Genomic DNA, 1,153,433 nt, shown 5'->3' on the forward strand with positions numbered 1-1,153,433 from the left:
TATTCATTTAGAATAAGAGCGTCGATTTGGAACCACTAAAACATTCAGGATAAACCAGTGAGTTTAAATTTAAACGTTGAAGATTCTCATCTATCCTCTATTTTCCGTTCGCATATTTCCACGGCATGGCCAATGGCGATCAAATAGATGCCAGGCATAATGGTCGCGGATAATAATCTAGAAAATTCTTTCCTGATTAATTAGCCGTTTGAGGCTCCTAGATCACAAAGATATGCAGTAGGCCAATGGATATGAAATAATTTACCGTAGAACCGCGGCTGTTCTGTCCACAACCACCTGGGCACACATTAAAATCGGGCGTTCTCCCACCGATCACTACTCGTCCTTTTCATCATCGCTACTGCTATCTCCGTCGCTTCTTTCATTCGTTCTCTTTGTTGTCTCGTAATCTATATACGCGCACACAGGCCGCCGCTTATTATACTAATATGTCCGTCGTGCGTTCATCGCGGTGCATCGCCATCAAAAGGGTTTTCTCGTTCGAGTCTAATTGTTCGGCCCGATCCCGGCCAAAGAAGCCGAGTGATACGGTAGGGGCTGGTTTTTCACCTCGTTTCAACCGCTGGCCCGCGATCAAACGGACCCCATTCCTTATCCGTGAATCTTCCCGCACGGTTCGCCGACTTTTCGGTCACTGAATTCTTCCCGGATACCTAAGGGAACCTGGCGATATATGCATACCTCGTATAGATTCTTTAGCTAGACAGGAAATCCTTGGATCCTAGAACGGGAATTAAAATTGTAAATATATACATAGAAGGTGAATCTGTTAGTTTGACCAGTCGAATGTGAAATCCTTCTTAAGTTTTGGGATTTAGACCCTTCACATTTTTCAACTCCGTCATTTTTACAGAGGGTTACTGGAAAATAATTAGTTACAGGCTATTTTAGGATAATGAAAGTTATTTACCATAGTTAAGGATTTGGTAGAGTTATTATGTTACTGGTAACTTGAGGAAATTAGTTTTTTTTTACATTTTTCCATCGGATGATTCCTAACTGGAAAATAATTACCTAGAGCTTAGTTGTTTCAATTAGGATTAAAGTTTAGAGAGATGGAACAAGTAAAGATAAGAAAGTTAACTACCAGGGTTAAGAATTCGGTGGAATTATGTGTTATGTTGCCGATAACTGTGTCATTTAGTCCATCTTTAGACCAATAAATAAACCATTCTAAGGATAAGAAAGAATACCATAAAACGCCACACATTTCTAAGACCTCTACGTAATATTAAGAATAAAAGGAAGATGAAGACTTTCCCATTGGATTAGAACGTTGAGTTTGTATGGAAAGAAAAAAAAGAAAGAAGAAGGTAACGGATAATCGGAAATGGAAGAAGTGCCCGAAGCGTGGCTTTGCACGATCCGTGGTTATCGAGCAGAATGGACGCGTTGTACTGGATCAACCGCACAATGAGTCCAATCGGTGAAAGGGTTTTGCAATCGTACCCACGTTTATACTGGGTATATCTGCAGGGGATACAGGTACGTTTTAGGCACGGTTCCTTTTATAAGTGCCATTATAAGTGCCATTTGAGCATGCCTACACCCGCTTTGTACGCGAATTTCAAACTAGTCATTGTCCTCTCGTTATTGTTTGAAAGGACACGAGATGACAACCGCTGTGGTTAAAAAGCACTCCCTCCATACTCCTTGAGGCAATTGCGTCTTTCACTTTTACGACATATTAACCGTTTGGTTTTTTTTACAAACGTATCTATCAAATAAGATCCTAACCTACATTTCTAATTTAAAAATATCTATTAAGGAAGTTTTCAAATTTAGCAACCACGTCTATATCTCACATTTAGCTGAGCATATGAAACCCTTAATGGTCCAACTGATGAAGAATGGAGTACAGAAAAGGCTTCCAAACTGAAAAGATACCAAACATCATACGTATAAAAAAGGACGATCGTATGCTTTTCTAACTTTAAAGAACAGATTCACAAAGTAACTAGATAATGCAATCTCCTACGTAACCTCCTAACCTCAAAAAGTATTTTAAGCAGCATTCGATCGAATCTCGAATCTTTAAATCTCCTTCGAATCTCCCTCGTGAATCGTACTTTAACGGAAAACTGATTTAAGTAGTCTCCTTCTGAATCTTCTTTTCTAGATCGTAGAATCATTCAGCTAGCTTTTGTTCGTTTCGATTCTCCGTATCCTTTCTCTGTCAATCATCGATCGCGGCTTCACAATGGCTGCGGCGACACATTGTGTAATTTGAAATGAATGCTGTGTAAGCCCTAACGGGAGTATAATTGTTTCACGACAGGTCCACGGAGGCCTAGTATTAACGTAAGAAAATGGGGACTGGTGGTTTTCCAATCGAACAATGGCCATGTGTACCACGTTGGATATCTCGTTACACCGTAATCGAGGAATAATCGATCGTAAAGTTGTAGCACAAGGCAAATTGCTGGGCGTGGTGAGAACGATCCAGGAAACTCGAGAGGGCAAAAGACAAGGGCGCGTAGCAGAACGAGGAAATCCGAGATTTTTCTTCCTTTCCTCTCTCGCAAGCGTCCCCCTCTTCTCCGCTGCTCCATGGTCCTCCTTTATTTTTTCTGGCCATGTAAAAAGCTTTTTATTCAGAGCCCGTGTTCACCCCTCGATCGAGCGGCGTGCGTGTGCTTCCATCGAAGCGAACCGAACCGGGGCGCAACAAAGATTCACTTCACCGACACGGGATCTTTGAACTGGGTTAATTAGGGGATCGAGAAATTTTGTTCGGCCATTCGAGGAACCTTGTTGCGACTTCATAAATGTAGAAACGTCGATCAATGAGGAAGATTCCTCTAAAAAATGATTTATCGTATTATTATAGAAGACTGATGAGTTGTAATAAATTAATATTGGTAATTTTAGATTATAATACGAACTTACATGCGCGGTACTCAAAAGCCAAACTGACCAACTCCATCTTCTGATATTTTCTTATTAGGTTCGTATTTTCACAAGAAATAAATGAGTCACGTTAAATTAATTATGTTGATAACTTTAGGTTATGTTACCTGCATCATAATAAAAATGAAAAGATTTAGATCACTATAAACTTACATGAAAGCCAATTAAATTTCAAATTAATCAATTTCATTTCTTTAAAGCTTCTTAACTATTCTACTACTCTTAATTTCAATTAGATAACCTCAAAAAAAGTCAATTACTTTGATTTTTGTATAGTTCGTGTATCTAGCGTCGAATGAAATAAAACACGTGACTTCTGATGGGTTCCAGAATACTAATACACGGGCGTCAGGAAAGATCCTTGATTTCCGTGGAAACGAATATCACGCACAACGATTAGGGAGAGAGGAAAAAAAGGGAAATACGAGTAACCAGTATCCTGGTCGATCACGGGATTCCGTCTCTCTCGTGCCTCTTTCCTTCTCGCAACAAGAGCGGTCCTCGATCATCCTCTACCTCTCGTCAATGCATCCGGGGACTTCCGCGATTTCTGAATAGAAATCTCCAATGGTGGCTGACAATGCAATACGTGGACAATTGCATAGTCTAATGGATCTGCCTCACATCATCGTAACTTATACGTACGTGTCGTTCGTGAAAACGATATCGACAAACGTCCATTCCGCGTGTCTTCCTACCGTTCGCAAAAACGAGATCGACATTCTCTCTATGGTGGTCGTGTCTTTCCGCTGTCATCATACTCTACTACGTCTCTCCCCTTCTTCTTCCTTCGCGCCACGGTTTCGCGCGCGCCGAAAAACGAAAAAAGATTTGGTTCGCGTCGGTAAAAACGAACATGTCGTGTCTGAGTACCCCCCCCCCCCCCGCCGCCAGCCTGCCGTGCAAATGAAAATTATTCCGCGGTTTAGGCCGCTTGCTAATCAATCAATAACGATGCGTTCCACCACGTGCGAATAAATTAATTAGGTCGGTCCGTTCTCGCGTCTCTAATTCAACACGCGGTTGCGACTCCTATCCACAGGAAAATTTCGCTTTGAACTTTGATGGAAAACTTTTATTCCAATTTAAAGATGTTCTAATAACGCGGAGGTTAGTAATAATTTAATTGACATCCGTTTAGATGACATTATTGAGTACTTGTAACATAGACTGAATGAATACTATATATATTCTTTTTTGTAACTGATAAGACGCATATATCTTAATATCTTTCTATATAGAATAAAAGAATAAAAAATAGAGGTTAGAATCTTTGACATGCCTTAATTTCCGGACCAACATATATATCTTCTATCATTTTAAAGTCACATATGGCTTCACTCAGTTGTGAACTCTAAATATCGCTAGATGTTAAAAATCAATCTTAAAAGTGATCGATCAATGAGACTTTCTTGCGATCATATAAGATTAGGTTTGATGTTATCTAAAAATTAATCTTAAAATCCGTGACTTCCTATTAGTAACCTCGTTACAAAAGGATCGAACAGTTAACCGACCTGCCGAATGAAGATTTAGTGATCTCTGTAAAAGGTCCAAAGAAGAATCGGAATGAACTTGTTCATCGACCTCTCTTCTGTATGCGTGGGCGGTGACAGTACTCCGTTCCCTTTTCTTTCTTTCACCAACAAAAACCCGTAAGAGGGAAATAGAAATGAAGAGAGAGAGAGAGAAATCTTGGAATCTTTTGGTTCTTGGTTGGACGCGAAGGAGGTACGCAGAGATGGTCCAGGCAGTTACGGCATTATATACCTAACAGGAAGAGAGACAAAGCAAACAAAACACTGTCGGGGCGTCGCGTCGCTCCGCAAACAGCGCCCTCGCGAACGAGAGGAGTGAGACGAAGAACTAAAACTTGGAACAAAAGTCCTCACTTTTGTTCCTTGGAAAGTTTTTCGAATTATGGCCATGGCGGAGAGAAAGACGAAGGGAAAAGGAGGACGCAATCGAAAGGAGTCGTGCCTCTGTGATTTATATCTCGCCAAGGTTTCGGAATTATTAAACTTTCCAGGGTACCGGAAGAAAGGAGGTGAAGGAAACGATGGCCACGACGGAGAGCAGTTCCTAAGAGAGAGAGCTTGTACTGTAATTAAGCCGTTTTCTAATGAAGATTGATCGGTCAATTAGCACCGTTACCTCCCATCTTGTGTCTCTTCTATTATTTACAGCAGACTGTTCTACTTATTATACTTACCACTATATCTATAGCTTTGTGTCTTTCATTATGTTAATGTTTTCAATAGCCATCATTCCTTTTCAAAAAAGATTCCATAATCGATAACGATTATCGGTAACCAAGAAGCTTTAATCATTTATGATGGTTATTTCTGACCAAAACCATCTAAATTATGATATGAATTCTTGTACTCTAACTTCTTCAATTTGAGCCATAAAAGTTATGATTCTTGATATTTGTATAAAGCAAGAGTACATAACAGTATATGTGTAAACAAGAAGTACCTGTATCGTAATTGTTTATTGGTTAATATTTCCAGAAAAATTTTCATTCGACTTTTTTGTAACAATACTATGATTTTCGTAACTGATCGTCAGATAAGTTAATTAAATTCTCGGCGAACCTTTCATTCCACTGGCGTTGAAGTTACAAAACACCAGCAAGGTGGAACATTTAACCACAGAGCGATGGTCAGTATACTCGGGGGTGAGCTGTAAAACACTTCGATTATCCATTAACAAGCAATTAAACCGCTGGTAACGAGGTACAATTCAGGCTCGAGTTGAGTTATCCCTGGAAGAGATTAAAAGCTGCCACTTGTGAGTCTGAGCGAAGCCACCCTTTTGCGTTTCTGTCGTTCGACCTCTCTCTTTCGCTCCCTTCTCTATCCCGGTGTTCCCGTCTCTGTTTAGCTCCACCCCTCGACCGTCCTGGCCACAATAGAGAGTGGGAAGCCTCTTTCTATGGATCACACAATGGATATAGTATATCAAACAAATTCGACCCCGCGAAATTATTGGCCATGGTAATCCTACGTTACCGGCCGTGGACGATAGTTCTCCCATCAATGTCGCCGCGTAACCCACAGCTAGACAAGGGGCTGGGAAACCACAGTGAAAACTCATCCATGAAATACGGAGACGTAACATCGAGCCCTTTCACCATTAATTTCTTTTCGGCTCGGTCTTTTCATTGCTATCTTTATATTTAAAGAGTATAGGAGAAGAATATGATAAATTACATTTTTTATTTTTTACAGAAAAGCTGTTTCAAAATTTAGTATGTCGTCGATCAATCCTGCAATCCAAAGTTACTCGTTTATTTGATTCTGGAGTTATACACGAGCTATTCCATTCTCTTAAAATTTTCAAATTGCTTCTCTTAATATTAAAGTATGTATTGCTTGTCTTGATAATTATATCTTTGTTTTAAACAAAACTTTGTCAGCTTACTAACTATTTTTAAGACTTACATCTCTGAACTTAGCAGGCTGTTTTCATTTTCAATGATCTCATATTAAAATTATTCTGTTTAATCATGAGGTGATGTTAAAATAAAAAGATCCACAAAAGTATATACTTATTATGTTTTTCTCTTGAAATCTCCACTTATATACTTTACTAGATAAAAATATTGGTTCTTTTCTTTCATTGGTGAAATGGAATAGGGGACAACTGTGATTTCTAGTCGTCGAATCGATAAATTTTAAAGTTAATCTTAATGAAAATGAGATATGAGGAAAAAGATGAGAAAATTAATTCAAATGTAATTGACTAAAAAATAATGAGTTTTAGTTTAGATTTAAGTAAGAAGAGCGAGAATGGAAAAAACGTCGAGGAAATATCGTCTGCGTTGATTTAATATATTCTGCAATTTGATCGGATCATAACGCATCGATTGAAGCGCATCCTGATTTATGGCAAAGTACATAACAAAGATTTCGATGGCAAATCCAGAGGCGACACGTCCTTCATTCTGACAGGATTGAAAGCCGTAAAAATCCTTGTCGGACGAAAGGGTACCGATCTAGGTACGCATGCGTTTGACAGAGTAGATATATTTCGATCATGGATTTTCGATAGGCCGCAAGGATTAGGGGCTACCCTCTGCTCTCGCGCGTTTGTTCGAAACAATGCTCGACTTAACTGATTGGCCGCTAGCTGTTTCCGCATGTTGTATTCTTCCTTCTATACCCGATGAATAACAGAGTAACGAGGTGAAGTGTGGTACACAACAGATTATCATCATAATCTCGGCTAACGAGCATTGTTTGGTTAATTAAAAAGTTATACGAAAGAAGATTCTCTATCCGTTCTTTGTTCCAAGCTATATTCCTCTCTTTCGAAACTCAGTTTCTTCATGTAGATATACTTTTCTGGTTACTCAATCTATACACATACATACCTAAGCATATAAATCATGTATTAATATATAACTACTTGTACTATAACTATGTACAGGGTAAGTTGTGAAAAATAGAATACCTAAATATTTCCATTGGTATTATAAATGGAAGGAAATATCCAACAAAATGTTGTACTAATCAAGATGGTAAGTATACAATGATTATTCATGTTAAGTTAAAATGTTCTAAATGTCCCTAAATCTACATGAATTAGAAAGTTTGGCAATATATAATATGCAAGAATATATATAAAAAATATTCGATTTCACTCAACATTCTCTTTCTCTAAATGCACAGCTCATCTCTATTGGCGTAAAATTAGAATCAAATTCTAAAGATGACAGAGAGAAAAAGAAGAAGACAGCTTAGACAGTTAAGGTACAAATCAAGCAAGCAATGAACGAGAAGAAAGAGACAGAGAAAAGTTAGTGGGCGTAACTTGCGATAATTTGCATGGAAATTTTTATCGGCACGGCCGAAGAGGCAATATCCGGCAGACGCATTTAAGATCTGAGTCCGGATAATAATAGCCACAGAAATGGGATCGTAATGCCCGAAATGGGTGACACGAGTAGGTACCCAAGGTTGCCTATATACGCCTTATATTTTCCTACGTAGCTATCGCAGGCTAATGCGCGAAAATGCGGTGGTAAGTGGGGTGCACACACAAGCTACGGTTGGAAAACGAACCCACCCATATCGTGCTACGGCCACGCTGCGCAAGAAAAAAATGACCGTCCTCCCTTGCTTAGCGTCGTTAAATTATATATAGTCTTTCTTTCGCCCTTGCTCGCTTGTTCTTTATCGTCGCCTTATGTTAATATTACTTCTATTCGACGCAGCAGCCGTTGCAGAAGTACCTGATCCTCCTTCGCTTTTTCTGTCTCCTTAGTACTCTTATATGCTTTAAACTTCCATCCGTTTGTTCAGTTTCATTGCATCCTGTTGGTTTTTTTTCCTTTTTATTTTAAAGCAAATCCGACGATGGTTTTGACAAATGCCTGTAATTTTAAAGCAACGAAGTAGAATCTATTAAAATGGCAATTGATTTACTACCTTTTTTTGCTTTACACCTTTTCTCCTCGTTTTTCACTGGTCGATTGCATTCTTTATGTAGTACAATACGTATCTAGGTCCACGAAGTCACCCGAGCGTTTTTTATCTTTAGCTGATCGATACATGCATTCGGAGGATCGATGGAAAAGGATCGACGAAGGAACACTTAGGAAGGAGCATTATACGGAATCACATAGCGGCAGGATCAGTTGCTTGATGGACTGGAAGCTCGTGGTCCGCTTCGAAATACCGTCTTAAACCAAGCTAGGAAAAGGCTGCAAGTACGTACTCGAGCACGGCCAGTGAGCACGTACACGTCGTATTACTGTGACCGAGTATCCAGCTTTCGTGGTTGCATTCAGGGATCCTGCTGAGTTCTTGTTTTCTCCTTACAGCAATAAAGGAGTATTTAAGAGACTTTCGCGGATACGGGCAAGGAAGAAGGTAGAAAAGAAAGGAAAAAAATTGGACCGTGTAAGAGTACAAGTATGTAGAAAAGACCTGAACAAGGAAATCGTTAGGAAGGAAAAGAGACAGGAAGAAACAGAAAGAAAAATCGTGCACGTATATACGCATGCACGCTTGTATGTATATAGGTATACTTGTCAGTACATGCGTGTATGTGTATGTGCCCCGTGGCGTGCACCCTGCCGACAGACCTCGTCGTTTTCGACGAGGCCATCGAAAACAATCGGCACAATGGGTCCTCAAGCGTTCTTATTTATTATACTTACATGGCACTGTACACTATACATAACGCGAGTGAATGGAAGAGACCGGAGTTAGACGAGATGTGGAACGCGCGTGTGCATTTTGCTTGGGGACCCCCATGAGTAAAGCGTGCGTGAAAGAACGCACGCGATTTTTGAATCGTGGAGCACCGGTATAAGGGAACAGCTCGGGGAGGGGTGTCCACGAAGAAAAGGTTAAAGAGTTGTTTTGTGGACGGTCAATTGACAGCGTTTTGCGGATGTTAATGGCCGTCCGTCTTTTAATGGCACGCCTTCCTTCATCGTCCTTCACGCGCCATCTAGGGGAACTTCCTAATCGTTGCAATTCAAATGTCATTATCCTTCTCATATGTCGTGGCGTTAAGTAGTCGAATTGTAATATTAAATTAGTACATATGTAACCCTGATTACGTTCCAAAAACACTAAAAATAAGCAGAATGTAATTTACAAAATTATACATTCTATTAATTTAGTAATGTGATATAATTCTAACGAACAGCGGTATAGTAATCAGTTAATACATTTAGACGTATGTTGGTAAGGAATGTATCAAAGCTTACAATTGCATAGATTGTCCTTCCATAATGCAGCATTCTTTGTTTAGAATATATTTTCTAAATGTTGTCGATATTCAGAGATCTGTTGATGATTTCATCAGTTTAAAAGATATAATGCTTCCATTTATCAGAAGTTACCGAGTTAGTTGTTTCGTTATTTTTTCATTTGCCCAGTGGATCGTTGAAGTGGTATTATGGAATTGGTAAAGGATAAAGGAGTTAATCCTGAGTTTACGTATATCATGTTGAAAACCACTGGTTGTGTATAGCGATGCGTACACGCGTACTCCTAATACCTCTTATGCGGGTCTCATTGTGCAACGATCTCTTGTTGCCTGTAGAATCGTTACGAACAAAGATCGCCTACTCTAGAGGATATATCGTTATCCTTCTACTGTACTAGACAATGATGGATGGATAGATAATAAGAAAAAACTCAATATATCGCGAGAATGTCTGGAACGCGGTTGCATACTACCTTATGAAAGATATAAATTTGACAATCACCAACTCACCATGATTATAATCAATTATGTATAATTATATATATAAATTTATAGTGTATATAAGGTAATCCACTATATAAACAAACCTGAAACAAAAATAAACAAAAACAAATATAAATAAGCGAATCAAAACATTAGATGAATTGCAAATGTAGATAACAAAAGTTGATTTCGAAATTGACGTTGAGGCAGTATTTTTTACAAGTAATATATTTATCGAATTCAAATTTTCTTCTTCCTTTTATTGCATAATAACTCTCTTAACGAATGCATAAAAGATTGATACAAATTTTCAATCTCTTTCTAACTCTTCAACATTTAGTTATAAAATCAACTACGAACTTGAAAAATTTCTTCTTCGAAGATAACCAGCATGTATCACGCAACAGTGATCGTTCGATCTCTGCCGCTCCACCAAGTCAAAAATTTGTCAATCAACAGGCGAATGAACTTTGAAAACATGCAACAATGGCAACGGCAAAGCTCTGCCCTCGAGGATTGTCATGGACCGTCGAAAATTCGGTGCCCACTCGAACAGCACTTCGGCCTTCGTGTGTGTGTTTCATAGCAGCAATAAAACGTCATTTTTCGCGGGTCCGTTTCGGAAAAAGAATCGGGCGAAAATATGGGAAAGTCTCGCTGGTGGTGTGGATTGTCGTTCCGAAATGAACGGTACAAAATGATTCTGCGTTGCGCGCCGGTGCTCCACGAGTGGTTGCACGATCACGCGCTAGCCTGTTGTAATGGATGAGTCCCGATGCCGGGATGTATATTGCCAAAGTACTTATGGCAGCACGTTTATGGCATACAGGCTGTACAAGCCTGGCAGCGGCCGACATGAAATCCAGTCGAGCACCCTCCATCCACGTCACGTCCGCCACTGATTAACATTAACTTCATGGAAAAAATTGTACCAAATGCCGAGCAACGTCACAATTTTCGACTTGGCCGCGATGCCTATCTGCCGCTTTTTCGCCGTTTCTCACATTCCTGTTCACCTGTATGGCATTTGCGAATGTTAGGTTATGTTAGGTTTAGGTTGACATTTACATGATCATCGACGTTATCAATTTTCTTGTATTTATTCGTATTTTTAGATTTCTCTTGAACTAAGGTATCCTTAATATATTTCACAGTTTATTGGCAATTCTATTTTAGATCTTTCATTCTGTTGTTTGGTATCTTGGCTACAAAAAGAAACAAAACCATGCAATGTTTTCTAGACCTTCTTATATATATATAACTAACGTATACTACTAATAATATCAATGAAGTGATAAATTTACCTTAAGTAGAATAATCAAATGATTTACAGTTTGTGGAAATGATTTATAAAGTTCATCTTATTTTATTACTTAACCTGCTCCTCCTGTGCAAAAGCAGTTACTATTAGTACTAGTAACTTTTAAAGCTTTACATGTATATAGCAATGCTTATTTTGTTTACCTCTAAAAAAGTAATTTTATAATTCTTAATAATAATCAACGAATGAATAAAATAGTCAATATATTGCATGTACTTAGGTAGTGCAAATATATTGTATCTTTTCCTAGATCTATGCTGGTAACAAATTGGAACTGGTCGTGAGATCGCATCTCAATTTGTACTTTAGAATTTCAAATAAGGTTTAGAGACACTGTTGCGTGTCAAGCCATGCGTTTGGTCGTCAAATTAAAAGGAGACCGGGAGCGAGTCCCGTTCAGTGAATCCTCGTCCCCAAGATATCGAAGGTCCCCACAAAAGCACGCAGGGGTGCAGTTAATTCTAAAGCGATTAGGCGCACGCGACGGGGCAAAGGTGTCGACCTGCAATTGACAACAGGCTGAAGGGTCACGAAAGAGATCGCGAGGAGGGGAGACGAAAAATTAAATTAGTCGCACGTTTGAAAGTAATCCCGGATTAATATACGTTGCCCCCGCGTCAGAATGCCTTTCAATGCCATACAATTGGGCCCGCATATTTTCAAGGAGATTCCAAAATATTTAAGACACTTGCATTTACACTCAGCTGGTTTTGAAATGTTTCTCAAGATTGCAATCGGTCTGGAAAAATTAGAGAAATTGAAAATCTTAATCATGGTTAGATTATTAATATCCTAAGACTTAATATCTTTAGCTTCTCAATCTTTGGTTTTCCGTTTAAATGTATTTTAATCATCAACTAATTATTTCGTTATACATTGTAATAACTAGATTACGGATTTTTATGCAAATTCATATTTTTGAGAATATAATTAAGAAAGTAGAGCCTCGATAGAAAATTGTATCACTTACCAAACGTTATAGAGATTTCTTCAGAATTACATGCATTCTGTGCAATTTTGCACTTTGAAATTTCCTACAAATGCATAGAAATTCACACTTACTAAATTGTACTTGATCTGTCCATATTAATATGAAATTCATTTAAAACTCCATTTTAGCATTCCTCATATCCTAACCTCAAAAATTATCATCATCAAGCAATCATAACCTAAAAAAGAAAAAGCGAAACAAAATAAAGAAACAAAAAGATCATCATACCGAGGATTCATGAAAGCATCATAATCCCTCTGCATTAAAATACTAGGTCGAAGGCACTCCAATACCTGGAAACGTTCTGTCCCGGAAATTATTCAAGCCGCAGCTCGATTATAGAAGACAATTTTAATATCGTCGAATAATGGACGATCTTCGATGAGAGAAATTGAGGCAAGGGGAAAGAGGAAGGGAGATCGGTGGCCTGAAAACCCGCGTTGCGTTAAGGTCACCGCGATAAGGGGGTGATAGAATCGTGATCCTCGCGATCTGGCTACGTGGTGGGCATGTGGAAACGGTATTCAATATCCGTTGCCCCTGGAAGAAAGCTGGATCGCGAAGTAGGGAGAGGATAGAAGGAGTAGGTATGCTCATTGTCACCGCGAAACTATTCCGGACGAATTCGAGATCACGTGGCCTGTAAAAAGGACAATGGATCAGGAGTACGTGTCTCGGGATCGACATGATATTGGAACGAGGTTGCATCGCCACTATAAAACAGAGAATTATATCTATAGTTCTTTTTTTAATACTTATATGAAGTATAGAAGGTGTAACAGAAATAGGCGCAGAAAATGTAGAAGCGTAATTTAGAATGACCAAGAGAGGTTATCTTAGCATAAGTTTGGAAATGCATAGATGCATCTGAGTATTTGCGTTTTCTTAATTTTTAAAATTAAAATCCACCAAGATTGAGGTTTTACTACACACGAATAAAATTTCAAATTATTTTAATTACAAATAAGTACAAGTAAACGTTGCCTGTATTATGAAACACTCTGTATGTTGCATAGAGATAATCAGTGTATACTTTTCTTAATTACCAAGTCAGGCTCCATGTATTTAGACTTTGAAATAGAAAGTAGACATAGTAATGAATAATGCTTTGAAAGACAACTTCCAGAAAGATCTCTGTATTTACATAGAACTAACAGAAGGTTCAACATCCAACAATCTGAATAAACGTTTACCACACAACTAATAGCGCACTCCAATGACACAAAGCCCTCAATTTAAGCGAAAATGAAGGAGAGAGAGAGAAAAGAAACAATCATCAATTCTACGAAATTGAATGAACAACTTTTTGCTCAAGATTTTCAATTTAGTAAGTAGAAAAAAGCAAACATAAAAAATAAATTAATTATAAATTCCCCCCAAAAGAAAGATTTTATAATTCGCTGAAAGATTCGTCTTATTGATCTTATAGGATGGTCGCTCACCTCGTATAACGCGTTAAATCGGATTCTTATGTAATGTTTGACTCGTGACACGGCTTTTACGCAGGTACAACGAGACCATGAGCTACGTTTTACCTGCCACGGTTTCGATCTCGTGTCCTCCTGTTTGCCCATCCATTATGGCTACAATAACAAGGATCGTCCGCTCCATCGGCTTCGCTTCCAACCTCCCCTGTCTCTTTTTCCTCGTCTTCGTCCATCCAATCGTCCACGTTTTCTCTTTTTCCTTCGGTAACAGTCGAACAGGCAAATCGGTTCTACACCGTGTTGACCCTATTCTCCTTTTGAACATCGTTCGACGAACCACGACTCTCGTCCTCGTTCTTCGAAGATCTCGACGAGTACACGCAGTCGACGAATGCAACGTCTTCTGCGTGAAAGAAGTACCTGTAACGTTCTCTTCGCTTTATTGTTGCACACTTCAACATTATGCGATGCTAAGATCGCGGGATACACGGGATAATATTCTTTTTCGTTGAATGAACTGCGGTCAGGATCTTCTCCTGAATTTTTGTATGTCAAGAGTATACGTTGTCTTCCTTTTATTAAGATTTGTCGAGAATCGAAGAACAGCTTAGATAAAATCTTGCGAGAAATTGTTTCTCCACCTTCTCTTTCCTTGGAATTTGAATTAATCCTTTTCTTGTCTTTAACATTTTATTTTGGTGTATATTTTTTAAATAAAATATCTCAAGCAAAATGTTGATTTACCAATTTCCTAGAATAGTGTATCTCTTATTAAGATTTGTGAAAAATAGCATAAGAATTTTGTAAGGATCTTAAAAGATGTGTTTTCTCTACCTTTCTTTTATTTTGTAAACTTTAGTTTACACGCTTATCAATCTGCTGTTCTCTTGTATTAATTAACAACCATTGATTTATAATTCTCTATTGGAATGAAGAACTGTAATTAATTGTCATTTTATTCGTATTCTATTGAAATTATGAAAAGAATTTTTTTAACAAAGTTACTTTTGAAAACTGAAACAAAAGAAAAAGGCGAAAAGGTCAAAAGTACAAAAGAAGAGATGGAAGAAGAAAAAGAAAATACATAATTGAAAGGAAATAAGACTCCGCCTCCAGATAGATAGGCGGCTGTTATATTTCACTTACAATACAAAACGTAATTCAATGGCGAATTCCATTGGAAGGGGATGCCGGCAGTGGAAACGGCGTCGACGCGTGGAGGCGAGGGCGACGGCGATCATTGAAATGGAAATGCCATTGACGCAAAGTGAAAGTAATTAATGGAATATGCCCGAGTGATAGAATGAATTTGATGGTGGCGCGGCCTTGTCGGCCGAAACACCGCGGCCCGGAACAGTGAAATACGCGCACGTATAACCGATGAAAGGGCGGCTTCGAGGGTGGAGGCGGAGGAAAGTAATAGCAGAGGGTGGAAGGCGAGTTTTTGCCGATTCGATTCTTTATCTTGCAAACTTTCAATTACTCTGATGATGTATATTGTTAGTCTATTAATTGGGTCGTTCTTTAACTGTATAATGCTACGTGACATACCGTTAGAAGTTATGCATATATGTCAGGATCTATGTCAGTATAATATTCTACCTTATACCATATCATTGCGTTGATACCGAGAATTCTATTTATTATAGTTTTTGCTTCTTAACTTTGAAATCAAAATGAAAAATTGTAATCAATTACAATTGTTGTTCTTATCAGCAAACAGAATTCAACTTATATAAGATATATAAGATAATTGAGCTATATGTAGTTGTTTGCTATTGGCAAATCAATAATTTTATACTAGATATACTAGCATAATACAATACAAGTGTCTCTCTTTTCAAATCTTTCTACAATACTTATCTAGTATTCTTCTTCATCAATCAAAATCTTTAAGATCTCCTAAGTTATTAGCAGCCTATTTTACATAAAGTTTAAAAAGCCCAAGAAGTAAAGTTGATATTGGAAGATAAATTTTATAATTCGTACCCTTCTGTTAGTGACAGAAACCTGCAGGAACCAGCTTTGGGCTTACTCCTTTCGGCGCGGCTTTCAGTTCTAGCGAAGTGGAGAAATGGCCGGGTGCGAAAGTGTTAATCAGAAACTGCTTTAGACACAAAGTTAAGTACGCTTTAAAAACCGCTCTAAACAAGAAAAAAGACGTCATCAAAGTACCCTGGAAAGAAAATAAATAACCATAAGGTCGGATAAAAAATCGAAGCTAAATCTTTCTTAAAAAGGAGAATAAATAAAGGAAATAAAAATAAAAATAAAAGAAACAAAGCGTTGTAAGTTCGTTTAGACAACAAAGATTCTTCCAAAAAAAGCAGAAGAATCAGAATATGGTAGAAACGTGGAACGGTAACAGACGAGAAAGGAGAGGTCGTGAACGGAGACAGAGAATTTTAATAGATTTAATTAATATTTCATTTGCATGCTATTCCTCACCCTACCGGCGAGTTTCGTTCCATTCTCTCTGCAACTATGTGCGATGGTACTATGCGCGCTGTTCGAACCAACACGTAGACGAAAAAGGTACAGAGCCATCCTAGCCGGAGGACGCGGCAACGTAATCCGTGAGGGAGTAATAGAAATTTCGTTGCACACACATTTTCAATGGGAGGTGCAGTCTTCGTACAGAGAGTAAAATAGAGACAGGGATATACAGGGTGTCCCATAACTTGTGGCATAATCGGCAATAGAACGATTTTATATAAAAAAATGAACTAAGAATTAAATTTCTTTGTTTTTAGCATATTTTCATTCATTGCTACTAAAATACAACTATCTATGGAGTTACCTTCCTTTATGAAACCATTCTCCTTTTCTTTCTTTATTTTAAATAATAATATTTGCTCTAACACAATGTCCACTCTTGTGTTTGCTTCCCTAACAATAAGTTATTTTGTGGAAATGTAACAAAAATTAAAGAGTAACAATTATGTTTGCGACAATTGTTAGTTAAAATTGAATCAATGCAACATATGCATCACTAGTATCTGTTATTCTTATTTATAAGAATTTATTAGCATTTGTATCTTCTGGCATATGCCTTGTATTATAAAATTTTGCTATTAATATTATAAATTCAACTGCCTAAAAGAATCAAGATCTTGATTATAAATCTGATCTTAAAACAAGAAATTGATAATGTATTATGTATATGTGCTATGTACGTTTACATAGATTCATTTTTAGATTTTAGATGAATTTTATTCTATTCGTGACAGCAAAAGTAATTATTCTTTATTTGCTATATAAGCAAGGATCCGTGAACCGTTTAAGAGTCTCACACCACCAGTTACAGAACACCCTGTATACGGAGAAGCCAGAGGGGGGCGACGCAGTCCTCTCGCTGTATTTCAATTTAGCACGTCCATTGTTAGATACTAATATTATTCAGTTGGGAATTGTTTCGTGACACCCCTCAGGAGTACGATTTGCACCAAACGCTGGTGTCCGTGGCCTCCGGTGTCTGCTCTATTACTCTGTTTCTATCCCTCTCTCTCTTCCCTCTTTTCGTTGTTTCTCTCCTTCTTTCCCTTTCCATCATCCACTGCCCTTCTCTTCTCTACTCTTTCAACCCTCTACATCCCATTCTGTGTCCCGTTTCATCCCGAGTTCTCGTCGACCGACCACCCCGCTTCATAACCCGAGGAAGATAATAAAGTATTGCCCAATGAAATACCTCGATATATATCGGTAGAAATAGAGACGAAGCGGTTCACAAAGAAGCGGCCACGTTTCCCGACGATATTCTCGCGAGAATTTCTGGAACGTAGTGGCGCGCTCCATTTTGTAGCTCTGATTTCCGAATGGTTTCACTGTAAAATTTATTCATGTTATCTAGATCTTTCCTTTTTTCTGTTTGATAATGTTTACTGATTTTTTACTAATTTATGTTCTTGAAATAAATAATACGTTAGGATTGGTGGTTGAAACATATAAGAAATTTTTGTGACTACCCTGAAGAAAAAGAGGTGGAGTTTGTTAAGTAGTATTTGATGAAGTTATTGAATAGTGCATTGATACCTTTAATGAATTTTTGTTTCACTCCAGAACTTCTATTTTACCTAACTACTTCAAATAACAGTAATGTGTACTGATATCTTACTGTAATTTAGTGCTTAATCTTTTATTTTCTGTATCATGTATTAGATACTAAAGGATCATTATTGATCTACATCCTCAAAAGCATATCCTCAAATTACTCTGTACTTTGAATTAATTGAGATACTGCACCAGAAACATTCCATTGCATACTTATTAGAATATTATACTTGTACACTATTTGCAAAACCCAACATTTTCAATATTTACACATACCAATGTAATTATTTTACATAATATTGCATTTCTCATGCATCAATCAATACTTTGAATGCTATAATTTCATCAACTCTTTCTTCCTCTCATTCCTAAAATACGAGAAAATAGAATCAGTAAGAAAAACAAGTAAAAAAGGGAATGAAAAAAAAAGGAAAAGGAAACAAATACAGCGTCTATTTACCCGACGTTCGGCAACACTATACACTCTTCCCTGATCCGTGACGAGGATTCGAAGGATCCAATTCAGAATTGGCTTCCAAAACGCGCACTTGAGCCAGCCACGAGCAAATATACGTGGCTGCACACACGTGTACACGGTCGATACAGGTAGAGGGTGAAGCTCGGCGTTCCCAGCCGGAGAGGTGAACACAGCAGTGGGTGTAGGAAGAGAGGGGCAGTGAAGTCAGAGCAAATATTGATGGAAGTCGAAAAAATTTTAAAAGCCATCCCAGCGGGGCCGTCCGCTTGTGTTTCGCCGCTTTTCCGCGGGATCGTGCTTTTTAAGTATTCGACAAATATCGATGTTTCCATTGATTTTCGATTTTGAGCGCGATCCCGTTCTCTGCTCCACCCCCGATTTTTTGGCCCCTCTTTCTCTCTCTCTCTCTCTCTCTCTCTCTCTCTCTCCTACACACACTTTCTATGTTTTGTATTGAAATTTTTATCGAACGAAATTTCACGAGCGTCACCTTTCTTTACCGTTTAGAAAAACGCAGCGGGTAAATGGAAACGATTATTCGTTTCTCGATTTTTCAACGGCATATTGTTTATATTCTATTTTTACTTTCAATCTCTTTTTTTCTTTCTTTTCCTTCTTTTTTTTTTGTTGTTTGTTTAATTGTGTTGTTACGCTGAGGTTCGATTTACAGTGTTGGTGCCTATAGTTGGATATCCTAGTGGTTGTACTGGTGTATGTGGATAGTAATGATTTTGTAGTTTGTTGAAATCTGGAAACGGAACGTAAAGAATGTAGTGTTTTGGCGATTGTTTAGAGGAAACGTGGTACTATTAAACAATACTGTTTTTGATTTGTGTGATATTTTCATATGAGTTGTACCTTTAAAGGACCTGATATATTTCTACCTATTATATTACTATTCTATTCTATTCTAATTACTATTCTGCTTCAAATAAAAACTACATCTTTTCATCACCAGCATCGAATCATTTTCTGTATTCAGTCTTCACTATATCTTCCCTGCTACTGTGACACGGTTGCCACCAAAATTTCCCTTTTCAAAAGCATCTTTTTCTAAGTCTTCGTGCAAGCCTAGTTTTTCTTCGACTCCCATGACAAGATTTAAAATTGCAAACCCTATTGGTAACTAAATGAATGATTAATTTTAGTGTATTATGTCTTCTTCAGAAAAGCATCAGAAAGAATAAGTTTCTACTATTAACAATTCATAAAAGAAATTTTTCCTCTTGATAGGATTACAGTACAAATAGAAATACAAACAAGTTTAACCCCTAGAACTAATAATCAAAGAATATCATGTTATAAAATTCCACCCCAGTATATTCCATTTTTATTTTAGAGATCAACAGTATTCACTATATCTTCTGTCACTGCTAAATTTCAAAGATGCTGGATTGAAAGTAGAAAAATTATTGCTTTGCAGTGGTTTATAACAATATCTCTTTAACTTTTTACCATTTTTAAATATTAGACAATAAGTATAAAAATTATTATTTTACTAGATTATAACTAACACTGCAATGGTATTATTACAGCACAACAGAAATTCGCGAGAGGTTGAAATTTCATCCACGACAGTCTCTACGGTTAAATACAGAACATAAGTAAAAGCGAAATAGAGCTAGAATTATATATATATATATATATATACAGAAGCTGGCTAGTACACGGCGATGGGGGGTTGTTGCACTTTGACTGCGGATTAAACTCCTGGATTGTAGACCCTGTGGCTCGGCCACGGAACGACGGAAAGGGGGCCATTATACTCCATTATGAATGGTAACCAGTAGCCAAAGGAGGAAACTCCGCGGGGTGTCGATATATTGCCACCCCTTGGAGCCAGCCAGCCATCGCTCGTAAATAATAAGCGGGCCGCGGCGGTATTATAATGCAACCGCGTGCACCGCCGCCAGCATCGGTACAAATTGCCGGGTATAGAACAGTAGGCGCGTGTTCAGCCATCGACCTACCGGATATATGCCTTGTATAGGGCAATCGATTATCGGTATTTCATCGATACCGTGTACCAGCAGGCAGCCAGGCTGGTGCACGCGCGTAATCCGCCACCACTCGTAATTATTCCCTAGAGTATCGCCGGCCGCGAAAATGATTTTATTTAGCAAAGTCGTGGCTGCTTCAACGGCGAACCAACAAGCGGGTGTGGAACGGACGGCCGCCTCACTGCTTGGAAAACCATTTTCAGTTGTGTTCGGTTTCGTCGCATTCCTCGTCGAGGGTTTGCGTTGTTCGCACCTGGAGAACGCGTATCAATTACTGTTTTTATAATATATCGGAGGGTTGGTGAAATTAATCGAGATATTATTACGTTTCTCATATTTTGCAAATACATGATGGGATAAAAAAAATATGATCATACCATATCAGGTTGTAATTTCCTTCTGCTAACAAATCTTAAGTTTGAGGAAAATATGAAAGGGACGATAATATAGATGATAGCTGTTCCAATTTTGTACTAAAGATCTTCTTAATATGTTAAAGTTTTAATATCTTAAAGTTTTGTTATGTATAAATTAATATAAAGGAATCATATTTGTAAATAAATTGAAATCAATTTTGTTGTAACGCAATGTTTAAATAACGCAACATCTTATGCGACGAAAATAACCATACAAAAGATTCGGGGAGTAGAATATGAAATTTTTACATCTCTTTTCTATTCACTCAATTCTATATCTGTAGATTTTTATTTTTGTACTTGGACATGTGTGGCATTCGAAGCATTCTTCAGTTCTAGAACTGGTGGCTTTAATAAATTGAGATGGTGAGATTAGGTAATGTTGGGAAATATTTAAAAACTCGTAGTCGCTATACTTACACAATGAATGCTTTCCAATAGTTTTCTTGCAAAATTATTTAGTATTAGATTTCAATTTAGTCAAGGTAGTTATATTGTTAATAAAGTTATATTTTCGAACGAGTTTCCTATAAAGTCTTTTCATATCTACTTCCATTGTTAGACTATTTATCAGTATATAGTTTCCTAGTATAGGGTATATAGTTCCTTATAACATAGTATAATATTACATGGTCAATACACACAAACTATAGAACCTCAAGGCGCGAGATATAATAACAATTTCTGAAAACCTCAGAAAATTGACATTTCATACTAATGTATGATACTTTGAAATAAGTTCTACATGTACTTCACAAAATCACTCTTGTTCAAATTAAGGATTGAAAGACATTCTCTCTTCACTTTTCAACATGGACGAATGACAGACTGAATCGATCATTCAGCAGGGATCTGGTCGCAAATCGAGTGGTAAAATCGATTAGTCGCGTCGCCGAGAATCTATTCGCAGGAAATCGACTGCTCGGAGATCCAAATGGTGCATCGAGCATAAAACCGATCCAATTTCAAAGATTCCTTGGTTTACGTCGCCCTCTATAGCCCTGCCTATCTTTCTGCACCTGCGAACTGTATCCGACATCCGATACCTTTTCTCCTAGCGTTCCCTTCGTTTAAGAATTTCAAGTCGAGTGGAAGATTGTCCCTTCATCACGATACAAACTCGTGTTCCTTTCAACCTTTATTCGATCGAATCCTCGTTTTATCTATAATCGAGAATTTTTCTCGACTGCTGGTGGACAACCATTTGTTGGTTATGAGAATGGTAACCATTTTTTGAGAAATGATTGACCACGAATTAATCTTCGGGTGCTTTTAAATTTGTATATGTATCGTGAGTTTGGTATATAGAGATCGTATGCTCAACAATTTTGTTAGATTTTTCTTATAATTCCAAAGTAAAAAATACATGAATTTTATTCTTTCATTCCTTCTTTAATTTAGTTTAGCATTTAATTTAAACATTGTCAATCACGTTATATTGTCACATTATGGAAATGCATATGAAGTCGTCCAAGCTTATGATAGAATAGTATTATCTAAGTATTTATATGAACTTACCGTTTATTTTTATAAATGGTCAAATATCCATAAGCGGCGACACATTGTCAGAAATGAGCAATTGTGATACTCTTTCAATCATCTCTGTAGTAATAACAGTAGAAATTTAATTGATTTTGAGAATACTAAAATATGTTTACCGATAGCAATTTAACACTCCAACGTATTGAATCGCCATAGTCAATAGAACAACTAGAGTCTGTTTCTCTCTAAAAACAAATTTTCAGTCTTGATCCTTTCTTTCTTTTTATCTTTCAAGTATTCCTAATTTAATCGACGATTTTCAATTTTTTGATAATACAAAGGAACTTATCGTTAGCGCTAAATAATAACGTCTTATTCATTCAATTGAACTATGTTTTCTTTTTAGTTAGATTGGCTAGGGAATCATAGTTATGGTGGGGATAGATTCATGCATGTTTTGAAGCATAGTGTGTACCTATATGTATATAGTGCATTGAACGATGAAGTTCCGTATGAAGAGAGAAATTAGAAAAACGAAAAATCACTGGAAATATCGGGCCCAGGGGAAAGTGAATTCCTCGCGTTCCTCGATGCTTTCTTTCTGTTTTTTCGCTTCGTACCACCGATCCGTGGTAATCGTTCGTTATTCACTGGCTTCTTTTTCGAATTCCGCGAAAACAACGTTGGAAACCAGTCCACCATGAAACTACAAACCTTATTATTTTATATTTTTAGCAAGAATTTACTTTGTTTATGGGAGAAATAACAAATAATCAGTAATAATTCTACGCTATTGTTTAAAACACAGAAACTAATATTTATAGAAGTTATTAAATTTCTATCAATAAATATATGTATGTATATACAAATTTGGTTGTTCATAGCATAGTGGTAAACAATATTAGATTCAAAGATGTTTATAAAAGCATAGAGATTAAAGTATATTTACCTTTTATAGGTATATTAATTATTTATATAAGGTTATAATTTATATAGGTTATAATTTTTGTCAAGCTCAAAGCTTTTAAAAAGGAAAGAAAGAGAAGAAAAATTGAATTGTGAACAAAGGGTAAGATTCATTATCGAACACTATGTATGGAGTATCAATATCTTATTTATTATTCTCATAAACCGTCTATACATTTTCTCGGATAACATATGGTAACTACAAAGAACGACGCTTCTGGTCGCCGGCGAATCTAAACATCTTAGAGCCGTGATACTTACAGGCAAACACTTATGCATAATCGGTCGTGTTATACGTACATGTTCCTGTATCCAGAAACACGTAATTTATTTTCCGTTTTATGTTCTTTTTCCCTCAACATCATTTTTTTTTAATTTTCTTATTTTTGTTTTTGCTCTTTTCGTTATTTATTACGGGTGTAACTTCGCTAAACATACTCCGTGACAGTATTTCCGGTTAACTGCAATGGATGATCAGGCTAAAGCAATTCACGCGTATTTACAATTCCTTTCTCATGTCGTATCCTCCTTTTCTCTGTTTTCTTTTTACTAGTTAATTTTTATCGTGACAATACAATTTTCTTCTTTCATTCTCCCTCCCTCTCTCTCTCTCTCTCTCTCTCTCTCTCGAACATAACCTACACACATACACACACACACACACACACACTTCGTTAAGTCGCTTTATCTACACATGTATAAAGATATATTGTTACAATGAGACAGCCGTTCATCGCACAAACGGCTCGTTTTTCATTCTCTTTATCGTGATCTGTTTCTCTTAGTACGTTCACGGAACGAAACACTATACGAAACTGATCGACACGAGTTGTATTATTCGGTGGATTACTGGCCACACTGTTTCATATATTCTTTAGAGACGTTCGACAAAAAATCTTCAACTTTTCAGGATTGAAAATTTTCTAACGGTATCCGCAGCACGCGGTGGAGAGGGTCTACGGGAATTCTTCATTGTGGTTCACACACTATAAAATTGCGGAACGTCTTCTTCCGCCATATTTGATTTCCTTCGAAGAACTTTGATTTCTTCTTAAGTGACATACCTTGTATGTAATGCGTCTACTATGTTTTTGAGGAAATATGCAAGGTTTCCTCGGAAAGACATATTTTTGAAGTTTCTTCTTTGGACCTTTTGGATTAGGTTACATTCATAAGTATGTAAGTAGAATTGTAGATTTCACCAATTCTTTCTTATCTTCCTCACTTAGGTTCCATGACCCGTTTTCTGTTTCCAATCTTTTTCAAGACACTGTCTCATTCTTATCATTTGTTGCAAATCTTCATCATCAGAGCTATTCGCCTCCAAACTTCCATCTGCGTTTTCCAAACTGCGTCATCATAACCTCCAAATCCTTAGGACAACTCATTTCATTCGTAAGATGACATCATATCTTTTTTAAAAAATCACATAGTTCCAAGTCTTTATCGATCTCTAGCATCTGCTCCAAATATCCATTCAGAACCATTCGCTGTCAACCTTGCATTATGTCATCATAACCTCTAATGATAACTTGATTAACTCGTAAGTTGACATCGGATCCTCTTCAATCCCAAGTCCTCGCCAATCTTGTCATCTGCTTGAAATTTCCTTTCAGAACCATTCGCCTTCAAACCTCCTTTCCGTCATCATAACAACAATAGAAAATTACCAAATGTTTCTTGTCACAATGATCTCGAACCATCCTCTTCGTATCCCACAGAGAATCGGAAACCTTCTGGAAACCCTCTCGCTCCCCAATATGATTTCTCATCTTGAAGAAACGACAGCGGACGCGCCGCCATTTCCACGGTCGAAATCCCTCCCCACCGTTACCCCTAAGCTATTGCAGGTAAGACCAGGTGGCGGCCTGCGCATCGTCCGGTCACTCGGAGTAGCTCGTCTTGTCACTCGCATCATCGGGACTGGTCTCCCGATAGGCGTCGCCTGTTCCATTTGCGTGTAGGCTCTGATTGGGCGGCTTGATCACCGTGGGCAGGTAGCCGGTACCCGCGTACGGCGCGGCCAGGAACCTGTGCCTGGTCGACGGTATGGGAGTGGTGCAGTAAGCGGCCCGGCTCGCATATGCGGCTGAGACCGAGGCAGATGCGGCCGCAGCCGATGCTAACGCGCCTGCTAGCGGCGAGAACGCAGACTTCGGCTGGAGACTGTCCTCGCAGACCAATACCTCCATCGCCGACACCACGTCGCCTGCGACACAGACACCTCTGCCAGTTTCTATTTCCTATTTTTTTCTTTTTCTTTTTAACATTCTTTCTTGACTTTTTGTTGGCAATTTTATCGTTTTGATTTGTTTCTTTAGATTAGGTTGGAAAAAGTTTGATGTACATTTAATTAGGAATGGAAATATTGGAAGGTTGGAAGGGATGTATTATATAGCATGCTTAATTTATGTAGATTATTTTATGTTGGATACTTTAAATTGTTGGATTAAGAATACTAGATTGAGAAATACTATTTGTTCGTTTCTTGAGAGGTTTGAAACCGAGAATTCAACCCCTTCGGTAGAAAGTGTTTTAAAAATTACAAAACCGCATTAGCATCTATTATTTAGTATCTATCTTTAGCATCTACAGTTATTTGCTTTTATATAAGAATCCTTTACAATATCAGAAAATTCGATCTAATATCTATTCTTTTCTATTATTATCGTTCTAGAATATTCCAAAATTGCATTTGTAATCGACAAAATTTTCAATAGCAGATACTATTTATTACATCTCTTTAACGCTACTTTAGCACATATCACCTATTTTTAAACTTGTCTCAGAATATTCTAAAATTGCATTTAATTTTTCTATTTAGATATTTCTACAATTCCCTTAGAATATTCCAAACCCACGTTTGGAACCCTAATTTTAAACCTAAACCTAAATTCTGAACCCAATCCTGGAATTCTATTCTATACTTAATCCATTAAAAATCCTCTTCATCAAATCCCGAAACCAAATCCAATATCTATATACCATTTTTTCCAAAATTCCCTTCAATAAATTTCGATAAAAATATTCCTAACCTCTTTGAAAATTCCAAGAATCCCTCCCAAAACCCATTCCCAAAGGGTACCACGAATCTCGCGACCAAAAGGGTTGAAACTCGGCCGTGGGTTGCAATGGAAACTCGAGAACACTATGGACGAATCTTCTCGAATTGTTTCTCAGCCACGTGTCCGTCTGACGATCTCTCAGTACAGAGGACCTGCCGAGGATTGTGTTCTGTCCACGAATAATGGCCGCGGATATCGGATTGCAGTGCCTACCTTTGCACCGGTGCAACAGAGCCTCGACGTCCGCGCGACGTCTTCCGGGAAACACTCGCAACAGTACGTCGACGGGTGATCGTTGTTGCTGCTGCTGTTGTTGTTGTTGCTGCTGTTGTTGCTGTTGTAATTGAAGGCCGCAGGTTTGTTGAATATTTTGCATCTGCATTTGCATTTGGATCTCGCGTGGTTCTGGGATATGATGGTGATGCTGATGCTGGTACAAAGCTGGTGAACAGTAGAGAGAACTCGCTGCTGGACCATAGAGGGGAGCGTAAGGTGGAAAATGTACTGCCGTCGCTGCAGCCTGGAAAAGAGAATGTAAGCATTGTTTATGGCGTTAGAAATAGCGTGGAAATGATTATGGAGTAGCATTTTGAATTTAGCACGCCTAACATAATCCTAAATTTGCTCTCCTCCATCGTAGGATTATGTTCAAACTAAGCTGCGTTGCTTTTTTGCAACAATGTATACATTCATTACAAATAAATTAATGAAAATATTTTTAAATATTATGGAAAAAGAAAAAATAGTAATAGAACTTATCACAATACAATTATATAATTGAATTTACGAGTTTAGAAGTCAAAACGAAGCTCTATTTAGGTTAGGGTCTCCTATGTCCACAAAAAGCATGAATTTTCATAAGCACACACATTCGATTTAGGTATATATACGTAAAAAATTGAAAACGAGTTCACACAGAAAAAAGATTGCTAAAGGTAAAGTCAATCGATTTCAGCGAAATTCTCCGCAGATATATATTGAAAAATTACAAAAAATAAAGTTGATCGATTTGACTACTAAACAGCTTATAAATTGGTTCCTCTATATCTTCTACATCGAAAACGTTTCGTTTGAAATCCCGTATATGGACTCGTAATCGTAAAAGGATTAAGGTAAAAAGCTTACCGCCAACGAGGGTAACGGTGGACTAGGTCTAGGCTGCACCAGGTCCACTGGCTGAAGGGTCTGTTGCGTCTGCTGAGGGCTTCCGCTTTTGCGGAGGCTGAGATTCTCTGGCGCTGGCGTATCCTCTCTTTGCGGCGTTAGTGCTGGCGTCAGTGGAGGTGTATGTGTCGGACTCTGAGAACCTGGTTCCGGGCTTCCATCTTCGGAGTCATTCAAGCTATTTGACCGTTTTCGCGTTGTATCGTTCTCCGTCATTCCAACCGACGTCGGAACTGCAGTTACAAAAAAATTATTTTCAGGTTAGGTTTACCTATGTTCATAAACACACGAATATTTGTAAAGATATATACGCAGCTTTGTGTACAATCACCTTGTATACGAAAGATTCGATTATTAAACTATCAAGCAATTTATATTTAGGTTAGGTTTATTCATGGTTTTAACTAAACACGAAAATTAGGTGAGTACCTATATGTGTGTACATTCATTTACGTATTTTGTAGCTTACAATTAATTCTAATTAATTCTCTATTCTGCATATGGTGCTGAAAATAAACGTGTTAATAATAAAGTCTTTGCGGGAAATTTGAAAAACATTTGATATCTTTCGTATTATAGTGACCTATTATATGTATAAATACCTACATCACTTAACTAAGGATGAAGGATTCCACTAGACGAAGACACTCTCTTGCAAATTCAATTACAATTAACAAAACTAGTCTACAATTTTTATTCCAATTTACTTCATGTAATAATTCAAATTTACAATTCTAACCTCAATCGTTAGTTACGAATCGATCGAAATTCGAGATTTCAGGGAGCCTTACCCAATGAACGGTCAGCAAGAAGTTCTCCACCGGAGTCGGAGTCACGGTCGTCTTCGTTACCGGTGTCGCTCGTGGAGAGCATTGTTCCCGTAGTGCTCTCAGAGATTCTCGACCTCTTTGTGCCTGGAACAAAACAGGGCGTATCGTTCGTTTGCGAAATAATAAAAAAAAAAAAAAAAGAAAGAAAGAAAAGAAAAGAAAAGAAAAACCGCGCATTAATACGCACAATACCTATGAAATTCTCCAGCGAGCAAACACTTTACATTGTTCTACGACGCACGCCGAATTGACTCTTACAGATCCTTGACACCCTTGAAAAAACGTTGTGCATCTTTTATTGTGAGCCCCGCGCGTATTTACCACCCGCTGATATTCGCGTCGAACCGTTTCGTCCAATCACGTAACGGAGAACGTGTAACGATTTATCGTTATATAGATATACATGAATGTATGTACAAAGATGAAAATATTTGAATATTTTCCATACAAATTTTTTATCGATGTATTATGTCTTTTATATAGAATACTTTGGAATCATATTAAAACAATATTTATTGTAAATATGTATATATGTAGCTGTTGTCAAACTAAATCTTGCTCAAACGTAATCCGGACCTAACCAAAACCCATTCTAAACATATCTCAATTTCAATGTAAAAATAACAAAAAGCATAATGCAAAGAAAATATATTACAAAAGTATTGTATATTGTATGTATTATAAAACGTATTATAAATGTATTATTACGTAGTAAAGTGTATTATTACGTTTTATAAATATATTGCAAATATGTGAAAAATTAATGTAAATTACCAAAAATGCCATGTAAACTACTCAATTACGATAACGTACACCACGAAACCACACTCTACAGTCTCCTAAACTACGTACATAATACGATCTGAAGAGTGTCGTTATAACGTGCAGAGATGTATGCACGTGCACGGCTATTAAGTCGCCGTCAGTGCCTGAAAGAATCCAGCAGGGGTGCGTTGCCCGTCGAAGAAAGTCTACTGCGGCTGACCGCTCGTTAAAAAGTTTAACCGACCACTTATTAGCGAGACAGAGAGGGGACGAGTGCTGGAACTTGGGGGGGGGGGAAGAGGAGTAATACATATATAGGGCGAGGAAATGTAGCTTCCAGCCTAACGTTTCGTTCTTACGATCTCTCCCTTTTTCTCTTCTACTTCCCTCGTTGCTGTTCCACGGGTTAATTCTTGACGCGCACGCTTTCGATAACAAGGTTGTTTCAAGTGGCACTCCCGAGCTTGCTCTGGGGTCTGCTTGCCCCGAGCAACTATATCGAGTGTTCCGCTGTTTAACTTAATTGCCGCTAGCTGCTACTTCGCAATTGCTCTCTTTTCATACAGAGAGCAGATTCGTCGCTTAGTTAGTTAATGTGCAAAGTGGAATTTGATTGCATATTTTTTTTCAGTACCTTTGAATGCCTAAAGACTGTGAAATTGTTATTACGACATATTCTGATCCTGTATTCATCTTTTATATTTTACTTGAAGTTTGCTAAATTCGGCGTAGCTTCTATAGTAGATTCGGAATAGATTGTGGTTAGGTTTGGAATAGATTGTGGTTAGATTTGGACAAAATTCAGTATGAGGATAATTGTATGCGCAAAACTGTTCAGATATGTATATTTGTAGTAAATAGAATGTACTTCTATATGCGTTTTCAAATTCGATCCAAATTTTACCCAAACATATAACCAGAGTAATCCTTTCTCATTGTAGCAGATACTAATGAGTAAAGTTAAGATATGTCCAGCGTCATTTCGGTGTAGCTTCTATAGTAGATTCGGAATAGATTGTGGTTAGGTTTGGAATAGATTGTGGTTAGATTTGGACAAAATTCAGTATGAGGATAATTGTATGCACAAAGCTGTTCAGCTATGTATATTTGTAGTAAATAGAATGTACTTCTATATGCGTTTTCAAATTCGATCCAAATTTTACCCAAACATATAACCAGGGTAATCCTTTCTCATTGTAGCAGATATTAATGAGTAAAGTTAAGATAAGTCCAGCGTCAAACTGTCTGTCACTTTATAGTGACAGATTATTCTGGCACGTCACGTATCTTCTAAAAAAATATACTAAAGTCATATAAATCAAAATCAATCATCCTATAAGATCAAAATCATATAAATTAATCATAAAAATAAGATCATATTCTGCCATCAATTTTTAATCCTATCAGTTATAGAAATTCAAACTGTGCTTTTTTAGGTTATGTAAGGGAATTAAGTAACAATTTGGCAATTGCAATCTCCTCCAATGGAAGAAAGGAGAGAAAGTGAGATCACAGGGCGTCTATTCCGGGAATCTCTCTCGACGGAAGTTACTGTGGAATCCGTCGGTGGTAATTCGAGGTGAACGAAACTGAAGTGGGCTCGAATTACCGGGGAACTATTAATGAAACAGGGATTAAAAGAAAGAAGCTGGCCAACGCAATGGGGGGAACAGATGGGTTCGTCGAGCGTTCGTGAATGGAAAGAATCGCTGCTTTTTCGCTATTCACGCGGTGTAGTTGTCTGTGACGATGGTTTTAAAGGTTCCTGATCGCGGTACGATGTTCCTCGGTAAAGGTACACTTGTGAGAAATTTGTCTGAGGGTAACTGCATGCTTTTTTCAAGGTAGCTGCCTTTGATTCGGATATTATTACTTATTTGAAATGTACACAATACTAATATGAAAAAGAATATCAAAGGAACGTTTAACAAATTCGTTAATATTATTAAGAATATTAAAGAAGAACTGATTCAACATTTGTGTAATATTAATAGATATTTTTTCAATATTATAGAAACTATACGCAAGTTCAAAATTAAATTATAGATATCATTAACTAATTGATTAATATGTAATTTTCCCTTCTTCCTAGATTAAATTTTCCATACAATGTCATTTTTCATATTGTCAAATTATTAACAATAATAATAATTTCACTTTTAGGAAAGCACATAATGCTAAGTATTTTATAATCTTACATTGTTCTCTTATACTAAATACGTTACATTTTGTACTATCATACTTCTGCATACTTTATATTTTTCTATCCCTTTTGACTTCGTCTTTTTTACCACAAACAAGTTTACATATTTTTATTTTATTCTAAAAATTAGAAATCGATTATACCAAAGCATGTCAAATTTGTTAAAAGTTTTCGAAATACCTACCAACTTCCTTATTTATTTTTTCAAGGTATAAAAAGGAACTCAAAGAGAAAGCAAGGAGAATGTCGAGGAAGTCTGTCGAAGGTCGTCAATAATAGTTTCCAATACTTGGCCAGTATTTTGCGGTAACGAGACCCGTAACGACCGTTGTGCAAGAAATAAACGAGTCGGATTATAGTTTTCCGTTTCGCTTAAACTCAATCGTTCCTGCAGAAATACAAGTTTCGAGCGGTTCGGTAACGACGGATCGAAGAAATTTTTAAAGAGCCAAGATTGACCGCGTTGAAGTCACCGCGAGTCTCTCCAATCCTCTTCAACTAGACGTCTGTACACTGTACTGTACACGTGTACAAGCAAATTGAAGTACGGTAGAACGTTCGACGATAATTTGCTCCAATAAGTTTGAAATAACGCGTCTGATATGTTATATATTTGAAATGAATATAAGAGTATCTGAATCTCCTATTGATTTAGTATTGCTATTTTATTATATTAGCAAATTTTATATATATGTCGGGTTATCATTAGGATTTAAGGCGCGTAATGATTCTTCGTTTGAATTAGCCATTGTTTTACAAACAGAGAATATATTTACGCGAATAAACAAGATTTTACAAAATATTAAGAATAATGAGTTTAATAAATGATAAGATTAACAAACGATAAGTTTAATTAATAATTAGATTAAAGAATAATAAGTTTAACGAACAATAAGAGCAACGAATAATATGTCTTACGAATAATGAATTTAACGAATAATGAGATTAACGATTGATAGGTTTTACGAATAATGAATTTAATTTACGCTATTAACAATGTTCCGGGGTTCAAACGAATCCATGGTCAACGGGATAACTCTTTACTATGCGTAGAATAATTTTAAACACAAAAATACGATTGCTGAGACACTCGGTAAATTGCTCGATGTATCACTTTCCAAGGCGATCACACGAATGAATATCTGATGAAAATCTTTTTCGCTATACGACTGCATTTGTTTGTTATATGCTCGCTGGAGACATCGAGAAGCTTCCAATCGTTGTTGCTAGGCAATTTCTGTCAAAAGTTTGTTGTATACTCTTTGGAAACATCGAGAAAGATCCAAACGCCGTTACTAGTCAGTTTCTGTCTGGAGATTGATTCCTAATACAACGTGTGTCCCATTATATCGACATCTCTAAAGTACAATTCTATGTGATTTCTAGGGAGAACAATACAACCGATTCACACCTTCGTCAGGCAAAACGTTTATCCCGTGACCGTGGCTACGTTCGGCGACCAGTTGTCACCTCGAACCCACTTTCGCTTTCACAAATATCAAACAATTACAAATGACAATTGCTTAATTACAGTTATGATAAAATCTAGGCTAAAGCATTAGAAGGCTTCCTCAAAATTGCAAAGGGAAGGCTCCGGTTTTCCTTTCATCTCCGACATATAATATATTATGTTATAGCATGCAAAAGTTTTAGTCTTTTCTTCAAGCATTCATGTAGAATTACATACTTTTAATGAATATAATTTACCGCCTTTTTGTGCAAATAAAGGAAAATTGAAAAAAAGACTAAAACTTTTACATACGTTTAATAATAAAAATGATCAATTTACGAATTAGAAAATTATTGCTACTTTATCATATTTGGCAGGATATATCAGACATTACGTATAAAACAATTTTTATTTATTTTATAAATAATTGTAAATAGACAGATGAAGTTTCCTTTAGATGATTCGGCTCTTCGGTCGAATAATTAATCGTTGCATGATGGGATGTTTATATCGAAAAGCGAAAAAAGGAGCTTGATTAGTTAATGATTTCCAAAGTACTCTATTACTCAAAAAAAATTCCTTAATATATAATCGTCCCTTCTAAGTATTTCTAATTCTTCCTATTGTACAAATAACTCGCCAAGCATCTGGTAGTCTCATCCTTTATATCTATTATGTTATTAGAATTATATTACATAGTACATTCTTTTTATTAGAATAAAAATTCACGATTAATTGTTGCTTTGTATTTCAGCATTCTAATGGAAAATATCATTCGGTGGCAGTCTAATAATACAATGACGAATAAGTCGCGATGCTGAACAAATAAAAAGCGGAAGAACCGACCAATAATTCACGGGGTGGTATCGATCGAGCACGTGACTCTCCGGCACGAATTCCAACGCTGTTGAAAATGATATTAATGACGATCGACGTCGTCAGGAGAAAGGAATGCAATATCGCCGCCGCTGGTGTTAATGTAGCCGCTGGCTGCGACCAATAGAAAATTCCACGCTGAAGAAGCTTTTACCCGCGTGGTATCATGAACACACCATTGTCGTCGGAAGGATTACCAGACAGTTATTAAAATATCATTCTTCCACGGTGACCCCACTGCCTCCAACGGGGAAATCCACCCTCACGCGCTAGACGTCATGGGGGCGACTTCACGTTGGCTGTCTTTCTGCCTCCTTTTCAATGTAACTGGCGTAACAATGTGCGTGTTTCGCGTGTCCTTGAAACCAAGGGAGGTCTCCGATGATCGCGTGGGTGTATTCGCAAGTCACGTTTCACAAGGAGTAAAAGGAAAGGATCGTTTATAATGCGAGTAATTGAAAGTTAGTCCATCCTTATTCCAATAGCAACTTTATAGTAACTACAGAAAATACCTATTCGTACAGCGTTATACGTTGTAATTACTGGGCTAATTACTGGGATTTTTATGCAAACATGTATTTTTATGGAGATAATTAGAGATATAAAACCTACATAGAGATTTGTTACGAGACGCGTACATTTTGTAATGACTACTGTACATCGGATATTTTTTATATTTATATTCATTAAGTGGATTTATGAATTGTTCATATACGCATAAAAATCCACAGTCTGGTAATTAATTAGGTTCGATGTTTCATTGGAAAATAGAGGTATGCACAAATACACTTTGTGGCTACTGTATATTAATTATATGGAGAAATTGAATACAAAGACAACATAAATCATATTTTATTTAACCATCCAATTTCTGTAATGTTTAAGGAACGAACGAAGGGTAGCGGTAATATCTGTCGTAGAATCAGATTACAAATTTGGAAGTTGCTTCCTCTACATTCCAACGATTCGCCACCAACGAGATGAATGACGAACGGATCACTCAGGTATCCACTGTGTCCACTAAAGCCTTACCAGCGATTTTAATCTGCAGGCATAGGGGAAGGTGCGAAAACGGAGACAATATCGCGATAGGTCACGCCCAGAAACACGACGACGACGCTAATCCGAATAGAAAAGAAGGGAAGAAGGATAAAAAAGAAAAAATGAAAAAAGAGAAAGAAGAAAAGGGAACAGTATCGTGAGCCGAAATCTCTTCAAATTTCATTCGACATCCCCGTATCAATGGTCGTCTTGTATTTCGAGAAGGGTGAATGCAATTTATTGTAATCTCTTCTGTTGTCGAACGCACACGAGCGAGAAATGTCTAACTTCTTCGTTGTATCGCCATCGCCAAGGTGTAACGTATCACCGGTGTGCTTTGTGGGACGAGGACTGAGGAAGTTAATAAAACTCGTTTCGACGTCGACAAACTCGCGGCACGACCCCTCCGAAAGATTTATTACGAATTCGGGCATGAATGGAATATCTACCATGCTGGAGACTGTGAATGTGTAAGGAGGATGGTTCATGAGAGTAGGAAATGGCGAACATGTATCTTGTTTCATGGTGGATTCCGTTTAACAAATTGAGCTTTTATTAAGTTAGATACGTAGCTATGTTTTATTAATAGAAAAGTAAAAAGGTTCGTGTGTCGTTGCAGATCTAATTCAACTCTTAGTCGCATCTGGTGCATCTCGCAAGTTCCCAGCTTGGTCCGTTATTCTTCGTTATATTCACGAACGATCAAGGCTATGCTACTTCTATGTAAATGCGGATGAACTTAAATTTTGTATCAACTTAAATTAAGTTAAATTACTCCGATTATTCATTGAGGTTAATAGTCGTTGCGGAATAGTAAAGAAATTAGGAGCGCAAGTGTAATTAGTAATATTGGGCACATCCGAGGACAGATGTATTTGTCAGAATAGCCGAAATTGTGGGATGATGTGACGTTAGTGAAAGACGTGGCTGATCGTTTATAAACGTTGTTAAGATATTTTAATGTTGTCAAGGAGTGTTGCGAGCGTTACCAAGGTTTGTTAAAGGAAAAATGAGCGTGGCAATGCTGTCAGAGTTGAATTAATCGTGTTGCTGTGACGTAGAAATAGTGATAAGCGAATTCGTGAAGCGCGATATTATATTCGATTTTGTGAGAGTGTAACAATATCGTGTTTATCATACTGTCTTTTCCGTTCATTTATAGTTAAGTTAAATTACTCCGATGCACAAGATACGCAAGACGATCTTAACGAACTAGCCAATAAGTGTACGCGTCGTAAATTATATTTCAACTTATCCAAGTGCCATACGATGAAAATATCAGGCAAAAGGTATAAAGTTATGTTTCTACGCAAAGTAGTGGACAAGAAACGATTGTATCGAAAAAGATTGGCTGGTATCGTCTTTGTCGTCTTTGTCGACCCGGCCTAAGCGAAATTTATAGGGATGTTTCGTGTCCTCCACAGTTGCCCTGCAGCCTGTGTCCTATTACTCCTATTCTCTATTATGCAGCGGCGCCGTAGGCCGGAAGCTCCCGATATCTATATGCCATTCTAAATTATTCGGCATTGTCCTCGCATGATTCCATTGTCCGCGTCTGTCTCCACCGTACGCTGATACGCCGCGGTCCCGGGTTTAGGGCGTAGACCTACAACAACGCGAATCGTGTGCTCACACGATCCAGCCCGCTGTGTGTATCTGCTTCGAGAGCGCGTCTTGTCATCGGTCAAGAGTGTCTACGGACTTGTACGCTATAGGGATGTCTAATTAATCGCGGACGTACCGCTATCTAAGAATGTACCTACGTGCACATGTGTCTCTCTGTACAACGCATCGTCTATATTCGTGTACAACATTTCTCGTGATTATTTGCAATACTTTTAAATTTCCCAACTGTGAAATTTGGAAGAGAAAGAAGACGACTGTTGCGAGAGAAAATGTAAACGGGAGGAATTTTGGGAAAAGTTGTCATGTAGTATAAAAGTTAAAACATTAGATCGATACCGGTAATGGAATAACGAAGCTGTAATCTTCTGCTGTGCGTGGTAGAAAATAAAATTGCCAGGTAGAGCGCTCTCAGACTGTCCATATATATTGTAAATATCGCAAGCTTTCCAACTAAAAGGATCAATATATATCGTCGATACGATATCGTCAATATTTATCGAGCAACTGCATTTTCATTGACAATCTTGAAATATTGATTATATTATCGGTTGCTGATGGTACTCTATGTGTCCGTACGCTCGGGGTAATCTTGAGAACCATTGGACGAATTTTTGTGCGATTCTCACTATTGCGATGAGCATTTCTCGAGTACGGTTTAGGTATGCGACTTTGGCAAAAATTTTACAGTATGAATCGCTACGATATGGGACCAAAAATATAAACGAGAGAAAATTTACGGATATTCGCATTATAATCGTTTCGTTTATAATCGCTGCCACGGTATACGTAACAAAGCTGCGAGTGATGTCTTCTCCTTTCGTCTTGCGACGTGTCAGAATCATCGCGACTTTGCTGTGTGACGATCGGTGTTGTTTCATGGACCACGGAACGTCTACCGAGTTGATGAAAATTCAGAAAACTGTGTTCGAATATCGTTGAAAAAGATTACACGTACACATAATTAAACTGCCCGTGTGTATATATTTATGAGAAATTAAAAAATGCAAAAATACATGCTATGTGTAGAATATGTAAAAATATACATGTACCTAGAATACACTCTTGTTATACTACTGATGTATACGATGTAACTGGAAGTCATCCTTAAGCTGCAAGGAAAGAGGATTACGAATTACGAATAATAAACAAAGATTAAATATTCTCGTTATAATGTTTAGGGTCATTTTCTTTTTCTTTTTTCTCTTTTTTTTTTTTTTGGTTACATTTATACATCTGCATAAACATGCGTGGTCTAAGTATAATATTACTCCTAACGAAGGCTTCCTTACGATCGTTCAAAATTGCAAACGTTACGGTATCCATTTACAAAGCTGGCATATTAATTTTCAACGAAAGCGATTCTGAGAAACAAAAGATATCACGATATTTCAACGAGAATTTAATCCATTTATCCAACAGAAACGAACTTAGTATGTCTATTCAACCGCATTCAACCCTTGCTATGATATCTCGATGCACCTCGAAAATGGCCATTTTTCCTGAAAAATTCACGATGCAGCGCGAAGTAAGGGTAAACGGAACGAAAAAGAGAGGAAAAACGATGACACATCGTTATTGTCTATTCGCAACGAGTGTGGAAAAAGGGGTTGCACGTTCGAATCGACGCAATAAATAACCCTTCGAGGCGTTACAGTTATCACGAGCAGTGTTGGTCGATGCCATATAACTGCACGGTAGTGCGGCGGACTTCGCAGCCTCTGGCCCCTGTGAACACCCCCGGGTAATTCGAGGGTCGTAGGAAGCATCCACTATGAATTATCATTTCCTATTGTTCGGAAGATCGTAAAGTAACCGGCTGTTCGCGACTTCGGGGACCACCGAGCTTTGTCCTTTCTCTGTGTTCTCTTTCAGCGAGTTACACCGCGAGATAATATGGCAGATTTGAAGATTCGAGTTTTGAACCAACTTCAAGAAGATAAGAAGTTTGATCATTGTTCTCATCTCAGCAAACAAAATGGCTTTCAAGGTTTTAAGAATCATAAAGTCGAAAAGAGAATTGCGTATTAACGATTCCTTTGTATTGTAGTTTCTTTGGATTTAAGATAGTCGAATTTGCTGATGGAAAGACGCCATCGGGTTGGAAATCATTCGGACAATTTCGAGACATTGAACGAAATTTCTCAACCAACAACGGGAACGTTGAAACCAAATATCTGAAAATAGAACGCCTGTTGAAATATAATTTTCATGCCGATGCATGCACATCTCTAATGTGACAGTTTATTTTTGTACATAATCTAATTTACCTCTCAGCCTGCTTTTTCTAATCATTTGCGATCTACTTTGCCCAATTCTTCTGTTCTTCTTGCGCTTTGCGTTTGTATTCCTGCCAAGATTCGTTTACCAAAATTTGCAATACCGAACGTATACAGAACCAACATACATACATCGAAGACCAAAATTAAATACAGTAGAGCGTCGATTACATTATCGGAACTTCGATTATCTGAATCATCAATTATCCGAATTGGTATTTGATCGTGAAGTGAATTCATGTTTCATCGTCGATATCGCCATAAGTTCTTGTAACCGGACAGATTGCTTTAAAAAATAGACTTCTTTAATATTAATGTGTATAATTATTACGTATTGTATATATTTGTTTTTCTTATTCGTGTGAAAAGCTATATCCAGATAAGTATGTAATAAATGTACGTATATCGTTATTTCAAAGCATTTATTCAAAAATGAATTAATATTTTGCGTAATACATAACAAATTTCAAATTGCAGCAGTAATACTCCTGCATTCGATAAGTAATTTTAGGATTAATTTCTACAGCTATCAAGTGGGTAATTCGATTTTCCGAACCACCTCAGTCTCAACTGATTCGGATAATTGACGCTTTATTATATTTAAAAACAGGATATCCATCGAAATATAATTCTCATTCCAATTCCCACACGTTCCCAATGCGAACCTAACCTAATTCACCTACTTTCCCCTTTTTTCTAATCGATTACAATCTACTCCTTCCAGGTTTCCTTTTCTCCTTATTCTTTACGTTTCTGCTCCTCCCAAGATTTTCCCCAAGATTTAAAACACTAATCGAATATTGAGCTCAAATATGTATATCGAACACTAAAAACAAATGTCTACAGACAAAATATTCATCGAAATATAATTTTCATTAGAACTTCACATGTCGTGCGAACCTAACCTAATTCAACACTTTTTCTTTTTTTTCTGTACAATTATAATCTATTCCTACTAGTTTTCTTCTTATTGTTATTCTTCTCGTTTCTACTCCTCCCAAGATTTTTCCTCAAAATTTGAAACACTAATCGAATATTAACCTCAAATACGTATATCGAACACTAAAAACAAACATCCACAGACAAAATATTCATCGAAATATAATTTTCATTAGAACTTCACATGTCGTGCGAACCTAACCTAATTCAACACTTTTTCTTTTTTTTCTGTACAATTATAATCTATTCCTACTAGTTTTCTTCTTATTATTATTTTTCACGTTTCTACTCCTCCCAAGATTTTTCCTCAAAATTTGAAACACTAATCGAATATTAACCTCAAATACGTATATCGAACACTAAAAACAAATATCCACAGACAAAATATTCATCGAAATATAATTTTCATTAGAACTTCACATGTCGTGCGAACCTAACCTAATTCAACACTTTTTCTCTTTTTTCTGTACAATTATAATCTATTCCTACTAGTTTTCTTCTTGTTATTATTTTTCACGTTTCTACTCCTCCCAAGATTTTTCCTCAAAATTTGAAACACTAATCGAATATTGGGCCCAAATATATATATCGAACACCAAAAACAAAATATTGGTCGAAATATAATTATTCAATTCTCACATATTCCCAATGCAAACCTAACCTAATTCACTTCCTTTTCTCTTTTTCCTAATCAATTACAATCTACTACTTTCAGTTTTCTTTTTCTCCTTATTCTCCACATTTGTATCACTTTCAAAAATTTTCCCAACATTTGAAATACCAAATGAATACCAAACGAAATATCTCAACCAAAATACACATATGTATATCGAACACGAAAACCAAACATCTAAAAACAGGATATCCATCGAAATATGATTGTCATCTGGGGCGAATCTAGCCCCATCACCAATGCGAACCTAACCTAATTCAGCGCTTTTCCTCTTTTTCCCAGCACACACTACTCTCTCCAACCGCCCTTCTATTTCATTCTCCACCTTCTCTTCTCTTTCTTCTTCTTCGTCTCATCCACCCTCTTTATCTCGGACCGCTTTCCTCACGCTCTCAATACTTGCCTTTCTTCAGCTCGGCCCTCGAACCGCGCCGATTTCCCCGCGTTGATTTTTGTCGCGGCGAGACCACGGATCGCCGGGCCTCTGCTATTTTCCGGGCGTATCGATACGTAATAATGAGAAGTCCTTTTCACGTTCGTCGCTCGTTCTTCCGGCGCGTGCACGATGCACGCTGCACCGCACCTGATTTACTTCGCCATCCACTGGCTGCCTCGGTAACTGGAATGTATTACGAAGCTCTCGCCGACCAAACGTCTTTTTTTCAACGCGACTCCCCGTCGCATCCGATTAATTAATCTCGCGGCGATCGGCCCAGGAATGTTTTCACCCGCTTTTTAACCATCCACACGTCCCCACCCCTTTTCTACTCTGGTTTTTATTCGTCGATAGGAAAGAAGGAACGAGAGCTGTATTTTACTACATCCAGCTGCTGCTGGATCTGATTCTCTGATGCTTGGTCTTCATCGCGTTTGGCATGAATGAGCGTTCCCCGACTAGATTTTACGTGGAATGTGATTGCACCATATAACTGAGCGTTTGAGGTTTGCTGATGTTTTTTTATAGTTTCAAGTGATAGCGTTGTTTGATGCTGATGGCGGTTTACGATGATGTTTGACTTAGTGTTTGATAAGTACTTCAAATTTTGGAAAAAGAATCTTGGAAGGACTACACAGACGTAAGAAAAATAAGAAGAAAAGGCGAACTGGAGGAATATTGGGTTAGCAGCTAAGTGATTGCGGATTTTGTCAATACCACCTAAACTTATTTGCCAATCCAATAGATTTCACAAAGGACATAACCTAACAAACACGAAGATGGTAGCCCGCTGGGAGTAGCCACCCACATGTTATATTATTATACCACTAAGCTGTAATATTTTACCAAATGTCCTACTGGACAAATTGTAAAATTTAAATAAATAAATAAATAAAAAAAAATGTTACATTACTATACCACTAAGCTATAATATTTTACCAAATGTCCTACTGGACAAATTGTAAAATTTAAATAAATAAATAAATAAAAAAATCCAATAGATTCTAATTGGTTAGAAAAGAGAGAGAAAAGAGTTAAATTAAACTAGGTTCTTCTATATGATTTATACGAAAATTATGTTTATGAATTATTGATATATATTAATTTATACATAAATAACAGACACTGTGTCTTTGAATATCTCTTTCTAGTGTTCGATGTATTTTAATTTTAACACCACTTTCTATATATTTCAGCCTTTTGCATATAAACCAGAGAGAGAAGAATCACGGCGAAAAACTACTTCGCTAAAGAACAACGCAAAAGACAAAAGCTAAAATGGGAAGGAAGACAAACTAACAGAAGAATCAACAATACACTAGGGTCATCCGATGCACGTAAGAACCACATAACATAAGACGAAGGAAAAGAAGGGAAAGCCATGATACATAACATCTTGGTATATGGCAGAGAGCCGAGTTAAGCGACACAGCGAGCAACAGCCCGATCAGTCATTAAATCGTCGCGATTCCCCTTTTGTTTCCACGTTGGGACGTGTGGGCGTCGGGGTTTATCCGTCCGTGTGTTTTCGTGTTTCGCTGGCGAAAGGGGTGCAAAAACCGGGTGCTCCGCAACCAAAGTTAGAAAGGGATGCCTATACACGTTCCACCCCCTCCTGGTCCCTTTTTCATTCTCGATTCGATGGCTATAGGGGTGGTTAAAGAGCCTCGCGACAAGCCACCAAGCGAAAAAATAACGGAGACAGAACTAGATAGAATGAGAGAGAATGATCGTGAATATAAGCGGTGAGGGGCGGAGAGACACAAAAAAAGAAGAAAGAAAGAATAGGGTGGGGGTGGTGGTAAGGGTGAACCGGTGGAGAGCGATCGGGCGTAACGTTTTTAATTGTTTCGCGCCCAGCCGCCTTTTGTTTCGGCGTTTATGCCTCGTAAACGGTTGCTGAACGCCAACAGGGCCACGGGGGAAGCCACGCTTCCACCTCTGATTCTCTTCTTTTTCACCTCCTCGTGCTCCTTCTTCCACCCTTCCAACCCGATTTCCGCCATCTCGCGCTTTCCCTCCACAAACCCTCCGCCGTGGAAATCTCTGATTTATCCTGAGCTTTTACATGCATACAGTGGTTACACAAAGTATCGACGCATCATTGTACTTAGTGTTGCATTTAATCAGGTACCGATTAGTCAGGTTCAAGTACGTTCAATTTTATACATAGGTGTATATATGTCGGGTTATCGTTAAAGTTAGGGGTGTATAATGAATGTTCGCGTGAACTGGCCATCGTTGTGATGTACTATGGACGATATTTACGGATACCAATGTGATTATCACAGAGTGTAACAAGTAACAACGGCGATTGGATGATCGAGATGTCGATGACAACGAATTTACGTTCGATAACGAATCCACGGTCAACGGAACAACGAATGCGATGTGATACACGATTCTGGTGTGACTCAACGTACAAGTAGAACTTATCTGAATGAACTGAACTGAACTACAGTCCAAGTGGAACTGTCCTTATATACTCCTCTCCGTACCTCTCGGGTCAATCTTTGTTTTTAAGGACAGCATTATTCCATACCTCTGTTAGGTACACGTCTCTCCCGTGACCGTGACTACGTTCAGTGACCCGTTATGTCGCTTCGAGCCCAAGCCCACTGTCATAAACCTCGGGCACCTATACTCGGGTTAGAACATTACAACTATTTCTCAGTTTTATTATTTAATTTATTAGCTATGATAAAAGTCTGGGCTAAAGTATTGGGGATCTTCTGAAACATTCCAAAAGAAAAGCCCAGATGTCCTTTCATCTCTGACATATACAGGGTGGTTGGTAATTGGTACAAGCGGAAAGGGGGCGATTCTACGCGAAAAAAGAAGTCGAAAATATAAAATAAAAATTCTTTTTTTCCAATTTTTCCATCGAGACAACGATCTACAGTGAGATCCGGTATAACCTACCGCACGCGTACCGAGCGAAAATTCAAAGTCGATTTTCTCGAAAACAAAGCCTCAAACAAAAAATTTTTATTCTATATTTTCGACTTCTTTTTTCGCGTAGAATCACCCCCTTTCCGCTTGTACCACCACTCACCAACCACCCTGTATATATATACACGATCCGGTCGTATAACACGTAAAAAGCGGGCACGACGCGATTCCTTGTGGAAAAAGAAGAAAATAATATAAAATAAAATTTGTTCATCCTCGGCTTGGTCCTGGATAAAATACGAAAAAATCGAGTTTGTAAATTTATCAAGTATACTTGAACTTGGCTAATTACCGACTGGATTTAACCAGTTTAGTGCGTTCGACGTGCATACACATCAATGCAAAACTTTATTTCGGTGCGGTCGACATGTATACTTGTTGTGTGAAATAGAAAATTACCATTTACTATGAAATCTGTAAATTTTAGTAGAAAGTGATATAAATGACATTTAATGGTATGTTTCCCTTACGTACTCAGTAAGTATTTTATACAAAAAAGTTTGGTTATTTGATTATTTCCATTGATGTGTATATCGGCTATTCACTGCGTATATCGGGTATTTTCCAAATTGTTTTGCCTACGTTACTGCGTCCATCGGGAAGTCTTGGAAGCGGTATATTCCTTCTAAAATGAGTCGTTTTGGAATGAAGTTGCGCGTATTACGCGAAGGTCAATCTGGATACATTTGGAACTTCTGTATATACCTTGGAACAGATACAGATCACAGTCAAAATTATCCTAAATATAAGATCACAATTTGCATCGTTCTAGAACTCTGCCGTTATCTATTTATTACACTAGGCGTTTAGTTTAGTATGCGGATAGTTGGTACACCAGCATAGAACTCGCGAAAAAGCTATGTGTCTTTAAGACAGATATTGTTGGTACTTTGCGACAAAAGGGACTTCATGTTCCTCGAGATATAAAAACATCTTCACTAGAACAGTATCGGTCGGTGTATTGCAAGATATATGAACAAAATAATGCTATTGATGTGTATTGCTCCTTAGTGAAATTTATAATGATTTAATTATGATATTATTATTTATAATAATTTACGATGGAAATAGAGAAACGAGGCGTTAGAGTGAGGAAACCGACGAGAAAGTGGGTGACGTGGAGAAAAGCGATGGAATAATTACATCATATACACTTACAAGAAAAATACAAGTAAAAGGAAGTATTATAAGAAAATATTTCTCCACCTCATAGACGTTATATGTTCGAACTCCTACGTGTTATATTAAAAAAATTAAAATCTTTGCTCGAATTGTGTTGAGGAAATTGTCGAAGAATGTGCAATTTAGCAGGCACAAGCTTTGAATATTGGTGGACCAACTGCAGCTGCAAAAGCTACACATCTCATCGGAAAATATGTCCCCAACTTCATACCAGCTACAATTTCAAAAGCAAATCCATCACGAAGATGCGAAGTTCTGCTCAAAAAATGGAATCCGTAAGAGTGTGAGTGAAGTCACGCGTTTGACCTGAGAAATGTCACTTTTTGTGGTATCATGCTTTGAAAAATACCACACTGAAATCAACTGAAATTCTTCAATTTTGGTCCTTTAATTTTTCTTGTTTATGAATTTTATTTTCCGGCAGTTTTTAAGTTTTGTAACAACCTTTTCCAACAATGAATTGTTAATTTTTTATCGAATAAAAATATAATCCTTCCTCTGAAATCTATCATGGGAGCATTTATTTAAAATCGCTTGATTTTACCTCCGCAGTTAACAGGCTAAATAAATAGGACGTTATTCGAAATACGAAAATAAGTAAAGAGCGAAAGATAAAATTTGCCCGTTTAATGCGTCATTTTCAAGAAAATAGAGTTTGAACATGTTTAATTAAGAATCGGCATAGCACATGCATACGATAGATTTTCCAATTTATTTTTCTTGGAAACAAAGCGGCTTGTGAGAAAATGTTATTCTACCTCCTGTAAAATCACCTCCTGTCGATTATTTAGCTCAGAATTAGTTACGTTCCAGTATACTTGTGTTTTATTCAATTTTTAAATACCGACTTAAATATTTTGCAAATTCGATTTTCTCGAAACCTAGGCCGAGAATGAAAAAATATTACTCTACATGTTTTCCCTACCTTTCCATAAGAAATTACATTTTATTCGGCCAGATCTTGTATATTTTTCTATAATAATACGCTTAGCTTTACGAACCTTGTATGTGTGTGAAATCAACTGTGAAGAAGATAGAAGTATGTGTGAGTTTCAGAAAATATTGCAAAATCAAGTCCATTTCCGGGTTGTGAAGCCGAAACTTAATAAAGCAACAAGTACATTCAATTTTGCATCACTTAGCAGTGGTTTCATATGGCTACAAAAATTTTGTATCATGGAAATTCATCATTTTTTCAAATTTGTATCATGGAAACTTCTAAAAAGGCAGCTTAAAAATGCTTCGTTCGAAAGTAAGGACACGTGCAAATACTTTTTGTAACCACTGTATTTTAAGTAACCATTGCTATTCCTATGTACCCAATGTATAATGAATTTGTGAAAGCGCACAGAGAACAAAATCGTAACAATCGCGTTAGTATCGTCACTTAAATAATTCCATCAACGCAACGTGAGGCACCTCTAATGAAAAAATACGTATCTCAGTAGCAACGAATGGATTAATTACATGCAAAATCCCGTACAAAGTATGTAAAATACATCGAAGCAATGCTGAAAGTTAAATCTCGCTATATTATAATCATTATTAATTGTCATTATTATAATATTCAGCATAGCCAATTAATACAGTTAAATACGCAGTTCGACGAAAGAAAACAGCCGATTTGCAACTAAAAAGGAAGCAATCCGAGTCTCTAGTATCTTCCAATCTTAATTTCACGCGACTACTATTAATCGTTATTATTGTCTATATTAAATAATTGAACAAGGAAGGTCCCCATCGTATAATATCCTTCACAGCGCTGTAATTTCACGTGGTCGAAGATCCACCTCAATTTCTCTCTGAAAACCTTATTCGATGAAAAGATCGTGATAAGCGATACCTTTGGACGTAATTAAAAAGAGCGCGGCTCGCGTAACTGTTCTTCGACGGGAGTGCAGATGTAACAAAAGGAAGAAGAAGCCCTTTCGACGATAGAGCACACGTTTGATTAACCACAGCCGCTTTCTTTCTTCCTTCTTCGTCGTTAAACAGAGAAAAATATAGTGGAAGAGCGGGAGGAGGATGGTGGTCGGTGAAAACTTCCGAATAACATTTTTAAATTGGAAAAGCGATCCAGAGAGACTGGTGCAGTAAGAGGAAACCATCGAGGATGAATATAAAACACTTTGATTCCATTTCCATGGCCAGCTTCTTCTTCTTTGCTACTACCCTCTCACCTTTTTCTCTCGGCAGTGAATATTCCTCTGGTCGACGAATCGTTCGCGGAGAAATGGAACCTGTGATGCAAAGATCAAGGATTTGGCGAGTTCGTGATACGTTTGGTTCGCTACTCGAACACGAATATCCGACGTTGATTCGTGGGTTATAGACGATGATCATCTGACAAGGCCATTATCGATGCGCGTTTCTTTCGACGTAAGAAGCATCTATATATGACACAAATATTAAATGTATATCTCGTATGCTATACTTTAGCCGGCAGTATACTAGCATAGGACGTAGTAACTTTACAATGATATTTTGTATTATTGCATTCTAATGAGAATACAATTCTTATAGAATGTACAAGGAATACTATGAATACTATTAATATTTTAATCTCTATTCTGCAGCTGGCTGATTGCATATCTAATTTCTGCTTGACGTTTAGACTACCCTATATCTGCTTAATGCTCGCCTTATTATCTAGACTGTATATCTACCTAATATATCTCTATATCATATTCTTGTGTATATTTCAGTCGTAATTTTTCAACATATAGTTGTGTAGTATCGTTGAGCTGTGTTTAGCGCTGTAGAGATCCGCTGCTGGGTACGGCCACTCTTTTCCTCATTTTTTGTACCGTGGAAGAAAAATCGGACCTCCGGTCGCCGGGATTCGAACCCGGGTCCCGAACGTTCGCAACCTAAGGTGCCAACCACTGCGCTATCGTCGTCCGATAATAGTTAGTGTCGAGTGGTGGTATTTACTGTCGAGTGCCACCACAGGCCCTCCTTTCCACGATACTACAGTTGTGTTAATGGCTATAACATTTATATTCTAAAATAAGTAATTATCCTCAACTTTTACTCTTCGTTACTTTTCATTGGCAATATACATAATTCTTCCGCAACATCTCTCCTCAGTACCTTGGAAATACTACAACTTATATCATATATACCATATATACGTGTTCTTAATAACGTTACATTAATACAACTTTAACACAGCTGCTAGTCCTTAATGGATTAACAAACCACTACACTATAATATGCTATAACATACAAAGGTTATAACGAGTCATATAGCGTGAAGAATCATGTACAGAAACGAGGATTTCCAGGAAAGTTCATGATCGAGAGCATGGATTCGTGGATCACTGTCTAACATTGGTATACGTCTGATAAAAAGAGGGACGACTGGCAGGAGTTTTGTTCAAACACACTCGGGGAAACGTGCTTCCACGGCGGCGTTGCACGTGTACGTGCATTCGTAGGACCGGCTACACCTATGCAAATAGGTAGGAATAGTCCGTGACCGGGCTCTTCTGTTCCGCGAAGCCGTGCTGACTCTTTGCAAACAATGTTACCAGGCACGTCGCCGGGACGTAAGTAGCCGGCCCCCATCGTGGATTTCATCTCCTTCGTTCTATCGGCGATAAGCCTTCGTAATTATTCGTGCCACGTTCGCCATTCTTTCTACGAGTGGACAAACTCGTTGCTAGGGCTCCGTACAAATTGCAAATACCTGAGACTTGTGGTATACCATGACCCTTAAGAGACCTCGTGTTGTTAGAAATAACGGACTGCATAGAGGTTATTGTAGGCGGAAATGATGCAGCCAAGTCATCAAACAAAACTTTAAGTAGGATTTCTAATTTATTAATTTACGATTAATATATTTCAACTTTGTCTAGTAACAAAATTATTCGTCGTATTAGATACTTCCTGTTATCTAATCTTATCAATGTAATTTGCAAAATTTGTGACTTGTACAATTTCACATTCATATTATTTTAACAATATTAATATTATTAATCGTGTTATTAGTGAAATGAATGGTTCGTGATCTTCCCCTAATAGATATATTTTCCCCATAGATCTATCTGCCATCTGTAATAAGAGATATTTCTCAACTGACGTTATCAACCACCAGCGACACAGCCATCGTTCAATCTGCCATCCCTGCACACCGCAATCTCAAACACTGTCTTCGGCAACAGATGCTACCGTCGCGTCGCTTTGACCAGCCAACGATGACACGGAAAACTGGAAAAAGTTTCCTCGACGTCGCCACAGAAGATCCCTTTAAACAGACTCTGCTGAACGCGATATCATCGTACTGCACCAGTAGAAATCGGAGGAAGAAGAAGCGAGGCAGAGCTTAAGCACTGGAGGGTTAGAGAAGATCGGTGCCGAGGGCGAACGTTGCACGGTCGAGTGAAATAATTTCCTGGTGTCCTCCGCAGCCACGAAAGAGGAAGAACGGAAGCGAACTGGTCTTTCACAAAGTTTCTTGGACACTCGAAGAAGCTTCTACTGTGAGAAACTGGCTGGATAATGGTCCCCGGGGTTAGACGAAGGAGAGACCAAGTGATCCTTCGGGGGATAAAGGGTGTACCGCGCGCGTACACACAAAAGGAACGTTCTTCCATTTCGCGTGTGTACGACCCGGTACAAAGCGTATCCTACCTAACATTCGAGGAGTCCTCCCTGGAAAGACCAAATCTACGTCGCATCCTCCTTTTGCGAGTAATCGTCTCTCCGTGTAAGTATATTATCCCGTTTTAATGATATACATATAGTACTTACATACGAGTATGTAAGTCGAGTTAGGAATATGCAGAACAAATTTGATAATATCATTGGAAAAACGCACACTGCCGGCTACGAATATAATTCGATACTTTCTGAGTAGTGCGGAGTAAATATTTCTCATTTGCTTTTATTGCTCTTAGTTACTTTATTGTAAATTTCTGAATTTATTTATATCATAGGTATTTTATAATGGAAAAGACTAAATAAAGTAAAATTCGTTAAAGCTTTTCGATAAGAGTAAGGAGAATATCCTGTGTAATACTTACGGTGTATGTGTAGCATAAGTAATAGTATATTGATGGAATTATTTCAATATTTTCGTATTTTTTGCAAAAAATAATGTATTGACATTTATGTTACTGCTCATTCACTTACTGGGCTCGCAGAATATGATTGTTAGACTGCGGATGTTTTTGTTTGAACTAAGTGTAATGTTGCATATAACGAATGCGATATTTTTAATATTTTACATACTTTTGCATATGCATTTCGTATATTTTAATTTCTCATACATGCACATAATATCGACAATCTCAATACGATTAACTTAACTGTTATTATAAATTATTATAAATGTACATTAATTAGTCTCAAAGTGAAATTATAGTCAATCAGAGTCAAAGTTATCTCGGTACAAAAATGTAACGTGTAAAATATTTTAGGAGAAGAGTAAGAAAAATTGAACGTATTATATCCATTTATCTATATGTTTATGATTTGATATCAATTAAAATTCAAAAAAACCAATTTCGATAATTCAAATTCAAAACTCAGGGTCAGAATCTCGTGTAGAAGATGTACAAGACGGTATCATCGTGGAAGACCCTCTCGAAAAGCGACTAGGAAGAGAGCGAGAGTGCATGAACCCTCTCTTGGCAACCTCAGGATCTTCGACCTAGCAAGAATACAGGAGACCATCGAACCAACCAACAAACCAGTCGAGAATCCCCCGCGGTGGTAGGCACTGGCCCGAGAAATTCAATTACGGCTAAACTTCTCGACTGAAGACGCGCCTCGTCTGTACACACTACTGTAAGCACTCTGTTTCGAAGATCGAAGCAGGAGGAGATATCCTGTGTGTATTACTCGTGCGACCCTTCTCCACCTTTCACAGAGGGATGAGAGACCTCCTGTGTGTCGACCAAGTCTAAGGACGGAGGCGTAGGTGTAATTGAAACCGAGCGAAATCGAAGTTTCCATCTCCATGATTTTAAGATCCTCGCGAAAGTCGAAAGAGACAGGAAAAACGATTGTGAAAAGCATTGAAAGGTGATTTCTTGTCTATTGGAAAAAATTCTAGAAAACAGCTATATTATTTTCTGTATTTTACGTATTTGTTATTAACAGGTTATGGATGTTTGTGGATTTTATTGGAAATTCAATATAGAAAAATGAATAGAATGAATTATTTTCTGCAATTTACATATTTGTTATTAACAGATTATGGATGTTTGTGGATTTTATTGGAAATTCAATATAGAAAAATGAATAGAATGTAGAGAAATATGCAGAGATCTATAATCTATTCCATTAGTTCTAGTGTATTAGGTTGTTACTATATTCTATATTTAGTATAAAAATATCAGAAAAGATGTATATTCCTAGTGATAATACCATTGTCCAAAGTTTCCTACTAATCCCAATGCTCTTAAAGCTGTAGAAGCTCAAGAGGCGAGATTCTCAAATTTCCTAAACCCTAGATTACAAAAACAGAAGACTCAGACAACCAACGTCACTTACTCTTTATGCTCTTGTAACCAATGGCTATTCCGACAATTCCGCAAACTGCGATAAGAGCAGCAAAAATATGACACGCGACCAAGAGTAGAACGTGCGTGAGAGTACGAGAGAAAGAGGAAGAAAGGAAGAAAGAGAGAGAGAGAGAGAAAGAGAGAAAGAGATAGAGCGCATGCGTTTAGCACAGTTGAGTTGCGTACGAGTGCCCATTAGGAACGTGCGTGAACATACGCGACTAAATAGGGCAAGTGGCCAGAGACCATAATGTTAAGTAAATAATGGCCAAACTCCTGGCCCCTTATTATACCACTCAAAGCTTAAAGTCTCGTATACTCGTTAGTGGCGGCTTTTTTTCCTTTTCCTTCTCCCACTCTCTTTCCCTTCCTTCTCTTCTTCTCATCTTTTTTTAATTCTCTGCGCACACGACCCTTCGCTCCTTCCTCGAGACTTCATTCTTTCCTTGCTAGGCTCATTCTCACCCTCCGTGAAGTGCATACGCGTGTGCTGTTCACCTTCCCATCAGAACGAAAAGTGCGTGCCACTCTTGATTTACGTGAGGCTGGCCAACGCGTCGCGCGCGCGATTTCGACGATGACCCACCTGTTTGGTCTCAATGATCGCTGGTATTATGCGCGGAAAAGGACGAATGAATGTGTCAAGTATTTAGATGTTGATAATATTGCAAATATTTGCTGGTATTACCAAACAAATATACCACGCACATCTTGTATTGTGTATAGAACTGTGCAGAATGTTGTATAGATATCGCACAGAATTCCGTTAATGATCGATTCCTCCATATCGTTATTATTAATATTAAAATACGTAACGCGTGGAATACATACTATACTATACATATTCCCCAGTTGCAATAACTCTAAAATTACATTAATGTGAAATTTTATTAGAGATAGATATCTTTATCGCCAATATCATGTTACGTGTGATTAAAAATGTTATAGCCTTCGATTACAATATTCCGCAAGTCCAAAGCCAAATTCCACGGTTTGTAGCTTCAGCATACTCAACGTAATTAACATATCTTTCCAATTACAATAATCCCAAGGTAAAATTCCACTCGTTTATAATATTATTAGCAATTGATTCCTAAATATCGCCAATATTAAATTGTGCGTCATGAGAAACCTTACATCCTCCATTCACGACATTCCGCAATTCCAAGTAAAATTGAACTCGCTCGCAAGCTGACTCGCTAAATTGATTCCTTAATGTCGCCATTTTCTATCAAGGTATGTTATACATATGTGTATGTATAACAGGAAACGTTGCATATTTCGAGCACAATATCGGTAATTGCAATTGCAAACTAAAATTTCACTCACCGCCAATTCCACCGGCGATCGACTCCTGTTTCTCGACCTTGGGCTGCCGATACTCGTCTTGGGGGAGTCTTTTCCGCTGTAGGAGACCGCAATCAGGCTGTTGGTGTTGGAGTTGCGTTTGGATATGCGCAGCGGCGGCCGCCGCCGCAGCAGCCGCAGCCGCCGGAATTGCCAGGCCGGCAGGACTCGCTACATGGGCCGGGTGCGGGGGCGGACTGCCAGCTGGAGTGGTAGCACTCGCTGCGCCAGGCAACACGGGTGCGGTGGTGCAGCTGCCCGCATTGTACTGCAATTGCAGGCCCAACTCGCGAGCTTCGCTTTCCTCCTGCGCCTGCTGCCTCCGTAACGCGACCTGCGAATTGTTTCTTTGTCAGTTCAGGAATTGAAATTGCTAGGACAAAGTACGTTTTGATTTCTTTTTCTTTAACCATCAAGTAATGACCATTGGATCATACATCAGAACGCTCAAGTAAGAAATACGAATTAATATATAGTAATTTAAAATTGAATAAATTAATGTAGACTATTGTGGTTCGTATATGATCTAATGATATCAGTTGAGAATTAAGTTGAATTATGGATAATCATTCTTGAGTGTAGAACTGAGATGGATATTCGTTGTGGGTGAAATAGGAGAATTTTAGTTTTCATTGGTTCAAATGGCTATTTTTGAGTTTTTGATGGAATTGTATGGTTTATAAATCCTAGTTAGTTTTGGTTATCAGATATCGAAAAGATACAGGAAAAAGTTATTTGCACCCTTCTACGCAATAAAGCGAGTTTGTCAAGTTATAAATTGTAGGATGAAGATTTCTGTTATAACCGTTTTTATGTATGATTTATAATCGTACATTTAATGGAGGGTAGATCAGTTAACTTGTAGTTTAGAGTAATAACTGTACTATTCTAATGCACTAAAATTTATTAACACTGGTAACTTGTTTCTTATAAAGCACTAATAATATTAATTTAATGGTAAAAATAGAAAAATCACTTGATGTTCTTACAATATTGACTATCTTAATCTAGTTACAAAAGCAGCGATATGAGTATTAAAATAACCTAACCTATATAAGAGGGTATAAGGATCCTCAATTCAGGATCTCGAGTGGGTTTAATGTTACGATCCAACGAGGATCAAAGTGATCAAACTACGTATTCAAAACATTATCCGTGACTCTTTGAAGAAATATAATGAGACGCTCGTACTTTAATGACTAGGATTAAGAGTATCATTATTTCTAGAGTTCCAATAATGGTATAAGTGTTTAATTTTCTATTCGTGTTCAAAAGCATGTAAAACAGTAAGAGAAGAGTATCACATGTTTTGAAAGACCCTCGTGCCGATCCCAATTGAATTAGTTCACGCTTCCTTGATTGTACACATATATGTATATATTCTTTAATTATTACAATAACAAGTTTATCTATTTATTTTAACACATTATCGAATCATTACTGTGTGTAAACCTGTCACTATGTATTTTTTACTAGCGACACTTTTTTAGTGATATCACTAAAGTATCACTATTTTAGCGATACTTTAGGTAACATTTTTAAATTCAATCGTCAAGTATAGCTAATTTAAAAAAAAAAAAAGATTTTGATCGTAAAGCATCTAAATATAATTTCAACTAATAAGATAATGATTATGTTGCATTTCATATAACTTGCATAAAATGTATAGAATTTAAAATATGATTATATTGTAAAATTTTAAATAAAGTAATTATATGATGTAATATCTGTGTAAAGAACAATGATGTTCGAAATAGATATTTGACCATTTAACGACAAATCATTGAAAAATATATACAATTACTGTTTATTAGTAAAGGATATCTTTTGAAAGAAAATTATTACTTCTTGACAATCAAGGATAACCGTATCACGACGTTTCATTTAACCTCACATTTTTTAGAGCTTCTAGATATGTACCACTATACGAACTCTTCTCATTGATCAAACTTAATACATCACTATTTGTTATCCAAACAAACTATTATTCTCACAGATGTTATCGAAATCGAACAATAATTCGTCTTGTTTGACAAAGATTTTATAACAACAGTTTACCTGGGCAGCCATAACTCGTTGTCTCTCAGCGATCAGTGTACATTTAGCACACACGCAGTCCCGCCAACGACAGTACCGTTTGTGACCCTTCAACGCGGAAACAACGCCGTGATTACGGCATCTCGCACACTTCGGTGTCCTTTGATATCTCTCGGCACTGGCACGAAGGAAGAACGCGGCTGGTAGCACGTGATGTTGTTGCTGCTGTTGCTGGTGTTGCATCAATTGACCAACGTCGACACCAAGACCGACACCCCGCGGTAACGACATTGTTTCAATATATAATGAACAACAATCGAATCAACGTGATCAATGAAAAACGTAAAAAACAAAAAAAAACAAAACCAGTGAATGACCACTGTACGAAAGGGCGATAAAATCAACAAGGATCACGGATCAGTAGGCATCGTCATTAAACTCACAATAGAATAGGCTCGATCACCGAGGACAATCGTTTTGGGCCGAGCATAAAGCCCAGTTCGCACTGACACGCGTCGCTCCCATTCTAACACCCGTCGCGTAAAATCGTTCACTACCGAGTATTTCTCATAACCGATTTATTAACTCACGTAACCGATATTTTTATCAGTACGTATATTTTATCGTTTCCAGGATATGCACACTGTATATGTATACCTCGTATATTTGGCCGCGTCAGTGGCCACACTGAATCATTGGTCGATAAAGGAGGCCCACAGCGTTAAGCGGTACACGGGCTCTTCTTACTTCAACCGAAGAAATCACATTTAACGCTGTTCGGTAGAAACTCTCGAACCGGCACCGTACAGCGAAACGAGGAACGAGAGGACGAGAAAGAGAGAGACGGATGTAATAGAGTGAAAGAAGGAATAAAGACGGAGGAAATGGTGTACCGGGTGGGCGAAGAGAGATAGCTCTAATAGCACGCGCACGCGCCTACACTTCCGAAAGTTCGCCGGCAGAGAAGAGCGGCGGCACCACCGCTCGTACGGGTGTCGGGGTACGAAATGCGGAATCGCCCCGACTCCTCTCGCAGCACTCTCTCTCACTCTCTGGGTATTGTCAACAATTGCAGCATCCCGGGAGAGTCGATTCAGGTAGCGTGGAGAGACAGAGAAGCGGTGGCGGTGATGGTGTCAGCAGCAAAGAGGGAGCTGAAGGCGGACGAATAAGGAGGTGGGGGGCGCGCTCGCGCGGAGGAGGGGAGTAGGGAATATCGAGGGGTGGGAGGGGACTTTTAGAATGTCGCGAGGGGACCAGGAAGCAGTCAAGAGGGCAGAGAAGAACGAAACGAGGGAAAGAGAGAAGAGATGGATAGAGATAGAAACGGAAAGTGTAGAGGAAAAACGTGGAAGAAGGTGGAAAAGTGAAGAGGAGAGGGGTACCGTCCGGGTGGGAATACAGTAATACGAAAAGAAACGAATGAGCACGAAAGAGACCGACGTTAAAGCGAAGTGGAACGTTTAGGAGAGAGATGAATAGGCAAAAGAAGAAAGAAAGAGCGAGAGGGGAAAGAGAGAAGGAATTTACCAGGGAGGGATAGGGCAGAAACTAACAGCCCCTCCACAGTTGCGCGAAATAAAACACTGTGCCACAGTGTTCCACCCCGGGGCTTCGGCCAAACGCAAAGCCGCGCTTAGGCACGGCCACGCCCGCGCATCTACCCGATTGGCCGAACATGCTGTTCCACCAAGATGTTAAGAGTTTATATCTGGCTCGGGGTGAAAGGGGGACATACCTAACCACGTACCCACCTACCTACTCACCCTCGATAAACTATGCGTACAGAAGCGCGTATCAGACGTGTGTATTTTCTATCGTGCTGGTGGAGGCAAAACGGACAAACACATTACTCTTTTATTTAAAACCCGTTCCAACGTAAAATACAATGCGAGCGATGCTCAGACGTTTCTCTCTATGCTCCGCCTTTTGTTTCGTCGGGACTGTTTTTAACCGTGCGCGCCTTCTTCGTCCCTTTCGTGGAAGGAATATATCCTTTCTCTTTCTTTTTTTTATTTTTCTTCTTTTTTTCCTTATTCCTCCACTTCTTTCTTTTTTTAAATCTTTATCTTTCTCTTTTTCCTTTTTTACCTCGATTCGCTCGGTCACGATTGCTCGCGGTTAGTCCATCTCTTTTCGCCTGTTTCTCTTTCCTTTTTTTGCTTTTCTTCTTCGTTTCTTTCTTTTTCAGATCCATCGAGTTCCACTCTCTGTAAACCACACGGGCACACAACGTCATAGCGACGAGCCTTTCTTGAATCATATTCTACAATGAGGTTTCAATGGGGGGAAGCCCTATTGTCGTTCACGAATGGCGACCGATTTTATAGTGATCTAATGTACAGATGTTATTTACCTCGCAATGAGAACCGAATAAAAGCATTCTATGTATTAAGCATTCTGCGATTTAGATCCTGTATATCTCTCTGCTTACCTAACCTCTACTCCTGCCTGTCTACAGGCGTTGCGTACAACAATGCACGTTCGGCTCGCGTAACGCTCACAATGGCACTATTACTCTTTTGACTTAGTCATGCGAACGAAAGTAACTATATCGGTGTAGTTTCGAAGAAACCGGTATTTGCATTTCAATAATGATTATTCGTACTTATGGCTGCTTGTGTCACATTACACGTAATAGGTACATACAATATTCAAATTCACATTACATATCATTAGAAGCTATTTAGAATTTTTTTGATATTTTCTTTTTCGTATCATTTTCTTCTAGTTCTTTTAAAAGTATGCAAATAGCACTACGTGTTACACGAAAACCGCGAAACATAGATAAATACCATAAACACATTCTTTATATTCTAACTATACCAATTGTAAGTAAGTATACTGTTCTCATAAGGTAAGTTTTTATAATGTATACAAGTGATCCTAACCTAAAAGTAAACAATGTAACTTTCATCGTAGCGCCTTTATACGCATACGGTCCAGAAATACATAGCAAGAAAAAGAGATGCAATGCAACCTAAAATTTTACTTATTTGTGGCAGCTCGTTACAAAGATATTGTGTTATGATAATTATAAATTATTTAGAAGAAGTAGTTTACGATACGTACCTATAAACTAGTAAGCGCGATAGATATGCATATCTAGTTATTTTATAAATTAATATTTAATATCTATATTTAAGGTCTATTTGATGTATTTTTTTCTTTTTTCAATAATTATATCAACGCGTAGTACAATGTGTTGCATGTAAAACAGTGACATAATGATAAATAGCGTAAAGACATAAACATACGTTTATTTTCAAGTATACGTCATCGTTGGATTGTTGGCAGAATAGAAAATTGATAAAACGAAAGTAATGCGTTTGACCGTGCGCTCTCCAGTGAATGGCACGTTTCAGCGCGGTTACGAACCGATTAATCCATGCTCGTGCATCATTAGTGAGAACGCAATGATGGTTTGAGCAACATTAAAAGCCCGCAACGCGAAACGGTATTCGTCGATGCCGTCGATCTACACCAACACGGACCATTTTTTACTCTGGCATATCAGCCACTCAAAGCGTACGTACGCGCCGATGGATAAATCAATAAACCAATAGCTATGGTAATGCACACCTGCTTTTAAAGTATCAGCCAACCCCTCCTCGTGCACTCCCGTTTACGCGATCCATGCAATTATAAGCCGAGTACACGATTTTCTGCATCCCCGAATTATTACAAATTGCAGCCTAATAAAAACATCCTAAGTATTGATTAATTTCCCTCGCGAATATTAAATGCAGGTACTCGATATTCAACCATATTTAAATGTAGATAATTAACAAATATTTAATAATGCATAGAGATTAAGTAACTCTGAAAGTATATTTATCGAGTTTCAAGAATTTTATTTGTTCAATCGAAATTTGTTATTTAAACATTTTAACAAACTTTATTGATACCTTGAATCTTTCGATAATAGGAAGAATCTAGTATTCTAAGTGGTTTATATCATTTCATTGTGATTTACTGTTTACCTCGGATATACATATTTTTTAAATCTAAGATTGCTTTCTGTACGAAGTATGAGGGAAGAAAACACGGAATCTCGCAAAAGCTTTTAAATTCTCTTTATATTTTAATGTTAAAATCGCCAACTTTTTCCCCTTACTCCCCGTATGAACAAATATATAGAATGGTTGGTAACTAGTAGTACAAGCGGAAAGGGGGTGATTCTACACGAAAAAAGAAGTCGAAAATATAAAATAAAAATTTTTCGTTTGAGGCTTTGTTTTCGAGAAAATCGACTTTGAATCTTCGCTCGGTACGCGTGCGGTACGATATAACGGATCTCACTGTAGATCGTTGTCTCGATGGAAAAATTAAAAAAAAAAATTTTTATTTTATATTTTCGACTTCTTTTTTCGCGTAGAATCACCCCCTTTCCGCTTGTACCACCAGTTACCAACCTTGAAACATATCTAAAATTATGGCAACAAAAAATGAAAAAAATATCAAAAGATACAGTATATAAAGTATACTCTCAGGCATCTAGACCAAGAATAACAGCTCCTCTAAGGATTCTCCCACGATTCTTACCCTAGGATATTAGAATGTTTCCAGATGTAACTGATTTATCGATGGTAGCAGGTATCACGAGTAAGAACGTATTTTGTACACTACCCACTGCTCCCTCCGGCTGTTTACACTGGGGAAAACAGCAGATTAAGATCAAAATCGCGTCTGTATCGAGTTACAGTGTTTGCCAACATCACACAGATCAACAAGACGAAAGAAACAGCTGATCAAATCGTTTCTGATCGGATAAGGGAGATTAGACCATAGGTCGCTATGTCAAACGAGTAAAGAAGAACAGGTACAAAACCAGGTTGATCTTAATCTCCGATACTTGCGTGGGTGAATTCTCTGCGATCTGTCGACGAGGAAGCCATCAACAAACAAACAAATCGTATTATTTCAATTGCAGCACTATATCTGCGTTAGGTAAAAGAAAGGATTCTATGTTTTTATCAATATTTTTTCACTTTGACAAATTTCAAGCAATTTAAATCGCTCAAATAATTACCGATATATGGTTTTTAGAGTCACAATCTACCTTGCGATACCTCGGATATATCTTTTCACATATGTGAACACATAGGATGAACACACACAGGAGGATTTAAAAATACGAGGAAGACAAGGTTTGAACATCTAAATGAAATCCTACCTACTGAAGAGTTAACAAACACGCGTTAGTAGACATTGGACCTGCATCATTTTGCTGGTGAGATGTGAGGACACAATTTCGATTTAAACCTTACACCAGGAAGTCTTAAATTGTAATAACGAAAGAATCTAAAATTCTGAATTCCTACTAAAAAAAAAAAACGTAGCCCTCGTGACACGAGAAATACATTAACGACCGATACGATAAAAAGTAGCCACGTTTAAACGACAAGAGCTTAACGTTAAAGACAAAGGCAAGAGAATATCTAGAGAGACGAAGAATCAATAAGAACTTATACCCTCAGCATTCATAGAACCATGGCTGGTGTTTGTATTAAAGATAGGAAAATAGTATATACATATAGAGAGAACGGTGTCAGATGGAGAGCGGCGTATGCAGAGGCATATATTTCGACAGATCCATAGGGCACGGGTGGCATTCACCGCGGCACCGTCGCCGGATGAAGCCTGCGGTCTCGCCGCGATCTACCGCGCCGGTGAAATACCGTATGACTTTTTGACGTGCTTTTAACAGATTGAATTGAAAATGGCTTCCACGGCGCCGATATATCCGCGAGGCCACATCCATACCCTGAAAACGACTGTACGAACGGACGGACGTGAGAGACGAGAGATATATAATCTTTTTCCTTCCCTCTCTCGCTCCCTCCACCACTCTTCCCCTTTTTCTCTCACTTTCACACCTCGCCGCAACTTTTTCTCCTCCCCCTCTTCTATCTCTCTCACTTTCTCCCATTTTCATCTTTCGCGGAAACGGTTTTCCTCGTTTCCCCACCCTTCGCCAGCCTCGAATCCTCCCCTAACGCCACCTCTATTTCTCTCCCTTGAATTTTTGCACATTCGCTGATGCGGCACATTGCAAGCTGCGCCGGCGGAAACGACGACGACGAGGACTGGACCCCGGTCACTCGAATCACGGCTGAACCGGAAGGGAGGAGGAGGAGGTGGAGGCGGAGGCGGAGGGTCGCGTAAAAATAATGTCCTGGCTCATTTTTTAAAACCCCGACCGCAGAGAGAGCGAGAAACATGGGGCCACAGGACTGCAAACGAATCCGAGGTCTGTCGCCCGTGCCAAAGGAAGGAAGAGGATGGTGAAAGGGAAAGAGAGGAAAAAAAATAAACGTGACGGACCGTGGATATAGGCATCGTCGATATTACGGGGCGCAATAGCACACGGGGCCGACCGACGCCGGATGAAACGGTCAAAGCTAAAAAGCTCTCTCCGCCGAAACGGGCTATATATTATCTGCAACCCTTCAAACACAGAACACACCGAGATCCATACATAACCCATATGCGTGCACGTTTCTCTACGTGCCGTTTCTCTGCCCCAGGAATCGCGCTCGTGCAACCGCGAGTACATCTAACGTCTGTTTCCAATAGACGTTGGTCATGGGAATAATGGTAATGTGGATACTTTACACCCTTTACGATCCTCCACTTGCACTTAATATTGGGTCTTTGATTTTAATCCTCAACTGGTATTGTTGCAGTAAAGTAGAAACTTACTTTTTAGGTATTTTATCTTGTTTAGCATGTTATATTTAGTACAATGAAAATGATTAATCATGAAATATGCAATATTGAATAAAAGTAAAATATATGTACATTTTAATATTAGATATTTTAATGTACATTATTGTGGTCACTTATAAGCCAGATATCCATCAGTAATTTTGATTCAAACAGAAAGACAAGATTGTTTTATTTTCAACTTTCTTGCATTTCTCAGTAATAAAATGTCTAACTAATGAAGTTACCAAACTTTATGCAAACCGTATTATAATATTAGCGCAGGCGCTCCAAAAAATTGTGTCAGATCTTTGCAAACTGAAATATTGCTCCAACTTGTTATAGTTTCCAAGATATACATATCTACGTAGTACGCAATTTCTCCGGAAATCTCCTGTCGATCGATCTATTACAAACAAAAATTATATAATGTATAAGTTATATGCTTGAAGTTATTTTTCACACTTGTTATCGACTCAAACATTTTTCAGTTAATCACCGATAATAATACATCGTTTATACCTAATGTAATTGAAATGAAAACCAGTTGTTTTTAAGAAAGTCACGTGTACGATAAACGCATGTATCAACGCGCTATGTTTCTAGAGGGTAAAATGGGCGTGGTTAGCAACCCTTAGTGAGACAGTGTCGACCAATACGGCAGCATTACACGATATGGAAACAGTTGCAAACGCAAGCGCCGTTAGGGTTGCTGGTACGAGCTGGTGATAGGTTGATGTGCATGGGTGTTTAATGTATGGGCGCAGACTCGAACATTGGGAACAGTGTTGAAAAGGTTACGCCTGCTGCAGGCTCGCATTCAGATTGGTTACATATTAAATCCATTCAGAGAAAACTTTCACGATATCTATTTTGGTTGTTTGTCTTCTTTCTTTTCATTGTTTCCTTATTTTGAGAATCTGTATAAATTCATTTATTTATTTTGTATATTTATAAAAAATTGAATTAGAATAATGATTTTTAATTTCATTTAGTCAAGTTAAATCAATTCGACTCACTTGTAATGTTCTCTAAAAGAAAATTTCTGTAGTTGGAGAAATAAATGTAGTATATAAATATATGTAGTAGTAGTAGTCATATAATACATGTAGTAGTGTAATATACATGTAGTAGTATATGTATCGTATTTATTATCTACTTGCGTTCTTTAAAGAACATTCCTCTCGTTAGTTTAATTATACCTTTCCTTACTATTTAATTCGTCTTCTTAAGTAATAAAAAGGAACAGTGGGAAACGTGAATGGGAAAGAAAAATTTCATTTTTCTTTCTTTCGTCCCAGTTCCAATATTATCTACAAGTACAAAATTAAATTAAGTCATATTAATTTTTTTAGTATTTTCAGTGAGAAAAAAATCATCTAATGTTTTCTATTATAAGTTAAGATTGTTATAAACCTAATAGATTACATATATAGCTCCATATCATACATGTTTCAAAGGTTAATGTTACATTATTAATGTAAGAGAGTCGGAACAATAATATCATCTTCCATATCGCAAGTTTCTAGATGCGACAATTCCTCATATTGAAATATTAATCGCAATGGCTCTTTAGAATGATTTTTCAAAACCAACAGCATGGTATTTATAATTTCCGAGGGATTCTTGTAAAAAAATCTATATTCCTTATCCGCATTTGCATGATTGTTATATGCCTCCTCGATAAAGTCACCGTTAGATGTGAAGAATAATATTCTAGGCACATACTTCCCATCTGGTTGAAATTTTTCATCATCTAAAGCTGCATCATATCCCATTTCCGCTTTTATCATCACAAATCTGTAATTCGTTAAAAATATAATTAAATCAACTACAGGGCTGATTATTTTAAGAATATGTTTGCTAAAGTATTATAAACACTTATACTATACGATACTAATATATAATAATATATAATAAATATTGTGCAATAAGTATTGTTGTTAGTTTTCATATGCTAGATAAAAATAAAAAATTAGCTGTGTTAACTGACCAATGATAAATTTTCCTATTTATAATTTTTTACAATTGTTCATTTTTCCCTATTAAGTTTTCTATTTTAATTTTTTTTTATAAAACTTCGATAATAATAACTTTCATTGTTCCAAACTTAACTAAAAAAGTCGCGTTGCTTACGGGATGAATAAAATTCATATTAATTAATGGTCGACGAAAGATTGTGATTAGTTGTGTAAAAAATATTTGACGCCACTGTAGCGTCATCTAATGGTAGTAAAACTAATATTAACCAGTTCCAGACATGGTTGTAGCACAGGCTTCAGTAATGATGTATATTTATGTTCATACACGTATGTACATATTTCGATACATACCGATCGCTAAGATCCATCAATCGTACGGAGTTAGAGAATTTCTGTTTTAATTTTTGACAAGAAGGGCATTGCATTTTATGGATGAGTAGAAAAATCGGTTTGTTCACGACTTTAGCCTCTTGAAAGCCGTACGTAACAGACCTCCATTTAAATAATCGTTCGAAACTCTTGTCACAATTCGAATCTCCAATATTAAGAAGGTTATTTCCGACTATTTGATTTGCCAAAGCGATTAGATTTATAGTACTGAAGAATTTGATCCATTTGTTCATAACTTTAACTGAAATTTTTCATGATATCGTCAAATAATGTGAATATAACCAAGTTTGAATATCTTTAATGATAAGGTTTCGATATGCATATAATGACTTGTGTGACTTATTTTAGACTGGTTAACTGTATATGTAGAATCCTCATTTAATGTTATAAATCTAGTATAGAATAAAATTACGATAGTTGCGGTTACAATCATAAATATCAAATTTTAGTAAAACAGTAGAAAATAATGAGAAATGTAAGAAATTACTATTATTAAATAATATAATATTTCTATTGTAAATAAAAGGTATATTTAAGTGGTAATATAATATTATTAACAGATTATTAATAATAACAAATACAAAATTATATGTATAATAAAATTTAATTTGTTGTTTTCATTTGCTTCATATGTATTTTATTGTTTCGGAAATCGCACATTCAATAAAGTTTGATTCACGAATAATAAAAATCTAACAACAACTGATTAAATTTGAATGCAATATTGACTTTGAGAAATTTGTTGAAAACCGAAACAATAATTTTATCATACCACGATACAATACTGTTTTATCAGCATTGCATAAAAACAGATCTTCGAAGTAAAGTGTTTACAAATCGTGTTATAGTCGCGCCACAATAGCATACTTGAAATTTAGCGCCATATAAGCACAGAGTTACATATTTCAACTCGTTTTATCAATATGTTATAGTTTACATACTTTTTCCAAAAATATGACTCGTCGACTTACCGTTTCTTGCGTTTAATATTCTTTATCCAACATTTCTTCTAAACAAATGTTCACTAGTTATTGTGACAACAATGTGACAATGGTGAAAAACAAATTTACATTGAGAAATAGGTTAAGATTATGTTGGAATTTCTCTAGTATCAAATTTTTCTCGGAGAACGCAAGCAAATAACGGATCGACGGAAAAATGAGCAAGCTATGGAATTATTTGATATTTCAAGGATGGATGTCATATTTGATGGCAGCTGGTTTATTGGTTTTCACGAGCGGCTTTTTGCTCAATCGCGTTGCAAGACCGGAACGAGCTGAGTGTAAAGATTGCACGGATTCTGATTGTAACGTCAAGCAACTTCTTCAGAATCCCGATGCCGCTGCAACCATATGTCTCAAAAGAAAGTCACGTGTTGTATTATTAGTCGTAGATGCTTTAAAATATGATTTTGCATATTGGTATAATGATAATAATTCTACCTCATCTTATTATCGCAATAAGTTACCTATAATTCACGAATTGTTGCAAAATCAACCTATGAATTCACGCTTGTATAAGTTCATAGCAGATCCTCCGACAACAACTATGCAACGATTAAAAGGTCTTACCACAGGATCGTTGCCAACCTTCATTGACATTGGGTCTAATTTTGCCTCTGAAAGCATCAACGAAGATAATATTGTAGATCAAAGCACTGCCGAAGGTATAGTTTTCATGGGTGATGATACCTGGACTAATTTATTTCCTGGCAAATTTAAACGTCAATTTCCATCACCATCTTTTAATGTTTGGGATCTGGACAGTGTTGATAAAGATGTTAGATACCGTATATTTTTCGAGATAAAGAAGAAAGATTGGTCTCTCCTGATAGCACACGTTCTTGGAATTGATCATTGCGGACATAAACATGGTGCTAATCATCCTGAGATGGCTAGAAAGTTAAATGATACAAATAGTCTTATAAGAGATATCATCGAGTCCTTAGAAGAGGATACAGTACTTTTTGTTGTTGGTGATCATGGAATGACAGAAAGTGGTGATCATGGTGGTGATAGCAGGAATGAAATTGAGGCTGCCATGTTTGTTTATTCTATGGTTCCTTTGATAAAATATGATTCATCTAACAATACTGTGAACCAAATCGATCTTGTTCCAACATTGGCATCTATTCTTGGTACTCCTATACCATTTTCAAACTTGGGATCTATCATACTTGATTCAATTCCAAGTTCATCAAGAAATGGGGAATTAAAAGATGAGTTATGGTATTTGTTGCATTCAGTGTGGAGAAATATTGCACAGACAAAAAGATATATAAGTGTATATTCTGAAGATACTTACTTATTTTCTAAAGAACAGCTTCAAAATTTGGAAAATATGTATAACTACCTATTTAACCAAATTAAGAGTATTAATACTATTGAAGAATTTGACTCTTTTATTGTGAATAGTCGGAACTACTTTAAATTGCTCAAAGATACATGTTCTGAAGTTTGGGTTCAATTTGATTCTAGTCTAATGTCAAAAGGCCTGCTTTTGATGTTTTGTGCTTTGTTTTTCTTTTATTTATTTATCACAGGCATTCCAGAAGATCGTATGTATAAGATATTTGAGTCTTCATTTCTACAATGTTCTATTTTAGCAAATTTAATTACTGCATTGATAATGTGCCTTTTGTTTTTCTTTAATATTTTAGAAGAATTCAAAAACACAACATTGTTTGCCACTGGTACAGTATCTATAATATTATTAGTAATATTAATTACTAAGAATTGGGATGTTATTTCATTGAATTGGTATGATTATAGAAAAATAAAAAAATTGATCTATATTACAAGATTAGTATTTTTTTTAACAATATGCAGTCTCTTTTCTAACAGCTATATTGTTGAAGAAAATAATGTATTATCTTTTTTAATTGTTACTCTTCTTTGGCTTATCATGTTTAATCTAACGAAAAAAGATGCTAGTGAAAATCCAGAAAGAAAAACAAAACCATTTTTAAAACAACAAACAAAATCAAACTTGAAGATAATTATAATAGCCAGTAGCTTAATAGCATGTATTTCCATAAGATTATCTTATTACTTCTGGCGTTGTAGAGAGGAGCAACAACAAAGTGTATGTTCTATGTTTATATTTGGTAAAACAAGTTCTATAACATCGGACAATTTAGAACGTATTTTACTTGCCATCACATTAATTATACTTGCATTACACATTACGATAATAAGACTATGGTTGCAAAATTGTGGAAACCTTTCTGGTTTCTCTCCTAGTGTTTTAGTAGGACAATACTGTCCTGTTGTGATAGGTGTTTGTATGGGTTGTTATTGGGTCCTTCAAAGGTTACCAAAATTTGTAAAAGTAAAATTTGCACTGTCTTGGCAAGTAAGTACATTGCCTAACATAGTATATGCATTGAGTCTGTTTGCAATCTTTATATTATACTATCGTCCGCTCAGTATATTTTTACTACCAAAGAAAAAGGAATTAATTAACATATACCAAGATGAAAATGTAGTACCTCGATTATTTGAGAAAATAAAGGAGTCAATTTATCGAAAAAATATAGACGTAGATCAAACGCCAGTTGTTTATGGCTTGGGTACTGCGTATAGTGCCACATTTGTCTCATTAAGTGTATTTCTTATGTTGTTATATTCTTTATTGTTAGGGGATATATTATCACCTAGTACTTTCTTAATGTTTATATGTTGTACCTCTGTTTTGGGCTTATCAGCGATAGAAAGATACAAGAATGCTAATAGTATATGTAAGTACTTTAATCTATAGATAATATGTAAATGATTTAGATTACAAAACTGCATTCTTATTGTTATAATTTTATAAACAGCTGAACTGGTAGAAGTACCTACTCCCATACTATTGTGTTGGTTCTTAATAGCAGAATATTTCTTTTATGGAACTGGGCATCAACCAACTTTCCCTACAATTCATTGGGATGCTGCTTTTGTAGGAACAGGTGGACATTTCTATGGAAATTTATTACCAGCAATCTTAATAGGTATCTATATATAATCTTGTTTGTATTAACTTTAAATCTCTTTCTACAAGTAATAATTTGTAGGAATAAACACATTCGGATCACACATTATACTAGGTGCAACATTACCACTATTAGTTATTGTACCATTTACTTTTTATCTTGTATTTCCAAAGTTAGCTAAAATAAAATTTTCGGAAGACAACATGAAAAGAGGAGAACTGCATCTGTTTGAACAAGATTCTGTGTTTCATGCTGCAATTTTCTCAGTTGCAGGAAAATATATATTACTTCATGGAATCAGAGTAAGCAACATTTTTAATATTTTAGATCTGCTAATGTTTTAACAATATAAACTAAGTATAAACTAAATAAATAATCACTGTTAAAGAAATAATTTGAAGTTTAAAAACTATTTTTATTGATGAGTTTTTATAACTTCATATAGACATTTGGTAGCATGCTTGCTACGACGATTCACTGTCGACATTTAATGGTTTGGAAGATCTTCGCGCCGAAGTTAATATTCGAAGGCTTGGGATTATTGGTAACATTAAGCAGTGTACTGGCGTCCTTTTATATGGTGTTCAGAATCGATCAGCAAATGGAACATCTTATATCCAGAGTGACAAAAGGCAGATGATAAAATTTTTCTTGATATAAGATGTAATCAACACAGTAAAATATCAAAGTTTGAAATGTAATATTAAGTGAAAAATGCGTGCAATGACTTGTTACTGCTATCATTAAAATTGGAAGTCTCTACCAAAAAGAAGTAAATTAGATATCCAACGTCGACACTTACCAGTACTGCCATTTTCATAATTTTATATGACTTTATATAAGAAATAGCGAAAGCGTAGTTATACAAGGTGGTTGGTAACTGGTGGTACAAGCGGAAAGGGGGTGATTCTACGCGAAAAAAGAAGTAGAAAATATAGAATAAAAATTTTTTTCTTTTAATATTTTTTTTTTAATTTTCCCATCAAGACAACGATCTACAGTGAGATCCGTTATAACGAGACGTGATAAAGTGCACGCGTACCAAGCGAAAATTCAAAGTCAATTTTCTCGAAAACAAAGCCTGAAACGAAAAATTTTTGTTCTATATTTTCGACTTCTTTTTTCGCGTAGGATCACCCCCTTTCCGCTTGTACCACTAGTTACCAACCACCCTGTATATGAACTATTAGTCCAAATAGGAAAATTGAACTGAAACATTTAGGACATGAGAATGATATGTCTTTTCTTTTGTTTTTCCAAAGACCAAGGCATGTTATTAATTCTGGTGCTTCCTAACACACTAACGCTACCCTGCGTGCAATGCATTGCTGATTACAGAGAAACAAAGCAACGCACTTGATGCAGGATTGCGTCCATGTGCGCAGATGATTGCTTGATCAATGTACGTATTTTTTTCACCATTTTAAGTTCATCACTGTTAACCGTATATTTTTCATTTCATTTACCGCATACGAAATTGTATATATAGCGTATATTATAAACATAATAGTAAATTTAATAAAACGTTATATATCTTTAAGGTAACTCTTCTTATATATTTTAAAATAGTAAAATTCTTTGAACTTGTGCCTTTCCCAGTACATGGTTTTATGTTCTCTATGTATTTTGCAAAATATACTTTATTGAAAGGTATCATCAAACGTACACGTTATATATAGTATGCGAAAAAAATGATCAGTTAAAAGATAGAGAGTTTGTAATTACAAGTGATAGAAATATTCCTGCTAGGTCGGTAATCTAATGATGATTGTGATGTCTGTATCCTCTATTGTCATTTCTCAGGTATTCCATCCAGTTGGCCCACTTATAATAGTCCTCGTAATCGCTGGGATCCTGTGACAGATGAACATGTTCACAATATTCACAGTATTCAAATTACACATACCTAGTTTTGGTAATTATTATTTTGAAAGACAGGCACCTGCATATTAGGCAATACAGGCATTTGTATCTGGAAACAAATGAAGTTATGATGTTGTATAAGATATCTTGTCAACCCATCATTTGTTTTACAATGATACAAATTGTTGTTAACTATCATATTTAGCTTTCATTATATACAATATAGAATACAAATATATAGATTCAAAAAGATATTTAATCTGAAACTGTTGTTTCGATTTAAATGCTTACATATAACTTGATTCTTCCACCTTGGTGTTCAGGTGTAGATCCTCCACCTGCCTGTACAGACTCTATAGAACCAGCTGGCAAACTCTGATATCCCTGATGCATTTGCATCTTAACTGAACGTACTTGTTGTTTTTGACTGCTTCCATCATTCAGAAAAGATTCAGCACCACTGACAATTTCGCGCTTTATACCTCCTGCATCTTCGGGATAAGAAACCCAAACTGAGCCAGGACCTTTTGGCAGTGATCGAGCCATCTGTAGCCCGAATTTACTATAACTCGGATTGTATGCAAGAGGCACTCCATAATCTAATGTATCTAATTTATGTTTAATAGCATCCAATAGACTCATGTTAATGGGCAAACCACTAGGGGAAGAAAGAATGTCATTAGTCATTGGATAATTGGCATTAAATGCTCCTCCGGGAGCAGCTGTAGATGCCATTCTTGCTTTTGTTATATTTTGGACTGCCAAAGTAATATTCTTCTGTAAATCAGTTAACATATCAAACACTTGACTCAAAACACCCATCTTTTGCTGAAAAGAAAACATTCCATCGATCGTTGGTTTCGCCCATGGACCAGGACTAAAAGGTTTAAATGGTTTCTTTGATGATAATGATGTTGCAGACTTTTCGTAAGAAATCAAATCGTTCATTGTTGTAACCATGTTGCTTTTTAAATCACCCAATTCAGATAATATGTTGCTAACAATCAAATCTTTAGCGGCATTGATCGATGAGAGGTCTTCAATGGATCTTGCTATTTTTACTTGTGCATGACTTCCATCAGATACAATAGATCTCACCAAATCGTTTTTAAGATTTGCACTATCGTCATCGCTAGTTAGTGCAGTTTTATTCAGTTTTAAAGTGTCAAACAATTTATCCAGGAACTCTGATACTTTATCATTGTACTCTGTTGGATTAGGGATTACAGATGATGGTAACCAAAAGTCAGGTGGTACAATGGTACTTTTCGTTGTTGGAACTTCGATCGGACCTGGTGCTGGAGTAGAAGTGACAATATTTTTAAACAAATTATCCAAAAAGGTAGTTTTCTTTGCTATAAACATAGATGGATCCACCACAGGTCCAAAAGGTCCAAACATTCCTGGTAAATATTGTTTTGGTGCTGTCGGACCTCCCATCTTTTTAAGCAGTACATTCACATCTTCTTCTGGTTCTTCAGAAATTGGAGCAAGAGTGGGATATGGAGGTGAAGGTCCCAAATCTTTTGTTTCTGGCTTACCAGTGCCCATAATTGAACGGAGTTTTGTTACAGTAGACTCATCTGTGCTTCTTTTTCTGCGGGAAATCTCATCCTTCATACTATAGTCAGGTATGGTATTTAAGCTTGAAAATGGAGGCATAGGCCCAAACTTAGAAGCCATAGGACCAAAAGGTTTCGAACCGAAAGGTCCGAAAATTCCACGTTTGTACTGGCCAGCTTCATCATCCACGTTACTTTTACTTAATAATGGTGTTTTGTCAACAGTATTGTACAAAGATGGACTTACTATATATGGCATAAATGGTTTGAAGCTCGTGGGATAAGCAGGTCCCAAGCCACCAAACAAGTTGCTCAGCATATCTGTCTTCTTCGAAATCATCATTTTAGGATCAACAAATTTTGGGAAGGAGGGAGATTTTGGTATATAAGGTACTGTTATGGTGTCCATTCCTGTTACTGGTAGTCCGAGAGCTCTTGCATAAGCTAGAAGAACATTTTTCATATAAGGAAGGATATATAAAATATATACATATATACTTTGTACATTTATGTGAAATATTAAAGCCTCTACCCCAAAATTTTAATTTTAACATTATTTTATTAAAATTACGTTTTCAAAAATTAAGTGTTTTATATTACCAGATTTTGAAGCATAGCTTGCCCATGGTGCTGCTCCTGAAGGGCCTTTAAAAGATGCTCTAGTTAATACTATCAAATAAGAGAAAAGTACCAGATCTTTTGGGAGAATCATCTTACACCAACTTATTGAACTCTGTGTTGTTACTGCTTTTATAGCAGCAGTCAAATAATAATAGTTGCAAAGCTCTTAAGCTTATTAGCATAGGACTAATATTCTCATTAAAATAATCCATGGCATACAGGAGGTGCACTTGTGTTTTATAATTAACCAATACAATTTCTTCATGCTACTTGGGAAAGTAATTTCCTTCATACTTGTGCCATTATGCTTCTGTAAATATTTTAATTACTCTGCTTAAACATTATCTTTTACAACAAATACATTTATATTTATTCATTTCATTGTTTTAGTTCATTGTTATAATCTATTTTTTATCTTTTTATTTTTATTATCTATAAATCAGAAATTCAGCATGTATCATTTTTCATTTACTGAATATAAGAACAGAACACCTTCCCACTTCGAATTGTAATCCGATTTCAATCGACTTGCAAACGAACTTGCGAGAAACGCGTTGTTCATTTGTCGACAATAATATATCAAAGCAGCTGTTTTCATTATTTGGTAATTACCAATTGATTGTATTAATATCGAAGAAAGCTGTCACTTTATAGAAAGACGTTTATGTCGAAATGGAGATAAAAAGCTCTTCTAATAGTAAGTAACAACGTTATTTGATGTATAATAATAGTATTTATAATAGTAGTAATAGATATATTTTATATGTAATCCTGTAATAAAAATGGCATAAAATAAACCGAAAACCCATTGAGATTTGTATAACAACTACCTAAAAAAGGTTCATTCTTTGTTTTAGCAATTACGGAAAATAGGAATGCCATGATAAATATTACTTCCACATTTGAAAATTTTCCATGGACTGCTTTACAGCAAAGTTCAAAAGGCACGAATATTATTAAAGCAATAAATCAATTGCTAAGTATGTACCATCCTAATGATGGTATAATTGCATATGAACGTGTATTAAAAGCTTTACTTATATTATCTGAAAATTTGGATAGCGACTTACAACAACAGATAATTTCTATGGTACCGTTACCAAAAGGTGTCTCAAATGATAAAATAAGAAATCTGATATTTAAAATTACTGAATTAATTAAAGCACCCAATAACAAGTCATTGTGTCAAAAGTATGACTTTTATTAAATTAATTTTTATTATTTTTTTTATAATGTTTAATTACAAGTTTATTTTTTAGAATTACTATGACACCTGAAGAATCTAATACAGAAATATTAAATGAAGACTCAGAAATTCATCTAAACCAAAATATTTTACTTGACACATCTCAAAATCTTGAATTGCATGAAAAATTTGCATCTTCAGTACCTGAAGTGTTCAAAGGTTTTCCTCCTAATGAAATTTCAACAATTCATAATCATGTGAATTATATGTATGATACATTGAACTACAATATTCCATATATAAAACCTCACGTTAATAGCAAACAAAGTTTTTCATTAAATACTAATGAAGAAGAAGAATCATTAAAACTTCAGTCAACATTGAAATGGTTCCATACTCCTCATCTTTTGTATAAAACTAATCTTTATCGAAATTCTGCATCTGGTTACCAACAAAGATTTTTTAAATCAATGGATGATAAGTACTTCCAGTTGTCCATTGATAGATTCAATAACTGGAATCAGTGCAATATAGCTAACATGCCTTATGCACTCCATCAGGTTTGTAACAATTAATTTGTTAAAAATATTGTTAATTTAGCTATCCTGGAATAGAGATTGTAAAAATAATATTACAGGATACTACATGTTTAAAAGAATTATATAAAAATGGCATAATTTCAAATAAACAGAATAAGAATGAGATCTTCAATTTGAAAATAACATATGATGATAGATTTGTAGAATCAGAAACAAATTGTGAGATTTTACATAATAGTGATGTAAATAAAAACTTCAAAAAGTATAGTAATTTGAACAAAAATAAAATTTTTGACATGGAAGTTCAAGAACATTTTAAACAAGAATTAAAGAATGAACAAGCAATTCAACAAGATATATATAAAATGGATGTTGTATATTGTGAAGAAGAAAGAAAAGATACAATAATAAACATACAGGTAAAGGAAATTTTTAGTCATAGCAATTATTTAAATAATTTATGGCAATTCTTGTAAAAGATGACACTACAAACATTAGAAGAAGAGAATTTAATGGTGCATAAGAAACTTAAAACAAGCTTGCAGAACTTTTTAAAACGTGTAGAACAGGAAACTTTAATCAGTAATAAAACTCTTTATATTCATCAATCATTAACATATTTCAATTCAATGTATACAAATATTAAAAGCATTTCTTCTTTTATAATGCAGAATTTCCAACATTGCCTAGGACCAAACCTTTGTATATGGTTCCTCCTACATCCAAACATCGCAAGTTTGTAGATCAAAGAAACCTGGAAAAGAATAATCAATTAGATATTTCGAGTAATAACACAAATAATTCTAAAAATATTAATACACTAGAGGATACAACAAAATTCATTGAAAAGAAATGCTTGGAAACATTTCATATTTGTCCAAAACCAACTCAGTTAAAAATGCTTCATAAGAGCTTAAATGCTGTAGTTAGTAAAACACAAACAATAGAATGTGAGAAAAAGGACTACATAGAAAATTTACTATACAAGTACCATATAGTTGTTGTGTAAATTTAATATCTTTCATGATCAGCAAACTTATTTAACAAAATTATTTATATACAGATCTGCAGTGAAGCAAACAAAATCAAAAAGCTTGAATACTTTACAACAAACTGCATCTATTACAGAGTTGGTTACATTTAAAAAACAGTACTATGATACTTTACTCAATATTCAGAAAGCCAAGAGTTTGTTATAATTGTTACAATCTTTTTAACATTTTTTATAAGCATATGAGATTATATGTATGTATATATTTATTATTTCTTAGTGGCAGTGGCAAATTCCTTGGGAATATCATCTGTAGAAAATTTCACAAAATATGATCCATATTATTCCAATCATTCCTATCAGGAGCAGCAATTATTACAACGTGGACCATTAATTGTTAATCCACAATTTGCAGTACATGCTATGACACAATCAAAATTATCAAATATACATAACACTCCATATGCTTGGATGAAATACAACAGTTGGAAACATCCAACCATGAAACAATTAAGACTTCCACAGCAGGTAAGATACAATTAAATATTGAATACTATATATTCAAATATATAAATATTCCTAATTATTTATTTAATTGCTTTATTCATTTTATCTTCTTCTAGTTCCCATTTCAAGTTTCAAGGAATAAAGAGTAAGTTTTCTAATCATATATATCTTCTACTGCAATCTTATTTTCCATTCCTTTTTGTATACTTTTTTGAATTAAATGCTATATTTTCTTATTTTTTCATTCTTGTGTTGGAAAGGAATTCTGTACTACATTATGTAAAGACAATGGATATTCAATGTTTTGCGCAAGATAAAAGTAAACGAATGAAGCAAAGTGTACAACGTAAAAAGTTAGAAGACATAGTTGGGAAATTGAAAGAGATAGAAAACAGCAATATGAATAATTAAAAAATTATTACTGACCTCTATAAGGTTCTTAGTTCTTGAAAATATGTTAATCTATAAACTCTTTGCATACATATCGAGACAAATAATTATAGAAAATAGTCAGAGCATAGCAGCATATATGCAGATATTCCATAAAGTTATATGTACTAAAGGAAAGTTCCTTAAAGAATACAAATAATATAATAAAATATTGATGGAGACTGTTGATTTAAGAAAATACATATCAAATAAAGTTTTTCATTCTTTCATTTATCTCGCACCAGTCTCAACAATTAATGGAACATTGATACGTTTACATGTGCACACGTATATATATATATATGTATATATATATATACATGCATATACATACACATATTCTATAATTTTTTTGGCACTGGCAAAAGATAATAATTGAGTATTAGATTATTAATCGCGAATATTTTTAATAATTTCGTTTGTATTTCGGACGATTGCGTAATAGTTTTCTTTGTTTAATTATTGTTGCATGTTTGTGATGTTGACGTCAATCGAGCCTTAATACTTACAACATAGTAACTAATAAATGTACACATATTCTTTAGTATTAACATAGAACAAAATTGCTGCTAATTACTAACATTTCGTAGTATATTTTATAATTAACATATAATATACGCACTTATGACTTTTGTATAGTCTACAGTATAGACTCTATACTACACAACAGTCATTCATTTCATTATTTCTAAATGTACAAAATAACTTTTAAAAGAATAAACGGTAATAATAACTTAGGTGTTATATCGTTCATTCGATCATTAATCGTTATTGTCCAGAACAATCGCAATGAAGTATGACAAATTACCAACAGGTCAATATATAATGTAACTCTTGGTAATTTACTCAATCACATATGTCAACTCACAATAATATTTTCTTGTTTCAGAAAACATTTTACCTTCACAATGAGTCTATAATAGAAACATTATTATATACCCATATTTATCATTAACAGTATTGACAGCATCATCCTAATAGAAATGGATTTTCATACAAATGATGCTTTCAATACTTAATATTAATATCTATTTATGAATCGAAATACATCCAAAGGATCTACAGCAATTGATTTTTTTGGTTGTAAGGACTCTTACATTTTATTTTTGGTAATATCCAATGAATCAAAGTTAGGCCAAAGATCTCTTGTGTCATGTAGTTCATGTATCTCTTTTGGATTGTCATTATTTAGTATTATAGTTGTTCAAAACAAAATAATGTGTATAAGCAAATCTTATTAAACTGTTCCATTCCAAATATTGTTTGAATGCAATATAACTCAATAAATCTATTCTAATTTCCTACATCACATTATAATCCTATAAATATTTAATTGAAAGTATCATTTTATAAGCGAATAAGATATATTAAATTGAAAATATATTTTAATCTTATTAAGGCTATATAGTATTTGGAAAAGAGACTAATATGAAACTTCAATAATAATTATTGTATATTTCAAGTTAAATAATAAACCATTCATGGAATTAAATCATATATGCAAAAAATAAAACAATAGCAGTTGTATAGCTCTAGACAATCTTTTGTGCGTACAGTGTGTGCTATTGTTCAACATAATTTAATTAAATTCGGTGGTAAAAATAACACGAATTTCAGATCAGATAATTGTCATGCTACTTTTTAATGCAAATACCTCTCTGGATTTTAAATTGATTTCATAATAAAATAAAAAAATATTTATAAATACCTAAAAGAAATATTGTATAAATATATCATAATACAAGAAATAAAAACTTGCGATACCAAGATTAGAAGGAAGAATAAGTAGTAGAAGAAAGTTTTAGACAATTTATACGAATTTTAATAACTGGTTCCATAATTAATCAAAGAATCATTTTTCAATCAATGTCATTTATAAAATGTAAAGAAAGGGTATGTTTATCAGAAAACTAACAATCTTGTTACAATGGTGAAATAGATTTGCACTTTGTTTAAACAGTAATATTTAGTTACTTCTTTACTTTCTAGAATAAATTGCGATGGATTGAAGTTCAAACCTAATGTTAATCTTTGTTATTTGTGCCATAATCTGAAGCGTTTTCGATTAAAGTTCATACAGAAATACATTAAACACTGTTGTAGATTCACATACTAAATATAAGTCTAACGATTTATTTATTGAGGTATTGCAAATCGTAGCGAGGTAAAGCCTCTGATACTAAGTTATTGAAAAGTAACAAAGTTATTCGACATACATGACACTCAAAGAGCGTTATATTTCTTCTGGCAGTGTCCGTACATTTTTTTTTAATTATTTTACTTAAACTTTTAAGCTAAATATCTTGCACCATGTAACATTTCCACCCAACATTTTTATCATGAAATCTATCCATATTTTTTTTAAACACTTTATCAGTACACCAGTAATGTACCATGTATAAGAAAAATTACATTTATTTCTTCGTTGTGTTCAAGAAAACCAAATTACAACATCATCAATATTTTGACACAACGAAGCTACCATAATATATACTATTCTCTTTTTTTCTTTATGATCCTATATGAACACGCATTTTTTCCTTATGCTAATCAATTAATTAGATAACTGACGCGTTATACACGCCAACATATAATTAGATGCCTGATCCAGATGTATATATTCTAATATTGTATCAAAAGACAAAGTAGCTGTCACTTATGATTCTAGTCGAAATTAATTACTTCTTTGTGTTTATAAGATTATAATAATCTTATAATCAAGTGAAACAAAACAGAGGTCCCAATATAATCGATTCTATGTACCACTTGTTGTATGGTAAAAAGAGATTTCAAGGACCAAACGGTCAAGAAACACAATCTTCTGATAATTTTCAAGATGAATTGTACCTCTAATACGATATGTATGTACTAAAAATTACTTTGCTCTTTAATTTGATGAATCAGTAGAGACAAGGTTGTACAAGAGTACTGGACTAGAAATGGTTTGAGATTTTCATTAAAGTAAATAAGTAATGCAATACCATTACTGATCGTTATATTCCCTTCTTGCAAATAGTGCGTATACCTTTTACAAAAATAGAGATGGACTTTTTCTAAGCTACCAAACTACATAATTGTATAAAACTCAACCGTTTACGTATAAAATACTAATAAAAAACTAGATTTCGTTATGGTATAATTACAGAAAATAACTTGTGTTTATCAATTCTCGTCTAAATTTGTGAAACACATTTCTACGTCCATCTCCGTGCAACAAGAATATCATTTTGAACAATAATCGAAGTAGTATAATTTAAATACTTGTTCCATGCATACTAATTCTCTGTATAATTCACTTATAACAAGAAATGCTAAACTGATATTAGTTTTTCAATCTTAATATAAATACTTGTTGCCTGTTTAAAAAACAATTTTCATAAATTTACAGTTGTAATAAAACAGAAAATTAATACATTTGCCTGATTATTAACTATTGAGTATGCATGGAAACAGAATATATTGACATTAAAGTATAACAAAATAATAAATAAATATTTTAATCTTTAATTATTAATATAAGTTATACTTACAAATAATCCCGTTAATACTTAGGTTTATTATTTGATATATAATTGGAATGAAATGACATTATCTGTATGTCAAAGATGGGCAGTCTGGTTGTATAATGCAGAATGTCAAAAATCGACAACTAAAAAGAAATTATTTTCTTGGCAGCATAATATACAAGGCAACAATAATTTTATATAGGATTCTTAAATGTTTGGACATAAGACATTATTCCATGGTCTTGATTGCAATATAGAGCTTTTCTGGAATTTATCTACACCTGCATAAGTAACTGATTAACAACTTAATTCCAAACTTAATCTCATTTTATGCACAGAGAAGAAAAATATAGACTTAAAAGATGATAACAAAGACGTTATGGTCACTGTGCACTACTTTAACATTAAAGTGACTTTTACATATGTAAGTTTAAACACATTCAATTTGGACAAATTCGTTTAGAAACAATATAAATATTTCATTGGTAAGACAATAAAATATTTTCGTTCTTTTTTATCCTTTCCTTAATACAAACAGTGAAAGAAGGTTCAATATGATATTACGAAACTATCGTTTCAAGGGAAACTTCTGTATTACATAGCTGTTCCCAAAAGTCATTCACTGCAATGAGTCCAACATTTTCTAACACATGTATACGCGTTTTTATATTCAATCAGGCAAAGCTGTAAGGATCAATAGTTTTGCTAGAACAAGGTTGGACGTCATCAGGTGGTGGATGCCATTGTCCAGTCCACATGGCAGTACGATCCATAGCTATTTCTGCTGCTTTCTCCATACTGTTGCTAGATGTACATTCCATTTCCCAGTGGAAACCATTTTGAGTCACTTGCATTGAACTAGATTCATCTATGCCACAATAGTCCTGTGCTTTATTGTTCACTGGCATTTGTAAAGTTTTATTTCTAATTTGTATAGAACCACTGCCTCTATGTTCAGCACCAGGCCAAGGTCGGGATTGTTCTACCGACTGTAGAGGTAATTTCCGCGGCACCCGTCTAGATTTATTATCCTCCAGAATATGACCACTATTGGTTTTGGTACTTATTAGATTTCCATCGCCTGAACTACTATCACCATCTCTTCTTCGCCTTCTCCTTCTCCTTTCAATATCGACATCACTTCTTTGAATATCTTCGTTAGTTTCTTGGGTATGTAAGAAGTGTTCCCTTGCAGAAGCCCAGTGATCTTTTCTATTGGCATCTTGCTTGTATTTTGTATGATTATCATTGCTGTGATGGCCATTATTTGTGTTTGTATCACTGTCTATATTTTGTTTCCTTGACTGTTGATTTTTGACAGCCCATGAAGCAGGCCTCTTAGGGCTCCGCTCTTTGAGAGTAACCTAAAAAGATAAAAATTAGAATTATTGAGAATAGTTTAAATATAGTTATAAAATAATGATAAGAAATAAAATTACTTACTCCCGAAGAGGAAGAATTGTCAACAGGCTTATAAAGTTGTGTTGGTGTATGATTGCGACTATCTGAACTCCTACAACTTGATCCACTGCGACCATGTATCCATGAAAGTAAGAAGGCTAAAATAGCACATGACAATCCAAGCGCTGCCGCTGCAGACAACTGAGACCGAGTGCGTTTTGGCACCCAGCCACCACTGTGATATTCCCATATAGAGCATGCTAATAATGCACTACTCAAGGCATAAGATAAGCCTATACCAGTGAATATCCAAGCATTCTATAAGAGGTGGATTCTATCAGATATATCAGTGTCAAAATATTAAATCATTAATAAATACACATATAAAAATTTATATTTTTAATCATGATGGTAACATTAACTAAAAATAGAATATTGATAAATCATTGACTACTTACCAATTTTGCCCAATTGAAAGGAAAAACATATATAACATGCGAAATATCAAGGAAGAGGAGCAATGCAGTGACCAAAAAACAGAAAACTGCTACAAAGATCATGAAACGCAGCCGCCCGATTAAAGGCAACATAAATAAGCTGACCTTGGCAGTGCCGGAGCTGCATAATGTTGCCAAACACGCTGCAGATGATATCTATGTAAACAATTTAAGGTAACTTATTGTTTTAGGAATAAATAAATGAAATAATAATCTAAATGCTATAGTACTTACAAGTAGTAAAAGTCTAATAACACCAATAGCAGTTTTAAGATGTCCCTGTATGTCACAATAAAGTACCAAATGACTTGCTCTTGGCCAAGCCAAAGCATTTGAGGAAGAGCCATGGTGATCACCATAGCCATAGTGACCATGATAATTAGCATGTGAGTCCCATGAATGGACTGTTGAATGGACCCCTGGTGAATCCAGCTCCAAAGGTTGGGAGCTAATTTGCCCCCCTGTTCTACTGCCTGCTATTAATATAATATCAAATAATGTATATGTTGATACTCTATTTTTTCTAAATATTTGCAGTTTACAAATTATTTTCTTACCAATATCAAAGTCCTGAATGTCCTCAGGTCTAGAATATGCAGAGGCTGGTAGTTCCAGGTCACGAATCTCTTCTAAGAGAAGTACTTCTATCTCGTCGGCTGCATACAAGTCCGAAACCGAGTGAAGATGATGCCGAGTCTCGCTCATTACTTAGGCACACTCGAGTGTTTACTCCTTCCTGCCTGCCGACGATCTTTCCTATTTGATCCACTATTAACCACCATTCATTACTCATTGAATTAAGCAACTGCTTTATACGTTTGCCAGCCATTGTCTACGCATACTGTGTGCCATCTCTTTTCTGCACGCAATACCATCCCTTGGCCTTCAGGCCACACCTACAGAAATTAATTAACATTGCACAACAACAACAACAAGATACCAAGTATTAACAGAAAATATTCATTATTTAACAATCCAATGTGGATAGGGAGACAAAACTTTGAAATAAAAGAAATAAACACAATTGTAAATAAAAATAATTTATTCTATATATAAAAACATAATAAAAGAACAATAAATAAAAATGTATAAAGTAAGAACTAATATAATCAATACAATTTTAATACATCATTCCAATTCAATAATAGATAACAAAAGATCTATTTTAATATAGCACTAATTTTATATTAAAACTTAAAAATATAAAAAATATAGACTAGATTATTATAAAATATTATAAATTATAAATCCAATTCAATGGTATAACAAAAGATCTATTTCAGTGCTATCAAATTAATACTTAAAAATATAAAAAATATAAATTACCAATTATAATTATATATTTAAATAATAACTTATACGATAACAATACAATATATACAGTGGTTACAAAAACTACTTGCACACCATTATATTTACTATAACATTACATACTAATTAATTAAATCCAAATATGACTACAAAAATTTCATACAATGAAAATGAAATGTAAAACCTAATTCATTGAAAAATACAATTACGTACATGAAAAAACTCTTGGTAGCGACTGTATTTTTAAACATTCGAGTCTGTTTCATAATAGGTTGGAACTTCCTATTCTTTTATTATTAATATACATCATATTTCACATATTTCAATATACTTAATATTATTTACATTATTATCTTAAAACATAAATGCACACATAAATGAAAAATCAAAATTAACATATTATCTATATTATAAATAAAATACGCTTTAACTGATTGTGTGTAAATTATTATTTTTTCGATTCGTAAAGTTACAGTATAAAAACGCGGTGGACATAGAAGAAAAATTGTTTAACTTGTCTTTTATGATATTCATCGTATTTAACGTCAAATGTTTGAAATATATATAAAAATACCTGGATTTCATGGTTAGTTGTTTTTATAAAAAAGTATCTATTAATTTCAAATCCACATGTGGTTGCATGTGACATCTCATCAGAATGTACCAAGTATGATGATCATCGACATTGTAAGTTCGACGATAAAAATGTGAAAACGTACCTCGATTTTGTTCGCGATGAACCGACACGGAGATCACATTTTTCCGAAATTTTTCATAATAAATTCGGTGACTGTCTGAAGAATAGCCGCCATTGCCTTTTTGCTGTTTTTACTCATAATCTATGCTCGTCACGACGACCTAGAAATAGCAGATGGAACAACTTGACCCTTTTTAACATTCTCTGCCTAATAAAAGAAAAAAAGAAAAATAGGACAAATACATAAATTATTTGCACACGAATAAATACAAACTTTTTTCTATTATAATTATTCATTTAAATTATGAATTTAAGAAATAATATGTAAATTGTTATATTTTGCATAACTATATTACTTGTATAACATATTAATTAACTTATTAGTTACGTGTTATTTACGTATCTTATTAGTTACATCTTACTAACTAATAAAAAGAAAAATAGGCCAAATATAAAAATTATTCGTCCACAACGATACAAAACTTTTTTCTATTACATTTATTCAAATTATAGAATTAAGAAATGATATACAAGTTATGATTGTAAAATTCGAAAATTTAATTTACTTCACGCGTTTTTGTAGAATATATCAAATTTATAAAAAATATAATAATTAAAAAATTGCATTTTCTAAAAATATGTTAGTATAATAAGATAAATCAGTTATGAAAATGGTAATATATTAAAAAAATAATTCCAGCTTTGTTTTAGTACAATATACATATATGATCAATATAAAATTATTTATTGTAATTCTTTAAATTATATTTAAAGTAATTATAATTTAATATCATAATTTGTCTGAATGAGAGGAATGTATTCATTCGATAAAATACTCGTAATTATGTAAAAAATATTGTAAATCAAATCCTTTCTTGGCTGTAAAAGCGCAATAAAGAAATAATATAGTGATTTTTCTAAGAAATTAATAAAATTTCTAAAATTTGATATTTTATTAATAATATTTGTGATCGCATATATTTTGAATAAATTATTTTTGAAAAATCTGTCTCAGATTAGTTCTATAGCAAATAACTGTTTCTTTATTTAATGAAACTAATAATCTTTTCTTTTATTACAAGTTCGTAAAATAATAATGAAATTGTTTTTTGTTAATGTGTTTTTAAGAAATTTTGTTTTCATTGGTAATACGCCTTGTTATGTCGCATCCATTAAAATCTCACTTTAAGCAGTTCTTAGGTGGACAATTAACTATAGTAAACTGTATACTCAGTCTGTCAAATTGACAGGAAAGAGTGTTTGCTTTTTTATCAGTATTAAAGTACAAACGCCTATTTTAATTAATTGAAAAAAAAGAGCACTTTTTAATCATACGTGTTAAAAAAGTATGATATTTATAAAGTAATTTGTTATTTTAAATCATACCTAGAAATCATTTGTGTCCTTTTAGTTGTAAAAGCGTTAATCATATTTCGTATTTTTAACCATCGTCTTCCATTATGAACACATAGTAAGTGTTTTGATATTAATTTCTATAGAATTATTGTCGTTTAACCAATTTTACATTAAACAAAGTATCATTTATCATATACGTAATATAGAATATCATTCACGTAACTGATAAGATAGCTAGCCACGCATTTAAAATAATATTATGCTGTTTATTTTATATTTATTTATTATCCATTGTAACGTTTTCTACAATAATATTTATCTGGTATAATTTTTAGTAACAGAAACGGACCAGGTATATCAGGAAATACTTTTGATCGTTGGGTACAGATGACCAATATGCACGACGATTCTACTATCACAAAAATGCAACATCAGTTTTGGGTTACGAAACAAACTTTATCACGAAAGTTAGGTAAAAAGGAAGATGAATGTATAGTAGCGTCCGATGCAGAATTGGATGCTAAATTAGAACTGTTTCGTAGCATTCAGGAATCTTGTTCTTATTTACAAAGAATTATTGACAAATATCAGGAGCGATTGTGCAGTAAGTTATTACTATTTAAGTCTCTATAAAATAGGATTAGCTAAGGTAAAAAAAATTTTTAAATAATAAAAATGACTGTACAATGACATTAAATGTTATATAGATCTTGCACAAGAAGAAAATGCAATGGGACGGTTCCTTAAAGATGCTGGTAAACAAGATAAAACTAGAGCTGGCAAGATGATGACAGCAGTTGGAAAATCTTTATCATATTCTGGTCAACAAAGACTTGCATTAAGAGCACCATTAGGACGTTTGTATCAGGAAGTAGAAACATTTAGACAAAGAGCTATTGAAGACACACTGCAAAAGGTCCAAGCAATGGAAAAAGCTCGTACAGAGTACAGAGCTGCTCTGTCATGGATGAAAAATATTTCTCAGGAATTAGATCCTGATACATCAAAACAATTAGAAAGATTTCGTAAAGTTCAAACATGTGTAAGACAGTATGTATTGTTAATGTATTGTTAACATCTAAATTCTATAGACATTTAGATAGCTTTGAATTTATATTTTCTTTATTCATACAGAGGTAAAATAGCCTTTGATAATCTGGCTTTAGATTGCCTTCAAAAGGTAGATCTATTAGCAGCAGCAAGATGTAATATGTTTAGCCATGCTTTAGTTTTATATCAGAGTACACTTCTAAATTTTACTGAAAAATCTGCACAAGCATATTCTACAATAGCAAGCAGTTTTAAAGGCTATCAACGATATGATTTTATGGTAGTAAGAGAACTAGCTGAACCCTCAAGTAAATTAGCTCAAGAAACTGGAGGTGACGATGATCTCGATGAAAAAGAGAAGTAAGTTATAAATTTTAAAGTGTTAATAACAGAATTTTTAGATAAAATATATTTTTTTTATCATAGGTTATCAATTTTTGACATGGATTATCATGACAGTGTTGAAGAAGCTGAAGAAGTACAACCAGCCAAACAAAATACAGTTGAAATTGATAAACAAGATGAAAAATTATTGGATATTGATTATGAGACAAAAGATATTAAAGGGTTGGAAGAATTAGACATGAATTCCAGTTCCTCGAATAATGAAATTACTTCACAGTCTACGTCTAATATAGAACATAAGGAGAATCTCGATCAACTTTTTGAAAATTTAATTCTAGATAACGCCACTCATAGTAATATGCAAGAAGGAAATCAATCTGAACTTGATAGAAAGTTTGGTGAACAAAGTTTAACGATGGATATATTTAACAAATCTGATACAAATCTTAATCTGGCTGATTTCTCTTCCTTAGAAGAACAAAATTCAAGAGAGCAATCTTTACAGTTCCTCACATCCGAGAATATGGTACTTTTGAATGATATTCTCACTGATAAACAGAATGCTGATAACGAATGGGATGCGATATCGCATGATACATTTTTGCCACCGAATATATTGAAACAAAGTTTGGGCGATGCAGCGCTTGGCATTGGGCAAAAGAGCATGCCGACTATCAACATGGGTGACAAGGTAAGTAAAAACTAAATTTGTTTTTACTAAAATCAAATTAAAAATATCTGAAACACTATTATTAAATTTTTCCTATATTTTTCTTAGAAAAAAAATAAGACTGGCAAAAAAGGTAATTCCTGGTTGGATTTATTTGCTGAACTGGACCCTTTGGCTAACAATCCCATGGAAAATCTTTCTGATAACAGTAATGCATCTGCTTAATTTTTTAAAGTATTTAAAACTATATTATCATGACATATGATTAGTTGCAGTTTATAGCAACAGCCAGAAGAGATATTTTTATTTTCTCCAAATAGGATAATGCTACGAGTATTATCTATTTCTTACATTTGCACTGATATTTCATACTTATTAGTTGAATTTTAACATTCCAGATTCTTTAGATTTAATGAAAATAGCAAGATGATCGTAAGAATCAAAAATTCTTAAATTTTCGTAAATAACTTTTCAAGCTCCATACCAAAGATTTAAAATCGATGATAGTTTATAAGAGATACTAGTCATATACTTCTTTTAAGTACACTAAAAATATTTTTTTCATGATAATAAATAATTATCAACTTTTCTAATCATGTTTATAGCAAAATATGTTTAATATGAAGTATATCATACGGATACCTGTATATAATTTGTTGACATTCCACAATGTAAAACTTTGCAATCAATTACTTTTAACATTATCATTGTATCAAACAATTCATATTTTAAAAATGTATGATACAATTATTACATCATTTCTTTTTTTAATATACTGAAATATTGCATATTGTTTTCTTTTTTTAAATAAAATAAATACAACATAAACAGATTACATCGTCAGGGATATTGTTTTTGTATCTTTTCTATATAAATATAAAATGCTTATGCATCAACGAAATACAGAATCACAGTGTTAACACCAAAATATAATTGTATTTCGCATATAAAAGAACTCTAAATCAAAATCTAACTTTCATCAATAACACATCCGGAATTTAGGCATCATAAAATTGTGCCATAGCCGTTCTGACCCTGAAATGAGACAAATGTATATTAAAAATCAGAAATATTTGAGAGAAAATATTTTTATATTAATTATACTAAGATTTAATATCTTATTGAATTATTATAATTTACAAGGACATTTAAAGATGATTTTCAAACACAAATAGAAAGGAAGGTTTAAAGATTGTTTGACATACTTATCAAACAATTGGAGATCCTTGCTATGACGTAATTGTTGTAAAATACGATAAAAGCCCAGTTCTTTTAAACGTGCTTGCCGTTGTGCAGCACCAGGTTCTTCCCTCCAGACTAGGTTGCACACACAAAAAACTGCAGCAATTTGCAGTTTTACATTGCTATGCATCTAGATTTATAACATAAATGTTAGAAATTTCTGCTAGAACTTCAATAACATATTACTGAAGCATAAATTATATAAGAATCATAAAATAACACGGGAAGATATTTGTTGTATTATTCAAATAAATTAAAAGAAGGCGATAAATAAAGAATGAAATATTAAAGAAAGAAAAACAAAAAGACAAAATATTTTTTACAGACCATATAATCCATAAGTTTTTTAAGCACATCTTCGTTAGCCATAATATGATCTTTTGCTCGATTTCCATCAGCTACATTCGCTAAAATACAGAGAGCCTGCTCCTTTACGTCTGCTGGATGCCTTGGGTCTTCTAAAACTAATATAACAGCTTGCATAACGTGAGCAGCGTGTTCTCCCATTATACGATCTATGTGTGCTTTTGTAGAGAGCAAGTTTCGTAATAAACCTAATGTTTTCATCAAAACTGGTATATCTTGATCTGCCAGAAGACAAAAGATTTGATCTGTTCCCAGACATTGTAAAATTTGTAATTTTACTTGCTGTTCGGCTTGGAAAGCCACGTTCATCAATGCCCAAATTCCATTCAATCGCAATGCCGGTGTACATCGTTTTGTAAGCGAGCACAATAACTCTATTCCTCCAGATTCAAGAATTGGTTCTTTGCTTGGACTAAATTCCAACAATAAGTTACATAAAGTACTCGAGGCAACAGTTAATAAGTCAACTTCACTTTCGCCTCTACCTACATAATACAATTGTACTAATTAATAATAATAGATACTAATAGCATGATCTAATTTTGAAAAATTTTCGTTTTAGATTTATATAACTGGTATTACAAAAAATATGCAAAAAGATCTTCAATGTTCTTCAGTAATCTTGTATGATTTCATTGAAAGAGTTATGTGTAATTAAAACATTTTAAAGGAAATGTGTCGTAATTTTGTATAAATCATATTATTTTAATAATAATCCATCAAGTCTAAAAATATTATATCTTACCCTCCAATCCCTTATCTGCACCATGTAACAATTGCATAAGGGGCCTCCAAACAGCATGATCTTGAAACGTTGTTCGGAGTTGCTGAACACTTCTAGAAAGAGAATGAAGACATCTAACTGCTGCTAAACGTACGTGAGAACCTCCTGGATCCTGAAGTCCTGCCACTACTTGTTCCATAAGGCTTTCTGTCTCGATGATACGTTTCCTAATATCTTCATCATTAGCACCAAGGGATGCGAATGCCCTGAATGCAGCTTGTCGCATATCTTGTGTTAATGTTGCATCCTGTAGCTGCGCCATTGCAAGTACAATCTTGCACTTGTACAATTCATTAACATGAAATATTAACAATAGTAAACATACAAAATAGATATGTAAATCTATAATGTATAATATACTTACATGTGGATGACATCGTAATAATTCTGCAAGAGTAGGAATTAAATGATTACTAATGGAAGCTAGACGTTGCAATTCGGTATTAACTTCGGTAAGGAAAGCCAAAGTTTCAGCCGCCGCTACTCTTTCACGAGGCGGATGATCTCGATGACAAAGTCGTACCAAACAAGGTAAAGCACGATATATAATTCTAGGATCTTTGTGTACTAGAACTCCAGTTCTATGCATATATGTAACACACCTTGCAGCTTCAAGTTGAATTAAGGAGCTTTTCTCACGGCCCATTAATTGTCCTAATGCTACAGGTACAAGCCTACCCTGTGGTGTGTTACTGGTAGTTGCCGATGCAACTGTGACACATACCCCATAATTCTTATAACACATATTTGCCAAGCATGCTAGAGCTGATGATTGAACATCAGGTAATGGAGAATCCAACTGCATTGCTAATGTTTCTACCGCACCACCTTTGGCTAAAGCACTTTGCTCTTCTGTTGTCTAACAAGAAATTATTAAAAATATAATTTTAAGGATTACATAGCAAAGTTAGATTTCATTTTATCATTTCTATACCTTGCATGCTGTTGTTAAAATTGTTGCTACACAAATTTGACAAGTGACTGATTGATTTGCTAACGATACCAATCTTGGCACTAGTGCAGGATCCTGATATATTGAATGAACCGGTGCTGATGGATGTTGAAATACTGTTCTCAAACAACGTAAACATGCCTCGTTTAATAAATCTGTTATTTTTGGCTTTCCTTCTAATGGCGTTTCTGTGATAGGTGTAGATAATATAACCTGAAAAAGCAACGGCACTACACCGAGATCTATAAGTGCTAGCACATGTTGATCAGTTCCTTTAGCTAAAGAACCCAAAGTTACTGCAGCCTCTAGCCTTATATTATCTCCAATTCTATCTGATGTATCTCCAAGAAGTTGCAATAAACGAGGTACTACACCTTGTGCTATTACAGATCCTTTTTGTCTATTACTTCCAATTACAGAATTTTTTAGGCATCTAGAAACGAAAAAAAAAAGAGATCAATTATAGTTAACATAAATGTTCAATTAAATAAACATTGACAAAGTAATGGTGGAAAGTAAGAAAAACTATAAGATTGTTTTAATAATATTACCTTTTTAACACTTCTTTACACCATATGTTATAATAATTTTAATAAATAATGACCTTTAATAAACAAGTTTAGAGGTTAAGTACGATTTGTACTCACATAATAGCTTCTAAGCATTTTTGAGGATCCAACGAGTATAATTCATCGATGTAACTTCTCGAACTCTCAACATCCTGTGACACAATTGAGAAGTCATTTAATTTTCAAACTTTTCGAACGATTGTACGAAAAATGATATCTTTCAAAGCAGAAGAAAACCGGTAACTTGTTTCACCTTTACGAATTCACTCACCATGAATGGTTGCATCACCGAGACCATAATTCTTTTCTCTCGGTTTTACATAAAGATATTACAAATGTTCACTCAAAATAATTCTGCAGTATATAGTCAACTACCACGAGGAATAGTTAATTTAACAATCGACTTTGTTTGTTATGTGAACACTCACTGTTTCATTTGGTAAAACTCGCGTTCTGAAATAATTCCCAATAGAACAGTATTGGTATTATCATATAATTATCACTAGACTATAGATACTTATGCAAATTCATATTTTTATAAATATAATTTAAAAAATGAAACTTAGATATACATAATTTTTCATATTATCTGCATTTTTAAATTTCTCATAGATGTTGTTACGTTTTCATTTTGGGGTTTTAGGACGGAGGTACGTAGGTTGGTATCAACCTCACATAGAGCGCTGAACCACTTTGCTCGTGGAAGTGCGCGAAGATTAAAAAAAAATTTGTTCTTTTTATAAACGATCGTTTATTTCAACTTGTACTTTTTAATTACAATAGCAAGAAGTTAGCACTCGAGAGTCAAAATTTGAATTGATTAAAAACTCACTTCTTTCACTTTTGATCTTTAATTCCTGCCTAGATCCAGGGTCCCCTCCCCTAGGTTTTGTCTTCCTGAGTAAGTGGAGGTAGGAGCATTGCCTCTCACAGAAGACCATACCTACATGTGCGGCGATAGAGAAGGGAATAATATAAAAGAGAAACAGCAAACTTCCTAAAAAAGTTTACATAGTCGTCAAAGATAAGATATAGAGAAATCATATCGAGAAATTCGGACTCTTAATTTATGCGGCACATAATAGATAATCTAAGGTTACAGCTCAAGATCTAGGAAAGTCTACACGAAAGTTGCCGGGATAAAATACCAAGAGATTACATTAAAAAATTTGAACTATTAATTTGGCATCATAATAAATAATTTGAAGCCAGTTCATAGAAAACTGTTTGTCTTCTGAGCCATTTCCTCTCCTTATCTAGCTGCTTTCGGTGAATAATTAGACAATTTTCAATCTACGTATATAGTCGGTCAGTTTAAATTTCGTTCATAGTTTATGCCGAATGTTTCCAGATACAGTCATTGAAACCAACTTCACGCAATTATACTAAGAGCAAATTCAAGCGATAGCGTAACAATGCATAAAAATCAGCAATTTATTTATCGCGTTATAATATTTAACAAAATTTAATCTTTCAAATTTTTCTATATGAATAAAAATTATTAATACATTAAATATAATTATTTACAAATATTGGATTAGAAATTTAGAATTTATTATAAAAATATAGAAACTTTTGTATAATTTGTCATTTTGAAGTACGTAAGCGATTTCGCGCATTTATTAAGAAATATACGTAACATTAAATTGTCTAATTGTTATAAAAGTATTTTTTGTCAATTAAAAGCTTTTATTAAATATGTTTGCGGAATCTCTGTCCGAATATTTAGAAACTGTAACAGAATATATATTTGATAATGATAAACTGGTGAGTATTCTTTTAAATTTCTCGATTTCTCATAATACAACTTTCAAATTTACGTTACACTAATCGCTTACAATATTATTTTATAAAAATGACTTCTAAATTGTCTTAAGTGCATAAAATGACTATAGGTAACCTATAAATGGTTAAGCAAAGAACTGGAAGTTCACGTCAATGTAGCAAAACAAATTCTATGGGAATTTTGGCAAAGATACAAAAAGGAGAAAGATTTTAATTGCACTTTTTTGCTAATCGGAATTTTGCATGATGGTGGTATGCGAGTTGAAATTGTCAGAGAAAAAGATCTATTAACAGCAAAAGAAAAATATAGTAAAATTATTTCCGAGCATATTTATAGCCTTCAAAAAGTTCTTCCTGAGATACAACTGCTTGGGTTAACTGAAAATGGAGATATTAAATTCAGTGCCATTAAATGTATTCAGAACAATGATCGTAATGATGAAGAGATGCATATGTTCCGTTGGGGTATCATGTCAAGAGAAGTTGAATCTGTTCCTCAAGAAAAAACACAATCAATATCTGAACCAGTCAAAGAAAAAAAGATATTGAGCCCAGAAGAGAAGCAAATTGCTAAAAAGAAAAATGCTGACAGAAAAGGTTTTGATAGTTTGTTTGGGAAAGTCAATAATAAACAAAAAAGTCCACCTGTATCGTCTAATACAGAAACAATGGGAGTGGATGCTTCTAGTCATACAAAAGAAATATCTAAAAATATTGGTGCTGGAAAAAAGAAAAATGTAAAAAAGGGAGAATCAAGTGGATTTTTTCAACCAAATAAGAATCATACAAAAACTACAGATTTTTCAGATAAAAATAAAAGTTCAAATTCTTCAGATAAAGACAAAAGCACAAATTCCTTATCAGAAAAAATTGTAGAAGAGAAAGTTATTTCAAAAAGTAATTCTAAACAAAAGCAGAATGTAAGAGGGAAAAAACGTAATCGTAGCAAAGACACCAAGAATACTGTTAAAAAGAGAAAACGTATTACAATTCAGAGTGATTCTAGTGGTTCAGAATCTTCTGATAATGAACAAGGATCAGAACTAGATTTACCATCTTCGCCTGAAAATCCTCCTGCTTTTGTAAAGAAATGTTCTGTTTCTCCACCACAAGTCAAACTTGAAAATGGAAAACGTAAGGTTTTAAAAACAGTAGATAAAACATTTGAAGAAGATGGTTTTCTTGTCACAAAAAAGGTACATGTTTATGAAAGTTGTTCTGAAGAAGAACCAGAAATTGTAGAAGCAAAAAACCAAAAGAAGATAGTGGCACCTGAATCACTTTCAGAAATCAAAAGAAAGAAAAACACTAAACAAACTACATTGATGAATTTCTTTAAAAAGTCATAGCATACTTTATTATATTGCATGTTTTATAATTATTATACTTAGAATACTTACTTTAGGTTATTAGGATATTAACTAGAGTAAAATAATATTTTATGATTCTGTTATGATATACAGAATACAAATAAAATTTTATATTTTATAAATAATTAATATAAAATTTATTAAACGAAAGGAGTTTGAATTTTATCTTGAAATTATAATTATCTTCTAAGTCAGATGAAATAGATATACGTTCTCTTATTAAGCACTGTTATCAGATATGTTATCAAAGAGATGCCAAGTGCATGTTACACCCTAAGTATGAGTAATGCTATATTGGTTGTTGAAATATAAGGTCTCTAAATAACAATTTAACGCAATGATTATTTATTTAAATTTAATTGGGTTGTGTTTCTCATTGATAATACAAAGTTCTATATGTGATATATGTTCAACATGTTCGTGTACAATCCTAAGTAAGCAAAATTATTTCAATTTGGTGAGATATAATTTAAAAACAAATTCTTTAAAATTATTTATTGATTACATATATTAATTATTAATAAATTTAGCTAATAATATGTACTTTATTTATTACAGTGAATAAAGAACAGGAAATTAACTGTCATGGAAAATATTTAGGAAATAATGACATGTTTAATTTTGATTTGTTAACATTAGACAATTATCAAGTATTGAACAAACTTGTTTTATCTAAAAACAATATAGTTAATTTACCTACAAATCTATTGAAGAAGTTACAATCTTTAAGAAGTTTAGATTTATCTGAAAATATTATAAAAGAAATATATACAACAATGTTTATAGACTTGAACAATCTCGAAGATCTAAACCTTTCTAAAAATGCATTAAGAATTTTTGATGATTCGTTGTTGGAAGTACTTCCTGCATTGTTATCATTAGACCTTAGTTATAATCATATAAATTCAATAGAATATTTAATGAACAAAACTACAACAAAGATTAATACACTCGATCTTTCTCATAACAATATATCCAGTTTATCTAAAACATTTCTAGAATCATTAATAAATTTACAATATTTAGATCTGTCATTTAATAGAATCCATTCTTTAGAAGATTGTAGTCTAACAGTTTTAAATTCTTTGAAAGCAATTCATATAAATAACAATTTTATTGTTACACTAAATATGCAAGCATTACCAAAGACATTGATTGAATTACATTCTGGATATAATCAAATTTCGGAAATACTATACAATTTGAATTATACCGAAGTATTAAATCTACAGCACAACAATATTTCTGAATTACATGCAAACATAATAACAGATAATTTACAACATCTGAATATTAGTGGAAATATGTTATCAAGTTTTCCAAATGTTATATCTGAAAATTTGAAAGTGTTAGACATATCTAACAATAAATTAACTTATATTCCTGAAGTAATATCTATTAAAAATTTCCCATTACTGTTCCAATTTGATGTTAGCCAAAACCCTATTGAAAATTTGACAATTAGCTCTGATTTAAAGTTAAATTCATTTATTGCAAGTAAAATGAGTATGTTGAAAGCTATTGATAAAGGTACATTAGCAAATTTGAGACCACCATCGAATGGTTGCATTCATCTTACTATATCCAATAACAAAATGTTGTCTTTTATTCATAAAGATGCTTTGAGACACATGACTCTCTGTTCAGTAAGTTTCAAGCTACTATTTTAGAATATTGTCCAAATAAGTTTAAGTTACCTAAGTAAATAATTTTTTGTTATTAGTTAGATTTGAGTAATAATCAACTTTCCTATGTCGCAAAAGAGCTGGTTGTACGTAACAATAATTCTATGATATATAGTGTTAATCTACAAAGAAATCCATTTAAATGTAATTGTACACTACAATGGATGTTAAGTGATTTGGTTCCACAACTTTATTCCATCCAGCCCCATCTTTTAGATGATTTAAGGTATATAACCCATAAAATTATTATTAGAAATCATTTTAATGCTTTGAATTAAAATGACGAAAAATAGTATACTAATTATTTTATTGTGTTTCTTTACATTACACAAGGTGTGCTTCGCCTCCAGAAATATCAAACATAAGAATGGTACATTGGTACGGATGGAAAGACAAAATTTTTTGTGTTGATACATCAGTTTTTAAAGAAAATCTTGCAATGAATGTTGCCAATGTAATGTCTAATGAAGTAGTACATTTTGATTCTAGTACTGGTTTGCTAGTTGTTGTAGGAATAGCTACAACTGTATTAACACTTTTAATAGTAGGAGGCATTCTATGGACACAAAGAATAGCCATAAGAAGAAGGAGAGTCAATAGGAAATTTTAAAGTTTATCATTATTTAGTGTATAAATTTATTTGTCTTGTATATTTTTAACACATTTCTTTTTTAATTAATAAAATTTTCTTAAATTTTCAATATATTGATATTATACTCAAGATGTACTTTTATTTTCAAAGTGACTTATGTAATAACATATAAATTATATTATCTCTTAAATTGATTAAAGTTAAATAATGAATGGAAATAAATTTATTTTCTGAATTAATTTATACTTCAAGAATTATCATTTATCTGAATACTAAACATTGTATAAGACTGACAAAGTTATTAGTGAACACACAATCAAATGTTAATATTCACACAAAAATTAAATTTGTTGGTAAAATGATTTTCAATTAAATGGTTTTCAATTAAATTTAAATGTTATTGAAAAAAAATTAATAAATAAAATGTTATCTTGAACATATAATGTGTGTATAAATACATGTATAAGAATATATATATATAATAATATATTTATCAAAACATTAAAATAAATATATATTTCTAATTCACACATATAAATACATTAGTATTCGTATAATTGTATATATTTTTTTTTATACAAAAACAGCCCATTTTCGATGAAAATAGTTAACTAAGACTATCTAAACATTTCCTAAAAATACCCTACGTATTGGAAGGATTTAAGGTCTTATTTAGTTATTCACAAATTTCAAGTGCATGACAGACACTTAACTAAATTTAAATCATGATATTTCGATGATCTCAAACATTGCATCACTTCCAATATTGCAATCTTAATATATGTTTTAATAAAATATTCTCATAGAAGATTGATCCGCATTAATTATGAGCTAAATTGTGTTTGTAATTAAATTGTTTGATCACAATAAAGATTAATAACTTATCCTGATACATTAATCTATCTTTTTTTTTATTTGTTAAGATGGACAATTTTTAAAATGTAATCATCGCTTTGGACGTAAAGTGAGCTTTGCAATTTGTCTTTATATATCGTCTATTTGCCAGTGACTAGACGTCACTTGGACTGGAGGATTTTCCCTCAATTCATTTAAAAAATTACATATATTTTTGTAATATCGAGGTTGACACCACGTTTCATTGTGTGTACCTCCTGAAATCGAAAGTATTTTTTTACACGGACTTTTACAGTTCTTGTAAAGTTCTTGCATCATACGTGGAGGCACTAACGTATCCGCTAAACCAGAAATAAATAATGTAGGTACCGTTACTGACCGCACTTTGAGGATGGACAGATACTACAATACAAAATGACTCAACTAGAAATGATTCAACTGAAAGAAACTAACTTATAAGAGAAATTATCTTACCTTATTTTTATATAAAAAAAGGGGTAAATATTGTAAACATCTCAATCCAAAAAGTAGCGCAGCTATATCAGGAATGCTAGTAAAAGTGTTCTCAAGAATAAGACACCAAATTCTTTGTGAATTTTCTGGCTTTGTAGCTAAATTGACAGCTACAGCACCACCTATAGAAATATTAGAGCATATTAAACATACACTATAAAACTCATAAAAATGACTCATTTAAAAAATATAAGTACCTAATGATCTACCAAATACGATTATTTCATTAGTATTTATATCAGTTCTACTAGATAAATAATCAATTCCTGCACGAGCATCCATGTATAAACCTTCTTCAGATGGTGATCCTTGTGATAAACCATAGCCTCTATACTCCAACATTAAAATGTTACATTGGATAGTATGGTATAATCCAACTGCATTTTTTAGTCTGAAATATAGTTCTAGAATTATTATCTCATATTACAAAATAAAATTATATGATAAAGTGGCAAAAGTCACTGACCTATGTCCTACATTACCAGCATTTCCATGAAGAAATAACAAAGTAGGCACCTTTTTTATTCTATCCTCTGGTTGAGAAATAAAAAACATGTGTAACATGGTACCATCCCCTGATCTAGTATAAATGCTTTGATAAGGTAAATTAAATATCGAAGGTGCAGGAACATATATCCGAGAATTAGCTGGTGACTCTGGACGATAAACAAGTTGATCTTCTCTATGATACAATATACCTACAATATATATTGATTAAGATACACACCTACCATTGTTAGAAACATAAAAATTTGATAGAAGACATTAATAGATATACCTGTAGTAGCAAAACAAAGTAGGAAGAAAGCAGAAATCCCACCGTACAACCAATATAGAAGGAAACAGGCAAGTATATAAGTTCCAGAGAAAGCCCAACATTTGATAGCTATACTCCCTAATAAACGGATGGGTTTGCTTCGAGCAAGTCTCATACAAAATGACATGATTGTTACGTAGTATTTTCAAAAAAATGACTAATAATCATCTAAATCACTCTTATATTCAGTAAGTGTACAACATTGCACATCTTGATTTGATCATACTGCTTCACTGAGTCAAATATTCCAGTTATCATTGAAGACTTTATAACCTAAAATTCGTATCAAAATTTTATTTTATAAATATGATCCATTTCATAAAAACTTTGGATTTGTATTGATAAATAAATGCATTTCGCTTTTCAAAGAAATTTATTAGATCAGAGATTACATAGTATAAAATGAAATAGTTTCAATTTTTGAAGAATTATGAAACATGGATTAAAATAAATATTGTTGTTACATGCTCAAATATAAATCGATAAAATAGTATAAATACTGAAATATAAATAATAAATTTTTTATAATAAGCGATGTACTTCATAGCGTAATTTCATGTTGGACAAAGATACGTTCATACACAAACACAAAACAAATTGGCGGCGCGATCATAGTGTTACATTTAGAAGATAGTATTGCGAGTTTATCACGTGTCATCGTGAATGTCCAATGCTGTATTCTGATTTCTGATTACTGTTAACCGATTCTATATGTATATCTAATACTACCTTACGTCTTTATACTCAAGACGAGTCTCACTGTTCACGTAGAGTTCTTCGTTTATTTACGATTAGAAATTTCAGTGTTATTTTAAAATTACTTATAAATAATGGAGAAAATACTAGTCGAGCCTCGGGATGGAACCGTAGTGTCATGTTTGTCTAACCTTCTTCAAACGAGTGCTGAAGAAGCACTTACTATTGGTGATACGTTTAAAGTCGGACTATCAGGTGATATACTTCTCACATAAACACTATAAATACAAAAATGATAAAAACAGATGATTAATCATGTCCATTGAGTGTTCCATCCTTATAAGATATATTTTAAAGAAAATCTGAAAGTAATATTTGCATTTAAAATACGTACATTTATAGGTTATACATGCTGTAAAAAATTATGCAATTAACGAGATTTTATATTTATTTCTTTTTTCATTTGATTCCAATTTAAGCGAGCAGGTTATTGTTCTTACAATAATATCTTTTTTCATTTTTTTATTTCCAATATTTAATTTATACCTCTTACATATGCCATTTATACCTCTTACAAGAACAAAAGTTATTTTTTTACATTAAAATATTAAACTAATAATAAAATTTTGAAATTATTTGTCAGGGGGGTCTTTGGTACAATTATTGGTTGACAGTTTACCTAATGTTACAACTGATTGGAGTAAATGGTATTTCTTCTTCTGTGATGAAAGAGTTGTTCCTTTCGATAGCAATGATTCTACTTATGGAGTATATAAATCAAAGTTGATTGGAAAAATACCAATAACTGAAGAACAATTTATAAAAATTAATCCTGATCTGTCTGGTAAAATAATATCTTTCAATCTATAATCTCTTTCTTCTTTTTTTTCCCATAAAATAGCAGTTATATAATTACATTATTATACTTATAGCCGAAGATGTTGCAAAAGATTACATTAAGAAGATGTCTGTATTTTTCCCTCCTGACCGTGTTCCATGTTTTGATGTGCTTCTTTTGGGATTGGGTCTAGATGGACATATATGCTCTCTTTTTCCTGGTCACAAACTTCTAAACGAAGCAAGCTTGTGGGTTTGTCCTATTAATGATTCTCCTAAGCCACCTCTATCTCGTATTACTCTCACTCTTCCTGTGATAAATAATGCAAAAAGATGCATATTTGCTATTACCGGATATGGTAAAGCTGGAATTGTTAAGGTGATTATTTCATTGAAGGTTAAAGGAAACTAATTTTTAAGTTATAATTCATGTAAAGTATTTTTATTCTTAATATTTAATATCTAACAGCGAGTTTTGCAAGATAGAGAAAATTTGCCAGCTGCTCGTGTTCAACCCCACAATGGAGAATTGTATTGGGTCCTAGATGAAGATGCTGCAAAATTTCTAGAAACAGCCTAAACCACATTCCATTAAATTGACTATGACATTCCATGTTAATATCTTGTCCTAATGCTCAGCAAATTTTTTGAGCTTACTTTTATATACGTATGTGCATCTTACTTAAGATACCTAATAATAGAAAAGTAACTAAATGACATTTTTTGTAATTTATTGCTCAAAGATTGATATTTGTTTATTGTGATGTTAATATCATTTGAAATATATTAGGTTCTGTTACATATTTTAATATTAGTTTCCAATATTTTATTTTTTCATCTCAATTTGTAAACATTTAATTATAATGGGTATAAAGTATAATAAGGTAAAGCATTTTTATACCACATTACTCATTCATTATTATTATCATCAAACTGCGGTTTATGCTTATTATATCATCTTAATAAATTTAGAAAATCATATAAAACAAAAATGGCTTAAAAAATTTTTAAGTAGCAAATATCTTGGATGCTAAAATAAGACAGTATACGTTTCAAAAACGTACAAATATTTAGCAATATTTATTTTTATCTAGATATAATAAATATAAAAAATTAAAATATTATGTAATTACAAATATATTTAACATTACGTAATTCGATTTATCATAAATTATGTTTTTCATAAAAATAAATAATGTCAAGAAATCCAAGCAAAAATACAAATATTTACTAAATAAAACATTAAAATAAAATCCTTATGGTAAAAAAATATATATATAAAAATGTGAATATATTTTTATTGTTTATATCATACCATCAATAGAACAATATATAATGGTATGTAATTCTCATAGCAATTTCTATTTAATTCTGTATTGAAATATTTATCATGGGATCGAAAAACAGTAAGCAAAGTAATTATTTAAAATCTTTATTCAGTATTTTATTTGCACGAGAAAATATCATAATCATTGTCATTTTGTATACAGAAGTAAATAGATATATCTAGTATAAATATTATATCTTCGTTTAGTAGATCGTAAAAGACAGTCTCTATCTTTGGTAGTTTATATAAAATTAATAAGTATTGATATATATAAATAAGTATGCAGCAAAAAGTGACTATTTTTATACGATGCATATTTTTGTATATCATAATATGGAATTAATATCATTAATGTATGTATATTGTTCGAGGCAGGAATATCGTTTGTAATATGCACTTAACAGATAACATCCGCTATCAGTCAAATTCAGTAATCAGTGCTAATTACTTAGGAACTAAAATTTTTACAATATTTAATAAATTACCTTTATTTTTTTACAAAAATTTTATGTGTACAATAGATATCAAGCCATAAAAAGAACTAAAAAACTATTAATTTACATCTTTTTCACATGACAATCGTCACTTCCGTTATAATTTGTATTAACTGTGTAATGCTGTAAAACGTTTTAATTTTAAACGACACGTCAAATTACTTTTTTACGGTTCTTCCAAATTCGTATGGATTATTTATAAAATTCTACTCCAAAGCACAACGAACATTCTATAGACTTAAAAAAGTAATCGAAAATGTTGATTCAGTTAAATGTTTCTATACAGTACGTACATCTAATATAAATGCTAGAAGTACCCAGAAAAAATGGGTTTTGTAATTTGTAGCTACTTTATTTAAATTATATTTCGTTTATGTTAAAAACGTGATGGAAAAAATAAGAGGACATCTTTGATTTTAAAAATATACGTGAAAATAATACCTGATACTTGTCCAAAGATAAATTGTGAAACTATTTTTTTATCGTCATCACTCAACACTCGTGATTATTTTGAAGAAAGAAGTAAACAGGCACGAATATAATGCTATATCGTGATGTACTTCTTTGGAGTTTAAATATACATATTTATAATACATAGAATATACATAACATGCCTACAAGATTCATTTAATCAGAGAATTATGTTAAAACAATGCGTGTAATAAATGTAATATCGCGGATAGAGTACTCGTTCATGGAACAAGTTTAACACATAAATTATAGATGTGCAGTGTTTGCAATAACTCATAGCATAACACCTTGATAATAGCGGATTTGTTATTATTATTACTATTGGTATTATTATTTTCGTTATTATCATTAAATACTGGAAGAAATTTACAATAAAAATAAAACGCATTTACAAAATTGATAGGATGTTATGCACTGAATTATGTTTCCAATTTAGCTTATAACCATACATATCACAGCAATAATATAACTCGATCCTCCTATTTTCAGAATTTGCAACATTATCTAATGTATTTTCTAAACAATACATTCGTTTACATTTTCATAAAATTACATTTCCATCTGTAGATTACTTGACTTGCAAATCGTACGTGGATCGTACAGGAATTCCTTTTTTCTTTAATATTACAACTATCAACCACATCCTTATTTCCTCTCCATAAAAAACGATCAAAATAAAATTATAAGACATAATACTATTTTCTTTTCTTCCACTGGTCTTTATACTATCATTTCTATTTCGAAATTATAAATTTACACTTTTGTTCTTCTTCATAGAAGCGAAATATAAGTGTAAGTCATAACAATGAATACGTTTAAACTAGTTAGCATGATGTATACACGGAGTGTATAAATGTGAACTCATTGGAAATTAATTAAAATTCTTTATGCTGGCCACTTTTGTTATACTTATCTCCTTATGTGAAATTTGTTATAAATATGTTTTATGAGCTTAATAGTGTGATATACAATTGGAAAATAGAATGGCAAATGCTTAAATAATCGTAGAAGCTTCGAGTTAACAATAAATAAGCGATATTACATATAACAAAAGGCAGAACATGCCGAATTGTTTGTTCAACCAACGACTGGCTTGCTTGTATACATTATGATGTAATTAAAGAATAATTTAGTTAAATTAATATCACCTAAAATAAATAATCATCACGTCATATTAACACCCAAGAAATCCCTGACGGTTTCATACACCATGTAACTAATCGACACAGCTGGTGCAACCTAAAAAAAAAACAAATAAAAAATATATGAATAATTTATGATCTCCATTTATCAAAAATTAATCGTTATGTAAATTATTCCATACCTTTAAAAAGTTTGGGGTTAAACCTCTATACAAACCGCGAATACCTTCATTTTTAATAATTTCCTTAAAAACAGCAACCATAGTATTAGGCTTCCCTGGAGACATATCTGCTTGCAACCGCGTTCTGACTAGCGCTAGTGGATACGAGCACACTTGACCGGCTGTGCTTGAAGCTGTTCCGCATAATAACAATATCCAGAAGGGTGGTTGTTCATTTTTGTCGTGTGTTTGTAAATACCTGTTTTTCAAAGTCTATACAAAAAAAAAAAGGAATAATATTTCAACTAAAGATTACTAACTATCAATCATTTTTTATATATTTACCTCGTACACAGCCAAGTCAATACCAGCATATGGAATTATTCCCATTAAATTAGGAATATAGCCTCTATAAAAAGATTTCAAACCACCTTGTCTATATATCTTTTTTGTTGCATCTACTAAACCCGAATACTCTCCTGTTTTTCTAAGAGCAAATCTAGTTTTGAGCACCTGCAATATATCACGAACAATATCACTAAAAAATAATGAAAATATTACATTGGTGTTACGGTATGTTACATGAATTTCATACCTCAAGTGGATATATGGCTGACTGACTAATCCCACCAGCTAAAGATCCAGCCATTAATCGTTCATAAAGTCCGAGCTCTCTAACGTCATCTCCTTTAATCGTTCTCTTAATTTGCTCATAAGCCATGAATTTCAGCGCACTCTCTGGTCCAATTTTAAGTACATTTATACCATTTCCTCTCCACAGACTGATAGAGCCACCTTCGCGCAGCATGTACCTGAAGCAACTCCTGATTTTGCAGTGTCGCGTTCCATGTACCTGAAAGCATTTTTCTTTAAAATAAAGTAAAGTAGAGAGCTATTCATTTAACTGTGATTTTAATTTTTAATATGTATCTAACATTTTGATTCTATATTTTATTAAACTATGCCTACAATAACTCAATGGAAATATTTGCACATTTACCATAGAAAACTTCCATGTTATATACATCATATTTGTTGTATAGAACATCTTGAAATTTCATGAGTGCTATAATGAGACATGACTGTCACAATTATAAACATGATAAAATTTGAATCAAACTTGGTAGTTAATAGTTGAGTCTATTTTAGATAATACATATAATGTATCCATAAAAGTTTGCATAGGTATTCAAATACTGTTCTGAGCCATTGTATACATTTGAGCTTTAGTTTCTCTTTTCCTTATTTTTTCAATCCACTAAGATAATCAATCGTTTTCTGACTTTTCAGAAATTTTAATAAATTACATTACATAAAGTTAAATAGTTTGAATTTTTTTATTTAACTTTATAAAACAAATTTATTGGGATTTTTCTATTGCAAACCCACCTGCAAGTAAACTTTAATACGATCCAAAGGCGCCGTACATGTGCGTGATACACCACCTGCTACACCACCGGACACCAAATGTCGCCACCACATTCCAGAGACCATTTCACCAGTTGTGAAATCCTCAGGGACACCAATGTCCTCCCCAATGTCCATATACTGAAAAAAAGCAATAACCAATATAATTATTAGATCTTATCTCTACAAACAAGTACCCTAACTAATGAACGCACCAAAAACGAACCTCCACTTTGCATTTAAAAGGAACCGTACCGCGAAAACATAGTTTTAACTTTGATAAGTCGTGCATGATTACTTCATTAACGATTAACCTTTTACCCGGCATATTTTGTGATTTTGACATTTAGCTGTTATGCATAAATACATGTGACTCTCATTATTGTCAAAATACTAAAAAAAAATTGACAACTTGCACGACTCAAACACATATATACAGGGTGTTTTTATTGTATACAATCGTGGATTTAAAATTATAGAAGATAAACAAGAATTTCAAGAATATTACATGATACATGATATGCTCCAAAAGTGCAGGAAGAATCTCGGAAATTTTTAAGACATTTCTACACTTTTAAATATCTTTTTTATACACCAATCGATATGTTCCTTTGTTTTCACTTTAAATTATTTAATTCTTCCTAATAATATTCTTTTTTTATTTCCTATCTTCATTTCCAATTGATGATTTGACCTAATTACAAGAAATATCTTATATTAGTCATTGATTTGGATATTTAAATGGATTATTCGATAATATTGAATACTTAGATAATATCAAATTTTATTAGGACGTCGTTGATTTTCACTGAAAAATTTAAAAGCAATAATTTTAACGTTCGTCTGAAAAATAAACGTTTCAACGACCGCTTATCTTCCAATACATTTTGAACCAGTGTTCACTGGTTAACACCAGTCTCATTATAATACATATTCAGCTACGCTTTGCCGGTAGTTCGCGTACCACGTGTCAGATAATTCTTGAACTCCGATCAACCATATGCTTCTCAAATTATTCAAACACAGTTCGGATTTTCAACTTTCTTATCAGTTCCAGACATTACATCATATTTTGCGATTAAGTTTTCTTCATTTTTCTTATAATTCAACACGATTTCTCTCATCAAATAATCGAACTTTTTAAAACGCTATTTCAAACAATTATGAAACTCCATATATATACATCGACGCTATCTACATTTAGAAAGCAGCTGGACGTTTCGAGTCAATTAAGTTTTGGATAATTTTGTAGTGAAAGTTATGCGAATTAATGACAATCTTTTATATAATTTTCAAAAATGTAATTTCTAGAAATATTTCGTTCGTCGGGTTTGCCTGAAATAAATATTCTAACACGTATGTAAACGAAACGAAGGGGAAACGTTTAGCGGTTTTGCAGACATATTAATAACTTAGGTAATTAGCTTTAAATCTATTTTATCACGAAAAAATAATTGTACGATAAGCTTAATATTAGCAGATCGCTTGAAAATGCAAATATTTGTTATTAACTTGACATCTATATATGTTTGTTTTTTTAATGTCCTAAACATCATTATTATGTCATTAACATGAGGTCATTAACATGATATGTACTAGTCGCGATCCTACAATAAAATGTATTGTATTTTAAGTTCTATAAGCGAGACTTTGGACGAGAAAGGTAAATGGTTAATCAAAAATATGCGGCAAAGTTGTTCTCCTTGATACAACGAGCGGCAAAAGTACCTGAATAACAATAAGAAGAAAAAAACGGATTTTATTTCCGCTTCGATAAATTAGGTATAAAAAAGGATAGAAACTGCTACCAAAGAACTTTGACGCAGTTAGGTTTCACTGAATTAGATTTTGACCTTGCACGCCTTTGATTGATTATACAAGCAGCTATTATCGATATCTTTGTGTAAAAAGGCAATCGATAGCAGCATACGCCTATTAATTGTGAACATATTCGCAAGGAATCAAGTGGACGATCTTAATGTTGTAAACGTTATAGTTAATTTCCCAACTAGCACAATTCATGTGAAAAAATGTATTTCTACTGAATCTCAAGTAACACTCTAGATGTATTTATTAAGAAAGATGATATGACCTTAAAGGAAGATATGTCGATATCCGTACAAGATGTTTGAACTGAAATGTAGTAAGTAAACTGTGAATGTTTAAAAAATCTACAGAATGCAAAAGTACATAAAATATCTAAAATAGAATACTTATTATAATATTTAATAAATGAAACAAATTTTTATTTAGATTCCATTTCTTTAATTATGCTCATAAAAATATAAAATTGCATCAACATCCGCAGTTTAGTAATAAGACCCGATGAAAACGAATAGAGAAGCAAACTTATCTATTGCGAGAGTTTTTCTCGGAAACGTCATATCGCTTGGGAAACAAAGAACCGAGTAAAATAAATAAAAGAAATACCGATCGTAGATACTTAACTTTACGTTAAACTAAAGAATAATATCTGTATCTATATCCACGCTATCCATCATGGAACAGTTTTTTGTGCTTGTTCGAAGGATAAGGATGAAAAACTCGATTTAAAACTGAATAAATCCAAAGAACGACTGAGAGAAACGAAGTATGCAGGTTTCTGCAGTTAAGTCTGGCCAGAAGCCAACAAAGCAATTTGGTACCTTGCCCAAACCTAACTTTAAAATTTTCTTCAATTCGCGTATTATTTCTTTTACATGTGAGAACACCTTAATCACGTGACAGGTCGCTAATTCTGAATCTAGCTAAATAACTAGAAGGCGCACAATTCCGGTAGCTGAAGAAGAGTAAACTATAGTTAACTAAGCGTAATGCTTTTGACTCACAACAATCATTTTTATTGCGAGAAAAACCTGACATGTAAAATGGTAGTGACTTTAGAAAACATTAATGTTAACTAGTACACCGTTTGTTTTTTCTTATAGTTAGTTTTAACTATTTAAAGCAGTGTTAAATATGTTTTTTCGGAATAGAGGTCATTTAACATACTACATAACGTGTAAGGTTTTGTGTACCAAAATTTATAAGGATTGAAGTACAAATATTTTTAATACGCATGTATTTACATACAAATAGAGACCTCTACTTTCGATTAATTAAAAGTAATTTGTGACGTTTTCATTCACGAAACAATTCACTTATTCTGTCTGCAGAGAATTCTTAAATTAAAATTATTGTACATAAGATATGAGTAACATGCGTTTCGCGTTAATCTAGACACACCGAGATGTTTTGATTAAAATGATACTCTGATAAATCTAATCAAAGAGAGACGTTTATCAACCGCGATTAAATATTTAAAGTTTCCATCTTTTGACTTTCGGAACTATTCAGTTGTTCTCGTGAATAGTTCAATTGTTAGTATTTATTTGTCATTATTTAAATGGTTCTATATTTACAAAATATATATTTAAAATGGTTTTTACCTTTTAATATTAACAGTAAAAGAAGAATATGTATGATACTTTTGCTAATTTATTTTTATTATGATTTATGATGTAGTAAAAGAGTGATAAAATAATGCAGAATTGTTGGTCGGTAGAGTTATATTATTATGTCTTAAGTCATAAAACACAAATGAAACTTAAGGGAAACCGATATCAAGACTCAAGTGTCAAATAACAATCGCCTGGTTACAAGCTACAGCACTTACTTTATATTGCATATTATACATATTTGTTTCAGAAATGTATACCAATTATTTTGCAATATCTTTACAATTTTTATATTCCAAGGGATAAAATAATTTAAAGAATAGTAATCTTTCCTTTGCTTTTTAAAAGTGAGATTTGTTAACTTTCATTCTACATATATAACAATCTAAAATGCACAAGGGATAGAAATAGACTGTCTATTTTATACTTCTACATGCATGAACATTATGCAATTCTGTTGACATTATACAATACTCCTACCCAAGCATCCCACAAACGTCACTTCTGACAATAGTCATAAATAAATTTCCATAGATGACAATAATACAATTTCATTTTTAATTTTTTATTGTATATATTTTTTGATACTCATACAATACTCCTACCCAGGCTTCTTCCAAATGGTATTTCTGATAATAATTGGTACTCTACACGCAGTAAATAAATCTTCATAGATAGCAACAGGATAATTTCATTTTAAATTTCTGAATTTCATTCGCATATTTCCTTACTCACTAGTAAATAAATTTTTATTTTTTAAATAATTCAACGATTTATATAACAATTCAATTACCCACTTATTTTCCTATTTGTTTAAAAGCTATTATAAAATTTCAGTTTTGATGTGCTTTGCTTAACTAGAACCAATTGTAAAAGCAATTGTAAAATTTCCCGCGTAAAGTTCAGCTAGCAATAACAGACTTTTGTGCAGAACAATCTGGAACGAACTAGAGAAGAAAAAGGTTTGCATTCACGATGAATCATCGTTTGATACTTCGCGATTGCCGGGTACACATTCCTTGTTAAAACATAACTTCATTTAATCTTGCGTACGAGTTATTCGTTTGTCCGTTCTGACAGCTGTCATCATTTATCGTAAATCCAATGTTAATTATGTTACCAAATTTCTAGATACATCATATATACATGATTAATAAAATTAATGAAATTTCTATAGTATCATAAAATAATTATATATTTTGATACTTCTAAGTTATGAATAAATTTTCATATTAAACCACGCTTATTGAAATTCAATAAATTTCTCAAGAAATTTATTCGAAAGATACGTTGAAGGAAAGTTTAGCGATATGTTTGAACCTCTGCTTTCTCCATTGTCCACCACGTGATATTTTCAGCCATAACCTCTACGCGGCCTTATAACCTCTCACAAATATCCATATCAATACAAAATATTCTTACTATCTTATTATAATCCTTAAGACTAAAATTTTATAAAAATTCATACAGAATAATAATAATTAAAACAATCTTAAACTCTTCTTTTCCCTTCCTTCCTTATGAGAGTATTATATTTAAAGTTTGAAAAAAATTAAAATCACAATGAAATTCTTAATCACATTTAAACTTGTCATCTTTTTCGGTGTCTATAGATAATTGCGTTATTACATCGGAGAAGGAATCGCTTACCCTTTGCAATAATTCATGGTAATTCTGAAGAAATTCCTCACACACCATACAAGTGGACGAAACACAATCATGTTTCAGAAATCCTGAATTTTTCAACGTGTACATTATTTGAAGAATATAATTGAAGTCGTATTCACTAAATAATCTTTTCTTGTTGATATTAAAAAATCGAATTGAACTTTAATCGAACAATTTATACGTGTACCTAACACATTATAGAGGACACAGGGCGAAGATATGAATAATGTTAAGCGAATCTTGTTGAACGAAATACAGAGGGGAACTAGATAAAACGAGCCTCGCCATTAGTCAGCGATTTGAGAGCTCGGAGTCCGATCTCAAGACTGAAGAGTGCCCAGGAACAGTACGGATATACGGATACGAGTATTGAAACAAAGATATGACATATGGCCGTCTAGACGGGGAAGCCCCCACTACTTTCTTGCCTACTACGTCACGTTACTCAAAGTACTTTGTATACCTGTCGTAAACTGATTTTAGCTTTCCATATTTGCAACGTGGTTAATTTTCAGTTTGTTAAAAAATTTGCTATACCAATTGATATTTTATTAAGTCGTTAAATATGTTAAAATACAAAGACCATAGGGCAATGATAATTATAAGTAGATGTTTTCGCATTTATGAAAAATTCCAAGACCCAGAAATTTACAGAATGCACGTAATATTCAACAATACATAAAATATGTAAAATAAACTGCGCATCATAATTTTGTTCTAAACATTTTTTAACGATGTCACGTTTTTAGCTTCTCATTTGAAAGCAATTTTAAAGTTCAATATTTTGTCAGCGATATACATCTATTAGCAAAACTGCCTTTTTTAATAAACTTAGTTATGGAATTTCTTTGAAAATAATTTATATGAAAAATATTGATTCCGAAAGTATTGGTTATCGTATTTTAAATATTAAGTATGAAATTAGCTTTGCCAGAAAACATGGATTTGTCATCTATTGTAAAAATTTTGGGACTGAATAGGTTGTTTTTCTTTTTAAGTACATTATATCAAAGTACACCCCCTTATCTATTAATAACATTAAAAATTAATTCAGAATCTAAGATAATTTGTGGAATACTGACTACTGTTCTATAATCATTGTCAATTCAATATAATTTACATTTTCTCACATTAAGGAGAATTTATTTTTACAATAGTGATGAATAACAGATAGCATTATTGTAATAATCCAAACTCCTATTGATGTTCCAATTTAGAACGCTTGTGTATATTAACTGGCGCGTTAGTGCATTTGAGAAGGACGTGTAGCCACGTGGCCTCTTTTCACGTGAAAGTCAACTATTCCGGCACAGAAAACTGAATACCATAAGAAGCGAGCTAACTCATTGTTAGTCACACGCGGCGGTCGGACTTAATCAGTCGGTAAAAGAAATATTTTAACAATTTTCTTTATACAGTGGCTACAAAAAGTATTCACGTATAGCTTTGTTTTTTTATAAAGTGTTTTTCTTCGTCAGATTCTATACATTTGGTTTTTATACTGACAAATTTGTAATAATCATATGAAAATATCTATTAAGTCATATGAAATTTAATATGTTTTAATCTGATTGATTAATTAAATACAATGGTGTTAAATACAATTAAATAGTAATACACTATAGCCATTGAATGTGCGGCGAAAAGGCTGCGTAGGTAAAAAGAGCATGAAAAAGTGAAATTTTGTTCACGCCATGTTGATTCCTAGGTAGAATTTGTATGCATTATGTATGTGAGTCATATATAGACTGAGACTGTTGCAGCCATAATATGCACGCACGTGAATAATGAAATGCGTCATCACGTGAGAAAACTAATAGAGACCTGAATGATAGATCTTCGATCATCAGCATTATTTCACTTCCGCCCTTAAAATATTTGAAATTTTTATATATTTAGTATATGGTAAAAATTAATTTTTGAAAAATTATATATATATACCACAACGTATTTTGCAATTATAAACAAAAAATAAAATTGTTTTATGGTATTTTAAAATTTTAGCTTTTCACATGATTCGTGTTTAATTATAAACTATGATTCAGATTTGAAATATTTTTAATTTGAATATTTCAGATTTCAAATTAAGAAATATTAGTGTTGGAATTATTCAGTTGCAAATTTGTAGTACAGCACTTTCTGTCTCCTGAATACGATGACCTCGCACAGTAAGTGAGTGCACGACTGACGAAACATTGCGAAATATTTCACTATGCTGAAAAATTCCGCGGTATACGGTTAAATTTAAACTACAACATGATGAAAAAACAGAGATATTTTCCGTTAAATATCATCGATAGTCTTTAAATTAATTTACTGTCTATAGACAATAACAAAATATTGATTCCAATCCGTAATTGTTTTTTGTTCTTTACCCACATATTATCTAACATATATATGCACGTTTTAGTAAACAATATTTACGCTATTCTTTTAAATAATAATCATAACAGTTATGCAAAGTTAAGTTGTTATTTCAAGTTTATCACTAATAGACGTCGAAATGATCAAAAGTCTCTGATAAAAGTCTGACAATGCCAAATAATTGCAAAATAAAATTAAGAGACGTTAATATTCGAACCGAACTTAAACGTTAAATGCTGCTACATTACGTTACTTTAATGGTTTCTCTTCTATTAAATGAAAGTATGAAGAAAGATAGCAAAATCGATACAAAACTCCATTTATAAGATTGTTTTGTTCGATAACCCTTGTTTCAACTAACGTCTTTTTCACTGTTGTAGGTATTCTCTGTTATACCGAAGAAAACGATCACAATTTAAAGATTTCAAATTCATCTTCACGAAACATCGTTGGTCGTTAGATTTCTTACTTTTCTCTTCTTTGCTCTAGCAATAAAATACTATACTCGTACAAAATGAAGGCGCATGTGCAAGAAAATTGTTTGTCCGAACAGCGCATGCGTGGCGAAATCAAGTCAAAGAAGGAAGGGGATGCGTTTTAGCGGGGAAAAGTGGTAGAAACAGCTGGAAGACTATCAAGGTCATTTTGAATGACAATCGCTACGTCACACCTCCGGTCAAGCCTTTTCTGTCAACGAATCAGAGGTTTAAATCGACTCGATCATTTTTCCGTATACATACACGAACTACACCCATGAGTTCATCGTACAATTAGTATATAGAGTAGTAGATGGTCCCAGATTTATTTGTTTTATGATACTACCGTCGACATTTCATCAAATATCATATAATGATAGGTAAAACACATATTAGAAATCAATAAAAACAGTCGTGATATTCTGTATAAAATAATGTGTAGCAATTATTAGACTGCAGATTTTTATATAATTTTATGATGGAACGAAATAGAATCTATATAGTCTACTAAAAATTATAACGTGTATTTTATATATTTTTATGTATTCTCTGAATATTTGCACTCATAAATATATAAGAATACCGAGTGATTATTAATGTAGATCATAATGTAATGTACATCATAATAATTACTTACGTTTGTATGATGCCAGTATTCAATAAGACCTAGAAGATCGGTACTCGGTGCATACAGCAAAAAATCTCGCCATTCGTTAAAGCTTATAGTAAGACTTCCATCTTTGTCCATCCTACAAATCGATATTATAAACTGTATTTTATTTTGTTGTTTACATAAATAAAAAATCTTTATATCAGACTAAAAAATAAAATATTAAAATACGTTGTTGTGCATTGTACTAACCGCTGCAATAACTTCTTCGCTTCATTATAATCCATTTTTATTCCCAATTCTTCGAATGCTTTTATCAATTCCTCTAAATCGATTTTACCTGCGGAAATGAATTTCAATTACAATATGATGAATATTATGTTACCGTTTGTTTATTACATTAACAAGTTAAGTACTAACAGGTAAACGAAGAAAAGAACAACGATTATGAACTTATAGATTGCGGTTTATTTCCTCGACACTGAGTAAACTTAAGATTGTCATCCGTGTATAAAATGATACATAAAAAGTACTATTTATGGAAAGCGACTCTTTAACCATTTAATTTTAAATCAAATGTAGAATTCTATTTTTTGCTAAAATTTCGAAATAATTTTAACCAATTTCACTTACTTCTTTAATGAAATTTATAATTTAAAACTTTTAGAACAGTTATATACAGTAAATTTCGAACTTTAGGGAAACTAGTTCTCTTTTTTCGAAAGTTTATAATAAAATTTTTAATAATAACTAAGAAATTTTATCAAAAATAGAATATTATGCAAAAAAATTTGTAATTATTTTTATGTTGTAATGTGTAAGAGAAAAATAGGTATTTAATAACAATAGAATATATTTCAGTCAATTAATGTCCATGAAATAGTGTGCATCAAAAATCAATGCATAAAAAATTACTTTAAATAAAAGTGTCTAGGGAAGTCGCTAACAGAGGTAGACATCAAGTTCTCTGTTATGTACATTGCACAATAGTCATTTTTTCGTACATCTACTGACCATCCTTGTTCTTGTCAAGATGAGAGAATTGCAGACGCAGATTTTTTTCATGTTCGCGAACGTAGTGTATAAATTCTGCTAGTGTAATATCACCGCTTTTAGTACTATCCGAACTGGCCAAAAATTGCTGAAAAAAAGCAAAACGCTCAAATTGTATAAAAATTAATCAAGAAATTAACGTATACATATGTGTATTTCTGAGAGAAATAAAAATTTATCCAGATCGATCTCGATAAATTTTTGATAAATGAAAAATGTTTTCTTCCAATAATTTTGATACATAAATAAATAAAAATTTGCTTTGAATTTGTATATTAGAACGCGTTTTTCCGTTGAAGCTTTAAAAAATAGTATAACACTGGGTATTAGCCTTGATGAAATTACGTAAATTGTATTAACTACAAACTGCAGCGACAACCTTCCTTAAATTAAATAAAATCTTTTGAATATCTTAAATCGGACTAGCTTACAGTATATTCAAGGTCGTTACTACATTAGTTATATAAAAATGTAAGATAAAATAAAATTTGTAATGCGAGTATCTCAGAAATATAAATAAATTGAAATGTGAGTTAGAGAAAAAATATCCACTGTTTAATAAAGCGTTAAACAACCGGATTCACGATTTTTAAATTAAACTTTATCGATATTATATAATAATTAAAATGTCCCATATAAATTATTTTATAACTAATAAATATACAGTATTTATGGCTCATATTTTTATTGTTAACTATCATTTTTTATACAATTTATTTAATTATTACTTTTTATGAATTGATAAACATTCAATTAATAAGAAATTTTTGTTGCAATTTTTCAAAGTTATTAGAAATTAAAATGGAATAGTCAAAATATGCATTCCATTATTAGAGAACAACCGAAGCGTCCTGTTTTTGCGACCCAGTTTCCAGGACAATAAAAACAAGTAAAAACAAAATCACATAGAAGCTCCGCTCCTCCAGCGGCTTAAACCAAAAGATATATTCAACACGAAAAATGTAAAGCGTCGACACATATTACAGCATGGCTACGTAGTACCGTTGCGTATCGGTACCTTTGCCTAAGATACCATTATATAAATTCACCGTTTATTGTGAACACTATAATGTATTTATAATTGTATATTGGGTTTTAATAAACAGTTTAAAAAAATTATTAGAGAACAATGGAGATTTCTAATAAAGGTTAGTGTCAAGCTTTTTATGCGATATCTGCAGTCAAATTTACTGCATAGCGCGCAATGCGTGCGTACTCATTCGATGAAGTCATATATATAAAATATATTTTAAAAACATTTATAATGCATTTAAATAATGTCTGAAAAATTTAAAGAATATCGTATATGTAGAAAGTAACTTTTATTTAATATTGGACAGTTGTATGCATCCGCATTATACAGTTCGACCGTACAGTATGAATATTCACTAACAATAAGTGAAGTACATATTTCATTACATATATTGCCTTGCTAATTGACCAGGAATTAGAACCGAATCTGATTTTTTAACAAAGAGTGATCTATACCAAAAATTTTAAATTAATAGAAAGTTAGAGTGAGATAAGAGATAATAATACTTCTATGGAAAAACAAATGAATATCGCAATTTCGAATGTACAAAGTGTCATGTAGATGTAGAACTGACTTCGCAAGTGTTATATTTATAAAACAAATAAATATGTGCCAGCTGACAGTATCTCACTCACATTTAACGGAGGAGAGAGATGTTTGGAATTTGCTACAAATATATATATTGCTCAATGGCTGGCCAGATAAAATTCTGATCCATGGTCAGTTAGAAAAGCATTACTATAATGCCGGAGTACCGATCTATGAAGCAATGGTAGGGATAGCGACAACCAGTTAACAAGACATTAACAAAACAACTGTCCCAGCTACTTAACAAAACAGTACTCTATCTATATGAAATATATGTATGTATTTTATAAATTCCTAATCGTTCCAAAACTATCTTAAAAAAAGTAATAAAGCGTTATACATGTAAATATTAATTTCTATTCAATACTCAAAAATTTCATGCATCTACGTTATGCACTTCGATCGTATACAGTAGTGTTTACGAACATCTACCAAATAAAATATGAATTATAGAATTACCTCCGCGTAGTATTTATCGACTCCAACATTACGAAGCGCTTTAGACAGATCTTTCACATCGATTCGCCCGTTTCCATCGAGATCTAGTTTTTGAAATATCTTTTCGAACCTCTTCTCATCCTCTGCCGGCAACTCATGCAAATAATGCGGTGGCATTACGCCATGCACCGCGCTCCCTCGACCATCGGGCATTATTCTTTGTGTACTTTCTATATTACGAAGTATCAAATTTCTTCCCAGTATATACCTGCGTTACTGTTGCACGATCTCCCTGTTTTCCTTATTTTTTATGCGTGCTTGTTTCCCGAACCACTTGCAGATTCTCAATACGATTACTGCACGGAATGTTTCGATCGTTATACACGCCTAGTACGATTGAACTCATAGCTGCACACACGTGGTGGCTATTAAACTGTGGACATCGATTTTCCAACCATTCGTGCACTTTCTACCAATAACAGAATGTGACCTTGCGTGTCTGTTTAACTGTCAAGCTTTTACGAATACTTCAAAATGTAAAAGTGAAAACATGCGTAAACAGAAAAATCTCGGGTTTGCACACGCTTGTCTTTCAAACGAATACGTCTAGATCGTATATTCACCATACAAGGTGGAATTATACCACTTTCCCCCACGTCCGTAACATAACTGACTAATTGTCTATGCACAACTAAGTCCAAATCCGGTGCCACTAGAACATCCTGCGTCGTGCCCTGTGTTCTGTACTCAGAGACACCATCTAATGGTAGGTTTCTGAATCATCTTTACGCGGCATCGATCGACAAAAGTGATTCTTCGAACGCGCGGATTTTCGAATTTTTCTTTGCGAGATTGCATTTATTTCATAATATTGTTGATTTTAATGGACAGGAATTAATTTTGTAGCGATAAATGAACAAAAAATTCATATTTGTGTTGAATAGATAAATATATTACACTCTCACTTACAGCACACTTTTTTTAGAAAATACATCAAACTTTTATGAATGTTTATAGACGATACAAAACGTTTGAAGAATCTTACCTCGATGCAACGATATTATATTGTCAAAATATTCGTACTTCAAATTTTTTGTATTTACATGCACCGATGAACGAAAAAATTAATAGAATTGTAATATTCTTCTAAGCATTTCTTAAAGTATTTCTCAACGAAACGGACGAATCAAATCAATAATTTATAACTATATGAATATGAGACGAGATGTATTGAACAGTGTAAATATTTTTATTTATTTCTCTAGATTCTAGAGTAGTGAACGAAATAGGGTAGTAAGTACTACTGTGAATCTATCACATGTGTATATTATAGTACGACTTTTTCCATAGTTATTTATTTTAGAAAAATACATTAAAAATGCCAGACTAACAATTATGTTAAACGCAATAGGCAATACTAATATGTAATGTTATTTAGAAATATATATTAACAATTTCTATGTAATAAAAACATACGCTATAAGATTTTTTATTTTACATACAAAACGATTTCAAGTAATTCCTTAATGTAATAATTCAGAAATGTACATACATGCATTGCCCATTATGTTTACAGCTAATGTAACAAAAAATCTTACAATCAAGAATTAATTTAACGTAAGTGTCACAAAAGTACTATTAGTACTGCTAAGTGCCAAGTGCTCACTGACTATATGCATTATATACCGATATGTATATAATTATTATTGTTTCATTATGTTCAAACAAAGAACGTTAATATAGATTGTATGTGGTTTCATACCATTAACATAGGTACGCGTGTATTATTATACACATAGTGACATGTTTAACATGCAATTAATCTGAAGCTTGCACAAACAGTATTGTTGCGCTTATTACTTCCCAGTGTACACAGCCCTCTTCGCTTTTTATTCTCTACATTTATTAATGAGTCATACTACGAATAAAAACAAAATAAGCAAAGAAAGAAGAAACAGAAATCAAAGGGCAACATCTTTTGTGAAAAGCAGATCAGTACCTAGTCAATCATAATTTCTTTAAACAACAGAAATATTCAAGGATTTTTCAAAGCTTTTTAGTTGTCTTTATAAAGGAATTATATAAAATATTAGATAGTAATTTGAAACAAAACTTTATGAAATTAATAATCTTAGAAGCTTTTGTTTCTGAACAAACTGTGAATATGGTGTTCATTTACAGAAAGGAACATTTGATCTTTTACATTCATTCTTATTTTTATTTTACAGAATATTCAAATGACTCACTTTGATCAGAATTGTAAAATCAACAAAATTTGATATTTATAACTATATCATTTGATGTAAAACGAATGTTGAATCTTGATTTAAAATGTAAGAACTACTTTCACATAAAAAGTATTTGTTAGATTTATGTCAAGAAATTAAATAGTGATCCCTTTCTGCAATATTGTCACACATTTTCTTCAGTACAATCGCCAATTATGTGTTGTGATATCTGAATATAATATTATGATGAATGTATAGTGATTGCAAACGAAGTTCTCATAGACATAATAAAAAATTTGTACTACATAAACCTTTCTTTAAGATCTCATAATTGTATCTGTGAAATCAGTAACAAAATAAATAATAAAGTTTCTAACATATTTTTCAAACATATATAAATATAGTTTCAAATCTAAACATAATCAATACCAATGATACCTTCAATGTAAAACAAACATATAATTTAATATTTTGTATATTATATATCTTCGAATCTGCAATGGAAATATATTTTTTTATAAAAATATAAGAAAGTATTTAATTTTTTCATGTGAAAGTTTTCAATTACTCCATCTAATTAAAAGTAAAATAGATGTAGTTTGAATGGAGAAAAATGTAATTCTATACACTGGAGTAGAACAAGTTAATTTTTTCTATAATTTTAATGATAAACGAAAGAAAGTTGCTACTATAAGTTAATAAAACAAATAAAATTGCACCATTATTCGTAATTTTTTTTATAAGAAACTAGTTATGTTCTGAGATTACATTTCTTTCTATGGTTCAGAGTAATGTGCCTCTGCAGGATTCAAAAATACTGAACTCAACATGTGCAACTGTACAAAATGTTTTATATGGTCTTGTATGTGTTGCTATGTATGATTCAAAAGGCACATTTTAGTTCGAAAGAAATAATATTCTACATGAACATATCTAGTTTTGTGTAGCAAGGCAAAACAATAGTTTTAATGAAAAAGATCAATTTTCCTTTGATCTCTACATTTCATAAAAAGTCTATGTCATTTCCACTAAAACTGGAATTATGAATATCTATACTACACATTATTTCATAAAAAAGAGAAGAACCCAAAGACTATTGTAATGCATAAATCACTATACTGTAAAGAGATTACAACTTGATCAATGTACTCAGCTTGATCAAATTTTTTATCACATGTACAAAACATTATTAATATTAAGTGAGTAAATTTTTTTTTAACAAAGAAACAAAAACTTTCCATTAACAGATGTTATATCAAATGCAGCAAATAGCTATATCAAGAATATAAATTTTCGTCCATAAAATAAAATACATATCTCACTCACATCCTGCTGTGAAAAATATTAATTTCATCTTTCTTTTTTTTTTTGTTTTTTCAATACAGAAATAAGAACAGTATGCCAATAATACATACGTTAATTTGTGTCTAGCATAGGAAATTAAGATAATAGTTAAGAGGAAGCCAATGTGACTGTTTCTATTTCTCGTAAGTCCGTAAATCGAACATGTTTACAAATGTGAGAGCTGCAGCTCGCATAACAGTCTGTTTACATTATTTTGTTCACTTTCTAGTAACAAATAATTTTAAATCAGTGGCTCTCAGACTCTGTTGCACTAGATAAACATAAATTTACAAAAAAGGAAACTAAAAAATAAAAAATCATAAAAATTCCTTAAACCTTTCAAACATATTAACTGCTACAAACATACCAATAGTTTGAAAACCACTGTTTCGAACGAATCAATTAGTCACAGCAAATAAATTAAAATGCAATGGTTCTTTTACCAGGCACAAATGGAATCTATAGTTAATTTTCCACTACATATTGTCAAATAAAGGAAAATTTTATACATTATTAAATTTTCCTCATTTTACCTTTTCTCTCTTTTTTTTTTAATTTTTCAAGTATTCAAAACTGTAACATTTTGTACTTAAAATGTGAAATAGGACTCTTAGTACTGATTTAAAAAAAGATAGAAAAATAAAATAATTTTTTTAACTTTACAAAAAAAGGGAGAAAGTTAACAGTCATGAGAAAAATAAATTTCTCAATTACTTTTGCTCATAATCTCATTAATGTATCAATTTTGTACAAATTGTATTAATTTGAGAACCAATTATAAATGATTATTCAAAAAAATAAATTTAAAAAAGGAAAAAAAGGAAATCCAGAACTGGAATTTGTATTTTAAGACTTGGTACCAAACTTGACATCGTATTAATATTATGATATAACAAAGTGTGATATGATGTACAAGTAACTGTGTTTTATTTAGAAACATATTTTCAAATATGAAAACATGAATCGCAAACGGAAGTACAGTAAGAAAGCTAAGTATTTAAAAAAAATTTTGTTTTATCAGCTAAAAATCAATTATTATGTATATATATATATTTATTTATATTTATAATTAAGATATATATATTTATTTTAGAAGCAATATATATCTTAATTATGCAATATTTTAACAGAATATGTTAATTTTATGTATGCATAACACCTATATGTATCCGTATATTTTCATCATGTAACCTTGTTGCAGGTTAAATAGCATTCTTTCCGAATGTATCAATAATATAATATTCTTTGCTTCATTGTGCAAACATATAAACAAAATATACTACATCCTGTCATGTTTATAAAACACTGACATTATTTTCTGTTAAATTTTAACAAATCTACTCTCGTTCGTCTAATTTGTTCTTGTCAATGAATGTCCCCATTATGATATCTATAACGGAACATCGATCAACCTTCCACTGGTTTTATAAATGTAATTTCAATGCGGCAGCTAACTCTCACTTCTTCCATTGATTTTTCTTTATGATAGACTCCCTACTGCAGCTAGTAAAAAATTAAAACGATGCGACTTCCTGCATAACTAAACATGAATTGCTACATCATTATGAAGATTTCTTTGAAATCTTACATTACCAGGTATGTAAATATGAAACTGGAATTTTTGTAAATTCGAAGTATCGCCCATCGCTAGCTATACATTTTTCCCACCTGTCTGGCAATTGGTGGATGCCACGCCAAAAAAACTGTCGCTCTTTTGAGGCAAACCAGTCATCGAGCCATTTTCGTACATTTTCGTAAGAAGTGAAGTGCTGGTCAGAAAGTGCGTGTCCCATCGATGCAAATAAATAGTAATCGGACGGAGCCAAGTCTGGTGAGTAAGCCGCGTGCGAAAGTATTTCCCAACTGAACGCTTCAATCGTTTCCTTGACCGGTTTTGCTGTATGTGATGGTGCATTATCATGAAGCAAAATTACTTTGTGTTGCCTTTTTTGATATTCTGGTCGTTTTTCACGCAAAGCTTGATTCAAATCGATCATTTGTTGTCGGTAGAGCTCAGTATTAACGGTTTCGCCAGGTTTTAACAGCTCATAATAGATCACACCCTTCTGATTCCACCAAACACAGAGCATTGTCTTCCGTCCATAGCGATTTGGTCTTGTAATCGATGTCGGTGGTTCACCTGGAGCTACCCATGATCTTCTACGCTTAGGATTCTCAAAATATATCCACTTCTCATCGCCAGTCACAATTCGGTGGAGAGATAACTTTCTTTTGTATCTGGCGAGCAGCATTTCGCAAGTGGTTTTTCGGTTTTCCTGTTGTCTTTCATTCAGTTCATGTGGAACCCATTTTCCCACCTTCTGGATCTTTCCCATGGCTTTCAAATGTATGGAGACGGCTTCTCGTGTCACGTTTAATTGATCAGCGAGTTGTTGTTGCGTTTGAGCGTCATCCTCATCCAACAATGCTTGCAATTCGCTGTCTTGAAACTTTTTCGGTGGTCTTCCACGTTCTTCGTTCCTCACGTCAAAATTGCCACTTCTGAATTTTTTAAACCACTCAAAGCACTGTGATTTACCAAGAGCATGCTCACCGTAAGCTTCGACAAACATTCAATGCGATTCTGTAGCAGTTTTCTTCAAATGGTAACAGAAAATCAATGCTGTCCGCAAATCGTAGTTTCCAGGCACAAAATTTGACATGTTCAACGCTATTACAAACTATGCTGTTGTATGAAACTTGTATTGTTCTGAGTCGAAAATGTTTGTGAGATGTCAACAAAGACTTTTGGCATCAATGACGCAGTTTAGTGATAACTACATTATCAGCTAGGATATACTATATCTATAGGCAAATTCCGGTTTCATATTTACAGGCCTGATATTTACAACTAGTTTTTTACCTCCACGTTAATAATAATTTCAGGAAAAAATACATTCTCATAGTTAAAGAATTAATATTAAGTATGAAGACGTTTTAAAGACATAGTACATGAGGAAGTAGTAAATCCACTTTTACATTATACCATACCAATAGGAGAATCTTTCATGTTAATTAGGGACGATAAATTTGTCAATCTATTCATTCGATAATGCATGTTGTTTTCTTTTGATTTCGTTTCGCAAGAGCAATAAAATGTTTTTTAGGCAAATAGTAGAAATTTCACTTACTTTCATTCATTTTGTTGACAAAATTTAAACATGCTGATGCATGGAAGTTCGCACGAAAAATTATTTGCACATGTTAAAAAGAACATGTTCCGACAAATAATAGTCAGATCTAAGAAGTACATAACTTAGTAAGAATCATTTATCTTACTATTATTTCTTAGAATTATCCTCTTCACTTGACCAATGTTTTTCCTGTTCTTGCAGTTCGAATTCCCATCGTAATTCTAATTCCCGCATATCATTTGCGATACCTGCTTCGTAGGTATCTTCCTAAGAACCAATTTTAAGTTTTATATAAATTTTTAATCGATTATTTTTACAATAAGCAGATTTGATATATTTAATTTCTTTCTTCCAATGCAGTACCACAACACCATAACTTACTTCTTCGGGCTTATAATCTTGACTGAAATTTTGAGAACTAAGTAAATTGTTCGACGATTGAATCCAAGGTACGGTACCGTATGGACTCCAATTTCGTACGTCTTTTTCTTTTTCTCTGATGCCAGCTTCAATCATTTGTAATTCTTGTGCTAACCTTTCCCCGGCCGTAAAAGTTGCACCTTGTGTGGCAAGCTAAAAATGTTTTTACATATTAATGTTATTAAATATTTTATTTGAAAGCAAACAGTAAATGAATAATACCTTCAAGTCATTAATCTTCTTCTCAAGATGTTTTAATTGTTGTTTTACCTTTTGCGACTCAAGAATTAAGCTGGAATAAATTTAATTATAATAAGATTAAATGTTCCAAATAATTAACAAGAAAATAATAGTGTATTAAATATTAGCTTACTCTTTAGACATACTATCTGGTCGAGGAAGTTGTGTGTGCGTTGACGTATCGGATATATTACGACCAAATGTAATGTAACTATCTTCAAAATTACTGTTATTGATAGCCTGTATTCCTCCATTTGCACCAATTGTAGCATAAGCTGTAATAGAATCTTATATTTTCTAGTGCTCTTTCTCTTGCTCCCAAAAACATTTTTCATTACACTTACGTTGATTTCCATAATACCAAGATGTAATAGAATTTGTAGTTGGCATAGATCGATAAGCAGATATTGTAGGAGATGTTCCTCCATCTGCATAGAAATTAGTAGACTGTACGCCATTAGTAGATCTAAAAGAAAATTATTTTGTTATGACTTAATATCATGTATTTATTTTTCGTAAACAATATTTCTTTACTTGATAAAGTTATAAAAAGAATTATTACCTGATTAAGTTTTTGGATAGTTTAGAAATTGGTCCATATTTACTATTTGATGATGCGTCAAATGGCACAAATTCATCATCGAATAGAATGGGATCTGCACAACGGAAATTATTGTTGCAATTTATATTTGTTGAAGAAACCATTGGATTATTTGGTGTGTTTGTCCATATAGAGAAATTCGATGATATTGTGTCTCCTTGTATGTCGTAATTCTGTAAATAGAAAAAGAGAATAATAAAATATATGTTCCAAACTTTCATTGTAATTTCAGCACTGAAATATTACAATTGTACCGTTTTCATCTGTGGCCCTTGTTTGTTGACAATCGTTCCAAGTTGGTTTAATATTTCCACCTTGCGTTGCAGTAACATCGCCAATGTTTTTGCAACAGTTCGCTGCTATAGTATACGAGAACATTTTAACATGCAGTATGCAGAAATATTTCAATATATACAGTAGAAGTTACTAACATATAAGAATAATCATATTACCTTTTTAGTATTAGATATTCCATTAGTCATATTAGATGAAAGCTGCGACGAATCCCAAATATTAAGATTAGGTGCAGTGTAATCAACAGGTGTATTAGGCATAATATAATGAGAACAATGTACGTCAATATTTTTCGTTGGTACCACAGGTAACATTCCTTGAGGAGATGGTAGCATATAATTCGTTAATGATCCGATAAAATTGTTTTCATTTGTTGGGTTGTGATGTTGTATTGGATTAACTTTATTCATAGAATTAAAGCCTGAAAATGATATAATTGTAATTTTTCCAATCAATGTTTTGTATTATTTATTTTATACAAACACTTACTTTCCCTATGAGTATTATCATGCGACTTTATGGAATGATAAGATAAATCGTCATTTTGTTTAAATGTCTTATTATTTGATCCAGTAACTGATTTGTCTGTTTTCGCATCCGAATGGTTGATTCCAGGTAAACTTGATCTGAGACTCAATTTCCGACTTTTTGATCTATATCTAATAAGAGAGTAGATGTACATACATAAGAGATACATTTATACAGAATTTTCTTAGAATTTTCTTGAACACGTACATGTATACTTACTTATCTAGTTCCATGTCACTATGAGCAAATGTACAATTAGTAGACCTAGGACAAGAGCCTCTAAGTGCGAGATCTCGACACATGCTCACTTTATATTTTGGTTGTCCAGGACCTACATTGTGGGTACCATCTTGTGTTTTCCGATTACCGTGTTGTTGAATGAACTCTACTAACGCTGCGACTACAGTTCTAACAGCTTCTAATGCTGCTCGACATTCTGCTAATGTAGGAGGTTCAGTTTCTATAACAAAATTAATCAGTTAAATGAATCCGAAGTTAATCCAAATATTTAATTTGTTTAATATAATGTTGCAATGTAATGGATCATACCTGGGCTAGGATCTATTGCAGCTAGCAATTCTAGTTGAGGTCTTAGACTACTTAATTGTCCAGGATCAGGAGTACGTTGAAGAGCAATAACCAATTCTTGTACACTTTGAGCAAAAGATTGTGGAGTTTGAAGTTTATCTATAATACTTTGCATATGAGATTTATGGCTTGTATCTCCATATAACAATGCAGACCATTGATCAGGTGCTATTCTTAAACCAGCTTCAGTCGCAATTTGCACTATTTGAGCATCATGCTCCCTCCTCAAAGCTTCATATGTTCTAAACTCTTCTTTTAATTGCATTAATGATGAATCTCCTTCTCGTTTAGATACCTATTCAAACATTCTATTTAAGTATTGTTCTTAATAACAAATATTCATTATTGCAATTGAAGAATAATTCTTACCTTAAAACAACTTGCTCTATACAACAATTGTACAACATGTCCTATGCTAGTTTTAGAAGCTTGAGGAAAATGTGATTCTAGACGTTGAACTACAAACATAACTAATACTTTCCTAGAAAGAGCAGATCCATCTTCCAGAGCTAATAAAACAAGTTTTAGTACTTCTTCTTGCATTGCTGCAAAGAAATGTTTATTAGTATATATTACTTTATTCATATTTTTCATTGCTATTGAGTTATTTGATAGTAACATACCTGGCCCAAGAAATTGACATCCACGAGCTCTTACAGCAGCCCATAGATTAGCATTAAGTTGTTGTGGATTTTGATGTTGTAGTATCAACTCTGTAACTGATCTTTCACCCAAACTTCTAGCTGCCCTTACTGCACGCGCTCTTCCTTCTGGTTCAACCAACTGGCAACCAACTAAAGTTACCAATTTCCTTTGCATAGGTCGAGAAACAAGTCCAACACCTGTTGTTTAGTTAAACATAGGCTCAGATTATGTAATGTTATTATAGAATTGTCTACACAAATAACCATTAATATTACCTGTAGCTAAAGAAGGATTTGTCTGACATGGTTTGAGATATAGAGCAAGTTCCTCAATACAACGTTTTGCAACCAAATAATTAGCATGGTCTTCAGGTGGTAGCAATTTTTGATAAGCTGTTGCAACATTTGTGGGAACAGGATTTCCCACCAATTGTAATAAAGCTTCATTTACTGGTAATCTTTCTATTTCTGTATTAATAATACTCTAAAATATGTAATATAAATAAATTATAGTTCATAACAAGAGGTAATTTTATATTAAATATTTTAAATAACAAAAGTCAAATATATAAATATACAAGTTTATTTGTATGATAATAATAATAAAACTATTTACTTGATCAAAAGGGCATTGTTTACGATGTAAATTTGCAAGGCACGTACGACATATGGTATGACCACATCCTAACGATATTGGACCACGTATGGCCACATCAAAGTCATGACAGCAAACTGGACACGAAAGAAATTCAGTCCACTGTGGTGCCTGTATTGGCATTCTATAACAAGATCATATTAAAATATTCCTTTCATTGTTTAGTTTCACAACTTTCTGCAATACCATTACTTCTTAAGAATAATTAAAACAAATTTCACATCTATAATTAAAACATTTAATTTAATTCCTATATAATAATTCATTTACATTTATTTAATGAAATCGTAGAAACAAGAAATTACGGAATACATCTCGCAATAAGATGAACTAATTTCGTGGAAACCTATAAATTTAGCAAATTATTAGAAGTAAATTTTATTCATTAAATTTTATTTTACAAGTTTCTAAAACCAATAATAAATCTAGAACAAAACTTGGTTTTGATTGCAAAACATTTTTCTATAGCTATAAATCTCTTCGAAACAATAACGTTTTCCTATCAATTGTTTTTTATACGATGATTATAGTTTTCCTTTGATCCCATAAAGCATGAAATCAACTTTTGTCTCTAGAAAATAATACGAAGAAATTATTTCGTATATAATTTTAATCACGCAATTAAATGAAAAATTTTTTAATCGTTGTCGCTATTACTCGTGTCCGTCGAATGTCTGCTCTACATAGAATAAGAAAAAAAGAAATGATATCCGCTTATGCCACGAGGAAATATGTCGATGTATTGTTGTTAAAATAACGAATAATTAATAGAAAAATTCACCTCGTTTTTGCCTTTACAAAACATCACATTAACTACTCCGTTACTTCGCATACAGTTCTGCCATCGAAGCAGGAACAGATGAACCAGAAATCGTAAGATGAGCTCAGCACGATATTCCTCACGTATACTTTTTTACCTCACTAGCACCCATGACGAAAACAATCTAGAAAAATAACGTCCCAACTCCTCTCGACAGAGAGCGCTATAAACAACATAATACCAAATTTTCAAAATTTTACGAATTGCAAATTTAATATAATTAAAATATAATATACATATTATATGTTTATTATAATATAACTAGTTATAGTTATACTAGTTATAACTAGTTTGCGAATTTGTATGAAAATTCAGATAGAAATTGTTTTACCTGTGCAATTCTGTGCAATTTTACACTTTTACGTTTCCTATAAATGCATAAAATCTGCAGTCTGTTCATAATTAACATCTCTTTAAAATAGTTTCAATAAACATTGATATATTTTTTAACATTGAAAGATTCGAGATTTAGTTCAATTCATTGGTATTTGTAATATATTTATAAACTGAAAATTTAAATGAATTTTCTAAATAACGATATATTAAAGATAAAAAAGTATCCAAGTCACTGACTGATTATCGTATTTGAATTAGGTTTGCGTTAAATTTTCTAAACAACGATGCACCAAAGATACAGGTCACCGAATGGTTATTGCGTTTATATTAGGTTTAGGATAAGTTCCCTAAACTACGATGTATGTAAAGTAAAAAAAGTATCCAAGTCACTGATTGGTTATTGTATTAGTATTTTTATTCATTTTATTAATGCAATATATTTATCTGTTTCAGATAATCATAATCGAGTTTCACATCTAGGAAAATTCTAAATATACGATTTGTTTCCCTTGGTTCTCTGTCTCGGAATATATTGTATTACTGACATTACCTAGTTTCTGGATGGGAAAGACGGTGAATATGCGTTCTCTTCACACAAGATTCGTATGAGCTTCAATATACTGAGCGAAGTTTGACTTCAATTTGACTGTGATTATTGATCAAAATCATCAAATAAATAGATACTTTGCCCTGACACGCTGGCAAGATAAATTCTAAATAAACATGATATCGCCAATAGATGAACCTTTATTCTCTGATATTGCACTTCGTATGCTAATGAATACCGTTTCGCATCCTATCGAATACGCTAAAGTTTTAATACAGGTAACAAATATACTTAGTGGATAATTGACGCAGAAACTAAAATTGTTCAAAGGAAACTTATAATTTTTATTTATAACAAAATAGATCGGATATGAACCGATTCCACCACGACCTACAACTACTTTATTTGGACAACCGGCTTTAGCTTTACCTAACGTTTTTCAGTACGGTAAACAATTTTATTTATAGTCATTCTTTAGTGTCATAAATAAATTAAACTATGAGATTTTGAAATTACTTTGTCATTTTGATTGATGCAAACTGCTGTTTCTTTTTCTTTTTTTTTTTTTTTTTGAAATTATTACTTTACAGTTAGATACATAAAGAATGTAGATGGATTCACTGGTTGCTACCGTGGTCTTATTCCAAAATTATGTGCCTACACTGTGAGTGCTGTAGCTTTTGAAAAAGCTTCTAAATGCATTAAATTTAATGATGAACCGAGTAAAGAAATTTATGATTGCGATTTAGAAGAAAGGTAAATGTATAGATATGTATATCTGTATGTGTAACATAAAGTTTTCAAATGATAGTTATAAAAATGCACATTACATTTTTTTATAGTCAGAATCATAAAAAATGTATATATGAATTCATACGAGACCTAATTAGTAGAATGATTGGAATTATAGTTAGCCATCCGTTAGATGTTATTGCGTTAAGGATGATGGCACAATTTGTTGGTGGAGAAACAAAATACAAGTATGTAGATACCACAATATAGATAATAGAACTCAAAATACATGTATAATATATTTTGCTATTAATCATAGATGCATTATCTCTTTGTTTACGTTAACAGCGGATTGTTTAGATCGTTTGTAGAAGTATACAAAGAGAATGGAATCATGGGATACTATGCAGGATTATTACCTCGGCTCATTGGAAATGCTGCTGTATTAATGCTAGTCAGTTCATCTACTTATGTTATTGATAAATACATTATAAGTGATAGAGAATTGAAACCATATGCAGTTTCTGTCATAAGGGTAAACAGATTAATTATTTAATTATAATATACATATCATGACAAATATTACAACTTATTCTTTACAGTTTATAGTAACAACAATTACATATCCATTTTTAGTGGTATCACACTGTATGGCAGTTAATAATTGTGGGTAAGTTGATTTGAAATAAAGATAATTTTGTATTTATTTTAGAAGAGTTAAAATACACATTAATTTAATAAATTTTATTCATCAAGATTAATTGCCGGTCTTCCTCCACAAATGCCAATTTACAATAGCTGGTTAGATTGCTGGTCTCACCTTTCAGCTGCCAACCAGTTAAAAAGAGGAAACAGTCTCTTATGGCGTTATTATATGGGGCCACAAGTGATAATTAATGGAAAGCCAATACCCATTAACAAATACAATTTCCACTTGCAAAGTACAACATAGTAATAAGACATTGCATTTATTTGTATTTGAAAAACTAATAGTAAAATCACTTCTGTGCTATATACTTTTTTTTTAAATTTGCTATTACAGTACATTGTTACATTTATATATTCCTTTAAATCAATCCTACTTGTTATTACACCAAATATTGATTAAAAATATTTTTCTTTGGTATATATATTTTATCAGAAAATATAATTCATATTGAAAACTGAACCATAAGTATTTTAAACATGTACAAGTATTAAAGAGTATTAATGAGTACAGTTACTATTACTAGCTTGGTAACTGACATTCCCTTTGGCGTGCAATAATTGCATTTAAATTACCATTTAAATAAAGTAATATCTTTAAAAAAAAAGAACATAATATAGAAGTAGTTACCCCAATTAATTTTTTTGTATCTGTATCGCATTCGACAATAACTGCCCGAACATTATTGAATTTTACAATATGTCTTATGTATAAAGTGTATAAATTGGTATTGTACCACTTTAAAAAGTTCTAATCTTATATGAAAAAACTATTTCCTACAAAAATTATCTTTTATAGTATCTGTATATATACTATGAAAATAGATAAATATAACAAAAAGTAAAATTAAGTTATGCAATCAAAATTCGTTTTATATATACTTTCATTTGTTTAAGATTTATAAATATACATCTGCTTGCTACAATAGCCATTCCATAATTCTTTTATGCAAAATGTGGAGATTAAAAAGAATATTTGATAAAAAGTAAAATTCTTGAAAATAAATAAGTATTCAAGTATGTACGATTTTCATTATTTATTATTTTGATAATTTCAATCAATTTACAACGTGATTATGTCATCAGGCATCAAGAAGTTTGCATATTGGATTATCGAATTGTATTTGTTTTTTTAAACATCCTACAAATACTATACTGAAGCCTACATTATTATATAGTACGCCTTTTCGACTCTTGTATAAAAAAAATATCGACTCGGAGTACAACTTTAAATACATACACATGTTTCATCAAATATTTCATTTGAACTTTAATCTATCTCTGTAATGCATTAATATGAATGTGAATATTGAACAAAGCCATGAATATATCTTTTTAACGTATATTTGTCCATTTTAAGTTCTACTTAATTAAAACAAACTTGTATTGAAACTTTGTGTTATTGAATAATAAGAGCATTGTAATTTTTACTGTAATAGTAATGTGGAATCAGTTATCCACAATTCATGTTCCAGTCTACAGATATTGTTTCAATAGTAGAAGAAACATCACTTACTGAGCTTAATACTTGATACATATTATAGTTATAATCTCTAGGCATTATAAGATTCTTGTCTCAAATTTCTACTCTAATTCCTTTATATTAAATATCATTTTTGGTTTAAACATGTTATTTATACATTTACTTGCGAATAAAATTATATAATATACTTCATTGTTTTTTGTTATACAAATCTGTTTGATTATTAAATTGATTCGTTTCTAAAATACTTTAATGAATACATCCATAAAAAAATAAATCTGAGAAAATTAATTCGGTCAATCTGAAATGATACATTACATATCTAAAACCTTCACGAAGGTAAAATATTCAAGTTTGAACAATTTATTAATGTTACATTTCGCATTATTAACATCAAAGAATAAAAGGCATTTGTGACGTTTTTCGATCGGCGAATATATTTATTACTTATTTTCAACTTAATGTATAAGGATATTTATGTATAAGCATAGCAATTTAAGTATGAATAAGCCTAAAAATTGACGAAGAACTGTATTTCTTAATTTTAATGCAAGTTAAAGGAATGTATTTTTCCAAGGTAAATTTACGTAACTTCTTTTCTTTTCTTTTATTTTATTTATCGCTAGATCTTTCTGCATCTATGCAATTCCATGTCTTTTAATATTTTGTATATAAGGTAATCATTCTGTTTTACTTCAATTTTCCTGAAAATTTAATGTTATGCAACCACAAGACAGTATCACTATAGAACTGTACATCATTTGGTTGATCTTTTTTTACAATGCAATAAAGATTCGAACCATTAACATTTAATATTTATTTAACAAATATTACCTTATGCTAGTAAATATAACAAGTGATTGCTATCAGGTTTATATTATCACGACAATATTTAATAAGTTTCATACTCTATATACATGGTGAAATACTGTATGTCCAGGAATGTTTTACAGAACCAATTAGTATGAAGCATGTTTTTCGATTGTAGTTACTTTAATCTAAATTATGTCTTTGTACATTTAAACAATAAATATGTAGCATATCAGAAAAACTGTTCAGTATTCACATTCCTTGGCAAAAGTTCTAACAAATACCTTGCAAGTTTTTTCATTCAGGAATCAATTTCAAGTACTGCGTAATGAAAGATTCCTCTTTTTCCATCTTTAAATACTACGTATGTACAACAATACATATATCATTGATCGTTATAAAAGAACGGAACTTAAAATAAATAAAGTACTAATATTACTGTGGCAGTATAGTACTTAACTCATTAATAGAATGTATCTTCTTTGAGAAGATATGATCATTATCTTATGATAATCTATTAACTAAAATTTTGTTGTTTCTATGTTGACATTGAACAAATAATATGTTACCAACTTATAATTGTTCCCAAAATAACTAATTAACAATGATTTAAACTATACAGTTTGTCTTAGAATGATGCATAATATAAAAATTCAAATTTATTAACAATACCTGACAACTTTAGTTGATTTTATGCTAAATAATATTAAATATTTTGAGATATAAAACATAAATTTCTGTTGTATGATTTCATCATCTAATAATAAACTAGAATATACAACGTTTAAAGATTTGCGTGAAAATAAAATTCTAAAACAATGTCCTTGTAATGTTAATCTATCTGTAATTACTAAAAGAATAAATATCCATCAATATCTATAATGTAAAATTATTTGCTTGTTAAATACTTCTAGAGTATGGAACTTTATGTATATTCTTTTCATACCATACCAATGTAATGTACATAATGTATCAATAGTTCTAGAAATTTTCCGAGAAATATACGCAATATTGAAAATATAATAATCGTTATTCAACGGATTTTATATGTTCATAGTAACAAAAATATCTTTTTTTCTAGTATTACATTTACTATGGAAAATTGACTCATATTTTTATACATATGTATGATGGCCAATTTTTTATTATACCCCAAAATATCTTGTATATCCTGTTCGTCAGAGGGAGGGATTTAAAAACATATACTTTAAAAATTATCTATACATTACGCTAAAAGTTTACATACCTATTCGTTATGCTGTTGTAATGTCTTACATTCATATTAATCTTCATATAATAGTTCAAAATTTTCTTTCAAATATCTACCAAATATTACAAATAATGTTAGTATATAATTCGTTATCCTTCTGCATAAAGTTCCATCATCTTATTGTTCTTTGAAGTATAACTTGAATTTATGACGAATATTATGCAGTTATCTTTAGAATTATGCGATAAGTTATATAGATATAATTTCATTATTTAAAATATCGTTGATCGTTTGATTAGGAATAATATACATGTATTGAAAATGATAATTCTCTATTATACATTTTAAATAATTCGTGTTTGACTATAAACGTAAATTAGGCCATCGCAACAGTGCAATAAGTTTCGTTCGATGCGAATGGTTACAATTATTCGTAATTAGTGCATATAACATACACAGATTTCTATCTGGCTGCAGACATTTACTTTAAATCCTTTCGCCTATTTCAAGGAAATAAGATAATAGTACGTATATGTACGTTTCAACATTCATTATTCATCTCTCGTTCCTATTGTAATTAACATTTGTTTTTACTACTACTTCTTTATGTATATTACAATGTAGATATAGATAAAACAAATGATAAAACTTTTGTTTATCTAAATCCTCGTTTAATACTCATTGCAATGTCATGAATCATTTTCTGCATCATGAAATACTATAACTATCGAATGAATAGATTAATTATTTCAAGTCTAGTTCGACTTCTGGACTCTCTAATGAAAAAGGTTTTAAATTTTCCACTATTGGTGTTTGATCAGGATCGACACGTATGCGGATTCTATTTGTTTCTAAAGATCGCGGAAGTGTACGCGGAAGATCATCTTTGTATGAGCCAGACATAGGCGATGTATATGGTACATAAATTCGTACAACATCTGGACTTGGTTGATGAGGCGTTGCCCTAGGTGTGGGTAAACCACCACTGCCAGAGCTAGCATTAGAAATATTACTTTGAGTATCAAGACTATTGTCTAACGCTTGAGACCGTGTCGCCGAACTAAATACAGAAAGGTCAGCTGTCGAGGTAACAGATGTATCTGCCAATGACCGGCGTGAGCCATTGGGAGAGGCCCCATCATCAAGACTTGGATCAAATGAGAATTTGCTTCCTGCACATATATGTAATTTTTATTATACTGCAACAGGATATCCGAACAATCGTGTTTTCACAAAATACTTTCACATAGTAAGTGTAATACATTTGATTTAAAATCTGTATTAATTAAAGCTTGTCTCTAAAAACACACGCCTCACGCTTTTCTTTATGAATGAAATACTAATTAATTGACAATTAAGTTTAACGTGATTCTCATAATTTAATATTACTGTTACGTAACAAGAATATTTTAAAACGTGCACTGATATTTTAGCCTTTTTTCTTTTAATACTTTTTTGTATGAAATTTCCTGAGTATTCTAAAATAATCACAGTCTATTACTCCTTACTTTTTATTTCATAAAAAAATTATCAATGAAAATTTCTGATACAATCTTAAAGGCAAGTGTAGTTTCATTTTAAATGATGCTAAATCTATATAAAAAAATTTACTTACGATTATATAGCAATAATTATAATACTTCAAAATATGGCTTATATAATATTTCTGTAAAGTTCTATTTATATATGTATACGTTTACGAGCATATATATATATACGTAATTGAGCAATATCATACTTTTTAATCTCAGAACCTTATCTTTGAAAAGTACCTTACAGTCTAGTATTATATATAACCATTATATCAATCTCATCTGTATCTGTACTTTTATCTTTCTCCTCATCCTTAATAATACTCTCTTGTTTAGAATGTAGAAGGCAAGTATCTGTGTTACCATGTACTATGTTTTCACTATATCGTAACTCACCGCCAAGACCACAACTGGTTTGTTCAACCGGTGTTGTACTTTCTCTACCGTCATCAGCGAGTACAAGATCTCTACGTTGTGTTATAGATTCTCGCATTACGTGTTGTGCTTCGCTAAATTCTTCAGTACGTCTCCCAACCTAAACATATTAAAATATGTATTAAAGACGAGGTTATTTTTATTAGTTATTTCTAGATTACCTTGCTTGCAAAAGTAGGTTCCTTAAATGTGCCAAATGGGAATCGTGGTAATTCGTGTGGTAAGGGAGGGCCAGGATAATCCAACTTGGCACGTTTTAGTTCTTCCATACTACGTTCCATAGTACTTATTACTGTATCATCATCAAAGCAAAAATCTTTTTCTAATTTAATTTGCAAATAATTACAAAATTCATCTAAACTTTCCATCGGCATAAGAAAACGTTTATGCATTTTCATGACCGTGTATGCCATAGCAGGTAAAATGCGATCCCCATCTAATAAAAATATATCCCAAATTCGAAGACCGAGGCTCACAGGTGTCTGTTATAAATAAATAATTGTATTTAGATACCGTATGGTATGTATTAGGTTGTCCTAAAAGTCTCTTTTGTTTTATAAGGAAATAATAGATGCAAGACATTTTTTGTTTTATTGGAACAAACTTTTGTCCAACAGAACAAAATGGATCATACATAATTCAATAAAATAATATAAAAAAAAATGTTGTGTATCTATTACTTGCTTATAAAACGAAAGAGACTTTTAGGACAACCTAATAGAATAGATTTTATAACGATTTAGAAAACAAAGTATAAAATATTTTCTTACCCTCTCTTGGAAAACAACAAAAAACCATTTTAGCGCATAAAGAATAGAATCACAACCACATTTATCGAGTTTCCGTTTTAATTTTGGTAAAAATTTATTCATAATTTTATCATGATGCTCTATGAAACGATTTAATTTTGGAAATCCGTCAACATAAAATCCTATAAATATAAATATTTGTTTAATATTAAGCCAAAACATTTTTTAATATTGAATTTATGATACAAGTTCAGACCATGCATGGTATATTTTTTATCAGCAAGCAACACAGAAAGACCCCAAAATGCATCTTCTTCATCCATATACAATAAAAGTAATCCAGCTAATACAGACATCCCTTGACAATAACCGACTTCCATATTGTACATACTATAGGCAGCCAATACATAAAACATAGATCGTTGTTTTATGCTATACCTTTCTCTGTAGAAAATAATTAAAAATTTAATATAACTTTCAATAAATGTATACTAAGTTTTTATGCATTTTTAGAAATCTTTTATATAATTTACACACCTATAATTGATATGATCTCTATATTGTCTAGCTACATCAGCATCGATTTGTCTTATTTCTGTAGACCATTTACGTGCAAGTTGTAACATCTCTTCATATTTACCAGCTTGTTCTTTCTTTAAATTTTTAATACCCAATAACAATGCCCACACTTGACCACGAAATCTATTAGGAATTCCTTTATATACTCTGCGCCTTAATTTTTCCTTAGTTGAAGAACTATCCCATTGTTTTGTCATTTTCTCCCATTTCTTTAGTCTTTCCATTTCCACCCGGTGAGTCTTAATCTCATTAGGATCTGGTTTTTGTGGCAAACGTTTGTCACTAAAATATAAATGTTACATGTTAATGACAAGATAACAATAATAATTACTGTATATTATTATAATAATTACTGTATGAATCCATATCTGTCTGTGGTATGATATACTTCAAAGGTAGGATCTTCCCAAGGATCGATTTCTGCTCCATTTTCTCTACCACGGTCGTAGCAGCTAAATATTCTATCTCGCTCTGCAGCAGACCGTTTCAATAATTCTTCCTCATTCATCCCCCGTGAGAATTCGCAACCAGATTCTTACAAACATGCCGTCTTGTTAAGAGGATTCTATTCACCCTAGGCTGTTATCTACAATAAAAATTTTTATATTATAAACAATCTTGATAACCTTTAAAATTTTTATATACAGTTTCATATACCAACATAAACTCTAACAATACGTACATTTTTGAACTGTTAGTAATATATCACTGATAAATTAAATACAAAATAATCGCAATTTCGATCTTATAAAGAAAGAAGTACTAAATATATCCTAGGTTATTGTTGAGATAAATAATGCACTGTTATTTTTATACATATACGAGAAGGTGAACCGCAATTTTATTTTATAAATTTCGACGTTCTAAACTTAACGTACTACATATTGACAAGAAGCAAGGTTATATACATAGAAAATAAGTGATACTCTTAGTAATCAATCTGGATCTTACCGCTAAGAAACTGATTATATTAATATAAACACTGCATACTTAAGAATTAACTAGTTTTCTTCGTTTCATATTACATACATATAAGAAATCATTTCTTCGGAAGTCACTCGTTCAGCAAAACTACCGTACATACATACATACATACATACACACATACATGCAACTTCAAGTCGGATTTAGATGTTTCCATTCTCTTCTACGTATAAGTGTTGCCAACGCATTTACTCTAAACAAAGGCTTTTGCCAAGTTATCATCTGAATTATGTTGGAAATACCTTTATCACACAATATTTCTATTTATTATTATTATTATTACTATCATTATTTTAGTATCACTAAGGTGTGTCGTCGAGTATAATCTTTATGTTTGTATGGCAAAACATATAACTCAACTAATTTATGTTCTATCGACTTATAATTAACGCTGTTTACATATACATAAAGCTATTTTACAATGTCCGCTTATTTTTTACTAAAATAAAAATACTGCAATTATTCTACCTATAAATGAACAGTTTTGTACACTTAAATAAAAATTCTATTTATAGTTTTGAAATGTAGACAAATTTTCTTCTTAATATCCTTATAGACACTCTGTTTATCTCTACTCCTTATCAGATTCCTTCAGAAATCACAATGTAATATTGTGAACCTCATGTATAATCAATTTATTTTTATTTATTTATAAATGCTATTTATAAATACTTAAGCCATAGATCTACTTGTGACAAAGCTTATAATATGTATTAGAAATTTATATAAGAGCAATTTTATATATATTTAATTAGATATTTAAAATGTAAGATAAGTCAGGTCGCAAATTAAAACTTTAAATTTCAGTTGTAATAAAGAAAAAGAAGTGAAGGATGACGAAAATGAATGAATTCCTCTCTTTCATTATTAACATAGTTGTAGAACTTGTTATAGACTCATAATTTATTTAATTTTAATAATAGGTTCATATAGCAAAAAACCAATGGCGCATAGGTTAGTGTATTATCAACATTTAAGTTATATTGTAATCTCAATTTCCCTTTGTTAAAATTGCTAGAACTAAATAATACTAGATAATATCTTTAAATATATTGTAAATTGATGTACAAGAAATTAATCCTAAAGTTCTTAGAAAACCTACTTTAAAGCAAAGAAACTTCAGTATAAAAATAAATTCTAAGTTCATAATAATATGAATGAATACAAAGGCATTAAAGTTAGAGAAGCTTTATCATTAACATTAGCTACCAAAGATTATAAGATAAAAATTATACTAAACAGGTGTATTTAAAAATGGAATATATATATGAAAAAACACAACTCAAAGAAAAGGAACCAATTCTCCTTCCCACATACATTTATTTTGCAATATTCAAAATTCCTAATGTAGCATTACAGACGTAATTTCGATTACTCAATAGTTTTCAAAAATAAAAAATTCACGTGTTGTATAAACCTATAAAATTCTTATAGAAAATAACAAATTTGTTATTTTAACTATTCAAATACTTTTAGTATAAAAAATTCACATATCAAATCTATAGAATTCCTATACAAAATAAATATTACTTCATTTAATCAAATACTTTTAGTATCAAAAATTTACGTTAAAATACAAATTGTTTTCAAACAGATATGTTCCCCTGTATAAAAGTATTTGTGGCCCTGAAAAGGGCCATTTATGTTATTAGTCTGAAGTCTAAGCCTTTTTTTCGGTTTTCTTTGGCAGAAGTACAGCCTGAATATTTGGAAGAACACCTCCTTGCGCAATGGTAACACCAGACAGAAGTTTATTTAATTCCTCATCGTTGCGGATGGCAAGTTGCAAATGTCTCGGAATAATTCTAGTTTTCTTGTTATCTCGTGCGGCGTTTCCCGCCAATTCGAGAACTTCAGCAGCCAGGTACTCCATAACTGCAGCCAAATAAACTGGAGCTCCAGCACCGACTCTTTCAGCGTAATTTCCTTTTCTCAAAAGTCTGTGGATACGACCAACTGGAAATTGCAGTCCAGCTCTGTTCGAACGAGACTTTGCCTTAGCTTTAGCTTTTCCTCCTTTCCCACGACCAGACATTATCGGTTAACTTTTGGATATAAACAAACAGACCACTAACGTTACAACTGTTCGCTGCAACAAGCAGGGAACTACTGTTTTCGACTTTACCATTTCAGCTATTTATAGGCGCAGCGATACCTACTCCCGGACCAATCACTAACAAGTTCTATTGTGATTGGTGACAAGAAACAGATGTTTCGTACAACCGCTTTATGTCCTCTCTCTCTCTCTCTCTTTTCGCGCTCTTTCTCTTTCAGCATATGTAATTATTTTATTCTATAACCTGCAAAAAATATTAGGGTAAATAGTTTAATATATCTACATAAACTATCTTTGTTCGAAATTTCTATTTAAAAATAATTTCCATAAAAATTTCGTAAATATGAGAGTACGTACATATATCTCATAACTTTCTTTTCTTTTCTTCCTTTTCACTTTTTCAACAACATTATTTCTTAGGATTTGACATTTTTGAAAATTACAAAGCCATTTTAATTATTTTTTTATAGTAGCAAGTAATAGTTAAATAATACTGTAGTATAACTGTATTTAAATAATATTTTGTCATAGATCCTCGAGAATCATAAACTATTCATTACGAGAAATTAGTAAATAGCTGATATAAGAAAGTTAAATAAACTATAATTCTTTACTTCAAACAACCTATTTCTAATCAATTTTTTGAAAAATTTACTTTTCTTGGTTGTGTTACTCTTTCAGTAAACCGGCGATAGCTTGAATGTTAGAACGCTTGTAATACGAACATCTGTGGCTCTCTAAGAAACTCACAAAATGTATAATCGTCTGACATAACAAAGAACAATTCTTTACAATGAAAAATTTATACAAGAGAAAAAGAAACTGAATATTATATTCGTATATATAATATTTTTATATATTACATATATAGTAATATATACAACGTATAGCTATAAATAAAAGTATGGCAACAATACTTATTTTGTACAGTATTGTAATAAAAGTATACGTACAATTTTGTAAAAAACACAAACTTTGATTTAATTTCGTCGTTTCTTAATAAAATTACATATGTAATACCTTTGTTCGGAATAATATCGACTCTAGAATCAAAATATTTTCATTTGGTATTATTACTATTACAAAGTTTAATATCATTACTTGTGATATGTTTTGAAAATTCATTGATAAAAGTACTTACAAAGTTCACAATGGTTATATATTTAGAATAGTTCTAAAATCGATTCCTTTATCGACTTTATGATACTGAAAACTTACGTTTTATTAAAAAGTTCATTATCTACTTTTTAACATTTATTTCTATCGTACAACTATTTAATGATAATTCATTATCATTAAATAATCCATATATTTAAACTTTGGATCTGGAGGTAATATTTTACCAAAAACGATTGCATAACAAATCCCAATTTCTACAGATTCACCCAAAATTCTATAAGAAAATCTATTTTATGCTAATTCAGCCTCTTCATTCGTCATATAAGGCAAGTAAGATCACTATTTTTCAATTATTATATCATATTATAATATTCGATTAATTAATATCATACTATAATATACATAATATTCTTTGTAAAATAGTTCAAAATTATAATTATATTCATATTATCATTTAAATATAATGAATTAATTTAGTCATATCAAATGTTTATAGAATGTAAAAAATACACTTTTATAAAAAAATGAGTATAACTCAACGTTTAAAGCACATAAAAACGCACGTAACCATGTGTGGAATACATTCTATGAAATCAATTTCCAGGTAACAACAACAGCAGCGCGCCAATCGCGTGGCGAGGAATTCCATCTAGCGAGCATGAAGTGCCCTGATTGGCGCGCTGCTGTTACGTGATTTGGCTATATAAAGGAAGGGTTGGCATTGGATGAGCAATCTACAACCGACTCTTGTAACGGTTACATCGTTAGAAGTATTGAATTTTGAAGCGTTCTGCATTCAACATGCCGCCAAAAGTAAGTGGAAAAGCTGTGAAGAAAGCCGGTAAGGCTCAGAAAAACATAAGCAAAGCCGATAAAAAGAAGAAGAGGAGAAGGAAGGAAAGTTACGCTATCTATATCTACAAAGTGCTGAAACAGGTGCATCCTGATACTGGTATTTCTAGCAAGGCAATGAGCATCATGAACAGTTTTGTTAATGATGTTTTTGAACGTATTGCTGCTGAAGCATCAAGATTGGCGCATTATAATAAACGTTCTACAATTACCTCTCGGGAGATTCAAACTGCTGTGAGACTACTGTTACCTGGTGAATTGGCTAAGCATGCAGTAAGCGAAGGTACTAAAGCAGTCACCAAGTATACCAGCTCCAAATAAGAAGATATATCTAAATTGACACAATAAACTGGCATTGAATTTTAAGATTGATAAGCAAAAGAAATGGTCCTTTTCAGGGCCACCAAATTATATTAATGTTGGAACATTGTTCGCATATAGTTAACATAAGTTACACATATTTGTATATCCTTTGCAAAAAGTTTTTAAAATTCATTATGACTGTTTTGTAGTATGAAATAGGATGATGTCTTGAAAATGGCTTGAGAATGTTTCCATTCATACATACCTTAATTAATACCAAAATCTTAATACTTGTTATCGATGCAATAAGAATTTTTTATTATACGATGTTAGTTTATCATTCTAAAAATGCATAACTGAAATCTTACATAAATATGTTTTTAGTAAGCATAAAATATAGGAAACTGAAAAGACAAAAGCCTCAGAGACTATTAGATGTAAAATAAGTAAAATTTTTTTATTATCACATAATGTAACAAAAAAAGAGGTGATCTGCATCATAAATATCAATACACGTAACTTTTATTAATGGAAAGAGACGTTATAATATTTATGACAACATTTGAGCACTTGTGGTTTCTTCGTATTTACACTTTATATTGTGTCTTAATAAAATCCTTTTCTCACGGAACAAAGTATTTCAGTCATTTTGTATTTTAATTTTCCACGATTTATACGAATTTATGAAATGTTAGTTTATTATAAAAACAGTAGAAATTCTTTCTTACATACGAATTAAAACGTTTTGAATCGATCTAAGTTTCGTTATTAATTCTTGTCCATGAGGCTTGCTATACAATGTAGTTAAACACTTTGAAATTACGTCTTGGCACTTCGTTATTATTTTTCGTCTGCAATTCAATCAATTATTTTAACATTAATCGAATAGAAATTAAGTAACTGTCACATTTTGTCATAATTATTTTTATGATAATCTATTGATTTATTTTCATGATGCAGTAATGTACTTACTTAACGAAAGTATTGGTAATGTTTGAATGAGATATAAAGTAATTAACTAAATTTGCAGTCGATTCGATAAGGTGAAAATCATTTCCCTCGTTGAACCAAGTTCGAGTATCTTTGCCAATCATTCTGAAAACAAACATTATGCATTTATTTATTAAGTAAAATATAAAGAAATGGATTTATCAATAAACATATTCTACTTACTTGTAAATATCTAAGAGATCCTCCATTGATACTCCTAACTGTAAAAACCCAGATATAATTCCATTATTTGATACATTTAACTTACATGCTTTTATTTCTAACTGTTTTACTAGGAAGTCTGAAAAAATATAATACATCTTATAGTTTCATTTCATATTATATTTTCATTATATCATAATGGTGATAAAAGAGTTTTGTTATTACCAACTGGAAAACAGTGTGGTGATCCTGAATACTCCTGTCCCAAAGATATAATTTTGCTCATTAAAATAGTCATTTTATCTTCTGCTGTTGACGCATCTTTTAATTCTGTAAATATGTATTATCAAAACGTAAATACGAGATATTTTTTCATTCATATAAATGTATAAGGTAGAATGTTAATACCATTATTTATAATATTAGTCCAAATTTCCTGGATTAACATTGCATCTTGATGACCAGAACAATGAATTATAGATAATTTGCACTCCCACAATTGTAAAGGGTCCGCATATTCTTGGTACAACTACAATGAATGATTAACAGATATGAATCCTAAAAGTTCCATACAAATATCTTAATTCATAACATACATGGTTGGATCATACCTTTGTTATATCAAGTAACGAAAACTTTAATGCTCTAGATGCTTCATCGCTGAGTCTACCGCTTAAATGTTGGTTACAAATTGTATCTAATATCTACAATATGATGACAACATACAAATCATATTCTAAATAGATTTTGCCATAATATTTATAATCGCTTACCTGTTGTTGTATTCTAGCAACTTCTACTTTGTCTTCTAATTCACGTAAAAAAATGCCAAGGTATGGAGCGTATCCAGCCTGGTCACTTCTCATACAAACCACTGCTCGAGCTAAATATTCAACTCTCTGTGATAATGTTACATTTGATCTATATTTAAAGAAAAGAAAAGAAAATGAAAATAAAAAGTAGTTTCCTGAAATCAGGAAAAGAGGTGTAAATTTAATCAAAGTTATGTGCGTTATACGTACTCTTTAGTTGCTAAAGCATCCAATATTTTAGCTGCAGCAGCATGATTTTTATTTTTTTCATAAAATTGCCACAGCAAGTCTGGCGCATTGACTCGGGTAAGATAAGCTTCTAAAGAAGGTACTGCTAGAGCAACGAGTTCTCCATGAAGCCTTCTTTCTATCATCCAAGCATACACTGAAGCGTGGAGAATTTCACACTTGGAATGTAATGCGTCAGTTATGATGTCATGCAACTAAAAGATATAAATATTTATGTAAAAGATCCAGTAAATTTATTGGAAATAATATAATTTAAAAGGAAAGTATATTTTACTATTTCTTTTGCTGGTGTAACAGGCATAGTTGAGCCATTTTGTTGTGGAGGACCAGGTTTACTGGGTATGGTAGGTGTCAATGGATTAGAAATGCTTTGATTATAAAGATGATCCAATAACGTGGTGAATTCTTTATAAATCTCTAATCTATATACAAAAAATTATCTGAATAATTAGAATATGTGATATATTAAACATACAATTATTAAAATGTTATTTTATAATCAGTACCTTTTTATGTAAGCAAATCTTCCTTCTTGATCTTCGATTGGTTCATTATTTTTATAATAATGTAAGGCAGCATTATTAGGGTCTACTCTTTCTGCACAACAGAGACATAACTCGAGTACACCCGAATAAAATTGACAAGCGATAAATTGTTGGCATACTGCACTTAAATTTAGTCTGGGAGCAACTTCTTTGCAAAGCTAAGAATGTGAATGTAAACAGAGAGCATAAAATTGTATAAATAATGTTATACATAATATTAGAATGTTTACCTTTAAAGCAGATTGCAAATAGCATTCCTTCTCTTCTGGATTTGTACAACTTTTTGCTTTCAAAATTATTTCATTAGCCTACGATTTATAAAAATGTTAGCAATATATAAAAATAAAATCATGATTCTTTTAATTTTACTTCTTGTACCTTAGAACAAACAGCATCCTCACTTCTATATAAATTTGGACAAACTTCTCGTAATCTTTGACTAACAGCATCAACAGATGCATTATCTCCAAGATAACTGTAGATTTGTAAAAATTAGTACACCGGATTTTTATTATTTATTTAGTTCACTTACCTATCTATAAGATGAATGATCAATAATGAAGAAATTTCATGTCCAATTAAAATTAAATCTCGAAATGTAGCTGTAGAAAATTGATTAATTTGGTCCTATAAATTATTATAAATATTAATATAAAATTTTCAACTTAAAGAAAATTGTAATATGTAATTGACTAACCTTTGATAAACAATTTACAATATTATTTAAATGGTTTTCACATAAAATTTTCCAAAGTTCTAACACTTCACAAGCATGAGTAATGAAAATTTTTAATGCAGCTAAAGAATTCCTTTCTTCGACTATTGGTTCTTGGTAATGACTAGGTATAGTTGTTTCAAATCCATCAGTTATTCTAGTAGTACCATGTCTAAAAATCGATAAGTAGTTCAAATAAAATTTAATCATTTGTAAAGCTATTGAAATAGTATATAGATACATACTGCTTAGTAATGTGGGTATTTTTATTGAGAAACGATCTTAATGCTTGCAGAAGACTTAGAATCCAGCTAACTTGTCTTGTTGAAATTGTACTAGAGATCTGAAATTATAATATGAGTAAAGGTTAATATACAGAAACAAAAACAATGAAAAAAATTTATACCAATTTAAGTCACCTGAGTTTTGTTGTTTATAATTTCTTGTTTAATACAACGCATGTTCCATATTGGTCGAAGTATTCTTCCTACATACAGATATAAACCATTATGTTTTGCAGAAAATTGTTGTAGAGAAATGTCTGTATTAAGTCCAACTGGTGCATGAGGTCGAAATCCTTGAAGCCTTAAATCATAGTTTGGAACTCTTGGTGTCGATGTGCGCATATCTCCTATGACATTCATAAACTATATACAGAAAAACTTATAAAGAAAAATAAAACTTTCATATAAAATTAATGTAATACCTGTATTTATATTAGTAAAGTTAGTACCATGTACATCAATTGCAGGTCCAATGCTTGTCGTTCGTTGACTACCATATAAAAAGAATGCTCTTGTTGCCCATTCTGCCAACTATACAAATTATAATTAAATATTACTTTCTAATTTTACAAAACTTAATTTTTATAATTAAATTTTGATCTTAATTTTTAATCTGAATCAGGACCTCAGCATTTTGAGAACTTTCAAGCGTGGCTAAAATAAGACAAGTCGCACATGCTTGTTCCAATGATTGCGACTGAAAATATGCGCGAACGGCTTCTGTATCAGGACCACGTTGTTCTAATAGAAGCTGTTTTAAGATATCCATTGGACGAACTTGAACATAAATAATGGCACCCTGTAAGTAAAGAAATAAACAACTTGTAAATAACTACATCTAATAGATTTACAGACCTTTAATTAATTATATACCTGAGAAGTCAAAAAGATAAATTTTCGTGGCGCTTCCATGTGCTGCCTTACAAGAAGAGGAGGTTCTTCTTGTGTAATACTTTGTTTTTCAATACATATAGCTGGTTCCACAAGAATTTCTGCCATTGCCCATACGGGACTATCGAGGGATAAAGGACTTTGAGTTTCAGCTAAATAATTTGTGAATGGATAAGCATCATTACTTAAACATAAAGCAGTTTCTGTATCTCCACCGCAAACAAGAATTAATGTTCCTATAACAGATATATACTGCATAGTATATAAATTTTAACATTATGTCCTTAACAAAAAGATATTGGAATGTATACCTTTCCTATAATGTGCCATTTGTACTTTCCTTGGCCTCATTACTGTAGCATTAGCAGCATAACCTGGTGGCAATCTAACATGTATTAACTGCAGACCTTGAGGTCTTATTGTTGGATTAGCAACTGCAGTGCAACTGAAGTAAAAGCGTGTTCCAGTAGCTGCAACTACAACTAAGTTTAAATGTACTGATTCTGACTCTGTAATAGCTGATATGCTCACCAATGGTCGAAAATTATTACTATCCAGTGTTCTAAAAATGATAAATGTAATATGAATTATAATTTCAATTATTTAAAAATAGGTTTTGTATAAATATACATACTTAACAACATGAACAGCGTTTTGTACTAAGGAAGCTTGTGACAAAGACGCGACTTTGGACGCACCATTATTATCGATATCCCAAACTGTAATTGTTCCCTTATCACCGAGTGTGTATAAAATATTTCGTGAATCATCAACGGAAATTTGTATTATTGCTTCTTCTTCTGATAAAGCTATAGTGACAAATGATGGAACTAAAAATGATAATGGACCTTCAGAATGATTTATTTTTTTACAACGTTTCCCAAACCAGCTACTTTCTGCCTACATAACGAACAGATATTAAAGTGATTAATTATGATTTTTATATTGATTATTTTTATATTCATATTTGTGTAGCAAAGTTTACCTGATAATATATTTCATAAAGGGATCCATTTCTACCACCAAGGAAAATTCTCCCACTATTAGTGTTAGCTATTGTTGTAATGCCAATCCCATCCGTAGCAACTGTGAAAATTGGTTCAGGAACTAGTTGCATTTCTGGTGAAGTGCCTAAATTGAAAATTGAAACAGTAAATAAGGTAACAATAAGATTTAGAAAAGATGTAATCTTCAAGTAAAACTGAAACTGTATTATACCATCACTGGTTTCTGTTAATGTAACTCCAAGAATAGTTATTTCCACTGTAGTTGTAAGAATCAACAAATATTTTACATAAGATTGGAACACCCCTGCTTTGGGTTTTACTAAACCTACACTTATAATAGTTTCATTTAATCCATCAAAATATGCAACATCAGACCTAAAAACATATCATTATAAATATTAATTACTTAATTATGATACCTTGAGAAAATATTTTATAAACTTTAAATAAATTTTTACTCATTTTCATATGACCAAACATATATATCACTATCAATTGTAAGCCAAGCTTTTGAAATTTCTGTAAAAAGACCCATCATACAATGACATTGCATATCTAATCAAATATTAAGAAATTATATTTTTTATATAAGGAAGCAAACAAAACATGCATATTACGAATATTAAAGAATGATCAATTATATAAAAGGATACGATGAAAATGTTCCATTATCTCAGATGGTAAAGAAATTTTACTATATGCTTTCATTTGATTTATATTAGGAAAACATAATGACATCCCATTTAAATTTGGATAATCATGATCATCAAGACCACTAACAGTTGGTCCACCTAAAACAAAAAAGAGTTTCTTTATAGAACATAGAATAATAAAAAAATATGCAAGAGACAAGAGAACAACAAATTTACCTTGTACGTTATATCTCATAAGATTAATTAAGGATGGAAAGTTGCTATCAGCTGTAATGTGTATATCAACCACTTTCCCTGCCATTTCTAAGGCATCTAAGTGTATTTTAAGCGGTTCCATTTCAGTGAGGGTCATGTTTGTACGGTACAGGGAAAAATTAAATATTAAATACACACAGAACTAAATTCAAACAAAAAGATAGAAATAAGATAATAGTAAGGGTATTAACAAGTTTTAACGTGAATTATTATTATATAATTATTATCAACTAATATCATTATCCTTATGTACTTATAAATAATTATCTGACTTTTTCGTCTAAACATCCTGTGATTAAAGGTTAGACTTATTTATTTATCTAAACATTGAATAATATTGAAAATAATAGGATCTACTGTATTGTTTTTTAAAAACATAATTGCATCTTAAAAATAAAAACGTATTCATTTTACTTAAGAAACACTTACTACAATTTATTAGAACTATTTATATATTTTTAATGACATTCACGAGGCTTATGCCGCTCGCGCCACACAGGTAAATTTTAAGTTGTATTATCATACAAACTATATACGCATACGCGAAACTAATGAATCTTATTGGCTTGAATTTATCTGGTACATAGGAGATAAATATGTTTGAATTCAAATTGAATCTCTTTATGCATTAAACAATTTACGCTTAAAATAGGAATATACTAAATATAAAATATAACTTATCTTTTTTTATGATTCAGTACTTTTAGTACATAATACAATAATAATAATTATATTTTATTTTCTAAATTATTACATATAATGAAAATCTTGCCATCTACAATCTTTTTCCTAATATTTCTCATTTCACCGATTTTTCTTGGTGCCACTGGTAAAAGATTTATCAGATATGTTTCATATTAATAATTTAATATATTGGTAATACTTTTATTGCAGATAATGTAATGAATGCAATGCAAAACCTTTACTGCAATCTTGGATTAAAACTTGATAATTCATGTCCCATTGATGGTGGCTGGACATTTTGGAGTCCATGGGGTTCTTGTTCTGGGAAATGTGGATTTAAAGGAAAAAGAATGAGACGACGTACTTGTGATAATCCTGTGCCTTCAAATAATGGAGCTCCTTGTATTGGTCCTAGTTATCAAATTGAAAATTGTCAAATTACTGGTACAACCTAAAGTAATAGAATATCAATATAATTTTACATGTAATTTAATGTAATAAATATTTTTTTAGGATGCATGATGAATGATTACGAAACAGTTGTAAATGCTCATCCTATACGTAAAGGAGAATTGAAAATTGTAAAGAAATTTCATAAAAAATTACCAGCTTTAATAGAATTATGTTTTCTTGTCGATTGTACATTTTCTGTTGTAGAAAAGATTCTTGGAAAAAATGTGGTAATAAACAATAGAATTTGTAGTTATTTAAAGAACAATCTAAAAATAATATTTTTATATACCTTCTATAAAGATGCTTTACTGGAATGCTATGAATTGTGTTAAATATGATATTGGATGTCCAAGTAAATAAATAATTAAATACATATGAATATTTACATAAATGTATGAATGCATGTGAATAATAAAACATTTTCAGACTCTGGTGGTTGGAGTGTTTGGGGAGTTTGGTCGGTATGTACTGCAACTTGTGGCAAAGGACAAAAATATCGTACAAGAATTTGTAATAGTCCAACTCCTTCAAATTTTAAATTAATGTGTAGTGGTTTGGCATTTGAAATAAAAAGCTGTGTGGGGATTAACTGCAGGAAACTCTCAGGTATAAATTCCCAAGGTCTGAGTGTTAATTTATATGGAATATAATTTCTAAATTATATATTATCTCATTGTTTTCAATAGGGAGCACTTGGAGTAATTGGAATGAGTGGAGCACATGTAGTGTAAAATGTGGTAGTGGAGTTCAAACCAGAAAACGCTTATGTTCAGAAACGCAAAATTTGCAAGGAACTTCATGTAAAGGTCCATCCAAAGATATAAAAGGCTGTATAATTAATAATTGTTCTAGTAAGAATGTTATTTTATATAAATACAATATTGTACATTTTCTAGAAATAACTTGTACAATCTGTAAAAATTATTTTATAATTATCAATTTTTATTAGTAAATGGAATGTGGTCAACATGGATGGTTTGGTCACCTTGTACTTCAAGTTGTGGGATTGGTACACAATTGAGAAATCGAATGTGTACCAATCCTTCTCCGAGTGGTAACGGTACATCTTGTGTTGGTTCAGCTTCTGAAGTTCGCCAGTGTTTTACTAAACCATGTATAAATAAATTACATGAAGTAGTACACTTTACTGAAAGGAGTAGTCTGCAGTATGACAAAACTGGAAGACCTTCACGGTTGCTTCATATGTATCTAAGGTTTTTACCACTGTCTCCTTTTGGTATGATTATTTATCGTTTTGAAAAGGATTGTAAAGGATCGATGTGTGACTTCGTTAAATTGTTTCTTCAAAATGGGAAGATAGTACTTTTATCTCAAATTGCTGACTGTACATTAGCTTTAATTCATGAGACCAAATTGGAAGTAAGAAATGTTCTATTTTATACATTAATTGTTTTGTATTTGATTTATGTTGTTTTTTAGATTGGACAGTGGCATGTAATATTAATTGCAATATATGGGACACATGGAGTATTACGTATTGATGATGGTTTTCATAAAGTTACTTCTTTTTCATGCATTCCAATTTCATATGACTTGGATCATGCAATGGAAGTCGGAGGATTTCAAGGACAAATTCAAGAACTAACAATTAATTTTGCACTTGTTCAACTCCATACATCAAAAGTTATTCATATTTATTCAGTTCTGCAATATTAAGTGAATAAATATATTTTAAATATAAAATATCATTTAGGATAATCACAGTACAAAATATGTAAATCTTTTATCCAGTAGTAACAATGTTCGATATTTGATGGGAGATGACAATGAAGGTTTTATTAACATTGGTTTAACAGATTCAGTTGCAGTATCATGTCCAGAAAGTATAGAATATTGGCAAGTAAGAAATTAACAATTGCTATTTAATCAATAATATTTTCAAAGCTATTATTTAATAATAATTTTATAATCATTATAATTTAGATTATAATTGCTATAAAAATAGAGAGCCTGAATGGACTTATAGCAACAATACCAGATGATTTCTTCAATAAATATATCTTATTATTGTTAGAAGAGGGAAAAGTAAAGCTGAAATTTTATCAAGGAGAAACTTCTACTGCAATTGAAAGTATGGAACATATTTTAATAGGAGAATGGTTTGAAATAGTAATAGCTCATGATGGTAAAAACATATATATGCAAATTAATGGAAATGAAAAGAAATATGTACCTTTAACCTTGTCAAAGACAATAATTACATCAAGAACTGACATATTCTTAGGAGCTATACGTGATGATATGAGAGTAAATAACTTTATTTAAAAGAAAAAATCTGTTTCATATATGAAATTCACAATTTTTTATAATAGGGGAAGATATGTTCTAACTGTGTAGACATACCACAAATAAGTTTTACTCTTGGATATCTCAACATAAATGGAAAAGAAATAGATCTTATATCATTACCAGTTCTAGAAATAAGTAGCAACCGATTTTCTAGCCGTACTATTAGTATATCTGGTAATAATTCTTAATATAGTATTATAAAGATATCTAAAACTCAATAATATAATTCCACATAATAATATTTTAGATTATTATGAAGAAATACCATTACTCTTAGGTCAAGAACTTAAATTATCATGTGTCTATAATACAATTCCTCTTGAAAAAGAACACACATTTTCTAAACAGACATATGTTCTATGGTTGATAATGGATAAATTATTAAAATCTTATGGAAACAAGTAAATATGTCAAATTCACTATTGTACTTTTTATATTGATTTTGTAATATTTAATTTTCCATCAAGCAATGATTTTTTCAATCTGAAAGATGATGGACGAGTTAGTACCGTTAGTATTGCAAGCTATATAACTCGTGATACAATAGAAAACTTTTATTCGTGTCATATTTATCATCATAGAAATAAATCAAATAAAGATTTAGGTCCAACTCTCTTTACATTTGGTATTACTGTGATGAACAAAAGTGAAGGTAATACAGTCGTTTTTAAATAAAATAATTTATTTATGTTTTGTAAAAAACTTTGATCTCTTAGAATTTGAAAGTACAATTTGGAAACAATGGAGTCTTATCTGTAAAGTTGTGATCATGTGTTTCATATTCTTGATAATTTGGTGTTTATTAGAAATATTTCAGGATGCTCGAAATGGGTAATTAATTAATGAACTATTTTACAAAACTAGAAGTTAGAACTGAAATAAAATAAAGCATATGATATTTTAGGCATGGTTTTTATAGACTTCCACAAATGCTTAACATCAATCCCACATCCACTATAAATTTCATCTTATCTAAGAATGGTGTAACATTACTTGGTAGTCAGCAAGCTGCAAATGAAGTTGTATCAAGAATTTTAGAAGATAACTGAGCTTTTTAATTAGACAAAGGACAAGAAGTAATATTAATAATATAATTAACATATTAGTACACTAATAACTTATTTTGTAATACAGAATTTATAAAAAACAGAAGTATTAATTAGTGAATTAATAAAATTCCCATATTCTTTTAATGTTATTACAAAATACATTTATATAAATTTCTAATTGTAACAGTAGACATAACTACTTTCAACAATATTGAAGGTAATATCAATATTCTCTAAGTCACAGTAGTATGAAATAATACGACTTTTGTAGGAAAATATTTAGATGCTACAAATTAATATAAAAAATATATTTATACAAGTATTGTCTTACAGTGATGGCAGCTTATATTTACAGTTTAAAGACAATACAGCAAAAAATGTTGCAAGTGTCAATTATTTAATATAAGACAAAACAGCCAATATATGAATCTTTACCAAAAAATCATAAATTTATTTCACGCTTTGTATTGTTTACGTGAATTGATGTTCGTTCAGGTAATTCCGAATAAATGCTGTTTTATAATAAAACAAGGCAAGCAAGTACCCCTGTTAACATAACGTTAAAATTTACAATAATATTAAAAAATATAAGATAATATATAAATACATTACACAGGACGTATAGCTACATCTTTTTTTATATTTCAACTAATTATGAGAATATAATTATTCAATTTGTTTCTCAGGATTCACTATTACCATTACTAATCACAGAAGAATGTTGTGTTAATTGAGACAATTCAAAATGCAATTTTGTATCTTCATCTATACTGAGTCCTCAGTTAGTTATTAGCTATTTCATAATTTAATAATGGTGGCTTTGCTTTAATGCCTAATGTTGTAGGTCTTTTACTAGGATTTTCATCTAACATCATGTTCAACAAATTGTACTAAAAATAAGATGTTTGCAATTGATATATTTTAGCCAAAACAGAAATTAAGATTATTTAAGGATACACTATATGATTTCCTTACCTCGGCCGGATAATCGTTACTGAAATCTTTTGGAAACACTGACTTTCTTAAGTTTATAAGGGCAACAATTCTTTCCATTTCAGTAACAAATGGAATGAGGAGTTCAAATAAAATAATTCCTAAAGAATAGATATCGACCTTATAATTATAGCCCTGACCATTTATTTGTTCAGGAGACATATAAAGATGAGTACCGACATATGCGGTATGTAAATTATTTCTAAATGTAACGTCTTCGTTCTCTGAAGGAGTATGAGCTTCATTGTAACCTTCTGTTATTGCAGTTACAAGGCCAAAATCTCCAACTTTTATTTTATTATCGAAAGAGAAAAATATATTTGAAGGCTGAAATTCATTTCGTTTAAGACAACAATTTTTACTTTCGCGGAATAAAATATTATTTCAGATTACCTTCAAATCACGATGAATAAGTCCTTGTAAGTGAACATATTCCACAGCATCAACTATTTGCTGAAATATGTTTAATACACGACTATAATCTCGTATTGACTGCATTTTTAGCCATTCTCTGAGACTTAACCTTTGGCACAATTGCATTTGTATGTAAAGGAACATTTTTGGAGATTTACGTGTATTCGACTTATTATTCAGATCTAAAGAAAATGATCTTTGGCGTTTTTTCTTCACTTCTTTTCCTGGCACTCTACTGCCAGTGTCTTTGAATATAATGCTTTCAGAATATGAACGATTAGTAGCTTTTGACTTTACTTTTTCAACTCTGTTACTGGAATGAGATGAACTAGAACTCTTAGTAGTAGAGTTACTGATACTAACAAGATTTTCATCCTGACTTTCTGATTGGGATTTTACAAACACAATAAAGGAATCGTCATTCGAATCATTATTCAATTCATAGGCCTCACAAGCACTATCTATCGATGATTGATCAGTCTGATTGACATTAATGCAAACAGAATTATTCATTTTTGTTTCCATATGAATTTCTTCTGAAGTAAAATCTAAGTTTGGCGATGTAATCTTGTTTATCCACTGAGGATCATGTTTTTCTTGCCATCCTAAGGGTGGGCACTCGAGCCATGCATTAAAGTACCTTACAATATTTTGATGATCCAATTTAGCCAATGCTTTTACTTCTCGCATTACACGTTCTCTTGAATATGTACTGTTGAACAAAACAAAGGAAGAGCTTGTAAATTTGGTTGTACTTATTTTTCATGTTTGACTGTACTGTATCAAATCACACTGTAGAATTTTATACCTGTTTGGTAGAGCAATCCTTTTAATAGCATAATTGCAATCATCTATTTTATTTTTTGCCTCAAAAACAACACCATAACCACCTTTTCCCAAACAATCCACTGGTTCAAAATCTGTGAGATAACGTGATTTAAAATTATCGATTTCCTTTTCATCAGTAGGTTGGTTATTTTTATTTGTCTCTATATGTCTTTCAACTATTAAAGGCTAAAATTCCATATAAATATAAATATTTTTAATTCATGTTCAAGATCAATATTTTTAAACTTTATAATATTAAAAAGATTTATAATATTCTTTACCGGAAACGCTGCATCTTTAGCAACTGTTGTAGCATTTAATAGACGTTGTGTCAACATAAAATTTAATAAAATCGCAGTAGTAATAGATATTATTAAAACTTCCTTCCTATTGAAAAGATTTTAGGTTAAGAATTAATATTTTATACCTTTTTTTATTTCATTTTACATACCACCAATACCATAATGATACAATGATAATTTGAACAGGAGTATCCTCATCCTCTCCTTGAGTATTATTTTCCTTAAACGATTTCCGTTCTTCTTTGATAACCATCAAATTTGAAGTAGTATGATTACATTGTTTGTTATTGTCCAATTCTAACTGATCTGTTGAATACAAATAAAATCCATTTCCTAAAAAAAATTTGTATCAAAGAAATTAATGCCAAATATTGAAAGTATGAGTCTGTTTTTTACTATTAACAAAATCTTAATATTTTATATGTATATACCATTTACATATTCCGAATTATATAAAACTGATAATGCAGTGATGCTTTGGGCATCAGTTATTTCAAATAATACATCATCTTCCTTATTATTGTTTATTGAATGATCTGGAAGAGCTTGTTTAATTACATTATCTGAGATATATTATGTTCTACCATAATATTATACTTGTAGACATATTTAATGAAGGATAAAACCAAGCTCTCATACCAATAGCAGGGTGAGGATGCCATGGATATTTCGTATGCTGCATATACCTTGGTGATGCATCTAATGATTTATAGAGTTCTGTATTTTCTTGTACATATAACTGCCTGTTGTGCATGCCCAAATAAAGTGCTGGACTAGCTGAAAAATCTGTACTCCAAAACCGTTGTGTACTATCAAATAAATTAATTTCCTTCAAATTTTTATATCCATTGCCTTTTGTACTTGCATCTTCACGCCATATAGTAACAACTGGAGAATCAAACTAACAATACCAATATATGTAATCAGTACAGCTTAGCAAATATATTTTATTCCTATAATTAATTAAATTACCTTATATTGCCACAATTTCACGGTAGGGTCATTCTTATTAACAGCCCAAACTAAACCATCAGGTACAGTAACTTTAATTTCAATATCTAAACTATGAGGTGTTACTTTATTTTGGCAATACATATCAGAATAAGGAACAAGTACTAAGTCATGTTGCCCTACACTGAAGTTCCATCTATTCCAATGTAAATTCATTTAATATAATATTTTTCATTAACAACATTTGATGAATTTTATATTTTATGAAATTTACCTCTCAATACCAGTACGAGGTTCAACTGCTCTTACAGTTTGTTGAAATCTTTGAACAATGATCACTTCTTGTTTGATATATGTTTCTCCATCTGTGATGTTAATACAACCACTGATACCACATTCATATAAAATTTTCCCTGTTATGCTTGAAACACCTAGTAAGAATACATATTTCATTTTTCTCTTCTATGTTTTATATATTACTAATTATTTATTTATAGATACATATTAGCAATATTTACCATATGATTTTACTTCTCTACCACCCGAGAATATTAGATCATCAGAGTAACGGAAAGATGAATGCAACAACTGGCTTGCAGATACTGGTACTGCTTCTAAACTTTCTTCATCAAATTGATACAATCCACCACTTAAAGATGGAATTAGACGAACCCATTTTCCATTATTATTAAGCTATAACAAAAAGAAAGTTTAATATTTCTCCATAATATTAAAAATGTAAAATATATTCAATATTTATTTACTTCTCTATGATGAATATTTGATGATAGCATAGGTTCATTAAATTCTAATGTCCATTGTTTCTCCCCAAGATTGTTAGCATCTAAGGCAGATATCTTCCCATCCAACGTACTTACAAATAACAAACTGCAAAAAAAAATATAAAAAATTATATTTTATTACATTGAATACATAATATGATGCTTTATCTACAAATATAATAAAATAAAATAAAAATAAAATTATGTAATAGAATGTAGTACAATATTCAGAATATAATTCTCCTTTATATAACATAAAATTCTCTTTTTTGATTGATTGTGTTTATTTTACATGACATATTTTACAAAGTTTCAATAATTAATAAAAATAATAATTTATTCCATAAATAAAGTATTTTTAAAAGTGATACAGTAAAGTATAATAAAGCTTCTACGTCTTCTTACAAGTGTAAAAAGTAATTCGCAGTAAAATTTCATGGTACCTAATAAGCATATACATTTTTTAATCATTTCAGGTATTTGTTCATACAAACACTCCATAATATAATAAATACCTTAATGGGCTGGTGTACAACAATTGAACGGTGTTATCATTCATTTTGATTCAAGTAATGTTGGTCAAATTACAAATATGCGTAACAGGTACATTGAATTCAACATTAAATATGTGCACAAAGCAATTTGTATTTATTTACCTGCGAGATGATTTCTGTTCACAAAACGTTAACTGTTTGATATCGCCGCTATCGATGAATGGAAATCTGAATGAAATTATACATAACAAATGAAGTGTTAGTCTCCATAAGTGTGTAAAAGACATCTTTTAAGTTCGAAGCGATTGATTAACTAAACACATTTTGCTCTGACATTTACGCTAAAATATAATACGTATAATATTTTTATCGAATATTACGATAAAAATAAGCCAGATATTGCTCGTTCAACATACAACAACGAATCATGGTAAACTGATAAATCGCAAAAAACATAAGTTCTAGCGCCATCTCACCTGTGCATACGTGCAAAATAACATACAAGAGAAATAGCATATGATTAAATATTTTAAAATATTGTTTACATCTTCAATTACGTTATTCATAAGTAATAATAATGATATAAATGAAGGAATTAAAGAGTGATATGAATTCAAAGAAAAAGAGACTGGAAGAGATTTAAAGAGATTAACAGAGAAGAATATGTATATTTAGAAATACCTCACATCAATCAGCAAAACATATAATGTACAAATGCATTTGCAAAACTATTAATCAGTCAATAATATAATTTATAACGATATAAAATAATCTTTCTTATTAAACAACATGAATTTAAGGGATTTAAAAGGTACATAATATGAATTGTATTACAAATGTTCTATAAAGATTACAATTTAATAAAATTAAGAGATTAAAAAAAATTTTCTCTAAAACGCAATTATATACATGTTGCATAAAGAAAATTGTATAGTATTTTAAGATATAAAAATATAGAGTACAGAATATTTTTTTATTAATTTTTTTCTTTTTTTAAATATAACATTTTCAATTTAATAATTTAAGTTCCATTTATTTAAAAATTTTCTAGATTTCATATAATATAAGAATAGTTAGTTCTTCTTTCATAAAAAAAATTTAAAAAGGCTATGGAGATAACAAAAACGAATAGTTTTTTTAATATAATATTTTTAATTTAATAATTCAAAATCCATTTATTCCAAAATTTTCTACACTTCATATAACGTAGTATAACAATACCTTTTAATTAATTATTTACATATGTAAATAATTTTCTGTAAGTTTATCAGATATCAAATCCCGTATTTATAATTAAATATTTTGTAATGTCCATTACTGGCAAAATTTAAAAAAGCCATATCTATAAAGGAGACTAGAAATCAATATTCATAATGAATAAAAGAAGATGATCCACTAAAGCGAATAATAAAAAGAAATAATAATTAAAAAGAAATAATCAAATAAATCATTTTCTTGCTCGTGTTTTTCAGCGATGATTTCGAATACTTCTGTAATATGTCGATAGGTGACAGTGTATGTCGACGTTGAATAGGCTACTGTACTTTTTCTACGTTACTGGTGATTATGGCGAAGTTTGCCAAATGGATGTGAAGTGTCTCGTAAAGAATATCATTGGCGATTTTATCAAATAATCTTTATCGAGGTAAGAACAAGTGACGCGTAGAATTCTAATTCTAATTCGGTGACGTTGACGAATTATTATAAGAATGATAAGTGGTAAAAATGTTTGATTGTTTCATATGAATTGCGAGTCAATATTTGTTCTTTCCTCCAGCCATACCTGAAAGTACAATAATAGACTTGGCTGGAACCTGCAGCCTGATTAAATAAATAGTATTGTCTGTCTCTTGAACTGCTCTACCAGCAGTAACCCAACTACCATCCCGTCCGGCGCAAATAGATCAAATCAGATTTACAACCAAATTTTTTTCATCTTTTATTAACAGTTTTGGACACATAACCTTCTTAAGGCGGTGCATTGTGCATTTGAAGGTTCAATTTTCTTATATTCTAATTTAATTATTTTCTTTTTCTTTCAGTAAAGATATATGTATATGATTAGAAGATGGTATAGAAAAATATAGTATTCTTGTACCTACTTTATGTAACTTTTTGTTCATAGTTATGGATGTTTATTTTATTTTAAGATAGCTTTGTTTGTGTAATTTATGGTCTTATGATTATATCATAAATAGAGAGCGGATTTTTATGCATTTATGTATATTGAAATTTGAAGATGCAAAAATATACAGAATATATAATATATCTACAGTAAAATACTTGTTATAGCTTTAAATAAAGAAAATAAATCTTTATTAATTGTGTTCATAAAAATATAAATTTGCATAGAAATCCACAGTCTAATTATAAATTTCATTTTCTGCTTAATCGTTATGTTTGGAAATTTTGGAATTTTGCAAATTATGTTGAACAAATAATAATTATTAAATTTGTTTAATTCTATATGTATGATAATGTAACCATTGTAAAATATGAAATGTTATTTTAAAAGATTGTGCAATTTTGGTTTACAGTATATAAAACATGGAGGGCCAACAATTTTGTTTACGATGGCACAATTTTCAAAATACATTGTTGAGTTCTCTTCCTAAACTGCTTGATGGTGGTTATTTAACAGATGTCACATTAAGTGCTGGTGGTAGACACATACATGCACATAAAATTATCCTTTCTGCTTGTAGTTACTACTTTAAAGAATTATTTAAGGTATTAGATGCATTTTTTAAATTGCTAAACATTTTCTTTTTTTACCTTTTGTTTTTTTGTTAAACTTAATCAACAAAAATTATATGAATCAACTTTTAGGATTTAAGTTCTTTGCAACATCCTGTAATTGTATTACCAGGAATGGAATATGCAAATTTATGTGCACTTGTCACATTTATGTATAATGGTGAAGTAAATATTTATCAAGAGCAATTACCTGCACTTTTGGCTATGGCAGATACTTTACATATTCGTGGATTAGCTGATATAGCTGGGGTAAGGAAATTCATCTACGTTTTTGATTAATATAGTAAAAATACAAAGCAATGGTTACACAAAACATTTTGGATTGGTAAGTTTGTACTGTAGTTAATATTGCGCTGTAAGAATTTCTTAATGTACACATATAAATTTTTTTTCTGAATGCATATTTTGAACTTCGAAAATTTATATTCTTCTCTATTTTTCTTTCACGACTGTTCTACCAAACCTCTTATATTAATGCTTTATACATCAAGTAGCATGACTGCATTTTAAATGTAATTTTTATGCAATTAACTGTTCTTAAAGTGTAGAAAAATGTGGTAATATATGGATAGTAAAATTTGATGATTAATTTTCAGTTGGATACAAAATTCTTATCTTAAAATTTAAAACTGTGAATAGAATTTAGCTTTTGTCAAATTAATTTAGAAATGTTAATAGCACTATGTGCAGCTGGTTCTTAAACAAATGTTACTCACTAATTGTTATTAAATTTTATTAAATTAATTATTGTTTATTAATTACATAATAGGGACAGGTAATAGTATTATTTGATAAATCATTATTCCTTATCTGGTGAAGCTTGTCTCAGTGTGAATTGTAAAAAACATACATAACAAAGCATGTATCTTCTTCAGTGCCTTAAACATTAGCAATTCCTTGCTGATAATTGTAATTTCCTTGTAACCTGTTTTCCAAAAACATGTAGACTTATTTATATATTGACAAAATTACACTTTCACTTATAATAATTATGTCAATATTAATGACTTGTTGATTGAATTTGTTCAAATATTCAGTAAGTGCAATTATTTAATACTTGTTAATTTAATATAATGCTCAACAAAATGATTTTTATGCTCATTGGTATTTTTCAAAGATCATATTATTTTATAAAGCAAAAATTTTTGTTCAAAGGATGTCTATCATTTCTATTTAATTTAATTAAAGTTGATTGTTTCATCATTTACTATATAATATGGTACATTCACACATATAATAAACATAAACAACTAAACATTGCAAAAATAATACATAGACATTAATAAAATACCTCTTCCTTTATACAGAATTGCAACAGAGTAATTTCTAAAGCTAGTTGCATATTCGCTTTTCCCTTCTTTAATCTTTATATTACCCTCTGATCGTGTTGTTTTGTTCAGGTCACTTAAATACATTCACTGTCGTTCCTCAAGAAGTATCACACGAAGGAATTACCTACTACACATATTATGTTCATGCGTGCATCGAAGGAACGATAATGAATATAAACGATATCCACGAGATCAAGATCGTTGTGTGTGTTGCAACTAAATGCAAGTGGATGCATCCCATGGAACCTTTCCCCATAGAATGAGTTTACAGGTATAAAATAGCTTTATCCAAAAATCTCTCTACATGACTAAAACTTTCAGTAGATATATTAGAACAGTTAAATCTCTTTTCTACATATTGTGTATCTTTTTTTGCATTAAAATAATGCTTCATATTTTAGTCAAGGGTGATTATAACAAAAATTTAGAATTAATAAATTTAGAATTAATGTATAAATACTTAACAGTCCTATTTTCTATACAAGAAAAGAAAAATACAAGTGAATAAAGGAAGCAGTGCATGAAAATTGTTCTACAGAATAACTTACTGCAAAAATAAAATTGTAAAGATGTGTTTGAAAAATTAAAAAATTAAATTTCAATTCTTTCTTATAATTAAAAGATCTTTAATCTTAGAGGCTAGGTAGAACAGGAATATTTCGGAATACTTGATAAAACGTAAAAGTGTAATTATATGAAAGATAAAGGGAATTCAATTATATTAATTCAATTTTAATATTCCAATTTTTTTACAATTACGATACATTCTTCCCCTGGCTTTTTTTTACAGAAAAATTCAAGACATGATAATGGTTTATACGTTCAACCTTCACCAACGCAACTGCAGGAGAAAACATTAGCTGAAACGCCGATAAAAAAAGAAAATAAAGACAGTGTCATAAGCGGTGGAGAACCTTTAGAAACGGTTCTAGATACAGATGTAGCTGAGAACATGGAAGAACCCTTCAATGATCAAGAAAGTATATCTTATTGTGTGAAGACTAAGCCTTATTACTCCATTAATGCGAAGTTAAATCAAAGAGAAAAAGTCAGTATTCCTTCCATTAATGCTTCTACCAACAAATATGCTGAGAAAGCATATTCGGAAGCTGGAATAGATGAGAGCACACCTGTTTTAGAAGATCAAATTACTCCTGTGGAAGATATAAAGCCTCCTCCTGTTTGGGATGCGAATTTCAAGTTTTTGACAACGTCTGTGGGCAGTAGAACTTCTCAGAATTATAATAAATCTAGTGTCACTTGTCTTATTTGTGGAAAACAATTAAGTAATCAATATAATTTGCGGGTACATATGGAGACACACAGTAACAGTTCGTACAGCTGTACAGCTTGTTCACACGTATCAAGATCACGAGACGCGCTTAGAAAACATGTTTCTTATAGACATCCAGTTGCATCGTCACAAAAACGTTCACGATATAGTACACCGAAATCATAGAAACTAGATACCTTGGTTTATATTATACCCTTTGTTTTAGACACATCTTATTTAAAACATAAATTTTGTGCTATTTAATTTGACTTAAATACTTTATTGACTAAAAAACTAAAAAAAAAGGGGGAGAAGAAAATGGTTATAAATCAAAAGTTGAAGATTTAGTTACACATTTCTTGATTTTTTTTGTTATTTATTGTTAGATATGTTTATATCTTTTAATAGATTTATAATTTGAAAGAAGGTTGAATCAATATGAAAGTATTGATTTTTTATTGTAAAATTATTAAAATGCTTCCTTGTTTAAGTGGTACATACTCTGTACAATTATTTATTTAGTTGAAAGGAGTCCATTATAGCGTGTAATGGATTAAAATGAAGATACATAAAGACTACTTTCCAACTTATATGATCCCTTTTAACTATTTCTTTCTTTTTTTTTTGGATTTAATACTTAAATGTTGCAATTGAATATAAGAATTGAATATTTTATTATATGAAAATACATTAGGAAAGGATTTAATATGAGAAACTTACGTACCTCATCTTTTTAAGAAATATTCAGTACTAGACTGATTAAGAATAAGGCGAGTAAGATCTTGATTATGTTGTTTTTAAATGTACAAATAACTTAAAGCGTGATGACGTTCCTCGAAACCCTTAGTGTTCGAATTGTTACTGTTTTCTTGTTATCGTTACACTGTTTTAATAAAGACAAAGTAGATGTTAGACAGACATTTTCTGTTTTGATGATTTTTTTTCATAATTAATACTTTTTACAAATCATCCAGTAAAAATCGATGAATCAGAAAAAAGGGCATGTTTCCTTCATTACATTGTAAATATTTAAAAAATACCTGTCGTATAAAAAACTGTTGTTTATAATTCACACTGGCGCAAAAATGTAAAGAGATATTGTTGCAATTTCGTTTGTATATAGTATGTACTTGTTTTGATTATTTCAATATACCGAATGTAAATGATTGTAATATAGACTAATCAATCTTATTCGAAAAATCGTATTCAAAAATAATATACAATATTATTCAATGACTACAAAATAAATAAAATGCATTCAAAAAATTAAGCTCTTTTAGAAAGGAAAAACAACATATCTTCAGAAAAACATTAATTAAATCTTTTCTATACGCCATATTTTAGTATTACAGTCCTGCCCGACTGAAATCAATGTTTCCTCATCTAACCAAACTAAACGTGTTATTTGACTTTGAGGATGAGCATCTGAAACAAAATTGTTTTTTACAATCGCATACATTTTCTTCCATTGAGATAAAGTATGACAAGTGTAGAAATAAAATAACATTACAAAAAAACGGAGATTATATATGTATACTTACTTTTAATAATAGTATGTTTTGCTGGATTTGTTACGCTCCAAATGATGATCGTCGTATCAAGACTACCGCTTGCAACCATAGCTGAATTAGGACACCATGCTACAGAATTCACTCTTGCGTTATGGAAACCCCACTCCCTATTGTGCGCAAGCTGTAAAGTTATATTTCGTTAATAATTTTTTAATTAAATTACGATCAGACAACATTTATTTCCAAGCGAAAAGCTTTACTCACCCTCTAAAAATCCAACAAGCGTTTAGGAGGAGCAATTGTTACAAAAAAATTAATGTAAATACATACAATATAGCAATCACAATATTTTGCTAATGGTAAATATTAATTACAATATATGCGTTCAAAGCGTGAGATATATTAATAATCTACTAAGTGATGAAGGTTAAATGGGAAAACAGGTAACACCTTTTCTGCAACTTTGTACAAGCGACATGTATGAATTTCAAAGATATTTGAGGTTTGTATAAATTATATAAAACAAACACTTCTTTTTTTACCTTGTATTCTGGTACAGTATAAAGAACCACCTTTCGGTTTGTGTCACAAGCAACCAAGTATTTGCTATCAGGACTATAAGCAGCGTCTGTAACTGTACCTAAATGTTCTAATTCCATTTTCGGAGTTAGATTCGTACCTGATAAGGTATATATACGAATCTGAAAATTACATAAGAAATCAATGCACTATATTTTCTACTATTTTACTAACTTTTACAAAATTATATATAAATTAAAAAAAAATATACCATATTGTCTGATGTCGCTCCTATAGCTACATCACCATTTTCTTGATTAATTGACACACAAGATGGTTCGTAATCGATTGATGTATTTGATACCTTTCGTCCATCTTGTGTAACTGTTATCTAGAATATACACCTACTGTTAATTTAACTAGTTTTTAAATTAAAATAAAATGAAATGATAATCTTACCTGGCGAACGGTTGCAATTACAGCTAGATCTGTGTAAATATCTAGACCCCGCGGCTGTGAGTCCAGTTTAACTATAGCTGTATCTGTATACGTGTTTGTATCAATATCAACCGATCTTAAAGTATCATCGATACCAGCGGTATAAAGCAAATTTTTTGTAGCTTTCATTCCATTAATTTGATTTCCATGTCCGTGACCTTGGACACGGTCATTATCTCCCGTTTTTGCATTCCAGTTGGTAATATACCCATCATGAGATCCAGTATAAATTGTACCTCTATCAGGACTCAAAGTTAATACTGTTATTGGTTTATTATGGCCCTAGAAGTGTCCAAAAATTAAAAATTCATCCTATAAAAGCATCCTTACTATGGGTACTATTGTTACCTTTATTATTCTAAGAGGTTTCGTAGGATTAGCAACATCCAGATAATTAATAAAGCCACTTAGAGATACAGATAGTAAATGTTTGTCTTGCCAAAGGCAACTGACCTAAAAGAAAATTGATCTTATTACCGATTTTACTTTTATTTTTTCAAAATCGCTATCGATTGTTTGTTGTATCGCAAAATTAAAGGATTACATACTTGTTGATCATCGACTGTTGATCCCATATTGAATTCACTAACCAATGAGCGAGTTTCTACGTCCCAAAGTTTACACGTTTTATCACCAGATGCAGTTAATAACTGCGTTCCATCTGGCTTCCAAGCCACCTGTGAGATTATGAAGAAATGTTAAAAATGAGTACATCATTATCTTTAGAATAATTTGGCATTAAATGATTTCATTTATTTACTCCGTATACTCCGCCTTGGTGAGCTGGAGATCCTACTTCTCCAACTAAATCGGAGCTTGTACCATCATAAATAAATACTTTCCCGTCAAATCCTGCAGATGCAAATAAATTACCACTAGGCGAATAACGTACAGCTTGAACGAATCGAGTATGCTCCTGCTTGGTCATTCTGCATATATCATAAATTTATTATTTAAATAAAAATTTCAAAATTTTCATATCTCAAATACATAAAGTTTTTATTTAAGATTTGCGGGTGACGAAGCTGATTGTTAATAAAATGTTTCTTTTTACAAAGACGTTGCTTATACTCGGAAATCTTACATACAAAACTTACTATTACCAATTTATATTAAACCATTTAACTTTCATATACATACTTAAATTTAAATGGCGGTCCTTCAAAAACAGCAATAGTATTGTCCTCACTTCCTGTGATTAATCTAAATGGTCTAGCAGGTCTGAAGTCACATGAATTAATAGGCTTACTCTGGCCCGAGATTTCACCTACAGATGTACCGGTTTCCGCCATAAATACATGACCAAATCTAAATTTATATATAAAAATAAAGTTGTTACTAAAATTAAAACCATACTAGAGCTATAAATTATTTACCTTTCTCTTCCTTCTCCAACAACTACCATACGCTGATTATCAGGTGACCATGCTATGTCTTTAATAGGCCCTCCAATAGGATGGAATTCATTTTTTAAAATATGTTCTTTATTGACAGTGTCCCAAATACGTACTTTGCCTGATTGATCTATTATAAAAAATCATATAAATTTTTAAGTCTATATTGGGTTCTTATATATATTATCTTTTTATAAATAGTTATCTATGATTGTACATACCACCTGATGCTATATAAAACCCACTTGGGGAATATTTTGCAACATTGACTGGACATGAATGTTCTGTATAAATATCTGCAATAGCTGGATTCTAAAAATAAAAAATGAATAAGATAACATTGCATTTTAGTATTTCATATAGGACTTGAATATATTATTTTATATATTATACTTACATCAATATTTCTAATGATTACACTGTTACCATTAGTATACAAAAAATTTTTCCCTTTAGGATCACCTCCTAATACAAGAGGCTGTCCCCTTTGTGTCCTGGGTAGTGTAGCAAATATGTATTCTGCAAACATATGAAATTAAGACTAATATTTTAATATGAGACTAATATAAAAAAGGTCTTATAGCATGTTATTTGTAATAAGATCTGAAAATTGTATAATAGAATGCATTTTCTCATGAGAACTAAAATATACTTCCTTGATTCATTGGCATAAGTCCAATATGCAATATTTCAAATTATTTTAGGTATGAAAACTGTATCTTGGCCTAAAGTTATTGCTTGCTTTCTACATTCCCAAAAAAATCTACTTTTGGTCAAAAGTTAATTAATACAACCAAACATAATTAAAAAAGTTACATTAAAAATAATATAAAAATATAATTCAAATGCTTAAAACTATCCTCAAAATATTAAAATATATTTGTAGTCTTTGTTTAAAAATTACAACTTATAGTATTTCCTTTTGGAAATTTAATTATGTGTACAATTTATAATTAAGTTTCAATGTCAACATTTATTTTCATATTATAACCATTCATTTTTTCGTTCTATTTCATACTATACACCACAGTAAATTGAACTCGATCTGATAAGCTACAGTTATCGTAAGCATAATTACGCCAATTTAGATAGAAAAGCAAATATATTTAAAGCAAGAAATGCAAAACAATTACTTCATGATACGGTACAGTAAAACTGTACAAAATAAAAAATGAAAAATCCGGTGATTTAATGAATAATCAGTTCTGTATATATGGTTGTATCTGAAAAAAATTGATAATTAATTTAATTGCAATCAATCGTGACATTACATACATATGTGAATCATTGATGCACTTCAAGTGTTATGATTTGGCTCGAGATAAGACCGGAAAATTGGATAGCTCGATATTCACACAAAATACAGGGTAATAAGTTGTCGGTGATACACGAAAAATAGGTAAAATCTGTAGGTGTCACTTACTTGTTTCATAGGACATTTTTATTCCGTTTCTTTCTTTTAAATAATACTTGAAAAAACTCAACAATGGGAATCGGTTCAATGCCTCCCTCGTATCTTTCTCTGTCTCCCCCCCACACACTTTCCATCGAAATGCTTGTTCCGCCCTTGCCTTATTTAGCTGAAGCATTGATAATACTGAAACAAGATCGGCGAATAACTATACAGCTGACGTCGCTAAAGTCCCGTTTCCATATTGATAAAAAATTCTGTCGTCAACAAAATAGTTGTTATCAATAGGTAAAAAATCAACAGAAACAATTTAGATTTCATTTAATCATTTATTATAAGAAATAAAATGTTTTAAAATGACGATGAAGGAAATGAACTTTTCTCAAATTAAATATCACATTTTATTTTAAATCATCTGTAGCTTAAAAATATTTATAATGACAAACTATCTCTCTCACTTTAATATTAATCTTACCACATCTTACAAATATTTATGAGCAGTTTTATACAAAATCTAGACTACATATTTGTATAACATATGGGCTCATCATCCTAAAATAAATTCTAATATTGTGCTCTATGCAAATATAAATCTCGAAATTGCACATTATGTACAAAATTTTCATAAAATATAAAATACCAAAACTCAAATTATATATTTACAAATCGCCACTTTCACCGTTTTCGAAATTTATTACACGACTGCAATAAATATAATATTTTAACGAACGCAAATATTATTGTATACACAAAAATATATTTCATTATATTATGACTTTTGTACGTATATTCACTCAGCATGAAAAATAATAAATTTTCAGCGAGGTAAGTTCCCTTATGCCACAAAGATATGTACCTTAAAAGCAAACAAAACAACTGAAAATCTAATTGAGACTTGGAAATATCTCAAATAACAAAAAGAACTGGTCTATTTTCATGCTTATTTGAATAGTGTGTGAAATTATAAATGAAATCAATGTAAAAATAAATGATACTTTTATAGATGATGAAATAAATAATAAATTAATGGAAAACTGTGTGATTAACAACATTCATGGTCGACATTATTTACGTATAAAAGAGTGTGCAGAAATATAAAAAAAGAGGAGTACATATACTAATTTGAAGTACTTATTAATATACTTATTTAAGGTTGAAAACTACAAACGATTCAACCGTCGACCAATCGTCAATTAACTTCCTAAATATTACATTCTGTAGTAAATGTTTTTAGAAGTTGGTATGATCATTAACACGAAACATATGAATACCATTATCAAAAGCAGTCTTTTCAAACTCATCGCTATTAAGCTTTACGAGATTATTATCTAAGAATGTGCACATAAACAATTAAAATTATCGAAAAGTATCACTCTCCATTCATTCTCTTACATGCAATAAATTGTTCAAAACGACTAAATGATTGAAATATTAACTCTTCATCAAGAAATAATCTTCAACTATAATCTATAACAAACAGCTATCTCTTTTATGAAAGACCAGTTTTTCACAACTACAAGAAATAACCACGACAGTTCTGAATATAGAAACTGAATAGAATATAAATTGACCCAAATTCTTGCAAATGTGTCTTCATTATACCTACCGAAGATATTATTTTCCATATAAGACTTTCAACATCTCAAAGTAAATTTCATTCTGAGACTACAGATTTTTATGCAAATTCATATTTTTGAGAATATAATTAAAAACGAAAACTTCAATGAAAATATCGTTTTATCTGCCAAGTATTAGGTCGTCCGAAAAGTTCCTTTTGTTTTATAAGGAAATAATGGATGCACAACATTTTCCGTTTTATATTATTTTATCGAATTACGTATGATCTATTTTGTTCTATCAAAATAAAGATCACAACGTTCGACAGATTAGGTTTCATGTTTGTATAAAGATGCATCGTTGTAAAAGACGTGTCTGTAAAAGAAAGACACTTTTCTGACAATCTAATATTATAGAGAGCACTACTATACTTTGTATATTTTATATATTTTTTCATATTTTGAGTGCATTCTGTGCAATTTCCTATAAATGCATAAAAATCTGCAGTTTATTCATTACCTCTTCCTATACCTTCCAATAGTTTTAACTTTCTGAAGAACAAACATAATTTCTTATTCTGTCATTACTTCTAACAACATTCAACAAATTTTATAGCCGCCTACATGACGAGGCTCTTCGACTCTTTATCGCCAGTCCAAACTCTTCTTGTTCAATGGTGCCGTATCTTACGCTTTGCAGTTACTTCTTGAAGTAATCGTCTCTTAAATGGTGAATGACTACTTCGGAATCGAGTAGATTCCTCTTGAGACTGTCGATGACTATTGGCTTCCGCGAATGAGTTTCCTTTCAATTGTTTCTCATAGAATTCACTATCAGTTTTAATTTCCTCGACTGAAGGTACTCTGGAGCGCCTGAATTCTTCCATATCTTCATCGCGAGGTAGAGGACGCGTTGTGTCTTCCGGAACTGGTCGACCATCCGGATACACTCTAATCACCATTGGTCCAACTAGATATGGACCAGTGTGCTCAGAGGATGGTTGTATATAATCGTGCGTTGCCATTGTTTCTTCTCCTATGCCGTTTACATCGCTATCACCGACAGCTGAAAGATAAGAACAATAAATATATGATTTCTTTAAAATTAGGAACCGATTACAAATGGTTCTATGAAAAAAGTAAGAATAATGAATACGTTTAGAATAGCAAAATTATTTTAGATAATTCATTTTCGCTTGATATGAATCAGGATTCTCAAATTGCTTAAAAAGATCAGTTATGTGTCTTCTGCGATTATACTTTTAAATTTCTCTTCGTAATTTCTCTATATGATTCGATATGAAGAAAGAGATTCCCATAATGGCCTTTAGTAACCTTTCAACTTGTATATTCTAACGATTTTTATAATTGTAAGCTATTTCTTAAAAGATTCGAGAGGAACTTATTGATCTTCTAAATAATTCTATTAACAAAATTGATTAACTATTCTGTTTGTCTAAAAACTGCGTCAAAATTTTTTTAACATAATCAATAATCTTAAAGAAGAGAACGAATCTATCAATAATTTAAATAATCGAATTAATATTATTATAATATCAAATAATTAGTTAATATTAAATAATTGCTTAATCCGAATGAACATTGTGACTGAAGTAATTCATGTTCTTGTTGTTCACGTTAATAAATGAATGTAATCACGTAATAATACGTGACTAAAAAGTCATTCCTTTTTTCGCGTATATGACCTCCGCATTATGATAATTGAACGTCTAATATTTTTATGTCAGTATCCCATGATACTACTTCCTACTTCCGTCAGATCGTTGTCGAATGTTTCTTCTCCGCAAGGACTTTCGGAAGAGACGTGCAAGAATTTAAACGACTAAGAATTCCATCTCTCTCTGACATATTCAACTTAAACAGGCTTTAGGCGAATATTTCGTACATTCTTTTTCATAGAAAAATTATGATTTATGTTAAAACTTGTAGTTTCCTACTATATTAACTATTAAATTTAATTCAATAGATATATAAAATAAGACATAATTCGCAACATAATTGAAAAGAAAAATTATTTTAATAAAAAGTACTGACACATCCCTTATTTTCCTATGAAATGTTTTTCTTATTAGGTCCCACATGATATTATCATAGCATAACATTTTTATAAACGTGTAAAATTTAATATACTTGGATTTAATTAATTAGTTTGAAAATTATAATAAATACAATGATGTGCTACTACTTCTTGTAGCCATTGTAATATCATCTTTTTTACAATTATACTATCATTTTCAAAAAATTTACATCATAAACCTATATACACAATGATCTGGGCAATAGAAATTCAATAAAATCAATTAAAATATCAATCTGAAGTAGAAGGTCTTAAAGATCAATTAAAATAAATTTCCGTCTAACATCTCTTCTAATTTCTTTTCTTTTATTCTTCTCTAAAATCTACGGGGGAAACTAGAACATCGAATGAGATTTCTCAGATCCTCGCAGTAAATAAACATTTTTCATAGCATTCAAAAAGCCTCCCCGAACTTCGGTTGACTCGTTCAGATGATCGGGTGAAAGTGCAGTTAAAAGAAGCTGGTCCAATTGAAAACAACCGTTCTGCTATCAAACGCGATCTCGTTCGGTTAAAGAAAAAAAAAACTTTCTATAGTGGAACGTGCGCGATTGAGACTTGGAACTTTCTCACAACAGTATTTATTCTCCTTCATTTCGGACCGTGCAGATAATAATCTCTTTCAACGCTTACATTTCTTTTTAATCATTAACAAACGTCATGCGAACTTGATTTTCACGGTTAACATTTTTCTCGACTATTATGTAGTCGGTTCGAGTACAGGTTTTTTTCGTTCTTTTCTTTTTCCTTGTCAATTAGTACTTTCACTTGTATTAATGAACTTCATAAGGTAATTAGAAAATTAACAGGGGTCAAGAAAATGATTCTCGAATGTAATTGTAGAATGTCTTTCTACATGTCTGTAGACATTTTGTTTTAATTGAAAATATTTGTATTAATTAACTTTATGAGGCAATTAGAAAATTACAAAGGTCAAGAAAGTGATTCTAGAATGCAATTTTAAACTATTTTTACCTTTCAATCATCTTTACAAAATTTTATTTCTATCGTAAATACATACCTAATGAATCTGTTCCGATGGAGAAATAGAATTCATCTGGCTTAGGAGCAAGTCTCGGAAAATATGCGTTTTTTATCATGGCCCGCCAAACTATAAACAAGAAATAGTAAGTTAACGTAAATAGAATTAATTTTTAATATTATGTTCGGTTTATTCCATGTAGTGAAACTGGAAATCTTACTAAGTCCTTTCGCATCACGTTGATATGGATCCAATTGATCGAGTATGTTATTGTCCATGTTAGCTAAGTTCCTCATCCCGGCAACCAATAAATTTTTGTTGCAATCCGGCATGGATGAATCCGCACAATACTTGGCTACTTGCATGCTGAATACTCTTAACAAGTAACTCGCCTGAAATTAAACATTGTATAGGTTATCTTTAAAAAGAAATTTAAATAATCTCTTTCAATATTATATATATATTCGATGCAATATATATCGTTACTGACCAAATAAATATTATGTGACAAGAAGTAATTCTTCAGTAATGACTGCAAATATTTCGTTCAATTATATTTAAATATTATTTCCCGCCGAGTAACATCCTTAAATCCGATCTTTAAAATTCTCCCTTTCATTTCTAAGATATTATTATTAAAATATGGTTCAAATATAAAGCACTATGCATAATATAATATATACAATGAACAAATTCAAATATTGTATTATTAAAATATATAAGTCTTTAAGAATATATCTTTGCAACATCGATTTTCAATATTCTATTCTTTAGTGCCAATAAAACCCTTTTTTCCTCCTTTTATTTCACTATATTATCAATCAGAATACAATTCTGCGAGCTAATTTGCTTGGGTACTATCTACAGCATCATTTATGTCAAATCAAATATCAAATGAAACTATGAAGATCAATATATGAGCTGTTTATTTGCCAAAAAAACAAATTATATAATATAAACATCAATCAAGTGCTTTAGTACTAAAATTTCAGGAAAGGGAGTTAATAACTTTGACCTGTGAATAGCTCATACATATCGTATACAGAAGATGGATACATTTTTCTCTGAGTAAATCATCATGACGATCATCGCGAAAGCTATTTTCCATTCCGTCGGAGCAAATGCATTCTACACGCGTCCGGTGAAACTCGGCAATGTGTAACATACAGGATATCGAACACTACAGTTATAACAAACAAATATATATGCGTGTCGCAGCCTGTACCGTACATCACGTATCGGGCTTTGATTGCGATACACACGTTTTTTTATTTTTCGTCACGAGAAATTCTGTCTGCCACGTGAAACATGCCCCCGTTCGTGGTGCGTCTACGTAAAGCACAATGATCGATGTCCACATACTTTTAGCTCTATCTATGGCTCAACGATTACGCGAATATTCAACCTTAGAATTTCTAATGACATTTCTGTAACGTCTTTTGGACAACAACAAAATATTTCGAAATTTAATAATAATAACAATCGATAAGTGTTGCCAATCAAACAGTGTTGGCAAGCTCACTTGCGTAACGATACAATTTCTTTCGTAGACATTTTTTGTAGTAATATTTTTGATGAATCAATCTTTTATAATTTTTGTCATTCATTATTTATACAATTATATTGGGCGAATTATTTTATTTTTGGAATGTTATTTCTATATTTCAGAATTCGTATGTCTAGATTTTGAAATATTTAATTCTATGATTTGGAATACTTATTTCTGTTTCTTTTTTTTCATTTTTATTTTTATTTCATATATTCATATAAAGATAAATTCTGAAAATGAGAAATTTGTCTTAAAATAAAGTAATAATTTTTAACAATAATTACTTTTTCAATGAAATGTTTAAAAATATACTAATTTTGTGTTTGAGTTTATTTATTCATGCATATAGAAAAATGATACTTATAAGGAAGAAAATATTTTTATGTACGATATAGAACGTGATAAGTTTCAATCTCGACAAGTTGTGCTCGTTCGTACATCCATGTATTCCGATGCTGACCTACATAAATTTGCTGCGTGATCGATGGTGGATCATTGTGTTATTTTTTAAAAGATCTCGAAAATAAGAGAGTCTAAATGGACAGAGAATCGTTCGATAAAAAATTCCCGTGAACAGAAAATGAATACAGATGGTAATCTTTCTATATAAACATAAAGATTAGCAAATTTTCAGATTTTAAAAATGTTACATATATTGAAATATCTTAAGTTACAAGTATGAGTTACAAGTTCAATCTCTCCATAGATAGAGAGCACGTACTTGAACTTCAACTTACGTGCAATCAGTTTTACCAACATATATTACGAACATATTACAGATATTGCGCATAAGGCTATTTTCACGCCTTTTTCTTTTACCAAGATTATCGCGTGTTTGGATGATTACAGCTTTATTAAATTATTATATTAAGTTACTCCAATAGGAAATTTAATATTAGTTAATATTGTTAAGTATTTCTTAAAATAAGAAATACTTAATTTGTATATACATATATGTATATATATAAAATGTATAATAATTTTTATACCGAGTTTAATGAACTGTATATATATATATTAGGATGTGCAATGCGAGAATGTTGAAGAATAATGTAACATATTTTTCTTGCTCTCTTGCTACCGTATTTGATTACCACATTCTTTCTTCACTGATAAACAGTAACCCGTTTAGCGACTGTAAGAAATATAGAAATGTACTCAGAATAATGAATTATCGTACTTATATGCTACTCGAAGATTCAAATAATCTTAAAAAGAATAAGTAAAAATAAAAAAAACATATTAACGAATAATCATGATTGACTAATTTTGCTTCCACATATTTGACATCCATAAACAGTATTGTTATGAGATTAACAATCTCCATCAGTCTTATGAATTAAAAATTCTAACTTTTATAATTAACGTTGTATTGTAAAAAGATTATTGAAAAAATTAATGAATTAAATTTTTCCAAATATTCTATGGCTATTGTTGACAGCAAAGCTACTATCAACAGATGGCAAAATCATTGATCGCAAACTGTTGCGTTTGAGACCGTTTCTATGAAAAAAAGAAGTATTACGAGAAGAAGGGCACAATGTCATGAGAAAAGTCAACGTCCGATGCGCACTCACGCAATTACACTCGACCGGTCTGCACAAGTGCACGAGCAGAGCATTTTCAGCGAATGCACTCGATCGTGTTCGGTGAAAGTCTGCTGTTGTTGATATCATCCACAAACTACTGTGGTGCGAAGTTTATTTTATGTAAAAGAAAAAACTTAATTTTCGTACAAAATACATCAGTCATATATTTTTTAAGATTCAAGTGAAATAGAAATAAACAATAAGTTTATCTATGGAAGATTAAATAATGCAAATCCAAGTTCCATATATATAAGTAGTGTTTGTCCCAATAAATGATTATTAAAATAACAATTAAAAATCAAATTTTATTCAAATATAATTTTTTTGAGAAAAATTTACTCTATAACGTCTTCAATTTAGAAATGAAAATAATCCTTACTTTCTCACCCCTGGAGAGGAATTCCCACATGGGAATCGCAGAAGCAGTGACACTCAAGGTATAGCATCCCAGAACAAAGGTGAACAGCATAGCAGTTCTCAGAATCTTCATATTTGCTATTTCACTTATCTTTAGTAGCTTTCACGAACACACTTTTTATACGTATTGTTAATCTAGGGAATTCGATCTATCACAGATATACTACCAACGAAAACACTTGTTTTATGATTCAGAATATATATACAAATGATATGATAACGAGTCTCAAAATTAAGAATTATTTACTAACTAACCAAATATTAGTAGTAATATTGGATAAAATTCACGTGGACTCGAATGGACGCAAATGATGAAACGACTATCACGTTCAATGGTCTTTGCAAACTGGCTGAATTTCCTTCAAACCCCGGTTATATGTATGTTGTGTATGCCAGTGACGTCCATGAAACACCAGGTCCCCCACTCCTACTTTCAGGAACAGAGTCCACTGCTTGTTCCATAATGTTTACTTCTTTCCAGGATGTCACCTAATTAATAGATACTTCTGTGTAGCAAAAAATATATTCATTACTTTTATGTTCTCTGAATCAAAATCTTTAATTCATATTTTTTAAGATTCATTGGATTATATATGTAATACAATATCAAAAATACAATGCCTACAAAAGGTATTGGCACACTGTTGTATTTTTTACAGCATTTACATAATAATTAATTAATTAATAGTAATTTCATATAACTACAAAAATTTAATATTTTAAAAATGAGGTGACAATCCCGATAGTAAAAGAGGTTTCATTGTATATCAACTTTTTTGTTTATTTGGAACATTAAATTATGAGAGTTTTACAATAGAATTAAAAATTGTAGACACAGAGAAAATCAATTGAAAACGAGTTTAAATGTAAGAGGAAGTCCGTGGTGCTCACTGTCATGAAAGGATCCAATCTTGCTTATCAGGTTCCTCCAGCTACTTTAACAATAAACCCTTAGAATCACATTCTTCAAGATCCTAACTCTATTCGCCAAAAATTACTATTATTGAATTTCCACATATAAAAGAATGAAAGTACAATACAAATATTAAAAGATAAATATTGTTCAGAATGAAATATCATAATTGTAAATACGTGATTTTCTGTATCGCATTCATGGTGTGTTTTTCAAAATATTTACTATGATTTATTTCAGTGTGAATACATATACGTATATGATTTATTTTCGTATAAAAGTTTATGGCTGCTTAAAGATGTACGTGACGTAGGTCAATAATCGAACTATAAATTAATATTCGCCTAGAAATGTTTCCAGTCACTCACATCGCAATTTTTTGGAATTTCCACACAAAAAGAAGTGTAATTCAAATAAAATGATTTTTCATTTACATCATAGAAATATATTCTATTACTAGAGGGCAATAATATAGAACAATAACATTTCAGCTTATGACGTTCCGTCACTTAATTAACAATTTGCGAATCTGGAAGTACAAATTGATTTTCTATGTAGGACAGATGATGTATGAAATATTAAAAATGATTCTACTATTTGTATCTACTCGAGCACGTTGGGAAGACGCGTGGATGGAATATTAAGAGTACCAATTATAACTTTTTAATAGCAATAAGAAAGATATATGAGTTTTTGATACTTTTTAGCTATATTTTCTTACAGGTATAGTATATATTAGTATGCTTTTTATAGTAATATTTAGATTGCGAATATACATGCATTTATAAGATCTTTAAAAGTATAAAAATGTACAAAATGCACATAATATCTAAAAACATAAGAAATATTTAAAATGAAGTACGTAGTTGTTACATGTATCCCTGAATGGGTAACTTATGTTAATAAAGATATATATAAAAGTGTATAAAAATCCATAATCTAGTATATTGTTCAAGTCTGTACAATTACGCTATTAATGCTGAAAATGATTTCTATAAGCTTTCATTTAAGATGATGAGCAATTTAGATATCTTTATGAAAACTTCAAAAGAAAAATTGGCGATGAATCTTTTTTATGATAATAGCGAATGTGAGAATTGAAATATGTACCACAAACATACTTTCACGCACATATTCGTGTCGATGCAAGCGTACGTTGACGAATAAGGGGCCCTGTACGTATTTTGTATTATTCGTGCAGCTAAATACAGACAATGCGAATGGTCGTCTGTTTAAGTCAATTACTATAACCAGCGTCATTCCAGGTAATCTCGACTATCTCGTAGATTTGCTGCACATTTAACAGTCAGCATGCAGTCATCCAACTATTATGTCATTCGGAACCTATAAGAATAGATCTACAACAGTGGTTCTCAAATTATTCTTTATGAATTTGGGAGATGAAAATTATAACACAAATCAGTCCACTATTAATTTTTATAAAACGACATTCTGCATTTATTATTATAAAAATTTATATTTCTACAACTCATGAAAACTCGTCGTAACAGTAAATAAAATTATAACATAATTTAATTAAGTACAAAACTAAAGATATAATACGTTTAAAAATTAACATATATATAGGATTGTGTGAATTCAAATTCTCAAAATCTTAATCTTAATTTATATTACCATGATTTTGAGTTTGTCAATTTTATTAAGAATCGATTTCGATCATTTTCCTATATATCGAAAAACATAACCTATAATATAGATGATACTCTAAAGTTTAACAACCAAATTTTCTAATTATACTCCATGACTATGATTAATAAAAGAATATTATATAAACACAAAATATTAAATTTATTATTCTATGAAGCTCATTCTTGTTTTATTTAATAAATTTTGTTTTATTTAATAAAATTATGCACGTACAAAAGTTCAATGGTTTATTGTTTATGGTTGAAAATCACTGCTGTACAATTTCATGAATGTAATTGTAATATATTTTCGATCGATAAATCAGCGTAAAAACAATTGATTGTGAAAAACAATTTACTTGAAAATGAATGACCTTAGAAAAATCGTATATGGAGATTCGTTGACTGAATGAGTCATTCTACTTTCCAAATCTATTGATTGTGGCATTCATGACATATGATCCAACATGATTGCACGTGCACAATTTGTCTATGATTTTCATCCATGAAAATCTCGTGAACCTAAGAAACTTCCTTACTACGTTATATAGAGTAAGGGAGTAAAAGAAGTCCATGATAAATTCTGATTAATTTTTAATTGATCAACTGTATTCTCATCAATTACGGTCTCCTAAGGTTATGTTTCTCTTAGCTATATGAAAAATGCATTAAGATGCTAAAAACGAAAGTCTAATGAAGGTAAATCTAGAACATGTACGTTGCATGATGATGAGAAGGTAAGATAAGATAAGAGAATTATAGAATAAGTTACAAAGTTATTTTACTCAACATAACTAATATACATATATTCTTTATTTTTGTTTGCCTTTCAACTTTGCAGTGATCTCCTACTCCACATAATCAACATGTTTTGCTTATTATTATTCTACGTTAGCAAGAAAATTCATTAATTAAGTTATTATAATGTAACATTTGTAATTAAAAGGTGGTGTGATTAAAACATTTTGAGCATTACTATGTAAAAAGTAGTTAATTTATATTCATTATTTGATTTATTTAAACTTATGAAACTTACATTACTATGTAAAAAGCAGTTAATTTATATTCATTGTTTGATTTATTTAAACTTATGAAACTTCATACTCGTTTATATAAATGTGTGTTTTAGTATTTTTAATATGTAAATATATGTATAGTATGTTAGATAAAAATGTTGCCCCTCCAACAATTTAACTTTTTCACAAAACTGAGCAGTGAAGCTTGACAACCGTTTTTCTTGGTTCGCGAACTATGAATTACTTGTAGTTGTTACAAGTGCATCTCGCTTTTATTTCCCATTTAGATGTTAAATTGATCGAATAAAAATGTATACTTCACTTGTTTTGTTATAGAAAAGAAGAAAACAGTGAATCCGCTTTGTACAATGAATATTTTATCTGTTATTCTAAAACAATTTTGTAAATATTAATAAATAAATTAACATAAAAAATATCATTTTATTTTTATTGTTTGTTTTTATTATTTATTGTCAGTTGTGTCAAAATGGAATGTAGGACGATTGTCAATCGTGAAATGAATATCGTAATGCAAGATTATGGAAATCGCTTCCGCTTTTCATCACAACGATCGTCATCCGAGATAGCGAGGTGCAGAATTTGTTCCGGTTGACATAATAGTTACAGGATGTTTCACTCTTTTTAAAAATTTCTGGTGTGAATTTCAAGTATTTGTATTAATGTAAAATAAAATTACGTTTTTCCAAACCGAGGTAGATGAAACATAAAATACCTAAAAAATCACGTATTTAACAAATCATTTTTATATTAAAGTTATTTTAATATTATATTAAAGTATTAAATTGAATCCTTTAAATAATCTAAAATTGTATTTATAATAATTGTAGAATTATTAAATATTAAGAGATTATTTCAACCAGGATGCAAGGAAAAATTTCCCATTTTTTTAATCCTATAAAAAATATTCCATAAACAAAAAGAACTAATAAACATTGATATTTCGACTAACGTAGCCTCATGGGTTAATAATGTGGCGCCACGAAAATATTTGCCGCGTCTTACAAATGTATAAAAACAATATTAATTCATAAGAAAAAAAGATGAGTATGCAACGATTTAATGGCGCAGTATATCGAAATGAAGCCGGAGAGAGTTAAATGAGTTACGATTTGTTGCCGGTAACGGTGTCAGCGAGTTGAAATGATTATGCGTGAATTTTTTGGCGCGCTGAGTGATGCGAGAATGTGGCGCCTCTAAGGAATGCAGAATTACTACTACTACTACTATATATGGAACAATATTAGGATTGATTAATGAGTGTAGAAGCCTTATAGCTGAAAATTCCTGAGGATTGCCACGTCTTTTCGATATGGCGATTTGTTAGAGAATGACTTAAATTTATCATGCTAAGATCTGCAGGCTCATCATTGGGATACAATTACATTTTTTTATGAGAATTCCTTCTTCGGCCTCTAAAGGTTGTCGCAGATACCTGGCCAATAATTTATCTTGAAATAAAATTACTATTATATACACACAGAAATAATTTATCTATCGTCATTTCGTGTATGAGAAAAATCTAGTTCTCCTCAATTTGAATTGGATAATGTATTCTTTATTTACGAATAGTCTAACCTTTTTCATAATACAAAATACCTTATGCTAATATGTAGATGCGTATGATAATCTGTTGAATAAAGATAATTTAACTATTTGTAAATTAACTATGTACGTTATTTCTACGTCGTTTCGTGAAGGATAATTTATTACTGGCTGATTATAATGAAATATCAATTTTAATCAACTATTATAACGAAATGTAGTGTATTGTGTATTGGTTTATAGCAATGAAGTTAAAGATTAAATTAGATAAAATAACGCATAAAATATATATAAATATCTTACGAAAATATTACCTTTCCAAGATAGAAAAAATGCATTAGAATAATAGACACTTTACAAAATTCCACTACATAAATCAGAGGTGCAAAAGAATTTCTATGATTAAGTAAGAAGAAAGATAGGTTATCAAAGGAATTTCTTGAAACCATCGACTAATTTTATAAAATTCTAGGACCCAGATGAAAGAAGAAATTATGACGTAAAAGGTCATAATTAAATTCTTGGAATTTCCTTTCATAATCACACTGTGTAAAAGTCAAAATTCAACAATGTAAATTGGCTGAAAAAAGATTGTAAATGAAACGAGTTAATATAATGTTGATTTTTAGAGGAAAATCAACATCGATTAAGAACTTTATATGAAACAAATTTTCTTACTCTGTCATCTTTATCTATATGAGATAATTAATTCTCCCATTGTATTAACTTTTAAATAGTATTGAATTATTTATGACTGTAATAATTTAGATCACTACCCTATTGAATATTTAATTTTATTTTGTATTGTACATTTCTAACGATAGAGATTAGTAATTAAAATAGATTAAATTAAAAATTAAAAATTAAGTAATCTGATTCTAAATTGTCATGATCTCCATTGGCCCAATATCAATAATACCAATGAAGAGTTACTGATAGCGCGAAAATAAATGCCGGATCTACCTATCGAACGGTTTTGCATATGAGTGCAATAAATTTCACAAGTTTTGAATTCCAAAGACATATAACAGTACGTCTGGTCACGTGTACAAACCTACGCAAATCTTATTGACAGCGTTATTCCGAATTCAGGAAATTCCAAGTTTTCGTTTTAACCTGAGATTTTACTGACTGATGCCAAATAGCATTTTAGTCGAACGAGAGATACCGAATAAAAGTAATATAATAATTTTATTCACATTTTCAATTTCGAAAGGTGAAATGTACAAGATTGAGAGAATTTTTTGTTACGGAATTCGTATTTTGCAAATAATTGCATATGATGACTTATGTTTTTGATAACACACGTCTAAGTTCAGTGGTTTTTATTTTCGTCTTCCTGACATTAACGCAACCTTATTAATCTTGGCTATGTACATACATGCATTATACTACTTGAATGTATCCGTAAAGCTATTTACAAGGACGTGTTGGTGCTGTTGCATTTTTTGTGAATAAATTACTATAAAAAGTTATTGATAAAGTTTAAACAAATATTGTATCGTAACGCATTTCTCTTAATATTTAGTTTAAAAATTGTATTAGTTTAATAATTAAATTTAAAAGCTATGTTAGTTCAAAAATCAAATTAAAAAATTTTAAACATACTAGTCTATTAATTAAATAATTAGAAATTTAAAAACTATATTAGTTTAAAAATTATGTTAAAAGTTTAAATATTTTATATAGAATATTATTTTAAATTTAAAAATTAAAACTGGTCCAATACTTAAATTCAAAAATTTAAAAATTATATTAGAGTTTAGTTTAATAGTTAAATTTAAAAATTTATAGTTTAAAAATGATAGAAAGTTTACGTAAAAAAATGGAGAAAGACTCGTATTACATAATTTTGAAAAAATACGAAGTAAAATTTTTGACAGAGAATACAGAAGCCTATAATTGATTTGCATATTTTTTGAAGATTGGGGAATACATGGGTGATGTAAACGGTGAAACATCTTCGTGTGGGACATAATTTAAATGCAATTTAAAACTAGTTTAATGGAGTTTCGTATACGAATAAACTTCTTAATTTTCGAGGTATTCGTTCACTGACGTCAATACGAAGAATATTGAAAAGCAGTAAAAAGTTAAACTGGCGCCGTTTTGCCGGGCAACGAATCGTCTTTATAGACGTATAATTAGAGATTCAAATATCTGCTTTTAAAAGTATGTGAAAGAAGTTGCTTGTCACCATCTCTTCTTTTTGTCGGTATAGCGGAATACGAAAAGGGTCGCATACCTACACCTATTTTATTGAAATACTATAAATGCGGTTGTTTTTATACTGTGTCATTATTATTAAATTAATATTTATTACTATAAATTATCTTCATATGTCAGTGATGAATATTTCAAGATGAATCAAATAAATCGTACAAAAATTTATTATAGATAATGAAATAAAGGCGTTTTATACAAGGCAAATGAAAAAAGATACTTAATGGAAAATTTTTGGATAATACAAAATAATTTGCATTATTATATAAATATAAAGCAGTCAGAAATATATTTCTAAATATAAAAATATATTTGACAATTTAATGTTACAATTTCAGCGATATTTGTACGCTTATAAATGATTTACATACTTAACTAACGTTAATAAACAATTCAATATCAACAAATTAAAAATCTATATAACTTTTATAGTAAAGTAAACGTATAGAAATTTTCTTATATAATTAGAATCTGCATTCGCATTCCTATATTAACATTTATTATTACATATTAACATTTTAATAACACTAACACTTCTTCAACGACGGCCATAGGCATGATGTGATTGATGTGCTATAAAATACAAATATCACAGAACAGAATAAAAAACAAAGACATATAAAAATATAATCCTAGCAAGCTTACGTTTATAAAATTCAGAGAAGTTTACATTAGGTAAGAGAGAATGAACTTTGTTTAAAACTGTAGCTTTTGATGCTAATTTAGCATTTGCATTCCATATCTGGAAAGAAGGGAGGAAAATTTTGTAGCATAGTGTTGTAGCATATGACTTTAGTTCAACTAGTTTTTACTTTGTCTAAGTCATTACTTGGACAAGATCTTCTCTCTCCCTAATAGATACAGTTACTCCACAAACTTCATCACCTTCTGCAACGCAATCAGTAAATTGTTCTCCAATAGCTGCAAGCACTATTTCTTTCCATATTTTTTCCTGAAATTATTGTTATTAATATACATGTGTTAAATAACAATGACAATTCGAATACCTACAGTATCAGATTTATGGCACTTTAATCTCCATGTTCCACCATTTTGATTGACTGGTTCCTCCCATAATGGATATCTTTCATCTCTCATTAAATGGTAACTATATCTGACCTATTGTAGAAACAATTTATTCATGTTTATATCAATATTAACCAACATATTATAAAATATACTTACTTGTACAGCACTAGCATTTGGTATATTGTTGAAAACAGCCCAAAAACTTTGCACAGTGTTCACAGTATAAATCTTCGTTAAATTTTCTTTATATTCTTCGACAGTTGTGCCAGAAATAGCTCTGTCAATTTTACCAACTCTTTAGAACTTTCTACATACACTATGAGCAAACAATGATTCAATTTTTTCAGGATTATGTTTTATTACATTTCTTTTTGTAATATAACAAAAGACCAAAGAAAATATTATTTAAAATATACATACAATAAAGGAAGATATATAAGGAAATTATTCATTTAAATATATCATATTGTACATTACATACACTTTATACAATACAAACAATTCCATCTTCCTAACCAAATATCTACAAAACAACAAAAACTGTTTCCTGAATTAATATAATAAAACACTAACATGAGATACAATTATTGTTGAATATATATTAAATCATATTAAACTGCAGTTTTATCATAAAAATCCTATATAGATTGACGTATAGTGATATAGGTTATAAATAAAGATGAAACGATACCAATACCACCTAATACTGTTTCACATCGTTACATTGTTTTCTTGTACGTCTAACTAGTTTTTCCATCATCTATAATAATTTTACGATATTACAAAAAGTAAACATTACTCCGATATATTTTCTTAATGTCTCATAAAAATGAAACCAAAAAGAAATTATATACGCACTGCAATAATATACTCTACATTGGATCAGTAAATTTACAAAATTGTAAGTAATTTAGTCTTCTTACTTGTCCAACCAAAATGTCCAAGACGATTGCAAGGGTATTCCCGACGTTTTATGTTTCTCGATCCTTTTTACCGTTTCATCCGACAATACCGATGTGTCCGACAAGTCGGTCGAAGTATTGTCTTTCGTTTCGTACTCTACCGCGGCCATGTTCGAAATAATGATGCGCATACATAAGTATAGGTTGCGTTGTAACGTCAAAAATCATGTGACCGAACGAAGATGATAACAAAAACAAACGATTTTGTTGCTTGAAAAATGTTCAGCGATATAGATAATCTATCTTTAAGAGAAAATGTATGTAACGCGAATTGTATAATTTAGGGAACTTATCAAGTAGCTTTGCGAATTTATCAACAGTTTCGAAAATTAGCAATAGTACAGATGTGGATACAAACAGATATTAATGACATATTATTATGAGTTAACAGTAGAATTGTTTTCAATTAGTGGTTTACATGTTTTATATTAACGGTATATATTTTTTTCGATCCGCACTGTACAAAGGCTCAATTTTATTTCAGTTCGCTCCCAAGTTTAATGCTCCTTAAATACAAGGTGACATACCCTTGGCAAGGTTGTCCGATAATCAACGGTCTTTGCCGATGTTATAAAAAATGATTTTTCCATTATAACGCAATCAAATTTAATAATTTTCCAATTTTCATTGTAAATTTATGCCTGCAACAATTTATTATAATCATCGTTGTTATAATTTTCTATTTTTTATAAGCTAAAACAAAATTTACATTTCTGTGGTATTAGATTGTAACTTATAGCGGTAGAATTCCATTTATTTGAATTTACCGTGGGACAAATACTTATGTCCTTACTACTTACGATTTCTCATCCACATAATAGTATTTCATGCCCAGATAAATCAATTCAATGGCCAGAAGTTTATTTAATCGAGCATTAATTAAAATTTTGTTTAAATAAACAGAGTGCATTCAAAAGGACTAATTACACTCGCGCCATGTTATAAATTGTAGGGGGCGTAATAAAAACCCTGATTAATCGATATTACAGAGCATGCAGGATATTCTGTTAAATGCCAAATCCATTTTTATCGATATCAAGAATCGAATCACTCAAGTTGAATATAATTTTTACATATATTCGCCATAGCAAATCGCAGATATAATGTGAAATTCACAATCGTGGTGAGATCTATCTTACAGTGAGTTATCTAATTAATGACTTTAGAGTATAACATAGCATGGTATATCAGATTTCTGCTATGTCTTGCCTGCAATCTTAGAGGTAGAGAAATTATGTCACTGAATTATATAGTGCTGCTGTAGACGGATATATTAGGAAATAAATTGAAACTTTTCTTTAATACCGAATTTAAATAATTCATAATCTTTCACATCAAAAACTATCACTTATCATTATTATCATATATCCAATATTAGTTTCCCACCTTTTATAAATATTCAATTGTTCTTTTTAATTTTAATTTATGTACATACCTATACAATTTAGTTAATTTTTCCAGAATTGTAAATATTTATTTACAATATATAATAATGGATAATTACGAATTTTTTCTTTAGTTTGTATACGTTAGTCTAATTAATGTATATTGCTTTACTGTTAAAAATATAATTTTACGAGTAATTATGTTTATTAGCAAGAATTACAAATTTTTGCCAATTTATTCACCTGTCAGAATGGTTTGAATGGTCTTTCTAGTGTTAATATTTAACATGTACAATTTTATAGTATATAATATAAAAAGATTATAAATAAAATTAACATATATATATATTTTTTTTTCATAAAAAAGTTATAAAACTGCGGCTCATATAGAATTATGGGGGTACATTGCGGATTTTTATGCATTTATAGGAAATTTGATAGGACATAAATATAAACGCATATAATATACAAAAATATGTAAAATATCCAAAATAAAGTATTTACTACAATATTTGGTAGATTAAACAAATTTCTATTTAAATTCCATTTCTTTAATTATGTTCATAAAAATATAAAAATGCATAAAAGTTGTGGTCTAATTATAAGACATTCAAATGACATGCGCCAATCGACGATTTGTAAGTCGTGCGGTGCTGTACGCTTGCGTGCAGAAGGGACAGAGAAAGAAATAAATTGAGAGAGCACGTCGTAACATAACGGCAACGACATAGTCAGTCTTCTGCGAACGTTCGGGTGTTTTGGTTGTTTTGTTTGTTCATTGTCAGCCAAATTTCATGTTATTCGTTCTCAACATACATCACACATACTTCATCCCAAAATCAATTTTATATTTCAATCCTACGCTTCGACGATTCCTATAACAATACGGTAAGATTAATTAATAATCAATCTTAACAATATAAATGTGTCAACATTCATTTTTGGTTGTCGTTGCTTGTGACGAAATTGTGACTTAACATTATTTCTTTAATAAAATCTAAGCTGTGAAAATAGACTAATGTGCGCATGTGAATCTGTCATTCGTTTTAAAAGCGGATCGAAGTGTTAGGGATCTGTTTTCTCTTAGCTTTTACAATAACGTTTTCTCTTCCTCCTTAATATCTTTTCTTTCAGTTTTACTGTATGTATATATATCATGTTGCTTATCTAGGAATATAGAGATGTAGTGTAATTATACCCAAATTTGATTGGTCACGTTTTCACGCATGCGTTTATTATCTATTATGAAATTGTTTTATCACAAATTAATATAGATGTCTAATATTTTTTATCTTAGAAAAATATAATTATTTATGAATTTTATCAATTAGTAGAATTTATATTAGAAATTAGGAAAAGGATTTATACGAATCTATACGAAATATTTTATTATAAAGAGTGTGACTAAAGAGTGTGACAGATTTGAAGACGTAAATATCTAACTTCATATTGAGAAAATGATTATTTGTGGGAACTAGGAAAACGATAATTTGATAAGAAATAATTTATATAATAAACAGTATGTAACACATACATACACTTTGCAATTGCTGTTGAGATGATAGTTAATCAAATGCTTGACAAAGCAATGAATTTGAATAAAGCTTATAATTAATATTGACTGTCACTGTCTTATGACAAGTATATATACATATAACAATATATACATACTGTAACAAGTAATATATACAATTATGTATGTATTATTGTAAATTCTAAATAATTCCGAATAAAAATTAAAAACAATTTACTTCAGTTAATCGAAATGAGCGTCTAATATGGCTTCCCCTCACGTTATGTTACATCTCTATGTTTCCTACATTCCTAAGCATATAATATAGTTGATAGATCTAAAATTCTTGATAGCTTGATAGCTTGAAACATTTCTGTAAAAATTCACTAGTAATCGAAATCAGGTTAGATTGTGTAGTATATGTACACTCATACTTCGAGTTGTATATTCATACAAGTAGGTGGTTTTATTTATAGGCTTGATCGATCAATGCAACGTTGGTAATTTTTGAAGTAAATGAGCTCGCTCTTATAGTGGTTATTGTGTAGAAGCGTGTTTATGAGACGATATTCAATAAAATGTGAATAGAATATACATGCATGGCGTCGAGTATATATACATATATATGTATTCCATTAATCTTCGCAATTGAAAATCTTGAATAGTGATTGACATACAGTAGGATGCAAAAATAAGTGGACGAAGGAAATAGGAATCGATAAAGTTCTGTTAAATACCGCTTATTTACACAAAATGTAAAGGTTAATTTCAATTATTTACTAAATAATCTATGTAATATAACGGTATACATAAAACTTAAAGATGTAATGCTAGTATTGGTTAGATTAAACTTCACTGATATCTAAGTATACACATATATACTTACTTCCATTACTTGTTTAGTTATTTTTGTTTCCGACAGTATATATATTGTAAGTATATTCTTGTAGAAACGTAGTGCAGAGGCTCATATTTGTATGTGTAAACACTGATAGGTAAAGTATATATACTAAAAAGACAGTTACGAGTGCACCTTGGCAGTTTCTACGACCGCGTTTCACCAATTACGTGATAAACCGTGGCAAAGTCACGGTTTTCAGGTCTAGACCTGTTAGTATCGATTTTATTGAATCGTTAAGACAAAAGTGAACTATTCAAAAACCATACTAATGAGCTCTTCTTTGTACATTATATGATTGCATTTAACAACAATATTATTCTAACGACATTAAAAATGTTATTAATGACAAAATATTTTTTCATAAAATAATTATAAATTAGGATCAAGAGAATTAAGTTATGAAATACAATTTTAAATTGAAATTTTGTGACAAATATATCTTACTCTAATATATCTTACTATATTCAATTATTTGAATTATGATTTTTGTATTTAGCTTGTATTGTTGGCACTATTGGTTGTACCAACATATACCAACATATGAAATTTTTAATAATCGATATTTTTCTTCATAAGATATCTTTATTTACTTTTCCTACTAATGCAATAAAAATCTTTATCCGAGTTCAACTCTTATTAAATTCAATATTGATCTTGGACGTGACCTGAGTTAATCATCGTAATAATCATGTATGGAATATATATTTACATTATATATTGTATACATGTAGTAGTATACGTGTAGTATACATTATATAGTAGTATACATAGAGTATATTATAAAGTATAGTATAGTAGTAGTATACATAGAGTATACATTATGTACTGTATACTTAAAGCCTTCTTTGCATTTGACATAGGTATTTCTCTTGTCTTGTCTTGTTTTTCGTTACCATGATTATTGCTGATTTTATGAACAATGACAGTGTGTATATATACACATATTATATATCATCGTCTGATACAATTGCAATATAACCATCTGATACAATTTATAATTAATGAAAAATGATGGAAACAATTAACTTAGAATAATCAAGCTGAGCTTTCAGAAATAGAAATAGATTTGAAATATCACTATAGTTTCCTCTGAAACGGACATGAAATAATTTTAAAGAAAGTAATACGAAAAATGCACATATGTATACAGTGGCTATAAAGTGTGCATATTCTTATTTTCCAAAAAAGCGTTTTTCTATTTTGTACTACATTTAATTCCCAAAATATCAAATTTTTGTAAGTATTACTAAATGATACAGAGATTATAGTTGGATCTAATTAGATAGTACATAAATATAATAAATGCAGTGGTGCAGAAATATTTTTGTAGCTACTTTATATACTATAATAGTGTACAGTGTGAAAATGATGTTACAAAATGCCGTGAAACTATCCTTACGAAATTTAAGTTACCTAATATATAAATTTTTAAGATTGGTTAATACAATTTTTCTTTTCCCCAAATGTGAAATTCGAAACGTTTCATTTTAATTTTTATTATTGAAACCATGACCATATTATTTTTGTGCGATTGAAATAAAGAAATCAGAAAAATCGTGAAAATTTTCTTGCGCCACGGTGTATGAGACGCGCATGCGCATATCATATATATGTCGGATCTTCGTGAAAATTAAATTTTTCGCCACTTATGAAATTTTATGTCAAACGGTCAAACGTGTGTCCATCGCGAATTATATACATGAAAACATAAATCTTTATAAGGAAAGCTCATTACTATTTCATAAGTTAGTCAGAATGAAGTCCTGCAAATTCTACGAATCTAAGGCATCCTAATTGTCTTTCCAGTAATAATAAAGTACAATGTAGATAATAAATAGATTCATATTGAGACAAAATATTTTGCAATTTCAGATATAAATTTTTCAAATTTTTAGTTTTCAAACATCTTTATTCCGAAATTATATTTTAAACTATATAGTGATCAGTTGTTTATTATAATCTTTCTGCTTGTTAATTCTAGGTTACCTACTGAATCTCATAACTCCTATGAAAAATGGTTCATTGCCCTTCCGGTGTCGTATTATTGATAGTTGATTAGGAATGAAAGAATAACATTTAACACGTTCCGTTCCGCATGGAGCGTATCCTCCCCACGCTGAACTTTCCATTTAAGCCATTTGGAATTTTGGTAGAGCAAATGTTCAACCATGTGTTTGTTAAAACAAATCCTTAAAAATTAAGTTTGTTGCTTTGATGTCTAATACATTTTAGACAATACACTTTTTTCTTGATAATTATACTGTTTGCACTATTAAAAAAATTGTGTGGCATAAGCAAAACTATTATTCGTAATAACGTGTAGTATATATGCCCAACGTCTGAACGGAAAATAACCAAAGATCGGTCTGGCAAGTAACGTGTTAATGAGACCGGAATCTTAGAAGGTCGAATTTAGAAGAAACTCGATTGCGTACTGGTTTATTAATTAATTAAAGAAGATGCAGAATTATGCGAAACATTGAAGTTAGTAGCCGATTTAATTTTCGCTTAATATCGTTTTAAGTAATTTTAGTTACAAATCTACGATATCTTAATGAATATACGTATAAATTACGTTTGAGCTGTTGAAAACTATAGGTATTTTATTTAATATCTTTTAATCTTGTAAATTTAGAGATTTATGTGTCTATATGAATTCTAATTACACTTCTAAAAGTGACTATTTAAACGTGAATAACTTCCTCCTCAAATATACCATTCATTTAAGGACACCATTTATAATGCACTGATAATGTGTATGGAATTGTACTAATTAATAAAATTGCTTTAAAAATCACTCAATAACCATTTTAATGCATAAAACAATTGTGATGTAATTCGCAACGTTTGTTGCGAAAAAATGTGACTAAAAAATTCAAGATAATCTTAAAATTTCGAAATATACGAGTGATAGGAAAGATCGTTGTGTCGTTAAATCATCAAATTTCCATGAGAAATATGTACCCAGATTATCTTTGTTGTTTACCAACATAACTGTTTTTTATCGCTCATACGTATAACGTAATATTTAACGATAACAGGAAGATATGTTTTGTTATTGAAATATTAACTAAAAATGGGTGTCTAGCAGCTTTTGTAGCACATTCTAGTATAGCGTTTTCTAACCTTTTTTGAATCAGGACTCCTTCTATAATATTCACCTGATCTGGAATTCTCATAGGTTAGGAATGTGTATTCTATTACATTGCATATAGTAATAGTTTTACTGCATCCTGTTTCGCTATTTAATATTATTTATCTTATAGCAATAGTTAATAGCATATAGTAATAGTTTTACTGCATCCTATTTCACTATTTAATATTAGTTATCTTGACAACATATATTACCACAAACATTTCATAAAATCGTAAAATACTCGTCAAGGTATCATACTACCTAGGTTATGTTTACATGGTGGTGACAGACCTGGCACTGTTGCCATATCTACTCTTATTATGGCGCGTACCGTGTGTATTTAAAGTAGACTATGACGAGGTTAGGGTTGTAACACAAGGCTGTGATCCAATGTGTGACAACACTGGAAGGATAGGAAAACGTAGGCGAACTTATACCCGAAGGTTGGGCTGTGTGAGATCGATGTGCACGGTTATATGTACATGGATTTTAAATATGCTTCTGACAATTTACGAACAACGCATAACGCACGAAAAATACCAGTCGCGAACGAAATAAAAATTCACGTGAAAGTTGATGCAATGCAGTAGAACAAATTAAAATAAAGCTATGCTATTTTTGAAAAAAATAAAGCTAGGAGATTGTTATATGAGTCCCTTTCTTTGTTATTAATCTCTTAGTTTGATTTCATAATTAAGTACAAGATTAATGTTTAATTTTTTAAAAACAAATTACTTCCGTAAGTTCATTTATTACCAAATAAAAAAATATTAATAGCAAATTCCAAGGTAAATTTAACAAATAGCGTGTGCAACATCATCACTTTTTTCTACTTTTCAATTTATAGAGTTAATCAAGTACCTTCTGTGAGGCTTATATGTATATTTTCTTAATCCTTTTTCGATTTTCCTATTCTTTTATTTCTGGAATCTAAAGAACGTGAATATTTCGTTCCTGAAATTAGCAAGTATGTAAATAAAACTTGTGATACTTCAATTATTTTGAACAATCATATGGCATTAACAATATGAAACTAAAATGAAACGAAGATTAAACTAAACTGAATGTTTGAAACGTGAACAATAAAGGAGACGAATAATATTAAAATAATAAAAATTCATACGGCAAAATAAGAAAAACCAAATACGAGTACAATACATACTTTTATTTGTTAAATACTGTTTTTTGTTAAATAGAAGCACGACTGTCTATAATTGTAGCACATGTGTTTTTTTACGCCGACATAGTTGCCAACGTGACAACTATACTCCCACGTGAAACAGACTATCAAAATAGGGGAATCAGTTTGATAATTATAACATAAAAACACTATCAACTCGAGATTATTACTTTGCACTGTGAGATTCGTAGAATAGAATAATAGGTAAATAACTCAGGGTTTTTTTTGTGAAAAACATATTATTGGAATTGTAATTTAAGTTCCAATGTGAAACTATAATACGTATATTTATTTTCTAATATGTAAAGTAATAACCAAAAACTCTCAGGCGTCTTAACATAATTTGTGTTAACTTTACAGTGAAATTTTGCACGATTTTATTTCTATAAAAAGTGTCTTTTTAGGTATACGAATATTTTTGTATTTTCTACGTTATATTTCTACTAATATATATTTTATTTTTTAATCTTTTTTTAATATATACTTTATTAATTCTATATTTCTAATATTTCTACGTTAACATGTATATTGAGTGGATTTATATAGAGTACGTGGCATTAGAAACTGTTGATTCGCTACTGTTGTAGATTAGAAATCAAAATAATAAATATTTTTTAAAATAATTTTCTAGATACGAGTCTATAATTTCATATAAAGTATGTTCAATATGTAACATGATCTGAAACTTTTGCAAGATTATATTATATTACTATCGATAAAAAGATTCCATGAACTTTCCTGTGAATTAACAAAAATATTGCCATCTCACAATGTTTAGAAATGTTTGCGTAACTTCGTATTGGTCTCGCTTCCGTACGCAAAGGAGGACGGGAGAAGAAAAGCGTAATAGCGCATGTCACATAACATTGCGCAGACTAGGGAATATTAACGAAATCGCGCTCGATTATTCGATGTTGACGAAATCGCATATAGTAGGCGAATTAAAATAGCTTATTGCCACTGAATTACATTAGAATAATTGAACATGGACTATCTATCGCGGGATCGATAACGCCTGAAGTAAATATTTCACATGGCCTGTTGCTTTCACGATTTCCAATTCAATGAAGAAACGCGTGAGTGATATATAGCTTGAAACTATAATGACTCTGCAAGAATTATTACTTATGACTATAACTGGTAAATAAACAAAAGTCAAAAATTCGATTTGTTCAAAGTGCGCTTTCGACTGGTTGTTTTATGATGTTTGACTCATTTCCAGGAGAAAAAATAGAATGTTATAAAAGATACGGGATATCAATATCTTTTATAGTTGTATGATTTCACTGTAATGCTATTCGGTTAGAATGTAAGAAACTTGTCAGTAAATTTTACTAGAAGCAAGTTCGTCGATCATAAGGCGTCATTCATCTTCTTTTTGACATACAGCGACCTTAATCTAAATCGTATTCTTGATAAGCAACTTCTTAACTTTAAGATTAAAAACTGATAACTAACATTCATTATGGCATGTTCAATTATTTTCATATAGATGTGATTACAATCCACTTGAAATGGAAAGAAATTGTAATTACATTCGAATATATTAAAAATTTCACAAAAATATAAAAATTAAAGCACATTAGAAAAAGAAAAATATTACGTAAATATTAAAAAGTCTTAGAGAATGATGTTTTCTCTAATTTACTAGCATATATACAGATATCTCTTTTATCTACATATATTAAGAAACATTGAATACTAATAGGTTGATATCTTTCTCCTTTATAATTACATTCCTAATATTCTTGTAACCAACTCATAGATACTAATTTGTATACCAAGAAAAAAAATAATAAATGTTAATAAAAAGAAGAATCCTGTTAAATTCTAGTACTTACGTAATATAATATTTTCACTATCAATTAATTGATATGACATTACTCGTTACCGTGGTACGCGACGCGTCATTCTATTTGTCATTACCAATTTACTATACGTCGAATACAACCATGATATTAATTGCACTCTTTAAAGTGAAAACACGGGGCATTCAGGGGACAACGAAGAACGTCGTCGACGTCTCAAACATTTTACCGAGAACAACCGTGCACCGCCGTAAAACTTTCTAAAAATATGATGTGAAATAGGATTTGCTTTCTTCTCCGGAAACAGAGTGAAAGCGATTCTTCTTTTTAACTCTATTCATTTCTAGTCAGAGTTCAAACAAATAGAAAATGACAAGCTTTCTATGAAAAAAGTTCATGAAACAAAATGTAAGCGCATTGTAAGTTGTATTGTTTTTATAGTAAAGATTGTAATTTTAGTTCTAGTTTTTTTTATTATTTACATGTTACAATCATAGCTTTCAAAGAACTTTGTTATTTTTATATTTGAAAACTAAATGAAAATTCCACAATAATTTTACCATTTGATTAAAAAACAGACTTGGCACCTATAATGGTATTTGAAAGTTTCAGATTAGATATATTTCTCACCTTACATCTCAAAAGCTATATTGTAAAGAATTTTAACTAACATTATATAAATTTTAAACACCGTTTATTTGTTGTACTGTCTTTTTCTATTCGATATCAGTTAAAATTCTTTTAAATATCATTTTTTAGAATACAAAGAGAAAAATCCATCTTAAATTTATGTATAGTACTGTGTATGTATGTAAGTACATTTATTATTGATTTATAAATCCTCTTTTTTAGAAAGTCCCTCAACTTGTTCAATCAATGTCTAATAGTTTGATGAGAGAAATTCAATAGTGTAACATTAGAAGCTATATAAGAAATTTATGTTTATTACGATAGTACGTGCAATAGAATGACGTTAGGACCATTATCACAACGAGTATATTTACCAGATAAGTTTTCGTAATTTTTGAAGGGGAGTTGCTAAGTTGATTGCAAAACCTCGACCAGAATGTTATTTTGCGCAAGTATCTGTTCACGGATGAGATAGATACTTTCCATCCTTTTCACGGAATATCGAAATCCTTTTCGTAATTTTCAATCGTCTCTACTTCTTAAAACAATTGCATCAATCGAATGTGCGCATTAAAGCGGCCGTTCACCGGAATGACCTCGATTTAAGCTTCAATGCTGATTCTACGTATAGTTCAGTGATGTAGCGATTTCGAAGTTCCTATTATGCTTAATCTTTACTATCACAGCATTAAAGTATTACAACATATAGACCTGGGTTAAATGTTTGTTACTTTTATTCATATATAAAGAAAAGGTTTTCGTGTGAGCAGATCATTAAAAAATGTTGGACTTTAACTTTTCAGTTAACTTTTCAGAATTATAAATGTTTCAACAAAGACATAAAGCATAGCGAACGCTCGGTGATTAAGTGATTCATAGTCAGCACAATTTAATGATTATAGTCACACGTAGTAACATATATAGTGGACGTTTACTCTTGGACGTTTATAGTCAGGTACAGCATACAGTGAATATAATACATTCAACGGTAACACAGTTCAATATCAGTACATAGTTATAGTCACGTATAGTCAACTCTCATCGTCAAGTGTTGAACAAATATAGTTGTTGTCACGCGTAATTTATAGCGAACGCTCAATATTGAACAACTGAAGTAGCTATAGTCATCCATAGAGAACAATGGACATTTAGCGATGAAGTGTTTGAGAGTACAGTTGTCGTTCAGTGACTATAACGAAGCATAGTATTCGTTAAACGCTTAACGCGGGATGTTTATACATTGCCAGGCACAGACAATATTCTATGTTAGATATTTATAGCTATGCATAGTATACTCATAACGCTCAACACTGAGAGATTATTGTCACGTATAATATTCGTTAAACGCTCAGCATTGAATAACTATAGTTACGATAAGATTCCTTGAACGTTCACCATTGGATAATTATAGTCACATATAGTATACAATAAATATTCAACACTGAGTAGTTATGGTCATGCAGAGTATGCAGTGAATGTCCATCCTTGGCCTTTTATAGACAGGACAATGAAAATATTTGAATCCATTTCCTTTCAAATAATTGTTTAATAAAACAAATAATTTTTTATTATTTCGAATGACAGAATACTATCTTTGTTAGGAGAGGATTGTAATCGTAAAGGAGGAGGGTACATTGAAAGATGGAGAAGTAATTTGTTTCGGCTGTATTCATTCAGGATACGATACGAGCAAGATAAGCGTGATACGAAGTTATAGATAAATGACCTCGGCTCCGGGTGCTTTTATATGTACATATGAATCAGAGAACTTGTAGTTCAAGATCATTATGCTTCTGTGATTAATCTGTTTTCCCCAGGATACATAACCGTGAAGTCTTCTATCAATTACAGGGTTATCAATAATTGATACATCCTTGACAAATCTCTTTAGCAATATCTTCAATACTATTCGTTAATTTGTTACTTGCTTATTATTCATTTCCTTTGTTCATTCTCTTACAATGTTTTTAATACTCCGATATCTTTTTTGCTCCACCTGTAGATGTATCTAACGGAATTCTGAAATTTTTACTGTCGTATCGTAACTAAGATCTTTTTTTTCCGAATGCTAAAATTTTCTTGTTCATCTCGTGAAGATCGCTATAAAATACATTTTTATTTCATTTTTGTTGTTGTGCACGTTTCTTATGACACATATTATGAATTCAAATTGTTCTGGACGGTTATGTTTGATATAAACTGATTGTACGGCAATTATTATATAAAAATATCATGAATCATAATTTATGAATCATAATTTATGAATCATACGTTGCTGTAAACAGAGTACAAATCATATAAAGATATGTAACATATCTATTTATATATAAAACATGGAAGACATGTAACATAAAAAATAAGTACAATTTGCGTCAAATTCTGCAGTCTGTTAATATTTCAATGAATTTGTAGAATCGTTCCCTTCTCCTCGATTTCAATAATTTTTTAATATGTTATAGAAATCAAGGTTTGAACAATTTTTTTCTATACGTGTAATTGTCGGTCTCGTTTAGTTTTCGAGATATTTGCAAAAAATTGTAGGTACTATTACAGTGTGTGTGTATATATATACTGTATATAATCAGTTCCATATATATATGTATATATAACATATATATATGTTATATATATATATATATATATATATATATATATATGTATATATAACATATATATATGTTATATATATATGTGTGTGTATATATAACATATATATAACAGTATATATATACTGTATATAATCAGTTTCAATAAATTAAACTTATATTATATAATAAGATATACATATATTTTTTATTTATATAATTTTATATACAGCGAAGAACTCCTAAAAGCTTATTGGTTTTTATATTAATCATATGATCATTTAATATAACTTATTCTTTTAACTCTCTTTTGTTGCTAGGTTATATAATGTTAAATGATTTGATCATTAACACTTTACATTAGATTATTTGAAGTTACAATTTCTTAATTTTAAAATATATAATTCTAAATAATTTCTACAATAATTATTCAATAATTTTCGAATATTGCAATTTATATATTTTCCTCAATGCAATTGATAATATTAATCGCTTAAAATACGTGTTCGGTTAAACAAACTGAGAGTAGTGTAGGATATCCGAGACGTGGTAACTTTTGCTATCTGTGAATTTTTAAGTTTCTTATCGCATGCTTTTCGTGTTTCGTGTTTCATGACTTCTTCGCTCAGGATTATCTTTCAGTCTTCGTTGCTTTTTAGTTACTCGCAATAAGGAATGTTTCGTTCGCAAAGAAATCAAAGACGCAAAATGTTAAGGCATCCATGTTAATCTGTTAAAAATAAAGTAATGAAATAATGTGTAAAAATTGCGCAAATGCAACATTATCAAACAAACTTATTATATATGTAAATATATTAACATTATTATTAAACCAATGATAAAGTAAGCTGTAAAATGTATGCAAGAAAAGAAGTTTTACAATTTGAGAAAAAAGTAATTTGTCATAGTACTATAAAATATTGCAATTTCTTCAAACTTCATAAAATTACTAAATCTAGATGAAAGAAGAAATAGTAAATACGAAACGAAGAAAACATGTGTAGTAAATTTTTGGAATTTCTTTTCGTAATCATAATGTGAATACGATAGAGTTAAATGATGTGAATTGACTATAAAAAAAATTATAAATCAAATGTCCTGAATAGGTTAACAGAGTTGAGCTATGGATAGTTGATGAGGTTCAGGTTGCTGAATAAAAGTAACATTTCGCTGCGTCACTACAACGTCAACTCGTTCATTGTCAAGACAACATTAGCGGAAGTTATGTAGAAATAATTCATGAATTCTGATGCTATTCGTGTTACTTCTCGAACATTGTTTTATTTTTATATTTCATAAAAAATTCGAAAGAGGAGATTACTATGGTGTAAAGGTGAAATTACTTATTGTTTATTAAATTTTCAAAATTTTATTATAAACTTTGTATTGTTTATATAAAATTGGAAATTGGGACAAGAACTGACACTTGACTTAACACTGATGTATAATACAAATCGTTAAAAACGAAAGAAAGAAGGAAAAAGGATGGAAGTATCAGCTTTTCAATAATTACAATACAACAAACCTTAACGCATAATCAGCGACGTTTGTCATTTATTCTTCTCGTTACTGGACAATCAATATACGTATTCTATTCGAGACATTTATCCGCAACTACAAGTAATAAATCATCGTAATCAGTTTCTCCCATTTTCTCTCTATCTCCTTGAATTTATAATCTGAAAAAATTGCAATTAATTCACTTATTAAATTCCGCTTTTCAGCCTTGATTTGTATTATAATAAACATATATTTTAATAAATATATTATAATAAAAATTATAATACAATTACTACACAAAGATATATATAATATATATCTTTAATAATAATAATAGTAATTGTTAAGATTTCATTAACCCTGTGACAATAAATTACGTTATATCTATAAAAATCATTTGGAAAATTAAAAATACAAGACCAACGGATGGTACAAAATATATATATATATATATATATGTTATATTGTTATACTCATTTATAGGTAAATCTACAAATAAACTTAAATTGTAGATTTGTATTAAGTATGTTGTCTTCGAAGGTTTCTTTTAACGACTGAGTATCCGCACTCGTTTCAGCTGCTCGCTCCCACCATAAGCACTTCTTTTGTGTGTAGGCTGGAGCGTGTATGGAAGATGAAACCGATAATGACGTGTCTCGATCGCGTATAATCTCATGAAAAAGCTTTCTGTTGATGACTAGACTATTTCTGTAACTTCATGTTTTTATAAATAAAATTAATAAAATAGAATTTTGGATTAGATTATTTTATTCTTAGCGAGTATTATACTTTACATATTTTATATGAGAAGCATATGGCTAAAGCATAAGTTGTTTTTATCTTTTATGGAAGAACACAATTTCATATTTTCATAAATTAAAGAATAAAATTAAACAAATGGTATTTTAATGGAGATTTTTTTCATACTGTAAATATCACACCAGGTACTATATTTCAGATGTTCTATATATATTGCTGCACATTATGTACATTCTATACATTTTTTAAGTTTTCAATTTCCTATAAAACGAAGTTAAAATATTCATTTGTAAAAATAAAATTTTCGTCGAGCGAATAATCAAGAACATTTCTATGGTACTGTAGTTGGATTTTCCGTTGTATTGTGTCCAAGTTTCAACGTAATCTTAATCTTAAGTATCAACGTATCCGTTGAAGATATCTCAAGCGATTTGCATATGCATTTGATTTATTTACGCTGGTTCTATATTTTCTTCTAATGTCTTTTTTTACTTTTCTTAATGTTCAGCTTGCTAATCGTGGGGAAACCACGCAAAGATAAATATTTATTACCTTAACTATGATTGACAAGCATTTTATTGCAATTTGCTAAAAAACTTATTACATGTCAACATTGGAAATGTTAATAATCAATGTTATAAAGATTATTTCTATTATTAATTTTACCTTTACTATGTTTATATTTTATATTGTAGTTTTTATTACTATTTCTACTGTTTTATTACTTAACGAAAAAAGATGATATATATAGTTCGTTTTAGCAACATTAAGCGTGTTACAAGTTTATGGTTAGAATTTCAATTGCAAGGATACGTTGTGCACCTTACAAACATTTTCTCACCCTTCTTATGATTTCAAGTCTGCTTATTATACACATAGTATACATTAACATACGTATATACAAGTATTATGCCACCAATACCAGCGACCTCTAGTTTTACGATACTTTCATTACTACATCAGATGAAATCATATTAATCCCTTAAAGCTGAATCGGTGACGTACCTTCTATAACGTTACGTAACCTCAAAGTGTAATAATATTTTCAAGGTAATATAAGCAAATAAATTAAGTTGGGATAGAAAATTAAAATATTTGTATAGTCGTATATATTAGTAATCAAAACTATCGACCTTTAGTATATATTTCTCCTAAAGAGTTCCAGTAAACAGTAAATCAAGATTAAAAAGATACGACAAAAATAATTATATGCATAGAAATACGAAGGTGCATAAACATAGGCAGTTTGATTATTATCTTTTTTATATTATTATAATAAATTAATATAGCCCAAAGGTTAAATTTTCATATTGGTTCTCTTACGTTTGTTTACGTTATTATGTACCTATATATAGAAAATCTAAGTATACGAAAATGTGCAGAATGCACATAACGTAGAAAAATACCTAAACTAAACCATTCATTATTACATTTAATAGACAAAACAAATGTTTACTTAGATACTATGTAAAGAACGAAAGTGTCACAAAACTCTATTTACCGTATAAACCCTTTGTTATAGTACCAGGGCTGCGACATATTCGACTAGAATGATACTTTTTAGTTGTTTTTTCGTTCGTTGAATTCAAAAATGAGGGTCTTTTTTCACATAAACAAGGCGCAAAAAATTTTAATCAGCCTGCTGATGTATGACGTTCTTATGGATTTTACCGACTCTTTTTTTACAATTTAATATCCTTAACCTGTTTTATAGCGTACTCTGTAGTGGATAAAATTTGGATTATCCTTTATTTTCTGGAATTTTTATGGCATTGGCTGTGCCATAACTTTGCCGCTTACCGCTTACCGCTCGATATGAACATGATATTATGCAGATTTTTATAATTAATACTTAAGACCGCGGTTAACCAAATGTTTATAAAGCCGAATTTTCAAAATTGCTCATTGCCATGAAAAATGTCCTCACTTTCGGTTGTAGCATTCTAAAGTATCTCTCAGAGCACATATTCAGCATCAAAAATTTTGTAATCCGGATACTATACTTTATCAAAAATATGGATAATTTACAATGGATAATCACATAGATGGATAAACATCCACAGTCTAATTATTATTGTCTGTATAATATAGTGACTATAAAAAATATTTGCACACTGTTGAATTTACTATATCATTTACATACTGATTAATAAGGTCAAAGTACATTATAATTGTTATATCGTTTGATAATACGTACTTTCGTATAACTACAACAATTTGATACTAAAATAAATTGTTTAAAAAATGTTACTCCGTTAGAAATCGGTAGTTGTAGTGATCAAAGAAAAAGATAAGGATTATGAATTATTAAATTTATTTGCATGTTTAGATTGGTTTTCCTATATCTGTTCACGTTATCATTTAAAAGAATGTCATTATAAGTATGATGCGAATGTATTAATTATACCTATGTATGTTTTACCTTATTGCAGAAGAGCACGTGGCTTAATAATGTGCGAACAGTAATCGGTTGGAAATCAAAATCATCGGGACTCGACCAATCGAAAGGGAGGGAAGAAGGACAGAATCATTGGTGCTGTGTTAGACATGCGATTACAGACGTGAATTGTGGTCAGAACGAACGCAGCGACACTCGTGGAAAGAAACCCCAAACGTAGTTTATCGAACGATGACCACTTCTGCCCACTGTTCTCCATCCCGATCGTCGTTAAGCTGCTGTCAGGTCGAACACAACAGCCGCGATGACGTACACGGAGTGACAGTTGCCGCGAAAGACAGTTATTTCGTAGAAGATAAATACTCTTTCCCCAGAAAGCCCGAGGTGGACCTCGCTTTTTATGACGTCCGATATAGAGTAAAAGAATGGACCTTTCGACAGTTAAGACCCAGTAAGTTCACATTATTTTTTCTATTTTATTGTGAAAAACTTAGTAGATTAGATAAAATGTCTAATACGAATAGACGTGTTTTGAACATTTTAAAATCGATGTGAATTCATACATATATAGAAAAATGAATTAGATTTTGAAAGTATGTATAAAGGGATCATTCAGTATTTCAGAGTTGTTTGAGGCTATTTGTTTCGTTTTATTATAAGAAACCTAATGTATAAGTTATGTATAGCCATGTATTCCGAGAAGCGAAACAATATTATTGTCAAATAAAAAAAAATCATAAGATAAAGAGATTAATTGGAATAGATAATTTGATAGATTCAATGAGTTAACGTAATTTTTTCTATTTTATTATAAAAAATGTAATAGATTAGGTTAGTGGTTCTCAATCTGTACTCCTGAGGATACACCGAAACACTTTTATGGGTACACAACAGCCATTAATTACTTACTAAAATTATTATAATTTTACAAGATTTTCTAAATGTCTATGTCATTTTTTCTATGTTTATCGATATATGTAATTTATACAAAATTTAATGCGTCCTCAAATATTTTATTTTATCCCTGTTGAGAACCACTACCCTAAAGCATTATTTTTCCCGAAAGAATTCTCTCCGAAAGAATACAAAGCCATGGACGAAAGTAGGTTAGTTGAGGTACGTCAAACGCGCATAGATCTCAGCATCATGGTGATGCATGTTGCATGACTACCGAAACTCCTTGACCGGATGATTTTGTTACATTTCATTAAAATTATATCATAGAAAGAGCTTCGTAATTCGAATATCGAAAGGAAATAAAATTCAGAATACGAAATATCTATATAAATCGAATCTCTTATCGTTTATTCAAGATCTAATGTTAGAATTCTAATATAATGTCTATTGTATTCAATCCGAATACAGTGATTTGTGTTGCCTTTCATATAAAGTGAGAATAAAAACTTGTATTTTCTTCTACTGTGATGGTGACTTTATTACAACGATGTCTTAATGTTCAGAATCATCCTTTATGAATATGGTAATATTAATAGATCTCTTTTTTCCCATTTATGCTTTTCTTTACTTCGGAGCGACAATAGCAACATAGATGAATATCATATTGCAGTATAGTATTATATTTATAAGATGTTAAACATTAAGAAATGATGTACATAAGCTTCCTCCGTTGTTCTTATGTCTAGATTCACATCTTTTGAATATCGCCTAACTTTTTTAATACCTTGTATGGTAATTATAATAATGATATTTTAATCTCTTCATGAATAAATTCGCTTTCCGATAGAATTATTATACATATATTAAAGGCGATCATATTTGTTTCTGAAAATGCAACGTACAAAAACTTTTATTTTATCGGTTATTTTTGGAATAGTTCATCTCGTAGGTTAGTGCTTGATAATAGTTTATCCGATTGGATCGCGTTTCTCCGCTTTTTAGCGTAATAAATGTCGTCGTGACTCTGAGAGAAAGCGATGTTGAAGTGGTCCTGAGAGTAGCAAAGAAAGTTTTGAGCGGAGAAAGTTAATGTTGGGCATTTTGGAAACATTTCGCCATTATTAGATGTTGGCAGAAAACGTTATAATCGATCGAAAAGGAGATTCAGGTGTCAAGAGGTCGCCACCATAGACGTCAGTACATGTGTAGGAAATTATGATTGACTACAATAATTTTTAATTAATTACAATAAACGTGTAGTTGACGTTCTATGCTTATAAACAAACATTTTTTATTGTTAAATGGGCCAAGAGTATGTATTTAGGCAAGAACAGTAAATGTAAGAGTGCATATATGACATCACCTAATTCTAATTTGTTTTATTAAAAGTCGATCCAGGCTTTTGACCGCAAACATTTATCTATGTTCCAGATTTTAACTAATTTGAATCTTAATCGATTTTGACTATTTTATTATTCTATTCGATTGTTCATCTTTAAAATTATTTCAATCCTTTTTTTAATGTTATATTTATATTTTTGTGTGTTATATTTTTCTAGTTTTACCATTTACTACACGTGTTATACAAATCATATACTAGAATTGTTATTCATAAAAATTCAAAGGAATAAGGAAGACTCATAGCATGTATAGTTAAATATAACCATAAATTCGTTTTTATTGCACACTACTCGATGGCATGCAGGCATGTATATACGTACATACGTAATATATATAGTTTGCGACGCTTGGGATGATTTCTTGGATCGTCCATTGCTTGACAAAGGAAAAGATGCGTCATCACTGCTAGAGCAGAACAATTGACGGCTTGAAGTTGCAAATTTTTATCAAGTGATTTCTATGTGCGACTAATACTTGACCTTAATATTCAATCATTGAACCAGTTCTATATAGATTTGCGTATTGAATTATTCCTACGTTGTATTGTCAGGATTAAATATTCTCTACATATCGAAAATCACTATTGTAAAATTCGATATAACGAACTCCAGGACAACACCAACAAAAATAAAATAATAGTATTCTGCAAATCCGGCAAACTAAAGAGGAAAATGAAGCTAAAATATAATGAGAACGAATTAGAAGTGTTAAAATACTACATCTACTGCATCTAGATGTTACTTTTACGTCCTTAGGGGCATTCAATAAGGCCTGCGAACAGTTCCTAGCAAAAGTTAAACTGCTCTGTGGGAGTACTTTGGAAACCACTCATGAAGATAAAAATATACAACTGGAAAGCAAAAATGAAAATATTCAAACGAGACGGCGCTGAGAAAGGTGAAAACGTAAGAAATTGGTATACACAAATGAAAAATATATTTAATAAAATGGGTTATAGTAAATTATACAACCCATCAGCAAAGAGGGAACTTACCAAACATTCTAAAGAAGATCAGGGAGAAATATATTCTAGAGGACAAACATAGTATCTTAAATTCCAGTTATAATCCGATGTACAAAAGTATCAAGGATTTGCAGGCATATAAATGTGAAGACTACATATATTCAATTTCAACTGCCAATAAACATAATAAGAAACATAACGCAGCTCAGACTAGCTGGAAATGAAGAAGCTCATTTAAGTAACAAAAACGACGACATATTCAATAATTATGAACTTGAAACCAAAAAACATATACTGTACAAATGTCCAAGGAATCAGCGAGCAGATTGCATATTACAATGGAATACTCTGAGACACCGTGAATAGCAAAAAAAAAAAGCGGAAACAGTATATTATTTTAAACAAACAATATTGAAAATAGAAGTCTTTTATTTAAACTACTAATTTTAAGGATGCTTAAAATATAAGAGTAACAAACAAGAACAATCTCTGTACCTACCGAGACAGAATCGTAATAAACGACTATTATTATTATTTATTATTATTAAATTCGATATAATATATATGCGAAATATGCGGTTGATGTGGCATTAAATAATAGAAGTAAGATAACATAATACAGAATGAATGATAATAAATGTTTTAAATATTACAATTCTTTATTATACGCTTGCCCGTGCTAGGAATAATGAATTCGACTTCCGTTTGAAAATTGATAAATGCGAAACGACATAATATAGATGACAACAGCGCATGCATTTCATATGACGATGTTCCGAGAAAAACCTGTTCAATAGAGTATTGTTTTTTTCTTTTTTTTTGTGTGTGCACATCTCATCAATATGAATGTCTGCGATGAACACTTTATTTACGCGTGTTTTTACTAATTTTATGATTTATGTATGCATATAAATGACAAAATATATAATGAAAAAATATTAGATTATATAATATAATATGTAGTAAAAATATATTTAGTATAGTAAACTATAGTAGTTATTATAGCAATAATTATTAGTACACATAGCATAACTATATAGGCTTTATAATAATGTGAACTTTTTATTTATAAACAATTTATAATTTAAATCTTCAAATATTCGTTCGCTTTAATGAACTGAATTTTCGTTAATAAATGAAACTGCAGGAACGTTTATTTTGAAATTAATGTAAGCCGTTTTTCTGTAATCTGTACTCTGACCAAACAGTCGACGTACCTAATCAAAAGCGAATGATAGCGAATATAATTCTAATCTCTGTATCCAACATAATATTCCATGTACGGATGTGAACAACTTGTTTAAATGCGATTAGGTAGTATACTCGTAAATAATTATTATATTTATTAATTTATTATTATCATTAAATTAAATTGTTATAATTAAATGTATGTATTATTACGCTTAAAGCATTATTAAATTAATAATAGCTTTATATTTATATCGGGTCGTATCGAAGTGTAAATTTCAAATTCGAGAAAGTATTACGTATTCTTGTTATCTTGCTTTCTTATCTCAATGGATAAGTTCGCGTTAACGTTAGAATCTGATAATGATACAGGTATATTTACCGTAGTCCAATATAATAATATTATGTTAATTTCAATTTATTTAGTTACATTCTATTTATCTTCAGATATCAAACATAAATTTTAAATAATCAAAATTTATTCAATTCTACAATTCTCTAATTTTGAAAATAGAGTAAGCTCACTTATGACCCTGAAAAGAGGTATTAGGCTAGGTAATTCTCAAAAAAACTATTTGTGTAATGAATTCACATCTATTTAAACATCTAGAGACATGGACGAATTAAGTAGACCTTATTAGGATTTTTCAGTTGATGGAAACGCAAACACTTTAATACTTCAAAACGAAAGAAGACAGATTTATACCACTTTCAAAATAAGCCATCGATATTATAACTATATCTATATATACGGAATGAGTCAGTAATAATGTCCACCTGAAAAAATTCGTTTATCTATTGACTTCATCAAAAAATGATTGAAATAAGATTTATTGTCTTCGAAAGACCTGATCAGGTTAATATAGTTCCATTTTTTTGTTATACTATATATATTTTGATATCTTAAGGTGGTTCAGAGACTTTTAAATGGCGCCGTATATTTTTTCATACACATTTATAATTTGTCAAATTTAACGCATGATAGATAAAAACAATATAAATGCAAGAATATCGCTTCGCGTCTTTTCGTGTTTTACTTTCTTGTAGAGAATATCCATTTAGATTGACTAATGTTATAAAAAATATATGGTGCTATTTAAAAAACTTAAGGTCACCTTAATATCTCAAAAAAATAAGGTATGTATTAAAAAGTCGAACTATATTCACTTGATCATCCCCCTCGAATGCAATAAATTTTATTTCAAATATCTTTTGATGTAGTTAATAAGTAATGAGTTATCTCAGGTGGTGATTCTTACTGTCTCACCCTGTATATACGACTATAATATACTATAATAATATATATCATAGAAATATATACTATATACTAGATATATATATACTATATATACTAGAAATATATATATAATACAGTAACTTTATACTTATACTTTAATACCATGTTGTTATTACAAGAGCTTACAATTATTTACATTACTAAAAAAGCAAATATGTGCATATTTGTCTTGGACAAAAATGCACTCTGTTATGGAAATGTACGACTTAGTGCAAAGTCATCGATTGTTTGTGTCGTTAATTTCATTTTCATTATTGTCTTCTTTTGTCCTTCGTTTCGACGTGGCATTTATATTTGTTTATACGGATAAATATTCCACGTAGATAAATACAAGAACAAAATTTTTCTCATGAATTAATGCAACGCAAATTAAATGACATAGAAAGTTCCATCTTAAATGTTATGCATTAATAGAGTCTACTATAAGATCATTTTATAAATCTGATAGATTAATAAAATTCATAAAAGACTAATTAATATTGCATTTCAACCAATTTTGACAAAAAATTGGTACGATGAATCAAACAGGATTAAAATATGACAAATTTGAGTATATTGATTAACGAAGAATCGTTTTCTGCATCACTGAACCATGTCGTTGATTACTATGGTTGCTCAGAATGTGCGAACCAATTTTTTTGTGAAGTTGGAGTCTCTTAAAAGAGCGAATATTTTTCAAGGAGAAATTCTACTAAAAATATTGGCACAAAAAGACCGTGTTAAATAATTTAAGTACAATTGCTTCTGTTAATAAAGCGAGGATTAATGAGACGAAATGCTTCGAATAGATATTATAGATAAATGATCTGAAGATAAATCGTAATATCAGTTCATTGGTGTCTCCGTGTTTTAGTTCGTTAATTTAACATTTGATGGAAGCCATTGAAGCTCATCCTATTTTTCCGTTCATTGACTCTTCTTCAGCAAAAATTTAAGAAATTTATTTGGTAGAAATTTGAATCTTTCTAAAATAAAACAATTTAAGATTTATTATTTGTTGCTAAGAATTGAAAATTGCAACTATTTAAATTCAAGGATAGTATAGAGATATCTGTTTTTCATGTATGTTTAAGAAAATTAATCATATTTTAAGAAACAAAGATTAAGGAAACAATTTTTCCATCTTCTTATTGAAAAAATCCTATTAATCATCGTTATGATTACTAATTTGTGATCTATCCTTAAAGCAGAATGCGACAAAATTCTACTTTGAAAATAGAGATTATAGAATGTGGGCAATATAATCCAGAGAATAAAGAAAAATGTTCTTTTTCCTCAGTATAGAATACGAAGAAATTTTATCTTACAAATAGAGATTAGGAAATATAGAAAACATAATTATAGGGAATAAAACTAGCTTTTCCTTTCTCTTATAGCAGGAAGCAAAGAAATTCTACTTTAACAAATACAGACTACATGTACAATGTAGACAGTATAGTATAAAGAGTGAAAACAATTTTTCCTTTCCTAATTGCAGAATCCAAAGAAATTCTTCATGGTATCAGTGGGGAATTCAAAGCTGGCGAACTAGTCGCCATAATGGGGCCTTCTGGGGCCGGGAAGTCGACTTTGTTGAACGTCTTAGCCGGCTATACGTGAGTATTTATTAGCCTAAGCCAAGGACGCTAAGAACATGATTTAGCGGCTTCTAGTTATCGGTACACTTGAACGTGAACGTACTGCGTACATACTGTTCTTTACTACATTAATATTCGTATCACGAGTTTCAATATTCATGCACATTGCTTTTTGTGCTTTAATGATTATTGAATTTTCGCATGCAAAAAAGATTTTTAATGTTTCAAAAAGATATTTAATTTTATTATTATTATTTATTTATCCTATTTAATTTCAGTTTCATCAGTCTAGAGATAAATTTCGCTTACAAGTTTGTTCATTCATTCTTCCATACTTATAATATCTGCCTTATTATCGTTTCTTAGTTAACTAATTACTTCCTTACTTAACCAAGAGGATGTTTCATATACGATTGAAATCATGCATACCAGTCAGAATCTTCTCACATTCTGTCCAAACTTGAAATATTTTTTAAAGCTAGAAAATTGGGTCGAAACTGACTGAAAGAACGCAGCACAATCAAAAAGATCGTTATGTCTTATACTATAAGGAATCTATTAATGAAACATATTGTATATTATATTATTATTATATTATTATTTATCTATTGATAAAATATATTATATTATTATTTATCTATTGATAAAATATATTATATTAAATTATCATAATATGATAATGAAGTACAATTACAATTTAACTCACATATTGCATTCGCTTTTTAGATGATTCATTCATTCGAACACGAATCCACTATATATCATAGCACACGTAGTTACTCATGGAGGTATTTAAACACCTGTTACACAAACTTATGTATTATGTGTTGCATTGAATTCTCTTTTTTTTAAGTTATGATTCAGATACTTAAACTAACTCATCTAGACGACATAAGTATATAAAAGAGAGTAAATATTTACAAAAAAGGAGGCACCTTTGTTTTCGCTGATTTTGAAATGTGTTGTAAAGCTCAATATTTTAAATAACTTTCCTATATATCTAACCTATACATATAATCGGCCGTCGGCATTAGTTTTCCAGCTATACGCAAAAATATCCCTCTGGTAGGTTTCAGTTTTCAAGCTGAATTGGGTTAGTATGGTTACTGGCTGCAACAGCAGCAATGTTTTGTTATGTCTACCCTTTCGTTTCGTTGGACAGACCATATTAACATTAACCCGGTCTCCGCGCCGTGAGGTAACCGGCCAGCATTGTTATATATTCATTATATGTTATATATTCATATTATATATTCATGTTTACATAAACAAGTCTCGACACTAATATGTTGAAAGCATAGAAGAAATCGTTCGAAAATTAAGTCGTGAAAAATCAACATGGAAGAGTAGAAAGGTCTCGTTACGCATGCGCAACATGCTATAAATGCTAAGACGAGAAACACTCTACTCATCTTTGTCTGTCTCACGGAGCGTGAACTTTGTTATCTTCCTTGTTGGCTTTTTCATGATCCAATTTTCAGATGATTTTCCATAGTGAGTATCGAGATCTCTTTATATAACTAAGTGCGGCGAGATATTTTTATGTGCAATTCAAAAATCAAGGTTGGCTGCTGGTTATATGTATAGAAAAAAGTTGTTCAAAATGTTGAACTCTACAATATATTTCAAAATCGAAATCGAGGATGACCTTTTTAGTGAATATTTATCCCCAAAAGTACAAAATATACATTAACTAATTGTAAGTAAAGCGTATGCTTTTAGAAATCATTCTGTCAGCATATTTCTCTGTAGAAGTACTTACATATTTAAAGATGTCAATAATAGTGAGAATTACATTATGATTTCTGCGAGTAATTGCTAATACGTTTCTCTAGAATCTGATTCTACTAGAATAAATACTAGGAAGTTGCAATTATATGTTAAATTGTACTGTGTACAACGTCATGAACTATACGTGACGATCATTGAAATCGACGATGACTATCTTAATTAATTTCTGGAACAGGAGGAAGTATCGGCTTAGAAATTTACTTTCCAGAAAGCCGTTTGTATTAATGATTATTATATAACGCATTAAGGGTAATTCATGAGTCATGGATAATTACAAATAGATTGAGCTAATATAGAATCAAATAGAAAAGGAAATTGAAAAATTGATTTGGATGAGGAATTAGTTATGAAAGTGAAATAATAACAGATAAAAAATCAATGAACTAGCTAATCATAAAATTAAGTAACATAATTTATAGATTAATCATTGTTTGTATTATTAATTGAGATTAATCTAAAGAAAATAATCTAAACTAAAATTAATCTAAAACAAATCTTAAAATTAAAACTTATTAATTACCCATTAAGAAAATATTTATTTTAAGAATAATTAATAGTAATAGAAATAGATTTGCGTTTTCTTTATTCAGTCTATCAATTACTATAAATGTGTAAATTTACCATTCCGTTTTCTTTAGATGTTTTAAATAAACATTTATCTCGAGGAAAGTATCGATCGTTTATGCATCTCATAAACAAATGGAAAATTAAATAAAAGGTAGTTTTCAACGGGAGAACGGAATTTTTCAGTATATATTTTGAAATATTAACATTTTCACATAAAAAAGAAACATGGTTTAAAGAACAGTAAATATTATCTGAATACAGTTAGATTGCGCAGCACGTGATCCGGAATGAGATTAAATGTTAGTCGATTCAATAATTTATTATACGAAAAAAATCTTGGCAATGAGCTGAAAACGATTATTGAATATTTTACACATGAATGCAATATTATGAGTTTTTTTACGAAAATTAATATTTGAATTTATAATTAAATAAATATCAATTTTATTCAGTTTATAAATTTTTATTTATTATATATTTCAAGAATATTGATCATACTAAAATATTCAATACTATTCCAGGGTATTCTCTTAAAAATTAAATAATCATATATAATTAAATAATTATATTATCATAAAAATTAAATAATCTTAACAATGCGATTGAATTAATTAGGAACAAAACGGTGTTTCAGAGTGAAAGGCGTTCGGGGAAAGATTCTAGTGAATGGAAAAGTTAGGGTTCCGTACAGTGAGAGATGGAAGAGAACATCATGCTACATACAACAGGAATCCTTAATGAGAACAAGAATCACCGTGGGAGAAGCCATGACATTAGCTGCACACTTAAAACTTGGCTACAGTATAAATTCAGCCTATAAACACACTCAAGTTTGTAACCTGCTATACAATTCTAAACTACATATTCAAAATCAATTTCAAATGTTCTCCATTATTTAACAACAAAATAATTTATTTGAAAATTGTATAATAGAAAAATGTAAAAATCCTACAAAATTATGAATGATTAAAAACACATCATAAAGTCTTACAATTGCTACAAGCATTTCTAGAAATTTTTTAAATTACATTTTTGAATAAAAATGTCTAATTTAACAATGTAAAAGTCTACAAAGTACTGATACTGTTTCACATTATTAAAGCTTTAAAAATCTCAAAAAATTTTCAAGTAGTTGAAAGAATTAATGATATAAAAATATCTAATTTAATATTAAATTCAATTTATGCAATGTGGATTAATATGACGATAATACATTTAATAAAGGGTAATGTATTTTTTGTTATCAGGTTTTGGAACTCTTAGAAATGTTAGGATTAAGCCATTGCTATGACACCCTTTGTGGAAAGTTGTCCGGCGGACAGAAAAAGCGACTTGACGTCGCTCTGGAGCTTTTAAGTAATCCTTCAGTATTATTCCTCGACGAACCAACAACCGGTAATTACGAAATACTCCTGTACGGACACTAAGCACTAGACGTTGCGTTTAAGATGTTTTTCGAATTTTGCTTTTTACGTAATGCTATCAAGATTATGGTTATAGATATGAAAGAAGAATGGTGCTATTAAGGAATAAATTGGAACTAGACACATATAAATTTATTTTACAATTTCTTAATTCTACATCATCGTGTATTACAAGAATTTCGAAAAACTTTTAATATTAATTGCATAAAAATTTCTAATTTAAAATTACAGAAGTTTACAAAATATGATATTAAGAACAATATTGTTTAATCAAAGTTTCTTTATGTAACCAAACATCTTTATCTATCAATAGCTTTTTAATGGATCTTTAACTATAGATTCGAATTTGCGTTGTTTTAGTGGATTTAATATCAGTCGCACATGGCAAATTTACGATAGAAAAAAACCGGTAACGACGAACGTGTTTGTTTGAGACAACACTGATAGTCAATTGCTACTAGTTGAATCCATTATAGGTCGTATCATAGAATGCTTGGAACGTTTCATCCTACAAGGTCTTTACTGGTGCGATACAGACGCTTTGCAATAACAAATACAATTTACTATACACGATTCTCATCCATCATTCTATTCTAATTCTACATAAATATTGATATATCAATTGTTAGTTTTAAGATAATTCTAATAAAGAAATATAGATTAAAAAGTTGAGTAACTTTAATTATAGGAAGTATAAGTAAACTAATAATTTGTATATGTATATTGTGCAATAGTATGATAGATCTTTTATGTTGTGGATACAAAATATAAAAATCTCCTATCGGAGTAGGCGGTGCAGCATTTTGTAATGACTAATTTCAGTTTAGTTGCATCATTGCCGCTGATGCATGTTACAAAGCACAACAGCATTTCCGGGTATCGCCAGTTCATGTATCTTAGAAACATGTAAAAATTATTTTTATAATTTAGCGATGTCTTGACAACATATTAGTGACATACTAACTTTTATTGAACATAATTATTTAGACGTTATAATAATAATCCATAATATACATAACTAGATTTCGGATTTATGCAACTATGCATATAAATATATAAAAATACACAGAATGTGTATACGAAAATATATAAAATATACAAAATAGAATATTCGTTATAGTTATATACAATGGATGGAACAAATCTCTATGTAAATTCTATTTTTTTTAGTTGTGATCATAAAAACACAAAACTGCATAAATATCCGCAGTCTATACACAACGATAATTTGAAATCTCAAATTATCTTTAAGTCCTAGTGTTTTAATACTGAATTATGAAAGAAGACAGATACGTAACATGTTTCAGGAATCATTAAGTTCTTAATACTTATATCTTCAGCATTTCAATTAGTTTTACAATTTTTATCAGTAGACAATGCACATGTTTATGTTATATATAATATATATATTATATTTTATTTATTAATTTATGGATGTATTCAAAGTACTGTATTTCCCAAGTTGTACTCACAAAGACATATTATTTATTTATTATTGTTTAGTTCGTGCCTTTCGGCTTTGGACGAACTTTCGATTTTACATCTCTTATGTTTATTTCTCTTCTTATATGCCAACCCCCCCCCCTCTTTTCCACTCTATTCTATTACACTCCCTTAATTATTCTATCTCTAAAAACTAAAACTAGAAACTACAAATTAGCAACTAATGACTAAAAACTATTGCAACTTTGGTCTGTAGCCTCCTTGCTGTGCATCCTTCCTGTCGAATCTTGCCAGTATTCTGTCCTTCCACTTCATCCTCCCTTCTAAGTACTTTGGTAATTTTTCTTTGGCTATATTTCTGTGGCATATATTATATTTGGATTCCCTTATCCTTTTCCCCTTCTCTTCTGCTCCTTTCTTTCTTTTTTCTTCTATAATTTGGTCTGCTGTCATCCTTTCTTGCTCCTCTCCTGCTTCTATCTGCGTCCCTCCCTTTCTCACCTCTTCTAGTTCCTTCTTTCTCTCTCTTGCTCTTTTCTCTTCATGGCCATTTCCCCAGTTTCTCTCTCTTTCCTTTATACACTTCTTTACTAATTCCATTTTTGATTCTAGGGCTTTCTCTTCATACCTTGCTGCTCTTTTTAATGCTTTTTCTTTTATTTCTATTATCCTGCATTCTTCCATCAATATATAATTTGGTGTTGTCATATCTAAGCCTAATATCCATTTCGCATATCTCCTTTGTACCTCTATCCAGTCTTTCTTGCATGTTCCAGCCCCATACCTCTGCTCCAAACAATACCACACTCTCTACCAGTGCTCCAAACATCTTCATTCTCCTTTTGTAGTCCTATTTGAATATTCTTTCTCCCACGCTCCATGTTTTCTTCATTGCTATTGTTCTCTCTTTATCCTGTCCTTTATCCTTATTGCTCTCTTCTCCTGTCTTGTATGTGCTTCTCATCATTTTCTGTAGTATATACCCTAGGTATCTTATCTAGTCCACCTCTTCTAATTCTTGCTCTCCCCATTTCCATTTTCTCACAAAGATATAAAATTGCACAAACGTTAGCAGTCTACTTATAACATAAAAATTATTTAAAGATTTTATACAAATAATCCTTAAATTTTTAAAAATCTTGAAATCCTAAAAAAAATTCATAAGTTTTTTTTGTAATTTTAGGTTTGGATTCGTCTTCGTGCAGCCAGTGCGTCGCGTTGCTGAAGCGTCTTGCTAAAATAGAAAGGCGTACGATAATATGCACGATACACCAACCAAGTGCGTTGCTCTTAGAGATGTTTGATGCCATTTACGCGGTTGCCGGTGGATATTGCATATATAGGGGGTCGGTTAAATCTCTGTTGCCTCATATGTCCTCGATCGGTATTGATTGCCCGCCTTACCACAACCCAGCTGACTTTCGTACGTACAGCGACATTCCTTTCGCGTCATTTTCATATTTACAGTCGAACCACACTGTATGAAATGTGCACTCTGTTCAAGGTCATCAAAGAAAAATCTATCACTACATTGTAAAACTACATACATCAAAAGATGGCATTATGGATCTCTTTTTTATTAATTATTGATTTTATTATCGTGTTTATTTCTCTTTTTACAATTTTGATATTTTATTATTTACTTTATTTTTCACCTTTTTAAATAATATTTATCTGTTATTTCTGTAATATTTCTAATATTTTACATAATGAATTCTGATAATATATGTACTGAGAATCCTATTGGCCTTGAATAGACGTTATTCATTCACAATTTTACGATGATAATAAAATTGTAATACAACTGTGCACACGTTTATTGTTACAGTTTTAGAAGTAGCGATCGGAGATTACGGTGTTACTGTGGACAAATTAGCAGCTGCTGTGGAAACAGTGTCTAAAGATGACAATAAGGCCGTTACTTACGCGATGAAATCACAGTTAGAAGGTAGTTGTAACATCTCCTTACTCACCTATATCTTTTTATATTCTCATATTTTCCACTTACTATAACTGTACATATCTATGAAGTTTCTTCTACTATAACTGTACATATGTATGAAAGTTAACTCACTCAGAGCAAACACTGGGTTAACACAATATTGTGTTTAAGTACTTTTCAGTCAATTTACATTACATATCTAATTCTTTTTTCTTTACATTGTGGCTATGAAAGAGAATTGTAAAAATTCGTGTGATAGTTTTTCGTCGATATATATTTCTTCCAAGAAACCTAGATTCTATAATAGTACGGAATTATTTAAATATTTATAACATTAGAATCACAAGAAATTGAATTATAATATTTATAATATTATGATAAACTACGTATTGTTTGGTCCTTAATCAATGTCCATTCGTAACCCCATAATTCGTTTAATTTTACAGCCCCGCCGATTTATTACGTTATTACTTCGTTTTGTTAACATAGAAAGCGCAAATGAACCACCAACACCTGCAGGATTCATCGCACAATGTTACCTACTTTATAAGAGACAATTACTTTGCCTCAAAAGAGACTACACATTATTGGTAGTACGATTGTTGTGTCACCTGTTAATTGGAATAATCTTCGGCTATCTGTACATGGGAAGCGGTTACAGAGCGAACGGTGTCCTTGCTAATTACGTTTACCTGTATGGATCGTTACTACTACTCGTTTACACGGGTAAAATGGCCGTCACACTTGCCTGTGAGTATTCACTACATTGAATTACTATTCTAAACTTTTATTATTATTAAAATCTTAAATTTGACAGAGAAGCTTTAAGTGTTTCATTCTTTTTACTGAAATAAAGCCTGGGTTTCAGTCCGAAAGTCAAATTTCTTCAGTTGTGCATAAACATATGAATTTGCATATGAACATTTTACTTATAAAATTTATACTAAGTAAGTATATGATACACTAAAATGTATGCACATATATGTATAATATAATAGTGGGATTAAGAACTAGGAAACTTTCTCCCCTAAACTACTTACCAATCTCTTTCTCAAGAGCCGTTTCTCTGTATTTCTTTTTTTTAAAATCAATGATCAATAGCTATACTAATTTGTATATATTAAGTACTTTGTTTCTTTCCTTTTTCTCAAAGTACCTGTAATTTCATTTCCATATATATAACAGGTTTTTTTTAAATTTGCCCTCTGCATATTTAACGGTTAGGCGATATGCTTTATGAACGCCGACATCGTGAAAAATTTAACACTAATCGTTCTTCTCTTGGAAGATTAGTATAGTATGTATAACCGAACTTTATAAAATTGGAACTTCACCTTTCTCATTAACCAAAATATTTAGAGGAACCAAATTCTGAAATTACTCAATTTTTTCTAATATTAACTATGACTTTTTGGAGAATTTAAAAATTATATTTAACTCAGCTACTTATTAAGAATTATCTATTAACATTTCAGTTATGAACGAGAGAGTATAATCTAATTATTGTTAAATATATTATTAGATTACTAAATAATATAATAATATTAACCCTTTGCACTCCTATGTCGAATGTGACTCTACATCAGTTTTTATCTCAGGAGCTCCTTTGTCGAGTCCCACTCGACATTCTTTCAGTCCCACCTTTTTTTGTGAAACGTGCGAAAGAAAAGTAGGATTGCATCCTGGAAATTGTTTCAAGATATATCACACACTTAAAAATTACAAAATACAACAATAGTGTAAATGAAACTGCTATTAAGTGAATTTGTTTCTTCCTTTATTTATTTAAATTGTCTTATTTTTTAGTTAAAATAAATTTCAAATAAAACACTTAAAAACGTTGGGAGCTGCTGGTAACGAAATTGAAATAAAATTCAGAATGCAAAGGGTTAAATAATTATTAAAAAGGAGTTACATAGTAACGAAGAAGAAGGAATAGCGCAGTTCAGTTTTCACGGTTTGATCCTTCCTTTAGATTGCTATAATTTCGCGCCATCAATAGGGGAAATGTAGGTCAAGGAAGCATGGTGTATGATCATATCTTAGGCTAAGTCGCAAGTCGTAATGCACAGGAGAGTTAACAGTATCTCTAGTAGCCATTCACTCCCATCGGCTATATGTATCTTTTTTGCTTGTGAAGTTACCCGATCGTGTCGACACTCCTGTTTTACCTACATATACTATATTCTTGCTTATTTAAATTGTAGCCATAAATGGTTGCCATTGCCCTAGTCTATTCAATTTATATGCTTCCTTCTTCTTCGTTTATTTTTTCTTTGCCTTTTTTTTAGAAAGCGTTTCAAGGTAGATTCGATCTAAACTACTATAATCTCTATAACGATAAAAAAAAATATCCAAAAACGATGCAATAAAAGCATCAAAATAAATTGTTCTCTGGTTTGAATTTTGAAGTTCAAAGACTATTTTGTTTCAATCTTGATTAGAGACTAATTCAATTTAGAATAATCATAACAAGTATCATACATAAAATATAACATCATAACATGTACATAATGTACAAAATTACACAAACTAGAATACTCGTTATAATATCTAGCATGTGAAACAAATCTCTGCATAAATCCAATTTTTTTAATTGCGTTTGTAAAAAATATAATCAAAGTAATTATAATTTCAATTTGTATTTAAGACTTGCATATATGTACTCAAAATATGATATGAATTTATAGTGTTTGAATTACTTTTAGTTCCACAAGAAATGCGGATACTCAGCAGGGAACACTTTAATCGGTGGTATGGGCTAGCACCGTACTATATCAGTCTACTGCTCGTCGAAATACCGTTTCAAGCAGCTTGTGCAGCGACCTATTTAACTGTGAGTTACTGGTTAACAGGGCAACCCATAGAAACTCCTCGCATAATTTCTTTCATGGTTGTCAGCATAGCCGCTAGTTTAACAGCTCAAGCATGGGGTTTTTTTATTGGCGCGACCACGCCAGTGAAGGTGTGTATTATTATAGTGGCCATATGAAATATTTTAATAATATGACAATAGCCATATAAGATTTTTTTTTTTAATATTTATTAAAATTACTTTCTTTCGTTTGTTTGGAACTACATTACACATAAATAATCCATGAGGAATAAAAGGCTCTCTTTCTTATGCAGTATATGGATGTTATGCGAACATAGATGCGCAAAATCTAGACTATCGATTTTTCAAAGCTTGTTAAAATATAGTTCCTAAAATTTACGATGTATTGAGTTTGATTAATTCGTTACGCAATATTAATCTTTACAATAATATCTTGAAATATTTAAGAGTGCTATTGTTGGATAAATATTAAGAGGAAGGGAAATCTTTATTGATAGCTTATGCATCGTTTTATTATGCAAATTTCTCAATATTTCTGAAAACCAAAGTAAAAGATATAAGAGGTATTCTTTTTAAAAAGAGGATTTTAATATTCAATCTTTTTCTGTTTCTAGATCGCGGTATTCGCAGGACCCATAATTGCAGTGTTATTTTCCGTATTCGGGTTCTGTATTCGATACATGGATACGCCACAGATGTTCCGATGGATGTTTCATATATCATACTTTCGCGCTAGTTTCCACAGCCTGTTACACACTGTCTACGGTTTCGATCGGATGGACTTGAAATGTGACGACTTCTATTGTCATTATAAGAAACCAACACAATTCCTTAAAGAAATGGAGATAGTCAACATAAGCGTCGCGAACAATCTCATTTTAATTATTGGTATCGGCGTCTTAATGCATTTATTAACTGCCAGTGCTCTCTGGTGCAAGCTTAACAGAAGATAAGAACTACTTATTTCCTATCTTTGATATTTCAATATCGTTATCAGCCAATTATATGCGATCTTCTTTACCATAGAAGATAGCGCTGAAAGACTTCCTTCAAGGCCTTGTAGGAACGGATCGAAAAACGTTGAATTTTTTGTATCAAGAACTATAGAAATTATCTATTAAACGTTTATGAAGTAAATTCTTTTGTACTGTACTTATGAATTGTACAAAAATTGTGTTGATATCTTAACATTTGAAAACGTGTAAAAATTATGGATTAGTTGTCGATGGCAATGTATGAACTTAATCGTACTATTAGCAAGTAGAGTTTCTGAATATAGATGTATCGCTACACGTTATTCAATAATTATCACATTACTCCGTGATTGCCGGGATTATTACCTTATTGTACGTCTTTTTTATCGGATCTCTTATATCAGAGACTTTCGTAGGAAATGAGTCACGAAAGCTTTAAAATGTACTGTAGTCTCGAATACCTTTAAGAGTTACATAAATGTAATGTAGGATGCACATAATAGCTAAGAAAAAATTCTATTTTTTTATCACGTTTTCATATATTACAATGTTATTGATAGTCTAATGGTATTGATAATTAGATTGCAGATTTTTATGCGTTCATACAGAACTTAAAAATGCGAAATGTATACATAATATACAAAAATACATAAATATTTAAAATATAGTACTCATCGTAATCTTCAGTAGATGAAATAAATTATATTAGATTTTATTTCTTGTATTCATAAAAGTATAAATTTGCATAAAAACTCGAGATCTATTGATGATAGTATATTAAATCATTCAATATACTACTTATATGCTACGATTAAAAATAAAATCAACGGTCTATGTTAGGTGTAATTATTGCACTGTTTACGATACGATTAATTTGAAAAATTAATCGAGAATCAAGCAAGTTATCAATTTGAAACATTGAAAGTGATATTGGAACATTAACAAAAATTAAGCACTTGGTTATACTAAAAGTATATGACATTATAGAAATTATAATATTAAGATCAGGGCATTGTTTATATCATTTTCCAGTCAGTAGGCGATGGTTTCAAAAAGTTACCGTGTGCTTATTTTGCTTACAGCGGACTAGAAAAATTGTTGGATTAATTCCTCAGAAAACGTCACGTCTTTTTTTCTATTTTTATTATAACAGATGTAACTATTCTCTGTGATATATTTGTTAGACATTTCCATAACTTTACATAAATAGCAGTGTGTAAATGTAATTTTATGTAAATTAAAAATCTAGAATTAATTCGTAAGAATAAATCGTGACAATTTTAGATGTTTATTGAAAAATATATTCCTATTACAAAATATTTGATCTGTATCAATATTGAAATCGGAAGTTTCAATTATATTTTTCACTATTTCAACACTCCTATACTGTATTTATTATTTGTATAAATATCTTTACTTGCGGAAGGATAAGTTATTAATTTATATATGATATTATACAATAAGAAATAAAACTGTTTATGAATAGGTTCTGTCTATTATTCATTAACTTCTACAACAATACTTATCTTACTTATTTACAATTACATCACAATAAAAAAATGTCTGAACTTTTCCTCATAGCAAGTGGAGATAAACAGAATTAAACAAAATGTTACAATCGAAATCTGCATTTTTTTTATGTTAAAAAGAAAAACTAATAGTGATGTAGAAAGAAAAAGGGCTATTTTATATATTTAGTTTTTATTTTACGTTGTGTATCCAATCTGTTTCTATACTCGGATACATTATTAATTTTTTTTCTTGCATTAATATCATATACAGATAAAACACTAATACATTTCCCCTAATCTATCTTAATTGATATCATAAAGTGATCAGGGGAAAAGTGATGATTTCCTTTCGCATAAATTACGTAAGTTTAAGACAAAACTATAGCTCGTCTCACGCGGGCGCACGCACATATCTTTGATTTCAGAGTTAAATGAAATCTTTACAGGAAACGAATTTCAAGAGATCATATGAATACCAACAACTCCATAACAAATTTCTTCTACAAATATACATACAGATATATCTTATGATTACTGTTGTGTGTAGTGTTCACTATATTAAGAACATGATACAATCAAACAAAACATACAAGAAAAACATGAAAAAAACATACCGTCATAAGAAACCATACTAAAACGATGCAAGAGTATCGATAGCATGCTTTTAACGTGAATAAAAAATAAGAATAGATTTTCATGGCGATAATACACTCTTCCGTGTTATAAATGTTTATTGAACAATCTTATAATGAACACACACAATCAAGTACTGTGATTTATTAATGATACTCTTCTAAAGCAAAAAAGATAATTCACATGACTTGCCACGTTAAAGGGATCAATAGTCGTCACAGAAAAATTTAAAAAATTTTTAGTTATATTTTTAATTCGCTAAACATTTCTGTAATCAACAGAAATACATTATTAATTTCTATAACGTGAATGAATCAAGGATTATGTATTCGTAAACATCTTATGTAAAAATTGTACTTTAAGGAAATACATCGCACACTGAATTTTTAGGGGTAATTTGTTATATTTTTCAGTATGATAATTTATATATCATATATCATACACATTTGTTATTTATAAAAATTTTACAGAATAAATATGACATGACAAAATACAAAAGGAACTATACATTAAACATATATTCGCAAATAACTACTGAACCCTTCTAACAGTGGTTTATTATAATGAACGCCTTTAAATACAGTTCTACACACGCATTTAGTGACGCATTACAATTTAACATGATCTTTACCAAGATATATGCAATGCAAATCTCTGAAATATTCAATTTTCGATTACTTCTATCCATAAAACAAAGTAAAAAATTCTTTTTCAATTACGAGATTTTATACGAGACTCGCCGCTTAAAAACTTTTCAATCCTATGCATATTCTGCAAATATATACAGAAGTATATAGCATAAAATTTATTATTTCTTCTTTAATGCTTAAGAATTTGCTGAATGACATCATCCTGTCTTTAATAATCTGTCGAATACAATAAATCATTCTAACTGCGTGTAAATACAAGAGAACAAGAAAAACACTATGCTTTCTTTTCATTTTGCGTAACAAATTCTGAATTTGTATTAGTTCGTTACTAGTTAGTTATACTAGTTACATGATAAATAGTTAAAAACGAAGCTGCTTTAATTATAGCCATGAATGAATGAAACGTGTCGAAGGGAGGTGTAATTTGTAACACTGTGGTTTCCTTAATATCTTTCTTTTCTCGAAGAGATATTGTAACATCAATATTGAACTTCTTTTTCATTCGACAATATTGGAGTATAATTTATTGATCTTTATTACAACGAATCCAATCAATAAACTATGGCATACTTAAAAATAAGAGAGACATTAAAAAAACAGCGAAACGAAACAGAAAGAAAGAATAAAACGAAGAGAAATAAGATAACGAGACGAAAATGAAGAAAAGTAAAAATTTATCAAATTTGGTCTGTTCTTAACAACGTATACGTTTAGAAAAGACCAAATGATTAGGTACAATTGTTTCGTATATGGTATGTACAATAAATTGATTATTTGTCTCTATTGATTATTTACAACGAATCGTATATAATTTTTCGTTCTAATCACAATGTTTCGACTGTTTCACCTTTCTTTGCACCTCCGATTCATCCTCCGTGCCATACAGATGATACCGGTGCTTCATTTCGGTCGCAACAGACTTCAATAAAAATCAATCGAAACAATAAAAAGTCAACATAAGTTTGTGATAAAGGAATAAAATTATAGATAAAACATAAAACGACAGAAATAAAAAAAAGTCAGGTGAATCGTATAAAAAAAGAATCCTATTTCTAAAAATCCTACCAGAGTATTCACGGCGGAATAAATTAGTTTGTCACTAAACTCACCAAACGTGACCGAACTCTTTTTGGCATATCTTCCTGTAAGCTGTATATGTCGTTTCGCTTCAATGGAAGTTGGGAACCATCCTCAAAAATTACCTAAAATTAAAAACGTTAATAATATCATATAATGATAAGATTTAAAAATGTTATTAATAAAAATTAATATTACGATACTTTTTTTAGAATTATGAATTACTTACAGTATACATGATCCGGTGATTTGTACCTTCGAAAATACCATTGTACATGTTGCCATCTGTCCACTTCACAACAACTGCAGCTCCTTGTTGTGGTGGATTTCCAGGATCGTAATTCTGTTAAGAAGAATAAAATTCTACTTTAAGATAAAATTCATATAGAAAATGAAATTAGAGTGTACAATAAGAACTTACCATAATATCCGATGGATATAAATCATCGCTGAAACTGTCATCATTGAACGTCACCATATAAAATAAAGTATCATGTATGGAATCTACTTTGGCCTTATAATATCGTGTATTTCGATGCTTTGCCCAAACAGTTTCTCCTTGTCGAAGCGGTGGTATCTTTTCTTTTCCATCGTCATGTCCGTCACACGTTACCTATACATAACCCCCATTATAATTTCAACATAGTTTCACATATATTTGATTTTTACACATATATACTAGTAGAACTCTATTTATTGGAACGAAATTTTATGTAATGACCGATTAACTGAACTTTTGGTAGTTGAATTTACTTATGTAAACGTGAGCTTCTATTATGTAAACGAAAAATTATAGATCGTGAGGAAAATTGATGAGCTCGTATTATATGAACTCTAATTATATAAATTATTTGTCCCCCAACAAATTCAAATAAATATAGTTCTACTGTATATTGTTTATATATTATATATATTATACCCTTATTCTCTGTGATGTATATACCTGAAGTTCAGGTGAATTGTATACGGGAATCGTAAACGTAGCGCCAGAGACGAGACCACAAGACGGATGAAACAGATTGCTACAGTGACTACATTTAAGACATGCGCCATCCTTCTGCCCACAATAACAACATTGTTGTTTAACATTATCTGGTTTGATAGTCAATACGTTAATGGGGTCCTTATTTATAGCATCCTTAAAAGTGACTCCAGGTAATAAAAGAGCGCATAGTATGTGTGCCCAATTACCATCGCTGGTTCGCTTAAGAGCTCCTCCCCGCATAGGACACAAACAACACATCTACGTAATGGTGAAAAGTAATTAGAAAGTTTGTTAAGAACAGAAACAAGACTATGGTTATCCCCAGCGACTTTCAACATTTTTTATCATACATAAATTAATTACTAAAATTTTGCGGTATATATTTGCAGATTGAAGACAGAGCATTCATGCCGGACAGCTATTGTTTTAGTCAGTTTTTTATTTGACAATCTAAGGGAAATGAGGTCAGTGATTCTAGCCAAATAGTAAGGCATTGCATGTTTTAAAAATTCATGGTATACCTATGGACATCGCATGGAACACTAATTAAAAATCGTTGACTGCAACCATAGTCTACCTATACAAAATGGAAATTCCACAGATACGCACCACTTGTGTTTTACCAGCCTTGCACTTATCGCAAGCCCAATTTCGTAAATCTGTAGGTAATACAGTGATTCCATAACAGGAGGCATGAACCGTGACATGACACTCTCTACAACGTAAAATCTTATCATTTTCCGGTTCAACCATTTGTTCTTTTGAGTTGGCAACGAATATATTCGCAGATACCTAAAAAAAAAAAACGTTTCTATAATATTTCTTCTAGGTATTTGTATTGTCAAATGAAGAGAAACTCTACTTACCCATATCGGTGAACTCTCTGGTAAAACGGTGGGCTTACAATATTTCCAGTCTGGTGGCATTAACCTGCCGTGTCCATTACAACTTGAGGTAAACGGTGCGCAAATGGCACAGTGAGATATTTGAGCACTCCAATAATCATTGAATGCTTTTAGTAAATCATTATTTGGAACGGTAGGATACAACATGTCCGATATATGTCCTGGTACCATTGATACACGATGAGACACCAAAGGTGATTGATCCACAGAGCACGTAACTATATTTGACTCCTCCAAATTCGACGTTGCTGCAACCATTTTCATCTCAGTGGATTCTTTTTTTCTAGTGGTTGCTTTCTTCAATTTTTCTTTTAATTTCCGTCTCGAACTCGTTAACTGCTTCAATGGTAGTGAACTGGTACTCTCCAAACTCTTTTCTATATTCTGAGGTTGCAGTTGATCATCGACTACTTTTACGTTTGAAAATTGTTCCTCCTGTTGCGAGGGTGAAACAGTAATTGATTTTTGAGAATCTTGTAAGTCCGTGCTGGAATGATTTGTAGTGTACTGTGTACCAGTATCTAATGTCGTGATATTTATATTTTTGCTAATAACTTCCAATGAACTGTCCACCTGCGTCGATACGGTCTTTACATTGCTAACGATCGTACCTGTGCTCTTAAAGATCTTGTTACAGATTTCTTCCTTTTGATTAATTGGCTTTTTTATAAATAACTGATCTTGCGATTTTGGTATAATCTTCACGAAGGAACTAGCCGTACTTGGAACGGAAGTAGAGGTCTGTAAATATTTTTTGTTAAAATCGATCATCATCGAGGGCTGAGAATTTAATGCAATGTTTGTGCATTTTGAAGTTGTGGTCAAAAAGAACGTATTGTTGCCCGATAAATTTAACGGGGAAGACGAAACAGAGACTTCAGGTATTTCTGCGTTCGTAACTGTTGAAGGAACTTGCTTGTCGTCTCTTATATCCTTCAAGAAGAACACGCTGTTATTACTAGTAGACGGTTGCCAAAATTTGGTTGCTATCATCTTCGATGTATCCGTAGAAGATCTTTTTCCTAATGGTTGTGCCAAAATTGTATTTTTGGTAAAAATACCTTCCAATCGTGGTATCTGAATAGCGCATGGAGTTACAGATTTTGAAACTTTCACGCGTTTCGTTCCGTTCCCTTCTTCTTGAGATGTTTCCTTCTGTAAAATCGGTGGCTTAGAGAAATTAGTGTTTAAAAACATTATGCTTGGTCCCGAGAGTTTAGGTTCTTGTGATTTGGCGATAGGCCAATTCTTTGGTGAAATTACTATGCTTTTGGGTGGTACATGAGTATCGCTCTCTGCTCCAATAGATTTCTCAGTGCTAACCTTTGGAGATACTTTGGTCGCTGGTATATTATATGCTGATTTCAGCACACTCAACCTAGGAGCTTTTATGATGTTTTTTTTCGAGTAATTAAGTATCGACCTTTCACTTATAATCGTTCCTACACTTTTACAGCTGGTGTAAATGCCAGGTTTCGTTTCTTGTATAGTGATCTGAGTATCCCCACTGATGAATTCAGATTCCACAGCTTTGTCAATTTTGTTAGCAGCTTTCACTTGATTTAAAGAAATATTCTTCAATGGAATTTGCTTAGAAAATGATGGCTTTATTGTAACTATGCTATCTTTTTTTGTACTCTTCGCATACAAATTTACTTGCTGTTCCACATCATCTTCTAAAATCTCCATTTCTTTTGTATCTCTATATGTAGGAATTGCAACTTGACTGCTATTTGTAATATTTATAACATTCTTCTCTTTGATGGGACTCATGTTAGTATCGTTATCAGCAAAAGTCGTCGTTCCTGATATATGGTTAGTGGTTTCTTTATTAATTGTTGAGGATTTGTGTAAATTAAGACTTGGCATAGCCATAAGTTTCCGTTGTACGTCGGCGTCAGACACATCCAAAGGCTCGTTGGTATCGAAAATAGACACATTCAAACTTTTACGTTTAGTTTTATTTATGTTCTTTGATTTAATCTTCTTTGGCTCTCCACACTTCGAATGTTTTTTCTTCTTTTTCACTGGTTTATCAGTGGTGTCCGAAAAATCAGATTCTTCTTCTATTTTTATGCTTCCAACGATATCGTCACTTGTTATAATGACGTTGGAACTACCTGGAACTACATCGCTTCCTAATTGAGCACTTTGCTCCGCAGGAGGCAAGAAGTTATAGCTTTCGTCTACTTCCTCTTTTATTTCAGTCTTTACTGTAACTTCATCAGTAATACTTTTGTTGTAATCTTTCTTGGACTTTGATTTATTTTTATCCGCATTCCTCTTCTTCCTTTTTCTACTCTTTTTACGATTGTAACCGTCATCGTATACAGAAGCCTCATCTACATCTACCAAAGAAGTTATTTATTAAATTAAGTAAAAAGATGAGATCAGAAGAAAATTAAAATAGATTAAAAGAAAATAATCAATATTTTCTATATATACATAAGAATTTAATGGACAAACATGAACATATATTGAGACCAAAAGACTCGATCATAATAAATAGGATAGGTCTTTTACCCATTTCTCCTGCTTTCAGCCATATATCTTCTAAAACTTCCAACTGTTGTTCATCTGGTTGATCATATGCTTCTTCCAATTCTAAATCTTGTAACACTTTCTTAACATCTGGTGGAATATCAGAACGGTTTACTAATTCTTCCATGTCAACATCCGGATTTGTTGCCATTATATTCTTCTTTTTATGTATAGTGTGTCGTTTATTTTTTGGAGCAGCGTTCAAGTAACTTTGTGGTAATTGACCATTGCTACTATTACTACATAGAAGATCCATTTGAGAAGGCATAGGTGCGGCTGTTTGTTTAGGATCTTCAGGATGAGGACCTATATCTTCTCCGCGTAACCATAATTCATACCTATAATATATCATACCAAATTAATTTTCTTAATCTCTCTTAAAGATGGCAAAATCTATAGATTTTACTTGACTTTTTTTGTAAAAACTTGTTCCTACCTTTCTGGTTGAAAACGTTTCACGAATGTGTCCATAGATATCTTAACCATATCTTTACTACAGGTACATTGTATAGCCCTTTTACCATATTCTACCCATCGTGGTGCAGCGAAATTCGTGGATTCAGCGCAGTTGAATCCATGATTGAAACCCGCATGGTATCCATAAGGGAAAGTGATCATAATTTCTCCAGCTTCTTGCGTTATCTAAAAGATGAAAAGAAAGATGTTAAGTCTAATTTTTATCTCTATACTAACTATTTTAAACAATTTTTGGGGTACATAAATAATTAAAACTTACTTTATTGTATGGAATAGAATGTTGCTTCAATATTTGAGGAGAAATGAGAGACATTTTATGACGTAGAAAAGCCCGACAACTTTGATAACTTGATGGGAAGTAAAAACTAGCTAGTCTCTCTAATCGTCTGCCATGTTCTGGTGGTATAGCATACCATGTTTTTGGAGCTCCAAAATGTAAATAATTTATCGAATACAAATCCATATCCTCTGTATGCCAGGCAAATGTAGTTTTCCACATCCCAAAATACAAGTATGCTGTATTAACACCATCGATAGATATACCATAATCTTTATTCACATAATCAAGTATTGTTCCCAAATGATTAATATTCCACTCTTTCACATCTGGATCGGTTAACGAGCCAGATACATCTGCCCCATATATAGGTGCAACATATGTTATATTCTTCCAGTACTTCCTCTCTAAATCTTCGTAATCAAAGTGACGAGGAGTATTATACCGTTCAGAGTTAGCCAATTTCCTATATTCTTTAACAGTCATTGATTTCTTCTGTATGTTAATTTGCTGATAAAGGCCTTGTTTGCCAGTTACTACCTGGCAAATTGGTGCAGGAATTGTGAGATCCATATCATCCAAGTTATAGCCTCTTTTTCTTGGGATCCACTCAACCGGAGGAATTACTTTCGCTAAGCCAGCCTTATGAGCTCCTTTGCTTTCCATGTATTCCACATACTTGGTAAAATCTTTGAACTCTTCGTATGTGGGTCTAAAGACCTGGATACGGGGAGTTCCCCGTGAGGTGTTGCTAACCATTTTTTCCTCAATTTATTCTACTGAAAAGGAAAAAAATGTGAATCTTTTATATTTTATGACATTTTTCGAATTAGTTGATTCAATTAAAGCTTTTATATTAGTATTAAATATTAAACTAAAACATACGAATGTATTATGGCTACTCATAAATATGTATTATTATAGACAAAATATATGATGTAATCTTCCAAATAATTCATTCAGAAATTTGCAAAAACCTGAATCATAAATGTATTGTATAAATAAAACTGTAAGAATCATGACATATAAACATAAAACCAAAACACAGTTTCGGGACGTACGTTCCGGTTATTTAACAATAAACAAACATTTACAAAACAGACTAACATAGTACTACAAGTACGGGAAAATGTTATGAATCTTTTCTGTTCATTGATGTTTTCGCAAACAACAACATTCAAAAACGGGAAGTAAAAAACGAAGTACTATATTTTTGAGACGATACGTGCCGGAGATGCATAAACAAAATGGATGGTATCTATTGTCAAGAAATTCTTCTTAAAATAACTTCTCTACGACTTTCTGTTAGTTTTCAGGAAATGGATTGATACATCATTAAACACCAAAAAGTAACTTATGTTAATGATTTGTATCATATGTTTGATTCTTAAAAAGGGATTTTCACCTAAGGATAGCCGTGTTCACGAAATCTCGTGTTGGCAGATATGTATATTGACCGACACAAATCAACGTGTTTCTAGGTTGTACGATCTTTTTACAGCGTCGTTAAACACGATGTGCTACTTACATCAAAATTGGACGTTAAAAATCATCTTTTCTGTATAAACACCATGTTCATCCAAATATTGTGGTGGATTTTACTATTTGACACATCAACCGCTATGCCCCGCGCGTCTCATGCAACTAATAAAGATGGCATTCACTGCTCTATAAGTTTGGGACGCTAGAACAACAGCGCATGCGCGCCAAGCGGGAAATTTGAATTTTTGCATTTTGTCACGTACGTAAAGCTTTATCGAAATTTTCACACAAATTTTGTATTAAATACATTCAAAACGATATATTTATTCTTTCTGTGGATGTTTTTAAATTATAGATATAAATGACAGCGTTAGAAATGTTGGAAATTAATAAATGTATTATACTTTGTAATAATGGAAACGAAATATCTCATTAAAACATATTGGTTTATTAATGTTTATAATTGTAGAAATAGAAAACAGGTAATTTTCAATGTTTATCACAATTTATTGAATATGTACAGTTACAAATTTTATATACATTTACAATAAAGTTATAGTTCTGTTTCATATCTTTGACATGTGTATATAGTGCTTAGATGTTTAGATATATTTATATGTTTATATTTTATGTAATTTATTTCATTAATTTCATTAATGTAACATTAATCGATACACAAAATAAACGTTCTGAATAAATTTAAATACGTTCATCTAAATAAATGTTTTGATGTTAGTAAATCGCACTCCTATTAAGAAGCTAAAAATTAAAAAAAAAGTTTGATAAGAAAATAATAAATACATAACATGTTTTGTTTTATATTCTTTTATTGATCCATTTTGTTCTACTACTACGAAATTCTATTACTATCCATTCTATTCTATTGCTCTGACAAAATAATATAAAAAAAAGAATGTTGTTACGTCCTGTAACTCAAACAAGACCAAGATGGTCAACAGGAACAACAATAATCCCAAGGAACCATTAATTGCCTTTTCGCCTGTCGAGGCCCTTAATTTATACAATACATTCTTCAAGTCGAGACGTTCCTTAGGGTTATGACTCATCATTGTAAACACGGGAAAAGCAGGTTTTCCGTTACTCGAAGGCCACTTCCACCCGAGAGCGACCGTTGGTAGGTGATGGCCAGTATCTGTCATTAGTTTCCCTTCTCGACATTATCTTCGCCGATCGTCACTTGCTATCAACACACTTTAACTTGCTATTCACTCTTCGGTAAGAACATTATAAATCTCTTCGGTCGTAACACTCATAAACACGTACATCATTCAAAAGTTGTTGGAAATAAATAGTGATATTTAAACTGTGAACCCAGTGTTAAAATCATTCAAACTACCTCTATTATGTTAACCGAAATAAGGGATCGGCTGATTTATGGTGGTGACGTATCCAGACGAGAACTTACGATTCTCGTTGACGCATTATACTGCGAACGCGTCTCCGTGAATACGGTCGAACAGTTGTGTATCTATTATTTCCTTATAAAACGAAATAAACTTTTGGGACAATCTGATATTGTTCTATATTTACTATATTTATTACAACATTTGTGTTTTTATAGAGTGTAGTATTTTTCTACTACGTTACTACATTATACACAATGATTTATTTGTAAATTAATGATATCAAATCTTGTTTATTACTTCTACAATCAATACGTATCGTTTATTAATAGAGTAGACATGATTTTTAAATGTTATATCTAATCGTCAAATTTTTTACTATGATCATACATGTCGTTGTTTTGAAACATTTTTATCACAGTCATATAAACGGTCTGGACTTGTCTTCTGCATCTTCCTACAATTATAATATAATAAGTACAATAGGAGCATAGTGTTCTAACAAACAGAATACTTTTTAATAATATTACCTATTTTAAAACTAGTTCTTTGATTGGCTTAAAGACAATGGAATGGATTGATAGTCTTGATGGTGAATCTAATAATATGCTTTGTATTTCAATATTTCTTTTACTTTAAACATTTTGATTTTTAAGTTTACTATTTAAAACTGTATAGTCCTTCACTATTATATCCAGTAGCCATCTATATAATGATTTATCTTTAATAAAAAATAATTTCTTACAATCTACATAGAATAAAAAGCTAACTACATACTTGCATTCATTTTTAATACCTATTGTATTATCTTTTACCTGATCTCCTTTCCAAATACATGAACATATTTCCACTCTAATAACATGTTCTATGTCTAAGTTTCCAACTAAGTTTTCTAATTCATCAATAGGCCGTTTTATATCCGGTTTGCTTGAAAGCCTATTATCAAATATAATAAAGTATATACATGAAAGTACTATTAAGTTAAATGTATTACATTATATCTACAATCGGTAATCTGTGCATGAACAACAATGCAAGCTTAAGCAATATATTTAACTTTCTTACAACAACAATGGCTTTTCTGAAATATATTGATGTGAAATTAATTCACCAAATGGAACTTTATTTTTTGTTAGGTGGAAAATATTACACTAGCAACCACCATGTGTTGCAACAGGTGCTCGACTACTAGTGTCAGGAAATTTAAGAGGTGATTCTTGAAGTCGAACTAAGACGGAAATCAAGAATAAAAAAATTGTGTTTCCGGCTTTAGTTTTTAGTTATTGACAATTAAAAATCGGTCAAAATACCCCTGCACGCGAGCAAACCTCCTTACACGAACGAAAGGAGGTCGACACATGAGCGGTAGTTTAACTTGTACAAGTCGTAGACAAGAATACCATGATATTCAGAGCTGAAAACGAAACAATTTTACAAAAGAAATAGTAAATTGAACATTAAACCTGTTTACTCATGGAAATACATAAGAGCATATCGGAAACTATAATATAAATGGCCCTGTGAAATTTCCAGGTACAGGTGATTAATGTTCTCACTAATCCTTTACATAGTCTTTTCCTAATCCTCTCATAAAAAGGTTGTACACGCACCGTGATTGTCTCGACTGCGAGCGTCCACAAGAAATGGAAAATGGCACTTAGTTAATGGCACTTAATGGAAGGGAATATATCCGCTCTTCTCGCTTGAGGGGTTAATGTACATAAGAGTCTGTTACTACAGGTACTATCTAGATACTACATTATATGAGACAGACCTTAATATGAAGCAATTTAGAACTATATATCTAAATTTTGACAGTCAAAAGATATTAACATTCCAGGTGTCAGCTGAAGGGCAACAATAGAAAGAGATAAAAACAACAACAGAAAAAACAATCTTGAGTTCTGGTTCTGAGCATAGTTTCTTTTCTTTTTATTTTTCTTTAGTATCTTTCTTTTATCATAAACATTTTCCATAGTTTTATATTCCAACTAATGTTTGCATTGTAGTATTTTGAGATAATGTTTTAATGTGATTCAGGAATTTGTTGCAATAATAACCACTTATGAGGGGAATCCCTTTATATAAATATATTTCTACATACAATATGTTTGTGCGAGATAATGCACGAATTAAAAAGGTAAATGTATTTTAAAAAAGGTATATAAGTGTATGTATAATATAAATGCAAGAATATTATAGTGATAAGTCCTTGAATGACTGCGTTTAATCACGTTTTCTGACACTCAGACTGCACACCTGTTATTTATCACAGAATGGATTTTCAAACAGGTAGATATTTTAGAGACTGATAGCAAGTGATAAACAATCATTTCACGGAAACATAAATTCTTCGTCTTGATCAGTGTCTACTTTATATTGTATTATTGTTGTTAATTACTTAAAAATAACTAACTAGTCTGTAGCTAATCAAAGCCTTAGAAATTCTGTGTAAATGTTTCTATATTACATATACGTTTCATAACGTTTTTTTAAGAAAAACAAATGAAATATGGATATTCGACTTAATATGTTTATTCTGTGTGTAGCGAGTATTTTTTAGTTATTATTTTTAAACTAGATATTTTTCCAACTTTATCTTTATTATAGTTTTTAAGTTTTTCAAGCTTTTCTGTTTTCGATCATTTAAAGATGATATCTAATGACTCAAAATACATAGTGATTCGCTTAAAGTACATATTAAGTGTCTAGAAGAAAATCTATATATGCCTTTCTTGTGTAAATTTAAATTTTTATCTAATTTTTTGTTATTGTTAAAAAGGAGAAATTTAATATCAAAATACAAATCAGTTTTATATTCAAGATCGAAATCTTGTGTTAACAAAAATAATTTCTTTTATAGATGCATGAATCATGTTTTACAACGATAATAATTAATGTAAAATGTCAATGTCCAAATCTCGTCGACAAACATTTATTCTACGATACGTATTCGGGGAAATTCGATTGGCTATGAATAATTTATATCTCTAAAATTAACTTCAGGAATAAATCTATGGCATATTTAACAACTAATAATATTAGTAATATAATCGCAAACTAAGAATAAAAGCAAGAGTCCGTTACAAATTACAATTAAGTATATTAATTGTAAATATTATACAAACATTGATTGTAATATTAATGCATGTAGTAAAATGAGATAAACCTCATGAAATTCAATAAATTGACCACTTGAAATTGAATAAATACAATACAATATAAATTATAACTTGTAATAATTAAATTGTGGATTTTTATATATTTACAGAAAATTTACAGAATATGCATAAAATGTAAAAATATTAAAAATATCTAAAACAGGTTACTCGTTATAATATTCAATAGATAAAACAAGTTTCTCCTTAAATTATTCAATTTCTTAAGTGTTTATAAGTATCCGCAGTTAGTAATAAGAAATTTAGTAATATTGACGATAACCTACAATTTGTTTAATTTGTAATATAAATTTGTAAATATTTGTAAAGTAAATAACTTGTAATTTGTAGCTCATAAATTACAAAATTTTACCATAATGTCATTATGTACATACATATGAATATATAAACTTTAATTGAATTGACGAAAAGGTGTGCTAGGCGACGCAATCGGTAAATAGGGAAACTGTGTGACCAGTAATTGGAAGAAGAGAAGGTGAGACTTCGTCACTTAAAAATTTCATCACGTTTAAACGTGCGCGATTATTAATCGACGAGGAGGAGGGAGTAGTATGAAGTTTTATTTCGCCTTCACCGCTGAGTTGTAGCTCGTGGCCAGTCGTGGCAGTACAGCAGCGCGCCTCCTCTAACAAGGAGTTCGTTCAACACGTCTTCTACTTTTGCATTTATGGTGTTGTCCTCGTGTGGTGAACTTTGTATGCGTTTCACATGTCACCTCCGATAGCAGTACGAGAGCTGTATCGTACAGTATAAAACATCTAGATAAAACATTTCTATCAAAGAAATTTTATTTTTATTTACAATTAAATGCACAGTGTTTATTCTAGTGAATATTTCGTCGACATGTGTTTCTTCACAAATTACTAGATTGTGGATATTTATGCATTTAAGGGAAATTTAACGGTGATATACTGTATAGCATAACAAATTATCAATTATACTACGTACTTATTATAGTTATTGTATAGTATTGTACTTATTAATATTATATTACATATCGTATATTATTATACTGTTATAGCTTACTTATAGTATCTAGTAAGTAAAATGAATTTCTATTTGACTTCCACTTTTTTAACATTGTAACTACCATAAATAATAACCAATTTATGACTTTTTATAGAAACCTTATAAACTGATAACAGATTTTTTAAGATTTCAATGACTCATTATGATGTATATAGATAAAGCTTTTTCTTTTGCATTATGTATTTATTCATGTACTTCATTTTGATTTCTTTTTTACGAGTTTCACACTTTAGTCATCGAGTCTGTTAGTTATATTTATCAAAGATATGAATTTGTACAAACATCCGCGATCTACAAATTAAGTTACGATATAAACAAAACAAAATTTTTCGGTTAGCCAGATTAAAACATTATTAAACATAGAATATAGAAAGTTATATAAGTTTGTGTGAATTTGTTGTTTGAATACGATTTGGATGAAAGCGATTAATTTGTATTTTGTTCTCTAATCTTAGAGACATGCGGCAATAGCGCATCATAGGCTGATAATAGAACCAGTCTAGCGATACGAATGTATTGAGAGGACTTTAGATTCCAAATTTTAGCACGTGGAATTTATTTGAAACAATAATACTTCAATGTCATAAATGGTTCAAATACATATATAAAACACCAAATTTATTATATTATACCATTATTATTTACTATATTTATTATCATTATTAAAGTTAAAATTTTTGATGCATTTTATCTATATTTTTCGCTTTCTACAATGGAACTTTTTGACAGCGTTTCAACGTAGTCTCATGTTACGTACATCGATATTTACAATTCAAATCGGTAAGAATACGGATAAAATAAGTGTTGCCAACAGTTTTCTTAATCGTCCGTGACTACTAGATTGTAAATCTGTATGTACTTGTAGGAAATAAAAAAGTACTAGTTTATGAATATATTATAGAATGGATAAAGTATGACAACATATATATGTACATATAAAATACCAACAATATAATGCTTTATGTAATGTGTGGTATTAATATTAGTAATGGTATATTTAGGTAAAATTTTCTACTGAAATTCTCTTATTCAAATTATATTCTCAAAAATATAAATTCACATAAAAATCCACAATCTAATAACTACTATGTTACGTGAGGCTAAACCAATATAGATATTAGTGAATATTGAAAACATGATCTTTTTTAAATTAAATGAAGAAAATATGGAATAAAGTAAATGCATGAGAGCGTTCGAAGCTCTGGTTGCTTTGTATAAAATTCCATAAACGTCCACCCACAGTATGACGGTTACGAAATGCGACAATCAGTTCCTTGAGACTTGCTATACCAACTCGGTCTTTCTTTACTTCTCTTTTAGTTCTCGTTTCGCATATTGTTTATCGCGGTCTCATGTGTGTGTTTCGTTGTGTTTAGTGTTGATAACTCACATCGGCCATTAAGAAAAGAAGGAATTAGCAGCACATAGTGAAAAGTCGGATGTGAGGAACCGACGAAGATTGAACAAAGGAAATGAGCACGAAGGTACTCATCGAGATGCAACAGCAGCTGAGGCATATTGTGACCACCTCTGAAAATGCTCCGACCAGTACTAAGAAGCTAGAGGACTTAATGGATATCCAGAAATCGATTTTTTTAGTTTTCGAGGATATTACCTACTGCGCCAGGCCGTGGATACTTTCTGGAAGTAAGTTTTTCACTACAATCCAATTTTTACTAAGTCATTGTTATAAGCAAAATTGTTTGCTATAATAAATTCCGTAAAAAACTTGTTATATGGAAGTTATATAAATAATTTCTTGTTATGTAAAAACTTTTATAAAAAAATTTTTGCTTTTAATGTACATAAATAATTCCTTAATGTAATAAATTTTTTGTTCGTGCTTTTTTATTCGCATTCACATAAAGTTTCTTTAATATTGCAAATTTCATATAAAATTTTTTGTATTGGAAGTAAAGTATGAAATGCATTGATTGAATATGTTTGAATAAAGTGACATATTTCACGAAACTTTATTTATAGAAATCTTTACCTGATTTTTCTTATCGTGTAACGTAATAGGTTTGGCGTCTTGTTTACTCAATCCAAAATGTGTGGTGCATGATGAATTATCTTTTTTTCTTTCAAAGGAGTAATATTAATATCTAATTAGTACACAAGTGTATTGCGACCAACAAAGTCAATATGATGTTTATTCATGAGATAAGATCTTTACGAGTTAACGGAACTGAATGTGATAGCGTCCTAACGGATAACGGTTTTCGAAGTTGGCTAATTTTGTGGCAAACGGGGACGAAAATTTTCGCGTTCCATGTGAGTCAAAGTAGTAAAATAATCGCTTTTAATTAGCATGAATAAACTATATTAACTTTTCTAAGGCACATTCAAGCTGCTAGTAATTATGGAAATTTCACTTTTTTGTATTATTATATGTAAATGTTATATGCATTGTTGTTTATTACCAATGATATTTATTAGTGTTATTATATTTACAAGCGCATATACAAGTGTAGTATTATAACGTGCATTAATTGAATTATAGTAATTATAATAAATTTTTATTTTTTTCTAGATTTCCGAAAAAAATATTTTATAAATCATATTTTATATAATTAATATTTTATTGTATGGTTAGTTTTAAAACCAAAGATAATTGTTGATATCAATTCCAACCAATTTCTATTTATTATCACTTTTACTTATGTTACCTAACCTAACTGATAGCGGTAGGAAATTTAAAAAAGAATCAACTGTGGTGTAGTCTAATGTAAGTAAAGTGAAACGTTAATTTCAATTAGCTCACTTACACGGTAATTATAGTACATAAAGGATCATTTCTTGTATTTTTTTAGACTTTAAAATGTGTATAATGATTATCTAGACAACCAATGACCATACTAGAAAATAATCATTTTCTTATCTATCACTTTTTTTATGATAGTTTAGTAAGTATTCGTGGTAGATAACATTCATGTTAAAACAGTGTAGAATTAAATGTACCTAAAATAAAATATTCTTACTATATTTTAGTGCAAATATATCGTGGTAAATAAATTGTTTAGATGATAATACAATAGGAGTTGTTCTTGCTCTCCGAATCGGAATGCTTGAGAATTCCCTTGAGAGAGTACAAATATAGACTGTATCGTCTGTATCTGACTGCATGCACACTCGGACCCTCCCCTACCTCATCTCTCTGTGTTGTATGCGTGCGCCAATGTGTGCCGCCATATGAGTTTATTAACCCTGAAACGGTTAATAAACAGAAACGACAGAGAAGATGACAGAATAATAAACATCGTTGATACTGTCTTTAAAAAACATAATAGAGTCAAATCGTCCTTTACAAATTCAACAAGACCTTCATTATGCTACGGTCAACGATATAAGAAGCATCTTTTATCTTCATCTTTCTCTTTCCACGTAACTTTCTATGTATATATGTGATAAAAGTCCTTTTTTATTAAAGATATATATTATTATGTATTTCAAATATATAAATATGGTACATAACCTCAATAAGGGTTTAACATATCACATTAATTAAAAGATGAAATAATAATATCATACTGTTGGTTAGAAAATTATTCTTCCTTTATTTTTATTAGAGATATCGAGTACTTAAGATGATACGTAAATCCGACAGGGACCTAACATAGTATTAATTAAAAAAATAATATTGTAATAAGAAAAGTATGCTTTCCCCCACCACTACTCCCACCTTTGCCATTTTCCGTTCTCTCCTTTAAGTTCTTTTCCGTTGATTTTGCTTTCTAGTTTTACCGAACAGTGAAAACGATCGGTTTTAAGCGAGCCTTGTGAGCTTGTTTGCAAACATCGGGGAATGTAATATGATGCAGATCTCATGATCAGATGAAAACAGGACGAGGTAAACAGGTAAACCATAAGTAGGAATTATCACGTGTCTTTATTATCGGCAATTAATAATATACTTACGTAATTAGCAGTTTGGTGCTTTAGATTTATCGACACGCAATGTAGCATGCACTGAATTGGTGTTTTTCACTTTTAGTCGATAATTGACGGGAAGAATTCAAGACGAACAATTTCGAAATTCTTGCAGCGATGCGAGAGAAATGCGTCGGTATTGCAGAGTGAAAGTATGGACCGTTTAGTGTTTGCAAAAATTTCATAACATATAGCAGCTGCAGATTGTACTGATATACATATGTATATCTTTTATCGTTTATCTTTCATTAATATTTAGTTTCTCTATTACTTAGCCTCTGTCTTTTTCCTTCTCTCCTATTGAAAGTTTTTCGTTTCGCCCTTTTTCCTTCCTCTACTTTTTTTTCTTAAGACATTCTATTTACGGTATACGTTGCACGATGAGACACAAAAGTTGAAATTTCGCCCTTCGGCTGTAATTCTTTCCTTCTGAAGCCCTTCAGGCTCATCACGGATTTCCAAACATAGGATATTAAGCCTAAAAACTTGTAACTTCAAACAAATTTGGGAATTTACTATTTTTATAATTTATCTAGAAAACATTTTAAATTCGTTTATTTTCTATCACTACTACTTCATTACTTCATTATATAGACTGCCGATTTTTGTGCAAATTCACATTTTTATGTACACGACCAAAGAAATAGAACTTGAATTTGTTTTACCTATTAAAAAATTATAACGAGTACTCTACTTTCACTTAAATATTTTATATATTTTTGTATATTATACACATCCTATACAGTTGTGTACATCTTTAAATTTCGCATAAATACATAAAAATCTAGTTGTTATATAGACCTTGAAGTTCATCCATATCTTTAATTAAAGTTAAGTACCTAACTAAAATATTCGTGCAAAAAAGAAATAATCGTTTAATAAACGTATGTTTTTAATTAATTTCTGGAACTACGCAAAGTTATCTAATGTAAAAAATTTTGAAAAAATCTTACAAAAGTTTGCCATATAGAATACTATTTTTATTAGTGTTATAAATCAACTCATATGCGCGAGCCTTTATAAACTTTATACAGTTTACATTGAAAAGACAGCCTGTTATCGCTATAAAAACGAAGTTCAACAATGCATAATATCTATCCAATACTCCAACTTTCGTTGATAATTCAGCGGGCGTTATTTTTTTTAAGCCAGATATCGCTTAATAATATGCATGTCTGCAGAAAATATGTACATAAATGTTTGTTTCAGAAAAGACTGAACTATTAAAAAATTTGAGCGGCGAATTCAGAGCCGGCGAACTTACGGCAATTATGGGATTGTCCGGTGCTGGAAAGTCCACATTGATGGATGTTCTAACTGGCTTTACGTTAGTAGATCTCTTATCTGTATTTTCTTCTGTCTATAATCTCTTTTTATCATTTACATGATACAGAGTAAATAATTTCGATGAAATTTTATATGAATCATCGATAACAATCTGTTGAATTTGGGACAGGAAATGTAGATAACCATTAATGCTAAACAAGACACATTTGTATGAAGTTCCTGGATAAATTGGGCTCAATAGATTCACGTTGATAATAATTATCACTGATGATATTGTGCTACGATGTTGATTAATGATATAATATTATATAACTAGAAAATCAACCATAGAGAACTAAACTTTTTAACGTTTGATGAAGTCTTACACTCTTTCATATTAATATATCATATAATGTGTCTTATTTTTATTTAATCTCAGAAATATTATAACTATTATTGATATAAAAATTTCAGGCAAATAATAGTTTGACAAATCTTTTCTATGCACAATAATTTTGAGATTTGATTAAAGCGGAGAAACCCAGTAAAGAAATACAAGATTTCAAATAAATACAAGAAATCAAATGATTTCGCTACAAGTATTCCTCTTTTCAATAATTTTATGCCATTGATATTACATATTAGACCGAACGCTAGAAATATTTGTGGTTATAAAGTAACGTTGGCACGACTGCTATATTATAAGCAATTATTACATTACAGTAATCATAGTAGCATGTAGTGTGAAATTGTAAGTATCAAGTGCGGTCACATGTTCTGTTGCAAACGGTCAATTTCCGGTTGATCTTAAAATATGAGATATCATTGACCTACGGGGACTATGTCGCGATCTTTGTCATTTTTGACAACCATACGATTGACTTTATCAACCACTGATGACGCTATTAACGCTATATCAAATTGAAATTTTCAATGATTTGATATATCTTCGCTGACCTAAAATACATACCAAATACATACTAACTAGAAATTTTTAATCAAAACGAAATTCTCGCTCTACTTTAATAGAATAATGCTGGCAAATGAGTATATAAATGCTCACACATTTGCCACATGCCATATAAATTAGATGACAGTTTAACGGTCACAGCAGAAGGGGGAGTTGTACAAAGTTGATACGAGAAACACGTGTTTTTGAAACGAGTGTCTGGCTTGAAAGATGCTAGTATGAAAACTGAACATGTGATACACATGATATGAAGCATAATACAGTTAATATTTTTGTTGATTACTGTTGATATAATTCTATCATTTTATTACTATATTCATTTTATGTATTTTTAGCTGCCTCAAAATTTATTTTTAATAGTAATTTCTATATTGTTTGTTTTAGACAATGAACACATGAATGTTTCAAAACATTACTTCTAAACTATTAATCACAAAGTATTATTAAATGCTCAATTGTGGGAGATTGTAGTAATGAACACATAGTATCCTTTCATTGCTCGATCAAACAGACACGACCTGTATTTCCATTGAGTACGCATCGAAGTATAATTCGATGTTCATTGGATGAAATAGAATTATCACCGATAAACTTGCGTGACCAAAGAAATCTTGTATTTTATAAAAGAACGATAAACTACTATTTGCAACGCGAGTAGTTTCATGCTCTCATGAACGTTTGTTATAAGAAATTCCGTTAACATATTATTTATTCATTAATTAAATTTATATTCCACAATCATTGTTTATTGTCTGTATATTTTTATACTTCATATTCTAATTTTTAACATCATATCCATTTTTTACATATAAGAAATCATTGTGCAAATTACCACTAGAAGATTTAGAAAATGATATATTTAAAGGTTCTAAATAACAAATTAGATTTATATAGGTTCATCTTTTTTTAACTAAAGATGATAACGTTACTGAGTAATTTCTTTCTTACAATTTTATTTTTATCTCAATTATTGTTATCCAATATTTTTTTCTTTTATGGTAGTGAATTAAAAATATCAAATTGTGTCTAATGATTCATTATGAAAATTACAAACATACTAAGATCATCTGATTAGTTTATGCGATGTTTTAAGTAGGTTAGCTGAAGGCATTTTAAATCGACCATTGTGTGTTATCACGATGCATTTAACTGCATCGTGTAACTGATGAAAATTGGCACATTTACATAATTTGAATATCGATCCATTGTTTTCGGCACATGGACTGTACATAACACAGTTCCTCTGTAAATTAATCTTTCTATCTTCCATAAAATAAGAAAATTAACAAAGGAAATCGAAAAAATGGAAAAGAAGTCTAAAAAATGATGAAGAAAGTAAGAAAATTGGGAACGCGCTACAAATCGTAGGATTAAAAATGTATTTCATTACTTTGGGCCGTTTTCAGAACGACTGGCGTAACCGGGAATATAATGGTCAATTCAAAAGCTAGGAATCTCAATGAATTTCGAAGATTGTTAGCGTATATAATGCAAAACGACAATTTGCAGCCACTGTTGACCGTGCAGGAAGCAATGAACGTTGCTGCCGACCTAAAACTTACCACAAGTCCTCAACAAAAGAAACAAAAGGTATATTACATTTTATTCGTCAATCTGTAATATAATCGCAGAGTTGTTTGTTCTAAGCCACAACGCTCAAAGTAATTGAAAAATTACTCGTCGAAGACTTTGTTGTCTATAGCTTGTTTATAGTCATTTAGGAGCTCAAGGTCAGAGATGCAGCTCCCCATCATTAAAAATATCTCATTATTCATTCTTTAGGGTTAATTTTACTTTGTTTATTAGTAATTAATTTTTTCTTTGGTTTGAATAAGGTTGATCTAAGTTAAATTGGATATACTCAAATGAAAAATTGTATAATTTCTCTTTAACTTAAGAAAATTCATCATTCAAGAGGTCAAATACAACAGAAATTTTATGATGTTTACAGTATTGGACAAAAGCATAGATCAATGATATAATTATGTTATTATACCAATTACAATTAATGCCGTTAATATACCAATTAATACATATAAATATTATTAATATAATATAATATAATTGTTATGCGTATAATTGTTAAAGAAGTTGAATTAATTGCCCCATTAATTGCTTTATAGTTTCATAGTTTTATATTCTAGTTTATTATACAACATAACAAAAGTATCTCTTTTGGCATTTCATATTACTTAATTTAAAAGAAAACTAATTTTGAATCACGTTTTCAGATTGATCAGATTTTGGTCACAATGAGCCTGGATACATGTCGCCACACACGAACGGGAAAACTTAGCGGTGGAGAAAGGAAAAGACTGGCCATTGCATTGGAATTAATCAACAGTCCTCCGATTCTATTTCTCGATGAACCCACTAGGTATATACTTGTACTTTGATACCTGTATGCTTTATTCATATCAAACTATAAATTATTCACTATAAATTATTTCTTCCTAGAAAACTAATAATAACAATAAAGGTATAATTTGATATTAATTGCAGCGGACTAGACAGTGTGACCTCAAAATATTGTATAACGTTGCTAAAGCAGTTGGCAAAGGCGGGACAAACGGTGATTTGTTCTATTCATCAGCCCAGTGCTTCCTTGTTGAATATGATCGATCATCTTTACGTGGTGGCAGACGGAAATTGTGTGTACAGCGGTAGCACACAGAATTTAGTGCCTTATTTGAGCAGCCTCGGTTTGCAATGTCCAACTCACTATAATCCAGCTGATTATCGTAAGTAAATACTCGTAAGTAAATGGAAATCGGACATATTTCATATCATTTCCTTGATCATATTGCTAATTTACATTATATCCTATCTATAGTGATATCTCTGAATAAAGAATCACCAAAAAAGATATTGCACGAGCGTTTTGCATACATATTTAAGAAAGAAAAAGAGAGTATATGATTTATGGAAACGTGAACTATTGCTCCTTGCCTATTTTATTATGTAAAATTGTCGTGATGTACAAGACATTTGATGTACAAGACACAAAGCGCCTTTAATCATTCATATCATAAGTATCACGCAAAACATTCGTGAATTAGCAAGAAAATTTTATTAAAATATCCACTAACATTTCTTATTCGCTTCTTCAAATCAGTTTAAAAAGTTAAGGGTAACCAAGTTTAAATGATGTTTGAGAAAAAGTCTTTCTTTTTATAGTGATGGAAATCTGCAATGGAGATTACGGCAGATATCTGCCGCAGATGGTGAATGCCATCGAGAATGGAAAAAATAATGCATGGAGGTCAATCAGTAATGTAACCAACGTCAATCACCAAGAGGAAGTGATCGCTTTGAATGTGACAGCTTCGTTCCAAGCACTTCGACAACGGTCTCCGATGGAGATACAGCACGTTTATGGTAAACATAAAGCTGGTGCTGGGTGTGCCATTGGCTTCTGGAAACAGCTGTTCATTTTACTTAAAAGAAACGCTATCAGACTCTCGAGAGATAAGGTAATGAATAATTCGATCTTGGAATGAAAAATTTATCTAAAATGTAAATACAATGTAAATAAAAAAATATTTGCACTTGTTTATATTTTCCAATAAAGTATTTTTCTATCAGGTGCTACATTTCAATTATACGGTACTTTTTGTAATTTTATGAAAGTACTACTAAATGATACGAAAATTAATATACCTGAATCTAATTAATTAGTATGTAATGTGCAAATATTTTTTGCAGCCGCTGTATATTATTTACAAAATAGATTCGTTGTAACAGACAAAGCGTAGAAGAAAGTTATAGTATAACTCAGCCGCCAATTGTAAAATTACTCGCTAGTTGTAAGAAGAGCCAACACAATAGTATTAATAGATTCATTTGGATTTGTTAGTCTTCTCTATTTGTTGTACTTGTGACACGTGTACAGACTAGTCGCGTAAGAATAAAAATAGATATGCGACTGGCCCGTATCTTTTATATATAGATGTCTTCATATTTAGAACGCGAAAATGTACAATAATAATAAAGCGAGTCCCATCTGTGAGATCATTGATTACTGAATCAACGTCTATTAAATGATAAGAGCTGTGAAAGAGTTCTTTGTAATATTACCTTTCTTAAATTCGATTGTATGAGTTGAATTTAATAGTATAATTTGATTAGAATGTCTCGACTAAATTTGAAAATTAATACTAAAATGTTAAAAAAATTTTTTAGTAAATTTCACTGAATAACTCGGGAAATAGAAATGAATATGAAGATACAAAGTTCGTAACATTTCTAGAGAAATCTGACACTTGGAAAACATGTAATAAATAACATTAGTGATATAACCGCAGAAGTAATTGACCTTGGTTAAAGTATGATATTTCAGATACTTCTACCAATTTCAATGAATATATTTATAATAAAATTATATAGAAATTTAAACATCAAAGAAATATTAACTTTTTCAAATATTTTTCATGTATAATTTCGATGAACTTATCGAAGTGTGATGCCTTTTTCGATTTCGATGATTTTAAAATATATTGTAAAATTCAACATTTTGAACAATTTTTTCCTATTCGTATAACTGGCGATAAGCGTTAGTTTTAGAGTTATACGCAAAAATACCCTGCCGCTCGGCCTTAATTTTCAAGCTGGTTTGGGTTAGTAGTAATATGCGTCAATCCGACCGTCGCATGAGGCGGTTGACCAGTATTGTTTACACTTTACATTAATACCGATAAGGGGATTCGCAAATTGAGATTACTATTAACCCAACCTAGTTTGAAAAGTAATAGCGAATGGCGGGGTACTGTTGCGTCTAACTGGGAAACTAAGGACGAGTATTGAATTTTACAACATATTTCAAAAACATCAAAATCGGAGAGAGCGTCACATTTCGATAGATTGACCACAATTTCTTATATATATTTTTTCTTAACAAAGTAAGAAAACTTTCAAATTGCCTCCTGTCCTTTTCACAGGTATTAACATTTACACGACTTTCAATGCATTTTGTAATTGCCTTGATCGTTGGCGTGATCTATTTCAAAATAGGCCAAGATGCTGTCTACGTGTTGGATAACTTCAATCTTCTGTTTTTCAATATAATGTTTCTTATGTTCAGTGCCTTCAGCGCAACAGTAACAACATGTAAGCCGAAAACATTTTACCTTGTTTTCTTGAATAAAAATTGTTTATGTTAATCAATAAAAATTGTTATTACATCACAGTTCCCTCGGAGTTACCAATCACCATGCGGGAGCATTTCAATCGCTGGTACAAGTTACACTCTTTTTACCTTGCTAACAAGTTAGCTGACATTCCCATTCAATTCACAGCCATTTCTTTGTATATTCTCATTGTATATTATATGAGTGATCAATTATTAGAACTTCAACGATTTTGTCTCTACACGCTGATGTGTTTTGCCGTCAGTATGGTTGCTCAAACGTTTGGCCTTTTAGTTGGAACAGGAATGAAAGTACAGGTTTGTATGAACGTATATTTTTAAAAATATTTACCATATATTGCATTCTTATTTTATTATTTGTTTCAGCACGGTATGATCTTTGGACCACTCATGATTCTTCCATTTTTGATATTCAGTGGATTTTTCGTTCAATTCAGGGACGCTCATCCGTACTTACGATGGTTATTCCATTTATCGTTTCTTAAATATGGTTTCGAGGGTGTAATGATCGCCATTTATGGGTAAAGTGTACAGCATAAAATTTATTTTATAAAATTTGTTCCTTTCACATAATTGTTAACATAATATTCTTCTGTGATTTCAGGTATGATAGACCAAAGCTTTCTTGTTCAGACGTCTATTGCCATTTTGCTATACCGGAGACGTTGTTAAACGCTGTAGACATGAAGCAAGCTAACTATTGGTTCTGTTTGATTGTATTGGTCGCTCTATATATCGCACTGGATATTGGAACGTACACATTACTGAAATATAAGTTAGAGAAACGTGTATAAAAAGAAACACAAAATCGAAAATATGTGTGAGACGTCGGTGAAACATTTTTTCTACGATCGTGTTGTGTTCAGTGTAAATAGAACAATATAAATGAATTATTGTTAAAGACTGATTTTCTTTTAAAACTTCTGTATAAAAAGAAAGAAAGACAAGAATTTATAAGAAAATTTTATTGAAAAAAGAAAAAGAATATATATTTGCATTTAATTGTAGTTTTGTTATGGCAAAAAGAAGCAACGAATAATTATTTGCACAATACGATGTTGTTTGTCGAAACAGAAATAGAAATTCTTATCTTGAGATAGTAAATATCACGAACCAATGTCTTTTGATACTGTGTTTCGTATCGATTGATAACAGCAAATTTTTTGTATAAATTATGTTCGTTTGGAACATATTAAGGTATAATTCTATATATTATTCGTAGATTCTACGCCTATTTCCATAAATTTACGGTATATACGCCTACATTAAATATACTATACAACATTGTTCTAAATTTAAAAAATTAGCAGCCGTTTTATAATTACAGTCGATTTATGTTAGAAAAAACGTAATATTATAAAAAATTAAATATATTCATTTATTTTCAATTTATTTTTAGCTTCGCATTTTCATTTCCAACATTTCGCGGAGAACATTTCTTTTGATTGAAAATGTTAAAGATGCTATCCAAAAATTATTAACAATATACATAACATTTCGATTGTACTAATTTTACGGAAATATTTCAAAATGTGATATATTCTTATTGTTTAGATTTTTTATAATGAATTATTTAAATATCAAACGTTAACAATAATTTTTTTATTCTGTATTCTTAAAGGTTCAGATAAATAATTAGTTGTCCCAAAAGCTTCTTTCGCTTTGTAAGTAAATAATGGATGCATAATATTTTATATTTTATATCATGTCATTGAGCTATGTACAATTCATTCTTCACATAATATCATTTTCCCAGAATTTTTGGGATTTGCTAGCAAAATATCGTTCTAGATGCATTTTTAGGTCATTTATTGAACTGAATCTTTTACCGTAAAAACAATTTTTTTAATGGAAGGAATGAATAATAATAATCACGTGGAACCACATCCGGAGATTATGGAAAATGAGGTAGAACAACCCAATCAAATGATAATAATTTGTTTCTAACGACTAAAGATATATGGGTCCTGATTAGAAACAGCTTATTAAATTTGATTGCGATGTCTTACCTTCTCCGTACTTCCCGGATATTCTACCGTGATTATTATTTATTCTTCTTATTACAAAAGTCTCTTCACTGTAAAAGAATCAGTTCAATAGATGATATTAAAATACCTAAAACGATATTTTTCTAGCAAATCCTGGAAGTTTTGGAAAAATAGTATTATGTCGTTTCTGGAGAGATGGGGGAAAGTAATGGATCATAATATGTCGTACATAACTCAATAATTTGACATAAAACAAAAGATTGTACATCTATTATTTATTAATAAAAAGAGAGAATCTTTTGGAACAACCTAATGTAATATTGATAGTGATAACATTTATTAATAATTAGCGGGAAGAAACTCTTTGTTAGATACAGTAATTAATAAAAACAGTAAAAAAATATAAAGAATTGTCGATTTATAAAAGTGATCGTGATAGAAATGTTTTAAATGAAAGTACGCATGTAGCACTTCAGATGCAATGAACTCCAGAATGCAAGGTCAAACGGGACTGAACACGTTTCCCGTAGCAAGAAAGTTATACGGCCCTGTAATAAAGAGTTAATCGGCAGTCGCCGTCACGAATTCGTTGGGATCGCATATCGTTTCTATTGCGTTCGCCATTAGATAAAGCGTGCTTTGAAAACATAATGCTTCTTCTGCTAAATAAAGTGAATTCAACGAACTACGTGAAAAATTCTTTTTTCATCGCGACATCTAACTATATGCAACTATTGAATCATAATGAATAATCTTCTTTGTTAGCTTCTTGATGTATTCTCCATCAACTAGTGCAATCTCCTTGTTGCGTATAAAATTCTCATATTTGATGAATCTAAAATTGTGAAAAATTACAGTCAGCTGAACGTGTCCTAAAAATTATTTACTAATTAGTAATAATTGCTAAAAATTTTTAATTAGTATTTATTCACAATAACATTGTGTCTTAAAAATCTATTATTACAAAATATTTTGAAGTTTTAATTTTTGAAAGTGCGAACATGTGTATATATATTGTGATATAACATTGCTGGAAGTATATATATATGTATATATTTAGTATTCCTCTCGGTGAAGTTTTGATTATATGAAACTAAATGATCATTTATATTTATTTTGTGGAGGAAAACATCCATTTCATAAGCAGCAAACAGCTGAAACATTTTGAGCTGTAATCATCGTTTGTGATTGTGGGTCATTTTCGTGGGTCAAATTCCAGTGGTTTATCTGGACGATTAGTTTAAATACATATTTAACAGTCGTCGGATGTAAGAAATCAAGATGGAAACGCATCATAATAATGCAATTGTTAATCCATCAGCGAGAATGATCGACGAAGAAGAATGCACCGTCCAACTGACAATAGGAGAGGATCAGAAATTTTTGAATCCAGATTCTCAGTCGGTTACCAAGATGCACATCGAGTTTGACAATCTCTCGTATTCCATCTGCTCTGGTAAAGGCAAGTATACTTAATGCCAGAGATATAGTGTGGTCGTAAAGTAAAACCTAACCAGTGGTGATCATATGTATGTGTATCCAGAGGTGTATGCATTTTGTGGAAGCAGTTTAAATCTGTACAAATTGTAAAATTACTTGTTAATTTTAATATATAAAATTTCTTTAGAATAATTGTGCATTATAGAAGTAAGAAATAATAAATTGTGTATTGCTTGGACTTGTTTTCCAACGCAATGCTGTTTATAATTTGTCGAAATATTAATAATACGGAGAAAGAAAGATTTCAAACCATGGTTTGCAAACTTACTTGTGAATTAATTATATTAAATTCCTTTAAAATATATATGTGAACTAGAAAATTAAAAATAGTAAATTGTGTATTACTTAACTCTGCTTCCAGATTCTATGCTATATATAATTTTTTAAAGTATACTTGCGAAGACAGAAGTAACTCTGAAGATCTCAAGTTCTAAAAATTACAGTTCTGAAAATATGCCAACTTTAATACTTGATCAATTTTATGATTTTATTGTACTATACCTATTCCGCCAATTATACATTCATTCTTAGTTACTTCGTGTGTATGAAGAAAATAAAACAACTGCATTACTTAAAGCATGACTACTTATCATTTTATCTATTAGTTAATTGAGGAGAATAATTTTTAAGTGGCATTTAACATTTACATAGTTGTCGATTAATCACTTCAGGTTTAAAAACAGAAATCAATTTTTTTGTTTATTTTTTTCATTATTTCTTATCATTATATTTTGCTGCTGAGCTAAGATACCTGATAGTCTTTATGTATTCTGTGACTATGTACAGTTACTTACAAAAGCCTGTATGAATCAATGTTTGAAATATAACAAATTACTTTTTATTATAAACAAAAATAATACAAATTACCACATTTATAAAAAAAGAAGAAGTAAAAAGATACAAAATATAATTTTGCAAAATTATACATACTCCTATTGTACATAGCTACACATTGGGTTGGCAACTAAGTGATTGCGGATTTTGTCAATACCACCTAATGATTATGAATATATTATTACGAATACATTAAAAGGAACAAAGGACTCTTGTGTGTCCACTCTGTAGATATCAATAACTATTTACGATCTTCTTAGAATTAATAAAATTAAAGATTTCGTTATTTCTGACGTTTAATCTTTTATGACGTAGATGTTTAGATTTTTTAAACTTATTCCGAAAATAAATGAATATCAGTTAATATGAAAGTATACAGAATTTTATAACGAATTTTAGTGTCTTTCGATAAGTTGGATGCATCAAATTCGATGTACGCATGGAAACTTTTTTAATTGACTGTACCAGTGATTCTTAGTAGGTAAGAATGTTTTATTTATGCGACAAATATATGTTATGTATGTAACTTATGCATAAATGTATGTAATCAAATCAGTAATATGCGACCTATAATTTTAGTATTTAAACGCAGTATGTTTTTAAATCCAGCGATAACTATAAATATGAATGATCTGCAGGAACAAAAATGAGAAGACCTTATACCTTATTTGTATCTACTCCCGTAATGCTTTGTGATGATCTTTGTTTATCTTAGCCAATTATTTAAACAATTTATTATAAGTTGCAAGTATGTATTTTGCATTAACCCGTTGCTTGTTAATGATGCGTGAATGATAGATTAACTTGTGTAATCGCAACCGCAATATTGACCATATTAAAATAGGAAATAGCATTAATGAAAACTGAAGCCAAGGTCGAAGGTCATTTACGTAAGAATTAGAGAAAGAAGACAAAGTGTATATGTGAATTTACCGTTTTAATTAAAAGACAAATTATTTTCATTCCCCTTCTATAAATGTATAAAATCATTGTAAAATTAAAAAAATGTCGTAACTAACAATAACAAAAAACATTTGTGCGTTTGCATATAGATGGTATTTCTGATAATATTTATTCAAATTTAACATAATATGAAGATAAGTATGTGCATTCATAATGTCACAAGTGGTAGACAACAAATGTAAATTATAAGTAGGTTACGGATTTTTATAATATATAATTATATTATATTATATTTCTATCACATTTGTTAGCTAAAATAATTTTCTACCGAGCTCCTGCTTTTTTAATTATATTCCCAAAATTATGAATTTGTATAAAAGTCCGCAGTTTAATTATTGGATTTTACAATGATTTTTAATTTTACAATGATTTTATACATTTATAGAAAAAGAATGAAAATAATTTGTCCTTTAATTAAAACGGTAAATTCACATATACACTTTATCTTCTTTTCTTAATTCTTATGTAAATGACCTTTGACCTTGACTTCAGTTTTCATTAATGCTATTCTCTATTTCAATGTGATTGCGGATTTTGTCTATACCATCTAATGACAAAATCTGCAATCACTTAGTTGCCAACCCAATATCAGTAAACGTTTGTTCATCAAATATTTCTAACATTCTGTTTGCAAGTATTTTTCAAGCATTTAACATTATAAAACTATGGTTCTATTATAGTATCTGGACTGCAAAATATTCAGGTAGAATAGCACTTTTTAGGGATTTTGAAGATCACTGAAACCGAAAATGAGGATCGTTTTTCATGGAAATATGGTGTAAACAATTTCAGTCAATTTGTTGATGTGCGACATACTTGTAGATTTTGACGATATCTTTCTTAAAGTTTGGTACTTAACCTATTGTATGGCTTACCCTATACGCATTTGAATCATGAGTATTGGATTAGATTATTTTTTAACCCAAAAGGTATTTCTTATTTTCCCGCTTCCGTGAGACGATCGGTTACGCCATATAGATGAGTATATAGAGAGCAGTGAGCGGTAAGCGGTAACATTGGCATTTGCTGTACTATCAGTAGTTTTGCTGTTCGCCGCTTACCGCTCTATAATATCACGGTCTTATGCGAATTTCTACAGTTAAAACATGGTTAGGACCTTTCTGGATCAAATGTTCATAAGGCCGAATTTTCAAAACTATATATTTTCGTGAAAAAGATTTAAAATACTCTTGAAATAACACATAAAGATAAAAATTTTTGCAGTCTGGATAGTATACTTTATGCAAATTTATCATAGAGAAAATCAAATCTTTATCTTCTTACAGAAAAATCAAAAAGAATATTAGAGGATGTAACAGGATGTTTCCGTCCTGAGAGATTAACTGCAATTATCGGTCCTTCCGGTGCTGGGAAAACGACGCTACTTCGTATTATATGTAACCTGAAAAGTACAAATGTTAAAGGATCGATCACAGTTAACGGCAAAGAATGGAATGGCAAAGCTTTCCGAAAACAAACATGTTTCTTACCACAAGAATTTCCTTTACAACCTCTTCTTACTGCCAGAGAAACGCTCTACATTGCAGCACGTTTAAAGGTTCAGGGTATTCGTGAATTGCGCTCCTTCAATTTGATTGTACGTTTTACATGCACATCATTTGCTGTAGAAAGTAATATGTATTAATTTGTGGTTATTCGTTTAAGATCCATGTAGCGAAATGTCATAAAAGAACTTTTCTTTAAGAATTTTGAAATTTCAAATCACTCAAATTTGAAAATTTGAAAATTGAAAGTTTAAGAATTTAGAAGTTCGAAAATTTGAAAATTGAAAGATTTGAAAATTCGAAGGTCTGAAAAATTACAATTCTCGATGTTCGGAATTTTTGAAATTTCAAAATTCAAAGTTTTGAAAATTTGAAAGTTCAGCAATTTGCAAGTTGGAAAGCTCAAAAATGTAAGAGCTTGGATACTCGGAAATTCAAAAGTTTCAAAACTCGTAAGTTTGAAAAATCAAAAGTTGAGAATTTAAAAATTGACAAGTATAGAAGTTCGAAAATTTGGAAACTTTGAAATATTAAATTTCGAAAATTTTCATCAAAACACAATTATACATTTACAAGTGAAATATTCCATATACATGTATATCTAACCTTACAGGTGACGGACATAGCAAGAAATTTAAATTTGACAAGCTGCTTAGACACTTTAGTAGAGAATCTAAGTGGTGGAGAAAGGAAAAGATTATCGATTGGTGTAGAAATAATCACAAAACCATCTGTCTTATTACTCGACGAACCAACCAGTGGGCTTGATAGCACATCATCGAATCAGGTCTATAACGCTAATTCTATAATATGTAACATTAAAAAGTGATCTAGAAAATGATATTATTTCGAATAAAAATATTTCGGATAGGTAATTGGACTGTTGCATAAAATAGCAAAAGGAGGTTGCACAGTCGTTTGTGCGATTCATCAACCCAGTAGTCGTATGATATCGCAATTTGACGATTTACTGGTTATACATAACGGGACATCGTTTTATTGCGGAGCTTGGAACGATGTTCTCTGCACGTTCAGTGAAGCAGAATATGTGTGTCCTCAGTTTTATAACATATCCGAATTTGGTAATATACGTATATGTTACTATTTGAAGAATGCAAAGGAGAAACAGGGAATGACAATTTTAACGAATTTTTTACTTTCTTCGTACACTCCTGTGAATTTTATTTTTTTTTTAATTTTTTATCACTAGCTATGTCGTATTAATTTGAATTAAAATTTTCTGCGTTTCACGGTAGTTATAACAAATTGAGGTATAGCGACAACATATTTTTCATTTTTTACAATTTAATGTACTAATTTACTCTTGCTTATATTGCTCACTTACTATATATATATGTCGGAGAGGAAAGAACACCGGAACACCTAGAACTTGGGATAGTCCAGCAACAGTGTACTCCAGAGTCTACTATAGCTGTAGTCAAACAATGACAGTTAGCTAATCCGATTGTAATCGTTCGAGACTGGTGATGGTGAGCTTTGGCTCGGGGTGACGGCCCGTCGCCCAACGTAGCCGCGGTCGACGGGACGGGCGCTTTGTCTAGCAAAGGTATAGAGCGATAGTATGACCTCCAGTACAGGAAGTACCGGACAGTAAAACATTCCAACGGGCCCCTCAGACACTGAATACCCAAAGTTGAGGCACTTGCGCGACACGAGTACCGCTAGCCCGAGGACCCGCCATAAAACCTAGGTCACGTCCGGCAATTAAGAGTTTCCTAATGGACAGGCAGGTTGGTCCCAAAAGCGACCGATGGAGACACGAGGGTCGGGCATCCTCGGGACGGGCACTGGGGCATTCTTGCTAGAGATCTGAGCGAGGAAGCACGGAGCGTCTTACGATCAGGAGCAGTGCACGTTTGAGTTCTACTAAGCATATCTATCACCCCGTCGGCCGCGTATTCGTAACCGAACCGGAGACCATCGTCACCAGTACCGCGAGCATCTAATCCCCGGGTTGATCGCCGGTTCTGTACTCTCGATATTTGTGTTAATAAACGGTGTTTGCGTGATATCGCAACGATGGCTGCCCCTCAGGGCAACTCGCCGAACGCCCCCAACCTGATCCCCAATGCAACCCCGACATATACATACGCACACACATATATACTATATATATGTCGGAGAAGGAAAGACAGCGGGATTTCCCGTCCGGAATGTTGGGACAAACCCCAATACACTAGTCCAAACTTTCACCATAGCCGCCCTTAAGTAATAAAAATAAGAAATAGTCTTAATGTTCCAATCTGACTTTATGACGATGGGTTTGGGCTCGAAGTGACATGGCAGGTTACCGGACGTAGCCACGGTCACAGGAGGGACATGTACCTGACAGAGGTATGAAATGATTATATGGCTCTCCTTAAAACAAAGATTAACCCGAGAAACGGGGACAGGAGTTTATAAGGGCAGCCTCTTTTTGATTGACAGAGTCAGAGTGAGAGTTAGAGTTAGTCAGTTAGTTAGTGAGTCGTTGGACGATTGAGTTATCGGGAAGTTACCCGAATCGAGTAGCACGTTAATACGAGTCCTCCCGTGGACCGTGGATTCGTTGTCGAACCTGAATTCGCTGTCACCATCATCTCGACCATCCTATTACCATTACTCGTAGCCTCTGGTAGTGTCCACATTCGTACTGATAGAGATTGGCTACATTCGCGACGGTAAAGTAAGTAAAGGTTCATCGAACGCCCAAGTGCCAACCTGCCTCCGACATATATTTATGTATAATACTTACAGTATATTACTTAAAATCATGAGTGAAATTTGAGATTGATATAGAACAAAATGAAGAATAAAATGTTTTATTTTTATATAATATCTATAAGAAAATATGATGTTGCGATATTATACATGTATATTGTGTATATTACATGTGTATATTAAAAAATAAATTTTCGTTTCCTTAGATATGTTAGAATTTGACATTCCCCCTTTTTCCCGTGGAACCTTCATTTGATAATAAATGCTACTATTAATAATATGAATCTGGTAATTACTTAATATATTCATTGTTAATTTTGTTGTAGTTGTAGAAGTTGTAACTGGGGAACGAAGTGGTGATTTAAATAATCTACAGAAACTTAGTCGAGATAAATACTTAAAATGGAAGAAACACTTCCAACATCCTATTAGAGGTAATTATATTATGTTGAAATATTTACATAGAAATTCACTATTTGTAAAGATAACATTAGAATAATTTTTTACCAGAATAGTTTACCAGAATAAATAGAGTAAATAATAGTCTAATGTTAAAATAATATTGAATAATCTAGTACAAGTATTTTAGGAACATATGTTGCAGTTGCTGCAAAATTGGATAATAGTACCGACATATCGAAGCTATCCTCTATATGGCAAGAACACAAGATTTTATTATTAAAAGCACTAATTTGTATTAAACGAGACAATGTTAGTAATTACATCAGGAGTTAATAATTTGTAGTAATTCGCTTCATTTAAAAATTTCATTTTTATACAAATTGTTTTTTGTAGACTTTGACAAAACTGAGATTCGCAGCTCACGTTGTAGTAGCTTTTCTACTAGGCATAGTATTTTACGATTCAGGAACTAATGCTAGTAGGATTCACAGCAATATAGCTTGTGTATTTTTTATTCTGCTGTTTTTATATTTCGCGAATTCTATGCCGGCTGTGCAAATGTGTAAGTTAAGTATTTGTTAGCATTATTTTTACAATATTAGAAGTCTAAGCATCAAATTAATTATTACAAAGTTTACGTTAAATTTTTGCTTTACTTACAGTTCCTACAGAAGCTGCAGTTTTTATACGAGAGTACTTAAATAATTGGTATCATTTAAGGTCTTATTTTTCTGTAAAAGTATTGTCAGATTTGCCAGTACAAGTAAGTGTAATAGTAGCATTTGTATATTACATATATGTTTGTTACTCTAATATGATAATTAGACTGCGGATGTTTATGCATTTATGGGAAATTTAGAAGCACAAAAATATTTAGAATGCTTGCAATATGAAAGAATATATAAAATATTAAAAGTAAAATACTCATTACAACATTCAGTAGGGTAAATCTTTATTTAGATTCCATTGTTTTATTTAATTATGTTTGTAAAAGTATAAATTTGCATAAACATCCTCAATGTAGTGACAGTATATTGATTAAAAATATTATTTTTAATATAATAGTTATCTTTGTAGATTCTTACACCTTCGGTATTTATTTCAATTGCATACTATATGACTGGTCAACCGATGCAATGCGATAGATTTTTACGTACGTGGTTGATTTGTATTTTAACAACAATTCTTGGACAATCATCAGGAATGCTTGTTGGGGCTGCATTCGATACGCATGTAATGTATGATTTGAGATAATTACAACGTCACTTATAACATTTGTATCATTGTAATTTTATGAAATTTCATAATTTAACACATATTAATTTGATATAAAAGCAATCCAATTATGTAAAATTAAAATAATACTAACAAAATTAATTAATATTTTCAGATGGGAATTTTCTTGATTCCTGCACTCAATATGCCAATGATATTATTTGCCGGATTTTTCCTAAAATTTAGGGAAGTGCGATCATTTCTTCAACCTTTGTGTTCCATTAGTTTCTTTAGGTAATTAATACATTTCATAATTGATAAAGATTTATTTTTTTTTTGTAAAATTAATTGTGGAAAGAAAATTATTTTTGATTTTCTGTAGGTATGGATTTGAAGGTATTTTGCAAGCAATTTACGATGGAGACAGAGAAAATTTACGGTGTGATGAAATCTATTGTCCATTACGTTCACCTAAAAAGATCTTAGAAGAAATAGATATGCCCGCAATTTCCTACTACATGACTGTATTAGGTTTATCTGTTTGGATAGTGTGTTTACAACTCTTGACATACTTGGTACTTAAATGGAAAGCACATAAAGCCAAAAGATGATGTGCTTAAATGTATCTATACATACTTTTCATGTGATATCGAATTAATTAATTTTTATATCACAAAATATTATTAATACTTATATTGATATTTTTGTAAACTTTATCATTGTGATATTTGTATACAATTAATAATACTATATAACTGGTTATATAATTATATTATAATTATTATGTAACTATTATATTATATAAATGGTAATACTTATTCTTTATTTAAGGCATATTTACATACGTTCCATTACAGCTCGTAAGCCAAGCAATTTATGAAAATTTTCGAATATTACACGTGCTGTGATAACATTTGTCTGATTTTATATAAATATATTATACTTTCAAGATCTAAAATACGGATTTTCTTATCAAGATAAATATTTTTCATTATCTATGTATGTTCACATTGCAAATATCGAACACTTTTATACTCGTTCAAGAAATATTCATTCGTAGAAGTACTATATCTGAGGATTATCGAAAGGTTATCATAAGTTTAATAAACGTACTCTTTTAGAAATATTTTTCAAATGTTTTACTGTTTCTTTAATCGTAATCACAAGTCCAAAGTATTTCCGCAAATACTCACATAACGTAGCTCACTGACGATGGAAACAAGAATGCTTTGAATAGGATTGTTTCAAAGTTGCAATTGATTAACTACGATTTCTTCGTCCCACCAAATATAAATATATTAATAAAATAATTGTATAAAAATACTTTACATGTACAATTGATAATTTCAAGTACAAAAAGGGCAAGAAATTTCTAACATCACATGTTACAGAATAATGAACTTAACAATATCATTTTATACAGAAGTATGAGCAGTATTCAATTGTATAACTAATTGTATAGATGTACAATTAGTTGTATCATGAACAATTTCAAGTAGGAGAAGTTAAAAAGTTCCTCACATTATAAATTATAGAAATATGAACATATAAAATATACTTATAAAATAAAAGTTTGCGTACGTACAATTGGAGAGCCAAATTTCTCATTTTATTTCGTAAACTGATATGTAAAAAAATATACTTGCATTGATAATTGACATTCGTTGAGCAATTTTAAAATATCACGTTCAACTTCCGAAAATATCGTTTCGGAAAAATATATCAGCTTAAATATATACTTAATTTACAATATAACAGCGCGTTTCTTCTCGTCTATTAATCTTTAGTGATGGAATTATTAAGGTTATTGAAAAAAATTATTCTATCGTAACGTAATTCGACCACGAAAGATTAATTTACAATTTAGACATTCAAATGTCTAAAATTCTTATCATTATTGAATATGAGAAATAAAAATAACGAATAAGTTAAAATTGATTCCAGAATAATCCTAAATTGTATTATGCTATTACGAACGAGTAGATATCGCCGACATCATTCTCGTTTAAAAAAAGAAAATCTGGTATTTACAAATTAGAGATATCACCAGATCATTAATTAAACGAGATTAATTAAACCGTTAATTAAACCAGTTTAATAAAAATAATGTCTTTGGCTTAGTCAGAATTATACACATTTTTCAAGAATTCATAACCACCATATAAATGTATTTGTTTTTTAGAAACCGTATCAAAATTACTTAAGAACCAATTTTATATCTCTATAAAAATTACCCTGTATTGAGCAAAAAGTATTTGCAAAACTAGAGAAATAGTATAAATACATTCTTCGATTACCTTGCATATAACGTTCTATACAGCTAAATAGCGATCGTTTATCGCTTACGATACGAAACAAAATCGAAACAACAAGTTCGAAGATCACTTTGAACTTAATCGGTTTATCGTACAGACATGATCTTCCACTTAAGAAGAAAATACGCGGCACATCGCGTTAGTATAAGTATTATTATAAGCGCCACAATATCATTCCAAAACTGATTACCTTCCATCGCAATATCAGAAAGGAATTTTGCTGGATATCTGTAATGGCAGTACAAATTTTCGTTACTTTCGCAGAATAACACTGGTCTATCGAATCCATAAATTGCACCGATATATCTGTAAATTCACAAAGAAAATTAATTTAAACATTATGGAATAAATTAATATTTTTATAGAAAAGTTAATTTTTTTCCAATTATTTCATAAAAAAAACTTTTATGTTAAAAGATTTTAATAAAATATTAATATACAATAATGCAAAAGTAATGTTTTAGACAATTAGAACAAGGCTGCATTACTTTTGTTATCTTTAAAATTTGTGACATATTTAAAAATATAAAAAAAGGAATATTACCCTTCCAAACCATATCGCAAGAAACTTATATATGTACCCCACTTAAGGTAATTTGGTATATCACGTAATGTAACACCAAACCCAGCGAACATCATCAATGGCACGGTCAAAGTTGGTCCCACGAATGTTCCATTCTAAGATTTTAAGGAAATATGTTAAATATCTTCTAATTATGAAATGTCATTGGTACCATGAATGGCAAATTCATATTGTGAATTATACGACTATGAATATAACTATGAATATAATAGATAGAAAAAAGAAATAAATATTGTTTTACAGCACTTTATGCTTTGGGTATATTACATATTTTTGTATATTATTTTCTATAAATACATAAAAATCGGCAATTTAATTATAATTATTATGATATACTTACAATTACATTGCACACTGCCCCAATCATGAGACCAGCTCCCTGTGATATTAGAACGACTAACAAGCTAATCGCGAAAAACATGAAAAATCGTGACATTTCTAATGGTTGACACGTGAACAAATACGTTATCACCGTAAAAAGTAGACAACATATTATCGAAATCGGTAATTCGATGACAGTAATGGCCGTATAAAATGCTTTTAAACTGTACCATCTATTGAAATGTTCTTTTAATAGAATGCTCATTTGCATAGGAACTGAAAAAATATTAAAACCCTATTAAAAATCATATTTAAAAATTATCAAAATTTATAACAATTAATCGCTAAATTATGGACAGTTTTACGTACAAGTAACTACGGTAAGCATCATTGTGGTCATCAAATGATGTATAAGAATGGAAAACAAAAGATTATAATTATCTAACACTCTGGCACCGTCGGTTCCAGCTCCAACGAAGACCATACCAAGCATTAAACCAACGGCTATATTGACTATGATTCGTAAATATGTTAATGTCTGTAATAGAAAGATATCAATTTATTCGAAGAATAGTATTTATTCATCTATGATATTTCATTCAGTATAAGCTTATGAAAAATCATTCATCATAAAGAGAGAGATTATATGACTACATAATGAAATATTAATTACTACTACTTGTAGATTACTAAGGATAATCAGAAATAAACATCACATCCTAACAAATTATATTAATTAATGCATAATTAATAATTGTTTAAATTGATAATTTTGTAGATTTTGCACTTTTATAATACTTACAGTATCTCTTTTAGACTTTATAAAACCTCTTTCAATCAGAATTTTAATCTGATGTATTAAAGAAGTCGCATGAAGACTACTTTTTCCATTTAAATTCACATGCTTCTTAATCGGATGCAACGCTGCAAAATGAAGAAATGAATGTCATTAAAAAAATCATTCTCGGCTTTGATTTAATTTATATATAATCTTATTAAAATAATGCAAATTTAACTCGTAATAGATATACCTCTCAAATTATTTGCAGTTACAAGACTATCAGCATTTTGGAACCATTGCGTACTCTTGCCGTTCTTTGAGCCCGATATTAACATCGCTATTTTGTCATCTCCATATTCACCGCAAGCCAACTCAATTACTAAAATAAAAAGCAATAAATGAAGTATATTGGTCAAAATATCTAATTTTCGAAAAATGAAACATTTTCATTTAGCGCGAAAACAATTTTCAAAAAACACCCAAAACGCAATATTTTATATCAGAAAATTAAACACTATATCTGATTAAATAAATAAAAAAATTATTTGCATAAAAAAATACAAATGTGTGTGTGTGACAGAAACTTACAGTCTAGGCAATTGCGACAGTACGAATATACATGATATTAGGTTGTCCGAAAAGTGTCTTTCTTTTACAGATACGTCTTTTACAAAGACGCATCTTTATACAAACATGAAACCTAATCTGTCGAACGTTGTGATCTTTATTTTGATAGAACAAAATGGAACATACGTAATTCGATAAAATAATATAAAACGGAAAATGTTGTGCGCCCATTATTTCCTTATAAAACGAAAGAAACTTTTTGGACGATCTAATATAAATTCTAATAAAACGTAACAAGAATTGTTGGTCTATGTGAGACCATACTGGGAACCAGTGTACCGCTTTGTAACTGCCTATCTATATTAGTCTTCCATAAATATCTTAAACGAACGTTTCGACAATCTGAACATTTGTTATTTTTGGTCCGACTGATTTACAATCTCGCTATATCTCTCTATCCAACTATACGTCGTTCATACCGTAATCAGCTGGATTGTAGTATACAGGACATGGCAGTTTAACGTTTTCCAAATAGGAAACCAACTGGGTGGTTGCACCATGAAATAAACATTCTCCATTCGCCAGTACATAAACCTGCGATCATAAATACGAAAATAAAAATGAAGTCGACAGCCAGGCATACAAAACATAAAAGTCTACATCTTGAATGAAACATAAGAGATACGATCAAAATGCAGACATTCAAACTGTGATTCAACACAGGCAACGAATAAATTGTACAAAAAAAAACCTACGGCAAAAAGTACCTCGTACCAGATCAAACAACTGAAAGAGCGAGGCGCTAGGTTGATGTATCGTGCAGACGATCGTCCTTCCTTGCCGTGCGAGCAATTTCAACAAATTTACCACATGCATACACGATGAACTGTCCAGACCCCTGAAACGTTCACCATACTATATGACTACTGTTATCTCTATATATTATTATCATTAGATTGCATATGTTTATGCAATTATATAAGTGAAACTTAAACAGAGATTTGATTTAACTCATTAAGGACCAAATAACAATTTATCATAATGCTGTAAATATTTGAATTGCTTGTAGAAGCGTTATAGTATATTATTATAAACAGAATGTAATAAAGTAAGGTTTTGATTTTGAAATTTTACAAATGACATGTTGCTGCAAGCGTTTGTTTTGAATATTTTATATATTTTTGCATATTACATGCATTCAGTACATTCGCATATTCAAATTTCCTATAAATACATATACTTACGTAGTCGGTTCATCGAGAAACATAACAGTCGGATTATTAACCAACTCCAAAGCGATGGATAGCCTCTTTCTTTGCCCGCCACTTAATTTTTCCGTTAGAGTATTCATATGCTCATATAGACCCAAGGTATTCAGGATGTCTTTAATCTAAAATATAATATATTACTTAAATACATAACTGTTATTGCATGACTTTATGAAGATGTATTCATAACATTATAGTAAAAATTCATTAGCTCATATTATATGCTTATAAGAAAACTTCTTAGATACTATAGATATAAAAACAGTTAAAGTTTAAAAAGCCAGGACTCGATATAAAAATCACCAATTTTTTCCAAATAAGTATACTACTATAATTTTAATGAATAATCGATCAAATGTATACTAGAAGCTTCTTGTTATATTTCCATAAGAAAATTTGCCAATGATACAAATATTTAAGAAATTTTAGCAATTGACCTCGAGTATAAGCATCTACATACGTACTATCGTTTCCTTCTCGTATCTAGGGGTACTAGTGGGCAGCTTGAGGTCAGCTGCGACAGTCATGTTCTCAGCGACTGTCAACAGAGCTTCTAAACGGTCATCTTGCGTGATGTATGTGCTACATCTATGGCGATCGCATGAAACATAACAAAACAGCGGTCAAAGATAAGAATACATAATACGAGCATAGAATTTAATTACAAGCCACATCGTTTGAATTCATTACCTACTGTCTATTCCCGACTTCCACGTGTGACAAATATCTGATTAGTGACAAATGTACAAAATACTTCTGAATGATTATGAATCTTCTATTTGTAAATATAACGGAAATATAATAGAATATAATAAAAATAAGGAAAAGTAATGACAATTTATTTTATGAAATATTAGGGAATAGTAAACAAATTTTAAATAGTTAAAAAGTAATTTAAAGAAATAGGCTTCTAGATGTATAAAAGGATTTAAAAGTAAGAAGAAAGTGAGAATAATTTCAAAAGAATTATTATAACGAAAAACGTAATCTCAATTTATATACGTATACATTTTATGCATTGTTATAGTTACTATATACCAGACGATTTTTAAACGAATGCATTAATTACCATAATAGTATTTAAGATAATCTAGTCTTCGGTCACGTAGAGCGTTGTATTAGCATATTCATGATTTCGGACGACACAATGCTTACTTTCGAAAAGAATTCAAGTGTCGGACATGACCGTTGATGTAAATGTTTCCATCCATGCCAGTCGTCCTGAATCCCGACAGGATATCCAGCAAGGTCGACTTCCCTGCTCCGGATGGGCCCATTAAGGCGATTAAATGTTTCGCTGGAAGTCTTCCATTGATTCCGTGTAATATCTCCTTTTGGCCTGCAATATGTGTGTGATTAAAGTGATCACATATGTATGGATATAGATATATTGTGAATATAGGATACGATCGTTTGTTATTAATATTAAGAGATGCTGTTGTTTATAAGAGTCAAGAAATATATTTTCTTGAACTATATTTTTATTAAATTTTTTAATATTCATAATATTACAATACTAATTCTATAAAATATGATTATCAACGATTGACATTAAGCGATTATTTGCGAAGGTTATTTTTCCAATTTCGAAAAATCGATCTAATTTACATTTTCTGAAAATTTTTATTGTATTCTTTTAAGGATTTTTACAGACTTTGTAAATTTTTAAGAATCTCAATTATGCGGACTTTAAGGACTTTCCGATTAATTAATGCAATACTACTATATTGGTTATTAACTATAAACAACGAGTTACATATTTGCATACTGTACAAATAAAAAGATCTGTCAGCGCACTGATTTCTATGTGTATCTCTATAAAGATGAATGTGACAAAGTTCACATACGCGTAGTTTTTCTCTAGTTAAATATGCATGTCACTTGGCATGTGCGACCCTATATCATTAAACGTTGAATGTCTTGTTGATTATTCAATACAAACAAGTAATAAGGTCATAGCATTATCATCAAAATAGAGATTGGGAAAGACCTAAGAGGAGGTAAGATGATCGACTATTGACAGAAATGTGAGATATCAATTTACTCTCAGAATTAGAAGATGATTATCTTACTAGATGGTGGCCAGTGGCTCGATCATTGCGTGTTTATATGTAAGAACTAGAAATAGGAGTGTGAAGATAATACCGGGTATTCACCAGAAAACTAAGTTATGTTTCCACTGAAGCAAAGAGGAACCTTTTGCCATTTTACGCTGCTGCATGTTCCAAAATATTTACAAGCAATGCTTATAGATATATTTTATCCATGTTAAAACAACATAGTCTGAGGAGCCTTCGGGTCTTACTTCGATTTAAAGGTTATTTGTTGTTAACAACACTTATATATTGAATACACTTATACGTTTATTTTGTTGCTACGAAACAGGCAACAAGCGGCGACTTTTTTACGAAACATGCAACAGCAATAAAAACTTTCTTGGTGTTACTTCAGTGGAAACAGGGCTTAAGCTATGCTATGTTATGGAAACCTTCAATAATTACCAGAATTTCGGGACCCAGGTTCTGCAATTATGGAGAAGCAGAAATGATTCTATTCCAGAAAACTGAGATCTTAGACGCGCGGAACGTAGAAAAGGACAACACGAGTGAAAGAGAAAAAGGGACTGAGAGTTTGAAGTGTTTGGTAACGTATAAAAACTTTCTTACCGTTGATTGTTGATCAAGGAAGCTTCTACCAATATGTTTGTTACATTTTTCTGATTAAAATGACATCAAACACGATATTTTCGAATTTGGAGCATATTTACTTATTTAATAAATGATAACCATATTAATACGTAAATATAATTCATGTGTTTGGTCTCGTTTTAATCAGAAAGATGTCATAAATATGTTAGTAAAAGTTTGATTTTAAAAAAGTCAAAAATAAAACAGTTTCACTGCTGAATTAGTACCTACATACATCGCCTGAGCGATATATGATATTGGATCATATTACACTACTCGACAGGGCCGGCGCAAAGCAGGTTCAGCGCGTTCGTCGGAACACGGCCCCACGTTTTGAGAGGTCCCGCGGTCTACGAAAATTACCCAATTAAAAAACACCGATTTCGATTAACTTTTTACAGAATAATGATACCATTAAGATGCAAGACATTTTTTTAGTAGCAATGATTCAGTTTAATGGAGTGACGAAAATTATCAAAGTTCAGTGTAACTCCATAAAGTCCTCATATCCTGGAAACTACTTTAGATAAAAAAATCTAGGCGCTTTCAGAGAAATGTACTTTTTAGAGAAATTAAACTACATCAATAGTTTTTTGCAAAAGTCATACATGATTACAAATTTTGTACTTTCATTGAATCTTTTGCCCCTTAAAAGCGAATTATGGATTGGAAAAAAAATTACTTGGATTTGTTTAAAAAACTGCTTAAAGAAATAGAGATAACGCTCCCCAATTTTTGGAAGTCTGTCGACGAGTCGCAGCTCCTACGAACTTGCATAGAAATTGGGCATAGTAACGCCTGACATTTATTAGTGGTTGTGTGTCAGTCGCCGTGTTGCGGTTCATATGTTTTACACAAAAACGCATCAGGCCATTGCATTGCTTCGATACTGAGCATTAGTCAATCTCACAACACGTAGCAAGGATTGTGATCGTTACGTTTTGGTAAATTTAAGACGACGAATATTTTCAAAGTTACATTGTGGTATAATACATTTTCAAAACGTTTGATTTCTGGTAAGTACTTTTTTTCAATTATTTCCCCTTTTTTAAGTTAAAATCAACCCTAACTGAAATCGCGTCGCAAAAAAACTTATGGCAGTCATACAAATGAAATCCAATACATATAACTAGTTGAGAATTTGTATTCGTTATTATTAAATATATAGTTCATTCTATCTTGCAGTAAATGTTTTTTGGCGCACGATTTTATTCACTTTTGTAACAGACAAAATTTTATACACGGAAATATGTTCTTTTAAGAACCGCTATGGCTAGCAGGGCTAGAGATCGTGGACGGAAATACTTAGGTGGGGATGAAAAACTGAAACGGAAGAAGTAGCGAGACGAGTATATGAAACAGCAAACAAACAACATCTTGAGGTATGTAATTGAAGCCACTAGTCATTCAAGACAGCCAAACGAAGGTAAAAAACATACGGCAATGAATTAGATCCCTTTGGAAGAGGAAGATCAAGAGTTGAATACACCTGTGAAGGAAAATAAAGAATACATCAACGAAACTAAATTGGACGAAAATGAAAACAATAGAAAAACGAGCGATTGTGAAACTCATCAAGAAAAAGATATTGAAAATATGGAAATTGAAGCACAAAAAGAAGAAAACAGAAATTTCGATGCAATAAGAAGAGCAAAATATTATTCCATTTATATAGCCATGGAGAGCAATATTATCGGCTGTTCTTCGTTATGTCAATATAACAGACGAGGAGGTTGAAATCAAGGAACATTTTATCAAATTTGAAATAGTTCACGATACAAGAGGAAAAGGACTATCTGAAACTATCATGCTCATTCTGGATCAGTTGGGAATAAAAATATCTGACTGTCGCAGACAAGGATATGATAACGGTGCCGATATGAGGGGAATATATCAAGGAGTACAAGCAAATATATTACGTGTAAATCCTAAAGCGTTTTACGTACCATGCGGTAGTCACAACTTGAATTTGTTATTGGGAGATATAGCAAAATCATCAACCCAAGCACTACATTTTTTTGGTGTTTTACAAAAGATTTACACAATATTTGCAGCATCGACATCGCGTTGGGATATTGTAAAAAGACACGTTGAAAAAGTTACACCTAAACCATTATCAGGAACTAGGTGGGAATGTCGTTTTGATAGTGTAAAGGCTATTCGATTTCACGTTCGCCTGAACAATAAATTGACAATTGAGATTTTGTATATGGTGCGCAAGATAAATGAATTTGAATTTATTGCCAGTCTTATCACTTGATACGAAATATTATTAAACGTATTCTTTTTAACGTCTTAACGTATTCTTTGCGGAATACAGAAATGAAAGATTTAGCAAAACAAATGATCGCAGCAAATATGAAGTTGCAAAGGAAATGGACATAACACCAGATTTCAAATCATCATACAGGGGTAAAAAACAAAAATTATTCGATTATGAATCAACGACAAAGAATACTTCCGTGTACATTACTTTTTAAAAATAATAAATACGCGCTAGTGTCCTTTAAAAGTAGATTCGAATTATATACAGATCATCAAAATATTTCTGGTTTTCTATACATGAATGAGATTGGAAATTTAGATAATAAATATTTATTAAAGTGTTGTCAAGACCTTTATTTATATTTGGAAGAAGATTTCGACGGAACTGAAATATTGGAAGAAATTAAGATGTTCCGGTCAATAACACAAACCAATTATTCGGCTTTAGATTCGATGAATTATATCGTAAAGAACCATCTCTCGGAAGCATACCCAAATTTATTAATCGCATTACAAATTATGTTAACGACGCCGTGGTTTCCGTGGTAACCGTGGTTTCAGCAGAACGTAGTTTCTCGCAATTGAAACTAATAAAACATTATCTGCGATCATCGATAAACCAAGAGAGATTTTCATCTCTGGCTATTCTATTAATAGAAAATGAAGTAGCAAATTCAATCGATGATGTTATCAAAGATTTGGCGTCGAAAAAAGCGAGAAAAATTATTTAATATTATTATTGGATTGTATTATTATTTAATATTCATCTTATAAAAAATATATAATGTGTAACAGCATTTGTAAACAAAATTGTAAAATTTAAGTGTAGGATTTGAATGTGTATTCAGGCCCCGCAAAATTTTTGAACCGGCCCGGCAAAATGTCACGCCGGCCCTGCTACTCGATCGCGGCGAGCCATCGAAGCTTCACGGTGCGTCAAGAGGAACCTCCCCCCGTGGTGGAGATGACGACCATGCAATTAGAGAACAAGAAGTTTATGTCTGCGGTTATCGAAGGTTTCTTCTACTACGATTAACAATATTTTTCGAAAGATATACATATGTGAAATCGTTTCCACCACAGCTAAACTAAACTGTACTATTAGCTGTGCTATTAGTTTAGCTTTTGGTGGATACATATATACATATATTGAAACAAATATTTTTAAACATAACATATCATAGCATAATTAAACTTAGCTTTCCAATGAATCTCCGGCTTTAAAGGAACCAAAACAATCTGTGTATCCTCTTAATACTTCAATTTATGATTTCACTATATTCCACCAATCAAGAATACATGACGTCAAGGAAGTGACACAGATAAATCAAAAATGGAACAAGGAAATATCGAAACACTGAGGCTATTCTAACCTTTCTTACAACCCAGTGACACGGTATACTTGATGTTCTCGAACATAATATCGACGGTATCCACTGCGTTGCTTTCCATGAAACATGTTCCATCCTCAACATGTGCATTTTCTACCTTTTTCTCTGTCTGCTTAGGCATAGTGTAAACCTTCGTGTCGACTGCATTCGTCTCCTGGCCATTGCTCATCTCGTGCATCAGTACTTCCATCGTCGAGTATTTTGAGCGAGCTAATTGCTCGCCGATTAGTTGAACATAGACAAGCAAACACCATAAAACTGCAGTCAGAAAAATGGGATATGATCAATACAGAAAGGAACATAAACAAACAGAAAGATATTTATCATCAATTATTTCTATATCTAGCGTTCCAATTAAAAAATTTGAAATTTACCGCCATCTTAATATTATGATAACCGATGACAACATTTGTACTTAATATACATTTCTGAACTTAAAATATTATAGTATATTATAATTTATATTTTATAGCATAAATTTTATAAATTTTAATATACTGTTACCTTATTTTCCCTGTCAAATAAAATATCTAATTAAATAGTAATCCTTTGCATGCTTTAATAATTACATAGTTAACCTTTATATACCGACTTTGAAAAATAAGCAAGTATCAATGTTCGACGTGTATTTTTCTTTTTTCTTTTATGTATGTTTACCAATTACTTCAGAACGATGGCTGGACCAATCGGGATAATTCTTTGTGCATCTTATAGGATATGTTACAGGGTATGCAGTATGGGATTCAGCTATCGGAATCAAACATTTTGCATGTTCTAGAGATTATCCAAAGAATTTGTTGTTCCAATGTACCATTGTTCCAATATTCTAGTCTACCAATTTCATTTTGAAATTGCGTTGATAAATTTTATTGATATATTCCGTTGCAATATATTTAGTATGCTGTTTAATAAGTAAATGGATAACGTAATCGTTGTTGCATATATATCTAAATCAAATATAAATAAAATAGAAATTACTTTATACCTTTAGCGGTTTTTAAAATCGGTAATATCTTTTAACAACAAATTTTTTATTTCAGTTTACAGTTAAACAAATGTTATAACTGTATTAAGACTTTTGACCAGGACTCTATACACACATACATACGTATATGCATATATACATGTATATATTCGTTTATCTACTTACGTATTTCTGTAATTATTTATAACTTCTATTTTTTTATTTTTACAACACATATTCAGAATTCAGAAATTTTTCGACAAATGTAACAAAAACTAAGTAGTTTGCTAATTGACATGAAAGTTATGCTCGAAACTAATTGATCGCCATAGTTTTAATTAGGAACGAAAACATGTCTATATATCTAACTAAGATGTATACAATATTCTAATAATATCCTTCAAATTACGTGATATGACTCAATCCATGGAGTCTTTTATTCATTCCAGGAAATGTCTATTACACACATCTTGCTGCTCTGAATTTAAAAATGTAATATTTTAACATAAGAATTCCCTCCTACTTGGAATTAATTAACTGTATCCCCAATGCCTTCTACTTCCTCATCCCCTCTCTGATCCTTGTACACACCCATATTCTTTTCTTTCTCTCTGTTCTTTATTTCTCATTTTTTTTAATCTTTTTTCTATGTAAACTGCAGAAGCGATATTTTTTTGCATAAGACAAATTTAAATTGTAAAAGATTGTAATAAAATATCATTGTACAAGACACAAAGTGAGGGTATAAAAAATGATGATTGAAACCCAAACGAATGATTATCATGAAAACAGGTCATCTTGTACAATAATCTTATATGACTTATATGACTTGTGAAATAATCATACAAGTGCCATCCAAATATATTATCTCTGCTATTTCTTAAACAATGTGTAAATCAACACGCAACAGGCACAGATATCATGAGATTTTGGGTCGCAGTTAAGATAGTTTGGATTAAATATCTGAATTCCAAGATTATAATTCATATTATGGATCTGCTCTTTGTAGCTCTCGATCTATGGAAAAAAAGCTGAATAATACCCTAAGAATATCAAAGACCCTTATAATGATTAAAGCACCAAACTATCTTACAATTAATCGAATCGTCACTTTATCTAAAATGATGAGCGTCATAGGAAAATATCGATTCCGAAACGAACTATAGTACAATTCAAAATTATATTAACTGCTTGATTAACACTATGTTTACGGGCGTTTCTTATATACCTATCTCTACGAGCACCCGTCAAATTGACGGATAAACGAAAATACGCATTTTCTTTAAAAAAATCAATTTGTTCAAATTAAGTCTTAATTGAACAATATTAGGCTCCACGTTTAAATAAATTGTTAATAAGTAAAAAGTCTTTTTTGAAAAATTATCACGGAAATGATAACAATAATATTAACGATATAGGGTACTGAATTTTGTTTGTGCATTTTCCGCATACGATCTTTTTGCAATATACAGGGTGGTTGGTAACTGGTGGTACGTGAAAAAACAAGTCGAAAATATAGAATAAAATTTTTTTAAATTTTTTTTTTAATTTTTTTTAAAATCTACAGTGAGATCCGTTATAACGAGACGTGATAAAGTGCACGCGTACCGAGCGAAAATTCAAAATCGATTTTCTCGAAAACAAAGCCTCGAACGAAAAATTTTTATTCTACATTTTCGACTTCTTTTTTCGTGTAGAATCACCCCCTTTCCGTTTGTACCACCAGTTACCAACCACCCTGTATACAACAATTATTGCTTCTATTTTTTTTGCAATAGGCTACTTGGCAACTTTTTCGCACTTCTGACGTTAAAGGTGACAGAAATGAAGCGTCTGATCTTTGGCAAAATATGAACTCCTTTCTGGATATTTTCGATCCGGTGCATTCTTCACATAATATCCACGCGTTTATCGCTGTCAAATCTAAAATATTGAAAGGAGGGACCATCGGAAACTCCCTGCTTTCACACCATATTTGCGTGCCATCTGGTCAATGACGTCCACAACAAACTTTGTTTTATTATAAAAAGCAATGGTTTCTGGAACACGTTTATAATTGTCTTCTACTTGTATACCTGTATGGTTGGTGCTTAGAAGGAGGACTTTTACGTTAGGTTTACTTTTATACACAGTAAGCGTGCAGTTTTCTGATTTATATAAATTCGTGGAAAACAATGTCATCTTGTCCTTTTTCCCCTTGAGCATCGAGTTTCACATTTCCCCATATAAGGGAAACCATTCGAAATATATTTTGTTTGGACGTCAACTGCTAACCAAAACTTAATGCCAAATTTATGAGGCTTATTCGGTATATATTGCGTAAACCTGCATCGGGCTTTCGTTGGAAATAATTGTTCATCTATTAAGATATTTTCATATGGCTTGTAACAAGCCTGGCTATTACTTATAAATCTGTTCCGTATTTCGGATATCAGCGCAAATTTATCTGTTTGTAATCTTTAGGAGGCTTTCAATGATCTCGCTTCATATGCGCCTCGGGCATATGGAATTCCTAGAAAATTACGCAACTCAGCAACTGTGATTGTCCAGTCTTTTTTCAAAACTCAATGCGCCTCGGTTACAGTGCAATCTTTTATGTGTTCCATTATGTGTCTGCCAGTTATCAATTCGAAAGCAGTAGTTACACAACCCGACATAATATTTCTCTTAGCATAGCCAGTAGGCCCTGCGATATCCTTGAATATCATACGAACGGGCGTCCTACCCCTAGATCCGCCTGCTTTCAGTTTTATGCACTGTGTCCCGTCAATTGCAATTTCAGTTTCACCTATTACATTTTGGGATGTGCTTGGAATGCTCGTCCTTTCATCCTCGGAGTCAGAACTAGAAAGAATGCGCATCCTTTTCTTGTTACGACACATTTTCAAGAAATGTTCCTCTTCACTATTCGAAGATCCTTCTATCTCTCCACTTTCAATGTATTTAGAACTTTCACTGTCAGCTTCGCTTTGGCCTAATTCATACTGATCTTCTTTGGAGGTATCCTCAGAACAATCTTCATTGATGTTGACAATTTTGTTCATTATCTTACTATATCTCTTGGATCTACTCGCGATTGCTAGAAAAGGGGGATTGGTGAAAATAAGAAAATACAGAAATGTCTGCAATAACTGAAACTTTTGCACACTGTCTTTGAAAAACGGATCGTTTATGAAATCAGCTAACCCGTCAATTTCACGAGTTTCGTAGAGATAGGTATACTACATACAGATTTCAAAAATAAGAAAGCCTAGGAAAAAATAATTATGCGCATAAATTCTTTAGATGAAATGATTAATTTACGACGCAAAATGGATAAAATTAATTACTTCATTTCGAAGTTTGAAATCCGTCAAATTGACGGGTCCCGTATACCTAGTGTTAAATGAATTCAATGATTTATTATAGATATAAGGTACTTAATTTGCATTTAACATGGGTCACCTGATTCTAAGAACTTCCCAAAAAGAGAAACATGCTTTCTTTATTGAAAGTAACATTAAAATATAACTAAATTAATGGATATTTATATGTATATGTATGTCATTATAATAGTTGCACAAAAAAGTTTATATTTTAATATCATGCAGAAATAATACTTTTTAACTTGCCTTCACTAAAAAATTTTACTACTTAACTCACCTCTCGAAACCTGTTATATGCTTTCAAACATGATAATCAACTGCATTTGATAACAAATTTCTAATTGAATCTCAAGTGTAAACATACTTGTTTTTAGCTTCGGAAGAGATATATTATACTGCAGCCGATTAATTTCATAATATTCAACAGAAATAGAGAATGAAATAATAAAACAAACGTATTGTAATAATTTAAAAAATTAACATTTTTTAATATATAAAATATGCAACAGTTTCTTATTATTTTGGATATACAGCTCTGCTTTTGAAAACATGACTTTAAATTGAAGAATGTAACTTGCAGTTTATATAAACATATAAGTTATATATACATATGTTATACGCACATACATAGATTATTTAAACGTCAGATAGCAAATCTTCAAATAAAAAAGACATTTATATGCTGTTACGTACAGTTTGGTCTAAAACACAAGGACCAGTAATAGACGACTACTTCCGGAAGCCACAGGAAGTTACCACGGATATCTACTTGAATTTATTATTCTCACGATAAAAGACATAACCGGTTTTTATCACACAAGTATTTAATATTTATCATCGAAAGAGTGACGTTTTTTTGTATACATTACCATTCACTTTGCTTGTAATTAATTTCATTTCCAAAGATAAAATTATAAAAGTATTATAAAGATATTAAAAATTGTATTAAAAAGCAATTTAAGTATGCGTGGATCACGATAATGTTCATCGATCAGTCAGCATTTTAAATAATATTAATAAGGCGGCGAACATATATGGAAATTCATATTCTTATAAAGATAAGTAAGGAAATGGAATTTATGTAGAAAAGTTTAGATACCAAATATTACAGCAAGTGCTATTAAACAAGTACTTTGGAAATTTTATATAATTCTGCATATTAGACGCATTCTATACGTTTTTTTATCTTCAAATATTACCTAAATGCATAAAAATCCGCAGTCCATTAACTACTCTGCCTAAACACAAATTGATCTTTGTTACGAGTATAGGTTAAATCGCGCGGAACATTTGCTAGTGAAGTTTGACATGATTTAACGAAAACCAAACGGAAAGTCGACGTTGATCTCAGATTAGATTAGATTAATCGTTCTATGACTACAAAGTGATTCAGAAATAAGTGATAAAACTTAGTATTCTAATACTGTCTCTAAGAATAAAATAAGTGATATGAACATGAATTACTATTGCAAATACTTCAGCATCCAGTTTTAGCTGACTCACTCAATTCTGTTCGAGTGTACAAGAAATTCCGGCATTTGCATTGCATCATATAGTCGTGATTAACACATACAGACAAAGATTCTGTCACAACCATATTTTTTAATTTCCGCGAATTATTTAATTACATTAACAACAGTGTATTATGGTTACCTTACAATTATAAGCAACGCCTCGTCGATACATTTCATGTGCAATAAGTCTATAGTATCGTAAGTAAAGGGAATGGTTTTGAAGGAATAGACAATTTTCTTGAAAAAAAAGCAAAGTTAGAAAACCTTTAATTTCGATAAAATAACGGTTATTTATGGATTGTTAATAACACACGTTGAATGATCAAATGTCGGTCTAAAGGACAGAAAAACAGAATATTCTGCATTATGACGCGTATTCATTTAAAAAAATAATAAAAATAGACACAGCTTATTGAGAAGTGTTTATTAAAAATAATTGAAGTTTAAATTCCAATAATGACCATTACAAGTTCGATACGTGAACTTCGATTAGTCATTAAATTTATTGCAGAAAATAAGCACATTGATTAAAACAATTTATTCGTTTCTTTATATCGGTTGTATATCTTTTTAATCTTGTTTTTATCTCTTTATTAATTATTTTCAAATTGATTTATTTCTGATAATAGTATTTGTCTGATAATAGTATTAATAATAGTATTATGTCTGATAATAGTATTTCAGACTGTCCATAAACAATCATTTCTTACATACATATAAATATTACACAAAATATATACATGATGAACAAGAAAGCAATTCATATGCACGTATACATATGACATCGTTAAGAAGGAATCGACGACATTGAAACATTTGATCGTTAAGCAAACTTCCTCAAAGAGAACAAAGTGGTTTATCTCTTCTGGCGATAACTCTAATCTTGTTTATAGTATTAACAACAATCATTGTTTCAGAAGTTAAAGCTGAACTCTGGTAACGTCTACTTATCTGTTTTACTTGGAGCTCTAATGATTTTAAAAGCTAACCAATCAGAATGTAAAATTACCTAACCTATATCGTTAGTAATTGATAATTGAAAACGAGAGAAAAGAGGTTTAACAAAGGTTATCTTAGGATTATAAATTTTCCTACAATTACAATGTAGATACTTTTTACTATAAGTTTAACATATTAAAAATGTAACAATAAAAGTAATAAATTAACTCCTTCTGCACAGAAAGTTTATCATTTGTATGCAAATGATGCATTTCCGAGACAATAGCCATAAATTATAATGATTGGTCGAAGTACATCGCAAATCTAATCGCACAAAATGAATCAACAATGAAAGTCCAGTGGAGAGATCGTTAAAGATCCAAGCCGGTCGTTGTTTACGTGGAATGGCATAAATTCAAGTTCACATTTATTATTCCTGAGACGATAACAATATACAGCGATCTATCTTGCATATTGATTTCTTTGTCAATCAGTTTCCTTGATAACCTGTGTACACGTTTCGAATGTTCTTAGAAATTGCTCTTAGTTAATGTCAGTGATCAACGATGATGTAAATTGCAAACAAGTCACTCTATTTACACACGTATCGATATACGTCATAAAGAGTCATACATGAAGCTATAAAACTCTAACCTCCAAATGTAAAACTTTATAGATAGTCGTATATTAACACTACATTTATCAAAAAGTTACAATTATGCAATTTTTAATATATTTTTCTTTTTTCGATTATGGCTATTTCTAATTGTAATTACATTACATCGAACAATAACCTATAAAAAAATATAATCATATATTTACAAATTTAAAACGTATATAAAGCATTTAAAAGTAACGTAAAAAAACAAATTTGTATGAACGTTTTCGTTATACAATTTGAATTGGCATCCCAGTTTCCCTTCTTACGAGAATTTATCGACCGCGCTGTGAAATGATCATTATTTATGATTGCTTTCTACAAAGATTTACACAATGTTATATTTATTACATGTATTGTACTTTCGTTGGGGTTATCAAAACGTTAAGGAAGACTCTGAAGCTATCCACCTAATAATGTACCTATCTTTGTGCTGACTTTCTTTGTAATTGCAAAACAACATTGCAATGTTTATTAGATCATCATATTGATTATTTACATGACTCCTGCGACAAAATTTTGTGCAAACTTAATAGAAAAGATAATGATTGCAGAGCAAAGATCAATTCAACGTAAGAAAACAAAAGTTGCCTGCTCGCGTTCCTCGAAAGAAAGAAAGATGACTAACATAGAATATCTACAAACATATGTGTATAATCATGCGATGAGTAAGTTTGATAGTATTACTTCGGACTTTGTACGCGGATGTCAAATTTGCCGATAAATCGTATAATTAATCATGTAACTTTGGATAATTCAGATTTTAAATAGAAATAAATACATTAGATACTTTAATTTTACATACGTTACGTTAGAGAGTTATAATTAAATCTAACAAGAATTTATGAACTTGTTAACGCCTCTGCATATATAAGTATACATATATAGCATGAACAATCAGAGCTCTTGTGCAATAATTTACTAACTATTAATATTAATAAATTAAGAAGTTACAAGTAGATCTTTTATAAACTTCGTAAAACGACTAGATAATTTATAATTTCTAAATTTACTTGTAAAATTTAATTCCATTATTCAATTAATTAATATCATGCAAGAACGTTTATTGACAGTTTGGAATAAACATCTTGTAACTTCTAGGTATCTTTTACGTTTTCAGAATGGTTTCAAATTTCACCAATATAATTACATATAACGTTCATCTTAGTACAGTATTAATAAAATTCAAAATATTTTATATCGTATATATTAAACAATACATATACAGTGTGTGTATATGAATATATATAAAAATGTTCTATATATGTTCAAAAGCATTTTTGCGTCACTGTGCATACTTTTATCTTCCATTTATCTCTGACCTTTTTTTTAACTTATTATATAATGTGTATTATAAGAAGACCTATTTATTTACATATGGCCTATATTATAAGAAAAATTATCATAGAAATCTAAAACGAAGGGCGAACAACAAACAAACCGCGATCTCCCTCATTTTGGATGGATCATGAGTCAAGGTTCATTAAAGAATGTACAATTTAGAAATAAATGAATATTCATGTTGCTATCAATCAGTTTAGCATCAACGATGTTGACTATGATTGTTTTAGAAACAACCTTTGAAATTTCCATTAACTATTCATTGAGAGATTGATTAATTGGCAACCAGTGATATCGTATTATGTAAGCATAAACAGGTACGTGTAATTTTTCTCACCGGTCGATAAAAAAACTGTAATTGATATTGAAAAAATATACATTGGTCATATACTTATGTAAAGTATAAATTATTTTATAAGATAAGCATTCTCTTTCTCTTTGTCACATGATTGGACGATATCGAAAGTTAAAGATAACGTGATATAGAGATTGGAATTTTAAGTTTAGAAATACTTCAAACCTAATCCAGACTAAAAAAAAGCAGCTTCAAATATCTTTTTATGGATACTCAAATTTATTATATAAAAAAAAACAACGAAAGCAGCAATAGGGAAAATTTATTTCAAATGATTCATTTGAAATTCGTGTTTCAGTGGGAATGAAATTCCAAAATATTTTATATAACACATACAGTACGCAATAATGTATAATGTTATCATCAATATATAAGTCAGTTATAAGTCAGGTATAAGTCAGTGTTTTTGGCTACGAAATATGCTTCTTAACTTTCTTAAGTTTTAGCTATATGAGGTATCTATACTAACAAAATTGGTCTTAGTTTCTCTTTTAGAGAAGCTTCAGTCATCCTGTTTTCAAGGACACCAGATACATAAATACCAAAATGCTACAATAACTCACGAAAAATGTGCTTTCACTTTTTTTGTAGCTTAAATACATATACAATTTATGTAACCAAATTGTTTAACAGAAGATTCCTTTAGAAGATACTCACGCTTATAAATCTTTAATGATATTGTAAATAATTATACCAAACTACTAATATTTTATTCCTTCGAATAAATATCTCTCTGTTAACTTTATCAAGCAAGGAAATAAACTTCATACTTCCATTATTTTATCTCTGCAACATATTCTTGTAGGAAACGTCATCGACACGATAAAGCTTGACAATTACGAAAAATATATGATTTTCCAGAATTCATTTAGATTGTATGCCACTTATAAATGCTTCTTCACTGATAATACCGAGTGATTAATAACATCGTAACAGCATGCGTGCACTACGCACAAAGTTCAATCGGTCATTTTACGCAAATTGCTATGGCATATAAATATCAATACATATTCTTTAATTAATTTCGACTTTGATACGTGATTCAACAATCACCTGACTTGTTTGAGATGTTTTTAAAAAGAGCGCGGATTTTTATGCATTTGTAATAAATTTAAAGGTTTAAAAATCCGCAAATTGTATATACGAATAAGTATACAAAAATATATAAAATATTGAAAGCAAAGTACTTTTGTAATCGTTAATGGATGAAAGAAATTTTTATGTAGGTTCCATTTCTTTAATTTTATTCGCAGAAATATGAAATTGCATAAAAATACGAAATCTACTTAGAAGAAATCGACTCGAATGAAGTTACATTGTAACTTAAAGATTTGCTATTCTTTGGTACCTCCCACAGTCAAAGAAGAAACATCCAAATTCAGTAATAAGTTAACAACCACAAAAACCCTGCTAGGTACTCAATTACTTGACGCGACGGATCAGATCCGCAGGGTAAACATTACCCTTTAGATTTAAGCACTAGATTCAACTAGAATGAAACACACGATGAACACTTATTAAACACGACATAGTACCACGTCATAGTAATACGCCAGAAACATTTACTTATAATTCTCAATGAGAATTGATTGTAAAATTCATGCAAATAAAAAAAAAATTCTTTGGTACCTATTTCTTTATTCTCCTAAACATCAGGATAATGAAGAAAGGTTAACGTAGAAAATTTTCATTTAAGATTTATTTCTCAAGTTACGAAACAATTTTATTAGAATCACATTTTATTAATATCGCCTATATCTTTTAACATTCTGTAGATAAAAAGTGAGGTTAACTTCATTTCAAAAAATTACTAGAATAAAAATGTAAGTTAATTTACAAAGAAGTGTAGCCAATTATTTTAAAAAGTAAGCAATATTAAATATAATAAGAGGTTATAATCGTTAATGGATGAAAGAAATTTCTATGTAGATTCCATTTCTTTAATTTTATTCACAGAAATATGAAATTGCATAAAAATACGAGATCTACTTAGAAGAAATCGACTCAAATAAAGTTACATTGTAACTTAAAGATTTGCTATTCTTTGGTACCTCCCACAGTCAAGGAAGAAACATCCAAATTCAGTAATAAGATCAGATCGGCAGGTTAAAAGGACATTACCCTTTAGATTTAAGCACTAGATTCAACTAGAATGAAACACACGATGAACACTTATTAAACACGACATAGTACCACGCCATAGTAATACGCCAGAAATATTTACTTATAATTCTCAATGAGAATTGATTGTAAAATTCATGCAAATAAAAAAAAAATTCTTTGGTACCTATTTCTTTATTCTCTTAAACATCAGGATAATGAAGAAAGGTTAACGTAGAAAAATTTCATTTAAGATTTATTTCTCAAGTTACGAAACAATTTTATTAGAATCACATTTTATTAATATCGCCTATATCTTTTAACATTCTGTAGATAAAAAGTGAGGTTAACTTCATTTCAAAAAATTACTAAACTAAAAATGTAAGTTAATTTACAAAGAAGTTTGGCCAATTATTTTAAAAAGTAAGCAATATTAAATCGGAAAGGAAGTGATTCTATGCGAAAAAAGAAGTCGAAAATATAGAATAAAAATTTTTCGTTTGAGGCTTTGTTTTCGAGAAAATCGACTTTGAATTTTCGCTCGGTACGCGTGCACTTTATCACGTCTCGTTATAACGGATCTCACTGTAGATTTTTAAAAAAATTAAAAAAAAAATTTTTTTTAAATTTGTGTTCTATATTTTCGACTTCTTTTTTCACGTAGAATCACCCCCTTTCCGCTTGTACCACCAGTTACCAACCACCCTGTATATTAATGAATTCTTTGATATCTCTTAGACCGGGTTAGATTTCAACTTAGGTTTAATTTAGAAACGATACCCAAACAAGTGTGTAGAACATAATTCAGGATATTATCATACTCAATCTCCAAAGGAGCGAATTTAAATTTGAACATGAATAATATAACCGTTCTTGTTAAGTTGCAATATTTCTTTTTGACACAGTTGTCCTTTAAAAATCCGTAGAAGTATTTTAACGATTTTTTGTTTAATTTTTCCCTCAAAGGGATAAAAGAGAAAAGAGATTTTTCACTCGATAGAGTATGCTTCCCCTGTGGTCCCTTAATGAAGGGCTTTTTAAAAGCCAATCCATATGTTCATAAACATTAAGCTAAGAAACTCAAAAATGTTAAATATAATAAGAAAGCAGGCTTTAAAGAAACAGAAGGGAGAAGACCAACTAGGTAGAGAAGAATAATCCTTTCTAAAATATGCAAATTTCAATTTCTTGCCGTCGTTGCTAAATTTAAAGCAGACAAATTAACTTCGTACGAAGTTACATGTTAAATGTCGATACTTAATGCATACATCAACAAAGAAAATGTTTATTCTCGATGAAAGTACATGTACGTTCCTTCATGTAGTTATACAATTTTCACTAGAGAAGTTTTGACTTCTATTAGCAAGTACGACTGGCTGTACGTCCAAATGTATGGATAAATATGAGTATTCTGTGAATAATTCTTTGTTCTTAGGATTCTTTCATATTTTAATTATTTTTCCATGCTTCAGAGCGAGGTCTTTCAAGAACATTTAAAAATAGTCGACAACTTTTAAGAATATTACATTCCATTAAATAGATCGTCGTGTAATTGAAAATTTATATAATTTATTTACGTTGAATTTGGCGCCAACTGCAAAAGATTTAAATTCATATATATATTTAAGAAAAAATTATTTTCCATTTTTAAGTGCCTTCAGTCCCTTCTCGTTTCCTTTAGAAGTCGGTTTTATTCTTTTTTTTTTCAATTTTAAGAAATACCAGATTTGATTTGAATACTTACATTGATTTGGATTGTAATACCGTGTTTGACTTGATTTTCAATTTGGATTTTTTTTCTATTTCTTCAATAAATATTATATTTCAAATTTTACTTTGTCGTTCTTTGCATGAATACGTTTTGGTTTATTGAAGCTGTACATACAATATGTCCGTTTTATTTGGCAACATATAAATATTTCGAAAACTATGGACGATACAAAAAATATTTAAAACAAATGTTCGCTTTCGAGAGGAACATGTCATGCTAATATTTATTTTACCTTGCATCTGTCTTAAAAAGTGAAGGCCACGGTTAAAATGGGAATTATATTTTTTTATTCCATATTCTTGTATTCAATGTATGTATACTCTTATATTTTATGGACTACGTAAATTAAGGAATTTTTAAATTTCAAGTAAGTATAAGTAAGTATAAGTATACTAGTATAAGAAAAGTTTCTATGACGACAAAAATGAATATGTCGATCACTGCACGCGCTGGATGCAGTTTCGTCGTTCGAAATCTGAGATCGAGACGATTTCGTGCAATTTCTAACTTCCTCGAAAGGTGCGAAGAAGTAGGACAAAACCGACAAGTCAGGAAGAGTTTGACTCACTTTGCCTTCTACGAGCCTCTGATGAATAGTTTGTTTCGCTTTGAACAGTATTTAACTACATCAATATTTCTGCATATTTCTAGCAATTTAATATAGCTATAAAAATAATTTTCTTAACTAATGAAAATACTGAATTAATTTCGTAAATGAATAGTTTTCAAATTTACTAACTTGTATAATAGCTCCTTTTCTTACAATAAACAAGAATATGTATGTACTTATGAGGAAGAGAAAGAACTATCAAATTGAGTACCTACTATTATATAAGATTTTACAGTGAAAGTTCCGAATCTCAACTCATGATATACAATCGTCTTTGCCTTCAAATAAACCAAATAAGTATTTCCTTATATCTCTTATCCTATCTAATAAATATTTATAAACATTTTCTTAAACAAAATACAATATTGAAGAATATAAATGATATGAATAACATACATGTATAGCAAAAATAAAACGTCAAATGAATCAAATATATCCTTATATATATAATAAATATTTATAAATGCTCCCTTTACTTTCCAGATAATTGTCAATCTTTCTCACTTCTTCCATTAATCAAACAAGATACAAAAAGTATATACATAACAAAGACAAAACTCCAAATGAGTCAAATGTTTCTTGATATTTCACTTTCCAAATAAATTTCAATCACACCTTCTCCTCACACTACTCGTAATTAAATGAAGTACAAAAAAATTGAAGATCTTAGAAAAAGATCTCTTTTAGTAAATATGTTTTCAAACAAATTTTTCATAGTGAATCGTGAGTCATATAGACAACAGCATATTTCTAAAAAAAAATGTTCATATTACTTTTCTAATTAACACATTGGCACTGGCACTATGAATTATATATTGTACTTTGTCCTGGGTGCTGCAATAAAAATACACTACTATCAACATACCATACATACATTGATAGATAAATAACATTTAATTTTTGCAAAATATTACATTTAACCCTCTTATAATACGATATTCTGAAATATACATGATTCTTCTATACATACATATATATATACGGTATATACGGTACGTTATGCAGCATAGTATGCTATGATACTGCGTTATACGAAAGTTGACTGTATATTGTATTTGCGCACTTTTTCTCTGACAATGTTATCCAAGCCACTCATACCGTTAAACATATTTTAGTCCGTGCTACTTATCATTTTATTGTAAAAAGTTTAGTAAAACATGAAACATAATCATTATGATCGTCAACGAGTTATTAACTTTTTCAAGTTCCAGTAATATGCAAATAACACTAACTTTACATAACGCACACTCTTATAAAAGTTTCTGGACAGATAAATTTTTCATTTTATATCTCCAACACGCTATTTTAATAATTTTAAGTAATAATTTACAATTATGTAGCACTGTTTATGTATTATACTGTTTTCTTTTACTTATCATACTCTTTTACCAATATTATTTTAATGTTACTTATATATTTACTTTTATAATATTATACTTTTATACTCATAGTATACTTTTATAATATTAATACTTTTTACTTATATTTATAATTCGCTTTTTATCTAAACTTGTAATAGGCGAAAGTCTAACATAAGAATGATAATAACAAATAATAACAATATCGATATTATTTCAAGTTCATCTAGATTTCACTTTAAGAACACAAAGTTGAAAATTTATCAGGAAATTTTTGTACGCCACAAGATTATTAATTTGTAGATTATGTATGACATCGGCTTAAATATGGCACGTGAACTATAAAAATTCCAAAATTATAAAAAGTATTTCATAATAATTCATATTTCACAATGTAAATACAGGTATTGTATGAACATTGCTTGTTAATATACAGTATTGTAGAAAATAGAAATCAGATACGTAACAACCATGTTAACTGTGATAATCGATTAAATGAGAAAAACAATATAAGACATGCTTTATCAGGTTCAAATCATATATTGTCATCTTATAAGAAATGCTTTACAAAACTGATAATAAAATAAAGATATGCACTTACAGGAATGAGAGTATGAAAGATACACGAATTTCTTGCTTGTCAGCTTTCACTGAGTAACTTTAGTACACCAGTTTCATTTCACGTGTAATTTGGTGGTCAGCTTGAAACACGTGCGTTTAAGAAGACGGGTATAACACAAACTTATGACTATAAGAACCGAAACAAATGTGTCAGAGACAAAACCATTATAGGACATTCGTTACAACAGCGTAGAGCACATACATGAAAATGCAAGCGCGTACTGCTTGCTTACTGCTTACTACCGCCGAATGCCGCTGATCGACTCTCATGTTCTCCCTTTACTGCCTTCCCCTATCATGTTTTTATTCCCCTCTACATATTCGCCCGCCGATCAGGAGTCTATCACGCCCCCTCTCTTTTTCTATTTCACGCAACGATTCTCAAGTAGGTACTTTATGTTCGTTTACTCAATACTTGTTTTTTACCAGCGCTTTGTTTTATAGAAAACGAAGATGAATATTTGCGTTTTAATTAATTATTGATTATTTAGTATAAATTATTTATTCACTTTATTAAAAATTTTTAATAGCCAAGTTTTTGTATTATTTATTTATTAATTAAAAGTAAATTTATATATATATGAAATAAAATATATAGTTGTAAAAAGCGGAGAGAGTATAGTTTGTATATTGTAAATGTATATAGAATAAGGTAGTTTAAGTCAACGTAAAGAAATGACAGTTGATGTAGTTTGTAAGGAAAGATATGTAATCGGATGTCTTGTAACCTCATTGAGGAATCGACAAATGTAAAGAAAACTATACTGTAGAAGACTATAAAGAAGACATATATAGATGTCTATTAAAATTAAATAATCTGTCAAACTAATACAAATTGTCTATTCACTGCCCCTAAAATTTGATCGTGAAATGCTCAACATTTTCTATGAGACAGAGAAAATTTTATTAATTTTTTATTATTGTTTATTATTTTTTTATTTATATTATACATGCCTGAAATATATTTTCTACAAACGTATTTCACAATTAATATAATTTTTTTGTTCTTTGTATCTATGATCAAATCATAAGGTAATATCCATTCTTATATATTAATTAATAGGATTAAATGTTTTAATTTGTATAATTTTATCATAATGCCACTTTTACGAGATCATGATGTTTTAACTGTTTTCTCCTGCTTCTTTCTCACATAAATTAATACAATGACTATAGTATAAAATCTATAATATAAAACCTAGTAAACAACGGAATTTATATTATAAACTTGCATTATCATACTACAAATATATAATTACTCAATAATATTGACAATAATATAGACAATAGAATAGTTGTTTATAATAAACTTTCGTTTATTTTTTTATGATTTTCTTTGTCAATAGTGTGTATGCTACCTATAAAACACTCTAACTTTAATGTAAATAGTAATTATACAATGGATTTAATGAATTTAAGATTGTATGGATACAATAGATATATTGATAAGTCCATTGAAATTAATATTTAAAAAATAAAGTTTAATTTCACTAACTTTTTTACTGATTAGTTACTTATATTAACTATTTCTTACTAATATTGAATTATATAATTTTAAAAACATAAATTAAAATGGCGCCAAGAATAAACGCGCGCATTCATACATACACAAAAATGTGTATACATTTCTTTTGTACCACCTATTTATTATCCATAAACACTTCAAAGTTTCGACTAACGTAGACATTTGTTTCAAACAAATTCAAAATTATGTCAAACAAGAAATTATTGATTATTAAAAACATCAAGGATTTCATAAATATTTATAAATTGATCAACAATTGTATTTAACATTTTTAAATTATAATTTTTTGTTGACTATTCCTGAAAAGGAATTTAGAATACGGCATGTCTAGTATTCGCATAATAATAACTTTCTAAAAAATAATCGTATAGTTATTGTTTTGATCATTTATTCAAAAAGATTTCAGATCACACAACCATTGAGAGGCCGTGCATGATGTTTCCGTTATATTACCAATTCAGATCGTGCAAATTTTTGTCTCACAACTGAAATTTTAGCATTCACCATCAAATATCAGATATACAACAAAAATTTCTATTATTTCTCACATATTTTACAATTAATTATTTATATAATTGTAATATAGTTACAATTTCTGTTATTATATCGAAAATATTAAAAGATTATAATGTATGAACATAATTTTCATGAACATAATAATATCTCTGATAATTTTTTTCGATTACCTAATTTCCCGCTATTTTCAACCTTCTCGATGGTTTCCTTGAAAAAGATATTCAATGCACGACTTTCTTTAATCTCCATATTACTAATAGCAGTATAGTACAACAGTAGTGTGAGATAATAATATTTGGTGTATAAGATTCACGTAATATCTTCACTAAATATCATTTTCATGATTCTTTTGATTTGTTCGTTAAAGGTTAAAGAGTCCTACCATATATAAATATTAAATAAATTAATTTTTGGATTTAACAATAACAGAGATATATGTATATGAATTTACTTTTTAAATATAACTCAAATCGGTTATATGTAAATGATCTAAGAACGTTAGTATCCGAGTCTTAACATATAAAGTAGGTTTATCATCAATTTCTAGAAATTTAGGAGATTACATAAAAAATTGGTATGTATGAGGAAACTATTTCGTTTCATTCGAATAACTATAATTAGAAAATGGAAAAGACAAACTTGTCAAAAAATTGTCAGAAAATATAATATTTACGAGTATATAATCGTTTATTAATTACTCTGACACTGTAAGAAAAAAGGGACAAAGTAATGTACCATCAGTATAAAGTTTTCTCACGTCACAAAGAATAGATTTTAAATAATCTCATCAAAGAAAAATACAAAGATAATTTCTTGATTAAAAAGTATCATTGCAATGTGCTTTTTTTTTAATTACAATGGTATTCGAAGATAGTAATAATTGGAAGACATATTTTATCATAAATTTTGATATCTTCATATTTAAGAATTGATAAATTATACTCTATTTATCAATGACTATCATCTTTAGCTTCTATCTAAAATTATTTGTTATATAGATCATTACGACAATAATATCCAAAGAGATTTATCTAATTTTCTTTTATAAATGATTGCATTACTTAATCGCTATATTGTATATTAAATTGTTATATCATTCATTATGATGTCAAATTTAATATGTATGTATACAATCAAATAACCATTAATAGACCTCTATTATCAGGATGCTATACTACACTATCACAATGAGATTTGATTCAGAATGGTCATTGACTTCCTAACCTTAGAATTTTTACCAAGCTTACCTACGTGCCATTAGCTTCCCTCTCCTTAATTACTTAAAATTATTGCTTTACATATCTATCTACATACTATTTTCTCAAACATATATCTAATTACACAAAATATACACGAAATATCCTGTAAATACTTTTTGATCTTGTCTACAGTCGGTCTGCAAATATATTTTATTATGAAAAATATAACTTTATTACAGCGCATTAACAAAATTTCTATATTCCATAAAAAATAGTATGTTTATTCTATGAACAAAAGGTCATTAACAAAATACATATTAATAAAAACTGCATTCATATTGTGAATAACGTTTATTCATCATCTTGTACAACTGTTGTTTTTTCTGACACATAAAGACCATCCAAGAACTTCCTAATGTCCTTGTTCTTTACTGTCGTTGATTGCTGTATAAGAGCAGCTGAAATAAAAATAATCATTAATTATAATTTTCTCATAACAAGGATTTCTTTCTGTATAAATGTATTAATTCAAATGGCTATTTACCAGATCGGGAAACATCTTCTAAAGAATTTCCTTCTATTATTAATTCGTCTTTCTGTTTAGCTGAATTTGCAACAGTCACCCCAGGTGCCATCTTTACACGACGAATATATTTTTCACCCAGGAAGTTACGGATTTCAATGACAGTATTATTCTCTGTAATAACACAGTTAATGGGGAAATGAGCATATACAGCTCTCATTTTGTATTGGTATCCTTTAGTCACTCCCTTTAGCATGTTTTCAATGTGAGAACAGACTGTACGGACAGCAGCTAGTTCCTTTTTTGTTCCAAACCATTTTTCAACTTTCAGTAACCTTGGACTTACCATCTGCAAAAGAAATAATATACTGAATAACAGTTCTAAGTTATATTATAACTTATTTAATATACTGTGTTCATCAGATACAGATATATCATTTATTAAAGAAATGAAGGGGAATCCAAAAATATCATCAGATATAATCTAAGTTTAAATATTTTTGTATTACCAATTATTTAAACTAGTTAGGTCTCTTTACTTACACGAATGTCAAGTGCAAGGTGTTTAAAAGAACGTTTAAGAACACCCCTTGGTCCTTTTACAGTAACCAAGCGGGACTTGACTGTAACAGTCAGTCCCTCAGGTATCTTCACTGTCTGATTGGTCACAATTTGCTTCATCCTGAAATGCATAAATATATAACTACAATACATAGAACTTTCTAACATGTTTAAAAATTTTTATACAAAACTTTTATTTAACATAATTTTTAACCACAGAATAACGTTTACTACAATTTGAGTAAGCAAGTTTCATTTCCATGTAACGTGAAAATTATGTATAATGTTCACTTTAATTTAATGCGTTCCATATTTTGCTTGGTAAGATAATATAAAAGCAAAAACAGAATCAAATACATATAATACATATGCTTTATTATTGATATTTATACTTCCTAGTATTTGTTTTATAATATATACAAAATTTGTAGATTATGTATTGGAACATCAAGTCAAATTGTCAAAAGACTTAAATATTATATAGATAAAAAATAATATATGACTATCTCCATTTTTAAAATTACAATACTAAACAATTTAAATGCATAAGTATATCATAACATATTTACAGGAAAGTTTTGCTAATAAAGCAGATATGTTTAGGAAAACTGAAAAGTAGGGTTATACGCAATTGTGATCAAAACGATCATTTTCCAAAAATATTACTTAGCCTTGCACAAACATGACAAACGATATCGAATAACACGTATAATATGTCACAACATTGATTGCATTGCTAGATTGTTTCGGATTTCGTGAAAAATGTTTTCTAACCAAGATTTCATTACCTCACACACGCTACAGTATAACCGGAAAGGACTGAAGCGTTGAGAAAGCATGTCTGTTGTGTTCTTGAATAAGTAAAATATATAGATAAACATATATATAGTGTTTTATTCTAACCATTTATCCCAATTCACCCTGCAGGTGGCGTATTTCAAATTTTTCGAAATATCCTTTATTATGCAAAATTGCAATTTTACATGCAAACTATCAAATTGAGAAATATGAAATGTTTTTTAATTTAATATAAAAATAACTATTGTGCTATGATAAAAAAATAATTTAATGCTGTCAAATATTTTTTTCACGTGTAATATATCTTTTTATAAAATAACTATTCTTGGATATGATATCGTTCGTTACTTCTTCATTTATAAATAGTAATTATTATAAATTTTTAACAAAATTCTCGAATAACATTTTAAGAGGAAACAATCTATGATCTACCTTTTTCGTGGTCAAAACTTAAAGCTAAATTTTTGACTGTGAAATAGCCGACTATGTTACTGAAGAAGATGGTCCCAGTATTAATTCATTTTGTGCGTGATTTTAGTTTCGCGTCTTATTTTGCATTATACGTAAAGCATGAAATATGTATCACATTCAAAAATTGAAAGTGAAAAAATTAGCCAAACATTGTAAAAAATATACGATACTTTTGTTTAAGAAATAAAATGTAGTTCTTTGGTTATTTCTAGGAACCAATAAATATTTTGAATAAATCTTAACATACGTAAACATTTTAAATTCTTGTAAGTAAATTCATTATGTATGATATATATTTGTTGTATACATATATATGTATTACGCTATATTTCTCACTATTAGTTTTCACCACACATTATTTTATTACAAATCTAACAAATGAAACAATTCTTCCTTTTCATATAAAAAATTAGTGATATTATTATCTTGTTTTTCTTCCTTAATCAAATAATATGTGATGTCATGTTTGGATGCAAAGAATACATCATGAAGTATTTTTATTTATTTATTTACATTTTATTTATTTTATTTACAAGTATTTATATTTATTTAAAAGGAGTAAGTTTGAAACAATCGATGCAAAAGGGAATTACAATATATGAAAATAAATATGAAGATCTTCCCATGTTCAGTACACTGAATACTGAAGTAAATGGTATATTGGTAGAAATATTCATAAATTATTTTTGTTCAAACATATAAGTAATTTTAGTTGTACAACAGTAGACTTTAATTTTTAGACTATTGAATAATATTTTTAATTGAAAATTTTATTGGTATAATTTCTTCCACTAGAAAACATTGAAATTTTTAAAAAGATACCGAAATATGGATAATGAGCTCCAAATAAATTTTGTTATAAAGGAATGTATAACAGATATAAATATTAAACAAGAACAGCCAAACACGTATGTCTCTAGTAAAGATAACAAAACATCTGTACAATCAAATGAAACATTAGATAAGAAAGATTTGTTGATAGCAAGATTACAAGACAAATTGCTAAACGGAAAGAATGTATATTGTATTATGAAAGTATAGTACAGCTTATGAATTGTAAACTCATGAAATTGAAGAAAGTTCGGAAAACTCATTAATTGTTGAAAGAACTTGATTTGTAACTTTGGTAAACAGAATATAGTTGTTCCTTAAAATATTAAATATAAATAAATAAAATTTATATTAAAAATATGCATATTTTTTATATTTGTACTGACAAACATATGTATATATAATAAATCCAATGTTTCAATAATAAACATTATAATATTAAGATGTAAATGTACGTAACAATCAATATATGTATCATGTAGAATTTCATGTTTATTAAAATTTTTTAAATTCCTTTTAATACATAAAAATTTAAGGCGAGCTAAGTTTTTCTTAAAGGTAAAACTTATTCAACTTGTATGTATAACTAAGAGGTAATACTATTATTACACAGTGAATATACAGAAATTAAATTATATAAAATATAAACACACATCAGATAATCTTGAAATCATTATGAATAGAAATTGTTTATTGTTACTACAATGTAACTATTATTAAATGTATTGTGTTGTATTATAGTTATCAAAAACTATTTTTCTTTTAAGAATTTTGTGCACTTTAGAATTGTAGATGTCTCATTAAAGATACTACTTCTTATGTGCTGTTTTATTTTGTTTTATCTTTAAATATTCTGTATATCTCATTTGTTAAAATCACATTAATTGAATAAAGTTGTACATATATTTTGCTCATTAGTATTATTGTGATTTGTATAGATTATAAAATGTTGATATAACTAAGTTTCTTTATATATCAAACATTGTTAAATTTAACATGTCAAAATATAATGCATGATTAAAAAAAGAGATTTGTGAAATGTTTTCAATAGATAAATTATGTTGAATATTTAAAAAAAAATATTGATTTCTATTGACCTTAGTTTGTACTGTAGTACTATTTTCGACAGTATATTATTTTCATTAAATCTTTTAGTTAAAAAACTAAATAAATTTATATCTCTGTGATATTATTTATTCTGAAAAAAATGTAACGGTAAATAATTTAAAGAAGTCTGATATTGTACACAGACTTCACTTCTAAGAAACATATATAGATATCAAAAATCGTTAGAAAGTACACAAAATACAAAAATTTAATTTATTCATTATTTTAAGTAGCAATATACGTCGTCATGCGATATCGTGCGTAAAAGAAAGTACTAAAAATAATATTACAAAATTTAAAATAAACTGTATTTTACAATACTCGTCTACTAAAATAAAATAAATAAATTTATTAGTAAGAGTAACAGAAAACAACTCTTTAAAAATTCAAAATCAGTTGTTTCCTGTATCATTTGTCTAAAAAGTATATGCTATTTAATTAATTCATATCTGTCAAGTTCAACTATAAACTAATGTTGTGAATGAATATAATGTATTATTGTTCTAATTCATTGAATGTTAATAAGGTGCAAGCATCGTTAATAATTTGGAGAAAAACTATTGCCATATGTGGGAGGATTAAATATTATGCGACAAATTAATGTTTCTTTAACGCACAAGGAAAGTATATCACATAGCACAGAAATTTAGATATACATATTATCAACATTGTATATTGCTACTTGAAAAACTTTTACAAAATGCAGCGCTGAAAATTACGTCTCCACACTTACTTTACAGCAGTATTATAAATAGTATAATTGTTGAGTCTCGTATTCTTTTTCGACTTTCTTACCTTAAAAAAGGTGATAGAACATAATAATATACACGTTACAAAATCAAAATGAAAATGCTTATAAAAAAGTCTTTGCTTATTCGATTCTTAGAATTCTATCACACAATTGCGAGTTCTTCACAGACTCTATATTTCTGCGCGATAGTATGAAGTTCTATACTCTTATAGAGCAAAAAATAGAAGTCTCACGAATTCTGGTCCGCAAACAATCATTTCAGCGGCGAAAATTCAAATTCTGCTTGTTATTCATATGTATACAAGCAAAGAGGTATTTTGTCATTTTACATCCACATGGCATTTCTACTAGTAATCAGCTTGCATAGATAATCGTTGATTATTACTTGGCTTCAACGGCGTTGTACAACGACGTGCGTCTGGAAATCTTTCGTAATATCTCTCCAATCTCAGGTACTTCACAGTTACTAAATGACCTGGAAGAGATAATATTTATATATATGTATAATATTCATATAAAATAATATAATATATACACACACACAGATATAAATATATATAGGGTGTCATAAAAAATCTTAATGTCAGATGAAGAGAAAGGATCAGCTGATTCATTGATACCAATATATTTATTGTTTTTGTACATTTTTGTACAGTAACATTTTACGTCATTTTGATATCTAGAATCGACCCCATAAATATTCCTCTCATATTTTGCAATACTCTATATAGATATATTAAGAAACATTATATTAAAAAATTGTGTAAATACTTACCATCAAACCAACATCCATGTAAAGCCCTATAAGCTTTCCCTGCATCTTCTTGTGACATACACTTCATGTATACACAACCTTCTCGACTACCACGATCTATACGGATATGAAGAATTTTCACGCCCTCTCCGCATTTCTCTAAAATAGCATCTTGTACCTTTGTTTCCCAATCATCTTCAAACTCTCTAAAAAAATATATGTTTTCATACATACGAGAAATATGAAGAAATATTATTAAAATACTTACACATCAGCATCAAACATATGCCTTATCTTCAAGCAGGGTGTCGGCGAACAAGTCAAACTATTGACAGAACCTTCCATTGTTTCAAATGCTTGACCTTGCCATACTTTAGACTTTTTATTTAGAACAAAATTCTGGCTATTTGATTTGTTAAGACTGTTGTTAGGTAACCAACGCCACACATGAAATTCTTCCCCTGAAACCTGTTGTACTTCTCTTCGAATTCTGAAATCATGTAGTTTTATTTAAAACATAGAAATGCATGTTAACTAAAATAAATAATAAAAATAATAAGGAGACTACGGATTTTTACACATTTATAGGAAATTTGATGTATTCATAGAAATATAAATTTATATGAATATCCGTAATATACTAATCAAATTTATAATGTTTCACTAGATTTGTACCTGGATTCATTTTCGTCCAAAAATTTAACTGCTTTTTCCCAAAGTCCAGCCATCTTTTTTCGATCTTTCGGGGGTATAAGATTATCACGTACATGATTTATGGCAAGAAAACTTTCTTGCGTAGTGCCGCCAGATGATGCAACTGCCGCATTTTGATGGTGCATCTCGACCATGTTAATAATGTCACTAACAAGTTTAAACACTTCTCTCTCGGTACTTTTCTTATACCTTATATACCAAACGAATAATTTCTGCATCCCTATAGCTGCTAGGACGCCTGAGAATATATTGCAATATTATTCATATATAGCACTGAATTATTATAATATATAATAATTGAATTACTATAATATATATAAAGTACAATATATTTCCAGTCTATCATTATCACACACATGCATATTAAGCTTCGTGATGTAGCATGCACAATAGAATTGCAAAACCAACATTATTAGTAATAACAAAGAGAAAATTTACTAATACGACGTAGTTACAGCATTAAAATACTAAACTTGTAACAAAATATAATACTTTAGAACATAACATTATCACGTTATTATAGAACCTTATAGAGCTATATGTTCAACAAGTTTCTTCCCATAATAAGTCGGTCAAAAATTTACCAAGTGACACAATTAGAAGGGAGGAGAATATGGTGAAAAGCTTATTCTTGATAAGACATTGCATCGGCAACTCAGGATTCATAATCACCATTCCGACTTTCCCACTTAGACGAGTAGAAAATAATTTATCCTGTAACAAAAGGGTGCCTTTTTCTTTAATTTATATACATTAGAAAACGCGGAAGTAGAAAGATAAAGAATGATCGATAAACTGTTTTACAATACCAAAGAATCCAAAATGTCACCAGAGTTTCCACTATCGTCACTTATATCTATGAGAGAAATGCCCCATTTAGGATTCTTTATGACGAGTAATTGTGCGTTTTGCAAATCTTCTTTTACCTCTAAACTCCTCTGTATAGAAAATTGTTTTATGTATATACAATATAACAATGTAATACTTGATGTTCCATTTGAATCAATTCAACATACCACTTTATTATTTGTAAACATTTGCATGATCTCTGAATCGGTCAAATAAGGAGTTTCACTGGAATTGTCGCATATCATGGACACAGCCTTTTTCGTTAAAATCGGTTGAAGTCGCTTCAACAATTGTAATACAGAATCTACATTTTCTTTCATTACACAGCTAGCTCCAGGCGCTTCACGGTCATCTCCAACAAAACATAATGGTATGTTGCTATCTACAAATTGAAATATAAGACTAAAAACAAAATTATCAAGAATTATAATATATATATTCTACAATATTCTTTTTATTTTTGTAAAAGAGATATCGTATATATCTTGTATCTATTTCATGCATATTAAAAGAGAGAAGAATTTTTTGAACAATTTAATCAAATGATAATAATATAAAAGAAATAGGATAAAATCATTATAATGGGAAAGGAAATAAAATATCAAAATTAATACATTGGTAATACTTATTATTTTATTATACATGTTAAAAAAAACAATACATATCTTAAACAGACTATTACGAAACTGATTATACATTATTCAATGTTAAAGATGAAATTTGTGTAAAACGATTAAAATCCACAAATTATTAGAATTAATTGTAATACTCATGAAATTATGAATAAATTGTATAACAAATTAATGAAATGTATTTAAATAGAATTGTATGTTCAGATCTTGTCTTTAGAACTCGCAATTGTTATACAATACAAATTTATATATAGTACTCTTTAAAATGTTAATAATTATTTTATTCACATACATTGACAAATTTTTATTTATAATAAAACATCGCGTATATTGCAACATTCTTGTTATTAATAATAAAATTTATTTAAAAAACTTTCCCACAAGCTGTTAGTTGAAATATATAATTTGCATTGTATATTTTTTTTCAAGTATTTCTCCATATGTATTACTTAATTGTTACGATTCTGAATACCTACCCGTTGAAAGTGATGGAAAGGTCTCTGCTTTTCCACCAAGTCCCATGTATATAACAGCAAGAATCCCGAAAAATAAAGCAAGTACCACTACCAAAATTACAGACACCATATTGTGGTTATTTCGTATATCTTCCCTATTTGTAGATGATGGTTTAAACATTCTATTCACTGTATCTCGAGATCTGTCGGCGAATGATGTTGTATGCCTGGAACTGAAGAAGATACATTTATTTAACTCTATAATATAAATATAGCTTAATACAAATTGTATTTACAATACAATTACAGTTGATGAAACCAATATAACGAGGTCGTAAATTAAAGCGTTAAGTGGCAACAGTCATTAATATAATTATACTTCGGACTTTTTGATATCTCATAGAAGCATTTTAAACAACAAATCATTAATAAATTGATACATAATATTTTTGCCTACAGTTTTCTATTCTGATCTCAATATATCAATTCCATCAAGTATCTACATACCTTGAACTGGATGTTGGATATAACGATCTTAGGGAAGAAAAATGACCATTTGAATCTTTTTCTTTTAGATCTGGTAAATTTGATGTAAAACGCGATGATGGACCTAAACAATAATATGTAAAATAATGAAATAGAAACTCTCTAATATATACATATTGTATACTGATTATTTCAATTTAAAAGGACTTACTTTTTAAGCTAGATAAAGAAGAAGATGGTAAATTAGTAGACCTTGAACTAAGTCTCCTTGTAAATTCTGATAGGAATGGTGTTTCATAATTTGCCAAAATATCTCTTTGATTTGTGTCTGATTTCGTACACACATCTTCATTGATCGAGTGTATTGGAGAAATATTAGAATCAAAGAGTGGTTCACTATACTTATTATCTTTTATCGTATGAATAGATCTCGATTTTGAATCATAAGGTTTTAAACCTTGATCTTGATCAGAAGCATTATGTTCATATGTTCTAGGCTCATTAAATTTTCCACTACTTGACAAATATTTAGGTGGAGAATATGATTTAGGTGGGGAGTATGACTTAATTAATGGGGAATATGGTTTAATTACTTCTTCAACAACATCTGAATCTGAACCAGTCTCCAAACCATCTGTTACACTTGATGTCTTACTAGTTTTCATATATTTTTTTGTAGTTTTTGTTATCGTACGAGTTGTGAATTGCGAAGAACTATCATAATCTGGCACTGTAGGATCCTTAAATTCAGGATGTGTTATTTTATCTTTAACTGGATTTTTTGATATGTTTACACCTGAGGATGCTGCTACTGCTGGTGGTGGCATAGGATTTGCTAAAGTTTGCCTTCTATTACTCACTGTAGTCTTCTTCTTTTTGCTAGTCGTTGTACTTGTGTCATCATCTGTATCCTCACTGCTGTACCTAAAATTTTATTATAAAACTCATAAGCTTAACCATTATCTCAAATAATGCATAACTATATAAGAATGCATGAACCTTTCATTGGAAAAATAATTGAGTAAAGGTAAACAAAAGTAATTACAAACTGAAAATATTCCATGTTTACTGACATTATTACATTACGACATTTAAATCAAAGATAATAGAAAAATTTAATGAAACAAATGATTTAAAGAAACATTGAGATATTGCAAAGATATTAAATAATAATAATAAATGGTAAATAATTGCAAGAATACAATAAACTAAAAGTACCTGGCAGCCAATGAATGTCGTGACCCTGTGCCGCCTCGAGTTTCCATGAGATTTTTTAGCTTCTTTAAGAGAATCTTTCTAGTGGTTTGTGTTACCGGGCCCACTGGATACCCGTACTCCATCAGTTTGCTACGCAATTCCGCATCGCTCAAGGCATCCACCGACATTTTGTTTACAGTCAAAAAGCGGCTTTTCTCAAATGAACCCGGTAGAAAATGTTGCCTCGTGCGCGAAGCTTTTGCTAGCTACTTCTATGAAGCGTAGTGACGAGTTTTGTCCAAGGGCAGTCGTGCAATTGGAAAATTCACACTATCACTAAACCACACGTGTCCCACTTCTCAGGATATCATGAATATTTCACCATGATACCAAAAAATGTTAGAAAATGATCTTAGTTACAACTAAAAAATGGCGCAATTTTCTAACGGTCGTGATCACGCGCATACTCGTTCAACACCATTTCACGCTACTCAACCCTGTCATCCATAGTCATAGAATAAAATTTATCAAGATAACCTTACTCGAAACTCACGGTTTGGTATAATTTTTTTCATTCAAATTTCTCTCGTTGAAAATCAATTTAACGTTAAAGCTGTTTTCCTTTGCAATTTATTGTATAATTATTTTAAATAATAATGTAATGATTGAGTTTTCTATTCGTATGATTAATGGACAAAATATTGAAAATTTATTAATTCAGGAAAATTTTTCAATGATTTACATACACATCATTGATTTGTGATTTTTGGAACAGCATATTTCGAAATGTCATGCTCATACGCTAATTATAGAACGCACATGTAATCGCGAATTACGCATAGGCTTTATTATGACAAAAGAAAAATAATACTATAAATAAATATTAATTGATGTTTATGGAATGTCATACTTTTAGAAATGTAACCAGAGAAGTGAAACTTAAATAGAGATCTTTATTCCACCTAATAAATATGTCGTCGGCGAGCGTTAGAATATAAGTCAGAATCATTAGTTTTGTAAAAGTGTACTTATATATCTAAAGTGCGATGTAAGATCAACTGTTGGATTTTGGATATATTATTAGAACCATATTATTAACTGTATTATTAGAACTGCAAGCAAAAGAAAACAATGTAGAATATATAAGTGTATTCTACATTGACAAAAATTTGACTTCTACTTTTTTGTGAGAAATATTATAACAAGTATTTTCTTTGGATATTTCGTATACTTTTGTATCTTTAATATATTATTTTATGTAATTCGTCACCTAAGTTAGAATTCAAGTTTGGATCATCAATGATTCATGCGCACATGCATTAATTTTGTTATATTTCTTAAATAGTTACAAAATTATAAAAATTATTGAAAATATACATCGTAATTGGTATTTCGTGATTTTGGTTTTATTTCTAGCAAAAATGGAACGTCTAGCTTGGGTCACCAGAAACTCACATGATACAAAATACTTGTAGATTATAAATATTTTTTCAAAGGATAATTAGTATATTACTTTATCACTTAATATCGTAGTAAATACAAACCATTTTTTACATGAGTATAATCGGGAAAACCTTCAATACGGCCAAGAGCTATAACAACTGGGCTCTGATCATAGATGTATTTATGAGAAACTTCCCTTATTTTATCTGCTGTTACTTTCTGCAATATAAAAATATTATTTTGCAATAAAAATATAAATTATTTAGTACAATGTGTTCTACCTCGTATTCCACAACCCTATGTTCAACAGGTTCATAACATCCATGTCTATACACGTTTTCAACAATGTCAAAGAAACGATTTACTGGATCATTTAGTATTAGTAAATCTTTTGTAATGCATTGATGAACAGCTCGAGATACTTCTTTCTGGGTTATTGTTGTGCATAATTTCATCCACTCCTTTTGTAATGCACGAACCATATACTATATAAATGTTACAAATATATAAATTGTTAAAGATAAAGCTTTTTTTTCGCAATATTTAGGATATACCAAAAGAGTTGAATAGTCACAAACGAAATAACAGCCCCAAATACTAGTACTCTGTGCCCAATGATGAAAAAAGGATTTATACATATAACATAAGTCTGTATTGTATGCATAGTGGGCAATAAATGGTGCATTATGATTTGCTCCACCTAAAAATATTATTATGAATATTACATATTAAACTGTACAATAGTTAAATATAGATTATTAACTTACCATCTGACTTGTCCCAAGAACCTACAATTTCTTTAGCTACAGTAAGGGCAATGCAATCTTCACGTTCTCTATAACTTGATCCTTCAAATCCTATTACTGCATATCCCATTTCATTATCATCATCTCTTAATCGCATTTCAGCAGCTAAATTGCACATGAAATATTTATATAAAAATATAATGAAGTAATCAGAGAGAGTAGTAAAGTTTTTTTTACCTGTGAATCGATATTCAATTGGATCTTTACAAAATCGTTGTTTGTTAGAAACTCCAAATGATGATTTATAATCCTCAATATTACATCCAAAATGTTTACAAACAATTCTTTGTAATTCTTTTAAATAAATAGATCCAGTGCAGACCATCGTCATATAACATGTTTGAAATAAACGATTACGAAATTTAATTAAATTTTTTGTAGAAAATTTTCTGCAAATGTAACATTACGATTAATGATTAAAAATATATACGACATCTATTACATAACTTTTATAATTAAATATTGTTTTTGAATTTTCATACTTACTTTACTATGTTAGTTGCAGGGTATACACTAATACCAAGAGCAGTATCCTGATATGCAATAGTTGGTAAATAATCCATTATAATTTTTTCTCGATCTGATTCCATCTCAGAAAGTTTTTCTAAAATTACAATTTTTTCTTGTGTAACATCTTTATCACCTAAAATATCAAGATATAACATATTATTATATATTTTATAAAGTTCTTTCTCTTATATGTTACTAACTTACATATTACTCCATCCAAAATTACATTCGCAAATAACTGAATCAGTTTATCTATTTTACATGAAAGCACTGTTCCATAAAAAAGAAATATATCTCTCATAGCAAGAGCTGTAACTTTTCCACCAATTTCTTCTATCATGCATTCTATTTCTTCTTTGTTACTGCATTTTGTCCTCTGTGTTAAGTGTAGGAATTTAATATTAATTTTAATAAATTTTATAATATTTTTTACTTACTCTGAAAAATAAATGTTCTAGAAATATAGCGCTACCACGTTCTTCCAGTGTTTCATACATTGCACCAGCTGGAATGAAACATCCTATGGTGGTAGTGAAAGATTTTTTATGTTCACATATAAGACGCATGCCATTATTCAAATAACAAGATTCTGTTGAGCTTTCTATATCAAAATGTGTATTTAAAGCTTTAGACATTTTTCTAGAAATGCCTTTAAAGTCCTGTGTCTTATAACATTTACTTGAAATAGAAACAAATTCCTTAAAAATGAATTTGACATAGCATTATCTTTGTCAATATTTGTAAATGACTTAAAAAAGTTAATGTAACACATACTCTTTTTATATATTTATACATAGTACTGTCTTGAATCTGGAATAAATATTTTAAAAATGCTATTATTTTTACTTTGAATTGTCTATGCAAAACAATTCGCGTTATTATATTAAACAGAAACTGCAGTTTTACGCAGATAACAATTGAAGATATACATAAATATCTTATTTTTTTACTGTTCTTTATAATTTATAAGAAAACAAATAATTTATAAATTTGATGAAATAGAAATTTTATTACGTGCAATGACATCGTTAACAATATGAAAAAGAAATGGAATGATGTTGTACGATATAAAAATCAATAACACAACAGTTTTTTGTATATGGCTCTAATGCTTACATAATTTCAAATATAAAATAATACAACATACATATATAAAATAATAACAAGAAATGTATGTTTCATAAATGATGATCAATATACAAAATTTTGATTATGTTCATAAATAATTGTTAATGAATCAATTTGTACACATGTACATACGAGAATTACTTAATCAATAATTTTTTAAAATATTACCATCACATACCTGTAGTCTATAACTTTTATTTATTTTTTTGTAATAAATAATCTTTATAATAAAAAATCGTTTTCTCAATAGTTTTTAAATATCCTAAATATATGATCTTTTTAAATTGAACAAACTCGATGTATGAATTTAAAAAGATGTATTAAAGTAAAAACTTATTTGGTTTCTACCATTTGTTCTTTTGCATTATCAGTACGGCACATAACTCTCTCTCGCTTTCTCTCTCTCTCTCTCTCATTGAATAATGTATTTAAAATACTTCATACATATATAGTGCCTTCATTTGATAATGAAATTTTATTACCATCAACGCAAAGCAATGTATCCTATTTGTTACATTAAAGATAGAAAATGCAATAATATTAGATTGCACACAAATATTTATATACAATATAATGGAATTGTAACACATGCGCGAATAAATATATTGAACACACATGGAAGTTGTAAAATTAAAATATAAACTTGAGATACTATTCTATGCTCCGCATCATAGAATTTGTTTATGATTGAAATTAATGAAAAATAAAAAATTGTTTATACTCCTAATCCTTACAATTATATTCATTTTTGCGGAAAATAGATTTATACAACAATAAAAGTATCGTGTTATCAAAGCCTCCAGAATGACTGTACTTCTCAAATGCTTGTGTGTGTTTCATCAAAAGAGGTAACTATTTTAACGTTCGGTCTTTGTGTCTTAAAAGTTTCAACACCTTGTCTTGTAACAGATGTGCCACTTACATCCAGATGTTCGAGACTCGATGCATTTAAAGCTAAATGTACGAGACTTGAGTTTGTAACATGTGGATAATTTCTGGAATACATAAAAAATTGTCATTTATTACTGTTAAAATTTGAATCAGAAGTTTTCTAATCTAATAGTACCTAACAACCAATGTTTTTAAATGAGGATTATTAAATATTCGTTTGTCTCCTTCTACAACTATAACTTCTTCTGCCAAATTATTGATTATACGATCACAAGTATCACTTCCAAGAGCACAAATTGCTCTGTCTGTTATTAGGCATCGTCCAAACATATAATTCTCCCAACGAAATCCATCTTCGACCAGGAACTAAAAGCGGAAAAAGATGCAAATTATAACAATTGTATATATGTCATTTAATTCTATTACTTTTTGCACGTTGTCATTATACCTACTTGTGCAAGATTTCTATCTTCATATACAGGATGTTGATTCAAAGGTTCTCTCTGCAAAGGTCGAGATTCTGAATCGGGCGATTCCATGTTTCTTAAACTGGAAGGACATTCCAGATAAAGATGTGTCAAAGTTTTAGTACAACTAAAGCATCCAACTTCACTATCACCAAGTGCTGTATCTCGCAAATCAAGAATCTGAAATATATAATCAATTAATCATTTAATTTAATGATTTATTAAACATTAATAATAACAATACATAAGATTATTTACTTCTAATGTTTTGAATCCAAATCTTGTAGCTAAACTAGTGTAAGCAACGCATTCGCCTAAGCGATGGCACGAGTTTAGCCTTAATTCCTTTAACTTTGGCATCTTACTAATGACCAACAATGAATGTGGAGTAAACCATTCGCAATTACTTAAAATTAAACACTGAAAAATATGCAAATATTATAAAATGAATAATAATAAATTGTGTACAAATTAGTAAGAGCTCAAACAATGTAAAGCAGGAAAAAATAACAAAAATAATACACAAAATTATATGTAATCCACACCTGTGTTTGTATTGTTAGAATACTGATACCTAGGATAGAAGATTAGACTGATAGTTAGAATAGAAGATTGTGAAGAGTTATTTAAAAATTAATTCATCAAATAATTAGTAAGTAAAAGAATTTCTCAATTTTCAATTAATATAAGCAGTTATTTTGTAACTTATAGTTATTCATTTGTAATAAAAATCTATACAATAAAAGTAATTAAGTACATAAATGCTAAAAAGTTTTCGAAAATACGTGCAATTGAAAAGTGAGATTCTTACTGTTAAATTAGGCATATGGAAATTCATTTTGAAAAAATATGATTTATTACTACGCAAATGTTCCATTTTGCAGCCTTCTAATGAAAGTTTTTCTATGGTACTTGGAAAATCTGTAATTTGAATCTGTAAATAGAGAAAATATGTAATTTACAAAAGAATTTTTTAATTTCATCTGCCAAGATAAACAATAAAAATAGTTAAACTTACCTTGTCTGCATTAATACAATATTCCTCTATAATTAATTCTTTAAGTTGAGTACATGTAGCTTTAACTGAGTTGAGAAAGTAAGGACTAAGTCCTGCATCATTTTCACAATATAAATCACCACGCATAGCAAGACTTGTTGTTATAGGCTGTAGAAATTTTATATATTCTTTTAAATCATCTAATAATATAGGTGTTGCTCGAAAATCTACCCTTCTCCATAAAGTTTTATCTTGTGCTATTTGAGCTAGTCGTTGACAAGATCTAGAAACAGTAATAACATGTAATAAAAGAAGAAATATATATACATATATATATTTCTTTATTTAGTTTAATAAAACTTACAAACTTATTGCCATGAGATCTTTAGGATTCAAATATTTAAATATGTTCAATAGAACATCATCAGAGAAGTCTAATATATGTGGATGTATTATTATATCATTTGCCTTTTCATTTTCTTCAAATTTGATGCGTTTCATATCTTCTTCACTACTTGATGCTTTAGGAGATAAAGATCTACTGCGTTTCATTTTCATTTTCTTTTTACACCTGTATAACATAGTAAGTAGAATATTAAAATAAAATTTGAACATACCTTAACTTGAAGTAATGAAAATTTAAAATTTTTAAATATTCTATATAACTACTATTAATTTATAGTAAATCTAATCTAAAACAAATAAAGAAGATTTGTATTTTTCGCATAGTCATCATATAATCCAAATTGGTCAAGCTGTATATACGCTTTATTCAAAATAATTTATAAATATAAATAAATATATATGTACATAAAACAAATTGAACGATTATGTATCGGAAACACTTGATCTTCTAATGGTTCTAATTCTTCTTGCATCTTTTTAACAATTTTAAAAAATTGAAATTGTTTTCTGTTTTCAAATTGAAATTGACGTAAAAACACAAAGAAAGTTTTGTTCACAAAACAGTCTAATTCTGACTGCTGAATAAGCTCTGTTTCTTTGGCTGAAACCCAGAAATAGTGATAAAATTTCTGCCAACCATACGCCACTATGATCAGTGATCCTACATGACTTTTTTACATATTTTATAAATAAAAGTTAATATATTCAAAAACTTAAAACAATTTTTTATTACAAAAAAAATTATGAATAATTACAGAAATATGTTATTTTATAACAGTATATAGAATTTTATTTGTTAAAACAAAATGTTGCCAAATTGCATATTGGATATACAATATGAAAAATATTCATTTTAGATCAAAAACATTTTGTAAACATCAAATCAGAGTAAATGATGCTTAATCAAATTGAGAAATTCGTTCACCATAATGTTATGACAAAACTTTACATATGCTACGAAATTTTACTTTCAGGACTTTAATTCGTATCAATGGAATACTTTCTTTTTATAAACAAATCACACAAATTGTTGTACTATTGTCACAAATCAACAAGTAACAACATAACCTTACGTTTGAAATACTGTCACTATATTATTGATACTTACCAGATTATTACATGCAATTTTAAATAAAAATGATTATACTCGAAAAGATATCGTCATAAAAACTAATTGTCTTAACATAATGCACTTAATTTGTTTAATTTGTTGAAAAGTATATGTATATACAAAATGATGACTGCACACACACACTTTTCTGATCAAACTAAACAACTTCTTATAAACTTGACCTTAGTTTATTATAAAGATGTTTTTTTATGTAAGAACAAATTGAAAACAAATTTGCAAAAAAATATATGATGAAATATTAAAACGTATAATTGAAATTTTATATGCAATTCATACGGATCGGAAAAATTATAGAAAGCATTTAGTATGACTTAAAATGCTTTTTCCAAATCCTACGTTACGAATGAAAAAAAAGCGACTTTCTTAAATATCGAATTAATATTTTTTTTAACTTATTCCATATTTTTCAGTGTTACTTAACAACTTCTAATGCTCTTTTGTTTGAACTAGTTCTAGAACAGATAATATACAGCATTCTTATTATTTTCTTAAATAATGAAATCTTAAAAATAATTATTTAATAAATAGCGCTTTTTCTTTATTGTTTATGTGTTTTATATACATAACTTAGACTATACTTTGTAGATCTATGTATTAATTTACATAACTTAAAATAGCGCGCAGGATTAAAATTACATTGTGCATATTCAACGTTTTAATTTATTAACTTAAAAATCGTAATGTCCCTGTAAATAGAAATAAAAATCACGAAATTTAATTTAAATTTATATGGGAAGACTGGAGTGAATAATATACTAGTATCTTTTTAATATATTATAATATATTTAAATATAATATTAGTTTGAAAATATATACAATGTAAAATATAAAAATTAACAGTATAAATTTCAAAAATAATCATATCTGAACAAGTAATGTCATTTTGTTGCAAGTTGCACATAGAGCAGGGGGCTACTTAAAATCAAAGATTATCAATTTTATTTGTTTTTATAAATAGATCTGCAAAACAAATGATTCTCATGACTTCAATAATTAGGCACAAAGTATGCAATTAATAAAAGCACTGTATCTCTTTTTCTTTGGATTTAATATCTACTTTACAATACTTCAGTATGAATAAAGAGGTATTTTCTGCTTTGTGGAAAATACCATTTTCCTTAGGAACAGTGCACTAACAATTTTTCGTCTTACTCACTGGACCATGTTATATACAATGTCATTACTATAAATCTATGTACTTTGAATGTACATCTAGCACTAGCTGATATAGAAACACAGTCTTAAATTCATTACTTCTGCTTTGATATACATATATATATATACAAGACTTTATAATAAAATAAAGTCTGACCAGTAATTAAAATAAATCTTTTGTACTGTAGAAAGTTCATTTGTATCTTAAGACGTTTATTATGCAACAACAAAATTCTGTTATTGTTATGTTCAATCACGAATTCTGTGCTCACATTTAAATGAAGATTTTTGTTTATTTTCAGTAAATAATACGCATCAATATACTCTGTAAAAAATATGGTAGAAAATTGTGCGATCAAATCTTCTTCACTAATACTTGTTACATCAAACAGAGTGAAGAAAATGGTGCAGATAAATTAAATATCACTATAAACAACGATTTGGAGCAAATTATACATTTTTGGTAACCCACTATTATTGTGCAAAAGTACAAAATTTAATAAGTATATGGTTGAAATATTAATAATATATACTGGGAACTTTTATTTGAAGATATAGTTGCCCCCTGTTTGATCTTATTATGTAAGAGACAAATTATAAGAAAGAAAAAAGAAAGAAATGGAAAGGTAACATAAATTAAGTAATAATGTATGCTAATTATATAGACAGATACAATGGAAGTAATGTGGCTTAAGAAATATAAATTCTCTTCATTCTTCTTGATTTTGGTCAATATATGCTGGAAATTTAGCAAGAATTTTAGACAATTATAATTTCCAATATACTTATTTCCAAAGTTTACTGTATGGCACGCTCTCATTTGTTAGAAAACAACGACTTTACGGTCGTTGTATGTATTATAGTGCTATACAATATATGTATATATTGTATGCATACTTAACCAAAATCTTAACTGTAACAGAGCTAATCAGGTAGATCATACCTGAATTTACCTTACATTTATTTTCCTATTATTTATCCAATTTATATGTATATAATATAAATTTCTTTGGTCTTAGATTTTGTTTTGCATTCTAAGTTTACATACAAAATTATTTCATTGATTCTAATAATTATGTATATAACATATATATAACTAGAAAAGATATTGCACAAAGCAAAATATAAACAATAATATTTTTATAAAATTGATTTGATTGTTTATAATAAAAAAATCTAAATATTGATTACATCATTAACTATCGATGAGAAATTATACAACAAAAATGTTATACATATTTCTATGCTAATTCTATTAGTATAAGCAACTAAAATTCTGATTAGATATTGATTTAATATCTTCATTTCAAGCTAATGGAATTGAAAATATATCTCTAATCAGGTATTGGAACAACCTCATGACTATCTACGCACACATAAATTTTTTAACACACGATTTTTTCGAACATTAAATAACAGTGTGCATTCATACAAAACATAGCATGCATTTCATACATGTAATACTTTACTGGCAAAATATATACAATTTACTTTAAGTTAAGCTCATAAGCCACTGAAGATTCTACTTTCTGACCGATTGATTATTAGTATAATATAAATGATAAGTTATTTAACTTTTAATATGTTTAAAATAATAGTATTTAAATCCATCTTCTTGCCTTATTAAAGTACAAAAAATTTTCTTCTCGAGTAACAGCAGGTATAGTTTAAGAAAATATTTTAGCGCGTCATAAAAGTTCTCTTGCTCACATAACAACAATCTTGTTATCATTTGGCAAGAGAACATAATAGACACGCTTCCCCTTATCTCATTGAAACTCTTGTACATTATTATGATACTGGTTATTGAATGAACCATTTGGTTGCTCATTTCTTTCAATGACACTCTGCATTTCAACTGTTGATCCATTATTAGACTGACCATTGCTATTATTTAGATTCCCAGAGTTAGTAACATTACTTGTTACCATATTTATATTACTGGTAGCATTTGACTGTTGTGTTTGTTGCTGTTGTTGCTGTTGCTGCTGTTGATCACCATTTGCAGTATTCTGAGAAGAATTATTATTATACTTTGATCTATGCCTAAGTTTGTGAGTTGTAAGATATTGTTTTACAGAGAATGCTTTGTGACAAATATCACATTTGTATGGTAAAGGATCCTGACAATTTACACCATCTCCAATAGTTGAAGCATGAGTTGTTAAATGCATTAAATAATAATGCTTCACCACAAATGACTTCCCACAGGTTTCACAAATATATGGACCCGATACACCATGCGTTTTACGATGTTTGTGAAGATTGTCTTTTCTAGAAAAGCTTTTACCACACATTTCACATTCGTGCATTTTTTCACCTGTGTGAGATACAGAGTGTCTAACTAAATGTTCTTTGCGACTAAATGCCTTTGAACACGTAGTGCACACATAAGGACGTTCACCGGTATGTAGTTTCCTGTGTTGATAAAGATGTTCTTTTCGTTTGAATGGCTTACCACAAACATCACAACTAAATGAATTACTATTACTTTGTAAAGGATCTTCTTTGTTACTACTATTATCAGAAGTTTCATTTAAAAGGCTCTGAACAGAGCAACTATGAGTGTTCAATTGATTTATGGTAGTGAAAATTTTGCCACACTCTTTGCAAATGGCGTTCCTATGAGTTTGTGAAATAACTTGAGGATTTACAGTAATTAAAGATGTTGGTTCAGGCCCTGATTTGATTCTTAAGAATTCAGAAATTTGTCCGATCGAGTTGCGAGATATTGTATCTTCTGACTTTGTATAATCTTTAAATTCTTTTGGCTCATCCCGTACAGTTTGTGCAACCAAAGGTGTTTCTTTAAATCCTAAATTTAAAAATACTTCTGGTGTAGCTTGTACAGTATAACCCTGTACATTTTGTGTTCCACTTTCATCTTTTTGAGTTTCAGACTGTACTTTCTGAATGATTTGTTGATTTTGCTTAGATTCAGGTTCTGCCTTCAAAATGATATTATTATTTTGATGTACTACCTGTCCTTGAGGTTCCTGCTTAATTGGAAACTCCTGTTGTGTAGCAATTTGCACCTGTTTTTCAATTTGTTGAAGCTGTCTATGTTGTTTTTCAAACTCTCTTTGTTGTCTTTGTAACTGCTGAATCTGTTGTGTTATTTGTGTCTGATTTTGTTGTTGTTGTTGCTGCTGCTGCTGCTGCTGCTGACCAACTTGTGGTTGATTTTGTGACTGAGAAATTTGTCTTTGAGATTGTATTTGTTGATTTATTTGACCATGATTTTGAATTTGATTTTGCACTTGTTGAATTTGTGAGGTCGTAGTTTGTTGATCGTTAATTTGATTGTGTGCTTCATTTGATTGTTGAGGAGATACTTGCTGCGAAGTTTGTTGCTGATAGCTATAATGGGTTTCTGCTGTTGCTTCTACAACAGCAGCTGCCATACCTCCTGCTTGCATCTAAGATAAATATTAATATAAATTAGTAATAGTATCACATAAAAATAATTTTTAATATTTTCTCTGTTAACAAACCTGCATGGCACATTTGTATTGTTGAACTCTTGCTTGGACTCCACTGATAATTTGAATATTCGAGGCATTTATATTACTAACAACAACAGGTTGTTGATGCTGCATTTGCTGCTCATTATTAACTATTTGATTTCCAGTCGTTGTTGTTACTTTCTCTATTCCCTTTAACACTTCATTCTCAGGGGTTGTAGGTCTGTCCTTTTCTGTGCTTTTCACATAAACCTTACCCTCCTTTAGAAAATCTTCTGAGAACCGCAGTGAAGTAAAATAAGATTCTAACATACCCTCTGCGCTCACAACTGTTTCTCTGAATTCAATAAAATTTTCTAATTTCTTTACACATTCGTGGCAAACAATTTTTGGCAAGGAATCTTCCTCCAAAACCTTAAAGTTCAAATTAAATACTAATTATATAAACCATCCATATCCTTTCATACCTAATCAGATTATATTATTAAATAAAGAAAGAATTACAATGACCATATAGATATATCAATAAGAAATTATCTGTTTTATCAATTGAAATTTTTCAAAACCATGTCTGGGTCAAAATGAAAGTGTACAAAAATCTCACTTGTATAGGCAAGTACGTCTGAATCTTTGTTTGAAGTTGCAATCTACGTCCTTCTTCCCGGAAAATATTCATTTTGGTTCCTTCGCTGCTAGTACACAATCTGCACAGTTCGTAATAATTCACTCTTCGATATCCAGACATTGTTTTCCCGCGGAAAACTAAATAACGCGACCTTAAAAAAATCGCGGACAGCTTTATTTCCGAAGGAATACACACGTAACAATGATCACTGTTCCCCTATCATCATTGACGATCCTATTTTGCATATAAAATACGATTCTATTTGATATCGCATTTCTGAGACTACGTGAATTGTACCCGTGGCCATTTGCAGCTTGTGTGATTATAGCGACAACGAAGTATAATAAAACGCGCTAAAAATTTAAATTCCTAACTAAAACGTGTATAAACATACACAAATTTAAAAACATATGATAATTTTTAATTATAATGTATATCATTACAAATTGTCTTGCGTGTGATTTTATGATGGCTGTACAATAAAATACAATAAATGTTCATTTTAGAGTGCTCGTATTTATATTTATCATACACTTGTAGTCTTAAATTGTTTGAAATTTGAGTGTTAATATAATACATGAAATGATAAAGAAAAGTTAAGAATATAAATACAACACAAATATGATATGGATATGTATTATTTATATAAAAAATATAACATAAATACGATATGTAAGAAATAAAATGAAACAATAAGTAAAGAGTATTTTTTTATATTTTAGCAATAAAATATTATGACTATATATCCATATATATTTTTACTTACAATTTGACACATGATTTGACACAATAATTCATCTGAAATACAAAATAAGTAGAAAATAAAGGATATTGTGTATAAAATAATAAGTAAAGAATGTTTACCATCTCGTATGAAGTAGAATATTATAACTATATACCTATATGTTTGTGCTTTGTTTACTTGATGCAATAGTTCATCTAAAATACAAAATAATAAATATTGAAAAAAGCTTGTTTGTATTATATTTTAAAATCTTTTTATCGTTATATATAGTTAAAAAGATAATGATTTCCCTAAATGCTCGCACGAAATATAATCTTCTGTTAAAAAATATAATCTTTATTATAAAAAGTATAATCTTTATAATCCTTTTGATTGCCATATGTGATTAAAAAATGTTATGATTTCGCCAAATATTCGTACCAAATACACATATAACGATGCGTGTAACAATAGTTGGTGATTTGCGAGGTCCAATCTGATTTAAGAGCGAGAATATATCGAATGAGGAAACGTGGAACATTGAACCGGATAGATAAAAATGTCATCACCAACTGGTGGAGTTTCCTGTGTAGGATAGTATCAGGAATAGCTTTTGGAAGGTGATGATTGATCAATTATAATTCCACGGATTTCACGTTATTGTGTGCATTCAATTTGTAAAAAGAATGTTTGAAAGTGAGATACATTGAAGGTAAATTATGAAAGAGAAACTATCGATCGAGAAAGAACGTGGTAAGAAATTAGTACGATAGTACGAGGATCCTAACCTTGTTGAAAATGAAGTCTGGCACTGTGAACAAACATAGAGGTTCTACGCTTTTAAAAACGGAAGAAAACGAACAAGTCTATCAATTGATAGGAAATCGGTGTCAGGTAAAAACTACTTTAACGAAAATTTGCACCTGCGAACATCATAACTGTCATTATAGTACTATGATTATGACCTAAATTTTATCTGTCGATCGACAGATATAGATAAACGCGTTCTGTCAACTTCATTTTTATGGTATTTGTAAATAATCTCGTCATCGCTGATATTCGAATTAAACATTACTTCCGTTTGTGATATATTTAACAGTGCAGAAAAGAATGTTCAATGTTAAAGATATTTTATTAATTGTTTTGTGTGAAAGCAGCACTGGTTTTATATATTTTTTGCTTAAACTTGCTGTGAGAATAAACTCATATGCTTAAAATTACGTATTAATCATGAATGAGTCAAATGATGCATCGAAAGAATAGTAATTATGCAAAAATTTTCCACAATATAATTATATACTTGTTTTCCAGTTGTTGTTGCAATCTTTGTGCTTTCTCATATTGTTTATGAATATTTTATGTTATTTATATTTAATTAATATAATGTTAACATAAGAATTAATTGTTCAATGAGTAATATAATACTAGAAGAAATAAATAATTTTTTATGCCTTGCAGTGTTTAGCAGCTGGAGTTATTCAATTATATTTGACTGAACCACCTTTACACAAAGAATGGATAAAGAAAACTACAGGTATTATAACATTGATAAGGGATAATCCTAGACGTAGTTTTTTCCTTCGTTTATATTGCTTACAAAGGAAAGCAATGTTATGGGAGCATGAAGTATATAATGCAATGGACTATAAAGCACCAATGAGTTACTTCCATACATTTGAAGCAGAGGATTGTATGACTGCTTTTAATTTTGCAAGTGAAACAGATGCTGTTACATTAAGGTAAGTTGTATTAGGATATGAAATAAAAATATCAAATAAAGTGTTATATATTCTTTTCTGAATTTAATTTTGAAAAATTACTTGGTTTTAGAAACATTCTTCTTGATAAGTTGAATGCCAAACGTCAGAAAAGGCAACAAAGACGCTCTAAGGTAGAAGGAGAAACTCAGCATGGTGCAACATTGCCATGGAGAAATCAAAGCAACGCATCACCTGTTGCATTTAGTACAGGATCAACTTCTAATTTATTAAATGGAACCCCAACTACAATTGGTGTCAATAGGAGTGCTTCTAGTAGTTCTATGTACAAAAGTAAAAAGAAAAAACGAGAGAAAACCAAGAAAAGATTAACGAAAGATGACATTGGTCCTCCATCCAATTTTAGGTTGGGAGTTTACTAATTTGTCCCATTTATGCTTGTGCCTATTGTGCCCACTTATAATTTTGGTTACATTTTACAAATATATGTTTATATTTATTTTAATATTTTTAGACACGTTACACACTTGTCATGGAATACTAGTAGCAAAGAATTGGAATTAGACAAAGTCGATCCACATTTAAAAATATTTCTTGATATAGTTGGTGTGTCGGAACATCAATTCAGAAATCAAGACACGCGTGATTTTATTTACGATTTTATTGAAAAAAATGGTGGGATGAATGCCATTAGGGAAGATATATCTTCATCTGCCCCGAAAACTAATGCACTACAACAATTGCAACAACAACAACAACATCAGCAACAATCTCCAGCTGCGCCTCAAAGACAGGAATATCCCCCTCCAGTTCCAGCAAGAACAATAACAGTTTGTTTATTTTTCTCTATAATATTACATGTCTATATAAAATAAGCAGTCTTTATGAAGTACGTTTTCGAACATTTTTGCAGCATCAAACACGAAGTGCTCCACCACTACCTCCAAATCGAATTAATGCACCTTCAACACCGCCAAGTGTACCACCTAGTGCACCACCTAGTGCACCACCTAGTGCACCACCAGTTCATAGAACATTACCATCTCGACCGCCACCACCTTCTTTAACTTTCGCACCATCACTACCACCACCTCCACCTCCGCCTCCTCCTCCTCCACCACCTCCACCAGCTCCAACTCCTGCTCCAGCTCCAGCTCCGCGTTCTAGAAGTAATTTAACTACACCTGTTCCACCTCCTCCACCATTACCAAGTACTGATGATGGAACAGTCAACGCAAGTGCTATCAATAATAATAATACTACTAGTAATGACAATAATAATGGGGATATCGCTGATCTAAGGTCAACGCTTATGGAATCCATAAGGAGTGGTACTAGACTCCGAGTTAGTATTAAAATGAAAAATTTATAATTACGAAGTCGAAATTGTATAACTGATTTTGATGATTATATATTATCTTTCTGTTACAGAAAATTGATAAATCTGAAGTAAAACAAAGTCCCCCTCCTCCGGATTCAAGGAATGCTTTGTTAGAAGAAATTCGTCGTCAAGAATTTGTGTTAAGGCCCGTTTCGAACGAAGTAAAAAATGAACGAAGTAAACCAGCGTTTCAAGGAGGATTAGCTAGTGCTTTATCAAGAGCTCTTGCCGAGCGATCAAGTGCAATCCATAGTGAAAGTGATGATTCGACTAGTGAAACCAGTGATGATGATGATGACTGGGATGATTAACTCAGGTCAGAAAGAATTAACACATAGGATTATGAGATGTAATCTGAATGATACCTTGTTAATAAAGATATGAAATATTGTTTCAGATGAAGCATATGACTCGAGGAATAAAATAATGTATCACTGTGATAAATCTGCTATCAATAAACATGTAAACAGATTAGCTACTTTAAATGTATAATATAATGATTTTGAATTTGATATCCAAAGAAGAATGAAAATCACATGTAAATGTTCCGAAAAAGGAAATCACATAATGTGTTATCAGGAAGTAAGGCATATTTACATGGATAGGGCAGGTAAGGGCAGAATAAAGGTTCTGGTATAATTTCAAAAGAATTGTGACATGCAATTATCTGGTCTGAAGGAGAAAAGAAGATATTATATAAAGCAAATACGATGTTATATAACACAACAGGCATAAAAATATCAATTTTTCGTTTACTAGTATTTATTCGTTTAACTGAGGATCAGCATTTGCCAAATAAAATGAATACCATGGAAACGATTACACCTATTCAAGCTGTTTCAATAAATATTATAAGAAATATAATAATAATACAGTTAAGTAAAAACTAGCGTAATTCTGTAGTGCAGTTAACAATATTACAAATTCCATGTAAATTTGTACTATTACTTCAAAAGTTAGTACACTTCCTGTATGATGATTACGAAATTTGCCTTAGTTTGTCCTGCCCAATTCGTGTAACTCAAAATACATATAATTTTAAGTTAGCGACCGATAGTCCAAGATGCACATTTACGGTGGAACAAAACTGTAAACGTAAAATAGATTTTCAAATTAATTGGAGTTGATCTATCAATCAGAATAGAACAAGGAAATAAAAGTATTAAACACATTACAATTTTTCTAACTTAATACTCGAAGAGATTGCAATAATTTCGATACTAAACTGTATACAAAAGATACATCGAAACTATGTTAATTCATAGGAACCTCACCTAAAATCTAAAAAAAAAAAAAGAAAGAAAAAAAGAAACGTATAGTTAATGTATCTATATGTATTATTGTACAGATCGACTTTTAAGAATTTAAGCTTTTATCTATTATAAAATTAATCGTATTACGCATGTTAAGGTCGACTTATATACCTGACGTTTCAAAACTGGAAATCGAGCCTTGTAAAAGTATACATAAGTTACATTTAAATTCATCAGTATGCTAAATCTTTGTTAAAGAAACGATCTTCTCTTTTTTTACTGTTTTGTTTATAGACTTGGAAACTCGTTTGAGGTATTTAAATAACGGCCTTGTATCTAGTCGCCTACGATGCTAAAACAGGTGCCCTGAACTGATGTAAATTATAATATCTTAAAGGAGTTTCTAGAGTCTTTAAATATCCCGATAGATTAAGGGATGATAATTTTTAATACTTTATTACACTAATCCTTTTTACGTTTTTTTTTATCCATTAACTTATTGTGTCAGTTCTAATATCTGTCGGCCTCTGTATTAAGAGAGGAAGTCATGAGAATGGTGTTTTACAATATACAAATGAATTAAATGAACTTCCTTACTTCATCATGAAGTATGAGCAGTCCTGCATTGTTGGACAATATAATTCATTCGTTCAATTAAAAAAAGAAAGCAGCGCATCAAACGACTCTTCTTAGATTTATCCTATTAAAGTACGTAGACGTAAGGTTACGATTAACGATGTAGTAAGAATTGTATATTTTCACGTGTGTGATATAGGTGTCGAGACCACAGGATTGAAGCGGAAACAGAGAAATTGTCTATGGGAGTGTATGAAGCACAAGATAAAAAGTTTTATGCCACTATGGAGAAATCCTAGTCACACAGAAATGAGAAAAAAGGAATATGTTAATTATTAGTTATTGTATTTTATTATATTCTATGCAATATTATTGTAACGTAAACGCTGTTCGACGTCCGAACTTCTCTTTCGATTGACTAGAAAAATCATAGTTGCAGGATTCTTTGCTTCGATTACTGTCGAATATATGAAAATACCGACACGAGAGCGTAATTAAGAGAAAGAGGGGATCTACGCTATATTTGTTAACTAGGATAAAGGGAAAGTAGCGAGAGATGTTAAAACAAAAGACTTGTTACATATGATAAGCTAATAAGATTGTATGAAGAATGGGAGAATTACAAAATTTTACTTTGAACGCATTATATAGAAGTATTGTTGCATTTAAGAAGAAAAAGAAAAGAGAAAAAGAGCTATTAATGGGCATGTATCTTTGTCCAGTTTTAAGAAGTAAATTGTTCTTCTATTGAATGTACATATAACATAGTACATGTTACAAATCGTATTCGGTTTGTGTTGTGACTACCAAATATCAAAAACTATAAAAAAACGAACATATAACAAATATTAATTTACTTTAACATGCAACTTCCTCTTCTACTGTATTATTTTTTGTATTAACTAAAGAAGAAATAGACTCATATATAATTTATAGCGCAAATTTTATGAACTAATGCAGAATGAATGTTTCTTCTTTGTTATTGTGGAAGAACAAAAAAGAAAAAAGATTCATCTACAGAGATGATAGGGTTCGTGATAGCAGAAACCTAAATCTGTTATGTGTACATAGTTTTAAAAGGAACGTTGAATATACGTTAAAATAATGTTTATACTATTTATTTAACAGTCAGCTTTTATATATACTGGAAATTAGGTTTAAGTAGATCAGATATGTATATCGGTCTAACTAAATATTTTTGCTATGAATATGATGAGATAAATAAAATATGCGTGTGGAATTTGCGATTAAAAAAGAACCGGAAGTAAATATTCAAATTTTTTCGTTAAATTTGTAACGATAATTACCCATTATTAATTACTTCGTTTGTGAGATTCGAATGTTATAACTGTATTCAAATATACAAGAAAACATATCAAAATTTTGAAAAATATTAAATGATGATTTTGTATAGAAGCAAATATTTTGTAAAAAAAGAAAGAAAGAAATACCTTTGATATGGGACTAAAATTATATCCGAATTGATTGCATTAAACTAATAAAAGACCAACTTTCCAAATCTTAGAAGAAAGTAGCTTCTTCGTAAAATTGTAATTTCTAAAAAAAAGATATGTATCATGCCATTTATGTAACTGAAATTGTTGACTTTATCGATAAATGTTTAAATACAAATATATCAATAGACACGAAAGAGAAAGGAATAGACGTAGAATGTTGTAACTTATTCGTTAATAACTTAGTCGTTTACGAAAGATGTTGAAGCAAAAGACTGTTAGATAAAGTAATTTCCTGAAAATTTGCACGTTGCATCACTTGTTAACTAGATACTTTTAACATAAACGTTAACGCAATCCACAGCTCTTACCTACTAAAATAGACAATCATGCATCATGAAGTAAAAGATAACATCTGATTCTTTCTTTTTAAAAAAGTATCAAATTATTTATTTATCAATTACTTATTTATAACATGATTACATAATATATTTAAATAGAAACAGAAAGTATATTTTAATAGAGGATAGAACATTCGAATATAGAAGAAATTTATCTCTAACAATAATATTATAAATTAATACATTTGATACATCAATTTCAGATATCTTATTATCAGTTATTCATATACAAAGATAAAAGAATAAGAGAGAGCTATCTGTTTTCACAAAGATCAATATAAAATACTTCTTTACATTACATTACTGTTAATTATCATTTCTTAACAGCGGTAATGTGGTAGGAACAGGAACAGATATACTAAACGCGGCAATAAATACGTTGATGATAGTTATTAGAAAAACTCCAACTACCACGTAATTATTAATTTTTCGTGCCTGTCGTGATTTCGATTGTCCTTTTATGTCAAATCGACCTTTGAAAATCAAACTGACGCCTACGGCCACCTAAAATTTGATAGCATCTTTCTCATCAAACATACTCTTCTATAAAACAGAAAAAATAATATTCTATACTCGTTCGTATCTGTATCATATTAGTTTGTTGCAATTCGTTATCCATTAAAATTTAGAGAAGGTAGTAGAAAGAAACATTGCGTTAATCTGATGGAGTATTATACCTGGAGAAGGAGACTGATAATGATTAAACTCAGAATCAGAAAAAAAGTGGGGCTCTCTCGCTGATATTCAATCAGGTATCTTAATTGATTTGCATTGGCGGTGATTAGGGCAACATCCATCATACCTTGTGCTACAGTCTTTTTCGCGGCATATGTATTTGATTGTTTGTATGCTTGAGACTTTTTGTCCGTCGTGTCGATGGAGATAACATCTTTCACTACCACTTCTTCCACCACCTCCAATTTATTTTCTTTCTCTTTTTCATCCATACCTTCTCTTTTACATTAATTCCACCTTTCTCTTCTTTCTTCGCTCGAACACACAATGCCTTTGTTATTTTCAATCTTTGGTCCGAGATAACTCATCGATACATAAATAACATTTATTTCTTAAATCCAATAGATATCTGAGGATCAATTACACATTTATCACTATATCTTGTCTTTTATTCTTAATATTATCAGTTATTGAACCAAATTAGTGTTATTTCGTTACTGGGTCAAAATTGGACACTTTATCAAGGAGAATATAAACGTGACAAAGTGTTCTATTACAGTACTGGAACTAAAATTCTGTTCTTCTATGATTCAAATAGTCGTCAACAAATGATTGTCATCCGGAGCTAGCAACGTCGCATGCACATTGTGATCGCTTAATCATCAATGCCGAGAATGAAGAATGCTTTGTTCAAACAGGCTCTTGTGAGAAATATCTTACAATGTAAGTTTCTCCTTATACGAATTTCTTTCCTACATTTTAATGAAATTTTGACAGAATTATAGGATTATCGATCCTATCGGTATACAACAACATCAACATACATCAACAACGGTAATAGAGAAAACTTGGAGATTTGTGTACTTACCCGGAAAGGTGATCAAAAAGTTGCTGATAGCATTGAATAGGTTCTAATTTATCGGAGGTATCGTTGGGAGTGAAGCCAGTGCAAGAATAACGATAACTATTATCGTGTTGTATATTAAACTCGACGTGAAGCTCGACGCGGTTTTAATGAAACCACATGTGACGCTTGTCAGAAGAGAAATGTTTAAGGACAATGGTTGTATATACTCAATGGGTTTATCAATCGAGGCATCGTAATTATGTTAGCTGTTCTATCACGAGCTTATCATCGAAGACTTATTCGAAGGACAAAAAAAGATAGGTAGGAATAATCACGAAGAATTTCTGTTATTATTTCCATGTTGATTGTTGTGTGACTGATTAATTTATATTCAAGAGATTTTATAATTACGAAAACATTTCATCAAATGCTATAAATAGAGGAGTTGTAGTAAGTTCATTTAACTAGGTATTTAGGTGTAATTAGCAGGAAGTTTCTTTTCGACTTTCAATTGCATTGTTTGGCCGATTGCAACTCCTTTAATTGATTGCATTTTAACTCTAATAGAGAATGAGTCATCAATTACGATTAAGTTTTTTTTATGTGAAGCGAAAAGAAAATATAGAAATTAGAGATAATACTGATTAACTTTAATAATAAACACAAGAACTACAAGGCGAAATATCGTTGCCATTACTAATGACAGAAACATATCATGCCTTTGCTATTGTTTTATTCAATATTTACTTCATGCAATCTATTTCTGTGCATATATATATTATTTAAGAACGATTATGTGAGTGATCTTCCTCGTAAGTATAATCGATAAACTTTCAGACATTTCTCGACGAAGATTTCGAAGTTTCACATTTTTTTCGAGACAACAATTTGTACAAGGGGAACGTGTTGTAATTGTTTGAATAAGCCACTATGCAGCTGACACCCGCGTTATTTGTAACGTGTACACAATTGATTAGCACGAAGATTAAATAAATCTTGATTTTATCGATGACACAGTGACTGCAGTATTTCATTTATATTTAATATACAAAAAGTGAAGATTGACAATTGACAGTGACGATCATTAGCTGTATTTATATGGACAAGATTGTGTATCGATCCAGGGTTTCATGATTTAGGTGTATCGATACAATCGGTCAGTATTGATAAATGAATGTATGCAAAGAACATAGAAGTTTGTAACTAAAAAAAAGGAAGAATATTTATTATATGTTAAATATTTAATTGATAAATGTTGATTTTTTAATAAAATATTTGTTATACCAAGGATGTGAACATTTAACAGGCGAAAATATATCTATTATGTATCAAATATTTTTTATCAAGATATTCACTACACCAAGGATGTGAAAATGTAACAAGGGAAGAGATATGTACAATGATACATAGTTGTATCACTTGTTCAATGTATTTTTGACAAATACATATTTACCTTGATTTCTAGTAGCATATTTATCGTATATACATTATTCTAGACGCAGTCTATTTAACGTATGTAAAACCATTACAATCAGCCGAACTCTTCTTGGGTAAAGGATCGCAATCTATAGCAAATAGCCTTGAATAAGTATTGAAAAAAAATTATTATAAAAAAAACAAAGAACAATATATCGATTTCGTGAGAAAAAGTAATAATCAAACTTATATAATGTAAGAGCACTTGGTGCAGGTGAAAGCTGGATGGGAAAAGAGTAAATTCGCCATGTACGCCGGAGATGAGGACATCCACACTGCGAACGAGCGTCGACTTTCGGTACATGCACAGTATCGGTGCATGTTTTTTTCAAACATTTTTATCAAACGGAAGTGGTTATGTACAACTATGCACCTATCTATATAATAATCGTGGAATTAATTCTGACATACTTATCTGTTCTACTTATTAAAAATTCGTCAAGGATACTTATAACAACAGAATTTTTCCTTCTTACTCTTTATAACGACAATTTTGGTGAAATATCAATTTCATCATAATGACAGTCCTAAAATAAAATTATAATTAGAAATGTTGCGAAGAAATTACACACTGGAAAGGGCTGAAATGATCAGACAGTAACGGACACGAAATTATAGCTTCGGAAGTCCATAGACATACTTATAAAGACAGTGACGAAACTCGTTCAGGTATGAAAGTTCAAATTACGTCGTCAGAAGGGAAACTGTAATTCGAGCTTATGACGTGTACAGTTTCTCGTCGATCGAATCGAGAATGTCACGGAGATTATTATTCCTGCACTCACTTGTAACGTGCCCAGCCAGTAAAATGGAGTCAATGGTAAATGTAGTGGTTGCAAAAAGTACACACCATTGTATTTATTATAGCATTTATACTAATTAAGACCAAATATATTAAATTTCCTAGTACTAATATCTAGTAGTAGTTTCACATGACTTGAAAATGTGATACTATGAAAATGAAATATGTATAGAACTTAATAAAAAAACTTTATGGGAAAAAAAGAGTATTATATAGCCACTATATGTTATGCTTAACTTGAAAACTGATATTAAATTTGCAATTAGAAATAAATTGAAATTAATTTAAAATAAACATAAATATAGGAATGAAATAAAAATATATCTTTGTTAATAGAAGTTGATGGAAGCATGGTACGCGAAGGCGGGACATGGAGAGGTTGCAAGAAATACGAAGTCAAGCGTGCCTTAGGGCAATGATGCAATAACGGCGAATCCCTTCCAAATTGATCGACGTTCTTTGACCAACAAACTGGATTTTCTTGAAATAATAGAGAACGGCATGTACGCGACAGAGACCTTGTCGGTGAGCTGTAAACATACTTTCAACACTATTGTTTTAATACTTGTCGAAGTGAATAACATGCAAATATAAAAAACAAATTTAGTTGAAATATCAGAAAAATGTCAGAAGAGAAAAGAATTTTTCTCTCAATTTACATATTCGATACTTGCATGTTGTAATTCTTCATTTCAAGCTAAGTTTCTCTTTTGGTCTTCATTAACAGCGATTCAATTGAGTCGCCTTTGCGATGATTTGACCATTTATAGCAGCGAGGAATTCGGTTTCGTGAATATGTTTGGTGCCTCGGTAACACAATCATGATTGTATTTATTTTCACGAATGAAAAATTGGTATTCTACTTGGAAATATTTGTAATTCTACTAATTTTGCTGGTTAAGTTACTCGGTTATACGGTGACGTCCAAAAGTTTTAGATCAGATAGATTTTCCACGGTATCTTAACGAATTTTAAAGAATATTATGCAACTATGTAATAGTTTTGTATATGTATTATACTACATATTTTCTTTTACTTATCATACTATCATACTCAATACTGCTTAAAATTCTTTTATTTTTCGTTTCTCGAATATAAAGTAAAAAATTTTCCTGGCTGGAAATTTTGGCACACTACCATATATCCATGATATTCCATATTTAATGAGTTTCATGACTACTTTTTGAGAGGAATTCCGTGTACCTATAACAAGGATCTCCAGGAAGATAAAAAAAGCTTGTTTTCCTCGGACAATGTTTTAAATACTAACTTTGTTGAGTGCTAAACATGCTTGAGATGAATAACAGGAAATATGCAAACGCTTTAACATCTGTTGGCAGCGGATATGGTTTACTATCTCGTACGGAAAAGACTTGATAGTCAAAATATAAAAAACAAATTATTAGATAATATTCTCGATTTTCCATTTATATAATCAATTTTTACTAAATTTCATTTAGAGAAACTTATCGCTTTACCGTAAAAGTCGTTGCTCTGTCATAATCATTGTGAGTGTCTCTTTGCGAATTGATATTTAGACAATTACAAATCGTAAAATAGGAAATTTCATTCACTGAAGTATTCAATTTCTCATTCTATATATATTTTTCAGTGAAAAGTTTGAGGAAGACATGGTACAAGTTTAGAATTTCAGCAGCAGCGCTGAATAGTACAAAGTAAGAGATGTGACCAGTACATCGGCACTGACAGAATAAATTAGTTCGAACTTAGTTACAACAAACTAATTCTATCGAAAAAATGAAAGTGAAGGGAAGACTATACACCATTTAATAGATAAAAAATAATTCAAAAATAGAACACGGGAAATATTGAAAAGCTGTCTGCTTTTTTCAAATTCTGCTAATTTCCGTTCGACTGTTTCAGGACCTCACAATATGTCACCGCTACGCCAGCATTGAGTATTGCGCAAAGAACTCCTTTTCCAATCCATTAGTGACGAATTACTCGAGACGATAAATGAAGTCAGCCAACTTATCGGTTGTCCTGTGACACTGATCAGAAACTAGACCGGAAGCACGTGTTACAATCGCAAATAATGTTGGTCGAGAAGATAGGTTATGCGGCGATTATATATTGGGGCTACAGACTTTCCCGTGATGTAATATACCGAATATACAAGAACTTTTTCTCAGTATCTGTAGTTGATTTATGTTCAATGGGTAAGTGGGCAGTAGTCACAGGATGTTCTCATGGAATTGGAAGAGCGTACGCGGAGGCATTAGCGAGGATGGGTTTGAACGTGATCCTGGTCAGTCCTGATACGGAGAATTTAAAATCTATCGCGAGTAATATCGAGGCGATGTACAATGTGAAGACAAAAGTAATTAAGCTGGATCTGTCGGAAGGTCTGGAGACGTACAACGTGATAGAAAAAGAAATGTTCGGCTTGGAGATCGGCGTGTTGATAAATAATCTCGGCATGTCATATCCGCATCCGGAATATTTCCTGGATCTTCCTCACAAAGAGAAGATCTACATGAGTATCGTTCATTGTAACATAGTCGTTGTAACGAATATGTGTCGAATCCTATTACCACAAATGGTTGTTAGAGGAAAAGGAGTCATAGTGAACGTAGCCTCAATGGTGGCTGTGTTGCCGAGTCCTTTATTGACAGTGTTCGCTGCAACAAAGGCATACATTGTCAAATTTAGCAGAGACTTACAGATAGAATATGGAAAACAAGGTGTAATCGTGCAGTGCTTGTTACCAGGCACGGTGACAAATCATACGACAGAGTCACCGCGATCAGGATGGCTAGTTCCTACACCTGAAAAATACGTTCAGAGTGCGATCAGGACTATAGGCAAAGAAAATGTAACCACCGGATTCCTGCAACATTCTATTTTGATTGGAATAATCAAATTTATTTACCGAATATCGCCGAGTTCCATCATCGTTTGGATGATCAATATTATGGAAGGAAATCGGAATAACGCGCTTCGACGATATGTCGGATGACTTTGTAGAAATATACGGAGTTTTATTTAAGGGAAATGTTTTCTTATTTTCCTTTCTTTTATATTATAGAATAATGGTAAATTCTAGATATAATTAAACCTTACAGTTAGTGTGGAAGAAGATATTGTTCCTTTCAAAACTTTTTAAGATAACTTGAATTTAAATTTAAATAAGAAACCGGAAATGGACAGTGCGCTTCGGTACATGATCGAGACCAAAATTGGATTCTTAGCATGATTATATATTTATGTGTGGCATATAAAATGTTAGAAACTAGTAGTTATTCACCTGAAAAATAACGAAAAATTGTAAAAGTGCGTTTAAATTTAAAAATATGAGTGTGGTTATGACTCACTTGTTGATATGCTTTGATTTTATGACTTGGAGAAAAAATGGATAAAACGTATATTGTAATTATTTTAAAAATTTCTTTGAACCATATTATACATTATGCATATTATGGAACTATTCACCCTGAATATTTTTAATCTATACTCAGTCGGTAACGTTGACACGAAAGTAAAAAGTTTTATTTTCATGTTTCGATATCTCGAATGCTACATTACGATTATAGTTGTAAACATAATTGTGTCCTAAACTTTTCTCTTTCTTTGTGCATTACAAATAATATTTTACTGGAAAATCTAATTCTTAAAAACAATTTGAGAGGCAGGTTTGTTGATAAGTGATATATGTATATTTTTAGAATGATGCGTCAAATACTTACGTTTTCAGTATGTTTCTAAAAAATCTTTCTCCATTATGATTATATAGAATGTAGTATTTGTAGAAGATATTTATTTGGATTTTTTTATGTAATAAACATATTAATCTGTATTTGAGAAGTATTACTCTCATTTAACAAAAAATATATTTTTTAACCTTGTTACTAGGTACACCGGTAATTTTTTTAATATGATATTTAATAAACAATATTTATTTTATACATGTAAAAAATCTTCTTTCTCGCGAGCTAACTTAAAAAATTAAAATTATTGATTGGTAAAATATTGGACTACAAAATTTTTCCTAGGCAGGTGTCACATATAAAATAAGCAGAGAAAAATCGCTTGGCACAACATATATTAATATAATTAATCGATTTAAGCACTTAATTTGTGCCAAAATGGATAATCGACATTATGATAATCCATTTGATGATTATCCTAATATACTTTCAGCAAATGTTGTGAACGCAACTACTAATGAGGTAATTATTGTTCAATATATATATATACATTATTCAATAATTAGATAGTAAATTATTATAAGCATATAAATATAAATTATTTACAAGCATATGTGTATGTATGGAACTTAAAGAGATTGATGCTTGTTAGATCAATGAAGACTATAAAGAAACAGTAAAAATATATATAAAAAGATTAATAGATCGATTGAAAGAAAAGAAAAACCATTGGACTTATAACGATGATTATTCCATATATACTGGATCAGCAGGGATTGCGTACATGTTTTACAAATATGGAAAGTGCTTTAATGAACCAGTTTACATTGATGTATGAATCCTTCAATATTCTTATTCCTTTAAAAGATGAATTATTTCTTAAATGCACATTTTTTCTGAGCAGGAAGCAATGGAATTATTAAGGATATGTATAGACAAATTCAGGGGTAAAAGAGAAATTACATTTTTGACTGGTATTGTAGGTCCACTAGCCTTAGGTGCAGTTGTTTTTCATTCCAAAGGCTATTCTGATGTAGCACAAAATATGATTTCAAAGTATATAGTTTAATAATATTTCACACTTATACATGTACAGAATTTGAAATAATATTTTTAAGTTTTATAATTTGGATTATCTTTCAGAGTAAAATCACTGCAATCAGTTGTTTTAAATGAAAGTAGTGATTTGCCTGATGAGTTACTTTATGGAAGAGCTGGTTATCTGTTTTCCCTCCTCTTCTTAAATTCAAATATATCTCCTGCTCCCATAGAAAATGATCTTATTAAACAGGTACTATCAGAGCAATGAAAGTTAAATTTAAAGTAAAGGTAATCAGTGCTTTAATACACAATAATTAAAAAAATATCATATCAGGTCATAGCACTCATAATTAAATCTGGAAATCTGTATTCTGCTTCAAGAAAGTACAAAACACCTTTAATGTATGTTTGGCATGGGTCAGAGTATATTGGTGGTGCACATGGACTGGGTGGAATACTTTATATACTATTACAGGTATGGTATAAATGAAAGATGCATTAATTATGTTTTTGGTCGACTAACCGACTAACTGATTAATCGGCTTCCAAGAAGCCAACTAGTCATCTCTGGGGATCATTTTCAGATATTGCTACAAAATGTTGAATTTAGGATTGTTTAATATTACGAATCCAAAGAAAAAATTTGTTGACATTGTTTGTTATTTATATATTTATTTTATTATGTCTTGTTTCTTTGTTTTAACAAGCTTTTGATTATGATAAAATTAAGAAATAGTGGCCAAAATTCCTAGTCAATTGGTACTTATTTAGGATATTTCAATAAGTACTAACTATTATTTTAAAATTTTTATGTAATAATCATGTTGCACATAAATACATTCCTACAAGTAATAATATATACATATTAAAAAATATTAAAATTATACTAATGACAGTCAAGAAAGAACATTGAATTTTTATTTCTATATCAAGTTATTAATAATACTAAAAATTTAAGGCCGGTAAATTGGTTTTTTTTGCCGACCAGTTGTCGATTTATCACCGATTACAAAAATGGGCCGATAATCGGCTGAACCAGCTAGACTATTAATCGATACATCTGTAGTATAAATACAAATTTTTGTTATGCTATTTTAATAGCAATACTTGTATGAAAAATTTTTTGTAATCTTCAAATATTTAAATCTATTTATAGGCACAGCAGTATTTGACACAAACTCAATTACAGAAGGATATAAAGCCTGCATTAGACTTCCTTCAGAATATACGATATCCTTCTGGAAACTTTCCATCCTCTATTGGAAGTCACACTGATAAATTGATCCATTGGTGCCATGGAGCACCTGGAATGACTATGTTATTTTGTTTAGCTTATGAGGTTGTTATTGTTTAAATCATATAACTTTTAGTAATTTTAAATTTCTAATACATAATGAAATGTATGTGTATATAGATATACAAAGATAAAAATTATTTAACAACTGCTGTACAATGTGGAGAAGTGATTTGGTCAAGAGGATTACTTAAAAAAGGATATGGAATATGTCATGGTGTAGCTGGAAATGCATACACGTTTTTAAGTCTTTTCCAGCAAACAAAGGTTGTATTGAATTTACAATAAAGATATAACATAATTTGGATAGATATTATCAGAATAAAGTATTGATTTTTTTTGCAGGATATAAAATATCTTTACAGAGCTTGCAAGTTTGCAGAGTGGTGCATGGATTATGGAACACATCAAAGCAGGTCACCTGACAGACCATTTTCATTATTTGAAGGTATTTTCTTATAAATAATAATCATCTTTTCTTATCTTTTATGGAACTAATAATATCTGTATATATTATTTTAGGTCTTGCTGGTACAATCTATTTCTTGATTGATCTTCAACATCCACTTTCAGCAAAATTCCCAGCATACTCCACTTAAGTGCGATATACTTCAATTCTAATTATTTATTCCTCATAAAATTTCGTTTAAAAATGACACTTTAAAATCAATTATCGCAATTTAATTCACACTATCCATACTATTTGGGTTTGAATTATACATACTTATATTTCGAATATGTAAATCTATGTGTACTTTACTGATACATAATAAATCTTATACACTACAAAATAAAATAATTCTACAAGTGTTAATCCTAATTTTCTGATTTATCTTACTTTCATAGGGATGAAAATTTTTTCTAAATTCATTTCGAAATTTTTACTTAAAGCTGAATACATTAAAAAAAGTCATGGATTACGCGAGAAATCTATTGACCATTTTGTATTGAAATATCGTGCCATAATCGATATATTTTTATATTATTTTATAAAAAAATTCGGTAAATAAATATCTAAGTTTTATATAAAGTTTTATAATAACAAGGGCAGTATTGCTTCTTCGATAGTTCGAGAAAAACAATGGTAAAAGTGAAACGTGGATCAGGTGCAGCGGTAGACTCAACGGCTCGCTACGTATTGGTTAACAGGCCACTAATATTCATGGCGGGTCGTGCAATGGTATTTGTAAAAGCGTAAAGAGAAAAGCTTTAAAAGAGTTGCTTCGTTGAATTCAAATGTATGTGCTACTACATACTTGTATATATCTAACTATAATACTTACTAACAATCTAAATCAATTAATGCAACATTACACGTATCTTACGTTTACAATAAATTAATAGTACTCATAATTCCTTAATTAATTCCTTAGCAGCACTCATATTCATTCCCTGTATTATGCACATCTATTTAACTATTTACCAAAACCATTTACCGAGATTCTAAATTACCTATTCATACATGCAACATTTGTCCTATATTTACTGCAAATTAATAATACTCATAATACTTTCCTTACTTGTTAATCAATAAGCAAACATTGTATGAAGTAACAAGTGAGCTGTGACATCACAATAACACCGATGTTAGTAGGGACCCGCTTGAATCTTCCACCTGGGAAGTCACATCAGGAGAGAGAACGATGATCGCATCCGTTTCTTCCTGTAAGTATTAACTAATTGGAAGATGGATCTTCTCCTGGATACAAGAGTGGTGTGGTACCGCCGCGCCGCTCGTAAGCATCTCGAGTGTATAAAAGCCGCTTCCGCCGATCGCGCGCTTAGTTTCGCTCGACGGTGACCGATTGTGAAACGACGCACTCTCAACGTGAGTACCATTCACGAGATCGTTGTTACGATTGCTGCCAAGCCTCAACTTCCTTTTACCGTTAACCCTACGGCGCTTACGACTTGCACGGACATCAGAGAGTTATACTTTTTACTTAACTATCGTTGATCAATTTCAAACGTTCCTACTGGACTCTCGTAGTAATATCGGTGTGTTTGTTTCTGTGGTTTAACGTTCAGTCAATGTAAGTCGAAGTTTTTCGTTCGAAAATTTAGTTATTAGGCTTTTTCTCTCATTTAGGATGAAACAAGTGAGAAAGTTGATCCACCTGGCAGAAAGTTCTATCTCGCGCTGATTTATCGCTGACGAGAGTGAAAGTGTGAACCCATCTCTAGGGAAACTAATGAGCATCTGATAAATCTGATAAAACATAAAGTTGTTTGATTTATGGATTAATGTACATAAAAGTGTAGAATAGATTTACATAATTTGCAATTAGGAAACTGTTAGAGTATTTTGTTTCATAATTATGGAACGTGAAATGTAATAAAAGATCATTGTTAACGAAGACGTTTTGTACAAGTTATATTTATTCTATTCTTTATTAAGTTTCATAAAAGGAAGTACATGTATAAATTATCCTTGCCTATATCATAATTATTAAAATAATATTGCAGGATCATCCTAAAAAAGTGATGATTTTCACCTAATCTTTCCATAATGTTTTCATTCATCAACATTTTTTTTTCAAGATTAGTATCATTACTTTCGTAAATATAAATATCAATTTCACCAGAATATATTGCAATTCCATATGCACCAATTCATACGCTAAAATACTATAAATCTCTCGTTCTTTCATTTATTTTGTAACAGTATAATGATTTAAAATTTTGTAATATAGTTTATTATAACATAGTTTCATGAATATATATATATCATATCATTAATTACGTTTTTATATTATTATTTGTTCATTTTTGCGATTTAGGTTTACAGCGTATGCAATACAATGTTTTTAGTAATTGAAAAAATTGGTGCTACGAATTTTTATATTACGAATATTTGTCGTTAATAATTAACCGTCTTGCTTTTGAAGTTCATTCTCTTACGCGCGTTCTTCGTTGCATCAGAAGAGCGATTGCAAAAATCGGCTCAACCATTCTTCTCACAGCATGACAAAATACAAGATAAATATCTTTTCAAATCCCAATCTTCTTCATTAAAGGGAAAAGTAGGGCATTCTTTATTTTAATGCATCTTTTTTAGTAAAACAGAGTTATAATATTTAATCCAATAATTTCTTTAATCTAATAAATATCCAATAATAATACTATTATATAATTTATAATAGAATGAAAAATTGTTATTTAAAAATACATAAAATCAAAAATATAGAATATAAAATATAGAATAAATACTAAAATTTTGTCTTTTTTTATTTTAGATGAAAGTCCATTTTACGTTATTAGCAACAATATTGATTGTGGGAGTAACTATGGCATTTCCACAAAAGGATGGTCAAATTTTCAGTAATGAGGCTATAAAACAGGCACAGAATACCTATCTTATTCCGAAAGATGCGACAATACAAAAGGTTCAAGAAGGCATCGAATTGGCAGCGTACGAATCGATTCCTGGCGATCAGAAGATTAATCTTTTCGAAATTCTGGGAGCGCACGTTCCATCGGAAGTGGTGAACAATCTCCAAGCTCAAATCGATCAGATAGGACGGAATTAGACTCGGTTGCTTTTCTTCTCCATCATCATCGTCATCGTTCTCTTGTAAAAAATGTTTTGAATCTAAGTTTTATAACAATTATTTATAGAATGTAATAAGTCTTTTTTTATAATGATGTACTTAGGCTTTTTCATTTTTTCGTAAATAAATGTCTGAAAATAAGGCAATTCGCTTGTACGATTTTTTTTCGTTTAGAAACTGTAATATAAATTCATCTCAACAAAAAGGGTACATATATCTAAATGTTTAATTAAAAAAGTAATCATTTGAAAAAGGATGATGATTTATTTTACTTGACTTTATAAAATTTGGTACATACTTAAAATACTTTAAACTGGCCGTCCGCCAACATCATTCGTAGAAAGAGTATTACAACACACATTCCAAGTAACATCATTCATTGTAAAAAAAAAAGGAATCATTCGCAACTTGTGAAATGTCGAACTAAGTCACCTGCCAGAATTATATATATATATATATATATATATATATATATACGTAGTGATGTTATGGAGAAAGCTGCAGAACCACTAACCAGAGGTACACTTTCACTTCACCTACATTTATGTTACTATTGAAACGGTTCTTCTTTGGCATCTATTATATGGCATTGCCAAGGAATTCAAAACATAATAAGTCAGTAAACGTTCCTCCATGTCTATTATCAAACACAATATTGAAAGGAAAAAAGAAGTCAAGGATACAATAAAATTTAGTGGAGCTGTTTACTTTCATTCTACTTTCACCTTTGTACAAATCTATGAATTCAATATCCCGTTCTTTCTCGCGAAGTTAAGAAAGTAATTATGTAAGATCTGAAGGACGAATGAATTTTCATTTGATTTTTATGCTACTGTAAAATGAAACAAAAATTTTAACTCAAACAAAAGCAAGAAATGTTAAGTAATTGTGCCGTCTTTAAAAATGTACCATGAGCGTGATATATTACAGTAGCAACGATTCTATTTCTGTGGACACTCTGTCAATAAGTGACAATATCTCGTACATTAATGATAAATAACTTAAAAAGTATTTATTTTGTTTACCAAGGTACAAATTTCAGAGCCGTGCGAACAAAATTATCAACGATTTTGATCCATTTCAGCTTTCTTTGCTTAGTAAATTAATATCTATTTTCTGGGTGTCTTACGTACGACAGTTAACACTAGTGCATTGTCTTGCATTGAGAGTGTGTTACAATTATATACCTGTAAGTTTTCCTATTGTTTATTATAATTAAGAATTAATTTTCGTATTCATTTAATAAAAAAACAATATTCATAACAGACAAGACGTTGTTTTCTTTTTATATATACTATCTGTACAATGGATACCGTTTCAATACTTCAATACATTTTTAATTCACAAACTTAATAAGTTATTACAAATACATTTGAATACTACCAGCAAACGAACAATGGAATGAAATGATACGTGTTAGTAGTTATATTATATAATTAAGATCGACATTTTTTTTTACTTAAAAAAGAGTTTTATGTACAAGTGATAAAAAATGTGTTCATTCGTAAATTTATGTTAAATTACCCGTACAAGTTCATACACATTACATCGCTATCACCAAGCAGATACTGATAAGTATCCAAGCCTTAGCAGCACACTATCGAACTTTTAAATAATATCAATAACAAATCGTTTGCTAAGAGTTTAAATGAATCAATGCAAGAAAATGTACTATCCTTCTAACTTAATCGACGTACCATAAGAAAGTTTAATATAGAACCAACATTCGGTGTTTGTGTTTTCATATGTGCTTCCTCCAATGTGTAGATATCTCCCTTATTTCCTATAATATATATAAGTAATTTATAAAAAAAATATTTCAAATCGTTACAAATTAATATTATAGAATATTTATACATACTTAGATTTCTTCGATCCCCTATCATTTCTTTCTGCACTATCTTCACGAGTTCGTTTCTTACTGCTAGACGAAGAGTGATTTGACGACTTGTGTTTATCATGTTTATCGCTCTTCTTGGGACTAAACAAAAACAGAACATGAAATGTAACATCGCCAAGCACACACGTACTTGTGCTAATCACCTGTGTTTGGATGATTTGGAAGGAGACACTTTCTTGTGTGATCCCCCACTCCGCGATCGATCCGATCTTTAATTATTGAAATATATACTTAACACAATTTTATCACAAAATCACGTCTTTCTATGTCTAAAATAGTTGAAATCCTACGTCCTAGAGAAACGTGTAATTTCTTACCTATGTTTATCCGACGACGATGATTTTTTATCTTTACTACTGGACGAACTTTTACTTTTTGAACTTGAAGAACCCTTGTGCTTCGAATTATGCCTATGAGTTATATATTTGAGTTAGTGACAAATTTAGAAATATGTAAGATTAAGTAATATACCTTAGAAATATGTAAAATCAAGTAATATACCTGTCTTTTGATGGTGATGGTGAATGTTTTCGACTTCCTTTTTTCTTTTTACTTGAATTATAATCATCATGGAATCTATCTTCTCCTCTTTCTTTGTCTTCTTCAGCTGCTTCCCGTTCTAAGTCAGACCAGTCTTTACCAGATTCTTCAGAGCTACCCAACTCCTCTTCTAAAATGTAAATTTAAAGAAAAAAAATGCTAAATAATAAACAAGATACATTTTTTTAGTATTTAAATAAAATGAAGTTTGCAAATATTACCTTCGCTATCTGAATCTTCTGAAGCTTCAGAGTATTCAGAATCATCATCAGATTCCTCTTCAGTGTCAAAGTCAGATGGCTACAAATAAAGAATAAAAATTGTTAATGTCTATATAATTGTTAATATTAAATCTTATAATATGCAAATTTATCTTATTGTTTATAATTATTTCACTAAATTCCATACCTCATAAGCATCGTCTTCTTCTTCCTCCTCGTCTTCTACTTCATCATTTTCTGCATCACTCTCTGGGTCCAAGAAACTCCAACCACCACTGTCAAAGAATCCTACAGGATCATCTGTGATAGTTTTCATAATCTTTGTCCAATTCAAAGATTGTACACCTTCTGTATATCTGATGTCACACGAGCTAAAAAGAAAAGTAGCATGTTTATATTTTATTCTCAAGAAATTAAATCCATAGAAAATAGAGAAACGCAAAGAACTTACTTTAGCCACTCCTTTACATGATCTAACATGTTCATGGGAATGGCATTTAACATAGCGACTTTTCTATGATAGTCTTTGAAAACGAAAATCATATCAAAATTCTTAAGGTGAAATTGTACTCTTTCAAAGTGAACAAGTTCAACATCTTCTAAAGTTATAACAAATGGAGGCTAAAATACGAAAGAAATATGATTAACGAATTGGTACTTATAGTTCATATGAAAGTAATTATATATACAGTAAAATTTACCCATTCTGTGAGATTTACTAAACAACCACTAGTGGGTTGCAGAAGAACAGTACTCCTGAATGGTGCTCCAGGGAATCCCAGATCTCGGAACGGTGTATCAAATTCAATTTCTTGTTTCGTCATGCTTTCGACCTGAATAATATTTATTATTTCTTAGAATTTATTTATTAGTCTTGTAAAATAAAATGTTTCAATCATTAAACATTACTTTTTCACAAAAACTCTTAAAGGCAGTTTTCAATTTGTGCCTAAGTTCTCGTTCTGATTGTTCAGCAGCAAGATCGTCACGATCGTGCATGTGTTGATGTTTCCCTAAATCTGTCGTGATTTCACCAACTTCTGTATAAAACTGCACGTCCACGTGCTTCTTTTTACCAAACATTATTGCATGCTGAAAATAGTCTGTATTTAGTAAATGATCGCTAGTAAAAGTAATTAAAACTAAAATAAAGATATATACTTTTAAATGAAAATGAAGTAATATGATCATTTCGCCGTCACATGGTTGGAAAAAGGCATTTTTAATATTATTGTAAAGAATATCAACTTTATCTCCTCTAACCGAAGTGTAACGGAATCCATTCACATGTGCTTCTAAACCTCCTGTCATTCTCTTCGAAACGATATTTGGTCGAATGTACAAGTCTTTTAGTTTTGGATTACCCTTATTTTGAGAGAGTATTAGAGTGTCCTGTTTTACAAGATCCTCCTTCTCCCTTTCTTCTGCTTCTCTATTTTTGAATTTCTTTTGAACTTCTTTAATTAATCTAAAGGCTGTGTTTAAATTAGAAGATGGTGCTGAAATTTCACCAGGCTCTTTGGTGTTTGTACTTCGATATGTTCTAGATGATAAAAATAAAAATTTTATTAACATATATTTACACAATTCATCTTAACATTGACACAACTTGTAATTATCATAAGGAATAAGAAATGAAATAAAATTGTACACTAACACTTCTTTGACGAATGTAGCATCGGGTTGTGGATATGATCCACCTTCGTTCCGACCCATTGTGGCACCAGGATGAAAAAAATTTATTCGGAGGTACGTGTAATCTCCTTCTACCGACTGAGAAATATTTTTAATTGTGGATATATGGAAGGGTACAGGAATCCCAAAAATGGGCAAAATTACAGTTTCATATTTTTTGTCTGAAATATAGATATATAACGTATAATAAATAACATATCAAATTTATTTTATAAACAAAATACAAATACACTTACCAACGTATAACTTCAATTCCTTTACTTCTGGTTCTCGTGGCATATGACTCAAACTTTTGTACGATATTGTTGACTTCCGTATCTTTTCTTGTTCCTTCCCACCAGATTGTTGAGCTAACCGAGCTTTTGCAACTTCATTTAGCTGTTGTGCCAGTTCTTTTTGATGTTGTTTTCTCTTTTCCTCAGAACTATGTTCTGTTCTCAATTTAGATTCTATTACAGCTGTTCTCTTTCCACGACCAAGGATCTCAGGTTTAGGTTCATTTTCCTTTCCACTTCCTTCTTCTTCTTCTTCCTCTTCATCCTTAACAAATATTCCAATATTTTTTACCTTTTTTTTCGAAGGTGTTAAATTCGTAGCAGGTTGTGCCTGAAATAAATAATTTTATTCTAATTTCTATTTTTCGATATATTAAAAAAATTACATGTTTTTAAAGCAAAGATTAGTACCTCATTAATCATAACTGTGTCACCAATGAAAAGTGCATAGGTTTTTCCTTCTTTATCAGTAGCTTCTGAGTTTGTAAGATTCGCCAATCCAACATTTACATTGAATACCATGCCTTTCTTTAGTACTGCATGAGTTTTTGGACCAATAAGTAAAGAACTTTCTCTAAATTCAATACCCATCGCAAATCCAAAGTGTTTGGTTAAATGATCAATCATCTCCGGTTTTTCATCCTTTACATACTTTACCCCTGTTTCATATACTTCGCTTATTTTCACTCCAGCTACTAATTTCTTTAGAATTTCCTCTTCTAATTGTAAAAGGAAGTTATAATTATCCTACAATAAACGTACATAATTATTAAACATATTTAATTTGTTATTAAAGCATGTTATTACTTAATATTTTGTTTAAAACTTACCTCAATGGTTTTAGTAGGATTTACCAACAATGTTCGAACTATATTGGAACAATAAGATTTGTAACGAGCTCCAAGAGAGCAAACAATGACACCGAAATGTAAAGTGTTTTTATCACTAACAACACTAAACTTCAAAGAGTAATTTCCACCACTTTGTATTATCGCAGGATAACACATATCTACTTGAGTAACATCAACACTAGTTACATACTTCTTATTTGTTATAGCAGCATCTACACCTTCTGCAAGCTTTGAATGCTTAACTTTCTAAAATAAAGATGTATAGATATTAGAACTAGAGTGCTTAGATATTAAATATTTTTAAATGAATAAAAACCAAATACCTTATCAGAATCTATAATTTCCATAATTTGATCCTTAAGATACTTTGTGAAGACATCCACAGATACTAAACACGCCTTTTTTATGGTATGAATTTCAGCATCTTCTTTTGGACACATTACATATGCAGCTGCAGCACTTACATCAATCTAACACATTAATGTATATCATGAAATAACCAAAATGTTTGGTATTATATATTGTATGATAAGAAAAAATCGCACACCGTATCAAAAGATTCTGGCTTTAATGCAGCTCTCCACGCGTCCATAAAGGCACCTGGATAATTTTCTTTAGAAAAAACACCCAATGTTTTACCCTTTTTACTTTGTTTTATGATCTCAATAAGTTTAGCAAAATTGGCTTTATCTTCATCATTCTTTAAAAAATAAAAGAGTTTAATACCAACATTAGAAATAAAATTCAATGATTATTAAATCAAAATATAAATTATAGAAAATACATACTCTATCCCTCACAAGTAATTTTACAGAAGGTACACCAGTGTCTTCCGTTTTCTGATTTTCAAGTTTTCTGACAAATTCAATTTTTTTCTTACTAGCCAAGAAACAGATACACTCTTCTGCTAAGATCATTATAGTATCTGTAAGTTCATAACTGAGAAACCATGTCTGAAACAATATGTTTATAATAATTTTATCTTTTACATTTAACAAAATGATAAAAGAAACTACAACACTTTAGTTACATAATTGAAATTTATTCTGATAATATTAACTCTACAAATTGTTCTTTTTTCATCGTGACAAACTAAGAATATGTATAATATACATGAAAAACTTGTAACATTCTATGAAAACCATATTTTTCAGAATTACAGAGATAAGGTTATGCTATTGTTTACAAGTGCACACGCAAAATATAAGATGCAAAAACGCATTAGAGCAATACAAAAAGTATAACTTACCTGCAACGCTGTCGATTTGCTGTACACGATATCCTCGTCCGTGCCCACGGCGGAAACGAGACAATCCATTTTACTAAAACTATCGTCTGTACCAACTTCTCCATCCTATTTAATAAAAATGATCATACGTTGTTTGTCAAACGATTACATTTATTTTTAACAGCGGAACGAAACATTTCAAATATCTTACCTTCCATGCGGTATAAAGCCGCTTCATACGCCGAAAAAACGTCTCTTTATCAACGGATACGTTTGCCATAACTTCTTGTTTTTCACCTCGTGGTTCTGTGAAATCAACTCGGCATAATTATAATACACCAAAAATCGTCGCTCGTGTTGCGGAGATGGCGGGATTTATAACCAAACCGCAACCGTAATCCGCAAACTATAACCCACGCGGCGGGAATGGTTTCATGCAGCGTAGTTTGAGAAATTAACGACACCCCAAGCGGCCGCTTGTTCAACTAACGTTCACACCACAATGTGTATTGATGATTAATTTTTTTTCATATGCAAAGTATTGAAAGAGAATTAGTCACTAAATGCTGATAAACAAATGTTGCAATATTTATACCGTTGCGTACTTGTCTTGATATGTCATGAATACGGTTGCGAATCTGTGTTAATATATCTGGCGCGACTTTGTGTGAAATCTTACTGTGTAAATCTTAAACCATGGTTTGTCAAATAATTTCATATTTTTTACATTTTGGAATATTAACCAATTATTACCCTTGTTAAGGGTTTAGAAAAATTTTTTGTTTAAAATTGATCTTTGTCTTAAAAAAATGTCAGCATAAAAAATTTTTAATAACAGACAGATATCGTTGAATCGAAAATGAATAAAAAAATGGGTTATGATTAAGATTAAAGTATGTATTAAATACGGACTAAGAAAGAGGAAAAAAGTATAGACTAATAAAACAATATAAAAATACTTTAATATTGATTATTCCTATGTCCTGTAAAAGTATTAAAACATCTTTTCGTTAATTTTATCATACGCCATTTATGATCCATATTATGTATATAATAAATATACAAGGTGTCCCAGTACTAATGATATCACGTTGGTAATTAAGCAAATTTATATATACCAAACAAATTTTTTAATTCAATTTTCTCGAAAACAAATTCTTAAATGTACAGAATTTATTCTATATTTTCATTTCAAATATATTTTTGACCTATTTTTTCTTTAGGTACAATCACTTCCACCTCATCTATACTATCAATATTGGGATACCTTATATATACCGATCATACTTGGAAAAACAACATTGAATAACGAATCGTAAGACTATTCACTCTATGGTTAATGTTAATGCATGCACACATGTGTGCATTAAATACATATACATACACTGTTAAGTTTTGTATCAGGGCGTCAAACAATTTTACTGTAAATAAAACTTTCAATCTTTATGGTAAATCATTATAAAAAATAATTATCTTGAAACAATGATATAATTATTTATGATCATATATACATTATATTCTGGTAATTTCTAAAAGAATTATGAGCATAATTCATTGACATTATTGCTCGCTCATGCCGATTTATTAGTGTTATCTTATATGTTGTTGAGTGAGTGAAAGACACACAATTTTTATACTATTTAACATGTTTTTTACCATATACTATGGCAAAACGATCCCGTGAATAATGTCAACTGGTTTGTAGATTAGAATTACATTTGCGCGTTAATATGTCGCTATAAAAAATAATGAAAAGAGTTGCAAGAAAGAAAAAGTTTTTTAAAAAATTTCGTCTCGACTGGGGCGAATTATATTTTTCTTAATGGTTCGTCGAATCTAATCTGCAAAAATATTAACGATCGTGGACCATTTTCCGTTTTGTTAAAAAAAAAACACCTGTGAAAGCCTTATCAAAGGTAGTGCAACGGATCATGAATGTAAGTGGAGATTTTACATTGTTCGTTTAGTGTAATTGTGAGACTGTCACTTCGATGCATATAAATATCTATTTCATTCACTATATTCATGATACATATGTATTAATTAATGTATCAAACTTGCTGAGTAAATTTCTGTATCTTTTTAGAGAACAATTTTTACTTTAAATACTTTGAATTTTTATATTTTATTTATAATATATAATATAATATTTATTTTGTATTTTAATATAATATATTAATATAATGTATTATAAATTAATCTCTTAATATTTTATTTATAATATATAGAAAATAGTATTTTTATGAACTAACTTTTGCGAATATAAATCTATGCTTTATTGTCACAATGCAAATTGTTTAGAAATATATTTGAATATTTTTTCCAGTTTTAGTTAATAGTGATGAATTGAATGTATTTTTATATGTTTTACTTGATTTAAAGAAAAAGAAATAATGCTTTAGTGACTACTTAATGAGAGGTTAATGCTAGAAGGCACTTAGATGTATTTGTATTTAAAGAGTTTTACTTTGCTTCTTTTATGTAAACTATTTTCAGAATGCCTTGTTCTACATTATTTTGGCACCTAGTACATATGAACTTGCTTATGTAACTGACGTTAGATTACTGACTCTATGAATTTATTTTCAATGACATCTTCTGAATGTAATTATTTTCAATAGTGATATATGATTGATCAGTCTGTGACAATGCATAGAACTGGTTCATTCAATATGCTTATTTATTACAATTGACAACATAATTGTTGCCTTAACCTTACAGTTGCAGTACTCAAAGCAATGTTTTTTAAGCTCTTTTAATGATATGTACTAACGCTTAAAAACATGAATAAACTTTTGCATAAACAAAAACATACTTATTGCTTTTTATAATTGACAATTGGCTCATTGAATTATTAGACAGTTAGAATTAGATTTATGTTTGTTTGATTTACCTATATATAACAATTTTCTTTAGCTATTTATATTTGCAGTTAATATATTTTGAATAATTTTCTAACTCTTCATTTAGGTGGTCAGCATAGCAGAGAGGTGGTGTCGGGAAGGTGGTTGACACGCCTTCGTATCTTTGAAATGATTGAAAGTGTATCACGTAGAGCGTTGAGTGGCTCCAGTGGGAGCTACCACGTTCGTGGTGCTGAACTAGCAAGAAATCGTAGATTGAAATCTCTTTCTGCTGCTGTTGTCTTCCTTGATGACACGCAACACACATTTCAACTAGATGTGAGTTTATATAGTGATTCTAAATAGTATTTCTTGTGTTGCATTTATGATATGATAGATATGATATGAATATTTCAAAATGTTTTAGAAAAGAGCAAAAGGTCAAACATTATTAGATTTAGTATTCCAACATTTAGAACTTGTTGAAAAAGATTATTTTGGTTTGCAATATGCTGAAAATGGAGCCACAACGTGTACATATTCACCAGATGAAATGGTAAACTTGTCTATTCAATTTATTAAAATCTATTTACAAAATTTATATTAATTGAATAGCGTTATAATTGAATTTGTGTTTTAGAGATGGTTAGATCCTAGTAAACCAGTGAAGAAGCAGATAAGAAGTAAGGGTAAAGATCGTATTCAGATGCTTGTTCACACTACTAAATACAAAAAGATGAAAGATAATTTAATATAATGTATTGTTTCAGGTGGACAATTCTATTTCAAAGTGAAATTTTATGTATCTGATCCTAGTAAACTACAAGAAGAATATACTAGATATCAGTTTTATTTACAAGTTAGAAGAGATATTCTCCATGGAAAACTTCAATTATCGCCAAGTACAGCATGCCTTATTGCTAGTTATACTGTTCAATGTATGTATTAGATACATTGTAACATCTGTTTCATTGTAAAATTTATTCATAATACATCATTATATTTTTATGTAATTATAGCTGAGTTGGGTGACTATCATCCTGAAGAACATGGACCAGGATATCTTTCTAGATTGCAATTAATACCAGGTCAAACTGAAGAAATGGAAAAGAAAATAGCTGAGCTGCATAAACTTCATAAGTATGTTGAAGTTATATATATAATATTAATAACCCAAAGTTTATAAAACTTTATAGAATATTTATACTATTTTACAGGGGTCAATTACCAGCAGATGCAGAATTCAATTTTCTAGACCATGCAAAAAGGTTAGATATGTATGGAGTAGAATTACATAAAGCTAGGGTATGTATTTATCCTATAACCTCCGTTGCAGATTTTCAAAACACGCATTCTTTTAATTTAAATATTTTTTTTAGGATTCAACAAATAAAGAAATACAATTAGGTGTAACATCTATAGGTTTAGTAGTGTTTCAAAATGGAATAAAAATTAACGTGTTCTCATGGTCAAAAATAGTTAAAATATCATTTAAACGGAAACAATTTTTCATTCAACTGAGAAGGGAACAGGTTCGTTAAACATTCAGTTCACAATTTAGAAGTCAATTTACATATTGTTATATTATACAAACTAATTTTATTATAGTCAGAGAACTATGATACTCTCCTTGGCTTCAACATGCAAACATATCGGAGTTCGAAAAATTTATGGAAAGCGTGTGTAGAGCACCATACATTTTTCCGACTTCACAGTCCTAAAACGAGGCCAAGGCGGTTTCCACTTACTTTAAGCAGTAGGTTTACATATTCAGGACGTACAGAATTTCAAACAGTTGAGGATGGGAAGCATAGAGCAAGAGTAGAAAGAACGTTTATACGGTAACATTAATTTATTCAATATTAATAACATAATATTAGTTCAATATTAACTTAATGATTTAAATTATTTAGATCTCCAAGTAAAAGATTAGTACATGGAGTAACATCAGCTCCAATTATCGAAGAGAAAGGAAAATTATCTATGCCCCCTGGAAGACCGCCTAGACCATATGATAATAAAGTTCAGTCTCTTGGTGCTCGTGAACCTCGTCGAGCGTGGGGTGAAGGAAATCCTAGCGATGAGTTCGTTGAAACTTATATTTAATATTTGTAACTTTTTTATATTTATATTAATTTTTGTTCCTTTTATGTACCATAGTGAAGGTGGCTTTTTGTCCCTCCGTGAAGAAATAACGAGCTCGCATACACAAGGCAATGCATTTTCGCCTGTATTAGGTTCTAGAGTTTTAAGTTATGCTGATGATGATACAACTGCTGAAAGGAACATTTATGATCTTCCTGATTATAGTGAACCTACAAGTTCGCCTGCTCCTCAGGTATTTATTAATATTTTAATAAACAGTTTCTATGTGCACAAAATAAAATTGAGTATTTGTAGATAGTAGAAGATGGATTAGTTACAATATCTCTGACTCCAGATGAACAAGGTCGGTTTGGATTTAATGTGAAAGGTGGTTTAGATCTTGATATGCCTATTTTAGTATCAAGAGTAGCTCCAAATACTCCTGCTGATCGCTGTTATCCGAAATTAAACGAAGGGGATCAGGTTAGTTGTTATATCTTAATGAAATTAAATTGAACTTATTTTCAAGTTATCTAGATTAACTTTTGCAAACTATTTATTACGAATATATTGGATAAATAGGTAGTGTATATAAATGGAATTGATGTCAGTGGATTGTTACATGAACATGTAGTAAATCTAATTCGTCAATCTCGTGATTCGGGCTCTGGTGAACTGACCTTAACTGTTCGACCGAATGCTTTATATAATGCACTAGCTGGTACTGATGAAACATCTGAAGAAGAACCTCCATATAGGTATTACAGATAATAAAACTAAATTTGTTATACTAAAGCAATGATTAATGTTTATTTTTATGTTGAAATAATCAGGTACGTTCCGGATGCACCTCATGCAGCTATTGGATCAGACGCATTAGCACAGTCGATGTTGCTTCTTGCTGATGGTCTTGCGAGCGGTGCTTTAATCGCGCAGTATGAACAGCTATATAGAAAGAATCCTGAACTTACATCTCTTGAATCAAAAAAACCTGAAAATCAGAGTAAAAATCGTTATCGAGATATTTCACCTTGTAAGCATAAAGAAAAATACAAGAATTTATATCAGTATCTTAGTACTATATTAATACGATTCGAAACATGTGCTTCACAAAATAAATTATAATTTGTGTAGATGATGTTACTCGAGTGATACTTATGGGCTCTGCAAGTGGAGATTATATCAATGCTAACTATGTAAATATGGAAATACCAGGATCTGGTATTATCAACAGATATATAGCTACTCAAGGACCTTTGTCTTCGACTGTCGCTGATTTTTGGCAGATGGTTCTCGAAGCGGGTAGTACCCTTGTCGTAATGCTCACAACTTTGGTCGAACGTGGCCGAGCAAAATGCCATCAATACTGGCCTGCGCTCAATGAAACTCTAACGTTACGAAATCTCACTCTCACGTCTACAGCTGAAAATGTTGAAGATACTTTTATATTTAGAGAATTCATACTCCGTGATATTAATGTAAGAAAATAAAGTAATATTTATAATTTATATTATTATAAATATATTAGAAAAATTCTAAGTCATTTCTGTGCATTTTAGACTGGAGAAGAAAGAGATATAACACACATGCAATATTGTAGTTGGCCAGATCATGGAGTTCCTAGCGATTGGAGACAATTCACAACGTTTACTGAAAGGGTACGGGCAGCTCGAACGGGAATAGTGGAACCCGCAGTTGTTCATTGTTCTGCAGGAATTGGTAGAACAGGTGTCTTAGTCTTAATGGAAACAGCACTGTGTCTTATTGAAGCGAATCAACCGGTGTATCCATTAGACGTCGTACGATCTATGAGAGATCAAAGAGCAATGATGATACAAAATGCTGTAAGTTAAAATTTACAAGTTAAGTTATTAAATTGAAATTTATATATAAAAAGATTATCTTTTATATGTACTGAAAAAAAAATGATTTTTCTAGAGTCAATATAGATTCGTATGTGAGGCAGTCCATAAAGCTTACAGTGAAGGAATAGCTAAGCCGCTTCCTGAATTCAGTAGGTGAAAACAACACAAATTTGGAATGCATTGTAATTATCATTCTTCTTACATTTTATCGAAATATCACATCACTAGAAGATAATTTTATACTCTGACAATAATATACACATATATTATTCATTAATAGGAGAGATATACACTGTTTCAAATAAGTATTTTCTATCCGTTACGAATATATTTTTATCTAGAAATTTAATTACTCGAAAGATATAACTTTTCACGCCTTAGAGCTTACCCCCCCTTTTTAATTTATGTACCAATATTTTATAAATAATGAAATTTCGATAAAATTAAGTTCACTAAATTATGTTTAAGCTAAAGTATAAATCTCGAAGCATTATTTGGAATAATTGTCCGTTATGGCTTACCTCTGTCATCATTATTACTACTACCAATCTTTATTTCTAGTTAACACTAAACCTACCGACACTTTGTGTATACCTATTCCTACCGTGTGCGGTCAAAATGACCGATGATTAAAGAAGTAATAATTTTCATGATTTAACTTAGATAATGGTTAATTTATAACTAAATGTATATAAAATGATGAACTTTCATAAAATTTCATCCAAATTTACTTTTGTTTAATTTCAATTATTTATATAGAGATATATCTTATTCAACTTCGCTGCATCTTTTACAAATTATCTTATTATCAACTGTACATTTGCCGCATACATATTTCCCGCATCTTAAACAAATTTTCATAATTTTGTAACCTTTACAATTTTTTATTTGACAAGTTTTTTGTAGTAATGAATCTGAACTTGTTGATAGTTTTATTGCATGGTTTTTTCCCGCGATTCTTTATATAAAAGTAATGTATGCACTAGGTTTATAACAATTTTGTGAATTCTCGGTAAATTGGCCCCATACTGTAGATACCATTGCAAATTTATTGGCTCGTAAACGTTGGCTTTTTTCGCTCTTCTTATCAAATCATATAAACCTCATAATTTCAGCAAAGTCATTTCTGCTCATTATTTTGAAAAAAATGCAGATCTCCAAATTTTATTCCACAAATATGAGACATCTAAATTTTTTGCCTGATGTGCACCTAGTTTTGTTGCATCTAGCTTCCTCTTAGTCCCCAATACTCTAAATGCTTCTTCTTCCATACATTTTATTATATGATTCCTTATACAGTGATCAATGATAAGATAAAATGCCGTTTTTACTTGTCCTTTCATTATATGTCGTTTAGCATATCCCTAAAAATATCATGAACTGATGTCCTGCCAGGTTTGGGACTTGCATCTATTTCTTTCCAAACTGTTTCATCGGGCCCAGTTTCACTCTCTGCTGTCAACGATAATTTCTTTCCTTTTTGCCATTACGTAAGCGTTTATTTATAATATTCAACTCTGATTCGGTTGTAAATAGCTTTTCATGTGTTTCCATGCCGTTTTCAGTTGCTGCAGTTTCTTGTTCATCGCACACTGAACAGTCTTTTTCTATGTCCGTTATTCTTTTTATAATTTTTTTTTTTTTTTTTTGAAGTCTTGACATTTCTAGGGTAAATATTTATCACAGAATAATACCATGTACGGAATACAAAATTATTGTCAAATTTGATATGCTTTACCTTTCCTTTTATAACAACTTTACACAAAATGCTCTGAAATGCTTTCTGTCTGAGTTTTAGAGATAACAAGTTTAGATGTCGACTAATTGGCTAACAAACTGAGATGTATTCTAGTCGAAAGGACAATAGCAAGTAAGAATATGGTTTGTGACGGTGATATTTATACGAAAATATTGATGAGTATTGACCGTTCTCCATCAACGGTTATTCGAGGGTGGAGTTGGGAAAGTTTTTCCCGTGTTTTATCGCAATGAGCAATAATCCTAAGAAACTTCTCGACTTTTAAAATGTTTGTAACAATGGACTGTAAAAAATGCTCAATTTTGTGGCGGTTTCTTAGGATTATTATGGGCCTAAGTTGATATGTCTTGACAGCTGGTGGCTATCTTGATCGAGGGGTGGATTATGTTTTATGACAAGATTATGGGTATAACAGCTGTTATTATTTGTTATTATTGATTTTGTTTGTCATTTGACGTTGAGATAACCTTTTCTTTATACTGATTGCATTTATTTTAAGAATAACTAAAATACTTTGTCGGTCAAAATGACCGCTCACGGTAGGCGAGGCAGAGTACAAATTTTTCTCAGAAAATAAAAGAGCAAACTAGAAGTAAATACCGAAAAATATATTGTATGCATGTTTTAGAAAAGTTCGGAAATTATGAAGCGATATGATAAAGTTTAAATATGGTTAAATTTGTGTAGAAGTTCGAGAGCGGTCAATTTAATCGCCGCTGGTAGGTTTAGTGTTAAATAAAAGCGAAGGTATGGAAAGTTAAATTTCAATCAATACTGCTAATATACTACGAAAACTGCGAAAATGAACTTTCGTTACACACAATTAATATCTTGTTTAATTTTATAGATTAAAATTTTTTTAATTATTGCTCATATAGTAAACTAATAGCAGAGATATCTTTATAAAATAAAATTAACATAACGAATTAAAGTCTATAAATGTTATCGGTATATTAGCAGAAAATTTAGAAATACATGGGGTGCCAATATAAAAAAATTGCCTTGAAGAAAAACCATAAACCATTAAAAATATTGAGAAATATCGAATGTGTAATCAATCCCAGTGAGCTGCAGAATGTGATTGCATAAAGTAAAGCTGCAAAGCAATTTACAAATCATTGAATATTTTGAACGATTTTCTGATGAGAAATTTACTACTATACTATTTATTTATTTTATTATACTGAAAATAATAACATATTTAAATTGACAAAAAAATGTTGTCTTCTGGCAATTTATCATTATTTTAATCATTAATTAAAAATATTTATTTTATAACGACTAACGTCTAATGCCATTTATATCATGTATAGTCTAATTTGTATTTAAAAGAATAGTGCATGCTACTTGAAGCATAAAAATCCATTTACTCGTCCAACGAGTATGAAAAATATGTAAATTCAAATTTGCACGATAAAAAAATACAATAATATCCTAATGTTAAGTAAGCTTATTTTAAAATACAATTGAGAACTGCAGAGAGTTTAATGTTCTTGCTTTAGCAGCTAATTTAATATAATTCGATATGAAACAAAAGATAAATCAAACAAAGTAATATATAATATACTGAAAAATATTTCGTCCCAAATATAATCTCATCCAGAACTTTCAATACTCTTTAAATTTTCTAATAATACTAACAAAAATGTACTATTTTTTATAACCGTATCATGTGTTCTACTTTCCGCCCATTTTTATAATGTTAAAATACTTTTATGTTTTATATATATATATAACGTACATTAACGAAATTATTTTTTATGCACAAAAGCATGACCTTTAACTGACCTAAGTAAAACCATGTAATAAACTATAAGTTAATAATTAATTGTATGTACAATCATAAAGCAGTATATGCATAAAAAAAACAAGGTCATAAAAATTAAGTAAAAGGTCCTATTTACATTATATATTATATAATGTTGTATATTCGGTATAAAATATTTGTACAGATACAAAATAGATTGATCTTAATGATGCAAAGCATTCATTGTTTATGTGTACAGCAAAACATTATACATATTAAGAACAGATTACTATAATATGTACATTATAATCATTTGCTGTATTTTTTTTTTTTGTTCATTTTGTTGATGTAACTTTCTCCAAAATTACCTATGATTAGGATTGAGTACTGGCTGTAATTGAAATGTATGTTCTCATATTTTTAATTTATACAGTAGGCTAATTAAATGAGGCTATTAATTAGCATAAAACATAATATTGTTTTATAAGCAAAGCTGGCTTGCAAAGGATCATACTTTGATTAAGAATTGGGTGAATCTGTTACGAATATGATAATAGTAAACACAGCATTGAAACCATAATATCATTTTAATATTTTCGAATTAATAATAATGATTATCTGTATTATTGACAATAGTGCCTTGTATATGTGTATCCACATCATACTTATAAAGCAGGAATGGATATTATTAATGATTATTATATTACAACAGCTTCACTCGATAAATTTTCATATTAATTCCATTTTAAATTAGTAATATTACTATTTCTTTGTAATGTGTATATTTCTTTGTACAATTGTCCATAATTCTTTTTATAATTTATCTGTCGTTAATTATGTGAATCAACTTCTGTTTCATAAATCATGACTTTATATAAATTGTTAATTATTTATTTTGTAGTTATCATTATGTTAATAAAATAATACTACAATTAATGGTAATTATAAGCTGTTCATACAGATGTTAAAGTGCTATATGATTTTGACTGCAATTTAAGTCAGTATAAAAAATAAAATACAAACATTAATCGTAAATTAATTGAACAGCATTTTTGTTATTAAGTTACAGTATCCTTATACTATCAAATATTACTGTATTTGGAAAGATAGAGAAACATGTAAGATAATATAGAAAAATTATAGTAAACTGTAAGCTATATTGAAAAAGTTAAAAAATAATATTTTAGAATTAATTTTTACTAGATAGATAAAAAATATACGAATACAAAAAATTCTGATGCGTTTCTTTGTGTTACTTGATATGTAGATGAAACATCAACATACTTTGTATAAAAATAATTATTGTATGTATAAATGCATTTTTAGTGAATACTTTACATAAATGCTGTTTAGTATTCACTTGACTTATTGATTAAAAAGTAATACTTCCTAGTATTTATATAAGAACAGTACAAAGAATATTAAGTAGCTAATTAAAGTGTTTGGGAGCTATATGCGTCGAAATTTATCTACGTACGTGCCAAATCATAACACATCAAACAAATATTAATTATGGATAAAGTGCCACAAATTTTCATAATTCAGTCAGCAGTTGTCTAGTCTGATTACTAATTTGTATTTTTAAAATATAAAATAAAAACATTTTGTAATTCATCATCTAATGATTGACTCACTATCCTCGACGCAATTTCTTTATCTTACATTTTGTCGACAGCATTTTGTTTTGTTAACATTAATTTTAGCATTAATGATCTTTGTACAATATGCAATAATCATAAGAATATTCATCAACGATTTTATAACAGCAAATATAAATATTTTATATTCCTCTTTCATATGTTACAATTAGAGCATATAAATTAATACCTATGTATTATGTTTCATAATTGTACAATATATTATTAAAATCCTCCTTTATATAGAGCTTATATAGACGATAATTTCGTTACTGAATATGTTGAAGTTGTAATTTACAAAACGATTTACAAATTAAAAAGAAATGTCCTTCTTGTCCAGGGATATATGTCGATGGAATAATGTGATATGTACCTGCTGGTACATCCTCTAATTCCAGGTAAACAAATCCTGATCTACATTAAATTAAATTATTAATAAATACTCTATACAATTATATAAAATGTATTACTTTATATAATACCTGAATGGGCCAGAGTTTTTCACTTTGAATGCGGTAGGTGCGTCCGAATCATTTAATACAACTGTTAAAATATCAAATCCTATTTGATATTGTTTAGGTCCCTTCAGTATAATCAGCAAATAGTTATTATTACTTGAACTTTCCAAGATTAACTGGTATCGCGGATTATTCTGGTATGTTGGATGATTGCTACATCCACCAGCTGTAATATCTTTCCATTGACCAGTAAGCTGTAAACAAATTATTATTATTATAGTATTAACTTTTAAGTGTATTTATACAAAAAATAAGAAAGATATACCTCTTTTTCATATTTATAAAAATTTGGTATTTTCCTTAATGAGAATTCGCAAGATCCGTAGGCGCGTAAAGTGTAATATATTGTATTTGTTTTTTCATACTGCGATATGACTAGAGTATATCGAGTATCACTTTGAGGATCTAGTTTTATTTTACAAAGATAGTGTGGGCTGTTTATTCTTACCCCATCGATATATGGTGGTGGTTCATCTATATAATTTTAACAAAAATTTATGATTAATACATAGTTACAACATTTATAATTAAATTTGATACAAACAGAATAAAACCATAAATTATTTTGCTCACGAGGATAATATACTCTTTTTCCATCATTTCGATAAACTAATACTGTGATATATTCTTGATTTTGCCTAAAATCTGCTATGTCTGTAATGTGTCTGGTAAGAAGAATCCATATAGCTCCATTAACGTGGTTTTTCACTTCTAGTAAAAATTGAGGATTATCGCCGATATTATATGCATCTTTCGCTGGTCCTATTCCTGAGTTCCACATTCTACAACATATTTTCATAAAAAATTTCTGCAATCATTTTTAATTATTTAAACAATATTATTTATAAAACCACTAATAACTTACTGATGAATGCAATAAGTATAATTAAATAAACCTGGATTCCAGTTTAAATAAAAGACATCGAAAAATCGGCATATGCTAAAATAATCAATCCAGAAAACTCCATTATCAAATTGGGACGCAGAATCTGGATCATAATTTAGTGCTTTCTTTAACTCATTTGTCCAATGTACTCTATCAAGTTCAGAATAATTTCCTTTCCATCGTAAATGTGACCAAGGATTTTTAAGTTGTAATAATCTTTCATCCTATACAAATATATCTATGGTTATAAACTATACTAATCATAAACTTATTTTTAAAATATGCTTTAATAATAAAAAATAATAAAAAGAGTAATCAATTATACATTTATTCTTCTAACATCGAGAACAGCATAAGCGTGGGTTGGTACAAGACCCGTTCTATCAGCTTCCAAATCAGATAATTCTCCAGTAGCAACTGTTACTAATACATCTCCTTTGTGCAAACGTGTTAATAATACATTAAATAGATTGTCTTCATTAAAATCTGGTTCGCCAGGCCTTATAGCCCATCTCTCTGGTATCCAGCCAGTTAAAGCATGTAAATCTATATTCTGAACAATAATATTTCATTGTTAAAAAAATAATTTATATTCTATGATTGTTATCTTTGTAGCAGAATTACATGTATATTGAAATAAACTTACACTATTTGATCCAGGAAAATCATAACCACCCATTACTTTCATATATGCCTTCTCGAGCAACGAGATCCACAGCTCACCATGATTGCTAGAGTAGGAACAAAGTAATTGGTTGTATCGGCTTACAGGCAATAAGTCATCTATTATAACTTTGCGTGACACACCGTTAATGTGTAGTTTCACCATGTATTTTCCTAATACAAAATACTCCCAATTTAATTTTCATTGAGATAATATTCTAGGAGAATTACAGACCACTGACCCTTGATGTTAAAAAAAAATTTCATGATTTGTACAGTAATACATAAGTTCTTACCAAATGGATTATATATTGGTTCTTTGTTTCTATTTTTTGGATAAATAATGGAGGTGATAAGTCTGCGTCCAAATCTTTTTTCATACTGAGCACTAACTGCAAGAGAAGCAACAAAGGAACAATCAGAAACAACCTACAATTAAAATTTAATTGCACTTTAGTATGAAAAAAATCATTAATTTAGAAATTAGCTTTATTTTTTACTAACTGTCTGTTTTATACTGTAGTAATCAACATGAGATGTTTTAAGCATTTTTGGGTCAGAGAATAATTCTTCTGGCCGGCACCATTTTGCAAAATCAGACTTCTGTTTTGGTGCTAATGTTAATAAACCATCTTCATCAGTAAATGGAATAGCATACTGAAACTTCTCTGTAAGATCAGTAATCATGAAAGGTACAAACTTATGATCATTGATATGAGAACTATGAAGCAAAACACTTTTCTCTTCTTCTGTGTAATTAGTACTACCACCACTCACTTTCAAATGTGCACTACTTTCTCGAAGAAGTGGCGGTCGAGATGGTTTCCCTAAACATTAATAAAAAATGAAATTGAACAGAAAGCATTTCTCATTACAATAACGTGACAAGAGAAAAGTACCAGTGTTATTAGAGCTTGTAGTAGTTGTTGTTGTAGTTGTACATGATGTTTTGTCTATATCCTCATCCAGACTTGTTTCGGGTACAGGAGGTAATTTAGAAAGGGTTTTAAGAATATCATTACTATTTGCTGTTTTTAAACCTTTTAAAGATTCTGCCCTATCAAGTGCAAGCTTTATAAGAGCAGTTAATTTAGCCTTTGCCTCTATATCGGTAATTTTCTATAATTATAATAATATTATTAATATTATTCATAAGTTTAGGATTCAACAGAATTATTAAAATATTTTTAATAGAATTGGAAAATTTGACAATTAGAATTTTATATACCATGCTAAGCCCCAATTCAGCAGCGTCTGTATATAATTTCACAGCGATATCTTTCAAACCAGCTTCATCAGCATCTTGTGCTTGGTTCATAAGAAACTTACATTTTTGTAACTTAGATTGATCGGTAGTTTGTGCCTTATGATGTTTCTGTTCTTCTTCACTAACTGTAATGTATTATTTTTTATTTATGAAAACATATATCATGAATTAATTTGAATACTCACTAAGATTATGTATAATTGATACCCTCTCCTGATATTCAGAAACTTTTTGATCATATACAGGATTTTGCAATTCTACAAGAAACTTTATAGCTACATTATAATAATATAAAGCTTGTCTGTATTGACACTGACTATCAAATTGTACTGCTTTCCTCGCTGCATTTTGTGCATCTTCCAATGTCATTTTTTATAATTTTTTTATGGTTATTATGTCAATTACTATATAATTCCTTTATACAATAAATTTGTAATAAATTTGTTTGTATGTAATATTCATTTCTTCATACAGTTTTTAATTATTATTAAATATCATTTTAATTGTACTTTATTTACTTAATACGTTAAATATATTTCTTCCCTGTGCATATTAACAATTGTGTATATAGATTTCTTTAAATTAAGTAGAATTAAGAAACAATTTCAAATTTGTCAAAATGATTTCACAACCATTATTTTCATTCTTAAGTCCAACATTATGGGTTAGAAGTTACTACATTAAAGTAAGTTCTTTAATTAGTCATTCATTAGCACTAGTACACGGTCGTACACAGGTATGAAAACTCCAATGGAAGGAGGTAAGGCTGTGGATAAGATTACGGTAATAAGATTCTTACGGGTCAAAAAATGTTTCTCAAGTAAAGCATTTCAATCAATTTCTGCAATATGCAACACGACCGTATCTGCAATTGAAATTTACTTCATTATATAAATTTATATTTATTTAAACAACATTCTTCTGTACTACATGAAATACTATATGCCTATCTTAAATAAATTGAAAAAGGTTATGAAAAGCAGTTTAAGTTATATCGTTTACCTTCAGTGGTAAGGATGGCACAGATGGCGTTAAATGTAAAAGTCTAACATATCAATCGCAGCACTATAACTGACGGCAAATTTATAAAGCACACCTCTGGAAATTAAAAACCTTATCCCCTCCATTGGAATTTTCAACCCTGCAACCGTAGTTTAGTGTCAAATACATCGACTACAAGTTAGTATAGATAACGATTTGATATCTTTGTTCATGTTTATGACATATAGATAGGAGTAATATTATTAATATCATAAATAATGATAAATATTTTGTCTTAACTTTCTTTTATTTGATATGTGAATTTATATTTTATTTATTTATATATAATACTCTAAATTTTCTTAATTTATTATTAATATATTTATGTCATCAATCCCAGATATAATTGATTTAATATAATTAATTGCTACAATAGTTTGTATTGAATACTGAGCTTCATATCTAATTCATATAGCTTGATACGCATGTATGAATACCGCAGGTGCATTAAGTATCTGCATTAACTTAGGCGGCATAGTGGAAAAACACGAATCCAAAATATGGCAAGTTCGTCAAGGTAAATTTTGAGAAAATTTTGTCTTTACGATTGATATCGGTAGCAATTATTACAGAATTTTGTTTTATCGATTATTATTATTTACGATCAAACTTAGTCACTTTAGAAATAACATAATGTTACAGACTATGGTTATGTGATCTGACAGAAACATCGTTTGTTTATTCTTGACGTGTTTTTGATAATAGATCATTCTATCAACTTTATATTTTCATTTTAGTTTCTTTTTTAAATAAGTATCTTAACCTTCAATTGTTTATTAGCAATTGTACATAAGTATATATCAAATGAAAATGAAATACATTTATTTTTTAAAAACTTTTTTTAACATAAGCAACTGTAAATGAACATTAAATTGCTGACGTATTATTAACATGATAACTAATCTTTATTAGCATAATACTAATTGATATATTTGCATGTAAGCGCGTGTATACATTAATATGTGGTACACATTTTCTTAGTTTTCTTTTTGCAGACATGAAACAAACAAAGTTTGTTGTTATGCACATCCAGATGCTTCTCTTATCGAAGATTACAGAGCTGGAGATCAAATTTGCTCAGAATGTGGACTAGTTGTAGGAGATAGGTAAATATATCTATGTAATTTGAGAATGATATATATATAAATTGAAATTGAGCTTATTTTCCTTTTCTCTTACTCTTTTTTTTCAAATAGGGTAATAGATGTTGGTTCAGAATGGAGAACATTCAGCAATGAAAAAGCTGGAGTTGATCCGTCACGTGTTGGTGGCCCAGAAAATCCACTCCTTAATGGTTCAGATCTATCCACCATGATTGGCCCTGGAACTGGTGCTGCATCGTTTGATGCTTTTGGTGCTTCAAAATATCAAAACAGGCGTACAGTAAGTATCATTTTATTATTCTACTATGAGTTTCCTTGGTAATTAATAAATTATGTCATTTCAGATGAGCAGTTCTGACAGAGCATTGATTAATGCATTTCGTGAGATTAATGGCATGGCTGATCGTATTAATTTGCCTAAGACTATTGTCGATAGAGCAAATAATTTATTTAAACAAGTACATGATGGTAAAAACTTGAAAGGTCGTGCAAATGATGCTATTGCTTCAGCTTGTTTATACATTGCCTGCAGACAGGAAGGTGTACCACGTACTTTCAAAGAAATTTGTGCAGTTAGCAAGATCAGCAAAAAGGAAATAGGAAGATGTTTCAAATTGATATTGAAAGCGCTTGAAACTAGTGTTGATCTCATCACGACAGGAGATTTTATGTCTAGGTTTTGTTCTAATCTTGGACTTCCTAATATGGTACAAAGGGCTGCCACACATATTGCGAGAAAAGCAGTGGAGATTGATATAGTACCTGGAAGATCGCCGATTTCGGTGGCAGCAGCTGCAATCTATATGGCTTCACAAGTATGTATTTATTGGGATCAAGAGAAATATTCTTTTATGTTATATTCTTATAACTTTTACACATTCTTTGATTATTCAGGCATCAGAAGATAAACGATCACAAAAAGAAATTGGTGACATTGCTGGTGTAGCCGATGTCACAATCAGACAGTCTTATAAGCTAATGTATCCCCATGCAGGAAAACTATTTCCAGAAGATTTCAGATTCGCAACTCCTATTGATCAATTACCACAAATGTAAATTTAACGCGAAGCTTTATATTTCTATACATATTTTATCATGTTGAAACAATAGTTATGTATTTTAAATAACCATTTCTAAATAATTTAACCTTTATTTACAGTATACATTCCTTGATAATCTATAAATTTTGGTATTACATTGGTATTATCTAATTTGTTACATTTCTTGTTTTCTCTGTTGTACTTGGTTCTTACTGTGTTGTGTAAATTTGCAACAATAGTATTTTAATAATTTGTCTGGTGTGAATAAAATAAAATGTTTATGCTTTAATTGGTGCGTTTCAACATGTTAAAATTGAAAAGGTCGATAAATTTTGTTGTAAATTTTATATTTGATACCAAAAAATATATTGAGTTTTGAAGCTTTGTACAAGCAGACTTACAAATTAAGTTTACATTAAACATCTTTACATTGATATTTTGTTTAAAACGCTGTAGCACAATCTTTTTTTTTTATTTTTATGTTTGCAATAAGAAAATAACGGAAACCAATTATAAAATACAATAAATCACTTGAAAGTACCATGCTATATAATTATACGATAAATTCTGTGATACTTTTACTAAATAATGTAAGTCAAAAATTTGCAACTAGCGAAGCCGACTAAAGTCGAAAGACAATAGCCTTTTCTCACTACAAACGTGTATATACATATTTTATTTTTGACTCAAAATTTATATAAAATATATAAGAACATTCACACAGAAAATTTCACTGTTCAAATTAAAACATCACAATTTTATAATATTTGTTTCCTAACGTTTCACTAATATTTTGTAATCTACATATTACATATTTATCAAAGTAGTAATCTATACAATTCAATATTGATATTATATATATTATATGTACTTTTTAGAAAATGATATCAAAACACTTTTAATGTTGACTATATTTGTTCATCTTTATATTTGATAATCAAAAATCAATTATGTTCTATTTTTTAAGATATTTAGAGAGATATGCGATATCACAAAAATTTGTATTGTATTACATAGTAAATGTAAAATGTATGTTGGATATCTTAATTTGTATGTTAAGTTATGTAATAAAGAGAATTGTTATCATTAGGCTGCTGATTTTTATGTAATTTTCATTTTTACATTCATTACACAGAAATTTGTTTCATCTACTAAAAATTATAGGAAGTACTCTGCTTTCAATATTTTATATATTTTTGTGTACTATATGCAATCTATGGATTTTTACACTCCTAAATTTATTATAAATGCTTAAAAATCCGCAGTCTAACTATCATTATTAAAACGAATTGTTTTATTGATACCTATATATATAATCCAAATATGACTTAAAAATGTGTGAGTATATATCTGTGTGTTGTCAGAAATGGTTTGTCAGCCATCATGTGACCTACTGTCACTCTCAAAACTTCAATTTTTACTATATAATACAATGCGTAATAATTAATTTTTTAATTTTGTTATACATAACCTTGGTAAACATCTTAGCAAAAATGATATTTAAAGTATTGTAAATTTACATAACGCAGTGTAAAATAACATAACCTATATAGTGTTTAAATTTGTTATAAATTTCAGTTCTATGATAGAAGAAGATTTAATTAGAAGATTTGACATTACATTTTTCATCCTTGTTAGTAAAAAAATAACAAAATATGAATTCAATGCCTCCCACTAAACCTCCGAGAGGTATTAAACCAACCAAAGAAACGGTAAAAATATCAGCTTTCTTTCATTCTTTACTTAATAGTTGTTTAACTTATAATCGTACATCTTTTGCAGAGTGGTTTATTGATCTCTGTAATTCGAGCTTTGTCAGCAAGTGAAACTAACGAACAACGAGAGATAGAAAAAGCCAAGCTTGAAAAAGAATACAAGAAGAGTGATCAGAGGCTTGACGAATTGGTATCATTACATGATCAGGACCTTACAGAAGTTATGCAAGTAAATATAATTTAATACATAATTTAATAATAATGATTATACATATATGTTGTTAATAACATTTTCATTATTTCTTACTGTAGATATTCAGTGCTTTATCAGAAAAGGTAACAGTATCTCGAGAAAAGATTCATGCAGTTAAAGAAAATTTGAATGCTTGCAAACAATTATTAAGGTGTAAACGAGAGGAACTGTTAAACCTATGGCTTGAAGGAATTGAACACAAACATGTACTGCATCTCTTAAAGGATGTGTAAGTTATTCAGATTTCTATAAAGAATAGAAGAGAGAATATAGTTTCTGAGCTTGATTCATCTTTTTTTCAAATTTTTAGGACTCCTGATTCTTGCACCAGAATGTTACCTTTACCAGAATTAGATACGTTATCGGCATCTACATCGTATAATACAGCATCGGACTGATAGTCACTAGATTTATTTGTAATTAGTTGTAATTTAATCACTTTCTGTTTATAAGTATGAACAAAATATGAGATTTAGTAAATGAATACATGGATTTGCACTATTGAAAATTGTAGTATTCATTCATTTGTTATAATATTTCTATTCTTCATAATAATATAAATAATAAAGATAGTCACTAGATTTATTTATAATTAGTTGTAATTTAATCACTTTCTGTTTATAAGAATGAACAAAATATGAGATTTAGTAAATGAATACATGGATTTGCACTATTGAAAATTGTAGTATTCATTCATTTGTTATAATATTTCTATTCTTCATAATAATATAAATAATAAAGAACGAGTACATTGTAAAGTATAATTTTATATTTTCCCGCCAAAACGTTTGTTCTATACACAATTATTCAATTCTTGGCTGATAAATAATACTACTCTGTTTAGTCGATAAGTGGCAAATAAAGATTTTAATCTTAAGTGTTTTTATAAATAATTTGATTTAAATATACATCAGTAGTATTTAAAATAATTCAACATCTTATCAGCCAATGATTTATGGCGATTCATGGTTACATGGCACACGTAATATTTCCATTACTGTGTGCTACGATCATTTAAGTTTATCTAATCGTGTTGTGTACATATTCTACATCATAATTTCATGCCAGCGATAGCGTTTGGTGATATTTTTTGCTTTTATACTGCAAAATTAACAAACCGTCAAAACGTACATCGTAAGTATTCGAACATAATACATCGTATTGTATTGAACATTTTTTTCACTCGCATAATTTCTCAAACCTTTAATATAATTCTCAAATCTTCATCTAGAAGAAACTTCTTTTAAAAACTTGAATAATTGTTTTATTCTTCAACATTTTTATATACTTAACACTTATAAAAACTAAAAAATTTGTCTATTTAAATACGATGCGTAAACATTTCTCACCCATATTCCCCAGACAGTAATATTTTGTAATATTATTTACGAATATACATGCTCGGTTGAACTAAGTTTAAAAAGAAAGCATTTATTGTTGCAGGTAGAGATGGGAACATTGGAATTAAAACAAACCTTGACTGGTCATAGGGGAAGGGTGTGGAATGTTTGCTGGCATCCAAATGGTACTTGTCTTGCATCTTGCGGTGAAGACAAAACAATTATAATATGGGGACAACAAGATTCAAAATGGGTTGTGAAAACCATCCTTACAGAAGGTCACACTAGAACTATTAGGGAGATAGCATGGTCCCCTTGTGGAAATTACATAGCTTCTGCTAGTTTTGATTCAACCACTGCTGTGTGGGACAATAAGTCGGGTCAGTTTGAATGTAATGCAACATTAGAGGGACATGAGAACGAAGTGAAGAGTGTTAGTTGGTCTTGTAGTGGTCATTTGTTAGCTACTTGTAGTCGTGATAAATCTGTTTGGATATGGGAGATAAATGATGATGAATATGAATGTGCTGCTGTTATTAATGCTCATACTCAAGATGTGAAGAAGGTACGTAATTATTTTATGTTATTAATTATATTACTATTTTATGTTAAATATAAATGTATATTATTATTATTATATTATCAAAATGCATTATGTAAGTATCATAAATATATGTTTAAATCATTCTAGATAAGGTGGCATCCTAATGAAGAAGTTGTCGCATCTGCTAGTTATGACAATACGGTAAGGATATTCAAAGAAGATGCAGGGGATAATGACTGGTCGTGCATAGATATATTATCATCCCATACATCAACAGTTTGGAGTCTTGCATGGAACAAGGAGGGCAATCGAATTGCAACCTGTAGTGATGATCAAACAGTGAAAATATGGCAAGAGTACAAACCTGATAATGAACCAGGAATTGTTACACACAACAATAAATCAGTTTGGAAGTGTGTGTGTACTATAACTGGTTATCATACAAGGACAATTTATGACATTGATTGGTGCAAAACAACTGGCTTGTTAGTGACTGCGTGTGGTGATGACATTATTAGAATATTTAAAGAGGATAGTGACTCTGATCCTCATCAGCCAAGTTTTACTATGGTTTGTTCTATGGACACTGCTCATATCCAAGATGTAAATTGTGTACAGTGGCATCCTACTGTTCCTGGACAACTTGCATCAGCAAGCGATGATGGTTTAGTGAAAATTTGGTTTTATAACGAATAATTGTTGCTTTATGTAATGTTATCTTTTCGTAATAAATAATAATGAATTATTTATTTATTTTATTCATTATTTATTCCTTCCTTTATTGTTAACTAAATATCCTTACTATATTTTGTGATAATCTGATTGTGATTTGCTTCTGTTTCTGTTTTAGGTTATTAGGAATGTCAAGGCATTTTATTGGGCTGAGGAAAACCTATGAAGTTCTAATTTCTGATATAACGCTCAAATATAATACATTCTGTACAATGAGTGACATAAAATCGAATGTTACTGGGGTGCCTTTAAATCAAGTTGTAGATACTTTGAAGCAGTTTGCAGATCTATCACTTGCAGGTTCCTGGGATAACGTAGGCTTACTTGTTGAACCTACGGAAACCAAACTGGTTTCACACATTCTTCTAACAAATGACCTGACTGAAACTGTGATGCAAGAAGCTTTAGACTTGAAAACAGACATGATTATTACTTATCATCCTTTAATATTTGACCCCATAAAGTCTATAACAACTTGTTCATGGAAGGTAGTGAAAACATTACTGCTTTTTTATACTAAATTGAGATTTTATATAAATTATCATTTAAATGAGAATTTTTAGGGGAAGATTATTGCAAAATGTTTAGAAAATAGAATAGCTGTGTACTCTCCACATACTAGTTTTGATTCAATAAGAGGAGGAGTAAATGATTGGTTGGCGTCAGCATTTGAAAAGGGTATAAATTTAAAGTATAATATTTTTTAAATATTCTATAATTACCTTGTACTTGAACGTATTTTATATGTTTAAGTGCTTGAAAGTAGCATACCAATTCAACCAGATGCCACAAATAACAATGGCTATGGAAGAATGTGCACTTTAAAAAATGAAATTTCTATTGAAGAAGCTGTGCAATTAGTGAAACAACGTACTGGTTTGAAATACGTTAGATTAGCTCGCACACATTTAAAAGGTATCAATTTTTTGTTCATTTCCTAATTAATTTGTAAATTTGATATACTGCAATTCCATTTTATCTTTCAGATGGTTCGATTAAAACTGTCGCACTTTGTGCTGGGGCTGGAGTATCCGTTTTAAAAAACGTATCTGCAGATCTATATCTTACAGGGGAAATGTTGCACCATGACGTTCTTAACGCAACGCACAAAGGAATTAATGTGATTCTAACAAATCATTCTGATTCCGAACGTGGTTTTCTAAAAACATTTGCGCCTATTTTAAATAAACTATTGAACAAGTCTGTGTATGTACAAGTATCAAAAAATGATGCTGATCCTCTAAAAACTGTATAATTTGAGAAAAACGAAGAGAATAAAAGACAATTAATATGATATGAACATTGGGATGGAAATATACGTTACATATGATAAAATTTTATTATTAATATTATAAATTACCTGTCCTATTTTGGGATTGACAATTTTTTATTTCAATCTGGTAAAGTTAGTCAGAGTGATATCAGAGAAGATAAGTACATAAACGAATCATAGTATATTGCGGGTTCAACAGAAACCATTTACAGCTATAACAGAAACTGCGTTTAAATTTTCGTGTGTAACGCGCTTAAACTACTTTTGCAATTAATCTTTGAACATGTGTAACCGTTATAGAATCGATTTTCCCTTAATCTGATTACTGAAATATTTCTTTTGCACATAATATATCATTCGTTCGTTTATCATTTTCATAATGTCATTCACGCTCATTCAAATACACGCACATGATGGTTATGAGAAAAAACTTTATTTTAACAATGTACGTACGTAACCGACGTTTATTGAAAACTTATAACTAAATAAAATATTAACAGTCGTTATTCTGGTCCAATTAGAACGATTTTAATTTTGGGTCCACGCATTCAATTCTTTTTCTCCTTTTTTTATCGATATTGTGCCATTTCTGGCTTCATAGGTCGATAGATGAAAAGTATTTAGTTACTTCATAACGGAGAGTTCCTTAAGTACAACTTGACCCTCGTGACTCAACGAACTTACGATCCTAACAACTGATTTCTTACTTTTGTTCACTATTACGATGCTGTTTTTTCTTTTTGTATGTATATGTGTGTATACACCAACGACGAGATGCGTTAATACACAATGAACACATTATAAATTGCAATTTTTCTACGTCACCGAAAACGGTGTGGAAGTATACCCTGAGCTCGGATGCCCAAAAAATATGGATCGTGTGTAACATTTATCGAGAGTATTTGCAGGACAGACAACGTGAAACTGAAAACTGAATAGGTGTATGATTTTTTTATTAGATTAATAGTATCCGTCGTTCCTAGTCGGTTATCTTTTTTCAGTTTTACGTTTTGAGTTTAACGTTTTCTATACTGCGATAACGGATTATGGTTTGCCGCTAATATCACGATTCAACCACCTAAATCAGAACTATATTCTTATTAGAAATCCCGTTCGGTTCCCATAGGAGACTTTCTACAATCGATACAATTGTTTATTAGTTTATTCCAAAAAATATTAATTTAAGTTCAAGCGATCTCTACTATTATATTTTAGCATATTAATTTTCAAACCGATCAATATTTTCGATTGAATTTCGGTTTTCGATATACATAGCGACAATTTCCTAAGTATACTCTTGTTAGCCACGACTAACCTTTTACAGTGATTCTAATATGAACATAGTCTGATGTTTGTTTTGAATCTTCATCGAAAAACCGCTTATTTATTTTTTTATTCAGACATTCGTGTAATTATCAACAAAATAATAAAATACAATAAACAAAACGAAAAAAATGATTGCGCTGTTTTTTTGTTTCGTAACAAACATCATTGTCAGTTTGTTATCACTGTCTTTTCTAGCGTGAAACGCTTATTTTCTTCTCTGATCGAAACGAATCGAATCGAATCGAATTCGAAGATAATCCAGATTTATTTCGTGTCTCTAATCCGGACTCTCAATTTACACGGTCAAAAACGATTTTCACGATTCCTCCTCTCCCGTTTTGTCATCTCACAGAACAAACAAATTTTCTCCAGTATTTCCTCGTGCTTTAGAAATTGTAACATAGTCTATATTCCATATATACAGTGAGACAAATAAAGCGTTACAAGTTATTTTCTCAGAAATCATTGTACATATTGACATTCTTTAAAAATTAAATAACACATATCGACAATCATTGTAAATAAATTTTTGTAGGACAATATCCAAGAATATAGAGTGATACTTTCTCATTTATTTTAGATGGAGTTAGATATTAGATTCTTTATTTATAATAACTCTTACCAAACTGTATAATATGTATTTGAAATATTTTTTAAAATTCCTTAGTCATTTAAAACAAATTATTGTAAGTGATTAGCCTATTTGATCTATTTAATTAAAAATATGAAGTCAATATGTTTAGTGATTTATGAAAAATCAACTTACAACTTTATACTTAACCCACTCTGTATAATAAATCGTTTATGACGAAACGGTTAAAAATCTTAATTGCATTTCAACAGTAATTCTTACATTTCCTTTGGCAAGTACAATGTATTGTCTCATAACTGTAACACAGCAAATAAAATCGTAGTTTGTTCAGCAGTAAACGGTTCGTCTTCAACGAACTATTATTACCATCGACAGTTTACTTTTTATTCATTTTTTATCTTACTTTTTTAAATATAGGATGTCTCAAGATTGAAAAATTATATTGAAGGAATAGAAATTTATTTTATTACTAATAGTTATTAATGGTCCAAATACATATACTATAGTATCTTTTCAAATGAAAGCGAAATTGAGATAAAAAAGAGGAAAGACTGTACATAAATTATAGTATCCATATTTTAAATCAATATTCTTTCACGTCAAATTTCAGATATGGATATAGTGATCTAAATCAATTGAAACTTGATCTAACTTCCATTATCTAAAATGGTGGTCGTTCTAAAAAAAGTTTCCTCTCATATTTTATAAGTTTATCTTATAACTTATTTTATCAACTTCTTTCGTAACGTTCATTTATAAAATAAAAAAGCATCATTTTATTATTCAATTCTGAAACACCCTATAATAGATTAAGTCTTATATTATTTCGTTACAACAGACTACTTTTCTTATAATACATTTAGCATCCGTTGTGCCGCAATATGGTCCGATTCCACCTTCACCTTTTTCTATTCTTCCTTCACAGATCTTTCTCCTCGTGTTCTTGATCCAATAATATCACTTTACGGTTTCCATTTCTCATCGATATCTTTTTAACGTGGTTCGTATACTTTCAAGATGGTTGTCACTTCCTTCTCGTAGCAGCCATTTTTCTGCGTGGCCAGAAGTTCTCCAATTTTCAGAAAGCGACTACTAGTGACGTATTAATTTAATCTAAAAATGATAGAAAATTACATTAATAAAATATGATATCTGTCTTTGTCTATTAAAGTCAGTTATCCAAGACTTAATATATAATAATAATATCTTTTAAGCTAGATTACTTAATTGTTTATGTGAACAGTTCATAGAGGGATCTTACAAGAATAGGTGACAAAGTATGAATATCACCTTTTAATGAACTTTCGTTCGCTCGTAATGGCGCTTTAAATATGAATAATCTATGAAGCCAACAGGTTAATGGTTTAGAGGGTATTTAATGTTACAAAGTTTTCAAGAGATTTCGTTAGACCAACCCTGTCCGGGTTAAGTTCCGCCGTTTAGGGACTTCCTTCTTCACTGTCTACGTTATTATAAATGAGGGTGGGACGTTATCCGAAGTACGTGCTCGTAAATTATTTCTTCGAAAATTCATCAACGTAAATGTCTAAATAAAGCTTTATTGCTCTTAAATCTCTCACTACAAATCAGATTAATTAACTAAAAATTATTTTGATATTTTCTTTATTACTGTTTTTAAAGGTACTCTAGTTAATTATGTTTTTTACATTACATTATGTTATTTACATTAAAAAGAAAAAATTAAGAATTAGAAAAAATTTAAAAGATCAAACAAATAAAGCTATCAAAAAGAGCTACCACTTGTTCAATTTTGTACAGCTTTGTATCTATTATAAAATTTACATATTAATCTATTAGATTCAATTATATTAAACTTCATATCATTTAACAGTACCATAGTATGACTACAAGAATTTGATACTATAAAAATGAGGCTAATTAGAATTTAATAAAGGAATGTTTCATTAAAAAATACAGGTATGTGCAAATACATTTTGTAGCTACTGCATGATAAAAGAAGTACTATAATTTTACAATGAATATATCACAGCTGAACACAGAAATGAATATTTACAAATAATATTAACAGAAATAAATGTATTCCACTTTGATGAAAATTTCCTTTAGATATTACGTTGTTGCAATCAGGAATTCCCTGTTCGCTCGTACTTCCCGATTAAATTACGAACAACTCGACTCGAAGATTTGATTCAAAAGCGCAGCTGCTCAGCACGTATTCATGCAAAAATCAAATTTCCAGCGTAACACCGTGACAGTCTCTCCTTTAAATGTTTCCACGACGAGCCGTTAGAGGGAGGAGAGAGATTTACCGATGAATATCTGAAATGAGTATTTCGTGATCCCACGACGGTAGCTGGGTTCAATAACGATGATTCAGGAAGGCCAGCAGAGTCGTTGAGATCATTACGAATGGCAGATTTGCCAGCCTCAGTTGGCCACCGTGTTGCATCGCTGCTGGATGTTCCCCTGTCGAACAATGATTAAAATTCAAATTGAATTCCGTTCTACCATCCGTCGTCTTATTGGAATTGTTTCTCCTCTACGCCACGCTATGTGTGTGTGTGCCACGCGCGCGCACATACACACATAGAGGATGCTCTAGTAAATATTTGCAATGTTAATTCCATCAAACAAATGTTACAAAGAGCACTAGAAATTCTTTCACTGTGATGACGTTATATTCTTTTAAATTCAAAAATTAAATTTTTGTATTTTCTGTGAATTTCTCTTCAAATTGGATTTTAATAACTTTTGAAGATGAAATAATTTAGCGTTTGTTCAGTTTCGGTTTTAGGTTTATAACCTTTTAGTAAATATGTTATATTATATTTAATCTTAGGAGAAATGATATATATTGTATTTATTTGAAGATATTTGAAATTATGAATACTTGAGAATTAGGTTAGATAAGATACTAATTTGCGTTACAATCCTGATAATTTTAAGTAATACGATAATTCTCCTCTAAAGTTTACAGAAAATTTCCTGAATTCAGATATTTGTACATTTAGATTTTTCCTTCTACTTTGTATTTTCTACGGACACAACGGCCATCTTGAATATAAGATTCTGCAAGATGAAAGCGCCTGTAGTAAACAGGAGACTCGAATTCAAAATTCGGTTCGGTCGGTCGATTCTGCTTCCTTCTTACGTTTCTCTCTTTGTTGGTACACCCACTAGACGAAAATAGGGAAATGTGTGTTACAAAATTTTAATCAAAACTCGATAATCCCAAAATGGATTTTACTACAGCGATTACGTGTTAACCGTGAAAGCACGAAAGATTGTAATTTGCTCCTGAATATTCACGAGATTATCAAAAAGGAAAGTACCCTTTGAAAGAAAACTTGAGTTTTTTCCCTTTCTAACACCCTGCATATGGATAATTTCCGCCATCAGTATGTATATTGTTGCCGGAATTTTTAACGGTCTTCAACAGTCTTCTTCCACACCCATGGATCCTTGTGCTTGTCTGAAGAATCTTCCAACCACACCTTTAAAAAAAAAGCATATCATCCCTTTGCAAGGGGAGTGATCTTCATACCTTGAAAGCTTTTTCTGTTTAGATAGACATTTTTACTACCATACGATGGCCTCTTCTGTATCCTGTGACTCTAACATCAAGTGTTTCTCTGATTTCTCCGAGTGTAGACGCATTAACGCGGCACAATAGCTATTATAGTCTGTGACGAGGAGTCGCTTGCTTAAGGAAGCCAGTCTGCATTCTATCACGGGGTATTTCCTCACTGTACATATTTCTCATCAATGTTCTTGTGCGTCGTTAAGGTCTGAGGAATGATAAATTAAAGGAATAAAATGATAATGAAATATAAGAAAAATTATTAAATAAGAAAATTGGAAAATTAGAAGATAAAAGAGGTTATGTAAATAATATAAGGTGTCCCAGTATTAATGTTACAAATGAGGAGGCGAAAATAAGCTGAAATTATAGAATAAATTTTTTTGCTGATTGTACCCAGCTCGTGCTCAGTTGGTAATTTACCAAATTCACATTTGTTAGGCAAATTTCCAAATTTGATTTTCTCGAAAACGAAACCTCACCGTGAAACAAATTTATTCTATATTTTCGATTTGCTCTTTTCATGTAGAATCTCCTCTATTTCGTTTATACCATCAATATTGGAACACCTTGTATTTCAAATAGAATGTCTGTAAATGAAAAAGAAGTACAAAATGAAACATGATAAATAACGATAAATGATAGAAAAATTTATAGGATGTCATATACAAATGGATTCTCTCCCGAAGGAGAACTTCGAAGCTCCCGGAGATTAGGTTAGAAAACGATCTATATGGAGAGCCATGTATGATGTATGCGACATTTACGTGACAAAAAGCCACGTGACAAGATTGTAAAAGTAAGACAGGAAGTGAGGAGGAAGGGAGGGGAGAGCATTACTAATACGATCCTTAGAGAGATGGTCTTGCCAGTTTTGTCTTGAACGAGCAAAATCTTTGCTAGAGACTATAGACAATGGTCTGTATATCGATTTTATGATAAACCGGCGTGGGCTGGTCGTCGATAGACGTTTATCTTTCTCTGTCAGACATATCCTGCCCGACTCCCTAATCCGGAATTCCAGTTCCTGAAGGCTATCTCTACGGCAGTATGGTTTTGCTAGGAAAAGGGGTGGTGGTGACTACAACAATAGCTGAGCTCAGCTCGACGCGCCCCGTGCACTCTGAGAAATCTCTTTAATTACTCTTCTCACTCAACCGAATGCTTTTTGCTAAGACCGTTATCTTCTGGCGAGAACGATCGGATTCATTCGTTTTGTAAACGTGGTCAAAGCCCAGTGAGAAACGACGAACCTTCTCCTATATAGTATACCGTGTTATGAAATACTGCACCGTTTCTTTTTCTCTTTTTCCTTCCACCATCTCTGCCGCTCTTCCTCCGCCACACGCCATCCTTTTCCTCTTTTTCTGTTTTAAAGGGAGAGGAAGAGGAGAGGGAGAGTTCAGAGTTTTGCAACAGAAACGCGATTACGACAACGGAGTAGTTTTTAACGAGAATTCATTAACGGACCAGTTAATGGAAAGTCGTGTTAATGGAAATATCTCTTTCACTGTTCCTTCGTTTTTAGCTAAAAATTTTTCCCTTTGCTTTCGTCGTGTCGCTACTGTCGGCTGGTGTGTTTGGTAATCCGATCTTTACTGTCTCGAAATATCCTGCAAATATTGGTAAAGATCGCCTCTACCATTGAAAGCCATATTTTCGAAGATACGTATAATTATGTATGAAAATTACGGGGAAAAATACGTATAGATAAGCACATTTTCGCTAATTTTCTTCTTTTCTTGCTTTATAATTAAACAGGAGGATTTTAACCATTAAATGACGCACTCGATATCTTCCATGATCTAGGCAGAATATTGATTTTCATTTTGCAAAATAATCACAAATAGGAAAGATTTTTAACTGTTTTAACTGTTGTAACTTTAAACTACATACCTAGAAGTATTTTAGTAACTTCTTATAGAATTTTTTACATATTTAAAATATACAAGAATCGCGCAAAACCTGAAAGACCCTACTGAAAAGAAAGTTTATAAAATGACTAATATAAAGAGGCACCATATTTTTACAAAATCGATTTATATTTAAATACGAGCAATTAACAAATATTATATACACCACAGAACAGATAGCTATTATCAATATGGTAAACAATTAGTACAATGTTACTAAAATTCATAGCGTAGGTAACAATTTTAGTCTTTTTTTTACCCGCCACAATGGTGGGTCGATAGATGTAAATTTTCAAAAAATAGTTGATAAATTGGTACAGTTTTATAAAAGCCACAGCACAATTATTAAGATAAGTAATATTTTAAAGAATATGAAAAAACAAATTTTTAGCTGTAAATTCAAATAAAAAGACAATTTTGGTGGTATAAGATTAATTAGTGACGTACTAAATTTTAAAACTGCTTCTCCTTAAAAAGACAAGGAATTTGATTTATCGTGTATCGTGTTTTGTAGTCTTCATATAGTAAATTGATGGGTCGTGGTTAGTAGCTAGAACGAGAAATCGAGAAACTGAACATACAGAAAAATCGAATATCCAGGCGAGTTATCAATTACGATGTAAAACTGTGTCGAGTGTATTCAAGCAATCACACGGGGGGAAAGAGCTGCAATCTATCGGGCAGCTCAGATAAAATCTTCCAACAGATAGGGTGATTCAGGATGGCGATTTATATTTCTTATCCCTTTTATGGTAAGACGAAGATGAACGCAATATAACAGGTAACATTCAACACGGTCAAAAAAGATTGCATGTGACTAATATTAGATTTAGGAGAGTCTCTAATTAACGTTTAAAACAGTTTTAACTTCATTAATTTTGAACTAATTTATGCAAATGTAGAAGAGTTGGTGGAAAACATAAAAATGGATATAATATACATTAATAACACATTTTGAATAATACATTTTAAAAACTGCCAAAATTCTTCTGTATGTATATTATTCTGCATTTTAATTCGCCAAATAACTACAATACGCAAACTTCTAGGTAATTGTAATAATTAATAAAATATCACATTATTATACGAGATATGGTAAAAGGTTGTTTTACATTCAACAATATATTAAAAAATGTAGTGATAAAATTTGTTCATTTTCATGAGAATCGGATTTGACTAATTAATGTACCCCAGGAAATTTCAAATGCGATATTTTGCAAAATGCTGGCTTTAAATGAAACAATTTTATTCTACATTTTCGCATGTAAAATACCCACTTTACCATCGTCCACTTTCATTTAATAAGAAATCGGTCAAGTTGACGCGTACTTATAAAATTTTCAAATTCTATTTTCTTGAAAACCTTCCCACCTATTTTTGCATGTAGAATAACCTATCTGATTATGCGTTTCTAAAAAATCAGACAAGTCAGCGTGTATCTGACAATTTTTCATATATTTTTAATTTATCTTCGCATGTAGTACAATCCTCCGTTCAATTGTACTGTGTATTCTATCACTTTGCAAAACAAATGTTACGTTTCTAGAAGATTTTCAAATCATCGTACATTGTGGGTTAATGAAAAGGGGAGGAGGTAAGGAGGGACGTTTTAGATGGTAAACTTAGTAGCGTCTCCTCGACGTTATATTATATTATATAAAGTGGAAGCATCTAAATAACTCCGTTGTTTTTATGGTCATAGGAGGAGAGTCTTCGGGGCGAAATTGCATTGTCCGAAAGTATAGCTCATTTTTATACTTGTTTCTCCTCATCATGAAAAATGAAGGGAAAGAGAAGGAATGAGCAAAAAGAACCACTGTTTTTCAATGGCAGGTTTAAGAACCTGCTGCTGTGTCTCTTCACCTTCAATTGTCCCTTCTATTCTTGGTCATACGACTCAAAATGATCAAGCAGTCTAGAATGGCAAGTAAATCAATTTCATCTCATCTTGTGAAATTCATACTTAAAGCTTGCTATTCAATTTCAGTGGAACAGCAGCGTCGAGCTAACTCGATTTTCCGACTCTTTTGACTTGACCCTCTCTCGTCCTAGACGGCTCAATTAAGGGGCCAGCCATACTTGGAGAAATTTTCTTCGTTTCTTGAGATATGAAATATCCCCCAAGTTTCACTGTATTAGGTAAGTTGAAGGTTAATTCGTAATACTCGAATTTCATTTTCTATCCTCGTGCTCAACTTCAAATGGCTCGCAGAATTATTTGTTCAGCAAAATTCACCTTTTCTTCAAGCGTCAAATACCATACATGTGTACTCTGATCGCAATATATGTATTGTTTGAAAAGTTTCGATCATATCATAGTAGTTTTTACGATATGACACGATCGTAAAATCGACAAGTGGCAAAGTTTACACGACGAGGTGTTTCCACGAACAAATTGACTGAATCCTAAAACGATAAGAAACCAAAACTTGTACAGCAATCATGTTGCGTGGCAAACATAACCTCAGTTTTCATTCAGTCCCCAATATGTATGTATTGCTTTTATTACCGATGTATATACCTTTAACTGCTAGAATTTTTCTTGAATGTTCTTTCCATGGTGTCTTTATTCTGCCATTTTTATTTCTCGTTTCATCGTACTTTTTATTGTTGAAATTCTGTTCTGCAATTCAGCACTATCTATTAGATTGGCAACTAAGTGATTGCGGATTTTGTCCATACCACCTAATGGCAAAATTTGCAATCACTTAGTTACCAACCCAATTGCACACTACTGCTACTACCTTTTTTATTTATTACTCTTCTTCAATTCTTTCTATTCTTGTAATTTCTTTATGCATATTTCTGCGCTTCTTTTTCTTCTTTTTTTTTTTTTTTTGTTAAAATTCCTGCTTCGTTGGAAGATTGGATCCTCCCGTAAAGAACGCTGTAAGAAATGCTGCACCAAATGTGGAAACTTTTTCAAAGTTCCAATTTCATCATGGAGGATTGTGCCGTGTGAAAGTATTGCCGAAGGGAAGCCAGCCGAGTAATAGATTATTTTGCACAAAGTGATTTGAGTTGGACGCTGTTCACGGAATTAGTCGGACGAGCAGAAGTCTTCAGGAGCGTTCACGGTGGTTAGGTAGATGGCGGGAATGGTTTTGAGAAAATGACCGTTGGTGACCTTTGATTGACCACAAGATGGACGTCGTCCATTACATCTAGGTTCTTGACCAAGGATTAGATTTTGGTGTAAAGGTGGCTTTGGATAAAGCGCTTGATTCAAACATTCTCGTAGAAATTGAAGAAGTAGGAATTAATTAAAAATTCTGTGAAAAATGCATTGTACTTCGCTTCTTCCCCGTAACCTTTTAACCGATCGATGCTTAACCTGGAATAGCACCTTGCTTCCAGCAAATGGTTGCCATTAGTGTAGCACATAAGTACGTGCAATCCTTATTGATTTCAAATCCTTAACTGTATTCGCATGTACTAATCGTCGTGAATGTTGCATCACGCAACCTCACTGATAACATGAAGATAGTTAATAAATGAGTTATTATACTTAGTCAAGCATATAAAATAATCTTCTTGCAGGATAATTAATGAACTAATAATACACAGTTAATTGGCCAGTGACAACTTCTAAGATTATAGGTTTCTGTTAAAAAGTTTTTTTACGTGGCTTATACTTTATAAAATTGTTTCGTGCAACTCTGTCTGTTGTATTACCAAGCTTGTTACTGTTCTGCAAAACAATTAATTATCATTCGTAATTTGTAACTTGGGACTTGGAGAATTAACTAATAATGTTACGTTCAATTATATACAGCAGGGTTCTGATAATAAATCAATCAGATACGAAGAGCTTATACATTAATAAGCTGTTCATAAAAGCAAATGTAAGAAATTTGTGAAATCACAATCATGAAATTATTTCCGATCTCGCATTTACTTTAATTAAGTTTCAATTAGAGAAGCATCCATTTAAACAGCTTTGTGATCTCACCGGATATATGAAATGTTTTAAACGTTTCTGCATATTATACAAATTAAATGTTAATTTATAATGAATTTCAGATACTTGATATCTAGAACATTTGCAATTTCAATTTCAACTTGTGGAGAGCCATTTTATACTGGAAACTTCATGGTTCTAAAAGTTTCGACACATTATACAATTAAAACGTTAATTGTGTTGGTTTCAGGTACCTCGGCCATTTTACAGTTTCCACAAAACGTAATTCTCCGATTGTTTCGAATAAATATACAACGTATTTCGTTCATCGTGTACCTACAAAGAACAGAAACCTATGTACAATGTACATTCATGCGTAACAAATGAGCAACAACTGAAACATCAAAAGCCACTTTCCGAAGAATACAGACAATTACTATAATTCAGCTAGTTAATTACCGTCAAACGTCAAGCCATTCATTTCTTCTCTCTTCTTTATACTAATTATCCCTCTAATTTTAGCGTAACTAAATCACAACAGTATCAATCTCGTGTAAAACTTTGGCCTCTAAACGCTTGATTAACACAATAACTACCACATAGGATGAGCCATCCAAAACAAAACTCTGAAATTTTATAACTTTTTTAATGACACAAAAATGTATACAGGAAAAGAAGTTACGAGGAAAAGAAGTATCAAAGAGATAAATATTATGATTAATGCCTATGTATACAGAACACTGTAGTTTTGTAAGTTATTTAATAACTAAGAGATAAATATATTTGCATCTGGTAAAATTGGCTTTATAATTTATAGTACGTACGTTATATCGTCATCACAAAATCATCGAAAAAGATGTTTTCGATAAAGGATCATTTTTCTTACGAGTTAAAAAAGAAACTCCTGGAAGGGTCAAATGGAACGATGAATTTTTATTGCTGTAACATATTGTATAAAAAGGAATATTGTTATCCGTATACAGTATACATCGATTTTCAGATGATCTTTGGTGAAGTAATTTTTGTAAAAGAAAATAACATAATCTATAAAAACGAATGTTTACCAGTTACTTTATTTACAGCCTTTGCCTGTTTTAAGTCCCAACATGAACCCAATGAATATTCATTCTTCTTATAATTGACGCTGCCATAATAACTGATAGAAATATAAGCAAACAACTAGAATTTATGAATACCGGTATGTTATTTATTGTCGTTAAAATATTAATAAAGCTCCGACACGTACCAGTATGTCATCCGTTGCAAATAGATTAAGCAAGCCACTGAACTGCAAATATACCGTCGATATCTCTTTTTTCAACGTAGAATCAAAATTCAAGCTATTTCAATGTCAAAGGAAAACAAAACTTGAACGGTACAGATTCCAAACTTTTTCCAAGCCATTAAACATGCGCGATAAAATAATTATTACTTTTGAATTATTCGTTTATTAAGCATGGAAAGCAATTAAGCCGGATGGTTGATTAATTTCTTCCCTTCTGAATGGAAAAGTAAGAGGGGAAAAAGAGGAATGTTCATTTTTAGTGATTTTCCATTTCATAATACATTTTGCTGATGAGAAGTAGAACTGCAGAAATATCAAATCACAATGACTATAATGTTCAAAATGTCTCCATAAGATAGCGTTAAAGATTCGGTGAACTGGTTAAAAACAAGAAATGCTAATTCTGTAGTGGGGTATAAATTTCATTTGACAAACAATACAGTCAAAGTCTTTGAATATCGCTGCCCCTCTAGTGGCCTAAGATATTAAAACTTAATTTTCTCAACAAAGCTATTTTGCGACGTTCCTCAGTATCCTCCCTTTCTACTTTCTAATTATAAATCAAATTACATTTTCTTCTAGACACAGTCGCAAAGCCAAGAATTCCACGTGAAATATCATTTCTTTAAAGCACCACAAAACCGAAAAGTAGAGAGAAACGAGCAACTTTAACGAAGAACCCGAAAAACCGCGGAACTTCCAACTTCTTCTGTAAATGTATGTACATACCATTAAGTACGTGCACGAGGATTGTCTTTGTATTAGCGTTACTGGGATGGCAGGTATACTGGCCGCTATCTGCACGCTGGGCACGCTGCACCAAAAGATACGACGTTGTAACTTCTCCCTTCTCGGTGATCACCGATACGCCTCCCCTAGGACTATCGTAGTTGATCACCTATATTGGGCACAGATAAAGAAAAAACCGAATGAAAGATGAAAAAGAGGAACAAAGGAAAGAGAAGAGAAAGAAGTTGGACGAAAAGTTATATCGTAATTTCTGTCGGACGAAATTTTACCGATGGATCTCGTTAGGCGAAAAAAAACAGGCGCAGAGAGAGGCCACACTTTCTATCTGTTTTTAGTATCTTCCTTTATTTCGTTCCTTTGCCATCGTCTTTTCTTCTTTCCTTTTTTTTTTTTTTTTTTTTTTACAGTCTTCTCCAACGAACGAATTTATTTCGGCCAGAAACCGAATTGTCCGGAATTTGCTTATCCGTGGTTAATGGAATCTCCGGTTTTTCTCAAGCTAGAAAAGCCGGAAAAAGAATTAGGAGAGAAATGGGAGGACACACGGACGAAGAACATGAAATTCGTCGAGGGAGCCACAGTAAATAGTCGTAGAAAAGAGAAAATGAAGAAGGAAAGTGAAGAGAAGATGTGTGTATGCACATGGTGGTCCGTAATTCATGGTACAAAAGCGGTCAGCGAGATTCCATTGCTTAAAATAAAATGAAAATTAAGAAAAACAAAATTATTGTGTTTAAGGCTTTCGTCTTTGAGACGATCGAGTTTGAAAATTTGCTTATATTCAAATTCTATCTCCCCCAAACCAGGCTATAAACAGCAAAATTTTATTCTTCATTTCCAACCTACTTTCACATGTAGAGTAACGTTCTGGCAATTCTCCATTGCTGTCCAAATTAGAATTGGTTAAATTCACGTATATCTCACAAATTTTTAAACTCGATTTCCTCGAAAACGAAACCTCCAACGCAATTTTATTATTTTTCATTTTTGTCTTATTTTGAGCCATACAGTTTCCTTAATCCGGTTTGTACCATGAATTGCGCAACACCCTGTATACTTTATGTATATATGGGCGTCCGTATTAAGATCCAGTGAAATTGCATTTCAGACGACGAAAACGAACGATTACGTTTCGTAGCGGTTCTACTCGCTAGTTTTCCCCGCCTGTCCCTTTGAAAGTAGATATTTATTTTCTCTATCTCTATCTTCCTCGTTTTTGGCACGTCACAATGGCGCGAAAATAAAATTAAAGGTCCGCGTCGAATTCGAGGCGGTTTAATGAAATCGTTGCCCACATGCACACGTATGCATATACACAGGCGCACACCAGGCCATCTCTGGAATTTAAATGGAATTGTTAACAAGCCGGCGGTCTCATTAGCATAAACTTTCCGCAACTATCATACAAACGTTTCGGTCGCGATTTATGATCCTACAATATCGAAACATTTATTGGCACGTTTATGGTTACCTTTTGTCGCTACGTTCACTCATATGCACGTTCTATGGTTAATTACGTAAGTATTCATGTTGCTTCGTTGCGTACGTCTTCATCATGTCAATATTTTCCAAACACGAATTCAAATATTCTTTGTTTAAAAATTCATATTGGTTTATTTAAATTTAAATAATTGGAATTTGTATTCTACTGATGTAAGTATAAAAAAGGAGTTCAAAATATATTTAACGATTCAAATTCAAAAGGACAACTTCAAGTTTTATTTATTAACTTATAGTAATGGTAGGAACCAGAGCGGAGTGAGGTTATAAATTAAAACATTAGGTGGCGACATTGAATGATGTAGCCACACCCACAGCTGGACATGTCTAAAAGCATCTTGAATCTCATTGTCTGGCTACAAAAGTGACACGTGTGAATAGTTATTGATACAATTTCCGTGTTATGTGGCTACGTTGTGTTATTGAAAAATAACATTTTCTAAGTTATGTGTTGTAGAAAACTTGTTTTAATTATGCTACAAAGGAAGAAAGAATTCTGAACTGAGCTCAACTAATTGTATAACATTTCTACATTTCTACAATCAACTACATATACATATGTATAATTATTTAATGTATTTTGAAGAGATACTACATATCTCCAATTTTATGTTTTTTCTATCAATTTGAAAAATTAACATTAAAAATCGAAGTCATATAAAACATTCTCATTATACTATGTATGTAGTACGTTTTTATTTTGCTATGTTATATTAACCTTAAAAATCACATTTATTTTGTTCGATGTAATTAAAAAATTAAACGTTGAGAACGAATATTTTAATTATCTTAACAAACAAGTTACTTAGTTAACTTAGTTAACAAGTATTATATAAGCCTGACAAATAGGAGCATACTTTTCTGCATGTAAAATGTATCCCCCTATAGGAATGTAAATTTTCAACCTCAGTTCTCCCGTTCCGCGCAATTTATCCGATTATGGAACAATGAAAAGTGGACTTATTATCAATTTATTAAACAAATTAGCGTTACAAAAGGGGCGTATCCAGTAGTTTCATTAGTTTCAAGTAGACTTCTCGAGAGCGTTTTGCTCTGAATATTTTTCGGTGAATTTACGCGTCTCGATAACGAACGATGTAGCCACGTCCTTTCGAAAACAACAAAACCGACATAAAACGCGATTCTCGCACGATTCGTAACGTTTCCAGATCAAATATGGCGCGGGGTTGACCTCCATTTTCATATACGTATCGCTTATAAATCGTCACGGAAACGAACCGTGTCTTTCATGAAAATTCACAAAATGTTCTCGGTTGAATTTTTGTTAGAACGTTCCCCGTTTCGCTCATAAATTGACGAGTGCACGCGTGTGTTTTGTCTCGAAATTCATCGAATTCGTGTTTTAATCTCGTGGTTGAAATCAGATAAATGAATAGATAGACGTGATTGATTTGTCATGAAGAAGTGATCTAGTCTTTGATGACAAGATTTACTTTGGAATTTCATTTAAATGAGAAAAAGTGGTAAAAAGAAAGTTAGAAGGGTTTGAATGTAAATAGGATAGGTTAAGCCAGCTTTGAAGTTGGATTACAAACTTTCATGAAGGTTTAAAGTTGAAGGTGATGACTTGAAGTTTAATGCATGCTTCGAAGTTATTATTTTCGCTTTTTGATTGTATACACAATTTGTTCTGTAAATTTGAATTATGTACTTCGTTTCATTTTAAAACATTGGTTAGGCGAATATTCTAATTGTAAGATTCGGAATAATATTTCGTGAGAGAAACTTTTTCTGTGAATTTTAGTTATTTTGTTTTGTAACATAATAATAAAATGATTATTAATAAGAATTATATTTCTTAAATTCTGTTAAGTTCTTAAGAAGGATAGTCTTAACAAATTCTTTACATGAATGTTTTAATTTTACGTTAAGAGTAATATTTTGTAGGGGATATGACTGAACGTACTACCAACAATAGGCATCGATGACTTACGGCGATGGTACGTTGACTCGTGCCATTTTTCCCGTTTCTAACTATCCGGCTGCGGAAGTTTGTCCATTAAAACCGGAAGTGGTCGTTATAAACAAGCGATTTTAAATGGTGCCGCGAGTTCGGTGAGCAGGTCAAGCAACACAGACCATTCATGACCTCTATCCATTTACGTGGAAACTCGTCGTTTAAGGATGATTTAGCTGCACCGTTAAAACAAGCCACATAAGTGGCTGAACTAAAGATGGTAAAGTTTAAGGTTAAGATAATGAACTTTAATTGTAGTTGGTCGAAACAATGTGGATAAAAATGATATTGTTCAGAATTTTAAATATCATAAGTTATATTAAATCAGAATAATTTTAAATTAATGTAAAAAAACATTTGTAATAAGGAAAGACAATTTTTACATCAAATACTTCATGTTTGTGTTCATATTCATGTTTCATGTTCATGTTCTAACTATATTGTTATTTATAACTAGACTGCAGACTTTTATGTATTTATAGAAAATTTCAAAGTAGAAAGATGTACAAAACACACGTAATATGCAAAGATGTAAAAAATATTCAAAGTAAAATAGTTGTTATAATTTTCAATGGATAAAATAAATCCTTATGCAGGTTCCACTTCCTTAGTTATGTTAATAAAAATATGAAATTGTGTAAAGGTCCGCAGTCTATTCATATATAAATTTCAATTTTTAATCCCAAATTCCAAATAAATAATTTTTACCGATTTTTAAGGCAAAATATTTCTACAAAACAACCTAACCTAAAAAAGGTACTATTCAAAACCACAAACTTCTATTCCACTCAATATATTCATCCTTTTTCTCTTTTTTCATTCTCATCAATGGAAAATCTCCTTATTTTCCGTTCTAATCACGTTTAAACTTTTGCCAATAAAATCTGCTCATCTTGTCACGCAACAACGGCAGCATTATCATAACAGTTGCCACGTTCAGTAGGGGCACTCATATACCGGACGGCAAGTCAGAAACTCAAAAGGTATGTATGTACATAGTTGTCGTCAAGTGTTCGAAGGATGATCCAGATTTTGCGTATAAAGCAGCCAACACAGAAATGGAGGGGTATCGGGTATCCATTATCATTGCTATTGCTACACAGCTTAGAGAAGTTGGTTCAGGTTTCATGGTTTCGTATGATTACTGCTGCAGAATGCAGGCTCTCCTTCCCCTCTCTTCACCTGTTCTCTCTCAATTTCCTAAACTGGTATGTACTATTCGGCTGCCTCAGCACACACACCACGCAAACATTACGCAAATGTTATTATTCAACTATGTTCCACGGGTTCCAGTTTGCCGATTAACGCCGCCCTAGTGACGTCGATGGTACTTCCCATCCCCCCTACCGATCTACTAGCTAATTCGCGAGAAAATCGTAAGAGGCCCTAGCAGGCCACTTCCTTACGTATGCCAGTAATTTTCGAGGCAAGTTCCTTGCTAGAAAATATTAAAATTCGAGGAGCAGATCGAGTAACCTGCAGACTAGTTTTCATGGACTGAATGGAACGGCGAGGCGTATGGTCGATGTTATTCAGCAATTAGCTGCGTTTCATGCAAATGAGCTCGGCTCACAGCGAACATTTTCCTTGTATCTTTTGCGAATTATTTTCTTATCGAAGAATTTTTGGATTGGAAAACTCGATAATGTTTTCATTGGAATTCTACGTTTCTCTTTTTTTGAGGAGTTAGAACGGATCGTTTGGTAGCTGATTTTGTTTCTTCTGCTCGAAGGATGATTCTCGCGCATTTGGTCTGTTCGTAATACGCGGGAAATTTGCAGAGGAAATTTATGAGAGAGTTATTGCCGCTTTTTGCAATGTGCCGCTATTCCTTGTTGGAAATCGCCTTTTGTTTTATGCTTCGGTCTGCTTTGTTTCTGTGTCGAGCTTCTTTGTGCGATTACAGGGAATGGAGGGTGGGTACAGTATTGGAAAAAAGTTTGGCCGATTGTAGCAGTTTTGAATCCTCTGATTTCACTATTGACCCGGAAGTCATTTTTTCCACGGATAAATTCGTTTAATATGAAAAGAAATTAATTTTAATTTTTCGTATTTGCAATAACTTAATTTAATCATATTTTATGTGGAATTTATTCTGCTTTATGATCATCGTGATGAAAAGTTCAATTCGTATTAAATTGCTTTCCGCATTTCAATTTATTCCATCCTCTTCTACCTTTACTTTTTAAGTACATGCATATAAAAGCCATATAAAACGCTCGCAACGTTGCAAAATCATCATTAATAAAACTAATTCATATATGATATATAAATCACTAACAATCACTAAAAAACATCAAATATGCTACTATGAAATAAACCTACAATTTCAAAGGAACACTAATTCCTTTTAAAAGCTCCTATCTTTAAAACTAGGTTCACGCGACGCTTCATTTTGACGTATTTCGAATTTCATGAGGAAAATTACACGAGCCGTTTACATTTTTCTTCTACTATTTGTACTGATTTTTATCCATTTAACGAGACAAATATATATCGAAAATTTATTCTCTTCAAAGCTTTTAGTTATAATAATATTTATAGTTATAAAAATATTTATAGTTTTGAAGTTCTCTACATGTTATACTTATCTATCTCTACGGATACGCGTCAATTTGACGCAATCGAAGTGTCCATGAACCTAATATTAAAACAAAACAAACCTAACCTTAAACTCTTGGCAGATAGTGTATCTCGTTGCCCGTCAAATAAACGTGACTGGGACGATTGATGATTCAATATGCCTGCAAGCAGCTTCGAATAAAAGGATCAGGGATAGTTTCAATGTATGGGAAGAATTATTTACGCAAGAGACTCTTAGATAGGATTTTCATCGAATTCGAAAGAAATCACCAACACATACGCATATATTCTGTTTCAAAAAAGAAAGATTTCATTCGCCATAAATTATGCATAGAGATGCCTAGGACATTCCTCATCCACATGGTGGAGGTGGGAGGAGAAGAGGACGGGAGAGGCAAAGCATGAAAATCAGAGAAATGATACTTCCAACGGATAAGAAGTTATGATATATATATATGTAACCGAACAGCATTTAAACCAGGTGAACCCGATTCCGCGAGAAATTCTGTATTTGAAACCCATAAGTAAATGTTATCAAGGCAACTATAAATTTTATCCAGAATCGATACAATCCCATACCCTCATCTCACCCGCTCTTCCTTCCTCTCTGTATCATCTTTCCGGCCATGTCCTATATTCCATCCATGCGCATCTACAGTGACTCACTATAGGCTTTAACTACTTGACTTCGATGCTTTTTAACACTAGGTTTACGGGACACATCATTTGGACGCATTTCGAATTTCTCGAGGAAAATTACACGAGCCGTTTACAGTTTTTTACTGACTTTTATCCATTTAACGAGACGAATATATGTCGAAATTCATTTTCTTCAAAACTGTCTATGCGATAGACGTATCTCTACCGTAAAGTAAGCATTAATGCTAGTAAATTGGCTTCACTCATCTAAGTATTACTGCAGTAATAAATATAAACGCGCAAAAAGAGTTAATTCTTCAAAAAAGTGAACGTTAAAAGTAAACATAAATAATTCAGCAACGATACTTCCCGTTTTCTCAAGTAAGTGAGACTGCGTCACACGTTGCGTTTTAAAAAGTGATTTGATAATTTCAATTACTAAGTTACTTGCTTTTATTGCAATTTTGTATGCTCGGGGAGCATATGAAGTAAAAGCTTTTTATTTATGGCCCAAGAAATGGGGACCCACTTTCTTCTAGACCACAATGCCTACAGATCAATTTATGCAAATTCTTCGATTCATACGATTTAATAAAAGAACAGAACGATCCGAACGTTTACGTACAGACAAAATTGAGTATACGTGTAAAAATGCATGGAATATGTGTAATGTTATATAACGTTGAATATTATAAATTTTATATAAATATATTTCTCATAGTTTGATTTATAAATTAATAGTGTACAATTGTTGGTTTCTAAGTTGCTTTATTTAAAGGAAATGCATGATATTGTTCATGTGTCAAATTGACACGTGCCTTAGAGATACGTATAAGACATGTCTGTAAGTCGAGTGTTAAAAGCTTTATTTTATCACTCAAATAATAAATTAAATGGGGGAACATGAGAAATGAAGTAAAAGTATAAAAATTCATTTAATTGATTTAATACTCAAAATTTATCTGAAAAGATTAAAGATTCAGATCAGGTTTTAATAAATTTATTTGAATATATTTGAATTGATGAAAGTATTTCCATTGGTTAGAAGGTTGTTTGTCCAAACCTAACCTTATCTTTTTGGTAATTTTTCGATCGATCTGGGTGGATTAGATTAAAAAGATAAAGTTAAATAGTCAAAATTTGAAAAAATTATTGAACTGCATAATTACCCACACAGTAATGTAATTATAATAGTGTTTTATTACAGAGCTAATGAACTTTTAAAAAGTTACGTATAATATGTGCATATATCTACAAAAATTTTCTACGATACGTATTGAAATATTCTGGTGAGGCACTGTATATTTCCAGAGATTGCCTGTTCAGCGTTTCGAAGCGATTAGCCCGTGTAATTTTTGCAAACCAGAAAGCTTACAGAGATGATAGCCCGGGGCAACATTTTACCGACTGGTACCATGAATGCGCATAAATTTTCTGGGGAGAATAACATTACTACGCTGTGAGGGGACGTCGTAGAAGGAAATTTCTTGAGAGGTAAGCAAGAAGCTGGAGACGATACGTTCCAGAGCGTCACCGAGAGTTGGAACCGACACAAGTAAGTTATGTTTTCTGTTCATGCCTGTGTCCAGGTATAGTGGCTGGTGATGGGTGTTTGCGTTTTAAGATGAATTGCTTAGGTGATCTGAATTCTAAAATTATGTTTGATATATTTATATATTATTAATCGTAAGTTACTAGATGTAAGATAATTACTAGACTATGAGCATTTATTCGAATTCATCCTTTTACGAATATAATTAACGTGATCTAGATAGAAAATTGTTTCATCTAATAATATATTTGAATGGACTCTGTAATTGTGGTTGATCGTATTTTATGAGAATTTGTAGAGATCTAATTGTAGAAACAGATTTGTAGTAGTACAATGTACTTTATTAGACTCATTATGTTATTAATACTAAATAGTAATTAATAATGCAGAATTATTGTATAGTATGTATAAAATCTTACAAATGATTTATTTTTGACACTCACGTTATTTGTTGATTAATCGATATGTATCGCTTTACGATAATTTATAATCGGCTATTGTAACTTACTGTGTTTCGAGTTATTTTACGATAATTGTTCATCGCATGACATACATAATTTACATTGTTCAATAATATATTCTAAATAATACCACAATAGTATGTTGTTAATAATGAATAGCAGTGAATAAAAGAGAGGAGGTAAATAACAATATATACGATGAATAATTAAGGTCGACATGATTACAATACTAGATATTGTTAAACATATTCACTTTGCAACCAAAGGTATTAACTATAATCTGCTAGAATTCACTAGCTCATCATGTCGCGTAATATCCTATGACAGCTGACATCTACAATTCACCAATGACTCGATTAATTTTACACAAATTCACACTTAAACCCGTGTAATAAATTCCACTTGGAAATTCTGCAAACCTAACCTAATAACTCAGTATCGGAGTTCAAATTTAGCTGACTCGTTCGAAATCGAACGACCTATCCATCGATAACCTCAAATTGCCTAGAAGTTGCTGAAAATTTTTTTCACTGAGTAAAAACCACACGTTGAATCATAAAAGAAAGAGCAGATTTAAGAAGAAAAAGGAGATGATGCCATAATGAAAAGCACGTAACGGAATTTCTTTTCGTCACGAAGCTAACCTATCCGAAAAGCTGGTGTTAATTCACAAGAAGTGACGAACCCTTTCCGTTTAACGTGCCGCCATTACATCAAGACACTTCTAATGAACCGGATTGAAGATCTACAACGAGCCATAAACTCCTCCGTGAGATTTGTCGCCGACGTAAAAAGAGCCTTGAGCTTTCCTCTGACACTGTAATTACGATCTGTACGAACATCATTCTGTCCCTTTTCGTTTCTTTGTCCCTCTACGACTCTACAATAGGATTCTCGAGTTTCTGGCGTGTCATTACCGTCGACAATTCGTTTTCGATATCTACCGGATGTTTTAAAGATATTGATTAAAATAGATTTGCTTTTGTATTTTTATAACAAAATAGTTTTTGTTTAGACATTTATTATTAGAAAATAACGTAGTATTTAATTCTACATTTTATTTAACCTCTTAAACAGTCATCTATTGACCATATCCATGATATTGAAATTAAAAATTACTAAACAACAAACCAAATTAACTTTTGACTTTTTTCAAATATAAATGTTGTAGAACATTATCTTCAGTAGAAATGAATCGATGCATTAAGATATAGAGGACTTAAATAAGAAAATTATTACATCACAAAAATTAAGTATCCGAATGAGACAAGTTAACAGGTTAGGTTAGGTTAAAATCCTTAAAACGTCAAAATAAGAGCAGTCATGGTCACAACTCTATATTAAATCACTGTTTAAAACACTATTTTATCGTAAAAATGAAAGATCAATCTTTCTTTCACTTCATAAAAATGTAGTATAATTATGGTACGATGAAATAATATTTCGTTACAAAAATTCGTACACCAACTTAACCTATGCAATTAGTTATTAAATTCAGCGCAACGTTTCCAAACACGCTGTACTAGATAACTCGGCCACATATCTTCATTCACTGACTGGGAACATTTTCCGAGAGTTCCCCACATGGTATTGTTGTTCACGCTTTTAAACAAATGTTTTCTATTCACCGACCTTTTCGCCACGGTCATAATCGTTTCCAGTCCGGTTGTCCGGTCTGGTTTTTCACATGCCACGCCAATTGAACGTTTAAACGTGAAACACCACCCCCCACCATTTGTCATTAACATCTGCCATTCGTGGTAATTTATGTACAGCCATGTTGGCAGTATGGCACAGCTTGATTTATTTTTCGAAAATATGACGGACAGTCGAATATCACCGAGGGGACCGTGTCGATTCCCTTATCATTCATAATTTGCCCTGGTTCAAACACATCATGTCATATATTAGGGTTCTTCTTAAGTCTCTTATCAGATTTATGCAAAAGATTGCTAAAGCAAATTTTGGTTTTAAACAACGACGAACATATTATATAAGTTAAATGATAGACGCTTTATATTGAAATAGTTAGTACATTTATAAATTCTTTGGCTTTTGGCAGTTTTCATCAAAACTAATTTTTAGGTTAATTACAGAAAAAAGAAATAGCTAAAATTAATGATACTCTGTACTGAAATAATTGTTACATTTATACATTTTTCTCATGATATTAGACAGATTTCATTAAAACTGAGTTTTAGATTAATTACAGAGAAAAAAATTGTTAAAATTACTGATACCCTGAACTGAAATAATTTTTACATTTACAAATTTATCTTATGACTTTTGACACGTTTCATTGAAACTGATTCTTATATTCTTATGATTAATTATAGAGATAAGCAGAAAGTTCTTATATTTTCTCGGAAAAATGTAATTATTGGATCATTGTTATTTCATTATTAATTAGTTATATCTGTATTTACTAATGCAAATTGAATAATGAAATAACGTATTCAATTTATATTTCATATTATTTAACACGAATAATAATCAATAAGAAAGTAGCAAGATTGTAGTGATAATATTCGATATAAATACATATTAAGTAGAAAGTAGTCGGGATCTAGCATAAGTCAGTCATAGAATCCACAGTATAGTATAACATGCATTCTTATTCTACACTGACATACATATATTAAATTGTAATTTCATAGTTATATTTTTTCAGAACCAAATAATCAAAAAAATAGCTTAATGGTTGTTAAAGGCAAATTTGCCTGATACTATTTTGCTTTCACACGATTTACGGCAGATACATACCTGTGAATAGGCAAATCAGTATTTATCAGAATTAGCAATCCAAATGTTCAAGGATGATTAGCGGTTCACAAGTATTAGAATACTTGTAATCACCTTTTACGAATATGTATACCACTTCTTTTACCTATATATTATTATGATTAAAATGATTGTTTATACCGTATACTAATTTTTTACCGAATATATGTTTCCAAATATATTGTATATTATTGTATATACAGGGTGGTTGGTAACTGGTGGTACAAGCGGAAAGGGGGTAATTCTACGCGAAAAAAGAAGTCGAAAATATAGAATAAAATTTTTTTTTTTTAATTTTTCCATCGAGACAACGATCTACAGTGAGATCCGTTATAACGTACCACACGCGTACCGAGCGAAAATTCAAAGTCGATTTTCTCGAAAACAAAGCCTCAAACGAAAAATTTTTATTCTATATTTTCGACTTCTTTTTTCGCGTAGAATCACCCCCTTCCGGCTTGTACCACCAGTTACCAACCACCCTGTATATTGTAACTTATATTGTAACTATTTTTAGATTGGTTCCAAATATGACTAATATAGTCATGACAATCTCTCTCATTATAGAGGTAATAAAATCTAAAAACGTGTTATACAATACAAATAATACATAGATAAAAATTTTCTATACTAACTTTTTAAATACTTTCCTCGGCTACTGTATATGATAAAGCAAACAATTAAAGTATATGATTTAACAATAAAGAAATGAAGTAATTCAACAATACATTGATCTAAAGAAATTAAGATTTAAAATGTCAAAAGTGCTCCCTGGTAAGGAGACTATGAAGTACGTGACACTTATTCCAGAAATTAAATACACCTTGAGTAATTTTAGTCATTTTTTACTATAAAAGACCTTTATCTAGATCTGTATATACTTTATGATGTACATCCTAGATGAAAAACCGTTGAAGAGGAGAAGGAAATGTTTTCGATGCGCGTTGAATTTTCTATTCAATCCACTAAAATTTTCAGCGCGTCTAAAACGAATCTGGCGCGCACCATCAACTGACATACGTGACTTGAACGAAACGCCGCGCGAAAATAATGTGGTATGGAACGAGTTAAGTAGTACAGTTAAAACTGCCTTTCTCGATTTCTTTCCTTTTCGTATGATTGTTCTTATTTTGTTCCTATAGAGGCATCTCCGTCTCATTTGTACCATCAATATTGAGACATTCTATATGTATCAATGGAGTTTTCGTTAAAGTCCTATCGCGTGGAAATTCGTGGAAATTTCTTGTTGCTAAAATCCTTTTTTCCTCGATGCTTGGTTAAGCCGTTATTATTTCGTAAGCCGGAAACGCGCACGCTGACAATCGAAGGATGGCTCAAAAGTCAAAGAAAAGGTAAGTTTCAGGAGCAAAGCAAACAGCGCGGTTCGTCAAACCTAACCCCAAGGTTTGAGGTCTGAAAACAGCGCGATAGCTGGTACAGAGAGTCTCGTTTTACGATGGCGAAAAATGTTTAATACCACACAGGATTGAGGAGCGTTTCATGGTACTGTCGGTAAAGCGACAAAAAACATGCCCGCGGTTTTCACGAAACAAAAATGACCGTCGCTTGCCACAGTAAAAAAGAAATATCGAGGGGAGGGATTTTTGGGCACCCTGTTCTTTTGTATGCTTCGATGAGACCAATCGTCTATGTAATTGTTGTACATTTCATGTCGATAATTTTGAGTGTTTTCCGAAACCCTTTTCCCTACAGCAAACATAACCTACAAAGTATTATGTACTACTTAACTACAACCGCACACTTTCTTCCTGTATCTTTTTCTATTTTGTATTATTTTGTATTATTTTTGGCAATGTTCAAAAAATACAGAAAAAAGAAACGGAAGAATCTTCTCTGAATCTTTTGACTGAAATGAATCTAAACCTATGAAAATATTATACCACCTAAATATTACCGTGTACTTTCTACCTGTATTTTTCTCTATTTTGTATTATTTTGTTTTATTACTGGTAACGTAAATAAAAATTTTAAAGAATCTTCTTTAAACCTTTACTTTACAGGAATTTTAACCTATGAGAATACTATATTACTTAAATGCACTCGTATGTTTACTACTCGTATTTTGTACTGTTTTTTTATCGTCTCTAGTTAGATCAATAAAAATTGTATAACATGAAAAATTTTATCGTTTACTTAAAATATTACGAGAAGCCATTCATAACCTTACTACTAAAGTTTATCTACAAGCTATATATGAGAGCAATAAAACATTTTAATACTGAATTGACTGTTCGTGCGAGTTTTACTTTAGTGGCCATTTGTATAAAGGAATAGCCCAACCCACAATAATGGTCTTTCGTAACAAAAAATTTAATCAGATAAAACTGGTTATTTCTGATTCTTTCTGTCAAATTTTGAATCATCGTATCATCGTATCATCGTATATATTGACGTTGACATTTTCAATCAAAAGGCTTGTCGACGATTGATTTGTCTCATATATGTACTTTCCATATAAATAGTAAACGGTAAAAGAGGACCCTACTTCTGATTGATAGCACGCGAGCAGGTGAATTACAAAATACAGTGTAGTAACACTCTTACCCTTATTGCTAGATGAATATACATCTTCCAGAATTCTTTCAAATTCTTGATTATTTCATTCATCATACAAATGAGTCCTCTGACATAACCTCTGCCTACTGGGAAGTCTTCTTGACGAGACTTAGAAATACATACTATTTTTCTCCTGTCCTCTTTCTCTCCCTCTCTCTCTCCCCCTCTCTTTCTCCCTGTCCCTTATTACAGCGCCACACTATAACTTTCTATCCAATGTCTATCGAACCAGACCTTTGTAAGGAAAAATTTGTATTTTTTTTACATAATATTCTTACAATGTTTTTAATTTTTCCTTAAATAATCACTATACGAAATTTTCTATTTATATTTATTATAATTTTCTGCAAGATGCAATAAAGGTCGCAATTATGTTTGAATTTCATAAATACTATTTATAGTTCTATTCTATGCTATTTCATAAATACTAGCCAAAACATACTCTAGTTATTTTCATTATACACCATCGGAACTTATTGTTTTACGATTTACTTGATAATACTTGATGTTACTCAATAATATTGAAACCCTATATTTCGAACTTATATCAGCTATTATAAATTCGTGAAATTTAATTAGGTTAGGCATCTCCGATAAAGAATAGTTTTATTGAAATCACACCAGTGGATCCTAATCCTCTAACCTAGAAATTGATTCCAGATACCTCAGTCCACATCAATCCTGTGAACTCGCAGCCAGAACGCTGTACTAGTTTAATATATAGGTCAATCAAGCTCGGAATAGCAGAAAATATGAAAAAATCCTTTTTTTGTTCAACGAACGTATATCCAATTTCTCTTTATTTTTTTAGTTTTTAAAGTTGCAGATATTTGGTTTCGCGACGAACAACCCACCCACCCTCCAATTCTCGTAGGATTTCAGTGAAGCATTGAATACTAAACTGTATATCATAGTTGTTTTTAAAACAATTTTTTATAACGACCCGTTACTTTTACTCGTTCGAAAGATGAGAAATGGCGCTTTTAAAATGTTTCTGATAATTACGAAAAACCCTGTATAATTATTAACTGAATTTAACGATAAAAACTTTATGAATTATGAATTATGAATTTATACATTATGAATTTAACGTAAGAATGAAATAACATTTATTGTAAACGATGCAGTGGATATCAATATTTATAAAAATATATATAAGAATATATTCTACAAAACTAATATGTACTGAGAAATATTTGAAAATAAAATACACGCATGCAATAGCATTGTTGAGGAAGATTTTCTAATTAAATACCATAAAATATTATTCATCACAGTCAAGGTAAGAAATAATAAATCTTGTAAAATCATTGACAATCTGTTAATACAGAACTCTTTGCGAGTTGTAGGCGTATATACTTGGAAGAAACTTGGGGGAACATGAAGTGGTACCTGAAAAGTTTCTTCTATTTACTGAAACGACCCTCGAAGCGTCATATACATTGGAGAACGAAGAAGCAGCTGAAGAACCGTGGTAAAAGAAAAAAGAAGAAAGAATAACTAAAAATGGAGCTTTCAGAGGTGTCAAATAAGACGCTCGTTTTACAAAGGTTAAGAAAAAAAAGAAAATGAAAAACTTAAGGGAAACAGAATGGAAAGAAAAAAAAGCAAGAAGTTTCAGTGGGATCAATATGCCTACATACATATGTATGTATACAGAATGCTTTAAAACATGTCGGGCATGATAGTGAACAAAGAAAAGCATAAACACTGGATATAGTTTATACAAACATGGAGTTTGTTTGATTTTCCTCGACCGTTCTCAAGTTTTAGTCATTTTTTCATTCTAGTAATTATTATTGTGTTAAACTGAGACACAATCATAGTAAACAAGGTATAACGAAAACGTAGATTAACAGCATTTTTTCAGTCATTTTACGACCCAACCGATTTTTTGAAACTTAAAAAGTATCTCTAGAGGTTGATTAAAATACGAAAGAACTCTTACTGGTGTGCTTATTTCTTATTTCAATTTTATGCTAAAGATTTTCTTACAATATCGAAAACACATTATGACACAACATTACCATATATACAACAGCCTTTTCTGTTTGCTACGGTGAAAGCAAAATTAAAATATAAAAATTCGAGTAACCCAGCGACATTAGTCGATGTTTAAAATTGTGTTACATTTTTGATAGAAAATAGATAAAAGAAAAAGAACAGATAAAAAATGAGATATATGATAAAAGATGTTTGATTTAAAAGTAAAGAAACTGTAAATGTATGATTAATATTTTAATAATTTGAAGGAGAAGTTGAACGAGCGGATTGTAATGCGAATGTAAATTTTTGTTTCCATATATTGTGTGAAGTTTCCATTTGTATGGAATATTTCTTTTCATATTTCAGCTTCATATCTATTTATATTTCTACTAATTTAACTGTGTCAACATACAAATACGGTCGCCTTCGCGCGCCAGTGATTTTACGACTTCGTTACACTGTTGCAGCTACTATTGTTCCACTGGATTATTTGTCTACAAAATTACATATACAATATATTTGGAATATTTGCAAAACAGAAAAGCTTTTGATATACATACTGTACAGTATTATCAAATATATATTGATACGAGCATCAATTAGGATATAATAATATAGAATGTGAAACATCAGAATATATTTAAAGAAAATGAAAGTTAATTTGAGGAAAATATTTATATATACAGGGTGGTTGGTAACTGGTGGTACAAGCGGAAAGGGGGGCGATTCTACGCGAAAAAATAAGTCGAAAATATAGAATAAAAATTTTTCGTTTGAGGCTTTGTTTCCGAGAAAATCGACTTTGAATTTTCGCTCGGTACGCGTGCACTTTATCGCGTCTCGTTATAACAGATCTCACTGTAGATCGTTGTCTCGATGGAAAAATTAAAAAAAAAATTTTTATTCTATATTTTCGACTTCTTTTTTCGCGTAGAGTCACCCCCTTTCGGCTTGTACCACCAGTTACCAACCACCCTGTATATTTATATTTATTTAATAGGAATTATTATGCTTTACAAAAGCTCCATATAGTCAGACAACGGAATATAAAGCTAAGCTAAAACTATAACACAAATTTAACAACGAACTTCAATTTAATGCGAATAAGCTTATATCAAATAAATAGTTATATTTATATTATTTTACTAAAACGAATAGGTATACGCGTAGAACAAGGTCAAACAAGACACATGCCTTTCATTGTTTTTGTGTCCTTTGTTCAGAGATGAAATGGGTCCGACATGTTATGAAACACCCTATATAGTTCTAGTTGGTCGACGTCAACAGAATCTCTGATATGTGAAAGGACCAACGTTCGAGCATGTCGAGAGCTCTCAGATTTCGCGAGTGGCTGAGAGTTCCGCGTATTGACAGTTACATTTCCTCCAGGCCGTTCCTTTAACGTGTTCCACGCTATATAACAATTGTTTCCCCTGGCTCGACTATCAACGTCCATTGAAATCAGCATTTAAGTCCTGCTTTGTGTGCGTATCTTGGATGGAAGATGGTTTTGGCAGATTGATCGTAGTGAGAAAATGACATGTAGGTTAGACTTACGTCTAGATATCGGTTCTTAATCTTCTATCACAAATGGAGTTGAAAATTTCCACTCGGAATTATTAAGAATTATGAATTTTAATCTTATTACTTTTTGTCTTCTTATCTTCCTACTTTAAGCCGTCAATCTTGAATAAAAGATGTTAATTCAAGATAATATTAGTATGGAAATAGAGTCTAAATTGGATTTAGGAGATTATGATACCGTTTAGATTATGATTCTTATCTATTTGTTATACGCAGAATTAAAAATTTCGATTCAAAATCTTTTAGGAAGATTTCATTTTAGATAAAAGGTGATAGGCGGTTTGAACGGAAATATGATACCTAGATTAGATTTCTAATAACACAGATTTCAATTTTTACTTATGTACGTATTATGTTTGCGCAATGTATAAAACATTCTGATTCAGAATTTCTAACTTTTTTTCTTTAATACTACTTCTATAATAGTCTTATACGTAATCTAAATATAAATTTATGCAATTCTATTTATCCAACTTCCATAAAAGACAACAGAAGAGAAACGGAGGAAGCAAATTAATAAATTCCGTCAATAATGGTAAAAATTAATTAAAGACCAAATAAGCAATATTGTAATTAAATTAACAAACAGATAAATTGTTGCAAACAATTTAATCTATGATCAGCATTGCACAAACGCTGAAAAGTGAGTTTAAAAAGGCGCCAGGAAAAGAACGGCATAGCATAGGGAAGTACTCGATAATGGAAGTATCAACAGAGTTGGGTTCCATCTTGTTACACATTCCGGTGACTGCTCAAGGAGTACGGTAGAACTGGCTTTTCACACCAGGGAACTCGCATCTCCTGCAATCTTTATTGAAACTTCCATAAAAGACGAACTAAGCAGGGTCTGAACTATAGCGATATAAATAACAGGCTGTCCAAGTTCTAGATGCGCCTTTCTTAACCGTCCAACTCGCTATCAGCAAGTCTGCTACAAGGAAACAACGAACAAAACGCTTAAATCTTTGTTTCATGAACGATTAAGGGGAATGGAAGCGCGCGTAATTCAAATCCTTTTGCATGAACGTAGAAAGAATATGTAAATAGAATTTTATATTATCGAAATTCAAACAACTCTACTGTAAAATATTAAAATGATTTCACTGTACAATATTAAAATCTAAAAATGTCATATTGTCAGAAGTTAAAATATTGAAAGCAATCTATAGGAAAAATTTACACACTTTCTGTACGATAAAATATGAAAGTTTAAAAGATTTCTGATCAATAAATAACTGTATCGAATATTTGTATAGCTTGATGAAATATAGGAAAGTATTCAGGAAGAAATTTAGCAAATAGCAATAAATTTGTTTTAGAAGTATTTCCCTTTCATCGTAAAATATACTAACAACTCTATTCACAGCAGGATAAAACTGTTGGAAACAATAAAAAATGTCCAATACTAGTGATTTACATTAATCACATTACTGTAAATTAAAAACATAAAAATACTTAAAATATATCTTCTTTATCGGGCAATTTATAATGCGAATTATTCAAAAACTAAAAAATTCCAAACAAAGAAGGCACACATCAAGGTAAACACCATTATCAAGCGTAACAATAAGAAGAACACAGAAGAGAATATCTAACAAATTACACTCAATTTACCTCTAAAATGTTTTGTCTTCGTCGTGAAATTTATACGGCGGAATTATTCATAACAAAGTAAAAAATTCTCAATAACAAAAATTCCCATTAAAATCAGACCTTCTAGAATCGCAAATAAAAAGGAAATACACTAGTAAGAACATCAAACAAATCATACGAAATTTATTATGCAAGTAATTCATGATAATAAACATTCACACTGAAACTTGATCTAATAAATGGTGCTGGATTCACTCTGTAACAAGTTCACGTCACACCGTTAAGCCTTCGAAATTCTCGACAAGGGACCAGGCCCATAGATCGTAAGTCTGTGTTCTCTCCCAACCTCTTTAGAAAAGTCCGTAAAACTGCCATTTAACAAAACGTAACATAAAACTCAGCCCCAACCGACATCCTTCTCGATATCAGAAACGTTTAGACCGCACCGCCCTCTCGCTGTCTTGCAGAATCAACTTGTAATCCCCCAACTCGATCTCCGTAGGACAGAGAGTAGCTACGGTAACTTTGATAACCCGCATCAATCTTGATAAACTTATCGATACCAACGTCTCGTGTTGATGGCGGAAGGCGCGAAAAGGCGCGTACCAACGGCTGAAACGGGCCACGACAAAAGCCCTTTCCTACTTCCCAACATCCCCACTCCTTTGGTCGTGTCTCTATGTGACGCGCGACGCGCCGGTTGTTCATGACTATTCAGATTTCCGCGTGCATTGTGCCTCGTTCGCTCGAGAGTCCCTGGATTTTCCTCTTTTCTTGTTTGTAAGTTAATTGACCGACGGTTGCTCGTCGTCATTTTCTATACGATGAACCAGTGGAGTAATTAGAAAAGCATGAAAAGGATCGGTGAGGGAAAACGAAAGGAGGAGTGGAGGGGGCGAGTAGAGAAATAGGACCGCACAAAGAACCGGAAACGCACAAAGCTGCCAAGATAGAAAGAGGAGATAGTCGGAGGGAAAAACAGATGAAAATTTCATTTTCTTGGAGCTAGCAACGCCATTCGCTCCGTTTATATAGGGGATACCAATCGTTCCAAGTGTTACCAGGGAATTTGGACGTTAGGAAAGTAGGATAGGGACGCCTTTGAAAATTTGTACTATAACTGGAGAGAGAGAGAGAAAGAGAGAGCGCGAGAGAAAGAGAGAGAGGCGTGGGAAGATCGTGGGTTGTGGTAGTAGGGATATCGTGAATCGTGAGTCAAGTGCGAAACAGGATACCTCGGCTAATGCCTTTCCGCTGGTTCCAGGGAATTCCCCGTGCCGGGATGCGCGAATTTATGGAATATTTATTTTGAATATAAGATAAAGCGAAGAGAAAGGGGGCTCAGAGTGGAAACGGAGTGGAATTGTTTGAATTGCTGGAACTCGTACCTTTGTAAATTTTATTATTGTATACGGGAATACGAAGCTATAATCTCGAGCTAATTCTTTTATAACGTTAATTAAATTTTATACTTCGGTAATAGCGAATGTTGCGATTTTAATAGAGTAAAGTGGCTTTAACAAGAGCTACTAGAAAATTAATAAGAATTATTACTACACGTGGAAATTAATATGTATATATAAATAGAAAAATGATTAGTAGAACGAAATTTCTACGATTAATTCAAAATAATTTAACAACACCAATGATCTAATAATCTAAAAACACAATATATAAAAAAGAACTATCAATTAAAAACGAACATGTTGTCTGTAAATGGATTACAGAAAGAGGTGGAATAGAATTACAAAGTATCGCAACCGAGATTTTAAAAAGTCATTCTTAACTTAATCATTTTCCAAAAAAAAATATAACAGTTTCTCGGTTAAATGAAAAAATGAAAAAAAGAGAAAAAAGGAAAATAAATCAACGTTGAATGACGTGCCTGGGAGTTACTCATAAAAGAGCCCCGTAATTACACTTTGAGCCCGCACGGTGTGTGAGAACATAGCGCCACAGACAGCATTAAAACCGCCTAAATCTCTCTGATTTAACCTCACACCCACGCTCAATATCCAAAGTCCGTTAGAAACAAAAAAAGAAAAAAAGAATTTTAGAGAAGCAACAAAAAGCATAAAAAAGAATTAAAAAAGATAAAAAGCGTGGGGTGTTAGTAAATCGCTCTGAACGTATCAACTTCTTCTTTTGGACCGTAGAGATTCGCTATTTAACTTCCACCCGCGTATAAGCGATTGGGATCTTTCCAAATTTACCTTGGTCAATTAATTATTTGCCATGCTCTCTCGATCGCTCAATTAACGAATTCTGGACCTACATTGGAAAAACTCGAAGCTCTTGGAAATTTCATTTTAAATATAGTGGTGAACAAAAGTATTGGTACAGATTACCTTCGTACTTTAATATTGCGTAAATTTATAAAAAATACGATTGTTTATTTAACTGTTGTATAAAGCTTTCAAGGGTTGAAAAATTGTTATGATGTCGATTCCAGTTCTTAAAAATAGAGGTTATGATGTAAAGCAAATATACGAAAAAGTATACGTTAGCTTTCTCTGTAAAATATACAGATTTGTAAAACATTTATAAAAAATATGATTCTTTATTTTTGAGAGTTGATAATAGCTATGGTTCAATTTCAGTTCTTAAGAATGCAGGTTATATAAAGCACGTATAATACTGTGTACGTTTGGAAAAAAATATATTTTATTTAATTCCTTTGTAAAATGTTACCTTCAAAGGAGAACAGTTATTTTATTGATTTCTGTTCTATTGTGAATAACTTCTTTCTGATTATTTTTTCTACATCGATTCTTACATTGTTCTTAATTTATTTTCTGGACTTATATCGGTTCTAAAACGGTACTAAAATCAATTTTTATCAAAAGGGTAGAAACAGAAATAAAACTGCGGAGATGAGGATACCTGAAATAGGAAATGGATAAATGGAAAGTGTACGAAAGTATGCCGTAGCCGGTGGACAATTAAATATTGATTACGCTTTTTGAACTCTAGTTTTCCGATCGCATAAAAATTTTTCTTCCCTTGCTTTTTCCTATAATATTTTTCCTATATGAAAAGTTTGTTGAAATTTTTATCAGTGCGGTTTTTGTGGTAGAGAAAGAAAGCAAAGAGGAAAAAAGAAAATTGGTTTGCAATCATAAAGAATATTTTCCCTTTGGTAAAAATGCTTCCAAAAGTTCGTTATTTCTGTTATTAAAGGAATACAAAAATTTGAATTTCAATCTCTGAAGATTTCTTTTTTTTTTTTTTCATAAAAATTGTAAGAAATATTTTGAGGATTTATATATATATATACATAGAAGTGAAAACAATCTGTTTTTTAATATTTTTGAAGGAGAGTAAGTAGTCACGTTTCAAACTAATAAAAGAATTTTTTTCCTTTTCATAAACACTCAAGAAAAGCAAATAGTAACAGTTTCCCGGTTTTTCTTAACGTTTAATATCAAATATTTGAGAGTTTCTCTTTTTTCTGAAATTTCACAAAATTTTTTCTAAAATAAAAAATATCTCATATTCGCAAACAAGAGGAAAGTAACTAGACAAATTGTTAACAGAATTTTTCCTTTAAAATTACAAAAATTTAAGAAATTATTCTTGAAAAAGGGGACAAAACCAGACATACTCCGAATAGCTAACAGTTTCTTTTTTTAAAGAATTTCCAAAAAGAGCTTTTATGTAATGTAGAAACTTCACATTTTCAACTGAGATCTCTAAAGAACTCACATCAGAGAGATTTGAACAAATTTTACTTCTCGAAACAGAGGAAACAAGTAACTAGAACACATTTCAAACAGCCAATAGAATCTCTTTCCTCGAGATTCCAAAAAACGCTTATAGAAAACTCTTGCTTTCAACTAAAATCCCAAAAAGTCCCTCGTTAAAAGAATTCAAAGAAATTCTAATTCCCAAAACAGAAGAAAGTAAAGTAACTAGACCACACTTTAAACAGCTAACAAAATTTTTGTTCAAAAAAATCGCAAAATAGGGCTATCGAAAACATCTATGCTCTTAGTTGATAATAATTTCTCTGGTTTTCCTAACGCAGCATTGAAAAGCTTTTTGAAAAGTTAGGTTAGGATACACGGTGCTTAAGGTGGAAAAGAAGAAATAAACGCGCGAGGTGTTGAGCTAGGTAAAGGGAAAGAGAGAAGCAGGGAGGGAAAGGGGGGGGGGGGGAAAAACGGAACAGAGGGACGCAGCAGTGTGTCTTCGGCTTAAATATTCACGGGAAACGGGAATGGTGAAACGCGACGGTGAGTAGATAAATCAAAAAGAGAGCACACGGAAAGTCGTAGTAAATAACGGGGCGACGAAGCGCGGGATGCCGCCGAGGAAAAGAAAAATGCGCGCTGTGTGGAATGAGGCCGTGGCCGTTGAAAGAAACAGACACATACGCTATGAAAATACCGGGAGAAAGCTGCTGGCTGCACACGGCATATAATTACGTTTCGAGAGAAGCCTTACCCTTTACCGACCGAGGGTTCTGGCCTGGCTTCGTCCTCGGTCAATTCGAACCTATACTTCCGTTCAAAAGTCTGAGGACACTCGGCTGCTTTTAATGAAATTCCACTATTCGACGTGCACTATGATCTTTGAACCATGCATTTGTTTTTTCTTCAATAGCATGAACATAGGAGTAAAGAATTTGTAATTGAAAATTTATTATTAATAATATATTTCATCAATTATCATTTTAATATTAACCTTAAAATACATAGCACAAAGATAAGAAGACGATCTTTGAACCACACATTTGTTTTTCCAATAGAATTTTGTGTATTTAGAATTTTGTATGACTGTAAGACAGGGGGAATCTATAATTGAAAATTTACTATTAATAATAAATTTTATTTAAATCATTGCTTTAATATTAATTTGAAAATGTATAATATAAGGAAAACAAGATGAACTTTGAACCATACATTTAGTATTTCGGTAGAGGTGCGCATTCAGAATTTACAATTTTGTATGACTGTAGGCGAACAGTAGAAAAATATAATATACATTTGTATTGAACAAGTTTGTATAACTACATAATCTATGTGTATAGTTAGACTTGTGTAAAGAACAAGAACCTGAAAAGGCATTTTTTTCTTTATATTGTTCATCTTTTCCCTCTAATATGGTTTTTAATTGCAAAAATTCTAATTGGTGAAATGCGTGGTTTGTTCTGATTACATGAATCATCCTGTATATTATACGCGTATATTTGTGCAATTAACGCTAAATTCCACAACAATTTCTTTTGTATTTTCCAATTAACGTCCTATGATACAAAGTGACTTAAAAGTTACTGACATACCCATCTATTTAACTATTTTTTATTTACTGCATGGCTGCTGTACCACTTCATCATTGTACCATTGCATTTACGTCAAACAGTCCATTTATAGTAGTATATTTAGTTTCTAGACTTTCCATCATAATGACAAACTATAATCAATCAAAATAATTTTTTCTCCCATCAGTGAAAATCGTAAAATATAAATAATATTTAATGTCAAACGGTTTTTGTTTATTATTATGTTGCTGAGTTTTCAGTCACTATTTTAAACTCTAAAACGTTAACTTACACACACACACACACAAAATATATAATCAAAAATTTGAAAATCGCGTGAGTGTAATTTTTGATTAATTACTCGCGTAGATGGGACATTACAAAATGTAAAACTTTTAATATAATTTTCTCGGGGAAATTTCAAGTAACGTAACCTATGTATACCGGAAATCATTGCCCACGACTGCGCGCTAATTACACGCAAAATTCCACTTCCACTCTCGTTAAAGCCAAATTGTTTATACACTTGCGTTTATTCCAATTTGCAGTAAATTATGCAATTATACGTCCTAGAATTAATATAACTGCAACGGCAAATATACTATAATAAACTTTAATAAACAAAACATAAATAAAACAAAAATAAAAGTTTGCCTCTGTAAAACTTGAAACTTCTACGTATAGTACAGAAAAAAGAAATTTAATTTTAATTAACAATTAAATTGATGTCACATTATCAAACTAATATAATTAATTTTACGCCATCGAAATGAATATTATTTCTCTATAAGAAAAATTAGGAAAATTACGTTTTATATTAAACCAATTTTTATTAATAATTATATTAACTTTTCATAGTACTAGATCGTTATCATGCATTTTAGGCGATTAAAATATACATTATTTCCTCATATAGTTTTTCTTAATTCCTTTGTGCATACTGAGATATAACGTCTGAAATGAAAATGGCGCTCCGTCTAATTGACCTAACCTCAGATAATAACAGCTTGAAATAATAGCTCGAGTATACACGGTATAATTAATTGATATATCGTTCATACGGAGATTTCTAGTCTACTGTATCTAGATTTAATTTTTCCTTATGTATTTATTTTTACTTTTCTAGTAGTTAATACATAACGTGTATATATATATATATATATGCACATACAATATAGTGTGTAGCACGATATAAAAAGATCGTAAAATCGGTCAGGCTAGGCAAGCGAATGGTCAGTAACCTGAAGATAAGAATCAGCAACCTCAGTTGCAGCTATATGAAGCAATCGTCTTCAATGCTGCTATTTCTTTAGCGTTTTTGTGTTGTTTTTTTTTTTAATTGTTGGAATTTAATGTAAATTTTAATGTTGTTACACAGATTTTTTCCTGTTATTGGAAACGCTTTTTCATATCTTTGTAATATTTGGTTTTTTAATTACTACAACTCTACTTTCCCTTGAGATTATCGTAACAAAAATGTTTACTCTTGTTATAACTAACTAACTATTATAATCGTTTCAGGTATGCCTATTAGCGTTCCAAAAGAATAATGGCAGGATAATTTTCTTATGTTTTTTGAAATATTTTTTGAAATAAGCACCATTCTCTGAAAAGTATATATATTTAACACAATTATCAATACATCTATTTTTGACTGCCAAATAATGAAAAAGTGATATTACTACAGCTGAAAGATTAACGTAGCATTGACTTTATTATTACTGTCACTATATTTATCCTTCCAAAAAAAAAAAACGATTTCCGTACACAATTTTATTATATTTTGCAATTTCTATAGCATTACTCACACTATCCAATATCTTTTCGAATGAACAACCGATTTTAAAAACCATATGTATATCTAATGTAGCAATATTACTTATACCCGTTTTTTCCAATGTTTCCCAGAACGATATCAGTTTATTTAGGATTTAATGAAATTTAAATTAATCAAATTCCTTAATATATCTCGTTTCAATTTGCTTAGCTAAAATCATACGATTATAACCTGGATGCTAAATTCGAAGGCGTGGATAATTGCGGACTCGTCGACACGCAACTTCGTTTCTCGTTGCCTTTGCAAACAGCGCTCTTTGACGGTCGTTAATAAGCTGTTTATATTTAAAGACGCGCAACTGACTGTTTACCTTCGTTGAAAGGGACGACGTATCTCATTCGAATTCGAGGAAATTGCTCATGACATGTATGTATCTATATCGGGTGCAGTTTCCTATTTCTTCACCCGGGGGAAAAATAGCTAGCCTGGACGTTAATATGCCAGTGGCATAGATTTTTTTAATTATTAGCAGTGTGAAGGGAACTGATTCCGCGGTAGGATAAATTTGCGCTCATCGCCACCATTGCCTTTTCGACTCGGTCGGTAAACAAAAGCGCAAATTAAAAAGTGACTAGCACCGCGGAACGCGAGAGCATAAAGAAATTTTTATTCGCCCGCAGAGATTTTTCCTCAAATATTAATCGAATTCTCGATTGCTGTTTGCATTAACCTCGAGTAAAATGTATGGGAATTGAAAAAAGGAGGAAAGAAATATACGTGCTGGCACGTTTAAGAGAGAAAGAGGAAGAGGAATTAATATTTTCAATGAGAATAGCAATGGTTTCTGGTGAGATCCTCCATGAGAGCTGCCATGATAATACTAAAGTGTTATTTCGACGTCGTTTCACAACGTATGATTGTAATGAACATTTATGAAGCTGTATGACGCATTTGATTAACCTTGTCTGATTACTAAGACTTGGAATTTATACAGTTACTCGTAAAAGTATTTGAAATTTAGATACCATTGAAAAGTTGTATGTATATATTATATGTATTATATAAACGTTTTTTGACTTCATGATTGATTTTTTTTTTTTTTGATGTCATGATTATATTGGTAAAACTTGAAATAAGACTGAAAATGTATATATGTATTTGAAAGTTAAAAGATATTTATTACAAACATTTAACTAATAAAAAATTGTTATTAATATGAACAGTGGTCTTAAACATATATTATATAGTTCTAAAGATGGATCTCTTAAATATTATGGCTCATTAATGCAACAAATAACTGGCTCTTCGAATACTTCGTAAAATGTATGTTTGCAATAAATATCTTGTGATTTCTATATTTTCAGATTAGTAAGGTATTCATAAAAAGCTTCTATGAGCTCTCGTAAGACTTACTATATGAGATAAAATAAATAAAGATAAAAGAATAGTATAGTAACGTTGACTATGCAAGAGCCACCATATTAGATACATTATTCAAGCATAAATTATGTCTGTATAAGTTATCAAGTCTAAATTATACACATAGTTAACTTCACGCTTTAGTTCTATAAATTATTTAATTATCCATTTTCTGCTTACCTGACGAAACTTTTTGAAAAAAGTTGTTCTCTGTTATTCTAGCTAATTTTCATTGCTACACGATAACGAATTATGGAATGACATAAATCCAACAACGTTGAAAATGTCAACAGCAACTGTCGGTGCATCGTTCTGGTAAATATAAAGTAGCATGACTCGGTGATGGGTCAGACCAATGGTCGGTATGAAGCCATTGTTAAACAGCGACGATCTATATCGTACTATGTCAATACCCATTTGTGATATATGTGATACTGTAGTCTACTAGTATCAAGACTCACGATGGGACATGTCTCTCTGTGCCAATTCACTATTGCGATCCATTAGAGGAAATCTGCAGTATTTTGTCGCACGAATGATATGGTGATTCACGCAAATCTTGTTCAATAATAATATACATGCTATTTATGGACGATTAGTATAATTTCGGAAAAATTGTCATTCCATGAAAGATTGATATCAGGTAGTAAAAAGTTCATTTTTCTAAATCTTTGTATAATATCATTCTCCCCGTTACTGCGTATAGGTTATGTTATCATCATGCCACTATGTCTAGATTATTTATTTTATTCTACATTATGCCTGTATATCTTTTATCCAATATTCATATAACTCTTTAAATATTCTTTTAATCTATTTTTTATCCCTTTTGATATTTTAGGATCACAACTCATAATGATGCGTAGAAGGAACATTTTCAAACACAAATTAAAATCAAGATTGCGTTCTCAAGATAAAAGACACGTACGAAAATTTGATACCATACACGATAGCTAACACTGAAACTCACATATCAATCTACTTTTCCAACTTAATACTATGCAAACTAAATAATACATCATTTAGGAAACTGATAATAATCTGCAGAAAACCTATCGTCGACTACAAAATATCCAACAGCAATTTTTTTTTTTTTTTTTGAAAATTCAGCAGAACAATTTACAATAGTTTCATACAGAACAATCCATCTTCTGTAGACTTAAAAATTCCATCACGATAATCCTGGTTACTACTCTCTGCCTCACATCACATGACCTGTTTTAAACTATCATTAGAATCCAGCGATATCTACACAACTTTAAACTACTCACCAATTCCAACCATCCCTTGCACGTTCATCATGCTCGAACATTCCACACCCCACCCATCATCCTACTTCGCACTGAAACTCAATCACCCTAACCGCGCTCTCTTACCGTATCTCCCTACAAAAAATTGCCATTCATCAACGGTCCACGTTTTTCCAGCCGTCCTGGCACGCGCGACGTAATACATCGATGAACCGAACCGTTTTGTGGCTCTCGCCACTTCATCTTACCGTCGCTTGTATTGCGATTTAAGGCTTCGACGCTATCCTGAAAGCACCTAACCTCAAACCCTGATAATTCCGTGACACTTAAAGGCGGCATTATATGCGCACGCACGCACGCACGCACGCACACCTTTTACTTAACCTCTTTTATTGTTAAAATGATCAAAAATGAAAGATACATTTCAATACATAAAATAGAAATATTGTTGTTCAGTTTTAGTACTCGATATATTTGAATTTCACTTTCTTTAAAATAGCAGAAACTTTTAGATCAATATATTTTGATTAAAAAGAAATAAATAAACATTTTTATAAGTAAAGTATAAATAGTTCTTAAATATTTGGTTTTAGTGTATTTTCTTGTTTAATTTTTAGTATTAGTAATTACATATGAATTCATTTGATCCATTTTTATATATTCTGGTGAAATGAGATTCTAAAAATTTGAAACTGCTTCTTGGATTTATATTTGATTTTCAAGAAGTTATTCAACGTACCGTATAGTAATGAAAGCAAAGCCGAAAAAACACCTCCTTCAAAAGATAAAACCTTTCAAAAATCTTTCACAACTGAATAGTAAAAACACGGCCGAAAAGACTATTCTTATAATAATACATATATAATAAGCAATCAAAACAAAGCGAATGTATTAAAAGAAAATTCTTCCGAAATTCTCAGCACTTCAGAAAATGTCTCGAACGTCAAGTATGTGAATCAACATCGACCTACTGCTCTCTACATTCTACGTAGTATCTTATCTGGCTTGCACCACTTTATAGGTGCTCGCGATCGTGAGCATCCCTGGCGTCTCGTCGGTGACCTCGGCTCTGGATCGAACGTGTTAATCTCTCTTCAGAAAGAGGTTTTCGGCAGAAGAGGGATTTGGGGAGGGGATGGTCGGAGGGTGGGCAGAATAGAGATGGTGGAGATGAAGAGTGAAATTTTGAACGCGGGGCGTGCACACGTATGCGCGCGGGCCACTTTTGATCGTAATCGTGGCACATTGATCAGATTCCCCGCAGGCCTACGCGCGTTCGTACCGCGCGATCCACGGATTCTCTGGATGTTTATAAACGCCAATAACACCGGAGAATTTAATGGAACCGCTTGAACAATTTCGACCGTGGACTCGATTCGTTTGCATCGGTTTGAGTCAAGTAAAAGGGTGTGGTTAAGAGAATATATCAAGCGTAGAGAAATTGCATGCGCTGCGGGGAGAAAGTTTCGGAGTTCTGTCGGTAATACAATAGGATACTATTGAGTGCTGTGAAATAGGTCCATACGAAGGATCAAACTTCATAGGAATGATTAGGATGATTTTCGATAAGAGTACAGTATTGTAATGTATTATAATGTTACGAATATATTAGAGTTATAGTGTATTGTATGTAGAAGTTTTTGGAACTTCGAGAACAATATAATATTACAACTTTGCTAACTCTGTAAAGAGAGGAGACTGTAAGTGTGTATACTGTTAACATAATAAGCTTTGTTGATAATATAAGGGGGCGTTATTGAATGCTACGAAATGAATCCATATGCAAAAACGATAATGGTTAGAGTAATTGTAACAATGCTAGAGATATAAGAATATATCGTTTATGTTGTGCAAAATTTTTTGAAACTTCAATAACACTGCAGCAAGACACGACTATAACGATCATATTGTTAATGGTTTCTATTGCCAATACAATAGGATTCTACTAAATCTTATGTAATCGCGATGAAATAATTGCAACAATTATAAAAATGTTTTAGAAATACACATATTTGCATGCTGTACAAAAGTTCGTGAAACTTCGTTAAGACTGTAATAGACATATTATTAATACACTCAGTACTGTTAATATAACAATAAAATGTTATTGAATATATGGAATGAACATTAAGCTGCGCTGAATTGCTTATTGCGACTACGAAAACATCGTATGAATAAAATTATACATTATGCTAACTATCTGAGACTTCATTAGCACGGTAATGAAACACAACTGTAATGGTTATTGTTAAAGCTTGAAACAAGTTGGAAAATGTATACAAAAGTTGCAAGACATTTGTATTAACTGTACGCTTCGAAAACGTCACAAAAGTACTATAAAGTCTGCTATCTGTTATATTAACAAGCCTCGATAAATTTAATAAGACAACTTTTCGTAATAATTATATATTTAAAACAGTCATTCATACTGTATTAAATACTTTTGTGGTCCCGACAAAATTTATACATATTTACAGTAAACATATAACCTCCATACATTTATTGCATTTTTCAATTCATTTTATACCTTATCGACATAACCTCAAATATTACAACGCAAATGAAGCTTCAAAACGTTTCATATAACACATAATGTATCTATTGTTGTTCCAAATGTTTCTTTCGTTTTATAAGAGAAATATGTTTTACATTATTTTATTGAATTACGTATGATTCGTTTCATGCAATTCCAATTCTCCATTTGATCCAATAAAATAATATAAAACAAAGAATGTTGTGCATCTATTACTTCTTTATAAAAGGAAAGAAACTTTTGGGACAATCGAACATAAATGTTTTCCAATGTTTCACACACTTTCATAAGTCACTATATTAACTATACATATTACATTGATAAATATTATTAAATTTTATTTTATCGTCAGTATTATTCTTATCAATAATGTCGACCTTTCATAACGCCGTGTTCATAACTTTGGGATTACATAACCTACATATCTACGTATTGCATATTTGATTTTATGGTTTATCATTATGTTATCGTATTTCATTAGTACTACTATGTATATTGAAGCCAAATAATTGCTTTATTATAACTATTATTTTATTATCAGTTACTAACTTTCGTATTAAGGTAAAAGGTCTCTCAGAGATAAACAGAATTTTACTTATCAAGAGTTAAGAGAAGAAATTCACGTATAAAATAAAAGATTTTATCTTTTGAGTGACGAACATATTAAAGACAGAGAAAAATAATTCTTCTGTATCTTCCGCCATTTTTTATTTATTAAAAATATCTACTTATGAATATTAAACAACAAGAAAATAATATTATGCGTTTACTAGGAAGTATGTCGAAATATCTAAGAAAAGTTACCACATAATATGATTCTCTGAAATCATGCTTCGATTGAAAGAGAAAGAATAATCTAAAAAGAAACAAAAACATGTAATATCAGTGAAGTATAAACAAGAATAATAAAAATATTAAAAAATAGTCATATTCGTGTGGTATTTGCATTGAAACATAAACTTGATGAAGAAGAAATAAAAGTTTGTGGAAACAGAAATTTAGCATTTGTCAAAAAGTTGTGTAAACGTCAGTCGAATATTTGGACTGAGATTCGAGATTGGTGATTTTTCATTAGGAAATGAAACGAGAGGAAAGGTTGGGAAATACCAGCAACGATAACATTTTAAGAGATATTACTGAAAATAATCTACGACAAACAACAAGAGAAATAGGATTTTGAGCGAGAGGAAGTCATTCTACCATTATTCGTCGCTTGGCACGAATAGGAAAAGTAAAGAAAATGGGTGAAATGAGTTGCGCGTGAGTTAACCGATATATCCAAGCTTAGACCAACAGATATAACCATCTGGTTATTTCACAGAAATAAATAGAATTCATTCTTCGAAACGTTTCTCGCATTTTCGACGAGAAGTTGATTTTACACGAAAAGTGGAAAATTTTGTAGATACGTTGATATTATGTGTGGCGGATCGGTATCAATAGGACGCCGACAGGTCGAGGCATCAACGCGGCGCAATACCTCCCGCGTCCGCGGGATCCATTGGATCCGCGGGTACCAACCGTCAACATCAGAGGGCTACGAATCTGTCTATCTCGCTAGCGGTCGAATATACGAGCGAATGATACAAATACCGCACCTAGCGAGACTCCCTCTACGTCTAAGGCAGGGACTACCGGGCATAACCTTACTGATGAGTTCACCGGTAGTCCTGGGACGAAACGCAAAACTCTCTTTTCATCCGCCACAGATGTAAAACGGGGATGCATATCGTAGGAAGATTACTTTCACGTTTGAAGAAACAAATGAAGAGATCACTTGTGCCGCTGATTATATAGAAATCAATCCTGTTACACAACCTAATAACATGTGACACGAGCAAAAATTTATTAAAGTCATACAACGATTTGAGGAATAAAATATAAAGTTTTAATAAATAAACTGTAAGCTTGGAACTTTTGTAAAGGATGTCAAAAAATGGCCATTTACGATAAATTTGAGAATCTTTGAAGGAAGGGAAACCGTTATAGCATTTATGTGAAATGTGAAAGTGAAACGTAAACTAACTGGGAAAGTTGAAAAAGATGAGCGCAAAGATGAAAAAATGGCAGTCAAACTTACCCACGCGTTATACTTAATCTTCATCTTCTTCGGATTCTGATCCACCTACGAAATAATTCTTTAGAAATTCTGCTGGTAAGTGAATTGAAGTTTGGAATCTAACAAATCCGAAGTATCATAGAATCGTTGGCTATTGTTCTCACGTAACAACAATCTGGTACTTCAGATTTGTCCGATTTCAAACTTCAATTGATTTGCCAGCAGAATTTCTGAAGAATTATTATGTCGATATGGACGAATAATCATACTGTAGCTGGGGCAGAATTTGAAAAAAATGAAGATTAAGTGTGTATGTAACGCACGGGTAAATTTGACCCACTACCACTTTTTCATCTGTACGTTCATTTTTTTCAACTCGCCCATCACGTTTCGGATAAACGCTAATAACAATTTTCGTTCTTCGAGGGAGATGCTCTTAAATGAACCGCGGTGCAAAAATAGCCATTTTTTAACATTCTCCTTTGATTTTTAAATTAGAATATGAAACATTGAACACTTATCGATGGATAAATTGTGAATTTGAAAATGTTTGAAATATGAACTTTTTGATAATTCCTTAACGAATAAATTACTTGGAAATTTGCAAAGCCGTCTGGCAGAAAAAATAAATTAATATGTTATACCATATAACAATACAATATTTATATAAAATTGGTTTTATATCTCTTATAAGACCATTAGTTGGAGGAATTACATTTTCGAGTAACGGAGATGCAACTTGATACTTGCTGTTGAAACAGAATCCGACAAATAATTCATTATTTGCTTCATTAAACTAGGGCAAAAAGTAACAGACGAACAATTTTATACCTTCCATAATTAACAGGACAGTTGGATGTTGTAAACTTGAATTAGCGAATAGCTACTGTAGAAACGAAGTTACAAGGATATCAGTACAATGTAATAATACCGATTCACGAAAATGCAGCGACTACTTCATTTACAGCTGTCAAGTATGAAGATTCCTGTTTTATTAAACGTACTACGTTTCATTATAATCTTTTGTTTCTTTGGAAAACAAACGTACTGTAACAAATATCTGCATTTACACGTTTCAATAATTCTCTAATCCACTTTAAATATAATATTCTTCCAATTAAAATTCGCCAATATAATTAACTTAACACTAACCTTACCAGACCTGGTCAAATGACCAGTTTCAAAATTTCATTTTAAGTTGTACATTCATTGTTATTTCTTTGTTATTCATTGTGTTAACAAAAATTGAGAAATTGATTGTTCAAATAATATAAGAATTTACATAAAGTCAGATGAACAAAAGGAATAATAATGAATGTACAATTTTAAATTAAAGTTTGAAACCGAGCCTGGTAAGGTTAGAGTTAAAGAAGAAAAAAGTAAAATAAATGATGAAATAAAAGGCAAATAAAATATAAAAGCGTAGGAAGTGAAATTTAGTGTGAGTATTTATCGCGGAAAGCAATGAATAAATACGATGTAAATATATAGGTATATACGTATAACACGGCGTGAAATACGAAAATTACTGGAAATTCATACGTATATAGATATGGGCATCAATTTTAAATTTCCTTTTGTCTGCTACTGCATATCTATTTTTAAATGTCCAATACTATCGAACTGTAGTTTTGTATCGGATGGCTGAGTTTCGAATTATTTAGCACAGCGATTCTCAAACCAACGCTGTACGTCGCACGTGCACGATGTACATTATGAAATATTTATCGTCGATGTCAGATTAAATGATTTTGTTGAATAATTTTATTAAAACCGAAATAAAAACATATTTCATTTGTTTTTAGTATCGTAAATAAACAATCAAGGACCAAGCAGTAAAGTAGCGCATTGAATTTGAGTAAACATGACACCATTGCACGATGAATTTTAGAAGTATGAGAATTTGAAATTTTGAAAATGTTGAAGAATTAAAATTTGAAAATTTCGTACAATCAAAAATGCGAATGGTGGTACTGAAATTGTTCAATCTCGATATCGATATCTATCTATTTTTACATTTTACTCCACTTAACCTCACTTTTCGCATCGTTCCATAAATATTACTTTGAAAAATTACTAAAAAAGTAACGAAGCCTAAAGTGTATCAAACCAATCCCAACCTCAAATCTCTCTCTCTCTTTCTCTCTCTCTCTTAAAGAACAAACAAACAGTGACCCAACAAAAGAAGAAGAACACAACTCCAACAATGAAGGAAACGACAACCTTACCCTCACAACTCACAGCAAAGTTATGTTTAACTAACGGAAGATGTTCTTACTTAGACAGGCGAATGTAGTGAAGCTGTGTGCGTGAATGAGAGAAAGATCGTGTTAGATGGAGTAGTTGGCGTGGAAGTTTAACGAAGTATTCGAAAAAGGTAATCGTAATAAGCAGCGAAAGGAGAAAAAGAACCTGTCTTTACCGGAAACGGAACTGGCAACTGATGTAATCGGGTGATTAAATAATTAATTCATAATCCTCATAGATTTTAATGACGAAAAAAAAAGAAGAAGAAATCAAACAAAAAATAGAAAAAGAGAAAGAGGTAGAGGGAGAAGAAAAAGAGCAACCATGTCTGTATCGGGGACGAAACTGATGGCTGATGTAATCGAATGATTAAGATATTGATTCATAAGCTTCATAGATTTCAACGACGGAAAAAAAACGAGAGAAATCAAGCAAAAAATAGAGAAAGAAAAAGAAATAAAATGCAGCAGTACCTGTATTGGAAACTAAACTGATGGCTGATGTAATCGAGTGATTAAAATATTGATACAGAGGCCTCGTGGATTATAACGACAAAGAAAAAAAAGAAGTCAAAGAAAAAATAGAGAAAGAAAAAGAAAAAGGAAAAGCACCTATGTCTATATCGGAAACGGAACTGATGGTTGATGTAATCGAGTGATTAAAAAATTGATTCATAAGCCTCATGGATTTCAACGACAAAAAAGAGAAAAGGAAGAAGAAGAAGAAAAAAGGGGAAGAAGAAGAAGAAGGAAAAGGGGAAGAAAAAAAAAATTAATCCGATCGTTCTGCACGGTCACCTCGTCCACGGTGGGCGTCGAGTGAATCGTGAAAGAGAAACTCCCCGGTGGAAACCCGCCTAAAAGGTGGTCGGAGGAAAAATAACAAAAGGAAGAGTTTGAGCAAGAAGTAAAAATGGACGCTGCTGAAGTTGGAACAGACGAAAAAAGAATAGGTGGAGCACTTTGGTCGAAGGAGGAAAGGAGGGGAAGGAGAGGAAAGAGTAGTGGTGGGGGAAGTTGGAGATCGAAAAAGTTTTTTTATCGACTAATTGGTTCATTGCCTTATTGAATATAGTAGAAATGGTATTGGACAGGAAAATAATAACGGAAAAGAAATCGGTCTCGTTGGAATTAGGAGAATCGAAAGGGTAGCAACAGGATGAACGTGAAACATAAAATATACAATACATATATCTAATTCATAAATCAATGGATACTCACATCAGTTGCATGTGTTAATTTAAATGATCTTTAAATGTGCATACAAGTCGCTAATAGGATTAACTAATTATAGAAGCAAAGCGGTAGTCTAATTGCAATAACAAGATAGGTTAGGTTCAATCATACAAACTTGATAAAAGGAAAGTACGCAGTGAAGATGGCGAATGTTTCTCAAGATTAACGGTAGTCGTGACGTAAGAAAAATATACTACCATTCAGAAATCAGATATATCACTACCATGCGTTAATTTGTATATTTTTAAAACACGGTAACATAAGTTGTTATTATTAGTAGGATTAGCTAATTATGAGAGTAACGGAATTAACTCGTCCTGTAGACCCTACATATAGAAAGCACGATATACAGTAACACAGTGAACATTTATAATAGTTCGTCAAATTATTCAACAATTATTATTTGTCTTTTCGAAATAGATTCGTTTTTTAGCAATAAATACTATAACAATACGAACTATAATGCACTTAGATCTAGGAAAAGAATAGAGGATTATATAACTTTTTTTAATGAGATATGTAGTCCATTAATCTTTTTCTTGGGTCCGCCGATTAATACCTTAATTTACGACCTCACTATATCTCTTCCACCAACTATACATTCAGGCTAGGGATAAATGACCGTTATAATTACAAGATGAAGCTGACACTTATTAACCGGGTGTAATAGAAGGAAAACTAAATTATATTATATCTCAAAAATCTTATCATAGACCTGTTTTAAGAAAAATTATATAACTTGTAATAAAAAATTATATACTTGTTCAAGAAAAAATTCATATACATCAAAAATAGATAATTATTTTTTATCTTTCCTAGATATGCAATATACACTTTAAGGTTAAGTTTAACTATTCATTCGAAAATTGTGTACATTCAATCATATTTATTTACAATAAAATTCACTATATCTTTTGAAATCATGCTTGAATTAACGAAAAAAGGTAAAGAATGGAAAATTATATATCCTTCATATTTTATTTCGCTTCTACCATGAAAATTAAATAGGAGTTCTTTTACTATTGCTAACACTCCTCTATTCAAACAAAGGCCACTATCATATTATGTCGTGTATTGTGTCTTCTTACGATGCTAATAAAATTTTAAAATGTTTTATACAGTAAATACAATATGGACATAAAAGTTTTTATGATAAACATCCAAATACTTTTATAAGCCAGTCCATGTCAATAGATATGTCTTAATAGATTAAACCTGGTAAATGTTTGGCGATTTATGAAAGGCGTTGTACTTCTGTGACCTTCGATAAAGGATATAATTAGAGAAATCGTTTTGAAGGGATTTTCCTCCCAAGGGATATACTTATACTTCCGGTGAAGAGTTTGGAAGGAATGTAATAACTCTAGGAACATTAAATCTTCCGCTAACTTTCTCATCGATCGGAAATTAATTACGCCGGAAGTCTGGTTAACGCCCGCGGGACTGATTCTTCGTGACTTCCCGTTTTCGCCGCGCAGCTCCACGTTTTTTCCTATTTTCATGCTACTTTTAAATGCTTCAAAGAGAAAACATCTCCTACAAATTCGTATACACATATTTTACGATTCGATCAAGATATCTTTGCAACTGTGAAAATAGTAAATAAAAAATAACTGTTTTAATGAAAATTTAGTGATTCTTGTGACACATAAATCTGTACAGCGAAATTATTAAAAAATTTGACTGTTTAAATAAAGAAATATCTCACCTGTTACGTTTATTTTTAAAAATTGGATACTGCCTTCTCGCCAGGTCGAAAAATATGCGATATCTCATTGTAAATATAGATGTATATGTCACAAAATATTACTATTGCAGTTAAAAGTATAAAAAATACGAAAACTCAAGATATTAAAACATTAACCAAAAATAATATCATAATATTTGAAAGTCTTTAATTTTCGTGTCCTTTGTATATTTAACTGCTATAGTAATAATATTTTCACACGTATAGATACGATATACAAAAGTTAATTATAATTGTTAAAGAATAGAATTTTATTTGCGTGTGTTTGACTGCTACATTGAACGCTACTTTTTAATAATTATAACTGATTTTTTTACATTTCTACCAAACGATACAATACAATGACGTGAATAGTATCTGTTTCATTGTTGCTAACGATAAATTTATGTCCACCAGAATCTTAGTATAGAATAACCTTTATGAATAAGAGAAAGATACCTAATCGCCAAGTCCCTATATAAATCAACAATTCTTAATATCTCTATAGCAATGCGCCATTTTGCAAAAGATTTTAAATCCAGATATCCATCCACGCTCTGCCGTGGTGCATGTACGACTAGTACGGCCCACGCGACAGAAACAGCGTCGACACAATCATGCAGTTAATCCCATCGCAAACTTCTCCAAACCGAACTTGCAAAACTCACAATCCCTCCTCAAACAATGCTACCTCCCTTGAAACACCTACAACGACCACGAATATTCATCACTAGTGTACTCTATTGACAACTCAAGAAGTAACAACGTAAAATACTAAAACAAATATACAATCAAAAGAGTCGCAAGATAGATGAAAAAAACCTTTATTTATTTGAAGGAAATTTTAATAATTAACCTATTAATCAGAGAAGATCATTTAATTCGTGAAACGGATTCCTAACCTCTCATACGTAATAACTGCCTTACATACGATATAGTATATTTGTATATTATACTGCGTTGAGATTCCAGCTGAAAATTTGAAAAATAGATTTACAAAGGTGAAACTCGATCCATTTAATTCATTCTTAATGTTTTGATTATAGCCATTTCTCGTTAAACTCAGCTAATAGGTTAAGCTAACTGCTGGCAGTTGAACTCATGCACACTAACGTGAACGTCTGTTATACGAACTTCAATTATGTTGGTTAATAACATAAATTCGTCTCGTTTCTATATTTACAACAATACATGTAATAACAACAGGGCTAATTTGCTACACAATATAATCTAAGTTCACATATGTTACAACACATCACATATGTACAACCCACCAACAGAGTCACGTGAATAGAAATCTACTCTAACGAAATAAATAAAACAAATAAAACATCAAATTACAAGGGAGGGATAAACCTAATCCAAATCGAAGAGTTAAAAGAAGAAGGAAATTGAAAAAAAAGCGAAGAAGAAAGCAAGGGGAAGAAAAAAGGGAAGAAAGGCAACACGAAGACCATAGTGTGTGTAGTGCAGGTGTTGACACACTGTCTGGCGTTGAACGAGAGGGATATGCGTGGAAGAGGGACGAGAACTGATACACCAGAAGCAGCCTGTTTGAAGGGGGAATAGGCGAGATAAATAACGGTGAAGAGGAGTGGTGGCGTGTAGGGGAGGGACGAGTTGGTAGAATGACGAAGAAAGGACAGTATATGAGAGAAAAAGGGAGACATTGAGCACTGTAAAGTCGATAGGGTAGGTAGAGAACGCTAGAGTAGTAATGGTGGGGATAAAGAGTGAGAACACGGATGAAGAGCGTGGACGCGAATGAAGAGAGGAGAGGGGGAGGAGAACGATGGGATAGAAAAGATGAAAACGAGAGGACAGGAGGTAAGTGGGGTAGGGGGTAGGGGACAGCAGTTGGAGGGACGATGGAAAATTGCGTATACCGGGCCGAAGGATAGAGCGGGAAAGTGGGCGTGCTCTGTTGCATGGAAGGTGACAGAGATAATGGGCATGAGGAAGAGGAACGAGAGTAAAAATGAGTGAAAGACAGTGGAAAAGCCTGCGAATTGTAAAGACAGACGCGGTGGTACACAAAGAGCCAGCTGCCAGAGAGAACTGACACTCTTAAGAAGGATGGACGGAAAAGACAATGCTTCGTTGGGTGGGAAAAGGATGGACGAGGCAGATGTGTATAGGAGGGGAAACAGGAGGAAGTTCAAGAGATAGAGGAAGAGAGGAAGAGAAGAAGAAAAGAGAGGAACGAGGTGGAATTGTAAAAAGGAATGTAGAAAAGGTTGGAAACAAAGAGGGGTGTATGTGCAAAAGGATTTGAGGGAAAAAGAAGAAAAAAGTGAAAATGAAGAGAAAGAGAGAAGCGAACGAAAAGTATTGAGACGGAGGAATTAGGTAGACGAATTGGTGAGATAGTTTTATTCATTGCCTTCAAGCGAAGAATCCACTCTAAGATACCGGAGTTGTTAGAGATAAGGGTGTAGAAGTTGATTAAGAGGCTAGACCTGGTAATGAAATGAATAATAAAACGGGCTACCGCTAATTGAATATCAATGATACATACAAGATACCGGGGGACTGCAAAAGAGAAAGAATCGTTTCGTAATTGAATACTATTTGATTCGGAATACAGTTCCAGAACAGGGTAAGGAAACTTTCCCGTAAAAATGAACGAGGACGACGATAGTAGCGAGGAAAAGGAGTTTTCGGGAATTCCAACGCGATCAAAATTCAGTGAGAGCGTAAATTTGTAAAGACACGGACGAAAGCCGCGGTTCTCGTTCCGTATGCCGTGGAGCGTGGCGACCGCTTCTTCGGGAAATAATTGAATAATTCATTTCGTAAACTACAATTTGAATAATTTCGAGTCTATTCGCGGGAATTCGCTCGCCTCGTTGGTAATACGTGTATAAAAGGATACTCGTTAGCAGGGAGGAAATTAAAAAAACGAGAACAGAGAGAGAAACGAGTATGAAAGAAAGTGGGGGGAGGGGAGGGAGAGGAAAAAGAAAGGAAAAGAAAAAAATGGAAACGTGGCGGTTGGGAAAATTAACCTTGCTTCTGGAGGCAGGTGGTTCCCTCAAATATTCCTTTAACCTAGTTAGAAAAAATTACATAATTAAGTGGCCGATATGACCACTTCTGACTCCGATCTTGCGTCGTGCGAACAATGTTTCGTAATTCACTGTACCTAGCGTAGAAAATTCTGTTTTCGCCCTCTTCTCCCGTCATCGCATCCTATATTTTATCCCGTTATCGTTTCGTAGTTTCTATATGACTTGGGAATTTTTCTGCTAATATGAAATTGAATTTATTAAAATTACACGTTGAACGTCGTTCCCATTAATTGATCTGATTTTAACAGGATTCCCCTGTTATTGTTATCGGATACTACTATACCGATATAGGTAACAGAAAATATGAAAAAAGACACGACTCCGTGTTCTTGCGATCGGGATTAAAGTTATATACGTTTATCCGTGTCTCACGTTAATGGTGATCAATAACGTTCTGCTCGCCCTACTTTCGGCTCTTTCTTTTTCTGCGATAATTTATACGAACGGGCATAAAATGATTTGCGCAACACACACACGCGCACACACACACAATGTATACACACGTATATACAGTCATATATCAAAAATGCAATACCTCGTGGTCATGGGTCCAATAAATGGCGGTCGGTGGTTCGGGGCTGTGACGTACCACGCAAGTGAGATTCATGGTGCTGTCCTTGTTTATGAACATCTCTGGTTCTCCAACGATCGACGTGACAGGTTCTGGACAATAGAAAATAAAGGAAAATATGACTCACCATACGTAATAATTTCTCTTCGAATCGAACAAAAATAAACAAGAAAAGAACGATGTGAAACTAAACCGGCCAATGAGGAAGGGAATATATAAAACATACACTATGTTCCTCTTTCATAAGGTGAAATTCACGCGGCGATGCTGTGCACACAAATTGGCTACACGTACAATTGACGAGGAAAAAGACAACTGTTTAATTGAAATTCACAGTAAAGTCAAAATTGCGAAAAAATTCTCTATAGCTACGCTTGATTGCACGCGGCAAATTGTACAATTGCTTATGGACACGTTGGTCGTCCATTCGATAGCCGTTCGACTGAAATGAAATTAACGAGTATCCGGTGACGAAACAAGAGAGACAGGCTGATGCGACGGGAAGATTGCGAAACACAAACACACGAATGAAGAGTAAAGAACAGCATAGATGTGAACTTACCGACGACGGAGAGATGCATCGAATGGCCGATCGGTGGTGTCGTTGACACTTGACACTCGTAGATCCCGGAATCACGACGCTGAGGATATTTCACTTGGAGCGTCCAGTCTTCGGTTCTGGGAAAGTGTGATGCCACGAATCTTTGGTCGGATGTATACGTTTCAACGCCAACAGTTAAAAGATGGATATCCCTGTGCCTTACCCAGGAAACCTACATACAGGACAGGTATATGCCATATATATATATACACGTATACACGTGTTGTAGCATAGAAGGGATCAAAACACGTAGTAAGCACAAATCTCATAAGGTGAACATAAAGCAGACTTGAAAGCGGATCAATGGTGGCCAGCGGTGCTATCACGTGTAAGTAGATGCCGTTGAATAATAAAACGACCATCGACGTGTAATTTTGCGTGTGAAACTATTTAAAGTTGAAATCGAACACTTGCGTTTAACTATCAATTCGCATGAATAACTGCTGGAAATTGATTCCATCTCTGATATCCGATAAGCGGCGGTCCGTTTAAATAATATTCTCTATCGGCTACCGAGAGATAGTCGTATATACCGATTATTTGTTGACTTTTCCATCGAATAACCGAGGAATGTTTTTTTAAGCCGTGGCTAATACGCGTATCGATGTTAATTCGAACAATAGAGTTTTCCTCCAACCAGGGGTGAGGAAAGAGAAAAAAAAGGAAACGCGGACAATCATAGAGATTTACTGTACCGTATTTTTCAGGGAATGTTCAAAAAACTGTGTAACGTATCCCTCTGATTCTCATATTATCTGACGCGTAAAAACCGCTCGATGGGAATCCTGCGCCGATGACACGTATCACAGGTGTGTGTACACGTGCGCACCGTAAGAAATGTGATGTTGCCAGGACAACAACGACAGCGTAGATAACTGTAATTAATGCTCCTGTAACGCGTCCTGATATATTCACAAACATCAATTTGCATCAGTTGGACACACCGATTGTTGTCGACTAAATAATTATTAACGTTATCCGCTACATGACAAACTTTTTGTCTGTGTGGGTCTCACGTATACGACGCACATACCGGAACAAAATGCGATCCGATATGCATGTGTATATATATGTACATGAAAATCGTTGAATATGCATCATTCGATGTATAGACTCTCTGTCTGTCCGTCTCTCCCTGTCTCTCTCTGTCCCTCTCTCCCTCTCTCTCTCTCTCTCTCTCTCCCTCTCTCTCACACTCATAGAGTCAGAGTAAAACGTTCGTACTTCACGCCTTCAGCGATCGTCATTGATTGCACGCTGATGGTTTAATGCCATTTGTTGTTCTGGCTCGTTAAACCACGTTTCCCTGGCATGCGCGCGCGCTCTTGTGTGCTTCTAAATAGACTACAAATTAGTATTTAGGACATACCGATAATCGGTACATCGCGTCGTCATCGCACAAAAGAATATTAACGAAAAAGTCGTGACGGATAACCGTGGGTCCTGGCTATATATACGGAGACGGATGAAACGCCACCTTGTTAGGCTTTTATAAAACGCACTTACTCAAGACCTTGCCCATAGTATTCTGACCGATTGTGATTAACCAGTAGCTATTTAAAATTCAAGTAGAGCTTAAAACGTTACTTGCAATTAAAGCTGACTGAAGATGGGCTGGCTGGGTTTGCATGAGAATTATAGCGTTCGCTTGAAACGGCAGACTGAGCAGTAGACTTTCGAAAAGGACACGCGCGTGTACCGCGATGAATTATGCACCGGATCCCATAAGTAGCTTGATGGAACCCTGATATGTGCATTTACCGCACGACACGTGATCTCTTCGCGTGCTCTCGCTATGCCTGTTAAGTCGACAGTGCTTTTTTCGGTATACCATAATATCCTTTCTTCTCTAATGAGAGATTTCTGACTTGCGTGACCCCAGCAACAGCATAGAAAGAATAAAAGGTAGAACGAAAAAAAAAGAGACGAAGAGAGAGAGAAAAAAAAACTTTTTTGAAAACAAAGTGCACTTTGTACAGCGTTATCGGTGCTTCGCGAAAGAAAGGTTGAAGAGCAAGCACGGACAGGGATTAAAGGAGACGGGATAGGTGGAAGGAGTGGAGGGTGCGCGAAATAAAAACTGCTCGGCCGTGCATATTATGAAAAAGCAAAAGCTTTCTGTTTTACTTAAATTTCTCCGGTAAATAGGGGAACTATAGGTAACGGAAAAACGAACGATAGAAAAGAAATAGGAAACTTCGTTCTTGTACCTATCTGTATCGCGATAGCTAACTTCGACTCCGTTATGCCGTAACCGTCTAATGGCCGAACTTAAATTGTACATTTCGCCACATTATGCAGTATATACCAGACCGATTCTTTCGCTTTTTTCTCTCTTTCAGAAACACAACCGCATTATACTCTCTTTGAAAATCGTCATTAACTCCATCGAACACATATACCTGAGCTTGAAAGGCGCTGCTGTTGCCATCCCATTAACGTTTCCAAGCGAAAGTAATTACGAAGAGAAAAATCTCCGCGAATTATCGAATTTCTATCCGTTGCTGACAGCCGATAATCTCGTTCGCGGACAGAGACCACGTGACTCGCATCTTTAATAGAGGAGAGATTACCTACCGTACGATCGCCCAGATTCCGTACTCGACAGGTGAGGGTGGCCGTTTTGCCAACCAACGCGGTGACATTCCGTGACGCTGAGATGTCAAAGTAAGGTCCACGGTCGAGTGGTTCCAGTGCCCGATTCTCGTGCATCTCGGAATCGGATGTGCTCCGGGCAAGTCTTTGCACTTTAAGAAGAAACATACACGGAACAAAACCAAAACAACCTCGCGCGCGTACATGTAAAGATTATATATTTATATATATATATATATACACGCACACACACAAACACATACATAGAAACAAACACATATAAATGCAGAGAAAAGCAGCTTTCAATGGGCTCGCTTCAATCTCCAGATTGCGGTGGATTGTTCTTTGACCCGAAAGATTATTTCCCGTGCTTCGCTGCACCGCGAACCGCTATAAGGCCGGAAATCGCGAGTAGAATAGAGAAAAGAGGAAATGTTCGCCACGTTTCGTCATTCGTTATCGGAATTTTGTTAACTCCTCGTGTTTACCGCGGAACTCTCGTACGCGCCAGAGGAGGCGTGTACGATATACGGGCCAGAAGTGGCAAGAAATCATTTTAACGTGTCCCGAAGTGGTACGCGGTAAAAGGCCACGTATATAATACATACGTACATATGTATATCTGCACGTACACATATACGTGCATCTCCTATTTTCGGTTTCGGACATAGACCTTGCCTACGTTTCGTCATAAAGTATTAAAGTAACTCGGTAAAGTTTCAACGCAGCAGTTTCAGAAACTACTTTATCTCATAATACGTGGCAGTGAACTATCGCTGGCAACCCGTTCTGTCACTTTTCTCTCTTTTGTGCGTATCCCCGTGGAAAAATATATCGCACCCCGAGTAGCAGCAGCAGCCGTCGCGTTATTATAACGAATGTTCCCAATATTTTCATCGCGGTACCCGTCGTTGCTCGTGTAACCGCGATTATATTCGTATTCGTTGTACTTGAAACGGCGTGCTTTATTCGCCCCGTTTCATACCGCTTGCAATCAGCAGGGTATACACACGAGAAATTACCTCTTTTTCTCATTACCCATTATTTTCAATCTAAACAATTTTTCAAAGAGAAATTCTTTTCAAACCACGGCGGCGAGGTTGAGTGGCGGGGTGAAAATTCAGTTAAATCGTTTTAAAAAGCATCATTGTTCGGGCAAACTACGATTACGCAAACCGATTCAAAAAACAATCCGCCTTGAACAGTTAAACACGTGGCTGATGAATTTCCACTTACCCGAAAACAATAGACCCAGAGTAAAAAATAAACTCTTCATTTTTTGTTTCTCTCTCTCATATTCGATCCACGATGTCGCTTGATAGAACCGTCGCGTTTTTCAAAAAAATCCACCACAATCTTTGTTTCAACCGGCGAGATGTATGGGAAAAAGGAAAAGGAATGGAATAGTAATACGAGGTTTATACGAGACGAGATAGTGGGAGATAAAGGAGTTTTCGCGTTCTCCGCGATCACTCTTCCTCGAGACCAGACTTTCACTTATCAATTATTTCCATCGAACCGATCCATCCCATCCGCGATGCTTTAATCTTCTCCCTGGTATGGTGCAATAATCCAAAGTCGAGCGTTCGATACAGCATTTCGCGATACAAAGACTAGTGTAGAGATCAAACTCGTGAAAAGAGATACGAATCGATAAGCATCCGATTTTCCTTTAGTTTTTCACTGAATGTCGCCATTATGTCTCCGCTATTCGAGATCTACGCGTTGGCATGCATAGAAATCGCCCCCGATACTTCTTCCCCATAATAGTCCGTCTCACTCCCACTTACGTGACACTAGTGCTTCTCTCTTCCCGCTGGAACGTGTCTTTATCCGTGAACTACTTAATTGACCAACGGTACATAGATGAACAAAACCTCTCTTTTTTACTTCTTCGCGTTCTTTGAAATTGACGAACAAAAACAACTAAAAGAAAGGGATATTCATTCGACGACTTGTACACCGTGTTCTTATAATATATATTCTACTATGCAAATCGAACGATCTCAACTGATTTTCATTCTTCTGTACGTAGCAACGGGCGGTGGAAAAAACAGAGAAGTCTAGGTGTAATCTCACGTTCTACTCGTATTTCGTTATTAAACGAAGCGAACGATTAACGTAAAGTAGATGATCTAATTCTTCTGATTCATGGACCGTGTTGTCGAACGAATTGGAAAAAGAGGAGTATGCGTCTGAAGCGTGTGCGCGGATGGATCTTCTCTCCTTAGTGAGTTTGGTACGTTGAACGAGGAGCGCGGCGAGCGTAGACAGAGCACGATAAAACTCGTGTACGAGTATCCGAGCGAAACTGACAGTGCATGCGACACGGCCCGGGAGAGACGCCCTGCCATCTGTCCTTGCACACGCCCCGCTTTCCCTCACCCGAAGTCAACGGGAAGATGGGGTAGACATCGTCCGGCGCAAGCGTATCCCTTTAGTTCTATTACAGGCACGCACACAACGATGCATAACGGGGTGAGCGTGCAGCATCCCTAGTCAAGAATCGAATTCCATACTGGACCGATCGTCGTCCTCGTCGTCGTCATTGTCGTACACGTGTCACACGCACCAACACACGTTATGCACCGTAACAAATTTCATGCAGCGCAACGCAAAGTAAGAGTAAAAGAGAGAAAGGTAAAAGAGGAGAGAGAGAGAGAGAGGAGTCAGTCTTTTGCATCGTTTTCCACGTAAACGGGCTGGATCGAGCTTATCGCTTCGATCGCGGTCCGTATGAAAGACAGTAAACAAAACGAGGCTGTTTCCTCGAATGTTTTTGACCGTTGAAATTGCTCGGACCTGGCTATCGAATATCGTACTATACTCATCGTAATGCTCGCTTTAAAAATGCCAAAATATTTGTCGTTTATGCGGTGTTTGCGACTATCAATGTATTACCATGACCTCTTTGAACGTACGTTTGATAAATAAATTTTCAAAAGAAATCGAAATCACTTTTCGTCATTTTCGGATTTTTGAATTTTGTCATTTATTACATTTAATAAACAATTAATGAAAACCTATTAATTATATTTCTGTTGTATTTATTCAAATTTAATAATTGAAACGTCAATCCTTTAAATATGTAAATATCATATAGCGTGTTATAGATACAAGTATGTTGGATACAATTATGTTAGATACATGATATACAGATATATATACGTATAGATACAAACGATACGCGTAAATCTCGAGAAAATTTGCCGTTCAAAAAAGACATTATGTGAATCTGCTTGGGACGAGAAAAGACTGAGATAGGGTGCTCACTTTAGGAAATCTTCCATGGAACAAGATTCTGGCTAATCTCGGATATTTCGTGTTAGCGGGACAGATGTTGGGTATATCTACGTTTACTTAAGGAACGTCGTTGCACATTTTTCACTGAACGTCAAGATGGTTTTACAAGAAGAGGTTGAATAATGGGCGTTTGTAGTATCAGTCGTTGGAAAGAAGAAACAAGGAGAAGCTTTAGGAAGTACCAAAGCACACCACCCCCTTTTGTTCTGTCGAGTATAATGGACATGCATCGCGTCCCTTTTCTGCTGCTTTTTAATGTATAATTTACACGATGGAATTGAAAGAGAAATCGATGCCCTAAATCGTTAGAAGTGAAACGCACAAAAGACGTACAGCTTTGGTATCAAGGGATTCGACTTGAGTTTTCTCTCTTCGTGAGAGATTTCTTTCCCTCTTTTCTTTCTTCTTTTTGCCTCGGTAATCACGTAACAGTACGCGATGATCGAAAGTAGTGGAAAAAGCGCAGATTCAGTCGATGATAAAACATGCAGTGCACGTTTTTCCGATAAGTTTATCTTCTAATTTATTTACGGTTTAGGCGCTTAAGAGCAAAGAATAAAAACGGAGAAATACAGCTATAATTCCTCGAATTACATTGAAATTATTCTTCGATCTGATACAAACATTTCTTTAAAAATGATGATATAAACAATTATTTAGCGCTATAATAGAATTTGTATCTTACATTTGTAACATTATAGACTCGTTACTAAATCGTAACGTTGCATTGTAATCAGTTAATTGATGAATTATATATGACAATTAATTTATGGAAATACTATATATTATGCTTAATAAGCATTTAGTTTGTGTGGTTATGAACATTTTCGATATCAATGATTTCGATAGTAGAAGCTTCATTATTCGATGTTACAATATCGATTGTGGTTCGAGTTTCAAATTTCAAGATGGTAGTAATGTGAAATTTCAAGTTTTATAGGTTAAGTCACGGAATGACAATATTACGAATCCTTTGCCAGGACATCCAAATATAAAAATGTTATCGTATTTTGGATCTTTAGCTATACGGAGTGATTCAATTGATTAGAATTTAAAAATTATGTCATACGTCGGAATGTGAATTTTTTTACTCTTTAACCGATCGATCAGTCTGCGAAAGCAAACTGTGGTTCCTACAAGTTTACGTACTTGTTTTTCGTACCTCGTAAAAATGGATGATCAAGCTTGCCCAAGATGCAAAACTACCAAATATCGAAATCCATCATTAAAAATGATGGTGAACGTTTGCGGTCACACGTTGTGTGAAAGCTGCGTGGATTTGTTATTTCTGAAAGGTTAGTATCTTTGAGGTTAGTAATCGTTAAGAGAATCTTATCATATAATCTTTGTAGGTTCTGGCTCATGTCCTGAATGTAAAATTCCTCTGAGAAGAGCGAATTTCCGTGTCCAATTATTCGAGGACCCTATGGTAGAAAAGGAAGTAAACATCAGGAAAAGAATTCTTAGAGACTTTAACAAGAAGGAGGAGGACTTTGCAACGTTAAGAGAATACAATGATTACTTAGAAGAAATTGAGACATTAATATATAACTTGGCTAATAATATTGACGTAGTAGAAACAAATAAGAAAATAGAACAGTACAAAAGAGACAACAAAGATCAAATAACAAAAAGTAAATCTAAGATTGGTAGAAACGAATATGAACTGGAAGAGATGATCGAGTTAGAGAAGCAGAAAGAGGAAGAAAGAAGATTGGAAATAGCTAAAGAAGAAATTGAAGCTAAAAAGAAAAAGATCCGTGAAAAGGAAGCATTAATAGATGAGCTTACATTTTCAGAAGGAAATGCAAAGAGCATTGTAGAGACATTTGCCTCTGTCATACAAGCATCTAAGAAGGAACAGAAAGCAGCACCTGCTAAAGTCACTCAATTTAGTACAGGAATTAAATTTACTAATCAGGGAGGTCAGAGTTACATGCCCATACCAAAGATCGAAGAAGGTCCTCTGTATTGTTATACTCCTATTAGACAAGGGACAGATGGCCCAACACCTCCTAGTTGGAGAGAATTGCAAGCTCGTGGATACGTCTCTCATGTACGCGTTGAATCCTCAGCAGAAAGGGCAGGTGGATTTAAAGCACATGTTGCATGCTTAAGAGCCTTGCAAGAATCCATGGCTGGTTTATATCACAATCCTTCACAGAGCCAAACAGAATTCACAACTGTATAATTGTACAAACTGTTTTAATACCAAGAAAATCATATCTCTAGTTTTATATATAGGATACCATTAATGATCGTCTAATTGTCACATACAATCCAAAATCTCTGATAAATCGTTACTCTATAAGTAATACATGTCAAGTTAATTAAGTATATGTGATATAATCAGAAGTTGCAGGTATATGTGCCTTGTATATTTATGTAATTTTAGTATTATATATTGTATATTACAATTATAACATGAACACTACATGACTGTAGTACCTGTGCGTAGATTAAGAAACAATCATTTTTTGTTTCCATGCAAAATAAAATTCATTTTGTTAAAAATAATAATACATGTTAATAATTTTCTCTTTTTCCTTACCATCGTCGAAAGATAAATTTTTGTTTGTGTTGCAACATTAATAGCGGTGTTGGTTAAGATTAAATATGTACATATTATAACTATTGCTAACTGTGTAATGTGTAATCATCAATCACAAACACATGACATTCAATGCTCTTTTGAGTTTCTCATCTTGATAGTCGCTTGATTCCCCATACGCATTTTTATGTCGCATGCGACGTTATCGGTTTAGTACAGTACTAGTTTGAATTAGAATTAAAGTCTTGCATGAAATTATAAATAAGATATAGAACAGGATATGCTATAATCGCAACAAAAGTTATTATTAATTATAATTTAATATCTAATTTGTTAAAGGGTATAGGATATAGCCCTTAGAAAATTGTTAAGAATATTTAACCGTATTATATTTGTTTCTCCAGTAATTTTACGAATAATTGTTTTCGAAACCAGAGAATGCTATAAGTCATGACAATAAATTTAGATTCATTAAAACAAAAATAAAATCCTAAAATGGATCTCGGAAAAAATATTTTGAAATAATTTTGAAATATTATTGAAATGTGCATGAATGTGATAGAACTCCAGGGAGTTAACTCGTATGTGGACTCAAATAATCATATTTGAACATTGAGCTCGACTTACCAAATGTAATACGCATGAATGGATGACAAAATCTCATTGCGTTACATTCGATTTGATTGCATTTGCTTCCTCAAACCTATGAATATGGTTTGATTCCTTGGTTTTGTGCGGGCATGGAGAGTTACATTCCATTCATAGACACTTAATAGTTACACTTTGTATTGGCTCTGACTTTATATGAATTAATTAAATGAAAAATTAAGTATTGTATTGAAAATTAAAAAATGAATTTAAAAATAAAGGATTATTTAAAAGGTTTCAAAGGTTTGGTTCATGTTAAATAAAATAAAATAAATCATTAATTCATTTGTTACAAATTGATGGTAAATTAATAGTGGGATTCTTAACAATGAATGGGCAATTGTTGTAAATTAATATTAAATTATCATAATGTAATTAAATAATTGTTATAAATTGATAGTTAACATGTTATAAATTAATGACTTTAATGTTATAAATTAATAGCTTAATTTTTATAAATTATCAGTTTAATGTCATATATTAATAGTTTAGTTGTTATAAATTAATAAGTTTAATGTTATGAATTAATAGCTTAAGTATGATAAAATAATAGTGTAAATATTAGAAATTAATAATTAAACCATTAATAAGTAAGCAAAAGCTCTGTTTCGAACTTCACAATGCGAAAGTTCAAGGAAAAATGAGTTCGCGCGCAAATCGAATGTTCCTTATATACTCGATAACATACCGTTAACGGTGTTCCGAAAGGTTAGTCGTCTCTTGACTATGCGTGGTGTTTACTAATGTCATGAAGAGAGGTTTTTTCATTATAACACAATCAAATTAAATAACTTGTTAGTTTTTATTCTAACTTACCACCTTTAACAATTTGTTACAATAACCACGTTTATTACTTTTATATTTTTTACGAGCTGGAACTAAATTTACACTTCTTTGGTACTTAGGATTGTGTTAACCTATTGTTGACCTATTCAATGCTATTTTGTGACAAAAATAGTTGTATTGCAATATATAAACATGAAATTGACCACTTGTAAAGAATGTACACCCATCCCGAAGAGAACAGAATTTACTTATACATATATATATATAATGTTTGAATTTATAATGGTTACAGATTTCTCGAAATTTTTTTACTAGATCTGTGATTTTTGCCACCCGTGGTAATATATTTTAACAAATTATAAGTCTGTTTAATTTAATTTTAAATATACACTATTGCTCAACAATTAATTATTAAAACATGTTTTCTAATGCACAACTCTGTTTTACTTTCTAGTATAAGAATAATATAATATAAGAATATAAGAATCTAATATAATAGATTTCACGGTCAGATAAATGAGTTTAATGATCATAAGTTTATTTAATCCAGTACTGAACTGAAGTTTTGTGTGAATAAACGGAGCGTGTTCAAGCATATAGTTCAAACGGACTTATAATTACAAGTATCGCGGCGTGAAGTTACTCTGATTTTTTTTTAAGGTCTGTATATCAGAATGTGAATTATGGAGTCCCATTTAACGTCAGGTCTATCTTGTCCTTAGTTAATGAATGGAACTTCGTATCTCATGTTCTTAAATGCCAACCTCAGAAGAAATAAGAGTGTTTCTTACACCCTCTAAGATTTATTATGGCGAACTTTTCAACAATATCTGGTATTAGTACTGATGATAACAGAACTATTGATCGACTGTAGGTATTTTCCAACATCGATGATAAATGGAACAAAAATCGAGATAATCGGAGCGTATATAATTTAATTTCATATTGTAACATTCTTTGTAAACGATATTTTGTATTAAAACATACCACAGTAACATTATTAAAAATAAAAATTTTAATGAAAGATTGACAGTGATCGACAGAGCAAGCAAAAGGTACATGAGCAATTATCTAGACAGTGGAGACCTATCTAGAAGAAAACACTGCCCCTTCCAATGTTCTTTTTGCATTTAAATTAATCATAAAGGATCTATTAAAAGGAAAACATTATAAAAGCATATTTTAAATTTTATATAACTTTACATTTAACATCTTAAAAAGTACTGATATTAATCAACACGTTTTACGTATAATATGCTGTTATCGCGATAATTATAGTTATTTTATATATGTAGTTGTAAAATGTCGTTCAAGAGAAACACACGAGAAAGGTTAACTAAAATGCATAGTTCTCAAAAATTCTTTTTCCTGAAAAAATTATAATAAGTTATCATTATGTTGAAATCCGAAACTTCCACTTAATTAGTTCACTTCATTTCACTCAACTATAATTAGATAATTGTGTAATAATAGTGTACAACTGTCCATTTTACTTTACAAATGGCAGTAATAAAACGTACATCAAATTAATAGCAAATATATTTCGTGATAATGTATTACAGTACTTGACTTATTTCAAATAGAATTCACAGATTTCCAATATAAATACGATCCTCGAACAAAAACAAGTTTCAATAGTAGTTATTTAGATTCTGAATAGAAACAAATAAGACGTTTATTTCATCGATCAATATTTACGTATCGAATTGGCAGCCGATTGAAATAAATCAATAGTTGAAAAGTAGATAAAAGGATACGTGTAGCCCAAACAATAAAGAAGTGACAAGTGACACCATTTTACTTTAGTTGACTTTTCGTGAATGTGAGGTTAATAGAATGTTTTCGTTAAGACATCTGTTTGATGACTGAAATATTTATTTTCGCATGAAGTTTACGTTTATTATAAACAAGTGAATGATACAGAATGTAAAATAAAGTTCTAAAAACATAAACCAAACAGTATATTAATAACATGCATTAACTTCAACACGTAATTTTTTAAGCCTGCAATATTATAGGTCACGGTATAGATGTACATATTTTCATTACACATAACTGTATAACATGATAGTATATATATACATATACACATATTGGATACATTCTAAGAATTCCACCGATCGTAAATGTCTAACAACTCTAACATAACAAACATAACACGGCACGACACGAAACGATGTAAAATACACGCAACATATGTAGGTAAGCATGTGTAGTATTTGCTTGAAAATTCTCGATTTCAGTTACTTGTTTTATACATATGTATATCTTATGTTAGAAGAAGTGATTTCTTTTGAAAGCTATTTAACAATTATTCAGCAATTAATAATATTAATGAATCTACAAATATCAAGTTGTAGGTTATAAATTCTTTTTTGGAATTTTACATTAGACAGGATAACCAGATGAATTGTAATTTATATTCTACTACATTCTATCTACTTTGGAAATTAGATTTAATTGCTATACAAAAGAGTTTATAAATATTAATGACTATATTGCAGATTTATCATATACATATTTACAACGGAGCAGTCATTCGAAGCTGCAAAAATGTATATTTTACTTAAAGAATAAGACAAAGTTTTATATATTTAGGTTATAATTTTTTAATTCCGATCATCAAAATATGAATTTGTATAAATATTCCAACAATTTATAATTTATGACTCGTAAGGTTTCACAATAACATTAACTAACTTACGTGTGTAAGTTAACTTTCCTTATTACTATATATACATACAAAATACAGTTCGATTATCGCAACGAAATCAAATCGATTTTCATCAATTCGTACCGCAGTTTACACTCTGAGATCTAGAAGAATCGCGATAACATAAAATTACTCACGCCGCTGTCCCAACGTTTCATTTTTCTATTATGAAAATATTTTAGTGGCTGTGTTTCCGGAGTTTCCGAGTAAAGTCACGGAAACAGACGGGGTTGGCGAACGAATCGCGAGCGAGCGAGCTTACGCGCGAACCTCGGAGTCGGGACGGAGTGCCGAAATGCTTAATTAACGCGAGTGGAGCCTCGGTGGGGGGACTTCCGCGATACAGCCAATCGCGCGGCAGTAAGTGACCGGAGGTTCCGCCCATCGAGAGAGCCCCGTTGCCCTTTTCCTCGTGACTAGCAGCCACAGTACGTACGCGAACGTGCATGGAGTGTCATCGCGTTCGTCTTCGCTTCGCATTTCCAAGAGGAGCCTCTTATATTCTTCGCGCAGCACGATTCGCGAATTTTTAACTTTTACTTCAGTTACATTAACATTTATATACGATATAATACAAATTCTCGCATTATTCGTGCTCTCTTACCATCTGTAAAACATTTCGCGCGCTGCGAAACTCGACTTAATTCAAAATTCGCGGTTCGTCTCGCGGTATTGTGTGGTCAAAGAGTGCGTGTCGGGACATAAAAAGTAGTATATTTTTTGATCATTTATCGTATTTGTCACGAGATCAGTGATATATACGAGCCGGGAAACATGTAAGAAACACAGTTAAAAGGAAGAGAAAAGAAAGAAATAAAGAGAAAGCCGTCGCGTTCTCGAACTACGTCTGGAACAACGATCGAATCGGATCACGGACGACGTTCGATCTCGATCTGTCAGCCTCGGGATCGACTGCCGATGCGAATCCTCGATCGATATCGACGCTCGTAAGAATGCGTGGCTGAAACGACGGACGACCTTGTCTTTTCTTTTTTTTACCATTGAACCAACGAACGAACCAGCCAGTGTCCACCACGCTTTAACTTCGAATCGAAATTGAAGATGCGGCCCGTCGTCACGACCTTCTTACTCGTACCATTGCTGTTCATCGCGTGGCAAAACGGCGCGCAGGCCAACTGGTGGTGAGTTTGTACAACACGATTGTTTATGTCCACTGTGCAGATAACATCTAGTCCGTGTCATTAAGAGGCTGGATCTTCCCTCCAATACACACTCGTATTATTCCCTTCGAGGGGCACGCCTTGTGTCGCGAATAATTTAAATACATCTCCATACGACTCACTGCTGACTGTATAAAGATTACGTCTTTTTGTTTTTCTTTTTTTTCGTTCTTTAACGTGTTGACTGCCACACGAATTACATATATTTCGTCTTGGAAGCCACAATAAATTGAAATACCATATACTGTAAGATTTAATTTCTGCAAAACATTGTATTATATTTGCCCACTTTTTATCTTTCATTTATGTAACTCATGAAAATTTTTTAGTCACTGCATGACTATCGTGGAAGTCAACATGACAAAGATTTGACGTTACGTCGAACACCTTTTCAGTTGATAAAAATACTTCGTGGAAAACGCGAACGTGTTTTGTCATACAATATCTCAACTTAACCTATAACACTGGTTTTTGACTTGATAAGCAACTTGTGCGATCTGATCTGTTTAAAATGCAACGAGTATAGTGAGTCACGGAATTATTCATAGCTATATGTATGTGTATACGAAGATAACGTAATTGTGAAGAGAAGAAACAGACTAGATCTTGCTAAAAAATAAGTATGTATTGAAACTTATTGGATTTTGGCATAATGGTATCCTCTGTGATGAAAAGAAATTTAATATGCAGTACTAGGATCGGATGATTCTTAAGAAGTATGGAAAAAACCAAATAGGTATAATCATACTACTAGACTAAATATTTATGCTGTATAGCCGTTACTAAGGTAACAGCAAAAGGTTTACAGACATACATCAACTACTTAAACATGGCGCTAGTCCCACAAAAAATAATACAATTTTCCATACTATCACTCAATTCTTTATTTATTATTTGTTTATTTTATATAACATTCTTGTATTTTTGTTTTCTAAATTACTATAACTGGAAAAATACTTAACACCAGCAGTAAAAAGATATAGATACTTTTATACTATTTGGCGATTAAGGAACAACCTGAGAAAGCCGCATTTTAATGCGAACGACATGACAGGTGTAAATTAAGAAATATTTTCAGATATTAGATCAAATCTTATACATGTTGCAGTGTTCGATTTTTACTCATTGGCAATGTAGAAATACCAATATTAAGAAAAAAAAGTAGAAACAAGTTTATCAGCGATATGTTCCATAAAACCCAACGTCAAACATAATAAACGATCAATCTGCTGCGCGAAAAGTGTGCGACAGTAATTCGTGATAGTCGGCGTAAACGAGACGGCCGGCGGCCGGTCGCGCGCCGCCCGGTTATCTACGATCTACATTTATCCGATCGGTATATCCGTTCGCGTAGAACTCTCTACTTTCCGATCATGATAGTTTTCTTTGGGAGACGCATGGCCAGTCAATCGCTAGTTCCCTGAAACTTACTATTTATGAACTGAGTGAAGTTGGCACCTCCAAGTGCCCAGTTCTACACAAACCAAATAGCATTCGTTTGTCTACGGTTTGTCCACATTTGTCCAATTATATTTTTCGTTTTTCCACCCATGAAAAAAAGGTTACTATTAAATGAAAATTAAAAAATACCGTGGACAATTACATCCCAATTTAAAAATCAACGAAAATGTTCGAGGAGCGCCGATGTAAAATATTTTAAAATCTTCATTTGATGATAACCTTCTTATGAAAGGTGGACAAACGAAAATTTTGGACAGTGTGGAAACATTGTGGGTAAACGAATACTGTTCGTTTTTTTTGTAAAAATTCTTGTAAAAGTTGTATGGGGAATATCAACTAACTATATTTATGAATTATTCTATTTGCGAATCGTCGAAATTGCGATCGCGGTGCCGATATATATGATGATCTAGCATTAACTTATGCGCAGTGAGACAATGCGCATTGCAAAGTGTTTCACAGAAAATGTTTTATATAGCGTATAAATGTTTTTATACAGTTCCCTTAAACACACTGTAAACAAAAAACAAATTTGATGTGACAATAGAAAATAAAAACTCTGAAATAGATTACGTGAACTACTTAACAGATATAATAATCGAATTATGTTCTTTCTACCTTCCTTCTATACAATTTCTCCCACACGAAGAGATATAGTAAAAAGCACAAATCTAAATTGGCTGCCATTTCCTACGTGCATATCCTAACCTAATCCTTTCTCAGCGATATCTCTACATAACCTAAGAAAAATATTCCAATGATTACATCACAGACTTTGATTTACTCGATTAAAGTTCCTCACATATAGGTACTCCACGGTTTTACTTCTAATTTCATTTGATGCAATTGCCAATTAATTATCGTCGCTGTAGCATGACTATCGCGACTATTCTTATGAAACTTATTACCGTAATGAAAAATTTTTTTCATCTCCAATAGAGGTCATGTTTCGTATGATTAACGATCCGGTATATGTATGTACTTCTATACAAGTTAGTTAGCACGATTATTTATCTCGTGAGACTGTTTTCGCAAGATCCTTGGAGAGAGTACAGTCGAAAGAATGAGCTACTGCGAAAGTCGTGCGTGTAACCGATCGAGTTTAGCGTGAGACGCATGTTCGATAGGAGGCCGGACTCTCGCGAGATTATGGTGGCATTTTTATAGGAGCAACGATATGTTTCCGCGGCGTAAGCGTTTATTTTAGCGTTTGAAATACACCAACGACAAAGCGCACCCAGATATGTATATTCGCGAGCGTAAAGGTACGCGTTTCACGTTTCCGTACATAGAAAGGCACGTACATATAAAGGAGACGATGACGAAACGTCTGCTTCGAAGGACAATTTTCTACAGATCGTTTCACCTATTGTTTGTAGATATCGCCCGATTGCTGTTTACCTATATGTATTTGTCTCGCTGTAATCTCAAACGTGTCTCACCAATCGTCAGTATCTGCGTTTTCCTTCGTTTTAGTAACATGATTCGAAATCACTTTTTAGTAATATTTATATATCAATTCCTTTATCTTTATTGGTTGTGTTGAAAAATTGCAAAATAACCTACAATAGTATTCAGTGTCTCTATTTTTCACAGTTTTACCGCTAACAATAGAGATTACTGAGGACAAATAGCGCGAATACTACGTATATAGAAGATACAAATTATTTCTATAAAAATATACAATTTTGCAATAATATGCATTATTACTTTCATAAAAACATACGCAAAAATAAAAAGTTTGGTTGATATTTTAAAATGGAAATCAAATATTCTTTTTGCAAATTGCCAAAATAAGATATAAGAAAAATAAAAAGAACACAGTTTGACGTGCCTATTTATCAGTTACGAAAGTGAGCAAGTCACGAGAGTAGCGAATAGTTGAACGTAAAATTGGCCGGTCTAAAGTGCCTTATAGACGACGAATCCCTTTCGATCGGACACGCGAGTGGCATGCACGATCGGGGGAAGCCCCGATGATAGCGATGATACGCCAGCATAGAGGATGCACCGGGCGAAGCGCGTCGATGGTGTCGACGCGCCCCTGCAGGGCACACTTTTAAAACAAGAAGGCCGGCACGTTGACGTCTTATGGTCAAGCAACGATTCCACCGGGCAGATTTTATTTCCGACAAACTGGTTCCTCGAGGCGATTAATCGGCTTCGCTGGCGGCACCAAGCCTTCCGGTATATACTTACATATACATAATACATATACTGATTCGCGTCTCTTCGCCTGTCGCTTTATCTTGCTCAGTCAGTCTGGGCGAACACGCGACGCGTGAACTGCAAACGCTTAATAATTCACGTTAAGTCGCGCCTGTTAGCCTTGCTTTAACGGACAAATAGTCGTTGGCTTTTCTTGCTTCACCGCCTCCTCCCCCTCCCCTCGACCACTTTGTCGTTCGCACGGTCGTACCATCTTTAGGAGATTTCTCGAAGCGAATCCTCCTTAACACTCGCGCGATAGTGAATTTTTAGATCCAGAAACCAATTTTGTTTCACTCATCTTTTTAATGAATCTTTTACGAGACTAATATTTCTTGTCTTACCTATTCATATACTTTATGATTGGTCATTAGATTACGTACTTATGTACGTATTGTATTTGCTGTACATTTATACATACAGTAGTAGTAAATCTAAGTACTTAACGTAAATAGAGATTTATTTTATTTCTATATATTATAATGAGTATTTAATTTAGATAGTTTATTTATTTTGCATTTTGTGTATAAGGAATACATAATCTATTAAACATATAAATACCATTGATATCTCTAAAAAATTGAGATAATTCTGTTTTCTAAATTTTCATTCAAAATTATTATATGATATACATATGTCCTATACATAGTTGTATGAACGTTATATGTAGTTATAAGATTTGTATCTAAAGAAACGTAATGGCGGCTCTCTATGTATGTATTATTTCGGCTTTAGTGTTAATGTATTTTGTTAACCGCTCGATTATTTCAATAAACTTCGTCTAACTGTCGGTTACCATCGTCGCGAATGCTGCGTTGGAGTAGTGTACTTGTTATTGAAAGATGCTCCTCATAGTGGAATATCATTAGTATTGTTCGAAAGTTCATCGCTGTCAGTTATCCTAACCTCTCCCTTTGTGGAGCGTATTGTGTTTGGTGATTCTGAATATGAAATATAAGAGGAGGACAAACGTCGAGTGATTATCATTAGCCGAAGCTCTCTAAAATAGGGTAAGTGAATTTAATTTTATTGATCGAAGTCCAAGTCGTTTTCGAGTGAAGAGTATCAACCTTTTTGTATCTGTATAGTTCCAAGCAATATATGATAGGTTACAGTCATTGAAACACGAAGATTACACAAATAACAGCACGAAAACCAAAAATTATCATAAGCAAAGAATATATAGGTAACTATATCTAATAAGATTCTTGCGAACATGTGATCCGTCGATAACTGTCACGTTAGCACGACACGTACAAGGGAACCAGCCAGTAAGACAAGATTTTCATTGAAACGCTTGTCAAGTTGAAATAATATTTCCGCGGTGAAACGAGTGACACCTCGCCTTGCCGTCGTTTTACAATACTATGTACTGTTACGATCGCGTCGGTGCCGCATAACGGTATGGTAAAAAAGAAGTAAGTACAGGGTCATTAAACAAACCAGTTTGATATTAAAGAACGTCCGTTCACGTCTAAATCCGCCGGCGGGTGAGTACGCGTCATACGACGGAAACGATTTCACCGGGCATAGGATACATTGGCACTGTCCTTTCAGTCGTCACGAATAGTCACGATCACCATAAAGGGACAGAGGACGAACAGTATGTCGTAAAGTAAACCATCGAGGTTTTTAGTGCGGCGTAGGAACAAAAGCGGGGGAGGCAGATAAGACGGGACGGAGTATCGACCATGAACAGAGAACAAGATTTAATAAAAGCATCTTTATTGCCCGAACGCGCGAATGTCCCCCCCCCTTCCACCTTTGAAAACGTTCGAACGCGTTATAGTTGCACGCGCGATCTCTTTACGACGAGCGATTAAAATTCGTATTAACGACCGAGCGAGAGTGGCGACCTTCCTTTCCACGACCATGTTTCGCCGTTAAATTGCTCGGTCATCTCTGGAACGTCGATTTGCCCTTCTCTTTCTCTTTCAATCTTCTTCCCTCTCAGAGGTCGTTGCTTTATTTCGCGAGCTTTAATCCGGCCATATTCCGGCCGCCTTGACCGTCGTATAAGTCCTTCGCCTATGGAAAAGAAGAGCTTCCATCAGTTTAACGCACGCTCGTAACTCGAGCAAATGGGCTACCTTTCTATAGATCCGATTGACGTTTGCAGCGTGTGCGAGGCAGAGAGGGAGTAGGTTTACGAACAGGGCGCGCTCTTACGTCGACGAATTGCCTCGCAACGCGTCGGTAGGAGCCCGTCGAACCCCAAATTGCGCCTACTTGCGAGATTCAATGGCAGGATAAAGTCAAGACGACCCCTATACTAGTCGTTGTTTTTCGCGGCGGTAGCGTCGCTTTATTGAAAGCCCAAGCACTCATTCTGTAAGTAACAGGAAGTTATGGTTACAGTGGATATGTGTTCTGACAAATACTTCAAAGCAATTAAATATACAGGGTATTTTGCAGTATGAGGGAATCATTTCAAGAATTGATTGTATAGCTGAAAATAGTGAAAAAGTTCATATAAATGTATATTCTATTTGGTCTTATTTGTGAAATACAACGAGTTTCTATCATTTTTTTATTCACTTTATAGAAGATACACACATTTCTATGAACATTTTTTTATTGTTTTCTGGTGTACCAGCAATTCCTAAAGTGAATCCCGTATTTTGTGGGCCACCCTATATAAATTCTTACGAGTATATGCATTTGTTCAGATGTTACATTCGCCAGAACACGTATCCAGTGTAACCATAACCTAATAGTTCCAATATGAGATATGGTTAAAACGGTGTCTTCGTGTGTCATACTACTTCCTCTCATTTATCGTAATACTTTTTATAAGACTAGTATAAAAAGTTACAAAAACATATATACGTACCAGTTTCGTGTCTCATAAAAGCGGACAACATTGCCGATAACAGGTTCCCGCGAGGGCACCGTTCTCCTCAGCCCTTACTGGAAAAGTAATGGAATTAGACGCAATGGTCGTCTGGCGAATATGGCTGACCATTTGCTTCCACACAATCCGATAAGGAGTGTTTGGATTCGTTGTTTTTGATTAATAAGTTCTAAGAGAACCGAAAATAAGCTTCCATAGACAAAATTACAAAATTTGACGTCAAATAGGTTTTCAGCCATACCACTAATGGTTAGCCGCCATATTGGATTATTTAAATTGTCGGTTTTTATGACGCCATTTTGGTTATCTGTTTCCATTAAACACTTATCTTTAGATTTTTTCAATACAGAAGAATCTGTCTTTCAGTATTCTGAACTTTCTTGTCAACTTAATTTATGTATAAATTGTTTTAAATTATTCATCCATAAATTATTTTACATAAGAATAAAAAATTTGGGGATAAAATACACGAAACTGTCTTTAGTCAGATTGTCTTGCGTAATATAAAATTGTAAAGTTAAAAGCAGGACAACACACAAGTTTACAACCTACAATTTTCAACTTTTCGATTCATTAACATCATTAATTAGTAGTTTATTGCGCAAAAGAAGCTAATAATAACGCCATTAGCAACAAAGCGGAATCACAGTACAAACAAGCAATAAATCACGGTCTCATGAAGTCGCTTATTTTGAATTACAGCTGACACTTTGACCGACCTAAGATCCACTCCTTACTATGTCCTCCTAGTCCTAATTAAACCTGGCGTTAGGCGAGTCCGTTGATAGAAAACAAATACTATCGGCAGTCACAAGGAAAAAGTTGTACTGCTCCCTCCATAGCTTTCTTCTCGCGACCGTAAATCACCGCAAAAATCACATATACCAGTTAAGGTAATACTCAGAGGGAATAATATATGTGAGACCTTTAACATCACTTCGCAAAAAGTGGCGGGGAGCCTGAAAAGGCTCTGGGTGTCTTCATTTTCTACGGATCGCGTGATCGAGATAACGGTCTTCTGTTTTTTTATCTGGCCACCTATAATCGTTCGATCGAATATACCAGTGGTAGAATTCTCGTTCGAAACAGTTTGCCCGGTGAGGGCAATTAAGATCGCGACGTCGATTCGTGTTGTCTTATCATCTAGATAAGTCGTTTGAAGACCGTGGCGTATTCCAGCATCCTTATATCGCCGTCGATATCGAATCGAACCAATCGAAACGAATTAAAGATACAGGGCGGATTTTCAAGTTGCATCCTGGTACGTAGATAGGTCAGTTTATATATATTATTTATTTAAAAACGAATAATGAGGTGATTCGTCTTATATCATTGTATCGTTAACTTAAAAGTTTGAACGATTCATTAACAATTTCTTTTATTATTTTCCACTAATTATTTCTATTTAAGATTAGTTTATTTACCGATTTCAAGTAATTGAAGGTAAGAAATTCCGAACTTTTTTTTTCAGCCTGTATAATTAAAACAACGAAAACATATAATAAAATTAAAATCAGAAACAATGAAATGTGGATCTTTGTATAGAAATAATATAGAAATTCCTACAAATTCGGAATTGATATGCAGTGATGAAAAATTGAATGAGATTTTATAATCTATCGAAAGATATAAACATAATTTTATCTGAACAGAACCGTTCTGTTACTGTTTCGTGTCTGACCGGATAATATAAATTATAAACCAACCAGAACGCAGCAAAAACCTAATAGCGTCCTGTTTTGTTTAGCGTGTCTATACTTCTCGTTTTACGTGGCGCAGCTCGGTGATGTTGATGGGTGTGGGGGTAGGCTGTGATCTCTTCTACGCGCGGCTTCCTCCTCTCGCTCGAAGAATCTCCGACAAAGGATGCCGCCGCAAGCTTTCGGAGCATACCTTCAGGACTTCTCGGCCAATGTTTCCTTCGGGGCCCAGATATATTGTCATAACGAAGAGGCTATCTCTGGGGGATGGCTACGACATACTCTGTCTCTCCTGTCTTCTTTCCTTCTCCCATCTTCTATCTCTCTTTTCTTTTTACTTCCCTCTCTTTCTTTTTTTTAGTGGAATATCGCCGCCACGATTCGTTTCTTCATAGTCTTCTTCTTCTTCTTCTTCTTCTTCAAGTTTTCGTTCGATGACCTGTCCTTTCCTTAGTTTACTTCACTTCTTTATGTTTACTTTTCCTTGTCATCAGCGCCACTCTTCTTAAGTACTGAAACTTGGTACTATTCTCATTATATATAAACCATTGTTTTTAAAGTTTCGTTTTTCCTCTTTGGGACACAGGTTTTGGTGGATATTTGTATAGGTTAAGTAGTTACATGTTAGCTAATGATTTTATAAAAAATTAAAGTTTCCTATATAGAAAACCAGGATTCTTTGATTATGAAAGATTCAATATTTCATGATTAAAGTTGAAATTAGGTTAAAATCTTTCATTTAGAAAATGTATGATTTTGTCGCCATCGAATGATCGCCTAGAATTCATTCTATTTACATATTTGCGACAGAATTTTTCTGCTTGATATAAAATATAATAAAATAATATTTTAGAATGTATAGTTTGTATTTAAAATTCAAATTAGAATTTAAATATTTAAATCTGAAAGGATAGCAATTTCTTCAACTGATTACACTTTGCTTTAATAGTGCTGCAAGGAACATTTACACATATTAAATATTTAAGACCAAAGATTAAGCGTTGAAAATCAACCATAACCAAGAAATGAAAAATTCTCAAGAAATTGAAAGGAATTAAAGGAAAGAAATTATGGAAAAATCGACGTTCTACGACCATAACGATTATGACGAGAACGTTAACTGTCGGATTTCAATGAAGCCTCTAGGAAACACGTTCCGCATCAAAGCCGTTTGCGTTTGCACACCGTCGAACGGCTGAGAAAAGGGAGTCCATTAGGCGTGCGTATATACGCGACGGCACGTCGCCGTCACACGCGACGCCATACGTCGTTTCAGCGATTCGTAATTTCCTTTGGCACGCCGCGGTTACCGCCATGGGATCCATTCTCTTAACGACACCGCAGGACTCGTTCGCCAGCGCAAAAAATCCGCGAAAATTACGGTACTACCCGATCACCTTTGCGGTTTCTTGCGAATTTTTTATAAGTTTTGTACAGTGTCGACAAAAAATATTTATGTAAAAGACTTATACATAATTTAACTAATTTGCTCCAAGTATATTAAATTTAGTAGTTTCATATATGACTATAAAAATTGGATACTATGAGAATGAAATGTAGATCTTAATAAAAAAAAAAAACATCATTGGAAAATAAGAGTTTATACGAATACTTTTTATAAACACTGTACATACAGGGTGGTTGGTAACTGATGGTACAAGCGGAAAGGGGGTGATTCTACGCGAAAAAGAAAGTCGAAAATATAAAATAAAAATTTTTTTTAAATTTTTTTTTTAATTTTTCCATCGAGACAACGATCTACAGTGAGATCCGTTATAACGAGACGCGATAAAGTGCACGCGTACCGAGCGAAAATTCAAAGTCGATTTTCTCGAAAACAAAGCCTCAAACGAAAAATTTTTATTCTATATTTTCGACTTCTTTTTTCGCGTAGAATCACCCCCTTTCCGCTTGTACCACCAGTTACCAACCACCCTGTATATACGCACAGCCTCTTACGAAGTTGGCCTTTTTTGATATAAGCAGATTTCTCTTCGTTTCATTCATTACAGTGTTGAATTACAATAGAGTAGCTAACAATTTTTAATTGCGATACTATAGCTAAGAATTAGTGATTGATGTGAATAAACTATTTACGTTATAATCATAGAAATGTTATATTAGGTTATCCGAAAAGTGTCTTTCTTTTACAGACACGTCTTTATACAAACATGCATCTTTATACAAACATGAAACCTAATCTTTCGAACGTTGTAATCTTTATCTTGATAAAACAGAATGGATCATAGGTAATTCGATAAAATAATATAACACGGAAAATGTTGTTTCCTTATAAAACGAAAAAGACTTTTCGAACGACCTAATAATTAACGTTTTAAGATGCGAACAATGTCTAAACAAATAGGAGGAAAATAAATGGATGTGTCGTCTTCCGTAACTTTGTGGTGACAAGGTGACATACAATATTTTAGGTTAAGACGCTATCCTTTGATACTCTTTGATGGCCTAATTGGTTGAGATTGCAGAGGTCTCACTTTACCGATATAGTAACAGTTAAAAATTTTTTACAACTGCTTTATCTTATACTTTTTTAATTCTAACTTCTATTAGGAATTTTATCCTGACATTATGATACATACAAAATAATATTTAAGAAATGTAAAAGGGTAGATAAGTAACCTTTAAGTCACGTGATACTTCAGAGGAACAAATAATTATTTTGCTGTAATGGCATCTTAGCTTTTTACTTTTCAAATCCAGTTGAGAAAAGGCAATTAATTGCAATTTCTATTCGCATAGGTAAACAAAAGAATAGCAACAAAATATTAAATTATTCAAAAACAAAATATTAAATTATTAAAAAAAAAAAAAAAAAGCTTTTACCTGTTTCTCCATAATAAATGATGCTTCTTATACTTCATTGAAAATCTACATTGTAGCTAATAACTCAATATCTGCTAGTAAGTAATATTATAATATTTTAAAAATGTAAATGGATGGGTATCCAATTTTTAGGTTATATGTTATTTCTTAAATAATCATTTTGCTGTAATGGCATCTTAGCTTCTTACTTTTCAAATCCAGTTGAGAAAAGGCAATTAATTGCAGTTTCTATTCACATAGGTAAACAAAAGAATAGCAACAAAATATTAAATTATTCAAAAACAGCTTTTACCTGTTTCTCCATAATAAATGATGCTTCTTATACTTCATTGAAAATCTACATTGTAGCTAATAACTCAATATCTGCTAGTAAGTAATATTATAATATTTTAAAAATGTAAATGGATGGGTATCCAATTTTTAGGTTATATGTTATTTCTTAAGTAATCATTTTGCAATGATGGCACCTTAGATGTTATCAGTTCAAAGTTCCAAAATCCAAAACTTCAAAATTTTAGTTCTGAATTTCAAATTTCAAAATTCCAATGTTTCGAAATTGCTTATGATACTTCATACTTATACTTCGTACTTTATAACACTTTTCAAGTTGGTCTGAGAAAATATAATAAATTATAATATGCACTTACTTATTCGTACAAAGAAATGGAAGGTTAACAACAAAATATATCTACACCATCCGCTTTCATTAAAATTTTTCAAAAACAGGTTCTGCATGTTCATTTATAATAAACAATGGTTTTTATATTTCATTCGAAATCTCACGTTTCAGTCATGAAGTAAGCAATTTCGACGGAAGCGTATAAAGCGAACGCATTAATTTCTAACGGCTTCAATTTTGCCGGTTGGGTTCGGTAGAGTCATCGCAGCGGGAAATATCGGGTCCGCGGAGAGCTGAAGCCAGCACGCGTCCAAACAACGTAATTAAAAGTTTCGTGTGCCACTAGCCTCGATAAACCACGGCCGTTCCAAAGTAAATAGACGCAGCCCCTGGCTGGTTAATTACGCGCCGAAATGCGTCCTTATAGAAATAATTAGCCGTAGCGTGTGCGCGTGCAAACAATCAAGGGAATGGGGAAAACATCGCGTTGAACCTGCGGCCATTGTTGCGTTATAATAACTCGCAGGAAAAATTCGAGCGAATAATAGGTCGACGACCACAGCCGGCTCGTTTCTTCGATAATTTTCATCCCCTCGTTGCAAACTCAATCGATACATCGATGTTTCATGTATTTTTTATATGTGCTATTAGATTCTACTTAAAGTCAAACTCATTTTATTCGTGTTATTCTATTTGTAGGTTAGGATACTGTTTCGCGCAGTTATACTTGAAAATATATAATTGAAAAATCAACGATTTTAGCGGTAATTAAATAATATCCTTTAGGGAATTTATTCGGTGAAAAATTCAACTTTAGGAATTTCTAATTTTCGAGATTCCAGACTTTTGGAATTTGAATTTCAATATTTCACACACATAATGTACAAATTTTGATGTCAAAATTTCATAGTTCAAAATTTCAAAATTTTAGAGTTTCGCAATTCCAAATTTCGAAATCTTGAAGTTTCTAGCTATCAAGTTTCGAAATTCAAATTTCTAAATTTCAAAGCATCGAAGTTGCAAAATTCAAATTTAATAATTTCCGGAAACGGCCACTTGCACTTCGCGTATATCATTTTATTTGCGTTGTATATTTTTATTTTATATATTTGTCATTAAATATTATCTACTATATTTCATAAAAAACAAGGGAATTGATGAAACATACAAACAAGTTAATATTTCTTTTTAATTAAACGTTTTTCCTGTAGTATAGTTTCCGAAGAAAAGAAAGAAAAATTGGTGCAGTCAGTGCGAATAGCGGAAGCAACAGCAAAAGACTATCGACGAGACATACTTGTTGAACGTGTGGTTTATCTTGGGCCATAGATCACTCAGAGTCTAACGTATATGCGCTTTCCTTTTCTCAGCTATCTCCCGTTCTGCTACGACTAACCTGTCCTATAGCTTGCGAAGGCACGCCTTCGGAAGACACACGTGCCAATATCCGTTGTTTACGATGAGGAACACAACTCGAGAATATTCTTCAAATGGAATTTATCCAGTTATCCTTTTATCCACTTCCGCTTGTTCAGCTAGCTATGCAATTATTCATGTCTCGTTCGGTTTTCGTGTTTTTATTATTTGGTTGAATTTCAGTGAAATGAAAAATATAGTAATTCAATGGAGGAAACTATCATAATTGTCATTCGTGATAATACAAATAGCTGGAATGAAAAGTTAAGTAATAAATAAGAATAAAACAAGTAAGAGGCAAAGATTCAGCATTAAGAAAATGTTTTAATTATTGAATGGACTTGAAGAAGATGCATTCAGTTTTAATACTGAGAAATAATCTATAAATGCTACAAAGGTATTGCAATTATGAAAGAATACAATTTTTTCTTATATAATGCACTCAAATATTGCAATTACAGGAGTTTCTACTTCAAGATGCAATTATACTTAATGATAAAAAATTGAGCGCAACAAAGGTATTACAATAACGTGGATAACTCTTCAAAGAGATAGAATTACATTTCCAATACTAAAAAAACTAACAATTGAATGCAACAAAAGTATTTCAATCGCAGACCAATCGAAGCAGTAAAATTACATCTGCTTCTAGAAAATAATAACACAGTGCAATAAAGTCATTACAATTATGAGAATTGGTTTTCAAAGAGATATAATTATTTTTGAAACTAAAAAATAATAGCTGCACAATTATTACGATCACAAAAATCACTCTTTAGAAGCAGAAGATTATCTTTAATAATGAAAAAATAACAATTGTGCATGACAAAAACATTGCCATCACAAGATACGCTCTTCAATGGGATGTCATTATTTTTCACGCTAGAAAGTAGTAATTTAGCACAATAAAAGTACATTCTAAACATAGATTGCAGAAAATAATACAACAAGACTATTACAATCGTAAGTAGTAATCTTCGAAGAGATATGATTACCTTTAATATTAAAAAATAACAATCACAAGAATTGTTCTGTAGAGGGTGTAATTATTTTTAGTACCTACAAAAAGTAACACCAACTGACCGTTACAAAAACATTGTATTTCCAAAAATTCCCTATTTCAGGAAACATTTATATTATTTATATTATGTCGTATATTATTTCCTAACCTAAACAAATAACAATTGAGAAACTTACAATAATAGGACGTAGGGTGAGCTCCAATATTTAAATTTTATTTATTGTAAGAGCAAGAAAGAAATAGATTTCATATTCAAAAATGTGAAGGATTATTCCTGCGAATATTAATTTATAACGCTTTTAAAACAACGACTTGATTTTGTTCGACTTTACTTAAACCAGATCCCTGGAAAGTGGAGCTGTTTCTTTCTGGCAGCTTCAATTGGCAGTACAAGAAAAAGTAAAACACATCGCAATCGCAATAGTCACGATCGACTACTTCGGTCTACTTCCGTGGCCCCACTTCTTCCCCTTGCCCTCACCACGGCACACCGCTTTCCTTCTTCTTCCCTTAGCAGAGCATCTCATTTTTATTCCGTCTTCTCCTGTGCTTTCTCACCCTCTTGGACGTTATCCACGCTGGCCATAAATTACACGCTCTCTCCTTTTATCCGCGGCGAACTTAAGTAACTAGATCCGTAGCGGGGCTTGCGAGGGTTTAAACGGCCGATCCGTGTTCCTCCTTCCTTATACGGGTCTCTGTGTGCCCGTGTGGCCAGCCACCAACTCCCCTCCACTTCAACCACTACGTTCTGTTTCGCTCGCTCAGTCGCTATATCTCTGTCTGTACGGCTACTCTCATTCCGAGCAGATGCAATTGCGTTGTCCCGCGGGGGCGAGAGCGTGTCGCGCAGCCGGACCAAGGGGTCCAATAATGGCAGCCTGAATAATACAGGGGACGCACAGGGCGGGGAAGGGTGCAGAGTCAAGTCGTTGTCGCCGCCATGCTCCTTCTCTATTCATGTTAAATTTCATACCCGATCCGGACGGTCCGTGGAAAGGCCAGACGGACCTAGCAAGGAAGAAACGCGGTTCCGTTTGGACCACAGAAACAGGTTGCTGGCGGGATTACGAAAACCGGATTTTGCGATGGTTAAACTACTATTAGCCTAACTATTAATGGCGAGTTTTTCCTTTATTTAATTTTCACAGCTGTTCAAATGTAATTAATGAAAAATGATTTTTCAGTATACAATATATAGGGTGAGATTAGTATCTGGGTCAGGTTATATTTGTTGGAGAGGGTTAACCTATTAAATGACAAGTTCTCCTTTTATTGGTATTATTATTTTGATTTGTGCATGTTATTATTATATTGGTTATTATATTTGATTTTATTGATTTTTATTAATCTTCGAGTAGATTTAGTGGCAATTTATCTTGATTTTATTAAATACACAGGCTATTTGGATTCATAGATGTGAGTAACTGAGTTAGGTTATGTCCTTTCTTCTATCGAGAAAACTGTTTTAATACTATTGTTCGATAACTGACGGACAACGTACTGAATTTTCAAATTGCTGTCCTGCGAAAAGCAAGGTACGTGATTTACTGTATTCTCATCCTTCTTTCAGTTATTAATCTTAAAATATTAGCCCTTTCAAATAACTTCGTATAACTTAACATATTTTTGCATAATTTAAATGATGACCAGAAAAGCACATTTCTATAGAAATAATATCAACTCGTCTATAACATAACCTAATCTAGTAAAAGTCACAGGTTTAAAAGTAAATCTGTTATAAAACTATTTTATTCCCTGTTTAATTTCGAAGATTTGGCTGCGTTTGAGGTTAGAACAGCTCGGTCGGCTTACCGGTCGGTTTAGATACTTCACGGTGGTGAGTTTATACACTCTCATTCGTTCCCGGTGGATAGTGTGATGGGAGGCAGAGGGGAGAGAAGATCGTCGAGAGTCGACAATCCCGTGGCCTGACATAAATTAGTCGTGGCTTAAATCCTGGCCTAATCCATCATAAATAACTCCGTGCAGATGCGTGTATATACGGGGAGATTCCGTCCCCTAAATTATTTCGAAAAGATCGCGGCCCACGTGCTGCATCATCCGTTTCAGTCTATCTGTGTGTAAGCGTATAAGTGTGTATTCTCGCGTGTATATGCGTTTGTATGAGTATGTCCGGGTCTGTATTCGCTAGTGTATATGGTCGCCGGTAATACGCGGCCGTATATGCCTCGTCGAGTGCTTAACCACCTGCCAAATGCACGAGGATTCTTTAATCCCCCATTGACAATTTGTCTGTCTCTTTGTCGCTTAAACGGCCACGCTTACACACGTTGAAAAATTCTTACCTTCGTTGGTGGTACTTACGTTTCATATCGTTCTCGTTATCTTTTTTATTCAGGTGGAATTCTTGAGTTTTAAGGAGAGACAGCCATTTGTTTATGTTGTTAGGTTAGGTTTTTGGAGAATGGGTGCTAGGTCGTTTAGAGGATGTAATAAATTTTTATTGAGTTTCATAATGGAATAAAGATTCACGAGATTGTCCTTGGCTTTTGAAAAAAGGGTTCACAGACTGTTTAAAGAAAATGACGTATTTTTATTATATTTAATATTTGAACAAACTCTTGAACGAAGAGTTATTTGCCTTTGATCATTAACTGTATTCATTATCTATGTGATCGTTATTACTTATGTAACTAACATCTTTTTTATAGACCAGGACACAGATAATCATTAATACGTATATGCAAAAAGACTTCGACAACAATCAACTCATAATTAACGAATAAAATATGAAACAGTCAACAAAATGGATAAAACGCATCAAAAAGCAAGACATACAAGCTTCACTCCCATCACAAAAATTCATCTAACAGATCACCATGCGCGTATGTATACATATACTTAAATATTTACTAGGCATATACAACTATTCTTTTAATAATTCAGTCGTCGATAAACTATCCTCACTACAGCCCCATTATTGTCATCATATTTCCTTCACAAGCGGACTCATATATACGGTAATCCTTACTATTAACGTGGTGAAAACCTGATCGTATTCTCGGAGGGATACGATTCATAAAACGCGTGCGTGCGTCGCGTCAAAATCAACCCCCGTTGACTAGTAACTTTCGGAAAACGCCGCTCCTTTATTTACGATTTAAACGGGGACACGGCCGCGTTTACGTTGGATGGTTATTATACGTGTAGGCGAACGTGTGCTTAACACGCGTTTCGCGATGCTAAATCTATCCTCGTGCATTCTGGCCGCGTTCTGTAACCCCTCGCGTGGCTGCACCTCGCTTCTTTAATATTAATGGACAAGTTAGTGGACATTCTCCTTCGTCGGGTGTAGTGATGCCGCTCGTGATTCCGCGTACGCATTTATTTGGCCACGCGGAACCTTCTTCTGGTGGTTTTTTCTTCTCCTGATTTCTTCTTTTTTCCTTCTTTCTTTTTCTTTTTTCTTCTCTTTTTTTTTTTTGTTTTTGCTCAAAGGAGCATTATAGTAGACAGAGTAGACTTATTCTTGCGGCTCTTTTTTTTATTTTGGATAATGTGAATTCTATTTCTTCTTAACAGATAACATTAAGGTAATCTTTAATTCTATATTTTTCTCTCCCAGGGTGAGTAGGTTTCCACCTATAGATTTGGATGCGTTCCGTAACTTTTGTGAAGGGAATGATTTGTTTTATTTTTTATTCCTGCGAATGCTGAATTTGATGAATTCTACTTTTAATGAACATTCGATGAACCCTCGCCTGCAAATTACGTAAATAGATTTAACCCAATATGTTTCATTTTATTTTGCACTTTTGTGAAAAAGTGAATTTATTTAATTCTTGCTTTTATGAAGCATGACTGTTATAAATTCTATTTTTAGCGGATATTTGCCGAATATTTACCTGTAATTTGTGCGGTTTTTTTTCTTCTGCCTGTTTTCAAGGGGTGGGCAGATTTCCTCTCCGGACTATCGTTACTTTTTGTATTTTTATAAGAGAGCGCTGGTGATTAATTAGATTCTCTAAAATATTGCTTTAAGAATGTTAAGATTTGTTTTTTGTAATTTTATTTTTTTTCTATTTTTTAACGAAGCGCAGGTGGATTTCTTATGATAAACTTGTTTTATTTCCGTCGAGGAATGATAGATTTTTCTCCCATGAGCAAGCAAAATTCTGATTATCGATGGTTAAAGCCTAAAGCAACATCGTCAAAAGCAGAGTGTGCGTCGAACGCAATTTGTAGCCCAGAAACATCAATTTGTATTCATCCATAGCGAGCAGTAGTTGGCTAATACACACTTATAAGTATAATTGCGTTATACATCAACGGGGAAAGGAATCACGTGAAAGGCTCGCACGTCCAACGCGGAATGGCGCGCATTAATTATTACCAATGCGATACACCTTTCGTCGAAATAAAACAAAGGGACGAAAAAGAAGAAAGTGAAACAAGATAAGAGAAAAAAAGAAACAATAAAAATAAGAATATATTTTAGCATTACTGAAATACTTTTTTCAATACTGATGATAATCTTTTTTATGTCTCTCATTCGTATAATGAGCAGCTTTTATTTTAATAGAATTTTATAACGTTACTTTATCTATGACACTTTCTAATATTGTTACGTTTCAATACAACTTTTACATATCTCACCACTGAATCCTCGATGGATTAAAACCATCCTCTACTTTCATCCTCTTGTTCCGATCTAAATCCTCTATCTCTTATTACATCCACGTCTCAACCTGTCTGCCTTATTCAAAACCATTTTTCCACTTCGGTCTCCACAAGTTTAAGGATGATTTTCTTAGACAAGCTTAACGATTCCCACTTCATTGTTCGAGAGTTTGATGAATCAGATTCTTATAGACGAACGACTCAAAGGTATTTTGTTGGAAGCTTCTTCAACTACTCGAGGGTTTTTCCACCCTCCGTTTGACCTATCTCGATTGCGATAGAGGAAAACCAAGATCAAACTGGTTGTTCGGTCTTTCTGTTGAAGCATTGTGAGAAGGCTGCCAGCCAGGTAGAAGTTAGGCTCTCTTTTTTCCCTGACCTCCCACCCTTTTCGGGTATTGCTTGCTCACGCCATAAGTAAATATGGATTTTGGTCTTGGACGATAGGCGGTTATGGTTTTTTTAGCTTTCTTCTCAAAAGTGTTCATGAGATTGGCTCATGATTTTTGCTTAGTAGCTGGATTTGTTGAAGTGTTTCAGAGTTTGGTTATTGGGAACTGAAAAGAAAATTGGAAGTTTTCTCATTTAGATTAGGGAATGAGATATTGGTTGGAAAATCTAGCTGAATTTTTATTTTGTTATCGTTGGAAGATTATTTAACTTGATAGATAAATAGATTTCAAAAGTGAGCTTGAGTTAATTTGAATCAAGCGTAACTTAAATCCTAATTTATCTATTTTATTAAAATCTTTAAGTTTAATAACGGAGATCGTTTATCTCGAAATGCTGAAAAATGTTAATCTGACGTAAGTAAACAAAAGATTGTTCAGTTACATTGTTCGGTAGTAATTCTTCCAGAAAATTCATTCCAATTATCCAGACTAATTTCATGTAAAAAGAAGAAAAAGCTATGGAATAAAATTTGTCCACTTTCGGCTGAATCTTCGAGAAAATCGAATTTGGAAATTTATCAGTATACTTGAACATGATTAAATAATCGATAAGAGGTAATTCTACGTGTGAAAATAAGACGAAAATGTTACAAGATGCTTTGTTTGCGAGAAAAAAAATTGAAAATTTATCGTACGCGTCTATTAGATCAATTAACGTAACTAAACATGTTCAAAGTCTATGTTCTGGAAAATGAAAGCTTGAACAGAAAGATATTTTCGATTTATTTTCACACGTAGAATGGCCTTCTGCCGATTATTAAGTCCCATGTTCAAATATACTTGATAAATTTTCAAATTCGATCTTCTCGACAAGATTTTCTTCTATACTTCTTTCTTATTTCCGCATAAACAATCACATCGTTCTCTCTTTTATACGTCACCCGATTGGACTCTACAGATCACCAGTCCAATTTAATATACACTTAGCTATCCACCTTAATTTAATCTAAATCTTCCCATCTAATCCAAGTTAAGTTACTAGTGTAATCCAAGTTAAGTAGCCTACACTTAAATCTGACTTCTCCCCTGAAAATTCTGAAACATAACCAGAACTCATTCGGTAAAATTCATCACCTAAATCTAGTTACCCATCCTAGTTTAATCTAAATCCACCAATCGAGTCTAATCTAATTTAAATCTAAGCAAACTAAACCGCCATTTTTCCCCCAAAAAATTCCTAAAGCTCGTTCCCCAAAATTCACCATAAGTTCCCCCACCGCAAAGATCCTCAAACTATACCAATTACGCGAAACCCTATCTAACCCCTCTCATAAAACCCCCTAAACCTACAATAAAAGTCATTCACCCGCATGCACCACCAACTCCTGCACGATCCTGCAATAAAAAAAAATCCCTAGACAACTCAAACAATTTTTCCATCCACCCATCTGCTGTTCACGGTGATCGACTGACATATTACTCGAAGAGCATGCACAAAGGCCTCGGCGGAAGAATAGCGTGGCAGAAGAAGCGGGGCACATTCGTCAGACAAATTGACCATTTCCATGTCAGACTGACCCTATATAACATATGTATGTATATAGATAGATATGCGGCTGGCCGAGTATGTATGTAGGTATATAGGTAGTTTGAGGCCCGAGGCGCTGTCGGAGGAGGTCATTACTCGGTTGCGTATACGCGGCCCTCCGTGGGGTAGCCTTCTTTTTTTCTTCTTCTCTTTTTCATGGCAAGGTGATTTCCGTTCGGTTGGTGACTCACGGTCCAACAACAGCGAACGAGCTTGGAAAAGAAGAAAAATACGACGAACGAAGGAACGTTCAATCAGTGGTTGCTCCGCGTTCCTCTTTGTTTGGTCCACCTATACCACTTGGCTGGAGTACGAGAAAACCGCGAAAGGAGCTATGGAGAGAGAAAAAAAAGAAGAAAGAACCTAGAATCTAGAGTCCTAGCGTGTTCCTCCAGTTCCCCATTTTTTTCCTACTTCTTCTTTCCTCTTTTTCTTGCTTACTCTCCCTCGATGAACTTTCTAACCCTCTCGCGTTCCATTTCTGGCTGCTTTTTCGCTGGGTCGTCGCGTCGCTCCTTTCTCCGGAATATTATTCGAATGGTTGGAGAACTCGAGCCTGCAAGCAGAAGAAGAGTATAAGGACGGGGGAAATCGCGGTAACTGGGGCGTAATGCGTAGGGATGAAATCGAGTGGGCAGCATATATACATAGGGGTGGAAGGTACCTTGGTGGAGATGCCAGGGTGAAGTACCGAAAAAAATCATACGTAAGAAGGAGATGGAAGATGAGGAGAAGCAAGAAGAGGAGAGAAAAAAAATAGCTGATAGGGAGGGTACTCTTGATTTGCCCGGTAGCTCGATTTTTCGTGGTCGACCTTTTGTCGAGGCAGAGGCCGATCTTTTCTGTTCTCCTCTGGTTTATAGCAAGAGAGAGAAAAAAGGGGGCCATGACATGGAGGCGGTGTACAAGAGGTGTACGTGCCCATGGAGAAGTAGGGGCGAAGGAGGGTGCCTGTATGCTCGAGGGAGGAGTGAAGGGGTGGTGGGAGGGGTTGGGAAAAATGGCGAATCTCACTAACAAGCTTTCGAGCTCGAAGCTTGTGGGAAACAAGCTTCAGGCTTGTACGTTCGTCGTTGGGTCTCGTCTCCTCTCCTAGTCGAGAGTAGAGGAGGAGAAGGGGAGAAAAGAGCAGAGGAAAGGAAGAGAAAAGAAGAGGAGAAAGAAGTACACTCGAGCGGAGAAAAGCCGAGCGTGCGGTGCTAGTCGTGTGCTTACACCGCTTCATCCCTTGGCTTCCTCCACTCTCTTCCGTTCTATTTTTCTATTCTTCCCTCTCTTTCTCTCGTTTGCTCTTCTTACCCCTTCTTCGTAGCCCCTCCTCGCACCCTCGATGGTTTGGTCCCAGGAACGCGTACATCGCGTACCACATACGCTGTTACACCGCTTCTCCAGCAGTCTCGAGCGTCCTCGAGCGCTCCACCCTTTACGCCGCGCTGCCCTCTCGAAAATCCAACCCTTTTTGGGTCGTTCGACCAATCGTCGCCAGCTAACTAAGGCTAGTTACGTATCGGTCTCTTCTACCACTCGATGCAGTCCACCTTTTTTCTGTGTCGCCTCGCGTGTGCGTGGCCTCTTCTTTATTTCTTCCTCCTCTTTCCTTCCTTCTTTTTAATTTTTCATCAGCCCCGTCTCTTATTAGGTGGAAAGTGCGTGACTGTACTGATTGTCGTTACAGTATACCGTATATGTGTACACGATTGCCATTTTCATCCCGAAATTCTATTTCGTTTACAAGTGTGTGCAGTGTACCGGAGTGCCTTCTTCGTTTTCTTCCTGCCTCGCTATATGGCCGCTCTATTGCTCGTACACGCTGGTTGGTGTGTTCCACTCGGTCGAGAGGCTTTCCACGTTCGTATGCTTGTCCGTTCTCTCTCGCTTTTGGTGCACACGATTGCTCTTCTCTCAACCCGCTACACTTCCGCCTCCTCTTTGCACCCTCCACTTCGACAGCTTCCTCGTGGAGGATCCAGCCAAGTGCTGCCAACTCCCCACCCCACACGCACGAGCTTTTGTCTCTCCGTTTCACTTAGGATCTGTACCGATCGTTGTTCACGTGTCTCTTCGTCGGACACTCTTCGCTCCCCCTGGCTTTTGCCCCTTCGAGAGCATTCTACTTGGTTTCTTACTCGGTTTTTCGAGTTCCTCCGAGTTTAATAGCCTCTTTAGCCTCTTTTCTACTCTAGAACCCGACTCTCCGTGGCCCTATCTGTTGCGTTTCCTTGAGGGTTTGCTTGATTTCTTAGTCGGTACTTTAACGTAAGAGTCTCGTGTCTCTTGCTGTCTCCTGTTCTTGATGGAATATGTGAGCTTGTAATCTTTTACAGTTCATAATTTTATAGAAATTTTGTATCAATTAATCTTTCCTAACCGTTGGTTGTTCGTAGCACTGTTCCTTGTATTCTTTTAATAGCTTGTTTCATTTCTTCATTGAACCCTAAATAACATATTTTGTGTCTTTTATTTTATTCTAATTCTTTACCGATTTTTCTTTTGATGATTGCTATCGCTTGCTTAAGTTCTTATTCAAACTATAGATACAAGACTATGTCCACTACAACTGTGTCCTACTTTATCCATTTTATAATTTCATGGTCCCATAGTCACCTTTCTTCTTAAGAGAAATCTACAACGTTTCTTTATAACCTAACTTATTTACCGCGCTTTTTGTGGAATTCATATAAACATCGCGTCGCCGATACTTCGAATCGCCGATACGTGAAATCATTTCTAACATGTGTTAACGACCCGAACAAAGGATGCACGCAATAATATTTTATAGTATTCGTGAAACGCATTCCAACGAATAAAAGCAACAATGTCCGAGGAATTCGAGAAAGGGCAAAACAACCAGGCAACCAGGTCGGCCGTTTCGCACGGGTTTGTCGAGTCAGTGACGGAAAAACTGTACCACTGTTGAACAAAAAGAGAAGAAACTGATCAAGAGTCGACCTGTTCCACGCTTTTCCACCAGTCGAACGAATCGGGGAACCAGTAACGCGACAAAAAGAGAACAGCATGGTCGGTGTGTTTCCAGCATTCTACTTGTGGATGTCAATGGCGAGACCAAAGGGGAAGAGGCTGCAGGCGGATGAAAGTAAAGAAACAAATCGCAGGAAAGAATTCGTTAGGGGAGAAGGTTGGAGTTCCTCCCGCGGGAACGTGGCATCTCCACGCCTGGTCGCGTGCTTTCTCGTCCGCGAATCCATCTTCTGCGTTTTCTCTTTTTCGTCTGGATTATTATGTGACGTTGCATCTGGCGAAGATGATTTTATTAATGGCGCTTTAAAATTCGTTGGTGTGCGAACTGTAATGTTATTGTAGTACTGTATAGCAGAAAATGGTATTAAATATTTAGATTCGGAATTAATTTCTAAAATCTTTTTAGGTTGGGGTTAGGTTCGGAATTAATTTCTAAAATCTTTTTAGGTTGAGTTTAGGTTCGGAATTAGTTTCTAAAATCTTTTCAGGTTGTTAATTTATAACGCAGATTAACTGGTGTAGGAAATATAACATTATTATTATTATACTTTACGGAAGAAAATATCGTTCAATATTTAGATTCCGAATCAACTTCTAAAATTCTCCTTTTAGGTTAGAAATTTTATAAAGAACATTTAAGGTTTAATATTGTGGCGATTAGATTTTATATTAATTGCAGCATACCAGCATTAGAGAGATTAGAGATAATAAAGTTGACAAAGAAACCGGCAGTATTTAATATGACCTTTTCCACTTTCTACCTTTCCTACAAAACAACACAACACATAAGCGTAGAGTAAACCTATACCTAACCTCTAACTCTCGATTTTGCCTTCAACCTACCAAATCTTCCATTCTAACCAATCAACTACCTTTTCCTTCACACGGTCGGAATCTCCATATATGAAGATCCTTAGACCGAAACGTGATCCAGTCACATTCGTCGAGTGGCCAAACGCTATGTGTTCATTGGCCACGCTGGACAGCAATGTGCGTGCATATAGATGAGAGCGGAAATAGGCGCGCAAACAAACAGACAAACAAGTCGCATTCAGCGACCCGCGGATTGTTCCGTGAATTTTGCAGAAGTCATATTCATTTCTGAGATTGGCTTCTTCCAACTTCTCTCGTTGCTTCCTCTCTTTTGCCGCTGTTTTTCCGCCTCTTGGACCCGGTCCTCTTGTTCAGCATCAGCGGCTAGAGTGAACGAAACGAAACGATTCCATCTATCGGAGATGCTGGAGATAGCGGAACTCGGAATAAAGCGGCGCAAGATAAAAGGAGGAGCACAGATCCTCTCTGTTAAGAGAAACAGGGAATTCAGATTGAGGAGGGAGAGAACGAAGGAGGATGGGGAGAAGGAAAGAAAGAAAGTGAGCGACCGGACGGAGCCGATCGATCGATTCTTCTTGCCAGAAAAGTTGCGGGCTCGCTTCGACTACGTCCTCCTCTTAGGCTTTGCCTACCTACTCCACAATTTTTCGTGCAGCCGTTTACCGATAAAGCAGCGCGCCGCGACGCGTGTCCGCGGAATCTTATCTAGCGGGTGTACACTGTGAAATTGACTTTTCCGTGGTTGGAAATGAGGTTAGTTTCTTTGCATCGAAAGTTACGTTATCCTTCTGTGGAGTGGCAATGATACATTCGCGATACCGGAAAATTTCTTATAAATGAAATCTTGTTGGCACTTGATTCTCATGGCCTTTTATTTTATATGGGGTTTTCTTTCTAATTATTGAAATTCGTTTCATAGTTATATGGTACAGAAGAGGAATTCTGTTATATTTTTGTGAAATAATAACGAAATAGCGACGAAGCGAAAATTAGATGCATGTATACTACATAGTACTTTAAGGTTAGAATCAGGATCATAAACAATCTTATAGTCGCTCTTGACTTGTATAACCTTCAAAATAAATTGCGCAGGTATTTTTCAATAAGTTTGAAGGCTCAATTAATGACACACAGATTGTAGTGTTTAAGGTTACGAAATCACGCTACAAGCCTAATCTAAACTTATCATGAACTTTCCAGTTCAACAACCATCCAATTTCAAGTCCAAACATCGGCTACCATACACAAATCAATCCCTAACCTCATCAGCTCAAGATTATACCCAAGGGCAAGATCAATTTGGTATACACATGGTCATAATCCGGGTAACACGGTTTCCATCGAAAAGCCGATCACCGGAGGTAATATTCGGCGTAATAAGATAAAAGAAAAGGCGGTCTGGTTCTCTCTGAGGAGAGGAGTTCCGGCGTAGATTGCACCGAAGTGGTCTTCCTTGGAATCCTAGCCGTTCGCGTGGCCGTGCATCCTTGACTCCTCCCCACCCTCTTATCCCCACTCCACTTTCGTCGCGGAACGCAACAATCGAGGCCAGATCGCAAGAGGAGACGCGGAATCGTCCACTTCCTCCGTGCATGCACCAAATATTTCCACGAGAAAGAAATTCTATGAATGGGAACTCGTGAGATTGTTTTTCGACCAAATTCGATATTCTTACAAGACACGGAATGCAAATCTGAATAATATTTATGGGACGAGAATCGAGAGCTAGAGTCAACGGTGGATAGCTCTTGAACAGAGAATCGTGTGGACAGTATTGCAGGAGTAAAGGTAGGCTCCTCAACTGTACGCAGATAAGCGATTTTACGAGCAGTCTTGGAATTTCAACTCGCTAAAAGTGACACAGCCTTCCCGGGCGCTTTTATGCGGCCTTTGAGTTTCATTTCTCTAACCTTTCTTTCGTCGTTTATTTTTGTCATAGGGTGGTCTGAGATTTCGATGGTATTGGTAGTAGGATCTTTTGTAAAACATTCTGTAATTCAGTTTCACATTGAATGTTTAAATAATTCACGTGTTCAAATTCGACTATAATACGAAGTAATGGCAATACAGTATTCTTCCTATTGTAGTTCCCATCGAAGCAACAGTCTTTCGCCGCCTCTTGTCATCTTTTGTTACTGTATGTTGCAAAACATTTCCAACAATCAGAAGTTCCTTAATGTTGCTTTACTCGAAATCACTGAATCTATCTTTGTTCTTTTCGCTTTCACGTATCGCCTACTATAATGGAAACCATATTTTTACCAAGCCCAGAACCCCATCAACATATTATCTCCATAAAACCATACTGATCCCTATTTGTGGTTAGTTCGACAATTTCCCGTAAATTTGTCAAGCCAAAACTACTACTACCTATCCAAAGAAACATCAAATCGCCATCGACGAAGCTTCTACCCGAAACCGATACATCGTTTGGATCACCGCTTACTACCTGGCCAAGCAACACCTCCCTGTAAAACACTTAAGGGCCGCTCTCACGAGTCGAAATTAGAAGTCGATAAAATCCTCATTGGCGTGTGTATCGGTTGCACGGAGGTCGATGTTTGCGATATACTGGCGAATGGTCGTCGGGATACCGGGCCAGTAGAGAAGTGGATTTAAATATCCTTCTTCCGAGCTGTCCAGCATCTCGATAATTCTCGTGATCCGACGGCCTGCTGGACAACCTAACGAACGTAGCTCGATCGAGAATCGTTAATGGCGGATGGAGTTAGGTTAGGGTGGGGATCAAGCAGTCGCCAAATTCACAACGCTAATGCCTGCCGGCCGGTTCTCTGAGCCTATTTCCGATATCGGACAGGGCCGGTTTATAAAGTTCACCCGGCAAAACGACGCACTTGAGTGACGTGCGGTCGGATCGTACTCGTTAATAAGTACCGCGGGAATGCTCCTGAAGCAGAAAGCCGCTTCCATGATCCTTCTCTCTCTCTCTCTCTCTCTTTCTAACCTATGGATAATATTCTTGAAAGCCTTTTCTCCAGTAAAGATCTCTCTTTACGTAGAGATTTATGGTTTTAATATATCTTTAATATATGGTGCTTGTTTTGTTCTTTATTTGATGGTTTAAAATTATGAATTCGTGTTGGTGGTTTTTAAGCTCTCTTTCTCTGCCCAATCCGTGGATAATATTTCAGAAGGTATTTTGCATGAATTTACGATTTCAATGCTACTTCTGCTTTTTTCTTGGTTTTTTATCTTGATGATTTAAAAAGTGTAGTTTTATATTTGTGGTCTTTTTGGTAGATTTTTTGCTGAGATGTACTTGTATAGGTATTTTTAGAAAAGATGTTGCAGTCTTGTTTCAATTTAATCAACCTTAAAGGTTTCTTTGACCTGATAACTGGGTCATCTCTGAACCATAAACTGTTTTGATGCATGGGATTAAAGATTAGGCATATATACTCACAATATAATATATGTATATTATAAAAGGTGATACTGATGCTATCGCTGTTTAGTCAACTCAAAGGCAATGCCGCCAGCGATAACGCCCTGTCGGTATATTCTTTGCTGTGATTGGCGGCACTGTTTTGTGTTAACTACACAACATATATATTGGAAGGAAACAATGTGTGTATTTTTAATTATTTTATTAGCATAAATTTCATGATATAACATAACCCAAACATGATGCATAAATAAATTTCTAAATCCAAAATATGAATAAATAGTTTGATTTACGCTTATATCTATAACATATATTTTATTGTGAATGTCTTAACACGTCTTTTTATATTATGTCCTTTCTGCAAATTCTTGCACCTTAACATTTTCCATATATGTACATACCTGTACATAAACATCCACGATCTATTTATTAAAACTTAGAAATTTATTTATGCCTAGACTTTCATATCTTGTTATGTCATTAAGTTTATCTAAAGAGGATTCTTGATAAAAAATTCCTCATTGTTTCTCAATTACGTTTGCATCACGTCGAGACCACTCTGTAAATCCTTGAAGCTATTTCTCGCGTTCCTGAATGCATCGAGAGTCGCGGTTAAATCGCGTCTATTCTCGGAAGGTGGAAGTCCGCCACGGGCGACGAAACGGAGGCGGCGGATCGTGCCAAGGTATCCGCGACATTTCATAAACACGAAATCAATTTTAATCCTCGCCGAGTGAGGCTGTCCTCCTCGCCTGGTCTGAACGGTGCTTATTTATAAGCACAACCGGGCCACTTCCTGCACGGGATCATGCCGCGAATCTCGCATCCTTGTGATCGCTTTGTAACCGGGGAACATCGCACGTTAATAGACTTTGTGTTGTATATTTGTCTTTCTGTACATTCATCGCAAGATTATCACGGGAAATGGCAAACTTTGTGACGATACTGGAGTGCAATTCAAGGTCAGTTGGTGAGGATAAATCTTTATAGGTTATGACGTTCAGGTTAGATAACTTTTATATTATCTCTGTTTTATAATTATTATATAGTGAAATACCAATGTAAATATTATAAATATGAGTATTTGAAACCTCTTAACCAGGTCATCTATTAACCAGAAATTTCTATAATCATGAAATTGGAGGTTAGTATTGATACAGCAATTTCAAATAGGTTAAATATAATTCTTGAAAATGTAAGTATTGTATAATAAAGAAATTTTTCAAATAACTTTAAAAAATAAAAAATCCATAAGTAAAAAAATTATTATTAAGTAATTGTAGCAGTAAATCCGTTTTTTGTCTTAATCGTTAAAAGTGTAAAATACAAGATTTGAGAAAGACAATTTTTAGTACTATTAGTATTAAAAAGCTTCTTAGCTTCCATATTTGAAAGAGGTAAAGGTAAAGGGGAATAAACTGTATTAATTAATATAGAATTATGGCATTCTTTGTTTTTCTTGTGTGATACTTTTGTCGTCGGTGTTACCGTTTTCTTGTTTTTTAATATAGCTTATGTTACACAGAGGGAGGTGTAATCTTATAGGTTATGTTTGATAATTAAAGGAGAATTGACGAGTAAGTATTGAGTAGTGGAATCTAATGTTGTAATTATTAAGCACTGAAAAGTTAGAATTATTAAGTTCTTGAAGAATCGGATTACCTTCCTACAGATGTGTGTGAGTATACTGAATAACGAATCTTTTATTCTTTCTATTGATATTTCCATATTTTCTCTAATAAAGTTTAAACTTCTATTAGCTAATAATAAAAAATGATGTATTTAAAAATTAGTTTTGTATAAACATTAAAGTGGTAAATTAATACAAAGCGATCAGTGGATGTTGTAAGATCGTTGAACTTGAACTTGCTGGCGGGTAAAAGCAGATGGCAGATAAAAGGTGTGATTTTGATTAGAAAAATTAAGTTCACCAAGGTATCAATCTTTATGAGAAGCAAAAATGACTTCGAAATTAGGTTTAATGCTAGTGTTTCTCTCTATATTATTAACGTTAATTCTCTGTTCATAAAACGTGTAATACACCTTTCTGAAGTCCATGACTTTATTGCTCCCTTACGTTCACTTTACCATAATCTCACTAATCCATCATCAATCTTTTCACTGCAAAAATGCATAGTTATTTTTTATATACGTTCAAAAGTTTCTTAATATTTACAAAAAATGTTTATAAATCATGGATATCTTAAAAATAAAAAATTAGTGAAATAGTTATGAGAACTTTATCAAATTTGTATACAAAATTGTCAATATAAAAGAAAGAATTTATTTTACTAATAAACATAAATCTTTTTTGAAAATTCGCTATCACGTTTCGAACGACAATAGAACACCTCAATTTCGCCCAACAATTTATTTCCACCAATCCACTGAATGGCTCTCGCATACGTCTTCGTTCCGGTACTTCCGTCGCCGCATTCGTCGAAGACCAGTGCCACTGTCACTCACCTGCCGAGCTCGGTGTAGCTAGAAAATTTAATTAAAGCCGCACGTGGCCGTAAATTATCCTGCTATCGACAGGGATACCGGATCGTGGTGGCGGCTGTAACTCCCACAACAAGAAAAAGAAAAGAACGGAGAATAAGTGTGGAAAAGAAACAAACGAAATGTGCCTATACGTTTGCTGTGTTTGCGTATGGGCACATTGTGCCTGTCGTGTACATTGTATGGTTGTATATACTTGCATATGTTATAAATGCTTGTGTATATTTGTGCATGCTGTGTGTGGCTTCCTGTACGTGTGTATTTGTCCTATATATGTACAGATGTCATAGATGCTTATGTATAGTAACCATACTACATACATGATACTATCCTTATTGTATATGCTTGTAATACTTGTGTTACATGTATTTGTATATTCTTCTTTGTAATATCAAAAATTATCCACGATGTCATGTGTTTGTGCATATTTCTATACATCACAAATATTTGTATTTTGTTATCAATGTTTATGTACACATATTCATATGTTTCATATTTGTATGTTTATATTTGTCTCACATATTTTTCTCCTACTTATATTTGTACATACTAGTTTAGTTTAGATTTGTTCTTACGTACATATTATATCGGTATATAGTTCGATGTATTATATCGTATATAGTTCGTATATAGTTCGATCGGTATATAGTTCGTACGTATTTTATACGTATTATGTGGAATATGGATGCGTATGGGTGTACGCGTGAAACGAATGGACTGAAGAAAAGTAGTGGGCTTAAGAGGTATAGTAATATTAGTAATACATTCGGCGTGTTGCGGCCGCTGTTAGCACCGTTAAACTAGCTTTTACTGTTCCGGTCGGTCCTTTGAACCTCACCGCCTATGCGGCAGCCACGGGCAATAAAATGCGTTCACCATAAAATACCGAGTCTCTCTAGCCTCGCCACGGCCTCGACCATGCTCTCGTCAATGCTCACGCAACCTACCTAGCCCATTGCACATCCGGTTGCGCCCGTTTTCCCCGACCCGCAGATTTTTCACGGGAACCTTTGATTATTCCACGAACGGGATACTCCTTAATGTCGTACGTTTTTTGGGATTCTAATCTAATTCATACTAATCGTATAAGAAAATTAGACTGTAGTTGAAAATATTCAGGAAAAAAATCTAAATCATATTTATCGTTAATACAGATTTGCTGAGTAAGAGCGCGGATCTTATAAATACTTAGTCAATGGTAAAAGTAAAATTCCTGAAAGGAAAGAAAACAACATTTTGGCAGATAAAGAAATTTGTAGATACCGCCAATTATTTATTTTTAGTCCTATTAATCGATCAAACTTAAATTAAAACATACGTTTAAAGTGTTTTAAGGTAGTATGAGATAGACTAGATTAGTAGATGTTTGAAATTGTAGATTAATGGTGATCGACGCATGCGTCCTCTGTTTCCTGTTTGTTTGGACATGCGTGTTAGAAGCTTCGCGATATGTTTTTAGTGCAATTAAGTAGTCTTGTCAAGTGCTATCCTTCTTAAGTCTTAGTTCTTTTTTTAAGAACTTTTAAAGTGCGTTTTAGTTATTTTGGTTGATAAAAGAGAAATGGTTTTTGGTTTGATGAATGGGGATCTGTCAATGAACACTTTCGTTGAAACATTAAAATATGAGTATCTACAATCAGTTATGTGTATCAAGGAGCTTCTGTTTTCCTGATTCTACCTTTATGGAATCTTTCACACTGATCATGTTACTGTAGAGAAGCATTCGTATGTGAAATAAGAAAATACTAATACTTTAATTTGTATTAAAGCAATTTATCTGCGTAAATTATCTTGTTCTTACATCATCTCTTTCATTTTCACTTATGTCTACTACATACAAGTGATGACGGATTCCACTGGTTAACAGGTTAACACATTTACTGTCACGACAATCACCGATAGCTGGCGCAGAACTTGACATTTACACCTCGTCAGTCACCAATGACCGTTATGTGGTGGATGTGTCAACATTGTACCATACATAATCACCTTACATTTTTAAGGTTATGGTAAGATTTAGTCATAACTTAAAATGCACAAAATTCATTATACATTACATTTTGTGTAGCATAGCATCATGCATTCTATAATGTATTTTAGTACTTATGTTTTACTATGACGTTTTTACTGTATATCACAATACAGTACGATTAATATGGAATAAGCTGTAATCTTTCAATTGCAGAATGGTATTTCTTATTGTATATATTTTCAAGTAATTGAAAAATATCCCCCTTAACCTTTTAGCCCAAAGTCCTTATACTTTCTTCGATGACAATTTACTCAGATAAATCACCTTAAGCGGCCTAAATCAACAGATACCGAGTCACCAGAAAAATCCCAATACGAAGAGAGATAACCAAAAAGTATCAGACAGACGGAGAGCGAGTTTAGCGGGTAAACATCTGGGGTAATTGGTAGGAAGTATAAGGAATTTTCTGGTAAATTGAGCCGGTCACGGAACGAGATGGAATTTTCTCCCTTCTTGTTGTGGCGCAATGAAAGTTTTCCAATAAGAAACGAAAGAGCTAATCAGAGTTTCCAAGGACTCAATGGCCCGTGAACCAACGTGTCTACGCCTCCCTGCTTGGCCGCTTCTCTGTGTCGGTTACCTTTCCTCTGCCTTCTCCTTTTTCCAAAAAGTCGGCAAGCATGTCGAGAACAGTCTGATCTTGCCAGTTTTCTGTATATTCGACTCTGTTCGTGGAGAAAAGGGCCTGCGTAAAGAAGAAGAAACGACTATAGAACCGTGTCGCCTAGAGATTTTAAGTTTCTCCCTAGTCGAAGGCGGAGAGTCGAGACTTGTTTGTTGTGGTAAATTGGGCAAAGTTTGGTCTGACTTAAATTTGGAAATATAGGAATTATGAAGTTTTTGATTATGTACATTTTAGAAAATTGGATTTTATTGTAAAAATTTAGTTTATGTATCTGTTGTGAATATTAGATTAAAGTAGTTTATAGATATAAAATACAGAAAGTTAAATCTCTAAGAAAATGTAGAAAATGTAAGAAAATGTCTCTAAGAAAATGATTTTACAGTTCGGAATGCTGTGAACTTTAGAAAATTATCTTCAAAAGCATTTGTTAAGGTTAATTTAAGTTAAACAAAAGGTATGCTATATTTAATTCTTTGACACTGTAGCCCATCAAGTATAGTATTAGGTTGTCCGAAAAGTGTCTTTCTTTTACAGACACGTCTTTTACAACGACGCATCTTTATACAAACATGAAACCTAATCTATCGATCGTTGTGATCTTTATTTTGATAGAACAAAATGGATCACACGTAATTCGATAAAATAATATAAAACAGAAAATGTTGTGCGTCCATTATTTCCTTATAAAACGAAAGAAATTTTTCGAACCACCTAATATTTTAAATTTCTACATTCGATAATAGAAATGCAAAATAATAACAAAGACACGATTATTTTCTCAATTGTCCATCCTGAATTCCCCATTTTATTATGTTGAAAAAGGATTAAATGTCAATAACAAACATACGTAACATCACGATACACCGCTGTCAAAGAGCACCGGTAATACGATAAGAAGGCATAGAGAGAAATATCTCGGTGTATAAACGAAAAACGATATCCGTATCACCGTAACAAAACAACTACGTACAGTATCATTTGATCATGACATTAAAATTCGTCATCTCAATTTTCGTTCCATCTAAAAAAAAAAATTATTAAAAAAACGAAAGAGCCACTAGTTACACCATTAGTGAAAAGTACATCATGCGATCCATAAAACATTTTCTATCAGATCACAGACGTGGTCGGTGCTTAATGGACAGAATTATTACTCTCTCGTGCAGTCCAAATCGAATGGTTTCGCCCAAAGGGGGTAGCGGAGGGAGGGAAACAGCATACTGTGAGGATAATTTGCGGAAATATCGTCCGTGTAAAATGATCCGCGGCAAGTAAAGCTCTCCGCGTCGAGATACATCTGTTTGTATATTACGCCGAGGTAAACATCGTTGTTGATGCAGCGCGCTATTATGCACCGCGGTGCATGATGCAGCATCGTGTGCCACGCACACAAACACGAATTAACTCCACGCGATTGGTGAGGCTTCGATAGCCACCCCATCTCGTATCGCTTCACGATAGATATCCAATTAGCTATTCAATATTGAAAAGTGTTATTTGATTCGCAATTGTTTACAATTATTTCGCAGACCCGTTTTTGTTTCGTTCTAGCGGAACTTAATACTTTTGTTAGCATTGGTACCAAGATATGTTTTACAGTGGCGAACGTTCGAATAGGGGAAATCTTTATACTAAACTTAAATTAATTTCATTTGTATTTAATACTCATAATAATATTTTAGGGAGTGTAATGTAAGAAATTAAGATATAGATTTATAAGCAAAATGTAAAAAAGAAAGAATTTTTAAGTCTCATATTACGGAAAAGAAAATACACATTTTTGTTATGTTCTATATTATTATGAAAAAATTGAAACCAAAATATTTCACAATGTAATTAGCTAAATTTTTAGAAATTCGTATAAATTGTTGTCTGTTTGTACAGTCATCTCCATTGTATGTTTGGATCAATATTTACGTTAGATCCTTTTAATATTGTTGATTTAAAATTAATAGAAAATTCTCTTCAGGAAGAGGAAAGTTGTGTACCTGGACGTTGTACACTCGACCACTTAGTACTTTGAGCACTTAAACATGTTGAGTGCTTCAATCGAAGTAGTTTGGAGTATTGGTACAATATTGATACATATTTGCAGTCTGTGGTACTTGTATACCTAATTAGTTAAATAATATGAGTACTCGAATATATTAAATAAGGTAATTTAGTAATTAGGACAAGGTTCGGATTCTGAAATGTGTTGAAGAATTAGATGTGTAATTCTAGCAAACATCGTCTTGTTTTAGAAACTGCCGTTATTTAAAAACACACATAACAGAACGTTTAGCGAACTCGTACGGAAATAGTGAAGTTAATGTGAGTATAGGCGCATGTACACAACTAGAAAACCGTACTTTCAATTTTCGTTCGCACCACACAAAAATCACAAGCCTGTCAGACTTGAATCTCAAGGATAACAAGTCCGTCTGATAAATTAGGGACAGATAACATTCTTCTTCCTAGTTTTTGTACCCCAGTTGGTTAATTCGCTTTTTCAAAGTTTTAAACTCAACTATTTAATCAAGATTATATGATTGTCGATCTCGAATTAAAAGAAGATGCTGGTACTATAAAGTGTTTCAGAATAAGAATTTATTGTAATTAATGATAATTAATTAAAAAACGTACGGAAAGAATTTACGTATAGAAGAAGAAATAAAATAAATAAATTTCAATAATAAAATTATATTTCATCTTTCCGATCTACTGAAAAAAACAAATCAATACGTACAGACTATCTGCTTTTTAAAACTCAGGTTTTATTAGGGTAAGTCTTCTTTAAGTTAAAAAAGAATTGCTCGTTCGAATATCATAAATATTCGGCGGTGTGTGTTCTTTCCGATTTATATGTCACGAAGGATCAAAGAGAGATGTGGCACGTTATGCTGAGAATAATCATGAAAAGAAGTTGTACAGCCGCGCTCGATAAATTTTCGACGGGTTCTACGGTCTGTGCTGGGGATCGAAGAGAAAAATAGACACGTGCCGCTTCGAACAAACTTTCTAACCTCAACAATCATCTTTATGTAATGTTCTGTTTATTACTTACATTGCAATTTTTTTATATCTGTATATAGGTAGGTTATATAATTTTCTCTAAATCTCTATGATATTTCATGTCATTTTTAAGTACTTAAAATAATATGTTTTACTTATAATGACTCAAAAGTTTCTCTTTATTATTAGTAGTAATTTTATCCATAGAGAGGAGCTATAAACATTCTTTCCGTCCACTATACCTATAATTCGTGTATCGAGGATCGATGATCGCGATCGAGAGAAATGTTCCAGCAGACCGTATCCAGGAAACGAAAAGTCGGTAACAGACCGGGCCATGGTATTTATTCTCCGTCCCGTGAGAACGCTATACGTAAGCCAGCCTCTCGGTGTGTATTTACTCGCGGAATACGTGCGCTCTCGTGCGGCCAAGAAGACAATTACCTCCGCGGGGCAAACGGGCCCGGTCGTGTCGGCACGCTTTGTGCCGCGGCCACTTCTTTCCAGCCGTTCCTCGAATTTACGAAACGTTTCTGCAAGCGGCGCGTGCACCGCTGCTCTCACCGGCCGCTTGGAAAACCACAGGTCTACTTTGTTTCCTTGTTGAGAATCGCTTTGGTATATTACCTGTTTTCATAGAAACTGCAATACAAAATGGAAGGTTTTTGTGGGAAAGAATTGTATTCGAAAGTGTAGATTGTGTAACTATCACGTATACTATTGAATTTTGTGTACTTTTTCTACAAGTTTTTCTACAAGTCGTGTTTCTATGAAATTAGATATATCGGGATTTGTGAGTTTCGGGGATAAAACACGGTTTTGGGAATTGGATTATTTTATGATATTTGATCAAGTTCGGTTTCCGGTAATCGAATCTCATTTCTTTGAAACGTTTCTATCGAAAGTTTACAATTTGCTTTCGAATAAAGTCTCTGCAGGTGTGACTCTAACACGATATTTGTAATCTGTCTTATCTACTGTAATTTACTCTTCAAACTTAAACAGCGTTTTCGATAATGGAATCTGTTATCCCTTCCAGCATTTAATTCCCAAACATACATGTACATGTAAAACTCAATTCTTTCTTTATCTTAAATTTCTTTATGAAAACAATCTTAATATACCAACTAATCACATTAACAAGTACATCGACCTCGAATTGCTTTAAAATAAGCTCATTTTTCTATACATACTCTACACTTACAATAGCATGACGAATTAGGATTTATTTACCATAACTCTTTTTCTAATCTCAAACTATATCGAACTTGCTGCAGCAACGTAAAATGTAATATTCCTCCTATTTATTATGCCAAACCCTGCTCTCTATTCAAGCCTTCATTCTAATCACCTCTATAAAAATCCATCTTTATACTGGAACCAGCCATCAAAGCGATTCAGCGTATTCATTCGGTGCCCCCTCCCTGAAACGAATCTACGTGTCGAAGAGGATCTGCGACAAGAAGTCAAGACAACCCGATTATCCCATGCACGCTTCTCGGCGTGTAGTCTCGGTGTCTGGAGACCGGAGCTCGCGCATGTGCCAACAGAGTGTACATGCCGGTGGAGAGCGGCAAACCCATCCACTCGACCAAGTCAAAGTCTCTTCTCTTCCTCTAATTTTTCTTCTTCCTTTTCCTCTTTGCAGTACCTCGATCTTCTTTTCCGCCCTTCATCCTCTTCTTCTTCCTCTTCTTCCTGTTGGTTCTCTGCAATGTCCCATGCCTTGGCGGCGAGTGGGCGTCGGACGGCAATTAGCATACTCGCGTGATCAAAGCAGTGGGACACGTGCGACAAGAATTAACGACCACCAGCAGAACGACTCTTTCTTCACGGAGTGCGCGCGCGATAAATCGCGCTTCCGATGCCTTCGTCGACACCCGCCATGCCGCCCACACGCGTGGCCCCTCCCGTCGTGGTTTGTCCACGAGCACGCGGCGCCCTCTGCCCACTGTTTTCTCATCCATTTCGCCAACGGACCCAACGATCCGCCTTTGGCTTTCGGTGATCGTTTCGCACAGGTTATATATAGGCGGGCGCATTCTTTATCAGGCCATTGCCGGATGAATTTATACGGGATAATCCAGTGCTCGTTTCCGCTTCAACCACTTATGAATTATGTCTTCTCAGAAAGTAATACGTATTTGGCTCTTTTTGGAGGTGTATAGGTAGATTAGAAGTGAAGGATGTGTTTGGTGAGTAGAACTTGCGAACGACTGGTTTCGATTGCTCAATATAGTCTTGTAGATTGTTGAATATGTATTATAGACACTTGTTTTAGGATAAATCCAAATATTATTAATTACGTATCGTATAATTTGGAAATTGGATACGTTTTTTTATTAGTACTAATACTGTAAATTAATAGTGTGATTCGTAGAAGGTAAGATTAGGATCAGATCTAGAATCTGTTATTATATCAGGACTGTAGCAATAAATTAATATAACGTAAAACTCATTATTATTACTTAATATTGCTTACAAGCAAGAATTTCTGCTATCTAATAATTCCAAGATGTAAAATGTAATCGGACTTAAACGTTATAACCTCAAAATTAAAAGAGACAAAACTACATATATTTCAGATAGCAGTAGATATAAGACAAGCATGCCACTTCACACGAAGGTTCTAAGTGCCATACAAAGAGAAAGAAACCATCGTAGAAAGTAATTCCCCTCGAGGAAATTCGACTATTGACCCCGAAACACTCGAGTGGCCTTTAGCCGGCAGGAAGTCTAACGGAATCGCGATCCCTAAAGCGAATCGAACGGAAGGTACACAGGCGCAAGATGGATTCGCAGCACGATTTTAATATTGCCACTTATCTCGAATTCCCTGTTACACGGGAGTAGCATTTTCTGGTATCTCTAATACATACTTGTTTCGTTGGTACGGGATTCACGGTAATTCTTATGGTCTCTTCTGTAACCACCTACTCACGGAAAAGAATGCCATTGACAGAGTGTATAGAGAGTGTAGAAGCGTGATTTGCTGTGCAGACACGCGTGGTTGCTCGTAATCAACTGCAACATTGTATGATGATCAGCCAACGGGTGTTTGTATTACGATAGTTTCCGGATCCTCTTTTCATGAGTTCTATTCTTTCACGATTGAGGGCGCGACAGTTTTACTGTTCGTTTTTATTGACAAAATTTTCTTGCTTGCTGATATAGACTAATAATTAATAAATTACGATTTGATTATTGAATTGTAAGAAGTGAAGTGAGAGTGAAGAAAGTGAAATTCATAGAATTTTCAGATTTAATCAAACATCGATAGTAAATTTTCAATTTCATTGTAAACTATTAATGAAGAAATTAGAAGTCGATTAGTAAATATGTCTAGGGTCTAATGTGACGAAAGAATAAGTGAAGTAGAATTTCAAAGTCTAATAAGAAATCAATGATGAGTGTTATTTCCAATTTCATCAATTCAATTAAATCATTTATCAAACTCATTGGCACAGACTCCTACCTTATATACTGTCAATTTTATGGAATATAACCTCTAATTTGTAAAATTTGCATATATTATTTCATTTGTTTTATTGCCAAACTTGCTATTATTATGCATTGTCAGTACCTCATTAGTACTCTTACCTTGTAAAGTTTCATTGATAATATTAGCTCAGTTCTGCAAGATGGCTCAGTTGAGCGACAACGAATAAAAGGAAAAGCAAATAAAATCTTAACACCATATCAATAATCTCAATTTTCTTCAATTTCCCAAACACTGACTTCTCCTGATTTCTCCATCAATAACTCTTCAAATGGTTCTCCCCGTAATATTCAGCCTTTCCCCTGGCCATAGATTAACCATAAATCGATTCAGTTAAATTGAATCAGGTTATGGATAGACGGTTATATACATTCGGTATCGTTTGCGTCGCATGCCTCTTCTTCCATCAACTCGGTGTTATACCAAGATCATAACGTCCTTTATTTCACGCAATTCGTCTATTCTTATTTGCTTTAGGCGAAATACACGAAATTCAAAGCAGGAGAGAAAGGGAGGGGGGCAGAGTGAAACGGATAGATACAGAGGCTGAACAAAACAACGTGAATGGTTAGGGGTCGATAATACAGGGAAATGTAAATCGCAATATGCTAATGCAAGCAACGAGAACGTTTGTCAAACCGAGCGTTAAGATCCCAGGCCAGGACTCCTTGTTTCACGCGTGAACGAGCCTTAACCCACCGCAAAACCAACGCCTGAACCAACACTGACTGTTTTCGCGCACCACCGTGCTGTCTATACCGATGAGTGGGTCCTAGCGGGGAGAGGGTGGACATGATGGTACATGAGGAAATATGGAATCTCCAATTTACACGAGTTATTAGTATTATTATTACTGTTTTGGTTACCAGTGATATCAGTGAGATTTTTGAATTGGATTAAAAAATAGAAGTAAAGGTTAGTAATATTATTTACCTTTAACATATATTTATAATTACTGATGGGAAATTGACGTATAAAATGGTAGTCCTTGAATTTATGAATTGTTATCGTTATTTTTATTTTTTTCAAGTAATATTAGTTACCAGAGATTTTCAAAGGGAGCTTAGTGTTTAGAATGCAAAATAGTAGTAGATTAATAGCAATAGTAGTAGAAGTAGTAGATTTTTGATATTATCTATGTTTACAAGATTATTAATATAAAATAGTAATCATTTTAGGTTTGTGCAACCGTGAACAAGATTGTTTTTGTAGTCTCAAACAGCAAATAATTTTCCAATATCTAAATATAAAATAACTATATTTTTGTTAATGATAAAATTTATTTTATTTTTATTTTAGAAATTGGTTATAGAATATAAATTTAAATAAGCTAAGGGAAAGTTGTATAAAATTTAAAAAGGAAATATGAAATACTTCATATTGTTGCCTTCATCACTGAATTTGTGATTTAGTAGAGTATAATTTCCCATTGCTGTTTATTACGATTCATTGGCGTCATTTAACTGGTGGAATTGTTTGACTGAGTTGAGAGAGGGGTGAGGGCGGGTGGAAGGTGGAGAAAATGGTATTGATATGTAGTTATATTGGCAGGTTTTCGTGCTGTTGTCCCAGATAGTTTTAATTTGGATTGTACGATGAGGGATAGAGATAGGCAGGCTTTTAAGAAATGAAAAATCCGGCCAGGGGCGGGACAGTAGGAAGGTACGGTGAAGAAAATGAAGCGTGTAGTGAATGCTTTTGTTCTTTGGCCGCCTTTGAAATGAAATCACTGATTTAAAATGTTGCTGACTACGAATCTTTTTGTTTCATCGAGCATTTAGATATTCTTGCTTTCTTGCACAGATCTATTTATTTTGTTATTTAAAAGCAAACATTTAGTACAACAAATTAAACAATCTACTAACGTTCCTACATATTAAAAATAAATCCATTAAGAAATTTTAAAGAATCCTACCTTCTAATAAATTAATGGAAAGTCTAGTGATTTTATTTGTTACCTCGAGATTTACTATAATTATTTTCGCTATAATATATATTTCCCTATTGTAGTTACAGCATTATAATAATAATTACTTAAAACTTCGTCGAAAAATATTACAGTAAAAATACCTTTTTATTGAACGCACCATACTTAATTTTTACTATCAATAACCTCCTCGAACTCAATTAAATGGTCTCCATCATAAAACAAAGTCCTACAATAACAAGCATCAGAATTACTTCAACTTCGATGGAACAATATTCACAATATTTATATAGTTCCACAAACAAGCCCATATGAATGCCGAAAAAGAGTGAAGTTCATTGTTTCAACTGGTCATCATCGTTCCACCGTGTTGAATATCACGTTACACAACGTGTTTGCCAATCACGCACGCGGATATATTTAATCTGGCCGGGTTTCATGTTTGCGTAGCCACTCCATGATCGCTAGGAACATGTAATTAAATTATCCATCGTTGTTTATTTCCACTGTTTTCTGAGAAAACAAGCACGCGCTGATTTCGCCGGTGTTGACGACAAACGAATCATCAGTGGTGTTACAACAGGTCTGTGCATTCATTTGATGCGCGTATTGGGGCTTTCCCCACTCAATCTCCGTTGCTATAACATGTTAGCTATATGCATCATGTCTTGATGCATCAAAATACTACATAACCTATGAAGAATACGACCCTTCTATATCGGCATTGATATCTTAGCTCGTTTTCAATTTTAAGTCAATCTGTTCGGTCGGTAAGGTTTGGTCAGCGCTGCTAGAACTGATGGAGTATAGCAATCAGATAAAAACACAGTGAGTTGTTGGTTCAGGTTATCGAGCTGTTAAGCAGCGCTCACGCGTGAAACGCGTAGTCGTCAAATTAATACTATATCACTTGGAAATTATAGGCGTTATTTATCATGCTAGATTGCAATTTATTTTAATTGCTAGTTAATATATAACGAATAATAAGTATGTATCACTTGGAAATTGTAGCACTTATTTTTATTTATCAAAAAACGTATGAGTTATCAAGCTAGATTGTAATCTATGTTATTTACAAGTCCATACACAATGAATAATGAGTATCTTTTCACTGTGACACTCAATTTAATACTAGAACTGCCGGTGACAAGTTAGGTATCAATCCTTTCATTAACATTTCCTCTGGATTGATTCGTAATCAATAAGTTACTTTCAAAAACTTTCGGGATTCAAATTCAGTTAAAACTTCAGACTACATTGTTATATTTCTATGAAATTAAGATATAACGTTAAAGTATATTAATCCAAAAAATGAAATACAATGGAGTGTTAGATTCATTTCTAAGCCTGCAAAGAATTAAGGCTAACTAAATGTGATTATGTCAAACTTTACCATAATAGTAAACAGGATAACTTTCATTATCACGTGAAAACATATTAATGTCACTCGCCCACGCGCATGCGCGTTGCGCACATACGGGATCCACCGTCGATCCAAGGAATTCTGTTCCATGGTAAACGCCGGAGGAGACCGGTAGTACTCTACTTGATATCCCAGGGGCACGGGGGCGTGCACCTTTAGACGCACCACATCCGCGTAGACGGTGTTCTCTCTCTGGCGTGCACCGTACCGCAGAACGGTGCAAAAAGGGAGGGAACAATGGGGATCCCATGGGAATGTATCCGCCGGTGCATCCCCTAATTAAGATTGGCCTTGTTTTAAGCAGCCCGGTAAATGATTCGCCGATCCCCTCGAGAAGAGTCGATACATCGGTTCGCGTACCAACTACGTACGATCGACGAGTATACAGAAGAGTTCGTGACGTAATCCACCATTCTCTTTCTTCTTGCACTTCTCCCCACTCTTTCACCATCAACCCCTACTCCCTCCCCCTAACCTATCCGTTTTGTTGCGTAATCTTTCTGGAACGTTAAATTCTTGAAAGCACCGGTTGAAAGCCGGATTATTCCCTTCTCCGCTTCACCATCGTCTCTCTTATATTCTGGCTCTTTCTCCACAGTTTTCTTCTTCCTCCTCTTTCTTTTTTCACTCTATCGACCTCTGGTCTCGTTACGCGGGAAACGTTTTTAACCGTTCGACCGCGACAATAGGAACGACGGAGGATCACGTGTCGTTATGGTTTATGGCAGTGGTTCTTAACCTGTCATCCGCGAAGCATCTCCGGGGCGCTGCAAGTTCCTCACTCGCGGAACTAGTCATTTTTCGAATAAGGAATAATTATTTGCGTTTTTATTTATTTATAATTAGACTGTGGATTTTTATGCATTTATGAGATGCTTGACGGTACAAAAATGCGCACAGCGCATATAATATGCAAAAGTATATAAAATATTTAAGGTAGAATATTTATTATGATATTTAAACATGAAACGTTTGTATTTACGTTCCATTCCTTTAGTTATGCTCATGAAGATATAAAAATGCATAAAATCTGCAGTCTATTTATAATAAATCACTTCTCTCCAAATTTGAAGTTTGTTGATCAGCAGTCGATAAATGTTTTAGATATACACGTTTGAGGCGCATTACGGATCTAAGCGTTGATTTTAGTCATGGGGATCCGCGACAACGAAAAATTAGTTAAAGATCCGTGGTACACAAAAGATTAAGAACCGCTGGTTTATGCCGTAGAAAAGACGTGTAGGAAGTTGAAAGACGAGAGACAGGGGAAATGTCCGTGGAATGAGGGAATGTAATGAGTAACGCTGGTGAGAGGTTATCGATTATCGAGCGCAACTTACGATTCGTTAGGCTCGCGTGTGCTGTCTTGAGGAGGAGTGGGGAGGATTTAGCGAAGACGCACCGTGCTTGTGAAGTGGGAGGAGATGTGTTGCGTTCCGTGTGGATCTAATAAACGCGAGCAAATTGGTAGCTGATGGGGCATAGCAAAGAGGGATGGCCAAGTGTTTCATTTTTGAAGCAATGGAATTCTTTGCGCTGCTATTTCTTTTTGGGGTTTTCAACGCGTTGATTCCTCAAATACGTATTGTGCATCACGTTGCACTTTTCACAGCAGGCAACGTACTAAAGGCTATTTGTAGAAATTGGAACACAGTATAATGTGTCGATTATGTATGAACGTATTAACGTATTTATTGTGCAATTTTGTATACAGGGTGGTTGGTAACTGGTGGTACAAGCGGAAAGGGGGTGATTCTAGGCGAAAAAAGAAGTCGAAAATATAGAATAAAAATTTTTCGTTAGAGGCTTTGTTTTCGAGAAAATTGACTTTGAATTTTCGCTCGGTACGCGTGCACTTTATCACGTCTCGTTATAACGGATCTCACTGTAGATCGTTGTCTCGATGGAAAAATTAAAAAAAAAAAAAAGAAAATTAAAAAAAAATTTTTATTCTATATTTTCGACTTCTTTTTCAACCACCCTGTATATAGATTTACTTAGAAAAATGTTCACATAACCTACATAAAGGGAATATTAGTCTGTTCCAAGATGAATGAACTTCGATGATCGTGACATCTAGCATGACCTTGAGGAAACATTTTTTTCATCATCAATAAATGTTTTGAACACATCTTGGAACTATATAAACTTCTAGTCATTCTTTTTTATCTTCAACAGCAATAAAGATAATTTAGATATTCGATTTGAGCGAGACGTGTTTTATATTTAATGCAAGATTTTATGTAACGTAAAAAGGTAGTCGTTTAAAAAGACAAATATTATGGCAAAGATAGGAGAGGGTACCGAATGCAATATCTATAACTCTCTCGGCCTACTCTTTCGCGGTTAATCTTGTGCGGAGCTACGGCGCGCGTTCCGTTTAAAAGCTTTAATCTTGTTAGAGCTAATTCCTCCGCCTATATCTTGTTAGATTCTGCGTGCTCAAACTATCAAGCTGACTTGTTTTCCTTCTGAAAGAAAATTAGCTGACCGGAAATCGAATGACGAGCCCGCGATATCCGGAATGTTTTACCCGCTGAAACACGTTGAAGTCACTCGCTGAACTCCTCGTAACTCACCTTCTCTTCCTTATACATACACATGTACATGCGTAGAACGATTTTTGAATGTTACCTTTGCAAATTTGAATTTCATGGACCGATACTGTACGTTCGATTTTGTTCAATCATTTTGCAATTGCAAATTTCCTGTAGCAGTTTACTTTTTTAATTTCCAGCACAAAAATTGAAATTAAAAAGACAGAAAAGTAGAAATTAAAATTAAGAATTCGATACAATTAAGAATTCTCTGTTCGACAGATTTGTTCAATCATTTTGCAATTGTAAATTTCCTGTAGCAGTTTATTTTTTTAATTTCCAGCACAAGAATTGAAATTAAAAAGACAGAAATGTAGAAATTAAAATTAAGAATTCAATACATTCTCTGTTCGATAGATTTGTTCAATTATTTTGCAATTGCAAATTTCCTGTAGTAGTTTACTTTTTAATTTCCAGCACAAAAATTGAAATTAAAAAGACAGAAAAGTAGAAATTAAAATTAAGAATTCGATACAATTAAGAATTCTCTGTTCGACAGATTTGTTCAATCATTTTGCAACTGCAAATTTCCTGCAGCAGTTTACTTTTTTAATTTCCAGCACAAGAATTGAAATTAAAAAGACAGAAAAGTAGAAATTAAAATTAAGAATTCAATACATTCTCTGTTCGATAGATTTGTTCAATTATTTTGCAATTGCAAATTTCCTGTAGTAGTTTACTTTTTAATTTCCAGCACAAGAATTGAAATTAAAAAGACAGAAAAGTAGAAATTAAAATTAAGAATTCAATACATTCTCTGTTCGATAGATTTGTTCAATTATTTTGCAATTGCAAATTTCCTGTAGCAGTTTATTTTTTTATTTCCAGCACAAGAATTGAAATTAAAAAGACAGAAAAGTAGAAATTAAAATTAAGAATTCAATACATTCCCTATTCGATAGACAGATTATAATTAATTTTCCTTTTCAAGGAAATAATCTAAATCATTCTAGAATTTCAAGGTAATATATTTTTTTACTAAAGGTTATCGCGACGAAAGGTGAAAAATTATGAAATGGAATTTTCATGGAAAAGGTACAAGGGAAGGAGGACAAGAGTTAAACGATAAGCTGTTCATATCCATGGTTAGGTGAGATAAGTTTTATGACGTCCCCATTATTTCGAGAACCCTTTCCGTCGAAACATTGTAAGCAGACCCTCGGGACACCTATTCGGTGATAATTTTTATTGTCTCGAATGATTTATGTGCAACCCATTAGAGTACACGCTCTAGAAGCTTAACCTATCGATACCTCTAGATATGGTTAAAGAGAATAGAAGAATTCTTGTTCTATTCTTTTTTTTCTTCCTCCCCCCCCCCCTATTCTTTTTCTCCTTTTCCTTTTTTTATTAAGTTGTCCGAAAAGTGTCTTTGTTTTACAGACACGTCTTTTACAGCGACGTATCTTTATACAAACATGAAACCTAATCTGTCGAGCGTTGTGATCTTTATTTTAATAGAGCAAAATGAATGATAATTAATTCGATAAAATAATATAAAACGGAAAATGTTGTGTATCCATTATTTCCTTATAAAACGAAAGAAACTTTTCGGACGTGCTAATTAATATTTTGGCTATCAGGAATGTATCATCTTTCTTGTAATTTCTTGTAGGTACCATTCTACTTTTTGTAGAGTGAAATATTAATACATACTAGAGATAGATTATAAATGTTCATACAATTTTATACTTCTCTGGATACAATTAAAGAAGTGAAACTTAAATAGGAATTTCTTTTACCCTTTATATATTATAATAAATATTCAATTTTACATATATTCTGTACTTTTACATATTGCATATATCTTGTGGATTTTTACATATTTAATTTGCATATTTAAATACATAAACCTCAGTTATTTAATACTTAAGTATACAAGTCCTCAGTTTAACAATGAATATGTCTTTCAATCTGTAAGAATTCAAACAATAATTCTAGAAATAATATTGATGAACTCTTAAGGGATGAAAATTATTATCACAAATTATTGTTACACATTATATTACATATATTATACAGGGTGGTTGGTAACTGGTGGTAAAAGCGGAAAGGGGGTGATTCTACGCGAAAAGAGAAGTCGAAAATATAGAACAAAAATTTTCTTTTCTAATTCTTTTTTAATTTTTCCATCGAGACAACGATCTACAGTGAGACCCGTTATAACGAGACGCGATAAAGTGCACGCGTACCGAGCGAAAATTCAAAGTCGATTTTCTCGAAAACAAAGTCTCAAACGAAAAAATTGTATTCTATATTTTCGACTTCTTTTTACGCGTAGAATCACCCCCTTTCCGCTTGTACCACCAAATTCCTAAAATAATATTCTTTAAGGACCGTTATCTCACGTACTAATGAACAACATATTAATAAAAAATCAAAAGAATCTTTTCAGTGGATAATAATTAGCCACTGTGTATAATTATGCGTACATATATGCGTGTATATGTGCTCTAACAAATACTATAGGAGAGCCGCTGTTCCTCTCACAACCGAAACTTTACCTCGTCCTAATTAGTATCGATTACCGAACATCCCCCTTTTCTCTGCCAGCATTATACTTATGCAACGTTCCTCGTTCGTATCTCATTCTGTCCAAAGTGGCCCCCTCGTGACTTTCACGGCGAAAAAAGGGGATGACCCCCGGGCCAAAACTCTGCCCGAAGGGTGACCATTAGATCGCGGCGGGAACATCGAGGTGAAGTTTCCTCTCGTTGAATGTGCACGAGCACCGTGCTCTATGTTCATAGAGGAATCACGATCCGTGTCTTTCCTTCCGGCTAATTAATCCTGATCGACGATGACACGTACAGTAGGAGATGGGATGAAATGATTGGGGGACGAAGCATTCAGAAAGTCGCAAAAGTTCCTGGATCTGTTACGTCTAGACGTTTTATAGGAGAATTAAATATGAAAGTAGAAGTTGTGCAGGAATTTTTCAGTTTGTCTTGATGGAAAAGTCGTTTAAAAATATCTATTGATTAAGAAATTCTATGTTGCTTTCAATTCTGTCCAGAAGTTTCATTTAAAATAAAAAGTTCCCCGGAAGTCTTTTTGAAAAATTATATTTAAAATTTCCTTTGACAATCTTGAAAATACAACTCAAGATATCGATAAGGAAAGATTCTATATTTTAATTCTATTCAAAGCTTTCAGTGAACGCTTCTAAAGCATGGCTTAATAAAAATGTCTCATTTGTTACGCTCAGAAATGTCCATTTGTCTGGATTGTTTTAAACAGCCCACCCACAAAATTTCACCCGTCTAGTCTACATAGTTTAAGAAATCAACAAGAAGAAAATAACAAAAAGTAAAGAAAAACCATATTTCTCCTAATTCTTCCACAAGTCTTTTTTCAAAATTCTTTAAATACTTAAGCTTAAAACATTAATTAAAAATCTCCTATATTCGAATTCTAAAATTTTATTTGAATATTCCTAAAACATACGATCCAAGACATTGAAAAACAAGGGTTTCTGTATTCTAATTTCACCGAACAATTTTCTTTGAAGATTCCTGAAACACTGCATCGCGTACTAAAACTAACTTATATCCGAATTTCTATAAATACAAAATTGCATAATCCTGTGTAGTACTTGTTGTACACCATCAATAAAACGGCCAAAAGACACGCGGAAGCGTTGCCAAGCGCATTCCACGCGCGATTCACCAGATGCCACGAGAAATCTCAGAGGGCGATAAGGATAGTTTCGGTTTGAGAAAATGCAGATCAGAATTGTCGTTAGCCAAATAGAGCGAGCAAACGTAGAACCGTGGCACGGTCGTAAAACTGTAAGAGCCGCCCATGAGTATTTATCTACGTTCCTTTCTGTGGGTTCGTAAACGGAACCACGGCAGCGAATCTTAGCCAGACAACCTGACGAACGGTCGACTTTTCGTCTGGTATCGTCGGTTTACGACCGCGTCGACGATAGATGTTGTCTGATCATCGTCGGTAGCGGTTCTAGTTCTCTTTGCGACGTCTTTTCGAAACTCTTCTCGGTGTTTCCTGCTCCTTCTGCTTGAAACGGATCCGATTACAGTTTTTCCGTCTAGCAGTAGCAGCCTATCGAAGAGTGAGGTTGTTGTCTCTTTGAAGATGAAGTAGATGAGGTTGTTCGTCAGCGTCGAGTGAAGGAGAGGGTTGTATAGGTATGGCGAGAGGAGCTGGGTTAGGTTATCGAACTGGTTCGAGTGGTGTAGAGTGTTTCTCCATGTAGGAATGGTTTCTAGAAGGCTGATTTTCTCGGAATTTTTAGAATAGGATTTTTAACCCCTCTATACACTCACGCTTGGTAGTTTGGTGCGTCCTTCGCCTTTTAGACGAAACTGAGATTTTTGTAGGATTTTGCTGGAAAATAAGAATATTATAATTGTAGCTTCTATCTTTGATGAGATACGAATTTGGAATAGATGTTATTAGTTTCATTATTTTTTAAGCAGTATCTGGATTTTCTAGAAATTTTCTAGAAAGAGTCTGGAACAAAGCTAGTTGAAGTTTGAATTTCTTGCGAAGTGCACCGATGTCTTAAGAATCTTCAACGGAATTAAATATTTCTTTGATAAAAAAGAATCGATTGATACTTTAAGAATTTGAAAGAAGGAATTCCCAACTAGGATGTCTAAAAAATACAGTAAAAATGACGTGTAAACTCAAAACAAAAGTTGTCAATGAAAATATTAAAGGCGTAAAATAAAAATGAAAATACCAAGTAGAACAGCTAACCTAAAACTTTTCTTTCATCACGCCATGCTAAAAATATTACATTCCCTATACTATACAATTTACGTTATATACATACACATCCAAACGTACGTACAGAAATATATAAAACCATCCACATAGAACCGATAATATCCGGTAGCTTACCGGTTAATGCTACGACAGAACGATGTATGTATTGTGGTCTTTTCGGCTGGATTTATCCTCCATTATAACGTCGGCGTGGAGTGTGTGTTCTCGACATAAATGGGCCCTATCGCTGTCACGTGGACAAAGCATGGGTCGACGTGCCCGTGACGGCAACGCGATACCTCCACCTAACAATAATCATAATAATCATAATCATAATCATAATCATAATAATCGGAATCATAATCGTGGCGCGGCTAAGGGTTTGCCGCCGCCGCCGATGATAAAGGCAAAACGCGGCATATACTCTCTGTACGAACAGAGAAAGATAGAAAAAGAGAAGAAAGATGTGAAAAGGGTGAGGTGAGTATAGTAGTGGTGGGACCTAGTACACGTTCACGCGGCTTCCTCCTTCCTTTCCTCTTCCATAGGCTTGCTTCCCTTTACCTCCTCCCCTTTGAATGGGGAGCAGCCCTCTCGCGGCCCCGGATACATCATCGGATCTGAATATGGATTTCTTTCTTTCCGACCGCCGCTTTGTCGAATTATTATTCTCCTTCCTCCTATATGTACTTACCTTAACCCCACCTCCACCCTTTCTTTGTACTCTGGGTGAATCACCTAATCTTGTGCACCTGAACAATTGATAATTTAGATTAGGTTGAGATTGGTTACTTTATTTATAATTAGACTGCAAATTTTTATACAGTTTTATGCTTTTATGAACAGGATTAAAGAAATGAAACTTACATAGAAATTTGTTTCATCCAATAAAAATTATAGAGAATACTTTGGACAGAGCATTGGATATCTTATTATTTTTCTAGATCATATACAGTCTGTAGATTTTTATGCCTTTAAATTTAGTCTAAAAATCCGTAGTTTAGCTGTAATGTACCTATTATGGTATGAAATGGTATTGTAATTAATTGTGTTATAAGATTTGTTGTGTGACTTTTTGAAGAGGTTAGGATGTAAAATATTATTGATGGACGGTAGATGTTATTGTATTTACAGGAAAATTAAATGCGTAAAGATGTACAATAGATATTCAATGTAAAGTATTTAGTGTAATATTCAGAGAGTGAAACAGATCTCCAATTAGCGTTCACTTCTCTTATTGAGATCAGAAAAACTTGAGTTTGCCTGAACATTCATAATTTATTCATAGATAACCTCCATATAACAAATTTATGTTATGATTTAGTATATAATATGTGTACTGTACATCTACATATCATCAAAATTGCCATGTTAATCCCTTTCCTAAAAGATATTCAATGTAAAGTATTTAGTATAATATTCAGAGAGTGAAACAAATCTCCAATTAGCGTTCAACATATTTAGTTAGCATACAACAAATTTATGTTGTGATATAGTATATAATATGTGTGCTGTACATCTATATATCATCAAAATTGCCATGTTAATCCTCTTCCTAAAATATGGACTGTAGACAATGTAGACAAAACTAATAGAGAATGAAAAATGAATGTCAGTATGTATGTATGTGGTTCCAATTCAAACAAATTGCAAGTGCAGATTGCAGTCCATATATATGTTGCATTATAAGTTATAATATAATATAAGCAAACTTGTTTATTTTGTCTCATGTACCTCTTTTTCACATTTTAGTTTCATCTTTTCCAACATATCCTTACATGGTTTCAATTCAATTGATTCACTCCGTTGATGGCAAAATCAGATTGCACCTTGATTGCAGCTCATACATGTTGCATCTAACCTATCTGTTATTCATACATGTTAATCTGTTTGCCTTGCCCTGTTCATTTTTCAATTATAGTTTCATTCTTTTCCATTACTTTTTTCCTTTGGTCGGTTCTTTATTCTCTAACCATCTCGAATATCCGTAGCTCACCGCGAGACCTTATCCCGAACAGAGTGTGCACTCGACTGTTGCATCCTTTTCTCCATTCGTTCACTTTGCCTCCTTCCCCACCGCTCGACGCTGGTTATCTAGCGCAACGGGGACATCCTGCGCGGTATCGTTTGCCCATGATTCCATTTCGAACGATTTGTCTGGGTAAACGGAGTCCTCTCGCGGGATCAAGTTTTTGCGGTTTTTTGATCGTCTTCAGCGGCCAACTGCGGTTGGTTGTGCGGAAAGGGATCCTTTTTAAACTTGTGGCTTTGTTTCTGTGGAATTCGATTAAACGGAATACGTGTTCAGCTTTGTTATTGGTTTTCGATATTATTGTTTGTGACAACAATTGAGTTTTCTGTGAAATTTTAAAATGAGAATAATTAATAAAACTGTATCAAACTGTTCTGCCAAATAATATATAACGAAAATTATTTAATGTTTTATAAAGTAATGACAATTTTTTCTGAATCTGAGAATTTGAAAAAAAAATTCCCTAGACCCTAAACTGATAACTTTTCAAATCTTTTATCTAATATATTGTAAATTCCATGCATGTACTTATACATTATAATCATAGTTGCACTAGAATTTCTTCTTTAAAATATTCCTTAAATTTTAGATCTTTGTTTCAGTATATTGTAAATTCCATGTATCACGCTATGTAAATTACATCGTAATGTACACACTGCATCGTAAATTCGTCCCACGAATTCATTCTAAGAATTCTTTAGATCGAGGATTCTTGCAAAATCTCTATCTACATTCCTACAACCATTTATGTATATATATATGTGTATTTATCTTCCTCCGTCTCTCGTCTATCTAACCTTGACCGCGTTAGTCGATGAACCGTCGATACCTTTTCCCCATAAGAGCCGGCCACCCGAACCATATCGCCAACCGCCTATTGATTGCAATATTGCGCGACTAACACGTATTTAAGGGTAGCCGACCAACAAAATCTTCTATTTAACCATCGGCTTAGCCTTTTCATAAACATCGATACTCCAAATGACTGGGATGATCTTCTCGTCGATGATGCCAGTACACTATACGTACATGTAGGACACTTCCTTCGTCCCTATAATTTCGTGTTTTATGATCTTTCGTAACATTGTATAACATACAATAGTACTTGGACTTTGGCTCACTCTATTTCAGATCTTGTTAAATAAAAATATTTATATCGATGACAATTATCGATAATTATGGCTACAGATATTTTTCCATGTCCATAAACTTTAAATATTAAATAGCGTGATTTCGTTGTGGGGGTGAAAGGGTGGTGGGAAGAGGTCAGTGAAAGAGAGACGTAAACCGTGGTCAAACAAATCCGAAATAGGTATGGTAGCTAGTCGAGGAGTTTGGCGCGCAAACAAATAATAAACGCTCCTACGCCGTTGCAGCGGTCAGCCTCGTTAGATGACTCATGTGATTTCCGCGCTAGAGATTGAAATTGCTGGCGGAGGATACGGTGGTGATTAGAAAGAGGTTTCGTGGTGATGGTACGTGGTACTGGTTTTTTTGAGAGCATAAATTCTTATAGGGAATTAATATCAGTGGTAGGAAGAGATTCGAGAAATGCTGTGATTGTTTCATTCGAAATGGTAGTAGTAGGAAATTCGAGGAAGTCAAAGGAAGAAATTTTGGTTATGATTAATCGACTTAGTATAATTTTTGGTGACTTAAAAGAGAAGGTGAACATTGCTAGCGGATCAAAAAATGTGTATTTAGGAAATGTGGTTGCTTAATTTGAAACGAGTTTTTAAACATTCTACGAAGTTAAAACAGGGAAGTAGAATCGGGAAAAGTAAAATTTAAATATTGATTGAATTTCTCAATAAATATTTCTTTTTATCTACAGTGAAAAATATCATTTTACATATTTGTAGCGGCACATGAGTCAGAGGACGATGCGAATCGAGAGCGACTCATGTTGTTTTGCCTCGGGACATTGACACCGTCTTGACGTACAAAACGTAACGATAAACAAACTCCGGACAAAACAATATCGCCGCTACGTGCAACCGTCAACCGAAGTCGAATTTAAACTTTCCGATACTCTCCAGACCAATATAAATAAACGAACACGATCTTTAGGACAATTAGTATCGAGAGAACGTAAGCGTTACCTAGCGTACGAATATCGAACATTCTTCTACCGAGTGACTTTGAGCGAACGACAATTGACTCTGTATTCTGTACTATACAGGGTGGTTGGTAACTGGTGGTACAAGCGGAAAGGGGGTGATTCTACGCGAAAAAGGAAGTCGAAAATATAGAATAAAAATTCTTTTTTAATTTTTTTTTTTTATTTTTCCATCGAGACAACGATGTACAGTGAGATCCGTTATAACGTACCGCACGCTTACCGAGCGAAAATTCAAAGTCGATTTTCTCGAAAACAAAGCCTCAAACGAAAAAATTTTACTCTGTATTTTCGACTTCTTTTTTCGCGTAGAATCACCTCCTTCCGCTTGTACCACCAGTTACCAACCACCCTGTATATTTAAAAATACATTTAACGGCACAAGTATCAACTCGTCTCGTTATTGTATAAACCAGCTCGTAAAGTCCACCACGTATTCCACTTAGCCCAAGAAACAAAAGAGGGAAAGATACGCAGCATTGCAAAAATATCAAAGACATGAATGTAAATATCAGTATGAAAAGTATGAGAGAAAGAGGTTAACTTAAATAAGAGATAAATTATCCCAAAGGATTAATAGCAACACTGACTTATCTTCCCTTTAGACCGCATCTGTAATTCCGAGTAGCCAGGCGCTTCGGGAGTAATCGAGTTCGTGGGCAGATTAAAATCTTCTCAAACTCGCATTAAGGAAGCTCGAAGGCGCGTCCGCACGAGAATTGGTCACTCCCTCGGCGTGTGTCGTACGTGTAGAAGTTGACGCGACGACCCGTTCCCTTAAACGTTGCCCACGGGGTTGCAATCATCGTTCCCGGGCCCGGCCAAGGCCACACCCTCGATTCTCATTAAGATTTACCGCCTAAACGACCGCTACCTATGCTCCGAAGGGGGGCAACCTTTGAAAAATAATAGAAAATGACAGGACCACTTCTATTCTTTCTTTTTTTTCCTATATTTCCTGTTTTTTTCTTCTTACAACGCCGCGATTAACGAGAGGCAGGGAACGTTTCCGAACTTCTAGACTCTTTTTTATTTACTTTTATTTACTTTTTTTTGTAACTAATCCTTCCTCTGCTGTTATTTAGGATTATACTGGATTGGTATATATAAAGTCTAAAATTTATCTGTATTTTTTAAATTTACTTAAATTCGATACTGAAGTAAGTACAAAGCTTTCTTGTATAATATTTTATTAACTCATACTATTACATTATAATAATTTATCAACTAATAATATTACATCATAGGTATATTGACAAGTTACAAGCAAAATAGGTTAGGAATCTCTTTTCTACAGTCTCTTACAATTTTCAAATAATTTGTGATTTTTACAATTCCCTTGAAAAATTTCACTTGTTTATTATCTAACTTGTTACTATTATGCAAAGATATTGCATTGTTCGTGAATATGTTTGCTGGTAGGTACGCTCCTTAAAACGACGAACTGATCTTTCTCAGTAAAGTTAATTGCAAGCGAGAAGTCAACCAATCGTTCTCCCTACATGTGGTATATATTGAGTATAGGGATAGGGAAGACAGGATATTTTCGCGCGTCTGCACCAGAATATAGGTTTTTGCACGCAGGTACTCATTACGAGTGGCCGGCATTAAATAAATTCGATAATTGAGCCGGATGATCGGACATGTTGGATCTCTTTGCGGCCACCCGTAAATTAATGGAGCTTTACGAGGAATTAAATTCGACACGCTTTCTCTGAGATATACCGTGTACACGCCTCTTTGATTCCTTGTACGCTTTCACCCAGGTGCCGTGAACTTTTCGGGAGATGAACGCCGCAGAAAAAAATGCCGCCGGTTCATGTAGCATTTTATCCCTAACCAAACCCTTTGTAGCAAGTAAATATACCGCCGTTCGTAAGTATAATAGTTAAATACTTAATAGGACATTTATGGAGAAGTATAAACTTGGAAAATCATATTGGGGAATTATTAAAATACTTCTTTCGATATAAATTCGGATCAAAAGGTCGAAAGCTTTAGGTCATTATAGTGAATATGTATACATGATTACTGATATAAATTTGTATTGAAGTATTCTTTCAATAATGAACTGAAGTAATATATTTTTTAACGAAATGTAATGTTTAAAGTCGCTATTATGAATTTGAGGTTATGAAACATATTATATCGAAATGTTTCCCTCGCAATGAACCGAAATACATGCATTCAATTTATTTTGACAAAAAAATATTTAATACTAATATGGAAATATAATGTTCAATAAAATTTTATATTTTACGTCACTACTTCAAATTTGTAATTACCAATATAAATATTATATAATATTAATATTAAAAAATTTCATTTACATTGAAAACAATTAATAACTTTTACTAGCAAGATTCTTGAACATTCATGTGATTCACGCGATAGGAAAGTTAAGTCTTCTTGTCTCATGTTACGACGTAGACAATCCCTGTTGTCGGTTCTTGCGGATCCTCTTATATTGTCGGGCATCGGTTACCCTTAGCTGTTGCCCTTCGTCCTTTTCCCCTCTATAATTTTCACTCGAATACCTGCTCTAATTATAGGTGGTTCGTCACGGCGAGAGTTCCTTTGTGGGTAGCCTCGGTACGAGCGAGGCTACCGAGTAGCTGTCCTCTATGCTTCGTGAAAATACAGGGTGGGCAAGTAATATATGACATGAGAGTGGGGAGAAGGAAATTCCGTGATTCGAGAATGATAGAGGAACAATATTAATCTATATAGATACATTGGATTTTTTAAATGATAATTTTCAAAATAATATTTTCCTTTTACTTGAAGCTTGCATTGACTGCCTGAATTAATTTTTTGTAAATGCAAAAAGTATATAAAACCCGTTACATTAACATACGTTGATAATTCTAACGTTAACTTCATTAAATCTGTAACTCATCCTCACATCTCATCTTCCATTCCAACTAATATAAATATTTTCGTGAAGCTACAACTAATACGATAATTTTGATTAAGATTTTATGACAATTATCATCTATTTGATAGTCCTAATATTAAACTTACTAAATCTGTACCTAATCCTATAACCTAACCCTATTCTAACCTCACATTCCATCTTCTCTTTCAACTTACATAAATATCTTCATAAACCTATACGTATAATAAATTAGTTAGTATTTTATTCGACTTTTATATCAAGCAATTTGGTAGTTTTAATATTACGTTTATGAAACTTCAACCTAACCTCACTTCTGATCAATTCCAACTTACATAAGTATTTCCGTAAATCTATCACTATAAGTTGGTTGAGATTTCGTAAGAAGGTTCACGTAAGAAATCGAAGGATAATAACAATAATGGTTGCTGCTTCCGGGATTGTTTCAGGTATCTGGGTGTTGAGCCACGGCTGAATAGCGGATCAAGTTCTGGAAGCGGTGGCGATGGTCAAGCGCAGATCGTTGGCGCGGGTGTGATCGGGCCGGCAAGCGCCGAAAAGAACTGCAAGAGTGTGCACCTGACCGCGAAGCAGCAGGCGATATGCTCCCGCTCGCCTCCAGTCCTGCAGGTATTTACCTCACGGCAGGGGCAACCTCTCTCCTTCACCGTTCGGATTAATGGCCGGGGAAGCACGCGGCTAATTCGATCCGCCGGCCCTCCGTGCGGCCTGTTGGCCGAACGTTTACGACATTGTCCGCACGATCTTTACACTTTGTCGATTTTTCAAAGGAGGACCGATGAGAAATCAATATTCCATTTTTTCCCCATACTTATCCTATTTTTATTTTTTTTAAACGTTCTTTTTTTAGGTTAGTTTCTTAATTGATCAAACACTTTTGATATTGTTCGTACAATCTTTACACATTTTTTTACCAATTTTCCAGTGGAGAATCAACGAGAAATCAGACTTTTGATCGTTTTTCGTCCTTTTTTTTCAATTTCATTTTTTTGCGTAGATCAGAATTTTATTGGCCAAGCATTTGTGATATTGGCCGTATGATCTTTACGCTCTGCGGATTTTTCAACAGAGAACTAGTGAGAAATCAATTTTAGATTCTTTTTTTGTCACTTTTATGTTTTCTAAGGGGGTATTCTGGTCTAGAAATTTGAAAAAATCGAAAATTCTTTTTCATATTTCCAAAGTTTAGACATTCAAGAATATGCCCTTAAAAGGATTTTTCAAAATTTCAACTATTTTATGAGTTACAGCCATTTTTGTGACGCAGCATCTGTTTCGGTCCGACCGGAACAAATGAACAGTAGACGGTAGACGTTGTCCGAGTAAACTTGTCTCAAAACTTTAAGCGCGTTTTTCTCGAAACTACTTTTTTCGAGTTGGCGTGCACGATATCTCAAGTTCTAACGAACCGATTTATTTAAAATTTGGTCTGAATATTCCTTATATACTTCTCTATCGTCCGGACCACGCTCAGCTCAAAATCTTTAATATTACTATCTTTTAAACGTTCGGAATTGTCAAAAAAACGTGCGAAATAAGAAATTTTTTTTCAAACGGCCGTCATTTTGTGAAAAAATGTTGCATTGACTTTTCCAAGATTCAGACGATAGCGGCATCCATACTAATTAAGAATCTGTTCGCTTTCTTTGTTTCAAATGACCAGAAGGGTTGATATCATGCACGCCACGACACCCCATTTTCTTGGCAGCACCCACTTTGCCAGCTCGTAACTTTTTAAATATTGAGCTTTTTTTTTCAGTGAATTTTTTACGTAATCTCGAAATATCAATAAACAAACGCTAAAAAGAAGGATAGCAAAAATATTTTTTGTTTCGCTTGTACAGAGCTTCAAAAATCGCCCGAGATTCATGCCTCTAGACCAGAATACCCCTTTAATTCTCTTTTTTTTAATTTAATACGCTGTTGGTTAATCGTTTGTGATATTGTCTATACGATTTTTACACTCTGCTCCTTTTTTTAACAGGATACTAGTAGAAAATCAATTTTAGATTCTTTTCCTCTTTTTTCCTTAAAAGTCGAACTATTGGCAGCTATAGTATAAAACTTATACTGAAGAAACTAAAATGGAGGGGAATTGCATGAAGAAGTTAAAGTTTAGATAATATTGCCATAAGTGAATCAGTGGCAGAGTGAGCATTTTGCTGCACATATTTTTCGTTCCAGCAAATTTTTCTTTACGTTATCTAACGCCAATTAGGTGATGAATTAAACATTTTCGATATAATAGCGTATAAGGATGAATTTTTCAAGGATTTCTTTACTTTCCAAAATTGATTCCCGAGAGACATAAAAACCATAATATTTCAGTAATAATAACAGTTTCTCTGTATTACCGCCATCGAATTTTGTCGTTAAGGTGAACCGAAAGTATAATTTTGCGTGAAACCTAAATACACGTGCGAAGCATTTAATTTTCGAAGATGGAAAAATCAAAAACGAAAAAATGTACAGCATCGTTAAGGGGCGAATAGCATAATTTCGCATTGAACCGTGTCATTAAATATGCATACGTAAAAGGGAGGTCATGGACAATTAAATGTTACAGGGACGTTCGACCTTTTCCTCGGACGCTTTCTTTTTCAATTTCTATGATGATAGCTATTCCATACATTTATTCTCTCGAATTCTTTTGGCATTCTGTTATTATATTATTTTTTTCTATTAATTCTTCATCTTCAAACACAATCAAATTAAACTTTCTTCAGATGAAGAAATAATAAATAAATATGGTAATAAATAATAATAATTGTAGTATCGTAACTACTATAGTTAATTTGTTAATGATAAGTAGATTGAACAGGTGTTAATTGAACAGAAAATAATGTTCGTTAAACATGAACTAGTCGCAGCAAACGTATAATAATCAACACAACTAAGTAATTAATCAACGACTCTTATCAACGCAATCCACACTCTTTGACATCTCAACTCGTACTGCTGTTAATTCGTTTATTGTCCTCTTCCCCTCATCCCCTTTAGACCCCTCATCCATGATACTACATAATAATAATACAATAATTTATTGTATATCAGATCTTACGTTTATTGGAAAAAGCTTCCTTAGCGTACCGGATTAGTTTCCTTAATATACATTTTCTTATTTTAAAAATAATTATTCTAGCATTTCTTCACGACTGTTTCTTATAGCTTACATTAGACACAAATGTAGTATACATAATAATAATACAACATAATATAATAACGTTTAATTGAAAACAAATATAATATATATAACGTAACATAACATATAACACAATAATATATAGGGTGGTTGGTAACTGGTGGTACAAGCGGAAAGGGGGTGATTCTACGCGAAAAAAGAAGTCGAAAATATAGAATACAAATTTTTCGTTCGAGGCTTTGTTTTTGAGAAAATCGACTTTGAATTTTCGCTCGGTACGCGTGCACTTTATCGCGTCTTTATCTTTACAACGGATCTCACTGTAGATCGTTGTCTCGATGGAAAAATTAAAAGAAAAAAATAAAAAAAATTTTTATTCTATATTTTCGACTTCTTTTTTCGCCTAGAATCACCCCCTTTCCGTTTGTACCAACCACCAGTTACCAACCACCCTGTATAACACAATACTCGCTTAAAACAAAATATAGAAAGATATAAACACACGCATCAAAAGATATGAAAACAAAATGTAAAGAGATATAGATTAGTAGAATATAGATAGAAGAAATAAATTGAAATAAAATTTAGAAAGGTGTAAACACACATGTGGATACATGTGTTTCAAGTTCTACGGTGATGTAGAGGGATAAAAAAATGATCCGGGATCGCGAAGGGGAAAATTGAGCGTCGGTGGAAAATGGCGCGAGCGCACCGGTGAATTCGCACGATTCTAAAGAACTCCCGGAATGCAGCGGTCGAGTTGTAGCTTTCGTTTGCCGCGCCTGCAATATTTAATACTCGAGCTCTGGAACAGTCAGGGTCTTCAGTGAACCCTACACGACCTCCTTTCGAGACGCCTCGCAGTCGGTAAATGAAGTCGCGAATTCTCTGATCTTGGATCGAGCCTTGGATCTCCGTGAAACTCTGTTTCTGCCGTTGTAAATTAGTTTGAAACAGCCGAACATTCCAAATGTTTGCGAAAGTTACGTCTACGAGATGGTATTTCAGTTATTTCAAACAAATTTAGTGGAAGATTTGTTTGAGATACCGAGTAGAAACATTATTCAGAGCGTTTAGGCCAAGAATAATTCGTACATTATGTTTTAGTTCAAGAATTATTGCTTGGAAATGTAGCATGATTTTAAGAGAAGTGTAACGTGATGCATGGTAATGCTTTTAGAAATGAAGATGTTTTGGAAGATTTAGTTTTTCAAATAAATATATTTCTTATGAGAAAATATCAAACACCGTGAAATTTTGAGCAAATATTTAGCTGAAATCTTGAAACGAGCACGTTTAAATTTCTACCATGTGAAGATATTCTACAATTTTAACGAATACTCAGATTTTTAATAATCACGAAATACGTCCATTTTAATAAATGACCAAATTATTTAAATTATTTCATTGTTCCTCCAAAAAGAAAAATTCCCTTTAACAGGAATCAGAAATTTGCGTGTCCTAAAAAATTGAAATTGTACAATTACAAACTCCTTAATTGCTACTAAAAGTACTTAATTATACATATATTACTTCAAATGCTATAAAGTGAAACACACTCATTTAAAAATTCCAACCAACAACGTCAAACCTTATCCGACCATTTGCTTCGACTTTCTCCTTGTACCATTTAATTCTACGTTCATTAAAAACCAACACCGAGCACAAGAATTCACTAAAAACAAGAAAAGTAACATTTTATTAGGGATACTTTAACATAACCACATCAACATGAAAAAAATGTCAATACACGAGTATTAAAGTGCTCACAGCATTCAACGGTACAGAATTTACGCTATAATCTCAAAAAGTAATAAAATTCTAAATAATACCTGCATACTAAAATTAACTCCCCATACCAAGGGTCTTTAACCTTTATTCCAAGAAGAGCACCTGCACCGGTACATTTATGACAAAAAGCATCTTGCGTGTTAGGTTTACAGAACTGAGAGATGAGAGTTTAGTTGTTATGCTATGTACCCAATTTAATTTTTAAGTGACGTATTTTTGAGTAGTTTCTATTTTATAAGTTGAAAGCATTTGCAAGCTAAACTTTACACTGTGTAATTAATTTAATGTGCAAGTAATTTGCTTTTGTATAGTTTAGATTTTAAGAGAAAAGGTTTTTCATTTGCATTTTCTACTTTACTATACTGTAGTGAAAGAAAATAAATTTTGAACAAGTGGATTAAAACTGTATGCTTTAGAACTGGTCTAATTTATAGATTAATGTATCAACATCAGTGTGATATAACCTAAGAAATTAAGATGAAATACAAAAAATCAAATCCATGTTACTATGCTACTATAAATAAATTCCAATTACATAAAGTCTTTGGCAATCTGTCGCAGCCTGCGACGGTTGGATGGCATGGCCGGTAAAAAAGCGGTCAAATGTTGCCCAAAATCGCGTTTACCTCTGCCTAATGCACAAATCTTGTCGTGGTGGGGCAGGGCAGAAGCAGTGTTCGTCTAGAAACCGGTGTCTAGGTAAACTCGTGGCTCGATATATCTCTTTGAACGACGCCGACTACCTTGCTTTTCCAAATCTTGCTTACCGACAAAAGACCACTCTATGAATATTCATAACGACACCGCGACGGACGTTTAATCCTCGGACGATTAACCAGATACACGTCGAACGATCCTCGATTTGTTTCGTGTCGAAATTTCGGCCATCAAGTTATACGTGTTTTCTTTTTATCTTTCTCCATCTCTATGGTTTTTATTCTGACCATGAGTTGACTTGGTTTCAGGTTACTAGTTTCGCTGGAAGTATATATGAGGATACTGTTTGTTGATTCAATCATTGTCCAAAAGAATTGTTTAAAATTTCTGTGTAATAAATGGAATTGAAAATGAAGTTGATATTGATTTATATTCGTCATGACTGTTTGAAATGTGATTGGTGTTATGAGTGGAATTTGGTACTTTGAGGTTAGAAATTGATAAAGCTTATTAAACTCCGTTTTCAAGTTTTATTATAAAACAACTATTTGTAATTGTTTTAATTATAAGCCTCTTTTATGTGTACCTGAAATTGTTTCCAACATTTCTCAAATTTTACACTTTCCACTTACAAAGCGTTCTCTAATTCTCCCAAACACGTAACCTAAATTAACATCGTCCAACGACAACAACAATTTCCGCAAACAACTTCTAATCAGCATTAATCCCAGTGATCGAAGCCGTATTAATTTCAACCACTTGCTATTACAGATAGTGATTACTAATTGCACGTCAACAGATTCTCAATAGATCCTAATATAGAACATGTCCACCCACTGACACCAGTTCAATTACATTCTAATATTAGAATCAACATTAAACGAATCTAATTACAAGCTTACTATACTAGTTACGTAACATATTTGTACATCCTCAACCAATTAATGAGAAACGATATATTGTACTTTCAGAAATCAAACTGATCTCTATTTTTTAAGAGTTCTCAATTTCACCAAAACAAACATATAATTAGAGTTTAACACATTTTCATAAATCTATTTATTACAGGGATATATAAAATATCATAAGCTCCAAGATAAATTTTCGAAAATTTATTTATCTTTGTAATTTGTAATTATCATTTTTCTCTGCATTTTAATTTATCAAGCTGATCAGCATGGTTTTTGGGAGACTCGTATGTATGCATATTCATGTGAAATTGTTTTCTTTTCCATTCGTGGTTTTCACAGTTTTTACTTTCAGGCAGTCAGCGCGGGCGCGAGGTTGGCCATTGAGGAATGTCAGCACCAGTTTCGGTCGGCTAGATGGAATTGCTCCATCAGCCCGGAAAATCCGGACAACATTTTCGGCGGTGTGATGCTAGTCAGTAAGTAAAATCTTCGTCTTGAAGGGAATAAAGCTTAAGACGCATGCGCAGTAAGAGGAGATCCTCGCAAAGTGGTAGCTTAAGATGAAGAGAAGTTTTAGTTCGACGTGAAAATGGATGTATTCAGAGGTTATGGTTGGCGTATTTGAAGCAGGATGGAAATTTGATTTGACAGTAGGTTTTTGGTAACTGAGGATAAAAGTAGTAACTATAATAACAGTATATATTCAATTTATATTTATATAAGCATATACTGTAATACACATAAATTCGTATGTAGATACAGACACAGACGTAAACATAGATATAGCCATGATTATAAAGGTAATTAAAGTACTTCTCCGAGAAAATGAGATTCTTAGGAATTTTGTTTAAACTTTAACTACGTGTTAAGAAGCGTACAATACGGAACACGTAGCCCCAAAGCTTTCATATTTAACACATAATGCAATCCAAAACAATTAAAAGATATCTTTTCCCCGTGAGCGAGAAATAATTTTTTTTAATTAAACCTCCCACGGTGCAGGTGTAGCGGTATAATTTTGTTTTTTATTAGAGTAAAATACGCTAGCAGCTTGCAGAAAATGGAAAAACTTGTGCTACAACGGAGAAATTCCGGTGCATCTTTGCAGACAGTCGCGAGGCAGCGTTCGTGTACGCAATATCGGCGGCGGGAGTTGCTTACAGTGTCACCAGAGCCTGTTCCAGGGGCGAACTCACCGATTGCTCGTGCGACAACCGAGTCAGAACACGCCACCCGAATAATTGGCAATGGGGCGGCTGCAGCGAGGTAATTTCCCCTCTATTTGTATTCCCTTCTCCTTTGAAAAATAACGTGCGGGCAAATGATACCATAAATTCGACTCGTCTTATCCTTTAACCTTCCTTAGGCTTGTTCCTTATATAGAAATCTTTAATAATATTACTTGCTGTTAAACTAACCTTACCAGGGCCGGTCAAACGACCGGTTTTAAAATTTAATTTAAGATTGTACATCCATTGTTATTTCTTTTGCTCATCTAATTTTATGTTATATTAATTCTTATATTATCTGATTAATCAATTAATATAAGAGTTTACATAAAGTTAGATGAACAAAAGAAGTAACAATGAATGCACAATTTTAAATTAAATTTTGAAACCAGTCATTCAACCGGGCCTGATAAAATTAGTATTAAAGTACATGATGATATATATATGAAGTGGAAATATTTTACATGTAAGCTTTGATGAGTTGGTAATTAAGTTTTTAATTTAAAAATTGGAGATGATACAATGTTCTTTTTATTCTTGTAGGTTATTGGTTGATTTATTGAAACTTCATTTATATGATACAGGATAGAGAATGGTTTAGTTTGAATAAGTCATGATATTTAAAAAGATAAGAGACAAATAGTATAGAAGAGAATTCAGTGATTATATGGTAGCAATTCTGTTCTGCTTGAGAATATAGTATATAAACGATACAATATCTTTTTAGAGAATTGAAGTCTTTAATACTACATGTATTTTGTGTCGTGAAAACTACCATTTTGTTTATTAAATTTTTTGTATTACAAACGATACAACCACTCTTTCTTACAAAAATTACAAGGTACTTAAAACTATATGAAAATACATTTATTACATTGCATTTACTGTATTATATCTTGCAAAAAACAATTGCATCCTAATAATATATCAGAATATTATTCTAGGGTTTAATTTCATAACTTGAAGCAACATTTATTCGGGAGTATTTCCACCCTTCTAAAAACCTTGGCAACTTAATTAATTTCGATTCACTTTAACGAATTCCTCTCTTGGTTCTTACGCAACAACGTCCGTTAATTAAGCGAGGCAACGCGCGCAGACGGTCGAATTACATCGCGAGCGGCGAGCTTAAGGCGGCGTTTTCAATTTCGTGGAAACACGAAACCGGAGTCGCTCGCGAGTTCTTGATCAATTTTCTTCTTTTCACTTTATCGTGTATCGATCGTAAATCAATCTAAACGGCTGCCGTGGAACTTAATGAAATTCCGTTCCGCCGACAAACGACGATTATTTTCCACCCTTTTCAGGACTGAGGAGAACAGACCGGTGTATACGTAACAGTATCCTTTTCTTCGTATTCCGCGTGCAGGGGGCAAGGGACAAACCCCTCACCGATACAGAGAACAACAGTGGTTAGCTTTTTCTCGGCAACTGCTGGTACACTAGAGTCGACAACGCTTTCAACGCTTTTTTTATGCTTTCTTCTCGAGACAAATAGATTTCAAATATATAGCTTAATTACTTAATGGAAATTTTAATAATGTTGGAAATAGAACTTTGAAAAATATTTTACAATTTCTTTGTACGTTGAAATTAGTTTGAGGTTATGAATCTTTTTCCTCTTTAAGAAGAATTTTGGAAACTTATTAAAATTGAAATATTGACACTTTCTGTTGAGATTTAGTGAGATTTTTCTTTTAATGAAATCTTTAGATATTTTTCATTAAATTTTAGGAAATATCTTAGAATTCTTTTATCGACTAGAATTTTATTTGAATGCATAGACTATTTTTTAATAGAGATGTTAAATGGAATAATTTAGTAAATTAGAAATTTATGTAGAAAGTTAAATATATTTCTATTATATACTGAAAAAAATATTCCATCTCTGAAGCATAATATGAATTATTTGATAAAGTGGTCGGCCGAAATCAGTGGAAATTAGTTAATTTGGTGAAAGAGGCTTGACTAGGGTAGGAAAACGCTGTTTCATTCTGAAGTATATTAACTTCGAATCAGTGTTGTTAGTAGTTTATGGGCGGGAAACGTGGGAATGATGTACAGGGTGAACCTCCGTTATCTTGAGTGTTTTCGTCGTTAATGAGCCGATCAAAATGCGTTTTATCCAGAATAAATTGGACTACGGGTTGTATTATATATTCATGATTTCACTACGTTTTTTATTTTGTTTTCTAGGGACCTTAAGACTGCTATCATTTTTTACGCTAGATATTCTTTCTAAGATATTCTTTCATGTGAAGCAAATTAAAAAATTATTATTTCATAAAATAACATGTAGAGGGTGCTACAAAGATATGGATCTGAAACTGAAAAAAATTTTTGTAAGCTATCAGAAGTGAAATAGAAAAAAGTTGCCCAACTTTGTAAAAAAATACATAAATTTCTAAACTTTTATAGCCATACATAATATATATTTTAATATTTAAAAGTATATAGATTTCTCTACAATAAACATTGATAAAATAATCTTTCTTAAGATTCACCTTCACCCACAATTTTATCAAATTATAATAAAATAACCTTTAGTAAAATGATTTTTAGTGATTTCTTCTGAAGTAACTTTTAACGCAGTTGAACATTCTCTGAACTAACGTCTGTATAATTTTCATTTATCAAAATGAAAATTAAATTGATTGAAAATTGAATGTAAATTTTCATTTATCAAAATAACTCTAGCTTTCTAACTAAAATAATCTTTTCCAAAATTTACCTTTATCAACAGTATCCTCAGATTAAACACTTGTGTCATTTGTATTATTTTATCTTTAAATGCTTTGTATAATAGTTATAAATAGACACCCCAAAAAGAAAAAATAGAAATGACAAATAAAAAAGGAGTAATCTAAGAATCTAGTTATTTTGTTGACCCTGTAGAACGGAGAGGCCACCCCTGAAGCGCACGGGCGAAGCACTGCCCCGCACAGGCATCCCCAATTTGTCGTCTCGATCTCAGCACGGTCGGTCGACGTAAACCTTAACCCTGGAACGAAGACAAAGCTCGTCCTGTAAACGGATGCATTTCATGCGTACGGCTGACCCCTTGTAGACATTGCTAGCTTACAAGGGGATTAAGGGGGCTAAGCTTGTTAAGTTGCAACAACCCGCCACCTCCTGCCCCCGCACACAGCCCGGACATATCGGCCACGTAACTCGGAACGTGAGTGATGCACATGAGAACGTAAATACGTGCAGAGAGAAAAAGAGAAAGAGAGAGGGTAAGATAGAGGATAAATAGAGAGATGGGTGGAGAAAGGGGTGGAAGAAGTGGAGGGCAATTGGAGACACGATGCTCGAGGACAAATCGTGGACGAAAAAAATTGATGGGAGCGGGGTGGAGGAGCTAGAAAAAGGAAATAAATGGCGATAGAGAAAAAGAAGAGGTAAGAAAGTAAGTGAAGATAGAATTGTACCAAAGGGTGTAAAGTATGAAAATGAGAAGAAGTAAAGGTTGTAATTTAACAAGATTACAAAGATTATAAAGAAACAAGAGTGGGGAAGAGGAAAAACGGATAAGAGAAGAAAACATTATATTAGAGGTGCAAGGTATGATAGCGGAAATTGAGAAGAAATGGAAAGGGAAAAGAATTGAAAATTAGAATGATTACAGAGATTATAAAGAAAAAGACGACAAAGAGATGGAGGAATTAGGAAAGGGGAATAAATAGAGCGTGAAAAGAAACAAAGAAAATAGGCACAGAAAGTAAGCAGAATTTTGCAAAAAGAAATCTTCAGAAATTCCTATCCAAGAGAGCAGAAAATCTCCAATTCTAAAAGAAAGGAACAAGGAGAGGAAAGCGTGAGAAAAGACAACAGAGAAAAGGCGAGCGTATAGCGAGAAAAAAAGGCGGGCTAGACAGATGACCGGGGGAAAAAAAGAAGAGAAGAAGCAGCAAGAGACGGAAGGAGGGAGACACGTGCTCTCGAGGAACTCACGTGGCAGGAAGAAGAGCGGGAAGTGTCGGGAAAGTGGCGCTGCTTTTACCTTCGGGATTACCCACTCGCCCACTTCTGCGGCCTCTGGCCTTTCCCAAGTTCCGGGCACGGATTCCTTAACAAGCCCCGCTGTTCTATCCCATGGGATACCACATTTCGTCTACGGCTTCAGCCCGTTGACAGATTTCCGAGATAATGATGTTTGCCGACACTGTCGTGCCTCGAGCTTGGCTAACGAATATCGCTACCACCGTTATACCTCTCGTCGATAAGTCGTCCGTCTGTTAGTTGGCGCTTTCAGTTGGAATTTCTTACCCTCCAAACGAACAATGGCTGTTTAAGGAAAAGCGGTTTAATGCTAAATCTTAACTGGGGAAGGATTAAATGCATAAAAGCTGTCCGTTAGCAAGTTTGCAAAAGACATATCAGTGTATAAAAGTTTCTGGTGAAATAGATTTTTCTTCTTATATTCTAAAAGCGATGTCTTTTCATCTTATATTCTAAAAGCCATGTCTTTTCATCTTATATTCTAAAAGCGATGTCTTTTCATCTTATATTCTAAAAGCCATGTCTAAACAATTTTAAACAATATTGGTTATGAAGAGATGACAAGAAAAGGAAAAGTTATATGCAGACTGTGGATGTTTATGTAAATTTATATTTTTACCAAAATATTTAAACGATATAGGTTAAAACGAAATTTGCTTCATCTAGTATAAATTATAGTATGCTTTGAACATTTTATGTAATTTTCCATATCCCACTTTGCAAAATGTTGCATCGTCGAGTTTTCCATATATGCATAAAAATCCGTGGTCTATCTATATAATTAAATACTATTAGTTTTAAAATTGTTTGAAATACCGCTTTTGAAATATAAAGTGAAAAATCTACCCGACTCTATTATGCTCTCTATGCTATCCTTTGCACTCTATCACATTTACAAGTTTGTTTTAAAGAAAAATGTTATTTATGATTTTTCTAAATATAGGGAATTTTAATGGGTTCCTTTCTTCTTTAAATTCCCAATAGAAGCTCTCGTTGCTAATTGTGGCCCTTTTTGTTGATCAAGACAATTAAAAGGTTTTGAGATCATAAATGGAAAAAATTGAAATTTTCAAGTGGATGAGAAGATTACATGGAATCTTGCATTTGATAGTATACTGGTTGAGATTATTGTTTCCTTTTTCCTGTGGGTTTATCGTTGGCATCGAGAGGCAGATACATTACTAGGTCAATAGTGGTTCGAGTGGTGCTCGAACCGTCGAGTATTGCGAGTTAGTTAGATAAAAGTAGCGCTTAACGAACGAATATATATATATATGCATATATGTATAGGGAATCGGTGATCCAAGTACTGCTCGATACTGTAACGAGTGTATTGTTTCAGTTAGATGCATGAAGGGCTAGCAATCAGTTTAAAAATTGTATTTAACAAACAGATACATTTTCGATCACAGATAAGTCGACATTTTATCTTTTCTCTTTAAATAACCAAATTCTTTTTTAAAGAAATATTTCTTTTTTCCTTGTTAAGATATTCATGAAACATTTATCCCCTTAACATACTTACTAAATATGTAAATATAAAATTTCCCTAGCATTCCAATATTTTTGCATTCTATTGATTTTTTAATACTCATCACGAAAAATTCCTAAAACAAAGTAGAAAGTACCACTGCTTTATCCAAAATTTAATTACAAAATATTGCGTTACTTTCTCAAAGCTACACCTTTTGAAAGTTTACTCCAAAAATCGTGTCGACTTTTACTAAAACAATTCCTCTGCTCTAATGTCATATTAGACCTAACCTCATAACAAAACCAATTTTGTTCCTCATTCAGGACATCCACTTCGGAGAGAAATTCTCGCGAGAATGGTCTGATAGTAGCGAGGAACCCGTGAAGGAGGGTGTGCTGCACGGACCAAAAGGGCTGGCTGGCCAGCTGATGAGGAAGCATGATAGCGAATCTGGCAGGCGCGCGGTTCGCTCGAGAATGCAACGCGTGTGCAAATGCCATGGTGAGCTATTAACGTGTTATACAGATAAGGTCCTCTATCTACGCTCTTATTTTTCATTCCTCACGCTTTAACGACTTAGGATTTCACCAATCCCTTGCCTTCCCCCACTCCACATCTCGTCGTTGGTTCGCTGCGTTCATGCGTGTACAGATTCATGGGTAGAAGAATCTCTCCTGAGACCTGTTTCAGCCTCAAAGCATGCCGTGAAAAGAAGGAATGTGACGTTCGTTTTATCAATCTCGTGAAACCAGCGGCTATTCTTCCTTGTCCGTTTTTTAGAAGTTTTCATATTGATAATTAGGTTTGAAAAATGAAGAAATACCAGGATCAATAAAAATACATGTGTAGTATGATAAAGAATACTTGAGGTAGATATCAAATGTTTGTTTTAGATACTAAAACAATTAATGCGTTCTTATATAGGAAACAATGAATAGCGGGAAGTATTTGAATCACAAATTTGTGATTTACTTGTATTTCAATGTACTTTTTAAGAATAAAGGAGGTTTTCAATTGTAAGGTTAGAGAATCTTATTAGACTTGTATTAAAATATTGCTTATTGAATTTTATATGTCATAAAATACTCTGTATAAGAATTCCACAAATTCAAAACATTACTGTAGTTCTTTATGCCTTTCTGTACTCTTCAGAATCTTAATACAGAAGATGTTCCAAGTCCCTAGTAAGTTTTACCACTTTAAGTTTCTTAAAGTTCTCCATATTACATATACATACTTATAATCTTTTCTTTTTATTTTTCTAAATGTCTATTGAAACATAATTGTTTTATTGTCTTAGGAATGTCTGGGTCATGCAGCGTACGCGTCTGTTGGAGAAGACTGCCGGCATTCAGGGTGGCTGGGGCAGCGTTAGCCGCGTTGCACGAAGGAGCAGCGTTGGTACGACTGGCACAACGTGGAGGTAGAAGACCAGCGAGATTGAGGCCTGCTCGTCCAGACCTCAAACGACCTAATAAAACGGACCTAGTGTACCTTGAAGATAGTCCTGACTATTGTGAAAAAAATATCACGTGAGAAGTTGAACATTACTATTTTTTATATTATTTCTTTTATACATTTATTTTGTATATTACATTTAAAATTAAAGCACTTATTAAGTTAAAATCGTACTATAACATTTATTTTAGTTACTATTCCACTTTAGTTTACAGTAGTCACTCAGTTCTTACTACTGTAGTTCTCGTTTGAAATGCAGATGGCAGTAATATTCACGAAGGTTCAAAACCACAATATTAAAAGAAATAGCCTTCAGTGTTACCTGATTTCATACAACCCATAACTCAATTTTTGGGTCCTCAATAACAAGAACATTTACACTCAATAAAATCAATTTTAAAATACAATTTTTCATAATTGAAACCTTTTTTATTTAGAACATCTTTTCTAAATATCTCTATTTTTAGGCTCGGTATTCCCGGGACTAGAGGAAGGATATGCAATCGAACATCCCTTGGTTTGGACGGATGTCGATTACTATGCTGCGGTCGGGGATACCAGACGAGAGTCCGGGACGTGACCGAGAAATGCAATTGTCGATTCGTCTGGTGTTGTCACGTGAAGTGCGAGCTGTGTCGGCACAAACGGGAGGAGCACGTGTGCAATTAGGCGGTAAACAAAAGAAAAGATAAGAAAAGGAAAAAAGAAGAAGAAGAAGCAAAAAAAATTGCATTCCGGTCGGCCTACCTACCGAAAGGTGCTTAACGACCCTCTGCGTCGAGGCAGTTTCTCCACGATCCCTCGATACACGATGGCCCGTTCTCATGGTCGCAATGGAATCAGGGTAGAGATCGCGCATCTACCATCCCCGTGTTTTTTCTTTTTCTGATATTTGTTTCTTTTAGTTTGTATTTTTCTTTTTTTTTTTTTTTTTGTTTGTTTAAGTTAATTCAATCGAGGCCGATTTGGCTCCAGATATGGAAGTCAGTCGCGTGCCGAGTAGAGAAAAGCGCCGCGAGAGGCTACGAAGAGTAACACGTTACGTTTATAGTGCATTCTGTACCTGACAGTCAGAGTGTCGTAAGTCCACCGCGCTTCGGCAACTATCGACCTTGAGCGTATATAATGTAGTTTCCGGACGGTTAGAATGTTAAGATGTCAGGATGTATCTAAACGTGTTTACGATGTACAAAATGATACACGTGATACCTTAATATCTCTGTTGTTTTTGGTAATAGAAACGGATTAATTACACCCATCAAAAAGTCATATTGCTTTCAATTGAAAGAATTGTTACTGAGTTACTTGTGGAAGTGTTAACATATAAAAAAATCTGAACTTTGAGTAATCCTGAATTATTGAATAATCAAAAACAATTCTGAACAATCGCCGAAATATCTCTTAAGATAAACAAAATTTAGTTATTTTAGAAAGCATCATTTTTCATATTATCAAACACCATAGAGATATTTAAAATAATCCAAGCAAAATGGAACATCCTGTAGAAAGAACTTTGAAGTAAAAAAGATGCCTGTCATAAAACTGGAGTCGTCTCAGTATTAACGTTGCGACAGTGAGTCCAAGGTGTCTATGCGGTTGCACAGTTACGTGGCTTATTATATTAGTCTGGCTCTCAGGTGCACCATTATTTATGTAAATGTTAACATGTTGAGGATCGACGATGAAAAATTACCAATTCACCAATTTCCACGGATATCTAAAAATGTAACGGGAATTGGGCTCGACTATAAGAGCATATATCATGCGCGCAATAGTGCTCGTCTTATACTACAATTTACGTAATCGTAGGAAGAGCGAAATTGAACCTTTCGAAAAGGATCTTGTTTTAATCGATGAAACTACTGTGTAGCGATGAATATTTTATTCGACATTGAGAGCAGCTAAACGTATTCGCAGAGTACTGATCCTTGGCTGAAACTCAATATGTTAATAATTTACGATTTTTGCTGACGCGAGAGGGAGAGAGAGTGAGAACATGACGATAATAGAGAAGCGTGCGAGTGTTTCCGCGTGAACGAGATCGAGTGTCCGGATAAGCGAGAATCTGAACACGAGGATGAAATAGAGTAATATAGGCGAGATATTAGGCCACTCGACGACCATTCTTCCCTCTATTCCTTTCTTTCCATTTTTCAACTGTTTCCTTTCTTCCCATATTTTTGTTTTCCTCTTCTTTTCTAATTTTCTGTTCGTGCTCGCACATTTGCGTATGGCGCGAGAGTCTTATTTATATTCGAAGTAAAAACCTCCACGATGTGTAGGTATCTCATTGTATACCAATGCTCTCTAGCGCCTAGAACCACCTTGTCTTCACCTAAATACGAAGCGAATTACAGTGAGCTGCAAAAATACGCTTATGCGCTTTGCAGCCGGAAATGAAACGCTATATAGGTTATACCGAAACTTTTAAAATACTGTTCTGACTATAACGCATCCAATAACTTTTGAACATAATTTTCATATTTAACGTAACATTTCATAATTATCAATAATAAAATATGTCAAAGCCCGAATTATAAAAAAATGTTAAAGATATAACGATATAGTGACCAAACATTGAGTGGTGAGGATGGCGAAGCGACGATCTTGAGCGGCTCCCCCGAATTTGTCCAAGCTATATAGCCTCTTGGAACCATATTTTAAAAGTTCCAGCGTAACTTATGCAAGCCGTACGCGTTATGCTTTACGTCTGCAGGCGTCTAAATATGTACTTTCACGACTCACTGTACACTACTCGCAGTATGTCGGCCGCGTATCGGCGAACAATGCGAGTTACGAGGAGCGAGGCGGACTACGAAAGCGAGAGTCTACATCAGAGAAAAGAGTACAGAGAGCGGGAGAGGAGTGTAGGGAACAAATAAAGGAAAAGGAGGCCACGATAGCAACACATATCCGCTCTCGACAGTTCGCCTCGAGTCACTCGATTCGGGAACAATTCTGCCAATGACTGTACATACTGTCTCCTTACCGTTTTGTAGATTTTACGTCCACGACTGCCGCGCTGTATATAGATAAGCATATATACATACAGAACATGTATTGTTGGTGGAAGCAACATAGTGAGGTTATATAAATTGAAACATTAAACGGCGGCATTGATATTGTCGCATCTAGAATCATAGGTGTCTCATAGCGGCATCTTGAACTTCAAGTTATAAACGTGAACTGATACTTAAATGTGTGAATGTATATTCACAATTTTAGTATAATGTGCACTGTGTGAAAAGATAGTAAATTATGAAATTCTAAAATTTGCTTCTCAAATTGTATAATGTACAAAATTTGTTTAAATGTGCTACAAACGAAGAAGCAATTCTGAGTTGACATAATATATCTATGTTTTAGATTGCCGTTAGGGCTATGAAATAGACTTGTAATCACGCTATATCGCTTCTGCCAGCTATGCATGAAAACACGATCGATGTTAATTAGATTCATTGAATGCTGCATTGAGAGAGAAACTGGAGCATTTTGAAAAGAGTGATCGCTCCTGCGTTTTCCGCAGCCTCCCTCCTCTCATCTTTTATTTTTCCTTTCTTTGTTCTTTCATTTCGTTTCTTTGCTTTTTATTCATCCTCATGAAAAAACTTCCATCAGTATATTTTATTGTATTTCTTCATAGGGAGTAACGTTCTATAATATCTCATTGCGCGAAGTGGAAACTACCGTTTCGTCGCATTTCAGCCACGCTGATCTAGATGGATCACAGTCTAGTCAATTACGAAGTCCGAATTGATCATGTGTCGCGATCTCTTAATTACGATTGCTCGATGATTTTTCGCTTTTACGAGACAATTTTTTAATCTTCTTTTTTATACTAAAAACAATTTTTTATACTGAATATATGTACAGCTTTTTACTCTGTATTTTTTTCTTCTTTTTACAATGACCAATATTTTATACGAAGATCGGTTTTTTTTACACCCGTCTTACGTGACGATGATCTTTTTTTCTTAAATCTATATGAGGTAACGAATTGTTTGATGACATGTGTCGATAGCAACGATATGCGAATGTACAGGGTGTTATATTTAGATTATATCTTCGAACGATTCCGAAAATTATTCGTTGCAAGTGAAAAATGTTTCACTATTATTCTACAAAGATTATGAAGAAAACCTATTTTCATATTTTTCATTTGTTTACAAGATTTCACATATACAGATTAATCCAATGTACATCTTTCATGGATTACAAAAACAGAATAAAATGAAGACGTGAAAATAAACAATGATAACATTGAAATCTCATTTAAATCTCGACATTGAAATAATTTGAATGATATGAAATATCAATGCTTAGAATGGAACACACTGTATATTCGTTGCATGAATAAATCAATCTCTGTTTGAACGGCATAAACAAAGGCAGCTGATCTAATTAGAGGAACATGGCCTTAAAAGAGAGAGAGAGAGAGAGAGAGCGAACGAGCTAGAGAGAAAGAGAATCGAATGAACTATAAGTACTGATTCGTCCGTACGTTTCTAAGGATTTAGGCGATAACGCACACGAGCGAGCACTCGTGCAACGAGACGACATACAGAGCGCAGTATTGATAAATTGTAATTTATTTTTCTCTCCTCGTCGTTGATAATATGCTACATCATACTTTCTAGCTTTTTCCAAGCAAGCAATCAATCATCAATCAATCTTATCGATCAAGTATTCTCGTAATAGTTACATCTCTTCATTAGCAATGAGATAAACCCTAGCTCGTAACATTTGTATTTGTATGTACCTGTACTCTACGTGCATTTATATAAATACATATGCGAAACGTGTCCGTAATTATCTATCCTATCGAATCCATTTTTTTTTTCTCCTCTTTTAGATCAACCACATTTTTATCGTGTATATCTTCCCTTTGATCTTTGTGTTCTTTTAGATATGACTAAATATCTTGCTAACATACAACCTATTGTCGAAAATATTCCAACTATAATACCTACAAAGAGACCAAGGAAGAATTGGAGATCTTCATTCAAGGTCCTCGCTGGACTGATTGGAGTTAGGAAGTCTAAATTCCAATCCTTTGTCCTTGCCATGTAACGCAACCAATAGATTAACCTATCCACAGCAGGATTTATTCTATCACGAATGGTTAAAGATACTTTTCTAGCATTCTCGCGATAGTCCATGGTTTCATGAATCTGAGTCACAGTATTAGCTAGTTCTTCACCAGATGAAATATGAATCTCTTCAGCGGAACGTGCAAAGCCTAACTGAACCGCTCGTGCAGCATTTTTAAATTCGTTGGGATTTCTGGGGAAACATATGACTGGAGTTCCATGGAAAGCAGCTTCGAGGAGTTCTGTGTCTGCACAGTGACTTAATACCACTCTTGTACGTCCATAACCTGCAATAATATGATAATAATATTATCAAAATTATTTTAAAATATATTTCCCAATTAATTTACACGTGATAAAAAAAGTTAGAAAAGAAAAGATAATATCTCTCATAGGCAGACAGAAGAGTATAAGTCATTTTGGTCACTAACAACAAATTTTGCTTTGTTTATGGTTCTAATAATACAAGTCAATTTCATTTCTTTCCTGCTCTTTTATCTATGATTCTAATAGTATATCCAAAATTTAACACCTGATCTTAAGCACTTTAAATATTGTAAGTGCTTTTCTGTCAAATTAATAATCCTGGTGTATACTCTTTTAAATGATATTGTTCTTTAAAATGAAAGAGTTAAAGTAATTAGTTTTAATCAGGAACCTACTAGGATTCTATGAGGAGACTATAATTCAATGTAATCTTTTACCTATTAAATCTTGCCGATCAATTCTCGAGTGAACGAAAAGATTTTCTGGTAGAGTATTATTTGGATTTTGCCATTTCATGTTCTTCCAAACTACTGCTTGGCCCTCCCTGCCTTGAGGTAATTTCTGTGCAAGCTCCCTAATTAACGTCTCATAATTTTCATCCAGAAGAGCCACAATTGTACCCACTCGATACTCGATCAGAGCCTTGTGTAGATCGCTTTGTAATGGATGTGCCCCTCTACAGTGATGACAGCCGATCTACAATAAAGATTATTAACGGGACATTCTTCTTCGATAATTTTTAATTATACACCAAAGACAGAGATGGATATTGCGTGGTATTATTAGGGAATTACGGCGTACGTTACGTGGTAAGAAGAAAAAGAGGAAAGGTATCAAGTTACTGAACTGGGATTCGAACCTAAACCGTTCATTTTCCAAACGAGTGCACTAATCAATTAAGCCTCGCATAAGTTCAATATCATAGTGTAAGTTAAGGGAGAAGGTTATTTTAGAATCGGCGATTGCTGAATTATTAATGGCTTTTATATGTGAAATGTTCTACTTTTTAAATTCTCTAACTTTCTAATTTTCTAATTTTCTAATTTTTTAATTTGCAAATTTATTCATTTTCAAATATCGAAAACTGTTCCAAGTCCAGTTTTAGCCATTAACAACGAAACGCGCGATTAAATGTACTGGACATTGAAAAATATCTTATTAGGAGAACAGGAAACAGAATCGGAGTAAACATTTTTGATATCTCACTTCCACTATCAGCTGGGTGAGTAATGCATAATCCGAGCGTAGGATAACGTCAGCGTCCCAAAGTATAAGGCGAACATCAGCGTATAGATTATCTAAATTGAGACTGATGTCTGGCAAGTATTTTCCCACTATCCGGAGAGCATACACCGCGTACTCATCCCGAGCCGTGGAGAATATTGACCTCCTTGTAGTACTCATCCACAACCTGGTCCAAACTCCTGTATTCTGGACCGATAAGGCGGCACCAGTATATTCGAAAACATACAGTTCTTCTTCTCGATTGCGCGTCCATATCACTGGAATAGACTCAATAGCTCTTGCCCATGGAAGCAAACATCCATCGTGCCTACAAATTTATTATCTACGATATTATAATTTTCTATATTATTATTTATATAATTTTTAATTATTAAAACTAGAAAGTAATTCATAGTCTTTCTTAGAGAAATCTATAATTTAATTATCAGTTTTATTTTTAATCATTAATACTTCTTTTACTTTTAATCGAAAAATGAAAAATATTAATTTTTTTCAATTGCAATTCCTAATCGCAAAAATTAAAATTAAAGACAAGGATAACTAGAGAATACTTAAAACTTCTTGAGTCAAAAATAATTGTTTCTATGATTCTTGACTTAGAAAGCAACTACCGAAAGTAAATTATGTCTAGAATGATTAGAAAATGATATCAAAATGCAAGTAATTGGAATATACTAAAATTACAAAAATTCGATATATTTAGTACTTTTAAGCTACTACGAAATCGAAGCTACTAAATATTTAAAATGATTTTAATATAATTTTAAAAATTCTTTCGGAAACTACACGGCAATGATACAAAGTACCATCATTAATGAAATTCACTTCGATTGTAAATATATATAACAATATTGAACTATACCAAAGTGCAGGAAATACAGTGAAGGTAGGTTGAATTTCCTGTATCTTCTTCGCGATTTGTTCATCTTTTAACAAAGCTTCACAGGCTTGAATCGTTTTCTTTGTAGAATATGCAGATTTGTCAACTTCCATTCTCACTGTGAGCACTTCAACATCGATCAAAGTTTCGTAAACTTCGTCTTCGTTGGACTCCGGTATGATTAACGTTGTATCGATCCCTTGATCCGACAAAGTGTTGGCTAGTAAAGATATGTCATAGATATCTTCGAAAGCGACAACCACTGCCGATTGCGGGGGTGCAGTTAATGTGGAACCGTGAATTATATTCGCCAAATACATAAGTACGTATAACGTAATAGTTACCGACATTTTGATCGAACAATAGTAACGATCGATAAAGATTAAATCCATAAACGTTTACTTGAAAATATAATATTTTTAGTACATTAAGAAGAAAAATTGCGAAGATAGCCGTATCACATATGTAAAACCGCGTTCATTTTAATTTCGAGCAATCTTCAGTCAGTTATCGCTATATTAACCACGATTTCGAAACTGGGCCAATCATTCGCTAAAAAAAGAAAACTAAAGAATCGTCCCGGAAGTTCTTAATAAAACAATACTACTTCCTACCATCCGTTAATCTATATATGGAAACAATTAATCTTTAATAAGTCGTTAATTTCTCCAGTTTCCAAATCACTAATTCCACACCACTTTCATCTTTCGAAAACACTTATATAAATACGATATATTCATTTATTCCTCGAGTTTACAAATCACCAATTCGAGGTATTTTCTTTAGAAAACACTTCTGTTATATATACGTGTATGTTCTATATAGGCACCTTATATGTGTACAATTGATGTAATAGTTAATACAAGACACAATATAAGTTTCGATGGTCGTGTTTAATTTATTCTACAACATACACGAATCTGTACAATTTAGGTTTTGGACACCTGTTTGAAATATGTGATGTACACAAGGTACAATTTTCGCGCCTTAGATATATACTCTCACAAATTACATAAATAAACAACACTGCTTTTTTTACACGGAGTATGTAAACTTTGCGTAAAGAACGCTGGACAGTTTAGCCCGAGAAAAGATGAATATTAGGTCCACCAGTGACTGATTCTATAACACACAGAATCGCCATGAAGCGTAAACTATCGCGTGGGTCGTAAGTCGTAAGTCGTAACACGCGGCTTTCGTAAGCAAACTTTGCCTCTGAACAAGAAGAATGTTTCACACACAAAGCGGCTAAAAGTTCCTGGAAACGTACACTCTAGCTCTAGATATGAATGCGTGCACTCTATTTAGGCATGATGTGTGATATTATCATATGATGCTAATGTAGCAATTTAATTAAATCCTTTAAACACAGAATAAATATATAGCAATTATGTATTAACGTAATAAAAATTGAGATGTTGATATAGCGAGTTGAGGTTAAGCTCACTAGTAATACCGATTAAATTCTTGATGAATATAGAAGGGTTGTACAGTAGTTTTCACACACACTCTGTTCTATTTATTCACATTTTTGTACACTATAATAAATGTATCAATCTCTTATGATCAAAAAAGATTTTCTAATCTACAAATTGTATTGACTGATAATACTGTATATAGAATATTAATAATTTTTTATGGTTAATGTAATAATTTTTAAATTAATTTTTGAATGTTTTTTATTACTAACGTCCGTTGGGAAGAATATTCACAATAAATGTCTCATCACTACAATGCCATCTATTAACCTAGAATATGATAGAGTGCACTGTATCTGATTAATTTCGCTTGAATTTGCTTTATATTGGTTAGAAACTGCGAAGTGTAATTTTAAAGAGAGTTCTGTGACAAAGGATCTAAAATAGATAATTGTAAAGTATAAACCGCAGTGTATAAGTATCTTATAATAATTTATTATTTTTAGTTTAAGCATTGACTGTTTATTCCTCAAATGCTCGTATTAAAAGTCAATGACGTTTAAAACGAATAAGGTTAGCTGTAAAACTGTTTATAAAGTTTTTAAATAAAATACATAATGAATAATGCTTAACTTTCTTACAAATTTCAGCATTTTTATACGATAATTAGTAAAGTTTTAAATATGTATTATTTTATAGGTATAATAATATAAAAAATAAAAATGAGTTTCACATACAGTACTCCAAAGTCTCAACCCAGTACTACTACTCCTGCAAGCACTGTACCAACTACAAGTATATTTAATATTTTGTAGTAATCATAAAATATAATTACACCTTATTGTTCTACAATATTTTAATTCTTTTTGTAGCTTTTACGTTTGGAGTCGGTGGTGCTGGAGATGCAGCAAAACCAACGGGATTCTCGCTTACATCTACACCAGTGCAAACTAAACCTAGTGGAGTATTTGGTACTGGATTAAGTGGTACTCCTGTTCAGAGTCCTGGCTTTACTTTTGGAACACCAACTGCTGCTCCTACAACCACTGTACCTTCACAAACACCTGGTTTAACATTTAGTACTGGTACAACTGCAAGTACAGGCATAACTCCTGCAGCAACTACTGCGACAGTTCCCACAGGATTCTCTACACCAGCATCAGTTGGAAATACTTTAAGCTTTAATTTAGGAGGTACTACCACAGTGACAACAACAACAGCAGCGACCTCAGCTTTTGCATCCAAGCTACTTACTGCTGGATTTGCCTTGGGTGGTGGTGAAACTATTGTATCCACTGCTAGAACTGGCTTAACATTTGGTACACCAAATACAATAACAACAGGAACTGGGTTTACTCTTTCTGCAACACCTGTTGTAACTACTGCTATAGCTACAACCACAACAGCAACAGGTATTAGTTATTAATTTTCATAGTACATATGTATTATAATAATCCAAGTCTGTTTTATGAAAATAACCATTGTTCATTGTCCTTACAGGTTTCTCTTTAGGTGCAAGTGGCACAACATCTGCAGCCACAGGATTTACTTTCGGTACAGGGACAACTTCAACTAGCACAGCAGGATTTTCTTTAAATCAGACTGTAGCCACAGCAAGCCTCACATCTACTCAAGCATCACTGGGTACAACTACAACGTATGTCTAGTTTTTACTGTTATTTTGTAATATGAGGTTAATATAATATTTTGTTATTTACTAAATGAAACATAACAGTGTCAGTTCATCTGCGGGTACACTTCAACCTGCTTCTATAAATTCGTTTGAAGAATCCATAAATAAATGGACCTTAGAACTAGAAGAGCAAGAGAAGGTATTTGTAAATCAAGCTGAACAAGTTAACGCTTGGGATAAATTGCTTATAAGTAACGGAGAGAAAATAGTAGCACTGAATCAAGAAGTTGAAAGAGTCAAAATTGAGCAGCAGCAGTTGGAGCATGAATTGGATTATGTTGTAAGTTAATTATTATGATATATTAAATAACATATAAAATATAAACACTACAATTTTACAAATATACATAATTACAAATACAGGTTGGTCAGCAGAAAGAGTTGCAAGACTGTTTAGTACCACTAGAAAAGGAATTAGCATCTCTTTCAGTATCTGATCCAGAAAGAGAATACACATATCGTTTAGCGGAAGACCTTGATACTCAATTAAAACGAATGTCAGAAGATTTGAAGGAAATCATCGAACATTTAAATCAGGCCAATCGCACGCAAGATTCCAGCGACCCTATTGTCCAAATTGGCAAAATATTGAATGCTCATATGAACAGTTTACAGTGGTTAGATCAGCAAACAACTTTGCTGAATCAAAAGATTCAGCAGATCGATCAGATGCATCAAAATTTCAGACAAGAGAATGAACGAAACTTCAATTTAGCATATAATTAACGTTGATAGTCGAAAGTTCATTTTGTATCAATTGCCTTTATGCGTAAAAAAAACTCAAGGATGTATAAAAAATAAAGAATTTATATTGTATGAAAACAGTTTGTTAAAATTAATGCGATTCAAATAGATACAGAGGGTAAGAAATACTGTATTTTAACATAATCTGCTACATGCAGAAATAAGTTAACCATCTTGTCTTGCAGTATGTTACATTTCACGCCATCGGGATGTGTTATGTCCCAAGCTAGGAACATGAAAAACTTCTTAATATCTATAGTAGCCGATATTTTATCTTCTTGACTTTGTTGACTACAATTCCAAACTTGCAACTTTTGGAAATGTGTAGACACTGTGGCGCTGTCCGTGTCGATTTTCAATACAAACACGCCGGTTTTGTCGGCGCTTAACGTTAATTGTGGACTCATGTTTTTCATCCTTTCTACAATATGTTTTACGTGTTTAAGTTGAGGCATATCGACCGAAATCTGGAAAAAATTAAAAATAGAAAAATAAAAGTACAATGGTTACAAGAAGTACATGTTTGCACATTATTCTATTTATTATAGTAATTAAACATTAATTAACTAGATATGTTCACTTTCGTACCACTTAGTAATACTTGAACTGCTACAGAGATATGATACTATGAAAATGAAATATCAAATCTGATAAAAAACCACTTCATTGGAAAAGAAGATATTAAGTTATAAATAAGTGCAAATACTCCCTGTACTATTAAAAACTAATAACAATTAAGAAAGAACTAGACTGCGAATTTTTATGAAAATTCATATTTTTGAGAAAATAAAAAATGTTGACCTTGACAGAGCTTTATTCCACCTATCAAGTAGTATAACGGGTACTGTATTCTGAATATTTTGTAATATTTTATGAATTTTTGCACATTCAAATTTTTCGTAAATACATAAAAATTTGTAGTATAGAAGTAAGTATCATAAGTAAAATAAGCAGAAAAAATTGTTTATACATGAAATTCAGGAATATTTGGTGCTTGATGCTCGGTCCATTCGCGTCGTGGTATAACTCTGACAGGTACATCGTGCAAGCATTGTCTTGATTCCATGCTTAATGAAGGTAACTCAATTTCTATAGTGAGACACGGTTGTCGCTTATTCGTTAATTTGATTTTAACGCTTTTTGCGGTCATTCGTAAAGATCCTAGGGATCTGGCAAGCAATGTGGGATCAAATTCTAAATAAATCTCATTCTGTTCTTCAGAGACGCCATTCATAATGTATTCAGTAAAAAAATGAGTCTGACTTAGTTCAGCCCAAACCATCGATGCTCGGTCATCAGTGACACTGAAGCATAATTCATCCAACGTTAACCGCAAGGTACACTGTTTTGTTATTCGAGCGATAACATTAACGATATCTGAAATAAAATTCTATATTTTAATATTATTGTATTTCTATGAAACTAATTGATAATAAGAGGGGTTAACATTGCAATTCGATATAAATTTTTATTACGTTGCATTCGGCATAGAAATTTGTATTGGTATTGCTATTTAATCGTAGGTGTTGAAATACTTCCGGTATATAAAAAATTGCATAAGAATAAGGGCAACGTAAATATACTAATATTTATTGATATTTAATTATACACAACAATTGGAAGGTTAGAAATAGTTTCCATGATTTAAACTCACTGGTGAAATCTCTCATTGCAATTACGTCCATCATTCTACACCTGAATTTCATCCTTGATAGTATAATGTATAGTTTTTATAAGACTTAAGTATTGGATCTCTTGTCGTGTAAATAAATTTTACGCGGGAACTTGTGGTACAATAATTACATACCGATGACTATTTGACAGGCCATAATTCGACATTTTTAGTGATTACAATGTACTTATAATAATTCACTATTTACACTACATTTTGATCACAAGAAAACAATGCTCCAGATTCTACATCATTAAATATATAATTTATATTTTGTGCACAAAAATTTATATGTAAAGATCTGTATTTAATATAAAACAAAAAATTATACATATGACACGTAAACACACATAAAAAAATATGACAACAGGGCACAAATAGAATATAAAAAATCTAATTTCGTATATGTCTTATTATTTTATTTATTTCTTATATTACACAAACAAATAAAATAATTTACTTACTGTGATTACAAAAAATATAACGTTGTATTTGACCTCAAGAGCTCCAAGATTTGTGTATTAAAATTTGTACGTTATTATTAACTCCTATTTCTTCTATTACAGATACAAATAAAATAATCTAATTATATTACATATTATAATCTCAAGAAAGATAACATCGCATTCTTCTTTATCAACAAACTCCAAAATATATGTTGCTAAAATTTGTAACGTAATTTGCATGTCTCTCAACAGATGTCACTAACATACATATTTTCCGTTAATTTTCGCGCGAGAAATTACCCTAGTCGGTTCGAATGTCGAATGACCCATAATCTAGCAACGTGAGATCTAAGTTTCTCCTGTCAAGTTTTGTGTGTAAACAAAAGCAGCATATCAAACCTTACGTCCGATAGGTCGCGTCCTTTCGTTTGACGGTTCAGTTCACGAAAATTGTTCACATTTTGACATACAGTAGTCCTCGTTACGTTTTCTCCCTTGGAAGTTGCGAATCTTAGTTGTTTGGTTAAGGGTGAGTTCGGCCATGTTGTCAAGTTCGACGACTAACAGAAGTTTATCGTAATAAATCGTGTCTCGTTAACTGTGTTTCTGGAGCGGGCAGCAAGCAGCGAATCATGCAACACTGATCGACATGCGGTTTGCCAGAAAGAGGTGAGTCTCTATCTCTTTCTCGTAAAACGTGTGAACATATTTCTTATCTTTTTCTATTTCTTTCCCTTTTTAACATTCTACATAAACTTACATTTTCTATATAGAAAAATGGGTATTTAACTCGTTTAATAAATTAAATTAAATTAAATTAAATTATATCACTTGTATCTAGGTCCTGTCATATTTGCTGACATCAAGCTCCTGAGTGATTATCAATCGATTAGAAATACATCCCTATTTAAGTATGTGTTATTAACTTTGTTTTCTTCCGAGGTAGTTAACCCCGGGAGCGAAGAAACAAATTCTTGACCGCTAGAGTTACGAATTCTTGCAAAAAAGTTATTTTCGTAACAACATAGGTTCAGTGACATTTTTGTTTTGTTACAATATTCTTTATATTCAAATAATATTCGATTGCAAGAGGAGTACGAAATATTATATTTTGAAATAAATATTAAGGAATTATATAATTTAATCAATTTATCACTTATTAGCCGATCGCGGATTTTTATACAATTATACGAAGTTTAAAAATATAGAAATCTATAGAATTTATATGATATGTAGAAACATAGAAAATATCAAATATATAGCATTCTTTATAATATTAGATAAAATATAGATAAAACGAATTTCTGCTTAAGTCATACTCTTTTAATTGTATCCATGAATATATGAATTTGTATAAAAATCAATCGCTTGTTCATTACTAATAGAGGACGTCGTAAATTGTTCGAACAAGTACTTTACGACATTCGATACGTGTGTAGTTCGTATTACAGCGAGACTTTATTGTTCTCAGGAAACATGCTCCCAGTAGCCGAGTATTTAAATGATCCGCGTGTATATTTTTTCCATTATCGAACGTCTAGTCGAGGCAGGTGGTAAAACACGTGGCATGCGTAGAGAACATGCACCGGTCCCATGTTTTTTTTTCCTTGTCTTCTTTCATCTTTTAGTTACTTTTGCCATTTCTCTCTTTCTAGCTTCTACTTTTCATCTCTTTTCGTCTCTCTTGTTCACACTAGCGCGTTGTACACATTCTGTCTTCGTATTGCACGACACATCAGTACGAAGAAAACGCGTAGTACCCAAGGTTCTCACCCTAGGTCATAAGATATGTACATACGTCGAAACACAAAGACTAAGCACATTCTTTCGTCGGTTTCATCATATATGTACCTATATAAAAATCACTATTATTATTATACTATTATCAAATAATATTTAACATTTAATTATTCTAAATTCAATTTATGTATAGTGTCTGCTCTTATCAATGTATCTTAATGTATAATTAAGTCTGAAGTTATACATATTACGTAGTTAGATATCATATATTATATTGAATTGCTCGAGAAATTCGTAGTCTTTTCAAAATTGGAAAATTTCAATAAAAATCATCAATACTGTATTATTTAAGAATATGTCAAAAATGTTGAAATGATCTTATTGCCAGCTTAAATATTCACCTTCAAAAGTCTCATTGCAAAAGCCATTTGAAAGAGATACAAGTCGCCATAAAACAGAGTACAGATTAATTAATAAATTTCTAATTTTGTTCTATGAGCTTTCCAAACAACCTAGTATATTGTTATAAATTAATTTTTTTTTTCAAACCATTGATTTTGTTTTAATTCTTAAATCTTCTCGCAACATCGATCGATTATCAAAAAGTTGTTGGATCCTGTGAACGACAATTTCGAGGTTAGCCACTATCTTGCGTTGTCGAAGTTTTTGCATCGATATCGTCTTTCTCATTCACGGATCCGGTAACCCAGAAAGGTATAAGGTAACGACGGGAGTTGAGAACTCTTTTCGAAAGGGTCAGCTTTCTCTTTTCGAAAGAAAATATTCGAGAGAAACAATCGAGTGTAGATACTTGTGTACCCACATTGGCGCCACAATATTCTATGGAAAACGCGTAAAAGAATACACATTGCGTTAAGACACACTTGAGTATACGTAGAGTACACTTTGAGGTGAGCTATAGGGCTATAGGTTATTCAAATAGCGGCCATATTGCTTTTTCATGAGGAAATGTAGATACATTGTGTATACAAAATTCCCTACACCGTGTTTTCAAAAACTAACGACATATATAATGACAATATTATTATTACTAATATGTGTGATAAATAATAATGTTTAATGGTATTGATACTATAGATTAATTATTTATTAATCGTATATACTATTATCGCGATGGAGATGGGTCGTTTAAATTTGAATTTGTGTGATATCTACTTCGTTTACTTATCAAAGAAGCACTTAAGCAACAGAAAATAAAATCGTATCATTTATTTAATGTTTAACAGGCGTTGCGTATCTGACCTGGAAAGCTCTGATTAACCACAGACACGTTTCGCGCAAACTGGATCCTCCCTTCCGACATATCATCAGCTCTGGTCCCATTTCTCTATATGCATTTGCTTTGCAATAAAGGCAAAGCAACGACGAAGAGAACCGTAAAACCTACCGATAAATTCCTTCTTTAACAAGTCATTCCTGGAAAAGTCGGCCTCGAATGGGACTTCACGCTTGTTCAAACGTTCACGTTTAACCCTTTAGCGCTCGATACCTTCGCCATCTACACCTTAGGTACGGTTCTTGGATTATAACACGATATAATCTTTTCGTTTCCCATATTTTCTAGACCGAATAAAAAATACCTTAATAGGTATATAAAATCATTAAATTTTTTTTTATATTTGTTTATATATATGCATATAGTTATATATTTATTTTTATATTTACATTTTCTTTCCTTTTTAATAAGGTCAAGGATATATGTGGTTACAGTTTATATTTTTCATTGCTTTCTTTCTGAATTTTTAAAAAAATTAATATACAATAAATCAAGTAAATAACACTTGATCACGATTTTTGAGTTGTGACGAATTCAAATAAACATTTAAGATGTATAAGATATATTCTGGTAAAACAAAGATTATTACATGTTTATTCAAGATAGTCGAATATATAATAATATATTCCTTGACCTATTCGAAAATGACACTTGTGCTTCATGGACGGTGGCGCTGGGTTTTGTTTCTATCTCGCTACGTAATCTAGCCACAGCTATGAAAATGCTTACTCGTCCTGTAAGCTTGTGGATGATCAATCGTATACAAACAGTAGAGGCCAGTGAAGCATAATAACGAAGTGACTTCCGTTCATTAATATTTCTTTCGTATCGTGGTCTGGGACTACGTCCCCTGAAATTAAAGGTCCAGATGGTACGAATCCACCCCTGATCTATTTTGAGCTTTCGAGCGATCTACACGACCCTCGCTAACTCCCCCTTGGCAAACTCATTTCACCCATATTGCATTTCATCAATTTGCAGCACTACTCTTATTAATGGCGCAGTTATAACCACGCCATCGACGCGTCTCTGTAGTTTGATTTTCGATTAGACTGCGGATGTTTGTGCATTTATAGGAAATGTTAAAATTCAAAATGCACAGAAAGCATAAAAGATGTAATATTCAAAATGCAGTACTTCTGATATTTAGTGAGTGAAACAAATCTCTGTGTAAGTTTTACTTTTGATTTAGTAGGTTTTCATAAAAATGAGCCACATTTCCCATTTTTTACAGGAGGACAATTTTGTCAATTAATCTTACGTTACCAAAATTGGTCTATTACTTAATTTTGGAGCTAAACATATATATTTTTCCACCCTCTTTACAGTTGAAGAAACATTACCTTGTATGATATTAAAATATTCCGGATATTAAAATGTTATTTGTCTTAACAATTATGTAAAGCTTCAGCTAGACCTAACGGATTTTTTTTATCTTTAGCTATTTTGTATTGAAATATTCCCTTTTACTCACCCAATGACATTATAATCAACAATTCAACAAAAATGTACTTATCATGTTTTTCTCTTATAATCATCAACATAAATTTACATAAACATCCATAAATCTGACTGATAATTTTAAAATAATATATTTCTAGATTAGTGATATCACGTGCCACATACCCTTTCAGTATCTTAAACATTATTTGGCTAACGAAAAAGATCACATTATGGTACTGGTTTGCGAAACGCGCGTCGATTATTCGACTTGGTTTGAGCTGATGTCCCTTCATCCCAACATCCAGGGCATGTAACGCTTCTACTTATCAATATTAACTCGTCTGTTGGGAGATAGAGTGACGTCAACTCACGAACCCGGTGTCCCGCATGGCAACTGCCAAGGCGTGTTGAGCCAGGACGCAAGGACAGACGCAGCGCATAGCGCACGCGGTGCGTTCACACACATTAATGCGCATACGTATGTTTCCCCAAGCTCGTGTGCACAGCCCTCGTGCTGCGTTTCTTGCTCCGTACTCTCGTGCTCCTTCCACACCTCCCTCCTACTCCCTGTCTTCGACGCCCCCTTTCCTCTCCTGTTCTTTTCTTTACACCTTTTGTAAACTCTTCCTCCTTTTTTCGAACGCGTTTTCTTTCAATTTCATTTCCGCCCGTCTAGTATTTTCTCTTTCCTTTCTTTCGTACAATTTGCATCTTTTTCGTACACGACTATGTAATTTTCCTATAAAAGCTATAACTACAAGTTATATTAATTAATTATAGGTATTTTAATATAGCTATTTTAATTTGGTATATAGTATAATTTGTTAAAAGAATTTTATATTATTTGTTATTTTCCAATTGAAAATGATTGGTAAAATAGGAAAACTTTATCTTTATTGGTTTAATTAAGAAAATAAAATACAATGCGTTACACAAAACATTTTGAAATTGTGTCACTATAATGAGACATGACTATCATAGCTGTATTGGTAAAATTTGAAACTAATCTGAAAATGTATATTAAAGTTACAAGATATTTACTACAAATACATGTACAATTCATAGAGATTAGTATGGTCTTTAAACAGCATACGAATTTATCAATTAGTAAGTGCAAGTCCTGGTTCCAAATTTTACCAATATAGTTATAACAATCGTATCTCATTACAGTGCTAATGAGATTTCAAAAAGTTTCATATAAAAGTCTCTTATTCCAAGCGTTCTAGTAGTTATCAGTAACTGTATAGATATATTTAGAAATTTTAGTCCTTTACTATTTTGTCCCCATACCTTTTTTCTCTACCTTGATCGTGACATTCCTTTCCTACATTTACTTGTATCAAAATGAAGTATCATTTTCCCTCGTCCAATTCCTCTCTCCTTTTCTCGTGTATGTACAAACATGTGCACGTGTATACCCTTTCTCTGTTTCCTTCGATGTCGCGTAAGGCCCTGTATTCCGGAATACGTCACTGAACGGTACGCATTATTGGATAAAAGAAACGAAGAAGGTTCATTTTGTCTCGTCTTATTTCTGTGAACGCAGCAGCTGTCTTTTATTTGTCTTCTCTCATACTGACGCGAATCATGATTGCGATTGGGCCACCACTATGGAATGCGTGCAAGCATGTGACAGGAAGCTTTTTAATCTCGTTGGTTGACTGATAAAAATGTCTGCCAGCGACCGATTTATGGATGTCATTGCTAGGTTATGTCACTATAGTGTATTTGATGCTTGGCTTATGACTTTACTTGGTTGACTTCAGTGGGTGAATTTGATAGCTCGATTTCTTGTACTGTTGCTGATAAAAATATTTGAAGTATGATTTCGGAAATAAGAATGAAATATCGTTAATTTTAAATTGTGAACACTTCGGTTTAGGGCCACATTTAGTCCTACTCTCTATGGGGCCATATTCTAAAACTTAACTGTACAATTTAATTAGGCCTAATAATGATGTTGCGCCTAGAGTCTCTGAAAATATAAATGTGGCTCTAAATAGGTCATATAGATAATAATTAGTTTGTTTCCGATTTAAGGAAATATTAAGTATCTTAGTGTTCAGGGTAAACATTTTGATTTAATCAAACATTATAATGGGTGAACTTATAGTAGGTTATAGGTTTCGCAAGAAATATCAATATTCTAACGTTATCTCCATGTTTTCTTCAATCCTCAACTGTAGTCTCCCTAAAAATATTGAGCAGTATAATACACGACCTCCTTTAAAGCCATATTTTTTGCCATTAACAACTTTCGATAACGTCAATATTTATGGAGTTACGCAGTGTTTCCAATTACATGCGGATCATCCTCTATATACATAGTACATACCTTATTCCTAAACATTTTCTGGGGCTTGTATAGTTTACTCTGAACCACTAAGCGAGACATCAAACATTTATGCGGACATGAACGTAGTATATACACGTGTTTCTTAATTCGATAATTAACACGCATAAGTAGAGTTTGGAAAGGAGAAGAGAGGCCTCAAGGGAGGCAGTGCTAGCAGACTTAATTACTCGGTCGTTAGTACGCTTAAAACAACACACGATAAAATGCCGTGGCACGACCGATGTTATCTCGCTGCTCTAACTATCACCGTGGGCCCCTGTAATTTTCAATCGTTTCATTACGCGCGCAGAGGCCGACGAAGTTCGAAGACCAGTCGAAAAATCCGATACAGGAAGAGTCAGCCATAATTTATGCTCGCGTTTTTTGGCCAGTTACCGACCCACGGACACGAATCGGGCAGCAAGTACCGCAATGCGGTCGGTAACTCGCAGTTTCTGAGGTACACCGCGTTAATACAAGCGAAATTACAGGGTGCCCGCGAGTTCCTTGTACCGAATACCAACAGCGCCACGCTCGATGGTTCTCAGTCGCCTTCAGGCGAGTTATCTATGGCAGTATATAGGACGAGTGGACGTGGAACGAATGAGAACCCGGAAGGCGGATTCCCCGTGCACTTCAAAGGGAAAAACCTGTCTGCGTTGTCGAAACGACCTGCATCCATTCTCAGGCATACCGCTCTTGCCTTCCATCCGACGTATATGGCGTCTGTTTCGTAGCTGGTCCCGTTCGAGGAATTTCATGCCACATAGACGATTAATTTGTCTTATCCAACTATACGTCTAGTGCGTGATATTATTTGACGACAGCTTATCATTTATTTTCCCGACATTCCTCACAGACGTTTTTTCAGAGTGGATAGCTCTTAATCCTATTCGGAGCGGCCCCCTTTTCTTCTTCTTGATTCCGCAAGAATACTGAATGGACAGGGGGTATGTCGGGTATCTGTAGAAACATTATTGAATTTTTAATAAAATACGTTATTATGCAAGTATACTTTTAAAGAATAATGTTTATAATAGTAGGAGCCTCTTGCATAAAGTAATATCTGTAGTCAGATTTTTCAAATCACAAACCAAGTTACCAATTTTCAAGTTACCAATGTTAATATATCATCTGGTATAATAGTGACAAATTCTATAATAGTAAAATAATCATACTAAACGAATAAAATTCTACGAATAAATGTCATCAATCAGCTAATTGTCATATTCGACGTAAAATTGCAAAATTATGAAACTTAACCCTATGCCTATCAATTTTCTAATATTACTAGTTACTAAGTAATAATCGTACTAGGAAACTCAATTCTCCAAGTTTTCATTAGAGGTTCAAGAGAGCAATGTGGATCGTAATTCTTGCATCTCGTGCATCTTCATTCGTGCATGTCTTACGGCATCGAAGAAGAATAATGAGATAGTAGGTTACCTTTGGATGGATCACGCGAACAAAAATTTGTCTGTATAGAAAGGTATCATCGTTCGACGCATCACACGCTTTACTTTTGCATTCACTTATTATAATACGAAGTCAAAGGATATTACGCCATCTGGTATGGTTTCGGCAGTCCGAGCAAGGAACTGTGTAATCTGTGCCGGACAATATCGCCGATTCAGACGAAAAGGGGGGAAAAAGATTCCGGCATAATTTTTCGCGCTTCCCAAGCTACGCGCATGAATGGTAAATTTTTTTTTTCTATCGGGGCAAAAATCTTTATTCTGCGCCTGGGTCTCAGGACCGGCCCAAAAAGAATTTCGTGACCTGTTCCACGAGCATTGCATTCATTTCCATATTCTATGTATTTAGTGTTTACGTCTACTTCGTATCCGGTCGTTGTTCTGAATAGCTGACAAAGCCTGGCAGAGGCTGGCAGAGGCTGGCAAACTGGTAAATGAACTAGACGTTTGATATTGAACTCGCCGTTAACTCTTTTTCATTTGATGCTGCACAATACGCCGTTACGGCAGCGAATAATTGAACAAAGAAAAAATAATATCTCGTTGAAGTTACCGACATGGTAAAACGAGAGGCATATCGAGGTCTATGCTAAAGCTATACACGGAGACGCGAACAAAGTGAGCCATTAGAACTCGTTCTTACAAAATGAGCTAAATTCTATCAACTTAACCATATCAACATAACAAATGTAGCTTTTTATTTAACAAACAGGTTAAACTAAAGAGAAGTAAAAAGTCAGACACTTTTCTAAATCTCTACTTTATTTTAAATACGAGCATAAATCTAGTTATTTATAGCTATGACTAGGCATAGTATAACCTCATTGTTGTGTGCTTGTTATTGTTAAGTTTTGGAATTACGATAATTATTTTAGTCACAACTCAACAACGCCCTCTATTAGTATAGATTAAGCAATATTGATTATTAATGAGGTTCGGTTTGATTGCCTAGTAAACAGCTTTATTTATCGATAAAGTGGCAAAGGAACCGAAATGATTTGGATCGACTTTGTTACATTTAAATTCGGGGTGTAAAGAAATGGGTATCAACTTTAAGCGATCTGGTTTTTGTTGTTCCCTCGCGTTTCGAGAGTCGATCGGTTCTGAGAAGGCAACGGCGAAACCGCGAGGCCTTGCAGAGACTTATATTCCGGATCCCTTCCTCTCGTTTCTTCGTCTTTCTCGCGTCTTCTCTTCTCTTCCGTGTCCCCGGCCACCTCTTCGATTCCTTCGTACTTCTCCTCATCACTCTCCTCCCGGTTCATTTGTTTCTCTTGGTGCGCCTCCTTCTCTCTCTTAATTTCGCTCTTTGAGAACACAACGAGTCCTGGTTAAGGCCGATTCACACTGAATTAAGTCAAAACAATGCGGGGAATTCGAATAATCATTATGGACTCTGCGTTTCAATGACTCGTTTAGTATGATATTTCTTCGACGAGTGAGTTCTTCAAGAGTCGTGTTTATGGTTGTTTCTTCTTATATTCTTTATCTGGAATTTGCGTTGAACTCGTCTCAAGACGACCTCGCCCCCTGTCATGGTTACGTTCAGGAAATTATTAGCGTCCTTTTTGTCAATATTAAAAGTAATTTTACACATATTAGATTGTTTGTGAGAAATGAAATTGCAAATTTGAAGCGATTCTCGTTAAAATTGCACGAAATTATAGGTGAAACCGTGCCACCATTTCGATCAAATCTGACGTAATATAATGCGTTAGCTCTGAGTGACAGTGGTATTAAATTGTTCGCAGCTGCCTATGAATCGTAGTTTAAGGTATTCTTCACGAGAAGGTGGGACAATTTGTAAATATTTTCCTCAAGCTATTGCATTTTTAGTGGCTCAAGAATTTTTAGGGATGATTCTGTTGATACTACTGCATCCTAACCTTGATGTATCATGTACAGGATATTCTGTTAACATTTTAACAAAACAATATTTTAGAAATGGTTGGAAACATTACTAATTAATTATGCACTTAAGAAATATGATTTTTATATTCATATTATATCGCTTCAAATTTTGATTTTATCGCTGCAACACTATGTACCTGGTCCTAAAGAGAAATCAAGTAAGTTCGAACTTGATCGTGGGCGAAGGTATGCTACAGAGGACTGTACACTCTGTTCAACGGCCTGAAAAATTTTCTACCGGCCCATCTCTTGCATAATACGTGGGACACCCATGAAGACGGCTCCACGTTATTACGTGTTTATGGTGTACAGCGTCGATGAACGCGATTACTTTCTGGCACCTCTGAAAATTATAAAATTCTTAAATAGATGAAAACACTAGGTATTTACATCAATTTTACCATAACCGTTATTTATTATCCATATATTATGTCTTCGTTACTAACTTCTTTCATGAAGACATCCATGAAGACAGACATTAACTCTACTACGGTTTGTTTTCATAGCAACCATCCAGATAGATCTTTATTCATCAAAAAACTTAATAACAAGAACATAACCTGAAACGAAGTGTAGGTCATAAACTCGTACTCTATATAAAAGTACAGCATATTTACAAAAAGAAAAAGAAAAATGTATATGTATATACACACATATATATATACATGTACGTATTGGTAGACGTTGTTCCAGCCAAACTCCACGGTGGGAAAGTATTCGCGAACAACGATGCAGACGCACCCTGAGGCGTGCACAGAGCGAGAGGTATTCACCAGAATTAAAGTACGTTCTCACAAGCAATGCGTCTCTCTTTTGTTTTGAAAACATTGCCTTGCACTTTCCTCATTTACCGTAACATCTCATAACGAAATCACAGCGACCTCAAGGTCGTCGTAAATGTCATACAATTTTGCTTTATTAGAAGTCAGCTTTAAGCCATTGACTAACTTTTTATTAATTTTCACTTTCTAAATCCTAAACTCGTCGTTCCTATGGTAACATGTCACGTCCAATCCTCACACTTTACACCGTGTTCTTACACGTGTGTTCGACTGTCCAACAGTGTTCTTTATGTCTGACCACTTCCTCCGAGTCACAATGGTAGACGCAGTTTTATGAGTATTAAAAGATGCACGAGCTGTTTCTTGCGAGTAACACCTGTATTTGTACTGCACCAATGGGCTGAAGAGTAAAAGAACAGTAGTTAAATTGTACATTTCCTTATGGGCCAGTAATTATCGTTCAAAATGTTATCGTTTGATACATTTCATTTGATACATGGAAACTTAAACTTTAACATACATAAGTCAGTTGACCACATATCTACGAATGTACGAATTATAGATGACAATGTTTCTATTATCAAACATTATGTTAGAAAATTTGTATTTCAAATATAATAGCGCGCATGATTTTTAAACGGATACCCGGTACGCACAAGGGATATTCTTCCGCAAAACGGTTACATAACTATAATACATCTAGACGGTAGCCCTGGTAATTCTCTCGGGGACTGGAAAACGATCAGTAGTCGGCGTAAAACAAGGACATCCTTGTTCCGAACGTGACTTCGAGATTACTCGGTAGTGATTCTCCATGCTTTCCTTCGTTTTGCATGACAACTGTCTTTGCATAACAGGGAGTTTTCCATCCATGAAGAAGGAATTAAGGAAGTGTCTACTGCATTGAAATTCGAAATATATCATTTAAAATTCAAATTTTTGAGATTTAATTAAATAACCGTTAAATTTATTTGAAGAAGGATATATATATATATCCTCTGTTCCAAGGTCGATATGGCACCTTTTTTTATCCTTTTTATCATATTCAAGCAATTTTTTTTACTACACATGTATGCTATCCTTATAGAAGAAATCGTTCATTAAGTATCATTCATAAGTGTATGACGTAGTATGTGGTGCGTCAAATCACAAATTCCATCTATCCTCAGTGTGTATGACGTCAAATTATAAGTAACTCATTTTCATGTACATACTCGTGTCATAGACACCATTTGTTCTAGCGCGAATTTAAGAACTGTCATCTCTTATCGTCATGAATATCAATACATGTCTACTCGATGTAGTATACTTTCTCGTTTAACACGTTCACGCTGGCGCTGCTATTTGTGTTTCTCGCCGTGAGGCGGCGCTCGTATTCATGTTCACAATAAATTTATAATATTGAATTGTTATGTTTTTAAATAAATCCTACTTTCTTCAATTAATATACGTTAAATTTCTATTATTAAAATTTTCAACTGTATGGCAATTTTTTCTAGTTACTAAACGACCTACATTTTTGGTGGTACGTACCGTCTGATGGAACATTCAAGTGTGAGCCACCGGTGGTGCACGCCGCCTGATAGGGAACTTAAGCGTGAACCACCGGTGGTACGCCCGGCATAACGTGTTAATGTCTCGTGTTTGACAAACTCAAATTTGAGCGTATGTATGTATATACACCCAATCTGGTATATATGTACTTGGTGAATTTTCAAACTTAATTTTTTTCGAAATAAAAGTCGAATAAATAAAAGTTATTTTAGATTTCCGACATATTTTAATACATAGAATATGCTTCTGTCGATTATTCAGTCCTGCTCAGGCCGGAATTAGCCAAATTCAAATATACATACATGACAAATTAGTAAACTTACCTTTTTGAAGTATATTATCGTGTTATTCTACATATTTCACTTATTTTTGTGTGTAAAATAACCTTCTGCCCTATTGTACCACATATTGCTTCGTACCTTGTATATCTATATTCCAATCTTTTATCTTTCGGCCTCTACATACATCTATACATTAATGCCAAAATAAGGAAGGGTTTAACGAGAGAGCTTTCATCACAGCATCCACCATTCGATTATTTTTTTCCATAGGCCTGAATGAGTGTACGGGCGATGGAGGGCATATGTAGCTAAGAACGCACACAAGGTGATATAAGCGCACACATACTGGGACACATATAGGGACGGTCGTCATTTGATTGCGCCCTCAGTGTACCATCTCCTCGTCCCGTGACTCTCCTGTCCTTCCCTACCCTCGTCGAGCAACTGCGACCGTATCTTTCCCCACTACGTTGCCAACAGCCCAGCACGAGAGCACGTTAGGGAGTAGGGAGTAGGGATCGTCCTCATGCGCAAGCCGCCGACAATCTAGCCGGTACCTTTAGTTCAAATCTAAACGGTGACAGGTCGAGACGCCCGCGTGACTGTGCTCGATTTTGGGCGCGCGTCGCGACAAGACAAAAACCCGTAACGAATCTCGCTAAGTTTTGCATAATGGATAACCAGGCTGAAGGAGACTCGAGAATCGACCGATGAGAAAGAAACGCGCGTTCGATCGACAAGGACCGTATGTGCAAGGCTTCTGGAATCGTTTTTGTTTTTCGGCTCCAACGATCGTTTCCGTTCTCTCCGTGTCGTGCTTTTTTCCTCTCCTGGACCTAGCTGCCTTGGCGACAACGCTTTTTTCCCCTCGCTGCATTCGAGTAAACGCTCATTGCATTGTCGCGACGCGTGCGCCCAAACATTCTCTTTTCTATTTAACTAAAGACTCTGTGAGGAATTACGTTCTTTTTCACCGTCGTTCGTCGATAGTTCTCACGTGTCGATAAATCTGGTTTAACAAGATACAATAAGTATTGTTATACAATAAATTATACAATAAGTACGTCACATCGCTGGTGAATAAATACGGAACTAAAAGAAAGAAGTGTATTGTTACTTTATGAAAATTAGACAAAAGGAAAGAGAGAAAGATAGTGCGTGTAATCAAGACGAAGCGAGATAGAGAGACATACGAAGTTCTTATGTTTTCGCAGGTCTCGTGGGAATTGCTCGCGCTGATCTTTATGTATTGTAAATAGCAACGAGTCGTGAACGACTGGTAGACAAAGTTCTATCAGATATTGAAAAAGCGATCGAACATGCCTTTCGCGTTAAAAATCGAACTGATTTAGTGGGGGCCAGGGGTTCAATATTTATCAGAGGTACACAAAATATTAACGATTTATTAACGAAGAGTTTTGACGATGGTTTGTGTTGTCGGTACTGTGGGTAGTACGTAAAGTACTGAAGGAAAGATAGAAAGGAAGATAGTATCGTCGAGAGGCTGTGGAGTTCGAGTTTTCGGGACTGGATCCGTCGAAAACCATTCAGAACCCTCTGACCGCGAGTTTTCTTGGAAGACTTTCCGTGAGGATGGATGTAGTGTCGAGTAGACTGCTATTGCCAGCGAAGGCCGTGGATATTGCTACCTACCACTCATCTTTTTACTCTCCGCCACCCACCGAAGCGTAAGTAACATATCATGTGCACATCAGTCTTTCTTCAGTGATTTACACGAACACATCATCCATCTTGATCGCATGGTTGATTATCGTTATACTTTAATATAACATTTCCTGGGATAATTCTGTAATTTTTAGTTGGACATTGTATTCAATTTCTTTAGCGGTTATCTTTGATGATTATCATCCCTCCCGAATAAATTAATGAAAACGTAAGGCGTTTTGACATACAAACTATATACTTTTTTGATATATTACAAAAAGCCTTTGATCAAATACAATTAATATTAGATTAATTAAGAATGAATACTTTATAATGCTCAAATATTCCGAAATGACATTATATTATTTGACAAATTTTAGTATTTTTGTTAATTTGGTATTATTACGCGTGGCTGGACATTTTTTACTAAGAGTTGAGGTAGGTAATCAGAAAATGTGATTCTTCGACAACGTGCTGTCTTGAGTTTAATAGCTATCCAGATTTTACTGCAATGTTATCTGCTTATTTAAATTCTCACCGGTCCTCGACTTTATCTCGTGCAAACTGTCAGCGCAACTAGACTCGATATTCAGGCGTTTTATCAAAACAAACGCATACAGCCAGTCTCTGGCTGGAAACGTGGAACATGTAATAAACATTCGAAAAATCTCGCTGCGGAACAACGGAAGTCTCCATGTTAGCGTCGGTATCAAAGGATGCGGCCTTATCTCAGGATAGATTACAATGTCGCTGTACATGTGTGTTCACTCTCTCGACTGTGCTTCAAATAATGTTTATATTTACGTTTATAAAAACTACTATAAGATCAATAATCAAAGAAAAATTACTAGAAATTAATAATTGAAAACAAAATAAGTGAATAATTCTGGAAATAATAAATTAAGGTTAGAACATAATGATTAAATCGAGAATGTTTATGTATTTATGAGAAATAAAAGACAAAATGTATGCAAAAATGTATAAGATATTCAGAGTAATATTTTTGTTATAATATTTAGGTTATAAATACAAGCCACTACTCAGGGTCCATTTTTTAATTTATTTTTATAAAAATATGTATCTGCATAAACATTCACACTCTAATTCTCTCACAGTCTGAGATATTCGTTATTTCTCTTTACTGAAAAAGTGAAACTTTGTACAGTTTAAACTTTGGCACGAATCTACCTAACCTCAAACTATTTTCGAAATTAAAAAGTCAAATCTATTACCTTGAATATGACAAAGAATAAAAATCGTTTAAAATGAAGTTTTTGGGAAATCTTTTTGAAGAATAATAGAGCGTCTTTAAAAAATTTTTTCGTGGATTCACATCAACAGTTGTTCCATCCATGATTACGAATGCGTTAGAGAAGACGGACGGACGGCATTTTCGAAAAGTCACCCAGTAGGTTGAGAATGCCGAATAGCTTGGACGGGGGGAAGGGGGGAAGAGACAAACAGAGAGAGGCAGCCCGAAAGGAAAAGCATCAGGCATGCTGGAAGGAACCTCCGGCTATCCCTCGTGTTGTTACCTAGCAGATATCCCACTTTAGGCTGGTTTATCGCTCGAAGCCAGAGGGAAAAAGACCAGGGTTCTGTACTGGGGCCCAGGGTCTGCTTTCGTGAAAACGCGCGAGCGCGCATACAGGTCTACAGCCGGAGCGACTTGTTCTCGGCTAAAGGAGATTTAAACCCGGTTTCAGATCGAACCCGTTGAGAATTCTCCAGTCGTTTATTTCGTTTGTTGACGAACGGGTTTGAGTCTTCGTCCTTTAACCGATGGTCCAGCGTATTATCCATTTTCTGAACTGGCATAATAGCCAACCCTGACCGCCTTTCGATACGTGTTCCTCATTGTTCCCATGTTAAATAAGCTGATGATTTGCTAATTTTTCCACTAAATACTTTTTTTAACTAAAAATCTTCTAACAATAACATTTTGGCACTAAGATTACACTTCATGCCATAATAAAATGGTAAAGAAAAAAAGAAGAAAGAACAGTTTGCTTGATGCAAAGAATTCAATATCTGGGCTCCGATGCACGGCACGAAATGTGGGCTGAAAAAAGAAAAGTAAAAAAGCCACGAAATTGAAGAAGTATATCTGGTAAATCAAGATTCCAGACCCGTTGAAAACGCGAAATCACGTTTGGCAAAAGGAAGAAGGAAAGAATAGAAAGAAAGAGCCGAGGTGATCGAAGGATGAGAGACAAGGCACAAAGGTTCGTTGAATTTTGAAAAGTTCGCACTTGGGCGCCATCCTGGGAAGGGAAGGATCACGTCAAAAACGTGAAACGCGGAAATTATGAGTTACAACGAGGAGAACATCATACTAGACCCAAGACACACGTGATTACTTCGTGAATGATCCGCTGTGCGCGCTGCTTGGTGATGGAGTGGGGACGAAACAGAGAGATAGGTACACAGATATATCTGTTCAGAGAGAAGGACATGCGGTTTGGGTCAACGGGAGATTGCCAAAGTTGAGACGAATCCACGTGTAGGTTGTACGAGATAAACGGAACGTGTTTCAGCTGTAACTTTTGTCCGGAAACCGACTCAAGGCGTTTCATGGAAATCCGTCGTCTGATCTTAGACACTGTTTTATTCTCTTTCTGGAGGCAGCAGGATGCTACTTGCACAGGCAGAATAGGACAGGAAACGCGTGATTGGGTTTCTTAGCAATGTCTTGAATTTATGGATTGCTAAGAAACTACAATGCTAGAGGAAAGCTTGCGAAAGCGTTTAAATTAGGAAAAGATACCATGTTTCATGATTTATATTGATTGATAAGCAATATAGTCATAATAGTACAACAAACTAATGGTATGTAATTGTATTAATGATATAGATCGAATATTGTTATCGAGAATTATAACGAATTTGAACAGATAAAGATAGATTTGTTTTTATCGCTCCGCTTTCGTCGCGTGTGGTACTTCCTAAAAAAACGAATTTACCGACGCGTGAGGTTACCTCGGTGCAACCAGGGTGCATAGTAAACTTAGAATACGATCCTCGCAGATCGATCTAATTTTAGATGAGATTCAAGCGGGTTTTACGACAACGAATTCCTAGAATTCGTGACAGCGTCTCGGGTACCTCGTATCTGTGCATAAAATCTCCGCTAGATCGCGCCGGTGGTCATTTAAATTCGTAACGGAGGAGTGTTCTTTTAGATGACAATTAAATAACCGTTTAAGCAGCTGTGCTTCTTTTTAAAGCTTCTGGCGGACAATATTGTAAGGCAACGACATAAGAAATATGTATAACAAGAAAAAGATAGAGGAAGACAATGAAAAAAAGGAAAGAGGGAGATGGAAAGAGATCTGAAAAGATGTCAAGTAACAAATTTCTCGAAGGGATTCCAGTTCTGCTGACGAGATTCGCGACTGGGCCTCTTGAGGAAGTCCCCCCAGAAGAAAGAACAATTTTTTCTCCGTCTCTCTCTCTCCCTCTCTCTCTCGCACTCTCTCACTCTTTCTCTCTCTCTCTTTTCTGCCTACAGCCCGTTCTCTTCTCCTCATTCGTATCATTATTTTCGATGTTGGGTTTGGTACACTCGTTCAAGGGTCGACGTCGTCGTCGATCGTCAGGAGGGCATACACACAAGAGCGAGCCTGATTTCCAGCATCTGCTCCAGTCAAGAAAGACCGCAGTCTGGAACGACTTTGGCCTAGCAAAGGCTTTTGCATGCGCGCCTTCTCGTCTGTGACGCGACGCCTTCTTATATTCTATTGAGTCTTCCAAAAGCACCGGAGCATATGTTTTCGAATTGTTCTCAACCGAGGGACGGCCAAATGATAGACTGACGCCGCTTTCGTTCACCCGGTGACATGATGAATTCTAATGATCTCCTCTTGCCTTCGAATATTCCCTTCAATCATTGTGCCGCCGTTTTATTTTAATTTTTCCTTTATTAATGCCTGTCTGTCTATATTACATCATATGCATTTCTCATTCGATTCGATGATCCACTCGACTACGCGTTAGTTTATGCGTTTAGGCTTTTGATTGAATTGGAATCGTGACTCGGTTGGTTAGATTAGTTTATACAGATATAAAAGCGTAGGAATCATTTCTTAAAATATTACTTTAAAATCATATAACAGATTTGATATTTAAATAAATGTAAAAATCTATAATTTTGAGTTATGTTTGTATTATGTCACAAACTTCCTACGTCATAAAGGGAAAGAATTTCACTCAAATATTAATAAATCATAAATTACTCGATGTTCATTCCGAGCTAGCACTATCGGTCGATAATCAAGTCTAGACTCGAAAGTTTACCGCGTACCGCGTGGTCAGTTCCACGCGCGTCAGGGTCGATCTTTCGACTCGATACAGTGGCGTAGAGTTGGCTCGGGGTAGATAAAATCGAGATTCGTGCTCCGGCTCTCTAATACTCTAATCAGTCGGCATTAGCAAGGTGCGCATGGATCAACCATGAGGTTGATTCTTCGCGATGTGCAGCCTCGATTCCCACGGTGGAATTAAAGATTCACGAGGAGAAAATACCCATCGCACTTGTCATGGGAACGAGCACCGGGTGGCTCGTTGCTCGATTTACAATTGGTTGTTGTACACGGGGTAAGGCGTGTGGTGGTGCACGACGCGCACCTCCCGAGCCGAGGGGGATGAAGCTCGCTACTGAGGGGATTTCCCCCTTTTTTCTTTTCTCTCTCTTTCATTTTTTCTTCTTTTTTCTCTCCTTTTTTTTTAATACCAATACACCTCTAGGGGCACGAGAATTTCTCTCGCCTATCTTGCTATAGCGCATGCTTTTGAACTAAAAGTGACATATGCGCGTTTCGGGGTTAGCTTAGTCGGTCATATCCCGAGAAGGATGTTAATGAAATGATATATTGTTAATTATGGGTGCATTTGTGTCATTGAATTACTATTTTGTATTATGCATCTTCACAATTTTTAAACTAAGAATTTTGTAAATTGAGAATCTAAATTTTGAATACTGAACATTTTTAATTCTAGAAACTGAAAATTTTTTAATTTTTGGAACTGAAAATTTAATTTAGAATGTAATCAATCAACGTGGAATCTCTCATCCGCAATAGATCGAAATTTTCTAGTTTAATTGTAGAATCTTCAGCTACTAACCTAACCTGGATACATCGGCCTCAAATGCAAAAAAGCATCGACATTATTCGAGGAATAAGACAGGAAACAGAGGGAAGACTAAAAATCCGTGTGTTCGATTGACGATTTAGTTACAGTGAAGCTCTTTGACGCGTTCGAACACGTGCATCTTCATATACACGTGCATTCACATGTATGCGTCATAGGAGCGGGTGCGCATGCTCGGGGAGAGTTCTATTGGGGGGAAGTTTGGCAATGCGAGGGCATCAAGGCAGGTGGTAGCCAGATGTCTCTCATAAGGACTTCTACCCTGATGTCGTTGCCTGCCTCGTTTGATCTTATATACATACGTACATACATGTACACGAATATTTACGTGAGTATGTGTTAGGTATATACCTATCCATGCACCCTATGCGCGGGGAACGTGTTCGAACCCGAACAAATTCGAATATACATATATATATCTGGCTCTCTTTCACGGAATGAATCGTACAAGTATGTATGTACTAGCTTTCTGACTTGTTTCGAGATTCATTTATATAAGAGCGTGTGTGGTCCGTCGGTAAAGTTCAAATACAAAGTTTAGGAGAAAATTTGACAACATTCTGCCGCGTCTAATTGGAACGGAAGTTTTATCTCTTTACGATGGAATTTTTATTATAAGCTTAGGAACCAAATACATAACAGGCTGTTTCGTTGAAACAGCTATCTTTGTTACTCCTTTTGGCGAACACAAGGTGGCGGGTCGAGCGCCGTGTACGGGTCGAGCTGTCATTAATCCATACTTTCAAAACGTGTTGCCAAGTAGTACAAGCTATCATTGGGCTCGCCATCAGTGGAACAATCGCAGGTGTATTCGTACGATTTCTCATTCGCTTTCTAATTCGTCAGCTATCACAAAATTTGATATTTCTAAATAGTCTAACCTGACATTAGGAATCAAGTTTCTCGATCGTCGTCTATATGGTTTATCTTGATAAAGGATTGGAACTTCGTTAGTTTCCTTTTTCTACCAATTATTCTGTTGGAATTTCTCCGACCGGTTCGCGAAGGAACGAAGATTCCGAAACGCGTTGACCTTGATCTTGACTCGTCTTCCTCATCCTCCTCGCTTATGGTCGTCCTCATTCAATCTTTTTTCGTCTTATCACCTTGTCGTGCTCGAGACAGATTCCCTTAATGCCATTCATGAATCAAGCAACCACAAGTCGTGCCTAGATGCCGATTGAAAGTGTACTGTACATGGTTCATTGAATAACTCGCCACAGCGCCGACGTAACAACTTCGTGACATCGAATCCTTGATTATCCACGGATTACACAGTATTTTCTACCGTTTGAGAATTCTTCATGAATCATCGTAGTACTACGTTTTATAGATGGTTACTTAGCAACTAATATTTCTCATGACACATGGTATTAAATTCTTCGTCCTTTAATATCAAAATTGAATTAATTCGACCAAACAAACCACATAAAGAACTCTGTAATACGGGGCAGGGATAGTCTCAAATATCTCTATCAAAAAAATTATTATTAACAAAAATTATCTAATTTTTACTATACGTTCCGAAGCAAAAAATAAATATACTATCGCATAAAGTCACGCAAAACCAACGATGACCAATACTAGGATTAAAATAATATATTTCATAATATAAGTAATATAAGAATGTGTACAAGGAAGAGGAACAGTGAAAATCGTAAGATGGCGGTAAAAGTAGAGTACGGTCCCGACAGGCAATTTGTCATGATCACCTGTCCCGCTGATGATAGAACAGCGCGCTCATAGGATCCCGTAAGACGGCGCACCGGTCTACTTGGAAATTCCGCATATTTTACCAGGGCGTTCCCTTTCATCGGTGGCTCCGCGGCACGAGAGGCTTTTTAAACGCACAAATTGAGGAACGCGCGAGTACATCATGTGTTGGTCGGCCTGTGTGGCGAGGGGGTGGGTCGTGGGGGTAGCAGCTGACGGCCAGGGACCAATGGATCCCTTGCACCTGGTCTGTAACTTTGGAAAATCGACGACAGAATCAATTGTGCCGGCAACCGCGTCGCACGCGACCAAATGGGGCCCCGGATGATAACGGTTGCATTGACCCTTACTCTTGACCCGTTACCCACGGAGGAGCGGTGCGCTCTCCAGATAACACTTTTCGAATTTGTCCGCTTGAGGGATAGCATCCGGTGCGTCAATTTACTAAGGATCAAGCAGTTTAATAGATAATACATAAAAGTTTATATTAGCTGCAATTTATAATATAAACATTTTGATTGTAGATCACTTTATGCTATAAAGTGTATATATAATATTATTGAAATATGTAAGAAGGTATACATTACATACTGCTTTTAGCAAGGGATTTAAAGTTTGCATATTATAATGACAGGTACATTGTGGAAATCTAAAATAATTTCCATAATTTAAAAGACAAGAGATTTGAGATACAGAAGAGATTTATATTATAATGCTATAAATATTTTAATTTCTTCAAATTTCATTGTAGAATGTATAGAGGTATAGTACCGAAACAGATATTCAATTTTTTAAGTTTCTTTCCATAATCAAATATTAAGAAGTAGAATCTAATAATATAAGATAAAGTGGCTGAACATTTTGAATGAAATGTTGCCTTAACACATAGTTGGCCCTTAATTGGTTAACGAGTCACGCAGCGTCTAAGTTGAGTTTATATAATGCCGTGCGGAGGGAAGAGATATGTAATCTTGCGTAAAAGAGAAAAATTATCTGAGATTAACCACTTTTACTACAGCACTGTGGGTGCTATATAATGTACTGCTGTCATAAAGAATATGTGAACTGCGTAAAATATTGTAAAAGTAACAATATGTTGAGTGGCTATAATTACTTTTAGTATTTATATAGTGAGCGCTTCTGATTGGTTACAGTCAATCACAATAATCACAATAATAGTTAAATATAGCCATCTGTATTATCAAAAAGGTTAAAAGGATTATTACGATAAAAAATTCTATTCGTAAATATCTCCTAGAATGTAAATGAGGTAGAATTGACTATTAGACTATTAAAAGAACTTTTTTCTAAAGAATTTCGAAATGAAACGTGTAGCTCTTTGGAAGAACAATAATCCGAACGTTGACCTCTCCAGTTTGGTACACAATCCTCCATTATCGCTGCAGTAGGTCCGCCATCTACAAACGTATATCTGTCATGATATTTTCAGAACGTTACATTATGCATACCTTTTTTTCATATCTCTCCAAGCTTTGATACGTTTCTCGACCAGGCGATATGATCTCGGAAGGATACGTACAAAACGAGGCAAAGAGGCGTTATAGGTCTGCTGTCTGGCTTTTTCCGACGAACCATGACCATGGGACACACAAATAGTGGACATTACTTGGGAAGGGACATCGGCTGGTTCGCGCAATAACCTTATTGTTGCGTGACGAGCAACAGGCGGACGGAAGGAAGGAAGGAAGGAAGGTGAAAGAAAGAAAAAGGAAGATTGCTAGCCTTAGGGCTGCTCGTTGCAAACGATGGGGTAAAAGAGGGGGGACGAGAATACGGCAGACAACTCGCAAGGAAGTGGTCAAAAAGAGGGGAAAGTTCGGAACTTCGGCAGATGTCCATAGTCGCGGTGTGCGTAGCCACGATGGGTTTCTTTTTTCTCTCGCTTTCTCACGAGACGCTCGATTTTCGTCGTGAAACTCGAAAATTCGAAGAGGGGGAAATGAACGTGTAATCGCGTATCCACGATGCAATATCGTTCAGTGAATAGCTTCGTTAACCCTCTTCTTACCGCGTTCTGTTGGGTCAATAGGTATTTATTATCTGAAATTCACCAAGATTTACCTCGTTGCCTTGGTAACACCTTGTTTCTTTGACGAACCGATCGATGTAATGAAAAATACACTAAGTTGGAATGATATTTACCGTTAGTCGGTATCTGTCACAAACATGATTTGTGGACAATAAAATATTGTTGGGTGTAAATGATTTAATATTTGTTAAATTCTTAAGTACTGAATAGTTTTTTTGCCCTCTATACCTAACAAGTAATTTCATAAATCTTATATGGTTAGAATAGTCTTAGAATAGTCTTCTGTAGTTGGAAGTAAATATTGAAATTAAAAGTATTCTCTATCTTAAGATTCAATATCCGCTAACAAAAACGATAATTTTCCATAATATTCTTGTTAGGTATTATTGATGCTAATAATTAACCAAATGAGTAAAACTTTTAAATCTACATATCTTAAGATTAGGAAACAACACATGTGAAAGCATAAATCTTAATGAAGATTAATACCAGATAATAGTTATCGAATTTCATTGGAATAATTGTCATTAAGATCATACAGACCACTTTAGTCATATAGCGTCCGAAGTCCTAGACAAAGGGGACAGCTGTGGCACAGCACCTGCTTGTGTCGCCACCTTTCAAGTAAACGCTAAGTGTGAGAGCTTGTTCATTCATTTCGCCTCGCAACTACGGCACGGCGCTTTCTTGTCGCCGAGGTTAAACCAGCCGATTGGAAATTTTGACCGGACGTCCTCGACCTCCGACAGTAGTTTCGCATGCTGATTTGGGGAGAGAAGGGAGCTTAGCAACCGATACGTTCAATTCGCTTGACAGCTAAACTTGAAAGAAACGGGGGGAGGAGAGGTGGGTTTGACTCTTGTATTCTCAATTCGTGCGAATTTCTAAAACAAAACATTTCTACATAAAAATGTATCATTACAAATGTATTGAGGTAGAATTATTCATTAGAGTTTACCGAAGTTAAAATATTGCCAGTCTTCTATTTAATTTGTTTCATCAAAATAATCTGAGGTTTCTTGAAGAATTGAACTAATATTATTAGTAAAATCTTACAAATTACAAGTTATAAATTATGAGTGCTAATATTATTGTGCATACCAGTAACAAATTTGACAATAAAACAAGTGTTGTTTTACACAGATCAATTCTACAAATTATAAGACAGTTGATAGTACTACTCGATGTGAAATTTTGACGCTATATAGTAGATGTCTATAACCTACAATTTGGCACTTGCTAATATTACTAATGATATTATTAGTTGGTAAATTATCATACAATGAAACCCACTTAATTTTCTTTCTTTGTTTTTTAATTTTTCTTTGCATCATAATTTGAGTGTCCTGTAGAAGTTTTAGCGGTTAGGTCAGGAAATTACAATTACCCTTTTGACCAAACAGGAAGTGAGAAGCACCGAGGTAAGAGGATAGGAAGATATAAAATCCGACGTGATCCGCTAGCGTATTACCCTTCTCTTTCCTGTGTCACCACTACTTATTCCTATCTTCCTTTTGCGTTCTCATTCGCACCCTGTCCTCTCGCGTGTTCCCTTCGAATTTTGCTCTCTCTTTCTCTCTCTTTCTCTGTGTTCCCTCTCTATCACCCCATTTACTCCACGTATGGAGTTAGTGTCCTAAATTGATTAATGAGTGTCTCGGTTGAGTCGTTTCGCTTGTCCCTTGTTTCCACCGCAAGTGTCACGTGTTAGGTAAAATCGTGATGATTTTATCAGTTATTCTTCGCCTGTCCACGTGCCCTTTCTTCGACTTATCGCTCCCGCATCTTTTTTCAGCATTCCGTCTGCTTCCGTTTCCTTTTTTTTACACTATTTTTGACCATTTTATCTACCAATCTTTTTACCAAAATTCCACATTTGGATTACATAAATAAAATAAAGATAGAAATGGAAAGAAACAGATTCTACAATTAATTAGGATCGACTACAAAAATTAAAATAGTATAGTTATCAGTGCCATCAAATTTTAAGTACTCAGTTTCGTCACTATATTACATATGCTTCGTGCTTGATTGCTTTACAAGTTAAATCAATTTGATGGTATCTCGAACGATGACCGATCTCATCCTACATCGTTTTTCGCAATCGTCATCAATAAAAAAACGTTAGATGTCTGTTCCGTATAAATATTCATGACAGCGGTCATTTTTGTAATTTATTCGCGATACTTTCGACGTGGTGAGGCGTGAAGGGAATCACACCACCACCATTCAGGGTTAACAAACATCGTACGTTCGCACAGTGCTGATTCTTTCTATCTATATAACCTCTCTCGGCTATCGCACCGTGGTGTACATATACATACATATGTATATACGATGTGCGCACATATTTTCGCGGATCGTGAGAATGCCGGAGGAAGTCCTGCGTCTAGCCACGTGTCTCGGGATTTAAACTCAAGGATATCCGCGACCGTTAGAACTTCCACGAAGACGAAAGCCTTTACATAACGCGAGTGAAAAAAAAGGAGGAGGAACGGATACCGATCGTCTCCGACTGTGTATTTGCGATTCCCAGCGATATTTCTGTCCTTTTTTTTTCGCGCGTCACGACTAAGTAGGTAGTAAAGAGTTGGTCGCGAAAGCTGGACCAAGAGACATCGGAACGTGGCAAAATATAGTGTGTTCTCTTTTTTAGCAGTCTTCTTGTCTCCTTCTTCTGTTTATTCTATCTCATTCGCTAATTTATTCTTTCTTCCCCATTCTGAACATTTTTTCTCTGATGGTATGAATTTTTTGATAAATTGAATAATGATAGTTATTCACATTTTTGTTCTTTTGGCATATTTTGTTTATTAAAGTATTTTAATAATTGTGTGTTGTGGAAAAATAATTCATGTGTTTCGTACATTTATGACGTGTTGGTTCACACGTGACGAGGTGTATCAAGTGCACGTGGTTCGCACCGTCTCCTCCATTCTTACTTTCAAATTTGAATGAAGCCCAGTCGAATACCGGACAGACGTTCCACCATTCTGCGCACGTTCTGCCTCCGCTCCAGACTCTCGTTTAGTCATACAAAGTAGAAAGTGAAAAGGAGGATGCAGAAAAATGCGATTTGTGCATTCCATTCTTGTATTCTGAGGATTTGTTTTCATGGAAATTCTACTGCACCCGAAAAAAGGGTTGTTCAATTGTTCTATGTGATTGTTATTGTAACTGCGCATGCGCACAAGGAATATTATTCTATTATAATATATAACATTTTACCCATGTATACATTTAAATATATTTTATGTCTAATATTAGTTGTGTTTTTTAACATTGTTAATAGCTATTTTTCGTAGAAATGACATTTAGGAGTCTGTCAACTTACGAATTCAAATATGGCTGGTATCAGCTTGACTGTGTATCTAGCAAATTCTCATGGAAGACACGTTGTGAAGAGATATACCGCGATTAGACACCTCGACATGTCATGGAAGTCTATGACATTCTAGACATTGAAATTCATCGCCTGTAAGTCGGTTTTTTTCTATAACAAATATTATTATCTATAGTCCATTTATTGCTATGACAATATTATTCAAATTTTGGAAAACCATTTTTGTGTGTGCAACTATATATAAATATTACTAATCTTACACAAATCACAATTATGAACAAATATATTCTTTTACAATTTACAATACTATAATCTTGACAGAAATGGCGTCTAACCTCCAAAATCCTGTCTATAAATTTGAATGACGAGGCTTTAAATTTTAAAAGCTCTGTTAAAAGAAGGTATATAAAAGTCAATATGGTTGCTCAATCAACCCTGTCACGTGCAAGTGGAGCGACAAATCACCGGCAAGTATTTGTTTGCATAGTTTCACGAATTTTGCAGTGTTCACTTTTTTTAAGCGACACGTCCTGTATGCAGAAGACATTCCACCTGAACGGCGGCACTCCCCTTTCAGTTCCTAGCATTCCCTCGTGAGTGAACGCTTCATAACGTATTCCCGACTTGTCTACAGCCGGGAACGTAAACATATGTGCACCTGCAGAAAGTCATCGTATTCGGGCAGCGAAGATTGCATTGCTAGCCTCCGCCAATTAAAAGCTCAATTACAGAGTGCATCGATTGCGTTTTATACGAATTTCTCTCACCGACGTGAAAACAGCTGCGAAGATGAAAACGCGCGTTTCCTGTAGTAGCACGGTTGCCACGTGCTTGCCTGAGTAAATATGCGCATGCGTGTTCTATGGTATCGGTCTTTTAAGGCCAGGAAACAACTGGAAGGGATAAAAAGAGGAATTTCTATTGGTTATATTCAAGATTTTATTGGTTGTTAAATAGACGCTTAATCGAGACGAGAAAGAATTGTGAGATTTTTTGTCTCAATAAGGATTAATATTGCGCTAAGGTAACATTTTATTTTCAGATTTTCAAATTTTCAAACTTTCGAACTTTTAAATTTTGAGATCTTCAGATTTTTGGATTTTCAGATCTTCAAATTCGGTGCGTATTGTGAGTTTACGTGGAATAATTTTTCGTTTACATATTTTGTACGCATTATTTCACTGCCCTTAATGGCTTAATGAAATGTAAACTAGTGACGCCTGATTTGCCGCTGACTTTCATGGGACTTATATACATAAGTACTTTCGTTTTCTTATCTCGATACCTACTTCGGTGATGGATGAAGGATTCCAAGAAGTTTCACTGGGATAGTGATCGCTGCTTTCGTTGTTGGACATCGATACGACACGAAAAGAAAACATGGTTTAATAACAAAATGATCGCTTTCAAAACACACTTGTGTACACATACTAGTACAAATAACAAATGTAAAGATAAAAGAGGCATATCGTAAACCATCCATTGGCGAAACATTTTTGAATTCATGATAAGTGAAGCCTAATAGAGTATAAGCAAATTTAGTGATTCTCTTTTCATGCTCTTCGGTACTTCTTCACCCTAGTGCACTCGCCCCTTTCTTTCTGTCTCACCAACAAGCAGCTGCGCGTACCGAGAGAAGAAGGTGGCTATGTGATGTGTGTATGCATGTATGTATGTATCTGGCAATGAAGTACTTACAATGGAAGGTTATGGAACGATAGCGCTTGTAGGATGCCACAAGTATACGCGTCATATAAACATATGCGAAACGCAGATGGTTGGTGAACCTTATCGTTGTCATTATTTTCCGCCCTGAACCTACAGAGATACCCCTCGGCTCTATATTGCTTCTTAGTTGATCGAAATAAAGATTACCAAATAATAGTAAAATATGTATCAATTATTAAATAGTAATAAATAATAATAAAAAAATAGTAGCATCCATTATTAGTAAAGATTATAATCAATCACGATGAGTCCATCAAAATTTGTTAATTAAGGATTCAAGGGTAACTGGTAATTTCCGGCGCTGGAATCCTACTTTTACCATATCGCAGTAATAGGCAGCAATTATTTCTTGCCGTTGCGCTTCCATCAATTAGTGAGTTTGTTATATTATAATTAAATTTCGAAAGACGGGTCTAATTTGCAAATTTAACGCTAGGATTATAAAAAAAAAACTTCAGCTGTCAGCTTATCGGTTGGATTAATGGCTTTTTGATTTGTTTCGGTAGTATAAAGGTTATGATATTTTAGTACTAATAAGGATGATGGCACATCTTTTGATACATGGGAACGCAGTATGAATTCGTCACGTATAATTGACGTGAAAATGAAAATTAGGAATAGTTATAGTTATTAATATTTATTATATTTATCATTATATAACTTTAGTTGTACTTTCTTTATTTTAATAAATCTTTGATAAAGATATTTTCTAAACTAATAGAATTCCAATTAAAACTTGTTTTAAATTCTTGATTCCCATAAAATATATAACGATTTCAAATTTTGTATTATTATGTATCCAGCAATGTCAAGTGTAATAGGTCTGTTTAAAATATTGGAGATCATATTACATCATTTTCTGCACGTTGATTCGAAATAATTGTGTCAGAACAATGACCAACGGTTCGGTATAGTGAACTTTTGTGCTCGGTTTCGCTCGGGCGCCGCTGCGGTGTCTTTGCAGCGTACTCTGACGGAACAAAGGGGTTAAACGAGCGCCGTTTGGTGAAGGCTCGCACGATATAGCTGCGTGCAGCGGAAATGCCGGTCGTGGCCTGCCTGAAACAGTAAACATAACAAGCATTCGGACCGTTGCGTTTGATTTCTCTATGTGGAGGAGTACATAACGTTATATACATACGTGTGTGTTTCATCTCGAGCTGACCAGTTATCGTCGTCAAATTACGTCATCCGGCAAACATAGACTCCACAGTGGCTGGAATGTAAATACGTTGGTATAACGTGCAGCCAACTGTTGGCTAATTGCACTTGACGATGGATTATTGTGTAATATCAACTCTGTTGCCTTTCCACGAATGTGAAACTTTCTACACATTAGTCAAAGAGGCTCCTTTTGAAGTCATTTTACTACACTTATATGGCACTATTATTTTTTTAGAAAAATGAGCAAGGAATTAAACAAATACAACGGAAATTGTTAGATGAGTAATTAAATATTAGACAAAATTTTTGAGATAGAATCTTTCTCTCAGTAATCGTTTTTTAAGAGTTTCAAGTAATAAAAATTAATAATCAAAAGTGTTTTCTTAAAGTACTACTGATTGGCTGGAACGAATACCATTAAATTCAAAATAAGGAACATCCTGTAAAAAATTGAGGTTAACAGAGTTTTGATTGATGAAATTATCGCAGATGACCTTGACAGATACAGTGAACTCTTTCATCTGTAATGAGGTTATATATATCTACTGTATGTGTAAGTTACTTCCGGGTAGAGTGGGACGCTCTTTTAGTTTCCTATCATGAAAAATATATAAAAGAGAAACATTTATGTAAATAATAAATACAAACTGAATAAGAAATGAATAAGAAGAACGACAAATTGAGTAAAAAAGTGGGTGATTCTATTTTTCTTTTTAAGTTTTACCAAGAGCCTTTCGTAAAGAGAAGAAATTAAGGAATAGTGTGAGAGGGGGAGCGGGAATGAATAACGATCATTTGCGGAAGAAGTAGACAGGAAATCCTTGAAGATGATGAAGGAACAAACCATTTGTAACCGCAAAAACTGACACTGGCCAGACTGTGGTCAAGATTGCCTCTTGGTTGGCGGTTTTAGGAAAGGGTGAAGAACAAAGGGGTGGTGAGTGCGCGATAGTTCCTTCGACAAAGAAGAGGAAGAAGCGCGCGCAGGATGGATGGTCAGCCATCCATGATTTCCCGTCTTCGCCTTTGTACGGACAAAAAAAAATAGCTATATCCGTTACACGTTCGCACGTTCGATTTTTTCGCGAATTTTTACATCCCTCTTGAACCACACTCGTCTTCAAATTGGATTGTATTGTAAAAAAAAAAGATTTCGTAACGTCAGTGTGAGAATTTTTGTTGAAGAAAGATTTCTTATGTATCACTTTCTAGTTTCAATATTGTTATAAAATATTAATGAAAAATAGATTTTGGCTTTAACATATTGTTACACTTTCTTCACTTTGATTTCTCTAAGAAATGAAATAAATGAAATGACAATTATTAGGAAGGCATTTGTGGCCATTCCAGATTAAAATCAATACATTTGTAAATTTTAATTTTAAGTTTAATAAATACATATTTGGAAAAATATTTTTCTTGAGGTGTAAACGTTATTGTAAATCAAACTTCAATTGTGATATACCTTTAATCACGAATTTCACGTTTATGATTTTCAAGTTACTGAAAAACAGCGTTCTTTCTGTTTCTCTAGATCGCGCTCTGGTTACGATTCTAGTAGCGGGGGAGAGTCTGACAACGAGTACAATATCATTGCTTGTCGTGGAGCCAGCAATCAGTCGCAGAATCCAAACACGACAAATGCGAGCAGTAATGGTCAAGGAAAACACATAAACAAAGGAAGATGGACCAAAGAGGAGGTAATCAATCGGAAATCCCATGTTACATATTCTGAAACATTTAAATTTGAATTTTTTATTTACTTTTATAATTATGTATACACAATACACGCATCTCTAACTCGAATGTTGCAAACTTTTTCATTGTTGTAAATACTGTCAAAAAAAAAAGTAGCAAAAAGAATTAGTGATTTTGTTTACTTTTAAAATTATAAATATGACTGCTAATTTAAACGTTGCGAATTTGTTCAGTCTAGAGAAAATTAAAAAATAATAAAAATTTGTAATCTCCCCCTAAAAATTTGATTCCCCCTAAAAGAATTTTCGTGAAACTATTTAGAGAAATTGAACTGGACCAAAGTTCATTGGTCACCGTGATAAGAAAAATGTTCCACGCTATTTTCCTTTCCCCTGTTTCTCTGTGACGCACCTTGATAGCTGAGAGAATGCACACGTGATCGCGTCATTATACCGTGACTTTGATCGGATGTAACGCGAAAGGGGAGGATACAATGAGCATAGGCCTCGAAAAAAGGTCCACCCTTCGTACCTTCTACAACGAGTTACGTTCGCGGACAGATGCCCTCGACCACCCCATAGTCATATGCGCGGCTATAAAGAACGGGCAGCGCCGTATGGTTTCCCGTGGGAAACATCACATAGGCCTATCGATCCCATTTGTTACATGACTTTTTTCATTCTCTCTCTTCTTATTCTCTTCCTTAATCTGATGCAATTGCCAAGTGAAAATTCTCATACATCCATCTTAAAATTTGGAATATTTTATTCCCTATTTCTTCTTCTATTCTCTTCTTGAATCTACAGTATCTCTATGGCATCGTGTAATCATCGGTATTTGAAATTTGAAATATCTGCATCATTTTATAATTTCATACGATAGAGTCATTTCTACATTACTTTTTAATTACAACCACATCCATATAGTAAATGTTATAGTACTAAAGTATTAAGCTTCATCTCGATATGAGTTTCGTTTTTTTCTTCGTATTTCTAGTTTAATTTCTTCCATAAAAACGTGCCAAACAAACCTGCAAAAAAGACTGCAACTTTTATACTTCTCCATATTCGTTTCTAATTATAATTCCATCCATATCATAAAAGGTTAATGTTGCAATTAAGCTTCATCTTCATATGTACATCATTTTTTTTTACTTTTAGCATAATATTTTTCACAAGAACGTATCTGATTAATTTGCAAAAAAATTGGAACTTTCAATTAAAAAAAAATAAAATTATACTGCAGATATTAAATTAAAAGATATCCTCCAAAAATTAACATAACTAAAAATGATGCCTTTTTCGAATGTTTAAATTGGAAGTATACATTGCACGAGTAAAATTATTAACATGAATTTAGCACAGCAAGTCAATGGTTTTCTTCACACGCACCTGTTTTAAGACAAGGTAATGTTTGTTAAAATATCTTGCATTGCATGTGAAGTTTTAAGTTACCACCTTACAGCGTTACATTGCTCCTACCTATGCGTAATATATGTTCCATTTAAATGGGTTTCAGGACGGTCTGTTGAAGCAGCTAGTAAGCAACGCCGAGCAACTTGGGACCGGACTTCGATGGGATGTCATAGCTGGCCACTTCCCAGACAGAAGTGACGTTCAGTGTCAGCAAAGATGGGCGAAGGTTGTGAATCCGGAATTGGTCAAGGGACCATGGACAAAAGAGGTAAATTAATGAAATTAAATTCTTATTTAGTATTTATAAGTAAAGACGAATTTACACATTTTTTATTTTGTATTCCTTGTATAAAGTGTATAAAGTTGTATAAAGTGAGAAATCTTTGATTCTTTTACTATTCTATACATGTAGATCCTAATTTAGAAGTTAAGATTACTCTAATTTAGGACTCTAGTTCAGTATTGCAAATTCTAAATAGAAATTAAGAAAATATTATGTTATCGTTAGTAACTAGTATTTGGGTTATATATATGTATACCTTTGTTTGATATAGTCACATTGTAATAAAAGGTTAAGTTATATCAACCTGCTTTTCACCGGATGGCCAACCAGTCCAGATTTCGCGAAAGTTCGGGAAGATCCGTTACACCCCTTCACCCATCATGGGCAGGTCTGTCCACGTATTTAGCAGAGGAGACGTTTGAATTGACGATCGCGTAACGGTTCCTTGCAACTTTCCCTCTGGAACAAGGAAACTGTCTTAAGTTTTTCATATCTGCTTTAAGAAATGTATCTGTATCAGGTAGTCTATAAATACCGAGTAAATACACATCAAGCGTTTCCTCTATTGACCACCAGATGTCACCATGAGCCTGTGCTATGAGACCTATTGACCTATTATTGCCATCAATAATAACAATGTCCTAAACCTATGCAATTTAATTTTGTCCAACGAAAACCTAACCTAAATACCAATTTCGACTTAAAACGCTCCAAGGTCATCACTTCCGCACCAGTAACGATCAAGATGGTTCTTCTTGGGTGCATCTAAAGCTTGAAGGTTTGAATTCATAACGGCACGGCCCTGCACAACACGTACGCCTACACGTAGCGGAGGCAGCGCTCTCTTTCTCTCCCTCTGTCCGCCGACGGTCGCCACGGTGGGGTATGCAACAAGAAAAAGAGCCACGAGAGGTCCGCGGAGATGCTGCGTCGTCGTCGTGCCAATGCACTTGGCAACAGCCAAGGGCAAGTAAAGCCTCTGAAAGTCGCGTACACTTCGTCATGAAGAGGCCCTATATTGGTGTGCACCTGATTCTTCATGGTGTAGGAGCGTCCTCGTTGCATCCTCTTTCCCCTCTGTCCTTTCTTCACTGTTTTCGTTGCTTCTTTCCCTCGGTGCACTCGAGGATCATCTCCGCGTGTGTCCTCTTCTCCTTTCCTTTCCGCCGCCTTCTCTGGACCTACCGCCTTGTTCTCTTACCTTCCTTCGACTCTTCTCCTCGCCTTCGAGAAATTACTCGCGTGTTGGACCTGCCTTCCGGTGAGAACTCGTCCGATCAGAACTTTCACGGCGCTTTGGTTGCTTTTCAGGGAGCAGGATGTCGCATCTGGTGAAAAGTCGACATTCTTTAATCGAGATTTTTCAGTCGACAAGTAAAGTTCTGGTTTAATACTAAAATTTTTGCACTCTGGTTTTTAACTAATTTCTCCCAAAAATTCTCTCCTAATTTATCTTTGTACTAAAAATGATTATTGTCAGTTTACATCAAAACTTCACCAAGCTTACAGTCAAGATTCTGAATCCTATATCAGTCGCGACATCTAGTTTTCAAACGGCAATACCAATTATAAAAACAAATATTAAAGTAGTCATATATTGAAAATGGAAAAGTCAGTATATAAAATACATGAGAATCAATTTTAATGTCCTATCAGTAGTTTCATCCATCAACCATAAGTACTCGAATCATTCCGTGTACTGATGATCGGTGACATTCGCAGGAGGACGAAAAAGTAGTAGAATTAGTGGAACGATACGGACCGAAGAAGTGGACATTAATTGCCCGACATCTAAAGGGCCGTATCGGTAAGCAGTGTCGGGAAAGATGGCACAACCATTTGAATCCGGGCATCAAGAAAACTGCGTGGACAGAGGCGGAGGACAGGATTATTGTGGAAGCTCACCGCAGGGTGGGAAACCAATGGGCGAAAATAGCAAAACTACTGCCGGGCAGGACGGATAATGCTATAAAAAATCATTGGAATAGCACTATGAGGAGAAAATATGAAACTGAAGATGGTGGTAGACCCACTAGCACAAGAGGTTCTTATCAATCCATTGATTATGTTATTATTAGAATGCCAATATTTATGCAAATTTATAGTTTTATGAAACTTTTATTTTATTTTCATATTTTATAACTAAAATAGGGCTATATTTTGGATATTTGGATAATTTATGTGATTTTACATATTATGTGCATTATATGCGTTTTTGCATCTTTACATTTTCTACGAATGTAATAAATAAAATCCACGTGAATATAGTTTGAAAAATAATCTGTATTAATTCCTATTTTCAATCTTTATCTTCAATTTTTAAATTTTAATTGAAATATAAGCTAATAGTGATAAAGAAGAATATTAATTTAGCTAACTGAAATTGATATATTTTTGTAAAAAGTTAGATCATCAAAAAATGGAACATTTGATAAAAGTGAATTCCTCTTACAGGAAGAGGTAGGAGAAAAGCTACAGAATCGTCGGTGCTCTCTAAAGAAGCAGAGGAGGAAATCTCAGGTCGTCTGAAGGTAGATTCGGCGAACAATGAAAACTGCACAACTGTGTCCACTATGCAGCAGCAGACTCTGGGTATCGACCAGCTGGACTGGAGTAGGGCTTGGGATAATCAACAAAATAACCAAACTTTCCAAGGTCTTCTGAATCTGAATGAACGGCCGCACAATAACGAATCTCGAGTAGATACTCCTTCAAAAAGAGGAAGTTCTTCTCGAGTCAAGACTGAACAAATTTCACCTTTTACAAAGTATGTTATTAAACAAGTTTAAAAAATAAGAATTTTCAAGTATTTAATGAAGTTACCCATTTACTAACACGTCTATTTATATAGGTATTTTGATATGCAAATACAAGGTGAAGCGACAAGTTCAAAGAATTCAGAAATTAGACTAATGCCCATGCCAGACCTGGAGGAAATGCCAGAAGCCATAGCGGAGAAAGAAAGGAGCAGTCCACCCCCTATTCTCCGTCGACGTAGAAATACTCAGGTCCTTCAGCAGAGGACGGAAATACCTGAAAATATGAACCAGTCTGATTACTTGTTAATAAACCAACAACAGCAACAATCTGGCGTTACCACTCCATCCACGCCCATCAAACAATTGCCATTCAGTCCGTCACAGTTCTTGAACAGCCTGAGTCCTGAAACCTCCCCCTGGCCACGGGCAAGTACTCCTAAAGGTAGCAGCCCTGGTCCACTCACCACACCACAACCCACTGGTCTGCGACGAAGTCAGAATGGTAAGGTTTTTGATAGAATCCTTCGTTCCTAGCTTTCTAATTTTATCTGGAACTTGATAGACTGTATATTGTTACTATTATTATATTTTTGTCATAGATGGGAACACACCGAGAACGCCAACACCGTTCAAAAACGCGTTAGCAGAATTAGAACGGCGCAGCGGCGCGACTACTCAGTTACCTGCCACCCCAAGTCGTCTGGATGCTCTAACGGAGATCATCAAACAAGAAACCGACCGTGAATGTCTAGCAGGGACTAGCACCATCCTTCAAGACTCTGGTTACAGCACGATTAGACGGCGGGGTAAAGAAAATAGCGCTCCTGGTGGAAAGAGAGCGCGTAAAGCTCTCTGTCAAGCCTGGGCGAACGCTTCCCAGGATAATTCCGAAATAAGTTTCGTTGTAGAAACGCCGGTAAGTTGTATGTCGATATTTAGAGTGTAACATTAGCGAATATTTATGCAAAATTCATATTTTTATAAATATACTTTAAAAAACGGGATTTAAGTAAAGAATTGTTTTATCTGTTACATATTAAAACGAATATCCTATTTCGAATATTTTATGTACTTCTACAGATTATATACATCTTATGTATTTTTGCACTTTTAAATTTGCCATTAATGCATAAAAATCCGCAGTCTAAACATTAGTATATAAAATTGTTATTTAGTTCACTAATTTATTTTCTTTACATTACAGAGTAAAAGTTTGGACACATCGGTATTATTTTCACCAGCATCCATGGCATTGGAGGATAGTTTCTTAACAGCAGGAACTAGCCCCATAAAGGTAGAGAACCATGTCCATACTCAATCACAGATGCAAACTCAACCCGCCCTATCCTGGTATTATTCCCGTACCAATCGCCTCTAGACACGCTAGCCGGCCTTTTCTTAACTCTCTTATTTTAACACTGTCTTTCTCTCTCCTTTGTTTAGTATATTTTACTCAATCATGCCTGCCTGTCGATTAACGTTAAATATGTCTCGCCCCTTCTCTATCTCTCTCTTCGATTTTTCTTTCCTTTTAATTTATGACTAAATGTTATAAAACCAAGGCGCTCAAGGAATTAACCTTGTATTTGTCCTTCGTAATTGTAATGATTATTGATTCCCTTTTGTCGCCCTAGTATCGTCCAATCCAAAGATTATTAGCGATCTTTTTTTTCTTAAGTCGTAAGTATTATAATAATAAAGTAACACGACTAACAATTAATAACGACGTAAAATATCGGTTTGATTTATTTATATGATTAATTTATTTTTTTCTTTTTGACAACGCGTATGCTTACCTTGTTAAATTATTATTTATGCATATGAAACAATGTTATGTGCTTGAAGCGAAACTTATGATCATGAACTAAGGAAACAATGGGCTCAAAGGAGCCGTATTATGAAGTACTTAATTTATATTTTTGCGTGTATTACAATGTTTATTTTTTGGCCGATGTTCATCATATTATATTCTACATACATTGCAAATATCCAGACTCTTTGGTTTCGATGTACGTAGATATGTATGGTCGATCTTGTTTTGTTTTTGTTTGCTTCAGTTTTTTCCTTCTACGATTAATTTTACGAAGAATTAAATTATACCTTAGACTCGTGTCATTAATTTCTTTTTATTTCATTTTGTTGACGTTTATTCGTGTAAATTATTTGTGTATATTTAGTATTTTGGGAGCGAAGTAAACTGGAAACACTTAACCCAGTAAAACTTAATTTATTATTTATTGTTATATAAAAAGATAAGGAATAGTCAATTATATAAAAGCTTTTTTAAAATGCTATTAGTAAGTCCTACCTTCAAAAGTGGCTAAGTTATTATAAGAACAAATCCTGTGCACAACAGGTTAAACATGTGTGTATGTAAATTTATAATATAGTATTAGTATCTAAATACTACGATTATTTAATATTTAATTACAAGAGACTATCGATTATACTGAAGTGTTTCCAGTTTTAGTTTCGTCTCCCTAGTCATTAATAAACTTCAATATTAAACGGGAGGATGGATCACCGGTGATCCACGCGGCATGGAGCGCGTTAACCATTTTTGTACACATTCCAAATTGTATATCCTCGCGACTCATTCGTCCTTCGATCGTTTCCCGGATCATGTCTCGTATAATTATATATAATATATATATATAGATACATATATATATATTAGAAATAAAAGATAACGTTTATTTATTATCATATTAATATATATACATATTATATATATATATTTTTTTTTATTCCTTTGGTAATAACGTTGAGTTGCCGCATGTTCATAACTAACTCAAACGTAAAAACGCCCTTGTACAGGCCTGGCCTAGCGTACCAAAGTATTTCTTCATCCTGCATCCCTCATCCTTTGTGTCCTGAAAGTCGACAAAGTCCAAAGAACAATTTTTTCAAGCGGTGACTCCGTCGGTCGCGAGATGCCGCTCTCTTCGATACCAATTCGCAACCGTGCGAAGAAAATGAGAAAAAAAAAGGGAAAGCAAAATACCTAAAAGGCCTAGTCATTCTACGATGAAACGTGGTAGAAATCTTAGCATGAGTGTGAAATATGCCCCAATGAAAAAAACATGAACATATAAAATGATCGAACTGACATATAGTCCTCTAATTCTTCGAAAAAGCTCCTCATAACCTCTCTGTTTCTATCTAAGTATGTCCTTTCTCCCTCTTTTTCTTTATATTTTTATTCCCTCCCCGTTTCTCTTTCTTCGTAAGACTTTTGACTGTCTTAAAGACTTTTGAAGTCTATATTGACGTTGAAAATTTTTAGATCTTGTCAGTCGAATATTTTTTCTCAAAAAAGAAAAGAATAGGAATAATTTTCGAATAGTTAGACATTTTCTATAAATGCGTTCTTTTAATCGCCGGCTGTAGCTAGTGTGTCTATCCTTTCTAGACTTCCCACGACTTTGTGTCCATACAACGGAAGCCTAACGCCAAGAGAGCAATCACGTTCGACGCGTTCGACAGTCCTTGTTGTATTCTCAGCCCTCTACCGCTTAGGCCAGTCAAACGTGCCAAGGTGAGTGGTTTCTTTTTCTTTCTAAAATCTGTTCAACCCTCGATAGGGTTAATCGTGTTAGAGATTTGATATTTTCGTGTCAGATTTCTGCTCGCATCACTGTGGTATTTAATTTTTGGATACTGAAAGACATCTGTCGCGAGAGATCGGATTTCCTTACAGTCTAGACCCTTGTAGTATTACATAGCTTCTGTCAGTCGATATTAACTACCAAAATTGGTTGATTAATAGATAATCTTAAATATTTAAAAGTTAGTAACGTTTATTCTGCAATTTTTTTAAATATAAGAAGCATATTTACGTATGTAGTAATTTCAGCATTAATTTAGATATAAATATCTTAGATGTCGCTAATATATCTACTATCTCGTATATGAAGATCTCAAGAGAAAGGTATGAAGTGCATTTTTGTTAATTTTCTGATTTTAATATTACTTTGTCTGTTGAGTATTGTAACTCGAACCGTAAAGGGTAATGTTAGGCCAAATTTATACCACGGTCAAGAACAATTGCTATTTTTAAAAAATAAAATTCATGCTTCGATTACCTGATAGCCAGTATGCAGGTAGTACGCAGGAGCAATTTAACATATATTTAATGGCATGTGCTTGTAGCTTCTTCACATTGTATTTTCCACAGCCCAATAGCAAAGATCCTATCATAAGTATCAGATGATCACATGACGACCAATTTAACGTTTCGCTATCAGAGTACGTGTTTTGGAATATTTCACAAAGGTGTCCATAGCATTGCCTTGCTGTCCATCCCCATGCATACAGTACTGGGCCTTTATCTCCCCTCCCCCCCCCCACCCAATAAAAATACAACACGCTGAGAACGTAATGGTAAAGCAACAGTATTAACGATCGCTTTCAATTCAAAACAATGCAAGAGCGAAAATAACCGGTTAAATCCATGACTGAACAGCCCTCCTGCCCTCAAAATATCATGATTAAACGGGAGAATTATGTGAATCTTAAGTCCACTCCTCTGTAAAAAATAGGAAATGTGATTTCTCCCGTTCTTTCCGTATGCTCTTAGTATATGATAAATAGATCGCAGATTCTCTTATTTTAATTATGTCCACAAAAATATGAATTTTATAAAAATCCGCAATTTAATGATAAATTTATGTGATTAATACCGAAAGATACATAATTTGATTTCTTTGATCACAGCTACAATTGGAGGCACAATGGACAACAGTGGCATGTGGACGCACGCGTGATCAGCTGGAAATGACACGAGCCGCCCGACGATTCCTCAGCAGCCATGGATACCTGCCATTACGTCCTCGTTCTCTAAACTTTTAACAGCCTTTCTGCAGCCGGTCGCAGGGGCTCGGTCGCACTTCGTGGTACAAAAAATGCGACATTTAACTAGTCGTAATTAAAAATACACGGCGCTTCCGTTTAAGGAATATGGCCTTTTTCTATCAAAACTGTCGAACGAGATGAGAAAAATAAAAAAACATGGCGAAGAAAAAATAAATCTATTAGACAATTTTTTTACAGGCTAAATACGAATGCTTTGCGTATTGGAATCACGTTTTGTAATCATCTTTTGTAATGTAACCGCGGATGTAATATTGAAGTATTCCGATACATAGCGTATGTATACAAGCAGTCGAATTCTGTTTTAACAAAGAAAACCATGTTTCATCTGAAATTGCATCTTGAAAGGAGAGGAAATGTCACGCTTTACCAATACTTTTGTTTATAGTTTGTTCTTAAACTCAAGAATAAACAGCGGAAACAAAAGCAAAGCAAAAGACACTTCTGCCTTTTTTTGTAGATGATAAAATGTTGCTACTGTAGTGGCTTATAATTAATAAACGTGAAAAGAAATAATATAGTAAAAAAATAACAATAATATAATCTTTGTAACAGTTTCTTACTTTTGTAAACATTGCTTGTTCCTGGTGGGATATGTACAAATTACATACATATGTTGATATATATATGCAATTTTTTTAAGGGGCATCAGAGATAGCAATGTTCACGTAAAGAAACTCTCACATAGATCATGATATTACATACAATTTATTTTGTACTTGCAAACGTCGAAGAATTTCTGACACTTAACGTAGCGACTTCTTATCACGTTCGTACAAAAAGATAAAAGAATAAAATAATAGTCGGTTTATTTGATACAATAGTATATATTATATAATATAAAACAAAAGCATTATTGCGGCCATTATGTACAAAGAGCCTTTGTAACTGATATTTAATTTACAACTGAATAATAAAGACGTGATGATAATCACACCAAAAAATAAACGGTTGGTACTATTTTCCTGTTTTTAACCAGCACGACACATGTTGTCTGAAAGCCTTACAAATTGAGAGAGGTATGTCACGATTTCGTTTTATCATGCTACGTTGTTAATACGATAATGTATTCAATACAATACAATAGTAACAATAATTCAATTTTCGGCGTACATTGGTGTGCTACTCTTATGAAAACTTGGAATGCCATGGAATGGACAAAAGAAGACATAAGTGCTTAGACAATGATCAGCCCGTACATATCGACAAACAATCAAAAAAAGTTCGACAAAAGTCTCACAATTATAGTGAGTTATATCGAGTGTGCCTAACCAACTCAATTTTCTTTTCATTTGAGCTTCAAACATGGTATGTTACCCTAAAGGTGTCTTCTCAGACTTTGCCGCACAAAGACACGCGCTTTACCTCATATTGGGAGTAGAATTACAGAGTATCTAAACGCAAACGGTACAAGATTATCCAACAGTACATTCAAACTAGAGACGATATGACCATAATGTTCATTAGTGATGCAGTGAGCGTCGAACGTAACTTTAAGGCTCCTTCGATACACGCGTTTTCTCTACACGTTCCAACGCCATACAGAATTTACGGTTCCTTATAGAACCTCGAAGACAAATTAGTAAACTACAGTACAATATTAAATACGAAATTACCTCCTTTCTTTATAGTACGACCTTCATTATCAATTGTACATTCTTTATGATCTGATTTTATGATCTTTTTAACACTAAAAATGAATAAAGTATGTTTACTTTCTTATTAACCCTTTGCGAACGAGTGTTGGCAAATAGCCGCCCAAATCTATTCACAGTTCCGGACACTTATTTTGAAGTGGCTGGCGTACATCTACTTTTCTGAACGATAATCTAATGCATATTTACATATGGGTGTAGTAAACTAAACAGTATTATGTTTTTGATGAAAGAAAATTATAGATCTTTAGAAATTTTATCTTCCGTATAACGTAAACTCGCGATGTAGAATGATGGTCGAGTCAAAACGAATTTCAGTCTTTCATTTCCAGATGAATCAGCAAGCTTTTTGTGTCTTATACATTTTTTTTAATACCTTATACACGATGCCTAAAATATCCAGAAAGAACATGTTCGATAGTGATAGTAGTGATGACGAGCATTATTTTGAACCTGACAAGATAGAAAACGACAATAGTGTTTCAGGCAGTGGAAACGAACTCCGTTCAACAAGGAATCGGCTCAGACGTTTCAATATTTCTAGTAATAGTGACAACGATGATGAACTAAATATTGATGACAATAATACAAGCCTCGACAATGAATAACGCAAACGTTCAACGTGTATATTTTCTCAACTGCGCGTGCCAATACCTCTCGTCTACCGCGATGCTTGCTTGTCAAGCGGACCCGTCCGCAAAGGGTTAAATATTTAACTAATTATTTAATTTCAAAAGAAAATACTGTCTTCAGTTTATTTATTGGATATATTTTTCTCAATAGCAGTTGGAATGAATAAAAATTAATACCATCGATTGCCTTTGTACGTAAATATTGTTCTAACAAGCAATGTGAATCATCAACTAATTGCACAGAACCAGTTAGACGTGTTAGTCCTGTTTAAAATTTATAGTCAATTTTATGCATGTTTTCGTGGAAGAAAATGAATCAAAAGCGTTCATCTTCTTTACTACGATAAATATATAATATTTACTTCCACTATTACGTATGAATTATGTTAAATGTCAATTATTTATAAAGTCGACGAATCTGTAATATAGTGTATCGAATTAAATTAAAATCAAAATATTTCCGTTACCAAAAAAATGCGCAGTTGCAAACGCGTGCACTAAAAGATGCCTAAGCATACGTACAACATTACGAAGTATATATCCACGAGTTGTTTTTAGTTCACAATAACATGATGGTAATGCCCGATAAAATTCGATAGATGAATGTCGAAGCCTGAAATTACACAGATCGAATTTCACAGTTTCGAAAGGCTTATGATACGATTATTTCGTAAAGTTTCAAAGAATTATCGTGTCAGGTATTAGCTTACGTCACCCAACTATCTGAGATTCCCCCGCGCATTCTTTTTTATTTTACGTGTAGGACGATCGTATCAAGAAGTGACTCAAGTAATTTTTGACTAGATGGCGATCTTTTCGAAAATTGCGCGTACGATAATTCATTAAGGAATAAAATGTGTCTTATTAATAATAATCTCATCAATTTCTATCTCTACATATAGCTGCGTAATATAACATCAGGGAACTATGTGTAATAGATAATATAGAGGAACTCTTAGCTGTCGATTATAACAATAGCTAAAAGAGAGGGGGATTTTTCTTTCTTTGACTAGTACTACCGGTATATGTTGATTGATTTTAGCATTTACGAAAAGATTGCATCGAAAGAAAGTCACACATCATGAAATGTTTATAAAGATCTATTTGAAAACAGCGCGAGAAGAATTTTAGGAAATGGGTGACACTGTGCATACCGCGCCACCAATTAGTAACAAAATAAAAAGTGCCGAGAATGTGTCATACTGTTTCATTTAGGATCGCTATAGTTACGAAAAAATTGTATCTTCGCGGAAAAAGAATTTACTATTCTTTTTAAACGATTTCAATTTACGATTCAAACTGCGATTATTCCATAATTTTCGGTCTTCCATGATTATAGATATAAGCATTGATCATTATACATATCATACATTCAGCCTCCTAATAAAATAACGTCTATAAAAAGTCTGAAAACAATCAACAAAGATGTATAAATTCACTAAAAACAAGTAGAGGTATAATGCCAAAGAGGCCATTTCCTAATGTCTTTCTGTTAGAAACGCTTAAAAGCGACACTTTCTCGGGAACGTTCCGCATCTTTTTCTCGTTTTAATACTAAAAGTTCTAGCGTTGTAAATTCTCTTCATCGCCAATGTCATTGACATTATTTAGTCCAATGTATCTGGATCTGCTAAAAAGTTTAAAACACATAGAGATTTATTTGCAAAAATAGAAATTATTAGAGAAAGAACAAAAATAAAATTTATTAAATAATATTTACCTGGAGACGGAGATCCTTTGACTCTGCAAGTGTTATAACTTCCACAATTCAAACATTTCAAACCTACAATATGGAATTTTACTGTTGATTCCTGGAAGATTAAACAATTTGTTCATTGATCCCATCCAATTTATCATTGTTTCTTGATTAAGTAAAGCACAGTATAGTTCAAATGTGTAAGATAAGATTCTATTTTTACCTCGTGACAGTCTTTGCACAGAATATCAACCTTGTAATCCTTGTACTCTTCTGGCATTGGTGTTGACGATACTTCCATATCCAAAAATTTCCATAGATCAGTCATATCTAGAAGAGACACTTGGCAAGTTGGACAAGCATAATGTCCTGAGTGTAACAACTCCTCAAAACACGTACGATGAAGCAAATGACCACAATTTGGAATGTGACAAGGTATACGACTTGTGTGAATATCCTCCAAGCAGACTGGACAATTTGCATGAGAAACATTTTCTACACACTGAAAATAATAAACAAGCAATTATCTTACAGAATCAACTATATCTAATAATATAACTATGTTATATAAACAAGCTACACTCAATTAAAATTGCAATTCAATAATGAAAGTTAAATAAAAAAATTCTTAAGAATATAATTCTATTAGAGTAAGCTTACTTAAGCACACTCTGACAGAGTAAATATAAAAGTTTATATATAGATTGACTATTAAATTTGCTTCCTCTTCTTTAGCGTTATTTATATCTTCATACTCAAAGCTGAAACTTCTTTCAATTTATCATTTCAAATGTTAATCAAGCGTATTCAATGTATTACATATACTAAATGCATGAGCAATTTTTTTTAGCTTAGGCAAGCAACTATACACTACATAAGTAACAGAACATTTTCGTTAACATTTAACCAAAATTTAATGGTGCATTACATACCGTGTGCCCGTTCTGTAACTGAACCGGTAAACACATGTTGCACTTGGCACAGTGGAAAAATCGATCCCGACCGCCGACCCTGCATATCCCGCAACCGTCACAGTGATACTGATTCTTGTCTTCGTCATCGAACAAATTGCACTCGAGGCATGTATATTTGCCAAAGCGACAGTGACAATTTTTGCAAGTGGCTTGTACAGGCTGACGAGTGTCACATAGAACACATATAAGTTCTGTGACTTCTTTTCTATTTACCACGTGGGTCTCCTCCTTGTCGTGACAAAATCGACATATGTATACTTTGTTACAACATGGTGTCTAGAAAGAAAAAAAAGATAGAAAATATAGTAAACTATCAGCTTTAAATATAACGTACTTTTTGAGACATAAGAATATATTTTGATCATGTATATTTTTACTCTCTTTCTTCCAAGTGGATATTATGTTTCAATACATAGGGTGTCTTAGCAATTGTGATACAATTGTCAATAGGGTAATTCTGCGCGAAAGAAATAAGTCGAAAATGTAGAATAAAATTTTTCTATAAAATGCTGTTTTCAAACATGTTCAAATTCCTTTTTCTTGAAAATGAGGCCTCAAACGAAAATTTTTTTTACATTTTTGACTTACTTTCGCACGCAGATTACTTTCCTGCTGATTGTTTGCTCATACCTAGTCGGTAATTAGCCAAGTTCAAATGTACTTGACAAATTTTCAAATTTGATTTTCTCGAAAACGAAGCTCTATATGAACAAATTTTATTCAATATTTTCGACTTGTTTTTTCACGTAGAATCATCCTGTTGTATATTATTGAAATATAGATAATTGCTAAATATTTTGTTTTAGCATTTGATATATTGTTACTGCCTTTTATATGTTCCATGCTTTGTATGTATAAAGTACTCTAAAAAAAAAAAGATATCTAAAGAGGTAGAAACGTGAGGTGAGAAGAACAGCAAGATTAAATTCAAATTTTTCGTTAAAACACTATAAAAATGTGGCTTCGACAATCCTTGAGCACTTCAGAAAACGAAGGCCTTAGATAATAATCCAATTAGCCCCATATGAATCCGTCCTTGATCCCTAACCCTTTCGATGCAGCCAGGCGCTTATAAGCGTTCGGCAAATCCGTTCGACAGCGTACAGCATACGGTGAAACAGATCAGCGTGCGGAGGATATGGTAACATATGTAATATGTACCAGCATAGAACTCATTCTGCACGTGGTGTCTACGTTCAGCGACATCGAAAGAATCAATTATATGAATCAGTTAGAAGAACATTTGAAATTGTCGACAATCCTTTTATTTCCAGAAAGACCGAAATGATTCATTTCTCAAACTTTTCCATGTAACAATGGTTCGTTAAGCCTCGAATTAACCTAACTTTTAGTCTTGGTATATTCTTTGAATTAATTTCGGTTTTGTTTATTTATTATTAAAAACTTTCTTCTGTTTAAAGAAAAGGTAAGTAATAAAAATTAAATTATTAAGTTCTTTTTATCTGTTGAAATAAGAATGAGATTGGGACATGAAGACTGTCTTGTTTATTTATTATTAAAAACTTTCTTCTGTTTAAAAAAAAGGTAAGTAATAAAAATTAAAATATTAAGTTCTTTTTATCTGTTGAAATAAGAATGAGATTGGGACATGGAGATTTGATGATTATAGTAGGATTAAGTTTATCATTATAACGATCGCCGCAAGTGTGGTATGTAGTATATAATCGACTTCGATTGTGATTATTCAGTTTCTATTAGATGGCGCACATGGTAGTCGTTCAAATCCTCCATGTGCTATTGAAACACGAGTTATAGATATTTCAATATGTCTCTGCAAAAATTATTCATTTTTATCGATAAATAGTTTGTTAGTACAATTTTGTCCACTGCTACTAGTTCGAAAATATCTTACAATAGGACCATAAAATATAAATAATGAAGATCCTATCCTCGGTATAATATTTTAATAAATAAACTAGTCTTCAAATTTAATTGAATTTTTACTATTGCCTTTATTATTAATTACAAAAAAAAATATTTAAAAAGGAACTGCTGACTAAAATACCGTACACTTCTTCAAGTGCAATGTACACAGCGTTTTCTCGGTAGAAGGCCTATCTGGATTATTCACGGTGCTACTCTCTTGGACAATATTTGAGCAACAAAAATTTCAGTGCCTTATCTTTATGCGTTCAGGTAAATAAGGTGAACGTAATCAGAAAACGAAATCGAGAGCTCAGTGCGTATTTCGCAAGAGGATAAAAAGATGAAATAAAAATTCAAATTGTAGAAATTTCGAAAAAGAAAAAAATTTATAATTACAGTTTCTTTTTCTTCGAGACGACGCAAAAGCACTGGTCGTTCGTAGCAGCAGCACACGACATTTGGCTTATCGCGGCAATTGGTAAGCAGCACTTTGAAAGAGGGCGTCTCGTTACACAACACATGGCTGAACTTCATCGATTTGTTTGCTGCGTACACACACGCACATATGGGACGCACGTTCATGTTTACACACGGCGAATAGAAAAAGCTCGTGTACGAGCGATTTCGGTGTCAGTCGTTAATTGTAAGACCGCTACCCGTGTCGTTTATTTTAGAAACAAGTTTATACTATCGATTACCCGAGCAAGTTCAAGGGTAGTCACAAAGGTATATCGAATCTTTCTGATTTTCAAATTTTTTGCATTTCTTCTTTCTTTTCAGTGTGCATTTTGATGGGAAATTTAAATAGACCGCTTTATGGATGCTTTTCGAATTTTATTTATCGTGTTAGGTGGCGCTTGAAGCGCTTCTAGAATTGTAAGTTCGGTTTATTAGTCGAGTGAAGATTCGTTGAAAAAACCGGTTATAAATCGATAAATTGTCAACTGTTTATTTACCATGCAGGATTCTTAAAACAATCAGACAGTTTAATTTATCGTTCGAGTGATTTCGAGCATACGATGCGACAATGTATTTACAATCCGATGCGATAATGTATAAACGACCAAGTAACGAATAAGTCATTATAGATACAGTGACGGATAAAAAAACTTTTGCACTGAACATTTGACACGTTGATAACAATCACCTATTCTGTGATATATTATATTTATCCGTTGCTTTTATTAAGTATGAATCCATTTTGTAAAATTACGGTGTCTTATATTTCTTATTTTATAAACATTCTTTTGTCCGTCACTGTAAGTAACTTAAGCCTGATTTCCACTGAAGTAACAAGGAGGAGCTTTTTGTCGCCTCTTATCCCTGCATATTCCAAAATATTTTAGCAAATAGCAACTTATAAAAACATTTTATCCATACTGGCGACTTTTTCAAGAAATATAGGACAGTAACAAAAAGCTGCTTGTTGTAGCTTCAGTGAAGATCCGACTTTATACTATTCACCATATAAAAAATGCAACAAATTTGTTTTGAGAAAAATCTCAATTCCGCCTCTTTCTTTGAATAACTCAAAATATATACCGTAGGAGCGCTGTTACGCGAATTAATATATGTAATTAACTGTCAACGGGTGATGTACGTTATTTGCGATCACTTGAAGAGATCAATTAACGATATACATAAAAAGAAAACTCTATTAGCGCTTCTTACATTGTTATTTAAAGTTGTCAAGAATCAAATTGTAAATTTCAATAAATATGTATGAACTTATAGATAATATATTCGCGAGGAAGAATAAAATCGAGAGTGAAGTAGATAAAGTCATCGTATACCGTGACCAAGTTCGAAAAATGCTTGACACGAGACGAAGCCGTAGAGACACGCCGGAAGGATTAAAAACGGTACCCGAGAAGAACATGTTGCCTCGCAGCTGAATCGCGCAAACTGATCACTGAACATCTGCGTGATCGAAACTGAAAACAGAGCGCCTCGCATATGTACTTATACATATGTATAGAAGAAGGTTTTGCTAGAAGAGTAGCACAGTAAACTGTCGCCAATTTTGAGATATCAGGAAAATTAGCTTTGGAAGTGAAGTATTTGCTAGAATGGGAGTGTCATAATTACTATTTAACAAACACAATGTCGCAATTCAAAGTACATACATAGATCTTAATCTCTGTCTTAATAATAAGTAATACACTTTAACAATACTTTATTGGAGACTCTTGAAAGATAAGAAATATTACACTAATTGTAAGAGAAAAGAAAATTCTTTCGTTGTTTTATAAGTTTCTAGGAAAATTACCTAAACTATATACAGTAGCTATTAAAAAGTATTTGCGGCCAATAATTGTATTTATTATAGCATTTACATGTCAATTAATTACGTCCAAATATATTAAACTTTGTTATATTTAGTAGTACTTTCATATTACTACAAAGATTTAATATTATTAAAATGAAATGTAGAATTTGATGAAAGAGACATTGGAAAACACGAATACTCTGTCACTGTATATTATAAAATTCAGAGGGTGAATCTACATTTAAATTTCACTTTAATTACATTCAGTAAAATATGAGTTTACATAAGCTAGATTCATCAAGTAATTAATGATCATTTACTCGAAACTTTCTATTTCACACTTGCTAAAAGACAGATTTTTATTAACCATGTTACTGTTCTAGCAAACATGACAAAATATACATGGAATGAAGCTGAAAGGAAAACAATTGACCAAAGACTCACCACAAATTTAGCCTTTCGCTTGTAGTGTTCGCAACCGTAATCATCGCCAGTAGTTGCCTCCAAGGGTTTCTCCTTCGACGTCGACGCATGTTCGGCCACGGCGCGCGCTTCGTCGTTATTCTCCATATCTCACGATGATCCTAAGTTCCTACCTCTTTCTCCTCCGCCGTCTCCTTCTTCTCATCGACTCGCACGTCCTTTCCAGATTTTCTTGCGGCGTGTCCGATTAACACCCGCCTCGGCCACAGTTTGTTTGTTTAATTAACACGCTGGCGGCGATTCAAAAACGATGAAGGAAAAAAAGAGGAAACACCGACGTCGAACGTTCGGATCACGCGGCGAAATAAAGCAAAACGCAGGGGCTGTTTATCCCGTGTTAACAGGAGGAATAGAACCGTCAACCAGAGGCGGCGGGAAACGTATCGAGCCTCGTGTGTCCGATCGACAGAAGAAAACTCATCCGTGCCATCGTCAATATACCGAACACAATTCTCTGCGTCGCGGAACAAAGTTTCGAAAAAGGAGACTTTTCTACGATCTTGTTCCAAAGATCGTGAGATTTTTGTTCCGCGTTTGAATTATGCTACGCGAGAACGTTCGTTTACCTGTTACGGAACGACGTATGAAGAAACGGCCATAATTTCTCGGCACCTTCGGAGAAAAACGGCTCGACACTCGCCACTTCTGACACTACTCCACTTCGTTGTACTATCACCACGGTGTAATGATTACAACGGCAGACGACGTTCGGAAAAAAGGATGCAAAACTATGGCCGGAAGTTGTGACGACTCGGCGAGGTACTACGTCGCATTCGTACATACATATCCGACCCGCGAAGATTTAAATACGCTTCGAGTTTATCCCATTAAGTGATCGCTAGACTGTGTTTGTTTATGCATTTTGAGAAAATTTTAACCGTTAACTGCCACGCGAACTTTATATACAGTGACTCAAAGAAATATTTGTCCGTATAATCTTTTTTATCATATTATTCATATAATATTATCATATATTATATCATATCATATCATATTATTTTTTAATGAAGTTTTATCAGATCCTAAATTTCACTTTCATAGTACTACATTTTTATGATCATGTGAAAGTGCTATTAAATGTACTTGGACTTAAGGAATTGGTGTGTAAATACTACAATACATACAGTGGTATACAAATAAATTTTTATTCTTTCTTATTTTAATCATTCTAATGAGAAATGCAATTGATATTGATATTGATATCTAAAATGGATCACCGAGTACTATCGTAGCAGTCAACGTGTTAGGAATGCAAAAATCTATAGAATGCATATAGTACTATAGTACATAAAAATATGCGAACTAAAGTTATTATATTATTTAGTAGGTGAAACAAATTTCTATTTAAGTTTCATTTCTCTAGTTGCGTATTCATGCAATTTATATTATTAAAAAAGTGTAATCATTTGTTCTTTATGCGGCTTTATTATCTTTTTTGCAATGCTATTATGAAAAATAATTTTGTTCGATCATTATTTATTATGCAAACAAATTGCACTCTGAATGAACCAATCGGATATTCTCTTTTTATTGTATAATATCATACAATATGTAACATACAATAAATTATCATTATTATAAGGAATGTAACATTTTATAGCCATTAGAAATCAATTAAACATAATATAATATATGTTTATTTTCAAATAAACTTGACAACTTTTCCGTGCAATTTAATTAGAATAAGCGGAGGATATAGAAACTTTGAGTCTATCATAGTGGTCATCTGATCGCGTGGTATCACTGTGAAAACGTACATAATAAAATGGTGAAAGATTATGGGTGTTAAACACTGAAAAAGAAGGGAGCTAGTTAAATTTGATCTGCAATCGATCGTCAATGGAATATTAATTACTGGTGTCTTTCTCGGTAGCAATGACCCATTTACAATAACTGTGAAAATACGTTCGCCAATGTGGAAATGAATCAAAATCGCGTCATGTATGGCGACTCGCGGAAACTATACGATAGACACACGCAGTTTGCCCCGCACGGGCTCTGCATTCTGTCGGACTAATGATCAATGGCTTTATTTGAGAAGCGATATACAAATAAAGTGCTACTAGATGATACAGAGAAGTTGACGAGCGTCATTGAAAATGCAAGAACAATCGACGGACACACGGTACGGCGCACGCTTAATGCGTATATTTTGACATTTACTCGATAAAAGGTGAAGTTTATACACATCGGCCTGTTCACTCCAATCTTGTGTCGCTAAATTAACGACGGTCATTATTGTTTGTTACGTAGGCATTCTCGATGGTTCTTTTGCTTTGAACATCAAATATTTCTTTTGATGTATTTATTTTTCTATAAATTAAATTAATGTGATAAAACAAATATTTTTTATTTATAATGTGTTGAGGAGAATAATATATTTTATGGTGTACGATAATGTATATAGATATTAGTGTTCATTACATATAAAAAGCATATCTGAAATATTATGATAAATTATTTTTTTGACATATATATATAAAAAGCAATTTTAAAAATTAAAATACTATTGATCAATCCTGAGTAAATAAAGTTGTCTTCTTATTTGATCTTAGGATTAAATGTAAGTTTTTCACATTCTTCTAAATATTTTTGAATTATTGATTATCATAATATTAATTAGACCCCATGGTTGTGTACTTATTTTAAGAGACTTATAATCTTAAATGTACAAACTTGTTGTCATCTTCAATTATTGTTTATTGGTCGCATATATACAATGGCTTGCAAAATTAGTTGTACATTTACATTATAGTGTTATGTTTATTTAGGAATATGTGATTAGAATACAAAGAGGTCCACTTCCAGAGAAATCTTGGAGAGTTAGTAGACGCTACAATGATTTCGTACAACTTAATGCAACTTTATCAATATCAGGCATTGACCTGGCACTTCCTCCAAAGAAAATTATTGGTAATATGGAACCAGACTTCATAGCTCAACGTCAAGTAGCCCTACAGGTTAGTCTTGTTATAAAAGAATTATTATTATTAAATCTTTTTATTATTATTATTTTTTTATCTGTTTTTAGAATTACCTAAACAATATACTAATGAATCCTATATTGGCATCGTCACTCCCCATGAAAAAATTCTTAGATCCAGATAATTACACAGCGCCATTACATGGTATGATTTAATTATAATAATAAATACAGTTAAAAATAAGTTGTACATATATACAAATAAAGGACAGATATAGGGAATATTTTATTTAAGTATTAAAATAAGTCCAATAGTATTATAAATTATGAATTTATTGTGTATAGTGTATTTCATAAGTAATTTCCAAATTCAGAAATAGCTCTGCAACAGGTGTCACTAGCTTTACGCAGTGATGCAAATTTCGAAGTTTGTAAGGCCATTCCTGATATGGGATGGCGGTTAAGGAAGCATTATTATACTGTAAAAAATCGTCAAAATCCCAAGCAAGAGTTACTGCTTGCATGGGTAGAATTTGGTCCAGACAAACACCTGCAAGATAAAGATATGCAAGGAGTTTTCAAAAGTTTAGGGACGTTGAAGCATAATTATATAGAACCAATCGTTTATCAACATGTAACGGAAAATGGAGCGTTAATGATAAGAAATTTTTATCCAACGGGTACATTACGCGACATTTTGTGTGTAACTAAACCCAAACAACCGTTTATAAAGAAATATGGAAACCCAAAACAAACCAAATCGTTAACAGTGCCTGAAATTGCTATGTATGGTTACCAGGTTAGAAAATGAATACTTTATATCAAGATCATGGAAGAATAAGTTTTATACCTAAATATATTTTATTTTTTCTGTTCTAGATTTTGGAAGCTTTAGGATTTCTTCACGAAAAGGGCCTACCATACGGACATTTACATACAGGAAATATTCTTTTGACTCAGAGATGTGCGAAATTGCTAGATCTAGAAAATGGTCTGTTAGGCTTACCAGCATTTTATCGGCCTTATGTTGTGCAAAGGCGTAAACTTCACGCTACGGTATATTATATCCTACATTTCGAAAAATGTCATATAAATATATTAATATAATAAATATTTATGTATCTTTTCTTTTAATAGACTCAAGTAGATGTTTATTCGTTTGGACATGTATTATATGAAATGGCATTTGGACGACCACTGTTAGAAGCAACGTGTTCTGAGTTACCTTATTGTGAAGCAACTTTAAAAAGTCTGCTGGAAGTGATACTCGCACCAGAAGCTCTAAAACAAGATTTACCAACGGTATCGCATTTATTAGAACATCCATTCTTCGAGTCAGCAAGACATGCTGTATTAGCTGTTGGCTCCATGGAACGACCACACTTCAAATTAAGTAGTCATTTGAAGGAGGCTCTGCAGCAAGCAGTGAACAAAGCAGAACAAAGATTAAAAGACGAGCAGAAAGTAGCAAGACATCAAAAGAGGCTTGTCAAAGTTCAGGAAATGATGAGCTCGGAAGAAGAGATGAAAAAGCGAAAACAAAAACTAGTAAATATTTTAATATATCTAAATACCACATTAAACTATTGCTCTAAAGTAAAAAAAATTCATGTATTTGTTTTTCTAGAAAAAAGAACAGAAATTGGCCCAAGAACAACGTTCTGCAAATCAATTAAGTGCGAATGGGATGAAACATGTAAACGGCAAGAGTCCAGAGCGCTCGGATAGTCCTACAAGTACTTCTACAGCGACCAGCGTTGGAACTTTAACACCCCCATCGCTGCGTAAGTTACAGATCATTTTTTTCAATAACATTCATTAACAATTAACATTAATCGATCTTCCTCATTTTTACGTTAGCTGGGCACAAAAGTTGATGGCGCATACTACGCTTATTTCTCTCACGTAGGTCATACGATCATACAAACACTAATTGCTCACATTCATGCATTTTTTCTTTTAATTATCGCTTGAATACATCTTGAATGAAATGTATGTACTTCTTTTTTGAATTTATGCATCGTAGGTTGTATTTGATTCTGATAACTGGTATTGGGTGTAGTACATATATTTGAATGTTAATGATATAGTTGATAAAAATGAAATGTAGTGTAATGATATGTATTCAAGTGATGTTGTAACCTTTATATAAAGTTACAATTTATTTAACTAAAGGTTCTATAGATGTGCCGCAAAGTGATGGAGTTCCTGCTAAGAGTACTGTACCACCACCTCCGATGCCACCACCTGTTGATGCAAGTAATGTTTCAAAGTTGACCAATGAACGAGCTGCTCTGCTAGGAAGTATTTGTAATTTCAATAAAACTAGTCTTCGTAAAGTTGCCAATGAATATCATTGAGGTGATAGAGTTAGATAATTGAAAGAAGATAGTGCTGAGTGATCGTACTGATTCAGAAATAAAGAAGAAATTGTATGACAGTAATCTATACCAAAAGGATGCTATTTTTTTCATCAAATTGCGAAGATATTTATAATTTTATTTCGATCGCGATACTTGTGAGATCTGTATACGTACATATATATATTTCAATTCTGTAGAATTTTAATATATATATTTCATAGGAATAGATAGTTGTAAATCGTATATTTACAAATAATCATGTATAAAATAATTCTATTCATGTATTTTAGCAGCATGAATTATTGTTAGAATTGAGCAATATTTAAATATTATGTGTTATTACTTTTTATTCTTTAAACACCGTCCAAAAATGAATTCGAAATTGTAAAAGATTAATTAAAATAACAAATATTCTTTAAAAAAGAATATTTCTTTATATGCTATATTTGTATCTATAAATGGAAATTAATCTTCCCTTTAATCATATTTAAAACTATTAAAGAAAAGCTTATTAATATTATTTATAAAATAATCTATATTTTAACTAGAAATGAAGTTCATTTGCTTTGATCTAAGTCTCGCGATCGAATCACATCTAATATTGTACTTGTTCGACTCTAAGGAAATTAAAATGATAATTGATAAGACGAGAGTGATAGTATCTACATGTACCACATAAACTTTATCTCGTTAGTGTTATATACCGTTCTGTCTATTTCAAGTTTATGATATGTGTAACGTAATTAATGTACAGATACCATTCGTCTTGTAAAAGTGAGTATTGTGTGTTGCTTTACTTGTATCGCTCGTAGAATCGAAATCACGTTTGTTTCTACGGAGAGAGAAAATGTGCCAAGACCCGATCTTTCCATTGAACAAATAGTAATGTCGTAATGGTGAATGTCGGCGTAATATATATTTCTATATGTCGCGGAAGAATAAGTATATATGTACAAGATCTATCTGTGAATATCATAACAAAGCGATGTAATATAGGTAGTCACAATTTTTCATATGTAATATCAATCTTAAATGGAATTTGTTGAATTATCTTAAATGTATATGTTGAATTATAAATACTATTCTTCATAGAATAATATAAATATTCGTTCTATCGATAATTATAGAAAACAAATTGAAACAGATACTATATTTATTAAAGAAGATAATGTAAGTTATATCATTTGGAGATCTTCAGGCGTACTAATAAATATATTAGTAAATCGAATTATCGTTTGTTTGCGAGGAATATTTACTTAATAACTATCGTGTAATAGTTGTCACGATATTCTGCATAATTCTTCTTAAACAATATAGTCTAGTGCGAAAAATAATTTATTAAAACGAAACAATGGCGTAAAAAATTATCACACTACATTTTGAATAATACTTGCATTTAATATAACAAATTGCAGAAAATAGCTTTCCTCTTGAAGATATTTTACTACTTACAGTGAAAATTTAATAAATACAAAATATGTATATCTCCGCAGTATTTTTATCATTCGAAGTGTCTTGAATATAAATACTGTAAATTCTTACTATATCAAAAATATACGTGTGTACATATAGCTATCTAAATATACGATAGATCGTAAGGATTGCAATTTCATTTTTTTTGTATTCAAGGGTCAAGCGTTTCAAAGTTCAACAAGTTCAACAAAAGTTGGGTTTCAATCAAATCTATCTTAACTTCTGTTGTTTCATCAAAATTATTTTTCTTTTTCTATTTTATCAATATCATTGTATTCAAATTATGTGGAATTATACAAAAGTTTCCCGATATATGCAAAATAAGTTCGGTGAACCATACAAAGATTGTGTTATGTTATCATATCATAAATTATGAGGCTCAGTGATATTAAAAAAGTCGATGTATGAAGGGAAAACCGATAATATGTAGTACAGTGACACAGTTTCAATGTTATGTTTCACAAGCTGTCGTAATTTGCGATTATGTTAAAGTTTTTTCTATAAACAGCGGCTGCGAGTTTTTACGTAATATATTACGACAATTGCTTCCTACCGTGTACGTACGTACATATATACATTGTTATGCATGCGATGATGTAACCGCGATACGTATATGGCATTTTTAAGTCAACACGACTCGTATTTAAATTAAAATCTCCCGAAAGGTATAAATGGCATAATGTTCTCTTTTTCCACTTTTTTCTTTGTCACAAAAATAGAAAAAAAGAAAGAACAAAAAATAAATCACTACTGCCCCAATATATGCATTACGTTACATGATTGCATATATGTTACTAATATGTCGTCCACAGATGAACATCTTTAGTTAAAAATCGAGCACGAGTATGACCTATTGTCACGTTAAAATTAAAGTATTATTTTTTTTTGGTAAATTAAAGCTAATCGGGGTGACAATAAGAATGCCCCCCGTTTAAACATCATGACCTTTTATGAAGCTCTTCTGTAATTGTTTTTAGTCTGAAAAAGAAAGAAGATTAGTTATTAAAGATATAAAGATTATTATTACCACCATAAATATAAAATATTACTATGATTTAAAATGACATTTTACTTTATTAGTTCTTCCTGAATACGATCCGTAATCGCTTTCCTCGCTTCCACTTCACTTGCTTTCGATGCACGCAATTGTTCTAGTAACTCGGTAAAATCTATTGGCTCACCGTAATTCAAGGTGACCTTTTTACGAATTTTCAATCTGTATGGTGGTTCGTTTGGAAGAACTTCGTCCATACCAAGGTGATAGATTGGTATCACCAGTGGCGTAACTGGCGATTCTAATATTAACCTTCCAACACCCCACTTTAATCTATAACACGTCAGTGGAACATTAAATTTTGTAAAATCATATTTTTGTCATTCTGTGATAATTAAGTAAGAAAAAAGAAGACGACGAAGAAGAATAAAATAAAATATGGAATAAAGAGTAGAAAAAGATAATCGCAAACCTCATGTTGTCTTTAAACATGTTTACTTTTCCCTCGGGAAAGACATGAACCCAATCACCGGCTGCCAATTTTTCGATGCAGAAATCTATAGCTTCTTGATACACGCCGCCACCTCTGATCACAGGAATGCATTTGCCCAACATAAAGAAGTACGAATGCCAGGTCTTTGTGAAACAAATGTCGTGGGCCGCGAGCGACCACCTCATCTTACGTCGATTCATCAGACTCTTCAGGCCCAGGGTCGCTAAATGAGTTCAGAGATTTTTCTGTCTTAAATTTTTTCATTCGATCGCTTATCGATGGTCATTCTGAGGAAGAAAAGATTATATATGTTTCAGGAAGAGGGGAATGCGCGTAATGTGTGAGGTATACATGCATATGTGGTATGTATGTGGATCTAAATAATTGGTGTTTAACAAAATAACAGAGGAGGACATAGATAGAATGCACATGTTTATGCAAATTTATATTTTTTCGAATACCACAAAAAAAAAAAATAAAACTTAAGCAAAGACTCATCTGATCCACCCAATATCATAATCAATACTATACCTTGAACATTTTCTATGATTTACTGTAGTATTTGTATTCTGTGTACTTTACACTTAAATTTTCTATAGATACATAAACATCCGCACTCTAGAAACAAATAAAATTTAGATGTGAAATTTTTCATAGATATAGCGTATTGTTATTATCGTTATCTAAATTATTCAGTCAAACTGGAAATCTATTTTATCAATAGTATGAATAAATAAAACGATTTACAACTCACAAGCTGTGCATAATGCTTGAATGCCATTATTTATGTAAAATCGAAGTTCAAGGTTATTAGAAAAAGGTTGCATGTGCATATTCCGCTATATTGTTTTTCTTTAAATACTTTTGTTATAAAAAAAGTAACTGTCATTTAATTCACATGAAAAATGTAAGAAAGTAAATCATCCATTTCATTTTATTTACTGTTTCACCAGTAAAGTATACTTTGAATAGATAACAAAAGGAAAAATACATGTCGTTCAACTATTGTTTGGTTGTCTCGATAACGATTTGTCAATCGATATTTGGAGTAAAATATTTGCTAATAAAGCACAAACATGGAGATAGGAAATAATATCGATAAAATATTGTTGTATGTTTAATACAGATAACGGTCGGTACGATGCGAAGGGATGCAATTGTTGAATCATCATTCGAGAGACTTACCCCATATGCCAGGGTCATCGAAACAACTGTGATGATTCGACACCGTAATGAGCGGCACATTTTTCGGCCTTTTGTTTAACGCACGATTGATGATGTATTTGTTGTATACCGTCGTTCTGTTCAGCCATTCTTAAACAGCAGAAACGAAAAAGAAAAAACTCTTTGATAAATTCATTTGTATATCAGGTGGAGAGATTATAGGGGTGTATTTAACTTAGAATTTGTACATTTCCCGTGTATAACTGATGAGTAAGGGGAAAAGACGAGGACTGTCCATTTTTCGTGATTTTGCATTTTATAGTACATTTTGTTTGGAAATTGAAATTGAGAGACAAGAACTGTCTAATCACAATGATTATACTTAAATATGCTCATAAGATAATGTTAACAATTTGGTGTACTGCTTAAAAACAGGGAATGGCCACTCTGCATTGGAACTAAACACGGATAAAAATAATTAATATCTTATTAATCATTATTTTTTACAAGGTCTAAGTAAGATTTAAGCTTCATTTTATGAGTAATGCAGGTAAATTGCTTGAATGTTGTTCCTTTTTTAGTGGACTAAAATATTAAAACTTAATTTTCTTAATAAAGCCATTTTGTGATATTCCTCGTTTCCCCCCTAATCGTCAACTACATACATATACATAGGAGTTGGGAGACACACTTCATCTGGATTTTGCATAGAATTGGTTTTATTTAAGCGTATGCACAATGAACCAGTGATCTTTCGCTCGCGAATCATTGCTAGTGCTAAAGCTTTTAAGTAAAGCCGCTACTCATGCTTCGCTGACACGTAAATAATTATTCTTTTCATCGAAACCTTAGAACCATATCGCTACTGCAATCCTTATGCAAACTGATGACACAATGAAATTGGATGAGATGATCTCTGTGAAGTAATTGATACGATTGCCCTGAAAATTTAAAAATGAGCGATAAAAAATTTGTTCACAGCAAAAAATGAGAAAGGTTATCTCAAAGACAGTTTAATATTTCGAAAATATTTTATATGGTAACTGTCACTTTTCAAAGAAGTTCAATTACCTCCATACAAGGTCATTCAAGGTTATAATCATGTACTAAATCGATCTCTGGTTTTATATTTCGATAACAGCGTGAAAATGAAAAATTTGCATATGTATTATGAAAAATGAAGATGGAAAATATATATAGTCTAATTCATATTCTCGGTGTTTTTCTGAGTTAATGAATCTAACATTATAGTAATAGTTCTTGAACACACCGACAGATGGCCTCTGTACAAAGCTCCATGTTCAAAAATTAATCATGCACTATTATGTTTAAATTCTACATACTAGTGATATTCCATACGCATTTAGCATTTAAAAGCAATCATTTCAACTACCTAACAAGAATCACTTAGCATTTGAGAAGCATATAAATTTTAGCATTACGGGCGTCATAATGAATGAAAGAGCTCTGACTATGTAAAATTACTATGTAAAATTATGACTATCACACGCGGATAAATTGGTAAAACGAATAAAAACAGAGGAGTGGAAAAGAAAGGGGAGGATTAAACAGAGAGGGAGAGAGAAAGAGAGAGAGAGGTGGGAGGATGGCCGTATATGGTGCGCTACGCGTCCAACCAATTGAGTAATCCGCTTAATTTCCGAAGTTTATTGTAACGTAGCTAAGTCAACATCAAGCCGAGTTCGTTGTAAATCAGTGGTACTCACTGAAAGGCCAGCGAGAGCCAATGACTGATTTCCTGTGCCCTTTGTCGGGCGGTAACGCGTATCTGACCCTCCCTGAAATTAGAAACGCCAAATCTTCGCAAAACAAATAAAAGTGGCACGTTATATACAACTTCGTCATTTCCGGAACTACATACAACAATCCAAAATCCAAGTAGTTCTTAAAATCCAGATGCGGTTAAATGAATACGATCTTTGATTAAATGCATGCGTAATCGCATGTATGTGAGTTATTAATTTAGTATTAATGTACTATTTATTTAGAACTAATGTTAGTGGCATATTAGACAACAGTAGAAAAAAGAAAGATTTTGTATGTTCAAGGTTAAACAACGGTTATCATTTCTGTGTAATAGTAATAATAATAGTTAAATGTAAAGTTTTGGCGATTTCATGAAAATTAAACATGCGTGTCCAATTCTATAACAATGAAGTGTGTACAAGATAATTAAAAATACCTGTTGCACGCAAGATTTTGTACCTGTATTTTCTTATACTGTTTTTTTTGCACGACCTTCTTGCAAATCTATTCATGTATATGTACGAATATTAGTCTTTTTATATACATATTTGTATTTATAATATGTGCTCCAAATTAAAACATTAAAGAAGACAGTTTTAAATTAAATGTTAAATTTAATTACAATCATTGATGCAAAATTTATTTCAATTGTAAGTATGCGTGGAAGGTGAACTCTAAGGCAAACAAGTTTGAAACTCTCTTACATTTACATCACGATCGTTTTTGTTGTAATATCGTGTTACGAAATTTAACGATATGTTATGTTCGAAGTGGACCGATAACGATTATTTGATAAAATGACAATTTATGTATCAATCTTTTAAATTAATAAATTGTATTAGTGTATTCTATAAAGAAGCTTTAACTGTAATATATGTCACGTATAAAAACTATACATAAAATTTGTTATTCAACAATTGAAAATTAAAAATAGTTTTTAAAAATTTTACTACAATTGCGAAAATAGATTATACACGCAACCTATGTTTGATAAAGTTCTCATACTGGTTCTATGATTATCATAGTGATTAAATAAAATGAATCTAATTATTCACTTATTATATAAATCAATAACGTTTCTTAATATCACGCTGAAACATCTCGGGCATTTTTTATAAACGCTTTTAACCTTTTATCAATAAATATACTTATCTAAATATTTTTTATATTTTTACATAAGTTATAAGAATAAACTGTAGATCACACAACTTATACTACGAGTCAATATAATAAAATAGTCAAATTTGTGATACATCGAGAATTATATCGATATATAAATGTAAATTAAGACAGTTGCTAACGAATAAATATATCCATATGCAGAAATAAATAGTACTAACTTGTAGTTAACAAACCGGCTTGCATAGTCACTCACCTATTATGATTTTAGAAAAAATTCCTACTGCTACAAAGGTTATACTACTCGCGATGTTCCAGAGGCTACCCGTATTTCGAAGTTTCGGTATGATCCATTTAATATCGTATACCATTGCACTATTTCTCAGTTGCTAGATTGAAAGAAAAATTAGGAATGTGGCACTTCTCCGGACGACTGGGAAGCGCCTTCCCCGCGAGAAATCGTCTACTCTTTCGTAACTCACGACAACCATCTTCGTGCCAACTTCACGCCATATTTCTTGATGACCATCACGTGGTTGGCCGAACGTGGCCGTACATGCCCGAATGTTGCCGATTATTTCAGCATTTAATTTAAAATTAAACGCGCCTCAAACACTTGTTCTCACCTCGGGTAACAACGTGTAAATGTGTCCCGTTATTGAGTCGGTTGTAATTAAATATTCTTTTAGTTGTTCTTACAGGATATTGAGTTATTGAGATATTGAGTTACCACAGAAAATACCCTTACAGTTGCGTGCATAGCTATTTTTATTTCCATTGAAGATACTTCTTTTATTTTAAACTATCTACAGGCAATGCGAGGTAGATCCACGAGATTGCTCTGCACTATCTATATGTACATAGCAGAAGCTACGAGGCACCTTTGATTTCACCAAAAAAACTACAATTGTTGTCGGCTCATTCCGAGATAGCCTTGCGGATTTGCCTCGTATTGTCTGTACAGAGCTTGAATGCAAACGTACAGCCGGGGACAAAAATAAATGGACAGGTAGTGAAGATAGGTATCAATTAAATTTTATTAAATACGGCTTGTTAACATAAACCTGAAAATATTAATTTCTATTGTTTGCTAAATAATCTATGTATTATAAGGGTATATGTATAATAAATACGACTTAAATTTACAACACTACTACTGGTTCAATTAACTTCATTGATATTTGTATCCACTACCTACTCTCTTACTGTTATTCCCTACTTTAGGTAATATTTAAAATACGTTATAAATCATTATAATGTATATATTTTAATATGATAATTGTAAACAAATATTGATGCAATATTAAAAATCATAAAAGGTATAAAAATGAAAAAATATAATTACGAAATGGTCAAGATCAATGATAAATAATTTCAATTATACATATAACTGTCGCTGAAGATATTTTTAATTGTGTATATTGTACTTTTAAGAATTAAAATAAAAATTTTGGAATATATTTGAAGTATTGTAGGTTTGGAGTATATTTGAATTAGATTTGTGTTATGTTTGGGAAAACAAGATTGGCAAATAATCAAATTATAATACAAATTCATTTGATACTTACAGGAAATAATAGACTATGTAGAGCTTCGTTTCATCTCTCAACTAACCTCAACTAATCGAAAATTTTCATGGAGATGATAACAAAAAGATCAGTTATCGTCTCTCACCCCTCCAATAGTGGTAAATAAATTTATAGTTGCATTATCTTAAACGGTGGTAACGCGGTCTCGTTAGCGCGACTTGGAAACTGCGAAGGATACATTATAATAATCATGGCACGCTCGTACGCGGCGTAATAGTAAAATGCCTGGTGAGATCTTAGATAACCATTCAGTGGACGAACGGATGTACAATAAGACACAGCTGTCTACGAAGTTGTGCCTCTGGCGGTGACGCTGCACTTGCAATGTCAGTTGAACACCTATCAGAAGCTGCTGCGAGGAAAGAAACGTGCTGGACGGTTATGAAGGGGGCAAGGTGGCGGAGGAGGTGGCGTACACACGACGATCGAGTACATACATTAGGAGCTTCGGGTTAAGTTCATGCGCGGAGGAAGAAAGGACGTAGCACACGGGAGCATCGAAAGAGGTGAAAAAGAAGGGAAAAGATACAATGATGCGAAGCAAAGTCGTAGACCGCGGGGAGGGATGAGAGGAGAATGTCCGGTGGCATGTGGGAAGTGGGGGTCTAACGCGAGCGGAGAAGCAACCAGTCGAAGGGGGCTCACGAGTGGGGGAAAAGGGCCTCATCTCAACAGCCAGTACGATTCGAGTCTCTCAACTGCGTGTTGCCGTGCCATCGTACATACGAGGTACCTTTGCCAGTTTACAACTGTGGAGAGGATATCTTGAAGCACCATACTGAGGCGAGTCGTGTACCATTCGAGAATTGACCGCAAAGTGTCCTCTTCGTGACGTATATATTTTCCTTCTTATTCACTCGGCCTCGAAGAAAACGACATTGTATGTAAGTTTCCCGGGGTGGAATAATACAAAGCTATGTATACGAATCATTTGATCGATGTAAGAATGCGATCAACACCAAAGATAAATTAGGACCGAAGCGTTTTTATTTATCTTTATTTACCTCTGTAATCTTGAGATGACAGTTCCGGTGGTGGTGCTAGCGCTACAATGCACAGGCTTCTCGATCGTTGAACCGCGAAACGGTTACCAAATACGTCCGCGAAGTAATGATGTCCACCCTCTGTGAAAGACGAGAGACTCGATAGTGATGTGATACTAGTAGAGTAGAGAAAGAAGGGGGAGGGACAAAAAACAAAATAAAACGATATCGAAAGAAAAGGCTGAGAGTATCGGCGGAAGGTACAGAGTGAAAGATAGAGGTAGGAAGAGTGGAACAGAGCGAGAGGGAAGAGAGCGAGCCGAGCGTTCGGCTTGACTCGAGTGCAGTGTACGGTGATGCCGCGAGGATGCCACCTTCGTCGGTCCTCTCGACACGATATAGGAAGGCGCGACGGTACCCCGTGATCTGCCGGGGCCCCACGATTCGACTGTGCCACGACATTGCGCTATTACTCGCGCAGTGCGGTGCAAGTGCAAGTGCAGGTGCAACTGTGAAGTGGTGCCAGTTCAACGACGACGAGAACGTACAAGCGGGATACTACGCGACGCGAGAAGTCCGGCGATGCGGCAAGTCAGGAATCCTCCTTGTATCCGGTGATTCGCGAGTGACGCTCTCGAAGACAGATCGGTTAGCGTTCGCGTGTTCGCGCATGTGTGTCGCTAGGTGTTACGCAGAAAAGATCGTTCTTTGTTCGAAAACGAGCAACAAAACCGGCGTACGAATTACATCTATAGGAGGAACAGTGAATTCGTATTACGACTGCGAATTCCCATCAGGATCGAATAGTTCGAGTTATCCCGAGCATCGTAGTTTCAGCATATTGGCTGCAGTAGAGAGAAAGCAACAGGTATGTGTATATAGATATGTGTATACGTTCCGTATTCTCGGTGGTTGCACGTTATACGGTCGCGTTGCCTGTTCGCGCACGAACGTGCGCATGCTCTTGATCGAAGATCTCGCTGTGCACAAGCCAATATACAGACTGGGCACCGGTGACTCTGTGTGTATGTGTCTTTCATCGCGGAAGAACTCCAGTTCAGCCGAGTGAGGCGAGGTCGTCTTCTTGCATCTGTACTCCCTTGCATACGAGTTTTGCTACTTCTGTATTTCCATACCTATGAATAAGATGACCGTGCGAAACAGACGCGCATACGACCGTGCAGATTCGCATAAAACTTCCTTTCAGTTTCCTGTGTGTAAAGGATCCATACGATGTTGTATACGGTTAAATTATTTTGTCCAAAATATAACGATAGAAGTTTGGTTCGTTGACAAGACGATGCTGACGATAATTGATCCTCATACTCCTTTGTCGAATGAATTTCACGAAACTGAGTCACTTTGATCGTTCCGCGACTCTTCGAAAACCCCTCGTTAACCAATATTTATGTCCTCGTTCGTCTGTCCCCTTTTTGCGTTTCGGGAACTAACTGAATTCCCCCTTGATATTTCAACATCGAGTTAATGGTAAGTAAGCTCGTAAAATCCACCAATGGAGTGGCGCATCGATTTCGATTACGATTTTTACCAAAGATTCAATTAAAATTATCGACACTTTTATTAGGTGATGTCAAAAGTTTTCATGCGGAAACTGTAACGCTGTTTAAGATCACGGGGACCACCTACTCCTTTTAGAGCACGTTAATTGGTCGTTTCACGAATTATAAAGCAACAACGAGGGGAAGAGACACGACAACCACTTGCTATCGTATCCATTAACATACCTGAGTTCACCCTATCGTCGCCGTTACACACTAGCGACGTTTAACATTAACGACGCAAAAAGAAACTAATTATAGCAGCCTGCAAGCACTTGTTCTGTATATACTTGGTGCGCTATACCGTAGTCCACTTTCCTTATTTTCCTATGTTTTCATTTCGGCAAGCTCTGGGTACCAATTATAACAACTTAGGCTAATTATTATCGCTTATTCAGTCGATGGAAATTGCGAATGTTCTGTCTGCGAGTGAATATCTCGAGATGATACTACGCGGGATGGCACGTAATATTATATACAACAGGACGATCATAATTGTAGGAACGAAATAAGCGAGCACGACGTAAATTGGATTTGAGAGTGGTTCCGGTTCGTGAGAGCAGCAAGACAACGATGGTAGTCTTTCGTAAGAAAATGTATACACAGACCAGACACGTGGATATCCGTGTATAGGATATGTTTGTTAAAAACCATAACGCCGGTTTAATTTTATCGAAGGGCTCTCCGGGTAAACCTTGAAACGTGCATCGAACGAAATTATACACTGCGTATACGATTTCCCCGCATATAGCTTTATTAAAAATGTACATAGGTAATCTCGCGGTTACGATGATCGGATACGCATGTGCGTGACTATTTCATCAAAATTTGATTTGCTAACGTTTCTATAGCTATGGTATTTCACATTTGAGATGGTAAATCGCGTGAACTACAGTCGCACAAGAAGGAATCTGTGCTATTCTGTGCGCATTCCGGATTACGCGATAAGATTCAGACAGGAAATACAATATGGGCCGAGATATAGCAACGTCGTAAACTATCGAAGTGCGGCATTGATTGACGTCTTGAGTTCCAGGATTAGTTATTACAAAACCATATATTGCATTCTATTTTAAGATACAATATACATTGATAAAAGTAACAACTTATGACTTAGTATTTCATATATAAACATTTATTTATTTCAATAAATTGAGAAAACTTGTATAACAAATAAGTTAGTATAAAATATATTGGCCCTGCATTAAAAATTTTAATTCTTTAATTTCTTTTCTGATTAATTTTACGATCTTGCTATATTATGATTCAAAATATACAAAGATAGAGACGTGTCGATGCGCGATGGAATGTCGGTCAACAAAGCGTAATAAGGTTATTGTGCACGCCACCAGAGCGCTAATTACTTCTGGACACCGTCAGAACGTTGACGATACGCCATTTAAATGTCACAGATATGGCGTCAGATACACGAGAGACTCATAAGGAAAATGATTCGCGAGATCGTACGTAGCGACTACTAGCGATATAAAGAGAGCTAAGAAACTATTTGAAATAAAAGGACAGGCATGATGTTCGTGTATCGTGTTACGTTGAACGTACAATTGTATCGGTTAGCGAAGTATCACGTACTGTATGCTTGGTTTAATATGTAGTTCTCCTGTCCTTCATGATTTTACAGACAGTGGCACGTGACAGTCGTAAGTAAGACCATGAGCGACCTTGTAGTTCCTGTCACGGTCCTTCATAAAACTCCGCGTGGTTCAGCTAGCCTTATTGCACGTTGGGGGTCGTGTAATAACGCTGTGGTTAAATTCCTGATACTTTTATTTTTCCCGGACGGTACCAATTTTTATATACCTACCGTATGCGGCTATGATCGACCTTCGACGTTACCCTCGTTCAAACATGATCGACCCTATCCTCCCCCTCTGTCGATTTACCTTTCTTTTGCTCTAGAAATTTTGTTTTCGGTTAATTTCATAATCCCGTGGCCCGTTTCCCCTACAATTTTCAATTTCACTTTATCGGCTGTGACCAAACGCCTGAAAAAAAGAAAAGGAAAGGAGAAAAAAGAAAAGGTAATCGACAATCACGCTAAACGGTGGGATAACTTATCGACTCTGCCTTCACGGTGGTTTTGTTTTGTTTCCACGCACGCACAGCTGCGCCATTATTTTTGATCGCATCTCTGAAGGGGAAATATTTATAATATCGTCGACGAAGAAAAACGGAACAACAAGGAGAAGAGGCGACCAGGCGTTTAAGAATATGAGGGTAAGAAAAAAGGGAAACAGGATGATGAAACAGTCGGTGCTTCTCGCGCGGTACACAAAGATTTTCGTTATATCCTGTATATGTAAAATTTCTAGAAGGTGTAATTATCTGGTGTCGGTTAATCGACGCGCGGATCGAAGCGTACGAGACATCGGTTACTCGTTAATTACCGGTTTCCATTATTAATTCGAGCAGGGCGTAATCGTTCGTGTTTCAATCCTATTAGATGGCGCCTTTAATTAATTATTTTCGCGGCATACCTTGTTGCGGGATCCGGGAGAAAATGGCGCGTTAGCGAGATGTCAGACTTAAAAAAGTGTGTAAGTACAACGCGCGCGAAAGAGGGTTACAGGAAACGAGTATGACAAGACAAGATGGAGGAGACTATTCTTAAATTTGACCAAGATTGATGATCGGCGAGGTATAACCCCGTAAAAGTTTCCCCATGATGGTTTTCAACAGCGTTGTCTACGATGGAATAACGCGGAGGTACGCGCACGCGTATTTATGGGATATATGTTAATTTCATAGATCGTGGTATTAAAGGAATCATCTGTCTGATTTAATAATGCTCTGGTGGGTTTGGTCACGGTAGAATGTTAATTTACGATAATTATTGTAATTTATGGTAATGGACGTTATTAACTTCTTACGTTGGGCTTGGTACACTTTAGATTGGAGATCGCGACACAGATGCACCGATTTGCATAGAGACGAATAAAACAACAAGAATTACTTTTCATCGAGAATTATATTTTCGGTAAAGTGAGAAGATATGCTGTAGAAAATTCACGATCAGCAAGACTGCATCGTGATAGTACATAAATTGAGTTGATATGTAACGCCATATATGCACATGGATACAAATGAAATAAGGTGAATCCTTTTCTTTGTTACAGAATGCTGTCACCCGGTCAAGACGGCCAATCCAACAACAGTTACTCGCACGGTAATGTCGTTCTTCAAGGTGCACCCTGCGGTCAGTGTCGAGATTTATGCCCGGCTGGATATGTGCCCCACTTTTGGCGGTGAGTAATCAGACGTATTTTGCATGTATTATCCACTAAAAATCACAGTTGCCCGGTGAGAACTGGTGTACGATATTCTGATTAAAACACAGGCAGTTTCGTTTCGGTTGGTGCGTTTTCAACGAAAGTGCAAGTACATACCATAAATGTATATTATCCACTACTTGTTGCGTGTTCTTTTCTCTTGTTTTTCCTTTATTCTCCAAAGTATCGCAAGAAAGTGTTCGATATGCGTGATGCGTTTTCAATGAAAGCGAAATGAATGACATGTTCCACGGGAGGTGCTATCCCGACGTTTTTACCGTCCGAGCAGAGGTTATCATTATGCGGCAATACTAACCGAAACGATTACAAGAGAAATTGCTGATCGCGCGATCAATGACCATGCGTAAATACTTCTGTAATACCGGCTATGGCGAGAAGTAGAGGCACAGCGACGCACGCGATGCCTCTTTGATTTTCTCCGACCGGCGGTACTAGTCGGAAAGGAAAAGTAAAATGCTATGAACGAAACCGGTGAAACCTGGTGTGCTTTGTTGCAATAAAAAAATATAGAAAGAGAGATGGACAGCGTCGAAACAGAAAATTATCTCTAGTCTAGAGGGAAGACCGGAGATGCAGGATTCGCGTCGACTTATCCTTGATCGCAGGATCGCAGGATCGATAAAACGAAGAAGCACGTCGTTCCGCCAGGGTGACCAATCTTCGTATAACCGATGCGTGTTACGTGAACTGGTCCCGTGACAGCTCCGTTCCTGGTGTTGATAATGTATAATGTTGCTCGACCCTCGTATACTTCTTCTCTTATATTTAGACTCTGTGAATAAGAAACTTCTTAATGCAAATTGCGCTAGGAATGTAAGTAGTAGGTATTCGTAATGAATGTCGTTCATAGCTCGATCATATGACCGTGGTTCATAAAGTAAGTCTACTGATATTTTGTAATTCTCTTGCTATGTTTGTTTATATCGCTGATAGGTTAGAAATTAAGTCGTACAGATATTTGCCTCTTTTTTTTTTTATTCGTTTATCTGAACATATAGGGCGACGTGATAATTATGATCGTATGTGACTAGGGGTATATCTGTATTAGCTATAAATCCGGACAAACTAACTTCTATAAAGACTTCTAAGTTTCTGCTTGCTTTTGTATTTTTCTTTCTTTATTTTATGCTTTTGGATAATGTTATAATCTGCTTTCTGTCTCAGTCTTTACAGATGTATGTGTTTGGTTAAGTTTTACAGATTCTTTAAGTCGTTTCTTTAAAAAACAAGTCTCCATATACAATGATTTCATTTTGTTATAAACAACCACCTCCTTGTCGTTTATGGGATCGGCGCCGAAATAGAAATATATATATGGTCCATAAATTGACGAAAATTTTCGATATATACTCTTCTATAAAGATCCTCTCTATATCCAATCAAAAAACCCTTTCAAGCTACAACAATCTCCAATCACTGCGAAATATCTAAAATTTCTCACAATTCCATCCAATTACCTCTCCCCTTTTTCTAGACCCGCGTCAATCGTTTCGTTCGAAGAATCGGCAGCGTAAGACGCGCGAAACGCGTTCAAATTGGTAGAACGTGTTGTGCAAATAACGGAGGGTCGATTTCCCGTGGGCAACTAGAGTCACGTGGGGTAGCGCCGCGGATAGTGGTGGTAAGTAGAAGGCGGTCGAGGCGCAGAAACGTCGTGGAAGCGTGTCCGTTGGTTCCGTGGAGGCAGAGCAAAGGGAAGATCGAAAGAGGGCAAAAGGAAGGTTTCTTCTCTGCTTCGGGTCGTAGGGTCGACTCGTCGGTCTCACGCGAGGCCTGCGTGCAACGAGACCGGCGCGGCGATGGGCTGTTCCAAGACGAATCGACTGGCAACCGAGCTAACCGATGAGAAAGAACGAGAGAGTATGCACCACCAGTTCGCCAAACGATCGGGATGGTGAATGAGGGGGGCAGAGGAGAGAAACAGGGATGTATGTTGGTCTGTAATTAACATACCGAGCCCCTTTACCCCCTCCTCTCACGTAAAGTTGGTTCGTCGGTTCGCAGGTTCACCAAGCGCCTCGTTGTTCTCTTCCAAAGCTTTGTTCCACACTCCGAATATCGGGCTTTCGATTTTTCGATAGGTTACAACTAATTTGGATCACTTGGTATTGGTAGTTTAGTCGTGGATAATTTTTCTTTTAAATTATTCGATTTCTTTAAATTATAGGTTATGTAGGAGATTTTTGGCAAAGAAGATTGGTAGCACTGTAAGAATAGTTTAGTGTAAGATAAAAAGATTCTCCGTTGATGTTAAGTTGATGTTAGTACTTGATTGGATTCAAGAAATGTATTAGAATTTATATATTATTTGTTAATATTTTATATTTTTTAAGATTTGAACTGTACATTAATTTGGAATCTATAGATCCATATTGGTCTTCAATAGAATGACATTAAACATGAAACTAACCTCTAAGATAACTACCAAACATATAAATCGTACATATTCTTCATCTTGTTCTAAGAATCACGCATACGGGATCCCATGATACAACGAACAACCAAGAAAAAGTATCTTCGTCTCCAACTGGTCACAATGAATTCTAGAAGGTTGAAAAATACGAGATCGAGGTCGACCGGCTCCGAATAGTCGGACATCGATCAAAGTCCGACGGAACCGAGGAATTAAAGCTTTCCTCGCGCTCCAGTTCACTAGGCTGATAGCTGTCAACGTGATTTTCCAATGGCGTTTTTCATCGTGATACGATATCTTTCAACTTTTTCCGTCACTTTCGTTCCTTATACCGTCCTCATTCCACGATATACGATCGACAGGCCAGGGTCGAGGTAGCATTCCCTCTCTGTACTCTAAGAGGATGTTAAAGTCGCTTTTCTTTCGCTTTGGTTACTCGTCCCGCGAGTTTCGAGGTTAGGGCTCGCGGTTAGTCATTAGCTGTGGATCATTAATCCACTATCGAATTTATCTGTTAACTCGAGGCGCGCAGTGGTAAATCATGACGTGGCGTTTTATGGCGAACCTGGACTAACGAGCAGTCTCGTCCTGTCGATGACTGTTTACGGAAAACGCGGTCGACGTTTCCGCGAAGCATAATAAAGGAATCGTTGGATGGATACCGTCTGTACTTAAGCATCGTTTCATCCCTAGTAATAGTTTCACGGATAATTTGATGGACCATTTGCGTCTGCTATAAAATTAGGCAAGAGGCCTTCGATCGACTCTAACCTATAGTTAACGAGCTAGGATTAGGATGTTAAGAAATTATAACTTCATACCTTTGCAATTTCTCAGCGAAATTAATTATCTCTCTCTAGAGAGCTATAATAAATAAACTTGTCCTCTAACTTCTCTTGAAGATGGATATTTACAATGGAACGTACCCTTGTATTTGCAATAATGGATGATGCTGTTGTATGGAGACGCTATCTCAATTTTTCAAATCGGAATTATATCTTGACGTACTACTGATAAACGATGGATAAAGGCAAGAGAGTTTGATCGAACATTTCTAGATACATATATATGTAGATAAATTCAAACATGTATTTTCTCGCTAAAGAAATAGAGAGAGTTTATTGTGCTTCGATTGGCTTATCCGTGCAAAAACAGCAACAGAATAACTTGCATCGCGAACACGTGTTTTCTTGTTGGTACCGGCGAAGATCTTGGTATAATCAAAAACCGTGTAACCAATTTAACAGCTGAGCCGAACCTAACCTTTCAGTCGGTGAATGTGGTATGTTCATGATCTACGAAGAGCGTACATGAACGCGCACAATGAAGATCCACAGACACGATAGCGAGGCTGACTTTCTATTCCCATTTCAATGTTCAATCAATACATCCCGTGTATCCAGTGTTTCTACTTTATTAAAACATCGCTTTAATTAACGTCCAGTTGATGTGGGTTTGTAATTCATAAATGGATAGGAGAGGCTCCTTGTTAACTGTTCCTGTAAATCGTTTATAGTTATTCTGGTTGCAATCTTAAAAACAAGTGATCACCTTTACTTTGGATCGATCTGTTTATTTAGTTGGAATCGTAGACAATATATTTACTAGTGGGGTGAACTAAATTATTTCATTCAAATTTTATAGGTTATCGATTAAATCGTACAAAGAAATGGTTGCCAGCATCATTTTATTGAAAACGAAATTTATATTGTAAATATCATACTACATGCATATTACACGTGTAATATAACCTTTTCAATCTACATAACCTCTGAAAACACTTCCCCTATCACCTAGTATACCAGTTCCCTAAAATACCTTTACATAAGAACTTCTTTCATAAGAATCTTTTTCATAGTAATTTTTATTTCTGAAATACACAGTTTTCTTGTAAAATCACTAAATGTACTTATATACACTTCCTCTCCTTAACTCTCAACTAACCTCCATTTAGCAAACTCTAATCCCCAAAACATTTTCTCAAGTCTAATCTTGTATCTAGCATTCTTCTGTTAACATGTACATACTTATCAACTTTCTCTATCCCTAATTCAGTTTCCACAATAACACACTGCTCTGATTACCTTAATGCTTACACTTTCCTCAAATATGTATTTCCTAATCTCATTAGCTCAGATCTTCATCACATGTGACTTTCCACACCCTTATAACACCATTATTCTCACAATGTACATACAACGTTTCTCTTTAAATCTCTCATCGTGTTTAGTTATTTCTCGACCGACTTCACACGAATTACCGGTTCCGCCTCTAAACAGCCATCGAGAACGGTATAGCCCGTGTAACGTTACGGAAATCACGGCTATCCTATTGTTCGTACCGCGAAGATGCTCTTCACCGTTCGTTGGCTATGTCGTGGCTGTGATTAACATCATTTGCAGGATCCCCCGGGAGGGGAACTCGTTAGGATCATTAAGGTTCTTACGCTCGGTACGAGCCATCGCGTCAACGCGTTTGACAGAACGTGTAATCAACAACGAGCACGACGATGAGGTTATGGGTCCCCTCGTCAACGCGTTCCAATAGGTAGTACATATGTATGTTATACGTGGTATAATGTGTCCATTCTTGAGGACAGACGTCATACTAAAATCCAGTGAAATACGATTCATTCGGCTTGGCCGAAAGAAGCGAAAAGAAAAAAGAAGAAGAAAGAAACGATAACGTCTCTGGTGCACGGCCATTCTCGGTCGTTTCGGAATCGTCAAACTCGATCGCGGTTTTATCTGTCGTTCTCAGTTTTAATTTCGCCTCTTTGCTTATCGGCGCCGGTTCTTGGAAGCTTGAAATTATCTTCGATGGGAAAAGGTGGTGTGTTGCTCGTTACGCGGAGATTTATTCTAAAAAAAAGCAGCGTCTCTTCCCAACGTACAGCGCCGACTTGTAACAAGGAGATAAAAGGGAATAAGACAGAGAAAGAAAACGTTCCGCCGCGTTCGTCAAAATGAAGGCTTTCTATCTCGCGTTCTTGTTTCGCTGTTTTTCGTGTCCCCTTGTGTGCGAGTATCGGCCGATAGGGGGAGACTCGGTGGAAGTCGCAGCGCTTATCTGTGGGCAATCTGGCTGGGCATTTTTATCGGGGTCTTGAACGTTTTACTTTAGGAGATTATAGTCTTCCGATGTTGTTCTCCATGTTATGTTTATTGGACGGAAGATTACGAAGGGAAATATAATAAATATTGAATATCTTCGTGTTTTGTTTTTTTTTCCTTTTGTTCTTTCGCTTTAATTGTAACGGAGAAAGAAAGATGGCGACTGCTGTGATGTTTGAGAAGATTAAAAGATATAAAAACAGATTGATGTTAAAAAACTCATTAGAAATACTTTTTCTTAATTTTCTTAAATACCAAGAAGACATTAAATTACCGTTAAAAGATAAAAATTCCATCAAAAGAATTCTTTCGGGTATATAAAAGGTTGAAATAAAGGTTACAAAATTGTCCCAACATTTAGAGATATAATTTCGATTTCGTGTATACGCTCGTTAAATTCGGCTTGCCGAAAGGAATTCAAATAATTGTTCGACGTTGACTGCTCTTAGAAATCGTTGACGAAGACAAACGCTTTTATCCAGCCCCGAAAAAGTATGCCCCTAAAAGTTCAGCCTCTGGACGCCGATTTCTTCACGTTCATCGAACCAAGAACAGAAAGGGTTAGTAGAGAAGAAGAATGTCGCTCTGCGTCGCAGGTTTCGTATGTGTTCCGCAAAAACTTGAAGACCTTTGGTTCCTCCTGTCCTGGCTACGTCTTCGGAACTCGTTCCCTCGCTCGGCAAACTCGTTGTTCTTCTTTCGACGCATCCCCGAATGCAGGCCGTTTCACTTGTCGTTGCACCGCTCTTCTCGCGGTTTCTTCTTCAAGATATATCCATATGCAACTGTTGTTGTTTCTTTCTCGACCGTGTTTGCTTTTTCCCATTGTTAGTTTCTTCTCGCAATTACGTCTTTCGAACTTAAAAGGGGAGCTAAGGATTTCTTCATTGGAACATTTTTTTTTTTCTTAAAAATTTATGAGGTCCTAAAAAGTAAAATGGTTTCATAGAATTTGTTTAACAGCATAATAGATCAGATATTGTTTGTTTGCGGTTTGGTGTGGTTTCAGTCAGTTTGCTCTATTTCTGTTCAATTCAGTTCGACACAATTTTATTCCATTTGCTTCAATATGGTTTAACGGTGCCATTGACTTTGATCCATTCCCATTTGACTCAATTCAGTTTGATTTGTTTTGATACAGCGTGGTCCGACCCAGATCGGTCCCGACTTTTCTTTGTTTCAACTGATTGTCAATTTAGTTTTTTTCTGTATGATATCCTTTACTTCAATATTACCTTAATCTCGTTTAACTTACACTATATATTTAAATATATTTCAATTTAGCGAAATTCTATTAACCGTTTTATTCCTGGCATAGTTCAACGTATTAGAAACAAGCCGAAATAAAATACAAGTTTCACAGAATTCGAGGCGAAGTTATGCGATACTCGCCAGAACGACGCCGCTTTTGCGCAGAATCATTTTTATGGCAAAGAATCCGGCCACTTTTTCTGATTCTTTCGGCCCACCTTTCTATACCGCGTTCAGAGGCCGCGTCGTGTCCTGCCTTTTACGGTGCACGTTGCCCGCCTCGGAAGCCGCTAATTAGCTTTGCTCGCGTTCATCTTTGAACGTTTAATCGAACCGGCTATATTCAGAATCCCTCGAACACTGCACTGATTCACTTTAAACCAGGTTACTTCGATTCCGGACTAGCAACAGAAATTCATAAAAAGGAGGATTACGTCGTAACATGAGTATTTCAGACGAGAAGGTAACCATAACCTCACTTCCACTAATTCTTTCCACTATTCGTACTTATTTTTACTTATACTAAATTACACGAGATCAAATCCGATAACAACTGGATATTAATGAATATTTTTCTCTACGAACGTAGAGAGACGTGAAAAACACTTCATAATATAGACGAATCCGAAACGACCGATAAAACTAGGTATTTTTATACATCGAACGTCATACGAACGATAATAAACAGACTCATAAAATCGAGTTATGGCCACGGTTATGAAATAATCTCCGTTTGTATGTACAACACCGAAATATTTCACGATCTTTCGACATCGTCGTGTGCTGAGAACTTTCTCGATCACGACCGACTTACCGCGTTGCGTCGTCGAAAAAGGAGAAGAGAGTGGAGGAATCGGTCGAAGTGTGAACGAGCGATCTATCGACGCTGTAACGAGGGGAATGTGCTGGTATAGTGGAGATTAACGGTGCGTGTTGTTCGACGCTTTCCTTTCGTCCCTTTGCTATGCGAGTTCTCGATAGACAGGCTGACGAAATTAACCCTTCGAACTGCTGTTGTTTACGGTTTGGATATGAAGATAGACTATTTTGTAAAAATTTCTTTGTAACACCATTCGTATAATTATTATTTACTATGATGATTATAAAATATTTTCCAAGTATAATTCTAAGTAGTGGTAAGCAAAAATAATAGATTAACCAATTCTAAATACAGAGATAAATCTAAATTCGATTACCAAATGCAAGAGATTCCAAATCTATTTTGTTAATAAAATAGATTTTGTCTAAGCGCAATACAAAATATTAAAAAATCGAAAGTGACAAATTGATCAATCCCGTTTCGGACACAAGAAATATCAAAGTAAGATATTGTCCAAGTGCAGCTCAAAAGTGTTGGGAAATTAAAGCGGCAAACTAACCAACCCTATTCCAAGTAAAAGAATTCTCTAAGTGATATACTATCCAAATATTCAAAAACAATCCAAAACATTGATCCAAAGTGGCTCAGCACGCTTTTCGAATTACATATCAGTGTAATCATATCAGCGTAGCCAATATAGCCACGCAGCATATTCTACCGTGCATTTCCATTCCGCTGACCAACAAACCCATTCCACTTTCTCATCTTCTCCCATTTACCAAATATCCCTATCAAACGACACTGATAGCCCTGCATCGTTACCATATACGATACTCTAGGGATCTTATTAACCGTCAGCGATTAAGACGAGGCTAAATAGAAGGAATAAGTGGCGCGTGCGCGTTTCTACGGAAATCGACGGAGGCGATGCAGATGGTAAAGAAGCCAAGTGGATTCACGGAAAGATCATTAGACCAAAGACAAGAAGGACAGATATAATACGGTTAGACAGAGAGAAGCATGGCTTTTTACGCGCGTTCGTTAGTGCAACGCGAAGCACGGTTGAAATGCTATGAAAACGCAGTCCCTGAGAAAAATCGCGCTGCCCCCGCGTACTGACCAAGCTCGAGCACGCGTGGAATGCGACAAAACCCGATTTCGCGTCCTTTTTTTCGGTTCGTTACACTACTGATAATCGGGGAGGACGATTTTACTGGAATCGCGAGCTCGTTGGCGGTCGGTCACGTATCCACGACCACAACTCCATAGCCCTTCCCCCATCCCATGCCCCTCCCCCCTCGATTAGACGGTTTATTAAATATTTCAACCGCCATTACTTTGGACGTGGCTAACTCCAAGGGGTAGAAAGTCATTTTCCAGTTCATTTCGTGGCTAGTTTTTTTTTAAATGACGTGTGACGACTTCGAAGGGTGAATTCAGAATTGGAGAAAAATATGTATCACATTATGTGGACATCTGTAACAAGAGAATTCTATTGACTTTTTTCTCGTATATGGAATTATGGTTGATTAATGGAATTAACCATATATCCAATACACGATACACCGTTTTCTACAATGTATTTTTCTATACTATAATATTCTCAAATTTTTAAAACAGCAGATTGTGACAAGCCAAAGCCACTTTCAAATTCCCTAGAAATCCCCCAATGCTCAAGTTCTTCCCGCAATACTTTTGCATACGTTTACCTCTTCTTCAGACGTAATCATTTATCATCAATTATGATTCATCTCCCATCAATCTACTCATCTGTCATTTTAACATTCAAGCTCTACTTCCTCTTCTCCCCCCCCCCCTTTACTCAATATTTTACACGACCGTTGCATCATCAGAACCATGAAGAGAGTTTCCGCAGGTGCGCTTGACCACGTGGCTATCAGGATGGCGTTCGTGCCTTTCCAAAATCGTTAATCGCGTTTAATAGGCAGATTTACGGGTTTTTGCGTGGCCGTGGCCCGCGCCTGTTTCGCGCTCTACACGTTGTTTACGCGACCGCGTACCTACACTGCCGTTTGTCAACTGTTAAACACTGGTCACCCTCGCTCCTCTCCCATTTTCCACCCCTATAGGCCGCGGGCGATAGCGAGGTTCTCTTGATTAACGAGACACCCCATACATATCCGGCACGCCCTCTCTCCCCGTTACCTCCGCGCCCATTGCTTGGGGGGAGATCGCATTGTTGCATTCGTGCTTTACTGCATATTGCACTGCTGCCACGATCGCTATGTTGCCCTCTGACGTTTCCCTGATACCAGTTGCTGTGCCTTGAAACAGACGGTTCACCTGTTCTGTTTATTAAGGGTGGTAGAACGTGGCATTAGAGTGCCTTTTGTTGTTTGGAGGTTATGTTGTTATTGATGTTTGATATTCGCGGAATATTTTGAAGGTGGTTAAGATTTGCTTTGATTCAGTCAAATCGGTTATAATATGCTTTAAAATGCTTTATCTTTACATCCGCTTCGATTCACCTTAAATCGCGTCAATCCGCTTTCATTTGCTCCGTTCCGTTCCAATCGTCTTCGATCCGCTTTGATTCGCTTCGATTCGCTTTGATCTGCTCCAAATAACTCCAATCCGTATCATCTCCCGTCAACCTTTTTCGATACGATTACACTACTTCGCCTATATTAATCTTTTATTATATATTAAACATTAGAGTGGATTGATCATTGAAATACAGCTTTGATCGTAATATATTGCAATATTTCAATGGTCTACGCTGCCATTGTGGATTCGACCTTAAAACTTTACCTACCATCAGCGATCCTTTGAGTAATGCGTCTGGTTGGGCTTTAACTTGAATCACCTCGTATATGTCGTACGCGGTCTCGTTGTTTTAATGCAGCGTTAACCATCGATTGCTGATCGAATCAATATATGATAAGCATGTTAAATGTTCGTCCCAGAGAGAGTTTCGAAATTCCAATATTTGTTTTCTCTTTATTAGGGTTCGTTTTACAGGTATGAACACACAAGGTATATATTGATGACTATGTTCTGTACTGTTGTTCGGGATAATCTTGCATTAGATCCACTTCGATGAAAATAAACGTCACCTCTTTTGATCATAACTCAATTCGAAGTTTATTGGTTCCACTTAATTCGATTCGGTTCATTTCGTCACAGTTTGGTACAAGTTAACGCACCGTAATTCTGTTTCTTTTAGTCGAACGCAATTCTCTCTACTTCCGTTCAATTAATTTCATTCGTCTCGAATCTGGTCACTTCGTATCGCACTGTACTCCATCCCGCGTAATTTCATCGTAAGAACATCCAACATGGCGGACAGTCAGAATTCTACGAGAACCATTCATTACCAGGCATTATAGTTCCATGTAACCATTTCGTAAAAATGATTCCACGATAATTCTCGACCTCCTAATAACCTCCCTTACAAACCTACCAACCATCGTAGCTATGAACTATCTCCCTACAATCATCATCACTCCTGCGCACCATACGTACCCAATACACGATCCGAGCACGATGATTGCAGCAGAAAAAGAAGCCTGTGCACGTTCTAACGAAAAGAAGTCGAATTCACGCGGTGTATACGTGCACGCGGTCAAACTGGCATAAGTGGTGGGGTTAGGATTGATGGTGGGGGAAGAGGTAATAAGAAGGACCAGAGCTACGAGAGTCTACTCTTGGCCGTAGAGCAGTAACGACGTACGGTTAAGAGCAGGACAGTGAGGGTGGGAATTAAATAGGGTGGACTCTTGATTAGTTTTCTCGTCCACCCTGCTTCGAGCACCCCAGATCACTTCCACGCTTAATCCAGCATTATGAATATTTTCTCCTCGTCCCACAGACGGACTTACCAAATGAGGAAAAAGCATAGTGTGGTTCTGACCAGTGAATATACAGGTTCTACCGTATACTCATGTTACATATCGTATCTTGCGACGAATTTTATTATGGCGCTAGTGCACCTTCTGCTTAGAATCGGCGATTATGTTGGTCCATCGCATCGCTGATTGAAATTGTAACTTGAAGAAGATGGGAAGTTAAAATGAGTTGGGATTCTGAAATCTGTTCTGTGTCGAGATAACGAAGCTAGGGGTTTTTGCAAAAATGTTTAATAGTATGGATTGATTATTTTGTGGGCATTAAGGTTCATGAACTTTACAAATTCACCGGTGATTTGGGCCAGATTTTAGATTAAATATTTCGAATCATTGCCATCGGTTCTTTATGTTCTTATATTCTTCCACATGGACCATCTTTGATAACTCTCAGGCGATCTCCAGCCACCCGAATAAAAAAATTCTTACTGCCCTAATATCTGTAAATCTTAACCCCTACTCACGTAGCCCGACACTTCAGATTCCGTGTTATTTCGAATTCCGTCGGTTCTAAGAATTACGAAGCAAGATCTCGAAAGTCCCGAGCGAGATTCGCGCGTCGCCAAAAAGGTTTCCACTTCAAAGCGGAGGAAGCCGCGGATGTTAAATAAGTTTGCTCGACTGACGTCTCCGAGGGTGGGGAAGATCCGGTCGTCTTGGTCCTGTGAAGCGTCGGGACGCATTTCGAATGCCGTCGCGTCGCGAGAAAATCGCGCAGAGAAAGACAGGGTCTCTTCTCCGGTCGTTTTACGAGACTAACCTCTCCTCTCAGATGCCTAACCTCCCTCTGTACTCTGAGAATGAATCTCTTGCTGGGTAATTAGGCAGATTACTTTCCGGAGTCGTTCTGCTGCCGGTTTCTTACTCGACTCTAGGCTACGGTATATATTTCGACCACTGGGGCGGAGGGACAATTAAAGGAAGAAATTCTTTGGTCCCCTTCGACAATCGGGGACCAGGAGAGTAGAAGGGTAGCTATACTGTTCGGTGTCGTGTGCCCTGTGCGTTCGTGGCGATTCGAGCGGGGCTTAAATTTACCGCAAAGCTAATCGAGCAAAAGGCGCGTTTCTAGCGGAAGTAATGCCGCACTTAAAGAGCTCCGTGGCGGGTCTCCACTTCGAGAGACGGTGCCATGATTACCGAAAATATCTCGCCCCGGTGGGAAGAGAGCACAGTTTACGCAGAGGTGGAACAGAAGAACGCGACCATAACCGATGACTATGCGTACACTGTAGACAAGCGGTGAGGGGATATAGTGGAACGGTGGTGGGGATAAGACAGTTGGAAGAAGATAGGACGTTGAGAGGCTCGGTGAATAGAGGGAGACACTACACTACAGAGTCGGTACGGCCAGGCAAGAATGTACCGTTTTTATTTACGAGCCATGGAAGATCCAGGTCTCGACCGCGGCGGTCTCCTCCCGTTAATTAAATAATATTTCTCGAGAGAGAAGCCCACGGGAGCAGCAGCGTAAAGCTACGATAAGAGCCCAGAGGGGGGAAACACCTCGCGTCGACGAAAAAAACATGGCCCTGCTAAGAGCACTTATTGCAGTATTGAGATCGTAATTCAGAGCCAAGGCCTCGTCATAAACGTTCCCTCCGGCCGGACCTTTGGCCACTTCAACCTTTTCTTTCCGCTCCTCCTTCCTTATCCACTGTTATTCTTTTACTTCCTGTTTCCCCTTGCGCCTTGTATCTTTCATCGGACCAACTTGTGCTGAAGCAGAATGGTGGGAGGACAACTCCTCGTTTCTAGGTCGTCATCGTTAACGACTTTGGGTTGTGACCCCCCGGTCATCCTGATGGATCACGCGAAAATTGAGACCGCCTGGTCGCGTTCGAATCGACCAAGGGTGAGTCAGAGGTGGGCTGGTTCGTTTAAACTGAACAGGTTTATTATGCCGGGTCGTTGGGTTTGGTTACTTGCAACTTTGGTTTCATTTGAGGTTAGCGTCCCTATCTATGGTCCACTGAATGAAGGGTTCTTTTTGTTTCTTTTGGTTAATCTTCAGTTATTCAATTCCAAAAGTGAAGTAGAAATAAGATTCCATTATAGCATAGATTTATTAAAAATAAACAAACTGCTGGAGGTGAAATATTGCTTTAATCACGCTAACTAAACAATCTTATTAGTAATAGATTACAATGTCAAAACGTACATATTAATTAAAAATACAATAGCGTAACGATAATATAATCTGTACTTAAATAATCTTGAAAGAATTTAGTCCAATTTCTTCAGTCGCTAGGATCGTGATATACATATATAAAGTCATGGAATTTCATAGAAATTGCGATCGTCCGTTCGCCATTAACGCTGAGAGAACTCGATCCGTTCGTTAGGTTATCTCGAGTCTTTCTTTAGGAGTGCGTACAAGAACAACATCGAGTGCCGTGAGTAATCGAGAGCACCACAAATGCACCTGATATCACGAACTCTGAAACAACCATTATTACTTGCGATTTTCGATAATTTTCTTTTTCCTTCAATATCTTTATGTGTTTGAGTCTCATGAAGCTATAAACTACTTTGCCATAAACAACGATAAATTTTTCTGAAAGCGATTAAATTTTATCTATATTAATGGAGTTCTTACAGGCGAGATAACTGGTTCCATGAAACGTTATCTTTCGAGTTTACCAGCAGCCAAAAAATTACGAACCACCTGTCTTAATGAATCTAAGTTTTATTTGGTTCTTTGAGGCTGGTTTCTAAATTGAAATTTTATCTCCCAATAAAAGATCCATCAAGCATCGTTTAATGCATGCTCGGCATTATTCGGTATTATCACGATATCGTACGCCATTTTGTCTGCTCAAGTTTCTTTCTAGGTCGAGATAAATTTTTAATAATCTTTATATTTATGCAGAAATATTTAACTTAATAGAAATTATATATCATAAGAAAAAAATACGTCTAATTGCTTGATTATTATTTATCCCGAACTGTTTAAGGAAGTTGATAATTTCTTTTTTATTACTTTTTTGAAAGTATACCCATATATGGTTTAATAAAACCCGTAAGTACGAAATATGTACAGTGAGGTTATAATTTGTTCACATTAACGTGTTAGATACCAAGTGCTAATAATCTATGTACATAAATAAAGATAAGCTTTCTATCTGGTCTATAACACGCTTAAGGTATCTCAAATAGCCCATTGGATACCACAGCCTCGTCCTAAGAAACACATCATCTGTCCAACTTCACTGTACTCCTAGGAATACTGTTACTTTCGCTTTTACTACATGCTTGCATCTATTTTCATTGCACGAATTGCGCTTAAAACATCTTCCAATCCTGGGAAACAATTAAAAGATCTAATTAAATGTCATAATGTTGGATCTTTAAAAAAAATTACTTAAATCATTATTATGAATTTCCATTTGGTCTCCTTAATTGAAGCATCTTTTAATCGAAAATTTCTATATACGTAGAGCTAGAAGTTAACGAAGACAAATTAATTTCAACTACGTTTGAATTTCAATTCTTTCAAATATGAAATGAAACAACGCATTTGAAATTAGGAGAGTCTCAAATGTTAGGGATCTGAGTATGTGCAAAAGACGATCAAAAGATGCAAAAGATGATATCCAAGTGACAAATTAGTTTAATATAGTAATATTTACTATAAATTCTCCTGTGCGTTGAGCTTGTGTTATCACTTTCCTCCATTCATCCTTGCACACCACGCCATCTGCACTCTCGAATTTAAATAAAAGTGGCGCATTAATCTCGCTTATGGCCGACCGTTTCTTTCTTCCCCTTTTTCCCTCTTTCACGCTTTTCCGTCTGATTCTTCTCAACTACGCATTACTTACCGCCGCTATTTCCCCCCCGCCCGCCTCTTTCACCGACTCGTCCTCGTTTTTTGAGCAGTTTCGTTGAGACACGACTCGTCGTCGCATTCCTTTTTCTCGCATTTCACTCGGCAAACATCGCGGTCGTTGTCCCGTCGCGAGTCTAGGACACGCGGCGCCCGGCATCCGCCGGCGTCTGGCGTCTCGGCGCCCGCTTCCCTCTCCCCTATCACCCTGTGCTCTGACCGGTCAACAGTCTTTCTATATCTCTCTCTTTCCATGGACCAATCGATGGAATAGACGAATTGGCAACGTTTCTGCGACTCGCGCAACTGCACCACTTTGTGATTGTTCATCTAGGTAATTCCTAGGTGTCACTACCTGGGGTTTAATATGGCGTTGGATGGCGTGATCGTCTGGCCTGCTGGATGAGGGCAGGTATTTTTTTGGTTGCTCTGAAATGATTGATACCTCGAGGATGTAAAAGTAGCGGAGAGTTGTTTGTTGATTGGGTAAATTGGTAGTAGTTTTCAGTTTCTTGCACAGTTTGCTTGAGTCATGACGAGGAAGAAATTGCTTGATCAGTTTTTATAAGGTTAAATGGTTCGTTGATTTGTTGTGAAGAATTAAGTAGGTAGTAGAGCGAGTGTTGAGATGTGATTTGGATTAAGTGAGTATTAACATTTTTATTTTGCACTCATTTCCTAATTTTATTACATCGTTAATTTGACTATTTACTGTCTTCTGTTTATTTACTATTGAACCTGTTTTGTTTACATTTTCGATTTTATTTGTTTACTTTCTGTTTGTACATACATTTTGTTTATGGTCCATTCATTTATATTCTGATCTTGTATGGTCAGAGTTTTGATGTATTTTCCTACAGTGTGAATATTTAAAGTTTCGGTTACGTTCTGGATTTATTTGTTTACATCCTTTATTTGCTTCCATATACATTGTATATATATCATAATTTCATTGTCAATGGTCCAAACTCTCATGCTATATACATTGCTCCCTTATGACGTATCACCCATTTACCTTAACCTCAACGCCAAAACAAAACTAAGCTTCTAACCAGCAAAAATCCAGTCTCTATCATCACCCATGTATAATCTGCTCATATATAGCTCACGGATTATACTCTCAACTGTTCAAATTACTGGCGATAACGGCGGAGCAGCGCCGCCGGTGGCTGGCAGTGATGCACGCGATGCAAACTCACCGAGTCCCGTGAGAAAAGCCGCGTTTGCCTGGATCAGAAAAAGGCTCGCGGCTAACCTTCACGCCCACACTCTCTCTCGAATACCTGTCGAAACTGATCGCTATTTAGATATTAACCGCGCAAGCAGCGATTTCTCAGACAGAGTAAAAGAGATAGCGATACGATGATCATCGTGCAGCGATATGTTTCGTGCTTCATTCAGCTCATACGTTCACAAATCGATACATCGAAGATGAAGAGTAAAAGAGAGATGGAGAACGCGTTTGGTTGTGGTTACGCCGACCATCGGAATTTAAGGGTACACCGGCTGGTACCCGTAGGTAAGGGGTCGGTCAGTAAATTAATTACGGCTTAAAACATCGTTAGGATCTGCCACAGCCGGCCCGGTGGGTTCGGTTATTAGCGCAGTACATCATACTCGCCGCTGAGAGCCACCCCTCTCAATCCTCCCTCTTCGATTTTTCGCTCGAGATTCGGCATCTACATTATTGTTGTTTGAAGGAATTACCCAGAGGTTATGGAAGCTTTTGGCTTCGAAAAAGTGGTAGGGGAAATTGAAGCAGGAAAGGAGAATGAGAAAATTGGAGGGGGAATGGGTGGGGTTAGGGAATGATTCTGAAGGGAAAGAATAGATGTTTGGGACATGTTTGGGAAATTCAAGTAATTCAGGGCTCCTGGTATATTGGCAGTAATGTGTATTGTAGGTTAGAATGCTGGCGAAACATTCCGTTAATTGTCCATTGAAATCTGAAATTGGATATATTTTACTATAATTACGAAGAGTTGTTATAATTGATATATATATTTTATAAGATTAGAAGAGCTATACGTTCCTTTTGTGGAATCATGTGAATAATGGTGAAGTAGTCTGATCACTACTTTCCCAGGATATAGCAGGATTTTTTCCTGCGTCAAATGTGCCATTGCCAACTGTGTCTCGTCGTATAACCACGGATTACCTCTCTTTATCTCTTCCTCCCCTTTTCTGTGTCCCTCCATTCCTTCATCTCATACATCTCTTAGAGTACCCTATGAGTGCTTTGTAGCCATACTGTGTCTTTCCTGTTTGACATTTTTGTACAGTCCATACAAAAGTATTTTCAAAATCCTCATCACTCTTAATTCATTCGTTCATTGATGAAGAACATCGTCCAAACTTTGTAAAAGAAACAATTTTAATTAGAATATTTGTTTAGTCATTAAAAATTTTTATTCGAATATAAAGTATTCGATAAGTTCAATTAAGTGTTTATTATCTACAATACTCCCTGAATCGATGATATATAATCTTTTCGATGCATCGATATACGTATTCAAACCTCCATATTTGTTATTTATACCATAAAAACCAATTATTTATGGCCAACCGTGGAACCATTAGAACGATATAAAGTTTAGAAATATGTTGGCTGGAGCGCGGTGATTAAGGCGAACGCAACTGAGGATTAACGCTACCCAAACGATTTTCGATAGTCGAATCCCCCATACAGTTTTACACTGCCTCCGCCGCTGAAATCCCACGAGTTTAAGCCGCCACGGAATGGAAAAGATGAAATTCGAAACGCTCAGCAAGCTTATCCAATTATATCGACACGCACTATAGGTTAGGGTTCCCTTGTCGATGGATCGAATTGACGTTTCTTGCATAGCTTCGATATATCCTGAGATTGAATTTAGATTGATCACACAGTCTCAGGTGTCGCTGTAGCTTAACCGTTATGTTAAATAAGGATTCCAGTTCATATCGATTTATCGATTTATGTAAGTGTTGATGTAAGGTGTCACTAGAGCCTTTTATTTTAGGTTTAAAATTTCAAAATGATTGATATTTAATTTCTCGTTCAATATGTGTACCTCCGGTCTTTTTAAAAATATGAAATTTAGATTTACACGAGTACCTGCCTATCAAACGATTTTATAAAAATTTATATCGATCAATTTTATTTCCCAACATTTCCGATTATCGTTACTTTGGTGTTGTAATTTAGATTATAGAGTTTAAATACTTTAGGTCTTTATTTTAGAAATTACTGTCGTAATTCCAAGATTAATATCTTGCTGTTTATTATAATATTCTGATATGGATACAGCCGCGACGAGCAAATAGAAAGCAAGAGTTGTTCGATCGATTTTACATTAAGATTCTCGGGCCGCGCTTTTTGCTCCTTTCGTGGCTCGCGTTTCGGAATCCTTAATCGGGAAACGATGTCGTGGGTATGTAAAATCGGGACGTACATCGGGGAACAGGTCGTACGAGTAATCGCTGGCAGAATGCATCGGTGTACTCACGGCAAGCAGGCCGGCTTTCACTTTAAGGACGGTTCACATTAAACTGCACGCGCTGCATGAGAGCGCTGAGTCTTTGCCTCGATAGCTTACATTTCATGAGAAAGGCGAGTCTCCGACGATTAATATCTTAAGAATTGCCCCGAAGATTTGCAGATTTGAAATGCCTGATAAATAAATCTTTATCCTTGTATCTCGTTCGTTATCGATCGTGTATTGATTTTCGATAATGTTCGAGCGATTTATTCACATGCAATGGTATGTGAAAAATAATTTAATTAATATAGAACGGAGATGCCAGAAGATTTTGGAAAAATACGCAACATAATATTGTGGTTATGATACAAATATGATACACGCGAAAAATTCTACTGCCCAAGAACACAAAATGCTGCTTTTCCCACTACGCTATGTCTCGTTCATTTCTGTAGTTATTAATGGAACAGAAAAGGAAATTAGTTCATTAACAATTGCTAGCATCTAATCTGTGATATACTAAAAATAGAAAGAAGGAAAAGAAAGGAATTACAATGATAAAAGAACAATACAAATATTATATAAACAATTCAAAATCGATTGTAAATTCTAACCTTTAAATATTTCGCTCACTAACCGTAGTTTTAAACCTTATCCAATATAATCTAAAAATAAAACAAGACAAGTTATCGAAAGGCAATTAGATTAATGAGTGCAACTAATGGTCACGATTGATTGGCTCTGGTCCTCGACATGGCTGCTTATTCCTCCACACGTTCTATGGTGTGCGAAAGTTATCGAATTTCATGTATACGCTTTCCTAGGAATGCAAGCCGCGTAACTCTATACGTTGGTCACGCACGAAGGATTCGCGGGAGCGACGTATATGCTCGGTATTATGTATATGCGTCAGCTAACTCCATCGAAGGATCTTCGTATCGATCGTTTGTTCCATTCGCTTCTTGTACAATGTACAATATACGCTATCGGATTCTCAAAAAGCCAATTTTAATTGCTGCAGCATGTGCGAGGCAAGTGAGAGATAAATCTCGACGAAATGACGAAACTGTTGAGTAAATTAATGTCTTCTGTGAATAATATAATTATTGTGTTGTGATACATTTAAAAGTGAGGTATATAATAGTTGAAGGAGAATGATTATGATAGAGTAAAGAATAGAATAGGTTAGGTATGACTTTATTAGGTTATTCAGCTTGTCTGGGATGGTTTGTGATGGAAATTGGGTGATGTATTAACTGAAAGCAATTAATTAATATTTATGATGAAATTTAAGTATTGCTGGTATAGTACATTCTATAAAAACGTGAAGAATAAAAGAGGTTAAATATTGAGACCTAATTGATTAAATCAACTATTTTATTGCTAGAGTGATTATTATTGTAAGCTAAACGATGTTAACAATAATAGGAAGGAAATATAATTATACTTAGATAGTTTATTTCTATAATATTACAATAAAATGTTTTAGAATAAATATTCAAATGTAGTCAAACAATTTCCAAAAATTGGTAAGTAAGATATATAACTTAGAAATATTATATGAACTATTACGAAATGTTTATCATATTCTATAATTCCGTTTACGTTTCCTCCTAGAAGAGACAACAACTCCATGCTTCTTATGTCGTCCTCGCCACGTTATTTCTGATTTGTCCTCTCGCCATTCATTCTCCGATTTCTTGCATCTTTCTCTCTGTTCTCTAATCACCTTGCATATTAACGGAGAAGTGCTCGGTGTGGTCTGTACACGGAGTTCCCTTCCGTCGAATGACTACCCACAGCCTACATTATCCTTCATCATCATTAAGGGGATGACTATAGTTTCGCATAAATGATCGTATCAATAGAAAATAGCCATCTTTGCACGAAATTCGATTAAGCACAACTTATATATATATATAAAGTTATATTAAGTGAATATATCTAGTATATATATAGTATATATATATAATATAACTTCACTAAAACATAAACTATCACATACAGGGCATATTAATTTTTACTTACAATTTTCTCTTTTCTCTAATGAGGTTAGGATATGTATCTATGTATTTATTAGAACATAACCTATATTCATAAATATCGTACATTTATTAGTTAATTTTTATTATCTATGTCTCTTTCTAGAACAACTATGTGATGAAAAATAATAACCCTGTCCTCAATAACAATAATGAGATGAGAAAAAGGAGTTCTTAAGTGTCCTAATTTATTGCGTAACATGGTAGTCAAAGTACAGTGTAGTGACGCAAGATTATCGGGTGGCGTTATGGTGTTTATGGCGGCGGTCGTAACCCTATACGCTGTTCTAAATAAAATTATCAGGCTGTGTTGGAGAACAGGAATCCGTAGTACCGGCGGAGATACCATTGTACAAAACTACTAGTATTACAAGTTTTATAATTTTATGAAACGAGTCTACGTGTGTAGCATCGGCGATCAAGCACATCCCTAAGTATAATGTAACACAGGAACGCGTAAGGTACATAGATTGTGCATAGCATATAGAATAGATACCATGTAGCTGGAGCTTGAGATTCAGTTCAGAAATAGATTTTTCTGATCGTATCTGGAATGAGTTTCGATCTTTACTTTTTGCTTACTTGATACAGTCTTAACCTTTTGAATAGTAAAGAATGTTAAGAAATTTAAAATATTGTGATATATCGAACTTTTTAATAAATTATTATTGCAAAATTGAAGTGAAAAGAATAGTAGAAATGTTGAGTATAGGACAAAATATTACGTTAAATATTAGGATTTATTAATATTATACAATATAGAAAAAGCAATCAACTTAGAATTCAGATATCAGAAATTTAATGTACTAAATCAAAAATTTCTTTTTTTAAGGTATATACTATTCTAAATACGTTCGCTCTAAATTCGTTAAATGAAAGCTTTTCCCTTTAAATTCCCATTCGCCACTCACCACTTTCCCTTCAGAATTCTAGCCCTACAACGTATACACACATACATTTGCAATTGCTATTTAGTCTCACCGGCGCATAAACGCATTCCTACGATCCTTACTTCTAAACAACACGGTCACATTTCGCCCCCGAAAAACTCGTTTTCATAGTAGCGTTATATTGCATAGGGTGGGTCTGAATGGATGTCACGAAACTTATATACAAGCCTATTCAACATCCCAGAAATGAGGAAAATGTTGCAATACATATGGTCCACGAGTCATTTGTTTCTTGGATATATGGGTTTTTTATGAGAACATAATTTTCTAAGAAATTTGTTGGGTTAGTTATTTATTATTGATAATGAATTACAATATATTTATTATATTAGCATTAAAATATGAACAGTATACTAAAATAAATAAATTAGTAATAATAATTTGAAATAATAGTACATTCTACACACATCTACATTCAATTAATTTATAAATTGAATTCTTTTTAACTGTATTGATATAGATTATATTCACAATTTGTCATCTTTTATAAGCAAATTTTTTGAAATCTTATAATTTACAGATTAACAACAATCAGGGCGCCTCTAAGAAAATTATGGTGCCAAATTCAAATCAATTTGATAAGATCTACACTTTCATCCAACCTTTGCAAACTAAAGTAGCAAAAAGGGGGAAAGAAAGGAAAGAAAACTGCTCGATAGTATAAAATAGCCGAATCACAATGGACGTCCGTCACAGTGGTGAATTTTTACGATCACTCGGTCCGTTTGAAGTCTCTCAAGGAACGAACCGTGCCCTCCAATCGTCGTAAGGTCCTCAAAGTCGAACGCGTTTCGATAGTCCAAGGAGAACCCTCGCAGCTGCCTCTGTCCCGTTCGAAGCTCGTTTTTTACATGAAGCAATTTTTAGGGTGCCGACCGAACTGTGACCATCGAGAGGAAGGGTGTGGGGAGAGGAGGTGTAAGAAGTTTTCTTAAAGAAAGATCGGGGTACCATTCGAGTGTCGAGGCTCTTTCGCGCCCCAACTCCACTCCTCGCGGCTACGACCACCTTTCTCTTCTTTTCCAACCCCTCGAGATGAGAAACTCCGACGGAATACCCTATTAGGAACGGTGCACGATTTTTGGAGATAATGATCCTCGAACTTTTCCAATGGCTTCCCTACAAACGTATAGCCTTTTAACTCGCCGCGGATTACAGAAACTTTCTTCGTCAAATATTTGGAGTGGAGCTGCTATAACGTGTTAATAAGAGAGGTTAGGTTTGATTCTTGATGGTTTGATCTCCAGATTTGGTCTTTCGACGAGGTTAGAATTTGGAGTCCTATGGAAAGAGAAATTATTATTTAAATTAAAAGGCGGATGTTATGAAGGTAGTCAGTAAATTGTTACTTTTAAAGTAATACTGTAGTGGAATAGTATAATATAAAGTAAAAGTGAAATAGTATGTATATAGAGTAGTAGTACGTATAAAAGAGAGTTTACAAAGTTGTAGAAATTAACGATTTCTATACCGAAGACTAGAATTTTTTCATTTTGGAACATCAGGACTCTAGAAATTTAAGAATTTAAGGATCTAGACACCTAAAATCTAAATTAGACATCTAAAATTAAAATTGCTTGAGATGTTTTTGAAATATCCGTTTAACAATTTTTTGTTAATTTAAGTCTTCAAAATTTACTAGCCATTTTCTCATATCTGAGATTCCTAAGAATATCTCAGTTCTTTCTTTCTAATATTTTATATTGTTTATTTTATGTATATGTCATGTTTTTTATATTCTTGAAACGTATTGCAGATATAACAAATAACTATGATTAACGAAACTAAACTAAATAACTGAAATATTAAGAAATAGATGAAAGGTACTGATAAATACAAATGATACAGATCATGTGGCTATGATAGCTATGAAGTAGAAACGGCTGAAACGGAAAGTCGTTTGCTGGGAAGGAACGCGTCGACCGCAATTATGCCGTCGTCGACACATGCATCTTGCTGTATTAATCCTAGTTGCGTGATGGATACGTCGTTTCTTGTGGGCAGAGAGCGATTCACAACCGCAGAAGACATACCTTAATCCGTCCTGAAAGGTTGTTATCATTTCTTCACCCCTCGTGTCTGTTTACTATACCGACTGGTTCCCTATGAATTTTCTTGCATGAAAGAAAAATCACTGGCTACCATTTCTTCTCACAGCTTCAAATTATAATGTAACGTGACATCTATTCTTGTTTGATAAATCTATTATAGTTCCTTGAATTGAAATTTTACCGTGAAATATTACAACTCTTCAGTTCTAATCATTTTTCTATATAATGTATAATTTGTATAATTTGTAAATAAAGTATATTTTATATAAGACTTTATATTCTATTTCTCTTATTATTATATACTCTTTTATTGGAAAAAAATTTGATTAAAAATTTCAATCATTGAAATCCAGGAGCGCAAAATTTTGAGCCGTCAAAATTCTAGAAGATTCCTCGATTCCTTCGAAAATTTTTATAGCTTTACCTAATGTTATAAATAAAAAATTTTGCAATATTGTTATTTTAAAACATTTTAAATAAATTTCAATCATATCAATAATATGACAATACGGAGATATGATTGAAATTTGAAATCTTCCGAAATAATGATATTGTAAAAATTTTCTATTCTAATCACTATTAATCATTAGGTAAAATTATAAAAAATGTTATGGTATTAAGAAACCACAAATTCATTATTTTCGTTTCGGAAATAATACATAAATCGAATAACAGAAATGACAGATACATGTATACCACTCACATTATTCGCAGCCATCATCGATCCTCAGAAATTCACCTTGCTTCCCGTATTCTTCCGACATCACTCTTGGGACCCGGTTTTTGTTTCGTTTCCCATGCTTTGGTAACTTTCGAGCCAAAGGGGAGACAGAGACACACGTGGCCGAAGGGTTGCACGGACCGACCCGTAGCGGAAAGTGAGTTTTCCGTCACCCTTCCACTTTTTCTTTGTTTTCCACGCGCTACGACAGCGCCCACGTTTCTTTTGCTCGTAAGAACGTTATACAGGGTAACACTACAAATTTACTTCTTTTAGCATTTCCATTTTTATCTTACATTAAAAAAATACAAATAAAAGATATTATAAAAATGAAAAGCAGAACATAACCTCTAAAATTTGCGTAATGTCCTGTTATTATAGAAATGAAGTATCTCTCCACATACATGTAATTTACCTAAATATTTTTTTGTGCAGTACTATTACTATGTATAATACTGTATTCTGCTTGCAATGATTATGTTTTTAAGTACTTTTACTTGAGAAATTCCCCTAAATGATATAATAACAATATTTATAATAATAATGATCATAACAATAATGATAACATCAACGACAACAGTAAATCATCTTTATTATATGATATAAATATTCTTTGTAAATGTGAATTAAATAAATATATTGGAAAGGAGAATTTAAAAGAAGACAATGTTTTTCTTCTGTCGTACAAAGGACACTGTTCAGCTGACTATTTCTTTATGTTAATATGTTTTATTTTATACAAAAGAAAAACTGGACTATAGAAAAAGGTATAGATACATACATGTAAACGAGTTACGCAGTTTATAAATATGCAAATGATAAGGAAGTCGTTGAATGTCTATCTTATGTGGTCGTAAGGAATTGGAGTGTCGTCTTATCTATCGATAATTATTATTTTATTCAGGATAGTTGGCTTGTACGCGTAGACGAGGAAAAGTATTCTCCGTTTTTAGATATATCTCGTGTAATTTAATATGGATTTTATTATAGGGAGCAACGTGTCATCAGAAGTTCTTTGACGAGTTTGTGTCTCTCCACCGTGGTAGACTACACTATATAACTATATACATACCATACATAATAACCTTTACGATATGGCGTGATTATAAAATCGACTAACCGTCAAAGTTTATGTGCAAATCGACATAAATCTCAGGAGATACAAATCTGACACCTGAGTCACAATAGACTGAAGTATCTTTCAGCCTTAGTTTAGTTTCTACTGAAAAATGTAGTGTTACGTACTTAAACCTTAAATGGCAGTTTCTATTAAAAAATATTAAATGTTTCCCTGTTTGGAACCTTTAAAAAAGTTCACGGCTGCATTTCTACTATAATATCCAATAGGTTTCGAAGTGAAATATTTAAGAATTTGTTTTAAAAAGATTGGAGTTTAAAGAAAATTATTGAGGGCCTCAATTGTGAAGATCTCACATTGTACACGGAGGATTAAGACTTCGCTATATCATCGTACAGGTTACGATGCAGTCCGATGGGGCGATCGTGATAGAGTGCTAATGCGCATCTCGTGCGCGCAGGGTATAGGCGGCTGGATGAGTTATCCCCACCACTTGGCCTTTGTTTCTTGTTGCAAGTGCACTTGCAAGTCTCTGGGCATAGTGCGTAAGAGGGCAGCTGTAACTGCTTTAACGAAATAATAGCAAATCTAATTGGCTGATTATTAACCGAAGAACTCTGTGACCTTTTTATTCTTCAATATAGTAATTGTCACGATATAACAAGATCTTCATTGATGCATCATCTAGCTGTCGCATTGTAACATTCTATTTCATCTTTCATAACATTCTACGTAGTGTTCAAAAATTAGATTACCACGTAAAGATTTTAAGATATATCGTCAATAATGGTATAATAATACAAAACTATTTCGTTCTATTATATTATATTTTTTCTAACTGTCAAACAAGCTATTTTATGAGACAATAATTATTGCCTCACCCTGTATAGGCATTGGTGAAGCAGAGAGAAATTCTCGTATATCTTCAGCCCGCCGTAGGCAGCACTCAGCCTTCGGGATAAGTTCGTTAGAGTGCTCCGCTGTCTTCTGCTCCAAGATACTCCCGAAGGACGAGGAGGGTCGTTTGGTATTACCTTCACCTTGCTCCTCAGAGGCTTCCCTCCTCCTCAGCCGTCTTCTAATTTCCAGTGTTTCGACGACCGTTCAATTTTCGCAATTTACGAGGCCGTTTAACCCCAGTAGGTCCTTTTTCTTTTTTCTTCTTCTTTTTTTTTTTGGCCGGGAAATGATTTAACGCCGACAATGAATGAACTCACTAATTTTGGAGTATTTATTGGTCTATTAATGATTTCAATTTTGACGCAGGTATCACGCTATGTTCGAATTTGAGTGTCTTCATAATTTTTTTTATTGGAAGTGTTGCTGAATGTTCATCATTTTCTTTATACTAAATAATTAATTTCTCCATTTATTCTGGAGTAAGGTTAATCTTAAAAGAAAAGAAAGTATATCATTGTCAATTGCTATAGTAAAACAGAACACATTTTGACAGAAATGGATTACAATTGAATTTTTCAGTAAATTAATACTTGATAACGTTTGAGTAAATGTTAAAGTCTTTCTTCAGTTGATACGTTTCAACTTCAAAGTTGATACATTTTAGGATACGATACAGACTTATGTTTTTGGCATAAATGTCATCTAAATGTCGAAAACATTGAATTCCTCAAAATGATTCTTTTGGTTGTGTTATGCATGTATGAAAGTCGATAGCGGGAAGTTCGCCTACATTAGAGTCGATATCAGGATGTTCCTGAGTTTGTGGAGTAAGATACAGATCAGTCTGACTTGCGAGACTCAATGTTGGTAATTCAGGACTCGAGAAATTCGATACTCACGTCTTCAAAGTCGTGAAACTCGATACTAGTAATACAGGACTCATGAAATCGGATGCCGCGGATACCGGACGTTCAGAACATGATAGAGGAGACATGAGAGTCGTGGAATTAGATATAGGCCACTCTTAGGACAATTGGACTACATATTATTGACATCTAGACTCCTAGAATATGATATAATTTTATATTTGCGAAATTATTGAATCTATTAGCAAGATTTACCGTAAGAGTCTCAAAGTATATATTTTGCCATATATTATTATATACTAAGATTACGTACTATTACCTTAGTACGTAAGATAGTGATAAGTAAATATAATATAAACTGGAAGCCATCTTAAACCGAAAGGCAAAAATCACAATAAATAAATAAATAAATAAAAAATATTAAGAAGTTCCAAAGCTTTAGAAATGACCAGAAGAATATAAATGATTCTAGAAGATGCCAAATATTTCAGCAATTTCCAAAGGTTTTAAAAATTGTAATAACATATAAAACCTCGGACAATCTTAAAGATTCTAATTGTATTGGAGCTCCAAAAGAATACCTGGAACCTCTTCTAGGACTGTGAAACTAACTAAGCAATTTACTAACTTCTCCAATCCCTCTTTCGAGCCTAAAATCCTCCAGAAATCTATTCCATAGTTACATAACCTCTAAACAATCAAACATTTTAATCAAGCTTCCAAGAAATCTCTCTGACATTATTGCTACTAAAACAAAATGACGCAAAAACATTGCAATTTTCACCATATTTTCTCCCCATAATATAATCTAATTCTCCAAGTTACCTCTCAATTACCGTACCAATCCAGTTATCATCAAATCCACACTTATTTCGTCAATCTATTTAAATCAGCTCTCATTAAAGCAATCTTCTATTTGTCCCCTTCCCTAGGCAACTTAGAAATTCTCCTTTCTGGAACCAAGAGGAGGAAAAAGAAACCTCGATCAACTCACTCGAAAAATACCGTTCCGCCTAAATTGACTCGACGACAAATTGGTATTGCACGGTTGCCGCCGCAGGAAGGTACGGGCATTATTCGAGCGTGATGATGATGATCGATGCGGCGCGGCGCGCTGGATCCGCGCTTGAATCACTCGCGTTTCTGGCCGCGCGCTGCTGCCCGTCGCTTCGCGTCCTGGCCGGGTGTGCAGGGACGACGGGTAGCTGGGCAAAAAACGCGCTCGCCCGGCGAAGACCGGACCTTGATGCGAAGAAACTCGCTCCTGGCGGAGTGGCCTCGAGAATCCTGCTTCCCGGGAAATCTCTCTCTGGGAAATTGTTTTCCCTGAATTCTTCAACAATTGAGAATTATATGGTCAAGGGGCATGAGTTGATGTGGAAATTTTCTTGGGAATCTTTTGTTGATGCTTTTTTTTCTTTTTTCTCCTTTGATTTCAAACGACAAAGTATATATTTTTTAGAGAGTTAAATAGATCTTTTGTTGTTTTTGAAAGAATTGCCTGTTCCTTTTTCTTGATAATTACCGTACAATACCAGTTTGGTTACTAATTTGAGGCGATAAGATATGCACTTTGTGGAGAGTTGAGTAGGTTTTTTTTTTATTTTTGGAATAGTTTCTTTCCCGTTTCTTTTGATAATTTTTATCGCTAATTGTTGGAATAGTGATTTTTTCTTATTAATTTAAGGAAATAAGGTAAATACGATTGTGTAAAATATTTATAAGAATATTCAAAATAAACGTACAAAAGATTAATCGATTTCTTGAAACGAGAATTATAATCTAGTTTACATAAAAACCAAAGATCTTCCATTTACGTGTTATCGTGGTTAATATATTATTCGCGAGGAGCAAAAACGCTTGGAGTTTGCTCAGACCTGATGAATCATTAAGAATGCAAATACGTTTCACGTTGAAAGATGTCGTCCACGGTTTTCTGATATTCGTGTTTCACAATCGTAAGTTCTGGTACACAGGTATATTAAGTCGTTCAAGTGAGAATTATCGAATTCTTGGAAGAAACCCAGATTGTGCCTATACAGATAATGCCTGTAAGTCTTTATTACACAGATTACTCTTAAGAATCCATTAACTAGCAAGTTTACGACTCGAATTACTTGGAGCTTCATTCTATCTCTTAAATATAGCTTTCCTCGAAAGAAACAAAATACTCTTCTCACAAAAAAATGCAGTTTAATGAACCTGAATAAATTTTGTATATATATTTTCCTTATAACTTTTGTTATTAATTTCTTAAACTGATTTGTTATATTTATATCAATGAATTTTAAATACAAAACGAATATACAGAGTGGTTGGTAACTGGTGGTACAAGCGGAAAGGGGGTGATTCTACGCGAAAAAAGAAGTCGAAAATATAGAATAAAAATTTTTCGTTCGAGGCTTTGTTTTCGAGAAAATCGACTTTGAATTTTTGCTCGGTACGCGTGCACTTTATCGCGTCTCGTTATAACGGATCTCACTGTAGATCGTTGTCTCGATGGAAAAATTAAAAAAAAATTTTTATTCTATATTTTCGACTTCTTTTTTCGCGTAGAATCACCCCCTTTCCGCTTGTATCACCAACCACCCTGTATAATAAAAATCTACAAATATAAAATTTTCTTTATTTTATAGAATTCCATAGTGCTACGATATTAAGTAAGACATTTCGAATACATAATAAAAAACTACAAATATAAAATTTTCTTTATTTTATAGAATTCCATAGTGCTACGATATTAAGTAAGACATTTACAATACATAATTAAAAGCTACAAATATAAAATTTTCTTTATTTTATAGAATTCTGCACTACTATGATATTAAATAAGACATTTTCCGAATACATACCATTACTTATAGTAGCAACGCTTGGTATTATAAGTGATGTGATGTTAAAGCGAATTAAATTATGCGTCGTATTTCGTGTCTGCATCAGATCGGAAACATGTGCAGTGGCACATAAGATTTTGTAGTAGTAACGCTGCTAACCTTGCCACCTTGATTCTTCATCGTACGTGTGAACTGGGCATAATAATAGTGAAATTAATTAACACACTCGAGCGTTTCCCCCTTCGTTTTACTGAATATAAACAATTATACTTTCCGTTCCTACGTTCGTAAATACAAACCATATACAGTCATATCTTTCCATTTATTCTTAACTCTGATTAAACTACATTCATTTTACATTGTAATTACTTTCCTTCTGAACCTCTGGAAAGATTTAGATAATTTTAATCTTTAAACATTGAAAAAGCGTAGGTGAATATAATGATACTTTGATATCTTAAATTTAAAATTCGTTAGAAGATTTAAAATTAAAATTAGGAGTTTGAAATTAGAAACTGGAAAAATGCGATGTTAAAAATTTTTAACTTTGAAATGTGCATGTTTCAATTTCAATGTTCTAATCTTGAGGAATATAAAATTGAAAAATCAGAAATTTGATAAATTTTAAATTTAGCAGTCGAAACTAAAAAATGTGAGAATGTGGAACTCTGGAAATTGAATTGAAGTAAATTTCCAAAGCAAGGAACCAGGGTGAACCCCCTCTACCGTACTGAAGCAAGCCGTTTGCCCGGCAGCGATAGCGATACGCGTCTCTGCTATATTTATCCTAATCGCCCCCTTCCTTTTAACTTCCTCTGCGCGTTTCCAACGTTCATCCGATGTTTCTCTCTCGAGGAACCTTCTGCAGAAAGCTTTCCCCGTTTTCGGATCGATCGCGCGAGCCAATCGTCGAGGCACGGACGAGTGCGATTTACGAGCAGTCGGCTTAAACCCTGCGATCCTCCTCTTTCGGGTTGCTGCTTACTTACGCAGCCACCCAGACCGCCTCTCTTTTACTTTTCTCTTCTCTCTTTGTCTTTGAATCTCAGCTAGTGACTGTCGTCGACGACGACAGGGCCCCCTCTGACGATAAACCCTCTCATCGACGACGGGCTTATCGCCTCGAATTATCCGTGCTGTGAAAGAAGAGAAGGACAGTAACTCTGAGATTCTGAAAGTGAGGTTAGGAACAGGAAGATCGTCGTTTCTTTGAAAATTCGACTATCGATTTAAAAGAATCTAATGAAAGTTGATTGAGAAAAATCTAATGGGAAGTCGATTCTTAAAGATTAATTGAAGATCAATTGTCATAATTCCGGTCATTTGGAATGGAAATATTAGATTGTCCCAGAAGTCCCTTTCGTTTTATAAGGAAATAATAGATGCACAACATTTTTTGTCTTGTATTATTTTATTGAATTACGTATTTTGCTGCAATAGAACAAAATAGATCATACATAATTCAATAAATTAATAATAAATTGTACATCTATTGTTTCTTTATAAAACTTCTTTATAATATGTTTTTGGGGATCAATAAAGATTTATAGGTTAGTTCATGTCTTAAACAGTAATTGAAGATTAATTGTTACAATTTTTTAAGATTTGGTAATAGGACCTTTTTAGGAATGACACTTGTGATCAAGCTAGTCGATTTCTGAATTGAGGAATAGGTTATGTTTCGCAAATCAAAATGGATCTATGTGGGCGTATTTGACCTTGTACGTATATCTACATTTATATAATTTCATAATATATCGAATCAAATATATCAATGAAGATTGTGAGAGTAGATTTTTGAAAAATAACTTAATCATATTGGTTATACAATTAGTTCCTTTTTAATTCTTCGTTGTTTATTTTCTTGTACTCCACACTCGATTAGAAAAGTGTATAATTCGTATCATACGATGAAAAAAGATGCCATAAACCGTACCATTAATTTTCCCATGATTATCTTAGAATAATCGTCCGGGGAATTTTTCAGCCAATAATGGTAGTGGGAGAAATGATCGAAGCGGCACATAACTCGTAAATCGACCGGATCGGTGTAATTCGAAGCAACTCGCGTGCGCATGCGCGCGAGCGAACTTTACACCCCGATCAGTGTTGGCCCCCGGTAACTGCAGAGTCAGGATAATTTATCGGCAATAATAACGCAGCCGGCAGTCGGTCGCTCGTCAAAACTTTCTTGTCCGATGGCCGCACATATATCACATTCTCTGCGTTTCTCTTATGGCCAACTTTTCCGTTTAATAAGTCTCAGCGATTTTTCACTCTTCCAACAGCCCGCGTCCGGAGAGACAGAGTGTGGAAAAGGGAAAGATCGTCAATTTTTCGGAGGGTGAAAACGACTTTCGCTTTCAAACTCGCGTTAAAAGCGTCTGTGACGTTTAAAAGGAACTTGGACTTACGCGATGAATTTCTTGGGAAAAGAGGTTATGCGGTGGTGCTGTAAAAGTTAGTGTATGGTGTTGAATATTGTTGCAATTGCAATTAGAGTATATTTTGGTCTATAGATACAGTAGTTAAGCGATGAATTTCGTTTAGAATTCTTTTTAGGTTCAAGATAGGACTTTTTGAAATGTTAAATATTGTAAGAAATATTTGTCATATAATTTTAGTTTTATAAAGGAGGATCCACATTGCAATTCATATCTAATCTAGTCCTTAAATTTTTCTAATTCTAATCGTTAATTTTCAATATGTAAATTTATAAATATATAATTTTTGTATTGTCCATATATTTTCTTATATAAGCTTTATTATTTTAAAGAATTTTTGTTTGTTTAGAGATTATTAATATTTTGTTTTATTTTTCAAAATGTGTAAATATATATCAATGAAGGATTATATTTCCGACAATCGTAATCAATATAGATAAGTTTTTCTTCTTGAGTTTTAATATTGTCAGAAAAATTTAGAAAAATAAAAAATGATAAAATTCCCAAACATCATTCCCGTTCAAATTAAAAATGCCTGCAACAAATGAGTCTCCCGAAACCGTCTTCAATCTTTCCTAACCTGTCGAAGGAAGACTGATGACGGAAAGGAAATTCGCATTTCTCACCCACGTCGCATTTAACCCGACTGAAATGAGCATTTCGACGAAACATTGAAATTGGTAGTTCAGGTGAAGGTAACGGAAGTTAACCTCTAAGCACATGAATGTACTTATCGGCTTGCGTGGGCTTATTTTATGCGCAGTTTATCCGGATTTATATCGTAATAATGATATCAAATTCCTTTAGAGGGGAGACTAAGTAGAGACTACGCCCTCCTTAAGTTTCATTAGAATCGTGTTCAGAAATGTATAGGTTTTCTATATTGGATTATGGTGAATCAAAGATTGTTTATCGAGAATCAAACAGCTTGGTGAAAACGTCATATAAGAAAAGATTGAGGTTAAGTGGTACATAAATAATCAAATGGAAGTTCATTATATTCCATTCTAAAATTAGAGAGTGCTTTCGTACGGGAGGAAGTTAAACAATGAGGAAAGTGTAGCATGCTGTTGTTCTCGTCTTAATTGTGTGATTATTAGAGGAGCGAATTATGGACTTGAAGTGAGCATAACTATGGTTCTCCGTTTAATTGTTCAGTCGGTCTACTTGCTCAAATATGGAGCACGTTTCAACACATGGGATATTATATTCAACTGTTTTTAGACTCATATCAATCTAAATATAACTGTAATTTTAATTGAATTTTACAAATTGAAAGATTTTTAGTTAAGATACAGGGAAAATTGATTTTAGAAAATATTTACAGTACACATTTAGTTACTAGGTAACATAACAAAATTATGATTATCAAGACACTTTAGTTATTTTGAAGCTATTAACCTAACTAGTTAAAATTGCCCAGACACAAATGACCAAAAATCACATAAAGGAACAGCGGATAACATGAATCATAATGTAGAAAATATACTAGTTTACAAAAAAAGAAGAGAAAAAGTGAAAACCACAAACGATGACCGTTACAGGAGGAAACCACATAGAAATTAGACAGTGAGCAGATAGGAAACGCACGAAAGGGAAAGCAGATGAGCAAAAGCATTCCAGGGTGGCAAGATAAAGGATGCAGAGGGGAGATCTGCGGAAAAATACGGGAAGAAAGAGAGTGAGCTAAATTAAAGGGCGTCGTGAACAAAGGCGGATGTGCTTCGAGAGCAAAACAGGCTGCGTGTAGTATAGGTGTACGCTATATTGGTGGCATTGGGGGTGTGTCTACGTTTGCCTCTTCGCGTTGGATCAAAGCGCGTGGCTGCCGCACCGTTGTTGGCTGACGGGAATAGAGATGGAAAGCGAAGATTCGCAGTGAATTTCAATGTGTTCCGCGATTCGTGCCTGGAAAACCATTTTCCGGTACGTAGTTGAACGGAAAAGAAAAGGTATGCAGGTAATACACAAAAAAGGGGGGAGGGTTGAAAGGTGTAAGTAGAGGAGAGCTGTACAATTTGAAAAAAGAACGAGTCATGGATCAGGAAAATTACGAACACGGGAGTGGAATGAAGGAAAATCGGGTCCAACGTCGATTTTAGAGGTTATGTTTGGTTCAGAAATAGGATAATCGAAATACCTCAAGCTGGGAACCAGGTGTACGTACAAAACATAGCTGCACTCGTGCATGCTGATGAGGAAATGTGACTTATGCAAATGCCAAAGGGATATGCGAGCAAAATCTTCATCTCCGTTACCATTTCCTGCCACGATCTGCGCTACCTCCGTATTCCTTCCCCCGATTATCCTTGAATACAGGAAGTACGTATATGTATATACCTAAAAGCATGGTTGCGTTTAATCTGTGGGATGGAAAAAATTGTTAAATACCGAGGGAAATGGCGATAAGTGGTAGCATATGAAGAGAGGGCATGAAAAAGTTTAACTACCGATTTCATACTTCATGGATGCACATGGATTCTTGGATTCGCAGTAATTTACCTCGTTCAGACTAATAACAAAAATAATAATCGTTTAATACCACGTAAAGTTGGATCGGTTTCGTGAGCTTCGATATCCGCTCGTTAGGTAGTGCTGTAGTCTCATTTCTCTTACACAGCTACTTACATAGACTTGGATCGAATTCCCTTTTGTTTTCCATGAAATTTCTCTGCACGAGATCGCGATCGATCACGCGAACTTGTTCCTTCCAACTCTTGTGTCACGCGAAACCATACAAGGTAGCTATTGCGCGTTCTTTATCCTCTCTCTGCGCTTCGAAAAGTTTCTTTTTCCGCTCGTGAGGCGTTTCGCGGATGATCGAAACTATACCAATGCGCGCGTACACGCACAGAAAGCTTAAGGAACGACGTCTGAAACGATTCGCGTACGAAGACACGTAGAAAGTGGTGTAGCTTTACCGGGAGAAGGCGAAGACCGAATCACAGGCAGACACCCCCCTGATTTACCATAAGAATGGTCCCCATTATCCCGTAGATCCGCGCCGGGAGATATTCCAAGTCGAGAATGGTCGAAGCTGGCTAAGGGGCTGGTGACAGATGCTCTGTATGCAAATTCTCGAGCACCCGTGAAAACCCCATAACACGCCATCCTCTCGCTGATTCTCTTCTATACCCCTCCCCTTTCCACCTGCTCCCTCTTTACCACTCCTTCAACATTGCCGTTCTCGAAGCCAAGACGTTCACCGTGATAAAGACTTTCCTCAATCTCCGTCTTTCTCGTTTCATCATCTTCTCTGACTTCTCTTTTTTGCTCTTTCCTTCTCCCTCGATTGCACAGTATACGATGATGTTCTTTCTCCCTTTGATTTTCTGTCCTTCTCAGACGGTAATGTAGGTAGGTTAGCCTGTCTCGTTTTTACCATTACGAAGACGTTCTTTGTCGTGGAAGCTCACCCGGAACAAAGAGAACGGGGGGGCGTATCTCAAAGACGGGAAAGGCGTTAATTGAAAGGAGGCAAGGTTCGGCCCAATAAGATTTCGTTATTCCTGCGCGAGAAGAACGTCCAGCACCAATTTCCCGATCTTTGCGCCGAAGAGGATGGTTTCTTAAGCTTTCGCTTGCGCTGACCCCTCCAGGTACACTCCAGAGAGAAATTCGTTCCGATGTGGAATTCCTTCAGTGGTTTGGATGGATTCCAAATTTTGTTTGAACAGTAATAGAATATGAAAGAAACATAACATTTTTTTTAATATTATTGTCATTATTATCAGTAGTAGCTTTTGATACATTTCTTCCTTAAGATTTTTTTTTAAGGTGATTGACGATTTAATAAGCTATTTTTGATGGTTGTTTATATCATTGTATTATTATCATTTAAGAAAATGTTTTATTGTAAAACAATAGGATGAGCTACCAATAACGCCCACTCAATCGATCACAATCTCGTACCCTGCAATTATCTTCTTGGTACCCTCAAAGAATTAATTAAATAATCGTATTAATGCCGCTGTTCGAGGTCGAATTCCCCTAGTCATTCTTCGACCGTCTTTTCTCCCCCACCTACCAATCGTTACTGGATTCGTGACTGGCAGTTTAGATGTAGGCGACAGCAGCAGGACGGTGCCTATCTTGAAATTAATTTAATTAGTGGTCGGCGTAGACCCAAGCTTCAGTCAAATGCTCGTTAATCGCACCTGTCGTTCCAATCATCCAGCATTGCCTTTACTATGTGAGTACTTATCGTATAAACCTGTTCCAAATGGCTTCTGTCTCCATGAGGGATCTCAAGGGAAATCCTGATTTAAATATTATCAAACGTTATAGTTTTACCTGTGTGTACTTAGAAATGTATATTGCGTAAACAGATTTATAATTTCGGAAAGTAGTTTTCAGGTACATTTTCTTTTCATTATAAATACATTAATCAACTATCAACCCTTACTGATGAATGTCATTTAACAGTTGTGTGCGGCACGTGCAAATAACAGATGGCGTTCTAGAGTTATGCGATTGGAACTAGAGGATGTAGAGGAAATAATCTCTAGAGAGTCGGAATGGGTTAAAGTTGATATGTGAATCTAATGAACTATATTTCCAAGGACGTTGTAAGATTTTTTGGCAAATTTTACCATTTAATCATCTTACTTAATTTAACATTGTAAAAGGAAATTCCATAACCTATAATTAAGTTTTAAAGTAAATTTTATCAATTAAAGAACATTTGATCACTCTAAAGTTGTAAAAGAGAATTCTGTAACTTATGAATAACAAGTTACAAGTAAATTTTAACAATTATATATATAGAGATCATTTGATTACTTTACTTAACATAAAATTGTAAACTTACAAAAAGAGAGTCTATAACCTACAACTTGTAACTTGTCACTTTAATGACACAATTGGGACGACTATACATTACACATACTTAACTACCTTTTAAACGAAATGTCGTGACGCTGAATGAAGTGGTCGCAGTTCAAGTTATCGAGATTCGGAACTCTTCCCTTTTCATAACGACTGACTCGTGCCATTTCGACGCACCTTGAAAACTCTCGCTTTAGTACGTCTAAAATGCCTCGAAAATCAAGCATACAAAAGAGAAAATGAATCGCGGGGAATGAGATTGGTAGTGGGACGTCGAGAGCGAAGAACGAGAAAGAAAGGGTCTCGAGGATCCGAGAAATGGTCTCTTGACTTAATACAAGGAAAGAAGAAGAGAAATAGAGTGACGAGATGCCCGTCGGATGAAATTTCATCACGGGAATTCAATTAAAAGTAACATAGAGAAGGGTCGAATTCCGAGAGAAAAAACAGTTGTTTACTGATGGATAGATAAGTAAATACGTGAATAGATAGACAGATTTATCATCGGCCAGTGTTGTTTACTGACTATGTTAACACGTTCATACGTATTAGCTCATATGGTGTGTCTTAATTATCTCAAACTTTTGCGGTTAGGTTCTCAACGATAACTTCTGACGCATTTATTGAACTTTTTAGGTTATGTATTTTATCAAGGAGATATAGGGGGACAAATTTTCTGCAGACGTAAATAAAGTGTAGAGATTGAAACAAACATTATTAGTTTAAAAAAATAAAGAGGATTATGATGAAAAAGGCATACAATCTCTGTGAAGGAATAATCATATTTATGGATTAATGTATTCAAAGAGATAAATACATAACATAAAAATTTATTTCAGTGAATTATACGATTCCTACGTTGCGCTCCTTATTTACAACTTTAATCGAGTTCTTTTAAATATCTCATCTGTCTGCAATAATGTGATTAGATTATGTCATAAATTGTACATGAATGAGAAAAAATCATGAATATTACATAAGTGGTGGGCTTATTATTTAAAACTCTCAAATCGTATGCAGGAAGATAGTTGTAAAACATCAAATTGCAACATGTTCAAGCGCATAAAAGTTGAATGGTAACCAAGGTATTAATTCCAGATGTAAACTCGGGCACACAGAACCATAATCGTACCGAATTTAACCTACCGCATGCACCACTACAAATGCAAGTATATGGGCATTAAAAGACATCCAACGGATGATTAACATCATCAACTTGGATCTGTAGAAACTGATGGCGTTTATGTAAACCTTTAAAATGTAAATTCAGCTGAATTATCATCTATCTCTGCAAAAGCGGCGTAAAGTTAAAACTTTGTAGTTAGTAATACATATGTATGTTTTTCTATATCCAAGAAAGTACGTATGAAACAAAAGGCTTAATCAAATTTATAAAATCAGGCCAGTGTAAGTATACTCTGGAATCGAAGACATGGCCTGGCCTTTGATGAGCCATAAAGAACTCGTTCCAGATTTTACGAGACGCAACTGCTACAGGCTTTAATTAACCATACTTTCATATTGCATTTTTTGTAGTCATAAATAAAGGGGAGCCGGTAATTAATTTAAACGAACCAATTAAACGCTATGTAGCGGCATAAAAAATTATTGAAAATCAAATTTAAATGGAGTTGTCGTTTATGAAGCTTGTTAAGCTGTCGCAGCGCCACCTGGACCTACAAATTTTTCACTTCGCAAGTTTCTTCTGACAATGTAATTATTGCTTGCCACTTTCACAGGTTCAGGTTAACCCATTAAGGACCAAACGCCGAAATAATTCGCAAAGGTTGCGCAAACGCGACATTATTAGAAGATGCTAATAAAGTAACCTATTATTTTGTCAATGTAAAAAGTAATATAAAGAAAAAATATTAAACTTAATTTAAACTGGGTAAAAGAGGAAACAGTGATGAAAGAAGATATTTTATTCAAATCCTTGGGACTCCTTTCACAATTACTAACCTGCGGACTTTTCATACGAAATTTGAAAGTGCAAAATTTTGCAGCACGCACATAACATGAGAAGATATATGAAATGTTCAAGATATAGTGCTTTTTATAATACTTGTAGATAAAACAATTTTCTGGCGAAGTTCTATTTGTTTAATTATATTCTGAAAAATGTGAGTTTGGATGAAAAATAATCGCAATGCTAAAATACAGAATTCGATAATATAAATTAACTGGAAAAAATTGCAAATGAAATGTTGGTCCTTAACGGATTATTAAGGAAAAGTGAAGCGGATCTGTGAAAGGGATGGTTTCGAATTAAGAATGAAAATATCTCTCTTTTAATCTAAAGAGAGAGAAGGAAAAAGAAAGAACAACGTCCACCATCAGCAGAAAATTGGAGATGGACCAGAAAGTTTTCACGACTCCTTATTGTTTCAACGACAATTAGTAGGTTAGGGATGTAGAGGGAGCGTCTGCTTCAGGAAAAAGGCGACTATTGGAAGACGAGGGAGCCACGGTAAACTTTTTCGCCGTGTACTGCCAGAAAATTCGTTCAAAATGGTTTGAATTCTTGTCTCGGAAGACGGACGGTCGACGCGATTTCGGAATACTGATGCGTCACACCGAATATCGAAGGGGATCGGTTGTTTCTCTATTCCTAACCTCTCCCTGTCTCATTCTTATCTTTGTGTTCCACTAGTGGGGCGAAAAAGCGAACGCAGTTCAAACGACATCGTATAACCCACGTAAGAAATATCGCAGAAGATAATAATAGCATGCCAGTTTCGTATGCGTAATACATTTTTATGGCCGTTAATGGTGTAGAGCGTAGACTGTCCGCTTAAGATATATGACACTCTAGAACATCGCTTATCTATAGGTTAGGTATCGATATATATAAGTAAATAGATCGTTCGTATACGGCGTAGAATAACATGTAACGTACACCCACGAAGAAATAGATTAGTTGATGAACATTTTTTACTGTTTGCTAAATAAAAAGCTGATCGGAATGCAGCAATTTATAAGCCTGTAATAGATAAAATAATCTTAATAACAAATTTTGATTCAAGTCTAACATAACGTTTGAGAAAATAGAGAATATTTCTATGTATACTATGTAGGATAGTAAACACGACGGAATGCACCCGGTGACACTTATTTTTTGACTTTTTGAGAAATGGAAAATTTTTTTTTTATTTATTTATTTAAATTTTACAATTTGTCCAATGGGACATTTGGTAAAATATTATAGCTTAGTGGTATAATAATATAACATGTGGGTGGCTACCCCTAGCGGGGTACCATCTTCGTGTTTGTTAGGTTATGTCCTTTGTGAGATCTGTTGGGTGTTTTCTTTTTAGTCTTCTTTCTATGCTTGATGTGTTGACCGTTTTCGCTGCCAACCGATTCGGGTGCGTTGCTATTCGAATGGAAAATTAATCGAAATATAGCAGTCTGTAATGGTTTCTTATGGAGGTTAGAATAATCTCAATAAAAAAATGTTGATTTAAGTCTAATATAAAGTTTGAAAAAGTGCATAACTACAGAATATTTCTACGTCTGCTATGTATAGTATGTTAGATAGTAAATTCCTTTAATGTCCATCAAGGTAACTAGTAATAATTGCATCGAGAACTCAGTTTATGTACATTCCTGCTGGTTGCAGGCATGCGTGCATTCCTCATTTACAATGTTCATTTGTCATTAACATTTATTACATACACCGTACAATGTGACTGCTGCAATTCAAGTAATTAAATAAATCTTTTATGATTAAAATACAAATTCTAAAACACAATTATACAATTTTCAAAATACATGGCACTCCAACACTAACAAAATACTTATATTACATTGACAATAAATACCAACTCTACCATTTCTATTACTGACTGCAAATTGCACTTAGAATTTTTTTCTATGTGAAACCATGAATGATAAAATTCCTACGGGTAACATACCATAGATGCTATACCTTTTCTGGATCGATCCGACATTCATGGTGTTATATCAGCGTGAAGTTAGGGGGATCATCCTTTATGCAAATTCTTCTATGACATTCGATTCTTCACGATGGAATTCGTTAAAATTCGTTGGATAGAACATCAGAGTGAACGAAAGAGAAAGTCGGTCGGATCTGTGCCAGAAAAATAAAAAATAACGAGGAAGGTTAAGAGGGTGGCCGATAAACGGCGGGAAATGAAACGTCCTCTTTTTCCCTCCGGTTTAACGTCCGCGGAAATGCGCCCTTGAAAGTTTAACTCTCCTCGTTCACCCGTTTATCACGACGACAAACACTCTCCAGCCGCCAAGATTCTTGCCAGCCATTCGATTTTTAGCGGATAAACGGTCCCTTTGGACGCTACACCCCACGACTCATATCTTTTAAGTAGAAGAAGCTTAAGACATTAATTTATTATTTTCTATTCCATTTCTATATCAATAAATAAATATAAAATAATTTTTTTCGAATATTTTGTTTTTTAGTAATAATAAATTGTTATAGCTATATATATGTAATTTTATAGTTTATAGTTACATATAGTCTTCGACTGTGAGGTTAAGGGAAATTGGAGCAAATGTACTGTATCGGACCAGTGCAATATAAATTAGCAGTTAGATGGACACTGAAGCTAGGGCATAGAATGTTATTGGATTACGAGGCTAGAAGTCACGTGTCAACTATAGATCGTTTTCCCTAGATAGTAATTTCTTTCTGTAGATAATGTAGCTACAAATAATATTGCAGCATCCCAAGCTTCATTCGACGATATTAACCTCGATGCAATGATCATAGAAATTCCAATTTTCTATGTGATGTATTCTCATAACTATCTGAAATCGAAATTTTGTTTACAAACAAGTGAAAAATAAATAATACCTCGTTTGGAAAATATTACAAATATACAATAAACCAAATTCTACTCTTCCTGTATTCAAGTTATACAGGGTGGTTGGTAAAAAGAAGTCGAAAATATAGAATAAAAATTTTTTTTAATTTTTTTTTTTAATTTTTCCATCGAGACAACGATCTACAGCGAGATCCGTTATAACGTACCGCACGCGTACCGAGCGAAAATTCAAAGTCGATTTTCTCGAAAACAAAGCCTCAAACGAAAAATTTTTATTCTATATTTTCGACTTCTTTTTTCGCGTAGAATCACCCCCTTTCCGCTTGTACCACCAGTTACCAACCACCCTGTAGATCTGTCCAAAATTTCCAAATTCTCTATTCCTTCTATTATCTCTGTATTATTAAAATCAGTATTCTCCAATACTTGCTACTTTTTAAAAGTATTCTATTTCCTTTAATCCCGTCACAATTCCATTACATTTCATTGCAAACACTCTGAATATTTATTGGATTGAAATTCAAATCCAATGTAGCCAATATTCAAAAGGCAAATATAATTCTCCCTGGAATCCAATCAGGATGCTAGGAAAGACTTGGCCAGCACGTTTCCATTGCTCTGTTTACCGTCAACTTGGCAATAGCAGTTATTTTCAAAAGTATCTTCGATGGTAATCGATGCTACGGCGGGGGTAACTTCCTGGGGGTAGGATTTACGGGCAGGGGATCCATTAGAATCCAGTGACTCGCGCGCAACCAAGGAAATACGGAAGGTTGCAGGGTGGAAGCGGCGAATTGCAACCCCTCGCGGCATACGGCGCGCGTTTTCCATCGGGCCAAATAGAATTTGCGGTCACCGTCGTCGTTCCACCCTGCGGAACCTCTACAAATGCTCAGTCTATCTCTTTTCCACTTTCTATTTCGTAGAAATTTCGTCTCTTGTTCCTAGGAAGCCTCTTTCTGCGAATATTCTACCCTCCTTACGGTATTTCTTATTTCTCACAGGTGTTCTGTTTTCTTTGTGCAGGTTTTATGATCCTCTTAAATTGTTTCTTATGTAGATTTTGGTTTTTGTTCGGGTTATTAGATTTTGCCACATGTAATCACTTATCTATACGCTTTCAGATTAAAGATAATAATACTGAAGGATTTCTTCACACCGTTTTCAGCAGAATATACAGGGTGGTTGATAAATGGTGGTACGAGCGGAAAGGGGGTGATTCTACGCGAAAAAAGAAGTCGAAAATATAGAATAAAAATTGTTTTTAATTTTTTTTTTTAATTTTTCCATCGAGACAACGATCTACAGTGAAATTCGTTATAACGAGACGTGATAAAGTGCACGCGTACCGAGCGAAAATTCAAGGTCGATTTTCTCGAAAACAAAGCCTCAAACGAAAAATTTTTATTCTATATTTTCGACTTCTTTTTTTGCGTAGAATCACCCCCTTTCCGTTTGTACCACCAGTTACCAACCACCCTGTATATACATCTCGTATTATCTGTTACATATTGCATTTATTGTATATATCATATTATATTATTATTATTTATTATATACATATTATATGTACGCATTATGTGTGTGTTTGTTACTTTATTTTAATTATTTTATTCTATATATTTTATTAAGAGAATTTATTCTATGTGTTTGATTTATTGCTTCTTGATATATATTGTGAGTTTGATAATAAAGTGAAGTGCAGTTTGGATTGGAATTTGGAAACTTAAACTTTAAGTTGAACGTGTATATCTGGATCTAAGCTTCGTTCGGGTCAATTGAATTTGATGTAGCATGCGCAGGCTTGAACTTAAACTTAAATAGAAGATTTTGAATGTAAATTGACATTTTCGAATTTGAATTTTAAACTGGAAACTTCATTGTATATTTGAAACTAAAAAGTTACATTTGAATGCGAATACATTAAAATATAAATTTGAATATTTTTCTTAAATACGGGTATCATTTTCCAGGTGTTTTTCTCGATATAACGATGACCGTATACCATAAATTAACCAACATATTGCTACCATAATGAAATTCAATCTTCAAGTCTACAGCCCATATTCCAGCACCATTTTCTGGCCGAAATTCCGGCAACTTCTATTTCACTCATAGAAATTCTAAGAGCAGCATCCTGCGGAAATCTCGTCTATTTCTGCAAAATCCTGTCCACGTACCGGTGAATTCTAGGCAATGATCCTGGATTTCGTATATACTTAGATAGAAGTTCCGTGTGTACGGGTTGTGTGCAGAGATTGTCGCAGTATTCGGATGGAAGAAAGAGGAGGCAGCAGGTGGTCCTCGGTTTTACGAGCGGTCGCCAAAGGGCAGTATACCGGATGTCGTTTACATGCGAATCGCTCATCGGGGAGAAACTCTGCCGCGGATAAACTCTGGATTTGCGCGTGCCCGCAATTTATGCTAACTCACTGATTCGACGTCGTTCGTTGAACGCCGATCATGACAAACAAATGGAGGCCGGGCCGCTATCTCCAATTTCATTTCTCTCTTTCACGTTTCATTTCATTTTTTGTCTTCTTTGTTCAAAGGAGATTGGAATTTTGTTCTATACGCTGATTGGTAAACTGTATTGGTCAAGTTTTTTTTTCTGATTGAAACAATAGTCTTAATATGTTCAAAATTACATCAATTTTGATACTAAAGTGTTGTATTTTGAATATATATTATAGCTTGGTTATAAGAAGAGTTTTAATAAAATTTTATTCAAATTTAGATTCAAATAGCCAGACTCACATTTAGATATAGATATTATATTATTTCTGATTGAAATTGTAATGGTTGATCCTTTCCCCAAATTGCTTAAGGCTATATAAAATTTTAAATATTATAGTTTGTTTCAAATTTGGAGAGAGAGTTTTAAACAAAGTATCATTCATATTTACATATTCAAGTTCAGATTTAAATTTAAAGATTATATAGGCATATTGTTTCTTTAAAATTCAGATAAAAAATCATATGAATTTAGAGTGACTGGGGACAACTTATAAACCTATAAGTTCAATGTATTATAATATACATATATATACCTGAATGTATATATTCAATCTGAAGTTCAAGTTTCGAAATTCTAATTTAAATTCCACCTCATGCTGTCATCCATTCCACAAGCCACGCCCACAGGACCACTTCTCATTGTCAGTCTCCCTAATAAACAAATTTCCACATCTTGGACAGCGCCTTAGTCTTTGCTCTAGACAAACGTCCTTAAATTCCCCTAGGAATCTGCAGAACATTCACTATCCATCATACAGCCACTTTCCACGTAAGAAAAATCATCAATTCTATCATCTCAATCGACAAGCGTCCCGATCTCGTTATGGACATCTACCCACTTTTTTATGGAAGATGAACTTTTTTATGGGGCTTTTGAATTTCAAAAGCTTTACATAACCAAGGAATCGCCCCGACGTCGCGACGCCTCTTCAGGAGTCAGGGGTTGATACGTTAGACGCGAGCTCATCAAGAAAACGAGTACCCATCGTGAATACTGATGTGCCACGATCGCGGGGGTAGCTTCTACCCGCCCCCATAATTCCCAGTCTGTCCACCGGTAGCTAGGTTCAGTGAAGTCGGCTACGATTCTTCCTATTTTCCACGGAAGATGAGTTCGTTTCCCTCGTACGATCACTCGTATTGTATTCCAATATTCAAACCGCCTTTGCGATCGTTATCTGAAAATGGAAGACACGAATAATGTTGGAAAGTGGGGAGACAGGTTTTCTTCAGGGAGTTTGCATGATCCGACAGGGATTATCGGAATATAAGATAGGGAATATGAAATGGGGGTATATTTTCGTGTATGGAATTTGATTGGAATGATTGATTTTGTTCTAGATATTTTGTTGTTGGGTATTTGTAACGCAAAAATTTGGATTTGGGGTTCCCAGTATCATGTGGTAGAATTTTGTGATGTAATTGTAAAATAATAAAATTGGAATTGCGTTGAAATTTAGTTTCATGTAGCTTTATTTTGCAAGATTTTATTTCTTATTTATTTAGTTACCAGTTATTCTAGTTTATTGGTTATTTTATTTTATTACTACATATATTACTGTATTATTTAAATACGAGTAATATTTTAGTATCGTATTCTTTTACTATATCATATGGGTAGCAAATATAAGACACATATAATAGAATACTTACAAATAAGAGGAACCTAGACGAAAAGCTTTAATTTAATGTATATTCTTTAGAGAAGTAAAATGTTACTAGCTAAAGTACTAAAAAATTACTAACCAAAATAACATCTTTAAAGTACTACATACAATTATAACCTTCTACGACATGTAAGAATTAAATGAAAAAGATTTCACAAATATTAAATTACACAATGTAAAAATATATAAAGAATGACTACATATTTAAATGAATTGTATGGAAGTGTTCAAATGAGAGCGGCAGACGCATTCATGTAACAGGTATAAAGGCTAAAAACCGACAATATATTATGGTAGAGGAAGGTGGACCGGAAAGAGGCAGCGTGGTCGCGCGGCAGCCGCCACGTGCTTCGAGTCGAGTAGTGGCGAACAGCACCGAACATGGCCGAACGCGAGATTTCATGTCAGAACCCAGTGTCGGAATGCTTTGCTCTCAGTCGTAGGCGCGTGCCACGTACCGCCGTGTCACCAAGTGTGGGTGTTTATTCGTTTTTCTCGTTTTGACATATCTCTTCGTGCCGCTACTCGCGTGTTACTCTATTTAACAAATCATCGACAAATATCGATATAATTTACCACCAACTGTATATTCATCGATTTATCCAATTAATTTATATAATTTAAGTTTAGCTCAAATACAAACTTTTTCGTAATCTATAAGCCGGCATGAGTTTATGACATTATCATTGGTGAAATAGTGATTAAGTGGTTAAATAATATCGAACTAGCGACTCGAAAATTTATCGAATGACGAATTTCAAAGATTGAGTGACGTGCAGTGTCACGTGAAGCGAAATGAAGAATCGCTTAAGAATGTACCGGTGGCAACAACAACGACACATCAGATAAGAGGTAAGCTGAGAAAGAACTGGTAAAGTAATGTTTCGCAAACTGGCCATGGTTTAAGACTTGTTTGGCCAGTTATTCGAAGCGGTATATTTTTAGGAACCTTTTTAGGAACTGCTTAAGAATCTTTTTATGAATTTTCTTCCAGCGCATATTGAGATATGGATAGATGAGATATTTCTTTATTTTACATACACAACACTAGGCTTTTCTACTACGAAATTTTACAAGTCAGTTTTACCAATTACCAATGACACCCTATTGCATTACAATAACAATTTCAGTCACAAATCAAAAGCAACCATACAACTAAGATTGTAAAGTTATAAAATTTTATAACGTACAATCCTCAATTTATTATTTGTCAATTATTACTTATTATTATTACGTACTAAATTATTGTTTTAGAGGAGAACCGAAGGTTCATTCTTAGAAATATGCTTTAAGAATTGGTGGGGATAGCGACGGTTGGTTAATAAAGTAAAATCCAGTTCACTTAAGGCGACATAGTTGTATAATATTACTTTTTCTGAGGAGTCATTTTTGTGTATCACTTCGAGATCTCACTCTGTTCGTCGAAAGGAATACTCCGTGATTCTCATTTGATTTATTGCGACGACGGCCGACTTCGCTGTGACAAGAAACGCGGAACGGAAATTGAAACGGAACGATGACAGAGAGAACGACAGTCTTTGAAGATGCGCCAATTAGGGGGCAAGTTTTCGAGTTTGTCCGCACGAAATGCCAAGGACCGTTACTTAGTGGTGCAGCTCTTTTCAACGCATTTCGCGTTGCGATTTTTAATTAGCTCCCGGTCGACACTAGAGATTAAAGTACCGCGGCATGCATATTCACTGTTGCGGTTAAGTCGTTGGTGTTTCGTCCGTTGGAAAATACTGTGATTCGCGCGGCACGGTGTTTTGAGGTTATGAGTGGAAGAAATAATTTTTCTCATGCGGAACGAGTGAAAAGTTCAAAGTTAAAAAACTAAATTACAAAGGATTAAAGGAGAAAATTCTGTTAAGTAACAATATTTCATTTCTTTATGGTCATATTCAGCTTGCATGTGTAATTATCAATATAATTGATATGTATCTGATTTTGGGATGGTGAAAATGTTTTGTACAATGATTTGCAACTACATTCGTGAACTGTAACCAACTAGTACACTACCGAGACTGTTTGCATTTTTCTAAAAGTTGATTCTTTATTTTATTTGTCTTTGCTCATAAATTTGTAGTAGATACTACTATGTTACGTTTAATTCTTTTATATCATTTTATTTTTAGACTTATCTTTCAGCTAGAATTAACTGTTATACTCCTCAGGCTATTTACATTTTTCTTGAAATTAATTCATTGTTACTCATTTCTATTTAACCATAAATTCATAATATATATTCATAGTAATCTCTAATAACTATGTTATTCTCATAATTTCCGTAAACTTCGCTTTAAAACATATATATGTCAATATATACAATAGTTCCTGATTTTAGGTTATCTTTGCTTGTCTTAATCCTGGTGAAACTACCCTGGCAGGTTCGAAAAATGTTCCAACGGTTGAACCACGTCGGTTGAAGACAAATTCCGGGCGAGCTTTACGAAAAGAGGGATCCTTATCAGGGACCTGATCACGACGAACCTCATCCAAGTTGCCGTGAGCATGCAATACGAATCTCCTTAGATCTCTTGCGCTTCAGCCTATCTCTCCCGGCGTTTACCCGAAAGGGATTACTTTCCCATTAGGATCTTGTCTTTCGAGGACAAATAGTCGAAACTCGAGCCGGTGCTACTGTCCAAGCCGCCACGGTGATTTTTCCCCGAGGTGGATCCTCTTATCAGGGACCCGGCAGAGGCCTCTTTTTTTCTTCAATTTTTACCTCTACCAGCAGGGTTACCTAATACTTCAAAGTGCGCTTACTTCTCTGCCATTACTACTTTACAAGCCCTTTTTTTATCTTCTTTTTTATTTGTTTTTATAACAAAGAATAAATTAAAAGTAGGTTAGAAATTCAATAGAGAATAAATTAAAAATTAGAAATACAATAAGAGATACTTAGGGGGCCAAAAGATGTATACACATTTCAACAAAAGAAATTCCATCATTCAATCCAACCTCTGTTAACCCTTTGCAGTCGAGGACTTTTTCGGTCGGGCGTAGCTACTACTTTGGATGATTTAGCGTATACGTGACGCGTGTCCTCCAGCTAGCGTAAAATTAATTTTGTAATATTAATTTCTGTATTTTTTTTGTATGATAATTTATAAAGCATTCACTAAGGTGCATTCTTCAATATCATTGACCTCATTTTTCAACAGTTCAAAATAAAGTCTATCTTTATTTGAGTTAATTTTACTTCCGAAAACCAGTTTTTAGGGTTTCTAAGCTATAATACTCTTACCATGACCGTCGAATCCGAACTAACGTTGGAGACGTTGTCGGAACCATAGTTTCGGAGAGATATGGGATTAAATATTTTATCTCTCTTTTAAAGTCTAACACTTTACACTTTCTAACAAAGAACATAAAGAGCTAAGAAACCAATTTACGAAATAATATTGCACTTTCAACAATTGGAGATGTTGCCTCTCGCTCGCCACTGGAGTTGTAGCACGGAACGCCGTGTTGACTGAGAGTCGCCCCTCAAATCCAAAGAGTTAAAGTGTGTATGTATTTTCTTGGCTCCTTCATAAATTAAAAATTAGGAATTTGATTAAAAGTAAAATAAAAGCTATGTTCAGTATTGGAAATAGATCATAAATAAAGTGACAGTTCAGTGATAAATAAATGACAAAGTTAATTGGGTTATTTTCTCTTCAATTTATCCAAATAATTTTCTTCTTTTTTATCAACTTGTATTTTTCATTCAAAAAGTACCCATAACAGACGTCATTTTTCCGTTTCGTACTACATATTCGATGTCAAACTGCATCTCTCCCCTCTTTTCTTTCACACCATGTACTCCCCACTCTCTACGGCTACAACGTCGGAAATAATAGGCGTCTCATCAGTCGGAAATGAATGCTTTAGATTACCGCGATAAGCTAGTAAGCGTGAAGCGTGCCTTTAGCTGCAATGCCAACCTCTGACGGTAGGGCCCTCTGTGCGGTTGACGACTTCGTAACCTGAAGATTCGTCAATGTCAGACCCCATTAGCAGCAGCCCTTCGTCTACTGTCGACTCGCTAATTTCTTCGTACGGTAAATACGGTGTAAACGTATATATACGCGATACGTATGTCCTTACAATTATACATAGAACACTGGAAATATTGGTTTAATGGGTTTAACCTAAAACTGTAGTTCAAATTCCATAAATTCAACTATGAATATTTTTTTTCTGCATAAATTATAGATATATTTATTCAGTAATATATAGTCTTGTAAGTTGGAAGCAAACCCAGAATTGAATTTGGATTCTGATGCAAATAGATGTAATCTATCTTTGTTATATTTCATCTATAATCTATACTACGAACAAAATTTGAAAAATGTATTTTTCTGTAGAATATTTCAAAGCAGGCGACGAATGTCTACACATGACAGCATACTGTAAGACAGAATGAAATGAAACAAAACCATAACGAAATATACAATGGCTACAAAAAGTATTTGTACATACCCTTATTTTTGAATGAAGCATTCTTTTGTCAGGTTCTATGTCTCATTCCATTTTCATTCAGTTATTACATTTCTGTAATCACGTAAAAGTACATAGTACCTACTGATATGAAACTTATTATATTTGGACTTGATTAATTAATATATAAATGCTATAATAAATACAACGATCTATACATATTTTTTATAGCCACTTCAGGTCATCATATAACAACAATGCCATCTATCGGCGTTCCGCCACATTTTCATGCAATTATACCCTAGCTTAACATGAAAACATCAGTAATGGACAACAAACCACCGACGAATAAGAATTTATGTAAATACGGTCCATGTTTTTGGTTAACGCGCAGAGTGGGAAATAACAGCGTGGAGGTTGGCGTCCATCGCTTGTCGCTCGCTCGCGAGATAAAGGTTAATTTAACACCGCGTCGTGCTAATGCTGCAATGTACAACGATGCTAACGTTAAACACGCATCGTAAGTCCGTTTCCACGCGAAATCGTAAAGTCAGTGGGGGAAGCACCGTCTACGTTGCATTTTCGACCGTTTTTCAACAGTGCTTACAATGTATTACGAAGATAAGAGCCTCCTCGATTAAACCTGAATTCTGAGGTATCACGCTTCGACGATTCCCGCGCTACTCGAAGATTTACGCGGTACGGAGAATATCCGGCTTGCTTATCGCGTTAAGTAAATCGTTTTGTGGTTACCTTTCGATTTACGTTTACGTTTGCGTACTGCGGAACACCGTTGATACGCTTGGCGAATCGAAAAACTGGAATTAACGTGGAATCTTAATCTTAATCATCTTAATGGAATATAGTAATTATCCCTTTTTGTAGAGTGAATTAAGTGTGAAGTGAAACTTAATATCATTTAAAGGTTATGGTAACTAAATAAATCAATAGAAAAAATATTTGATGCATATTTGACAGGTTTTGGTCTGAACATTAATCGTGCATTCCGATTGGTTGATATTTCTTTTTCCTGTTAATGATTGGTTCAAAAGATTCTAATTATTATGGAGACTTGTAATGATGGAATGTATTTATGATTAACATATGTATGATCCTATTATTGTTGTTACATAAATTACATAAAATTTAAGAAGGTTAAATGGTGTCCAGGTCATTAAGAATAACGAGAAGATACTTTCAAGAATTAATGTACATAAAAATCAGTGTATACGCATAAAATTTAGAACAGTTGGTAAGAACATTCGCTGGCGAAGTAGTTTTATACCTGCGTGTTCTCAACGCAATGCAATTTATAGCTCGCTATGACACGCGTTGATTTATCATAAATGTAAACCGTTTCTTGCCCGTTCGCTTTGTCATACGCTTTTAATTGCTGCTTTTAATGATCTCATGGTTGTACCTTAAAACCGGCGTTCTGGTAATAAACCTTTTTCTGTATCCGGTGCAATGTTTGGTCGAGATCTAGAATCGAGATCTAGAAACTTCTTGAGGTTATAAAATTATGTTAATAAATCTTCTGGTTCTTTTTCTCTTCTTTTAATTGTATTTACAACTTCTATTTCCGTATTATTATGAATTGATTTTATGTTGGGATTATGGTTACAAAAGTTCCATTGAAAATACTGATCCAACTTTTGATGACTTTTGAATTCCATACATTCACAACTTAAGCGATCTAATCATGTGTTATAAATTTTGTTGAACTATTTTCACCGCTAATTTTCAGTATTTGCAACTCTAGACTATAACCGTCTACAACCTTCAGTAACCTTTGTCTCACCTTTCAGAACTTAGCAAATGTTATCTCCCTAAAGATAAACTAGTACGATAAGCATAACACGATACTAAATATTACAACCTAACCTTACCAACACTAACCTATAAATATCGTAGAAATGTAAACCTTTAAGGTTAGAAACTTCACATCGATCTTTACCAAATATTTCACTATCACTATCACTCACACTATCACTAAACACTAATTTATTCCTTCGAAAGTACCATATAAATCTCCCAAATTTACATTTTCCTCGAATTTCGATAGACGAGCACCGAACACCACTTACGCGTAACGAATGGGAAAAGTTTTTTCGATTCCATTGTGAAAGAGAAAGCGATAAGGCCGAGGAAAAAAGAACGTGAAATTAACAACGGACTCGTTATTTGAAAGGAAAAGGTGCAAGGGACACGTCTGAAACCCTCGAGACCAGATTAGACACGGCTCAGTGGAAATGAAGAAGGAAAAGAAATATATGGCGTCAAATATTTAACTTAGTGTGTTGTACCATCGAAATTGGGACAAAGAGAGGGGAGGTTGAATTGTGGAGGGTGTTAAGATTTGCAGGAAAAGAGATTCGTTGAAGATCGTTTACGATCGACAAATACAAGGGATCCAATTACTAATGACCAAGTGCTTAAACCAAGATGGCTGTTTGAAGCATTGACTATATGTATGTATACAATGACTCATACTATTTCCTGTCTTCAGTATTGCTTGCATAGGATTAGAAACATATGGTTATGTCGATATCTAATTTGTTGCGTAGACCAGCTCTCTAAATATTAGAGAAGAATAGAAACCACTTGATCCATATTTGACAGATATTGGATCAAATATCGTTCGAGCGATCTGATTGGTCGATGCTTGCTCATTGGTGACTAATTTAAAGAATTCTAATTCTTATGAAGTATATATAAAATCTTTACTATGTTGGAATTTATTTGCAATTAATACATACGATGTCGAGGTTGGTGAAATTACTCTTCGTTGATTTGGGACAACCATTTAAAAATCAATGAAAAACTTAATGGTGCACCGATGTCACATTTCTTTTCATCTTCATTTGATGATAACTTTTTCTCACAGGGTAGACAAATGAAAATTTTGTTCGGACGAACTTGGACAGATTGTGTCCTCGGACAAACGAATACTTTTTGCTGTTTTTTTTTAAATTTGCATTTGATAGTGCTTCATCGTCCTACGGTCTTGTTAAACCAAAATTTTTCTTTCCAAAAGACAAAATTCCCTAAGGGCAAGGCAAGTAACATCTATGCGCATGGCACATACGTAGTAAGTTTCGAGTATCGACCTTCGATGCAACGACAACCCTTCCTTACGGTGCATCAATTCGCCTCGATGTTCTCCACCCAAGCACGAACGACGTTTCATGAACCGTGAGTTACGAGGATAAGAGAAAGTTGCGCGCGAGGCGCGACGCTTGAAAATATGGCGGGACCGCGTTTATATGCCGCACAAGGAGATTCCACGCGAGAAAGGGGTCTGCCATGCCGGCGAGTCTGAAACCTTTTAAAAATATCCAACGGCCGAAACGAATGGCACAGCACGGCGAGACGACCGAAATAGAAAGTCGAACTGGGCGATCTCGCCATCTGGCTAGTTCTTTTTTAAGTTAGTACTTGAAGTCTGTGTCTGGTGTTCTCTCTCTCTCTCTCTTTCTTTCTCTTTCTATCTCTCTCTATATATATATGTATATATTTTATTTTATTTATTAAAAACAATATGAAATATATATACAAGGTGTCACATAATATTTGAGGAATATTAATACTAATTTATAGAATCGATTTCAGACATCAAGACAATGAGAAAACTTGAGAAATATGAATTATAAATGAGATAGAGAGAAATGTCCATCAGCTAATTAATACTCATTTCTGGTGTAAAGTACTATTGTTTATAACATGAAAAATAATCCGTAAATAACATTTCTATTGTTTTAATGTCTGGGGTCGATCTTATATAAAAATATTCACCACATATTTCACGAAACTCTGCAAAATATTCAAATTATTTGGAACAGTGTAACTAAACGGTGAAGTTGTATAGTCGAATGTAGATAATAAATAAAATTACATAATTTGTAACAAATCACATAATCTTATAAAGACTTAATAATAAACGTTAGGAGATTGTTAAAATTATTGAAAGAATATTTTTATTATATATTTTTTTCACGACTTAAGAAAAGAATGATCCTAGATAAAAGTGACAACCTCACAATAAATCCATGCTACTTGTACGAAAATGTGCCTTCTTCCCTACGTCAGAGGAATGTGCCACGAGGCATAAAGAAAAACGAGCAGGGCGTGTATTCGAAGGATTTCGATTCCCCGCCAGATTTCGTTGTCACTGGCCAAGCTTCTCTTGATTTCTCGATTTCCCTCCACGACACCTTCGCGCACCAGGGTAAATATTTGATGTGATTTTTCTTCTTTCTAACCCATCCCCTCTCCAATCTTGACGCGTTCATCCACAACCATCAGATTCGTACCCTTGTTACTTAGTTCCTTCCTTTTCTCCTACCTTTCTCTTATTTTTCCCTTCGAGTTGGCACGTTTTCAATGATAATCCCTTACTACCCCCCGTTTGTTAAACTTTTAGGACCATTGTTCTCCGTACCCTGCATTTCTTTCTTTCTTTTAGGATTCAGAGGGAATTCTTTTTGATCGTTAATAATTTATCTTTTTAAGTATGATTTTATACTTTTAAGGGGGTATTCTGGTCTAGAAATTTGAAAAAATCGAAAATTTTTTTCTTCATATTTCCAAAGTTTAGACATTTAAGAATATGCCCCTAAAAGGATTTTTCGAAATTTCAATTATTTTATGGTTACAGCCATTTTTGTGACGCAACATCTGCTTCGGTCCGACCGGAACAAATGAACAGTTAGACGGTAGACGTTGTCCGAGTAAACTTGTCTCAAAACTTTAAACGCGTTTTTCTCGAAACTACTTTTTTCGAGTTGGCGTGCACGATATCTCAAGTTCTAACGAACCGATTTATTTAAAATTTGGTCTGAATATTCCTTATATACTCCTCTATCGTCCGGACCACGCTCAGCTCAAAATCTTCAATATTACTATTTTTTAAACGTTCGGAATTGTCAAAGAAACGTGCGAAATAAGAAATTTTTTTTCAAACGGCCGTCATTTTGTGAAAAAATGTTGTATTGACTTTTCCAAGATTCAGACGATAGCGGCATCCATACTAATTAAGAATCTGTTCGCTTTTTTTGTTTCAAATGACCAGAAGGGTTGATATCATGCACGCCACGACACCCCATTTTTTTGGCAGCACCCACTTTGCCAGCTCGTAACTTTTTAAATATTGAGTTTTTTTTCAGTGAATTTTTTACGTAATCTCGAAATATCAATAAACAAATGCTAAAAAGGAAGATAGCAAAAATATTTTTTGTTTCACCTGTACGGAGCTTCAAAAATCGCCCGAAATTCATGCCTCTAGACCAGAATACCCCCTTAAATAAGTTTCACTACATTCAACAAATGCAAGTTTATGTTTTTATGAGCATAACTAAGGAAGTGAATATAAAACCCAGGCTGAGAAGGAAAACAATCCGCTAATTGTTCAGAGCAATATATTCATATATTTTGGTTATTCACAATCATTAGTGTCGATTAAAGTCTAAAACCTATACCAAAGATATGCAAATGAGAAGTATATGAAAAATTATATATATAGTCAAGGATAAATATAAGTTTTTAGAGAAATACTGAAATTTCCAAAAATCTATAAAATTTGTATTTGAAATTTCCATCTGAAACGACCAAAGTAATCCTCCTCGAAATTCTCACAATTTATAATATTTTTCTTCCAAATTGTCAAAGTTCGTAGAATTTTCATCTGTAATTACCAAAGCCTATAGCATTGCCATTTAAAACTCTCAAAGTCTTCCAAACTTCCCCTAAAATTCCCCAATTTTTTAATATTTCCAATCTAAAAAACTACTAAAAACCACAAATTCTGCATCCCAGCGAAAATTCACCGCCTCCCATTTACTCGTTTCCTCTCTTGTACATTTTCTCGCACATCCATCTATTCAGACACGCATTCCGCCCCTTTTTGTCATTGGCTTTTTTGCGAAGACTTGGATAGTTTCAAATCACGATGGGGGGCGTGTTTGCATCGCAGGCGGCGCACTCGATGAAAATACCGCCTTAACCGTTTCGAGGGTTGTAAAAATGTGTGGGGATGTCGCGTGCGCACATGGTACACGCATCATCGCGGTAGGTTTCTTCTGTATGTTTATCTACCCTCCTGCCTACTATACAACTGCACGATAAGAGCTACGATTCTCGCTTCAACCGCACAGATAACACAACTAAAAGAAAAAGAGAAGAGAAGAAAAGACAAAGAGCTTTATGATCTCCGTGGAATTCTCGTCGATGGAAGAAAAAAAATAGGGGGTAGTTCTAGAGGTAGTTTTTCTTGTAATCCTAGAATCTTTCTTGAATTAGTCAGTCAGCTTTTAGCATAAAATTGTTGATTAGACTTTTGTAGTCTTCAGAGCGATTTGCATGATGCGGAGCAATTTGAATAGATATGTACGTAAGGCAAAGGGGTTTTACCAAAGTGTTTTATGTACTTTGTGTGTTTATAAACGCGTATAGGGTGTAAAAAGTAGCAGGAGTAATAAAATGAAAAAAGAGAATCTCGTTTAAGAAATTCCAGATACCCTTAATCTTAATTTGAATCTTAATGGAATTTTGATTGATATGACTGTTATAATTGCTATATAATTCTTTGTACCATTTACGTACACAGTAAAATATTATTTCACGAATTTTAGTGGACTTTTTCAATTACCCTTTTTTTACCATTATAAGAATTAATTGTTTAAATTAGTCGTCTATATCTTTTCGGTTACCTCTCGTCCCATCTTCTATCGTTAAAACATTTCTTAAGTTTGATAAAAATATTTTTGAAAGAAGCTTCAATTATTGATTGAAACTTAACTATTTATCATTATTTTAAATAGTTCAAGAATTTTGCTTGACACGTGTGATTTCTCATTTTAATTGTATAGCAAAGTTCTTTTTTAAATATTTGGATCTTTAGGATTTTTTCTTTTTTTTTTTTTTTGGAGCGATCAGTGGTGAAAATTAGAAAAGGGGCAAAGAAAGACGGGAAATTTGGTTGACTAAGCAAACGTTTAGATAAATCAATAAAGCAGCTTTCTTCCGGGGCGTTCGAACCCACAAAAATCGCCCCCGTACAACCCTTCCCTTGGAACATCGTACTGCACGCGATCCTATCGGCGAGAACCGACAAACGCTTTATTTGTGGTGATCGGATAACACTTGTGAACAGACGAAGAAAAAAGATCGTATTGCTAAATCAGCGACTTCCTGTTTTCGTTCTTCACTGGAAGCTTTCATGCGTTTCGAAGAACATGCGATTCACGCTAATATACAAAATCGATAACCTTAATGAGAGGTTATGTTTCCACCATATTGGAATGTAAAATGAAATTAAAGAGCATTTAGGGAAGAAAGTTTTACTTACTTTTTTTTATATGAAATTCTTAGTACTATCGAATAATGTAATTAATATCGAATTTTGTTCATTCTTGCTACGGTTTTTAAGCTATTGTGTTATTTCAGCCGTTTATTATGAGAATGGGGTTAGGTAACTACATGGGGGGGGGGGGGGGGTAACTACATTTTCTTTAACACTTTGCAGACTGGAGACGCGAATTCGCGTCTTTTATTTTCCAACTTTGCAAAGATGCAAAGTCACGTCTTATATATTTCATGCGGTATTCTATGAAAATATTAACTACTGTTAAATAAAACAGTAAAAAAGAAAAAGTGGATGCTATAAGTGAAATGTTATGAATGTATTTTTACATTATATGCTGAATATATTGGATATATTTTTAATTGTTTTTAAGTATATTTCTTTTATATTTAAATAGAATTTAGTAGAATAATAAATTTTGCTCGGTATCTCTCCATCGGGGAAATTGTTTTCTAACATATTGCACTAAGAAGCTTTACTAGAAGTATCGTTGATTTTTAATAAAATATTACGCTTGTTAAAAGCTGCGCGGAAAGTTCGTTTCGATTTTTAGCGAATTTGATCAACATAAAAAATCATATTGAAAAGCTTTACGCGAAAAAACTTGAGACCTTCTGGAAGGATGGAATATTCAAATTGCGTGAAAGATGGAGAAAACTTGGGGAACAAACTTTTTTTTTTATTTATTTATTTTACAATTTTACAATTTGTCCAGTAGGACATTTGGTAAAATATTATAGCGGTGTGCTAATATAACATGTGGGTGGCTACCCCCAGCGGGGTACCATCATCGTGTTGGGGAACAAACTGGCACCTATACAGAGTGGTTGGTAACTGGTATTACAAGCGGAAAGGGGGTGATTCTACGCGAAAAAAGAAGTCGAAAATATAGAATAAAAATTTTTCGTTTGAGGCTTTGTTTTCGAGAAAATCGACTTTGAATTTTCGCTCGGTACGCGTGCGATACGTTATAACGGGTCTCACTATAGATCGTTGTCTCGATGGAAAAATTAAAAAAAAATTTGTATTCTATATTTTCGACTTCTTTTTTCGCGTAGAATCACCCCCTTTCTGCTTGTACCATCAGTTACCAACCACCCTGTATAATTCAATAAATGTATATCGAATCTTTTTGATTGCTCAAAAAATACGCGGGAATTCAGGCTATGACTTGTCAGAGCACATACAGTCCTCAAAGTGCTAACAATGAGATATCTAAGAATTCGCATCTCATACAATTAAAAAATACATATAAACAAAAAGTTGTATGAATATGTATATGCTAGAAGTTTTAATCGTGTTTTGTAGATTTTTAAAACATCTAAGCTTATCATACAATGATTCTTGTAAGAATACAGTACAGAAGAAGAACGCGAGGAGTTGCCTCACTTTCGTAATTAATGGATTATGAAAATCGTAAACAACAATTTCTTTATTTTTGAGATATTGTTCTTACTATTATTTTGTATCTGTTCGGGATTTTGAGTGACCGTCCGTTTATGGCTCGGACGGGCCCTATCCCTTCTTTGAGAAGTTCCGAAGTACCTGTCCTGCCAGAGCTGTAAACCTAATGACTCAGAGATCAGGGAAAACTCCTGGAAAAAATCCCAGAGGAAAACTCCTGGAAAAAATCCCAGGGGGAAACCCGATCGGGGAGGCACGATGGACGGACAAGACCCAACGGCTGGTGGGGAGAATCGACAACATACTAGGAGAGTCATCGTCAGAACATCGTACCGTGCGGGTGAAATACTAGAGTCATCAACTGAGCGAGTGAAATACTTCAGTCTCAACAAGACCTTACCACCGTCGTGTTCATAACAGCAAACTTTACCTTTATACAACAAGGGCAAATAAAGTGCTAAATTACGCTAACACTCAATCTACTAAACCTCCTCCGCCTTGAGTGTTAAGTCATTCAAAGTACGCGATATCGACCGATCGGTTTGACCTGACTGGTCTTTAGTTGATAAATCGCAACAGTATCATAAACGTCAATTTAATGTCAACTTAAAACGTCGCCCTCGTCTATAATTCCGTTTCTTTCGATTCGATGAAAACACCTATTTTCTTTACCTAACTCGCTATCCTCTTCCGATTTTAAGATTCTTCACTTATTTATATTAATGTGTATTATTTCTAAAATACAAAATAATACCAACCTTAGAATTTAAATTAAGAAATAAAATTAGAATTAAAATTCGAAATATAAAAGTGTTACCTGTACTAATAACCTATATCAGTATATGGTGTTAACACAATTTAAAACAATAAATCATTCAAAATGACTGAAATTTACATATCAACCGAGAGAACATAACATATGGAGCTGTTCCACTTTCACAGCAAATAACCACATTTTCCATTTACCAACCGAATTTATAATGACCTACTTTATGTAGCATATACTTAAAATCTTGATGTTAATTTGGTAGTAAACTATAATTTCGTGTTTAATAAAACGAGGTGAAATCAAATTTTTTTCAGAAATGGAGTTGCTTGCCCTACTTTCATAATAAACGACAATGCAATTTTGCAAAGTTATTTTCTTGTATTTATATCTATTGTAGAGCGTATATTTAAACCTTATATTTCGTTTTAATCCTTTCAAATTTCTTCATCCTAATCGTGCACGTAGTACAGTTTCTTCTGGTTCCCTTCTAGTCATTTAAATTAAAAATTTTGATCTGTGTCATAAATGAAAAGAACCTTAGGAAGTAGTTTGAGTGTTTCTTAACTTGATATAAGCATTCACATAAAACAACTAACATAATATTTTTTATGTGCAATAATTTACTTGCTATGAATTGTTGCAAAGTCTACAATATTATATACAGGGTGGTTGGTAACTGGTGGAACAAGCGGAAAGGGGGTGATTCTACGCGAAAAAAGAAGTCGAAAATATAGAATAAAAAATTTTTTTTTAATTTTTCCATCGAGACAACGATCTACAGTGAGACCCGTTATAACGAGACGCGATAAAGTGCACGCGTACCGAGCGATTATTCAAAGTCGATTTTCTCGAAAACAAAGCCTCAAACGAAAAATGTTTATTCTATATTTCCGACTTCTTTTTTCGCGTAGAATCACCCCCTTTCCGCTTGTACCGCCAGTTATCAACCACCCTGTACTTTCAATAGTTTTCATAAATAAGAAGACATAAGTTTCCATAATTATTATTTTAATTTAATTATTTCAATTATTTATTTATTAAAAAATATGTATTTTATTTTTTTCAAAACCATCGAGATTCAGTCGCTAGCTTCAGTTATTTTTCCCATAATTTTTTCATCACAACGAAGATATTTAAAAAGATGCTTATCGAAAATGGATGATAAAAAATGGTTTACCACCGATAAGCAGATTTTCCAATCAGTAACATATAATATGGATACGTTTTGATCGAAATCGTGCACCAGATGCGAAACGCGTCGCATCTCCGCCCGCAACCCTACAACAAGGTGGTAGAGGGTTGGAACGCGGTTCTCTACATCAAATTTTCTCTTCGAGGAGGGCCCCATGTGTCGCGATCTGCGTATGCAAAACGGTAATCGAAATTCGCGTTGCGTACTCACGTGGGTAACGACACTCTGGAGAGAACGATGTCGAACGACAGGCTCGCGGTTCGATTCGAGGCGAGAGATTGTCTCCTGCGTCTGAAACGACAGGGGTGAACGCTATGGATGAAGGTTATGGACTGAGATTCAACGTCGATGAGGACTGAGCGAGGGCGAATATCGTGGATTGGAGACAAAATTCGAATATAAATTTTTTTTGCTGAAAAAAACTGGTACATCTTCTCTTTCCTTCCTCTTTCATTTTTTCTTCTTTTTCCATTAGCTTTCTTTGCTATTCTATCTTTATATACGTGTACGGGTTGCCAGAGAAAATGAGTCCTCAGAGCTGGAGGATGCTAAAGAAATACGTTTCTCGTTTAGTTCGAGATCTTTTCTTCTGTTCATCCTTTCGTCGTGTAGAAAATTTTGTACATTTTCTTCTTCATTCTATTCCTTTATATCAGTCCCTTTTGAATTCTTTAAAAGATGATACAGATGGCATGACAATCTAACAAGAGTAGCAGCGCACTTTATTGTATCCTAGCATCCCATATTAGTTGTTCTAAAATTAGATTTAAAATTAAAAAGAAAATTTTCATACCAATGACAAACTTTAGATATTTACATTCTCACCACATCCGCATAAATACGATAAATAAATTCCTACCAATTTAATCAACATTTATTTTGTGTATTTTTTTTATTTATATCTCCCCTTAAATCCGTCTTCTTCTCGATCAGAAGATAGTTCCTTGTTAATTCTCATTCGCATCTCCTCTGTTCTTCTTAAGGATGGCTATAACTTATGTATTATCTCGCCCTCGCAGCAATACAATGCGTCGATCGACCTCGCGAAGCCACGAAGGTTCGCATCGTTTAACTCGGACCGTTTGGACTCGTGTGACAGCGTCTGTCGGGCTTCTTATTAGTCATAGGCCGTGATGGGTAGTCGGGGGAACCCCTCGTGGACAACGTATCGAATGTACTTCGATGCACGCCGCGCGAGGGGGCCCTGTGCGTGAAGGGGCGCGCCCCCATCACCATCATGCACCCCGCTATACCATGTCCTTAGCTAGTGTTTCGCACGACGCTCGCCCGGTCGCCTGATCCTAGCGTTCGTCCTAACGAAATAACGCGAGTATCATCCACTGTTTACCGTTTTCCTGCTAGTGGTTATGGTTTTCGCGTTCGAGGGTGGTGCAAGTGTTGCGGAGGTGAATACAGTGGATGGCGATAGTGTGGAAGTACTGTTGGAAGAGTCATCTGGTGGATTTCTGAATGGAGGAGCCACCAGAATGCCAGGAAAATGTTGTAATGGAGGGGGTTACAATGTTGACAAAGCTTGTATGGTGAAGAACGAGTTTCTCTTTTGAATTTTATTCTTTGGGAAGTGTTATGGCTGAATGAAAGAATTTTATTTAGTAGGTTGTCCCAGAAGATTCTTTCGTTCTCTAAGGAAATAATTAAATACATTTTTTGTTTTATAATTTTATTGAATTATGTATGATCCATTTTGTAGTAATAAAACAAATGTATAATCCATTTTGTTATAATAGAACAAAATGGATCATACGTAATTCAATAAAATAATGTAAAACAAAAAATGTGCATCTATTATATTTCCTTATAAAGCAAAAGAAACTCTTGGGACAACAATAATAGATGTAGGGATCAAAATTCCGTGATTTTATAAACATAATTCAATTTGCATCTCCATTTTGTTATTATATTAATTTCCATTATATTAATTTGATAATGATGGTAATAACAATAATAATTTCATTACCGATCTTATTTGTGATTTTGTATCTTTGTATTTTCACAAGGTTGAAATAATTTCCGTAATTTAAATATTCTTCCATAAAACTAAAGGCACAGAATTTTCCTACGTCTGTCTCTTATCTTACTCATGTAGGAAAATTATTCTGAGTGCATAAGATATTTATCACAAAACTAAATCGAGTTTCTTGTGCTGTATTTCTGTAACAAAATTTTGTCCACAGTTCTCTCTATCAAACTAAGTTCCTCTATGGAAAAACCAAATAAATATGTGAATACTGAAATTTTATTAAATATACAAAGTATTTTTATACCAAAATATGAATAATTTATAACAATATACCAAACTATCTGATACTCTTACAAACTATAATGCAAGGATAAACATCTCCAAAGAGAATATTATTTAAATGTGATACGAAACACTGTCGTTGAATTTCGAGCACAGAAGAGTCGAGGATAAACAAAGAGAAATGGCAAGCAGCTTAGCTCGGCTCGATATTGGGATTTATGCGTCGAGGGGAGTACGTGGACAATAATTCGCCGCGTAGCGGCGATCATGGAGGCGTTTACTCGTACAGTGTTTCCTTCTATACCATTGTACGCCGTGGACTTGCAATTTTTTCAACGTTTCGAATATCGTGGATCGTGGAAGGATGAGGCGTTTGTCTCACACGCGGTTTTACACTGGCGAACGCGTCAGGTGGCATATGATCAACGTGCAGCACTCTCGAATAGGATTCGCGAACATCAGGTAATTTTTCTTCCACTCTGGATGGGTAGATTTCCATGATGTTAGAGTTTGATATCATCAGCTCCCTCGAGAGTTTGGTTAGAGTGCCTTGGAAGGGAGTTTAATGCATGGTTGGTATGTGCTTGCTCTAAGTATAGTGATGAAAATTATTTTGCGGTTTTTTTTTCAATTTTATTTTAAGTGTGACTTAAACAATTTTAAGTATAATTTGAACAATAGTTTATAAGTTAGAAAGTAATTGAGTAATGAAAAAAGAATAGAATTTGTAATAAAATTTATGTTCTCTTTTAAATACTTCTTTATTATTGTTTGTAAATTCTTTTGTTATTATTTTATTGTATCTTGTCGTTGTTTTGTTCTATTGGTATTAATCTGAAGGATTTGATTGTATTTTGAGCTGAAGATATTTAATGCATTAATGAATTGAATAGTGTACAATATTTTTCAAAAATATTATTGATAATGATTCCCTAAATAGTCCTAATGAACGTGTTCTCCAAAGTCTCGTTAAATATGTTCGCTCTAAATGCTTTGTTCACTCTTAAGAATTCACCCTTCAGTTCGTGTGCAAACGGTACTATTCAGCCGGCATTTACACTTGTTAGACACAGTCACACCCTTCTGCATTCTACAAAATTATTACACTTATGTTTCCACTATAGTTTCCGTGAAAATCTTCAATTACTACAATTCTAGAAAAAGGTCTTCCAAAGATACTCATTTAGTTAATTTAACATATTCAGCTCGTTAACCTGATTAATTGCGACCTTATTAATTGTGTGCTAAAATATTCTTAATAAGATATGTAATTAGTATAATTAACAAATAGTAGAATAATCGTTTATCTCGTTCAATAAGTGACTAAATTAAAATTGGCATTCTTATTGATCAATGGATTGATAATAAGACAGTCAATCCAACTCAAAAACAAAAAATCAGCTGACTTATTAATTTGCCCGAGGAATCTGTAATTCGAATTTTAATTTGGGTTTAATTTGTTCATGCTCTTATAGCACTCTTCAAAGATCCCCAAAGTTTCTAATAAGAGAATTTATTTTTGGCACACCGAAGAAGCATAGTAAGTGCAAATGGCGGCCAGGATCCGGTGAAAGAGCGTATTAATATAATCCTATAATTCCGCCGGATGTTCCGCTTGTACTCGCTCCTCGGTCAGCCGTTCCGGCGTCAGTATCAATTACTTTACCCTTGTCAACCCGGTTAACCCTCCGCGGGTCTGGTGAATCGGCCTTTCGACCGTCTCGTGTCGACATCTTCGCCGGGTGAGACGCATCCCCGTGGAAACCTGAAAATTCGCTCTAGGTTTCTATGGAAGGGAGAATTAAGAAAGTTGAGGAATTGAATTTGAAATGAGGCGAAGTGAATTAGACAGGTTTGTTATTCATAAATGGCTTTGAGGTTAGGTAGAGTTAGGTAGAGTTTAGTGGCAAATTTTGATGACAGTTTAGAGATTTGTGATTTTGATGAGGATGAGGATAAAATTCTGAGTTCTTTGAAGAAATTCTAGAACTTTGAACAGCTTAAGAATTTAGTCCCCGGATTGATTGATTACTTTCTAGAACTTATTTGTAAGCAACATTTCAGTCGAACCTTGTATAGGTTATATTATTCGAAATTTAATCTTCTTTAAAATTTGATCACCCTAGAAACCTTTGTACGAAGTACGCACAAAGTAATCTTCCTAATCTTAAATATAGAAAAATCTACGTCAATTTAATACGCTCATCCTTCTTTTATTATATAACATTCGTCTTTGCTATTATTGTATTGATATTCATATCTGTTTTACCCATAGAGTTATCAATTTTCACTCTTAAACCTAACCCAACAAAAGACCCTTCGTTACATATGTAACCATCCTAACCTCTCCCAACAGGAATCTCAATAATACCATACGATCTTTTCTCATTTTGAGTTCAATTTATCCATTCTAGAAAAACACGCATTATGTTATATTCATCGCACATATATGATACATTTTACGTGATTTTCTTACTAACCAGCTGTCAGTTGATGAAAAGCACAGAAAGTAGATGTCAGAAGCTAATCCCTAAGTTTGACATAAGCTGTGTCTGAACAGAGAACGACCGCGCCTCTGGTATCTTAATTCGCGACGAATAGGTTAGGTGGTGCACACGCCGGAATCCCTAAATCAGGATTAACGGGGAGATACAGCGTTGGCGGTAATCCTTCGCGTGGCGAACTAATGTCTCGTTCGCGCACGTCGGACGTGTTTTGCCCCGGTCTGATATAATACGTTTTACCCGAGTTCTACGAGCGTGTTTAGTCATCCCACTCTCGCAATTACGCTTAATATTAATTTTGTCTTAAACTAACAGCCTGTTTCCGGAGGAAACAGAAACGAAGGGAATACCGTGGCGAGAATTCTCATTGACACAGCGACTTTCAGTATGTGTAACATCTTAGAAATGTTATGATGATCTGTTGCAATGGGTGGATTAGGTTAAGTTATATGTTTACACGACTTGATCGTAAAGGAAAGTGAGATTAATAGAACTTTTTCTTCATAGTCGGATTATATTTCACCATTTAAGTCTTGTTGGTACTTATTAGGGTAAAATGTGAGAAGGGAAATTATTAGTAAAGAACAAATTATTAATCTACTGAATTTGTATTGATTGAGATATTTGATATCGGTTTTATTCAAAATGATTTGTGTATTGATCGAAATCCAAAATTGAAAGAAACAATAAAATCTTGTAACATATTCTCCATCTCACTATACAAGAATAATTGCTCAGAAAACTAACCTCCAATTTGCATGAAATTCTTCGAACACCAAAAATTTCAAATGCGAAGAAATATGTCTATCACCGGCTTCAAAAGAAAAAGGGAGGGAGAGGAAGAAAATTCATGAAGAGAGAAAGAGAGAGAGAGGGAGGAGGGGGGGGGGAGAGTACCAACACAATACAAGAATCGATTTTCGCCGTTACCGCACACTTCCATTCTCTTCCCTTTCATTTATCCTTTTCTTCGGATGGACATAAAGAGAATGAGAAATACGAAGTGAAAGAGACCGTGGACCAAACAAGACGAACAGTTTTCTCGAGGCTATGTCGAAGATTTGCTCTCGCAGAGGCCGCTCGAGTTTCGATAGTACGTCGTCGGCTGAATACCAAGTACCCGGCCAATGGGACAAGGGGATGATCGTGGACGTTGCTTCCAAGGGACGTCTACTTGAGAAAAATGATCGGAGGAGACGATCCAGGCTGGAGACTCGTCCTGGCAATAAAACGATTCTATAGGGACGAGTTGGTCCGTCGTTTTGGTTCTAGTGACTTTTCGTGGTCTTTAGTGGTATCGGGTTTTATGGACGGATGATGGAATTTTGATGGAAAAGTTTGGATCGTTTAGGAGAAAAATGGTATCCAAGAAATCTCTGTCGTATCATGATTTATTTATTTTTAAACCACGATATAAGACATTTTTAAAGAAAAGTTACGAAAAGAAATGATTTGAAAATGGAAGTATTTTATTTTACAATTGTTAATTTTATCATATTTTACTAATTTAGAAATAAAAAACGTAATTTTATAACGGACCAATTATGACTTCTCAGTTTGTTATTGTTATGTTTCCGGAAATATAAGAGTATACAATAAATATGTATAATAAAGATTTCTAAAAATAAATTGATCCACAAAGAATAATAATTAAGTCAAATAGTTATAAATATTCGAAAGAAAATTCTTCAAATGTACGCAGCTTTTGAATCGCTCGGTATATCGTGACGTTTAAATACTGGCTCATCGCATGCATACATATGTACTTGGTCCCATTCCTACTCGGCAAGGCTTAATGTCAGCAACCAATCCTGCCAGTCGACAGCCATGTACGCCGGGTTGCCGGGCTACAGGTGCAGATTGCACCGCGGGTGGTTGGCTTTCTAGGCTTCCGAGAACAAAGATCCGCTTTCTATTTGTCTGAGGTATTTGTCTGATGTAGACGACGTCTACCGCGATGAAGCTCGATTCAGGGAAGAAAGCTTGATTCCAAGACGATATAGACGCAATGGAGCTTCGTTGTGGAACAAGGAAAGAGAGAACTTGTATCGCGATCAAGAGATGAGGTGTATTTAACGAGGCTCAACAGTAGTTTTCGTTGGAGCTTCTAACTTTTGACGAATTAGTAGACTATCAAAAGTAACGATATTTGGTGAAATTACTTAAAGAGGATACAATTTATTTATCTCTCTTTTAATCTTTTCTGAGTATTTTAGAAATTCTACATGTCAATTTATTGAAGTCAAACATTCATACTTCAATATGGTTCTAATATTTTCTGTTTTAATCATTCCAAACAATCAATTTTATTTCATTTTCTAAACTTATTTACTGACAACTTAATTTAGGCATTCTCAACATCGCTGTAATTCCATTAAACAAGACCATCGCATTTCAAAAAAGTCATGGTCCAAACCTCAGAAAACCTACGTATTAAGTGCATACAGTAATAAATTTAAAAAATAATAAATAACATGTTATTTAAAATATTCTATGTCTATGCGTGTAACTAATTTAAGGAGTCCTTCAAATAGCACTGTTACAAATCTTTATGTATGAAAACCAAATAAAAATGGTTATGTGAATATTAAGAAACGTATTAAACATTAAAAAACATTTCTAAAAGAAAAAAATCTCTGCTAGAGTGTAGAAGGGAGCAGTAACAAAGTAACAAAGCACTCAATACTTTAGAATCCCCTTTACCTCTTTCATCATTAATGTCTTCTCGCGGCTCCAGTTCGTCGAAACCCCATATGGCTCCCTCTGTCGCCATGGCGGGAGATCAAAGAGCGGGTCGAAACCGCGGGAACAAAGTTCCGGGTAAACAATCCTAAAATACAGTCGAATAGAGAGACCACGGTGAAATCGTTAATCCTCGATGTTCGGCCGTAACTTAATTTTACGTCCTGAATAAACCTTCTCTCTCTGACCGTCTCTTTACGGTCGCCTTATCGTTTCTCTTGATGTTCGTAATGGCGTCCCTCATCGTGGTAACTTCGTCTTCGTCGAAACTTTTTTATCCTCATTCCTCTCATCACTTTGGTAGACAGCACGGTGATCGCTTAAATTTTAATAAAAAGGAATAGATATTTGTTGTTCATTTTGACTATATCTATTTACTGTCTTTGTCATTAATGGACTATGCATGTTTATGGGAAATTAAAACACATTATATAAAGCACATTAAGTGTAAGCTAAGATCTCCTTCTCTATGGGGTCACGTTAATTTCTGAAGTTTAATTAGGCCTCATGATGATTTTGCGTCTAGGCTCTCCAAAGGTATAGACGCGGCCCTGAATATACAGGGTGGTTGGTAACTGGTGGTACAAGCGGAAAGGGGGTGATTCTACGCGAAAAAGAAGTCGAAAATATAGGATAAAAATTTTTTTTTAATTTTTCCATCGAGACAACGATCTACAGTGTGATCCGTTATAACGAGACGTGATAAAGTGCACGCGTACCGAGCGAAAATTCAAAGTCGATTTTCTCGAAAACGAAGCCTCAAACGAAAAATGTTTATTCTATATTTTCGACTTCTTTTTTCGCGTAGAATCTCCGCTTGTCCCACCAGTTACCAACCACCCTGTATAATTAATATTTATAGTTATAAGAATATATCAAGGGTATAATAAATCTCCGCGTAAGAGATCCATTTCTTTAAATGCATTTGTCAAAATATTGATTTACATAAATATGTACCGTCTACTTACATTTAGATCACATTGAACTTGAGACACTGAATAATGCACAAATGATTGAGCTGAAACGAATTGTGCTGGAATTTTCGTATTATGTAGGTACTATTGTATAGCTTACAGACAATTTTCTTACCAGTACGTTCAGGTTGTAGAAGCGAGAGAAGGTGAAATTTTGGCGAGGATTCATGTCACGATCAAAGACGTCGGGACGTTCTAATACCGTGGACGAAAGATCTGTTTGGTATTCGAGCCGCGAGGTCACTCGGTATAGGAAGGGTCGTGATTGAATCTACGTAGCCGGCCACGATCCAAAGAAACACCCTGCCGGCATTTATATCCCACGGGATCTGCCCCCTTCTCCATCCCTTCTAGTAGGCTCGTCTCTGCTGCGTACGTACCGTGAGCTGCGACAGGAATAGTTTTATTATAGCGAACGTGTTGACCATAACGCGAATACCCCCTGTGAACTCATATCCCTTCGTCTCTTGTATCTCTGAGACAGGGGAAACGCATGTCTTTGTGGAATGAACACTTTGGGTAATGATCGAGACGTGGAAAAGCTCTGTTCTTGGTTTCTTGTTGTTGAGGGCTGCAGACTTCCTTGGTGGGAGAAAAATGGGGCGCATCGGGGGATATTGTTTGGGGCCTGATTTGTGGAGGCTGGTGGTGCAAAATGGAACAACATTTTTATATGAATACTCGGTATGTTACCAATTTTTTCAACCTCATTTTTCAATCACCGTGTATATATTTGGTGATCCTTTAGAATTTTTATTTTGAAAACTCTGGGTACGACAAGAATGTTTCTATTATTGAAATTATCCTCCCAAAAAGGATATAATTATTGTTACAACTATGCGTCTTTAATCTGTGCCATTTCTAAATCATATTACAGGACGAGGTTCTAATATTTTTGATACTGAAGAATAATTATACTTTTATATATATATATATATATATATATATATATATATATGTTTAAGAGAAATATATATATATATATGTTTATATATATAATATATATATATATATGTTTAAGAGAAACATTTGTTTTAGAATGTAACGTAGTTTTAAGATTTAGGATATCATTACCTGAGGAGGTTGAAATTCCAGATATCGTTCGTATTGCTTAGTTAAATGGTCACAGGGATATTGTTAATAGGCGTGCTTTGTCCAGTGACGGAAGGGGAAGCTGTTGATACGTATTTGGGTAATAAAGAGCGATGCGGAGGGTGATTTCGAAGGTGGACTAATTCGATGGGTTTTCTGGGATTTGCGTTTTCCACAGGGAACCTATAATTATAGGGATTGGTCGTTGAATTGCGTTTTTAGTGATTGAGAAGCAAATTTTAACGCTTTAACAGTATTTAGGGTCACTGAATAGATGTAATAATTTCGGAATAATTACATACATTTGCCATTGGATTTTTTTAAATCCACTTACTCTCTTCATAACAATTTTCATTCATCTAGTTGACTTATGGTGTTTCGCCAAACTTGCAAAATAAATTGGATAATGAAGTCTTACTTATATGATTCTATAATCTAATTGTTTTATCTGAGTAATTATCGAGCAAGCATAACTTATATTTATTGCAAATTTAGTCGAAACATGGTTTTACATATGCGAAGAATTGGGATTTTTTAAATCTTTTTTTCCGTATTAATTTTTATAAGATAACGAGATTTCAACTTGCACGATTTACTTCAGTAGATTTCAAGTTTTGTTTCGTAACATTCAAGTTCCACAACATTACAAATACTATAGTATTTAATGTGTTTCCCTTTTCAAATCATTCCTTGCATATCTTCCTCTTTTCATATTTCGCGCCATCTTGTATAATACACGACTGTAGACCGTCCCTACCGGACTATCCTTATTTTTGAAATATGCTTTTCGCGCGATCCCTCTGGCCTCTGTGTCGACCTCTGCAGTATCATATTCAATATGGGTTCCCATAAGTCGAGCGATAATGCAATATGCCGACGTCAGGTCCTGGGGTTACCGGACTACGAACAATATGGAAGAAAGTTCACACGAGAATTCTCTATTAAATCTGGATTTACCGTCGCCTTTTTTTCTACTCTCTTCTCCGCTTTCATCTCGTGGATCTTCTTTTTCGTCCTGCATCGGCAGATTTTAATAACGACCGCGATGGAACACATCGATGAGTCAACTAATAAAAATTCTATATCTGCGCTTTTTACGTGAAAAACATACGGATTTTCTGGTTGAAATACGTGCTTAGTGAATTGTATAAAATGGAAACTACAGAGGACAAATATCATGAGTCACTAAATATCTTAAGTAGTTTTTATAGAGGCACAGTTTTAAATTGCTGTATATTGTCAACCAATCCCGTATCATCAAAATTGTCGATTTATTTAGTTCCTGTCATCCCCTTCAAAATGTTAAAAACACTGTTCATAATATTAAAGATATTAGAATATCTAAGAAGAAGAAATCATTATCTAATCCACTTTTTCTGACTTGTCTCGTTCAAACGCTTATATTTGAGGGATACCCACATGTAGAATCACCGTATCAATTAGAAGAAGATTACAGATTCGTGAACGGGCCGGCTGTATCGAGCACGAAATGATTTACGATCCGCTTCGGTTATGCCCCCTTTTCTCATCGTAAATCGGAGCTGGCCGTCGCGTCGTCTTTATGGTTCGCAGATTCCAAGGCTCCATCTGCACGCCACGCCATAAAACTAGCTATACATATACCTATCCCTTTCTCCCTTTCCTTTTTTCCTGCATTGATCGATCGAGTCGTCGAACCACTTCCGTTATATATAGAGTATATAGCTCGTATTTTAGGCAACCACTCGTAAGCAGCTGCTTTTCAATAGCCGAAAAGGGAGAAACAACACGAAAGGAGACAAGCTCTAGCCGCACCTTTTCAGGGGCGAATTTTACGTGTTACCATACAGTTTCCAGGGAAAAGGTCAATTAATCGTGAGTAGGCTTGACGACCGATCGTAAACCTTTCCAATCTATTGATTATACGTGGTTTCTTCTGTGAGATGCTTTAATTAATGCAGTGTGCTCTTTGACATGTGTTCTAACGCTCAGAAGCATTTGTAGGTTAGATAACGGGACTTTAAGTTAAAAAATGAAATTATGGTAATCTCAATTTGCTATATGAAATAAAGGTTATGTTTCTAATGATTTTAGATTTAAACATTTTTTAATTTAAAAAATATAATAATACCGGTCGGAGAATTCGTTTGAAGTTAAGTTAGAATTCTAGATTGGAAAATATTTTTTATTTTTATTCAATTACTGTGATTATTATGCGATATTGTCATCACAGAATTATTCATTACTACATTGCTTAAATATAGTCCATAAGCTTTTCCTACTTAAGTAGATGCTGGTGCTAACCGTTTCATTATAAGCTTACCTAGAGTATGATGAACATTATCTTAGGAATAATTAAAGAGCTGCCTTGTTCCTCCTTTTACCGACAATTTCGCGTTACGTTGCCCTCTTCATCAAAAGCGACCCCTCTTCCAAAAAGGTACTTAATCTCAAAGTACTACTCTATTCACTTCACAATTTCGAACTCATTAACGCAATTTCTTGTTCAAAAAGAAATTCCCTCCGTTACTACCTATTCTATAGCAATTTTAAAAGAAGGATGAGTTCATAAAATAACCAATATAGTTCATATCTCTCATATCCTCTGAATACCATCAAACCAGCACCACGATATCCTCCAAAACCTCAGCTTCTCTCAACTCTGCAAGAATCCTTAAGTTCCTCTCAACATTCCTTCCTCTTCTCTCTCTCTCTCTCTCTCGCTTTTTCTCTCTCCCTATTCCTCTCCTACCGTTTCCCCTACCATCTTTCCCACTTCACCAATGATCCACGCATCGGACAAACGGTTTCCCCACTCCGTTACGCTGTTAATTCGTAGCGTACAAGGTTTATCTCCGGTCCAGTCTCACCTCCAGCCCTCTGATAACGCTTTCGCTTAAATTCAGCCGCCGGAGGCAAACCAGCGACTGATTTAAGAGCCTCCACCATCTCTGTGCGTCTCGCGTGCACACGTATACCTAGCGTAGGCTCGCGTCTGGAGGGGCGAAAAGCCCTAAACGGAGGCGTATGCCACCGGTAGATAGTCGACCGTGATAAGCTAAATGCTCAACGTCCCCTCTATTATAGGTTAGGTAGGCTGGAAGCTGCCTCGAGCGTAAACCGAACTATAACACCACCGGTGAGACAGATCGCGGAGAACATCGGGATATACCGGGGTTTTGGCTCCCACTTCCGTCCAACTTCCGCCAGATAAATGCTCTGCATCGACCGCGTCGATATGGAGGAGGCTGGAGGTGTGGCGAAGTTTCTTAACCTCTTCTTATAACTTAGCTTTTGATGAATTCTTCAATTCATGTTATTATAATTTCCTTCGTAGTTAGTAGAAACATAAACTAGATTTATCAAATCCATCGATTGCAGAATAATTCTATTTTATGTATCAAATATGTGATTGTGTGTGTCACGTGGTCACAGGGTCTCGTTTACGTCTTAAAAAAGATATTAATGGCAAAAAAAAAAAAAATATGGAAAAAATACATCTGTATTACAAAGATTGAAATATTAGAGATTAGATATTAAATATATCACATATTAAGATTACATTTCGAGACACTCTGACGTTTTCTATTTCAATACGGTGCACTTTCCGTTTCGTTTACAAAGAGATAATAGATCCTAAAAATGGATTGTATTTATTTTTTTGACAATCGAGGGTAAAAATAAGTAAATAAATAATAGAAATGGGTGTCAATAAAGTTAGTTATTATAATTATATTATTCAATCATACATTTGACGCTTGACCGATTCGGAAATTTAATTGGCAAACGTGGAGGTTTGACGGAGTTAATTCGCTTTGAGGTTAGGTTCGGTACTTTTTAGAGAAAAAAATTCGGTGGACTCTGTCGTAGACAGGATACGCGGGGGACAAGTTGCGGTGTTATCTGAAATTTAGGGTGCAGCTTCGGCGGAAATTGAGCCAAGGCCGTGACGGAAATTCCCCTCGCCCCGTGGGAGACGACAACGCGCCATAAATTGAAGGTGGTTGCGTTTGAATCGAAGCGTGCCCCTTCGACGCGAAAATTGAGTTAAACACGCCCCTTTGCGCGGAATCTAGCGCGTGTATACGCTCTCCGTATGGGAAGCTCTAAATTGATGTACTTATAGCTACGCTACGCTACAATACGCGCCAATTCTTTGCGGATTTGATGTTTTGTGGAGTAATCAAGACATTTTTTTGCTTTATCGATGAATAGAAATATTTCTGTTAACTAGAACTGTATTTGCTTTCTAAAGAAAGATATTGTGATTAATCATAGTTATTTAATTCAGTATGAAGTTTGATAATCGATAATTATTAGAATAATATGCAAAGGAATGTAATCTTTTTACATCTACTAAAGCTCATTAATGTAATTTATATAATTCCTAAATTTTCAGATTTAAATCATAAAAATACTATAAATTGTACAGAATATTCAAAGTATTTTCAAAATTGGTATACATGTAATATAAAGTTCTATATGATATTAGGTTTATAACCCCCTCTGTGATTGGATTACTGAAAACCTGATCGGTTGATAAGTAACTCCTTTAAGGATGCAACCCGTCCGACTGTGGAATTAAACCATGTCGCTTCTTCAGAAGATCGAAATGACCATGTCTTCTCTACTGGAATATTTACGCTGTAAAAGAAAGACTATTTTCTGCTTAATATAATATACATTACATATTCCAACATCTTTATAGTTATTCAATGTATAGCAATTATATATTCAATACTATTTGCATAGTTTTTAACAATTTCAGACCATCCGGCTTTTAAATATGAAATACGCTTTTTCAGACTTCACTTTTGTCCTATTTAGCAAGCTCTTCTTCACTGTGTTTCATGTTGTATGCATAAGTAACGATGCGAATAAAGCTTGATGTTCGCTTTTATGAATAAAGTTAGGCGAATTACGCGTAAGTTTCAGTAACGACTTGTAATAAGAATTTTCACTTCTATCAGCATATTCATCTCATCTTCATGATAAAGTTCTTCTAGTGTCATTGGATAAGAACTTATCTCATGTAGACTTTTCTCATAGACTTTATGATTTATCGAATTCCAAGTGCGCAACATTATCGACCGAGTCTTGATTCTCTTCTTCGCACACTTATCGATCGAAATATCGAATTTTCTCGGAATACTCTTAACTTCAGATAATACTAAGTATTAAATGTAATTGAATTTGGAATTTTTATAGCCATTGTATATTTAATTTCATTGATAATCTATAAAATTGTAATACTTTAACTTTACGCGCTATTTAATTTCCAGTAAAATTCTCAGCTATGTTGAGCACGTAGAGGAGGTTAAACATGACCAGATGGGAAGCGTTAACGCGGCGTGACCTGTCGAAACTCTTAATTAAATTCAGGAAGTCTGGTACTAGGAAGTCGGCGATATTTGTGAGCACGAAAACGCGAACTCAGCAGCGAAGAAGAAGCACATTCTATTCGTGCATGAATTCTCGAGAGCTGCACACAAGTGCATTTCAAGTACTCGGTCAACAGTAGAGTCTTCCTTAAACACTCTGTACGCGTTTTAACGAGTCCCATTCAGTGTATCCCTCTTTCCACGTTTGCATCCTCCGTGTTCTTCTTTCCTTTCCCTTTACTCCCTTCCCTTTGTCAGTTTCTTATCTCTGCCATTTCTTTTACATTTTTCACTTGTCTTACTTTTTCAATTCGTTTCCACCATTTTCCTTATTTCACTCTATCATCCATTTCCTTCTCTTTTTCGTTTTATATTTCTGGTGTATTGTATGGTTTTTCTTTCACGTACTATCAAATTGTTCTTTTTTATAGTTTCATCTATGTTCCATTTCCATGTGCGGTAGTTGATGAAATTCGCAATTTCTGCATACATTTTCACATTGGTTTCAAATTTTATAAATATTATAATGTAATATATATATAATATATAATACTTATATAAACTTTATTCCAACATCTTTCAGTAATACAATTAAATCAAATATGTATCATTTAGTTCAATAATCCTATATCATTTATTAGGTAGTGTTATTATTCTATCCGTGTAGCATTTGTGTTGCTTTTGAGTGGTCTCAGAAAGGTTTCAGATTTATCCGACAATGTAATCCAGTCTTATTATGCCCTATCAATGAAATTTCAAAATTTTTTATATGATACACAATATATACAAAACTTTTTCATGGTAAATATCGAAATACTTGCGTCAGCTACTGTTTTCTCATAAATATACCTTTTATCAGCATTTCTTTCGTTTCCCCCACCGTCTTGCTCGTCACTCGCAGGGTGGTTCCTCTTCAACGACCACCATTTATATCGGCACGGAATCGAGGGTGCGAACTCGTTGTATAACGCTCCTTTGTATGCAAACAAGGTGCTTGTTTCTAAATTGGGTTGCAAGTCGAGCCATCGTTAATTAATATATCTCGCGGTACTACCGAATTAAGCTCGCTAAGCGAGACGGCTGGGAGGCACAGCCTTTGCTACCGCCCGGATCCTGTATATACCCAAGTGGTGAGGATTTGCCCGTTAGTCCGTTCGTTAAACGACCACCCTGGGAGTCGTACCAATCATAAACGAAACGTCGCTCGAACGCCACGTTCTGGGATACATACCAGGTTTTCATGATTCATTCGTGACCGGCTTATCAATGCTTCCTAAATTTGTTGAAAATGAATTTTTATGGTATCTCGCGCTTATTTACCGTTGGTAAAGGCTCATAGAATGATAGCTATATAAAGTGATGGACAATATATTTATTATTGTAGTAAAATATAATAATATGTGTAAATAAAAATTGTCAAAAGTGTGAAAATGTGTACAAACCAATATTTTTGCCTAGGTATAAGATAATGGTAAAAAATATTTTTATTAGCTGCATGTTCTCTATTCTATCATATTTGTCCTGTTTTTGAATGCAGGCAAATAAGACATAAATAAACATCCATATAAAGCACAAGTAGTATAGATAATGTTTTTAATAATAATGTTTGTATGAGGGGTTGCGTACTGTGCCAATATCCATCACTGTGTACATAGATACTTATACATGATGATCAGTTTCCATGAAAGTTCCTATGAATAGCGATAAGATATTTTATTACAATTCCAAGAATTCAAACGTACATAGCCTTTAATCGGCGATTCAATTAAACCAATGACAGGCACGATGCCGCGTGCAATGCAGTACTTAACCTATCTGTGTTTATTGCCAGAATAATATATAGCCACTGAAAGCGTGGCTTCCTTCGGTAACTTAATAAATCTTCCGCTCACCTCTATGGAACAGCTATAATTACACCTGTTTAGAGCGAATAAGAATTAAGCACACCGTTCATAGCCTCCTTCTACGTTATCTGAAACTGATTCACGAGACTTGATTTGACCTCTTCTCAACTCCTAAGTTTCTTCTTCCTTGGTCATCATCCCTACGGGCTTTCGCGTTCAATTAAATTCCCAGGTTGGCGAATTTTATTTACCTTCGTCACGATTGCGCAGAGAGGGCGCCACCTCCAATTACCCAGCGTAAAAATGTAACTCGATATGAGCGCCTGTTATTCGAGATACGCGTAGGGAATTAAAAAATGCAATTTCTGTCTAACGAAAAATATACGCATGGTCGTGCAAAGGCACGCGTTTCGAATGGTGGAAGACTCTCGTTATATGGGAGATGGAGACGAGTGTTTTGAAATTCCATCACGAAACCAGATGAGGTTTGTGCACGAGGCGATTCATTAAAAGGTATATTTTCCGTCGGCGTTTTACCTACGTCCGTTCGAAAGGGGAAGTTTTCTAGCGTATCATATTTTTCTCTCAAGCTGCATTCTCACTCGTTTTGCTGCCTGTTGATGTTGCACGTTTCAAATAATACCCAACATCTATCAACTTGTAGAAACATTTTGTCCACACTGGAGCAAAGTAATCAATGGAACATTTTGTTTTCGTTGTTCACATACTAATGCGTTGTGAATCAACAACAGTAGGCAATAAACACTAACTTATATCAGTGCCAATAGAATCGGAAAAAACATGGAAGAACATTGCGCAACAACCAGTAACCTTTTCGAAAAATACAGAACATTAACAAAAAGTCCCTTGTCGTTGTTTCAGTGAGGACGCAGCTTTAGCGTTACTTTGAATAGGAAAGGGGCCAAGAAGACGCGTGACGCGGGGAATTTTGATTAATCTCCATTATTTTTCAAACGTATCTCCGTAGCCGCCACTAGATGTCACGGTTTAGTTGGAAAAGGGACCGATCAGAGAAGAATGAGCATTATGAAAGCGGGAAGAAAGAAAATGAAACGTGCCCGTTAGGTTAGGTTGTTCTTATTTAATCTCGACGTATAATGAAGCTTAGGGTACTTCGAGATTCTGCCCCCGGGGCATCGATGGGCGTAACTATAAAAGTGGATTTGAATTTTAATCGTGGCAGGTTATGAAATATGTAATTTTCGTTTCGTTTCAATGTAAAGTAAGCTGATCGGAAGCAAAAGTAGGAATATTGTTTTTCTCTATTTATTTTTTATTTATTTGTTACCATTTAACTAGCTTTTTATTTGATTATGTTAATAATATTGGATCTAATAATTAATTGACGTTCACAGGTATATTGTAATCTACTTTTTCTTATTTACTGGTTTAATTTCAATCGTCTATCGAAGATTATTCAAAAATATCAGCCTGGTCATTAGAGTGCAGGGACATTCATTTTCTTGGAGAACCACTTCTAACAGAGTCATTCATTAATTCATACTGGGGATTATTTAAACGACTTATTTATCCATCCCAGCTTGAAGCTCTTGATTCATTTCTATTACCAAAAACGAAAAACAGACCTATTGTGGCAGACACATGGAACTTGAATATTCTTTTTTCTTCGTATTCCAACAGTACAACCTTTAATGAACGTGGCAGAAGATAAATTGGTTTGATTAATCGGTTCTTCATCAGCCTGATTAAATTCCTAACCTCTTTTTCACATAACTTGTATACAAAAAGCTGAGTTTTTTAAAATAACGTTAGTGTCCGAGTATTTCATTTACTGTGGCTTTCTCTATTCAATTCTACTTTTTGCATCTCGAAAACAATAAACAAGAATTAACCAATTCTTTTTCTTTTCAGATTTAACTTCCTTACTACAGTGCCCTAAACCTAACCTCTTTTCCATTGAACTTCTATACAAGAACTGAAAAAGAATCTTTCAAAGTAAGGTTAATACTTTAATATTTCGCTATTATAGCGATTGTTTTTCACAATCCAATTCTAATCTCATCCATCTGCAAATGTTCGACAAAAATGAACAGATTCTACTTCTGCCAGACTTAACCTTCTTACTTCGATGCTCGGTCTCAACAACCTCACTTGAATTCCATCCCAAGAAAGGACAAACTCGAGCAGCGAAGCGTAGACGTGCTGAAATATGAATATTTTCGATTTCTTCCCGCGCCCCCGGGGGAGAATCCTTTCAGCCGCAGATGCTACCAGAGTTCACAGCGGCAACCAGTTCCTTCGAGTCATAAATACCTGGCGCGATCTTCGGGGAAGGGTTTCTGCGACCCTAAATCAAGGTCAGCAACGATGTACGTCGTCGTAGTCGCAGCTACTCTTCACTTTCGCATCCTCTAACTTCCTCGCCCCTCTTTCCCTAGACAGTCAGTGTGTGCAACAGCAGGGAATATGATTTAGTACTTTTGACAGGATTAATAATTTTCAGCGGCAGGGAGGTAGCAGATGTCTCGACATTTTCGCACCCCATTCTCGCGTCTTCTACGAGTGCCATCGTCGACTGCTAACGTCTCCTTCTTCCCTCTATTTTACTCTGTCTGCAGAGCAAGGTGAATCTGTCACAGTCTATCTATGACGAATTTTAGCTCCTTACGGGGATCTGTCCCTACGTGCTGTCTCTCTTCGTCATATTTTTCACCTGCGACATCTCTTTGTAGGGCGCTGAACCGACCCAGGTAACTTCGGCGAGAAATGTGCGTGTTGAGCAGGATACACGCATTTTGAGGTTATGATGGAATTGGATTTTTTACTCGGAGTGGTTTGAAGATACAGGGGTTGATTTAAGGCATGATGGAACAGATTTGATTGGGGAAATAATTCGTGGTGTTTCTTTTATAAATGGAGAAGCGAAAAGAATGGATCTGATGGAGGAATTCGACGATGTAGGTTAATTTTGAAATACATCCTACTCAGTTTTTTCCTTCATTATATCTTATTATAGATTTCTCACAAAACTTTTATTTTCTGTTGAGGAAGCACTTATAATTTATTTCTCATCGTTGCAACGACATGAAGAGCGAGAAAGGTAGTTAAGCAAAAATGAAAAATTGTTAACGTTTACTTGATCAAGTTTTTGTAAGGCAGTTCCTAATGACCTGTAGAAAGCGGCAGGAACTTCTAGGTAACGATTACAGAGATGAAGAATCGAGAAGTAAAAAGTATCTCCTTTGTCGGCTTATGATTCATTCGTTCCTTTTTTGCTAGTTTGTTTCGTGGAAATAATCATTCGGATAATGCGGCTGGTTAACATTACCGGTAGCGTTCCAAACTTGGAACCATCCACACTGTTGACAATAACGCCCCGATAGTGATCTCGAAAGGAGGTGTGGGTGACAATACGGATGACAAGCGTGTTACGCCAGTGCGAACAGGATTTAACATCGCCGTCTCATTTAGTTGTATCTTTTCTTTTTTCCTTTGGAACAGATTTATGTCTGTCCAATTGGATAGATTTACATCTGCGTACACCTACTCAATATATTATGTTTTAACACGTCGTTGCTTTGCTTAATACCATCGTAATTTATAATAATTTCATATGCCAATGTTGCTTGAAATATTTCCTCTTGTAAATTACATTAAGACATTTTTTAAATGGAGAAGTGCATAATTTATGTTGGAGGTTATTTAACTAATTAAATTTCTCTAAAATCAATGTACTCTGTTTTAGTAATGTTTCTTCAGTCATTCGCTATTTAGTATATTTTTTAAATATTTGTCATCCTTTAGATTTTAAGTTTCATTTAAATATTACTGTTGATTCTTAAAAATTTCATTCGTTTCATTTACATTTAAACTAAATGTTTTGCAAGAAATTTTTTAAAAATTTCCAATTTGATCATTGTGAGTGACATTGTTTAAGTGGCACTCCGTATACATACTATCAAATTTATTTACATAATCACATTTGATCTTCAGCATGATCAATGTTTGGAACTATGTAGGAATCTTTTTGAGAAAAGTTCCTAAACTGAAGGATCGACGTTTCTGGGGAAGGTAACTGCGTGAAATGCCGAGGGATACGATTACCAGAGTAACCATAATTTCTATCATGTGATGAAGAATCATTTATTAATTTTCCATCCGGAGAGACAATTTCTGAAATCGATCATCCCGATCAGCCCGCCCTCTGTAATTTCAACTATACGCATGCAATCACTGTCCGTGAATAAGTCTGCTGTTTTTTTCCCGTCTTGGGAAAAAACAAAACGAGAAGAGAGTATACCCTCAAGGACAGGCGTAAACACGTCTCGAGGTTATCGCCTCGATCCATTCGTTCGACTTAGCGCGGTATATTGGTGAAACGTAATCGCAGTAGGCCCTGAAAGTCTCGTCGTAAATCATTATTCTACGAGAAAAAAGTAACTATACATTCGTGATCACATTTTTTATTCATGAAGCGGATACTAAATCAATGCCTATTAAAAAATTTGCAAATTAATACGGTACCATGATTTTCATCATAATCATTTAAATTGCTTATTATTGGTTGTATGCATTCACCAATGACCTTGAAAATTCTGTTCGCTACAAAATATCCAGATACAAGTACAATAATATTCTCTGAAATTAGTAACCTTATTCTCAGTAATAAATTTCTTTTTTTAAATTTTCCAAATATAAATACAGTATTCATTCTTTTAAATTAGTAATTAACCTCAATGAAGTTTTAGATTGTCTTGTATAGTTTATGTGGAACATGTAACAGAACCTATATTATAAACAGAGAGCTAACAACAAAGTAAAAAAATCGAAAGATCGAATTCACAAATCTTGGCCCTCCGCCTTTGGTTATACGTCCCAAAAAACAATTCCTCGAAGTCACGCCAACTGATTGCCCGTAATTCCAACGTAGTGGCTGTAATCGTGTTCCCGAATAAAGACCTTTCTAAGAAGAAAGTCCCAAGGACAGTCACAAGCGTGATCCGAGGCTACCGCGGCGATGATTTTGTGCAAAAGATGATTCGAGCACAAGCCTTTAAGTACGTACCCGAAGAAATAACGTGCGTTAGAGGGGTACAGGGAGGAAGACCTCTGTTCAGGAGAGGGCAAGAAACGTAAGTAGTTCCACTGATACAGTACAGGTTTTTCGCGATTTAGCCATGCACTTTTGATTTCTCGTATATTCTCGATTTGATAATGCCAGAGTATTTGAATTGCAATTATATTTTTATGAATAAGAAATGTTACTAGATAGTTACTAGATAGTAATATATCAAAATCTTAATACAAGGTTGACTATTATAGCATAGTCACAATTCAAGAAAATTAGATATGCATTTTTTATCTTTTTCTATCTTAAATTTTAGACTTTAATTATGCTTGTATTTTCATGGGTAAGAAATACTACTAGATACTTGCTAAATAGTAATATATCAAAATCTTAATACGGGGTTGGCCGTTATAACGTAGCTACAATACGAGCAAACTAGAATACATTTTAAAAACTAGAATACATTTTTGACCATTTTTATTTAAAAAACAAGAATTTAATATTTTTAACACTATTAAAAATGACTATTACAGTGAGTTGAATCTTTCCTGTTACACCAAAAATAATTCGAATTCGTGTTAAGCCCATCGCTATCCGAAGTGAGCGCGGTAATAGAGGCCAGGTAGGCGGGTCGCTGCGCACGAAAAGTAGGGCCCCGCGGCTCCGGGGAACGTTTTTCTCTAAATTACAGCTTCGCTCGACTCGTTCGTTCCCCGTCGAGCCTTTCCCGCGAGCGACCAAGCCACACTCGCTTCTTCTCGTTCAACCACTACCTGAATTCCCGATTTCTCTGACGCGCATGCTCACGCTCGCGATTTCTCGAACACGTCAAAGGACAAGCGACGATCAGGTTGGCGCCGTCATTGTTGTTTTGTCGAGCTTCTTATTGCATGTGACCCGGTCCCCTCAATTCACCGACAGGACTACCAGTGTCAAGTGGACGACGTATTTTACGATTCAGCGAAATTCCCTAAATCATTTCTTTTAATCGTAATTTGTGATTATCTGTTTAATTATTATTTACAAACCTAGTGGAAGATTTCTATGTTATTACTGTTTAACTATTAATTTTGGTCTCTCTGTGCAGTTAACGCTTTTGAAGTACGAATATCAAAACAAAAATTCGCATACATATGTAGGTTAGGTTCCAGTTAATTAGCAGTGGCAAGTGAACAACATATATCTTCCGATTCAATGGGAATCCTTAGATAATTTTTTTAATCATGATTTGTGATTATCTTAAAAACAGTTTCAAGTTAGAAACTTATTTTAATGACTTAGTCATTATTTAAACACTTGACGAAAAATTTCTATTTTGCTAGTGCTACGCTACTACGTTTGGTATCTGTGTGTGGTTAACTGTTTTAGAGAAATAGGAATTTAATAGGAGTAATAGAAGAAGAATTTGCATACATATGTAGGTTAGGTTCCAGTTAATCCATGAAGAAACCATTTATTAAGATATGCATATGTGTGTCTTGTCATCAGTACTTGTCAGTAAAAGTAACAGTCTTCCCAACATAGAGCACTTAACGGTTCGATGACAACGGTTCATTATAATACAGCATAGAAAACATTGATTATTAGAGAAATCTGTTTGTGTACGCGATTTCAGCGTGTTTAAACAGAAGTTTTCACGAGATGCTCCGATATTTATTGGACGAGATAGGTAAACCGGATCACGAGCAGACCAGAGTTATCTTAGAAGAATGAAAATAGAGAAATAACCCAACGCTCCGGGACAAGGTTCACTGGGCGCAAATTTCCATCATCCTGTCGCTCTGGAGAACTTTTCCCTTCTTATCCTTTCTCTTCTATCCTCGTCTATCGTCCCTTCTCCTCTTGCCTTTACATCGTTTCGTCAGTTGAACATTACGATACCATCGATCTCCTCCGATCTGTATCCAGATAATTTAATTGAGAACACAGGAATTTAACACTTTCAGAGAGAGTTATAATCCACAATGTACAATGCCTGAATAATGTAGAGATATTTATTGCGATAATAAATTCCGTTGTGTAATTGACAGTTTGCCAAAAACAATGTAGAAACCATTTGTTGCATTTGTAGCATTTTTTAAAGAATTATATTCTTATGAAGGTGTAACTAAGTATTATAGGAAATTTAATTATACATTTCGCAATATATTACTATAAATTTGATTGATGAGAGTATCGACAAATTTCCGTAAAGCTTTCTCAAGTATTTATTCAGAAAGCATTCTACAATTTTCCCTAGTAGTATAACCAACCGTAAGCCCCACAGGGAATTTTTATAAGGACATTGAACTTCCTCTCTAACGATACAGACCGTGCTACACGCAAACAATTCTACTACAGATTCCAAAACTTGTTTCTCCAATCACACAGCCAACCGTGCCATTCCAATTCCCTAGGGAATTTTATCGAACATTCTTCGCATAGTTACCCGTGTAATCACCAAAGAACTCGACCAAATCCTCGCTGCCAGAACTTTACAGGGATATCGTCTTTTCTAACGCAAAAGATAGGTTCAAAGTTCAATCATAAAACCTCGACCGTAAGCCAGGAACAATTTGAACATTCCAGGCTAATAGCTGCGCGTCGTGGCTTGCGCGTCGCGATTTCATTAATTTAACTCTTCCCCCTTTCTCCCTAGGTAACTTTGTACCGTTCACAGCCCCGTAATTCCACGGAAATGATCAAGCTTCTTCCACCAACCTCCTACTTCCCTCGTACCGTTTCGTATACTGTAGAAGGAAAGGATGGAGAGGCCAAAAGTACAGATAGAAGAAAGAGGAACGTCCTGCTAGTGGAGGCAACGAAACCGACAGGCAGAACTGATGGGTAGTTGGTCCTGTGCCGTGGATGAACTCACGTAGGTTCGAGTATGCCCTGTCCGAGCCATCAGCAGATGGATTCCAACCTACAATCTGCATAATTCCCCGACTGGATTTCCTTATATACTTGGCCAGCTCGCTCGCGCCCGATGGAACTCCACTTCCATTAACAACTCCTTTTTGCGTTCCTACCGATCGCGTTTGGACCTTGAGGCTCGTGCAGTGCTTCTCTCACAGGCGGAACGTATTGTTTACACCACGCGCTTCGAGTGTCTACGATTACACGGCGCGATTCGACCTTCGATTTGAGGTTAGGATGCGGTGTGCTTTTATTTGGAACGACTGAGATTAAGGAATTGTAGTACATTCAGTCAATTAATGGCATTTATTTTTTACGTTCTTTGTAATTTTCGAAGTTTTTGGTGGGATTAAATGTGAAACCTATTGAGTTGGAAGTACTGATTTCTAGTGATTTTTTAAACTGGTAGAATGCTAAATGTAAATAATAAATTTGGGACGAATGTTGGTGAGAATTTGGGTATATAATATAATTTATAGTATTTAGAGCTTCTGAGTGAAAGTATTTCTTTTTTCAAATAGTCTTAGAAAGGTTCTATCTTAATTAAAATTCTGATCATAGGCTCATATAATATGCATTAAATTAGACACTTTATACATTATCATCTTTGAAGATCTGAAATCTAGAATATGGACAGCTTTTTACAATCAATTATGTATCACTTTGAATTCAATAAATAAAAACGAAATATCAATGTATTTTACGATACTATAAATGCATGACAAGGAAATATTAGAAATATTTGATGAATAAAATTGAAAACGTGTTCCGTTTATGTAAGGTGAGTCGACAACAAGAAGTTAATAAATTCACGAACGCTCAACGTTCATGGGGATTTATTGCATATATCTAATACGGAGTTTCGTGGCAATTACGGATAGGAGTGGTTTGATGTAATTATGGTGATCATGATAAATATCCGCTGTATCCTTTCTCTCGTGAAACCTTTGGATAACTGAAACGTCGCGTTAGTTGACTATTGCCGTACATGAAATGTTTGTGTCCTTGACAATTTTTTAATATTATATTTTTATTCCTAATAACTTTATAATTTCAATTATAATTGCTTATATGACAAAAGATAGCTAGTTTTAGTTTAATTTAGAGGATATAATTGTTTTATTTTGTTTAATTTATTTCGTTAAATATTTTGTTTAATTTATAGCACATAATAGCTTTGACTTTTTATATATGTATTTATTTCTTTCTATATCTTCAATGTTCAATATTACCAGATATTATTTTAGCTGAAATTTAAAAGAAGGACATTTAAGCCAGATTTATTATTTATATAAGCTAATTCGAGAATCTATAACAAATGCAAAAAGAAAGATATAAAAAATTCTTGTTAACCATAAAGAGTTCTCCAGTGTCCAACTATAGAAGTACAAAAAGAAAATGTTTAATAAAGACCAGATTAACCTTCTCCATCCTTTCTGAACAAGTTTCCCCGGTTAAGAAGTCGAATCGCCTTGTTTGTATCCTGACGAGCAGAGAACTGTCGAGTGTCGACGTAACAGGGGCAGGGGGGGAATGGCAGGATTTACAAATATTGAAACAGGCCGCATTCGAGCAGCTACTATTGACGGAGCAGTCGAGGGTCGAGTTGTTACCGGTGTTCCTTTCGAGAAACCGACTTGGTTCCGTGTGCACCTCTGCCTCGGGAAGTCGTAATGAGCAGGAGAATGCTCGTGGGAACCGGGGGAGGGCTGATCGCATAAGCGCGGGAAAGAAAGTGCGCGCACACATCACCGTGGATTCACAATCTTCATGAATTAAAATAGAGGAATTATACTATAATTGCACTATTATGGAACTGCCTTAACGATAATATGTAAATGGAAATTAAATAAGATTCGATAAGATTGTAGTTTAAAAAATGTAAGATGGTAAATAAAATTTGAGAGTTTGACGAATGATGAACTTAGATTGAAATCTGTTTTAGGCTAGAAAATTGTTTCGGGTACGACATTGGTGATTGGATACGTAATTTGGGGCAGAATATAGGCGGAATGGAATATTTAGTAGCTTAAGGCGGTTCACAACTCCACCTACTCTAGGCGCCAAATACTAGTTCCATTTTTATGATATTAAGGTTAGAATAAGTCCTTTTGTGAGTTTTGAGCCTTTCAAAATTTTTCTAACGAAGGTAATAATTTTTCTAATTATTCTAATTAAGAACTACTCTGTTTGATATTTCCATTAGGTATAATAAGTATTACTGGATCATTCAAAATATCGTGAAAAGAAAAATGATTTAACACATGACTTAGAATCTGAAGTTCAAGTGATGCATTTATGAGTTCTGCAGATGCAATTGCGAAACAAAACTTACAATAATAATGCTGTTACATGTACAGGTTAGAAACGCAAACTCGCATGTTGAAGAACCGTAGCCGTTAACAAGTAGAAAAATCATAATTTCAAGAGAGATTAATCCTCGACTGTTCTATACCGTCAATTTGCCCGAGCTCAATACTGCACGGTACTAAAAACCGGACGTTCGAACAGAAAATGATCTCGGAGTAGTGTAAAAACCATCATCCATTGACTTCTCCTTTCCGTAAACAGACTCGAACGATTTGTTGATGACGCATTTCCGGTGTACGAGGACTACAATGACTCTTCGGAAAGATTCTGCCCTCTTCTATAATAGTAGACTATTATCTCAGGTCTGTCTAGGACAAGAAATAGCTGCATCGAACAATTGTTCGTCACCGTAATAAATCTCCAACAACTAGACGTTTGAACAAAAGGAATCGACGATTTTTACAATTTTTTAAGCTCCAAATTTAGATAGGAAAGAAATCATGTTGCACTACTAAATATGTTTTCAGTATCTATGCAGCTGTAAACCTAACCTTAAACATACAGTTCAACACTTTAATTTCTGTTTAGAGCTCACCTGTATCAAATCACACACACAAATAAACATAGAGAGAGCGAGAGAGAGAGAGAGAATAGTTGAATCACATATACACATATGTATAATGGTGTGACTGATCAAAAGCAAAGAATACATTTCAAATTAAACACCATTGTGACCTATTCTGAACCTGGCTACTTATGGCTCACATTATTAATCAAAGTATAATCAACAAATGAAATTAAAGAATCATTTCAGATCGAATGCACAACGCTTGTTAGATACAAGGAAAGAAACCAGTTCCCCAGGACGAAAAATTCCTCGCGTGTCGTAAACTGGTGGCGACCGTGCTAAATATAAACGCGGGAAACGGAGGAAAACGTAGGCCGGTCACCTCATAGCGAAGTTCGGTGATACACCACTGGATATTCGGCTTGCACCAGCTGTTTCACTAGACGACAGGTGTAGAGGTGGAGAGGAGTCGTTGAACAGTTGGAATCGGTGAATCAAAGGTCAACGTTGAGTTAGATTTTATTTCCTGGAATAATACCAACGTATTTCTCACTTCGTTCCAGATGTTTAGCTAAAAATAATAAAGAATGACTATGGAACAAAATTGTAGAATCAATGGACTGTTTTGTTTTTACTGTATTTGTTGGAATGAAGTTGAAATTGGAAAGTATATGTGTATATATGTATACACATATAATTGTCACTTACCCTGTTATTCTGAGAATCCAGGAAGTGCGCTTCAAATACGATACGTTATGTATTCTACACGTAGTGTTTAGTGTAGACTATTGATTCATTCGTTGAACAATGATCATTAGATTATTACAACATGGTTCTAACGTATGTAAATAAACTTGTACAAATCTCACAGAATGAAATTTGTCAATATATAAGGTAGAATTGGGAATAACAATGAGTAGTCGTCGTGAAGATAACGTATAAGTATTTGTGTGATTTATGTTTAGTGAAGTCTAGACGATTAATGCGTTGTCCATTAATGCCTATCTCAATAGTTCAACACTGGAATCCAGTATAAAACCAGTAAAACCGAAAGTAAAAACCGATGAGAAATGTAGTATGTTTAAATAAAACTGAAAGTAGCTGGAAAAGTCGAGAAATTGTGGGAAAGTCTCGCTGTCACGGTAACCTAGAAATTCAAAAACCATCATTAACTCTACCTTCTTAACGTAAAGGTATAAAGTATCTAGATCTAAATTAGAATTTAAGTTCTAATCATTTGAAACCAAAAAAAAGTTTCTATATACTCCTGAAAATTTTGTCAATCCACTAATAAAATGTTAAAATCAATAAAAATAATTTATAATATTATAAAAAATCAGGAGAACTTTCCTTTGATTCTTTAAATGTCAGAAAATCCGGGATAAGGAAGTAAATACTCCCTCAATCTTAAACTTAAACTTCTATATAAAAAGGTAACCCATATTTTATAGTTATGAGAGATCTTTCGTTGATATATAGAATCACGGAAAATCCAAGATAAAAAAACCAGAAGAATTGCAAATTGCTCTCCTCCCAGCTCGTGACACGCACGCATTCGCAGCTCGTTAACGCGGAGAGCAGTCGCGGCTACCGTATAAAGCTAGAACGGCAGCGGTACTCAGATCAACGTTGTCGATGATGGAGGATCTTGGTCGGATAGAGTGAACGCCTTCGGCGCGGAGGTTGAAAAGTTCGAGCACTCGGTGTTATGCGTGGAAGAAGCATAAGAGATTCATCTGCATAACAGTTAATAATTCCGGTACATGGTGTGCCTTGTACCGGTTACTACACGGTGTTCTCGCGCGCGTATGCGCATGCGCATGCGCATAACCAACCAGGCTTCTCTCAGACAATCGTGTGCCACCTGTTTTAGTAGAGTGTCAGAAGCGATCCTGTTACTTTAGGCGTTAGAAATATTTCCTGCTGTTAAAGTAATGATACAGTCACCATTTTGTTTGATGGGATATAGAGATGAACGCTTTTTGAATAGTAGATCATTGAAATGAAATTAATGAATTAGGAATGAAAGAGCTAGACCACTAAATTTGTGCTGTAGGTTATCTATTCGAGTCTTCGAGTAAAAAGATTCAATTACAGAGATGCGCGTTTCAATTGTCTAACAGAATTTTCAATCTACCTTGAACTAGCGGACCATTGACGTCTGAACCTCTGGACCGATAGAAAAAGGGTAATTCATAACGGCAAAAAATTGATTGAGGAAACCTTCATCCTTTTCAAATGAAGGAAATGCTTGGAATGATTGAAGGAAGACGAAGTACAGCTTTGATTGAAACCCTGGTGGTGAGGTAGCTGTTTTTGCTGAATCCCTTGAAATAGAATAAGCCATACTACTTCACTAATACAAACAAACGTTATAGATATTGGATCAGAAATTTTATTTCTCAATTATCGAACATGGTGATTAATTAAAACCATGATTTTAGATCGAATCATCGTCTCGTTTAGAATCATACTGTGAACCAGAAATGTTCGTCAATTCCATGAACGATAAAAAGCTTGAAAGGGAACAGCAGCAAAAACTGTGATGTGGCAGTTGCCACTAAGCAGCTCGATGAAGACATTTCTCCATGGCATTCTCGGAAGCGAATGTCCTGGCTGAACCAAAAAGAGATGTTGCAACGTTGTATGCCTGCCCTCTGAATTAAATTAAGTCGTCAATTTCGATCCACCCTTTTAATCGGCTCTTCGACGAACGAGAATCGAGTCAGTATCTCGGCAGCAACTTATCATGTACTGAATCGTTTGCAAACCACCATCGATATTTCTGCTAAAATATCTTTGATCTTTGATACAATAAAGATCATTAGTGGCATGTACCCTTATGGTAAGTTCTGTGGAGGAAAGAATCTCGCTGAATCGCAGTCGACCTCTACAGTAAAGTAAAAAGTAAGGAGGAAATGAAATTTGCACGCTATGGTTGCGGTTATGTTGAGCGAGTGAGGTTATGGAGACGTTAAAAGCGCTAACTTCAAATTCTCGAATATAAGGTCGACTGTAGTTACTAGTACTAGCGAAATATCTGTAATTATGGACAGACAGATATATAATAATATTTAATGGCTATATGAGCTTTTTTGAATTGTACGAGATAATTACGTATTAAATATATTTTTTGTAATTTGTAAAACATTATTTTTAGCGAGGAAAAGATATCAAATAAAGATTGACGAGAATACATGTTAATGAAGAAAATTGATTTATGGACATTTGCAAATGAAAGGTTTTTGTCTCGGTTCGCTCGTTCTTCTAGGCATTAGAATGCACAAGTTGTTCGTGTTATATGCTAAAAACCACTGCCGAAGATTAGTCGTGTTACTCAGTCGTTATCCAGACATCGTTGCGACTTCTTACGTATGCATGATGTGAAATCAAAGAGAAGCAGCGTGAGCAAATGCTACTGGGTATTAACAGTTCGTTCCAGATGCAGCTTTATGTTTATGCATCTATTTTAACCTCAAGTCAAACGGAACGGACAGCGTGCCATCATAAATAAGGAACTCCAACTGTAAGTTGCAAATCTGCCTAATTGATGACCAATAAACAAAAATTTCTCCTCCCAGTTCATTTTACCAGAAACAAAAAATCAATTAATAACAAAATACAAAGATTGCTTTTGAAGAAGAGGTAAATTATTTAAAAACGTATTATATAGTTCCCGCTTTATAGCCAGTAAGAATAAATGTTAAGTCAGGCGTACACCTTGGATATTACCACTTCTATAGGATATTAGCTGTAAAGTAGAGGGGACAAAAACTCTACGCTTATTGGCTGAGCATAAAATCGCACTGTGATCCTTTCATGATAACGCAGAAAGTGGGGATAACCGAGTAGTCGCGAATACTCACGATTACACCTTTCTCTAATCTTTGGACAATTTTCTTACAGAATAGATGTTACTCTTTCACATCCTCCGTAATTTTAAATTCCTTTTCTACATTTCTCCATGTATCAGCAAACAGCATGTTAAACAGATATTTGTCAGAGAAATAAACGGAGAAGTTGTGACTTAATTGAGCCGAGCATGATTCATAGCCAGTATTATTATCACAAACCTATACTCCTGGAATCGTCCTGAAAAATCATTCATGTGTATCGCGGTAAAATAAGCAGAAAGGAGACTAGAGGTTTCTGCTAATCCATGCTTACGATTGAGTGAAACGAGAAACGGTGGAATGTTGGAGAGTACGGTAACGATGATTAAGCGATTTATGTCTCATTGGCGGCGGATAGTCCGTATCATTAGGGACGATCCGAGAATCGAGTCCGGAAAAGGACTCGTTCCACTTGGATTACGTAAGAATGCCTATTGCAGGTCTCCTTGCCCAATGTAACGTTCAGAAATGGATCAGGATTCGTTCCAATGTATTCAATGTTTTCTGATACAGAGAATCGTTTTCTACTAATTGATTAATTAACTTTTAATTAGGAACACCGTTTTGAATAATTAGTTTGGACATATAAGATACGCACTGTATCGTGATTAACATTTCTTGGTAAATTAAAAATTTGCTGAAACTGATTACGCTTTACCAATTTGGTTAATGAAGTGTTAATTAAAACCGCGCTTTTTGGCCACTTTACTTGGGAATTTGGAGTATGTGTTCGGGTAACGAATTCCCATTAAGTTTAAGACTTTCCTGTAAAAAGACTCCTGGGACCTAATTGAATATCAATTAATTTGGTAGCAGTCTGATACTCGAATGCGAACGAGTTTGAACTCAAGATTCACGATGATGATATGTAAATCTGAAATCCATCACGTGTTGTTGGATGATTAATTAGCCTCTGATAAAAGTCTGTAAATAATTTAGATAAATATGTAAAATATGAATTTAAATATAGATTCGAGAGAAACGTAGGAACAAAAGGACTGCTGTATCCTGTTTTCGGTATTTCTTATCGATTAATGACCAATTTATAATTAACCAGTAATTTTACACCATCTCACGTTAATGAATTCGTGCGTATGCGTCTGTTCGATGCAATAAAAGATCCAATAGAATAGTTTGCCGATATACGAAGCAAAATGTTCCGGTTTTATCGAGGCCATCTGGTTAATGGTCGATTAATAACCAATTAACATCGCATTTCCAAGTGAACCAGTCGGTTAACGATCAGCCAAGAACCATTACCGTGTTTCTTGGGCAAGGCGAGGGCATCAAGTGGATATACTCCAGAAAAACGGCAGCGTCATTACGACGAACATTTGCAACCACTTGCAGTGAGCCTGCGGGACATCGCCAACGACGAGGCTATGTTTGCTTCTGCAGTCCAGTTTACGTGTCACTGAGAGTGCTGAAATCGTTGTAGATAAATTTAGTCTTCTTTCTGTCGTAAAATAGTAAAATAGTACAACATGGTAGGATACCTAACATGCCCAGATTAGAAGGGGCAATTAGAATTAGAATTATGGCAATTGGAAGAGTACATTGATGTTTGATATTATTTTCCATGTAGACAAGATTCTAGAGAAACTTTATGAACCTAACCTCCATTTCAGCGTAAATTAATCTAAGACGACAGAGCTCAAGATTTTGATCTAATTTATACAAGTGAGCCGTGCCAGTTTGAACTAAACATTAGAATCGTAATACAATAATCTAATTTAAAGCTGAAATAAAAAAAGGATTTAAAACAGATTCTCATAGACCAAAGAATATCATAAATTCTATAAAATCCATTTGAAACTCTTCAATTACACCCTCTAACTAATTTCTGCAATATCAAATAAAAAGAACAATCCTCAACTTCAAACCCAGAGAATACTAATCTAACCCAGAGCAACAAAAATCACCCCTGTATTGTCCCCAAAGAAACGTTCCTGCATTCTCCAAGGATATCCACAAGAGAGAATCGATTCGGGCGATAGCGTCGTAGCAGATTATAGCCTCGGGGTGCGGTTGTGGTCACGGCACGCACAGTCCCTCGTGGAACGATGCTGGACCGACATGACTGGAGCGCGCGCGCGTACTCGAACGGGGCCCTTCGGCGAGGCGTCGGGCCCCGACACGCCACACATATTAGAAACGAATATAAATATATCGGGAAGCTCAGCAGGGCCCGCGGCGTGGTGGTGGGGACAAGCGAGCGCGTATTGGCGGCGTGGAAGTTACACGCAGCGGCGTAGCAGCTAGAGTTCGAGAACGGGCCCTCGTTCCCCCTTCCCTGAAGCGGCTTTCCAGCCGAGTAGCCGCCTTTACCCCGCGCTTCTCCGGCTGCCAAGCGGTCCCAGAGCACGCTCAGTGTCCGCTCGGCCTCAGCACGCCCGAGTAGGAAGGACGGAAACGCCGCTTCTAGAAGCTTTTTAACGCGTTCACGGACCGGTCACGATACTGCCGCCAATTAACCCCGTGAACCTTCTTCTCACTGTTTATTCCCTAATGTCCTCGAGAGTTTTGTCATTGTTTTACCAAACATCAATTAAGTTAAGTGAAGTTAGGGAAGGTTCTAGTGGTGGTGTTTGACAGTTCATCGTTGATATCCATTTTTGTGATTCCGTGATAAATTATTACGGTCAATATGAGCTGCTTTGAAAGTTTGTCGGTGGTTCTACTGCATCGGTGATTGACAGGATGAAGGTATTCGTGACTTCGCTCTGTCAGACTGGTCCCGGAATAGACTGACACGTCGCGTGTCAAGGCTTCGACGTGAATCGAATCTGATCCGTAGGAGAGGACGATTGAAGTGAACGGCGATCGGAAACTGACGCTTAAGAGAGTTAGGTTGTGTGAATCCTAGGCGAAGAGAGAAGCAGGCCGATCGATACAGAGATCGGGTTGGAGAATCCGCGTGAAACGTTATCGTTCGCCTGATTCCCTTTGTACGTTCGACCACGGTGCCGCGTATTAAAACGTTAATCTCTGGCTGTACTACCGGTTATACGTACAGATTGCCTCTCCCTCTCCTTTCTCTTGCTCTCTTCCCATTCTGCACATTGTACGCTCTTTCCCTCTCCCCCTTGGTTTAGCTCTCTCTGTTCCTCCTTCCTAGCTGCATCTTTGTCTCTTCTTTTCCTCTTCATTGCCTACTATCTTTCCTCCTTCCTTCCTTACGACGCTCGCTTTCTCCGTTGTCCCTGTCCCTTCGACGCGTCCTTGTCGTATCCTGGAGAATCTCTTGGTGTTCCAACAGCGCGTGCCAACCCGAGGAACTGAAAAAAACATGGTACACCGTCAGCCAAATGCCAATACCACTTTTTTGGCTCTTTCAAAATGGTTAAAGTATTGAGTAAATGGCAGACTTGGAGGAGCCACCGAGTTTTTTAGTCCTTATGAAGCATTGGGTCGATGATGACATGCATAGAATCGTGGACTTTCGACGCCTGGCTCTTCCAATCTTAGGATTCCAGACACGATTCTGTAAGACTGTAAGAGAAGTCATGAGGAAGAGACGATATACTGTTGACTAGGATCAGGCAGAAATTAATTTCAATACATTAGCATTCATCAACGATAATAAAGTTACTCCTATACTGATAGTATACAACAACAAAACATAAGAACGAAGGTTTTGCTACTAAAAGAGATAATGCTTCATAATGACTGACATCAGCCCCCTCTAAACGAGAACAAAAGATGTTAACTTACATACATCAATTGTAGAAGAACAGTTATTCCAATGCTACTTTCAAATTGCCAAGCGAATATTCCTTGGAAACCAGCAACAATTCAGATGGCATATTTACATGGGTCAACTCCTTAAGAAGTCATGTCAAGTCTAGCAAGAAGACGGAAGACCTCAGTGCTAGGCTCAAAAAGATGGTGGCAGGGTGGCTGCTGGGCCACCAGGAGCCACCAGGAAGCTTACCTCCGTAAACTATACGCCAGGAAAAACGATCAAGTTAACAAAATTGACGATGAATCTGCCAATCGACGGGATCTACCCAGTAATTGGACACCTGGCGCCGTCTACGAGTTACCTTCCACCGATGAACATTATTTGGATGCTTTTCTGAGGAATCGTGAAGATGGAAACGAGGAAGATGATGTGGTTGGTGTTATGGTCGGGTGTCCAGCTTTGGCTACAACGAGAGCTAGCCCTACGGAGAAGTGCGTGGAATATCTGAACGGTGCTCACGACGTTGCTGTGTTTGAAACCGAACGCAGGATCACAGGGGAGCCAGTGATACCTGATTGTGGCTCCTTGCATTCGGGTTATGATGTCGCCGCCTCTGCAGAGTGAGTTGATCTCGTTTTGCCGATTGGCCTGTTCGAGGGAAAGTTTTTTGGCCGGTAGCCTGCTTGTGATACGGGTGTCGTTTTAGTGATCTTGTTTTTTGGCGAGCTGGTTATATTCTTCAGAAGAGTGCGTGGAGAGTGGCTGAAAGGTGTTCCGTGTTATGTTGATTGGTGTGAAAGGTTTGGTGTTTACATTTTGTTGTTTTACTAGGGAAGGATATACATACGAATTCAAGTTGGATAACAAATTTTTTAACAGTTTTGGTAATAAGCGAGTATTTTTTAATACTTATTGGTGGTCCATTGGTTTAAGATTCTTTTGGTTGAAATTATATCTCTGCTCGTAACTATCTGCATACTGCGTTATAATCTTGCTAAAATATATGAATCAATGTTAATTGAATTAATCGTGATAGTCTTTGTATTAACCTAAAGATAAAGAGTTCATTTTCAAATACTACAAAGTAAACTATTACAATTGAAATGAAGATTGACATTTGGCTCATAATATTTAAGGTTAGGATTACGTAGGATAGTTCAAAAAAACATTAGAACATCAGAAAATCATCTATTAACTTGAGTCCACTATAGATAGTTATCAAGTTAAAGTACCAACTAATCAACCAATAAGAACGAAACAAATCAAAGCATCATTAAACGTTCATAATATTAGACATGGGAAATACTAGTAGAAAAAAGTGAAATTAACACGTTCCGCGTTTCATTGACCACACCAGCAAAGTGTATGCTGTTTTCCTTGAACGTAGTCAGATCAATCTCCTACGGAATAATGTTCGCACTTTCTCGGTGAAAATGAAATTCCTCCCTTTCTATCTCACACAGTGTTTTGATCATAAGTCGAATGGATCAGTTTTTAAATTACGATAGACTAGTTGATGTCTTACGTCTTACAGTCTGGAAGCAGTATGAAGTTGCGATGAGAACAGATGCTTCTCCGCTGGTTACCGTGTAATCAGGCCTACCACTCGCTGCCAATTCATCGTCTTTCATGCAAATAGGGTTTCTTGTCGTGCCACGAGACTTTCTCTCTCTCACTTGCAGGACATCTTAATGATATACTGCCCTCTAAATTGCAACATGCATACTTTTCGTTTTGAAAGTGAATCAATGCTATATTCTCGTTTTTCTCCTCCGTTTCTCCTAATGGGAAAAATGAACTAAATTGTGTGTAGGTCTGGTTTTTTTTAAGTTGAGAGGTTATTAATTGATATTGAACGGAAATTACTAGATGTCGGTCTTATAGTATTTCTGGTTGTGAAAGTTAAGAGATATTAATTTTATTCTTAATTGCACAGGTATATTTCTTCTTCTCTTTCTTTTTTTTTTAAATGAAAATTAAAGGGTTTCTTTATGTTCGTTGATTTTATTTTTCACTGCATTTAGTTTCCTTTTTTTTGGAGTTGAAATTAAAGGGTATACTAATTTTCTTTTTGATTATGTACTTTTTTTTTTAAATTGATAGGTTTGCGAAGCGATCGAGGTCCTTCCGTTTCTTCGAATTGATGGGAAGCGAATTTATCGCTTCCTGTGGGAAAAGAATGTCTTCTTGGAACGCTACTGCGTTTATATGCAACATGTGTAGTGCTACTATGAATTCTTGCTTGCAATGTACTCGTGTAGAAACATATTTAACACACTAATTAGTTCTAAATCAAACATGTTTCTATTAATTGCACTGATTATATTTTAAACTATTCGTTTTAAAAAATCATGTATATATCATTTGTTAACACATTTCAATGTTAATAGATATCTATTTATAATTTCTTGTGGATTGAAGCGTTCATCACATTATAGCTTCGTGCAGAAATGTCTCGGAATTTAGGGCATATTACTAGAAGTATTTCAATACTCTGCTTTTAGAAGACTTAGATAGTATTTAATTTCTTCAATGTAAGAGAATGTCAATGATTTTGAATTTACGATCAGCGATAGTGTTTCTGCACCAAATTAGAATGTTTCTGCATAATCAAATTAGAATGACCGGAATTTTTTCTAGCAATTACATGTAATGAATCCGATTTGTATGGTTTTATTGCGAATTGTAAAATTGAATTAATATGTTGCTTTTATGAGCGAACTTTCCATCCAAGGAACCATATAATTTATACTTTCTGTTTAGGTATGCGGAATCGTAACCTAACTTATATTTAGCATTATGTTAATTTGCCAATTAGAGCATTACTTCATTAATTGGAATAATCATTCCACTAGAAATTCTTAAATACTTCGAAATCAGTTAGAGTGTTCTATCTTCAATGCTTTATTATTAATCTCTGTAAAAAAGTATCAATAATACACTATTCTGTAATTTATACATAACCTATATTAAATTACCTATGTTGGTCAAATTTATAAATTTCCATAAATATCGAATAAGTCAATCTGTAACAAAATCAGGAAATTTCTAAAATTCATGAATCTAAAATATGACCTCATAGAATGAAAATAAAGTTTATTTAAAATAAATTTACTGTATAAACTACATAAATTTGCTAGGTTAGAAACCTTACACAGAATAAAGCTATAAAAGTATACAGGGTAGGACTAATGGTAGTGCAACCGGGCAGAGAGTGATTTTAAATAAAAAAATAAGAAAACAATTTGGTATAACATTTTTTCATCTGAAGCATCGTTTTCGAGATAATCGTCTTCGAAGATTTGACAAGTATACTTAAAATAATCAACAGGGATATAAACTACATTTGAAAGTATGTCTAAAATGTAGAACAATATTTTTCAGATGATGCTTCATTTTTGATAAAAATAAATTTGAAAATATATTTTATAAAAATTTATTTTACATTTTTGATTTGTTTCCATGTGTATAATAACATTCTGCTGATTGTTTACTCGTACCTAGTCTGTACTTAGCCAAGTTAAAGTATATTTGACAAATTTTCAAACTTGATTTTCTCAGGAACGACGCGTCATATGAAACAATTTTATTCTATATTTCCAACTTATTTTTTCATGTAATAGCCCGGTTGTACTACGATTACCGCCCAACCCTATGTAAGATTAAAGCACATAACAAAACGCAAAGAAGACCAATGACCTCGTTTTCGCTGCCCTGAGCCTCTCTAACCCACAGCACTCGATTCTGATTTCAGAAAGGTGTGCAGAAGCTGCAGGTGTCCCAGGGAGGAGCATCAACGGACCTCGACGGAGGCGGGCGGTCCCTCGGGACTCGGCCTCGGTCCTGGTCCGCCGATGGCCATGGCCATGGCTTTTCAGAGCGGGGCCGCTGGTTCTTCTCACCAGGAACCTTTCAAGAGTCCCGTGCAACCGGCTCCGCCAGGCCTCGCCCTTCAAGAGGCTCTGATGCATCATCAGAGGCACTCGCAGAGCGACGATGACAGCGGATGCGCGCTCGAAGAGTACACGTGGGTCCCGCCAGGCCTCAGGCCAGATCAAGTAAGAAAATAACTTATTCGACATGCTTAGAATACTGACATAACTATGGTCCCTCGATTTTATCTTTGTACTCTGGCCGTCAGAGCTTATTTTTAACTCAAGATATATCTAATGATATTTATCGATTATATATTCTTGTATGTGGTGGTTGAAATGAATTTTTTTTTTAGGTTAAGTTGCAGAAATTAGATTTACGGTGATGTGACCATGATGTTCATGATGTGATCTGTGTTTCCACTACCTGTAAAGATAATTATTGTGTACAATCTTTTACATACAATGTCTGAGTTATTTGCGGCCAAACATTGTCAGTACGTCCTATATGTCAAGATAAGAACAAAATATCATGCAAACATATGTCATTGAAAGCACTGTCAAAGAATTGTAACAAAAGAAAAACAAAATGATATACGAAATTCTTCGTTTTCCAACTTCAACCAGTAATAAGCAAGAACTTGGAAAAGTAATTTTTTGCCGAAATGATGAATATTTTGAAATAGAATTGTAGTTGGAGTTGTAGAAGTATTATGATACCTTCTGACCATTGCTAGATGTGTGTATTTATATGACACATTTTTCTTACTTTGACCTATAGAATGTACTGACATTTCGCCGCAAAACGTCGGGACACCCTGTATGTCGCATAATGTACACATTGCAATACTTTACATACACATACATATGTGTTCCAAGCGATTAGATTTTGTTTAGAATTTCTTAATTTTTAATTTTCACTCTCTTTAAGTTTTGTAATTTTTAATTTCTAAAAGCCTAGGTAATTGAAATATTCTTGGAAATAATTAAAATACAAATCTCAAGTGGAATATCAATTCCAAATAACGAACATCATGACAAGAGAATTTTATGCTCACGAAACAAAAGAATTTTAAAAAGGTCACCCAAAGATTTGAACGTTACAAAACTCATACAGAACTTAGCTATATGGGCGCACCTTGATACTCCATGCGCCATACGTGGTGACTTTAGATTTACATAAAGGTTGACTTTCTCTCCGTAGGATTTATCGAGACAGTTACAAAGAGGATACCGGCGACGCCTAGAATTTTGAGAAACTTTAACAGTTTTACATATTATTCAAGAGTATTAAGGTTATCTGAAAGATACAACGTTTCGTTTGGAAAATGTTGAATTCGCGAGATTAGGATATCGAGAACTTTTGCAATTCAATTCTTCTCCAAATGCAAATACGCAAATACTTACTGCTATATTATTCTTCTTCTTTTCTCCTACTTACAATTAGTTATTTACATAATAAAAACATTAGAAGTAGAAACGAAATATAAATGAGAAAAGATTCGGGTCAAACGTCGATCCCGTAAGCGAAATAAAACACTGCAGACCCATTCCAGTGTTTTGTCCAAGGGAGGAGTCCGTCACGTGTCCCGTGTAACTGTAAGCATTTCATTTCTGAATTATTCATGAATGATGAATATCGACCATCGTGATCGCCGATACATAAAACGTTTAAGGTCTTCGATTCATCTCGTAAAACTTGCTAACCCTTCCATTAAAAATTTACTTGTGTAATTCAAACTTTTATTTTTATTTTCCTCACAATCGATATAGGAAATTTCATAATCATGTTGTATTCGTTTATCTTTCTTTTTATTGTGGGACACGGCGAATTCTTGAAGCAATCATTCTCAAGCATCGAAATTATTTATGCGCGTGCATCTTTATCAGATTCACCGTCACAGAAATCAAAGAGATATTCGATATTGCATATCGAATAAATCGAAGCATATCAAGTTCTGTTTGATCAAAAAGCGTTTCCAGGAGGCGTCGATCGATTGACACTCCTTGATCACGTTATCGATATGAAAGCTAACTTGATTGATCAATCCCACAGGTGCATTAATCAATTGAATTCCAGTTCTTTTCCTAAAGAAGGATCATTATTAATTTAAATTACGTCACGTTGGTTAAACACATAAAATTCATACAACAATTACAAGAAACAAATATTATAGGACATAATGTTTCATCTTTCATAAAAAGAACATACCTCTTATTAACCTTTCAAAACGATGTTCTTCCATTTCTTTACAACTTGCAACATTCTCCTCATTTTCTAACAAATATACGAAAAAGCCGAGCACTTAAACTGATTGCATCAATAAACAACTAAAAGAAACTAAATTAATCACTAAATCTACCAAAAGAAATTCTCCATCCAGCATTCCAATTCACCTTATTCCTTTTGCACAAGACTCTATATTCTAACCTCTTCATTTCTTAACCTCTTTACCAACCGAACCATATATCTACATATCAAGATATTATAACATCGACAAACAATCAAGACAAGCTAAATTAATCACTAAATCTACTGAAAGAAGTTTTCCATTCAAAGATTTTTCATTCTCAGTTTCCTATGTCTCCTTTGCCCTATACACTATATTCTAACCTATTTGCTCCTTTAAACCAATCAAACCATTTATCAAGATACGCGTAAAATCTCAATATCTCACAACACGTCTGCCCCAATCGCTCTTAATTACCATTCCCTCGCGCCATGTGTCGCAGGTACACCTGTACTTCAGCGCGCTACCGGAAGACAAGATCCCGTACGCGGGCAGCGCCGGCGAGCGGGAGCGAGTTAAGCAGCTGCTACAGCAGCTCCCACCGCACGACAACGAAGCGCGGTACTGCAGCGGCCTGAGCGAGGAGGAGAAGCGGGAGCTTAGGGTATTTGCCGCGCAACGGAAACGCGAGGCGCTTGGACGGGGACACGCGAGCCAGCTGGACAGGCCCCACGGCGCCGGATGCCGCGAATGTACCAGGCCGATCGCGGCCGGCGAGATGGCGGTGGCTGCGAGCCGCGCCGGTCCGTCCGCCCTCTGGCATCCGGCCTGCTTCGTCTGCTGCGTGTGCAGGCAGCTGCTCGTCGACCTGATATACTTCTGGAGGGACGGCAGGTTATACTGCGGCCGGCATCACGCGGAAACGCTGAAACCGAGGTGCTGCGCCTGCGACGAGATCATACTTGCCGACGAATGCACCGAGGCGGAGGGGAGGGCGTGGCATATGAGGCACTTCGCGTGCCTCGAGTGCGATCGCCAGGTAAAGGTCGAACGAGTAGGAAGATAGTTAGTATATGGTGGGTGAATGTTGGTTTTAATGGCTGACCCCTTTTTGGATGGTAAGGGAAGACGTGGGTAGAAGGAATCGATTAACATTTTCCTTTCACTGAAAGATTTAGAATAGCTAAGAGAGTTTTAACGATACAAGGTCATGTTTAGGATCTGGAGTAGGTTTACCGAAATTCGTTTCTTTTCGTAGTTTTACGTTGTGTTTAGATACTTGATGATAGATGTGTTTATATTGCAAGTTAGATTCGGACGAGTTAAGATCTAATCAGATCTTCAGTTCTAACCAGCTTAGTACGACTCATAATGTGACATCTATTAATATACGCAGTTAGATATATATAGATTTATGCTCAAGGATGTTCGAGATCATTGTTGTATTTGGAATATAATACAGGTAGGAATTTTTTATAATTGGTGATAAGTATTTATTAGTGGATTATTTATGCGAATAGTTACCCAGATTACAATAATAGGATAAGAGTATGGAAATAGATTGAGACCTATTGGACGTTTCTTGCTATTTAAGGTCAGTTATGTGATTTTCTTTCGGTTCAGAAGCTTCAAGTACAGAGTCATTGATGTTACTGACTCTTCATGAATACTAAGCGAAAGTCATGAATTATGTATATATATGTATAAAAACGAACATCTGCATTTCAACGTCACTGTTCAAACACCGGTCACTAAACTACGAGATGATCAACTTCATTTCTACTTTTCTGTATCATTTATCAATTAGCATTTCTTATTTTTATTTGATTTTTTATTAGAATCATAACTTTGGCTCACACCAAAAAGGAATATCTAAAAATAGCTTCTTATTGAAAATAAATCGAAAAGGTTAGCACGGAACGCTAACGTAATCAAAAAAGGCAAACTTGGGTTCACAATTTATCATCGTTCCTTTGATCTGCATCCGACGCGGATCAACTTCTCTCACTTATCGTGACGATTAATCGAGATTCCCTGTCGACCAATACACACGCGCCTACTTAATTCCTCACCGTCAGATCAAATCGCACTTAATACCCGTACATAATGTAACCTTATCATCGAGAATGTATTAATTATAAAGAAACTAGTATTTTACCGAATACACCAACAATGCACAAATACAATGGCTACAGAAAGTATTCGCACATTGTTGTATTTATTATAGGAGTTACATACTAATTAATTAGGTATCTTTAATAAAATACAATAAAAATTGGAGACTATGAAAATGAAATATAGAATTTGAGTCTTGTTGTATATTAATTTGGTAAATTGACAAGTTAAAAATTCTATGTTATAAAGTTCTCGCTTACAGTTACATAAGTTTTTGTTAAATAAGGTAATCAGAATGGAGAAAATTAATTTTGAATTTGTAAAAATTGCTTATGAAAGTTTATTGCTAAACTATTGTGATAAAATATTTATTACCATAATATTATATATTATAATTTATTAGTTTAATTATGCAAGAGGGTGCTGATCAAAAGCGCTTTACTGAAAAATAAGAGAGTATGCAAATACTTTCCGTAGTCACTGTACATTTAGTAAAAGCATTGGAAAAGAAACACAGATGGTGTACCCTAGAGTAATTCGACAAAAAAAGTCTAATAGCAGTATTCGTAGTTGTATTGGGCGATACAGAGGGCAGCAGGTTTGTTTGTTGGTGCTTTTTGCGGCGTGACAATTATTTACGCCAGACGAGCACGTCCGTCGAGAGTCATTTAGTCCGGAGCGTTGGGACGATTTAACTGTCAGCCTCAGTCCTGTCCCCTTTATATTCCCGTGACGACTGTCCACGGCATGCAACGCGATAATTCATTGAATGTAGGTGTCGATAAATGTCACGAACAGTCGGCTATATGCTGGACAAAGCTTCTTATCGGCCGAACCAGCTCGATAATAAACGATGGAATCTGGATTACGATCGGGAGCCGTATGTCGGCGTTTCCGCTCTCTGGGGATCTTCCGATAATCCGAGACAAAGTGCACGTTTGTAACAATGCATTGGCCCATGGAGTGGATTAATGGGATGAACAGAATCTGCGTGATGATAAAAGTGACCTTTGCAGGCGATCCGATTGATGAATGGGATGATGGATGACATTGAATGCTCCTGATTCAGAAAATCGATTTATTCTACTATTGATGAGTCCTTACGACAGTAATAGATTTGATTTTTTGTTTTATTGAAATTTTAGGTTATATTGGATGAACGTAAGATATGATTGAATAGACATACATAGAAATACAGATATACATAGACATTATAGACTGAACTGAATTCCGTTGATTATTAATCAAGGTGATTGTAAAGAAGATTGCCATTATTCATCTATTTTTCCCCTACTAACCATTCTAAAAATTATATAAATTCTATCATATGAAGTGTTCAAATAAAGTCACAAATCAAACTTTCCTTACACAATGATCTTTATAAAATTTTGATTTTAGCTTGGTGGTCAGAGGTACGTGATGAGGGAAGGTAGACCTTACTGTCTCCGATGTTTCGATGCTTCGTTCGCCGAGTACTGTGACAGCTGTGGTGAACCGATCGGCGTGGATCAAGGGCAAATGTCACACGAGGGTCAACACTGGCACGCGACTGAAGCTTGCTTCTGTTGCGCAACTTGCCGTACGTCCCTTCTCGGACGGCCGTTTCTTCCGCGAAGAGGTGCTATTTATTGCAGCATAGCCTGTAGCAAGGGAGAACCCCCGACAACACCGAGCGATTCTTCTGCTGGACCGCCACCACCACCTTCCTTTCTTAGGTAGACATTGTTCTGACTCTCATGTAGTTAAGAAAGGAATGAAGAATTTTTAAGAAGGAAGTGTAATTATAAAAGCTTACATACATTGAGTTTAATTTAGTCGCTATATTTATTTGTTGGTTAAAGGTCAATAATTCTGAATATGTATTTATATATGATTTATGTTTTAATAACGTAGAACTCAACTTTAGTATATATGTTATTAAGTTTATATTATTTACGGTATTCCGGTAAGATAAAACAGTCAAACGAAACTTGAAGATTCAAGAGTTTTTCTTTCTATTAAAATTGTCATTTTAAATAATAATTGAAGAACATTATTAATAATAATATAATTATTAATAGTAACATTTTCTACGTTGGCAATTTTTCATTTCATTCGTATATTATCTCTTTAGAAACAACATTCTAACAAGATAAAATTTAATTGTTTAAATTCACTTTGAAATTGACCTGATTTACAGAACTGGTCGGAGACCACCGCCACCAAGCGAAGGTTCCTCTAGCCCACCACCACCTCCGCCGCCTCCACCACCGCCTGGATCCAGACACACCCTCTGTTCACCTCGTAACTCACCTCGAATGAATAGGAAGCATCATCAAACGTCTGCTTCCCTAGCGACAACACCTACGCAAAGCACTTTGAGTCCTGAATTCCCTACTGAAGGATTCCCTTCAAGCAGTTCCAAACCGAGTGGCCTTGACCGAGTGTTGCTCGAGAGGAATCTTGAGAGACTCCTCCAGGAACGTAGTTCACATCCAGAGGAAAACCGCAACGAATTGGGAAGGTAAATTAATTTTCACAACGTAATTTCTCTATGAATCAACATGCAATTCTGCCATTACTATTAACTTTGAAACACAAATATTTCTATCTGCATATTTACCATGTTTCAAGCAATTGTACAACTAAATAATGAAATTCCAATTTATTGTATTCAATTGGTTTATAATTTATCTAAATGTTTCTAAAAAGTTGAAAAGAAAACAGACATTTAGATATGCATGATGGGTTGCCAATCGGTAGGCGGTGCTCTGCCTTATCTTCCATCATCTACCATTGCATCCATTCTTTTCCTAACGAATCCACCTGTCTTTCAAATTACGCACCCTGCATAAAATGACCCATCATATGCATATTATTTTAAAATACAAATTTCTCCACGAAAGTAATTATCTAATCATGCAATCTCCAGCTGTAATTGCATTGCAACATGACTAATGAGACAATCTAAGCAACCATATCAGTCCAATTAGCTATTATAAATCTTCTGTTCGTAGGTTAATGCAGGCAAGAGACCGCGAGCCGTTGAGATGCATTCAAAATTGTGCTCCTTCCCACGCGTCGAGCATGCCAGAGCTGCCTCCACCTCCCCGGCCTCCGTCCGGAGCGTCGGCGTCGGCGTCAACGTCCACATCGACCGGAGTCGTCGCAACCGCGATTCCCGGGATCGTGTTGGAATCGGCGACGTCGCCGACGACCCTCGTCGTCAGCCAAACGGACCCTCCGACACCGACGTCGCGGCGCGTGCGGTTCCAAGGCGACTTGGACGTGAACGACCATGCTGCAGGATCGTCGCGCGTCACCCTATCGCCCAACAACGATAGGAATTCATCCTCATCACCCTCTCCTCCCCCAGCGTCGCTGCCGAGAACGAATGTGTCTCGATCGAGAAGCCTGCAGCCGGAGGAAGTCGCTAGCACGTCCGCCTGGGGTGCGTAAACTTTCCCGCTTTGCATAAGATAACACGGTTCTTTCGGAGAATCGCCCATCTTCCTGAAAAAAGGGATCTTCAAAGCTATAAAAATATGGGTGTGGTGTTGAGTATTTTGGGGTTGGATTTGAGTCTAGTGAGCACTGAAATTTAAAAAAAAATGTATATATATGCTTTTTACTAGATCTCTTTATATTTTGAGGTTGATGTCTGTTGTACTATAGTGAACATATTCATTATTTCTGCTATATTTGCTATTTATAGAGAATAGGAAGTATAAATTCTCTATTGTGTTTACGTTCTCTGTTATATTTTTTATATTTAACATATTTGATATGTTTGCTGCATAGAATGTACTGAATACTTCCACTGTGTATATTGCCTTTATAGCACCAATTATTATACCAACTATTTTTCCCTTGTAAAGAATATGTGCTATATCTATTCTATTAAAAATGCCCATTATAGTCTCTGTATTCACAATAACTGTTATCCTTTTCCTGACTAATATATTTACTATAACTCCAAAACATATTTCAGGTGTCGCTGGGAGCTCAAAATCAAGGATAGAGGGCGACGACGACGACGTGGAGTCTTGCTGTTCTACCTGCAGCTCCTCAAGCAGTTCCGATGAAGCTGCTGCCTACGCCTTGCCACCGAGAAGAGCATACGGCGGTGTCAGGATTTCTTACGTGCCCAACGACGCAGTGGCATGCGCGAGGAAACGTACACCGACGTCTTCAATGTCGAATCAAGCGCATAGGGATGCAGACAAGTGTATTGTGTCCTGATGATCCCCTGAAGAGTTTCAATGATCTTTACGTCGATATCAATGTATTGTCCATTGAGGGAAACACTTTTACTTCACTGCCAGTTGATGTGAAGAAGAAATTCGTGCGAGTCTCGAACCGATGAACAACGCGAAAAATATGGACTAACGCGATAAAATACAAGAGTTCCTAAAACCGACGTAAGATTCGCTATGTTTCCAGCACTCGAGACTCAGATAAACGATTTAATATACTCGTGTACATAATGAACGTACTTCCGAAATGATCGCTCGTGAGGACCGAACAATCGCGACGATCGCGCTTCTCCTTCTATTTTTAATACCCCGGTGTATTTGATAATAATAACGATGATGATAACGTTATATTTTATTACCATTGCCATTCCCGCTGCGTAAACGACAGTTCACACGGGCGCTGTGTTCTTGTTCGAGATTCGATCGTCTTGTCTTGACCAACTTTTTTTAGATAATAGTTCGAAAGAAAAAAGTTGGTCAACTCTACAAAGTAAATAGTATTTAACCGTGATGCGACTGCATGGCGTTACGCTGTAAGTACAAATGAAGAGCGTTCGGGCCGAGATGTAGACAATCTGAAAAGTATTTGGAAAATAAATTGAGACGAAGACTAATTAAGCAATTATATTGTTGTACGATTTGATTTTACCCGATATTTCCTTCATTTTTTACATTTCTTTATGCTAAATCTATTTGTCATTTTCTGTCATTTTGATCTTTCTATTAACATTGAATCACAAATAAATAATAAATGAATAAGAATAGAGTATAAATAGTAAGGTTATAAATAATAAATAACATTAAAAATAATGTTCTCAACTTTCTAATTAAAATTTATAAGTTCAGTTCAAAATGTATATGTTTAAGCATTAAATCATGGCAAATACTCGTCTTTAAAAATATGCACTGCTAAACAGGGAGAAAACAGGGAGAATATATGTTACAACCAAATACATCTTTCTCTACCACTTAAACGATAATTAGCCGAATTAATTCAACCATCTTTAACGCATGAAAACTCGCTTTCTACTCCTCCAACCTAAAGGTAAGATCGACCATAAGCGAAGCAATATTCGGAAAAATCGTAAATGTCTCGTTCGAGGATCGTTGCACCGGAGCAAAATGCGGGATAACCTACAATCGAAGCAGCCGATAGAAATCAGTATGATGAACTATTTTATCAACGGCAAAATCTAAAGCTGTATCATTATTGAAACAACAATGACAAATTTTGTGTTGATATTATATTGATGTCTGTTGAAAAAGTTAATGGTTGTTGTCCAGTATTTCTCCATGTTTCTCACGTTCCTACTTCTAAGAACAGAAATGGCTTTGAAACCAAAATAAAAAACGTGTTCTTCTAATTATGTCGCATCAATGTGAAGAAAATTTTTCTACAAATTGATACTTTGATACATACTTCTTAGGTACTGTTTGGAACATGGAACAACAAGTAACAATATCGATGCATATTTCTTTATGATTCTGTCTCTAAAAACAAATGTCGTTTTAAAACCAAAACAGAACCCAAATATTTCCCTAATTAGGATGATTGTCAGTATGGACAAAATGCTTGCACAACTATTAACTTGTGGTATATTGTTGTATATATATATGTTATATACATTTGTATAGCAAATAGTTACTCGTTATTGTTTCATTGAGCATGAAGTTTGAGTAGACAAAACTGCGCTGTGCTTGTCATCCGATTAGAAGGGGAAAAATGAAAACGCACGGTTGAGCAGTGAAAAGAGCGAAAGTGGTTTCTCTCGGCTGCACCAAACGTCTGTTGTTATGCCACTATCTCGTCTACTTGTTACACTCATAAAACGTTTCTCTCTCTATCTTTCTTTCTTTAGCTTTCTCTTATTTCACGCGAGAGAGATCTCTGGTTTATGAGGAATCGTCGGAAGAACGAGCCACGCCAATTTATCATCTACTAACGTACACGTTTCCGATCAAGGATCCTCATGTTGCGAAACATTATTAGCATATGGCGTACGTCTATTATCCATGTCCCGCATATCGACGTAATCGAAGGTTTCAAACAGGTGCGTGCCCAAATGAAACTATACGATTATGTCATGGTAATCCCGAGGAACAACAAGTACACGGAATTATGAAACTGCTTGGGAGATTTCGTGACCTGCTGGAGATCTATAGAGAATTGTATGATAAATTGTTTTAGTTGGGTTTTGTAACGCTGACTTAATTTGCTCTAGTGTTGAAACAGGTGTAATTTTATGTTATTTGATATTTGAGTATTAGCAAATAATGGAAAAATCTTCAATTTAATTTAAAGAGTGATAAGAGAGTTTTAATATTCAGATAGGCTAAGGTGGTATCTATGTGTTTTTGGATTATTACTTTTTTATTTTTAACAGTTTATTTTTTTGGCGAAGACTGAAACGCAGGTCCATAATAATTTTAAAAAGTATTTTTTCTTTCGTTTTATGTGATTCTACTATCCATGCTTTAAAACGCTTGAAGTGAAATCCTCGTTGTAAATCGCGTGTTTGGAACAGTTTTACTGGACAATTACGCAAATTGACGTACGGACGTTTCTCGAGAAGCATTTTTCTTGCATTCATTGTACACTTCGCTGGTTGCTAATATTGGTAAAAAATATACATGTATAATTAATTATTTACAATAAAAAACATTTCAAAACAAATGACAAATATTTCAATTAAATTTATAAACAATAAAACTCCTAACAAACTATCAAAAATATTAATCGAATTTTAAATATCCTTTATAATTTTTAAACAATATAAAACAAAATAGTAAAAAATAATGTTTAGTTATTTCACATAAAAATGATTAAGAAATTGCAATTGATTGAATTCGTATAGTGGGACAAATTAGAATTAATCTACATTCTCATTAAATTACATATTTCCACAAACACAAACTCTATTTTTAAGATTATAGAGTTATATAGTGTATAAACTAGGCCGAGATTGCGCAACTATAACACATAAGTGACTCGTAGCAACTGTATGTGTTTGAAGGAGAACGCATTCTCGCGTAGATGCTTCTTTTTACGGAATCCTCCTCGGACGCGTAACACGGGCCATAATGCCATGTTATGGAACTTTGCCATTGTATTGTTTCCGTGGATCTATTTGCGATACACGAGTGTTTCTTTCAGCACATTCACCTATGACCCCAGTCGTCGAGTTTGGTATGAAAGCTAACCTTAAATCCTTACATCAGTCCTATTTTCAGTAGTATATAAAATTTGTTCGAACTTTCAATGATTTTGAGTTTTCAAGTTGATTTGTTTCATTACAGATAACATTCTTTAGCAGTAATAATAAAAAGATGTCTATGTTTTAAAATAATAGGCATACAATAATTTTGTCTATATGAATAGACTTTATGAAAACAGAAGCTATTAATTATTGTTTACACGTTTCTGACGGCCTATTAACTGTTTAAAATAAAAATAACATTGTTTAATAATAAAAAGATAAGAATGTAATAGGTACATACGAACATAATAATTTTTTCTATTCATAGATAGAAATTATGATATTATTGTTATTTTTCGAACATATATTTATTATTAATCAAGATTCTTTACTATCTTTTGATAAATTCCAGTAAATCTAAAACTCTCTACTAATGTTTTATTTATACCCTTCACCTAGGTAAACCTAAACGACCACCTGTACATACAAGATTTCCATTTTGCTTATCTCCTAACTTAAACCCACCAAAAAAGGCACCTCGAGTACATGCGAGGTGTGCAAGGTGTTCGTGCGCCGTGGAATGTAGGAAAGAATGGCCATGGAAGGAATGGCAGACCCACTGGCCATAATATTGAGCTACGCACACGCAACTGCTTGCCATTCCATATACACTTAGCGCCTTCGTCGATGTTTTAATGACGACACTGTCATGGAAACGTATTCTGCAGGCAGAATCATGGAGTCCTTCTGTCCTTTCTTCGTGGTGGAGCGCGGAGGCATTCCTTACAGCCCCCCGTAACATGTTATCACGTCAACTTATGTAATGTTAAAAATTTGACTATGTTTGATAGTAAAAGATTCTTAACTTCGAATATGTTGAACTCATTGAGATAAGCTGAAACCAATTTACTTTTAACAGATGAATAACTTCTCTATTTTGCAAAAAAAAAGATGAAAGCTTTAATATTCTTTGCACGGTTTAAATTGTCACACTTTGTTACTACTACATTGTTACACTGTGTAGTATTATACTTAATACTGCTTAAACACTGTTCGATGCGTTTCCTGACCCCTTGAAGTTAACTATGTATGTATATAGAATGTTGGTGAGACGACGGGAATCTTTTCACCCGGCTCTCACCCGGAAACCTCAACAGCGTTAAACGTGGCAGTATTAAATATTGGATTGCCAGATAAGTCTTAAACCTTTCAGAGGTCACATTTTTGCTCAGAAAGAAGAAAAATTCTGTATGAATGGCATAATGGAACTATTCAATAGGTGGCAGAATATTATTGAATAAAGTGGTGCATATTTGATTTAATTATATTATTACAAAGTGTTCAAAGTATAATTCATACTAGAAAAGCTTCAAGACTTATCTGATAATCCAATATAATATTGCACAGTGTAACAATGTTAAGTGTAAAAAAAATGAAGATTATATTGAGGATTGGATACATTATTTCAGGTAAAACTCGGCAAAGTTTCTGCTATCCAGAACGAATCTTGACCTCTCCTTGTGCGTTTCGTCTCATTTAAATCACGGGACTGAATGAAATCTCGTTTTCCCGTTACATGGAATCTGATTCATGCGCGAATCACGCCGATCGGCGTGGAAAGAGAACGCATTCTTCTCTAGCCGCTTCTATCCACCGTATCTTCGGCCATTCTAGATGCTGGACACTTTGTAGATACGTCCAAATAACGTTCCAAATACAGAGAATCAACGAGCAAACATTGGTGTCACGAAACAAAGGAACCCTCTTATCCGGCTACGAGGAACGCGAATGCAAAGAATTCATTATTCAATCACGCCTCCGGTACTCGTGTTGTGCCTATTATTGAGTACACGGGCTTTTGTAAGAAAATTCTTACGAGATCCCGATGAGTGATCGTTGGATATGCGAAGTTATATAGCGTCACGCGTATCGGACTTTTTGCGGTGAGGTGGTGACAGTCTGAGCTGGAATTAATAACAAAAAAATGCATCTATAAGATTAGTTTACTAGGCTTATAAAATTGGAGGAATTTTATAGCGTTGATCCTTGATGACCTTGATTCATTAATTGAATTCATAAATGGTGAAACCATTAGCAAGAAATTGCTAGACTATGGAACATTAAAACATTTTATATTAATAAGTGATTATTGAACTGAAAAACATAAAAATATTTTATATAGATTAATTTTTAAGCTAGAATAATATGAAATTAGTTTATGCTATATACATTTAGTAGTTAATGAGACCACAGATTTAACAGTATGAAAGAAAGAGAAAATATTGAAGAATACAGTGTGGCTTATAATGCGCCAACAGTAGAGAGAACTAAAAAGGGTGGTTAAAAGAACATAAAGAGTGTAGAAAGTCACTAAAATAACAGTAGAATCCTGCAAGATCACAAATAAAAAGAAGCCCAACTGTACATGATAAGGTAATGAAAAATATAATATCAATATCTAATAACAAAATGTTACAATTATAACCTTAAAAGAAAGAAGCTAACCTATTTCTGTGCCAGGAACAGAAACCAAGACAGACCAAAAGAGCAAAGAAGAGAAATGACGGTAGTGTTCGTTGCGTGAAGATGCATCGAAAATTTCACCTGACCAGCAATGGTCAATTTCACGGATAGCAAGAGCGTACCAGAGACTGAATCGCGCGAGTTAATCATACGCGACGCAAGTAGGCCGACCTGGGCAAAAACAAACGATATGCGCACGCGGCCGTGCCGCGTGCGATACATATAATTGGCCAACGTATTGCTAGCGGCTCGTGAAGTATTCCAGCAAATCCGACATACATTCCAGCGCGGATCCCGGCTACTTACGTTCCGCCTCGCTGTGGAATGCAGTCACCTTGTGGCAGGTGTACGGTGTACCGAACGTCCTCAAACATTTCAACCTCCTACTTTCCCCGATTTGAATTCAAATGCGTCTTCGTTGCGGCAAGTGGGAGCAACGGGATCTGGCTGAACCAGTCGTTTCGGGATTGGTCTTCCCTCGTTGTACCATTGAAGCACTGAAACATTGATTATTGTTTGATATCTGATTTTTAGAGGTTTTTGATATTAAAAGAAATAAGATTGATTGGATATTCATCCTTAATTAATGAACTGTGCATAGTTATGCAAGTTCGTATTTTTATGAATGCACCCATATGAAAGAATACAGCATAAACAGAGAGAGATTGACACGTTATATAGCTTTCAATAAGAGAACTACTACGACGAATAGTGGGGTTAGTGGCCTTGAACGGTCAAATATTTTTCACTGCCTATTCACACTTAACTCCACACTTCTCCTGCATAACACAATGCAATGCCCTACATCATAACAACATAAACTACATTACAATAATGGACTACAATATAACAACAACAAAACTACATTATAATACTAATAATAAACCTATAAGAATACATATATCTAATTTCACGGTTCATCTTCTTTTATTTCATCAGTCAGAAACAGCTTGCTTTTTCATAATCTTATATGATAACACCTTTTGCATCCTGGTGACGAATGGTTATCTGTATACTATTACTATAAATTATAATCGTCCTATGTAGCACAAAAGTATTACAGTAATTGTCCTAAATGTACCTCAGGTGAATACTTCAACTTGCATAGAAGCAATTTGGATAGGCAACCAATGATCTATTGAAGAAAATAAATGAAAAAAACCAATGGAATGGAATAATTTTAGGTTAGATATACACGAATACGAATCGAACTAACGGGTCCATGGAGCTCGTTTACGCGACCTCTGGGCGGTCATCTCGTGGTTAAATGCGCGAGAGGCTTTCTCCGTGGATCGGAATGCGGCCTCTCCCTCTGACCGGCTCTCTGACTTGCTTCGAGGATAGCCATGGAGCTGTACGTCGGCTTCCAGGTTCGCTCTTTACTGATTCTAGTTTCCCCATGGCCACATGCCGGAAAATCGGATACCGGTTACTTCTTTCTCGAAATATAGTTGGTAAAGTTTATATTTCTAACCTATCAACAGTTCAATGTAAACAGATCTTACGCCGCACGTGTGTTGGATTTTGTACAATTTTCTGGATAACAAGTGTCTGACTAAAGGACTGAAAGTCTGAGCAAGTGTTTGATGATGAAGTTTTTTTCTATTGATTAAAAATTTCTTAATTCGTGTACTCATTCTATCTATTATTCTTAATTCTATACCGAAATGATAAGTGTTTGGAAATTTTGAAATTGAAATTCCGAAGAAGCTTCTGATTAAATTTAACGTTCAATGGATTAAAAATTATCTACTTCCAACTTTCATGTTTGTTTGGAGATGACGAAATATTAGAAAATCTGAAAAGAAATGAATTTTATAATTCACTAAGCATTTGTTATGAGCTGCGGTCTATCAAAAGTAAAGTAGTTTTTTATAATTGAAATCAGAGGCTGTGTAGAAATATGTGCAACTGATACTCCAATAATCTTAGATTGCAAAATGTTGCCTCGCTGGTGACTCAGTAATTAAGCATTTCCAGAGCGATAACTAGCGAAAAATTATCCACGCGTAGAGCATTTCGATTAGAGATCAACTACATACTGCGACATGATACCGTACACACATGCGGACAGATAATTTGGTCGGTAATTTAGTTAGATACTGAACAAAAAGGCTTATATGTATCTCTAGATTATTTGACTCCTGCATTCTTGAATCCTGATATCTTCGAAATATTTCACTCTAGGATTATGTACTTTGACTTTCTTCGATTTTGGATTTTTTGAGCTTTTGGATCTTTAGACTATTTATTCCTATTTTCCCTTTAAAACTGGAATTATGGTGCCTACACTTTCAAATATTTCGAATTTTAGACTATTTATTTTGGTTCTTAGAATTTTCTCAAATTCCAATTTCCTAGAAAGAATTTATAACTTCTCAAAACGTCGATACCATTTGGTAACAAACTTTTACCAGGCATAAAGCGCAAGACCTGTTTGCCAGTCTGTACGCAGCCTAAGGCGCGAATGAACACCACTCGATCAAGCTGTAGACCGCCGCGTGCCTGAACAGCTCGCTTTCCATTCCGATAGAGAGGTTTTGCTCATGCTGTTACAAGTTAAAATGTACAGGCTCTGGTATAAACAGCAGATCTAATTTGCGCTTGACGGGCACGTTTACTACGCGAGTAATCGAAGTTGAATGAAATTTAGTTTTCGTTCGAAGGATACCTCTCCCGATGGATCGACGATATCAGAATACTGATTTGCCTCGAAGGCTGAATTGCATAAATTTTTCGCGATCAGAAACGCAAACTCGTTGAGCAAGTAGAGATTCGCGGCTGATCGTTGCCTTCTTTTACTTCATCGGCCGAACTCACGTCGCTTTTCCATAATCGTCGTAAGCATCTTGTGCCTTCTGCATCCTAATGGCGAATGGTTATATTATTTTTAATAATACAATCTTGTTATCAAAGATAGATGATAGTTTTGAAAAATATTTTAATATCATTGTTGTTAACATCACGTTGTAGAATCGGATAAAAGGATTTGGACAGTCTGTGAGATGAGTTGGTAACCTTGGTGACAACAAGTACGACTTCCAAATTTGAACATGCGACATATAGGTCAAGGTCATTACAGAGATTATATTCATACAGATGTGAACTAGAAGATTTTTTTAGATATTCCAATTTGTACGCGAGATTATAGACCATGTTATCATTTAGATAATAATCAATTAATAAAAACGTTGAGTAGCCAAATATTAATCAGGCATAACAGCAGAGAAAAATATTCATAACTGTACAAATATGTTCTATTCTCTTCTATCTAAGATTATTTACAAACATGTAATGTAAACACAATAATACTACCAAAATATTCCCAATATAATGCTATACTACGATATCTGTCCATTTGCTTAGTCCTTCCCTAGATCCATTCTTACATAAAATGAGCGATTAAAAGCTCGAACTCATTTTTAGTTATCTCAATCATGTTCACAGAATTCGAGACAAATTGGTGACCTGAATGTCATGCAGTCTCCCTGTCAGAGGGAGCCAGAGAGCGCAGGAAGAAACATCAGGCCGCGGCGCCGCGCGCGCCTGAGGTACAGTGCCGCGATGCACCAGGAGAAGGGGCATAGAAGCAGGTATTCAGGCGAACTCGCAGGCAGCCTTAAGAAAGCAGGCAGTCGGTAATATGGCGGGGGGTAAACGTAAGGGGCCGTGCGAGAGCGTAAAGTGAGTTTTCGCTCGCGGCTGCTTTGCAATGCCAGGCAGTTGAGGTGAGTCGAGTCGAACAGAGCCTAGCCGAGCTTCTTGGAGTCAGTCTGGGACGTGGCCCCGTCGCATCCTTCTCGACCGCTGTGGTATCTTTGTGTGTATAGCTACCACCTGTCGAAACTGTACGATCTTATCGTGCATCGTCGCAATTGACCGCCCAATATCGAAATGGCTACGTCCTAAAGTCACGTCTTCCAACTATCCAGTGAATCATCGTGGTTCACCGATCGCGCGGACAGACGTTTACTTTTCTTGCGTCTCGGCAATAGCTGGAGTGGAATCACTCGTACGATCTTGTTGTTTCTTTCTTTGAACGACGATGACGCCGCCTCAGAGATGCGTCGTCTGAGATTTACGGACTTCTTGGTGCAGTGATTTTGTGTGTGCGTGACCGAAGCATCAGCTGGAAATTTCCCGGACAATTCAACAGGTAGGGAGATTGTATTGTCGGATCTTTTTTGATGGTTCAGTGAAGCGATTGCACGGTTCGTGTACGGATCTTTCCAATTTTGTCCCTGAAATATTATTTCGTTAACTATTATGATATACATATAAAGTTATATTAATAGTTTACAAACCTGAGATTAGACAGAAAGTTATTAATGTGATCGTTAAAAGAAATCGAAAGTGTGTGCATGCTTGTCGAGAATTAGATGAAAATTAAATCGGTCCGAAGAGAATAAGTCAATATAATGTTTAGGATAATTTCGAGGGAATTTGATCCAGTAATAACATTCAGCTTGAAGAGCTATCGATAATCGTTCAATCGATCCACCACGAAGGACATTTTGTTTTTTCCCTTTTTTATCGTCGCGCTCTTCCTGCACCATCCACCACATTGTATTTGTATTCCTCCCTGCGTATTCTACGGTAATATCGTGTGTATGGCGTAACAGCTCATTATACATAGAATGCTAGTGAGAGGAAGTTTAATGGCAGCAACGTCATCGGCGTACCTCGCCTCTTCGTTTTTCTTAATTATGCCTGAAGAAATTGCGCCTCTCTCATCTGCATAATTCTGCATTGTAAGCTCGTTCATTTATCCTCCTACATCCTGATTATGCGCATTCGTTTCGTTCTAACCTGTTTTCGAGGCAGCATTGTCGACATAACCCATTATTATTATCTGTCGTGTTTACGTATTTCTTCATGGATTCTTGGTACTCGATGAAAGTCTTTTCCTTGGTCATTGCATTCCTTTCTCGAAATTCGTCATTCCACCTCATCATATCGCCTCTATCATGCGACATAATACTGTCGGATCGCGTAATATCTTCCCAGGTGAAAACGCGACTAGACAGTGAGAACGAAACAAAAACTGAATGAGTGTCCGCTGGAACCGTAGCTTGTTTTCTAAGACACGTCAAGGAGAATGGCGCGATGGTGTACTCTTTATAACTCCGTAGTTTCGCTTACTCCCGCGATCGCGCCACAAATTTTCTTTTCTTGCTCTCTCTCGAGAGATCTCGCATCAATGAGAACGATCAGTCACTGCGACGTACATACTTAGAAACGCTACCATTTTCTCTGGAGTAATCCGAGAAATATTTCTTCTCCTGCTATTGTTTTTTTGTTTCGCTTCACCTGTTTTGGCATCCCACGGTTTATCAAAATTTTGTACATATAAGTTTTACAACCATCCATATTTCATTCTTCTTTCAACTATTTCTTTTTTTCTTACTTATGTATAGTTTTGTACGATTGTAAACAGAATTGTGAGTAATTTCTTGGAGGAGACTAGCGAAACAATATGCAGCCGTGAGATCATGTAGGAACGCAGAATGTAAACACAGGAATTCGAGAAAGTTTAGCTGCGCAAATTGTTGACTGCGCAGTTACCTCGCTAGAAAAATATTGTGTTTACAGTTCTTGTTAGCAAAAAATCTACTGTATATGTTTTAGAATTCCGAAACGTTCCAGCTAGCCTCGATAAAAATTCCTCTTTCAATTGTCATATTAATTATCATCCATAATTTATAACATCTTTAGTTTATGTTTTCGTTTACTTAGGAATTTGAAACAAAATTTGTTTTAATCTCCTTTATATCAGATGTTTTTATCATGATTACACACCAATTAATATTCAATATCTTCTCATCAATTCGTAAATTTTTCCAAGGAGGGTTGGCATGAGAGCACGAAGAAAGCTAAAAAAAGTGTCTCAAGAGCACATGAAATCGATCGACGGCATTTAGATCGCAAACCAGTAAAAGAGAGACTACATCGCAGTTAAGGACAACGTCATCGGTGTTCACTGGAATGTCAACTCGTTTTCCACGAGCCGTCCAAGGATCGTTTTCCCTACGTATCTGCCTCCTTTCCCTTCATGAGTCTTCTGGCTTCATGATTCTGTTCTTACCTCACCTTCCTGCATTCGATGGCTACACGAGTCAAAACTCTACGCACAAGTGAGCTGTTCATCGGCACCGATTGAGATCACCGTACCATCAACTGAAATATTAATCAATCCTTTTTGTACCTAAAAAGATTACATTTTCAATAACTCGATGTATCAATAATCAGTTTCACCTTCCAACATAAACATTTAAGTATAATAAGTTGTAATATTTATTTATATTACATTAATATTATAAAATGGTTGGTTATAGAGGAACATAGTGGTGTAAGTCGGTTCATTGTTTTTTTTATAAAATTCTGTTCTGCTTTTATCAATACAAAGATTCATGTTATATTTGTTCATATTATGAAAACGTATTGCGACAAAGAATAAAATTGTACCTTCATTAATTCTAGAACTAAATATGGTAGGATAATACTTTATAGAGTCAAGATGTGTGACTAAATACAAATTCTTTTGAAACATCACCATGATCCTCAGCTCGCCAAATAGCATCCATGTTTACGAAAACACGAATGGAATGCCGAGTCATACAAGTCACCATTAGCATGTCCCAAAGATCCCAAGAACCGTTGGTTTCTCGGAATTAATGACCAACAAATTTCGAAAGCAACCTGTGAGCTCTACCTGTGATGAGATAATTTCTATTTTTGCCAATGTCAGAATTCGTAGACTCCGGATCTGAAACAGAAAATAAAAGTGTGTTCCATTGAACAACGAGACGCGTATACCTTACGCTATTCGCGATTGCATAACGGCCGCGAATCGTTTAAAAACAAGTGAAAAAGCATGTCGCGTTGGAGATCGAGATTCCGCAGAATGTCAGGTTTCCACGAGGTGAGAAAAAAGTACCCCATACGCGAGTTTTGCAAGTCGGTTTCCTCCCATTCCTTTTGAACCCTCCTTCCTCTTCCCTTCTCCAATGTCGTATCCTCCCACTAGCAGCGCTCATCTCTGCGAGTGAATTGCACCTTCAAAGTAGGAGCTGCGTACTTCGTCGGTGAGGCCATCCTGAGGCCATTCTGAGGCCACGCTGAGGCTACATTGCGATTCCTCAGAAGGAGATCCGCTCCCGAGTGTCGCAATGTGCGTAGAAACGGTTGTCGTAATCTTTAACGAATATATTGATTTTCATTAGCTCACAGGTGCTCGATAGTTTATCTTTTTATGCTGTTTTTCGTAATACATACTTCTTAGTAGATGTTTCAACTATACTTTTTTATCATAATTTATGAACTCCGATTTAAGGCGTACCGAATTTGCGATTTTTTATATGAGTTTTTGACAAGTAGAATTAAAAAACAGTATTTTTAAAGTGCAAAGATTATTAATGTCAAAGTTACACATATAAAGTTTGTCCATATTTTATAATTTATTAGTTTTTTTATCGTATAATAAAAAAATGGGTTATATATTTGAGACATTCTAAATCGAAGTTCAATTAAATACTAAATATACTTTGATCTTTCATCAATCGACAATGCTTTTGTTAATAATGATTCATTGATGTCTAGTTTGTTTCACTAGAATAATTTACATACTCACTTTCAAACCTAAAAATGGCAGGAAACACATTAAACAAAATGTTATTACCCAACATATAGCTGCGATTACCATTTATTGCGTCGTTGCTAGAAATTTTCATCACCTGCATACAAATATTTTTATCTTCATTTTATTGTCTTGTTATTATCTTGTTACAAAATTAGTCTAGGGAAATGATACCTCTTTGCAGTTCAATTTTTCCAGAAGGTTATGTCCTCGGCTCGTTAAGTTTCGTACACCTCGCTCGACGGCTCCTTATAATTATTTCTTCCATTTATCTCGATGCGCAATGTGCACGTGTCCTTCGTCTTTGTCCCTTCGTTTCTCACAACTGGCTATTCGAGTTCACGCTTCCTCCTTTGTTCCTCGAGATTCCTTATATTCCTTATATAAATATAGAAGTATCTCGAGATTCCTTCGAACTATTCCAGAAACTATCGCTGTTGTAACTTGAATTAAAAAGATTATGTCATAGGATTTCATATTTTATTTTAAATAATTTCAATTATAAAAGCCATTATAGTTAATTACCATACAAAAGTTTTAGTCATATATAATGGTTACGTACTCGTAACCAGGCATTTAAAGATTAATACCTTTTGATCATCTAATTTTTTAACAAATCTCTTTAAAATATAGTGATCACTGTCCTCACTGCAAATAACACTAATTTAAACAATAGTCTAACTCTATTTCATTGGAATTTTTCGTAAAAAATTTAAAAACTGTTATTTTTTGTCCCTGATTTGTTCTGCTTGCAGGAACTTGTGCCGCCATTTTTTATCGTCTGAGCACGCTCATATCTTCTGTCCTTGTCTATCTTACACGCTTATGTCCTTTCCCATTAGAGTGAAAGAGAAAGAAAGAGAGAAATATTTTGCGTGCGAATTCACGATTCGTTCTTCCAATCGGGAACCGTTATTTTTTTCTGTAACAATCATGGGTTATTTGCGGTTTTCCACTTAATCACGATGTTTTCGAAAAAGGGAAGCACAAACAGAGAAAATGACACGTTCCATTTGACACGTTGCAATTCGATCTACCGGTTCCTCGTTGATTCTTGTTATTATATCATTTGAGATAGAAGCAAAGGTTAACACATTCCTGCGTGATGATGAATGCGCAAAAGATAAATATTCTACCACGGTACCGATCATCAGATCGTCGGAATTTATGTTCCTGGTTTATGATCGTGTAATTTACGACGATAAATTAACTCTCTCGCGGGCTTAGCTTTTTTCTGAAGAAGCAATAGTTTTAATATAGAGCATAGTAAACAAATCATTTCTATCTTTATTTTAGAAAAATAACACTTTCTACTATTCATATTAGAGAAAAAAGATTAATATAATAACTGAGTTAAAAAATTATAATTTACTAGTTTTTATTTAGGAAACGAAAGATTAATAAAATTTAATCTTCTAAAGTTATATTAATTATAAGATTAACTCGATAAAATTTAACCTTTCGGTTCCTACGATTACCTGTACGTGATTACACGCTTCAGAAAGCTCACATGTGTGTTTTTAATAAGTGGGAATATAATTACTATTTCTTTTAAAAGAAATTACTGATTTTTAATTTAAATTTCCAAAAACCGCTTGTCTCGATATTCCACTTACCTTTCAAATGAAGTAATTACGTAAATCTTGTTATCTACAAGTATCTTCTTAAAAACTATTAACTGAAACTATTAATTAATATCAAATTACCACTTTTAAAAATACACTTTTGGGCAAGAAAAATTTTGATATTGGTACTTTCTGTGATAGTAGTTAATTTACATGGAATGCGGTATCGCGTAATAATTTATTCGATATTGGCCTATCAAGTTGTCGAGGAACAAGTTTGCACGAGCTTCAAAAACTGGCCTTGACTTCGCATACACTCATATACCCATAAGGGGCTCTAACTTTTAACGTAGCCTAGCGTTATAAAGCAAAACAACCCATGAAAAAAATTACGTTGTTGAAACTTCCGTACTCGTATTTGTTGGTAAAAGTGAAATGTTTAACAAAATCGACAAACGAACCAAGAAATTCCTCTCTTTTTCCAGATTATTGGCCTCACCGAGGCGGAAGGAGTTAATCAACGAGGGGTGCCCATGCCGAGCGTCAGGAAAAATCAGCTGGAGGGTCTTAGGAGTGCGAGAGGAAAATTCTCAGAGGGACCAGCCGCGTGGAATTCAAGGAAAACGTCGAGGTTGTGAGCGCACCGGCACGTTTAATCTTGAAAATGTCATCGAATACGTGTTCCGTGATTATGTCAGGACTGATTCTACTGGTATTAGCAGTGGTATCATTCAGAGAAGTGCAAGGACACGTCGCCTTGACTTTTCCACAGGCGAGGAAATATGACTTGGATTTTCTGGACAATGCCAGGACACCTGGTCCATGTGGAATGCCTCGTGGTGAGTATTTCCTTTCGTTGCACAATTATCATATAGTGATAGCCTACAAATGAAAAACTGAATTTGTGAAGTATGTACATACCTGCAATTTATGACCATACTAACATGAAGAGAATAACGTGAAGGTGTATTTTTGTGGTATGAAATATGATATGACAGATTGGTTTGCCTTCTTGGAGCATTAGTTATAGTGGAGATATTAGTTTGTTATGAAGTTAAATTGGTGTATCATTAGAATGGTGTAACAGTTGGTAGACTGATAGTGGTTTGTTAAGATTCTGAAATTAATTAGCCAATTAGAGTTACTTAAAAGTATCTCCACGATTGAGTTTAAATACAGTCGTGTAATCTTTGTTTTATATAATTATGCAATAAAATAAAACAGTATCATATTTTATGTCATACCTAAGGAAGTGATCTCGGTATTTATAAGAGAATTACCTATTACGCGAAGAGTACAATTATCAATTTATGACACAAATTACTGAATGGCTTAATAATATATCATTCTGCAATATAACATTCTAAAAAAAGTCAATCTTGTCTAGCCAGGAAACATGTAACCCGTCCAAAGATTCTGATTTCCTGACAAAGGCTCGAAACGGCAGACAACTGCAAAAAAGAGAATCGTAGGGTATCATTGGAAACACCCAGTGTCCCTTTCTTTGAAACTTTGACCTGTCCGCTGTAACAAACAAACTGAGGAGAAACAAATCGCACCCCAACGCATAGAGAAAGCAAGTTCGTGAAATCTGAAACGGTGCAGAGCATCGTGTCGCGCTGCATAGAAAAATAAGAACGACGAATGTAGTAATTCGATAGTATTACTGACGAAGCGAGTTGTCCGGATGCTGTGGCCCGGCTGTGCGTCACACGATCCACGGACCAAAAAAAGGCACGCGTGAAATTTTCGCGGTCAATTCAAGGACGATGACGTCGTCGGTTGACAATATGGAATATGACGATATAATTACGAGGGATGGGTAGAAGTGATAAGAGGGTTCTATGGGAAAACGACATTAACACGATGATACGTCCCGGTGGGGATAGCCCGCTAGTCTGATTCGAAGCGACTTTCACCGACTCGCAACGAAGGGAACTCGAACCTCGGCCATTACCTTCCACGTCTTGCCTCTACGCTGCAGTCGCACGTACACGTACCTTTTTTTCTTCTTGCGAGCTCTCGCGTAGTCGCGGGGAATACGTGAACTTTAAATGCACGCGTCGTATCGGATAGAAGAACTGCTGGAAAAGGGGCATACCTAGGCTTGAGAAAATTATCGGTAGTCTTTCTATCGAATTCTAAATGTAGAAAGATCCTTAATATCTGGTTTGATCTATTGATTACGGTATTGTAGATGGTAGATCTGTATAGTACTCAATCTTCCGGTTCATGTCAAATTACGTGTTGTATCTGAAAAATGAAGCAGGTCTTATTATTCAACTTTCTACCATCGATCATCCTATTCGACATTCAAATTATGTAATTGCTTCGGTTGTAAAAAAGTAGAAAGTGCTGATCATAAGGATTTCGGTTTATTATTCCTACTGAGAACACTATTCTATCAACTATCTACTATCAGCAATACTTTATTAATTGGTTGGAATTTTACTTCGTTAACTGACAGTTACCACTTTCATCAGTTTTTGGAGCTGATTTCCTAGAATGAATCTTTAAAAGGAAGAAATGTGTTAGATATACATGTATATTTAACAGAGAAAAGAGATATGTACTTAAGATTTCTTAGAAATATACCTCATTGATATGTAGTCAGATAGCAAAGCACTATTGTTTGTAATTATGTTATTTCATAATTTTCCCATCCATCGTAGTCTAAACAAATATCACGGATTCGTTACATGCCAACAATACTTTTACATCACCCGACATATAAATTATTCCTATATAAATTTGAACATTTCGTTCTTCTCTAAACAGTTAGCTGTGCTAATTCGGATCGACAGTATTTCCAAACTCCTACATGAATGCATATAAACGCATAACAGTGTCGTGAACGCTGTCACGGGTATTAATTTTTGTATATCCCACCAAATCGGACATAGCTGCGTCGATGTCGTTCCACAATTTAATCGCTCGACTGTTAGTTCTCAACAAGAGGAACGCGAGCTTTCTTTTCGGAGGCAGGTAGGGAAAAAAGGTAGTACTCCATAAAAGGAAGGATCGGTGGCGGAACGCGAACTGCTGCCCGTCCGCTTCCGGAAATTAATTGTACATCGTGCCACTCTCGATTATTTCCGGAAACCCAGTCTCGATACGATACGATACTACCGTAGATTACCATCTTAGCTTCAAGCGAATTGAAAATGTGAAATCGCTGGTTGAGTTGAAATTCATTTTCATAACAACCGATACGATTACTGATATAAACGGATATTCGCCTTCATGTTAGTTTCCTTTCCCACCTTATAATTGATTTTTTGCAATCTTTTGATGATAAGAATGATTTATGAAAACAAATTGCTTGCGTGGAGTATGTACTGTAATTAAATAAAACGAATCCCTAAAATATTGACCATACTTTAATTATATGAATAAATTTGTATTATATGTTGAAAAGGAGAAACAATATGAGAATATACCTGAATGTATTATAAAGTTCTTCATCTATACTTATTACACCATAAAATAATAAGAAATAGAAAATGCTTATAAGGATGTGATTTTTCTCCTTCTTTTTTTTATTTCCTATCTGGGCGTGGATAAGGATATTCGCACGCAAGATTTCGCTGAACTTGTATCCATGCATGTTTCCGGTGATTGTGATGAATTATCGTGTCTCGTTACTCTAATGAATATTAACTTTTCATTGTTCGTAAGGTCTCTCGTCTAAATCGATGAGCCTGAGAAATTGCAAGTTTCCGTATCTCGACGTAATTTAACGCGCGGCGAGCGATCGTGAAAATTTGTATAGAATAGCGCGCGCAATGTTGCATAATGCGTTCATTTTATGTTGCAGGCGATATTAAAACTACTTTACTGTCTGGGAGTAACTTTAACGTCACGTGGCATCTGGCTTATCCTCATCGAGTAAGTAGAAAAATTTATTATAACTTAACTTGGTTAATTATATATAGCAAGGAGAAAAAGATTATAATAGCAACAATATTTCCTATATAATGAGCTCTTCGTTCGTTGCGTTTTAAAACAACTTTTGCCCCGATAATAATTGAATTTTATTAGCCCGCGATAAAAACTGTTGCCGCGAGATCAGTCGGTAATTTCTGCATGTGTGGTTTTTACGCGCTTAGTATCTCATACTATGCGTGGCCGCACAGCAAAAGCCTAAGAAACACATAAGCACTAACAGCTGTTCAAAGAAAAAAAGAAAGATGTATGAACAGTTACGCGAGAGCTGAATAAAATCATACCATAGTTTATTATAATTCATATTACATGAACTTTCTCCAATATGGAAACTTTCTGCATCCATCTTTCAATTGGCCTGGTTACGGTCTTGATTGTTCACGTGCCGTGATTGGGAGGAATTTGCACGTATTTGATCAATCTGATTGCCTGTTATTTAACTGATTATAGCCCTTCACCACCAATGAGTCATTGGCGATATTGCTGCAATTAGAGCACTCAATAAACTTTATAATTACTTAACTAGCATATTTTCAATGTGAAGACGCGATTATGATTCAGTCCTATGGAAAGCACATGAGAAAAATTATATAACGTTTCGTATCATGATTCCTTTAATACTGTTGGGTAGAGATATACTGAAAGATTGCAGGATTAATAATGCTTGATAAACTACTTGAGAAGAGTTCCGTAAATCCTGGATGACCAAAAATGTTCATCCTTGTGCGATTGACGTCGCTTGAGGCGTTACTAATCAACCAATCAGCCACATTTTTATTCTACTGTCGCTCTTCATATGAAACTCTTATTTCCCGTCTATATACAGTCGGATACAAAAATAAGCAGACATGTAGCGAAAGCAGGTATCAATGAAGTTTTGTTAAATACGATTTGTTTACACAAGAATGTAAATATTAACTTCAGTTATTTGTTAAATAATCTATATATTAAAAGAAATACGTAAATAAAACTTAAGTACATAGAACTGATATTATTAGTTCAATAGTTCCATTAAACTGCATTGATACCTACTTCCGCTATCTCTCCACTTATTTTTGTCCCCAACTGTATATTGACATAAGTCTTCGATCAACGACAAATCAAAGTTTCCTGGACTCCGAGTAAGAGAAGTCACAGTAACAGACGAAACTTAAGGCACGTTCATAAACCAGGCACAATGGCCGACTGACGCAGTTGGAAATTCATATTCTTCACGACGCGTCGCACTACCTAAGTCATCGTAAAAGACATCACGAATTTGTCCGCACGTGGTCTATACGAAAGGGAAAGAAAAGACAGAGGCAGAGGGCAGCCTACGCTTGCACGTCGTCGCTCAAGGTGACGCTCGTTGAATAATTCACAAGCGAAGCTTCGTATACGTTCGACGTGGTTCGTGTATACCTTACGTAGATAGATAGGTCGGAAAGAAGGTGGTAAGGGATATAAATCGCTTTGCATGTGAACATGTACGCGAGAGAGTAGCTTGTGCTCGGTGGAACACATCGGTATGTCGGGTACCGTAACTCGACTGTTGCCAATGACTCGGATCGAAGCCAAAGCTCTCAGATCCGTTGCTGGAAAAGCAGTTGAACCGTGGACCATCGCATTGGCTTTTACATAAATCAAACGCCGCATTATGACTGGGAAATGTATAATAGAGAGCTGAAAAGATGACAAGCAAAGGAATGTGGGTCTGATTGGTTATTTCTTTGTAGACTCAGCACAAAACAGCAACGTAAAGATAAACACGTGTATTGACCGAAAGTGTCACATAAAACAATATGGCAAGACGTAACTGACGCTGAGCAATAAGGAGCAGTAGTACCTCCTTTGCCCCTATGCCGTCCCGTTAGGCTTCTTTCAAGTTCAAAATAATGAATTATTTATGCATAAAGTCCTTTCATACTGACCTTAATATTTTCGCTCTATTATACTATACTGTATGTACGTATACGTACACTATGTATGTGGATTAGTAGATTTACTTCATTATATGTATTAAGTTGTATATGAAATGATTGAATTTGGCGGACAAATATCAGAAATTAAATATTGTCTTGTCGTCAATTTTCAATTATCTTAAAAAGGAAATGATTTGTTATAAATCACATGTATTTCTATAAATTTAGGATAATGGAACTACGTAACTAGTCATCAGAAATACAGACATTATCTTAATTACTTTAGTACTACCTGCTATTAAAATTTGATTTGGAAAGATATTCAATATGTACCACCCGAATACATATTAATTGTTTTCTTGTAGAAACTTCAAGGTTAGGTACACCACATTTTTTAAGTTTACGTCTATATGATATATCTGTTAAAATATTTTTACGAATATCTGAAAGGAATATCTGGATTTCATATTTAAATAATTTCGAAGTAACGTAATTGCAAACTTATCTCGAAAATTATGTATTTTAAAACTGCCTTTCGCATCGTATATCAGATCTCGTAATCAACTTCATACCAATATAAATACGTACGCATATTTCCTATACAATCATCGTTGTGATTTCTTTTTCTGAACAACTGGTTTTAGATGGGGCAGCCATAAACTTAAATGCCTCGCAAATTCTATCCGTGAAAATATCCGTGGTACGAGAAAAATTCGACAATAACGTTGCAACCGCTGCAGGTGTGTACCGTGCGAAGCAGTACCACTTCGCAAAGCTGTCTCTTCCCTTTCTACTTCTCCTTTCGAGTGCTGGCATAATCGCGCGCTGTTGGAAAACATTTCAAACTCTTCAGTGTAGATATTCAAAGAAACTTTCATCAAAAATGACAAGCATCTCTTGTGAACGGATATTCTATCCGCCGGCAAAACATTGTAAACTTTATAATATTTAAAATAACATATTACAATATGTGAAGAAATTTGTAAAAACAGGGAGAAACATAAATGAGTCATATGAAAGCCACACTAATAAATAGACTGCGGATTTCTATGCATTTTTATACTTCTATGAACGTAGTTGAAGAAATGGAATCTAAATAGAAATCTGCTTTTTATTAAATGTATTTGTCATCTACTAAATGTTATAACAAATATTCTACTTTGGATTTTTTATATATTTTTATACATGCATACCATTTCCAAATTTCCTATACATACATAAAAATCCGCAATCTACTAATCGACTTCATTAATGTATTTTCCTAGGTTTTAAAAAATTAAATATCTTATTCCAAATACTTTATCATCGTATCGTGAAATTATTACATTATTCAAATCCTAGACTTCATTGTTAGGAAACAACATTAATCGATATTTGAATTTAGAATAGAGGAAAAAATAACAAGTTTTACAGGACATTTACAGAAATTAAGAAGAATACTAAAAAAAAATAAAAATAAAAGAATACTGATCATATACTTATATGGGTAGCAAACTTAAGAAATTTTTAAAGATTAGAGTCGACCAATTTGTCTTTGTATTAAATTTCATGAAAACGCGTTTATGAGATTACCGACCGATATTGGTGAAAAATTAACGACTGAATTTTCATGCTATGACGATGCAAAGAATGCGGTTAATAATTAGAAAACGTGGCACGTAGAAGAAAACGCAATGTTGTTCTTGGGTAAGAGTTGACTAATAACGGTTCTTTGCCTCCTTGTATCTTTATACAGGTGTCAGATTGACATCGGCAATCATTAAATTAATGCTCGTGTCATTACGTCGTTACCCACTGCGAAACGATGATCTCCTGCGGCGACATCTCTCTCTCTCTCTCTTCCTACTTCCAATTCGGTGGCCGTTTTCATGAAACGGCCGGTTTTATAACGGTGACGTTGCCAGCTACGCTAAGAAAGCGTTAACTAAAGCTGTTAATAATATTTTTTACTTTTTATTTTTTGGACATGAGCAATGGAATAGAAGGCCGGTTTCTATGTCACGGATCTGTGATAAGCTCGTTCGATACCGCTATCCGCGCGTGCGATCGATGTCTCAACGTCCTCTTGACCGTTTCTCGCTTCCGACACGGTCATAGCGAAAGAAACTGTCCGGAAGTTCACGCATTGGAACTGAAATAATATTGCTTATTATATACCTACGTTACCAAACGTAAATTAAACGAGATTAACCTAATTATTTGAAATTTTTGTTACTTACCTCTGTATTTAAGTCTGTTATTATAATGTTTCGTTATTTATTATTTACCGAACTCTATATTATACATTTTTATCATTTACTATCTTAAGATCGTTATTTTTAAGATTTCCATATCTTGAATATCTACCATCACACATTTGAAATATTATAATTATTGATTTTAGGGTGGATTTCGACTGCAAATACTGGATGCCCTTGACAGACCATTGATTGATCTAACTCCTGTGACAAAAAATAGCGAGTTCGTAGAAGACGATGCCACGTAAGTGAAAATTGTTATCCGATCCTTTCTTTTCTGCTTTGATAATACTTTCGGTACTTAAGAAATAAATTATTGTTTTTTAGGGCACAGAGTTATGCCGTACAATTACCTCAGAATTTCACGTGTACAGACTGCACGATTCGGCTTCTCCGAGAAGCTGAAGAATGGGGCACGAGTTATAGATTTTGGTCTTGCGCCGATATCAATGTAAGAATAATAACTATAAGTATTAAGTAATAACAGAAAATGGTAGAACGTAATTTGTAAAACAATTTTTCCGGTTACCTGCATCGCGATCGCTGATACCTTATAATTTATACCCGTTAGATCATCGACAGAAAGTCTTACAGAGAGGATTGCAGCGGTCACGGTCGATATCTGGTAGGTCGATGCAGGTGTGATCGACTGTATCACGGTACAAGGTGTGAATTTAAGGAGGAATGCCTGGATGACTCGGATTGCGGTATTCAGGGCACGTGCATTGACAATGGCGGCACGACCGCACCCACCAAGCACTGCTATTGCAATATTGGTTGGTTTGGACCGGGTTGCGCGAAGAGTAAGTTTAATTAAATCACAATTTGGTACCTTCTCCAGAAGTCATTCAGATTGGAGTAACTTTCTTGTACTATAGTTTCCAAATTATTATATTTGTATCATTTGTGACTTACCTGTCAAAAATAAAAATAGAACACAATATACAATATTAATTCTTGAGATATAAAACAAATAAATTTCAAGTAAGAAGTAAATATAATGATACTTTCTAGAATCTCCAATCAAAACCATCGACGTAGAATTGGACGCATATACAGTGAAAAAGTTCTCTGACAATTTTACCTTCTATTGGCGGATATTGAAGGAAAGCAAAGAACTCGAGGGCATTATGGTGGTAAATGGTACTAGCTGGGTTGCTGTTGGATGGCGACCAAATGACCTGACACCGATGTGTCGCGCCTTTCCTGAAATTCAGGAACGTCCAAAGGATGAACTGCTTCCACAACCAGAACCAAAATCAGAGCCGGAACCAGAGCCAGAACCGAAAGCTGTACCCAAACCGGAACCTGAACCCGAACCTGAACCTGAACCTGAACCTGAGTCTGGAACTGAAAGGTCAGGTACCAAGAGACGATCGGCTAAAGCTCATGATGTGACTTCATTGGCTTCAACTCCTCGATCTGACGTCGATGTGACGGTGCAAACTAGTGTGACATATCGCGTCAGCACGAAGCAAGGTGAGATTCGAGTTAATTTATACTTGTATACTTCAGTTTCTTGAATTTATATACAAATAATGTTAAATGATATACTTTATCTTCATATAGGACGCAAAAAGAGATCACCGGAGTCTACAGGAATTTCTGTGAATGGTATGTATCAATACTTAACTCAGATATAGAACAAGAGACCCCTGCTTTCCGTATTTATATAGTAACAACATGTAGTATGCTTCCCAATGAGTAGTAGAGCATTTGGCGTCCCTTTTTTATATTTGAGACACTACGCACGAGGTGGTGGTCTGTAAACAATAAGCAGTAGGTAGTTGGCACGACGATCGATGCTTTCTTGCACAGGGGAGCCCGTCGCCGAGCCGAGCACTGTCGACAGCACCAACACCACGCCCGAACCCGTATCAGAACCAAAATCCGAACCAGAACCTATATCCGAGCCCGAACCAAGTTCAGAACCAGAAACCAAATCCAAACCTGAACCTAGCTCAGAACCAGAACCCAGCTCAGAACCAGAACCCAGCTCAGAACCAGAGCCAAAATCTGAACCAGAACCAAGCTCAAGACCAAAATCAAAATCTCAATCAAACTTAACGAACGCTGAACCAAGAACAAAAGCAGAGGCTATTTTAACTTCTGAGACACAATATGAACACAAGTCAATATCTTATCCAGAGCCTATTTCTCAAGTTAAATCGAGATCCCGAATGGAATTAAAATCAGAACCAGAGTCCAATTCTGAACCTGAACCCAAGTCTGAACCAGAACCCAAGTCTGAGCCAGAGCCAAACTCTGAACCAGAACCGAAATCCGAGCCAGAACCCAGCTCTGAACCCGAACCCAAATCCGAACCAGAACCGGAGCCGAAATCTGAACCAGAACCAAAGTCCGAACCGGAACCCAGTTCCGAAACAGAGCCAAAGTCTGAACCGGAACCCAAGTCAGAGCCGGAGCCAAAGTCAGAACCAACCTCAGAGCCGGAACCGATCTTAGGTCTTAAGTCGAGTGCAACGAAAGGTAAAACAAGCTGATAAAGCATTACAACCGCTTGTCTCTCCTCGTACATACTGCACGGGCTTTATATTGTAATTAGTTAACGTTGATTCGTATCTAGGAATACCTTTTGATTTTGTGTTTTTTATTGTCTGAACTAATCTTCAAAATTTGCCTCTTAATTTAATTTTAAATACTTCTAAATGGGTGTAAAATTTCATCAACTTAATTGTCAAAAATTAGAATTGCTGGTTAAACATAATAGAACAGAAAAATATAATAATATAAAAAATATTTAACAAAATAGTAGATTTGGTAACACATAAAAAGATAATTTAGATTAAGTTAATGTAACGTATTCATATAATCAGTAGCGTTGATACTAACATATACATATCTAAATAACACATATAGTATAGATAATATTCATACTTTTAATTTGTACTTATTTTTTAGTACAAGCTTTCCTTGTTGCTTTCGCATAATACCCCAATAACTCCTATGTAAGTGCATTTGCACTTGAGAAAATACTGTAAAATGAATTTTTTACTAATAGCTGTACATTTTGTGATAAATATTTCAATGTTGCAACAGGGAACCCTTCGCATCACAATCATAAATTATTAATCATTATTTCAAGTTGATCATATAATCAATGAAGTTTATAGATCATTTTAATCTAATATAATATTTTATGATCAAAGCTATCCTACCTGCAGTGCACAAATACACGCCGAAACACGATTTCAACCCTATGGACTGCACAGACATTATAATAGGATCAGCACGAGGCAACAGTCACAGGATTGGCGACTATTACACTAGAGACAGGTCTACGCCAAAGAAAGACGAATATTGGGGCGGAAGAGACACTTTGACTGCTGCTATGGGCTTTGAACGTGATGGGGTTACGACCATACTTTTCAGAAGAAAATTGGTAGCTAATGAACTAACCGACCACGAAATTATTGATGGTAATATGCAAGTGATATGGGCTAAAGGACAAGAACCTGGAAAATATGTTCATCACCCACCCAGTGGCATTGAAAAAGCCAAGGTCAGTGTGAAGGACTTTTATAAGGCTGATGAACTTAAGTATCATGGTCATGGAGCACAGAGAGGAACAGTAACTTTTAATTTCTTTGGTAGGTTAAAGAAAATATATCCTTTACATGCATTAGTGACGTTGTATTACAACATTGTTGATGACATTATATAGTTAATTTCGAATTAAATATAGTATTGATTAGTGATTTATAAATATCCTTAGATGAAAAAAAGAAACAAGAAATGGCTGGTGAGGGTGATGCATTAGCGCCAACTTCAAATTGCAGCGGTGAATGGCATTATCCAAGACATTGCTCTCCTACAAATGGTACCTGTGAATACTCTATTCAGTGGACTTACAAAGGACGAAAGGTATGTTTCTATAATAAAAATAAATCTTCTTAGTTATGATTCTATCGTATAGTTCATTAATGATTTTCTTGTAGGATCAATTATCATTTGTTATTTCCACTACTAACACGAATACTTGGACCGGCGTTGGATTCTCTGATGACGAAAAAATGGTATGCATTGGGACCATAAGTTCCTTGCACTATGCTCTAATAAAAATTATTCACCCACTTAATATCATCAAACTTTTCATTACTAAATTATAATACTCCTTCCATTCTACAACAATGAATTTTATCCGTAAATTCTAAGTTTAAAATCGATACTTCTCTCTTCGTTATTAGTCGCAAACAGATGCGGTGTTGGGCTGGGTCGACGAGAAATCAGGTCGAGCTTTTCTCATGGATACTTGGATCAGCGGATATAATGCTCCGTTGCTTGATCCATCTCAAGATATCTATAACACAGGTGGCAGTAAAGTGGATGGTGTAACGACACTCAAGTTCTCGAGAAAACGGATAACAAAGGACAATAGAGATCTTTCTTTCACGGACGATCATTGCTTGTATATGATGTATCCAGTCAAGGGTGGTATTTTTAATGCTGTCAACAAGAAAATACGTAAACACGATGCCGTGCCTGTTGTATCCGCTGAAAGGATATGCATAAAATCTTGTGGTCTCGAAGGTTGTTGTTTTTGATTATATACATGCTATAATCACTAATTAGTAGTATTAGTATTATATTCTTTATGACATCCTTGAGAAGTTCTTGTTTGTTGTATACAAATAAATTCTAAATGATTGAATAACTCAAATTCCAGAAAGCTTCCTCAACAGCATTATTTAAATACTTGTCTCACTTTTGTAGAACTCGAGGATCTTACAACGCCTGCTCCACCAAGGCTGCATTACACCGTGGAAGTGAAGCTCATAAATTTGGGAGACGGTTTTATGGCACCTACTCCCGGTAGTCCAGATTTCGAACTTATTTCAAACAGGATATCTGACAGCTTTACTCCACTTCTTGACAAACTACCAGGCTATTATCAAATTCGTCTCAGTGAATTACAAAAGTCAGTATCCTTACAATATGTGTTATTTTACTTCCGAATTTATTATATAATATTGAATATATTATTACATTTAGGAATGATGAGCAAAACGGTGTTATTGCCCGCATGGATCTGATCTTAGACAAAAACGAAGTAAAAGGCAGATCACTGAAACCTATAGATACCGGTGCAGCTGCGGAAAAGGCATTAAAAGAAGCTCTTGTCACAGGAAAAGTCGGTGCATTAAGTGTGGATCCACAATATTTGATCATTAGAGCTCCTCGAGGTAATGTGAAATTTTTTGCTATCATTAACCTTCAGAATAAAAACATATAGTCTCTTCTCTTTAATAAGATTTTCAAGAATCACCGTTAATTGTCGGTCAAAAAAATTCAATTAAGCCAGTCATTAAACATTTAAATTCTAAAAATACTCGGCTTAAAACAATAATTTACAACCGATTAAGTTTTTCTGCAATATAGTATTTAATTCTATATCATATCTTTTTCCTCGATCGAGGAAAGCGTTATCATTACAACAAACTTAACAAAGCGTGTTTATTATTCGTAACAAGCTAGCCTGTTCATATTTCTAGCTTCATATAGTATAATCATATTGTTAAACGTATTAAGTAATATATAAGGCATCCATTCAACTTGGACATTTTATTCTGTTTTGGTCGCCAGTAAATGACTTAGATGGAGGAGATGCGGATGAAGAGACGTCATTTACGTCGGATCTGTTCCTCGACGCAACGAAGCTATATATTGTTGTCGGATGCGTTGCTGCCTTACTTGCTCTTGCTCTACTACAAGCAAGCTGTACTCTTTACAGATCATCGAGGAGACGAGCGACGAAGGTACGACATTACCTACCATTTTATATATTCATACGTTTTCTCCACCTGTTTTTTTAAGTAATTTCCTCGTTTCTCTGTTTTCTGTTCGCAACCTAATTACCTTTCCTTTTGTATTGTGTGTGCATCTAACTCTTGTTATAAACATCTTAGCGCTGTGGTATGGTCTAGAGCAATGCTGATTCTCAACTTATGTGTGTCTATTAGAAGTAACCCGCTTCAATCTTGGACCTATTGGTAGAGTCTTACAGAATTTCACTTGCAATAAAGATCACTTGTGCCTTAGAATTCTGCTAAGTACATAGTTGAGAAATAGATATGCTCTTCGAATATGTTATGTACCCATTGAAATTAACCAATGCAAAATGATGCTTTTACTTGAGATAGCAACAAGGTCTCTCTGTAACCTCCTCCTTAAATGTAGACACACTCCGTGAAAGTAATATGGAAGCTCCATGTTTGAGTGACTAGAAACGCATGAATACTTCAATAAGAAAAGAAGTGTCCTTTTTTCTCTCATTGTAATTGAGACATACAGAAATAGACACTAGTGTCACTTCAGACTCAACTTTCACTACTATTGCTCCACTCTTATGAACTCGAATCGATCTTCTGCTTCGCTTGTGTTGCATGATCCGCGCTCTTCGCGACCATCACGGTGTAAAGAGGGTGTACTCGCTGCCTCTGGCTTCTTGTGACGCGCCCAACCCAATTCATCGCACGAACGCGACGCGGTATCATCGACAAAACGGCGATCACCATCATCATCACCACCACCACCATCTCCGGCATCATCACCAACACGCTCCGTACGATATGCATCGTCCTAATCCCAGCTGGTAGAACTTCACCCTCTGTATACAATCGGCGCGCTAATTATTATTCGTCCTACGCTCGTTTGCTCACTAATCCAGGTATTTCTACAGTGGTACTTTTCTCTTGCTTTCTCTCTTTTCTTTCTCTTCTTCTATTTATGTAATCTCTTTTATTGTGTATATATCCAAAGAAAGCTCATAAATAGTAGCAAGTCTAAAAAAAAGACTCTAGGAAGTCTAAAAAAATTCTATTGAATATGAACATATAATATTCAAATGATCTTCGCTAGATAGCTTCATAGGCAAAATTAAACAAAATTATATGAAGTTACGATGTTCGATGTTATTTTATATAATCTTTCTATTAGATATAACTTTCACTGCAATAACAATAAGGCTAATGATAACTTGTTTCAGGATCGTCTGATCGCCAGTAACGCTTGGAAGGACTACGCCTCAGGTGCAAACACAAATTTTGCTTTCGAGGCTTTCGAGACAGAGGAGAAAGCTCCGCCACCACCAGTTTCCAGTCTACCTCGTCACAGAGAGATGACTGCAAACGGACTCGGTACTGATACTGTAGAGGGTCCAAATAGGATAGTAGGACCACGAGCAACGTACAGTTTGCCGCGTGCACCGGGTTCGAGGCACACAGCCGCCATCCAACCTGGTTACTATACCCAAGATCGCAGGGAATATTATCAGCGATCAAAGAACAATATACATAATCCGGCAGGCGGTGGCGTATCCACACAACCGAATCAACCTGACTTTTATTTCATGCCCAGTCAGCGTAAATACAGTGGTGAGGTCGTGCGCGTGTATGTGGATTACGGAAGTCAGGCGCCAAAGTAAGGAAGCATATTGGGAATTGGGATTCCAACGAACGATAAGAAAAATCAGCGTCAATGACTGTGCTGCCCTCTTCTCAGCTTTCCCTCGATCATGAACCCAAAGCGGACAATTAAATATACTTCGCTTCAGTGAAGCGATACTGTACATAAAACACGTTTAGTGGACCTGGAGGAAACGAGACTTCGAAACGAGCCCTTCCTCCGGTGCTTTTCTCATTATCTCCTTCTTCTGTCCTTTTTTTATTTGACGGTTCTTTCTACTATCTTTTTCTTTCCCGTTTTTGCTCGATCGCTTGCGAGCGTCGATCGGGGGCAACACGCGCGGTTTCGTCTAACTGAATTACGCAGAAGTAGCGCTTACGACCAAAGAGTTATCGATAAGGCGCGCTCAATGCGCGGTTCTGTACAAAAGCGCGTGGAGAAATACACAGCACAAATATCACTGTAACTCTCGATGCGTGACAAGATACGCTTGGATCGTGTCCGGTGTCCGGAGTCCGGACCCCGTAACCCGTGCGTTATTACAGCAACATTTTACATGTACTTACGAGCAAGCATGGATGTTTGAGCAATAAAATGTTTGTACATTCTTTTTTAATCGAATACACGCTTCTCTTCTCAAGGATAAAATTTCGTCGAAGTACCTCATTTTGAAAGAACAAACAGGAACAGAATTTTGTTTGTCACGTTCAGCTGTGAAATTCACAATGTTTTTTTCATTATCTCTGTTGTTTAGTTATTTTATGAAATAGAGTTGTGATTGAAGTTTGGATTTTCTTCTTAAAGATAAAATTCCTTCTGTAAAATGCAATCGCATGTGTTCTAAAACAAAAGCGGGGCAGATGTGATACAGATGTATATATCATCATCCATAAAACGTCAAAGTGAAAACGTTCTACGAATGACTTTTAATTTATGACTCGCATAATGAAATATTAAAAATATTAGGTAAACGAAAAGAGCGAATTCATGGCTGTAGTAATTCTCCTATTAATATCAACAATAGTGCTGATAATAATAATGGCAACATTAGAGACAATGATAGAAGTACATAAAAGACATAACAAGTAGCACCCGCAAATAGAAATTTCTCACCGAGTATCTAAATTGCACTTTTGCTAGTTCTTAAATGGATCATTATAGAAACAGTAATACTTACAATGACGATACTGTCGATAAGACAATCGTATTGGTACGGATCATAAATTATTACAATAGTGATAAAATTAACGATAATACTTGTAATAATCATAATAACGATAATAGCAGCAGTAGTAACGATGGCAATAATATTACAGAATTAATATTACATTAACGTCGTTAACAAGGCGTTGCGCGCAAAACTATGACTTCCGACGTGTTCTCCATGAACGATGGAATATTTAAGATCAATATAATTAATAATAATAATATAATAATATTAATCATAATAATAATAATAATAACAATAATAATAATAATAATAATTATAATTATAAGGCGACACCACCAGGTAAGCTGTTTTTTTTATTGTACCTTCGAAAGTCTGATGTATTCGGAAGCTAATTATAGCACGCATTGCCTTCCTCGATACTATTTATTATGTAACTAGTATCGAGTACATATTTTCGGTCCTGCCATAAAATTATTCTTTCGTTTCTTCCATCACATAGTACGAAGTATGAGAAACAAGTGCCTACACGCTCTGAATCACGTACCAGACATACCCGCCAAAAAGCATGAACAGAACAGTGAATTTATACTTTTATCCTTAAAGAGTACGGGAAACAAGTACTCTTTACAGAAAATACCTTAACGAATAAATGCGCCTTGAATGTGGTATATATATGTATGTATATATATATGTATGTATGTATGAATGTATGTATGTATGTATGTATGTATGTATGTATGTATGTATGTATGTATTTATTTATTTATTCGTACAAGCAGGAAATATAATAAAAACGAATTTCTTATTTCATTCTCGTGCACGTTTGCATTTGGCGAGTATGCACCGTTTCGACTAGTTCGTTCTTTTTTCTTTTTTTTTTCTTTTTTTTTTTTTGTTTTTTTTTTACTTCTGTTCGTCGCTATTGCATTCTTTCATTCAAGCGTATGCAAGCACACACAGACACACACATACTTAAAACATTTCTTTCACGCCCTCTCGATCTTTTCTCTCGTTCCCTCTTCTTCCTAACCTTACTCTCGTTTCTCTTCTTTTTCATCTTTACGCTCTCGCGCACTCCCATCTTTTTATAGATACATACGACGCGTAAGATCAGCAGCACATTGTTTTTTCTTCAATATATTTTTTTATCGTTTTTCTTTTTTTTTATTTCTTCTCGATCGTCGATCAAAGCAGTGTAGTAAGAGAGTACGGACAGGCGAACATTTGATAAATGGAGTGAACACGATAATAAGGCTTAATTTAAATCTGTTAGTAAATTGTAATTCCGCGCGCGCTAACATTCTCTGTGTACAGGCAAGCCTGTTTCCACGCAGGTATGCATTCGAACGCCCGGGGGTCGGGGCTTCACTTCCTGAGCTTAACCAGTCCACTGAAAACGTTATTATCGTTTCTTTTCTTTATTATTTCGTTTTTTATTCTCTATACTTGTGTATGCTCTTCTAGGTGATGTCTTTCTCTTGTTACAGAATTGTTTGCTTGCTTATTTGGTTTCTCTTGTCCTACCCCGCTGTCCCTCATCCTTGTAACAGTTATCTATATTGTCACTTCGGCATATGCCACACGATCATTCCCTCACATCCGTTCCACTATCCTGCATCGCTCTCGTTCGTCCGCCGCTTTTTATTTCTTCCTTCATTTTCTTTGCCTAACGTCAGAATCCTTGTTGGGTGTTGGCTTGCTACGGGACGAGATAAAACCAATTATTAAACAGTTAATACTATTCGAAGGTGAAACTGGTCACGAGAATGAGTCATACACAATGAGACGGGACACGGATACGCTAATCGATATGTGGTAACGTATTATTTTGTACAAGATTTTTTAAGAACTGGTAACACTATAAGAAAATTTAGATATTTAACTTATTTGCTTTAAAAAATATGAAAATAGTTGTAAGAATATTTCTGAGATAATTCCATATTGATATAATCTAAATGTTTGACTACCTACTTATGAAATAATCTATATAAAGAAGTTTCAAGCATAGTTTAAAGGATATTTAACTGTACGCTTCGTACTCTTTAAATAAAAATTTTTGCGTTCATATATCTTTACTTTCAATTTTCTGAGTAAGCGCCAGTAAAGCTGAAAGCGATGGCACGACGTCAGAGGGAAAGATTTAAAGTAATAGCGGGAGAGATACAACCGCGCCGGTGCAGACAAACGGCGTGGTTTTTTGGGGAAGGAATTCAACTGGATCGTCCTGTGACCTGGGATTTTCTGCGTCGATGGCGTGTCAGGGGAATCGACAGGAAGTTTAGAGGGTGGAAGAGGTCCGCGCAGTGGTATATAGTATTCTAGTCTATCGTCTCCTGTGCTTGTACCCGGATCCCTGTATATATTAATAAATAAATTTCAAACAGATTTTCAAGTTTGAATCTTAGTAACTCTGCGGTATATCAACTTTTTCCAACTTTGACTATTTGACTCCAGCTTTTTTTTAAAAAGAAGTTTTTAAATTTAATGGTAACGAAATAATAGAAAGTACATTAGATTTTGTTATCAAGATTATTAAGATTGCTTGTTTTAGTGATGAAATAAAGGCTTTTTTTACAAGATGCGCTAGAATGATATAATCAAAATTGAGAAAACACTATACTGCCATAATTATCTGAGACTGAATAAGAAACAAGTAAAAGTGAAGAATATACATACGTGTCAGGACTCTGATCAGTATCAGATTCCTCAAGTTCAGCCTTGTTTCGTTTCTTCTCGTAGACTAGGATAATAGCGCACAGAACAATAACCTCTGCGCAAATGCCTAAGAAGGGCCAGAGTGCGGCGAGCTTGTCTTTGACCCTGAGGAATGTTTGGGCCTCTGCCACGTGAGATTCAGCAGTATCGGACCAGTTATAGGATACCCTACAGGAAACGTTACCACGATCGTCCATCTCGATATTTTCAACCATTAAGACGGCTCCGTAGATATTTCTTTCATGGTCCCATCCGAGCTTAACGCGACCAGCGCTGCGCGTGTAATTCTGGTTTCCAAATGTCCATGATACCTTAATACCAGGACTCTGTTTACCGGCACATGTTAAATGCAACTTCTCTCCTTCCACCACACTTGTCGAATCAGGAAGGTATGCAGTAGGTTTTGCTGCAAATAAACAAGATTTTTAATATTGTAAACAAACTAATAGAAAAATTAAATATAGTAAAATATATATCAGAATTCTGGAGTCTTTGTAAAAGATTATTTTTCAAAGATGATATAATATTTAACAATATTGTTATAAAAAAACAAAATAAAATGAAAATAATAAATATTCGACTAAAATTAAATTTAAAAACTAAAAAGAAGAAGGAAGGCAGGTTTTGTATTGTAGAAAGAATTGAAACCCTTAAGAATAAGGATTTTAAGGTTATACTTACGTACGATCCCGTACTTTGTGGTATAGTTGGTTCCTTTACAAGTATAATTTCCATACACAGCTTCTGAGATCTTCAAAACTTCCAAGGTGCCTGTTTCGTTATCCAGTTTAATTAAATCTTCGTTACCAGCTAATGCTTTATGGATGGGAATATCTTGCTTAAACCATTGCAGCTTTTCCCCTGCACTTTTGTTTGCGCATTCTAATGTCATTGGAACATCCGTGGCTGTAAGTATTCTGATCTTCTTGTCTGTCTCATAAAGAAACCAAATTGTTACTTCATATCAAAAGTTATTTATTCTTCTTCACATAAGATGCTGTTAAATAACAAACTTGCTATGCTATTTGCATAGCACAAACCAACATCAGTTCATACGCTTGTTAATTTCACAATTTTTGTTTAGTAAAACAAAAATAACTTCAGTCGTTTCTCCGAGTTTATAAATTCAATTTGTATTCCTAATGCGAATTATATAACGTATTTTTCAAAATTTCTCAAGGTATTCAAGATCCTACGTTTCTTATCTTTAATAGTATTTCTTATCAGAACAGTCCAGACCATCGTTATCTTTCAAATTTTTAACAAAAGCAACATGAGAATCGATTTACTCCCGGATAAAACAATCTGTTACATCTTCTTTAATACAGTTCTTTAATATACTAGCAGTTTCAAAATACATATATTATATTATTATATTATTATATATTATTATATTATTATATACCAAAAAGTACAAAGTCTTTGCTTCGCTCAAATACCTTATGAGTTCACTAATTAAAGAAATAAAAATAAAGAGATTCTTAATGTATTGTTTATTCCATGCAAGATACGCATTTTAAAGATTTTCTTTACACAACAATTTCCTTAACACAGTCAGCTAATGTTTTATTAGCAAAACAGTTTTACACAGAGATAAATCTAATTGCATCTTTGTTCTTCTATTAATCTTCAAGTTCTAAGAATCTTCAAGCGTCATTAAATTCGGAATTGGCACAAATATTTATCATATTAAGAAATAATTGGAAATACAAGTACAGTTAGATACTGGCAGCTGCAAGAATGAAATAATGTACTCAAGGCTTTTCAAAGCTTCTTCACTCGCGGGACAATAAACGCCTAGCGAAGATAAGAATTGCAAACAAACAGTAGCAGTGATATAAATGGACAGCAAAACACTATAACGTTTGAATTACATCATGGAACTGGTATATAGAACAGGTATCTGAAGATTATATATATATCAATTCATGAAAGTACTTGAACATTTACCATAAAAAATTATATTTATCTACATAATGTATGTGTTATATGAAATATTTTGGAATATCATTAACACTATAGTTGGTATGAATGACATGATTATATTGGTTAAATTTGAAACCAATCTGACAACGTATATTGAAGGTCTAAGACGTTTACTGCAAATATATATTTAGCAAAAAAATTAGTATATACAATGCTAAACATATAGTAAGCGTTAAAAATAGTCCCACTGAATATTGTGGCTTATTAATATAACGAATAATTGACTGTTCAAATATTTTTGTGCTCTCTGGGAAATATATATGTAGTTTGACCAAATATTTTGTAGTTTCTATGTACATTTTTACATTTGTTTCAACCTTTACCAATACACCCATAATAATTGTATTTGCTTACAGTGTTAATGAAATTTCAAAATGTTTTATATAACACATAATACAGTACAAAAGTATTTGTACATAGTGTACATGTATCTGTGCACACCCTTATTTTCCCATAACACGTTTTTTATTAGGTTCCAAATTTTATTTCAGTAATATCAAATTTTGAATTATATGAAAGCATTACTAAATGATATGAAATTTTTTACAGTTGGAATTAATTAACTAGTAGGTATATAAATACAAAAATAAATATAGTGGTGTACAAATACATTTTACATATATATATTCCACTATATATTCATACAAGCTTTCTAAATGTGTTTTAATACTTCGTAGTTTGAATACTACTGTATCCTCGAACTAGATAGGCTGCACATTCGATCATAAGAAACGCATTCTGTTTAGTCACAGCAATGTCCACCAGCAGTTGTACTCTCTGGGCCATTGTTCCATCTCATATGATACAGTCAATAAAAGCAGTAACAAGCACTAACAAGCCAAGGATGGTTATTAGTCGCGATTAATTATCATTTACGTTTGTACCACTACGTAGTCATAAAACCATGCGTCATCAGAAGAGAAAGAGTACAATAGTATAGAGCTCCACGTTAATTGTACAAGTCATAAAATACGTTTCATCATGTGGTAACGTGTGAAAAAGACTGAGTATCTCAAATAATTGTATAATTGTATTATTATTACTATTACTAATTATCATTCACATAAACAAATATACTTAGAAGCTCGAACAACGGGCGAACATCATAAGATTCATAATCCTAATCCCAGAGTGAACTCTGAACTTTCGTATGGGTTAATGAATGAAGGATTGATCGATGACAGTCGATGGATAGTCATTAGCAATATGTCTCTTCATCGATTCGAGAAATTTACAGGTATGGCAATTTCAACAAATTCGAATCTAGGACAGTGATGACACCTGAAAGTCGGACAAGTACCTATTTAGAAACAACCGCCTGCGGTATATTGCTCTATAAAGCTGTCTTAAAATACTGAGATTTGAAAAAAGGGTATGCTTGATACTTAAACAAAAATAAGAAGATCCTTCAAAATAACGCTTTTGCTATAGCGTTATTTTGAAACTTGATCAATGAAAATAGCTCTATATAATAATTGTATAAGTTATGTCAATACATTCATTAATATGAATCTTTCTGCTTTGTGCAAATTAACGCAATATTTGTGTTGTATCCCATAATACAGTTGAAGAATGGTGAAAGCTTTTCAAGTTATACAAATGTTGCGGGCATACAATGTTGGAGCGATTTCCAGTTGATTTCAAACAGACTATAATCTTCTGTTACACCTTCAATTACTCTTAAAATTAACATTCCAGAACCTTGTGTGCAACAAGAATTATATAAGCATCTGTTACGTTACATTTACATGCAGGAGAGACAAACAAGTATTATTCAAAATGCATACACAGACAACAAGCACAAAATGCACAATCAGGGTACGTAAATATTTAAAAAATAGTTACAGTACTGCCCGAATAAACATTTGCAGATCGTGTCTGGATACGTAATTATGATAGCGCTTCACTAAGTTGGCCAGTTATCGAAAAGCATTTTTTAAAAATCCCTAGTATCTCTCTTCATCGTGTTTGACATGCGTATTTATTTCATATAGATAGACTACGGATTTTTATGCATTATTGTATTTTTATAAACATAACGGAAGAAATGAAACGTAAATAGAAATTTATTTCATCTACCAGATATTATAATAAATACTCTACTCTGGATATTTTATACATTTTTTTATATTATATGCATTGAGTGAATTTTTGCACCTTCAGATTTCCCATAAATGCATAAGAAAAAAGACAATTCCAAGAGCTAGTTATATATTCTGAGAATTACAATGCACGAAAATAAATGTAAATTAAGCAACCTATACACACTGAAGTATGCTGCAACGTGTGCAACTGATGCAGAAATTGTGGAACAGGCCCCTAATGAAGATAGAGACTCAAGACGAACAAACATTTAGACGCTTATACGGGCAGTATCGCATGTAAATAAATGTACAACATTATAGCAGAATATAAGTATAAATAGCGTGATATTATAGCAAAATATAAATAGACTGCCGATTTTTATACAAATTCATATTTTCAAAAATATAATTAAAAAATAGAAATTGTTTTGCCTGCCAAATATTATGGAAGCACTATACACCTTGGATATTTTATACATTATTCATATTATGCGCATTCTGTGAATTCTACACTTCTAGATTTCCTAAAAACGCATTGAAATCCGCAGTCTAAAATTTATAAGCGAAGGGAGCTCGACATATACGAACCAAAATTTATCCACAGATGAAATAACTCGTCGCTGTCTTGCGTGCATTTATAATCCCCATGGTGGCTATCCGTAGCATGCATTGCCCGCAGAGTGCTGCTTCCTGTTCCCACCGGCGATTGAACCGTCAGCTGACCACTAGCCAGCTCTGGTTCCAACGATTGTCCGTTTCTGGTCCATCTGATCATATCGTCCGGCTTCAAGTCGCTACACTCGATCGACCAAGGTTGATTCTCGTGCACGACCGATGCTCCCTTGTAGGTTACTTTATCGGGAAGAACATACGAGCACACATCAAGGGGTGTACGACAACAACCATCCGGAGATAATGACTTGTACGAGCATCTGGTTTCTACGAGGAACAGATCACGAGTGTGCTGTTCCTGAAGAGATATAGTCATTCTTTTGCTAAGTCTACGGCAGGCTTTTTCAATATAAGGTCTGATCACACGTGATCAATTGGGATTTAATTTTAAAGTTTCCTAGTTATTAATCGCATCATGGTGCTGCATAATGTATTATACCATGTGATAACTTTTCCTTGTAGAGCTTTGAAATCTGTTTATAGCAGTGTTATTCTAACGTTGTATTTTTTTATAAATATTTCCTTCTTTAAGAAAACAATTTATATTACCTACAGTGGCTCATGATAGTACTCAGACACTTACCATAGAAAATTTTGTGAATTATTCAAAATATGTTTCAGACTGGTTCCGAATTTTCCTAATAACAGTCTTGTCTCATTACAGTGCTAATAAAATTTAAAAATATTTTCCGTACCACACATAATAAATTCATTAAAAGTTCCATTCATAGTAAGTGTTTAAGTACTTTTATATTTATTTTATATTCTTAATCGTAAAGGAATAATTACTAAATCTTCGTTATATATACGTATAATCGCTTTCTAACATTTCTTCAAAATGTCCCTAAATTCTTCCTGCTTATTTTTGCGTGAGTATACGGAGTATTTTTGCATAGTATACGGAATCCAGAAAGGAAGTAAACTAAATATAATAATAAATAAAAGAGGCTAAAGAAGGAATTTTCCTGCTATGCATCGAACATGGCTTTCTTCACTTCTGATTCGGTAGAAAATAGCACTCTAGTGGATGGACTCGCAACGGTGAGTCGGAACCGGCCGGCGCCAAAAAGTCAATCACGACGGTGCAGCGACAAGAATGCAGGAACATCGGTAACGAACACGTTGATCCGGTTCCACGGGGCAGAGGACATACACGCTCGGCAATTCCTATTTATTTTTAGCGATTTATTCTTTTACAACACCCCGTCGTCCTCGTAGACACCAACTCGACCAGATGAAATTATAATGCATGCAGGCTCAGGGAAAAGAGACTGATAATTACGAACACATCGGGCTGACCTATAAAGTGGCTTTACTGGCTTCTGCCTTCCTTGTTAACCGATTTAAGAATATACCGCGACCAAGAGACATCTATAAGAATCGATGATTGTTTGCAATTTAAACATTTACTTAACGCAATTATATTAGGAATATAATCTAATGACCTTTATTTCAACAGTTATTTCTAGATCGAAGATCATCGCCAGTCGTTTAACGAATTTATAATTTAAGTTTTTAATTACGAAATTTTATAAGACAGATAGAAAGAACAAAGAGAAAGATGCGAAGCGTCAGAAGTTTATAGAGAAAACGGATAAGATAAAGAACAAGTCGAGCCACTCTGTTTACAAAGTCGGAGGTGTACTAGAACGCAGAGTAGGATGGAAAAGGGATCGATAGCATGAAGAACACGTGCCGTATGACCCTCAGCATCAGAAGTGACTATATTGCAGAATTATGTGGCTCTACCTAGGCGTGGTTATAAAAGGGAGTTGGAAGCCTGGCGTTCATTCGTAATTCAAACTGTTACCGCGTGACCGACCATGCGACTTCTAATGGCACCACTGACGCAGAATCGATCTTTGACGGTTTTAATAACGTTAGGAAACTCGATCTTTGGAATTCTACCAAAAATGACCAAATGACTTCGAAATTGAATAACCCTTTAGATTATATTTCCTTAATTTTATTAACATTATAGTTGATTTCATTTATTTTTCCCTAGAAATGATTGTTGGAAAACCTAACCTAAATATTATCACAAAAATATCAAACGTTTATAATTTATAATTTTAAACAAACGAATTGTAGTGGTAGCTAATGCTTTCGCATAACTTCTTTGTTTTAGAAATAAACTTAAATGTACATTTAATTCGAAGTAAAAATATTCCGGCAGAAGAGGACTTATTGTATTCGAACAACGAACTGACTCCAACTGGACCGAACTGGAACTACGCAGTATCACTTTTTGTTTGGACTGGAGATACCGAGTTCCATGTGGAACGCTCACAGGAACTCATGCGAGAGGAGTCGGAAGATCTTCGAACGTCTCTTTATGCAAAAATATAAAGAAGACGATGGAGGACGCAGGAATTGGGACGCTCCGTGATCTAGGACGCAATTTGGCAAGTTGGACTTGCACATACTCGCGAGATGAAGCACAAACGTAAGATAGCCAATGCACATAAACACGTTCTACTATCCTGACAATGTCCATTCTATTCTAACCATTATAAAGTTGAAACCACTGAACTCGTTCAAAGAAAAGATAAGCATATGGTTCGTGCAATCAAAGAGTTAAAGCAGTGATTTTAGTTTCAAGTTTCAAAAATGAGTTATTCATCTTATTTATTATGTTTTATTCAACTTATATATTATTATTTTTCATTTCAGATTCTAAATAAGAATGAAGTTAGCAGGCTGAATGAATGAATGACCAAATTTTTCACATAGTGACCAAACATATTTATCACGAACTCAATTCGCACATGATGTTTCCAAGTCCATCCAATTTCGTCACATTATTAATTCACTCGCACGTTAACCAACAAGCTTAGAAGATAAATGAATTTCAAATATGGGTCGCTTAAAAGACGGTCGTTGCATCTCCTGATAAACTCATCAGCCTGATGTAAGAAAGTAGAGCTAGAGAGTTTTTCCAATAGGAATACATTACAATTTTTCTGCTCTAATAAGCCCAGCAGATAAGTGAAACTACTGAGGAATTGAACAACTTCGTACATGTTTTATAATTCTTGGAAAAAGTACGTATACACGAATATACAAAAGCACGTAATTGTTCGGTTTTAGTGATATAATCAGTATTTATATAAATTAATCACTGACGTACAAAAATGCAAAAGAGAAAAACAATTTTTATAAAATGTTTACAAGAGATTATTCTGAATGACTAAATCAAACATTATTCAGATTAAAAGGTTTGACCTATAAAATGAACAATATCGACGAGTAACGCATTGTCCATAAGCATTGGAAAGAAGTTATCAATCTATATTGACTTAGAATTAACAGAAAGTTAGTCATTTAACAAGACCAACAAATATCTCTAAACTCAAACTAAAGATTATGTTCTCAGGCAAACTTATGCTTCATTTATCACGCAAACCAATTCCGTACACGAGTTACTTAAATGATTTTTCCTCTAGCATAACCTTCTGTCTTGTCCTCGAGTTTCGATATTATCTCGAGCTAAACGAGACATGTAGCGCTTGAAATCCGATATCGGAAAAGCCAGTAGCTAAACAAACATAAACGTTCAGAAGATACCAGTATTTGTAAAGGTGAACAAGATTTGTAGTTTATAGTAGAAGATAAAAATGCCTTTTTCAACAAAGTTGTCAATTTAATCTTCTCTAAATGACTTTCACCAGATAGACGTGAAAAACATAATGAAACTTCCCAACCTATACAAGACGCCTCTTTTATCGCTTTATAACTTCAACGAATAAGAAAAACTTTGATAAAAAAAAAGCTTTTTTAAAGTCTCTGGTTACTCTTTTACAAAGACCGTAATTTTCATACTTTATTCGACTAATTCAATGACGTAACAAAATTCAGGTTGCCTCCTGAAATAGTATCTAACTTGATCGCGTGCAATTCAGATGGGAATACACCTTCCGACCTAATACATACAAAGAAAATGAGCGGGTAATTAAGTTTGAAATGCGATGAAGTATCCTCAAATTGCCTTTTTGTTTAATTTGTCCCATTTTGTGTTTAAATAGAGCAAACACGGGCCAATCTACGTGTGTTTACGTATGTTTACGTCAACCAGTCAATAAGAGATCCTGCTTCTCTTACGTCATCGTCAGGGAGGGATAGTAGGTACGTAGCCACAAGATACGCGTTTGCCAACGATACGCATACGATGATTTACAGTACCAATCTGTATCTGAAAAAGACATACGAAGGAAGAACGTTGGAATTGTAAACATGGTTAAGTGCCAAATATATTCGATCTTCGAAGATGGAGCAAATTCATTGATTGGATGACAAGTACAGAACAAGAGAAATTCTTCCGCCATTTTTTTTCGTGTTCGAGTTTCCGTAGTAACCACATCAGATGAGCCCATTAATAATTTTCTTGGAAAATCACTAGGGTTATCCCTACCTATGTTGGAACAAACTTAACACATTCATAATAACAAAACAATTTAATCCTACAAGTTAAAATTCGAAGAGGATGAGTTTTTTGAGTTATTTGAAAAGGTTAGTTAAACCAAAATAAAGTAGGTTACACAGTGCTTCATCTCGATTCGAGCAATTATTTCGGGCCAGGTGTTTTCATGGATTTCTGTAACAACTTCGTACAACACTGTTTTGCATCGTGATGTTAAATAATATCAAATGATCCAACTACGTGCTCCCTACGTGTACATTAAAATGCATTCTTTTTGCCACCTAATTACAGTCCAAAAATTACACATAATTACACACCATTGGAATTCGTAAGGATGTCTGTTGCGAACAAATTTCGCCTTACACGAATAATATTGTATAGAAAGTCAACATGCATGAGAATTCTATGATGATTCAACGTAACTCAAAAGAAATGTTATTTGAATTATCGGTAAGTAATATCGATAAAAAAATACTCACTCTTCCTACTTTTCAGCCAATACTTTTCATATCAATAACTGACCATAACCTATATTAATTTTATACGTAATCCGTTTTAGGTTAATAATTTGATAGTAATATAATGTAACTCCCCAGAACGATTACGGGTATTTTAAATTAATTGAATAAACCTACCTAATTCTCGACAGAAGTAAGCTGCAAAGCAGCAATGAGTACGCGAGGTCACACGACCTACCATTTCGATGACGAATCGGTAAAATTATAAATAAGCTACAACACTGTATACGAATCCGTGTACATCATAGTGGTATTTGCCAGCAGCTGTAACAAAGGTCGGGCATCTGCTAAGCATTATAATTCACCATAACGACTCGTTACACTTCACACTATCATTAAGAAATAATATATTCTTAAGTCGTCGATAATTAGATTATTAGCTTATCGTTCCACGAACGTATGATACATTAATAACAATTCATAACTTTTCCTTTTCAGTCGAAACTGATGAAGAATAAAACGTCAATAGGATTGTAATTATTTGAAAAGACAATCTTTTAAAATCATACAAGTCAAATGGAAAAACAAAAAAACAATTTATTCAACATTCTTAGAATAAAGATGAGTAATAAACCTGATGAAATCAATAAGTTCAGATAAAACTTTTAATGAATTCTTTTAATCAATCGCCATGGATTATCTATATACAGGTAGTGACTAGCATTTGAGATCAGTTCTAACCTAGACCTAACCCAGACCTAGAATACAGAAAGACAAAAGTTTTCAGTCAGTTCGATCGAGTAACAGTTATGTAATAAACTAAAGATACTCTAATGAATTTATTTTGGTGATGCATAAAGCGATCCTTGATGTGGGAATATATGGCGGAACAAGTAAACCAAAAACGTCGCCCTAGTTAGTTAAACGAGGGTCGCTAGTCACTCTAGTTGCCTGGTAGCACTGCCTGCTTACTTATCGATAGAATAACACGTAAGAAAGCGATCGATTGAAGCGCACGAAATTGCTCGTGCCTTCGCGTTCTACGGACAGGGTATAGAATAGTGAACTCGGCAAAAAACGTTTACATTCGGAATCGATCGGCGCACTCATGCCCACTATCATGAATAATGGACAGATATCGAGATATTTTCTCTAATCCTTTTGATGAAAAATTAGAAACACTTTTTAAATCATTTATAAACTGTGAATATTTATGTAAATTTAGATTTTTATCAAAATGATTAAAAAAATGAAACCTAAATAGGAATTTCTCTCATCTAGTAAATCTGTGAACACTTTTGGATATTTTAAACTTTTTCATATTACGTGCATTCTGCAAATTTTGTATTTTTTCTTTTCTTAGTTTTCTATAAATGTACGAACATCCACAAACTCATATATTTTTATAACTTATATAAAATACTATTTAGAATCGATGTTGTTACTTCTTAAATTTTATTTATCATACGAATGATATATAACATGTTCGACTATATAAAATACAAGCAACCAAGTCAATATCTGTATTATGTGTTCTTTTTCATTTAAAGCAGTAGATATTGATCTCGCGATAAAGAAAATTTTGTGAATAAAGAGAATCGATTCTGGTATAAGATAAATTTGAATTTCATATAAATTCTTTTTCTCTTTTTTCTAGCAATAAAATGATTCACGGACCACAGAAAATTATTTTAGAAATATGTTCGATGGAGTTTGAAGTTTGCATGCCGTTGTTACCGTTGCATTATCCTATGGTACATCTTAAAGGGTCAAAAATAGACAGGCGCTCCCAGGGTTAGACGTAAGCATTCTTCTCGTCTGGTTTGCAAGCAATGGCAAAACAGAGCGGATGAAAACATTCACCGTGCTAGAGAATGGAGGTTAAGTTTACATTTCAATAAACAAGACACGCGGACTAAGAATATAAACGGCCAATCTATGATAATCTGAATATCAATTTTACAAAATTGCAAATATAACCATGTAAGAATTCGAACTTACATCAAAACGAAAACATTCGACTTGCCCATCCCATAACACGACGCAGACAAAATGGAAATTATATTCGTAGACTCTGGTCTAAATATAAGTATTCTGACGAACGCTTGAAAACTTTTCACGCGACACATTTTCACAGCTCTGTGAACGTTTTCTTCCAGTTTAATAAATGAATATTTCATAGAAAAAACCTGATAACCATCTTTTTATCTTCTGCATTCCATATCACTTGGTAGGAACATTCTAATATGACCTTGAAAGGAACAAGATATATAAATTCATCAAGTTTTATAAAAAAAAGAAGAAAAAAAAGAAGAAAGATATTCATTTCCAAAATCGACTGAAAAAAAGTATAGTCTTGATAAAATGAAAAACCTCACTCATCCTGTTTTTTCCTGTAGTTTTTAAATAAGATTTAAAATTTTGGTGTTCTTTTCTTATGATATAGATGATAAATGTATGATAAACGAATGAAACTATTGATTTTGAATATAAAGAACGGTTATACATGTACTTCTTGTACACATCGCAGTAAAAGTAGTTATAAAAGTTAGCAAATAATAGCTGAAAACGTGTTCTACGCATCATAGCGTATTTATCAACGAAACTTAACTGGCCGTACTATCATGATGGAAAATCTCGCGATTTACGTAATTACCAACCAAACATTAACTTCCATGTAACGATCACTAAAAGTAAGTAAGTAAAGTTTTCTGGGTGGATTAGTAAAATAGGGTCAATTGTTACGCAACAAAAGTTGCTTGGCGTGGGTACTTTGCGTACGTCTCTCGGAATGTAGCTGCATCGAATGCGACCGAATCCCGGTGTCTTGCGTCGGTATAACCAGAGGTGCGCAACTCGAATGACCGCAAAGGTCAAAATTTAGTCGATACATTGCTTTACCCGATTACCGGATTATATTTCAAACTTACATGCTTAAATTTTTGCCTACACACTTTTATGTGACATATTGAACAACATAAAAATACATTATATTATTGCACTGTAAAAGAGAAACATATATACTTTATTACTTAAATTAAAAGATATATATATATATATATATTTCACTGTTTAAATTAAATATATAGATCGCACTATTTAACTTAAAAAAATATGTATATATTATATTATTAAAAAATATATGTATATACATTTACATGTATCTTTATGCATATGTAATAGCATCAAGAAATTATGTACCATTGCCAATAAACTTCGATACAGTTAGAATTAATTTCTGCACGAACACTACCAAACATCACCACATCGACATGTATCATATTCGAACAAAATTTCAAATATCGATATGGAAACGATTCCAAAAGTAATTTTACCTATACGTGGAAGACAGTTGATTAGGACACACGTGAGTGCTACTGAGAGAGAATAGAGAACTATGAAATATTGTTATCCCATATCTAAATTCTGTTTTAAAGTCACCATGTAATTTGGTGATGAAAGTCGTTCAAATATTCATACAATTCATAGAAAGAGTCGTGGTTGAGGATGAGTTGATGGCATCACATATTCAATGCCGCGTTGAGATACTCGCATTTCTAACGCAATGCGGTATAATCAAAACTAAAAATAGAATTTCATAATCTAACAAGACATGTCACTTGCATTAACGCGAAATATTCGCGGAAATTATATTTCAAACAAATATTTTTAATTTAAAACGGTAATTTTTATATATGGAGTATGTAAAATGTGTAACTGTATTCAATTTAATAAAAACTTTGCTTGCAATTAGCACGTACGATAAGGATGCGTTTTATACACCATGTGACATATACGTCGTAGTACCAATGAATTTTTTAAACTCGTCAGATTATAATCAAGATACATGTCAATAATTGTAATGATTATGTTGAAGCGAGAAGAGAAAAATTTGTTGTTACAGAAAATTTTAAAGAAACGAGAGAAAAACTGAGAAATGTCTGTTACAAGGAACATTTTTCCCAGAAACGAGATTCGATTGACATTCTTTATTCTTCGCTAGTAATATCACCCTCTGTACGTCAATGTTTTATAGTCACACATATAATCTATGGATACAGTAAATACGTTTTCTAAGGAACTAATCCAACAAATACATTAGGGTGCCCTCAGACTATCAATATATATTATCAACATTTCAAGATTCTCAACTAAAAAAATCATTATATATTGCCGATACAATATTGTCAATATTATACAATGATGTTAAGAACCTTGAAATATTGACAATGTTATTGATTGTCTGAAGGCACCTTTAGAATAATCAAATATATACATAGATTCTTACTAGCAGTCTTACATTGTGTCTCGGATGTTTTATTCGTCAGAACGACACTTCGTCAGACCACGCACCCACTACAACCGAAGACTATAAAACGCGTAAAATTTTCCAACTCGACAAATATCTCATTCCGTTCAAATACTTCTGGAAGAAGGTACTATCTTCTTAAAACAGAAGGAAGTTGGAAGAATAGTTTCCGAATACGACTTAACAATGTGACGGGAGTGTACAACAAACGCTAGAAGACAACGGTGGAAAGGAATAAGAGACAATAAATGGTAAAATGGACTAAATGAATGGCAGAATGGTAGGCAATCCGAAAGAGAGGATAAATCTCACCTGCCTGGACCATGACGAGGGTGCCCGCTAAATATAGCATTCCCAGCAGCACAAAAGCAGCTCGCCTCTCCATCTCGTGGCGCTAATGTACGCGGTGGCGCGTGACTGTGTGCACTTTGCGATACTTAACGATTCGATACGAGGCGAGTTTCTAGGGATCCCTAGACGAATCACAGAATAATGACACCTATGTAGGGCTGCCGTATCTTCGTTTTCGTGATCGCTGCCGTGATTGTCGTATCTTAGCCGTCGTCGTCGTTGTCTTAGTCGTCACCGTCGCCGTCACTGTCGCCTTCCTACAACACCCTTCCCGTTGTAGACAGCTTCTCCTTTTCGGCTGTCCACTCTCAGCCAACTACGATGAAGCCCCACTACTCTCTGCCGATCATTTACACACGCACTCGTCACTTCGAGCCACGCCGTATCATTGACGTCTCAACTCCTCTTATCGTTATCTCTTCGCACGGTTATTATTTTTTTATCTCGGTGTGTGCACAAAACAACACCGAAATTCTCTCAGTCTTACAGCACCTGTTTCCTCCTTTTATTCCTACCGGATCTCGAGTCTCGAACTCGAAATCGTTAAGAAATTCGACAATTAGCACCACAGAGCCGCAGAAACAGCAGTGTCAGGGAAAAATGGCTGCCCACTGTCTTCTGCTTTAATTTTCTGCGCGGACTTCGCTCTTACTTTCTCGATCGTTGTTCCCTCCTTTTCGCTCTCCGACGTACACTGCTCACGCACGTCCTCTACGGCTGTCCAATAAGACTCGCGCGCGCATGCGTGCTACATCTCCATCTAAAAAATATAGATACCTCCAGATTTTTTAGGCACAGTTTATATTACGATTTTATGTGCTAATGACAAAGAATAAAATTCAGTTTTTGAATTATATAGATATTTTTGTTGATACAGTATATAATGAGATTGTTGTTATGATATGTCCAATTTTAGGAAATCGGATGGTTTACTGGAAGGAATTTAAATTATAGGTGTACAAACCCGTATTGACAAAATACTAATACGCTATTGATATTGGTATTGTAGGTATAATATTTCCTCTCTAGTATGACGTAATAAATTAAGATATTAAAAGATTTCTATAGCATGATGATCAAAATTATGGCATTTTAGTAATAGACTAGTCGATTAGTGGATTGAATTAACATGTTAATGCGTTTAAGCTCGTTCATTATTCAATGATAGTGAGCTTTCCATAAAAACAGCCCAAAAGTATTTAATTTATTATGTGTAAAGTTTTATAATTCAATTGTTTATATTCACTCGTGTAGAAAGGTATTGAAGTATAGTTAAGGAAATAAATATAATAATAGAAGAGTTTTCATGAACTTACAAATTTTATAGAGTAAAAGATGTACCTATGTATATAGTAAATTTGTAACAACACTTCTTCTTTGATATACTAAATGTTATCTATAAGTTATATCTATAGTCAACTCATACAAAATGAAAAGGAGCTAAAATTCCTCATCGATTTTTTTTAATTTATCATAATTGCATAAATTACTTTTTTATTGTAATTCATAAATTAGTATTTCATAAAAAATATTACATAATAAATAAATTATACATACGCTTATAAATGTATACACAATATAAATTTTTGTTTCAAGAAAAGTCATTAATTTATTTGAGAAATATGTAATCTGTTTTTAATATCTATTTACAATAAGGAATTTTTAAAATATATTTTCAAATTAATTTTGATCAATGCACTAGATTTTTATAGACAGGGTCATATAAATTAGTGTATACATATATAGAAATCTTTCTAAATTCGAAAAATGTAAGATATATTTTTAAGTTATTAACTTTTAATACAAAAGTAAAATTGACTTCTGTATTATATATTGGTTATATATTAAAAGAATTGAATATATCTTGTCTATCATAATTTTCAATTATTCTAGTAATCCTTTTATTGACCTTATATTCTATTCATATTACAGAAAAAGATATTAAAAGAGCATATTTTTTTCTCTCCAATGAAGTAACAATTTAAATAAATAACAATTTAAATAAATTTATAACATCATACAAAAAGGAATAATACAACTAAATCAGAAATAATAGATCTGTAAGTACTCTTGTGATAAGATAAATAGATTTTGTTAAATTGCTTATCATTATGTGTAAGGAAAGTAATGGAAAAATTATTGATACCACCAGATAAATAGAACTACTTCTTCTTGAAGGGACTTCGATATCAACTCAGATTTCTATGAGAAGATTCCAAAAGAATATTCTTTCCAACAATTTCAAAAATTATGGCAAGTACCAATAAAGATCACGCAAAATTAAAGGAAGTAAGTGCTTGTTTTACTGAGAAAACATTACAAGATATATTATATACCGTGCATAATGGAAAAGAAGTGAATGTATTGAGTTGGGAATTCGGTGGATCAAGTACCATTGGGGACAATTATTTATCAACAATTTATAAGATTAAAGTCACTGGTACGGTAGATGGAAAAAAAGTGCAAGTTGGTTTGGTGGTTAAAGCTCTACCAAAGAATAAAGGTAGAAGAAAGACATACAGAAGTGCAGAATTTTTTAGCAATGAGATTCTATTTTATACAAAGGTAAAAAGATGATTAGTTCATTCATTCATAAAATTCATTCATTTAAGATATTTTTTAGATAATTCCAAAATTCGAGATGTTTGTAAAAGAAAAAAATCAACCTCAAGCATTATGCATTCCACGTCATTTTGCTTCTGTTATGGATGGTGAAAATGATTTTATAGCATTGGAGGATGTCACTTTTTTGGGTTATGAAATAATAGGTAGACAAAATTCTCTAGATGAAGAGCAATTCAAGATGATTTTAAAAAGTATAGCAAGATTTCATGCAGTTTCTCTTGCATTCAAAGATCAAAATCCACATGAATTTAGGGAAATTGTAGAGTATTTGCATGAAACATACTATAGTAATGAACATTGGAATTGGTACAAGAGATTCCATGTAAGGTTATTAATCTTATAATTTTCCATGTTTAACTTTGCAGGATATTATGATGTTAATTAATTATTTTCAGGAGAAGATATTAGACATTACTAAAAATGCCTTAGCTATAGAATATCCTGATAGTGAAGCGGAAAAAAGATTGAAGTCTTATAAAGTTCAGGATTTATTTCAAAAAGCAATTGAATTATGCAATCGTAAATATCATTCAACATCTGTTGTCAGTCAAGGTGATTCGTGGATCCCAAATTATATGATCCGGAAAATAACTGAACATGAAGCTTTAATACTTGATTTCCAACTGGCAAGATGTGCCAGCCCAGTCTTAGATCTCTCAACTACTTTTTATTCTTGCACTGATAAAGCACTTTGGGATGAAAAATTTGACATATTATTACAATTTTATTACAACGAACTATTCAATACCATCACTTTACTTGGATCTGATCCTCGAAACATATATTCATGGGACATGTTTATGAATGAGGTAAATTGTGTTCATATTTCTCAGTAAATGTGACAATTTTCAGTAATAACACATAAATCAATTAATTATAGGTAAAAGAACAATTTGTATTTGGTATGATATTTGCAATGGAAATAATTCCAATGGCTTTACTGGATGAGTCTGAGGCATTTGACTTAGATCTTATAAAAGATGACAATGGAATAGATATAGCTGATATATGGACATTATCATACATTAAAACAAAAGAGGGCAGGCTTAAACTAGCAAATATTGTTGTACATGCTGTTGAAAAAGGATTTTTCTAAATCATACAAACAAGTATATTTTATACATAATATTTATTAAATGTGTAGCATTAAATAAAATATAGACAATCTGTATTTGTATAATTTCAATTATAACAACACAGTTTAAGTAAAATATAGTTTGTATAAGAGTAGATATAGATATTCATTATTCATTCTTTTATGAATAATGAGTGTTTTAAAATTCTTTTCTTATCATTTATTTAGGTTAAGAAATTAAGAAAGTTTTATAAGGTCGTTTCATTTTCATTTATAAAAGAACATCTATTGCCAGAAAATATAATTCACAACTATGAGTATATCTATGAATGAATATTTCATGTTACAATTTCACAAAAGCAAGCAATTTTATATGAAAGAATACTAGAAATTCGTGATGTATATTTTGATTGTTAAATAGCATCACATTTAGGAAAAGTATTTTTACATAAACTGTAAATTTGTGTGACAAAATAATCAGCGTACCTCCTGCCAATTATTCTTATAAATTTTGATGCTGAACATTATTTGTTAAAACATTACTGGCATCAAAAACAGTAGTATCCTCATCATCTTCCTCATCTAACGGCAAAGGTCGCATCTCAACATCTTGTCTATGTGCAAGAATACCATATTTTCTGACCATTTGGGCACGTGTTTTATTTAACCTATGAAATAACATACGAAGAAAATATTTAATCAAAAATTAAGTCATCAACTTAGGCTGAAAACAGTAACTACTGATTCCAAAGCATCTAAAATTTAATGATCAAAGGAGAAATTCAATCTCATAATAAATGCTATATACCTAAAGCTACGGAACACGATATAGGCCAAGACAAGAACACTTAGCCCCACAAACACAAAAAAACCACGCTTCAGAGCTCCAGCATTTAAAGAAGTTGCATGTCCTTCACCCACATGCTGTTGAAAATTCACATTATTAATGATTTAGTAGTAGAGCTTTTGTAATTATTTTTTAAAATGTCTAGGTACATGAAATCAAACCCATTTTGGTTAGATATACTGCAAAATTCAAAAGACAGTGATAGAAACTAAAAGAAACATCACTCCAAGGAAATGTTTATATTTTTGTTGTTCGATAAACTTCAAGCACTAACCTCTTTCCTTGTTTCTGTAATATGTGCAGTTTTATTACCATCTGACTGTTTTGAGGTTATATTATTCACAGTTTTGTTAACCTCGAGAATCGGTGTGCTACCAGGTAAGACTGCATTTTGTTGATGTTTTTCTTCATTTACAGAAGTCTGTGCGTTATTTTTTTTCGGAATTACAAAATCTTTATCTAGCGACGTTGATTCAGGTACAACCCTGTTTATCCTAAAACTTCCATCACATACTGCGCTCCGTTCTAATAGAAAGATCAACAGAAATATAAAAACTTTTATCATCTGGATCTTTGAGCGTGTCATTGTTCCGTGTCATTTGTAAAAACAAAATTCTAAGAAGGAAAACAGCGCAGCACTATACGTTGACGTTTAATCACGGGTTCCATGTTGACCCGGCTTATAGTACTAACGTTTCAACTCTCGTTTTAACTTCAATCGCTGTTTCGCGGTACACTCGTATATATGCCGGTGATTATGAAAGTGGCCTAAGTCATATATTTTTTTCGATACATTTCGAGATACATATTTAAAGTTTTGCGCTTGACGCATGAATTGAATTTTGTTTAACGACACAACGATCGACTCAATTCAACGGTACTTCGCAAAGATGGTTTCAAATTATTGTTACGCAAATAAACGCATCGCAAAATAAGTGATAAACTCATTTTTTTTAGATTCTTGTCTTAGGTCACTTTCATAATCATCGGCACATATGCCAAACATACATACATATATTACTATAGACAGTATTCCAGCGAGATGATTTAAATACAGATTACAGAGCATCACGACACGTATTTATATGGACATATACAGAGGTTTACGAAAGTATTCGAATACTTATAGAATTTTTTTCTGAATATTTTTTGAAATTTCGTCAGCACTGTAATGAGACACAACTATTATTATTATTATAGTAATAAAATTTGAAACCGATTCGAAAATGTATGTATAAATTACAAAAAATTTATTGAAAATATACACTTAATAAACAATTATAGTATATAGCATGAATAGTAATCTTAAATGTACGGTTAGTACTAGAAATGGTCTCACTAAATATTGTGGCTTATTGATATAATAAATAATTGACTATTCAAATATTTTAATAATATTTGCGATATGTATGCTTCAAATAAATATCTTGTAATTTCTATATTACATTTTTAGATCTACTTCATATTTTTCCAACACAATCACGATATTCGTGTCACGTTACAGTACTTATGAAATTCCAAAATATTTTGTATAATATATGCATGAAAATTTCTTAGAAGTATCCGAATACTTTTGTGAATTATTGTATGTTTATTTAAGTTTATTTTCCGTTTTATGAGAAAGAAGTTTCTTGATATTTTCAATATTCACTCGAAATCGAATTATTCGAATCGACATAAAAAAAAGACCAGAAGAAATAGATTTATTATACTAGAAAGAAAATTTCCTCCCTGATTATACCTGTTTATATAAAATACACTTTTAGTACAAGTAAAGATATGTTAAAGTCTACTAACTAATATTGTAAGTTCTACTTCTGTTACCAAAATTTTTCTAAAATTATAATTTTTAAATTGCACTATATTCTATACAGTTATATTTATTTATAATATTATTATTTTGTTTGTAATGCTACAGTTTACGTTCTTAATATGATATAGTATCGTTAATGTAATCGATAGGAACTGTCATCAAATATCAAAACGGTAATATAAGGCAGCGTGCAATTTTAACGTTAGTTATCTCTATCTAACTTATACAAATTACATATTTTTCATTTCATTGATAACTGGTAGTTAATCTAAAATTTGTATAATTTTTCTTTAAAAATGTATATGAAAACGTAAGTTTTATTCATATAAACTGTACAAAAAAATCATTACAAAATAATTCGTACTTTTCATTCGAATCCCCAAAAATGTAAATCTATAAAATTTAATTTTAAATTATTTATATAGAACTTCTCTGAAAACTTAAAACTTGTTTATGTGGACCACTCTGGTCTAGTAAAAGATGTTAAATAAAAAGTTATCTGTAACATGGAACCAGGCTTTATGTACAATGTCAAATGACTGTGTGTCAAACACAAACATTATATATCACGAAAAGAGTACACAGTTGACATGCGTAGTCGTTGGCCAATCAGAAGAAAGAATTTGACGCGTACCATGCGTACAAGCATACGTACGCGAACGGCAGTTGGAGTGGTTGGAAGTTAACGAGTAGAGCGCAATACACGTCAGGGCTCTTATTTTGATTCGTGGAGGGGGCTCACCTCGAAGAAACGGGTGGCTGAGTCCGAAGGATTTGCCAGGAAAAGAAGTGAAGGATTATAGGTTTGATAATAATAAGATTAAACATGATACATGCTGAAAATGGGGATGTTATATATTTGGAACAGTTAAAAAATCCAATGGAGAGCGACGCGACAGAGAAGGCAGTGTCAAAAAAGTGCGAGGAGCAGCTGTCTTCGATAAATGCAAACAGCTGTTCGTCCTACAATGATGCAAATCGTTCGATAGAAATGGCGCAAGAGGACAATAATCTGTGCTGGAATAACCTTCCCAGCATCATTCTACAGGAAATATTCTCATATTTACCATACAACTGCCGGTTACGAGCCTCCCAGGTAATCTTCAATTTTTTTCCCCCTCAAGGCCGTTTAAATTCTGACCAACACAGTGGGTAATTAAACCACTCTCTGTGTTGAGGTTTATTTTCTCTCTCTTTCTTTCTCTCCCCCCTCTCTCACTCTGTTCTGTTTATTATATACTCTGAATATTAATTTTAAGCATTCATTTTATTTGATAGTTCTATTGTTTTATACAGCCAAATAAAGAAAAAAGACAAGTGAGAAACTATTTAAAAACTTACAAAAAATTAGTTATCAAACAGTAGTTGAATATTAATTTCATATGTTTCCATTCTTAGCCTTTGAAATCATCCTTTAAAGGTTTTTATGTTTTAATATAAGACCTGAATTGTTTTGAACTGTGGTACTCTTAAAATATATGTACTACATATTTATCATTTGTTTATCATATCATATATCATATCATATGTGTTTGGATATCACAGATTTTATAGATTTGTTTAATAGAAATGATTTATTCAAATTAATTTGCATAGGTGTGCAAAAATTGGAGATGCGCTCTATTTCATCCTCATTTTTGGAAAAAGATCACATTTGTCTTGAAAGATGAAGACAGTGTATCATGGACTAAGTATGTAAAGTTTTCTATACATGTGTAAAATTTTTAAACATTTAAGATTCTACTTCTTACTTTATTTTTTTTTAGATGCCTGGCAAACAATTTCGAACTTAGTGTGCAAGAAGTTACAATCATCTGTGATATATCAAATTATTGTGCAAAAGAAACGTTAGCCCTCTTGAAAAAGCTAAGATATAATAGGCAACTTCGTAAATTGTTTTTGGAACCTATCAATAGTACATTCGAATATGAAGATGGTTCAAAATGCACTAAAGCATTGGTTTCTTCTCTTATAAGCATTATAAAGAAATCCAATCGTTTAGAAGCTCTAAGTCTGGGATGCATAGAAGATTTAATAGGAAGTGCCAGACAAATTGTGATACATCTGCGTAACTACCAGGCAAAGCACTTGACAACTCTTGCTTTGGCATCTGTTAAGGATGATCCTGATGATTTTAACATTTTCAATGCTGGTTATGGACATCTGTTTGATTCATTTGCTAGATTGTCTATTTTAACATTGGATTATGAGTTCCTAACCAATTCTTTGCTAAAGGCATTGGACAGTGGTACGATGGAAAGGCTTGTAATTCATGTGCATGGTTGGCATTATCAGTTTACGGAAACAACTGATGGTAGTTGGCAAAGTTTTGTTCAAAAGAAGTAAGTATTAGTTAATTTATCATTATTTTAATGCAATGAAAAATTACTTATTACGTTGCTTCAATTTCAGTCCGAAATGCGAGCTGCGACTAAATCTTCTACATTCTTATGTTGGTATTGAAAAATTAGATACAAATATACTTCGTCCTTCCATGCCACTTACACATTTAAAAGTACTATTTTGTGAGAAGTTTAATATTAGAGTATTGCATCGATTATCCAGGTGGTATTCGCTTACTTTAAAATCTTTAATATGGATCGATTCAGTACAACCTTCAGCAAAAAACATACCAGCAACATATGACCCAAATGATCCTCATAGGTAAGATGCATTATTTTATGTTATAATTTTACTCTTTAACTTTTTTATTAATGTATAAATTTAATACTCTGCTGCAGCCCTGATCCACTAGTATTAGTTGCATGGAAGTGTACCAAACTTGTGGAAATTGTATTCATAGGCCACAGATATCATCAAGAAAATTTGTTGGCTATTGCACGCCTACGCGGAAATACGCTTAAGTCGTTAGTATTTGCACAGAGATTCATTGCAACTGATGTTGAATCTTGGCATAAGTCTGAAACTATTACACATGTAAGTCTGTATCTTCAATATTGATATTTCTAAATATAGATTTTGATTTAACAAAACTATTACTAAATTATTTTACAAATTATTTTTTTTAACTGGTTTTTAATTATATAGGAAATAAAAGAAATAATGGGGAACCAGTGGAAACCATTGAGCGATGAAGATTTACCTGCAGTTGTTAAAAATCCTTTCGAAGGTGATAGCAGGGAAGTTATCATGCCTTTGGTCCTCCAAGACCAAAAGTAAATTTTTATTTGCACCAAGGAAATATTACTCCCCGATACCATACATTACTAATCGACATCATCAACAATTTCTGGGCGGGCTACACTCTCAGAAGTAAAGTTATAAAGTTATATCCTTTATTTTTCTATAAGAATTGTTTTTACGAGAACTATGGATGTAACATCAAACGGTGGACATGTGTAAATTCGTAGTTTAAAATCAGTAGTTGATGGATATGTTGCCTATCAGGTAAGGATCACACAGTTCCAGTGTGTAAACAGCGAGGGTAAAAACGCACACAAGTTCTCCTTTATAATGATTTTATTAGTTCTTATGAGGATATGATAAGCTATAGTTAAAATATGTCTTTCTTGAGTCCGCGATGAGGTACCTAAATTAAGTACGTATCACCCCCTATTTTTGTTTATCGAAACGAATATCAAAGTATTTCGTTGGTTTTTCCTACGAAAAATCATTTGTGGTGCAATAACGTTTTATTGCTAACAGTGGTGATCCCAAAACGATCAAAATAAGAGAGATAATAACAATTAGTGATCGTTCCTCTCATCGATGAATATTAGTGAGAAAAAAAGCATATGTAATATACGAGTGTAATAATATCCTTGATAGATATTAAGAATGAAAGCATTACAAGACGATCAAGGTCTCACCTAAACGGACCTTCGATGTGACGTATACCTGTTGATATCACGGGAAAATAATTTCGAATGTGTGTGAAAGGGAATACTACCAATTAAAATCAACGCGAAACAAGAAGAACAAGACTAGATGAGAGAAAGAACCGATCTCACGATGTTCCACTGGAAAGCGTAACGAAATTCCAAATGTATGTAAGTAGAAATATGTTAACAAATATTTTTCCAATTCTATGGGAAATTTAGATCGAAGCGAGCGCCAAGAGCATGCAGTGTAAGAAAAAGTAACTAAACGAAAAAAAAATAAAATATGTTGGACTTCGTAAAAAGAGAGTTTGCGATTGAGTTGCGATAAAACAAAAGATGCACTCAGAAGTATAAGAAGTCGAACAGCGATCCGAGGTTATTTTTAATACCAAAACCAATCGGACGCTCTTGTACAAATATTAAATGAATGTGTGCCGAGAAGAGTGCGGTTGATTTGGTGGTACAGACAGTTAGACACACAGCAAACACACAACTTTTGCGTGTCGCCTTAGTAAAAAGAAAGAAAGAAAGAGAATATCGATGATATTAATGAAGAACTGTGCGACCTCCAAGTACCGTCTTTTCACCGTGCTCTTAGCGACCGCTGAAAACGAACACAATTATAGGTTTATCTATAAAAAACAAATCAGAGGAATTAGCTGCTAATTGTGTATGTGTATATGTATGTATATCTGTATTATCTATCGAACTTTAAACGTTAATATTCAGATGCCACATGCATCTATTTCTGTCGTGCGATTAATAATGACGATTTCGAAGATTTAAAAGAAACATGAAAATGAAAGAAAACGATTTACAAACACAAAGAACAATACCAAAACAGCACTCTTATACAGTTTATTATTCTGAAAGGTTATTTACTTTTTTCGAGTCCTTGTATAATTATTATATCGTCGTGTACTTGTAGTCACGTGTACTATTGCTTTTTATATGTGGTTCTGTACATATACATCCATGCGTTTAAAATATTGGACACGCGCAGAAATCGCGGAGTTGCGCCCGAATTTAATGCAAGGAAAAAAAAGGAAAGAAAGAAAGGAGAGTGAGATAAAGGGAAAAGCAATATATAGCGGATTATCTGAGAGAAAGAAAAAAGGACAAAAATGAATCGATTGAGAGCTAGGCACAAATAATGAAAAAACTATTACTTTAAACAATTTAAAACTGTTATACAAAATGAATGGGCCTTAACCCTCGAACTCGCGAACGGCGGTAGCTAGATAAATTCTGATCCATGCAATTCAGTTTCATTATTATTATTATTATTGTTGTTGTTGTTGTTGTTCTTGTTATTGTTATTATTATTATTATTTTCTATACAAACAAAACAGTTAGATCTTACCATTTGTGTTTCCAAATTAAAAGAAAACTCAAGAAATGATCGACTATAATAATAAAGATAATAATTATGATAGAATTATAGTAAATTATAACTAAAGAAAATAGATTATGAAAGTATCTTATAGCACGCCATTTCACTACGAAGCAAATGGAGTTAACGTAAAGTCAAGTTAACGAGTGTTTGTTTACTCTTTTCACCATTTTGTTTTGTCATTATAAAGTAAATATTTGATGCTCGAGTCAGAAATGATCCAGCGACCGCCAAGCGAGGGTTAACATGTATCGCATGTACCTGAGTCGCGGTAAGGATAAATCTGCCGAAAAAAATTTGATACGCGACAGCCACCACTGAAGAATACTAATCATAGTCACCTTAATGGACATTTTTCGGCGATTTGCTGCAACACCTGCTTGTTTCTCGCCAAAAAATGACTGACAAGTTAAGGTATAACTCATGCCCTTTCATTTCGTATTCCGTGTGCGTGTATTTTTTGAGATCAGCAAATTTTTACAAAATGGTGAATCGACGGTTATTCATTATTTATATATAGAAAAAACATTCTCGCGAACTCATTATTGTTCGCCGACCATTGACGTTGTGCGGACGGGCCAGATGTTATTTACGAAGTCTTTTTCTCTTTTCTTTTTTTATTCCTCGTATATATTTTTGTCGTTTTTATTACTATTACTATTATTATTATTAATATTATTTTCTTTTTGTTTTTTAATCAAACGAAGTCCCGCATAAACAGTATACTCGCGGGCGCGGTGCCCGACGTGTGAGTCGAGAGAGAGAGAGAGAGAGAGCGCGAGAGAGAGAGAGAGAGAGAACAGTGTGAAAGAACATATGACGTTGCGAAAATAATGATAACGTATGAAAGGGAATGAAATTTAAATGAGAGAAGATGAGATATGCGTTCGGATGTAAGAACGAAAGTTATCCAAATGAGTAAAAATAGCAAGCAAACAAACAAATGTCAGGTGACACGTAGTACCATCTCTGCGAATCCTGTGTACAAAGTCATATAGAAGAAGAAGACAATTCGGTATTCGTGCGGTCGCTTAACCAAATGGACACAACCCAACTATACGCATATATATCGATATAAACGCGAATGACAAACCAAGCATAAGACTGAACCTACTGGGAAAGGTATAACCACAGTTAGGCGGTCCGCACGTCTAGCCAACGTCCGACCTCATATTCATAAAACAAGGACGATCCCGACTAAACGGAAAGCATCGTTCGCGAATCGCGTCGGAACGAATTTGTTCACATCGATTTTACCTATTGTCGATAACGCTTGTCTCGATGATTGTTGCTCGTCTTTCCTTTCTTAGGTCTCTTAGCTTTCCGTCTTAGCTCGTGGCCCTCGTCGATTCGCCCCCTGATTGACCCACGCGGACATCAATTTATGAATATGCGAGTCGTTAAAAAAAATAATTAAAATGTAAAAAAAAGAAACAAAGGGGTGGTGCATCAGCTAGTGTTTAGATCGGATAAGCGTCTCATTGAAGAGAAAGAGAGAGGAAGAAATAACGAAAGCTCACTCGAGGATGGTTCTCGTAGCCGATAAATACTAACCTATAAGACAGCCTGCCAAGAATCAAAATACTGTAAAATATCAAACGAACGCTAGCCAGTACAGAATGCTAAGATCTATTTTTTAAGAAGCGAATGTATATTTTTGTACTAAGGCAGGCCTTAGTGTGAATCGTGTATTCTTGCGCGTAATGGCAAGACGAGAGCTGTGATCATAATATCATTTCGGCTTAGCGAGAGAACATATAAAGACAAAAAAATTGAAGGGGAAAATAAAAGAGGAATACGAGAAGAAAATAATAGAAGTAACGCGGCGATTACGTGTTCACGGAAAAGCATAAAGAGAGAGATAACGAGGCGAATGTTCTCCTGCTAGCGTTATTACCGAGTGGGCTATAGATACAAAAGGGGAGGCGATAAATCGAGAACAAAACATCTGTGATAAAACATAAAATCTTAGAAAGGGTGCTCGAGAGAAAGAGAGAGAGAGAGAGAGAGAGAGAGAAAAGGTGGCGAAAGAAAGGAAGTGAGAAAAAACAAGCGCGCGTTAAATGATATAATAAGAAAAGCTAAAGTAGGAAAAAACGTTAAAACAAAAAGCAACACAATAGGGAGGAATAATATAGGTAAAAGACGGAACCCTACGTGTATTAGGGAAATGATACGCAAGACATGCAATTCCTACAAAAGAAAAACAAAATGTGTATAGAAGTGCTTTTAGAAGATCTATTGTGCGAAAATAATAATATTCGTCGTGCGTATGACTAATCGACAGATGGAGACTGTCTTTCGACGAGATAGCCCGGTCTAACTATTGTAGTGGTTACCGTCTTGTCGTATCCTTGTTTAAGGAGCGAGCGCATTCGATCGTCATGTGGGCTTCGATGAACGCTCGCGTTATTATCTCAACGAGAAACATTCGACCGATGGGGATAACTAATGAAGGGTTCTTGATGTTTGCGATTCTTCGAGTAATAAGGAAAGCCATACCATACTAAACTATATAGAACGTTACTTAAGCGAACCAGACATTCCACGCTACTGTCGGTTATATAGTATCGCAACGCTGTAGTATATATACATATATATACATATGTATAGTTAATTTAGTACTATGATTAATTTCAAGCAAAGAATAGTCGTTGTTGCGTTGATTCTGTAAAAAGATCTAATGATCTATCCGCAATCGACGTACACATATATATGTGTATTTCCATCAATTGTATTCGAAGCTACGCAAAGATCATGGAACTATACTAAGAACTAAAAAAACCCGCCTTCATCATGCCCACATGATAACTCGGCATAAAGTCAGGACGTCGTACACCACGAGTAGTATTATAAGTTCCTAAAGAAAAGAAAAAAAAATATTTTACACTGCTTAAGTACGATAGAACGAAGCCGGCATTACGAATAACTCATCTCACACGAACAAGGTGTTCAAGGCATTCGGTTCGATGTATGTAGTTTGTTAGATGATTCGTTCTGTTTTATGGGATTGTAAAACGCTTTTCAAACACAGCACCAGTAACGTTTTTCTTTTCTTGTCTTTTTTTACATATACATATATATATCTATCTCTCTATCTATCTATATAATATATATACATACACAGATATTTATATAATATATATATAGTTATATAGATATATAGATATGTATTATATATAATTTACAAGTACGTGTATAATCCATTCCAATCGAACGAGGCGGGCGTTATGGAACGTAACGGTAAAAATGTAAAAATTGGAAAGGATGGTTCTGCATTGAATGAAGAAACTAAACAGGATAAAACTTTCGCGAAAGGCAAGGAAATATTATAGTATGTGTGTAAATGGTATCGTTCAAACGTCGTGTGTGTGTATATATATATATGTATATATATATGTATACATAATATGTATATATATATATACATATAGTGTATACATATAGTGTATATATATATACATATATATATATACATATATATATATATAGTGTGTGTATATATATATATATATATACACACACACATTTATATATAGATAAACAATGAACGACACATGTAGATCGATAAACTCGATAGATAACATGAAAAACGCGGGTTAATAATTTTACGTAACGTTACTATATATATATATTCTCGGTTATTTTATTACCGCCGTCTATTTCACTATAAAAGTTGAATCGTCTTGAGGTTTGTTCGAGAATCCGCACTGTGCAACAACCAACATAGACGACAAGGAGAGAGAAACGATATTCCGTAACTCCTCACTCGATACGTAACAAGTGCTTAGAAGGATATTTACCAAAACGCAGCGTTATATTTGTATATAAGTTAATAAGGGCTGAAGTAACAAAACGCGAGCAAGCTATTTTTTATCGTTGGATCGCGAGATAAGGCGGAACGAACTCCGCCGATAAAGTATCTTCCATGAGAATAAAAGAAGAGAGAAACATTTGCGAAGTAAAAAAATGAAGAAATTAAAAAGAAAACAAACATGACCGGGCCCAAAATAAACGTCGCCGTGTTATATTTGTTCGTGAATTAATTGAAGTCCTAGCTCTATAGACGCATGCATATATACCAAAAAGAAAAGAAAAAATTTGTACGAAAGAAGGAAAGAGGAGAAGGAAAACACATACGATGTGATTAAGGATTTTTAATCACGGTCATCGTGTTTGCTAAATTGGGATTTCTAAACTGAATAACGTTAAGCTCTGTCTGCACTGAGGCAAGAAAGAGGAACTGTTTTTCGCCCTTTATTACTGCATGTTCCAAAATATTTTCAACGAACAGCAACATTACAAAAATATTTTGTTCACGCTGAAGCAATATTTGACAACAAACAGCGACCTTCTCAAAAGACAGGAACAGCAATGCAAAGTTCACTGTTGTCGCTTCAGTGGAGATAGGGCTTTAAATGACGCGTCTCAACAACGCGCCGAACAACGATCACCCTGATGCCGGATCGTTCAAATTTGATTTAGTTTTTACGTTTTACGATGTGTCGGGTCATTCTCCCCGTCGATAATAGTCGAGAAAGTACGAAACTCAAAACCGTTGTAGCATTTTCTCAGTTACAATTAACAATATCCCATGCACTAAAATACTTACAAGAATGCACATGAAAGATCGTTCGCCGGTGGGATAACGTTATCTTGACACGTTTGACACGTTATTAACCGCGTAACGCTCGAAAAATTTTTCAGCGGAGTATAGAATTATCGCTTCGCGTCATATGAACATATTTCCCTGGCTCTCGATGCCATAGCGCCTCCGGAATTCACCGTTCGCTGATGTTTTATTCCGAGAAAAAAAAAGAAACGCTCGAGATCGTTTCGTATTGATGATCCAAATATACATTTCAACGTAAAACAGTGCTCAATCGGTTTCGTTCTCATCGAAGCGAGCTTGCATCGGTGTCGCGTCAGCGTTCCATATTTAACGAGACAAAATAATGTATAGTTTAGTAGTGCGTTACGAGATAGCGTTTAGTTTAATCTCTCTGTTGAGATATAGATCGATTCTCTCGTGCAATATCGCGTCGATATAAAAATTTGCATTTTCTATTATATTCAGGGATTTGATCTATTTTTCGTCCAGTTAATACTTAACCTATTAAGGACCAAAGTTGGGTTAACGTAATCTCTTATATTTGTAACTTCTATTTAGACAACTTATATTATTAAATTTCATCCAATGCACATTACAACTATAAAAAGAAGTTTCACTTACAGACAAAGAAGATATTGTTTTCGTTGCCATTTTTTCTTCCATATATATACGTAAATCCTATAATTTTGTAAGATTTAAGAAAAGTAAAGTGTTTTATATTACTATATGATAAATTATTTTGTTCAAATTGTAGAAATTCTCTCGATGGGGAGAATAATTTACCTTATTTGTGCTTTATAATAATGTTGGTTTACACAATTTCAACACATTATTTTTCTGCTTGGTTCTTAATCGGTTAATTTCACCACGTTCCGCGGGGGGGCATGTCCATAGAAATATCGCTTCTATTGCGTACTTCGGGTGTAAGTCTATCTAATTCTTCCTTATAAGGACGCGTTTAACGGCGTATATTGTACGATTCCATTGCGGTTAATAGTTTAATCGGTTTCGCCGCGGTTTTTTAACAGTGCAATGTACGCGTGCTACACGTCCACCGCGTGCGAGTTAAAGTGTTAAATCGGACATTCTCTTCGCGTGATTTCAGACAAAGGGAGAGATAGACCGAAAAAACACGATGGTTACCATGTTGAATGCCACGGATAAAATCGTGGCCTCTGTCACACTTTTTTTAGTCGTCGTAGGCACAACGTGTTTCGAACCCATTTAGTGCACTTGGAAGTTTCTCACGTAGAATTCGATACACTATTGTAAAAGAAAAAAAACTACGTATAACTTTGTAAATGTTCTCTCCAAATATGTTCAACAAAAGGAGAAAGAAAAATGAAGTTGAATATATACATATACCTCGAGCGAAGAATTCGTTCTCCGGTCGAGCATTGATTTTTTCGTAATCTCGGTGTTTCAGAGGTTAATGTTTATACATATAATAGTACGACATATATGTGTGTAGTTGAATAATGTTTCGATCGAGTTAAATGCGTAAAAACAGTGACTCGATGTTGTATCGCGTTAGAAAGATGAATGCAACGGTGTTTGGACTTGCTGTTTTCGAGACTGAACGTGCGATATCTAAACGCGTCAAGCGAGCCCTGTCTAGTGCACCTGTTCCATTATTTTCTTCCGCGTTGTTGATGGCATTCTCCAATCTCAAGTCATTGATTTCTAATTCGTATTTCGACGGTTTTTACGTCTTCAAGATATCTCGGAAGAAAGAACATGACACGCGTAATACAATACGATACGCTTATTTCTTCTTTGATATTTCAACTTTATATTCGAATTATTCGTTTTATTTTCCAAGTACAGTAGGACCCGCTATAACACGGAAGATACGTTCTGTATTAGAGACTGAAAGCGTAAAAAGTTAAAGTTAAATAAAAAGTTTTTTATTTAATATAATAGAAGGTAATAGTTAATTTATTTTGAAACAGTAAAGTTTTCTTTACTATATGTATGGAACGTAACTTAAAATAAAAGTGTAGATGAAGTTAAAATTTTATCACTCTCAGAATCACTTAAAATTAATTTCGACGTCACTTTTTGAATATTAGTAGCTTTTTCGTCGGTTAAATTTTCTTTAGTGTCAAGATTTGTATTTTCTTTATTGTAAACGTTTTTTCTGGCACTCTTTCCTTAAAAAGTATTTCATTTCGCTTTCATTGTTATTTTCTAAGTTATGTTATACAAGGGCAGTAGCAATTTTTTTATCACTTTATATGGTGTCCTACTGTTTTTGGTTCTCCCAACGAATCTTTCTTTCATGATATCAATTCAAAATCGAATTTAGATAACATTTAAAGAATTCGTAGAGTGTATCAACGTGTGATTCGCGGGAATAAATCAAATGTAACGCGAACAACTTTATTTTTTGCTGACGCGGTAAAAATCCAATGAAGGTTTAAACAGGGGCAAGGGTGGGAGGAAGAAAATCAAAGAAAGTCTCCTTTTACTGTTACTTGCGATTCGTCGCGAAATATTGTCTAAAAAGGAACCAATCTCCATGTAATATGTATCTCTACGTATTAATATATATATATATATACTTATAATCGCTATTGTTTTTCTTTTTCCAAGCTATTTTATTTGATGATACGAAGCTAACAAAGAAAATGTGTATGTGTGCGTGCGTGTGTGAACGATGCTTACGAGACGTTTCTTTCGAGTCCTCAAGGTCGTTGCTTGAATTTAACTCGGCAAATCGATTACAAAACCGACTTTGCATTTACGCTCGTGTTTTCCGTGTGTAATCGAAACTCATAGCGCCGCGAACGAGTGGTATCGTAAACATCGGTGTGTCTCTATTATTAAAGTCGCCTATTATTTACTAAACGACGTTTTTAAAATCCGGAGAAGAAGAAAAGGAAACTTGTTGTATATCGGATTAAAAATGAAAATGAAGCGGAGTTCCATTACGTTTTTCTAAATACGTTTTTCTATGCACTGAACAACAGATGTTATTTACTCTTCGTACAGTTAAACTCTCGCTGCCGAACGTCTAGTGTTCAAACTAAGCTCATGTCACGAATTCGACTTCTATAGTAAACCATGAAGAGGTTATTTAGTTTCCAACATCTTCTCAATAGAATGCGGATTTTCATGGAAGTTTATGAAAAATTAAAATAATAGATGTTTGACAGAAATTTGTTTCGCTCACTAAATATTAGATATGACGATTAACTATACTTTGGATGCCTTATGTATTTTTACATATTACATGAATTGTATGCATTTTGACATCTTCAAACTTTCTATGAGTGCACAAACATCCGCAATCTACTTGTCACTATGTAATTATTTTTTGTAATCGAGAAAATATTACGAAATATGTCAAACGATACTCAGGGAGCTGTATCGTAGCGAGAGATTCAATTCTTTTGGCGTTATAATATGTAAGGTACAAAACGATTGGACGTGTCTTGATGCAAGAGACATTATTGTATTCGTTGTCCATATCTACCAAACGCCAATGGGCGTTTACTGCACGCGCCGATCGGCTCGAAATTCTTGCCTCCCGCGAACCGTTACGAGAACGCGCGTTTCGGCACCGGGAGAGTCTATGAACCTAATGGAACGCCGTGGAAAGTGAATCGATACGAATCGTGGAAGATGCAAAAGAGCTATGTAACCCGAAGTCGATCTTAACACGTTAACTGCCACGGTGGTCATCGGTGACCCACGTTTTACTAAACTTTTTAGAATGATTAAGATAAGATAAGTTTCATGGGTTAGCAAATTTTCAACAATGTGAATGATTTAGATAACGTTATCAGAAGAAGGTACACAATTACAATGTATGTAACATTTTTCAAAAATTCAATGTTATGATTAGACCGGATTTTTATGCAAATTTATATTTTTGAGAATAGAATTAAAAAAGTAAAACCTCGGTAGAAAATTGTTTTACCTACAAAATATTATAGAAAACACTATACGTTAAACATTTTATATATTTTTTCATGTTATGTACATTTTGTGCAGTTTTGAACTTTCAAATTTCTTATAGGTAAACGCATAAAAATTCACAATTATGTTGTGTATATATAGATGTAATTATGGTGTGTTGCAGCTCCCAACGTAAAATACAATATAAAATTCGCACGGTAGTCAACGTGTTAATCCAGTCAACAAAGCATTTTTAACGGGTAGTGCATTGAACTTGTTCGATGCCCCATTATTCGTCATGACACGAGTCACATAGATAGGGAGAGAATTTTTCGTTGCAACATTTTGATGTTGATATCGTATAAACGTTGCAAAATGAAGTTCGCTGTCTTCGACCTTTCGCGGTCCTACTTCTCTGTTTTTTGCACGTGAAAAACTCGTTTCCGCTGTAGTTCACATGGCAATGTGGGAAACAGAAAAAGGAAAACGAGACGAAAACCCATCGTGCCTCACGGTTACCTTACGAACGTAATATAGAAGGAAAGTGTATAGGATAGGCACGCTTGTTTGGAGCAATTAATACCCAGGTACATGTATTCCGACTATCGATGTGTATATAAATATATATATGTAACCTCGGAACGTTCGCGAAGCCGACTATACATTCGTCGGTATTCAACGTGGTACCTGATTTTGTAACATTCTCTTCTTCGTGCGATCAACTTAGTGGCAAAGTAGGCGGGATTATTATTGGACAACGGAAAAGTCGACACACATCTCGACATGTATACAGTAGCTTACCATATTTGAACATTTAGTATAGAAAACTTTTATGTACATGCTATATCTGTTACATAAAACATTTTCAAATTTCATTATTACTGTAACGAGACACAACTGTCATGATTGCATTGGTAAAATTATTGAAATTAATCTGAAAATGTATATAGAAGTTACAAAATATCCATTAATTTAAATTAATTTAAATAATACATTAAATAATACCAAAATAATACTGAAATTGATTGTTTAAACACCATGTGACCTTTACGAAATATGTATATACTTGTAGGTTTTGTGCACATTTTCAAGCTTGTTTTATGCTTTACCAATGTAGTCATGATAATCGGACTTCATTACAGTAATGAAATTTCAGAATACTTCATACATACAAAACGTATTCATAAAAGGTTTCTACAAGTGAACTATTATAAGCATATACATATTATATTATATGTAGAGATACCCGCGCACGAACTACATATATGTAGATATCACACACACACACACACGTACGCGCATGTGTGTTCACCATATTATCTGTTTTTCCATTTACGTATTCCGGTAAAACCACTTCAAAGATGCATACAAATTAGGGAAGCCGGGCAATAAACAAATATCGAAATATCAACTATATAAATATAAATTTATATGTATATCTTTACTTGAGAAATATTTTCTTTTTGAAGAAAACTTTTTTTTTTAGATATTTAACATTTTTTATAATATCATTAAAATGGTGAAAGATTCCGATTTTTGTCGAATTCTCCGCTTGCCTGTATGTCTATCCCACTCCTGTTGAGCGACATAGAATGATGATAAAGTAATTCGCATACAGTACGTTCCTTTTTGAAAATACGTACTTTTATTCCTCGATCCGTTTTGTAATCTGTTGCAGCGAAGTATGTGTATTTGTAAATACTCGTGTATTGCGCCTGTTGTCCTTCCGATCAAGCTACAACGCCAGCTTTTCCTATCATTCGTGACAGAAGAGTTCCCATCTTCGTGTTTCTGAAAGTGTACCTTTTTGCACTGAAAAGGTATATTTCGAGGAGAAGAACTGGAATTGGTCGTTGGAACATTTGTCACGAACGATTTGAGAATCGATTATTTGTAACGCAGCTGTAATTGTCCACGATCATTAACGACTGCCCATTTGTGTTGTTCCTCATCTTTTTCTTTCGTACGTGGACTACATAACCTCCGAACAAGCATTTGTAACATACAAAACCGTTAATATCGTCGCGCAAAAGAAAAGAAAAACAAATATCAGTATTCTTTCAACTTCAACATCCCGTAGAATTGTACGCCGGTCTATGATTTATACACTACTTCTTTGATTATAGAAATCAAGTGTTTTCGCAAATATCAATCAATTTTTAAAAATGTATCGATCGATTAATAAATTGTGCATGGCATAAAGCGACTTGTGTTGTGTCTGCCTCTGTACCTATTGATATCTATCGATAATTGATAAGGAAAAGTAAAGTTAGAATTAAAAATTTGTATTTGAATAGCTTTTTACTTGTGATTAATATCATTTTTTTATAATAATCTGTTATGAAATTTATTTTTTCTGGAAAGTTTCTCCCAATGAGAATGTAAGCTTTACAGCGTTACTTTTAATTTCTTATGATAGTTAATCCGATTATCATTTATCTGCTATTAGATGTTCCAATGTCAAATTCCAAGTAAACAGAAACATTTTCGTCAACCCTTTTTTCTCAAGTTCAAAGTATATAATTATGAGAATTTAAGTAAATATATATGGCGAAACTTATTCTTGATAATAGTATCGAAAAATAAATTTGCATTGTGCATTATCATGAATCATTAATTAATCATATTATTGTAAAGGTCAGAATCAAATTGGAAGTTTTTAAGAAATATTATATTTATAGTAACAATGGTTATAGTCATTTTATAATTAAATTTATTCATAAATTTGTTCCAATTCTTCTTGGTAATAAAAAAATATCTTTATAATAGGCATAAACTATCCATTGTTAACAAAAAGGAAGGATACATTCTATATATTTATTTTTACAATTTTTGTTTTGTCAAATCATCGTTTTTGTTTTGAATATTATCACACATTTATTTCATACGTCTTATACAATTACAAAAAATACAAGATAAGAATTATCTTATTATTAGAAACTGCCTATACTTCATAACTGCCTAGATTTAACAAGAATACAATCACACATCGTTCATAAAAAAAAAACAAGCGTGATCATCATCATACATAACGAGGCTTAATTCACACGGTCGGCGGCGTATTAAGTTGAACTCAGTTCGATTTGAAATGCCCTCCAATACTTGGTAGCTGTGGCTCGATTGGCGGTTACCGGTGTAAGTTCGAAAGAGAAGGGAATGCGCAGAAGCACGTGGATTTGTTTAGACGACTGTCAAGCCCCTTTCGTAGCGCATTTACAAAGTCCGTGGGGTGCTTCCGGTAAGCCCCGTAGCTGGCGGCGCTTTCCCGATAAACGATACCGGGGGCCAACGGGGGCGACAAGATCCACTGTCTACCTCCCTTCTCTCTCCCATTCTTCCCGCCCATCCGTACCATCGTCTCTCTACCCCTGGGTCCCCTCTTTACCCACGACGGCATTACACCTCCAATGCAGAGACAGAGACAGCGACAGGGGCAGGGGAGTGACGATGGCGACGATGCCCGGCGAAACGAGCGATGGAGGAGGGGAAGACATCAACGGCGGACAAGGCCGCCATATTGAATCACTCTCGTTAATTTTTGCGCAGAGGCGGTGTGAATTTTTTCTCCTTGCGCGGAAGGTAGCAGCTCAAGGTTGGTGTCTGGGATTCGCGTATCGTCACGAACGTTTTCGCGGTTACTGCTGACACGCGTCATCCCCTGTCCATTTAATCAGACTCTCTTCCTCTCTTTCTCTGTGTATACGTACATATTTTGTTTTCGTGTTTGTTACAACACGGAGCTGGTTCAGCCACAGTTTAGAGGAAGCCGCGAGGGACATGGTTAAAACAATGCGCGCGTACGCCAGACGAAAAAGATTCACGAAAACATGCGGAAATCGCGCGTGTATGATCGCGAGGCGGTGAAGTGTGCTCGTGATAGGGAGGGACACTCAAGAGAAGTGAAGTGTATGCGTACACTGACTGCGGTATGTCGTGTGCGCCATGTCATTGTACGTAAGCGATAGTATAGAGTAATATATCGTAGTGGAGTGGAGTGAAGTGGAGTGGAAAGCGACCAGACCGCCTTGCCTGCCTAACTGTCTACCTAACAGCGTGCCTCTGTACCTGCTGCTTCTCTTGGTTGTCATCTTTGCCTGCTGCCTATCTACACTAGCCTCTACCTGTCTGATTGTGCCCCATTTGTACGTCCGTTTTATGTCCAGGAGTCGACTGACTTTGCATGTCAAGTCGATTTACACAAATTCGGATCAACCTTTTCATTGACCTCCTCTCAGGTACGTTGGTGCCTTCCTGAACGCGAGAGGCGTAGGCGTATGTGTGGGGGTCAAAATACTCCGTGCATTCGTTCCTTCGGAGAAGGTGCGATTATCAATGTAGTAGCAAATATGTTGTGCACGCGGAAATATAAAGAGTCGCGTGTCGCCGTTGTCGTGCGAGCTGGCGTCACACGTCGCCAGTCAGCGTTCGTGTATGTCTCGTTCGACACTCAGCCACCGATATTTTCAACTGCACGCCTGATTAACGCTAGAACTACCGACGATTAAAATATGAAATTTCTACCAAATAAAATTAAAGCGAAATTATACAATCAAAATAAAGACGGAATAACGGTATAACGGAAATAAAAAAATGCATCCCCATATACTTTATTAAAAATTACAAAAAGTTTCTAAAAATGCATCATTGTAAATTTATAAAATTTACAAAGAATTACGAATTTTGACAACTGTGGTACTTCTAGCGTTAACTATCATTGAATGATTCAAACTTTTTTCCTTGGAGTAATGAATTCCAATATTTTTATTGATAACGTAATGTTAGAATAATATATTCAGAATAGAAACATGGGACATCGAAGTACTGTTACATGATCATGTAGCTTTTTCTATTTTTACGGTTACTTTTCTAATCGTTTGCACGTGAGCTTGGTTAAATACAAGCGATAAAATATAGTTCCTGTTGTAATTAGTTCGTTTTTAAGTAATTTACTCGAAGACAAAATTAGAGTGCCGATTTATTATGACGGCGGAATACATTTATTAGGTTAAGTCGAAGAAAGTCAAAGATTGTCGTAGGTCGCTTTAAAATTCACACATTACACTTGTTTCATAGTTTTCAATTACAACATATGAAAACAAAATACAATTGAAAAGAATATGGACAATTTTTATAACGATTCATAACTGGAAATTAAAAAAAATATAATTATATTACATTTGTCGACAAAAATCAAATATCAATGCAATTATATATTACTTATTCTTCATTTATTATTTCCCCATTAGTAAAACAGTAATGTCATAAAACATGAATGAAAAATGTTGACATAAATTCTCGAGTTTAGAGATCCTTACACCGTCACGTGATCTGGAAAGTGTGCAAGGCGGGAGATCCGAGAGAAACTCCGTGAACTAGTTAATTCTTTGGCCATTAAGACAATCTAAAATCACATTCGCATAAGATACCACCATTTAAAAAAGACCTTCTTATTTATAGAAGCAATCATCAAATATCTCTCCGTTTAGAATCACATCAAAAACTGTGGAATAAAACATATAGATAATAGATCGTATTACCTAGAGGTCGCGCTTGGTTTCTTGATACAATAGTAATTACGAGATGCGTGGACGATATGAAATACGTTGCAAAAACATTGCAACTCCTTCGTCCCTCTGGTCGGCAAGGCCGGCAGTGGGGACTCCGTCGAAAAATCGATTTCCCGTAGGGCATAAGGGTGCGAGGGAGGAGTGAGGGAAAGGGAGAGAAGTACGGAGACGAAATTCGGGAAAATCCGCAGAGAGAGAGAAACGAGTGAGAGAGAGAGAGATTTGTAGGGAAGGGAGTACGGAGGAAAAGAGAAAGAGAGATTGGTTTCTAGCCCGTTCCCGATGCCGTTCGTGTGGGTGAGTGGCTGACTCGTGTGGTAGGGGGTAGAGAGACCCGGGACAGGGGAGTGAGGGGAGAAATAATTAATGTGCGACCGTACCTCTCCCCTCGCAGTACTGGGCACCCTTCTCCCCCTTCCACAGTCTTGTACCGCTACGCTTAGCTGCCATTGTGCCGAGACGCCACTTCCGAAGCATCAAATTCAATTCTTCGATTTTCGTCACCGCCATCAAATTCTTCCTTCCGAGATACAAGTTTTCGGTAAAGAAAGATTGAAAGGAAAGGGCACGCAGTGTATAGTGCTGCCGGCAGCCTCAGCAAAGCGCGCCAATATCCTCGTGCACGATCTCGAACCACCGATATATTCCCTTTGAACGTCTTTGAATATCACGAGAGGTTAGGTTAGAACATTTGCTTCCGTGGATATCGGCCGATCGCCTTGCAAACCGAACACGATCTTTTTATCAACCGTTTTAAGTACCGCGAAATTAATCGCGTTACCGGTGGTGCTCTACTGTGGTGTTGTGATTGCGTCCTTTGCAAGCGGAGACGCAACTTGCCTTTGAAATAAAAAGAGGGAAGAGCAGAGAACCACGATGCTCCGGTGCATATGAAACGGAATGGTCGAACGGAAATTTTTGGTAACCCAGTTATTTTTATTCCGCGCTGTGAATCTTTTTCTATGAGCTTTGAAATCATTTCGGTATCATGAAACGCTCTGTCTCATTACTTTCGTAGTCTCATCTTGTCCTTTGTAATGTTTTTTTTTTTATTCTTTTTTTCTAGTCCTTTGTAAGTGTATACGCATTCGTCGTGTGTGTCGTTATTGTTACAGAATCGATCGAATCGAAACGAACCACATAAATCGTGTTATAAATAAGCACTTGTGTGTTTTTGTAGAGTTGCTGAATTTGAAAGAATGGAAGCCATGGATTTGGACGGGGATGCGGTTGTTGACTTGAGTGTTAGGTAAATTGAAAGAAACTTCGACTTTTTCCCTCTCTTTTTTTTAAATTTTGTGTTGGTTGATTATAATGTTGTATATTGATACAGGGTTGAGAACTATGTCAGTATTAAGTTGCTGTTGTTTACGTCATTCTGATTACGGAATAAGGCTACTGTTTTACATTATAGTTATGAAAACTGGATGTTAATAATGCATTGTAATATTTTATGATAACATACCTTTTAAAGAAAACAAGTTCTTATCACTAATGTAAAATAGAAGTTCTTACATAAAAGTAGATTATTCTTTTTTCAAATGAAATTCTTTACAGTCCTCACTCTTTATTTGATATATATAGTTTTATTTTTTTTTTTTATTACATTATAAAATTTATCATAATATCAGTTTTGTCACTAAGTAATGTGTGTTTTCAGCAGCAGTAGCAGGAGAAATTCTCCATCGATAACTGTTAACTCTGGTGATGTAGGAGTTCCATTAGATTTAGGTGTCCACTTTTCTTCAAGTCCTAATGTGGACAACAACATGCCAGAAGCACGTAATATTCAGAATGCAGCAAGAGGCATTTTGGCTCCCAAGTCTGGCGATGATAGGAAAACTCGTCGTAATCTTAGACCTAGAATTGAAATAAGTTATGCAGAAACTCCTGATGAACGTAGAATAAATGGTTATGTGAATGGAAATGCAGACAGCGATGAAGGTTAATTAGAAAAATAGTATAATTATTTATAATTTCAGTACTATGCCTAAATATATTCCTTTCTTACATAAGTATACCTAATAACATTAAAAACTTCTATCTATTAGGTGATATGCCTCCTTTGCCTCCAATAAAAGAATTATCATCGGATGAGTTGGCTGAACGTGAGAGAACACTTAGAAAGTTAAGAGAGGAACTTAGATCTGAGGAAATGAAATTGGTATTACTGAAGAAATTAAGGCAATCTCAGCAACTGAAAGAGAACATTGCTGCTGTCCCTAAAGTACCAAGTAAATTACCTCCACCAGTTACAGTACAACCAGCTCCTCATAGGTAATATTCTACTTGAATTTTGTTGCATACATGTATAATAAAACGTATGTTTACGTCCGATTATCGAAGTAACGTACCTGTTTCCAGTCATAGGACAGGCAAGGCACCACCACCTTTGCTTAGGGGACAACCTGCACCCAGTAGAAGCAGTAGTTTACATGCACCACCACCTGGAATGTTATTACCTCCCACAGTTGGACGAAGTTCTACTTCTAGTACTGGAATGCCACCTAACATGGTCATACCACAACCACCTCATCCTAGAGGCAGGCCACCTAGTGCGACACCAAATGTGTCAAATTATCATGCACCTGCAGACAGAACTGAGAGGTCCACGAAAGATCCAACACCCACTCCAGCACATCAAGTAAGTAAGGTACAAAATATCATTTATTATTTTATATATATATAGAATTTTTATGAATAAATATTCAAAGTATTATACTTTATATGTATATATTATATTTTACAAATACTTGTTTACATTATTTGTGAACTATGTAAATAACCATAATTGTGTTTTTGTAAACACAAAGCTGCTTGTTGGACCTCAAGAAAATAAAACCACCGCATCCTTAAGCACACCTGTGATTTCAGAGCAGGTATATCCACTAGTCAAAGTATATGTTTAGTCTCTTGTCAATCTAACTTTTTATTAAATATTGTGTCGACTTTCTGTTGTCTTCCTAACAGTCACAGCATTTTGTGTTTCTATATTTAATCCACTTATACTTCCATTTTCCTTCCTGTCTCTTCTTTTCTTTTTGTTTCTGTATTTCTTGTAACATTAATATTTTATTTTATAGAGAATTTACAATCGAATTTATTAAAGACCTTGTCTTTTTCTATAAATCTAATGTTTATTTTTAAAACCACAGGAAAGACCAAGGGATGATAATCAGACACCTGCACAACGTCAGGCTGCTGCTAAATTGGCTTTAAGAAAACAACTCGAAAAGACCTTGTTACAAATACCGCCTCCGAAACCTCCGCCACCGGAGATGCACTTCGTGCCAAATCCGTCTAATACGGAATTTATATACTTGGTGGGTCTGGAGCATGTAGTTGATTTTATCACTAAAGAACCAGCTATTCCACCACCTCCAGAACCGTTTGAGTGTACTCAATGTAAAACGGATTTCACACCAGTGTGGAAATGGGAAAAGCCTGTGACTGGTGGTAAAAAGGAAGGTCCAAGAGGGCAACATGCAACTTTCCAAAGACCTCCAGCAGGTCGTGATCCTCGAGTTATATGCGAACATTGTGTAACGACCAATGTTAAAAAGGCTCTTAAAGCAGAGCATACTAATCGGTTGGTAAACTTTAAATTTACAAAATAGAAATTTAATGATATATCTTATTAAGATGATTAACACGATGTATGTATTTAAAGGTTAAAAACAGCATTTGTAAAAGCACTGCAGCAGGAACAAGAAATAGAGCAAAGGTTGGCGCAAGCAGCGTGCCCTAGCCCAGACCCACCAGCTCCTAAACCAGTTCCTAAAGCAGCTACTCCTACGAGAAGAGTAGCAACACCGCCAGCCCCTCCACCGCAAGTTCCACCGGCACCGACACTAGCACCAACTCCACCAGCACCCAAGTTACAAGAGCATCCTCTTGTTAAATTGGCAGAAAGCGGAAAATTCAGCCCACATCACGCTGCTGCGGCTGCCTTACAACAACAGTTGCTCAGAGGTAATTTCCAAATACTTTCCTGTTGAAAAATTTACATGTCGCGTGTTAAAAATAAAAATGTGGTCGATCCTATTTTCAGAACTGGCAAAAAATCCTGTACCAGGCCTGCCACCTCATCAACCTCTTCCTGCTCACATGATGCCACCATTTACCTCGATATTATATCCCTACCAAATAGCAATGGCGCAAGCTGGCGGAAAAGGTCTCGCAGAATTACAACGACAAGCGGCAGACTTGCAACGCCAATATTTGCTTGATATGATTCCATCACAAGCATCTCAAGCACAGGGCAACCAGGCACCACCTCGAGCCCATCCACATAATTGGAAAACGTAACCGGACGCATTTAAAGATCGACCATTAAACACAAATAAATAAAACTGTGCAGAACTGTGTTAGAAAATATTGAGAAATAAGGATACTCGTATTCTTTTTCCATGATAATGTACTAAATGGAAATTTTTCAATGGAGTGTGATTGTTACACTTTCATGACAGTTTTAGAATAATGTACCGATCTGTGTACGATTGGTATCTTTATTTACAATATGAAGCTCAAACTTGGAACAATGGAACAAGACACTTCCTGTATTATTGTGAAAATGGAAGAATTTTAACCATCATTTTGTGGATATGCATTGACGTGTGAGTGTGAGTTTTGATTGTTGCCCGGAAGGTTCGATGTTTTGTCGTCTCGAACAAATCTAAACTTTCAGTTAATAATACACAAATGATAATTAGCGCAATTCCCTTGGTGATTTTCAAAGGGAGAGAGAGAATTAAATGTTCACGTTTAACTCAAAGGTCAACAATTAAAAAATTCTCTAATTGGTTTCTTCTAAGAGCAATATCTGTTATTTTGTTTTTCGTGCTACATTATGTTGGTACTAACAATATTGCAAAAGAATAATAGGTGAATGTCAATCAAAGTAAGTGCATAATAACTTGGACGCACATAAATGAATATAATTGCTTCAATTATTACATTATATATATTGTATCTACATAAAGAACCAAGTGGACATTTATAAGGCACTAAAGACAGTACTAAGTGTTACATGATCATAAAAAAAATTGGTTGATCCACAATAGTAGACATAATCGGAGAGGAAGAGAGTGAACGAACGAGCGAGAGAGGGAAAGAAAGAAAGTGAGAATGAGAAAGTGAACACGTATAAGTACGTGAGGTAAAGTAAAATTGAGAAGAAAATGGGATCTTTTTTAGACCCTTGATATATTATAGTTAAGCCAACCTTTGTCGCTGGTTTGAATAATTTTTTTAACCATCAGCGGTACCTGTGCTATGTGTATATCTCTTTATTTTCTTCAAACTGTGAGTATTTTTAAGACAATTATAATAATTACGAAAGAAAAAAGTGCGAGAGCAAGAGCGAATGAGAGAGAAAGTTGTAGATTACTGATGAGAGAAAACGAAAAAGAAACAAACAATCTTTATAAAAAAAATGTGTGTCACTGATATTGCGAAAAAAACGAATGTGGGTGTGATAGCGATGTTTTCCGTTTTTTTCTTTTTTTATTTTTCTTTTTTTGTCGTTATTACGGAAGAACAGAGAATGAGTATTCAACATGTTTAAAAGAATAGATAGAGTGACACGAATGTCATTCGCGCACAAATCGTAGGAATTTCGTGATAAGACTTTTTCAGGCTCATTTTGATGCAGGATGTATTTAAAAAAGGAAAAGTAAAAAAGTAAAAAAAAAAAAGACGTGGAACGAAGAAGAATATATAAAAAAAATGGAGAAAAGAAAGAAAGAAAATCTATCGATTAAGATGTAAATTACTAATGATAGCGCGATTGATTTCATGTGTCACGTTGATGTAAAAGTATTTAATGAATTTAAACAGATCGTATGTATCCGAAGTTTTTCCTGAAGGAAGAAACAAAAGAAAAACGATTTATGTGGCAGATCGCCGAATTTTTATGAAATCCTCTCTTCTGAAAAAAAGAACAAAACGAAAAAAAAAGTTTATCTGCACATTAAAAAGAGAAAAAGAAAAAAGAAAGAAAGAACGAGTTTAACAAAGCAAAATCTCTCCGGCACACATCCCAAGCAATACTTATTACCACTTCCACTTTTAAATAATCTGATTTTTCATTGATTACCGGCTAATTAACCGATCTTGGTCACAATTTCCGAATCACTAAATATATAGTTAACTGTAGTCTTGATATTTCTCGGTATATGATACAAGTTAATAAACTAAAAATAGCATAATCAATCTCTCTTTGTACTACGTGATAGATTTTGAACTCATACTTGATATACATGTACACCGTAATAAGTCTATCGATCGCATAATAGATCAAGATCTGTGTTTTTTGTGTAAGAAGAATCGAAGTAATGTCATTGTTGTCAATTGTCATTTTTGCCAGGACGCTACCGCTGTCATTCTCTTGATCGTAAACAAAAGAAAAAATAGACAAAAAAAAAAATGAAAAAGAAATGTAGAAACGAAAAAAAGCGGAGTATTTCATCGTTACGATCACACATATGAAGCGAGGGAGTGCATGGTATCTTAACGCACAAGAATCATATACAATCGATATATCTTAATTTAATTATTGTATCTTATTAATTATTTGTAACATACATCTATGTCTTCACCTTCTTAATTTCATAAATTTTACATTAAGTTAAAAATACATTAAGTTAAAAATAGTGAGAATATTTTAACCCTAAATTGGCATCGTTGGGCCTTACTTTGGGTAACCTATGACGGAAAGGTTTTGAGTTAAGTTATTTAATTTCAAAATACATCATTATAGTATTTGTAAGACACTTTATTGTAAAATATGTTTGCTTTAGTTTATACTCCGTATATTGTGTGATAAATATAATCAGTTTATCGCACAAGATGCAAAATATCAAAGAAAATTGATTACATTAACATTTAATAATTTACCTTAAATTTTTGGACCAAACGATATTTGTATATAAAGGATTATTTCTAAATTTATTGCTATTATCATATTATGTATATACCAGATATCTGCGTTTTGTTACCAACCTCCCTTTCTTCAACAAATGTATAATTGTTCCATTAAGAAAAAAGAAACAGAATAAAAGAAAAAGTGAAGATGCATGCAGCATCGTCAATCTCATGACTGCCGAAATCACGTAAGACGTTTCGCGTGATCGACGATTTATCAGATTGATCGTCGATTACGATTGCTTTGAATTTTACGCGATAGTGGGAGAACGTTCAAAATAATTACATTGCATTTTTTCACATGGTAACGCGAAACGAGTGTTCGAAAAGAAAAGAACGAATAACGCAAACAACAAAAGAAAAGAAATGAAAATGAAAAAACAACTAATACGTTTCTTCCTATCTTCCTTTCTAGTCTTGTCTTTCACCTCTGTGTGGTGCTGATTTAAGAATTGAAAGTACTCTGTAGTACGAAAGTATAATTTTATATTCTAAACAGGAAAGAAGAAAATGGAAAAAATGAGGAAAAAATGGAAACAAATTTTTTTCGCTTCGAGAAGAATACGGAAAAACAAATGAAGGAAAAAAACACATATACTGCATTTGCAGGGCGGTAGTGTAAAATATATGGAATAAGAAACAACAAAGAAAACGAAACGAATCCAAGTTTCGATCTGATATATAGGTAAAGCAATATAGAACTTCGAACATCGCGGAATAGTATTCTATATAAAGTATTTGGAACAGAAAATAAAATGTGTAAACGAAAACGAGGTCCGATATTTCGTGGGGACACAGAAAACACGCTGAAATGATTCGAAAAAGAACATGTGAAAACGGAAAATACAAATTAAGAATGTACAAAATGGTTTGTTAGGCACATTATTAAATTTATTACGTCTAAAGATAGAAAAGAAGAGAAATGAAACTGAATTCAAATGATTGTATCTTTTAAGTCTGACTACCTGATGAGAATCTCTGCCCCCACAATTTATAGGATTAGTAGTTTTAACAAAAAAAAAAAAAAAAAGTACAGATTACCGAATACTCTGGAGACTACACGAATAAAGCTTATCAATGATTGTATCTCGAGTGATGATTTATTATTTGTACTCTCGAAAAACGTTGTCAGCTTTTAATGTTACATGTAAAAGAAAAAAATGAATGAAAAAAAACAAAGTGAAAACAAATCCGTCGAAGAGAAGAATTTTCTCGAAGCAAGTGTTTGTGTCATTTTCGTGCGTTTCGAATCTCGACGAGACACTTTTGTAAATGTGTAACTTATCGAACCGTCTGTGTTACTTCTTGTCTATCGCTTGGACAGTAACTCGCGTAACTCGAACACGTTTTCGATAATCGTTAAGATACCTATAAAGCGGCGGATTAAATGGCCTGCGATCGTTTAGTCTTTAGGAGGTACCATTAATTTTTTACTATGTTTGTACATTGATCTATGAACGCTCAAGAATTTCGTCATTACAAACTCTAATACTCCTTTTGTTCTTATTATCTTTTTTTTATTGATTCTTTTTTCTCTGTACACGGACACGTTTTCTCATCGTTGAGCCTTAGTACAAAGATATCGGACGATGTAATGGTTCCCTTTCCGTTGTTACACTCTCCTCTGCAATGAATCCGCTATGTTGCTTTTCCTCTTCATACGCCGTCCCGCAAATGAAAACGAAGCATGCGTTTTTTAGCCATGTTCTAGCACGAGTTCAGGTACGATTTTATCGCTGCGTCTCGTTTCTCGCACTGCCCTGGCCGGTACGAAATGTAACGTGGCAAAAAATTGAAACTGGGGACCAGTTTAGCAAGTCGAAAGATAAGCGCTATATTTAGAAACTCGGCGTAAAACTTTCAACTTATGCAAGAATACGATACCGATTTAGTTAGCCTACGCGAACTTGCCTTCTTTCCTGTTGCGTTACTATTTTCTACGAATTCCTTTTCCTGCTTTGTATCCTAGTGTGATTATAGTATATATTTAGTCACGATATATAGTACATATCGCTGCAGAGAGATGTATCTTCGTTTGTCACAATCTCTCTCTTTCTCTCTTATTTCTGGTTCAAAGTTTAGAAAGTATTACCATTTACGTACAGTGGTTGGCAAAAGTATTACAATAGTTGTCATGAAAAATTTTTATGGATATATTAGGTGCGTTATACGAAATTTGTCAAAACTGGTAGCACTGTAATGAGATATGATTATTGCGAATCTATTGGTAAAATTTGGAACCAATTTGAAAATTTATATAAAACTTACAAGATACACCAAAATAATTAAACAATTAGTTATTTATTATATTACTAAGCTACAATATTTTGTGGGATTATGTTTAACATTTGAGGAAAGGAAAAATATGATCCCTATTTTTGCTGATTTTCTGACTAATATTATGAATAATAGATTGTTTAATTACTTTGGTATATTTTTAACTTGTATATACATTTTTAAATTCCAAATTTTATTAATATAATCATAATTGTCGTATCATCTGATTATTAGACTACGGATTTTTATACAGATCCGTATTTTTACAAATCTAATTAAAGAAATGATATTTAAGTAGGAATTTTCATCTTTCAATTATTGTATATTATAATAAGTATACTTTGTTTTATAGCAACTATACTAACTAAATGATAGTTTTATAATAACTATACTTTGAATATGTTGCATGTCATATGCATCTCGTGCGTTTTTGCAATTTTAAATTTTCTATAAATGAATAAAAATTCGCATCCTACTCATTACAGTGCTAATGAAATTTCAAATTCTTTTGTATTGCGCGCATAATGTATTCATGAAGAGTCTCTATAAGTGTTCAATTATCTTCACGAGCCACTGTATAATGATTTATCCTGTTTTCTTATATTTCATAGAATCATTATTTTGTTTCAATTGAAACGCGGGAAACTAGGATTCATCAAGATATAGAGAAACAAATATTAATTTTGCTTCTCTACATTGAACTCGACCAGACATTTCTTAAAGTGTTTTGAGCAAAACGGATACAACGTCGGATGGTCGCAGGTTCGACAGGCCGCCGCGAGATGTGAACAGCATCGCAAGCTTTCACGACAACAGGATGCCCATAACTCAGGACCAGCTGCGGCGCAATTGTAGCAGTAACAGTCACCTGGAAAACGCAAAAAGAATTAATTGACCCATAGATGAAATTTGCGAATCGTTTATTTATAATCGGTACTCTTACCGATCTAATAAATTATATGAAAATAAGGTATAAACTATTAAACAAATTAGTAATTGCATGAAGCCAATTACGTGAATTACCGATAATGGCAATGAACTCCAGATCATGATGCTTTAGATTCAAACTCCATGGATAGCGTAAAATGGTAACTTTGATTATGTTTACTTTTTGACAATCTGATCCAATTGAATCATTGGAAAATTTAATTATTCGACATCCTTTATCTAGATTTCTTAATACGATGGGAAAATCATAGTAGAGTAAGTCGACATTTTGAGAATTTAAATACAATCACGCATTTCAACCTATCATTACTGCAATTCATCTACACTTTCATAATTAAGTGAGTTATAACCTTTTTCTCTGCTACGACATATTTTCATGACCTTAAAATTAATAACGAGTTGACTAATACCACTATGATTTATTACATTCATTTATTACACGTTACTTAATCTTACATTTATTGATTTTACATATTACTATCAAAAATGGTACTACATAGTGTTTTAATATTTTGAAATAGGCCCTCTTTGATAGTTATTCGACTTTTCTATCTGCCTCTTCATCTCGATTGCAATTCCATTACCTACGCAACGCACTTGCATCACGAGACACTTGACTCTTTACGTTAAATAAGCGTAACGCGAAAGGGGGAACAGAGGAACAGAAGCAAAGCGTATCGCGTATCATATATGCCGCACGTGTGTATTTTTCATGTAGTAACTGGTTCAGAATTGAGACAAATCGTTGTTCTTTTAGATACGACTAGTTCGATAATAGAACATTGCTTTTTATTCTGTCATAATAGTATCAGTTTATGATTCAACTTCCTACATTTTTTACAATCTGCATTGCCTATTTTCTAAAATAAAATAATTTCTAATCATTATTTATAGTAACAAGTAATTCAAATGAATTAAAAAATGAATATAGATATATATGCGGAAAAATTAAAGAGGTTTGATCCATTTATATATGAATGCAAATTTTAGTGAGGAAATTCAAGGTATACTGTCATCAGTAGTAATTCTATCTTCGATTAATTTTCCATTTTTAGGTTAGTAAAAATTCTATATTAGACTAATTTTTAACTAAAGGACTTCTACTTTTATCTGCACTAGGTAATTAAAATTAAGACTAATTTTATTAAGGTAAGTTTTTTTTAATATCTGCATATATACAATTTACCATCCAATGGTAATGAACGTGATTATGACGGCTTAGGTTGACTTAAATGTAAATACACACAATGGTATACTACAATAACATTGTTTAGCTGTTATGCAGAAAATGAAATCTCTTCAGTCTTTCACGTACTTCGTAGGAATCCAGCAGATTTGTGGCCAGGTTGTTGGAGTGGTTTTTCAGTCGTTGTTGATACAATTTGCTGCGTCGTAACATAAGCTAACAGCTTAAATTATAGTTATATAATATCAGAGAAAAAATTCCCTCTTTGATAATACCAAGATTCTGGATCAGTTCTAGATACAGAGACGAGCAAAAGTGTAAACACGCTCCGCTGATTTTATGTAGAAGACGATAATACGACTAATTTTTCAAGTAATCGGTAAAGATTAGGTAACAGTAACTACAAGCTGCATCTGATTAACAAAATGTAATAGTTCGTTTTCATTAACATTAATAATGTACAGAACATTTTACAAAAATGGATATCTCAAACCATGTTTACAGTTCTGCACTTTAATTATACTCGTCGAATTAAGGTTTCAACCTAGTATTTCGTCCACTTTCCTTTACTTTTTTTTAATGTTTTTAATTTACGAGGCATACTGTCAATTAAATTTTTAATTATTTGTGGTTCAATATTATACCATTCCTGTTGTGTTCTTTCCCATAATTCATGAACCCCTGAAGGTGGATTATTATATTTTGCCAGCCTTCTTTTCAAAATGGACCACAAATTTTCGATCGGATTCATATCCGGACTTTGTGCTGGCCACTTTATCACAGAAAAATTTTGATTTTCTAGCCAAGTTTTAACTATTTTCGCAGTATGCTTAGAATCCCCGTCTTGTTGAAATACTACTTCGCGTTCATTATATCCAATAGAATTAACTACAGAAGGTAAATTACTGTAGAATGGTCAAATAATGCTCTTTTCGCATTATACCTTCGATTCGAACCAAGGGACCAACACCTCTGTGAGTAAAGCAACCCCAACACATAATTGAGCCACCTCCAAACTTCATAGTTTGTTTTATACCACCTGGTTGATCATTATTCTCGGACGAAGTTCAATACCAGGACCTTCTGTCGGATTCGAATCTGTTAATTCTTGTTTCGTCACTCCATATAACTCTTTTCCAATCTCGTCCATTCGTTGTATTCTTTGTAGGTGTCAACAAATTGTTTTCGTAATTTAGTATTTTTGTTTGAAAGAGCTGGTTTACTGTCTTTTTTCCGAAATAAGTCGCGGTCTACCGTTTTGTGAAGAATTTGGTGCACTAACATACTTTTTTCTTATTCTTGCAACTGTCGTATGACTGACACCACATTTCTCTGCAATTTGCCACAACGACAAATCTTTATCACACAAACAAATAATACTGTTCTTTTTATCTTCACTAAGTGGCTTCATCTTGGATCAAGCATATCAAACTGAAAAGTAATCTAACAATGGTGTGGTACAGTTGACTGTGAAACAATGGACAATCAGTGCTTATTGACAGTTTCGTTTCCCTGACATTTACATTCTATCATAAATGTTTCTGACGAAACGTGCAAAACTTTAAACATTGTTTCAAAACACAATTATTATAAAATATTCTGTACATTATTAATGTTAATGAAAATGAACTATTACATTTCGTTAATCAGATGTAGCTTGTAGTTACTATTACCTAATCTTTACGGGTCACTTGAAAAATTAGTCGTAGTATCGCCTTTTACATAAAATCAGCGGAGTGTGTTTACACTTTTGCTCATCACTGCATATACAGTTTTAAATCTCAATTCTAATCTCGCAGTTTACATCTTCCTCAAAAGCAGCGAAGAGTGTGTTACAGCGTCACCTATGTGTGCATCTTTTCATCAAAAAAGAATACAGAATAAGAAAGAAAAGAGGTAAGGAGAAAAAACTTTATATTCAAAGAAAGCAAGCATGTTGTTAATTTTTCGCAGTTGTGTACATTCTAACTGAGATGATTAGAAGGTTAAATTATTGTTGCTCTGATTGTCGAAAGGTGAAAGGAGTGACGCGAGATGGCACAAATGCTCGGCCGATACAAATTATTGCGGACGTTAGACGAGGTTTCCTCTTGGAAAAGAATCGCAAGGACACGTGTGGTAAAAGTAAACGTTCCTCTTGATTTTCTGTTTTTGCACTGTCTGCTAGTTCTATGAAATTGGAATTTCCTTGGTCTAGAGATAATTCTAAGTATAACTAACGAACAAATTGAAATTTATTAAAATTGATCCCACATTCTCACATTGATTGCAGAATGTTATTCATCATCGATAAATTAGACACGTGTTTTTATTCAGTAGAATACGATTAAAGGCATTGATTCTTTGTTGTACAAGCAATTCTGATTTTTATGCATTTATGAGAAATTTTGAAGATGCAAAAATATACAGAGTGCATATCATATGCAAAAATATATTAAGTATATAAGGTATAGATATACTCTTTACAACATCTATTAAGTACAATTTTTCTACATAAATCCTATTTTTTAAATTACACGTATAAAATATGAATTTACATAAATTCTGTAGTCTACAAATATTTCTTTTAGATGAAGTCCTACATTCTTCAGAAAAGAATTTACTTTTTGCAGACTATTTTGTTAATATTTCCTAGAGTCAATTTCACGTTAGACTGTAATAATCATAATTTCTACAAAATTGCAAATAATTTTAAGCAGAAAAATTCATAATATATAAGTGAAGTATTTTTATGGTGATGAGAGATTAGTGAAAGTACATCTTCAAACTTTCAAACGACTGTCCTCCTTCGTCATGAGGGTTAATATTATGCCCGCATCTTCAAAGCAAAAGTAGAAACGTTTCCAAAGTAGTTAAACATCACTCCGCGGAAAGTGATTTATCGCGTCTCGGTGAATCACCATCGTTATAGGAACTGAATTTCATCGAATTTCAATCGCTTTCTATTCGATTCACTGCAATCCAATGCTGTCCATTTGATTCACGAAAGAATGTTCCCGAGCAATAATAATATGCAAACAATGTGCGTCTAGGAGTGGCGGTAATATATGTTTCGATTACGTTTAATAAAACCTTGCTAAGTAAATTATACAAGTGGTGTTAAAGTTGTTGTTAGTGAAAGTGTGCTGCCAGGCCGGTATCCAAGCCTTCAACCGCGAAGGGTTAATGTTACATTGCTTAAAATAATTAGAGCATCAGTTAGGGGAATGCTTTTATAAAGAAAATTAGGAACAATGATATACTATATAGAACATTTTTTATAAACTGGTTAGTTAAAAAAAAAACAAAAGATATTGTTTGATAAAATTTTTGTAGGTATTATTTTCTGTTATTATTATTTTGTTATTATTATACATTATGTCTTTTTACATTGGCGTACATATGCAACAGTGTAATTGTACTATTTACACAAAACAACTAGCCTATTAAAAACAATGAATAGAGAATAAAAAGAGATTTCATTTAGTCAGAATCGCATCAAAATGATGCACCTGCATTTTTCAATTACAAGAATGCACATGATTGCACAATAAAAGATTAGTTTATGCCTCAAACACATTCTTCGTCATTTCCGTCAGTCATTAAACTTTCCTTAAGACAGAAATTTACTACAAAAATTATTTTACTTTTTTCGTTATGACCCCCCCCCCCAAATGACCATAAACCTATATACGCTCACGTTCTCAAAGTAAAAGCAGAAATGTTTCCTAACCGGTACGAGCATCATTCCTGGGAAAGTGATTTATTGCGCCACGATGAATACGGTTGAATGCGAAAAAAATCAAGAGACAACGTTCGATCCAACGCTGCGCCGGATCTAATTCGTAGATTAACGCTCTCGCGCGTTTGTGTGCATTTAACGTGGGCAAACAATGTCTGGGAGTGGCTATGTCAAGGTCAGAATCTCTATTATACATCGCGCATAGTGGTATATGTTTTTCCATAACAGTGATTACGCCGGCTTTGTTGGAATGCAAAGATGTATGCATGTATTGATTTTACATGCGTGTGTGTACAGTGGCCCAAGAAAGTATTCAGACATTTGTAGAAAGCATTTATGAATATATCATATATTGAAATTTCATTACCACTGAAATGAGATTCGATTACAGATTACAGATTACAGATTATGATTACATCGGTAAAATTTGAAACAAATCTGAAAATGTACATACATAGAAGCTACAAGATATTCAGTACCAGTGAACATTTCGCGAAGATCATAAATGTATTTAAACAGTCAGTCATCCACTATTAATCAGTAAATTGCAGATATTTATACAAGTTCATATCTTTGTGAACCTAATTAAACAGACGTAAAATAGGTACAGTTTGTCTTCACCGACTAAATATTATGTTGTTTATTTTGGATATTTTATATATTTTTGACTATCATATACATTCTGCAAATATACAACCTTCAAATTTTCTATAAATACTTAAACATTCGCAATCTACTAATATGTTACAAAATTTTGTGGGGCCATCTTTAACACTTATTATTTATTTAAGGTAGCTATGCATGCTTTATATATACGTATTCATTTTTTACTGAAAATATACTTGCAATAAATGCCTTGTAACTTTTATACACATTTCAGATTGGTAAGTTCAAATACTTTCATGAGCAACTGTATACTGTATGTGTGTTTACGAGTGTACGTGCATAAAATTTTGGAATCCTTGGTCGATTACCTTCAGGACAGTCAACGGATCGTCTGGCCTCGGCTCTTCTGCATTCGAGACCCTCCTCGCCTTTCGGGCAAGACGTGTACAGCTCCTCGATCGAATTTTCACCGAATATTGCGTTAATCTGAAAGTTAATCGGATAAGCTTTATCGCATCCGCAAAACTAGCAATGCGCGTTTTCTTTTTTAATTCTGAATTCTAGGAAATATCGAGAAAGATTTAACGTGTAATTATTTATGCTATTTGAAATATGTAATGTAATGATCTAATTCTATATAATTATTATTCAATTTAAAATAATAGAATAGTGATACAATTTCTTGTTTTGACTTTTAAATGTTTACAGTTTTGTGTTGAAAAAAGAGTTAGATAAAATATTTGTTAGAACAATGTCTATTGATTTCTGCGTGGCATCCTTGTGGTTATTGCAATTCGGAAACATGTAATCGTGAGTACATAAATATTCTTCGATTACGATTTTCGTTACGCAACGAGAAGTGTCGAGAAGTGCCGGCACTTTTATCAGCCTCGTCCTTAGCGTGTTTATTCAATGCGCATGCGTATTTTTGTTAATTAGAGTGCAAAAGTCAAGATTCAAAAACATTTCTAAATCTGAATTTTTAATTTTACTTTCTCTAAAAAAAAAAAAAAAAAAGGAGAGAAAAATAATCACTCGACAAACAACATCACCGCGTCTGTCACTTGAGATTATACAATTTTTAAAAAATTACCTATCAAGAAAAAAAGAAAATAATGAAGAAGTTAATTATTATGATATGAAATAATGTAATCTGCTATACATCGCTTCTATTATTATTATTACATTGTTTTATGAAGACAGATAAAATTAAACTACTAAAGTTTTAATGTTTAAATCTTACTCGTTTAAACGCTCCAGGCTTGGAGAACATTTTAACCAATTTTGCTAGCGCGTTCTCCTCCGTGACGGTGCTGACATTTTCCTCGTGACAGTGGCCAGCCAGTATCAAGAACAAGCAACAAAGTAGCAGCAACGCACCGCGAGAATACATCACGTTGTCATGGAAACACGCGCGACGAAAAAAAAGCTCACACCTCGTCCTGGATAATTTAAAATCACAACTGGTGGTCAGGTGGCAGAGAAACGCACCGACAGTTTGACTTCTCCAGCGTATTTGCCTCCTGGAGGGGATATCCTACATTGCGGTACGAATACAAGATAGAGCCGAATCATAGCTAGTGATTAATAGCTAAAGCTCATATTCAAATTTGCTCCTGCAAATTAAAATAAATAGATTAATTATTTTATTAATTTTTATCGGTATTTATTTCCTTAACAAAGGATTGATATAGTTTACTTTTTATAATTTAATCTAATAAATAGACTGCAGTTTTTTTTGCATTTATGAAAAATGTGTAAGTGCAAAAATACAAAAAATGCATTAATATATAGAAATATAAAAAATATTCAAGGTGAAGTTGTCTTGTTTCTATTTATTTTTCACATACTGTGACATGCTTAGATGGCGCTTTTAATATTTGGATGTTTTTGTAATTTTTTTAAATTATAATTGGACATTATAGTTATACCTGCTACAGTATTTAGTTTATCGATGTTAAAATTTTTTTGATGGTTCTATGCATCTTGATTTTTTGTTTGTCTGAACCTTTTTGCACAATAATTTGATTCTTTATAATTTTATAATTTTTCATCAAGTGGGATAATTAGATAACTGCTACTTGTAAAATTTCATTAATATTACCTCAATTATAAAGCATCAAAGAATATTTACACATACATACGTAAAATGCAAATTTCATGCACAAAAGTTGTTCGGTAATTAAGTGCAATTTGTGCGTATATCATACAAATATAAAATTTTTCTTTGTGCTACTATAATCAAATATTCAAGCAAAATATATATTTGGAAATGTATTGTATTCTACATTCGTATATAAAAAGAAAATAAAGACAATTTATGTAACACGCATGATAAAATATATTCGTATTAAATGAAAGAAAAGAAAACCGCGTTATATTGTGTGTCACATGGTATGATTCATGCGTACCATTCTCATAATGTTTTTATTCCCTAGGATCTAGGGGATATATTTGAATTAAAAAAATTTTGAAAAGTGAAAAAAAAAATAAAGAAGAATATTCGTATTATAATTTCTATCATACATTCTACATATTTATGTATCTTTTATATAATATCATATATATTTATATTATAGGAATATATTTCTATTTGCTACGTCCACGAGAAAGTCGTGTATACATCAGCGGTCTGGTAACTTCCATGGTAGGGATAAGGCTTTAATGCAATAGTAGAGGAGAAATGAGAGAGTTCACACGCACAATACAGATATTGCACCACGCGGTCAAGTGCTGAAGGTATTCTATGCTAATCTATACAAGAATTTACAAAGTTAGACATCTGCCTTGTTTAGTTCCACGTTACAAGAACCTATTTCATTGTACAATTCTGCGGAATACTTTTCTATTCAATATAAACAAGTATGAGAATAACGAAATCGCGCAATAATTAAACTTAGTTGTTAATTTTTCAGTATGTGGCGGAGGAAGGGGCATGAGTTTGAACAATTTTTTTCTATACACGTGTGTAACCGGCGGTTTCTCTTACTTTCCGAGATACGAAAATATGCAATAATTGCAAGGATTTTGAATTCAAAGTTTTGTAATTATGCAGATGTAGAAACAATTCTATTTCTGGAAACTGAGATCTTAGACGTGCCGAATTTAGAAAAGGACAATGAAAATGAAAGAGATAGAGAGACTGAGAATCGAAGCGTTCGGTAACATGTAAATACTTACAAGCTAAGACCTTTAATTCAAAATTCAAACTTTCTTTTCTTTTGATTTGTGATTACTAGAAAATGCAATGGGATGATGGTTTTATGATACAGAGAAGCATCGTGTATTTCTAGTTCACTATTAGCAAATTTCCTTAGCAAACCAGCCTGCAGCTCATATACGGCACTTAGCGAACATTTGTTTGTTAATAAAATTATTAAAATAGTAGATAGTAAAATTATTAAAACTATTCATTTCGGGCATTTTGTAATGCTAGCTCTTGACTTACGGGAGTCACCCTATTACCAACCCGCCGTTTACCAGCGATTAACTCCCTTACCCTAGTTCAAGAGTATACAGCGCTACGGACGCGATTTATAATTAGATTTATTAGTCAGCACACCATGTGCAAACGCCAACCAACCCCAAACGATCACAACATTTGATCAACCACGGGGAATAAACAGTGATGAATGAAATTCGTACCAATATACTTATTATATTTTTTTAAATAAAATGGGACCAAATACGATATAATTTGGAACATATTTGCTTATTTAATAAATGATAATTAAATACATATCAATAAGTAACTGTAATTCAAAATATATCGTATTTGATCTCATTTTATTCAGAAAGCTCTCACAAATATGTTAGTAAAAATTTAATTTAGAAAGAGTTAAAAATAAAAAAATTTCATTTTTGAATGAGTACCTACATACATTGTCTCAGCGATATTTGACATTGAATTATGTTATATTACTCAACTACGACGGGTCGTCGAACTTCACGAAGCATAGAGAGGCATCTCTCCCCTGTGAAGGGGATGTCGACCATACAATTAGCGAGAGATTCTTTTTCTGCAGATATATCACGTCAGAAATATTATTTGCAGTCTATCTATTGCAGTAAACTATTGAAATTACTAATAAAATGAAATTTAGATTTTATTATAACAAAAACATTATCGCGAGGAAAGTAAATTTTGTGTTAAATCTAAAAAGTTATCGTGTATAGAGAATATATTAAAATTATTGTATCATTTCATTAATCCATTACCGTTTGAAGGAAACGATTCTCTTTTCTTCTCTAAAAAAGATATAATGATTTCTTTCTAAAGCAACTAATTTTAATTATTGTGCGATTTTGTTATTCTCATACTTGTCTGTTTCAAATAGAAAAGTAGCTTTTTCATAGAATCATACAATGAAATGAAATCTTGTATATAAGTTCTTGTATTTACTAATATAGAACACCTTCAGAATTTGGCCGCTGAAAGCAGCAATAGTCCGGAAACAACCGGAATCACAAATGTGAGCATTCTCATTTCCTCTCTGATAATAAGGTGTGCTTTACAAATCAGCTGCTAGCCATAGAGAGCTGTGTTCTAGTAGGTTAGTGAAAACAAACTATACAAATGTATAGTATCAAATTGATAATGTATAATATAGTATAGTATAAACAGGGAGGAAATTTCCTCTTTGAAAGTACATATATATGTAACCATAGGTGAGCTATTTCGTTAATGATTTAACAGGTGGAGCCACTATTTTGTCGACACCTACAAAACGCTACTATATCTAATGATGTATCTACTGTATGAATTTAGTAAATATAAATTTAGTGAATGAATTTAGTAGCATTTCCAATATTGTTTAATTTACTTTTGATTTTACCTAATAACGAAGGTTGTGTGTGATTATAGAAATCTTATTAAATACGATTAGAAACAATGGATGCATATGAACTATTTCGAAAACTTTCTACTGGTGTAAAATTTGATAAGAAGCGTTTTCAAGTTGATGCAGAAAGATTTCAGGTATTCTTTGAAAATAAAACATTACATTTGAAGATGCAAATATATTTTAAATAAATTTCTTATTTGATACAGCTTGTCAACAAACAATCTGGAAATGGAGTTAATGATGATAAAATAAACATTAAAGCCTTTGATAACATAAATCATTCAATATTATGTGAGAAAAGAAAATATGATGAGGTCGAGAAAGAAACTGAAAATATTAATGACTTGACGTTGCTTGATGGAATGTCTATTCCTCAAAATAAAAATAAAAAGTGTAAAGTAGCCTTAACTGAAGAGAAACGGTTAAAGTTAGAAAAAGAAAAGGTTTACAATATTTTATTAATATAAGTTAATGTAAGAGACAATAATTGTTTTAAAATACTATATTTCTTCATTTAGATTAATCAGTTTCGCAATCATCATCACATAAGTGTCACAGGCAATTGTATACCTAAACCTATCTCAGAATTTATTGAACTATCAACAACTTACAATATATCTCAAAAATTAATATATAATATTACAAATTGTGGTTATAAATGTCCTACTCCAATTCAAATGCAGGCTATACCCGTCATGCTGCAAGTAAGATTACTATAGTTATTACTGAGATTTTATTTATATCAATGCTTTTAGCTAAAAATAAAACATTGATGTTTTTATAATTATGATTAAAATAGGGTAGAAATGTACTAGCTTGCGCCCCAACTGGATCTGGAAAAACAGCTGCATTTCTGTTACCTATAATTCATTATTTAGGTGGACCAGAGAAGAAAGGATTTAGAGCTGTTATATTAAGCCCAACAAGAGAATTAGCAAAACAAACATATAGAGAATGTTTGCGTCTTAGCGAAGGATGTAATTTTAGAGTTCATATTATAAGTAAAGTGAATCAAGCATTAAACAAATATGGACTTAAAAGTTCACAGAAATTTGGTTAGTATGAATTGTATGGAAAATTATACATCAAAGTAATATGATATACAATTGTATTTTTATTTATTGTAGATATATTAATCACTACACCAAAAAGAATAATATACCTGTTGAATCAGGATCCACCAGCTATTTCTTTTAGCAAGTAATTATATATATATATATTGTTATATCTTAATCTTATCAAAGTTATGTATAATGCATGAAACATTAAAAATGTTATAGTGTTGAATGGTTAATTGTGGATGAAGTAGATAAACTCTTTGAGGATGGGACAAGGTGCTTCAGAGACCAGTTAGAAACAATTTCAAAGTCATGTACAAATGAAAACTTACATAAAGCAATGTTTAGTGCAACCAATACTCCTATAGTGACCAAATGGTGTAGACGTAATCTGAAAGGTCTTATAACAGTTACTGTTGGACACAGGTTTAATTTTCTTTTTTTATATGTGTAACAAATTATATACTGTTTCTTTAAACAAGTGATTATTGGTATTACATCTATCATAGGAATGCTGCAACAGACTTAGTAGAACAAGAATTGTTATTTGTTGGCGCAGAGAGAGGAAAACTTGTGGCACTTAGAAATATTATTCAAAAGGTATCATCTTTATTTATCAATACATTTGTGAAATCTATTTTAATAAATTGTCACGTAAATAATTGCATTTGATAAAGGGAGTATTACCACCTGTACTAGTATTTGTGCAAAGCAAGGAAAGAGCACAAGAATTATTTAACGAACTTATATATGATGGAGTCAATGTTGATGTTATTCACGCTGATAGAACACAAACGCAGGTATATTTTACATAGATGATAACTTATTAACCAAATAATATTAAATATAATACACTTTTTTTCTTTTCAGCGAGACAATGTCGTTCGTTGTTTTAGAGAGGGAAAAATATGGGTATTAATATGTACAGAATTAATGGCAAGAGGTATTGATTTCAAAGGTGTAAATCTTGTTATTAATTACGATTTCCCACCATCTGCTATTTCTTATGTTCATAGAATTGGTATGTATTTCCAAATTTGATGAAAAAATTAAATATCTCAAAACTCTCAATATGTATTGTTTTAAATAGGTCGCACTGGTAGAGCTGGACATAAAGGAAAAGCAATTACTTTTTTTACTGTACAAGACACTACAAATTTGAGGAGGTAAATGTTGTTGAAGCATTATATTAAAACATGTAAATATGATAAAATTATTTTATGTAAATATCTACAAATAGTTTTTAACATTTTAGTATAGCTACTATCATGCGTGAATCTGGTTGTAATGTTCCTGATTATATGTTAGCCATGAAAAAACATAGTAAAAGGGAAAGACGGAAACATGAATGCAAGGCTCCTATTAGAGAAAGTATATCAACTCTACCTACATTCAAACGCGTACAAACATTTAAAAAAAGGTATGATGTATGTAGTTATACTTGCTTCTAGTAAATATCTAGTAATTAGAATATTATTTCTTAAAATTACTATTCTTTATTTGCATGTTACAGAAAAGTTGCTGTAAACGATTCCAAAAAGAAATCTGAACTAAAAAGTGAAGAGAATAAAGATAAAAAAATAAATACAAAACATTTAAAAAAAGAGAAATAGATAAACAACGTACAATTTAAAAAAGAAAGAATGACTTAAAAAATTTCTGAATAAAATGTGAGTAAAAGAAATAGTCTTATATATACTTAATATCGTGTATATTAACCGATACATATTGTAAACTAGTAAAAAATTTATAATCATATTACATGTGAAGTAAATATATTGTATGAATGATAAAATATTTTAAATACATATGTATAAACGCTTACGTATATATAAATATATGTTATATATATCCATCAATCATCATCAAAGGATAAACTATTAAGTAAGTATGTTAAATATATTTGTATGGCCTGATATGGTTTATTACAATACTATATTATATTGTCTGTATAATAGGATAATTATTGATTTTATATGTACACTTACACACTCATACATATCATATAAAAATATTATATATTTAAAAATATATTATTAACAATATTATATTCTTAATTAGCATATTTTCATTATGAAATAGTAATTGAGATATTGAATACAATATTTAATACAAAATATCACATCTTTATTACACATGGCAATATATTAAATTTGTGTATCTGATATGTATTAGCCTATACGGATCAATTTATATGAACACACATTATAAGATAGTTGTATTAGATGAATATTGATTATTATGGTATTCATTAAAATAAATTGCTTTTGATAAGAAAAAGTTATCATTACTTTTTAAGAATTATGTTACAATTATGATGTTATAAACTTGAGTATACATGAATTTTATTTTGTACTTTTGAATATTAATCACAAAAAGATACTTAAAAATCATGGCACTAGCTCATTTCTTTTATTTAAAATGTTGAAATCTGAGTAATTGTATTTGACTACTATGTATTTACCGTTTAAGTAATTATATATTTTTGTACAATATACACATAAGTTAATATACACATCAGTTAAAACATTTCATACCCTATTTGTGTATATTTTACATATCCACAAGAACATGTTTTTTTAATTTTATAGAAATATTAAAATTCATTTTCTTTCGGTAAAACATATGGTACAAATGAAATATAAAAAATATATTATTACGTTTCACATAGCCAATCACAAGGTAGTTTCGGCATTTTATTTGCTGGCCATGGAAGGTAGCCTGCCGTTTTAAAAATCCAATAATCATAAGATACTTTAGCTATCAAGCTTATCAATAGCACGACTTCTGTAGCAATAATATAATAAATATAATCTGTCCAATCACCAGGATAAACGCACATTTTTGAAGGTTCTAAGTCAACAACTTTTTCCTTTACATTTTCGCACAATACTTCATCAGAATCTAATATGCGAGTTTGTAACCATACCTGAGTTATAATATATAACATTAAACATTAGAAAAAATGCAGATCAATATTAAATTATAGTCAAAATATTACCTTTAGGTACTTGGCCGTGTTACAATCACAATGTAATTCATTTCCTCCAAGCTTTACTAATCGCGAACTGATAAAACTTTTGTCATGAGTATTAGGGCTTAAAATGTATGTTGGAAGCTGCGCATTTAAAATATCATGCATAATATTGAAATATTCTTATTTACTACTTACCAAACTTCTTTGAATTCTACTTACAGATTTAATTTTATTGTATCGTAAACTAAGGAAAGCATAATTATCTAAAAATTTGGACCCTTCTAATTTATTTATAGACGATATATGATTATAGTCTGCATAAAACTCTCTTATATCTTCATAACATGGATTGGTACTCAGATCATCTAATGCAGTGATCTATAACAATTAATGATAATAATAATAACATATCACTTAATGATATAATAAAAATGATAAAAATATTATTTTCATATTATATTTTTATATAATTAATCTTTAATTTTTATCGATGAGATAAGCATCAACAAATAGCAATCAAGTAAATTAACATACTTTATTGATTTAGACAACGTAAAAAAATATAATATTTACGTACATTATTATATGATACATTCAGGGATATAGTATTGCGTGGTAATTTTTCAGGTAATTCGGTAATTTGAATTCCGCTACAATCTACATTTACCGCTAAAGTCGGTGGTTTACCTTCGACAATATCCAATCTTTTGAAGTTGCATTGACATTGCCATGTATCACCTTTTGGACATTCTGTTTGCAACTATCGATCCATGAAATAAAATTAGATAATAAATATCACGTTAGATTAATTGAATTGCTACTTATATTGCATGATACTGGACTCTAAAAATATAATTTTTGTCTTTAAACTATTACCAAACTAAGATATCGAACTTGTTTCAATGGAACTTGTTCTGTAGTGTTGAACCAATGCCAAGTCTTACTAGCTGAACATACAGTTTCATTTTCATGATTGAAATTAATTTGCTTTTCTCCTGTTTTATTAATATATTGGTAAATGTCGTGACACCAAAGTGTATTTGTTCCTAAACATAAAAGCTATGTTATATCTTAAACAATCTGTACAATGTTGATATTGAAATCTATCACCAGTTCCTACTTACCTGAAATATCAAGCCAAAATTCTCGGCCATTCATTGTATTTAAGGCTGGTAAATGTGTGAGATTATTATAAGACAAATCCAAAGTAGTGAGTTGAGCTAATCGAGTAAGTGAATTATTCTCTACTTCAATGAGAGCATTGTTTGAAAGATTCAAGCAAACTGTTGGTGTCATCATTCGAAATTGTCCCTTCACTCTATTAATTTTACCATCGGTAATTGCAAGTGACTTTAGCCTTCTCCACCGAATTTCACTTACATTGAATACATCCAATGTTGCATTTCTTATATGTATGTATGATATGTTTGATGGAAATCCTGTAATGATCAAAATATTATTAAAATACTTGCAATAAACCTTGAAACATATGTCAAATACTTGTGTATGTAATGTATCAATAAAATAATCGTATTTCACTTGTCATTAATATAATTTTATAATAACCTGCACAGGAAAGTTCCAATTCAAAGTTCTGAACATCCAAGTTGCAACAAAGTACAGCATTGCCCTCGGGATTATTATGGGCCAAAACAATTTTCTTACAAGAACATCGAGTTGTTTTAACATCAGGACATTCACTAGATAGCCGGTAAAAGCATTGTTCTAAAAGACCATCAGATATCCCAATAATCGAAGTTGAAGAGGATGTTTGTTGATCTTCTTCTGTCCTTGCACTTGCTACACCAGCATATAAACACATCATTATGGCAAACCACTGCATCTGCAAATCCAATTGATCCTTTTAAAAAAAATATTAATTAATTAATAACTTTATACCTTACACAGTTATTTTAATACGCAAATAAAATGCAAATTTTTCATTATAAAATTAGCACAAATATTTCCACTGTGACAATATATTAAATTAAACTTAAAACAAAATTTTTTATCATACAAAATCATTAACATTTCATAATACATATATTGTTAAAATTAGTAATTCAATTGTCATAATACTTTGTTGTCTAATAATATTAATATTAACAACATTTCTCAAGTCATAAACAGAGATTGAACGCCCAAATATTACTTAGCTTATAAATAAAAAGAGAAAATTTTCATAAAAATTTCATATATAAGTTACTATTATTATTTTACTTATAATTGAACTTAATGCTAACAATTATTTATCTAATTATAAAAATAGTTTGTATTATTTTGCTGCTGCTTCTGATTTCTTATTTTAATAAAAACTAATCATAATAAGGGTATTGAAAAAGTACAAAATTTAACACAATAATTTAATTAATGTAATGTCGTTTTAATTGGATTCTATGTAAAATATTACATATCTTCGTAAGAAGATATAAAATTAATTTTCTTTTCGCAAAATATACGTATACTATATTTATTCACATATGGGCTTATGAATTTGTATAATTAAAAATAAAAATTGTAAGTAAGACAGAAAACGTATAACTTAAAAATCTATACGTTGTAAAATAAAAATCTATCCTTTGGAAATCTATCTCTAGTTTTCGCAAAAATTAACTGGAAACGATATTGTAATTGTATTTTAAAAAAGGATTATATTCATAATAATTAATTGATAAAATAGTGTATTCCTATAATTTTACATTAACTAAAAATATTAGTGCTGTAACGTCATACAGATTTAGAAATAAATACGAAATAAACTGTAAGCATTTCAAGTTTTCGTAAGTAAAAACTTCATTTTCATGGTTTAACCATGTTTATAAGCAGAGATAAAGTATACATATATACACATACGGTCATACAACATATTGAAAAGAAAACTTTTTGAAAAATATGTATATCATATAATTTATTCGTTATTATAATAAATTTTGGATACAGTTAAGGCTGCAGCAATAATTTTAACAAAGAATGAAAACTAATATCGAAACTTACTCTCGAACATAACTCGAACATACATTGCCGTGTTTCACTGAGAAAGAATTGAAAAAGTTGCTTATTATGTACATATATATACATACATATGGATAAGGCATGGGATTTATACTTAAATTACTAATATCGAGTAAAAATTTGAAAAAATGTATTTTTTACTCAAATTTCAGTTACCTTCATCTTGCACAGTTTTATAATAAAACTGGCAAAAAATTCTTCTACATTGCGAAGTAATTTTTAAGTTGTATTGTTTTCCATTCGATGTAGAACAACGTTATGTATGCAACTGATAGAGATAACTCACGGATAAAAATAATCACAATTGAGAATAAACAAAATTTTGTTCCTGTGTAAGAAAGGCACACATATTGCGTATTCGCACTAAAAGAATGTGGGTAAATTAATTCGTTTAGCAGTCTCCGACACTTTAGGTCATACAGGTCGACCTATTAATGAATCAAAATTGGTTAGCTAGTGGCAGAACGCGTCGCTTATTACACTCGGTGGCCCTGTACAAACGATAAATTACTCCATCACTAGAATCACTGTTATCCTCCTTTCCTAACTTTGCTTTCATCTTTTGTTTTTTTATGTTTCTGATATTTAATTATTTACATATCTACATATCATGTAATATACCTAGTAGAATAATAAATATTACAAAAATATTCGTAATCTAACATTCCATTAAATACATATGCATGTATGCTTCATCTTAATTAGTTCTTATAAAAGTTAAGTATTAATCCTGTGTACATACATATATATATACATAAGTACATATATATATATACATAAGTACATATGTATATATGTATTATGATGTTACTACTGACTATTAATGTAGTTATATAGATTTGTAATATTTTTCATTTCTGTGACATTCATTATTTACAATTAATCGAATTAATAACATATAAACAAGGTTCGGTCTACACGCGCTTTAACATATCTAAATAATTCGAGAAATTTATTACATTTCGATTAATCAACTTAACGTTGTTTTAACATATTTTATGCTTATATTAGGTAACTTTATGAACTATAAAAGAAATATAATGTATAATTAAATGTTAATTTTCAAAATTGAAAATTCCTAACGATAATGGTATTTACCTATATATATGAATATACGATACCAAGTTATTGTATTGTGATGCTTAAACAAAGCATGTCCTAACAGTTCCTAATAACTATGAAATAAGATGATAATGATTCAATATTCAATACAATACCATTAAATCAATCGCATAAAAATGTTCAATATGTAATCAATGATACAAATATGTTAATGATATTTATTTCTTACTGCACAAAGTACGGATTATAGATCTGATCTTTCTTACTGCATTGATGGTAAAAAATGATTGAATCTGTTGGATAATTGTAAAAACAAGTTGGTGAAACTATTTACATTATTATTAAATTCTTATTTCTTCAAAATATAATATAACTAATGATATCATTTTATAATTATTTAGCTTTGTAATTAGAAATATATGTACGTATATAAAACATAATATTTAAATAAAGTTAAAAAATTAAATTTAACACACTTCTATTTTCTTGTAAAATGTTATTTTCTTTTAATATTACTCAGGTTCCTTTAACAGAAGAATATAATGATTTTAAATAACTTAACAAATAGTAATAAAATTAATATATATAATATATATATTAATATATATATATGTTGACATATCTTTTTAACAAAGTAATTTTTTTGTGGAAAAATATCACTTTGGGAATAGTATAACTCTAAATTTGATTTCCTCTTTAATTTAACATATTAAAGTTTGAAAATTAATAGCTTGGTTTCTACAAATTTGTATGTTTACTATCCTAAATGACAAGTGACAAAGAAGAATAGCAGGAGTAATTGGTCATGATTAAGCACATATTAAAGACAAAACGTTATCCGAAAGTAAAATTAAAATTAAAGATAAAAATTTCTATTCCATTAGACGACAAATTAAAATAATATATAATATAATATTTTAGGTGACATATTTTTATGTGTTAATCGTAGAGAGTCTTTTAAGTGAGTTAACCTTCTTCGTATCGAATAATCTTTGCATTTTGCATATACACTTATTGCTGTTTGTCAGTGTTTTAAGATGGCGGACTTAAACGAGAAGTTGTTAGCAGAACTCCTCAAAAAACCTGGAAATAATGTATGTGCGGATTGTGGGGCAAAGAGTGAGTGGGTTTTCTAAGAAGCATTACCGTATCGTAATGTAGAAGACATTAACGGGGATTTATTTTATTCTATTATATTACAAACTATTCACTAGTTGAATACGAAATCTTGTTTTCCTAACTTTATTCAGGATAAATCCCAAAATAATTTAATTATAACTCTAGTATTAGAAATGATAATGTTGAAACTGTTATTTTTATTTGCCTTTACTTTGTTACAACTAACTGAAAAAATTTGCTTTGTACAACATCGTTGTTCTAAAGTGATATTATTAATTCAGCAATTAGTTTACGTTTATGCATATAGTATAAGGCTTATGATGTTGTGTGATTACAAATTTTTGTATGAATTATATTTAAAATAGGCAATATTGTATTTGTTTTAAAGAATCTTGAAATTGTTTCATTTGGAATGCTTTTTATGTAAGGAATTTAAAGGTGTCGCTATAATATCTGGTACCAGTTCAGTTTATAATTGTATATAGTAATAAAGAGATTTCATGCATCTAGATTGTGTTACTTCTTACGTTTATTTACCTCTCTTGCTATAATCTTTCTGGAATGATATATAGCATTATGTGTTATTCTTTTAAAATGAGTAGCTAGCTTGTTTTGTCATTTTAAAAGTAATGCATATCATATTTCTTTATTTATTGAAATCTTTTTCACAGTCATATGTGTTTATGTTTATCTATATTTGAATAAATTATAGCTATGTCAGAAAATCAGAAAATAAAATATTTTCATAAGGTTAATCGGAATTAAATTCCAGATCCAGAATGGGCTTCTTATAACATAGGAATATTTGTATGCACAAGGTGTGCAGGTATACATAGATCAATGGGTGCACATATTTCTAAAGTTAAGCATTTAAAACTGGACAGGTGGGAAGATTCTCAAGTAAATAGAATTAGAGAAGTTGGTAATATCGCAGCTAGGCTTCATTATGAAGAACGTGTACCTCCATGTTATCGCAGACCAAATCCGGATGCACCACAGTACGTTGTTATATATGTATTTGTAACGATAAGTTAGAAACAAATATATTCTAAAAATCATCCTTTTCGATTAACAGAGTATTGGTAGAGCAATGGATAAGAGCAAAATATGAAAGAGAAGAATTTTGTCATCCAGAGAGGCAAAATCATTATGTGTCAGGATTTATGGAAGGATTTTTAATGAAACGTGGTAAAGAAGATTCGCGATATCATCCTCGAAAATTTGTTCTTTGTGAGGCAGATGATACTCTCAAGTATCATGTTAAAGAAAATAAGGTTTATGAACATTAATTATAAATATTTATTTAATATTTGGTATGTACTATTTCTATTCTTACCAGTTTTATTATGTTTTAAGGAACCCAAAGCTGTCCTTAGAATATCGGAGTTAAACGTGGCTTTTGCTCCTCCTAAAACTTGTAATCAAAACAGTCTACAAATATCATTTATGAAAGATGGAACCACAAGACATATCTATGTATATCATGAAGATCCAGAAGTAATTACAAATTGGTATTTGGCAATACGATGCGCTAAGTTACATCGTCTGCAAGTTGCATATCCAGGAGCAACCGAGGCTGAATTACTTTCACAACTTACTAGAGACTTCCCACGTGAAGGGTTTTTATGGAAAACTGGACCTAGGTATACGGATGCTTACAAGAAAAGATGGTTCACATTAGATGGACGAAAACTAATGTATCATGACGATCCCATGGTCTGCACATACTTATTTACTAGATACAAGTATATTATTACTATTGAAAGATAATTAATAAGTTTATTTTGTGTCAATTTGAAGGATGCACATCCAAAAGGTGAAATCTTCTTGGGACACAGTTCAGATGGTTTTGCAGTAAAAACAGGAGTACCTCCGGGTGCAAGGGATCAAGGGTTTTCATTTACTCTTGAAACACCAGATAGAACCTATCTCCTTTCTGCTCAAAGCGATGATGATAGATCACAATGGATAAGTGTAATTCAAAAAGTGATAGACAAACCACTTACTCCACAAGATGCAACTGGTAAGTCTTACCAAAATAAAGAGAAAAATTCAAAAAAGGGAAAGTTAAAAACGTTGCATAATGTTGTTTTTAATTAAACGTTTACAGTGGCAGCACGTCTTATAAGAAAACGCACAGCCAGTGGAACAATGAATATATTTTCATCTACAAGGTAGGGCTGGATCCCTCTTAGGTGCCTTTCCTAATTGTTAAAAGTGAATATTAGATGAACCAATTAAGTCGTTTTATTAAGACTGTTGAGGAAGTAGATCAATCGATCCGATAGCAAATAGACAATGTTTTGTAATCGCACAATGCTATCGAATGCCGTACGCATATTTATTCATAAAAATACACGTTATATCTTATACATACATATAACGTTATAAAAAATACTTTTTAAGTAAACACGATGTAATTTTTAATATTCTCGTATGATCATTATCAACAAATTTAGAAAGTTTAATATGGTCAAATAGTAAATTCAATTGATCTAAATACATATATCGAATAAGTGGTTCTTTCTGATAACATAATATGAAAATGAAATAAATATAACAAAGTTGATATACTCTTTGAAGATACTTTTATCTTGAAATGCTTTTTGCTTACTGTCAAATCAAGGTGACAGTATTATATATTACATTATGAACAATTTTTACTTAATAATATTACTATGTAATATTTATTTGCGGATTAATGGAAACGTATAAAATTCTAACAAAATACATAATATCCTTTTTGGAAATTTAAACTAAGTATTGTATAGTAATGTAATGTGTGGAAAAAAGAAGTAATGAAAGTAGAGCATACTGAATGAATGTCTAAGTGTTTAAATTTTGTTCAATACTTGAATTCAATATTATTTGCAGTATTTTTGTTCTGTGATGATTATCAATCACTTAGATTTCCAAAATAAGTGTAAAACTATAAATAGTGCTATATTCTATATGGAAGTAGTAAACTTCCATGGCCTATCCTTTTATGCATTCTTTTATACAATCACAGTAGGTATAATGTAAGCTAAATCAGTCAGATTCTACATACATAATGGTACATACATACATATTGTGTTGCTACAAATATATGTATTATATAATTAATATATTATAACATTTATATGAACAATATTTATTATAGAAACGTGAAATGCATATAATCTTTCATTGCCTTGAACATGAAATAAGCTTTTTCTTATAAAATACATGTTTGTACAATGATCAAATCTTTTTCATAAAACTGTGTCAAATGAAGAGACTAGTTCATTTTACATACGTATATGTGTCATGAACATACATGCAAATTAAGAGTAATAAAAATATTTTACTTGTTTCAAAAATGGAAGGTAATATTTTCATACCAGTGCATTGTATTATTGAAAACACATTTCAATGATAATAATAGTATGAAATTTTTCTTTAACGTGATATATCTCTTTTTGTATTCCAAATTTAATTCTATTTAAAAGTTAAAAGCAATATTGGAATATTATTTGTTTACTGATAGAAATCGTATTGTTATATCGAAATAATGTGATTTCCTCCCTTCCTTGTTTCAGAATATTTTCTTTGCAATACTAATCAGAGTATTACTTATCTATTAGATTAAATATCAGTTTGAGGGTGTACATTTTCTGTGAAAAAATGAAAATATTTTCCTAGATATAGCAATATTCCACTATGCATATGTATAACTTATATACATCATATATTTAATGTTGATATACTGTATATACACTAAATTCACTATATACATACAGGTGACTTATTTATTTCACAATTTTATCAAGTTTTTGATTGGTTTATATAAATTAAAGTTGGAAATTTTTATTTTTAATGGTTTGGAATATAATAATTATATCATAAGGTAATCTTTAATTTCTCCTCATAAAAATTGATAACATTGCAACAGAATATTCCATTAAATTACTTGTCATAGTGCAATTGATTGTAGCTTTCCATTTTCGAATGTAACATTATATTTACTACAATACATATTAAAAATATAAACGCGTTATACTTTTACATTTCAAATTATTCTGGCACTTTCTAATATTAAGCTAATGAGTTTTTTTACGGAACCTACATGAAAGAAATTAAAAATATTTCAATTATTAATGCTCTTAATGCTCTTTGACAAATACTTAAGTTTACGTATTATATATATTAAACTAAACTAAATTACAATTATTTAAATATGTCATGCTCATTGTTATACTAAGATTTTAGTGAACTTTAACATGCAGAAACAAAGATATTAACGCAGGAAATCAATATTTTATTTGATTATTATTACATTCGGATACAGGTATACTTTTCAAATAACAGAGTATGTTTACCCAACAAAAGGCCGCGATACTAACGAAGGAGACTCGTAGTGCTGACGGTACTAGTAGAAAATTTAAAAATTGAACTGGTAACCAGTACATGCAGGAAGTCTAAAAATAAAAAAGAAATCCAACTAGATTGAAAACTAGAATCAATTGACTGTTAAGAATAAAATAATTTAAATTACCTTGAACGTTTGCAAAAATTTTGCTTTACATTCATCCAATGGATTCAATTTACCCTCCATCAAACTCATACCTAAAACATTAAGGAATATGATAACGAGATGTGTAATGTTATTTAAAAGGATTGAAAAAATATGAATACTATATATAAAATTTATATATATATATATGTGATACAGAGAAATTGAATACAAACTGATGAAAAACAGCGTAATTAATGGCGGTGTAAGAATAAATTGGTCGACCAAAAGTTTTGTGAGGACAATTTTTATAGTTTGGCCCTTATAAAATATATCCAACCATTTGTACCTGATGAAAACACAACATTGAATAATTTAATTGATTTTTAGTTGATTCTTAAACGTTAGCTTAAATGTTAATTTAAAATTAATAAATATTATGGAAAGATATGATTTCGATCGATTGATAGTAAGATACAGTAATTTTTAATGTTTATTATTTTATCATGATAGTTCATGATAACATTGGCATTAACAAATACAATACAAGCAAGTTTTGCAAATCACAAAATAGAATAAGCTCACCGAAGGTGACAAGTCGACAGAAGACCAGCGTGCCGATGAATGCAATCGTGCGATCGTCATCCAGTGGACAGACAATTTATTTCATGTTGATATTTATAATAACAAGCGTCTACGAAAGATCAACGTTATCAAAATCAAATAAAACCAACCAATTACTTGACAATTTTTTTATATATCGATATAGGATTTATATATATATATATATATATACATAATTCCTTTTTTAACTTTCTAATATCAATATCAAGTGCTTTAATTTTTAATATCGTTGTCGTTATTGTTGTTATTGTTATTATTTATATTTTAATTTATTTTAAATGTTCAATTTTTATTTAAAGAAAAAATATATTTGTATGATCAAAAAAAATTTAGTCGTTTAATGATATTGTAATTATTAAATTAGACATTTTCAATAACTTTCGTGTTCCATTTGTTACAAACACAATTGCATATATATGTATAGACACATATATAAGCACATATGCATATGCATGCGCCTAATACATAAAGTGCCTTACTATGTAACCAGAAAAGCATAATGTGATAGATGATAAGTGATAAAAACGGATAAATAGCATAAAGCATTGTATAAAAAGATAAAGTGATACGCGGTACCATCCATGTAGTATAGGTCCTGCAATGAAACAACCATAAATAGCATATCGTTTAAGTTGAGCCCAATTGTAACTTCTCGATTGCGCTGAGTTATTCTCATCCAATAAACCCAACTTTTGATTAAAGTTTCTTATCCAAAGAGATAGTGGTTTCTTAATTTCAAATGTGTTCGTCTCTTCAATGTTTGCTGATACCGGTGATAACGAAAACTACAATCGCAACAATTAATCAATTAAAAACGTTAACAAATATTATACAATAACATATTTTTGTGATATAGTAGTATATATTATACTACTATACCTTTCGTAGTTGCTTTGTCTTTCATTTTTATTGAAGAAATTTGTTTGTTATTCTGTTAACTTTCTTTATATATGTATTCATTATATGCCTCTTCTGTATATATTGTTTATTTTTTACGTAATATTATTTTTAGTTAAAATATTTTTCCCGAAATTTTGATCCTTACAATCGTATACCTTGATCGTACAAAAAGAGATATTACCTTGAATATTTTACTATAAGTTTGTTGTGCGAATTCAGCACCGGTATAAAAAGAACCGTATATCATTGAATTGAAGAGTAATGGTCTTTTCTGCGCGGAACTTTTCAACTTTTGGAATACTTTTAATAGAGACATAATTGTGAAAAGTTTTCCACGGGTTTCCAATTTCAATTTCACTTCTGCTTTATTATCTGAAATTTGATGCGTTATGTTACATATATAAAAATGATAAGATTTTTTAATATAGATATTCAAAGAATTTGAAGCAACGAATATTATTAAGAATTCTAAAAATTCTAAAATTTGATTATAACGAACATGGTACAATTAATTGGAACTAGAAATATGTATCTACTATACATTGCAATATTATCAGAATTATTTTCTTCTTTGTAAACTCACCGTGCTCATTGTATAACGAAATTTATTATCATCGATCACTGAAATTTCGATTTTTTACAAAAAAGTAAACCAGCAAGTGATTAATACGTAGTTAAATTATTATTTAGGCTCTGCACTATCTAAATATAATTGCAGGAGATACATTGATAGATGTAGATAGAATAAGGCGAAGAAGGCAAAACGGTGCCGCAATGCGGTATATTTTTACAGGTAATAAAATAGGAAAAATTTTTCCGAATTTTCATAAACGCAATACTAATGTAGAAATCTGGCGAATAATTCTTAGATATCTTGTAAGAGGAATGCAAAAGTTAATTGTTTTAAATTTAGAGTTTTTTTGGGTCAAACAGTTTCTTATCTTATACAACGTTTGTTTTTTATACTTATACCTTCTTCCAAATCTGTATACGCGTTGAAATATAATACATATCTCTGCGTACGTGTTGAATAATAGTAGATAGCTGTCGTCCTTCGGTACACATTTTCTAATCCGTTTCTGTTTCAAATTATCGCTTAACCTACCTACGATCTTTTTCGAATATTATACACTTTTTTATTCTACAATGATTAGAAAGAACATATTCCGAAATAATTACATAAATGCACTTATCAGGGAAAAAAACTTATAAACTTGAAAGAATATCTTTAACTTCTATCACTTTCATTGTTGTTGCCAATATTTATTTGCATATTGAGTAACATTTGCAGATTTTTGTAATAGTTTTCGAATAACAATAATTATATATATATAAATAACATAAATTAAATATATTATATAATAACACTATTATTTTTCTATATTTGTATAGAGTTATAAGACGAAGATGTACAAAGATAGATGCATGTAAATTTCAATTTGTATTATAATTTAGATAACATAAACATTCGTGCTGTAAAAAATCTTTCATCTTAAATAATCAATAAAGTTTTCGAGTCATTCCATAATGACAAATCGACATGACAACAAGATTCATTCAGTTTAAGTCTATTTTTCCATTATTTTTGGGCAAACTTTTTCTACGTTATCAATAAAATCAAACTTAATGTAAGCGAACGAAAAAAGAATAAAATGTAAATAAAGTTAATTACTTACGTATATTTTGGATTACATCAAATATATTATTAGATATATTTTTAATTAATTGAACACGTAAAAAAGTTTTACGTTCAAAACAGCTTTTCGTCGAAGTTGCGTACACCACACACGTGTAGTCAACTATGATCACTTAGAGACAATCAAAAGCAATCATGGCTTAGTTATATCAATTGTAACTAACTACGCTATTGAGAATTATTTAATATCATAAAATGATATAACATATTAGTTACAAATGTTTGAACGTTTTTAGAATTCCATGATTTAATAATTCGTGATATAAGAAAATTATGAAAAAACATTTAATACTACTGATTCTGTTATAAATATATTACAAATCATGGACAGGGTTATTCTCTCTCTCTCTCTTTATCATACTCTTCATAAGTAATTACATCCATATTAGTGTCAGAATATAACCAGTCTATCCAATCTCGATTTACTATTTTTTCAAAAGTATATTCTTGGAAAACTTGGCTTCTTTCTATCTATTTTACAATATAAATTATATATATTTTGACAATAAAGTATTATTCCTATTAAATGAATACTTTAAGAAACAGGTTACCTTGTGAAATCCCAATTTTTCGAACATTTTTATACTCTTTTCATTGTCAAATTTAATTTTTGCAATGTATTTAGTGACATTTAATACGCTGATTCCTAATTTGAGAAAAGTATTTTAATTTTTATTAAAATAAAAAAAGACGCATAAATGACAGAAAAAAGAGACATCATAAAGCATATACCATAAAGAAGCATTAGAATCATAGCTTCCCAACCTCTTTTTTTTCTCCTATAAGTAACATTTGCTATCATAATTTCAACTTCTGCAGTATTTGGCTGATCTGATTCGTTAAAAAATAAATTTGTATCTCCAATCATAGCTTCTAAAAAATTCATTGATATTGATACATAATGAAAAGAATAGCGTTAAACATAGAATAATGTTTTATGTACCTATCTCGTTTCCAGATGTAGTAAAAACAGTTTTTTCCAAAATGATAAAAGTACATTCTAAAACAAATAAAAATATATCAGCAGTAGAACTGAACATGTAGTTTAAAAATAAAGTTACTTACTGTCTTGATCCTGATGCCATCGCTGTTGCATTTGAAATTCTTCTTCCAATGTTAACATCTCTGAACCAGTAAAATATCGTAATTCTGCGGACTTCATCCATTCATGATACCTGAAAATAAACTAATATAATACAAAATGTCAGTGATATTAAGTAATTATTGAAGAACAAATTATATTAATTTGCCAACTATTTCAAAGAAACATAAGGAACGATTTAAAAATGGCGGATATTTTTGCTAACGTAAATTGATGTCGACAATCGATAACAGGTAAACGATACCAGCCTTTCAACGTGCTTCTTCTTATACGGTACTAAAATTACATTCGATCCGATAATTTTAGTACACTCGTTGTCTCTCATGGCACAAGATTAATTAACATCAAAATTATCGAAGAAATGAGCCGATTGAGAAATTTAAAACTAAAGAGGTTACATTCGCTTTCCTGCCATATTGGATGCAGAGCTTGCAACGATATGATCTAGAATCCCAAAAGAGTAAACTTATTTTCTTCAATCTCTTTTACTATTTGTAATTTGTCAAAGAATAATTGCAGCACTGTGAAAAGTTTAATAGAAAATGGCTTACAATTTTCCGGGTGTACCAGCGGCCGCTATGCCACCAATGGGTATGCTTGAAAGTCATAACCATATACTTTACATTATAATACATTTACATCTGTCGAAACACGTATTCCTTATTACTGTATTTAAAGTTTCATTTATCTTATTATAATTAGAAAAATCCTCGTACTTAAGGATATCATGTATGTCTTTAGGTATAGGACCGATGGGACCTCTTGCTCCAATCGCAGGTCCACAAAGTTTTATGGAGTTGGCAGGCCAAGGATTTCCTCCTTTACCTCCACCGATACCACTGCCAGGAATGAATGATTCTCCATTAGAATTTAGTACAAATAAAAACCAACCACCGGTAGTTAGAGAAGCTTCTGAAGATAATAGTGATAAAAGAAATGAAAAAAGTGACATTCGACGTGAGAGAGAAAACCGAGACAATAGAGATAATCGAGACAATAGAAGGTTGTTTTCTTGCTTACTGTTTCACGTAATTAAGTTATAGAATTGTGTTAACATCATAATCATATTATGCATTTTTTCTGCATTTATTATATTATACAATATTTTTGAAGTAGATCTAGAAGTGATCGAAGCGATCGAAGGGAACGTGATAGAGAAAGAAGGGAAGAAAGAAGCGAAAGAGATAGAAGAGAAGAACGAAGACCAGATGATCGAAACAGTATAAATTCTACCAGTAACAATAACAGTCATACTAGTAATTCGAATAGTAATGAAATTCCATCATCATCAAATACTGGTAATACTCCGAATTTGGGAACACAAATGGAACAAGCAACAGGAGTTTGGGGAATGGGAGTAGGATATCCAGTGATGGGAATGGGTCCAATGGGTCCAATGGGACCTATGATGAGTGAAATGACACTTGGGCCACATATGGGTCATACTCATAGTTATGGGCCTATGAGTATGGGAATGATGTCACATGATGGTAGTATGATAGGTGCACAAATATTAGGACCAGAACAAATAATGAACGATGCTGCCCAAATTATGAGTGGTGCCTTACCTCCTCCACCTACAACGCCACAAGGTACCAAAGAAATTATACATTGTAAAAGTTGTACACTGTTTCCACCAAATCCAAATGCTCCACCTCCAACAACCCGTGAAAGGCCTCCAGGATGCAGAACAATTTTTGTCGGAGGTATTTTCAATTTATTCCGTCTATATATTGTACACAAACTCAAAATTAATATAAAACTAATAACTTCTTGTAAATATTATCACGTAGGTTTGCCGGAAAACATCACAGAAACGATTATTCAAGAAATATTTGAGCGATGCGGAGAAATAACTACTTTACGACTTTCTAAAAAAAATTTTTGTCATATACGTTTCGTACTGGAGAGTAGTGTTGATGCTGCAATTTATTTATCTGGATATAGAGTTAGAATAGGATCCAGTGGTGACCCTGCAAACACAGGCAGGCTTCATGTAGATTTTGCTCAGGTTTGTACATAGTGCTCAGTATCTTTTAATATATAAAAAATTAAGTAAATACATAAATACTAGTTTATTTACTTATACCGTGATAAAAAATATAGGCTAGGGATGACCAATATGAATGGGAATGTAGACAACGTCAACTACAGAGAGAACAACGCCACAGAGAAAGAGTTGAAAAAGAAAGACAGAGGGCACCGTCCAGTCCTCCTCCAGTAGTACATTATACAGATCATGAAGCATCAAATATTTGCGAGAAAATTAAGCAGGACGATACTTTTATGAAAGCGGTGCAAGTAAGTAATTATCATTGTGAACGTATTTATTATGTAAAATATTTTAAGCGTTGTTAAGCGTTTCTGCAGACTAAAACTTTTGAATTCCAGAAAACGCGTTCTGTCACGTTACAAAACAAGCGCATTAAATCATTCCAGGTTGTCGTAACATGGCTCGAGCGTGGAGACTGCACCAAACGCAACGCTAACACTTTTTATTCGATGATTCAGTCAACGAATTCTCACGTTCGAAGGTTACTCACAGAAAAAGTCGCATACGAAGAGGAACTTCAGAAGGCAAAGGAACTTATGAAAGGAAGGATGCAAGGACTCTTAATACAATGTACGTTTTTATAAACTATATACATGTTTATATATATATTTTTTTCTATAACATGGCTCTGTACCACTGTACATTATTTATGTACACAAGAGCAAATCTACATACATATTGCTTTTCCTGGTAAGTTTTTTTACCATAAAGTAAGGGTCCTAAAATTCTTTAAGTATTCGATACGAGAAATGATAAAATGCGGTTGCATCAGAATTTCGCTTATCTTGTAATAACAGAAGTGCGTACTTTCTGTTGTTGTATATCTAGTAAATTCTTAGCTACTACCTATTAGCTAAATTAGACTACACATACATATATAATAAATGCAGAATTTATTGTTATAATAATTGTAAAAGTACGTCACTTTTGATATTAAAGATTCTGACATTTCCAATGGCAAATACATGAAATTAAATAAAATTTTTAACATTGAAAGTTACATCGTCGATCGTTTTGTATCGAATCTCAGTTGTGGAAAAATTTCATTCTTATTAAGATCAGAACATCAGATGTATTGTAAGAAATTTATTATGTAACGAGTGTATTGTGGTCAATGCACGATCGGGACAACTCGATAGAAGGATCAAAGACAGTAGGAGAAAATAAGGTGGGTGAAGATATCCTGTCTTCTGATTCTAGGCTCTGATGATTGAACAAAAGAGCACAAATACTACAAAAATTCATTTTATAGAAACATAGTGTACCTAAAAATTGCATGCTTGCAATGCTAAGGATTAAGGGTGATGGGCTAAATATTCGTTGCGGAGATGACATTATGCTATGATTCTCAATATGGTATATTAATCTATCAGTTAACCTGATGTAGCAATTTTATATGAATACGATTATAAAAGTAGTCGACAAATAGCTTAGTGTATTATTTAGTGCAAAATAAGACATGTGGAATCGTAGCGTAAGATCATCGTTTTAACGTCGGAAGCCTCTACATGTTGTAAGTTGTTAGGAAAATAGTGCAGACTTTCTTAAAGAAAACAAGCACTAATCGTGATCCATTGAAAAGACTGATTGACAGCCGAATTGCAACACCTCCGATAAGGATCCCTGATCGACGGTGAAAGCAGTTTTTGAAAATATTATACTTGGATAAGTAATTTCATGATTATTTTCTATTGCTTTATTTGCTATATAGAAGATTTTCCTAAAGACAAAAAAAGTGAGAGATAATAAATATTCAAGTAACATTAAAATCACAAATGTATTTTGAAAAGAAACGTTCGAATTTGAAAGATATAGAAAAATTGTTGAAGGGGGTACAGATAACACTTGCGATACTGTGACTGAATATTGCAAAGAATATGTCAAAAAATGTGTATAAATTACATGACATACGCGTGATATACACTAGATGATTTTAACGAGAGTTACGTATTAGATCAACACGAATGTAGAGTTTAAAGCAGGGTATACAACAGAAGATTTGTTGTGTTTTTGTATGCAACATGCGACCATGTCATCAACAGTCAGTCAGATTGAACGCGTCTTTACTGCGGCCAGCCACAAGAAGGTCTGGGATCACTTCACAAAGGCTCAACGGAAGAACATCGAAATGTGGAAGAAACAATCCTCGGTATGTATTTGCATTCCCATGTTAGTAGCCCGTGTCCAGTATGTTACTTTTTTTTACAATTAGACAACAGTAATCATCGACAAAGTCTTACGAGTCACAAAGCGCTTCTTTATGCGAATGCACGTTCATCCATGCGCCAGGCACACGCGTTTTGCAAACACATTTTTTCAAAAAGGAAGGTAAGTAGTGATCAAAGAGTATGAATGACTTTGTTGCGTCTTGTCAGACATACTCTATACAAACAATGTATAATTGATGTTTAAACTTTTTGGGAATTATGGAACGTGAAAGGTAAAGAATAGACTTTTTCATTTGAATTGGCCAGGTACCATTGACTGGAGTTTAAACAGGTAACAATCGAACCAACAACAATTTCTAATCTAAAATATAATTTTCACTTTTATTAAGCGGATTTCTCATCTTACGCTAATACAAATGAAATTGTGAGAACAAGGACATAGATATATAGTTAAGAAATAAACCTATTCATTTTTGTATTTTAAAGATAGGTATGCTTGATCGAGACACATACAACCCCTACACACGTATACACAAAGGCATATCATATATGCCTTACTATACTTGTTTTCTTATTAGTTTGTTCTTTAGTTTGTTTACTTCTTTATTTATGTAAACTATTCTATGAAATTTTACTCAGGTAAGCATCTTTTGGGTGATTTCTGAAAACATCAATTTTTATTTAAGAAGTGAACTGTCGTCATCCATTATAAGGATTATCTTATGTGCATAATATTTAAACTGACTTTTACATTATAGAAATGCATTTTTTGAAATACATTAGATTATGAGAAATGGTTGAAGTTAAAACTATATTCTATCAACTTTTTACCTATAGTGATATTAAAAAAAAACAGATATATACATACATATGTATGTGTACATATATATAAATATATATATATATATACACACACACACATACATATGTATATATAGGCATGTTTTTTGATGTTGTCTTTATTGATAAATTTGAATAGGGATGAACTCAGTGATGATTTTTCATTGCAATAGGAGATTAAAGCAGTACAGCTGGAAGAATCTCTAATGGAAGGTGAAGGAGAAATGGAAGTTTCTGACTCAGAAGAGGAACCACAACGCAAAAAAACACGCAATCAATCGGATGCACACAATGATATTGAAAGATTACAAGTATTAAAGGAGGAAAATGATAGTCTTCGGTGTCAATTAGAGGCATATAAAAATGAAGTATGTGATGACTTTGATTTAATGTTTAAGTTGTAATGCGAGAAAATTGTTATAAAGAAAAAGAAATAGTAAAACAAACAAGAATACATTTTTATTTTATTTCGTAGGTAGATTTGCTAAAATCCGAAACAAAAAGTGAAATAGATGCGAAGGATAAACAAATGAAGATGTTGCAACAAACTTTAAAAGGCATGCAGGAACAATTGATGCAATCAAGGAAACAACAAGCACAAGATGACCAGAAAATTAAAGATTTAACTGTCAAACTGAATGCCACGAAAAAAGAAGAACCTCGTGAGAGCGAGATTATAACGTTAGATAAAGATGATGACGTCAGTGAGGAGCCCCGAACTCCGAAGCAATTAGTCTTAACGTCTAACTTCGTACAAATTACCCAGAAGGATGCCAAGCTGATAGGTAGTTTCCATGAATCATTCTATGAATTTCCAACTATTTCAAATATTATTTATTTGATAAATACATTTTTTATGATTATAGGATTAATAGCAACCTTTTTACATATTCATCCATTTGGTGCAAGTGTAGATTATTTATGGTCCTATTTACAAAAAATGGAACCAGGTATCAAACCCAATGAAGTAGAAGCACTGATGCAACGATTTCCTCAAGTCTTTAAACAGGACTTATTCGGAATCGGAGCGAACATGGAAAGGCGTTGGCAATTTTCAGGTTTTAATGTTTACCGTAATCACTGATTCATATGTATCGATGATTATCTTTGAGAAAATTAATAAGATATCTATTAAAGGATTTTGTAATACCATCATGTTATGGTGTCTTGTCATGTTAATTTTCATTGTGATACTTATAATTCTTGTAGCGAGACTTTACTTCGCAATGTCGTCCTTGAGCAAAACACTTGTAAATAAAATTAAGCAATTTCAAATAATCTAAAAGAAAATGACTGTATTTTTATTTGAAAGCTTAAAAGCAACATATTACTTAATAATATAAAAATTGATTTCGGATTTCTTATAAAAAAATTCATAAAAATGAATATATCATTGACGTAAAATGAAATTCGAATTAATCTTACCTTAAGTGATGTCTTAATTTAAAATAACAATAAAAATATAAAAATTCAGGAAACTAAAGTTTTATATTGAGCTTTCAAGTATAATTTTTACAATTAACGCAAATAAGATGAAAAATGATTAGTTTCCTATTAAATATTAATTTTATTAAATTTATCCTTAAGTGAAATAAGGCTTTACTTATTACCAAACAAATTATTTTTATACTATTTTTTATCTTTTGATTTTCAAGTTATTTAAAAATCAATTATTTATGTACATATTTTCAAATACTTTCGATGTACACATAGAAGCAGTAATCATACTTTCAATTTAGTTACTTAATTTCTATTTAATTAAAAGATTAATTGTAAAGCATTTTACCGAAAATGGTATTTTATTAAAACAAGTAAACTACATTTATATAACTTATAAAAATCAAGGTATCTATATTTAAAAAATTATAAAGTGTAATATTGGCGTCAAGTAAATGTATAAAAATATTATAACTTCAGCGAAATTGCTTATATATATACAAAGCTAAAAATTGAATTTAAATAATAATTACACGATTTATCTAAGTTTTCATTTCAATTCGGTCTTATTGGTAAAATCTCTCCAATTCTCTTTAGCGTGCACTAAACCGTATGTATATAAGTGCATACATGTATATGTGCATAAGTGCATATGTATGTACAGTATCATCAACATAACTTGGAACCTTCAAAAATGACAACATGGTCACATGTACGCTTATTACACAATCAAATACGTTGTTGTTAAAACTATAATTAATTATAGAAGAGAACACAGGAGGAGTTTGGTATCACTGACCACTATAGCGCATGATTTTTACTTGAAAAATGATGGTATAACGTTATAACGTAATATTTTATATGGTATAACGTTATAACGTATTACGTTATATGGTGTAACGTCATAACGTATTACGTTATATGGTATAACGTTATAACGTATTACGTTATATAACAAAACGTTATATGGTATAGCGTTATAACGTATTACGCTACATGGTATAACGTTATAACGTAATACGCTACATGGTATAACGTTATAACGTAATACGTTATATGGTATAACGTTATGACGTATTACGTTATATGGTATAACGTTAGAACGTATTACGTTATATAATATAACGTTATAGCGTATTACGTTATATAACATAACGTTATATGGTATAACATTATAACGTATTACGTTATGTAACATAACGTTATAACGTATTACGTTATATAATATAACGTTATATGGTATAACTGTAGTAACGTATGGATTCTTAGAGTAAGGACAAGTAATGATGTTATATTTAGGGTTTAGTGTAGTTTAATAAGCGATACTCAATAACAGCAGGACCGACTACAATATCGTCGTACGTCGAGTCACACTCTGTGATCTCTCAACTCACACTCCGCTTCTCAACTAACTCTCTGGCCGTTGTAGCATCTCTTTTGTCTTTTGCTAGGCCCACCGCACAGGTGTTCCGCAGTCGCTCGTAGCCAGGGTCAGGTAGGTCTTTTCTAACGAAACTAGGCACTTGAAAAGACTGAGGACACATTAATAGACCCGACAGCGCCTCGGCTCTCGCGACATTGTCTATAGTTAACTCGATGTTTCTTAGGCCCTTTTCCCCGATACTACACTCGGTCATCCTGCAGTAACATCTGCCCTCAGATGTTGTGTTCATTCTCGCTGTCGTCGGGTGCGTCATCTTCGGCGTTCAGGACCCAAGGCTTCATGAAATCGGCAGTCGTCGATGTGTGCGCTGGTCCCTTATGCTCCCCTACTTTCTCCATGGTGTAGCGGTCATTCCGTATGGCTCGCAATACCCGGTACGGACCCAAAAATCTGCCTCCGAGTTTTAACTCTGAGCCGAACTGGGTTCTCTTTATGGCCACTAGGTCCCCCCTTTGGTACTGCTTCGCACTCTTTCGTCTTTTGTTGTAACTTCCCCGATTCTCTTCTTGAGTTGCGGCGATCTTCCTCTTTGCGTCCTCACGTAGCTTGCGAGAATCGACACAGACCCTGATGGAGCTATCTTTCTTTCGGACTGCAATTATAGGACTTGCATACTCCGAGTCTGATGGTTTAACGACTCCTTCGTTTGTCCACAGCTCCATCAAATCGTCCACTTCCCCTTTTTCAAACGGCGCCAGTCTTCGCGGTCTTCGTGCTACGGGTTTGTCGCTTTTCGATACGCTTTTTGAAGTTACTCCGGCGTCCCGCGTCTTCTTCGGCTTATACCCCCTAATGATATCGCGAATCGCTTCACGGTAATGCGGTTCTTGTGCGTGTGATACATCTGTCTCGTCGGTCTGTTCTACTGTATTGACTTTCAATATATTCGGCGCCTCTTCGTAACCGTCAGTCTGATCGTCAAGTCGTAAAGAGGTCACCTCGCCCCAGGTCTCATTATCAGTCGAATCCAAACCTTTAAACTTAAGCTTAGAATTACCTAGAGGTGGTGATCCTAACTTCGCATACCCGTTTGATCGTATGAGTGTGAGATCGCTACCCGTATCCACTACCGATATAAATTTACAGTCATCTATCGACACCTCTTTCACGTATTCCTTCTCCTCGGGTCTTGAAATGAAGTCAGTCTTTTTTGATCGCACTGTATATTTCGTCGCCATATGTTCAACTTCGTTGCATTTAAAGCATTTAGCACCTTTTTCTTTCTCCGGACACTTAGCACTCAAATAATCCGCACTGACACAATTGAAACAGCTTTTGTCATTAACTCTTTGCCCCGACTGATCTCGCACTTCCGATCGTCTTCCCATATCGTCCTTGTATTCCCGAAATTCTGTTTCCGCCTTCGTATCCTTCTTCATCTCTTTATATTGCTTCAAGCGTTCTTTCAGCTGTTGCATGTTCTTAGCTCTATACAATACAGCCTTATTTGCGACCTCGTCGGGAATGCCTTGAATAATATAGCCGATTTGCGACTGTATATCGATTCTTTCTTGTCCCGCAATCTCACGCATACTATTCATGTATCGTTGTAGACTCTCATCTGGTCTCTTCGTTCTATTCGCCAACTCCTGGTGTATCTGTTGGTCACTTACTACATCTTCAAACTCGTCTTTTAGTGCCTTTCTTAGCTTTACCCAGGATTTCATGCCTCGTTCATATCGCACGAAAAATTTAGCGGAGCCTGTGAGCAGTTTGTTCGCGAAAACTACCATGTGGATGTCTGACCAACCGAACACTTTTGCCATTTCTTCGAAGTCTTCGATCCACCGACTTACACTCGGCAGATCGTCCCCGCTGAATTTCTCTAGCGAGTCCTCTACATCTCTGAACGTTAGCACCGTGCAATTAGGCTCGTCTTGTCTCGATCGTCATATCACTGGAGTTACCCGAACTCCGTCGTCTTGACTATTGAGATTGCGATTTCCTGGGCTGTTAACGTCCAAACGGTCCCCAACCACGCCAATCCCATCGTCGTCGACGTCTTCTTCTGGATCGTCGTCGTAGTAATCCTCTGGATCGTCTTCTCGTGCACCGTGTTCCCGTTCTACGAGTAACGCAGAAAGCAATCGTTCTCCCAGCTCGATTTTTCTGCCCGCTAGTCTCAGCCGTCGTCTTCTCAGTTCGTCTTTTAGCTCAGACATTAGCATCTGGGCCACCTGCTCGTCGCTCAAACCTGCTTCTCCTGTATTGTAGTCAGCCATTGTTTTGAGATATCACTTTCACGAATATAGTCACCTAAACCCTTCACTTGTCACTTGGCACTCTAAATCCCGGCTCGAACCCCAAAAATATGCAGTAACGTATGGATTCTTAGAGTAAGGACAAGTAATGATGTTATATTTACGGTTTAGTGTGGTTTAATAAGCGATACTCAATAACAATAGGACCGACTACAATATCGTCGTACGTCGAGTCACACTCTGTGATCTCTCAACTCACACTCCGCTTCACAACTAACTCTCTGGCCGCTGTAGCACCTATTTTGTCTTTTGCTAGGCCCACCGCACACGTGTTCCGCAGTCGCTCGTAGCCAGGGTCAGGTAAGTCTTTTCTAACGAAAATAGGCACTTGAAAAGACCGAGGACAGATTAATAGACCCGACAGCGCCTCGGCTCTCGTGACATTGTCTATAGTTAACTCGATGTTTCTTAGGCCCTTTTCCCCGATACTACATAACGTTATAACGTATTACGATATATAACATAACGTTATATGGTATAGCGTTATAATGTATTACGTTATATGGTATAACGTTATAACGTAATACGTTATATGGCCTAGCGTCATAACGTAATACGCTATATGGCCTAGCGTTATAACGTATGACGTTATATGGAATAACGTTATAACGTATTACTTTATCAGGTATAACGTTATAAAGTATTACGTTATATGGTATAACGTGAAAACGAATTTCGGTATATGCTATAACGTTACAACGTATTACGTTATATTACGTAATACGCTATAACGTTATACCATATAACGTTATGATATATAACGTAATATGTTATAACATTATACGATATAACGTAATACGTCATAGCGTTATACCATATAACATAATTCGTTATAGTGTTATACCATATAACGTAATACGTTTTGACGTTATACCATATAACGTTATGTTACATAACGTAATACGTTATGACGTTATACCATATAACTTAATACGTTATAACGTTATACCATATGACGTAATACGTTATAACGTTATACCTTATAACGTAATACGTCATAACGTTATACCATACAACGTAATACGTTATAACGTTATACCATATAACGTAATACGTTATAACGTTATAGCATATAACGTAATACGTTATACCGTTACACCATATGACGTTATACCATAATACGTAATACGTTATAACGTTATACCATATGACGTTATACCATATAACGTAATACGTTTTGACGTTATACCATATAACGTTATGTTACATAACGTAATACGTTATGACGTTATACCATATAACTTAATACGTTATAACGCTATACCATATGACGTAATACGTTATAACGTTATACCATATAACGTAATACGTTATAACGTTATAGCATATAACGTAATACGTTATAACGTTACACCATATGACGTTATACCAAAATAAGTAATACGTTATAACGTTATACCATATAACGTAATACGTTTTAACATTATATCATATGACGTTATGCCATATAACGTAATACGTTATGACGTTATACCATATAACGTAATACGTCATAACGTTATACCATACAACGTAATATGTGATTACGTTACGCCATATAACAGTACGTTATAACGTTATACCATACGACGTTATACCATATAACGTAATACGTTATAACGTCATAACATATAACGTAATACGTTATAACGTCATAACATATAACGTAATACGTTATAACGTTATACCATATAACGTAATAAGTTATAACGATATACCATATGACGTTATGCCATATAACGTAATACGGTATAATGTTATACCATATGACGTCATACCATATAACGTAATACGTTATGACGTTATACCATATAACGTAATACGTTATAACGGTATACCATATGACGATATACCATATAACGTAATACGTTATGACGTTATACCATATAACGTAATACGTTATAACGTTATACCATATGACGATATACCATATAACGTAATACGTTATAACGTTATATAATATAACGTAATACGTTATAACGTTATACCATATAACGTAGTACGTTATAACGTTATACCATATAACGTAATACGTTATAACGTTATACCATATAACGTAATTCGGTATAATGTTATACCATATGACGTTATACCATATAACGTAATACGTTATGACGTTATACCATGTAACGTAATACGTTATAACGTTATACCATATGACGATATACCATATAACGTAATACGTTAAAACGTTATATAATATAACGTAATACGTTATAACGTTATACCTCATAACGTAATACGTCATAACGTTATACCATAAAACGTAATACGTTAAAACGTTATACCATACAACGTAATATGTTATTACGTTCTGCCATATAACTTAGTACGTTATAACGTTATACCATACGACGTTATACCATATAACGTAATACGTCATAACGTTATACCTCATAACGTTATACGTCATAACGTTATACCATAAAACGTAATAAGTTAAAACGTTATACCATATGACGTTACGCCATATAACGTAATACGTTATAACGTTATACCATATGACGATATACCATATAACATAATACGTTAAAACGTTATACAATATAACGTATTACGTTATAACGTTATACCATATAACGTAATACGTCATAACGTTATACCACATAACGTAATACGTTATAACGTTGCACCATATGACGTTATACCATAAGACGTAATACGTTATAACGTTTTACCATATGACGTTATACCATATAACGTAATATGCTATAATGTTATACCATATGACGTTATGCCATATAACGTAATACGTTATGACGTTATACCATATAACTTAATATGTTATTACGTTATACCATATGACGTAATACGTTATAATGTTATACCTTATAACGTAATACGTCATAACGTTATACCATACAACGTAATACGTTATAACGATATACCATATAACGTAAAACGTTATAACGCTATACCATATAACGTAATACGTTATAACGTTATACCATATAACGTAATACGTTAGAACGTTATACCATATAACGTAATACGTTATAACGTTACACCATATGACGTTATACCATAAAACGTAATACGTTAAAACGTTAAACCATACAACGTAATATGTTATTACGTTATGCCATATAACTAAGTACGTTATAACGTTATACCATACGACGTTATACCATATAACGTAATACGTTATAACGATATACCATATGACGTTATGCCATATAACGTAATACGTTATAACGTTATACCATATAACGTAATAAGTTATAACGATATACCATATTACGTTATGCCATATAACGTAATACGTTATAACGTTATACCATATAACGTAATACGTTATAACGTTACACCATATAACGTAATACGTTATAGCGTTATACCATATAACGTAATACGTTATAACGTTATACCATATAACGTAATACGTTATAACGTTACACCATATGACGTTATACCATAAAACGAAATACGTTATAACGTTATACCATATAACGTAATACGTTATAACGTTATACCATATAACGTAATACGTTATAACGATATACCATATGACGTTATGCCATATAACGTAATACGTTATAACGTTATACCATATAACGTAATACGTTATAACGTTACACCATATAACGTAATACGTTATATCATTATACCATATGACGTTATGCCATATAACGTAATACGTTATTACGTTATACCATGTAACTTAATACGTTATAACGTTATACCATATGACGTTATACGTTATAACGATATACCATATGACGTTATGCCATATAACGTAATACGTTATAACGTTATACCATATAACGTAATACGTTATAACGTTACACCATATAACGTAATACGTTATATCATTATACCATATGACGTTATGCCATATAACGTAATACGTTATTACGTTATACCATGTAACTTAATACGTTATAACGTTATACCATATGACGTTATACGTTATAACGTTATACCATATAACGTAATACGTTATAACGCTATAGCATATAACGTAATACGTTATAACGTTATAGCATATAACGTAATACGTCATAACGTTATACCATATAACGTAATACGTTATAACGTTACACCATATGACGTTATACCATAAGACGTAATACGTTATAACGTTATACCATATGACGTTATACCATATAACGTAATACGTTATAACGTCATAACATATAACGTAATACGTTATAACAATATACCATATGACGTTACGCCATATAACGTAATACGTTACAACGTTATACCATATAACGTAATAAGTTATAACGATATACCATATGACGTTATGCCATATAACGTAATACGTTATAACGTTATACCATGTAACGTAATACGTTATAACGTTACACCATATAACGTAATACGTTATAACATTATACCATACAAAGTACTACATTATAACGTTATACCATATAACGTAATACGTTATAACGTTATACCATATAACGTAATACGTTATAACGTTACACCATATGACGTTATACCATAAGACGTAATACGTTATAACGTTATACAATGTAACGTAATACGTTATAACGTTATAGCATATAACGTAATACGTTATAACGTTACACCATATGACGTTATACCATAATACTTAATACGTTAAAACGTTATACAATATAACGTATTACGTTATAACGTTATACCATATAACGTAATACGTTATAACGTTATACCATATGACGTAATACATTATAACGATATACCATATGACGTTACGCGATATAACGTAATACGTTATAACGTTATACCATATAACGTAATAAGTTATAACGATATACCATATGACGTTATGCCATATAACGTAATACGTTATTACGTTATACCATGTAACTTAATACGTTATAACGTTATACCATATGACGTTATACGTTATAACGTTATACAATGTAACGTAATACGTTATAACGTTATAGCATATAACGTAATACGTTATAACGTTACACCATATGACGTTATACCATAATACTTAATACGTTATAACGTTATACCATATGACGTTATACCATATAACGTAATACGTTATAACGTTATACCATATGACGTTATGCCATATAACGTAATACGTTATTACGTTATACCATGTAACTTAATACGTTATAACGTTATACCATATGACGTAATACGTTATAACGTTATACCATATAACGTAATACGTTATAACGCTATAGCATATAACGTAATACCTTATAACGTTATAGCATATAACGTAATACGTTATAAAGTTACACCATATGACGTTATACCATAATACGTAATACGTTATAACGTTATACCATATGACGTTATACCATATAACGTAATACGTTATAACGTTATACCATATGACGTTATGCCATATAACGTAATACGTTATGACGTTATACCATGTAACTTAATACGTTATAACGTTATACCATATGACCTAATACGTTATAACGTTATACCATATAACGTAATACGTTATAACGTTATAGCATATAACTTAATACGTTATAACGTTACACCATATGACGTTATACCATAATACGTAATATGTTATAACGTTATACCATATGACGTTATACCATATAACGTAATACGTTTTAACATTATATCATATGACGTTATGCCATATAACGTAATACCTTATGACGTTATACCATATAACGTAATACGTCATAACGTTATACCATATAACGTAATACGTTATAACGTTACACCATATGACGTTATACCATAAGACGTAATACGTTATAACGTTATACCATATGACGTTATACCATATAACGTAATACGTTATAACGTCATAACATATAACGTAATACGTTATAACAATATACCATATGACGTTACGCCATATAACGTAATACGTTACAACGTTATACCATATAACGTAATAAGTTATAACGATATACCATATGACGTTCTGCCATATAACGTAATACGTTATAACGTTATACCATGTAACGTAATACGTTATAACGTTACACCATATAACGTAATACGTTATAACATTATACCATACAACGTACTACATTATAACGTTATACCATATAACGTAATACGTTATAACGTTATACCATATAACGTAATACGTTATAACGTTACACCATATGACGTTATACCATAAGACGTAATACGTTATAACGTTATACCATATAACGTAATACGGTATAATGTTATACCATATGACGTTATACCATATAACGTAATACGCTATGACGTTATACCATATAACGTAATACGTTATAACGTTATACCATATGACGATATACCATATAACGTAATACGTTAAAACGTTATATAATATAACGTAATACGTTATAACGTTATACCATATAACGTAGTACGTTATAACGTTATACCATATAACGTAATACGTTATAACAATATACCATATGACGTTACGCCATATAACGTAATACGTTATAACGTTATACCATATAACGTAATAAGTTATAACGATGTACCATATGACGTTATGCCATATAACGTAATACGTTATAACGTTATACCATATAACGTAATACGGTACAATGTTATACCATATGCCGTTACGCCATATAACGTAATACGTTATAACGTTATACCATATGACGATATACCATATAACATAATACGTTAAAACGTTATACAATATAACGTATTACGTTATAACGTTATACCATATAACGTAATACGTTATAACGTTATACCATATAACGAATACGTTATAACGTTATACAATATAACGTAATACGTTATAACGTTATACCATATGACGTAATACGTTATAACGTTATACCTTATAACGTAATACGTCATAACGTTATATCATACAACGTAATACGTTATAACGTTATACCATAAGACGTAATACGATATAACGTTATACCATATGACGTTATACCATATAACGTAATACGTTATAATGTTATACCATATGACGTTATGCCATATAGCGTAATACGTTATGACGTTATACCATACAACTTAATACGTTATAACGTTATACCATATGACGTAATACGTTATAACGTTATACCTTATAACGTAATACGTCAGAACGTTATACCATACAACGTAATACGTTATAACGTTATACCATATTACGTTATACCTTATAACGAAATACGTTATAACGTTATACCATACGACGTTATACCATATAACGTAATATGTTATAACGTCATAACATATAACGTAATACGTTATAACGTCATAACATATAACGTAATACGTTATAACGTTATACCATAGAACGTAATACGTTATAACGTTATACCATATAACGTAATACGTTATAACGATATACCATATGACGTTATGCCATATAACGTAATACGTTATAACGTTATACCATATAACGTAATACGTTATAACGTTACACCATATAACGTAATACGTTATATCATTATACCATATAACGTAATACGTTATAACGTTATAACATATAACGTAATACGTTATAACGTTATACCACATAACGTAATACGTTATAACGTTACACCATATGACGTTATACCATAAGACGCAATACGTTATAACGTTATACCATATGACGTTATACCATATAACGTAATACGTTATAATGTTATACCATATTACGTTATGCCATATAACGTAATACGTTATGACGTTATACCATATAACGTAATACGTTATAACGTTATACCATATGACGATATACCATATAACGTAATACGTTAAAACGTTATAACGTTATGCCATATAACGTATTACGTTATAACGTTATACCATATAACGTAATACGTTAAAACGTTATACAATATAACTTAATACGTTATAACGTTATACCCTATAACGTAATACGTTATAACGTTATAGCATATAACGTAATACGTTATAACGTTATACCATATAACGTAATACGTTAGAATGTTATACCATATAACGTAATACGTTATAACGTTACACCATATGACGTTATACCATAAAACGAAATACGTTAAAACGTTATACCATACAACGTAATATGTTATTACGTTATGCCATATAACTAAGTACGTTATAACGTTATACCATACGACGTTATACCATATAACGTAATACGTTATAACGATATACCATATGACGTTATGCCATATAACGTAATACGTTATAACGTTATACCATATAACGTAATAAGTTATAACGATATACCATATTACGTTATGCCATATAACGTAATACGTTATAACGTTATACCATATAAAGTAATACGTTATAACGTTACACCATATAACGTAATACGTTATAGCGTTATACCATATAACGTAATACGTTATAACGTTATACCATATAACGTAATACGTTATAACGTTACAACATATGACGTTATACCATAAAACGAAATACGTTATAACGTTATACCATATGACGTTATACCATATAACGTAATACGTAATAACGTTATACCATATGACTTTATGCCATATAACGTAATACGTTATGACGTTATACCATATAACGTAATACGTTATAACGTTATAAAATATGACGATATACCATATAACATAATACGTTAAAACGTTATACAATATAACGTATTACGTTATAACGTTATGCCATATAATGTAATACGTTATAACGTTATACCATATAACGTAATACGTTAAACCGTTATACAATATAACGTAATACGTTATAACGTTATACCATATAACGCAATACGTTATAACGTTATACCATATGACGTTATACCATGTAGCGTAATACGTTATAACGTTATACCATATGACGTTATGCCATATAACGTAATACGTTATGACGTTATACCATATAACTTAATACGTTATAACGTTATACCATATGACGTAATACGTTATAACGATATACCATATGTCGTTACGCCATATAACGTAATACGTTATTACGTTATACCATATGACGATATACCATATAACATAATACGTTAAAACGTTATACAATATAACGTATTACGTTATAACGTTATACCATACGACGTTATACCATATAACGTAATACGTTATAACGTCATAACGTATAACGTAATACGTTATAACATTATACCATATAACGTAATACGTTATAACGTTATACTATATAACGTAATACGTTATAACGTTATACCACATAACGTAATACGTTATAACGATATACCATATAACGTAATACATTATAACGTTATACCTCATAACGTAATACGTCATAACGTTATACCATAAAACGTAATACGTTAAAACGTTATGCCATACAACGTAATATGTTATTACGTTCTGCCATATAACTTAGTACGTTATAACGTTATACCATACGACGTTATACCATATAACATAATACGTTAAAACGTTATACAATATAACGTATTACGTTATAACATTATACCATATAACGTAATACGTTATAACGTTATACCATATAACGTAATACGTTATAACGTTATACCACATAACGTAATACGTTATAACGTTGCACCATATGACGTTATACCATAAGACGTAATACGTTATAACGTTTTACCATATGACGTTATACCACATAACGTAATACGTTATAATGTTATACCATATGACGTTATACCATATAACGTAATACGTTATAACGTTATACCATATGACGTTATGCCAAATAACGTAATACGTTAATACGTTATACCATGTAACTTAATACTTTATAACGTTATACCATATGACCTAATAAGTTATAACGTTATACCATATAACGTAATACGTTATAACGCTATAGCATATAACGTAATACGTTATAACGTTATAGCATATAACGTAATACGTTATAACGTTACACCATATGAGGTTATACCATAATACGTAATACGTTATAACGTTATACCATATGACGTTATACCATATAACGTATTACGTTATAACGTTATACCATATGACGTTATGCCATATAACGTAATACGTTATGACGTTATACCATGTAACTTAATACGTTATAACGTTATACCATATGACGTTATACCATATAACGTAATACGTTTTAACATTATATCATATGACGTTATGCCATATAACGTAATATGTTATGACGTTATACCATATAACGTAATACGTCATAACGTTATACCATATAACGTTATACGTTATAACGTTACACCATATGACGTTATACCATAAGACGTAATACGTTATAACGTTATACCATATGACGTTATACCATATAACGTAATACGTTATAACGTCATAACATATAACGTAATACGTTATAACAATATACCATATGACGTTACGCCATATAACGTAATACGTTATGACGTTATACCATATAACTTAATACGTTATTACGTTATACCATATAACGTAATACGTTTTAACATTATATCATATGACGTTATGAAATATAACGTAATATGTTATGACGTTATACCATATAACGTAATACGTCATAACGTTATACCATATAACGTTATACGTTATAACGTTACACCATATGACGTTATACCATAAGACGTAATACGTTATAACGTTATACCATATGACGTTATACCATATAACGTAATACGTTATAACGTCATAACATATAACGTAATACGTTATAACAATATACCATATGACGTTACGCCATATAACGTAATACGTTATGACGTTATACCATATAACTTAATACGTTATTACGTTATACCATATGACGTAATTCGTTATAATGTTATACCTTATAACGTAATACGTCATAACGTTATACCATACAACGTAATACGTTATAACGTTATACCATATGACGTTATACCTTATAACGAAATACGTTATAACGTTATACCATAGGACGTTATACCATATAACGTAATACGTTATAACGTTATACCTCATAACGTTATACGTCATAACGTTATACCAGAAAACGTAATAAGTTAAAGCGTTATACCATATGACGTTACGCCATATAACGTAATACGTTATAACGTTATACCATATGACGATATACCATATAACATAACACGTCAAAACGTTATACAATATAACGTATTACGTTATAACGTTGTACCATATAACGTAATACGTTATAACGTTATACCATATGACGTAATACGTTATAACGATATACCATATGACGTTACGCCATATAACGTAATACGTTATAACGTTATACCATATAACGTAATAAGTTATAATGATATACCATATGACGTTATGCCATATAACGTAATACGTTATAACGTTATACAATGTAACGTAATACGTTATAACGTTATAGCATATAACGTAATACGTTATAACGTTACACCATATGACGTTATACCATAATACTTAATACGTTATAACGTTATACCATATGACGTTATACCATATAACGTAATACGTTATAACGTTATACCATATGACGTTATGCCATATAACGTAATACGTTATTACGTTATACCATGTAACTTAATATGTTATAACGTTATACCATATAACGTAATACGTTATAACGCTATAGCATATAACGTAATACGTTATAACGTTATAGCATATAACGTAATACGTTATAACTTTACACCATATGACGTTATACCATAATACGTAATACGTTATAACGTTATACCATATGACGTTATACCATATAACGTAATACGTTATAACGTTATACCATTTGACGTTATGCCATATAACGTAATACGTTATGACGTTATACCATGTAACTTAATACGTTATAACGTTATACCATATGACGTTATACCATATAACGTAATACGTTTTAACATTATATCATATGACGTTATGCCATATAACGTAATACGTTATGACGTTATATCATATAACGTAATACGTCATAACGTTATACCATATAACGTAATACGTTATAACGTTACACCATATGACGTTATACCATAAGACGTGATACGTTATAACGTTATACCATATGACGTTATACCATATAACGTAATACGTTATAACGTTATACCATATGACGTTATGCCATATAACGTAATACGTTATGACGTTATACCATGTAACTTAATACGTTATAACGTTATACCATATGACGTTATACCATATAACGTAATACGTTTTAACATTATATCATATGACGTTATGCCATATAACGTAATACGTTATGACGTTATATCATATAACGTAATACGTCATAACGTTATACCATATAACGTAATACGTTATAACGTTACACCATATGACGTTATACCATAAGACGTGATACGTTATAACGTTATACCATATGACGTTATACCATATAACGTAATACGTTATAACGTCATAACATATAACGTAATACGTTATAACAATGTACCATATGACGATACGCCATATAACGTAATACGTTACAACGTTATACCATATAACGTAATAAGTTATAACGATATACCATATGACGTTATACCATATAACGTAATACGGTATAATGTTATACCATATGACGTTATACCATATAACGTAATACGTTATGACGTTATACCATATAACGTAATACGTTATAACGTTATACCATATGACGATATACCATATAACGTAATACGTTAAAACGTTATATAATATAACGTAATACGTTATAACGTTATACCGTATGACGTTATACCATATAACGTAATACGGTATAATGTTATACCATATGACGTTATACCATATAACGTAATACGTTATGACGTTATACCATATAACGTAATACGTTATAACGTTATACCATATGACGATATACCATATAACGTAATACGTTAAAACGTTATATAATATAACGTAATACGTTATAACGTTACACCATATGACGTTATACCATAAGACGTAATACGTTATAACGTTATACCATATGACGTTATATCATATAACGTAATACGGTATAATGTTATACCATATGACGTTATACCATATAACGTAATACGTTATGACGTTATACCATATAACGTAATAAGTTATAACGATATACCATATGACGTTATGCCATATAACGTAATACGTTATAACGTTATACGTTTATACCATATAACGTAATACGTTATAACGTTATACCATATAACGTAATACATTATAACGTTATACCTCATAACGTAATACGTCATAACGTTATACCATAAAACGTAATACGTTAAAACGTTATACCATATGACGTTATACCATATAACGTAATACGTTTTAACATTATATCATATGACGTTATGCCATATAACGTAATACGTTATGACGTTATACCATATAACGTAATACGTCATAACGATATACCATATGACGTTATGCCATATAACGTAATACGTTATAACGTTATACGGTTATACCATATAACGTAATACGTTATAACGTTATACCATATAACGTAATACGTTATAGCGTTATACCATATATCGCAATACGTTATAACGATATACCATATAACGTAATACATTATAACGTTATACCTCATAACGTAATACGTCATAACGTTATACCATAAAACGTAATACGTTAAAACGTTATACCATATGACGTTATACCATATAACGTAATACGTTTTAACATTATATCATATGACGTTATGCCATATAACGTAATACGTTATGACGTTATACCACATAACGTAATACATTATAACGTTATACCTCATAACGTAATACGTCATAACGTTATACCATAAAACGTAATACGTTAAAACGATATACCATATGACGTTATACCATATAACGTAATACGTTTTAACATTATATCATATGACGTTATGCCATATAACGTAATACGTTATGACGTTATACCATATAACGTAATACGTCATAACGTTATACCATATAACGTAATACGTTATAACGTTATACCATATAACGTAATACGTTATAACGTTACACCATATGACGTTATACGTTATAACGTTATACCATATAACGTAATACGTTATAACGCTATAGCATATAACGTAATACGTTATAACGTTATAGCATATAACGTAATACGTCATAACGTTATACCACATAACGTAATACGTTATAACGTTGCACCATATGACGTAATACGTTATAACGTTATACCTTATAACGTAATACGTTATAACGTTATACCATATAACGTAATAAGTTATAACGATATACCATATGACGTTATACCATATAACGTAATACGTTATAACGTTATGCAATATAACGTAATACGTTATAACGTTATACCATATGACGTAATACGTTATAACGTTATACCTTATAACGTAATACGTTATAACGTTATACCATATAACGTAATAAGTTATAACGATATACCATATGACGTTATGCCATATAACGTAATACGTTATTACGTTATACCATGTAACTTAATACGTTATAACGTTATACCATATGACGTTATACGTTATAACGTTATACCATATAACGTAATACGTTATAACGCTATAGCATATAACGTAATACGTTATAACGTTATAGCATATAACGTAATACGTCATAACGTTATACCACATAACGTAATACGTTATAACGTTGCACCATATGACGTTATACCATAAGACGTAATACGTTATAACGTTTTACCATATGACGTTATACCATATAACGTAATATGCTATAATGTTATACCATATGACGTTATGCCATATAACGTAATACGTTATGACGTTATACCATATAACTTAATATGTTATTACGTTATACCATATGACGTAATACGTTATAATGTTATACCTTATAACGTAATACGTCATAACGTTATACCATACAACGTAATACGTTATCACGTTATACCATATGACGTTATACCTTATAACGAAATACGTTATAACGTTATACCATACGACGTTATACCATATAACGTAATACGTCATAACGTTATACCTCATAACGTTATACGTCATAACGTTATACCATAAAACGTAATAAGTTAAAACGTTATACCATATGACGTTACGCCATATAACGTAATACGTTATAACGTTATACCATATGACGATATACCATATAACATAATACGTTAAAACGTTATACAATATAACGTATTACGTTATAACGTTATACCATATAACGTAATACGTCATAACGTTATACCACATAACGTAATACGTTATAACGTTGCACCATATGACGTTATACCATAAGACGTAATACGTTATAACGTTTTACCATATGACGTTATACCATATAACGTAATATGCTATAATGTTATACCATATGACGTTATGCCATATAACGTAATACGTTATGACGTTATACCATATAACTTAATATGTTATTACGTTATACCATATGACGTAATACGTTATAATGTTATACCTTATAACGTAATACGTCATAACGTTATACCATACAACGTAATACGTTATAACGATATACCATATAACGTAAAACGTTATAACGCTATACCATATAACGTAATACGTTATAACGTTATACCATATAACGTAATACGTTAGAACGTTATACCATATAACGTAATACGTTATAACGTTACACCATATGACGTTATACCATAAAACGTAATACGTTAAAACGTTAAACCATACAACGTAATATGTTATTACGTTATGCCATATAACTAAGTACGTTATAACGTTATACCATACGACGTTATACCATATAACGTAATACGTTATAACGATATACCATATGACGTTATGCCATATAACGTAATACGTTATAACGTTATACCATATAACGTAATAAGTTATAACGATATACCATATTACGTTATGCCATATAACGTAATACGTTATAACGTTATACCATATAACGTAATACGTTATAACGTTACACCATATAACGTAATACGTTATAGCGTTATACCATATAACGTAATACGTTATAACGTTATACCATATAACGTAATACGTTATAACGTTACACCATATGACGTTATACCATAAAACGAAATACGTTATAACGTTATACCATATAACGTAATACGTTATAACGTTATACCATATAACGTAATACGTTATAACGATATACCATATGACGTTATGCCATATAACGTAATACGTTATAACGTTATACCATATAACGTAATACGTTATAACGTTACACCATATAACGTAATACGTTATATCATTATACCATATGACGTTATGCCATATAACGTAATACGTTATTACGTTATACCATGTAACTTAATACGTTATAACGTTATACCATATGACGTTATACGTTATAACGATATACCATATGACGTTATGCCATATAACGTAATACGTTATAACGTTATACCATATAACGTAATACGTTATAACGTTACACCATATAACGTAATACGTTATATCATTATACCATATGACGTTATGCCATATAACGTAATACGTTATTACGTTATACCATGTAACTTAATACGTTATAACGTTATACCATATGACGTTATACGTTATAACGTTATACCATATAACGTAATACGTTATAACGCTATAGCATATAACGTAATACGTTATAACGTTATAGCATATAACGTAATACGTCATAACGTTATACCATATAACGTAATACGTTATAACGTTACACCATATGACGTTATACCATAAGACGTAATACGTTATAACGTTATACCATATGACGTTATACCATATAACGTAATACGTTATAACGTCATAACATATAACGTAATACGTTATAACAATATACCATATGACGTTACGCCATATAACGTAATACGTTACAACGTTATACCATATAACGTAATAAGTTATAACGATATACCATATGACGTTATGCCATATAACGTAATACGTTATAACGTTATACCATGTAACGTAATACGTTATAACGTTACACCATATAACGTAATACGTTATAACATTATACCATACAAAGTACTACATTATAACGTTATACCATATAACGTAATACGTTATAACGTTATACCATATAACGTAATACGTTATAACGTTACACCATATGACGTTATACCATAAGACGTAATACGTTATAACGTTATACCATAGAACGTAATACGTTATAACGTTATACCATATAACGTAATACGTTATAACGATATACCATATGACGTTATGCCATATAACGTAATACGTTATAACGTTATACCATATAACGTAATACGTTATAACGTTACACCATATAACGTAATACGTTATATCATTATACCATATAACGTAATACGTTATAACGTTATAACATATAACGTAATACGTTATAACGTTATACCACATAACGTAATACGTTATAACGTTACACCATATGACGTTATACCATAAGACGCAATACGTTATAACGTTATACCATATGACGTTATACCATATAACGTAATACGTTATAATGTTATACCATATTACGTTATGCCATATAACGTAATACGTTATGACGTTATACCATATAACGTAATACGTTATAACGTTATACCATATGACGATATACCATATAACGTAATACGTTAAAACGTTATAACGTTATGCCATATAACGTATTACGTTATAACGTTATACCATATAACGTAATACGTTAAAACGTTATACAATATAACTTAATACGTTATAACGTTATACCCTATAACGTAATACGTTATAACGTTATAGCATATAACGTAATACGTTATAACGTTATACCATATAACGTAATACGTTAGAATGTTATACCATATAACGTAATACGTTATAACGTTACACCATATGACGTTATACCATAAAACGAAATACGTTAAAACGTTATACCATACAACGTAATATGTTATTACGTTATGCCATATAACTAAGTACGTTATAACGTTATACCATACGACGTTATACCATATAACGTAATACGTTATAACGATATACCATATGACGTTATGCCATATAACGTAATACGTTATAACGTTATACCATATAACGTAATAAGTTATAACGATATACCATATTACGTTATGCCATATAACGTAATACGTTATAACGTTATACCATATAAAGTAATACGTTATAACGTTACACCATATAACGTAATACGTTATAGCGTTATACCATATAACGTAATACGTTATAACGTTATACCATATAACGTAATACGTTATAACGTTACAACATATGACGTTATACCATAAAACGAAATACGTTATAACGTTATACCATATGACGTTATACCATATAACGTAATACGTAATAACGTTATACCATATGACTTTATGCCATATAACGTAATACGTTATGACGTTATACCATATAACGTAATACGTTATAACGTTATAAAATATGACGATATACCATATAACATAATACGTTAAAACGTTATACAATATAACGTATTACGTTATAACGTTATGCCATATAATGTAATACGTTATAACGTTATACCATATAACGTAATACGTTAAACCGTTATACAATATAACGTAATACGTTATAACGTTATACCATATAACGCAATACGTTATAACGTTATACCATATGACGTTATACCATGTAGCGTAATACGTTATAACGTTATACCATATGACGTTATGCCATATAACGTAATACGTTATGACGTTATACCATATAACTTAATACGTTATAACGTTATACCATATGACGTAATACGTTATAACGATATACCATATGTCGTTACGCCATATAACGTAATACGTTATTACGTTATACCATATGACGATATACCATATAACATAATACGTTAAAACGTTATACAATATAACGTATTACGTTATAACGTTATACCATACGACGTTATACCATATAACGTAATACGTTATAACGTCATAACGTATAACGTAATACGTTATAACATTATACCATATAACGTAATACGTTATAACGTTATACTATATAACGTAATACGTTATAACGTTATACCACATAACGTAATACGTTATAACGATATACCATATAACGTAATACATTATAACGTTATACCTCATAACGTAATACGTCATAACGTTATACCATAAAACGTAATACGTTAAAACGTTATGCCATACAACGTAATATGTTATTACGTTCTGCCATATAACTTAGTACGTTATAACGTTATACCATACGACGTTATACCATATAACATAATACGTTAAAACGTTATACAATATAACGTATTACGTTATAACATTATACCATATAACGTAATACGTTATAACGTTATACCATATAACGTAATACGTTATAACGTTATACCACATAACGTAATACGTTATAACGTTGCACCATATGACGTTATACCATAAGACGTAATACGTTATAACGTTTTACCATATGACGTTATACCACATAACGTAATACGTTATAATGTTATACCATATGACGTTATACCATATAACGTAATACGTTATAACGTTATACCATATGACGTTATGCCAAATAACGTAATACGTTAATACGTTATACCATGTAACTTAATACTTTATAACGTTATACCATATGACCTAATAAGTTATAACGTTATACCATATAACGTAATACGTTATAACGCTATAGCATATAACGTAATACGTTATAACGTTATAGCATATAACGTAATACGTTATAACGTTACACCATATGAGGTTATACCATAATACGTAATACGTTATAACGTTATACCATATGACGTTATACCATATAACGTATTACGTTATAACGTTATACCATATGACGTTATGCCATATAACGTAATACGTTATGACGTTATACCATGTAACTTAATACGTTATAACGTTATACCATATGACGTTATACCATATAACGTAATACGTTTTAACATTATATCATATGACGTTATGCCATATAACGTAATATGTTATGACGTTATACCATATAACGTAATACGTCATAACGTTATACCATATAACGTTATACGTTATAACGTTACACCATATGACGTTATACCATAAGACGTAATACGTTATAACGTTATACCATATGACGTTATACCATATAACGTAATACGTTATAACGTCATAACATATAACGTAATACGTTATAACAATATACCATATGACGTTACGCCATATAACGTAATACGTTATGACGTTATACCATATAACTTAATACGTTATTACGTTATACCATATAACGTAATACGTTTTAACATTATATCATATGACGTTATGAAATATAACGTAATATGTTATGACGTTATACCATATAACGTAATACGTCATAACGTTATACCATATAACGTTATACGTTATAACGTTACACCATATGACGTTATACCATAAGACGTAATACGTTATAACGTTATACCATATGACGTTATACCATATAACGTAATACGTTATAACGTCATAACATATAACGTAATACGTTATAACAATATACCATATGACGTTACGCCATATAACGTAATACGTTATGACGTTATACCATATAACTTAATACGTTATTACGTTATACCATATGACGTAATTCGTTATAATGTTATACCTTATAACGTAATACGTCATAACGTTATACCATACAACGTAATACGTTATAACGTTATACCATATGACGTTATACCTTATAACGAAATACGTTATAACGTTATACCATAGGACGTTATACCATATAACGTAATACGTTATAACGTTATACCTCATAACGTTATACGTCATAACGTTATACCAGAAAACGTAATAAGTTAAAGCGTTATACCATATGACGTTACGCCATATAACGTAATACGTTATAACGTTATACCATATGACGATATACCATATAACATAACACGTCAAAACGTTATACAATATAACGTATTACGTTATAACGTTGTACCATATAACGTAATACGTTATAACGTTATACCATATGACGTAATACGTTATAACGATATACCATATGACGTTACGCCATATAACGTAATACGTTATAACGTTATACCATATAACGTAATAAGTTATAATGATATACCATATGACGTTATGCCATATAACGTAATACGTTATAACGTTATACAATGTAACGTAATACGTTATAACGTTATAGCATATAACGTAATACGTTATAACGTTACACCATATGACGTTATACCATAATACTTAATACGTTATAACGTTATACCATATGACGTTATACCATATAACGTAATACGTTATAACGTTATACCATATGACGTTATGCCATATAACGTAATACGTTATTACGTTATACCATGTAACTTAATATGTTATAACGTTATACCATATAACGTAATACGTTATAACGCTATAGCATATAACGTAATACGTTATAACGTTATAGCATATAACGTAATACGTTATAACTTTACACCATATGACGTTATACCATAATACGTAATACGTTATAACGTTATACCATATGACGTTATACCATATAACGTAATACGTTATAACGTTATACCATTTGACGTTATGCCATATAACGTAATACGTTATGACGTTATACCATGTAACTTAATACGTTATAACGTTATACCATATGACGTTATACCATATAACGTAATACGTTTTAACATTATATCATATGACGTTATGCCATATAACGTAATACGTTATGACGTTATATCATATAACGTAATACGTCATAACGTTATACCATATAACGTAATACGTTATAACGTTACACCATATGACGTTATACCATAAGACGTGATACGTTATAACGTTATACCATATGACGTTATACCATATAACGTAATACGTTATAACGTTATACCATATGACGTTATGCCATATAACGTAATACGTTATGACGTTATACCATGTAACTTAATACGTTATAACGTTATACCATATGACGTTATACCATATAACGTAATACGTTTTAACATTATATCATATGACGTTATGCCATATAACGTAATACGTTATGACGTTATATCATATAACGTAATACGTCATAACGTTATACCATATAACGTAATACGTTATAACGTTACACCATATGACGTTATACCATAAGACGTGATACGTTATAACGTTATACCATATGACGTTATACCATATAACGTAATACGTTATAACGTCATAACATATAACGTAATACGTTATAACAATGTACCATATGACGATACGCCATATAACGTAATACGTTACAACGTTATACCATATAACGTAATAAGTTATAACGATATACCATATGACGTTATACCATATAACGTAATACGGTATAATGTTATACCATATGACGTTATACCATATAACGTAATACGTTATGACGTTATACCATATAACGTAATACGTTATAACGTTATACCATATGACGATATACCATATAACGTAATACGTTAAAACGTTATATAATATAACGTAATACGTTATAACGTTATACCGTATGACGTTATACCATATAACGTAATACGGTATAATGTTATACCATATGACGTTATACCATATAACGTAATACGTTATGACGTTATACCATATAACGTAATACGTTATAACGTTATACCATATGACGATATACCATATAACGTAATACGTTAAAACGTTATATAATATAACGTAATACGTTATAACGTTACACCATATGACGTTATACCATAAGACGTAATACGTTATAACGTTATACCATATGACGTTATATCATATAACGTAATACGGTATAATGTTATACCATATGACGTTATACCATATAACGTAATACGTTATGACGTTATACCATATAACGTAATAAGTTATAACGATATACCATATGACGTTATGCCATATAACGTAATACGTTATAACGTTATACGTTTATACCATATAACGTAATACGTTATAACGTTATACCATATAACGTAATACATTATAACGTTATACCTCATAACGTAATACGTCATAACGTTATACCATAAAACGTAATACGTTAAAACGTTATACCATATGACGTTATACCATATAACGTAATACGTTTTAACATTATATCATATGACGTTATGCCATATAACGTAATACGTTATGACGTTATACCATATAACGTAATACGTCATAACGATATACCATATGACGTTATGCCATATAACGTAATACGTTATAACGTTATACGGTTATACCATATAACGTAATACGTTATAACGTTATACCATATAACGTAATACGTTATAGCGTTATACCATATATCGCAATACGTTATAACGATATACCATATAACGTAATACATTATAACGTTATACCTCATAACGTAATACGTCATAACGTTATACCATAAAACGTAATACGTTAAAACGTTATACCATATGACGTTATACCATATAACGTAATACGTTTTAACATTATATCATATGACGTTATGCCATATAACGTAATACGTTATGACGTTATACCACATAACGTAATACATTATAACGTTATACCTCATAACGTAATACGTCATAACGTTATACCATAAAACGTAATACGTTAAAACGATATACCATATGACGTTATACCATATAACGTAATACGTTTTAACATTATATCATATGACGTTATGCCATATAACGTAATACGTTATGACGTTATACCATATAACGTAATACGTCATAACGTTATACCATATAACGTAATACGTTATAACGTTATACCATATAACGTAATACGTTATAACGTTACACCATATGACGTTATACGTTATAACGTTATACCATATAACGTAATACGTTATAACGCTATAGCATATAACGTAATACGTTATAACGTTATAGCATATAACGTAATACGTCATAACGTTATACCACATAACGTAATACGTTATAACGTTGCACCATATGACGTAATACGTTATAACGTTATACCTTATAACGTAATACGTTATAACGTTATACCATATAACGTAATAAGTTATAACGATATACCATATGACGTTATACCATATAACGTAATACGTTATAACGTTATGCAATATAACGTAATACGTTATAACGTTATACCATATGACGTAATACGTTATAACGTTATACCTTATAACGTAATACGTTATAACGTTATACCATATAACGTAATAAGTTATAACGATATACCATATGACGTTATGCCATATAACGTAATACGTTATTACGTTATACCATGTAACTTAATACGTTATAACGTTATACCATATGACGTTATACGTTATAACGTTATACCATATAACGTAATACGTTATAACGCTATAGCATATAACGTAATACGTTATAACGTTATAGCATATAACGTAATACGTCATAACGTTATACCACATAACGTAATACGTTATAACGTTGCACCATATGACGTTATACCATAAGACGTAATACGTTATAACGTTTTACCATATGACGTTATACCATATAACGTAATATGCTATAATGTTATACCATATGACGTTATGCCATATAACGTAATACGTTATGACGTTATACCATATAACTTAATATGTTATTACGTTATACCATATGACGTAATACGTTATAATGTTATACCTTATAACGTAATACGTCATAACGTTATACCATACAACGTAATACGTTATCACGTTATACCATATGACGTTATACCTTATAACGAAATACGTTATAACGTTATACCATACGACGTTATACCATATAACGTAATACGTCATAACGTTATACCTCATAACGTTATACGTCATAACGTTATACCATAAAACGTAATAAGTTAAAACGTTATACCATATGACGTTACGCCATATAACGTAATACGTTATAACGTTATACCATATGACGATATACCATATAACATAATACGTTAAAACGTTATACAATATAACGTATTACGTTATAACGTTATACCATATAACGTAATACGTCATAACGTTATACCACATAACGTAATACGTTATAACGTTGCACCATATGACGTTATACCATAAGACGTAATACGTTATAACGTTTTACCATATGACGTTATACCATATAACGTAATATGCTATAATGTTATACCATATGACGTTATGCCATATAACGTAATACGTTATGACGTTATACCATATAACTTAATATGTTATTACGTTATACCATATGACGTAATACGTTATAATGTTATACCTTATAACGTAATACGTCATAACGTTATACCATACAACGTAATACGTTATAACGATATACCATATAACGTAAAACGTTATAACGCTATACCATATAACGTAATACGTTATAACGTTATACCATATAACGTAATACGTTAGAACGTTATACCATATAACGTAATACGTTATAACGTTACACCATATGACGTTATACCATAAAACGTAATACGTTAAAACGTTAAACCATACAACGTAATATGTTATTACGTTATGCCATATAACTAAGTACGTTATAACGTTATACCATACGACGTTATACCATATAACGTAATACGTTATAACGATATACCATATGACGTTATGCCATATAACGTAATACGTTATAACGTTATACCATATAACGTAATAAGTTATAACGATATACCATATTACGTTATGCCATATAACGTAATACGTTATAACGTTATACCATATAACGTAATACGTTATAACGTTACACCATATAACGTAATACGTTATAGCGTTATACCATATAACGTAATACGTTATAACGTTATACCATATAACGTAATACGTTATAACGTTACACCATATGACGTTATACCATAAAACGAAATACGTTATAACGTTATACCATATAACGTAATACGTTATAACGTTATACCATATAACGTAATACGTTATAACGATATACCATATGACGTTATGCCATATAACGTAATACGTTATAACGTTATACCATATAACGTAATACGTTATAACGTTACACCATATAACGTAATACGTTATATCATTATACCATATGACGTTATGCCATATAACGTAATACGTTATTACGTTATACCATGTAACTTAATACGTTATAACGTTATACCATATGACGTTATACGTTATAACGATATACCATATGACGTTATGCCATATAACGTAATACGTTATAACGTTATACCATATAACGTAATACGTTATAACGTTACACCATATAACGTAATACGTTATATCATTATACCATATGACGTTATGCCATATAACGTAATACGTTATTACGTTATACCATGTAACTTAATACGTTATAACGTTATACCATATGACGTTATACGTTATAACGTTATACCATATAACGTAATACGTTATAACGCTATAGCATATAACGTAATACGTTATAACGTTATAGCATATAACGTAATACGTCATAACGTTATACCATATAACGTAATACGTTATAACGTTACACCATATGACGTTATACCATAAGACGTAATACGTTATAACGTTATACCATATGACGTTATACCATATAACGTAATACGTTATAACGTCATAACATATAACGTAATACGTTATAACAATATACCATATGACGTTACGCCATATAACGTAATACGTTACAACGTTATACCATATAACGTAATAAGTTATAACGATATACCATATGACGTTATGCCATATAACGTAATACGTTATAACGTTATACCATGTAACGTAATACGTTATAACGTTACACCATATAACGTAATACGTTATAACATTATACCATACAAAGTACTACATTATAACGTTATACCATATAACGTAATACGTTATAACGTTATACCATATAACGTAATACGTTATAACGTTACACCATATGACGTTATACCATAAGACGTAATACGTTATAACGTTATACAATGTAACGTAATACGTTATAACGTTATAGCATATAACGTAATACGTTATAACGTTACACCATATGACGTTATACCATAATACTTAATACGTTAAAACGTTATACAATATAACGTATTACGTTATAACGTTATACCATATAACGTAATACGTTATAACGTTATACCATATGACGTAATACATTATAACGATATACCATATGACGTTACGCGATATAACGTAATACGTTATAACGTTATACCATATAACGTAATAAGTTATAACGATATACCATATGACGTTATGCCATATAACGTAATACGTTATTACGTTATACCATGTAACTTAATACGTTATAACGTTATACCATATGACGTTATACGTTATAACGTTATACAATGTAACGTAATACGTTATAACGTTATAGCATATAACGTAATACGTTATAACGTTACACCATATGACGTTATACCATAATACTTAATACGTTATAACGTTATACCATATGACGTTATACCATATAACGTAATACGTTATAACGTTATACCATATGACGTTATGCCATATAACGTAATACGTTATTACGTTATACCATGTAACTTAATACGTTATAACGTTATACCATATGACGTTATACGTTATAACGTTATACCATATAACGTAATACGTTATAACGCTATAGCATATAACGTAATACGTTATTACGTTATACCATGTAACTTAATACGTTATAACGTTATACCATATGACGTTATACGTTATAACGTTATACCATATAACGTAATACGTTATAACGCTATAGCATATAACGTAATACGTTATAACGTTATAGCATATAACGTAATACGTTATAACGTTACACCATATGACGTTATACCATAATACTTAATACGTTATAACGTTATACCATATGACGTTGTACCATATAACGTAATACGTTATAACGATATACCATATGACGTTATGCCATATAACGTAATACGTTATTACGTTATACCATGTAACTTAATACGTTATAACGTTATACCATATGACGTAATACGTTATAACGTTATACCATATAACGTAATACGTTATAACGCTATAGCATATAACGTAATACCTTATAACGTTATAGCATATAACGTAATACGTTATAAAGTTACACCATATGACGTTATACCATAATACGTAATACGTTATAACGTTATACCATATGACGTTATACCATATAACGTAATACGTTATAACGTTATACCATATGACGTTATGCCATATAACGTAATACGTTATGACGTTATACCATGTAACTTAATACGTTATAACGTTATACCATATGACCTAATACGTTATAACGTTATACCATATAACGTAATACGTTATAACGTTATAGCATATAACTTAATACGTTATAACGTTACACCATATGACGTTATACCATAATACGTAATATGTTATAACGTTATACCATATGACGTTATACCATATAACGTAATACGTTTTAACATTATATCATATGACGTTATGCCATATAACGTAATACCTTATGACGTTATACCATATAACGTAATACGTCATAACGTTATACCATATAACGTAATACGTTATAACGTTACACCATATGACGTTATACCATAAGACGTAATACGTTATAACGTTATACCATATGACGTTATACCATATAACGTAATACGTTATAACGTCATAACATATAACGTAATACGTTATAACAATATACCATATGACGTTACGCCATATAACGTAATACGTTACAACGTTATACCATATAACGTAATAAGTTATAACGATATACCATATGACGTTCTGCCATATAACGTAATACGTTATAACGTTATACCATGTAACGTAATACGTTATAACGTTACACCATATAACGTAATACGTTATAACATTATACCATACAACGTACTACATTATAACGTTATACCATATAACGTAATACGTTATAACGTTATACCATATAACGTAATACGTTATAACGTTACACCATATGACGTTATACCATAAGACGTAATACGTTATAACGTTATACCATATAACGTAATACGGTATAATGTTATACCATATGACGTTATACCATATAACGTAATACGCTATGACGTTATACCATATAACGTAATACGTTATAACGTTATACCATATGACGATATACCATATAACGTAATACGTTAAAACGTTATATAATATAACGTAATACGTTATAACGTTATACCATATAACGTAGTACGTTATAACGTTATACCATATAACGTAATACGTTATAACAATATACCATATGACGTTACGCCATATAACGTAATACGTTATAACGTTATACCATATAACGTAATAAGTTATAACGATGTACCATATGACGTTATGCCATATAACGTAATACGTTATAACGTTATACCATATAACGTAATACGGTACAATGTTATACCATATGCCGTTACGCCATATAACGTAATACGTTATAACGTTATACCATATGACGATATACCATATAACATAATACGTTAAAACGTTATACAATATAACGTATTACGTTATAACGTTATACCATATAACGTAATACGTTATAACGTTATACCATATAACGAATACGTTATAACGTTATACAATATAACGTAATACGTTATAACGTTATACCATATGACGTAATACGTTATAACGTTATACCTTATAACGTAATACGTCATAACGTTATATCATACAACGTAATACGTTATAACGTTATACCATAAGACGTAATACGATATAACGTTATACCATATGACGTTATACCATATAACGTAATACGTTATAATGTTATACCATATGACGTTATGCCATATAGCGTAATACGTTATGACGTTATACCATACAACTTAATACGTTATAACGTTATACCATATGACGTAATACGTTATAACGTTATACCTTATAACGTAATACGTCAGAACGTTATACCATACAACGTAATACGTTATAACGTTATACCATATTACGTTATACCTTATAACGAAATACGTTATAACGTTATACCATACGACGTTATACCATATAACGTAATATGTTATAACGTCATAACATATAACGTAATACGTTATAACGTCATAACATATAACGTAATACGTTATAACGTTATACCATAGAACGTAATACGTTATAACGTTATACCATATAACGTAATACGTTATAACGATATACCATATGACGTTATGCCATATAACGTAATACGTTATAACGTTATACCATATAACGTAATACGTTATAACGTTACACCATATAACGTAATACGTTATATCATTATACCATATAACGTAATACGTTATAACGTTATACCATATAACGTAATACGTTATAACGTTATACCACATAACGTAATACGTTATAACGTTACACCATATGACGTTATACCATAAGACGCAATACGTTATAACGTTATACCATATGACGTTATACCATATAACGTAATACGTTATAATGTTATACCATATTACGTTATGCCATATAACGTAATACGTTATGACGTTATACCATATAACGTAATACGTTATAACGTTATACCATATGACGATATACCATATAACGTAATACGTTAAAACGTTATAACGTTATGCCATATAACGTATTACGTTATAACGTTATACCATATAACGTAATACGTTAAAACGTTATACAATATAACTTAATACGTTATAACGTTATACCCTATAACGTAATACGTTATAACGTTATAGCATATAACGTAATACGTTATAACGTTATACCATATAACGTAATACGTTAGAATGTTATACCATATAACGTAATACGTTATAACGTTACACCATATGACGTTATACCATAAAACGAAATACGTTAAAACGTTATACCATACAACGTAATATGTTATTACGTTATGCCATATAACTAAGTACGTTATAACGTTATACCATACGACGTTATACCATATAACGTAATACGTTATAACGATATACCATATGACGTTATGCCATATAACGTAATACGTTATAACGTTATACCATATAACGTAATAAGTTATAACGATATACCATATTACGTTATGCCATATAACGTAATACGTTATAACGTTATACCATATAAAGTAATACGTTATAACGTTACACCATATAACGTAATACGTTATAGCGTTATACCATATAACGTAATACGTTATAACGTTATACCATATAACGTAATACGTTATAACGTTACAACATATGACGTTATACCATAAAACGAAATACGTTATAACGTTATACCATATGACGTTATACCATATAACGTAATACGTAATAACGTTATACCATATGACTTTATGCCATATAACGTAATACGTTATGACGTTATACCATATAACGTAATACGTTATAACGTTATAAAATATGACGATATACCATATAACATAATACGTTAAAACGTTATACAATATAACGTATTACGTTATAACGTTATGCCATATAATGTAATACGTTATAACGTTATACCATATAACGTAATACGTTAAACCGTTATACAATATAACGTAATACGTTATAACGTTATACCATATAACGCAATACGTTATAACGTTATACCATATGACGTTATACCATGTAGCGTAATACGTTATAACGTTATACCATATGACGTTATGCCATATAACGTAATACGTTATGACGTTATACCATATAACTTAATACGTTATAACGTTATACCATATGACGTAATACGTTATAACGATATACCATATGTCGTTACGCCATATAACGTAATACGTTATTACGTTATACCATATGACGATATACCATATAACATAATACGTTAAAACGTTATACAATATAACGTATTACGTTATAACGTTATACCATACGACGTTATACCATATAACGTAATACGTTATAACGTCATAACGTATAACGTAATACGTTATAACATTATACCATATAACGTAATACGTTATAACGTTATACTATATAACGTAATACGTTATAACGTTATACCACATAACGTAATACGTTATAACGATATACCATATAACGTAATACATTATAACGTTATACCTCATAACGTAATACGTCATAACGTTATACCATAAAACGTAATACGTTAAAACGTTATGCCATACAACGTAATATGTTATTACGTTCTGCCATATAACTTAGTACGTTATAACGTTATACCATACGACGTTATACCATATAACATAATACGTTAAAACGTTATACAATATAACGTATTACGTTATAACATTATACCATATAACGTAATACGTTATAACGTTATACCATATAACGTAATACGTTATAACGTTATACCACATAACGTAATACGTTATAACGTTGCACCATATGACGTTATACCATAAGACGTAATACGTTATAACGTTTTACCATATGACGTTATACCACATAACGTAATACGTTATAATGTTATACCATATGACGTTATACCATATAACGTAATACGTTATAACGTTATACCATATGACGTTATGCCAAATAACGTAATACGTTAATACGTTATACCATGTAACTTAATACTTTATAACGTTATACCCTATGACCTAATAAGTTATAACGTTATACCATATAACGTAATACGTTATAACGCTATAGCATATAACGTAATACGTTATAACGTTATAGCATATAACGTAATACGTTATAACGTTACACCATATGAGGTTATACCATAATACGTAATACGTTATAACGTTATACCATATGACGTTATACCATATAACGTATTACGTTATAACGTTATACCATATGACGTTATGCCATATAACGTAATACGTTATGACGTTATACCATGTAACTTAATACGTTATAACGTTATACCATATGACGTTATACCATATAACGTAATACGTTTTAACATTATATCATATGACGTTATGCCATATAACGTAAAATGTTATGACGTTATACCATATAACGTAATACGTCATAACGTTATACCATATAACGTTATACGTTATAACGTTACACCATATGACGTTATACCATAAGACGTAATACGTTATAACGTTATACCATATGACGTTATACCATATAACGTAATACGTTATAACGTCATAACATATAACGTAATACGTTATAACAATATACCATATGACGTTACGCCATATAACGTAATACGTTATGACGTTATACCATATAACTTAATACGTTATTACGTTATACCATATAACGTAATACGTTTTAACATTATATCATATGACGTTATGAAATATAACGTAATATGTTATGACGTTATACCATATAACGTAATACGTCATAACGTTATACCATATAACGTTATACGTTATAACGTTACACCATATGACGTTATACCATAAGACGTAATACGTTATAACGTTATACCATATGACGTTATACCATATAACGTAATACGTTATAACGTCATAACATATAACGTAATACGTTATAACAATATACCATATGACGTTACGCCATATAACGTAATACGTTATGACGTTATACCATATAACTTAATACGTTATTACGTTATACCATATGACGTAATTCGTTATAATGTTATACCTTATAACGTAATACGTCATAACGTTATACCATACAACGTAATACGTTATAACGTTATACCATATGACGTTATACCTTATAACGAAATACGTTATAACGTTATACCATAGGACGTTATACCATATAACGTAATACGTTATAACGTTATACCTCATAACGTTATACGTCATAACGTTATACCAGAAAACGTAATAAGTTAAAGCGTTATACCATATGACGTTACGCCATATAACGTAATACGTTATAACGTTATACCATATGACGATATACCATATAACATAACACGTCAAAACGTTATACAATATAACGTATTACGTTATAACGTTGTACCATATAACGTAATACGTTATAACGTTATACCATATGACGTAATACGTTATAACGATATACCATATGACGTTACGCCATATAACGTAATACGTTATAACGTTATACCATATAACGTAATAAGTTATAATGATATACCATATGACGTTATGCCATATAACGTAATACGTTATAACGTTATACAATGTAACGTAATACGTTATAACGTTATAGCATATAACGTAATACGTTATAACGTTACACCATATGACGTTATACCATAATACTTAATACGTTATAACGTTATACCATATGACGTTATACCATATAACGTAATACGTTATAACGTTATACCATATGACGTTATGCCATATAACGTAATACGTTATTACGTTATACCATGTAACTTAATATGTTATAACGTTATACCATATAACGTAATACGTTATAACGCTATAGCATATAACGTAATACGTTATAACGTTATAGCATATAACGTAATACGTTATGACGTTATACCATATAACGTAATACGTTATAACGTTATACCATATGACGATATACCATATAACGTAATACGTTAAAACGTTATATAATATAACGTAATACGTTATAACGTTATACCGTATGACGTTATACCATATAACGTAATACGGTATAATGTTATACCATATGACGTTATACCATAATACGTAATACGTTATAACGTTATACCATATGACGTTATACCATATAACGTAATACGTTATAACGTTATACCATATGACGTTATGCCATATAACGTAATACGTTATGACGTTATACCATGTAACTTAATACGTTATAACGTTATACCATATGACGTTATACCATATAACGTAATACGTTTTAACATTATATCATATGACGTTATGCCATATAACGTAATACGTTATGACGTTATATCATATAACGTAATACGTCATAACGTTATACCATATAACGTAATACGTTATAACGTTACACCATATGACGTTATACCATAAGACGTGATACGTTATAACGTTATACCATATGACGTTATACCATATAACGTAATACGTTATAACGTTATACCATATGACGTTATGCCATATAACGTAATACGTTATGACGTTATACCATGTAACTTAATACGTTATAACGTTATACCATATGACGTTATACCATATAACGTAATACGTTTTAACATTATATCATATGACGTTATGCCATATAACGTAATACGTTATGACGTTATATCATATAACGTAATACGTCATAACGTTATACCATATAACGTAATACGTTATAACGTTACACCATATGACGTTATACCATAAGACGTGATACGTTATAACGTTATACCATATGACGTTATACCATATAACGTAATACGTTATAACGTCATAACATATAACGTAATACGTTATAACAATGTACCATATGACGATACGCCATATAACGTAATACGTTACAACGTTATACCATATAACGTAATAAGTTATAACGATATACCATATGACGTTATACCATATAACGTAATACGGTATAATGTTATACCATATGACGTTATACCATATAACGTAATACGTTATGACGTTATACCATATAACGTAATACGTTATAACGTTATACCATATGACGATATACCATATAACGTAATACGTTAAAACGTTATATAATATAACGTAATACGTTATAACGTTATACCGTATGACGTTATACCATATAACGTAATACGGTATAATGTTATACCATATGACGTTATACCATATAACGTAATACGTTATGACGTTATACCATATAACGTAATACGTTATAACGTTATACCATATGACGATATACCATATAACGTAATACGTTAAAACGTTATATAATATAACGTAATACGTTATAACGTTACACCATATGACGTTATACCATAAGACGTAATACGTTATAACGTTATACCATATGACGTTATATCATATAACGTAATACGGTATAATGTTATACCATATGACGTTATACCATATAACGTAATACGTTATGACGTTATACCATATAACGTAATAAGTTATAACGATATACCATATGACGTTATGCCATATAACGTAATACGTTATAACGTTATACGTTTATACCATATAACGTAATACGTTATAACGTTATACCATATAACGTAATACATTATAACGTTATACCTCATAACGTAATACGTCATAACGTTATACCATAAAACGTAATACGTTAAAACGTTATACCATATGACGTTATACCATATAACGTAATACGTTTTAACATTATATCATATGACGTTATGCCATATAACGTAATACGTTATGACGTTATACCATATAACGTAATACGTCATAACGATATACCATATGACGTTATGCCATATAACGTAATACGTTATAACGTTATACGGTTATACCATATAACGTAATACGTTATAACGTTATACCATATAACGTAATACGTTATAGCGTTATACCATATATCGTAATACGTTATAACGATATACCATATAACGTAATACATTATAACGTTATACCTCATAACGTAATACGTCATAACGTTATACCATAAAACGTAATACGTTAAAACGTTATACCATATGACGTTATACCATATAACGTAATACGTTTTAACATTATATCATATGACGTTATGCCATATAACGTAATACGTTATGACGTTATACCACATAACGTAATACATTATAACGTTATACCTCATAACGTAATACGTCATAACGTTATACCATAAAACGTAATACGTTAAAACGATATACCATATGACGTTATACCATATAACGTAATACGTTTTAACATTATATCATATGACGTTATGCCATATAACGTAATACGTTATGACGTTATACCATATAACGTAATACGTCATAACGTTATACCATATAACGTAATACGTTATAACGTTATACCATATAACGTAATACGTTATAACGTTACACCATATGACGTTATACCATAAGACGTAATACGTTATAACGTTATACCATATGACGTTATACCATATAACGTAATATGTTATAACGTCATAACATATAACGTAATACGTTATAACAATATACCATATGACGTTACGCCATATAACGTAATACGTTACAACGTTATACCATATAACGTAATAAGTTATAACGATATACCATATGACGTTATGCCATATAACGTAATACGTTATAACGTTATACCATGTAACGTAATACGTTATGACGTTACACCATATAACGTAATACGTTATAACATTATACCATACAACGTACTACATTATAACGTTATACCATATAACGTAATACGTTATAACGTTATACCATATAACGTAATACGTTATAACGTTACACCATATGACGTTATACCATAAGACGTAATACGTTATAACGTTATACCATATGACGTTATACCATATAACTTAATACGGTATAATGTTATACCTTATGACGTTATACCATATAACGTAATACGTTATGACGTTATACCATATAACGTAATACGTTATAACGTTATAAAATATGACGATATACCATATAACATAATACGCTAAAACGTTATACAATATAACGTATTACGTTATAACGTTATACCATATAACGTAACACGTTATAACGTTATACCATATAACGTAATACGTTAAACCGTTATACAATATAACGTAATACGTTATAACGTTATACCATATAACGCAATACGTTATAACGTTATACCATATGACGTTATACCATGTAGCGTAATACGTTATAACGTTATACCATATGACGTTATGCCATATAACGTAATACGTTATGACGTTATACCATATAACTTAATACGTTATAACGTTATACCATATGACGTAATACGTTATAACGATATACCATATGTCGTTACGCCATATAACGTAATACGTTATAACGTTATACTATATGACGATATACCATATAACATAATACGTTAAAACGTTATACAATATAACGTATTACGTTATAACGTTATACCATATAACGTAATACGTTATAACGTTATACCATATAACGTAATACGTTATAACGTTTTACCATATAACGTAATACGTTATAACGGTATACCATATAACGTAATACATTATAACGTTATACCTCATAACGTAATACGTCATAACGTTATACCATAAAACGTAATACGTTAAAACGTTATGCCATACAACGTAATATGTTATTACGTTCTGCCATATAACTTAGTACGTTATAACGTTATACCATACGACGTTATACCATATAACGTAATACGTTATAACGTCATAACATATAACGTAATACGTTATAACATTATACCATATAACGTAATACGTTATAACGTTATACTATATAACGTAATGCGTTATACCGTTATACCACATAACGTAATACGTTATAACGATATACCATATAACGTAATACATTATAACGTTATACCTCATAACGTAATACGTCATAACGTTATACCATAAAACGTAATACGTTAAAACGTTATGCCATACAACGTAATATGTTATTACGTTCTGCCATATAACTTATTACGTTATAACGTTATACCATACGACGTTATACCATATAACATAATACGTTAAAACGTTATACAATATAACGTATTACGTTATAACATTATACCATATAACGTAATACGTTATAACGTTATACCATATAACGTAATACGTTATAACGTTATACCACATAACGTAATACGTTATAACGTTGCACCATATGACGTTATACCATAAGACGTAATACGTTATAACGTTTTACCATATGACGTTATACCATATAACGTAATACGTTATAATGTTATACCATATGACGTTATACCATATAACGTAATACGTTATAACGTTATACCATATGACGTTATGCCAAGTAACGTAATACGTTATTACGTTATACCATGTAACTTAATACGTTATAACGTTATACGATATGACCTAATACGTTATAACGTTATACCATATAACGTAATACGTTATAACGCTATAGCATATAACGTAATACGTTATAACGTTATAGCATATAACGTAATACGGTATAACGTTATACCATATGACGATATACCATATAACATAATACGTTAAAACTTTATACAATATAACGTATTACGTTATAACGTTATACCATATAACGTAATACGTTATAACGTTATACCATATGACGTAATACGTTATAACGATATACCATATGACGTTACGCCATATAACGTAATACGTTATAACGTTATACCACATGACGATATACCATATAACATAATACGTTAAAGCGTTATACAATATAACGTATTACGTTATAACGTTATACCATATAACGTAATACGTTATAAGGTTATACCATATAACGTAATACGTTATAACGTTATACCATATAACGTAATACGTTATAACGTTATACCATATGACGATATACCATATAACGTAATACGTTAAAACGTTATATAATATAACGTAATACGTTATAACGTTATACCATATGACGTTATACCATATAACGTAATACGGTATAATGTTATACCATATGACGTTATACCATATAACGTAATACGTTATGACGTTATACCATATAACGTAATACGTAATAACGTTATACCATATGACGATATACCATATAACGTAATACGTTAAAACGTTATATAATATAACGTAATACGTTATAACGTTACACCATATGACGTTATACCATAAGACGTAATACGTTATAACGTTATACCATATGACGTTATATCATATAACGTAATACGGTATAATGTTATACCATATGACGTTATACCATATAACGTAATACGTTATGACGTTATACCATATAACGTAATAAGTTATAACGATATACCATATGACGTTATGCCATATAACGTAATACGTTATAACGTTATACCATATAACGTAATACATTATAACGTTATACCTCATAACGTAATACGTCATAACGTTATACCATAAAACGTAATACGTTAAAACGTTATACCATATGACGTTATACCATATAACGTAATACGTTTTAACATTATATCATATGACGTTATGCCATATAACGTAATACGTTATGACGTTATACCATATAACGTAATACGTCATAACGATATACCATATGACGTTATGCCATATAACGTAATACGTTATAACGTTATACGGTTATACCATATAACGTAATACGTTATAACGTTATACCATAAAACGTAATGCGTTATAACGTTATACCATATAACGTAATACGTTATAACGATATACCATATAACGTAATACATTATAACGTTATACCTCATAACGTAATACGTCATAACGTTATACCATAAAACGTAATACGTTAAAACGTTATACCATATGACGTTATACCATATAACGTAATACGTTTTAACATTATATCATATGACGTTATGCTATATAACGTAATACGTTATGACGTTATACCACATAACGTAATACATTATAACGTTATACCTCATAACGTAATACGTCATAACGTTATACCATAAAACGTAATACGTTAAAACATTATACCATATGACGTTATACCATATAACGTAATACGTTTTAACATTATATCATATGACGTTATGCCATATAACGTAATACGTTATGACGTTATACCATATAACGTAATACGTCATAACGTTATACCATATAACGTAATACGTCATAACGTTATACCATATAACGTAATACGTTATAACGTTACACCATATGACGTTATACCATAAGACGTAATACGTTATAACGTTATACCATATGACGTTATACCATATAACGTAATACGTTATAACGTCATAACATATAACGTAATACGTTATAACAATTTACCATATGACGTTACGCCATATAACGTAATACGTTACAACGTTATACCATATAACGTAATAAGTTATAACGATATACCATATGACGTTATGCCATATAACGTAATACGTTATAACGTTATACCATGCAACGTAATACGTTATAACGTTACACCATATAACGTAATACGTTATAACATTATACCATACAACGTACTACATTATAACGTTATACCATATAACGTAATACGTTATAACGTTATACCATATAACGTAATACGTTATAACGTTACACCATATGACGTTATACCATAAGACGTAATACGTTATGACGTTATACCATATAACGTAATACGTTATAACGTTGTACCATATGACGATATACCATATAACGTAATACGTTAAAACGTTATACCATATATCGTAATAAGTTATAACGATATACCATATAACGTTATGCCATATTACGAAATACGTTATAACGTTATACGGTTGTACCATATAACGTAATACGTTATAACGTTATGCCATATAACGTAATACGTTATAACTTTATACCATATAACGTAATACGTTATAACGTTATACCATATAACGTAATACGTTATAACGATATACCGTATAACGTAATACATTATAACGTTATACCTCATAACGTAATACGTCATAACGTTATACCATAAAACGTAATACGTTAAAACGTTATACCATATGACGTTATACCATATAACGTAATACGTTTTAACATTATATCATATGACGTTATGACATATAACGTAATACGTTATAACGTTATACCTTATAACGTAATACGTCATAACGTTATACCATACAACGTAATACGTTATAACGTTACACCATATAACGTAATACGTTATAACATTATACCATACAACGTACTACATTATAACGTTATACCATATAACGTAATACGTTATAACGTTATACCATATAACGTAATACGTTATAACGTTACACCATATGACGTTATACCATAAGACGTAATACGTTATAACGTTATACCATATGACGTTATACCATATAACGTAATACGTTATGACGTTATACCATATAACGTAATACATTATAACGTTATACCATATGACGATATACCATATAACGTAATACGTTAAAACGTTATATAATATAACGTAATACGTTATAACGTTATACCAAATGACGTTATACCATATAACGTAATACGGTATAATGTTATACCATATGACGTTATACCATATAACGTAATACGTTATGACGTTATACCATATAACGTAATACGTTATAACGTTATACCATATGACGATATACCATATAACGTAATACGTTAAAACGTTATATAATATAACGTAATACGTTATAACTTTACACCATATGACGTTATACCATAAGACGTAATACGTTATAACGTTATACCATATGACGTTATATCATATAACGTAATACGGTATAATGTTATACCATATGACGTTATACCATATAACGTAATACGTTATGACGTTATACCATATAACGTGATAAGTTATAACGATATACCATATGACGTTATGCCATATAACGTAATACGTTATAACGTTATACGGTTATACCATATAACGTAATACGTTATAACGTTATACCATATAACGTAATACATTATAACGTTATACCTCATAACGTAATACGTCATAACGATATACCATAAAACGTAATACGTTAAAACGTTATACCATATGACGTTATACCATATAACGTAATACGTTTTAACATTATATCATATGACGTTATGCCATATAACGTAATACGTTATGACGTTATACCATATAACGTAATACGTCATAACGATATACCATATGACGTTATGCCATATAACGTAATACGTTATAACGTTATACCATATAACGTAATAAGTTATAACGATATACCATATTACGTTATGCCATATAACGTAATACGTTATAACGTTATACCATATAACGTAATACGTTATAACGTTACACCATATAACGTAATACGTTATAGCGTTATACCATATAACGTAATACGTTATAACGTTATACCATATATCGTAATACGTCATAACGTTACACCATATGACGTTATACCATAAAACGTAATAAGTTATAACGATATACCATATGACGTTATGCCATATAACGTAATACGTTATAACGTTATACCATGTAACGTAATACGTTATAACGTTACACCATATAACGTAATACGTTATAACATTATACCATACAAAGTACTACATTATAACGTTATACCATATAACGTAATACGTTATAACGTTATACCATATAACGTAATACGTTATAACGTTACACCATATGACGTTATACCATAAGACGTAATACGTTATAACGTTATACAATGTAACGTAATACGTTATAACGTTATAGCATATAACGTAATACGTTATAACGTTACACCATATGACGTTATACCATAATACTTAATACGTTAAAACGTTATACAATATAACGTATTACGTTATAACGTTATACCATATAACGTAATACGTTATAACGTTATACCATATGACGTAATACATTATAACGATATACCATATGACGTTACGCGATATAACGTAATACGTTATAACGTTATACCATATAACGTAATAAGTTATAACGATATACCATATGACGTTATGCCATATAACGTAATACGTTATTACGTTATACCATGTAACTTAATACGTTATAACGTTATACCATATGACGTTATACGTTATAACGTTATACAATGTAACGTAATACGTTATAACGTTATAGCATATAACGTAATACGTTATAACGTTACACCATATGACGTTATACCATAATACTTAATACGTTATAACGTTATACCATATGACGTTATACCATATAACGTAATACGTTATAACGTTATACCATATGACGTTATGCCGTATAACGTAATACGTTATTACGTTATACCATGTAACTTAATACGTTATAACGTTATACCATATGACGTTATACGTTATAACGTTATACCATATAACGTAATACGTTATAACGCTATAGCATATAACGTAATACGTTATAACGTTATAGCATATAACGTAATACGTTATAACGTTACACCATATGACGTTATACCATAATACTTAATACGTTATAACGTTATACCATATGACGTTGTACCATATAACGTAATACGTTATAACGATATACCATATGACGTTATGCCATATAACGTAATACGTTATTACGTTATACCATGTAACTTAATACGTTATAACGTTATACCATATGACGTAATACGTTATAACGTTATACCATATAACGTAATACGTTATAACGCTATAGCATATAACGTAATACCTTATAACGTTATAGCATATAACGTAATACGTTATAAAGTTACACCATATGACGTTATACCATAATACGTAATACGTTATAACGTTATACCATATGACGTTATACCATATAACGTAATACGTTATAACGTTATACCATATGACGTTATGCCATATAACGTAATACGTTATGACGTTATACCATGTAACTTAATACGTTATAACGTTATACCATATGACCTAATACGTTATAACGTTATACCATATAACGTAATACGTTATAACGTTATAGCATATAACTTAATACGTTATAACGTTACACCATATGACGTTATACCATAATACGTAATATGTTATAACGTTATACCATATGACGTTATACCATATAACGTAATACGTTTTAACATTATATAATATGACGTTATGCCATATAACGTAATACCTTATGACGTTATACCATATAACGTAATACGTCATAACGTTATACCATATAACGTAATACGTTATAACGTTACACCATATGACGTTATACCATAAGACGTAATACGTTATAACGTTATACCATATGACGTTATACCATATAACGTAATACGTTATAACGTCATAACATATAACGTAATACGTTATAACAATATACCATATGACGTTACGCCATATAACGTAATACGTTACAACGTTATACCATATAACGTAATAAGTTATAACGATATACCATATGACGTTCTGCCATATAACGTAATACGTTATAACGTTATACCATGTAACGTAATACGTTATAACGTTACACCATATAACGTAATACGTTATAACATTATACCATACAACGTACTACATTATAACGTTATACCATATAACGTAATACGTTATAACGTTATACCATATAACGTAATACGTTATAACGTTACACCATATGACGTTATACCATAAGACGTAATACGTTATAACGTTATACCATATAACGTAATACGGTATAATGTTATACCATATGACGTTATACCATATAACGTAATACGCTATGACGTTATACCATATAACGTAATACGTTATAACGTTATACCATATGACGATATACCATATAACGTAATACGTTAAAACGTTATATAATATAACGTAATACGTTATAACGTTATACCATATAACGTAGTACGTTATAACGTTATACCATATAACGTAATACGTTATAACAATATACCATATGACGTTACGCCATATAACGTAATACGTTATAACGTTATACCATATAACGTAATAAGTTATAACGATGTACCATATGACGTTATGCCATATAACGTAATACGTTATAACGTTATACCATATAACGTAATACGGTACAATGTTATACCATATGCCGTTACGCCATATAACGTAATACGTTATAACGTTATACCATATGACGATATACCATATAACATAATACGTTAAAACGTTATACAATATAACGTATTACGTTATAACGTTATACCATATAACGTAATACGTTATAACGTTATACCATATAACGAATACGTTATAACGTTATACAATATAACGTAATACGTTATAACGTTATACCATATGACGTAATACGTTATAACGTTATACCTTATAACGTAATACGTCATAACGTTATATCATACAACGTAATACGTTATAACGTTATACCATAAGACGTAATACGATATAACGTTATACCATATGACGTTATACCATATAACGTAATACGTTATAATGTTATACCATATGACGTTATGCCATATAGCGTAATACGTTATGACGTTATACCATACAACTTAATACGTTATAACGTTATACCATATGACGTAATACGTTATAACGTTATACCTTATAACGTAATACGTCAGAACGTTATACCATACAACGTAATACGTTATAACGTTATACCATATTACGTTATACCTTATAACGAAATACGTTATAACGTTATACCATACGACGTTATACCATATAACGTAATATGTTATAACGTCATAACATATAACGTAATACGTTATAACGTCATAACATATAACGTAATACGTTATAACGTTATACCATAGAACGTAATACGTTATAACGTTATACCATATAACGTAATACGTTATAACGATATACCATATGACGTTATGCCATATAACGTAATACGTTATAACGTTATACCATATAACGTAATACGTTATAACGTTACACCATATAACGTAATACGTTATATCATTATACCATATAACGTAATACGTTATAACGTTATACCATATAACGTAATACGTTATAACGTTATACCACATAACGTAATACGTTATAACGTTACACCATATGACGTTATACCATAAGACGCAATACGTTATAACGTTATACCATATGACGTTATACCATATAACGTAATACGTTATAATGTTATACCATATTACGTTATGCCATATAACGTAATACGTTATGACGTTATACCATATAACGTAATACGTTATAACGTTATACCATATGACGATATACCATATAACGTAATACGTTAAAACGTTATAACGTTATGCCATATAACGTATTACGTTATAACGTTATACCATATAACGTAATACGTTAAAACGTTATACAATATAACTTAATACGTTATAACGTTATACCCTATAACGTAATACGTTATAACGTTATAGCATATAACGTAATACGTTATAACGTTATACCATATAACGTAATACGTTAGAATGTTATACCATATAACGTAATACGTTATAACGTTACACCATATGACGTTATACCATAAAACGAAATACGTTAAAACGTTATACCATACAACGTAATATGTTATTACGTTATGCCATATAACTAAGTACGTTATAACGTTATACCATACGACGTTATACCATATAACGTAATACGTTATAACGATATACCATATGACGTTATGCCATATAACGTAATACGTTATAACGTTATACCATATAACGTAATAAGTTATAACGATATACCATATTACGTTATGCCATATAACGTAATACGTTATAACGTTATACCATATAAAGTAATACGTTATAACGTTACACCATATAACGTAATACGTTATAGCGTTATACCATATAACGTAATACGTTATAACGTTATACCATATAACGTAATACGTTATAACGTTACAACATATGACGTTATACCATAAAACGAAATACGTTATAACGTTATACCATATGACGTTATACCATATAACGTAATACGTAATAACGTTATACCATATGACTTTATACCATATAACGTAATACGTTATGACGTTATACCATATAACGTAATACGTTATAACGTTATAAAATATGACGATATACCATATAACATAATACGTTAAAACGTTATACAATATAACGTATTACGTTATAACGTTATGCCATATAATGTAATACGTTATAACGTTATACCATATAACGTATTACGTTAAACCGTTATACAATATAACGTAATACGTTATAACGTTATACCATATAACGCAATACGTTATAACGTTATACCATATGACGTTATACCATGTAGCGTAATACGTTATAACGTTATACCATATGACGTTATGCCATATAACGTAATACGTTATGACGTTATACCATATAACTTAATACGTTATAACGTTATACCATATGACGTAATACGTTATAACGATATACCATATGTCGTTACGCCATATAACGTAATACGTTATTACGTTATACCATATGACGATATACCATATAACATAATACGTTAAAACGTTATACAATATAACGTATTACGTTATAACGTTATAACATACGACGTTATACCATATAACGTAATACGTTATAACGTCATAACGTATAACGTAATACGTTATAACATTATACCATATAACGTAATACGTTATAACGTTATACTATATAACGTAATACGTTATAACGTTATACCACATAACGTAATACGTTATAACGATATACCATATAACGTAATACATTATAACGTTATACCTCATAACGTAATACGTCATAACGTTATACCATAAAACGTAATACGTTAAAACGTTATGCCATACAACGTAATATGTTATTACGTTCTGCCATATAACTTAGTACGTTATAACGTTATACCATACGACGTTATACCATATAACATAATACGTTAAAACGTTATACAATATAACGTATTACGTTATAACATTATACCATATAACGTAATACGTTATAACGTTATACCATATAACGTAATACGTTATAACGTTATACCACATAACGTAATACGTTATAACGTTGCACCATATGACGTTATACCATAAGACGTAATACGTTATAACGTTTTACCATATGACGCTATACCACATAACGTAATACGTTATAATGTTATACCATATGACGTTATACCATATAACGTAATACGTTATAACGTTATACCATATGACGTTATGCCAAATAACGTAATACGTTAATACGTTATACCATGTAACTTAATACTTTATAACGTTATACCATATGACCTAATAAGTTATAACGTTATACCATATAACGTAATACGTTATAACGCTATAGCATATAACGTAATACGTTATAACGTTATAGCATATAACGTAATACGTTATAACGTTACACCATATGAGGTTATACCATAATACGTAATACGTTATAACGTTATACCATATGACGTTATACCATATAACGTATTACGTTATAACGTTATACCATATGACGTTATGCCATATAACGTAATACGTTATGACGTTATACCATGTAACTTAATACGTTATAACGTTATACCATATGACGTTATACCATATAACGTAATACGTTTTAACATTATATCATATGACGTTATGCCATATAACGTAATATGTTATGACGTTATACCATATAACGTAATACGTCATAACGTTATACCATATAACGTTATACGTTATAACGTTACACCATATGACGTTATACCATAAGACGTAATACGTTATAACGTTATACCATATGACGTTATACCATATAACGTAATACGTTATAACGTCATAACATATAACGTAATACGTTATAACAATATACCATATGACGTTACGCCATATAACGTAATACGTTATGACGTTATACCATATAACTTAATACGTTATTACGTTATACCATATAACGTAATACGTTTTAACATTATATCATATGACGTTATGAAATATAACGTAATATGTTATGACGTTATACCATATAACGTAATACGTCATAACGTTATACCATATAACGTTATACGTTATAACGTTACACCATATGACGTTATACCATAAGACGTAATACGTTATAACGTTATACCATATGACGTTATACCATATAACGTAATACGTTATAACGTCATAACATATAACGTAATACGTTATAACAATATACCATATGACGTTACGCCATATAACGTAATACGTTATGACGTTATACCATATAACTTAATACGTTATTACGTTATACCATATGACGTAATTCGTTATAATGTTATACCTTATAACGTAATACGTCATAACGTTATACCATACAACGTAATACGTTATAACGTTATACCATATGACGTTATACCTTATAACGAAATACGTTATAACGTTATACCATAGGACGTTATACCATATAACGTAATACGTTATAACGTTATACCTCATAACGTTATACGTCATAACGTTATACCAGAAAACGTAATAAGTTAAAGCGTTATACCATATGACGTTACGCCATATAACGTAATACGTTATAACGTTATACCATATGACGATATACCATATAACATAACACGTCAAAACGTTATACAATATAACGTATTACGTTATAACGTTGTACCATATAACGTAATACGTTATAACGTTATACCATATGACGTAATACGTTATAACGATATACCATATGACGTTACGCCATATAACGTAATACGTTATAACGTTATACCATATAACGTAATAAGTTATAATGATATACCATATGACGTTATGCCATATAACGTAATACGTTATAACGTTATACAATGTAACGTAATACGTTATAACGTTATAGCATATAACGTAATACGTTATAACGTTACACCATATGACGTTATACCATAATACTTAATACGTTATAACGTTATACCATATGACGTTATACCATATAACGTAATACGTTATAACGTTATACCATATGACGTTATGCCATATAACGTAATACGTTATTACGTTATACCATGTAACTTAATATGTTATAACGTTATACCATATAACGTAATACGTTATAACGCTATAGCATATAACGTAATACGTTATAACGTTATAGCATATAACGTAATACGTTATAACTTTACACCATATGACGTTATACCATAATACGTAATACGTTATAACGTTATACCATATGACGTTATACCATATAACGTAATACGTTATAACGTTATACCATATGACGTTATGCCATATAACGTAATACGTTATGACGTTATACCATGTAACTTAATACGTTATAACGTTATACCATATGACGTTATACCATATAACGTAATACGTTTTAACATTATATCATATGACGTTATGCCATATAACGTAATACGTTATGACGTTATATCATATAACGTAATACGTCATAACGTTATACCATATAACGTAATACGTTATAACGTTACACCATATGACGTTATACCATAAGACGTGATACGTTATAACGTTATACCATATGACGTTATACCATATAACGTAATACGTTATAACGTTATACCATATGACGTTATGCCATATAACGTAATACGTTATGACGTTATACCATGTAACTTAATACGTTATAACGTTATACCATATGACGTTATACCATATAACGTAATACGTTTTAACATTATATCATATGACGTTATGCCATATAACGTAATACGTTATGACGTTATATCATATAACGTAATACGTCATAACGTTATACCATATAACGTAATACGTTATAACGTTACACCATATGACGTTATACCATAAGACGTGATACGTTATAACGTTATACCATATGACGTTATACCATATAACGTAATACGTTATAACGTCATAACATATAACGTAATACGTTATAACAATGTACCATATGACGATACGCCATATAACGTAATACGTTACAACGTTATACCATATAACGTAATAAGTTATAACGATATACCATATGACGTTATACCATATAACGTAATACGGTATAATGTTATACCATATGACGTTATACCATATAACGTAATACGTTATGACGTTATACCATATAACGTAATACGTTATAACGTTATACCATATGACGATATACCATATAACGTAATACGTTAAAACGTTATATAATATAACGTAATACGTTATAACGTTATACCGTATGACGTTATACCATATAACGTAATACGGTATAATGTTATACCATATGACGTTATACCATATAACGTAATACGTTATGACGTTATACCATATAACGTAATAGGTTATAACGTTATACCATATGACGATATACCATATAACGTAATACGTTAAAACGTTATATAATATAACGTAATACGTTATAACGTTACACCATATGACGTTATACCATAAGACGTAATACGTTATAACGTTATACCATATGACGTTATATCATATAACGTAATACGGTATAATGTTATACCATATGACGTTATACCATATAACGTAATACGTTATGACGTTATACCATATAACGTAATAAGTTATAACGATATACCATATGACGTTATGCCATATAACGTAATACGTTATAACGTTATACGTTTATACCATATAACGTAATACGTTATAACGTTATACCATATAACGTAATACATTATAACGTTATACCTCATAACGTAATACGTCATAACGTTATACCATAAAACGTAATACGTTAAAACGTTATACCATATGACGTTATACCATATAACGTAATACGTTTTAACATTATATCATATGACGTTATGCCATATAACGTAATACGTTATGACGTTATACCATATAACGTAATACGTCATAACGATATACCATATGACGTTATGCCATATAACGTAATACGTTATAACGTTATACGGTTATACCATATAACGTAATACGTTATAACGTTATACCATATAACGTAATACGTTATAGCGTTATACCATATATCGTAATACGTTATAACGATATACCATGTAACGTAATACATTATAACGTTATACCTCATAACGTAATACGTCATAACGTTATACCATAAAACGTAATACGTTAAAACGTTATACCATATGACGTTATACCATATAACGTAATACGTTTTAACATTATATCATATGACGTTATGCCATATAACGTAATACGTTATGACGTTATACCACATAACGTAATACATTATAACGTTATACCTCATAACGTAATACGTCATAACGTTATACCATAAAACGTAATACGTTAAAACGATATACCATATGACGTTATACCATATAACGTAATACGTTTTAACATTATATCATATGACGTTATGCCATATAACGTAATACGTTATGACGTTATACCATATAACGTAATACGTCATAATGTTATACCATATAACGTAATACGTTATAACGTTATACCATATAACGTAATACGTTATAACGTTACACCATATGACGTTATACCATAAGACGTAATACGTTATAACGTTATACCATATGACGTTATACCATATAACGTAATATGTTATAACGTCATAACATATAACGTAATACGTTATAACAATATACCATATGACGTTACGCCATATAAGGTAGTACGTTACAACGTTATACCATATAACGTAATAAGTTATAACGATATACCATATGACGTTATGCCATATAACGTAATACGTTATAACGTTATACCATGTAACGTAATACGTTATGACGTTACACCATATAACGTAATACGTTATAACATTATACCATACAACGTACTACATTATAACGTTATACCATATAACGTAATACGTTATAACGTTATACCATATAACGTAATACGTTATAACGTTACACCATATGACGTTATACCATAAGACGTAATACGTTATAACGTTATACCATATGACGTTATACCATATAACTTAATACGGTATAATGTTATACCTTATGACGTTATACCATATAACGTAATACGTTATGACGTTATACCATATAACGTAATACGTTATAACGTTATAAAATATGACGATATACCATATAACATAATACGTTAAAACGTTATACAATATAACGTATTACGTTATAACGTTATACCATATAACGTAACACGTTATAACGTTATACCATATAACGTAATACGTTAAACCGTTATACAATATAACGTAATACGTTATAACGTTATACCATATAACGCAATACGTTATAACGTTATACCATATGACGTTATACCATGTAGCGTAATACGTTATAACGTTATACCATATGACGTTATGCCATATAACGTAATACGTTATGACGTTATACCATATAACTTAATACGTTATAACGTTATACCATATGACGTAATACGTTATAACGATATACCATATGTCGTTACGCCATATAACGTAATACGTTATAACGTTATACCATATGACGATATACCATATAACATAATACGTTAAAACGTTATACAATATAACGTATTACGTTATAACGTTATACCATATAACGTAATACGTTATAACGTTATACCATATAACGTAATACGTTATAACGTTTTACCATATAACGTAATACGTTATAACGGTATACCATATAACGTAATACATTATAACGTTATACCTCATAACGTAATACGTCATAACGTTATACCATAAAACGTAATACGTTAAAACGTTATGCCATACAACGTAATATGTTATTACGTTCTGCCATATAACTTAGTACGTTATAACGTTATACCATACGACGTTATACCATATAACGTAATACGTTATAACGTCATAACATATAACGTAATACGTTATAACATTATACCATATAACGTAATACGTTATAACGTTATACTATATAACGTAATACGTTATACCGTTATACCACATAACGTAATACGTTATAACGATATACCATATAACGTAATACATTATAACGTTATACCTCATAACGTAATACGTCATAACGTTATACCATAAAACGTAATACGTTAAAACGTTATGCCATACAACGTAATATGTTATTACGTTCTGCCATATAACTTATTACGTTATAACGTTATACCATACGACGTTATACCATATAACATAATACGTTAAAACGTTATACAATATAACGTATTACGTTATAACATTATACCATATAACGTAATACGTTATAACGTTATACCATATAACGTAATACGTTATAACGTTATACCACATAACGTAATACGTTATAACGTTGCACCATATGACGTTATACCATAAGACGTAATACGTTATAACGTTTTACCATATGACGTTATACCATATAACGTAATACGTTATAATGTTATACCATATGACGTTATACCATATAACGTAATACGTTATAACGTTATACCATATGACGTTATGCCAAGTAACGTAATACGTTATTACGTTATACCATGTAACTTAATACGTTATAACGTTATACGATATGACCTAATACGTTATAACGTTATACCATATAACGTAATACGTTATAACGCTATAGCATATAACGTAATACGTTATAACGTTATAGCATATAACGTAATACGTTATAACGTTATACCATATGACGATATACCATATAACATAATACGTTAAAACTTTATACAATATAACGTATTACGTTATAACGTTATACCATATAACGTAATACGTTATAACGTTATACCATATGACGTAATACGTTATAACGATATACCATATGACGTTACGCCATATAACGTAATACGTTATAACGTTATACCACATGACGATATACCATATAACATAATACGTTAAAGCGTTATACAATATAACGTATTACGTTATAACGTTATACCATATAACGTAATACGTTATAAGGTTATACCATATAACGTAATACGTTATAACGTTATACCATATAACGTAATACGTTATAACGTTATACCATATGACGATATACCATATAACGTAATACGTTAAAACGTTATATAATATAACGTAATACGTTATAACGTTATACCATATGACGTTATACCATATAACGTAATACGGTATAATGTTATACCATATGACGTTATACCATATAACTTAATACGTTATGACGTTATACCATATAACGTAATACGTTATAACGTTATACCATATGACGATATACCATATAACGTAATACGTTAAAACGTTATATAATATAACGTAATACGTTATAACGTTACACCATATGACGTTATACCATAAGACGTAATACGTTATAACGTTATACCATATGACGTTATATCATATAACGTAATACGGTATAATGTTATACCATATGACGTTATACCATATAACGTAATACGTTATGACGTTATACCATATAACGTAATAAGTTATAACGATATACCATATGACGTTATGCCATATAACGTAATACGTTATAACGTTATACCATATAACGTAATACATTATAACGTTATACCTCATAACGTAATACGTCATAACGTTATACCATAAAACGTAATACGTTAAAACGTTATACCATATGACGTTATACCATATAACGTAATACGTTTTAACATTATATCATATGACGTTATGCCATATAACGTAATACGTTATGACGTTATACCATATAACGTAATACGTCATAACGATATACCATATGACGTTATGCCATATAACGTAATACGTTATAACGTTATACGGTTATACCATATAACGTAATACGTTATAACGTTATACCATAAAACGTAATGCGTTATAACGTTATACCATATAACGTAATACGTTATAACGATATACCATATAACGTAATACATTATAACGTTATACCTCATAACGTAATACGTCATAACGTTATACCATAAAACGTAATACGTTAAAACGTTATACCATATGACGTTATACCATATAACGTAATACGTTCTAACATTATATCATATGACGTTATGCTATATAACGTAATACGTTATGACGTTATACCACATAACGTAATACATTATAACGTTATACCTCATAACGTAATACGTCATAACGTTATACCATAAAACGTAATACGTTAAAACGTTATACCATATGACGTTATACCATATAACGTAATACGTTTTAACATTATATCATATGACGTTATGCCATATAACGTAATACGTTATGACGTTATACCATATAACGTAATACGTCATAACGTTATACCATATAACGTAGTACGTCATAACGTTATACCATATAACGTAATACGTTATAACGTTACACCATATGACGTTATACCATAAGACGTAATACGTTATAACGTTATACCATATGACGTTATACCATATAACGTAATACGTTATAACGTCATAACATATAACGTAATACGTTATAACAATTTACCATATGACGTTACGCCATATAACGTAATACGTTACAACGTTATACCATATAACGTAATAAGTTATAACGATATACCATATGACGTTATGCCATATAACGTAATACGTTATAACGTTATACCATGCAACGTAATACGTTATAACGTTACACCATATAACGTAATACGTTATAACATTATACCATACAACGTACTACATTATAACGTTATACCATATAACGTAATACGTTATAACGTTATACCATATAACGTAATACGTTATAACGTTACACCATATGACGTTATACCATAAGACGTAATACGTTATGACGTTATACCATATAACGTAATACGTTATAACGTTGTACCATATGACGATATACCATATAACGTAATACGTTAAAACGTTATACCATATAACGTAATAAGTTATAACGATATACCATATAACGTTATGCCATATTACGAAATACGTTATAACGTTATACGGTTGTACCATATAACGTAATACGTTATAACGTTATGCCATATAACGTAATACGTTATAACTTTATACCATATAACGTAATACGTTATAACGTTATACCATATAACGTAATACGTTATAACGATATACCGTATAACGTAATACATTATAACGTTATACCTCATAACGTAATACGTCATAACGTTATACCATAAAACGTAATACGTTAAAACGTTATACCATATGACGTTATACCATATAACGTAATACGTTTTAACATTATATCATATGACGTTATGACATATAACGTAATACGTTATAACGTTATACCTTATAACGTAATACGTCATAACGTTATACCATACAACGTAATACGTTATAACGTTACACCATATAACGTAATACGTTATAACATTATACCATACAACGTACTACATTATAACGTTATACCATATAACGTAATACGTTATAACGTTATACCATATAACGTAATACGTTATAACGTTACACCATATGACGTTATACCATAAGACGTAATACGTTATAACGTTATACCATATGACGTTATACCATATAACGTAATACGTTATGACGTTATACCATATAACGTAATACATTATAACGTTATACCATATGACGATATACCATATAACGTAATACGTTAAAACGTTATATAATATAACGTAATACGTTATAACGTTATACCAAATGACGTTATACCATATAACGTAATACGGTATAATGTTATACCATATGACGTTATACCATATAACGTAATACGTTATGACGTTATACCATATAACGTAATACGTTATAACGTTATACCATATGACGATATACCATATAACGTAATACGTTAAAACGTTATATAATATAACGTAATAGGTTATAACTTTACACCATATGACGTTATACCATAAGACGTAATACGTTATAACGTTATACCATATGACGTTATATCATATAACGTAATACGGTATAATGTTATACCATATGACGTTATACCATATAACGTAATACGTTATGACGTTATACCATATAACGTAATAAGTTATAACGATATACCATATGACGTTATGCCATATAACGTAATACGTTATAACGTTATACGGTTATACCATATAACGTAATACGTTATAACGTTATACCATATAACGTAATACATTATAACGTTATACCTCATAACGTAATACGTCATAACGATATACCATAAAACGTAATACGTTAAAACGTTATACCATATAACGTAATACGTTTTAACATTATATCATATGACGTTATGCCATATAACGTAATACGTTATGACGTTATACCATATAACGTAATACGTCATAACGATATACCATATGACGTTATGCCATATAACGTAATACGTTATAACGTTATACGGTTATACCATATAACGTAATACGTTATAACGTTATACCATATAACGTAATACGTTATAACGTTATACCATACAACGTAATATGTTATTAAGTTATGCCATATAACTAAGTACGTTATAACTTTATACCATACGACGTTATACCATATAACGTAATACGTTATAACGATATACCATATGACGTTATGCCATATAACGTAATACGTTATAACGTTATACCATATAACGTAATAAGTTATAACGATATACCATATTACGTTATGCCATATAACGTAATACGTTATAACGTTATACCATATAACGTAATACGTTATAACGTTACACCATATAACGTAATACGTTATAGCGTTATACCATATAACGTAATACGTTATAACGTTATACCATATATCGTAATACGTCATAACGTTACACCATATGACGTTATACCATAAAACGAAATACGTTATAACGTTATACCATATGACTTTATGCCATATAACGTAATACGTTATGACGTTATACCATATAACGTAATACGTTATAACGTTATACCATATGACGATATACCATATAACATAATACGTTAAAACGTTATACAATATAACGTATTACGTTATTACGTTATACCATATAACGTAATACGTTATAACGTTATACCATATAACGTAATACGTTAAACCGTTATACAATATAACGTAATACGTTATAACGTTATACCATATAACGCAATACGTTATAACGTTATACCATATGACGTTATACCATGTAACGTAATACGTTATAACGTTATACCATATGACGTTATGCCATATAACGTAATACGTTATGACGTTATACAATATAACTTAATACGTTATAACGTTATACCATTTAACGTAATACGTTATAACGATATACCATATGTCGTTACGCCATATAACGTAATACGTTATAACATTACACCATATGACGATATACCATATAACATAATACGTTAAAACGTTATACAATATAACGTATTACGTTATAACGTTATACCATATAACGTAATACGTTATAACGTTATACTATATGACGTAATACGTTATAACGATATACCATACGACGTTACGCCATATAACGTAATACGTTATAACGTTATACCATATAACGTAATAAGTTATAACGATATACCATATGACGTTATGCCATATAACGTAATACGTTATGGCGTTATACCATATAACGAAATACGTTAAAACGTTATACAATATAACTTAATACGTTATACCGTTATACCTCATAACGTTATACGTCATAACGTTATACCATAAATCGTAATAAGTTAAAACGTTATACCATATGACGTTACGCCATATAACGTAATACGTTATAACGTTATACCATATGACGATATACCATATAACATAATACGTTAAAACGTTATACAATATAACGTATTACGTTATAACGTTATACCATATAACGTAATACGTTATAACGTTATACCATATGACGTAATACGTTATAACGATATACCATATGACGTTACGCCATATAACGTAATACGTTATAACGTTATACCATGTAACTTAATACGTTATAACGTTATACCATATGACGTAATACGTTATAACGTTATACCATATAACGTAATACGTTATAACGCTATAGCATATAACGTAATACGTTATAACGTTATAGCATATAACGTAATACGTTATAACGTTATAGCATATAACGTAATACGTTATAACGTTACACCATATGACGTTATACCATAATACGTAATACGCTATAACGTTATACCATATGACGTTATGCCATATAACGTAATACGTTATGACGTTATACAATATAACTTAATACGTTATAACGTTATACCATATGACGTAATACGTTAATACGATATACCATACTACGTTACGCCATATAACGTAATACGTTATAACGTTATACCATATAACGTAATAAGTTATAACGATATACCATATGACGTTATGCCATATAACGTAATACGTTATGGCGTTATACCATATGACGTTATGCCATATAACGTAATACGTTATAACGTTACACAATGTAACGTATTACTTTATAACGTTATACCATATAACGTAATACGTTATAACGTTATACCATATAACGTAATACGTTAAACCGTTATACAATATAACGTAATACGTTATAACGTTATACCATATAACGCAATACGTTATAACGTTATACCATATGACGTTATACCATGTAACGTAATACGTTATAACGTTATACCATATGACGTTATGCCATATAACGTAATACGTTATAACGTTACACAATGTAACGTAATACGTTATAACGTTATAGCATATAACGTAATACGTTATAACGTTACACCATATGACGTTATACCATAATACTTAATACGTTATAACGTTATACCATATGACGTTATACCATATAACGTAATACGTTATAACGTTATACCATATGACGTTATGCCATATAACGTAATACGTTATTACGTTATACCATGTAACTTAATACGTTATAACGTTATACCATATGACGTAATACGTTATAACGTTATACCATATAACGTAATACGTTATAACGCTATAGCATATAACGTAATAAGTTATAACGTTATAGCATATAACGTAATACGTTATAACGTTATAGCATATAACGTAATACGTTATAACGTTACACCATATGACGTTATACCATAATACGTAATACGTTATAACGTTATACCATATGACGTTATGCCATATAACGTAATACGTTATGACGTTATACAATATAACTTAATACGTTATAACGTTATACCATATGACGTAATACGTTATAACGATATACCATATGTCGTTACGCCATATAACGTAATACGTTATAACATTATACCATATGACGATATACCATATAACATAATACGTTAAAACGTTATACAATATAACGTATTACGTTATAACGTTATACCATATAACGTAATACGTTATAACGTTATACCATATGACGTAATACGTTATAACGATATACCATACGACGTTACGCCATATAACGTAATACGTTATAACGTTATACCATATAACGTAATACGTTAAACCGTTATACAATATAACGTAATACGTTATAACGTTATACCATATAACGCAATACGTTATAACGTTATACCATATGACGTTATACCATGTAACGTAATACGTTATAACGTTATACCATATGACGTTATGCCATATAACGTAATACGTTATGACGTTATACAATATAACTTAATACGTTATAACGTTATACCATATGACGTAATACGTTATAACGATATACCATATGTCGATACGCCATATAACGTAATACGTTATAACATTATACCATATGACGATATACCATATAACATAATACGTTCAAACGTTATACAATATAACGTATTACGTTATAACGTTATACCATATAACGTAATACGTTATAACGTTATACCATATGACGTAATACGTTATTACGATATACCATACGACGTTACGCCATATAACGTAATACGTTATAACGTTATACCATATAACGTAATAAGTTATGACGATATACCATATGACGTTATGCCATATAACGTAATACGTTATGGCGTTATACCATATAACGTAATACGTTAAAACGTTATACAATATAACTTAATACGTTATACCGTTATACCTCATAACGTTATACGTCATAACGTTATACCATAAATCGTAATAAGTTAAAACGTTATACCATATGACGTTACGCCATATAACGTAATACGTTATAACGTTATACCATATGACGATATACCATATAACATAATACGTTAAAACGTTATACAATATAACGTATTACGTTATAACGTTATACCATATAACGTAATACGTTATAACGTTATACCATATGACGTAATACGTTATAACGATATACCATATGACGTTACGCCATATAACGTAATACGTTATAACGTTATACCATATAACGTAATAAGTTATAACGATATACCATATGACGTTATGCCATATAACGTAATACGTTATAACGTTACACAATGTAACGTAATACGTTATAACGTTATAGCATTTAACGTAATACGTTATAACGTTACACCATATGACGTTATACCATAATACTTAATACGTTATAACGTTATACCATATGACGTTATACCATATAACGTAATACGTTATAACGTTATACCATATGACGTTATGCCATATAACGTAATACGTTATTACGTTATACCATGTAACGTAATACGTTATAACGTTATACCATATGACGCAATACGTTATAACGTTATACCATATAACGTAATACGTTATAACGCTATAGCATATTACGTAATACGTTATAACGTTATAGCATATAACGTAATACGTTATAACGTTATAGCATATAACGTAATACGTTATAACGTTACACCATATGACGTTATACCATAATACGTAATACGTTATAACGTTATACCATATGACGTTATACCATATAACGTAATACGTTATAACGTTATACCATATGACGTTATGCCATATAACGTAATACGTTATAACGTTATAGCATATAACGTAATACGTTATAACGTTACACCATATGACGTTATACCATAATACGTAACACGTTATAACGTTATACCATATGACGTTATACCATATAACGTAATACGTTCTAACATTATATCATATGACGTTATGCCACATAACGTAATACGTTATGACTTTATACCATATAACGTAATACGCCATAACGTTATACCATATAACGTAATACGTTATAACGTTACACCATATGACGTTATACCATAGGACGTAATACGTTATAACGTTATACCATATGACATTATACCATATAACGTAATACGTTATAACGTCATAACATATAACGTAATACGTTATAACAATATACCACATGACGTTACGCCATATAACGTAATACGTTACAACGTTATACCATATAACGTAATAAGTTATAACGATATACCATATGACGTTATGCCATATAACGTAATACGTTATTACGTTATACCATGTAACGTAATACGTTATAACGTTACACCATATAACGTAATACGTTATAACATTATACCATACAACGTACTACATTATAACGTTATACCATATAACGTAATACGTTATAACGTTATACCATATAACGTAATACGTTATAACGTTACACCATATGACGTTATACCATAAGACGTAATACGTTATAACGTTATACCATATAACGTAATACGTTATAACGTAATACGTTATAACGTTATACCATATATCGTAATACGTTATGACGTAATACCATATAACGTAATACGTTATAACGTTATTCCATATAACGTAATACGTTATAACGTAATACCATATAACGTAAAACGTTATAACATTATACCATATAACGTAATACGTTATAAAGATGTACCATATAACGTAATACGTTATAACGTTATACCACATATCGTAATACGTAATGACGTAATACCATATAACGTAATACGTTATAACGTTATTCCATATAACGTAATACGTTATAACGTAATACCATATAACGTAATACGTTATAACGTTATACCATATAACGTAATACGTTATAACGTTGTACCATATAACGTAATACGTTATAACGTTGTACCATATAACGCAATACGTTATAAAGTTATTCCATATAACGTAATACGTTATAACGTTATAACATATGACGTTATACCATGTCACGTAATACGCTATAGCGTTATAAAGTATAACATAATACGTTATAACGTTATACCATATAACGTAATGCGTTATAACGTTATACCATATAACGTAATACAATATAACGTTATACCATATGACGTTATACCATATACCGTAATATGTTATAACGTTATATCATATAAGGTATTACGTTTTAAACTTATACCATATAACGTAATACGTTATAACGTTATACCATATGACGTTATACCATATAACGTAATACGTCATAACGTTATACCATATAACGTTATACCATATAACGTTTTACCATATAACGTAATACGTTATAACGTTATAACGTTATTCCATATAACGTAATACGTTATAACGTTATACCATATAACGTAATACGTTATAACGTTATAGCATATGACGCTATACCATATCACGTAATACGCTATAGCGTTATACCATATAACATAATACGTTATAATGTTATACCATATAAAGTAATACGTTATAACGTTATTCCATATAACGTAATACAATATAACGTTATACCATATAACGTAATACGTTATAACGTTATAGCATATGACGCTATACCATATCACGTAATACGCTATAGCGTTATACCATATAACATAATACGTTATAACGTTATACCATATAACGTAATACGTTATAACGTTGTTACATATAACGTAATACGTTATAACTTTGTACCATGTAACGCAATACGTTATAACGTTATACCATATAACGTAATACGTTATAACGTTATAACATATGACGTTATACCATATCACGTAATACGCTATAGCGTTATACCATATAACATAATACGTTATAACGTTATACCATATAACGTAATGCGTTATAACGTTATACCATATGACGTTATACCATATAACGTAATACGTCATAACGTTATACCATATACCGTTATACCTTATAACGTTTTACCATATAACGTTATACCTTATAACGTTTTACCATATAACGTAATACGTTATAACGTTATAACGTTATTCCATATAACGTAATACGTTATAACGTTATACCATATAACGTAATACGTTATAACGTTATAGCATATGACGCTATACCATATCACGTAATACGCTATAGCGTTATACCATATAACGTAATACGTTATAACGTTATACCATACAACGTAATACGTTATAACGTTGTTACATATAACGTAATACGTTATAACTTTGTACCATGTAACGCAATACGTTATAACGTTATACCATATATCGTAATACGTAATGACGTAATACCATATAACGTAATACGTTATAACGTTATTCCATATAACGTAATACGTTATAACGTAATACCATATAACGTAAAACGTTACAACATTATACCATATAACGTAATACGTTATAAAGATGTACCATATAACGTAATACGTTATAACGTTATACCATATATCGTAATACGTAATGACGTAATACCATATAACGTAATACGTTATAACGTTATTCCATATAACGTAATACGTTATAACGTAATACCATATAACGTAATACGTTATAACGTTATACCATATAACGTAATACGTTATAACGTTGTACTATATAACGTAATACGTCATAACGTTGTACCATATAACGCAATACGTTATAACGTTATTCCATATAACGTAATACGTTATAACGTTATAACATATGACGTTATACCATGTCACGTAATACGCTATAGCGTTATAAAATATAACATAATACGTTATAACGTTATACCATATAACGTAATGCGTTATAGCGTTATACCATATAACGTAATACAATATAACGTTATACCATATGACGTTATACCATATACCGTAATATGTTATAACGTTATATCATATAAGGTATTACGTTATAAACATATACCATATAACGTATTACGTTATAACGTTATACCATATGACGTTATACCATATAACGTAATACGTCATAACGTTATACCATATAACGTTATACCATATAACGTTTTACCATATAACGTAATACGTTATAACGTTATAACGTTATACCATATAACGTAGTACGTTATAACGTTATAACGTTATACCATATAACGTAATACGTTATAACGTTATACCATATAACGTAATACGTTATAACGTTATAACATATGACGTTATACCATATCACGTAATACGCGATGGCGTTATACCATATAACATAATACGTTATAACGTTATACCATATAACGTAATACGTTATAACGTTATACCATATAACGTAATACAATATAACGTTATACCATATGACGTTATACCATATAGCGTAATATGTTATAACGTTATACCATATAAGGTATTACGTTATAAACTTATACCATATAACGAAATACGTTATAACGTTATACCATGCGACGTTATACCATATCACGTAATACGTTATAACTTTATACCATATAACGTATTACGTTATAACGTAATACGTTATAACGTTTTACCATATATCGTAATACGTTATGACGTAATACCATATAACGTAATTCGTTATAACGTTATTCCATATAACGTAATACGTTATAACGTAATACCATATAACGTAAAACGTTATAACGTTATACCATATAACGTAATGCGTTATAACGATGTACCACATAACGTAATACGTTATAACGTTGTACCATATGACGCAATACGTTATAACGTTATACCATATAACGTAATACGTTATAACGTTATACCATATAACGTAACACGTTATAACGTAATACCATATAACGTAACACGTTATAACGTTATACCATATGACGTTATACCATATAACGTAATACGTTATAACGTTATACCATATAGCGTAATACGTTATAACGTTATACCATATATCGTAATACGTTATGACGTAATACCATACAACGTAATACGTTATAACGGTATTCCATATAACGTTATACGTTATAACGTAATACCATATAACGTAACACGTTATAACGTTATACCATATGACGTTATACCATATAACGTAATACGTTATAACGTTATACCATATAGCGTAATACGTTATAACGTTATACCATATATCGTAATACGTTATGACGTAATACCATACAACGTAATACGTTATAACGTTATTCCATATAACGTAATACGTAATAACGTAATACCATATAACGTAAAACGTTATAACGTTATACCATATAACGTAATGCGTTATAACGATGTACCACATAACGTAATACGTTATAACGTTATAGCATATAACGTAATACGTTATAACGTTATAACATATGACGTTATACCATATCACGTAATACGCTATAGCGTTATACCATATAACATAATACGTTATAACGTTATACCATATAACCTAATGCGTTACAACGTTATACCATATAACGTAATACAATATAACGTTATACCATATGACGTTATACCATATACCGTAATATGTTATAACGTTATATCATATAAGGTTATACCATATAACGTTTTACCATATAACGTAATACGTTATAACGTTATAACGTTATACCATATAACGTAATACGTTATAACGTTATAACATAAGACGTTATACCATATGACGTAATACGCTATAGCGTTATACCATATAACATAATACGTTATAACGTTATACCATATAACGTAATACTTTATAACGTTATACCATATAATGTAATACAATATAACGTTATACCATATGACGTTATACCATATACCGTAATATGTTATAACGTTGTACCATATAAGGTATTACGTTATAAACTTATACCATTTAACGTAATACGTTATAACGTTATACCATGCGACGTTATACCATATCACGTAATACGTTATAACGTTATACCATATAACGTAATACGTTATAACGTAATACGTTATAACGTTATACCATATATCGTAATACGTTATGACGTAATACCATATTACGTAATACGTTATAACGTTATTCCATATAACGTAATACGTTATAACGTAATACCATATAACGTAAAACGTTATAACATTATACCATATAACGTAATACGTTATAAAGATGTACCATATAACGTAATACGTTATAACGTTATACCATATATCGTAATACGTAATGACGTAATACCATGTAACGTAATACGTTATAACGTTATTCCATATAACGTAATACGTTATAACGTAATACCATATAACGTAATACGTTACAACGTTATACCATATAACGTAATACGTTATAACGTTGTACCATATAACGTAATACGTTATAACGTTGTACCATATAACGCAATACGTTATAACGTTATTCCATATAACGTAATACGTTATAACGTTGTAACATATGACGTTATACCATGTCACGTAATACGCTATAGCGTTTTAAAATATAACATAATACGTTATAACGTTATACCATATAACGTAATGCGTTATAACGTTATACCATATAACGTAATACAATATAACGTTATACCATATGACGTTATACCATATACCGTAATATGTCATAACGTTATATCATATAAGGTATTACGTTATAAACTTATACCATATAACGTAATACGTTATAACGTTATACCATATGACGTTATACCATATAACGTAATACGTCATAACGTTATACCATAAAACTTTATACCATATAACGTTTTACCATATAACGTAATACGTTATAACGTTATAACGTTATACCATATAACGTAATACGTTATAACGTTATAACGTTATACCATATAACGTAATACGTTATAACGTTATACCATATAACGTAATACGTTATAACGTTATACCATATAACGTAATACGTTATAACGTTATAACATATGACGTTATACCATATCACGTAATACGCTATAGCGTTATACCATATAACATAATACGTTATAACGTTATACCATATAACGTAATACGTTATAACGTTATACCATACAACGTAATACAATATAACGTTATACCATATGACGTTATACCATATACCGTAATATGTTATAACGTTATACCATATAAGGTATTACGTTATAAACTTATACCATATAACGAAATACGTTATAACGTTATACCATGCGACGTTATACCATATCACGTAATACGTTATAACTTTATACCATATAACGTAATACGTTATAACGTAATACGTTATAACGTTTTACCATATATCGTAATACGTTATGACGTAATACCATATAACGTAATTCGTTATAACGTTATTCCATATAACGTAATACGTTATAACGTAATACCATATAACGTAAAACGTTATAACGTTATACCATATAACGTAATGCGTTATAACGATGTACCACATAACGTAATACGTTATAACGTTGTACCATATAACGCAATACGATATAACGTTATACCATATAACGTAATACGTTATAACGTTATAACATTTGACGCTATACCATATCACGTAATACGCTATAGCGTTATACCATATAACGTAATACGTTATAACGTTATACCATACAACGTAATACGTTATAACGTTGTTACATATAACGTAATACGTTATAACTTTGTACCATGTAACGCAATACGTTATAACGTTATACCATATATCGTAATACGTAATGACGTAATACCATATAACGTAATACGTTATAACGTTATTCCATATAACGTAATACGTTATAACGTTATAGCATATGACGCTATACCATATCACGTAATACGCTATAGCGTTATACCATATAACATAATACGTTATAACGTTATACCATATAACGTAATACGTTATAACGTTGTTACATATAACGTAATACGTTATAACTTTGTACCATGAAACGCAATACGTTATAACGTTATACCATATAACGTAATACGTTATAACGTTATAACATATGACGTTATACCATATCACGTAATACGCTATAGCGTTATACCATATAACATAATACGTTATAACGTTATACCATATAACGTAATACGTTATAACGTAATACCATATAACGTAATACGTTATAACGTTATACCATATAACGTACTACGTTATAACGTTGTACCATATAACGTAATACGTTATAACGTTGTACCATATAACGCAATACGTTATAACGTTATTCCATATAACTTAATACGTTATAACGTTGTAACATATGACGTTATACCATGCCACGTAATACGCTATAGCGTTATAAAATTTAACATAATACGTTATAACGTTATACCATATAACGTAATGCGTTATAACGTTATACCATATAACGTAATATGTTATAACGTTATATCATATAAGGTATTACGTTATAAACTTATACCATATAACGTAATACGTTATAACGTTATACCATATGACGTTATACCATATAACGTAATACGTCATAACGTTATACCATATAACGTTTTACCATATAACGTAATACGTTATAACGTTATAACGTTATACCATATAACGTAATACGTTATAACGTTATAATTTTATACCATATAACGTAATACGTTATAACGTAATACGTTATAACGTTTTACCATATATCGTAATACGTTATGACGTTATAACGTTATACCATATAACGTAATACGTTATAACGTTATAATTTTATACCATATAACGTAATACGTTATAACGTTATACCATATAACGTAATACGTTATAACGTTATAACATATGACGTTATACCATATCACGTAATACGCTATAGCGTTATACCATATAACAAAATACGTTATAACGTTATACCATATAACGTAATACGTTATAACGTTATGCTATATAACGTAATACGTTATAACGTTTTACCATATATCGTAATACGTTATGACGTAATACCATATAACGTAATTCGTTATAACGTTATTCCATATAACGTAATACGTTATAACGTAATACCACATAACGTAAAACGTTATAACGTTATACCATATAACGTAATGCGTTATAACGATTTACCACATAACGTAATACGTTATAACGTTGTACCATATAACGCAATACGTTATAACGTTATACCATATAACGTAATACGTTATAACGTTATAACATATGACGTTATACCATATCACGTAATACGCTATAGCGTTATACCATATAACATAATACGTTATAACGTTATACCATATAACGTAATGCGTTATAACGTTATACCATATAACGTAATACAATATAACGTTATACCATATGACGTTATACCATATACCGTAATATGTTATAACGTTATATCATATAAGGTATTACGTTATAAACTTATACCATATAACGTAATACGTTATAACGTTATACCATATGACGTTATACCATATAACGTAATACGTCATAACGTTATACCATATAACGTTATACCATATAACGTTTTACCATATAACGTAATACGTTATAACGTTATAACGTAATACCATATAACGTAATACGTTATAACGTTATAATTTTATACCATATAACGTAATACGTCATAACGTTATACCATATAACGTTATACCATATAACGTTATACCATATAACGTTTTACCATATAACGTAATACGTTATAACGTTATAACGTTATACCATATAACGTAATACGTTATAACGTTATACCATATGACGTAATACGTTATTACGATATACCATACGACGTTACGCCATATAACGTAATACGTTATAACGTTATACCATATAACGTAATAAGTTATGACGATATACCATATGACGTTATGCCATATAACGTAATACGTTATGGCGTTATACCATATAACGTAATACGTTAAAACGTTATACAATATAACTTAATACGTTATACCGTTATACCTCATAACGTTATACGTCATAACGTTATACCATAAATCGTAATAAGTTAAAACGTTATACCATATGACGTTACGCCATATAACGTAATACGTTATAACGTTATACCATATGACGATATACCATATAACATAATACGTTAAAACGTTATACAATATAACGTATTACGTTATAACGTTATACCATATAACGTAATACGTTATAACGTTATACCATATGACGTAATACGTTATAACGATATACCATATGACGTTACGCCATATAACGTAATACGTTATAACGTTATACCATATAACGTAATAAGTTATAACGATATACCATATGACGTTATGCCATATAACGTAATACGTTATAACGTTACACAATGTAACGTAATACGTTATAACGTTATAGCATTTAACGTAATACGTTATAACGTTACACCATATGACGTTATACCATAATACTTAATACGTTATAACGTTATACCATATGACGTTATACCATATAACGTAATACGTTATAACGTTATACCATATGACGTTATGCCATATAACGTAATACGTTATTACGTTATACCATGTAACGTAATACGTTATAACGTTATACCATATGACGCAATACGTTATAACGTTATACCATATAACGTAATACGTTATAACGCTATAGCATATTACGTAATACGTTATAACGTTATAGCATATAGCGTAATACGTTATAACGTTATAGCATATAACGTAATACGTTATAACGTTGCACCATATGACGTTATACCATAATACGTAATACGTTATAACGTTATACCATATGACGTTATACCATATAACGTAATACGTTATAACGTTATACCATATGACGTTATGCCATATAACGTAATACGTTATAACGTTATAGCATATAACGTAATACGTTATAACGTTACACCATATGACGTTATACCATAATACGTAACACGTTATAACGTTATACCATATGACGTTATACCATATAACGTAATACGTTCTAACATTATATCATATGACGTTATGCCACATAACGTAATACGTTATGACTTTATACCATATAACGTAATACGCCATAACGTTATACCATATAACGTAATACGTTATAACGTTACACCATATGACGTTATACCATATAACGTAATACGTTATAACGTTATACCATATGACGTTATGCCATATAACGTAATACGTTATAACGTTATAGCATATAACGTAATACGTTATAACGTTACACCATATGACGTTATACCATAATACGTAACACGTTATAACGTTATACCATATGACGTTATACCATATAACGTAATACGTTACAACGTTATACCATATAACGTAATAAGTTATAACGATATACCACATGACGTTATGCCATATAACGTAATACGTTATTACGTTATACCATGTAACGTAATACGTTATAACGTTACACCATATAACGTAATACGTTATAACATTATACCATACAACGTACTACATTATAACGTTATACCATATAACGTAATACGTTATAACGTTATACCATATAACGTAATACGTTATAACGTTACACCATATGACGTTATACCATAAGACGTAATACGTTATAACGTTATACCATATAACGTAATACGTTATAACGTAATACGTTATAACGTTATACCATATATCGTAATACGTTATGACGTAATACCATATAACGTAATACGTTATAACGTTATTCCATATAACGTAATACGTTATAACGTAATACCATATAACGTAAAACGTTATAACAGTATACCATATAACGTAATACGTTATAACGTAATACCATATAACGTAAAACGTTATAACATTATACCATATAACGTAATACGTTATAAAGATGTACCATATAACGTAATACGTTATAACGTTATACCATATATCGTAATACGTAATGACGTAATACCATATAACGTAATACGTTATAACGTTATTCCATATAACGTAATACGTTATAACGTAATACCATATAACGTAATACGTTATAACGTTATACCATATAACGTAATACGTTATAACGTTGTACCATATAACGTAATACGTTATAACGTTGTACCATATAACGCAATACGTTATAAAGTTATTCCATATAACGTAATACGTTATAACGTTATAACATATGACGTTATACCATGTCACGTAATACGCTATAGCGTTATAAAGTATAACATAATACGTTATAACGTTATACCATATAACGTAATGCGTTATAACGTTATACCATATAACGTAATACAATATAACGTTATACCATATGACGTTATACCATATACCGTAATATGTTATAACGTTATATCATATAAGGTATTACGTTATAAACTTATACCATATAACGTAATACGTTATAACGTTATACCATATGACGTTATACCATATAACGTAATACGTCATAACGTTATACCATATAACGTTATACCATATAACGTTTTACCATATAACGTAATACGTTATAACGTTATAACGTTATACCATATAACGTAATACGTTATAACGTTATACCATATAACGTAATACGTTATAACGTTATACCTTATAACGTAATACGTCAGAACGTTATACCATACAACGTAATACGTTATAACGTTATACCATATTACGTTATACCTTATAACGAAATACGTTATAACGTTATACCATACGACGTTATACCATATAACGTAATATGTTATAACGTCATAACATATAACGTAATACGTTATAACGTCATAACATATAACGTAATACGTTATAACGTTATACCATAGAACGTAATACGTTATAACGTTATACCATATAACGTAATACGTTATAACGATATACCATATGACGTTATGCCATATAACGTAATACGTTATAACGTTATACCATATAACGTAATACGTTATAACGTTACACCATATAACGTAATACGTTATATCATTATACCATATAACGTAATACGTTATAACGTTATACCATATAACGTAATACGTTATAACGTTATACCACATAACGTAATACGTTATAACGTTACACCATATGACGTTATACCATAAGACGCAATACGTTATAACGTTATACCATATGACGTTATACCATATAACGTAATACGTTATAATGTTATACCATATTACGTTATGCCATATAACGTAATACGTTATGACGTTATACCATATAACGTAATACGTTATAACGTTATACCATATGACGATATACCATATAACGTAATACGTTAAAACGTTATAACGTTATGCCATATAACGTATTACGTTATAACGTTATACCATATAACGTAATACGTTAAAACGTTATACAATATAACTTAATACGTTATAACGTTATACCCTATAACGTAATACGTTATAACGTTATAGCATATAACGTAATACGTTATAACGTTATACCATATAACGTAATACGTTAGAATGTTATACCATATAACGTAATACGTTATAACGTTACACCATATGACGTTATACCATAAAACGAAATACGTTAAAACGTTATACCATACAACGTAATATGTTATTACGTTATGCCATATAACTAAGTACGTTATAACGTTATACCATACGACGTTATACCATATAACGTAATACGTTATAACGATATACCATATGACGTTATGCCATATAACGTAATACGTTATAACGTTATACCATATAACGTAATAAGTTATAACGATATACCATATTACGTTATGCCATATAACGTAATACGTTATAACGTTATACCATATAAAGTAATACGTTATAACGTTACACCATATAACGTAATACGTTATAGCGTTATACCATATAACGTAATACGTTATAACGTTATACCATATAACGTAATACGTTATAACGTTACAACATATGACGTTATACCATAAAACGAAATACGTTATAACGTTATACCATATGACGTTATACCATATAACGTAATACGTAATAACGTTATACCATATGACTTTATGCCATATAACGTAATACGTTATGACGTTATACCATATAACGTAATACGTTATAACGTTATAAAATATGACGATATACCATATAACATAATACGTTAAAACGTTATACAATATAACGTATTACGTTATAACGTTATGCCATATAATGTAATACGTTATAACGTTATACCATATAACGTAATACGTTAAACCGTTATACAATATAACGTAATACGTTATAACGTTATACCATATAACGCAATACGTTATAACGTTATACCATATGACGTTATACCATGTAGCGTAATACGTTATAACGTTATACCATATGACGTTATGCCATATAACGTAATACGTTATGACGTTATACCATATAACTTAATACGTTATAACGTTATACCATATGACGTAATACGTTATAACGATATACCATATGTCGTTACGCCATATAACGTAATACGTTATTACGTTATACCATATGACGATATACCATATAACATAATACGTTAAAACGTTATACAATATAACGTATTACGTTATAACGTTATACCATACGACGTTATACCATATAACGTAATACGTTATAACGTCATAACGTATAACGTAATACGTTATAACATTATACCATATAACGTAATACGTTATAACGTTATACTATATAACGTAATACGTTATAACGTTATACCACATAACGTAATACGTTATAACGATATACCATATAACGTAATACATTATAACGTTATACCTCATAACGTAATACGTCATAACGTTATACCATAAAACGTAATACGTTAAAACGTTATGCCATACAACGTAATATGTTATTACGTTCTGCCATATAACTTAGTACGTTATAACGTTATACCATACGACGTTATACCATATAACATAATACGTTAAAACGTTATACAATATAACGTATTACGTTATAACATTATACCATATAACGTAATACGTTATAACGTTATACCATATAACGTAATACGTTATAACGTTATACCACATAACGTAATACGTTATAACGTTGCACCATATGACGTTATACCATAAGACGTAATACGTTATAACGTTTTACCATATGACGTTATACCACATAACGTAATACGTTATAATGTTATACCATATGACGTTATACCATATAACGTAATACGTTATAACGTTATACCATATGACGTTATGCCATATAACGTAATACGTTATGACGTTATACCATATAACTTAATACGTTATTACGTTATACCATATAACGTAATACGTTTTAACATTATATCATATGACGTTATGCCATATAACGTAATATGTTATGACGTTATACCATATAACGTAATACGTCATAACGTTATACCATATAACGTTATACGTTATAACGTTACACCATATGACGTTATACCATAAGACGTAATACGTTATAACGTTATACCATATGACGTTATAGCATATAACGTAATACGTTATAACGTCATAACATATAACGTAATACGTTATAACAATATACCATATGACGTTACGCCATATAACGTAATACGTTATGACGTTATACCATATAACTTAATACGTTATTACGTTATACCATATAACGTAATACGTTTTAACATTATATCATATGACGTTATGAAATATAACGTAATATGTTATGACGTTATACCATATAACGTAATACGTCATAACGTTATACCATATAACGTTATACGTTATAACGTTACACCATATGACGTTATACCATAAGACGTAGTACGTTATAACGTTATACCATATGACGTTATACCATATAACGTAATACGTTATAACGTCATAACATATAACGTAATACGTTATAACAATATACCATATGACGTTACGCCATATAACGTAATACGTTATGACGTTATACCATATAACTTAATACGTTATTACGTTATACCATATGACGTAATTCGTTATAATGTTATACCTTATAACGTAATACGTCATAACGTTATACCATACAACGTAATACGTTATAACGTTATACCATATGACGTTATACCTTATAACGAAATACGTTATAACGTTATACCATAGGACGTTATACCATATAACGTAATACGTTATAACGTTATACCTCATAACGTTATACGTCATAACGTTATACCAGAAAACGTAATAAGTTAAAGCGTTATACCATATGACGTTACGCCATATAACGTAATACGTTATAACGTTATACCATATGACGATATACCATATAACATAACACGTCAAAACGTTATACAATATAACGTATTACGTTATAACGTTGTACCATATAACGTAATACGTTATAACGTTATACCATATGACGTAATACGTTATAACGATATACCATATGACGTTACGCCATATAACGTAATACGTTATAACGTTATACCATATAACGTAATAAGTTATAATGATATACCATATGACGTTATGCCATATAACGTAATACGTTATAACGTTATACAATGTAACGTAATACGTTATAACGTTATAGCATATAACGTAATACGTTATAACGTTACACCATATGACGTTATACCATAATACTTAATACGTTATAACGTTATACCATATGACGTTATACCATATAACGTAATACGTTATAACGTTATACCATATGACGTTATGCCATATAACGTAATACGTTATTACGTTATACCATGTAACTTAATATGTTATAACGTTATATCATATAACGTAATACGTTATAACGCTATAGCATATAACGTAATACGTTATAACGTTATAGCATATAACGTAATACGTTATAACTTTACACCATATGACGTTATACCATAATACGTAATACGTTATAACGTTATACCATATGACGTTATACCATATAACGTAATACGTTATAACGTTATACCATATGACGTTATGCCATATAACGTAATACGTTATGACGTTATACCATGTAACTTAATACGTTATAACGTTATACCATATGACGTTATACCATATAACGTAATACGTTTTAACATTATATCATATGACGTTATGCCATATAACGTAATACGTTATGACGTTATATCATATAACGTAATACGTCATAACGTTATACCATATAACGTAATACGTTATAACGTTACACCATATGACGTTATACCATAAGACGTGATACGTTATAACGTTATACCATATGACGTTATACCATATAACGTAATACGTTATAACGTTATACCATATGACGTTATGCCATATAACGTAATACGTTATGACGTTATACCATGTAACTTAATACGTTATAACGTTATACCATATGACGTTATACCATATAACGTAATACGTTTTAACATTATATCATATGACGTTATGCCATATAACGTAATACGTTATGACGTTATATCATATAACGTAATACGTCATAACGTTACACCATATAACGTAATACGTTATAACGTTACACCATATGACGTTATACCATAAGACGTGATACGTTATAACGTTATACCATATGACGTTATACCATATAACGTAATACGTTATAACGTCATAACATATAACGTAATACGTTATAACAATGTACCATATGACGATACGCCATATAACGTAATACGTTACAACGTTATACCATATAACGTAATAAGTTATAACGATATACCATATGACGTTATACCATATAACGTAATACGGTATAATGTTATACCATATGACGTTATACCATATAACGTAATACGTTATGACGTTATACCATATAACGTAATACGTTATAACGTTATACCATATGACGATATACCATATAACGTAATACGTTAAAACGTTATATAATATAACGTAATACGTTATAACGTTATACCGTATGACGTTATACCATATAACGTAATACGGTATAATGTTATACCATATGACGTTATACCATATAACGTAATACGTTATGACGTTATACCATATAACGTAATACGTTATAACGTTATACCATATGACGATATACCATATAACGTAATACGTTAAAACGTTATATAATATAACGTAATACGTTATAACGTTACACCATATGACGTTATACCATAAGACGTAATACGTTATAACGTTATACCATATGACGTTATATCATATAACGTAATACGGTATAATGTTATACCATATGACGTTATACCATATAACGTAATACGTTATGACGTTATACCATATAACGTAATAAGTTATAACGATATACCATATGACGTTATGCCATATAACGTAATACGTTATAACGTTATACGTTTATACCATATAACGTAATACGTTATAACGTTATACCATATAACGTAATACATTATAACGTTATACCTCATAACGTAATACGTCATAACGTTATACCATAAAACGTAATACGTTAAAACGTTATACCATATGACGTTATACCATATAACGTAATACGTTTTAACATTATATCATATGACGTTATGCCATATAACGTAATACGTTATGACGTTATACCATATAACGTAATACGTCATAACGATATACCATATGACGTTATGCCATATAACGTAATACGTTATAACGTTATACGGTTATACCATATAACGTAATACGTTATAACGTTATACCATATAACGTAATACGTTATAGCGTTATACCATATATCGTAATACGTTATAACGATATACCATATAACGTAATACATTATAACGTTATACCTCATAACGTAATACGTCATAACGTTATACCATAAAACGTAATACGTTAAAACGTTATACCATATGACGTTATACCATATAACGTAATACGTTTTAACATTATATCATATGACGTTATGCCATATAACGTAATACGTTATGACGTTATACCACATAACGTAATACATTATAACGTTATACCTCATAACGTAATACGTCATAACGTTATACCATAAAACGTAATACGTTAAAACGATATACCATATGACGTTATACCATATAACGTAATACGTTTTAACATTATATCATATGACGTTATGCCATATAACGTAATACGTTATGACGTTATACCATATAACGTAATACGTCATAACGTTATACCATATAACGTAATACGTTATAACGTTATACCATATAACGTAATACGTTATAACGTTACACCATATGACGTTATACCATAAGACGTAATACGTTATAACGTTATACCATATGACGTTATACCATATAACGTAATATGTTATAACGTCATAACATATAACGTAATACGTTATAACAATATACCATATGACGTTACGCCATATAACGTAATACGTTACAACGTTATACCATATAACGTAATAAGTTATAACGATATACCATATGACGTTATGCCATATAACGTAATACGTTATAACGTTATACCATGTAACGTAATACGTTATGACGTTACACCATATAACGTAATACGTTATAACATTATACCATACAACGTACTACATTATAACGTTATACCATATAACGTAATACGTTATAACGTTATACCATATAACGTAATACGTTATAACGTTACACCATATGACGTTATACCATAAGACGTAATACGTTATAACGTTATACCATATGACGTTATACCATATAACTTAATACGGTATAATGTTATACCTTATGACGTTATACCATATAACGTAATACGTTATGACGTTATACCATATAACGTAATACGTTATAACGTTATAAAATATGACGATATACCATATAACATAATACGTTAAAACGTTATACAATATAACGTATTACGTTATAACGTTATACCATATAACGTAACACGTTATAACGTTATACCATATAACGTAATACGTTAAACCGTTATACAATATAACGTAATACGTTATAACGTTATACCATATAACGCAATACGTTATAACGTTATACCATATGACGTTATACCATGTAGCGTAATACGTTATAACGTTATACCATATGACGTTATGCCATATAACGTAATACGTTATGACGTTATACCATATAACTTAATACGTTATAACGTTATACCATATGACGTAATACGTTATAACGATATACCATATGTCGTTACGCCATATAACGTAATACGTTATAACGTTATACCATATGACGATATACCATATAACATAATACGTTAAAACGTTATACAATATAACGTATTACGTTATAACGTTATACCATATAACGTAATACGTTATAACGTTATACCATATAACGTAATACGTTATAACGTTTTACCATATAACGTAATACGTTATAACGGTATACCATATAACGTAATACATTATAACGTTATACCACATAACGTAATACGTCATAACGTTATACCATAAAACGTAATACGTTAAAACGTTATGCCATACAACGTAATATGTTATTACGTTCTGCCATATAACTTAGTACGTTATAACGTTATACCATACGACGTTATACCATATAACGTAATACGTTATAACGTCATAACATATAACGTAATACGTTATAACATTATACCATATAACGTAATACGTTATAACGTTATACTATATAACGTAATACGTTATACCGTTATACCACATAACGTAATACGTTATAACGATATACCATATAACGTAATACATTATAACGTTATACCTCATAACGTAATACGTCATAACGTTATACCATAAAACGTAATACGTTAAAACGTTATGCCATACAACGTAATATGTTATTACGTTCTGCCATATAACTTATTACGTTATAACGTTATACCATACGACGTTATACCATATAACATAATACGTTAAAACGTTATACAATATAACGTATTACGTTATAACATTATACCATATAACGTAATACGTTATAACGTTATACCATATAACGTAATACGTTATAACGTTATACCACATAACGTAATACGTTATAACGTTGCACCATATGACGTTATACCATAAGACGTAATACGTTATAACTTTACACCATATGACGTTATACCATAATACGTAATACGTTATAACGTTATACCATATGACGTTATACCATATAACGTAATACGTTATAACGTTATACCATATGACGTTATGCCATATAACGTAATACGTTATGACGTTATACCATGTAACTTAATACGTTATAACGTTATACCATATGACGTTATACCATATAACGTAATACGTTTTAACATTATATCATATGACGTTATGCCATATAACGTAATACGTTATGACGTTATATCATATAACGTAATACGTCATAACGTTATACCATATAACGTAATACGTTATAACGTTACACCATATGACGTTATACCATAAGACGTGATACGTTATAACGTTATACCATATGACGTTATACCATATAACGTAATACGTTATAACGTTATACCATATGACGTTATGCCATATAACGTAATACGTTATGACGTTATACCATGTAACTTAATACGTTATAACGTTATACCATATGACGTTATACCATATAACGTAATACGTTTTAACATTATATCATATGACGTTATGCCATATAACGTAATACGTTATGACGTTATATCATATAACGTAATACGTCATAACGTTATACCATATAACGTAATACGTTATAACGTTACACCATATGACGTTATACCATAAGACGTGATACGTTATAACGTTATACCATATGACGTTATACCATATAACGTAATACGTTATAACGTCATAACATATAACGTAATACGTTATAACAATGTACCATATGACGATACGCCATATAACGTAATACGTTACAACGTTATACCATATAACGTAATAAGTTATAACGATATACCATATGACGTTATACCATATAACGTAATACGGTATAATGTTATACCATATGACGTTATACCATATAACGTAATACGTTATGACGTTATACCATATAACGTAATACGTTATAACGTTATACCATATGACGATATACCATATAACGTAATACGTTAAAACGTTATATAATATAACGTAATACGTTATAACGTTATACCGTATGACGTTATACCATATAACGTAATACGGTATAATGTTATACCATATGACGTTATACCATATAACGTAATACGTTATGACGTTATACCATATAACGTAATACGTTATAACGTTATACCATATGACGATATACCATATAACGTAATACGTTAAAACGTTATATAATATAACGTAATACGTTATAACGTTACACCATATGACGTTATACCATAAGACGTAATACGTTATAACGTTATACCATATGACGTTATATCATATAACGTAATACGGTATAATGTTATACCATATGACGTTATACCATATAACGTAATACGTTATGACGTTATACCATATAACGTAATAAGTTATAACGATATACCATATGACGTTATGCCATATAACGTAATACGTTATAACGTTATACGTTTATACCATATAACGTAATACGTTATAACGTTATACCATATAACGTAATACATTATAACGTTATACCTCATAACGTAATACGTCATAACGTTATACCATAAAACGTAATACGTTAAAACGTTATACCATATGACGTTATACCATATAACGTAATACGTTTTAACATTATATCATATGACGTTATGCCATATAACGTAATACGTTATGACGTTATACCATATAACGTAATACGTCATAACGATATACCATATGACGTTATGCCATATAACGTAATACGTTATAACGTTATACGGTTATACCATATAACGTAATACGTTATAACGTTATACCATATAACGTAATACGTTATAGCGTTATACCATATATCGTAATACGTTATAACGATATACCATATAACGTAATACATTATAACGTTATACCTCATAACGTAATACGTCATAACGTTATACCATAAAACGTAATACGTTAAAACGTTATACCATATGACGTTATACCATATAACGTAATACGTTTTAACATTATATCATATGACGTTATGCCATATAACGTAATACGTTATGACGTTATACCACATAACGTAATACATTATAACGTTATACCTCATAACGTAATACGTCATAACGTTATACCATAAAACGTAATACGTTAAAACGATATACCATATGACGTTATACCATATAACGTAATACGTTTTAACATTATATCATATGACGTTATGCCATATAACGTAATACGTTATGACGTTATACCATATAACGTAATACGTCATAACGTTATACCATATAACGTAATACGTTATAACGTTATACCATATAACGTAATACGTTATAACGTTACACCATATGACGTTATACCATAAGACGTAATACGTTATAACGTTATACCATATGACGTTATACCATATAACGTAATATGTTATAACGTCATAACATATAACGTAATACGTTATAACAATATACCATATGACGTTACGCCATATAACGTAATACGTTACAACGTTATACCATATAACGTAATAAGTTATAACGATATACCATATGACGTTATGCCATATAACGTAATACGTTATAACGTTATACCATGTAACGTAATACGTTATGACGTTACACCATATAACGTAATACGTTATAACATTATACCATACAACGTACTACATTATAACGTTATACCATATAACGTAATACGTTATAACGTTATACCATATAACGTAATACGTTATAACGTTACACCATATGACGTTATACCATAAGACGTAATACGTTATAACGTTATACCATATGACGTTATACCATATAACTTAATACGGTATAATGTTATACCTTATGACGTTATACCATATAACGTAATACGTTATGACGTTATACCATATAACGTAATACGTTATAACGTTATAAAATATGACGATATACCATATAACATAATACGTTAAAACGTTATACAATATAACGTATTACGTTATAACGTTATACCATATAACGTAACACGTTATAACGTTATACCATATAACGTAATACGTTAAACCGTTATACAATATAACGTAATACGTTATAACGTTATACCATATAACGCAATACGTTATAACGTTATACCATATGACGTTATACCATGTAGCGTAATACGTTATAACGTTATACCATATGACGTTATGCCATATAACGTAATACGTTATGACGTTATACCATATAACTTAATACGTTATAACGTTATACCATATGACGTAATACGTTATAACGATATACCATATGTCGTTACGCCATATAACGTAATACGTTATAACGTCATACCATATGACGATATACCATATAACATAATACGTTAAAACGTTATACAATATAACGTATTACGTTATAACGTTATACCATATAACGTAATACGTTATAACGTTATACCATATAACGTAATACGTTATAACGTTTTACCATATAACGTAATACGTTATAACGGTATACCATATAACGTAATACATTATAACGTTATACCACATAACGTAATACGTCATAACGTTATACCATAAAACGTAATACGTTAAAACGTTATGCCATACAACGTAATATGTTATTACGTTCTGCCATATAACTTAGTACGTTATAACGTTATACCATACGACGTTATACCATATAACGTAATACGTTATAACGTCATAACATATAACGTAATACGTTATAACATTATACCATATAACGTAATACGTTATAACGTTATACTATATAACGTAATACGTTATACCGTTATACCACATAACGTAATACGTTATAACGATATACCATATAACGTAATACATTATAACGTTATACCTCATAACGTAATACGTCATAACGTTATACCATAAAACGTAATACGTTAAAACGTTATGCCATACAACGTAATATGTTATTACGTTCTGCCATATAACTTATTACGTTATAACGTTATACCATACGACGTTATACCATATAACATAATACGTTAAAACGTTATACAATATAACGTATTACGTTATAACATTATACCATATAACGTAATACGTTATAACGTTATACCATATAACGTAATACGTTATAACGTTATACCACATAACGTAATACGTTATAACGTTGCACCATATGACGTTATACCATAAGACGTAATACGTTATAACGTTTTACCATATGACGTTATACCATATAACGTAATACGTTATAATGTTATACCATATGACGTTATACCATATAACGTAATACGTTATAACGTTATACCATATGACGTTATGCCAAGTAACGTAATACGTTATTACGTTATACCATGTAACTTAATACGTTATAACGTTATACGATATGACCTAATACGTTATAACGTTATACCATATAACGTAATACGTTATAACGCTATAGCATATAACGTAATACGTTATAACGTTATAGCATATAACGTAATACGTTATAACGTTATACCATATGACGATATACCATATAACATAATACGTTAAAACTTTATACAATATAACGTATTACGTTATAACGTTATACCATATAACGTAATACGTTATAACGTTATACCATATGACGTAATACGTTATAACGATATACCATATGACGTTACGCCATATAACGTAATACGTTATAACGTTATACCACATGACGATATACCATATAACATAATACGTTAAAGCGTTATACAATATAACGTATTACGTTATAACGTTATACCATATAACGTAATACGTTATAAGGTTATACCATATAACGTAATACGTTATAACGTTATACCATATAACGTAATACGTTATAACGTTATACCATATGACGATATACCATATAACGTAATACGTTAAAACGTTATATAATATAACGTAATACGTTATAACGTTATACCATATGACGTTATACCATATAACGTAATACGGTATAATGTTATACCATATGACGTTATACCATATAACGTAATACGTTATGACGTTATACCATATAACGTAATACGTTATAACGTTATACCATATGACGATATACCATATAACGTAATACGTTAAAACGTTATATAATATAACGTAATACGTTATAACGTTACACCATATGACGTTATACCATAAGACGTAATACGTTATAACGTTATACCATATGACGTTATATCATATAACGTAATACGGTATAATGTTATACCATATGACGTTATACCATATAACGTAATACGTTATGACGTTATACCATATAACGTAATAAGTTATAACGATATACCATATGACGTTATGCCATATAACGTAATACGTTATAACGTTATACCATATAACGTAATACATTATAACGTTATACCTCATAACGTAATACGTCATAACGTTATACCATAAAACGTAATACGTTAAAACGTTATACCATATGACGCTATACCATATAACGTAATACGTTTTAACATTATATCATATGACGTTATGCCATATAACGTAATACGTTATGACGTTATACCATATAACGTAATACATTATAACGTTATACCTCATAACGTAATACGTCATAACGTTATACCATAAAACGTAATACGTTAAAACGTTATACCATATGACGTTATACCATATAACGTAATACGTTTTAACATTATATCATATGACGTTATGCTATATAACGTAATACGTTATGACGTTATACCACATAACGTAATACATTATAACGTTATACCTCATAACGTAATACGTCATAACGTTATACCATAAAACGTAATACGTTAAAACGTTATACCATATGACGTTATACCATATAACGTAATACGTTTTAACATTATATCATATGACGTTATGCCATATAACGTAATACGTTATGACGTTGTACCATATAACGTAATACGTCATAACGTTATACCATATAACGTAATACGTCATAACGTTATACCATATAACGTAATACGTTATAACGTTACACCATATGACGTTATACCATAAGACGTAATACGTTATAACGTTATACCATATGACGTTATACCATATAACGTAATACGTTATAACGTCATAACATATAACGTAATACGTTATAACAATTTACCATATGACGTTACGCCATATAACGTAATACGTTACAACGTTATACCATATAACGTAATAAGTTATAACGATATACCATATGACGCTATGCCATATAACGTAATACGTTATAACGTTATACCATGCAACGTAATACGTTATAACGTTACACCATATAACGTAATACGTTATAACATTATACCATACAACGTACTACATTATAACGTTATACCATATAACGTAATACGTTATAACGTTATACCATATAACGTAATACGTTATAACGTTACACCATATGACGTTATACCATAAGACGTAATACGTTATGACGTTATACCATATAACGTAATACGTTATAACGTTGTACCATATGACGATATACCATATAACGTAATACGTTAAAACGTTATACCATATAACGTAATAAGTTATAACGATATACCATATAACGTTATGCCATATTACGAAATACGTTATAACGTTATACGGTTGTACCATATAACGTAATACGTTATAACGTTATGCCATATAACGTAATACGTTATAACTTTATACCATATAACGTAATACGTTATAACGTTATACCATATAACGTAATACGTTATAACGATATACCGTATAACGTAATACATTATAACGTTATACCTCATAACGTAATACGTCATAACGTTATACCATAAAACGTAATACGTTGAAACGTTATACCATATGACGTTATACCATATAACGTAATACGTTTTAACATTATATCATATGACGTTATGACATATAACGTAATACGTTATAACGTTATACCTTATAACGTAATACGTCATAACGTTATACCATACAACGTAATACGTTATAACGTTACACCATATAACGTAATACGTTATAACATTATACCATACAACGTACTACATTATAACGTTATACCATATAACGTAATACGTTATAACGTTATACCATATAACGTAATACGTTATAACGTTACACCATATGACGTTATACCATAAGACGTAATACGTTATAACGTTATACCATATGACGTTATACCATATAACGTAATACGTTATGACGTTATACCATATAACGTAATACATTATAACGTTATACCATATGACGATATACCATATAACGTAATACGTTAAAACATTATATAATATAACGTAATACGTTATAACGTTATACCAAATGACGTTATACCATATAACGTAATACGGTATAATGTTATACCATATGACGTTATACCATATAACGTAATACGTTATGACGTTATACCATATAACGTAATACGTTATAACGTTATACCATATGACGATATACCATATAACGTAATACGTTAAAACGTTATATAATATAACGTAATACGTTATAACTTTACACCATATGACGTTATACCATAAGACGTAATACGTTATAACGTTATACCATATGACGTTATATCATATAACGTAATACGGTATAATGTTATACCATATGACGTTATACCATATAACGTAATACGTTATGACGTTATACCATATAACGTAATAAGTTATAACGATATACCATATGACGTTATGCCATATAACGTAATACGTTATAACGTTATACGGTTATACCATATAACGTAATACGTTATAACGTTATACCATATAACGTAATACATTATAACGTTATACCTCATAACGTAATACGTCATAACGATATACCATAAAACGTAATACGTTAAAACGTTATACCATATGACGTTATACCATATAACGTAATACGTTTTAACATTATATCATATGACGTAATACGTTATAACGTTACACCATATGACATTATACCATAAGACGTAATACGTTATAACGTTATACCATATGACGTTATACCATATAACGTAATATGTTATAACGTCATAACATATAACGTAATACGTTATAACAATATACCATATGACGTTACGCCATATAACGTAATACGTTACAACGTTATACCATATAACGTAATAAGTTATAACGATATACCATATGACGTTATGCCATATAACGTAATACGTTATAACGTTATACCATGTAACGTAATACGTTATGACGTTACACCATATAACGTAATACGTTATAACATTATACCATACAACGTACTACATTATAACGTTATACCATATAACGTAATACGTTATAACGTTATACCATATAACGTAATACGTTATAACGTTACACCATATGACGTTATACCATAAGACGTAATACGTTATAACGTTATACCATATGACGTTATACCATATAACTTAATACGGTATAATGTTATACCTTATGACGTTATACCATATAACGTAATACGTTATGACGTTATACCATATAACGTAATACGTTATAACGTTATAAAATATGACGATATACCATATAACATAATACGTTAAAACGTTATACAATATAACGTATTACGTTATAACGTTATACCATATAACGTAACACGTTATAACGTTATACCATATAACGTAATACGTTAAACCGTTATACAATATAACGTAATACGTTATAACGTTATACCATATAACGCAATACGTTATAACGTTATACCATATGACGTTATACCATGTAGCGTAATACGTTATAACGTTATACCATATGACGTTATGCCATATAACGTAATACGTTATGACGTTATACCATATAACTTAATACGTTATAACGTTATACCATATGACGTAATACGTTATAACGATATACCATATGTCGTTACGCCATATAACGTAATACGTTATAACGTTATACCATATGACGATATACCATATAACATAATACGTTAAAACGTTATACAATATAACGTATTACGTTATAACGTTATACCATATAACGTAATACGTTATAACGTTATACCATATAACGTAATACGTTATAACGTTTTACCATATAACGTAATACGTTATAACGGTATACCATATAACGTAATACATTATAACGTTATACCACATAACGTAATACGTCATAACGTTATACCATAAAACGTAATACGTTAAAACGTTATGCCATACAACGTAATATGTTATTACGTTCTGCCATATAACTTAGTACGTTATAACGTTATACCATACGACGTTATACCATATAACGTAATACGTTATAACGTCATAACATATAACGTAATACGTTATAACATTATACCATATAACGTAATACGTTATAACGTTATACTATATAACGTAATACGTTATACCGTTATACCACATAACGTAATACGTTATAACGATATACCATATAACGTAATACATTATAACGTTATACCTCATAACGTAATACGTCATAACGTTATACCATAAAACGTAATACGTTAAAACGTTATGCCATACAACGTAATATGTTATTACGTTCTGCCATATAACTTATTACGTTATAACGTTATACCATACGACGTTATACCATATAACATAATACGTTAAAACGTTATACAATATAACGTATTACGTTATAACATTATACCATATAACGTAATACGTTATAACGTTATACCATATAACGTAATACGTTATAACGTTATACCACATAACGTAATACGTTATAACGTTGCACCATATGACGTTATACCATAAGACGTAATACGTTATAACGTTTTACCATATGACGTTATACCATATAACGTAATACGTTATAATGTTATACCATATGACGTTATACCATATAACGTAATACGTTATAACGTTATACCATATGACGTTATGCCAAGTAACGTAATACGTTATTACGTTATACCATGTAACTTAATACGTTATAACGTTATACGATATGACCTAATACGTTATAACGTTATACCATATAACGTAATACGTTATAACGCTATAGCATATAACGTAATACGTTATAACGTTATAGCATATAACGTAATACGTTATAACGTTATACCATATGACGATATACCATATAACATAATACGTTAAAACTTTATACAATATAACGTATTACGTTATAACGTTATACCATATAACGTAATACGTTATAACGTTATACCATATGACGTAATACGTTATAACGATATACCATATGACGTTACGCCATATAACGTAATACGTTATAACGTTATACCACATGACGATATACCATATAACATAATACGTTAAAGCGTTATACAATATAACGTATTACGTTATAACGTTATACCATATAACGTAATACGTTATAAGGTTATACCATATAACGTAATACGTTATAACGTTATACCATATAACGTAATACGTTATAACGTTATACCATATGACGATATACCATATAACGTAATACGTTAAAACGTTATATAATATAACGTAATACGTTATAACGTTATACCATATGACGTTATACCATATAACGTAATACGGTATAATGTTATACCATATGACGTTATACCATATAACGTAATACGTTATGACGTTATACCATATAACGTAATACGTTATAACGTTATACCATATGACGATATACCATATAACGTAATACGTTAAAACGTTATATAATATAACGTAATACGTTATAACGTTACACCATATGACGTTATACCATAAGACGTAATACGTTATAACGTTATACCATATGACGTTATATCATATAACGTAATACGGTATAATGTTATACCATATGACGTTATACCATATAACGTAATACGTTATGACGTTATACCATATAACGTAATAAGTTATAACGATATACCATATGACGTTATGCCATATAACGTAATACGTTATAACGTTATACCATATAACGTAATACATTATAACGTTATACCTCATAACGTAATACGTCATAACGTTATACCATAAAACGTAATACGTTAAAACGTTATACCATATGACGTTATACCATATAACGTAATACGTTTTAACATTATATCATATGACGTTATGCCATATAACGTAATACGTTATGACGTTATACCATATAACGTAATACATTATAACGTTATACCTCATAACGTAATACGTCATAACGTTATACCATAAAACGTAATACGTTAAAACGTTATACCATATGACGTTATACCATATAACGTAATACGTTTTAACATTATATCATATGACGTTATGCTATATAACGTAATACGTTATGACGTTATACCACATAACGTAATACATTATAACGTTATACCTCATAACGTAATACGTCATAACGTTATACCATAAAACGTAATACGTTAAAACGTTATACCATATGACGTTATACCATATAACGTAATACGTTTTAACATTATATCATATGACGTTATGCCATATAACGTAATACGTTATAACGTTATACCATATAACGTAATACGTTATAAGGTTATACCATATAACGTAATACGTTATAACGTTATACCATATAACGTAATACGTTATAACGTTATACCATATGACGATATACCATATAACGTAATACGTTAAAACGTTATATAATATAACGTAATACGTTATAACGTTATACCATATGACGTTATACCATATAACGTAATACGGTATAATGTTATACCATATGACGTTATACCATATAACGTAATACGTTATGACGTTATACCATATAACGTAATACGTTATAACGTTATACCATATGACGATATACCATATAACGTAATACGTTAAAACGTTATATAATATAACGTAATACGTTATAACGTTACACCATATGACGTTATACCATAAGACGTAATACGTTATAACGTTATACCATATGACGTTATATCATATAACGTAATACGGTATAATGTTATACCATATGACGTTATACCATATAACGTAATACGTTATGACGTTATACCATATAACGTAATAAGTTATAACGATATACCATATGACGTTATGCCATATAACGTAATACGTTATAACGTTATACCATATAACGTAATACATTATAACGTTATACCTCATAACGTAATACGTCATAACGTTATACCATAAAACGTAATACGTTAAAACGTTATACCATATGACGCTATACCATATAACGTAATACGTTTTAACATTATATCATATGACGTTATGCCATATAACGTAATACGTTATGACGTTATACCATATAACGTAATACATTATAACGTTATACCTCATAACGTAATACGTCATAACGTTATACCATAAAACGTAATACGTTAAAACGTTATACCATATGACGTTATACCATATAACGTAATACGTTTTAACATTATATCATATGACGTTATGCTATATAACGTAATACGTTATGACGTTATACCACATAACGTAATACATTATAACGTTATACCTCATAACGTAATACGTCATAACGTTATACCATAAAACGTAATACGTTAAAACGTTATACCATATGACGTTATACCATATAACGTAATACGTTTTAACATTATATCATATGACGTTATGCCATATAACGTAATACGTTATGACGTTGTACCATATAACGTAATACGTCATAACGTTATACCATATAACGTAATACGTCATAACGTTATACCATATAACGTAATACGTTATAACGTTACACCATATGACGTTATACCATAAGACGTAATACGTTATAACGTTATACCATATGACGTTATACCATATAACGTAATACGTTATAACGTCATAACATATAACGTAATACGTTATAACAATTTACCATATGACGTTACGCCATATAACGTAATACGTTACAACGTTATACCATATAACGTAATAAGTTATAACGATATACCATATGACGCTATGCCATATAACGTAATACGTTATAACGTTATACCATGCAACGTAATACGTTATAACGTTACACCATATAACGTAATACGTTATAACATTATACCATACAACGTACTACATTATAACGTTATACCATATAACGTAATACGTTATAACGTTATACCATATAACGTAATACGTTATAACGTTACACCATATGACGTTATACCATAAGACGTAATACGTTATGACGTTATACCATATAACGTAATACGTTATAACGTTGTACCATATGACGATATACCATATAACGTAATACGTTAAAACGTTATACCATATAACGTAATAAGTTATAACGATATACCATATAACGTTATGCCATATTACGAAATACGTTATAACGTTATACGGTTGTACCATATAACGTAATACGTTATAACGTTATGCCATATAACGTAATACGTTATAACTTTATACCATATAACGTAATACGTTATAACGTTATACCATATAACGTAATACGTTATAACGATATACCGTATAACGTAATACATTATAACGTTATACCTCATAACGTAATACGTCATAACGTTATACCATAAAACGTAATACGTTGAAACGTTATACCATATGACGTTATACCATATAACGTAATACGTTTTAACATTATATCATATGACGTTATGACATATAACGTAATACGTTATAACGTTATACCTTATAACGTAATACGTCATAACGTTATACCATACAACGTAATACGTTATAACGTTACACCATATAACGTAATACGTTATAACATTATACCATACAACGTACTACATTATAACGTTATACCATATAACGTAATACGTTATAACGTTATACCATATAACGTAATACGTTATAACGTTACACCATATGACGTTATACCATAAGACGTAATACGTTATAACGTTATACCATATGACGTTATACCATATAACGTAATACGTTATGACGTTATACCATATAACGTAATACATTATAACGTTATACCATATGACGATATACCATATAACGTAATACGTTAAAACATTATATAATATAACGTAATACGTTATAACGTTATACCAAATGACGTTATACCATATAACGTAATACGGTATAATGTTATACCATATGACGTTATACCATATAACGTAATACGTTATGACGTTATACCATATAACGTAATACGTTATAACGTTATACCATATGACGATATACCATATAACGTAATACGTTAAAACGTTATATAATATAACGTAATACGTTATAACTTTACACCATATGACGTTATACCATAAGACGTAATACGTTATAACGTTATACCATATGACGTTATATCATATAACGTAATACGGTATAATGTTATACCATATGACGTTATACCATATAACGTAATACGTTATGACGTTATACCATATAACGTAATAAGTTATAACGATATACCATATGACGTTATGCCATATAACGTAATACGTTATAACGTTATACGGTTATACCATATAACGTAATACGTTATAACGTTATACCATATAACGTAATACATTATAACGTTATACCTCATAACGTAATACGTCATAACGATATACCATAAAACGTAATACGTTAAAACGTTATACCATATGACGTTATACCATATAACGTAATACGTTTTAACATTATATCATATGACGTAATACGTTATAACGTTACACCATATGACATTATACCATAAGACGTAATACGTTATAACGTTATACCATATGACGTTATACCATATAACGTAATATGTTATAACGTCATAACATATAACGTAATACGTTATAACAATATACCATATGACGTTACGCCATATAACGTAATACGTTACAACGTTATACCATATAACGTAATAAGTTATAACGATATACCATATGACGTTATGCCATATAACGTAATACGTTATAACGTTATACCATGTAACGTAATACGTTATGACGTTACACCATATAACGTAATACGTTATAACATTATACCATACAACGTACTACATTATAACGTTATACCATATAACGTAATACGTTATAACGTTATACCATATAACGTAATACGTTATAACGTTACACCATATGACGTTATACCATAAGACGTAATACGTTATAACGTTATACCATATGACGTTATACCATATAACTTAATACGGTATAATGTTATACCTTATGACGTTATACCATATAACGTAATACGTTATGACGTTATACCATATAACGTAATACGTTATAACGTTATAAAATATGACGATATACCATATAACATAATACGTTAAAACGTTATACAATATAACGTATTACGTTATAACGTTATACCATATAACGTAACACGTTATAACGTTATACCATATAACGTAATACGTTAAACCGTTATACAATATAACGTAATACGTTATAACGTTATACCATATAACGCAATACGTTATAACGTTATACCATATGACGTTATACCATGTAGCGTAATACGTTATAACGTTATACCATATGACGTTATGCCATATAACGTAATACGTTATGACGTTATACCATATAACTTAATACGTTATAACGTTATACCATATGACGTAATACGTTATAACGATATACCATATGTCGTTACGCCATATAACGTAATACGTTATAACGTTATACCATATGACGATATACCATATAACATAATACGTTAAAACGTTATACAATATAACGTATTACGTTATAACGTTATACCATATAACGTAATACGTTATAACGTTATACCATATAACGTAATACGTTATAACGTTTTACCATATAACGTAATACGTTATAACGGTATACCATATAACGTAATACATTATAACGTTATACCACATAACGTAATACGTCATAACGTTATACCATAAAACGTAATACGTTAAAACGTTATGCCATACAACGTAATATGTTATTACGTTCTGCCATATAACTTAGTACGTTATAACGTTATACCATACGACGTTATACCATATAACGTAATACGTTATAACGTCATAACATATAACGTAATACGTTATAACATTATACCATATAACGTAATACGTTATAACGTTATACTATATAACGTAATACGTTATACCGTTATACCACATAACGTAATACGTTATAACGATATACCATATAACGTAATACATTATAACGTTATACCTCATAACGTAATACGTCATAACGTTATACCATAAAACGTAATACGTTAAAACGTTATGCCATACAACGTAATATGTTATTACGTTCTGCCATATAACTTATTACGTTATAACGTTATACCATACGACGTTATACCATATAACATAATACGTTAAAACGTTATACAATATAACGTATTACGTTATAACATTATACCATATAACGTAATACGTTATAACGTTATACCATATAACGTAATACGTTATAACGTTATACCACATAACGTAATACGTTATAACGTTGCACCATATGACGTTATACCATAAGACGTAATACGTTATAACGTTTTACCATATGACGTTATACCATATAACGTAATACGTTATAATGTTATACCATATGACGTTATACCATATAACGTAATACGTTATAACGTTATACCATATGACGTTATGCCAAGTAACGTAATACGTTATTACGTTATACCATGTAACTTAATACGTTATAACGTTATACGATATGACCTAATACGTTATAACGTTATACCATATAACGTAATACGTTATAACGCTATAGCATATAACGTAATACGTTATAACGTTATAGCATATAACGTAATACGTTATAACGTTATACCATATGACGATATACCATATAACATAATACGTTAAAACTTTATACAATATAACGTATTACGTTATAACGTTATACCATATAACGTAATACGTTATAACGTTATACCATATGACGTAATACGTTATAACGATATACCATATGACGTTACGCCATATAACGTAATACGTTATAACGTTATACCACATGACGATATACCATATAACATAATACGTTAAAGCGTTATACAATATAACGTATTACGTTATAACGTTATACCATATAACGTAATACGTTATAAGGTTATACCATATAACGTAATACGTTATAACGTTATACCATATAACGTAATACGTTATAACGTTATACCATATGACGATATACCATATAACGTAATACGTTAAAACGTTATATAATATAACGTAATACGTTATAACGTTATACCATATGACGTTATACCATATAACGTAATACGGTATAATGTTATACCATATGACGTTATACCATATAACGTAATACGTTATGACGTTATACCATATAACGTAATACGTTATAACGTTATACCATATGACGATATACCATATAACGTAATACGTTAAAACGTTATATAATATAACGTAATACGTTATAACGTTACACCATATGACGTTATACCATAAGACGTAATACGTTATAACGTTATACCATATGACGTTATATCATATAACGTAATACGGTATAATGTTATACCATATGACGTTATACCATATAACGTAATACGTTATGACGTTATACCATATAACGTAATAAGTTATAACGATATACCATATGACGTTATGCCATATAACGTAATACGTTATAACGTTATACCATATAACGTAATACATTATAACGTTATACCTCATAACGTAATACGTCATAACGTTATACCATAAAACGTAATACGTTAAAACGTTATACCATATGACGTTATACCATATAACGTAATACGTTTTAACATTATATCATATGACGTTATGCCATATAACGTAATACGTTATGACGTTATACCATATAACGTAATACATTATAACGTTATACCTCATAACGTAATACGTCATAACGTTATACCATAAAACGTAATACGTTAAAACGTTATACCATATGACGTTATACCATATAACGTAATACGTTTTAACATTATATCATATGACGTTATGCTATATAACGTAATACGTTATGACGTTATACCACATAACGTAATACATTATAACGTTATACCTCATAACGTAATACGTCATAACGTTATACCATAAAACGTAATACGTTAAAACGTTATACCATATGACGTTATACCATATAACGTAATACGTTTTAACATTATATCATATGACGTTATGCCATATAACGTAATACGTTATGACGTTGTACCATATAACGTAATACGTCATAACGTTATACCATATAACGTAATACGTCATAACGTTATACCATATAACGTAATACGTTATAACGTTACACCATATGACGTTATACCATAAGACGTAATACGTTATAACGTTATACCATATGACGTTATACCATATAACGTAATACGTTATAACGTCATAACATATAACGTAATACGTTATAACAATTTACCATATGACGTTACGCCATATAACGTAATACGTTACAACGTTATACCATATAACGTAATAAGTTATAACGATATACCATATGACGCTATGCCATATAACGTAATACGTTATAACGTTATACCATGCAACGTAATACGTTATAACGTTACACCATATAACGTAATACGTTATAACATTATACCATACAACGTACTACATTATAACGTTATACCATATAACGTAATACGTTATAACGTTATACCATATAACGTAATACGTTATAACGTTACACCATATGACGTTATACCATAAGACGTAATACGTTATGACGTTATACCATATAACGTAATACGTTATAACGTTGTACCATATGACGATATACCATATAACGTAATACGTTAAAACGTTATACCATATAACGTAATAAGTTATAACGATATACCATATAACGTTATGCCATATTACGAAATACGTTATAACGTTATACGGTTGTACCATATAACGTAATACGTTATAACGTTATGCCATATAACGTAATACGTTATAACTTTATACCATATAACGTAATACGTTATAACGTTATACCATATAACGTAATACGTTATAACGATATACCGTATAACGTAATACATTATAACGTTATACCTCATAACGTAATACGTCATAACGTTATACCATAAAACGTAATACGTTGAAACGTTATACCATATGACGTTATACCATATAACGTAATACGTTTTAACATTATATCATATGACGTTATGACATATAACGTAATACGTTATAACGTTATACCTTATAACGTAATACGTCATAACGTTATACCATACAACGTAATACGTTATAACGTTACACCATATAACGTAATACGTTATAACATTATACCATACAACGTACTACATTATAACGTTATACCATATAACGTAATACGTTATAACGTTATACCATATAACGTAATACGTTATAACGTTACACCATATGACGTTATACCATAAGACGTAATACGTTATAACGTTATACCATATGACGTTATACCATATAACGTAATACGTTATGACGTTATACCATATAACGTAATACATTATAACGTTATACCATATGACGATATACCATATAACGTAATACGTTAAAACGTTATATAATATAACGTAATACGTTATAACGTTATACCAAATGACGTTATACCATATAACGTAATACGGTATAATGTTATACCATATGACGTTATACCATATAACGTAATACGTTATGACGTTATACCATATAACGTAATACGTTATAACGTTATACCATATGACGATATACCATATAACGTAATACGTTAAAACGTTATATAATATAACGTAATACGTTATAACTTTACACCATATGACGTTATACCATAAGACGTAATACGTTATAACGTTATACCATATGACGTTATATCATATAACGTAATACGGTATAATGTTATACCATATGACGTTATACCATATAACGTAATACGTTATGACGTTATACCATATAACGTAATAAGTTATAACGATATACCATATGACGTTATGCCATATAACGTAATACGTTATAACGTTATACGGTTATACCATATAACGTAATACGTTATAACGTTATACCATATAACGTAATACATTATAACGTTATACCTCATAACGTAATACGTCATAACGATATACCATAAAACGTAATACGTTAAAACGTTATACCATATGACGTTATACCATATAACGTAATACGTTTTAACATTATATCATATGACGTTATGCCATATAACGTAATACGTTATGACGTTATACCATATAACGTAATACGTCATAACGATATACCATATGACGTTATGCCATATAACGTAATACGTTATAACGTTATACGGTTATACCATATAACGTAATACGTTATAACGTTATACCATATAACGTAATACGTTATAACGTTATACCATACAACGTAATATGTTATTAAGTTATGCCATATAACTAAGTACGTTATAACTTTATACCATACGACGTTATACCATATAACGTAATACGTTATAACGATATACCATATGACGTTATGCCATATAACGTAATACGTTATAACGTTATACCATATAACGTAATAAGTTATAACGATATACCATATTACGTTATGCCATATAACGTAATACGTTATAACGTTATACCATATAACGTAATACGTTATAACGTTACACCATATAACGTAATACGTTATAGCGTTATACCATATAACGTAATACGTTATAACGTTATACCATATATCGTAATACGTCATAACGTTACACCATATGACGTTATACCATAAAACGAAATACGTTATAACGTTATACCATATGACTTTATGCCATATAACGTAATACGTTATGACGTTATACCATATAACGTAATACGTTATAACGTTATACCATATGACGATATACCATATAACATAATACGTTAAAACGTTATACAATATAACGTATTACGTTATTACGTTATACCATATAACGTAATACGTTATAACGTTATACCATATAACGTAATACGTTAAACCGTTATACAATATAACGTAATACGTTATAACGTTATACCATATAACGCAATACGTTATAACGTTATACCATATGACGTTATACCATGTAACGTAATACGTTATAACGTTATACCATATGACGTTATGCCATATAACGTAATACGTTATGACGTTATACAATATAACTTAATACGTTATAACGTTATACCATTTGACGTAATACGTTATAACGATATACCATATGTCGTTACGCCATATAACGTAATACGTTATAACATTACACCATATGACGATATACCATATAACATAATACGTTAAAACGTTATACAATATAACGTATTACGTTATAACGTTATACCATATAACGTAATACGTTATAACGTTATACTATATGACGTAATACGTTATAACGATATACCATACGACGTTACGCCATATAACGTAATACGTTATAACGTTATACCATATAACGTAATAAGTTATAACGATATACCATATGACGTTATGCCATATAACGTAATACGTTATGGCGTTATACCATATAACGAAATACGTTAAAACGTTATACAATATAACTTAATACGTTATACCGTTATACCTCATAACGTTATACGTCATAACGTTATACCATAAATCGTAATAAGTTAAAACGTTATACCATATGACGTTACGCCATATAACGTAATACGTTATAACGTTATACCATATGACGATATACCATATAACATAATACGTTAAAACGTTATACAATATAACGTATTACGTTATAACGTTATACCATATAACGTAATACGTTATAACGTTATACCATATGACGTAATACGTTATAACGATATACCATATGACGTTACGCCATATAACGTAATACGTTATAACGTTATACCATGTAACTTAATACGTTATAACGTTATACCATATGACGTAATACGTTATAACGTTATACCATATAACGTAATACGTTATAACGCTATAGCATATAACGTAATACGTTATAACGTTATAGCATATAACGTAATACGTTATAACGTTATAGCATATAACGTAATACGTTATAACGTTACACCATATGACGTTATACCATAATACGTAATACGCTATAACGTTATACCATATGACGTTATGCCATATAACGTAATACGTTATGACGTTATACAATATAACTTAATACGTTATAACGTTATACCATATGACGTAATACGTTAATACGATATACCATACTACGTTACGCCATATAACGTAATACGTTATAACGTTATACCATATAACGTAATAAGTTATAACGATATACCATATGACGTTATGCCATATAACGTAATACGTTATGGCGTTATACCATATGACGTTATGCCATATAACGTAATACGTTATAACGTTACACAATGTAACGTATTACTTTATAACGTTATACCATATAACGTAATACGTTATAACGTTATACCATATAACGTAATACGTTAAACCGTTATACAATATAACGTAATACGTTATAACGTTATACCATATAACGCAATACGTTATAACGTTATACCATATGACGTTATACCATGTAACGTAATACGTTATAACGTTATACCATATGACGTTATGCCATATAACGTAATACGTTATAACGTTACACAATGTAACGTAATACGTTATAACGTTATAGCATATAACGTAATACGTTATAACGTTACACCATATGACGTTATACCATAATACTTAATACGTTATAACGTTATACCATATGACGTTATACCATATAACGTAATACGTTATAACGTTATACCATATGACGTTATGCCATATAACGTAATACGTTATTACGTTATACCATGTAACTTAATACGTTATAACGTTATACCATATGACGTAATACGTTATAACGTTATACCATATAACGTAATACGTTATAACGCTATAGCATATAACGTAATAAGTTATAACGTTATAGCATATAACGTAATACGTTATAACGTTATAGCATATAACGTAATACGTTATAACGTTACACCATATGACGTTATACCATAATACGTAATACGTTATAACGTTATACCATATGACGTTATGCCATATAACGTAATACGTTATGACGTTATACAATATAACTTAATACGTTATAACGTTATACCATATGACGTAATACGTTATAACGATATACCATATGTCGTTACGCCATATAACGTAATACGTTATAACATTATACCATATGACGATATACCATATAACATAATACGTTAAAACGTTATACAATATAACGTATTACGTTATAACGTTATACCATATAACGTAATACGTTATAACGTTATACCATATGACGTAATACGTTATAACGATATACCATACGACGTTACGCCATATAACGTAATACGTTATAACGTTATACCATATAACGTAATACGTTAAACCGTTATACAATATAACGTAATACGTTATAACGTTATACCATATAACGCAATACGTTATAACGTTATACCATATGACGTTATACCATGTAACGTAATACGTTATAACGTTATACCATATGACGTTATGCCATATAACGTAATACGTTATGACGTTATACAATATAACTTAATACGTTATAACGTTATACCATATGACGTAATACGTTATAACGATATACCATATGTCGATACGCCATATAACGTAATACGTTATAACATTATACCATATGACGATATACCATATAACATAATACGTTCAAACGTTATACAATATAACGTATTACGTTATAACGTTATACCATATAACGTAATACGTTATAACGTTTTACCATATGACGTAATACGTTATTACGATATACCATACGACGTTACGCCATATAACGTAATACGTTATAACGTTATACCATATAACGTAATAAGTTATGACGATATACCATATGACGTTATGCCATATAACGTAATACGTTATGGCGTTATACCATATAACGTAATACGTTAAAACGTTATACAATATAACTTAATACGTTATACCGTTATACCTCATAACGTTATACGTCATAACGTTATACCATAAATCGTAATAAGTTAAAACGTTATACCATATGACGTTACGCCATATAACGTAATACGTTATAACGTTATACCATATGACGATATACCATATAACATAATACGTTAAAACGTTATACAATATAACGTATTACGTTATAACGTTATACCATATAACGTAATACGTTATAACGTTATACCATATGACGTAATACGTTATAACGATATACCATATGACGTTACGCCATATAACGTAATACGTTATAACGTTATACCATATAACGTAATAAGTTATAACGATATACCATATGACGTTATGCCATATAACGTAATACGTTATAACGTTACACAATGTAACGTAATACGTTATAACGTTATAGCATTTAACGTAATACGTTATAACGTTACACCATATGACGTTATACCATAATACTTAATACGTTATAACGTTATACCATATGACGTTATACCATATAACGTAATACGTTATAACGTTATACCATATGACGTTATGCCATATAACGTAATACGTTATTACGTTATACCATGTAACGTAATACGTTATAACGTTATACCATATGACGCAATACGTTATAACGTTATACCATATAACGTAATACGTTATAACGCTATAGCATATTACGTAATACGTTATAACGTTATAGCATATAACGTAATACGTTATAACGTTATAGCATATAACGTAATACGTTATAACGTTACACCATATGACGTTATACCATAATACGTAATACGTTATAACGTTATACCATATGACGTTATACCATATAACGTAATACGTTATAACGTTATACCATATGACGTTATGCCATATAACGTAATACGTTATAACGTTATAGCATATAACGTAATACGTTATAACGTTACACCATATGACGTTATACCATAATACGTAACACGTTATAACGTTATACCATATGACGTTATACCATATAACGTAATACGTTCTAACATTATATCATATGACGTTATGCCACATAACGTAATACGTTATGACTTTATACCATATAACGTAATACGCCATAACGTTATACCATATAACGTAATACGTTATAACGTTACACCATATGACGTTATACCATAGGACGTAATACGTTATAACGTTATACCATATGACATTATACCATATAACGTAATACGTTATAACGTCATAACATATAACGTAATACGTTATAACAATATACCACATGACGTTACGCCATATAACGTAATACGTTACAACGTTATACCATATAACGTAATAAGTTATAACGATATACCATATGACGTTATGCCATATAACGTAATACGTTATTACGTTATACCATGTAACGTAATACGTTATAACGTTACACCATATAACGTAATACGTTATAACATTATACCATACAACGTACTACATTATAACGTTATACCATATAACGTAATACGTTATAACGTTATACCATATAACGTAATACGTTATAACGTTACACCATATGACGTTATACCATAAGACGTAATACGTTATAACGTTATACCATATAACGTAATACGTTATAACGTAATACGTTATAACGTTATACCATATATCGTAATACGTTATGACGTAATACCATATAACGTAATACGTTATAACGTTATTCCATATAACGTAATACGTTATAACGTAATACCATATAACGTAAAACGTTATAACATTATACCATATAACGTAATACGTTATAAAGATGTACCATATAACGTAATACGTTATAACGTTATACCATATATCGTAATACGTAATGACGTAATACCATATAACGTAATACGTTATAACGTTATTCCCTATAACGTAATACGTTATAACGTAATACCATATAACGTAATACGTTATAACGTTATACCATATAACGTAATACGTTATAACGTTGTACCATATAACGTAATACGTTATAACGTTGTACCATATAACGCAATACGTTATAAAGTTATTCCATATAACGTAATACGTTATAACGTTATAACATATGACGTTATACCATGTCACGTAATACGCTATAGCGTTATAAAGTATAACATAATACGTTATAACGTTATACCATATAACGTAATGCGTTATAACGTTATACCATATAACGTAATACAATATAACGTTATACCATATGACGTTATACCATATACCGTAATATGTTATAACGTTATATCATATAAGGTATTACGTTTTAAACTTATACCATATAACGTAATACGTTATAACGTTATACCATATGACGTTATACCATATAACGTAATACGTCATAACGTTATACCATATAACGTTATACCATATAACGTTTTACCATATAACGTAATACGTTATAACGTTATAACGTTATTCCATATAACGTAATACGTTATAACGTTATACCATATAACGTAATACGTTATAACGTTATAGCATATGACGCTATACCATATCACGTAATACGCTATAGCGTTATACCATATAACATAATACGTTATAATGTTATACCATATAAAGTAATACGTTATAACGTTATTCCATATAACGTAATACAATATAACGTTATACCATATAACGTAATACGTTTAACGTTATAGCATATGACGCTATACCATATCACGTAATACGCTATAGCGTTATACCATATAACATAATACGTTATAACGTTATACCATATAACGTAATACGTTATAACGTTGTTACATATAACGTAATACGTTATAACTTTGTACCATGTAACGCAATACGTTATAACGTTATACCATATAACGTAATACGTTATAACGTTATAACATATGACGTTATACCATATCACGTAATACGCTATAGCGTTATACCATATAACATAATACGTTATAACGTTATACCATATAACGTAATGCGTTATAACGTTATACCATATGACGTTATACCATATAACGTAATACGTCATAACGTTATACCATATACCGTTATACCTTATAACGTTTTACCATATAACGTTATACCTTATAACGTTTTACCATATAACGTAATACGTTATAACGTTATACCATATAACGTAATACGTTATAACGTTATAGCATATGACGCTATACCATATCACGTAATACGCTATAGCGTTATACCATATAACGTAATACGTTATAACGTTATACCATACAACGTAATACGTTATAACGTTGTTACATATAACGTAATACGTTATAACTTTGTACCATGTAACGCAATACGTTATAACGTTATACCATATATCGTAATACGTAATGACGTAATACCATATAACGTAATACGTTATAACGTTATTCCATATAACGTAATACGTTATAACGTAATACCATATAACGTAAAACGTTACAACATTATACCATATAACGTAATACGTTATAAAGATGTACCATATAACGTAATACGTTATAACGTTATACCATATATCGTAATACGTAATGACGTAATACCATATAACGTAATACGTTATAACGTTATTCCATATAACGTAATACGTTATAACGTAATACCATATAACGTAATACGTTATAACGTTATACCATATAACGTAATACGTTATAACGTTGTACTATATAACGTAATACGTTATAACGTTGTACCATATAACGCAATACGTTATAACGTTATTCCATATAACGTAATACGTTATAACGTTATAACATATGACGTTATACCATGTCACGTAATGCGCTATAGCGTTATAAAATATAACATAATACGTTATAACGTTATACCATATAACGTAATGCGTTATAACGTTATACCATATAACGTAATACAATATAACGTTATACCATATGACGTTATACCATATACCGTAATATGTTATAACGTTATATCATATAAGGTATTACGTTATAAACATATACCATATAACGTAATACGTTATAACGTTATACCATATGACGTTATACCATATAACGTAATACGTCATAACGTTATACCATATAACGTTATACCATATAACGTTTTACCATATAACGTAATACGTTATAACGTTATAACGTTATACCATATAACGTAGTACGTTATAACGTTATAACGTTATACCATATAACGTAATACGTTATAACGTTATACCATATAACGTAATACGTTATAACGTTATAACATATGACGTTATACCATATCACGTAATACGCGATGGCGTTATACCATATAACATAATACGTTATAACGTTATACCATATAACGTAATACGTTATAACGTTATACCATATAACGTAATACAATATAACGTTATACCATATGACGTTATACCATATAGCGTAATATGTTATAACGTTATACCATATAAGGTATTACGTTATAAACTTATACCATATAACGAAATACGTTATAACGTTATACCATGCGACGTTATACCATATCACGTAATACGTTATAACTTTATACCATATAACGTAATACGTTATAACGTAATACGTTATAACGTTTTACCATATATCGTAATACGTTATGACGTAATACCATATAACGTAATTCGTTATAACGTTATTCCATATAACGTAATACGTTATAACGTAATACCATATAACGTAAAACGTTATAACGTTATACCATATAACGTAATGCGTTATAACGATGTACCACATAACGTAATACGTTATAACGTTGTACCATATGACGCAATACGTTATAACGTTATACCACATAACGTAATACGTTATAACGTTATAGCATATAACGTAATACGTTATAACGTTATAACATATGACGTTATACCATATCACGTAATACGCTATAGCGTTATACCATATAACATAATACGTTATAACGTTATACCATATAACCTAATGCGTTACAACGTTATACCATATAACGTAATACAATATAACGTTATACCATATGACGTTATACCATATACCGTAATATGTTATAACGTTATATCATATAAGGTTAAACCATATAACGTTTTACCATATAACGTAATACGTTATAACGTTATAACGTTATACCATATAACGTAATACGTTATAACGTTATAACATAAGACGTTATACCATATGACGTAATACGCTATAGCGTTATACCATATAACATAATACGTTATAACGTTATACCATATAACGTAATACTTTATAACGTTATACCATATAATGTAATACAATATAACGTTATACCATATGACGTTATACCATATACCGTAATATGTTATAACGTTATACCATATAAGGTATTACGTTATAAACTTATACCATTTAACGTAATACGTTATAACGTTATACCATGCGACGTTATACCATATCACGTAATACGTTATAACGTTATACCATATAACGTAATACGTTATAACGTAATACGTTATAACGTTATACCATATATCGTAATACGTTATGACGTAATACCATATTACGTAATACGTTATAACGTTATAACGTTATACCATATAACGTAATACGTTATAACGTTATACCATATATCGTAATACGTAATGACGTAATACCATGTAACGTAATACGTTATAACGTTATTCCATATAACGTAATACGTTATAACGTAATACCATATAACGTAATACGTTACAACGTTATACCATATAACGTAATACGTTATAACGTTGTACCATATAACGTAATACGTTATAACGTTGTACCATATAACGCAATACGTTATAACGTTATTCCATATAACGTAATACGTTATAACGTTGTAACATATGACGTTATACCATGTCACGTAATACGCTATAGCGTTTTAAAATATAACATAATACGTTATAACGTTATACCATATAACGTAATGCGTTATAACGTTATACCATATAACGTAATACAATATAACGTTATACCATATGACGTTATACCATATACCGTAATATGTCATAACGTTATATCATATAAGGTATTACGTTATAAACTTATACCATATAACGTAATACGTTATAACGTTATACCATATGACGTTATACCATATAACGTAATACGTCATAACGTTATACCATAAAACTTTATACCATATAACGTTTTACCATATAACGTAATACGTTATAACGTTATAACGTTATACCATATAACGTAATACGTTATAACGTTATAACGTTATACCATATAACGTAATACGTTATAACGTTATACCATATAACGTAATACGTTATAACGTTATACCATATAACGTAATACGTTATAACGTTATAACATATGACGTTATACCATATCACGTAATACGCTATAGCGTTATACCATATAACATAATACGTTATAACGTTATACCATATAACGTAATACGTTATAACGTTATACCATACAACGTAATACAATATAACGTTATACCATATGACGTTATACCATATACCGTAATATGTTATAACGTTATACCATATAAGGTATTACGTTATAAACTTATACCATATAACGAAATACGTTATAACGTTATACCATGCGACGTTATACCATATCACGTAATACGTTATAACTTTATACCATATAACGTAATACGTTATAACGTAATACGTTATAACGTTTTACCATATATCGTAATACGTTATGACGTAATACCATATAACGTAATTCGTTATAACGTTATTCCATATAACGTAATACGTTATAACGTAATACCATATAACGTAAAACGTTATAACGTTATACCATATAACGTAATGCGTTATAACGATGTACCACATAACGTAATACGTTATAACGTTGTACCATATAACGCAATACGTTATAACGTTATACCATATAACGTAATACGTTATAACGTTATAACATTTGACGTTATACCATATCACGTAATACGCTATAGCGTTATACCATATAACATAATACGTTATAACGTTATACCATATAACGTAATGCGTTATAACGTTATACCATATAACGTAATACAATATAACGTTATACCATATGACGTTATACCATATACCGTAATATGTTATAACGTTATATCATATAAGGTATTACGTTATAAACTTATACCATAAAACGTAATACGTTATAACGTTATACCATATGACGTTATACCATATAACGTAATACGTGATAACGTTATACCATATAACGTTATACCATACAACGTTTTACCATATGACGTAATACGTTATAACGTTATAACGTTATACCATATAACGTAATACGTTATAACGTTATACCATATAACGTAATACGTTATAACGTTATAGCATATGACGCTATACCATATCACGTAATACGCTATAGCGTTATACCATATAACATAATACGTTATAACGTTATACCATATAACGTAATACGTTATAACGTTGTTACATATAACGTAATACGTTATAACTTTGTACCATGAAACGCAATACGTTATAACGTTATACCATATAACGTAATACGTTATAACGTTATAACATATGACGTTATACCATATCACGTAATACGCTATAGCGTTATACCATATAACATAATACGTTATAACGTTATACCATATAACGTAATGCGTTATAACGTTATACAATATAACGTAATACAATATAACGTTATACCATATGACGTTATACCATATACCGTAATATGTTATAACGTTATATCATATAAGGTATTACGTTATAAACTTATACCATATAACGTAATACGTTATAACGTTATACCATATGACGTTATACCATATAACGTAATACGTCATAACGTTATACCGTATATCGTAATACGTAATGACGTAATACCATATAACGTAATACGTTATAACGTTATTCCATATAACGTAATACGTTATAACGTTGTAACATATGACGTTATACCATGCCACGTAATACGCTATAGCGTTATAAAATTTAACATAATACGTTATAACGTTATACCATATAACGTAATGCGTTATAACGTTATACCATATAACGTAATATGTTATAACGTTATATCATATAAGGTATTACGTTATAAACTTATACCATATAACGTAATACGTTATAACGTTATACCATATGACGTTATACCATATAACGTAATACGTCATAACGTTATACCATATAACGTTTTACCATATAACGTAATACGTTATAACGTTATAACGTTATACCATATAACGTAATACGTTATAACGTTATAATTTTATACCATATAACGTAATACGTTATAACGTAATACGTTATAACGTTTTACCATATATCGTAATACGTTATGACGTTATAACGTTATACCATATAACGTAATACGTTATAACGTTATAATTTTATACCATATAACGTAATACGTTATAACGTTATACCATATAACGTAATACGTTATAACGTTATAACATATGACGTTATACCATATCACGTAATACGCTATAGCGTTATACCATATAACAAAATACGTTATAACGTTATACCATATAACGTAATACGTTATAACGTTATGCTATATAACGTAATACGTTATAACGTTTTACCATATATCGTAATACGTTATGACGTAATACCATATAACGTAATTCGTTATAACGTTATTCCATATAACGTAATACGTTATAACGTAATACCACATAACGTAAAACGTTATAACGTTATACCATATAACGTAATGCGTTATAACGATTTACCACATAACGTAATACGTTATAACGTTGTACCATATAACGCAATACGTTATAACGTTATACCATATAACGTAATACGTTATAACGTTATAACATATGACGTTATACCATATCACGTAATACGCTATAGCGTTATACCATATAACATAATACGTTATAACGTTATACCATATAACGTAATGCGTTATAACGTTATACCATATAACGTAATACAATATAACGTTATACCATATGACGTTATACCATATACCGTAATATGTTATAACGTTATACCATATAACGTAATACGTTAAACCGTTATACAATATAACGTAATACGTTATAACGTTATACCATATAACGCAATACGTTATAACGTTATACCATATGACGTTATACCATGTAACGTAATACGTTATAACGTTATACCATATGACGTTATGCCATATAACGTAATACGTTATGACGTTATACAATATAACTTAATACGTTATAACGTTATACCATATGACGTAATACGTTATAACGATATACCATATGTCGATACGCCATATAACGTAATACGTTATAACATTATACCATATGACGATATACCATATAACATAATACGTTCAAACGTTATACAATATAACGTATTACGTTATAACGTTATACCATATAACGTAATACGTTATAACGTTTTACCATATGACGTAATACGTTATTACGATATACCATACGACGTTACGCCATATAACGTAATACGTTATAACGTTATACCATATAACGTAATAAGTTATGACGATATACCATATGACGTTATGCCATATAACGTAATACGTTATGGCGTTATACCATATAACGTAATACGTTAAAACGTTATACAATATAACTTAATACGTTATACCGTTATACCTCATAACGTTATACGTCATAACGTTATACCATAAATCGTAATAAGTTAAAACGTTATACCATATGACGTTACGCCATATAACGTAATACGTTATAACGTTATACCATATGACGATATACCATATAACATAATACGTTAAAACGTTATACAATATAACGTATTACGTTATAACGTTATACCATATAACGTAATACGTTATAACGTTATACCATATGACGTAATACGTTATAACGATATACCATATGACGTTACGCCATATAACGTAATACGTTATAACGTTATACCATATAACGTAATAAGTTATAACGATATACCATATGACGTTATGCCATATAACGTAATACGTTATAACGTTACACAATGTAACGTAATACGTTATAACGTTATAGCATTTAACGTAATACGTTATAACGTTACACCATATGACGTTATACCATAATACTTAATACGTTATAACGTTATACCATATGACGTTATACCATATAACGTAATACGTTATAACGTTATACCATATGACGTTATGCCATATAACGTAATACGTTATTACGTTATACCATGTAACGTAATACGTTATAACGTTATACCATATGACGCAATACGTTATAACGTTATACCATATAACGTAATACGTTATAACGCTATAGCATATTACGTAATACGTTATAACGTTATAGCATATAACGTAATACGTTATAACGTTATAGCATATAACGTAATACGTTATAACGTTACACCATATGACGTTATACCATAATACGTAATACGTTATAACGTTATACCATATGACGTTATACCATATAACGTAATACGTTATAACGTTATACCATATGACGTTATGCCATATAACGTAATACGTTATAACGTTATAGCATATAACGTAATACGTTATAACGTTACACCATATGACGTTATACCATAATACGTAACACGTTATAACGTTATACCATATGACGTTATACCATATAACGTAATACGTTCTAACATTATATCATATGACGTTATGCCACATAACGTAATACGTTATGACTTTATACCATATAACGTAATACGCCATAACGTTATACCATATAACGTAATACGTTATAACGTTACACCATATGACGTTATACCATAGGACGTAATACGTTATAACGTTATACCATATGACATTATACCATATAACGTAATACGTTATAACGTCATAACATATAACGTAATACGTTATAACAATATACCACATGACGTTACGCCATATAACGTAATACGTTACAACGTTATACCATATAACGTAATAAGTTATAACGATATACCATATGACGTTATGCCATATAACGTAATACGTTATTACGTTATACCATGTAACGTAATACGTTATAACGTTACACCATATAACGTAATACGTTATAACATTATACCATACAACGTACTACATTATAACGTTATACCATATAACGTAATACGTTATAACGTTATACCATATAACGTAATACGTTATAACGTTACACCATATGACGTTATACCATAAGACGTAATACGTTATAACGTTATACCATATAACGTAATACGTTATAACGTAATACGTTATAACGTTATACCATATATCGTAATACGTTATGACGTAATACCATATAACGTAATACGTTATAACGTTATTCCATATAACGTAATACGTTATAACGTAATACCATATAACGTAAAACGTTATAACATTATACCATATAACGTAATACGTTATAAAGATGTACCATATAACGTAATACGTTATAACGTTATACCATATATCGTAATACGTAATGACGTAATACCATATAACGTAATACGTTATAACGTTATTCCCTATAACGTAATACGTTATAACGTAATACCATATAACGTAATACGTTATAACGTTATACCATATAACGTAATACGTTATAACGTTGTACCATATAACGTAATACGTTATAACGTTTTACCATATAACGCAATACGTTATAAAGTTATTCCATATAACGTAATACGTTATAACGTTATAACATATGACGTTATACCATGTCACGTAATACGCTATAGCGTTATAAAGTATAACATAATACGTTATAACGTTATACCATATAACGTAATGCGTTATAACGTTATACCATATAACGTAATACAATATAACGTTATACCATATGCCGTTATACCATATACCGTAATATGTTATAACGTTATATCATATAAGGTATTACGTTTTAAACTTATACCATATAACGTAATACGTTATAACGTTATACCATATGACGTTATACCATATAACGTAATACGTCATAACGTTATACCATATAACGTTATACCATATAACGTTTTACCATATAACGTAATACGTTATAACGTTATAACGTTATTCCATATAACGTAATACGTTATAACGTTATACCATATAACGTAATACGTTATAACGTTATAGCATATGACGCTATACCATATCACGTAATACGCTATAGCGTTATACCATATAACATAATACGTTATAATGTTATACCATATAAAGTAATACGTTATAACGTTATTCCATATAACGTAATACAATATAACGTTATACCATATAACGTAATACGTTATAACGTTATAGCATATGACGCTATACCATATCACGTAATACGCTATAGCGTTATACCATATAACATAATACGTTATAACGTTATACCATATAACGTAATACGTTATAACGTTGTTACATATAACGTAATACGTTATAACTTTGTACCATGTAACGCAATACGTTATAACGTTATACCATATAACGTAATACGTTATAACGTTATAACATATGACGTTATACCATATCACGTAATACGCTATAGCGTTATACCATATAACATAATACGTTATAACGTTATACCATATAACGTAATGCGTTATAACGTTATACCATATGACGTTATACCATATAACGTAATACGTCATAACGTTATACCATATACCGTTATACCTTATAACGTTTTACCATATAACGTTATACCTTATAACGTTTTACCATATAACGTAATACGTTATAACGTTATACCATATAACGTAATACGTTATAACGTTATAGCATATGACGCTATACCATATCACGTAATACGCTATAGCGTTATACCATATAACGTAATACGTTATAACGTTATACCATACAACGTAATACGTTATAACGTTGTTACATATAACGTAATACGTTATAACTTTGTACCATGTAACGCAATACGTTATAACGTTATACCATATATCGTAATACGTAATGACGTAATACCATATAACGTAATACGTTATAACGTTATTCCATATAACGTAATACGTTATAACGTAATACCATATAACGTAAAACGTTACAACATTATACCATATAACGTAATACGTTATAAAGATGTACCATATAACGTAATACGTTATAACGTTATACCATATATCGTAATACGTAATGACGTAATACCATATAACGTAATACGTTATAACGTTATTCCATATAACGTAATACGTTATAACGTAATACCATATAACGTAATACGTTATAACGTTATACCATATAACGTAATACGTTATAACGTTGTACCATATAACGTTATACCTTATAACGTTTTACCATATAACGTAATACGTTATAACGTTATTCCATATAACGTAATACGTTATAACGTTATAACATATGACGTTATACCATGTCACGTAATACGCTATAGCGTTATAAAATATAACATAATACGTTATAACGTTATACCATATAACGTAATGCGTTATAACGTTATACCATATAACGTAATACAATATAACGTTATACCATATGACGTTATACCATATACCGTAATATGTTATAACGTTATATCATATAAGGTATTACGTTATAAACATATACCATATAACGTAATACGTTATAACGTTATACCATATGACGTTATACCATATAACGTAATACGTCACAACGTTATACCATATAACGTTATACCATATAACGTTTTACCATATAACGTAATACGTTATAACGTTATAACGTTATACCATATAACGTAGTACGTTATAACGTTATAACGTTATACCATATAACGTAATACGTTATAACGTTATACCATATAACGTAATACGTTATAACGTTATAACATATGACGTTATACCATATCACGTAATACGCGATGGCGTTATACCATATAACATAATACGTTATAACGTTATACCATATAACGTAATACGTTATAACGTTATACCATATAACGTAATACAATATAACGTTATACCATATGACGTTATACCATATAGCGTAATATGTTATAACGTTATACCATATAAGGTATTACGTTATAAACTTATACCATATAACGAAATACGTTATAACGTTATACCATGCGACGTTATACCATATCACGTAATACGTTATAACTTTATACCATATAACGTAATACGTTATAACGTAATACGTTATAACGTTTTACCATATATCGTAATACGTTATGACGTAATACCATATAACGTAATTCGTTATAACGTTATTCCATATAACGTAATACGTTATAACGTAATACCATATAACGTAAAACGTTATAACGTTATACCATATAACGTAATGCGTTATAACGATGTACCACATAACGTAATACGTTATAACGTTGTACCATATGACGCAATACGTTATAACGTTATACCACATAACGTAATACGTTATAACGTTATAGCATATAACGTAATACGTTATAACGTTATAACATATGACGTTATACCATATCACGTAATACGCTATAGCGTTATACCATATAACATAATACGTTATAACGTTATACCATATAACCTAATGCGTTACAACGTTATACCATATAACGTAATACAATATAACGTTATACCATATGACGTTATACCATATACCGTAATATGTTATAACGTTATATCATATAAGGTTATACCATATAACGTTTTACCATATAACGTAATACGTTATAACGTTATAACGTTATACCATATAACGTAATACGTTATAACGTTATAACATAAGACGTTATACCATATGACGTAATACGCTATAGCGTTATACCATATAACATAATACGTTATAACGTTATACCATATAACGTAATACTTTATAACGTTATACCATATAATGTAATACAATATAACGTTATACCATATGACGTTATACCATATACCGTAATATGTTATAACGTTATACCATATAAGGTATTACGTTATAAACTTATACCATTTAACGTAATACGTTATAACGTTATACCATGCGACGTTATACCATATCACGTAATACGTTATAACGTTATACCATATAACGTAATACGTTATAACGTAATACGTTATAACGTTATACCATATATCGTAATACGTTATGACGTAATACCATATTACGTAATACGTTATAACGTTATAACGTTATACCATATAACGTAATACGTTATAACGTTATACCATATATCGTAATACGTAATGACGTAATACCATGTAACGTAATACGTTATAACGTTATTCCATATAACGTAATACGTTATAACGTAATACCATATAACGTAATACGTTACAACGTTATACCATATAACGTAATACGTTATAACGTTGTACCATATAACGTAATACGTTATAACGTTGTACCATATAACGCAATACGTTATAACGTTATTCCATATAACGTAATACGTTATAACGTTGTAACATATGACGTTATACCATGTCACGTAATACGCTATAGCGTTTTAAAATATAACATAATACGTTATAACGTTATACCATATAACGTAATGCGTTATAACGTTATACCATATAACGTAATACAATATAACGTTATACCATATGACGTTATACCATATACCGTAATATGTCATAACGTTATATCATATAAGGTATTACGTTATAAACTTATACCATATAACGTAATACGTTATAACGTTATACCATATGACGTTATACCATATAACGTAATACGTCATAACGTTATACCATAAAACTTTATACCATATAACGTTTTACCATATAACGTAATACGTTATAACGTTATAACGTTATACCATATAACGTAATACGTTATAACGTTATAACGTTATACCATATAACGTAATACGTTATAACGTTATACCATATAACGTAATACGTTATAACGTTATACCATATAACGTAATACGTTATAACGTTATAACATATGACGTTATACCATATCACGTAATACGCTATAGCGTTATACCATATAACATAATACGTTATAACGTTATACCATATAACGTAATACGTTATAACGTTATACCATACAACGTAATACAATATAACGTTATACCATATGACGTTATACCATATACCGTAATATGTTATAACGTTATACCATATAAGGTATTACGTTATAAACTTATACCATATAACGAAATACGTTATAACGTTATACCATGCGACGTTATACCATATCACGTAATACGTTATAACTTTATACCATATAACGTAATACGTTATAACGTAATACGTTATAACGTTTTACCATATATCGTAATACGTTATGACGTAATACCATATAACGTAATTCGTTATAACGTTATTCCATATAACGTAATACGTTATAACGTAATACCATATAACGTAAAACGTTATAACGTTATACCATATAACGTAATGCGTTATAACGATGTACCACATAACGTAATACGTTATAACGTTGTACCATATAACGCAATACGTTATAACGTTATACCATATAACGTAATACGTTATAACGTTATAACATTTGACGTTATACCATATCACGTAATACGCTATAGCGTTATACCATATAACATAATACGTTATAACGTTATACCATATAACGTAATGCGTTATAACGTTATACCATATAACGTAATACAATATAACGTTATACCATATGACGTTATACCATATACCGTAATATGTTATAACGTTATATCATATAAGGTATTACGTTATAAACTTATACCATAAAACGTAATACGTTATAACGTTATACCATATGACGTTATACCATATAACGTAATACGTGATAACGTTATACCATATAACGTTATACCATACAACGTTTTACCATATGACGTAATACGTTATAACGTTATAACGTTATACCATATAACGTAATACGTTATAACGTTATACCATATAACGTAATACGTTATAACGTTATAGCATATGACGCTATACCATATCACGTAATACGCTATAGCGTTATACCATATAACATAATACGTTATAACGTTATACCATATAACGTAATACGTTATAACGTTGTTACATATAACGTAATACGTTATAACTTTGTACCATGAAACGCAATACGTTATAACGTTATACCATATAACGTAATACGTTATAACGTTATAACATATGACGTTATACCATATCACGTAATACGCTATAGCGTTATACCATATAACATAATACGTTATAACGTTATACCATATAACGTAATGCGTTATAACGTTATACAATATAACGTAATACAATATAACGTTATACCATATGACGTTATACCATATACCGTAATATGTTATAACGTTATATCATATAAGGTATTACGTTATAAACTTATACCATATAACGTAATACGTTATAACGTTATACCATATGACGTTATACCATATAACGTAATACGTCATAACGTTATACCGTATATCGTAATACGTAATGACGTAATACCATATAACGTAATACGTTATAACGTTATTCCATATAACGTAATACGTTATAACGTAATACCATATAACGTAATACGTTATAACGTTATACCATATAACGTACTACGTTATAACGTTGTACCATATAACGTAATACGTTATAACGTTGTACCATATAACGCAATACGTTATAACGTTATTCCATATAACGTAATACGTTATAACGTTGTAACATATGACGTTATACCATGCCACGTAATACGCTATAGCGTTATAAAATTTAACATAATACGTTATAACGTTATACCATATAACGTAATGCGTTATAACGTTATACCATATAACGTAATATGTTATAACGTTATATCATATAAGGTATTACGTTATAAACTTATACCATATAACGTAATACGTTATAACGTTATACCATATGACGTTATACCATATAACGTAATACGTCATAACGTTATACCATATAACGTTTTACCATATAACGTAATACGTTATAACGTTATAACGTTATACCATATAACGTAATACGTTATAACGTTATAATTTTATACCATATAACGTAATACGTTATAACGTAATACGTTATAACGTTTTACCATATATCGTAATACGTTATGACGTTATAACGTTATACCATATAACGTAATACGTTATAACGTTATAATTTTATACCATATAACGTAATACGTTATAACGTTATACCATATAACGTAATACGTTATAACGTTATAACATATGACGTTATACCATATCACGTAATACGCTATAGCGTTATACCATATAACAAAATACGTTATAACGTTATACCATATAACGTAATACGTTATAACGTTATGCTATATAACGTAATACGTTATAACGTTTTACCATATATCGTAATACGTTATGACGTAATACCATATAACGTAATTCGTTATAACGTTATTCCATATAACGTAATACGTTATAACGTAATACCACATAACGTAAAACGTTATAACGTTATACCATATAACGTAATGCGTTATAACGATTTACCACATAACGTAATACGTTATAACGTTGTACCATATAACGCAATACGTTATAACGTTATACCATATAACGTAATACGTTATAACGTTATAACATATGACGTTATACCATATCACGTAATACGCTATAGCGTTATACCATATAACATAATACGTTATAACGTTATACCATATAACGTAATGCGTTATAACGTTATACCATATAACGTAATACAATATAACGTTATACCATATGACGTTATACCATATACCGTAATATGTTATAACGTTATATCATATAAGGTATTACGTTATAAACTTATACCATATAACGTAATACGTTATAACGTTATACCATATGACGTTATACCATATAACGTAATACGTCATAACGTTATACCATATAACGTTATACCATATAACGTTTTACCATATAACGTAATACGTTATAACGTTATAACGTAATACCATATAACGTAATACGTTATAACGTTATAATTTTATACCATATAACGTAATACGTCATAACGTTATACCATATAACGTTATACCATATAACGTTATACCATATAACGTTTTACCATATAACGTAATACGTTATAACGTTATACCATATGACGTAATACGTTATTACGATATACCATACGACGTTACGCCATATAACGTAATACGTTATAACGTTATACCATATAACGTAATAAGTTATGACGATATACCATATGACGTTATGCCATATAACGTAATACGTTATGGCGTTATACCATATAACGTAATACGTTAAAACGTTATACAATATAACTTAATACGTTATACCGTTATACCTCATAACGTTATACGTCATAACGTTATACCATAAATCGTAATAAGTTAAAACGTTATACCATATGACGTTACGCCATATAACGTAATACGTTATAACGTTATACCATATGACGATATACCATATAACATAATACGTTAAAACGTTATACAATATAACGTATTACGTTATAACGTTATACCATATAACGTAATACGTTATAACGTTATACCATATGACGTAATACGTTATAACGATATACCATATGACGTTACGCCATATAACGTAATACGTTATAACGTTATACCATATAACGTAATAAGTTCTAACGATATACCATATGACGTTATGCCATATAACGTAATACGTTATAACGTTACACAATGTAACGTAATACGTTATAACGTTATAGCATTTAACGTAATACGTTATAACGTTACACCATATGACGTTATACCATAATACTTAATACGTTATAACGTTATACCATATGACGTTATACCATATAACGTAATACGTTATAACGTTATACCATATGACGTTATGCCATATAACGTAATACGTTATTACGTTATACCATGTAACGTAATACGTTATAACGTTATACCATATGACGCAATACGTTATAACGTTATACCATATAACGTAATACGTTATAACGCTATAGCATATTACGTAATACGTTATAACGTTATAGCATATAACGTAATACGTTATAACGTTATAGCATATAACGTAATACGTTATAACGTTGCACCATATGACGTTATACCATAATACGTAATACGTTATAACGTTATACCATATGACGTTATACCATATAACGTAATACGTTATAACGTTATACCATATGACGTTATGCCATATAACGTAATACGTTATAACGTTATAGCATATAACGTAATACGTTATAACGTTACACCATATGACGTTATACCATAATACGTAACACGTTATAACGTTATACCATATGACGTTATACCATATAACGTAATACGTTCTAACATTATATCATATGACGTTATGCCACATAACGTAATACGTTATGACTTTATACCATATAACGTAATACGCCATAACGTTATACCATATAACGTAATACGTTATAACGTTACACCATATGACGTTATACCATATAACGTAATACGTTATAACGTTATACCATATGACGTTATGCCATATAACGTAATACGTTATAACGTTATAGCATATAACGTAATACGTTATAACGTTACACCATATGACGTTATACCATAATACGTAACACGTTATAATGTTATACCATATGACGTTATACCATATAACGTAATACGTTACAACGTTATAACATATAACGTAATAAGTTATAACGATATACCATATGACGTTATGCCATATAACGTAATACGTTATTACGTTATACCATGTAACGTAATACGTTATAACGTTACACCATATAACGTAATACGTTATAACATTATACCATACAACGTACTACATTATAACGTTATACCATATAACGTAATACGTTATAACGTTATACCATATAACGTAATACGTTATAACGTTACACCATATGACGTTATACCATAAGACGTAATACGTTATAACGTTATACCATATAACGTAATACGTTATAACGTAATACGTTATAACGTTATACCATATATCGTAATACGTTATGACGTAATACCATATAACGTAATACGTTATAACGTTATTCCATATAACGTAATACGTTATAACGTAATACCATATAACGTAAAACGTTATAACAGTATACCATATAACGTAATACGTTATAACGTAATACCATATAACGTAAAACGTTATAACATTATACCATATAACGTAATACGTTATAAAGATGTACCATATAACGTAATACGTTATAACGTTATACCATATATCGTAATACGTAATGACGTAATACCATATAACGTAATACGTTATAACGTTATTCCATATAACGTAATACGTTATAACGTAATACCATATAACGTAATACGTTATAACGTTATACCATATAACGTAATACGTTATAACGTTGTACCATATAACGTAATACGTTATAACGTTGTACCATATAACGCAATACGTTATAAAGTTATTCCATATAACGTAATACGTTATAACGTTATAACATATGACGTTATACCATGTCACGTAATACGCTATAGCGTTATAAAGTATAACATAATACGTTATAACGTTATACCATATAACGTAATGCGTTATAACGTTATACCATATAACGTAATACAATATAACGTTATACCATATGACGTTATACCATATACCGTAATATGTTATAACGTTATATCATATAAGGTATTACGTTATAAACTTATACCATATAACGTAATACGTTATAACGTTATACCATATGACGTTATACCATATAACGTAATACGTCATAACGTTATACCATATAACGTTATACCATATAACGTTTTACCATATAACGTAATACGTTATAACGTTATAACGTTATACCATATAACGTAATACGTTATAACGTTATACCATATAACGTAATACGTTATAACGTTATACCATATAACGTAATACGTTATAACGTTATAGCATATGACGCTATACCATATCACGTAATACGCTATAGCGTTATACCATATAACATAATACGTTATAACGTTATACCATATAACGTAATACGTTATAACGTTGTTACATATAACGTAATACGTTATAACTTTGTACCATGTAACGCAATACGTTATAACGTTATACCATATAACGTAATACGTTATAACGTTATAACATATGACGTTATACCATATCACGTAATACGCTATAGCGTTATACCATATAACATAATACGTTATAACGTTATACCATATAACGTAATGCGTTATAACGTTATACCATATAACGTAATACAATATAACGTTATACCATATGACGTTATACCATATACCGTAATATGTTATAACGTTATATCATATAAGGTATTACGTTTTAAACTTATACCATATAACGTAATACGTTATAACGTTATACCATATGACGTTATACCATATAACGTAATACGTCATAACGTTATACCATATAACGTTATACCATATAACGTTTTACCATATAACGTAATACGTTATAACGTTATAACGTTATTCCATATAACGTAATACGTTATAACGTTATACCATATAACGTAATACGTTATAACGTTATAGCATATGACGCTATACCATATCACGTAATACGCTATAGCGTTATACCATATAACATAATACGTTATAATGTTATACCATATAAAGTAATACGTTATAACGTTATTCCATATAACGTAATACAATATAACGTTATACCATATAACGTAATACGTTATAACGTTATAGCATATGACGCTATACCATATCACGTAATACGCTATAGCGTTATACCATATAACATAATACGTTATAACGTTATACCATATAACGTAATACGTTATAACGTTGTTACATATAACGTAATACGTTATAACTTTGTACCATGTAACGCAATACGTTATAACGTTATACCATATAACGTAATACGTTATAACGTTATAACATATGACGTTATACCATATCACGTAATACGCTATAGCGTTATACCATATAACATAATACGTTATAACGTTATACCATATAACGTAATGCGTTATAACGTTATACCATATGACGTTATACCATATAACGTAATACGTCATAACGTTATACCATATACCGTTATACCTTATAACGTTTTACCATATAACGTTATACCTTATAACGTTTTACCATATAACGTAATACGTTATAACGTTATAACGTTATTCCATATAACGTAATACGTTATAACGTTATACCATATAACGTAATACGTTATAACGTTATAGCATATGACGCTATACCATATCACGTAATACGCTATAGCGTTATACCATATAACGTAATACGTTATAACGTTATACCATACAACGTAATACGTTATAACGTTGTTACATATAACGTAATACGTTATAACTTTGTACCATGTAACGCAATACGTTATAACGTTATACCATATATCGTAATACGTAATGACGTAATACCATATAACGTAATACGTTATAACGTTATTCCATATAACGTAATACGTTATAACGTAATACCATATAACGTATAACGTTACAACATTATACCATATAACGTAATACGTTATAAAGATGTACCATATAACGTAATACGTTATAACGTTATACCATATATCGTAATACGTAATGACGTAATACCATATAACGTAATACGTTATAACGTTATTCCATATAACGTAATACGTTATAACGTAATACCATATAACGTAATACGTTATAACGTTATACCATATAACGTAATACGTTATAACGTTGTACCATATAACGTAATACGTTATAACGTTGTACCATATAACGCAATACGTTATAACGTTATTCCATATAACGTAATACGTTATAACGTTATAACATATGACGTTATACCATGTCACGTAATACGCTATAGCGTTATAAAATATAACATAATACGTTATAACGTTATACCATATAACGTAATGCGTTATAACGTTATACCATATAACGTAATACAATATAACGTTATACCATATGACGTTATACCATATACCGTAATATGTTATAACGTTATATCATATAAGGTATTACGTTATAAACATATACCATATAACGTAATACGTTATAACGTTATACCATATGACGTTATACCATATAACGTAATACGTCATAACGTTATACCATATAACGTTATACCATATAACGTTTTACCATATAACGTAATACGTTATAACGTTATAACGTTATACCATATAACGTAGTACGTTATAACGTTATAACGTTATACCATATAACGTAATACGTTATAACGTTATACCATATAACGTAATACGTTATAACGTTATAACATATGACGTTATACCATATCACGTAATACGCGATGGCGTTATACCATATAACATAATACGTTATAACGTTATACCATATAACGTAATACGTTATAACGTTATACCATATAACGTAATACAATATAACGTTATACCATATGACGTTATACCATATAGCGTAATATGTTATAACGTTATACCATATAAGGTATTACGTTATAAACTTATACCATATAACGAAATACGTTATAACGTTATACCATGCGACGTTATACCATATCACGTAATACGTTATAACTTTATACCATATAACGTAATACGTTATAACGTAATACGTTATAACGTTTTACCATATATCGTAATACGTTATGACGTAATACCATATAACGTAATTCGTTATAACGTTATTCCATATAACGTAATACGTTATAACGTAATACCATATAACGTAAAACGTTATAACGTTATACCATATAACGTAATGCGTTATAACGATGTACCACATAACGTAATACGTTATAACGTTGTACCATATGACGCAATACGTTATAACGTTATACCATATAACGTAATACGTTATAACGTTATACCATATAACGTAACACGTTATAACGTAATACCATATAACGTAACACGTTATAACGTTATACCATATGACGTTATACCATATAACGTAATACGTTATAACGTTATACCATATAGCGTAATACGTTATAACGTTATACCATATATCGTAATACGTTATGACGTAATACCATACAACGTAATACGTTATAACGGTATTCCATATAACGTTATACGTTATAACGTAATACCATATAACGTAACACGTTATAACGTTATACCATATGACGTTATACCATATAACGTAATACGTTATAACGTTATACCATATAGCGTAATACGTTATAACGTTATACCATAAATCGTAATACGTTATGACGTAATACCATACAACGTAATACGTTATAACGTTATTCCATATAACGTAATACGTAATAACGTAATACCATATAACGTAAAACGTTATAACGTTATACCATATAACGTAATGCGTTATAACGATGTACCACATAACGTAATACGTTATAACGTTATAGCATATAACGTAATACGTTATAACGTTATAACATATGACGTTATACCATATCACGTAATACGCTATAGCGTTATACCATATAACATAATACGTTATAACGTTATACCATATAACCTAATGCGTTACAACGTTATACCATATAACGTAATACAATATAACGTTATACCATATGACGTTATACCATATACCGTAATATGTTATAACGTTATATCATATAAGGTTATACCATATAACGTTTTACCATATAACGTAATACGTTATAACGTTATAACGTTATACCATATAACGTAATACGTTATAACGTTATAACATAAGACGTTATACCATATGACGTAATACGCTATAGCGTTATACCATATAACATAATACGTTATAACGTTATACCATATAACGTAATACTTTATAACGTTATACCATATAATGTAATACAATATAACGTTATACCATATGACGTTATACCATATACCGTAATATGTTATAACGTTATACCATATAAGGTATTACGTTATAAACTTATACCATTTAACGTAATACGTTATAACGTTATACCATGCGACGTTATACCATATCACGTAATACGTTATAACGTTATACCATATAACGTAATACGTTATAACGTAATACGTTATAACGTTATACCATATATAGTAATACGTTATGACGTAATACCATATTACGTAATACGTTATAACGTTATTCCATATAACGTAATACGTTATAACGTAATACCATATAACGTAAAACGTTATAACATTATACCATATAACGTAATACGTTATAAAGATGTACCATATAACGTAATACGTTATAACGTTATACCATATATCGTAATACGTAATGACGTAATACCATGTAACGTAATACGTTATAACGTTATTCCATATAACGTAATACGTTATAACGTAATACCATATAACGTAATACGTTACAACGTTATACCATATAACGTAATACGTTATAACGTTGTACCATATAACGTAATACGTTATAACGTTGTACCATATAACGCAATACGTTATAACGTTATTCCATATAACGTAATACGTTATAACGTTGTAACATATGACGTTATACCATGTCACGTAATACGCTATAGCGTTTTAAAATATAACATAATACGTTATAACGTTATACCATATAACGTAATGCGTTATAACGTTATACCATATAACGTAATACAATATAACGTTATACCATATGACGTTATACCATATACCGTAATATGTCATAACGTTATATCATATAAGGTATTACGTTATAAACTTATACCATATAACGTAATACGTTATAACGTTATACCATATGACGTTATACCATATAACGTAATACGTCATAACGTTATACCATAAAACTTTATACCATATAACGTTTTACCATATAACGTAATACGTTATAACGTTATAACGTTATACCATATAACGTAATACGTTATAACGTTATAACGTTATACCATATAACGTAATACGTTATAACGTTATACCATATAACGTAATACGTTATAACGTTATACCATATAACGTAATACGTTATAACGTTATAACATATGACGTTATACCATATCACGTAATACGCTATAGCGTTATACCATATAACATAATACGTTATAACGTTATACCATATAACGTAATACGTTATAACGTTATACCATACAACGTAATACAATATAACGTTATACCATATGACGTTATACCATATACCGTAATATGTTATAACGTTATACCATATAAGGTATTACGTTATAAACTTATACCATATAACGAAATACGTTATAACGTTATACCATGCGACGTTATACCATATCACGTAATACGTTATAACTTTATACCATATAACGTAATACGTTATAACGTAATACGTTATAACGTTTTACCATATATCGTAATACGTTATGACGTAATACCATATAACGTAATTCGTTATAACGTTATTCCATATAACGTAATACGTTATAACGTAATACCATATAACGTAAAACGTTATAACGTTATACCATATAACGTAATGCGTTATAACGATGTACCACATAACGTAATACGTTATAACGTTGTACCATATAACGCAATACGTTATAACGTTATACCATATAACGTAATACGTTATAACGTTATAACATTTGACGTTATACCATATCACGTAATACGCTATAGCGTTATACCATATAACATAATACGTTATAACGTTATACCATATAACGTAATGCGTTATAACGTTATACCATATAACGTAATACAATATAACGTTATACCATATGACGTTATACGATATACCGTAATATGTTATAACGTTATATCATATAAGGTATTACGTTATAAACTTATACCATAAAACGTAATACGTTATAACGTTATACCATATGACGTTATACCATATAACGTAATACGTGATAACGTTATACCATATAACGTTATACCATACAACGTTTTACCATATGACGTAATACGTTATAACGTTATAACGTTATACCATATAACGTAATACGTTATAACGTTATACCATATAACGTAATACGTTATAACGTTATAGCATATGACGCTATACCATATCACGTAATACGCTATAGCGTTATACCATATAACATAATACGTTATAACGTTATACCATATAACGTAATACGTTATAACGTTGTTACATATAACGTAATACGTTATAACTTTGTACCATGAAACGCAATACGTTATAACGTTATACCATATAACGTAATACGTTATAACGTTATAACATATGACGTTATACCATATCACGTAATACGCTATAGCGTTATACCATATAACATAATACGTTATAACGTTATACCATATAACGTAATGCGTTATAACGTTATACAATATAACGTAATACAATATAACGTTATACCATATGACGTTATACCATATACCGTAATATGTTATAACGTTATATCATATAAGGTATTACGTTATAAACTTATACCATATAACGTAATACGTTATAACGTTATACCATATGACGTTATACCATATAACGTAATACGTCATAACGTTATACCGTATATCGTAATACGTAATGACGTAATACCATATAACGTAATACGTTATAACGTTATTCCATATAACGTAATACGTTATAACGTAATACCATATAACGTAATACGTTATAACGTTGTACCATATAACGTACTACGTTATAACGTTGTACCATATAACGTAATACGTTATAACGTTGTACCATATAACGCAATACGTTATAACGTTATTCCATATAACGTAATACGTTATAACGTTATAATTTTATACCATATAACGTAATACGTTATAACGTAATACGTTATAACGTTTTACCATATATCGTAATACGTTATGACGTTATAACGTTATACCATATAACGTAATACGTTATTACGTTATAATTTTATACCATATAACGTAATACGTTATAACGTTATACCATATAACGTAATACGTTATAACGTTATAACATATGACGTTATACCATATCACGTAATACGCTATAGCGTTATACCATATAACAAAATACGTTATAACGTTATACCATATAACGTAATACGTTATAACGTTATGCCATATAACGTAATACGTTATAACGTTTTACCATATATCGTAATACGTTATGACGTAATACCATATAACGTAATTCGTTATAACGTTATTCCATATAACGTAATACGTTATAACGTAATACCACATAACGTAAAACGTTATAACGTTATACCATATAACGTAATGCGTTATAACGATTTACCACATAACGTAATACGTTATAACGTTGTACCATATAACGCAATACGTTATAACGTTATACCATATAACGTAATACGTTATAACGTTATAACATATGACGTTATACCATATCACGTAATACGCTATAGCGTTATACCATATAACATAATACGTTATAACGTTATACCATATAACGTAATGCGTTATAACGTTATACCATATAACGTAATACAATATAACGTTATACCATATGACGTTATACCATATACCGTAATATGTTATAACGTTATATCATATAAGGTATTACGTTATAAACTTATACCATATAACGTAATACGTTATAACGTTATACCATATAACGTTATACCATATAACGTTTTACCATATAACGTAATACGTTATAACGTTATAACGTAATACCATATAACGTAATACGTTATAACGTTATAATTTTATACCATATAACGTAATACGTCATAACGTTATACCATATAACGTTATACCATATAACGTTATACCATATAACGTTTTACCATATAACGTAATACGTTATAACGTTATAACGTTATACCATATAACGTAATACGTTATAACGTTATAATTTTATACCATATGACGTAATACGTTATAACGATATACCATATGTCGTTACGCCATATAACGTAATACGTTATAACATTATACCATATGACGATATACCATATAACATAATACGTTCAAACGTTATACAATATAACGTATTACGTTATAACGTTATACCATATAACGTAATACGTTATAACGTTATACCATATGACGTAATACGTTATTACGATATACCATACGACGTTACGCCATATAACGTAATACGTTATAACGTTATACCATATAACGTAATAAGTTATGACGATATACCATATGACGTTATGCCATATAACGTAATACGTTATGGCGTTATACCATATAACGTAATACGTTAAAACGTTATACAATATAACTTAATACGTTATACCGTTATACCTCATAACGTTATACGTCATAACGTTATACCATAAATCGTAATAGGTTAAAACGTTATACCATATGACGTTACGCCATATAACGTAATACGTTATAACGTTATACCATATGACGATATACCATATAACATAATACGTTAAAACGTTATACAATATAACGTATTACGTTATAACGTTATACCATATAACGTAATACGTTATAACGTTATACCATATGACGTAATACGTTATAACGATATACCATATGACGTTACGCCATATAACGTAATACGTTATAACGTTATACCATATAACGTAATAAGTTATAACGATATACCATATGACGTTATGCCATATAACGTAATACGTTATAACGTTACACAATGTAACGTAATACGTTATAACGTTATAGCATTTAACGTAATACGTTATAACGTTACACCATATGACGTTATACCATAATACTTAATACGTTATAACGTTATACCATATGACGTTATACCATATAACGTAATACGTTATAACGTTATACCATATGACGTTATGCCATATAACGTAATACGTTATTACGTTATACCATGTAACGTAATACGTTATAACGTTATACCATATGACGCAATACGTTATAACGTTATACCATATAACGTAATACGTTATAACGCTATAGCATATTACGTAATACGTTATAACGTTATAGCATATAACGTAATACGTTATAACGTTATAGCATATAACGTAATACGTTATAACGTTGCACCATATGACGTTATACCATAATACGTAATACGTTATAACGTTATACCATATGACGTTATACCATATAACGTAATACGTTATAACGTTATACCATATGACGTTATGCCATATAACGTAATACGTTATAACGTTATAGCATATAACGTAATACGTTATAACGTTACACCATATGACGTTATACCATAATACGTAACACGTTATAACGTTATACCATATGACGTTATACCATATAACGTAATACGTTCTAACATTATATCATATGACGTTATGCCACATAACGTAATACGTTATGACTTTATACCATATAACGTAATACGCCATAACGTTATACCATATAACGTAATACGTTATAACGTTACACCATATGACGTTATACCATAGGACGTAATACGTTATAACGTTATACCATATGACGTTATACCATATAACGTAATACGTTATAACGTCATAACATATAACGTAATACGTTATAACAATATACCATATGACGTTACGCCATATAACGTAATACGTTACAGCGTTATACCATATAACGTAATAAGTTATAACGATATACCATATGACGTTATGCCATATAACGTAATACGTTATTACGTTACACCATGTAACGTAATACGTTATAACGTTACACCATAAAACGTAATACGTTATAACATTATACCATACAACGTACTACATTATAACGTTATACCATATAACGTAATACGTTATAACGTTATACCATATAACGTAATACGTTATAACGTTACACCATATGACGTTATACCATAAGACGTAATACGTTATAACGTTATACCATATAACGTAATACGTTATAAAGATGTACCATATAACGTAATACGTTATAACGTTATACCATATATCGTAATACGTAATGACGTAATACCATATAACGTAATACGTTATAACGTTATTCCATATAACGTAATACGTTATAACGTAATAGCATATAACGTAATACGTTATAACGTTATACCATATAACGTAATACGTTATAACGTTGTACCATATAACGTAATACGTTATAACGTTGTACCATATAACGCAATACGTTATAACGTTATTCCATATAACGTAATACGTTATAACGTTATAACATATGACGTTATACCATGTCACGTAATACGCTATAGCGTTATAAAGTATAACATAATACGTGATAACGTTATACCATATAACGTAATGCGTTATAACGTTATACCATATAACGTAATACAATATAACGTTATACCATATGACGTTATACCATATACCGTAATATGTTATAACGTTATATCATATAAGGTATTACGTTATAAACTTATACCATATAACGTAATCCGTTATAACGTTATACCATATGACGTTATACCATATAACGTAATACGTCATAACGTTATACCATATAACGTTATACCATATAACGTAATACGTTATAACGTTATAGCATATGACGCTATACCATATCACGTAATACGCTATAGCGTTATACCATATAACATAATACGTTATAACGTTATACCATATAACGTAATACGTTATAACGTTGTTACATATAACGTAATACGTTATAACTTTGTACCATGTAACGCAATACGTTATAACGTTATTCCATATAACGTAATACGTTATAACGTTATAACATATGACGTTATACCATGTCACGTAATACGCTATAGCGTTATAAAATATAACATAATACGTTATAACGTTATACCATATAACGTAATGCGTTATAACGTTATACCATATAACGTAATACAATATAACGTTATACCATATGACGTTATACCATATACCGTAATATGTTATAAAGTTATATCATATAAGGTATTACGTTATAAACATATACCATATAACGTAATACGTTATAACGTTATACCATATGACGTTATACCATATAACGTAATACGTCATAACGTTATACCATATAACGTTATACCATATAACGTTTTACCATATAACGTAATACGTTATAACGTTATAACGTTATACCATATAACGTAGTACGTTATAACGTTATAACGTTATACCATATAACGTAATACGTTATAACGTTATACCATATAACGTAATACGTTATAACGTTATACCATATAACGTAATACAATATAACGTTATACCATATGACGTTATACCATATACCGTAATATGTTATAACGTTATACCATATAAGGTATTACGTTATAAACTTATACCATATAACGAAATACGTTATAACGTTATACCATATAACGTAATACAATATAACGTTATACCATATGACGTTATACCATATACCGTAATATGTTATAACGTTATACCATATAAGGTATTACGTTATAAACTTATACCATATAACGAAATACGTTATAACGTTATACCATGCGACGTTATACCATATCACGTAATACGTTATAACTTTATACCATATAACGTAATACGTTATAACGTAATACGTTATAACGTTTTACCATATATCGTAATACGTTATGACGTAATACCATATAACGTAATTCGTTATAACGTTATTCCATATAACGTAATACGTTATAACGTAATACCATATAACGTAAAACGTTATAACGTTATACCATATAACGTAATGCGTTATAACGATGTACCACATAACGTAATACGTTATAACGTTGTACCATATGACGCAATACGTTATAACGTTATACCATATAACGTAATACGTTATAACGTTATACCATATAACGTAACACGTTACAACGTAATACCATATAACGTAACACGTTATAACGTTATACCATATGACGTTATACCATATAACGTAATACGTTATAACGTTATACCATATAGCGTAATACGTTATAACGTTATACCATATATCGTAATACGTTATGACGTAATACCATACAACGTAATACGTTATAACGGTATTCCATATAACGTTATACGTTATAACGTAATACCATATAACGTAACACGTTATAACGTTATACCATATGACGTTATACCATATAACGTAATACGTTATAACGTTATACCATATGACGTAATACGTTATTACGATATACCATACGACGTTACGCCATATAACGTAATACGTTATAACGTTATACCATATAACGTAATAAGTTATGACGATATACCATATGACGTTATGCCATATAACGTAATACGTTATGGCGTTATACCATATAACGTAATACGTTAAAACGTTATACAATATAACTTAATACGTTATACCGTTATACCTCATAACGTTATACGTCATAACGTTATACCATAAATCGTAATAGGTTAAAACGTTATACCATATGACGTTACGCCATATAACGTAATACGTTATAACGTTATACCATATGACGATATACCATATAACATAATACGTTAAAACGTTATACAATATAACGTATTACGTTATAACGTTATACCATATAACGTAATACGTTATAACGTTATACCATATGACGTAATACGTTATAACGATATACCATATGACGTTACGCCATATAACGTAATACGTTATAACGTTATACCATATAACGTAATAAGTTATAACGATATACCATATGACGTTATGCCATATAACGTAATACGTTATAACGTTACACAATGTAACGTAATACGTTACAACGTTATAGCATTTAACGTAATACGTTATAACGTTACACCATATGACGTTATACCATAATACTTAATACGTTATAACGTTATACCATATGACGTTATACCATATAACGTAATACGTTATAACGTTATACCATATGACGTTATGCCATATAACGTAATACGTTATTACGTTATACCATGTAACGTAATACGTTATAACGTTATACCATATGACGCAATACGTTATAACGTTATACCATATAACGTAATACGTTATAACGCTATAGCATATTACGTAATACGTTATAAAGTTATAGCATATAACGTAATACGTTATAACGTTATAGCATATAACGTAATACGTTATAACGTTGCACCATATGACGTTATACCATAATACGTAATACGTTATAACGTTATACCATATGATGTTATACCATATGACGTTATACCATATAACGTAATACGTTATAACGTTATACCATATGACGTTATGCCATATAACGTAATACGTTATAACGTTATAGCATATAACGTAATACGTTATAACGTTACACCATATGACGTTATACCATAATACGTAACACGTTATAACGTTATACCATATGACGTTATACCATATAACGTAATACGTTCTAACATTATATCATATGACGTTATGCCACACAACGTAATACGTTATGACTTTATACCATATAACGTAATACGCCATAACGTTATACCATATAACGTAATACGTTATAACGTTACACCATATGACGTTATACCATAGGACGTAATACGTTATAACGTTATACCATATGACGTTATACCATATAACGTAATACGTTATAACGTCATAACATATAACGTAATACGTTATAACAATATACCATATGACGTTACGCCATATAACGTAATACGTTACAGCGTTATACCATATAACGTAATAAGTTATAACGATATACCATATGACGTTATGCCATATAACGTAATACGTTATTACGTTACACCATGTAACGTAATACGTTATAACGTTACACCATAAAACGTAATACGTTATAACATTATACCATACAACGTACTACATTATAACGTTATACCATATAACGTAATACGTTATAACGTTATACCATATAACGTAATACGTTATAACGTTACACCATATGACGTTATACCATAAGACGTAATACGTTATAACGTTATACCATATAACGTAATACGTTATAAAGATGTACCATATAACGTAATACGTTATAACGTTATACCATATATCGTAATACGTAATGACGTAATACCATATAACGTAATACGTTATAACGTTATTCCATATAACGTAATACGTTATAACGTAATAGCATATAACGTAATACGTTATAACGTTATACCATATAACGTAATACGTTATAACGTTGTACCATATAACGTAATACGTTATAACGTTGTACCATATAACGCAATACGTTATAACGTTATTCCATATAACGTAATACGTTATAACGTTATAACATATGACGTTATACCATGTCACGTAATACGCTATAGCGTTATAAAGTATAACATAATACGTGATAACGTTATACCATATAACGTAATGCGTTATAACGTTATACCATATAACGTAATACAATATAACGTTATACCATATGACGTTATACCATATACCGTAATATGTTATAACGTTATATCGTATAAGGTATTACGTTATAAACTTATACCATATAACGTAATCCGTTATAACGTTATACCATATGACGTTATACCATATAACGTAATACGTCATAACGTTATACCATATAACGTTATACCATATAACGTAATACGTTATAACGTTATAGCATATGACGCTATACCATATCACGTAATACGCTATAGCGTTATACCATATAACATAATACGTTATAACGTTATACCATATAACGTAATACGTTATAACGTTGTTACATATAACGTAATACGTTATAACTTTGTACCATGTAACGCAATACGTTATAACGTTATACCATATAACGTAATACGTTATAACGTTATAACATATGACGTTATACCATATCACGTAATACGCTATAGCGTTATACCATATAACATAATACGTTATAACGTTATACCATATAACGTAATGCGTTATAACGTTATACCATATAACGTAATACAATATAACGTTATACCATATGACGTTATACCATATACCGTAATATGTTATAACGTTATATCATATAAGGTATTACGTTTTAAACTTATACCATATGACGTAATACGTTATAACGTTATACCATATGACGTTATACCATATAACGTAATACGTCATATCGTTATAGCATATAACGTTATACCATATAACGTTTTACCATATAACGTAATACGTTATAACGTTATAACGTTATTCCATATAACGTAATACGTTATAACGTTATACCATATAACGTAATACGTTATAACGTTATAGCATATGACGCTATACCATATCACGTAATACGCTATAGCGTTATACCATATAACATAATACGTTATAATGTTATACCATATAAAGTAATACGTTATAACGTTATTCCATATAACGTAATACAATATAACGTTATACCATATAACGTAATACGTTATAACGTTATAGCATATGACGCTATACCATATCACGTAATACGCTATAGCGTTATACCATATAACATAATACGTTATAACGTTATACCATATAACGTAATACGTTATAACGTTGTTACATATAACGTAATACGTTATAACTTTGTACCATGTAACGCAATACGTTATAACGTTATACCATATAACGTAATACGTTATAACGTTATAACATATGACGTTATACCATATCACGTAATACGCTATAGCGTTATACCATATAACATAATACGTTATAACGTTATACCATATAACGTAATGCGTTATAACGTTATACCATATGACGTTATACCATATAACGTAATACGTCATAACGTTATACCATATAACGTTATACCTTATAACGTTTTACCATATAACGTTATACCTTATAACGTTTTACCATATAACGTAATACGTTATAACGTTATAACGTTATTCCATATAACGTAATACGTTATAACGTTATACCATATAACGTAATACGTTATAACGTTATAGCATATGATGCTATACCATATCACGTAATACGCTATAGCGTTATACCATATAACATAATACGTTATAACGTTATACCATACAACGTAATACGTTATAACGTTGTTAGATATAACGTAATACGTTATAACTTTGTACCATGTAACGCAATACGTTATAACGTTATACCATATATCGTAATAAGTAATGACGTAATACCATATAACGTAATACGTTATAACGTTATTCCATATAACGTAATACGTTATAACGTAATACCATATAACGTAAAACGTTACAACATTATACCATATAACGTAATACGTTATAAAGATGTACCATATAACGTAATACGTTATAACGTTATACCATATATCGTAATACGTAATGACGTAATACCATATAACGTAATACGTTATAACGTTATTCCATATAACGTAATACGTTATAACGTAATACCATATAACGTAATACGTTATAACGTTATACCATATAACGTAATACGTTATAACGTTGTACCATATAACGTAATACGTTATAACGTTGTACCATATAACGCAATACGTTATAACGTTATTCCATATAACGTAATACGTTATAACGTTATAACATATGACGTTATACCATGTCACGTAATACGCTATAGCGTTATAAAATATAACATAATACGTTATAACGTTATACCATATAACGTAATGCGTTATAACGTTATACCATATAACGTAATACAATATAACGTTATACCATATGACGTTATACCATATACCGTAATATGTTATAACGTTATATCATATAAGGTATTACGTTTTAAACTTATACCATATGACGTAATACGTTATAACGTTATACCATATGACGTTATACCATATAACGTAATACGTCATATCGTTATAGCATATAACGTTATACCATATAACGTTTTACCATATAACGTAATACGTTATAACGTTATAACGTTATTCCATATAACGTAATACGTTATAACGTTATACCATATAACGTAATACGTTATAACGTTGTACCATATAACGTAATACGTTATAACGTTGTACCATATAACGTAATACGTTATAACGTTATACCATATAACGTAATACAATATAACGTTATACCATATGACGTTATACCATATACCGTAATATGTTATAACGTTATACCATATAAGGTATTACGTTATAAACTTATACCATATAACGAAATACGTTATAACGTTATACCATATAACGTAATACAATATAACGTTATACCATATGACGTTATACCATATACCGTAATATGTTATAACGTTATACCATATAAGGTATTACGTTATAAACTTATACCATATAACGAAATACGTTATAACGTTATACCATGCGACGTTATACCATATCACGTAATACGTTATAACTTTATACCATATAACGTAATACGTTATAACGTAATACGTTATAACGTTTTACCATATATCGTAATACGTTATGACGTAATACCACATAACGTAATTCGTTATAACGTTATTCCATATAACGTAATACGTTATAACGTAATACCATATAACGTAAAACGTTATAACGTTATACCATATAACGTAATGCGTTATAACGATGTACCACATAACGTAATACGTTATAACGTTGTACCATATGACGCAATACGTTATAACGTTATACCATATAACGTAATACGTTATAACGTTATACCATATAACGTAACACGTTACAACGTAATACCATATAACGTAACACGTTATAACGTTATACCATATGACGTTATACCATATAACGTAATACGTTATAACGTTATACCATATAGCGTAATACGTTATAACGTTATACCATATATCGTAATACGTTATGACGTAATACCATACAACGTAATACGTTATAACGGTATTCCATATAACGTTATACGTTATAACGTAATACCATATAACGTAACACGTTATAACGTTATACCATATGACGTTATACCATATAACGTAATACGTTATAACGTTATACCATATGACGTAATACGTTATTACGATATACCATACGACGTTACGCCATATAACGTAATACGTTATAACGTTATACCATATAACGTAATAAGTTATGACGATATACCATATGACGTTATGCCATATAACGTAATACGTTATGGCGTTATACCATATAACGTAATACGTTAAAACGTTATACAATATAACTTAATACGTTATACCGTTATACCTCATAACGTTATACGTCATAACGTTATACCATAAATCGTAATAGGTTAAAACGTTATACCATATGACGTTACGCCATATAACGTAATACGTTATAACGTTATACCATATGACGATATACCATATAACATAATACGTTAAAACGTTATACAATATAACGTATTACGTTATAACGTTATACCATATAACGTAATACGTTATAACGTTATACCATATGACGTAATACGTTATAACGATATACCATATGACGTTACGCCATATAACGTAATACGTTATAACGTTATACCATATAACGTAATAAGTTATAACGATATACCATATGACGTTATGCCATATAACGTAATACGTTATAACGTTACACAATGTAACGTAATACGTTATAACGTTATAGCATTTAACGTAATACGTTATAACGTTACACCATATGACGTTATACCATAATACTTAATACGTTATAACGTTATACCATATGACGTTATACCATATAACGTAATACGTTATAACGTTATACCATATGACGTTATGCCATATAACGTAATACGTTATTACGTTATACCATGTAACGTAATACGTTATAACGTTATACCATATGACGCAATACGTTATAACGTTATACCATATAACGTAATACGTTATAACGCTATAGCATATTACGTAATACGTTATAAAGTTATAGCATATAACGTAATACGTTATAACGTTATAGCATATAACGTAATACGTTATAACGTTGCACCATATGACGTTATACCATAATACGTAATACGTTATAACGTTATACCATATGATGTTATACCATATGACGTTATACCATATAACGTAATACGTTATAACGTTATACCATATGACGTTATGCCATATAACGTAATACGTTATAACGTTATAGCATATAACGTAATACGTTATAACGTTACACCATATGACGTTATACCATAATACGTAACACGTTATAACGTTATACCATATGACGTTATACCATATAACGTAATACGTTCTAACATTATATCATATGACGTTATGCCACACAACGTAATACGTTATGACTTTATACCATATAACGTAATACGCCATAACGTTATACCATATAACGTAATACGTTATAACGTTACACCATATGACGTTATACCATAGGACGTAATACGTTATAACGTTATACCATATGACGTTATACCATATAACGTAATACGTTATAACGTCATAACATATAACGTAATACGTTATAACAATATACCATATGACGTTACGCCATATAACGTAATACGTTACAGCGTTATACCATATAACGTAATAAGTTATAACGATATACCATATGACGTTATGCCATATAACGTAATACGTTATTACGTTACACCATGTAACGTAATACGTTATAACGTTACACCATAAAACGTAATACGTTATAACATTATACCATACAACGTACTACATTATAACGTTATACCATATAACGTAATACGTTATAACGTTATACCATATAACGTAATACGTTATAACGTTACACCATATGACGTTATACCATAAGACGTAATACGTTATAACGTTATACCATATAACGTAATACGTTATAAAGATGTACCATATAACGTAATACGTTATAACGTTATACCATATATCGTAATACGTAATGACGTAATACCATATAACGTAATACGTTATAACGTTATTCCATATAACGTAATACGTTATAACGTAATAGCATATAACGTAATACGTTATAACGTTATACCATATAACGTAATACGTTATAACGTTGTACCATATAACGTAATACGTTATAACGTTGTACCATATAACGCAATACGTTATAACGTTATTCCATATAACGTAATACGTTATAACGTTATAACATATGACGTTATACCATGTCACGTAATACGCTATAGCGTTATAAAGTATAACATAATACGTGATAACGTTATACCATATAACGTAATGCGTTATAACGTTATACCATATAACGTAATACAATATAACGTTATACCATATGACGTTATACCATATACCGTAATATGTTATAACGTTATATCGTATAAGGTATTACGTTATAAACTTATACCATATAACGTAATCCGTTATAACGTTATACCATATGACGTTATACCATATAACGTAATACGTCATAACGTTATACCATATAACGTTATACCATATAACGTAATACGTTATAACGTTATAGCATATGACGCTATACCATATCACGTAATACGCTATAGCGTTATACCATATAACATAATACGTTATAACGTTATACCATATAACGTAATACGTTATAACGTTGTTACATATAACGTAATACGTTATAACTTTGTACCATGTAACGCAATACGTTATAACGTTATACCATATAACGTAATACGTTATAACGTTATAACATATGACGTTATACCATATCACGTAATACGCTATAGCGTTATACCATATAACATAATACGTTATAACGTTATACCATATAACGTAATGCGTTATAACGTTATACCATATAACGTAATACAATATAACGTTATACCATATGACGTTATACCATATACCGTAATATGTTATAACGTTATATCATATAAGGTATTACGTTTTAAACTTATACCATATGACGTAATACGTTATAACGTTATACCATATGACGTTATACCATATAACGTAATACGTCATATCGTTATAGCATATAACGTTATACCATATAACGTTTTACCATATAACGTAATACGTTATAACGTTATAACGTTATTCCATATAACGTAATACGTTATAACGTTATACCATATAACGTAATACGTTATAACGTTATAGCATATGACGCTATACCATATCACGTAATACGCTATAGCGTTATACCATATAACATAATACGTTATAATGTTATACCATATAAAGTAATACGTTATAACGTTATTCCATATAACGTAATACAATATAACGTTATACCATATAACGTAATACGTTATAACGTTATAGCATATGACGCTATACCATATCACGTAATACGCTATAGCGTTATACCATATAACATAATACGTTATAACGTTATACCATATAACGTAATACGTTATAACGTTGTTACATATAACGTAATACGTTATAACTTTGTACCATGTAACGCAATACGTTATAACGTTATACCATATAACGTAATACGTTATAACGTTATAACATATGACGTTATACCATATCACGTAATACGCTATAGCGTTATACCATATAACATAATACGTTATAACGTTATACCATATAACGTAATGCGTTATAACGTTATACCATATGACGTTATACCATATAACGTAATACGTCATAACGTTATACCATATAACGTTATACCTTATAACGTTTTACCATATAACGTTATACCTTATAACGTTTTACCATATAACGTAATACGTTATAACGTTATAACGTTATTCCATATAACGTAATACGTTATAACGTTATACCATATAACGTAATACGTTATAACGTTATAGCATATGATGCTATACCATATCACGTAATACGCTATAGCGTTATACCATATAACATAATACGTTATAACGTTATACCATACAACGTAATACGTTATAACGTTGTTAGATATAACGTAATACGTTATAACTTTGTACCATGTAACGCAATACGTTATAACGTTATACCATATATCGTAATAAGTAATGACGTAATACCATATAACGTAATACGTTATAACGTTATTCCATATAACGTAATACGTTATAACGTAATACCATATAACGTAAAACGTTACAACATTATACCATATAACGTAATACGTTATAAAGATGTACCATATAACGTAATACGTTATAACGTTATACCATATATCGTAATACGTAATGACGTAATACCATATAACGTAATACGTTATAACGTTATTCCATATAACGTAATACGTTATAACGTAATACCATATAACGTAATACGTTATAACGTTATACCATATAACGTAATACGTTATAACGTTGTACCATATAACGTAATACGTTATAACGTTGTACCATATAACGCAATACGTTATAACGTTATTCCATATAACGTAATACGTTATAACGTTATAACATATGACGTTATACCATGTCACGTAATACGCTATAGCGTTATAAAATATAACATAATACGTTATAACGTTATACCATATAACGTAATGCGTTATAACGTTATACCATATAACGTAATACAATATAACGTTATACCATATGACGTTATACCATATACCGTAATATGTTATAAAGTTATATCATATAAGGTATTACGTTATAAACATATACCATATAACGTAATACGTTATAACGTTATACCATATGACGTTATACCATATAACGTAATACGTCATAACGTTATACCATATAACGTTATACCATATAACGTTTTACCATATAACGTAATACGTTATAACGTTATAACGTTATACCATATAACGTAGTACGTTATAACGTTATAACGTTATACCATATAACGTAATACGTTATAACGTTATACCATATAACGTAATACGTTATAACGTTATACCATATAACGTAATACAATATAACGTTATACCATATGACGTTATACCATATACCGTAATATGTTATAACGTTATACCATATAAGGTATTACGTTATAAACTTATACCATATAACGAAATACGTTATAACGTTATACCATATAACGTAATACAATATAACGTTATACCATATGACGTTATACCATATACCGTAATATGTTATAACGTTATACCATATAAGGTATTACGTTATAAACTTATACCATATAACGAAATACGTTATAACGTTATACCATGCGACGTTATACCATATCACGTAATACGTTATAACTTTATACCATATAACGTAATACGTTATAACGTAATACGTTATAACGTTTTACCATATATCGTAATACGTTATGACGTAATACCATATAACGTAATTCGTTATAACGTTATTCCATATAACGTAATACGTTATAACGTAATACCATATAACGTAAAACGTTATAACGTTATACCATATAACGTAATGCGTTATAACGATGTACCACATAACGTAATACGTTATAACGTTGTACCATATGACGCAATACGTTATAACGTTATACCATATAACGTAATACGTTATAACGTTATACCATATAACGTAACACGTTACAACGTAATACCATATAACGTAACACGTTATAACGTTATACCATATGACGTTATACCATATAACGTAATACGTTATAACGTTATACCATATAGCGTAATACGTTATAACGTTATACCATATATCGTAATACGTTATGACGTAATACCATACAACGTAATACGTTATAACGGTATTCCATATAACGTTATACGTTATAACGTAATACCATATAACGTAACACGTTATAACGTTATACCATATGACGTTATACCATATAACGTAATACGTTATAACGTTATACCATATAGCGTAATACGTTATAACGTTATACCATATATCGTAATACGTTATGACGTAATACCATACAACGTAATACGTTATAACGTTATTCCATATAACGTAATACGTAATAACGTAATACCATATAACGTAAAACGTTATAACTTTATACCATATAACGTAATGCGTTATAACGATGTACCACATAACGTAATACGTTATAACGTTATAGCATATAACGTAATACGTTATAACGTTATAACATATGACGTTATACCATATCACGTAATACGCTATAGCGTTATACCATATAACATAATACGTTATAACGTTATACCATATAACCTAATGCGTTACAACGTTATACCATATAACGTAATACAATATAACGTTATACCATATGACGTTATACCATATACCGTAATATGTTATAACGTTATATCATATAAGGTTATACCATATAACGTTTTACCATATAACGTAATACGTTATAACGTTATAACGTTATACCATATAACGTAATACGTTATAACGTTATAACATAAGACGTTATACCATATGACGTAATACGCTATAGCGTTATACCATATAACATAATACGTTATAACGTTATACCATATAACGTAATACTTTATAACGTTATACCATATAATGTAATACAATATAACGTTATACCATATGACGTTATACCATATACCGTAATATGTTATAACGTTATACCATATAAGGTATTACGTTATAAACTTATACCATTTAACGTAATACGTTATAACGTTATACCATGCGACGTTATACCATATCACGTAATACGTTATAACGTTATACCATATAACGTAATACGTTATAACGTAATACGTTATAACGTTATACCATATATCGTAATACGTTATGACGTAATACCATATTACGTAATACGTTATAACGTTATTCCATATAACGTAATACGTTATAACGTAATACCATATAACGTATAACGTTATAACATTATACCATATAACGTAATACGTTATAAAGATGTACCATATAACGTAATACGTTATAACGTTATACCATATATCGTAATACGTAATGACGTAATACCATGTAACGTAATACGTTATAACGTTATTCCATATAACGTAATACGTTATAACGTAATACCATATAACGTAATACGTTACAACGTTATACCATATAACGTAATACGTTATAACGTTGTACCATATAACGTAATACGTTATAACGTTGTACCATATAACGCAATACGTTATAACGTTATTCCATATAACGTAATACGTTATAACGTTGTAACATATGACGTTATACCATGTCACGTAATACGCTATAGCGTTATAAAATATAACATAATACGTTATAACGTTATACCATATAACGTAATGCGTTATAACGTTATACCATATAACGTAATACAATATAACGTTATACCATATGACGTTATACCATATACCGTAATATGTCATAACGTTATATCATATAAGGTATTACGTTATAAACTTATACCATATAACGTAATACGTTATAACGTTATACCATATGACGTTATACCATATAACGTAATACGTCATAACGTTATACCATAAAACGTTATACCATATAACGTTTTACCATATAACGTAATACGTTATAACGTTATAACGTTATACCATATAACGTAATACGTTATAACGTTATAACGTTGTACCATATAACGTAATACGTTATAACGTTATACCATATAACGTAATACGTTATAACGTTATACCATATAACGTAATACGTTATAACGTTATAACATATGACGTTATACCATATCACGTAATACGCTATAGCGTTATACCATATAACATAATACGTTATAACGTTATACCATATAACGTAATACGTTATAACGTTATACCATACAACGTAATACAATATAACGTTATACCATATGACGTTATACCATATACCGTAATATGTTTTAACGTTATACCATATAAGGTATTACGTTATAAACTTATACCATATAACGAAATACGTTATAACGTTATACCATGCGACGTCATACCATATCACGTAATACGTTATAACTTTATACCATATAACGTAATACGTTATAACGTAATACGTTATAACGTTTTACCATATATCGTAATACGTTATGACGTAATACCATATAACGTAATTCGTTATAACGTTATTCCATATAACGTAATACCATATAACGTAAAACGTTATAACGTTATACCATATAACGTAATGCGTTATAACGATGTACCACATAACGTAATACGTTATAACGTTGTACCATATAACGCAATACGTTATAACGTTATACCATATAACGTAATACGTTATAACGTTATAACATTTGACGTTATACCATATCACGTAATACGCTATAGCGTTATACCATATAACATAATACGTTATAACGTTATACCATATAACGTAATGCGTTATAACGTTATACCATATAACGTAATACAATATAACGTTATACCATATGACGTTATACCATATACCGTAATATGTTATAACGTTATATCATATAAGGTATTACGTTATAAACTTATACCATATAACGTAATACGTTATAACGTTATACCATATGACGTTATACCATATAACGTAATACGTGATAACGTTATACCATATAACGTTATACCATATAACGTAATACGTTATAACGTTATAGCATATGACGCTATACCATATCACGTAATACGCTATAGCGTTATACCATATAACATAATACGTTATAACGTTATACCATATAACGTAATACGTTATAACGTTGTTACATATAACGTAATACGTTATAACTTTGTACCATGAAACGCAATACGTTATAACGTTATACCATATAACGTAATACGTTATAACGTTATAACATATGACGTTATACCATATCACGTAATACGCTATAGCGTTATACCATATAACATAATACGTTATAACGTTATACCATATAACGTAATGCGTTATAACGTTATACAATATAACGTAATACAATATAACGTTATACCATATGACGTTATACCATATACCGTAATATGTTATAACGTTATATCATATAAGGTATTACGTTATAAACTTATACCATATAACGTAATACGTTATAACGTTATACCATATGACGTTATACCATATAACGTAATACGTCATAACGTTATACCATATATCGTAATACGTAATGACGTAATACCATATAACGTAATACGTTATAACGTTATTCCATATAACGTAATACGTTATAACGTAATACCATATAACGTAATACGTTATAACGTTATACCATATAACGTACTACGTTATAACGTTGTACCATATAACGTAATACGTTATAACGTTGTACCATATAACGCAATACGTTATAACGTTATTCCATATAACGTAATACGTTATAACGTTGTAACATATGACGTTATACCATGCCACGTAATACGCTATAGCGTTATAAAATTTAACATAATACGTTATAACGTTATACCATATAACGTAATGCGTTATAACGTTATACCATATAACGTAATATGTTATAACGTTATATCATATAAGGTATTACGTTATAAACTTATACCATATAACGTAATACGTTATAACGTTATACCATATGACGTTATACCATATAACGTAATACGTCATAAGGTTATACCATATAACGTTTTACCATATAACGTAATACGTTATAACGTTATAACGTTATACCATATAACGTAATACGTTATAACGTTATAATTTTATACCATATAACGTAATACGTTATAACGTTATACCATATAACGTAATACGTTATAACGTTATAACATATGACGTTATACCATATCACGTAATACGCTATAGCGTTATACCATATAACAAAATACGTTATAACGTTATACCATATAACGTAATACGTTATAACGTTATACCATATAACGTAATACAATATAACGTTATACCATATGACGTTATACCATATACCGTAATATGTTATAACGTTATACCATATAAGGTATTACGTTATAAACTTATACCATATAAAGAAATACGTTATAACGTTATACCATGCGACGTTATACCATATCACGTAATACGTTATAACTTTATACCATATAACGTAATACGTTATAACGTAATACGTTATAACGTTTTACCATATATCGTAATACGTTATGACGTAATACCATATAACGTAATTCGTTATAACGTTATTCCATATAACGTAATACGTTATAACGTAATACCATATAACGTAAAACGTTATAACGTTATACCATATGACGTAATGCGTTATAAAGTTATAACATATGACGTTATACCATATCACGTAATACGCTATAGCGTTATACCATATAACATAATACGTTATAACGTTATACCATATAACGTAATACGTTATAACGTTATACCATATAATGTAATACAATATAACGTTATACCATATGACGTTATACCATATACCGTAATATGTTATAACGTTATACCATATAAGGTATTACGTTATAAACTTATACCACATAACGTAATACGTTATAACGTTATACCATGCGACGTTATACCATATCACGTAATACGTTATAACGTTATACCATATAACGTAATACGTTATAACGTAATACGTTATAACGTTATACCATATATCGTAATACGTTATGACGTAATACCATATAACGTAATACGTTATAGCGTTATTCCATATAACGTAATACGTTATAACGTAATACCATATAACGTAAAACGTTATAACATTATACCATATAACGTAATACGTTATAAAGATGTACCATATAACGTAATACGTTATAACGTTATACCGTGTATCGTAATACGTAATGACGTAATACCATGTAACGTAATACGTTATAACGTTATTCCATATAACGTAATACGTTATAACGTAATACCATATAACGTAATACGTTACAACGTTATACCATATAACGTAATACGTTATAACGTTGTACCATATAACGTAATACGTTATAACGTTGTACCATATAACGCAATACGTTATAACGTTATTCCATATAACGTAAGACGTTATAACGTTGTAACATATGACGTTATACCATGTCACGTAATACGCTATAGCGTTATACCATATAACATAATACGTTATAACGTTATACCATGTAACGTAATACGTTATAACGTTATACCATATAACGTAATACAATATAACGTTATACCATATGACGTTATACCATATACCGTAATATGTTATAACGTTATACCATATAAGGTATTACGTTATAAACTTATACCATATAACGAAATACGTTATAACGTTATACCATGCGACGTTATACCATATCACGTAATACGTTATAACTTTATACCATATAACGTAATACGTTATAACGTTTTACCATATATCGTAATACGTTATGACGTTATAACGTTATACCATATAACGTAATACGTTATAACGTTATAATTTTATACCATATAACGTAATACGTTATAACGTTATACCATATAACGTAATACGTTATAACGTTATAACATATGACATTATACCATATCACGTAATACGCTATAGCGTTATACCATATAACAAAATACGTTATAACGTTATACCATATAACGTAATACGTTATAACGTTATGCCATATAACCTAATACGTTATAACGTTTTACCATATATCGTAATACGTTATGACGTAATACCATATAACGTAATTCGTTATAACGTTATTCCATATAACGTAATACGTTATAACGTTGTACCATATAACGTAATACGTTATAACGTTGTACCATATAACGCAATACGTTATAACGTTATTCCATATAACGTAAGACGTTATAACGTTGTAACATATGACGTTATACCATGTCACGTAATACGCTATAGCGTTATAAAATATAACATAATACGTTATAACGTTATACCATATAACGTAATGCGTTATAACGTTATACCATATAACGTAATACAATATAACGTTATACCATATGACGTTATACCATATACCGTAATATGTTATAACGTTATATCATATAAGGTATTACGTTATAAACTTATACCATATAACGTAATACGTTATAACGTTATACCATATGACGTTATACCATATAACGTAATACGTCATAACGTTATACCATATAACGTTATACCATATAACGTTTTACCATATAACGTAATACGTTATAACGTTATAACGTTATACCATATAACGTAATACGTTATAACGTTATAACGTTATACCATATAACGTAATACGTTATAACGTTATACCATATAACGTAATACGTTATAACGTTATACCATATAACGTAATACGTTATAACGTTATACCATATAACGTAATACGTTATAACGTTATAACATATGACGTTATACCATATCACGTAATACGCTATAGCGTTATACCATATAACATAATACGTTATAACGTTATACCATATAACGTAATACGTTATAACGTTATACCATATAACGTAATACAATATAACGTTATACCATATGACGTTATACCATATACCGTAATATGTTATAACGTTATACCATATAAGGTATTACGCTATAAACTTATACCATATAACGAAATACGTTATAACGTTATACGATGCGACGTTATACCATATCACGTAATACGTTATAACTTTATACCATATAACGTAATACGTTATAACGTAATACGTTATAACGTTTTACCATATATCGTAATACGTTATTACGTAATACCATATAACGTAATTCGTTATAACGTTATTCCATATAACGTAATACGTTATAACGTAATACCATATAACGTAAAACGTTATAACGTTATACCATATAACGTATAGCGTTATAACGATGTACCACATAACGTAATACGTTATAACGTTGTACCATATAACGCAATACGTTATAACGTTATACCATATAACGTAAAACGTTATAACGTTATAACATTTGACGTTATACCATATCACGTAATACGCTATAGCGTTATACCATATAACATAATACGTTATAACGTTATACCATATAACGTAATGCGTTATAACGTTATACCATATAACGTAATACAATATAACGTTATACCATATGACGTTATACCATATACCGTAATATGTTATAACGTTATATCATATAAGGTATTACGTTATAAACTTATACCATATAACGTAATACGTTATAACGTTATACCATATGACGTTATACCATATAACGTAATACGTCATAACGTTATACCATATAACGTTATACCATATAACGTTTTACCATATGACGTAATACGTTATAACGTTATAACGTTATACCATATAACGTAATACGTTATAACGTTATACCATATAACGTAATACGTTATAACGTTATAACGTTATACCATATAACGTAATACGTTATAACGTTATACCATATAACGTAATACGTTATAACTTTGTACCATGTAAGGCAATACGTTATAACGTTATACCATATAACGTAATACGTTATAACGTTATAACATATGACGTTATACTATATCACGTAATACGCTATAGCGTTATACCATATAACATAATACGTTATAACGTTATACCATATAACGTAATGCGTTATAACGTTATACCATATAACGTAATACAATATAACTTTATACCATATGACGTCATACCATATACCGTAATATGTTATAACGTTATATCATATAAGGTATTACGTTATAAACTTATACCATATAACGTAATACGTTATAAAGTTATACCATATGACGTTATACCATATAACGTAATACGTCATAACGTTATACCATATATCGTAATACGTAATGACGTAATACCATATAACGTAATACGTTATAACGTTATTCCATATAACGTAATACGTTATAACGTAATACCATACAACGTAATACGTTATAACGTTATACCATATAACGTACTACGTTATAACGTTGTACCATATAACGTAATACGTTATAACGTTGTACCATATAACGCAATACGTTATAACGTTATTCCATATAACGTAATACGTTATAACGTTGTAACATATGACGTTATACCATGCCACGTAATACGCTATAGCGTTATAAAATTTAACAAAATACGTTATAACTTTATACCATATAACGTAATGCGTTATAACGTTATACCATATAACGTAATATGTTATAACGTTATATCATATAAGGTATTACGTTATAAACTTATACCATATAACGTAATACGTTATAACGTTATACCATATGACGTTATACCATATAACGTAATACGTCATAACGTTATACCATATAACGTTATACCATATAACGTTTTACCATATAACGTAATACGTTATAACGTTATAACGTTATACCATATAACGTAATACGTTATAACGTTATAATTTTATACCATATAACGTAATACGTTATAACGTTATACCATATAACGTAATACGTTATAACGTTATAACATATGACGTTATACCATATAACGTAATACGTCATAACGTTATACCATATAACGTTATACCATATAACGTTTTACCATATAACGTAATACGTTATAACGTTATAACGTTATACCATATAACGTAATACGTTATAACGTTATAACGTTATACCATATAACGTAATACGTTATAACGTTATACCATATAACGTAATACGTTATAACGTTATACCATATAACATAATACGTTATAACGTTATACCATATAACGTAATACGTTATAACGTTATACCATACAACGTAATACAATATAACGTTATACCATATGACGTTATACCATATACCGTAATATGTTTTAACGTTATACCATATAAGGTATTACGTTATAAACTTATACCATATAACGAAATACGTTATAACGTTATACCATGCGACGTTATACCATATCACGTAATACGTTATAACTTAATACCATATAACGTAATACGTTATAACGTAATACGTTATAACGTTTTACCATATATCGTAATACGTTATGACGTAATACCATATAACGTAATTCGTTATAACGTTATTCCATATAACGTAATACCATATAACGTAAAACGTTATAACGTTATACCATATAACGTAATGCGTTATAACGATGTACCACATAACGTAATACGTTATAACGTTGTACCATATAACGCAATACGTTATAACGTTATACCATATAACGTAATACGTTATAACGTTATAACATTTGACGTTATACCATATCACGTAATACGCTATAGCGTTATACCATATAACATAATACGTTATAACGTTATACCATATAACGTAATGCGTTATAACGTTATACCATATAACGTAATACAATATAACGTTATACCATATGACGTTATACCATATACCGTAATATGTTATAACGTTATATCATATAAGGTATTACGTTATAAACTTATACCATATAACGTAATACGTTATAACGTTATACCATATGACGTTATACCATATAACGTAATACGTGATAACGTTATACCATATAACGTTATACCATATAACGTAATACGTTATAACGTTATAGCATATGACGCTATACCATATCACGTAATACGCTATAGCGTTATACCATATAACATAATACGTTATAACGTTATACCATATAACGTAATACGTTATAACGTTGTTACATATAACGTAATACGTTATAACTTTGTACCATGAAACGCAATACGTTATAACGTTATACCATATAACGTAATACGTTATAACGTTATAACATATGACGTTATACCATATCACGTAATACGCTATAGCGTTATACCATATAACATAATACGTTATAACGTTATACCATATAACGTAATGCGTTATAACGTTATACAATATAACGTAATACAATATAACGTTATACCATATGACGTTATACCATATACCGTAATATGTTATAACGTTATATCATATAAGGTATTACGTTATAAACTTATACCATATAACGTAATACGTTATAACGTTATACCATATGACGTTATACCATATAACGTAATACGTCATAACGTTATACCATATATCGTAATACGTAATGACGTAATACCATATAACGTAATACGTTATAACGTTATTCCATATAACGTAATACGTTATAACGTAATACCATATAACGTAATACGTTATAACGTTATACCATATAACGTACTACGTTATAACGTTGTACCATATAACGTAATACGTTATAACGTTGTACCATATAACGCAATACGTTATAACGTTATTCCATATAACGTAATACGTTATAACGTTGTAACATATGACGTTATACCATGCCACGTAATACGCTATAGCGTTATAAAATTTAACATAATACGTTATAACGTTATACCATATAACGTAATGCGTTATAACGTTATACCATATAACTTAATATGTTATAACGTTATATCATATAAGGTATTACGTTATAAACTTATACCATATAACGTAATACGTTATAACGTTATACCATATGACGTTATACCATATAACGTAATACGTCATAAGGTTATACCATATAACGTTTTACCATATAACGTAATACGTTATAACGTTATAACGTTATACCATATAACGTAATACGTTATAACGTTATAATTTTATACCATATAACGTAATACGTTATAACGTTATACCATATAACGTAATACGTTATAACGTTATAACATATGACGTTATACCATATCACGTAATACGCTATAGCGTTATACCATATAACAAAATACGATATAACGTTATACCATATAACGTAATACGTTATAACGTTATACCATATAACGTAATACAATATAACGTTATACCATATGACGTTATACCATATACCGTAATATGTTATAACGTTATACCATATAAGGTATTACGTTATAAACTTATACCATATAAAGAAATACGTTATAACGTTATACCATGCGACGTTATACCATATCACGTAATACGTTATAACTTCATACCATATAACGTAATACGTTATAACGTAATACGTTATAACGTTTTACCATATATCGTAATACGTTATGACGTAATACCATATAACGTAATTCGTTATAACGTTATTCCATATAACGTAATACGTTATAACGTAATACCATATAACGTAAAACGTTATAACGTTATACCATATAACGTAATGCGTTATAAAGTTATAACATATGACGTTATACCATATCACGTAATACGCTATAGCGTTATACCATATAACATAATACGTTATAACGTTATACCATATAACGTAATACGTTATAACGTTATACCATATAATGTAATACAATATAACGTTATACCATATGACGTTATACCATATACCGTAATATGTTATAACGTTATACCATATAAGGTATTACGTTATAAACTTATACCACATAACGTAATACGTTATAACGTTATACCATGCGACGTTATACCATATCACGTAATACGTTATAACGTTATACCATATAACGTAATACGTTATAACGTAATACGTTATAACGTTATACCATATATCGTAATACGTTATGACGTAATACCATATAACGTAATACGTTATAGCGTTATTCCATATAACGTAATACGTTATAACGTAATACCATATAACGTAAAACGTTATAACATTATACCATATAACGTAATACGTTATAAAGATGTACCATATAACGTAATACGTTATAACGTTATACCATGTATCGTAATACGTAATGACGTAATACCATGTAACGTAATACGTTATAACGTTATTCCATATAACGTAATACGTTATAACGTAATACCATAACGTAATACGTTATAACGTTGTACCATATAACGCAATACGTTATAACGTTATACCATATAACGTAAAACGTTATAACGTTATAACATTTGACGTTATACCATATCACGTAATACGCTATAGCGTTATACCATATAACATAATACGTTATAACGTTATACCATATAACGTAATGCGTTATAACGTTATACCATATAACGTAATACAATATAACGTTATACCATATGACGTTATACCATATACCGTAATATGTTATAACGTTATATCATATAAGGTATTACGTTATAAACTTATACCATATAACGTAATACGTTATAACGTTATACCATATGACGTTATACCATATAACGTAATACGTCATAACGTTATACCATATAACGTTATACCATATAACGTTTTACCATATGACGTAATACGTTATAACGTTATAACGTTATACCATATAACGTAATACGTTATAACGTTATACCATATAACGTAATACGTTATAACGTTATAACGTTATACCATATAACGTAATACGTTATAACGTTATACCATATAACGTAATACGTTATAACTTTGTACCATGTAAGGCAATACGTTATAACGTTATACCATATAACGTAATACGTTATAACGTTATAACATATGACGTTATACCATATCACGTAATACGCTATAGCGTTATACCATATAACATAATACGTTATAACGTTATACCATATAACGTAATGCGTTATAACGTTATACCATGTAACGTAATACAATATAACTTTATACCATATGACGTCATACCATATACCGTAATATGTTATAACGTTATATCATATAAGGTATTACGTTATAAACTTATACCATATAACGTAATACGTTATAAAGTTATACCATATGACGTTATACCATATAACGTAATACGTCATAACGTTATACCATATATCGTAATACGTAATGACGTAATACCATATAACGTAATACGTTATAACGTTATTCCATATAACGTAATACGTTATAACGTAATACCATACAACGTAATACGTTATAACGTTATACCATATAACGTACTACGTTATAACGTTGTACCATATAACGTAATACGTTATAACGTTGTACCATATAACGCAATACGTTATAACGTTATTCCATATAACGTAATACGTTATAACGTTGTAACATATGACGTTATACCATGCCACGTAATACGCTATAGCGTTATAAAATTTAACAAAATACGTTATAACGTTATACCATATAACGTAATGCGTTATAACGTTATACCATATAACGTAATATGTTATAACGTTATATCATATAAGGTATTACGTTATAAACTTATACCATATAACGTAATACGTTATAACGTTATACCATATGACGTTATACCATATAACGTAATACGTCATAACGTTATACCATATAACGTTATACCATATAACGTTTTACCATATAACGTAATACGTTATAACGTTATAACGTTATACCATATAACGTAATACGTTATAACGTTATAATTTTATACCATATAACGTAATACGTTATAACGTTATACCATATAACGTAATACGTTATAACGTTATAACATATGACGTTATACCATATAACGTAATACGTCATAACGTTATACCATATAACGTTATACCATATAACGTTTTACCATATAACGTAATACGTTATAACGTTATAACGTTATACCATATAACGTAATACGTTATAACGTTATAACGTTATACCATATAACGTAATACGTTATAACGTTATACCATATAACGTAATACGTTATAACGTTATACCATATAACGTAATACGTTATAACGTTATACCATATAACGTAATACGTTATAACGTTATAACATATGACGATATACCATATCACGTAATACGCTATAGCGTTATACCATATAACATAATACGTTATAACGTTATACCATATAACGTAATACGTTATAACGTTATACCATATAACGTAATACAATATAACGTTATACCATATGACGTTATACCATATACCGTAATATGTTATAACGTTATACCATATAAGGTATTACGCTATAAACTTATACCATATAACGAAATACGTTATAACGTTATACCATGCGACGTTATACCATATCACGTAATACGTTATAACTTTATACCATATAACGTAATACGTTATAACGTAATACGTTATAACGTTTTACCATATATCGAAATACGTTATGACGTAATACCATATAACGTAATTCGTTATAACGTTATTCCATATAACGTAATACGTTATAACGTAATACCATATAACGTAAAACGTTATAACGTTATACCATATAACGTAATGCGTTATAACGATGTACCACATAACGTAATACGTTATAACGTTGTACCATATAACGCAATACGTTATAACGTTATACCATATAACGTAAAACGTTATAACGTTATAACATTTGACGTTATACCATATCACGTAATACGCTATAGCGTTATACCATATAACATAATACGTTATAACGTTATACCATATAACGTAATGCGTTATAACGTTATACCATATAACGTAATACAATATAACGTTATACCATATGACGTTATACCATATACCGTAATATGTTATAACGTTATATCATATAAGGTATTACGTTATAAACTTATACCATATAACGTAATACGTTATAACGTTATACCATATGACGTTATACCATATAACGTAATACGTCATAACGTTATACCATATAACGTTATACCATATAACGTTTTACCATATGACGTAATACGTTATAACGTTATAACGTTATACCATATAACGTAATACGTTATAACGTTATACCATATAACGTAATACGTTATAACGTTGTTACATATAACGTAATACGTTATAACTTTGTACCATGTAAGGCAATACGTTATAACGTTATACCATATAACGTAATACGTTATAACGTTATAACATATGACGTTATACCATATCACGTAATACGCTATAGCGTTATACCATATAACATAATACGTTATAACGTTATACCATATAACGTAATGCGTTATAACGTTATACCATATAACGTAATACAATATAACGTTATACCATATGACGTCATACCATATACCGTAATATGTTATAACGTTATATCATATAAGGTATTACGTTATAAACTTATACCATATAACGTAATACGTTATAAAGTTATACCATATGACGTTATACCATATAACGTAATACGTCATAACGTTATACCATATATCGTAATACGTAATGACGTAATACCATATAACGTAATACGTTATAACGTTATTCCATATAACGTAATACGTTATAACGTAATACCATACAACGTAATACGTTATAACGTTATACCATATAACGTACTACGTTATAACGTTGTACCATATAACGTAATACGTTATAACGTTGTACCATATAACGCAATACGTTATAACGTTATTCCATATAACGTAATACGTTATAACGTTGTAACATATGACGTTATACCATGCCACGTAATACGCTATAGCGTTATAAAATTTAACAAAATACGTTATAACGTTATACCATATAACGTAATGCGTTATAACGTTATACCATATAACGTAATATGTTATAACGTTATATCATATAAGGTATTACGTTATAAACTTATACCATATAACGTAATACGTTATAACGTTATACCATATGACGTTATACCATATAACGTAATACGTCATAACGTTATACCATATAACGTTATACCATATAACGTTTTACCATATAACGTAATACGTTATAACGTTATAACGTTATACCATATAACGTAATACGTTATAACGTTATAATTTTATACCATATAACGTAATACGTTATAACGTTATACCATATAACGTAATACGTTATAACGTTATAACATATGACGTTATACCATATAACGTAATACGTCATAACGTTATACCATATAACGTTATACCATATAACGTTTTACCATATAACGTAATACGTTATAACGTTATAACGTTATACCATATAACGTAATACGTTATAACGTTATAACGTTATACCATATAACGTAATACGTTATAACGTTATACCATATAACGTAATACGTTATAACGTTATACCATATAACGTAATACGTTATAACGTTATACCATATAACGTAATACGTTATAACGTTGTAACATATGACGATATACCATATCACGTAATACGCTATAGCGTTATACCATATAACATAATACGTTATAACGTTATACCATATAACGTAATACGTTATAACGTTATACCATATAACGTAATACAATATAACGTTATACCATATGACGTTATACCATATACCGTAATATGTTATAACGTTATACCATATAAGGTATTACGTTATAAACTTATACCATATAACGAAATACGTTATAACGTTATACCATGCGACGTTATACCATATCACGTAATACGTTATAACTTTATACCATATAACGTAATACGTTATAACGTTTTACCATATATCGTAATACGTTATGACGTTATAACGTTATACCATATAACGTAATACGTTATAACGTTATAATTTTATACCATATAACGTAATACGTTATAACGTTATACCATATAACGTAATACGTTATAACGTTATAACATATGACATTATACCATATCACGTAATACGCTATAGCGTTATACCATATAACAAAATACGTTATAACGTTATACCATATAACGTAATACGTTATAACGTTATGCCATATAACCTAATACGTTATAACGTTTTACCATATATCGTAATACGTTATGACGTAATACCATATAACGTAATTCGTTATAACGTTATTCCATATAACGTAATACGTTATAACGTTGTACCATATAACGTAATACGTTATAACGTTGTACCATATAACGCAATACGTTATAACGTTATTCCATATAACGTAAGACGTTATAACGTTGTAACATATGACGTTATACCATGTCACGTAATACGCTATAGCGTTATAAAATATAACATAATACGTTATAACGTTATACCATATAACGTAATGCGTTATAACGTTATACCATATAACGTAATACAATATAACGTTATACCATATGACGTTATACCATATACCGTAATATGTTATAACGTTATATCATATAAGGTATTACGTTATAAACTTATACCATATAACGTAATACGTTATAACGTTATACCATATGACGTTATACCATATAACGTAATACGTCATAACGTTATACCATATAACGTTATACCATATAACGTTTTACCATATAACGTAATACGTTATAACGTTATAACGTTATACCATATAACGTAATACGTTATAACGTTATAACGTTATACCATATAACGTAATACGTTATAACGTTATACCATATAACGTAATACGTTATAACGTTATACCATATAACGTAATACGTTATAACGTTATACCATATAACGTAATACGTTATAACGTTATAACATATGACGTTATACCATATCACGTAATACGCTATAGCGTTATACCATATAACATAATACGTTATAACGTTATACCATATAACGTAATACGTTATAACGTTATACCATATAACGTAATACAATATAACGTTATACCATATGACGTTATACCATATACCGTAATATGTTATAACGTTATACCATATAAGGTATTACGCTATAAACTTATACCATATAACGAAATACGTTATAACGTTATACGATGCGACGTTATACCATATCACGTAATACGTTATAACTTTATACCATATAACGTAATACGTTATAACGTAATACGTTATAACGTTTTACCATATATCGTAATACGTTATTACGTAATACCATATAACGTAATTCGTTATAACGTTATTCCATATAACGTAATACGTTATAACGTAATACCATATAACGTAAAACGTTATAACGTTATACCATATAACGTATAGCGTTATAACGATGTACCACATAACGTAATACGTTATAACGTTGTACCATATAACGCAATACGTTATAACGTTATACCATATAACGTAAAACGTTATAACGTTATAACATTTGACGTTATACCATATCACGTAATACGCTATAGCGTTATACCATATAACATAATACGTTATAACGTTATACCATATAACGTAATGCGTTATAACGTTATACCATATAACGTAATACAATATAACGTTATACCATATGACGTTATACCATATACCGTAATATGTTATAACGTTATATCATATAAGGTATTACGTTATAAACTTATACCATATAACGTAATACGTTATAACGTTATACCATATGACGTTATATCATATAACGTAATACGTCATAACGTTATACCATATAACGTTATACCATATAACGTTTTACCATATGACGTAATACGTTATAACGTTATAACGTTATACCATATAACGTAATACGTTATAACGTTATACCATATAACGTAATACGTTATAACGTTATAACGTTATACCATATAACGTAATACGTTATAACGTTATACCATATAACGTAATACGTTTTAACTTTGTACCATGTAAGGCAATACGTTATAACGTTATACCATATAACGTAATACGTTATAACGTTATAACATATGACGTTATACTATATCACGTAATACGCTATAGCGTTATACCATATAACATAATACGTTATAACGTTATACCATATAACGTAATGCGTTATAACGTTATACCATATAACGTAATACAATATAACTTTATACCATATGACGTCATACCATATACCGTAATATGTTATAACGTTATATCATATAAGGTATTACGTTATAAACTTATACCATATAACGTAATACGTTATAAAGTTATACCATATGACGTTATACCATATATCGTAATACGTAATGACGTAATACCATATAACGTAATACGTTATAACGTTATTCCATATAACGTAATACGTTATAACGTAATACCATACAACGTAATACGTTATAACGTTATACCATATAACGTACTACGTTATAACGTTGTACCATATAACGTAATACGTTATAACGTTGTACCATATAACGCAATACGTTATAACGTTATTCCATATAACGTAATACGTTATAACGTTGTAACATATGACGTTATACCATGCCACGTAATACGCTATAGTGTTATAAAATTTAACAAAATACGTTATAACTTTATACCATATAACGTAATGCGTTATAACGTTATACCATATAACGTAATATGTTATAACGTTATATCATATAAGGTATTACGTTATAAACTTATACCATATAACGTAATACGTTATAACGTTATACCATATGACGTTATACCATATAACGTAATACGTCATAACGTTATACCATATAACGTTATACCATATAACGTTTTACCATATAACGTAATACGTTATAACGTTATAACGTTATACCATATAACGTAATACGTTATAACGTTATAATTTTATACCATATAACGTAATACGTTATAACGTTGTACCATATAACGTAATACGTTATAACGTTATAACATATGACGTTATACCATATAACGTAATACGTCATAACGTTATACCATATAACGTTATACCATATAACGTTTTACCATATAACGTAATACGTTATAACGTTATAACGTTATACCATATAACGTAATACGTTATAACGTTATAACGTTATACCATATAACGTAATACGTTATAACGTTATACCATATAACGTAATACGTTATAACGTTATACCATATAACATAATACGTTATAACGTTATACCATATAACGTAATACGTTATAACGTTATACCATACAACGTAATACAATATAACGTTATACCATATGACGTTATACCATATACCGTAATATGTTTTAACGTTATACCATATAAGGTATTACGTTATAAACTTATACCATATAACGAAATACGTTATAACGTTATACCATGCGACGTTATACCATATCACGTAATACGTTATAACTTAATACCATATAACGTAATACGTTATAACGTAATACGTTATAACGTTTTACCATATATCGTAATACGTTATGACGTAATACCATATAACGTAATTCGTTATAACGTTATTCCATATAACGTAATACCATATAACGTAAAACGTTATAACGTTATACCATATAACGTAATGCGTTATAACGATGTACCACATAACGTAATACGTTATAACGTTGTACCATATAACGCAATACGTTATAACGTTATACCATATAACGTAATACGTTATAACGTTATAACATTTGACGTTATACCATATCACGTAATACGCTATAGCGTTATACCATATAACATAATACGTTATAACGTTATACCATATAACGTAATGCGTTATAACGTTATACCATATAACGTAATACAATATAACGTTATACCATATGACGTTATACCATATACCGTAATATGTTATAACGTTATATCATATAAGGTATTACGTTATAAACTTATACCATATAACGTAATACGTTATAACGTTATACCATATGACGTTATACCATATAACGTAATACGTGATAACGTTATACCATATAACGTTATACCATATAACGTAATACGTTATAACGTTATAGCATATGACGCTATACCATATCACGTAATACGCTATAGCGTTATACCATATAACATAATACGTTATAACGTTATACCATATAACGTAATACGTTATAACGTTGTTACATATAACGTAATACGTTATAACTTTGTACCATGAAACGCAATACGTTATAACGTTATACCATATAACGTAATACGTTATAACGTTATAACATATGACGTTATACCATATCACGTAATACGCTATAGCGTTATACCATATAACATAATACGTTATAACGTTATACCATATAACGTAATGCGTTATAACGTTATACAATATAACGTAATACAATATAACGTTATACCATATGACGTTATACCATATACCGTAATATGTTATAACGTTATATCATATAAGGTATTACGTTATAAACTTATACCATATAACGTAATACGTTATAACGTTATACCATATGACGTTATACCATATAACGTAATACGTCATAACGTTATACCATATATCGTAATACGTAATGACGTAATACCATATAACGTAATACGTTATAACGTTATTCCATATAACGTAATACGTTATAACGTAATACCATATAACGTAATACGTTATAACGTTATACCATATAACGTACTACGTTATAACGTTGTACCATATAACGTAATACGTTATAACGTTGTACCATATAACGCAATACGTTATAACGTTATTCCATATAACGTAATACGTTATAACGTTGTAACATATGACGTTATACCATGCCACGTAATACGCTATAGCGTTATAAAATTTAACATAATACGTTATAACGTTATACCATATAACGTAATGCGTTATAACGTTATACCATATAACGTAATATGTTATAACGTTATATCATATAAGGTATTACGTTATAAACTTATACCATATAACGTAATACGTTATAACGTTATACCATATGACGTTATACCATATAACGTAATACGTCATAAGGTTATACCATATAACGTTTTACCATATAACGTAATACGTTATAACGTTATAACGTTATACCATATAACGTAATACGTTATAACGTTATAATTTTATACCATATAACGTAATACGTTATAACGTTATACCATATAACGTAATACGTTATAACGTTATAACATATGACGTTATACCATATCACGTAATACGCTATAGCGTTATACCATATAACAAAATACGATATAACGTTATACCATATAACGTAATACGTTATAACGTTATACCATATAACGTAATACAATATAACGTTATACCATATGACGTTATACCATATACCGTAATATGTTATAACGTTATACCATATAAGGTATTACGTTATAAACTTATACCATATAAAGAAATACGTTATAACGTTATACCATGCGACGTTATACCATATCACGTAATACGTTATAACTTTATACCATATAACGTAATACGTTATAACGTAATACGTTATAACGTTTTACCATATATCGTAATACGTTATGACGTAATACCATATAACGTAATTCGTTATAACGTTATTCCATATAACGTAATACGTTATAACGTAATACCATATAACGTAAAACGTTATAACGTTATACCATATAACGTAATGCGTTATAAAGTTATAACATATGACGTTGTACCATATCACGTAATACGCTATAGCGTTATACCATATAACATAATACGTTATAACGTTATACCATATAACGTAATACGTTATAACGTTATACCATATAATGTAATACAATATAACGTTATACCATATGACGTTATACCATATACCGTAATATGTTATAACGTTATACCATATAAGGTATTACGTTATAAACTTATACCACATAACGTAATACGTTATAACGTTATACCATGCGACGTTATACCATATCACGTAATACGTTATAACGTTATACCATATAACGTAATACGTTATAACGTAATACGTTATAACGTTATACCATATATCGTAATACGTTATGACGTAATACCATATAACGTAATACGTTATAGCGTTATTCCATATAACGTAATACGTTATAACGTAATACCATATAACGTAAAACGTTATAACATTATACCATATAACGTAATACGTTATAAAGATGTACCATATAACGTAATACGTTATAACGTTATACCATGTATCGTAATACGTAATGACGTAATACCATGTAACGTAATACGTTATAACGTTATTCCATATAACGTAATACGTTATAACGTAATACCATAACGTAATACGTTATAACGTTGTACCATATAACGCAATACGTTATAACGTTATACCATATAACGTAAAACGTTATAACGTTATAACATTTGACGTTATACCATATCACGTAATACGCTATAGCGTTATACCATATAACATAATACGTTATAACGTTATACCATATAACGTAATGCGTTATAACGTTATACCATATAACGTAATACAATATAACGTTATACCATATGACGTTATACCATATACCGTAATATGTTATAACGTTATATCATATAAGGTATTACGTTATAAACTTATACCATATAACGTAATACGTTATAACGTTATACCATATGACGTTATACCATATAACGTAATACGTCATAACGTTATACCATATAACGTTATACCATATAACGTTTTACCATATGACGTAATACGTTATAACGTTATAACGTTATACCATATAACGTAATACGTTATAACGTTATACCATATAACGTAATACGTTATAACGTTATAACGTTATACCATATAACGTAATACGTTATAACGTTATACCATATAACGTAATACGTTATAACTTTGTACCATGTAAGGCAATACGTTATAACGTTATACCATATAACGTAATACGTTATAACGTTATAACATATGACGTTATACCATATCACGTAATACGCTATAGCGTTATACCATATAACATAATACGTTATAACGTTATACCATATAACGTAATGCGTTATAACGTTATACCATGTAACGTAATACAATATAACTTTATACCATATGACGTCATACCATATACCGTAATATGTTATAACGTTATATCATATAAGGTATTACGTTATAAACTTATACCATATAACGTAATACGTTATAAAGTTATACCATATGACGTTATACCATATAACGTAATACGTCATAACGTTATACCATATATCGTAATACGTAATGACGTAATACCATATAACGTAATACGTTATAACGTTATTCCATATAACGTAATACGTTATAACGTAATACCATACAACGTAATACGTTATAACGTTATACCATATAACGTACTACGTTATAACGTTGTACCATATAACGTAATACGTTATAACGTTGTACCATATAACGCAATACGTTATAACGTTATTCCATATAACGTAATACGTTATAACGTTGTAACATATGACGTTATACCATGCCACGTAATACGCTATAGCGTTATAAAATTTAACAAAATACGTTATAACGTTATACCATATAACGTAATGCGTTATAACGTTATACCATATAACGTAATATGTTATAACGTTATATCATATAAGGTATTACGTTATAAACTTATACCATATAACGTAATACGTTATAACGTTATACCATATGACGTTATACCATATAACGTAATACGTCATAACGTTATACCATATAACGTTATACCATATAACGTTTTACCATATAACGTAATACGTTATAACGTTATAACGTTATACCATATAACGTAATACGTTATAACGTTATAATTTTATACCATATAACGTAATACGTTATAACGTTATACCATATAACGTAATACGTTATAACGTTATAACATATGACGTTATACCATATAACGTAATACGTCATAACGTTATACCATATAACGTTATACCATATAACGTTTTACCATATAACGTAATACGTTATAACGTTATAACGTTATACCATATAACGTAATACGTTATAACGTTATAACGTTATACCATATAACGTAATACGTTATAACGTTATACCATATAACGTAATACGTTATAACGTTATACCATATAACGTAATACGTTATAACGTTATACCATATAACGTAATACGTTATAACGTTATAACATATGACGATATACCATATCACGTAATACGCTATAGCGTTATACCATATAACATAATACGTTATAACGTTATACCATATAACGTAATACGTTATAACGTTATACCATATAACGTAATACAATATAACGTTATACCATATGACGTTATACCATATACCGTAATATGTTATAACGTTATACCATATAAGGTATTACGCTATAAACTTATACCATATAACGAAATACGTTATAACGTTATACCATGCGACGTTATACCATATCACGTAATACGTTATAACTTTATACCATATAACGTAATACGTTATAACGTAATACGTTATAACGTTTTACCATATATCGAAATACGTTATGACGTAATACCATATAACGTAATTCGTTATAACGTTATTCCATATAACGTAATACGTTATAACGTAATACCATATAACGTAAAACGTTATAACGTTATACCATATAACGTAATGCGTTATAACGATGTACCACATAACGTAATACGTTATAACGTTGTACCATATAACGCAATACGTTATAACGTTATACCATATAACGTAAAACGTTATAACGTTATAACATTTGACGTTATACCATATCACGTAATACGCTATAGCGTTATACCATATAACATAATACGTTATAACGTTATACCATATAACGTAATGCGTTATAACGTTATACCATATAACGTAATACAATATAACGTTATACCATATGACGTTATACCATATACCGTAATATGTTATAACGTTATATCATATAAGGTATTACGTTATAAACTTATACCATATAACGTAATACGTTATAACGTTATACCATATGACGTTATACCATATAACGTAATACGTCATAACGTTATACCATATAACGTTATACCATATAACGTTTTACCATATGACGTAATACGTTATAACGTTATAACGTTATACCATATAACGTAATACGTTATAACGTTATACCATATAACGTAATACGTTATAACGTTGTTACATATAACGTAATACGTTATAACTTTGTACCATGTAAGGCAATACGTTATAACGTTATACCATATAACGTAATACGTTATAACGTTATAACATATGACGTTATACCATATCACGTAATACGCTATAGCGTTATACCATATAACATAATACGTTATAACGTTATACCATATAACGTAATGCGTTATAACGTTATACCATATAACGTAATACAATATAACGTTATACCATATGACGTCATACCATATACCGTAATATGTTATAACGTTATATCATATAAGGTATTACGTTATAAACTTATACCATATAACGTAATACGTTATAAAGTTATACCATATGACGTTATACCATATAACGTAATACGTCATAACGTTATACCATATATCGTAATACGTAATGACGTAATACCATATAACGTAATACGTTATAACGTTATTCCATATAACGTAATACGTTATAACGTAATACCATACAACGTAATACGTTATAACGTTATACCATATAACGTACTACGTTATAACGTTGTACCATATAACGTAATACGTTATAACGTTGTACCATATAACGCAATACGTTATAACGTTATTCCATATAACGTAATACGTTATAACGTTGTAACATATGACGTTATACCATGCCACGTAATACGCTATAGCGTTATAAAATTTAACAAAATACGTTATAACGTTATACCATATAACGTAATGCGTTATAACGTTATACCATATAACGTAATATGTTATAACGTTATATCATATAAGGTATTACGTTATAAACTTATACCATATAACGTAATACGTTATAACGTTATACCATATGACGTTATACCATATAACGTAATACGTCATAACGTTATACCATATAACGTTATACCATATAACGTTTTACCATATAACGTAATACGTTATAACGTTATAACGTTATACCATATAACGTAATACGTTATAACGTTATAATTTTATACCATATAACGTAATACGTTATAACGTTATACCATATAACGTAATACGTTATAACGTTATAACATATGACGTTATACCATATAACGTAATACGTCATAACGTTATACCATATAACGTTATACCATATAACGTTTTACCATATAACGTAATACGTTATAACGTTATAACGTTATACCATATAACGTAATACGTTATAACGTTATAACGTTATACCATATAACGTAATACGTTATAACGTTATACCATATAACGTAATACGTTATAACGTTATACCATATAACGTAATACGTTATAACGTTATACCATATAACGTAATACGTTATAACGTTGTAACATATGACGATATACCATATCACGTAATACGCTATAGCGTTATACCATATAACATAATACGTTATAACGTTATACCATATAACGTAATACGTTATAACGTTATACCATATAACGTAATACAATATAACGTTATACCATATGACGTTATACCATATACCGTAATATGTTATAACGTTATACCATATAAGGTATTACGCTATAAACTTATACCATATAACGAAATACGTTATAACGTTATACCATGCGACGTTATACCATATCACGTAATACGTTATAACTTTATACCATATAACGTAATACGTTATAACGTAATACGTTATAACGTTTTACCATATATCGAAATACGTTATGACGTAATACCATATAACGTAATTCGTTATAACGTTATTCCATATAACGTAATACGTTATAACGTAATACCATATAACGTAAAACGTTATAACGTTATACCATATAACGTAATGCGTTATAACGATGTACCACATAACGTAATACGTTATAACGTTGTACCATATAACGCAATACGTTATAACGTTATACCATATAACGTAAAACGTTATAACGTTATAACATTTGACGTTATACCATATCACGTAATACGCTATAGCGTTATACCATATAACATAATACGTTATAACGTTATACCATATAACGTAATGCGTTATAACGTTATACCATATAACGTAATACAATATAACGTTATACCATATGACGTTATACCATATACCGTAATATGTTATAACGTTATATCATATAAGGTATTACGTTATAAACTTATACCATATAACGTAATACGTTATAACGTTATACCATATGACGTTATACCATATAACGTAATACGTCATAACGTTATACCATATAACGTTATACCATATAACGTTTTACCATATGACGTAATACGTTATAACGTTATAACGTTATACCATATAACGTAATACGTTATAACGTTATACCATATAACGTAATACGTTATAACGTTGTTACATATAACGTAATACGTTATAACTTTGTACCATGTAAGGCAATACGTTATAACGTTATACCATATAACGTAATACGTTATAACGTTATAACATATGACGTTATACCATATCACGTAATACGCTATAGCGTTATACCATATAACATAATACGTTATAACGTTATACCATATAACGTAATGCGTTATAACGTTATACCATATAACGTAATACAATATAACGTTATACCATATGACGTCATACCATATACCGTAATATGTTATAACGTTATATCATATAAGGTATTACGTTATAAACTTATACCATATAACGTAATACGTTATAAAGTTATACCATATGACGTTATACCATATAACGTAATACGTCATAACGTTATACCATATATCGTAATACGTAATGACGTAATACCATATAACGTAATACGTTATAACGTTATTCCATATAACGTAATACGTTATAACGTAATACCATACAACGTAATACGTTATAACGTTATACCATATAACGTACTACGTTATAACGTTGTACCATATAACGTAATACGTTATAACGTTGTACCATATAACGCAATACGTTATAACGTTATTCCATATAACGTAATACGTTATAACGTTGTAACATATGACGTTATACCATGCCACGTAATACGCTATAGCGTTATAAAATTTAACAAAATACGTTATAACGTTATACCATATAACGTAATGCGATATAACGTTATACCATATAACGTAATATGTTATAACGTTATATCATATAAGGTATTACGTTATAAACTTATACCATATAACGTAATACGTTATAACGTTATACCATATGACGTTATACCATATAACGTAATACGTCATAACGTTATACCATATAACGTTATACCATATAACGTTTTACCATATAACGTAATACGTTATAACGTTATAACGTTATACCATATAACGTAATACGTTATAACGTTATAATTTTATACCATATAACGTAATACGTTATAACGTTATACCATATAACGTAATACGTTATAACGTTATAACATATGACGTTATACCATATCACGTAATACGCTATAGCGTTATACCATATAACAAAATACGTTATAACGTTATACCATATAACGTAATACGTTATAACGTTATGCCATATAATGTAATACGTTATAACGTTTTACCATATATCGTAATACGTTATGACGTAATACCATATAACGTAATTCGTTATAACGTTATTCCATATAACGTAATACGTTATAACGTAATACCATATAACGTAAAACGTTATAACGTTATACCATATAACGTAATGCGTTATAACGATTTACCACATAACGTAATACGTAATAACGTTGTACCATATAACGCAATACGTTATAACGTTATACCATATAACGTAATACGTTATAACGTTATAACATATGACGTTATACCATATCACGTAATACGCTATAGCGTTATACCATATAACATAATACGTTATAACGTTATACCATATAACGTAATGCGTTATAACGTTATACCATATAACGTAATACAATATAACGTTATACCATATGACGTTATACCATATACCGTAATATGTTATAACGTTATATCATATAAGGTATTACGTTATAAACTTATACCATATAACGTAATACGTTATAACGTTATACCATATGACGTTATACCATATAACGTAATACGTCATAACGTTATACCATATAACGTTATACCATATAACGTTTTACCATATAACGTAATACGTTATAACGCTATAACGTTATACCATATAACGTAATACGTTATAACGTTATAGCATATGACGCTATACCATATCACGTAATACGCTATAGCGTTATACCATATAACATAATACGTTATAACGTTATACCGTATAACGTAATACTTTATAACGTTGTTACATATAACGTAATACGTTATAACTTTGTACCATGTAACGCAATACGTTATAACGTTATACCATATAACGTAATACAATATAACGTTATACCATATGACGTTATACCATATACCCTAATATGTTATAACGTTATATCATATAAGGTATTACGTTATAAACTTATACCATATAACGTAATACGTTATAACGTTATACCATATGACGTTATACCATATAACGTAATACGTCATAACGTTATACCACATAACGTTATACCATATAACGTTTTACCATATAACGTAATACGTTAATACGTTATCACGTTATACCATATAACGTAATACGTTATAACGTTATAACGTTATACCATATAACGTAATACGTTATAACGTTATACCATATAACGTAATACGTTTTAACGTTATAACATATGACGTTATACCATATAACGTAATACGTCATAACGTTATACCATATATCGTAATACGTAATGACGTAATACCATATAACGTAATACGTTATAACGTTATTCCATATAACGTAATACGTTATAACGTAATACCATACAACGTAATACGTTATAACGTTATACCATATAACGTACTACGTTATAACGTTGTACCATATAACGTAATACGTTATAACGTTGTACCATATAACGCAATACGTTATAACGTTATTCCATATAACGTAATACGTTATAACGTTGTAACATATGACGTTATACCATGCCACGTAATACGCTATAGCGTTATAAAATTTAACAAAATACGTTATAACGTTATACCATATAACGTAATGCGTTATAACGTTATACCATATAACGTAATATGTTATAACGTTATATCATATAAGGTATTACGTTATAAACTTATACCATATAACGTAATACGTTATAACGTTATACCATATGACGTTATACCATATAACGTAATACGTCATAACGTTATACCATATAACGTTATACCATATAACGTTTTACCATATAACGTAATACGTTATAACGTTATAACGTTATACCATATAACGTAATACGTTATAACGTTATAATTTTATACCATATAACGTAATACGTTATAACGTTATACCATATAACGTAATACGTTATAACGTTATAACATATGACGTTATACCATATAACGTAATACGTCATAACGTTATACCATATAACGTTATACCATATAACGTTTTACCATATAACGTAATACGTTATAACGTTATAACGTTATACCATATAACGTAATACGTTATAACGTTATAACGTTATACCATATAACGTAATACGTTATAACGTTATACCATATAACGTAATACGTTATAACGTTATACCATATAACGTAATACGTTATAACGTTATACCATATAACGTAATACGTTATAACGTTGTAACATATGACGATATACCATATCACGTAATACGCTATAGCGTTATACCATATAACATAATACGTTATAACGTTATACCATATAACGTAATACGTTATAACGTTATACCATATAACGTAATACAATATAACGTTATACCATATGACGTTATACCATATACCGTAATATGTTATAACGTTATACCATATAAGGTATTACGCTATAAACTTATACCATATAACGAAATACGTTATAACGTTATACCATGCGACGTTATACCATATCACGTAATACGTTATAACTTTATACCATATAACGTAATACGTTATAACGTAATACGTTATAACGTTTTACCATATATCGAAATACGTTATGACGTAATACCATATAACGTAATTCGTTATAACGTTATTCCATATAACGTAATACGTTATAACGTAATACCATATAACGTAAAACGTTATAACGTTATACCATATAACGTAATGCGTTATAACGATGTACCACATAACGTAATACGTTATAACGTTGTACCATATAACGCAATACGTTATAACGTTATACCATATAACGTAAAACGTTATAACGTTATAACATTTGACGTTATACCATATCACGTAATACGCTATAGCGTTATACCATATAACATAATACGTTATAACGTTATACCATATAACGTAATGCGTTATAACGTTATACCATATAACGTAATACAATATAACGTTATACCATATGACGTTATACCATATACCGTAATATGTTATAACGTTATATCATATAAGGTATTACGTTATAAACTTATACCATATAACGTAATACGTTATAACGTTATACCATATGACGTTATACCATATAACGTAATACGTCATAACGTTATACCATATAACGTTATACCATATAACGTTTTACCATATGACGTAATACGTTATAACGTTATAACGTTATACCATATAACGTAATACGTTATAACGTTATACCATATAACGTAATACGTTATAACGTTGTTACATATAACGTAATACGTTATAACTTTGTACCATGTAAGGCAATACGTTATAACGTTATACCATATAACGTAATACGTTATAACGTTATAACATATGACGTTATACCATATCACGTAATACGTTATAAAGTTATACCATATGACGTTATACCATATAACGTAATACGTCATAACGTTATACCATATATCGTAATACGTAATGACGTAATACCATATAACGTAATACGTTATAACGTTATTCCATATAACGTAATACGTTATAACGTAATACCATACAACGTAATACGTTATAACGTTATACCATATAACGTACTACGTTATAACGTTGTACCATATAACGTAATACGTTATAACGTTGTACCATATAACGCAATACGTTATAACGTTATTCCATATAACGTAATACGTTATAACGTTGTAACATATGACGTTATACCATGCCACGTAATACGCTATAGCGTTATAAAATTTAACAAAATACGTTATAACGTTATACCATATAACGTAATGCGTTATAACGTTATACCATATAACGTAATATGTTATAACGTTATATCATATAAGGTATTACGTTATAAACTTATACCATATAACGTAATACGTTATAACGTTATACCATATGACGTTATACCATATAACGTAATACGTCATAACGTTATACCATATAACGTTATACCATATAACGTTTTACCATATAACGTAATACGTTATAACGTTATAACGTTATACCATATAACGTAATACGTTATAACGTTATAATTTTATACCATATAACGTAATACGTTATAACGTTATACCATATAACGTAATACGTTATAACGTTATAACATATGACGTTATACCATATAACGTAATACGTCATAACGTTATACCATATAACGTTATACCATATAACGTTTTACCATATAACGTAATACGTTATAACGTTATAACGTTATACCATATAACGTAATACGTTATAACGTTATAACGTTATACCATATAACGTAATACGTTATAACGTTATACCATATAACGTAATACGTTATAACGTTATACCATATAACGTAATACGTTATAACGTTATACCATATAACGTAATACGTTATAACGTTGTAACATATGACGATATACCATATCACGTAATACGCTATAGCGTTATACCATATAACATAATACGTTATAACGTTATACCATATAACGTAATACGTTATAACGTTATACCATATAACGTAATACAATATAACGTTATACCATATGACGTTATACCATATACCGTAATATGTTATAACGTTATACCATATAAGGTATTACGCTATAAACTTATACCATATAACGAAATACGTTATAACGTTATACCATGCGACGTTATACCATATCACGTAATACGTTATAACTTTATACCATATAACGTAATACGTTATAACGTAATACGTTATAACGTTTTACCATATATCGAAATACGTTATGACGTAATACCATATAACGTAATTCGTTATAACGTTATTCCATATAACGTAATACGTTATAACGTAATACCATATAACGTAAAACGTTATAACGTTATACCATATAACGTAATGCGTTATAACGATGTACCACATAACGTAATACGTTATAACGTTGTACCATATAACGCAATACGTTATAACGTTATACCATATAACGTAAAACGTTATAACGTTATAACATTTGACGTTATACCATATCACGTAATACGCTATAGCGTTATACCATATAACATAATACGTTATAACGTTATACCATATAACGTAATGCGTTATAACGTTATACCATATAACGTAATACAATATAACGTTATACCATATGACGTTATACCATATACCGTAATATGTTATAACGTTATATCATATAAGGTATTACGTTATAAACTTATACCATATAACGTAATACGTTATAACGTTATACCATATGACGTTATACCATATAACGTAATACGTCATAACGTTATACCATATAACGTTATACCATATAACGTTTTACCATATGACGTAATACGTTATAACGTTATAACGTTATACCATATAACGTAATACGTTATAACGTTATACCATATAACGTAATACGTTATAACGTTGTTACATATAACGTAATACGTTATAACTTTGTACCATGTAAGGCAATACGTTATAACGTTATACCATATAACGTAATACGTTATAACGTTATAACATATGACGTTATACCATATCACGTAATACGCTATAGCGTTATACCATATAACATAATACGTTATAACGTTATACCATATAACGTAATGCGTTATAACGTTATACCATATAACGTAATACAATATAACGTTATACCATATGACGTCATACCATATACCGTAATATGTTATAACGTTATATCATATAAGGTATTACGTTATAAACTTATACCATATAACGTAATACGTTATAAAGTTATACCATATGACGTTATACCATATAACGTAATACGTCATAACGTTATACCATATATCGTAATACGTAATGACGTAATACCATATAACGTAATACGTTATAACGTTATTCCATATAACGTAATACGTTATAACGTAATACCATACAACGTAATACGTTATAACGTTATACCATATAACGTACTACGTTATAACGTTGTACCATATAACGTAATACGTTATAACGTTGTACCATATAACGCAATACGTTATAACGTTATTCCATATAACGTAATACGTTATAACGTTGTAACATATGACGTTATACCATGCCACGTAATACGCTATAGCGTTATAAAATTTAACAAAATACGTTATAACGTTATACCATATAACGTAATGCGATATAACGTTATACCATATAACGTAATATGTTATAACGTTATATCATATAAGGTATTACGTTATAAACTTATACCATATAACGTAATACGTTATAACGTTATACCATATGACGTTATACCATATAACGTAATACGTCATAACGTTATACCATATAACGTTATACCATATAACGTTTTACCATATAACGTAATACGTTATAACGTTATAACGTTATACCATATAACGTAATACGTTATAACGTTATAATTTTATACCATATAACGTAATACGTTATAACGTTATACCATATAACGTAATACGTTATAACGTTATAACATATGACGTTATACCATATCACGTAATACGCTATAGCGTTATACCATATAACAAAATACGTTATAACGTTATACCATATAACGTAATACGTTATAACGTTATGCCATATAATGTAATACGTTATAACGTTTTACCATATATCGTAATACGTTATGACGTAATACCATATAACGTAATTCGTTATAACGTTATTCCATATAACGTAATACGTTATAACGTAATACCATATAACGTAAAACGTTATAACGTTATACCATATAACGTAATGCGTTATAACGATTTACCACATAACGTAATACGTAATAACGTTGTACCATATAACGCAATACGTTATAACGTTATACCATATAACGTAATACGTTATAACGTTATAACATATGACGTTATACCATATCACGTAATACGCTATAGCGTTATACCATATAACATAATACGTTATAACGTTATACCATATAACGTAATGCGTTATAACGTTATACCATATAACGTAATACAATATAACGTTATACCATATGACGTTATACCATATACCGTAATATGTTATAACGTTATATCATATAAGGTATTACGTTATAAACTTATACCATATAACGTAATACGTTATAACGTTATACCATATGACGTTATACCATATAACGTAATACGTCATAACGTTATACCATATAACGTTATACCATATAACGTTTTACCATATAACGTAATACGTTATAACGCTATAACGTTATACCATATAACGTAATACGTTATAACGTTATAGCATATGACGCTATACCATATCACGTAATACGCTATAGCGTTATACCATATAACATAATACGTTATAACGTTATACCGTATAACGTAATACTTTATAACGTTGTTACATATAACGTAATACGTTATAACTTTGTACCATGTAACGCAATACGTTATAACGTTATACCATATAACGTAATACAATATAACGTTATACCATATGACGTTATACCATATACCCTAATATGTTATAACGTTATATCATATAAGGTATTACGTTATAAACTTATACCATATAACGTAATACGTTATAACGTTATACCATATGACGTTATACCATATAACGTAATACGTCATAACGTTATACCACATAACGTTATACCATATAACGTTTTACCATATAACGTAATACGTTAATACGTTATCACGTTATACCATATAACGTAATACGTTATAACGTTATAACGTTATACCATATAACGTAATACGTTATAACGTTATACCATATAACGTAATACGTTTTAACGTTATAACATATGACGTTATACCATATCACGTAATACGCTATAGCGTTATACCATATAACATAATACGTTATAACGTTATACCATATAACGTAATACGTTATAACGTTATACCATATAACGTAATACAATATAACGTTATACCATATGACGTTATACCATATACCGTAATATGTTATAACGTTATACCATATAAGGTATTACGTTATAAACTTATACCATATAACGAAATACGTTATAACGTTATACCATGCGACGTTATACCATATCACGTAATACGTTATAACTTTATACCATATAACGTAATACGTTATAACGTAATACGTTATAACGTTTTACCATATATCGTAATACGTTATGACGTAATACCATATAACGTAATTCGTTATAACGTTATTCCATATAACGTAATACGTTATAACGTAATACCGTATAACGTAAAACGTTATAACGTTATACCATATAACGTAATACGTTATGACGTAATACCATACAACGTAATACGTTATAACGTTATTCCATATAACGTTATACGTTATAACGTAATACCATATAACGTAACACGTTATAACGTTATACCATATGACGTTATACCATATAACGTAATACGTTATAACGTTATACCATATAGCGTAATACGTTATAACGTTATACCATATATCGTAATACGTTATGACGTAATACCATACAACGTAATACGTTATAACGTTATTCCATATAACGTTATACGTTATAACGTAATACCATATAACGTAACACGTTATAACGTTATACCATATGACGTTATACCATATAACGTAATACGTTATAACGTTATACCATATAACGTAATGCGTTATAACGATGTACCACATAACGTAATACGTTATAACGTTATAGCATATGACGTTATGCCATATAACGTAATACGTTATTACGTTATACCATGTAACTTAATACGTTATAACGATATACCATATGACGTTATGCCATATAACGTAATACGTTATGGCGTTATACCATATGACGTTATGCCATATAACGTAATACGTTATGACGTTATACAATATAACTTAATACGTTATAACGTTATACCATATGACGTAATACGTTAATACGATATACCATACGACGTTACGCCATATAACGTAATACGTTATAACGTTATACCATATAACGTAATAAGTTATAACGGTATACCATATGACGTTATGCCATATAACGTAATACGTTATGGCGTTATACCATATGACGTTATGCCATATAACGTAATACGTTATAACGTTATACCATATAACGCAATACGTTATAACGTTATACCATATGACGTTATACCATGTAACGTAATACGTTATAACGTTATACCATATGACGTTATGCCATATAACGTAATACGTTATAACGTTACACAATGTAACGTAATACGTTATAACGTTATAGCATATAACGTAATACGTTATAACGTTACACCATATGACGTTATACCATAATACTTAATACGTTATAACGTTATACCATATGACGTTATACCATATAACGTAATACGTTATAACGTTATACCATATGACGTTATGCCATATAACGTAATACGTTATTACGTTATACCATGTAACTTAATACGTTATAACGTTATACCATATGACGTAATACGTTATAACGTTATACCATATAACGTAATACGTTATAACGCTATAGCATATAACGTAATAAGTTATAACGTTATAGCATATAACGTAATACGTTATAACGTTATAGCATATAACGTAATACGTTATAACGTTACACCATATGACGTTATACCATAATACGTAATACGTTATAACGTTATACCATATGACGTTATGCCATATAACGTAATACGTTATGACGTTATACAATATAACTTAATACGTTATAACGTTATACCATATGACGTAATACGTTATAACGATATACCATATGTCGTTACGCCATATAACGTAATACGTTATAACATTATACCATATGACGATATACCATATAACATAATACGTTAAAACGTTATACAATATAACGTATTACGTTGTAACGTTATACCATATAACGTAATACGTTATAAAGTTATACCATATGACGTAATACGTTATAACGATATACCATACGACGTTACGCCATATAACGTAATACGTTATAACGTTATACCATATAACGTAATACGTTAAACCGTTATACAATATAACGTAATACGTTATAACGTTATACCATATAACGCAATACGTTATAACGTTATACCATATGACGTTATACCATGTAACGTAATACGTTATAACGTTATACCATATGACGTTATGCCATATAACGTAATACGTTATGACGTTATACCATATAACGTAATACGTTATAACGTTATACCATATGACGTAATACGTTATTACGATATACCATACGACGTTACGCCATATAACGTAATACGTTATAACGTTATACCATATAACGTAATAAGTTATGACGATATACCATATGACGTTATGCCATATAACGTAATACGTTATGGCGTTATACCATATAACGTAATACGTTAAAACGTTATACAATATAACTTAATACGTTATACCGTTATACCTCATAACGTTATACGTCATAACGTTATACCATAAATCGTAATAAGTTAAAACGTTATACCATATGACGTTACGCCATATAACGTAATACGTTATAACGTTATACCGTATGACGATATACCATATAACATAATACGTTAAAACGTTATACAATATAACGTATTACGTTATAACGTTATACCATATAACGTAATACGTTATAACGTTATACCATATGACGTAATACGTAATAACGATATACCATATGACGTTACGCCATATAACGTAATACGTTATAACGTTATACCATATAACGTAATAAGTTATAACGATATACCATATGACGTTATGCCATATAACGTAATACGTTATAACGTTACACAATGTAACGTAATACGTTATAACGTTATAGCATTTAACGTAATACGTTATAACGTTACACCATATGACGTTATACCATAATACTTAATACGTTATAACGTTATACCATATGACGTTATACCATATAACGTAATACGTTATAACGTTATACCATATGACGTTATGCCATATAACGTAATACGTTATTACGTTATACCATGTAACTTAATACGTTATAACGTTATACCATATGACGCAATACGTTATAGCGTTATACCATATAACGTAATACGTTATAACGCTATAGCATATTACGTAATACGTTATAACGTTATAGCATATAACGTAATACGTTATAACGTTATAGCATATAACGTAATACGTTATAACGTTACACCATATGACGTTATACCATAATACGTAATACGTTATGACGTTATACCATATGACGTTATACCATATAACGTAATACGTTATAACGTTATACCATATGACGTTATGCCATATAACGTAATACGTTATAACGTTATAGCACATAACGTAATACGTTATAACGTTACACCATATGACGTTATACCATAATACGTAACACGTTATAACGTTATACCATATGACGTTATACCATATAACGTAATACGTTCTAACATTATATCATATGACGTTATGCCACATAACGTAATACGTTATGACTTTATACCATATAACGTAATACGCCATAACGTTATACCATATAACGTAATACGTTATAACGTTACACCATATGACGTTATACCATAGGACGTAATACGTTATAACGTTATACCATATGACGTTATACCATATAACGTAATACGTTATAACGTCATAACATATAACGTAATACGTTATAACAATATACCATATGACGTTACGCCATATAACGTAATACGTTACAACGTTATACCATATAACGTAATAAATTATAACGATATACCATATGACGTTATGCCATATAACGTAATACGTTATTACGTTATACCATGTAACGTAATACGTTATAACGTTACACCATATAACGTAATACGTTATAACATTATACCATACAACGTACTACATTATAACGTTATACCATATAACGTAATACGTTATAACGTTATACCATATAACGTAATACGTTATAACGTTACACCATATGACGTTATACCATAAGACGTAATACGTTATAACGTTATACCATATAACGTAATACGTTATAACGTAATACGTTATAACGTTATACCATATATCGTAATACGTTATGACGTAATACCATATAACGTAATACGTTATAACGTTATTCCATATAACGTAATACGTTATAACGTAATACCATATAACGTAAAACGTTATAACATTATACCATATAACGTAATACGTTATAAAGATGTACCATATAACGTAATACGTTATAACGTTATACCATATATCGTAATACGTAATGACGTAATACCATATAACGTAATACGTTATAACGTTATTCCATATAACGTAATACGTTATAACGTAATACCATATAACGTAATACGTTATAACGTTATACCATATAACGTAATACGTTATAACGTTGTACCATATAACGTAATACGTTATAACGTTGTACCATATAACGCAATACGTTATAACGTTATTCCATATAACGTAATACGTTATAACGTTATAACATATGACGTTATACCATGTCACGTAATACGCTATAGCGTTATACCATATAACATAATACGTTATAACGTTATACCATATAACGTAATACGTTATAACGTTGTTACATATAACGTAATACGTTATAACTTTGTACCATGTAACGCAATACGTTATAACGTTATACCATATAACGTAATACGTTATAACGTTATAACATATGACGTTATACCATATCACGTAATACGCTATAGCGTTATACCATATAACATAATACGTTATAACGTTATACCATATAACGTAATGCGTTATAACGTTATACCATATAACGTAATACAATATAACGTTATACCATAAGACGTTATACCATATACCGTAATATGTTATAACGTTATATCATATAAGGTATTACGTTTTAAACTTATACCATATAACGTAATACGTTATAACGTTATACCATATGACGTTATACCATATAACGTAATACGTCATAACGTTATACCATATAACGTTATACCATATAACGTTTTACCATATAACGTAATACGTTATAACGTTATAACGTTATTCCATATAACGTAATACGTTATAACGTTATACCATATAACGTAATACGTTATAACGTTATAGCATATGACGCTATACCATATCACGTAATACGCTATAGCGTTATACCATATAACATAATACGTTATAATGTTATACCATATAAAGTAATACGTTATAACGTTATTCCATATAACGTAATACAATATAACGTTATACCATATAACGTAATACGTTATAACGTTATAGCATATGACGCTATACCATATCACGTAATACGCTATAGCGTTATACCATATAACATAATACGTTATAACGTTATACCATATAACGTAATACGTTATAACGTTGTTACATATAACGTAATACGTTATAACTTTGTACCATGTAACGCAATACGTTATAACGTTATACCATATAACGTAATACGTTATAACGTTACAACATATGACGTTATACCATATCACGTAATACGCTATAGCGTTATACCATATAACATAATACGTTATAACGTTATACCATATAACGTAATGCGTTATAACGTTATACCATATGACGTTATACCATATAACGTAATACGTCATAACGTTATACCATATAACGTTATACCTTATAACGTTTTACCATATAACGTTATACCTTATAACGTTTTACCATACAACGTAATACGTTATAACGTTATAACGTTATTCCATATAACGTAATACGTTATAACGTTATACCATATAACGTAATACGTTATAACGTTATAGCATATGACGCTATACCATATCACGTAATACGCTATAGCGTTATACCATATAACATAATACGTTATAACGTTATACCATACAACGTAATACGTTATAACGTTGTTACATATAACGTAATACGTTATAACGTAATACCATATAACGTAAAACGTTACAACATTATACCATATAACGTAATACGTTATAAAGATGTACCATATAACGTAATACGTTATAACGTTATACCATATATCGTAATACGTAATGACGTAATACCATATAACGTAATACGTTATAACGTTATTCCATATAACGTAATACGTTATAACGTAATACCATATAACGTAATACGTTATAACGTTATACCATATAACGTAATACGTTATAACGTTGTACCATATAACGTAATACGTTATAACGTTGTACCATATAACGCAATACGTTATAACGTTATTCCATATAACGTAATACGTTATAACGTTATAACATATGACGTTATACCATGTCACGTAATACGCTATAGCGTTATAAAATATAACATAATACGTTATAACGTTATACCATATAACGTAATGCGTTATAACGTTATACCATATAACGTAATACAATATAACGTTATACCATATGACGTTATACCATATACCGTAATATGTTATAACGTTATATCATATAAGGTATTACGTTATAAACTTATACCATATAACGTAATACGTTATAACGTTATACCATATGACGTTATACCATATAACGTAATACGTCATAACGTTATACCATATAACGTTATACCATATAACGTTTTACCATATAACGTAATACGTTATAACGTTATAACGTTTTACCATATAACGTAATACGTTATAACGTTATAGCATATGACGCTATACCATATCACGTAATACGCTATAGCGTTATACCATATAACATAATACGTTATAACGTTATACCATATAACGTAATACTTTATAACGTTGTTACATATAACGTAATACGTTATAACTTTGTACCATGTAACGCAATACGTTATAACGTTATACCATATAACGTAATACAATATAACGTTATACCATATGACGTTATACCATATACCCTAATATGTTATAACGTTATATCATATAAGGTATTACGTTATAAACTTATACCATATAACGTAATACGTTATAACGTTATACCATATGACGTTATACCATATAACGTAATACGTCATAACGTTATACCACATAACGTTATACCATATAACGTTTTACCATATAACGTAATACGTTATAACGTTATAACGTTATACCATATAACGTAATACGTTATAACGTTATAACGTTATACCATATAACGTAATACGTTATAACGTTATACCATATAACGTAATACGTTTTAACGTTATAACATATGACGTTATACCATATCACGTAATACGCTATAGCGTTATACCATATAACATAATACGTTATAACGTTATACCATATAACGTAATGCGTTATAACGTTATACCATATAACGTAATACAATATAACGTTATACCATAAGACGTTATACCATATACCGTAATATGTTATAACGTTATATCATATAAGGTATTACGTTTTAAACTTATAGCATATAACGTAATACGTTATAACGTTATACCATATGACGTTATACCATATAACGTAATACGTCATAACGTTATACCATATAACGTTATACCATATAACGTTTTACCATATAACGTAATACGTTATAACGTTATAACGTTATTCCATATAACGTAATACGTTATAACGTTATACCATATAACGTAATACGTTATAACGTTATAGCATATGACGCTATACCATATCACGTAATACGCTATAGCGTTATACCATATAACATAATACGTTATAATGTTATACCATATAAAGTAATACGTTATAACGTTATTCCATATAACGTAATACAATATAACGTTATACCATATAACGTAATACGTTATAACGTTATAGCATATGACGCTATACCATATCACGTAATACGCTATAGCGTTATACCATATAACATAATACGTTATAACGTTATACCATATAACGTAATACGTTATAACGTTGTTACATATAACGTAATACGTTATAACTTTGTACCATGTAACGCAATACGTTATAACGTTATACCATATAACGTAATACGTTATAACGTTATAACATATGACGTTATACCATATCACGTAATACGCTATAGCGTTATACCATATAACATAATACGTTATAACGTTATACCATATAACGTAATGCGTTATAACGTTATACCATATGACGTTATACCATATAACGTAATACGTCATAACGTTATACCATATAACGTTATACCTTATAACGTTTTACCATATAACGTTATACCTTATAACGTTTTACCATACAACGTAATACGTTATAACGTTATAACGTTATTCCATATAACGTAATACGTTATAACGTTATACCATATAACGTAATACGTTATAACGTTATAGCATATGACGCTATACCATATCACGTAATACGCTATAGCGTTATACCATATAACATAATACGTTATAACGTTATACCATACAACGTAATACGTTATAACGTTGTTACATATAACGTAATACGTTATAACGTAATACCATATAACGTAAAACGTTACAACATTATACCATATAACGTAATACGTTATAAAGATGTACCATATAACGTAATACGTTATAACGTTATACCATATATCGTAATACGTAATGACGTAATACCATATAACGTAATACGTTATAACGTTATTCCATATAACGTAATACGTTATAACGTAATACCATATAACGTAATACGTTATAACGTTATACCATATAACGTAATACGTTATAACGTTGTACCATATAACGTAATACGTTATAACGTTGTACCATATAACGCAATACGTTATAACGTTATTCCATATAACGTAATACGTTATAACGTTATAACATATGACGTTATACCATGTCACGTAATACGCTATAGCGTTATAAAATATAACATAATACGTTATAACGTTATACCATATAACGTAATGCGTTATAACGTTATACCATATAACGTAATACAATATAACGTTATACCATATGACGTTATACCATATACCGTAATATGTTATAACGTTATATCATATAAGGTATTACGTTATAAACTTATACCATATAACGTAATACGTTATAACGTTATACCATATGACGTTATACCATATAACGTAATACGTCATAACGTTATACCATATAACGTTATACCACATAACGTTTTACCATATAACGTAATACGTTATAACGTTATAACGTTATACCATATAACGTAATACGTTATAACGTTATAGCATATGACGCTATACCATATCACGTAATACGCTATAGCGTTATACCATATAACATAATACGTTATAACGTTATACCATATAACGTAATACTTTATAACGTTGTTACATATAACGTAATACGTTATAACTTTGTACCATGTAACGCAATACGTTATAACGTTATACCATATAACGTAATACAATATAACGTTATACCATATGACGTTATACCATATACCCTAATATGTTATAACGTTATATCATATAAGGTATTACGTTATAAACTTATACCATATAACGTAATACGTTATAACGTTATACCATATGACGTTATACCATATAACGTAATACGTCATAACGTTATACCACATAACGTTATACCATATAACGTTTTACCATATAACGTAATACGTTATAACGTTATAACGTTATACCATATAACGTAATACGTTATAACGTTATAACGTTATACCATATAACGTAATACGTTATAACGTTATACCATATAACGTAATACGTTTTAACGTTATAACATATGACGTTATACCATATCACGTAATACGCTATAGCGTTATACCATATAACATAATACGTTATAACGTTATACCATATAACGTAATACGTTATAACGTTATACCATATAACGTAATACAATATAACGTTATACCATATAACGTAATACGTTATAACGTTATAGCATATGACGCTATACCATATCACGTAATACGCTATAGCGTTATACCATATAACATAATACGTTATAATGTTATACCATATAAAGTAATACGTTATAACGTTATTCCATATAACGTAATACAATATAACGTTATACCATATAACGTAATACGTTATAACGTTATAGCATATGACGCTATACCATATCACGTAATACGCTATAGCGTTATACCATATAACATAATACGTTATAACGTTATACCATATAACGTAATACGTTATAACGTTGTTACATATAACGTAATACGTTATAACTTTGTACCATGTAACGCAATACGTTATAACGTTATACCATATAACGTAATACGTTATAACGTTATAACATATGACGTTATACCATATCACGTAATACGCTATAGCGTTATACCATATAACATAATACGTTATAACGTTATACCATATAACGTAATGCGTTATAACGTTATACCATATGACGTTATACCATATAACGTAATACGTCATAACGTTATACCATATAACGATATACCTTATAACGTTTTACCATATAACGTTATACCTTATAACGTTTTACCATACAACGTAATACGTTATAACGTTATAACGTTATTCCATATAACGTAATACGTTATAACGTTATACCATATAACGTAATACGTTATAACGTTATAGCATATGACGCTATACCATATCACGTAATACGCTATGGCGTTATACCATATAACATAATACGTTATAACGTTATACCATACAACGTAATACGTTATAACGTTGTTACATATAACGTAATACGTTATAACGTAATACCATATAACGTAAAACGTTACAACATTATACCATATAACGTAATACGTTATAAAGATGTACCATATAACGTAATACGTTATAACGTTATACCATATATCGTAATACGTAATGACGTAATACCATATAACGTAATACGTTATAACGTTATTCCATATAACGTAATACGTTATAACGTAATACCATATAACGTAATACGTTATAACGTTATACCATATAACGTAATACGTTATAACGTTGTACCATATAACGTAATACGTTATAACGTTGTACCATATAACGCAATACGTTATAACGTTATTCCATATAACGTAATACGTTATAACGTTATAACATATGACGTTATACCATGTCACGTAATACGCTATAGCGTTATAAAATATAACATAATACGTTATAACGTTATACCATATAACGTAATGCGTTATAACGTTATACCATATAACGTAATACAATATAACGTTATACCATATGACGTTATACCATATACCGTAATATGTTATAACGTTATATCATATAAGGTATTACGTTATAAACTTATACCATATAACGTAATACGTTATAACGTTATACCATATGACGTTATACCATATAACGTAATACGTCATAACGTTATACCATATAACGTTATACCATATAACGTTTTACCATATAACGTAATACGTTATAACGTTATAACGTTATACCATATAACGTAATACGTTATAACGTTATAGCATATGACGCTATACCATATCACGTAATACGCTATAGCGTTATACCATATAACATAATACGTTATAACGTTATACCATATAACGTAATACTTTATAACGTTGTTACATATAACGTAATACGTTATAACTTTGTACCATGTAACGCAATACGTTATAACGTTATACCATATAACGTAATACAATATAACGTTATACCATATGACGTTATACCATATACCCTAATATGTTATAACGTTATATCATATAAGGTATTACGTTATAAACTTATACCATATAACGTAATACGTTATAACGTTATACCATATGACGTTATACCATATAACGTAATACGTCATAACGTTATACCACATAACGTTATACCATATAACGTTTTACCATATAACGTAATACGTTATAACGTTATAACGTTATACCATATAACGTAATACGTTATAACGTTATAACGTTATACCATATAACGTAATACGTTATAACGTTATACCATATAACGTAATACGTTTTAACGTTATAACATATGACGTTATACCATATCACGTAATACGCTATAGCGTTATACCATATAACATAATACGTTATAACGTTATACCATATAACGTAATACGTTATAACGTTATACCATATAACGTAATACAATATAACGTTATACCATATGACGTTATACCATATACCGTAATATGTTATAACGTTATACCATATAAGGTATTACGTTATAAACTTATACCATATAACGAAATACGTTATAACGTTATACCATGCGACGTTATACCATATCACGTAATACGTTATAACTTTATACCATATAACGTAATACGTTATAACGTAATACGTTATAACGTTTTACCATATATCGTAATACGTTATGACGTAATACCATATAACGTAATTCGTTATAACGTTATTCCATATAACGTAATACGTTATAACGTAATACCATATAACGTAAAACGTTATAACGTTATACCATATAACGTAATACGTTATGACGTAATACCATACAACGTAATACGTTATAACGTTATTCCATATAACGTTATACGTTATAACGTAATACCATATAACGTAACACGTTATAACGTTATACCATATGACGTTATACCATATAACGTAATACGTTATAACGTTATACCATATAGCGTAATACGTTATAACGTTATACCATATATCGTAATACGTTATGACGTAATACCATACAACGTAATACGTTATAACGTTATTCCATATAACGTTATACGTTATAACGTAATACCATATAACGTAACACGTTATAACGTTATACCATATGACGTTATACCATATAACGTAATACGTTATAACGTTATACCATATAACGTAATGCGTTATAACGATGTACCACATAACGTAATACGTTATAACGTTATAGCATATAACGTAATACGTTATAACGTTATAACATATGACGTTATACCATATCACTTAATACGCTATAGCGTTATACCATATAACATAATACGTTATAACGTTATACCATATAACGTAATGCGTTACAACGTTATACCATATAACGTAATACAATATAACGTTATACCATATGACGTTATACCATATACCGTAATATGTTATAACGTTATATCATATAAGGTTATACCATATAACGTTTTACCATATAACGTAATACGTTATAACGTTATAACGTTATACCATATAACGTAATACGTTATAACGTTATAACATATGACGTTATACCATATCACGTAATACGCTATAGCGTTATACCATATAACATAATACGTTATAACGTTATACCATATAACGTAATACGTTATAACGTTATACCATATAATGTAATACAATATAACGTTATACCATATGACGTTATACCATATACCGTAATATGTTATAACGTTATACCATATAAGGTATTACGTTATAAACTTATACCATATAACGTAATACGTTATAACGTTATACCATGCGACGTTATACCATATCACGTAATACGTTATAACGTTATAACATATATCGTAATACGTTATGACGTAATACCATATAACGTAATACGTTATAACGTTATTCCATATAACGTAATACGTTATAACGTAATACCATATAACGTAAAACGTTATAACATTATACCATATAACGTAATACGTTATAAAGATGTACCATATAACGTAATACGTTATAACGTTATACCATATATCGTAATACGTAATGACGTAATACCATATAACGTAATACGTTATAACGTTATTCCATATAACGTAATACGTTATAACGTAATACCATATAAAGTAATACGTTATAACGTTATACCATATAACGTAATACGTTATAACGTTGTACCATATAACGTAATACGTTATAACGTTGTACCATATAACGCAATACGTTATAACGTTATTCCATATAACGTAATACGTTATAACGTTGTAACATATGACGTTATACCATGTCACGTAATACGCTATAGCGTTATAAAATATAACATAATACGTTATAACGTTATACCATATAACGTAATGCGTTATAACGTTATACCATATAACGTAATACAATATAACGTTATACCATATGACGTTATACCATATACCGTAATATGTTATAACGTTATATCATATAAGGTATTACGTTAGAAACTTATACCATATAACGTAATACGTTATAACGTTATACCATATGACGTTATACCATATAACTTAATACGTCATAACGTTATACCATATAACGTTATACCATATAACGTTTTACCATATAACGTTATACCATATAACGTTTTACCATATAACGTAATACGTTATAACGTTATAACGTTATACCATATAACGTAATACGTTATAACGTTATAACGTTATAACGTTATACCATATAACGTAATACGTTATAACGTTATAACGTTATACCGTATAACGTAATACGTTATAACGTTATACCATGCGACGTTATACCATATCACGTAATACGTTATAACTTTATACCATATAACGTAATACGTTATAACGTAATACGTTATAACGTTTTACCATATATCGTAATACGTTATGACGTAATACCATATAACGTAATTCGTTATAACGTTATTCCATATAACGTAATACGTTATAACGTAATACCATATAACGTAAAACGTTATAACGTTATACCATATAACGTAATGCGTTATAACGATGTACCACATAACGTAATACGTTATAACGTTGTACCATATAACGCAATACGTTATAACGTTATACCATATACCGTAATATGTTATAACATTATATCATATAAGGTATTACGTTATATACTTATACCATATAACGTAATACGTTATAACGTTATACCATATGACGTTATACCATATAACGTAATACGTCATAACGTTATACCATATAACGTTATACCATATAACGTTTTACCATATAACGTAATACGTTATAACGTTATAGCATATGACGCTATACCATATCACGTAATACGCTATAGCGTTATACCATATAACATAATACGTTATAACGTTATACCATATAACGTAATACGTTATAACGTTGTTACATATAACGTAATACGTTATAACCTTGTACCATGTAACGCAATACGTTATAACGTTATACCATATAACGTAATACGTTATAACGTTATAACGTTATACCATATAACGTAATACGTTATAACGTTATAACATATGACGTTATACCATAAGACGTAATACGTTATAACGTTATACCATATGACGTTATACCATATAACTTAATACGTTATAACGTTATACCATATAACGTAATGCGTTATAACGTTATACCATATAACGTAATACAATATAACGTTATACCATATAACGTAATACGTTATAACGTTGTACCATATAACGTAATACGTTATAACGTTGTACCATATAACGTAATACGTTATAACGTTGTACCATATAACGTAATACGTTATAACGTTGTACCATATAACGTAATACGTTATAACGTTATACCATATAACGTAATACAATATAACCTTATACCATATGACGTTATACCATATACCGTAATATGTTATAACGTTGTATCATATAAGGTATTACGTTATAAACTTATACCATATAACGTAATACGTAATAACGTTATACCATATGACGTTATACCATATAACGTAATACGTCATAACGTTATACCATATAACGTTATACCATATAACGTTTTACCATATAACGTAATACGTTATAACATATGACGTTATACCATATCACGTAATACGCTATAGCGCTATACCATATAACATAATACGTTATAACGTTATACCATATAACGTAATACGTTATAACGTTACACCATATAACGTAATACAATATAACGTTATACCATATGACGTTATTCCATATACCGTAATATGTTATAACGTTATACCATATAAGGTATTACGTTATAAACTTATACCATATAATGTAATACGTTATAACGTAATACGTTATAACGTTTTACCATATATCGTAATACGTTATGACGTAATACCATATAACGTAATTCGTTATAACGTTATTGGATATAACGTAATACGTTATAACGTTATTCCATATAACGTAATACGTTATAACGTAATACCATATAACGTAATACGTTATAACGTTATACCATATAACGTAATACGTTATAACGTTGTACCATATAACGTAATACGTTATAACGTTGTACCATATAACGCAATACGTTATAACGTTATTCCATATAACGTAATACGTTATAACGTTATAACATATGACCTTATACCATGTCACGTAATACGCTATAGCGTTATAAAGTATAACATAATACGTTATAACGTTATACCATATAACGTAATGCGTTATAACGTTATACCATATAACGTAATACAATATAACGTTATACCATATGACGTTATACCATATACCGTAATATGTTATAACGTTATATCATATAAGGTATTACGTTATAAACTTATACCATATAACGTAATACGTTATAACGTTATACCATATGACGTTATACCATATAACGTAATACGTCATAACGTTATACCATATAACGTTATACCATATAACGTTTTACCATATAACGTAATACGTTATAACGTTGTACCATATAACGCAATACGTTATAACGTTATTCCATATAACGTAATACGTTATAACGTTATAACATATGACGTTATACCATGTCACGTAATACGCTATAGCGTTATAAAGTATAACATAATACGTTATAACGTTATACCATATAACGTAATACAATATAACGTTATACCATATGACGTTATACCATATACCGTAATATGTTATAACGTTATACCATATAAGGTATTACGTTATAAACTTATACCATATAATGTAATACGTTATAACGTAATACGTTATAACGTTTTACCATATATCGTAATACGTTATGACGTAATACCATATAACGTAATTCGTTATAACGTTATTGGATATAACGTAATACGTTATAACGTTATTCCATATAACGTAATACGTTATAACGTAATACCATATAACGTAATACGTTATAACGTTATACCATATAACGTAATACGTTATAACGTTGTACCATATAACGTAATACGTTATAACGTTGTACCATATAACGCAATACGTTATAACGTTATTCCATATAACGTAATACGTTATAACGTTATAACATATGACGTTATACCATGTCACGTAATACGCTATAGCGTTATAAAGTATAACATAATACGTTATAACGTTATACCATATAACGTAATGCGTTATAACGTTATACCATATAACGTAATACAATATAACGTTATACCATATGACGTTATACCATATACCGTAATATGTTATAACGTTATATCATATAAGGTATTACGTTATAAACTTATACCATATAACGTAATACGTTATAACGTTATACCATATGACGTTATACCATATAACGTAATACGTCATAACGTTATACCATATAACGTTATACCATATAACGTTTTACCATATAACGTAATACGTTATAACGTTATAACGTTATACCATATAACGTAATACGTTATAACGTTATACCATATAACGTAATACGTTATAACGTTATACCATATAACGTAATACGTTATAACGTTATAGCATATGACGCTATACCATATCACGTAATACGCTATAGCGTTATACCATATAACATAATACGTTATAACGTTATACCATATAACGTAATACGTTATAACGTTGTTACATATAACGTAATACGTTATAACTTTGTACCATGTAACGCAATACGTTATAACGTTATACCATATAACGTAATACGTTATAACGTTATAACATATGACGTTATACCATATCACGTAATACGCTATAGCGTTATACCATATAACATAATACGTTATAACGTTATACCATATAACGTAATGCGTTATAACGTTATACCATATAACGTAATACAATATAACGTTATACCATATGACGTTATACCATATACCGTAATATGTTATAACGTTATATCATATAAGGTATTACGTTTTAAACTTATACCATATAACGTAATACGTTATAACGTTATACCATATGACGTAATACCATATAACGTAATACGTCATAACGTTATACCATATAACGTTATACCATATAACGTTTTACCATATAACGTAATACGTTATAACGTTATAACGTTATTCCATATAACGTAATACGTTATAACGTTATACCATATAACGTAATACGTTATAACGTTATAGCATATGACGCTATACCATATCACGTAATACGCTATAGCGTTATACCATATAACATAATACGTTATAATGTTATACCATATAAAGTAATACGTTATAACGTTATTCCATATAACGTAATACAATATAACGTTATACCGTATAACGTAATACGTTATAACGTTATAGCATATGACGCTATACCATATCACGTAATACGCTATAGCGTTATACCATATAACATAATACGTTATAACGTTATACCATATAACGTAATACGTTATAACGTTGTTACATATAACGTAATACGTTATAACTTTGTACCATGTAACGCAATACGTTATAACGTTATACCATATAACGTAATACGTTATAACGTTATAACATATGACGTTATACCATATCACGTAATACGCTATAGCGTTATACCATATAACATAATACGTTATAACGTTATACCATATAACGTAATGCGTTATAACGTTATACCATATGACGTTATACCATATAACGTAATACGTCATAACGTTATACCATATAACGTTATACCTTATAACGTTTTACCATATAACGTTATACCTTATAACGTTTTACCATATAACGTAATACGTTATAACGTTATAACGTTATTCCATATAACGTAATACGTTATAACGTTATACCATATAACGTAATACGTTATAACGTTATAGCATATGACGCTATACCATATCACGTAATACGCTATAGCGTTATACCATATAACATAATACGTTATAACGTTATACCATACAACGTAATACGTTATAACGTTGTTACATATAACGTAATACGTTATAACCTTGTACCATGTAACGCAATACGTTATAACGTTATACCATATATCGTAATACGTAATGACGTAATACCATATAACGTAATACGTTATAACGTTATTCCATATAACGTAATACGTTATAACGTAATACCATATAACGTAAAACGTTACAACATTATACCATATAACGTAATACGTTATAAAGATGTACCATATAACGTAATACGTTATAACGTTATACCATATATCGTAATACGTAATGACGTAATACCATATAACGTAATACGTTATAACGTTATTCCATATAACGTAATACGTTATAACGTAATACCATATAACGTAATACGTTATAACGTTATACCATATAACGTAATACGTTATAACGTTGTACCATATAACGTAATACGTTATAACGTTGTACCATATAACGCAATACGTTATAACGTTATTCCATATAACGTAATACGTTATAACGTTATAACATATGACGTTATACCATGTCACGTAATACGCTATAGCGTTATAAAATATAACATAATACGTTATAACGTTATACCATATAACGTAATGCGTTATAACGTTATACCTTATAACGTAATACAATATAACGTTATACCATATGACGTTATACCATATACCGTAATATGTTATAACGTTATATCATATAAGGTATTACGTTATAAACTTATACCATATAACGTAATACGTTATAACGTTATACCATATGACGTTATACCATATAACGTAATACGTCATAACGTTATACCATATAACGTTATACCATATAACGTTTTACCATATAACGTAATACGTTATAACGTTATAACGTTATACCATATAACGTAATACGTTATAACGTTATAGCATATGACGCTATACCATATCACGTAATACGCTATAGCGTTATACCATATAACATAATACGTTATAACGTTATACCATATAACGTAATACTTTATAACGTTGTTACATATAACGTAATACGTTATAACTTTGTACCATGTAACGCAATACGTTATAACGTTATACCATATAACGTAATACAATATAACGTTATACCATATGACGTTATACCATATACCCTAATATGTTATAACGTTATATCATATAAGGTATTACGTTATAAACTTATACCATATAACGTAATACGTTATAACGTTATACCATATGACGTTATACCATATAACGTAATACGTCATAACGTTATACCACATAACGTTATACCATATAACGTTTTACCATATAACGTAATACGTTATAACGTTATAACGTTATACCATATAACGTAATACGTCATAACGTTATACCATATAACGTTATACCTTATAACGTTTTACCATATAACGTTATACCTTATAACGTTTTACCATATAACGTAATACGTTATAACGTTATAACGTTATTCCATATAACGTAATACGTTATAACGTTATACCATATAACGTAATACGTTATAACGTTATAGCATATGACGCTATACCATATCACGTAATACGCTATAGCGTTATACCATATAACATAATACGTTATAACGTTATACCATACAACGTAATACGTTATAACGTTGTTACATATAACGTAATACGTTATAACTTTGTACCATGTAACGCAATACGTTATAACGTTATACCATATATCGTAATACGTAATGACGTAATACCATATAACGTAATACGTTATAACGTTATTCCATATAACGTAATACGTTATAACGTAATACCATATAACGTAAAACGTTACAACATTATACCATATAACGTAATACGTTATAAAGATGTACCATATAACGTAATACGTTATAACGTTATACCATATATCGTAATACGTAATGACGTAATACCATATAACGTAATACGTTATAACGTTATTCCATATAACGTAATACGTTATAACGTAATACCATATAACGTAATACGTTATAACGTTATACCATATAACGTAATACGTTATAACGTTGTACCATATAACGTAATACGTTATAACGTTGTACCATATAACGCAATACGTTATAACGTTATTCCATATAACGTAATACGTTATAACGTTATAACATATGACGTTATACCATGTCACGTAATACGCTATAGCGTTATAAAATATAACATAATACGTTATAAAGTTATACCATATAACGTAATGCGTTATAACGTTATACCTTATAACGTAATACAATATAACGTTATACCATATGACGTTATACCATATACCGTAATATGTTATAACGTTATATCATATAAGGTATTACGTTATAAACTTATACCATATAACGTAATACGTTATAACGTTATACCATATGACGTTATACCATATAACGTAATACGTCATAACGTTATACCATATAACGTTATACCATATAACGTTTTACCATATAACGTAATACGTTATAACGTTATAACGTTATACCATATAACGTAATACGTTATAACGTTATAGCATATGACGCTATACTATATCACGTAATACGCTATAGCGTTATACCATATAACATAATACGTTATAACGTTATACCATATAACGTAATACTTTATAACGTTATACCATATGACGTTATACCATATACCCTAATATGTTATAACGTTATATCATATAAGGTATTACGTTATAAACTTATACCATATAACGTAATACGTTATAACGTTATACCATATGACGTTATACCATATAACGTAATACGTCATAACGTTATACCACATAACGTTATACCATATAACGTTTTACCATATAACGTAATACGTTATAACGTTATAACGTTATACCATATAACGTAATACGTTATAACGTTATAACGTTATACCATATAACGTAATACGTTATAACGTTATACCATATAACGTAATACGTTTTAACGTTATAACATATGACGTTATACCATATCACGTAATACGCTATAGCGTTATACCATATAACATAATACGTTATAACGTTATACCATATAACGTAATACGTTATAACGTTATACCATATAACGTAATACAATATAACGTTATACCATATGACGTTATACCATATACCGTAATATGTTATAACGTTATACCATATAAGGTATTACGTTATAAACTTATACCATATAACGAAATACGTTATAACGTTATACCATGCGACGTTATACCATATCACGTAATACGTTATAACTTTATACCATATAACGTAATACGTTATAACGTAATACGTTATAACGTTTTACCATATATCGTAATACGTTATGACGTAATACCATATAACGTAATTCGTTATAACGTTATTCCATATAACGTAATACGTTATAACGTAATACCATATAACGTAAAACGTTATAACGTTATACCATATAACGTAATACGTTATGACGTAATACCATACAACGTAATACGTTATAACGTTATTCCATATAACGTTATACGTTATAACGTAATACCATATAACGTAACACGTTATAACGTTATACCATATGACGTTATACCATATAACGTAATACGTTATAACGTTATACCATATAACGTAATGCGTTATAACGATGTACCACATAACGTAATACGTTATAACGTTATAGCATATAACGTAATACGTTATAACGTTATAACATATGACGTTATACCATATCACGTAATACGCTATAGCGTTATACCATATAACATAATACGTTATATCGTTATACCATATAACGTAATGCGTTACAACGTTATACCATATAACGTAATACAATATAACGTTATACCATATGACGTTATACCATATACCGTAATATGTTATAACGTTATATCATATAAGGTTATACCATATAACGTTTTACCATATAACGTAATACGTTATAACGTTATAACGTTATACCATATAACGTAATACGTTATAACGTTATAACATATGACGTTATACCATATCACGTAATACGCTATAGCGTTATACCATATAACATAATACGTTATAACGTTATACCATATAACGTAATACGTTATAACGTTATACCATATAATGTAATACAATATAACGTTATACCATATGATGTTATACCATATACCGTAATATGTTATAACGTTATACCATATAAGGTATTACGTTATAAACTTATACCATATAACGTAATACGTTATAACGTTATACCATGCGACGTTATACCATATCACGTAATACGTTATAACGTTATAACATATATCGTAATACGTTATGACGTAATACCATATAACGTAATACGTTATAACGTTATTCCATATAACGTAATACGTTATAACGTAATACCATATAACGTAAAACGTTATAACATTATACCATATAACGTAATACGTTATAAAGATGTACCATATAACGTAATACGTTATAACGTTATACCATATATCGTAATACGTAATGACGTAATACCATATAACGTAATACGTTATAACGTTATTCCATATAACGTAATACGTTATAACGTAATACCATATAAAGTAATACGTTATAACGTTATACCATATAACGTAATACGTTATAACGTTGTACCATATAACGTAATACGTTATAACGTTGTACCATATAACGCAATACGTTATAACGTTATTCCATATAACGTAATACGTTATAACGTTGTAACATATGACGTTATACCATGTCACGTAATACGCTATAGCGTTATAAAATATAACATAATACGTTATAACGTTATACCATATACCGTAATGCGTTATAACGTTATACCATATAACGTAATACAATATAACGTTATACCATATGACGTTATACCATATACCGTAATATGTTATAACGTTATATCATATAAGGTATTACGTTAGAAACTTATACCATATAACGTAATACGTTATAACGTTATACCATATGACGTTATACCATATAACTTAATACGTCATAACGTTATACCATATAACGTTATACCATATAACGTTTTACCATATAACGTTATACCATATAACGTTTTACCATATAACGTAATACGTTATAACGTTATAACGTTATACCATATAACGTAATACGTTATAACGTTATAACGTTATAACGTTATACCATATAACGTAATACGTTATAACGTTATAACGTTATACCGTATAACGTAATACGTTATAACGTTATACCATGCGACGTTATACCATATCACGTAATACGTTATAACTTTATACCATATAACGTAATACGTTATAACGTAATACGTTATAACGTTTTACCATATATCGTAATACGTTATGACGTAATACCATATAACGTAATTCGTTATAACGTTATTCCATATAACGTAATACGTTATAACGTAATACCATATAACGTAAAACGTTATAACGTTATACCATATAACGTAATGCGTTATAACGATGTACCACATAACGTAATACGTTATAACGTTGTACCATATAACGCAATACGTTATAACGTTATACCATATAACGTAATACGTTATAACGTTATAACATATGACGTTATACTATATCACGTAATACGCTATAGCGTTATACCATATAACATAATACGTTATAACGTTATACCATATAACGTAATGCGTTATAACGTTATACCATATAACGTAATACAATATAACGTTATACCATATGACGTTATACCATATACCGTAATATGTTATAACATTATATCATATAAGGTATTACGTTATATACTTATACCATATAACGTAATACGTTATAACGTTATACCATATGACGTTATACCATATAACGTAATACGTCATAACGTTATACCATATAACGTTATACCATATAACGTTTTACCATATAACGTAATACGTTATAACGTTATAGCATATGACGCTATACCATATCACGTAATACGCTATAGCGTTATACCATATAACATAATACGTTATAACGTTATACCATATAACGTAATACGTTATAACGTTGTTACATATAACGTAATACGTTATAACTTTGTACCATGTAACGCAATACGTTATAACGTTATACCATATAACGTAATACGTTATAACGTTATAACGTTATACCATATAACGTAATACGTTATAACGTTATAACATATGACGTTATACCATAAGACGTAATACGTTATAACGTTATACCATATGACGTTATACCATATAACTTAATACGTTATAACGTTATACCATATAACGTAATGCGTTATAACGTTATACCATATAACGTAATACAATATAACGTTATACCATATAACGTAATACGTTATAACGTTGTACCATATAACGTAATACGTTATAACGTTGTACCATATAACGTAATACGTTATAACGTTGTACCATATAACGTAATACGTTATAACGTTGTACCATATAACGTAATACGTTATAACATATGACGTTATACCATATCACGTAATACGCTATAGCGCTATACCATATAACATAATACGTTATAACGTTATACCATATAACGTAATACGTTATAACGTTACACCATATAACGTAATACAATATAACGTTATACCATATGACGTTATACCATATACCGTAATATGTTATAACGTTATACCATATAAGGTATTACGTTATAAACTTATACCATATAATGTAATACGTTATAACGTAATACGTTATAACGTTTTACCATATATCGTAATACGTTATGACGTAATACCATATAACGTAATTCGTTATAACGTTATTGGATATGACGTAATACGTTATAACGTAATACCATATAACGTAAAAGGTTATAACGTTATACCATATAACGTAATACGTTATAACGATGTACCATATAACGTAATACGTTATAACGTAATACCATATATCGTAATACGTTATGACGTAATACCATATAACGTAATACGTTATAACGTTATTCCATATAACGTAATACGTTATAACGTAATACCATATAACGTAATACGTTATAACGTTATACCATATAACGTAATACGTTATAACGTTGTACCATATAACGTAATACGTTATAACGTTATACCATATAACGTAATACGTTATAACGTTGTACCATATAACGTAATACGTTATAACGTTGTACCATATAACGTAATACGTTATAACGTTGTACCATATAACGTAATACGTTATAACGTTGTACCATATATCGTAATACGTTATAACGTTATACCATATAACGTAATACAATATAACCTTATACCATATGACGTTATACCATATACCGTAATATGTTATAACGTTATATCATATAAGGTATTACGTTATAAACTTATACCATATAACGTAATACGTTGTAACGTTATACCATATGACGTTATACCATATAACGTAATACGTCATAACGTTATACCATATAACGTTATACCATATAACGTTTTACCATATAACGTAATTCGTTATAACGTTATAACGTTATACCATATAACGTAATACGTTATAACGTTATAACATATGACGTTATACCATATCACGTAATACGTTATGACGTAATACCATATAACGTAATTCGTTATAACGTTATTCCATATAACGTAATACGTTATAACGTAATACCATATAACGTAAAACGTTATAACGTTATACCATATAACGTAATGCGTTATAACGATGTACCACATAACGTAATACGTTATAACGTTGTACCATATAACGCAATACGTTATAACGTTATACCATATGACGTAATACGTTATAACGTAATACCATATAACGTAAACCGTTATAACGTTGTACCATATAACACAATACGTTATAACGTTATACCATCTAACGTAATACGTTATAACGTTATAACATATGACGTTATACCATATCACGTAATACGTTATAATGTTATACCATATAACGTAATACGTTATAACGTTTTACCATATATCGTAATACGTTATGACGTAATACCATATAACGTAATTCGTTATAACGTTATTCCATATAACGTAATACGTTATAACGTAATACCATATAACGTAAAACGTTATAACGTTATACCATATAACGTAATGCGTTATAACGATGTACAACATAACGTAATACGTTATAACGTTGTACCATATAACGCAATACGTTATAACGTTATACCATATAACGTAATACGTTATAACGTTATAACAAATGACGTTATACCATATCACGTAATATGCTATAGCGTTATACCATATAACCTAATACGTTATAACGTTATACCATATAACGTAATACGTTATAACGTTGTTACATATAACGTAATACGTTATAACGTTGTACCATGTAACGCAATACGTTATAACGTTATACCATATAACGTAATACGTCATAACGTTATACCATATAACGTTATACCATATAACGTTTTACCATATAACGTAATACGTTATAACGTTATAACGTTATACCATATAACGTAATACGTTATAACGTTATACCATATAACGTAATTCGTTATAACGTTATTCCATATAACGTAATACGTTATAACGTAATACCATATAACGTAAAAGGTTATAACGTTATACTATATAACGTAATGCGTTATAACGATGTACCACATAACGTAATACGTTATAACGTAATACCATATAACGTAAAACGTTATAACGTTATACCATATAACGTAATGCGTTATAACGATGTACCACATAACGTAATACGTTATAACGTTGTACCATATAACGCAATACGTTATAACGTTATACCATATAACGTAATACGTTATAACGTTATAACAAATGACGTTATACCATATCACGTAATACGTTATAATGTTATACCATATAACGTAATACGTTATAACGTTTTACCATATATCGTAATACGTTATGACGTAATACCATATAACGTAATTCGTTATAACGTTATTCCATATAACGTAATACGTTATAACGTTACACCACATAACGTAATACAATATCACGTTATACCATATGACGTTATACCATATACCGTAATATGTTATAACGTTATACCATATAACATAATACGTTATAACGTTATACCATATAACGTAATTCGTTATAACGTTATTCCATATAACGTAATACGTTATAACGTAATACCATATAACGTAAAAGGTTATAACGTTATACTATATAACGTAATGCGTTATAACGATGTACCACATAACGTAATACGTTATAACGTTGTTCCATATAACGCAATACGTTATAACGTTATACCATATAACGTAATACGTTATAACGTTATAACAAATGACGTTATACCATATCACGTAATATGCTATAGCGTTATACCATATAACCTAATACGTTATAACGTTATACCATATAACGAAATACGTTATAACGTTATACCATGCGACGTTATACCATATCACGTAATACGTTATAACGTAATACCATATAACGTAAAACGTTATAACGTTATACCATATAACGTAATGCATTATAACGATGTACCACATAACGTAATACGTTATAACGTTGTACCATATAACGCAATAAGTTATAACGTTATTCCATATAACGTAATACGTTATAACGTTATACCATGCGACGTTATACGATATCACGTAATACGTTATAACGTTATACCATATGACGTTATACCATATACCGTAATATGTTATAACGTAATACCATATAACATAATACGTTATAACGTTATACCATATAACGTAATTCGTTATAACGTTATTCCATATAACGTAATACGTTATAACGTAATACCATATAACGTAAAAGGTTATAACGTTATACCATATAACGTAATGCGTTATAACGATGTACCACATAACGTAATACGTTATAACGTTGTTCCATATAACGCAATACGTTATAACGTTATACCATATAACGTAATACGTTATAACGTTATAACAAATGACGTTATACCATATCACGTAATATGCTATAGCGTTATACCATATAACCTAATACGTTATAACGTTATACCATATAACGTAATGCGTTATAACGTTGTTACATATAACGTAATACGTTATAACGTTGTACCATGTAACGCAATACGTTATAACGTTATACCATATAACGTAATACGTTATAACGTTATAACATATGACGTTATACCATATCACGTAATACGCTATAGCGTTATACCATATAACATAATACGTTATAACGTTATACCATATAACGTAATGCGTTATAACGTTATACCATATAACGTAATACAATATAACGTTATACCATATGACGTTATACCATATACCGTAATATGTTATAACGTTATATCATATAAGGTATTACGTTATAAACTTATACCATATAACGTAATACGTAATAACGTTATACCATATGACGTTATACCATATAACGTAATACGTCATAACGTTATACCATATAACGTTATACCATATAACGTTTTACCATATAACGTAATACGTTATAACATATGACGTTATACCATATCACGTAATACGCTATAGCGCTATACCATATAACATAATACGTTATAACGTTATACCATATAACGTAATACGTTATAACGTTACACCATATAACGTAATACAATATAACGTTATACCATATGACGTTATACCATATACCGTAATATGTTATAACGTTATACCATATAAGGTATTACGTTATAAACTTATACCATATAATGTAATACGTTATAACGTAATACGTTATAACGTTTTACCATATATCGTAATACGTTATGACGTAATACCATATAACGTAATTCGTTATATCGTTATTCCATATAACGTAATACGTTATAACGTAATACCATATAACGTAAAAGGTTATAACGTTATACCATATAACGTAATACGTTATAACGATGTACCATATAACGTAATACGTTATAACGTAATACCATATATCGTAATACGTTATGACGTAATACCATATAACGTAATACGTTATAACGTTATTCCATATAACGTAATACGTTATAACGTAATACCATATAACGTAATACGTTATAACGTTATACCATATAACGTAATACGTTATAACGTTGTACCATATAACGTAATACGTTATAACGTTATACCATATAACGTAATACGTTATAACGTTTTACCATATAACGTAATACGTTATAACGTTGTACCATATAACGTAATACGTTATAACGTTGTACCATATAACGTAATACGTTATAACGTTGTACCATATAACGTAATACGTTATAACGTTATACCATATAACGTAATACAATATAACCTTATACCATATGACGTTATACCATATACCGTAATATGTTATAACGTTATATCATATAAGGTATTACGTTATAAACTTATACCATATAACGTAATACGTTGTAACGTTATACCATATGACGTTATACCATATAACGTAATACGTCATAACGTTATACCATATAACGTTATACCATATAACGTTTTACCATATAACGTAATTCGTTATAACGTTATAACGTTATAACATATAACGTAATACGTTATAACGTTATACCATATAACGTAATACGCTATAACGTTATACCATATAACGTAATACGTTATAACGTTAAAGCATATGACGTTATACCATATCACGTAATGCGCTATAGCGTTATACCATATAACATAATACGTTATAACGTTATACCATATAACGTAATACGTTATAACGTTATACCATATAACGTAATACAATATAACGTTATACCATATGACGTTATACCATATACCGTAATATGTTATAACGTTATACCATATAAGGTATTACGTTATAAACTTATACCATATAACGAAATACGTTATAACGTTATACCATGCGACGTTATACCATATCACGTAATACGTTATAACGTAATACAATATAACGTAAAACGTTATAACGTTATACCATATAACGTAATGCATTATAACGATGTACCACATAACGTAATACGTTATAACGTTGTACCATATAACGCAATAAGTTATAACGTTATACCATATAACGTAATACGTTATAACGTTATAAAATATGACGTAATACCATATCACGTAATACGCTATAGCGTTATACCATATAACATAATACGTTATAACGATATACCATATAACGTAATACGTTATAACGTTATACCATATAACGTAATACAATATAACGTTATACCATATGACGTTATACCATATACCGTAATATGTTATAACGTTATACCATATAAGGTATTACGTTATCAACTCATACCATATAACGTAATACGTTATAACGTTATACCATGCTACGTTATACCATATCACGTAATACGTTATAACGTTATACCATATAACGTAATACGTTATAACGTAATACGTTATAACGTTTTACCATATATCGTAATACGTTATGACGTAATACCATATAACGTAATTCGTTATAACGTTATTCCATATAACGTAATACGTTATAACGTAATACCATATAACGTAAAACGTTATAACGTTATACCATATAACGTAATGCGTTATAACGATGTACCACATAACGTAATACGTTATAACGTTGTACCATATAACGCAATACGTTATAACGTTATACCATATGACGTAATACGTTATAACGTAATACCATATAACGTAAACCGTTATAACGTTGTACCATATAACACAATACGTTATAACGTTATACCATCTAACGTAATACGTTATAACGTTATAACATATGACGTTATACCATATCACGTAATACGTTATAACGTTATACCATATAACGTAATACGTTATAACGTTTTACCATATATCGTAATACGTTATGACGTAATACCATATAACGTAATACGTTATAACGTTATACCATATAACGTAATACAATATAACGTTATACCATATGACGTTATACCATATACCGTAATATGTTATAACGTTATACCATATAAGGTATTACGTTATAATCTTATACCATATAACGAAATACGTTATAACGTTATACCATGCGACGTTATACGATATCACGTAATACGTTATAACGTTATACCATATAACGTAATACGTTATAACGTAATACGTTATAACGTTTTACCATATATCGTAATACGTTATGACGTAATACCATATAACGTAATTCGTTATAACGTTATTCCATATAACGTAATACGTTATAACGTAATACCATATAACGTAAAACGTTATAACGTTATACCATATAACGTAATGCGTTATAACGATGTACCACATAACGTAATACGTTATAACGTTGTACCATATAACGCAATACGTTATAACGTTATACCATATAACGTAATACGTTATAACGTTATAACAAATGACGTTATACCATATCACGTAATATGCTATAGCGTTATACCATATAACCTAATACGTTATAACGTTATACCATATAACGTAATACGTTATAACGTTGTTACATATAACGTAATACGTTATAACGTTGTACCATGTAACGCAATACGTTATAACGTTATACCATATAACGTAATACGTCATAACGTTATACCATATAACGTTATACCATATAACGTTTTACCATATAACGTAATACGTTATAACGTTATAACGTTATACCATATAACGTAATACGTAATAACGTTATACCATATGACGTTATACCATATAACGTAATACGTCATAACGTTATACCATATAACGTTATACCATATAACGTTTTACCATATAACGTAATACGTTATAACATATGACGTTATACCATATCACGTAATACGCTATAGCGCTATACCATATAACATAATACGTTATAACGTTATACCATATAACGTAATACGTTATAACGTTACACCATATAACGTAATACAATATAACGTTATACCATATGACGTTATACCATATACCGTAATATGTTATAACGTTATACCATATAAGGTATTACGTTATAAACTTATACCATATAATGTAATACGTTATAACGTAATACGTTATAACGTTTTACCATATATCGTAATACGTTATGACGTAATACCATATAACGTAATTCGTTATATCGTTATTCCATATAACGTAATACGTTATAACGTAATACCATATAACGTAAAAGGTTATAACGTTATACCATATAACGTAATACGTTATAACGATGTACCATATAACGTAATACGTTATAACGTAATACCATATATCGTAATACGTTATGACGTAATACCATATAACGTAATACGTTATAACGTTATTCCATATAACGTAATACGTTATAACGTAATACCATATAACGTAATACGTTATAACGTTATACCATATAACGTAATACGTTATAACGTTGTACCATATAACGTAATACGTTATAACGTTATACCATATAACGTAATACGTTATAACGTTTTACCATATAACGTAATACGTTATAACGTTGTACCATATAACGTAATACGTTATAACGTTGTACCATATAACGTAATACGTTATAACGTTGTACCATATAACGTAATACGTTATAACGTTATACCATATAACGTAATACAATATAACCTTATACCATATGACGTTATACCATATACCGTAATATGTTATAACGTTATATCATATAAGGTATTACGTTATAAACTTATACCATATAACGTAATACGTTGTAACGTTATACCATATGACGTTATACCATATAACGTAATACGTCATAACGTTATACCATATAACGTTATACCATATAACGTTTTACCATATAACGTAATTCGTTATAACGTTATAACGTTATAACATATAACGTAATACGTTATAACGTTATACCATATAACGTAATACGTTATAACGTTGTACCATATAACGTAATACGTTATAACGTTGTACCATATAACGCTATACGTTATAACGTTATACCATATAACGTAATACGTTATAACGTTATACCATATAACGCAATACGTTATAGTGTTATACCATATAACGCAATACGTTATAACGTTACACCATATAACGTTATACCATATGACGTTATAAAATATCACGTAATACGCTATAGCGTTATACCATATAACATAATACGTTATAACGTTGTACCATACAACGTAATACGTTATAACGTTATACCATATAACGCTACACGTTTTAACGTAATACCATATAACGTAATATGTTATAACGTTATACAATATCACGCAATACGTTATGGCGTTATACCATATAACGCAATACATTATAACGTTATACCATATAACGTAATACGTTATAACGTTATACCATATAACGCAATACGTTATAGTGTTATACCATATAACGCAATACGTTATAACGTTACACCATATAACGTTATACCATATGACGTTATAAAATATCACGTAATACGCTATAGCGTTATACCATATAACATAATACGTTATAACGTTATACCATATAACGTAATACGATATAACGTTATACCATATGACGTTATACCATATCACGTAATACGTTATAACGTTATACCATATAACGTAATACGTTATAACGTAATACCATATAACGTAATACGTTATAACGTTGTACCATATAACGTAATACGTTATAACGTTGTACCATATAACGCAATACGTTATAACGATGTACCATATAACGTAATACGTTATAACGTTTTACCATATATCGCAATACGTTATAACGTTATACCATATAACGTTATACCATATGACGTTATAAAATATCACGTAATACGCTATAGCGTTATACCATATAACATAATACGTTATAACGTTATACCATATAACGTTATACCATATGACGTTATAAAATATCACGTAATACGCTATAGCGTTATACCATATAACATAATACGTTATAACGTTATACCATATAACGTAATACGTTATAACGTTATAACATATGACGTTATACCATATCACGTAATACGCTATAGCGTTATACCAAATTACATAATACGTTATAACGTTATACCATATAACGTAATGCGTTATAACGTTATACCATATAACGTAATACAATATAACGTTATACCATATGACGTTATACCATATACCGTAATATGTTATAACGTTATATCATATAACGTAATACGTTATAACGTTATACCATATAACGTAATACGTTATAACGTTGTACCATATAACGTAATACGTTATAACGTTGTACCATATAACGCAATACGTTATAACGATGTACCATATAACGTAATACGTTATAACGTTTTACCATATATCGCAATACGTTATAACGTTATACCATATAACGTTATACCATATGACGTTATAAAATATCACGTAATGCGCTATAGCGTTATACCATATAACATAATACGTTATAACGTTATACCATATAACGTTATACCATATGACGTTATAAAATATCACGTAATACGCTATAGCGTTATACCATATAACATAATACGTTATAACGTTATACCATATAACGTAATAAGTTATAACGTTATAACATATGACGTTATACCATATCACGTAATACGCTATAGCGTTATGCCAAATTACATAATACGTTATAACGTTATACCATATAACGTAATGCGTTATAACGTTATACCATATAACGTAATACAATATAACGTTATACCATATGACGTTATACCATATACCGTAATATGTTATAACGTTATATCATATAAGGTATTACGTTATAAACTTATACCATATAACGTAATACGTTATAACGTTATACCATATGACGTTATACCATATAACGTAATACCTTATAACGTTATACCATAAAACGTAATACGTTATGACGTTATAACATATGACGTTATACCATATCACGTAATACGCTATAGCGTTATACCATATAACATAATACGTTATAACGTTATACCATATAACGTAATACGTTATAACGTTATACCATATAACGTAATACGTTATAACGTTGTACCATATAACGCAATACGTTATAACGTTATACCATATATCGTAATTCGTTATGACGTAATACCATATAACGTAATACGTTATAAGGTTATTCCACATAACGTAATACGTTATAACGTAATACCATATAACGTAATACGTTATAACGTTATACCATATAACGTAATACGTTATTACGTTGTACCATATAACGTAATACGTTATAACGTTGTACCATATAATGCAATACGTTATAACGTTATACCATATAACGTAATACGTTATAACGTTATAACATATGACGTTATACCATACCACGTAATACGCTATAGCGTTATACCATATAACATAATACGTTATAACATTATACCATATAACGTAATACGTTATAACGTTATAACATATGACGTTATACCATATCACGTAATACGCCATAGCTTAATACCATATAACATAATACGTTATAACGTTATACCATATAAGGTATTACGTTATAATCTTATACCATATAACGTAATACGTTATAGCGATATACCATGCGACGTTATACCATATCACGTAATACGTTATAACGTTATACCATATAACGTAATACGTTATAACGTTATACCATATATCGTAATACGTTATGACGTAATACCATATAACGTAATTCGTTATAACGTTATTCCATATAACGTAATACGTTATAACGTAATACCATATAACGTAAAACGTTATAACGTTATACCATATAACGTAATACGTTATAACGATGTACCATATAACGTAATACGTTATAACGTTTTACCATATAACGCAATACGTTATAACGTTATACCATATAACGTAATACGTTATAACGTTATAACATATGACGTTATACCATATCACGTAATACGCTATAGCGTTATACCATATAACATAGTACGTTATAACGTTATACCATATAAAGTAATACGTTATAACGTTATACCATATAACGTAATACAATATAACGTTATACCATATACCGTAATATGTTATAACGTTATACCATATAAGGTATTACGTTATAAACTTATACCATATAGCGTAATACGTTATAACGATATACCATGCGACGTTATACCATAACACGTAATACGTTATAACGTTATACCATATAACGTAATACGTTATAACGTAATACGTTATAACGTTATACCATATATCGTAATACGTTATGACGTAATACCATATAACGTAATACGTTATAACGTTATTCCATATAACGTAATACGTTATAACGTAATACCATATATCGTAATACGTTATAACGTTATACCATATAACGTAATCCGTTATAACGTTGTACCATATAACGTAATACGTTATAACGTTGTACCATATAACGCAATACGTTATAACGTTATACCATATGACGTTATACCATATCACCTAATACGCTATAGCGTTATACCATATAACATAATACGTTATAACGTTATACCATATAACGTAATACGTTATAACGTTATAACGTTATACCATATAACGTAATACGTTATAACGTTATACCATATAACGTAATACCATATAACGTAATATGTTATAACGTTATACCATATAACGTAATACGTTATAACGTTATACCATATAACGTAATACGTTATAACGTTATATCATATAACGTAAGATAATATAACGTAATATGTTATAACGTTATACCATATAACGTAATACGTTATAACGTTATACCATATAACGTAATACCATATAACGTAATATGTTATAACGTTATACCATATAGCGTAATACGTTATAACGATATACCATGCGACGTTATACCATAACACGTAATACGTTATAACGTTATACCATATAACGTAATACGTTATAACGTAATACGTTATAACGTTATACCATATATCGTAATACGTTATGACGTAATACCATATAACGTAATACGTTATAACGTTATACCATATATCGTAATACGTTATGACGTAATACCATATAACGTAATACGATATAACGTTATACCATATGACGTTATACCATATCACGTAATACGTTATAACGTAATACGTTATAACGTAATACGTTATAACGTTATAACATATATCGTAATACGTTAAAACGTAATACCATATAACGTAATTCGTTATAACGCTATTCCATATAACGTAATACGTTATAACGTTGTACCATATAACGCAATACGTTATAACGTTATACCATATAACGTAATACGTTTATAACGTTATACCATATAACTTAATACGTTATAACGTTGTACCATATAACGTAATACGTTATAAAGTTGTACCATATAACGCAATACGTTATAACGTTATACCATATAACGTAATGCGTTATAACGTTATACCATATAACGTAATACAATATAACGTTATACCATATGACGTTATACCATATACCGTAATATGTTATAACTTTATATCATATAAGGTATTACGTTATAAACTTATACCATATAACGTAATACGCTATAACGTTATACCATATGACGTTATACCATATAACGTAATACGTCATAACGTTATACCATATAACGTTATACCATATAACGTTTTACCATATAACGTAATACGTTATAACGTTATAACATATGACGTTATACCATACCACGTAATACGCTATAGCGTTATACCATATAACATAATACGTTATAACATTATACCATATAACGTAATACGTTATAACGTTATAACATATGACGTTATACCATATCACGTAATACGCCATAGCTTAATACCATATAACATAATACGTTATAACGTTATACCATATAAGGTATTACGTTATAATCTTATACCATATAACGTAATACGTTATAGCGATATACCATGCGACGTTATACCATATCACGTAATACGTTATAACGTTATACCATATAACGTAATACCTTATATCGTTATACCATAAAACGTAATACGTTATAACGTTATAACATATGACGTTATACCATATCACGTAATACGCTATAGCGTTATACCATATAACATAATACGTTATAACGTTATACCATAAAACGTAATACGTTATAACGTTATAACATATGACGTTATACCATATCACGTAATACGCTATAGCGTTATACCATATAACATAATACGTTATAACGTTATACCATATAACGTAATACGTTATAACGTTATACCATATAACGTAATACGTTATAACGTTGTACCATATAACGCAATACGTTATAACGTTATACCATATATCGTAATTCGTTATGACGTAATACCATATAACGTAATACGTTATAAGGTTATTCCACATAACGTAATACGTTATAACGTAATACCATATAACGTAATACGTTATAACGTTATACCATATAACGTAATACGTTATTACGTTGTACCTTATAACGTAATACGTTATAACGTTGTACCATATAACGCAATACGTTATAACGTTATACCATATAACGTAATACGTTATAACGTTATAACATATGACGTTATACCATATCACGTAATACGCTATAGCGTTATACCATATAACATAATACGTTATAACATTATACCATATAACGTAATACGTTATAACGTTATAACATATGACGTTATACCATATCACGTAATACGCCATAGCTTAATACCATATAACATAATACGTTATAACGTTATACCATATAAGGTATTACGTTATAAACTTATACCATATAACGTAATACGTTATAGCGATATACCATGCGACGTTATACCATATCACGTAATACGTTATAACGTTATACCATATAACGTAATACGTTATAACGTTATACCATATATCGTAATACGTTATGACGTAATACCATATAACGTAATTCGTTATAACGTTATTCCATATAACGTAATACGTTATAACGTAATACCATATAACGTAAAACGTTATAACGTTATACCATATAACGTAATACGTTATAACGATGTACCATATAACGTAATACGTTATAACGTTTTACCATATAACGCAATACGTTATAACGTTATACCATATAACGTAATACGTTATAACGTTATAACATATGACGTTATACCATATCACGTAATACGCTATAGCGTTATACCATATAACATAGTACGTTATAACGTTATACCATATAAAGTAATACGTTATAACGTTATACCATATAACGTAATACAATATAACGTTATACCATATACCGTAATATGTTTTAACTTTATACCATATAAGGTATTACGTTATAAACTTATACCATATAACGTAATACGTTATAACGATATACCATGCGACGTTATACCATATCACGTAATACGTTATAACGTTATACCATATAACGTAATACGTTATAACGTAATACGTTATAACGTTATACCATATATCGTAATACGTTATGACGTAATACCATATAACGTAATACGTTATAACGTTATTCCATATAACGTAATACGTTATAACGTAATACCATATAACGTAATACGTTATAACGTTATACCATATAACGTAATCCGTTATAACGTTGTACCATATAACGTAATACGTTATAACGTTGTACCATATAACGCAATACGTTATAACGTTATACCATATAACATAATACGTTATAACGTAATACCATATAACGCAATACGTTATAACGTTATACCATATGACGTTATACCATATCACCTAATACGCTATAGCGTTATACCATATAACATAATACGTTATAACGTTATACCATATAACGTAATACGTTATAACGTTATACCATATAACGTAATACCATATAACGTAATACTATATAACGTAATATGTTATAACGTTATACCATATAACGTAATACGTTATAACGTTATACCATATAACGTAATACGTTATAACGTTATATCATATAACGTAAGATAATATAACGTAATATGTTATAACGTTATACCATATAACGTAATACGTTATAACGATACACCATATAACGTAATACATTATAACGTTATACCATATAACATAATACGTTATAACGTTATACCATATAACGTAATACGTTATATCGTTATAATATATAACGTAATACGTTATAACGTTATACCATATAACGTAATACGTTATAACGTTATATCATATAACGTAAGATCATATAACGTAATATGTTATAACGTTATACCATATAACGTAATACGTTATAACGTTATTCCATATAACGTAATACGTTATAACGTAATACTATATAACGTAAAACGTTATAACGTTATACCATATAACGTAATACGTTATAACGATGTACCATATAACGTAATACGTTATAACGTTATACGATATATCGTAATACGTTATGACGTAATACCATATAACGTAATACGATATAACGTTATACCATATGACGTTATACCATATCACGTAATACGTTATAACGTTATAACATATATCGTAATACGTTATGACGTAATACCATATAACGTAATTCGTTATAACGTTATTCCATATAACGTAATACGTTATAACGTTGTACCATATAACGCAATACGTTATAACGTTATACCATATAACGTAGTACGTTTATAACGTTATACCATATAACTTAATACGTTATACCGTTGTACCATATAACGTAATACGTTATAAAGTTGTACCATATAACGCAATACGTTATAACGTTATACCATATAACGTAATGCGTTATAACGTTATACCATATAACGTAATACAATATAACGTTATACCATATGACGTTATACCATATACCGTAATATGTTATAACTTTATATCATATAAGGTATTACGTTATAAACTTATACCATATAACGTAGTACGTTATAACGTTATACTATATGACGTTATACCATATAACGTAATACGTCATAACGTTATACCATATAACGTTATACCATATAACGTTTTACCATATAACGTAATACGTTATAACGTTATAACGTTATACCATATAACGTAATACAATATAACGTTATACCATATGACGTTATACCATATGCCGTAATATGCTATAACGTTATACCATATAAGGAATTACGTTATAAACTTATACCATATAACGTAATACGTTATAACGTTATACCATGCGACGTTATACCATATCACGTAATACGTTATAACGTTATACCATATAACGTAATACGTTATAACGTAATACGTTATAACGTTATACCATATATCGTAATACGTTATGACGTAATACCATATAACGTAATACGTTATAACGTTATTCCATATAACGTAATACGTTATAACGTAATACCATATAACGTAATACGTTATAACGTTATACCATATAACGTAATACGTTATAACGTTGTACCATATAACGTAATACGTTATAACGTTGTACCATATAACGCTATACGTTATAACGTTATACCATATAACGTAATACGTTATAACGTTATAACATATGACGTTCTACCATATAACGTAATACGTCATAACGTTATACCATATAACGTTATACCATATAACGTTTTACCATATAACGTAATACGTTATAACGTTATAACGTTATACCATATAACGTATTACAATATAACGATATACCATATGACGTTATACCATATACCGTAATATGTTATAACGTTATACCATATAAGGTATTACGTTATAAACTTATACCATATAACGTAATACGTTATAACGTTATACCATGCGACGTTATACCATATCACGTAATACGTTATAAAAGTTGTACCATGTAACGTAATACGTTATAACGTAATAAGTTATAACGTTATACCATATATCGTAATACGTTATGACGTAATACCATATAACGTAATTCGTTATAACGTTATTCCATATAACGTAATACGTTATAACGTAATACCATATAACGTAAAACGTTATAACGTTATACCATATAACGTAATGCGTTATAACGATGTACCATATAACGTAATACGTTATAACGTTGTACCATATAACGCATTACGTTATAACGTTATACCATATAACGTAATACGTTATAACATTGTACCATATAACGTAATACGTTATAACGTTGTACCATACAACGTAATACGTTATAACGTTGTACCATATAACGCAATACGTTATAACGTTATACCATATAACGTAATACGTTATAACGTTATAACATATGACGTTATACCATATCACGTAATACGCTATAGTGTTATACCATATAACATAATACGTTATAACGTTATACCATATAACGTAATGCGTTATAACGTTATAACATATAACGTAATACAATATAACGTTATACCATATGACGTTATACCATATACCATAATATGTTATAACGTTACATCATATAAGGTATTACGTTATAAACTTATACCATATAACGTAACACGTTATAACGTTTTACCATAAGACGTTATACCATATAACGTAATACGTCATAACGTTATACCATATAACGTTATACCATATAACGTTTTTCCATATAACGTAATACGTTATAACGTTATAACGTTATACCATATAACGTAATACAATATAACGTTATACCATATGACGTTATTCCATATACCGTAATATGTTATAACGTTATACCATATAAGGTATTACGTTATTAACTTATACCATATAACGTAATACGTTATAACGTTATACCATGCGACGTTATACCATATCACGTAATACGTTATAACGTTATACCAAATAACGTTATTCCATATATCGTAATGCGTTATAACGTAATACCATATAACGTAAAACGTTGTAACGTTATACCATATAACGTAATACGTTATAACGATGTACCATACAACGTAATACGTTATAACGTTGTACCATATAACGCAATACGTTATAACGTTATACCATATAACGTAAGATCATATAACGTAATATGTTATAACGTTATACCATATAACGTAATACGTTATTACGTTGTACCATATAACGTAATACGTTATAACGTTGTACCATATAACGCAATACGTTATAACGTTATACCATATAACGTAATACGTTATAACGTTATAACATATGACGTTATACCATATCACGTAATACGCTATAGCGTTATACCATATAACATAATACGTTATAACGTTATACCATATAACGTAATGCGTTATAACGTTATACCATATAACGTAATACAATATAACGTTATACCATATGACGTTATACCATATACCGTAATATGTTATAACGTTATATCATATAAGGTATTACGTTATAAACTTATACCATATAACGTAATACGTTATAACGTTATACCATATGACGTTATACCATATAACGTAATACCTTATATCGTTATACCATAAAACGTAATACGTTATAACGTTATAACATATGACGTTATACCATATCACGTAATACGCTATAGCGTTATACCATATAACATAATACGTTATAACGTTATACCATATAACGTATTACGTTATAACGTTATACCATATAACGTAATACGTTATAACGTTACACCATATAACGTAATACGTTATAGCGTTATACCATATAACATAATACGTTATAACGTTATACCATATAACGTAATACGTTATAACGTTATAATATATAACGTAATACGTTATAACGTTATAGCATATAACTTAATACGTTATAACGTTATATCATATAACGTAAGATCATATAACGTAATATGTTATAACGTTATACCATATAACGTAATACGTTATAACGTTATTCCATATAACGTAATACCTTATAACGTAATACTATATAACGTAAAACGTTATAACGTTATACCATATAACGTAATACGTTATAACGATGTACCATATAACGTAATACGTTATAACGTTATACCATATATCGTAATACGTTATGACGTAATACCATATAACGTAATACGTTATAACGTTATTCCATATAACGTAATACGTTATAACGTAATACCATATAACGCAATACGTTATAACGTTATACCATATAACGTAATACGTTTATAACGTTATACCATATAACTTAATACGTTATAACGTTGTACCATATAACGTAATACGTTATAAAGTTGTACCATATAACGCAATACGTTATAACGTTATACCATATAACGTAATGCGTTATAACGTTATACCATATAACGTAATACAATATAACGTTATACCATATGACGTTATACCATATACCGTAATATGTTATAACGTTATATCATATAAGGTATTACGTTATAAACTTATACCATATAACGTAATACGTTATAACGTTATACCATGCGACGTTATACCATATCACGTAATACGTTATAACGTTATACCATATAACGTAATACGTTATAACGTTATACCATATATCGTAATACGTTATGACGTAATACCATATAACGTAATACGTTATAACGTTATTCCATATAACGTAATACGTTATAACGTAATACCATATAACGTAAAACGTTATAACGTTATACCATATAACGTAATACGTTATAACGGTGTACCATATAACGTAATACGTTATAACGTTATACCATATATCGTAATACGTTATGACGTAATACCATATAACGTAATACGTTATAACGTTATTCCATATAACGTAATACGTTATAACGTAATACCATATAACGTAATACGTTATAACGTTATACCATATAACGTAATACGTTATAACGTTGTACCATATAACGTAATACGTTATAACGTTGTACCATATAACGCTATACGTTATAACGTTATACCATATAACGTAATACGTTATAACGTTATTCCATATAACGTAATACGTTATAACGTTATACCATATAACGTAATACGTTATAACGTTGTACCATATAACGTAATACGTTACAACGTTGTACCATATAACGCAATACGTTATAACGTTATACCATATAACGTAATACGTTATAACGTTGTACCATATAACATAATACGTTATAACGTTGTACCATACAACGTAATACGTTATAACGTTATACCATATAACGCTACACGTTTTAACGTAATACCATATAACGTAATATGTTATAACGTTATACAATATCACGCAATACGTTATGGCGTTATACCATATAACGCAATACATTATACCGTTATACCATATAACGTAATACGTTATAACGTTATACCATATAACGCAATACGTTATAGTGTTATACCATATAACGCAATACGTTATAACGTTACACCATATAACGTTATACCATATGACGTTATAAAATATCACGTAATACGCTATAGCGTTATACCATATAACATAATACGTTATAACGTTATACCATATAACGTAATACGATATAACGTTATACCATATGACGTTATACCATATCACGTAATACGTTATAACGTTATACCATATAACGTAATACGTTATAACGTAATACCATATAACGTAATACGTTATAACGTTATACCATATAACGTAATACGTTATAACGTTGTACCATATAACGTAATACGTTATAACGTTGTACCATATAACGCAATACGTTATAACGATGTACCATATAACGTAATACGTTATAACGTTTTACCATATATCGCAATACGTTATAACGTTATACCATATAACGTTATACCATATGACGTTATAAAATATCACGTAATACGCTATAGCGTTATACCATATAACATAATACGTTATAACGTTATACCATATAACGTTATACCATATGACGTTATAAAATATCACGTAATACGCTATAGCGTTATACCATATAACATAATACGTTATAACGTTATACCATATAACGTAATACGTTATAACGTTATAACATATGACGTTATACCATATCACGTAATACGCTATAGCGTTATACCAAATTACATAATACGTTATAACGTTATACCATATAACGTAATGCGTTATAACGTTATACCATATAACGTAATACAATATAACGTTATACCATATGACGTTATACCATATACCGTAATATGTTATAACGTTATATCATATAACGTAATACGTTATAACGTTATACCATATAACGTAATACGTTATAACGTTGTACCATATAACGTAATACGTTATAACGTTGTACCATATAACGCAATACGTTATAACGATGTACCATATAACGTAATACGTTATAACGTTTTACCATATATCGCAATACGTTATAACGTTATACCATATAACGTTATACCATATGACGTTATAAAATATCACGTAATACGCTATAGCGTTATACCATATAACATAATACGTTATAACGTTATACCATATAACGTAATAAGTTATAACGTTATAACATATGACGTTATACCATATCACGTAATACGCTATAGCGTTATGCCAAATTACATAATACGTTATAACGTTATACCATATAACGTAATGCGTTATAACGTTATACCATATAACGTAATACAATATAACGTTATACCATATGACGTTATACCATATACCGTAATATGTTATAACGTTATATCATATAAGGTATTACGTTATAAACTTATACCATATAACGTAATACGTTATAACGTTATACCATATGACGTTATACCATATAACGTAATACCTTATAACGTTATACCATAAAACGTAATACGTTATAACGTTATAACATATGACGTTATACCATATCACGTAATACGCTATAGCGTTATACCATATAACATAATACGTTATAACGTTATACCATATAACGTAATACGTTATAACGTTATACCATATAACGTAATACGTTATAACGTTGTACCATATAACGCAATACGTTATAACGTTATACCATATATCGTAATTCGTTATGACGTAATACCATATAACGTAATACGTTATAAGGTTATTCCACATAACGTAATACGTTATAACGTAATACCATATAACGTAATACGTTATAACGTTATACCATATAACGTAATACGTTATTACGTTGTACCATATAACGTAATACGTTATAACGTTGTACCATATAATGCAATACGTTATAACGTTATACCATATAACGTAATACGTTATAACGTTATAACATATGACGTTATACCATACCACGTAATACGCTATAGCGTTATACCATATAACATAATACGTTATAACATTATACCATATAACGTAATACGTTATAACGTTATAACATATGACGTTATACCATATCACGTAATACGCCATAGCTTAATACCATATAACATAATACGTTATAACGTTATACCATATAAGGTATTACGTTATAATCTTATACCATATAACGTAATACGTTATAGCGATATACCATGCGACGTTATACCATATCACGTAATACGTTATAACGTTATACCGTATAACGTAATACGTTATAACGTTATACCATATATCGTAATACGTTATGACGTAATACCATATAACGTAATTCGTTATAACGTTATTCCATATAACGTAATACGTTATAACGTAATACCATATAACGTAAAACGTTATAACGTTATACCATATAACGTAATACGTTATAACGATGTACCATATAACGTAATACGTTATAACGTTTTACCATATAACGCAATACGTTATAACGTTATACCATATAACGTAATACGTTATAACGTTATAACATATGACGTTATACCATATCACGTAATACGCTATAGCGTTATACCATATAACATAGTACGTTATAACGTTATACCATATAAAGTAATACGTTATAACGTTATACCATATAACGTAATACAATATAACGTTATACCATATACCGTAATATGTTATAACGTTATACCATATAAGGTATTACGTTATAAACTTATACCATATAGCGTAATACGTTATAACGATATACCATGCGACGTTATACCATAACACGTAATACGTTATAACGTTATACCATATAACGTAATACGTTATAACGTAATACGTTATAACGTTATACCATATATCGTAATACGTTATGACGTAATACCATATAACGTAATACGTTATAACGTTATTCCATATAACGTAATACGTTATAACGTAATACCATATATCGTAATACGTTATAACGTTATACCATATAACGTAATCCGTTATAACGTTGTACCATATAACGTAATACGTTATAACGTTGTACCATATAACGCAATACGTTATAACGTTATACCATATGACGTTATACCATATCACCTAATACGCTATAGCGTTATACCATATAACATAATACGTTATAACGTTATACCATATAACGTAATACGTTATAACGTTATAACGTTATACCATATAACGTAATACGTTATAACGTTATACCATATAACGTAATACCATATAACGTAATATGTTATAACGTTATACCATATAACGTAATACGTTATAACGTTATACCATATAACGTAATACGTTATAACGTTATATCATATAACGTAAGATAATATAACGTAATATGTTATAACGTTATACCATATAGCGTAATACGTTATAACGTTATACCATATAACGTAATACCATATAACGTAATATGTTATAACGTTATACCATATAGCGTAATACGTTATAACGATATACCATGCGACGTTATACCATAACACGTAATACGTTATAACGTTATACCATATAACGTAATACGTTATAACGTAATACGTTATAACGTTATACCATATATCGTAATACGTTATGACGTAATACCATATAACGTAATACGTTATAACGTTATACCATATATCGTAATACGTTATGACGTAATACCATATAACGTAATACGATATAACGTTATACCATATGACGTTATACCATATCACGTAATACGTTATAACGTAATACGTTATAACGTAATACGTTATAACGTTATAACATATATCGTAATACGTTATGACGTAATACCATATAACGTAATTCGTTATAACGCTATTCCATATAACGTAATACGTTATAACGTTGTACCATATAACGCAATACGTTATAACGTTATACCATATAACGTAATACGTTTATAACGTTATACCATATAACTTAATACGTTATAACGTTGTACCATATAACGTAATACGTTATAAAGTTGTACCATATAACGCAATACGTTATAACGTTATACCATATAACGTAATGCGTTATAACGTTATACCATATAACGTAATAAAATATAACGTTATACCATATGACGTTATACCATATACCGTAATATGTTATAACTTTATATCATATAAGGTATTACGTTATAAACTTATACCATATAACGTAATACGTTATAACGTTATACCATATGACGTTATACCATATAACGTAATACGTCATAACGTTATACCATATAACGTTATACCATATAACGTTTTACCATATAACGTAATACGTTATAACGTTATAACGTTATACCATATAACGTAATACAATATAACGTTATACCATATGACGTTATACCATATGCCGTAATATGTTATAACGTTATTCCATATATCGTAATACGTTATGACGTAATACCATATAACGTAATACGTTATAACGTTATTCCATATAACGTAATACGTTATAACGTAATACCATATAACGTAATACGTTATAACGTTATAACATATGACGTTATACCATAAAACGTAATACGTCATAACGTTATACCATATAACGTTATACCATATAACGTTTTACCATATAACGTAATACGTTATAACGTTATAACGTTATACCATATAACGTAATACGTTATAACGTAATACCATATAACGTAATACGTTATAACGTTATACCATATAACGTAATACGTTATAACGTTGTACCATATAACGTAATACGTTATAACGTTGTACCATATAACGCTATACGTTATAACGTTATACCATATAACGTAATACGTTATAACGTTATAACATATGACGTTATACCATATAACGTAATACGTTATAACGTTATACCATATGACGTTATACCATATAACGTAATACGTCATAACGTTATACCATATAACGTTATACCATATAACGTTTTACCATATAACGTAATACGTTATAACGTTATAACGTTATACCATATAACGTAATACAATATAACGTTATACCATATGACGTTATACCATATGCCGTAATATGTTATAACGTTATTCCATATATCGTAATACGTTATGACGTAATACCATATAACGTAATACGTTATAACGTTATTCCATTTAACGTAATACGTTATAACGTAATACCATATAACGTAATACGTTATAACGTTATACCATATAACGTAATACGTTATAACGTTGTACCATATAACGTAATACGTTATAACGTTGTACCATATAACGCTGTACGTTATAACGTTATACCATTTAACGTAATACGTTATAACGTTATTCCATATAACGTAATACGTTATAACGTTATACCATATAACGTAATACGTTATAACGTTGTACCATATAACGTAATACGTTATAACGTTGTACCATATAACGCAAAACGTTATAACGTTATACCATATAACGTAATACGTTATAACGTTGTACCATATAACGTAATACGTTATAACGTTGTACCATACAAAGTAATACGTTATAACGTTATACCATATAACGCTACACGTTTTAACGTAATACCATATAACGTAATATGTTATAACGTTATACAATATCACGCAATACGTTATGGCGTTATACCATATAACGCAATATATTATAACGTTATACCATATAACGTAATACGTTATAACGTTATACCATATAACGCAATACGTTATAGTGTTATACCATATAACGCAATACGTTATAACGTTACACCATATAACGTTATACCATATGACGTTATAAAATATCACGTAATACGCTATAGCGTTATACCACATAACATAATACGTTATAACGTTATACCATATAACGTAATACGATATAACGTTATACCATATGACGTTATACCATATCACGTAATACGTTATAACGTTATACCATATAACGTAATACGTTATAACGTAATACCATATAACGTAACACGTTATAACGTTATACCATATGACGTTATACCATATAACGTAATACGTTATAACGTTGTATCATATAACGTAATACGTTATAACGTTGTACCATATAACGCAATACGTTATAACGATGTACCATATAACGTAATACGTTATAACGTTTTACCATATATCGCAATACGTTATAACGTTATACCATATAACGTTATACCATATGACGTTATAAAATATCACGTAATACGCTATAGCGTTATACCATATAACATAATACGTTATAACGTTATACCATATAACGTTATACCATATGACGTTATAAAATATCACGTAATACGCTATAGCGTTATACCATATAACATAATACGTTATAACGTTATACCATATAACGTAATACGTTATAACGTTATAACATATGACGTTATACCATATCACGTAATACGCTATAGCGTTATACCATATTACATAATACGTTATAACGTTATACCATATAACGTAATGCGTTATAACGTTATACCATATAACGTAATACAATATAACGTTATACCATATGACGTTATAGCATATACCGTAATATGTTATAACGTTATATCATATAAGGTATTACGTTATAAACTTATACCATATAACGTAATACGTTATAACGTTATACCATATGACGTTATACCATATAACGTAATACCTTATAACGTTATACCATAAAACGTAATACGTTATAACGTTATAACATATGACGTTATACCATATCACGTAATACGCTATAGCGTTATACCATATAACATAATACGTTATAACGTTATACCATATAACGTAATACGTTATAACGTTATACCATATAACCTAATACGTTATAACGTTGTACCATATAACGCAATACGTTATAACGTTATACCATATATCGTAATTCGTTATGACGTAATACCATATAACGTAATACGTTATAAGGTTATTCCACATATCGTAATACGTTATAACGTAATACCATATAACGTAATACGTTATAACGTTATACCATATAACGTAATACGTTATAAAGTTGTACCATATAACGTAATACGTTATAACGTTGTACCATATAACGCTATACGTTATAACGTTATACCATATAACGTAATACGTTATAACGTTATTCCATATAACGTAATACGTTATAACGTTATACCATATAACGTAATACGTTATAACGTTGTACCATATAACGTAATACGTTATAACGTTGTACCATATAACGCAATACGTTATAACGTTATACCATATAACGTAATACGTTATAACGTTGTACCATATAACGTAATACGTTATAACGTTGTACCATACAACGTAATACGTTATAACGTTATACCATATAACGCTACACGTTTTAACGTAATACCATATAACGTAATATGTTATAACGTTATACAATATCACGCAATACGTTATGGCGTTATACCATATAACGCAATACATTATAACGTTATACCATATAACGTAATACGTTATAACGTTATACCATATAACGCAATACTTTATAGTGTTATACCATATAACGCAATACGTTATAACGTTACACCATATAACGTTATACCATATGACGTTATAAAATATCACGTAATACGCTATAGCGTTATACCATATAACATAATACGTTATAACGTTATACCATATAACGTAATACGATATAACGTTATACCATTTGACGTTATACCATATCACGTAATACGTTATAACGTGATACCATATAACGTAATACGTTATAACGTAATACCATATAACGTAACACGTTATAACGTTATACCATATGACGTTATACCATATAACGTAATACGTTATAACGTTGTATCATATAACGTAATACGTTATAACGTTGTACCATATAACGCAATACGTTATAACGATGTACCATACAACGTAATACGTTATAACGTTTTACCATATATCGCAATACGTTATAACGTTATACCATATAACGTTATACCATATGACGTTATAAAATATCACGTAATACGCTATAGCGTTATACCATATAACATAATACGTTATAACGTTGTACCATATAACGTTATACCATATGACGTTATAAAATATCACGTAATACGCTATAGCGTTATACCATATAACATAATACGTTATAACGTTATACCATATAACGTAATACGTTATAACGTTATAACATATGACGTTATACCATATCACGTAATACGCTATAGCGTTATACCATATTACATAATACGTTATAACGTTATACCATATAACGTAATGCGTTATAACGTTATACCATATAACGTAATACAATATAACGTTATACCATATGACGTTATACCATATACCGTAATATGTTATAACGTTATATCAGATAAGGTATTACGTTATAAACTTATACCATATAACGTAATACGTTATAACGTTATACCATATGACGTTATACCATATAACGTAATACCTTATAACGTTGTACCATAAAACGTAATACGTTATAACGTTATAGCATATGACGTTATACCATATCACGTAATACGCTATAGCGTTATACCATATAACATAATACGTTATAACGTTATACCATATAACGTAATACGTTATAACGTTATACCATATAACGTAATACGTTATAACGTTGTACCATATAACGCAATACGTTATAACGTTATACCATATATCGTAATTCGTTATGACGTAATACCATATAACGTAATACGTTATAAGGTTATTCCACATAACGTAATACGTTATAACGTAATACCATATAACGTAATACGTTATAACGTTATACCATATAACGTAATACGTTATTACGTTGTACCATATAACGTAATACGTTATAACGTTCTACCATATGACGTTATACCATATCACGTAATACGCTATAGCGTTATACCATATAACATAATACGTTATAACGTTATACCATATAACATAATACGTTATAACGTTATACCATATAACGTAATACGTTATGACGTTATACCATATAACGTAATACGTTATAACGTTATACCATATGACGTTATACCATATAACGTAATACCTTATAACGTTGTACCATAAAACGTAATACGTTATAACGTTATAACATATGACGTTATACCATATCACGTAATACGCTATAGCGTTATACCATATAACATAATACGTTATAACGTTATACCATATAACATAATACGTTATAACGTTATACCATATAACGTAATACGTTATAACGTTATACCATATAACGTAATACGTTATAACGTTGTACCATATAACGCAATACGTTATAACGTTATACCATATAACGTAATACATTATAACGTTATACCATATAACATAATACGTTATAACATTAAACCATATAACGTAATACGTTATAACGTTATAACATATGACGTTATACCATATAACGTAATACCTTATAACGTTGTACCATAAAACGTAATACGTTATAACGTTATAACATATGACGTTATACCATATAACGCAATACGTTATAACGTTATACCATATATCGTAATTCGTTATGACGTAATACCATATAACGTAATACGTTATAAGGTTATTCCACATAACGTAATACGTTATAACGTAATACCATATAACGTAATACGTTATAACGTTATACCATATAACGTAATACGTTATTACGTTTTACCATATAACGTAATACGTTATAACGTTGTACCATATAACGCAATACGTTATAACGTTATACCATATAACGTAATACGTTATAACGTTATAACATATGACGTTATACCATATCACGTAATACGCTATAGCGTTATACCATATAACATAATACGTTATAACATTAAACCATATAACGTAATACGTTATAACGTTATAACATATGACGTTATACCATATCACGTAATACGCTATAGCGTTATACCATATAACATAATACGTTATAACGTTATACCATATAACGTAATGCGTTATAACGTTATAACATATGACGTTATACCATATCACGTAATACGCTATAGCGTTATACCATATAACGTAATACGTTATAACGTTATATCATATAACGTAAGATAATATAACGTAATATGTTATAACGTTATACCATATAACGTAATACGTTATAACGTTACACCATATAACGTAATACATTATAACGTTATACCATATAACATAATACGTTATAACGTTATACCATATAACGTAATACGTTATAAAGTTATAATATATAACGTAATACGTTATAACGTTATACCATATAACGTAATACGTTATAACGTTATATCATATAGCGTAAGATCATATAACGTAATATGTTATAACGTTATACCATATAACGTAATACGTTATAACGTTATTCCATATAACGTAATATGTTATAACGTAATACTATATAACGTAAAACGTTATAACGTTATACCATATAACGTAATACGTTATAACGATGTACCATATAACGTAATACGTTATAACGTTATACCATATATCGTAATACGTTATGACGTAATACCATATAACGTAATACGATATAACGTTATACCATATGACGTTATACCATATCACGTAATACGTTATAACGTAATACGTTATAACGTAGTACGTTATAACGTTATAACATATATCGTAATACGTTATAACGTTATAACATATGACGTTATACCATATAACGTAATACGTCATAACGTTATACCATATAACGTTATGCCATATAACGTTTTACCATATAACGTTATACCATATAACGTTTTACCATATAACGTAATACGTTATAACGTTATAACGTTATACCATATAACGTATTACAATATAACGATATACCATATGACGTTATACCATATACCGTAATATGTTATAGCGTTATACCACATAAGGTATTACGTTATAAACTTATACCATATAACGTAATACGTTATAACGTTATACCATGCGACGTTATACCATATAACGTAATACGTCATAACGTTATACCATATAACGTTATACCATATAACGTTTTTCCATATAACGTAATACGTTATAACGTTATAACGTTATACCATATAACATAATACAATATAACGTTATACCATATGACGTTATTCCATATACCGTAATATGTTATAACGTTATACCATATAAGGTATTACGTTATAAACTTATACCATATAACGTAATACGTTATAACGTTATACCATGCGACGTTATACCATATCACGTAATACGTTATAACGTTATACCATATAACGTTATTCCATATAACGTAATGCGTTATAACGTAATACCATATAACGTAAAACGTTATAACGTTATACCATATAACGTAATACGTTATAACGTTGTGCCATATAACGCAATACGTTATAACGTTATACCATATAACGTAAGATCATATAACGTAATATGTTATAACGTTATACCATATAACGTAATACGTTATTACGTTGTACCATATAACGTAATACGTTATAACGTTGTACCATATAACGCAATACGTTATAACGTTATACCATATAACGTAATACGTTATAACGTTATAACATATGACGTTATACCATATCACGTAATACGCTATAGCGTTATACCATATAACATAATACGTTATAACGTTATACCATATAACGTAATGCGTTATAACGTTATACCATATAACGTAATACAATATAACGTTATACCATATGACGTTATACCATATACCGTAATATGTTATAACGTTATATCATATAAGGTATTACGTTATAAACTTATACCATATAACGTAATACGTTATAACGTTATACCATATGACGTTATACCATATAACGTAATACCTTATAACGTTATACCATAAAACGTAATACGTTATAACGTTATAACATATGACGTTATACCATATCACGTAATACGCTATAGCGTTATACCATATAACATAATACGTTATAACGTTATACCATATAACGTATTACGTTATAACGTTATACCATATAACGTAATACGTTATAACGTTGTACCATATAACGCAATGCGTTATAACGTTATACCATATATCGTAATACGTTATGACGTAATACCATATAACGTAATACGTTATAAGGTTATTCCACATAACGAAATACGTTATAACGTAATACCATATAACGTAATACGTTATAACGTTATACCATATAACGTAATACGTTATAACGTTGTACCATATAACGCAATATGTTATAACGTTATACCATATAACGTAATACGTTATAACGATATAACATATGACGTTTTACCATATCACGTAATACGCTATAGCGTTATACCATATAACATAATACGTTATATCGTTATACCATATAACGTAATACATTATAACGTTATAACGTTATACCATATATCGTAATACGTTATGACGTAATACCATATCACGTAATACGCTATAGCGTTATACCATATAACATAATACGTTATAACGTTATACCATATAACGTAATACGTTATAACGTTATACCATATGACGTTATACCATATACCGTAATATGTCATAACGTTATACCATATAAGGTATTACGTTATAAACTTATACCATATAACGTAATACGTTATAACGATATACCATGCGACGTTATACCATATCACGTAATACGTTATAACGTTATACCATATAACGTAATACGTTATAATGTTATACCATATATCGTAATACGTTATGACGTAATACCATATAACGTAATACGTTATAACGTTATTCCATATAACGTAATACGTTATAACGTAACACCATATAACGTAATACGTTATATCGTTATAACATATAACGTAATACGTTATAACGTTGTACCATATAAGGTAATACGTTATAACGTTGTACCATATAACGCAATACGTTATAACGTTATACCATATAACGTAATACGTTATAACGTAATACCATATAACGCAATACGTTATAACGTTATACCATATGACGTTATACCATATTACCTAATACGCTATAGCGTTATACCATATAACATAATACGTTATAACGATATACCATATAACGTAATACGTTATAACGTTATAATATATAACGTAATACGTTATAACGTAATACCATATAACGTAATACGTTATAACGTTATACCATATGACGTTGTACCATATACCGCAATACTTCATAACGTTATACCATATAACGTTATACCATATAACGTTTTACTATATAACGTAATACGTTATAACGTTATAACGTTATACCATATAACGTAATACGTTATAACGTTATACCATATAACGTAATACCATATAACGTAATATGTTATAACGTTATACCATATAACGTAATACGTTATAACGTTACACCATATAACGTAATACGTTATAACGTTATATCATATAACGTAATATGTTATAACGTTATACCATATAACGTAATACGTTATAACGTTACACCATATAACGTAATACGTTATAACGTTGTACCAGATAACATAATACGTTTTAACGTTATACCATATAACGTAATACGTTATAACGCAATACGTTATAACGTTATACCATATATCGTAATACGTTATGACGTAATACCATATAACGTAATTCGTTATAACGTTATTCCATATAACGTAATTCGTTATAACGTAATACCATATAACGTAAAACGTTACAACGTTAAACCATATAACGTAATACATTATAACGATGTACCATATAACGTAATACGTTATAACGTTTTACCATATAACGCAATACGTTATAACGTTATACCATATAACGTAATACGTTATAACGTTATAACATATGACGTTATACAATATCACGTAATACGATATAGCGTTATACCATATAACATAATACGTTATAACGTTATACCATATAACGTAATACGTTATAACGTAATACGTTATAATGTTATACCATATATCGTAATACGTTATGACGTAATACCATATAACGTAATACGTTATAAAGTTATTCCACATAACGTAATACGTTATAACGTAATACCATATAACGTAATACGTTATAACGTTATACCATATGACGTTATACCATATACCGCAATATGTTATAACGTTATACCATATAAGGTATTACGTTATAAACTCATACCATATAACGTAATACGTTATAACGATATACCATGCGACGTTATACCATATCACGTAATACGTTATAACTTTATACCATATAACGTAATACGTTATAACGTAATACGTTATAATGTTATACCATATATCGTAATACGTTATGACGTAATACCATATAACGTAATACGTTATAACGTTATTCCATATAACGTATTACGTTATAACGTAATACCATATAACGTAATACGTTATAACGTTATACCATATAACGTAATACGTTATAACGTTGTACCATATAACGCAATACGTTATAACGTTGTTCCATATAACGCAATACGTTATAACGTTATACCATATAACGTAATACGTTATAACGTTATAATATATAACGTAATACGTTATAACGTAATACCATATAACGTAATACGTTATAACGTTATACCATATGACGTTGTACCATATACCGCAATACTTCATAACGTTATACCATATAACGTTATACCATATAACGTTTTACTATATAACGTAATACGTTATAACGTTATAACGTTATACCATATAACGTAATACGTTATAACGTTATACCATATAACGTAATACCATATAATCGTAATATGTTATAACGTTATACCATATAACGTAATACGTTATAACGTTACACCATATAACGTAATACGTTATAACGTTATATCATATAACGTAATATGTTATAACGTTATACCATATAACGTAATACGTTATAACGTTACACCATATAACGTAATACGTTATAACGTTGTACCAGATAACATAATACGTTTTAACGTTATACCATATAACGTAATACGTTATAACGCAATACGTTATAACGTTATACCGTATATCGTAATACGTTATGACGTAATACCATATAACGTAATTCGTTATAACGTTATTCCATATAACGTAATTCGTTATAACGTAATACCATATAACGTAAAACGTTACAACGTTAAACCATATAACGTAATACATTATAACGATGTACCATATAACGTAATACGTTATAACGTTTTACCATATAACGCAATACGTTATAACGTTATACCATATAACGTAATACGTTATAACGTTATAACATATGACGTTATACAATATCACGTAATACGATATAGCGTTATACCATATAACATAATACGTTATAACGTTATACCATATAACGTAATACGTTATAACGTTATAACATATGACGTTATACAATATCACGTAATACGATATAGCGTTATACCATATAACATAATACGTTATAACGTTATACCATATAACGTAATACGTTATAACGTAATACGTTATAATGTTATACCATATATCGTAATACGTTATGACGTAATACCATATAACGTAATACGTTATAACGTTGTACCATATAACGTAATACGTTATAACGTTGTACCATATAACGCAATACGTTATAACGATGTACCATATAACGTAATACGTTATAACGTTTTACCATATATCGCAATACGTTATAACGTTATACCATATAACGTTATACCATATGACGTTATAAAATATCACGTAATACGCTATAGCGTTATACCATATAACATAATACGTTATAACGTTATACCATATAACGTTATACCATATGACGTTATAAAATATCACGTAATACGCTATAGCGTTATACCATATAACATAATACGTTATAACGTTATACCATATAACGTAATACGTTATAACGTTATAACATATGACGTTATACCATATCACGTAATACGCTATAGCGTTATACCAAATTACATAATACGTTATAACGTTATACCATATAACGTAATGCGTTATAACGTTATACCATATAACGTAATACAATATAACGTTATACCATATGACGTTATACCATATACCGTAATATGTTATAACGTTATATCATATAACGTAATACGTTATAACGTTATACCATATAACGTAATACGTTATAACGTTGTACCATATAACGTAATACGTTATAACGTTGTACCATATAACGCAATACGTTATAACGATGTACCATATAACGTAATACGTTATAACGTTTTACCATATATCGCAATACGTTATAACGTTATACCATATAACGTTATACCATATGACGTTATAAAATATCACGTAATACGCTATAGCGTTATACCATATAACATAATACGTTATAACGTTATACCATATAACGTTATACCATATGACGTTATAAAATATCACGTAATACGCTATAGCGTTATACCATATAACATAATACGTTATAACGTTATACCATATAACGTAATAAGTTATAACGTTATAACATATGACGTTATACCATATCACGTAATACGCTATAGCGTTATACCAAATTACATAATACGTTATAACGTTATACCATATAACGTAATGCGTTATAACGTTATACCATATAACGTAATACAATATAACGTTATACCATATGACGTTATACCATATACCGTAATATGTTATAACGTTATATCATATAAGGTATTACGTTATAAACTTATACCATATAACGTAATACGTTATAACGTTATACCATATGACGTTATACCATATAACGTAATACCTTATAACGTTATACCATAAAACGTAATACGTTATAACGTTATAACATATGACGTTATACCATATCACGTAATACGCTATAGCGTTATACCATATAACATAATACGTTATAACGTTATACCATATAACGTAATACGTTATAACGTTATACCATATAACGTAATACGTTATAACGTTGTACCATATAACGCAATACGTTATAACGTTATACCATATATCGTAATTCGTTATGACGTAATACCATATAACGTAATACGTTATAAGGTTATTCCACATAACGTAATACGTTATAACGTAATACCATATAACGTAATACGTTATAACGTTATACCATATAACGTAATACGTTATTACGTTGTACCATATAACGTAATACGTTATAACGTTGTACCATATAACGCAATACGTTATAACGTTATACCATATAACGTAATACGTTATAACGTTATAACATATGACGTTATACCATACCACGTAATACGCTATAGCGTTATACCATATAACATAATACGTTATAACATTATACCATATAACGTAATACGTTATAACGTTATAACATATGACGTTATACCATATCACGTAATACGCCATAGCTTAATACCATATAACATAATACGTTATAACGTTATACCATATAAGGTATTACGTTATAATCTTATACCATATAACGTAATACGTTATAGCGATATACCATGCGACGTTATACCATATCACGTAATACGTTATAACGTTATACCATATAACGTAATACGTTATAACGTTATACCATATATCGTAATACGTTATGACGTAATACCATATAACGTAATTCGTTATAACGTTATTCCATATAACGTAATACGTTATAACGTAATACCATATAACGTAAAACGTTATAACGTTATACCATATAACGTAATACGTTATAACGATGTACCATATAACGTAATACGTTATAACGTTTTACCATATAACGCAATACGTTATAACGTTATACCATATAACGTAATACGTTATAACGTTATAACATATGACGTTATACCATATCACGTAATACGCTATAGCGTTATACCATATAACATAGTACGTTATAACGTTATACCATATAAAGTAATACGTTATAACGTTATACCATATAACGTAATACAATATAACGTTATACCATATACCGTAATATGTTATAACGTTATACCATATAAGGTATTACGTTATAAACTTATACCATATAGCGTAATACGTTATAACGATATACCATGCGACGTTATACCATAACACGTAATACGTTATAACGTTATACCATATAACGTAATACGTTATAACGTAATACGTTATAACGTTATACCATATATCGTAATACGTTATGACGTAATACCATATAACGTAATACGTTATAACGTTATTCCATATAACGTAATACGTTATAACGAAATACCATATATCGTAATACGTTATAACGTTATACCATATAACGTAATCCGTTATAACGTTGTACCATATAACGTAATACGTTATAACGTTGTACCATATAACGCAATACGTTATAACGTTATACCATATAACGTAATACGTTATAACGTAATACCATATAACGCAATACGTTATAACGTTATACCATATGACGTTATACCATATCACCTAATACGCTATAGCGTTATACCATATAACATAATACGTTATAACGTTATACCATATAACGTAATACGTTATAACGTTATAACGTTATACCATATAACGTAATACGTTATAACGTTATACCATATAACGTAATACCATATAACGTAATATGTTATAACGTTATACCATATAACGTAATACGTTATAACGTTATACCATATAACGTAATACGTTATAACGTTATATCATATAACGTAAGATAATATAACGTAATATGTTATAACGTTATACCATATAACGTAATACGTTATAACGTTATACCATATAACGTAATACCATATAACGTAATATGTTATAACGTTATACCATATAGCGTAATACGTTATAACGATATACCATGCGACGTTATACCATAACACGTAATACGTTATAACGTTATACCATATAACGTAATACGTTATAACGTAATACGTTATAACGTTATACCATATATCGTAATACGTTATGACGTAATACCATATAACGTAATACGTTATAACGTTATACCATATATCGTAATACGTTATGACGTAATACCATATAACGTAATACGATATAACGTTATACCATATGACGTTATACCATATCACGTAATACGTTATAACGTAATACGTTATAACGTAATACGTTATAACGTAATACGTTATAACGTTATAACATATATCGTAATACGTTAAAACGTAATACCATATAACGTAATTCGTTATAACGCTATTCCATATAACGTAATACGTTATAACGTTGTACCATATAACGCAATACGTTATAACGTTATACCATATAACGTAATACGTTTATAACGTTATACCATATAACTTAATACGTTATAACGTTGTACCATATAACGTAATACGTTATAAAGTTGTACCATATAACGCAATACGTTATAACGTTATACCATATAACGTAATGCGTTATAACGTTATACCATATAACGTAATACAATATAACGTTATACCATATGACGTTATACCATATACCGTAATATGTTATAACTTTATATCATATAAGGTATTACGTTATAAACTTATACCATATAACGTAATACGTTATAACGTTATACCATATGACGTTATACCATATAACGTAATACGTCATAACGTTATACCATATAACGTTATACCATATAACGTTTTACCATATAACGTAATACGTTATAACGTTATAACGTTATACCATATAACGTAATACAATATAACGTTATACCATATGACGTTATACCATATGCCGTAATATGTTATAACGTTATTCCATATATCGTAATACGTTATGACGTAATACCATATAACGTAATACGTTATAACGTTATTCCATATAACGTAATACGTTATAACGTAATACCATATAACGTAATACGTTATAACGTTATATCATATAACGTAATACGTTATAAACTTATACCATATAACGTAATACGTTATAACGTTATACCATGCGACGTTATACCATATCACGTAATACGTTATAACGTTATACCATATAACGTAATACGTTATAACGTAATACGTTATAACGTTATACCATATATCGTAATACGTTATGACGTAATACCATATAACGTAATACGTTATAACGTTATTCCATATAACGTAATACGTTATAACGTAATACCATATAACGTAATACGTTATAACGTTATACCATATAACGTAATACGTTATAACGTTGTACCATATAACGTAATACGTTATAACGTTGTACCATATAACGCTATACGTTATAACGTTATACCATATAACGTAATACGTTATAACGTTATAACATATGACGTTATACCATAAAACGTAATACGTCATAACGTTATACCATATAACGTTATACCATATAACGTTTTACCATATAACGTAATACGTTATAACGTTATAACGTTATACCATATAACGTAATACGTTATAACGATGTACCATATAACGTAATACGTTATAACGTTATACCATATATCGTAATACGTTATGACGTAATACCATATAACGTAATACGATATAACGTTATACCATATGACGTTATACCATACCACGTAATACGTTATAACGTTATAACATATATCGTAATACGTTATGACGTAATACCATATAACGTAATTCGTTATAACGTTATTCCATATAACGTAATACGTTATAACGTTGTACCATATAACGCAATACGTTATAACGTTATACCATATAACGTAATACGTTTATAACGTTATACCATATAACATAATACGTTATAACGTTGTACCATATAACGTAATACGTTATAAAGTTGTACCGTATAACGCAATACGTTATAACGTTATACCATATAACGTAATACGTTATAACGTTGTACCATATAACGTAATACGTTATAACGTTGTACCATATAACGCTGTACGTTATAACGTTATACCATGCGACGTTATACCATATCACGTAATACGTTATAACGTTATACCATATAACGTAATACGTTATAACGTTATACCATATATCGTAATACGTTATGACGTAATACCATATAACGTAATACGTTATAACGTTATTCCATATAACGTAATACGTTATAACGTAATACCATATAACGTAAAACGTTATAACGTTATACCATATAACGTAATACGTTATAACGATGTACCATATAACGTAATACGTTATAACGTTATACCATATATCGTAATACGTTATGACGTAATACCATATAACGTAATACGTTATAACGTTATTCCATATAACGTAATACGTTATAACGTAATACCATATAACGTAATACGTTATAACGTTATACCATATAACGTAATACGTTATAACGTTGTACCATATAACGTAATACGTTATAACGTTGTACCATATAACGCTGTACGTTATAACGTTATACCATTTAACGTAATACGTTATAACGTTATTCCATATAACGTAATACGTTATAACGTTATACCATATATCGTAATACGTTATGACGTAATACCATATAACGTAATACGTTATAACGTTATACCATATATCGTAATACGTTATGACGTAATACCATATAACGTAATACGATATAACGTTATACCATATGACGTTATACCATATCACGTAATACGTTATAACGTAATACGTTATAACGTAATACGTTATAACGTAATACGTTATAACGTTATAACATATATCGTAATACGTTAAAACGTAATACCATATAACGTAATTCGTTATAACGCTATTCCATATAACGTAATACGTTATAACGTTGTACCATATAACGCAATACGTTATAACGTTATACCATATAACGTAATACGTTTATAACGTTATACCATATAACTTAATACGTTATAACGTTGTACCATATAACGTAATACGTTATAAAGTTGTACCATATAACGCAATACGTTATAACGTTATACCATATAACGTAATGCGTTATAACGTTATACCATATAACGTAATACAATATAACGTTATACCATATGACGTTATACCATATACCGTAATATGTTATAACTTTATATCATATAAGGTATTACGTTATAAACTTATACCATATAACGTAATACGTTATAACGTTATACCATATGACGTTATACCATATAACGTAATACGTCATAACGTTATACCATATAACGTTATACCATATAACGTTTTACCATATAACGTAATACGTTATAACGTTATAACGTTCTACCATATAACGTAATACAATATAACGTTATACCATATGACGTTATACCATATGCCGTAATATGTTATAACGTTATTCCATATATCGTAATACGTTATGACGTAATACCATATAACGTAATACGTTATAACGTTATTCCATATAACGTAATACGTTATAACGTAATACCATATAACGTAATACGTTATAACGTTATATCATATAACGTAATACGTTATAAACTTATACCATATAACGTAATACGTTATAACGTTATACCATGCGACGTTATACCATATCACGTAATACGTTATAACGTTATACCATATAACGTAATACGTTATAACGTAATACGTTATAACGTTATACCATATATCGTAATACGTTATGACGTAATACCATATAACGTAATACGTTATAACGTTATTCCATATAACGTAATACGTTATAACGTAATACCATATAACGTAATACGTTATAACGTTATACCATATAACGTAATACGTTATAACGTTGTACCATATAACGTAATACGTTATAACGTTGTACCATATAACGCTATACGTTATAACGTTATACCATATAACGTAATACGTTATAACGTTATAACATATGACGTTATACCATAAAACGTAATACGTCATAACGTTATACCATATAACGTTATACCATATAACGTTTTACCATATAACGTAATACGTTATAACGTTATAACGTTATACCATATAACGTAATACGTTATAACGATGTACCATATAACGTAATACGTTATAACGTTATACCATATATCGTAATACGTTATGACGTAATACCATATAACGTAATACGATATAACGTTATACCATATGACGTTATACCATACCACGTAATACGTTATAACGTTATAACATATATCGTAATACGTTATGACGTAATACCATATAACGTAATTCGTTATAACGTTATTCCATATAACGTAATACGTTATAACGTTGTACCATATAACGCAATACGTTATAACGTTATACCATATAACGTAATACGTTTATAACGTTATACCATATAACATAATACGTTATAACGTTGTACCATATAACGTAATACGTTATAAAGTTGTACCGTATAACGCAATACGTTATAACGTTATACCATATAACGTAATACGTTATAACGTTGTACCATATAACGTAATACGTTATAACGTTGTACCATATAACGCTGTACGTTATAACGTTATACCATGCGACGTTATACCATATCACGTAATACGTTATAACGTTATACCATATAACGTAATACGTTATAACGTTATACCATATATCGTAATACGTTATGACGTAATACCATATAACGTAATACGTTATAACGTTATTCCATATAACGTAATACGTTATAACGTAATACCATATAACGTAAAACGTTATAACGTTATACCATATAACGTAATACGTTATAACGATGTACCATATAACGTAATACGTTATAACGTTATACCATATATCGTAATACGTTATGACGTAATACCATATAACGTAATACGTTATAACGTTATTCCATATAACGTAATACGTTATAACGTAATACCATATAACGTAATACGTTATAACGTTATACCATATAACGTAATACGTTATAACGTTGTACCATATAACGTAATACGTTATAACGTTGTACCATATAACGCTGTACGTTATAACGTTATACCATTTAACGTAATACGTTATAACGTTATTCCATATAACGTAATACGTTATAACGTTATACCATATAACGTAATACGTTATAACGTTGTACCATATAACGTAATACGTTATAACGTTGTACCATATAACGCAAAACGTTATAACGTTATACCATATAACGTAATACGTTATAACGTTGTACCATATAACGTAATACGTTATAACGTTGTACCATACAAAGTAATACGTTATAACGTTATACCATATAACGCTACACGTTTTAACGTAATACCATATAACGTAATATGTTATAACGTTATACAATATCACGCAATACGTTATGGCGTTATACCATATAACGCAATATATTATAACGTTATACCATATAACGTAATACGTTATAACGTTATACCATATAACGCAATACGTTATAGTGTTATACCATATAACGCAATACGTTATAACGTTACACCATATAACGTTATACCATATGACGTTATAAAATATCACGTAATACGCTATAGCGTTATACCACATAACATAATACGTTATAACGTTATACCATATAACGTAATACGATATAACGTTATACCATATGACGTTATACCATATCACGTAATACGTTATAACGTTATACCATATAACGTAATACGTTATAACGTAATACCATATAACGTAACACGTTATAACGTTATACCATATGACGTTATACCATATAACGTAATACGTTATAACGTTGTATCATATAACGTAATACGTTATAACGTTGTACCATATAACGCAATACGTTATAACGATGTACCATATAACGTAATACGTTATAACGTTTTACCATATATCGCAATACGTTATAACGTTATACCATATAACGTTATACCATATGACGTTATAAAATATCACGTAATACGCTATAGCGTTATACCATATAACATAATACGTTATAACGTTATACCATATAACGTTATACCATATGACGTTATAAAATATCACGTAATACGCTATAGCGTTATACCATATAACATAATACGTTATAACGTTATACCATATAACGTAATACGTTATAACGTTATAACATATGACGTTATACCATATCACGTAATACGCTATAGCGTTATACCATATTACATAATACGTTATAACGTTATACCATATAACGTAATGCGTTATAACGTTATACCATATAACGTAATACAATATAACGTTATACCATATGACGTTATACCATATACCGTAATATGTTATAACGTTATATCATATAAGGTATTACGTTATAAACTTACACCATATAACGTAATACGTTATAACGTTATACCATATGACGTTATACCATATAACGTAATACCTTATAACGTTATACCATAAAACGTAATACGTTATAACGTTATAACATATGACGTTATACCATATCACGTAATACGCTATAGCGTTATACCATATAACATAATACGTTATAACGTTATACCATATAACGTAATACGTTATAACGTTATACCATATAACCTAATACGTTATAACGTTGTACCATATAACGCAATACGTTATAACGTTATACCATATATCGTAATTCGTTATGACGTAATACCATATAACGTAATACGTTATAAGGTTATTCCACATATCGTAATACGTTATAACGTAATACCATATAACGTAATACGTTATAACGTTATACCATATAACGTAATACGTTATAAAGTTGTACCATATAACGTAATACGTTATAACGTTGTACCATATAACGCTATACGTTATAACGTTATACCATATAACGTAATACGTTATAACGTTATTCCATATAACGTAATACGTTATAACGTTATACCATATAACGTAATACGTTATAACGTTGTACCATATAACGTAATACGTTATAACGTTGTACCATATAACGCAATACGTTATAACGTTATACCATATAACGTAATACGTTATAACGTTGTACCATATAACGTAATACGTTATAACGTTGTACCATACAACGTAATACGTTATAACGTTATACCATATAACGCTACACGTTTTAACGTAATACCATATAACGTAATATGTTATAACGTTATACAATATCACGCAATACGTTATGGCGTTATACCATATAACGCAATACATTATAACGTTATACCATATAACGTAATACGTTATAACGTTATACCATATAACGCAATACGTTATAGTGTTATACCATATAACGCAATACGTTATAACGTTACACCATATAACGTTATACCATATGACGTTATAAAATATCACGTAATACGCTATAGCGTTATACCATATAACATAATACGTTATAACGTTATACCATATAACGTAATACGATATAACGTTATACCATTTGACGTTATACCATATCACGTAATACGTTATAACGTTATACCATATAACGTAATACGTTATAACGTAATACCATATAACGTAACACGTTATAACGTTATACCATATGACGTTATACCATATAACGTAATACGTTATAACGTTGTATCATATAACGTAATACGTTATAACGTTGTACCATATAACGCAATACGTTATAACGATGTACCATATAACGTAATACGTTATAACGTTTTACCATATATCGCAATACGTTATAACGTTATACCATATAACGTTATACCATATGACGTTATAAAATATCACGTAATACGCTATAGCGTTATACCATATAACATAATACGTTATAACGTTGTACCATATAACGTTATACCATATGACGTTATAAAATATCACGTAATACGCTATAGCGTTATACCATATAACATAATACGTTATAACGTTATACCATATAACGTAATACGTTATAACGTTATAACATATGACGTTATACCATATCACGTAATACGCTATAGCGTTATACCATATTACATAATACGTTATAACGTTATACCATATAACGTAATGCGTTATAACGTTATACCATATAACCTAATACGTTATAACGTTATACCATATAACCTAATACGTTATAACGTTGTACCATATAACGCAATACGTTATAACGTTATACCATATATCGTAATTCGTTATGACGTAATACCATATAACGTAATACGTTATAAGGTTATTCCACATATCGTAATACGTTATAACGTAATACCATATAACGTAATACGTTATAACGTTATACCATATAACGTAATACGTTATAAAGTTGTACCATATAACGTAATACGTTATAACGTTGTACCATATAACGCTATACGTTATAACGTTATACCATATAACGTAATACGTTATAGTGTTATACCATATAACGCAATACGTTATAACGTTACACCATATAACGTTATACCATATGACGTTATAAAATATCACGTAATACGCTATAGCGTTATACCATATAACATAATACGTTATAACGTTATACCATATAACGTAATACGATATAACGTTATACCATTTGACGTTATACCATATCACGTAATACGTTATAACGTTATACCATATAACGTAATACGTTATAACGTAATACCATATAACGTAACACGTTATAACGTTATACCATATGACGTTATACCATATAACGTAATACGTTATAACGTTGTATCATATAACGTAATACGTTATAACGTTGTACCATATAACGCAATACGTTATAACGATGTACCATATAACGTAATACGTTATAACGTTTTACCATATATCGCAATACGTTATAACGTTATACCATATAACGTTATACCATATGACGTTATAAAATATCACGTAATACGCTATAGCGTTATACCATATAACATAATACGTTATAACGTTGTACCATATAACGTTATACCATATGACGTTATAAAATATCACGTAATACGCTATAGCGTTATACCATATAACATAATACGTTATAACGTTATACCATATAACGTAATACGTTATAACGTTATAACATATGACGTTATACCATATCACGTAATACGCTATAGCGTTATACCATATTACATAATACGTTATAACGTTATACCATATAACGTAATGCGTTATAACGTTATACCATATAACGTAATACAATATAACGTTATACCATATGACGTTATACCATATACCGTAATATGTTATAACGTTATATCAGATAAGGTATTACGTTATAAACTTATACCATATAACGTAATACGTTATAACGTTATACCATATGACGTTATACCATATAACGTAATACCTTATAACGTTGTACCATAAAACGTAATACGTTATAACGTTATAACATATGACGTTATACCATATCACGTAATACGCTATAGCGTTATACCATATAACATAATACGTTATAACGTTATACCATATAACGTAATACGTTATAACGTTATACCATATAACGTAATACGTTATAACGTTGTACCATATAACGCAATACGTTATAACGTTATACCATATATCGTAATTCGTTATGACGTAATACCATATAACGTAATACGTTATAAGGTTATTCCACATAACGTAATACGTTATAACGTAATACCATATAACGTAATACGTTATAACGTTATACCATATAACGTAATACGTTATTACGTTGTACCATATAACGTAATACGTTATAACGTTCTACCATATGACGTTATACCATATCACGTAATACGCTATAGCGTTATACCATATAACATAATACGTTATAACGTTATACCATATAACATAATACGTTATAACGTTATACCATATAACGTAATACGTTATGACGTTATACCATATAACGTAATACGTTATAACGTTATACCATATGACGTTATACCATATAACGTAATACCTTATAACGTTGTACCATAAAACGTAATACGTTATAACGTTATAACATATGACGTTATACCATATCACGTAATACGCTATAGCGTTATACCATATAACATAATACGTTATAACGTTATACCATATAACATAATACGTTATAACGTTATACCATATAACGTAATACGTTATAACGTTATACCATATAACGTAATACGTTATAACGTTGTACCATATAACGCAATACGTTATAACGTTATACCATATATCGTAATTCGTTATGACGTAATACCATATAACGTAATACGTTATAAGGTTATTCCACATAACGTAATACGTTATAACGTAATACCATATAACGTAATACGTTATAACGTTATACCATATAACGTAATACGTTATTACGTTTTACCATATAACGTAATACGTTATAACGTTGTACCATATAACGCAATACGTTATAACGTTATACCATATAACGTAATACGTTATAACGTTATAACATATGACGTTATACCATATCACGTAATACGCTATAGCGTTATACCATATAACATAATACGTTATAACATTAAACCATATAACGTAATACGTTATAACGTTATAACATATGACGTTATACCATATCACGTAATACGCTATAGCGTTATACCATATAACGTAATACGTTATAACGTTATATCATATAACGTAAGATAATATAACGTAATATGTTATAACGTTATACCATATAACGTAATACGTTATAACGTTACACCATATAACGTAATACATTATAACGTTATACCATATAACATAATACGTTATAACGTTATACCATATAACGTAATACGTTATAAAGTTATAATATATAACGTAATACGTTATAACGTTATACCATATAACGTAATACGTTATAACGTTATATCATATAGCGTAAGATCATATAACGTAATATGTTATAACGTTATACCATATAACGTAATACGTTATAACGTTATTCCATATAACGTAATATGTTATAACGTAATACTATATAACGTAAAACGTTATAACGTTATACCATATAACGTAATACGTTATAACGATGTACCATATAACGTAATACGTTATAACGTTATACCATATATCGTAATACGTTATGACGTAATACCATATAACGTAATACGATATAACGTTATACCATATGACGTTATACCATATCACGTAATACGTTATAACGTAATACGTTATAACGTAGTACGTTATAACGTTATAACATATATCGTAATACGTTATAACGTTATAACATATGACGTTATACCATATAACGTAATACGTCATAACGTTATACCATATAACGTTATGCCATATAACGTTTTACCATATAACGTTATACCATATAACGTTTTACCATATAACGTAATACGTTATAACGTTATAACGTTATACCATATAACGTATTACAATATAACGATATACCATATGACGTTATACCATATACCGTAATATGTTATAGCGTTATACCACATAAGGTATTACGTTATAAACTTATACCATATAACGTAATACGTTATAACGTTATACCATGCGACGTTATACCATATAACGTAATACGTCATAACGTTATACCATATAACGTTATACCATATAACGTTTTTCCATATAACGTAATACGTTATAACGTTATAACGTTATACCATATAACATAATACAATATAACGTTATACCATATGACGTTATTCCATATACCGTAATATGTTATAACGTTATACCATATAAGGTATTACGTTATAAACTTATACCATATAACGTAATACGTTATAACGTTATACCATGCGACGTTATACCATATCACGTAATACGTTATAACGTTATACCATATAACGTTATTCCATATAACGTAATGCGTTATAACGTAATACCATATAACGTAAAACGTTATAACGTTGTACCATATAACGTAATACGTTATAACGTTGTACCATATAACGCAATACGTTATAACGCTATACCATATAACGTAAGATCATATAACGTAATATGTTATAACGTTATACCATATAACGTAATACGTTATTACGTTGTACCATATAACGTAATACGTTATAACGTTGTACCATATAACGCAATACGTTATAACGTTATACCATATAACGTAATACGTTATAACGTTATAACATATGACGTTATACCATATCACGTAATACGCTATAGCGTTATACCATATAACATAATACGTTATAACGTTATACCATATAACGTAATGCGTTATAACGTTATACCATATAACGTAATACAATATAACGTTATACCATATGACGTTATACCATATACCGTAATATGTTATAACGTTATATCATATAAGGTATTACGTTATAAACTTATACCATATAACGTAATACGTTATAACGTTATACCATATGACGTTATACCATATAACGTAATACCTTATAACGTTATACCATAAAACGTAATACGTTATAACGTTATAACATATGACGTTATACCATATCACGTAATACGCTATAGCGTTATACCATATAACATAATACGTTATAACGTTATACCATATAACGTATTACGTTATAACGTTATACCATATAACGTAATACGTTATAACGTTGTACCATATAACGCAATGCGTTATAACGTTATACCATATATCGTAATACGTTATGACGTAATACCATATAACGTAATACGTTATAAGGTTATTCCACATAACGAAATACGTTATAACGTAATACCATATAACGTAATACGTTATAACGTTATACCATTTAACGTAATACGTTATAACGTTGTACCATATAACGCAATATGTTATAACGTTATACCATATAACGTAATACGTTATAACGATATAACATATGACGTTTTACCATATCACGTAATACGCTATAGCGTTATACCATATAACATAATACGTTATATCGTTATACCATATAACGTAATACATTATAACGTTATAACGTTATACCATATATCGTAATACGTTATGACGTAATACCATATCACGTAATACGCTATAGCGTTATACCATATAACATAATACGTTATAACGTTATACCATATAACGTAATACGTTATAACGTTATACCATATGACGTTATACCATATACCGTAATATGTCATAACGTTATACCATATAAGGTATTACGTTATAAACTTATACCATATAACGTAATACGTTATAACGATATACCATGCGACGTTATACCATATCACGTAATACGTTATAACGTTATACCATATAACGTAATACGTTATAATGTTATACCATATATCGTAATACGTTATGACGTAATACCATATAACGTAATACGTTATAACGTTATTCCATATAACGTAATACGTTATAACGTAATACCATATAACGTAATACGTTATATCGTTATAACATATAACGTAATACGTTATAACGTTGTACCATATAAGGTAATACGTTATAACGTTGTACCATATAACGCAATACGTTATAACGTTATACCATATAACGTAATACGTTATAACGTAATACCATATAACGCAATACGTTATAACGTTATACCATATGACGTTATACCATATTACCTAATACGCTATAGCGTTATACCATATAACATAATACGTTATAACGATATACCATATAACGTAATACGTTATAACGTTATAATATATAACGTAATACGTTATAACGTAATACCATATAACGTAATACGTTATAACGTTATACCATATAACGTAATACCATATAACGTAATATGTTATAACGTTATACCATATAACGTAATACGTTATAACGTTACACCATATAACGTAATACGTTATAACGTTATATCATATAACGTAATATGTTATAACGTTATACCATATGACGTTGTACCATATACCGCAATACTTCATAACATTATACCATATAACGTTATACCATATAACGTTTTACTATATAACGTAATACGTTATAACGTTATAACGTTATACCATATAACGTAATACGTTATAACGTTATACCATATAACGTAATACCATATAACGTAATATGTTATAACGTTATACCATATAACGTAATACGTTATAACGTTACACCATATAACGTAATACGTTATAACGTTATATCATATAACGTAATATGTTATAACGTTATACCATATAACGTAATACGTTATAACGTTACACCATATAACGTAATACGTTATAACGTTGTACCAGATAACATAATACGTTTTAACGTTATACCATATAACGTAATACGTTATAACGCAATACGTTATAACGTTATACCATATATCGTAATACGTTATGACGTAATACCATATAACGTAATTCGTTATAACGTTATTCCATATAACGTAATTCGTTATAACGTAATACCATATAACGTAAAACGTTACAACGTTAAACCATATAACGTAATACATTATAACGATGTACCATATAACGTAATACGTTATAACGTTTTACCATATAACGCAATACGTTATAACGTTATACCATATAACGTAATACGTTATAACGTTATAACATATGACGTTATACAATATCACGTAATGCGATATAGCGTTATACCATATAACATAATACGTTATAACGTTATACCATATAACGTAATACGTTATAACGTAATACGTTATAATGTTATACCATATATCGTAATACGTTATGACGTAATACCATATAACGTAATACGTTATAACGTTATTCCACATAACGTAATACGTTATAACGTAATACCATATAACGTAATACGTTATAACGTTATACCATATGACGTTATACCATATACCGCAATATGTTATAACGTTATACCATATAAGGTATTACGTTATAAACTCATACCATATAACGTAATACGTTATAACGATATACCATGCGACGTTATACCATATCACGTAATACGTTATAACTTTATACCATATAACGTAATACGTTATAACGTAATACGTTATAATGTTATACCATATATCGTAATACGTTATGACGTAATACCATATAACGTAATACGTTATAACGTTATTCCATATAACGTATTACGTTATAACGTAATACCATATAACGTAATACGTTATAACGTTATACCATATAACGTAATACGTTATAACGTTGTACCATATAACGCAATACGTTATAACGTTGTTCCATATAACGCAATACGTTATAACGTTATACCATATAACGTAATACGTTATAACGTTATAATATATAACGTAATACGTTATAACGTAATACCATATAACGTAATACGTTATAACGTTATACCATATGACGTTGTACCATATACCGCAATACTTCATAACGTTATACCATATAACGTTATACCATATAACGTTTTACTATATAACGTAATACGTTATAACGTTATAACGTTATACCATATAACGTAATACGTTATAACGTTATACCATATAACGTAATACCATATAATCGTAATATGTTATAACGTTATACCATATAACGTAATACGTTATAACGTTACACCATATAACGTAATACGTTATAACGTTATATCATATAACGTAATATGTTATAACGTTATACCATATAACGTAATACGTTATAACGTTACACCATATAACGTAATACGTTATAACGTTGTACCAGATAACATAATACGTTTTAACGTTATACCATATAACGTAATACGTTATAACGCAATACGTTATAACGTTATACCGTATATCGTAATACGTTATGACGTAATACCATATAACGTAATTCGTTATAACGTTATTCCATATAACGTAATTCGTTATAACGTAATACCATATAACGTAAAACGTTACAACGTTAAACCATATAACGTAATACATTATAACGATGTACCATATAACGTAATACGTTATAACGTTTTACCATATAACGCAATACGTTATAACGTTATACCATATAACGTAATACGTTATAACGTTATAACATATGACGTTATACAATATCACGTAATACGATATAGCGTTATACCATATAACATAATACGTTATAACGTTATACCATATAACGTAATACGTTATAACGTAATACGTTATAATGTTATACCATATATCGTAATACGTTATGACGTAATACCATATAACGTAATACGTTATAACGTTATTCCATATAACGTAATACGTTATAACGTAATACCATATAACGTAATACGTTATAACGTTATACCATATGACGTTATACCATATACCGCAATATGTTATAACGTTATACCATATAAGGTATTACGTTATAAACTCATACCATATAACGTAATACGTTATAACGATATACCATGCGACGTTATACCATATCACGTAATACGTTATAACGTTATACCATATAACGTAATACGTTATAACGTAATACGTTATAATGTTATACCATATATCGTAATACGTTATGACGTAATACCATATAACGTAATACGTTATAACGTTATTCCATATAACGTATTACGTTATAACGTAATACCATATAACGTAATACGTTATAACGTTATACCATATAACGTAATACGTTATAACGTTGTACCATATAACGCAATACGTTATAACGTTGTTCCATATAACGCAATACGTTATAACGTTATACCATATAACGTAATACGTTATAACGTTATAATATATAACGTAATACGTTATAACGTAATACCATATAACGTAATACGTTATAACGTTATACCATATGACGTTGTACCATATACCGCAATACTTCATAACGTTATACCATATAACGTTATACCATATAACGTTTTACTATATAACGTAATACGTTATAACGTTATAACGTTATACCATATAACGTAATACGTTATAACGTTATACCATATAACGTAATACCATATAACGTAATATGTTATAACGTTATACCATATAACGTAATACGTTATAACGTTACACCATATAACGTAATACGTTATAACGTTATATCATATAACGTAAGATCATATAACGTAATATGTTATAACGTTATACCATATAACGTAATACGTTATAACGTTACACCATATAACGTAATACGTTATAACGTTATACCATATAACATAATACGTTATAACGTTATACCATATAACGTTTTACTATATAACGTAATACGTTATAACGTTATAACGTTACACCATATAACGTAATACGTTATAACGTTATATCATATAACGTAAGATCATATAACGTTATATGTTATAACGTTATACCATATAACGTAATACGTTATAACGTTATACCATATAACGTAATACCATATAACGTTATATCATATAACGTAAGATCATATAACGTAATATGTTATAACGTTGTACCATATAATGTAATACGTTATAACGTTGTACCATATAACGCAATATGTTATAACGTTATACCATATAACGTAATACGTTATAACGATATAACATATGACGTTTTACCATATCACGTAATACGCTATAGCGTTATACCATATAACATAATACGTTATATCGTTATACCATATAACGTAATACATTATAACGTTATAACGTTATACCATATATCGTAATACGTTATGACGTAATACCATATCACGTAATACGCTATAGCGTTATACCATATAACATAATACGTTATAACGTTATACCATATAACGTAATACGTTATAACGTTATACCATATGACGTTATACCATATACCGTAATATGTCATAACGTTATACCATATAAGGTATTACGTTATAAACTTATACCATATAACGTAATACGTTATAACGATATACCATGCGACGTTATACCATATCACGTAATACGTTATAACGTTATACCATATAACGTAATACGTTATAATGTTATACCATATATCGTAATACGTTATGACGTAATACCATATAACGTAATACGTTATAACGTTATTCCATATAACGTAATACGTTATAACGTAATACCATATAACGTAATACGTTATAACGTTATAACATATAACGTAATACGTTATAACGTTGTACCATATAAGGTAATACGTTATAACGTTGTACCATATAACGCAATACGTTATAACGTTATACCATATAACGTAATACGTTATAACGTAATACCATATAACGCAATACGTTATAACGTTATACCATATGACGTTATACCATATTACCTAATACGCTATAGCGTTATACCATATAACATAATACGTTATAACGATATACCATATAACGTAATACGTTATAACGTTATAATATATAACGTAATACGTTATAACGTAATACCATATAACGTAATACGTTATAACGTTATACCATATGACGTTGTACCATATACCGCAATACTTCATAACGTTATACCATATAACGTTATAGCATATAACGTTTTACTATATAACGTAATACGTTATAACGTTATAACGTTATACCATATAACGTAATACGTTATAACGTTATACCATATAACGTAATACCATATAACGTAATATGTTATAACGTTATACCATATAACGTAATACGTTATAACGTTACACCATATAACGTAATACGTTATAACGTTATATCATATAACGTAATATGTTATAACGTTATACCATATAACGTAATACGTTATAACGTTACACCATATAACGTAATACGTTATAACGTTGTACCAGATAACATAATACGTTTTAACGTTATACCATATAACGTAATACGTTATAACGCAATACGTTATAACGTTATACCATATATCGTAATACGTTATGACGTAATACCATATAACGTAATTCGTTATAACGTTATTCCATATAACGTAATTCGTTATAACGTAATACCATATAACGTAAAACGTTACAACGTTAAACCATATAACGTAATACATTATAACGATGTACCATATAACGTAATACGTTATAACGTTTTACCATATAACGCAATACGTTATAACGTTATACCATATAACGTAATACGTTATAACGTTATAACATATGACGTTATACAATATCACGTAATACGATATAGCGTTATACCATATAACATAATACGTTATAACGTTATACCATATAACGTAATACATTATAACGTAATACGTTATAATGTTATACCATATATCGTAATACGTTATGACGTAATACCATATAACGTAATACGTTATAACGTTATTCCATATAACGTAATACGTTATAACGTAATACCATATAACGTAATACGTTATAACGTTATACCATATGACGTTATACCATATACCGCAATATGTTATAACGTTATACCATATAAGGTATTACGTTATAAACTCATACCATATAACGTAATACGTTATAACGGTATACCATATGACGTTATACCATATAACGTAATACCTTATAACGTTATACCATAAAACGTAATACGTTATAACGTTATAACATATGTCGTTATACCATATCACGTAATACGCTATAGCGTTATACCATATAACATAATACGTTATAACGTTATACCATATAACGTAATACGTTATAACGTTATACCATATAACGTAATACGTTATAACGTTGTACCATATAACGCAATACGTTATAACGTTACACCATATATCGTAATTCGTTATGACGTAATACCATATAACGTAATACGTTATAAGGTTATTCCACATAACGTAATACGTTATAACGTAATACCATATAACGTAATACGTTATAACGTTATACCATATAACGTAATACGTTATTACGTTTTACCATATAACGTAATACGTTATAACGTTGTACCATATAACGCAATACGTTATAACGTTATACCATATAACGTAATACGTTATAACGTTATAACATATGACGTTATACCATATCACGTAATACGCTATAGCGTTATACCATATAACATAATACGTTATAACATTAAACCATATAACGTAATACGTTATAACGTAATACCATATAACGTAATACGTTATAACGTTATACCATATAACGTAATACGTTATTACGTTTTACCATATAACGTAATACATTATAACGATGTACCATATAACGTAATACGTTATAACGTTTTACCATATAACGCAATACGTTATAACGTTATACCATATAACGTAATACGTTATAACGTTATAACATATGACGTTATACAATATCACGTAATACGATATAGCGTTATACCATATAACATAATACGTTATAACGTTATACCATATAACGTAATACGTTATAACGTAATACGTTATAATGTTATACCATATATCGTAATACGTTATGACGTAATACCATATAACGTAATACGTTATAACGTTATTCCATATAACGTAATACGTTATAACGTAATACCATATAACGTAATACGTTATAACGTTATACCATATGACGTTATACCATATACCGCAATATGTTATAACGTTATACCATATAAGGTATTACGTTATAAACTCATACCATATAACGTAATACGTTATAACGATATACCATGCGACGTTATACCATATCACGTAATACGTTATAACGTTATACCATATAACGTAATACGTTATAACGTAATACGTTATAATGTTATACCATATATCGTAATACGTTATGACGTAATACCATATAACGTAATACGTTATAACGTTATTCCATATAACGTATTACGTTATAACGTAATACCATATAACGTAATACGTTATAACGTTATACCATATAACGTAATACGTTATAACGTTGTACCATATAACGCAATACGTTATAACGTTGTTCCATATAACGCAATACGTTATAACGTTATACCATATAACGTAATACGTTATAACGTTATAATATATAACGTAATACGTTATAACGTAATACCATATAACGTAATACGTTATAACGTTATACCATATGACGTTGTACCATATACCGCAATACTTCATAACGTTATACCATATAACGTTATACCATATAACGTTTTACTATATAACGTAATACGTTATAACGTTATAACGTTATACCATATAACGTAATACGTTATAACGTTATACCATATAACGTAATACCATATAACGTAATATGTTATAACGTTATACCATATAACGTAATACGTTATAACGTTACACCATATAACGTAATACGTTATAACGTTATATCATATAACGTAAGATCATATAACGTAATATGTTATAACGTTATACCATATAACGTAATACGTTATAACGTTACACCATATAACGTAATACGTTATAACGTTATACCATATAACATAATACGTTATAACGTTATACCATATAACGTTTTACTATATAACGTAATACGTTATAACGTTATAACGTTACACCATATAACGTAATACGTTATAACGTTATATCATATAACGTAAGATCATATAACGTTATATGTTATAACGTTATACCATATAACGTAATACGTTATAACGTTATACCATATAACGTAATACCATATAACGTTATATCATATAACGTAAGATCATATAACGTAATATGTTATAACGTTGTACCATATAATGTAATACGTTATAACGTTGTACCATATAACGCAATATGTTATAACGTTATACCATATAACGTAATACGTTATAACGATATAACATATGACGTTTTACCATATCACGTAATACGCTATAGCGTTATACCATATAACATAATACGTTATATCGTTATACCATATAACGTAATACATTATAACGTTGTAACGTTATACCATATATCGTAATACGTTATGACGTAATACCATATCACGTAATACGCTATAGCGTTATACCATATAACATAATACGTTATAACGTTATACCATATAACGTAATACGTTATAACGTTATACCATATGACGTTATACCATATACCGTAATATGTCATAACGTTATACCATATAAGGTATTACGTTATAAACTTATACCATATAACGTAATACGTTATAACGATATACCATGCGACGTTATACCATATCACGTAATACGTTATAACGTTATACCATATAACGTAATACGTTATAATGTTATACCATATATCGTAATACGTTATGACGTAATACCATATAACGTAATACGTTATAACGTTATTCCATATAACGTAATACGTTATAACGTAATACCATATAACGTAATACGTTATAACGTTATAACATATAACGTAATACGTTATAACGTTGTACCATATAAGGTAATACGTTATAACGTTGTACCATATAACGCAATACGTTATAACGATATACCATATAACGTAATACGTTATAACGTAATACCATATAACGCAATACGTTATAACGTTATACCATATGACGTTATACCATATTACCTAATACGCTATAGCGTTATACCATATAACATAATACGTTATAACGATATACCATATAACGTAATACGTTATAACGTTATAATATATAACGTAATACGTTATAACGTAATACCATATAACGTAATACGTTATAACGTTATACCATATGACGTTGTACCATATACCGCAATACTTCATAACGTTATACCATATAACGTTATAGCATATAACGTTTTACTATATAACGTAATACGTTATAACGTTATAACGTTATACCATATAACGTAATACGTTATAACGTTATACCATATAACGTAATACCATATAACGTAATATGTTATAACGTTATACCATATAACGTAATACGTTATAACGTTACACCATATAACGTAATACGTTATAACGTTATATCATATAACGTAATATGTTATAACGTTATACCATATAACGTAATACGTTATAACGTTACACCATATAACGTAATACGTTATAACGTTGTACCAGATAACATAATACGTTTTAACGTTATACCATATAACGTAATACGTTATAACGCAATACGTTATAACGTTATACCATATATCGTAATACGTTATGACGTAATACCATATAACGTAATTCGTTATAACGTTATTCCATATAACGTAATTCGTTATAACGTAATACCATATAACGTAAAACGTTACAACGTTAAACCATATAACGTAATACATTATAACGATGTACCATATAACGTAATACGTTATAACGTTTTACCATATAACGCAATACGTTATAACGTTATACCATATAACGTAATACGTTATAACGTTATAACATATGACGTTATACAATATCACGTAATACGATATAGCGTTATACCATATAACATAATACGTTATAACGTTATACCATATAACGTAATACATTATAACGTAATACGTTATAATGTTATACCATATATCGTAATACGTTATGACGTAATACCATATAACGTAATACGTTATAACGTTATTCCATATAACGTAATACGTTATAACGTAATACCATATAACGTAATACGTTATAACGTTATACCATATGACGTTATACCATATACCGCAATATGTTATAACGTTATACCATATAAGGTATTACGTTATAAACTCATACCATATAACGTAATACGTTATAACGGTATACCATATGACGTTATACCATATAACGTAATACCTTATAACGTTATACCATAAAACGTAATACGTTATAACGTTATAACATATGACGTTATACCATATCACGTAATACGCTATAGCGTTATACCATATAACATATTACGTTACAACGTTATACCATATAACGTAATACGTTATAACGTTATACCATATAACGTAATACGTTATAACGTTGTACCATATAACGCAATACGTTATAACGTTACACCATATATCGTAATTCGTTATGACGTAATACCATATAACGTAATACGTTATAAGGTTATTCCACATAACGTAATACGTTATAACGTAATACCATATAACGTAATACGTTATAACGTTATACCATATAACGTAATACGTTATTACGTTTTACCATATAACGTAATACGTTATAACGTTGTACCATATAACGCAATACGTTATAACGTTATACCATATAACGTAATACGTTATAACGTTATAACATATGACGTTATACCATATCACGTAATACGCTATAGCGTTATACCATATAACATAATACGTTATAACATTAAACCATATAACGTAATACGTTATAACGTTATAACATATGACGTTATACCATATCACGTAATACGCTATAGCGTTATACCATATAACATAATACGTTATAACGTTATACCATATAACGTAATGCGTTATAACGTTATAACATATGACGTTATACCATATCACGTAATACGCTATAGCGTTATACCATATAACGTAATACGTTATAACGTTATATCATATAACGTAAGATAATATAACGTAATATGTTATAACGTTATACCATATAACGTAATACGTTATAACGTTACACCATATAACGTAATACATTATAACGTTATACCATATAACATAATACGTTATAACGTTATACCATATAACGTAATACGTTATAAAGTTATAATATATAACGTAATACGTTATAACGTTATACCATATAACGTAATACGTTATAACGTTATATCATATAGCGTAAGATCATATAACGTAATATGTTATAACGTTATACCATATAACGTAATACGTTATAACGTTATTCCATATAACGTAATATGTTATAACGTAATACCATATAACGTAAAACGTTATAACGTTATACCATATAACGTAATACGTTATAACGATGTACCATATAACGTAATACGTTATAACGTTATACCATATATCGTAATACGTTATGACGTAATACCATATAACGTAATACGATATAACGTTATACCATATGACGTTATACCATATCACGTAATACGTTATAACGTAATACGTTGTAACGTAGTACGTTATAACGTTATAACATATATCGTAATACGTTATGACGTAATACCATATAACGTAATTTGTTATAACGTTATTCCATATAACGTAATACGTTATAACGTTGTACCATATAACGCAATACGTTATAACGTTATACCATATAACGTAATACGTTTATAACGTTATACCATATAACATAATACGTTATAACGTTGTACCATATAACGTAATACGTTATAAAGTTGTACCATATAACGCAATACGTTATAACGTTATACCATATAACGTAATGTGTTATAACGTTATACCATATAACGTAATACAATATAACGTTATACCATATGACGTTATACCATATACCGTAATATGTTATAACTTTATATCATATAAGGTATTACGTTATAAACTTATACCATATAACGTAATACGTTATAACGTTATACCATATGACGTTATACCATATAACGTAATACGTCATAACGTTATACCATATAACGTTATACCATATAACGTTTTACCATATAACGTAATACGTTATAACGTTATAACTTTATACCATATAACGTAATACGATATAACGTTATACCATATGACGTTATACCATATGCCGTAATATGTTATAACGTTATACCATATATCGTAATACGTTATGACGTAATACCATATAACGTAATACGTTATAACGTTATTCCATATAACGTAATACGTTATAACGTAATACCATATAACGTAATACGTTATAACGTTATACCATATAACGTAATACGTTATAAACTTATACCATATAACGTAATACGTTATAACGTTATACCATGCGACGTTATACCATATCACGTAATACGTTATAACGTTATACCATATAACGTAATACGTTATAACGTAATACGTTATAACGTTATACCATATATCGTAATACGTTATGACGTAATACCATATAACGTAATACGTTATAACGTTATTCCATATAACGTAATACGTTATGACGTAATACCATATAACGTAAAACGTTATAACGTTATACCATATAACGTAATACGTTATAACGTTATAACATATGACGTTATACCATATCACGTAATACGCTATAGCGTTATACCATATAACATAATACGTTACAACGTTATACCATATAACGTAAAACGTTATAACGTTATACCATATAACGTAATACGTTATAACGTTATAACATATGACGTTATACCATATCACGTAATACGCTATAGCGTTATACCATATAACATAATACGTTATAACGTTATTCCATATAACGTAATACGTTATAACGTAATACCATATAACGTAATACGTTATAACGTTATACCATATGACGTTATACCATATACCGCAATATGTTATAACGTTATACCATATAAGGTATTACGTTATAAACTCATACCATATAACGTAATACGTTATAACGGTATACCATATGACGTTATACCATATAACGTAATACCTTATAACGTTATACCATAAAACGTAATACGTTATAACGTTATAACATATGACGTTATACCATATCACGTAATACGCTATAGCGTTATACCATATAACATAATACGTTACAACGTTATACCATATAACGTAATACGTTATAACGTTATACCATATAACGTAATACGTTATAACGTTGTACCATATAACGCAATACGTTATAACGTTACACCATATATCGTAATTCGTTATGACGTAATACCATATAACGTAATACGTTATAAGGTTATTCCACATAACGTAATACGTTATAACGTAATACCATATAACGTAATACGTTATAACGTTATACCATATAACGTAATACGTTATTACGTTTTACCATATAACGTAATACGTTATAACGTTGTACCATATAACGCAATACGTTATAACGTTATACCATATAACGTAATACGTTATAACGTTATAACATATGACGTTATACCATATCACGTAATACGCTATAGCGTTATACCATATAACATAATACGTTATAACATTAAACCATATAACGTAATACGTTATAACGTTATAACATATGACGTTATACCATATCACGTAATACGCTATAGCGTTATACCATATAACATAATACGTTATAACGTTATACCATATAACGTAATGCGTTATAACGTTATAACATATGACGTTATACCATATCACGTAATACGCTATAGCGTTATACCATATAACGTAATACGTTATAACGTTATATCATATAACGTAAGATAATATAACGTAATATGTTATAACGTTATACCATATAACGTAATACGTTATAACGTTACACCATATAACGTAATACATTATAACGTTATACCATATAACATAATACGTTATAACGTTATACCATATAACGTAATACGTTATAAAGTTATAATATATAACGTAATACGTTATAACGTTATACCATATAACGTAATACGTTATAACGTTATATCATATAGCGTAAGATCATATAACGTAATATGTTATAACGTTATACCATATAACGTAATACGTTATAACGTTATTCCATATAACGTAATATGTTATAACGTAATACCATATAACGTAAAACGTTATAACGTTATACCATATAACGTAATACGTTATAACGATGTACCATATAACGTAATACGTTATAACGTTATACCATATATCGTAATACGTTATGACGTAATACCATATAACGTAATACGATATAACGTTATACCATATGACGTTATACCATATCACGTAATACGTTATAACGTAATACGTTATAACGTAGTACGTTATAACGTTATAACATATATCGTAATACGTTATGACGTAATACCATATAACGTAATTTGTTATAACGTTATTCCATATAACGTAATACGTTATAACGTTGTACCATATAACGCAATACGTTATAACGTTATACCATATAACGTAATACGTTTATAACGTTATACCATATAACATAATACGTTATAACGTTGTACCATATAACGTAATACGTTATAAAGTTGTACCATATAACGCAATACGTTATAACGTTATACCATATAACGTAATGTGTTATAACGTTATACCATATAACGTAATACAATATAACGTTATACCATATGACGTTATACCATATACCGTAATATGTTATAACTTTATATCATATAAGGTATTACGTTATAAACTTATACCATATAACGTAATACGTTATAACGTTATACCATATGACGTTATACCATATAACGTAATACGTCATAACGTTATACCATATAACGTTATACCATATAACGTTTTACCATATAACGTAATACGTTATAACGTTATAACTTTATACCATATAACGTAATACGATATAACGTTATACCATATGACGTTATACCATATGCCGTAATATGTTATAACGTTATACCATATATCGTAATACGTTATGACGTAATACCATATAACGTAATACGTTATAACGTTATTCCATATAACGTAATACGTTATAACGTAATACCATATAACGTAATACGTTATAACGTTATACCATATAACGTAATACGTTATAAACTTATACCATATAACGTAATACGTTATAACGTTATACCATGCGACGTTATACCATATCACGTAATACGTTATAACGTTATACCATATAACGTAATACGTTATAACGTAATACGTTATAACGTTATACCATATATCGTAATACGTTATGACGTAATACCATATAACGTAATACGTTATAACGTTATTCCATATAACGTAATACGTTATGACGTAATACCATATAACGTAAAACGTTATAACGTTATACCATATAACGTAATACGTTATAACGATGTACCATATAACGTAATACGTTATAACGTTATACCATATATCGTAATACGTTATGACGTAATACCATATAACGTAATACGATATAACGTTATACCATATGACGTTATACCATATCACGTAATACGTTATAACGTTATAACATATATCGTAATACGTTATGACGTAATACCATATAACGTAATTTGTTATAACGTTATTCCATATAACGTAATACGTTATAACGTTGTACCATATAACGCTATACGTTATAACGTTATACCATATAACGTAATACCATATAACGTTTTACCATATAACGTAATACGTTATAACGTTATAACGTTATACCATATAACGTATTACAATATAACGTTATAACATATGACGTTATACCATATAACGTAATACGTCATAACGTTATACCATATAACGTGATGCCATATAACGTTTTACCATATAACGTTATACCATATAACGTTTTACCATATAACGTAATACGTTATAACGTTATAACGTTATACCATATAACGTATTACAATATAACGATATACCATATGACGTTATACCATATACCGTAATATGTTATAGCGTTATACCATATAAGGTATTACGTTATAAACTTATACCATATAACGTAATACGTTATAACGTTATACCATGCGACGTTATACCATATAACGTAATACGTCATAACGTTATACCATATAACGTTATACCATATAACGTTTTTCCATATAACGTAATACGTTATAACGTTATAACGTTATACCATATAACATAATACAATATAACGTTATACCATATGACGTTATTCCATATACCGTAATATGTTATAACGTTATACCATATAAGGTATTACGTTATAAACTTATACCATATAACGTAATACGTTATAACGTTATACCATGCGACGTTATACCATATCACGTAATACGTTATAACGTTATACCATATAACGTTATTCCATATAACGTAATGCGTTATAACGTAATACCATATAACGTAAAACGTTATAACGTTATACCATATAACGTAATACGTTATAACGATGTACCATACAACGTAATACGTTATAACGTTGTACCATATAACGCAATACGTTATAACGTTATACCATATAACGTAAGATCATATAACGTAATATGTTATAACGTTATACCATATAACGTAATACGTTATTACGTTGTACCATATGACGTAATACGTTATAACGTTGTACCATATAACGCAATACGTTATAACGTTATACCATATAACGTAATACGTCATAACGTTATAACATATGACGTTATACCATATCACGTAATACGCTATAGCGTTATACCATATAACATAATACGTTATAACGTTATACCATATAACGTAATGCGTTATAACGTTATACCATATAACGTAATACAATATAACGTTATACCATATGACGTTATACCATATACCGTAATATGTTATAACGTTATATCATATAAGGTATTACGTTATAAACTTATACCATATAACGTAATACGTTATAACGTTATACCATATGACGTTATACCATATAACGTAATACCTTATAACGTTATACCATAAAACGTAATACGTTATAACGTTATAACATATGACGTTATACCATATCACGTAATACGCTATAGCGTTATACCATATAACATAATACGTTATAACGTTATACCATATAACGTATTACGTTATAACGTTATACCATATAACGTAATACGTTATAACGTTGTACCATATAACGCAATACGTTATAACGTTATACCATATATCGTAATACGTTATGACGTAATACCATATAACGTAATACGTTATAAGGTTATTCCACATAACGAAATACGTTATAACGTAATACCATATAACGTAATACGTTATAACGTTATACCATATAACGTAATACGTTATAACGTTGTACCATATAACGCAATATGTTATAACGTTATACCATATAACGTAATACGTTATAACGATATAACATATGACGTTTTACCATATCACGTAATACGCTATAGCGTTATACCATATAACATAATACGTTATATCGTTATACCATATAACGTAATACATTATAACGTTATAACGTTATACCATATAACGTAATACGTTATAACGTAATACGTTATAACGTAATACGTTATAACGTTATACCATATATCGTAATACGTTATGACGTAATACCATATCACGTAATACGCTATAGCGTTATACCATATAACATAATACGTTATAACGTTATACCATATAACGTAATACGTTATAACGTTATACCATATGACGTTATACCATATACCGTAATATGTCATAACGTTATACCATATAAGGTATTACGTTATAAACTTATACCATATAACGTAATACGTTATAACGATATACCATGCGACGTTATACCATATCACGTTATACGTTATAACGTTATACCATATAACGTAATACGTTATAATGTTATACCATATATCGTAATACGTTATGACGTAATACCATATAACGTAATACGTTATAACGTTATTCCATATAACGTAATACGTTATAACGTAATACCATATAACGTAATACGTTATATCGTTATAACATATAACGTAATACGTTATAACGTTGTACCATATAAGGTAATACGTTATAACGTTGTACCATATAACGCAATACGTTATAACGTTATACCATATAACGTAATACGTTATAACGTAATACCATATAACGCAATACGTTATAACGTTATACCATATGACGTTATACCATATACCGTAATATGTCATAACGTTATACCATATAAGGTATTACGTTATAAACTTATACCATATAACGTAATACGTTATAACGATATACCATGCGACGTTATACCATGTCACGTAATACGCTATAGCGTTATACCATATAACATAATACGTTATAACGTTATACCATATAACGTAATACGTTATAACGTTATACCATATAACCTAATACGTTATAACGATGTACCATACAACGTAATACGTTATAACGTTGTACCATATAACGCAATACGTTATAACGTTATACCATATAACGTAAGATCATATAACGTAATATGTTATAACGTTATACCATATAACGTAATACGTTATTACGTTGTACCATATGACGTAATACGTTATAACGTTGTACCATATAACGCAATACGTTATAACGTTATACCATATAACGTAATACGTCATAACGTTATAACATATGACGTTATACCATATCACGTAATACGCTATAGCGTTATACCATATAACATAATACGTTATAACGTTATACCATATAACGTAATGCGTTATAACGTTATACCATATAACGTAATACAATATAACGTTATACCATATGACGTTATACCATATACCGTAATATGTTATAACGTTATATCATATAAGGTATTACGTTATAAACTTATACCATATAACGTAATACGTTATAACGTTATACCATATGACGTTATACCATATAACGTAATACCTTATAACGTTATACCATAAAACGTAATACGTTATAACGTTATAACATATGACGTTATACCATATCACGTAATACGCTATAGCGTTATACCATATAACATAATACGTTATAACGTTATACCATATAACGTATTACGTTATAACGTTATACCATATAACGTAATACGTTATAACGTTGTACCATATAACGCAATACGTTATAACGTTATACCATATATCGTAATACGTTATGACGTAATACCATATAACGTAATACGTTATAAGGTTATTCCACATAACGAAATACGTTATAACGTAATACCATATAACGTAATACGTTATAACGTTATACCATATAACGTAATACGTTATAACGTTGTACCATATAACGCAATATGTTATAACGTTATACCATATAACGTAATACGTTATAACGATATAACATATGACGTTTTACCATATCACGTAATACGCTATAGCGTTATACCATATAACATAATACGTTATATCGTTATACCATATAACGTAATACATTATAACGTTATAACGTTATACCATATAACGTAATACGTTATAACGTAATACGTTATAACGTAATACGTTATAACGTTATACCATATATCGTAATACGTTATGACGTAATACCATATCACGTAATACGCTATAGCGTTATACCATATAACATAATACGTTATAACGTTATACCATATAACGTAATACGTTATAACGTTATACCATATGACGTTATACCATATACCGTAATATGTCATAACGTTATACCATATAAGGTATTACGTTATAAACTTATACCATATAACGTAATACGTTATAACGATATACCATGCGACGTTATACCATATCACGTTATACGTTATAACGTTATACCATATAACGTAATACGTTATAATGTTATACCATATATCGTAATACGTTATGACGTAATACCATATAACGTAATACGTTATAACGTTATTCCATATAACGTAATACGTTATAACGTAATACCATATAACGTAATACGTTATATCGTTATAACATATAACGTAATACGTTATAACGTTGTACCATATAAGGTAATACGTTATAACGTTGTACCATATAACGCAATACGTTATAACGTTATACCATATAACGTAATACGTTATAACGTAATACCATATAACGCAATACGTTATAACGTTATACCATATGACGTTATACCATATACCGTAATATGTCATAACGTTATACCATATAAGGTATTACGTTATAAACTTATACCATATAACATAATACGTTATAACGTTATACCATATAACGTAATACGTTATAACGTTATACCATATAACCTAATACGTTATAACGTTGTACCATATAACGCAATACGTTATAACGTTATACCATATATCGTAATTCGTTATGACGTAATACCATATAACGTAATACGTTATAAGGTTATTCCACATATCGTAATACGTTATAACGTAATACCATATAACGTAATACGTTATAACGTTATACCATATAACGTAATACGTTATAAAGTTGTACCATATAACGTAATACGTTATAACGTTGTACCATATAACGCTATACGTTATAACGTTATACCATATAACGTAATACGTTATAACGTTATTCCATATAACGTAATACGTTATAACGTTATACCATATAACGTAATACGTTATAACGTTGTACCATATAACGTAATACGTTATAACGTTGTACCATATAACGCAATACGTTATAACGTTATACCATATAACGTAATACGTTATAACGTTGTACCATATAACGTAATACGTTATAACGTTGTACCATACAACGTAATACGTTATAACGTTATACCATATAACGCTACACGTTTTAACGTAATACCATATAACGTAATATGTTATAACGTTATACAATATCACGCAATACGTTATGGCGTTATACCATATAACGCAATACATTATAACGTTATACCATATAACGTAATACGTTATAACGTTATACCATATAACGCAATACGTTATAGTGTTATACCATATAACGCAATACGTTATAACGTTACACCATATAACGTTATACCATATGACGTTATAAAATATCACGTAATACGCTATAGCGTTATACCATATAACATAATACGTTATAACGTTATACCATATAACGTAATACGATATAACGTTATACCATTTGACGTTATACCATATCACGTAATACGTTATAACGTTATACCATATAACGTAATACGTTATAACGTAATACCATATAACGTAACACGTTATAACGTTATACCATATGACGTTATACCATATAACGTAATACGTTATAACGTTGTATCATATAACGTAATACGTTATAACGTTGTACCATATAACGCAATACGTTATAACAATGTACCATATAACGTAATACGTTATAACGTTTTACCATATATCGCAATACGTTATAACGTTATACCATATAACGTTATACCATATGACGTTATAAAATATCACGTAATACGCTATAGCGTTATACCATATAACATAATACGTTATAACGTTGTACCATATAACGTTATACCATATGACGTTATAAAATATCACGTAATACGCTATAGCGTTATACCATATAACATAATACGTTATAACGTTATACCATATAACGTAATACGTTATAACGTTATAACATATGACGTTATACCATATCACGTAATACGCTATAGCGTTATACCATATTACATAATACGTTATAACGTTATACCATATAACGTAATGCGTTATAACGTTATACCATATAACGTAATACAATATAACGTTATACCATATGACGTTATACCATATACCGTAATATGTTATAACGTTATATCAGATAAGGTATTACGTTATAAACTTATACCATATAACGTAATACGTTATAACGTTATACCATATGACGTTATACCATATAACGTAATACCTTATAACGTTGTACCATAAAACGTAATACGTTATAACGTTATAACATATGACGTTATACCATATCACGTAATACGCTATAGCGTTATACCATATAACATAATACGTTATAACGTTATACCATATAACGTAATACGTTATAACGTTATACCATATAACGTAATACGTTATAACGTTGTACCATATAACGCAATACGTTATAACGTTATACCATATATCGTAATTCGTTATGACGTAATACCATATAACGTAATACGTTATAAGGTTATTCCACATAACGTAATACGTTATAACGTAATACCATATAACGTAATACGTTATAACGTTATACCATATAACGTAATACGTTATTACGTTGTACCATATAACGTAATACGTTATAACTTTCTACCATATGACGTTATACCATATCACGTAATACGCTATAGCGTTATACCATATAACATAATACGTTATAACGTTATACCATATAACATAATACGTTATAACGTTATACCATATAACGTAATACGTTATGACGTTATACCATATAACGTAATACGTTATAACGTTATACCATATGACGTTATACCATATAACGTAATACCTTATAACGTTGTACCATAAAACGTAATACGTTATAACGTTATAACATATGACGTTATACCATATCACGTAATACGCTATAGCGTTATACCATATAACATAATACGTTATAACGTTATACCATATAACGTAATGCGTTATAACGTTATAACATATGACGTTATACCATATCACGTAATACGCTATAGCGTTATACCATATAACGTAATACGTTATAACGTTATATCATATAACGTAAGATAATATAACGTAATATGTTATAACGTTATACCATATAACGTAATACGTTATAACGTTACACCATATAACGTAATACATTATAACGTTATACCATATAACATAATACGTTATAACGTTATACCATATAACGTAATACGTTATAAAGTTATAATATATAACGTAATACGTTATAACGTTATACCATATAACGTAATACGTTATAACGTTATATCATATAGCGTAAGATCATATAACGTAATATGTTATAACGTTATACCATATAACGTAATACGTTATAACGTTATTCCATATAACGTAATATGTTATAACGTAATACTATATAACGTAAAACGTTATAACGTTATACCATATAACGTAATACGTTATAACGATGTACCATATAACGTAATACGTTATAACGTTATACCATATATCGTAATACGTTATGACGTAATACCATATAACGTAATACGATATAACGTTATACCATATGACGTTATACCATATCACGTAATACGTTATAACGTAATACGTTATAACGTAGTACGTTATAACGTTATAACATATATCGTAATACGTTATAACGTTATAACATATGACGTTATACCATATAACGTAATACGTCATAACGTTATACCATATAACGTTATGCCATATAAAGTTTTACCATATAACGTTATACCATATAACGTTTTACCATATAACGTAATACGTTATAACGTTATAACGTTATACCATATAACGTATTACAATATAACGATATACCATATGACGTTATACCATATACCGTAATATGTTATAGCGTTATACCACATAAGGTATTACGTTATAAACTTATACCATATAACGTAATACGTTATAACGTTATACCATGCGACGTTATACCATATAACGTAATACGTCATAACGTTATACCATATAACGTTATACCATATAACGTTTTTCCATATAACGTAATACGTTATAACGTTATAACGTTATACCATATAACATAATACAATATAACGTTATACCATATGACGTTATTCCATATACCGTAATATGTTATAACGTTATACCATATAAGGTATTACGTTATAAACTTATACCATATAACGTAATACGTTATAACGTTATACCATGCGACGTTATACCATATCACGTAATACGTTATAACGTTATACCATATAACGTTATTCCATATAACGTAATGCGTTATAACGTAATACCATATAACGTAAAACGTTATAACGTTATACCATATAACGTAATACGTTATAACGTTGTACCATATAACGCAATACGTTATAACGTTATACCATATAACGTAAGATCATATAACGTAATATGTTATAACGTTATACCATATAACGTAATACGTTATTACGTTGTACCATATAACGTAATACGTTATAACGTTGTACCATATAACGCAATACGTTATAACGTTATACCATATAACGTAATACGTTATAACGTTATAACATATGACGTTATACCATATCACGTAATACGCTATAGCGTTATACCATATAACATAATACGTTATAACGTTATACCATATAACGTAATGCGTTATAACGTTATACCATATAACGTAATACAATATAACGTTATACCATATGACGTTATACCATATACCGTAATATGTTATAACGTTATATCATATAAGGTATTACGTTATAAACTTATACCATATAACGTAATACGTTATAACGTTATACCATATGACGTTATACCATATAACGCTATACGTTATAACGTTATACCATATAACGTAATACGTTATAACGTTATAACATATGACGTTATACCATATAACGTAATACGTCATAACGTTATACCATATAACGTGATGCCATATAACGTTTTACCATATAACGTTATACCATATAACGTTATACCATATCACGTAATACGTTATAACGTTATACCATATAACGTAATACGTTATAACGTAATACGTTATAATGTTATACCATATATCGTAATACGTTATGACGTAATACCATATAACGTAATACGTTATAACGTTATTCCATATAACGTATTACGTTATAACGTAATACCATATAACGTAATACGTTATAACGTTATACCATATAACGTAATACGTTATAACGTTGTACCATATAACGCAATACGTTATAACGTTGTTCCATATAACGCAATACGTTATAACGTTATACCATATAACGTAATACGTTATAACGTTATAATATATAACGTAATACGTTATAACGTAATACCATATAACGTAATACGTTATAACGTTATACCATATGACGTTGTACCATATACCGCAATACTTCATAACGTTATACCATATAACGTTATACCATATAACGTTTTACTATATAACGTAATACGTTATAACGTTATAACGTTATACCATATAACGTAATACGTTATAACGTTATACCATATAACGTAATACCATATAACGTAATATGTTATAACGTTATACCATATAACGTAATACGTTATAACGTTACACCATATAACGTAATACGTTATAACGTTATATCATATAACGTAAGATCATATAACGTAATATGTTATAACGTTATACCATATAACGTAATACGTTATAACGTTACACCATATAACGTAATACGTTATAACGTTATACCATATAACATAATACGTTATAACGTTATACCATATAACGTTTTACTATATAACGTAATACGTTATAACGTTATAACGTTACACCATATAACGTAATACGTTATAACGTTATATCATATAACGTAAGATCATATAACGTAATATGTTATAACGTTATACCATATAACGTAATACGTTATAACGTTATACCATATAACGTAATACCATATAACGTAATATGTTATAACGTTATACCATATAACGTAATACGTTATAACGTTACACCATATAACGTAATACGTTATAACGTTATATCATATAACGTAAGATCATATAACGTAATATGTTATAACGTTGTACCATATAATGTAATACGTTATAACGTTGTACCATATAACGCAATATGTTATAACGTTATACCATATAACGTAATACGTTATAACGATATAACATATGACGTTTTACCATATCACGTAATACGCTATAGCGTTATACCATATAACATAATACGTTATATCGTTATACCATATAACGTAATACATTATAACGTTATAACGTTATACCATATAACGTAATACGTTATAACGTAATACGTTATAACGTAATACGTTATAACGTTATACCATATATCGTAATACGTTATGACGTAATACCATATCACGTAATACGCTATAGCGTTATACCATATAACATAATACGTTATAACGTTATACCATATAACGTAATACGTTATAACGTTATACCATATGACGTTATACCATATACCGTAATATGTCATAACGTTATACCATATAAGGTATTACGTTATAAACTTATACCATATAACGTAATACGTTATAACGATATACCATGCGACGTTATACCATATCACGTAATACGTTATAACGTTATACCATATAACGTAATACGTTATAATGTTATACCATATATCGTAATACGTTATGACGTAATACCATATAACGTAATACGTTATAACGTTATTCCATATAACGTAATACGTTATAACGTAATACCATATAACGTAATACGTTATAACGTTATAACATATAACGTAATACGTTATAACGTTGTACCATATAAGGTAATACGTTATAACGTTGTACCATATAACGCAATACGTTATAACGTTATACCATATAACGTAATACGTTATAACGTAATACCATATAACGCAATACGTTATAACGTTATACCATATGACGTTATACCATATTACCTAATACGCTATAGCGTTATACCATATAACATAATACGTTATAACGATATACCATATAACGTAATACGTTATAACGTTATAATATATAACGTAATACGTTATAACGTAATACCATATAACGTAATACGTTATAACGTTATACCATATGACGTTGTACCATATACCGCAATACTTCATAACGTTATACCATATAACGTTATACCATATAACGTTTTACTATATAACGTAATACGTTATAACGTTATAACGTTATACCATATAACGTAATACGTTATAACGTTATACCATATAACGTAATACCATATAACGTAATATGTTATAACGTTATACCATATAACGTAATACGTTATAACGTTACACCATATAACGTAATACGTTATAACGTTATATCATATAACGTAATATGTTATAACGTTATACCATATAACGTAATACGTTATAACGTTACACCATATAACGTAATACGTTATAACGTTGTACCAGATAACATAATACGTTTTAACGTTATACCATATAACGTAATACGTTATAACGCAATACGTTATAACGTTATACCATATATCGTAATACGTTATGACGTAATACCATATAACGTAATTCGTTATAACGTTATTCCATATAACGTAATTCGTTATAACGTAATACCATATAACGTAAAACGTTACAACGTTAAACCATATAACGTAATACATTATAACGATGTACCATATAACGTAATACGTTATAACGTTTTACCATATAACGCAATACGTTATAACGTTATACCATATAACGTAATACGTTATAACGTTATAACATATGACGTTATACAATATCACGTAATACGATATAGCGTTATACCATATAACATAATACGTTATAACGTTATACCATATAACGTAATACATTATAACGTAATACGTTATAATGTTATACCATATATCGTAATACGTTATGACGTAATACCATATAACGTAATACGTTATAACGTTATTCCATATAACGTAATACGTTATAACGTAATACCATATAACGTAATACGTTATAACGTTATACCATATGACGTTATACCATATACCGCAATATGTTATAACGTTATACCATATAAGGTATTACGTTATAAACTCATACCATATAACGTAATACGTTATAACGGTATACCATATGACGTTATACCATATAACGTAATACCTTATAACGTTATACCATAAAACGTAATACGTTATAACGTTATAACATATGACGTTATACCATATCACGTAATACGCTATAGCGTTATACCATATAACATAATACGTTATAACGTTATACCATATAACGTAATACGTTATAACGTTATACCATATAACGTAATACGTTATAACGTTGTACCATATAACGCAATACGTTATAACGTTACACCATATATCGTAATTCGTTATGACGTAATACCATATAACGTAATACGTTATAAGGTTATTCCACATAACGTAATACGTTATAACGTAATACCATATAACGTAATACGTTATAACGTTATACCATATAACGTAATACGTTATAACGTTATAACATATGACGTTATACCATATCACGTAATACGCTATAGCGTTATACCATATAACATAATACGTTATAACATTAAACCATATAACGTAATACGTTATAACGTTATAACATATGACGTTATACCATATCACGTAATACGCTATAGCGTTATACCATATAACATAATACGTTATAACGTTATACCATATAACGTAATGCGTTATAACGTTATAACATATGACGTTATACCATATCACGTAATACGCTATAGCGTTATACCATATAACGTAATACGTTATAACGTTATATCATATAACGTAAGATAATATAACGTAATATGTTATAACGTTATACCATATAACGTAATACGTTATAACGTTACACCATATAACGTAATACATTATAACGTTATACCATATAACATAATACGTTATAACGTTATACCATATAACGTAATACGTTATAAAGTTATAATATATAACGTAATACGTTATAACGTTATACCATATAACGTAATACGTTATAACGTTATATCATATAGCGTAAGATCATATAACGTAATATGTTATAACGTTATACCATATAACGTAATACGTTATAACGTTATTCCATATAACGTAATATGTTATAACGTAATACCATATAACGTAAAACGTTATAACGTTATACCATATAACGTAATACGTTATAACGATGTACCATATAACGTAATACGTTATAACGTTATACCATATATCGTAATACGTTATGACGTAATACCATATAACGTAATACGATATAACGTTATACCATATGACGTTATACCATATCACGTAATACGTTATAACGTAATACGTTATAACGTAGTACGTTATAACGTTATAACATATATCGTAATACGTTATGACGTAATACCATATAACGTAATTTGTTATAACGTTATTCCATATAACGTAATACGTTATAACGTTGTACCATATAACGCAATACGTTATAACGTTATACCATATAACGTAATACGTTTATAACGTTATACCATATAACATAATACGTTATAACGTTGTACCATATAACGTAATACGTTATAAAGTTGTACCATATAACGCAATACGTTATAACGTTATACCATATAACGTAATGTGTTATAACGTTATACCATATAACGTAATACAATATAACGTTATACCATATGACGTTATACCATATACCGTAATATGTTATAACTTTATATCATATAAGGTATTACGTTATAAACTTATACCATATAACGTAATACGTTATAACGTTATACCATATGACGTTATACCATATAACGTAATACGTCATAACGTTATACCATATAACGTTATACCATATAACGTTTTACCATATAACGTAATACGTTATAACGTTATAACTTTATACCATATAACGTAATACAATATAACGTTATACCATATGACGTTATACCATATGCCGTAATATGTTATAACGTTATACCATATATCGTAATACGTTATGACGTAATACCATATAACGTAATACGTTATAACGTTATTCCATATAACGTAATACGTTATAACGTAATACCATATAACGTAATACGTTATAACGTTATACCATATAACGTAATACGTTATAAACTTATACCATATAACGTAATACGTTATAACGTTATACCATGCGACGTTATACCATATCACGTAATACGTTATAACGTTATACCATATAACGTAATACGTTATAACGTAATACGTTATAACGTTATACCATATATCGTAATACGTTATGACGTAATACCATATAACGTAATACGTTATAACGTTATTCCATATAACGTAATACGTTATGACGTAATACCATATAACGTAAAACGTTATAACGTTATACCATATAACGTAATACGTTATAACGATGTACCATATAACGTAATACGTTATAACGTTATACCATATATCGTAATACGTTATGACGTAATACCATATAACGTAATACGATATAACGTTATACCATATGACGTTATACCATATCACGTAATACGTTATAACGTAATACGTTATAACGTAGTACGTTATAACGTTATAACATATATCGTAATACGTTATGACGTAATACCATATAACGTAATTTGTTATAACGTTATTCCATATAACGTAATACGTTATAACGTTGTACCATATAACGCTATACGTTATAACGTTATACCATATAACGTAATACGTTATAACGTTATAACATATGACGTTATACCATATAACGTAATACGTCATAACGTTATACCATATAACGTGATGCCATATAACGTTTTACCATATAACGTTATACCATATAACGTTTTACCATATAACGTAATACGTTATAACGTTATAACGTTATACCATATAACGTATTACAATATAACGATATACCATATGACGTTATACCATATACCGTAATATGTTATAGCGTTATACCATATAAGGTATTACGTTATAAACTTATACCATATAACGTAATACGTTATAACGTTATACCATGCGACGTTATACCATATAACGTAATACGTCATAACGTTATACCATATAACGTTATACCATATAACGTTTTTCCATATAACGTAATACGTTATAACGTTATAACGTTATACCATATAACATAATACAATATAACGTTATACCATATGACGTTATTCCATATACCGTAATATGTTATAACGTTATACCATATAAGGTATTACGTTATAAACTTATACCATATAACGTAATACGTTATAACGTTATACCATGCGACGTTATACCATATCACGTAATACGTTATAACGTTATACCATATAACGTTATTCCATATAACGTAATGCGTTATAACGTAATACCATATAACGTAAAACGTTATAACGTTATACCATATAACGTAATACGTTATAACGATGTACCATACAACGTAATACGTTATAACGTTGTACCATATAACGCAATACGTTATAACGTTATACCATATAACGTAAGATCATATAACGTAATATGTTATAACGTTATACCATATAACGTAATACGTTATTACGTTGTACCATATGACGTAATACGTTATAACGTTGTACCATATAACGCAATACGTTATAACGTTATACCATATAACGTAATACGTCATAACGTTATAAAATATGACGTTATACCATATCACGTAATACGCTATAGCGTTATACCATATAACATAATACGTTATAACGTTATACCATATAACGTAATGCGTTATAACGTTATACCATATAACGTAATACAATATAACGTTATACCATATGACGTTATACCATATACCGTAATATGTTATAACGTTATATCATATAAGGTATTACGTTATAAACTTATACCATATAACGTAATACGTTATAACGTTATACCATATGACGTTATACCATATAACGTAATACCTTATAACGTTATACCATAAAACGTAATACGTTATAACGTTATAACATATGACGTTATACCATATCACGTAATACGCTATAGCGTTATACCATATAACATAATACGTTATAACGTTATACCATATAACGTATTACGTTATAACGTTATACCATATAACGTAATACGTTATAACGTTGTACCATATAACGCAATACGTTATAACGTTATACCATATATCGTAATACGTTATGACGTAATACCATATAACGTAATACGTTATAAGGTTATTCCACATAACGAAATACGTTATAACGTAATACCATATAACGTAATACGTTATAACGTTATACCATATAACGTAATACGTTATAACGTTGTACCATATAACGCAATATGTTATAACGTTATACCATATAACGTAATACGTTATAACGATATAACATATGACGTTTTACCATATCACGTAATACGCTATAGCGTTATACCATATAACATAATACGTTATATCGTTATACCATATAACGTAATACATTATAACGTTATAACGTTATACCATATAACGTAATACGTTATAACGTAATACGTTATAACGTAATACGTTATAACGTTATACCATATATCGTAATACGTTATGACGTAATACCATATCACGTAATACGCTATAGCGTTATACCATATAACATAATACGTTATAACGTTATACCATATAACGTAATACGTTATAACGTTATACCATATGACGTTATACCATATACCGTAATATGTCATAACGTTATACCATATAAGGTATTACGTTATAAACTTATACCATATAACGTAATACGTTATAACGATATACCATGCGACGTTATACCATATCACGTAATACGTTATAACGTTATACCATATAACGTAATACGTTATAATGTTATACCATATATCGTAATACGTTATGACGTAATACCATATAACGTAATACGTTATAACGTTATTCCATATAACGTAATACGTTATAACGTAATACCATATAACGTAATACGTTATATCGTTATAACATATAACGTAATACGTTATAACGTTGTACCATATAAGGTAATACGTTATAACGTTGTACCATATAACGCAATACGTTATAACGTTATACCATATAACGTAATACGTTATAACGTAATACCATATAACGCAATACGTTATAACGTTATACCATATGACGTTATACCATATTACCTAATACGCTATAGCGTTATACCATATAACATAATACGTTATAACGATATACCATATAACGTAATACGTTATAACGTTATAATATATAACGTAATACGTTATAACGTTGTACCATATAACGTAATACGTTATAACGTTATACCATATAACGTAATACGTTATTACGTTTTACCATATAACGTAATACGTTATAACGTTGTACCATATAACGCAATACGTTATAACGTTATACCATATAACGTAATACGTTATAACGTTATAACATATGACGTTATACCATATCACGTAATACGCTATAGCGTTATACCATATAACATAATACGTTATAACATTAAACCATATAACGTAATACGTTATAACGTTATAACATATGACGTTATACCATATCACGTAATACGCTATAGCGTTATACCATATAACATAATACGTTATAACGTTATACCATATAACGTAATGCGTTATAACGTTATAACATATGACGTTATACCATATCACGTAATACGCTATAGCGTTATACCATATAACGTAATACGTTATAACGTTGTACCATATAACGCAATATGTTATAACGTTATACCATATAACGTAATACGTTATAACGATATAACATATGACGTTTTACCATATCACGTAATACGCTATAGCGTTATACCATATAACATAATACGTTATATCGTTATACCATATAACGTAATACATTATAACGTTATAACGTTATACCATATAACGTAATACGTTATAACGTAATACGTTATAACGTAATACGTTATAACGTTATACCATATATCGTAATACGTTATGACGTAATACCATATCACGTAATACGCTATAGCGTTATACCATATAACATAATACGTTATAACGTTATACCATATAACGTAATACGTTATAACGTTATACCATATGACGTTATACCATATACCGTAATATGTCATAACGTTATACCATATAAGGTATTACGTTATAAACTTATACCATATAACGTAATACGTTATAACGATATACCATGCGACGTTATACCATATCACGTAATACGTTATAACGTTATACCATATAACGTAATACGTTATAATGTTATACCATATATCGTAATACGTTATGACGTAATACCATATAACGTAATACGTTATAACGTTATTCCATATAACGTAATACGTTATAACGTAATACCATATAACGTAATACGTTATATCGTTATAACATATAACGTAATACGTTATAACGTTGTACCATATAAGGTAATACGTTATAACGTTGTACCATATAACGCAATACGTTATAACGTTATACCATATAACGTAATACGTTATAACGTAATACCATATAACGCAATACGTTATAACGTTATACCATATGACGTTATACCATATTACCTAATACGCTATAGCGTTATACCATATAACATAATACGTTATAACGATATACCATATAACGTAATACGTTATAACGTTATAATATATAACGTAATACGTTATAACGTTATTCCATATAACGTAATACGTTATAACGTAATACCATATAACGTAATACGTTATATCGTTATAACATATAACGTAATACGTTATAACGTTGTACCATATAAGGTAATACGTTATAACGTTGTACCATATAACGCAATACGTTATAACGTTATACCATATAACGTAATACGTTATAACGTAATACCATATAACGCAATACGTTATAACGTTATACCATATGACGTTATACCATATTACCTAATACGCTATAGCGTTATACCATATAACATAATACGTTATAACGATATACCATATAACGTAATACGTTATAACGTTATAATATATAACGTAATACGTTATAACGTTGTACCATATAACGTAATACGTTATAACGTTATACCATATAACGTAATACGTTATTACGTTTTACCATATAACGTAATACGTTATAACGTTGTACCATATAACGCAATACGTTATAACGTTATACCATATAACGTAATACGTTATAACGTTATAACATATGACGTTATACCATATCACGTAATACGCTATAGCGTTATACCATATAACATAATACGTTATAACATTAAACCATATAACGTAATACGTTATAACGTTATAACATATGACGTTATACCATATCACGTAATACGCTATAGCGTTATACCATATAACATAATACGTTATAACGTTATACCATATAACGTAATGCGTTATAACGTTATAACATATGACGTTATACCATATCACGTAATACGCTATAGCGTTATACCATATAACGTAATACGTTATAACGTTGTACCATATAACGCAATATGTTATAACGTTATACCATATAACGTAATACGTTATAACGATATAACATATGACGTTTTACCATATCACGTAATACGCTATAGCGTTATACCATATAACATAATACGTTATATCGTTATACCATATAACGTAATACATTATAACGTTATAACGTTATACCATATAACGTAATACGTTATAACGTAATACGTTATAACGTAATACGTTATAACGTTATACCATATATCGTAATACGTTATGACGTAATACCATATCACGTAATACGCTATAGCGTTATACCATATAACATAATACGTTATAACGTTATACCATATAACGTAATACGTTATAACGTTATACCATATGACGTTATACCATATACCGTAATATGTCATAACGTTATACCATATAAGGTATTACGTTATAAACTTATACCATATAACGTAATACGTTATAACGATATACCATGCGACGTTATACCATATCACGTAATACGTTATAACGTTATACCATATAACGTAATACGTTATAATGTTATACCATATATCGTAATACGTTATGACGTAATACCATATAACGTAATACGTTATAACGTTATTCCATATAACGTAATACGTTATAACGTAATACCATATAACGTAATACGTTATATCGTTATAACATATAACGTAATACGTTATAACGTTGTACCATATAAGGTAATACGTTATAACGTTGTACCATATAACGCAATACGTTATAACGTTATACCATATAACGTAATACGTTATAACGTAATACCATATAACGCAATACGTTATAACGTTATACCATATGACGTTATACCATATTACCTAATACGCTATAGCGTTATACCATATAACATAATACGTTATAACGATATACCATATAACGTAATACGTTATAACGTTATAATATATAACGTAATACGTTATAACGTTGTACCATATAACGTAATACATTATAACGTTATACCATATAACGTAATACGTTATTACGTTTTACCATATAACGTAATACGTTATAACGTTGTACCATATAACGCAATACGTTATAACGTTATACCATATAACGTAATACGTTATAACGTTATAACATATGACGTTATACCATATCACGTAATACGCTATAGCGTTATACCATATAACATAATACGTTATAACATTAAACCATATAACGTAATACTGTTATAACGTTATAACATATGACGTTATACCATATCACGTAATACGCTATAGCGTTATACCATATAACATAATACGTTATAACGTTATACCATATAACGTAATGCGTTATAACGTTATAACATATGACGTTATACCATATCACGTAATACGCTATAGCGTTATACCATATAACGTAATACGTTATAACGTTATATCATATAACGTAAGATAATATAACGTAATATGTTATAACGTTATACCATATAACGTAATACGTTATAACGTTACACCATATAACGTAATACATTATAACGTTATACCATATAACATAATACGTTATAACGTTATACCATATAACGTAATACGTTATAAAGTTATAATATATAACGTAATACGTTATAACGTTATACCATATAACGTAATACGTTATAACGTTATATCATATAGCGTAAGATCATATAACGTAATATGTTATAACGTTATACCATATAACGTAATACGTTATAACGTTATTCCATATAACGTAATATGTTATAACGTAATACCATATAACGTAAAACGTTATAACGTTATACCATATAACGTAATACGTTATAACGATGTACCATATAACGTAATACGTTATAACGTTATACCATATATCGTAATACGTTATGACGTAATACCATATAACGTAATACGATATAACGTTATACCATATGACGTTATACCATATCACGTAATACGTTATAACGTAATACGTTATAACGTAGTACGTTATAACGTTATAACATATATCGTAATACGTTATGACGTAATACCATATAACGTAATTTGTTATAACGTTATTCCATATAACGTAATACGTTATAACGTTGTACCATATAACGCAATACGTTATAACGTTATACCATATAACGTAATACGTTTATAACGTTATACCATATAACATAATACGTTATAACGTTGTACCATATAACGTAATACGTTATAAAGTTGTACCATATAACGCAATACGTTATAACGTTATACCATATAACGTAATGTGTTATAACGTTATACCATATAACGTAATACAATATAACGTTATACCATATGACGTTATACCATATACCGTAATATGTTATAACTTTATATCATATAAGGTATTACGTTATAAACTTATACCATATAACGTAATACGTTATAACGTTATACCATATGACGTTATACCATATAACGTAATACGTCATAACGTTATACCATATAACGTTATACCATATAACGTTTTACCATATAACGTAATACGTTATAACGTTATAACTTTATACCATATAACGTAATACAATATAACGTTATACCATATGACGTTATACCATATGCCGTAATATGTTATAACGTTATACCATATATCGTAATACGTTATGACGTAATACCATATAACGTAATACGTTATAACGTTATTCCATATAACGTAATACGTTATAACGTAATACCATATAACGTAATACGTTATAACGTTATACCATATAACGTAATACGTTATAAACTTATACCATATAACGTAATACGTTATAACGTTATACCATGCGACGTTATACCATATCACGTAATACGTTATAACGTTATACCATATAACGTAATACGTTATAACGTAATACGTTATAACGTTATACCATATATCGTAATACGTTATGACGTAATACCATATAACGTAATACGTTATAACGTTATTCCATATAACGTAATACGTTATGACGTAATACCATATAACGTAAAACGTTATAACGTTATACCATATAACGTAATACGTTATAACGATGTACCATATAACGTAATACGTTATAACGTTATACCATATATCGTAATACGTTATGACGTAATACCATATAACGTAATACGATATAACGTTATACCATATGACGTTATACCATATCACGTAATACGTTATAACGTATTACGTTATAACGTAGTACGTTATAACGTTATAACATATATCGTAATACGTTATGACGTAATACCATATAACGTAATTTGTTATAACGTTATTCCATATAACGTAATACGTTATAACGTTGTACCATATAACGCTATACGTTATAACGTTATACCATATAACGTAATACGTTATAACGTTATAACATATGACGTTATACCATATAACGTAATACGTCATAACGTTATACCATATAACGTGATGCCATATAACGTTTTACCATATAACGTTATACCATATAACGTTTTACCATATAACGTAATACGTTATAACGTTATAACGTTATACCATATAACGTATTACAATATAACGATATACCATATGACGTTATACCATATACCGTAATATGTTATAGCGTTATACCATATAAGGTATTACGTTATAAACTTATACCATATAACGTAATACGTTATAACGTTATACCATGCGACGTTATACCATATAACGTAATACGTCATAACGTTATACCATATAACGTTATACCATATAACGTTTTTCCATATAACGTAATACGTTATAACGTTATAACGTTATACCATATAACATAATACAATATAACGTTATACCATATGACGTTATTCCATATACCGTAATATGTTATAACGTTGTACCATATAAGGTATTACGTTATAAACTTATACCATATAACGTAATACGTTATAACGTTATACCATGCGACGTTATACCATATCACGTAATACGTTATAACGTTATACCATATAACGTTATTCCATATAACGTAATGCGTTATAACGTAATACCATATAACGTAAAACGTTATAACGTTATACCATATAACGTAATACGTTATAACGATGTACCATACAACGTAATACGTTATAACGTTGTACCATATAACGCAATACGTTATAAAGTTATACCATATAACGTAAGATCATATAACGTAATATGTTATAACGTTAAACCATATAACGTAATACGTTATTACGTTGTACCATATGACGTAATACGTTATAACGTTGTACCATATAACGCAATACGTTATAACGTTATACCATATAACGTAATACGTCATAACGTTATAACATATGACGTTATACCATATCACGTAATACGCTATAGCGTTATACCATATAACATAATACGTTATAACGTTATACCATATAACGTAATGCGTTATAACGTTATACCATATAACGTAATACAATATAACGTTATACCATATGACGTTATACCATATACCGTAATATGTTATAACGTTATATCATATAAGGTATTACGTTATAAACTTATACCATATAACGTAATACGTTATAACGTTATACCATATGACGTTATACCATATAACGTAATACCTTATAACGTTATACCATAAAACGTAATACGTTATAACGTTATAACATATGACGTTATACCATATCACGTAATACGCTATAGCGTTATACCATATAACATAATACGTTATAACGTTATACCATATAACGTATTACGTTATAACGTTATACCATATAACGTAATACGTTATAACGTTGTACCATATAACGCAATACGTTATAACGTTATACCATATATCGTAATACGTTATGACGTAATACCATATAACGTAATACGTTATAAGGTTATTCCACATAACGAAATACGTTATAACGTAATACCATATAACGTAATACGTTATAACGTTATACCATATAACGTAATACGTTATAACGTTGTACCATATAACGCAATATGTTATAACGTTATACCATATAACGTAATACGTTATAACGATATAACATATGACGTTTTACCATATCACGTAATACGCTATAGCGTTATACCATATAACATAATACGTTATATCGTTATACCATATAACGTAATACATTATAACGTTATAACGTTATACCATATAACGTAATACGTTATAACGTAATACGTTATAACGTAATACGTTATAACGTTATACCATATATCGTAATACGTTATGACGTAATACCATATCACGTAATACGCTATAGCGTTATACCATATAACATAATACGTTATAACGTTATACCATATAACGTAATACGTTATAACGTTATACCATATGACGTTATACCATATACCGTAATATGTCATAACGTTATACCATATAAGGTATTACGTTATAAACTTATACCATATAACGTAATACGTTATAACGATATACCATGCGACGTTATACCATATCACGTAATACGTTATAACGTTATACCATATAACGTAATACGTTATAATGTTATACCATATATCGTAATACGTTATGACGTAATACCATATAACGTAATACGTTATAACGTTATTCCATATAACGTAATACGTTATAACGTAATACCATATAACGTAATACGTTATATCGTTATAACATATAACGTAATACGTTATAACGTTGTACCATATAAGGTAATACGTTATAACGTTGTACCATATAACGCAATACGTTATAACGTTATACCATATAACGTAATACGTTATAACGTAATACCATATAACGCAATACGTTATAACGTTATACCATATGACGTTATACCATATTACCTAATACGCTATAGCGTTATACCATATAACATAATACGTTATAACGATATACCATATAACGTAATACGTTATAACGTTATAATATATAACGTAATACGTTATAACGTAATACCATATAACGTAATACGTTATAACGTTATACCATATGACGTTGTACCATATACCGCAATACTTCATAACGTTATACCATATAACGTTATACCATATAACGTTTTACTATATAACGTAATACGTTATAACGTTATAACGTTATACCATATAACGTAATACGTTATAACGTTATACCATATAACGTAATACCATATAACGTAATATGTTATAACGTTATACCATATAACGTAATACGTTATAACGTTACACCATATAACGTAATACGTTATAACGTTATATCATATAACGTAATATGTTATAACGTTATACCATATAACGTAATACGTTATAACGTTACACCATATAACGTAATACGTTATAACGTTGTACCAGATAACATAATACGTTTTAACGTTATACCATATAACGTAATACGTTATAACGCAATACGTTATAACGTTATACCATATATCGTAATACGTTATGACGTAATACCATATAACGTAATTCGTTATAACGTTATTCCATATAACGTAATTCGTTATAACGTAATACCATATAACGTAAAACGTTACAACGTTAAACCATATAACGTAATACATTATAACGATGTACCATATAACGTAATACGTTATAACGTTTTACCATATAACGCAATACGTTATAACGTTATACCATATAACGTAATACGTTATAACGTTATAACATATGACGTTATACAATATCACGTAATACGATATAGCGTTATACCATATAACATAATACGTTATAACGTTATACCATATAACGTAATACGTTATAACGTAATACGTTATAATGTTATACCATATATCGTAATACGTTATGACGTAATACCATATAACGTAATACGTTATAACGTTATTCCATATAACGTAATACGTTATAACGTAATACCATATAACGTAATACGTTATAACGTTATACCATATGACGTTATACCATATACCGCAATATGTTATAACGTTATACCATATAAGGTATTACGTTATAAACTCATACCATATAACGTAATACGTTATAACGATATACCATGCGACGTTATACCATATCACGTAATACGTTATAACGTTATACCATATAACGTAATACGTTATAACGTAATACGTTATAATGTTATACCATATATCGTAATACGTTATGACGTAATACCATATAACGTAATACGTTATAACGTTATTCCGTATAACGTATTACGTTATAACGTAATACCATATAACGTAATACGTTATAACGTTATACCATATAACGTAATACGTTACAACGTTGTACCATATAACGCAATACGTTATAACGTTGTTCCATATAACGCAATACGTTATAACGTTATACCATATAACGTAATACGTTATAACGTTATAATATATAACGTAATACGTTATAACGTAATACCATATAACGTAATACGTTATAACGTTATACCATATGACGTTGTACCATATACCGCAATACTTCATAACGTTATACCATATAACGTTATACCATATAACGTTTTACTATATAACGTAATACGTTATAAACTTATACCATATAACGTAATACGTTATAACGTTATATCATATAGCGTAAGATCATATAACGTAATATGTTATAACGTTATACCATATAACGTAATACGTTATAACGTTATTCCATATAACGTAATATGTTATAACGTAATACCATATAACGTAAAACGTTATAACGTTATACCATATAACGTAATACGTTATAACGATGTACCATATAACGTAATACGTTATAACGTTATACCATATATCGTAATACGTTATGACGTAATACCATATAACGTAATACGATATAACGTTATACCATATGACGTTATACCATATCACGTAATACGTTATAACGTAATACGTTATAACGTAGTACGTTATAACGTTATAACATATATCGTAATACGTTATGACGTAATACCATATAACGTAATTTGTTATAACGTTATTCCATATAACGTAATACGTCATAACGTTGTACCATATAACGCAATACGTTATAACGTTATACCATATAACGTAATACGTTTATAACGTTATACCATATAACATAATACGTTATAACGTTGTACCATATAACGTAATACGTTATAAAGTTGTACCATATAACGCAATACGTTATAACGTTATACCATATAACGTAATGTGTTATAACGTTATACCATATAACGTAATACAATATAACGTTATACCATATGACGTTATACCATATACCGTAATATGTTATAACTTTATATCATATAAGGTATTACGTTATAAACTTATACCATATAACGTAATACGTTATAACGTTATACCATATGACGTTATACCATATAACGTAATACGTCATAACGTTATACCATATAACGTTATACCATATAACGTTTTACCATATAACGTAATACGTTATAACGTTATAACTTTATACCATATAACGTAATACAATATAACGTTATACCATATGACGTTATACCATATGCCGTAATATGTTATAACGTTATACCATATATCGTAATACGTTATGACGTAATACCATATAACGTAATACGTTATAACGTTATTCCATATAACGTAATACGTTATAACGTAATACCATATAACGTAATACGTTATAACGTTATACCATATAACGTAATACGTTATAAACTTATACCATATAACGTAATACGTTATAACGTTATACCATGCGACGTTATACCATATCACGTAATACGTTATAACGTTATACCATATAACGTAATACGTTATAACGTAATACGTTATAACGTTATACCATATATCGTAATACGTTATGACGTAATACCATATAACGTAATACGTTATAACGTTATTCCATATAACGTAATACGTTATGACGTAATACCATATAACGTAAAACGTTATAACGTTATACCATATAACGTAATACGTTATAACGATGTACCATATAACGTAATACGTTATAACGTTATACCATATATCGTAATACGTTATGACGTAATACCATATAACGTAATACGATATAACGTTATACCATATGACGTTATACCATATCACGTAATACGTTATAACGTAATACGTTATAACGTAGTACGTTATAACGTTATAACATATATCGTAATACGTTATGACGTAATACCATATAACGTAATTTGTTATAACGTTATTCCATATAACGTAATACGTTATAACGTTGTACCATATAACGCTATACGTTATAACGTTATACCATATAACGTAATACGTTATAACGTTATAACATATGACGTTATACCATATAACGTAATACGTCATAACGTTATACCATATAACGTGATGCCATATAACGTTTTACCATATAACGTTATACCATATAACGTTTTACCATATAACGTAATACGTTATAACGTTATAACGTTATACCATATAACGTATTACAATATAACGATATACCATATGACGTTATACCATATACCGTAATATGTTATAGCGTTATACCATATAAGGTATTACGTTATAAACTTATACCATATAACGTAATACGTTATAACGTTATACCATGCGACGTTATACCATATAACGTAATACGTCATAACGTTATACCATATAACGTTATACCATATAACGTTTTTCCATATAACGTAATACGTTATAACGTTATAACGTTATACCATATAACATAATACAATATAACGTTATACCATATGACGTTATTCCATATACCGTAATATGTTATAACGTTATACCATATAAGGTATTACGTTATAAACTTATACCATATAACGTAATACGTTATAACGTTATACCATGCGACGTTATACCATATCACGTAATACGTTATAACGTTATACCATATAACGTTATTCCATATAACGTAATGCGTTATAACGTAATACCATATAACGTAAAACGTTATAACGTTATACCATATAACGTAATACGTTATAACGATGTACCATACAACGTAATACGTTATAACGTTGTACCATATAACGCAATACGTTATAACGTTATACCATATAACGTAAGATCATATAACGTAATATGTTATAACGTTATACCATATAACGTAATACGTTATTACGTTGTACCATATGACGTAATACGTTATAACGTTGTACCATATAACGCAATACGTTATAACGTTATACCATATAACGTAATACGTCATAACGTTATAACATATGACGTTATACCATATCACGTAATACGCTATAGCGTTATACCATATAACATAATACGTTATAACGTTATACCATATAACGTAATGCGTTATAACGTTATACCATATAACGTAATACAATATAACGTTATACCATATGACGTTATACCATATACCGTAATATGTTATAACGTTATATCATATAAGGTATTACGTTATAAACTTATACCATATAACGTAATACGTTATAACGTTATACCATATGACGTTATACCATATAACGTAATACCTTATAACGTTATACCATAAAACGTAATACGTTATAACGTTATAACATATGACGTTATACCATATCACGTAATACGCTATAGCGTTATACCATATAACATAATACGTTATAACGTTATACCATATAACGTATTACGTTATAACGTTATACCATATAACGTAATACGTTATAACGTTGTACCATATAACGCAATACGTTATAACGTTATACCATATATCGTAATACGTTATGACGTAATACCATATAACGTAATACGTTATAAGGTTATTCCACATAACGAAATACGTTATAACGTAATACCATATAACGTAATACGTTATAACGTTATACCATATAACGTAATACGTTATAACGTTGTACCATATAACGCAATATGTTATAACGTTATACCATATAACGTAATACGTTATAACGATATAACATATGACGTTTTACCATATCACGTAATACGCTATAGCGTTATACCATATAACATAATACGTTATATCGTTATACCATATAACGTAATACATTATAACGTTATAACGTTATACCATATAACGTAATACGTTATAACGTAATACGTTATAACGTAATACGTTATAACGTTATACCATATATCGTAATACGTTATGACGTAATACCATATCACGTAATACGCTATAGCGTTATACCATATAACATAATACGTTATAACGTTATACCATATAACGTAATACGTTATAACGTTATACCATATGACGTTATACCATATACCGTAATATGTCATAACGTTATACCATATAAGGTATTACGTTATAAACTTATACCATATAACGTAATACGTTATAACGATATACCATGCGACGTTATACCATATCACGTAATACGTTATAACGTTATACCATATAACGTAATACGTTATAATGTTATACCATATATCGTAATACGTTATGACGTAATACCATATAACGTAATACGTTATAACGTTATTCCATATAACGTAATACGCTATAACGTAATACCATATAACGTAATACGTTATATCGTTATAACATATAACGTAATACGTTATAACGTTGTACCATATAAGGTAATACGTTATAACGTTGTACCATATAACGCAATACGTTATAACGTTATACCATATAACGTAATACGTTATAACGTAATACCATATAACGCAATACGTTATAACGTTATACCATATGACGTTATACCATATTACCTAATACGCTATAGCGTTATACCATATAACATAATACGTTATAACGATATACCATATAACGTAATACGTTATAACGTTATAATATATAACGTAATACGTTATAACGTAATACCATATAACGTAATACGTTATAACGTTATACCATATGACGTTGTACCATATACCGCAATACTTCATAACGTTATACCATATAACGTTATACCATATAACGTTTTACTATATAACGTAATACGTTATAACGTTATAACGTTATACCATATAACGTAATACGTTATAACGTTATACCATATAACGTAATACCATATAACGTAATATGTTATAACGTTATACCATATAACGTAATACGTTATAACGTTACACCATATAACGTAATACGTTATAACGTTATATCATATAACGTAATATGTTATAACGTTATACCATATAACGTAATACGTTATAACGTTACACCATATAACGTAATACGTTATAACGTTGTACCAGATAACATAATACGTTTTAACGTTATACCATATAACGTAATACGTTATAACGCAATACGTTATAACGTTATACCATATATCGTAATACGTTATGACGTAATACCATATAACGTAATTCGTTATAACGTTATTCCATATAACGTAATTCGTTATAACGTAATACCATATAACGTAAAACGTTACAACGTTAAACCATATAACGTAATACATTATAACGATGTACCATATAACGTAATACGTTATAACGTTTTACCATATAACGCAATACGTTATAACGTTATACCATATAACGTAATACGTTATAACGTTATAACATATGACGTTATACAATATCACGTAATACGATATAGCGTTATACCATATAACATAATACGTTATAACGTTATACCATATAACGTAATACGTTATAACGTAATACGTTATAATGTTATACCATATATCGTAATACGTTATGACGTAATACCATATAACGTAATACGTTATAACGTTATTCCATATAACGTAATACGTTATAACGTAATACCATATAACGTAATACGTTATAACGTTATACCATATGACGTTATACCATATACCGCAATATGTTATAACGTTATACCATATAAGGTATTACGTTATAAACTCATACCATATAACGTAATACGTTATAACGATATACCATGCGACGTTATACCATATCACGTAATACGTTATAACGTTATACCATATAACGTAATACGTTATAACGTAATACGTTATAATGTTATACCATATATCGTAATACGTTATGACGTAATACCATATAACGTAATACGTTATAACGTTATTCCGTATAACGTATTACGTTATAACGTAATACCATATAACGTAATACGTTATAACGTTATACCATATAACGTAATACGTTACAACGTTGTACCATATAACGCAATACGTTATAACGTTGTTCCATATAACGCAATACGTTATAACGTTATACCATATAACGTAATACGTTATAACGTTATAATATATAACGTAATACGTTATAACGTAATACCATATAACGTAATACGTTATAACGTTATACCATATGACGTTGTACCATATACCGCAATACTTCATAACGTTATACCATATAACGTTATACCATATAACGTTTTACTATATAACGTAATACGTTATAACGTTATAACGTTATACCATATAACGTAATACGTTATAACGTTATACCATATAACGTAATACCATATAACGTAATATGTTATAACGTTATACCATATAACGTAATACTTTATAACGTTACACCATATAACGTAATACGTTATAACGTTATATCATATAACGTAATATGTTATAACGTTATACCATATAACGTAATACGTTATAACGTTACACCATATAACGTAATACGTTGTAACGTTGTACCAGATAACATAATACGTTTTAACGTTATACCATATAACGTAATACGTTATAACGCAATACGTTATAACGTTATACCATATATCGTAATACGTTATGACGTAATACCATATAACGTAATTCGTTATAACGTTATTCCATATAACGTAATTCGTTATAACGTAATACCATATAACGTAAAACGTTACAACGTTAAACCATATAACGTAATACATTATAACGATGTACCATATAACGTAATACGTTATAACGTTTTACCATATAACGCAATACGTTATAACGTTATACCATATAACGTAATACGTTATAACGTTATAACATATGACGTTATACAATATCACGTAATACGATATAGCGTTATACCATATAACATAATACGTTATAACGTTATACCATATAACGTAATACGTTATAACGTAATACGTTATAATGTTATACCATATATCGTAATACGTTATGACGTAATACCATATAACGTAATACGTTATAACGTTATTCCATATAACGTAATACGTTATAACGTAATACCATATAACGTAATACGTTATAACGTTATACCATATGACGTTATACCATATACCGCAATATGTTATAACGTTATACCATATAAGGTATTACGTTATAAACTCATACCATATAACGTAATACGTTATAACGATATACCATGCGACGTTATACCATATCACGTAATACGTTATAACGTTATACCATATAACGTAATACGTTATAACGTAATACGTTATAATGTTATACCATATATCGTAATACGTTATGACGTAATACCATATAACGTAATACGTTATAACGTTATTCCATATAACGTATTACGTTATAACGTAATACCATATAACGTAATACGTTATAACGTTATACCATATAACGTAATACGTTATAACGTTGTACCATATAACGCAATACGTTATAACGTTGTTCCATATAACGCAATACGTTATAACGTTATACCATATAACGTAATACGTTATAACGTTATAATATATAACGTAATACGTTATAACGTAATACCATATAACGTAATACGTTATAACGTTATACCATATGACGTTGTACCATATACCGCAATACTTCATAACGTTATACCATATAACGTTATACCATATAACGTTTTACTATATAACGTAATACGTTATAACGTTATAACGTTATACCATATAACGTAATACGTTATAACGTTATACCATATAACGTAATACCATATAACGTAATATGTTATAACGTTATACCATATAACGTAATACGTTAAAACGTTACACCATATAACGTAATACGTTATAACGTTATATCATATAACGTAAGATCATATAACGTAATATGTTATAACGTTATACCATATAACGTAATACGTTATAACGTTACACCATATAACGTAATACGTTATAACGTTATACCATATAACATAATACGTTATAACGTTATACCATATAACGTTTTACTATATAACGTAATACGTTATAACGTTATAACGTTACACCATATGACGTAATACGTTATAACGTTATATCATATAACGTAAGATCATATAACGTAATATGTTATAACGTTATACCATATAACGTAATACGTTATAACGTTATACCATATAACGTAATACCATATAACGTAATATGTTATAACGTTATACCATATAACGTAATACGTTATAACGTTACACCATATAACGTAATACGTTATAACGTTATATCATATAACGTAAGATCATATAACGTAATATGTTATAACGTTGTACCATATAATGTAATACGTTATAACGTTGTACCATATAACGCAATATGTTATAACGTTATACCATATAACGTAATACGTTATAACGATATAACATATGACGTTTTACCATATCACGTAATACGCTATAGCGTTATACCATATAACATAATACGTTATAACGTTATACCATATAACGTAATACGTTATAACGTTATACCATATGACGTTATACCATATACCGTAATATGTCATAACGTTATACCATATAAGGTATTACGTTATAAACTTATACCATATAACGTAATACGTTATAACGATATACCATGCGACGTTATACCATATCACGTAATACGTTATAACGTTATACCATATAACGTAATACGTTATAATGTTATACCATATATCGTAATGCGTTATGACGTAATACCATATAACGTAATACGTTATAACGTTATTCCATATAACGCAATACGTTATAACGTTGTACCATATAAGGTAATACGTTATAACGTTGTACCATATAACGCAATACGTTATAACGTTATACCATATAACGTAATACGTTATAACGTAATACCATATAACGCAATACGTTATAACGTTATACCATATGACGTTATACCATATTACCTAATACGCTATAGCGTTATACCATATAACATAATACGTTATAACGATATACCATATAACGTAATACGTTATAACGTTATAATATATAACGTAATACGTTATAACGTAATACCATATAACGTAATACGTTATAACGTTATACCATATGACGTTGTACCATATACCGCAATACTTCATAACGTTATACCATATAACGTTATACCATATAACGTTTTACTATATAACGTAATACGTTATAACGTTATAACGTTATACCATATAACGTAATACGTTATAACGTTATACCATATAACGTAATACCATATAACGTAATATGTTATAACGTTATACCATATAACGTAATACGTTATAACGTTACACCATGTAACGTAATACGTTATAACGTTATATCATATAACGTAATATGTTATAACGTTATACCATATAACGTAATACGTTATAACGTTACACCATATAACGTAATACGTTATAACGTTGTACCAGATAACATAATACGTTTTAACGTTATACCATATAACGTAATACGTTATAACGCAATACGTTATAACGTTATACCATATATCGTAATACGTTATGACGTAATACCATATAACGTAATTCGTTATAACGTTATTCCATATAACGTAATTCGTTATAACGTAATACCATATAACGTAAAACGTTACAACGTTAAACCATATAACGTAATACATTATAACGATGTACCATATAACGTAATACGTTATAACGTTTTACCATATAACGCAATACGTTATAACGTTATACCATATAACGTAATACGTTATAACGTTATAACATATGACGTTATACAATATCACGTAATACGATATAGCGTTATACCATATAACATAATACGTTATAACGTCATACCATATAACGTAATACATTATAACGTAATACGTTATAATGTTATACCATATATCGTAATACGTTATGACGTAATACCATATAACGTAATACGTTATAACGTTATTCCATATAACGTAATACGTTATAACGTAATACCATATAACGTAATACGTTATAACGTTATACCATATGACGTTATACCATATACCGCAATATGTTATAACGTTATACCATATAAGGTATTACGTTATAAACTCATACCATATAACGTAATACGTTATAACGATATACCATGCGACGTTATACCATATCACGTAATACGTTATAACGTTATACCATATAACGTAATACGTTATAACGTAATACGTTATAATGTTATACCATATATCGTAATACGTTATGACGTAATACCATATAACGTAATACGTTATAACGTTATTCCATATAACGTATTACGTTATAACGTAATACCATATACCGCAATACTTCATAACGTTATACCATATAACGTTATACCATATAACGTTTTACTATATAACGTAATAAGTTATAACGTTATAACGTTATACCATATAACGTAATACGTTATAACGTTATACCATATAACGTAATACCATATAACGTAATATGTTATAACGTTATACCATATAACGTAATACGTTATAACGTTACACCATATAACGTAATACGTTATAACGTTATATCATATAACGTAATATGTTATAACGTTATACCATATAACGTAATACGTTATAACGTTACACCATATAACGTAATACGTTATAACGTTATACCATATTTCATAATACGTTATAACGTTATACCATATAACGTAATACGTTATAACGTTATAATATATAACATAATACGTTATAACGTTATACCATATAACGTAATACGTTATAACGTTATATCATATAACGTAAGATCATATAACGTAATATGTTATAACGTTATACCATATAACGTAATACGTTATAACGTTACACCATATAACGTAATACGTTATAACCTTATACCATATAACGTAATACGATATAACGTTATACCAAATGACGTTATACCATATCGCGTAATACGTTATAACGTTATACCATATAACGTAATACGTTATAACGTAATACCATATAACGTAACACGTTATAACGTTATACCATATGACGTTATACCATATAACGTAATACGTTATAACGTTGTACCATATAACGTAATACGTTACAACGTTGTATCATATAACGTAATACGTTATAACGTTGTACCATATAACGCAATACGTTATAACGTTATACCATATATCGTAATACGTTATGACGTAATACCATATAACGTAATACGTTATAAGGTTATTCCATATAACGTAGTACGTTATAACGTTATAACATATGACGTTATACCATATCACGTAATACGCTATAGCGTTAGACCATATAACATAATACGTTATAACGTTATACCATATAACGTAATACGTTATGACGTTATACCATATAACGTAATACAATATAACGTTATACAATATGACGTTATTCCATATACCGTGATTTGTTATATCGTTATACCATATAAGGTATTACTTTATAAACTTATACCATATAACGTAATACGTTATAACGTAATACCATATGACGTTATAGCATATCACGTAATACGTTATAACGTTATACCATATAACGTAATACGTTATAACGTTATACCATGCGACGTTATACCATATCACGTAATACGTTATAAAAGTTGTACCATATAACGTAATACGGTATAACGTAATAAGTTATAACGTTATACCATATATCGTAATACGTTATGACGTAATACCATATAACGTAATTCGTTATAACGTTATTCCATATAACGTAATACGTTATAACGTAATACCATATAACGTAAAACGTTATAACGTTATACCATATAACCTAATGCGTTATAACGATGTACCATATAACGTAATACGTTATAACGTTGTACCATATAACGCATTACGTTATAACGTTATACCATATAACGTAATACGTTATAACGTTGTACCATATAACGTAATACGTTATAACGTTGTACCAAACAACGTAATACGTTATAACGTTGTACCATATAACGCAATACGTTATAACGTTATACCATATAACGTAATACGTTATAACGTTATAACATATGACGTTATACCATATCACGTAATACGCTATAGTGTTATACCATATAACATAATACGTTATAACGTTATACCATATAACGTAATGCGTTATAACGTTATACCATATAACGTAATACAATATAACGTTATACCATATGACGTTATACCATATACCGTAATATGTTATAACGTTATATCATATAAGGTATTACGTTATAAACTTATACCATATAACGTAACACGTTATAACGTTTTACCATAAGACGTTATACCATATAACGTAATACGTCATAACGTTATACCATATAACGTTATACCATATAACGTTTTTCCATATAACGTAATACGTTATAACGTTATAACGTTATACCATATAACATAATACAATATAACGTTATACCATATGACGTTATTCCATATACCGTAATATGTTATAACGTTATACCATATAAGGTATTACGTTATAAACTTATACCATATAACGTAATACGTTATAACGTTATACCATGCGACGTTATACCATATCACGTAATACGTTATAACGTTATACCATATAACGTTATTCCATATAACGTAATGCGTTATAACGTAATACCATATAACGTAAAACGTTATAACGTTATAACATATGACGTTATACCGTATCACGTAATACGCTATAGCGTTATACCATATAACATAATACGTTACAACGTTATACCATATAACGCAATACGTTATAACGTTATACCATATAACGTAAGATCATATAACGTAATATGTTATAACGTTATACCATATAACGTAATACGTTATTACGTTGTACCATATAACGTAATACGTTATAACGTTGTACCATATAACGCAATACGTTATAACGTTATACCATATAACGTAATACGTTATAACGTTATAACATATGACGTTATACCGTATCACGTAATACGCTATAGCGTTATACCATATAACATAATACGTTACAACGTTATACCATATAACGTAATGCGTTATAACGTTATACCATATAACGTAATACAATATAACGTTATACCATATGACGTTATACCATATACCGTAATATGTCATAACGTTATACCATATAAGGTATTACGTTATAAACTTATACCATATAACGTAATACGTTATAACGATATACCATGCGACGTTATACCATATCACGTAATACCTTATAACGTTATACCATAAAACGTAATACGTTATAACGTTATAACATATGACGTTATACCATATCACGTAATACGCTATAGCGTTATACCATATAACATAATACGTTATAACGTTATACCATATAACGTATTACGTTATAACGTTATACCATATAACGTAATACGTTATAACGTTGTACCATATAACGCAATACGTTATAACGTTATACCATATATCGTAATACGTTATGACGTAATACCATATAACGTAATACGTTATAAGGTTATTCCACATAACGAAATACGTTATAACGTAATACCATATAACGTAATACGTTATAACGTTATACCATATAACGTAATACGTTATAACGTTATACCATATAACGTAATACGTTATAACGTTGTACCATATAACGCAATATGTTATAACGTTATACCATATAACGTAATACGTTATAACGATATAACATATGACGTTTTACCATATCACGTAATACGCTATAGCGCTATACCATATAACATAATACGTTATATCGTTATACCATATAACGTAATACATTATAACGTTATAACGTTATACCATATAACGTAATACGTTATAACGTAATACGTTATAACGTAATACGTTATAACGTTATACCATATATCGTAATACGTTATGACGTAATACCATATCACGTAATACGCTATAGCGTTATACCATATAACATAATACGTTATAACGTTATACCATATAACGTAATACGTTATAACGTTATACCATATGACGTTATACCATATACCGTAATATGTCATAACGTTATACCATATAAGGTATTACGTTATAAACTTATACCATATAACGTAATACGTTATAACGATATACCATGCGACGTTATACCATATCACGTAATACGTTATAACGTTATACCATATAACGTAATACGTTATAATGTTATACCATATATCGTAATACGTTATGACGTAATACCATATAACGTAATACGTTATAACGTTATTCCATATAACGTAATACGTTATAACGTAATACCATATAACGTAATACGTTATATCGTTATAACATATAACGTAATATGTTATAACGTTGTACCATATAAGGTAATACGTTATAACGTTGTACCATATAACGCAATACGTTATAACGTTATACCATATAACGTAATACGTTATAACGTAATACCATATAACGCAATACGTTATAACGTTATACCATATGACGTTATACCATATTACCTAATACGCTATAGCGTTATACCATATAACATAATACGTTATAACGATATACCATATAACGTAATACGTTATAACGTTATAATATATAACGTAATACGTTATAACGTAATACCATATAACGTAATACGTTATAACGTTATACCATATGACGTTGTACCATATACCGCAATACTTCATAACGTTATACCATATAACGTTATACCATATAACGTTTTACTATATAACGTAATACGTTATAACGTTATAACGTTATACCATATAACGTAATACGTTATAACGTTATACCATATAACGTAATACCATATAACGTAATATGTTATAACGTTATACCATATAACGTAATACGTTATAACGTTACACCATATAACGTAATACGTTATAACGTTATATCATATAACGTAATATGTTATAACGTTATACCATATAACGTAATACGTTATAACGTTACACCATATAACGTAATACGTTATAACGTTGTACCAGATAACATAATACGTTTTAACGTTATACCATATAACGTAATACGTTATAACGCAATACGTTATAACGTTATACCATATATCGTAATACGTTATGACGTAATACCATATAACGTAATTCGTTATAACGGTATTCCATATAACGTAATTCGTTATAACGTAATACCATATAACGTAAAACGTTACAACGTTAAACCATATAACAGAATACATTATAACGATGTACCATATAACGTAATACGTTATAACGTTTTACCATATAACGCAATACGTTATAACGTTATACCATATAACGTAATACGTTATAACGTTATAACATATGACGTTATACAATATCACGTAATACGATATAGCGTTATACCATATAACATAATACGTTATAACGTTATACCATATAACGTAATACGTTATAACGTAATACGTTATAATGTTATACCATATATCGTAATACGTTATGACGTAATACCATATAACGTAATACGTTATAACGTTATATCATATAACGTAATATGTTATAACGTTATACCATATAACGTAATACGTTATAACGTTACACCATATAACGTAATACGTTATAACGTTGTACCAGATAACATAATACGTTTTAACGTTATACCATATAACGTAATACGTTATAACGCAATACGTTATAACGTTATACCATATATCGTAATACGTTATGACGTAATACCATATAACGTAATTCGTTATAACGGTATTCCATATAACGTAATTCGTTATAACGTAATACCATATAACGTAAAACGTTACAACGTTAAACCATATAACAGAATACATTATAACGATGTACCATATAACGTAATACGTTATAACGTTTTACCATATAACGCAATACGTTATAACGTTATACCATATAACGTAATACGTTATAACGTTATAACATATGACGTTATACAATATCACGTAATACGATATAGCGTTATACCATATAACATAATACGTTATAACGTTATACCATATAACGTAATACGTTATAACGTAATACGTTATAATGTTATACCATATATCGTAATACGTTATGACGTAATACCATATAACGTAATACGTTATAACGTTATTCCATATAACGTAATACGTTATAACGTAATACCATATAACGTAATACGTTATAACGTTATACCATATGACGTTATACCATATACCGCAATATGTTATAACGTTATACCATATAAGGTATTACGTTATAAACTCATACCATATAACGTAATACGTTATAACGATATACCATGCGACGTTATACCATATCACGTTATACGTTATAACTTTATACCATATAACGTAATACGTTATAACGTAATACGTTATAATGTTATACCATATATCGTAATACGTTATGACGTAATACCATATAACGTAATACGTTATAACGTTATTCCATATAACGTATTACGTTATAACGTAATACCATATAACGTAATACGTTATAACGTTATACCATATAACGTAATACGTTATAACGTTGTACCATATAACGCAATACGTTATAACGTTGTTCCATATAACGCAATACGTTATAACGTTATACCATATAACGTAATACGTTATAACGTTATAATATATAACGTAATACGTTATAACGTAATACCATATAACGTAATACGTTATAACGTTATACCATATGACGTTGTACCATATACCGCAATACTTCATAACGTTATACCATATAACGTTATACCATATAACGTTTTACTATATAACGTAATACGTTATAACGTTATAACGTTATACCATATAACGTAATACGTTATAACGTTATACCATATAACGTAATACCATATAACGTAATATGTTATAACGTTATACCATATAACGTAATACGTTATAACGTTACACCATATAACGTAATACGTTATAACGTTATATCATATAACGTAATATGTTATAACGTTATACCATATAACGTAATACGTTATAACGTTACACCATATAACGTAATACGTTATAACGTTGTACCAGATAACATAATACGTTTTAACGTTATACCATATAACGTAATACGTTATAACGCAATACGTTATAACGTTATACCGTATATCGTAATACGTTATGACGTAATACCATATAACGTAATTCGTTATAACGTTATTCCATATAACGTAATTCGTTATAACGTAATACCATATAACGTAAAACGTTACAACGTTAAACCATATAACGTAATACATTATAACGATGTACCATATAACGTAATACGTTATAACGTTTTACCATATAACGCAATACGTTATAACGTTATACCATATAACGTAATACGTTATAACGTAATACCATATAACGTAATACGTTATAACGTTATACCATATGACGTTGTACCATATACCGCAATACTTCATAACGTTATACCATATAACGTTATACCATATAACGTTTTACTATATAACGTAATACGTTATAACGTTATAACGTTATACCATATAACGTAATACGTTATAACGTTATACCATATAACGTAATACGTTATAACGTAATACGTTATAATGTTATACCATATATCGTAATACGTTATGACGTAATACCATATAACGTAATACGTTATAACGTTATTCCATATAACGTATTACGTTATAACGTAATACCATATAACGTAATACGTTATAACGTTATACCATATAACGTAATACGTTATAACGTTGTACCATATAACGCAATACGTTATAACGTTGTTCCATATAACGCAATACGTTATAACGTTATACCATATAACGTAATACGTTATAACGTTATAATATATAACGTAATACGTTATAACGTAATACCATATAACGTAATACGTTATAACGTTATACCATATGACGTTGTACCATATACCGCAATACTTCATAACGTTATACCATATAACGTTATACCATATAACGTTTTACTATATAACGTAATACGTTATAACGTTATAACGTTATACCATATAACGTAATACGTTATAACGTTATACCATATAACGTAATACCATATAACGTAATATGTTATAACGTTATACCATATAACGTAATACGTTATAACGTTACACCATATAACGTAATACGTTATAACGTTATATCATATAACGTAAGATCATATAACGTAATATGTTATAACGTTATACCATATAACGTAATACGTTATAACGTTACACCATATAACGTAATACGTTATAACGTTATACCATATTTCATAATACGTTATAACGTTATACCATATAACGTAATACGTTATAACGTTATAATATATAACATAATACGTTATAACGTTATACCATATAACGTAATACGTTATAACGTTATATCATATAACGTAAGATCATATAACGTAATATGTTATAACGTTATACCATATAACGTAATACGTTATAACGTTACACCATATAACGTAATACGTTATAACCTTATACCATATAACGTAATACGATATAACGTTATACCAAATGACGTTATACCATATCGCGTAATACGTTATAACGTTATACCATATAACGTAATACGTTATAACGTAATACCATATAACGTAACACGTTATAACGTTATACCATATGACGTTATACCATATAACGTAATACGTTATAACGTTGTACCATATAACGTAATACGTTACAACGTTGTATCATATAACGTAATACGTTATAACGTTGTACCATATAACGCAATACGTTATAACGTTATACCATATATCGTAATACGTTATGACGTAATACCATATAACGTAATACGTTATAAGGTTATTCCATATAACGTAGTACGTTATAACGTTATAACATATGACGTTATACCATATCACGTAATACGCTATAGCGTTAGACCATATAACATAATACGTTATAACGTTATACCATATAACGTAATACGTTATGACGTTATACCATATAACGTAATACAATATAACGTTATACAATATGACGTTATTCCATATACCGTGATTTGTTATAACGTTATACCATATAAGGTATTACTTTATAAACTTATACCATATAACGTAATACGTTATAACGTAATACCATATGACGTTATAGCATATCACGTAATACGTTATAACGTTATACCATATAACGTAATACGTTATAACGTTATACCATGCGACGTTATACCATATCACGTAATACGTTATAAAAGTTGTACCATATAACGTAATACGGTATAACGTAATAAGTTATAACGTTATACCATATATCGTAATACGTTATGACGTAATACCATATAACGTAATTCGTTATAACGTTATTCCATATAACGTAATACGTTATAACGTAATACCATATAACGTAAAACGTTATAACGTTATACCATATAACCTAATGCGTTATAACGATGTACCATATAACGTAATACGTTATAACGTTGTACCATATAACGCATTACGTTATAACGTTATACCATATAACGTAATACGTTATAACGTTGTACCATATAACGTAACACGTTATAACGTTGTACCATACAACGTAATACGTTATAACGTTGTACCATATAACGCAATACGTTATAACGTTATACCATATAACGTAATACGTTATAACGTTATAACATATGACGTTATACCATATCACGTAATACGCTATAGTGTTATACCATATAAAATAATACGTTATAACGTTATACCATATAACGTAATGCGTTATAACGTTATACCATATAACGTAATACAATATAACGTTATACCATATGACGTTATACCATATACCGTAATATGTTATAACGTTATATCATATAAGGTATTACGTTATAAACTTATACCATATAACGTAACACGTTATAACGTTTTACCATAAGACGTTATACCATATAACGTAATACGTCATAACGTTATACCATATAACGTTTTTCCATATAACGTAATACGTTATAACGTTATAACGTTATACCATATAACATAATACAATATAACGTTATACCATATGACGTTATTCCATATACCGTAATATGTTATAACGTTATACCATATAAGGTATTACGTTATAAACTTATACCATATAACGTAATACGTTATAACGTTATACCATGCGACGTTATACCATATCACGTAATACGTTATAACGTTATACCATATAACGTTATTCCATATAACGTATTACGTTATAACGTAATACCATATAACGTAATACGTTATAACGTTATACCATATAACGTAATACGTTATAACGTTGTACCATATAACGCAATACGTTATAACGTTGTTCCATATAACGCAATACGTTATAACGTTATACCATATAACGTAATACGTTATAACGTTATAATATATAACGTAATACGTTATAACGTAATACCATATAACGTAATACGTTATAACGTTATACCATATGACGTTGTACCATATACCGCAATACTTCATAACGTTATACCATATAACGTTATACCATATAACGTTTTACTATATAACGTAATACGTTATAACGTTATAACGTTATACCATATAACGTAATACGTTATAACGTTATACCATATAACGTAATACCATATAACGTAATATGTTATAACGTTATACCATATAACGTAATACGTTATAACGTTACACCATATAACGTAATACGTTATAACGTTATATCATATAACGTAAGATCATATAACGTAATATGTTATAACGTTATACCATATAACGTAATACGTTATAACGTTACACCATATAACGTAATACATAATAACGTTATACCATATTTCATAATACGTTATAACGTTATACCATATAACGTAATACGTTATAACGTTATAATATATAACATAATACGTTATAACGTTATACCATATAACGTAATACGTTATAACGTTATATCATATAACGTAAGATCATATAACGTAATATGTTATAACGTTATACCATATAACGTAATACGTTATAACGTTACACCATATAACGTAATACGTTATAACCTTATACCATATAACGTAATACGATATAACGTTATACCAAATGACGTTATACCATATCGCGTAATACGTTATAACGTTATACCATATAACGTAATACGTTATAACGTAATACCATATAACGTAACACGTTATAACGTTATACCATATGACGTTATACCATATAACGTAATACGTTATAACGTTGTACCATATAACGTAATACGTTACAACGTTGTATCATATAACGTAATACGTTATAACGTTGTACCATATAACGCAATACGTTATAACGTTATACCATATATCGTAATACGTTATGACGTAATACCATATAACGTAATACGTTATAAGGTTATTCCATATAACGTAGTACGTTATAACGTTATAACATATGACGTTATACCATATCACGTAATACGCTATAGCGTTAGACCATATAACATAATACGTTATAACGTTATACCATATAACGTAATACGTTATGACGTTATACCATATAACGTAATACAATATAACGTTATACAATATGACGTTATTCCATATACCGTGATTTGTTATAACGTTATACCATATAAGGTATTACTTTATAAACTTATACCATATAACGTAATACGTTATAACGTAATACCATATGACGTTATAGCATATCACGTAATACGTTATAACGTTATACCATATAACGTAATACGTTATAACGTTATACCATGCGACGTTATACCATATCACGTAATACGTTATAAAAGTTGTACCATATAACGTAATACGGTATAACGTAATAAGTTATAACGTTATACCATATATCGTAATACGTTATGACGTAATACCATATAACGTAATTCGTTATAACGTTATTCCATATAACGTAATACGTTATAACGTAATACCATATAACGTAAAACGTTATAACGTTATACCATATAACCTAATGCGTTATAACGATGTACCATATAACGTAATACGTTATAACGTTGTACCATATAACGCATTACGTTATAACGTTATACCATATAACGTAATACGTTATAACGTTGTACCATATAACGTAATACGTTATAACGTTGTACCATACAACGTAATACGTTATAACGTTGTACCATATAACGCAATACGTTATAACGTTATACCATATAACGTAATACGTTATAACGTTATAACATATGACGTTATACCATATCACGTAATACGCTATAGTGTTATACCATATAACATAATACGTTATAACGTTATACCATATAACGTAATGCGTTATAACGTTATACCATATAACGTAATACAATATAACGTTATACCATATGACGTTATACCATATACCGTAATATGTTATAACGTTATATCATATAAGGTATTACGTTATAAACTTATACCATATAACGTAACACGTTATAACGTTTTACCATAAGACGTTATACCATATAACGTAATACGTCATAACGTTATACCATATAACGTTATACCATATAACGTTTTTCCATATAACGTAATACGTTATAACGTTATAACGTTATACCATATAACATAATACAATATAACGTTATACCATATGACGTTATTCCATATACCGTAATATGTTATAACGTTATACCATATAAGGTATTACGTTATAAACTTATACCATATAACGTAATACGTTATAACGTTTTACCATGCGACGTTATACCATATCACGTAATACGTTATAACGTTATACCATATAACGTTATTCCATATAACGTAATGCGTTATAACGTAATACCATATAACGTAAAACGTTATAACGTTATAACATATGACGTTATACCGTATCACGTAATACGCTATAGCGTTATACCATATAACATAATACGTTACAACGTTATACCATATAACGCAATACGTTATAACGTTATACCATATAACGTAAGATCATATAACGTAATATGTTATAACGTTATACCATATAACGTAATACGTTATTACGTTGTACCATATAACGTAATACGTTATAACGTTGTACCATATAACGCAATACGTTATAACGTTATACCATATAACGTAATACGTTATAACGTTATAACATATGACGTTATACCGTATCACGAAATACGCTATAGCGTTATACCATATAACATAATACGTTACAACGTTATACCATATAACGTAATGCGTTATAACGTTATACCATATAACGTAATACAATATAACGTTATACCATATGACGTTATACCATATACCGTAATATGTTATAACGTTATATCATATAAGGTATTACGTTATAAACTTATACCATATAACGTAATACGTTATAACGTTATACCATATGACGTTATACCATATAACGTAATACCTTATAACGTTATACCATAAAACGTAATACGTTATAACGTTATAACATATGACGTTATACCATATCACGTAATACGCTATAGCGTTATACCATATAACATAATACGTTATAACGTTATACCATATAACGTATTACGTTATAACGTTATACTATATAACGTAATACGTTATAACGTTGTACCATATAACGCAATACGTTATAACGTTATACCATATATCGTAATACGTTATGACGTAATACCATATAACGTAATACGTTATAAGGTTATTCCACATAACGAAATACGTTATAACGTAATACCATATAACGTAATACGTTATAACGTTATACCATATAACGTAATACGTTATTACGTTGTACCATATAATGTAATACGTTATAACGTTGTACCATATAACGCAATATGTTATAACGTTATACCATATAACGTAATACGTTATAACGATATAACATATGACGTTTTACCATATCACGTAATACGCTATAGCGTTATACCATATAACATAATACGTTATATCGTTATACCATATAACGTAATACATTATAACGTTATAACGTTATACCATATAACGTAATACGTTATAACGTAAAACGTTATAACGTAATACGTTATAACGTTATACCATGTATCGTAATACGTTATGACGTAATACCATATCACGTAATACGCTATAGCGTTATACCATATAACATAATACGTTATAACGTTATACCATATAACGTAATACGTTATAACGTTATACCATATGACGTTATACCATATACCGTAATATGTCATAACGTTATACCATATAAGGTATTACGTTATAAACTTATACCATATAACGTAATACGTTATAACGATATACAATGCGACGTTATACCATATCACGTAATACCTTATAACGTTATACCATAAAACGTAATACGTTATAACGTTATAACATATGACGTTATACCATATCACGTAATACGCTATAGCGTTATACCATATAACATAATACGTTATAACGTTATACCATATAACGTATTACGTTATAACGTTATACCATATAACGTAATACGTTATAACGTTGTACCATATAACGCAATACGTTATAACGTTATACCATATATCGTAATACGTTATGACGTAATACCATATAACGTAATACGTTATAAGGTTATTCCACATAACGAAATACGTTATAACGTAATACCATATAACGTAATACGTTATAACGTTATACCATATAACGTAATACGTTATAACGTTATACCATATAACGTAATACGTTATAACGTTGTACCATATAACGCAATATGTTATAACGTTATACCATATAACGTAATACGTTATAACGATATAACATATGACGTTTTACCATATCACGTAATACGCTATAGCGTTATACCATATAACATAATACGTTATATCGTTATACCATATAACGTAATACATTATAACGTTATAACGTTATACCATATAACGTAATACGTTATAACGTAATACGTTATAACGTAATACGTTATAACGTTATACCATATATCGTAATACGTTATGACGTAATACCATATCACGTAATACGCTATAGCGTTATACCATATAACATAATACGTTATAACGTTATACCATATAACGTAATACGTTATAACGTTATACCATATGACGTTATACCATATACCGTAATATGTCATAACGTTATACCATATAAGGTATTACGTTATAAACTTATACCATATAACGTAATACGTTATAACGATATACCATGCGACGTTATACCATATCACGTAATACGTTATAACGTTATACCATATAACGTAATACGTTATAATGTTATACCATATATCGTAATACGTTATGACGTAATACCATATAACGTAATACGTTATAACGTTATTCCATATAATGTAATACGTTATAACGTAATACCATATAACGTAATACGTTATATCGTTATAACATATAACGTAATACGTTATAACGTTGTACCATATAAGGTAATACGTTATAACGTTGTACCATATAACGCAATACGTTATAACGTTATACCATATAACGTAATACGTTATAACGTAACACCATATAACGCAATACGTTATAACGTTATACCATATGACGTTATACCATATTACCTAATACGCTATAGCGTTATACCATATAACATAATACGTTATAACGATATACCATATAACGTAATACGTTATAACGTTATAATATATAACGTAATACGTTATAACGTAATACCATATAACGTAATACGTTATAACGTTATACCATATGACGTTGTACCATATACCGCAATACTTCATAACGTTATACCATATAACGTTATACCATATAACGTTTTACTATATAACGTAATACGTTATAACGTTATAACGTTATACCATATAACGTAATACGTTATAACGTTATACCATATAACGTAATACCATATAACGTAATATGTTATAACGTTATACCATATAACGTAATACGTTATAACGTTACACCATATAACGTAATACGTTATAACGTTATATCATATAACGTAATACGTTATAACGTTATAACATATGACGTTATACAATATCACGTAATACGATATAGCGTTATACCATATAACATAATACGTTATAACGTTATACCATATAACGTAATACGTTATAACGTAATACGTTATAATGTTATACCATATATCGTAATACGTTATGACGTAATACCATATAACGTAATACGTTATAACGTTATTCCATATAACGTAATACGTTATAACGTAATACCATATAACGTAATACGTTATAACGTTATACCATATGACGTTATACCATATACCGCAATATGTTATAACGTTATACCATATAAGGTATTACGTTATAAACTCATACCATATAACGTAATACGTTATAACGATATACCATGCGATGTTATACCATATCACGTAATACGTTATAACGTTATACCATATAACGTAATACGTTATAACGTAATACGTTATAATGTTATACCATATATCGTAATACGTTATGACGTAATACCATATAACGTAATACGTTATAACGTTATTCCATATAACGTATTACGTTATAACGTAATACCATATAACGTAATACGTTATAACGTTATACCATATAACGTAATACGTTATAACGTTGTACCATATAACGCAATACGTTATAACGTTGTTCCATATAACGCAATACGTTATAACGTTATACCATATAACGTAATACGTTATAACGTTATAATATATAACGTAATACGTTATAACGTAATACCATATAACGTAATACGTTATAACGTTATACCATATGACGTTGTACCATATACCGCAATACTTCATAACGTTATACCATATAACGTTATACCATATAACGTTTTACTATATAACGTAATACGTTATAACGTTATAACGTTATACCATATAACGTAATACGTTATAACGTTATACCATATAACGTAATACCATATAACGTAATATGTTATAACGTTATACCATATAACGTAATACGTTATAACGTTACACCATATAACGTAATACGTTATAACGTTATATCATATAACGTAATATGTTATAACGTTATACCATATAACGTAATACGTTATAACGTTACACCATATAACGTAATACGTTATAACGTTGTACCAGATAACATAATACGTTTTAACGTTATACCATATAACGTAATACGTTATAACGCAATACGTTATAACGTTATACCGTATATCGTAATACGTTATGACGTAATACCATATAACGTAATTCGTTATAACGTTATTCCATATAACGTAATTCGTTATAACGTAATACCATATAACGTAAAACGTTACAACGTTAAACCATATAACGTAATACATTATAACGATGTACCATATAACGTAATACGTTATAACGTTTTACCATATAACGCAATACGTTATAACGTTATACCATATAACGTAATACGTTATAACGTTATAACATATGACGTTATACAATATCACGTAATACGATATACCGTTATACCATATAACATAATACGTTATAACGTTATACCATATAACGTAATACGTTATAACGTAATACGTTATAATGTTATACCATATATCGTAATACGTTATGACGTAATACCATATAACGTAATACGTTATAACGTTATTCCATATAACGTAATACGTTATAACGTAATACCATATAACGTAATACGTTATAACGTTATACCATATGACGTTATACCATATACCGCAATATGTTATAACGTTATACCATATAAGGTATTACGTTATAAACTCATACCATATAACGTAATACGTTATAACGATATACCATGCGATGTTATACCATATCACGTAATACGTTATAACGTTATACCATATAACGTAATACGTTATAACGTAATACGTTATAATGTTATACCATATATCGTAATACGTTGTGACGTAATACCATATAACGTAATACGTTATAACGTTATTCCATATAACGTATTACGTTATAACGTAATACCATATAACGTAATACGTTATAACGTTATACCATATAACGTAATACGTTATAACGTTGTACCATATAACGCAATACGTTATAACGTTGTTCCATATAACGCAATACGTTATAACGTTATACCATATAACGTAATACGTTATAACGTTATAATATATAACGTAATACGTTATAACGTAATACCATATAACGTAATACGTTATAACGTTATACCATATGACGTTGTACCATA

The 1,153,433-nt window shown here is 31.9% G+C and overlaps 73 protein-coding genes, 20 long non-coding RNA genes and 1 pseudogene across 227 annotated transcripts; 50 read left to right on the forward strand and 44 right to left on the reverse strand.

Annotated features, from left to right (window-relative positions):
* Positions 1 to 23,429: 23,429 nt before the first annotated feature.
* On the reverse strand, positions 23,430 to 57,378 carry dmrt99B (doublesex-Mab related 99B). Its single transcript, XM_076619730.1, has 6 exons — positions 54,670 to 57,378; positions 52,594 to 52,945; positions 28,295 to 28,417; positions 27,465 to 27,736; positions 26,553 to 26,859; positions 23,430 to 25,483 (listed from the first exon to the last, which is right to left on the reverse strand). Exons 1-6 carry the CDS (start codon positions 54,937 to 54,939, stop codon positions 25,158 to 25,160), a joined length of 1,650 nt encoding a protein of 549 aa, XP_076475845.1. The 5' UTR covers positions 54,940 to 57,378; the 3' UTR covers positions 23,430 to 25,157.
* Positions 57,379 to 62,831: 5,453 nt separating this feature from the next.
* Positions 62,832 to 63,961, reverse strand: LOC117160661 (thioredoxin domain-containing protein 12). The gene is made up of 2 exons (XM_033341562.2): positions 63,690 to 63,961; positions 62,832 to 63,156 (listed from the first exon to the last, which is right to left on the reverse strand). Exons 1-2 carry the CDS (start codon positions 63,959 to 63,961, stop codon positions 62,832 to 62,834), a joined length of 597 nt encoding a protein of 198 aa, XP_033197453.1.
* Positions 63,962 to 64,605: 644 nt separating this feature from the next.
* Positions 64,606 to 69,246, forward strand: PIG-O (phosphatidylinositol glycan anchor biosynthesis class O). Its single transcript, XM_033341751.2, has 4 exons — positions 64,606 to 67,467; positions 67,549 to 67,719; positions 67,783 to 68,003; positions 68,147 to 69,246. The coding sequence occupies exons 1-4, from the start codon at positions 64,887 to 64,889 to the stop codon at positions 68,339 to 68,341; spliced, it is 3,168 nt and encodes a 1,055-aa protein (XP_033197642.1). The 5' UTR covers positions 64,606 to 64,886; the 3' UTR covers positions 68,342 to 69,246.
* Positions 69,247 to 69,323: 77 nt separating this feature from the next.
* On the reverse strand, positions 69,324 to 71,838 carry LOC117160756 (uncharacterized). Of its 3 annotated transcripts, none has more exons than XM_076627765.1 (4): positions 71,727 to 71,838; positions 69,856 to 71,570; positions 69,644 to 69,673; positions 69,324 to 69,555 (listed from the first exon to the last, which is right to left on the reverse strand). In XM_076627765.1, exons 1-4 carry the CDS (start codon positions 71,836 to 71,838, stop codon positions 69,460 to 69,462), a joined length of 1,953 nt encoding a protein of 650 aa, XP_076483880.1. In that variant the 3' UTR covers positions 69,324 to 69,459. The 3 variants fall into 3 exon arrangements, with proteins under 3 accessions (XP_076483880.1, XP_076483888.1, XP_033197643.2); XM_076627773.1 differs by having other exon boundaries at positions 69,608 to 69,673; XM_033341752.2 differs by lacking the exon at positions 69,644 to 69,673.
* A 277-nt stretch (positions 71,839 to 72,115) lies between these two features.
* Positions 72,116 to 75,613, forward strand: LOC117160759 (uncharacterized). Its single transcript, XM_076627794.1, is given in 9 exon segments — positions 72,116 to 72,444; positions 72,605 to 72,938; positions 73,007 to 73,493; positions 73,571 to 73,891; positions 73,952 to 74,054; positions 74,744 to 74,991; positions 75,087 to 75,113; positions 75,189 to 75,218; positions 75,220 to 75,613. Coding segments are annotated over 9 exon segments (1,737 nt in total). The 5' UTR covers positions 72,116 to 72,419; the 3' UTR covers positions 75,382 to 75,613.
* Positions 75,614 to 78,880: 3,267 nt separating this feature from the next.
* Positions 78,881 to 81,508, reverse strand: LOC117160757 (uncharacterized). Of its 2 annotated transcripts, none has more exons than XM_033341757.2 (5): positions 81,361 to 81,508; positions 81,038 to 81,276; positions 80,765 to 80,959; positions 80,349 to 80,624; positions 78,881 to 80,269 (listed from the first exon to the last, which is right to left on the reverse strand). In XM_033341757.2, exons 1-5 carry the CDS (start codon positions 81,506 to 81,508, stop codon positions 79,580 to 79,582), a joined length of 1,548 nt encoding a protein of 515 aa, XP_033197648.1. In that variant the 3' UTR covers positions 78,881 to 79,579. The 2 variants fall into 2 exon arrangements, with proteins under 2 accessions (XP_033197648.1, XP_033197646.1); XM_033341755.2 differs by having other exon boundaries at positions 81,038 to 81,279.
* On the forward strand, positions 80,589 to 81,204 carry LOC143305142 (uncharacterized). The gene is made up of 3 exons (XR_013061847.1): positions 80,589 to 80,717; positions 80,785 to 80,977; positions 81,067 to 81,204. It is a non-coding gene; the product is annotated as an uncharacterized LOC143305142 (long non-coding RNA).
* Positions 81,509 to 84,001: 2,493 nt separating the features above from the next.
* On the forward strand, positions 84,002 to 88,046 carry ICA69 (islet cell autoantigen 1-like protein). 3 transcript variants are annotated; one of them, XM_033341509.2, is made up of 6 exons: positions 84,002 to 84,157; positions 84,503 to 84,771; positions 84,875 to 85,217; positions 85,302 to 85,577; positions 85,644 to 86,253; positions 86,341 to 88,046. In XM_033341509.2, the coding sequence occupies exons 2-6, from the start codon at positions 84,555 to 84,557 to the stop codon at positions 86,455 to 86,457; spliced, it is 1,563 nt and encodes a 520-aa protein (XP_033197400.1). In that variant the 5' UTR covers positions 84,002 to 84,157; positions 84,503 to 84,554; the 3' UTR covers positions 86,458 to 88,046. The 3 variants fall into 3 exon arrangements, with proteins under 3 accessions (XP_033197400.1, XP_076483924.1, XP_033197399.1); XM_076627809.1 differs by having other exon boundaries at positions 84,028 to 84,173; XM_033341508.2 differs by having other exon boundaries at positions 84,147 to 84,282.
* On the reverse strand, positions 86,361 to 90,696 carry LOC117160634 (armadillo repeat-containing protein 8). 4 transcript variants are annotated; one of them, XR_013061850.1, is made up of 9 exons: positions 90,417 to 90,685; positions 90,224 to 90,297; positions 89,559 to 90,009; positions 88,989 to 89,483; positions 88,586 to 88,904; positions 87,802 to 88,325; positions 87,438 to 87,604; positions 86,875 to 87,267; positions 86,361 to 86,778 (listed from the first exon to the last, which is right to left on the reverse strand). XR_013061850.1 is itself a non-coding variant. In XM_033341507.2 (8 exons), exons 1-8 carry the CDS (start codon positions 90,441 to 90,443, stop codon positions 87,231 to 87,233), a joined length of 2,067 nt encoding a protein of 688 aa, XP_033197398.1. In that variant the 5' UTR covers positions 90,444 to 90,691; the 3' UTR covers positions 86,361 to 87,230. The 4 variants fall into 4 exon arrangements, 3 of the variants coding, with proteins under 3 accessions (XP_033197398.1, XP_033197397.1, XP_033197394.1); XM_033341507.2 differs by having other exon boundaries at positions 86,361 to 87,267; positions 88,586 to 88,877; positions 90,417 to 90,691; XM_033341506.2 differs by having other exon boundaries at positions 86,361 to 87,267.
* Positions 90,697 to 91,536: 840 nt separating this feature from the next.
* Positions 91,537 to 93,279, forward strand: LOC117160718 (DNA polymerase delta subunit 3). Its single transcript, XM_033341655.2, has 2 exons — positions 91,537 to 91,912; positions 92,041 to 93,279. Exons 1-2 carry the CDS (start codon positions 91,844 to 91,846, stop codon positions 93,277 to 93,279), a joined length of 1,308 nt encoding a protein of 435 aa, XP_033197546.1. The 5' UTR covers positions 91,537 to 91,843.
* Positions 93,280 to 93,593: 314 nt separating this feature from the next.
* LOC117160717 (uncharacterized) lies at positions 93,594 to 95,686 on the forward strand. The gene is made up of 4 exons (XM_033341654.2): positions 93,594 to 93,734; positions 93,859 to 94,946; positions 95,024 to 95,211; positions 95,319 to 95,686. The coding sequence occupies exons 1-4, from the start codon at positions 93,638 to 93,640 to the stop codon at positions 95,593 to 95,595; spliced, it is 1,650 nt and encodes a 549-aa protein (XP_033197545.1). The 5' UTR covers positions 93,594 to 93,637; the 3' UTR covers positions 95,596 to 95,686.
* Positions 95,687 to 96,066: 380 nt separating this feature from the next.
* Positions 96,067 to 98,627, reverse strand: Bem46 (abhydrolase domain containing 13-like protein Bem46). 3 transcript variants are annotated; one of them, XM_076627878.1, is made up of 6 exons: positions 98,492 to 98,627; positions 97,724 to 98,035; positions 97,412 to 97,643; positions 97,143 to 97,336; positions 96,907 to 97,067; positions 96,067 to 96,834 (listed from the first exon to the last, which is right to left on the reverse strand). In XM_076627878.1, the coding sequence occupies exons 2-6, from the start codon at positions 97,887 to 97,889 to the stop codon at positions 96,562 to 96,564; spliced, it is 1,026 nt and encodes a 341-aa protein (XP_076483993.1). In that variant the 5' UTR covers positions 97,890 to 98,035; positions 98,492 to 98,627; the 3' UTR covers positions 96,067 to 96,561. The 3 variants fall into 3 exon arrangements, with proteins under 3 accessions (XP_076483993.1, XP_033197542.1, XP_076483996.1); XM_033341651.2 differs by lacking the exon at positions 98,492 to 98,627 and adding an exon at positions 98,303 to 98,430; XM_076627881.1 differs by lacking the exon at positions 98,492 to 98,627 and adding an exon at positions 98,344 to 98,413.
* Pgls (6-phosphogluconolactonase) lies at positions 98,573 to 100,104 on the forward strand. Its single transcript, XM_033341653.2, has 4 exons — positions 98,573 to 98,713; positions 99,102 to 99,302; positions 99,391 to 99,674; positions 99,765 to 100,104. The coding sequence occupies exons 1-4, from the start codon at positions 98,593 to 98,595 to the stop codon at positions 99,873 to 99,875; spliced, it is 717 nt and encodes a 238-aa protein (XP_033197544.1). The 5' UTR covers positions 98,573 to 98,592; the 3' UTR covers positions 99,876 to 100,104.
* Positions 100,105 to 101,083: 979 nt separating this feature from the next.
* Positions 101,084 to 116,660, reverse strand: SCaMC (Short Calcium-binding Mitochondrial Carrier). Of its 9 annotated transcripts, XM_033341646.2 has the most exons (9): positions 115,986 to 116,660; positions 113,867 to 113,993; positions 113,105 to 113,192; positions 112,880 to 112,991; positions 104,280 to 104,438; positions 103,486 to 103,743; positions 103,236 to 103,403; positions 102,912 to 103,163; positions 101,084 to 102,826 (listed from the first exon to the last, which is right to left on the reverse strand). In XM_033341646.2, the coding sequence occupies exons 1-9, from the start codon at positions 116,175 to 116,177 to the stop codon at positions 102,752 to 102,754; spliced, it is 1,431 nt and encodes a 476-aa protein (XP_033197537.1). In that variant the 5' UTR covers positions 116,178 to 116,660; the 3' UTR covers positions 101,084 to 102,751. The 9 variants fall into 9 exon arrangements, with proteins under 9 accessions (XP_033197537.1, XP_033197538.1, XP_033197539.1 ...); XM_033341647.2 differs by lacking the exon at positions 115,986 to 116,660 and having other exon boundaries at positions 113,857 to 113,993; XM_033341648.2 differs by lacking the exon at positions 115,986 to 116,660 and having other exon boundaries at positions 113,768 to 113,993.
* Positions 116,661 to 119,644: 2,984 nt separating this feature from the next.
* On the reverse strand, positions 119,645 to 127,919 carry roq (RING finger and CCCH-type zinc finger domain-containing protein roquin). Of its 2 annotated transcripts, none has more exons than XM_076627825.1 (17): positions 127,792 to 127,919; positions 127,422 to 127,623; positions 126,602 to 126,764; positions 126,262 to 126,469; positions 125,965 to 126,183; positions 125,711 to 125,886; positions 125,303 to 125,636; positions 124,973 to 125,213; positions 124,715 to 124,884; positions 124,384 to 124,646; positions 124,186 to 124,287; positions 123,893 to 124,104; positions 123,675 to 123,796; positions 123,464 to 123,605; positions 123,313 to 123,382; positions 123,052 to 123,243; positions 119,645 to 122,937 (listed from the first exon to the last, which is right to left on the reverse strand). In XM_076627825.1, exons 3-17 carry the CDS (start codon positions 126,761 to 126,763, stop codon positions 122,818 to 122,820), a joined length of 2,733 nt encoding a protein of 910 aa, XP_076483940.1. In that variant the 5' UTR covers position 126,764; positions 127,422 to 127,623; positions 127,792 to 127,919; the 3' UTR covers positions 119,645 to 122,817. The 2 variants fall into 2 exon arrangements, with proteins under 2 accessions (XP_076483940.1, XP_033197536.1); XM_033341645.2 differs by having other exon boundaries at positions 124,186 to 124,290; positions 127,792 to 127,918.
* Positions 127,920 to 128,034: 115 nt separating this feature from the next.
* Positions 128,035 to 130,303, forward strand: LOC117160616 (mitochondrial carrier homolog 2). The gene is made up of 8 exons (XM_076627895.1): positions 128,035 to 128,155; positions 128,250 to 128,621; positions 128,706 to 128,790; positions 128,934 to 129,099; positions 129,186 to 129,323; positions 129,424 to 129,610; positions 129,678 to 129,745; positions 129,832 to 130,303. The coding sequence occupies exons 2-8, from the start codon at positions 128,520 to 128,522 to the stop codon at positions 130,025 to 130,027; spliced, it is 942 nt and encodes a 313-aa protein (XP_076484010.1). The 5' UTR covers positions 128,035 to 128,155; positions 128,250 to 128,519; the 3' UTR covers positions 130,028 to 130,303.
* Positions 130,304 to 130,802: 499 nt separating this feature from the next.
* RN-tre (Related to the N terminus of tre oncogene) lies at positions 130,803 to 137,768 on the reverse strand. Of its 4 annotated transcripts, none has more exons than XM_076627834.1 (8): positions 137,569 to 137,768; positions 136,932 to 137,164; positions 136,537 to 136,860; positions 136,256 to 136,443; positions 136,021 to 136,181; positions 135,412 to 135,732; positions 135,212 to 135,350; positions 130,803 to 134,455 (listed from the first exon to the last, which is right to left on the reverse strand). In XM_076627834.1, the coding sequence occupies exons 2-8, from the start codon at positions 137,084 to 137,086 to the stop codon at positions 134,028 to 134,030; spliced, it is 1,716 nt and encodes a 571-aa protein (XP_076483949.1). In that variant the 5' UTR covers positions 137,087 to 137,164; positions 137,569 to 137,768; the 3' UTR covers positions 130,803 to 134,027. The 4 variants fall into 4 exon arrangements, with proteins under 4 accessions (XP_076483949.1, XP_033197373.1, XP_033197374.1 ...); XM_033341482.2 differs by having other exon boundaries at positions 137,530 to 137,766; XM_033341483.2 differs by having other exon boundaries at positions 137,608 to 137,706.
* Positions 137,769 to 138,862: 1,094 nt separating this feature from the next.
* LOC117160618 (histone H2A) lies at positions 138,863 to 139,682 on the reverse strand. The gene has a single exon (XM_033341485.2). It carries the CDS (start codon positions 139,595 to 139,597, stop codon positions 139,223 to 139,225), a length of 375 nt encoding a protein of 124 aa, XP_033197376.1. The 5' UTR covers positions 139,598 to 139,682; the 3' UTR covers positions 138,863 to 139,222.
* Positions 139,683 to 141,457: 1,775 nt separating this feature from the next.
* LOC117160656 (histone H2B) lies at positions 141,458 to 141,997 on the forward strand. Its single transcript, XM_033341548.2, has one exon. The coding sequence runs from the start codon at positions 141,539 to 141,541 to the stop codon at positions 141,908 to 141,910; it is 372 nt and encodes a 123-aa protein (XP_033197439.1). The 5' UTR covers positions 141,458 to 141,538; the 3' UTR covers positions 141,911 to 141,997.
* Positions 141,998 to 142,396: 399 nt separating this feature from the next.
* On the reverse strand, positions 142,397 to 148,955 carry Nup154 (nuclear pore complex protein Nup154). Its single transcript, XM_033341546.2, has 27 exons — positions 148,885 to 148,955; positions 148,417 to 148,597; positions 148,201 to 148,338; positions 148,006 to 148,102; positions 147,759 to 147,922; positions 147,526 to 147,671; positions 147,175 to 147,440; positions 146,852 to 147,102; positions 146,523 to 146,776; positions 146,275 to 146,448; positions 146,072 to 146,180; positions 145,785 to 145,996; positions 145,611 to 145,708; positions 145,348 to 145,537; positions 145,183 to 145,277; positions 145,029 to 145,125; positions 144,881 to 144,958; positions 144,612 to 144,808; positions 144,380 to 144,527; positions 144,067 to 144,299; positions 143,818 to 143,965; positions 143,656 to 143,748; positions 143,453 to 143,573; positions 143,270 to 143,374; positions 143,066 to 143,183; positions 142,865 to 142,987; positions 142,397 to 142,743 (listed from the first exon to the last, which is right to left on the reverse strand). Exons 2-27 carry the CDS (start codon positions 148,550 to 148,552, stop codon positions 142,617 to 142,619), a joined length of 3,918 nt encoding a protein of 1,305 aa, XP_033197437.1. The 5' UTR covers positions 148,553 to 148,597; positions 148,885 to 148,955; the 3' UTR covers positions 142,397 to 142,616.
* A 407-nt stretch (positions 148,956 to 149,362) lies between these two features.
* On the forward strand, positions 149,363 to 152,541 carry LOC117160772 (uncharacterized). The gene is made up of 12 exons (XM_076627935.1): positions 149,363 to 149,583; positions 149,653 to 149,720; positions 149,802 to 149,819; positions 149,893 to 149,944; positions 150,019 to 150,198; positions 150,279 to 150,443; positions 150,542 to 150,972; positions 151,033 to 151,236; positions 151,307 to 151,453; positions 151,537 to 151,860; positions 151,926 to 152,076; positions 152,150 to 152,541. Exons 1-12 carry the CDS (start codon positions 149,367 to 149,369, stop codon positions 152,305 to 152,307), a joined length of 2,115 nt encoding a protein of 704 aa, XP_076484050.1. The 5' UTR covers positions 149,363 to 149,366; the 3' UTR covers positions 152,308 to 152,541.
* A 44-nt stretch (positions 152,542 to 152,585) lies between these two features.
* LOC143305166 (uncharacterized) lies at positions 152,586 to 153,025 on the forward strand. Its single transcript, XM_076627930.1, has 2 exons — positions 152,586 to 152,733; positions 152,807 to 153,025. The coding sequence occupies exons 1-2, from the start codon at positions 152,672 to 152,674 to the stop codon at positions 152,949 to 152,951; spliced, it is 207 nt and encodes a 68-aa protein (XP_076484045.1). The 5' UTR covers positions 152,586 to 152,671; the 3' UTR covers positions 152,952 to 153,025.
* A 219-nt stretch (positions 153,026 to 153,244) lies between these two features.
* On the reverse strand, positions 153,245 to 158,185 carry LOC117160771 (pancreatic eIF-2alpha kinase). Of its 3 annotated transcripts, XR_013061884.1 has the most exons (14): positions 157,878 to 158,185; positions 157,204 to 157,327; positions 156,958 to 157,132; positions 156,714 to 156,870; positions 156,461 to 156,635; positions 156,128 to 156,389; positions 155,920 to 156,033; positions 155,638 to 155,821; positions 155,468 to 155,573; positions 155,167 to 155,372; positions 154,338 to 155,070; positions 153,927 to 154,271; positions 153,651 to 153,841; positions 153,245 to 153,497 (listed from the first exon to the last, which is right to left on the reverse strand). XR_013061884.1 is itself a non-coding variant. In XM_033341772.2 (13 exons), the coding sequence occupies exons 1-13, from the start codon at positions 158,000 to 158,002 to the stop codon at positions 153,734 to 153,736; spliced, it is 2,805 nt and encodes a 934-aa protein (XP_033197663.1). In that variant the 5' UTR covers positions 158,003 to 158,185; the 3' UTR covers positions 153,245 to 153,733. The 3 variants fall into 3 exon arrangements, 2 of the variants coding, with proteins under 2 accessions (XP_033197663.1, XP_076484030.1); XM_033341772.2 differs by having other exon boundaries at positions 153,245 to 153,841; positions 155,920 to 156,024; XM_076627915.1 differs by having other exon boundaries at positions 153,245 to 153,841.
* A 1,032-nt stretch (positions 158,186 to 159,217) lies between these two features.
* On the forward strand, positions 159,218 to 163,994 carry LOC117160774 (uncharacterized). Of its 2 annotated transcripts, XM_076627927.1 has the most exons (5): positions 159,270 to 159,360; positions 159,493 to 159,710; positions 160,253 to 160,445; positions 160,545 to 160,721; positions 162,594 to 163,994. In XM_076627927.1, the coding sequence occupies exons 3-5, from the start codon at positions 160,263 to 160,265 to the stop codon at positions 163,260 to 163,262; spliced, it is 1,029 nt and encodes a 342-aa protein (XP_076484042.1). In that variant the 5' UTR covers positions 159,270 to 159,360; positions 159,493 to 159,710; positions 160,253 to 160,262; the 3' UTR covers positions 163,263 to 163,994. The 2 variants fall into 2 exon arrangements, with proteins under 2 accessions (XP_033197668.1, XP_076484042.1); XM_033341777.2 differs by lacking the exon at positions 159,493 to 159,710 and having other exon boundaries at positions 159,218 to 159,360.
* Positions 163,734 to 168,580, reverse strand: flr (actin-interacting protein 1 flr). Its single transcript, XM_033341776.2, has 13 exons — positions 168,422 to 168,580; positions 167,396 to 167,517; positions 167,220 to 167,310; positions 166,981 to 167,128; positions 166,745 to 166,912; positions 166,365 to 166,533; positions 166,153 to 166,281; positions 165,953 to 166,057; positions 165,566 to 165,886; positions 165,378 to 165,497; positions 165,130 to 165,288; positions 164,618 to 164,768; positions 163,734 to 164,501 (listed from the first exon to the last, which is right to left on the reverse strand). The coding sequence occupies exons 1-13, from the start codon at positions 168,435 to 168,437 to the stop codon at positions 164,392 to 164,394; spliced, it is 1,809 nt and encodes a 602-aa protein (XP_033197667.1). The 5' UTR covers positions 168,438 to 168,580; the 3' UTR covers positions 163,734 to 164,391.
* Positions 168,581 to 168,796: 216 nt separating this feature from the next.
* Positions 168,797 to 177,070, reverse strand: Reg-5 (Rhythmically expressed gene 5). 2 transcript variants are annotated; one of them, XM_033341561.2, is made up of 4 exons: positions 176,563 to 177,070; positions 173,266 to 173,437; positions 173,085 to 173,174; positions 168,797 to 171,031 (listed from the first exon to the last, which is right to left on the reverse strand). In XM_033341561.2, exons 1-4 carry the CDS (start codon positions 176,671 to 176,673, stop codon positions 170,637 to 170,639), a joined length of 768 nt encoding a protein of 255 aa, XP_033197452.1. In that variant the 5' UTR covers positions 176,674 to 177,070; the 3' UTR covers positions 168,797 to 170,636. The 2 variants fall into 2 exon arrangements, with proteins under 2 accessions (XP_033197452.1, XP_076473364.1); XM_076617249.1 differs by lacking the exon at positions 176,563 to 177,070 and adding an exon at positions 173,536 to 173,667.
* Positions 177,071 to 179,372: 2,302 nt separating this feature from the next.
* Positions 179,373 to 180,611, forward strand: LOC117160710 (uncharacterized). Its single transcript, XR_004464863.2, has 2 exons — positions 179,373 to 179,896; positions 180,001 to 180,611. It is a non-coding gene; the product is annotated as an uncharacterized LOC117160710 (long non-coding RNA).
* Positions 180,612 to 184,248: 3,637 nt separating this feature from the next.
* On the reverse strand, positions 184,249 to 186,086 carry LOC117160659 (eukaryotic translation initiation factor 4E type 3). Of its 2 annotated transcripts, XM_033341557.2 has the most exons (6): positions 185,914 to 186,085; positions 185,147 to 185,267; positions 184,973 to 185,080; positions 184,791 to 184,913; positions 184,607 to 184,703; positions 184,249 to 184,534 (listed from the first exon to the last, which is right to left on the reverse strand). In XM_033341557.2, exons 1-6 carry the CDS (start codon positions 186,081 to 186,083, stop codon positions 184,500 to 184,502), a joined length of 654 nt encoding a protein of 217 aa, XP_033197448.1. In that variant the 5' UTR covers positions 186,084 to 186,085; the 3' UTR covers positions 184,249 to 184,499. The 2 variants fall into 2 exon arrangements, with proteins under 2 accessions (XP_033197448.1, XP_033197447.1); XM_033341556.2 differs by having other exon boundaries at positions 184,249 to 184,703; positions 185,914 to 186,086.
* A 1,962-nt stretch (positions 186,087 to 188,048) lies between these two features.
* Positions 188,049 to 223,533, forward strand: LOC117160671 (ATP-binding cassette sub-family G member 1). Its single transcript, XM_033341585.2, has 10 exons — positions 188,049 to 188,225; positions 203,782 to 204,198; positions 210,972 to 211,089; positions 214,064 to 214,259; positions 214,677 to 214,824; positions 217,480 to 217,719; positions 218,125 to 218,244; positions 218,728 to 218,988; positions 220,947 to 221,203; positions 221,689 to 223,533. The coding sequence occupies exons 2-10, from the start codon at positions 203,979 to 203,981 to the stop codon at positions 222,025 to 222,027; spliced, it is 1,899 nt and encodes a 632-aa protein (XP_033197476.1). The 5' UTR covers positions 188,049 to 188,225; positions 203,782 to 203,978; the 3' UTR covers positions 222,028 to 223,533.
* LOC143302873 (uncharacterized) lies at positions 199,353 to 201,194 on the reverse strand. Its single transcript, XR_013058709.1, has 3 exons — positions 201,064 to 201,194; positions 200,616 to 200,769; positions 199,353 to 199,820 (listed from the first exon to the last, which is right to left on the reverse strand). It is a non-coding gene; the product is annotated as an uncharacterized LOC143302873 (long non-coding RNA).
* Positions 223,534 to 225,499: 1,966 nt separating the features above from the next.
* On the reverse strand, positions 225,500 to 232,754 carry LOC117160662 (lysine-specific demethylase 4A). 3 transcript variants are annotated; one of them, XM_076627950.1, is made up of 11 exons: positions 232,633 to 232,754; positions 231,087 to 231,880; positions 230,787 to 230,992; positions 230,333 to 230,688; positions 227,771 to 230,157; positions 227,514 to 227,696; positions 226,839 to 227,162; positions 226,341 to 226,532; positions 226,149 to 226,262; positions 225,952 to 226,044; positions 225,500 to 225,761 (listed from the first exon to the last, which is right to left on the reverse strand). In XM_076627950.1, exons 2-11 carry the CDS (start codon positions 231,861 to 231,863, stop codon positions 225,663 to 225,665), a joined length of 4,731 nt encoding a protein of 1,576 aa, XP_076484065.1. In that variant the 5' UTR covers positions 231,864 to 231,880; positions 232,633 to 232,754; the 3' UTR covers positions 225,500 to 225,662. The 3 variants fall into 3 exon arrangements, with proteins under 3 accessions (XP_076484065.1, XP_033197454.1, XP_076484062.1); XM_033341563.2 differs by having other exon boundaries at positions 226,863 to 227,162; positions 231,087 to 231,883; positions 232,633 to 232,750; XM_076627947.1 differs by having other exon boundaries at positions 231,087 to 231,883; positions 232,633 to 232,750.
* Positions 232,755 to 237,687: 4,933 nt separating this feature from the next.
* On the forward strand, positions 237,688 to 250,583 carry LOC117160670 (ATP-binding cassette sub-family G member 4). Of its 15 annotated transcripts, none has more exons than XM_076627996.1 (11): positions 237,688 to 237,824; positions 239,535 to 239,805; positions 243,298 to 243,415; positions 245,731 to 245,914; positions 246,556 to 246,701; positions 246,827 to 247,065; positions 247,502 to 247,797; positions 249,262 to 249,430; positions 249,511 to 249,767; positions 249,837 to 249,991; positions 250,075 to 250,583. In XM_076627996.1, exons 2-11 carry the CDS (start codon positions 239,631 to 239,633, stop codon positions 250,262 to 250,264), a joined length of 1,929 nt encoding a protein of 642 aa, XP_076484111.1. In that variant the 5' UTR covers positions 237,688 to 237,824; positions 239,535 to 239,630; the 3' UTR covers positions 250,265 to 250,583. The 15 variants fall into 15 exon arrangements, with proteins under 15 accessions (XP_076484111.1, XP_033197472.1, XP_033197471.1 ...); XM_033341581.2 differs by having other exon boundaries at positions 237,702 to 237,855; XM_033341580.2 differs by having other exon boundaries at positions 237,714 to 237,871.
* A 504-nt stretch (positions 250,584 to 251,087) lies between these two features.
* Positions 251,088 to 261,423, forward strand: LOC117160672 (ATP-binding cassette sub-family G member 4). 3 transcript variants are annotated; one of them, XR_013061920.1, is made up of 11 exons: positions 251,088 to 252,920; positions 256,042 to 256,352; positions 256,874 to 257,047; positions 257,132 to 257,342; positions 259,308 to 259,415; positions 259,571 to 259,692; positions 259,777 to 259,945; positions 260,046 to 260,146; positions 260,461 to 260,621; positions 260,774 to 260,892; positions 260,981 to 261,114. XR_013061920.1 is itself a non-coding variant. In XM_033341586.2 (11 exons), exons 1-11 carry the CDS (start codon positions 252,740 to 252,742, stop codon positions 261,207 to 261,209), a joined length of 1,881 nt encoding a protein of 626 aa, XP_033197477.1. In that variant the 5' UTR covers positions 251,091 to 252,739; the 3' UTR covers positions 261,210 to 261,423. The 3 variants fall into 3 exon arrangements, 2 of the variants coding, with proteins under 2 accessions (XP_033197477.1, XP_033197478.1); XM_033341586.2 differs by having other exon boundaries at positions 251,091 to 252,920; positions 260,461 to 260,616; positions 260,981 to 261,423; XM_033341587.2 differs by having other exon boundaries at positions 251,094 to 252,920; positions 259,586 to 259,692; positions 260,461 to 260,616; positions 260,981 to 261,423.
* A 299-nt stretch (positions 261,424 to 261,722) lies between these two features.
* On the reverse strand, positions 261,723 to 288,644 carry LOC117160668 (ATP-binding cassette subfamily G member 4). Of its 2 annotated transcripts, XM_076627962.1 has the most exons (13): positions 288,353 to 288,644; positions 272,759 to 273,034; positions 267,589 to 267,772; positions 266,898 to 267,021; positions 266,410 to 266,555; positions 265,940 to 266,063; positions 265,645 to 265,759; positions 264,849 to 264,977; positions 264,620 to 264,741; positions 264,187 to 264,355; positions 263,837 to 264,093; positions 263,458 to 263,591; positions 261,723 to 263,219 (listed from the first exon to the last, which is right to left on the reverse strand). In XM_076627962.1, the coding sequence occupies exons 2-13, from the start codon at positions 272,964 to 272,966 to the stop codon at positions 263,000 to 263,002; spliced, it is 1,932 nt and encodes a 643-aa protein (XP_076484077.1). In that variant the 5' UTR covers positions 272,967 to 273,034; positions 288,353 to 288,644; the 3' UTR covers positions 261,723 to 262,999. The 2 variants fall into 2 exon arrangements, with proteins under 2 accessions (XP_076484077.1, XP_033197469.1); XM_033341578.2 differs by lacking the exon at positions 272,759 to 273,034.
* On the forward strand, positions 268,711 to 272,640 carry LOC117160689 (uncharacterized). Of its 2 annotated transcripts, none has more exons than XR_013061922.1 (4): positions 268,711 to 268,750; positions 268,819 to 270,136; positions 270,383 to 270,502; positions 270,573 to 272,640. It is a non-coding gene; the product is annotated as an uncharacterized LOC117160689 (long non-coding RNA). The 2 variants fall into 2 exon arrangements; XR_013061921.1 differs by having other exon boundaries at positions 268,819 to 269,076.
* LOC117160603 (uncharacterized) lies at positions 276,305 to 276,784 on the reverse strand. Its single transcript, XM_076621276.1, has one exon. The coding sequence runs from the start codon at positions 276,782 to 276,784 to the stop codon at positions 276,305 to 276,307; it is 480 nt and encodes a 159-aa protein (XP_076477391.1).
* Positions 288,645 to 291,948: 3,304 nt separating the features above from the next.
* On the reverse strand, positions 291,949 to 293,547 carry RpL9 (ribosomal protein L9). The gene is made up of 4 exons (XM_033341612.2): positions 293,485 to 293,547; positions 292,679 to 292,817; positions 292,157 to 292,484; positions 291,949 to 292,070 (listed from the first exon to the last, which is right to left on the reverse strand). The coding sequence occupies exons 2-4, from the start codon at positions 292,814 to 292,816 to the stop codon at positions 291,964 to 291,966; spliced, it is 573 nt and encodes a 190-aa protein (XP_033197503.1). The 5' UTR covers position 292,817; positions 293,485 to 293,547; the 3' UTR covers positions 291,949 to 291,963.
* A 385-nt stretch (positions 293,548 to 293,932) lies between these two features.
* On the forward strand, positions 293,933 to 295,297 carry LOC117160688 (uncharacterized). The gene is made up of 3 exons (XR_004464855.2): positions 293,933 to 294,231; positions 294,522 to 294,620; positions 294,761 to 295,297. It is a non-coding gene; the product is annotated as an uncharacterized LOC117160688 (long non-coding RNA).
* A 684-nt stretch (positions 295,298 to 295,981) lies between these two features.
* MAN1 (LEM domain-containing inner nuclear membrane protein MAN1) lies at positions 295,982 to 302,237 on the reverse strand. The gene is made up of 11 exons (XM_033341574.2): positions 301,763 to 302,237; positions 300,756 to 301,468; positions 300,566 to 300,668; positions 300,080 to 300,291; positions 299,139 to 299,353; positions 298,932 to 299,060; positions 298,707 to 298,836; positions 298,084 to 298,360; positions 297,677 to 297,898; positions 297,430 to 297,614; positions 295,982 to 297,129 (listed from the first exon to the last, which is right to left on the reverse strand). The coding sequence occupies exons 1-11, from the start codon at positions 301,927 to 301,929 to the stop codon at positions 297,002 to 297,004; spliced, it is 2,481 nt and encodes an 826-aa protein (XP_033197465.1). The 5' UTR covers positions 301,930 to 302,237; the 3' UTR covers positions 295,982 to 297,001.
* Positions 302,238 to 303,056: 819 nt separating this feature from the next.
* Positions 303,057 to 305,298, reverse strand: LOC117160675 (mitochondrial-processing peptidase subunit beta). The gene is made up of 8 exons (XM_033341595.2): positions 304,938 to 305,298; positions 304,705 to 304,876; positions 304,477 to 304,633; positions 304,168 to 304,379; positions 303,952 to 304,095; positions 303,739 to 303,884; positions 303,466 to 303,669; positions 303,057 to 303,403 (listed from the first exon to the last, which is right to left on the reverse strand). Exons 1-8 carry the CDS (start codon positions 305,133 to 305,135, stop codon positions 303,263 to 303,265), a joined length of 1,374 nt encoding a protein of 457 aa, XP_033197486.1. The 5' UTR covers positions 305,136 to 305,298; the 3' UTR covers positions 303,057 to 303,262.
* A 507-nt stretch (positions 305,299 to 305,805) lies between these two features.
* LOC117160674 (uncharacterized) lies at positions 305,806 to 309,660 on the reverse strand. Of its 2 annotated transcripts, none has more exons than XM_033341593.2 (8): positions 309,497 to 309,660; positions 308,348 to 308,554; positions 308,005 to 308,266; positions 307,798 to 307,920; positions 307,245 to 307,406; positions 306,972 to 307,166; positions 306,695 to 306,885; positions 305,806 to 306,623 (listed from the first exon to the last, which is right to left on the reverse strand). In XM_033341593.2, the coding sequence occupies exons 2-8, from the start codon at positions 308,539 to 308,541 to the stop codon at positions 306,446 to 306,448; spliced, it is 1,305 nt and encodes a 434-aa protein (XP_033197484.1). In that variant the 5' UTR covers positions 308,542 to 308,554; positions 309,497 to 309,660; the 3' UTR covers positions 305,806 to 306,445. The 2 variants fall into 2 exon arrangements, with proteins under 2 accessions (XP_033197484.1, XP_033197483.1); XM_033341592.2 differs by lacking the exon at positions 309,497 to 309,660 and adding an exon at positions 308,794 to 308,973.
* Positions 309,661 to 310,283: 623 nt separating this feature from the next.
* LOC117160667 (uncharacterized) lies at positions 310,284 to 315,110 on the reverse strand. The gene is made up of 3 exons (XM_033341576.2): positions 314,744 to 315,110; positions 314,170 to 314,553; positions 310,284 to 314,094 (listed from the first exon to the last, which is right to left on the reverse strand). The coding sequence occupies exons 1-3, from the start codon at positions 314,882 to 314,884 to the stop codon at positions 312,445 to 312,447; spliced, it is 2,175 nt and encodes a 724-aa protein (XP_033197467.1). The 5' UTR covers positions 314,885 to 315,110; the 3' UTR covers positions 310,284 to 312,444.
* Positions 315,111 to 316,048: 938 nt separating this feature from the next.
* LOC117160673 (uncharacterized) lies at positions 316,049 to 324,805 on the forward strand. 3 transcript variants are annotated; one of them, XR_013061925.1, is made up of 8 exons: positions 316,049 to 316,382; positions 316,947 to 317,227; positions 317,319 to 317,612; positions 317,721 to 318,036; positions 318,120 to 318,551; positions 318,638 to 318,903; positions 318,985 to 324,114; positions 324,631 to 324,805. XR_013061925.1 is itself a non-coding variant. In XM_033341590.2 (7 exons), exons 1-6 carry the CDS (start codon positions 316,287 to 316,289, stop codon positions 318,896 to 318,898), a joined length of 1,680 nt encoding a protein of 559 aa, XP_033197481.2. In that variant the 5' UTR covers positions 316,049 to 316,286; the 3' UTR covers positions 318,899 to 318,903; positions 318,985 to 324,805. The 3 variants fall into 3 exon arrangements, 1 of the variants encoding a protein (XP_033197481.2); XR_004464850.2 differs by having other exon boundaries at positions 318,985 to 319,197; positions 320,616 to 324,805; XM_033341590.2 differs by having other exon boundaries at positions 318,985 to 324,805.
* On the reverse strand, positions 322,578 to 323,218 carry LOC117160686 (ninjurin-A). The gene is made up of 2 exons (XM_033341615.2): positions 322,949 to 323,218; positions 322,578 to 322,775 (listed from the first exon to the last, which is right to left on the reverse strand). The coding sequence occupies exons 1-2, from the start codon at positions 323,216 to 323,218 to the stop codon at positions 322,578 to 322,580; spliced, it is 468 nt and encodes a 155-aa protein (XP_033197506.2).
* On the forward strand, positions 324,007 to 327,786 carry Argl (Argininosuccinate lyase). Its single transcript, XM_076621282.1, is given in 5 exon segments — positions 324,007 to 324,046; positions 325,470 to 325,642; positions 325,813 to 325,938; positions 326,684 to 326,895; positions 327,684 to 327,786. Coding segments are annotated over 5 exon segments (654 nt in total).
* A 335-nt stretch (positions 327,787 to 328,121) lies between these two features.
* On the forward strand, positions 328,122 to 329,081 carry LOC117160680 (very-long-chain 3-oxoacyl-CoA reductase-like). Its single transcript, XM_033341607.2, has one exon. The coding sequence runs from the start codon at positions 328,128 to 328,130 to the stop codon at positions 329,049 to 329,051; it is 924 nt and encodes a 307-aa protein (XP_033197498.1). The 5' UTR covers positions 328,122 to 328,127; the 3' UTR covers positions 329,052 to 329,081.
* A 124-nt stretch (positions 329,082 to 329,205) lies between these two features.
* On the forward strand, positions 329,206 to 332,873 carry LOC117160676 (lanC-like protein 2). 4 transcript variants are annotated; one of them, XM_076628062.1, is made up of 10 exons: positions 329,206 to 329,461; positions 330,085 to 330,261; positions 330,392 to 330,571; positions 330,644 to 330,795; positions 330,883 to 331,030; positions 331,115 to 331,255; positions 331,937 to 332,119; positions 332,195 to 332,341; positions 332,420 to 332,522; positions 332,597 to 332,873. In XM_076628062.1, the coding sequence occupies exons 1-10, from the start codon at positions 329,444 to 329,446 to the stop codon at positions 332,671 to 332,673; spliced, it is 1,326 nt and encodes a 441-aa protein (XP_076484177.1). In that variant the 5' UTR covers positions 329,206 to 329,443; the 3' UTR covers positions 332,674 to 332,873. The 4 variants fall into 4 exon arrangements, with proteins under 4 accessions (XP_076484177.1, XP_033197489.2, XP_033197490.2 ...); XM_033341598.2 differs by lacking the exon at positions 329,206 to 329,461 and adding an exon at positions 329,540 to 329,724; XM_033341599.2 differs by lacking the exon at positions 329,206 to 329,461 and adding an exon at positions 329,540 to 329,724 and having other exon boundaries at positions 330,089 to 330,261.
* Positions 332,874 to 333,777: 904 nt separating this feature from the next.
* Positions 333,778 to 335,771, forward strand: LOC117160687 (uncharacterized). 2 transcript variants are annotated; one of them, XM_076617125.1, is made up of 2 exons: positions 333,778 to 333,902; positions 335,311 to 335,771. In XM_076617125.1, exon 2 carries the CDS (start codon positions 335,311 to 335,313, stop codon positions 335,602 to 335,604), a length of 294 nt encoding a protein of 97 aa, XP_076473240.1. In that variant the 5' UTR covers positions 333,778 to 333,902; the 3' UTR covers positions 335,605 to 335,771. The 2 variants fall into 2 exon arrangements, with proteins under 2 accessions (XP_076473240.1, XP_033197507.1); XM_033341616.2 differs by having other exon boundaries at positions 333,843 to 334,107.
* On the reverse strand, positions 335,625 to 342,788 carry dre4 (SPT16 homolog, facilitates chromatin remodeling subunit dre4). Of its 3 annotated transcripts, XR_013061951.1 has the most exons (21): positions 342,547 to 342,787; positions 342,357 to 342,461; positions 341,896 to 342,060; positions 341,655 to 341,807; positions 341,431 to 341,577; positions 341,087 to 341,353; positions 340,668 to 341,003; positions 340,218 to 340,587; positions 339,944 to 340,142; positions 339,448 to 339,829; positions 339,196 to 339,378; positions 338,988 to 339,119; positions 338,738 to 338,907; positions 338,474 to 338,657; positions 338,287 to 338,365; positions 338,027 to 338,195; positions 337,843 to 337,935; positions 337,669 to 337,734; positions 337,487 to 337,606; positions 337,323 to 337,408; positions 335,625 to 335,643 (listed from the first exon to the last, which is right to left on the reverse strand). XR_013061951.1 is itself a non-coding variant. In XM_033341564.2 (20 exons), the coding sequence occupies exons 1-20, from the start codon at positions 342,613 to 342,615 to the stop codon at positions 337,402 to 337,404; spliced, it is 3,396 nt and encodes a 1,131-aa protein (XP_033197455.2). In that variant the 5' UTR covers positions 342,616 to 342,787; the 3' UTR covers positions 336,612 to 337,401. The 3 variants fall into 3 exon arrangements, 2 of the variants coding, with proteins under 2 accessions (XP_033197455.2, XP_033197456.2); XM_033341564.2 differs by lacking the exon at positions 335,625 to 335,643 and having other exon boundaries at positions 336,612 to 337,408; XM_033341565.2 differs by lacking the exons at positions 335,625 to 335,643; positions 337,669 to 337,734 and having other exon boundaries at positions 336,612 to 337,408; positions 342,547 to 342,788.
* Positions 342,789 to 343,746: 958 nt separating this feature from the next.
* Positions 343,747 to 353,513, forward strand: Ptpmeg (protein tyrosine phosphatase Meg). Of its 4 annotated transcripts, XM_076617022.1 has the most exons (18): positions 343,747 to 343,944; positions 344,041 to 344,272; positions 345,306 to 345,517; positions 345,606 to 345,734; positions 345,819 to 345,867; positions 345,949 to 346,116; positions 346,198 to 346,318; positions 346,396 to 346,483; positions 346,558 to 346,710; positions 346,787 to 347,019; positions 347,092 to 347,262; positions 347,339 to 347,516; positions 347,579 to 347,746; positions 347,846 to 348,021; positions 348,097 to 348,296; positions 348,398 to 348,741; positions 348,823 to 349,107; positions 349,202 to 353,513. In XM_076617022.1, the coding sequence occupies exons 3-18, from the start codon at positions 345,368 to 345,370 to the stop codon at positions 349,283 to 349,285; spliced, it is 2,697 nt and encodes an 898-aa protein (XP_076473137.1). In that variant the 5' UTR covers positions 343,747 to 343,944; positions 344,041 to 344,272; positions 345,306 to 345,367; the 3' UTR covers positions 349,286 to 353,513. The 4 variants fall into 4 exon arrangements, with proteins under 4 accessions (XP_076473137.1, XP_076473141.1, XP_033197457.1 ...); XM_033341566.2 differs by lacking the exons at positions 343,747 to 343,944; positions 344,041 to 344,272 and adding an exon at positions 344,669 to 344,939; XM_033341567.2 differs by lacking the exons at positions 343,747 to 343,944; positions 344,041 to 344,272 and adding an exon at positions 344,669 to 344,939 and having other exon boundaries at positions 345,819 to 345,861.
* An 876-nt stretch (positions 353,514 to 354,389) lies between these two features.
* LOC117160665 (calpain-7) lies at positions 354,390 to 358,742 on the reverse strand. 5 transcript variants are annotated; one of them, XM_076617043.1, is made up of 14 exons: positions 358,608 to 358,742; positions 358,405 to 358,470; positions 357,791 to 358,148; positions 357,567 to 357,730; positions 357,238 to 357,457; positions 356,843 to 357,165; positions 356,635 to 356,767; positions 356,322 to 356,512; positions 356,001 to 356,228; positions 355,655 to 355,899; positions 355,363 to 355,571; positions 355,055 to 355,263; positions 354,754 to 354,983; positions 354,390 to 354,685 (listed from the first exon to the last, which is right to left on the reverse strand). In XM_076617043.1, exons 3-14 carry the CDS (start codon positions 357,972 to 357,974, stop codon positions 354,541 to 354,543), a joined length of 2,481 nt encoding a protein of 826 aa, XP_076473158.1. In that variant the 5' UTR covers positions 357,975 to 358,148; positions 358,405 to 358,470; positions 358,608 to 358,742; the 3' UTR covers positions 354,390 to 354,540. The 5 variants fall into 5 exon arrangements, with proteins under 5 accessions (XP_076473158.1, XP_076473166.1, XP_033197462.1 ...); XM_076617051.1 differs by lacking the exon at positions 357,791 to 358,148; XM_033341571.2 differs by having other exon boundaries at positions 357,791 to 358,470.
* TfIIB (transcription factor IIB) lies at positions 358,662 to 361,517 on the forward strand. Its single transcript, XM_033341602.2, has 6 exons — positions 358,662 to 358,784; positions 359,089 to 359,163; positions 359,642 to 359,752; positions 359,843 to 360,029; positions 360,094 to 360,564; positions 360,644 to 361,517. Exons 2-6 carry the CDS (start codon positions 359,147 to 359,149, stop codon positions 360,803 to 360,805), a joined length of 948 nt encoding a protein of 315 aa, XP_033197493.1. The 5' UTR covers positions 358,662 to 358,784; positions 359,089 to 359,146; the 3' UTR covers positions 360,806 to 361,517.
* A 598-nt stretch (positions 361,518 to 362,115) lies between these two features.
* On the forward strand, positions 362,116 to 363,265 carry Sec8 (exocyst complex component secretory 8). 3 transcript variants are annotated; one of them, XM_033341613.2, is made up of 5 exons: positions 362,116 to 362,264; positions 362,368 to 362,501; positions 362,572 to 362,733; positions 362,817 to 362,986; positions 363,068 to 363,265. In XM_033341613.2, exons 2-5 carry the CDS (start codon positions 362,445 to 362,447, stop codon positions 363,153 to 363,155), a joined length of 477 nt encoding a protein of 158 aa, XP_033197504.1. In that variant the 5' UTR covers positions 362,116 to 362,264; positions 362,368 to 362,444; the 3' UTR covers positions 363,156 to 363,265. The 3 variants fall into 3 exon arrangements, with proteins under 3 accessions (XP_033197504.1, XP_076473227.1, XP_076473231.1); XM_076617112.1 differs by having other exon boundaries at positions 362,140 to 362,294; XM_076617116.1 differs by having other exon boundaries at positions 362,207 to 362,225.
* A 348-nt stretch (positions 363,266 to 363,613) lies between these two features.
* Positions 363,614 to 366,708, forward strand: Ciao1 (cytosolic iron-sulfur assembly component 1). 2 transcript variants are annotated; one of them, XM_033341605.2, is made up of 5 exons: positions 363,614 to 363,891; positions 365,492 to 365,861; positions 365,937 to 366,051; positions 366,127 to 366,288; positions 366,360 to 366,708. In XM_033341605.2, the coding sequence occupies exons 2-5, from the start codon at positions 365,502 to 365,504 to the stop codon at positions 366,626 to 366,628; spliced, it is 906 nt and encodes a 301-aa protein (XP_033197496.1). In that variant the 5' UTR covers positions 363,614 to 363,891; positions 365,492 to 365,501; the 3' UTR covers positions 366,629 to 366,708. The 2 variants fall into 2 exon arrangements, with proteins under 2 accessions (XP_033197496.1, XP_033197494.1); XM_033341603.2 differs by lacking the exons at positions 365,492 to 365,861; positions 365,937 to 366,051; positions 366,127 to 366,288; positions 366,360 to 366,708 and adding exons at positions 364,201 to 364,662; positions 364,789 to 365,390 and having other exon boundaries at positions 363,615 to 363,891.
* Positions 366,709 to 367,405: 697 nt separating this feature from the next.
* On the reverse strand, positions 367,406 to 427,878 carry LOC117160681 (neurotrimin). Of its 11 annotated transcripts, none has more exons than XM_076617085.1 (10): positions 426,793 to 427,878; positions 425,539 to 425,708; positions 422,923 to 423,133; positions 422,325 to 422,452; positions 379,955 to 380,123; positions 378,400 to 378,566; positions 378,195 to 378,276; positions 372,130 to 372,334; positions 371,552 to 372,040; positions 370,876 to 371,012 (listed from the first exon to the last, which is right to left on the reverse strand). In XM_076617085.1, exons 1-6 carry the CDS (start codon positions 426,830 to 426,832, stop codon positions 378,484 to 378,486), a joined length of 801 nt encoding a protein of 266 aa, XP_076473200.1. In that variant the 5' UTR covers positions 426,833 to 427,878; the 3' UTR covers positions 370,876 to 371,012; positions 371,552 to 372,040; positions 372,130 to 372,334; positions 378,195 to 378,276; positions 378,400 to 378,483. The 11 variants fall into 11 exon arrangements, with proteins under 11 accessions (XP_076473174.1, XP_076473200.1, XP_076473180.1 ...); XM_076617065.1 differs by having other exon boundaries at positions 372,130 to 377,730; positions 377,992 to 378,276; XM_076617072.1 differs by having other exon boundaries at positions 372,130 to 376,445; positions 376,561 to 378,276.
* Positions 427,879 to 429,745: 1,867 nt separating this feature from the next.
* Mat1 (CDK-activating kinase assembly factor) lies at positions 429,746 to 431,379 on the forward strand. The gene is made up of 2 exons (XM_033341606.2): positions 429,746 to 430,154; positions 430,212 to 431,379. The coding sequence occupies exons 1-2, from the start codon at positions 430,031 to 430,033 to the stop codon at positions 431,048 to 431,050; spliced, it is 963 nt and encodes a 320-aa protein (XP_033197497.1). The 5' UTR covers positions 429,746 to 430,030; the 3' UTR covers positions 431,051 to 431,379.
* A 4,597-nt stretch (positions 431,380 to 435,976) lies between these two features.
* LOC117160584 (protein Wnt-4) lies at positions 435,977 to 513,567 on the forward strand. 2 transcript variants are annotated; one of them, XM_033341427.2, is made up of 7 exons: positions 435,977 to 436,699; positions 494,534 to 494,714; positions 500,959 to 501,082; positions 501,715 to 501,872; positions 507,635 to 507,812; positions 508,612 to 508,843; positions 509,237 to 513,567. In XM_033341427.2, the coding sequence occupies exons 1-7, from the start codon at positions 436,620 to 436,622 to the stop codon at positions 509,436 to 509,438; spliced, it is 1,155 nt and encodes a 384-aa protein (XP_033197318.1). In that variant the 5' UTR covers positions 435,977 to 436,619; the 3' UTR covers positions 509,439 to 513,567. The 2 variants fall into 2 exon arrangements, with proteins under 2 accessions (XP_033197318.1, XP_076473306.1); XM_076617191.1 differs by lacking the exon at positions 435,977 to 436,699 and adding an exon at positions 465,370 to 465,666.
* On the forward strand, positions 474,845 to 476,563 carry LOC143302512 (uncharacterized). Its single transcript, XR_013058100.1, has 2 exons — positions 474,845 to 475,052; positions 475,443 to 476,563. It is a non-coding gene; the product is annotated as an uncharacterized LOC143302512 (long non-coding RNA).
* On the reverse strand, positions 484,589 to 489,062 carry LOC143303133 (uncharacterized). Of its 2 annotated transcripts, none has more exons than XR_013059145.1 (3): positions 488,978 to 489,062; positions 487,173 to 488,902; positions 484,589 to 486,653 (listed from the first exon to the last, which is right to left on the reverse strand). It is a non-coding gene; the product is annotated as an uncharacterized LOC143303133 (long non-coding RNA). The 2 variants fall into 2 exon arrangements; XR_013059144.1 differs by having other exon boundaries at positions 487,173 to 487,789; positions 488,772 to 489,056.
* LOC117160582 (uncharacterized) lies at positions 513,341 to 517,885 on the reverse strand. The gene is made up of 4 exons (XM_033341422.2): positions 516,234 to 517,885; positions 515,333 to 515,678; positions 514,564 to 514,822; positions 513,341 to 514,146 (listed from the first exon to the last, which is right to left on the reverse strand). The coding sequence occupies exons 1-4, from the start codon at positions 516,641 to 516,643 to the stop codon at positions 513,635 to 513,637; spliced, it is 1,527 nt and encodes a 508-aa protein (XP_033197313.2). The 5' UTR covers positions 516,644 to 517,885; the 3' UTR covers positions 513,341 to 513,634.
* A 147-nt stretch (positions 517,886 to 518,032) lies between these two features.
* Nup62 (nucleoporin 62) lies at positions 518,033 to 520,501 on the forward strand. 2 transcript variants are annotated; one of them, XM_033341425.2, is made up of 6 exons: positions 518,033 to 518,122; positions 518,369 to 518,464; positions 518,542 to 519,081; positions 519,170 to 519,326; positions 519,405 to 519,642; positions 519,726 to 520,501. In XM_033341425.2, the coding sequence occupies exons 2-6, from the start codon at positions 518,392 to 518,394 to the stop codon at positions 520,086 to 520,088; spliced, it is 1,371 nt and encodes a 456-aa protein (XP_033197316.1). In that variant the 5' UTR covers positions 518,033 to 518,122; positions 518,369 to 518,391; the 3' UTR covers positions 520,089 to 520,501. The 2 variants fall into 2 exon arrangements, with proteins under 2 accessions (XP_033197316.1, XP_033197315.1); XM_033341424.2 differs by having other exon boundaries at positions 518,081 to 518,242.
* On the reverse strand, positions 520,153 to 522,331 carry Hus1-like (Hus1-like checkpoint clamp component). 3 transcript variants are annotated; one of them, XM_076617216.1, is made up of 3 exons: positions 522,243 to 522,331; positions 521,077 to 521,483; positions 520,153 to 520,573 (listed from the first exon to the last, which is right to left on the reverse strand). In XM_076617216.1, the coding sequence occupies exons 2-3, from the start codon at positions 521,386 to 521,388 to the stop codon at positions 520,208 to 520,210; spliced, it is 678 nt and encodes a 225-aa protein (XP_076473331.1). In that variant the 5' UTR covers positions 521,389 to 521,483; positions 522,243 to 522,331; the 3' UTR covers positions 520,153 to 520,207. The 3 variants fall into 3 exon arrangements, with proteins under 3 accessions (XP_076473331.1, XP_033197321.1, XP_033197322.1); XM_033341430.2 differs by lacking the exon at positions 522,243 to 522,331 and adding an exon at positions 521,761 to 522,063; XM_033341431.2 differs by lacking the exon at positions 522,243 to 522,331 and adding an exon at positions 521,582 to 521,737.
* A 216-nt stretch (positions 522,332 to 522,547) lies between these two features.
* On the forward strand, positions 522,548 to 563,831 carry Myb (proto-oncogene like protein Myb). Of its 4 annotated transcripts, XM_076617158.1 has the most exons (11): positions 522,548 to 522,893; positions 536,496 to 536,730; positions 553,391 to 553,556; positions 555,073 to 555,237; positions 556,975 to 557,296; positions 557,707 to 558,019; positions 558,104 to 558,513; positions 558,611 to 558,927; positions 559,216 to 559,305; positions 561,424 to 561,549; positions 562,728 to 563,831. In XM_076617158.1, exons 2-11 carry the CDS (start codon positions 536,636 to 536,638, stop codon positions 562,860 to 562,862), a joined length of 2,139 nt encoding a protein of 712 aa, XP_076473273.1. In that variant the 5' UTR covers positions 522,548 to 522,893; positions 536,496 to 536,635; the 3' UTR covers positions 562,863 to 563,831. The 4 variants fall into 4 exon arrangements, with proteins under 4 accessions (XP_076473273.1, XP_033197557.1, XP_033197559.1 ...); XM_033341666.2 differs by lacking the exon at positions 536,496 to 536,730; XM_033341668.2 differs by lacking the exons at positions 522,548 to 522,893; positions 561,424 to 561,549 and having other exon boundaries at positions 535,592 to 536,730.
* Positions 546,982 to 550,898, forward strand: LOC143302468 (uncharacterized). The gene is made up of 3 exons (XR_013058011.1): positions 546,982 to 549,098; positions 549,286 to 549,988; positions 550,071 to 550,898. It is a non-coding gene; the product is annotated as an uncharacterized LOC143302468 (long non-coding RNA).
* Positions 551,442 to 556,064, reverse strand: LOC117160735 (uncharacterized). Of its 8 annotated transcripts, XR_013058000.1 has the most exons (5): positions 555,935 to 556,064; positions 555,788 to 555,864; positions 555,557 to 555,711; positions 551,834 to 551,908; positions 551,442 to 551,751 (listed from the first exon to the last, which is right to left on the reverse strand). It is a non-coding gene; the product is annotated as an uncharacterized LOC117160735 (long non-coding RNA). The 8 variants fall into 8 exon arrangements; XR_013057998.1 differs by lacking the exons at positions 551,442 to 551,751; positions 551,834 to 551,908 and adding an exon at positions 553,586 to 555,149; XR_013058003.1 differs by lacking the exons at positions 551,442 to 551,751; positions 551,834 to 551,908 and adding an exon at positions 553,586 to 555,149 and having other exon boundaries at positions 555,788 to 555,856; positions 555,935 to 555,949.
* On the forward strand, positions 551,905 to 552,722 carry LOC143302469 (uncharacterized). The gene is made up of 2 exons (XR_013058012.1): positions 551,905 to 552,409; positions 552,575 to 552,722. It is a non-coding gene; the product is annotated as an uncharacterized LOC143302469 (long non-coding RNA).
* Positions 563,691 to 573,225, reverse strand: Rchy1 (Ring finger and CHY zinc finger domain containing 1). Of its 3 annotated transcripts, none has more exons than XM_076617195.1 (7): positions 572,441 to 573,225; positions 571,521 to 571,661; positions 570,124 to 570,272; positions 567,799 to 568,116; positions 567,090 to 567,368; positions 566,891 to 566,981; positions 563,691 to 566,797 (listed from the first exon to the last, which is right to left on the reverse strand). In XM_076617195.1, exons 2-7 carry the CDS (start codon positions 571,645 to 571,647, stop codon positions 566,778 to 566,780), a joined length of 984 nt encoding a protein of 327 aa, XP_076473310.1. In that variant the 5' UTR covers positions 571,648 to 571,661; positions 572,441 to 573,225; the 3' UTR covers positions 563,691 to 566,777. The 3 variants fall into 3 exon arrangements, with proteins under 3 accessions (XP_076473310.1, XP_076473308.1, XP_033197570.1); XM_076617193.1 differs by having other exon boundaries at positions 563,691 to 566,800; positions 572,441 to 573,223; XM_033341679.2 differs by lacking the exons at positions 570,124 to 570,272; positions 571,521 to 571,661 and having other exon boundaries at positions 563,691 to 566,800; positions 572,441 to 573,216.
* A 984-nt stretch (positions 573,226 to 574,209) lies between these two features.
* On the forward strand, positions 574,210 to 580,299 carry LOC117160731 (PX domain-containing protein kinase-like protein). Of its 6 annotated transcripts, none has more exons than XM_033341675.2 (9): positions 574,210 to 574,604; positions 575,251 to 575,439; positions 575,511 to 575,607; positions 575,777 to 576,201; positions 576,282 to 576,458; positions 576,540 to 576,950; positions 577,030 to 577,186; positions 577,263 to 577,307; positions 577,587 to 577,728. In XM_033341675.2, exons 1-8 carry the CDS (start codon positions 574,503 to 574,505, stop codon positions 577,277 to 577,279), a joined length of 1,575 nt encoding a protein of 524 aa, XP_033197566.1. In that variant the 5' UTR covers positions 574,210 to 574,502; the 3' UTR covers positions 577,280 to 577,307; positions 577,587 to 577,728. The 6 variants fall into 6 exon arrangements, with proteins under 6 accessions (XP_033197566.1, XP_033197565.1, XP_033197561.1 ...); XM_033341674.2 differs by having other exon boundaries at positions 577,578 to 577,702; XM_033341670.2 differs by lacking the exon at positions 577,263 to 577,307 and having other exon boundaries at positions 574,211 to 574,604; positions 577,578 to 580,299.
* Taz (tafazzin, phospholipid-lysophospholipid transacylase) lies at positions 579,083 to 585,293 on the reverse strand. 2 transcript variants are annotated; one of them, XM_033341680.2, is made up of 6 exons: positions 585,032 to 585,293; positions 583,617 to 583,688; positions 581,911 to 582,039; positions 580,705 to 580,948; positions 580,311 to 580,565; positions 579,083 to 580,216 (listed from the first exon to the last, which is right to left on the reverse strand). In XM_033341680.2, the coding sequence occupies exons 1-6, from the start codon at positions 585,144 to 585,146 to the stop codon at positions 580,177 to 580,179; spliced, it is 855 nt and encodes a 284-aa protein (XP_033197571.1). In that variant the 5' UTR covers positions 585,147 to 585,293; the 3' UTR covers positions 579,083 to 580,176. The 2 variants fall into 2 exon arrangements, with proteins under 2 accessions (XP_033197571.1, XP_033197572.1); XM_033341681.2 differs by lacking the exon at positions 583,617 to 583,688.
* A 1,699-nt stretch (positions 585,294 to 586,992) lies between these two features.
* Positions 586,993 to 702,086, forward strand: LOC117160621 (uncharacterized). 2 transcript variants are annotated; one of them, XM_033341491.2, is made up of 8 exons: positions 586,993 to 588,215; positions 592,041 to 592,169; positions 692,763 to 693,066; positions 695,614 to 696,150; positions 698,625 to 698,941; positions 699,406 to 699,729; positions 700,223 to 700,656; positions 701,197 to 702,086. In XM_033341491.2, exons 2-8 carry the CDS (start codon positions 592,042 to 592,044, stop codon positions 701,445 to 701,447), a joined length of 2,295 nt encoding a protein of 764 aa, XP_033197382.2. In that variant the 5' UTR covers positions 586,993 to 588,215; position 592,041; the 3' UTR covers positions 701,448 to 702,086. The 2 variants fall into 2 exon arrangements, with proteins under 2 accessions (XP_033197382.2, XP_033197381.2); XM_033341490.2 differs by lacking the exons at positions 586,993 to 588,215; positions 592,041 to 592,169 and adding an exon at positions 687,676 to 689,628.
* LOC143302473 (uncharacterized) lies at positions 605,825 to 607,724 on the reverse strand. Its single transcript, XR_013058016.1, has 3 exons — positions 607,310 to 607,724; positions 606,277 to 606,980; positions 605,825 to 606,117 (listed from the first exon to the last, which is right to left on the reverse strand). It is a non-coding gene; the product is annotated as an uncharacterized LOC143302473 (long non-coding RNA).
* Positions 612,979 to 616,206, forward strand: LOC143303310 (uncharacterized). Its single transcript, XR_013059491.1, has 3 exons — positions 612,979 to 613,470; positions 614,089 to 614,242; positions 614,480 to 616,206. It is a non-coding gene; the product is annotated as an uncharacterized LOC143303310 (long non-coding RNA).
* Positions 672,696 to 673,534, forward strand: LOC117160625 (uncharacterized). Its single transcript, XR_013059146.1, has 3 exons — positions 672,696 to 672,943; positions 673,090 to 673,210; positions 673,319 to 673,534. It is a non-coding gene; the product is annotated as an uncharacterized LOC117160625 (long non-coding RNA).
* Positions 679,830 to 680,957, forward strand: LOC143302477 (uncharacterized). The gene is made up of 3 exons (XR_013058020.1): positions 679,830 to 680,433; positions 680,498 to 680,647; positions 680,759 to 680,957. It is a non-coding gene; the product is annotated as an uncharacterized LOC143302477 (long non-coding RNA).
* LOC117160623 (uncharacterized) lies at positions 683,084 to 685,413 on the forward strand. 2 transcript variants are annotated; one of them, XR_013058019.1, is made up of 3 exons: positions 683,084 to 683,736; positions 683,875 to 684,275; positions 684,591 to 685,413. It is a non-coding gene; the product is annotated as an uncharacterized LOC117160623 (long non-coding RNA). The 2 variants fall into 2 exon arrangements; XR_004464837.2 differs by having other exon boundaries at positions 683,084 to 683,482; positions 683,578 to 683,736; positions 683,875 to 685,413.
* LOC117160622 (uncharacterized) lies at positions 689,568 to 690,605 on the reverse strand. Its single transcript, XR_013058022.1, has 3 exons — positions 690,534 to 690,605; positions 689,856 to 690,002; positions 689,568 to 689,770 (listed from the first exon to the last, which is right to left on the reverse strand). It is a non-coding gene; the product is annotated as an uncharacterized LOC117160622 (long non-coding RNA).
* Positions 702,087 to 704,455: 2,369 nt separating the features above from the next.
* LOC143303319 (uncharacterized) lies at positions 704,456 to 707,308 on the forward strand. Of its 2 annotated transcripts, none has more exons than XR_013059506.1 (4): positions 704,456 to 704,648; positions 704,759 to 704,951; positions 705,118 to 707,091; positions 707,185 to 707,308. It is a non-coding gene; the product is annotated as an uncharacterized LOC143303319 (long non-coding RNA). The 2 variants fall into 2 exon arrangements; XR_013059504.1 differs by having other exon boundaries at positions 707,179 to 707,251.
* A 3,530-nt stretch (positions 707,309 to 710,838) lies between these two features.
* nahoda (DOMON-like domain-containing protein nahoda) lies at positions 710,839 to 732,511 on the forward strand. 4 transcript variants are annotated; one of them, XR_004464844.2, is made up of 18 exons: positions 710,839 to 711,337; positions 716,868 to 717,221; positions 720,200 to 720,270; positions 724,612 to 724,709; positions 724,793 to 724,916; positions 725,037 to 725,268; positions 725,480 to 725,944; positions 726,035 to 726,079; positions 726,284 to 726,955; positions 727,636 to 728,076; positions 728,202 to 728,350; positions 728,425 to 728,502; positions 728,674 to 729,016; positions 729,200 to 729,404; positions 729,479 to 729,669; positions 730,070 to 730,242; positions 730,906 to 731,153; positions 731,472 to 731,610. XR_004464844.2 is itself a non-coding variant. In XM_033341519.2 (17 exons), the coding sequence occupies exons 2-17, from the start codon at positions 717,047 to 717,049 to the stop codon at positions 731,907 to 731,909; spliced, it is 3,900 nt and encodes a 1,299-aa protein (XP_033197410.2). In that variant the 5' UTR covers positions 710,843 to 711,337; positions 716,868 to 717,046; the 3' UTR covers positions 731,910 to 732,511. The 4 variants fall into 4 exon arrangements, 3 of the variants coding, with proteins under 3 accessions (XP_033197410.2, XP_033197413.2, XP_033197411.2); XM_033341519.2 differs by lacking the exon at positions 730,906 to 731,153 and having other exon boundaries at positions 710,843 to 711,337; positions 731,472 to 732,511; XM_033341520.2 differs by lacking the exons at positions 710,839 to 711,337; positions 730,906 to 731,153 and adding an exon at positions 714,330 to 714,352 and having other exon boundaries at positions 731,472 to 732,511.
* Positions 711,287 to 715,255, reverse strand: LOC143302489 (uncharacterized). 2 transcript variants are annotated; one of them, XR_013058054.1, is made up of 5 exons: positions 714,992 to 715,255; positions 714,812 to 714,914; positions 714,126 to 714,376; positions 711,486 to 713,947; positions 711,287 to 711,422 (listed from the first exon to the last, which is right to left on the reverse strand). It is a non-coding gene; the product is annotated as an uncharacterized LOC143302489 (long non-coding RNA). The 2 variants fall into 2 exon arrangements; XR_013058053.1 differs by having other exon boundaries at positions 714,119 to 714,376.
* A 618-nt stretch (positions 732,512 to 733,129) lies between the features above and the next one.
* On the reverse strand, positions 733,130 to 750,749 carry Bsg (immunoglobulin domain-containing protein Bsg). Its single transcript, XM_033341525.2, has 5 exons — positions 750,018 to 750,749; positions 740,435 to 740,698; positions 736,458 to 736,706; positions 735,738 to 736,182; positions 733,130 to 734,760 (listed from the first exon to the last, which is right to left on the reverse strand). The coding sequence occupies exons 1-5, from the start codon at positions 750,088 to 750,090 to the stop codon at positions 734,715 to 734,717; spliced, it is 1,077 nt and encodes a 358-aa protein (XP_033197416.1). The 5' UTR covers positions 750,091 to 750,749; the 3' UTR covers positions 733,130 to 734,714.
* On the forward strand, positions 742,132 to 749,063 carry LOC117160651 (uncharacterized). Of its 3 annotated transcripts, XR_013058051.1 has the most exons (6): positions 742,132 to 742,397; positions 742,647 to 742,964; positions 743,192 to 744,466; positions 744,544 to 745,388; positions 745,498 to 745,731; positions 745,895 to 749,063. XR_013058051.1 is itself a non-coding variant. In XM_076617332.1 (3 exons), the coding sequence occupies exons 1-3, from the start codon at positions 742,342 to 742,344 to the stop codon at positions 743,196 to 743,198; spliced, it is 333 nt and encodes a 110-aa protein (XP_076473447.1). In that variant the 5' UTR covers positions 742,132 to 742,341; the 3' UTR covers positions 743,199 to 744,152. The 3 variants fall into 3 exon arrangements, 1 of the variants encoding a protein (XP_076473447.1); XR_013058050.1 differs by lacking the exons at positions 744,544 to 745,388; positions 745,498 to 745,731; positions 745,895 to 749,063 and having other exon boundaries at positions 742,695 to 742,964; positions 743,192 to 743,562; positions 743,965 to 744,152; XM_076617332.1 differs by lacking the exons at positions 744,544 to 745,388; positions 745,498 to 745,731; positions 745,895 to 749,063 and having other exon boundaries at positions 742,695 to 742,964; positions 743,192 to 744,152.
* Positions 750,750 to 750,869: 120 nt separating the features above from the next.
* On the forward strand, positions 750,870 to 753,852 carry LOC117160646 (uncharacterized). Of its 4 annotated transcripts, none has more exons than XM_076617313.1 (6): positions 750,870 to 751,065; positions 751,989 to 752,116; positions 752,209 to 752,621; positions 752,680 to 753,003; positions 753,077 to 753,490; positions 753,562 to 753,852. In XM_076617313.1, exons 3-6 carry the CDS (start codon positions 752,307 to 752,309, stop codon positions 753,775 to 753,777), a joined length of 1,269 nt encoding a protein of 422 aa, XP_076473428.1. In that variant the 5' UTR covers positions 750,870 to 751,065; positions 751,989 to 752,116; positions 752,209 to 752,306; the 3' UTR covers positions 753,778 to 753,852. The 4 variants fall into 4 exon arrangements, with proteins under 4 accessions (XP_076473428.1, XP_033197415.1, XP_076473431.1 ...); XM_033341524.2 differs by having other exon boundaries at positions 750,870 to 751,061; XM_076617316.1 differs by having other exon boundaries at positions 750,870 to 751,061; positions 752,235 to 752,621.
* LOC117160649 (uncharacterized) lies at positions 753,792 to 755,491 on the reverse strand. The gene is made up of 3 exons (XM_033341526.2): positions 754,878 to 755,491; positions 754,565 to 754,680; positions 753,792 to 754,424 (listed from the first exon to the last, which is right to left on the reverse strand). The coding sequence occupies exons 1-3, from the start codon at positions 755,187 to 755,189 to the stop codon at positions 754,259 to 754,261; spliced, it is 594 nt and encodes a 197-aa protein (XP_033197417.1). The 5' UTR covers positions 755,190 to 755,491; the 3' UTR covers positions 753,792 to 754,258.
* Positions 755,492 to 757,080: 1,589 nt separating this feature from the next.
* Positions 757,081 to 772,372, forward strand: LOC117160645 (F-box only protein 33). Its single transcript, XM_033341523.2, has 6 exons — positions 757,081 to 757,512; positions 758,013 to 758,107; positions 758,183 to 758,758; positions 758,829 to 759,080; positions 759,158 to 759,353; positions 759,465 to 772,372. Exons 1-6 carry the CDS (start codon positions 757,243 to 757,245, stop codon positions 759,594 to 759,596), a joined length of 1,521 nt encoding a protein of 506 aa, XP_033197414.1. The 5' UTR covers positions 757,081 to 757,242; the 3' UTR covers positions 759,597 to 772,372.
* A 1,174-nt stretch (positions 772,373 to 773,546) lies between these two features.
* Positions 773,547 to 784,146, forward strand: simj (transcriptional repressor p66-beta simjang). 17 transcript variants are annotated; one of them, XM_076617370.1, is made up of 10 exons: positions 773,552 to 774,401; positions 776,006 to 776,654; positions 776,914 to 776,982; positions 777,394 to 777,677; positions 777,785 to 778,010; positions 778,080 to 778,386; positions 778,547 to 778,612; positions 778,889 to 779,322; positions 779,404 to 779,705; positions 779,785 to 784,146. In XM_076617370.1, exons 3-10 carry the CDS (start codon positions 776,933 to 776,935, stop codon positions 780,039 to 780,041), a joined length of 1,926 nt encoding a protein of 641 aa, XP_076473485.1. In that variant the 5' UTR covers positions 773,552 to 774,401; positions 776,006 to 776,654; positions 776,914 to 776,932; the 3' UTR covers positions 780,042 to 784,146. The 17 variants fall into 17 exon arrangements, with proteins under 17 accessions (XP_033197610.1, XP_033197612.1, XP_033197619.1 ...); XM_033341724.2 differs by having other exon boundaries at positions 776,128 to 776,654; XM_076617379.1 differs by having other exon boundaries at positions 773,552 to 773,758; positions 776,128 to 776,654.
* On the reverse strand, positions 775,373 to 775,824 carry LOC143302503 (uncharacterized). Its single transcript, XR_013058084.1, has 2 exons — positions 775,704 to 775,824; positions 775,373 to 775,567 (listed from the first exon to the last, which is right to left on the reverse strand). It is a non-coding gene; the product is annotated as an uncharacterized LOC143302503 (long non-coding RNA).
* Positions 781,656 to 792,918, reverse strand: LOC117160754 (uncharacterized). The gene is made up of 3 exons (XM_033341750.2): positions 792,639 to 792,918; positions 791,764 to 791,881; positions 781,656 to 785,802 (listed from the first exon to the last, which is right to left on the reverse strand). The coding sequence occupies exons 1-3, from the start codon at positions 792,786 to 792,788 to the stop codon at positions 785,612 to 785,614; spliced, it is 459 nt and encodes a 152-aa protein (XP_033197641.1). The 5' UTR covers positions 792,789 to 792,918; the 3' UTR covers positions 781,656 to 785,611.
* A 2,869-nt stretch (positions 792,919 to 795,787) lies between these two features.
* ais (DExD-box helicase 52) lies at positions 795,788 to 799,133 on the forward strand. 2 transcript variants are annotated; one of them, XM_076617409.1, is made up of 13 exons: positions 795,788 to 795,948; positions 796,260 to 796,373; positions 796,446 to 796,682; positions 796,758 to 796,943; positions 797,039 to 797,294; positions 797,367 to 797,439; positions 797,520 to 797,723; positions 797,807 to 797,897; positions 797,975 to 798,097; positions 798,168 to 798,318; positions 798,388 to 798,463; positions 798,553 to 798,717; positions 798,811 to 799,133. In XM_076617409.1, the coding sequence occupies exons 2-13, from the start codon at positions 796,287 to 796,289 to the stop codon at positions 798,908 to 798,910; spliced, it is 1,749 nt and encodes a 582-aa protein (XP_076473524.1). In that variant the 5' UTR covers positions 795,788 to 795,948; positions 796,260 to 796,286; the 3' UTR covers positions 798,911 to 799,133. The 2 variants fall into 2 exon arrangements, with proteins under 2 accessions (XP_076473524.1, XP_033197631.1); XM_033341740.2 differs by lacking the exon at positions 795,788 to 795,948 and having other exon boundaries at positions 796,169 to 796,373.
* Positions 799,134 to 799,692: 559 nt separating this feature from the next.
* Positions 799,693 to 803,888, reverse strand: hfw (leucine-rich repeat domain-containing protein hfw). Of its 5 annotated transcripts, none has more exons than XM_033341743.2 (9): positions 803,443 to 803,882; positions 803,269 to 803,305; positions 801,841 to 802,135; positions 801,399 to 801,713; positions 801,151 to 801,320; positions 800,852 to 801,034; positions 800,494 to 800,652; positions 800,299 to 800,415; positions 799,693 to 800,226 (listed from the first exon to the last, which is right to left on the reverse strand). In XM_033341743.2, exons 2-9 carry the CDS (start codon positions 803,287 to 803,289, stop codon positions 799,954 to 799,956), a joined length of 1,533 nt encoding a protein of 510 aa, XP_033197634.1. In that variant the 5' UTR covers positions 803,290 to 803,305; positions 803,443 to 803,882; the 3' UTR covers positions 799,693 to 799,953. The 5 variants fall into 5 exon arrangements, with proteins under 5 accessions (XP_033197634.1, XP_033197636.1, XP_076473537.1 ...); XM_033341745.2 differs by having other exon boundaries at positions 801,841 to 802,117; positions 803,443 to 803,881; XM_076617422.1 differs by lacking the exon at positions 800,852 to 801,034 and having other exon boundaries at positions 803,443 to 803,888.
* A 1,237-nt stretch (positions 803,889 to 805,125) lies between these two features.
* LOC117160608 (arf-GAP with dual PH domain-containing protein 1) lies at positions 805,126 to 808,286 on the forward strand. Its single transcript, XM_033341475.2, has 7 exons — positions 805,126 to 805,309; positions 805,377 to 805,467; positions 806,240 to 806,465; positions 806,543 to 806,741; positions 806,824 to 807,183; positions 807,268 to 807,490; positions 807,578 to 808,286. The coding sequence occupies exons 2-7, from the start codon at positions 805,386 to 805,388 to the stop codon at positions 807,643 to 807,645; spliced, it is 1,158 nt and encodes a 385-aa protein (XP_033197366.1). The 5' UTR covers positions 805,126 to 805,309; positions 805,377 to 805,385; the 3' UTR covers positions 807,646 to 808,286.
* Positions 808,287 to 809,725: 1,439 nt separating this feature from the next.
* LOC117160609 (uncharacterized) lies at positions 809,726 to 814,649 on the reverse strand. Its single transcript, XM_033341476.2, has 10 exons — positions 814,512 to 814,649; positions 814,227 to 814,336; positions 814,105 to 814,161; positions 813,894 to 814,034; positions 813,713 to 813,807; positions 811,661 to 811,736; positions 811,142 to 811,328; positions 810,178 to 810,290; positions 809,984 to 810,054; positions 809,726 to 809,906 (listed from the first exon to the last, which is right to left on the reverse strand). Exons 1-10 carry the CDS (start codon positions 814,586 to 814,588, stop codon positions 809,739 to 809,741), a joined length of 1,095 nt encoding a protein of 364 aa, XP_033197367.1. The 5' UTR covers positions 814,589 to 814,649; the 3' UTR covers positions 809,726 to 809,738.
* On the forward strand, positions 811,466 to 813,501 carry LOC143302510 (uncharacterized). Its single transcript, XR_013058097.1, has 2 exons — positions 811,466 to 812,258; positions 812,858 to 813,501. It is a non-coding gene; the product is annotated as an uncharacterized LOC143302510 (long non-coding RNA).
* A 55-nt stretch (positions 814,650 to 814,704) lies between the features above and the next one.
* On the forward strand, positions 814,705 to 820,614 carry LOC117160607 (ecto-NOX disulfide-thiol exchanger 2). Of its 3 annotated transcripts, none has more exons than XM_033341473.2 (10): positions 814,705 to 814,854; positions 815,005 to 815,266; positions 815,380 to 815,969; positions 816,057 to 816,274; positions 816,370 to 816,564; positions 816,655 to 816,886; positions 818,359 to 818,465; positions 819,498 to 819,692; positions 819,800 to 820,109; positions 820,191 to 820,614. In XM_033341473.2, the coding sequence occupies exons 1-10, from the start codon at positions 814,806 to 814,808 to the stop codon at positions 820,406 to 820,408; spliced, it is 2,376 nt and encodes a 791-aa protein (XP_033197364.1). In that variant the 5' UTR covers positions 814,705 to 814,805; the 3' UTR covers positions 820,409 to 820,614. The 3 variants fall into 3 exon arrangements, with proteins under 3 accessions (XP_033197364.1, XP_033197365.1, XP_076473551.1); XM_033341474.2 differs by having other exon boundaries at positions 816,703 to 816,886; XM_076617436.1 differs by lacking the exon at positions 814,705 to 814,854 and having other exon boundaries at positions 815,054 to 815,291.
* A 1,803-nt stretch (positions 820,615 to 822,417) lies between these two features.
* LOC143303137 (uncharacterized) lies at positions 822,418 to 824,427 on the reverse strand (annotated as a pseudogene).
* Between the last annotated feature and the right edge of the window lie 329,006 nt (positions 824,428 to 1,153,433).

The sequence above is a fragment of the Bombus vancouverensis genome, chromosome 1, assembly GCF_051014615.1.
Source record: "Bombus vancouverensis nearcticus chromosome 1, iyBomVanc1_principal, whole genome shotgun sequence".
In the NCBI taxonomy this organism is placed as follows: Eukaryota; Metazoa; Arthropoda; class Insecta; order Hymenoptera; family Apidae; genus Bombus; species Bombus vancouverensis.

Bases quoted from the DNA above. Each gene is read 5' to 3' on its own strand.
- LOC117160662 (XM_076627950.1), bottom strand. From the start codon at position 231,863: ATGGTTAGCAACACCTCACGGGGAACTCCCCGTATCCAGGTCTTTAGA. The intron at 230,993-231,086 runs GTAAGTTTTAAT...TTCATCTTTTAG, and splicing joins ATTCTATTCCATACAATAAA to ATAACGCAAGAAGCTGGAGA. The intron at 226,533-226,838 runs GTATAATATATA...GGTTATGTATAG, and splicing joins ATACATCACAGAGAATAAGG to GTAACGTGTGACGGACATGA.
- Rchy1 (XM_076617193.1), bottom strand. From the start codon at position 571,647: ATGTTCAGTGATCAGTTTGCGCGATTCAGCTGCGAGGCAACATGTTCT. The intron at 568,117-570,123 runs GTAATTATAAAT...TTTTCTTTCTAG, and splicing joins GTCTCGAAGAAAAAGAAACT to ACACCATGTTGTAACAAAGT. The intron at 566,982-567,089 runs GTAAAAATAGAA...TTAATCTTCCAG, and splicing joins TGTGCAAAGACTGTCACGAG to GAATCAACAGTAAAATTCCA.
- Sec8 (XM_033341613.2), top strand. From the start codon at position 362,445: ATGAATTCAATGCCTCCCACTAAACCTCCGAGAGGTATTAAACCAACC. The intron at 362,734-362,816 runs GTAAATATAATT...TTCTTACTGTAG, and splicing joins ACCTTACAGAAGTTATGCAA to ATATTCAGTGCTTTATCAGA. The intron at 362,987-363,067 runs GTAAGTTATTCA...TCAAATTTTTAG, and splicing joins CTGCATCTCTTAAAGGATGT to GACTCCTGATTCTTGCACCA.
- LOC117160672 (XM_033341586.2), top strand. From the start codon at position 252,740: ATGGAAACGCATCATAATAATGCAATTGTTAATCCATCAGCGAGAATG. The intron at 252,921-256,041 runs GCAAGTATACTT...ATCTTCTTACAG, and splicing joins TTCCATCTGCTCTGGTAAAG to AAAAATCAAAAAGAATATTA. The intron at 260,617-260,773 runs GTAATGTATGAT...TAATATTTTCAG, and splicing joins GGGCTGCATTCGATACGCAT to ATGGGAATTTTCTTGATTCC.
- LOC117160754 (XM_033341750.2), bottom strand. From the start codon at position 792,788: ATGTATTCTCGCGGTGCGTTGCTGCTACTTTGTTGCTTGTTCTTGATA. The intron at 791,882-792,638 runs GTAAGATTTAAA...ATTAACTTTCAG, and splicing joins AGCCTGGAGCGTTTAAACGA to ATTAACGCAATATTCGGTGA. The intron at 785,803-791,763 runs GTAATCGACCAA...TGCGTTTTCCAG, and splicing joins ATCCGTTGACTGTCCTGAAG to GTGACTGTTACTGCTACAAT.
- LOC117160774 (XM_033341777.2), top strand. From the start codon at position 160,263: ATGGAGGGCCAACAATTTTGTTTACGATGGCACAATTTTCAAAATACA. The intron at 160,446-160,544 runs GTATTAGATGCA...ATCAACTTTTAG, and splicing joins ACTTTAAAGAATTATTTAAG to GATTTAAGTTCTTTGCAACA. The intron at 160,722-162,593 runs GTAAGGAAATTC...TTTTTTTTACAG, and splicing joins GATTAGCTGATATAGCTGGG to AAAAATTCAAGACATGATAA.
- LOC117160649 (XM_033341526.2), bottom strand. From the start codon at position 755,189: ATGACACGCTCAAAGATCCAGATGATAAAAGTTTTTATATTTCTGTTG. The intron at 754,681-754,877 runs GTTAGTGCTTGA...AATTTTCAACAG, and splicing joins TTACAGAAACAAGGAAAGAG to CATGTGGGTGAAGGACATGC. The intron at 754,425-754,564 runs GTATATAGCATT...GTTATTTCATAG, and splicing joins ATCGTGTTCCGTAGCTTTAG to GTTAAATAAAACACGTGCCC.
- LOC117160582 (XM_033341422.2), bottom strand. From the start codon at position 516,643: ATGGATTTAATCTTTATCGATCGTTACTATTGTTCGATCAAAATGTCG. The intron at 514,823-515,332 runs GTGAGATATCAA...TCTTTATTGTAG, and splicing joins TCACCCAGCTGATAGTGGAA to ATCGGCTGTCATCACTGTAG. The intron at 514,147-514,563 runs GTAAAAGATTAC...ATATTATTGCAG, and splicing joins TGATCGGCAAGATTTAATAG to GTTATGGACGTACAAGAGTG.
- Mat1 (XM_033341606.2), top strand. From the start codon at position 430,031: ATGGATGATCAAGCTTGCCCAAGATGCAAAACTACCAAATATCGAAAT. The intron at 430,155-430,211 runs GTTAGTATCTTT...TAATCTTTGTAG, and splicing joins GGATTTGTTATTTCTGAAAG to GTTCTGGCTCATGTCCTGAA.
- Taz (XM_033341680.2), bottom strand. From the start codon at position 585,146: ATGGTATACGATATTAAATGGATCATACCGAAACTTCGAAATACGGGT. The intron at 580,566-580,704 runs GTTTGCGATTAT...GACGTGTTATAG, and splicing joins ATGTTTAAAGACAACATGAG to ATTAAAGTGGGGTGTTGGAA. The intron at 580,217-580,310 runs GTAAAATGTCAT...TTTCTTTTTCAG, and splicing joins ATTCAGGAAGAACTAATAAA to ACTAAAAACAATTACAGAAG.
- LOC117160659 (XM_033341556.2), bottom strand. From the start codon at position 186,083: ATGCGCATCATTATTTCGAACATGGCCGCGGTAGAGTACGAAACGAAA. The intron at 185,081-185,146 runs GTAAGTATATTT...TTTCTACAATAG, and splicing joins CAAATGCTAGTGCTGTACAA to GTCAGATATAGTTACCATTT. The intron at 184,914-184,972 runs GTAGGTATTCGA...CAATAATTTCAG, and splicing joins AGTGCCATAAATCTGATACT to GAAAAAATATGGAAAGAAAT.
- LOC117160675 (XM_033341595.2), bottom strand. From the start codon at position 305,135: ATGTCTAAAGCTTTAAATACACATTTTGATATAGAAAGCTCAACAGAA. The intron at 304,096-304,167 runs GTAAAAAAAACT...TGTGCAATTTAG, and splicing joins AATTGAATATCGATTCACAG to CTGCTGAAATGCGATTAAGA. The intron at 303,670-303,738 runs GTATATCCTAAA...ACATTTATATAG, and splicing joins GTGACTATTCAACTCTTTTG to TATATGGTTCGTGCATTACA.
- LOC117160634 (XM_033341503.2), bottom strand. From the start codon at position 90,443: ATGGTCTCGGTGATGCAACCATTCATG. The intron at 90,298-90,416 runs GTGAGTGAATTC...ATTGTGTCACAG, and splicing joins CGGTGATGCAACCATTCATG to GATGTTGAGAGTTCGAGAAG. The intron at 88,905-88,988 runs GTAAGTATATTA...GAATTGTACAAG, and splicing joins TATTACGATGTCATCCACAT to TGCAAGATTGTACTTGCAAT.
- LOC117160680 (XM_033341607.2), top strand. From the start codon at position 328,128: ATGTTGGTCGAGAAGATAGGTTATGCGGCGATTATATATTGGGGCTAC.
- LOC117160670 (XM_076627996.1), top strand. From the start codon at position 239,631: ATGAGCACGAAGGTACTCATCGAGATGCAACAGCAGCTGAGGCATATT. The intron at 245,915-246,555 runs GTATATTACATT...TCACGTTTTCAG, and splicing joins CTCAACAAAAGAAACAAAAG to ATTGATCAGATTTTGGTCAC. The intron at 247,066-247,501 runs GTAAGTAAATAC...TTCTTTTTATAG, and splicing joins CTATAATCCAGCTGATTATC to TGATGGAAATCTGCAATGGA.
- LOC117160645 (XM_033341523.2), top strand. From the start codon at position 757,243: ATGATACATGCTGAAAATGGGGATGTTATATATTTGGAACAGTTAAAA. The intron at 757,513-758,012 runs GTAATCTTCAAT...TAATTTGCATAG, and splicing joins GCCGGTTACGAGCCTCCCAG to GTGTGCAAAAATTGGAGATG. The intron at 759,354-759,464 runs GTAAGTCTGTAT...TTAATTATATAG, and splicing joins AGTCTGAAACTATTACACAT to GAAATAAAAGAAATAATGGG.
- flr (XM_033341776.2), bottom strand. The intron at 166,534-166,744 runs GTATGTATATGA...TGATATATGCAG, and splicing joins GGACCGCCATTTAAATTTAA to AATGACCAAGCAGGAGCATA. The intron at 164,502-164,617 runs GTAAGTATACAT...ATTTTGTTTCAG, and splicing joins AAAACATACTATTATTAAAA to ATGCTCATCCTCAAAGTCAA.
- LOC117160681 (XM_076617059.1), bottom strand. From the start codon at position 426,832: ATGAAGAGTTTATTTTTTACTCTGGGTCTATTGTTTTCGG. The intron at 425,709-426,792 runs GTAAGTGGAAAT...TTCTTCTTAAAG, and splicing joins TCTGGGTCTATTGTTTTCGG to TGCAAAGACTTGCCCGGAGC. The intron at 422,453-422,922 runs GTAAGTTCACAT...TCTATTGTCCAG, and splicing joins GATGCATCTCTCCGTCGTCG to AACCTGTCACGTCGATCGTT.
- LOC117160757 (XM_033341755.2), bottom strand. From the start codon at position 81,508: ATGAGCGAGACTCGGCATCATCTTCACTCGGTTTCGGACTTGTATGCA. The intron at 80,960-81,037 runs GTAAGTACTATA...TTGTTTACATAG, and splicing joins TTATTAGACTTTTACTACTT to ATATCATCTGCAGCGTGTTT. The intron at 80,270-80,348 runs GTAAGTAATTTT...TTATCTTTTTAG, and splicing joins ACAATTCTTCCTCTTCGGGA to GTTACTCTCAAAGAGCGGAG.
- Bsg (XM_033341525.2), bottom strand. From the start codon at position 750,090: ATGGAGAGGCGAGCTGCTTTTGTGCTGCTGGGAATGCTATATTTAGCG. The intron at 736,183-736,457 runs GTAAGTATAACC...GTTTATTTGCAG, and splicing joins CACAAAGTACGGGATCGTAC to CAAAACCTACTGCATACCTT. The intron at 734,761-735,737 runs GTATGTATATTC...CTCGTCCCGTAG, and splicing joins ACTGATCAGAGTCCTGACAC to CAAGCCAACACCCAACAAGG.
- Nup154 (XM_033341546.2), bottom strand. From the start codon at position 148,552: ATGACCCTCACTGAAATGGAACCGCTTAAAATACACTTAGATGCCTTA. The intron at 143,966-144,066 runs GTACGTATAACG...CTTTAAATATAG, and splicing joins GATGCTTTAGCAACTAAAGA to ATCAAATGTAACATTATCAC. The intron at 143,184-143,269 runs GTAATAACAAAA...ATATTTTTTCAG, and splicing joins ACCACACTGTTTTCCAGTTG to ACTTCCTAGTAAAACAGTTA.
- Hus1-like (XM_033341430.2), bottom strand. From the start codon at position 521,812: ATGAAATTCAGGTGTAGAATGATGGACGTAATTGCAATGAGAGATTTC. The intron at 521,484-521,760 runs GTGAGTTTAAAT...ATTTTATTTCAG, and splicing joins TGCAATGAGAGATTTCACCA to ATATCGTTAATGTTATCGCT. The intron at 520,574-521,076 runs GTATAAACAATT...AATTTTTTCCAG, and splicing joins CAAATATTCCTGAATTTCAT to ATTTCGGTCGATATGCCTCA.
- RpL9 (XM_033341612.2), bottom strand. From the start codon at position 292,816: ATGAAGCAAATTGTGACCAATCAGACAGTGAAGATACCTGAGGGACTG. The intron at 292,485-292,678 runs GTAAGTAAAGAG...TTTCTTTTGCAG, and splicing joins ACCTTGCACTTGACATTCGT to ATGGTAAGTCCAAGGTTACT. The intron at 292,071-292,156 runs GTAAATAGCCAT...TTTTTATTTCAG, and splicing joins AGAAGATGTTTCCCGATCTG to CTGCTCTTATACAGCAATCA.
- LOC117160756 (XM_076627765.1), bottom strand. From the start codon at position 71,838: ATGATTCTCCCAAAAGATCTGGTACTTTTCTCTTATTTGATAGTATTA. The intron at 69,674-69,855 runs GTAAGCATTTAA...ATTTGTTTCCAG, and splicing joins GTGGAAGAATCAAGTTATAT to ATACAAATGCCTGTATTGCC. The intron at 69,556-69,643 runs GTGCCTGTCTTT...CATCTGTCACAG, and splicing joins CTGTATTGCCTAATATGCAG to GATCCCAGCGATTACGAGGA.
- LOC143305166 (XM_076627930.1), top strand. From the start codon at position 152,672: ATGTGTTTCATATTCTTGATAATTTGGTGTTTATTAGAAATATTTCAG. The intron at 152,734-152,806 runs GTAATTAATTAA...ATGATATTTTAG, and splicing joins TTTCAGGATGCTCGAAATGG to GCATGGTTTTTATAGACTTC.
- Myb (XM_076617158.1), top strand. From the start codon at position 536,636: ATGGATGTAGTGTCGAGTAGACTGCTATTGCCAGCGAAGGCCGTGGAT. The intron at 557,297-557,706 runs GTTCTTATCAAT...TTCCTCTTACAG, and splicing joins TAGACCCACTAGCACAAGAG to GAAGAGGTAGGAGAAAAGCT. The intron at 558,514-558,610 runs GTAAGGTTTTTG...TTTTTGTCATAG, and splicing joins TCTGCGACGAAGTCAGAATG to ATGGGAACACACCGAGAACG.
- LOC117160656 (XM_033341548.2), top strand. From the start codon at position 141,539: ATGCCGCCAAAAGTAAGTGGAAAAGCTGTGAAGAAAGCCGGTAAGGCT.
- LOC117160718 (XM_033341655.2), top strand. From the start codon at position 91,844: ATGTTTGCGGAATCTCTGTCCGAATATTTAGAAACTGTAACAGAATAT. The intron at 91,913-92,040 runs GTGAGTATTCTT...AAATGACTATAG, and splicing joins TATTTGATAATGATAAACTG to GTAACCTATAAATGGTTAAG.
- SCaMC (XM_033341646.2), bottom strand. From the start codon at position 116,177: ATGCCCGATGGTCGAGGGAGCGCGGTGCATGGCGTAATGCCACCGCAT. The intron at 113,193-113,866 runs GTCAGTAGATGT...TCATTTCCGCAG, and splicing joins TCTTGACAAGAACAAGGATG to GTAAAATCGATTTAGAGGAA. The intron at 112,992-113,104 runs GTTAGTACAATG...ATCGATTTGTAG, and splicing joins GCGAAGAAGTTATTGCAGCG to GATGGACAAAGATGGAAGTC.
- LOC117160667 (XM_033341576.2), bottom strand. From the start codon at position 314,884: ATGTCTGGATATCGAAGAGTGAATTATTACGAACTGTGCAGATTGTGT. The intron at 314,554-314,743 runs GTGAGATTTTTG...TTGAACTTTAAG, and splicing joins AGACGTACTTGCCTATACAA to GTTTTGGAGGAAGATTCCTT. The intron at 314,095-314,169 runs GTTTGTTAACAG...TATTTATCTTAG, and splicing joins AATACAAATGTGCCATGCAG to ATGCAAGCAGGAGGTATGGC.
- ICA69 (XM_076627809.1), top strand. The intron at 84,772-84,874 runs GTAAGTTATTAC...AATGTTATATAG, and splicing joins ATATCAGGAGCGATTGTGCA to ATCTTGCACAAGAAGAAAAT. The intron at 85,218-85,301 runs GTATGTATTGTT...TTATTCATACAG, and splicing joins GTTCAAACATGTGTAAGACA to AGGTAAAATAGCCTTTGATA.
- PIG-O (XM_033341751.2), top strand. From the start codon at position 64,887: ATGAGCAAGCTATGGAATTATTTGATATTTCAAGGATGGATGTCATAT. The intron at 67,468-67,548 runs GTAAGTACTTTA...TTTTATAAACAG, and splicing joins CAAGAATGCTAATAGTATAT to CTGAACTGGTAGAAGTACCT. The intron at 68,004-68,146 runs GTAAGCAACATT...AACTTCATATAG, and splicing joins TATTACTTCATGGAATCAGA to ACATTTGGTAGCATGCTTGC.
- Reg-5 (XM_033341561.2), bottom strand. From the start codon at position 176,673: ATGAAGATTCTGAGAACTGCTATGCTGTTCACCTTTGTTCTGGGATGC. The intron at 173,438-176,562 runs GTAAGGATTATT...GTTTAATTTCAG, and splicing joins TCCTCTCCAGGGGTGAGAAA to GCGAGTTACTTGTTAAGAGT. The intron at 171,032-173,084 runs GTATGTATTTAC...CTTATCTTTCAG, and splicing joins CATCGGAACAGATTCATTAG to CTGTCGGTGATAGCGATGTA.
- dre4 (XM_033341564.2), bottom strand. From the start codon at position 342,615: ATGGCAAACGTATCCGTTGATAAAGAGACGTTTTTTCGGCGTATGAAG. The intron at 341,354-341,430 runs GTATTTGGTTTT...TCTTTATTTTAG, and splicing joins AAATTATAGATTCTGATAAG to AAAGTTAAGCATTCAAAGCT. The intron at 338,658-338,737 runs GTAAGTTCTTTG...TTTTCTTTTTAG, and splicing joins CATGTAAAGGAGTGGCTAAA to CTCGTGTGACATCAGATATA.
- LOC117160686 (XM_033341615.2), bottom strand. From the start codon at position 323,218: ATGGATGAAAAAGAGAAAGAAAATAAATTGGAGGTGGTGGAAGAAGTG. The intron at 322,776-322,948 runs GTATAATACTCC...ATCAAATTTTAG, and splicing joins TTATCAGTCTCCTTCTCCAG to GTGGCCGTAGGCGTCAGTTT.
- ais (XM_076617409.1), top strand. From the start codon at position 796,287: ATGGATGCATATGAACTATTTCGAAAACTTTCTACTGGTGTAAAATTT. The intron at 796,683-796,757 runs GTTTACAATATT...TTCTTCATTTAG, and splicing joins TAAAGTTAGAAAAAGAAAAG to ATTAATCAGTTTCGCAATCA. The intron at 797,898-797,974 runs GTATCATCTTTA...CATTTGATAAAG, and splicing joins TTAGAAATATTATTCAAAAG to GGAGTATTACCACCTGTACT.
- LOC117160687 (XM_076617125.1), top strand. From the start codon at position 335,311: ATGAAAGTCCATTTTACGTTATTAGCAACAATATTGATTGTGGGAGTA.
- LOC117160646 (XM_076617313.1), top strand. From the start codon at position 752,307: ATGGCAAGTACCAATAAAGATCACGCAAAATTAAAGGAAGTAAGTGCT. The intron at 752,622-752,679 runs GTAAAAAGATGA...GATATTTTTTAG, and splicing joins AGATTCTATTTTATACAAAG to ATAATTCCAAAATTCGAGAT. The intron at 753,491-753,561 runs GTAAATTGTGTT...AATTAATTATAG, and splicing joins GGGACATGTTTATGAATGAG to GTAAAAGAACAATTTGTATT.
- LOC117160674 (XM_033341592.2), bottom strand. From the start codon at position 308,861: ATGCAAGAAGAATTAGAACCATTAGAAGATCAAGTGTTTCCGATACAT. The intron at 307,921-308,004 runs GTAAGTTTAACT...CTCTATTTACAG, and splicing joins ATTGTATTAATGCAGACAAG to ATTCAAATTACAGATTTTCC. The intron at 307,167-307,244 runs GTAAATAATCTT...TATATATTTCAG, and splicing joins TTGGATTCAAAACATTAGAA to ATTCTTGATTTGCGAGATAC.
- LOC117160603 (XM_076621276.1), bottom strand. From the start codon at position 276,784: ATGAACAAAATTGTCAACATCAATGAAGATTGTTCTGAGGATACCTCC.
- LOC117160651 (XM_076617332.1), top strand. From the start codon at position 742,342: ATGCGACTTCTAATGGCACCACTGACGCAGAATCGATCTTTGACGGTT. The intron at 742,398-742,694 runs GTTAGGAAACTC...ATATTCCGGCAG, and splicing joins TCTTTGACGGTTTTAATAAC to AAGAGGACTTATTGTATTCG.
- LOC117160665 (XM_076617043.1), bottom strand. From the start codon at position 357,974: ATGACATTGGAAGATGCACAAAATGCAGCGAGGAAAGCAGTACAATTT. The intron at 357,458-357,566 runs GTATATAAAATT...TTATAATTATAG, and splicing joins CTGAATTGGGGCTTAGCATG to AAAATTACCGATATAGAGGC. The intron at 356,229-356,321 runs GTAAGTTTATTT...ATTATTGTTCAG, and splicing joins ATTTTCCTGGATCAAATAGT to AATATAGATTTACATGCTTT.
- LOC117160618 (XM_033341485.2), bottom strand. From the start codon at position 139,597: ATGTCTGGTCGTGGGAAAGGAGGAAAAGCTAAAGCTAAGGCAAAGTCT.
- MAN1 (XM_033341574.2), bottom strand. From the start codon at position 301,929: ATGTCGGTGGATGCCTTGAGCGATGCGGAATTGCGTAGCAAACTGATG. The intron at 300,669-300,755 runs GTAAGTCCTTTT...ATTATTGTTTAG, and splicing joins TTCTTTATCTAGCTTAAAAA to GTCCATCATCGCGTTTTACA. The intron at 299,354-300,079 runs GTAGGTATTCAG...TTCAATTTGTAG, and splicing joins CTTTCCATCACTTTCAACGG to ATAGCAACATACCATTATGT.
- LOC117160607 (XM_033341473.2), top strand. From the start codon at position 814,806: ATGGCTTACAATTTTCCGGGTGTACCAGCGGCCGCTATGCCACCAATG. The intron at 819,693-819,799 runs GTATGTGATGAC...TTTATTTCGTAG, and splicing joins TAGAGGCATATAAAAATGAA to GTAGATTTGCTAAAATCCGA. The intron at 820,110-820,190 runs GTAGTTTCCATG...TTATGATTATAG, and splicing joins GAAGGATGCCAAGCTGATAG to GATTAATAGCAACCTTTTTA.
- roq (XM_033341645.2), bottom strand. From the start codon at position 126,763: ATGCCAATACAGGCACCACAGTGGACTGAATTTCTTTCGTGTCCAGTT. The intron at 125,637-125,710 runs GTAAGAATTATT...ATGTTTGAATAG, and splicing joins ATAGAGCAAGTTGTTTTAAG to GTATCTAAACGAGAAGGAGA. The intron at 123,797-123,892 runs GTAATAATTCTT...ATTTTCTTTTAG, and splicing joins CTATCCAAAAACTTAATCAG to ATCTACTAATGGCGTACAGT.
- Pgls (XM_033341653.2), top strand. From the start codon at position 98,593: ATGGAGAAAATACTAGTCGAGCCTCGGGATGGAACCGTAGTGTCATGT. The intron at 99,303-99,390 runs GTAAAATAATAT...TTATACTTATAG, and splicing joins AATTAATCCTGATCTGTCTG to CCGAAGATGTTGCAAAAGAT. The intron at 99,675-99,764 runs GTGATTATTTCA...AATATCTAACAG, and splicing joins GTAAAGCTGGAATTGTTAAG to CGAGTTTTGCAAGATAGAGA.
- LOC117160584 (XM_033341427.2), top strand. From the start codon at position 436,620: ATGCGGCCCGTCGTCACGACCTTCTTACTCGTACCATTGCTGTTCATC. The intron at 501,873-507,634 runs GTAATTTCCCCT...TTCCTCATTCAG, and splicing joins AATGGGGCGGCTGCAGCGAG to GACATCCACTTCGGAGAGAA. The intron at 507,813-508,611 runs GTGAGCTATTAA...TTATTGTCTTAG, and splicing joins ACGCGTGTGCAAATGCCATG to GAATGTCTGGGTCATGCAGC.
- dmrt99B (XM_076619730.1), bottom strand. From the start codon at position 54,939: ATGTCGTTACCGCGGGGTGTCGGTCTTGGTGTCGACGTTGGTCAATTG. The intron at 28,418-52,593 runs GTGAGTGAAATT...GTTTTGTTCCAG, and splicing joins GATCGCCGGTGGAATTGGCG to GCACAAAGAGGTCGAGAATC. The intron at 25,484-26,552 runs GTAGGCACTGCA...TCTGTGTCGCAG, and splicing joins TCTGTTGCACCGGTGCAAAG to GCGACGTGGTGTCGGCGATG.
- LOC117160731 (XM_033341670.2), top strand. From the start codon at position 574,503: ATGGCTTTATTTGAGAAGCGATATACAAATAAAGTGCTACTAGATGAT. The intron at 575,608-575,776 runs GTATGATTTAAT...TTCCAAATTCAG, and splicing joins TTACACAGCGCCATTACATG to AAATAGCTCTGCAACAGGTG. The intron at 577,187-577,577 runs GTAAGTTACAGA...ATTTAACTAAAG, and splicing joins TTTAACACCCCCATCGCTGC to GTTCTATAGATGTGCCGCAA.
- Nup62 (XM_033341425.2), top strand. From the start codon at position 518,392: ATGAGTTTCACATACAGTACTCCAAAGTCTCAACCCAGTACTACTACT. The intron at 519,082-519,169 runs GTATTAGTTATT...TTGTCCTTACAG, and splicing joins TACAACCACAACAGCAACAG to GTTTCTCTTTAGGTGCAAGT. The intron at 519,643-519,725 runs GTAAGTTAATTA...TTACAAATACAG, and splicing joins AGCATGAATTGGATTATGTT to GTTGGTCAGCAGAAAGAGTT.
- LOC117160673 (XM_033341590.2), top strand. From the start codon at position 316,287: ATGAAGTCTGGCACTGTGAACAAACATAGAGGTTCTACGCTTTTAAAA. The intron at 317,613-317,720 runs GTTGGGAGTTTA...TAATATTTTTAG, and splicing joins GGTCCTCCATCCAATTTTAG to ACACGTTACACACTTGTCAT. The intron at 318,552-318,637 runs GTTAGTATTAAA...TTTCTGTTACAG, and splicing joins GGAGTGGTACTAGACTCCGA to AAAATTGATAAATCTGAAGT.
- Ciao1 (XM_033341603.2), top strand. From the start codon at position 364,207: ATGGGAACATTGGAATTAAAACAAACCTTGACTGGTCATAGGGGAAGG. The intron at 364,663-364,788 runs GTACGTAATTAT...AAATCATTCTAG, and splicing joins ATACTCAAGATGTGAAGAAG to ATAAGGTGGCATCCTAATGA.
- LOC117160661 (XM_033341562.2), bottom strand. From the start codon at position 63,961: ATGAACAAATGGATCAAATTCTTCAGTACTATAAATCTAATCGCTTTG. The intron at 63,157-63,689 runs GTATGTATCGAA...AACGAATTACAG, and splicing joins TTGATGGATCTTAGCGATCG to ATTTGTGATGATAAAAGCGG.
- LOC117160671 (XM_033341585.2), top strand. From the start codon at position 203,979: ATGACCACTTCTGCCCACTGTTCTCCATCCCGATCGTCGTTAAGCTGC. The intron at 218,989-220,946 runs GTGAGTATTCAC...AATTACTTTTAG, and splicing joins AATGGCCGTCACACTTGCCT to TTCCACAAGAAATGCGGATA. The intron at 221,204-221,688 runs GTGTGTATTATT...TTCTGTTTCTAG, and splicing joins GCGCGACCACGCCAGTGAAG to ATCGCGGTATTCGCAGGACC.
- nahoda (XM_033341519.2), top strand. From the start codon at position 717,047: ATGTCATCGAATACGTGTTCCGTGATTATGTCAGGACTGATTCTACTG. The intron at 717,222-720,199 runs GTGAGTATTTCC...TTTATGTTGCAG, and splicing joins TCCATGTGGAATGCCTCGTG to GCGATATTAAAACTACTTTA. The intron at 729,405-729,478 runs GTCAGTATCCTT...TATTACATTTAG, and splicing joins CGTCTCAGTGAATTACAAAA to GAATGATGAGCAAAACGGTG.
- LOC117160616 (XM_076627895.1), top strand. From the start codon at position 128,520: ATGATATCGCCAATAGATGAACCTTTATTCTCTGATATTGCACTTCGT. The intron at 128,791-128,933 runs GTAAACAATTTT...ATTACTTTACAG, and splicing joins ACCTAACGTTTTTCAGTACG to TTAGATACATAAAGAATGTA. The intron at 129,611-129,677 runs GTAAACAGATTA...TATTCTTTACAG, and splicing joins ATGCAGTTTCTGTCATAAGG to TTTATAGTAACAACAATTAC.
- LOC117160772 (XM_076627935.1), top strand. From the start codon at position 149,367: ATGCAAAACCTTTACTGCAATCTTGGATTAAAACTTGATAATTCATGT. The intron at 149,584-149,652 runs GTACAACCTAAA...ATATTTTTTTAG, and splicing joins TGAAAATTGTCAAATTACTG to GATGCATGATGAATGATTAC. The intron at 150,199-150,278 runs GTATAAATTCCC...TGTTTTCAATAG, and splicing joins TAACTGCAGGAAACTCTCAG to GGAGCACTTGGAGTAATTGG.
- simj (XM_033341719.2), top strand. The intron at 779,323-779,403 runs GTTGGTAAACTT...ATGTATTTAAAG, and splicing joins AAAGCAGAGCATACTAATCG to GTTAAAAACAGCATTTGTAA. The intron at 779,706-779,784 runs GTAATTTCCAAA...TCCTATTTTCAG, and splicing joins ACAACAACAGTTGCTCAGAG to AACTGGCAAAAAATCCTGTA.
- LOC117160676 (XM_033341596.2), top strand. From the start codon at position 329,744: ATGTATATTTTTAGAATGATGCGTCAAATACTTACGTTTTCA. The intron at 330,262-330,391 runs GTAATTATTGTT...GATGCTTGTTAG, and splicing joins TGAACGCAACTACTAATGAG to ATCAATGAAGACTATAAAGA. The intron at 331,031-331,114 runs GTACTATCAGAG...ATATCATATCAG, and splicing joins AAAATGATCTTATTAAACAG to GTCATAGCACTCATAATTAA.
- hfw (XM_033341743.2), bottom strand. From the start codon at position 803,289: ATGTTCGAGTTATGTTCGAGA. The intron at 801,714-801,840 runs GTTATTATAAAA...TGATCATTACAG, and splicing joins ATTGGAACTTTCCTGTGCAG to GATTTCCATCAAACATATCA. The intron at 801,321-801,398 runs GTAAGTAGGAAC...TTTTATGTTTAG, and splicing joins ATTTTGGCTTGATATTTCAG to GAACAAATACACTTTGGTGT.
- LOC117160771 (XM_076627915.1), bottom strand. From the start codon at position 158,002: ATGTCTTTTACACACTTATGGAGACTAACACTTCATTTGTTATGTATA. The intron at 156,871-156,957 runs GTAAATATTGCT...TATTCTTACTAG, and splicing joins TAGAGAAGTAAAATCATATG to GTGTTTCAAGCATAACAGGG. The intron at 153,842-153,926 runs GTAAGGAAATCA...TCTTATTTTTAG, and splicing joins GTAACGATTATCCGGCCGAG to TACAATTTGTTGAACATGAT.
- LOC117160717 (XM_033341654.2), top strand. From the start codon at position 93,638: ATGATTATTTATTTAAATTTAATTGGGTTGTGTTTCTCATTGATAATA. The intron at 93,735-93,858 runs GTAAGCAAAATT...TATTTATTACAG, and splicing joins ATGTTCGTGTACAATCCTAA to TGAATAAAGAACAGGAAATT. The intron at 94,947-95,023 runs GTAAGTTTCAAG...TTTTGTTATTAG, and splicing joins GACACATGACTCTCTGTTCA to TTAGATTTGAGTAATAATCA.
- LOC117160621 (XM_033341490.2), top strand. From the start codon at position 689,159: ATGTCAAGTCTAGCAAGAAGACGGAAGACCTCAGTGCTAGGCTCAAAA. The intron at 699,730-700,222 runs GTAAATTAATTT...TTCTGTTCGTAG, and splicing joins AACCGCAACGAATTGGGAAG to GTTAATGCAGGCAAGAGACC. The intron at 700,657-701,196 runs GTGCGTAAACTT...AACATATTTCAG, and splicing joins CGCTAGCACGTCCGCCTGGG to GTGTCGCTGGGAGCTCAAAA.
- Ptpmeg (XM_033341566.2), top strand. From the start codon at position 344,909: ATGAATTTATTTTCAATGACATCTTCTGAAT. The intron at 345,518-345,605 runs GTGAGTTTATAT...AAAATGTTTTAG, and splicing joins AACACACATTTCAACTAGAT to AAAAGAGCAAAAGGTCAAAC. The intron at 349,108-349,201 runs GTAAGTTAAAAT...TGATTTTTCTAG, and splicing joins CAATGATGATACAAAATGCT to AGTCAATATAGATTCGTATG.
- LOC117160608 (XM_033341475.2), top strand. From the start codon at position 805,386: ATGGCGGACTTAAACGAGAAGTTGTTAGCAGAACTCCTCAAAAAACCT. The intron at 805,468-806,239 runs GTGAGTGGGTTT...ATTAAATTCCAG, and splicing joins TGCGGATTGTGGGGCAAAGA to ATCCAGAATGGGCTTCTTAT. The intron at 807,184-807,267 runs GTCTGCACATAC...GTCAATTTGAAG, and splicing joins TGTATCATGACGATCCCATG to GATGCACATCCAAAAGGTGA.
- TfIIB (XM_033341602.2), top strand. The intron at 359,753-359,842 runs GTAAATATATCT...TTTTTCAAATAG, and splicing joins GGACTAGTTGTAGGAGATAG to GGTAATAGATGTTGGTTCAG. The intron at 360,030-360,093 runs GTAAGTATCATT...ATGTCATTTCAG, and splicing joins AATATCAAAACAGGCGTACA to ATGAGCAGTTCTGACAGAGC.
- RN-tre (XM_076627834.1), bottom strand. From the start codon at position 137,086: ATGAATGAGGAAGAATTATTGAAACGGTCTGCTGCAGAGCGAGATAGA. The intron at 136,861-136,931 runs GTAATTATTATA...TTTATATTTTAG, and splicing joins GACAGATATGGATTCATACA to TGACAAACGTTTGCCACAAA. The intron at 134,456-135,211 runs GTGAGTTACGAT...ATATATGTGCAG, and splicing joins AACCAGTTGTGGTCTTGGCG to GAAGCAAATTCTCATTTGAT.
- LOC117160609 (XM_033341476.2), bottom strand. From the start codon at position 814,588: ATGAGAGACAACGAGTGTACTAAAATTATCGGATCGAATGTAATTTTA. The intron at 814,162-814,226 runs GTAAGTAACTTT...TATTTGTTTTAG, and splicing joins ATGGCATCAGGATCAAGACA to AATGTACTTTTATCATTTTG. The intron at 809,907-809,983 runs GTAATTTAAATT...TTTTATTTTTAG, and splicing joins AATTTTTGCAAACGTTCAAG to ACTTCCTGCATGTACTGGTT.
- LOC117160668 (XM_076627962.1), bottom strand. From the start codon at position 272,966: ATGGAAGTACTGATGCACGAGATGAGCAATGGCCAGGAGACGAATGCA. The intron at 266,064-266,409 runs GTAAGTATATGT...TGAACGTTTCAG, and splicing joins TTTCTCGATGAACCGACTAC to GGGTCTGGACAGTTCATCGT. The intron at 264,742-264,848 runs GTATATCTATTA...TTCATTTTGCAG, and splicing joins AACTGCAAATAATTTGAGAG to CGTTGCATCCGATTAAGAAG.
- Bem46 (XM_076627878.1), bottom strand. From the start codon at position 97,889: ATGTCATTTTGTATGAGACTTGCTCGAAGCAAACCCATCCGTTTATTA. The intron at 97,337-97,411 runs GTCAGTGACTTT...ACTATATTTCAG, and splicing joins GCTGGTAATGTAGGACATAG to ACTAAAAAATGCAGTTGGAT. The intron at 97,068-97,142 runs GTACTTATATTT...ATATTTCTATAG, and splicing joins CGTATTTGGTAGATCATTAG to GTGGTGCTGTAGCTGTCAAT.